General features: G+C 45.9%; 2 protein-coding genes across 3 annotated transcripts; one reads left to right on the forward strand and one right to left on the reverse strand.

Annotated features, from left to right (window-relative positions):
• Positions 1 to 210,498: 210,498 nt before the first annotated feature.
• AMACR (alpha-methylacyl-CoA racemase) lies at positions 210,499 to 719,324 on the reverse strand. 2 transcript variants are annotated; one of them, XM_086960506.1, is made up of 6 exons: positions 719,236 to 719,324; positions 583,832 to 584,090; positions 496,635 to 496,778; positions 446,753 to 446,913; positions 407,433 to 407,619; positions 210,499 to 211,737 (listed from the first exon to the last, which is right to left on the reverse strand). In XM_086960506.1, the coding sequence occupies exons 2-6, from the start codon at positions 584,076 to 584,078 to the stop codon at positions 211,328 to 211,330; spliced, it is 1,149 nt and encodes a 382-aa protein (XP_086816632.1). In that variant the 5' UTR covers positions 584,079 to 584,090; positions 719,236 to 719,324; the 3' UTR covers positions 210,499 to 211,327. The 2 variants fall into 2 exon arrangements, with proteins under 2 accessions (XP_086816632.1, XP_086816633.1); XM_086960507.1 differs by lacking the exons at positions 583,832 to 584,090; positions 719,236 to 719,324 and adding an exon at positions 531,231 to 531,498.
• Positions 414,958 to 417,348, forward strand: LOC147726375 (E3 SUMO-protein ligase KIAA1586-like). Its single transcript, XM_086962727.1, has one exon. The coding sequence runs from the start codon at positions 414,958 to 414,960 to the stop codon at positions 417,346 to 417,348; it is 2,391 nt and encodes a 796-aa protein (XP_086818853.1).
• Positions 719,325 to 1,153,433: the final 434,109 nt, after the last annotated feature.

The following is a 1,153,433-nucleotide window of genomic DNA, read 5'->3' on the forward strand; positions in this document are numbered from 1 at the left end:
GGCGCCTCCAACTCATTCAGAACCAGGCGGCAAGCCTCATCTATAAACTCCCTAAGTACCATCGCGTAACCCCTCTAGTTAAATACCTTCATTGGCTCCCCATCTCCCAGCGCTCCATTTTCAAGCTAGGTTGCCTCACCTTCATGGCCCTTGCAGGCACTGTGTGGTAAATTAAATTACCTATACATTTTTCTATACATTAAATATCAATAGGAATAGCTCATAAAATGAGAGGCAGAGTCCGTGGTAGTCATACGGGCTTTATTCCAATGGCTCGAGCCAGGGGAGCCAGGGGAGAATCGTGTTCCATCACCACTAAGGTTCAGGAAGGGATATCACACATTTATTAACATCATACAATATATATAGTAAAATCACATAATTGCAACGGATACAGTAGGCGTAACACTCCAGGCGGAGCAAGTGAAAAGAGAGAGATAAGAACATATGGGCGTCGAAAGAGGCGTGTAAAAGGCATACACTCGGCGTGTCATAGGAGTGTCACAGGTGGGTGGATGTATGGAGGAAAATCTGCAGGGTGAGCAGAAACCTTTACTCAACATGCGCGCGCAACTAGTCATGACGTGTAATTGACGTGTAACTGGGGAGAGCTGGGGGGTTGCCTTTAGCACTAGTAGAGGAGTCTGGTGTCTGGGATGTCAGAACGACCTGCACCTATAGCCTATCTGATATCTTATGTTTGGAGGATGTGTTGTCTGAAGTAAAAGGTCTCTCGGGCAGAGGCCGTTCATCACTAATGCTAGTGCGTGCCTATATTTCTCTGTGCATTACGTGGGGGCATGGGCCTACTATGGCAACGGGTGCAGTAAATTACTTGCAAGAAGACAGGAAGGCCGGGCCCTTTGCTCTGCAGGCGGGAATATGTTTACCTATTTCACTAGACTGGAATGTGTTTTCACGGAGGCTGAACAGATAACTGTAGGCAAAATACCGTCTTGGAAGGCAGGCCAGGCCGAGCCGGGCACTGCTCGGCTGGGCAGGAAGTAAGGTAGAGGTCAGGGATGCATACCTAAACTGCAGCTTTCTGAGACAGAAGAGGCTCAGAGCCTCAATTCAGGGTCTGGCTCAACTGGGCCACAAAAACGTGTGCTTCGCGTTATTTAAACGTGTACCATGTAAATGCATTGGAAAAGCAGGCCTTGGTGCAGAATTAACGTTTCACTCAGGGAAGGCCTAATAACTGACATGTTAACTTTAGACGAAAATGCAGAGACATCATTGTGGCAGATACAGGAAGGGAATTTCATGGTAACGTGGACATACATGGAGCATAGGTATATGGATAGGGTGTGAGTGGGGGACACATTGACCATACAAAAATTTCTATTTCCTCATTCCCTCCTTGGCCCCTACTTCACCCTTTAGGATATGTCTATTTTCATGAGACCATCTATCTGTTCATATAACATCATTTGCTCGTCTTTTCTTAGTCGAGCACAGGAACGTGAACGTGGACGGGGAACACAAGCAGTGGCGCACAAGCCGCAAATCGCTGGCCCACATTGCAGACAGAGACAGCAACTGAATACTACGAGCAGTACTATCCCTAGGAATGATAACACTTTCCATCCCCAGGCGGATATCACACTCCAGAGCCAACCGGACCATGTCCAGGTGCCTGGATTCTGGTGTATCTGGTGAGCAATCTTATGGAGCCTTGTTATAGCTGCATATACTGACGGTGCGTTATTAGGAATAAACACACAACAACTGGAGCCGATCACTCTACAAGCTCCACCCCTATCGGCCAGGATGACGTCAAGAACGAGACGGTTTTGAAGAACAACAAGTCTCATAGCAGACTGTTCCTCGGTCAAGTTACCTAGAGCAGAAGTAGTCTCATTCACTAATGCTTCCAAAGTTCTGGTTAATCTACGTATTAATTTACTATTTTGAATGGGGCCTATGAAGAAAAAGAATCCTTTATTGAAATCGGTATATTGCTCCAATGTTGTTTCAGTTTGATCGACAATTGGGGACTCGATCTCCCTCTTATGTCTTATATGTACAAGGTGTGAATTTCGATGATAATCGGATGGGGCTAGAAAAACAGGCGGTAATAGGAACGCGATATAACACGTTCCATCCCAATCCAAGGGCAGATGTACATAAGCTGTCTGACCACAAATAAAATAGGAATGGCGAGAAGCTTTGAAAGTAGACTTTCCTTTATCACTGAATTCGACCACAGTATTACAATCACTGTGTCCTAGATGTACTGAACCATTCTTTTTAACGCATAATTCACCTTTTACGGGTAAAACTGTAATAAACGGTAAGGCCGAATTAGTCTCGGACTGGATGTTCAGAATCATAAGGTTGAGGGAAAAATTGCCTAATTCATACACTTCATTCTCTAGATCTGTCCCTTTCCTTTGGGGAAGACCGTCTGCATCTGGAAAACATGCTTTATTCATGACTGTATTCAGGTTTCCCCATATCCAATCACCCTGGGAAACTGTGGACTTAGTGGACTTACTGTCTAGTGACGACATTAAAGCAAACCATGCTCCGCATGAACCATTATGTGTAAACGGATAGGGAAAGAGGGGCAGAGCTCCCTTGTATTTCTGATAAGGTGGGAGTCGGCCGCATACCCCGCAATTTGTGACATTGCTGGTATGGTGAGTATGGTGTAACATACCAATAAAAGTGTTGTTGCGCATTGCTAGTCGATAGGATAGTTCGTGAGGTGGCAGATCACTGAATGTGTGCTCTACAGTGTCATTGAAAGAAGAATGTACATGTGAACCAAGAGGAGGAAAGAAAACATGTAGTATCAAACTTATACATATAATCGATATACTCAGAAAAAACATAATGATTAGGGAAATAATGCATCTACTACGCAGATTCTTGCAATATTTGTTTTTCTTGACTTTCTGTCTATCTCTCTCACTATTTGGGTCTGTCTCATATATGTCAGAAACCTGTCTAACCGCTTCACCCGAGGGGGACTTAAACAATTAAACGCTGTCTGACTTACTAGACCGTAGTTTGCTTCTATACTCCTGCTGCAGAGTTTTTTCTAACAAGGGGAGTTTAGTGTCAGTATCAGGATCCGGGCAGTCCTTGGGAAATGTCTCTGGGCACAGTCCATGGAATCTTTTAACGTGGCTGGAATGGAGCCAGCCTTTCCTTCCCTCGACTTTCACTGCGGTCCTCGTGGTCATCAACACCAGTTTCGGCTCCCGCCACCTGGGCTCCAGAGGGCTTGAGCGGTCAAAGTTCCTTATACAAACGAGGTCACCCGGAACGATTTCATGCGGTTTCACTTGGGTGTTGTCCGGGAAAGCAGCCGCGACCTGTGAACGACAAGAGAGTAGTGCAGACATCAAGGAAGCCAAGTAATCTGTCAGCATATTACTATCAACATCGGTGATCTTACGCGGCATAGGCGTACCCCACATATTCGGTGGTCTACCGAAGACAACCTCATGAGGAGATAGTCTGGTTCTGGAATGAGCTACCATACGCATGTAAAAGAGGGCAACCGGCAAGGCTACCATCCAATCTACACCTTTTTCTGCACAGACCTTCGCTAACCATGTTTTCAGAGTCTGATTATGTCTCTCAACGAGACCAGCTGCTTCGGGGTGTCGTACGCAGTGGAATTTCCACTGGTATCCTAACAGGCGTGATACCTGTTTCATCAGTTCGGACGAGAATGACTGTCCATTATCTGAGTACACGACACGGGGCAAGCCGTATCGCGGGAAAAACTCACGAACCAACTGTTTGGCAGTGGTCACAGCAGTATAATCTGGGACTGGGTACGCTTCTGTCCATCTGGAAAGGGCACATACAACTACGAGGACATACTTGAATCCTCGACATCTGTCCATCTGAATATAATCCATCTGGAGGACTTCGAAAGGGTGGTCAGGAGGATGAAATCCACCTTGTTCCACGGGAATGCCTTTGCCTGGATTGAACTGACAACAGATCATGCAGGTACGCACTTTCTGTTTTGCTGCTGCACGTAAATGCTTGTTGAACCAAATATTCTGTATACTGTCTAACATGGCTTTTTCTCCTAGGTGTGCTGGACTATGTGCTTTATTTATGATAACCTGAACCATAGAGTCAGGGAGAAACCATGTAGCTTTTCCCTTTGTCATCCATCCCTGATCTGTCTGGACCCCTCCTTGTTCAGTCCATTTCTTAATTTCGTCTGGAGTGGCATGTGTCTGTATGTCGAGTACATCTTGTGTGGGATCCTTAACTGTCATACAATGTGTCTGTGATGATACTTCAGTCTTTGTTGTGTCCGTCGGTATGTCTGTTTGAGTCTGAGCTGTGAGTTTAGCTGTACGATCTGCCAGGTCGTTACCCTGGGAAATGGTGTCTGTGACTTTCATATGTGCTTTGCACTTCATGATGGCTATGGCTGTAGGCAAGTGTATCGCCTCTAACAGTGCTTGAATGAGGGGACCATGCTGGATTTTGGCTCCGTGGGAGGTCAGAAAACCTCTCTCTTGCCAGAGGACGCCGAAGTCGTGAACGACTCCGAATGCGTATTGTGAATCTGTGTATATATTTACTTTCCGGTTCTTGGCTCGTATACAGGCTTGGGTCAGAGCAATGAGCTCTGCTGCTTGGGCTGACAAGGTATCAATTCGATGTGTTTCTATGACTTCAGTATCAGTGGTCACTGCATATGCGGCCATTAACTCTCCTTTGCTTGTTCTCATGCATGAACCATCCACATAAAGTGTCAGGTCTGGGTCGGGTAATGCAATATCTGTCAAGTCTTGTCTTGGTTTTGTTACAGTGTTAATTATTTCTACGCAGTCATGTGGTGCAGGGTCTGTTGCACTCGAAGGTAAAAGTGTAGCAGGATTTAACATGTTGCAACGTCTGATCTCGATGTGTGGCTGAAACAGTGTCAATTCATATCCTGTCAGTCTCGCTATGGTCAAGTGCTGTGTCTGGGTTCGGTTCAGGAGAACTTCCACTGAGTGTGGAACTTGTACTGTCAGGGGATGTCCTAATACTATGGATTCGCTTTGTCTGATTGCTAGAGCTGTTGCTGCAACTGATTTTAGGCACGCAGGCAGAGCCTGGGCCACTGGATCCAATGTACTAGAAAAGTAAGCACAAGGCTTGTGTTTGTCTGCCTGATCTTGAGTGAGAACCAATAACGCTGTGCCATCGCGTTCAGTGACAAAAAGTGTAAAAGGCTTACTGTAACATGGTGTCGCTAAAACAGGTGCTTGACATAAAGCTTTCTTCAGTTCATCAAAAGCTTGTGTATGTTCCTGAGTCCAAGGGAGGACAGTCGAAGTCGCTGCCTCCTGTGTTGTCAACTGTATGAGTGGCTTCGCTAGATATGCATACTGGGGAATCCATTGTCTGCAGTAAGAAGTGAGGCCAATGAAGGCCCGTACTTCCTTTTGTGTCTTGGGCTGTGGAAGATGTGCAATTAACTGGATACGGTCAGGTGTCAACTGTCTACCCCTCTTGGACAACAAGTGTCCAAGGTATACCACTTGCTGGGCACAGAATTGTAGCTTAGAAGGGGACACTTTGTGCTCCTTTTCCGTCAGGAAATATAAGACTGTCAGTGATGCATGTTCACAGTCTCGTTCTGTCCGTGCTGTGATCAAGAGATCATCGACATATTGAAGCAGTGCAGTGTCAGTAGGCATGTGAATACTGTCAAGTTGTCGTTTCAATGCTTGGCTGTAAATACTAGGACTTTCTGTGAATCCTTGAGGAGCTCTCGTAAATTTGAAGCTTCGGCCATTTAAACAGAATCCGAAGAGATACTGGCTTTCCTGATGTATTGGTACACTAAAGAAGGCGTTCTTGAGATCGATTACAGTAAAGAACGCTGCTTCTGAGTCAATAGCAGTCAATAGTGAAGAAATGTCTGGGACCACAGGGTACTGTGGTATTATGCATTTGTTTAATTCCCGGAGATCAATCACTAGTCTGTAGACCGGTGGTGCATTCGGGTCAGTTCGTTTAAGAATCGGAATGATAGGGGAATTACATACATTGGAGTCGGTTTCTACAACCACTCCTTGTGCAATGAGCTCGTCAACAATTTTCAGTAAGGCCACTACAGCATCAGGTGGTAATTTGTATTGTCGGATTCGTGGCAGTACAACTCCTTGCTTGAGTGTGACACGGTATGGTGTAATGTGCATGTAACCTACATCAGTCGGACCTTGTGCCCATAAATGCTGTGGAACATTCTGAAGTCTGGGGTCAAAATCTCTCAAAACATAATGTCCTTTAAAATCACGTAAAAACAATCTCACTCCTTCCGGAGAACAACAAATCACTGCTCCCAGTGCTTTCAACGTTTTTATACCATGCAAGTTTTCAGGACATGATTTCGCAAGCAACAAATCTGTAGTGCGGGACAATGGACCAACTCCTAGGGAAACCGGTTTCGATACTTCGTTAACAATAGGCTTTCCTGAAAATCCCAGGGAAACATTCTGTGAGCCTGAGAGGGGTGCCCCTGGAACCTTGTCATGACTGATGGTAGTTCTACTCGCCCCTGTGTCAATCAAAAATTTTCTGTCTTTCCCTAATACCTGACTATGTACATAGGGACCCTCTTGATCTACAGGTACCTCGATAAGGGGCAAGCCAACCTCCCTCTCTAGGCTGTTTCATGAGTACTGCTGATAATCTGGGTAGTCTGACTGGGCATACTGGTACATTTGTTGCGTGACATGTTGTGTGGCAGCTATGGGTTGGGGTTGGGGTACAGCTACTGTCTGTTGCGCGTTCTGTGGAGGTTGCGTGTTCTGCGGGATATTTTGTGGAACATGTTCTTGTCTAGGAGGACGCGGTCTTTCTTTCGTCTTGCCGGTAGCGATATTATGTCTCAGAACGGCACACTCGGTTATATAGTGACCTGGCTGTTTACAGTAATTGCAGTTCCCTTTAACAGGAGCTGCAGAATGACCGGGCGGTGCCGTACCCCTTTTCTGACCATCAGCGGGGACGGACTGAGCAACTAGTACTTTCATTTTCGTGTCTTTTATACGTCTCTGTTCATGTTCGTGTTCTTCTCTAATTCGGTTTTGATGGTACTGTAACATTTGTAACATTTGGGAAGGGCTATTAGCTTGCCAGGTACTCTCAACCTTCAGTACTCTATTTTTAACTTGTGGTAAGGAATTCTCTACTAGTTTGGTCACAAAAAGATGTGGGTAAGATTCACTACTTGTCTTCAGGCCGCTATTAATAATGAAACATTTCTCGAATCTGGAATAAAAATCACTAGTGTCTACGTCTTGTTTCTGTTTGCAAGCTGAGATAGCATCCCAGTCTTCCTTTTTAGTAGCTAGTAATCTTGGCAAAACCTGTATTAATAACTCGGGCAATGCTCTGGCTTTTTCCCCGAGACCAGTACCAGGGTCTCGTGTATTATCTTCGTTTTCTAATTCTGCCCAGTCAATCTTTTTCTCCCCCACCTCCCACTCTTTTTCTTTGAGTTTTTCGTAAATGCCTGCTGGCAACAGTACTTTTAACATTTTAATAATATCGGGATACGTATACTCCCCCATGCGGGGCATATCCTTTAATTCACGGTGGAACTCTCCTGGGTCTTTATCCTGACAGGGCACTAACTTTTTCATTTCCAATAGTTCTATTTTCGTTAAGGGGGTGTAAACAAATACTCGTTCAAGCTCACCACCTGTTGTCCGAACGGGATGAACCTCTCGTAAGGGATTCAGTTTGTCCATCTAAAAAGTCTTTCGTTCTCGATTAGGGACAGGAACGAAGTGGGGAGTTAGGAAAGTCATGTATCTACGTCGTTGTTCCAAAATTTTATGAATTAATTCGGTACCTAAACCTCTCCATCTAGCTAGGAGTAAATCTTCTAATAAGTTATATAAGGGACCTGGATCAGAATGCTGACTCTCATATAGTGTAATGAGGTGCTGGATCATGTACATACCAGCTAGTCGCTGTTCGTCTGGGGAAAGATTCAAAAATGTTTGCGCTCTACGTTATCTTTATATATGGTAGAATTGCTAGCCCATTGAACTGCGGACCGGGCTAGTTCCTGTTCGTGTAAAGTACTAAGCTCACTACTCCCTATTCGTTTTTTCAGTTCTTGGTCGGCGGCTTGGAACATGCGTTCAAGGGAATAGTGTTCTGGTATGGGAGAGAGAGAACGTTTCTTATATTCTAGGCGTATGGGCCTATCAAAAAGCCTTGCTCTACCTACGTAACTTATTTTATTCATTTCCGCTGGAGTTAAATTTTCGTCCTCTGAAACTTCGTCGTCCTCTTTCTCAGTTTCATTCTCGTCGGCCTGTGCCAAGGCCCGTTCTTTCTCACGTATGTCAAGAATTTCCTTACGGATTTTCCTGTACATTGCCTCTACACTACTTTGTTTATCATGTTTTCCGACCGCTATGTTGTCACTCCAATTTAACATACGTTTAGTTACCTCTCTGTGTGGTTGATCTTGTTCACTGATCAAACAATTTATCAAGAACTGTAAAATCATGAGTTTCCATCTTTCTGTGTGCCATGGCCTCCTGTATACTTTCTGGTCCCTCCCCCGTTCTAATGAAGTTGTATATCTTGTCTAATTTCTCCCTCATGCCTGGTAAAGTGATCAAATATTCTGCAACGCGCCTCAATCGTAGTGAGTGTAAGACCAATGAATCCTCACCCGGTACTGGATCATATATACAATCAGTAAGGTTCTTTCTAAGGGTTGCGTATGTTGCTTTTGGCGTTTGTTCCAGTGCTAAGTCTCGTAATGATATTCGTTTTACTTGAGGAGGGGTGGAGAAACCCCCTCCCGCGGCTCCTAAATGTGAGCCGCCGGGGCTTGCAGGCTGCACTGGCACTGGTAATATTGGTGCTGGTAAAGTGGGTGCAGGTAATGTAGGTTGGTCCTGGGTTACAGGTGGATTAAAAGGATTGCCAGGACCAGTGGCAGGAGGAACAGTAGGGGGAGTCGTGTCATTAACGGGGTTGTGAGGATGAATATTTGGAGGAGGATTTGTATTAGCGTACTCTGGGACAGTGTCATCTAAGTAGGAAGAAAGAAAAATTTCATCTGCGGTCTGTTTATGACGAAGTTTAGTCGGGATCAATGGTGGCGGCAAGTTACAGGGTACTTCCGGGGTCACCTTGGGTAGGCCCTCGGCAAGAACGGGATACATGCCTTTAATAAGGGCATTTCTTTGTCTGTCTAATTGTTCTACTTTGACTCCTTCTTCTAGTAGTTCTCTTTCTTTAGCTTTTTCAGATTCTTCTCTACTTCTCTCTGCTTTCTTGATTTCTTTCTCTGTTCTTCTATGCGCTTCTTTACGCCACAATTCTATGGCATCTTTCTGAGATTGTCTGGCTTTCTTTTTCCACAGTGCTTCCTCTACTCTCATGATGCAATCAGCATCCCATGTCCCTGAGACAGGCCATCTATATTTCTCTTCCAGATCTTTAGTGTAGTCAACTCATAAATCTAAGTACAGTATGGCATCTAAGCCGTGTTTGTGGTACGGGACGGGAACTGCCTCTTCGAGTATCCCTTTCCTGGTTCCTATCTGACGTAATTTCGAAAACAGCGGCATGTTTAAACTGACTTGAACAATAACACAATAAGCACAATAATAGACTACACACACTCTTTCATACCACGATATTAAAACATTTTGACACAGATGCTAACTGGTACATAGAATAACACAACTATTTAATAATCCTAAGACACAATACTATACTGGATGCACTGCTAGAACAGCACAGTCATACCGGTCCCATAAAGAGACACGTCATACCGCATCCACCTAAGTGGACACGTCTATACCGGATCTGTGTACCCAGACCCGTCTTGACCGAGCTCAATTTAATGAACCCGTCTATATGCGTTCCCAACAACGGTACTCACCGGGAAGCAAAACTGAAGGCCTCGGAAACTTGATACTGGACTGGACAGCTACGACTTCTTGCTGCGCATGCGCCTCGGAACAGGTGGGCCTCGGGATACCTCGGACCTTGCTCTCTCGTCTCGGGCTCTGGTCGGGATAGTCCGCAATCCTCACCGCCTCGTGTGGATGCCTGGTCGCAGTCTCCGTCTCCTCCGTGGGCCTGAGGGAGTTAGCAGGAAAACCCGCGGATGTGCACAGAAAGGAGTCCGTCACAGCTGTAGAAGGGGTCGGGGGGCTGCGCCTACATCGGCCGGCGCGTGGGGAAGGGGACAGGTACCTGTTCGGGCGCCAGATTATGTGGTAAATTAAATTACCTATACATTTTTCTATACATTAAATATCAATAGGAATAGCTCATAAAATGAGAGGCAGAGTCCGTGGTATCTGAGTCATACGGGCTTTATTCCAATGGCTCGAGCCAGGGGAGAATCGTGTTCCATCACCACTAAGGTTCAGGAAGGGATATCACACATTTATTAACATCATACAATATATATAATAAAATCACATAATTGCAACGGATACAGTAGGCGTAACACTCCAGGCGGAGCAAGTGAAAAGAGAGAGATAAGAACATATGGGCGTAGAAAGAGGCGTGTAAAAGGCGTACACTCGGCGTGTCATAGGAGTGTCACAGGTGGGTGGATGTATGGAGAAAAATCTGCAGGGTCAGCAGAAACCTTTACTCGACATGCGAGTGCAATAGTCATGACGTGTAATTGACGTGTAACTGGGGAGAGCTGGGGGGTTGCCTTTAGCACTAGTAGAGGAGTCTGGTGTCTGGGATGTCAGAACGACCTGCACCTATAGCCTATCTGATATCTTGTGTTTGGAGGATGTGTTGTCTGAAGTAAAAAGTCTCTCGGGCAGAGGCCGTTCATCACTAATGCTAGTGCGTGCCTATATTTCTCTGTGCATTACGTGGGGGTATGGGCCTACTATGGCAACGGGTGCAGTAAATTACTTGCAAGAAGACAGGAAGGCCGGGCCCTTTGCTCTGCAGGCGGGAATATGTTTACCTATTTCACTAGACTGGAATGTGTTTTCACGGAGGCTGAACAGATAACTGTAGGCAAAATACCGTCTTGGCAGGCAGGCCAGGCCGAGCCGGGCACTGCTCGGCTGGGCAGGAAGTAAGGTAGAGGTCAGGGATGCATACCTAAACTGCAGCTTTCTGAGACAGAAGAGGCTCGGAGCCTTAATTCAGGGTCTGGCTCAACTGGGCCACAAAAATGTGTGCTTCGCGTTATTTAAACGTGTACCATGTAAATGCATTGGAAAAGCAGGCCTTGGTGCAGAATTAACGTTTCACTCAGGGAAGGCCTAATAACTGACATGTTAACTTTAGACGAAAATGCAGAGACATCATTGTGGCAGATACAGGAAGGGAATTTCATGGTAACATGGACATACATGGAGCATAGGTATATGGATAGGGTGTGAGTGGGGGACACATTGACCATACAAAAATTTCTATTTCCTCAACTGCCCCTGGGTTTATTAATTGAAAAATCCGGGCCTACCTTCCCAATAGGAGCCTCCACTCCTCCACCCGGATGTACGACGTTACAGCGCGTACTTTTACAACGCGTGCCGTTTCTACGCAACGTTTACAACGCAAGTTGTTACAACGACTTGCGTTGGGGGGTGCTGGATAGTAAATATTGTAATTTACTATTCCAAATCCATTCCCCGTGGATAGTAGGGAAGGAGTTGGATAGTAAATTAAATTATTTACTATCCTGGAGCGCCCCCCAGCGCAAGTCGTTGTAACGACTTGCGTTGTAAAAGTTGCGTGGTAACAGTACCGCGTTGTAAAACCTTCGTTGTAAAGGTTGTTCCCCCCTCCACCCAAGCTCTCCTGGTGGCCCCTCGCTTTAAGAGGAAAAAACAGGGTGGCTTACGCTTCTCCATTCTTGCCCCTACCTTCTGGAACGCCCTTCCTTTTTCCATCCGGTCCTTGCCTAGTTACATGGATTTTCGTAAAGCCCTTAAACTCATCTCTTTTCTTTTGCTTTTCCCTTACAATAACTGTTCTTCTCTTCTTCCCCTATCTCTTACCTCTTTCCCTCCCTAAATCAAGTCATAGCGCCATGAAACCGCTTGGTGTTAGCGCGCTCAACAAATGCTTTTAAATAACTTTTAACTAACTAAATTGCAATTGTAATGCTTTATTTCTCCCTTTTTGTTCTAGTGGAAGGCTTTTGCTCTTCAGACTGTTCCAGGTTGCGGTTTCATTACTGGTGATTCTGCTATTTGAGTAGTTGCATGTGTTTGGTAAGAGACTTTTTTTGTATAATGCAAATGAGTTTCATTTCTCTGCATGAATGTTTTTTTTTGCAAATGGTGTAATAATAGCAGTATGTTTGGCTTCTGTGTTTTGAGTGTCAAAAACCTTTTGCATTTGTGCTTGATGTGTATTTTGTTATCTTGTGAGTAATCGGTTTTGTTTTTTTCTTTTTAGTGGGATATCGTTGGTTTTTGCAGTGTCTCTGCAGAGTAGGTGCTGGTGAGTATAGCTGTCTACACATTTTTTTACTTACTTATTTTGCACAGTGTTGGTTGTTGTTGACTTGTTTGTGCAGTCTCTTTTCTTAGCAAGGATAATGGCTAGCCGCAGGATTACTGCTCAGCAGGCTGTTGGTATGCTTTTTGAGTCTTCCTCTGACCATGGTTCAGAGACTGACTCTGCATCTGAGACAGAGGAGGCAGGGGAAGATTCAGGCAATGAGTTTCCTCTCCACATGGACTCATCGGATGATGAAGATACTCTCAGTGCGGATGAAACTACTCTTAGTGCAGATGAAGTGCCTGTGTTAGAGGAGGACATTGATATGCCAATAGTGTGGCAAGAGGCATCTGGGCTGCAGCCTGGGGCTGGAAAGCTTCCCATTGGTGCAGTGCGGCAAGAGGCATCTGGGGTACAGCTTGGGGCTGCAAGGCTTCCAGTTGGTGTAGTGCAACAAGAGGCATCTGGGGCTGAAAGGCTTCCCATTGGTATAGTATGGCTAGAGGCATCTGGGGTGCAAGGCTTCCCGTTGAAAGTGATGACTTCTGGGTTGCCCCAGGCATGGTGCAGCCGGAATTGCCAGACTTTACTGGTGCTCCAGGGACTAGGGTGAATACTGAAAACTATTTGGCGATACATTTTTTTCTGATGTTTATGGTCACTGTATTTTTGGCAGAGATTGTTGAGCAGACTAATTTGTATGCCAAACAGTTTTTGAGGGACAACTATGCCAGCCTTAAGCCCCACTGTAGAGCTAACCAGTGGACTCCCACAAATCTGGAAGAGATGCAGAGATTCTTGGGTTTAACTTTTTTGATGGGCTTGCTAAGGAAGCCATCAATGTCTTCATATTGGTCTACTAGTCCCTTGATAGCAATTGCTATATTTCCGGCAGTCATGAGTCGTGATAGGTATTTGCTTCTTCTTCGGATGAGGCATTTTGTCGTTAATGGTTTAGCGTTGCCACAAGATCACCCTGATTGTGACCATCTTTTTAAGATTCGGCCTGTCATTGATCACTTTGTCGGTCGATTTTCTGGGATGTACCATGTTACTCCGCATACTATTACAACTACCTACCGTTACAATGCGACCATTACAACGCATACCATTACAACGCATAGCGCTTTGAGGTGCTGGATAGTGGTAAGTATAATTTACTATTCTAACTCCAGTCCCCGTGGACCCTAGGGAAGGTGTTGGATAATAAATTATACTTATTCCCTATCCTAGAGCGCCCCCCAGCGCAATGCGTTGTAATGGTATGCGTTGTAAAAGTCGCGTTGTAACGGTAGTGCGTTGTAACAAATGCGTTGTAACAGGTGTATACCATTTTCTGAGATCTATGCTCCAGGGAAAGAAATAGGAGTGGATGAGTCTTTGGTGTTGTTCAAGGGCCGCTTGGTTTTTAGGCAATACATTCCTAGTAAGAGGGCACGCTATGGAACGAAGCTGTATTTGCTGTGTGACAGTAGGACTGGATATGTCCTTAATTTCAGGGTGTACACTGGTAAGGAATCCAGGATTAACCCCCCTGGTTGTCCATCCACTTTTGGAGTGACTGCGAAAATTGTGTGGGAACTTGGTAGAGGATTTTTCAACAAATGCCACCATTTATATGTAGATAACTTCCACACTGGTGTGCAGTTGTTTAGGGAATTGGCCAAAATGTATACTATTGCTTGTGGCACAATCCTCTCTAACTGTAAAGGTTTACCTAAAGAACTAGTTTGTCAAAACTTGTACGGGAACAGTGTAGTGCGTCGCGTTGCGAGGAACTTCTAGCGGTGAAGTTTTCAGACAGGAGAGATGTCTACATGCTGACTACCATCCATGATGAAAGCACTTTACCTGTGACTGTTTGGGGTCAGGTTGCTGAAGCGTGCAAACCTGTGTGCATTGTAGACTATAATAGGCACATGGGTGGTGTTGATAGAGTAGATCAGAGGTTGGAACCTTACGCTGCACTTTGTAAGGCTTATATTTGGTATCAGAATTTGGCTATCCATCTTTTCCACTTGGCAACCTTTAATGCTTTTGTTGTGTTCCAGGGGCCTCATTTATGAGGCCTTGCGTCAGTTTTACGCTGCAGATGCGTCACTTTTTGTGACGCATCTGCAGCGTAAAACATGCGCCTTGTTGCGCCATATTTAAAAAGTGACGCATCTAGGTAGATGCGTCACTTTTTAAACCCCTGCGCCACATTATACCTGCGTCAGGTATAATGTATGCAGAGGGGGCGTTCCCCCGCAAAAAGCCTCGTAATAGTGACACAGTGAAATCTATGAGATTTCACTGCGTCACTTTTAGGATGCGGTTGCGTCAAAATCTTGCGCCTGCCTCACAGCAGGCGTAAGACTGACGCAAGCCCTTTCACATGGGGCTTTCCCCATGTGAAAGGACGCATTGCTGGAGATGCGTCACTTTTGTGACACACTCCAGCAATGCGTCACTTTTGCGCTTACAGATGCGTCAGAAATACTGACGTATCTGTAACTCCTTGCGACATGATGCGTCATACATTAAATATGACGCATCATTGGTGTCGCAAGGAGTGCGCAGTGAAAAGTGACGCATCGCTGTTTTCACGCAGCGATGCGTCACTTTTCATAAATGAAGCCCCAGGATTCTTGTCCTGAGTCAAAAATGACGTTGCTAAGTTTCAGGAGTCTGTAATAGGCAGCCTTGTTTTAGTGGAACAGGCAAGTGTTCCTAGAGTTGGAGTGGTGGAGGATGTTGCTAGATTGAAAGATTGCTACTTTCCTGATCACATTCCTCCCACACCCTCAAAAGACTTTCCCAGTAGGAGATGTAGAGTCTGTTGGCGAAGAGGTACACGGAAGGAGACTCGTATGTAGGGGGAGGCAGGAGTATGTTGTGCCTGATGGCAGCTATCTTCTCTATGAAGTAGGTGTTGAGGGAGTTGCAGAGAGATTGGGAGGGAACCGGTTTGGGTAAAACTCTATCTGCGGCTGCTAAATTGTGGACAATGGAGAAAATGTCCTTGGGTTTGTTACTGGCTAGGAGGATTTTGGCCGAGAAGTGCTCGGTTTTGGCCAGCAGAATAGCTGTTTTATATTCGCGGAGGAGGGCAGGATATTGAGACTTGAGAATGGGACAGTATCTGCGCCTCCAATGGCGTTCGGCTTGTCTTAAAGAGAGTTTAAGAGTTTTAAGATCATCTGTGAACCATCTATTGGCCTCGTGAGAGCAGCAGGATCTAACTAAGTTGGGGGAGGGCAGCTGAGTCGCAGGATGCTCTAGAGCCAGTTGTCAATGGCGGCTACCTGTGAATCCGGGGAGGAATCCACCAGGTGAGGGGGTGGGGCCGCGAGGGAGGAGCACAAGGCGGGCATGTCCACACGGTTCCAATTGCGAAGCTACAATTTTTTTTGGGGGGAGAACTTGTTGACAGCCCCGAGGTCAAGGGAAAAGGAAATAAGCGAGTGGTCGGACCAAATACAGGGGGAGATGGATGGAGATGAGGTGGAGATGTTGGCAGACCAAATCTGGTACAGGATGTGGCCATCTGAGTGAGTAGGGAGGTGAATCAGGGAGGTGAATTAAGACAAACAAGGGAGTCGGTAAAGTATTTGGACATAAGATCTTCCCGAGGGTCATGGGGCCAGAAGTTGAAATCGCCCAGGATTAACATGGAGGAGTTGTTGACCACAAGAGTGGCCAGGAGTTCCTGAGTAGCTATGATAAAGTGAGGCATTGCCCGAGGGGGACGATATAATAATACGCAGGTCAGAGGGACCGCGAGATTGACTGAGCGAGCCACAAGGAAGTCAACTAAAGAGATAGGAGGGTAGGGCAGGAGTTGAAACTGGAATTTAGAGTGGACAATCATGGCCACTCCACAGCGCGGAGGGCATAATAAGATTCAGGGAGAGTAGCCAGAACATCAGGCAGTGAGACAGGGGAGTACCAGGTTTCGGTTAGGAATAGGATTTCAGGTTTTGCGGAGGTCAGAAGGTTGAACAGCTCAAGTTGGTGCTTAACTGCCGAGCGGGTGTTCAGGAGCATAGCGCTAACCAGGGCAGGGGGAGAGGTCGCAAAGGGCTGCAGGGAGTGCCCTGAAAGCGCAAGTAATTCCGCTGGAGTCAGGATAAGTGAGGAGATTCCAAGATTGCTAAGACGTACCTGGGTGAGGGGGCTAATACACCAGTCATCCCGGCAGGCCTGGAGTTGGGCCGAAGAGTAGGATATGGTTTGGGCATTATGACAGGCCCCAGGCCCCGGCCGGTCGCGGACGGGCGCATACGGGCTTGAATTTGGCGCGCCCGCTGCGCGTCCGAGAGAGAAGAGGCATCTTATGCTGTGGGGAGGTGGGAGGGTCTATCAGCTGCGCCGCCAACCCACGACTCCCTCCCTCCAAGATGACGGCTGTTCTTGCTGAGTCCAATCCCCTGCTGCAGCCCCAAAATCGGCTGTGCGGGGAACGGAGCGAGGTGAGGAGGGGTGGAGGGGAGAGGGTGAGTGAAAGCAAAATTGTTTAAAATCAAGAACTAAAGATTAAAAGAGCTACTCCCGGCTTCCGCCTCAGGAGTTGTGGGGACTAAATCTTGTCACAAAAAATAAAACAATTAACATTATAAAGAGCTATGTTACTACCCAATTGGTCAATCGGCCAGATGGGCCTTAAAATAGAGCTGAGGAAAATGGAGGGTGATCTTGCCCAAGGGATCGGGTGAGGTTGTCTGCCAGGCCAATCTGTCCCCCAGGCGGTCCAGAAAACAGCAGACAGAAATGTGGCCCACTTGCAAAAGTAAAACATCCCTAGTGCCTAGTAGGGTTTTCTGCCTCCCCCCTCCTGCCTAGGGCAGAAAGGCCAAAAAAAGCTGCAGATCTGTTCCCAGGAAGCAACCATGTCGGTTCCATTACTCACGAAACAAAATCCAGGGTGCCTAGTGGGGTTTTCTGCCCCCCCCCCCCCCTCCCGGGCAAAAAGGGCAAAAAAATTAGCTGATAATACACATATAAAAAATCTGCCCCATGGAAGCAACCCTTGGTCAAGGGGTTGCTTCCATTTTATTTCAAAAGAAGTCCCTGGTGTCTAGTGGGGTTATTTGCCCCCCCCTCCCCCCGGGGCAGAAAGGCAAAAAAAAGGCCAATCTGCCCCCCGGGGGGCAGAATATGCCTAGAAGCGACCCTTGCCTGAGGGGTCACTTCCATTTCATTTTTAGGTCTTGCATATAGCACTGCCATCGCTCTGCGAGGCATGCTGTATACACTATACTGGGGAAGCTTCATTTAAGCTCCGCCCACTCTCCGACAATCTTTTTGATTGGGTTACATCATAAATGCAGTGTTCTCATTGGTTTTCCCATTGTTAGTCCCTCCTCTTTACGGCCATGTTGTCATTTTTAGACTTCCGAGGCTATCAGAGCCTTTACTGTAATGCTATTTTTATCTTGTGTTTAACCCCCACTCCCCCTCCCACAGTCCATCGCTTTTCACCACCTTCACCTCTCCCCCCCCCCGTTCGTGCCTTTTTCGACTCCCGCACTTTTGTTTACAATGCAATAGGGCTTGTATAAATACGAGTCCTATTGCATTTATAAATGCATTTTTTTCCTGGGATTGGCTGACTCAAAACGGCACTTTATTTTGCCTGACCTGTCCAGCATACATGCGCAATACAAACGTTACCCGAAAGCAGAAGCGCAGCTGTAACAGGGTCAATACCAGCAGTAGCAGCATGGTGGCTGTAATACTAATGCATGTTCTGCTGTGCGCTTCACAGAGGGCAGACAGGAGCCTTAGCCTGTACACACGGGATGAGGGAAGGTTACTTTCCGCGGTCGCCGCCACTCGTTAGTGCTTGTTATTTTGGTGTTTCCTTTCACACGGTCATCTGTATTCAGATCTGTTTAGCAGATCTGCAGGAGATAGGGAAGTGGGGGGCCAAAGGTGCACAGAGCAGCAGCGCTGAATACCGGCCGGAGCCCCAATGGAGCAGGTCGTCACTTACCGAGTACAGGAAGCAATTGATATGGAAGGGGGAGGGGCACTCAGAGGATTGGAATAACATGCTTGCTAAAGCACCTCTCTGTTGGACTTTTCGAATGCCTTGCCTTTTTACATGTTTCCAAAGAAAGGCTGACTGCGAGGGGTACTGTTCCACTTACGACAGAGTTTCCACGGGTCTAGATACCTAGATACGTCTGCCTGGTTGTACCTGTGAATTTCTGCCTACCGTAGGCATTTATCTCTCTCTAATCTGGCCTCTAATGGAGAGTTTTTGAAGTGAGCATGATTCATCATTCAATGTAGAAAGTGTCAACGAGGGACCCCAGTGCCCACACTGAGAACTCGCCTGATGAAGTGCGAGTAGGTACCAGAGGCGTAGCTAGAGCTTCTGGCACCCTGGGCTATCCCTCAGATTGCTGCCCCTGGGGGGAGGGGTATCGGGGGGGTGCTGGGGAAAAAGGACCCAGAGACACGTAGTATTGCCGCTAATAGTTACCTCAATCATTCAAGTTACAAGCACATACATTACAAGGTCCTAGGCTACACAGTTGCGAATATACCGGTGACTGGCAGTACAAAGGAGAACACACAGGCTGCCACCCTGCAGGATCAGGAAGGGCCTAAAAACATGGTTTTTCGATTAGCATCCCTCATCAGCTGCACGCCCCCACCCCCCAGCGCCTAGATACCCTCACAGGTGATAAGTAGCGCTATGCAAATCCTGTTTGTTTGATTGATTTCCACACACCGTTAGTGCGCTATATTAGTTTTATCTGTAAAACTGTATGTCTTTGCAAGTTAAGTGACCCCTTCAATGGAGATTGTGTGGTCTCTAAATGACAGTGCATGAACACACCATGCTTTAAGGATATATGTGCAACATTGTGAGTTCAGTGATGAAGCATTGATAGCAACGACGCCACTCTGAAAATTGTTTGAGCACCACTCGGTGTTCTCAATCCTGTTTCTCTTAGTTATTACCTTCTCTGACTCAAGGAAATTCTAGTCCTCCCATATGAATGTGTCATAAGCCCTCTGTACATTATTAAGGCAGGTATTGTCCTGATAATGTGGTGACCAGATATTTTACTCATTTTCAGGCCCCCAACAATGAATTCCCTCTATACCAATCACCTGCATAAAGTAAGCACTGCATACAGGATATAGATGAGACACCAGAGTTGGAAGGCCTGTTGCACTTACCCGGCCCAGCCCTGCAGCCACTGCCAGTAGCTGCCCGCTTCTGCTGCACAGAGATGAGCTGCCAAGGACAGCTGGAGACCTTGGCTGGCCGAGGGTGAAGTATAGTTCAAATATAATCTATACACTTCCTCCTTATCGCTCTATTCTCCCCTCTTTCTGCCTTACCTCTCATTCTTCCAACACAGAGCAATGCTACCACTAGATGCGATCTGTCCCTCCTATACCACCTCCTTATTCCTCGACCCACCCAGCTCACCTGCCTGCTGATCCGTCGTCCACTGCTGCAACTGATGGCTTTTCCTTAGCCAATAATGGAGGGCGGGCATCTCGGAATAGTGTAAGCATGTTATGTTGTGTACTTATTGTTATACCGTTCCAGGATGGCCATCATGTTGCATAAAGATATAACATGACGGCCATCTTGGAAGTTATACTAAATAACATTTCAAGATTACCACCTGCTATTGGCTTTGCCACATTTCTTCAATCAGTGGCAAAGTCAATATCAGCAGTGAACAGGCATTGGTAAAGCAATAAAACAAGGTCTATTGCTCAGTTTTGGTACGGCAACATTCCGATATGTAAAAGCTTACAAAGGGACTGTGAAAATATGCATTATGCTGTTCCCTTCTAGAACAAGGCTCCTAATAGCGGGCTGTAGAACAGTACTCCTGAGAAGAAATAAGGAGCATATGTCCTTAAGTAGAGTGCTTTGTTCACTGACAAAAGGTGTTTCAAAATTAAAGTTGGGCATTCGGTCAAAAAAGAATTTACTGAGTCTCTGCTGAACTTGCTAAACTTAAACTAGAAGTTTACCAAAGAGAATGTACATACAGATACACACAGATACACATATGCGCTGGACTCCAAGCTGGTTTACTGCATTAGCAAATTTACTATTCCAAACGTATTCGCAGTGCTCCCAACATTTGGGTCTCATATAAACGTTTTATGGTTGCAAAGCCTGCATGTAATTTGAAAAATCTGAGGGTGAATGTAAAACAGCGGCGGCAGACAGCAGCACGCATCCCCGGGCATTTTCGGCAAAGCAGGCTCAGGCAGTACCCAGAGGGAAGCCTGACGTGCTGCACATTCTGGACCCTGCACCACAAAGGCTGAAACAAACGCGACTCTATTAAAAGAATTTTTTTTCCTACCTTACAACTCGAACCGACTGAAAACTTTGGGAAAAGGAGGCCCCTGCCTGCACTTCCAGGAAAGCCAAGCCGATAGTGTGTCAACTTTGCTATACCATCCTGCTGACGTGGCTGCCCTGAAGGTGTCGAGGTCAGGGAGGGAGGTCAATCAAACTCGCCGGCAGCACTGGCAGCACCTGGGGGCCAGGTCCATTGGCAGGAAATTGAAAACAAAAAAAACACATAACAGTAGTGCCTACCTCACGCTGAGTCCGAATGGTGCAACATTGTCTGAGTCTGTTCACGTGACCTGATAGACTGGCGCCAGCGTTTGGGTCCCACTCTAGCAGAGGGCGCCAATTTGATACTAAATGCTTAAGTGGGATGCTCGGCGCATAGTGTCCCAGGCGGCCTCCAAGAGGTGTCAGTGGCATAAAAGGGAATGGGTAGGGTGGCAGGCCCACTGAGGGAAGGCCCCGCCCAGCAGGTGTCACTCATGTCTCGATCTATTGACGTCAGTCCTGGGCTGTACTCTGATTGACTGTTGGCCCATTGCGGCGGCCTTTATAATTTATATGGGGACTGGGGACACTGACTGACACTAATGTAAAGCTCGCAGTCGGTTTTTGGATTCTGCTGCCCTGTCGCTATTGTGTTGGAGGAGATCTGCCTTTGCCGGGACAGTGATCGTGTGTTGGAACTTTGGCCATCAGCAGGAGACCAGGACTGCGAGGCCCAGCAGGCAGTGCGTACTCCACATCCCGCACACCTGCCGCCTCTTCCTGTGTCTCCTCCCCTCTGCTCTTCCTGCTACCTGGCCCTTTAAAACATGACTCGCAGCCCCCGCTCCGCGGGAGCCGCTCGCAGTCGGTTTTTGGATTCTGCTGCCCTGTCGCTATTGTGTTGGAGGAGACCTGCCTTTGCCGGGACAGTGATCGTGTGTTGTAACTTTGGCCATCGGCAGGAGACCGGGACTGCGAGGCCCACCAGGCAGTGCGTTCTCCACATCCCGCACACCTGCCGCCTCTTCCCGTGTCTCCTCCCCTTCAGCCTGTTTCCTGTATTTTAGGTGGAGTCACCGCGCGTTAGCGGGGCGTGTGTGCGGGACATAGGCCGGGACGAAGCCCGGACAAAGGGCGGACAGTCTGAGACTGACCGTGACTGGACTGGGCCAGGATACTAATCCGTTGTCCTGGAGGTCCTCCTGTGGCATCCTCATCGTAAGACCTATTGCTGTTAAAACCTTTGAGTACTGTTTGTGCTGCGCTTTACCGCTAACTGTTTTCTGTTTTCCCCTGAGCTCCCTGTGTAACTGTGCTACCATCCCATTGAGTGCAATATGTCCAAACAAAAGTCATCCTCTGTTTCCAATACCATGGACAACTACCTAGTGCAGGTAGTGAGTAAAATTAATAGCACAAGAAGGATATCATTGGGCTTGAGCTCCACACCCATAATTCCCACACAGAACTCTTCACCAGAACGTAACCTGGTCGAAGTCCCGATACAGGTACATTGTAGTGATACCCCAGATATTGTATTTTCCCCGGCTGAAAACCTCGATCAACCATCCCTACTGCCGTTAATTTGGTCAATGACTCCTTAGATCAATCTAACATGACAGTAGATAATTCCCCCTCTCCCTCCCCTGTGACTATGCAAGCAACTAGAGCTGTTAGAGCATGTAGAAAGGGCCAGAACAAACGTGGTGGGTTACGCTCTAGCAGGAAAAGGACTGCCTCTCCACCTAAAACTATGGCCACAAATATGCAACAGGGGAGCAAGGTGGGAAGGTGACACTGGAAGATGACCAAATTAAAAAACTTGTGAGCATGATTGATTCAAAGATTAAATGCATTGTTAAACCGTTGATAGCCAAAATTGACCATTTAACAGCAGAGGTAAATAGGCTAGGGGAAATCATAAATAAGACCGTGGAAAAGGTGGGTAATATACCAACCCCAGCCCCTAACAGAGCTGAATCTATAGTAAATATACCAGGGGCTGGAATAGAGGGTAGGGATAAAGTGGTCTCAATTCCCCTAACGTCCCAGCACCAAGTACCCAATAATGTCCAGGTAACATCCAACGAAGTCCCCCCACCTAAATCCACTGGCATAGGCATTGAGAAAGGCCCGGTTCAACTTATTGTAGAGGCCTACCCCCTAGTCTTGGTCCTGGCCAATGTACCTTCTTTAAAGCCGGGCCAAGTGGAATCTACTGCTTCCTTGATTAGCAAAGCTTTTCACTGGCTATCCAACAACATGATGATATCCCCATGGGGTAAACAGCAGTTAGCTGAGGAAATCACTATGGCAAGAAGGGTGGATTGGATAGGGAATGGTGTGAAAAAATTTAAAGGTGACTGTGTAGTTTTGCATTTTCTAAATCCAGAAGTACTTCCTGATGTTTTGAGAAATGAATTTCTCCACAACGTAGGAGCACAGACATCATTCCGTTAACTTTGGATTTTTACTATCATAAAGGTAAAATAGGGAACCCGAGTATCTTAAAGACTAAGTGGAACCCGGTGTCACACAAGTGGGGCAGGGTTCCCCAATCTAGCGAATGGGAAATCAATCTTGAAAACAGATTCGGGGCACTGTCAGACCTGAATGAATGTGATTGACTTGAATCGACTGACAGTGAAGTGTTTAATGAACCAGCTGAGCTAAAAAGTATAGACACTCCCATAGAGAAGGGGCTTGGTCACACAAATGTTATTTCCTTGACTCCAGGGAAAAGGGCAGATGAAGCATCTACTCTAAGTAATAGAAATGAGAATAGACACCTGGAGTCACAGTCAGTCCCCTCTATGGTAGAACCATGTCTCGCTCCTGGCCTAGTTGCATCCGCACTCGAACTTTCATGCCACCATCATACTAATTTAGAATCAGAAACAGGGTTGGAGGATGAATCACAAGGTATTTTTCCACCTCAGGTCCCGCTAGGTCTAGTAGTAGATGAAGTAGTAGAGACAGGGTTGTCCTTTCTTTCCTGGAACATCGCTGGAATTACTAACAAGTTGTTATCACCAGAATGGTGCAAATTTATAGACCAATTTGATATTCTACTGTTCCAGGAAACATGGTCAGTGATCCCAATACACCACCTAGGGTACCTCAATTTCCATATCCCAGCTACAAAAAAACTCAAGTGTCGTCCCGCAGGGGGTTTGATAATCTGGGTCCGACAAAATTTACACTGTAGAATCCAGCAAAGGAGCTCTCCACTAGATGACATATTGTCAGTCAATCTTACCTGGGCCAATGGACAGGGGATGGCCATATTTAACATCTACGCCAGGGAAGTAGGGAAGTAGCGGGTGGTAAAACATCAGAAGTAATAACCGCTCTCGACCATGAGCTTGAAGCTCTCCCAACACGGGAAACATCACTTACAACGCAAGCATTACAACGCACTACCATTACATCGCAACCATTAAAACGCAAACCATTACAACGCATTGCGCTGGGGGGCGCTCTAGGATAGGGAATATATTTAATTTACTATCCAACACCTTCCCTACTATCCACGGGGACTGGAGTTGGAATAGTAAATTAAATAATTCACTATCCAGCGCCTAAAAGCACTATGCGTTGTAATGGTATGCGATGTAAAAACCGCGTTGTAACAGCAGGCGTTGTAATAGCCTGCGTTGTAACGTCATAGATCCCCCAACACAGCTGCCTTTCATTGTTGGGGGCGATGTTAATACCACTTTCGAACCGCTTGGCCATGAAGACCAAACTCTAACAGAAGAAGAGGACAGTAAGTGGGGTATCCCACAGTTAGAACTTCCCGTATTAAAAGATGGTCAGCGGTGGCCATTCAACTGAAGGCCCTATGCCTAGCAAGAGGACTCAGAGCAGTTAATGGACTCACCCCTTCAGATCGTTTGGGGAATAAAACATTTGACAATGGTAGGTTCTCCAGTCGAATAGATTATTTCCTAGTGGATATTAGAGTATGGCATAGGCTGATTGATATGGCAGTCAAAACCCGGACAGAGAGCGACCACAACCCTCTTTGTATGGTTTTTAAAGCAACTACAGGGTCAAGAGAATTAAACCAGGGGATGGTAAAATTACCCTAGATATTGTAACCAGCGCCATATAAAATGGGGTAGACTAATTGAGAACACATGAGAGGTTAGAGGACCTCAAAAAAGTGGTGCTCGAAGAAGTGGTTAAGATAAACTCACACGTTAAAAAGCAAAACTTCCCTGAAATTATGCTTGATGCCCACATGACTTTTTTCATTAAGCTCCAGGAGTTTTTCAAGAAGCAGAAGAAACCAGGAAATGTCCATAACAAATTGCCCAAAATAGGATGGTATGATAAGACCTGTAGAGTAGCCCGCCAGAACCTTAGCACTGAGCTTAGAAATAAGAATATTTTAGGTGTGATAAAAGCGAGGGACATTTACAGGAAGGTACAAAAAGAGGCCTGGAAAAAGTGGGACAAGGCCCACTGGCGTGACCTTAAACCCGCCTGTGACGCAAGGAACCAAAGCCAATTTTGGGCCCTTGTCAAATGGGATAGAGGAGGGGTGGCACAACCCCCACAAAACAATGTAGCTAAAAATCAATGGGTTGATTTCTTTAGACCACAATACGCTCGTGATTTAAGTGAAGGAGAGTGTACCCCACCTCCCACAGTTTTCTATCAATGCCAGTTATTCACCTCAAAAGATGTCAGTATAGCGCTAGATTGCGTGACAGGGGGCTGTGCCCCAGGTATGGATGCCATACCTGCAGATGTGTTCTTAAGTGATCGCCCATCCTGGTGTCAGTATATTGAGTGGCTAGCTAATTCTGTGGCATGGGGTGCACCAATACCGACCTCTTGGAAGGGTGCAGAAATAATCCCAGTTTTTAAAAAGGGAAACAAATCATTACCTAGCAATTATATACCTATCAGTCTCATAGACTCTGCTCAAAAGACAATAGGTTGATTAGTGCAAAACAAATTACAAACCTGGATTGATGAAAAAGATATTTTATCCCCTTATCAAGCTGGGTTTCGTCCTTGCACAAGTTCAGTTGACCAGGTCTTCTTTTTCATAGCCCTCTACTGGAGGAACGTGATGCTAACCAATGGAACTCTTTACGCTGTTTTTGTAGATCTAAAATCAGCTTTTGATCTAGTTCCTCGTTCCAAGCTCTGGGGGGTGCTTGCCGAAGCTGGGATGGCCCCGGAACTATTGACGCTACTCCTCCGCTTACATGAGAACAATTATGCTAGAATCAGGTGGGGGGCTCAGGGTAAGGTGACTGACACATTTCCTGTTGAACGTGGGGTTCGGCAGGGGTGTGTCTTGGCACCGACACTGTTTTCTATTTACATCAATGGCATTGTAGACCATCTAAGCCGCTCTCCCACCGACGCGCCAATTCTAGCAGGGGCACGAGTGCCTGTTCTCATGTTTGCGGACGACACACTCATAGTTTCCCGTACACCGAGTGGACTCCAGAAGGCAGTTAATGTCTTCGGTGAGTTCTGCAAAGCACGTGGACTTGAGATAAATACATCCAAAACCAAGTTCATGTGCTTGAACCAGCGGAATACTTTCAGGGGCTCAATAAATTTTAATGGTATCCCCTTAGAACAGGTTGAGGCCTTCACGTACTTGGGTATAAACCTCCAATGTAACTTGAGCTGGAAAAATCATATTGACATGGCTGTCTTAAAATTCCACCAGCTGGCAGGTGTAGTGGCCCATCACCCCTGCCCTAGAAATTTACAACATGAAGGTGATCAGTGCCTCCCTATACAGTTCGGAACTTTGGGGTTTCTCCAACTTGAAACAACTAACATTGGTGGAAAACAGTTTTTTTCGCCGTCTGATTGGGGTTCCCCAAAGTACTCCTACCATAGCACTGGCATATGATCTAGGCAGGAAAAACATCAAGGACTTGGCATGGCTACGACCCTTATTATACTGGAGACGTATCATGACCACTCCTGAACTTGTGCATTATGCAACTGCCCTTAAGGACATCATCAGGGCAGATCGCTTTCATTCGATCTCGTGGTTAAAAGAAATAAGAGGGTTGCTTAGTAAGCTGGAATTAGACCATCTGTGGAATTCTTCTAATGCCGAAAGCTTTCCACCAAAGGCTACACTAAGGAACATGTATTGGGAAATGGTATGGTCGTCCACTCAAAGCACAGGTTCTAATACAAACCTAACAGGACGTTATCTGGATATTAAACCCGTACCATTCTGTGAGCCTTACTGGGACATTATTGAAAGGCCATTTGATAGAAAACTGTATTTTCAATTTAGAATCGGGTCGCTTCCTACAAAGGCGTTTACCCGAAATGGTCAATAAACCAGGACGATAAATGTCCCCTTTGTAAAGATTCGATAGAGAATACTGCCCCTTTATGTTAATCCACGACGAAAATGGATAAAACCAGTGTGCTTAAAGCTAGGAACGCGCAGGTGTACAGAGGCGCTAAGAATACTGGAAGCGGACTGTACACCTTACTTGGCGATTGCTGTCGCAAAATTCTTAGGTTGGTCATGGACCATACGCACCCGCATTTTACAACAGCTAGACACTGTCTGATGAAATAACTGATACCGTTGATTTGTCTTGATCTTATGTATTTAAATCTGTAAAATGACAGCACCATGTTTAATGAGTTTCTTAAAAGATAATGATTTTAATATTGTTGTAGCATTTATTGTGTAGTGTAGGATGTAAAAATTGCTTTTACGACTTGCTGTTGAATAAAGTTTGAAATTTGAATTTGTAAAGTGTCAGACAGTGAGTGTCCCCAAATAACTTATAAAGGCCGCTGCAACGGGCCACCAGTGCCACGCGGCCGCCTGCAAAATTGTGCCACCTGGGGCGGACCGCCCCGCACCCCCCCTAGCTACGCCAGTGGTAGGTACAGTACAGTACAGACTGCACACGCAGTTCTTATCTAAAGTGTTGTGTTTTAATGACTTTACAGCTTTTGCCTGTTTTTTTCAAGATTTACAATTTTAACTCATGTAAATGTGTATTTGACATCCCTTTCTAACTACAACAGTCTGTTATGTATATTGTGGGCCTTGCCAGCAATAATTCGAAACTTGCATGTGGAAGCTTTAAGTTGTACTGTATTGTTGTTTGTATCATGCTTTCCATACCCCTTGTGAAGCATAAAGCGTTGTAGATGTTCTAACTCAGCTTCTTTTTATCAAAAAGTGAACAAAGTAACTAGCTTGTGTCACAAGCATATTTGATTCCATTTTGTGAATAATGTTTAGAAGTGTTTAGTATCAGTATTATGGCGCTGTAATGCTTTCTCAATCTGGGCTCCGTTCATCCAGAGTCTCAGAAGGCCATCATTCGGTTGTATATGTTTGCTGTTGTGCGCTTAGAAGACAGATGCAGCACGTATAGTTTAGAGGAGATTTGTGACTGCTAATGTGAAAGTAAAATGCCTTTCATGCAGAGCCTCACGGGAATTCACGAGTGTGGCAAAGGAGTTTGTCCTTTTGCTGCTTACCACGCAAGTAACTGTGTAGTTGCAACTGGTGAATGGTATGTCACCATGATCCAAGCATCCAATGTCTGTATTTAATATTGGGCGTTGCATTTATGTATTTGAGTTCATGCTTAGCGCGATTGGGACACTATTCAAGAGTGTGCACCTGACATAGCTGCAAAAAAAGACTAAAATACAGCAGAAGAAATCTTCAGCCAGGTGAAGAGTGGCAGTTTTATTTACAGCTACAGGGGGGGTCTCTTGCGTTTTTATTGCCATGTATTTCGGGTCGATTCAGTCCTCATATATTTTTGAGATCACTGTGTTAAATGGAACGTGCTGAGATTACCAAGCAGAAGTAAGCAGGAGCTGTATCTCAATCAATCAATCAATCAAGGCATTTATAGAGCGCACTACTCACCCGGAGGGTACCAAGGCGCTTGTGGGGGGGGGGGGGGGGGGGGGGGGGAAAGGGGGGGGTACCGCTACTGCTCGAACAGCCAGGTCTTGAGCTTCTTCCTGAAGGAGAGGTGGTCTTGGGTCAGGCGAAGGTCGGTCGGGAGGGTGTTCCAGGTCTTGGCGGCCAGGTAGGAGAAGGACCTTCCTCCTGTTCTCGCTCTTTGGATGCGGGGGACGGCGGCGAGGGCGTGGTTGGTCGATCGGAGGTGGCGTTTGGGAGCGTAGAAGTTGAGGCGGTTGTTGAGGTAGCTCGGGCCTTGGCCGTGTAGGGCTTTGTGTGCGTGGGTGAGGAGACGGAAGGTGATTTTCTTGTTGACGGGGAGCCAGTGCAGGTCTCTCAGATGTCCGGAGATGTGGCTGCGTCGGGGGATGTCGAGGATGAGTCTGGCTGAGGCGCTCTGGATCCGCTGGAGTCTCTTCTGGAGCTTGGCGGTGGTTCTGGCGTAGAGGGCGTTGCCGTAGTCCAGTCGGCTGGTGACGAGGGCCTGGGTGACCGTCTTCCTGGTCTCGGTGGGGATCCACCGGAAGATCGTCCGTAGCATGCGCAGGATGTTGAAACAGGACGCGGAGACGGCGTTGACTTGTCTGGTCATGGAGAGGGAGGAGTCCAGGATGAAGCCCAGGTTGCGTGCGTGGTCTGTCGGTTTGGGTGCGGTGCCCAGGGCGGGGGGCCACCAGGAGTTGTCCCAGGCGGAGGGCGAGGAACCCAGGATGAGGACTTCCGTCTTGTCTGAGTTCAGTTTCAGGCGGCTGGTCGTCATCCACTCGGCTACGTCTTTCATCCCTTCGTGGAGGTTGGTTCTGGCGGCGGCGGGGTCGTTGGTCAGGGAGAGGATCAGCTGGGTGTCGTCGGCGTAGGAGATGATGTTGAGGCTGTGTTGGCGTGCGATGGCCGCAAGGGGGCTCATGTAGACGTTGAAGAGGGTGGGGCTGAGCGAGGAGCCCTGAGGAACGCCGCAGATGACTTCCGTGGCTGCAGATCTGAACGGTGGTAGGCGGACTCTCTGTGTCCTTCCAGCGAGGAAGGAGATGATCCACTCCAGTGCCTTCTCCTGGATTCCGATGTTGCTGAGGCGCTGCACTAGGGTGCGGTGGCAGACAGTGTTGAACGCCGCGGAGAGGTCTAGGAGGATGAGGGCCGCTGTTTCACCGTTGTCCAGCAGGGCTCGGATGTCATTGGTGGCAGCGATGAGGGCGGTCTCGGTGCTGTGGTTGGCTCGGAAGCCAAACTGTGAGGGGTCGAGGGATCCATTCGTCTCGAGGAAGGCGGCCAGCTGCTTGTTGACGGTCTTCTCGATGACTTTGGCTGGGAACGGGAGGAGCGAGATGGGGCGGTAATTCTTGAGTTCGGTGGGGTCCGCTGTTGGTTTCTTTAGTAGAGCGCTGAGTTCGGCGTGCTTCCAGCTCTCAGGGAAGGTGGCGGTGTCGAAGGAGGTGTTGATGATGTCCCGCAGGTGGGGTGCGATGACAGCGTTGGCCTTGTTGAAGACGTGGTGGGGGCAGGGGTCGGTCGGAGATCTGGAGTGGATAGAGTTCATCGTGCAGATGGTGTCTTCTGTGTTGATCTGGGTCCAGGCGCTGACGGTGGTGGTGGGGGGCGTTGGTGCGGTCGTGGGGAGCGTTGTTTGTGGGCTGAAGCTGTTGTGTATGTCAGCGATCTTGTTGTGGAAGTAGGAGGCGAGGGAGTTGCAGAGGTCTTGCGACGGGGTGATGTCGTTGTTTCCGGCGTTGGGGTTGGAGAGCTCTTTCACAATGTTGAAGAGTTCCTTGCAGTTGTGTGCGTTGTTGTCCAGCCGGTCCTTGAATGCTGTTTTCTTGGTGGCGCGGATCAGTTGATGGTGCTTCCGGGTGGCGAGCTTGAGGGTGGTCATGTTGTCCGGTGTTGGCTCCCTTCTCCAGGCTTTCTCGAGGGCTCGGCAGTTCTTCTTGGAGCTCTTGAGTTCGTCGGTGAACCATGGGGCCTTCTTGCTGCCGGGTCTGCTAGGCGGGGTCCTCAGTGGGGCGAGGTCGTCTGCGCAGTTGCTGATCCACTTCGTGAGGTTGTCGGCGGCCTGGCTGGGGTTCGCTGAGCTGGCGGGAGGGTGCTGGCTCAGGGAAGCGGCGAGCTGGTCTGCTGTGATCTTGTTCCAGTTTCTTCGAGCAACCTGTTGCTGGTGGTGGTGGATCGTGGATCTTCTGAAGGTGAAGTGGACGCAGCTGTGGTCCGTCCAGGGGAGTCCGGTGGCGTGGCTGAAGGCGATGTCCTTGCTGGAAGAGAAGACAGCGTCGAGTGTGTGTCCGGCGAGGTGGGTGGGGGTGGTCACCAGCTGCTTGAGTCCGAGGTTGGCGAGGTTGTCAAGCAGGGTGGTGGTGTTGCGGTCGTTGTTGTTCTCCAGGTGGAAGTTGATGTCCCCCAGGAGGATGTAGTCAGCGGAGGGAAGGGCGTGCGGGCTGATGAAGTCGGCGATGTCTTCGCTGAATTGTGTGCGTGGTCCCGGGGGTCAGTAGATGAGGGTGCCTCTGAGGGTGGTCTTGGGGTCTGTGTGGATCTGGAAGTGCAGGTGTTCGGCGGTTGTCAGGGTATCGTCGGTGTTGGTCGTGATGCGGATGGTGTCCCTGTAGATGATGGCGATGCCTCCTCCCGTCTGTTTGACGCGGTCTCTACGGGTGACCTTGTAGCCCTCTGGGATGGCGATGGCGATGTCGGGCGCTGAGGAGTCGTTCATCCAGGTTTCCGTGAGGAAGGCGACGTCGGGAGTTGTGGTGTCGAGGAGGTTCCAGAGTTCGATGGTGTGTCTGTGGATGGAGCGGGTGTTGAGTAGGATGCACTTGAGGTGGTTACTGTTGGTGTTCGGCTTGGCGGGTGCTGGTGCTGGGCAGGTCCGGATGCAGGAGAACTTGCAGGCGTGACAGCTGAAGGGTCCGTGGGTTCGTCTCGGGGTGGCTCGGTAGCATCCCGGGATTCGGCCGGTGTTGAGTGTGTTGAGGGTGGCGGTGTCGTACGTCCGGCGGGTGGGCTGGGGTCTGCGGGGGCCAGGGGTCCTGGCACTGGGCGCGGTCCAGGCGCGGACGGGCGCAGACGAGCTTACCTTTGGCGTACCTTCGGCGCTCAGTCGGTGCTCCCGCTGCGCGCGTCCGCTGCGCGGTCGCTCTGGGGGCGTCATAAGAAGGGAGCCGGGAGGGAGGGTCCGCTGGGAGGCGGGTAGCGCGGGGACCAATCGGCAGGCGGGGGCGGGTTCGGGTCTGATACGGCGGGAAAAAGCTGGGGGCTCGGCTGGCGGCCCTGCGGCGGCTAGGGCGCTGGGGCGGCCCTGCGGCGGTTGGGGCATAGGCTCGGCTTCTGGCAGCAGGTAAGGAGGAGCAGGCAGCGGGAAAAAGCTGGGGGCTCGGCTGGCGGCCCTGCGGCAGCTGGGGCGCTGGGGCGGCCCTGCGGCGGCTGGGGCGTAGGCTCAGCTTCTGGCAGCAGGTAAGGAGGAGCAGGCAGGGGGCGTGGGGGCGACCAGGCCGTGGTGGGCGCAGTTTTCTGTTATAAATATGATCTGTATTTTGTAATTTTAATATTTTCAGTACCTTCCGTTTTTGATGTTTTAGCACACCTCTTATGTATTACAAAATGCTGGCTTTGCATTGCTCGCATACTGATGACAGCTGAAGTTGTGCCTCGCTGATGGGTCTACGGTTGAATTATACATTTTGGAATTAACAGAGACATGGTAATATAGCAAGGCAGAAACAATCTAACCACCAGGAAAGACTAAAATCTGTTCTGTTTTCTACAGCAGCCTTCCTTTGTGGTACATATGTCACTCTAAATACAATATGTTGACGCCTTACAACAACCTCGTATACAAGTGCAGGACAAAGAAAATATAATTGTCACCCATTTGATATGAATGCACACAATAATGGACTCTATAAACGCCAAAAACAATATGCGACCGACAAAGTAAACCCTCAGACATCAGGGGTTCACTTTGTCATAAAGATAAATACGTACAGGGAGAAGGGGCGGAAACATACAAAGTAACGAAGGGAGTTTGGAACCCAGATGCATACAACTGAGAGCAGGAATGCTTAGGGAGCCAGATGAAAGACTGAAAAAGAACAGAGTCAGGATTAAAGAGTACAAGAGCGTTCCAAGTAACGTACTGCTACAGTTTAGATTATTTAAACCTATATAGGGTCCCTGCGCTGTAAGCGCTATAATTGAGATACTATTTCTACTTTCTTTGTGAAGTATGTGTTACTGTGCAACTTTTTTTTTGTTTACCTCTACTTGTGGATTGCAATGATGTTTTCGTGTTTTATTTACCTTGTGTCAGCTTGGTAAAAGAAACATTTGCAGCTGCGTACATCCACTTCACTCCAATATAAAACACATGAGTAAAATACTTTGTCATTAATAATGCCAATGCCTCTAACTCTCACAAATGCGAGACCAATTTGCATTGCAAATGCTTGTTAAAATGAGTCCCTGGTGTCTATTGGGGTTTTCTGCCCCCCCCGCACCCTCCCCCCTGGGGGGCAGAAAGGCCCAATAAAAAAGCTGATCTGCCCCCAGGGGGGGCAGAATACACATAAAAAAATGGCCCCCTGGAAGCGACCCTTGCCCAAGGGGTCGCTTCCATTACAATTTAAAATAATTCCCTGGTGTCTAGTGGGGGTTTCTGCCCCCAGAAAAACTGGGCAATCTGTCCCCAGGGTGGGCAGAATTCCCAAACTAACAAAATTGGCCCCCTGGAAGCAACCCTTGCCCAAGGGGTCACTTCCATTTGAATTTTAAAATAATCCCTGGGTCTAGTGGGCTTTTCTGGCCCCCTGGCCCACCGGCACACAACTCTTACCCTCCTCCTTGGAACGCCTGGAAGCAATTGGCTTCCAGGCGTCCCAGCGCTTCCTGATGACGTTGGGTCGTGCTGTGTGCACTGCCATCACTGGATCGCCAAGGGGGGTTCGGGGCAGAAGCTCTTCCGCTGCCATCCCCCTTGGTGCCAATATGTTGGGCTGCCCATGGGGGAGCGCCAGTGATTCCCCCTTGGGTGGGTGCCATGACAGAGCGGTTCCGTCAGGAGCACAGCCTAACCGATGCTCATAACGGAACCGCTCCATCATGAGCATCAAAGGGGTTAAGACATGTAAATTCAGTTTAGGTCACAGAAACACAGAGGAAGTACCAGAGAACAATCTCACCCAAATAATTGAAACACTAGTCCTCATGTAAGTGAGTTGCTAGTCTAAATTGTGTCCCCACGAGAATTTGGTCTCTAGCTCAAGTAACCATTTGGATTCTTTTTTGCGTAATGCTAGTACCTTGTTGCCAGCTCTGGGGCCCAGGCATATCGGTTCAATGGCAAAGAAACGCAATAGGGAGTTATTAGACTGATGGTGCTCTTGGACATGCCTGGCTATGCGGTAGTGAGTGTCCAGGTTGGTTTTGGCACTAAGATGTTCAAGTATCCTTTTTCTGAACATCAAGGTGGTACTCCTCACATATCTCATCTTGCACGGGCAATCCAGAACATATATGATGAAGCTCGAACTGCACGTCAAAAATTGTCTGATGCTGAAAATTATAGTGATATCTCTGGTTGCGAAGCCTTTGCGAAAAAAGATGAGCACCTGCAGAGAAATGCACAGCTCTGATTGGCTGCCAACACTTCAACCAGGAAGTGTTGGCAGCCATCTTGAGACTCAGCTTAACCGAGTCCTAAAACAAAAGTGAAGATAAAGAAAAGGGGGCCCCCGCCATGGAATAAAGCTGTTTTTTATAAAAAATGAAATATTTGCAAATTCGCATAGAAAAACAAAAAAAAACAAGCACAGGTTCCCGAACTTGCTTTTAAATAACCCCTGGTTACTGAGGGCATATCTTAAATATAGGAGGGGGGCGGCTTATCAATACTCTGGGGACCACCACCTCCCTGGGGCTAATTACAATAATATGGGGGGGCCTCGCAAACTCCCCCTGCCCGAGTACCTCCCAGGGCCTAATTCCAATAATATGGGGGGCCTTGTGAACCCCCAGCGCTGGGGACCACCTCCCCGTGCATTTTATATTTGGCTTTAGGGGGCCTTACAGACCCCGAGGCCCCGTGGATCCCCACCTCACCGGGGCCAAACTCTAGAATGGGAGGTGGTCACATGGCCCCTCGTCCGAGGCCTTTTAGGCACCAGGGACCGCCATCTTCCCGGGGCAGGCTATAAAAGAAGGAGCGGTGGCGTACACCCTCCCTCCTGAAGTCATACATGGGACCCAGTATTGTGGCCAGGATGGGGTCAGGTGCCAGAATTAACCCAGGAGGGGGGCTGCGGTGCCCCCACCCTTTCTTAAAAAAATATTTTTAAAAGGTAGGCTCGGGGGATGGGTCCCCGAGGCTGTAGCCCACTTGCCTCTGCCGATTTCTGCTGAGGGGACCTCATCCGCTGGGGCGCCCATCCCCCGGGGCCTGGACTTTCTTTTTTTGTTATTCTTTTTTTGAATTATTAAAGGGAGGGGGACTACGTAGCGCCCCTCCCTTTAATAATTAAAAAAAAGAATTTAAAAAAAAGGCTGGGCTCCGGATATGGGGCCACTAGAGTGGAAATCGGCTGCAGCCCCCTTACCTAAAAATAATTTAAAAAGTTTGGCAACAAAGATGTCATAATTACACGTGCCTGGCTTCAATTGGAAGAGAATACTGTTCAATTGGATCGTTAAAAGTTGTTCAATTAGAAATGCTAACACACACAAATTGTTGTGAGAATGAGATCATTTACATAGAAGATACATCTAAAGTGTGTACTCTTGACCCTCGCTATAAGATGTTATTTTATAATAAGATTAATGTTTTGTAACATGATTCACATATTTTTTTGAAATGTTGCTGTTTCAGTAGAAGCTTATTGGTAGGACTGATTAAGATATAGAAGCATATTTACTAGTAAAATGTTGAAGCATGTCATTAAGCAAAGAAGGCTAACAACACGCTCCGTCACTTTAGAAACACAGGGCTTTACCATATTTACAAGTATATGGTGTTACAAGAATATGGTGCAGCCCTGCGTTTCTCCCTGCGCTGGTGCTAAATTTAGCTGCCCAGCGCCAACACAGGCACTCTTGCACCATAGAGCAAGGTTGTCTGCGTTGCAGTGGAAGATTGTTATGTGCAGGAAGGTGTACCTGCCTGCACATAACCAATTTTAAAAGGTTGCTCTGTAACTTCTAGGTGCGCTGCTCAATGCAGGACACATAGAAATTTCAAAATTATTGTTTATCTGCAGGAAGAGACACCTTCCGGTACATAAATAGTCATTGGCGTTTTGTTGTTCCTGCACATCGCAGCACACATGGCAATAGCAAAAACAAGGAGAAATTAAACACTTCTCCTCGTTTGCCAGGGTAAGACCAGTTTTTCCCTGGTCATAGTTGAGGCACTGCACCATATTTACGCCACCCTTGTAAATATGGGACAACATCAAAATAAATGGGTGTTGCGGAGAAACGCAACAGCAATACCCTTTGCCCTCCTCTTTCATGCTAAGTATAGCATGAAAGGGTGCCTTATTTACAAGGCAGTGTTAAGCCACGTTAAGTGGATTAACGCTGCCTTGTAAATAAGGTGAAGCCACCATCACCACTACAACGGCTTGTAATTATGCCCCATAGTATTTTCAAATGGAAACTGTGAGACCTCAAATGAAGTAACAGCAAATAACATGAATGCTGACCCCTTTAAACTAACTCATATTTACTTTTTAGGTCATGTCATTGTAAATGTTTATATTCTTCCTAAAAGATGTTTTAACTTCTACATAACTTGCTGTAGTTTGAAGGATAGACAAGCACGAGATACGTCGGAAAGTTCAGACCTAAGCGGAGCAAAACACTGTTTGTTATTAGTTGCAACAAATTTAGTTAACATATACAGGGCCGGCTTTAGCGCTGGTGGCGCCCTGTGCGACAATGTCTGTTGGTGCCCCCCACCAAAGACCACCTCTGCCACAGATTGCCTCACTAGCACCCTTTAACAGTGCCTCTCAAGTCTCCATAAACACTGTGTCTCGGATTCATTTAGTTTAATAGCACCATTCATACCAGTGTAAGGTGTCTGTACACTTTACATCGCACACACATTGCACAGACACAATCAATCATGCATGTGTAAATCAGTGTATAGGAAATGTTACATCAGACAGGACTACAAGGTGTAGTGTCGGAGTGAAATGTCATCGATACTGGTAGGCAATATAGTTTGTGTCCTTATTCTGGAAAAGAACATTCAGAACTTAAAACGTAACATCATTGTTAGGGGTTCTCTTTAATAATAAGAATTGTTTTCTACCCAAATGAACCCTTTTCACAAGATTAGGATGATGAAAGACTAGGCAAAAACCATATAGCTCTAACATATACCTTGCAGTTTGCAGCTGCTCTTTAATGACAGTTAATAGCTCAATGTTCTATATTAGGATTTTGACTTATACACGACAAGTAGCATAAGGAGCTCTCGTCCAGAGGCAATAACCCACTGACCTATTTACATTTTATGCATTTCGTTATTCACATGGTTAATCACAGGAGTTATCTTAACATTTTAATTGATGCCAGATAATTGCTGAAGGCCAGGAACGCGGCAGCAGGTGCTTTTACAATGATAAGATACTTTAAAAAATGATGCCCCCACCCCAAATCAACGCCCGGTGCGGTCGCACTGATCACACTTATCGCACCGCCCTAGAGCCGGCCCTGAACATATATGATAGTTTATTGTCTTCGCAAAGATATCGTGTGGAGTAATCCAGTTTCCAAGAAAACCTGAGATAGTGATTGGATGGAAGAAGCCGGAGAAAGTGACAGTTGCAGATTCCCCCAAAAATCATTGTTTACATAAGTGTGTGGTCCTAGATTAGTTCAGTCTTCTTTTAAGGAATTCTCAAGACTGACTTCTCAAACTTTTGTTTTTATCTCCCTTCCCAAATTCATGCTGGCTTGCATTCCCGTGAATTTGGTGTGCAGAGCTTTGATTGAGAACGTTTTATCATTTGTTACAGACTCTGTGCTATATTGCGCTGAGACTCTACTAAGTTTCTTGAACTTCTCTTTATGGAATGGTCTGCAATGATTTTCCTAATTCTTGGACTCAATTTATTGAAGCTTTATGCTTGCTCTCACTCTCTCGATATAAAGCTTTTAATGAGTTGACTCCTTTCTCCTGATTTTTAGAATAGGGATTCTTTCCTTTGTGGAACATGCTTATTAATAATGTATGTACTGTGTTGAATAACCTGAGTTGAAATATAGATTGATTGTTAAAATGGCCAAATAAAGATAACCTATGAAAGATCTGAATGTAATAAAACCTTTAAAACTTCATAAAACTCTGTTTATTGACTAACACCAAATATTGACTATTGATGATACATTTTTAAAGTGATTAATGATTTGGGGGCAGATGTATCAACCAATTTTTTAGTCGCAAACACCGCGAATCGCAAAAAACAGCGTTTGCGTAAAAAAATAGAGAAATGGTATGTATGAAAGAATTTGCATCGCAATATAAGGAATCTCAAAAATTGCGATTCCTTACATTGTGAGAACATCTTTTCGCGAATATATTTGCGATTTCTAATTTTGCGAGTTTTCATGTTTGCGAAACTCGCAAACCAGAAATCTCAAATTAAGAAATCGCAATGACATGTATGAAAAATGTGCAATTAACACCATGTGCATGCAGGTGGTAACCAGGTTGAAAGTATAAAAAGGAACCCACAATGCAATGGAAAGTTCCAAAATGGCAGGACTATACCTGATAGCCAGGAGGCTGTGTATCATGCCCTTGCACAGAGGAGACAGAGACAGGAGCGAATATTCAGACTGCGCATCACGCAGACTGAAGAGGACATCTATGATAACTACAGACTGCACCCACACACCATATTGGACCTCATAAATGAACTGAAACCTTTTTTGGAGCACCCAACAGGCAGGACACAATCAATTCCTACCCATGTGCAGGTATTGTGCTCACTGCACCTTCTGGCTTCAGGGTCTTTTCAAAGCGTCATTGCAGAGGTTGGTGGGGTGTCCCAGAGTGCTCTTTTGCACTTTTTTTATGCCTTTTTGGATGAAATGCTGAACAGGCTTCAACATCACATCTACTTTCCAAACAACCAACATGCATTGCAAGAAACAAAACTTTATTTTTACCAAATTGCACGTTTTCCCCATGTGATTGGCACCAATATGGCACCCATATTGCCATCACACCAGCAGCAGCTACAGAATATGTCTTCAGGAGTAGGAAAAACTACCATTCCCTGAACATCCAGATTGTGTGCAATGCCAAATACATAATCAATGATATTGTGGCCAAATACCCAGGCACCACACATGACTCCTTCATTTTACGGCATAGTGGGATTCATGGACGTCTGAGTGCTGGACATTTTGGGGAGGGATACCTGCTTGGTAAATATATCTCACACATCCATCCTTCCATACATTAGTAAATTGTCAGTGCAACATACACTTACTCTTACTTTTCTTCCATGCAGGTGACAGTGCCTACGCAGTGCTCGACTTCATCCTAACACCATATTTAAATCCATCAAATGCAAGTGAGAGAAGATACAACAGGGCACACCGGTCAACGCGCAGCATAATTGAACGCACATTTGGCATTTTAAAAAGCTGTTTCCGGTGCATATACAAAAGTGGAGGGGCATTGCAGTACAGTCCTGAAACATGTCATAAGATTGTAACAAGCTGCGCAATGCTACATAACATGGCAATGAGGAAAGGCACAGCCATTGAAGTGAGTGACTCGGACACATCTGATGAATATTGCATACCTCCCCCTGGCAGGGCAACAGCAGGAGTAGGAGCAGCGGCTGGACGGCAGAGACGGTCTGAGATAACACGAAATTACATTTAGGTAAGAAAAGTAGTCTCACAACATATCTGTGTTTTGTAGGTGCTGTGTTTAATCATACTTCACACACCATATTTGTATAATAACCCTTGACATGTTACAGCACAGTCATGGTACTGTTGCATAACGTATAATACCAGAAATATGTCTAATCAACATAGGAAAAAGTAGTGCAATGTAGAAGTTCACTTTCTACGGTGGTGGCTAGGTGCAGGGCGGTGTTCTGATTCTGTGCTCTCAATTACAGATGTATTAGCAGCACCATGTCTGTCACTTCTGCGCTGCGTGACTTGCAATGTTGGAGTCGGATTGTTACTACTCCTGCTAGAGGTGTACTCACTGTCTGCAGAAGCCATTAGGGTGCCGGCACCAGAGTTGGCAGTTTGTACGATTTCTACAGCACTTGTCACTTGATCCAAGCCTCTAGCAATGTTTTGAGTGCATGGACTCATCTCCCTCTGCATGGTGTTGCTGCGCCTAGTAAAGTTTGATGTCACTGTACAGAGGCGGTTAATAGCCTTTGTGGTAACTATGATTTCTTCCATGAGCACGATGAGCAGCCCTGTTTCTAGATGTCTCTGTGCGCTCCAGAGTCATGCATAATTTGCCAATTGCAGCTGCCATCGACATACTGCCCTCAGCCATGTTTTGCTGATTGTTGTTTAGTTTTGTGAGCTGTCTATTGATTGACCGCAGTGCCTTATGTTGCAGGCGCTGCACATCAAGCATGTGCTGCTCCAGACCACCAAATACTGTGGGTGTCTCAAGATGAACACTGCTACTTCAGGATCTCTCAACATTGTATGCTTGTGTTCTTCTTTGGGGTTGCTGTTGGCCTTGGCTTTCATCAGGGATCACTGTGTCTTGGCCACTGTCTCTTGTATCCCCATGAAGGTCAATATCATCTTCCAAAGGAGGCAGAGGGGGCACATGTCTGCGCTTCCTGCGCACAATTGGTGTGGACACATGTTCCTCACTACTTTCACCTTCTGTCCCAGATTCATCTCCCTCTGCGTGGTCCCTTGGTGCCCTTGATTGTGCTGTGGACGTAGAGTGAGACATATGAGTTTGTGTTTTGTTCAGCATCTTGGAACAAATAAAGCTTTCTGTTTTGAACTTCTATCAATCCTGACACTCTCATTTGACTACCAACTACACCACAATGTGGGAATGAGTTACATTGCTACCAAATACAAACTATCCTTGGTAAGACTACAACTCCCATGATGCATTTCTATATGTATGTTATGCAGTGTACCTGGACTTCTAACTTCCATGCACAATGTACATCTATCTAAACTGTGTGCATGCATCACCTACATATTTTTTACTTTCTCACATGCATCTTACCTTGAGCACTAGTAGTAGGGTCAGAGCTGTCAATATGGGACACTCCACTGACACTCTCAGGCAGGAGAGTGGCCTCCACAAGTTCTTCATGGGGTGTTGGTTGCTCTGCTGCAGAAGTACTACCTCCAGTCTTATGTGCCTCCTTTAACCTTTCAGCCACCCTTTCTTTGGATCTCTGGCGCATATCATACCATCTTTTCCTCAATTCTTCGATGGTTCGTGTGGTGACTCCCACAGCATTCACCTTCTGTTGTATATCAAGCCAGAAATTCCTCTTTCTGGATTCAGGAACTTTCAAAGCTTTTTTTCCAAAAAGCAGTTCATGGCTGCTCACCATCTCCTCTATTAAGACTTCCTGCTCCTTTTCTGAAAACGTATGTTTTCTTTTCCTCTTTTTACAATCCATGCCCTCCTGTGTTCTCTGGGACTCCATTGCAGAGCTAGCAGTCCTGTTCAGCCTCCAAACCCTCTCCTAACTGCCACTGGGTGTGGCTCAGGCAAGCAGCTGCAGGTGATCACTCCCTCTTCCTGGTTGTGATATCATCAACCTGCTCCTGCTTTGAAGATTCCTGTTTTTGCGATTTCTTAATTTGCGAATTTCACAATTTAAGAAATTGCAAGGGATTCTGAGAAATGTTTGCGATATTTAAGAAATCGCAAAAAAAATGATTTTTTACATACATCCCGTTTTGCGAATCTGCAACTGCGAATCGTTAAATTTTGTAATTACAGAATCGCAAAACGGATTCTTGATACATCTGCCCCTTGATTTCTCTTCACACTTCAATGGCCAAGGACCGTCAGCTTTTCAAGCAAGGGTTAGCCTGGTGGATTTTGTAAACCATTATACTGAATTTAACCTGACTCTTGCTCCAGCAGTTCACTTCCAAACACTTGTAGAGAAAAATTGTAATCCAAGTATACTTTACATTTTCATCAGAGAACATGTTACAAATCATAAAAGTAGTGCATGGAAACTACAGGCATCTCAAATGTCAGGTATCAAGCTGATGACTTCTAAACTATTTATTAAGCATAGCTGCATATATGGGTGCATTGCACCACTGGGGTAACGAAAGTTGAAGGGGCCCCCCTACAAGGTACACAGAGGGGCCCCGCTCCAGATATAATCCGGAGCTCTCTGGTTGGGGTACACTGCTGAGGGCCCCCCTGCAGACTGGGTCCCCCACACTGCTGGGGATGTGGGGGCCTGTTACACCCCTGCATTGCACTCAAACCAATCTCTGTATCCATTATTGTGCGCTTTTACTTTCCAAGCATCCACTGCCCTTGGTTCCAGGTCTGACAGAAAAGACCCACAACTTGCCAAAACTTGTGGAGTGCCATTTGGACTCTAGCAAGACAATTTGGCTTTGCCGGTTCTTGGTTTGGATTAGCTGCTACTTTATCGCCCTTTGCGAACTATCTAATACCAGAGTCAGACTGGGCTGTAGGGCAATCAGGCTGTGCCTGAAGGCTGGTCTGACATGTCAGTGTGTGGGCTGGCTTTTGGGTTGTTTGTGGGCGTTTTCTGGTCTGATGGAACATTTTTAGGTTGAGCCTGGGCAGCACATGTGCTGCTCTGCGAGGCATGCTGTATCCAAGTATGGATTTGAAGCTCCGCCCACTCTCCACCCATATTTTTCATTGGCTTGTGTCATTATCCTTCGTAAATGATGGCTTCTGATTCGTTAATAGGCTTGTTAGTCCCTCCTTAGAACCGCCTTATCTTCATTTGTAATCTACCCTGTGGACTGGCCCTTTTACTTTCTCCTACTGCAGGCAGGACATGGTTTCCTGCAACATTCAGCGCGCCATGAGCGCTTTTACTTTCCAAGCATCCCGCTCCTTTGAAATGAAATAGGTCTTGCATTTACAAGAGTTTGATTTATTGGCATTGTAAATGCCAATGCCTTTTATATATGTTTTAATCATCAAAACAGATAAAAAAAGTCATTGTCATTTACAATGCCAATGGCTTAAACTCTCGCAAATGCGAGACATATTGCATTCCAAATGCTTGTTACTGTTGAGTTCTCTGGTTTTACCACGAACATTGCCTGCAGCAAGCACACAATAATTCAGTATCCCATACCCAGGGCCACTGATATTATGTGATTGTGTGGCCACAGCGTTTTTCGTATATTTACAGATTTGCCGCATTGCCACATAATCGATCTTCGGCCGCATAATCTGCAGCTTTCAAACGGGCCATACCTTACAAAACACTCATACATCATGACTTTACAAATTCAAAACTGCCCGATTTGCAAACGTGGCCCACTTTCCTAGGGATCCGATTCGCTAATGGTGGCCACTTTTATTTCGTGTCCCAGTCCAACCCTATTTAATACGACTCTATAAAGCGCAGAATGGCACTGCACTGCAATCTTCTGTTAGAAAATATGTATTTATACAAAGTCATTATCTGCTCAGAATGGGGCTGTGTGAGTCAGCGCTGACAAGCGCGTGACTGGAATATTGTGGGAGGCTCGTGGCCAGCAAGGATGCACGCTCTCCAGGGAGCTTGGGTGCAGGCAGACCTGCCACTAAACACGCTGATTGTAGATAACATTTTACGTGGTTGCAGACTATGCACTGTGCGTTCCCATATTTAAAGTTGGATATCAGACATTGTACCTTTCTGCTGCTTTATTTCTCAAACTGTGAGGGCCTTATTTATGAAGGCCTTGCGTTAGTTTTGCGCAGCCGGTGCGTCACTTTTTGTGACGCACCAGCGGTGTAAAAAATGCGCCTCATTGCGCCATATTTAAAAAGTGATGCATCTAGGTAGATGCGTCACTTTTTAAACCCCTGCGCCACATTATACCTGCTTCAGGTATAAGGTATTCCCCCGCAAAAAGCCTCGTAATAGTGACGCAGTGAAATCTATGAGATTTCACTGCGTCACTTTTAGGATGCTGTTGCGTAAAAATCTTGCGCCTGTCTCACAGCAGGCGTAAGACTGACGCAGGCCCTTTCACATGGGGCTTTCCCCATGTGAAAGGACGCATTGCTGGAGTTGCGTCATTTTTGTGACACACTCCAGCAATGCGTCACTTTTGCGCTTACAGATACGTCAGAAATACTGACGTATCTGTAACTCCTTGCGACATGATGCGTCATACATTAAATATGACGCATCAGGAATGTCGTAAGGAGTGCGCAGTGAAAAGTGACGCATCGCTGTTTTCACGCAGCGATGCGTCACTTTTCATAAATGAGGCCCTATGTTTGTAATTGCAGTGGCCGGGTTAGGCGAGCAGACAGAAACATTCACCGTTAGCAGGTCCTCCCGTGGACAGCAGGATAGAGAGCAAAGCCCACACTGCTGCTTCTTGCTGTACTGCCCTGCCTCCAGAACAGTCAGCTTTTTAAATTAAATGCTCACCCTTGCAATACGCGTTAGCGACAATCAACAGGTTCGTAGACTCACACAACACCAACTCACATAGGTGATAAATTGAGCATTGCTTAATGGGTTTATGAGAACCATGGGGCATATTACCAAGCAATAGCGATAATTATCGCTATTGCTTGGTTAGAGACAAAAATTTACAGCTGAGCTGCGGCTATTTTTGCTGCAAATAAACCTTGGTATTACCAAGGTTTATCGCAAATGCGATAAAAATCGCCGCAATGCATGAATATTGCTGAAAAGTCAGCGATATTCATGCATTACCGAGCTAATGCTCTTAGCCATGTTATCCACCTCCCATTGGATAACATGGCTAAGAACTGCTCAGGGCGGGTGTTAGCTTTTGGAGATATTCGCGCTTAGCGCGAATATCTCCAAAAGCTGGTAATAGGAGATAGCGATGTTAGCGACTGTTTTCAGTCTCTAACATCTTGGCACGCCCACTTTGCAAGTCATTAGTGATAAATATCACTGACATGCAAAGTGGGGCCCAAGATGGTCGCTATCTCCTACTAGCTGTCGCTAACTGGTGTTAGCGACAGCTAGGTAATAGGGAGATAATTTTATCTCCACTTTCTTGGCTTTTAAAGCCAAAAAAGCGGAGATAAACCCCTTGATAATATGCCCCCATGTTATTTACAACATGGGATCCCAAAGATATAAAAATGTAAACGGTTAAAGCACATTGGAGAACAGCAGTGTTGTGAGCATGAAAGAAAGACACAAGTAGAACATCAATTATACCATTAAAATAGAAGAAAGACCACATTGTTTATGATAAGCATGGGAACAAAAAAGAAGCTGGTAAACATTCCAGATCTCAAGAGATTGGAAACAGCCTTGATATCAGGGACTCACTGAAAAAGAAAATTAAATTCCGACTTCAACTTAAAAATAAATATTTGTCAGACCCCCTTTCAAAGGGTTAAAGGGCAAGCAGGAGCTACTGGGGCCAACCCTGGATGTTGAGGCTTTTACTCCTGATGTCCTGGGGCTTGGACTACTATGGGCTCTGAGCAACTGGGCCAAGTACTCGTTCAGCACGTGAGTCTCAGAGGGAGAGAGGGTGGCAACGCATCCAAAGTGAACATGACCACAGGACTCAAAACATGCACAGCAACCCTAATAAATGATTGTCCAGTCAGATACTTCCTTCTTATGAAAAAAATAGTAAAAGTAGAACACAAAGTGAAATAAGGAACATTACAAGCAAGATTTATGGTTTTCGTAAAGTCTGCAGTTTAGTGTTGTCCGAGCAAGATCCTGAGTCCCACTTCCCTGTCTAAGGACTGTGTTTATTCCCCATTTATGTGAGGAAACAATCAGTCTAAACCCCGCTGGTGAGTGCAGGTCATAGCAGTTCTGCAATGGCTTTTTAAAAGTCAGCCTATTGCAGCGCTGTAGTGCGTCAATCAGTGCACGTCCCCCCAGATGCCTGGCGGCCAAGTAATCAGTCTTACCCGCTCTCACTGGAGTTGAAGAGGAAAGGCCAGTCATGTGGCAGCTGCCTGGACGCTTCATGCAAGGAGACAGACGTCCACGAAACCTCTCCAGTCGTGTGGTGAGCCTTCCTGAGTCTGGTAGCAGATCTCGGGGGATCTGGGTTTGGGTGGTGGAACCAATGCGCTTCCATGGCTCACAATCCACTATGCTTAACTGTTGCATGCTGCTCCAGACCAACAGCCCTCTCCCTTCCCCGCAACACTCACCTGGCATTCGAGGGTGGCAACAGGGGTATGCAGGGTGATGACCCTTCCTGATCACAACACTGCACAGAGCAATAGCCCTTTTCAGTCATAGGACTGCACCATCAATTAACTGTGGAGCAGGGGTGTGGCGGTCCGGACATGGACTGGAATCTCACACTCTGCTTCCCTCTTGTATGGGCATACACTCACACTCTCAAGAACAAAAGCCTCTACAGAATTTTCTCTCTGACTCGTTCAGTTTGCAGATCTCTGAAGAATACTCCAACCAACTAAGGTTTTTGTAAATTCATCCTGCTGCTAGTTCTGATCTAGCTGAACAAATTGCTGCAAGCAATACCCGTGTGTGTGTTTTTAAGAGCTCTGGCTGGAGAAATACCCATAGAACGTTTTATATTTCTCGTAAATGCTCTGTACGTTTGACACGGTTTGAATTTCCATACTCTGGCTATTGAACTAATGCAAGATTCCTGAAAATGTTTCTGCCATTGAAGCTAGATGATGGATAGCCCTGCCTGCATCAGGGCCGCAATTACAGTAACACATTAAAGAGTCTACACAAGGGGAAATATTACAATCTATTAACGTCGGCACAAAAGTCACTCGACTGTAAAATCCAGGAGTTGTATCAGATTCATGCCATCGGGGTTGTGCATGCTTTTCATTCCTCTCCCAAGTCATTACAACAAGCTATGAAATAAATCAATATAATGATTTCAAATGTCATATCTGTGGCTATGCTTATAAAAGCCTTCAGCCTTTTCGTTTTTTACGCAACAGTTTACATTTATTCCAACAGTGATAAACCGCCTCCACATTCCTAAGGATATGGTCTGTCGTGGGAAATATCACTGCAAGCCAGAAAGCTCAACACCCTGGGTCTGTTTCTTTGTGTAGTTGTGTTTTATTCCTGTCTTATGTTTAAACCATTCCTACATTTCCAGGCTAGATTCACAAATAATTTTAGTTGTAGTTGCGGCTTACTCCAGGCTTAGTTGTGAGTTCCTCGCAAATTTTCTGGATTAATTTATGCTAATCACTTTCCAGGATTGAGTTTGGCCCAACTGCATTCATACATACACTCATAGCAAGAACAACCTTTAGATAGTCAAGCCTGCAGGCAGTGCACGCATGTGCTGTTGCCATGGCGATGATCTGTTGTATCCGGGGGGAAAAACAACTGTCTAAAAAATAGCTTTTAGCCCGCCCATTACTTATCATATTATTAGGCACCTTTATGACTCTTGTTTGCAGCCTTCTAATCCGGCAGCCTGTGCGATGCAGTTATTTCCTTGTCTACATGTGGAGCATGGCCCAAGTACAGAATAATATAGCTTAATTAGTTTCCCTCAGCACCCACGTTGTAATTGAGGTACTAGTCCATTTTTTTCATTTTTATATGACCGGGACACAAACTGACTGGAAGGTATCTGGTGCTTTACATCAGCACCAGTTACTTTACACAAGTTCAGAATCATTTTTAGGTTTCGCCTATGCAACGTGTATGTGTTGCATAGGAGGGGACCTCATGTAATCGACTTGCTTTGTGGGCCAAAAACGTGCACGTGTTGCATTGTCATCAATGGCAACGCGTGCAAGTGAGGCAATCTACTTGCGGGAGCACGAGCCGCCAAATGGCAGCCGCTCCCGCAAGTCCAGGCCCCCCTCCTTCCCCCTGCTGCCGCGCCTCCTCCTGCGCGCGAGCTTGTTTTTGAAAGCACATGATTGCTTTCACGGCCGCGGGGCCAATGCTTGTTTAACCTTATGCTGTCAATATGTACTGCGTTTGACCTGGCGACGTTCAAATGAAGACCTACTTGCTACATTTTTCTTTCTTTTTTTAAATAAACACACTGAGGAAAACTGTTTTTGTCTCTATATTCATACATAAAAATCTGTAAGATCGGAAAATTAGAGCCTCCCTTACAATCTATCCAGTCAGTATATAACATAGCTTCAGAGTTCGATTCCTCCATTTTAGGACTAGTGAAGTAATATCTCCTGTAATATCCACTGGAGTAAAAACTGTTTGCCGTATTTTGTTTTATAAAAGAAGCCAAAATGGCAGAAACGCGTCTGCCCGCTTTTTTGCGCCAGTGCAAAGATGCATTGCTTTTTAAAACAACTGACTGTTGTTACCTGACTCAATGCAGCATGTCACAGTTAGGGGACGCCGAGAAACACTAGCTGGGGATCCCTATGTTGTAAGACTTTTTCTTTAATGTGATCGTGATCTGAGCATTTTAAGTAAACCGCTTTCAAATGTCAGTTCCTCCCCTATTGTTAGGTTAATAGGCAAACCACAGTTTCCCTGTTTTCTTCCAAGTCAATCAAGCATGTTTTTCCTAAACGTGTTTCGACTGCAATTTGGCAAGCGTGGATTTTACTTGGTCCTCCCAAAACAATATGGTGACGCATGGGCAAGAGTGGCACAAAATAAGTGCAGATATTTTTGTTAAAATTTCTAGTAAGGATAGTATATGAATCAATAGGGTTGTTTTTAAGGCTGAACAGTTGTCTTTCGAACAGAATTCATCTGCCACTTACTGACTGCGCACTTGGCTCGGGCTAAGGAGCACTTTAGGCGGGACACTGTTCATTTGCACTTTTTTATATAAATATATATACACATGCATGTAGACACAAACACGTTGTCACCACTTCTCTTCCGGTAATTACGTACATAATTCTATTTCAGGATAGGAGGCTCCGATTATGCTATTCTCATTTCTTTATTAGAAATGCCCAGCAACCAATAAAACAAGTAAAAAACCACAATACCCATGAACACTTGGTTAACAACCATAGAGTCTGTCGTATATAAGGCCATGTAGATAGTCACACTTCCTCTTTCTTTGCTGCTCCGCAGCCAGTTAAGTGCATTTCTCTTACCTTATTGCGATTTTGCTGTGTCTTTCATTGTATTTTGATAAGCGCTTTGCTCGCGCTTTGTGCCGCGTTTCTGTGCCTGTGTGCCGCTTTTTCCGCGTTTCCTCGTGTTGCAGCGTTTCACGGCTGGGAGCGAGTGTCACCTCCCTTTGTGTCCGGGCGCTTTGTGCCGGTGTCCTTTTCCTTGTGGAGTGGGAGTTTGGGGTTGTTGTGGACTCGCGCTTGCAGCGCAAACTCCCCTCGCTTGTTTCGAGGCAGCCGGTGTCCGCGCATGCGCGGTGGCAGTTTCCAGCGCTCCGTGTTTCTTCACGATACCGGAGCTTGAGAGAAGGACGTCACTTGCGACTCAGAACACCCACAGCCTCGGAATTAACCCCTTCTGACGCCGGTGGTTGGAAAAAGCTACCGGCTGTATAATTTTGGCATAGGCTCTGCCTAAAGTGCATTTTTCTACACGGCAAGCCCTCCCTCCACCTTCTAATTATTTTTTGTGGCAGTTTTTCTGCTTTTTCAGTGGCTTGCTGTGGTGTTTTTGACACTCCCCCGGAATTTGCCTTTGGCAAGTCTAGGTTTCTGTCATCTTGTGGGCGTATTTACACTTTTGGTGTACTATGAGTGATTACTATAACGAAGATGACTGTGAGTATGACGAAGAGGCCTATGAGTCTCTTGAGCAGGACTTGGTGGAAGCCCTTGATAGAGGTGTGCAACATTCCATGAATAAGGCGCTGGTTCGCGCTATTACTCCTCTGAAAAGGCATTTAGCTCAGTATGCTCAACTGCAGGGTTGGGTGCCTGCATGGCGTAAGTCAACTTCTTCCCCAAGTAATCCTCATGCCTCTGACTTTCAGAGGTTGGTGAAGTCTATGTCCACTGCCAAGTCCAAGTTTGCAGCGGCTGCGGCTGACAGTGATGATTAGCTTTCCTCGTTGTCCTCTGACCATGTACCGCCTCCTCCTCAGAAGAAGAAGTGCAAAGAGCATTTTGTGGATGCCCCCTCTCATCCTCCCATCCTAACCTTTGAACCCTCGGACATTGTCCACCCCAATTAGACCGCTTGGCTCCCCTCCCCGGCGGTGGCAGAGTATGTACAACAGCACATCCGTCAACCTTTTGAGAAGGAGGTCCGTGCATGTCTCCGTTCAGAGTGCCCTAGACCGGATCTGGCGGACAACCTGGCAGACACACCGGAGGTGGATCCCACCATGGTGACTTACTTTCGTAAGTTTGCTAAGGATCCAAAGAAGGGTCTGGACCGTTCATGGAGTTCGTGCCAAGACAAGGTCCTTGATCTGCTGGGCCCGCTTACAAAGATTTTGGATCTCGGCTTCATTGCCAAGGAGTCATCTGCGATGGTAGATCCAGATGAGCTTATCGAGTGGGCTCAGAGGGCGATTTGCCAACTTGGCAACGCCAACTGCGCTCTTTCCAGCGAGAGAAGTCATTCAATACTCCTTAAGCTCGATCCTAAACTGGCAGAGCTTTCCACTTCGGAATCTGGTCCGGCTGCTCAGGACTTGCTTTTTGGTCAGCCGTTTTTGAAAGTGGTCTGGACAGAGCTCAGGCCTCGCTTCGGCCGGCTTTCCGTCCGGTTTTCAGCAAGGCCGGACGAAATAGGGGATGCTCGTTCGGCCGTGGTTTCCAGCAACCCACCCAGAGAGGGTTTCAGTCCCACAGAGGAGGTAATCAGGATTCCGGCTACTCCCAAAAGTCCAATTTCTATCCCTCTAGGAAAGGCCGAGGACAGTACAAGAAAGGACGTTCCGGTGGAAACTCCGGCGGATATGAGGATTCTGCAACTACAGGTGAGCCTGATTCCTGCTTGCAGTGTGGTTCTGGGGGGCAGGATACGTTCTTTCCTAGACAGTTGGCGGTTGATCTCCAACAATGCTTGGGTGCTGGAGACGGTCCAAGGGTACAAGATAGAGTTTTACCAATGCCAGCATCAGTCCCACCCTCCCTCCCCTCTTTTTTTCTCCCAAAGGGATCAAAAGTTCATTTCCGAGGAACTACAGTCACTTCTCTTGAAGGGGGCGATTGTTCCGACCGTGCGTCATCCGCAAGGGTTGGTCAGCACGGTTTTCCTTGTGGAGAAAAAGGGAGGGGGCTCCAGATTAGTGCTCAATCTCAAGGAGTTCAACGGAGGAGTAGTCGACAGGCACTTCAAGATGGAGGGGATCCATCTGTTGCGGGATCTTTTGCAAGAGAAGGACTGGATGGTTCGTCTCGATCTCAAGGACGCTTACTTGCCCATTCCCATCTACCGTCCGCATCGCCGTTTCCTCCAGTTTCACTGGCAGGGGACTTGGTACGAGTATCAGGTTCTCCCATTCGGCCTCTTGTCGGCACCTTGGTGCTTCACTAAGCTGTTGAGGCCGGTCGTGGAGTCTCTTCGCAGTCGGGTGTTCGTTTGATCATTTACTTGGACGACATCCTCCTTCTGGCGGATTGTCCACTCAGGCTGATGTCTCATCTGGAGTGGTCCATAGACCTCTTACAGTCCCTGGGCTTTCTGGTGAACGTTCAGAAATCTGTGTTGAGCCCGACTCAGGTGATAGACTTCTTGGGTTTCCGGGTCAACTCTCTTAGATGTCAACTTTTATTACCCAATCAGAAGATTCGGTATATAAAGAGAGAATTGACTTCAGTTATTGCGAGACCGACTGTGTCATTGAGATCGTTAGCAGGAGTTGTCGGTCTATTGGCATCTTCCCTTCAGGCGATCTTCCCGGCCCCTCTGCATTACAGGGCTTTGCAGCGCTTAAAAATTTGCCATCTCCAAAACGGCCTCTGATATTCTGATCGAATTCCTCTCTCTGAGGAAGAGAGATCGGAGATGCAATGGTGGCTGGATCATATGGAAGCTTGGAATGGTCGAGCCCTGTTCGGATCCTCGCCGGAGGTAGTGATCGAATCGGATGCCAGCCGTTGGGGCTGGGGGGCCCGGTGTGGTCCAGTCTCGACTGGGGTCGATAGTCTCCCCAAGAACTATCCCCCCACATCAATTGCCTGGAGCTCCTGGCGGGCTCCTTTGCGATTCGTTGCCTATCTCCCCGTCAATCCAACTGCTGTACACTCCTCCGCATGGACAACGTATCAGCAGTCCGTTATATCAACAAACTGGGGGGAAATCGGTTGAGGTTACTGGCGGAGATTGCCAAGGATTTTTGGCATTTTTGTCTGCAACAGAAGATCACTGTTCTTGCAGAGTATCTCCCCGGCCGCAACAATCTCATTGCGGATTGGAACTCGAGACACCTGAGGGACTTCAGCGATTGGAGACTCCATCCCCGAGTGTTCTGTCGCATTCTCCGGACTTGGGGACAATGTCAGATATATCTGTTTGCTTCCCGCCTCAACACCCAGCTCCCGCTGTTCTTCAGTTGGAGGCCGGATCCGGAAGCCCTAGCCACGGATGCCTTTCTCCAGCCGTGGCCAGCGACTCTGTATTATGCCTTTCCCCAGTTCATGATGATCCCCAGGGTTCTGGCTTACACGAAGCGCTACCAAGCGGAGCTGATCTTGATTTCTCCTCTGTGGAGAGCTCAAGAGTGGCTCCCGGTTCTCCTGGAGATGGCTTGTGCGGTGCCGTTCCTTCTTCCCCAGAAGTGGAATCTCCTGCTAGATCCTCTTCAAAATCCGCATCCCCTGATTCTGTCAGGCTCTCTTCTTCTAATGGTGTGGCGGATTTCGGGGAACGCTGGTCGGTCCCGGGCCTTTCTGCAGACGCTTCCAGATTCATCAGTGACGCCTGGTCTCCAGGTACCCACAAACGCTACAGGGGCTCTTGGCAGCGTTGGTGTGACTGGTGTGTTCAACGGAAAGTTGATCCAGCATCGGCAGATGTCTCTGTGATGGTTAACTTTTTGGCCTCGCCGCTTCGACTGGTTTGGCATATCGCACAGTGAACAATTTCCGTTCTGCTATCTCTGCGGGCCACCTCCATGTGGACGGTATACCGGCGGGTGAACATCCTTTAGTTGCTAAATTGCTCAAGGGTATCCGCCTTGCAAATCCTCTGCGTCCTAAGTACGTATCTTTATGGGACGTGTCGGTTGTGTTGCGTTTTCTGGAGGCCTGGCCGGTCAATTCTATTCTATCCCGTAAACAGCTGTCAGCCAAACTGACTATGTTGTTGTGTCTGGTTTCCTGCAAGTGGGTGTCTGATGTCCGTGCTTTAGATCCGGCCGGGCGCAGTTTTACTCCTAAGGGAGTCACGTTTCGCCTCTCTCGGCGTACCAAGACCAATACTGCGTTCATTTCTTATCCGTCTTTCCCCGCTCGTCCCAACCTTTGTGTCGTCCGATGTCTCAAGGATTACGAAGTAAGTACTTCTTCTTTTCGTTCCGATATGCAAGGTCAGTTGTTGATTGCTTTGCAGAAGCCTTTTTGCCCCGTTACCCCGGCTACTTTGGCTCAGTGGGTACGTTGGCTCATGGCGGAAGCTGGAATTGATGTGTCTGTGTTTGGGGCACATTCTGCTCGAGGGGCTATGGCTTTTAAAGCTTTCTCGATGGGTGTCACTTTGTTTGATATTATGAAGGCCGCTGATTGGTCCTCTGATTCTGTTTTTAAAACCTTTTATTTTAAGCCTATTGATAATGTTGCTTCTGTTGTGGTGGATCAGCTTTAAACAAGCATAATCGGAGCCTCCTGTCCTGAAATAGAATTCAAAATTTGCAAACATACGTGACAAGAATTTTCAATTCTATTAAGGACAAGGAGGCGAGGATTATCCCACCCGTTGTTGTATACATTATTGTTACTGTACACATGTTCAAATGTTCCTTGCTGTTGAAATGATGCAATTGCCTTGTCTTTCTACCCACCCTTCTTTTTTATGCTCATGTTACACGGAATGTGTATTACGGCTCTGTGTCTCTTTTCAGGATCTGATCCCAAGTGACGACTCTTCGTTGAGGCCTGGGTTTTCCTGCCTGCTCCTTTGAGGATTGTAGTTCCTGTCTTCTTCTGTCGTTGGCATTATGGACTTTCCTTGGCATTCCTGGATTGGAGATGGTGTTTTCCGTGATTGACTTTCCATGTTGTTTACTTGAACAATTTTTTCTCCCCAAAGAAAGAGGAAGTGTGACTATCTAAATGGCCTTATATACGACAGACTTTATGGTTGTTACCCAAGTGTTCATGGGTATTGTCGTTTTTTACTTGTTTTATTGGCTGCTGGGCATTTCTAATAAAGAAATGAGAATAGCATAATCCTCGCCTCGTTGTCCTTAATAGAATTGAAAATTCTTGTCACGTATGTTTGCAAATTTTGAATTTCCCCTGATGAGCTGTCCAATTATTGGCCTCTCAGCAGAAAGCGGCCATCACATGTAAAGGCGGGAACTCTTCATAAGGACTGAGCGTGGCAATTATCAACCCCAGAAGATAAGAAGATGGCCTATTCCCTGCTGATGAGGGGTAAATACCCCGAAACACGTGTCCAGGGATGGCGAAGAAAGATACATCGCGGAATACAAAACTACACTGACCATAGTCCTTAGGGGCGATCCCGCTGGTGAGTGAGTGGTGTGCGACCCCACCCCCTGTTTGAAATATTTAAGCGGGCTGACGAGCCTGGGACCCCGCACCCGCGCGCCTGTGTGGTACTAGACCTGGCAATATTTGGCAGCCACCGGCAACCCCAGAAGATAAGAAGATGACCTATTCCCTGCTGATGAGGGGTAAATACCCCGAAACACGTGTCCAGGGATGGCGAAGAAAGATACATCGCGGAATACAAAACTACACTGACCATAGTACTTAGGGGCGATCCCGCTGGTGAGTGAGTGGTGTGCGACCCCACCCCCTTTTTGAAATATTTAAGCGGGCTGACGAGCCTGGGACCCCGCACCCACGCGCCTGTGTGGTACTAGACCTGGCAATATTTGGCAGCCACCGGCAACCCCAGAAGATAAGAAGATGGCCTATTCCCTGCTGATGAGGGGTAAATACCCCGAAACACGTGTCCAGGGATGGCGAAGAAAGATACATCGCGGAATACAAAACTACACTGACCATAGTCCTTAGGGGCGATCCCGCTGGTGAGTGAGTGGTGTGCGACCCCACCCCCTTTTTGAAATATTTAAGCGGGCTGACGAGCCTGGGACCCCGCACCCGCGCGCCTGTGTGGTACTAGACCTGGCAATATTTGGCAGCCACCGGCAACCCCAGAAGATAAGAAGATGGCCTATTCCCTGCTGATGAGGGGTAAATACCCCGAAACACGTGTCCAGGGATGGCGAAGAAAGATACATCGCGGAATACAAAACTACACTGACCATAGTCCTTAGGGGCGATCCCGCTGGTGAGTGAGTGGTGTGCGACCCCACCCCCTTTTTGAAATATTTAAGCGGGCTGACGAGCCTGGGACCCCGCACCCGCGCGCCTGTGTGGTACTAGACCTGGCAATATTTGGCAGCCACCGGCAACCCCAGAAGATAAGAAGATGGCCTATTCCCTGCTGATGAGGGGTAAATACCCCGAAACACGTGTCCAGGGATGGCGAAGAAAGATACATCACGGAATACAAAACTACACTGACCATAGTCCTTAGGGGCGATCCCGCTGGTGAGTGAGTGGTGTGCGACCCCACCCCCTTTTTGAAATATTTAAGCGGGCTGACGAGCCTGGGACACCGCACCCGCGCGCCTGTGTGGTACTAGACCTGGCAATATTTGGCAGCCACCGGCAACCCCAGAAGATAAGAAGATGGCCTATTCCCTGCTGATGAGGGGTAAATACCCCGAAACACGTGTCCAGGGATGGCGAAGAAAGATACATCGCGGAATACAAAACTACACTGACCATAGTCCTTAGGGGCGATCCCGCTGGTGAGTGAGTGGTGTGCGACCCCACCCCCTTTTTGAATTATCATGGAGTGCTTGCCGTGAATGTCTGCTATTTATAAGCGAACCAATGAGAAAGTCACCCTGTCACCCACCTGACCCTCCAAATAATTACTGCTGAATCCCGGTTGCGTTAACCCTTAAGAAAGGAACTGGTGTTGTGTTATTGGAGGCCGCCAGGTGAGTAGGAGGCAGGAACCCCCCCCTCTGTGATGGGAGTCCAGTCGCTCAGCTGTCCCTACCTCACACATTTAGAATTATTAGCTTGAGGCTGTTCGCAGTGTGGTGAAAAGTTTGAAGGAAACACTCTAAGCCACCATGACTGATGCCGGCTGCAAGGACGCCGACTGCGCCGTGTCCAGGCTGCTGAATGTGGTGGAGAGCGAGCTGCAGGCCGGGAGGGAGAAGGGTGACCCGACGGAGAAGCAGCTGCCAGCTGCAGGTGACCCTCGAGGACGGCGAGCTGTGGCACAAGTTCAAAGAGGTAGGTGACCACCGAAATGATTGTCACCAAGAACGGCAGGTGAGTGCGCCTATGTGGGCGTGCCGGGACTCCATGAATATTTAGGGCAGGGCCTGCGAGCTCGTGCATGCATGCATTGCTTTTTAAAACAACCTCAGAGCATATCTGCTGGTTGAGTGTTTTACCCCAGTGGCATACACATGTGATAACATGCGCATGTGTTGATCATCAGGTCAAATTGTAACTGGACCTGTGTTCAGTTGGTTCATTGTGGTTCTTTTTCCAGCGGTGGACTCGTCTTCTATCTGTGGCATTATATCTCTGAACGTTTTTAGAATATAATGTGATTTCACACATACTGGCGTTCAGAAGTGAAGAAGAGGGTCTACGGTTTCCAAAAGCAAAGTGCAAATGTCTGGAGGCCTTTACAGAAAAATGCATGCAACTCACGGACTTATATAACCACATGTTGTGTATTTTGAGTCTCTCATTTACGTCTTGGGACACCTTTGTGCTCAATGGCAGATGTTTGTCTTTATCTAACTCAATAGCACTCCTTTTATCGACCTCGAAAGGATGAATAGCTGGGTAGAACTGCCAGGATTTGAATCTGTGAGGCGAAACACATATCCATGGAGTAGATGCTTTAGTCCACTGAGCCAGACAGGGGTCTGGAGACAGTAATGAACAGGTCACTGTTGGACATTTGTCACAACCTGAAGGCCAATGTGCTCCATTGTGATGATCAATATTTTGCGTGTATGTGTTTGAATGTGTTTAGGAAACTTTGAATTTATGGCTCTTTGGCTGAGTAGTTCTTAGATTGCACAATTTTGTTTGGAGAAAGTATTGCATAAAAAATAATTTCACTAAAACTTCTAACAAAGAAACTGAGAATGCATTTATGTCAGGCTATGCATATAGTGCAGGATTAAAGGGTATTTACGAACGACAGATGAGCTGAAGTGAAAATTCTCTGCAAATAACAGAACTAATGTTTCAGTTTGAAACAAAATCAGTAAATCAGACATACAACGCCTGCGGCATCGGATGTGGCCCTATGCACCTGCACAATCTTATGGTCACACACCCCTATGTTATGTACGCATGCTTCTTTTTGTAAGTTAAACATAAGAACACAAACTGAATGGATATGAGCTAGAAACATAGTTTAAATTAACAGAAAGAGAAGCAAAGAATCGGACACCAGACAGCATGCATAAACAGAAAGCAGAATAGATAGATAGATAGATAGATAGATAGATAGATAGATAGATAGATAGATAGATAGATAGATAGATAGATAGATAGATAGATAGATAGATAGATAGATAGATAGATAGATAGATAGATAGATAGGTAGGTAGGTAGGTAGGTAGGTAGGTAGGTAGGTAGGTAGGTAGATAGATAGATAGATAGATAGATAGATAGATAGACAGACAGACAGAAAGACAGACAGACAGACAGACAGACAGACAGACAGACAGACAGACAGACAGACAGACAGACAGACAGACAGACAGATAGATAGATAGATAGATAGATAGATAGATAGATAGATAGATAGATAGATAGATAGATAGATAGATAGATAGATAGATAGATAGATAGATAGATAGATAGATAGATAGATAGATAGATAGATAGATAGATAGATAGATAGATAGATTGGTTTATTTAATGGACGATCACAGTGATTTTTGTTAGCAAGTTGAGAAGTATTGCTTTAGTTTTTTGAGTTTGAAAATTGAGGACACATACGTATATTAATTAGCTTTCTAAAGAGCATATATGAAGAGAGCGTGTTAGTACCTATCTTGCACATTCTGCCAACCCCTGCACACCTTGACTCTTGCTTATAAAAAGTGCCATTGGGTTCTGAGCACAGGTGGTGTAGCTCATTGAAGCTTTACATGATGTACAGCGCTGCACGGACAGGAGAACTTTGCCACCGCTGCCCATACATAATAGATTCGGGGTGGAAAATATGCAACAGTGACAGGCGCACATATTAAAGAAAACATTTACATAGCGGGAAAACACTGACAATTGTATTAAAATATATTGTGGTTGCACTGAGATAATAGCTATGAAGTGATGCTAAAAAGAGGCATGTTCATGATTTTGCCGAAGTGGTTTTCTACATTCCACCGCATGTTGACTCACGGCCTCTCCTTTAGTTGAGGGTAGCCGCATACATTGCTTGTGAAACAGGAAGAGGATGGTGGTGAAGAGAAAAGAGGCACATACAATGCTCACACCCTCCATGCGTCTGATGGAGGTACTGTTGGAAAGATGTCCTATGCCACAGATGTAACATTTCATGCCAACACTCTTACCAAATTGGCATTTTCACTGTTGGAATATTTCTTGGGATTCTCAATGCTGGGACATTTTGTAGGTTCCCGCAGGGATAAATAGGCGAGATTATAGTAAGCGGAAAAGAAAAGTCTACCTAGCTGCGGATCGCGTACAGTTCATGTGAGTTATGCACGTGCATATCATCGCCAGCCACATCACACACCACCATGTGTCTGTGCCTCGGCATCAGACTTTAAAGGCTGTCGCTCCCCGCCCCCGCATCAGACTTGAAAGGAATGCACTCCCCCGCCCCTACCACAGCTTTTTTTTTTTTTTACATGGCTCGTTACATATTTCCCTGTCTTTCTCTGGCTCACATTTTACTCTCTTCTCTGACTCATGCTTTTTTCGTCGGATCGTGCATTTCTTTCCCCACTCTCGGCTAGTGCTTTTTTTCCCCACTCTTGTTGGCTTGAGCTTTTTTTCCCCCACTCTTTCGACGGCTCGAGTATCCCCTCCCCCACTCTTTCGTGGGCTCCTGCTCCCCCACTCTTTCTCAGTGCACATTTTTCCCCCACGCCTCACACTGCTGCACGCCTCACACTGCAGCACGCCACACACTGCTGCATGCCACACACTGCTGCCCGCCTCACACTGCTGCACGCCTCACACTGATGCATGCCACACATTGCTGCATGCCACACACTGCTGCACGCCTCACACTGCTGCATGCTTCACACTGCTGCACGCCACACACTGCTGCATGCCACACTGCTGCACGCCTCACACTGCTGCACGCCTCACACTGCTGCATGCTGCACACTGCTGCATGACACACTGCTGCACAACACACTGCTGCACGCCACACACTGCTGCACGCCACACACTGCTGCATTACTCACACTGCTGCATGCTGCACACTGCTGCACGCCTCACACTGCTGCACGCCTCACACTGCTGCACACCTCACAGTGCTGCATGCCTCACACTGCTGCATGCCTCAAACTGCTGCACGCCTCACACTGCTGCACGCCACACTGCTGCATGCCACACACTGCTGCATGCCACACACTGCTGCACGCCACAAACTGCTGCACACTGCTGCATTACTCACACTGCTGCCTGCTGCACACTGCTGCATGACACAATGCTGCACGCCTCACACTGCTGCACACCTCACACTGCTGCACTCCTCACACTGCTGCACACTGCTGCATTACTCACACTGCTGCCTGCTGCACACTGCTGCATGCCTCACACTGCTGCACGCCCCACACTGCTGCATGCTGCACACTGCTGCACGACATACTGCTGCATGCCACACACTGCTGCACACCACACACTGCTGCACGCTACACACTGCTGCACGCTACACACTGCTGCACGCTACACACTGCTGCACGCTACACACTGCTGCATGCCTCACACTGCTGCATGCTTCACACTGCTGCATGCTGCACACTACTGCATGACACACTGCTGCACACCACACACTGTTGCACGCCACACACTACTGCACACAACACACTGCTGCATGACTCACACTGCTGCACGCCACACACTACTGCACACGACACACTGCTGCATTACTTACACTGATGCATGCTGCACACTGCCGCAAGCCTCACACTGCTGCACGCCTCACACTGCTGCACGCCTCACACTGCTGCATGCCTCACACTGCTGCACGCCTCACACTGCTGCACACTGCTGCATTACTCACAATGCTGCACGCCACAAACTGCGGCACGCCACACACTGCTGCACGCCTCACACTGCTGCACGCCTCACACTGATGCACGTCTCACACTGCTGCATGCCTCACACTGCTGCATGCCTCACACTGCTGAACGCCACACAACACCACCACATTACTCAGGGACACCACCATATCACTCTAGGACACCACCACATCACTCTAGGACACCACCACATCAGTCTAGGACACCACCACGTCACTCAGGGACACCACCACATCACTCAGGGACACCACCACATCACTCAATCAATCAATCAATCACAGCATTTATATAGCGCGCTACTCACCCGGAGGGTCTCAAGGCGCTTGGGGAGGGGGGGTCCGCTACTGCTCGAACAGCCAGGTCTTGAGCTGCCTCCTGAAGGCGAGGTGGTCCTGGGTCAGGCGGAGGTGGGTCGGGAGGGAGTTCCACGTCTTGGCGGTGAGGTAGGAGAAGGATCTTCCTCCTGTGGTGACTCTTCGGATGCGGGGGATGGCGGCGAGGGCGTGGTTGGTTGACCGAAGTTGGCGTGTGGGAGTGTAGAAGTTGAGGCGGCTGTTGAGGTATCTTGGGCCTTGGTTGTGTAGGGCTTTGTGTGCGTGGGTGAGGAGTCGGAAAGTGATTCTCTTGTTGACCGGGAGCCAGTGCAGGTTTCTCAGGTGTCCGGAAATGTGGCTGTGTCGGAGATGTCCAGGATGAGTCTTGCTGAGGTGTTCTGGATTCGCTAGAGTCTCTTCTGGAGTCTGACAGTGGTTCCGGCGCAGAGGGAGTTGCCGTAGTCCAGTCGGCTGGTGACGAGGGCCTGGGTGACCGTCTTCCTGGTCTCGGTGGGGATCCACCGGAAGATCTTACGTAGAATGCGCAGGATGTTGAAGCATGACGAGGAGACGGCGTTGACTTGTCTGGTCATGGAGAGGGAAGAGTCCAGGATGAAGCCCAGTTTGCGTGCGTGGTCTGTTGGTTTGGGTGTGCTGCCCAGGGCGGGGGGCCACCAGGAGTCGTCCCAGGCGGAGGGTAAGGATCCTAGGATGAGGACTTCCGTCTTGTCTGAGTTCAGTTTCAGGCGGCTGTTCTTCATCCACTCGGCTACGTCTTTCATTCCCTCGTGTAGGTTGGCTCTGGCGGTGGCGGGGTCGTTGGTGAGGGAGAGGATCAGCTGGGTGTCGTCGGCGTAGGAGATGATGTTGAGGTTGTGGTGGCGTGCGATGGCCGCAAGGGGGCTCATGTAGATATTGAAGAGGGTGGGGCTGAGCGAGGAGCCTTGAGGAACGCCGCAGATGACTTCGGTGGCTTCTGATCTGAAGGAGGGTAGGGGGACTCTCTGAGTCCTTCCGGCGAGGAAGGAGATGATCCAATCTAGTGCCTTCTCTTGGATTCTGGAGTTGCTGAGGCGCTGCTCTAGGGTGCGGTGGCAGACAGTGTCGAAAGCCGCGGAAAGGTCTAGTAGGATGAGGGCCGCTGTTTCCCCGTTGTCGAGCAGGGCTCGGATGTCATCAGTGGCAGCGATGAGGGCGGTCTCGGTGCTGTGGTTGGCCCGGAAGTCGGACTGCGAGTGGTCGAGGGATCCATTCGACTCGAGGAAGGCGGCCAGCTGCTTGTTGACTGTCTTCTCGATGACTTTGGCCGGAAACCGGAGGAGCGAGATGGGGCGGTAGTTTTTGAGTTCGGTGGGGTCCGCTGATGGTTTCTTCAGTAGAGCGCTGAGTTCGGCATGCTTCCAGCTCTCCGGGAAGGTCGCTGTGTCGAAGGAGGTGTTGATGATGTCCCGCAGGTGGGGTGCGATGACGGAGTCAGCCTTGTTGAAGACGTGGTGAGGGCAGGGGTCGGTTGGAGATCCGGAGTGGATGGAGTTCATCGTGCGTACGGTTTCCTCGGTGTTGATCGGGGTCCAGGCACGGAGGGTGGTGGTGAGGGGTGCAGGTGCTGTAGTGGGGTGCGTCGGCTCTGTGCTGAAGCTGTTGTGTATGTCCGCGATCTTGTTGTGGAAGTAGGAGGCGAGGGAGTTGCAGAGGTCTTGTGATGGGGTGATGTTGTTGTTTCCGGCGCTGGGGTTGGAGAGCTCTTTGATGATGTTGAAGAGTTCCTTGCTGTTGTGGGCGTTATTGTCCAGTCGTTCCTTGAATGCGGTTTTCTTGGTGGTGTGGATCAGTTGGTGGTGTTTTCGAGTGGCGAGCTTGAGGGTGGTCATGTTGTCTGGTGTTGGGTCTCTGCACCAGGCTCTCTCAAGGGCTCTGCAGTTCCTCTTGGAGCTCTTGAGTTCGTCGGTGAACCATGGTGCCTTCTTACTGCCGGGTCTGTTGGGCGGGGTCCTCAGTGGGGCGAGGTCGTCTGCGCAGTTGCTGATCCACTTCGTGAAGTTTTTGGCGGCCTGGCTGGGGTTCGCTGAGCTTGCGGGGGGGGGGTCCTGGCTCAGGGAAGCGGCGAGCTGGTCGGCTGTGATCTTGTTCCAACTTCTGCGTGCAACCTGTTGTTGGTGGTGGTGTATTGTGTTCTTTTTGTAGCTGAAGTGGACGCAGCTGTGGTCCGTCCAGTGGAGTCCGGTGGCGTGGCTGAAGGAGATGTCCTTGCTGGAGGAGAAGACGGGGTCGAGTGTGTGTCCGGCGTAGTGGGTGGGGGTGGTTACCAGGGACACCACCACATTACTCAGGGGCACCACCACATCACTCAGGGGGCACCACTCAGGGGCACCACCACATCACTCAGGGGCACCACCGCATCACTCAGGGGCACCACCACATCACTCAGGGGCACCACCACATCACTCAGGGGCACCACCACATCACTCAGGGACACTACCACATCACTCGGGGACACCACCACATCACTCACAGACACCACCACATCACTCAGGAACACCACCACATCACTCAGGAACACCACCACATCACTCAGGGACACCACCACATCACTCTGGGATACCACCACATCACTCTGGGACACCACCACATAACTCTAATACACCACCACATCACTCAGCCCAACCACATCATCACTCGGCACCACAACAGCATCACTCAGCACCACAACAGCACTGTCCTTGCTTGCTACCAACAAGCATTGCCATAGCCAATAGGACTCGCATTAGGAAAGTGTAAGCTATTGGCTTTGTGAATAACAATGCTATTAATTTATATATTTTCAAAGCCAATACATATTAAAAAAATTGTCATTTACAATACCAATAGCTCACACTTTCCTAATGCGAGACCTATTGCATTGCAAATGCTTGTTTGATTTTGTGAACAGTACTTTCTACCTCTGGAGCATCTTTATGCTTTTCTTCCATCATTTCACACTCCCACATGCTGGTATTTTCCATGCCCTCGACAATAGTCACAACCTCCTTCAAATCAGGATTCTTTGTTAGAAGTTTCTTTTGCACCTTAACGTTGTTGGTACATCTAACTATTTGATCCCTGACCAAAGAATAAACCAGTTGTTTAAATTCACAGGTGCATGCTAAGGTCTTCAAAGATGCTAGGTAACTACCAATTTTTTCCTGCTTCCCTTGCATCCTAATAAAAGAATTATGGCTATTGAGCAAAATATTAGTCTGTGAGCCAAAATGATTTTCAAGCATCCTTACCAACATGTCTTACACATTATCTGGCTTCCCTCCCCATGACCAATGGTAATCTCATCCAAGCTCTCATATACATTTCTACGGCCAACCCCTAAATTGTGTAGTAATATAGCCTGTTTTCTCATAGCAGAGAATTTCTCCCCACCAATTGCCAGCCGATGTGAATCAAATAAGTGCTCCCACCTTTTTCAAGGCAAAATAGGCAGTCAAAAAATTGCGGTGGTTGAGAAATATTTTAAACTGCCATGATTAACTAACCAAATTTGAAATCACAATAAGTGATGCATTTCACTTATGTATCTAAATGGGGAAAAACTGGTAAGTTTAAGCACTGTCTTTTTTTTTTCTTAACTGCTGCTACCTTACATCAATATGCAATATTTGCCGAACACCAAAGCTGTCAATATTGTTGCTGTCACCACAACGCACAGCGACTGCTGCTATTCTACAATAAAGCAAATGTTCCTTGCTTGGAAATCACAGCGCAAATTGTAATTTCATGGCTCTTATAAACATGCCTCTCACAAAGTTTCCAAGTTATTTTTCTACAGTCTATAACTATAATGTTTCTTTCACAGACATTTCTATGTAAATCAACTGCTCAATATATGTCCACGTATGCTGCTGCTCTCCTTACTGCAAATCTTGCAAACTCCTGCATATGCCGCTCTCCGCACCATAATTCAATCGCATGCCGTTACGTGTGTGTCCGCAAATTACGTAATTGGCAGGTTACGCATGTGTCAGCGACTCTACAGCACACACAGCCAAGGAACACTTCAGCACACACCCACCATTAACAAACAACAAGCATTGGCATAGCCAATAAGTCCTGCCTTTGGGACCTTATAAATGTTTAGCCATGCAACAGTTGTTGTTGCACTAAGGATATTGTGCTGCATAACTAAATACTTATAAGGTCCCAAAAGCGAGACCTATTGGCTATGCCAATGCTTGTTCTTTTTAAGGCATTGGAGATTAAGTGATTCAGCCAGAATCGCTGGATGTTGAGGCGATGCAGAGACTCAAACCTGGTTCCTGAGTGTAGAAGTCGGCATCCCATCTACTTTCCCTGCTGCTGCGCCACTGGGGTCTTGGGCTGTAGCCGTCCACGGAAAGATCTGCCCCCCCAGGAGAGACCGGGGAATGCAGCAGTTCAGTGACTGCAGCGGTTTGTGCACTTTTGGGATAGGTTATTGCCCAAGGGTGCAAAACACCTGACCTTTTATGCTACCAGCCACCATTTTATACTTGTGATGAGTTGGCTAGTAGTAGGTCCAAGTAGCATTTTTTGGTGTAGGGGTTTACTTGATTAGGCCACGCATGTCAGCGGAGGAAAAGGTCGCTGAAGCGATGCAGCTCTTGGCGGAGGTGGGCATATCAACCTCCTGTCTCCTGGCGTTGTGAGTGGAGGTTGCCCTGCAATTAGGGCATCGTCAGGGGTCGTGGCTGCGTAATCGCTTACTCGCGGTTGCTCTGGACCCCCACAATGTGGTAAGAGGGCAGGACCACTCCAGAGGCAGGAGAGCTGCCCAATAGCATGACCTGCAGGCCGCGACAGGAGTCTGTGCCTGGGTGGCCTGCTCTGGAAGAGAGAATGGGTATTAGGTGCACTGGGAGATGGTGCATGGGCCGGGGCAGGTGGTCCAAATGAGGCTGCTCATGTGGGAGATGTGGGTGGGGCCACGCCGCACACATGGACGGTGGCCGGATAGGGGAAGGCTAAAGGAGAGAGAACTAATTCAGACTGAATTCCTAACTGTGACCTGTAAGAGGGCCGCAAGACTGCCTTCGTATGCAGGCATGAGCTGGGAGACTAAGAGCAGGGAAGGAAGAGTTACCTTTAGGATGGTAATTGAGGAAGCAAAAGGCACTGAGGGGGCCTGGAGTACAGGCCTAAGCGCAAGAGGAGGGAAGAGCAGGTTGGAGATGAGTAGGAGAGGGGTAGGTGGTGCTAGGCCCCAGTTTCATTGGAGAGAAGGGATTGTTTGGAGCGAGCCCCATTAGGAGCAGGTGGTACTGGAGCACAGACGGAATTTAGCCACAGGCCGACTGGGGGACACCACATAGGGAATAGCAATAGTGGGGGTCTTACAGGCTACCATTCTGGGGGGCCCAAGGGGCCTTGCTTCAGCGTTCGTGGTGGCATGCCTAGAATAGAGAAAAAGGAATGATGAGGGCCAGGAGGTGAGTCCAGAGATGAGTGGATGATGTGGAGTAGAAGTAGATTGCTGGGGGACAATGGGAGGAAGCCTCTGAAGGTATATGCCAGGGCAGAACAGAGCATATGAAAAGTGGCTCAGGAGGCGCGGCAGCATAGCACATCAGGGGAACAACCATGAGTTTAGGCAGTAGTGGTTGGTTGTCGGATGCAAGGGCAAACTCTGGTTTGTGAGATGTCTTTCCCAGCACACCGGGCCTAAACTTTTTTTCACAGGTAAAACAGTACTGGGACGTGGCGGATTCAGGAGAGCTCAGTGCAGCTCCACTACCCCAATGGGAAGAGAAGCCTTGGCCCGGTACAGCCAACTAGAGAGCGGCATTGGACAGCAAGATCACTATCCCAAGAAGGTCCAGAATGAGTTTCTCAGTGCAAACAGCAGGAGGGTACTGGGCTACCCAGGCGGAAGACAGCACAGAACACCATGTCCTGCATCAAAGGGGAGGTTGGGAGGGCATGCAATGGCCCCTAAGCACAGCTTGAGTCAGAGTGCATGTGTAAGACACGAAGGAATGTAACAGTGGCAGGTGGCTACACTTGCCACAGCTGCAGAGGTTATAGATGCACTCTCCTATTCCTCCTATAAGGGTCGGAGGGTCAGAGTGCCTCAGGGTTCAGTCCTGAGTCCGACCAAGTTCAATCTATATATGGCTCCGTTGGCACTCCTGGCTGAGCATCAGGGGGCTAAAAATATATCATACGCGGACGATACACAGCTGTTGTTTATCCATGAGAAAAATTTGACGTTGAGAGGAGAGGATATCAACAACTACCTGTCCAAGGTGTTCTCTTGGTTAAGGCTTAACCAATTATGTAACTCCGATAAGTCTGAGATCATTTGCTTCGGCCACAGTCCTGATGTGGAATGGCATAACTGGTGGCCCCAAGACATGTCACACCCCACCTGCCCAGTTACCACTGTAGAAAATCTTGGGGTAAAAATGGATGTAGATATGCCCATGAAGACACAAGTGCAATCGGTGGCCGCCACATGCTTTGGACTATTTAAAATTATGAGGAACTTTCTTCCTCTCCTCTCAGTATCTCATAGGAAAACAGTGGTCCAAGCTCTGATAACATCTAGGCTGGACTACGCCAATGCTCTGTATCCCGGCCTCCCCGACTACCTACTTGGCTGCTTGCAGGTGGTACAGAATGCGGCAGCTAGAGCCGTCTTGCTGGTTGATCTCAGAACGCACATGACGCCCCTCCTGATATCTCTGCACTGGCTACCAGTACGAAAAAGGGTGGTTTTCAGTCTTTAAAGCCCTTCATAATATTGGAGCCCCCTATATCAGGAGGAGAATATAGCCATACGCTCCTGTTAGAACCTTGAGATCCTCAACGCAGAAGCTGTCAGTCGTGCCAAAATTTGTTCGCTCACGGTTGGGTGGGCGCACGTTCCAGGTAACCGCCACAAAGTTGTGGAACAACCTGCCGCCTCTCTTAAGACAGGAACAAGCTCTCCTGCAGCTCAATCTGTTCTGTTAAAAGGGTTAGGCCAGTGCCGGGACACTCGCCTGAGTAGCCGCCCGCTTTACAAGTACTCCCTATAACATATAACATAACATAACTAAATTGGACAGTTTGGGATTATGAGGAAGAGAGTATCTGGGAGGATGAATTGTTGGAGGATGATGTGACTCAAAAGGAGGAAACAAGAGGGCAGCAACAGGGTGTATGTGGACATGGGGGATGCTCGTCAGTCTGTGACTAGTGTCTTTCAGAGTTCAAGTGATGGTCAGAAGCAGTGAGAAGTCTGTGGAGTGCCAGATAGTAGAGAACAAGTAGTGATGTGGGGGGCTCCGGAGCGGGCACCGACCTTGGCACCAGGTAAGGATTTGCAGGCAGACAAATTGCCGCCAGAATGGTTTCAATTGGTGTGGATGCCATGAAATCACAGGAGAGTGGGATGACCTGCTTATGAAAAAGTTTAGATGTGACAGATACAGGGGTAGGCACAGAGGAACAGGACCCAGCTGGGAAGATAGGCACAATGCCTGTTCATAAGGGACAGTAAGTCTGGGGTCGGAGGGCAGTTGCATATATCAAAGTGAAAGCAGAGGGGCTGCAAAAGACACAGTCTAAGGTTTCAGAGAAGGGTGTAGGGGGGATTCAGGGGAGGAGGAGGCCGAGGAGAAAGCTGAGGACCCAGAGAGCAAAGAGTTGAAGATTAAAAAGCTGCTCTACATGAGGGTCTCTAAGCCCTTGGATGCAAACCTCCTGCCAGCGACTAAAGACAAAATATGATAAGGGGAACATGTAGAAATGCTGAAATTGCTGCATAGTGAGTTGAGGGCTCTAAGGAGGAGAAATATGAGTTAGCCAAGTGCCCTAGGGTCCCTTTGACCACAAAGAATTGGACAGCTGCTTTTCTAATTTATGCCAGCGCCTATTACAAAAAATATTCAGATGGGCTTGGTTCTTTTTAAATATATGGACGTAATAAGTAAGATGCAGATATATTATGGGGGCTATGCTTGGGCCTAATATGAAGTCAAGTTTCGTGCTTGCATGGAGCTGGGTCCAGACACACAATGGGGGAAGGTGGACTCAGACCTCTGCCACCATATAATGGGCCCCTCCAAGTACAGAAAGACGATCCTTACAGTGAGTAGGCTACCTATTGTGTACCATCCCTTTCAAGGGCGCACCAACCGGGGAGGGGTGAGGGTGACAGCAAAGTACAGAGGGGCAGATTTATGATAACTGGTGCATCCCCAGGGATGCGCCAGTTATTGTGCGCCGCAGCTCCGCCACCCATGGTGCGCCGCATTTATAATGCGGCGCACCATGGGGCAAAAACAGCACAGATGCGTGACGCATCTGTGCCGTAAAGGTGGCGCATTGCTGGAGTTGCGTCGCAAGCACGACGCAGCTCCAGCAAGGCTCAGGGGTGCCCGATCTTTACAATGCTGCGTCAAGACCTATGCCTGCTTCAAGCAGGCGCAGGGTTTTGACGCAGCATTGGCCTGAAAGTGACTGAGTGAAATCTTATAGATTTCACTCAGCCACTTTTGCGAGGCGCACCTGCTCCGGAACGCCCACCCTGCGCCGGAACGCCCACAAGTGGCGCAGGGCTTTACAACATGACGCATCTGCCTAGATGCGTCACGTTGTAAATGGTCGTAGGGATGCGCCACGTTTACGCCGCTGTTGCGTGACGCAAACGTGGCGCATTCCCAACATAAATCTGCCCCAGAGTGATCAGACAGGTGCATGCTGGGACTTTAATAAAGGTTTATCGCAAGTTCTGGCACAAGTGTTCAAAATGTGCCAGCAGACATGCACTTATTCAATACTATGGGGCGAGTGGCACATCAATACTTTCTTGGGGCTGTAGAAACTGCAATGGGCTTGCCGGCAATCAGCAGCACGGTCTAACATCAGATTCAAGGGCCGGACATGGTGCACCAGGACCTGAGGGTAAGGGCTTGTACACCAATTAAGCTGGACCCACTTGACTTCTGGCTGGTACATTCCGATCGGAAGGGAGTTGCCAAACTGTTACCAGAGAGTTTCACATAGGGGTTCCAATTGGGAAATGAGGGCATGATGGTGCACAGGTGGGCTTACAATCTTAAATGAATCCGGGCATTTAAGCTTGATGTGAAAGATCAAATGTGGAACAAAATGCAGGAGGGCAGGATAGCTGGCCACTTTGATGAATGGCCCATGGCAGATTTGATTGTGTCCCCTATTAGAATGGTTCACAAAGAAGAAAGAGAGCAATTCAGGGTAATACAGCAGCTCTCGTGGCCAGAAGGTACTTCAGTTAATAATTTCATCCCAGATGACCAGATCTTGGTAAAATATTCATCAGTGGACCTGGCTCCATCATTGGCAGAGAGTGCACAAATTGCTAAGTGTGACATCAATTCTGCTCTCCGCTTGCTGCCAGTACACCCAAATGACTTCCAGCTGTTGGTCATTCAGTTTGAAGGCAAATGGTATGTTGACAAAGCGCTCCCAATGGGATATTCGATATACTGTGCTCTATTCTAATGTTTAAGTACCTTCCTAAATTGGGCATTTTCATGGGGCACTGGATACGAATACGTCACACGTTATCTCAATGACTTTTTTTTGTGGGAAACCCAGGTTCCATGAACTGCCAGTAGTTGTGGCTAAGTTTCCAGGAGCTCTTGGGGGACCTCAGGCACCCTTGGTTCTGGAGAAAACAGAAGGACCCACTACGGTGCTGTCCTTCTTGGGTATTGAAATTGACACAGGGGCAATCAAAGCCCATCTTCCAGAGGATAACAAACTGACAATGAGATTGTTACTGGATGCCATGCTGGCAAAAGCCAAAGTCACAGTGAAAGATGTGCAGGTGCTTTTGGGGCATTTGAACTTTGCTTGTAGGGTGGTGAGAGCAGGGAGAACATTTTGTAGACCGTTGGACATGGCACTTTCTGGCTTACCATTGCCACATCACCACATACAATTGTCTACAGGGGTTAAGGAGTACTTGAGAATGTGGTGTTTCTTGGAATCCTTTAGCGGGGTGCTACTGGGGCACTGACAGAGGTAGAATAGGCGGCACAGATCTACTCTGAAGCTGCAGTTTGAGCGGATCTGGGTTATACTGGCAAGGCAAGAGGTGGGCTGAGGAATGGCCACACAAATGGAAGAACGGCCGGAGAGTATTGCACTTTTCCCCTAGTAGTGGCAGTGACATTGTGGCGGGACTAGCTGGCGCACAGGAAGTTCCTGTTTCACATTGCCAATAAGGCAGTGGTACAAACCGTGAACCGACAGTTGGCAAAGGACGTTCAAGTGTTAAAATTGCTGCCGGTTTTTGTGCAGAGAAATCTGAATTTTAACATTGTGTTTAGAGCATGACATGTGCCAGGAGTGGACAATAACATTGCAAATGCTTTGTCTCATTCACAGGGGGAGAGATTCCATGGGCTGGTCACGGAGGTGGACAGAGTCAGGTCTATGATGCCATCAGAGCTTTGGAGAGTAGGCGACAGAGAATGCTCCAATTGGTGGTAGAGTTGCTAACGGTGTGGACAAGACATACATTTAGTCAAGCGCGGTTGGAGTTCGTAGATAGCAGGGCACAGAGGAGGCAGGAAGCTTAGGCCCGGACAGAAGGCATGGTTCAATTCATGTTTACGCTGATTGAAAAGGGGCAGTCGAGAGTGACTATCTCAGGTAAGCTGGCAGGCATCGCTTTCATGGGAAAATTGCTTTGGGCTACACCGTCTAAGCCGGGGTACTAGGGAGAAGGATGTTGGAAGAGTGGGCCAGGGAGGCGGAGCCCAAAGGGATGAGGAGGAGGCCTCTGACTTGGGTTTTTTCTGTGAGGTGATCAAGATCTTGCCCAGGGTTTGCCTAGGTGAGGATGAACTGGTGTTGTTCACAATATTGGTGACCTGGATGTTCTGTGGTGCGTTTCAGGTGTCTGAGCTCTTGGGTCTTAAGGGGATTCGGGAGGTAATTTGGGAGGAGGTATGAAGGTGCAAGGTGGGTCTACAGGTGTGCCTATACAAGTCAAAGAGGTCAGGACAGGCCCATTTTGCAGCGAATATAAACAGTAGACAGTTTTTTCCTGGTAAAATGGAGCACTTCCCTATGGTCACGGTCCCACATTGGAGCAGAATGGGAGCAGAAAGAGTTTTTCAGCATGTAGATGGCAGGCCAGCGACGTTTTTCAGCTGTTTGCTGTATTGCAAAAAAGGTTGGCACAGTTAAGAGTGGCTGCATGAGGCTATGGGACAGATTTGTTCCACATAGCGATGGCTACAGAAACGGGTTAAAGAGATTGGAGTAGGGAGAACATCATCAGTTTTGATAGATGGTCTTCTGAATGTTTCCAACTTTATGTTTGGGGGAAGTAGGGGATTGCTGAACCATTATCATTTTTCAATTATTGTTGTTTTCCAGGTTCGGTTCCCAGCCCAGAGACAGCTGGTTTATCGTTATGGATGGTAGGTCACTTGTTTGTTAAGTCAGCTGAAAGGCAGGCAAAGAAAAGCACCCACGGCACCAATAAGTGCCTCAACTCTAATATGGTCCAAGTCTGCTGGCATGGCAAAGGGGGCATGACGTGGAGGAAACTGTTACCTTATTTGAGTAGGCTGTTGGTAGGAAGGAAGTGCCCAGATGTTTTGGTATTGCAATTAGGTGAAAATTACCTGGTAGTACTGAAAGGGGTGGCATTGATGAGCGCCATGAAGGAAGATTTGATGGAGGTGCAACCTCAGTGGACAGGATGCCATATTATGTGGAAGTAGTTCATTCCCAGGAGAGTATGGCATGGGACCAACAAGCCGGCAGCAATAGAGAAGGCAAGGAGGAAAATCAATAAGGAGATTAGGGCCTTTTGCAGGGACCATGGAATAAGTAGAGTAAAGCATGCTGGCTTAAAGTATGATGAGTTAGAGGTTTTCCGTGGGAATGAAGTCAACTGGTCGTACTGTGGCATAGAGTTGTATTTATTGCGGGTAAGATAAGTGGTTGCCACAGTGTTGAACATTCGATAATGAGCAGTGGAAGTGGGGGGAGGACAGAAAAAGGTGAGCTAGGGCCTGTTTCTGGGTGGCGGTTGGTCGAGAAGTTGACATGGGTTTCTAACAGTTTATTGTTGTTGACAGTGGCAATCCAGGTGGAAAGGGAACGGGTAGGCAAGCTCATGCCTGGATGAGGCAGGAAATTTAAGGTTCATTAGGATGTCAAGGTAGTTAAAGGTTAATACTTGCAGTAAAACTTTATTGGAGGTTAAAGGTCTCATAATCTGAAGATCATCCCAGGAGGAGGTAGAGACTCAGAGGTATAAGTTTTGTGGAGGGGGAGGGGAACTTATGGATGTGGGGTAGTTTAACATAGGAAATATATTTGTATAGTGAGGTATTAGTTTTGTAAGATGAAAGGCCTAGGGATGTATGTGATGTCACCTGTTTCAATAAAAGCAGCCTTTTTCACAGACGTCTGTTGTAAGTTGTCTGTGCGGCTCCCCCTTTTCCTCAAATCTGTATTGGCGTTGGTGCTTGTCTGGAGCCAGACATAGGGCTTTTAAAGATAGCTTGTCCCCAGCTAACAAGCAGGTTCTGCAGCATTCTGGTGCAAGAGCCTTTTTAATGGTTCCGATCCGCGTAGCCTTTTCATCTAAAAGTACGCATTCCATTTTTTACGTTCCACGTATGTCATCAGGAACTCCAAAACAAATGAGAAATTAGAGAAAAAGCAGACCAAATAAGACATGATACATTATAACTGTATATCAAACGTCGCTATGCGTGTCTATCGATTAGAGTGGCATACATGTAGATGATGTTGTACCATAAAACTGGTGCCAACCATGCATACTTAGCGCCTGAGGATATGACACATTTGTTGTGCTCCTGTGATAAACTGACGGAGGAAAGGAAACTTTTGTTGAAATTCCAATTTAACCAGAGAGGAATATGTTCACGAAGACATGCAGTTCTTGCCTGTTTTGCACCTAACGACCCGCAGTTGAACTGTAGCTTGGTGAAGTTTATGAAGGAGGTAGAAAAAAAGATGCAGAAACTTGACCCTTCATCATGCTTTTAAAGGTTATGAAATCAAGCAGAATTATTCACTTTTGTCTAACAAGTATTACATTTATGAAGGTGGCGGAGAAGAGAATGTTGGAACTCGACCCTTCACTAAATTCTTGGAGGACAGTAAAAACAAACCGATTATTATTTTACAATGTTTATTAAAATGTATTAACCTCATGTTTTTAAATAAGAAACGTGAAATGGAACTTATATTTTATGTAGATGTAATTTTATAGCCGTGGCGAAAAATGTATTGCGTATAGAAATAGTTTTCTTAAAGGAGAAATTGCAATGGTTTTTATTAACTATGGAAACAAAAATTTACTTACTTACTTACATGCATACTTAGCTGGCAAAATCATGGCTAAGCTTGATTTTCTAACTAAATGACTATGACACAGAACCACTTACTGTAGTTTTTTGTGGAATGTCACTGCGTAATTTTGCATGAGCTTGGTGTGCTTTCATTAGTTTAAGCTGTACCATTATGGCACATGCAAAAATAGTAATTTTCTTCTGAGATGAAAAGCAGTGTTTTCTTTTCCAAAATTACAGCTGGGTGCGTGTTTACTGGCGCTTATTACACTTCGCCATGGTGAAAGCAACATTTGCCAGCCAGCTGTTTGGCATAGAAGTGATTGGAGCATTGCTACATAAATTATTATTATTTTTATTTGTTATGCCTCAGCACAGCAATCATTTACGCGCTGCAGAGAACGTTCGTTCCTTTAAGTGCACAATGAAAATCGGATACTTAACAAATCAAACATTGCAAAATAATGAAAGCACAAAGGTAGCAAATTACATCTCTGGGCAGAGGGGATAGTTCCAGTTTTTCTGGTTTTATGAAGCAGAGCGTAATTTCTCTCCTATAAATATCTTTATCAAACCTGCCGCTCCAAGCTCTTCACAGGGCACACTCGGGCACACATGGTGCGGGCAATTGACAGTTGCACTTTATGTACTTCACTGATGACAGGCGCCCACCGAGCCTAGGGGAGGGGCACCCTTATTAGTGCCACGGGACTGGGCCTCCTCCAGGGCCGAAAAGGGGGCTGGATGAGGTGATGTCATTGGGATGCGCTGGAAGAAAATTTAAGCCTGCGCCCTGGGATCTTCCACCTCTTTGTCTCCTTGGACCTCCGGCAAGCTGCAGGGATGCATCGTCGACGTCAAGGAGCGAGGATTCCAGTCGGCGGTTCGCAGAGTGCGGCATGGGAGGTTTGAGGGGGTCTAAGCGTAGCGTTTAGTATCAGGTTTATCTTGATGTTGACTTCTGCGATCAACATAATAATTATTGAGGTTGCTGCAAGTGTGGCGGAATCACAAATTTGCTAGCATTCGCTCCAAGAATTTGCAATTCTATTAAGGACACGGAGGCGAGGATTATGCTTCTCAATCTTTACTGAAGCTCACAGCCAATGAAAATGCTTGCTTTTCATTACAAAAACGTTAAACAACTACACATCCCTTGATGACCAGCACATAGGCACGCCCCCCTAGTCCATAAGAGGCCTCTGCCTGCCGCCATCTTCCTCTTTCTTTACGGCGAACAGCTCCAACAACAACTTGGATAACTTTGTAACTCCTCCAACGTGGAAGAACATAAACTCTTCAGGCTTAATATCCTGGCAGTCGTTGACGTTCAGTCGTTTTTCTTATCTGAACCTGCAATAAAGGATATGAGACCGCAACCACCATAACCACTGGGTGGGCAAGCATTTATACATAACATGCCGGGTGGGATAATCCTCGCCTCCGTGTCCTTAATAGAATTGCAAATTTTTGGCGCAAATGCTAGCAAATTTGTTATTCTATTGCAGGACCGGAGGCTTCAGATTATGCTTGTTTAACGCTTTTTTAAAACAACAGAGGTAATATCCCCCACCGGCTTATAATAATACGTTTTGAAGGTCGATTCTGATGACCAATCCGTACTTCGCATGATATCTTGTATACTGGAACCCAACATGAATGACTTTGACGCCATGGCTCCTCTAACTGAATGAGCACCAAAAATGGTGACGTCAACACCAGCTTCCTTCATGACATAGCGAATCCATCTGGCAATGGTGGCAGCCGCCACCGCTTTAAAAGGCTTTTGTATGGCAATCAATAATTGAGAAAAGCCCTGCGGCCTATTAGCCGCTGTACATTCCTCATAAGTTTTCAAACATTTAACAACACATAACTTGTCATTCTCTTGAAAAGCATTATACGAAATATGACGAGATAATGTCTTGGTGCATCCTGAAATGGTAAAAGAAACTCCTTCCGGAGTAAATACTCTACCTGTAACCTCCAGTGCCCGCACGTCCGATGACCTCCTGCATGCCGAAAGGCAGAGTAACATGGCTAACTTAGCTGACAACTGCTTCCTGGATAAAAGAGAGTTTACCGGCCATTTGTTAAATAACTCCAAAACCAAAGACACATCCCACAACCCGGTGTATTTGGGTTTTGGTGGGTTAGCCACCCTAATTCCTTTAAGCAATTTGCACACCACTGGGTGCATGCCTACTGGTTTTCCATCCAGCTGAGCATGGCCTGCTGATATGGCTGACCTAAAATTATTGACTGATCTGTAAGCCAAACCCTCAGAAGCCTTATATGATAAGAAATTCAGCACGTGGGGTAAGTCTGCCCCCACGGGATCCAGATGTCGTTCCAGGCACCAATCCACCCAATTCTTCCAGGCCGAGGAGTATCTTTTCCGCGTGGATGGTGCCCAGGCCTGCTTGATGAAAGCGTAAGTCCTGCTCAAAACGCCTGGCAACTGCCACTGTTCCCTGAAAGCCTCCAAGCCATCAGCTGAAGTCTGCCTTCCATTATCAAGGGATGCTGTTCCTGATGAGGGCCCAGCAATAGCGTCTCCGACTCCGGGAGGAGTCTGGGGCGATCGCAACTCCACTGCATTCGTTTTGGAAACCAGGATTGTGATGTCCACCATGGGGTCACCATGACTACTTCCGCCCGTTGCCTGATCACTTGAGACATCGCTCTGGGGATCAGCATGAAGGGGGGAAAGGCATACTGCATCCCCTACGACCAATTCTGGAGAAATGCATCCGTTGCTTGCGCCACAGGATCCGGTCTCCAGCTGAAGAACCGGGGTACCTGATACGTTAGTCTGGAGGCAAATAAGTCCATCCTGAACGGACCCCAAATTTTCTGCAGCCATTGGAACACCTTCGGGAGCAACTTCCAGTCGCTGTAGTCCCTGAGGTATCTCGAGTTCCAGTCCGCCACCTGATTGGACTGACCCGGTAGATATTCCGCAATTATCGATATCTGATTCTCTAGACAGTAATGCCAAAAGTCCTTGGCTATTTGCACAAGCATCAACGACCTCGTGCCGCCCAACTGGTTGATGTATCTCACTGCTGACACATTGTCCAAGCGCAGGAGGATACAACAAGATGTCTGCTTCGGGGACAACGTCCGCACAGCGAACGACCCCGCGGGCAGTTCTAGACAATTTATATGAAGCGAAAGCTCCTCCGGAGACCATCTGCCTCCTGTGGAGATGTCTCTGCAGTGAGCTCCCCAGCCCCAACGGCTGGCGTCCGACTCTATTGTTATTTCTTGGAGGGAGCCGAAGATAGCTCGGCCGTTCCAAGCATCTACGTGACCCAGCCACCATTGCAGTTCGGTTCTCACCTCTTGCGTGAGAGGGATACTGTCCGAATACGACAGTCCCTTTTGAAGATGTCTGATCTTTAACTGTTGTAGGGCCCTGTAATGCAGAGGGCCCGGGAATATCGCTTGTACTGATGACGCCAATATTCCTACCACTCTGGCAATCGCCCTGGGTGAAACTGTCTGACTGTTCAGCAGTCTCCTGATCTCCTTCTTTAAGTCCTCCAGCTTGTCCTTCCGGAGGCATAGCTGCGCTGTCATGGAGTCGATCGTGAAACCTAGGAAGTCTATCACTTGAGTGGGTACCATGACTGATTTCCTTGTGTTGATTACGAAGCCCAGATTCTGAAGCAACGTTGTCGTCAGAGTGAGGTGCCGCAGGAGGGTCTGCTGACACTGATCCACTATCAGGATGTCGTCCAGATAGATTATGAGGCGTATACCCCGTTATCGGAAGTATGCCACCACTGGTTTCATCACCTTGGTGAAGCACCAAGGAGCCGAGGAGAGCCCGAAAGGCAGAACCAAATATTCGTACCATTGGCCTTTCCACCAGAATTGGAGATATCTGCGATGCGGGGGAAAAATTGGAACGGAGAGATACGCGTCCTTCAGGTCCAGCCGGACCATCCAGTCTCCTACCTGTAGTAGATCTGTCAAAAGATGGATGCCCTCAATCTTGAAGTGATTGTATGTGAGAAATTGGTTGAAATCCCTGAGGTTCAGAACCAGTCTGTTTCCGCCTCCCTTCTTCAGAATAACAAAGATATTGCTGCAGAAACCGTGAAGACCCTGATGAACCGGTGCTATCGCGTGTTTCTGCAGCAACCCAGCTATCTCTTCGTCTATAAAACTGAGATCTTGTTGGGAAAAATGGAGACCTGTAGGAAGGCCTGATTGAACAGGACGAGAATAAAACTCCAGGTGAAAACCTTGAACTGTTTGTAACACCCAGGCGTCCTGTGTAAGCTCCCGCCACTGCGCCAGGCAGTGTTGTGTCCGTCCCCCCAATGGAAGAAGATAAACATCTGCTACTCTCACCTGAGTTCTGCTGGTGTTTGAAGTTCCCCCTGTTGTTATTCGATTGGTAACGGTTCCTGTTGAACCTCCTACGGGAGGAGTAGAAGGTCCCACCACGGGTGGAATCGTACTCGTTCCTGCCCCTGCCGAAGTCGCCTCTTTGGGAGCCTTGTGGACCTCCACGGCCCAACGAGCGACCCGCCTCGTCCGGCCCTGTTAAAAACTCCTTGGCTGAGAGCTCTCTTAATGCCTGACTGCGCTTTATACATATTTGGAGACGTCCTTCACAAATTTGTCCACAAACAATTGACCCGCTGCTAGGGGTCCTGGCTCAGCGTCAGCTAGCTCGGTCAAATTACTATCCATCTTCATGAGAAGTGATTTTCTCCTTTCCGATGAAATGGCACAATTCGCGTTGCCCAGAAAGCAGTTGGCTCGCTGGGTCCATCCGGCCAGCATGTCCGGGTCCACAGGAGTGGAAGCTTCTTTGGCTGCTAGAGCCATCTCCAGAATCTTGTCCAAAGGTCCGATTGCGTCCAACATTTTGTCTGGGCATCCTGTCCATGCCCTATCCAAACCTCGTTTGGGGTCCTTAGAGAATTTCTTCAGGAAGGTTAAGAGACTTGCATCAATCTCTGGTGTTTCCGCTACCTTGTCCGGGATGTCAGGGCGAGGGCATTCGGACTTAAGACGGTTCCTCACTTCCCTTGGGAAGCTCCGTCTAAGGTTGTCATGGATATATGCTGCCACCGCCGGAGGTGGTACCCAGTCCTGTGACCTGGGGTGCATGATTTCAGAGGGATTGAAGGTAAAGGGAGTATTAATCGGAGTAGCTTCTGCTTGCGCCTTCCTTGCCTTCTTAGGAGGAGGATGCTCCTCCGAAGTATCCGGGTCTGTGCCTGTGGTAGTGTCTGTGTCAGTGTCAGTGGACATTACGCTTTGTTTTGGCCTTTGCAGCAGGAATACGAATGATCCGCCGTGTTTGGTAATGTAGCAAGGGCCTGTGCATGAGGCCAAGTGGCAGTATCAACCAAAGGTTGATCAGAAGTGGATGCTTCCGCTTTTTTCTTTTGTGGTTTGTCATAGCCATGCCTCTTGGCGAAGCCCTCCAGTTGCTTTCTGATAGGGCGCAGGGCTGTAGCTAGGGCTTGCTGCACTGTCTGTGGGACCGTAGTCTCCATAGTCCTATTGACCAAGATTGGACAGAAGCGTCCAAAGCGTTGACCAAATTGTCCTCCAGGACAGCCTCCAGCCGTCCATCATATGCCTCCTCCTCAGCATACTCCTCATTGTATTGCTCCCACTCAGACATTTTAGGGGTGGCTTATCAAAATGCACTTCAGTGAAGTTATCACTCAAAGTTCGTCTGAACACTGTCCAGCCACAAGGAGGGTCATGGGGGGGGGTCAGCCCTGATAGCACACTTAATTTCAAGAAGTTCAAACCCCCTAAACAAAGGTGTAGTCACAGGGGTCAGGGACCCAGGCCAAACAATAGATACACAGAGCGTGTGCACACTCTAAACACTGGCCAAAATATTTTACAACCTTCTCAGGCGTTTCCAAAGGAGAAGAGGGACCACCGGTATGTAAACACGATGAAATTGCTATGAAAATCAGTTTGGGGTTCGCGTACAGCCCAAACGCGACTGAAATCGTACTAAAAAGTAGCCCAATTTCAGCGCGTTTAGGCGCACGCTGCGGCCGAGAGCCACCCGGACCCTACTTGCGTCATCGGCCTACAAGGGATGCCGTATGCGCATGCGCGAGACGCGCTCGAACTGGGCCAAGCCGGGACAATAACAAGGCTCACAATGAATGCGGTGTCCGTCTGCCCCCGGTCAGCGACCGCTGCAACCTCGCGCCGCTAGGCGCTCTGAAAGCCACAGAGGAAAGGATCTTTTAAGTCGCTAGGCACCGCTGCGACGCTAGCGCTCGTGCACAACACCCCCTGATACGTTGATCAACCCCGAAAACAGGTAATTAGCGTGAACAATCCCTTGCCCATAGCCCAACCAGGGACTCGTCAAATCAGCAACATTTAAGTAAGAATCAAGGAATAATCAATGAGCATAAGTATTTATCATTTAACATTTGCTAAGCAGCAGAGGAAGGAAACAACGTGCACTTAACTCTTGCTGTGAGCAGCAAAGAAAGAGGAAGATGGCGGCAGGCAGAGGCCTCTTATGGACTAGGGGGGCGTGCCTATGTGCTGGTCATGATGGGATGTGTAGTTGTTTAACGTTTTTGTAATGAAAAGCAAGCATTTTTATTGGCTGCTGTGAGCTTCAGTAAAGATTGAGAAGCATAATCTGAAGCCTCCGGTCCTGCAATAGAATCGCTTCGCGCCAAGAGCAGGGGGGAGGTAATGTTAGTTGTTAAATGGCCTTACTGGGGTATTAAGCCTTCGCAGCTGAAGGTAGAGGATATTCAGGATGCTGCAGGAGGCGGAGCCGCGCCCATGTGCACTTCGCGCCGAGAGTCGTAATAATGAAATGCGGTAGGCGCGGCGGTAAATGGGGAGTTAGTGAGGTCCAGCGGCGATATGCGGGAGACGCGCCCTCATATCGGAGCAGCGGTGATGATCGACGGTTTACAAGTCATTTACAACTAATTTTGACCACATGACGGAGTTTCTTCACTTATTCTTATCATAGAAGTCGGGTCCTTTTGAATGGAGGGGATTCTCGGCATTTTGAAGTGCTGCGGGGAAATTTGAGCACCGTGGAAATTCTTATGTGTTATTGATCGGCGAGAGAAAGTGCGGTTTTTGGGAACGATTATTCCGTTTTAACTGAAGGTGCAAGAACACTATAAGAATTATCTTGATACGACGCCTTACAAAAAGTTTGGCCGCAAAGAAATTGACGTGTGTAAGTGACTTAAGCTTTTCTAGCCTATTACTTGATTTGCACAGGATTACATTACTTGAACCCCTCATATATATTTGTCCTTTGGACACGATAGTTTGAAATACGACCACAACGTTTACAAAGCCTTGAAAAAGTCGCGAATGGCGACGAAACACGTGTCGGCTGTGGGTGTATCAATGTTATAATCCAAGAACATCCTCTATGAAGACTGTATGCTGAACAGAATCTACTATATGTTTTTTGTATTAAAATATTTTTGCTGGTTGGGGTCAATCAGCTGTCTACTTAATCCAGTGTTCTGCTCCGTCTATGTTCTATAATTGATTAATATATTCAGAGTTTTGGTGTATATTAAGCAATACTGTCGGTGGCACGGTTAAAGACATAGAGCACGCCTTAAAACAGAGAGTTAGATACAGACTTTCATGCAAACAAAGCGGAGGTGCTGGTTGTTCTGTTTATTCCACTGCCATCATTTCTTATGGCCTTACTGGGGTATTAAGCCATCGCAGCTGAAGGTAGAGGATATTCAGGATGCTGCAGGAGGCGGAGCCGCGCCCATGTGCGCTTCGCGCCGAGAGTCATAATAATGAAATGCAGTGGGCTTGGAGGTAAATGGGGAGTTAGTGAGGTCCAGCCGCGATATGCGGGAGACGCGCCCTCATATCGGAGCAGCGGTGATGATCGACGGTTTACAAGTCATTTACAGCGGGAGGCAATGCTAGTGTTAAATAGCCTTACCGGGGTATGAAGAGACTGCAGCTTCAGAGGATAATGAGGACGCTGCAAGGGGCGGGCCGCGCCCATATGTGGGGGGTGGTAACTGTAGTATCAATAAGTTAAGAATCCAGCTGGTTTAAGTAGTAGATTTATTCCGTAGTAAATGGGCACGTCGAAACATCACGAGTCATATGGAATGTGGAACATACAGTTCAAAGGAATACAGCTTGCTTAAAGGGAAACTTACCATAACATTTATACAATACTACAGTAACGGCGGTTCGCAGCGGCTTTCACGGACGCATAGGTACGAGGCAGGCGCGTTTGTGACATTAGGGTGGGTCTTTCTTTATACAGTGTAATAAGTAGTATATTCATTGGTGGTGCATATGCAGGGCCGTTTCTACCATTAGGCAAGACTAGGCGGCAAAAGGGGGAATTCTTTTTTAATTTGAACCTACGAAAGTAAAGCTAGGTGGCCGCCTAGTCTTGCCTAATCGTAGAAACGGCCCTGCATGCACGCTGCTGACTACCACTACCTAATGCGTCAGAAGAGGAAGTGTGCTTTAACATGCTCAATTGATAAACTTGAAAAAAATACTGGTGATACAAGACATCTTTCAAACATGCACATTTTGCATCTAAACAAAATGTATTTCAGTAAACCAAACGTAAAGTGGATACATACTCAAATAGCCAACTTTTGAACAAAAATAACACCTCCTCTTTCTAGATTAAAAAGAAGAGGAACCTGTTACATCACCAGGACGCTCTGTAAGAAGGAACACAAATAAGGGGTTGAGAGACCAGCCACCAGGTGCGGTCAACTGGTGGATAGTTTTTCTGGAAATGTCTTTTCCATGCAAAAAGTGGGTGAGCTGCAGTGAACAGCTCACCCACCTCTTATTTTCACCGTTCATATCCCCAGGGACAGGCTATGGTGCTGTCAATCACCGTTATGCGTTTTTGCCTGGCCTGTAGATTTTTCCGCACAACAGCTTCCTATGTCTTGCCCTGTGAGCTCTGCATGACTTTTTTCTGTCCCGCAGATCAGTGCTGCACGTTGTTGATCTCTACCAGACTGCTCGTCCCTGTCCTGCAACAATTCACTGCGGAGTATAATGAGGAGAGAGGACCCAGAGAGGAGGTGATAAGACTGGGGCGTTCAGAGAGGAGAGGTGCAGAGGAGGACTAAAGGGAGAGAGGGGGGGAGAGGTGCAAAGGAACAACTGCAAACTGAGATGTGAGAAGAGCTGAGGGAAACGTGCAGAAGGAGATGTGAGGGATGAAGAGAAAGACCCACAGGATGAGAGGCACACGGGGTGACATGTGAGGGTCAGAGGCAGGGAGCCATGTACAAGGGACAGTGACAGGTGCAGAGGGAAGCCTCCTGGAAGAGAGGCGTCGAACACAGAGGTTGCAGAGATAAGAAGGGAGCACAGGAGAAGAAGTGAAAGCTAGAAGGAGAAAGCAGGGAGCGCTCCAAGGTTAGCGGGAGGCATAGTGGGAAAAGCGAGAGCAGACGGGTGAAGGTGGGAGTACCGGTATCGGCATGTGCGATGCGAAGGGCACGAGGACAGAGTTCAATGATCCATGCAAGAGGGAAGGGGCACCGGTGACATGAGAGCAAGGACACTACTGAGGACTGTCACTGAGCGAGAGGTGCTGGGGGGTACTTCCCACGGAGAGGCACTGAGGACTGGCACTGGTTGAATGATAGTGAAGGGCACTGAGGACTATCACCGAGGATTGGTACTCACAGACTGTCTTGAGGATTGGTACTCATAGAGGGGCACTGAGGACTGGTACTGAGCGAGGTGTACCGAAGACTGGCGCTGAGGACTGCTGCTAACAGAGGGGCACTGAGGACTGGTACTGAGCGAGGTGTACCGAAGACTGGCCCTGAGGACTGCTACTAACAGAGGGGCACTGAGGACTGTCACTGGAGAGGGATTTTAAGGACTGGCACCGAACAAAGGGCATTAAGGATTGGTGCTCACACAGGGCCACTGAGGGCTGTTACTGAGCGAGCAATACTGAGGACTGGTGATTATTGAGGACTGACACTGAACAAGAAGTACCGAAGACAACTATTAAAGAGGGGAGGGGGTAATGGGTCCGAGGACTAGTATTTGTGATGGTCATTGAGGACTGGCACTGAGGGGCACTGAGACTGACATTGAGCGAGGAGAACTGAGGTCTGGCACAATAGGGATGGGTATTAAGGACCGGCACTGACAATTGGTACTCACCGAGGGTCTCTCAGGACTGATACGGACCAATTGAACATTGAAGACTGTGTTGAGTGAGGGGTGCAGAGAGCAGGTACTGACTGAGTGAGTCCTGAAGGCTGTGTTCACTGATGGGTACTGAAGACAGGTACCTACCGAGGGAGTATTGACAGCTGTATTCACTATGGGGTACTGAGAGCAGGTACTGACCAACTGAGCATTGACAAGTATGTTCACTGAGGGGTATTGAGGTCAGGGGTTGGCCCAGTGAGCATTAAAAACTGTGTTCACTGATGGGTATTGAGGACAGGTACTGGCCGAGTGAGCCCCGATGTCTGTGTTCACTGATGGGTACTGAGGACAGGTACTGGGTGAGTGAGCAATGCAAGTTACTGTTGTGTTTCCTGATAGTAAATGAGAGTAACATAGAAGGGTTCGGCAGTAGAGGGTGTGCCTCTCTAGCCTGGATGACCGAGGGAGAGAGTGATGGTAGTAAAAGGGAGGGGGCGGCATTTTTCAATTCTCGCCTAGGGTGGCAAAACACCTAGAAACGGCCCTGTGCGTATGCCAGTAAACCAGGGGCATTGCAAGGAACTGGATAAGTGCACGCACACATCAGGGACCAAAAATCTTCTGCGCTGTGAATGTGTGACATAGTAAGCAACCCTGAGCGGCGTGTCTCAGGAAGCCACAAGGCCTCTAAAGAGGCTTCGCTAAAGGCTGCAGAAATGCTCCTAGTGCTCCCCGGACCCTGTGCGTGGTGCCGATGTGCTAAAACCTTTTAACCACATGGCTGCTGGCAGTTTTCCCGTCCTGTGCTGAAAAATTCTGGATGCCATATATTCATGACGAGCTCAGCTCGTCATCAGCACACGACACCCGTGGGTGATGACGAGCTGAGCTCGTCATCAGCATCGAAAGGGTTAAGAACTCGTGTGGAAAAGAGAGGCAGTAGTTGGACTGGATGGTGTTGCGTGTGGTTTTCATTATTTAATACATTATTGATTGGTGTTTTCCAGTTAATTAACACGTTATTTGAATCGGTTGTTTTTCATTTTCAGCAGTCGTGTTTATGGTTCAGGGACAAACACGATCCAAAAGGAACATACATGGAGATTAGAGTTGGCATGTGTTGAAATAAATGCAACAAACAGGTAGTTTGTTGTCAAAATGTAAGGTATTGGAAATGTAAAATAAGCAGCAACGGGTGCTCTTATTTATAGTGTGTAGGAATTTATGATCAAGATAAGGGCTAAATAAATCTAGAAGTACTAATCGGCTGATACACACGTTTGAACAAATAGTTTTAATGAATGGCTGGTTCTGTTGTTTAGGTGCAGCAATCTTGGCCCTTTCACTGCCATGGTTTTGATCAGTTCCTTTGAGTTGTATTCAATGCCCAGAGGTCTCTTTAGGGGGGAAGCGCGCCGTGCACATACACATTATGCAATTTGTCGGAGAAGTATGGCAGGGCGGCTGCGGCCTAGTAGTGACCTCATTCCGGTTGGGGTGGTGGTGAACGTTTTCGCAACTTTCGGTTGAAGCTCTGAGGCAAAACATTCCCTTGATGCGATGTTTATGGTGTTCTCGTCCATGTGTTGCCTGGGTGGTGTGATTCCCTTATCGGTGTGATTGACTTGGCGAAAGGTTGAAACAATGAGTTCTGTCCATCACAAGCAGCTATCGTTTTGTTAGGCAATCTGTATGCATTAGTGGGGGCATTCTTTATACTGCTTTGTGAGAAATGATGAAGGTGACCTACATCAATTGTGATAGATACTTATAGCTCAATATGATGTCATTTGCCATGGCCTTTGCTCGCAGAGAGCATGTCAAGCCGGACGAAGGCTGACCAGCCTGGTGTGCGCAAAATAATAGGTAATCGGGTAATATGACGCGCTTATCAAGCCTGACGTTGGCTTACCAGTCCGCAATGCGAGCAGGAATATGTCCGTGGGTAATTTGACGCGCTTATTGGGAAGCGCCCCATCCTCTTCACATCTATGTTCTATGTTATTTATGTCCACGTTATATTTACACCACATGGTATAATTTCCACCGCCTGCGAGATCTAAAAATAATGGAGCAAACTCTCGACTTTCTCAGAGTATAGCGCTTCAAGGCTGTGCCGTAGTTTTGGCTCCGGCGTACGCTGGTTGAGAGGAAGGACGACATGTCAAGGCTTAGGGTTGTCAAGAGGGTTTTCTCCTTCTAGGAATTTGGTGTCCCTCTAGGGAGAGGAGGTGGCAAAACGGCCCGAGCAGCGGACTTAAATCTAGGGGTCATTGTTAGCAGCCTTGAACCTCCAGTCTAGGTTCAATTAGTATTTTCATCTGTCCAACGTTGAATGAACCTCGGCAAAATTAGTCGAGCAATAAATCCAGACGGGTGTACAAAGTCAAACTAGTGTAAAGCACCGTCACAAGAAGGTTGGCAGTTATTATCCAACTGCAGCTCAAATGGAATTGTGACAACCGTTACTCGGCACTAACGGTCACGACAAAGAGGTAGGCCCGTGCAAGCTCTGCAGTCCCCCTCGCAGGCATTTAATGGCTCAAGTCTCATCCAACCAATCAATTACACATTGGCCCTGGGTAGACACCGGCGACTCCACTAGGGGATCGAGGTGGCAGGTACCCTCTTCAATGTAGATCTAAAACCAGGCAATGCTGTTAAGGCAGTGGTTCCCAAACTTTTTTGTCCCGTGGCTCCCTTGTCCAAATTGACAGTTGGCCGTGGCTCCCCACCATTTTTTTACCCGCGCACCGGGGTGCCGCAGCGCACACTTTGGGAACCACTGGTCTACATGAAGAATCAAGCCGAGACGTGATGAAGGATTCAGAGAGTAGCCATCACCATAAAACTTTATTTGCAATCACAAAGATCTTATAAATGTCGTACATGTCAATGCATATAACACCATCAGAGAGTAGTATAAAGCACTCCCACTAAAAGTAAACAGGCTAGAGAAAGACTCAAGGAGGTCTGTGGTGTTACAAGAAGTGTACGTGGGGTGGGCTCTGATCATGGGCGTCCGCAGAAATGTTTCCAGGGGGCGCAAATTTTTAACTTCATCACCACCCCCCTTGCACCCTTCTCCCTTCTTCCTTACACCCTTCTCGCCCTACCCTGGCACCCTTCTCCCCCCTGCCTTGCACCCTTCTGCCTTGAACCCTTCACCCCTCCCCCTTGCACCCTTCCCCCCTCTGCCTTGCACCCTTCTCCCCTCTGCCTTCAACCCTGCTCCCCTCCCCCTTGCACCCTTCTACCCTCTCTGCCTTGCACCATTTTTCACTCTGCCTTGCACCCTTCTCCGCTCTACCTTGCACCCTTCTCCTCTCTGCCTTGCACCCTTCTCCCCTCCGCCTTGCACCCTTCTCCCCCTCTGCCTTGCACCCTTCTCCCCTTCTCCCTTTCACCCTTCTCCGCCTTGCACCCTTCTCCCCCTCCGCCTTGCACCATTCTCCCCTCTGCCTTGCACCCTTCCCGCCTCTGCCTTGCACCCTTCTCCCCCTCCGCCTTGTACCCTTCACTACCTTGCATCCTTCTCCCCTCTGCCTTGCACCCTTCTCCCCCACACAGGACGCCCATGGCTCTGATGAACCCAAGATGGCTCACCAGATCCCATCTACCCAGTGTTTTAAGTGGACTCGGTCCCTATCAAGCTCTCCATTTTTGCCTTCAGCCTCAAGATGAAAAAAACAATCTTAACTCTGTAGCAGTCACTTCACTGCCTTTGAGGTAACACCAAAGAGACTCGTTATAGTTCTTTCAGTCTCATGATAAGGTTTCTAATGAAAAATAATAATAATAGTTTTTAAGTAAATCGTCGTGGAAGAATAAACGATATGTCCATCTCTGAAAGAGTTGTTTGTCTTCAAGGAAAAATGTCACTTGCTGATTCCCGTTTCACCACGAATGAAGGACGTGTCTCTCAGTAAATGTATTTCTGTCAGAGACCTGCAGGTGTCTCATGGCGCTCAAAAAACAATCCTCCACTTGCGAGGGGGGGTGTGGCTGGGGGGATGAGCTATCCCCAAGGAAGGGCTACAATAAAATAAACTAACACACCAGAGACCCCCAGGACCCTGTCCTGCTCAACTCCCATCCTAATACTTTACACTGCCTCTGGGGGTGCTTTCTCCCACCGGAGTCTAAACATCCTGTCATAAGCTCAAGGTGGTATGACATAGCATTGAGGGCCCCGAACAGTGGTGAGGGACACACATTTCACCATCAGACATTCATTTCACGGGTCACCAGGAGAGGATGTGGCTAAACGACTAGAGCGGCCGAATTTAAAGCTGGGGAACTGGGTTCGAGTCTCGGCAGGGATGCGCAACACTGTGTGATTCTGGGCAAATCACTTAATCTCCCCGTGCCTAAAAATGAATGTGTCCGTCTGTAACGCAACTGGTGCTAATGTAAAGTGCTCTGATGCCTTTGGATGGAGTTCACGCTATATATAAAACTGCAAAAAAATACTTGGTAGGGTGACTTGTGCTGCTTTTGGGGAGCATTAAATCAGATGACGTAGTAAAATTACAAAGAGCACGGCGCAAGAGGCATTTCACATCACCATGAATTCATAAACAGCCTCTGAAGATGTTCAACCAGTAGGCATTTTATACAGCGCTATATATGAAGCTGTTTGTGTTCTGCAGTGCGCATTGTGCCTACATGAAACAGTGGAGCTGGCAGAGTGCGGCTGCATCAGGGCATAGGCCTCGTCCTGGGCCGAGCTCTAGAGGACATAAAAAGAAGCACTTCAAGAATCTGTTTGAGGTCACCTACCAAGAGTCAAAGGTCAGCTTCACCTGCGTTAGTTCAGAATCACCTCGTATAAGGAAGGCTAAGGGACCCCTAAGCCTTAGGAGTGACCACTCATCTGAGCCCATTAGCAGTAATTACAGAGTCCCCCACCCCCAGACATTGCCAGCACGATGGACCTCCCTTCCTACAGATTTACGACCCAACCCATCAGCGCCCCACCTTTTAGGACAGAGCTAGGCGCTCTTCTAACAAACAGGCTCATGTCCTCCACAGCGCCTGGGTGTCCACAATTCTATATTTTTTTTACCTTTTATATTTTAAATCAGGATCCAAACTGAGGTTCACGTTCTCATGACCTGCATTGTATGCAAAACTACTTATCTGTACAATGTAATGTATTGTTTATCATTTGCTGTTTAAAAGTTATTTAGATTTTACTTGATTTTCTCTGTCCCAGGAAACAAGTCAGCACAATGCTTAAACATATCTTTAAGTCTTGTCTCACAGCATAACAAACATATTGATACTGATAATCATGTCGTCTTATGTCTTGCTCACTTACCGCCATTGTTTTGATCTCTATGTCTACCTTAATCTGTAAAATTTGTGAAGCGCTCTGATGCCTTCGGGTCAAGTTCGCGCTATATAAAACTCCACAAATTAGTGCTCTATATTCTCTTCGAAGACTTTCTCTCTCACACTCCCTATTTTTGTCCTAATCTCTCTGTTTTTTCTGTGTCGTTGCCTCTCTCTCTCTGTCACACTTACCTATCTCTTGGTGCCTTTGTCTTTTTATTTTCCATCTCTCTCTCTCCTTCTCATGTGCGCTCACTCTCACAGTTACACGTTAAGTGTGTGTCTCACTCCTGTCCAAGCCGAGCCCGCCGAATGACGGACGACGGAGGGCTGTTGGTAGCAATTTCCCACAGTGTGCCCGCGGCGCCCCTGGCACCTCATTACGGCGCACCGGGGAGCCGCGGCGCACAGTTTGGGAACCACAGTGTTAAGGTAAAGGCAGCACATACTTAGTTTTGGTTTAATGTTATTAAGCAATCTAGAAATCAGGCATTGGTCTCGGTCACTTTCAGTGTGTTGGTCCCAATACTCCCGTCAGTGGCAATAATTAGGTTTCCGGGGGGGGGCAACACGCCCCTGTTAAAATGGCAAGCCATAATGGTCCCGCACAGAGCGGGCCCTCTACCCATAATTCCACTCTGAACACAGTTCAAAACTTTAGCCTTCTTCCAGTTATCCATTAAACGTCCCGGTCAGTTCAGCACAAGGGACATAAACACTGTATCACTGACATAATCACATGGCTGGTGTGATAGCACAGGGGGAAACCAGTCTTAACCTGGACGGAAAATTTCTCATTATGTGCTCATGTTGCTGCTAAGAAGTTTAAAAACAGTGGACATTTTGTTTTCTTTCAATAACCCTTGAGCTGTCCTGGTCAGTTCAGCTCAAGTGACATAAACTATTCACCCCCGACATACCGTTGCTTATATCTTACCACATGGCTCAAGTGATAGCACAGGGGAAACCAATTCTGGCATGGATATAGTTTCTCATTATGTTCTTAGGGGGATGCTAATAAGTATAAGGAGATGATGCAAAATCAAGCTTGAGGCATTTGTTGCAGGAGGACCCCCTCCAACCCCAAGTTTGCAATCATCAGTCTGTGTTCATACGGCACAGCATTTATTTCTTTCACATAGGGGGTTTTAGGGGGGACATAATAACCATCAGGGTATCGGTCTGTTTGGCCTGAGCGGTGAGTATTGTTGCGTGGGGTACCGGGTCTGGCTAGTTACCATGGAAATATTAAATCATCCAGCCTCTGCTTGCCTTGACCAAGGGCAACCCCATCTTCACACAATGTTTTTTTTTTGTTAAACATTTTATTGGGTTTTAAGGCAAATAATCACATCAATCGGTTAACCCCACCTCCCCCCAAATGAACATACACAGTAGAGCACTTCAGCGTTCCAATACACGCACCCTTCTGTTGTCGAATACACAGCCGTTCAGCCAACAACCCGTCAAAGGGAAGGCGGCGGTCACAACAAACTTCCAGACCCAACCACCCGAAACGAAAAACTACTATTTCAACCCCCCCTCCCCGCCCCCAGAAGAATGTACAGCCCACCCGAGCCCTAAGTGCGTGATAAAACTCTTTGTGTGCGCACACCTTCCTCAGCAAACCTCTAGTATGGAGTCGCTTCGGTCTCTAAATCCCCCCTGGAATTCTCAGTAGGGAATCTGTGGCCGATATACCTTCCCTATTACAAGCACTTTTTTGGCTCCCCAATGTTGAAATCTAACCACACTCGTCATAACTGAAAGATCATCTCGTGTCCTCGCAGTGCACCGCCTCCACCCCGCCACCGCATGTGTCCTTAGATTCATTCTCCGTGCCCCTGCCACTTAAATGTGTCTGGTACAACCCCTAAAAGTTCTTCGGGCAGCTCGTGGGAGACAGCAGCTCACTGTAGTGTTCGGACTGCGTGCAACAGTATAGCATGTCGTGTGCCCAGCGTTTAGTTGTGGGTGCTGGACCTCTCATCCAGCATAGGCCACCACCCTTTTTTCTATGTGCATCCCCATTTCCACCAGACTGCAAACAGCGCTGGGCAACTTCCTAGAGTGACCCAACAGCACCAGCGCGGGGTCTGGGACCAGCTCAATCTCTACTATCCTGCTCAGCTCTGTAAAGATGTTCTCCCAATATGCCCTGACTCTCGGGCACTGCCACGCCAAGTGCAGGAAATCTGCCTCTGGCTTGTGGCACCTCTCGAATTCAGCCGTCTGGCGGAGACCGTATCTATGCAGTCGCTCAGGGGTGTAATACACTCTATTGATAAATTTGAAATGTACCAGTCTGTGCTTCCCATTTAAAGAAATTTGCCTGGTGTTTACACAACATTAGTGCCACATCTCATCATCTATTGTAATCAGTAAATCCCTTTGCCATGCCAACCTTGCCGCCTTGAACTGGTGTTCCTTATGTGACATCGCTATTTTGTAAAGATTGGTCAACAGCTTGCGAGGGGTCTCAGTCTTCACTATATATGTGAGTTCAGGGACCTCCGGCGGTTCCGCAAGGTTGTCCCCAAGCTGTCCGGCGGTTCCGCAAGGTCGTCCCCAAGCTGTTCCAGAAGGGCTCCGCGTACCCTATGATACTGAAAACGTAAAGCAAGGAGTCCTCCCCCCCACTCCCAGCTACCTGATCCCAGGATTTAACCTGCTCATCCTGGAAGAGGTCTCCCGCAATCTTGATTTTCAGCTTGTGTAGGGCATTTATCACTCCTTTATCTTTGCAGGGGGATAGCCATTGGGCCCATTCCCCCGGCATTTTGGGCGAGTAAAGCAGCGCCCCTCCCTGCTGTTGCAAGAGGCAGTGCCATGCATGGTTTGTGGTTGTGATAGAATCAAGAATCCCAGTCTTACGATCTGAAAATTGTTGCCGGAAGGGATAGTGGGTCTGCGAAAAACTTTTCCATTCGGACATGGAGAATGAACGTGTCACCATGCACCCAGGTGTGCAAGTGCGATGCCTGAGCCACCCTGTAGTAAAGCTCCAGGTCTGGGGCGCTGAGGCTGCCCATGCTGTATGGCAGCGTGAGAGTTCTCCACCGCGCCCTATGCTGCTTACCCGCCCACGCTAGTTTTATCATGAGTTGTGTCAGTCTCTGAAAAAATACCAGAGGCAACACCATCGGGATGTTAGTGAACAGAAACAGCATTCTTGGTAGCACCACCATCTTCATGATCGAAATTCGACCCAGGAGCGAAAGCGGGAGCCTGCACCAGGCCTCAACATCTTCCAATTTGCTGAAAGCCACCCTATAGTTTTCCCTGAACACTGTCTCGGAGTCGGTGTACAGCCGCACACCCAGATATCTGATCGAGTCAGTGGTCCACAGTAGCGGGAACTCCATGTCGAATTCCTGTGTAACCGGTGTGAGGGGGAAGGCCAACGACTTCGTCCAGTTCACCTTCAGACCAGAGAGGGCTCCGTAGTGTACCACCTCTCTAACCATCGACAATAAATTATTTTCTGGGTCACTGACATAAAGCAAGGTGTCGTCCGCATACATGGAGACCACAATCCTGTATGCTGGGAAACCTATGCCTAAAAATCCCTTATTACAGTGCAATGGCACCGATATGGAACTCTCCCGGAACTCCAGACTGTTTAAAAGATGCCATGGCCACCCCTTTAAAACAAAACAATATTAAATATTGGGGTCCACTCCTAAATCGGTCAACATTAATCTCATGGGAAGAAATGCATAAGATCTCCAATGGAACAATATCAAAATTCAAGTTTTATCAACTAAACAGCTGGGCAAAGACAATACCAACACATGATAAAGATAGCAAGACCATAGAAAACGAAATGATAAAAATCCTACCCATAAACAAGGAGGTAGCAAAATGGTATTGAACCCTTATAACAGAAGAAGACGAAAGTTCCCAGATGGTAGACCAAATCTGGGGGAAAGATCTGGCTACAGAAGACCTAGTAAATATATGGGAAGATTCAATAGAGAAATGTTGGTCAACATTAAAATCTGTGGCATTGAAAAGAAATCATCTTTATACTTTGCATAGAGCCTATTGGACACAGAAAAAACTCTCAAAATTCAAAAACGCAGGAATCAAAAAATGCCCTAAATGTGGGGAAGAAAGGGCAGACGATGTCCATATGTTCTGGAGCTGCCCATCCCTGAGAATATTTTGGGAAGAAGTTGGTAAGACGCTAAATTCGATATTTCAAAAACATCTAAAAGTAAGTACAACTCTTATTCTCTTTGGGATTGGTAACACAACAGAATTAGTTAAATTAACAGTAATGGAAGCAAAGTTACTTTTTGTATTAATGGTGATAGCTAGAAGGGAGATCTGCATTAAGTGGATTGGTCCATTACCCCCGACGCATGGAGAGTGGATGTACTCAGCTATCAAGACAAATAAACTAGATAGAAGGGGGAAAACTAGCAAGAGGTTTAAATATTGGGAAATCATGGAAAAACATCTGACCTCTGAGGAAAGGGCAGAACACACTGTCCTATGATTAAAGCGAAATCATAATCTGGTTAATGAGTATGATACTCATAGAGTAGCCAAGGTGGCTAGCTCCCCTCCTCTCGACTACAGATATGTGTATATGTAAATGGCAAAGGTACTCCTCTGACCGAGCAAGATAAGGGAAAACTCCCAAGACAAGAGAGACCATTGGGCAGTGACGGTACAAAAAATCTTCAGAGGCAGAAACCAAATTTTCCATATACATAAAATTTTCGCAATATGAGGATAAAAAAATAAATAAATAAATAAATAAAAATCTAGAATTTCATTGTCAAGATCCCCGCTCTTGGATGAATACAGATCTGTGTAATAGCGTCTAAACTTTGGGCAATGTCCGCCTCGTCTGTGAGGACCACGCCCTCATCCGTCCTTATCTCCGTAACTTGTGGTCTGCCCCTCCTCCCCCTCAGCACCCTCGCAAGGACTGAACTAGGTCTCTCTCCCTCCACGTACGTGCGGGCCGTCGCGTACTTTCCCATGTGTTTGATCTCCCCATCCGCTTTCTCATGATATTCGGTCAGAAGAGACTTGATATCTTCGTCCACTTCTGTGTCATGGGCTCTTTGCTGCCGCTCCTCTAACCGTGTTAATTGCCGCTCCAATTCAGCCAATCTTTGCCTGATGGACTTGAGGACCCCCGAGTGCTTAGACATAGCGATGCCCCTTATGTAGACTTTAAATGCCTCCCATACTGATTGAAAGCTGTTGACTGAGCCTATGTTAGTCTCAAACTCACATCTATGGCCTCCGCTAGCTTCCCCTGAATAGTAGATCAAGGAGCGTGTAGGGCGGAAATCTCCATGTAAACAGCGGGATCGTTTTCTTAGGGGTAGTCAACACTAACAGTATTGGTGAGGGTACGCGGAAGGACCTTACAGTCATGTATCAGACCCAGTATGGAGGAAGACGCCAGCCAATAATCTATTCGGTGTGTATGTCATGAGAGGCCAAGTAGTGTGTATATCCCTTTGCTCTGCGTGCCACATTCTCCAGACATCCTCTAGATCTAAGCTGGTGATCACGCTGTGTAACGTTTGTGCAGCAGCTGCGGGAATCCGGGTTGGGCCTGTGGATCTATCTAGCGTCGGATCTAGTACTAAGTTAAAATCCCCACCCACAGGAACTGTGCCATATTGTAATCGCGGGCTATCGTTGCTAGTGACATATAAAATTCCGGGGAATCATAGTTAGGGCCATACACATTAACTAATACTAAGTCCAACCCATCGTCCCTTACATCTCGATATTACAAAACGGCCTGCCGGGTCTACTCGTCTCGAGGGCAGCCTTTAAGATCGGCTGCCTCACCTTTAAATCTTTATCTGGCTCCTGTCCCGTCTTTCTGAAATCCCTCATCAGGCCCTACTGCCCTTCACGGAACCGGAGATCTTCCCACCTTCACTTCCTGTCCATCCCCCCTATCAAACTCCGCAGATCTGGAGGCCGGAGATTTGCATTCCTGGCCCCTAAACTTTGGAACTCCTTCCCCCTCTCTCTCAAAACCTCTAACTCTCTCATTCTTTTCCGTAAATCCCTAAAAACATGGCTTTTCCCTCAATCCAGCTAAGTCCCTCTGGTCCTTCTGCATCAAACCAGCGCCAGGAAACCCACGGTGTCAGTGCGCTTTACAAGTTCCCCTTACAATACAATACAATACAATACTCTCAAGAGGTCTAGTGTGAGTTTTGATTTGGGGTTTACCCAGATCAGGACTCCCCTGGCATGGGTCGTGAAGCCCGCCGAGGTGATGTTCCCTTCCAAACCTCTACTATGTAACATCCTGCTCGCTTGTGGCGTGAGTCTCCTGTAGGAGTGCCACATCTACTCGCTGTAAGTAACTCAGCACCTTCCTCAGGTTCCTGTAGTCGTTAAGCCCCCTAACGTTCCATGTAAGCGCCCTAATCGAATCAACAGGTCTAGGTTTCTCTGGTTCAGCCGTATCCACCATTGCTATCTAATCTGAGCTTTGTGCGTGTATGCTCACTGAGTGTTTCTGCGCTCTGCTGCATGCTCAAAAACCAAAACAAACCCCCCCAACATCCACCCCGAGCACTCAATCACCCCCACCCCCTCCCACAGCAGACCGCCTCCAACCTGGCCTTGCAGAATCACCCACCACCCACCCCCCCCACATCCAACTCCCCAAACTGTGTGACCCTCTGGGAGTCATTTGGGTGCATAGCACACAGGGGCCAAGGTTGCTTCACAAACCAACCAGTAATGCGTCTACACAATATACTAAACGCCCTCCTCTGACCTCCCGTTGTGCCGTATCTCATGCATCAGTTCAGGATTAACTAAGACAATCCCTTCTGTGAATCAGGAGTCTCTGTAAATTACCGATAATACTTGAAGCCCCCCTCCCATACCTGGTATACCTTCCAGCATGCGCTAGTAGGCTATGCGCCCCTCCAATGTGATTTTTCACACATAACCGGCTGTGCGTGTGCAAATAATATCCTCATTGCATCAAGTCCAACATTTATAAAGTCCCAGGCCTCACCGCACACATTGCCCCTTACCCCCCTGTCATCGTAAAGCTCGAAAGGAAAAAGTCACTCCTGCTCGTCCAACTGGCTGCTCCTCTCCTCGCCATACAGTGGCCTGTTCGTGTCCTTGCGATGTTCCCTCATTTCAGCATGCTGCAGGGCCTTTAGGTCTGTAAATAGGTGGGACTGTCCCTGCCGATTGACACGTAGTTTTGCGGGGTACAGCATTGCGTAGTCCAGGCCTAAATCTCCCAGCTGCCTTTTAAACGGGGCAAAGTGTTTACGGGCCTCCTGCATTCTGGCCGTGAAATCCGGATAAAGTGAAATCTCTGAGCCCTCTAACTGTAGCGGCTACTTGTCTCTAGCAAGTCGCAACGCTGCATCCCTGTCCCTACACCTGAGCAGCTTGGCAATTATGGGACGCGGCAGTGCTCCAAGGCACAGTCGCGGGCACAGCGAGCGATGTGCCCGCTCCACACCGAACATTGGGGAGAATATTCCCTCCCCGAGCAGTGTCACCAGTAGCTTTTCAACAAACAGCTCCATGCTGTCCGTTGGGGTCGTTTCTGGAAGGCCCGTGATGCGCAGATTACAGCGACGCGAGCGGGCCTCCAAATCCTCAGTTTTATCTTGCAAGGCCTGCATGAATCTCCAGAGTTCCTTGTGATCAGTGTCCAGCTCCATGTGCGCATCTTCCACCTCTGTAATCCTTCTTTCGGTCATGTCGAGTCTTTCTGCATGCTTATCGATCCTCTCTGCCATTCTGTCCATTCTATAGGTTAGAGCGTCTATTTTCGATCCTAGGGACGTCATACTGTTTTGGAGGCCTTTTTACATAGCGAGAAGCAAGTTTCTTATGTCTGTACCTGCTGCGACTTCCTCTCCAGCTTGCGTGCTGTCTCTGTCTTCGCCCGTCGCGTCTTGTGACTTTGAGCGCCGTTGTTCAAAGGACAGCTTTCTCTGCGTCTTGGATCCAGGCGTAGTGGTGCCGTGTGCGGCTTATTGTAATCTCCGCCAGTTAATGCAGGCTGGTTGGATCCTGAAGCACACCGGGTATGTTGCCAAGCTCCTCACCAGCACAGCCGGGTGCCTGAACTGTCGAAAGCGGTGATCTCAAGCCGGCCGCTGCGTCGCCTCGAAAAACGTCACCGGCCTCAAAGGCCTGACCTTCGAGGTAGCCGTCCCCACGAACCCCCTAGCGTCGCTCTCATGCCCTGCACTGGGCCTGTACCTTGCCCTGCAATTCAGCGCCTTTTTATATGCGGCTCTCAGGTCCAGATCACCACACAATCAGTGTCCCGGCTACCACCTCAATGGGGGGGGGGAAAGGGGACCACAGATCCCCCTCCGTATTAGAGTGGCACTGCTGCGCACTTCAGGCTGCTTCCACTCAATGGCCTCTGACCGTCGGTCTGCGCCCCAGAGTGTTCTCCACTGCTCTTCCCCTGGCTAGTTCAGTATGTGCTCTGATCCCAGTCCGCTCCTCGCTCTGTCCGTGGCTCTGCCCCTGCTGCACACGGGCTGCCCAGGGCCTTCACACCGCTGGCCCCGCGACAGTCACTCTCTCGGTCGTCCACAACGTTGCATCCATCGTCTCTTCCCCAGCCGGGCCTCTCGGCTCTGTATCCCCAGGTCAAGGGCCGCTGGTACCAAATGCCGCTTCGAGTCACTCCGCCGTCGCCGTGGCTGTAGTACGTCTACTTCTCGTCTTCCCCGCAGTAGTAGGCAGGGGGGTGGTGCCGCAGGGCCTCTCACCTCCCCGGTCTGGTCGAGCAGCAGAAGCGCGCAATCCTCCTGGGTTTCAGGCTCCGCCACCAAGTCAGCTCCCAACCGCCTTCCGCACACAGGCCGCACGTATAGTGATGCACCTCAGCCTTAAGCGGCACTCTAGGCCGCGGCTGCGAGGCCTGCTGCTCCGCCAATCCGCCGCGGCCTATATCTTCGGGCTCGGAGCCCCAAATTTCGATCGCTAGACACCCGCTGGCAGCTCCGATCGTTCGCTATGTCGGGGGGAGCCTCAGCAGTGTCAAATCAGAGATATGGCGAAGGATAATTCGCACAACGAGCTGGAGCTCAAGGCTCAAGCGGCCATCTTTGTCGCTGGCAAGCTCCGCCCCCTCTTTAACACAGTGTTGCCCACTGAGGTGGTGGGAGGAATAATAGGCTTAAGAGACTCATAGCAGAGAGCAGAGTATATGGTAACTGGAGGCTTCCTGGTAGAGGTGGTGATGAAGTACAATTTACAAGCTTCACCTTGGGTACAAGGTAATTACGTGGCATGTGTTATTTTATCATGGTAAAATCAGCCATTTATACCCCTGTGGGGGCTTATAACCACAGGCTTAACAGTAAGGGGCAAAGCAAAAACCAGCCATGTATACCCTTTGGCGCCCCATAACCACATGTCATAACAGTAAGGGGCAAAGCAACATCTCCCACAGAGGGAGTAGCCTCTGTCAGTGAGCGGAGCAATAGCTCAGAGGGCGGTAGTGCAGCAGTCCAGGCCAGTAAAAGTCCTGCACTAGAGGGTCTTTTATGGACACGAAATATGCAGCATAGCTGAGTCGTTTCTAGGCGCAAGGAGGTGCCTGGTTGGTAAGGTGACTATGGCTGGTGTCAGGAGTTAAGGGTATTGGGCTGCAGTTCTTCTCTGGGATTGGAGCTGCTGGGAGATGGGTCACAACACAGATTCCGGACTTCCTGGACATACAGAAGAGGTCCGGGAGAGGATATTTAGGGTTGCGCTAAGGTTTCAGGCACCCTTGTGGGCAGAATTTCAAATTGGAGGTCCCTAGGGTACTAGTTCCCTTGGGGATGGAGGTGGATGTCTTAAGTGCCAGTTCCTGAGGTTAGTTGCCAAGACGTATTTATATAAAGTATTCTTGGCCCTGGTAAATTATCACAAGCCTGTGATAGGGCTCGTTATTTCGCTGCCGCTTAATGACCGATGGTCTGAAGGGAAGTTTCTATATGTGGTCGGTAGTGATAACGCAAGCAGTATTAGTTAAGGGGGCTCCGTTTAAGGCAGTGGACAAGTTGGTGAACAAAGTGATCCAGGCGATCAGTAAGGGAAAGGCAGCTGTTCCAACACTTCCTCCTCATACCCCAGGTTGCCCAGGGCAGTCTATTTGGGTTGCACTAGCTTCCAGGCACCCTTATGGGCGTAAATCTATTGGAGGTCCTGGGGTAGTAGTTCCCTTTGTGATACAGGAAGGTGGAAATACAGCTAGTCATGGGTTCCTGGCAGGGGGACATGGATTCTTTCAGGGAAAAAGGGAGATAGTGTAAACTGGGGCCTTGGCAACTCGATGGCCACTGAGAGGATGCAGGTAATTTATCACGAGGACTGCCCAGATAATAAAAGGGAGTGGTGGCATCTGGATGGAGGGCATATGTTGGTAGAGGGACACTAGCTCTTTATGCAAGCGATACTAGGGGCCATTGTGGAGCACAGTTAGCGCAGGGGGGGGGGTAAGCACGCCAGGGAGCTTCTCACCCTGTGGTGGTTCAGCGACTGGATGGCCCCAGGAGGGGGTAGGATCCACAGGTGCAGAAGGTAGGCAGAAGGGGGGGACTGACCTGCTGGTGGTCCTGGACTTTTCTGCCCTAACCCACAACGTATGGACTGAGTTGAACTGTGGGGAGGCTGCCTGAGTGCAAGTGGCTCGTGGGCGGGCCAGTGTGCCATGCGGGGCCCTGATTTTCAAGTAGTGCAACTGTTCGCTGAAGCGCATTGGGGCCTGCTGGCACAATGTGCGCAGCGGAGTGGGGGCTTGGTGGGCAGAGATGGCCAAGTTCAAGTGTATGGCCAGGTTCAAGAGTTCAAGAGTAATGTGGTGCATAATTTCTTTACTGCCTTTGACAGGGCAAGGTCACAAAAATGTACGGGCAAGCTCAAGTTCAAGTGTAATGTCGTGCCTAATTGCCTTGCAGCCTTTGTCATGTTGATGCCACTAAAAATGATTGCTACGCCATGAACAACACACTCTGGTTCTGAAGAGTTCTTGGGCAATTGGGAGGAGTGAATGTCACGTTGTGCGTGTACTATAACTGGTTAGCAGAGTCAAATTATGAGATTAACTCCCTCTTTCAATGTAATCCACGTATGTTCTGCGGTCTGAGATTTTCTAAGAAGACAGACACGTTCTTACAGCCTGTGTACTTTCCAGCTTTCAGTAGTTCACAGTTCATAACTGGAGCGATCTTGTGAAATGTTTAAAGTCGGAATAGAAGAGGAAGTCCCTATTTTCTCATCCTATCCGCCGCTGTACCAGTTTTTTCTCCATCTACCCTGTACCTCCTTCTTCTAGGCCCCACCAACCTATTCCCTGTTTCATCTAAACTCCTCCCACCCCATCCATTTATTTTCCTCCCCTATCCCAATAGACAAAATAAAGCACTATGACGCACCGAGCGCTGGTCACTTTGTAGTGCTTGTTTTGTTTTGTTTTTACCACCCTACTCTCAACCAATCTACCCGCCTTCCCATTCACCATCCCCACCAGACTAACAAAGCTAATAGCCTGCCCATAGTGCTGATGGGTTGCAAGCACCTACAGCACCTGATGTGTCACCATCCCTGTCTGTTATTAGCTTTGCTTCATAGGTTTCCTCTAGCAGAGCATTCAGCCAGTGTTGGTGTTGTACAGGCTTGTGATTGTCCGTACTGCACTCAAAGGAGCCTGTGGAGTGACACTCACGAGGCATGTGAGAATCATGTGCATGTGAGAAACATGCAAAGTACAATCATAGATGAACATTCTCATAAGATAGTTGAAAAGCAGAGAGCACCAGGTCATGGTCATGTTCTTTCCTAGTAAGTTCAGTCACCTAACCTCTGACATTTGCTGTTTATTGTGCGCGGTTTATCAGGCGCTGGATGGTAAAGGTTGTCAGCTACTTTCCTTTGCTTACTTCTGGTCCCACACCCGTGTTTACTGGTGCTCATGGCCTGATTAACTCCAGTAGTCTTTGTTTCTGTAAAACTAAACTTGTGGTCCAGATAGGACAGTTTCACATCTGTAGAGTGAGGTCAGTGTCATAGTTCAGTCCTGTGTGCCAAAGGGAGAGCCGCATCATTTCAGCTGAATGACTGCAACTCGGTTCTGCATCTCTGAAATATTAGCTGTCTTTTGGCTTCGGGAAAGCAGGACAGTTTGAATAGGAAGACCTCTAGTATTTAATGCCTCGATGCTGAAGCTGAGGTAGGTGTTCTGTTGTATAAGACAAAGTGAGGGTGCCACAAGCTCATGCTTTTCAGCCTTCTGTTCTCGCTAGATTATAGCTGAAAAACAGTGACTGTCTCTTACTGTTTTTTGGAGCTGGGAGTGGCAATCGATAGAGCAGGGCGTTGCTATTCAATTAATGGACTCAGTTGGAGTATGCTAGGTGATTGTAGAGTGAACAATGTGCAACAATGGGTCAACGCAGGAGTGCAGCAAACTATGTGACTGTGTGTGGAAAAGGGGCACAATTCCTGAATCCCAAGTATCCTTGGTGAAAAAGTGTTCCCATCAGATACCCGTCCTGTACCGCCCTACATCACTTGGGATCCTTCACCCGAAGGAAGTGGAAAGAACCACTTAGGATTAGGTAGAGTGTGACCTAATCAGAGTTTGAAGGAATGTGAAGTGTGTGGGTTTGAACTGAGTGTAGGTATCAGGGGGTACAAAGAATTAACAAAAAAGCAGTGCATAAAGTGCTCAATGTGGCAACTAGAAGTGAAAAAGTTAATATTGGGTTGTAGGAGTGGAAATTTAGAATTTAATGGAGTCCTACCCACACCCAAGGTTAAAAACCAGTGCAAGTAGTGGTAACAAATAACTACTCAGATGGTAACTAGGTCGACATGTTTCTGCAGTGAGTTGGTTACAGAGATACCAGTCTGCTTCATCAGGACCTTCGTAATGTTCAAGTGCAACTGCTGTTAACAAAGATTATAAATGTATGAAAAAGAGTCATATCACCTGCAAGCGCCAGTGGATATGGTCCAAACAAATAGGCGATAGACAAACACACATACAGAAAAACACACACAGTTATTAAAAGATTGCTGCAAAACACAGAGATATGCTCGTGAAGTATTAATATGCCACGCAGTTCATGGTCAGTATTTGTCATTTCAATCAAATGTATGGGCCAGGTGCATACATCCTGGGCTTGGATCTAGTTGTTTCACTCACCCAAGTTCTGGGGAATGCGTTCTCCACCTCACCCGGCAACAGCTCAGGTACAAATGGAGCACCGCTCTATTGGATGTGAGACAAAAAAAGGGGAAACATGAAAGAGGAAGAGATCACCAGAACTCCATCCGGCACCCCATCCACTCCATTATTGAGTATTGCTTTACACAAGGTGACGTGATTTATACCACACTAAAGATTTCCACTTAGTTATGTTAGGTAGAAAACAACTCACATTTCGATTATGCACTGTTTGCTCTGTTAAGTCTAAAGCTGCCCGTTTAATGCTGCTCTGCTACATAAAAAGGCGTGACTCAGAACGACATCTAGCTCTACATATGCACAGAACAACCTCGCCTTGACATGGTATACCATGTGTTTTCTGGAATGCCATACTATCGCCAGGGTTCTGTATTGGACTATTTATGTAGTGTTCACAAAGAACAGATTTTATTTGCCCAAGCAAACGGCTTCAGTGTCTTTGTTACCGACACTACAAAAACGGAAAGACAGCATTTCGCTCTATATGCGCTTTTTAGAGTCTGCCCCCAGTGCATTGGCGTTCTCCTCGTTTTTGATTAACGCGCATCAAAACTCGTTCGCCTGACGGCGGTTCCACCCGGGGAAGACTGGACTCAACAAAAGATTCCTCCCTTGCTCCCCATGGCGCTTACCTGTCCGTCGGTACTCCTCGCCTTCCTCTAGGCTGACTTGTGGGAGGTACCGACTGGACAGGAAGCGTACTACTTATCTGTATGCTAGTTGGTCCGGTGCGCTGCACGTGTGCTTCGCGTCATCCGGCGCGTGTACCAACAAGCTGGTGTTGACTATCCGCTGATTGGCTATACGTAGCCACGCGGTAACGCGCATGCTCCGTTCTTAGTCACTGTGTGGTATTTGGCGCGAGGACTACAAAACTAGTGGGAATTGTAGTTCTGGCATCCTTCGTGTATTATGAACAGAGCATAATCAGTGCTAAGACTACAAAGCTGATGGAATTTGTAGTTCAATCGTGGTGTTCGATCACTATGTAATTTAATTAACCCAAAGAATGTCTAGTTTGTTGGGAGTGGTTTTTTAAAAATTATATTAATTGAGAGAGGTCAAAGATTTAGACTGTAACTTTACAGCTCTAAGTCTTTATTAAACCTGTGCCATAGTATGGTTTTTTGTCAGACCAATATTTTATTCTTTATATTCTGACTGGATTCAGGATGATGGCTAATGACAAACTGGCATTTTTAATGATTGAATACAGTTGGCCCTGTGCTCTTGGTCTCAAAATTTATAGGGACATCCACGGGATATCTTCATTTAAACCCGTGATGTCCGTTTGGAGTTTGTACACCCACCTCTGTTCTCTGCGGTGTAGAAATGTGCTGACATCAGTAACATGTTTGGGGATCATCGGCTGTTCAAGCACAGTCCATTGGAGGTCTGTTGGTGTATGATGTGCCTCCAAAAAGTGTTTAGTCATACGGGTTGCTTGTTTGTTACACCGTATTGAGCTCTTGTGCTCAGAGATCCTTATCTTTACCTTTCTCGTGGTCATCCCCACGTACTTTTTACCACAGGGACAGTTTATTAGATAGATGAGGTTCGAACTGTTACAGTTCGTGAACCTCCGCTGTTCCCAGGGATGTTCTGTGCCAATATCAAGTGTTGTGGATTTGCGGGTTTGAGGACACGCTGTACATTGTCCACAAGGATGATGTTCGGTCACAGCTGGCAAGTCCCATAGGGTGCCTATGTTTTTAGGGATTTCAGTTTTAGGTCTTGTATGGACCAATTTGTCCCTAAGGCTGGGTCCCCGTTTAAAGGCAAAAAGGGGGACCGGTATTGAGTCATTCCCCGTGTTCAAGATGCCCCAATGTTTTTTAATGACGCTAGTTATCTGATTGGACATTGTGCCAAATGTTGTTACACACGTCATTCTTTCAGTTTTGCCTTTCGGTGTTGAATTCTCAAGGAGGCTCGCTCGATTGTTATTTTGTGCTCTTTTTTTGGAGCGATTTATTAATTGTTTGGGGTAGTCCTTCTCGAGGAGGTCTTTTCTTAAGTTGTTAGCATGGTTTTCAAAAGAACCTTTGTCTGAGCAATTTCTGTGTATGCGAAGAAACTGCCCATATGGCAGATTGTCTCGAAGGGCCTTTGGGTGACAGCTATGGTAGTTCAAAAGGGAATTGCGAGCCATGGGCTTTTGATACAATTCGGACTTCAAACCCTCCGCAGTGCCCATTAACATCAAATCCAGAAATGCCAGTCTTTCTTTGTCAAATTCCATGGTGAATTTTAAGAACTGGTTTCTGAGGTTCAGCCACTCATGAAACTCTTTTAATTCGATTTCTGTGCCTCGCCACACCACCAAAATGTCATCTATGTAGCGTTTCCACGCACGCAGACACTGAAGATAGGGGTTGGTGTCTACGAGAATGTGCTGTTGTTCAAAATGATGCACATACAGATTAGCGAGACTCGGGGCAAAAACGCTGCCCATGCTGGTCCCGCTAATCTGTAGATACAAGGAGTCTTCGAAAGCGAAGAAGTTCTCCGTCATGGCCACGGTAGCGAGGTTCATGATGAGTCTAACAGGGGTGATGGAATTGAGTTCTCGAGACAATAGCAGATCTTCTATTACTTGTAGTGTCTCAGTCTGCGGTATAGAGGTGTATAGGCTTTCCACATCAAATGACACCAATAAATCTGTTTTGATGTCATACTCCATCTCGGGCAACAGTCTTAATACGTCTTTGGTATCTTTTAAATATGATGGCATCTCACGTACCATTGGCTGCAAAAATACATCAACAAAGGTTGATAACGGTTCTAATATCGAACCTAACCCTGAAATTATGGGTCTGCCAGGAGGTGGACGTTGGGCCTTATGTATTTTAGGCAGCTGATAGAAGTATGGAATAACCGGGTGTGATACCTGCAGATATTGACCCTCTTTGGGGGTTAGCCAGCCTTCGGCTAATGCTTCTTCTACTATGTTAGCTATGATGTTGGTTAATCTGACCGTGGGATCCTCCTTGAGTTTTCTGTAGGAACGCACATCATTAAGTTGGCGAAGGCACTCATTCCGATATGCATCCGCATCCAGAATGACCACTCCACCCCCCTTATCTGCTGGTTTAATTACAATAAGGGGGTTCTCAGTGAGTTCTTTAATTGCAAGTTTCTCCACTTTGGACAAATTAGAGAAAATTTTCTGTTTGTGAGAGAAGAGTTCTTTGACATCATGGTTAACCGCTCCCTCAAACGTTAACACCTTGGGTGGTTGGCCCAGCGTTGTAGGATTGAATGACGAGGGTTTCTTCAAACCGGTATTGCTGATAGTGGGTTCTTGGGTAATTCCACTATTTTTATTCGCAAACAAAAAGTGCAGCCTGATCTTACGATAAAGTTTGCTAAGTTCAATTTGGGCCTGAAAAGGGTCCGTGTGGTTTGTTGCCACAAAACCCAGACCTTTGTTTAGCACTTGCTCTTGGGTTGCAGAAAGTTGTTGGGAGCTAAGATTAATCACTAGACTTGTTCCGCTGCGGTTGTCGTTTGTTCCTGTGGGATCTTTTTCCCACTCCTCAGATCCATGGTCTGGGGTGGTATATTCCAGCAGACCTGTCCTACTCTGGGGGTTCTTTGACGGCCCCGGCTCCTCCGGCCCCCTCCTAAAAAAGGCTGTTGATTTTGATCACCGTAGAATTGAGGTGGGCCGTATGGGTTCATCATGGGTGGGAAAGGGGCTTGTCCCCATGGCGATGGTTGCCACCAAGGTGGAAATTGTGGTTGTGGGAAAGCGGGATTAAATCCTCTCCACCCTCTCCTATTGCCTCCTCTACCCCTTTGTTGTCTAGAGGAAGATTGACTGGTGTCAGAATCACTTGAGGCTCCGTCCGAACTGGAGCTTCCATAGCTGGAACCACTTTTGTTTCCAGATTTCTGATTGGTGGAACAAAAAGTGTCGCTTGTATATGGGTATATTTTTTCAACAGAAAACTTAGCCAGATCCTTTTTGAATTTTTCTAATTTAGTAAACAATATCGTGTCTCTAAATTCTTTGCTGGACTTATTGCCGTCCTCCTGGTGTTTGGTGAATATTTTACTTGAAGAGATTGTTGTTTTTATTTGACCTTCCAAGGTCTGGATCTCTATCAATATTCTGTCGGCGGTTTTTTTAGCCGTTTTTATGATTAGGCACAGCCAATCGCGCGTGCATTTCCACGCTATTAGGTACCAATCATGGAGGAAGGTTTTATCGTCTAGAAACAGACGAGGAACGTTACCTACTATGAGGCCGATGGGTGCAACCCGTATGACTAAACACTTTTTGGAGGCACATCATACACCAACAGACCTCCAATGGACTGTGCTTGAACAGCCGATGATCCCCAAACATGTTACTGATGTCAGCACATTTCTACACCGCAGAGAACAGAGGTGGGTGTACAAACTCCAAACGGACATCACGGGTTTAAATGAAGATATCCCGTGGATGTCCCTATAAATTTTGAGACCAAGAGCACAGGGCCAACTGTATTCAATCATTAAAAATGCCAGTTTGTCATTAGCCATCATCCTGATTCCAGTCAGAATATAAAGAATAAAATATTGGTCTGACAAAAAACCATACTATGGCACAGGTTTAATAAAGACTTAGAGCTGTAAAGTTACAGTCTAAATCTTTGACCTCTCTCAATTAATATAATTTTTAAAAAACCACTCCCAACAAACTAGACATTCTTTGGGTTAATTAAATTACATAGTGATCGAACACCACGATTGAACTACAAATTCCATCAGCTTTGTAGTCTTAGCACTGATTATGCTCTGTTCATAATACACGAAGGATGCCAGAACTACAATTCCCACTAGTTTTGTAGTCCTCGCGCCAAATACCACACAGTGACTAAGAACGGAGCATGCGCGTTACCGCGTGGCTACGTATAGCCAATCAGCGGATAGTCAACACCAGCTTGTTGGTACACGCGCCGGATGACGCGAAGCACACGTGCAGCGCACCGGACCAACTAGCATACAGATAAGTAGTACGCTTCCTGTCCAGTCGGTACCTCCCACAAGTCAGCCTAGAGGAAGGCGAGGAGTACCGACGGACAGGTAAGCGCCATGGGGAGCAAGGGAGGAATCTTTTGTTGAGTCCAGTCTTCCCCGGGTGGAACCGCCGTCAGGCGAACGAGTTTTGATGCGCGTTAATCAAAAACGAGGAGAACGCCAATGCACTGGGGGCAGACTCTAAAAAGCGCATATAGAGCGAAATGCTGTCTTTCCGTTTTTGTAGTGTCGGTAACAAAGACACTGAAGCCGTTTGCTTGGGCAAATAAAATCTGTTCTTTGTGAACACTACATAAATAGTCCAATACAGAACCCTGGCGATAGTATGGCATTCCAGAAAACACATGGTATACCATGTCAAGGCGAGGTTGTTCTGTGCATATGTAGAGCTAGATGTCGTTCTGAGTCACGCCTTTTTATGTAGCAGAGCAGCATTAAACGGGCAGCTTTAGACTTAACAGAGCAAACAGTGCATAATCGAAATGTGAGTTGTTTTCTACCTAACATCACTAAGTGGAAATCTTTAGGGTGGTATAAATCACGTCACCTTGTGTAAAGCAATACTCAATAATGGAGTGGATGGGGTGCCGGATGGAGTTCTGGTGATCTCTTCCTCTTTCATGTTTCCCCTTTTTTTGTCTCACATCCAATAGAGCGGTGCTCCATTTGTACCTGAGCTGTTGCCGGGTGAGGTGGAGAACGCATTCCCCAGAACTTGGGTGAGTGAAACAACTAGATCCAAGCCCAGGATGTATGCACCTGGCCCATACATTTGATTGAAATGACAAATACTGACCATGAACTGCGTGGCATATTAATACTTCACGAGCATATCTCTGTGTTTTGCAGCAATCTTTTAATAACTGTGTGTTTTTTTCTGTATGTGTGTTTGTCTATCGCCTATTTGTTTGGACCATATCCACTGGCGCTTGCAGGTGATATGACTCTTTTTCATACATTTATAATCTTTGTTAACAGCAGTTGCACTTGAACATTACGAAGGTCCTGATGAAGCAGACTGGTATCTCTGTAACCAACTCACTGCAGAAACATGTCGACCTAGTTACCATCTGAGTAGTTATTTGTTACCACTACTTGCACTGGTTTTTAACCTTGGGTGTGGGTAGGACTCCATTAAATTCTAAATTTCCACTCCTACAACCCAATATTAACTTTTTCACTTCTAGTTGCCACATTGAGCACTTTATGCACTGCTTTTTTGTTAATTCTTTGTACCCCCTGATACCTACACTCAGTTCAAACCCACACACTTCACATTCCTTCAAACTCTGATTAGGTCACACTCTACCTAATCCTAAGTGGTTCTTTCCACTTCCTTCGGGTGAAGGATCCCAAGTGATGTAGGGCGGTACAGGACGGGTATCTGATGGGAACACTTTTTCACCAAGGATACTTGGGATTCAGGAATTGTGCCCCTTTTCCACACACAGTCACATAGTTTGCTGCACTCCTGCGTTGACCCATTGTTGCACATTGTTTGGTATGTAGTTATAGGGACTGCAACAATGCAAGGTCATTAAATATTTTCCCACCCTTGCCCCCCTTATTGTATTATAGTTCCAGTGTAGTCAGCTGACTACGGGCAGTCATTAATTGTCCAACTCACGGATGTGACATAGATAGGGTGTGATTGAGTAGAGGAGCTCTCTCAGAGCGAAAATCTGGACATCACCACATTTACTATGGCCACTAATCTAGGATTAGCTTTTGACGAGGATGAAATTCAGACCTTACTTGCAGACAATCCAAGCATGCTGGACATGCTTACTTCAACACCCACTACCTCAACTAGTTCTGAAGATGGCTGGGCAAAGGTCTTGACTTTAAAAAAGAATCACGCTAGAGTGTGTGTACACGGGATTATTATGGCAGATTACCTAAGGAACAACTGTGCACCCATCGGCCTCATAGTAGGTAACGTTCCTCGTCTGTTTCTAGACGATAAAACCTTCCTCCATGATTGGTACCTAATAGCGTGGAAATGCACGCGCGATTGGCTGTGCCTAATCATAAAAACGGCTAAAAAAAACGCCGACAGAATATTGATAGAGATCCAGACCTTGGAAGGTCAAATAAAAACAACAATCTCTTCAAGTAAAATATTCACCAAACACCAGGAGGACGGCAATAAGTCCAGCAAAGAATTTAGAGACACGATATTGTTTACTAAATTAGAAAAATTCAAAAAGGATCTGGCTAAGTTTTCTGTTGAAAAAATATACCCATATACAAGCGACACTTTTTGTTCCACCAATCAGAAATCTGGAAACAAAAGTGGTTCCAGCTATGGAAGCTCCAGTTCGGACGGAGCCTCAAGTGATTCTGACACCAGTCAATCTTCCTCTAGACAACAAAGGGGTAGAGGAGGCAATAGGAGAGGGTGGAGAGGATTTAATCCCGCTTTCCCACAACCACAATTTCCACCTTGGTGGCAACCATCGCCATGGGGACAAGCCCCTTTCCCACCCATGATGAACCCATACGGCCCACCTCAATTCTACGGTGATCAAAATCAACAGCCTTTTTTAGGAGGGGGCCGGAGGAGCCGGGGCCGTCAAAGAACCCCCAGAGTAGGACAGGTCCGCTGGAATATACCACCCCAGACCATGGATCTGAGGAGTGGGAAAAAGATCCCACAGGAACAAACGACAACCGCAGCGGAACAAGTCTAGTGATTAATCTTAGCTCCCAACAACTTTCTGCAACCCAAGAGCAAGTGCTAAACAAAGGTCTGGGTTTTGTGGCAACAAACCACACGGACCCTTTTCAGGCCCAAATTGAACTTAGCAAACTTTATCGTAAGATCAGGCTGCACTTTTTGTTTGCGAATAAAAATAGTGGAATTACCCAAGAACCCACTATCAGCAATACCGGTTTGAAGAAACCCTCGTCATTCAATCCTACAACGCTGGGCCAACCACCCAAGGTGTTAACGTTTGAGGGAGCGGTTAACCATGATGTCAAAGAACTCTTCTCTCACAAACAGAAAATTTTCTCTAATTTGTCCAAAGTGGAGAAACTTGCAATTAAAGAACTCACTGAGAACCCCCTTATTGTAATTAAACCAGCAGATAAGGGGGGTGGAGAGGTCATTCTGGATGCGGATGCATATCGGAATGAGTGCCTTCGCCAACTTAATGATGTGCGTTCCTACAGAAAACTCAAGGAGGATCCCACGGTCAGATTAACCAACATCATAGCTAACATAGTAGAAGAAGCATTAGCCGAAGGATGGCTAACCCCCAAAGAGGGTCAATATCTGCAGGTATCACACCCGGTTATTCCATACTTCTATCAGCTGCCTAAAATACATAAGGCCCAACGTCCACCTCCTGGCAGACCCATAATTTCAGGGTTAGGTTCGATATTAGAACCGTTATCAACCTTTGTTGATGTATTTTTGCAGCCAATGGTACGTGAGATGCCATCATATTTAAAAGATACCAAAGACGTATTAAGACTGTTGCCCGAGATGGAGTATGACATCAAAACAGATTTATTGGTGTCATTTGATGTGGAAAGCCTATACACCTCTATACCGCAGACTGAGACACTACAAGTAATAGAAGATCTGCTATTGTCTCGAGAACTCAATTCCATCACCCCTGTTAGACTCATCATGAACCTCGCTACCGTGGCCATGACGGAGAACTTCTTCGCTTTCGAAGACTCCTTGTATCTACAGATTAGCGGGACCAGCATGGGCAGCGTTTTTGCCCCGAGTCTCGCTAATCTGTATGTGCATCATTTTGAACAACAGCACATTCTCGTAGACACCAACCCCTATCTTCAGTGTCTGCGTGCGTGGAAACGCTACATAGATGACATTTTGGTGGTGTGGCGAGGCACATAAATCGAATTAAAAGAGTTTCATGAGTGGCTGAACCTCAGAAACCAGTTCTTAAAATTCACCATGGAATTTGACAAAGAAAGACTGGCATTTCTGGATTTGATGTTAATGGGCACTGCGGAGGGTTTGAAGTCCGAATTGTATCAAAAGCCCATGGCTCGCAATTCCCTTTTGAACTACCATAGCTGTCACCCAAAGGCCCTTCGAGACAATCTGCCATATGGGCAGTTTCTTCGCATACACAGAAATTGCTCAGACAAAGGTTCTTTTGAAAACCATGCTAACAACTTAAGAAAAGACCTCCTCGAGAAGGACTACCCCAAACAATTAATAAATCGCTCCAAAAAAAGAGCACAAAATAACAATCGCGCGAGCCTCCTTGAGAATTCAACACCGAAAGGCAAAACTGAAAGAATGACGTGTGTAACAACATTTGGCACAATGTCCAATCAGATAACTAGCGTCATTAAAAAACATTGGGGCATCTTGAACACGGGGAATGACTCAATACCGGTCCCCCTTTTTGCCTTTAAACGGGGACCCAGCCTTAGGGACAAATTGGTCCATACAAGACCTAAAACTGAAATCCCTAAAAACATAGGCACCCTATGGGACTTGCCAGCTGTGACCGGACATCATCCTTGTGGACAATGTACAGCGTGTCCTCAAACCCGCAAATCCACAACACTTGATATTGGCACAGAACATCCCTGGGAACAGCGGAGGTTCACAAACTGTAACAGTTCGAACCTCATCTATCTAATAAACTGTCCCTGTGGTAAAAAGTACGTGGGGATGACCACGAGAAAGGTAAAGATAAGGATCTCTGAGCACAAGAGCTCAATACGGTGTAACAAACAAGCAACCCGTATGACTAAACACTTTTTGGAGGCACATCATACACCAACAGACCTCCAATGGACTGTGCTTGAACAGCCGATGATCCCCAAACATGTTACTGATGTCAGCACATTTCTACACCGCAGAGAACAGACGTGGGTGTACAAACTCCAAACGGACATCACGGGTTTAAATGAAGATATCCCGTGGATGTCCCTATAAATTTTGAGACCAAGAGCACAGGGCCAACTGTATTTAATCATTAAAAATGCCAGTTTGTCATTAGCCATCATCCTGATTCCAGTCAGAATATAAAGAATAAAATATTGGTCTGACAAAAAACCATACTATGGCACAGGTTTAATATAGACTTAGAGCTGTAAAGTTACAGTCTAAATCTTTGACCTCTCTCAATTAATATAATTTTTAAAAAACCACTCCCAACAAACTAGACATTCTTTGGGTTAATTAAATTACATAGTGATCGAACACCACGATTGAACTACAAATTCCATCAGCTTTGTAGTCTTAGCACTGATTATGCTCTGTTCATAATACACGAAGGATGCCAGAACTACAATTCCCACTAGTTTTGTAGTCCTCGCGCCAAATACCACACAGTGACTAAGAACGGAGCATGCGCGTTACCGCGTGGCTACGTATAGCCAATCAGCGGATAGTCAACACCAGCTTGTTGGTACACGCGCCGGATGACGCGAAGCACACGTGCAGCGCACCGGACCAACTAGCATACAGATAAGTAGTACGCTTCCTGTCCAGTCGGTACCTCCCACAAGTCAGCCTAGAGGAATGCGAGGAGTACCGACGGACAGGTAAGCGCCATGGGGAGCAAGGGAGGAATCTTTTGTTGAGTCCAGTCTTCCCCAGGTGGAACCGCCGTCAGGCGAACGAGTTTTGATGCGCGTTAATCAAAAACGAGGAGAACGCCAATGCACTGGGGGCAGACTCTAAAAAGCGCATATAGAGCGAAATGCTGTCTTTCCGTTTTTGTAGTGTCGGTAACAAAGACACTGAAGCCGTTTGCTTGGGCAAATAAAATCTGTTCTTTGTGAACACTACATAAATAGTCCAATACAGAACCCTGGCGATAGTATGGCATTCCAGAAAACACATGGTATACCATGTCAAGGCGAGGTTGTTCTGTGCATATGTAGAGCTAGATGTCGTTCTGAGTCACGCCTTTTTATGTAGCAGAGCAGCATTAAACGGGCAGCTTTAGACTTAACAGAGCAAACAGTGCATAATCGAAATGTGAGTTGTTTTCTACCTAACATCACTAAGTGGAAATCTTTAGGGTGGTATAAATCACGTCACCTTGTGTAAAGCAATACTCAATAATGGAGTGGATGGGGTGCCGGATGGAGTTCTGGTGATCTCTTCCTCTTTCATGTTTCCCCTTTTTTTGTCTCACATCCAATAGAGCGGTGCTCCATTTGTACCTGAGCTGTTGCCGGGTGAGGTGGAGAACGCATTCCCCAGAACTTGGGTGAGTGAAACAACTAGATCCAAGCCCAGGATGTATGCACCTGGCCCATACATTTGATTGAAATGACAAATACTGACCATGAACTGCGTGGCATATTAATACTTCACGAGCATATCTCTGTGTTTTGCAGCAATCTTTTAATAACTGTGTGTGTTTTTCTGTATGTGTGTTTGTCTATCGCCTATTTGTTTGGACCATATCCACTGGCGCTTGCAGGTGATATGACTCTTTTTCATACATTTATAATCTTTGTTAACAGCAGTTGCACTTGAACATTACGAAGGTCCTGATGAAGCAGACTGGTATCTCTGTAACCAACTCACTGCAGAAACATGTCGACCTAGTTACCATCTGAGTAGTTATTTGTTACCACTACTTGCACTGGTTTTTAACCTTGGGTGTGGGTAGGACTCCATTAAATTCTAAATTTCCACTCCTACAACCCAATATTAACTTTTTCACTTCTAGTTGCCACATTGAGCACTTTATGCACTGCTTTTTTGTTAATTCTTTGTACCCCCTGATACCTACACTCAGTTCAAACCCACACACTTCACATTCCTTCAAACTCTGATTAGGTCACACTCTACCTAATCCTAAGTGGTTCTTTCCACTTCCTTCGGGTGAAGGATCCCAAGTGATGTAGGGCGGTACAGGACGGGTATCTGATGGGAACACTTTTTCACCAAGGATACTTGGGATTCAGGAATTGTGCCCCTTTTCCACACACAGTCACATAGTTTGCTGCACTCCTGCGTTGACCCATTGTTGCACATTGTTTGGTATGTAGTTATAGGGACTGCAACAATGCAAGGTCATTAAATATTTTCCCACCCTTGCCCCCCTTATTGTATTATGATTGTAGAGTGAAACCTTTCTCTCAAATAGAAATTGAGTATTAGTGAGTGTGTTTCCATTAAGCCCACCTCAACTCAGACAGCTGACTCACAATAAAGGCTCATTGAATACCTGCAGAATGCATCCTAGGTAGTGAAGTGTCAGGTGTCAGGAGTGTGAGCATGAAGGCTGCACCACCCTAGGTCTCTGAGGTTACTGACTCTGAGGCTAGGGCTGAGAGAAGAATAAGGGGTTTGAGCCAGGAGTGACCTGAAGTGGTGCCAGTGACTAAGAAGTTACCTACTCAGACATACCCTAACAGACCTGATCCAGGCCGAAGTCTGCGTGGAATAGACAGATTATGCCACTGTGATGAGCCTGGAATTCTATGTCAGGGCTGGAGGCGAGGATTATGCCTTCTATCTTCACCTTATTACAATAGCAGCTCATTAAGAAGATAACAAAAGCTACGTTTCCCAAACATTCTAGGGAAAAAGTAGTTCAGAAAACACATAGCAACAGCCAATCCTGGCACTGTAACACTGTCCAATCAGAGGGCTCCTAGCCCAAAATAGTCCTCTGTCACTGGCCGTTTGTCCTCTTTCTTCGCTGCTACGCAGCCGAGCTAAGTGCCCTCCAATTTATCTTTACTGTTTGGTGCAGAAGCTGTGGTTTTTCAAATTGTTTCTATTGCGCTATGTATTGAATTGTTTAGAACTTTTTTTCGTGTTGTACTTTACGTATTTGGATGGATTGATTTATGGCTGCAATGCGCGTGCTACGGTGTCTTTCCTCAGGTTGACTGAATCTTTTTTCCAGCAGCACTGTGTGTTTAGCGCTGGTTGCGCTCCATTAATTTAATTCTAGTTGTTCTTGTCAATTTCACATCACAGTGCGGTTTCGCTCTTACGCTGTGTGCTGGTGCTGGTGCTAGTCAAGTCAACCTCCTGTAGTGTGCTTTCTAGTGCATGCACGTTGCGTGACCACGCAACGTGCGGCGGCGGCCATTTTGAGAATGCGCGCGCAGCCCGGCGCGGCATTAGCGCAAGTGCTGGAGCAGAGATCGGGTCTGGCTCGGCGCTCTCTGAGTAATAAGCAAATAAATACATAGATCCGCACAACAGTATCCTGTGGTCATTTGGGGGCAGTACACAACATTACACCTCCCACTGCCAGGGAGTGTGGGAGGAGACGCGGAGTGCAGCGCGAGGTCCAAATTCCTTGATTTTCGATCCTCACACGCATTCCTCCATCGGCCGCTGGTGGTGAAGGCTCTACGCCCGTGTGGGTCTGTACACAATCAGGCTGTTGAGAGAAGGCAGCCCAGAGAGATTGGGAGTAGAGTCTGTATATTTAGGTTTCTCACGCCCGTGTTTCAGAGTCTCTACTGGCCTGAAGGCCTCTCTTTTGGGACACAGCCCCCACCAGCTCCTTTCACAGGGTTGCTACCCTTCCTTTTTAAACCTAAGTACATCAGCCTGTGTCCCAAGGGGCTTCAACCCCAGTGAATTTGTGAGTTGCTCGCTCCTTATTTTAGGCTGACATCCTAGTCCTCAATAGTAGACCCTATTGTAATGCCTAGTGCTCTGTGCTCCGACAAACAGGCACTCCTGTTGGCCCTGAGCTGGCCCGTCATTTTAGCATGGAATACCAGGAATTCCAGGATGATTACCAGGAGGTAGACCCTCTGGCTGTTTTTCCTTGGGGGGATGGATTTTATGATGCTGTTGACACATCCATTTATCAGGCTGTGGCGGAGGCCATGACTTTGTTAGAGGAGATGCTCTCACGCCAGATTGCCCAGGCTTTTAAACGACTAGCCCCCCAACCTTCCACTTCGGGCTTCCCCCTTTAACATCAAAAGGGCCTCCGCAAGGGGATCAGGGGCCCCTTCCATCTACGAAATCCTGTGACTCAGGAGTGGATTTAGACGCTTTTGCTATGCTGAAGCAGGCCTTCCTTGACAGCCAGCCCGCCCTTCCGGCAGGGAAGCCACCTAATCCTCGACCGATAGAGCCTTGAGGTGCGATACGAGACGCAGATGACGATCCAGGTCCTTCCAGATCTTGGCTCCCTTCCCGCCTCTCCCAGCCCTATAAAAAAGCGTCAGATATGCTAGACCCCTACAAGATTGTTCACCCACATTCCTCCAAATGGGCCCCAGCAGACAAGGTCACTACTTACATAGCGGGCGCATTCAAAGGCCTTTAGAGAAAGAGGCCTGTAAGTGTCTCCGGCGGTCCCTCGAGGGTAAAGTGGCCCTTACCCCAGATATTGACCCCGGCATGGCCATTTTCCTGCAAAAGTTTGTTCGGGATCCCCAAAAAAGGATTGACAGGTCATGGCGAGCTTGCCAGGACAAGCTCCTAAATGTCCTAGGGCCCCTTACAAAGATCTTTGATATGGTGGAGGAGGCCAAAGTTTCAGGTTCCTTAATTTCCCCTGAAACGTTGTCAGGGTGGGCGCAGAGAGCCGTAGTCTTCTTGGGCAATGCTAATTGTGCACTGTCCACCAAGCGCCGCCGCTGCCTTCTATTTAAGGTTGATCCAAAATCGGGAGATCTGGCAGACTCGGAGATGGGTGCTGTAGCTCAAGGGGGTCTCTTCTGAGAGGCTTTTATCAAAGAATCTGGCACATTTGTAAATACATTCACATCACTTGACAAGGCCCAGATAACAATTAAAAAGTGTTTCCCCGTGTTTTTCACGGACCCGGCCAAGGTAGGCGCCGCTTGACTGGCCACCAGTTCCACCAGAAGGCTCAAAGAGGATAAGGCTCCAGAAAGTATCAAGATCATTCCCGATTTGGGAGCTTTTATCTTACAAGAGGACAGTGTGGCAATGGGCAGAGGCTTCCAAGGTGCAGTGGCCACCTCAAGTCCTGGTGAGTGTTATCCCTTCTTACCGCCTAAAAATAGGGGGACGGCTGGCGATTTTCTTTCCCGGCGTGGGTTTCTCTTACAAGGGATGCTTGGGTCCTTCAGACGGTGCAGGGGTTCCGTTTAGACAATCTAGGGGAACCTGTCCAGAGGTCCAGACCCCGTTCCATTCAGTTCTCTCTCCAGGAGACCGCCCTCGTGGACGAAGAAGTGACATCCCATCTCGACAAGGGCAGCATCTCTCCCTTCTCCCCACATCCCGCAGGTTTTATAAGCAACATATTCTTTGTCGACAAGACCAATGGCGGCAAGAGGCAGCTCATAAATCTAAGCGGATTCAATGAGTGGCTAGTGTACCGCCACTTCAAGATGGAGGGTATTTACATCCTCAGGGATGCTTTGTGTCCCCAGGATTGGATGGTGCATTTAGACCTCAAAAACACCTACCTGGTAATACCAAATTTTCCTCCACACAGAGGTTTTCTCAAGTTCGTCTGGCACCAGCAAACTTATGAGTCTGCTGCTCTTCCATTCGGACTGTTCTCAGCTCCCTGGTGCTTCACCAAGGTACTCAAACCAGTGGTGAAGTTCCAGCGAGCTCGAGGTGTTCGGATGATTGTGTATGGACTAAGGTCTGGTTGCGGAAGAGAGACTCGTTTTTATTCTAGTTTGTATGTGTACTTTTACTTAATTATTTTAGACTTGCACTTTAATTGACTGCATCTTGCTTCAGAAATTACTAATTTTGGGGCTCTTACCTCTGTTTAAATGCTCATTTGCACTTGGGTAATTTGCACATCTTGTACAGCATTTGAGGCTGCGTTTCCGGTCTGCCACGGCTTCTTGGTGCCGATTCAGCAGAGGAAAGCAGCACTGCCCCTCACAGAGGCCACCCCCACTTCTGGCAGCTCGCTGGGCCAGTGGCGGGGTCCTCGAGGGGTTTTAAGCTGAATGCTGCACCAGACGCGCATCGGACTAAGTTCTGGTTGAGGAAGAGGCACGTTTTTATTCTAGTTTGTATGTGTGCTTTTAATTAGGATTTTAGACATACACTTTCATGGACTACATCTTTCATTAGAAATTACTAATTTTGGGGCTCTTACCTCTGTTTAAATGCTCATTTGCACTTGCGTAATTTTCACACCATGAACAGCATTCAAGGCTGCGTTTCTGGTCTGCCACGGCTTCTTGGTGCCGATTGAGCAGAGAAACACAGCACCCCCAGAGGCCACACCCACTTCCGGCAGCTCGCCAGGCCAGTGGCGGGATCCTCGAGGGGTTTTAAGCTGAATGCTGCAATGCAAGCCCATCTGAGCCCGTCCGCGTCCGGAATGCGGGCAGGGCCAGAAATGCTTCCGGTTCGGACCGATTCACTCATATACCAGGAAAGAGCTATTGGCACTCAACTCACCAGTCAAAAACTGTCAAGCCCCCGTATACGGAAAACATTAAAGGCCCTCTTACCTGCATTACTTGTAAACATACTGTTAATCATGAGTTCAGTACTACTGTTGGACACACCACTACTTCCAAGGGAAAGATGCATCACAAACAGGTGTGTTGTGGCCTCATAAAGGCCAGATCCCTTGCAAAAAATGCTTTACATATTCAGGACTTGTTGACAGACTGGAATTTGGACTGCCTTTTTGTCACCGGAACATACTAACGGAATGTTCTAATCCTGATGTAGTACAAGCCCTTCCTCATGGTTACGCTATCTCGAGACTAGACAAAAAAGGGCAAAAAGGCAGGGGGATAGCTGCAATATACAAGGATAATTTGAAATGTTCTGTTTCTACTATTACAGGACTAGAAGACGCAGAAAGATTCTGTTTTAGTTTTAAATTAGACAGCTGTGCTACACTTGCGGGGGCTCAGATTTATAGGCCCCCGGGATCAGCTCTTAACTTTTTGGATACCTCAGGGAAAATGATAAGCTCGCTAGTGATCAGGTATTCAAATTTTACAATCCTAGACAATTTGAATTTTCATCTTGAAGCAGACGATACTTCCGATACAAAAACCTTTACAGACATCATATACACATTGAGACTAAAACAACAGATAAAGGGATCCACACACTATACAAGACATACCCTTGAAGGGATATGTACCAATCCTGCCAATCTTACTGTCGCTCCTCCAGTCACAATAACTTGGTCAGACCATAAGCTAATTCCTTTCAAATGTGTCTATGATAATGTCCAATTAGGAAAAAATCCCAGGCAATCGGGCTCCACACGGAAGTGGAACAGCATGCTCTCAAATTCCAACCTACGGAGCATGGCAGAAGCCACAAAACCTCCTCTCACAGGAAATCCGGAAACTGACAATAATCTTTTTAATAACTAGATGCTGTCATTGTCCAATACTTTAGCTCCACTAAAGAATTTCACTACCAAGAATAAAAATCAGACCCTTGGTTTACCCCCCATCTAAAAGCTTTGCAAGGACAATGTAGACAAGTGAAAAAACAATGGCCAAAACATTATGAAGCAGAAGACCTGAGGCTTTTCAAACTAGAGCTGAGATCATACCATCAAAAAAATTGAATAGAAAAAAAGGGACACTATTCCAATTTATTAAATAGGGCAGATAATCAGAAAACTATTTTTAATATTGTGAAATTGTTTACAAATCCAACAAGCCTAGACCAAGAAATTCCTCTTTCACATGATCTATGTGATAGAATCGCTGAGTAAGTTGACAATAAAATCAAAGACCTAAAAAAAGATTTCACGAATATATCATCTCAGCCAAACGAAGCTCCAACTTTAGGAACAAAAAGGGAACTCACATGTTGTAAGGAGGTTAATTGAGAACAATCTAGGCAAGCCATCCTCTCTGTAAGTCAGGTTCGCCTTTCGATCCATGCCCCCAAAACTCTTACATACATTGTTGGATATTCTAAATTCCGTTATCAATCAGATTATCAATTCCACCTTCAGGCTAGCAAAAATCCATGATATCTGGAAAATTGCAGCTGTGAAGCCTCTTCAAAAAAAGAAACCGTCCGACCCTACCAACCTCTCCAACCTCAGACCCTTTTCACTACTTCCATGTCTGAGTAAAATTGCGGACAAATTAGTCAATACCCGACTTAATGATTTCCTGCAAGAAGCCAACACCCTCCACCCTAGGCAATCACGTTTTTAGACCGGGCCATTCAACAGAATCGGTGCTGCTCCATACCACTGATACCTTAAAGTTTGCCCTCGATCAGGGTAAGGATGCAGTACTGGTTCTGTTGGATTTATCGGCAGCGTTCAATACTGTCTCTCATGACATCCTGAGAGACTGGCTGGCACAAACAAGGCATAGGCCTGGATTACATCTGTTTAGAAAAGAGGCATCAGATTGTAACATTGGGAAGTTACAAATCGGGAGAAAAATGGTTGCCATCGGGGCTTCCCCAGGGCTCATCCCTGAGCCCAACCCTTTTCAATCTTTAAATGACACCACTTCTCTCTCTGATGGCCATGTTTGATGTTGAATTCATTGCATACACAGACAACACTCAGCTGATTCTCACTCTTGATAAAAACTCCACAGTGGCAGAAGACAAGTTTCACCACTGTCTAACAGCAGTGAAGGATTGGGTGAAACTGAATCATCTTAAATGTAACAGCTCTAAAACTGAAATTATGCTGTTTGGAAAGTCCAACTTATTGAGGCCCAATCAGTGGTGGCCTTTCAAATTTGGATGCGCCTCCCACAACAGTAGACACAGTCAGAAATGTAGGAATAAAATTTGATCCCACATTATCCATCCACAAGCAAGCCCTTGCTATGGCAGGCATGTGTTTCCAAACAATAAAAACTCTCTGAAAATTCCTGGACCTGCTCCCGGTGCCTGCTAGGAAAAGGTTGCAGCAGCCCTAATTTTATCTCGTCTGGACTACTGCAATAGTCTACATGCAGGAACAAAAAATAAGGTAGTAAAAAGATTGCCGGTGGTCCAGAATGCTGCAGCGAGTTTGGTACTTAAACTGCCTAGAGACTCCTCCTCCGCCGCAGCACTAAAGACTCTTCACTGGTTACCGGTCCATAAGAGGATTCTCTTTAAAATCCTGATCATCACCTACAAAGCCATAAGCGAAACCGGACCAGAATATCTAATATCTAGAATCAAGCCATACAACACCCAACATACTCTGCGGTCCTCCTCAGAGAATTTGTTAACAGTCCCCGATTTCAAATTGAAATCCAGAGATAGGAAGACTATTGCAGTCCTAGGGACCAAGGCATGGAGCAGCCTGCCCACTCAGCTGAGACACGCACAAACAGAACCCACCTTTAGGAAGCTTTTAAAAACTTAGATTTTCGCTACCCCAGATAATAAAGTGTTATCTTTTATCTAAGCACCATTACTTAGTTGCCCTCCCCACTTCAATCCTTTCAGATTCCCTTCTTCTGCTAAGGAGCCAAGATGCTCCTTGGAGTGAACGTTGCGCTATAGAAAACATTCCATTCATTCATATCTGGACGACCTCCTCCTTATAGGGGATTGCCCGCACCAGTTATCACCATATCTTCAGATGGCAGTGGATCTTCTTCAAGTCTTGGGGTTCATAATAAACAAGAAAAAGTCACTACTACAACCCTCTCAATCCGTCACCTTTTTGGGCTTCGTTATAGACTCTACCTTCTGTACTCTGAGCATTCCATCCAGGAAGATATCGAAAATCCAGCACGAACTCCGATGTGTCCTTTCCAGGCAACAGGTTTCCCGCCGCCAGTTGACTCGAGTGGTCAACCTCCTTTCGGCATCGGTACAGGCTATTTTCCACGGCCCGCTGCATTATCGTGCCCTACAGCGCCTGAAGGCGTATTTCCTTTGCTAAGTGTTTCCTTACTCGCACAAAGTATTCTTGTCCAGAGTGGTTCGAGAGGAGATTCAGTGATGGTTAGAGCACATGGAGGCATGGAACGGCCACACTATTTTCGGCTCAACACCGGACTTGGTTATAGAGTCCGATGCCAGCAGGCTAGGATGGGGGGCCAGGTGTGGAGACATCTCTACGGGAGGGTTGTGGTCTCCCGATGAACAGAAGTAAAAATTAAAATTGTTTAGAGCTTCTGGCTGGATCTTTCGCGGTCCGCTGCTGGACGAGAGACTCTGTGCGGTTATGCGTCCTTCTCAAGATGGATAACATTTCGGAAGTCCGGTATATAAACCACCTGGGGGGTCACCAGATCCAAAGCCCTTTCGGACCTGGCTGCGAGCTTCTGGTAAGTACTGCCTGGACAGTCAGGTAGCGGTGACTGCAGAGTACTTGCCTGGTCGGGAAAACCAGGCAGTGGATTTTCGGTCTTGCAGTTTTTGGGATTCCAGCCTCTGGATGCTTGAGCCGAGCATATTCGCGGTGTTGAATGACCGCTGGGGTCTCTTCTCGGTGGATCTATTTGCCTCAAGATTGGACTACCGTCTTCCCTGTTTTTTCAGTTGGAGACCGGATCCCTTGGCAGCGGCCACGGACGCCTTCCTGCAGGACTGGATCATGGAGAAAGGGTATGCAGTCCCTTTGTTTGTGATGATCACAAGATCGATGGCCCAGCTTTGGCGTAAGAACACGGAGTTGGACAAAATCACCCCCTATTGGAGGTCGCAAGTCTGGTTTGCAGTTCTTCTGGGACTTTCTTGTGATTCAACAATCCTACTACCCCAGTCTCTGACTCTCCTTCTGAGTCCCGACAAGGATCCTCACAAACTCATTGTGGCTCATGGTGTGGCAGATTTCAGGGGACAATGGGAGGTCCCAGGACTTCCGCAGGAGGCTGAATCATTTATATCCAAGGCGTGGGCGGACTGCACCATCAAGAGATACAGATCACTTTGGGGCAGATGGTCCCGTTGATGTTTGCGACAGGGTTTCGATCCCCTGGTCGCCGATGTAGTGCAAGTCATCAATTTCTTAGCACAATTGGCATCCTAGGGCATGCCGTATAGGTCGATAAACAACCTTTCACTCAGCTTTTGCCTCCGGTCATGTACCAGTTAATGATACATCTGTGGGCAAATACCCTTTGGTTTGCAGACTGCTACAGGGTATTAAACTCTTGTTACCTCCAGAGCCTGGCTATTCCGCCCTCTGGGATGTTAAGCAAGTGCTTAACTTATTTTTGGCTTGGCAACCGAACCGTTTCCTTTTCATAAAGGAGCATTTGGCTAAGTTAGCTATGCTTCTATGCCTCATCTCTTGTAGACGGGTCTCTGATGTCAGAGCATTAGATGTCACAAGTGGAATGTTTACTCCGAATGGGGTGACATTCACTCTCCTTAGAAGGACGAAATGTCATTCCAGGATTATTTCTTACCCTGAGTTTCCAGATTCCCCCAAATTGTGTGTGGTTAGATGCCTTAAAGCATATGAAGAGATGACAGAGGAGGTTCACCCCCCCCCCCTCCCCCCAGGGTGAACGTCAACTTCTCATTGCCCTTCGGAAACCCTTTAGAGCGATCTCTTCTACTACCATCGCTAGATGAGTAAGGTGGGTGATGCAGTAAGCAGGCGTCAGCCTGGCTCACTTTGGTGCCCATTAGGTTCGGGAAGCTATCGCCTCTAAAACATTCGGCTTGGGTGCCCGCCTTGAGGATATCCTCAACGCTACAGATTGGTCTTCGGACTCAACGTTCAAGCGGTTTTATTTCAAGCTAGTGCTGGACATAGCTCACCTCGTTGTGAGCAAGCTTTTAACTAGCATAATCCTCGCCTCCAGTCCTGACATAGAATGAAAATTTTCCTAGCTACTGTAACTGAGTGTTTCAATTTTATTAAGTACTCAGAGGCAAGGATTATCCCACCCTAGGATCCAAAGAAGGACAGCCCTCCCCGTATGCCAGTAAGTATTTTGCGTTTACTGAGAGGGTTTGGTGGGGATCAAGGTTTCTGTACGTGGCTGCTTATCTTTGCAGACTTTGTAGTTTTGGCTCAGTTGTAAATGTTATCTCTGTCTTCGCAGTCTCTGCTGCGAACAAACAGGATGCATGAAGGTGCTCCGACGGCTGGCTTCGCACTACAAAAGAGGACAAATGGCCAGTGACAGTGGACTATGTTGCGCTATGAGACCCCTGATTGGACAGGGTTACAATGCCAGGATTGGCTGTTGCTATGTGTTTTCTAAACTACTTTTTCCCTAGGATGTTGTTATCTTCTTAATAAGCTGCTAGTCTAATAAAGGGAAGAAAGAAGGCATAATCCTCGCCTCCAAGTCCTTAATGGAATTGAAATTTTCTGTTACGATAGCTAGGAAATTTTTCATCCAAGGGTGGACTGTGTGCTGGACACTGAAGCCATGAATAGCCAGATAAGTGCTCAGCCTCCGATCCAGAGCAGAGGTACCAGTCTCACTGTGCGATAAGATACAGAGGTGCAGGCAGAACCAGCTTTCCCACAGTTTTAACCTGTGACATCCGTCCTGAGAGCACTGTGAGGCCTTAACCTTATTGATGATGACAATTTGTCTCGCTTGTTTTGGTACTGCTACTAAATTGGTCTCAAAGAGAACATCTGTAAACAAAGCACTTTATATATGGTTAGTGAGCCTCTCATTTCTCAAAACTGTCTTTTGCAGCAGTGCAAGAGGAAATCAGAGTCTGCTGTGAAACTCTCAAGACAGCACCATTGGTTGAGAGGGTTGCTGGATGAGTGGGTGTTCCTTCTGCATTGGATCTGAGAATAGCTGCTGCAGTCTGAGATGCTCACAGAGTTATGATGTGTCAATATAGGTGCTAGGCGATTGCAGCAGGGGGATGAGGAGACAGGGATAATGGGTGGAAATGAGGGAAGAGGGGTAATTAGAATGGCAGAGGAACGAAATAAAGGGCCATATTTATGAGGCCAGTTTCATCGCACTTGCACAATGCATGCACCACAAAACTTAAAAATGAGGATGATGAAGTCATACAAGGCCGCTTTGCTGTGGCCCTGAGTGGCTTAATAAATGTGGAGTAACTCAACACAGCGTAAATGGCTGCGTTGTTTTACTCTGCCCTTTGAAGGCGTTCCATGGGTATTGCGTGGGTATTCCCTCACATGGCTTTTCAATGCATTTCCAGATTTACCATAAGTGGCAGACCTGGGAATGCGGCAAAAAGATACGCCTTCTCAGGGGAGGCGTAGCAAGGAGAAATATCTTTATTTCTCCTTGTTGCTTCCTCTTTCTATGAGTGCTGCATTCGGCAGCACACCTAGAAAGAGGAATATGTCTCTTAGGATCAATCGTGAGGAGATAGAGAGAAATGACATGCTGATAGGAATGCTGCCTGAAGAGGCACTAGAGTGAAGAGCTTCAAGTCTACAGCAGATATGGGGGAGGTATTACATAGCTCAGAAAGCAGATAGCTGTAAGATAAATAGGAAAGATTGTATTATTAGACTAACAATATTTTAGTGATTAATGATCAGAGTTTATATTTTATTTTATTATTTTATTTATTGTCATTTTATTTGTTGTTGCTGATTTTTTTCTATTATTGTGATAAAAATATTTTATGAGATTAGTGCAGTGGATTAGATTTGTATAATAACACCATCATTGTATAACTACAAAGATACATGTGTTGGGGAGGGTCTGGGTACGCCTGCTCAACTGTACAATACAAGATCATCTCTGGCATGTCTAAAGTAGCCTATATTTCTATTCTATATTCCAAAGGAGTGGGTGTAAAATACCTGTCTATTGTCCTTTTCTTCTGCATAGACCAGGGTTATGTAGACATCTCTGGGGACTTATGATACTTACCCTGGTGATGGAGCAAGGTTTCACATATACCGAAACTTGCTTGTACTCAACCCTCTCTAAATAACCTGTAATAAATTAACCAACATGTTTTGTTTACTAATATTTATATTTCACAACATTTCTAGTATCTAGGGGAAGCTTGACAATGTGCTTTTACTAACAGTAACTCAAATGCATTAAAAGGGCAGCCGCAACGTGGGAATTCAACAGCGCATGTGTCTGCCACACTCACGTGGTGTGACGTCTTTTCTGTTTGATGCGAAATCTTTGCTTCTGCGCACTAGTGCCAGAAGTGGCCGCTTCAAATCTCACATGCTAATGCTTATGCTGTAGCTTGTACTAAGCTTGTTCGTTCTGCTTAACTATTAATGCACAAGTTAAAATAAAGTAATGGGGTTAGAGTAGAGATAAGTGGTATACAGTGCATTCAATTATTTTTGTATTCTAATATGGTTTTTTTTAACTTTGTTACTAGCTCGTATTTGGGCCTGAGGGGTTTCTTGAATCGCCATTTTGAATGCATACTGCGCATGTGCCGGGAGAAACGAGAGACCTCGAACTGTGGCTTTGAAACTATGCCAGGGATTGTCTTACCCGCGATGTGCCTGAGAACCTCACCCCATGACCTGGGAAAAGGAAGAAGACTGACAAAATGTTTCAACATTGTATGCTAAAATGAAATAATATCGGTGGGCGGAATAAAACCATGAGAAAATAAATTATGGGTGGGAATTCAATCAATATGAATCTAATTGAAATCACATCATCTTAGTATGGTGTGATGACCTCTCCTCGTCTTTCCAACCAATCACTGAAGGGAACACATAGATTTGCAACATGTAGGGGTGGTACATTGTCCTTGAAATGGTATAACTATGGTAGGTTTAGATAGAGAAATTGTCCGACTTGTCCGAATAGCTGACCTGTCACTGACCCAACGCACTCAATAGGCGATCGAGAGCAGAGCTGCTGGCCGAGCACTCTGTCAGAAGAATCGATTACCCAGTCGGGGTACCAAATTTGCTAGAGAGGGGTGTGACGCTGGCACTTAGCTGAGGTCACCTGTCCTGATCTGCACCTGTCTTGTCCCGTGAGCACCTAATTATTCAGGAGCTTGGTCTGGTTCCTTTTTGCCCCAGCCCGTGGCCAGGATTAGTCATTGCACCATTCTAGGTAAATATAATTTATGTGGTATGTCCATGTGCTAATTCCCTTTTTCACCCTTCCCAGGTACCAATGTCTAAAGGTGTTGCTGTGATTCCTTACAAACTTTATGTTCTATTGGTTATATTCATGCTTGTAAAATTTATGGTCACAAGATTGTGGCCTTTTCAATTTTGACTCAGAAAATCTCTCATAGAAAAAGGTTTTAAAATGTTCCCAGAGTCTGTGGCTATTATAAGAAAGGTAAATGTGTTTAAATACTACCTGTTTATTCTAACTCTCTGATTCACAGGACTTATAAAAAAGTGACAGTGTTTGGTAAGTCATGGTTTACAGGTATAAGTCCTAAATCGGACCTCTGGGTAAACTGATAGGGTGACTAAATTAGTAATTGGTTAGGCAGGACTACTATTTCAAAGTGTGAATGTTATATGGGCCCAAGGTGAGTATGGTAAAACTGAGCAAGTTGGTCCCTGCGCGCTCTATCAGTATACTTTTCTTGGTAGCAGTAGTATGGTTAGGGATTAGTTAAAAATAGGTAGTTAGTTGTATATTGACTATTCATTGTTTATTGATTTTATGTACTAACCAAACTGTTTTCGTGTTATTAAATGTTGTCTGGAATACTATCCCGGGATAAAGAAAACAGTTGGCTAATAGAAGACATACTGTTGTGAGGTTACTTGCCGTGAGGAATAGGTGCGTAAAGTTAGGTAAAACTTGAAGCACTAGTTAGGGTTTATTTTTCCTAAGTATAATTGTGAGAGTGATTGGTAGAAAAAAATAAGTTCACTGGTGAAACTTTGGTCTTATATCACCGAGAAAGGGTAATTGAAGGAGTAGCAGGTTCTTTTTGCTTAAGTGAAGAGTAAACGGAAGGTTGTTTTACTCGCAGTGTTTGAAGAGTAGGCGGAATTACGTTTACTTGTTGCAAACAAAACTAATCTTTCCTTTGAATATAGTCAATCAGGCGCAGTAGCGAATGTTTCATGTTGTTCATTAATGAAAATGTATAATTGAATTTTGAAAGAAATTGAATTGTCGTATTACATTGTAAAGAAGGTAGTTAGTCGCGGGTGCTGCAATGACGTCACAGAGAGCCGCACTGGGATTGGTAAAAACAGGGGGTGTGTAGCTGTGAGAATATTGAAAAGGGGGGGTGAGTGCAGAGAGTAAGGTTCACATCACAGAAAAGCTGCACAGTTATTGGTTAACGCTGCTTGTAAGTCTAAACCTCATTTGGCATTTAAATTAAGAGACGCGCTGGTATTGGAGAATTATTTCTGCAAAGTAAACAAACTGAGTTAATTGAATTCATTTCGTACAAAATTCAATAGCGGTATATGTGGAATTTAGATCCAGCAGTTATTGGAAACCATCCTGATAGAAAATATTTAGGATTTGCGAGAGAACAACAAATTAGAGGAAGACCTTATATCATGTACTGAGAACAAAGAAAGATGTCACTTTTCAGTAGAATAAAGAATGATTTCAAAAAAGACAAAGTTATTAAAACTAGAGAAGGGATTATTATTCCATCACCAAATACGCCTGCATCCTACATGATGGTAGAAAGGGGCTATCACACATGTGTGTGGTTAAAAAACTGGATAGAATATACTAAGGAAGAAGGTATTTTGGCATTTCCAGAACATGGTACCTTCAATGGTAGAATTTTGTACAACTTAAGAAATCGTATGAATAAATTAGATCCCAGACCAAAGTTAACACAATATGGCGCTCTGAAAGAATGGGAGACAGAGGCGTTTGAGAGAGACAGGTCCCGAAGTGACAGAAATTGGAGTAAGTTTCATCCTAGATTCCTAAAAGAGACAATAGATAAACAAATGAAAAAATGGAAACAGTCCATGCTAGTGGAAGGATTATATCCTGGTTTTACCACAGGAGTACCATCAGGAAACAAAGGTATAGGGAAAAATATAATGACTATTGGTGATTCGGATGATGAGTTATTAGATGAACTTGTTAATGAAAAATCCGCCACCTTATCGGGAAGAAACTCAGAGAGTTACTCCTAGTGCTCTGTTCTTACATCCACCTTTAGTTCCGCAGGTTATACATGAAACCTCATTAGAAAAAGTACTTCAAGGGAGAGAAAAAGAAGTGTTAAATAAACAGCATAGTGAACTAATTCAGAAAATTTCCCAATTAAATACAAGTCCAGTAGCTTTGACCATACCCGAAACAATAGGTCCTGTAGTTCCTTTGTATGGAGATAAGCAAGCTCATTCTAAAACTCCTGTGCTGACTACACCCATAGTTCAGCCAAGAAAAGAAACCTTAATAGTTGATGATCAAGCAAGTGAGTGCAAGTCTGTAATTTCCTTAATGGATTTACCTATACGAGAACCAGTAAGTGACTCGATCATGAAAATGACACCCCCATGTTCAAAAGAGGTACAGATTGAAACATCCTCAGGAACGAGGCAAGCAACTGTAGTAAGTCCAGAAGAATTAGACAGATGGACTTGAAATATAGAAAAGACTAAATCACAGTCAAAAGTATTGGACATATTCAAATTGAGGGTGGAATTAGAAGAAATGGTAGCAGAAAATGTGGGATTGGACAGACTGAACTCATTTGATGAAGATTAATTATTGTTCATATGCAGAAGTATTACTCGCAATACAAAAATGTATCATGAAAAATTAATGAATTTGGCTTTGGAAATGGGAATTGACATTGGCAAATCAAAAGTATATCAGAAACCATATAGAGCTGAATTTTCTGACAAAGATTTGGAAAACATGAATGTGTCAGGTCGAAAGTTGCAGATAAAAGAATTATTGACGTTGTTTCAAAAATGGGGAGATCTAGTCAAATGGAAAGTTAGATGGTCAAAGAAAAAGGAAGAGGCACAGGCTAATAAAACGTCTTCTGAATGCTTACTAAAAGAAGCAGAAAAAGTCAAAAGGTTGTGTCCGATGAGAGAAGTGCTAGGAGGAGGTTATGTACATGTCCCATGGTCCCGGCAGGATATTTTATCATTTACTAATGATTTCCCAAAGCTCAGAGAAAAACCTGTAAAATGGTACCGACAAGTCGAAAGGTTTGTGAAGGTGTCGAAAGTATTGGTAAAAGTCTTAGGGCCAGATGTAGGTGGACAAATACCGGTCGGTAAAGCCAAAAATCAGTAAATTTCGGCTTTACTGACCGGTATTTAGCCCTGTGCGATGTATCTATTACCGAATGCCATCGGTAATAACGAATCGATAAATCCAAGGGAAACAGTTACCCATTCCTTATTTACCGATCGGTGAACACCAAAACAAAAAATACCACATCGGTAAATAACGAATCGATAAAAAATCGGAAATCCGATGTAGCAAAATTCGGTAATACCGATTTTGAGCATAATCGGTATTAACGAATCGTTATTTACCACTGATCCAGAGCAGGTGGTAATCAGGTACAGTGCATAAAAACAGCCCCAAAATGCAATAGTGTGAACACAACAGGGGCCCCCTACGTCATAGCAAGGCGGCTATGTTTGAGAGCAGCAGGAGGAGTGAGGATTTGGAGACAGGTAGAACGTGTGTACAGACTGCGTGCCACACTGTTTCAATTGACTGAGCCAGAAATCCATGACAGGTACAGGCTACACCCACACACCATCCTTGACCTGATACGGGACCTGAAACCATATCCTGAGCATCAGACACCAAGGGCGCACGCAATACCCAACCATGTACAGGTGCTCTGTTGCCTGCACCTCCTGGCATCAGGAAGTTACCAGGGTATGATAGCTGCAGTAGGTGGTGTGTCACAGAGCTGCCTATCCCATTTTTTCAAAACCTTCCTGGACGCCATGACGGACAGAATGCACCATTACATAACCTTCCCCAGCACACAGGCGGAGCTGCAGAAGACCAAGCTGGATTTCTACCAAAAGGCACAGTTCCCACACGTGATAGGCTGCATCGATGGGACCCACATACCAATCTGCCCACCAGCAGCTACAGAATACATTTACTGCAATCGCTAATCCACTCACTCCATAAATGTGCAGGTGATATGTGATGCAAACTTCATCATCACTGACATTGTGGCCAAATTCCCAGGGAGTACCCACGACTCTTACATATTCAGGAACAGTGGGATCTATACACGTCTGGCTGCTGGTGAATTCGGAGAAGGATACCTACTAGGTAAATCAATGTGTCACACCCTGATGTATACCTTGGATTAACCTATTGGTGAAACAAATTAATGGCACTTTCTTTTACATTTAGGTGACAGCGCATATGCCCTCTGGTCCTTCCTACTCACCCCATATCTCAACCCATCCACTCCAAGGGAGAGGAGATACAATGTGGCACATAAGAGCACACGCAACATGGTGGAGCGCACCTTTGGACTGCTAAAAAGCGGGTTCTGTTACCTCCACAAAAGTGGAGGTGCACGTCGGTACAGCCCCATCAAATGCTGCAAAATAATAGCAACATGTGCAATGCTACATAACCTTGCCACAAAAAAAGGAACAGCAGTGGAACTAACTGACTCTGAGGAGGAGGGTGAGGACAATCCCCAGCCAGAACCCTGCGCAGCTGGTGTGGCAGCAGAACCGGATGGGAGACACAGGTGGGCTGAGATAACATGCAACTATTTCTGAGTGAGTAAGGAGACAGAGCCAGTTACTATTTTGTGTGATGGTGTTTAATAAGCACACAACCAAGATCAAAACCAGTGTCCATACAGACATGGGTTACATCACCCATCAAATTAGTCCCAAATCTTAGTTAGCTCTATTTCCTGCGCCCACGCGCTGCATTGCCACGTTCCTTGGCCCCACTGTCTGTACTGACTGTATGTTCCTGGGAAGCGCTGTGGCGTTAACTGCGCCTCCTAGTCTCGGTGGGAGAAGGCGTAATGCTACTATGGCTAGTAGCCTCCTCACTGTCCCCCCCACTTCCGTAGTGGCCACCTTTTTATTCTACAGCAGTACCAGTGCTGAGGTCATTGTCACCATCCCCCTAGCCACATCCCTACTACAATGTACCATCTCCTCCTCCATGGCTATTGACCGTCAGCACATGAGGGAGGTAGCAGTGGACAGCCGGTTCACCGCCTTGTTATAAGCCTCAAGTCTCTGCCTCTCCCTGTTCCTAGAAAGGCGGTCCTCCTCCAACTTGCTGCAGAGCTGCCTCACAGCCGTCGCAACGTCGATCATGCCATCAGACATGGTGTTGTTCATTGCACTTATTCCCTTTTCTATTCTGTGCATGTGCGCGTTCATGTGCGACATCTCCCTATGATGGTGGGGATGGAGAAGTTGTTGGTGGTGGTGCGGTGGTTGTGTGCCTTGCAGGCGATTGCTCCTCCTCCTATTGTCTCCCCTCTGGCCTGGGTGCCTTCCCTCTGCTGCACTGCGAGATGTCTTGCCTGTAATGACAGAATGTAGATATACTCACTTATCTGGCTGCATATGCATTGCATTAAACATTATGCCTGACAATCACACTGACTGTCCTCTGCTTGCTAATTGCTGTCACGTGCTATTGGGTTTGCTAGACTGACTGTTCTGAACATGTGTTTCCTAAGACTACATCTCCCACGATGCATTGCAGGTAATGAGTAAAACATGGACTGGAGTGGGAGTCCCTATGCCTCTCCGGGGATTGGGGTTGGGGAGGGGGAAGCACAGCATGCTGGGCATGCATCTTACCTTGTTTTCTGGCAGCTCTGGCAGAGCTGTCTGCGTCTCCCACGCCACTCACACTCTCCGGCTGGAGGGTGGACTCCACCATGAGTTCCAGTGCTGGTGGTGCAGGTGCTCTGCTCTTCCCTCCACCAGTTTTGCTGGCCTGCCTCTACCTCTCCGCCATCCTTGCCTTCGCCGTCTTCCTCAGGTCATACCACCTTTTTTTTATGTCCTCTATGGAGAGCTGGGTGACCCCAATTGAATTCATTTAGCTCTGGACCCCAAGCCAGATCTGTCTCTTCTGAGACTCTGGCACATGGAGGGACTGCTTTCCAAAGAGCTTTTCATGGTCCTTGCCGACGTCTTCAATGAGGACCTCCAGCTCCTTTTCACTAAACTTCATCTTCCTTTTTCCTTCTGCTCCCTCCTGCTCTCTCTCCTGGTTTGCCATTTTCCAAGTTTTTTTTTTGTTGAAGATGAGAGTCTGTGTTGCTCCTGGCTCCTCTGCTCAGCAACTTGCAGCACAGTCAGCTCCAGGTTCAGTGCAGCTGCCTGGGTGTGGCCACTTCCCGTTTGGGAGGTAATTGGGATGCACAGGATTGGCTGATTCATCAAAAACCGAATTTTTAAATTAGCGATTCGGGATTTACTGAATCGGTATTGGATTCAGTATTTACGAATCGGTATTGGGGTTTCGGATTTTTTTTTACCGATTGCTTCAGAATCGGTAATTTCTACCGATTAAAACCGATTCGGTAAATTTTACCGAATATTTACGTACATCGGAGATACCGATTCCTTAATACCGAATCGGTAAAATTCGGTATTAAGGAATCAGTATTTCACGTTTACCTACATCTGGCCCTTTCGATGGTTTATTTGACATTTGTTGTTCCCGCTGATTTGTGGTCCGAGTGCAATATTACATTAGATTGGCCTAGTGATGAATACCCTAGGGATCAAAAGACAGGAGCCCCTTCAGGGGAGGTAATGAAGAAATACAACCAAGTGATAACTTACTTAAAATTGAAAATCCCCCCCAAATAAACTGATTGAATTAAAATAGACAGAACTACCCAAAATAAAGAAACATCTGTACATGGATATTATGAACGCCTCTTGCAGGTATTTAAACAGTACAGTGGTTTGGAAAACATTGATAATAAAGACATGACGCATTTTATTTATCGTTTTGTGTCTGGACTAAAACTTGAAATCTCCCAAACAATTAAAGAGCATAAATTGTGTTGGCAAGCCAAGCTTGTCGACGAAATTCTCAAGTATGCAAAATACTGTGAAGATGAAATTGATAATAAATGAAAGAAATTTGAAGAAAAGGTAATGTGGGTTCAAGTAAAAATGGCAGAACAACAATAACGCCAGTTAAGTCAGCAAGCAAATAATCAGAAAAGAGGGGAAGGCCAAAGTGAAGGAAGTGGGGACAAACCCAGAGGAAAAATGAGTAAAGAAGAGGCGAAGAAAAAGTTTCCTTGTCATGGGTGCGGAAAATTAGGGCATTGGAGAAACAAGTGTAAATAAATACAGAATAATAATGTCCAAACTCAAAATTTAAATCCACAGACGCAGAATGAGGTGTCAATGAGACAGCCGCAACAGGTAATACAGAATCGATTGCCTCAAGCCCCTATGCCAGATTGTGTGAGTCAACCCAAATACAGTGTGGACACCGGATTTCGGGAGGGAAGTGGTAGGAAAAATATAGTAACACCACAATTTCTTTTACAGGACACATTTTTGAGTCGGAAGATTACTGACGGTGCCTGAGAGGGGGGAAGAGGATTGCGTACTTGGTTTAATCTTACCGGTAGATCAGTCAGGTCCTTACATTGAAGGGAAAGTGGAGGGAAATGATGTTAACTTTTTGTTGGACACTGGTGCTGCCCGTTCTACTGTGAGAACAGCAGACATCCCAAACCTACCCCTCTCGGGAGAAGCGAACCAAGGAGTGGACATTTCTAACAAATTAGGACCCCTGTCATAGAACCTATGGAAGTTTGTATTGGCAACTTCTGAGAAATGCACAAATTCGTAGTGTGCGATTTTAGCCCTGTAAACTTGCTAGGAAGAGATTTACTGTGCAAAATGAACTGCACAATCTTTTGTACACCAAATGGTGTTGAAATTCAGACTCCAGATGAAGACTGAGTGTATAAAATTATGCTGGCCAGACAAGAACCAGAAGTTAAAAAGATGTCTCTGGAAGATTTACCTGGAGAACTAAAGACTTTTGTAAATCCTGATATGTGGGGTTTTACTGGGAAAGATGTAGGCCTAATGGCAGATATCGATCCCATAAAAGTACAGTGAAAGAAGGTGCAGTTTACCCGCACATTCGACAGTACAAAATGAGTCCCGAAATAAAAGCAGGAGTTGCACAAGAAATAGGGTGTTTGGTTGAACAAGGTATTCCAGAAGAAATAATGGAAAGGGGCGACCACTCGGTCCCCCCGAACGTATGGTTGGGTGCCCCGATCCCCCCGGGAAACCATTTTGGGCGGGAGGCGTGGCTCGGCTGGTATGCCCGAAGTGGCGTAGCCGGGGCGCGCCTTTTCCCGCCCAGGAGGGGTTGTCCTAGACACCCGCACGGAAGACCACGCCCAGTAGGCGTACCGGAGGAGGGTCCCCGCCCTCCCGCAGAAGGATAAATAGAGCGGGAATCCGAAGAAGCGTCCTCTTGTTCCTGTGCTCTGAAGGCTGCACCCACTCGTTGCTCGTGAGCCCTCGACGGAACAAGCGGCAATTTTGAGAACTTGTAATCTTGTTGTTTCTCTTTCAGTTATTTGGAGTACGAAGGATCCAGGACCTCGTTGATCAACTAGAGCAGAGTACTCGAAGCCATGGCCGGCAAGAAAGCAGGAAAGGGCTCCGAGATGGAGAAGGTATTGCGCCATTTGTCGAACCGAATGGCGAGCATGGACTGAAAGCTCGGAAAAGTTGACTCAATCGGCCGGGGTTTGGCCGAAGTTAAGAAACAGTTAGCGGCCCAGAACAGCTCAGGCCGCCCTAAAAAGGTAATAGGCCCGGCCTTGCTGGGAGTAGTCCCTGAGGGTAGGGGGAAGCGTGTGGAGAGGAGGGCGGTTTCTGGGGAAGATCTGGTTCCCGAGGTACCCCCAGTCGCCCCCATTACACGGGCGGTCAGCCCGGTACCAAACCCAGATATAGGTTTACCCATCCCGGTTGTAATTACCCCTGTTAATGACGAGGAGATGCCCCCGGAACTGGCCATCCAGTTAGCGGCAGTGCTGCCCTGGCTCAAGAAGAAAGCGGGGGGGGCAGTGGCCGCGGGAGACCCGGCCGAGGAAGCTAGGCTAATAATCGAGCAGTTACGGCAGTCGAGAGAGGCCGCGACGGCGAATGTTCCTCTTGTTCCTCCGCAGGTGGCGCCGGGAGGACCTGCAGTTAGCCGGGAAAAGGCGGCAGACACGACGGTCGAACCTGGTAAGCACACATTGCCAATGGGAGGGGAGGGTTCATTACCTTCAAGGCGGGAAAGGGTGGCCCAGCACATCCCTGCGGCCACGAAGGAACTGATATGGGGGGAGAAATATGTGAATATGTTTTCCTTGTTGACTGACCATCGCGAGATGGAATATGCAAAATCCCAGAAGGATTTATGGCACCCCAGTGTATGGCGGGCCAAGATGGCGGAATTTAGGGTCGATGAGACTGTAGCAAATTGGGTCAAGGCCTTTTCGATATTTACGGCAGTCATGGGGGAACGCAAACCAGAAGTCATGACCGAGCTGACCTGTTATCAGAATAGGATTATGGATTTTTATACCATGTATGAGGGGGATGAGTGGAAAGGATATGATATGAAATTCCGAAAAGCGAAAGAGTTTGATGCGACTTTGACCTGGGATTGCCTCGACTCAGTGTCATGGCACAAGCAGCTCTTGCCTGGGGCAGCAGGTACGTCCTCGCCGGGCGGGAGCGGGTCAGGGTCAGTCCGCAAAAAACCCGCGGTGCCCTTTCGAGCGGGCGCCGGTGGGGAATATCAGCCCAAGACCGGCGGGAATGGCGGCAAGCGGGGGGTTTGTTGGGGCTTCAATAGAGGCAACTGTAACAGGCCCCAGGGTACATGTAGGTTCTGGCATGCGTGTGCGGGCTGTGGGAACTCCTCACACCCAGAGAGTAGCTGTAGATCTAAGAACAGCGGAACGGGAGGAAAAGGGGGGTCTAAGCAAGAGTGAGGTGATGCGTTGTAACCGATTGCCTACACCTGTCGATATCATGGCTCTGACTCCTTGGTTGAACAAATACCCGGATCATGTATCCACCGGGGTGTTGAGGAATGGATTCCTATATGGCTTCAACATCCAGGCGGGGGATTTTCGGGGGGACTCCTTTTGTAAAAATCAGTTATCTGTCCAACACAACCCAAGCGTAGCTACAAGAAAGATTTCCAAAGAAGTCAGCTTGGGGCGGGTGGCGGGGCCTTTTCATCGCCCGCCGGTGGCGGATTTCGTGTGTTCTCCGCTAGGGGTGGTCCCAAAGAAAGACCCGGGGGAGTTTAGACTCATTCACAACTTGTCTGCCCCTAAAGGTTCTTCGGTGAACGAAGCCATCGACCCGGATATTTGTTCAGTGCGGTACGCATCGTTTGACGATGCCGTGGTCATGTTAAATCACCTGGGCCCCGGAGCGCTGATGGCGAAATCAGACATCGAATCGGCATTCCGGTTGCTCCCGGTACACCCGCGAGATCAGCGATTGCTAGGTTTTGCTTTTCAGGGGAGTTATTACATGGATAAATGCATGCCTATGGGTTGCTCTATTTCTTGTGCCTATTTTGAAATGTTCAGCTGTTTTTTGGAGTGGGCATTCACCGAGGCCACAGGGCATAGGCATGTTATGCACTATCTGGATGACTTTCTGTTCTTGGGAGCAGCCGGCGATACGAAATGTGCGCAGGCGCTGCAGGACTTCTGCATCCTCATGCGGGAGTTTGGAGTCCCATTGGCACCAGGTAAGACGGTCGGACCATCTACTTCACTGGAGTTTCTGGGAATTGAGCTCGATTCTGTGGAGGGATGTTTCCTTTTACCGATCGAAAAGGTGGCCAAGTTTAGGGCTTCCTTGACACAATGCCTGGGCAAGGAGAAGGTGACCCTGCACCAGTTACAGCAAACAGTGGGTCAGCTTAACTTTGCCTTGAGGGTGATACCAATGGCCCGCCCCTTCTCACGCTCTATTGCACAAGCTATGGTTGGTCTCAAGGAGGGACACCACCGTACGAGACTGTCGGCAGAGGTTCCCCAGGATATGCCCATTTGGTTGGCATTTCTGGCGGACTTCAACGGTCGAGTTGTGTGGAACAAGCCACCAGCGTCTTCAGAGGAACTAGGTCTGTGGACTGACTCAGCTGGGAGCGTGGGATTTGACGACATCTTTGGTAACCGATGGTCGGCGCAAGTATGGCCGACGTGGTGGCACTCCAGCGGTCTGACAGGTAACATTGGGTTCTTGGAACTGTTCCCCATTTGGGTTGCTCTGATGGCATGGTCAGACCATTTCAGGGACCGCTCAGTGGTGTTTTGGTCTGATAATATGACTGTGGTTGAGTGCATTAACCAGCAGGCAGCCCGCTGCAAGTGGATCTTGAGATTGTTGAAAGAAATTGTACTACTTTGCATGAGATTGAATGTACAGTTCAGGGCAAAACATGTGCCAGGCGTACTGAATCATGCTGCTGACGCACTCTCTCGTTCACATATGCAGGCGTTCAGGGGCTATCTGCCCACAGCGGACCTAGTGGCGGCACCGTTCCCCGAAGCACTATGGCTAATCGGTGCCCCGGATTACAAGACCTTGTGGCAGCCAGTTTAGCCCCCAGGACAAGGAAGGCATACGAAGGAGCGTTTCGTTCCTACTGCACATTTTTGGGTCCAACAGGGAGACAGAGCTGGGGTCAGGAGGAATCCTTCCTGGGGTTCCTGGTAGCGCTGCACAGAGAAGGCCGATCAGCGGCAACGGCCAATAGGCATAGGGCGGCCATTTCATTCATGGCGCAGGTTCATGGCATAAGAGACCCGACGGGTTCCTTTTTGGTTAAGAAGGCGATCCGCGGCTGGCAACGCCTCGAGGGTCGCAAGCAGGATGCGAGGCGCCCGATTGGCTTAGACAGGTTGTCTCTACTTGTAGCAAAGCTGGATGAGACGTGCTCCTCCCCTTTTGAAGCAGTTCTGTTCCAGGCAGCTTTCGCCTTGGCATTCCATGGGGCTATGCGGGTGAGCGAACTCGTCGCAAGGAACAAGAAAGATATGGAGGGAGGCTTGTGCAGGGATCACGTCCAAATAAGGGGTGATTCGATGGTGATCTCTATAGCCAGGTCCAAGACTGACCAGGGAGCTATGGGAAATAGTGTTATCGTGCAGCGCGCGCGAGGGTCCCCCACGTGCCCGATAAAGTGTTTAGAGGAATATTTGGCACTAAGGACGGCTACATGGGGGGGGGGAGTTTGCTTAGGCACAAGGATGGCACCCCACTGACGAGATTTCAGTTTCAGAGGGTGCTAGCACTGTCAATCGCTGCCGCGGGCATGGACCCGTGCGATTTTGGGACCCACTCCTTTAGGATAGGGGCTGCTACTGAGGCTACAGCCAGGGGTCAGAGTGCGGAGGAAGTAAAACAGCTGGGCCGTTGGTCCTCGAATTGCTTCAAAAGGTATGTGCGATTGCACATGTTGTAAAGATCAATTGACATGCACTCACGCTTCTTGTCTTTTGTTTGAATTACAGTTTCGCGAGCCTGTCACGCGGGGCGGAATGTGAAGTCGACCCAACATCAGGAGACCAGCGGTCAAGGAGCACTGACTGGAGAGAGAGTGGTGTGGGTCGTGGGCCACTCATATGTGAGGCGCACCGGGGACGTATTCAAGGCAGGTGACGCGACTCACACATCTGGGGAATACGGGTACAGAGTGACCATCCATGGGAAGGGCAGGCTCTGTTTTGACCAATTCCAATCGTTTTTTGAGGGTCTTTTAGGGCGGCAAAGATCACCGCCATCTGTAGTCATAGTACACCTTGGGGGCAATGACTTGGTGACACTGGGTAGACGAGTGTTATTAGAACACATCCTGTCGGCTGTTAGCTGGTTGGCTAAAAAAGTCCCGGGGTGCACGATTGCCTGGTCCCACATGATCTCCAGGAAGGTATGGCGGGGGGGCCTTTCGGTGTCAGCGCTGAACCACTCAGTAAAAAGGGTTAACAATAAAATTGGTAAATTGTTTCGCTCTTCGCAGTTGCATAGCATTCCTCATGGGTGTATTCGGGGTGATCACATGTATCTGAATGATGGGGTTCACCTGTCCAGGGGGGGCAATGTCTTACTCATAGGAGACTTCATAGCATGGCTAAGGGGTTTGAGGAAGCATGACCTTTAGGAGGAGTAGGGGGGGGCGGATAGTCGGTCAACTATCCGGCCTGTGGCGGTAAGGTCATGATCGGTGAGCAGTAATTTCAAGGTCCCTAGAGGGGGGCGCCACCCAGAATGGTTGGGAGCGCCCGGGGGGAGGCGGCCATTGGCCCCTTCCACGGGGAGGCGGCACCCACTAAGGATGGGTCGCCTAGGGGGAGACGGCCATAGGCCCCTCCCAGGGGGGAGGCGGCTAGATGCCCCTCCTACAAATTTCCCGGGGGCCGGATATCCGCGACGGCGGATAGAGAGTGTGGGGATGGGGGGGGAGTCCACGCTGTCCTTCCTACAGATACCTCACACGGGATCTCGGACGACCTTTAAGATGGCGTCGAGTGGAAAGGGGGCCCCCACGACAAGGGAAGTTACAGTTGGCGATGAGGGTAGAGTCCTCTGCGCATGCGCCACTCACACTGCGAGGGCGAGATTTTGGTAGTAGGGATCTGACACCGGTTAAGACCTTGCCGTTGGCCCTTAATGCTAGGATGTACAATTTTAATTTAGAATGTATGCATTTTCAGGATGCTAGACTCGGCTAGGAAACCTTTGTATTAGAGATCTGTTAAGGTTAGCCAAAGAACATGTCTTCATCGAAATGTAATAAATGTAAAATTGTACATAATTCATGAAACTTTTATTTAATGTTTTAAATTTTGTTTCATATTTTAATAAATACGGCCGGGGGGGTAACTCCCCCCCGCCTTCCAAAAAGTTCAAACCTGTGTCCGACTTCCCATTCATTGGGGATTGGTGTTGGGAGGGGGTGGCGGGCATCCCGGCCATATGGAAAGGGGCGACCACTCGGTCCCCCCGAAAGTATGGTTGGGTGCCCCGATCCCCCCGGGAAATCATTTTGGGCGGGAGGCGTGGCTCGGCTGGTATGCCCGAAGTGGCGTAGCCGGGGCGCGCCTTTTCCCGCCCAGGAGGGGTTGTCCTAGACACCCGCACGGAAGACCACGCCCAGTAGGCGTACCGGAGGAGGGTCCCCGCCCTCCCGCAGAAGGATAAATAGAGCGGGAATCCGAAGAAGCGTCCTCTTGTTCCTGTGCTCTGAAGGCTGCACCCACTCGTTGCTCGTGAGCCCTCGACGGAACAAGCAGCAATTTTGGACCCACCCACCAGCCCCTTATGGCAATGTTTGTTAAAATAAAGTTTTGATTAGAGAGAAATGTATAAGCCTTTTTTCCTTTGTAGAGAAGTAAAGGAATGTTTCAGATAATGATGTGACTTCTGCCTTTAGGATAATGTTTTCCCTTTGTAGGTGAGAGCAGTTGATGACACATCAAGGCTATGTCAGAATTTTTTCTTCCCTTAGTAGGTAAACAACTGTCGTATTTATTTTTTGGTCGGGCGGTAAGGTCATGATCGGTGAGCAGTAATTTCAAGGTCCCTAGAGGGGGGCGCCACCCAGAATGGATGGGAGCGCCCGGGGGGAGGCGGCCATTGGCCCCTTCCACGGGGAGGCGGCACCCACTAAGGATGGGTCGCCTAGGGGGAGATGGCCATAGGCCCCTCCAAGGGGGGAGGCGGCTAGATGCCCCTCCTACGAATTTCCCGGGGGCCGGATATCCGCGACGGCGGATAGAGAGTGTGGGGATGGGGGGAGTCCATGCTGTCCTTCTTACAGATACCTCACACGGGATCTCGGACGACCTTTAAGATGGCGTCGAGTGGAAAGGGGGCCCCCACGACAAGGGAAGTTACAGTTGGCGATGAGGGTAGAGTCCTCTGCGCATGCGCCACTCACACCACGAGGGCGACATTTTGGTAGTAGGGATCTGACACCGGTTAAGACCTTGCCGTTGGCCCTTAATGCTAGGATGTACAATTTTAATTTAGAATGTATGCATTTTCAGGATGCTAGACTCGGCTAGGAAACCTTTGTATTAGAGATCTGTTAAGGTTAGCCACAGAACATGTCTTCATCGAAATGTAATAAATGTAAAATTGTACATAATTCATGAAACTTTTATTTAATGTTTTAAATTTTGTTTCATATTTTAATAAATACGGCCGGGGGGGTAACTCCCCTCCGCCTTCCAAAAAGTTCAAACCTGTGTCCGACTTCCCATCCATTGGGGATTGGTGTTGGGAGGGGGTGGCGGGCATCCCGGCCATATGAGCAGTCCATGTAATTCACCTATAATTGGCATAAAGAAACCAAACAGGAAGTACAGGGTGGTCCAAGACCTCAGTAAAAATTAATAAAATTGTTGTCCCATGTTATCCAGTAGTACCAAATCCCGCTGTGATTCTGTATCAAATACCATGGGGAGCCAGATGGTTCACTGTGATCGATTTATGCCATGCTTTCTTTTCCATCCCGCTGCATCCAGATAGCAAATTTTTATTTTCGTTCAAATTTGACGACCATGTTTACGTTTGGAATCGTGTCCGTCAGGAGTACACGGAAAGTCCATCCATCTTTAATCAGATTTTGAAAAAGTGCCTTGAATCACTGGTACTGTCTGGAAAATCTGTCCTGGTGCAGTATATCGATGACCTATTGTTGGCATCGAGAACAAAAAACAACTGTGTAATTAATTCCATTGCATTGCTGAACCATTTAGCAAAAGGTGGACATAAAGTGTCCCCAGAAAAATTGCAATACTGTATAACCTCAGTAAAGTATCGTGGACACCAGATAAAAAGAGGGGTCAGGAAAGTGACATCTGAACGAATCAAAATAATTCAAAACATGAAATTACCCCAAACTCAGAAATCAGAATGTATCTCGGAGTTGTAGGTTATTGCAGGCAGTGGATTGTGGGATTAGAAGTGCTTGCAAAGCCACTGATTCAAATGACAAAGAAACGAGCAAGAGATCCAGTCGAGTGGGATGATGAAAGTATGAGTGCCTTTTTAAAATTGCGTAGTAGTCTGTGTGAAGCTCCAGCATTAGGAATGCCAGATTATTCAAAAGAATTTGCACTATTTTGTGACACAAGAGACAATTGTGCACTTTCAGTGTGGCACATAGCGCGGCATTGCTCCTGCATAGCACAGTACCCCGCCGCTGCTTGTGCTGTCCCTGCCTCCCACAGTCAATTGGAAAAAACAGCACTGATTTGTCACGCATGCGTACAATGTAAGGCATTGCGTGCATGTGAAACAAAGAGTGCAATTTGGGCCACCAATCAGAAAACAAACAATCACTGAAAATACAACGGGACTCGTATTTCCCCCAGCCCTGTTGCATTTGAAACAGAAGGCATGAATGGGAGGGGGTGAGGGGGTGGTTGTGGTGAAAAAAATTACAGACAGCGTGAGTGAAGTGTTGGAGGCAGGGGAACAAAATAGTTTTTACAGTAAAAGGGGCTGATAGCCTCGGAAGAATAATAGTGACAACATGGCCGTCAGGAGACGGGACTAAGAAGCTAAAAACCAATCAGACTGCTCAATTTATAATGGAAACTTATAGATGGAAAGTGGGCGTGGCTTCCACCAGCTATAGTGTATACTGCATGCCTCACAAAGCGATGGCAGCCCCCAGCTATAGTGTATACTGCATGCCTCGCAAAGCGATGGAAGCTTTCGCGCTGCATCACTAGGCGAGACCTAAAAATGAATTTGAGTGTTTTTCACTGCCAGGGTATTTTAAAATGTATAAGTACATTTCCAGCTTTTAAAATTCACTGCACCCTGGCAATTGGTTGTTCAGGGCCTAGCCTAGGGGTGACATATATGTATTAAAAAGGAAGGTTTGGGCCTGGTAAAAGGTTTATTATGCCATGTCGAAGTTACAACTACACACACAAGCTGCAATGTCAGGCCTGAGCCATTTTTTAATGGGTTACTTAAGTGGGTGGCACCGTTAGTGTACCTGATGCATTTTATTTTTAGGCACTGGGTACCTATATTACACTTTACTAGGGACTTATAAGGTAATTACATGTGCATATTGGCTGTAAGTCAATTTTACCATGCTTATAGGAGAGAGCACAAGCAGTTTAGCAGTGCCAAAGAGCGCAGAGTCCTAAAGCCAACAAATATGGTTTTAGAAAGCACGAAAACAGGAGTGGAGGCAGAATGTTTGAGGGTAACCCTGCAGAAAGGACCAGGTCCAACAGTGTACTACACCTTGTCCACCTACGAAGGGACGGATGCAAGCATATGAGAAGTATTTGACATTTTCATAATTTTCTTTAATGGCTGCAGATTGGATCAAATATTGATTCCTTATTATTGATTTTGCATAATACTTGCTACAGGATGTGAAGTACGTGTGTTCAGGCAGCCACTCGTTTGCTGTAGGGACAACGCACTGCCACCAAAGAGGGAGAATGCAGAGCTTAGTAGATAATAGTAGATCAACAACTACTGTACCTTTGGAAACCCATTTCTGCCGATAAACAGATGTTTTGCATATGGCTGTTCCTGTGTGCAAGTGAGGATAAATCCCCAATTTTGAAGGTGTCAGTTTCCACGTGGTTGGAATGGCATTTATAATGGGAGTTGCTAGAGGGAGGTATAACTGGGGTGATGCATGTATCAAGTCGATGTCTTGTTTGCCACTTAGAGTGGTGTGTCCCAAATGCACTCATGGTGGGGACATATCGACAGGCCAAAGGTGCAGGCATGCCAGTTAAGAGATATTGTGAGCCAGATAAAATGCCACCAGATGTACGGACTGGCATACAATTTATTAGAGTCAGTAAGGGGTGCATACCATCCCATATATAGGATCTGAGACATTTTTTAAATAAGTTCCGACGGATTGGTAGTAACATCCCCAGAGTATGTAGTTAAACCTAGTTTTCACTACCTTGGTTCTACCGCACAGTGACAAGTTTAATTGTTTTCAGCGGGTTGTGCAGTGGTGGGTTTGGTCATCAAGAGGCTTAGATTATTCTCTGTTATTTCCTCAAGGTCTCTACTTAGATATAAGCTGTGGAACGTCCTTTTCCTATGATCCCTCTCACTGTGGGTGTGCCTAGACAGATTTATGTTGTGTATCTGTACATAGTGAGTGCTTCCCACTTGCCCCAGTTGGTTTTATAGTTTGAGAAGGCCAAGAACGATCAGGATATTGACATTAAGGCGGTCAAAGCTGTTGCAGTACAAGTAATGTTATCAAAATATCACCTGCACAGAAAAATAAATTCATCACAGAGCCATAATGGGTTGGTATACAAACTATATGATCCGACTGTCTGATTGCTGCCAAATTGATTCAACTGCCAACTGAAAAAGCAGTGGTGACAAAAGACACCACATGTGCAAACCTCTGTTAATTGGGAATGGATATGACAGAAACCCTTCCCAGTATACTTTCCCATTTGTGTTTCGATATAGCCATTTGAACTTTGCCATGAAATCTTGGTCTAGCCCTCCTCTCCCCACTTCACATAGTCAAAGGATTTCTTCAGATTGAGTAATACTGCTAGTCTTTCGCCTGGATGGTGGCGAGTCTGACATAGGTGGTGGGTGCCATTACTGGCAGAGTATTCAGATACTAAGCCTACTTGTAACTTGTATTAGAGAGGAGATAACTTTACACAACCTGCCGGCTAGAATTCTGGTCATGATTTTGACATCTACATCTACCAACGACCTCCCCCTTCACCTCAGGTCCTTATCCTCTCTCCTGGAATTTAGGAAAGGACTCAAGACCTGGTTATTCAACGAATCCCCTCCCACCCGAAGCAGAAAGGTTCTTAGCGGCTAGATACCCTTACGGGTGATTAGCCACGCTTTATAAAACCTGTTTGATTAATGTAATGGGGTACTAGCTACTGCATTGTTCCTTACCAGTTTTATTTATTTTTTTAAATCATCACCACTGGAGTATTTGTACATGGCTAGGGTTACGCTTCGGAGCAGGATTTTGTCTGGCATGATTTCCCTCCAGGGGAGAGACTGGAATTTTTAAACGTCTAAAGAATTAATTTTCTACAGTGGTTAAATGTGTCAGTTTGGTACTGTATGAGGATTTATAATATTATATAAATGCCTTAGTGATAAGGCAGCAATCGCTCATTGAGAGTCCCTTTGGCATAGCTGGAAAGCTAATAGTCACCAACTTTTTTGCCATTTTGTAGCGGCATGTCGGAGTTTGAAAAGAGCTTGTTCGGCCTGGGCAGTAAAAAGTGAATTAGGGGCAAATTATTTTGTGTTTAATTGACACAATAGTAAGGGCAGCTGGTAAGGGCCTTGACCAGTGCTTGAATTGATCCGATGGGTACCCCCAATGGTCGCTGCTCTTCTTCCGCTCGGGGTACCTACGCACAAAGAGGTGCCTCCCGTCCAGAGCAGTTGCCAGGCTGAGGAGAGGCCTCTCACTTGTAATCAAACGGTAAAACCAGTAAATCGTGGTCACCACAGTAGGATTACTGGTGTTGTATTTGTATCTACTTTTACTTATCTTACACAAAGATTTGTTTACTTCTTTCCACTGGTCATACGCAGTAGCACAACAATTCTATGTCCTGAAGAAGGCCATGACACCTTCTGGGGTCGAGTAGGCCGAAACATGTAGATCTGGTATATATGTCACATGCAGTAAATACCTTTTCATACTGCAGGTGCACTGTTTTTAATCCTGTCACTAGGAGTGAGCAAATAAAGTTTATTTCACTCTTAGTAGTGTTGTGAAGTTTTAGCTTCACACACTCCACTTGTTTATTCATTATTTTCTTGCACTGCACCCATTACCTAAACAGTTGAATGTTTCACATCCTGAGGATCTTATAACATCCTTCATAGAGTAGGAGTAAAACATCCCTGAGCTCCTCCCTCACAGTGAGGGGGTCGTAGCCCTTGGCTGGGCTAGGTGTCTCCGCCAAGAGGAGAATCCCAGATGATGGAGCATGCCACTTCGGTGGGTGATGGGATTTTGTCCTAAATAAAGGACTCTTTTACTAGTGACTGGGCATCTGTGCTTTTGTCTTGTTTGTTGCTTTTCAAGCATGTTAGACCCGAGGGCTCTTTGTATTGTGCACTAACCCTGGAGGAATCTGTCCTTGCTGGTCTTTAAATTTCCCTTGGACCCCCCTTCCTCAGTTTTTGTTTTTCTGCGCTTGGCAGAACAGTCAGGCTTATCACAGAGACACACACACAGCAGCGACACACTAGGCAAACCACAAAAGAAACTCCACACAAGGTTATATAAAAATAGCCTTTGTATTATCCATAAAACACATCAGAGCATAATCACATATAGATATACTGTGCCACCTGGCACTAGGTAGTACTTTACAGGGATAATATAGACTCACAGGGCCACTTTCATAACCACACAATTCACAGGTAGTGAAAAACAACCAGTAACTACTGGTAACCACTGTACTCAGCGTAACATGTGTAGGCATAAACCCTATTAGGCATACATCCTAGATTACCAGTGCACCCTAATCACGTATTAGGTGCACACAGTACTACCACAGCATAAACACATAGGGCATAGACACTCAGAGACCATGCGCATACCGTAACCCGGGGCATCACACATATGCCTCAATGTCGACAGTCCACTCACTCGCCCACCATCCTCTCCAGATTCAGCATCCTCGGGAAGGGTCACCTCCAACATGGCCGACAAGATACAGCCTCAACCCTAGCATGGCCTTCCTCAGCCACAAGAGTACTGCGGTAAGCGCTCAAACAATAAACATTCTTACTTGGAACGTTGCAGGGATGTGCAAGATCCTACAAAGTCCGACGGCGAACACGCTCCTTGAAGGGGCGGACCTCATTTGATTGCAAGAAACTTGGGCAACCACATCTAATCCCCTCACAGGCTATGCAGAATTCTACAAACCTATTCTGAAGAACGTCTGGGGGCATTGCATAATACATAAAGGATTCCTTGAAGCTGAACTTCACGGAAATAAAAAACACCTCTGACATGGTTTTAGCTGGCATCCTGGAAGCACCGAAGTGTGCTGAAGTACCACTACCTATCCTATTGTCATGGTTCTGGGCTGCGGCTCTAGGGGCGCTGTCACATCTCGTGACAGATGCTCGTACCACGCATATTCATCTCCTCACAATGTCTGTGGCAAAATGCACTATGCAATTCCTCTACCTCGATATTGGTGGAAGTGTCATAATGGATGTTCAAAGATGGCTTAAGTATCATGTTGAGACTTTAACACTGTGCCTTGCTTTCAACTAACTCTGCTTCTTTTTATTATTATCTTTTACTTTTGTGCTTGTTTATGTGAACTAAATGCGGCCAGTACTGTTGCGCTTCTTATTGAGCTAACTACTGCTAAGGAAACAACGCCCGACCGCACACGCTCGCTATTCTCCCGTTCCTGTTACCGGATCTGAGCAGGTGTTGCAAAATAGCTTGAGGGTCATCACGGCGGCTTCCGAGAGTAAGGAGGCAGTAAGCTGGCAGCAAGACGAACTCCAGAGAATAATGTAGCATTTGGAGCTCTCTTCTTCTCAGACTCTGGTAAAAGCGCTCCAGTTTTACCTTGTGATTATGTGATGGAATAATTTTTTAACTAAAGACATAACAATCTCATTTCAAGTTTAAAGACAGTGGAATCCAATTGTTTTCATTGACCTTTGATTCGCAAATTCCCAGGATTTGTGAAAAACAATTTTTGGACAATTTAACAAAAAACTTGAATTAACCTTGTACAAAGTTGCATGGCAGGTCCCGCATTTCTTCATAATTCCCCCATCAAAGAACAGCAAAAAATCAGTATAAAGGAGAAGGTGCAGTGGTAGAAAACCTAGGTGGGTATAACTGTTTTCCTTTAGATAAATGTATACTTGGGTTGTTCTCAGCATAAGTCTAATAATCACTGTGTGTTCAATTTGTAGCTTATCCTTCTCTACCCACCCTCAACAAAGGCATGGTTAAAATACAAAGAGACAGGTGATTATCTAACTAGCCTATGCACATTATCTGTTTCCAGATTAGGTTGCATTTGATAACAAGTTTTGCACTTATTTTGCAGAACTCCTTCCCAGATTTTCCCTACCCAACACCCTTTACCCCACCTGGTCACTCCAATCATCTGTGTCATAACGACATTCAGATTTGGAGCTGCCTGGAGGTGGATCCATTCTAGCATCGTGCAAGCCCTGAGGAAATCATACCTTTGACAGAATAGCGAGCCCACGGAATTAGTTTCCTCCTGGCTTGCTCGATCCTACAATGGCTACTCTAGAAGATGTTTTTAAGGCATTAGGGCATGTGCAACAGGAAGTAGCAGATTCTAAGGTGCGTACAGCAGCATTGGCAGATAAGGTAGCTATACTACAGCAAAAAATAGAAGTTAGGGAAAAAGCAGAGAGGAACCCCTTTGATGTACCCTTAGGACAATTTCCAAGTGTAGTACACACCATGGGAGATGGCGCGCCTAGTGGTAGTGTAACCCCTACTTCTATATCAATTACTGTTCCCCCCCCGCCCCCAATACCTTTGGCAGCTCCTGAACGTTTCTCTGGTGATCCCACAAAGATTCAGATTTCTCTCACTCAAATTGAACTGCATTTCAAATGTATACCCACGTCATTTCTAGATGCTCAGTCTAAGGTAGCGTTTCTAATCTCATATTTAATTGGAGATGCAGCATACTGGGCAGCCCCCTAGTCCGAGAAGATAATACAATCTTATATAATTGGAAGGCCTTTGTCTGAGAATTCGAGAAAGTATTTGACAGAAGAGCAGCAACTCTTTCAGCTGATAAGGAGCTGTAAAAATTACGACAAGGCAATCGAGACTTGGTAACATATTTAACGCATTTTAATCGCTTGGTGTCAGAAACTAAATGGCCCGAGGAACAAAGAGCGGCAATATATTATCAAGGGTTATGTGAAGAGTTAAAGGATGTTTTAGCGCAAATAGATCCCCAAACCAAAGGTTGTACAGAACTAATCAATCTAACATTACGCCTCAATCATAGATTGGCAGAACAGAAGCGACGTTGCACGGACCGTGGTGGATATCGCTTTGAACGACCTAAAACAATCAGCAGTGCTCCATCCCAAGAAAATCACAGTGAGCCCATGGATATTGGATCAGTTCGATCAGCCTTAACCAAAGAAGAAAAAGAATCATGTCGCAAAAATGGATTATGTTTATATTGCGGAAAGAAGGGGCATTTTGTTAAAGAATGTCCAACAAAACCACGGAATAGAAGTATTCCAGCAGTAAAAACAGCGAATACCACCACTGCTTCGACGGAAAACTAGTTGCCTCAAAGGATGAGAAGGGGGATCCTTTGAGAGCGTGGCAAATCCCCTCAATAAGTTCTCCTACTAATAAACATGTAGCTCACTTTAACTCTGAATATGATTGATTTTAACATTTCACCAGAAAACAAGTATTCCATTTCAGTACTGCAGGATTCAGGGGCAACAGATAATTTGGTTGATTCTATATGTCCCTTACGCCCTTAAATTATAAACATAAATATTAATATAAATATGTTAAAAAGGCATCAATAATTAAAATAGGAAAACTCATGATGTTTAGGCTTGGATTCCACATCCATTTTAAAAGACTCCAGTATTATTAAAATGTAAATCAATTAATAACTTTATGTTTACTAATACATGGTACGATACAATTGCCTGTGCCTTTTCATTATAGACAACTGTGTTATTTGAATACATTTTGAGAAGATACGGACAATGCATGTAAGCTTTAGACCTGCTTTAGCCCTTAGCAAACTGACTGCTAGAAGAAATCTACTAACACCTAAGACAATGACCTGTGCAGTTTCAGTCTTTATAATTCTTTCTGCCTCTTTGCATGATCTCCTTCCTAGGTTTAAACAGATCGGTTTGATCCATTTTTTCCTAGATTTGGCATATACAGGACAAAAGAAAAAAATATGCAGCTCATTTTCTTTGGCTTTATCTGGACATAAAGTACACAAATCATCAATATTTTCAGTATGATTACTGGCCCAACTTGCTACAGTTGTATTAATGTTCATTACACCATATCTAGAATTCATGTATAGTGTTTTGGCAAGTTGAGGGCGTTTCTTGTCTAAGAAAGGCTCAAAATATGCCATACCTTTGAAAAAAGGAATCTTGTTGGTAACGCCCCCCCTGCTGAATCATGTAGCACACTACTTTGAATGTATGCCCAAAAAGTAGATTTTAATACCTTTTTCGAGGCTTGGGTCAATGAAGACGGGTCATCCCAAAACTGGGATAAACCAATCCTTTTCAACCATAGACAAACATGTCTGAGCCATGTGATACTTTTGTTCTGATCCAATTCCATAATTTCTTCTAAACCGGCTTTATAATCCGACAACTCTAGAGTTGACCAAAGTCTTACCAATAGTGTAAGAGGTCTTAAAATTGCATAGTGATCAGTCCTTTTTTATGTTCAGGTTCAAAACAATTGGTATTAATGGCGTACGTACAGGGAGGCTTAAAAGTGCTCTATAAAATTTGTTTTCTCCCACCTCAAAATTCTTTTTACAGAAGGGTCCTGATATAACAGCCCCAAATAAAGAAGGGTCCTGATATAACAGCCCCAAATAATGCAGCAGATTGAGATTTATGTTTGAACACCTCCAGTGCTGGGGAAACAGCCTTAGTAAAACTATTCCCATGCCTTTTCATAATTGGCAACGTATTTTGTGTCAGGGTTATCTTACTTTTTTCTATTTGGGTCTTCCATGATAGTTTAGTATCCAATGAAACCCCCAAATAGCTAAAATCAACAGTTTTGTTTCTAAGATTGTGCCAGGATTCTTTTTGTTCCCTTTTCAGGGTAGGCACACCGGCTAATATGAAGACATATGGACACGCAGCAGGGGGGGGGGGTAATTTTAAGATATGTGTATTAGGAATTAAATCAGTTATTCTTGGCCTATATACTATCCCCACAATAGTACCCATATTGGAATTGTCAGCACACACCTCAGTTAGAAAACCAACATTTCTGCCTTCATCCCCGGCTTCTATTAGCTCTGCTCTACACCTCGCATTTCGACCCCTACTAAACATGTCAGTACTGGCTTGCTCTGAAATCTTTTAATCATAGATAACATTCTTTCTACCTATAGATACATTTCTAGATTCAGCTAGTAGTTTTGTCCCTTCCTCAAGAGCTTTTTTTTACCATCCTCAATTAGAATGCCTGCCCACCTTCCCTATCTCTCTGGAAGTCGACCTACAAGATTTCGAAAAAGCATTATCCTTAAGTAGGCCTGGAAAAGCTCCCGGTCCTGATGGGGTCCCCGTCGATTTATTCAAATTCCTTCCCGACCTCTGGACCCCAATAATTACGAGAGTTTGCATTGCAACTATGGAACTCGGATTGTTGGACTCATGGTCATCATCAATAATGGTCCCCATTTTCAAGAAGGGGGACAGGCAAGACGTCAAGTGTTATCGTCCAATCTCCCTTCCTGACTCTCTGGGAAAAGTGGTCGGCAGAGTCCTCCTTGGCAAGTTGCAACAGTGGGTAGCGGACGAAAACATTCTCTCTGACCTACAGTTCGGCTTCAGGGAGGGCTTTGGAACCATTGACCAAGTATTGAATCTCTCCTTGCTTACATCTAAGTATACCCTTGCAAAAACAGGGACAATTTTCATGACATACGTGGATTTGTCATCCGCATTCGACTGTGTCTCACATACCAAGCTTTGGTCGCTGTTGAGCAAGATGGGGGTAGACACCCCTCTTTTGGACTATCTAAGGGAACTCTACAGCGGGGCCACAGCGAGAGTGAGGTTTGGGACAAGAGGAGAACTGACGGCACCGTTTGGGGTAGAGCGGGGAGTGAGGCAGGGCTGCGTCCTCGCCCCCTTTCTATTTTCATTATACACCAACGGTCTCGAAGAGTGTATGCTGAAGGGGGGAAGAGACCTTCCAAAAGCAAAAGATCGCCTGATCCCCGCACTGCTCTACGCGGATGACGCTGTCATCTTAGCCCAAACTCCAATTGAACTACAGAAACTACTAACCAAATATGCAGATTTCATGGCTGCCTTGGACCTGCATATAAATGTGAAAAAAACCTTCGTTATGGTGGCAGGTGGCACAAAAAAACATGCAAAGACCATCTTTCTGAAAGAACAAAAAATCGAAAGAACCTCACAATACCCCTATTTGGGCATCATGATAGATGATGCCCTAAGTTGGAAACCGGCGGTAGAGGCCAGGAGACATCTTTTTAAAAGAGCGATCATGGCATTAGCGAAATTTTCAAACAGACTAGGGAAAAAACCCCAAGTCGAGCTGCTTCAAATATACGCTGCAAAGTGCCAATCCATTGCATTATATGGTGCTGGGATCTGGGGGCATATCAACACCAGCCCCATTCAAAAAGAGGAAAACATCTTTACGCGATTCCTCCTATCAATACCACGAGGCACTTCCACCTATGCCTCGCACATAGAATTGGGAATCCCCTTCATTGAAGATCTGATTAAAATCCAACCTCTAATGCTTTGGAGAAGAGTCTGGTTATCCGAAGAAAATAATCTGACAAAAAATATTCTTCGAGATATCATGGAGTTGGACCACGCAAAAAAAATACCCTGGCTCACATATATTAGAAATTTCCTCTATGATCTAGGGATCGAGAAATACTATAACAACCCAGAACTAATGAGGGAAATCTCTAAAAAAGATCTAAAACAAACAGCACTGAGCCACCTGGACTCCCTGAGACTAGTAACGATGGCCACAAAAAAATCCGCCACGCACGCAATTATGATTCAGCAGACCCTGAAAATTCAGCCATATCTCACACTGGAGATTTCCACTTACGAAAAGATGCTCCTAACAAGGTTCAGATTGAACCTATTCTTCAGACTGGTGACCTTCCCTGAAAAGAACAATTGGAGCACCCAAACGGTCCTGTGCCCCTGTGACGATCATTCCCAGCAGTCCACCATCCATACAGTACTTTTCTGTAAGTTCTATCACCCACATCGAAAGACATGGCTTATCCCTTTATTAAAAAAATGGGGCCATAGGCAGTGCCGCCCAGCGATGTTATCACTTCAACTTTTGGATTCTGAATGTACGGTATACCATGTACTAAACTTTTTAAAATGTATCATGAGACATAGAAATAACCTGTAAACCGTAATTCACTACCTTTCACTCTTCGTAACATTTTAAACTTTAAATGTAAATGCTTTTTAAGTGAATGTTCTTATACCATGTTATCTTTTATGGCTTTTTCAAACTGTAAAAACCGAATAAAGATCATTATTATTATTATAGAATGCCTAATTAGTCTACAGCCAAATTTAACTGATCTATTTTTCCAACTAAAGCCCTAAGTTTAGTGTCCATACATTCATTAATCTGGGTCTGCATATAACTTAATGCGGTTTTGAGAATGTCCACAACAGTTTGTTCTATTGTCCCAACACCCTCACTAGATAGAGCTTAACAAGAAATGTAGTCAATCTCAGTTTGTGTACCAACAGTTTCACATAGAATCACCTCTTGTTCATGCTCATCTATGCTTTCCTTGGATGGGCTAACTGTTCCCCCTAGGTTCTTTTTTATTGCGCCATTCTTTGATCTGTTTTTTTTTTTACTCTGTGTTTGCTTAGTTTTTCCTTTTGGGGCTCCTACCTGTTTTGGAACTAGTAACCTCAATGATATTCCAGGAATGACACATGCACATGTCCGGAACTTGCAGCCAGGAGGTGTTGCATTCGTGAGGGGGCAAGATGGCGGCTGCTTAGTGTGGCTGGTGCAGAGCTGCGGTGAGGACGCATAGTAGTAGGAGCCCGACGGCGGTACAGCGGAACCCCCAGGGGCCGCACAGCAATTCACGGAAAGGTGAAGGACCAGTACATCCATCTGGGGGAACAGAAAGAAATGCTGATGGCACTTACGTGTTGGGGATCGGCGAGGCAGCTTCTCCGGGCGCTGGTGCAGGCGTTGGAGGCTCTCTCCCCCAGCCGAGGACGCTGCGCTGGTGTGGGAGGGCGGAGTCAGATGCGGAGGCAGCGGAGTGGAGCGGAACCTGGAGCGGAGTTTTGCGGCGGCTGTAACAAACAAGGAGACCGGTGCACAACTCGACAGAGGAGGAGGTCACTGGGGAAGGTGATGGCTCCGAAACTGAATCAGGGGTTTAAGGCAGGCAACCAGAGTAAAAAAGCCCAGCGGGAAGAAGTGGAAACAGAGGAAACGGAGGACACACGGGGTGAAGAAGTGCCCCCGGTGGAACAACTAAGAAAGAGGCAGCAAGGCGCCCCCAAGACTCGACTCGCCACCGCTTCCATAATAGATTTGTTGTCCAAAGCGGGTAAGGAGAAGGGGTCCAAAGACTGGGGGGGGTCAATTTAATCGTGCTGGCAGCCCAAGAAACGGTATCTTTGGGCGAAGTTCCTATTAATCCAGCCCCTCCCTTAGGACAAGCTATTTTGGCGCCTGAAGTAGAAACCCTGGGTGAAGGTGTATGCCTAGCAGAGGTTGTGACCCCAGCTGAAGAAACACTAGGCAATGGAGGAAATGCTGAAAGTAATGAGAGTCCCCAGGTGGAACAATTGGCGGACGACGCCCAGTTTGTGTCTTAGGGGACTGGGGATGCTAAAGACATTAAAATAGTGCAGACCACAGTGGTGGTTACTTTGGAGCCCCCAGTATCAGAGTCGGGATGAGCAGTCGGCGGAGGTGATCTCGATAAGGAGAATGCCCCGAGTGAAGCCTTCTTTTCAGTTTCAGAGGGAGTAGAGTGGTCAGAGGATGGTGAGGAGCGCAGCTCATTTTTGGACTCAGGCAGTGACCCCAAGCTTGATCAGCCAGCAACTGCGTTAAAATCCTTAGCGGCAGCTAGGGGACAAGTACATACACAACTCGAACTTAGTTGGGACCATTCATCTGTCCTACCTCTACAGGGTAGCCCGCGGGTGGAACATGCACAAATGTCCCTTTTGGAAACAATACACCAAGAAATAATAGCACATAGAGAGGAGACGCGCTAAGATAACTGTAAATCGCAGGCCGCTATGAGGAAAATGCAGGGCGTGGTGCGGAAACTCTCTAAGGCCTGTGCTAACACGGGGGACAGCGTGTCAAATCTGGAAGAGCAGGTCGTATCTACGTAAGCTGAGGTGGCTGAAGCGGTCTTTAAGGTCGATGCCCACTGCTCCCAGGTGTTAGACATACAGTGGAAGCTGGAGGAGATGGAAAATAGGCTTCGACGGAATAACCTGAGGGTCCTGGGAATCCCGGAGGGGGTCGAGGGCTCGGACATTAGGGTGTATATTATTAAGCTCTTCCAGCAAGCTTTTCCTGAACTGTCCAGCTGGGACTGGTCGAACGAGATACAGAGAGTGCACCATACCCCCTTTAAAGTACAAAGGAATGCCAAAGAAGGAGATAAACACAGGGCAGTTCTGATTTTCCTTGGAAACTTTATTCTGCGACAGGCAATTGCAGAAAGGGCTAGACCAGACGCCAGGAGAAGTACTGATGGGGTGTCATTCTTCGTTCGCCCGGACTTCTGCCACGCGACCGTGGAGGTGTTGGTGCCTCAGGGGCATGCTCAAGCCTTTTCAGGACAGAAAACTTCAAGCTTTTTTGATAAATCCGGCGCAGCTAAAAATTATTAATGACGGGAAAACGGTGTATTTTTCCTCAGAAATTGAGGCTAAAGAGTATCTTGATAGCCTGAGCAAATAGCCTTATTCAATGGTATAAGCTGATGTATAAAAGAATTATAGCCGGGTATATGGTTTCTGGGTGCAAAGTTGGGTTTGATGTTTTGATGTTTGGGCTCTTTTCGTTAGTAGCAAGTGGGTTTTTGCATTGTCCTCACCGCAAACACTGTACGTCCATCCCATGCATAGACTAGGTCTGTGCGCCTCACAGAGTGGGGGGGCTCAGGAGGGGATGGGTCGAAGGGGGGTGGGGTGGGGGCTCAGTGGGGGAGAGGGGAGGAGAGGGGGGTGGGTGGGTTTGGCTGGGTAAAACAAGAAAATGGGAGGAAAATGTGCATTGTTGTTTTTGTTGGTCAATTCGGACTAAGGGTGTGTTTAACAAAAGTCAGGGGGAAGAAGGCTCAGGATATTACTGTCGGTCAATTTAATTGCCAGGATGGCAGACGTTAGAATATGTACACTGAATGTGGGAGGATTAAATGATTGGAGGAAACGCCAAAGACTGGCTTTTTTTGTGAAATTTAATAGAATTGATGTTCTGTGTCTTCAAGAGACTCACCTCCCTTGGGCAAAGAGGAAACTCTTGCTCCTTAATGGGTTTGAGTTGGTCGCCTGCTCGTCACAATCCTCGACAATTAGGGGGGCCGCAATTCTAGTCAGGAAGGCTCTGGGGGGGTTAAAAGGGTTAAGGTAGATGGTTGCGGTAGATGGGTAATTGCTGAACTGGAAATGGGCTATACTATATGTGGAGTCTATGGATCTAATGAAGATGACCCAGAGATTTACGATTTTTTGGAAGTTGAACTAGTTAGCTGGCCTACACCTTTAATAGTGTGCGGAGATGTAAATATCTCAGCCAACTGGGTCGATAGGGTAAACTATGCCGAACGGAAACGAGAGTCTTTATGGCAATAAAGGCCCTTATGGGGTCACTTGGATTAATGGATGTATGGGGGTCTAAGGAGCCCCATAATCCTGGATTTACTTACTTTTCAAACCCTTTTCAGAAGCACACTAAATTGGATTATTTTTTGATTTCCTCCTCAGAAATTAATAAAGTAGGCATATCTAAATTGCCGAGGATGATCTCGGACCATAATCCGCTGGTAATTACAAATGAAAGGGTTTTGGTTGAAAGGCGAAGGACATCTTGGTCATTTGAAAGGAGATTATTGAAGGATAAAAGATTTGTAGCTCATATTATGAAGTGGACTGGTGAGCTCTTTGCAGCTAATAGATATAGCTCATCCCGTAATATTGTTTGGGAGACGTTTAAAGCAGCTTTAAGGGGCGAATCAATTAGTTTTTCAGCCAAGTTGAGAAAAGAAGATAGGAAGGAGGTAGTGCAATTATCGGAGAAGTTAACTGCCGCGGAAGAAGAACACACTAAGGTAATTGCCCTTGGAAGGGATGGCAGCGATAGCCAAACGACGCTCCTGGCTATTAAGGCAGAACTGCAGAAAGTGGTCACCCAGAAGGCAATTGGGGAGTTTCAAGCAACTAGAGCTAAATGATATGAAACTGGAGAACATGCAGGTAGAGCATTAGCACTTCGTTTAAGGCAGGAAAAGTCTAAAAATGTAATTACAAAGATAGTAGAGAGCGGTCAGGGGCACACAGAGGCCAAGGAGATCTTTAAAGATTTTTACCAGAGATTGTATGACGAGGGTGAGCGGGATAGAGATCAGGGGGAAGACTGCAGGGATACTGGCCAGCGTTTAGATGACTCAGCAAGAGAAGAATTAGATAAGGATATTACTGAGATGGAGGTAAAATTTACGTTACAGGAGTTAGCCTCGGGGAAGGCAGCCGGACCTGATGGTATACCCTTGGAGGTGTACAAACGTATTGAATCAGAGATTAATGTGCTCCTTGTGGATCTCTTTAACGGGATACTGTGCTCAGGGCTGATCCCGGATTCGTGGAAAGAAACAAATATGATAGTATTCCACAAAAAGGGGAAACCAAGCGAGAATCCGGGATCGTATCGACCAATTTCGCTGATTAATGCAGACACTAAGCTGTATTCTAAGATCTGGGCTATAATGTTGGGCAGGATCATTGGCGGTCTTGTCTCCCCCTGGCAGCATGGGTTTGTTCCTGGGCGTGGTACGACGGACCATACTAGCAGGGCTAAAGCTCTTTTTGACGCCCATGCTGCCACGGAGGGGGGCGATGGCCATGATCCTGCTCGACGCAGAGAAGGCTTTTGACCGTGTGGTCTGGAGCTTCCTCTGGGGTATCCTGGAAGGGAGAGGTTTCGGGGAAAAAATTATCAGAGCGCTCAAGGCAATGTATTCAGATCCTGTTGCGAGAGTGACGGTCATGGGTGAGAAGTCTGAAGTATTTGCTATAAAGAGAGAAACACGCCAAGGGGGCCCTTGTTCTCCGATCCTATTCTCTCTTTATATCGATCCTCTCATCCAGGTAATATTAGGTTGCCCCAGGATTAGGCCAGTGGTCTTTAATGGCTACAAAAGTTAAATCCTGGCCTACGCGGATGACCTCGCGGTATTTATGACTGATCCTCAGCAGGCAATGTTGATTTTATCCGAACTCGCAAAGCGATTTGGTGGTCGATCTGGATATTTATTAAATGAATCAAAGACGCAGATAGTATGCACCAATAATATAGTTAAGTCAGACTCTAGATTTGTGAACGCTGCTATTTATTTAGGTGTTAAAATTAACGCCTCAGTAGATAAAATAGTAGAAGAAAATTATACCCCACTTATCGGATCTATAGAGGTTGACTTGAGAAGAATAGATGTGCTACACCTTTCTTTGATAGGGAGGGTGAACGCGGTTAAGATGACAATGTTTCCAAAGGTGCTGTACCACTTTCGGGCCATACCACTATTTCTTGAGGAGAAAATAATAAAAAATCTGGAATCTATTTTCATTAGATTTATCTGGCAATTTGGTAAGGTCAGGCGTTCTACTAATTTGATGTCTCTTCCGAGGGAAAAGGGTGGACTGGCCTTACCAAATGTAAGACTATATCATTGGACTTGTCTTTTGACACAAATGTCGGTGCTTTTCCAGTCAGAGACGACCCCCGGTGAAGCAAGCATTGAGGCCCAGACTCCCCCATCTATCTTTGAGTTGTTGTTAGGAAGGAAGGCTCTGGGCCTAATGCTGTGCGAAGTTGACCGGAGATTTTATAAGAAGGCCAGATTTAACATTTTGGACGGGGCTTGGCGAGTCTGGAAAGCTAGTGTAAAGGCTTTTAACATACCCAAGGTCAATTGTTATTCACATATATCCAACTCTAGCCTCTTCTCACAGATGGGGGTAGATAGGGCCTTGAAGGTTTGGAGGGGGATGGGTATCAAGACATTCCGGGATATTATGGAGGAGAAGGGGCAGTGAGCTTCGATGTCCTGCAAAGTAGGTTTGGAATTCCAGCTAATCATTGGTTTGTGTACGGCCAAATTATACGGTCCCTGAATGCATTAAGACCTAAACCGCCATCCCCAATAAATATCCCCCTTCTGGATGTATTGACCAGGGGCAGCAAGAAGATCAAGACTATATATAATATTTTTCTTGTGGGAATTCAAGATGATCTGGATAAGACAGAAGTAGCCTGGGCTAGGAAATTGGGAAATCCTGTTGCGGATGTCAACCTGGCTCTACTCTTGAATAAAAAGATCTTCTGGGCCTCAAACCTGCGGGCCCAGCACTATAAAACGGTGTTTAATCTGTATTACACGCCGGCTAAATTATTTGCCTGGGAGGGTCAGGGAAGATGACAGATGTCCCATATGTAGGGCTGGGCAAGCAGATCTATTGCATATGTTTTTTAACTGTAGTCTGCTGATCCCAGTTAGGATGGAGATAGAGAAATTCTGAGGGGGGTTGCTAGGTCACAAGATTGATCTATCCCCTACCCTGATGATACTGGGCACAGATTCAAACCTGAAGCTGGGAAAAGAAGAGGACGCCATGGTTTTTATTTCTGTGGCTGTGCTCAGGATTTTAATTTCAGCGGGGTGGAAAGATACTGTGGCCCCGTCCTTTTCAAATGTGGCTTTCCAGATTTCTCGGAATACATAATATTGAGTCCTGTCTTTATGAACAAAAGGGTGTGAAAACTCGTGATTTCGGAAGAGGGATTTGGGCTCCGATTACAAAATGGAGGGAGGCCAAGTTGTAATCGCCCGATCTGGTATGCTGCTTTTATCTGCTTCTTTATCTAACAACGGGCTTTTTAAAAAAAGTGTCTCTTGATATTATGAATTGATGATTAAGATGATCTGAATCTTCCCTAATTCCTATTTATGTATTTATCATTGATTGTATGTATTTATTGTGCCTGATTCCCCAGATATGTTATAATTTCCGGATTAAATGAATTAAATGTTTCTCTGTATTGCACTGATAAATCCCAATAAAAAAAATAAAAAAAGATATTCAAGGCATCCTGGTTTCATCTGGATTGGGGGACCTCAGGACACTTGGTGTGGGTACTACAACAGGACTATTTTGATCAACAGGGGGAGTTGGTATTCGACCACTTGTGTTTGGTTGTGTTGTGTTAGTTGGTGTTGGCGAACTGGCTTGTCTATATGTTGGCAACCTGGCTGGATCAAGTGACAACATTCTCTCTGCTAATTCAATTTCGTGGGTTAAGAGAGACTCAGCTCTTATGACGAAGGCGTCAAGGGTGCCAGCAGCACCCTTCCGCCTACTAATGATTACGTTTTTTGCTTACTATGCTGATATATAACTCCAAATAGCAGAAACAAGATTACAACTACGACAATGTCTGGAACAATTTAACCAAACTTAGCTTTTACCCCTTTAACCTCCTTCAGACTTTACCAAATGCTTACCCCAAAACCTATATTTAAATAGTTCTTAGGGAGGTGGCCCAGTCCAGTCTCAAACAGTCGTGGACGGATGCAGACAGGCCCGGGCTTTGCCCGGGCACGCCCACGCGCGTCCCATGCTGTGGGAGCCCTGGCCCTGGCCTTAGTGCAGCAGGTAATGGCGGCACAAACCTCCAACAGCGACGTCCCAACAAAGAAGAAACGGCATGCACAGGCTCCTTTGGTTGAGTGAACAGGGGCCCCTACGCTATGGGAGCCCTGGCCCCCTTTTCAGTGCCTCCTGGCGCTCGTTGATGCGGTGTGCGGTGTGCGCACCGCAAAGGATGATGGGAATTGGAGTCCTTAGTGCGGCAGGTAATGGCGGCACAAACCCCCAACAGTGGCGTCCCAACAGAGAAGAAATGGCATGCACAGGCTCCTTCAGGTGAGTGAACACGGGCTCCCACGCTGCGGGAGCCCTGTCCCCCTTTTCAGCGCCTCCTGGCGCTCGCTGATGCGGTGCGCGACATGCGCGCCGCAAAGGATGACTGGAATTTTAGTCCTTAGTGCGGCAGGTAATGGCGGCACAAACCCCCAACAGCGGCATCCCAACAGAAAAGAAACGGCAAGCACAGGCTCCTTCAGGTGAGTGAATATGGGCCCCCGCACTGTGGGAGCCCTGGACCCCTTTTCAGCACCTCCTGGCGCTCGCTGATGTGGTACGCGGTGTGCACGCCCTAAAGGATGATGGGAACTGGAGTCTTTAGTGCGGCAGGTAATGGCGGCACAAACCCCCAACAGCGGCGTCCCAACAGAGAAGAAACGGCATACACAGGCTCCAAGTGAGTGAACAAGGTGCTGTGATCTCAAATTGTTGAATTTATGCTCTGGACGAAAAAGAGAACCAACATCTTAGAGAATATCTAGATAAATTCCTGGACAACAGTTTTATTAGACCCTCCAAATCTCCAGCAGCCTCTCCACTTTTTTTGTGCCAAAGGCCAACGGCAAACTCCATACGTGCATTGAATAAGATCACAGTAAAGAATAAATATCCACTTCCATTCATCCCTGTCCTCCTGTATCAAGTAAAATCAGCAGTAATCTACACTAAATTACATCTAAAGGGAGCCTATCATCTGGCCAGAATGAGAGAAGGGGATGAGTGGAAAACGGCATTTAAAACCAAGTACGGCCTTTTTGAATATACCGTAATGCTGTTTGGTCTGTGCAATGCCCCAGCGTCTTTTCAATTTTTCCTTAATGGTATTTTACAAGAATATCTAGACAAATTTGTTGTTGTCTATATTGATGACATTCTAATTTACTCCACGTCACAGGCACAGCATGAGCACCATGTTTCGACAATCTTAAAACAATTACTCAAAAATGGCCTCTATTGCAAATTAAGTAAGTGCGAGTTTCACGTCACTCAAGTTGAATTCCTAGGTATCATTTTAACTCCAGGAGGTTTCCAAATGGCACAAAGAAAGATTCAAGCAGTTCTGAACTGGCCTAGTCGTAAGACTGTACGTGATGCCCAAAGTTTTCTGGGCTTTGCAAATTTTTATAGGCGATTTATCAATCAGTGCTCACAAACGATAGCGCCTATTACCCAGTTGTTATGTAAAAATGTCTCCTTGGAGTCCAGAGGCTCAGGAAGCGTTCGATCAACTCAAAAAAGCTTTTACATCAGCTCTTGTGTTAGTGCATCTAAATCCTGAAGTACCGTATATTGTAGAAGCTGAGGCATCAGACATTGCTCTTGGTGCTATCTTGTCACAAAGAGACGTACACACTGGACAATTGCACCCTGTAGCCTTTATGTCAAAGAAACTATCAGTCGCAGAAAAGAATGATACTATTGCTGAAAAAGAACTTCTAGCAATAAAAGAAGCTTTCAAGGAAAGGAGACATCATTTATTAGAGCACGTCATTCGATTACAGTATTTACAGATCACTGCAATTTATGAAAACTGCTAGAGTTTTGACTCCACGACAATTGAGGTGGATGCTCTTCCCTGAATACAATTTCCTTGTAACATATCGTCCAGGTACAGAAAACAGAAAAGCGGATGCTTTGACTCGTCAAGATTCAACTTTAATTCCTTTAACAGAAAAAACGCAAGCAATAATCAACCCAGAAAATGTCATTTGTCTTATCTCTACCGAAGATTGTTTGGATACAGTAAGAGATAACTTTCCAATTCAACCCTGGAAGACATGGTTAGCTAAAAGTTTCTAACAGACAAATTTTTCAAGACTTACCCTTCCACGAGACTGCCTTTTTTTAACCTACAGAACAACTACAGAAAACTGTGTTTGTTTGGCATCACAATCACCCATGTGCAGGACATCCTGGCAAGTTAAAAACTATCACAGCATTTCAACGAAATTTCTGGTGGCCCAATTTAACTCAAGATATTGCAAAATGGGTTTCTGATTGTGAAATCTGTGCTCACAGTAAAAGTGAACATAAGAAAACAAAAGGCCTGTTGTTACCCTTACAAACTCCACAAGGACCTTGGGAGCATTGTTCCATGGATTTTTACGCAGAACTGCCTGGTGACCAAGGGTATACTTGTATCCTGGTAATCATAGACAGCTTCTCCAAAATGGGACATTTTGCAGTGTGCAAGAAAGTACCCTCATCCAGTGAATTACCACATTTGTTACTAATTCATGTGTGTTTATATGGTATTCCTCAGAAAATTGTTTCAGACTGTGGAACCCAATTCCCTGCAACATTCTGGTCTCAATGGTGCAAAGCCTTACGGATTTCTCCTGCTCTCTCCACCAGTTACCATCCTCAAACTGATGGCCAGACAGAAAGACTCAATCAAACTTTGAAACAGTATCTGCGTTATGTCAACTCCGCAAAAGATTCATGGGTTGATCTGTTATGGTTAGCAGAAATTGCATACAATGCTGCTCAACATTCATCTACTCAGGCATCGCCATTTTATTCAACGTATGGTTTTCATCCAAGCTACCTACCAGTGACTCTCCCTAAAGATGAAAGTTTGGTTCCTTCCATCATTACGGGAGTTGAACGCATCCACAGAATTCATTTTCAAATACGCCAGCAATTGGAAAAGACAAAGAGTAGATACAAGACAGCAGCAGATAAACATTGTATCTCTGGCCCCATTACGTTTCTGGTGACAAAGTATGGCTTTCAACCAAGAACATAACTTTTAAGCAGAAGAAAGCTTTTCATCCCAGATTCATTGGCCCTTATACTGTTATCAAGCAAATCAATCCAGTTGCTTACAAGCTACAGCTACCTTCTCACTTACAAATTCATCCTGTTTTTCCCACTTCCCTGTTAAAACCTGCACCACAACACTGTGTCTCTCCCCCTGGCCCTCTGGTGGTTGCTGGTCAAGAGGAATTTGAAGTTTGTCGTATCCTGGACTCTCGCAGACGTCAGTCTCCCCTATGGTATTTGATCTCTTGGAAAGGTTATAGACCTGAACATGCTTCATGGGAACCTGCAGAGAATGTACATGCACCTTGCTTGGTGCGTCAATTCCATGACTCCTACCCTCAGAAACCCGCCCCTAGAGTCCGCTTGGGAGTGGGGAGTACTGTCATGGTTCTGGGCTGCGGCTCTAGGGGCGCTGTCACATCTCGTGACAGGCGCTCGTGCCGCGCATATTCATCTCCTCACAATGTCTGTGGCAAAATGCACTATGCCTTTCCTCTACCTTGATATTGGTGGAAGTGTCATAATGGATGTTCAAAGATGGCTTAAGTATCATGATGAGACTTTAACACCGTGCCTTGCTTTCAACTAACTCTGCTTCTTGTTTATTATTATGTTTTACTTTTGTTCTTGTTTGTTTGAACTAAATGCAGCCAGTAGTTTTGCGCTTCTTATTGACTTAACTACTGCAGAGTTTTGTTCCATAACTGCACTTCTTGTACGGAGATTAGCCATGCTCCCACGCACGTCTCTCCTGAACGTAACTCTCCTCAGTAGCAGTTCCTCCCTATAAAAGGAAACCATGCCCGACCGCACATGCTCCCTATTCTCCCATTCCTGTTACCGGTCCTGAGCGGGTGTTGCAGAATAGCTTGACGGTCATCACGGCGGCTTCCGAGAGTACGGAGGCAGTCAGCTGGCAGCAGAACGAACTCCAGAGAATAATGTAGCAGTTGGAGCCCTCTTCTCAGACTCGGGTAAGAGCGCTCCAGTTTTACCTTGTGATTATGTCATGGAATAATTTTTGAACTAAAGACATAACGATCTCATTTCAAGTTTAAAGACAGTGGAATCCAATTGTTTTCATTGCCTTTGATTCGCAAAGCCCCAGGATTTGTGAAAGACAATTTATGGACAATTCAACAAAAGAGTTGAATTAACCTTGTACAACGTTGCGTACCAGGTCCCACATTTCTTCATAATTCCCCCATCAAAGAACATCAACAAATTAGACCTGGGTTGTTCTCAGTATAAGTCTGATAATCAATGTGTGTTCAATTTGTAGCTTATCATTACCCTCAACAAAGGCATGGTTAAAAGACAAAGATACAGGTGATTAACTAGCCAATGCACATTATCTGTTTCCAGATTAGGTTGCATTTGATAACAAGTTTTGCACTTATTTTGCAGATCTCCTTCACAGCTGTTCCCTACCCAACACCCTTTCCCCCACGTGGCCACTCCAATTATCTGTGTCATAACGACATTCAGATTTGGAGCTGCCTGGAGGTGGATCCATTCTAGTATTGTGCAAACCCTGAGGAAATCATACCTTTTACACCTATTGATCAATGTATATTATAACTTCCATGGGCAAGGAGCCACTAATGAGTTTCTTGGGCTGATTAAGTAAATTGAAAATTTGATAACACAACATGCATTGCTGGAAATTATTATCCTTGGGGACCTTAACACGCACCACCTCCGGGGAAGGAACACTGACAGCAATACAACTGGGAGCACTGGGAGATTAAACTTCCTCCTACAGATCCACACAACTCATGCCGGGTATTGTCCACCCACAGACTTATAAGAGCCAGACAACCCTTGATTACATCTTACTGAGCCAGCGATTAGGGAGCCTTATGTCAAGGTACGAAGTGCTCCCTCTGAGCCAAAGTGACCACGCAGCCCCTGCAATGAATTTGAAGACCTCAGGGGACAAACCATATAATCTTAGGCACCCGGGCACTCAAACAGGAAAGAACAGCACAGACTCATTAGGAGAATCAAATGAGTGACCATCACCATCAACAAATTTGACTCAAGGACATCCTCATGGACTAGCTGGGTGACTAGGGCTGCTGTTTCGGACATCTTAAGGGAATGGGAATATCTTGCTCTAGAAGTAAACACTTTGATACATGAAAGCCTCCCTCGAGCAAAAACAAGCGCAGGCACTCACATTCAAGGTTCAGCTCCACAAATCAAACAGAGCACGCAGCAATTAAAAAGAATTTAAAGAACATGCAGTACAATAGGCACCGAAACCTTTAAGAAGGAGCTGCAACTAGCAACAAAGGCCCAGAAGCATTTCGTCTGGAAACTAAAACGGAAGCCACTGAGGGGAAATGGAAAGCAATTTTCTACCTGCTCGCACTAAATAAGGTTCAACAATTTTGGGGATACCTAAACAATCTAATCCACGGATCCTCTGATAGAGGGAACCCTATACCTGCAGGGACTAGGGAAGGACACGTGAAGTCTGTACACACTAGTGAACAGAAATTTCCAAATTTAAAAGATCACTTCACACAGGGGGATACAAATATCGCCAAAACTGATCACCCCAGGCACTCTGATGAACCCAAAATTCCAAGCATGAGTGCTGTCTGCATTGCTCTTAAAAGGATCAGGAAAAATGGGGCACCAGGCCCCAATAGATTGCCCGGCTCCCTCTTTAGGGAGGACATACATTTTTGGTCTTCAAATCTTGCCATGCTGTACGCAGAATGCAGGTTCTCAGAGGAGGTCCCAGACTCTTGGAGAGGCTCATTGCTGCAACCTATATTCAAAAAAGGAGTAAAGACTGACCTGAGGAATTATCGGCTGATCGCTTTGTTGGACAACGAGAGGAAGGCATACACAAGCGCCATACTGCAGGAACTAGCAAACTGGGTGGACTCAGAAGGCCTACTACCATTTTATCAGTCCGGGTTCAGACCAGGGGCCTCCACTGTTGACAACATCACAGTCCTGTCATACCTAGCCCAAGTAGCAGCTGCTCGCCGCTCCGCCCCCCCTCCCCAGTATTTGCATGCTTCATAGATTTCAATGGCACTGATAGAAACATCCTTTGGTGGAAATTGGCAAACTGGAACATCGGCCCGGACTACTACGTGCTATTACATCTTTGTACTCAAGAACATGGGTAAGGATAAAACTCTCCACGGAGTCAGCTACAAAAAATCGCTACAGAGCGGGGGTTAAAGCAGGGCTGCGTCTTGGCACCAATACTATTCAACCTGTATGCCACTGACTTGGGCCCGGCCCTACAGGGAGCCTCCCTTGTCACCCCAAAAATCGGGCACAAAAAAATCCATCTAATGCAAAACGCCATATCATTCAAGAAGAGGCCTCCAAAACACCCTCACAGCCCTAGCTGAACACAACACCAAATTATGCTAACAGCTAACACAGGTAAATCCAAAACCGTGATCTTTGGGAGTTATCCACAGAAAAAGCTCACCAAGTGGCGTTTGGGCACTCTGATCCTGGACTGCGTGCAAAGCTACAGCTACCTAGGCACCTGGCTAAGTGAGACCGGCCGCCCTTCGATGCACTTACACAAACTACAGCTGAAAGGAAAGATGGTCACACACTCCCTCCGTAAGCTGCATGCTACGCTAGAAAGCCCAACAACCATGGTGATCCGAAGAGTAATGCAGGCCAAACTTCTACCATCACTTAACTATGAATGACAGGCATTTCCTGGAATGCTTGTGGAAGATCTGGAAAAAATTCAATGTGCAGCGTACAAGAAATTATATTGCCTACTCGCATCCACAAGAAATACCTTGATCCGCCTAGAGTTTGACCTTATCGAGCAAAACTTAGAAGAATTGGCTATCTTAGCAAAATACCATCACATGGCAATCATGGCCCCAGACAATTTTACGAAGGCTGTCATAAAAACCATTTTTTCAGAACCAAACAATCCTTGGACCATCAAACTCGCAGCATCTAAAAAGCAACTACAGATAGGCATTGAGAACTGAGACCGGAGTATAGTAGACTATGCCACCATCAAATCAACTATACAAAAAGCAGCTGCGTCTTTGCTCCCGTCAACTGGACATAGAATCTATTGTCACCAGGGACTTTCTTGAAACTCTATGCCTCCCACAAATTCTACAAGCAACTAACCATCATCTCACGCAGATAGTTGGGAGCCAGGCACTATACAAGATTTTAGCTACAAGATTGCAACCCCTTCCAATAAAATAACTATATCAAACCTGGAAACCACATGCAGACATTACTGCATGACGACTATGCAACTATAGAAGGGAGTCTCTGGCACATATATTCCTTTGCTGCCCGGCTCTGTGGCAAGCCTGCCGAATCAACCTCAGGCCCAAACTTCTCTCCCCGGGCTCACGCACTGCAAAGGACGCCATCTGCAAGCTCTACACCTTGGATACAGTAAAGAACATGGCCAACTTTGGCAAATGTATCTAACAAGCACGCTCACTCCTGAAAGAAAAAATGGCCCACAGAGAGAACGATTAATTGTCAGACTTGCTCCTCCTTAACAAAAGTCCACTCAGCAAAGATTATCTCCCCCAGGGACTCAAAAGTATGAACTATGGTGAAATATTATATTTAGAACCCAATTATATAGTCAGCATTAGCTGGCTATACACCCTTTTGCTGCTATGAATTCAAAGTACAACCATGTTTTAATTTACGACATGTCTTTTTAGTTTTATATTGTAATGATTTTAAGTAATCACACACTAAATTATTCACCCGCACCCATATGTGCATCAGGCAACTTCCTGGTGCCACTGGACACGTGTCCCACAAGAAATTCATAGGTCCCTGTGCCCTTATAGGCACGTACAACAGACACCACTTAGGGTTTCCCACCTATGCGATGACGTGACTAACTCCTGCAGCCACGCAGGCAGACACAGCTTCCCTCTCCGAGAGTCAGCCTGAAGTAGGCTCCGTGAATGTAGAAACAAGGAACAGTGTCTCCCACCTGGAGATCCATATGGTTGCGCAAGCACCACAACAGCAAGGGGGCGAGGATAAAACTCACCTATCTCTGTCAATGGAGAATACCCCAGGTGCTGAAGAGCATGACACTGCAGCCGCCAATGCCCGTAAGGTGCTGCTGCAGTAAGGCCGAGCAAGTAAACGGGGCTCCACACAGGCCCTACTCAAGGGCCTCTCTGTCCCATCCATCTCCTTCTTTGGCACCCATGAACACGGGGTAGGCTCCCACCTGATTCAGGCTCGGCGGCGTCTCTCCTTCCTGTGCTGGCCACGCCCACAACCAGGCTCAGCCCTTGCCTGGTTTCCGCCCGGTCTTCACCTCGGCTTCTAGCTTCCGCGAGACGCCGGCTCTATCTTCGGCCAGGCCCTACCCACAACCAGGCAACCTCTGCCTGACTTCCTGCTTACGATGGATTTGGGCCCAGATCTTTGGACTGGGGTGAATGTGTGACATTGATCCACATTCTGTCCATCACCTGTTTTGTTTGCAATTTCCGCCATATGTGCGCTGGGTATGCCCAGACTTGGGTCCCAGGCACTCCACACCACTGGAGTCAAGTTAGCCGGGCTGATGAGAGGTGTTACCTCGAAACCGGTCCGGTCCTCGGATGCTTGATTCCGTTCTGGGAAGGACATGGCTTTTGTAGTTCGGACTGGATTGTTCCCATGGGGCACAGGGTCAGAGCTGATTTGCATATCGCCATTGTCTAACCCAGGGTGGTGTGGAGTGCAAAGAAACGATGGATTTGGGCCCAGATCTTTGGACTGGGGTGAATGTGTGACATTGATCCACATTCTGTCCATCACCTGTTTTGTTTGCAATTTCCGCCATAAGTGCGCTAGGGATGCCCAGACGTGGGTCCCAGGCACTCCACACCACTGGAGTCAAGTTAGCCGGGCTGATGAGAGGTGTTACCTCGAAACCGGTCCGGTCCTCGGATGCTTGATTCCGTTCTGGGAAGGACATGGCTTTTGTAGTTCGGACTGGACTGTTCCCATGGGGCACAGGGTCAGAGCTGATTTGCATATCGCCATTGTTTAACCCAGGGTGGTGTGGAGTGCAAAGAAACGATGGATTTGGGCCCAGATCTTTGGACTGGGGTGAATGTGTGATATTGATCCACATTCTGTCCATCACCTGTTTTGTTTGCAATTTCCGCCATAAGTGCGCTGGGGATGCCCAGACGTGGGTCCCAGGCACTCCACACCACTGGAGTCAAGTTAGCCGGGCTGATGAGAGGTGTTACCTCGAAACCGGTCCGGTCCTCGGATGCTTGATTCCGTTCTGGGAAGGACATGGCTTTTGTAGTTCGGACTGGACTGTTCCCATGGGGCACAGGGTCAGAGCTGATTTGCATATCGCCATTGTCTAACCCAGGGTGGTGTGGAGTGCAAAAAAACAATGGATTTGGGCCCAGATCTTTGGACTGGGGTGAATGTGTGACATTGATCCACATTATGTCCATCACCTGTTTTGTTTGCAATTTCCGCCATAAGTGCGCTGGGGATGCCCAGACGTGGGTCCCAGGCACTCCAAACCACTGGAGTCAAGTTAGCCGGGCTGATGAGAGGTGTTACCTCGAAACCGGTCCGGTCCTCGGATGCTTGATTCCGTTCTGGGAAGGACATGGCTTTTGTAGTTCGGACTGGACTGTTCCCATGGGGCACAGGGTCAGAGCTGGATTTGGGCCCAGATCTTTGGACTGGGGTGAATGTGTGACATTGATCCACATTCTGTCCATCACCTGTTTTGTTTGTGACTTCCTGCTTACGGCATGGCTGCTTTTCCTCATGGGGGAAAATAAGGGGTAGGCTCCCGCCCTCCTTCCGAAGTCACCCTGCAATCCAGCTATGGATTCCCCACGACTTTGGAGCCTCCACACAGCCCGGGGCCACGTAGCAGAGCCCCGGCTGCTAATCCCTGGAAGCGCAACAATGGGCGTGGGGGCACAGCCAGGAGCGGAAGAGCGCTTCCTATGGCTAGGTGCTCCCCTACTTTACTTAGACCCTAAGAGAGAGGGAGGCGCTGCAGGGCCAAAAGCGATCTTTTACTCCTCTAGTGCTACAGCTCCTTCGGCGTCGTAGGGCAGGATCCCAAAAGCCCTGGGGGGGATCAGATCAAGCGCTCACCACACGCTAAGCCACAGAGTCCAGAGGTGGCAGAGCTGGGCACAGGCAGGCCAGCAGGTAGGCACCCCCAGGAGACAGCAGCTGGGTCCTATGGCGGATCCTCCTCGCCCAGCAGCCCTTCAGCAACACAGCTCCAGGCAGGTAAGCCTTACATGGGGTCACAGCCCAAATTCTTATACCAGCTATGTTCTTTGTTCTCCCCCTGCACAGGGCTCTGGGCCCGGTCCAAACCACCTACAAATGTGCAAAACACCCTCCTTTGTCAGTGTAGGTCCTGGCCCCTGACACACCACAGGGGGCGGAGCCAGCATTGTGTGAGGTAGGCTCTGTCCTATTCATGCCCAGGTGCTACTATTCCCACTACTGCAAATGCAGATAGGCCTACTCAGCCTAGTGCTGACTCACCCAGCCCCTCTGGAGCCACTGCACCTCCCCAGCCCTGTCACTCCAAAGCCAGACATGCAATGCACAACAGGCAGGCATAAAGGCACATAGCACACAATAATGCCCACTTCTAAAAGTGGCATTTCTAAAATAGTGACAATAAATCTGCACACACCGTTACGCGACATTTATTGCCACTATTCCAAACAAACCAAACTTTATCATGCTACTCCTCTCAGATCAGGAATTACCACTGAAACACTTATCAGGGAATCCCCAATGCATTCCATTGGGAGGGCAGCCTAACAGTAGTGAGAAAACAAAATGGCTGTTTGTCACTACCGGGACATGCCACACAGTTAAGGCACATCTCCTACCTTTTACCTACATTGCACCCTGCCCATAGGGCTAGCTAGGGCGTACCTTAGGGGTGACTGATGTGTGGTAAAAGGGGAGTCACAGACATGGTACCCACCTAATGGGTCAGGTCACAGCGGCAGCAAACTGAGCGCGCAGGGCATGCAATGGCAGATGCCTTCGACAGGTTTGAAAGGCTACTTTGGTGGGTGGCGCAAACAGAGCTGCAAGCCCACCAGTAGCATTTAATTTACTGGCCCTGGGTATCTGAGATACCACTTTACAAGGGACTGAGAGGTAAATTAAATATGCGAAACAGGTGTAGACCAATCTTCCCATGTTATACCATAGAGAGCACATGCACTTTACACTAGACAGCAGTGATAAAGTGCCCAGAGTCCTAAAACCACCAACACAAGTCAGAAAAAATACTAGGAGGCAAAAAGTTCAGGGATGACCCTGCAAAAAGGGACAAGCCCAACAATAAGTTGCAAAAAGAGGTGTATGATTGAGGCCTAGCTGTCCTAGACATTAGCCTAAATTAGTGGGCCTCGCAGTTGCTGGATGTGAATGACTGGGTATACGCAGATAAGGGGGAAACAGCATACAGAGTGGACTAGAACACTATGCCGGGAGGCAGTTGTGAACCGCTAATATAAACACGAAAGGCAAACCATGAATGGCCTGCGCATACTGCGGTGGTGGTGGCATGTTGGAGGGAGGCAAATAGGTTCATGGGGTGGAAGGGTAAACTGATTAGCAGGACGCCCCTTTGGGCGGAAGACTGACCGAGAGAGGTGGCCACACTAGGAGGCTTTGAAGGTTGGCAAACTATAGGAATTGAGCGTCTGGGGAACGTGTGGAGGAGTGGTGACCCCCTCCATTTTGAAGATCTACAACAAGAATTCGGCCTGACCCTGGCGCAGAGATTTCATTATTTGAGACATATCCATGTCTAGCAGACTCATATAAATCGGGGCAAACCCATTCCTGACCATTCCCCCTTGGAGGATAGGTTACTCGTAGATCCCATTCTGGAAAAGGAGACCTCAACTATATATCGCAAACTCATGACCAATACACCTGACCCCCTGACGATCCCTGCGCGCTGCCTGGATTGATGACCTAGGAAACATAGATGACGAATAGTGGGTAGAGGCACTCCAGGGCCCCAGGGAAATCGCAATTCGTGCAAGATCCTGGCTGGTTCAGCTCAGGATACTACACCACTCCTATTACCCCTGCACACTCTTACACAAGTTGGGAAGGGCACCAACACCAAGGGCTGTCAGCGGGAGGGTTCCTATTTTCATATTCTATGGGAATGCCCCAAAGTCGCCCAGTTCTGTCAAAAAGTTACAACAATAATGGCCAGAGTGACTGAAAAGGAAGTCCCAATGGACGCTAAGTGGCTCCTGCTCATGATCATGGGTGAGACAGTTTGGCCATGGTACATTAGCCTCTGGCTTGCGCTGGCAGCAGGGATTGCAAATCGAAATATCACCAGGGGCTGGGGTGCCCCACATCACGCATCTGTGGTAGAGTGGGAAAGAGACCTAGATTGGTGCCAGCGAGCAGAAGAGTCTGTGTACGAAAGCAGGAGATGTGTCAAAAAGTAGGGAAAGGCATGGGCGCTGTGGCGCAAATACAGGGGGTTACAAGAAGGCCAATATTTGCTATTGAGTTACAACTCCTTGCATGTCTTAAACGGCGAAGTTACCCCACCCTTCTGTTAAGAATTATTGACACGATGTGACCCAGTGATGTACATGTGTATTTGTTCATGATGGAACTGGCTAATGAGCCTGTTTTATAAAAATAATTAAAAAAATAAATATTCTGAGGTTTCAGGATAGAAAATACTTTTTGCAGGTATTTATGGTATATATGGAGCCTACAATCAGATGCGTGTTGAGTTTAGCAAGCACTATGTCTATGGGGTATAGATCTACGACACAGTGTCTCACTTCCTAGAGCAATAGCAATGTGTCCCTATTTGCGCATGCAGCTAGTCTAATATTAATGACCATTCGCACCCAGGTGCTGGTTTGAAGTTTCAATTCGTGAGTTCATGCTGGTCTACTGCGGTACTTTACATCTTTCAGCCGCAGCCGCTAAAATGCAGGCAGATCAAGGATCTTCTGCAGTTAATCCAAATCATGTCAGGGCAATGCTGCTCCTCCAATGTAACCCATGGATGGTGGTGGCAAAGCTGTATGTTCCCAATTCTCTTCATCAGGGGTCTGAAAGACAATCCTCATAGGCTATAGCAGGCATTGGGAAGGTGCCTAAGGATCCAATGGAGATGCAACTAGGCAGTCCTAATTTGGTGCCTGCCACATGAAACCACCCTACATCCCCAGAAAGGGTGAATCAACCTTCTGCCTTGGCCACAACAGCCTTCTTTAATAGCTGCCTTATTTATGCGTGGCCACGCTCTTTTTAGTATCTTCCATGTTACGTGGATCGGTTGATACACCATTGACCTTTTCATTCATCTGTTGCCACAGACAGGCATGGGTCCTTGCTGGCATCCGCATCATTATTTAAGGAAGCCCTCAATATGTCCCAAACTTCCCAAGTTTAAAATAAGCACCACCAATAAAGATGTATTCTCAGGCAAGGCCCCCTAAATAACGATCTCATTTCAAACTAAGATTCGTATGTCTGCCTCACTCCAAAGTTCAAGTCCATTCTGAAAATATTAACTACTGTCTAAACGTTAAAATTATTCTTTCACACTAAAATTGCGCCATTGTATCTGCCTGCAGATATCTCCTGCTGTGTTCAATCAGTTTTGGTAACTATCTGAAGTATACCATACAATCGAATAGGGTCAATCTTGGGTATACAATATCGAACATAGAGAAAGAAAAAGCCATTAGCCAATCACATTGGGTCACCATCTCCTGCTTAAGCAGCTCAAACTTTCTAACAATAAATGTATATTTACACTGTCTGCTACCAATGATCGCAAATCAAGACCCGACTTGTCAGGGACAGGTACGATTAGGTTTCAGGAGGGTCTTGCAGTAATGTGGTGTCACCAGAATGGCCACCTCCTAGCCTGTGGCTACTGTTTATGTTTGAAGGTAAGTGGTGGGGTCTAAATGCTAATGCAGTGTCACCAAAATTGCCACCTCCTTGCCTGTGGCTACTATTTATATTTTTAGGTAGGTCGTGGGCTCTACAGATTGTTGCATCCTGGTGCATTTGACCTGTTTTATGGGTTGAATTCGCTCCACTGCAAATGTATTGGCTCCATAATGGCTCTTTTTGGTACAAACCGGTTAACATCACCATTTTCGTATGCCTGGCAAGTAGCAGGCGTGGTCAAAATTGCATAGGGTAAAAATCTCGAAGTAAATTTTGTGTTTTTTTTTTTTTACTAATCTGTTAAGACACATGCACTAAATACAGAATTCAGCTAGTAGAGGTAACATTTCAAAAAGATACAATTCTATACCTATTAAACTGCTATTTAATGAAGCACTGGGGAAAGTATTTACCACCATAAATGAAGGCCCAAGTTTCCTTTACAGGGTGTTTCTTGGGATGTCGATGCATGTACAAGATATATTTTGAAGGCAAACCAATCCACCCGCCTTTTCGTCCTTTCTACTCAACACCCTCATTCACTCCCCTGTGCTAATAAGAACAATTGTTACTTACCTGTAAACAGGTGGTTCTCCAGTATTGGTGTCTTTCATAGATTCACATGCTTGAATACCCCCCGTCGTCGGAGTGGGAGTCCCACTGTAAATAAAATAGCAAAAATATTCTATATATATATATATATATTTGTAACAACATAAAACCTGAAATATGTAATAAAAAAAAGGCATAACAAGCCTACACATATTTCTACATAGGAATGCATGGAAAAGGAAAAAAAAATTTGCAGTCTATCATTGTCATTTTGTTGGTCCAAACCACAGCCAATCAGGCGCCAGCAACCCTCTAGAACCTTCTCCTCAGAGCTCAGCACCTCAGATTTTCGTAGCACAAGAGTGACCACAGAGTCTATGAGGAGAAAAGAGCCTCTGAGGGGAGGTGGGTGGGTCGCATGTGAATCTATGAAAGACACCAATACTGGAGAACCACCTGTTTACAGGTAAGTAACAATTGCTCTTCTCCAGTATTAGGGTGTCATTCATAGATTCACATGCTGGAATATAGAATAGAAAGCAGTAATATCCGAAGGAAACTTCCCAGCATGATACACATGCATAGACTTATAAGACCAAATATGTCTATAATCATGCAAGACGTACAGTAACAAGGTAAACCATAATGGAGGAGGGAAGACAGAGGCTCACCTTATTGAAAAAGATAGCGAAGCCCAGCCTGTCCCACTGCAGTGTCTGCTTTGTTAATGGCACACAGGCAGTAGTATTTCGTAAACGTGTGCCCTCGTGACCACATGGCTGCTCTGCAGATCTGATGCAGCGGCACACCGGCAAACATAATAGTGACCCCCTGTGCCCTCGCAGGCGGTCGCTCCCTCCACGCTGCTCTGCCGCTCGCCTGCCTGCTGCCCTAGCTGCTGCCTGGCCGCTACCTGATCGCTGCAGACCTCCGCTCACCTCCTCCGCTGCCCTCCGCACCTTCCTCAGGTTCCCCTCTGCCCGCAGCCTGCCGCCTCTGCCCCCGCTCCTCACCGGCCCCGCTGCCCCGGTCACCTCCGTGCTTCCCGCCGCCGCTGACCCGTAGCTCCGCCTCCCCTCTTCTCCCATTGGTCCTCCCGCCTCCCCGCTGACCCTCCCTCCCGGCTCCTACTTATGACGCCCCCTCAGCGACCGCGCAGCGGACGCGCGCAGCGGGAGCGCTGATTGAGCGACGAAGCTGAGCCAAAGGTAAGCCCGTCTGCGCCCGTCCGCGCCTGGACCGCGCCCAGTGCCAGGACCCCTGGCCCCCGCCGTCACCAGCCCACCCGCCGGACCTATGACGCCACCGAACTCAACGCCCTCAACGCCGGACGACTCCCGGGCTGTTACCGAGCCAACCCGAGACGCACCCACGGACCCTTCTGCTGCAACGCCTGCAAGTTCACCTGCATCCGGACCTGCACCACTCCAGCAGTGCTCAAGACCTCGACGAGCAACAGCAGCAACCACCTGAAGTGCATCCTGCTCAACACCCGCTCCATCCACAGACACGCCGTCGAGCTCTGGAACCTGCTCGACACAACGTCACCAGATGTCGCCTTCCTCACGGAAACCTGGATGAACGCCTCTTCAGCGCCCGACATAGCCATCGCCATCCCAGACGGCTACAAGATCATCCGGAGGGACCGCATCAACCACACCGGAGGAGGCATCGCCATCGTCCACAGGAACACCATCCGCATCACGACCAACACTGACGACACCCTCGCAACCGCCGAGCACCTGCACTTTCAGGTCCACATCAACCCCAAGACCACCCTCAGAGGCACCCTCATCTACAGACCCCCGGGACAACGCACACAATTCAGCGAAGACATCGCCGACTTCATCAGCCCGCACGCCCTCTGCTCCGCTGACTACATTCTCCTCGGGGACCTCAACTTCCACATGGAGAACAACAACGACCGCAACACCACCACCCTGCTGGACAACCTCGCCAACCTGGGACTCAAGCAACTGGTGAACACCCCCACCCACTACGCCGGACACACACTCGACCCCGTCTTCTCATCCAGCAAGGACATCGCCTTCAGCCACGCCACCGGACTCCACTGGACGGACCACAGCTGCGTCCACTTCAGCTTCGCAAGGACCACGATCCACCACCACCAGCAACAGGCTGCACGCAGGAGCTGGAACAAGATCACAGCCGACCAGCTCGTGTCCTCCCTGAGCAGGAACCCTCCCACCAGCACAACGAACCCTAGCCAGGCGGCCACCAACCTCACGAAGTGGATCAGCGACTGCGCAGACGAGCTCGCCCCCCTGAGGACCCCGCCCAGCAGACCCGGTAGCAAGAAAGCCCCATGGTTCACCGACGAACTCAAGAGCTCCAAGAAGAACTGCCGAGCCCTCGAGAGAACCTGGCGCAGAGACCCAACACCGGACAACATGACTGCCCTCAAGCTCGCCACCCGAAAACACCACCAACTCATCCGTGCCACCAAGAAAACTGCATTCAAGGAATGACTGGACAACAACGCACACAACAGCAAAGAACTCTTCAACATCGTGAAAGAGTTCTCCAACCCCAACGCTGGAAACAACAACATCACCCCTTCGCAAGACCTCTGCAACTCCCTCGCCCCCTACTTCCACAACAAGATCGCGGACATACACAACAGCTTCAGCACTCAACCGATGAACACCACGACCGAACCACCGCCCCCCACCACCACCCTCCGCGCCTGGACTCCGATCAGCACCGAAGACACCGTCCACACGATGAACTCCATCCACTCCGGATCTCCGACCGACCCCTGCCCTCACCACGTCTTCAACAAGGCCGACGCTGTCATCGCACCCCACCTGCGGGACATCATCAACACCTCATTTGACAGCGCTACCTTCCCGGAGAGCTGGAAGCATGCCGAACTCAGCGCTCTACTCAAGAAGCCATCGGCTGACCCCACCGACCTCAAAAACTACCGCCCCATCTCGCTGCTCCCGTTTCCTGCAAAAGTCATCGAGAAGACCGTCAACAAGCAGCTGGCCGCCTTCCTCGAGACGAACGGATCCCTCGACCCCTCGCGGAAACTTTGTGAGAGGCATGTTTATAAGAGCCATGAAATTACAATTTGCGCTGTGATTTCCAAGCAAGGAACATTTGCTTTATTGTAGAATAGCAGCAGTTGCTGTGCGTTGCGGTGACAGCAACAATATTTACAGCTTTGGTGTTCGGCAAATATTGCATGTTGATGTAAGGTAGCAGCAGTTAAGAAAAAAAAGGCAGTGCTTAAACTTACCAGTTTTTCCCCATTTAGATACACAAGTGAAATGCAACACTTATTGTGATTTCAAATTTGGTTAGTCAATCATGGCAGTTTAAAATATTTCTCAACCACCGCAATTTTTTGACTGCCTATTTTGCCTTGAAAAAGGTGGGAGCACTTATTTGATTCACATCGGCTGGCAATTGGTGGGGAGAAATTCTCTGCTATGAGAAAACAGGCTATATTACTACACAATTTAGGGGTTGGCCGTAGAAATGTATATGTGAGCTTGGATGAGATTACCATTGGTCATGGGGAGGGAAGCCAGATAATGTGTATGACATGTTGGTAAGGATGCTTGAAAATCATTTTGGCTCACAGACTAATATTTTGCTCAATAGCCATAATTCTTTTATTAGGATGCAAGGGAAGCAGGAAAAAATTGGTAGTTACCTAGCATCTTTGAAGACCTTAGCAAGTCCCTTGCTCACTGCACCATCAGGATTCAAGCAAACCGGGCCGAAGACGGCTGTAATGCCAGAAACCGGTCCCCGGAAGCTTGTTTCCTTCCCAGTATAAGAATTGGCTTGGTAGTTTGGTCTGCCCTGTTCCCATGATGCACTGGGCCAGGGACAGACTAATTTGCATGTAGCCAGGTTCTGAGCTGGGATGGTGCAGTGAGCTAAAAAATGGTGATGGATCAAGCCCTGATCTTTGGACTGGGTAGGAGTGTTTTGCTTAATTCAGATACTCTGTCCATCACCACCCCCTTTTCTGAATCGTTTTGTCCACCATAAGCGTGGAAGGGTATACTCAGATGTGAGTCCCTTGCTCACTGCACCATCAGGATTCAAGCAAGCCAGGCCGAAGACGGCTGAAATGCCAGAAACCGGTCCCCGGAAGCTTGTTTCCTTCCCAGTATAAGAATTGGCTTGGTAGTTTGGTCTGCCCTGTTCCCATGATGCACTGGGCCAGGGACAGACTAATTTGCATGTAGCCAGGTTCTGAGCTGGGATGGTGCAGTGAGCTAAACAACAGTGATGGATCAAGCCCTGATCTTTGGACTGGGTAGGAGTGTTTTGCTTAATTCAGATACTCTGTCCATCACCACCCCCTTTTCTGAAAAGTCATCGAGAAGACAGTCAACAAGCAGCTGGCCGCCTTCCTCGAGTAGAATGGATCCCTCGACCACTCGCAGTCCGGCTTCCGGGCCAACCACAGCACCGAGACCGCCCTGATCGCAGTCACCGATGACATCCGAGCGCTGCTCGACAACAGAGAAACAGCGGCCCTCATCCTCCTCGACCTCTCCGCGGCCTTCGACACTGTCTGCCATCGTACCCTAGTACAACGCCTCAGCAACGTCGGAGTCCAGGAGAAGGCACTGGAGTGGATCATCTCCTTCCTCGCCGGAAGGACACAGAGAGTCCGCCTCCCTCCGTTCAGATCTGAAGCCACCGAAGTCATCTGCGGCGTCCCTCAAGGCTCCTCGCTCAGTCCAACCCTCTTCAACATCTACATGAGCCCCCTCGCAGACATCGCACGCCAGCACAACCTCAACATCATATCCTACGCCGACGACACCCAGCTGATCCTCTCCCTTACCAACGACCCCGCCACCGCCAGAGCCAACCTTCACAAAGGGATGAAAGAGGTAGCCGAATGGATGAAGAACAGCCGCCTGAAACTGAACTCAGATAAGACGGAAGTCCTCATCCTGGGATCCTCACCCGCCACCTGGGACGACTCCTGGTGGCCCCCCGCCCTAGGCAGCGCACCCAAACCAACAGACCACGCACGCAACCTGGGCTTCATCCTGGACTCCTCCCTCTCCATGACCAGACAAGTCAACGCCGTCTCCTCGTCGTGCTTCAACATCCTGCGCATGCTACGTAAGATCTTCCGGTGGATCCCCACCGAGACCAGGAAGACGGTCACCCAGGCCCTCGTCACCAGCCGTCTGGACTACGACAACACCCTCTACGCCGGAACCACCGCCAAACTCCAGAAGAGACTCCAGCGGATCCAAAACGCCTCAGCACGACTCATCCTGGACATCCCCCGTCGCAGCCACATCTCCGGACACCTGAGAGACCTGCACTGGCTCCCGGTCAACAAGAGAATCACCTTCCGTCTCCTCACCCACGCACACAAAGCCCTACACAGCCAAGGCCCACGATACCTCAACAGCCGCCTCAACTTCTACGCTCCCAAATGCCAGCTTCGATCGACCAGCCACGCCCTCGCCGCCATCCCCCGCATCCGTAGAGCCACCACAGGGGGACGGTCCTTCTCCTACCTCGCCGCCAAGACATGGAACTTCCTCTCCACCCACCTCCGCCTGACCCAGGACCACCTCGCCTTCAGAAAGCAACTCAAGACCTGGTTGTTCGAGCAGTAGCAGATCCCCCTCCCCCAGCGCCTTCAGACCCTCTGGGTAAGTAGTGCACTATATAAATGCGATGATTGATTGATTGATTGAAGACGATATCGCCCTGGTAGGATGGGTCCTCACTGAAGACTGTAGAGGCTTGCCTGCCTGTTGATGGCAGAAAGCAATGGCCGAGGAAACCCCACGAGCAATAGTAGGATTGGGAACTGGACACCCTTAGTGAAAACGTCCATAAGCTATGAAGATGGCAAATGTCAGCAGCTGCATAAATCCATCTATCTATGGTGCCTTTAGACTCTGCTTGTCTTTGCTGTATATATCCATAGGCAATAAACAGTCGATCGGATTTGAGAATGACAGAGGTCCTTTGCAAATAGAATTTTAAAACATCTTCTGATGTCAAGGGTAAGTAATGCCCTCTCCGCAGGGGATTGGGGATTAGGAAAAAACATCTTTAAGATAACTAGTTCATTCAGGTGAAAATCCGAAGGCACCTTAGGCATAAACCTTGGGTTTGTACGTAGCACCACAGAATTGGATGTGAATTGTAAGAAAGGTGAATTGACAGTGAGAGCTTGAACATCACAGACTCTTCAGATGAAGTTAATGCTAGCAAACAGAAAAAACGTTGCATGTTAGGAAACTGAAATCCATCCTGAAAATTGGCTCAAATGGGTGACGCATGAGCTGCGCTAATACTATATTAAAATGCCATGATGGAGGCGGACGACGTACAGGAGGAAACATTCTGTGTAGTTCCTTAAAGAACTGTTGTATTCTTGAAGAATAAAGAGAGATGGACCCATTCAGACGTTACCTTGAAATGGCTGCCAAAAAAACCTTCAACGTTGTATGAGATAAACCTGATCTTGCCAGGTGCAAGAAAAAGGTAATATCTAGTCCGGCGTTGCATGAAATGGGTGAACCCCAGCAGATTAACACCAAATGCAGATTTATTTTTTTTATTTATTTATTTTTTTAAAGACTGTATGTCTTTATTTTAGTAGGTGCTCTTGTGTAAGCCAGTACCTTCTTAAAATCCGCCGAGATAGTCAGATGAGCTAATTCAAGGCGCTTCAGGAGCCAAGCTGCTAATTTTTGAGAAGCCGGATCGGATGGCAAATTTGACCATACTGAATGGAGAGGAGATTTGGTATTGGTCGAAACTGTATTGGATCGTACTCTGAGAGGACAAGAAGTTTGGTGAACCAGTATTGGCGAGCCACCTGTGGGCGATGAGAATCAAACAACACAGCTCTTTCTTCATCTTCCGGAGAACTCTCGGAACCAACGATATCGGAGGAAAAGGCGTAAGCATATAATTGAGACTAGTTTATCGAAAAACGCCTTCCCCTGCGAGTCCTTGTGGGGATGCCAGCTTGCAAAGAAACAGGCATTTGCTGTTCTTTTTTGTCTCAAAGAGGTCTAGATCGGGATGACCCCACAGCTGGAAGATTCGATCCGCCGTTGGCTGATGCAGTTCCTATTCGTGGTTGGACACCTGTTGACCTGCTGAGGGTGTCCGCCAGCACATTTGCAACTCCCGGCACATGAACAGCCAAGAGTTTGATCCTGTGAAATATTGCCCAAGCCCATATCTCTTGGGCGATCTGAGATAGAAGAACCGACCTCGTTCTTTCCTGTTTGTTTAAGTAATGCATACTTCAAGTATTGTCTGTGCGAACCAATACTATGGCCCCTTGAATGATAACACGAAAGGGTATGAGGGCTAAGAAAATGGCACCTAGCTCTAGCAGATTGATGTGCCAAGCCTTTTGTTGAGGGTTCCATTCCCTGCTGACCTTCAGCCCTTGAAGATATGCTCTCCAACCCTCGATGGATAAGTCTGTGGTGATTGTGTAATTTGGAGCTTTTTGAAGGAAAAAACCCACAGCCCTTCTACAAATTTCTTTCTTGGACCCACCAAACAAAAAAGGCCTCTTGCATCCGAGGATTGATTTGAATGAGATCTTCGAATTAACTGGAGACCTGCAACCAACGTAGAAGAACCACCAAGTGGGAGATGCAGGCCAGTCATTCGTGTGAGACAAACACCTTTGCTAGGTTTGTATTGACTGATGCTCCGAGAAACGTTGATATCGGAGCTAGTACTAGTTGGGACTTGTCATGATTAATTCAAAATCAGGTCTTGAAACAGTGAATGATAAGTCTGGGTGTGCTGGACTGCTTGTAAATAAGAGCGAGCCCTTATTATACAGTTGTCTCAGTAATGATAAATTTAAATGCCTCGCAGACGTAGATAGGCTGCCACTGGTGCCAGCATCTACGTAAAGACACGTGAAACGGACCTAAATCCAAGAGGTAGGACTTTAATTGAATAAGTTCTGTACCTATTGTAAAGCGTAGCCACTTCCTGTGCTTAAGAAGGATTGGCACATGAAAATAGACATCCTGGAGGTTGAGAGTAGTTATAAAGTCGTTCTGGCATAAGAACTTTAGGACTGTCTTGAGGGACCACATTTGTAAAGTTTGCGCAAAGATCAAAATCATGCGCTACTTCCCTCATTTGCTTGTTGATCAGGAACTGAAAGTAAACCCTAACGCTGTTGGAGATTCGGAACCACTCCGACGGACCCTGATTGTATCCATATAGACACTTGCGCAAACGACACCCGTAGAAGAGAAGGTGGAGGTCCCTTTGGAGGTGTAGAAAGAGGGAAATTTGACTAATTGGAATAAAATTGAGATATTAGACCTCTGACGTTTTTGGAGGGAATAAAGGTGTGTTACAGGTAATCCATTGTATCTAAGGAGAGTTGCCTCGGCTGTACGATGATTGTCTATGTAGGACCTGCTGGTACTGTGCCTATACGACTGTGTTTGATTTGTGTAACGCAGTTGGTTCTGATTGCAGGAGCCAATACTGGATGGAACTCCCTTGAAACAAAGGTCGTGGAGCTACGTTCTCGGCACCACGAAAAGGCTGCGATTCTATATCCCGAAGGTGCGGGCAATATCTGTGTCCTTTAAGATGGTCTGCTGTGCCTCATCAACATGCTGGCCAGAAGGGATCCTCAATCAATAGAACAAGTGAAGTATTGAAGTCTGAAACTCCCTGCGAAAGACGTAGCATTGAAGCAAAATTGTCTTTGCCAGACTGCCCCTACAGCGAGCTGTGGAAAACCTGCACACGCAATGTCCGCTTCACAGTGTATCATTTCTGATGCACTTCTCTCTCTCCTGCAGGATTTTCAAAGCGTGAGGCTTGAAGGATTCTGGAATAAGTTCTACTGGCGCCAACATGTCAGAGCACATCTGGCGGCATACCTGCCCAACTGGCTTGCAAGATAATCGCTGTGCCGCCTGAGTAATGACTGAGTCAGGGTAGGCTGAATAGTGGGGAGCTTCACATTTCTTGTCGAGGCGTGGAAAACAAACCGCCGGCACAGAGTTTGGCCTCTGTATGAGTCTAACATCTTCTTGCTAAATACAGTCTATGACAGGAACTGAACGAACTTGTTTCTGTAGTTACCCCAGGATGAGGGGAAAACGATTTGTCGCTCTCTTCATAAGGAGGGGAAGCTTCCAGTATTCACCGGAGGTGAATGTAATAGAACTCCAGCTATAAGAGAAGACGTAATCCCGCCATGGTACAGGCCGTGGCAGCCTTGCTGTCAGAAATACATATTTCTGATCTGAAGAAAAAACATGCTCATACGGCTATGTGCTGCCCAAGAAGAATAATGGCAGGAGTAAAAAGCCATCACGCCATCACTTGGATGTAGCAGAAAGCTGCAGCCGACTAGATAAATCGTCTACCGAAAAACATTGTGCATAAAACTCAACAGTGTGTGAAACCAACTGTCAACTGACTCAACCATCGACAAACCCAACAGTTGACAGGGTCATCCGTCAACTAAGCCAACTGGAGTCAAAGCTGAATGTTGACGAAGCTCACCGTCTATGGAGCTCACCGTCTACGGAGCTCACCGTCTACGGAGCTCACAGTCTACGGAGCTCACAGTCTACGGAGCTCACAGTCTACGGAGCTCACCGTCTACGGAGCTCACCGTCTACGGAGCTCACCGTCTACGGAGCTTACCGTCTACGGAGCCCACCGTCTATGGAGCCCACCGTCTACGGAGCCCACCGTCTACGGAGCCCACCGTCTACGGAGCTCATCGTCTACGGAGTTAACAGTCTACGGAGCTCACCGTCTACGGAGCTCACCATCTACGGAGCTCACCGTCTACGGAGCTCATCGTCTACAGAGCTCATCGTCTACAGAGCTCATCGTCTACGGAGCTCATCGTCTACAGAGCTCATCGTCTACGGAGCTCATCGTCTACAGAGCTCACCGTCTACAGAGCTCACCGTCTACAGAGCTCACCGTCTACAGAGCTCACCGTCGACGGAGCTCACCGTCTACGGAGCTCACTGTCGACAAGCTCACCGTCTACGGAGCTCACCGTCGACGAGCCTACCGTCGACGAGCCTACCGTCGACGAGCCCCCGTCGACGAGGCCCCCGTCGACGAGGCCACCGTCGACGAGGCCACCGTCGACGAGGCCAACTGTCGAAGAAATTTACCATCGACAAAAACTCCCAGTGGTCTACGAGCCTGTAGACTACAAGAGGGCATTGTCATCATTGTCGCCGACGCATGCCTGGAGGCGTTGTCGTTGCAGAGCAACAGTGACGGCAGAGATTGTCGTCAGAGGGTACATTGACCGTATCGTCGACAAGCTGGCACATTTTCATGTAGAAAAGTGCGCAGAGTGAGTCTAGACGCCTGAGAGTAAATCTCGTGGGCGTAGATGTGGGAGGCTGACTCAAAGAAGGCCAGAGACCCCTAATTGTGATGTTACTTCAGCTGGTGAAGTAGAGGAGAAGCATCACTTAACATCTTAATGTGCAGGACACACAAAAAAATCCTCCCACATCAGAAGGGGGGTACAGTCTAAGCACAAGAACAACCCCTTCTCCCCTTACCATGTCAGAGACCAGCAAAGTGTTGTCCATATACTTTTCATGAGGATTCACAGGAAAAGGTCTCAGCTTCCCACAAGTGACACAGGGTCTGAAGGAAGACTTCATGTAAGAAGACATTACAAAACTGTGATATTAAGAAGAAAAAATTGAAGAAGATTTGAAGAAAATTGAAGAAAACTGAGCAGAGCTCAGGGAGACTCCCTTCACACGACGTGCGCTAGAAAATCTGAGGTGCTGAGCTCTGAGGAGAAGGTTCTAGAGGGTTGCTGGCGCCTGATTGGCTGTGGTTTGGACCAACATAATGACAATGATAGACTGCAAATGTTTTTTCCTTTTCCATGTATTCCTATGTAGAAATATGTGTAGGCTTGTTATGCCTTTTTTCTATTATATATTTCAGGTTTTATGTTGTTACATATATATATATATATTATATATATATATATATATATATATATATATATATATATATATATATATATATATATATAGTATATTATTGCTATTTTATTTACCGTGGGACTCCCACTCCGACGACGGGGGATATTCAAGCATGTGAATCTATGAAAGACACCCTAATACTGGAGAATAATTGCTATTAATTGACTGAGGATATTAATAAATTGTAACTACGACTATAGCAACATTATGACTTCTAAAACAGGAGGTAACCTGGGGTAGATGTAGAGGGAGTGAATTTCTTTCCTCCTTTTCATGCAAGATTACATTTCGGAATCACTACTAAGTGGAAAGGATTATTTATCAGGTTTCTAGTTGGCACCTGCCTATAAATGTACTGCACCAGGTACGGAAGATCAACCCTGTGCAGATATTTAAAAACTGGTCCCGGTCTTTCTCAGGTAACCACTGTAGGTGCCTTTTTGGGGCAGTATTGTGATCCTTCTGCCTCATCCCAAGAATTAGGTGTACTACTGCTCTTCCTTTTGAAGGGGATGAATCTGACCTGGTGGGAAAACCAGCATGCAATGCATTTCAGTAATCCAGTCGTGCATCTATAAATACTCCTACATCCCTACTAGAGATGGATAACAAAGGCATGCCATAACAAAGTTTTCTCAGTTGGAAGAAGCATTTGTTATACCTGTGCGATCTGATTGTTCAGATATATCTTTGTCAAAAATCACCCCTTTTTACCTTCTCTAATGTTGGGATTTTTTGGTCAACAGCTTTGGTGGTAATTTGTTTCACAGGTTTTTAATTTTCTCCATCAAAATTAACAACTTGCGTATTTTGGGTGAAGGTTTCAACTTTTTGGGCACTAAATAATAGGCTCAAGAATAGTCTGGTGATCACACAATTGTGAATTGACTGACTTTCTCTTTTTCTTTGAACTGAGCCCATTAGAAGTGAAATGATTTATATTCTAGAAACGTTGTCGTTCTCCAAAAAACCTGCCCTCCAAAAGTCCATCCAGCACATTGAGTTGCAGAGGTGTACATTTTGAGCTTGTTGGTTTCCTTTGTTAGATCTCATTCTGGAAATTATTAAAAAGGAGGATCAGATGGATATTAAGAAATGTAGCTAAGAAAGATGAGTCCTGCTGGACACCTGAGGTAGGTAGAACTTCTTTTGATGTTTGATGTTTGATGTGTAGGTCCTTAGATTAACTGTTCGTCTGAAAGGACTAAAATCATGCTCAGTCCTAATTTCGACTTCTGCCACCGTGACCATTTTATCACGAAGGATGACATGATCAGCCATCTCAAAACCCACAGAGGTCCACCATGACTAGCATACAGGTTGTCCCTTCATTTTTTCCAGCAAGCGGTCCCCAAAATTGTAATTGCCTAAGCTACGTCTGTTTTACAGTATTTGGCAGACAGAAGAAGCTTCCTTATTCTGTGGCCTCTGACTTAAATTCCACCTTGACTCAACTCATCTGCGGCCTTGATTCACTGGTCTGGGTTTATTTACCACCCTGTTATGATAGCCCCCTTACCCCCTCCACTGGTCACATCACCCACCAAAACCAAAAAAAAGAGCGAGGAAGTCCGAGAGAGAAATGTATTTTGCTTAGAGCAGGCACAGTCTGCAGCCTGTTAGATACCACAGCAGGGTGAGCTGCTACCAACTGTTAACCCATTCAATGTATAGATACAGTCTTAAAATACATGGGCACATTTCCAACTGGTTAGAACCTATTACGCGAGCCCGTGAGCACAGGTAATAAAAGAATGTTTCGACATCAACATCTCTATGTGAGGAAGGTACAGAAATTGAATGACTTCGTCCTTGAGTGAGGCACCAAAAACATTGTTTCACGTGATTACAAAACAGAAAGTTAGCTTTTTATAGAATTACAACTCCTACGTTTTTGGAAATATAGGACGCTATGCTAAGGCAGCAGCATTGCAACAATGCGAAAACTATCAAACAGAATTTTAAATTCCCACATAAGCTTCAAAGAATATCATAGATAATAATTTAAGATTCCTCCTTGATTATCATAGAATGGTTGAACCGGAGACAAAATAATAGAGGTGTTTTGAAAGCTGAATAGGTCAAGCAGTACATTCATCAGCTCAGAAAGCTACAAGTGGGTCAAGGTGCGCAAACAGCACCCCGACATAAAAAAAAAAAATAGGGTCTTTTGATTAAGGTTCACAGATGTGCAATTTGGAATCATGCTTGAACATATGCTGCAGGCTGAAGTTAATTAAATAATGATATGAACAAACGACTGGATGAGTATGATTGATTTCACATTTCATATTTGTTTTTAAAGTAAGCATCAAGGCAGTGGCCCCATATATGTGTGGGTAGTCCGATATACTAATCACGGGTCAACTCAAAATGCTTTTAAGAGTAATCGATTTTCCTAGATTAAGTGTGCTTTCTATTCTCAGATCGAAGTCGCAGAGAGTCAGACCCCATTTAGGAGGCCATTGGGTAGTCTGGGGCAACAGTTGAGGATGGAGATGTAAGTTTCTGGTGCCCATCCTACTATGGCTCTGCAACCTGGGCCAAGAACACCTATACCACACTTGACTGTCAGGGGAGCTAGGGTAAGCATTCAAGGAGTCTCAGAGGGGTAGTGTGGGGGTAGGACTGAGATCTCAAGCAGTTGAACAATAGATGCAAGAAGTTAAAGTCCAGCCAAATGCTTTTATTTTATAAAGGAGAAGTACTTTAATCACACAACTCAATACTGTATATGGGAATATGGAGCACTACAGAATGGGTATACTACAATTGCTATCTGGGTTACTACACAGACAAGCAGAAAGTTTGGATATAAGCCCAGCTGCAGCTCACTGTGGTGAAAAAGAACTGCTTTCCTAAGTTATATGACCCTTAGGTCAGTGTATATACTTTGACTATGCAGTTATCATAAGTAGGTTTCTTTTTTTTATTTTTATTTTCTAAGTTATGCATACTTTTACTTTATACATTTCAACATGAATATTTCATATATTTTTCAACAATTCATGACCTTTATCCGTATACAGTACATCTTCAAAATATATTAGCTTTCATCATTTTTATACCAAGACACAGCGAAAAACTACAAAAATAATAATAATTGAGAGATAGAAAAATCACAAGAAGGGGAGAAATAGACAGGAAAAGAGCTAGTTTCATTAACAAGCTATGCCCCTTTTTCACAAGCTCAGTGGATACCTAATCCTTCTTTCCATCAATTTACTGGCTCCCAGATTCTTACACCTAAGCTCCTTTTCCTCCTGCCTTTCCGTGCATAAATATCCTTCTCCAAATTATATGCGGATAATAGATTAGCCAGCCAGGTTTGCATTCCCGGAGGATTTTTATCGAGCCAAGCCCTAGCTATGGTTAATCTGTACACTGCCATTGCTACAAACAAGAATTCCCGTGGTACCTCATCCCCATCTGCGCCAACCCCTAGGAGAATCCAGGGAGGAGCGAGCACTATTTGAATACCCAATGACCTAGCCAAAAAGACCTCTATATCCCTCACAAGTGTGTGCAGTTGAGGACAGGTGGCAAAGATGTGCACACTATCTACTTCTAGGGAATTACATCGGGGACACGAAATACCCGTAGTACCTCCCCATTTTGCAATCCTGGCTGGCGTAAAATACAATGAGTATAGGGTTTTATAGTGTTGGGATTGTAGAGGGGATGAACACAAAACTGTTTGACCTAATTCCAAGGATTCCTGAAACCAATCCTGCTCTCCACCCAGTTTCTCCACCCACTTATTACTGTGTTTTTCCAAATCATCCTTTTTCCCTTTTACCAAACTTGCATAAAAAGATCGTATCGTGCAATCCCCAGACAACTTTATTTTCTCAAGAATCTCATTCCTGCCAAACCCAGCAGCCCCTCCCTGCTTGTTGCCTAGGAAACTCCTGATCTGAAGATACTTAAAAAAACCTCTATTATCCAGACCATACATATTCCTCAAATCGCTGAACTGTATCACCCCTTCAGTATTAACAAAATCCCCAATTTGTGTCATCCCCTTGCCGCCCACTCTGCCATTGTTGTGTCTGCAAATACAGCTGGAGGAAATGACCTATTTTTATACATCCTAACATATCTGTTGTATCTCCCTAATCTTGACTTCTTCAGAAAAGCACTCCAAATTTTTACAGTGGCGGCTATTGTCTTAAACCTTGTTCTTTTAAAGTATCCGAAATCAATACTATTTAACAAGCAGTTTCCCGCTTCTGCCCGAGGACTGCTGAATACACCTCCGTAGAGAAGCTGGCAACTCTAAGGTCAAGATTCGCCCCTCCGATTAGCCCCTGCATGTATTGTAAGGAAGCCGCCATATAATACAATCTAAAATCTGGTGCTCCCCACCCACCTCTCTCTCTCGGGAGGGAGATAAACCTACGGCCCTCCGTGTCTTACCCTGCGCCCATATAAAATCTTTTCAAAATCACCTCTAGTGTATTGAACCAGCTTGCTTCAAAAAATAAAGGGATGGATCTAAAAAGGAAAAGAAACTTGGGGAGAATCAGCATCTTAATTACATTAGTGCAGCCCACTAATGACAAGTGTAGGTTATTCAATCTGTCTAAATCTGCTTTTACTCGTGACATTAAGGGAGCCATATTATTTCCTACTACATCCTCTAGATTTGCTGATATCGTGACTCCCAGATATACTGCTGAGCCAACTACCCTGCCATCATTGCAACCAACATAACTATTTTCTACGATCTGTGTTTTCGAACTATTCAAGCTATGTCCCGATACCTGTCCAAATTTTTGGGCTTCCAGTTCCCCCTCCCTAATAGCCCCTGCCGGATTGGGTGTCAAAATGGCCACATCGTCAGCGTACGCCAAAGTTTTTATCAAACAGCCGTTCATCAACATTGCCGGAATCTCTGGATTTAGTTCTGATCGCGGGAGAAACGGATCTAAATAAAGCGCAAACAAAGGAGAAGAGGGACAACCCTGCCTGGTCCCCCTGCTGATCTTAACCACTGCAGAGTGCCCCTATTGACCCTAATCTTAGCTGTCGGGTCTTTATATAAGGTTTGTGTAGCCTTTATGAATCCCTCCCCTATGCCACTCCATCTCATGACAGACCATAGGTAACCCCAGGTGACCCTGTCAAATGCTTTCTCTGCATCTAAAAACAGCGCTGCCATAGGGTCTCCCAGGGTGCCTGCTGCATCGAACATCGTGACTACTTGCCTGACATGCTGCGTTGCACCTTTTCCTGGTATAAACCCATGCTGGGAGGGACTTATCAGGCACTCGATTACCCTTGATAATCTTTTGGCCAGTATTTTAGAGTAAACTTTTACGTCGGCATTCATTAGTGTAATCGGCCGATACGAGTCTGGAGCCATTGGTGGTTTACCCTTTTTTGCTATCACGATGACGTCAGCAGCTCCCCAGGATTCAGGTATCGAATCCCCCTTCTGAGCCAGCAACATCATATTAAACATATCTGCTGCTAACACCGTTTGGAATACCTAAAAAATTCCACCGGAATCTGGTCCGGACCCGCTGCCTTCCCCGAAGGTAGGCTACCAAGAGCCAAAACAAATTCTTCCAATTGAAGTGTGGCTTCTAACTCCTCTTTGTCATCCATCTTGAGCTCCGGAGGGAGAACATCCCTCAGATACCCCTCTACCTCATCCATACCCCCTGCATTATCAGAGGAGTAAAGACCTGTATAAAATTGTCTAAAGACTACCCTCACCTGACCTGCCTCTGTAAAAGAGTTGCCCTGCGCATCAACAATCTCCTTAACATCAGATATTGCTGCTCTCTGCCTACTCCGAACCGCTAAAATATGGCTCACCCTCTCACTCAGTTCGTATGCCTTCTCCCTTTGGGTCAAATATTTCTCCGCTGCTCTTTTGGCCATTCCTTCGAGGGCTTCTGCTCTAGTTGCGGTAATCCTAAGCAAGAGCTGGTCAAGCGGGGAATTCTGACTTATAGCTACTGCTAGATCTGCTTCCAGTTTCAAAAGATTTTGTCGTAATTCGTCTGACCTCACTTTCTCCTTCTTTTGATTAGATAACACAAAACTCAATGTCTCCCCCCCTAAACCCCGCCTTGAATGAATCCCATACAACCCCAGGAGGTGCTGTCCCTCTATTTATATCCCAAAAATCCTTTATCCATACTGCCATGTATGCCCGATATGCCTGATCATGTAATAGTGCTCGTTCAAAAGTCCTTGATACATCTCTCCTTTGAACCTGACCCAGCCTTAGTGTAAACTAGTGGGCTATGATCTGAGATAATTCGGGGGTGTCTTTCAATTTTTGAACCAGTAATCAGACTGTTTGAAATTAAAAAATAATCCAATCTAACCAATACCTTATGAGGAGCTGAAAAAAATGTACTACCGTCTAAGTGCTGATGCCACTTCATCCAGGGAGTTATGAAACACCATATCTGAGAGTACTCTGTACACCTTCTTTTTCCTCCCTAAATACTGTCTCCCAGGTTGGATAAATGAACTACATAAATCATGCAGATTGAGATCTCCGCAACAGACGATTGGTTCGGGCCACTGTGCCAGCTCGACATCCAGGTACTGAAAAACATCTGGGTAATCCTCTGTTGACCCATATATCGTAACCAAAGTGATAGTATCCCCCTTGAAAACCAATTCCAATATTGCCCACCTCCTCCATTGATCTTCCGTCTTCCTTTTCACTATTGTGTCCCCACTCCTCCCTAGTACTGCCACCCCTCTAGTCTTGGTCCCTTGCTTGGAATTCGCTAATACTGAAAAACCCAATTGCTCCAAGAGATATCCTTTAACACCCTGTATGTGGGTCTCCTGCAGGCAAACCAGATCGAGACGCAATGTTTTAAGAAATGCAGCCACCCTGAGTCTCATGTTTACTTCATTGAGTCCACATACATTTATCGAGGCAATTCTATTCGCCATACAGATACATCCCTTGTCCTACCAGTGGAGCTACTGAATCATTAAAAAAGATCTGCGTCTGTTGATTCCATACAATCCTCTTCACGTACTGTATACATTCTAATACATTCCTGTTCACGTACTGTATACATTCTAATACATTCTTTACATAAGTGTGATGTGCCAACATAAAAAAATCAAAACTCCGTGCACCTTTTTCACCCCCCTTCCTCCCTGTACCTTCCCCCGCGCCCCCCCCCACATCCCCCCACCCCCTTACAGGCAAATAGGTCAGGAGACCTATGTGTGCCCACCTTGAATTGCGCCAATCGCATCCCTCTCCCACCTTTCCTCTCGGTCTGCTGTGCTACCCCATCTTCTTATACCTATGCTCAGTAGACTATGTCATGTACAAGCACCCTGGGTCCAGCCCCCTTAGCCACCTTTCTGCTTCCTAATTTCTTCCAAGAATAGCTGGGCTTTAATCTCTGAAAAGAACATCCACACCGTCCCCCTTACAACTACCTTGAGCCTAGCAGGAAAGAGGAGGTACGCTTCCGAACCCAGGGCCTGAAAGGGAGCAATCATCTGTCTGAGCTTCCATCTCCTCTCTACAGTGACGTGACAAAAATCAGGTCTTGGGAAGAAAGTGGTGCCTTCAAATGACCTCCTGTTATCTGGCCTTGCCTTGTCAATTATCTCTTCTCTCAGAAAATAGTTCCCAATTTTAACTAAGATTGCCCTGGGAAGGTTCCCCTGGCCCTCACCCCCTGTACCCCCGTGCCTTGGGCTTTCTTCATCATAAAAGGGAACCTGTGTGCCCTCTGTACCTCCCTTTCCCACTGCCACTGAGATTCCGGAAAGGCCCCCTTTAACAGATTAACCACGAACTGCCTAACGTCCTGCCCTTCTGCCACACCCAAAAGTCGAACATTGTTCCGTCTCTGCCTGTTTTCGAAGTCTTCCATCTTCCAGCGCATGTCCTCTGCCAATTTCTCCTGTTCTGATTTGAATGATTGCCAGTTCCCAACATCGACCTCGAGCCTGCCTGTTCGCTCTTCAATCTCCGTTACTCTGTCCGCGATTTCATCATACAGATTATTGACTTTCCTCAGGGTATTCTGGATTTTCTTTGAGGCCTGTCTTGCTCTACGGCTTTCTGCCCTTGCCTCCCCTTGCATCTGCTTAAGAGTGCTGAATAATATGTCAAAAGAATTGCGGCGGGGGGAAGCCCCAGGTAAGGCACCCCCAGCACTAGCGTCCTCCTGATAAACCTGTGAGGTAGCAAAATAGTCCCAAACTAACCGCTTCTCGGGCTGTAGGGGGACCCGGACGTGCGCCTCCTTGATTTTAAGGATCTTCTCTTCTGCGTAGATTCTTTGCCTGATGTACTAGACCCTGATCCGGTTTCCCCCTCCCCCTCCAAGCTCCGATCAGACGATAGTACCGATTCTGAATCTTCATTCAGGGAGAAGAAGCACTCTCCCTATATAGAAGCACCATCCCCTTTTTCTGGCGCCAGTTTGCTCACACCTTCTGCGGGGTTGTCTTTGTTTGCCAAACTAACCCTGCTGCCCCAGGTGCTATCCAATATTTTGAGGCATTCATTTCCGCCTCCACGAGCATTAAGGCCCCCAACATATCCGCATTCGCATTCCCAGAGTCTGTGGTTGAGTGCCCCCCGTGTCCCCCATTACCTCCATCTCCCATTCCTTGCGCTGGCTCACCTCTGCTGTAAGGTTCTCCTGTTGTTTGAGCCTCCGCATTGAGCCTCTGAACCTGCTCCTGCGTGAGAGCGGACAGTTGCCCGGCAACCAAGCTCTCCGTGCACTCAGCGTCTGTAATGTCCTCGAGGACGTTTTTTCCAGCATCCACCAACACGTCCGTTTCATGGGGCGTATCAGCCTGCTCGGGGGTCCTGGTTGAAAAAACCTCTGCCAGGGTAGGTTGCCGCATCCCTAGCTCTCTGTTCTTGTGCTTGCCATCTTTATTGCCATCTCCTTTCCCAACTTTAATCGTTACGGAATTTCGTGACTCGGCTGGGGTGTCATCAATCCCTCTGTCGGCCGCGCTCAGCTTTCCCCGCATCTCTGCTTTCTTTCCTTTCTCCGGCGGGGGTAATACTTTGTGGATCGCGCCGGGGCCCTTCCTGGCGGCTGTATCTACCTTCGAAGTAGCAGTAGCAGCTGCCCCTGCTTTTATTCCTCGAAGATCTGGCAGTTCTTTAGCCTTCTCGCTCCCTTTTTTCAGTAATGCAGACCGGTGTGGGGGGGGGGGGGGTATCTTGGGCGCCATGCTCTGCCTGCCGACCACTCTAAGCAACCTTGCAGCTTTTCCTTTAACCCAGACCCAAGTCGGTCCAATCCAAAGGGTTCGCTTCCTAAAATTACTATACTCCTGCAATCCTCTAAGCCACCATAATTCGGGAGCCATTAGGGTTATACATCAGGGTTACACAACATCCTACTCGCCAGTCAAACCATTGTCGGGCAGGAGAGGGAGTAGATGCGACCTCTCAGCACAACGCTACAGCGGCCATCTTGCCTTCCCATAGATCTATCATAAGTAGGTTTCAATAAACTTAACAAAGTCCCACCAAAAAATGTTAGTCAATCACTCATTCAATGTTTTATCCAGGTGTTGGCAATACCTGAAGTGACCTCAAGATCCAAGATCTCCAAGCATTGGTATGCACACTTCAACAGCATGATGTTAGAAAACATGCTTGTGCTCTCAAGGGCTAGTTTGGGTGGCTATACCTCCTCCTGTCTGGGAACGGGCAAAGACAATTGCAGCAGTATAGGCGAAGGAATTCCTTCCTCCAGCTGCAGGGTCGCGTTCCTCAGGAAGCAGCGAAGGCAGAGTTAGCACATGTAATCTGGTCTTTCTTTGTGTTGGTAGCTAGAGTGGGTACTTTGGTAAACTGTAGGCTTATGTTGACTTGCCTTCGGAACACAAGGTGGCAGGGAGTAACTTGGACATACTCAGGTTAGATCTGAGGATACTCTAACAGTAGACGGCTTCGCATTGACCACTCCTCTGTCCAGACTTGGCAGCTAATATTCTCCTCATGCAGGCAGCTCATGTGGAACAAATCATTTCTCTCCTCTCAGGAGACAGGCAGGCAAACTATAAAATCTTAGACCCTTTCCAGTACGATACCTAGAGTTGGGGTGAAGTCTTTTTATCTCCTGGAGACTGGCAGCCAATGATAATATCCGTGGTTCACAACAGTTCTCCAAGTACTTTACAGAATACCCCCATCCTTGATCAAAGAAGAAACTTGGAACTGGAAAGAAGTGTGAAACTTTGGGTGCTACATTTATATACAGTTTCCAGATAAGAGATGTGGATCCATTTCCAAAGCCCAGCATAAGCTTACATGTGGTTATCTTTTGGAGGAATCACTATTCGGAGTACTGGATGGGTAGAGATTGAAAAGGACTTTAGTAGTAAAACAGAATCTTCTATGGAAATGTTCACATTACTGTCCGCCAAAGACAGGTTGCAATGATTCAGATGCATTAAGTAATGATCGGCATTACTTACACGGCATACACAGGCGGTACCTACAAAATGGCAGCTAACACCGCGGTGTCCTTAGCTGTTATCTTTTGCTGCACAGCTAGAACTGTTTACCTGGTAATCACACAAATATATTTGATGAAAATGGGTGTTGACAGGAAGACTGAGGCACCTCTGATGCCAGCTCACTAAAAGAAAATGCCTGATTGTGCACCAGTGGTCTGAAGGTGCCCGCCCTACCAAAAATAGTTGATTGTGTTCCGCTGAATCCCAACTATGCCCCTTACTTGCTGGTGTGATGGTGTAGTGGCAACTAACAGTCCAGTAAAGGACCCATTCATCCCGGTATCAGTGGGTGAGGGTGTGAGGCAGGCTCCTGAGAGAAGTCTGATTTAGGGGGAAGGCACCTTAGACACCAGGTGGTGACAAGAGCACACCTTAGCTTGGATCAGCCACCTCGATGTGCCTGCCAGACATATGGAAGTGACTGAGCCCTTAAGTGCTGAGGACCCAGCCATACGCTGTGCCCTGCCGAGTCTGGATTGTGGACCCTACTTCTGTGCACCAATTTGTAGAGGCAGCAAACAGTCCAGTAGAGGGCTCACTTGTCCTGCAGTCACGATCCTTAAAAGGATGCCTCATACTTTGATGTCTCTTTTAATTCAGTCTTACCCTCATGCCTTTCACACTTAGCTTCCTGATTTAGCTATTTCCCTTTCTCACTCTACATCATTTTTCTTATTACTTCTTTCTGAATTGACCTACTTTTAAGAAAAAGCTCTTCTTGGTATCCAAGTCAAAAAATGTTAAACTCCTACAAGTCAACTTGCTTACGCTCTTGTTACATCCACTTTCACACTCCTTCCAAGATGGATGGCTCTCAAGACCTATTGGTTACAAGTGTTACCATAAAGGTATTTGAGACTGTTTGGTACAAGATTTAGCATTTGTGTTACTGCAAGCCCAGTGCTTGCCATTCCATATGTACAGCAGCTTACTCTCAAACTTCACAGGATCCTGACGAGACTCCATACATACTTATTTACCACTACATAAAATATACTGCCATCTAACGTTTTCATAAGCTGACCTGTATCCACATACCCAGAAAGTGTGGCTGTCTTAAACCTTGCTTAATTCTTGAATGAAAACTAACCATGCTCATAATCCCCAGCAAGTAGATGAGGGGTTTGGGACTTCACCATTCACCCGGTTTCTCTAATCCAAAAAATGACTTGTAAATTAACAGATTTAGTTGACGTACAAAGCAATAGTCCACAGCAGTGCACCTCAGTGTTATTTTGAATTGAATTACCAGGCCTTTAACACGTCAGATTTTTCGAACGCCAAGCTGAGAATAAAGCAATTTGTTCCAAAGTGTGGCTGCCACAAGGGAGAAAGCCACTGTCCATCGAGGTCATTTAGAAGATGGAATACACAAAAGCAGGGATACAATGGACTGAGGATTAGAACGAATCAGCAGAACTTGGAGGCTTGTACTGAAGTCTGACACTAATGTGTGATTTTATGGTCTACACTGACTGGTTTTCGTGTATTTCCAATGCCCAAAGACATTTTTTTTTGTAAGTAAGTAATCTTTATTGCATGATTAATTAAAATCTTTGCAAAATCGTACATTAAAAATTAGGTCACATATACCAATACATTTGTTAAAAATAGCTTCAATATATGTGACAGTAAGAACAGTTGGTTATAAATTTTATCAGATTGACTGGGGTAAAAGCAGATAAAAAACAAACTCCTTATTTAACTATTATAGTTATTGTCAATGTCCGTGATGCGGTGCCCTGCCTTGTGCTCCATTTACTATCAGGTTATGGTTTCCAATTAGAACTGCGGTTTCAGAGTTGGAGCATCTGCCATTTGAAATCAGATCTCTGTGCATGCTCTGTTATATTACAGTTAGATTTGACATAGCTTTTGCAATATTAACAAATTTCACCAATCTGCATGTTAGTTTGATGTCACTTCCTTCAAAGCATGCTTTTAGTGCTTGCCTGCGGGTTCGGATCCCTCTCATGTTCCAGGCTGGTTTTAGTAGTAGCGTGTGCTCTTTATCTAAGCCTCTGCAGCTGCACAATAAATGGACGATATCGTTTTTAAATTCACTGCAGATTTTGTAGTTTGTGGCTGTGTCTGACCTTTGCCAATGAGGAAGGTGCTGGTTGACCGGTAAAACCCCCATCTTCAGTTTCAGGTATGATCCTTCGCAATCTTTGAGAATCCTGTTCCCAAAGACATTAGAGCAAATAGAGCAAAGCCAAGGCTTCTTTTATGTATTTGCATTTTTCCAAAACCAGGGGGAATGCATGCAGCTGTATTGTGAATTGCTGGATTTTCTTTCTGCAACGTGGCCAAGCCAAGGTAGGTTGCCTGTATTATTGGTACTTTGAGAGAAAAAGCAAACAGTTAGAATATGACAGACCTAACTCTCCTTACCCCTAAACCAACTCTCCTCTCCTCCCCTCAGCCCAACTCTTCGTTTATACTGACCACCTCTCAGGTTTACTGATAAATCTAATCTACACTGATCTACATCCTCTGTTCGCTTAGTCATATATTTTGGTCTAAATACTTCTTCTCTTCCTTGATCCTCTTAATTTCTTTACTTATTTTATTTTTTATTTGTGTATTTTATAGAGCGCACAGCTACCCCAACGGGGTGTCCCGACGCTATTGGACAGACAGCAGTTGGTCCAGAGCAAAACTTACTAGCAGAAAAGCCAGGTTTTAAGGGACCTGCGGAATTCAAGTTCCGACTGAGTCGTGCGGAGGTGTTTGTTCCAGCGACGGGGGCACACACTTCGAAGGTTTCACCTCCAGATCGGGCTTTTTTAAATGTTATGTTATGTTATCCTGCATTTCTAAAGCGCACAGTTACTCAGAGTATCCCGGCGCTGCTACCCTGAACCCCCGCCCACCAACACAGCAGGCAAAGCCTCTAAAAGAATGGGCTCAGAACAATAGTGTTTTTAGGCTCTTTTTAAAGACAGCCGGGTCAGCAACCTTCCTAAGAGCAAGAGGAAGCTCATTCCAGGCTAGGCCAAATCTAGGGGTGACTAGTAGAAATTTGGCGTTGGAGCGCAGGGCTCTGGAATGACTATAGGCACGAAGTCTCGTGATGAGATAGGCTGGTCTTAAGCCCATTGGTAGTCCGAAAGGCCAGAGTCATGGCTTTGAACTCGATTCTTTTAGAGATGGGGAACCAGTGCAGTTTCCGCAAATAGGGGGAAATGTGTTGTCTAAGTGAGATGCCACTGACCAAACGGGCAGCGGAATTTTGAACCGTCAGGAGTCTGTGGCACAGTCCTGCTGTCAGACCCAGATAGAGTCCATTAGCATAGTCTAGATGCGAAGTTATGAGCGCATTGACTATAGTTTTACGAGTATTGCTGGGCAGGTAATTGATAAACTTTTTCATAATTTTAATTTTACTAAAACAAGCGGCAGAGACTGTTTGTACTTGATTAGCAAAGGACAGGCGGTTGTCCCACCTGACACGCAGCTTTCTAACCGAGTCTTTAGGAAGAGGGGCAATCCTCAAATCTTCTGGCCACCAGAGATTGGAGGCTAGGGGAGAAGGTTGATTGAAAAACAGGACCTCTGTTTTGTCTGCGTTGAGTCTAAGAACATTGTGGTCCATCCATTTCGCAATATTCCTGAGGCATGTTTTTAGGGAATCAAAAGTGGTGGCAGATAATTCATCATAGGAGAATAGAAGCTGGATATCGTCAGCATACGATGTAATTTTAATTCCCGACTGTGATATCAATTCGGCCAAAGGGGTGAAATAAACATTAAAAAGAAGCTGGCTCAACGAGAAGCCTTGAGGGACGCCCCATTTGAGGGGCCTAACTGAAGAGGTGTAGGGGGGAGTGTGGGCCTGTTGTTTATGTTCTGAAAGAGCTGAGGAAATCCAGTTAAGAACCGTACCCTGGATTCCAATGGATTCCAGCCATTTCAGGAGGACCAGGTGAGAGACGGTGTCAAATGCTGCTGACAAGTCCAGCAGCACTAACACCGCCCTAGATCCCCCTTGAAGTGTCCACCGCACAGAATCGTCCATTTCAATCAGGGCCGACTTTGTGCTGTAGCCAGAGCGAAATCCATATTGAGAGTCGTAAAGAAGGCCCTTGGACTCGATAAAGTTGGCCTCTCCCATGACATACAACTCTAACATTCCTCTCCTTTTCTATGTCCCACACCTTGATAACCACTCATAACTCCAATTACATAGCAGTTCTTTTCATTTTTGCGTATAGTCTTTGATGATACAATTCAGGTTTTTCATTACCCTTAGAACTTCTACATAACAGTATAAGTGTATGTTATAGCAAGGCTGGACTGTTATGTAGCCAACTAGGACTCCTTCCCATTTTGTTTGGCTCGGAGAGTGCATGTTTTTGGAAATGCAGTGTCCTGACTGAATCATGTTCTTAGATGGTCCGACTATAACCCCAAGAGCCATACTCAACTAAACTGGCTAATGATGTGTAAAGAGACAGACATAAGATGCCATTGCTGGCAATAAACCATTTCTTATACTCCCTGTAGGATACACAAGTAAACTAATTGCTCTATTATCGGAAAGGATTAGTTACTTACCTGTAATCCTAGTTCTCTTCCAGGGGTATCCTCATCAAAGTCATAAGCATTAGAATATTCCCGCCCATGCGCGGGACCCCGGAAACAATATATTATATGTGCCCCACATATATATAGACATATATATATAAATATATATATATATATAAAATAAGCAATTGCAGCCAAATAAAACAGTAGAGCTGGAATATGCTGTGAAGAATTTCCACCATACATGTGTATTTTGCACCAATGCTTGTTTAGAAACTGTTTTAATGCTTAGAAAACAGTAGAAATTCTTATAACACACTGTAAGCATATACAGCTCCCAGGCTGCATTGCAAATACCCAGTCTAAAAAGACTGAAAAGCTAACTTGTAGCTGAATGTACTAAAACTGACTCCGTGCCTTTAAGGCACCTCTGCCCCTAGCTTCCCATCATGCCTCAGGGGTTACAGTTAGGTCAGTTGTTCTTTTCGGAGACTGAAAACCAAACCATGGTAATAACAGGTTAAAAACATCTCCTACTTAATAAACAAAGTCCTTTGCCCGGGGAGGCGGGAGGGTTGCTTATGACTTTGATGAGGATACCCCTGGAAGAGAACTAGGATTACAGGTAAGTAACTAATCCTTCTCTTCCAGGGGATCCTCATCAATAGTCATAAGCATTAGAATAGAGTAGCGAGCCTCACCTCATCCCTGCGGGCAAAGGAATCAACAGATAACATTCATATTCGTAGGCCCAAAAATAGGCCTTATTCTACCCAAATAGGTTTCTCAAGGAGGCTTGCCCTACTTGAGAATCCGCTCTGGAATCAGACTCTAGGCAATAATGCCTTGTAAAGGTATGGACTGATTTCCATGTCGCAGCCTTGCATATTTCTGACATAGGAATGTCATGTAAAAACGCTATTGTGGCTGCTTTCCCTCTAGTGGAATGAGCTTTGGGTGATTGTAACAAAGGTTTGCCAGCCAGCTGGTATGCTAGCTTGATACATGAGACAATCCATCTGGAGATGGATCTTTTGGCTGCTGCAAACCCGGTCCTCATTGAACCATAATTGACAAAGAGTTGGTCTGTCTTTCTGGTGTCCTTCGTTTTTTCTAGGTAAAACTTTAGCACCCATTTAAGATCCAACGAGTGCAACGACCTCTCAGCTGGGGTCGATGGGTTAGGAAAGAACGAAGGAAGGGTAATCGTTTGATTTATATGAAAATCCGATACCACCTTTGGAAGGAAAGATGGATGAGCCCTCATTACCACTCTGTTGTGGTGAAACACAGTGTAAGGTTCCTTGGTGCAGAGTGCTTGTATCTCGCTAACCCTGCGCGCAGAGGTTATTGCCACCAAGAAGGCCGCCTTCCAAGTGAGATGCTGCAAGGAGGCCTTGTGTATAGGCTCAAACGGTGTAGACATCAGCCTGGAGAGAACCAGGTTCAACTCCCAGGGAGGAGAAGGATTTCTCACAGGGGGATAGACCTTCTTTAATCCCTGAAGGAAATCCTTAACCACTGGGACTTGAAAAAACGATGTTTGTGTAGGTGATTTTCTGTACGCTACTATGGCGGATAGATGAACCCTAATAGAAGCGTTTTTCAACCCTGATGTAGCCAAGTAAAGGAGGTATGGAAGGACTACCTCTTCTTGTCCTTTGGTGGGATCAAAGCCATGGTCCTTACACCAAATGAAAAATCTTTTCCACTTGAACGCATAAGACGCCCTTGTGGAAGGTCTCTTAGCCTCTCTTAAAATATGCATACATTCCGGAGGCAGATTTAAGTGTCCATATTGCAAGACCTCAGGAGCCATGCAGTCAGGTTCAGCGATGGGAGGTTGGGGTGCAGGATCCTCCCGTTCATTTTGCTCAACAGGTCTGGCCTGCACGGCAGGCGTCTGTGTGGACACAGCAACAGATGTAACAGGTCTGGATACCACCATTGTCGCGGCCAATCCGGAGCAATTAGGATCATGTCCATGCTCGATCTGATGAGCTTGGCCACCACCTTTGGAATCAGTGCCAGAGGAGGAAACGCATAGGCGAACATTCCTGTCCACTCCAGCAGGAGAGCGTTCCTTGCGTCCCTGGCCGGTGGAACCTGGACGCGAAGGCGTGGCATTTGGCGTTTTCGTCGTCCGCAAATAAGTCTATGTCTGGACGACCCCAGCAACGGAAGAGTTCTTCGACTACTTCGTCGTTTAGCACCCAGTCTGGCTGATCTTCGAAGTGCCTGCTGAGTGCGTCCGCTTTTGTGTTTAGCTCGCCTGGAAGGTGCACTGCCACCACCGACAGTCCCCGAGCCAGAAGCCAGTGCCAGATTGTCTGGGCCTCCAGAGACAGAGGGCGAGATCGAGTTCCTCCCTGCTTGTTCAGATAAAACATAGTTGTAGTGATGTCCGTCTGAACCAGGATTTTGTCCGTTGTTATTGCTGGAAGGAACGCTTTGAGCGCCAGATGAACTGCTCGAAGCTCCAGCATGTTGATGTGGTATGTCTGGAGGTTGGTCGACCAACGACCTTGAATCTGAAGATGACCCATGTGAGCACCCCAGCCTTCTAGAGATGCGTCCGTTACCACAGACAGCGAAGGAAGAGGTTGCTGAAAAGGGACTCCCTGCAGGACATTCCGAGGGCGAGTCCACCACTGTATGGAGGTCAATGCTGCTTGAGACAGGATGATTCGATCCTCCCAATCTCCTGTCGCTTGGTCCCACTGATCTTCCACAGACTCTTGTAGAGGCCGCATCCTCAACCTGGCGTTCGGTATTAGGAAGATGCAGGATGCCATGGAGCCCAATAGAGATGCTACTTCTCGCACCTTTGGACGAGGAAACTGAAGTAACTTTTTGCATTTCTGCCCCATGGAAGATAGTCTCTCCTGCGAAGGAAACGCTCTTCCTAACGTTGTGTCTAGAACTGCTCCCAGATAGTAGATAGTTTGCGTGGGCTGCAGGACCGACTTTTCTGTGTTCACGTGGAGGCCGAGCCTGTGTAGTTGGTGGAGACACAGGTGACAGTCTTTGGTGGCTTGACGAGGGGACGGACTCTTCAGGAGCCAGTCGTCTAGATATGGGTACACAAAGAGACCTTTGTTGTGTAGACATGCCGCTACCACTGCCATGCACTTGGTGAATACCCTTGGTGCGGATTTTAGTCCGAAGGGAAGCACTTTGTACTGGTAATGCTTGTTCCCTACCAGGAATCTCAAGTACTTCCGATGACCTGGTGTTATAGGAATGTGGAAGTACGCGTCTTGTAAATCCACCGAACACATCCTATCTCCAATTTGTAGATGAGGACATATCTGATGAAGTGCCAGCATGCGAAACTTCTCTTTGACCACCACCTTGTTGAGGGTTCGAAGATCCAAAATCGGTCTGAACTTGTCCTCTTGGTCTCTTTTGGGGACTAGAAAATATCTTGAATACACTCCTCTCCCCCTTTGGGATGGGGGTACCTCTTCGATTGCGTTTTTCTTTAAGAGGACGTTCACCTCCCTTTTGAGGAGGTTTAGATGGTACGAGCGAGTCTTTTTTGGAGGAATCGGTTGTGGTCTCTTCCGGAAACGTAGCGCATATCCATTGCGCAGTATATTCAGCACCCACCGATCTTTTGTGATGCTGACCCACTCTGCCAGGTGCTGCGAAGCACTTCCTCCCACTGGAGTGGGTAACGGCGCCAGAGGAAGCCACTGCTCAGGCCTTGCCTCCTCTAGGCGTGGTAGAGGACTGATGATGTCCGCCTCTGCCTCTGCCCCATTTTCCTCCTCTGTATTGCGCCTTCCCTTGTGGCTTGTTTTGAGACCATTGAGGGGTTTGAACCCTCTGTTGGCCTCCCTGGTTCTTGTTGGTCTTGAAGCGTCGTTTGAACGGCTCTTTCTTTTTCTCCAGACCAACCGCCCGCACTGTGTCCAACTCTGTCTTCATGCGGGTCATTTCCTGATCGGCATGCTCCCCGAAGAGTGAAGATCTGGAAAAAGGTAGATTGAGGATGCGCTGCTGGGCAGCTGGTTTGAGACCAGTTAAACGCAGCCAAGAAGATCTCCTCGCACATACCCCATGTGAGTAGGCATGTCCTGCTAGAAGGGCGTTATCTGCTGATGAACTAATCATTTGGTTCGCCACCAAACAGCCCTCCGTCACTGTCTCCTCAAAGTCCTTCTGGTCTTCCTTGGGCAATTTCTCTTTGAATCGTTCCATGGAGTCCCATAGGGCTCTATCGTACCTTCCCAGAAGGGCTGATGCACTAGAGACTTTCAGGGATGAAGCTGCTGTGCTGCATACCCTGCGTCCCCAAGAATCTTGTGTCTTGCTGTCTTTGTCAGGAGGGACCGAAGAAGAAGGAGCGACTGTGTGATTCTTTTTAGCTGAGGCTACTATGACTGAGTCCGCCGCAGGCTCTCCCTTAACAAAGATAGGATCTGAGTCGGCCGGCCTATATTTCTTCTGGATACGTGCCGGTACCGCCCTGATCGTTGCTGGCGTGAGGAAAACCTCTTTGATTGGGTCCATTATCCCTGGAACCAATGGGAGTAAAGGCCGTGTATATGATTTGTGACGAAGGGTCTCAAAAATCACAGTAGTGGACACCTCTGGAACAGCCATCTCTATATTAAGTTTGTGAGCCCCCCTTTGTAAGACGTCCAGATACGTGTTGACGTTGTCAAGCGGGGAAGCTCTGGAGCGAGGGCTGTCTGCCAGCGTTGGAGAGTAATCCCCTTTAGAAGATCTAGATGAAGATGAAGAAGAGGATGATGGAGTTCTCCTTCTCCTGTGGTGAGATTTCTCCTTCCTCACTGGTGATCTTCTCGGTCGTTCTTCCCTTCGAGGAGAACGTGATTTTCTCTGATGCTCCCTTCGTGGAGATCTCGATCTCTCAGTCCGTACCTCCCTTCTCGGTGTTCGAGATCTGGGTTGCTCCCTCCTTGGTGATCGGGAGACCCTGGGGGTATGCGACCTTTCCGCTCTCCTCTCTCGAGAGCGTGATCGGTGACTGGTAGGACTCTGTCTGCCTCTTCTACCAGCTGCTGAAGAGGGGACCTGTGGTCTGGACTTAAGTATCTTCGTAGTCTCTCCGTCGCTCCAGAATCCTTCCACTTACTCAACGGACCATACCATCTTGGCGAGAGTCTTGCCTGTGTGATATACCGTCGCTGGGGTGTCTTTTGCATCGGACTCCTACTCCTAGAAGAGGACCTCGATGAACCAGAGGTACTTAAGGAGGAATGGTGAGAAGCAGATTGTGTCACTAGAACTGTCGAAGGCACTGAAGGAGATCTCCGTCTCACCGGTGTTGGAGGACGTCTCAAAAGTCTTTCCCTCGACGTTGAACGCCTTTGCGGCGTCGACGGAGTGATAACCTTCGACGTCGAACGTTTCGCGTTGACCTGTGGTCCCTCGACGTCGATCGGCGATAATGAGCCGACGACGGAGTCTTCTCCCTCGACGTCGAACGGCGTCGTCCTGCCTTCGACGGAGGTCTCGACGTCGAACGGCGTTGCCCTGCCGTCGACGGAGGTCTCGACGTCGACCGACGTTGGTCTGTCGGCGACGGAGATGTCAATCGACGTTGTCCTGTCGTCGACGATGCCCTCGACGTCGACCTGACACGTGGCGACGGCGGAGGATCCGACATCCTCGACGTCGAGCGCCGACGCGCCGTCGACGATGATCCCTTCCTCGACGGCGAGCGTCCGAGGGGGCTCTTGCTCCTCGACGCCGAGCGCCTCCGTGGAGACGTCGGCGGAGGTGTCACACTCTTAGAAGCCTGTCGACGTTGAGACGACGGCGAGTGTGATCTGTCTCTCGACGCCGATCGTCGCCTGGTTGACGACGGCGGAGTTGACTTATGTCTTGACGTCGATCTTCTCGTCGACGGTGATCTCGTGGCTTCTCTCGACGCCGATCGTCGCCTAGTTGACGACGGCGGAGCTTTCTTCGTCGTCGGTGAACTTCTTTTCGACAACGATTTCTTCATCGACGCCGGTCCCGACGTCGACGGAGTTTTTTCTCTCGAACTGTCCATCAGATGTTGTTTTTTCAGCGCCGAGCCCGGTGCTGAGGTTGATGGACGCTCTGACTTGCCTTTGGAGGGAGTTCTGGGTCTCTTTGAACTCTTCCTCTCTGTAGATCTTCCCCTCATGGATCTCTGGGCCAGACCATAGAGCCTGTTCCTCTCCCTGTCTTTAAGAGTCCTGTCAGACAGATTTCTACAATGTGAACAGTCTTTAGGATCATGATCCTCTGGCAAGCATAAAATACAGACCTCATGAGAGTCTGATTTTGCCTTCTTGTGGCCACAAGAAGGGCAATTATCAAATAATGTGGGCATCCTGACAGGAAAACCTCACAAAAAATCGACTGCTAAGCAGTTATTTACTTGACACTGATGTTAAAAGTCAAAGTAAATCAAAAAATTGTTCTTTAGAAGATTTTCTGACTGAAAAAGGCAGAAAAGTGTGGAGCTGTGCATCCAGGGTCCTTCCTGAAGGAGCCGGAAAGAACAACTGACCTAACTGTAACCCCTAAGGCATGATGGGAAGCTAGGGGCAGAGGTGCCTTAAAGGCACGGCGTCAGTTTTAGTACATTCAGCTACAAGTTAGCTTTTCAGTCTTTTTAGACTGGGTATTTGCAATACATCCTGGGAGCTGTATATGCTTACAGTGTGTTATAAGAATTTCTACTGTTTTCTAAGCATTAAAACAGTTTCTAAACAAGCATTGGTGTTGTTTCTCATGTTTCTAATGCAAAATACACATGTATGGTGGAAATTCTTCACAGCATATTCCAGCTCTACTGTTTTATTTGGCTGCAATTGCTTATTTTATATATATATATATATATTTATATATATATGTCTATATATATGTGGGGTACATATAATATATTGTTTCCGGGGTCCCGCGCTTGGCGGGAATATTCTAATGCTTATGACTATTGATGAGGATCCCCTGGAAGAGAACATCCTTTACACTGCAGGCAGAACTACGACCTGCCTTCACTCCATAGCCATTACCTCAACTGCGAAATTACCAGGAGTTCCTTTACCACCCAATTCGTTACAACGACTTGCTTTAGGGGACTCGCTGTTGGACTGGGGTGTTGAATTTTAGGTTCAACACCTTCCCTACTTATACAATGACTGGAGTTGGAATAGTAATTTCTACTATTCGACAGTCCAGTGCCCCCTCCCCCCAAAGGCAAGTCGTTTTAACGACATGTGGTAAAATAATGTGTTGGGTAGTGACAACGGAGTAAAGGCATTCATGGGAAATGCATGTGGGGTTCCATCATTCATCCCTCTTTTATGGAATGGTAAATGCCAACATTCAGCCAGTACACTAAATCTGGGAAACTCAGGAGATAGTTCTTCCATGGGAGGAAGTGTCAACAAACTCTTTTGGTTCCCAATGGATTCCTCTCTTGAAATGTTAGGCACAATCTGTACGTTGCCTCTTTGAGAGATCCGACACCATTTAGTTGCCGTTTCTCAAAAGTTGAGTACAAGTGGATGGACGCTTCCAGGCTTCAGCAACTTGATCATAATACCATGTTGTATTATAAATATTTGCAATAAAATGACAAGCATTAAACTTTTAAATGATCTTAACATTTTTACAAACCACGTGACTTGCAAAGTTATAGAACTACGCTTTCTACCATTGCTTTATTACAAAACGTTTCAATCATTAACTCGGGATTCAGAATGATTTCATCCAAAAAAGACCAATCTCAAGAGCCCTCTTGAAAAATGCCATATGTTTCTCACTTCTTTCTGTCTGAAAACTGAGCCTTGCTTGAAACTAGCAGTGCCTATTTTTAAATGGGCTTTTAAGTTATTCATGTTGATACAACAACATAAATGTAAACATTAAGGCACGAGTTTAAACCTTGCAATCGGAGATAAAGTAGGGAGGAAGAAGAGTTATAGTATATATATGGCTATCTTCTAATAGAACTGGCAGGGCTGGCTAAAAAATATTCTGGGCCCTGATGAACAATCCCACGCACCCCCCATCTCTGGTCGGAGGATTTTATTGGTTCACTGGAAAGCACACAAATTAAAAAAAAGATAATCCAACACTGGGATTCTAACAGCTAGTTCAGTTTGTAAAATTGATAATATTACAACGATAGTTTAAACCACTTAATCATATACGTCCGATTAGCAAGGTATTTTGTGTTTACAATGTCAAATGAACAAACGTTCTCTCATAAAAAACAGAGAACACCAAAAATTCTATATACACATATTAAATCAATTATCTGTGGGCCAAACATTTCCAAACAAAACGTAGTTAAGCAAGAAACATCTACAATTTGGTTCAGAAAAAAAGTGTATACAAAAAGAATATAGAAGTGCGTATAGATCACTAGTATCAAATCATACATGAGATTAAGGTGAAAAGATTTCGAACAATTCATTCTTTTTTCAACACATCTCCACATTAGTATCCCAAGGCACTTAGGTTGGGGTTCATAAATTAGATTGTAGCTTATTGCATTCAATGGATCCGGAAGACCGCAGTTCAGAAATCTTTTCCTCACTGAACCCATGTTCTAAAAGTATTTCTTCCGTATGTTCGCCAATCAAGGGGTTCCGTCTTCTACTGGGAATAGCGGGGGTTCTTGACAAGATTGGGGCAGGTCCGGGGCAGGTTTCATTTTCATCGTTCTTGAAATAGGATGCCCGGTCCGCATTGTGTGGGTATTGGGCAGCATCCTTGAGTTCCACCACAGGGGTCACACAGGCTTCTGTGCCGTCGAAAATCTTGCACCACTCTGCCTGTGTCTTCTTCGAAAATATGTCTTGAAATAATGTCTTCATTTCACCCCAGTCCGGAACACTCATCTGACCGGGTAATTTATCTTCATCAAGCCCGAGACCTGAAACAAAACATCAAAAAAATCAATAAAATATAACAAAGTAAAACAATAAGAGCACATATATGGGAGTTCACTGTATTCCAAAATGTCTGTAATATTTCTTTTACTCACTTTTTGTCTTTACTGTCGACTACAATGTGTTTTATTTATGTTTATGTTAAGCTAGTTGTGGGCTTAGTTTGCCTTGAGTACAGTCAGATGTTTCAATCAAAATGTTTCCCGTTATTGCTTGCTTTATTCTCCACTGATAAAACAATTCTGCCATAAGCAATTCACTTTCAAGAAGGAAAATAGATAATCTGTCATCTGCACAATTTAGGATTGAAATGAGCTCTACTTCCACTTGGATGAGCTACCCCTACCATATTAAAAAAACATACTAAAATTAATCGAGGAGTTCCAAAGTAAAATAAACAAACAAAGTCATAGGCAGTCATCCTTTGTGAAACCATGGAACTCTAAGGTCGCCACTGTGTAGTTACAGCTAGGTCAGAATTTCCATAGGAAGAACAATTTTTGTTTTGCTGGTACTCTAGTGCTGGCTAACGAATGTTAATGAACATTTCCCAAAAACAGGTTCATGCACCTCAGCACTTTCCTGGAAAATGTCAGGATTAGGTCATTCAACATGTTACAGGTGATGTAATATGTGAGGTCATTAGTAGTGCATGGCCATGGGCTCAGCCTTTGCCCTGCGCCGAACGCTCGCAAGCAGTCAACCACTCACAGACCCCCCCGCATCCCTCCTGGCCCCACATTTTCCATCTTCTTGTCACTTTTTGTTTATTTGGGGTCCTGTGGTACTCCGGCGGGGCCTCAAGAGTCTGCAGTAGGTGCCCTGCACCAGGGCCAAGGGATCAGGGTACCTCGACCCTACTGCCTTATATCTTAATTGTTTATTTATTGTAGAGTTTTGTATAGCGCTAGCCAGACCCGAGGGTATCGGAGCGCTTCACAACATGAATTAAAGCAGGATCAATAGGAGGATATACATACATTGATTCAAGGCATAAGAGGAGATCTTAAATGGTTAGAAATAAATACAGGTCAAGGAGCCACCAAGTCACAATAATTAGCATATGCTCATTATTGTGACTTAGTGAACGTTTTGGTGAGGTGGTGATTCTGACCAGTCGAGTGCAGGATAGGGCTTTTCAGCAAAATTACCTGTTCGGGAGAGACCGGTTAAGGAAGTAGTCTTTGAATTGTCTTTTGAATTGTAAGAAGGAGGGAGTAGTTCGGATATTGACTGGGATGGAGTTCCAAATTTTGGGGGCATTTCCAGAGAAGGATCGTGATGCTGTTTTTTGTTTGCGGATTTTCAGCGGGATGAGGAGTAGAGTGTTGGAGCTTCTAAGGCATCTGGTCTGGCCTGCCCTCTTGAGTTTGACGGCCAAGTAGGCTGGTTTTCCTGTGTGGAGGGTTTTGTGAGTGAGGCAGGCCGTTCTGAAATTAGCACTCATTTCAATTGGGAGCCATTTTAGCTCTTTGAGTGCTGGCGAGATGTGGTCAAACTTCTTTACTCCAGTGACCATTCTGGCTGCTGCATTGAGCGTGGATCTGAGAGGTGCTAGGTGAGATTTTGCTGCACCTGTGAGGGCTGCATTCCCGTAGTCTAGTCTTGAGAGCACCAGGGATTGAGTGGCTAGTTTGAGGTCGTTAGGCGGGATGAAGGGTTTAATTATGTTGAGAAGCTTCAGGTTAAGGAAGGCGCTCTTGGCGAAGTTCTTAATGTGTTTGGTCATGTCAAGTTTGGGGTCGAGGGGGATTCAGAGAGATTTTACAGAATCCACCAGGGTGAGATTGACGTTTAGGGCGTCGATTGCTTTTAGCCATTCTGTGATTTGGGGGTTCTCCTCTTTGTTGGAGATGAGGAGGATTTCCGTTTTGTCTTTATTGAGTTTCAGGTGGTTTTATGATAGCCAGTGCTGGACTACTCTAAGAGTGTCGTTGAGTCTGTGGATATCATCTATGGATGATGTTTCAAGGTAGATCTGGGTGTCATCAGCATAGAGGTGGAAAGGGATGTTCGACTTTTTGAGTATGGTGGTGAGGGTTTTCATGTAGATGTTGAACAGTTGAGGTGAACCCTGGGGGATACCTCTACTGACGGGGTGGAGGTCTGATGAAAAGTTTCTGATCTTTATTCTTTGGCTACGGTTCGGGAGAAAGGAGGAGAACCACTTGAGGACCACCTCTTCTGCTCCTACCCTTTCATGGAGTGCCTTGATGAGTAGGTTATGGTCAACCGTGTCTAAGGCAGCCGATAGGTCCAGGAGAATGAGTAGGGAGCATTGGCCTGCATCGAGTGATTTGTGCAAGTCATCAATACCATTGAGGATTGCTGTCTCTGTGCTGCAACCCTTTCAGAAACCTGATTGGTGGGTGTCTAGGAGGTTGGTGCTGTCTGTGTGTTGCGTCAATTGGAGGAGGACACATCTTTCCAGGATTTTGGCTAGGAGAGGAAGATTGGAGACAGGTCTGAAGTTATTTAAGTCATTAGTGTCTAGACCCTTTTTTTAGTAGAGGCGTGACTTGGCCGACTTTGAGGCAGTCCGGTATGACTCCAGTAGTAAGGGAGCTGTTAATGATCATGGTCCAGAGTGGGTCTAAAGAGATGTTGAGCTTTTTGGCTAAGTAGGCCGGTATGGGATTGGAGGCATGGGAGGATGGATTGACGACTGAGATCATTTTGGCTATCTCTGCTTCGGAGATGGGCTTGAAGACTTTCCAGTGTATTGGGGTAGCTTGTGAGTGAAAGGTCCTGTCCCAAGGGACGCACTCTGGTGTGGGGGACTACGGATGACATCAAGGGAGAGCTCAAACTTTGAGATTTTGTCGTTGAAGAAGTTAGCAAAGTTCTCACACAAGTCTTTGGAGGACAGAACTGAGGATGCAGGGGGTTTGGATGTTTGTTGGCGAATGATCTTGAAGAGCTCCTTAGGCCTGTTTTTAGCATTGTCTAAAGCGCTGCAAAAGAAAGAGGACTTTGCATTCTTGATGTGATTGTTCTACATCCCGCGTATTGTTTTGAGTTGTTCTCAGAGGATTGGGGACGGGTTGTTCCGCCAGAGTATTTCAACGGGTCTTAATTGCCTTCTTTCAGCGTTTATGTCAGTGTTAAATCAGGATCTCGATGGGGTGTTTCTGACTCTTTTTAGTTTCAAGGGCGCCATTTCGTCTAGAATGTCAGTCATAGTTGCGTTGTAGTGGGTGGTGAGATCTGTTGTGGTAAGATTCTCTGTGGGAATGGGAAGGAGAGAGTTTATTCTGACTTCCAGGTCTGCCAGAGGGAGCTGAGATACATTTCTCACCCATTGAGGGGGGTCCGCTTAGGGGGCTGGCCTAGGAGCAGTTGGTTGATATTGAATAAGATGATGTGGTGGTCGGACCAGTCGAGGGGCATGATGTGGTCGATCGTGACTATGTCAGGCTGGGCAATAATGGCATCAAGGTATGATCCTCCTTTGTGTGTTTCCTCTCTGCAGTGTTGGGTGAGGTTGTTATGTAGAAGCTCATTCAAGGTTTGGATCAGCGGGTTGTTTTCGTTGTTCCAGTGCAGGTTGAGGTCCCCTAAAATTAAGTTGGTGTTGTCGCGAAGTGAGGAGTGGGCTATCAGGTCGGATAGAAGTTCACCGAATGCGGCGGTGTTGCCAGGCAGGTGATAAGAGGAGGTGGCAGAGTAATGGTTTGTTCTCTCTTGTCTTGATGGTGGCGGTAAGACATTCAAAGGTGTTGTAGTTGAAGGTGTCTGTTTTGGTCACAGAGATGCTGGTCTTGTGTATGATAGCTACACCCCCACCATGCTGATCTTTTCTGTCATTATTGATGATCGTAAAGCCTGGGGGTACCAGTAAGTCCATGAATGGAGAGCAGTACTCATTGATCCGAGATTCGGTGATGAAGGTGATGTCGATATCGTGGGTAAGGATGGTTTCTGCGAGCTCAGTTGCATGTTTGGTAGCTGATCAGCACTTTATGAGCATGCATCTGGTAGAAGGCAGCCCATTGATTTCCTTCATTAAGGGGGCCCTGGGGATGATCATGAGGAAGGGTGGGGGTCTTGGGTCTCTGGGAGGGGAGTGGGCTCTTCTGAATCCTGTGATGACTTGGATCTTGGCTTTGGGGGAGAGAGATGAGGCAGTGTCATACGAGGAGGCAAGCTCCATCGCTTCACTAGTGGACATTGCCGAACAAGATCTTTTGGGTCTCCGAGTCTGGTTGGAGAGAGGGGTTGGGATCAGATTGTACCCCTGCACTTTAGCAGAACTTTGATGATTAGAGCTGGAGAGAGTCTGGGACAGGAGCGAGCGCGGGTTGAGCTCTCTAAGAGTATTAAGTAGGATATCTTGGAGGCCCACAATTACAGTTTCTAGTTGGCTTTCTAGCAGAGCGAGACGCTGAGTCGATTTCCTAGGGGAGGAATGGGTGGGGTGATGCCGGTAGGGGGAGAGCTTGTTCGAGTTCGGCTTTTTTATGGTGCCGGTGGTGTCCCTGCTACCACTGTGAGTGGCCGTGGGAGAGGGAGGCGATGAATCGCGCTGTGGAGATGGCGTTCTCATGTGGGTGGATGGAGGGAGGGTGCAGGGAGTCGAGTCTAGTGGGGTAGGGTCGGCGGTTACTGGTTGGGGTTGGGATTGGGAGGGGGGCGGGGTGGGCATCGGATGATCTGGGGTTTAGGGACCTCCGAAGTGAATTTGCTAGTGAGAGGGTGAGGGTGGGAACTGTGTGTGTTGGGATCGAGGTGGAAGGGGTGGGGGTAGGTGTCAAGGAGGGGAAGGGTGGCGCTATAGGTGTTGGGCATGGGATAGGATTCTGGGATCCTATTGTAGTTTGATGTGTCCAATGTTAGGTGGTGAGATGGTCGGGGGAGGCGAGAATGAGAGTGAGCATTGCGTAGCAAGGGGAAGAGGGAGTCGAATGCCTCTAGGTTGTCGTTGTTTGCTTGGATTAGGATTGTGCTGGTAGGGTATATAGTCACCAAGGTGTTGCCGCTGCGCAAAGGGCGATAGGGTGCTGAGAACGTCAATTTGCAGCTGTGGGGGGTGTTGGTGGATTTGAAAATGTGGAGATGTGATCTGAGAATGGAGTTCCAATTTTCCGGTCTGTCCGTATGGAAAATTAGATCCATTTTCAGCTGGTTCCTGCAGGAGCAGTGGTAGATGTCCACAAAGAGTGTTTCTGGGAGTTGTTTGATCAATTTGTGTTTTAAGTTTCTTCTTGCTATGGGGGAGAGGCAAAGGGGAAAGCTTATGGCGAAGGAGTTCGGGCCGTGGGGTTTGAGGAGGTTGAGAGTGGGGGAGCGGAGGGTAGTTGGAGTGATAGAAGGCATTGTGACCGTTAGGGGAGGTAGCTCTTTCGAGTTCAGCTCCGCCTGTTTGGGTGTGGATGGGACTCTGTTGGGAGGCTAGGGCGTGGCTGCTATATGGGAGAAATGGGTGCTCCGCCGTTGATTCCCTGTGGTTGTATGTCAATTTGGGAGGGCTTGGGGGGTTGCTATGAAGGAGGTAGGGGGGGAGACTTCACAGCAGTAGGGGGTTAACATCCTGGGTACAGGAGTCATAGATATGAGGGGGATGACGAGTGCTGTTTTGAATGCTTGTGCTGGGTTGGTGTAGGGATCAGGGAGATACAAAGGAGGGGTAGGAAGAAATGCTTGGTAGAGTTATTAATCGAGTGGGCATAGGTTGCGAGCTGCCATTTTAGGGTCAGGCATCGCAGTCACAGGACATGCAACTCTATATCCATGGACAGCGTTTCCACAGGGACTGATTTAATGGGAGGACCCTTCCTCTGGGGTTAGATCTGGTACTCACCAGAAATTCTGAAATAGCTTGTTGGTTGGTGCAATTAGTGTGCTGCCATTGTGAGACAGGAACTAGATCCACCGTAATTGCAGCCTGTTGACGTCTGTTGCCTGGCGGGCATCAGGGCTTGCCAGGATCTGATAAGGCGATGTGGGCGGAAGGCGGATGAGCACACCGTGGCAAAATAAAGTGAACGTCGGGAGGGGGGGGCTTCAATTAATTCTTCGGCGCTATGGAAGTTACTGGGAGCAGGGCGCTGCCATTCTGGAGACAGGCAGATAAATCTATGTAGTTGGAGTGCTTGGAGCTGCTGTCCAGACCTTCTGGGCTTCTGAGGATTAAGCAGGCGTTGAAAGGACAGTGAGCGTGTGGTGAGGGCTCCAGCGGGCTTGTTGCCGGCGAATGTGGGGTTTAGTGGTTTGGGGAGGCCGCCATTTTTGTTTTAGGCATCGCACTCGCGGGCCCCGTGCCTCCTGTTGTTGGATGCCAGTATCGCGGGTTCCACGGCAGATAGACACTTTAGGCAGGCATCGGATGCAGGAGTTTGCTTTCCGGTGACGGATGCAGGAGTTTGCTTTCCGGTGTCGGGAAGATGCTGTGTGTTAGGGCAGTTAAGCTCCGGGGAAGAGAGGAGGCTTAACTGGGGTGTTGGGCTGCCATTTTGAGTCGGGCAGCGCAGCAGCGGGTCCCTTGACTCTCCCTGTTGTGTTCCTGAGTCGGCGGATCAGCACTTCACGCTTTGGGGACTGTGGATGGGCTTCGGGGCGGTTTGCGTGTCCGGTGTGGCTGGAAATGTAACGGCAGGGCCAAACTAGCTGTTACGGATTCAGGTTTCACTGGAGTAGAAAGCCGCCATTTTGAGTTGGGCAGCGCAGCAGTAGGTCCCTTGTTTCTTTTTGTTGGAATCCCGTGTCGGACAAACACCAGTACACTCTTTGGTGGTTATGGAGGAGTCCTGAGGCGGTTTGCACGGCCGGGGAGGTTGATGTCTTCAGTTGCAGCGGCAGGATCGAACTTACTGCTACGGAGTCAGCCGGAAGAACAATCTCTACTCCTGAGGAGTATGAGTGTTAGAAATGGGATTTCTGGTTGGCTAGGACTGCACCCAAGCCAGGGAGAACCCACTACGCTAGTCAGGGTAAGGGAGTTACACACAAAAGAAAACCCCTGCTTACACCCTTGATAGCTTGGCAGAGCAGTCAGGATTATCCCAGAGGAAATGTGTAAAGCATTTGTGCAACACACACACAGCAGCAGCGACACACTAGGCACATCACAAAAGAAACTCCAAACAAGGTTATATCAAAAATAGCTTTTGTATTACCCATAAAACATATTAGGACATAATCACATATGTACACTGTGCCGCCTGGCACTAGGTATGACTTTTAAAGGGATTATATACAGTACAGGGCCATTTGGGCCACTGTTATAATATCACAGCTCACAGGTAGTGAAAACAACCAGTAACTACTGGTCAGGGTACACTTAGCATAGCACCTCATGTAAACACATTATCCACCAGAGTGAACACTTGTGGCGTACACATATTAGGGAAATCCAAAGTCATGAAATATGCCTACCACCATTACACAAATCACGTGTGCCTCTAGGCACTTGTTCTCAAAATGCCTGTAACCACACCCTAATTACTGGAAACACGGTGCCATTAAGGAGGCCTCAAGGTCACACGTGTAGGGCATTAATATATGGCTAGACATATTGCCCCTGTCTATAGAACAGCACCGCTGTGCATCTCAAGGTGACCAGCGACCCGGACCCTGGCCATCAGTGCGCACATCATTTTGCCCAATTTATGTACCAGTGAGGTATTCATGGTACCCTCTGTGAGTGCGAGCCCGTGTTATCAGGATGGGGGAATGCTGGAGCTCCTGTCATCCAGTTCGGGGCACTGGTAAGGTTTCTCGAAGCTAAGATGCCCCCAATATTCCGTACGGCTGCAGCTGCCCGCGACACTGCGGCGCAGCTGCACAAGGTCAGAACTGTGGAGCCTTTCACCACTGCGGGCCGGGTTTAAAGAAATACCTGGCTGCTCCTCCGCTAACAAGCAGAGGGCCGCTGCAGTAGGATCTGGTGCGAAATTTCCGTTGAGTCCTCTCTCCTCTCCTTGGGGCTCGTGAGGCTCTCTTCTCGCCTACGATAACACCCCCCCTCTGCGTGGCTAAACTTCTTCCTTCTGGGGCACACACATCCACTTCCTATTTCTTCAAGGAAGCCCGCCCACGGTCAGGCATCCTTCATTCATGCCCGATTCCTTCTTGCGGTACGGCCGCTCTTGCCCTGGTCACAACCAGAGCAAAAGATGAAGCGCTCACTACGGGCTTTAAGGCAGGAGCCTCCCTCTTGGGCTCAAAGGTGCAACAAGGATGAAGCACTCACGGTGCGCTTTGAAGCAGGAGCCGCCCTCTTGGGCTCAAAGGTGCAACAAAGATGAAGCGCTCATGACATGCTTTGAGCGGGCAAGACCCCCTCTCTTCAGGGGCATCAGAATGCAGCGCTCCTCACTGATTTGTTCCTGGGTCAGGCCAAAAAGCCCACCTGACCTCAATTTCAGAGGGCACAATCAATGAGTGCTCAGCTTGTCTCCCTCCTGAGACAGCGCTCTTTGCCCCCCAGTCGACAAGGGTAGACCTGGGAACACGAATGCCAGCACGTAGGGCCTCCCAGCAGAGGGCAGCAGCTGGGTCCCATGGTGGTTCCTCCTGGCAGAGTGCTCTTTCCAGTCCAAGTAAGCACAAAGTACACTCAACATTGGGTCATAGCCCCAATATTTATAACACATAATGTCTTTGTTCTCCCCCTGTCACAGGGCTCTGTGCCTGGTCCAAACCAGTTCGGGGGCACTTACACATTTCTTTACATATGCATAAACACCTCTTTTTTTGGTGTAAGATCTAGCCCCAGACACACCACAGGGGGGCAAAGCCAGCATTGTGGAAGGCAGGCACAGTCCTATTCAGGGTCAGGTGCTACTACTCCCACTACTCCAAATGCAGATCGGTCTATTCAGTCTAGTGCCGACTCACCCAGCCCCTCTGGAGCCACTGCACCTCCTCAGCCCCTGTTATCCAGAGTCGGACATGCAATACACAGCAGGCAGGCACAAAGACACATAGCACACAGAAATGCCCACTTCTAAAAGTGGCATTTATAAAATAAATCTGTGAACAGCATTACGCAGCATTTATTGCCACTATTCCAAACTTACCAAACTTGACCACGCTACTCCTCTCATGTCAGGAATTACCACTGAAACACATTATAGGGAATCCCCAATGCATTCCTATTAGAGGGCAGCCTCACAGTAGTGAGAAACCAAAATGGCTGTTTGTCACTACCAGGACATGCCACTCAGTTAAGGCACATGTCCTACCTTTTACCTACAACGCACCCTGCCCACAGGGCTAGCTAGGGCCTACCTTAGTGGTGACTGATATGTAGTAGAAGGGAGGTCACAGAAGTAGCAACCACTTTGTGTGACCGCTTTTTGAATATATTGAGGGATGCCACGTCACATCTGTAGTAAACTGTGTGAGCAGGCCCTGCAGTGGCAGATGCCTGAAACAGGTTTGAAAGGCTACTTTGGTGGGTGGTGCAAGCAGCTCTGCAAGCCCACCAGTAGCATTTAATTTACTGGTGCTGGGTATATGAGATACCACTTTACAAGGGACTGATAGGTAAATTAAATACAACTAACAAGTGTAGACCAATCTTACCACATTTACCCTAGAGAGCACATGCACTTTAAACTGGACAGCAGTGATAAAGTGCCCAGAGTCCTAAAACCACCAACACTAGGTCAGAAAAAATACCAGGAGAAAGACAAAAAGTTTAGGAATTACCCTGTAAAAAGGCCAAGTCCAATAATGAGGAAGGAGGGATCAAGTTGTGCAATGGCAGTCACAAAATCTGTTGATGCTGCGGTAAACTAATAAGATTGCTTGAGAGACTGCGAAGAAAAAAGGCCCTCTTGGTCAATCTATTTTTTTTTATTTGCTATCTGCTGCTGAAGTCTAGCGGCACTCCCTCTGGGACAACTGTCCATACATCACTAACTTGTGAGCCTTAATTCCTCAAAAACCACTGAACAGATTTAGGATAAATCACAGAAAACATGCTTTGAGAAAAGATTTAGATTTCTGCCAAAAATGGTGTTCAGCTGTTTTTAATAAGTAACGGACCACAACTGATTACCCAAGTGTAATAAACATCAATCAGCAACTTCCAATGTATTGCAAATCCATGCGTAGTTTAAAGGTAACTAAAAACTAACTAAAAACTGAGCATCCAAGCTGTTTTAGTGTATTAGAAGAACTAATTACTTACTTCCGGTAATGCTCTTTATGGTATAGACTGTTTAAAGCCACAGATAACTCAACTTACAAATATTTCCCAGGTGTCAGACTGGATCTGGAATCTGTTCCATGGTACCTCATCATACTAGAAGGTGGTGCCATGTAGCTCAGCAATGATGCCATTCTACTCTGGAAGTTATGCCCAAAAGTGTTTGAGATTGTATGACGCACCCCCAGATGTAGAGCCCCAAAAGCAAACTAATAGATTAGTGTGCAGATTTGTACCTTTGGGATCGTATTAATGGGTAGAGTCTAATAACAGAAAGGGGAGGATGAGGACGTCTCTCACCAACCAGAAAGAGCGGTACTAAAGGTAACTTCCTTGGTCTCCGGATAGAGACTTCTGTCTGTAAATTCCTCACTTTTTTAAACGATACAAAAGCAGTACCTTTGGGAGGCGGCCGGTGGATGTGCTCAAACCGGGAAAAAGTATTGCAGGACCAAGAGGTAAAGTCCCTTTTTTGGCTGACCTGGCTGTCCAGACAATAAAGCTTTTTGAATATATGGAGGGATGCCATGTAGCTGCCTGGCAGATGCCAAGGAGCGGGACTGAGTACTAATGCAGTGGTAGAAGCTTTAGCTTCTTCTTTGGAACAGCTTCTTCCCCAGTGCATAGCAGGTCTTAATGCAGAGCACGATAAAGTGTGAGATAGTATGCTTCTGCACAACCTTGCCTTTTTTCATGCGATGAACCCCCCAAAAAGCTGATTGTCCACCAGATGAAGAAACTGAGAGATTGTTTAGGGCCCAATCAATGGAGTCTCTCCTCCGTCTTAGATAGGTGAGGCATAGCATGAAATGTTGGGAGGGTAATCGTCTGATCAACGTGGAACCACCTAGTTGGGAAAGAAGGAGGTGTGTGGTGGATGAACACACAAATACTGCAGCTCACTCACACACCATGTTGAGGTGATGGCAACTAGGAACACTTCTATGATGGTGAGGAACAGTAGGTGACAGCTGGGGAGAGGCTCAAATGGAGTAGACAGCAAAGAGTAGCTCCAATTTCCTTGAAGCATTCAAGGGCAGAGTCAGTCCTGTCCCCAAACAGGCGAGTCTCAACGAATAGCATGCTCATTAGCAACGACCGAACATCGCACAAAAACCCAGTCGATCTCAGCCACACATGGCAGCGAATAGCAACACTGGTGCCAAAAGCTTGCCCAATGGAGTCGGCGGTGTTCAAGCCACAGCCAATTGTGAACTTGGCCGTATCACGATTATCTTGAACCGCTTGCGAAAGGATAGGGCAAAGGTCTTCCGGTACATCAGAGAGGACTTGTGCCACGGGCGTGGCTTGGCCGTGCAGCGGAATGGCTGCATTCTAACGCGGCTCCGCCGGCCGAGATACATAAATGCGCCATATATCCGATATTAACGCCGGGTGGCGGGAACCACATATAGCGCTGTGAGCGGGGATGAAAATAACTACACCGGTGCAAGTTTGGAACTGTACCCAATTGGAAGCCGGAGTTGTGGTAGGAGATGGCCCAGGACCGGAGCGATGCCTGTGTAGCTGGCGGCGCTGGGGGCTTGCGTGGTGGAGAGCCTCGCGGTGCAAGCGGACAAGCTCGGTGCACAGAGGGAGGAATTGTCTGCGCCGCTGGGACCCCCTCCCCTACCCCTCCGGAGGCACTGACGGCTTCAGGGAGGAGGCTAGAAGAACCAGCGCAGCAACAGGGGCGCTGGTGGTGTCCGTGGCCTGTTGCGGGTTGCCCGGAGGCTGGCGGACGCTCTGGTGGGGCCTCGCTGGCGAGGGAGTGCAGGGGTCCTGGCTGTGCGGCCGCGCCTGGAGGAGCTGGGCGCTGCTAGGGAGTCTGGACGACCGGCGCTCCCCGCACCTGGACACACCGGACTGCGTGGGGAAATAAATCGGCCCGGGGGTCCCGGGCACACGCAACGAATATCCTATTGTAACAGCCGCCATTTTGTGGAGGACTGGAGCTGTTTGGTGCGGCCCTTGGTGCGGACCTAATTAAATGCTTTGAGAAGCAAATGATACGGCTGCCGGAGATTTTCATCGGTAACACTGCCTGATGTTATTGGGGGCACTGTAGAGGGCTGCTGAGGGTGCAGCAACCAAAAGGCAAGAGGCAAGGGGCGAGGTGAATACTGGCACAACCCTGGGGTGGGAGTCAGGCGTGGGCCGCCCTTCTGAAGACCACATGAGGTGCTGCATGTGAACCCCAGCATAATAGAAACCTTGCCACATAGGCAGAAGAACCAGCGTGGAAAGCATTCTGTAGGCTGGTGGAGGCACTACCCTAAATGCCGGGCCCTGGCGTGAACAAACTCAGGGGCATTAGAGGACCAGGGAGGTGGTCAACGAGGGGGTGGCTGCGCTTGAAGACCCACGAAGACTTGGGGGTGAGACAGTGATATCCGGGCTACGGCAGCGAGAAGTGATGTACTGCATCGGAATATAGGACCAGGCGGAAGACCGCACTCCCGAGGAAGCGTTGCTGACACCTACAGAACAGCACAGCAATGTGCCGAGGCTGACCTAACGGGCTGGGAGAGTCAAGCTGTGCGATAGACAATGGTCGCCGGGAGGCCCCACGTAGAGGCATTGTGTGGAGTGTTGTGGAACAGAGCTGTGCAGTCATCGAGCCCATAGCTACACCGGCAGAGGGAGGACTCGAGGACGGACGACATCCGACCTACCTTGAGTTGCCGGGGCAGCTGGCATAGGCTGTGATCCGAGAGCGTGCAACGGCACGGGAATACCTGACCTAGTAGGAGAATGGGGAAGCAAGACACAAGGCAACCTCGGCTTAACTTCGATAAAAAGATGAACAAATCGACTGAGACTGACATGGGCGGAGGGCCCCCTGCGGAAGATGCGACTGCAGGTCAACCACAAGAGGAAGATATCCGCTTGATGTTCCGGGATCTGAAAACCAGCCTACAAGGCATTGATCCCAAGATGGACACTGTTGCGGAGCGTATGGATAGAATTAGGCAACGTATGGATAAGCAAGAGGGGCGAGTGAGCGTTCTGGAGACGAGAGTGACGGAGACTGAGGAGGGACAGACTGAACTGGAGAAGAAATTGAGAGGGATGGACAAAGTTTTAGCTGCGACTCAGCAAAAGAACGAGGATTTGGAATCGAGATCGAGGAGGAACAATGTACGCATCACAGGAATTGCTGAAACGACGAACGTTCAGAATATGGAGAAGTATGTAGAAACCATGATGAAAGACCTCTTTGGGCCCGACCTGTCCCCAATGTTTCTGATCGGAAGAGCACACAGATCTCTAGGTCCAAGGCCACGGCCAGGAGCGCCGACGAGGCCAATATAGGCGAAAGTACTCAACTACATAGACCGAGACACGATACTCCGCCTAGCTAGGGAAAAGGGAGCTATTCAATACCAAGGGAATCATATTGCAATGTATCCCGACTTTACACTGAAGTTGCATGCAGCCCGCAGGGAATTTATTCCCGCGAAGAAAATATTTCAGCAGCTCGGGACAAAATATGCACTGACCTATCCAGCCAAGCTGCGTATACAAGGGCCTGGTAAACCGACATTTTTCACGGACGCTAAAGCAGCGCTGACATACGCGAAACAGATGGCGAAGGACCACAGGCAACAGAAGGAATCGGCTAACGGACAGTCGGAGGGCAGACTTAGTGATAATGATTGAACTATCTGAACTAGCACTCGGATCGCCACCATATGTGGGGCACTTGAGGTTTTGTGAACCACGTACTGAAGATAACAGGTAAGATGGGGGCTCTGCTCTCATGTATGAGAGATGCACTGTTTACCACATTTAACACATCCCTGTCACAATGTACAGACTGTTATTGCTAAGGGGTTCCTTGCCATCGGGCTGGGATATTTGAAGCTCGGCCACCCTGCCATGTGCAGGAGAGATTGCGGTAAGGATTAGTTACTTACCTGTAATCCTAGTTCTCTTCCAGGGGTATCCTCATCAAAGTCATAAGCATTAGAATATTCTAATGCTTATGACTATTGATGAGGAAGGCTATTACACAGCGCGTTACAACATCAAGCGAACACCACGTCTGGTGCTCCATGAATAGAAACGCCGCACCACACTAACATGAACTCACTAACATGCCTAACGTGGAACATCATAGGTCTGAATGATCGCAGGAAAACAAGATTGATACACTCCTATCTCACGAGACAAGGGGTAGACATATGTTTTTTACAGGCAACACATTTGACAAGTGCGTCCTTGGGAACACTACGAACAAGAGATGGGAGGTGGTGGTGGAGGCCAGTTATTCCAATTATTCCAGGGGGGTTGCGATACTCATACGCAAGGGATTGCACTGGCGCACTCATAACACGATAGTGGACAAAGAAGGTAGATACATAATACTGCGGGGAGACACCCCAGTAGCACTGATTAATACGTATGGCCCGAACACAGACAGTCCGGATTTCTTTCACAATCTAGGACACACGGCGGTACTGTGGGGGGGACTTTAACGTAGTTCTGTCAACGCTGGCAGACCGGGATCTTCCCGTGCACATCACCCGAAGGCGGCAGCAGTGCTATATGACATTATAGATGACCTTCGGCTGGTGGACTCCTGGAGAGCCATGCACCCATCAGAGAGAGTAGGGACCTGTGTTACACACCATCGGAATGCATGGTCACGCCTAGACTACTGGCTGGTCTCTAAAGACCTTCACACCTGGCTGACTGATGCCACACACCTTTCTCGCACCTTTTCGGACCATACGCCGGCACAGATTAGACTACGCACACCTCCTGCATATGTTCAGCCATTTGCTTGGAGATTTCCATCAGGGGCCCTCTTGGACCTAGTGAGGAGTTACGTAATAAGATCACAGAATACTTAACGCTGAATAAGGGCAGTGGACTCATCGGGTATGCTCTGGGAGGCTTTTAAGGCGGTTATAAGAGGCGACTGCATAGCGCTCAAAACAGGGGTACTGAAGGATATACGTAATACACTCAGCATGCTTGAGAGCGAAATCAGGGAGCTAGAACAGTCGCAACTGCAAAATACGTCACCTCAGATTACGGCACAGATAAGATCTAAACTAACAGAATTCCAGGATGAGGCAGATAGGGAAACAGCATATCTCAACAAACACGCTCAGGCCAGACGATACGGGGAGAGTGTTAGACTGGGTAAAACATTGGCTTGACTGCTCAGTACACCTAGGGGGTCGACTTACATAACTGAATTACACACGAACAGTGGGAAAACAGTTAGAACGCCACCTGAGATATTAAGTGAAATGTCCCTGTATTACAAGCGCTTATACATCCAAAGCAGATCCATCGCAGACGACCATAGCGGAATATTTGGATGACATAGGGCTGGCCTGGTTTAATGATGGAGCCCGGCAATATATGGAGCTACTTATTACGACTGAGGACGTTAAGCAAGTCATAAATAGCATGCCTACAGGCAAAGCCCCAGGAGCGGATGGCTTAACGGCGGCATTTTATAAGGAATATGCGGATGTTCTGGCCCCATGGCTACTACAAGTATATATGGAGGCCATCGAGACTGGAGAGTTGCCACCAACGCTTTGTGAAGCCACTATTATCACCATACTAAAGCCGGAAAATAACCCGACAGAGCCGGATTCGTACCGCCCACTGTCTTTGATAAACCTAGATGTCAAAATTTACGCCAAGCTACTGGCTAACAGGCTACAGCCTATGTTGCCACAGATAGCTCAATCGGACCAGTCTGGTTTTATACCGGCCCGCTCCACTGCTCACAACCTACGAATGATTTTTGGCGTGCTTCACTTCCTGGCCCCCCCATGTACAGGCCTTGACTGCACTCTTGGACTCTAGCAAAGCGTTTGATTCCCTGGAATGGAAGTTCCTCTTCATTCTATTGACACGCATGGGATTTAGTCCCTTATTTATTAAGCAGATCCAGATTTTATATACAAATCCGACAGCAAGAGTTAAGATAAATGGACAGATTTCTGAGTTGTTCATCATTACTAGGGGGACGAGGCAGGGCTGCCCACTCTCGCCATTGTTGTTTGCTATAGCCACGGAACCGCTTGCTGCCAAGCTCCGTCAACATCATGCACAGAAACGCATCGGTTTCACGACTAGGGGCATTTTAATCTCATTGTACGCGGATGACATGACTATATACATGACTAACCCCAGAGACAACTTTGATGTATTGATGAGGGAACTAATACGTTACGGTGGCCTGACAGGCATCCAGATTAACTGGAAGAAATCTGTGATGCTCCCACTCACTGACGCTACAACTCAGTTCGACTCCGAATTCCCAATACAATGGGCAGAAGGAGAGACAAGATATTTGGGTATTCGAGTCAGTAGATCCTTGAAAGAAATTTGGATGGCCAATTACGGCAGGGCAATGGACTGGCTGGAGAGTAAAATATCCAGATGGAAGGGTCTTCCTTTATCTCTGACAGGGCGAATAGCCATTGCAAAAATGGTAATATTGCCCACATTTTTATATCTATTCGTAAATATTCCTATGCCGCTGAATGTCAAATTGTTTAAGAGACTACGATCAAACATACTAGAGCTGGTGTGGGCGGGCAGAAAACCACAGATTTCGTGGAAAGTATTGACGTTGCCATTCACGCAGGGAGGTTTAGGTGGGCCTAACTGTGAGTTGTATCCCTACAGTGCACAGGCGCAGTTCCTGCATTTTTGGCATCATCCTACACCGTACCAACCGCACGTAGCAATTGAAATAGATAGGATTGCACCACTCCCGTGTAAAACGCCCTGTATAAACCATATAAACGTCCACAACAGAAAATTAACACAGTAGAAGTGGTGAGGTGGGCATGGAAGGGAATAGCGAAGAGAGCGCGTCACGAGGAACTCTATGTGCACTCTATGCCCTTAGGTGAAAACCCCCTACTGAGTCCATTATTAGACAAAGCAATTACACTAAGGGCCTAGTCACATAAGCTTGAGCAGGGAAGTGACCTCTTTCCAAATGGCGAGTTTCTGTCACTAACAAAGATGTGCAAGCCGCAGATGCCCACTGCGTCAGATATGCTTTTATATTACCAGATCAGAGCAGCATGCAGATCCAGATATAGAGAATTCCCGGACGAACCACCCACCCTGCCTGCCCTGGAGAATGTCTTAACAAACCCATCATCCCGTAAACTTATCACGCGTATTTATAGCATTACACAGGAAGAATCTCCAATCGCCTATACTACTTCCAGGGTGGAATGGGAGAAAGAGGCCGTCTTCACAATCACTGACAAACAGTGGCAGTTCTGCTGCTCTCAGCTGTAACACCTTTCGCTGAATTACAGATTACCGCTAATACACTTTACCTTTCTACATAGATTGTACCGCACCCAGATGCGGGCTGCTGGAGATGCAGAGATCAAACTGCCACATTCATACACCTAGCTTGGGATTGTGGACCCGTGGCGCAATATTGGGCGGACATCTTCAGACACATAGGACATATAATAAATGCTTCAATACCAGCAACGCCACTGGTAGCACTACTGGGGTATGTGCAGGAAATTTCCAAAGAACACTGAAAACTTGTAGCCATGTTGTTGTTGCTGGCAAAGAGACAGGTGGCTATTTACTGGAAGAGGCAGAACCCACCTACAATAGCTGCATGGGTTGGGGCAGTCACATACTGCAAAGATCAATTATCCATATTTTGGGAATTAATGCCGAGCAGATCTAGGGCGCTGGACATCTTGGAGCCTTTTACTGATTGGTTACGACTGGGAGGAATAGACTTTCGGGGGGACTAGAGATCAATGAGTCGGCTAGCTGGGCCCCGAGGATGACATGAACATAGTGCACCATTGAGCATTGACCGACTGGGACGAGGAGCGCCTAACGTGTGCAGGTAGCCGAAACGTGGACGACATGGCAAACTGAGTGGCATACACTGGGAGAGGCTAGCCTCTTGTTTGAGAAAATGGCAGTTGGGGGTGGGGGAAGGTGGGCCTTTTGGGGGGGGGGGGTTAATGTTTTGATGCAATTGAAAATGTTGAAGATTGCCTTTCAGGATAAGATGCGTACTGGTAGAACTTCGCTGCCTGCCCTTTTGGTTGTAGGCTAAAAAGCTGTGTACTTCCATCCTAGCTTTAAGACCTCGGTCAGCAAATTTGTTTTTGCTTCCATGGTAGGTAGCTAGAGGTCAAGGACTTCAGCTGCCCACCCAACGCATAAGCATAGCGCAGAAAGCAGATTCTTCCATAGTTGGGAGGAGAGCAAAGAGCTGTCTCAGGGGTGTTTTCTAGACCACTAGCCTTCAAGTCCTCATACCATTTGTCCTCGACATAGGGCTGAGGAAACTCATCACCATGGTTATAGCCGCTAACAACGAGGGAATGCAATGAATGATGCGTTGGTCGAAGTTGAACTGACATCAATTTGGTGTCAGAGAAAACAATCGGAACGGTCTCCTAGGGAGACGAGATCAGCCTGGACATATCTGGTCCTGGGGTGAGTTTGGGCGCTAAGGGAGGCATTAGAACTAGAGCTAAAGGCAAAAGCAGCTCAGTGGGCCCAGCTGTTACTATTCCAAGTGAGAGGCTTCTTGGCTTCGTGGGCCCTGAAAGCACACCAGAGAGAGTCAGAGACCTGAAGAGCTAGAGAATAGCAGCAAGAAATTATTCAATCTGGCGCCGCATGACTGAAGGCCTCGGAAACTTGGGCTGTGACAAATCAGATGCAGAATCAGCTCTAATTTTGACTTACTTCAAGAGTGAGACAGTTGGTACCGCACACATGCTTCATAGGGGGAGTTAGCATGGCGCAAAGGAAAATAACTCTGCTTTGAGATTTTGTGTTTTTTGTGCTTGCAAGAGGACTTGGAGCGGGACTAAGACCGGCCTTTAGCATGGCCTTGTCAACTCCTGCAATGAGAGTGGAACCAGGACCGAACCTTGGACTTGAAGTGGCCCTGATGCGGTGTCTTTTTCCGCTTGGTGACATATAATTTCGCCTAACAATTCCTGATGGCCCTTGGGTTCATCGACGCTCAGTCTCTGCAGATCTTGGGTACATGGTCTGACTCCGAACACCATTGGCATAACTGGTGGGGACCCGTCACTGCCATCTGTTGTGACAGTTCCTAAGGCGTTTAAAACCTGTCATTTTAGGAGTTGACATACATTGCACACTGAACAAAATTTGAAGAAGAAGAATTGAGGTAAGGTTCTCTGAGAGACTAGAAGAAGCACAGGATTTGCGGCTGATGATGTGGTAAGAAAGAAACTGACATCAGTGCGCAGGAGTGGTGCCTATATTGGCCAGCATGTGACTTCCGTAGCAGAACAGCATCAGTGCGGACCCACATGGCAGCACATTCTAGCATGCAGAGGAACTATGGGAACGTTTTGGATCCAGTCTGACGACTTGGTAATATTTAAAATATGAAGAATCGCATCTAAAAATTCTCTATTGGAATATCTAAGTTACATTCTTGCTTCTCTGTATTGTTTTCTGGCAATGCAGTAGATAAACACTTTACCACAAACAGCTTAAAAGTGAGCTGTTTGAGGGCAGAAGTTTAGAAGAAAGGGTTTTGAAAACGAGTTTTGCCTTTAATTGTGTAAGCCACAGGTTGTTTGCCGAGTAATGTGATTTTTCCTAATGGCGTTGGCACCTGGCATTAAAATACCTGATAACAGTGGATTGGCTATGATATTTTCTTATTATGGTTAAGTCATTAGATCACAAAAATGTAACAATAACAATAGAGAGGTTTTTATACGAGGATTCCAGTAACAATACTAAATTAAACCATGACACATACTGCATTGTCCATTATATTTTATAATAGGTTATACAAGTGCTCATAGCACTGAGAACAATGAACGACTCCTTTCCGTTATAACAGGTAGAATCAATTCAGCAAATCTCTTGAACAGCAAGAATCTTTGGGAAACGACTATGGTTCTCCAAATTTCTCGAATTTTCTTACATATGAGATTAAGTTAATAAACTTATGTAAATGCCAAAGCTCCTGCAGAGGTTGGAAGGTCTGTGGAGAAGGAGGATAGATGTTGTTCATAGAAACTAGAGAAGAAAAACAGGTAAGACTAAATAGAGTTGAGGGAGCTTTCCCTTACAGGAATATTTATAAACGTAGTTCACGTACTTCCACTTTTAGCAAACTCTTGCCCATTGCTTTGCTGAAACAGTGCTTAGTTCGTGCTCTACATGTCTCAGTAAGGGGTCCAGTTTTTCAGGGAAGCAGGTCAGGCATGTGGGAAAGAGAATATCCACAACATTTTTATAAAAAAATAAATAAAAACCTCAATCTTCTAGGGGAGGCACTCCAGGGTTGTGTGAGAGAAACACAATTGAGGGAGATTTGCAACTCTATGCTTTTTTTGTATTTACCATTCCCAGGACAGTGGCTGAGGGTGTTTGCCGCAACAAAATACAGGCAGGTTAGCAATCCTAATTTAATTTAAGAGTTTGGTAATCAGGCGTGTCTGGTTTGCATGAAGAAACACATCCAGGGGGTTGTATGACAGAGGCATGTGTGGCTAAACCACACATGCCTCTACAATGTTGCACGAACAACAAATGCATCTGATTAACACCTTCCTTTAGCACGCATTCCTTTACCAGACAATTTTGTGGTAAAGGCATGCCTGGTAAAGTTCACAGCTGAGTCCCGGCTCTAAGCCCCTAAAACCACCTGCCCCTCCCTGAGTGCTAAACACTACCCCGTCCCCAGAGTCCCAAACACAACCCTGAGCCCAAAAAACGACCTGACCCCCCATAGCTCTAAAAACTACCCTTTCCCCTAAAAATGACCCAACTTGAGTCCTAAACACAACTCGAGCCCAAAAAACGACCCCTACCCCCTGATCCCTAGAAACTACCCCAACCCCCCTGAGCCCTTGAAACTACCCAGAACCCCCTGAGCCTTAAAAACGACCCTGACCACCCCAGCCCTAAACATTACCTGACCCTACAGAGCCTTAAAAACTACTCTGACCCCTAAAAACTACTCTGACCCCCGTGCCTTAAAAAGTACTATAGTGTAGTTCCTATATTCCCAATAGGCTCTGCGCATTGGAATAATATATCCTATAGATGTGTTCTATGACTTATGTCTACTAGGTCCCTATCGAATATATTAGACTTAATTGTGAGTGCCAGCTAGCTCAGAAGTCACTAGAACCTTTCTTGAGTTCACAAGAAGGGATTTAGTTACTGACAACCACATAAACATGACAACTTTGTTTCCCCAAGATAAAACTGATCTCAGAGTCGTGGAAACAATAGATAGATATTTTACTCAGTCAATCGTGCATGCTTCGTTTCACTAGAGGTGCAGAGAAATAGATAGACGGGCGTTTTCAATAACAGGATTAATTGAACAGTCTTCTTTCTCAAGCATAAGAAATGAACTGCAACAATCGTAAAACTGGTTTCAAAATATAATGCATACAGTAAAAAGAGTAGAATAAAATAATACTGTAAGAGAATTGTATGGTTCCTAGACCATAGATAAATACATACATAAATAACAAAGGCTAAAAAAGTACTCAACTGGTGCTTCTAAAATACGCCTACCCCGATGTACCCAACCTAAGCTTAGTACGAGGGAAGAAGCAAGTGAGGTGTAGCATACATTTAGTATTCTTTGCCAAGAATCTATCCAAGATTTCTTTTAGGGTCTAATCAGCTCCGTACTTTGGTTTAGAATGAAGAAGGTCAATCTCAGGACTTGATTTTCCAACAACCCGCAAGGGTAGCTTGGAAACACTGGACCTGGATTTCTCGGCAGGAGAAAAGACAGCGTCTCTCTCAGTGCGTCTGCTGGAGGGTCGGCTTACTTCGGCACTTGCAGTAGCAGGGCGCTTTCAGCAAGTAGATAGTCGAACTGCTCCAAACCACCGTATGTTTGCTTTGGCAAGTGTGGGCATATTTATCCCTTGAAGGTACAGAGTTTGACGTAAAGGTGGACATAATAACGTCATCAAAGAGTCTCAGTTTATTTGAAAACTTCATGAGTTCTTGGACAAGTCCGTATTCGAGCAAGGGGAAGTCCCTAGCTGCTGAAGCCGAGTTGTCCAAGAAATCGTTGTAGATTTTCGGAACTAGTGGAAGTAACCTCGCCGTATTTGGACTGCATGAGCTATGTCTAAATATGGGTATGATTCTTATGCCTATATAAGGATATGGTGATTTATACCTATATAAGGACATGAATCGGGAAAATTACAATAGGGTCCTAAAACGTTATACAACAGTACTGTGACGCACCCTGAGCCCTAAACACTACCAGAGCCCTCAAAACTACCCCAACACCCTTTGAGCCCTAAACACTACCCTAATCCCCAGCCCAAAAATCTACCCGGAAAACAATCCCGACCACCCCCATAGCCCTAAAAACTACCTCCAACCCTGAGCCCTAAAAACTACCTCTTTACCCCCCAAAAACCCAGCAGCACTTAGCAGACCACATTCTCTCCTGATCCCTCCTCTTCCTGTGCCCGCCCATCCCAGCATCTACGATTCAGAAAAGGGGGTGGTGATGAACAGAGTGTCTGAATTAAGCAGACCACTCTTACCCAGTCCAAAGATCAGGGCTTGATCCATCACCGTTATTTATCTCACTGCACCATCCCAGCTCAGAACATGGCTATATGCAAATCAGTCTGTCCCTGGCCCAGTGCATCATGGGAACAGGGCAGACTAAACTACCAAGCCAATTCTTTACCAGAAAGGAGACAAGCTACCGGGGACCGGTTTCTGGCATTTTAGCCGTCTTCGGCCCAGCTTGCATGAATCCTGATGGTGCAGTGAGAAAGGGACTCATGTCTGAGTATACCCTGCCACACCTATAGTGGCCAAAAACGATTCAGAAAAGGGGGTGGTGATGAACAGAGTGTCTGAATTAAGCAGACCACTCTTACCCAGTCCAAAGATCAGGGCTTGATCCATCATCGTTATTTATCACACTGCACCATCCCAGCTCAGAACCTGGCTATATGCAAATCAGTCTGTCCCTGGCCCAGTGCATCATGGGAACAGGGCAGACTAAACTACCAAGCCAATTCTTCACCAGAAAGGAGACAAGCTATCGGGGACCGGTTTCTGGCATTTCAGCCGTCTTCGGCCCGGCTTGCTTGAATCCTGATGGTGCAGTGAGAAAGGGACTCATGTCTGAGTATACCCTGCCACACCTATAGTGGCCAAAAACGATTCAGAAAAGGGGGTGGTGATGAACAGAGTGTCTGAATTAAGCAGACCACTCTTACCCAGTCCAAAGATCAGGGCTTGATCCATCACTGTTATTTATCTCACTGCACCATCCCAGCTCAGAACCTGGCTATATGCAAATCAGTCTGTCCCTTGCCCAGTGCATCATGGGAACAGGGCAGACTAAACTACCAAGCCAATTCTTCACCAGAAAGGAGACAAGCTACCGGGGACCGGTTTCTGGCATTTCAGCCGTCTTCGGCCCGGCTTGCTTGAATCCTGATGGTGCAGTGAGAAAGGGACTCATGTCTGAGTATACCCTGCCACACCTATAGTGGCCAAAAACGATTCAGAAAAGGAAGGGTATACTCAGATGTGAGTCCCTAGCTCATTGCACCATCAGGATTCAAGCAAGCCGGGCCGAAGACGGCTGAAATGCCAGAAACCGTCCCCGGTAGCTTGTTTCCTTCCCAGTACAAGAATTGGCTTGGTAGTTTGGTCAGCCCTGTTCCCATGATGCACTGGGCCAGGGTCAGACTAATTTGCATATAGCCAAGTTCTGAGCTGGGATGGTGCAGTGAGCTAAAAAACGGTGATGGATCAAGCCCTGATCTTTGGACTGGGTAAGAGTGGTCTGCTTAATTCAGACACTCTGTTCATCACCACCCCCTTTTCTGAATCATTTTTGTCCACCATAAGCGTGGAAGGGTATACTCAGATGTGAGTCCCTAGCTCATTGCACCATCAGGATTCAAGCAAGCCGGGCCGAAGACGGCTGAAATGCCAGAAACTGGTCCCCGGTAGCTTGTTTCCTTCCCAGTACAAGAATTGGCTTGGTAGTTTGGTCTGCCCTGTTCCCATGATGCACTGGGCCAGGGTCAGACTAATTTGCATATAGCCAAGTTCTGAGCTGGGATGGTGCAGCGAGCTAAAAAACGGTGATGGATCAAGCCCTGATCTTTGGACTGGGTAAGAGTGGTCTGCTTAATTCAGACACTCTGTTCATCACCACCCCCTTTTCTGAATCATTTTTGTCCACCATAAGCGTGGAAGGGTATACTCAGATGTGAGTCCCTAGCTCATTGCACCATCAGGATTCAAGCAAGCCGGGCCGAAGACGGCTGAAATGCCAGAAACTGGTCCCCGGTAGCTTGTTTCCTTCCCAGTACAAGAATTGGCTTGGTAGTTTGGTCTGCCCTGTTCCCATGATGCACTGGGCCAGGGTCAGACTAATTTGCATATAGCCAAGTTCTGAGCTGGGATGGTGCAGCGAGCTAAAAAACGGTGATGGATCAAGCCCTGATCTTTGGACTGGGTAAGAGTGGTCTGCTTAATTCAGACACTCTGTTCATCACCACCCCATTTTCTGAATCATTTTTGTCCACCATAAGTGTGGAAGGGTATACTCAGATGTGAGTCCCTAGCTCATTGCACCATCAGGATTCAAGCAAGCCGGGCCGAAGACGGCTGAAATGCCAGAAACCGGTCCCCGGTAGCTTGTTTCCTTCCCAGTACAAGAATTGGCTTGGTAGTTTGGTCTGCCCTGTTCCCATGATGCACTGGGCCAGGGTCAGACTAATTTGCATATAGCCAAGTTCTGAGCTGGGATGGTGCAGTGAGCTAAAAAACTGTGATGGATCAAGCCCTGATCTTTGGACTGGGTAAGAGTGGTCTGCTTAATTCAGACACTCTGTTCATCACCACCCCCTTTTCTGAATCATTTTTGTCCACCATAAGCGTGGAAGGGTATACTCAGATGTGAGTCCCTAGCTCATTGCACCATCAGGATTCAAGCAAGCCGGGCCGAAGACGGCTGAAATGCCAGAAACCGGTCCCCGGTAGCTTGTTTCCTTCCCAGTACAAGAATTGGCTTGGTAGTTTGGTCTGCCCTGTTCCCATGATGCACTGGGCCAGGGTCAGACTAATTTGCATATAGCCAAAATCTGAGCTGGGATGGTGCAGTGAGCTAAAAAACGGTGATGGATCAAGCCCTGATCTTTGGACTGGGTAAGAGTAGTCTGCTTAATTCAGACACTCTGTTCATCACCACCCCCTTTTCTGAATCATTTTTGTCCACCATAAGCGTGGAAGGGTATACTCAGATGTGAGTCCCTAGCTCATTGCACCATCAGGATTCAAGCAAGCCGGGCCGAAGACGGCTGAAATGCCAGAAACCGGTCCCCGGTAGCTTGTTTCCGTGTGTTGGGATCGAGGGGGAAGGGGTGGGGGTAGGTGTCAAGGAGGGGAAGGGCGGCGTTGTAGGTGTTGGGCATGGGATAGGATTCTGGGATCCTATTGTAGTTTGATGTGTCCAATGTTAGGTGGTGAGATGGTCGGGGGAGGCGAGAATGAGAGTGAGCATTGCATAGCAAGGGGAAGAGGGAGTCGAATGCCTCTAGGTTGTCGTTGTTTGCTTGGATTAGGATTGTGCTGCTAGGGTATATAGTCACCAAGGTGTTGCTGCTGCGCAAAGGGCGATAGGGTGCTGAGAACGTCAGTTTGCAGCTGTGGGGGGTGTTGGTGGATGTGAAAATGTGGAGATGTGATCTGAGAACGGAGTTCCAATTTTCCGGTCTGTCCGTATGGAAAACTAGATCCATTTTCAACTGGTCCCTGCAGGAGCAGTGGTAGATGTCCGCAAAGAGTGTTTCTGGGAGTGGTTTGATCAATTCGTGTTTTAAGTTTCTTCTTGCTATGGGGGAGAGGCTAGGGGGAAAGCTTATGGCGAAGAAGTTCGGGCCGTGGGGTTTGAGGAGGTTGAGAGTGGGAGAGCAGAGGGTAGTTGAAGTGATAGAAGGCATTGTGACCGTTAGGGGAGGTAGCTCTTTCGAGTTCAGCCCCGCCTGTTTGGGTGTGGATGGGACTGTCTATTCTGTTGGGAGGCTAGGGCGTGGCTGCTATATGGGAGAAATGGGTGCTCCGCCGTTGATTCCCTGTGATTGTATGTCGTTTTGGGAGGGCTTGGAGGGCTGCTATGAATTCCTGTAGGGGGATAACCCCCTAATAGCAGATTTTCGATGGTTTCCGGGGGTCCCTAGAGTACCCACTTGGAAGCTGCGCCCCGAGATATTGGAGTATCTGGTGTTCAAGACGGACCTGGAGGACAAAATCGCTGAATACTTTGCGATGAATGAGGGCACAGCTGGGATGAGGGCCTCAGAGTGGGATGCTTTTAAAGTGGTTGTTAGAGGTTACTGCATAACCAAGAAGGTGGGAATGAGGCGGGTCATCCTCGACGACCTGACCAACGCGGACCGGAAACTCCGCGAGATCGAGCTTCTCCGCCCCGGCCACCCGGAACTACAGGAACAAACCTCAGCAGCGAGGGAAGCGGTAGCTATCGAAGTCGAACGATTGCGTAGCTACGACTATAAGGCTTATGTAACCAGGTCGCTGACAGAGGGGGATAAATCGGGAGCACTCCTAGCCTGGCTAGCCAACCCCATGAGACGTACTACCCCGACAATGACAATGCGTACCGCGGGCGGCACCGAAGTATGCACCCAGCCGGAGATACTTGATTGTTATCTGCGTTACTATGAAAGGCTGTACCGTAGCAGACTAACACAGGACACTGCCCAGATAGATGAATACCTGCAGGGTTTGCAGATCCCCGCACTGGAGCCTGAGATAGCGAAAGACTTCGGTAAAGACGTAGAGCTCGGGGAAATCCGTAGCGCCATAAAAGGGATGGCGAGAAACAAGACTCCGGGCCTCGACGGGCTCCCGGTGGAATTTTATTCCACCTACGTGGACCTTCTGGCTCCCCGTCTGCTGGTGGTGTATAGGGAAGCGAAGCGCCTGGGACGCCTCCCCGGCTCGATACGCGAGGCCCTGGTGGTCCCCTCAAACCTGGCAGGGAGGCCGGTGATCCGGCGTCTTATCGACCGCTTTCGATGCTAACGGTGGATTATAAAATTCTGAGCAGCATATTAGCGTTGAGACTGTTGGGTCACATGAGCTCCTTAGTACATGAAGATCAGGCGGGATTCATCCCTAAACGCAATAAGACTATGAATATTCGCCGCCTATTCCGCTTACTAGAGGAACCCCACGTGGAGGCCCCGTGCCCGCTAATCCTTTCGATTGACCTGGAAAAGGCCTTTGACAGCCTGGAGTGGGAGTACTTACGTAGAGTGCTGGCACACTTCGGTCTGGGAGAGGGGTTTATCCGATGGACCATGGTACTGTATGCTTCGGCAATGGCCAGAGTGAGAGCGGGCCCGCTGGTCTCCCAACAATATCCAGTGGAACGAGGCACGAGACAGGGATGCTCGTTATCCCCCCTACTCTTCGCGCTCGCGGTGGAACCACTAGCACTGTCGATTCGGACTGGGGCCCACTTCGGAGGATTACGGACCTTGATGGGGCAGCAATACATCTCCCTTTATGCCGATCTGTTACTCTTCCTTGAGGACTCGGACAGTGCCCTGTCCGGGGCTGATGCGGCCCTTACGGCCTTTGGAGAGATCTCGGGCCTCAAAGTAAATTGGGCAAAAACTTGTTTATTCCCGGTTAGAAAGGGGGAGTTCAGGCCTGACACTACCAGAGAGATTAGATGGGAGCCTAGCTGCCTCAAATACCTAGGAGTATATGTGTATCATGACCCCGCCGATATCCTAGACGGCAATATAGCCCGATGTGTTCGCGCACTACGGGGCAGTATGGACTTTTGGGCCACTTTGCCGCTATCGGTGGCTGGACGCATAGCACTGCTGAAAATGGTGGCACTCCCTAGGCTACTGTATTACTTTCGGACGCTCCCGGTCTGGATCCCGCCGGCCACTTTCCGGCTCCTGAACTCCATGTTAGTGGCGTTCCTTTGGGGATCGGGCCGACGAAGAGTGGCACTCAAGACCCTGATGAGGCCGAAACCGGAGGGGGGCCTAGCGGTACCAGACTTCGAAAAGTATTATTTAGCGGCTCACCTTCAGACTTTTACCCAGGAGGTAGCGAGGGAGTTCCGTGGCCCAGAAGAGAGGAGGGGAAGTGGTATATCCAGACATGTTATATCCTACATTGCACTGAGACAGCGATTAGCCTTGAGAGACCTCACGCACGAAGAACGCACCATACGCTTGTGCTGGAACCGTGTCCATGGCCGAGCGGAGCTGAAACACCTGTATGCTCCGGAGATCCCATTGGGGATGCTCACCGCCTTACCACACGGGGGCAACTGGACGCGCCTAAGATACTGGGAAGACGCGGGGCTGCAACTGGTGGGTGACCTCTATGAGGATGGAGTGTTGTTGTCTTTCCAGGAGATTCTGGACCGCTTTGACATAACTCGGGGCGATTTCCTGCTTCACGCAGCAGTCATTCGGGCGATCCAGATGCACTGGCAGAAGGGTATGGAGGAGCCACCAACATCACCGGTGTGTCAATACGGCATGATGTCGTCGGGGACGGTCAAAGCGGTAACGTGTTTAGCAGAGGACGGCCCGGAACCAGGGTTCGATTCCCGGCGCGGCAGGTTTCTGGACCAGGGTCAGCGGACTCGATAATTCTCTCACCTCGGTGCCCACTCTGGTCAGCGTTCACACTCGGCAACTCTGGGCATTAGCTTGCCTCATCTTCACTAACGGCCCCACCAGACCGCCGGGGATGCCTGGTCTCACCCTGGAGATACCCATTAAGGGACCATCTCTCAGGGAAGCCAGGAAGGGTTTCGCAGCGGTCGAAGCGCCTTGGGACCCTCCGGGTAAGTAGTGCGCTATATAAATGCCTATACATTTACATTTACATTACATTTACATATTCCAGGTTGATCAACGAGGGGCTGCCCCCGCTCGACACACTCAGAACTCGGTGGGAGGCTGATACTGGGAAAGGCATACCGGAGACCACGTGGGCATAACTAACGCGTCGAGCCTGGAAGGGTACGCGCCACGCCCGGTTTCAGTTGGTTAATTTTTACATACTCCACCGGGCCTACCTGACTCCGGCGAAAATCAAGAAATATTTTGCCTCTGACACGGCGGCTTGTCCCTGATGCCGAACGCCTGCGGCGGACTTCATGCATATGCTGTGGTCCTGTCCAGCGCTGTCCTCATACTGGCTGCTGATAGGCGAAACCCTTAATGGAGTCACTGGGAGGTCCCTGGTCTTTGACGCGGCGGTAGGGATCCTGCATTGGTTCCCTCATACTCCTAAAAACAAACTCTCCAGTAAGTTCATTGATCTTGGGCTCATCCTGGCAAAGCGGGAGATAACCAGGCACTGGAAGGCACGAGTTGGTCCAACAGGCAATAAGTGGCGCAATGAACTCCTAAAGTGGGCTACGGGGGAGAGCACCCGAAGATATCAAATGGCGAGGCGACAGCAGAACGAAAAGGCGTTAGAGGCAGCACAGGAATGGGAGACGTTAGTACAGGCATTGCGCGATTACAGCTCTTCCAGTGACTCCAAGAGTGATGATGTGGCACAGCCTCGTTCCCAATAGAAATATATCGCACTGATCTTCTATACAGCAGGAAATGATTTCCTTCCACAAGCTCTTACCACACACACAGCACACCGTTGGCGGGGCAAGGGGAGGAGGTTGGTGGATAGAGGTAGAGGGAAATGTGGAACACTCTTACTATCATTATTGTTTTTTTTCATACCGTGTGATTAATCCCTGGTCCTCTGGGGGGGGTTGGGTTGGAATAGAGGGTGTTTTCGGGATTGTTTAGAAAAGCAGACAAAGATCGCTCATTTATTTGGATCGACACCGGAAGACTATCAGACCCTCATGCGTGGACTCAACGCACGCGCCGCCCGACCTTCGGGATGTGGGCTGAATGGCTGTGTACTTAGGACGCTCCCCCATGGGGGTCTTTCTCTAGTGATTAACTTTGAAGATATGTCTCTGATCTATTGTGTACTTGTGACTGATTCCTGCAATAAAAATATATTTAAAAACAAAAAAAAATGAATTCCTGTAGGGGGGGGGGGGGGGGGGGGAGACTTCACACCAGGAGGGGGTTAACATCCTGGTTACAGGAGTCATAGATATGAGGGGGATGACGAGTGCTGTTTTGAATGCTTGTGCGGGGTTTGTGTCGGGATCAGGGAGATACAAAGGAGGGGTAGGAAGAAATGCTTGGTAGTGTTATTAATCAAGTGGGCATAGGTTGCGAGCCACCATTTTAGGGTCAGGCATCGCAGTCACAGGACATGCAACTCAATATCCATGGACAGCGTTTCCACAGGGACTGATTTAATGGGAGGACCCTTCCTCTGGGGTTAGATTTGGTACTCACCAGAAATGCAGAAATAGCTTGTTGGTTGGTGTGATTAGTGTGCAGCCATTGTGAGACAGGAACTAGATTTAGTAATTTCAGCCTGTTGATGTCTGTTGCCTGGTGGGCATCAGGGCTTGCCAGGATCTGATAAGGCGCTGTGGGCGGAAGGCGGATGAGCACACCATGGCAAAAAAAGTGAACGTTGGGAGGGTGGCTTCAATTAATTCTTCAGCACAACGGAGGTTACTGGGAGTAGGGAACCACCATTCTGGAGACAGGCAGAGAAATCTATGTGGTTGGAGTGCTTGGAGCTGCTGTCCGGAGCTTCTGGGCTTCCGAGGATTAAGCAGGCGTTGAAAGGACAGTGAGCGTGTGGCGAGGGCTCCAGCGGGCTTGTTGCCGGCGAATGCGGGGTTAAGTGGTCTGGGGAGGCCGCCATTTTTGGTTTAGGCATCGCACTCGCGGGTTTCGTGCCTCCTGTTGTTGGATGCCAGTATCGCAGCTTCCACGGCAGATAGACACTTTAGGCAGGCATCGGATGCAGGAGTTTGCTTTCCGGTGACGGATGCAGGAGTTTGCTTTCCGGTGTCGGGAAGACGCTGTGTGTTAGGGCAGTTAAGCTCCGGGGAAGAGAGGAGGCTTAACTAGGGTGGTGGGCTGCCATTTTGAGTCTGGATGCGCAGCAGCGGGTCCCTTGACTCTCCCTGCTGTGTTCCTGAGTCGGCAGATCAGCACTTCACGCTTTAGGGACTGTGTATGGGCTTCGGGCGGTTTGCGTGTCTGGTGTGGATGGAGATGTAACGGCAGGGCCAAACTAGCTGTTACGGAGTCAGGCTTCACTGGAGTAGAAAGCCGCTATTTTGAGTTGGGCGGCGCAGCAGTGGGTCCCTTGTTTCTTGTTGTTGGAATCCCGTGTCGGAGAAACACCAGTACACTCTTTCGTGGTTATGGAGGAGTCCTGAGGCGGTTTGCACGGCCGGGGAGGTTGATGTCTTCAGTTGCAGCAGCAGGATCGAACTTACTGCTACGGAGTCAGCCGGAAGAACAATCTCTACTCCTGAGGAGTATGAGTGTTAGAAATGGGATTTCTGGTTGGCTAGGACTGCACCCAAGCCAGGGAGAACCCACCACGCTAGTCAGGGTAAGGGAGTTACACACAAAAGAAAACCGCTGCTTACACCCTTGATAGCTTGGCAGAGCAGTCAGGATTATCCCAGAGGAAATGTGTAAAGCATTTGTGCAACACACACACAGCAGCAGCAGTGACACACTAGGCACATCACAAAAGAAACTCCAAACAAGGTTATATCAGAAATAGCTTTTGTATTACCCATAAAACATATTAGTACATAATCACATATGTACACTGGGCCGCCTGGCACTAGGTATGACTTTTATAGGGATTATATACAGTACAGGGCCATTTGGGCCACTGTTATAATATCACAACTCACAGGTAGTGAAAACAACCAGTAACTACTGTCAGGGTACACTTAGCATAGCACCTCATGCAAACACATTATCCACCAGAGTGAACACTTGTAGCGTACACATATTACGTGGCTCCATTGCTTTGCTAACTCCTGAGGCGAAAAGCCGGGAGGTGTTCTACTGCCTATTTTAACTTGTATACTGTGTATTTGTTTTTAAAAATACTTGCCGATTTTGCACACTCTCCTTGACTCTTTGATTCCCCATAGCAGCTGAATATTAGCTGTTGGGAAACAGAATCCACTCGTTTCTTGGCGCCATTGACCGCCGAGGGAGACGATAGCCACGCCCATCTCTTGCTGGCCACGCCCCCTCCGCAGAGATAAACAGGGCGCGCTGAACTCGAGCGCTGCTCCATTGCTTTGCTAACTCCTGAGGCGAAAAGCCGGGAGGTGTTCTACTGCCTATTTTAACTTGTATACTGTGTATTTGTTTTTAAAAATACTTGCCGATTTTGCACACTCTCCTTGACTCTTTGATTCCCCATAGCAGCTGAATATTAGCTGTTGGGAAACAGAATCCACTCGTTTCTTGGCGCCATTGACCGCCGAGGGAGACGATAGCCACGCCCATCTCTTGCTGGCCACGCCCCCTCCGCAGAGATAAACAGGGCGCGCTGAACTCGAGCGCTGCTCCATTGCTTTGCTAACTCCTGAGGCGAAAAGCCGGGAGGTGTTCTACTGCCTATTTTAACTTGTATACTGTGTATTTGTTTTTAAAAATACTTGCCGATTTTGCACACTCTCCTTGACTCTTTGATTCCCCATAGCAGCTGAATATTAGCTGTTGGGAAACAGAATCCACTCGTTTCTTGGCGCCATTGACCGCCGAGGGAGACGATAGCCACGCCCATCTCTTGCTGGCCACGCCCCCTCCGCAGAGATAAACAGGGCGCGCTGAACTCGAGCGCTGCTCCATTGCTTTGCTAACTCCTGAGGCGAAAAGCCGGGAGGTGTTCTACTGCCTATTTTAACTTGTATACTGTGTATTTGTTTTTAAAAATACTTGCCGATTTTGCACACTCTCCTTGACTCTTTGATTCCCCATAGCAGCTGAATATTAGCTGTTGGGAAACAGAATCCACTCGTTTCTTGGCGCCATTGACCGCCGAGGGAGACGATAGCCACGCCCATCTCTTGCTGGCCACGCCCCCTCCGCAGAGATAAACAGGGCGCGCTGAACTCGAGCGCTGCTCCATTGCTTTGCTAACTCCTGAGGCGAAAAGCCGGGAGGTGTTCTACTGCCTATTTTAACTTGTATACTGTGTATTTGTTTTTAAAAATACTTGCCGATTTTGCACACTCTCCTTGACTCTTTGATTCCCCATAGCAGCTGAATATTAGCTGTTGGGAAACAGAATCCACTCGTTTCTTGGCGCCATTGACCGCCGAGGGAGACGATAGCCACGCCCATCTCTTGCTGGCCACGCCCCCTCCGCAGAGATAAACAGGGCGCGCTGAACTCGAGCGCTGCTCCATTGCTTTGCTAACTCCTGAGGCGAAAAGCCGGGAGGTGTTCTACTGCCTATTTTAACTTGTATACTGTGTATTTGTTTTTAAAAATACTTGCCGATTTTGCACACTCTCCTTGACTCTTTGATTCCCCATAGCAGCTGAATATTAGCTGTTGGGAAACAGAATCCACTCGTTTCTTGGTGCCATTGACCGCCGAGGGAGACGATAGCCACGCCCATCTCTTGCTGGCCACGCCCCCTCCACAGAGATAAACAGGGCGCGCTGAACTCGAGCGCTGCTCCATTGCTTTGCTAACTCCTGAGGCGAAAAGCCGGGAGGTGTTCTACTGCCTATTTTAACTTGTATACTGTGTATTTGTTTTTAAAAATACTTGCCGATTTTGCACACTCTCCTTGACTCTTTGATTCCCCATAGCAGCTGAATATTAGCTGTTGGGAAACAGAATCCACTCGTTTCTTGGCGCCATTGACCGCCGAGGGAGCCGATAGCCACGCCCATCTCTTGCTGGCCACGCCCCCTCCGCAGAGATAAACAGGGCGCGCTGAACTCGGGCGCTGCTCCATTGCTTTGCTAACTCCTGAGGCGAAAAGCCGGGAGGTGTTCTACTGCCTATTTTAACTTGTATACTGTGTATTTGTTTTTAAAAATACTTGCCGATTTTGCAGACTCTCCTTGACTCTTTGATTCCCCATAGCAGCTGAATATTAGCTGTTGGGAAACAGAATCCACTCGTTTCTTGGCGCCATTGACCGCCGAGGGAGACGATAGCCACGCCCATCTCTTGCTGGCCACGACCCCTCCTACGTCACTTGCTACCACTATAACTCATGTGTCAACACCGGAAGCGCAGCGGACGAGCGCAGCGGGCACGCCGATTGCGCGCCGAAGGCGCGCTTATGGTAAGCTCGTCTGCGCTCGTCCGCGACGAGGACGCGCCTAGCGCCACAAATCTTGCCCGATTCAGCTCGCAATCCCCCTGCTACACCCGGGATGCACTGCTCAATCTACGAGGGTACGCGCACGAAGGTAAGCTCACCTTTGAAGAGACTGCTTCTCCCTTAACTGACTTCACCCACAAGGGCCTAATCGTAGGAGGCCTCCTGAACGTCAGATCTCTACCGAAGCATGCCACTGAAATCAATCTCCTTATAGATTCACACCATCTAGATGTACTTTTTCTTACCGAGACTTGGACACATGCCAACTGTGAGACCGATTTAGCCTCTGCTTGCCCCTTAAACTTTAACATTCTTCATCTCCCCAGACCCAAAGGCCGCGGTGGCGGAGTTGGTGTCATCTTCCGAGCCTCGTGGCAAATGAACACCATTGACATAGATCCTGTACCAGGAATCGAGCTCTTTGGTCTGACTATAAACTGCCACCCAGGAGTCACCTTTACGGTGATCATCTGCTACCGACCGCCTGGGGCCTTTTCCCTCTCGCAACAGCAAGCGCTCCTCACGACCATCACAAATATGGCAACCTCCCATAACAAACTTATTATTCTAGGAGATTTCAATCTCTGGCCAAACGGCAGCCTAGACATAGGTTTAGACAACCTTCTGCTGTCTTGTGACAGCGTGGGGCTTTACCAACTGATAAAGGACCCCACTCACTCCGCAGGCAACCGTCTTGACCTTATCTTTTCGAGTCCGGGTCTAACTCAAGTAGGCGACATTCTGCCTATGAGCTGGACAGACCACTCGCTCATTAAACTCTATATCAACAACGCCACAACAAGAAAGCCCAAGAATCATTCACCACCACAATTTTCTTATCGAAACTGGAAAGCTTTAGAAAAACTCAGCATCTCCACCAAAGTTTTCGAGGTGCAGGATAGTTTCTCTCCTACCAGCTCGGTGGAAAACAATTACAGATCCCTCAGCTCGAGAATTACCTTCATCGCGGACTCGGTTGCCCCTCTAAAACACTGTAAACCCAAAGGTAGAGCACCTGCTCCCTGGTACAATGACTCCCTGAAAACCCTCAAATCAACCTGTAAACAGGCTGAGAGAAAGTGGAGACAAGGATACTGCAACAACAACAAAGCCCTCTGGAATAAGTCACTCCGTGATTACAAATCCGCCATTGCAGAGAGTAAGGCGAATTACTACTGCTCCACTATAGCCAACGCGGCCAACAGTCCAAAAAGTATATTTCAGATCCTGGATAATATTATACATCCTGACTGTGTCAAAAACTCCATTCCCCCATCTCAGACCCTTTGTGATAACCTTGCTCAGTTTTTTACCGACAAAATTGAGACTATCATCAACAATCTGGCAACGCCCCCGTTACACATCCACCCCACCCCTCCCGGAGCTGGCTCCACCAATCTTGATTCTCCGAGGTCAGCTTACCCTCCTATGAATAAGCTCCTGGATTTCCCCCTTATCTCTCAAGCAGAATTTGAGGAAGTAGCACTGGGCATCACCTCGGGATCTCCCCTTGACCCTCTGCCTCCGAAAATCTGGAAAGCATGTGGGCACGAATTATTTCACACTCTCCGGATGATTTGCAATCAATCTCTCAGCTGTGGTATCGTCCCCATTCCCTGAAAGCAAGCGCTCATCACCCCGCTACTAAAGAAACCCACCCTGAATCCAGAATGCTTGTCCAATTTCCGCCCCATATCACTTCTGCCATTCCCGGTGAAGGTGCTTGAACGTTGGGTCAGCAACTGCCTCTCAACCCACCTCGAGCAGCACCACGTCTTGGACGAATTCCAATTTGGTTTTCGCCCAGCCCATGGCACTGAAACTGCTGTGCTCACTGCCATGGAGGAGCTTCGAATGCGTGCAGACAGGGGCCAAGCCGTGGCCTTGATTTTATTAGACCTGTCTGCCGCATTCGATACTGTCAATCATGGGACCTTGCTTGAGAGGTTGAGAGAGGCAGGGATCGACGGCACGGCCCTGCTCTGGTTTCATTCATATCTCAGTGACAGAAAACAGGCTGTATCCCTTCCCCCTTTCCAATCGGTTTTCTCCCCTGTCCCTCACGGTGTTCCTCAGGGCTCCTCCATTAGTCCGATTCTTTTTAATGTTTACTTGAAACCACTGGTCACTTTAATCAAATCGCACAATATGACCACAGTAAACTATGCGGACGATACCCAGCTCCTTTTCTCTTGGGAGGGCGAAGACTCCATCCCTTTAGAAGCCTTCCATAACTGTCTAAGGGACACCGCAGGCTGGTTGCACCGGAACTCCCTCAAGTTCAACTCCTCGAAAACCGAGGTTCTGTTCTGTCCTGCGAGCCGCATTCCCCGCCCTCTGCCTGCTGAGTTCTGGCCCCCGGAAAACTCTAACAACCCACCGCCTGTTACCAGTGTTCGCAATTTGGGCGTCATGTTAAATTACCAACTGAGCTTGGAAACGCAGGTCTCAAGAACAGTCGCCACCTGCTCAGCCCTTATGCGCTCACTGCGCAAAGTCCTGCCTCTTCTACCACCTTCTGCCCGAGCATTAATAGTCAGGTGCACTTTTCTTAGTCGCCTTGACTACTGTAATGCCCTCCTGTTTGAATCCCCTGCGACACTGCTGGACAGACTCCAACGAGTTCAGTCGGCAGCAGCCAAACTGGCTCTTGGTTGGACCAGGAGATCCTCTGCCACCGCTGCCTTGGCAGAGCTGCACTGGCTGCCTTTGAAGCAACGTATTGCCTTCAAAGCCCTTTGCTTGGTCTTTAAGGCACTACACGGTGCAGGACCCAGACCTCTTCAACGTCTGTTCTCGTGGTACATCCCCACCAGAACACTTAGGTCTACAACCGCCTGCCTTGTGAAAGTACCCAGATGTAAGAAGGCCAGGACCGGAGGTAGATCATTCAGAGTAGCTGCAGCCAAGCTGTGGAACAGTCTGCCTGCCGATATTCGCCAAATCCCTCATCTCCTACCCTTCAGGAAACGAATCAAAACTTGGCTCTTTCCTCCACCCCTCTAAGCCTGCCAGCCATAGTTTAACCCCCCCCGTCTATAAACCCAGGAGTAGCTACCAGCGCCAGGATACCTGCCAGGTGACAGCCGCGCTTTATAAATATTTTAAATAAAAAAAAATAAAACATATTAGGGAAAGCCAAAGTCATGAAATATGCCTACCACCATTACACAAATCACGTGTGCCACTAGGCACTTGTTCTCAAAATGCCTGTAACCACACCCTAATTACTGGAAACACTGTGCCATTAAGGAGGGTCAAGGTCACACGTGTAGGGCATTAATATATGGCTAGACATATTGCCCCTGTCCATAGAACAGCTCCAAGTGACCAGCGATCCGGACCCTGGCCATCAGTGCGCAAATCATTTTGCCCAATTTATGTACCAGTGAGGTATTCATGGTACCCTCTGAGTGCGAGCCCCAGTTATCAGGACGGGGGAATGCTGGAGCTCCTGTAATCCAGTTCGGGCCACTGGTAAGGTTTCTCGAAGCCAAGATGCCCCCATTATTCCGTACGGCTGCAGCTGCCCGGGACACTGCGGCGCAGCTACACAAGGTCTGAACTGTGGAGCCTTTCACCACTGCGGGCCGGGTTTAAAGAAATACCTGGCTGCTCCTCCACTAACAAGCAGAGGGCCGCTGCAGTAGGATCTGGTGCGAAATTTCCGTTGAGTCCTCTCTCCTCTCCTTGGGGCTCGTGAGGCTCTCCTCTCGCCTACGGGAACCCCCCCTCTGTGTGGCTAAACTTCTTTCTTCTGGGGCACATACATCCACTTCCTATTTCTTCAAGGAAGCCCGCCCACGGTCAGGCATCCTTCATTCTTGCGGTACGGCCGCTCATGCTCTAGTCACAACCAGAGCAAAAGATGAAGCGCTCACTACGGGCTTTAAGGCCTGAAGATAAATGGACAGATTTCTTAGGCGTTCATCATTACTAGAGGGACGAGGCAGGGCTGCCCACTCTCGCCATTGTTGTTTGCTATAGCCACGGAACCGCTTGCTGCCAAGCTCGGTCAACATCATGCGCAGAAAAGCATCGGTTTCACGACTAGGGGCATTTTAATCTCATTGTACGCGGATGACATGACTATATACATGACTAACCCCAGAGACAACTTTGATGTATTGATGAGGGAACTAATAAGTTACAGTGGCCTTACAGGCATCCAGATTAACTGGAAGAAATCTGTGATGCTCCCACTCACTGACGCTACAACTCAGTTCGACTCCGAATTCCCAATACAATGGGCAGATGGAGAGACAAGATATTTGGGTATGAGAGTCAGTAGATCGTTGAAAGAAATTTGGATGGCCAATTACGGACTGGCTGGAGAGTAAAATATCCAGATGGAAGGGTCTTCCTTTATCTCTGACATGGCGAATAGCCATTGCAAAAATGGTAATATTGCCCACATTTTTATATCTATTCGTAAATATTCCTATGCCGCTGAATGTTAAATTTTTTAAGAGACTACGATCAAACATACTGGAGCTGGTGTGAGCGGGAAGAAAACCACGGATTTCATGGAAAGTATTGACGTTGCCATTCACGCAGGGAGGTTTAGGTGTGCCTGACTGTGAGTTGTATGCCTACAGTGCACAGACGCAGTTCCTGCATTTTTGGCATCATCCTACACCGTACCAACCGCACGTAGCAATTGAAATAGATAGGATTGCACCACTCCCGCTTAAAACGCCCTGTATAAACCATATAAACGTCCACAACAGAAAATGAACACAGTAGAAGTGGTGAGGTGGGCATGGCAGGGAATAGCGAAGAGAGCGCGTCAGGAGGTACTCTATGCGCACTCTATGCCCTTAGGTGAAAACCCCCTACTGAGTCCATTATTAGACAAAGCAATTACACTAAGGGCCCAGTCACATAAGCTTGAGAAGGGAAGTGACCTCTTTCCAGATGGCGAGTTTCTGTCACTAACAAAGATGTGCAAGCCGCAGATGCCCACTGCGTCAGATATGCTTTTTTATTACCAGCTCAGAGCAGCATGCAGATCCAGATATAGAGAATTCCCGGACGAACCACCCACCCTGCCTGCCCTGGAGAATGTCTTAACAAACCCATCATCCCGTAAACTTACCACACGTATTTATAGCATTACACAGGAAGAATCTCCAATCGCCTATACTACTTCCAGGGTGGAATGGGAGAAAGAGGCCGTCTACACAATCCCTGACAAACAGTGGCAGTTCTGCTGCTCTCAGCTGTAACACCTTTCGCTGAATTACAGATTACGGCTAATACACTTTACCTTTCTACATAGATTGTACCGCACCCAGATGCGGGCTGCTGGAGATGCGGAGATCAAAGTGCCACATTCATACACCTAGCTTGGGATTGTGGACCCTTGGCGCAATATTGGGCGGACATCTTCAGACACATAGGACATATAATAAATGCTTCAATACCAGCGACGCCACTGGTGGCACTACTGGGGTATGTGCAGGAAATTTCCAAAGAACACCGAAAACTTGTAGCCATGTTGTTGTTGCTGGCAAAGAGACAGGTGGCTATTTACTGGATTTGCATATAGCCAGGTTCTGAGCTGGGATGGTGCAGTGAGATTAATAACGGTGATGGATCAAGCCCTGATCTTTGGACTGGGTAAGAGTGGTCTGCTTAATTCAGACACTCTGTTCATCACCACCCCCTTTTCTGAATCATTTACTGGAAGAGGCAGAACCCACCTACAATAGCTGCATGGGTTGGGGCAGTCACATACTGCAAAGATCAATTATCCATATTTTGGGAATTATTGCCGAGCAGATCTAGGGCGCTGGACATCTGGGAGCCTTTTATTGATTGGTTACGACTGGGAGGAATAGACTTTTGGGGGGACTAGAGATCAATGGGTCGGCTAGCTGGGCCCTGAGGATGACATGAACATAGTGAGTGCACCATTGAGCATTGACTAACTGGGACGAGGAGCGCCTAACGTGTGCAGGTAGAAGAAACGTGGACGACATGGCAAACTGAGTGGCATACACTGGGAAAGGCTAGCCTCTTGTTTGAGAAAATGGCAGTTGGGGGTGGGGGAAGGTGGGCCTTTTGGGGGGGTTTAATGTTTTGATGCAATTGAAAATGTTGAAGATTGCCTTTCAGGATAAGATGCGTACTGGTAGAACTTCGCTGCCTGCCCTTTGGGCTGTAGGCTAAAAAGCTGTGTACTTCCATCCTAGCTTTAAGACTTCGGTCAGCAAATTTGTTTTTGCCTCCATGGTATGTAGCTAGAGGTCAAGGACTTCAGCTGCCCACCCAACGCATAACCATAGCGCAGAAAGCAGATTCTTCCATAGTTGGGAGGAGAGCAAAGAGCTGTCTCAGGGGTGTTTTCTTGCCCACTAGCCTTCAAGTCCTCATACCATTTGTCCTCGACATAGGGCTGAGGAAACTCATCACCATGGTTATAGCTGCTACCAACGAGGGATTGCAATGAATGATGCGTTGGTCGAAGTTGAACTGACATCAATTTGGTGTCAGAGAAAACAATCGGAACGGTCTCCTAGGGAGACGAGATTAGCCTGGACATATCTGGGCCTGGCGTGAGTTTGGGCGCTAGGGGAGGCATTAGAACTAGAGCTAAAGGCAGAAGCAGCTCAGTGGACCCAGCTGTTACTATTCCAAGTGAGAGGCTTCTTGGCTTTCTGGGCCCTGAAAGCACACCAGAGAGAGTCAGAGACCTGAAGAGCTAGAGAATAGCAGCAAGAAATTATTCAATCTGGCGCAGCATGACTGAAGTCCTCGGAAACTTGGGCTGTGCCAAATCAGATGCAGATTCAGCACTAATTTTGACTTAGAAGGAGAAGTGTGGCTCACCGGTTAGAGGAGGCAGACCCAGAAGCAGAGGTCAGCCCGGGACCAGGGTTCAATTCCCGACGCGGCAGGGTTTGGAGCCCAAATGTCCACGGACCTGATAATTCTCGCTTCGATGCCTACTAGAATCAGGGGTTCACGCTCTGTAACTCTGGGCAATAGCTTGCTCAATCTCCACTACGGCCCCCGCGGCGGGATGCCTGGCTTTCACCTTGGGGGTGCCCAGCTGGGCTATCCCACAAGGAAAAACCAGGACGGGTTCCCAAAGCAAGCGCCAAGATACCCTTTGTGGTGATACGTGCGCTATATAAGAAACTACATTACCATTACTACATTTTTACTTCAAGAGTGAGACAGTTGGTACCGCTAACATGCTTCATAGAGGGAGTTAGCATGGCGCAAAGGAAAATAACTCTGCTTTGAGATTTTGTGTTTTTTGTGCTTGCAAAAGGACTTGGAGCGGGACTAAGACCGGCCTTTAGCATGGCCTTGTCAGCTCCTGCAATGGGAGTGGAACCAGGACCGAACCTTGGACTTGAAATGGCCCTGATGCTGTGTCTTTTTCTGCTTGGTGACATATAATTTCGCCTAACAAATAATTTCGCCTAACAATTCCTGATGGCCCTTGGGTTCATCGACGCTCAGTCTCTGCAGATCTTGGGTACATGGTCTGACTCCGAACACCATTGGCATAACTGGTGGGGACCCGTCACTGCCATCTGTTTGTGACAGTTCTTAAGGGGTTTAAAACCTGTCATTTTAGGAGTTGACATACATTGCACACTGAACAAAATTTGAAGAAGAAGAATTGAGGTAAGGTTCTCCGAGAGACTAGAAGAAGCACAGGATTTGCGGCTGATGATGTGGTAAGAAAGAAACTGACATCAGTGCGCAGGAGTGGTGCCTATATTGGCCAGCATGTGACTTCCGTAGCAGAACAGCATCAGTGCGGACCCACATGGCAGCACATTCTAGCATGCAGAGGAACTATGGGAACGTTTTGGATCCAGTCTGACGACTTGGAAATATTTAAAATATGAAGAATCGCATCTAAAAATTCTCTATTGGAATATCTAAGTTACATTCTTGCTTCTCTGTATTGTTTTCTGGCAATGCAGTAGATAAACACTTTACCACAAACAGCTTAAAAGTGAGCTGTTTGAGGGCAGAAGTTTAGAAGAAAGGGTTTTGAAAAGCTAGTTTTGCCTTTAATTGTGTAAGCCACAGGTTGTTTGCCGAGTAATGTGATTTTTCCTAATGGCGTTGGCACCTGGCATTAAAATACCTGATAACAGTGGATTGGCTATGATATTTTCTTATTATGGTTAAGTCATTAGGTCACAAAAATGTAACAATAACAATAGAGAGGTTTTTATACGAGGATTCCAGTAACAATACTAAATTAAACCAGGACACATACTGCATTGTCCATTATATTTTATAATAGGTTATACAAGTGCTCATAGCACTGAGAACAATGAACGACTCCTTTCCGTTATAACAGGTAGAATCAATTCAGCAAATCTCTTGAACAGCAAGAATCTTTGGGAAACGACTATGGTTCTCCAAATTTCTCGAATTTTCTTACATATGAGATTAAGTTAATAAACTTATGTAAATGCCAAAGCTCCTGCAGAGGTTGGAAGGTCTGTGGAGAAGGAGGATAGATGTTGTTCATAGAAACTAGAGAAGAAAAACAGGTAAGACTAAATAGAGTTGAGGGAGCTTTCCCTTACAGGAATATTTATAAACGTAGTTCACGTACTTCCACTTTTAGCAAACTCTTGCCCATTGCTTTGCTGAAACAGTGCTTAGTTCGAGCTCTACATGTCTCAGTAAGGGGTCCAGTTGTTCAGGGAAGCATGTCAGGCATGTGGGAAAGAGAATATCCACAACATTTTTATAAAAAAATAAATAAAAACCTCAATCTTCTAGGGGAGGCACTCCAGGGTTGTGTGAGAGAAACACAATTGAGGGAGATTTGCAACTCTATGCTTTTTTTGTATTTACCATTCCCAGGACAGTGGCTAAGGGTGTTTGCCGCAACAAAATACAGGCAGGTTAGCAATCCTAATTTAATTTAAGAGTTTGGTAATCAGGCGTGTCTGGTTTGCATGAAGAAACACATCCAGGGGGTTGTATGACAGAGGCATGTGTGGCTAAACCACACATGCCTCTACAATGTTGCACGAACAACAAATGCATCTAATTAACACCTTCCTTTAGCACGCATTTCTTTACCAGACAATTTTGTGGTAAAGGCATGCCTGGTAAAGTTCACAGCTGAGTCCCGGCTCTAAGCCCCTAAAACCACCTGCCCCTCCCTGAGTGCTAAACACTACCCCGTCCCAGAGTCCCAAACACAACCCTGAGCCCAAAAAACGACCCGACCCCCCATAGCTCTAAAAACGACCCTTTCCCCTAAAAATGACCCAACTTGAGTCCTAAACACAACCCGAGCCCAAAAAACGACCCCTACCCCCTGATCCCTAGAAACTACCCCAACCCCCCTGAGCCCTTGAAACTACCCAGAACCCCCTGAGCCTTAAAAACGACCCTGACCACCCCAGCCCTAAACATTACCTGACCCTACAGAGCCTTAAAAACTACTCTGATCCCTAAAAACTACTCTGACCCCCGTGCCTTAAAAAGTACTATAGTGTAGTTCCTATATTCCCATTAGGCTCTGCGCATTGGAATAATATATCCTATAGATGTGTTCTAGGACTTCTGTCTACTAGGTCGCTATCGAATATATTAGACTTAATTGTGAGTGCCAGCTAGCTCAAAGGTCACTAGAAACTTTCTTGAGTTCACAAGAAGGGATTTAGTTTCTGACAACCACATAAACATGACAACTTTGTTTCCCCAAGATAAAACTGATCTCAGAGTCGTGGAAACAATAGATAGATATTTTACTCAGTCAATCGTGCATGCTTTGTTTCACCAGAGGTGCAGAGAAATAGATAGACGGGCGTTTTCAATAACAGGATTAATTGAACAGTCTTCTTTCTCAAGCATAAGAAATGAACTGCAACAATCTTAAAACTGGTTTCAAAATATAATGCATACAGTAAAAAGAGTAGAATAAAATAATACTGTAAGAGAATTGTATGGTTCCTAGACCATAGATAAATACATACATAAATAACAAAGGCTAAAAAAGTACTCAACTGGTGCTTCTAAAATACGCCTACCCCGATGTACCCAACCTAAGCTTAGTACGAGGGAAGAAGCAAGTGAGATGTAGCATACATTTAGTATTCTTTGCCAAGAATCTATCCAAGATTTCTTTTAGGGTCTAATCAGCTCCGTACCTTGGTTTAGAATGAAGAGGGTCAATCTCAGGACTTGATTTTCCAACAACCCGCAAGGGTAGCTTGGAAACACTGGACCTGGATTTCTCGGCAGGAGAAAAGACAGCGTCTCTCTCAGTGCGTCTGCTGGAGGGTCGGCTTACTTCGGCACTTGCAGTAGCAGGGCGCTTTCAGCAAGTAGATAGTCGAACTGCTCCAAACCACCGTATGTTTGCTTTGGCAAGTGTGAGCATATTTATCCCTTGAAGGTACAGAGTTTGACGTAAAGGTGGACATAATAACGTCATCAAAGAGTCTCAGTTTATTTGAAAACTTCATGAGTTCTTGGACAAGTCCGTATTTGAGCAAGGGGAAGTCCCTAGCTGCTGAAGCCGAGTTTTCCAAGAAATCGTTGTAGATTTTCGGAACTAGTGGAAGTAACCTTGCCGTATTTGGCCTGCATGAGCTATGTCTAAATATGGGTATGATTCTTATGCCTATATAAGGATATGGTGATTTATACCTATATAAGGACATGAATCGGGAAAATTACAATAGGGTCCTAAAATGTTATACAACAGTACTGTGACGCACCCTGAGCCCTAAACACTACCAGAGCCCTCAAAACTACCCCAACACCCTTTGAGCCCTAAACACTACCCTAATCCCCAGCACAAAAATCTACCCGGAAAACAATCCCGACCACCCCCATAGCCCTAAAAACTACCTCCAACCCTGAGCCCTAAAAACTACCTCTTTACCCCCCAAAAACCCAGCGGCACTTAGCAGACCACATTCTCTCCTGATCCCTCCTCTTCCTGTGCCCGCCCATCCCAGCATCTAGACCGCGCGCTGCCTTAACCATGCATATGCATGGTTAAGGCAACTCTGGTTCCGCTTACGGGGAAACGGCACACATGGCTCAGCCTGCGTTGTAAAGGCTGTTTCCTGTCCAGGGGCGGCTCCTCCATAATGGCGGAGAAGCGTTGCTCGACTGGTCAGTCAGAGTCAGCGGTCTAGCAAAAAAAAAAAATGACAGCTGACAGACGGAGCCGATGCCAGCAGTGTAGGGAGGTGCGGGGCTGGGCATAGTAGGGAAGAGTAGTAGGCGCACTGTAAGTGTGCATATCTGTTTGGCTACCCATCTTCGGCCTGCTCAACAGACATGTGTACTTCGTTTTCCCTTACCCAGCCGTGTTGCACAGGAGGTTTGGAGAAACGTTACAGGCGCCTAGGTACTGTCTGAGCGGCAAACCACGCCAATCAGACCAATCCTGGTGCTGCACTCATAGCATGTGAGCAGAGCGGGATTAGGTGAGGAGCCTGTGCCCCAGTGCATGCTGGGACTCTAGGAGAAGAGATCTGAGGCAGCTGTGTACTCAGGTACGTTTTAAAAAATGTATTATTACTCCCCTGTCCCCCTCCCCCCAACGTCAGTATTGCGGCAGCCGCCACTGAATACCTCATGTAGACATCATAGAGGACATAAAATACCCTAGATTGATCTAAGGTTGTCCCACCATGCATGAAGCTGGTGGGCGGTTTCTAGCTGTGAGGAAGCCAGAATTGTGTTCATGTCAGCTTAAAGCCACTCAATCAATCAATCAGAGTTTTGTAGAGCGCACTACTCACCCACTAAGGTCTCAAGGACTGATGCTCATGGCTAAAAAAGTTACAGGTTTTACAAATGGTTTTGAATATGTACTCATGGATTATCCATAGTATGCCAAATGAGCCTCCCAAAGAGTACTTGAGTTGCAGTGTTCATCCAGAAAATACTTGAACAAATTGTATGGGAAAGTGAATATAAAGTCATAGCTCTTTGCTGCCAATCTAGCTTAAGTAGGCTATTTGACATGGCCAGCTAACCTTTTTCAAAATGTATGCAGCACCTTCCTTCACTTCTAAACTCTAAATCCATTATAATTTTCATTTGGACTTTGACACCCGATTATGTAATACAATGAGAATAAGAGCCTACTACTATGGCGCAAGAAGGAAAAGGGAAAGTTTTCACAGACCTCACAATCTCTGGACTTAAGTGAGCCATTATCATCTGTGGGGCAGATCCTACTGGCTCGGACAGAAGGTTACCGTTCAAGGTGCAAAGAAAATAGAGCCTTATGAAGTTCACTCCGCCTCCGTAACCCTGCATGCTGTCACAACGCGGTCGTATTAAGGCACATGTAATATATATGCGATCAATAAAGCCAGTACTCAGTTGTCACCCAAACACCAACATGGCATTTTTCTGCAGAACCGTCCATGTCGGCCTCAAATGCAAGCTTTTCGTTTTTGACAAATCGCATAATTCTCAGAACAAAAGCTTGATGTTATCAAACAGTATAACCGTTTAGTAAAAAAAAATATAATTATCAAAGTTTTCAATTTTATTACATATTTTTGTCGTCATATATCAGTCTTCTATTTTATAAAGAAAAGCCAAATGTCTACGTTCGTATCAGCTTTCCATGATTATTAGCAAGTAAATTAGTTTTCCCCCCAAAAAATAATTTTGTAATGTACCAAAGCAATACTGGTCTTGTTCCAGATAGCAGACTTTCATTTAATAGATATTTTCCTCCAATCAATTATTAGCTTGCCATAAAAAAAATCAAGTAAATCTGCCACTAAATTACATGGCCATCCAGTGCCAGGAATAGACTGAGATGTTTGTTATACTCAGCACAAAGTACTAATACACACATCCGGTAGATACACAGATGAGCGAGCAAGTCCACTAACTCGAAATGCACAGAAGACAGACACAGAACAATAAAGTGCACAGAGTGGCGCAATGTCGTGCACAATGATCGCCTGCATGACCACTCGTGCTATAGCCAATAACGAAGGAATTATCTTCTCTCCTCCTAGACTTAGCCTCATCACTACACGAACTTGCATCAGTTGAAGCACATGGACAATGTGGCAGGCACAAATTTGGTAATTAAAAATCACATGTGTACCTTTCAATTTACCATACTTATGGCTTTTTTAAAATGCAGACCAAATGTCAAGGCAGAGCGCATTAACAGAGCTTCGGCATACCTACGCGGTCCTGCTGCTTCAAAGTATCGTCTAAATTCAAATACACATGTCCTTCCCACACATATCTGAGACCACAGGTCGAGTCCTGCTGGGACGCTGTCCTTAATACAAGAAATAGCCTGAATAGTACATATTCTGCGTATGATGCAGTTGATAAATTAATCCAGAATAAGTGTGTGTATTTATTTTGGTTTGTTTGTAAAGCTACTTCCGTGGTTACTGAGGAAGAAAAGCACCACATTTGAGCTACTGAAATAAGCAATGGTTGGCACAGAATAGGGTGTAGCCATCAAAGGGACCTGGGAATTTGTCCGGGTATGAATTGCTGCCGGCCAGTAGTATATTGTTTTGTAGGATTTCGTTTTGATAGCATTTCTTATCTGTGACAGGCCTGTGAAATGCTCTGATTCACAGTGCACTGCTGATGCACTTAAGAGTGCGCGTTCAGTAGTGTGTGAACTCGAGTTTCCCTACTTTATTTTTATTTGCAATATTATATAGCGCAAACTCGACAACATGGCATGAGCACAATTTACATTACAGAAGAACACATTCATTTGTGGTAGGCACGGGGAGACAAAGCGATTTGCCTGGAATCACAGGATGTTGAGCTGATGCCGAGATTCGAACATAGCTCCCCAGCTCTAAAGTTCGCAATTCTAGAACTTGTGGCAGGAGGTGTGTCTAAAAGTGTATGACGGTGCTGACCATCAATGAGAGAGACCTGTGCATTTTTTAAATCGGTGGTGAAAAAATAGGATTATGTTGCTGGAGATGTGGGCCGCCGACCCACCAATGTACTTACCGGGGGAGGGTAAACACCCATTATTCCGCAACTTTCTTTCCGCATACCATCACTCCGCATACTTTCATTACGAAAGTACCATGACTCCGCAATGCCATTATAACGCATGGCCTTACATTTGATATGCTTTTACCACGCATACATTACATTTACAACGAAATTCGTTGTAAATGCATGAATGGTAAAAGCATATATTTTTTTTAATGTTTGGATAAAGTAAGTATGGGTATAGCGGTATATGTTTTGGGGTACTGAGGTATATGTTTTGGGGTGTTTGGGTATTTTAAGGGTTCAGACATAGTTTTGGGTTATGGGGTACAGGGGTAGTTTTAGGGATAGGTATGGGTTTTGGGTTACATGGGTATTTTTAGGGTTCAGGGCTAGGTTTGGGTTTTGGGGTACAGGGGTATTTTTAGGGTTCAGGGGTAGGTTTGGGTTTTGGGAAACAGGGTAATTTTTTGGTTCAGGGCTAAGTTTGGGTTTTGGGGTACAGGGGTATTTTAAGGGTTCAGGGCTAGGTTTGGGTTTTGGGGTACAGGGGTATTTTAGGGTTCAGGGGTAGGTTTGGGTTTTGGGGTACAGGGGTATTTTTAGGGTTCAGGACTAGGTTTGGGTTTTGGGGTACAGGGGTATTTTTAGGGTTCAGGGGTAGGTTTGGGTTTTGAGGAACAGGGGTAGTTATAGGGTTCAGGGCTAGGTTTGGGTTTTGGGGTACAGGGGTATTTTTAGGGTTTAGGGATAGGTTTAGGTTTTGGGGTACAGGGTATATTTATAAGGTTAAGATGGGTTAGTGTTTAAGGGTGTTGGGGTATTTTAAGGAGTAAGGGTGGTTTATGATTATGGGGTGCAGGGGTATTTAAAGGGAGCAGGGTGGACACCCGGAGCTGGAATGTACAGAACCTGGGAAGAAAAAACAATGAAATATTGGGCACAACGCTCGCTTTTTTTTCCGTAATCCCTTGCCCGCACGCCCCCACGCCCCCAGCACACGCCCACAGCACACGATATGAGACATGGTATGAAGGGCGGAACGTACCACACGCCCCCCAGCGTTTGTCACGCCCACAGCACAACGCAGACACGCCCACAAGGGACTACTTTGCTGGCACGGTTCTTTTACTTTTTGAATGTATATGGTGGGCGTCTGCATAGCCTATGTCCTTCTGCTGCATCTGCCCTTTCCAACGCTGTATTGGGTGTTGTGATTGGTGCTGTTGTTCCTGAGATTACCCGCCTCAAAGGTTTGGGCTCTCTCTTTATTATATATATATCTATATAGATATATATATAACCTACTGGCGGTCGCCAGTAGGTAGTTATAGTTAGGATTTTTTTCAATGTTAAATCTCAAAATTCTATTTGGAATAACTTTGGCGCCGGTTGATGAATCTGCCTGAAAATTTCCTCAAAATGGCCTCATCGAGCTCCGGTCCTTCCCTGAAAATTTGGGGGGGATTCGTCAAGCGGGGGCCGAGATAAAAGGGGGGTCCCAAAACGTGTTTTCCCCATGTTAATTTCCATAGGGCGGTCAACCTCACTTTTAGCCCGAATGGCTGAATGGATTTCCACCAAATTTGGCAAAATTGTAGGGACTGGTAGCCCGATGTGCCTTTGCTATGTCTCAAGATATGTGCTCCATTGGATTTTGAGTAATTTAGGTTCAAAAAAATATATATATCTATAGGCGCGCCCCGGTACGCGCACCGGGGCGCTGACCAGCGCGCTACGCGAGTTCGCGCGCAGAAAGCTGATTGGCTCACGGGTGTCTGTAAACATTCGAAACAGTCCGGAGCGGCCGCCGTCTTGTGTCTCGGTAGGATTAAGACACAAGAGGTGGCAAAAATCAAAGGGGGAAATGAGCAAAAGGGGGCAGGGTACACCCCCCCTGACCCCCTAGGTTTGATGTGGGGGCAAAAAAAAGGTCCCGCAGGACGATTTTCGCGGGGGGGGGGGGTTTGGGGTGGGAGCGCCCGGTACGCGTACCGGGGTGCGTACCATGGAGAAAAAAGAATGACAATTTAAAAAAAAAAAAAAAGCATTTTTTTTTAAATTGGAGGTAGTTCTGAAAAGTACTTTTTTTTGGGTTGTTTTATATATTTTTTTATACTTTTTAGAACGATTTTATATATTTTTGGGATTTTTTCAGGGGAAAAACAGGAATTCAAAAACTGCTCAACAGGAGCAAAAAAATGTGAAAATTTAGGGACTGGGAGAGCAGCGGTGTTCCTGTCTCTTTATAGCAATGAGTTCAACCCTCTGCTCCCCATAACAGAGCAGTTCGTCACAGTCCACTCATAGAAATTTAATGCCTGCAAAGACCGGCTGCACGTTTGGGACCATTCTTTCACGTGTTGTTCCTGAAGGTGTTGCTCCACCAGTGGAGGTGCTGCCGCCATCTCTTGGTAAATTCCGTGCCAGCTCCCTAACACTCTCCCTGGAATAATTATTTGGGTGTCTTCTTTTGACATGCCTAATTAAATTGGCATTTCCAAAGCTATATTTTTTTTGAGGATTGCCTCTGGATAAAATACTGCCACATATTTTGCAGGTTACTTTACTAGCATTAACTTTTTTTTGTCCTTCAGGGATGTCATAAAATTTCCAGATGAAGTGGTTCTTTTTTTTCTGGAGAGGAGGGTCCTCAGGCAAAAAAACATCTGAATCACTGCTGGATGATTCCCTTGCAGCCATTGCTGTAGATCAGGAAAATTATGAGAAGAAAATACACAGAACACCTCTTGCTCTCTCCAAGTGCAAATCAAACAGGTCTTCCTAAGTCAAAGGACAAAGTCAGAATAAGGAAAAAAGGTGGGGTCTTTCATCCTTTTGAAAAAGAAAATGTATTGAACCAATGAAAAGTGTTATTTTTAGGTCACATGACCAGGGGCTTCATCATTATGAAACCAAAACTGTTATGAACCAATGAAAAGTGTAATTTTCAGGTCACATGACCCGACGCGCTTACGCTACGCGCCCCGGGGCGCGCCCGGGGGCGCGTCGCGTAAGCGCGTCGGACGCCTACGTTGCGCGATCGTATTCGCTCGAGTGCTTCCGGGTGCGCTTACGCCGTGCGTATCACGCGGCTACGCGATACGTCACGATCATGTTTTCGTTCGCGATATGGGCGCTTACGGGACGCTCCCGGGTGCGCGCCCGGGGGCGCTTTAAAAAAGTACGCTTTTCGGGGCGCGCACCGGGAGCGCTCCAAAGCAAAAAACAAAAAATTTAATTTTTTTTTTAAAAATGGTAAAATTGTAGGGACTGGTAGCCCGATGTGCCTTTGCTATGTCTCAAGATATATGCTCAAGTGGTTTTTAAGAAAATTAACTTTGAAGATATATATATTGGGCTACATTGGGCTATATATATATGTTAGAGCCCAAATGTAGCCCAAATGTAGCCCGATGTAGCCCAAAGATGGCCAACAGAGACAAAAAAAACTAATGTAGCTCAAATATCAGCCAGATGTACCCCAACTATAGCCCAATGACAGAATGTACCAGAGTGTTCTAAAGAACTACTAGAGCGCTAACAGTCTTACTTATAAAGTGAGACTAATAGTAAGGAATTATCATTAAAAAAAACTTTGAAATTCACTGAAATGTATTCTTCCATCGACCTTTACATATACATATATAAAACCTGTTTAATTTTCAGAAAGACACACATTCACTGGATGGTGTCATCAGTGATGTCATGAGTGATGTCACTGACCATGGCATGAGTGATGTAATATGTGATGTCATCAGCAGTGCATTACACGCGCAAGTTATAGTGAATCCAACTAACTATAACGTGGGAATTTCAATGGTTTTATGTCAGTAAAATTTCCAGGTAACTATAACTGGTGTGAAACCTATGTTTTTTTCAGTGAATTTGATAGGTTTTTTAAATGCTAATTCCTAACTATAACTGGTATGAAACCTATGTTTTTTTTTTGTGTATATATATATATATATATATATATATATATATATATATATATATATATATATATATATATATATATATATATGTATACACACACACACACACACATTTATTAACTAAAGAATGAGAGTAAACATTTCTGTACAAATCATAAATATTAAACATTAAAAAATATTAAAAAGTAACTGTAATCAACAATCAGGAACAAGTTGGACTTCAGATGGTTTGGATTTACGATTCCCACTCCATTATAAGCCATAATAGAAAAAGCGTTGAACTTTGGAGGAGTTAAATGTACTATTCCCACTCCAGTCTAAGCAACGGAAGAGAAAATGTTCAACTTTAGAGTGCTAGATTTACTACCCTCACTCCAATCTAGACACTGTAGGGAAAATGTTGTACTTCAGGAGGGGTTACATTTACTATTGCCAATGCAGTCAAAGCAAAAGTAGGGAAAGCGCTGGACTTTGGAGGGCTTACGTTTACTATTTCCACTCCAGTTTAGCAATAGTAGAAAAAGCTTTGGACGGGCTAAATTTACAATTTCCAATAAATTGGAAGCAACAGTAGGGAAAGCATTATACCTCATAAATATTACACTTACTATTCCCACTACAGAATAAGCAAAAGTAGAGAAAGCATTGCACTTCTAAAGGACTTGATTTACTATTCTCCCTCTAGTCTAAGCAACAGTAGGGAAAGCTTTGGACTTCAGAGGGGTTAGCTTTACTATCCCTACTGTAGTCTAAGCAAAAGTAGGGTAGTGTTGGAGTTTAAAATAATTACATGCAACACTAACAATTGGGGTGGGCGTAACTCACGTAATTCCGTTCCCTAAGAATTCTGTAAGATTACGGAGGAAGAGTGATTCTGTGTTTAGTGTTATTTCTTAGTGCAAAATTACCCCCTTGCATCGGAACAGAACAGGATTAGTGAGCACATGTACCTGCTCACTAAATGTGTTCTTAGGCTAGGATTTTCGACAAACTTACTCCGAGGTTTAGTGCTATTGTTTTAGTGCAAAATGCATCCTCAAGTCTAAAATGGGTGCAGTTTGTGCTGAGAAATAGAGCTAAATGCAATAAAACCTAAATAACGAGTGCAAGTGGCTGCTCATGCTCGCTACATGTGCTCTTGTGGTAGGATTTTTCTCCCAAATTATGTAAGCAGGAGAAATCCTGTAATTATCAGTAATTCCGTGTCAACGAGGAACGCGGAATTCACTTAACGACTCCAATAATTTTAGGATCATTTAAATTACACCGAGGCCTAAAGGTTTTTTCAAATCATTTATTACAACTATTTTAATACATAATAAAGCATAATAAATTATAATACAAAGAAAATATGAATACTATCTAATTAACAAAAATAAAAAAAGTTGAATATTTAAATATTATAACAAATTATTCAAGATACACAATAACATAGTTTTAAAATAAAATACATAAAAAATATAATGCTAAAATTAAACAAATAATCCATTTAATAATGAAGTTACAGTAAATAACATTTAAACTGAATTAAATGATTTAATTAATGTCCCACCATGTACCCCTGCAATTCTGACAACCCACTAAACTATTATTTATAAAAAGATAATGTACATTATTAATCAATTTAATAATTGTTTAAAATATGTACTTAACATTAGATTTAAATTTATTTAAATAACTTCCTACCCTGTACCTCAACAAAGCTAACAACCTTCTACTAAATTTAAGATTACTAAATACATTTAAAAATAAATTACCAAACCACTTAAAATTACAAACTATTTAAAAAAAAAAACATTTATACTAACAATATCACCTCCTAAAACTGATGTACTACCTCAAAACCAACAAATAAAACAATATTTTTCAAAACTATGTTAATAAAAATATTTGAAATAACCCATTATTTTTTAGAATATTTCTTATCAAATACGATTTTCTCGACAATTATATTCTGTATCAGAATATGTTTTGACAATATTTGTGTTAACAATGCTTTGAACCCGATATTTTGTCTAAATACCATTTTCTTCAAAACTCTTTTAGTATCATAGAGATGCTAGTGAAGCCTTAGAAGTCCCAATATGAATGGCAAGAGCTGAGAATAGTCTTAAACACATGGCTATGTCTAGAGTGAGAAGAGAATCCACCATCATCCACTGTAAACTTGCTCAGGATGGGCCATCGTTCATATCTCCGGGCCAAGAACCATCCCTTTATAGCAATAGAACAGAGGACGGTTTGAGTAACAACCCTATTATTGTAAATTGCAGTTCCCTTATCAGCGAGGAAAATTTGGGCACCAAATTCATAGTACCAATTGGTTCATACTCTATGACTTTAAATGGCAGTCCTCTCATCAGCGAGGAAAATTTAGACACTGAACCAACTGGTTCTAACTCTGTGACTTTACTTGAGGCAAAACAAAACTTGATTGAGGTTCCTGATGAAACTTTTGAAATTATAGGTAACATAGTGGGCTCCCTTAGTTGCACCAATATTTCTTTTTTAGATCCAAATAACCAGTACAAAGCACTTTTTGCCTCTCATGCCCTAATACTAATTGTCTTCTTTCACCCCCCCCCCAATCTTAACCCTACTCGTCACCAAGCCAACCTCATCCATGTTATGTCATTGAATGTGCCAGTCTTCGGAGCAAGCTATTATCTCCTGACTGGCATAGTGTAGCTAAAACAGCCCAAATAATATGCTTACTAGAAATCTGGGCCCTGAATGATATTAATATTGACCGATTATATTCAGTAGTTACTGAAGCTACACCCTCCAGTTTAAGCAGAGCAAAAGGAGGATTCGCTTTTTTTACTGTCAACTCTGCTTCTACACATAGCGAGGTATTGACGAATCAGGAAGATCAGTCTAAATTTGTCCCGCAAGGTGAACCATTACATGCTCAATTGGGCTGGTGATTTCAACATTTCTAGAAGTACTCTACCCTTCAAGGACATGTGTGGCATCTCTTATACTTTTGGGGCACATCCGTCACATTGTCCACACAATACATATGACAAAACATTGAACAGTATGCAGCTTAGGCATAGTTTAATACCTCTGGTCAACAATATGCTTTTAAAGAAAGGGGATCCAAATCCAACAGAGATCATATACTGGTATCATCAAACTGTATCTCTAATTTGGTCAACCTTGTGATAACACCTAACTCGGTTAGTGACCATAAACCCTTGGTACTTACATTACGATTTTCAGATCTTAAGCAAACTGGCCCTACCATCAGAGCTAGTATCCGCATATCAAGATCAAATGGACCACGCCAGAAATGGACGGTCATCGTACCCTGCCAGTTCATAACAGATTCATTGCTAATAATAAACAGGACTGAGGTCTGTCTATCAGAGCCAGGCAATTATGTGGCTGTCCTTGCAACTGTTGGAAATATTACTTCCTCTGTTAATGCCCTACTTTCTTGAAGATTTAGGGCTTGCAAGCAGGCCATGGTGGACTGGTTTGACCAAGCCACTCCATTCATATATAGCGAGAACAGGAAGAGTGCCAAAATGCACCCCTGTCTGTCTCCTCTCTGAATATTTAATAGTGAGAAACATTCACCGTTAGGCCAATAGCACACCCTTGCTAGTAAATTCTTTTATAGCTGAGATAAAGTTTCAGAAGGTGTCCCCATGAAGGGCAATTTCTGTCACAAAGTTGTGTAATTGACAAGATCAAAGGCACTTGACAGATCAACGAAACATAAATGTAGGATGCCAGGCTTGGCCCTTGTGTATTTCCCGAAGAGGAAATCCAGATTGATTGCTTATTTTCACTTTGTTGTATGCATTTTCTTTTTTGGCCTTCTTTGGATAGATAGTTATTTAAATCAAATCGAGTCATTAGGATATCTAGAGGTGGACTGATGCGGAGTTGTATGGAGAGAAGAGATGGCCCAACTCATAGACAGGCAAAAGAGATACACCATCAGTCCCTTGTGCAGGTCATACTAAAGTTTCACAAGTGGTGGCTTTCCAAGATACAGAGCCCGGAATGTGCAATGGACTCCCATCGACTGGTATACCTGTCTCGCCAGCCGGGTTACATAGGTGGTCTTCTATCATCTTGCTGGCATCAACAAAAACTGGAGACAAGGTATCACAGCCTTGTGAATTGGTTCTGTGTCTTCAACTCCTCTATCCCACGATCAAGCAGGGTGAAGGTGGCTATTTCACCTTCTCCCAGAGTAAAAGTTCTTTGTTCCTTGGCACCAGAGTAAATTCATATGCATCAATAAAGCGATTATGCAGGGCTTAATTATTTGATAGCGTTATCCTTTGTTGCATAGTGGGTCAGGATGGGTATCTGCTGGGTCTCAGAGTAATTATCACAAATCTTAATTTCTTCTTGGCCAAAGTGATACTTTTCTGTTTAAATTTGACCCTAAACTATTTTTCATAGGGGCTCTCTCATTGAGATGCCTTTAATTTTAATTTGCAAGTACATATACAGTAGGGGTCATGCCCAAATTACCCTCACATACCTGAGCAAAAAACATCATTGATGTGAAGTCAAAGAAGAACTGTATAACGGGATCAATCACAACATTTATTTACGAACAGAGTACAATTAATTACCCTGAATGCCCCAATTCATCATTATGGCAAATTAATTTCCACTAATTCAACTTGTGTACTTGTCAGATGACGGGGCAAAACAAAATCTAATCACAACAAACTAATACATATATCAATTTCATATATACACCATATACACTTCATTACAAAAACATTCAAACCACGCTCATATATATGCTACACTTCATATATATAACATATACAACATATATCAAAAAACATACACATATCATGAACAAGTAGATCAATCAATAAGTCCCCTACTGAGAACACTCTTAATTCAGCGGAGTACACTATAAGGTAGTCCCTATTGCGCCTGAGGAAAAACACCTCCAAACTGTTAAACTGCCGCTTTCCTTCGTTCACAAAACTCAAACTGATGGGACTCCTTTGCAAATGTTGACGCAGGCGCGGTCGCGTTTCAGTCGCTAATTCCTTTTGGCTTTGTCAGGACAGGGGATCAATATCTCTACAATAATAACAATTAATACATTCTGTATCTAATCGAATCAAACCAACTACCAAGACTCAACTGACCCCTCAGTGACCGTGCAGTGCCAGATAAAGACATGTGCTAGACTTTGAGGGGGAATGGAAAGCAGTCACTCAAACGTGCCCCCAACCCTAAGACCGAAAAGACCTCTGACCAAGTCAGACATGCTCTACAATGTCAGTTATAGAAAGGTCATCACCACAGAAGCAAGGCCATCACCAAAAGAGGCGGGGTAAACGACACACACACAGTTAACTAAAAATACCTGAATAGAAATCGGGCTCTCTTTAGCAAAACGGCTGGCGGGAACCAATCCCACTGCCACCAGGCCCGAATGGCCACTAAAACCTAGTGCAGAGAAACAGTAACATACAATACTAAGTGACATAAAAGGCTACACAGAGGCACTCTCAATACTTCGAAAAACAAGCCTCATGCATAGAGCCTCAGTCCTACCTTAGGGAGCTGTGTTCCACTAGTGCGATCTTAAGTCAATTATCCACTTAGAATGTGATCGAAACAAATATATGCAGGCACTCAATTCCTAATAAACCCAAAAGAAAAAGAAAAAGAAAAAAGAAAAAAGAAAAAAGAAAAAGATTAGGGTAACCCTCTTACCATACTCCAACAAGTAGCGTGGAGCATCGAGCGCTCACTAAAAACGCAACATACTAAGGCCCTCCAAGATAGATTACCTGCCAAAGCGGGGTCCCTGTCACGGACACCAGGTCTAAATATGTTCGAACTGCTAGCTTCCAAACAACGAGTGTACGCAACTCTTCCAACACTGTTTACATGCGTACACGTGCCTACGTCACGTCCGGCCGACCACTGACACAAAGGGGGGAACAAAAAATCAAAAGTCGTCCTCTACTCCACTTCCCGACATGCACTGAATGGCAACTACAGAGAGCAGCCCCTGAGCAATAGCTACATGGTGATAGTCACATCTAGGGGAAACAACGGTCATATTAAATCTATCGTACAGCGATATAACGATTATCAGGGCGCTAAGTTCAAAGAGTAAGTGGACAAAAACCATATTAAAGGCAACCTACGATTTAAAAACACTGCATGGTCACCTACGAGCGTACACTCTAAAAAGAGTGTGCTTAAAGATGTCAAAACATTAACAGAAATGGCCCCACAGTACACGTGTGTGGGGGAGACAGCAAAGAAACCGCACACCCCCTTCAACATTCTTTATATGAACAGTATGGTATATAACATCACAACAGCATATGAAAAATACAAATATCCATGTGGTGTGCATCGGAGAGACATAAACAACACAAGGAGGTGCGAGACGCAGTCACAGTTCTTGTAGTACTCTTTCTCACCTATGTATAGTGCTAGAACCTGAGACTTAATAGTTATTTATATCAATGCCCATATCTTATCTGTCGTTCAAACCCTCTGTTGCAGTATGATATTTTACTATTAACCGCGCTTCTGTCCTGTTCAATTTTGTTTCTAATTCTCTCTTATTGTTGGCTTTAATCACCACTAGTACTGACCAGACAAGCTCATCTTCACTATGTCCACATTCACTATAATGGAAAACCAGGGGTGCACCTGGCGTCCTACATCTGATGCGTGACTTGTGTTGGCCGATACGCATTTTAACAGCTTGCGTGGTTTGACCAATGTAGGCGAGCCCACACTGGCACATCACCACATACACCACATTTTTGGTGTTACAGTTCGAGAATGATCGCATCGTATGAGTCCTGTTATTGATGGAGATGGTTTTGGTGTCCGTCGTGCTATCACAAGCAGTGCAGTTGGTACACCTAAAGTGACCAACCACTGCCGGCAGACCCAACATACTCCTAATGTCCTTTTTCACCACAACAGAGTCCTTACTGGCTCGAACAAGATGTTTAAGGTGCTTCCCTTTTCTAAAAGCGAACAATGGCTTGGGGATTTTAAGATGTTCGATCAGTCTCCAATTTTTTGTAATGATCTGTTTGACTTTATTAGATTAAGGATTAAAAGTCAAGACACACGTAATTTGCGCTACATCCTTTTTAACCTTGGGTGTAAGCAAAGTTTCACGCGGAGTGTACCACGCCCTTTTCAGCGCGGCCCTAACCAATTTTCTCGGGTAACCTCTCACGCACAACCTATTTAGCAGGATCTCAGCATTATCAAAGTAATCGCCCTTATTCGAGCAATTACGTGAATCCGTAAAAATTGCCCATAGGGCATATTATCTTTGAGACTCCTAGGATGTCCACTTGAAACTTTCAGGAGCGTATTCCTGTCTGTCGGCTTGGTGTAGAGACGAACATCCAGCTGCCCATTGTTGTTAAAGATTCACAGATACAAAAAATTTATCTTAGCATTACTGAAGGTCTCAGTAATTTTAATTTGGCCAATAGGTGTGTTCTTCAGATGTGCAGGAATGCAACTGCTGTAACACTATTTTTAGGTCTCGCCTGCAACAAGACATGCGCTGTAAGCGCTCTCACTTGCATGAGCTAACATACAACAAGGGGCTTGCAGCCGGTCCATTGCTTAAAATTAGTTGGTTTCCTACGTTTTGTTAAGTCCAGTTTGATTTTTGTTATTTATTACTTCATATTCACATTTGTGTTTTTGTTTTTTGTGTCTAGTTCGCTTCTTTTACTTGCTTGGTGTTACTGACTGTTACTGACTGTAGAGATCTATTAATGTGATTTTGCCATCATGTTCAGCACTGACCCTCCTAGTGTATTATCTAAATGCTGGCCCTTGGCTTTCAGGGTTCTTAACGAGTAAGGTATGGGTGAAAATAATGCCAGCCCTTAAATTGTTATGATGGCTAAAGCTCAGCATGGTAATGGGCTAAAATGAAAGACCAGGATGAGCACCTAGGCTCCCTATGACTTTCCTGTGCCTGAACCTCAGTTCAGACATATCTTGGATCCAACTACAGTGTGAAGAGGCTTGCGTTTCGCTGCTTCTGCTTCTCCTCTGTTTCTATCTCTCCCTCGCCCGCTGCGTTCTACGCCGGGTTTGCTCATTTCGTCACTGCTTCCTTTTTTTTTATACTGTGTTCGTTTTTGTCTCACTCATTTGCACCTGTATTTCCTCCCTTTCAAGCCCTCACTCCTCTGTGCTTGCTCTCTACCCTTGCCACTATTGTTTTCCATGCTCATTTTTCTCTTTCATTCATAGTTTTCCCTGATTTTTTGTTTATCTCTCTTTCACTCTTCTGAGCTTGTTTTTCTCTACTTCACTCTTGCATTCTTTTTACTCGTTTTCACTCATTGAGCCTCAATTCTCTCTCTCACTCTCGCCAGTTTGGGTCTGGATAATTTTTCTTTCCCTGGTTGCTCCTTCTATCTCCCTTTTCTCATATCTGTTGGGTCCTTTGCAACTTTTGCCATGCTGTTTCTTGCTCCCCTCCTTCTTGCATTTTCCCACTCTTTCCATCCTGCTCCCTCGTGTGCTCCTCACCTCGTTTCCTACCTCTCCTGTAGCACTTCCTGCCTGAGCCCACTGCCTCACCATACCCCTGCTTTCCTTTCCCCCCCAGGAACCTACTTAATGGCTGCCACAAGCAGGGAGCATGCCAAATACAAGACTGTCTGTGTGCAGAGCCCTGGTCCTTCCCAATGCTACACTGCTACCACACCCAGAGATGCTGCTCGTTGCACTGCTGATGTGCCACAACTCAAACTCAAGGGAGCGTTCTCCTGAGGCTCTTGTAAATTTGCTGCAGTCACCAACAACCGCTGTGTACCACTCCTGTGCCGACGACACCCAATACCCTCTCACTTACACTGATCAGCCTATAATCACAGAGCACTCCTTTCATGCTCAACACCAATTTTCACAGAGGTCTGGGACCTGCTGCACAACCACCCACTGGAACTGCTGTCCCTCAAAAAGACCTGGCTTCTGCCCTGGCATTGCTACGAACATCTCTACTGGCTATAAGACCACCAGGCAGGAAAGATAGTAATAAGCCAGAGGCAGAATTGCCATCATCTGCAAGGACGTTATTAGTTGAAGCACCTCCACTGACTCACCCCCCGACAGCAACACAAAACACCTTTTGTTCAATCTCCACATCACAGCCAATGTCACCTTGAAAGGCATACTCATCTACAGACCTCCAGGCCCACATATCAACTTTTCGAGCACCATCGCAGACTTCGTCACTTCACTCATCCTCAAGTCTAGCGCCTTGATCCTCTTCCTGCACCAACTCCAACATGACCAAACTTCGGAAAGACCTAGATACCTCACATTCACCCAACACGTGAAAGGACCTATACACTCAGCCAGACAACTCCTGGACCTATTCACCACTCTCAACCACAGCTTTATGGATAAGCCCACACTAGTGACCTGGAGAGACCACACCCTCATCAACTTCAGAACTCCTGTCCCATACAAACGCAGACCTACCACAGCCAAACCAGCCTGCTCAAACAGGAACACCACCCCAGAGGAAGACTGAACCTCTACCCTGATACTACACCAGCCCAAACATAGCAGTAACATAATATAAATATATCAACACTTTTAACAAATGGATCCCTAACTGTCCCAAGCCACCAGGGGCTCCCTCCACTGCATAACAGCCTCTCACTGGACCTCTGCAACAAGCTCTCACAGTTCTTCAGCAACAAGATAACCTCCATATACAGCAACTTCAACCCCCAACTGTACCAGACATACCTCGCTACATGCCTTTTCATCTCTGCAAAAGAAGCGACCAGGACATATGGGCCATTATCCCCACAGATAAAACGGTCGGCACCATGCAAGTCTTTCATTCTTCAGGCAGTGCATGAATGGTTCACAGCAAAGTGAATCTGTTTCTTTCTCTGCCTGTGCCTGAAATTAATTGCTTAACTGGTGCTCCATTTGTGGCTGCAACATTTGTTGGACGTGTTGTGTTCTATTTTAAATTCCGAATGGATTTCCCGATTCATGCCCTTATATAGGTACAATTCACATTGCCCTTATATAGGCATAGAAAACCAGTCCTTATTTAGGCATAGCCTATGCATGGCTACTTCCATCCGTTCATCTACGTCACAACGATTTCTTGGAAAACCAGACTCTTAAGCAGAAGGGACTTCCCCTAGCCTGGATATTGATTTCTCCAAGAACTCATTATTATGCATGTACATCTATTCTTTAGGGGTTTATTCAGGAAGTTTATATGCCCGACTTTTACGTCAATACTGGCATTCCTAAACACCTTCAAGGTATAAATATACCTTCACTTGCTATTGCAAGGCACAGTGTGGTTCGGTGCAGTTCGACTACCTACTTGCATGACACAGCTCGCTACAGCAAGTGCCAAAGGAAGCCAACTCTCCAGCCGACGCACTAACCAGAAGCGGTCATCCTCCTGCCAAGAATCCAGCTCCAGTGTATCTGACTCCTCTTGCAGGGTGTTGGGAAATCGAGCCCCGTGAAAGAGATACCAACCTCTCTCATTCTAAGGTATGGAGCTGATTAGAACCTAGAGAAACCAATGGCATTCTTGGCAAAACTAAGCCTATGCTAAAGACAACACCTACTTCTTCCCTGGTACTAGACCTAGGTTAGGTACACTGGGGTAGGCGTATTTTAGAAGCACCAGTTGAGTATTTTAGCCTGTGTTATTTAGGTATGTATTTTTATATATGTCATAGCAACAGACAATGCTATTACAGTATTATTTTATATTACTGTTTACGCTGTACGCATTATACTTTGCATTCTGTCTAATGATTGTAGCAGTTCATATCTCTTGCATGAGAAATAAGACTGTTCAATAAAGCCTTTTATTGAAACGCCATTCTCTCTATTTCTATGCAACTCCGTAGAAAAGAAGCATGCATGATTGACTGGGGAGAAATAGTTATCCATTGTTTCCATGACTCTGAAGATATTGGTTCAGTTCTAGGGGAAACAAAGTTGTCATGTTTATGCGGTTGTCAGAGACTAATCCCTTCTTGTTTATTCGAGAAAGTTTCTAGTGACCTCTGAGTTAGCTGGCACACACACAATTAAGTTCAGTATACTCGATAGAGACATACTGACCTCAGTCCTATGTCAAATCTATAGTGTATATTATTCCAATGCACAGAGCCTATTGGGAATATAGGAATACACTACAGACGGAGAACCAAATGATGCTATTTAGAGTACAAGCCTGGCAAATAGAGTGATCAGGGGTTATGGGAATAACAAGCACAACATTATAAATAATGTACTTTAAACTTTAAGAACGATAAACAGCGAACTCGACCATGAGTAAGAGCGGATATCAAAATAACATAACAGGCTTAATTAAAAGCTGTTGTTTTTCTGCTGATAGCCTTTGGAATGTCTTTGTAGCAGGTTACGATTGTGTGAAAGAATAGGATTTGTACATCACTAAAAACTGACAAATTACTGATTATGTCCTTTCATGTCCACTGTAGTACTAAGGAGGAAAGAATACTTTTTGCGTAAGTTGTTCTTCTACGTCTCTTCTACATCAAATTATGTAAGTGTGCTTCTAACTCAGAATTAATTATTAAAGCCAGTTCTTTAGATGTTCCAAGTCATCCTCCACCACTTTCTGATTAAGCGAAATGGAAGTATGTATTATTCTTAAAATGTAATCTTCAGAAAAGTTTCTTCAAACCGTGTGAGGCTTGTAAAAAGATGAGAATTTACACGGATGGTCCTTGCATGTGACGCCGCTACTGCCTACACCCTGATAATAATGCTAAAGAATTCAAAATATGCAGAAAAGTCTCAGCAAAGCCTCATAATGATCTTGAGAGAAGGCTTTTGTAATGGTTACAGAAATCTATGGCCATGGAGATCCCCTCATCTGGGCCTGATTCATTTCGGACCCCCCTCTCTAAAATGGGGAAAAGAAGACAAACACCATCAGGACTCTGACAAATCATCAAGAACTCAACCATCTGTGCAAGATCCTTCCTCCTTCCCTTATGAGCCTCAGGAAAAATCCGACAAAAATCTTGCAAGCCTCTGCCTACCTCCCCTGAATTTGAGGTTAGGGAAAGACTACCTTCTATCACCTCAATTCAACCACCAAGCTCACCTTAAGTGAACAGTAAAGATTATTGATGACAGTAGCATTGACAGATGCAGCGTCAACGAGGACCTCACCACATCCACTGTCACGAAGAAGACACACCTGTCAACAACCAGATTGGCAACAATCACCCCATCTACAACTGTCCTGTCGATGAAGATGTGGCTAGAGCAGTGCTAGCAATGGGCATCATGTCAGTGACTGAAAGGACCTGCCTTTTTGATTTGGTTGAAAAGTTCTTGTTAGGCTAATTTGCTTTATATACATAGATTCATGTTTTTCGGAACCTATACATTAGAAAGACAAGATACATCATATACACACTGCATAAATCTTTGTTTTTATAAAGAATCACATGTATCACGCAATGAGAGCCATCTTTGATCGTTACAGAGTAAAGTGTCTGCAAGCTAATTAAAAACACATAATGCAAAAGTCAATTGTGAAACTTTCCACAACAAAATGCCCTTGGCGGGTGGGGATCTAACCCAGAAAAATATATTTGTGGCAAGTGCATCGACTGAATACTATGCAGCTTCACCTTACGCTGTCCATCACAACATGTTAACAATATGGTTGTACAACACATTTGATGCAGCTTAGAAGCCATTCACTCTTTGAACGACATATAAGCTAATAATGAGAACAATAACAAACATGTAAAATGAATGCGCACCTTGCACACATTTTAGACAATGACACTGTGACAACATATAGTAAATGCACCATAAAATAGTGCTTAAATTGTATAACAGTGGACAAATTATATTTGGTGAGTATAACTTGTCTAACAGTTGATTATTGTATACGTTCTAAATCATGCTACACACTCTCAAGTAGTTATTTATTGTATTTTCTCAAAACTGAACCTTCTGAAATTACGCTATTAAATGAAAGCCATATTTACGATGCATGATTAGGCTTTACTTGCAACTATAACGATTTAAATGCCGAATATAAATGTAACATTGTCCTAAAGTTATCCTTTTTTATTCTCTATTTAATGGACTATTGAATTATGAAAAGTTGGTGCAAAACTGTCATACTAATAGCTAGAAAGTTAAAACTTTCCTTACATGATCTTTATAAGAGTAGAGTCTCAAATTTCCTAAAACGACAATTTTCTCTAAATGTATGCACCCATGGTACACTTATATGTTTTCTAATGTAGTAATAGGCCACCCTTGGTATTGAACAATTTCACGAGACAATCTAGGACACTGACTGCCTTGACAAATGCATGAATGAAATCACACATGCTTATATTAAAATATATACCTATATATTAATCATGCCCTTTTGCCTTTTAATGCGTTAACTTGACTTCATTCTTTTGGGCCAGGGTTTTCTCATGATGCCTGTGAGAAAGTATTTCATTACAGCTCTTGCTCATGTACCATTATTGTACTTTCCTATAAGACGCTAGGAGAGTTGATACATATTATATTACAATATTGACACTTCCTTGAGAAATGGACTTAAGCGTTCAGCACAATGAATGGCCTTTTGTGGATTAACCTGTGTGCCAGTGCCAGTGCCAGTGACAGACAATCGTTCCCATGCTTGGTGTGGGATAATTCCTAGCTGTTGCCACTTTTGCACCTTGTGGGCGGAAGATCACCGCATGGATGTCAGATGCTGATAGTGTGACAGTGGGTGACACCTCCTAATGACCTATAATACCAAGTTTCTCTGAAGAAGAGGATGGCTTTTTGGCTGGCTGGGTTGAGGACTTGCTGGCTCTCTCTTCTTCTCTTGCGTTGGCTGTTCCCCTTTTATGCTGATCTTTCCTAGCAGGAAGCATGGAGAGATGCTTGCGGACTTTGACCAACCCCATGTCTACGCTGAGAGAACTTTGCGTACTTTCCTTGGCCGAACCATAACTCTGCAATGCCCTGCCGGGTTTTCTCCTTTGAGCTCATTCATTTTAAAACCCTATCCATGAGTTATTTCCTATCAACTTTGGGAACCTTCACCCCCTTAGACTCTGTGTAATGTGCAGTTTTACACTACACCGGTAATGGACTATTTGAGACTCATGACCAAACCTTTCTAAATAATGATTGTTGTCTTGTTTTACTACTACTACTTTTCATGAATCCTAATTTGAAAAGCTTTAATGCCAGTCTATTATATTTCATAAATGTTCTTTCCACAGGGACTGTGCTTGGGATACTTAGATTCCGAATGTATAGCAGAGTAGTCATAAATTGTTCATAGAACATCAGGTTCTGATGCTACTGTTCTGTATTGCAGTAGCAGACTTGTTAGTCTGTGTGATTCCATCCCATTTCAATTTCTTTAAGAAGTTTGGCCTTTCTGTTGCCATCATAAACTTTTACAGTATGGTCCTAAGGATTATATATTACCGCAAGATATGTTTTGCCTTGGACCAGCTACCTCACAGTGCCACCGTTAGTCCCCCCTAACCCTAGGCAGGGAGCGAACAGTTCTGGCAACTACTGAAAATGACAACCCTGTTCCATCAGTAACTGTGGTGACTGACCTTGGACTTTTCCCTCAGTCACTCGTGCTCTCTTTCGCTCAGAGACGTATACAAATATTACATGAATGGGCGTTTTCAATATTTATTGAACTGTAGTGATTCTTGTATAGAAAATATGGGCTGCGATGATTAATTAATAGAAGCAGACAGTAGTTATAAATAATGAGTGTCAAAACATTGAATACAACAAAGAGTTCCACCATTTTGTTGAGACAACTTATATATGCACACATATACAACGTTATAATCATCCATCAAACTCCTAGGATGCAGAACCCTAACCTATGTGTCTAGGGTGCAAATGTATGTTTTGCCAAGAAACCCTCTTCTGGATGATCTAACCCAGTTACCTGGTGGGTAAGACTATAGGACCCTGTCTTAGACACGAAGTGGACACCCTCACAGAGATGTCAGTCAGCTGCTAGGCAAAAGCTTTAGCATGCAAGGACTCTTCAAAGTCAGTAGAAGTTTCCCCTCTGATTATGTTAGATAACAAAAGGTTATAGATAGAAAAGGGCATTCTTGCCTTGGGCCGAGATTGTGATCAGGCTGCCATTATTTGTATTCTACATATAGCTGCTTCACCATATGGACGCAATAATAAACACATTTGTATCAGGGACATGAGGGCCTTCCACCTAATGCCAAGGCCGTGTATAAACACATTTGTACCATGGAAATGAGGGCCTTCCATCTAATGCCAAGGCAGTGTGATAGTGTTCTGACAAAGTGTTCCATGTCAGCAAGGTTGATGCTTCCAAGAAACTAGTCCAAGTGTCACAAATGCAAATGTGTGTCAACAGTCGATGTAGCAAAGAGAAGGTAACTTTAGAACCGTGTATATGTAAGAATGGCAATAATTCCTACTAGGCCTCCCTCGGGCACATGACACCCACTCCTCGTACCTATGTCAGATAAGAAGCAATCAAAAGCAAACTAATAATACATCAACATATAAAAAAGAAAATGCTGAAAGTGTATATAATAAAACCACCCTAAAATCGAATTAAAAAGTGGCACTCATGTTATTTGGAGGCCCAAAACATAAAGAAAGCCAAAAGTCTTAAAAGTATAAAAGCATTCAAATGAAAGGCAATTTAAAACAAATATGGAAGTTAAAAACAGGCTAAATAAAAAAGTTCCCACCAAGTAGAGAGCCAGATGGTTTAATGTTCCGGGTGGTAGATGAAACATTGCTGTTTCCAGGGTCCACAGATGATGTTCCCAGAGGCATACTTTGGAGCACAGTGATTGAGCAAATATGTCCCCAGCCAACCCTCACAGCAGCAGGTGAGGGTACGAATACAGCCACCTGATTTTCTGAAGTAACAGAGCCTAGATCCAAAGCACTACGTTTAGAGGCAACCCAGGGAAGCTCATGGAATAAGGCCATGAGCAGAGGTATGAGCAGAGGTATGAGCAGAGGTATGCACAGAGGACCTCTGTACAGATGGGCTGCCATTGGGTCCACCAGCACGTATATGTCCGAAGGTTCAACCAACTGCGACTGCAAGCACAGGTCCAGGGTACACTTTTAAGTGCACAAGAGGCAGCAGAACACAAGTTGTACGCAATGACGCTAAAGTGGCTGGAAAGACTGAAACCAATGCTTAACTACTTCTCAAAGCAAAGGTATGCCAAAGAAGGCACAACAGGACATGAGGCAGTGCCAGCTCCATTTGATCTCAAACTGGGACATCTAATTTGGATCAAAAATAATAAAAGCAGTATACCTGTAACTAGGATCAGGACCAGTGGAAGACCTACAAAGATACTCCCAAGGATGAAGTGGATGAAGGCTGGAATAACTCAAAAGACAGTCTGGAAGCCAATGATCTTTACAAATTGTACAATTACAGTCATACTAGACACGTTATAAATATGATCGATCAGCTCCCCAAAATGTTGTGTATGGAGAAGCACCTGTATCTCCAAAGAGGAACGCGCTACCTGAAGATCAAACGTCTCTTTGGCCGAAGCTAAGTCCATATCTTTTTGAAACAATAAAGCTTTCAGTTTCAACATCATAGTTTCCTTCACCCCTCAATATGATGAGCAAGATCCATTGGAGGACCAATTATGCGAGAGACCGAAATACCATAAAGAAATAAATAGATAGTAAAAAAAATGTTTGGGGCCTAGTAAACGCTGGATCACATTCAATGGGGACCATGTCTGTAACTCCTCTAATGGCTGCCCGCATGTTGTCCATGTCTGAAGAAAGAGCAACGCTCTGAGATTTCATTTGCACAAATCAAGATGTAGAAAGCAAAGTGATAAACTTTGAGAGGGGTGAATGTCTGGTCACTAATTTATTATAGGTATTTATGAAGTGCACCGTCGCCCCCAAAGGGATACCCCAGCGCTAGACCTCATAACCGTCCAGTTCTAACCAAGACCTCCTTGCTCATTGGTTAGACTTACTAGTTTATACTCATGTTAAGTGGTTTCTAATATATCACTGTTGAAAGGCCTTTCATGCCTATCATGTTCTCAGACTGCCTTAGTAATGTGACCAAAGGACTTCCATCTTGACATCAGGGAAAGATTCAAACATATGAATCTATGAACCATTCAAAGCTGGAGGGGGCGGGGCAATGTTAGCATACAACCTCAGGTGACATGCACAATGAGATTCTGATCTAGTGCTACACTACTACAGGATGTCAATATACAGCCACCAATATTATCAGCAAAATGAATAAATGTGTGGCAACAATATAGAAATTATGTTGCATATCGTATCATAAAAGCCACCACCTCGCCTAACAAAGAGAACCCTGAATGTTCCTGAAACTGCTATAGTGTGGGAGTAAAGAATTGATGAGATTAGTAAGGACTTGGACAATGAAGAGGTAAGGAGGTAATGACTTAGTTACTTTCAAGTAATCAGACTGCTTGTTAAGGCAACAATATCCGTAACTGGATACTGCTAACTTGAAAAGTGTATATTGGGTTGGACGCAGGAGTCCATGCATTAAAAAGGAGAGGGAAGAAGGAGGGTATATTTTTTTAGATTAGAAAGCTTTATATTTTTTTATAGGTAGATAGAAGAGTTTATTTTTTTAAAGCTGCGGATGATACAGATTATTATATTAATTCTATGAGCTTATCTCATAACGCGATACATGGTACATAAAACAGAATAGAGTTTTCAAATGAATAATCTCACATAAAGACAATTATAGTCTCTCAGTATGGAACAATAAATCCCACACAATGTCTGCCCTTCGTCTAGGACCTTGCAAATAACACCATCAGATAACCTCAGTAGATATTAATTAAGAATTACAGTAGCTATGGATTGAGGCAGTGACAGTGACTCTGGAGGCAGAAAAATCAATTTCCAGACAAAGATTGAAAAGCATAAATCACAGCAGGAGCTATTTAGACACATTTAATAAGGAAATGTTATTTTCTGGTAGAAAACAGCAGCAATTTACTGAATAAACAAGATACACTTCTTTGCTTATTTGAAAAATACACATTTGCAAAAAAAAGATATATATGTATGTATATATATATATATATATATATGTATATATATATATACACACACACATGAGCAAGGCAGAGTTTGCTGCCAAAATGCGTTACAGCAAATAATGGATAAACGTACAGAATAATAGACTAAGCCTACTGTGTTGGTGTCTGGTCTCCATTCGGAAACAAGTTTATATTATATATATATATATATATATATATATATATATATATATATATATATATATATATATATATATATAAATATACCACTTTACCACGTGGTTAGATTGAAAAAAAATGTTTCTGAAAAAAAGTATGGAACGGTACTATTTAAATGGTGTCTATTTCATTTACTGACGATCTGTGAGCAAGGGCGGATGCCCGAAACGCGTCAGATTTTTGATACTTGACCTTAAATAAAACTCTGTGCCAAAAGATTTGTGTGGTTTCTCTGTCGCTTTGTTGGCGTGGTGAGAGACTGCAGCTGACGGATTCAGTTTCGGAAGGTGATTGCTTCTGAGGCAAATCCACTCCCCAAAAGCCGACTGCTGTGTGCAATCAATCTTTTTTTCGTCCTGCTAAGAGGAATTCTTCAACGGCAGCCCCCGTATCAGGATGGATTTACTGACTCGAGTCGAGGGGTAGGGACAGCAGCGCCGTTCTCAACATCTGACGGCGTTTTGTTCGGCAAGAACCCCCCCCCCCCCCCCCCCCCGGCGGTGAGTGTTCTCGTCATTGTATACGGTGGGGAGGAGTTAACAGCACCAACGGTTAGACTCTGGGAGCACAACCCAGCTCGGGTCGGTTACCGTGTCTTTGATCTATAAAGGCATTTCGAGTTTTCCAGCATGTAAGCTGAGATTCTACGTGGGAGAGAAGCGGCGGCTGCTGCTCTCTACTCTAACTTACCAAAAGTGATTTCTGGCTTGGGAGCGAGCAATAAAAATCAACAAAGTGAAAAAGACAATTCTAATGAAAATCAAATAAAAACTGCCCTGAAACGCTTGGAAAAATGCATGCACCAGGAAATGTCGAAATGGTGGGAACATAAATCGCTCACCATGTACTTGGAGGAAAATCGGGTCCCGCGGGGGCTCCGTATTTTATTAGCACCCAGCTACGATAACCCTAACCCAGGCATGCTGAAGGAATGGGGACACACCAATCTGGAATCCTCGGCGAAATTAATACAAATTCTTGTCAAATATGCCAACATTGACAGAGAATTATTAATGAAAGAAATTGATTAAATTAACGAGTTACTGGCAAAATTTGAACCAAATGATATTATCACCAAGACACAGAAGGAAATCGAAGACAAACTAGCCAAACAGGAAGAAAAAATAAAAGCGCAAAAAGTGTATAAATTCGCTAGAGACAAGGAGGACTATGCTCAAGGACGCATTTACACTTTCTCCCGCAAGTTTGACCAAGATAAAAAAACAAAGTTTGCGCAACAAGCTAAACAAACAAAAGAGGCAAATCAAGGAGGGGCCTCCACCTCCTCCACAATAGCTATGATATCGGATTCAAATGTCGAAGTAAGTGAGAATGAAACACTGACCAGTGGCCCATCATCCGATGAGGAGGGTTGCAGCACATGGGACCCCCAGCTCACGGATTCTGGATTTGGGAGAGGTTGATTTTTTAGTGTCGGATTGACTTCAAACACTAAGGCCTCGGATCCGACAACAACCAAGGGTTCAACAGCAACAAAAAGAGCAAGATGCAACAAAAGGAGGGGGGAGCGCCGAAAAAAGCGTAAAACCACCCAAAAAGCAAAAGAAGCAATACTGGCGTAAAAAGAAATAGATGATAATGCCATTATTAATCTATCATCAGTCACCCTTACCGAGGCGGAAAAACAATTGCTAAGCCTCGGTTTGAACTTTTGCCCGGTTTCGGATTTTAACTACTCTAAAACCAGAGTGGATGTTTACTGTTACATCAGAAAGCTCAAACTTAAAAAATTCTTTAGTATTAAGGAAGGTTTGAATGAAAAGGAACCATCTGGTAATACTATAGTTGCCAATAAACCTCTTATACTACCAGCCAAGAAAACCAAAACTTTCCTAACGATGCACCAACCTGCGACAAACAATACATCAGATATGGACATGGCTACAACCCAAGATGAATTGAGGGCAGCATCAATGGAACAAGTGGGGGCGAACATCAGCCCATTTAAACCCAAATCCACATTTATTCCTACTATGCCCAGGGACTCAGTTGATATTTTCCAGGATGTAGTGGTTGAGGACCTGAAACAACTACACCATAAAATAAAACACAAGAAAAGATTTAAGAGCAAGAAAGAACTAGAATATCTTTAATTGACCAAAAGACTGAGCAAAGACTATAAAATCATTGTCACTACCGCGGATAAGGGGGGCAATGTGGTAATTTTGCCACAGGATGCTTACATTGAGGAGGCCAACAAACAACTCAGTGACTCATCTTGCTATTCTCGAACTAATATGAAACAATACACTGATGCCAGAGAAGTGCTCAAAAAATTACTACATAAGTGGAAAAGAGAAGGCATGATTTCTAAACAAGAATTTGTGTTTCTGCATGTAGAGTGTCCAGTGTTGCCTAAACTATACCTTCTACCAAAGGTCCATAAACAGGTTGTCCCAGTTCCCGGCCGACCTATCATCTCGGCAATTGCAGGGGTGGCGGAACATGTTACAGAATATATAGGCTATTTCCTGCAAGATTTGGTTAAGGACTTGCCCACATATATCGGAGACACCGGAGATTTCATCAGGAAAATTCAAGGTATTCCATGGAGTGACGATATGCTTTTAATGACCTTAGAGATCAAATCGCTCTATACGAGCATTATACATACCTCTGGATTGAATGCTCTGTAATATTTCCTAGGAAAAAGACCCATTAATTGTTATAACCATAACAAAATGTTAGTAGAACTCACAACATGGTGTCTACACAATAATTTCTTCCTGTTTGGCAATGAAATCTTTGCTCAAAAACGCGGCGCTGCGATGGGGGCCTGCTTCTCCCCCAGCTATGCGTGTTTACACGTAGGCTGGTGGGAGGAGCAGGTCCTCAAAGGAACGCTTGGGACTCTTTTTAATAGACATGTTGCACTATGGGTGCGATATATAGACAATGTTTTTGTTTTGTGGAAGGGTGACTCTGACAGCGCCAATAACTTTATTAGGTTTATCAACGACAATCAGATAAACCTTAAATTCACCTCGGTTATCAACAAATGTGAGGTTGAATTCCTTGATGTAAAAGTATTTACACATGAGGGACATTTGGTAACCAAACTTCACAGAAAGGACACTGCTGACAATAACATCTTACATGCCAGCAGTGCACATCCAAAACATGTGATTGATAATATTCTGTTTGGTGAGTTACTCAGATTTAAGAGAATCTGTAGTACTGATATGGACCTCACTAACTGCACTAATGAAGCCCTGGACAGATTCAGACGTAGGGGCTATAGGGAGTCTGTTTTGAAATTAGCTGTACAAAAAATGAAGGTTAGGAGTCGTGAGTCATTACTGGCTCCCACTGCCATCTCTCCTCCTAATGGTGTACCTGTAGACAGTGAACAGGCCCCGAGATTGATAACAGCCTACAGTAAACAGGCCAGGCAAATTAGGTCCATTGTCAAGCAAAGGTGGCCAATCTTTAAGACAGATTTGGTTTTAGCACCGAGGCTACCTGACGGTCCCACTATAACATACCGAAAGGGACCTTCTCATAGGACCCAAATTTGCCATGATTTTCCTGAACTGGGCAAGAAGGAAGACTGGTTGAAATCCCGGCCGGGATTTAAACGCTGCTCCACTTGCAGACCGTGTAAATTTGGAATAACAACCACCCAATACTCAACACCTTTTAGTCCAACCATGACTAACATAGTAGGGTCGTTCAATTGCAAGACGGAATTTGCAGTCTACGTCCTGACATGCACCTGTGGTCTTAGATATGTGGGCAGCACTCGACTACAGGTGCATGTCAGGATTCTCCAGCATCTACGTGCCATCGTTAACAATGATGGCACGTACCCAGTGGCTAGGCATTTTAAGGCCATACACAATAACAATTTACAATGCCTGACCTACTATGTTATTGCCTGAGTTCCCAAGCCTCACAGGGGAGGTGATAGAGATAAGATTCTCAGGAGGCTGGAATCACATTTTCTCTTAGAACTGGGCAGTAAATTCCCTAATGGGCTGAATGCCACTGATGATTTGTATGTGTTCCTTTAAATTTATGACATTCACTTTTCAATTAGGTAGGTTTAGTAGAGTGCTATGCCTTTCGTTTTTGTACAATTTTTTTTTCAGAATCTCTTTGAGAAGTTTGCATCTCTATTACTTTAGTTTAGTTTCATGGTGATAGGCTTTTCCCTTTATGAATCCTATTCTTTATTCGATGGGAATCACTTTTTCTTTATATTTTTGTCATGAGGACATAGACACAAACAGTGTGTACATTTGGTTTTCTTCCATCATTCAATACTTTCCATTTATGTATGCTAACAAACTACTTTCTGAGCAGTAAGCATTTCAATTGACCATTATTGCATTCATGCAGGTATTTCAAACTATACTGATTTATAATCTAATTTTATCAATAGGAATCTATTTCTTTATATATTTATATATTTATTCCTTTGTCCATACAATATTGCGTATTTTGCACAAAAAGATCTGTACTCTTTTTTGGTATTTATACTAAAATACAGACTTTTTCAGATCAAACTGTTTACATATTGCAATGTTTGCACATAATCTCTTGGCATTTTGCACAAATTTTTGTGGCACTATTTGAGCGATTTTTTGCACATTTCAACTCTCTGCACTATTTGCACATTTGATCGTTATGCGTTATTTGCACATGTAACAACTAGTATGGACTAACACAATATTTAAATTACAACTTTTTTGGTCAATGCATTCATGCTTTTATACATTTTTAATATACATTGTTTTAATTGTTTCCAATGTATATAAATTGCTCAGACTAATATGTATATGGATTTAACTAATATTTGTTTTTATTCCATTTTGTGCATTATGCATTTACTTGTGGAATTTAGAAATGTTTGGAAGACATACTCGATATGTTTTGTACTGAGTAGTATGTTCTCACTTTCCATTACCACGTGGTTAGATTGAAAAAAATGCCTCTGAAGAAAACTATGGAACGGGTACTATTTAAATGGTGTCTATTTCATTTACTGACGATCTGTGAGCAAGGGCGGATGCCCGAAACGCATCAGATTTTGGATACTCGACCTTAAATAAAACTCTGTGCCAAAAGAAACGCTGGATTTGCGTGGTTTCTCTGTCGCTTTGTTGGCGTGGTGAGACTGCAGCTGATATATATATATATATATACACACACACACACACACACACACGTACATATGTATACATATTCACTGCAAGAACAAAGGTTAAGGTAACATTATAGGTAGGTGAATTTGTCAGTGACAGCTAACCCTGTGATAACAACCCATGAACACAGAGAAAAGTGAAGCAAGTGTATGACACACATTTCAAATGGGTGCCATCTTGAAAAGGAAAAATTATAAATATAACTGGAGTATTCTCGAGTGATTGACACAATTGTTTACACTGATGTCCAGTATATGACAACACAATTATAAATCCATAGTTGAACCTGTTAATATAATCCTTTAAATACATCAATGAGTTGCTCTGCAGACCTTTACTCAACCAGATATATTATATAACTATTAAGTAATTACATTTGTACATTATAAATGGTCTTTAAAAAACGTATTTTTTTTGCTTCTGTCAACGCAAGGAGGAAAAAAGTGAGAGAGAGGGCAAAAAAGACAAGAGGGCCCAAACAGCAACGCATTAATGGATGATGAGACAATGAGTAATACTTTTATTAATATCTCCACTGGGTATCTAACTGACCATGAAACATCAGCCCTCAGCATTGGTTTGCTCTTTTTTCCTACTACTGGGCTTGTTACTTAGAAACCCACATTGACCTATTCGAACTGATTAGAGGCTTAAACTTTCAAATGGCATTCTTTTATGGGTACTTCCAACAGACTGAATATGAAATTACATGCTCTACAAAATGCTAGTAATTCAGCTATAGAAGAAACAGACATGTTAATTACGCTTCATGAAATGGATACTAATAAATCTGATATGAGTGATCAGACTCATTTGACAAGTTTTCTTGATGTATTGTTTATCACCTTTGACTATCAGGTCAGAGAGGTTTGAATTTGATATCTACGTTTATATGACGAATACCCTATGATGCAATCAATACATTCCACTGCAAAACCATAAAATACTTGAAGAAATTGAGAAGAAACAAAAAACAGATGTTTGATAACGTGACTCATAATCAAACGCAGGCTATAAATACCTTAGCTAAAGAGGACAGTATAATCATTCTCCCTGCCGATAAAAGTTAAAATATTGTTAAATTACCCAAAACAACATCAAGGAGATAGAGCGACAGCTTAAAAACAAGGAATGTTATGAAATTATTGACTGAGTGCCTTACATTAAATTAAAAGCATCACTGAACATTGGTAAACATTGGTGAACTGGAAGGTAAAAGGGATATTAGAACAGGTGGAGTACCGTTACTTGCTTTAAGAATTTCCCCATTTACCTGTACTGTATGCATTAGCAAAGATTCAGAAGAATAGCACTAACCCCCCTGGATGATCAATTGCATCTTCTTGTCGGAGTATCCAGCTTACCTTCATATATTCATGATAGTAACGATTTGCTTGTGAGGACTGATATTTTGAGTTGAGCGTTTGATTTACTGTTTATGACACTTGGGGGTCGATTCTGATTCGGTAAACCAATCGTACGACCGAATCAAATCCGTAGCCCTTTCCGTACGACTCGTACAATTCCGTCCGAATCGCATAGTACGATTCATTTGAAAAATATACGACCGATTTGTTGCGAACCGTACGAAAAGCAAGGGAAAATCCGTACGTCACAGACCCTCACAGTGAACCGTACGAATCGTAAACATGCTGTATGACCCGACAAGTACGATCCGGACTGGAGAATGAGAATGCGAATCGTATGGAAAACGTAGAGTATGAGCGATTCGTACGGAGAGCCACACAATCACATACGCACCGTACCCCTGTATTCATGGGGTGTACGCACCGTACCCCTACGCACCGTACCCCTGCAATCATGGGGTGTACGCACCGTACCCCTACACACTGTACCCCTGCAATCATGGGGTGTACGCACTGTACCCCTACGCACTGTACCCCTGCAATCATGGGGTGTACGCACCATACCCCTGCAATCATGGGGTGTACGCACCGTACCCCTGCAATCATGGGGTGTACGCACCGTACCCGGGGGGTCCGTTTCGTACGCGGTTCGAGTCGAAATCTGCTTTTCCGGATGTTTTGAGCTCCCGTAGAAAAAGTCGTACGGAGTATTGGCGAGACGAATCGTACTTGCTGGGTTGGAAAATGCTACTTCGATCCGTACGAACGTCGCGTACTGCGTGTTTTGAATGCGATTCGTACAGATTTTTACGTCGTATGGCCTTTCGTACGATTCGTACGGAGATCTGCTTTGGGTCCGAATCGTACTTCATCGTACGTACGGGGACGTTTAAGGGTACGATTCGTATGGGAATTATGCTCTGTACGGCTATTTGTAAGGGATTTTACCGAATCGGAATCTGCCTCTTGATGTCTGTTCCTTGTTTACGAGCACTGGTCAAGATGAAGGTATTCTAGCATGTAAACACTTCTTTAGAGCAGAACCGTTGTATCATCTATCACATACAGAGATGATTTTAGAAATGTTGAAGTACTGTCTCATGAATGCCATCTTTATGTTTAAGGGAATCATATACAGACATAAAATGGGCACTGGGATGGGAATCTGCCTTTCTCCTAGCTTTGCTAAAATCTTTATGGGCTGGTGGAAAGACCAGATTCCATCAATGGTGACACTGCCAAAGAAATGGAACAAGCTTATTATGGCTAAGGTACATGGATGACATTTTTATATTATTGTAAAGGACAGAAAATTAGCCAAAGATTTTGCGAGTAAATTGAAGAATAATGTTTTGAATTTAGGTTACCCCTACACTATCAGCAAAGAAAATATTGATGTTTTGGATTTTCGCATCAGGGATGTAGATACTATAGTGACAAGCTTACATAGAAAAACAACAGCAGGCAATACTGTACTTCAAGCGCTTAGTGGTGTCCCTCAGACACTCTAATGCAGTATCCCCCATGGAGCACTTCTTACAGCAAGACACAAGTACAGCTTAGAAGAAACATATTTGCAGAAACAATTACCTGCATGATAACAATTTGTAACACTTAATCAAGGAAGGTGAGAAATATACTAAAGTCAAATTAAAACATTTTGAAATATGACCCACGCTTGACAACATCTTGGATGATAGACCCCAGCATCACATATAGAAATGGATGTTCCTCAAGGAACAGTCTGGTCTATAAGGAAATAACCACCAAGAGAGATACCAATAATCAAGAACTTAGAGGCTTCTTTTCCTTGTGGCAAAGGTAAAGCTTGCCAGTATAGTACTAGTGAAAAGTAATTTGAAGTTCCTTATGGAACTGGCACTAAAAAGTATAACCATTTTTGACCTGTAGCACTCAATTTATAATCCATACATTGGTCTGAGATTGCAATAAAAGATATGTGGGCACCATTCATGGAGTTAAAAGGGAATACTGAAACGTATGCGGTCCATCGATAATAATGATCCAAATTACCCGACGGTAAGGCATTTCAAAGAATCACATTTCAGTGACGGGACCAAATTAACATATTATACCTTGGAACAGGGAGAGGAGGGTCGGGGGAGGGGGTTGCAGAACTACTACTCTGAGGAGATAGGAGTCCAAATATAGTAATATAGTATAGATTAGGAGACAAAATGAACCTTTTAGGTGTGACACAGAAGACCTTAAGGTATATCTGGGTGATGAAAAATATGCAAACAGTTGACCACAAAATGGGTACATTAGAGGAAGAGATTTAGATAGATGGTAAATACATAGCGTCTTTTCTTGTATTCATATACACTTTCCTCAGGTCTAAATTGAGTGATTTGATTCGCGCAATATTTTTTAATTTTAACTCTGTTTTTATTCAAAGGAAGAGAAGGAAGGAAGTTGTGTGAGATGCAGCGAAGCCCTAGTATGGCCGGATGTCCCTACCCTTTTCTTCAAAGTGCACAATATGGTGCAGGACACAATTTAAGATAGATTACATTTGTTTTATAAGCGACTGGCTAAATTTATAGTGCAAATGTGTCCATTCTATTGCAGGAAGCATGAAAGCATGGGTTACAAAACTGGACAATGATAGCCCACTAGGGCTTTATGCCACCATTAGTTTATAAATAGGGTCAGACTGATTTGCATATAGCCATGTCTGAACTGGGGTGGCAGAGTGGGCTAAAGAACGGTGATGGATTAAACCCAGATCTTTTGACTGGGTGTGAGTGTTTGATTGATTCAGATGCTCCGTCCATCACCACCCCCTTTTGTACCGCTTTTGGCCGCCATAAGTGTGGCAGGGTATGCTCAGACGTGAGTCCCTTGCTCACTTTGCCACTGGATTCAAGCAAGCCAGGCTGAAGACGGCTGGAATGCCAGAAACCGGTCCTCGGAAGCTTGTTTCCGGTCCAGGAAAGGCATGGCTTGGCAGTTCGGGCTGGACTGGTACCATGAGGCACAGGGTCAGACTGATTTGCATATAGCCATGTCTGAACTGGGGTGGTGTGGAGTGCAAAAAAACGATAGATTTAGGCCCAGATCTCTGTACTGGGGTGAATGTATGACATTGTTCTGCATTCTGTCCATCAACTGTGGTTTTTGCCTATATCTTTTGCGCCATATGATGAATCCTTTTGAAATTTCATAGTGAGCCCTGTTGTGCATGGAAACTTTTAGGGTGATGCGTCAAGTGAGGGCCAAGTAAAGGGGGGTTGATTGGGGTAAGGGGTGAAAAAAGGTGCTTTCCCATGTTAATTCCCATAGGACTTTTGAATATGAATACAGCTAGAACCGCTAAATGGAATTGCAGCAAATTTGCCAGGACAGTAGATTTTGGTTTGCAGATCATGCTTACAGTTATCCGGTGTAAATCCATTCTGTAGTTGTTGAGACTTTTGCCTCGTTGTTTCTTGCTCCTCCCTTTCTGATTGCATGTTCCCACTCTCTCCATCCTGCTTCATCCCTGTTTGCTCCTCACCTCATTTACGGCCCCTTCCTTGCCCATTTCAACCCCATCCCAACCATCCCCATGCTTTCCTTTCCCCTTTAAGAACCTACTAAATGGAGATCGCAAGTAGGGTGTGTGTCAAATACAAGACTACCTGTGTGCAGATCTCTGGTTCTTCTCACAACAACTGCTACACTGCTGCAACCCTCCGTGTCCTCACACCTGGACGCTGCTCATTGCACTACTGCTGTGCCGCACCACATAACAACAAGGGAGAATTATCCTGTGCCCTTTTGGAAAGTTGCATGCATATTCACACACACACACACTGCGTACCACTCCCGCGCCAACATCACCCAATACCCTCACACTCACACTGACCAGCCTCCGTCCACACAGCACTCCACACTCATTTTCATGTTAAACACCAGCTAACTCACCAAACATTCCACAGAGATATTGGACCTGCTGCAATATCACCCACCGGATCTGCTGTTCCTCAAGGAGACCTGGCTAAATCCCACTGCTGTCCTGGCATCGCCACGAACATTCCTCCTCACTACAAGATTACCAGGCAGGGCAGATAGGACAGCTCAGAGGCAGAATTGTCATCATCTTCAAGGACGGTAATAGTTGAAACACCTACCGGGCCCACCTACCAGCAACATGGTAGACATATTGTTCAATCTCCAAATCACAGCCAACTTCACCTTGAGGGACAGCCTCATCTACTGACCACCAGACCCAAAAATCAACTTTCCCGGCAACATCACAGACTTTAGCACTTCACAGACTCCTTCAAATCCACCTTGAGAGGTTACCATCAACAGATCAGGGCTACAAAATGCACTGCGCTAGCAGACCATATCTGTAGTTGTAAAGAAATCTTCATCTCCCCAGGAGCAGCCTCCACAGCATCACATCCTCTCACAGGATCTCTGCAACAAGCTCTCATGATTCTTCTGAAGCAAGATAACTCCCATAAACAGCAACTTCAACCCCCAACTGTACCCGACATATCTGGCTACATGCCTTTCCATCTCTTAAAAGAAAACGACCATGACCATTTGGGCCACTATCAACACAGATTAAACAGTCGCCACCATGTAGCATATCCATTCTGGGGCTTCATCAAGCCCCTGCACCCACCACGGCTTCACCAGAGACTTCAACCAATTAGCGCAGTGCTCACGCCCATCTTAAACACCTCCATTTCATCAGCCACCTTTCCAAAACCCACAAAAGAAAAGTCACAGCCCACAGTCAAGAAGCCCTCTGGGAACCCATCAAAGCTCACCAACTAAAGACATTTAGTTACTGACTGGTAGGACACAGTGCCCCCTTCTCTTTAGATGCATGCATGTCTGTAGAATGCAACAAGTTTCTTCTCTTAGCTCGACTGCCTTCAATGTATAAATGATACTATTTGCAAGCATCATTCCTCTTACTACACTGACGTCCACTCCTGCGCAGATGACACCAGCTCATACCCTCCCTCTCGGACAGGCTCACCAACACCTGGAACAATCTTGAGGCCAGAGTGACCGAAAACACCAACTGGATGAACAGGGCCGACTCCAGGGCGGTGCGATCGGTGCCACCGGGTGGGGCGCCATGTTCATCGTTTTAAAAGCCCCTGATCCCGCGTACATTGTCCCAGAAATTTTCAGGCATCAATAAAATGACAACCCTTTTGATAAATGTTCTTCCTGGACAGAGACCGGAGCTTTGTCTAGTGAAAGTTTTGACTCATCATAGCGCAGAGGGTTAATATGCCTGCTGCAAAGAACGTGTCCCATTCACTACACAAAGTGCATAACAAATAAATAGGTCAACGGGTTACCGCTTTTGTCAGAGATCCTATTGCTACTTGCTGTTTATGAGTTAAAATCCTGATATAGAGCACTGAGCTATTAATGACCATCAAAGAGCTGCCTGCAAACAGCAAGGAATATATTAGAGCTATATGTTTTTTGCACAGTCATTCGTTGTCCTAATATTGCAAAATGGGTAGAAATCAATTCTTATGATTAAAGAAAACCCTTAACTATGGTGTTACATTTTAAATTCTGAATTTGTGCTTTTCCAATCCAAGGACTCTTGACCCCCTTCGCTGCGGGGATTATTCACCTGCTGTGCTGGGGGGGAGAGGCGCGCACACATCGCCCGCATGCTCATGACGAGCTCAGCTCGTCATGATGCACGGCGCTCCTGTGCTCATGACGAGCTGAGCTCGTCACAGGTGCATTGGCTCCTGTGGAACGTTCAGCACAGGAGGGGAATTCTCCCCGCACTTGAGCGTTCCACTGGCCATGATGAGCTGAGCTCGTCATGAGCACCGGAGCGCCTTGGCTCATGATGAGCTCAGCTCATCATGAGCATGGGAGGGGTTAAACTGTACTGCCTAACAGTATGGATGAAATGTGACATCTACTCCTTGTAGGCCTCTGTCTTATGTAACATTTCCTATGTACTGATTTACACACCGCTGCTTGATTGTGCAATGCATGCGTGATGTAAAGTGTTTTGATAACTAAAGTGGTATGAGTGGCACTATAAAACTAAATGAATCTAAGAGACAGGGGTTAGGGAGACTTGAGGGGCACTGTCAAATGGTGGTAGTGAGATAATCCGTGCCAGAGGTGGCCAGTTGGGGGACGCTAACAAACACTGTCACACAGGGCGCCACCAGTGTTAAAGCCGGCCCTGTGGAGGAAGACTAATCTTAAACTAAATAAACAGAAGTTGTAGTCTTTGTCAAAAATACCTCACCATGGGACTCCACCTGTGGCCAGATAAACTAGGTTACACACCCACCTCCACCACCCATGCCAAGAACCTCAGGATCATCCATCAACAGCAGCAAAATCAAAATGGCCACTAACTCAACGCTGTGACAGCCATCTGCTTCCACACTATGAAGATGCTGACATAAAACCTTCAAACAACTCCCTACCAACACCCACAGATAGTCATACATGCCCTTGTCACAAGCAAGCTTGAATACGGGAACACCCAATATGCCGGAATCAGCAACCAACTCAACAGACGACTGCAAACCATTCAGAACTCAGCTGCCAGAATTCTTCACAATCTCCTACACCATGCACACCTCTTTTTCTTTTTTTTAAAAAGTTTTTATATCCTCATATTGCGAAAATTTTATGTGTATGGAAAATTTGGTTTCTACCTCTGAAGCTTTTTTTGTACCGTCACTGCCGAATGGTCTCTCTTGTCATGGGAGTTTTCTCTTTTCTTGTTTGTTCAGAGGAGAACCCTTGCCATTTACATATAAACATATCTGTAGTCGAGAGGAGGGGAGCTAGCCACCTTGGCTACTCTATGAGTATCATACTCATATTCCAGATTGTGCTTTCGCTTTAATCATAGGACAGTGTGTTCTACCCTTTCCTCAGAGGTTAGGTGTTTTTCCATGATTTCCCAATAATTAAACCTCTTACTATATTTACCCCTTCTGTCTAGTTTATTTATCTTTATAGCTGAGTTCATCCACTCTCCCTGCGTTGGGGGTGATGGCCCAATCCACTTAATGCATATCTCCCTTCTAGCTATCACCATTAACACAAAAAGTAGCTTTGCTTCCATTACTGTTAATTTTACTTGTTCTGTTGAGTTACCAATCCCGAAAAGAATAAGAGTTGTACTTACTTTTAGGTGTTTTCGGAATATCAAACTTAGCGTCTTACCAACTTCTTCCCAAAATATTCTCAGGGATGGGCAGCTCCAGAACATATGAACATCATCTGCCCTTTCTTCCCCACACTTAGGGCATTTTTTAATTCCTGCGTTTTTGAATTTTGAAAGTTTTTTCGGTGTCCAATAGGCTCTATGCAGGGTGTACAGATGGTTTCTTTTCAGTGCTGCGGATTTTAATGTTGACCAACATTTCTCTATTGAGTCTTCCCATAGATTTTCTAGGTCTTCTATGTCCAAATCTTTCCCCCAGATTTGCTCTGCTATCTGGGAGCTTTCATCTTCTTCCATTATTAAAGTCCAATACCATTTTGCTACCTCCTTGTTTATGGGTAAGATTTTTGTCATTTCTTTTTCCAAGGTTTTACTATCTTTATCATGTGTTGATATTGTCTTTGCCCAGCTGTTTAGTTGATAAAACTTTTTGATATTGCTCCATTGGAGATTTTATGCATTTCTTCCCATGAGATCAATGTTGACCCATTTAGGAGTTGACCCCAATAGTTAATATTGTTTTGTTTTAAGGGGGTGGCCATGACATCTTTCAGACAGTCCGGAGTTCCGGGGGAGTTCCATATCGGTGCCATTGCACTATAGTAAGGAATTTTTAAGATCGTTCTAATTTGTATCCAAAGTTTTACTGCTTCCTTTAGAACCTTTAACTTGATTTTTTTTAAAGTATTTTTGGTGGCCAAATTTGTAGAGAAAATGGTCCTCAGCATCTGTCATCACTTGCAAGTATTTAGGGTAGTATTGGTGTATTCCTAGGAGTGCCCGTATATTTTTAAATTGAAAAGCCCTGTAATATTCTGTCAAATCCGGACTTGCAATCCCTCCTTTCTCTTTTTTTCTCCTGAGCTTTCTCCACGATATTCTGGTTCCCTTGTAGGCCCATATAAAACTTGCAAGCTCTCCCTGTAACTTTTTCAATTCGGCTTTTTTAAATTCCAGTGGAATATTGTTGAACAGAAAGGTATATTTTGGAAGTATAGTCATTTTTATAATGTTGGACCTCCCTATAAAGCTTAAAGGTAGGCTAGACCACACTTTAAGTAGTTTTCTTACCTCTCGGGCTACTCTATTTAGATTATTTTGTGGTATTTTATCCAAATTTTGGTGTACCAAAATGCCCAAGTATCTGATCTCTTTTTTTATATTGGGACTATTAAAATGAGTATTCCATGTCATTATTTCAGTTTTTGAGTGGTTTACTGAATATCCTGAAACTTGACCAAATTTACTAATGATTTTTTCTATAGCTGGTTTAGATTTTACATATTTATCCGTGAATAACATCAGATCATCTGCGTAGAGTGCTAGCTTTTTCTCCCATCCCTGGTATTTAAAGGGAGTTATCTCCTTACAGCTTCTGAGTTTGTTTGCTAGGGGTTCTATATATAAGTTAAAAAGCAAGGGAGAGAGAGGGCACCCTTGTCTCGTGCCTCTGCCAATTCTGATATTACTCGTAAGGTTGCCATTAACCTGAATTCTTGATCTAGGATTTTTGTAAATTTCTCTTACTGCGTGTAGGAAGGAATCCCCTAGATTATTTTTAATCATTATACTATTTAAGAAAGCCCAGTTTACTCTATCGAATGCCTTAGCGGCATCAACAGTTAATATTGTGAGAGGAATATTTTTTGTCGTGGCTATGTCTATGGTGCTTATGAGTTCATGTGTCAGTTCGTATAATTGCCTTCCTTTTGTGAAGCCCTTTTGATCTGAATGTATGAGTTGGGGTGTAAGCTTTCCCAGTCTTGTTGACATTATTTTAGTAAAAATGTTATAATCTGCATTGAGCAGAGATATCGGCCGGTATGATTCACATTTTTTAGGGTCCTTTCCTGGCTTTAAGATGCTTTAAGATAATTGTTATTATTGCATCATTTCAGGTGTCCGGCAGCTTTTCCTTTTGTTTAAATATCAAGTTTACTAATTCTGTTATATGTGGGACTAGTGTGTCTATTAAAGACATGTACAGTTCGTTCGGCAGTGCGTCTGGGCCTGCGGCTTTCCCTTTTTTCAATGTCTTTATTATATTTTTAACCTCGGTAGGTGTAATTTCCCTATTTAGCTCGTTTTTCTCCTCCTCAGATAGTTTTAACACTGGCATGTCTCTCAAATATTCATCTATCTGTTCCTCAGATGGGTTTACATCTTCAGTATATAACTCCGAGAAGAAAGACGCAAATTCATTTCTGATTTCCTCTTCTTCTGAGGTCGGACTTATTTGGTCTTGTTTTACTAAGGTTTTTATTTTATTTCTTACTAAGTCAGTCTTTAATTTCCATGCGAGCCATTTTCCACATCCTTCTCCGTATTCGTGATTTGCCAGCTTGCTTGCTTCCCACTTAGTTTTTACTCTTTCTTCAAGAATATCACTTAGGGTGTCCTTCTGCCTTTGCCTATCTTTTTGCAGATTTTCTTTCCTGTCCGGGTCTCTTTCCATTAGTATTTGGGTATCTAGGATGTTTATAACTTTTTCTAAGTCTGTTAATTCTTGTATTCCTTTCTTTGATCTGTATGTTCCAAGGCTAAATACCTCACCATGGGACTCCACCTGTGGCCAGATAAACTAGGTTACACACCCACCTCCACCACCCATGCCAAGAACCTCAGGATCATCCATCAACAGCAGCAAAATCAGAATGGCCACTAACTCAACGCTGTGACAGCCTTCTGCTTCCACACTATGAAGATGCTGACATAAAACCTTCAAACAACTCCCTACCAACACCCACAGATAGTCATACATGCCCTTGTCACAAGCAAGCTTGAATACGGGAACACCCAATATGCCGGAATCAGCAACCAACTCAACAGACGACTGCAAACCATTCAGAACTCAGCTGCCAGAATTCTTCACAATCTCCTACACCATGCACACATCTTACCAAATCAGAAGGTACTGCAATGGCTCCCTATTCACAAATGAGCACATTTCAAAATTGTCCAACACACATTCACTAAAGAACAATGACCCTGCCCATCTCAATAGCCTTATCTCATTTCACAAAACAACCAGACACATTCACTCGGCCAGACCTTTACTTGCACTCCTCCTATGCATACAGACAGAACCAGATTCAGACATCTCCTACACCGTTCATAAAGCGCTGGAATGATCTACTAGTACACTTTAAAGCCTTCTCCTCAATTCTTGAATTTCCCAATAAGGTGAATACATGGCTCTTCGAACAGCACCTCCAGGTTATCCTAGTCCATGCCTGCTCAGCAGCGCTGGTATGTCCTCCCGGGTGATAGTGCATGTTACAAATCATAACAGAAATCATAACGTAACATTTATCCTGAGAAAAATTTAAATTAGAACACTGGTTGGACAGTAATTTTAATGTGCCTCTCTACTTCCTGCGAACTCACTTGAAGCCTCTAGCTTTGCTTGCTATGTTTTACACTTCCTATATTTAGTGTGATACCAAAAAGCACTGTTGCTCCCCCACTATTTAACACCCTGGGAAGCACGAATACCAGCCCCTTGGTCCTTTTACACCAAGGAGGGTGGAAGCCATTGAAATGTTTGCAGAGAAAAGTGAAAGATGATATGGACATAGTGTCTCGAACATGCATATTTAAGCAACTGATGGACCTTGATCAACATGCATAACATATATATTTAAACAAAAAGATGAGAAGTAGCAATCTGGGTTTCCATATATATTAAGGCCAACAAGTGACAAGGTTTGTTCTTGCCCCCTAAGCCCATAAAAATTGCAGAGAGGCAAGAGCATGTGCCTGTAGAAGAGAGGTTTCAAGCAGGAGTCACATTAGATCAGGTTGCTTCACACATTAGTGATTAGAGGCTCTATGACACCTTATCATTGTATTACAGACGGATCTTATGCTGAACCGAATGAGCTCGTCATCTCAGTGAAACCATATGCTGATATGAAGCAGGCTGTTAACGAAATGCCCTTGAGTTCCAAACATTTTACTAAAAACAAGATAACCTTTATAACTCGCCATAAACCATCGTAAAGAATAGTGTGTCTTTTTTTTATTTCACTGAAGCTTTTTGTCTAGAGCTGAATAACCAGTTATGGAATTGAGGAAACCAACATTTGCCTGTTTGTTGCTCGTTCCGCCCAATAATTATAAAAGCATTGATGTATTATAATAATCTGCGTCATGTGTTTTACTAACATTCTATGTATGTGATATCTGTGTAAGGGTGAATTTAGCCAGAAGGCAGGTACGCAATGTTTCCTTGGCTTTACCACTTCTTGCAGGAAGACCACAAATACCTTTCTCTTCCTATGTTGTTCCTATTTTGTTTACATAAAAAGGGTACAGCATCAGTTTTGTATATCTTGGCAAACCAACTGCTTGCCCAATCTGAGCATGTCTTTGTTAAGGCTGCAACACCAGACACAACCAAAGCGAGTTCTTCCCTTTGTTACTGAAAGAGATTCAGCATACTCATTTGTTGCTGTCAAAGCAGAATAAATTAAATATGGCATGCTCCCGGAAGAGACTTCAGACAATACAAAACGCATCAGCAAGACTCATGCTTGACTTGCCCAGAAGGACCCACATCCCATCACATCCCACTTTATGAAACTACATTGGTTCCTGATACAGAGGAGATGCTAGTTCATGATTCTGACACACGCCTACAAATCCCTACACAACGCAGGAACGTCATACCTCAGCAAACAACTGACTTTCCACCATCCAACCAGACACCGTCATTCTGCCTCCTTGCAGACACCCCCTTTATCTGCCAAACCAACAACGTAGGGCGATCCTTCTTTCACCTGGCAGCCAAGACATGGGACTTCCTTCCCCTACACATAAGGACCACCCCATTCCTCCAGCAATATAGGAGAGAACTTAAGACCTGGATGTTTGAATGAGATACCACCATGCAGCAGCTACAGGGGACTAGATACCCTAAGAGGTGACTTGCTGCACTCTATAAATGTTTAATTGGTTGATTACTGAAAGGTACTCGACACAATGTTGAGATATGCACCAGACCTTCAAAACTCCTGCAGTAAATTCAATGTCACAAAAGTCTTGAGGCACGATGGGCTTCTTTTCATTAGGTAGTTGAGCATATCATGAGTGATGTAATATGTAAGGTCACTAGCAGAGTATAGTTAGATCAGTAACCTATAACTGGTGACTTAGTTTTTTTCATTTCCATGTGATTTATATTATATATTATTAAATAGCCTAACTATAGTGTCACTTAAACCCTTGGTTTTTTTCTGTGAATTTCTAGTTTTTTTGTTTGTAATGTAAGCTAAAATCTCACTATATCACCTAACTATGACGTCATTTTAGCCGTCTGCTTTTTCAGGAATTTCTTTTTTTAGGCAAACTAAAACATTAGTACCTTACTTAGCTCTAACATCACTTCAACTTTTGTTTTTTTCAGTGAATTTCTTTTTTGGATATTTACTCAAGATCCTCACTGAGCACACCTTCTGACCATGTGCAGAATGCAAGGCCTGGCACAGTCATCCACAGTGGACAACACTTGCTGTGCAAGGTCTTTGGCAGTGTGCAGCATGACGTTGGCCACGGGGCCTGGCCTAGCCCTCCAGCAGAGGGGGACAACCCTCACTGAGTACAACCATTGTCAAGGCTCTGCACGCAGCCCCCCTCATCCTAATTTCCTGCAGGCAGTCAACCTACCAGCATTTCCACAACATGCGACAATCACTCACCCCACAGTTTTAAAAAAGAATTTCTTCCTCCATTTCTTTAATTTGAGATGGGATGCATGGCCCCAACCCTGTGCCAATTTTAGGCCCCGGGGATCCCACTATCGAAGCCATTTTTTTTAAGGGAGGGTAGGAGGTGGACCTTGTGTTCTACCCTCATAGGGCACCCATTCCCGGGGTCGGGTATTAAAATTTGGGCAGGGTGTACGGAGCCTCCCACCCTGAGCCATAGATCGGGCATGGGAGCTCTATTCCTTGGGGCATTATGAATGCAGTTCCCCAGGGACCCCATTCCCAGGACACTGCTGTGTTCCCTGCCTGGGAGAGTGCAGGCAGGTAATATAAACGTTATTCCCTGCCCGCACTCTTCCCAGCAGAAAACTTTTCTCCTACCTGGGTAGGAGCATAGAAAATAGCTACTCTTGCCCAGGCAGAACCAAAACAACAGAACTGGCAGGGCAGCAGACTCTTTAAGGCTACTCTCGTGGCCCCCAACATAAAAAAAAAATGGTGTGAGTGTCCAGGGTAGGCACTGGTGCACCCTGCACCAGTTCCCGCCAGCACCACAATTGGTCATTTCTGGGGAGCCAGCAATAAAATGAATAATAAATGAGCAGCAGGAACAGTTCATTTATCAATAACTGGTTCTGCAAGGACTACCCCATGATGCCTTGAGAAAGCTTGGTTAAATTATATATTTTTTAAATAATATTTTTTCTTTCTGGTGGTGCTCCTAGACGGGGCAGATGTGCTGTGGAGGTTGCAGGGAGAGCAGCAGCCCCCGCACTATTGAAAAATAACACACATATAGGGCCACCACATATAAAAAAGCTTTGTGTGGTTGCAAATAGGCTGATCAGCATAATCAGGCAGTTTGTGAAAGCAAAAAGGCTTTTTTATGTGTACAAAGCACTATTTGCGATTCGGTAATCTATAACCAAATCACAAATCGAGTTTGCAATTCAGCATTAGGAAGGGGCGTGTTTAGGACGTCCCTTTCTAAAATCGAATTGCGATGGTATTTGTAAATGTTTTGCAACCGAAATACAGTTGCAAAACATTTGCGTTTTACTGACTACTTTAAGTAGCTGATAACCCATTCGCAAATGAAGAGGGGTCCACAACTGAACCCTTCCCCTATGTGAATGTTTGTAAAAACTTTTTTGAGACCACTGCCTACTCTTAAAAAATGAAAAAAAAATTCTTTGTTTTAAACACATTCTGTTTTGCTTTAAGGAAAACGGGCTGCATTTAAAAAAAAATGATTGTGTTATTTAAAAGCATTCGAAGACCTGGTGGCTTGCTGACCACAGCAGGCACCATCCCTGAGATTTTAGTGATTTCCGAAGGGTCGCAAATCAAGACCTACCTCATTAAAATTCATGAGTTAGGTCTATTTACCCAAAATCCACAAAGGAAAAATTCCACCACTGGGGAGACCCATTATCTCGGGGATTGGATCCGTTCTGGAACCACTGTCATAATTAACGGACCTGTCAAGGGGCTGCTCATATACAGCCAGTAACCACAAAGGAGCAGAATGCTGCTAAGTCCCAATGCCATTCTCAGGACCCCCCTGCCAGGTTGGTTGGTTACTCCTTGCAGGTGTGGAAAAAGGGATTTGGGATAGAGAAGAGACCGCTCCAAAACTCTTGCCTGTACTGCCTCTTCCGCTCTTCTTCTTCTTCTGTTTATTAGGCTAAAAATAAGTACTCACATAACCTTTTCTGTTTGCAATAAACCTACTTCTTTATTAAGCATATGAATAACTTATCTTACCAGAGGGTTGTTTTGGGGCTTGCCTCTCTTCTTACTTCTCTTAATGTAATGCCTGTTTCACCAAAAGATGCCTTCACTAGTTTCTTGTTCTTTTCTTTACAGGTCGTTCAGCTTCCTGATCTGCTCTGTCTAATATGGAGAAAACAAGGTAAGTGTGTGTTTTTCCTTCAATTCTAGTCAAGTCAAGTCAAGTCAGATAATTTATATAGCGCGCTACATACCCAGAGGGTCTCAAGGCGCTTGAAGAAGGGTGGGGAATTACTGGTCGAAAATCCATGTTTTAAGTTGCTTTCTGAATGCTAGGTGGTTCTGAGTGAGGCGAAGGTGAGTGGGAAGTGAGTTCCAGGTTTTAGCTGCCAGGTAGGAGAAGGATCTTCCTCCCATGGTGGTTTTGTTGACGCGAGGTACAGCAGCAAGGGCTTGGTTGGAGGAGCGTAGCTGGCGGGAGGGGGTGTAGAAGGAAAGTCGTGTGTTGAGACATTCGGGTCCAAGTTCGTAAAAAGCTTTGTGAGCATGGGTTAGGAGGCGGAATGTTATCCTCTTATTAATGGGGAGCCAGTGGAGGTTTTTCAGGTGACTAGAAATGTGGTCTTTACGCGGGATGTCTAGTATGAGTCTGGCAGATGCGTTCTGGATGCGTTGGAGTTTTTTCTGAAGTTTTGCGGTGGTACCGGCATAAAGGGTGTTTCCGTAGTCCAGGCGACTCGTGACCAGTGCGTGGGTGACTGTTTTTCTAGTTTCGGTGGGAAGCCAGCTAAATGTTTTTTTGAGCATGCGAAGAATGTTGAAGCAAGATGATGATACGGCGTTGATTTGTCTGTTCATAGAGAGTGAGGAGTCCAGGATGATGCCCAGGTTCCGTGCGTGGTCCGTCGGGATGGGTGCTTTTCCAAGGGCCTCTGGCCACCAGGAGTCATCCCAGGCGGAGGGGGAGGTACCTAAGATAAGGACTTCTGTTTTGTCTGAGTTCAGTTTCAGACGGCTGAGCTTCATCCACTCGGCTACTTCTTTCATTCCTTCATGTAGGTTGGTTTTGGCTGTGTTCGGGTCTTTGGTGAGTGAGAGGATTAGTTGAGTGTCATCAGCGTAGGAGATGATGTTGAGGTTGTGTTGGAGTGCGATGGTCGCGAGGGGGCTCATGTATACGTTGAAGAGGGTGGGGCTGAGTGAGGATCCTTGTGGCACGCCGCATATGACTTCAGTGGCCTCTGACTTGAATGGTGGAAGGCGGACTCTTTGAGTTCTTCCGGTAAGGAACGAGGTGATCCATTCCAGTGCTTTTCCTTGGATTCCGATGTTTCTGAGGCGTTGTAACAGGGTGCTATGACAGACTGTGTCGAAGGCTGCGGAGAGGTCATGGAGGATGAGGGCGACTGTGTCTCCATTATCCAGTAGAGTTCGAATGTCGTCGGTAGCTGCGATGAGTGCGGTCTCAGTGCTGTGTTTTGCTCGGAATCCGGATTGTGAAGAGTCGAGTGATTTGTTGCTTTCGAGAAAGGCGGCGAGCTGGTTGTTGACAGCTTTCTCGATGACTTTGGCTGGGAAAGGAAGGAGCGAGATGGGGCGGTAGTTTTTGAGTTCGGTGGGGTCTGCTGTGGGTTTTTTCAGAAGGGCGCTGAGTTCGGCGTGTTTCCAGCTTTCAGGGAAGGTGGCGGAGTTTAGGGAGCAGTTGATGACGTCTCGGAGGTGTGGTGCAATGATGGAGTCTGCTTTGTTGAAGATGTGGTGAGGGCAAGGGTCTGTGGGGGATCCTGAGTGGATGGAGTTCATCAGGCGGATGGTGTCCTCAGTGGAGATTAAGTTCCATTCATTAAGGATGTTCAAGGGGGGTGAAGGTGCGGCAGAAGGTTGGGTGGGTTGGTCTCCGGGTTGGTTGTTGAAGCTGTTGTGGATGTCTGCGATTTTGTTGTGGAAGAACGAAGCTAGGGAGTCGCAAAGCGTTTGAGAGGGAGTGATGTCGTTGGAGTTGGCTGAGGGGTTGGTAAATTCTTTGACAATGTTGAATAGTTCTTTGCTGTTGTGCGCGTTGTTGTCTAGTCGGTTTTTGAATGCGGCTTTCTTGGCAGTCCGGATCAGCTGGTGGTGTATGCGGGTGGCGTTTTTGAAGGCGTTCCTGGTGCTGGTGTTTGGGTCTTTTTTCCAGGCCTTCTCAAGGGAGCGACAGAGTTTCTTGGATTTCTTAAGGTCATCGTTGAACCAGGGAGCGTTTTTGCTGCCTAGTTTGATTTGACGTTTTTTCAGAGGTGCTAAATGTAAATGTATTTGAGCTTATATAGCGCACAGCTACCCGCAGTGGGTTTCCCGGCGCTTGCTTAGGGAACCCGTCCTGGTATTCCCCTGTGAGATAACCCCGGCAGGGTATCCACAAGGTGAAAGCCAGGCATCCCGCCGCGAGGGGCCATTGTGGAGATTAAGCAAGCTATTGCCCAGAGTCGCAGAGTGTGAACCCGTGAGTCGAGAAGGCACCGGAGCGAGAATTATCGAGTCCGTGGAATTTTTAGCCCAAGACCCGCCGAGGCGGGGAATTGAACCCTGGTCCAGGGCCGATCTCAGCTTCCGGGTCTGCCGCCTCTAACCCCTGAGCCACACTTCTCCACAGGAGAACATAGGTTGTCGGCGCTGTTGGTTAGCCATTGAGTGAGGTTAGTGGCTGCTTGGTTGGGGTTCGAAGAGTGGGCAGGGGGGTTTTGAAGAAGCGATGAGGAGATCTGGTCAGTGGTGATTTTGTTCCAGTTTCTTCGCAGAGTAGGTTGAGGATGGTTATGGATTGTGGTCTTTTTGTAGGAAAAGTGAACGCAGCAGTGGTCCGTCCAATGGAGAACTGTGGTGTGACTGAAGGAGATATGTTTGCTGGAGGTGAAGATGGGATCGAGTGTGTGGCCTGCGTAGTGAGTGGGGGTATTAACAAGTTGTTTGAGTCCGAGGTTTGCGAGATTGTCCAGAAGGGTGGTGGTGTTGCTGTCGTTGCTCTTTTCCAGGTGAAAGTTGAGGTCTCCCAAAAGAATGTATTCCTCGGAGGGGAGGGCGTGTGGGGTGATAAAGTCAGTGATGTCGTCACTGAATTGTGCACGGGGTCCTGGAGGCCGGTAGAGGAGGGTGCCTCTGAGTGTGGTCTTGGGGTCGGTGTGGATCTGGAAGTGAAGGTGTTCGGCGCTAGCGAGGTTGACGTCTGAGCTGGTTGAGATGCGGATGGAATTCTTATGGACGATAGCGATGCCTCCTCCTGTTTGTTCGGAGCGGTCCTTACGGATGATCTTGTAGCCGTCCGGGATGGCAATGGTGATGTCTGGGGCTGATGAGGCGTTCATCCATGTTTCTGTTAGGAAGGCGACGTCCGGAGAGATGGTGTCTAGTAGATTCCAAAGGTCGATGGCGTGTCTGTGGACCGAGCGGGTGTTGAGCAGGATGCATTTAAGGTGGTTAGTGTTGGAGCTCTGTTTGGTGCTCGTGGATGAGGAGCTGGTCTTGGTGCAGTCATACTTACAGGATTTGCAAATGAAGGGTCCATGGATGTGTCCAGGAGCGGCTTGGGCGCAGTTGGGGAGTCGCCCGGGGTTTAGGGCTGAGAGGGTAGAGGCGTCGTATGTAATGCGGGTGGGGTGGGGGGTACAGGGGCCAGGGGGTCAGGCGCTGGGCGCGGTCCAGGCGCGGACGGGCGTAGACGGGCTTACCTTTGGCGCACCTTCGGCGCAACTGGGGCGCGATCGCTGCGCGCATAGGCTTCTGTCATATATGGATGGTGGGAGGGGAGGGGCGAGGGAGGATCAGCTGGGAGGCGGGATCAGGTCTTAGGGGAAGGCTCCGATGCACAACAACAACAACAACAAAATGGCGCGATGTTTAAATGGGGTCAGAGTCACAACAGCGCGTATTCTACCTGCCCTGCGCACAACACTGTAAATAGTGAATGCTAAATAAGGTGAGAGTAGGGAAATCGTCAGCAGTGGCTTCAAACACTCTGTAAAGATTTTAGATGGTAAAGCGCTATAACACGCGGCAGCTGGCAGGCAGGCACTATTAGTTCTGAGCACTCGATGGGGCAAAGGAGTGGTGATGCGTGGAGACGAGCGGCAGCTAGAGGACTACAAGCGCGGTAATTAATAATTAAATCCGCTCTAACGTTATTTCAGGCAGCAGTAGCGAGAGGCACAGTGAACAGAGAAGCAGTTACGATACCAAAAGCAGCAGGCAGCTTGGGGAGCCACCTTCTCTGAGCGCGTCAGGCAGGTCACAGCGCGACTGGAGGTGGGGGCCAGGCTGTACGGTCAGTGGGAGGGAGGATCAGCTGGGAGGTGGGATCAGGTTGTAGGGGAAGGCTCCGATGCACAACAACAACAAAATGGCGCGATGTTTAAATGGGGTCAGAGTCACAACAGCGCGTATTCTACCTGCCCTGCGCACAACACTGTAAATAGTGAATGCTAAATAAGGTGAGAGTAGGGAAATCGTCAGCAGTGGCTTCAAACACTCTGTAAAGATTTTAAATGGTAAAGCGCTATAACACGCGGCAGCTGGCAGCCAGGCACTATTACTTCTGAGCACTCGATGGGGCAAAGGAGTGGTGATGCGTGGAGACGAGCGGCAGCTAGAGGACTACAAGCGCGGTAATTAATAATTAAATCCGCTCTAACGTTATTTCAGGCAGCAGTAGCGAGAGGCACAGTGAACAGAGAAGCAGTTACGATACCAAAAGCAGCAGGCAGCTTGGGGAGCGACCTTCTCTGAGCGCGTCAGGCAGGCTAGTGTAATTGCTAGAGTTCATTCCTTATTAATACTTACTAAACAAGTAATAGTAGTGGCTTTTAATGGGGGTCTGGAATACTGTGTCGAATCCTTCACTTCTCTCCAAGAAACCAATTCTCCCTGCCTAGGTTTGTTATTTCTTTTTAAAAGTGAGAATAAATGATTTTCACATTTACAGATGACTTTCAAAGCTGAAAATCACTGCCTTGTGAAGTTAAAGTTCGACTTTCTAATTGAGCTCAGAAGAATATTTAACTGGTAAACTGAAGAGTTCACCCACGTTCCTATTCCTTAATTAAACACAGAGACAACCTGTCAAATAAGACCAATTGCAGGCTTTACTCAACACTGGCAAGATGTTATTGTGCACGATTTAATATTTAATCATTCTTTTAACTAGAAGGTATAATGCAGCACGAAAGGAGGAAGTGCTCACATAATCCTTCAATTGAATTTCTGCTCCTTATAAGCCTCAGAGATTCTTCTCAGACACTGCTGTTGAAAGGTCATGCCAGTGTCAACTCTTAACTGAATATTTTACTAAGCTTTATTCTTTGGAAATTAAAAGGTTCTTTTATTTCACTGCAACAACATTTCTCGGACTTTTAAACAACCTTATTTCTTTCTTCGAAGCCAAGGTTATTTTTGACAAGGGAAAAGATTAATCATTTAGACTCTAAGAATACATAGAATAATACACTAACCTTAAGTTTTTAAACTGTGATAATACCGACAAAACTAAACCCGGATATTTCGAGTCTACCCTGACTAACTTCCACAACGCTCCATTTTCAGATGCTTTTCTAGTAAATTCTTCAGTGAAGTGCGCAGTAGAATGTTGAAGCACACTTCACCAGGCTGTGATTGCTTCAAAGACTAGACTGCTAAACAGCAGTAAGCAGTTTCAGTGTCAGGATGTTGGCAGCCTTGTTGGAGTTTCTGCGATGCCAACAAGCACTCCAACTCAAAGGATGAATTACTCTCCGAGTTTGGAATGGGAGGGTAGAATCCACTGAGGAGGTATGAGGAGGAAACCTCCCGTGATTCCTGACAGGACGACACTCTGAGGTCTATGGTGAGCAAGATGCCCTCCTGCCTAAAAGAGATGAAAGATAACCTGATATTGCTACGGGATCTCACCCATGATACAGAAACAGATACCTTCATCACTCTTGATGCGGAGGCTCTGTATACAAGCATACCCCAAGAGGCGTCTCTAGAGGTACTTGAGGCCTTACTCAATGAAAATAAGTGGGACTCAATAACATCAAAACACTTTGTCCTGGACTGGGACCATATTGCATTAACAAGCAATTATTTCCACTTCAAAGAAGACTTTTCCTTGCAGACCCACGGGACATCTGTGGGTAGCACATTTGCCCCTAGTATAGACTGTCTGTATGTCCATGACTTCGAACAAAAGAATATATACACAAACATAAAACCGTTCACCAAGAATATACGAATATGGATGAGGTTTCTAGAGGATCTATTGGTGATATAGAGAGGGACAGAGGCAGAGGCGAATGACTTCATGAAGTGGCTAAACTTTAGAGATACTTTCTTGAGATTCACAATGACTGCTAACAAGGAATTCATCACCTTCCTAGATTTTAGGATTTGGGCAGAAAACGTAAAATTGAAAACCGAGGTGTTTCACAAACCAACAGATGTGATCAATCTACTCCGCTACGATAGTTTCCACCCAAAAGCACTCAGAAACAACCAACCAATCAGCCAATTTCTTAGACTCTGGAGAACTTGCACAGAGAAGTCAATCTACAACAACCATACAGCTCAGTTGGCAAATAAAACAGAAGACAAACTAAATCCTAAACAACTGAAAAGCCATGAAAGATCCCAAAACAATCAGAGAGAATCCCTTCTGGAATACATGAAAAACCACACAACGATAAACTTGTGTGTGTCACCACATATGGAACACATGCAAACGCACTGAAGAAGATAGACCTACCACACTGGAAAACCTTAACATTGGTAGCTTGAAATCTCGAGAGACCAATGTTTGCCTTCTGGAGAGGGAAAGCGTTGACAGATCTCCTGGTACACACAAGACCTAAAAGGAAGGAAAATCAGGCTTGTACACTGCAAGCAATGTGGAACCTGCCAGAGGTAAGCGGCCACTATCCTTGTGGCCACTGCAAACACCTGCCCACTTACAACAACAACAACCAAAGATACAGATCTGGGACTACGTACCCCCTGGATCCTCAGGAAACATTGCAAATGTAGTGTTAAGTATGTTGGTATGACAATGAGAAAAGTCAAACTACACATCAATGAACATGGGGCACCTTCCAATGCAAAAAAAGATCAGGAAAAGAATGTGCCACTTTCTATCTTCAGAAAAGGGGGGTGGTGATGGACAGAGTTTCTGAATAAAGCAGAATACTCCTACCCAGTCAACAGATCAGGGCTTGATCCATCACCGTTTTTTAGCTCACTGCACCATCCCAGCTCAGAACCTGGCTACATGCAAAGTAGTCTGTCCCTGTCCCAGTGCATCATGGGAACAGGGCAAACCAAACTACCAAGCCAATTCTTATACTGGGAAGGAAACAAGCTTCCGGGGACCGGTTTCTGGCATTACAGCCGTCTTCGGCCCGGCTTCCTAGAATCCTGATGGTGCAATGAGCAAGGGACTCACATCTGAGTATACCCTTCCACGCTTATGGTGGACAAAATGATTCAGAAAAGGGGGGTGGTGATGGACAGAGTTTCCGAATTAAGCAGAATACTCCTACCCAGTCAACAGATCAGGGCTTGATCCATCACCGTTTTTTAGCTCACTGCACCATCCCAGCTCAGAACCTGGCTACATGCAAATTAGTCTGTCCCTGTCCCAGTGCATCATGGGAACAGGGCAAACCAAACTACCAAGCCAATTCTTATACTGGGAAGGAAACAAGCTTCCGGGGACCGGTTTCTGGCATTACAGCCGTCTTCGCCCCTGCTTGCTTGAATCCTGATGGTGCAATGAGCAAGGGACTCACATCTGAGTATACCCTTCCACGCTAATGGTGGACAAAATGATTCAGAAAAGGGGGGTGGTGATGGACAGAGTTTCCGAATTAAGCAGAATACTCCTACCCAGTCAACAGATCAGGGCTTGATCCATCACCGTTAATTAGCTCACTGCACCATCCCAGCTCAGAACCTGGCTACATGCAAATTAGTCTGTCCCTGTCCCAGTGCATCATGGGAACTGGGCAAACCAAACTACCAAGCCAATTCTTATACTGGGAAGGAAACAAGCTTCCAGGGACCGGTTTCTGGCATTACAGCCGTCTTCGGCCCGGCTTGCTTGAATCCTGATGGTGCAATGGGCAAGGGACTCACATCTGAGTATACCCTTCCACGCTTATGGTGGACAAAATGATTCAGAAAAGGGGGGTGGTGATGGACAGAGTTTCTGAATTAAGCAGAATACTCCTACCCAGTCAACAGATCAGGGCTTGATCCATCACCGTTTTGTAGCTCACTGCACCATCCCAGCTCAGAACCTGGCTACATGCAAATTAGTCTATCCCTGTCCCAGTGCATCATGGGAACAGGGCAAACCAAACTACCAAGCCAATTCTTATACTGGGAAGGAAAATAGCTTCCGGGGACCGGTTTCTGGCATTACAGCCGTCTTCGGCCCGGCTTGCTTGAATCCTGATGGTGCAATGAGCAAGGGACTCACATCTGAGTATACCCTTCCACGCTTATGGTGGACAAAATGATTCAGAAAAGGGGGGTGGTGATGGACAGAGTTTCTGAACTAAGCAGAATACTCCTACCCAGTCAACAGATCAGGGCTTGATCCATCACCGTTTTGTAGCTCACTGCACCATCCCAGCTCAGAACCTGGCTACATGCAAATTAGTCTATACCTGTCCAAGTGCATCATGGGAACAGGGCAAACCAAACTACCAAGCCAATTCTTATACTGGGAAGGAAAATAGCTTCCGGGGACCGGTTTCTGGCATTACAGCAGTCTTCGGCCTGGCTTGCTTGAATCCTGATGGTGCAATGAGCAAGGGACTCACATCTGAGTATACCCTTCCACGCTTATGGTGGACAAAATGATTCAGAAAAGGGGGGTGGTGATGGACAGAGTTTCTGAACTAAGCAGAATACTCCTACCCAGTCAACAGATCAGGGCTTGATCCATCACCGTTTTTTAGCTCACTGCACCATCCCAGCTCAGAACCTGGCTACATGCAAATTAGTCTGTCCCTGTCCCAGTGCATCATGGGAACAGGGCAAACCAAATTACCAAGCCAATTCTTATACTGGGAAGGAAACAATCTTCCGGGGACTGGTTTCTGGCATTACAGCCGTCTTCCGCCCGGCTTGCTTGAATCCTGATGGTGCAATGAGCAAAGGACTCACATCTGAGTATACCCTTCCACGCTTATGGTGGACACCATCAGGATTCAAGCAAGCCGGGCCGACGACGGCTGAAATGCCAAAAACCGGTCCCCGGAAGCTTGTCTCCTTTCCGGTGAAGAATTGGCTTGGTAGTTTGGTCTGCCCTGTTCCCATGATGCACTGGGCCAGGGACAGACTAATTTGTATATAGCCAGGTTCTGAGCTGGGATAGTGCAGTGAGCTAAATAACGGTGATGGATCAAGCCCTGATCTTTGGACTGGGTAAGAGTGGTCTGCTTAATTCAGACACTCTGTTCATCACCACCCCCCTTTTCTGAATCGTTTTTGGCCACTATAGGTGTGGCAGGGTATACTCAGACATGAGTCCCTTGCTCACTACACCATCAGGATTCAAGCAAGCCGGGCCGACGACGGCAGAAATGCCAGAAACCGGTCCCCGGAAGCTTGTCTCCTTTCCGGTGAAGAACTGGCTTGGTAGTTTGGTCTGCCCTGTTCCCATGATGCACTGGGCCAGGGACAGACTAATTTACATATAGCCAGGTTCTGAGCTGGGATGGTGCAGTGAGCTAAATAACGGTGATGGATCAAGCCCTGATCTTTGGACTGGGTAAGAGTGGTCTGCTTAATTCAGACACTCTGTTCATCACCACCCCCCTTTTCTGGATCGTTTTTGGCCACTATAGGTGTGGCAGGGTATACTCAGACATGAGTCCCTTGCTCACTGCACCATCAGGATTCAAGCAAGCCGGGCCGACGACGGCTGAAATGCCAGAAACCGGTCCCCGGAAGCTTGTCTCCTTTCCGGTGAAGAATTGGCTTGGTAGTTTGGTCTGCCCTGTTCCCAGGATGCACTGGGCCAGGGACAGACTAATTTGCATATAGCCAGGTTCTGAGCTGGGATGGTGCAGTGAGCTAAATAACGGTGATGGATCAAGCCCTGATCTTTGGACTGGGTAAGAGTGGTCTGCTTAATTCAGACACTCTGTTCATCACCACCCCCCTTTTCTGAAACTTTCTATCTTCAGGCCACACAGAGGATGACTTCTCATTGATTGCGATTGAGAAATTGCCATCAGCTAGGAGTGACAAGTTATTAAAATATGAAAAAGATAGATATATAGACTCTCTAGTACCACACAGGGATTAAACGAGGAATTCCCATGGATAATGCTTTCATTAATGCTTGTCGGTTTGAGTGGACACCATGACAGATATAAAACTATGTGACAACAATGGCAAATTAAGAGAAAAATTACAGAGGATAGACACGCATCCTGCATGAAGTAGGATACGTCATTGTGATTTTTTTGTTTAAATCATTTTTATCAGGGTTTTAAATTTCAAATCCCCATTTGGGGCAACATATTCATCATCGATCAGTTGGTGCACACGAAGTGATTACATAATGTCTACAAACATAATTCATCTTCAGCATTTGGGTTCCGTTCCACCAGAAGGGATTACATATCACTGCTTATGAATTGCTGATAAGTTAGCTTAGTGTGGGATGTCATGGCACACTGTGACTTGTCCCTTGGGCTAAGTGATGGTGGAGGCTGGTGTAGGTTTCTCCCCCGTGTTTGCATAGATGACCCCTTCCGATTCAGACGGTTATTAGCACACGATGGGTGAGTCGGTATCCAAACCGCCGACTGAAACTAAACTAGAAACTATGGGAAGAAACTTCCTCCAGAAACAGGAGGAGGGGGGAAAGCGAAGGGCGGGCGAGTGGCTATAGTTGGCGGAGGGGGTAGCGACCGCTGACTTGAGGGGTGAGGGTCGCGGGGGGATGAGGGGAAAGGGAGAAATCTGTAGTGGCAGTAAATACTATCCCCAGTGGGGTTGGTCGCCCGTCTCGTTATGCCCTCTCGTCAAGGATCTCACTCTCCTAGTGTCTGGCCCAGTGGGTCGGGCGTCGGAAAGGACTGCGGGGTGGCAGCGGGGTAGCTCTGGCGCCTCATCGACTGCTGTCTCTTGTTTAAATTGTATCAGCAGCTGCGCCCATTCTAGGGAGATTGGATGTTTGCGTGTGCCCTTCACTTCTTCCTCCCGCAGAATGTCTTCTTCTGCCGCCCCCCCCATTTGTTAACCGCTCCTACCCAGGCTGCTTCTGGGTGGCCTGAGGGGGCTCTCCAGTGTATGGCTATGGCTCCCTTTGCTAGGAGGAGAGCGAGGGATGTGAATTGCCATTGCAGTTTTTCAAATTTTTTCTTTTTGTAAATTCCCAAGGCATAGACCTCCCACGTGTCAATATGTGGCAGGTGAACCAGTGTGAGGAATGTTTGGTGGATCATGGTCCAGTTTTGCTGTAGGGAGGGGCAGTCCTAGAACATGTGCGGGAAATTCGCTTTTACTGTCAGACATCGGGAACAGTGGAGTTGTGTATCTGGATAGTACCGATGCAGTTTGTCTGGTGTGAGATATGCACGATGTAGTATGTTAAACTCTATGTTCTTGAACCGTGCATTCCGGGACACCTTTTTAGGGTATTCCAGAGCGCGTGTCCACTCCTTGTCATGAAATACCCTACCCTTGTCGTCTTCCCATGATTGCTTCAGGTTGTCTAGGGGGACGTTAGCAAGTTCTTTGATGGCTCTGTAGTGCCATGTTACTAGGTGTCTACCAGCTCCCATTCGGAGTATCGTGTGGAGCACCGGGTGTGTTGGGGGCTCTCCGTCCCGCAAGTCCCAGAACTGGTGAGAGCTATCTAGGAGTTGCCTATGCGTTAAGAATTGGCCCGGCGGGAGGTCATAGCAGTCGACTAGTTGCTCGTAGGTTTTCAGTTGCCCTTCGTGGAACAGCGCTTCCACTTCCGTCACCTCGTGATCGGTCCAGATCCATAGGGTTCTAGTGGTGTAATATTTCCCCCCGAGGAAGACCCACTAAGGGTAGCAGTGGGGAGTAGAGTGGCCATTCTTTCGACATTCTATGGATTTGCATCATACATTTGCGAGCTATGGAGACCTGCATCGGGTGCGTGTGTGTTGGTTTGGTGCCGGATAGGAGCATTCTCCTGATGGCGGGAAGCGGTAGCCTGCCGGCTTCCGTGGTCATTTCTCCTACACATCTCTCCGCCGCCCAGTGGCACAGCCACTGAAGCTGTGCCGCGAGGAAATACGATTCGAAGGACGGGGCTCCCAGGCCTCCGCTGGAGGTGGGTAAGTATAAGGTATGCAGTGCTACTCTACGTCGTCCATTCCCCCAGATCAGCGTTGTGAGCAGGGTATCGAGTTCGTGGAAGAAGGACCGGGGTGGGATTATGGGAAGGTTGTCAAAGTGATAAAGCAGTCTGGGCACCATTATCATTTTTGTTATGGCCACCCAGCCGAAGGGGGCCAAGGGTAGAGCCTTCCAGAAGCCCAGCGCCGATCGTAAGCTCGCTAGCACTTTGCGGTGGTTACCCTCATAGAGATCTGTCAGGGAATGGTAGAGCCACACTCCCTGATATCTGGGGGCCGCTTCGTTCCATTTTAGGGTCTGAGTGCCCATCCTGACATCTTGTGGTGCCAGGTGGGGGCCGAGGGGGTAAATCGTTGACTTTTCCCAGTTGACTCTGAGACCAGAGGTGTCTCTGAATTGCTGTAGGGTTGTCCATATCGAGGTGAGTGTCTTCTGTAACATCCCGGACGTAAATTAGCAGATCATCCGCATATAATGATACACAGTGCATCATTTCCGCGAGCAGAACGCCCCATGCCATCCCCTCATGTCGCAGCCGCATAGCCAGGGGCTCCATCGCCAGCACGAAGAGGAGGGGGGAGAGTAGACACCCCTGCCTGGTCCCCCTCACCACCGGGAACGGAGCAGAGATGAGCTTGCCAACTCTTACCCTAGAGGTGAGTCCCTTGAACAAGAGTTTTGTGTATGCCGTCAAAGTGGGGCCAATATTTAGCCTCTGGAAGACCGCAAAAAAATGGGGCCATGTCAGAGTGTCGAACGCTTTCTCGAGATCGAAAATCAGGCATGCTGCGTGGGGAAATATGTCCTGCACTCTATCTTGAATGTGGAAGAGCCGTCGCAGATTATGCGAGGTGTTCCGCCTGGGTACAAAGCTGCATTGATCAGGGTGCACCAGGATGGGGAGAAGTGGGCTATAGCGGTCGGCCAGGATCTTCCCCAGGATCTTACAATCGGTGTTGAGCAGTGTTATGGGTCTATACGAGGACGGAAGTGTGGAGTCCCTGTTGGGTTTCAGAAAGGTCACCACCACGGATTCGCGAAATGGCGCGGGTAGTATGCCTCTGGACAAGGCTTCCTCATATGTGGACTCTAGGTGGGGTACTATCTGAGCCGCGAATGTACTGTAGTAGTCCAGCGGAAACCCGTCCATTCCCGGCGTCTTCTTCCTTGCCAAAGACCCAATGGCACGCTTTATGTCGGAGGGTGTGATCTTACTGTCTAGGTCTTTCCTATCTGTTGGAGAGATTGTGGGGAGCACCAGAGTGCCTAGAAATTGGGTTAGCTCACAGGGTGCCTTTGGTGTTGGGTTGCGGTACACGGCTGCGTAGTGGGCGCGAAATATGGGCAGGATGTCTAGTTGGGAATGTTGGAGACGCCCTGTCTCTTCTACAAGTTCAGTGATAGGCGGCAATGTCGTGTCCTGTTTGACCACCCATGCCAGTAATGCTCCTGCTCTATTACCTTCTCTGTGTGTCCGCGTTGCATACGCGCGGAAGTTGTATTTGCATAGGTCTCGCAATGCTTCTGGGTTCGCAAGCTTCGCCGCTGAGCGCTGTGCTGCGGTGGTCCTCCCTTGGTCCGTACCCCGGGACAAGTTCGCTAACATGGTCTCTGCTTTGTGTAGTGCCTGTTCCAGTGTTCAGCGCGCCCCTACTACCTGTTGGATGCAGTGTCCACGGGCGCTAACCTTATATGCGTCCAACTCTATTGCCCTGGAGGAAGTTGAGCCTGCGTTGTGTAAAAAGTGTTCCCGGATAAATTCCCCGTATGTCGAAAGGCCTGATCCGTGAGACATTCCTGGGGAAGTTTCCATGTGGGGACCGGGGGGTGGGGTGGCCTCCATCTAAGGGTCACAACGTGTGCATCGTGGTCCGATACTATCCGTCCCAGATAGTCAGCACATTGTTTTTTGGGCAGGAGATCTACGGAACACAGGAATATGTCGATCCTCACCAGTAGGTCATGGGGGATAGAGTGGACGGAATATAATCTGGTGTCTGGGTTTTGTGCCCTCCAGGTATCCGTCAACATCCAGTGGTCTACCCATGTGCGGAAGAGTTCTGTTTGTTTGTGTGCTGGGGAGTGCGTTGGAGGAGGGTGTGACCTATCTAGATGCAGATCTGAAACACAATTGTAGTCTCCGCCCAGGAGCCACGGTATCCCAGTATGACGGGCTAGCACTGCGGTCAATTTATCCCAGTGGTGGTCTTGTTCTATGTTGGGGGCGTACACACAACCCAAGAGTATCGGCTGACCTTCTAGGAGGCTGGTTATGATTACTTATCGTCCGTCTTTGTCAATCAAACGGGTTTGTTCCTTAAATGGTACACCAGGCCTGATCCATATTAGTGTGCCTCTGGCGAAGGCCGAGTATGTTGTGGCGCACACTATGCCCCGCCATTTTCTATGAAGGCGGCCTACCTCTGGTGCTGTCAGGTGGGTCTCTTGTAAGAGGGCCACCTGCGCCTGTTGCCGTTTAATGTAGGCGTACACCGAATACCTCTTAGTGGCCGTGTGCATACCCCTGACATTCAAGATTACAAATTTTACATCTGTGTTCGGCGTTTTAGGGGCCATGCTTCACCTAGGCAGTTTGTGATTCTCCCTGAGTGTCCGTTTTCTCATGTCTGACCCACCCCCTTGACCCTTCCCCGCCCCAACAATAAAGGGGTGTCTGCTGTGATCATGTCCTCTTCCTCCTGCCCGCCTCAGGATAGCTAAGGGATAAAAAACATAAAGGGGGACAAACCGTAACTCTGGGGAACAGCCCCAACTTGGGGGAACTATTGGGGGAACTACTGCTCTGGGCAATACGTCCAAACTGTGTATCATTCGTGTTTCTTAGGTCGTTGTTACGGGGTAGTGGCTGGGCATCTCCCCGGCGGCTGCCGGCTCCGCCACAGAGTCAGATGGACTTCGGAAATGCACCCTCGGGTATCACAGACGTTCCGGTTCTTTGGCACTGAGTGGGAACGATGCAGTCCAGTGTGGTCTCCATGGTGAGTCCTGTCAACTGTCACCACTCTGCAGGCGGGCGTCCGAGTTGTGACGCGTATCCATGGCGGTTCGTCTCAAGTTAAGCCATATTCACTGTGCGGTCCGGGTCTGTATGCAGCTGCTATATTAGCGTGTCTGCTGTTTGGGGCATCACTATCGGGGGCGAAAGGGAGCCCTCACGGGAGGCAGGTGCATCGCTGCCCTCTTCTCCAGAGCTGAATAGGTTGGGGCCTCCTTCCATGTCCGACCCCCCCTTGGGGTCAAGGGCGGCCACCGCCTGTATCGCCTTTCTGCGCTCTGCTATGATTTGCGTGAGGTCCGGGGAGCCAGTTCCAGTCGGATTTGATCTAACTCTGAGCTGCGTTAGGGTGACTTTACGGCCCTGTCGTCTTGACCGTCGTGGTGGTAGTCGTTTTGCGTGTCCGCTGTGTTTGGACGTTGGGGTGCATGCTGTTCCACCCAGGCGGCTGCATCCTTTGGGTCTGTAAAGAAGTGTGTAGTGCCTTCGTGGATGACCTTGAGTTTGCCCGGGAACAGGAGGGCGTATTGAATGTTCTTTTGGCGGAGTGTGCGTTTTACTGCCTGGAAGGTGGTCTTCTGTTGTTGCACCGCTCAGGAATAGTCAGGGAAGAGCATTACCTGCTTGTCCTCCACCTGCAGTTGTCCGTGTTCCCTGGCCGATAGTGTCTCTGTCCTGGAAGTGCAGGAGCTTCATCAGGATTGGTCGCGGGGTAGGCCTGGCTTGGGTTTTCGTGCTGGAACCCGGTGCGCTTGTTCAATGGAGAAGTAGGGAGTCAGATCTTTGGCAGGTGTAAAAGTTGTGATCCAGGCCGTGATGTATTTGATTGGGTCGGCCCCTTCCGGCCCTTCTGGTAGATTCATGACGCGGATGTTGCTCCTCCGGGAGCGTTCCTCCAAATCATCCGTTTTATATTCTAGAGCCTTGATTCGGGACTGCAGTTCTTTGATGGCTGGATGATGTTGCTGTACTTGCGGTTCTAGTGCCTGTACTGTTTTCTCACTCTGAGTGACGATGTCTGTGAGCTTACTGTGATCGTCCCGGAGAATGTTGAGATCGGTGGCTAAAGTATTGAATTTGTTTTCCATCACCACTCTGGAGTGTTCTATGGAAGCAAGGATTTGAACCAATTTTCTGGACATGGATTCCTCTCTGGTGGGTTCCCCCCTCGGTACTGGTGGCTGAGGCGTCATCTTCTGCTAGTCTGCCGTGTGGGTGGTCCCCTTCGCCGACCTATGACGGGTGGCCTTAGATCCTTCGCGCAAATCCTCGCAGCCGATGGCCTATAGGCGGGGTCCAGTGTCGGCGGCTATTCACCAAGGCGCTGCACCCGACACTTACGATTGAGGCAAGACTGGTTCATGTTGGCAAATTGGGCCGTCGCCTCTCTGAAAGGTGGTAGCCTCTGAGCTTGGGAGGGGGCTCGGAGGTATGGCAGAATGGCGGTGTCGCGGCCACAGCCCCGTGTCCTGATGGTGATTAGTCCTGGTGGGCCTTACCCCTAGGCACAGTGGCGCCGACGATAAGGTGCAGCTGACGATGGTCTTACTGGCGCGATCGACTCCTGTTCTGCAGTCGCTCCATAGGGGGGGTCTCCGTATCGCCCTCCTGATCTTCTGTACTGGGGCCACTGGGGCTGCGCGGCCCAGAGAGGCCCACTTTCGGTCGCAGCGCCTGTCTCCACCCCTCCGTGCTCTTTGAATCGCCAGCAGGGGAGAATGAGGAATGGCGTGCAGCTAAGTCCATGCGCCGTGCGTGAAATGGGGCATAGACCAGTAAATTCTTCTTTCTCTGATGAGTAATCGGGGTGCTACCTCTGCAGATCGTGTGGTGTGTTGGTATGATAGCTGTGACTGTTCTCGCTGGTTCTCCCGGTACTGCCAGGCCTAATTAGCGCACCCGGCCGAAGGAGTGGTCCAGACTGCCGCAGGCCGTCTCAGGGCCCACAGTGCGGGCAATGCAGGCCACAACCAGGGATCCGCGGCGACGGCCGCTCTTGCTGACCAGGCGTGCGGGCGCTCCCTCCCGTATTTTGGCCTGGTGTGCGCTTTCGCCAGCGTTTCTCACGTCACAGGGCCATAGCAGTGGAAAGGAGACCCAGCAGTAGTGGGCTCCCAGCCGGGGTTGCGGCCTGCCTGAGCCTCGCGGAGCCCCTCCCCTTCGGCCTGTCAGGTCTCAGCCGGTGCCTGGCCGCCGGGCCGGGGACAGAGCTTCCTCACCTGGGGCTCCGCTGGCGTGCCATCCTCGTTCACCGTCCACAGTCTGCTGGTGTACACCGCCCACGGTCTGCAGCGGGCGCCGCCGCCTTATCAGTGGGCACCCATCTTAGAGGGCCGTGCTCTGGAGCTTCTCAGGGGGCACTCCGGGCGCGTTGTAGGCTGTGCCCTGGGGTTTGGAGGGCATCGGGGTGATCTGGCTGTGCTCCAGTCTGGATTTATGCCCCTGCTGCTGCTGTGGGACTCGAGGGAAACACATGGGCGACGGATAATGCGGGCCGGCAGCCAGAGCCTCAGGGGGAAGCGATCCGCCATCTTCAGTGGCTCGGCCACGCCCCCTAGGATACGTCATTGTGATAACACAACATTCTACCATATCAGAGGAACAACACAGTCCAATATAAGGAATACCTTCCATTGATTCCTAATAGTTAACTTTATTCACTAGTACATATGGGAACGATTGAAAAGACGTGAAAACTCTAATGCCCAGCATTCCAATGCGGTCGCGCAAAAGACATAATTGAGATCGCCAACAGGAAGATGTGGCCCCCGACATCGGCTCCTAACAGCTAACTTTATTGACTCTCAGACATGTGAATGTGTGAGAACTCCAATTGCAAGCATTCCAAGGCAGTCTCACACATGACGTTAATAAGGGCGCCAACAGGAAACTGTGGCATCTACAAATACCGCCCACTAAATGCAAATCACTACTCGGCAGCGGGCTGCAAGATGACAAAAGGTATTCCCATGGTGTCCGTTCTTTGATGAACTAACGGCCAGATGTAGGTAGCCAAATACCGGTCGGTAACGGACGAAAATACCGAATTTCGGCCGTTACCGACCGGTATTTGGATATTGAGATGTAGGGGCCCAAAAAAGACAGATACAGTAAATTAGAGTAAACCATTGGAAACAATCATCCCAACGCCCATTTACAGTCCTGCCAAGTGCCACGCATCCTGAGATAGACTACTGTATTTTAAGGCAAATCCCTGCATTCCTGCATGAAACCTATTGATCACACATTATAGCAGCTCCTGTCCTTTACTGTCAAGGCTGGAGGACTGTAGTATAATAAAGAGCCCTCTGAATGAAGCTCCCAGTGGCCGCGCTGCTTGCCGCTTGGGGGGCTGGCTCAGCTGCAGCTATACATTCACCCACCGAGTTCTCAGTCACAAACGCACGTCAATAGAGTGGTTACAGTGCTTTACCCAATGGCTGCGCAGACGAGACCGGGCCCTGAAAAGCGGGCTGGGTTGGTGCAAGGTATGTGCCTGCAGCTACAACTCCTGAGAATGTGGCGTGAACTCGACCCCACCGGACCGCTGCCACCGCGTGAGCAGTCACGGTGGCTCAGCTCTGTCCCACAATTACGCTCGCTCTGTGTTGCAAACCAGTGCAAATATATTTACCTCCTCCTGCACACCCATCAAGCCTGAATTTCCAGCCTGCCCGGCCCACAAGCCACAAGCCACCCTATGCCCAGTCAAATTACCAGATTAAAAGATATTTTGTTACATTGCATGAAATTGAATGTCCTTTTCAGAGCCAAGCATGTCCCGGGGGTTCTGAACGATGCAGCTGACGCAATGTCTCGTTTTAAAATGCAGGCATTCAGGGCACACATCCCAGAGGCGGCGGTCCACCCTACACCTTTCCCAGAACAGCTTTGGCAACTTGGTGACCAGTGTATCGCACCTCGTGGCAGCGAGTCTAGCGCCAAAAACTAGGAGTGCTTACGAAGGGGCTTTTGGTTCTTTTTGTCTTTTCTTAGGGGAACAGTGGCATGACCATGTGTCCGTGGTGGCATACCTTGCTTTCATGTGGTGCAGGGGCGCACAGTGGCAGGGGTGAGGAGACATATCGCAGCCATATTATGTTTTGCAAGAATTAGTGGAAAAGGAGATCCCACAGAGAATTTCGCGGTACGTCAGGCTCTAAAGGGATGGCAGCGTTTACAGGGAGGGCAACCAGATGTCAGGAGACCCATTGGTTTAGAGACATTAGGGAAGCTGGTGGGGGCACTACCAAGGGTTTGTTCTTCACCCAGCGAGACAGTCCTTTTTCAAGCTGCATTCTGCCTGGCATTTTACGGCGCTTTCAGGGTAAGGAAACTGGTTGGGAAGAATAAGAGGGATTGGCTAGGTGGCCTTCAGGCAGGACACGTGAAAGTAGGGAAAGATTCGGTGCTGTTCTCAATCTTTAAATCAACAATGGATAAGGAAGGTAGGGGGGACAGCGTAGTTTTACACAGGGCAGGGGACACGACATGCTGCCCGGTATACAGGTCGGAGGCTTTCATGGCCCAGAGGGCTCAGGTCTCGGGAGGGCCTCTCTTGAAACATGGAGACGGATTACCACTCACAGTATTACAGTTCAAGAGAGTCATGCTCCTGGCATTGAAGAATGCCGGGTTAGACAGCGCGGATTTCGGACTCATTCATTCAGGATAGGGGCGGCCACCGAAGCAGAGGCAAGTGGGCTGGGTGGTGAACGTGTAAAGCGGATTGGTAGGTGGTCTTCCAACTGTTACAAGAGGTATGTCCGGCTGCACCTGCTCTAGCCCAAGCGCAACTTTCATTTTTCTGAGTGCGATTTGCTGTGCCCTTGTCTTCCTGTGACTCAGAAACAGGGGTAGTCTTGCAGTAAAAGATGGTGATTTTGTGCAGTTGTAGTAGTCCTGTGTTGCATGCCGGCGTGGGAATGCATTTACCTTGGCTCTCTTTTTTCCACGTTACTTGCAGTTCCTTCATCCTGTGACTCAGGGGAGAGGCCTGCATCCACCACGCACAAGCCAAAAGAGCGACTAGTAGAACATGGAGCAGCTGACTCCAGACGAACAACGAATGTGGTGGCGCAAGTTCACTCTTCCCACCGAGAAAACCAAGAGATCTGGGTGGTAGGACATTCATATGTTCGCCGTTTGAAGAATTTCTTTACAGGATTTGTCAGGGATAGGGCAATTCAAATGGGGGCAAAGGTGTAATTTTTTGGACAGGGCAGTTTGTGCGATGGTCAATTCAGGGAACTGGTGAACCACGCTTTGAAAACAAGCACGGGACCACCAGCGATCTGGATCCTGCACCTAGGGGGCAATGACTTGGCACGACTAGGTAGAAGGGTGCTAGTGGAAGACCTGCTCACAGAGGTGGGGTGGTTAGCAAGACAGTGTCCTCATTCAGTAATAGCTTGGTCCCACATGATCCCTAGGTTTCAGTGGAGGGGGGGCGAGTCAGTAGGGCGTTGAATCATGCGGTTAAGTGGCTCAACAATAAATTTGATAGGTTGTTCAGGACCCCGAGATTAGGGGCCATAGGACACAGGTAAATCAGGGGGGAACAGTTTTTCCTACAGGACAGGGTGCACCTCTCGCATAAGGGGAATCATGCATTTATGGAAGACATCTTAGTTTGGGTGGAGAGCTTGAAGCGCAGTACGGGACCTTTCTATTGAGTGAGGGGGAGGCCAGATAGTCGGTCAACTATGCTGGCCTGTGGCGGTAAGGTCAACATTGGTAAGCCTAGTCTGCGGTCCTAGCGGTCAGCACCACCATATAACTCCAGGGGTAGTGACAGCTGATAAGTAGGCTGTTGGGGTGCGGGGGCCGGGGGAGTCATCCTTCCCCGTGGGCCTGGGGCCACCCCCGCACCCACATCAAGAAGTCTGCAGCCCCCCCAAGGGAGTACAAGGCACAGGGCGTAGGGAGTCCCGGGGGAAAGTATCTGTCCGATAAACTGTACCCCCTGCGCAACCTTGCTCCGGGAGTAGTATTGGTAGTACCCTGGGACTGGGGGGGGGGGGAAGCTGCCAGACGTTGACTTTGCCGTAAGCACAAAGGTGACACGCAGTAAGTAAAGTCATGCATTGTTAGATTTACGGTAGGAGTGCCTTCTGTATTAGACTGTGTTAAGGTTAGCCCCTTGGAACAACATGTGTCTACCAATGAACTGTACTTTCTGCGTAATTTTCTGTAATGAAAAGTTTTAAAAATGTGTTTGTTACTTGTTAATAAATACGGCCGGGAGGGGGGGGGGTGATTGAGTTACACCCCCCCCCCAATCCAAACCTTTATACAACAATCTTGGTGTGGTTTCCAATCCTGTGTGAATGGGGGGAGGGAGGAGTCCCACCCCAACATCCCCGCCACAACCACCGAGGGTGCTGCCCTGCTGGCCCCAGGGGCCTCGGGGAGGCCCGCACCTCCGGCCATGTTCTTCTCATCTCATCTCTGGCCATGCTTTCCTCGTCGACTCCATGTGCCCCCCAGGTGCCCAATCCTTCTTCCTAGGCACCGCCGTCCTGGTGCTGGTAAAAGGGGGGGTGCTTCTTCTTCTCTGTAGATAGTGGCACAGGACGCTGGTTCCTTGATGCCACCTACAGCTGCCCTCCGCTCACCGCAGCCAAACATCCCGATGGCTCAACCCTGCAGCCAGCCGGCCCACGACCCCTCCGCTGCTGGCGATGAAGACACTCCAACAATGAGGGGGCGTTAGGACAGTGGTTTGCAAGGTAATTCCTTCTTCTCCTTGCAGGGGGAGGGTTGTATGCTAACTCAGGCCTCACGCCCTTATTTACCCCTCCCCCCCAGGTGCCTGCCAACTCACCCCTTGTTGGAGGGGACGTTGGCTATCTTGAGGGCGACCAATCATGTTTACCCCTCCTTTCATGGGCTTCACGGCAGGGGTGGGGGTCCTTCCGGGAAAGGCGGGGCCGGCATCGGCCCCGCTGCAAGTATGGCGGGCACACCGGCCCCCTCTGCTCATAGTGGTGGGGCACGCCCGTCGCGTCACAATGACGCGGTGGGCGCGCCCTAACACTGATTGAACCCCAGGTCTCCTAGTGACCCGGAAGTGATTGGATCACTTCCGGGTCACGGGGGAGCAAAGGCCAGGCCAGTTAGAACCGGCCTGGCAAGTGAGGGGTTAAAAGGCCAGGGAGCGCTGGAGTCTGCCTCTTTGACGCCGCGCTCCACGGCCTGCTCCTCCAGCCTCTAGGAGGCTGTAATTCTTTTTTGTTTTTTGTTTTGCAGGTCTGTGTTTTTTGGGCGGCAAGTCGAAGGCGGCAGTGGCTGTTTCTCCTTTTTGTTTTTCCCCCTGCAGGTATCGGGCACCGGAGCAGTAGAGGAGGAGCGGCAGCCGGCGATTCCAGTTCCAGATCCTTTTGCACACGGACTCCTCTTTGTCTGCGGGAGCAGGCGGCGTGTGCGGACCAGCTTGGCTTGCAGTTAGGACGCCCGAACCGCCCCGCCCTCCCGCTTTGCAGAAGTTTCGGTTTTGTCGAGGAGCACATGCATCGCTCCTCAAAGGTATCGGGAGAGCTTCTGGTAGGCTTCTGAGGGGGGGCTCCCGGGAGCATTTTGGAAGCGCTTGGGATTTTTGGGGTAAGCACGGGGAAATCCTGTCGCTGATTTGCAGCCCCTGGGTTGCTTCTTTGCAAAGTGTGCTCCTTTACTGTCAAGACCTCCTCGTTTCTGGGCACGGCCATTTGTCTGTTTTATCAATGTTTGAATAACATCTTTCACTTTAAAAAATAATAGTTTGGTAATTTGTTTGTAGTGGCATTTATGTCAGAACATTGTTCAGGCAGGGGGATGTGTTTTGGCAATTGCCATTTTGCAAGGGTGCAAGCATTGGGCAAGTGCAATACTGTGGGGTGCATGTATTTACCAACTCATTTTTAGATCAATGTAGTGGCATATAATAGTGCTTTGTGTTGGGGCACTGGGTGCATATAAAGGTGATAACAGCCCTGATTTAAATCTATTTTGAAAAAGAAAACAAACGTGCAGAGCTGTTATCAGTCACATAACATTCACTTGTTATTATTACAGAATCAAAGCTCGAATAGACTCTCCGCAGTTGCGCATCGGAGGTGACACAGGAGTTTCGCTCATCAGAGGTCGCAGACAGGCCTGCACTTCACTGCTTCTGTGGGCCGCACGGGCTAGAGATTACTCGCCCAACACCCAGGTTAGCTGGTGTGGCGCGGCTCCAGTTGCATGGTGCTTACGGCCAGTTTGTGTACTTCCAACAGTACGCAGGTAAGGACCTGGACAGGTTTACAGGCCAGGAAAATATTGTGGGGAGCCTCTCAGTGAGTGACAGTATTGTCATTGTGTTTGCGGTGTTACTGTTGCAAGTTCTGAGTGATCCACCAATTGGGGCTCAGGTGCTATGGCTAGTAAACGTGGAGCAAAGCGTTCCCGGATGGAACACATGATGGAGTCCATGATGCGCAGAATGGTGACTATTGATAGGAGATGGGGAAAGGTTGAAAAACTGGGGCAGAGCCTGGCGGAACTCAGAGAACAAACTGAATGGCAGAGTGAGGCGGTTGTGAGGCCCAAGCGAACTGTGGTAAATAAGTTCTCGTTACCGGATCGGAATTTCTAGAATAGCAATGGGATCAAGTATGAAGAGCAGAGTTCGTGGTAGTTAGAGTTCAGGAGTCTTTATTCAGTAACTCGAGTTAAGGGAGAGCTCCGTCACCGTAAAAGGCTCGGAAGTAGTCTGGTTTATTTTTACAATGCCAACATTTTTATACATTCCTTCACAAACAAAAAGGGAGGAGCTCACCTCGAGCACATTTCAATTCATTGTGATATAATCATACATGAGTCATAGTAGGTTCGGCTGTTAAGGAATAGCCCAAGGCTCGTTTGTTAGATAGGGGCAAAGAAATTGGTGCCAGGATGTCTGGAGCGGCAAATACGAGGCATTGTTGTGGCAAGATACAGGGTTACTGGTATCTGGAAGTGAAAGAAACGAGGCATTGTGCGGTCCTTGTTTCAACATCAGGGCACATAGAGGGCTGAACGTCCTCCGAAAGTAGGATGGTCATTGACACACGCTTGTTTAGCAACTCCCCCGTCCTAGCTGCACAGAGTGAGAGCTGCTTGTCCCTGGATAGTACTGCTAGCGTTATAAGTGTCAGGAAGAACAAAAATGCGGCACAACCATCCCACCGAGTCGGTTTGCGAGCAATGGGACAGGACAAAACCTGAAAAATGCATGATGGCTGGCCACCATGTTTCGTACGTGCCAGCATTTAAACACAAGAAAACAGAGGGACGTTAAAAATAATAGGAGGGCACTCATATTTGTTTCGCCGTTGACCCGGCCCATAATATGGCGGATAGGGTGCATAATGGGACACCAGAAAAAGGCCTTGAACCAATTTCCACAGAACCATAGTGCCACCAAATCCCTGGGGAGAACTGGATCCACTGCCCAGGCGGGCTAGGCCCAGGAAGGGGAAGAATCAAGGAAAAGCATCCGTGCCAGTCCATCCTCTGGGAGAGGTTCCATCGGGCGGGGGTCCCTCAGGGGTTCCATTCACACCGGTCCCGGTGGTCCCTACACCTATCCCAGTCGTCCCCACACCTATACCGGTGGTGCCCCCACCAAGTCCGGTGGACCCCACACCGACCCCGGTGGTCCCCACATCGATCCCAGTGGTGCCCACATCGATCCCAGTGATCCATATACCGGTCCCAGTGGTCCCTACACCTGTCACAACGGTGCCGGTGGGGGTGGGCCCGCAGGGTGGTGTCCCATCGGGTACCCTAACAGACATCAATCAGGTCCCACAGGAATTAGTGACACAGATAGCGGCAGTTCTCCCTTGGTTAGGGAGGGGAGGGATGTTGCCAACTTCAGTGGGGGCAAAAGAGGTAGGGGAGGATCCTTTGTCGAAGGCAAAAAAGATGGTTGCAAAGATTATTGCAACACCAAGCGGGGCGCCAGGCGAAGGGCCAGGTACTCCATCTCTCCTGCAACCAACAGGGGGGGGTTCCTTTAGCAGGAAACAACAAAGAGGGGCCAGAGAGCAGCCATGGGAAGGACAAGCTGACAGAGCCAGCTGGAGTTGTTGCAATAGTTAAGGAAGTGACATTGCCATTACTGGGCGTGGGTGTGATACGCACAGGAAGGGAACATTTGGCCAGGCATGTAACGCACAAAGTGAAATAATTGGTATGGTCTGGTTCTTACATTAATATGTTATCCCTACTCGTGGACGACAGGGAAATGGAGTATTCGAGGAAACAGAAGGATTGGATGCTTCATAGTGAATGGCGCAGTGAGCTGTTGAAATTCAGGGTAGAGGAGAATTTGAGCAACTGGATTAGGGCATTCTCTGTATTTATGGTAATAATAGCTGAGCGTTCGCCTAACTTACAAGAAGAGATGGTTTGCTACCAGAGCAGGATTGCTATGTCTCTCTGACTAATATGGAGGAGCAGGGTGGAAGGAATATGACATGAATTTCAGGAAGGCTAAGGCAGTTGTCCCATCACTTTCCTGGGACCGAGTCAACACGATCTCATGGTTGGATCAGTTTGGGCCAGGGCAGCCTGGTAACACAGTGCAAAACTTCAACTAGGGTCACACATTCCAAGCTTCTGAGCCCTTTCGGCCACCCCAACCCACAGGCACGGCCCCTAGTCCAGGGAACGGGGGGTGAAAAGGGACATGTTGGGATTTGAATAGGCGGACATGCACCAGGGCCCAAGGCACTTGTAAGTTCAGGCATGCATGCTCTATCTGCAATAACCCATCTCACCCAGAATCAAAATACCTCAAGAAATCAGGATATAGGGGAAAGAAGAAACAGGACTGAGGAGAGGGCACAACTTGTAACACACTCACCCATTGACGTTATGGCTATGACCCCTTGGTTAAACATGTAACCCAGATTATGCCTCGGCTAGGACCTTACAAGAACGTTTTCTGTATGGCTTTAGGATTCCTGCATTTGATTATATAGGGACACCAGATTGCAAAAATCAGCTTTCTGTAAGAACCAATCCCTGGGTGGCAGCAACAAAAATTGCAAAGGAATTATGCTTGGGCAGAATAGCTGGTCCTTTTGATCACAACCCGGTACACAATTTTGTTTGCTCACCCCTTGGAGTGGTCCCCAAGAAAGAGGAGGGGGAGTTCAGGCTGATTCATAATCTGTCAGCCCCTAGAGGCATTTCATGGAATGACGCTATCGATGAGGATGTCTGTAGTGTTAAGTATGCTTCCTTTGACCAGGCAGTGGATATGCTAAGGGCCCTGGGCCCTGGGGCTTTGCTAGCCAAGTCAGATATTGAATCTGCCTGTCCATCCTCTTGATTATCACCTTCTGGGTTTTAAATTTCAGGACAAATTCTACATAGATATGTGCATGCCCCTGGGTTGCTCCGTTTCCTGCGCTTACTTTGAAAAATTCAGTTCATTTTTGGAATGGGTGTTTAGACAGGCGACGGGGCACCAATATGTCATGCATTATCTTGATGACTTTCTCTTTCTGGGGTCGGCGGGCTCCCAGGAGTGTGCTTGGGCATTGCAGGAATTTTGCGTGCGCATGCGTGCTTTCGGGGTTTCGCTGACGCCAGGGAAGACGGTGGGTCCAGCAACCACAATAGAATTCTTAGGCATTGAATAAGACTCAGTACAGGGGTGTTTCCGGTTACCTAAGGAAAAAATTGGAAAATTTGAAACAGCACTACAACAATGCCTGGCAAAGGAAAAAGTAATCTTACATCAGCTACAACAGACAGTGGGTCGTTGAATTTCGCGCTGAGATTCATACCTATGGCTCGACCATTCTCACGCTCTATCTCATAGGCCATGACGGATCTCCGAGAAAAATACCATCTCACAAGGCTGTCGTCTGAGGCTCGCCAGGACATGCGTATTTGGATAGCATTTCTGGAGGGTTTTAACAGCAGGGTGGTGTGGCCCGGTCCTCCCACTACCTCTGCGGAGTTAGGTTTATGGACTGAAGCTGCGGGCAGTGTGGGATTTGGTGCCATACTCGGGAATGAATGGGTGGCGCAGCTTTGGCCGGCATGGTGGGTGGAGAATAGTGCGACAGCCAACATTGGTTTCCAGGAACTCTTTACCATCTGGGTGGCACTCACTTTTTGGTCTCATCATCTGTGTAATCAATCTGTGATTTTCTGGTCAGATAGCATGACGGTGGTAGAGGGCATCAACCAACAGGCTGCGCGGTGTAAAATGATCCTCCGCCTGTTGAAGGAAAAATTGTTGTCATGTATGAAATTGAACATACAGTTTAAGGCTAAACATGTCCCGGGGTGTTGAATAATGCTGCTGACGCACTCTCTCGCTTCAAGATGCAGGATTTCAGGGAACACCTACCCTCTGCGGAGGCAACACCCACACTCTTCCCGGAAGTACTTTGGCAGATTGGTGCCCTTAGCTACAGAACATCGTGGCAGCTAGCCTAGCTCCCAAGACCAGGAAAGCTCATGGAGGGGCGTTTCGGGCTTACTGTGCTTTTTTGGGGCAGGATTGGGTAGACAGCTGGCATGAGACAGGGGCATTACTGCGGTATTTAGATACTTTGAATAAGGAAGGGCACACTGCGGCGGCAGCTAGGCGACATGTAGCAGCAAACTCTTTCTTCGCGCAAATCAAGGGCAGCAGGGATCCTACTAATAGTTTCATTGTTAGAAAGGCACTGAAGGTGTGGCGACGCCTACTGGGTTCAGTATCAGACACAAGACGCCTAATTGGGATAGAACTGCTGACATCTCTACTAGCAGTGCTGGACGGCATTTACAGCTCAGCCGCCTTTTCATTGGCCTTTTATGGAGCCTTTAGGATAGGGGAGTTGGTGGCACAGAATAAACAGGATGTGCAAGGAGGGCTGCAGCTGGAACATGCAAAAGTACAGGCCGACACTTTACTAATATCCATTAGAAAATCCAAAACAGACCAGGAAGCCCGTCGCGAAGGGATAGTACTTCACCGAGCACGTGGTAATCTTTGCTGCCCCATGACACTGCTAGGAACATTCCTACAACAGAGGATTAGTGCAATGGGGGTGCGCTATTAATACATGCAGATGGGACACGGCTCACCAGGTTCCAGTTTAAAAGGGTCATGGACATGGCAATAAACAGGACAGGTTTGGATCAGACATGCTTCGGAACGCATTCATTCAGAATAGCGGCTGCCACAGAAGCAACAGCCAGAGGTTTGCACAGCAACAGTGTAAAAAGGATTGGGAGGTGGTCCTCCAATTGTTATAAGCGCTTTGTGCGGCTACACATGCTGTGAGTATGGCATTTCTCACTTGTACTGATGCATGTTCCATCTCTGCTTACATTTCAGTTTCTCAAACCTATCACACAGGGGGGAAACTGGCATCGGCACACCAGCAGCAAGATACAATACAACGACGGGCAAATCCACATGAAGCAGGAGCACAAGTTGTTTGGCTCATTGGTCACTCATATGTAAAACGTTTGCATGCAGTTTTTCTTTCAGGAAATTACAGACACAGACCCCCTTTTCCAGGCCATGGAAAAGGGGGGTCTTTGCCTTAGTCAGTTCAGGGGTTTCATTACAGATCTTTTGGGTAAACACGGGGCTCCACCCAGTATACTTGGGTGGGAACGATCTGGGAAATCTGGGTAGAAGAGGCTTGATGGAGGACATAATCTCAGAAGTAAGGTGGTTAGCTAAGACATGCCAGGGCTGCATCATAGTGTGGTCTCAGATGGTACCCAGATTTAAATGGAGGAGGGGAGATTCTGTAAAAGCGTTGAGTCACTTGGTAAGGAGGATCAACAATAAAATAGGGAAATTGTTCAGGTCTCCTCAGCTACAGACGATCGCACACGGGTGTATCAGGGGGGAGCTGTGCTACTTAAGAAGACGGGGTCCACCTGACTAGGGTAGGGAATGAAATTCTTTTAGAAAATATAATGGTGTGGCTAGAGTGTTTTAAGGACAGGGCATGACCTTTCAATGTAGGAGGGTAGGAGGGCAGATAGTCGGTTAACTACGCTGGCCTGTGGCGGTAAGGTCATGATTGGTGAGCAGTAAATATAAGGTCCTTAGAGGGCGGTGCCATTCTTGAATGGGGTCGCCCAAGGGGAGGGACAAGTGGTCTCTCCTAGAACTCCAGGGACAGCTACAGCCTGTTGGCTAAATAGCTGCGGGGGAGGAGGAGTCTCTAGGCTGGTTGGCCACCCCGCACGTGCACAATGACGTCAGTAAACGGCGCAGAGATGCATGGGCCCCCTTTAATGGAGTTAATGGAGCATACCGGAGGAGAGGGGTGGGGGGAGTACCCTCACAGTAAACGGGCCATCTGCGCAAGCGCACTCTGGCTGGAGGGCGTGGTTAATTGATAAGGATCTGACACCAGTTAGTGACCTTGCCATAGGCCCAAATAGGATATGAAGAACAGTAATTACTGTATGATTATGGTTCATACGTTAGATTCAGATAGGAAATACCCTGTACTAGAATTATGTTAAAGTTAGCCATCTGATATCTGTATGTATCAATTGTAATCAAATATCATGGAAAGTTTTCTGCGTAATTGTGTAAATATTGTTTATTTCAATTTAGTTTTATTTTTATGTTTTAATAAATACGGCCGGGGGTTGTACGACCCCCGCCTCCAAAGAAATCCCTCTCATGTCATTTTAATAATGTTTGCTAAAGGAAGGGGGGGGGCGTTCCGGCAGTCCCTGGCCATAGAGAAAGGCGGGGCCGGCAGCGGCCCCCCCGCCGGGATGTACCCTCAAGGTAAATGGGCCCTCTGCGCAAGCGCACTCCGGCTGGTTAATTGATAAGGATCTGACATCAGTTAGTGAACTTGCCATAGGCCCAAATAGGATATGCAGAAAAGTAATTACTGTATGATTATGGTTCATATGTTAGATTCGGATAGGAAATACCTTGTACTCGAATTATGTTAAGGTTAGCCATCTGATATCTGTATATATCAATTGTAATCAAATGTCATGGAACGTTTTCTGCGTAATTGTATAAATATTGTTTATTTCAATTTTGTTTTATTTTTATGTTTTAATAAATATGGCTGGGGGTTGTACGACCCCCGCCTCCAAAGAAATTACTCTCATGTAATTTTAATAATGTTTGATAAAGGAAGGGGGGGGCGTTCCGGCAGTCCCTGGCCATACGCCACCGGGCGGCGTTTGCCCGGGCCCCCACTGAGTCCGGCTGCGCCTTCCCCAGCCCGGGTTTCAGTGTGTGGGGGTATTTATTCTCTGCTACTTTTTTCCTGCACAAGGTAATAGGGTTGTGGGAAACGTGGTGACGTCTAAGGTGCTTACTGAATAACCAGCAGGAAAAAAACAGCATCATGTTTGCTTCCTTTGTCTTTAATAAAGTCAGGACTGTCCTCTTCTAACCAGCTAGGAGAATCTGCAATTTGTTTTGTATACTGCTACATATCCAGCGATCTGGAGGATGCGTCTGTAAAAATGAAACTGTCGGGAATAACTGAGGAGGAAGTTCGAAAGGGAGAAAGTTAAATAGAGCGAGAGGAGCAAAAACAGACTAATTTGTAGAACAGACGGCACAAAACATCTGTTGACAGAAGGTAAATGTTTTTTAGCTTTTTCCAGAAAGACAATGGTGGTAGGTTGGGCATGAAAACTGTAGGTCGCGGGTCTGATTCACAAGGAGTGTGCTGTCACTTAATTTTGGAGCAGGCCTAGATTGCAAAGTAGCTATTAGCATGTTAAGAGTGGGGTTGGCATTACGCAAATCAGGAGGTGATCAACATATGTGGAAAATAAAATACAGTGCAATTATCTTAATAGATTACACTGCAACATTTATAGTATGAAAACGAGACTGCTTCAACAGACATCTGATTTTTTTCCCCCCATTAAATACCGGTTTTTGGAGGTAGAAAACATGCCTCAAGGTTGGCGAGCCTGCAAATAAGCCACGAGACCGCATATCAAGATCGTTAAGGCTCACCAAATTGGTGCACGCGCTGAGGCGTTCTGCTCAGTTTGTACAAAACAAGCCGGTGTGTGTCATGTGAACGCACTCGGGAATGCAATGCATGCCTGCAAAACGATTTCAAAGACATGACGATGTGCCCTAAAGACACGAGGTAGTCAGGCTGATGAAAAAGCCTGCTAGTTTATGAAGTAGTCGGTACTTAAGAAACTGCTGCCAGTTATAGAAGCCAGAGCTGCGAATTAGATCAGCGCAAATACTGCCTTGAGGATTCATCCACTTCTCATATTGCAGGAGAAACATGATTTTTAAAGTGCCAATCGTGTACTGAAGCTTAAGACCACTACAGAAATCATTCAATTCAATAAAGTAATGATTTCCTGCATCGTTAGCAGGTCACAGAAGGCAGAATTAACAATGTATGGGAAGCCGCCGGGCGTACAGGTGCTCACGTACAGTTACCACTGACGGGCACGAGAGCCATCAATGACGCACTTCAACAAGTCAGACTCAAGCGTCAACAAACGCGCATCAGTCTAACGAAAAGCTCGAGGCCACAAGTTAATTTTATTTGTAAATGCCCGTAGAGGTAGGAACAAATGCACCTGGGTAAGCTTGTTTATAGTTTTTTACCCGACGAGACGTATGAAGAATTCTTTTTGAAGAAACCATTAAAGGGTCACGCATCCAAACTGACAAATAAGTAATAAAAAAAATACATTCTACAGAGCCGTTTGAAAGCAAAAACATTAGAGCGAACTACAGAAGATGTGTCCAGTTTCCATAACTACAGCGCTCCTTCGAGTTTGCAAAAGTAACACATTAGCACTACAGCTTCATAGAGTGCAAAACATGCCATTAGTCGAGGCTCCTCTGGCGGCGTCTTGAGTCCAGGGACATCACCACTGCTCTGCTGCACTCAATGTCACCTCAAAGTGTTTTAGGGGGGCACGCAGGGCCGACAGGTGCAAACGGTGGGGCCCCTCACAACCGGCAATAAATATATATTTTTACTCACCCAGACAGACCCTTATGATTTAATCATTACTCGTCTTTCTGAGGAAGGGGTAATGGTCTGAGTGTCTCAGTCAATCCCGTTCTCCTCTTCACTTCACTTCCTTCTGCAGTCTCTCGGATAAACTCTTGCGCTATTTTTCTCCTGGTAAGTTGCTCCCACCTTCCATCTGCATTCCTCACACCATATCTCTTTCCTCTCTAGCACCCTCTCCTGCATGCACTTTCTTGCATTTCACCATCCGACTACACTAACACTCACTTGTGAGCACTTCATGTTCTCCTTCTTACACAACTGTCGAAATCTTGACAGAGCGAATCTTCTTCACACACTTGGCACACAGGATCATCGCCCTGCAGAGAGGCCAAAGATTGGATGAACATGCATTCTGAACTCCCCTATCAGCCACTGACAGGCACTGCGAGTATTCCAGGCACTGAGTATTCGCACAGTCTTCGACATGAACTCCACAGCTCACAATCGAACCCCATTAAAATCTAAACTCACACACTATAGATCTAAAATATGTTGCACAAAAACTACAAGAATACAACAGCATGGGAAATTAAATGCAATAGGAATACAAGAGTAAGTTATCTGTGAATTCTAATCGGGAACAAAAACGAGCCTCGGAGGGCAGTGTCTGCTTTTGCCAGCTGTAGCTGTTGACTGGTTGTGAGGCAAAGGGGGTGAGAGGCAGGGCTGGCCTAGACGGGGCTCCTGCTTTCCGTGAGATGCCAATAGCTACACTACCACTGAGTGCAGAGTCTCACAGTCCTTGTTCTCTCTCATTCTCTCAACTAGAGAAATGTTGCCCCAACTCCAACCGAGTTGCTAAAAGGAGGACCTGTGAAGGGAGTGGTAAAGGGGACGGGGACCTGCGACAGTCAGACGGGTGTTTGGCAGCTCCGGCAGATGCTGTTCAGATTCACGGAGGGAATACATCTCGCTCTTAGCATGGGCCGGGGCTCAGGCGAGCCTCCAGGAATCAGCAAATGAGGGACAAGGAGCGCGAGACAGCAGCTGGTGCCTGCCCCTCCCACTGCCTCTTACACGGGTGCCTCGGTGTTTGCTGCATGGCTGATGGTGCTAAGCGTCCTCTCTGCTCAGAAATCTAAAGCCTAAAGCGCTCCGACTCCTGAAACCAGGGCTCAGACCTATAAGTGAGAACTGAGGCTTCACAGCCTCTCACAGACCACCCATACCATTGCTGGATGGAAAATGGATGCGAGTTGCTTTAAGTAGGATTGATAATGTGGCAAAGATACCAGCTACTGCAGATGAAAGGAAGTGTTCGAATCTGAAGTAGTTTCACTCGTACGAGTGCACTTATGTGTTTGAGCCTCAGACACTAGAGGTGCGTGCCCACCTAACATGCACACCTGGAAGGCAACTCTGACTTCTGATGGCAACCCCTTCAATATCGTGGCCTCGCTAAAGCAAGGTGATGATCTCTGCAAATAAATATACGCCCCTTGCAACTGGTGTACAGAGATGCACACTCCTGGCATCAAGTGTTCAGAGGTAGCACTTGGCGGCCAACACTGGCATCCGATGGCCAAGCCTTGCATAAGGTGTGGATCTCTTACATGTGGTGGTGGGCAAGCAGTGGTCGAAGTGGGGAAAAAAAAGTAGGGGAACTGTGGGTGGAGAATCAGGGGGCGGGAACAACCGAAGATTGAATCAGTGGGCGGAGTCAGGGGTGTGGCTAGAAATAGCAAAACATACCAATTTTTAGTACGTTTAGCTTTTTACTGACCAGTTACAGCTTATAACGTTATTTAATTAAAAGAATGGATATGTTTATTTGAGGTTTAATTCAGGAAAAAGCAAACACTCATAGGGAATACAGGTTTATGTAAACCATGTGAAATATAAGCAGGAACAACATGTTACCTTAATGCTTTTACTCTCATTGTTCAGAAATCCATGATTATTTTTTGTCTCAAACATTGAGGTCATGAATGCAGGGCTCCTCCTATACACATGTGTTAAGCAGGGCTCAGAAGAGGAAGGGACTCTTCAGGAGAATCTAGACTCACAGAAACCCACAAAGGCTCCTTCATATTCATGTCAGCCAAGTAGCAGCTCAATCATAATATAGTAAAAAGAACAACTGGTGGACAGAATGCAGAGCAATATCATACATTCACCCCAGTGCAGAGAGATGGGCCTAAATCCATTGTTTATTTGCTCACATGTGATTTCAGTTTGGACCCAGCCATATGCAAATCAGTCTTGATCCTGTGCCCAATGAGAACAGTGTAGCCCGAACTGCCAGGCCAGGTCCTCCCTGGACTGGAAACAAGCATCCTAGGACCGGTTTCGGGCTTTCAGCCCTCATCAGCCAGGATAGCTTGATTCCATTGGCATGGAGAGCACAGGACTCATGTCTGAGCATACCTGTCCCACTCGGGGTGACAAATGCAAAAAGAACAATTGATGGACAGAATGCAGAACAAGGTCATACATTCACCCCAGTTCAGAGATCGGGGCTTAAATCCATCGTTTTTTGCTCACCATGCCATTCCAGTTTGGACCCAGCCATATGCAAATCAGTATTGATCCTGCGCCCAATGTGAACAGTCCAGCCCGAACTGCCAGGTCATATGTATTCAAGTGTCCTTTCCTTCGGAAAGTGAACACAAAGCAGTACCCACTGAACTATACACATAACATATTGCTCTTTGATATGCATGGTACATGTTCTTTGCAGCAGGCATATTACCCCTCTGCACTACCTTAGATGAGTAAAATAGCCACTAGACAAAACATGCTCCCATCTCCCTCCAGCAGGTACATTGATCACCAAAGTTATCTTGGCACTTGTATTGTTGACCGAAACCTGCTAAATATACAAATAACTTTGCAGTGTTTTTAAAACTCCTGCACTTGTACAAAACCGGTCCCCCCAAACTAAACTGGCCCCCTACCCTTCCAGTCGCCCTGGGAAATGCCTACTCCTGCCCTTTCACTGCTCCTGTCCAGTCAGTACTCCTGCTCATGCTCGATCAACACTCCTGCTTCGTCAATTCCCCCGACCCCTCCCTTCTCCTGGCCCGTCACTTCTACTGGCCTGTCACTTCTCCTGCCCGTCACTGCTTCTGCCCGGTTCACCGCTCCTGCCCGGTTCACCGCTCCTGCCCTGTACACCGCTCCTGCCCTGTTAACCGCTCCTGCCCCACTCACCGCTCATGCCCTGTTCACCACTCCTGCCCCGCTCACCGCTCCTGCCCCGTTCACCGCTCCTGCCCCGTTCACCGCTCCTGCCCCGTTCACCGCTCCTGCCCCGTTCACTGCTCCTGCCCCGTTCACTGCTCCTGCCCCGTTCACTGCTCCTGCCCCGTTCACTGCTCCTGCCCCGTTCATTGCTCCTGCCCCGTTCATTGCTCCTGCCCCGTTCACTGCTCCTGTCCTGTTCAATGCTCCTGTCCTGTTCACCTCTCCTGCCCCGTCACCTCTCCTGCCCCGTCACCTCTCCTGCCCCATCACCTCTCCTGCCCCGTCACCTCTCCTGCCCCGTCACCTCTCCTGCCCCGTCTCCTCTCCTGCCCCGTCACCTCACCTGCCCGTCACATCCCCTGCCCGTCACATCCCCTGCCTGTCATGTCACCTGCCTGTCACTTCTTGTGCCCGGTCACCTCTCCTGCCCTGTTGCCTCTCCTTCCACCTCCTGCCCTGTCGCCTCTCCTGCCCCATCACTGCTCCTGCCCTGTTCACTGCTCCTGCCCCGCTCACTGCTCCTGCCCCGCTCACTGCTCCTGCCCCGCTCACTGCTCCTGCCCCGCTCACTGCTCCTGCCCCGTTCACTGCTCCTGCCCCGTTCACTGCTCCTGCCCCGTTCACCGCTCCTGTCCTTTCAACGCTCCTGTCCTTTCAACGCTCCTGTCCTTTCACCGCTCACATCCGGTTACTGCTCTAGCTCATGCCCCGTCACCTCTCCTGCCTCGTCACCTCTCCTGCCTCGTCACCTCTCCTGCCCCGTCACCTCTCCTGCCCCGTCACCTCTCCTGCCCCGTCACCTCTCCTGCCCCGTCACCTCACCTGCCCATCACCTCTCCTGCCCGTCATGTCACCTGCCTGTCATGTCACCTGCCTGTCATGTCACCTGCCCAGTCACCTCTCCTGCCCTGTTGCCTCTCCTTCCACGTCTCCTCTCCTGCCCTGTCGCCTCTCCTGCCCCATCACTGCTCCTGCTCCGACACTGCTCCTGCTCCGGCCCCGTTCGCACCTCCTGCCTCGATCACTGCTCCTGCCTCGTTCACTGCTCCTGTCCTTTCATTGCTCCTGTCCTTTCTCTGTTCCTGTCCTTTCTCTGCTCCTGTCTTTTCACCGCTCACACCCGGTTACTGCTCTAGCTCATGCCCAGTCACCTCTTCTGCCCCGTCACCTCTTCTGCCCCGTCACCTCTCCTGCCCCGTCACCTCTCCTGCCCCGTCACCTCTCCTGCCCCGCCACCTCTCCTGCCCCGCCACACGTCTCCTCTCCTGCCCTGTCGCCTCTCCCGCCCCATCACTGCTCCTGCTCCGACACTGCTCCTGCTCCGGCCCCGTTCGCACCTCCTGCCTCGTTCACTGCTCCTGCCTCGTTCACTGCTCCTGTCCTTTCATTGCTCCTGTCCTTTCTCTGCTCCTGTCTTTTCACCGCTCACACCCGGTTACTGCTCTAGCTCATGCCCAGTCACCTCTTCTGCCCCGTCACCTCTTCTGCCCCGTCACCTCTCCTGCCCCGTCACCTCTCCTGCCCCGTCACCTCTCCTGCCCCGTCACCTCTCCTGCCCCGCCACCTCTCCTGCCCCGCCACCTCTCCTGCCCCGTCACCTCTTCTGCCCCGTCACCTCTTCTGCCCCGTCACCTCTCCTGCCCCGTCACCTCTCCTGCCCCATCACCTCTCCTGCCCATCACCGCATCTGCCCATCCCATCACTTGCCTGTCATGTCACCTGCCCGTCACTTCTTGTGCCCGGTCACCTCTCCTGCCCTGTTGCCTCTCCTTCCACGTCCACTCTCCTGCCCTGTCACTTCTCCTGCCCTGTCGCTGCTCCTGCCCTATCACTACTCCTGCCCCGTTCACTGCTCCTGCCCTGTTTACTGCTCCTGCCCCGTTCACTGCTCCTGCCCCGTTCATTTCTGCTGCCCCGTTCATTTCTGCTGCCCCGTTCATTTCTGCTGCCCCGTTCATTTCTGCTGCCCCGTTCACTGCTCCTGCCCCGTTCACTGCTCCTGCCCCGTTCACTTCTCCTGTCCTTTCACCGCTGCTGTCCTTTCACCGCTCAGACCCGGTTACTGCTCTAGCTCAAGCCCCGTCACCTCTCCTGCCCCGTCACCTCTCCTGCCCACCACCTCACCTGCCCATCACATCACCTGCCTGTTTTGTCACCTGCCCGTCACTTCTTGTGCCCGGTCACCTCTCCTGCCCTATTGCCTCTCCTTCCACGTCTCCTCTCCTGCCCTGTCGCCTCTCCTGCCCCATCACTGCTCCTGCCCCATCACTGCTCCTGCCCTTCATCATCCCCATAAGGTCACCAATCATAGACTTCAGAACATTGGAATATTTTCTTAAATCACTAACAGACTCCTAAATACTGGGGTCAAACGCCGGGGCTGTCATTGCTTGAGTTGGAAAAGATTTGTCTGCACAGATGGCGTCATTATCAATGGGGCTTTGCAGGGAGGCGAATCTGTTAGTACATGCAATTATTAAATCTGCCAAATCATGTGCACATGGGTCAGGAGGTGGTGTAAATACTGCTTCCGAATATGAGCTTACTCGTTTGGTTATGGGTGCAAAACCACTCTTGCCCTTGGGTTTCTCAAACATCTTTGGAATGGTGTGTGTTACACCGGGGCCTGTATGGGGAGGACAACTGTCAACAGAACTAGAAGTGGCGTGAAAACGGCCCCGGTGCACCTCCGGGCCGAGATTGCCGGGAAACAGTCTGGTAGGCATTGATGAACGTTGCTTCAGCAGGTAAACACTGTGAATATCACTGCCACAAAACCCAACTAATAGCAGCTTTAAATTGGCATGTAAATTTGCTGGCAGCGTCCTCTCAAATGAGGTGTAATCACGGGCTCACAGCAGCCGCAGGGCCATCAGAGTAGCAGTTTTCGCACTATGCTACACTGATGGCCCTTTCAGTCTCACTTTGCAGGCCCATTAGACCCAGCGGGGAAGGAGAGGAGGTCGGGCGCAGTGCAGAGGCCTTCTGAATATTCACGTTGCACCACTCATGCGTGAAAAAGAAAAAAAGGTGTACTTTAAAGTATGGCAATTTTACAGTCCCCGGTACGCTCTTTCAAAACTAAGAAGTAGGGGAACGGACTAACATAATTTTAAGAAGTAAGGGCACGCCGTGCCCTTCCGTCCCCGCCCACTTCTAACGCTGTGGGCAAGGAGCTGCCAGACCTGGTCAAAGATGGGCATCCCGGACTTCTGATTTCGACCCTGAATTTATGTTGGCAGCCCACTTATTACAGAGGGCATTTGGTGGCCAACACTGGCACCTGGTGAGCATCTCTGGCAGTCGGTGTTCCCCTCAGGAATAAGTGATATTCCAGGTCATAGGTTCATATTCTTGACATCTGATAAACACAGGTGTCTTGTGGTCTTTGGTGGATGGCATTAGGATGTCAACAAAAACATCTAGTAGCCACCCCGTTAGCATCCTTAGTTAAACAAAGCCATCTGTTGCATCTAGCTGCTATTCATAGTAATTTAGGTCTACCTGGTAGAGATGACTGGCATTCGATGTTCATTCTTGCCATACTGTGGGCACCCTTTGCATGAGACCCTGTTACATGGCAAATTATATAGTATTTGTTGATAGGGGGGTTGCAGAAAATGTGATTATCTGATGAAAATAAGAAGCCGATATTCGGGGACAAACTAATAACTACTGAAAAAGGAAACCTGGTATCTGCGGCTAAAAAAGAGCACATTTTCAGCAAGTAACAAGCAGAAAAGCACGGAACAGAATGGTAAAATGTGACTATCAGCACTTAGTCCCCTCAAACAATAATCCGGACCCTGGTCCGCAATGTTTGGTCAATGCAGTTTATTTCAAAGCTGGGACTTCGTCGGATTGCCTTATCCCTGGTCTCAAGTCCCTGCGAAGCACACATCTAAACCAGCACTATTCCTGGTACATTCTGGCGAACCCGGGCCTCCAAATGGCACACAGTCTATTCCTCTACATGCGGTTGCAACTTACAGCCCATCAGAGGTCATCTGCCCCACACCTTACTGTAGGAGTTGCCTCACCAAACAGGCAATTAAAAGAAGTTTCAGGAGGGCCCACCTCCAAGTCGTCATCAAGACCAATAAAATCGGTAGGTCTCAGGCTAGCCACACACAGACGTGAGACATGCTTGTGTACATGAATGCATGTTGTCTTAACTCGCTAACACCGATCAGTGGTATGGCTCTATGGTTTCCAGCAGATAGATCAAAGTTGTTCGACATGTCCTTGGAGTCAATCGCATATCCATCACCATGTCATTATCGACCAGTGATACGAGTCAAGGATAGGACGCTTGGGGGCATTTTCAGTGCTAGATTGGTTAAGTCATGCGAATCATTGGCTTGCGTCGCAGACGCCTGCATGCGCAGTCCAGGTGCTAGGGAGCTGCTGTTCCATTGTTTTGACGTTAACGGTGGCCTGTGGAGGGTGAGCTGTACCGGTCATTCCACAGTGATGTTTCTGGATGTATTGACAAGGTGACAACCCGGTTCAGACCTCTTGTAGGGGAGAGTAGATGCATTGTTAAGTGGAGCGGATTTTGCAATTACCATGACATCTTTACACATCAGCCCCAGTTGTGCTTAATTACCTTATGCAACTACTGGCCTCAGCTCATAGGTGACAGGAGGAGTAACCACATGTGTAGATGGGCAGGAGACTTGTATGGTACTCATTGGGGGGTGCCTAGGGGACTTTTCCAGATTTCTCTGAAGATCAGTACTTGTGACACTATAGGGTTTGCACTCAGCAGGGTAAAAGGACCTGTCCAGGTAGTCACGGCCAACGCTATTGTCCATTGTGTACCTTGTTTAATCCCTCATGGTGAGAAAGTCAAGCCTGGACTTCCGTAAGCGCGGCTAGGGCCCTCCACTGATCTTTCAGCAGCGAGTTCTCCTGTGCTATATTTGAATAGGTGGTTTAATAATGTTGTTTCACTCAGTAAGTCAAGATCATGGTTGACAATTGGCTTCGGCCCAGGTCATCCTTTTAGCATTAAGGGGGCCTGGTTCGCTTAATTTGACTCACTTCAAGTGGGATACAGTTGGCTCCGTTGGGAAGAGCTCCTTAGGTTAAGGCGTGTGCAGCAGGGACCTGGGGTAACCAGCTCAGGCTTGCTCCTGGGTTTGTAAAGCTGATGTGATGGGCCAAAAGGCGCTGCACCATGCGTAAGCCAGATGTCACAGTGACTTCTAGCACAGGTCGTGCTTTATCAAGATTTACAGTTTTAGAGATTAACACATGCCCTAGGCACAGTTGCTATTAGCTTCTGATTCCACTACTCTGGCAAACACCACAAATATTGTACATTCAAGTGCACATGTTATACGTTCCACCGACCCCGATGAGGGGTAACCACACATCTTCAGCGGTGCAAGCATTGTGGGTCAGGTGGGGCGAGTAGGGGTCGCAACTAGACTCCTGCAGCAGGGAGTGCCGCAAGGCAGCAAGGAGTTGGTGTAAATTAGGACGGACAGGTGCCGCTGGGTGCCTGCTGCCTGGTCACTGCAGGAGTTTATGGTGATATAAAGGTCTGTGTAGGGGGCATGGCAAAATAACCCTGGGCTGTATCACATGTGGGGTGCGGTGGTCCTGACCTCATTTCTTAGGATAACTCCGTATTAGGTCTAGCTAACGATCTTCTCAGTTGTCTTTTAATTTTCTGCCCCTCATTTTACCATTTGTGACTAGGTTGACCACTGAAATTAATAAAGCGAAGTCAGGCATGTCCAAGTACGGGTTAGAGGCCAGTAGGCGGCACTGGGTTCGGTGACTAGGTGGCCATGGAACTTAATAAAGCGATGCCAGGCATGTCCAAGTAACGGTTAGAGGCCTGAATGCGGCTCTGGGTTTCAAGTTCACAGGCCTGTTGAGTGGCAGAACTGTTAGGACTTGTGTTCGACATCCTGGTCATAGGCTCAGATCCTGGTAGGTCCACTACGCATTTCATTTGTCTGAGGTCAATAACTCAAGTATCATGGAGTCAAGTATCACTAAACATATGGGAATTCTCCCGCCCTATAGCCTCAGTGGAGGGCCCTGGGGTAACGGTGGCCACACCCAGTGCTGTGGCAGAGTTACAGGGCGAGCCAAAGGCTGTAAGGTATAGAAGGGTACCCTCTACAGGAGCACAGTAAGGGTGCTAAAGGCAATTATCCCCAGGGAGGTCATCGCGTGGGATCCTGGAGGAGCGACGGCGCCCCGTTAGTCCTATGGGCGATTGTGGACCTGAGCAACCAGGGGTTGCCTGCAACTCTCTGCCCCCTATAGCGGGGGAGGGGGTGAGTAAGGGGTGGACTGGTGGGTGGCCGGAGGAAGGGGCTATCTCCTCCCCTAAAATTACATTACCGGTTGGTTAGGGCCACCGGGTTTTATGCCTCATCAGGTGTGCAGATGGCGAGGGTCAGCCTGCCCTAGGATCGCCCGTAAGTTAACCCACCATGTTGGCATATTGTTATGCAAATAAACCTGCAGCATTTTTCTCAACTAAATTTGTGTTGTGTCTATTTATTACATTTATTACTGTAGGAGGGCTGGGGAGTGTGCCGATATTGGCACTATGATAGGCTGCCCCGGGCTCACACAGGGGGCCCTCCTAAGAGGGCGGCCACCCTTAGTGCCACAAGATGGCACATTTGCCAGCGTTGCAGTGTTTGGGGTACCTGAGTGGGTCCCCCCTGTGACGTCCCTTCCGGGAGGAGGGGGGAGGGGGAGAGGTACTTATACCTCTCCCGCCCTCCGAGCGCCCTCTTTTCCTGTTTAGGGGTGGCTGTGCCCCAACTGCCTTGGCTGCCCGGACTCTGTTTTCCCTCCCAACCGCATACCCGGCACACGGGCAGGGAGGGGGGAGCGGGGGGGGGGTGTTTCAACTAATCCTTTTTACTTTGTGTTGCAGGCGGAGTTACAGGGCGATCCATAGGCTGTAAGGTACAGAAGGGTACCCTCTACAGGAGCACAGTAAGGGTGCTAAAGCCAATTATCCCCAGGGAGGTCCTCGCGTGGGATCCTGGAGGAGCGACGGCACCCCGTTAGTCCTACGGGCGGTTGTGGACCTGAATATCTTTGCATAGCTTACTTTCTCAACGTTGTTAAATTATTGTGGATCCAAACCAGGGGCAGGTTAGATGGGATCTAGGCACCGAATTTTGTTGCGGAACCAATGTGGATAAGACTTGCAGGGGCGCAGGTGGCCACATGTCCAAGGGTGCACGGGGATTCGTAGCCCCTCCCCTTCCGATTTAGGGGGGACGGGATGATAGAAAGAATCACACGAGCGAGCTAGATGGTTAACCAGAGAAGTAAGACAATATACCAGACAGTATTAAATTTCAATAAGAACGTGGAGGAAGCAAGGTAGGAAGAAAGGCTCTTGTCATGACTCATGACCCAGCAGCATATGGCAGTGCTGTGCAGCGGGTGTGTTGACCATTGGAGCAATCATTTGAAAATCCAAGCATGATGCAGCAGACTACAACACAGGCCTCTGCTGTATTACAGGGCCACTCCCACACTGTACATAATGTGCACTGCCCGGCGGCCTACACAGGAGTGTGGACGCTAAGGCACTAGGGCAATGATACTCAAGCTTGGTCCGGGGTCTGCATGACCACACTGGGCTTTTAACAGAACTAACAGTTATAGCAATGCTAAGTAAACAGACAAGCGTTATTTACACTTACTGAAATAAAGAAGCCACTAAGGGGCCCCACACCATATAACGGTATGAACACATTCATTTTAAGACATTTCTCAACAAACTTAGGAATATCAGTCTCTTATTTAAATAGCGTATTTCAATAACATGCGCTCCTCCCTGGTGAGTCAATTAACACAAGGACACCCCTCCCCCCTCCGGATTGTTATGATAGATTAACATTATAGTTAAATAATTCAAACATAAGAGAAAGCTTATACAGTGGATACCTTGACCTCAAGTATTTCAAGGTGCCCTCATGTCAAATGAAGGTACAAGAAAAAATGCAGACTATTGCCCAGGAGCACACAATTTGGTCAAGCAGGAAAGCCATGGTTAACCCCTGGTTCATGGTTGCACATTGCACAAGATGTCCCTTTTCTATCAAGAAGAAACTGCAGGAAGTCTATAATAAGGCTCCAGGCCATCAAACCGCTGTGAGGCGGATGCAACTGTTGGAACCCTTCACTAAGCGGCAGCAGGTCCAGTTGTTGCTAGTCTGTCTTGAGTCACAGGCAAGTGCGTCAAGTGAGCTGGACTAAGTACCTAGTTCTCGCACAGTGGGGCAGGGGAGTTCCAGTATGATCCACATAAATGTGGGCTGAGGCAAAACATGTACGGCAATTAACAATTAAACAGCCTTTGAAGATTGTTAGCTCAACAGCAACTGCATGGGGGAAATTCCTTTTGGGAATTATTGGACATATTGCGATTAAACAGACATACATTGCTCTAGGCCACACTCTCTAAGCACCAGAAGATAGACAGTCATGTAGCTCAGTGAGGATGGTCACCAGCGTATAATAGTTTTTGTATCTACTCTAGCAAGACAATTTCACTCTTTCTACTAACGGGAGCCACCATGTGGGATGAAAAGCGGGTGGTGAGATGTGGCCAGCAGGTTGCCCACTTACCATGGCTGCTGCAACAGTGAGTGCTGCTTGCTGACAGCGCAGAGGAAATGACGTTAAAAGGGCATTCCAGGTCCCCCAGGCCGTTGGCCAAATGACCTACTTGCACAAGGTAGATAGAGGGGGATTACAAAGGGCATAGGGCGGGCGAAGGCAATGGCAAAGCAAGACTGTCAGTTAAAATGTTTCGTACCACCAATTATAATGTTAGTAGGAGGTATTCCAGTAAACAAGCCAGGTCTTTGATTCTGGTGGAGGGCAACCAATTCTGGGGATAAACCAAGTGAACTTGGTCTATTAGCTGGATTAAACAACAAGAGTCACAGCTTGTTAGCACGTAGTGTGTATCTGTGCAGGGCCGGACTGGGAACTGAAAGCAGCCCTGGCAAATTTAGCCAGACCAGCCCCTGTCCGGCACGTAGCGAGCGAGCGGGCCCGACCACTACTAGGAGGGTTTGGGGGGGTTCTCCCCCCAAGAAATTTTTAGAAAACGACAGACCAAAACGGTGAATTTTACAGCACATTTTTCATTAGATATTCATATTGTATCCGACAGATCTGTTCCATCTCCCACCCATACAAAGCCAAATAAAAGCGTAGTAGCCATCTCCACTTCTTGTTAGGGTGGACAGAAAACCTGTGTGCACCAAATAAAAAAAGAATTATGATGATGATTGTCACATTGCCATGGTATTTAAAATGATCATTTGCCCTTAGAAGGGTAGACACTTCCTCTACGTCTATATTGTCACCTGCTATCAGCATATACATAATTTTCTACCATTTAACTAAGAAATCTGATGTGTCCCCAAGAGTTTACAAGAGGCAGTAGGTGGGGGAAACAAGAGTCACTTGACAGCAGTTGCAATGGGCATTGGACAGGGTATCTCAGGAGGGGAAAGGATCCCCAGCCAGGAGATGACCGGAAAGAATGGCTCCTTCACACACATGCATATCGCGGCCAAGGTAACTGGCCATGGTCGCAGTAAGATGCGTTTCAGCATATGCTGGTAATGGAAACCAGTTTCAAGAAAACTTAAAGCACCCTTTCTGAGGAGCTGTTAATAAATAATGATGGACGTTTTCTGGAACTTTGTTCGTAAATAGCATCTTCACAATAAATGAAAAGAAGAACTATAAGGAAACACCTTTCAGCGTCCAACAAGTGTGCCTAAAATCATCATTAATGCAGGTACTGTTGAAGGAAAGAGGGTTTTCGGTCGGGTGGCCAAAATCTGTAAAACGTAGAAAGGTCCTAAAGAGTTTGGAGTTTGTGGGAGTGAGGGAAGACCACTGAAATGTGACAGATCTTAGTGGTAAGTCCCTTTTCATAATAAGCGAGATGTTTATATTGAAGATTGCAAGTGGCAGTTAGCAGATCTAAGCTTTAATTCAGCAATGTGCACACCAGTAAAATGAGGGAGAGGTCACCAGATGAGATGCCTGGCTGTCACTCTGTTAGTTTCACTTCTGTTTATTTTTTATTTGGAGAAATACAACCAACTGAGTTCCAATGCTCACATTACACAAAAAGGCTTATAATGTGACACATTGCTCCTTTTAGAGTATTGCTCAGGTGAAGAGATAGAGAAAAGGGGAGCTTTTGCCAGTTCCTAATACATAGACTCTTGTGATCTGTGGCTAGATCTTTTATATTCTGTTTGTGAATCTACCCCACACGTTAAATACTGCCTTGTGCATAGAAGGTTTATCTGACTCCAAGGTAGGCTAGCTTAATGTTTTTCACAAAATGACAATTAGAACAGACATAAAAAATACACTGCTTCAAACAATGCAAACCTCTTGCAAGTCACCAAAGAAACCGACACCACTCTCACAAATTATCACCCAACTCTCACAAAAGCTATTTGACTTCCTGCTCAACAACACCCAGAGTGGTCAAAATACTTCTTTTACAGTCATTAACTCCATTAAACAACATCTTATTCTACAGGCGCAGCAAGACGCATGTTTAACCTCACAGAGATGGTGCCCAGGCACCTAGCAAACAAAATGAGAGATGTTAGCTTATCACCAACTATATGTTTCCCTGACATGCTGATCTTAAATAACAGAGGAAGAACAGTTATTTAAAAAGTGAAATACTTTTGCTTGATAATTTAACGCATAGGAACTAATATAATTTGAGTTCATTAAGGAAAGGCATGCTTCCCTTCACATGTTCTATACTCAAACCCTTGGAGTGCATATCAGAAATATTTCAAAGAGACTGCATGTGTTTGTAAATAAGTGAATTAGTAACAAACGTTATTAAGAGGCTTGTATTTGGAAGAACATTGTTGTAGAACTGATGTGAAATTCCTATTACTGATAATGTGTAAACATGAAGCTAATATATGACCTAGCTGCCAATCAAGATAGAGGCATTCCACCTCACATTCATGAAATACTGAGGATGCAAACTGGGTCAGACAAAATTTTAATAATACTAGTAGGCTTAAAGAACAGAAGTACAAAGATCACTTGCCCATATAGATGGCCCTCAGGCCTCAGCCTAAGGTTGAACCATATAATTTATTGCAGAAATGAACATGGAAAAGCAGTTAAACCATGTTTTTAAATATACACTTAAAAATAAAATTCTTAAAGAAACAGTCAAAACTCCTAAAAATAAGGAAAAAGGCACCTCACTAGGAATGAGTCTTTGGAACAAAAAGACCACAGAAATACCAAATACTTCACAAGCAGAGAATAATTAATTTAAGTTAACAATTTGTGCTGCTAGTATAGCCAACCTGTCCTCATACATTCATAACACATAAATACACAATATAGTTAATTGCTTAACTATAATATGAATAGTTAATTTTAAGTTATAGTGCAGCGAGCACAGGCTTGATGAATGGGCTTGATTGCTAATGTTCATTCAGAATTAAACAAGAGCTTGTCCCACACACATCTAAGCCTACTGGTTCTCGCAGGGCCACTCCTGGGGCCCAGACCATAACAGGTTACCCTACAGCCACTGCAGGGGGTTGTATGCCAAGCAGTCAGTTCTCATCCAGACCTTGCTGGCCGCAAACCATTTGCCTCATTGGCTTGGATGCAATCGTAGACCCGAAGCACAATCTTAGAACTGGATTTACCAAGATTCACTCTACACAACACTGCACACAAATCTGTTGTGTGTGTAAACAACCAAAATCTACATTGCATTATACCCACAACGTCACGCTCTGGTGTTATTGGACATACCAGTGCAATAACTGCAGCACATGTGTGACGCTGAGCACAATTTAGGATTGATCCATACCTCAAAGGCAAAGCGAGCAGAGCCTTGTGTACTGGAGGCAGCCCCTGGAGTACAGTTCTCTTCATGCAAATGACCGCCCGTGGGTAGATCGCATCATAGTAATTTTTGTGAAATGTACACTCAATACATAGTGTATCACAGGATGTGTTTTTGCCATGGCTTGTGTCTGGGTTTCTTTGGCGCTATCATTGCATGGAAAGTGAGCAGGTACCACTTTATCTGACTTTACTTGCTATAGCTTTGCATGAAATCCTAGGAGTGCCGGCACTTTTCCCACCAAGATGTGCCCACTTTGCACAATTTAAAGGTGTTCCCTGCATGCAGTGCACATTTGGTGCTGTACTTGTGTCCTCTTTTGTTGCAAAAAATGTTTTGCTCGCAGATGTTGGTCAACTCAAGGCTGTCTTTTGTGCCACTTAACGACGGGCTAGGATAATGATAAATCCAGGTGCCAGTGCTCTGTTCATTTGGGAGAGTCCGCCCATGCCGGCGTGGCTAACTGAGTCAGTCTCAATGGCTCTTGGACTCGTGTCTCAATTTTCTCCCCTTTCACTGACCTATTGGCTGTCGAGCCCCACACCCTGGACTGGAGTCCCATAGCTTCGGAGGAGAGCTTTGCCCACAGGCTTCACTCGTACTTCTCAGTGAGCAGAGAGGGTGCTTGTGGAGGTGGAGCTGTTTGGTCTACTGACACTGGCAGTGTGTATGTACCTGCATTGCCTTGATATCCTGACCCCAGCCAGCCATTAACAACATGTGGCCATAGGTGCCACGGTTTCGGATTGCTTATGTGTGACATGTTCTGAATTTCAGTGCAATTACAAGTGGCATTTCAATGACAATGTGTGACACTTTCTCGTGAGCAAAAATCAAGCAATGAAGATGAGGGAAACATAGAAATTACAGCCATTTAAGCAATGAGAATCTCTAAGATCATCTTAAAAGTTCTGCAAAGTACCAGAAATGGAAGAGCTTGACAACAGGGTTTTAAGTGGGATGAAAAAAGTGTGAGTTTATGAAAGGGGCATGCATTGGCAATGTAATTAACTGTATGGCTTACACACAAACTACATTTCTCCAGTGGCAGCAACTTGCAGGAAGTATTACTTCTAAAACCATTTTATTTCCAGCTTATATCACACTCCACAACTGGGGCAGAAATCACAAGAGAATGCCCTGTCTTCAAGAAATGCTTACAAATTCGTGCAGAGTTTCAGTGGTAAAAAGGTTCCCCCTTAACTACCATGGCCTGAAACTCTTCCTATCAAAATGAGAGAATGAACGAAAATGTCCAGTTTACTGGGGCTTTAAGGATACTCCTATCTATCATTTGACTCACCTGGGGAACATACGGATACCATTGATTGGAATTAAAAAAACGTAAAGCACCATCCAGGGTAAAGCGTCGAAAAGCAACACATTGTTGTTTATGTCTCAGTGTATGCACTCAAAAGAGTCATTTAAATAAAGAATTGTCCAACTTTGGACCAAGAGTGCAGCAGCCAGCTCGTACAAAAAAGGGGAGATGGAATGGGGTTTTTCACTCAGTCTAGGAACTGTTAAATGGCTGGTATGCAGGGAAGTAACAATATCACCTCAAGAAAACCATGAGGGCTACACAGAAGCGAGAGCGTGTCTGTTATTTTGGTGAAACACAAGATGAGTGTTAAAAAGTCCGTTGCAGTCCAGTCAGTGATTGTGAAAGTTACAAGTCTGAGCCAGCCAGTGACATTTTGGGAGGCTCTACATAAGGTTGCCTATGATACAGCACTACTACATGAGATCACGGTACACAATTAAGAATGCATTATTCTTGGAATAAGTTAAAATGCCATTGTTTTTAAATAAAGCCCAGAGTCAAACATTGTCTTTCAATTGTGCGAAGTACAGTTCTGGCTAAACTGCATTCATTTGTAAATCCGTTTTTTAAGTAGCAAATTGCAAGCTTTTTATTTTCTAAACGGCAGAGTATTTTTCTAAAATAAAAACACCACAGGAGGGTTCCGATATACTGCAAAGCTAATGCAGCTTTTCTAACGTAATGGCAAAAAATTGAACCACGGGAAGTGTTTCTTACAGGTGGATCGAGCAATAAACATTTGGGTGAATGTAACTCTGGACATCCAATTGCCATCTCTCCGAAAGGACCGGACCCTCGGCAATGTTCACTGCGTCGTAGAGTGAGAAATCTTACACGCACTCACTTCAAATGCACCGGTCACAGGCAGATGTCACCCCAGTGTTCATGAGAGGCAGTCTGCTATTAATGACAGAGACAATTAAGTAGAATGAGATCTCATCTTACACGCACACTTTATATGTACAGCGCTTGCTGCAGCAGCAGTATTAGAGTAATAAATTACACGCTCTGCTAACATTACATTATGTGATTAATTGTGTTAATGTGACTAGTGGCTGGTTAACTTCTGTTAGCTCTGGCCTGGTTCTGGCCTTCTTCTGCCCCCAAGCTGAGGAAGCATGACTCTGTAACTCTGCACCGGTGACAATCTGCCCACAGCCTGTCGCCGTCGGCCCTCCTGGGCTGCAGAAAACAATTCGCTGGCGTGCGGCGTGACCATTTAGCTCCTGGCCTTGGCCCACATCGCGATGGACCTGAGAGAGCGCAATTTGAATAAAAAGTATATCCGGACCATAATCATGAGCATATCGCATAAACGTAGAAACTATACCATGAAATAGCACTTATAGTGTAAAGTTAGCCGATGTAACCAATGTAATAGGAAATGTATTTGTATTCACTTTAGAAAATGCTTTAGATTAGAAGGCCCGTATACGTAGTGGGCTAATATAGAAAGATATAGAAATGCTTACGAACAGCAGAACGTGTAAACAGAATTCATGTACGTGTATAATTCTAAATGGAGAAGCGGCGAGAAATGTAAAACGAAGAAATGTGCAGGGAGCATATATAAACGATGTAACAGGAGAATATAACTTTACGTTCTATGTATATGGTTCATATTCTATGTAAAATGTATTCACTTATACGCAAAGGATTTGCTAAATGCGATTATATATAAATGTGTGTTAAAGGTTATACTGTATAGTAGGGTTTGTAGGGATGTTAGAAGAGTTGGGTCATGTGTGATTTTAACCTGACTGACCAAGGGTTCGCAGGAGTGTAGTCCGCTGTATGTAATTTAGTGGGCTCACAGGAGTCGTGAATAGCCTTCATTTGAATGTGCGAGCCAAGGAGTCTAAGTTCTTGCTAGATTTAAGGTGACAATGTCGGACGAAGTTTATGGCCTTAACGTGAGAGGAGACATTTGGAATTTGGGTCTTGTTTTGAAATGACCATTCACAGGACCAAATGAGGTTACGTATACAGCCATAAAGAATGAAGTTCTGATGAGGTGATAGACTTTGCTCCGAAAGTGTCAAATGTAATGTCAATGAAGTCACCAGCAAGAAGACGAAGATGGCGTCTAAGGAGAAGGGTCAACTTAACGGACGACGCGAAGAGACGAAGCTATGGAAAGACCTAGAAAATTACATCATATGTATGAGTATGTGGTGGGCGTCAAGGGGCGTTCCATCCATACGGTGATTGTGTATTTAGGGACAGCACCCAGGGGAGAAAAGGAGCACAAGCTCAGAGCAGATGGCAAGCAAGTTAGGAGCAAGCGCTGAGAGAGATCAGAGCGCAAGAGAGCAGTAGGCCGAGGACCCTTAGAGAGCGGATGGGTAGGCAGAGAGGGTACTGTTCTCGACATAAGTTACCTTTAGAGGCTAAGAGAGTTTGAACTTCTTTGGAAGTCAAACTGCTGACACCTTTTTAGGGTACTAGGAACTTGCGAAGTAGGAATGTCACCTAGCATGGAGTAGGGACAGATTTAACTTGTATTCTTTTCTTTTTGTAGATGACGCAACGGAACTACTTAGTATCTATGTTTTTAATTTGTTGATTCTGGAACTGACTTTAATTGTATTCGTTTGTAGACTGAGGTTCTTTAGGGAATTTATGTTCCTTCTAGTTCCTGTATACTTATTGAATCTTATCCTGAGAGGATTGTATTTGCAACTTTTCTTGATTTTATATTAAATCTTTTAAACTTTATCAGTTGTAAGTGGTTCTTCAGAGTTGCGTCAGTTTATGGGGTTGATCTAACCTATGTGGGGTTTGTCTTTTACTCAATGACAGAAAATAACCGATCCAAATTGATGAATGAGATTAATATCTAAGTGATTAAAAAGGGTATCAAAATCTCATTCCCCGCAGTTGGTAGCAGAGGATGGTTTTCTTCTTGAGGAAGACAACCTAGGTCAGTTCTAGATTACCCCAAGGTCCCTAGTCATCGACGACCAGAAGAAGAATCCCTGCCGAAGACGGTGCTGACGGTGCGTCGAGAGAAAAGCAGCAGAGTCGGTCGAGAGTGAGTATAAGGGTCATGCGTTGCCAGATTGCGGTGTTTTATGTTGTACCTGTGTTGTAATGTCAAGCGGAGTTGAATGCCTGTAGTGTGATTGAGGGAAGGTTGTGAGCGCGCGCAACCGGATACAATCTTATGTCCAGAGAGGGCTTAAGTGGTTCGGGTGTATCGAACACCCAGAGTAATTTGTCTACCATTTAAAGGGGGTCATGAGGTACCATTGATCGCCCGCAGACCGATGATAGGGGGAGCGTTTGAGTGAGTGTATGAGTAACGGACGCTGGTCGTACGTTTACTGTGTGTAAGTAACCTATCAGTTAAGGCGAACGTCCGAAGTGAGAGGAAGACGTCTCGTCAGTTGAGGTGACAATTACAGTTAGACTGTGGCCGTACAGTCAGAGAAAAGTGATCGCTTGGATGGAAGTAGTCATTTTTTTCGGCGTATGAATGAGACGTATGTAAGACCGCGAGGCAAGCTGAGAAAGGAGGGGAACTGCTGCAGAGGGGACGAGTGACGTCAGCGTAGAGCCGGTTAGCATAGAACCGCGCTGGGATAGGCTGATTAGCGAGAGTCGCACAGGGATTGGTGGTCTTGTCATCGGGACGTAAATAAGGAAGAGAATTAAGGAAAATCGTAGATTACTGAAAATGAAGTGTTTTAAGAGTTTAAGGGCGATCTTTAGGAGAGACAGAAGAAACTTATATGCAGGAGAAGAAGCTCCACCAGAAGGTACACCAGCTTACCATATGGCAGTGAATGTAGGCTTACACTCGATACTATGGATCTCTGAGTGGAATAAGCTAACAGAAGGGAATAAAGAACTGACGTTCCCGAGATACGGGACGTTTAAGCTAGAAGTATTGAACCAACTGAAAGCAGTAATGCTTGCAACAAGACCTCTACCGAGGCCAACACAGTTCGAAGCACTTAGTGCATGGTTTAGAGCAGCACACGAAAAAAGCTTAAAGAGACGCCAAGAAAGAGTGAGACGATCGGTAAAAGCAGTGCAGGATGCTAAATGGGATGACGAAGCTAAAAAGTGGAGAGTGCAAAAGATAGAAGCAGACAAACTGTTCACAATGCTAGAAGCTACGGGAGAAAAGAAACCGCTAGAAGAAGATGAGGATAGCGAGCCAGATGAGGATCTGATAGAGAGACTATTAACAGATAGACCACCTCCGTACAACAGCGAAGCCGAAAGTCCCGTACTACAGCAAGAGGACGGAGCCAGGTGGGGGGAATATAAATCGCTCCCCACATCAGAGTGGGATCCCAAGAAAGGTGAGGAAGTAACTCAATCTAGTCCCGAACAGAGAGTAGTGGGAAGATTCGTGGTCCAGAAGGTGCCAGAAACGGAGCATGCAAGGTCGTATCAAATGCCAGATGCTTTACAAGTACCTGTTACCATAGGCCCCATAGTGTCAATCTACAACCCAGAGGGGGTCCAGCAGGAGGAACAGGCACGATGGGACAGGGAAAGGGCAGAGATGGAGAGTAGGAATAATACGATCAATTCCCAAAGGCAGTTGCTAGCACCAAAAAGTCGGAGTACCCCATTAGATACCGCAACGGGTCCCTGGATAGAACAGGGGGGCCAAAGAGGACAGATGGATTTGAGGGGACCGAAACCGAAATCCTATAAGGAATTAAGGGAATATTTGAGAATGGGATGCTGCCGAAGAGACTCAGAATAAAAGATTAGAAACGGGAGCAGAATGGAGTGAGCAGGATAACAGGATCCTCTCTCATTGTGGAGCTGGCGAAAGCAGCCCAGAGTGGGAGAGAGGGAGTCAAGGAAGCAGAAGAGATACTTGCCATACTACCAATGGCAATAGGCAAATGTGCGACGACAGGAATGCAGGGTGTGGGGGAGTGCCTCGCGTCATCCTTAGTGAGGGAGAACGAAAGACGCAGGAGTATCGAGATAGTTTCAGGTGCACTCACTATGCCCCGGACGAAAATGTGCGACATTGGAGTCACGGGAACATGGAGAGTCGCGAAGGGTCTCGCCATGCATCCGGTGATCATGGACGAAGTCATGAGAATATAGGGAGTCGCGAAACGTCTCGCCATGCATCCGGCGATCACGAAAGAGATCGCGGGAACATGGAGGATCGTGAAGGACCTTACCGTTTATTGAGCGACACCAGACAGCAAGGGAGGTGCAGTGATACAGAACAGGACGGAGGATCCTACATTGTATCTAGAGAGACCGAGCCGAAAAGACAGAATGTAGTGATGAGGAATGGAGCATTGTTCCACCATACCCCAAGGGAGGATGGAAAAGCTTGGGATCTAGAGAGGTGGGAACAAAGAGATACAAGAAGAACTCCTCACAAGTCACCTATACTTAGACGTAGGGCGCGTAGTGGAGGAGAGAGAGATGTAAGAGAACAACCTAGGACTGACGTATTGAAGGCTGAAATAAAAGCAAAGCGGATTGATGTAATGAGCTTGAAATCAGACTTGGATGAAATCATAGATGGCACAGTGGCAATAGAAAGGTTAGAGCTGTATGAACCAGATGAAATACTGTTTTTATCTAAGGATGTTACTCGGAAAGCAAGGTCAGCTCATGAAAAATTATCTGAATTGGCAGATAGGTATATGATAGACATGTCACGAACTAAAGCTTTACAACCCAACCATAGACTAAATTGCACGGATCGGGATCTAGATGAGCGTAGGACGATTGGCCTAAGAGTACACATAAGGGAACTAATCATGTGTATCAGAATATGGAGGGATCTGGATAGATGGGAGGAAAGATGGTCTAAGAGGGGATCCGTCAGAAGGAGTACACTTGCGAAGTCCCAGGATGGAGAGCTAATGCGAATGGAAGCTTTCCCTTTGCGAGAGATCGCGAACGGAAACTACGTCCATGTGCCCTGGAGTAGGGGGGATTTAGCGGCATTTACTAATTCTTTCCCCAAGTTGAGAGAGAACCCCGTGGAGTGGTATAAGCAGGTAGAGAGGTTTGTGAAGATCTCAAAGGTACTGTGGATCGATTTAAACACTCTGTTTGATATCGTAGTACCCGGAGATTTGTGGACGGCATGTAAACTTAGTATCGAATGGCCCACTTGTGAGCCTCCGAGGGATGCACAGACGAATGGTCCATCAGATAGAGTCATGGAAAAATACGAGAGAGTAATAGCATGGCTAAAAGAGAAAGTGCCGGTGCAAGATATAGACTGGGTTAAGATAGATCGAACAACTCAGGAACCCAAAGAGACCGTTCACGAGTTCTATGAGAGGTTACTGAAAACATTCAAACAGTACAGTGGGTTAGACGTAATGGATCCTAAAGACATAGGACAGTTTTTGTCTAAGTTCGTTTTAGGATTAAGACCAGACATAAGCCTGATGATTCAACAGCATTTGATCTGTTGGCAAAACAAACCTTTAGACGAGATTCTAGGGTATGCGAGGTACTGTAGCGATGAAATAGATTCGAAGGCAAAGAAACTTAAGGAAAAGCTAATGCTAGTACAGATGCAATCAGCTGGAAAGGGTGGACAGCGACAACAGGGAAAAGGAACGCCAGGAAAGAAACAGAATAATCAAGGCAGAGATGAGGAAGAAAGACCGAGACCGAGAATAGATATCGCGACACTGAAAAAGACAACGAGGTGTCATCAGTGTAACGAGGTGGGACATTGGAGACGCGAGTGTCCTTATAATGTCGAGACGGGCGAATTAGAACAGGAGGAGGATGAGGTTCAGAACAACGTGGTTAAGGGAGCTGCAGTCCCGAAGGGAAAGTTTGTCAAAGGGGGGACTCAGACTCCTCGAGCCCCGTTTCCTCAACCGCCTCGTATCACAAACGGAGGGAAAACCTATAGACAAATGCCATTGTTCGTAGGAGGAGAAGAATGCTACTACGTTGATCCTCTTACAGGGCAACGAGTGAATAGGGAAGAAGACTGTACTCTAGGAGCAGCCCTGGAGGTAGATCAGAGAGGACCATACGTAGAAGCCGAAGTAGCTGGATGTCCTACGACATTTTTGGTGGATACAGGGGCCACTCGATCCACTTTGAGATCAGCGGTAGTCCCAGGTCTGCCAATGTCGGGAGAGACGATTCAGGTGGTAGGAGTCGCAAACAGGAGGATGACGAATCCTCTGACAGAACCAGTGTCAGTGAAGATAGGGAATTACAGTGACGAACATCAGTTTGTGATCTGTGATTCTAGCCCGGTGTGTTTGTTAGGAAGAGATCTGTTGTGTAAACTGAATTGCACAATACATTGCACACCTGAAGGAGTAGAAGTGCAGACTAACGATGAGGATGCCGATTTCAAGGTTGTAAACTCGCAGGAATGCGTGGAACTATATCCTACCTTAACAGTGGAGGAGCTTCCACAGGACTTGAGGGAGAAAGTGTCAGCTGAGGTGTGGGATTTTACTGGAGAAGAAATAGGACTGATCAAAGGGGTAGAACCAGTAAAGATCATGGTAAGACCCAATGCCGAGTATCCAAGAACACCACAATATAAGTTGACACCGGAGACGATTGCAGGAATAAAGCCTGTGATCGAATCCATGATTAAACAGGGAATACTGAAGGAGATCGTGGGTAGTCCATGTAACTCCCCGATTATGGGTTTGCAGAAGCCTAGTGGAAAATACAGAATAGTGCAGGACCTTCGAAAGATTAATAATATCGTTGTTTCATGTTGTCCAGTGGTACCGAATCCATCAGTGATATTGTTTCAGATACCGTTCCAAGCTGAATGGTTCACCGTGATAGACTTGTGCCAGGCTTTCTTCTCGATTCCTTTAGATGAAGATAGCCAGTATCTTTTCGCTTTTAAGCTGGAAAATCGCGTTTTAACATGGTGTCGTATCCCTCAGGGGTATACCGAAAGCCCATCGATATTTAACCAGCTGCTGAAGAAAAATCTTGAAAGTCAATGCTGCCCAAGAACTCAGTTCTGGTCCAGTACATAGACGACCTCCTAGTTGCGTCAGAAACTGAGGAAGCTTGCAAGGTAGACACCATCACCTTGTAAAATCACTTGGCCGAGAACGGACACAAGGTGTCTCCAAGTAAATTGCAGTATTGTCTGACTGAAGTGCAATACTTGGGCCATAGGATTGAAAAAGGAAAACGGAAGGTGTCTCCAGACAGGATAGAGGCGATCATGAAAATGAACGCGCCTAAAACACAAAGAGAAGTCAGGATGTTTCTAGGCATGGTCGGTTATTGTCGGCAGTGGATAGCCAACTTTTCACTGAAGGCAAAACCGTTATTACAACTGACGCACAAAGGAGTGAGTGATCCGGTACCATGGGACAAAGATTGTTTGATGGCATTTTTGCAGCTGAGGGAGGACTTGTGTCGTGCCCCGGCTTTAGGAATGCCTGATTACACAAAATCATTCTTGCTTTACTGCTGCGAGAGAGAGGGTTGTGCTTTAGCAGTTTTGGCCCAGATACATGGAGATGCCCGTAGGCCAGTTGCGTATTTTTCGGCTACATTAGATCCAGTAGCCGCAGCGTTGCCCGGATGTCTCAAATCCGTAGCTGCAACGGGTGTCAGCATTGAACGATGTGAGAGTGTGGTGATGGGACATCAGTTAGTGGTGTACGTACCGCATTCTGTGGAATTGTTAATGACCAGGACTAAGACTCAGCATCTGACGAATAGCAGGCTCACACGCTACGAGCAAATCATATTGGCTGCTGAGAATGTGACCCTAAAGAGATGCTCCGTCTTAAATCCTGCTACGTTGATGCCACTTCCAAATGAGGTGGATGATGACATTTGTACAGATCATGACTGCCTTGATGTGACTGAACTATGCACCAAACCGAGGCCAGATATCGTAGATGAGCCATTAACTGACCCCGATGAAATTTTCTTTGTTGATGGTTCATGCGTAAGAGACGATATTGGTCAGCTGAGAGCAGCTTATGCAGTTTGTACAATCACCAGAGTTGTAGAAGCCGCCTGCCTGGAAGGAGTACATTCCGCTCAGGTAGCTGAAATTATTGCTTTGACGCGTGCCTGTTTAGCAGGTAACAAAATTCGAGTCACCATATACACCGATAGCCAGTATGGTTTCGGGGTAGTTCACGATTACGGGCAGTTATGGTCTCAAAGAGGTTACATGACCTCCTCGGGTTCTCCCATTAGGAATGGAGAATTCGTGAGACTACTGTTAGAAGCATTGCAAGGACCATCAGCTATCGCAGTTGTTAAATGTGCCGCGCACACGAAAAACGTAGATTTTGTGTCGCAAGGCAATCGTTATGCTGATGAAGTAGCGCGTTACTGCGCAGAACAGGGATATTGTCACACTAATGTAGAAGTGGGGGGAATACAGGAAAGAACTGATTTAACAATGTTGTTAGACACTGTAGATACGTGGGATGAACTGAAATGTGTTCAGGAAAATGCACCAGATGATGAGAAAAAGGGCTGGGAAACAGCTGGGTGTACGAAAAGCGAAATGAACTTTTGGATTTCTGCAGATGGGAGAGCAGTTTTACCGAATGAACTTGTTAGTCCAATGGCAAGGAAATTGCATGGATCAGCACACATAGGTAGAGATTAAGCATGGGCGGAAAATCCGTTCCGCTCGCGGATTTTGCGGATTTTCGGGAAATCCGCAATCCGCGAGATTTGCGAATCTCCCGCAAAATCCGCAAATCCGCGAGCAGCGGATTTTGCTCGCACTGCTCGCACTGTTCGCGTGAGTTCGCGCCCCGCGAATAAGTGCAAAATTGCAGAAATACAATCTTAGCAAAACTGAAAGTAACTACTTACCAGGTTCAAAAGTTCAGGCTCATCATTAGTAGCCATTTCCTGTAGTGCTTCCTGAGGGGCCCCTCCAGAGTTCAGTTGCCAGTTGAAACTATTATGTGACCCTGCTCTGAACCTCAGAATAGTTACACATATGCCACAAAGGTCCTGAATTACAGCTAAGGGAGACAAGCAGGAGCCAGGCTGGAAGTTAAAATCCATTAATCAGCCCCTAATTCATTATTGTCAGTTGGGGCAGGGCAGGTGTTGTAACTAATTTTGCAACAATGAAAGCACTTAGCAAGTGCAAAAGATCACTAATCAGGGCGCACTAAGGAAGCAGGTGCCAGCTAAAAAAATATTCTGTGACACATTAATCAGCCCCAAATTAATTCAGGTCACTTGAGGCAGGGAAGGTGTGCTTTGCTTTGCCGAAAATAATGTACACTGGACAACCAGAGGGTGTGGTGATGAAACAGAGGGTGGCATGGGTGGGCCAGAGGGTGGCATGAGTAGTCAGAGAGTGGCAGTAGTGACAGAGAGTGGCAGTGATGAAGAAGAGTGTCCCAAACAGGCTGGACACGTAGAAACAACAAGTTCGCGAAACTTGCGACCCGACAGGTAAGTTCGCAATTTGCGAAAGTGTACAAAACCCTCGCGAACTGGCAGAAACACGGGCGAACACAAAAAAAAAAAAATCCGCAAATTCGCGGGAATTCGCGGATTTTGCGGATTGCGAATCCGCAAATCCGCAAAATTCGCGAACGCGAGATCCGCAAAATTCGCTCATGCTTAGTAGAGATGCTATGGTGAGAGTATTCAGACAAACGTGGTTTAATCCGAAATTTAGAGTAGCGGCAGAAGCAGTATGTCAGCGATGTGCGATCTGTCAGCAACTAAACGTAGGAAAGAGAACACCAGTCACGTTGAGTCACATTGGGAGGTCTGGGGGGCCTTTCAACAGAATGCAGCTTGATTTTATTGAAATGCCCAAGTGCAATCGACTCAGATGCGTTTTAGTGATTGTCTGTATATTTTCTAGATGGGTCGAAGCTTATCCTACACGTAGATGCGATACACTTACAGTAGCAAAGCTGTTGCTTAGAGAGTTAATACCGAGGTTTGGGGTGCCATCCTCTTTGGAATCGGACAGAGGAACTCATTTCAACAGCGAAATAGTGAAGATGCTATGTTCAGCTTTGAGTATCGATCAGAAGCTCCATTGCAGTTATCGACCAGAAGCTTCAGGGATTGTAGAACAAATCAACAGTACAATCAAGTCCAGACTTGCCAAAGTTTGTTCATCGACGTCCCTGAGTTGGCCAGACGCACTTCCTTTGGTTCTTATGAGCATACGTAGCACACCAGATAGAAAAACAGGTCTCTCTCCACACGAGGTGCTAATGGGGAGAGCTATGAGATTGCCATCGGTTCCGACTGCAGCGTTGTTGAACATCACAGACGATTTGATCTTGGACTACTGCAAGGGACTATCTGATGCCATTAATTCTGTGTCCCTTCAGGTCCAGGCTGCAGAGGTTCCATCAGCACAGGACTTGTGCCATGACCTGTGTCCAGGAGACTGGGTCCTGGTGAAGAAGCACGTAAGGAAAAACTGTCTAGACGTGCGCTGGCGAGGACCATTTCAAGTCATACTTGTTACGAACACTGCAGTAAAGTGTGGAGGCCTGCCCAACTGGATACATGCCTCACACACCCGAAGAGTGCCAACACCTCTAGAAGAAACAGCTCCTCTCTCGGATGAGAATCCAGCGGAAAATGGAGAAGCCACAGAGGGGGAAAGCCAAGCTGTAGAGGTGATTGAAGAGGCTGAGCCTGTGTCGGAACAGGTTGATGATGGTCAAGACACCAGTGAAACCGAAGCTGTCTCAGAAGAAGGAAGTAGCCGGGAATTCGAGTCAGAGACCGAACAAGATGTAAGTGACCAAGAGACGGGTCCAAGAACAAGGAGCAGGAGGACAAGGAGTGACGAAGCCGGTTGGCCAGAACGAAGGAGAAGGCCAAGCTTAAAAGCACCACAAGAAAGTACCCTTGTCCCGATCGCTGAAGAATCGGATCAAGAAGAAGAAACTACAGACTCAGGCACAGAAAGTCCAAGGAGAGCAAGAAGGGTACGTGTGCCCTGCAGAAGGTACGCCACCCCAGAGTGGACTTATCTAGCAGATGTCTTGGGGACAGAAATCTGGGAGAGTGAGAGAAGTGAAAGTAATCGATCTCGATCCATTTGTGGCAGTGGAGATATGGATGTTGACGCCTGGACTCGAGACTGAGGGGTTACTGACTTTCACACTTCCCATACCCCCTTACCTAAGTCGGATCAAAGATCTAGTGCTAAATCGATTACAGTTTCCGACTTTTGGTCATCAAATTCCAGAACAAGAAGAAAAAGTCATTCGTTTTGAATTATTGGAACTTGTTATTAAAGCTGCAGGTACAAGGATAATTATAGATGCATAAAGACTTTTGTGTTTAAGTTATAGAGAAGAAGATAACCTAGCGCCGAGTGGAAAGAAGAATAAAATTAGGGATTACATTTAGAGGACGGAGAAGGGTTAGGGTTGTCTGTTGCTAAAGATAAAGAGACATTGTTGTGAAAAAGAGACTTTGTTGATAAAGAGCACTTTACAGACTGAGAAAGAAAATAAGCAAATAAAGACTTGTAAGGAAAACTTTTCTTCGAAAAGGAAAGAGCTACGCTGTTTGATAACATGGAGAACGGCAACCCAAACCGAAAAGCTAAATGCATAATAGGTACACTAATAGCAGTAGTAATCTTTCTTATTATTACAGTAGTGACCATATCATACATAGTAGGACATGAAACTGATAAAGAAATAACAGATGTAAAACCTGTAACGACTTTGAAACCTGCTCTTGTTGGGAAGAAGGAGGAGAGCAATGAAATTCGTGAAAAGGCGTTACTGGCAAATGAAGCTCGTAGGTTGCACGTAGACGAGTCACAGGGAAACTTTAGGTCAAATGCATATGCCAAATTATTGTACGAGTATATCGATGCCATGGAGGCCAAAGATTGCTATGTTTGTATGCAATTGCCGGCTTCTGTAGATGAAGGCATCAGATATCATCATCTCCCACTGACTTATGGGATAACATGTAGTTTACTGCTTAGTATATTTTATGGTAGAGAAGGGTTTGAGTACTACTTTTCAAATTATGATTCGGTGCTGCCTGAAGTTCCGAATTATAAACAAATGAATAAGTGGGACTATTATAAAAAGGAGGATAGACTAGCAAAGTTCTTTCTTCCTTGGGATACGCTAGATACATCATACGCACGTAGAAATAATCTGACATGCAAAGTGTCAGAGATAGAGAAGAAATTCATAGGACAAGTAGATGACAGATACAGAAAGCAGAAGATTCTAAAAATGTCAGGACAGTGGAAAACAGATTGGACCGAAGAAGAAAAGGCACACAAGAAGAAAGGGAGTAATGGTCCAATAGCTTTGGATAGAACGCAGAAAGGAAAGTTATGTTTAACTCGAAGCAAGACATATTATGAGAATGTATTTGTAGGTGAAGTAAATTGCGAACATGCTTTTAGGTTGGAATACTATACGAAAGATTTTATGAAAGAGATGCAAGCTATTCCTAATGTATATTTTGTATGTGGAAGAAGTGCTTATGTAAGACTGCCTGACAATTGGTATGGTTCGTGTTACTTGGCAATTGTCTTCCCCAAAATATATCATGCAAAGGATTTAGCGATCATAGAAGGAAAGGCTTCGATAAGAACGAAAAGAGAAGTAGGAGATGCAGAAGTAGTTGGAGACATATTTGGAGCAATGTTTCCTATGTTAGGTTTAATACTTAATGATGTTAAGATCAGGAGACTAGCTACAGTTGTAGATAGATTATCTGCAAGTACTGCAAGGTCATTGATGCTAGTAGAAGGAGAGATGCAGTCGATTAGAGCAATGGTTCTTCAGAACCGACTTGCTTTAGATGTTCTGCTAGCAAAAGAGGGCAGAGTCTGCAAGGCTCTGAAGGTTCAGGAATGTTGTACTTATATTCCTGATAATTCAAAACCACTTGAGAAAGTCATACATAATATTACAGAGATACATCAAGAAATCGAAGATTTAACAAGAGTAAATGTTTGGGAAAAAGTAGGTCGTGGAGTAGGAAAGGTTGGAAGTTGGTTTGCCAATTTTGGTAAAAGCATTATATGGTATATATTGAAACCTGTTTTAATAGTATTAATTTGCATAATTACATTGTTAGGGTTAGTGAAATTGTATAAATGGTATAGGACAAACCGGTTACAAAGATCCATGAGAGAGCAAGAAAGGAGATTAGCTGCTTTACAAGATCAACAGTATAAAAGTTTAAGAGCTCTCGAAACGATAAAAAGAGGGAATCTTGTAACTAGTTCTGTGTAAGGTGTTATTCAAATTGCATTTTAGTGATGACCACTAGAGGTCATCAAAGGGGGGAACTGAGAGAGCGCAATTTGAATAAAAAGTATATCCGGACCATAATCATGAGCATATCGCATAAACGTAGAAACTATACCATGAAATAGCACTTATAGTGTAAAGTTAGCCGATGTAACCAATGTAATAGGAAATGTATTTGTATTCACTTTAGAAAATGCTTTAGATTAGAAGGCCCGTATACGTAGTGGGCTAATATAGAAAGGTATAGAAATGCTTACGAACAGCAGAACGTGTAAACAGAATTCATGTACGTGTATAATTCTAAATGGAGAAGCGGCGAGAAATGTAAAACGAAGAAATGTGCAGGGAGCATATATAAACGATGTAACAGGAGAATATAACTTTACGTTCTATGTATATGGTTCATATTCTATGTAAAATGTATTCACTTATACGCAAAGGATTTGCTAAATGCGATTATATATAAATGTGTGTTAAAGGTTATACTGTATAGAAGGGTTTGTAGGGATGTTAGAAGAGTTGGGTCATGTGTGATTTTAACCTGACTGACCAAGGGTTCGCAGGAGTGTAGTCCGCTGTATGTAATTTAGTGGGCTCACAGGAGTCGTGAATAGCCTTCATTTGAATGTGCGAGCCAAGGAGTCTAAGTTCTTGCTAGATTTAAGGTGACAATGTCGGACGACGTTTATGGCCTTAACGTGAGAGGAGACATTTGGAATTTGGGTCTTGTTTTGAAATGACCATTCACAGGACCAAATGAGGTTACGTATACCGCCATAAAGAATGAAGTTCTGATGAGGTGATAGACTTTGCTCCGAAAGTGTCAAATGTAATGTCAATGAAGTCACCAGCAAGAAGACGAAGATGGCGTCTAAGGAGAAGGGTCAACTTAACGGACGACGCGAAGAGACGAAGCTATGGAAAGACCTAGAAAATGACATCATATGTATGAGTATGTGGTGGGCGTCAAGGGGCGTTCCATCCATACGGTGATTGTGTATTTAGGGACAGCACCCAGGGGAGAAAAGGAGCACAAGCTCAGAGCAGATGGCAAGCAAGTTAGGAGCAAGCGCTGAGAGAGATCAGAGCGCAAGAGAGCAGTAGGCCGAGGACCCTTAGAGAGCGGATGGGTAGGCAGAGAGGGTACTGTTCTCGACATAAGTTACCTTTAGAGGCTAAGAGAGTTTGAACTTCTTTGGAAGTCAAACTGCTGACACCTTTTTAGGGTACTAGGAACTTGCGAAGTAGGAATGTCACCTAGCATAGAGTAGGGACAGATTTAACTTGTATTCTTTTCTTTTTGTAGATGACGCAACGGAACTACTTAGTATCTATGTTTTTAATTTGTTGATTCTGGAACTGACTTTAATTGTATTCGTTTGTAGACTGAGGTTCTTTAGGGAATTTATGTTCCTTCTAGTTCCTGTATACTTATTGAATCTTATCCTGAGAGGATTGTATTTGCAACTTTTCTTGATTTTATATTAAATCTTTTAAACTTTATCAGTTGTAAGTGGTTCTTCAGAGTTGCGTCAGTTTATGGGGTTGATCTAACCTATGTGGGGTTTGTCTTTTACTCAATGACAGAAAATAACCGATCCAAATTGATGAATGAGATTAATATCTAAGTGATTAAAAAGGGTATCAAAATCTCATTCCCCGCAGACCCAAGTGGGCTGGGCAGGTCTTAGTGTGGTGCGAATAGCAGTGTGCGGTGGGGCGAGCACCATTATTTCCCGACCGCCTGTAAACCAGTGAGCACTGAGCAGCCATGCCAGTCGAATCTGTACCAGAGTAAGTCCTGCTCGCACCAACATTTAATTACTCCCTGCGCTCTCTAGAAGCAGGACATAACGCCAGGCGCCCTCCTGTGGTGCTAGGGCCTGGCCAGCAGTACCTGCGCATGTTGTTAATGTTAATAAATAATAAGCAGCCCTCCCCCTGCCCTGCCCGTCCCGATCACGGCCTAACCACAACGCTTTTTGCTTTTAATTTCTATTTCGAATCCGGCCCACGCACCCAAGACTAGCTGCTCCATGATGAATCGGATATCGGATTACGATTACACACAGAATGCAGTCAGCAATTTAAACGACTGGGACCAGAAGGTCCTGACTAGAGACTAAACTGCAGACATTCTCTTACTCTTTTTCTCTGTTGTTGACTTACTCGTCTCTCTCTGCCTCTGAGATCACGAGATCAATGCCTGCCTCCTTGACCTCGCACGCACTATGCGTGAGCCCGGCCCCAAGGCGCATGATCTCACAATCCAGACCCCGCCCTAAGGGGTGAACTACGCTTGCAGGCCGCGCGCAGACGCGGGGGCCGGGCGGAGGAGACATCTGCGCACTGAGGGCGCCGTGGAGCAGCAGATGCATTTATTTAATAATTTTAACATGGAATACTGCTAGCATTCGTACATAGCAATAATTATGCAGCATATTTAGCTGCTACTGGACTGACTCGGGTCACGGACCGTTACCAGGGCCAGGGTCCAATTCCCAACCGGCCCCCTGGCACAAAACCGGCCCCCTGGCACAAAACCGGCCCCCACCCCATCCAGCCTACCGGGGTATTGCCCGGGTCCGACTTCTGCATTAGGGTCTGCCGCTCTAACCATTGAGCCACACTGTGAGGACAATTGGCGGGCAATACAGCATCCAAAGATTGCTGTCAGACAGGGAGGGGCTAACAGGCAATAAGGCCAAGTAATGTAGCAGAATCCAAGGTTACAGATCCCTCTCCCCTGGCCGCACTAAAATGTGAGGGCGGTGGGATTTGCAATGCTACAGGAGTTAAATTGCCCATACAGGGGCAGAAGGGTACATTGCAGTAATCTATGTAAATGGAGTAGGGGCCAGTCCTATAGAAGATGTGCAATGGGTAACCATGAGAGTATGGATAACGGATCCTGTATTTTGAAGGAAAGGGAAAAAAACCTTTCTCAGTGGCCATTCAGCCAGGGAGTTGGGTTAGTTAGTCACACCAGACAGTGTGCTGTGGCTGCAATAGCGTCAAGAAATTTGCGTTTGGAGCACAAATGCTGACAATTACAGAGCTTATTGCATTCCTATCTAAGTAGCTGCAGGTAAATATGCTTATATAATTTATTTATTTATTTTCTATTTATTTTACCGAGTTTTACACAGTGCAAACTTGACCCGAATCGGGTATCTGAGCGCTTTACATAGCACCAGTTGCATTACATTAGGACACATTCATTTTTGTTAGGCACAGATAGATTAAGTGATTTACCCAGAATCACAGTGTAGTGTAGTTCCTATATTCCTAATAGGCTCTACGCGTTGGAATAATATACCCTATAGGTTTGACGTAGGACTTATGTTAATAGGTCTCTATCGAATATACTAAACTTAATTGTGTGTGTGCCAGCAAACTCAGAGGTCACTAGAAACGTTCTCGAATACACAAGAAGTTTACCAAGAATAAGAATCTCTCAGAGTCGCGGAAACAATAGATAACTAGTTCACTCAGTCAATCGTGCATGCTTCGTTTCTACAGAGTTACAGAGAAATAGTGAGACAGGCGTTTTCAATATAAAGGGTTTATTGAACAGTCTTCTTCCTGATGCGAGAGAAGTGAACTGCTACAATCGTTAGGTAGACTGCAAAGTATAATGTGTACAGCGTAAACCGTAATATGAAATAACACTGTAAGAGCATTGTATGGTTTCTAAGCCATATAAAAATACATACATAAATAACAGACTAAAGTACTCAACTCGTGCTTCTAAAATACGCCTACCCCAATGTACCGAACCTAGGTCTAGTATGAGGGAAGAAGTAAGTATTGTTTAGCATAGGTTTAGTTTTTGCCAAGAATCTACCAAAGGTTTCTCTGGGTTCTAATCAGCTCCATACCTTAGAATGAAGGAGGTCTGGAATCTCTGTCTCGGGAACTCGATTTCCCAACACCCCGCAAGGGGAGCAGGAAGCACTGGAGCTGGATTCTCGTCAGGAGAAAAGTAGCTTCCTGATCAATGTGTCAGCTGGAGAGTCGGCTTCCTTCGGCACTTACTGTAGCGAGCTGCGTCGGGCAAGTAGGTCTTCGAACTGCTCCAAACCACTGTATCTTGCTATAGCAAGTGAAGGTATATTTATACCTTGAAGGTGTTTAGGAATGCCATAGTTTGACGTAAAGTTGGGCATATGAACGTCATGAATGAACCCCTGGGGAATAGTTGTTCATTGTAAAGTAACTGAGTTTTTAGAGAAATCAATATTCAAGCAAGAGGAAGTTCCCTAATGGCTTAAGATGGTTTTCCAAGAAATTGTTGTGACGTTTGTTGAACGGATGGAAGTAGCCACAGATACAGGGTGGACCACCCTAGCAGTTAGGCCAGCTCCTCTCCTAGTCCATGTCCTTACTCCAACAGCATATGTATATTTTTGCCGGCTATGAGCCATATAGGCTTGGGTGGGGACACCAGCATGGTGACTCAGCATCTGAAGATCACAATCGGACTGATGGGTGGTGCAGGCAAGAAGGACATGTGATGTAGCAGAATAATTGGAGTACCCTTAGGGGACTTCAGGACTCACCCCCGCAGTTAGATTCACCTTTGTCTTCGTTTAGGTGGGGAGGTCGTCCTGGTGTCCTCGGAGGGCATGTCAAAGCTTAAATTAGTTATTTATTTATAAAGTTTTATATAGCGCTAGCTAGACACCTGGATATCAGAGCGCTTTACATACACAAAGGAAAAGAAAAACAAATAATAATTGCATAACATTGTTGTTATGTTAATAATTTCTTGTAGAGCGCACGTTCACCGGGAGGTTTCATTGCGCTAACTCTAGCATATGCCGGGACCAAGCAGGAACTACATGTGAGCCTGTGTGAATAACCACGTTTTGAGCACATTCCTAAAGCTCGAAAGGTTGTTGCTGGATCGAATTTCTTACGGAAGGGATTCCATAGTCTGGGAGCCAGAGTCGCAAACCTGCTGTCGCCCTGGCGTTGTAGGATGGAGTGGCCAGAAGTTGAAGATTGGCGGAGCGGAGGGTGCGGGAAGGGGTGTACCTAGGTAGAAGGCATTTGATGAATTTGGGACTGCGACCGTGAAGGGGAGGCGCCGCTCATTACTGGCACAGGCCGAGCCGGCTGCTCCGCGGTGCCCTGCGGCTTCCTCCTGCCCGACCGGCGGCCTGCGCCCCCTGCCCTCTCCGCATATACACTGCACCCGTGTCTCCTGCGCCACATACACCCCCTGCGGACCGCTCCTCCGTGGCTACCTTGCACCTCAGCTCGGTGAAAGGCATAAAGAAGTCCCATGTTATGTGTGGAAACTAACCATTCCTGGCTGGCAGCCAACAAGGGAATTCGCCTGCAGCTTTACTTTACTGACCGCAGCGCGTTGTTATACTTGCTGTACTGTCGTTTTTAAATTACTTTTAAATTATCTGTACCATAGCGCTATCGCGCTGCTGACCTCTGGCTTCAGGCGCTATTTTCCTATTCTGCTTTCTTGGGGGTAATATTTAGATAAGATCCTTACCTCGCACCATAATTGTGCCTCACCCCACATTTTGCGGGATTTAGGGCGCTTCATGGCGTTCTAGGGCTCGTGGCTACATCGCGTCGCGGCGATTTAGGCCGCCATCTTAGGTGAGGGAAACCAGGTGAGTGCCGAGTAGCAGGCGCCATCTTGGTTGGGGGGCTAGTGCTTCCATCGTAGGACTCCCGCGTCTGGAGAAGCCCTTAAAACAGGATCCTCCTCGCTGGCAGGTTAGACTTTACTGACCGCAGCGCGTGTTTATACTTGCTGTACTGCTCGTTTTTAAATTACTTTTAAATTATCTGTACCATCGCGCTATCGCGCTGCTGACCTCTGGCTTCATGCGCTATTTTCCTATTCTGCTTTCTTGGGGGTAATATTTAGATAAGATCCTTACCTCGCACCATAATTGTGTCTCACCCCGCATTTTGCGGGATTTAGGGCGCTTCAGGGCGTTCTAGGGCTCGTGGCTACATCGCGTCGCAGCGATTTAGGCCGCCATCTTAGGTGAGGAAAACCAGGTGAGTGCCGAGTAGCGGGCGCCATCTTGGTTGGGGGGCTAGTGCTTCCATCGTCGGACTCCTGCGTGTACGGCTATATAAGATGCCCATCCGTCAAGCGCGCAGCGCCAGCGCGCAGCGGACGCGCCGTTGGCGCTCCGGAGGTGCGCCAGAGGTAAGCCCGTTTGCGCCCGTTCGCGCACAGGACGCGACTAGCGCCGGCCTCGCTGCCCCTCCTGACCGTTTCCGCTTAGTATACTCCAGGGAGGAGCTCATGCGATTAGATCAGCGGCCCATTTTGAATGGTAGGTTAGCTACCAGCTGCATGGAGACGCTGTCTTGCGGCTTGCTCAATGTCAGGTCTCTTAGCAAGCACCATGTGGAAATATCCCTCCTCATAGAGACACATGAGCTAGATGTTCTCTTTATGACGGAGACTTGGACCAGGGCCGATAGTGAGGTGGAATTGGGATTGGCCTTTCCATCAGGCTATAAAATTAGACATAACCCCGAGTAGGGAGCTGAGGGGAGAGGGGTGAAGGGGGGCGGCGGGGGAGTTGGCTTTATTTTTAGGGACACCTTGGACCTTTCGCTGTTGGAGACTAAGGCAGTGTTGGGTGTTGAACTCATGGGCTTTTCTCTGAAAGGGCAAGGGGGTGTCCTGCATTCCGGGTTGCTGTGTTATAGGCCCCATGGAAAGGCCCAGTCAGCTCTACCTGAGCTGATAGATCTTATTTATGATCTGTCCAATACTCACGCTAGATTACTTATTCTGGGGGACTTCAACCTCTGGCCCAATGGGCCTCTGGATTTAGCGTTCAGAGACCTGTGCCAGGCCTGTGATAACATACACTTACAACAGTTGGTGCTCTCCCAGACACATCTTAAGGGTCATGTTCTTGACTTAGTCTTTGCGGATGAGAATCAGGTCGCTATTGGGAACATTGTTCCCCAATGTTGGACTGATCATGCCTTGGTTCATTTTTCTCTATCTCTTCCCGCCATCACACGGAGGCGTGACAAGATGGGAGTGACCAATCTTACCAGGCAATGGTCCAGTCTAGTCTCCCCACCCTGCTATCCGGTGGCTTTATCTTGGGAGAAAACGTGGATGAGAGCTATCTGCGTCTCACCCAGCAAATAACTGATTCAATGGATAAAGTGGCACCCTTACAGAAAGCAAAGGACAGGCCCAAACTTGCCATGCCTTGGTACTCTAAAGACCTTCTCCAGCAGAAGCTACGGTGTAAGCAGGCGGAGAGAGCCTGGCGGAAGCACTATGTAGAGCCGGACAAAGCCTGTTAAAAACAGGCCCTCCTATGCTATAAAACGCAAATCAAATATGCCAAAGCTAAGTTTCTCGAGGAGACGCTGACGCAGGCAGTAAACAAGTCCCAAACTCTGTTTAAAATTGTCAAGGACTTATCCCATCCGGCCAGTGTGGCCAATTGCATTCCGGCCTCCCAGTCCCTATGCGACTCCTTGGCAGCGGCCTTTGAGGACAAGAATGCCACCATCTTAAGTGGGTCTTCTGATTCAGCACCCCCCTGCCTCCAGTCCCAGATGAGTACGGCCCCTTTGTCCATCTCTGGGACCCCCGAGGCTGTGATGGAACAGGCACGGCTTGACAGTTTTCCCCTCCCCCTCTATGAGGAGTTTTGCCAATTGGCAAACGGTGTGTCCTCTGGATCTCCTATGGACCCGATGCCCCATAGATTGTGGAAGGTGTTTCAAGAGGAACTCTTTCTGCCTCTCTTTTCCATATGCTGCCAATCCCTCAGCACTGCTACGGTTCCGGATAGCTGGAAACTTGTCGTGGTCACTCCCCTCCTGAAGAAGGCAACATTGGACCCCTCTTGTTTGGGAAACTACCGGCCAATCTCGCTGCTTCCATTTCCTATTAAGATTCTGGAAAGGTGGGTCACTAAACATCTGTCCAGTTTTTTGGAAACCAACACTTGGCTGGACATGGCCCAGTTCGGCTTCAGGCCTGCCCACGGCACCGAATCTGCGCTAGTGGTTGTCCTGCATGATCTTCGTTCGCGTGTCGACTCAGGTCATGCAGCCTTTTTAGTGCTGCTTGATATGTCGGCCGCGTTCAACACGGTCAGCCACGCTATTCTCATCAGCAGATTGGAGGAAGCCGGTGTGGCTGGTCTGGCGAGAGATTGGCTGGTTTCCTATCTTCAGGATCGACATCAAGTAGTGGCTCTACCGCCTTTTAGATCTGCCACAAAAAGAGTGGGGCAAGGGGTACCTCCTGGGTCGGCCATCAGTCCCAGTTTATTCAATCTCTACCTCCGCCCTTTAGTTAAGCTGATCAAATCATTCGGTATCTCGGTCATCAACTATGCCGATGATACGCAGCTTATCTTTTCCTTGGAGGGCAGAGAGGCTGTGTCCCAGGAGACCTTTCATCGCTGCATGACAGCCACTGCGAACTGGCTGCGTACTAACTCTCTTCAGTTTAATGGTTCAAAAACTGAGGTGTTGCACTGTTCTTTGGATCGCATTCCTCGGCCTCTGCCGGTGGATTTTTGGCCCACAGCTTTCCAGGGTACAGCTGCGGCAGCAGATTCCGCTAGTAACCTGGGCGTTACGTTTGGACCAAATTTGCAGCTGAATGTTTTTGTAAATAAAACTGTGGCTACATGTATGATGCTGCTCCGCATCCTACATAAGATTCTCCCTATGCTCCCGGCTCAAGCTAGACCAGAGGTAGTGCGTAGTATCATTCGCAGTAGGCTCGACTACTGCAAAGCACTGCTTCTGGGTGCCCCTGGCATTCTGATTGGAAAATTGCAGCGCATTCAGAATATGGCTGCTAAACTGGCCCTTTCTCGATTGCGTTTGGCTTCTTCATCCCTTGCGCTTAAGGACCTACATTGGTTACCGGTCCACCAGCGCATTTGTTTTAAAGCGTTGTGTATAGTGTTTAGGGCCCTCCATGATCAGGGGCCTGTCCCGCTACAAGAGCTTTTCTCCTGGTACCTGACCTCCAGACCCCTGCGATCTTCATCAGCATATCTGGTCCCAGTCCCTAAGATCCAGAGGATACCGATGGGAGGCTTTGGATTGGATACACTGCGGCCAAACTCTGGAACTCTCTGCCAGTGACTCTAAGGAGCACGGAGGAACTCTTCTCATTTAAGAAAGGCTTGAAGTCCCATCTATTCCCCAGGGCAGTGTAGTACTGCGTCTTGTGTTGGTCTGGATAAGTCAAAGCGCCAGGATACCCTCAGGGTGACAGTTTGCGCTATACAAATACGCAATACAATGATACAGGTCGTCTTCAATGCAGTGCTTTGGGGGATGGGGAGCCAGTGAAGTTTTTGTAGCAGAAGTCTTGCAGATTGCCATCGTGGTTGCTAATGGATTAATCTGACTGCCTGGTTCTGAACCAGTTGGAGGCGTTTGCTGAGGCAGAGTGGAAGGCCCAGGTATATGGCGCTGGCGTAATCCAGGTGCGACAGTACCAGAGCTATCACAACCTGGATCAGGGTCCGAGTGGGAGAACATGCGACTGATCTTGCGAAGCTGGAAGAAACACGAGGACACAACTCTGCCTACTTGGGTCTTTAAGGATAGGTCATTATTGATGATCACCCCTAGGCTTTTTACTGAAGAGGATGGAATGGGGGAGGGCCAAGGTCTGTGGGCCAATAGTGTGGGCCCCAGAGGGTTTGGCTATTCCCGTTCATCACCAGCTCGGTCTTGCCGGGGTTCAGCTTCAAATGGTTATGGTCCATCCAGTGGCGAATGTGAAGCATGGTGCCCTGGAAATCCCGATTTGATTCAGGGGAATTGTCTATTGTGAAAATCAACTGGAGATCATCTGCATAGTTGAAGTTGATGGTTTTTCGTTCCTTTAAGGACTGAATCAAGGGTAACAGATATAAACTGAACAAAAAGGGAGAAAGTGAAGATCCCTGAGGGACCCCACATGTTGTGGGTAACTTAGGAGCAGGAAAAGGAGATAGGCGTACCGCTTGAATATGGTCGCTGAGGAAGGACCTGATCCAGCTGTGGGCAGAGCCACGGATGCCGGCCTGATTGACACGGTCCATTAAGATGGTATGATCAACTGTGTCAAACGCGGCAGAGAGGTCCAGAAGGACAAAGGCCTGAGGGATTCCTTTGTCAGCATTTCCTCGTAGAGCATTCAATACTGCGAGAATTACTGTCTCGGTGGAGTGAGCAGGGCGGAACCCTGCTTGATGAGGGTCTAAGTAGTCATACTGCTCGATAAAGTTAGACAAGCATGTTGCTACATGAGCTTCAAGGACCTTGGCCAGATAGGGGAGCAGAGAAATAGGCCTGTAATTGGAAAGATCCTAGGGGTCCGCTCCTGGTTTTTTTAAGAGGGGGACGACGACTGAGTCCTTGAAAGCTTTGGGGACCCTGCCCTGAAATAGAGATTTGTTCAGGAAGGCCAGGATAAGGGGGGAGAGGACAGAGAAGTCGTCCTTTAGGATATGCTGGGGACAGCAGTCCCTTGGCGAACCAGATTTCACCCTGGCCAGTAGAGCTTGCAGAGACTGAGCATCAATGAGTGGAAAGTGGTCGACGGTGTGGGAGTTGGATATCGTGGCCGAGGGATCCTCCTTGAGATAGGAGCTATGAATACTAGCTTTGATATTAACAATTTTTCCAAATCACACAGGACTTGGGTGGCAACGGGCTTGGGGAGGATTCTCTCAGCGTTGGATAGCTCGTTCACTATGGAGAAGATGTCCTTTGATTTATTATTCGACTTTGTGATTTTTTCCGAGAAGTAGGTGACTTTGGCTGAGATACTAGCTTTTTATAATCTTTGCGGGCCATCAAATAGTGATGTTTACCTTCCAGGGTATAAGTAAGTCTCCATTTCCTCGCTCCATTTTCTGATTAAAACCCCCATGATCAAGGGGGCCTCGATGCAAGTGGGAATTGAGAGGATATTGCAGGACATGAGGATGCATAAAGATATAAGCAAAGTATTTACATGTGTTAAGCTTCAGACGTGTGAGAGGGCCAAGCCGAGGAGCTAGTTCAGGTGGTGGGGGGGAGAGGGTACCTTCGGTCACAAGACTCTACCCTGTCCCAGCCCAATGACCCTCTCCAAGGGGTCCATATTCACCTGTTGGTGCAGCAGATGGTTATCAGTTTGAACCTGTACATTTGGGACTCGCCAAGTAGGTGGGGGTGAACAAGGGCTTAGTCAACCCCCAAAGGTAAATGCATAATCTTGCATATGGTGCACAACGAATTATACCACATAACTGTGGTTACAAAGAGAGCAGTAGTTTTAATTGCTTTTGGGATCCTACTTCCTGTGGGCACTGCGCTCCCATACAATTGGAGGTCAGTGGGTAGAGATAAGTCCATTGGTTGGCCCCAAGCAACAACTTGAAGAGTATAAAAAGCTGTGGTTAAAGAAGAGAACATTAGTTCCCAACTTCCAGGGAGGCCATCGCAGAGCCATACAGAAGGATAAAAAAAAAGCCATGTATAAGCCCACCAAGCAGAAGGGATTGGTTCAACTCTAATTCAAAATCAAATAGAATAAGAAGGGCTTGGTAAATTAGTCATGCCTCTTTAGTGCAAACACCTCATGGTACTCCAGATAGGGACGGGCACACAAGTCAGAGGTAGACAGGAGTTGTGCAGCGAGAAGGACTGGTAACCGCAGGTTGCAGGAGGTTATGGAGCCTGACATATGACGGCAGTCACATTCAGGGCATTCCTGGAGTTACAGGGCTATCCAGAGGCCGATTGGTACATAGGGGTACCCTTTCAGGAGCACAACAGGAGTGCCTTATGCAGAATCCCAAGAGTCTTTATGGTAGGACCCTGTTGGAAAACGTCGGCTCCCGGCTATACCTTCGCACGGTTGTATACCTGACCAACCAGGGGCTTGCCATGCCACGCTCCACCCCTAACAAAGCCTGAGTAAAGTTATGGACTTGTGGTCCATGGTATTTAAGGGGGACAATCCCCACATAAATGGTAGCTCTGATTGGGTTGGCCACAGTGCAGTGTGGCTCATCAGGTGGGCAGGGCAGCTTAGGCTAGTCACCGCTGCCTGCCCTTGGATCGCCCTTAAGTTAACCCCCCACTTTGGCAAACTCCTTGTATGAAATAAACCTGCAGCAAACTATTTTCCAACAAGATTTGTGTGGACGGATTATATTGTGCAGCGCAACTAATTACTACTAAGCGGGGGTTGCCGATAACGGCACTATGTGGCTGCTAGTTGCGCATGCAGTTGACCCTGTAAGAGGGCGGCACCCTTGGTGCTGCATTAGGCACATACCCACACCCTGTCACTGGGACCCCCTCCTTTGGGTTCCCGCCTATGTCCGGCGCCTATGCGTCGTAATTTCCAGTGCGCAGTGGGCTGGGGACAAGTATTTATACCTGCCCCACCCACTGGCCATCCTCTTTGTTGCCAACTGGAAACGCTGTCACCCTCCCATCCGCATACACTGCATGCCGGCAGGATGGATGGCAAAGAAAGTGAACGTATTATTGTATACATTTGAGTTGTAGGTGGAGTTACAGGGTGATCCGTAGGCTGATTGGTACATAGGGGTACCCTTTCAGGGGCACAAAAGGGGAGCCTTATGCCAAAATCCCAGGAGTCTTTTACGGCAGGACCCTAGTTGAAAACGTCGGCACCCTGCTAGTCCTTCAGGCGGTTGTAAGCCTGAGCAACCGGGGGATTGACACGTCACGCTCCGCACCTAAAAAGGTGTGAATAAAGTTATGGACTGGTAGTCTATGGTATTTAAGGTGGGATAATCCCCACATAAAATGTAGCACTGATTGGATTGGCCACGGTGCAGTTTGGCTCATCAGGCGGGCAGGGCAGCTTAGTTAGTCACCGCCGCCTGCCCTTGAATCACCCCTAAGTTAACCCACCACGTTGGCATACTGCTTGTATGAAATAAACCTGCAGTAAACTGTTTTCCAACAAAATTTGTGAGGACTTTGTGGTGTTTTCCTGCCGATCTGCTGACTGTTTTTTGTAGCGAGTCCCGGTCCATACTGAACTGAACTTCACACTGTGGAGGCCCCCACAAAAGCTCCATCCTGCCGCGGTGGTGCGACCCCCCCCACAGTGCGCCACAGAGCACCACAGAGAACTGAGCACGGATTCACAGGATTTACTTCACCAAGGCTGCCGAGACACTGATATAGCCCCATGATCCACCGCTCAAGTGCTTCAACTCAAGGTTCCCAAAGACCCCACGGCTGTATGAGAGTCTACTGCCACGGGTGAGTCTCTACAGCAGCAGGCAGGATAAGCTGTAACACAGCAAAGTGGCAAGCGCAGCCGCCATTAGCCGGCAGCCGCAGCGAGTGTGAGCCCTCTACAGTCTGACGGAGGCGGTCTGATCATATCAGATCAGATCCGGTGCAGCCTGGGACCTGCCCCATGTGCCCCGCTTGCCATTCCTCCACCAGCTCCTTGTTGCCCAGCTGGAAACAATCCCACGCTTCAGGAAAGCACATATAACTGTGTTCATTCCATAAGGCCACACTTAGGCAAAAATAACAGTTCAGTTTACCTCATTTGTACAATCACCTCATTGGAATTCCAAATCGATACACATATGCACAGACGTTCAACGGTCAATGCTCCAGTCCAGTGCCAACGATCACGAGTGTCTCACGGTCCCTGGCAAGTGCAAGTGCAAGCGCAAAAGTCTGGTCCAAGTGTAGGCCACACCAACGTGGCAAAAGCCAGAAATGGGGTCAGGAAAAATAAGAGGAGGGGACAAAAAAGACAAACACCCACAAGCTACATCTAAAGCCAAAAAGAATAAAGACAAAGAGGGAACTTTGATCGATTCTATGGCCCAAACACACACCCCCCTGGTATCTCCCCTGTCGACTCGGGCCCACCAATCACAGACACAGAAGACGCAGAGGCTACAGAAGCATGGCATGAGTTCGGAGCCACAACAAACGTACCCGCAGCCACGCCCAGCACCCTGCTAATAACAGTAAAAAACTTCACAGAGTCCGCCCCACAAGTCAAGTGTGTTGGAAGTAAGTAAGTCGCACGGCTCTAAATAGGCACAAATCCTGCCCATACAGCAGTAAACGGGTGCCTATTATGGATTTTCTAAAGGTTGCAATTAAAACTACAGAGGAAAACTGGAGTCGCCACGTTCTCAAAAATTCTGAAGTCACTTACCCAACCAATAATAAAAAAGACCCCCAAAATAATGCCGACACAAACCCCCCAGGCGACAGAAGCTTCAACCGTAGTGAGGGTGTAAGAAAAGAAAAGAAAAAACTCCTGCACATGTACCAGACACCTTGGGCAACAAAAATAAAGAAATCCACAGCCTCCATTTATTAACATCTAAATTTCTTCGCCCTCCAGAAACCCCACAAAGCAACAATTTGCAGGTTGAGGCAGTAATCCATCACCCTCCACTTTACTCAGATATCCTTCGTCCGTCTCAACAACATCAACAACTACAATCCCCATCTGTGTATAGCAGACCCAGCGGATATAGTGGACAAGATGGGATTAACATAAGCGTTCTAACTTACGATCAAATTCATCAGTCTAACACAATCACCTTGAGTAAGCCACATTTGTCATCAGGAGCCAACTCCCCCCGTCCGTCTGGGGATCGTCAACCCAAATACTTATAATTATGATAAATTCGATCCTTTTTCCCCCAGACATCAGAAGCAGCAGAGCACTTTTGCCAGGATCGCTGCCAGGTCAAACTAAATGATGGTACGCCATGCCAATCAAACCTTACGGGACCGACCACCCCGACATCACTAACCCAAAATAAGGTATCAGCCAGCCGCCCTCCAAGCTGTCCGAGCCAGTCACTCCCAGGGAGTCTGCCTCACCGGGAACATCATGCACGCTTTTCACCAGTAGAACAAAGAGGTCCATCAATGTCTCCAGTCTGGCCTCTCCTGCTAAATGCCATGGCTACAATTGGCAAAGTGACGATCCTTCACACAGACAAACTGGACACCCAAGTTGACCTTTTAAACATTCTACCAAACCATGTTCAGGCGGTCGAACAAAAGCTGCAAAGCTTCAATGAGATGATCCTGAAGGTGCAGCGAGACCAGGAAACAAATTTACAAATGTGTCACTGTCACTGCACCCAAATAATTGACAAACTAGCGTCTGTCCCAACCCTATTGACAGAGTTACTAGGTACAACAAGGGAAGTTTTAACCATGCTCGAAATACTAACAGTGGACATAATAGAAGGCTTAAAAGAAACGGACCTGGAAGGCTCCAACTCGTTTGTGGGGAAAAAAAGCAGCGAAACAGGCTTAAGCCCCTCTCCAATCAAGGCTAATACACCTATATCCAACTGATTATGTGTACCTGACAATCCAGACATCTTGGCAATCAAAAGTTACTAAGCCACTTTCCAAACAGGAGAGAAAACGACTCAGAAAGTCCAGAAAAAGAGCAAACAAATAAGCCAGGCCTCAGATCTAATCGTGAAGATCTTTTACTGTTCAGTAAATTCAACAGAAAAAATATCTTACATTCACAAAGAGGGAGACACAAGCCTGTGCCCTCACGCTTACAAATTGGCAAAGTAGAAGGATAGGGAAAGGCAAAGAAAGGATTTTTGTGATCACTGTCCGGCTGGACAGATCACACTAACTAACTAATATAGTTCCATTGTGTCTATATTTATCTAGATTGATTCCTACCTATGCATAGGACCACTGTTGTTAGATATAAACGATGTTCCCCGAGTTCCTGTGCTGACTCGTTGGGTGCCCTTGTTGTTCTTCTGCTATCAGATCTAATCGTGGCAATGTCCGCCCAAAACGGAGCCCATCAAGAAGACAAAGTATCCCAAAATAACACGGAAGCTGCAAGCCTCAGGACGCAATCGATTCCATCTCCTATCTTGCTTGCTATTCCTAGTATCTCAAATCATTACACTAGGAAGACACAATTGCCAGAAAAAGAAAAAATATATGGTCTATGCAAACCTGCTGAAAGAAAGGAGAAACACATTCCAATAAATCAGGCCAAACAATGAAAAGAAGGGAGTACCATTAGGGTAATAAAGAAAAGCTGCCAGGGCGTAGACACTTTAGAAGAGGAAAATGGCACAGATGCGAGCCGTAATTTGGAAACAAACCACAACCAAACTGAACCAACTTACTATTAACCATAAAAAAAACAAAAGTTATGTGTTTCGACAAGCACAACAAAACATTTAAAAATCATTCATTTTCTTGGAAATTGGATAAGCAATCAACCTCCTAGAAATACCTAGGTTTCCTGCTAGATAGCAAACGTAACTTTAAGCTACAATGGCCCAAGGATGCACGAAAGCCACACAACAGTTATTTGCATTTAAGACACTAAAAAAAAGCTTATAGGCTGCTCTACCGGCCACCTGCTAAAAGTGATTGCTGCAAAATTTCTACCTTCCATCTCGTACGGCTCAGAAATTCTGAACATTAAAGATTCCACAGTATTAAACACTGCACAATCCACATTTTTTTAAAGATTATTTTTCATACTGCAGTACATCTCACAGGCTCAAATCTGCCTAGAATAAGGTTTAAAAAAACAGATCCCAGCCAGACAAGGGGCATTAGTAAAGTATTACTGGAGGATGAGGGAAGCAGAAGACAACACCCTAGCCCACTACTGCTGGGTAGAGATTGAAAATCAAGAAAGGTTAGCCAATTCAACCACAACAGTCCTGAAGAAATCCCTGGCGGCATTACAGCTGGAGGAGGCTTGGCTGACCCCTGCAACGTACTCTGGATTTAAATGTGTGGTGAAGAATGCCATCAAGTGGATCTCTTTGTCAACAGACAAAAATATATTTGCAAGAAAACATCATGCTTGGGCTATGATACAGACTTATCAGAGGCTGAAGCCACAACCGTACCCGTCTGAACAGTTCTCCCATCAGAAAAGGCACTACCTGACGTTGCTACGAATAGGTTCATTTCCCTCAAAGGATCTGACACCGAAATGGAAACATACATGGCCATACAAGGAAGGTCGTGTCTGCGGTCAAGGGGAAAAGTCTTTATTACACCCACTATGTACTGGAAACTCGAAAAAACATTCTTCGAGAGGCTCTAAGGAAGGAAAAAATAAAAACATGTAGTGCAGCAGTAATTAGGTGCCTTGGAGGGTTGTCGATTCCCCTGTCTTGCAAAGCCAAACAATTCTGGAAAATCGCGGCAAAAGAACTGGAAAAAAGGGACCCATCCCAAGTAGCCAAATAAGAACTTGTTGGCATATACTTCTTATATGTACTGTTACACCAGTCAATATTTTAACCTAATTAACCACCCACTGTCGGCGGTCATGACCTCAAAGCTTTTTAATAATATGTATTTTTAAATGTGCATCTAAAGTACTGTGTTTTATGATGGTTTTCCATCCTTTCCTAATGAATCAAATAAAAGTATTTTTGAATTGAATTGTGTGGACTGATTACTTTGTGCAGCGCAACTAATTACTGCTAAGCAGGGGGGTTCCCGATATCGGCACTATGTTTGTAACACAAGATGTAAATGGCGGCTCGTGGATGACTGGAGGGGTTAGCGTGTGTGCAACGTGGCATGCTGGAAGACAAACCAATGCATCGCTGTCCACGTCACATTTGCCGACTTGAACGGATGGACTTATGCATCAATGGCACAAAGGATTCAAATGGCACCTTGTGGATGTCGGGGATGGTATTATTTTAAATACCACTTCTGCAAACTTCCTTCACAATGCCCACTGGATTCACCAATTCTGAGTTGTCTTCTGCGATAGGCAACCTCTCGCTCTGTTGCCGTCAGCTTCAAACAGCGTTTTCAAGGCACTCGAAACTGCAATTCACCGCCTCACGTCTGCCGCAGACTCATTCACTGTTTCCAGGGGTGCAACAACCCATTTCCAAATTCTGTAGTAACTGCACCGGTTTGGTTAAGGTAGGTTCTTTATCCAAGCATCCCCAGAGATGTCTTTCAGCCAAAGTACAACCTTAAAACCCACTTGTTCCCAAAATACTAAACTGTATTAGTCTCGTGATGGTATTGGGGGTTACCTAGGCCACTGAATAGCGCGGGGACACACTGGCTAGTGTAACCAGGAGCTCTACAAACTCAGTATAAAAAAATAAACTGTTCCTCAACTGCCAAACTTGAAATCCACAGTTATACTTGTTCTAAGATAGAACTAATCCTGACCAATTGACAAGAAATATGGTACAACATCATAATACTCAACTGTGCTAACTTGGAATTTCGCTAACTTGCGTTAGAACAAATTTTCTGAGGGCTCATCTTTGAATTCCTTGGAAATCTAGTGCACGTCTCATCTTCAAAACACCACCGCTGGCAGCAGGCCTTCCAGGTCTGCATCTGCAGACATCAAGGATACTCATAGTCTGACTTTACTGTTATGATAGAGTGCTTTTAAATTTATTATATATAAAATCTTTTTGACTGAGATGTAAACTATGTTTATGCTTGTTAGCTGGGACCACAACATGTCTCCCAACTAAGTCCTAATGGCCATACTGGGTGCCGGTGAGAGACGCAGAAACAAGTCGGAGCACGAAAGTGCGTATTTTCTCTTAATCTGAAGTCGGAACTGACTCGGACGATCTGTTTGTGGCTCTGACGAGACTTCAATTAGACGTGAACTGAGAACCAATTTTGCCTGCCCTCTTGGCCGGGACGGAAGTATAACCGGTCCAAAGGTTAACCGCTCACCTTCAATGTCAATAAGCCCTGAGGAAGTAATGGGTTATTCCCGGGCGACGAAACACGTGTTGGCTGGACCAACGGAAGAAAGAAAATTAAAAGACAAACAATTGGATACTGTTGTTGTGCATTATATTGCTTTGCCTAAACTTTGAATGATATTGTGTATGTGCTCGGGCCTGTAGAAATGTCTCCCAACTAAATAGCATTAGTTGGGGGAACTTTGATTGTGTGTAGCAAATATCTAGGCTGAGGCTGGTGTTTTAAAAATGCATTCATGTGGATCTTGGAATTAAAAAAAATGGTGCTTCACGGACCAATAACATGGAGGTTTGTGGGCCAAAAATGGTAGGCGCTGACATGACTTCATGGAACGAGACAGCAACATTTGGCACTAGTCCTTGAACTTATTTACAAGTTTGACGGCAAACCAATACTTTTATTGCTTCATTAGTTGGAAAGTTATGTATTCGTCTACTTGAAAAAGTTCCTATTTGACTACAAAAAAAAGCCCCAGCTGTTGAGGACTGTAATCAGCTTGTGCACAACAAGAGACACAGCACGAATATTAGTACAGGAGAAACACAATGTGGCCCCTGGCGATCAAAAGTGTTACACCATAAAAGAATACTGCATCTGAGGAGGAAGATATGTTAGATTTTTAAAACTTAAAAAGAGATAAGCTGCGCAAGACAGTTTTTGCTTGAGATTGTATCACCAATTCACCATGACAAAAAAAGGTAATATAAGGAAGATAAATTACAAACTTTTTAACACTCATGTATTCCGCAGGAACTTCTTCGACGACACTTGGGAGTGAAAAAAAGTTTGCAAAATGTGAACTGGAAGAGCCAAAACAACAGAATTCTGGAAAAACTGCTCATGCGAAGGCAAAAAAGTACCATAATCTATTTACATCCCCAAAGTAGAAAAGTACTGCATATTGAGAATAAACGGCTACGGTTGGGTGAATGAGAGGTAGAAGCATTAAATTAAAGATACCCCTAAAATTCAATGAGAAAATAATGACTTATAGTTTTTAGTTTCCTCTGTTCATGGGACTTTAATTTATATTTAAAAATATGTTTAGAACAGCCTTAGAAATTCTTTGCAAAAAAAACCTCAAGCACTGTTATGTTATGAAATAAAATAAAACCTAAGAAACACTGAAATGGACACATGACGACTATGCAAGTCACAACGGACGTCATTGCTATGCACTGAACCCGAGCTTGCACATGACCTCCTCAATGGCATCTCTAATGACAGCATCATTGATGGAATAGGAACGACATCAGTACTATCACTGAAACCTGATTGCAGCTAGTGTAGACCCCATAGATGTTAAGATGATAATGATAATGAGATCACATATGACACTACCGATCACATCAATTATGATACTGCTGTATGGACATACAAAATGCATGCTGCACGTCAAACAAGCACAAAACCCAATGTCAGACAGGAGGGAACATAAAATAGGAGCATTATTTTGGTTATTTGGGAGGGATAAACGGGTCGAAATGCTCACACTATGGGAAGGCTTTGGCAAGTATAGGGATATGCTTGGGTGGGCTGGAAGAAAGGAGGGCAAAATAAGGCGTTGTGTTGTGGAAGGATAAAAGGGGGATATAGAAGATAAATAACATTCATTTTGGCAGACAAATCTGTGGCAAAGGTGGATTGATGATGTTCTAAGAGATGTGGGTGTGGAGGGAAGATCAAGTTTGTGTTATATGTGGTTGACAAATTCTTTGTTTTCTGATTCAGCGGGGAATGACTTATGATCGATCATGTCCCCTGAGGCCCACAGCTAACATGGACATAAGCTTCTTCGCACATTACAGTCATGATGGCAATGAAAAATACAGTGTACCTGTAACCTACAAAGTGAAGAGACTGCTTCCTTCAGTTCAGAAAAGTTCACTTACCTGGTCCTTGGAGGTGACCTTACTGTCTAGGGTTAGGATTAGTGATGCTGGGCTGCTAAAACAACATTATGTGGAGTGGAGATGTGTGGCTTACTGGTTAGAGCGGCAGACCCGGAAGCAGAGAACGGCCCGGGACAAGGGTTCAATTCCCGACGCGGCAGGGTCGTGGACCAGGGTCAGCGGACTCGATAATTCTCGCCTCGGTGTCCACTCTAACCAGGGATCACACTCGGCAACTCTGGGCATTAGCTTGCCACATCTCTACAAGGGCCCCCCCCCCCCACAGACGCCGGGGATGCCTGGTTTCACCTTGGAGATACCCAGTAGGGACCATCTCACAGGGATAGCCAGGACGGGTTCCCCAGCGGTCTACAGCGCCACGACGCCTCAGGGCAGCAGTGCGATTTACAAGACACATACATTTACATTCTTTTTCTGGGCTCAGGGTAAGCAGCTTCTCACTCAGGTGCAAACCATTGATGATAAATTGGGTCCAGACCAGGGTCCTTTGGACTGCAATGAATGGAAGACCAGAGCCATAAAAGGATTTCTGTAGATCGCACGTCCCTTATGAGCTGGCAAGCCAAACAACTACTGGATATGGGAGCAACAACAGAAGTAGGATCCATACCGTTGTGTGTTAAACAAGTGCGCAATACACTGAAAGGAATTTCTAGTTTTACGTCCAAGTTCAGGCCATTGGGCCATGACCCAATATTATTTACTAAGTTAAGTGGGTTATTTTTCGAGATACAAGGAAGAATTTGTAAATAAACTGCATTTTAATGATTTCCAACAAAAAAAAGTTTGTCTTAGAGAAGTCAGGGGATAAAGGGTCGGTTTATTGAGAAGAGTTGTGATTTGACCAGTTATGAGTGTATTCCTTCATCAAGGGAAGAATTGATGAATCAAAGAATGAGAGGGTTTAGGTCTTGAACGTGTGTTTTTGTGACGTTTACTCCGACAGAGTCATCAAAGAAGGTAGACGGATTAGCGGAAGTAATATTTTGAAGAAGGGTCTGGTGACTATGGACCAGATGCATAAAGAGAGATGGCATAAATAGTGGTCGCAGACTGTGCACGAGCATTTGAAACCCATCTGTTTTTTAAACGAGATCCATATACTAAATAGGTGCTTTGCAAAACCTCCAGTTGCAGGGTAAATGCATATTAATTCGGCCGTATGCCTTGTGCAACCATGTGATTGGGTAAAAACTGAGACATAATGCAGGGAATGCTCCCGCCTCCTCACCTACATGGAAAGGGGCAGAAGCACACTGTTGAGCTTTCAGTGTTTAAAAGGAATAGGGAGACACTGGAGCCACGGGCTCTATCACTCCCGGGAACAGAGCTTTGCAGGGCAGCATGCAAAAAAGCCCAATGTCAGAAGGTCCATACAAAAGATAAGGTACAGCATATCACATCTCTCCTGTCCCTCGGTGTTGTAGTAATTGTTGTACCCAGGTGGTAGTGTGGACGTTCAAGGTGTGATGGCGGGCACATCTAGAAAGTGTCTTATTAGTGTTGGTGTCATTCATTTAGTTTAAGAGCGAACATTTAGTTTGGAACCAACAGATAATGGGTGAGAGGTGCTGTGCTTTTCTATAAGAAGGAGGAGGTGGGGCTATTCGTTTGCATATCACCTTCTTACTTAGTCGAACTTCACCCTTGTATTGGTGCAAGGTGGGCCAATGTGTTCACATCATACAGGGTCAGTACACCCAAGCCGTCTTAACGCATGGGCACGCTGAGCAGTTGCCAAGGGTCCCCATAAGCATAGGGGCCCCATGCAGACCAGAATTTAAAACTACTTTTCTGTTCAACATTTTTATTCCTGTGAGTGGTTATGTAGACAGGGCCCAGTGCACTGCTTTTCCGGGGGGCCTACAATGCTGTTAAGACGGCATTAAGTACACTATTACTTCACAAAAAGCCTGACTATGGTTGAGTCCCACCCACCCTAACTCAATAATTTTCCACTTGAATGAATGAATGAATATTTTATTGTATGATTATCTAAATCATTTACAAAAGCAATACATGTTACTATCATAGTTAAAACAGTAAATTAATAAAAAGCATTTAAAAAATGCGGGGGGATTTAAAAGAGAAAAAAAATAATCTAAAGACGTATTGACTTAGAATATCTATTATGCAATATGCAGACGACCTTGTCATCATGGACCAAACCAGAATAGGCATGAAAAGGCCTCTGGAGACTCTTCATTTATACAATACAGAAAATAAACTTCAAACCAATGCGAATAAAACCAAAGTATTGGTTTTTGGACATAAACCAAAAAATCCTTGCTGGGCTGGAACATCGGACCACTAAGAATTGCAACTGCAAACAAGTGTACAATTCTCAGACACTGGTAGAACAACACCCCAGGCCAAATCATTGGAGACAAAATCTGCAAAAGTCATATATGCCCCATGCAAAAACACCAGAATTTTGTGAGCCATTCAACGGAGGGTATCTGAAGAGTAATACAAGCCAAGCTATTATCAACAAATAGCTATGGCCATCTGGCCTTCCCGGGGCTATTGTTTGATAAATTGGAGCAGCTATATATCAGGGCTTTCAGGAAGGTCTTTAGGCTGCCATTCTCGACAAGGCGTACACTGAATCGACTTAAGTTTAACCTAACATCAATGGACATAAAATGCAAAAAACATAGTGAAGCTGTACCACTGTGTGAATAAGGCTAGCCCTGGGAACCATGATGGAAGCATTTCAAATACTCTTCACGGACCAAACCAGTCGATGGGCTAGGTACCTTGCATCAGCTAACAAAACACTATGCCTGACAGCTGATCACACAACAATATTTTATCTGCCAACAGTTAGCCTGGAAAAACTGTTACAAAAACAGGGAAAGATCATCTCAAGGAACCAGACATGATCAGAGTTATCCGTGGCGCTGAGGGACTGGCCAAATCACATGAAGCCACTATGTCAACCATACCTGAAAGCCGGTCTGAGCAGACAAGCTCTTCAAAAAGTTCTGAAGACCAGGCTGCTAACTACCAATAAAGGACTACAGGGCACATTGGAAATCCATACCAGCTGGAAATAGAGGATGTTGCCTGTGTCAATACCACACAGAACCAGCAGAGCATGTCATCTGTTGTTATCCAGCGTTGGTAAGCCCGAGGCACAAATACTTAAGGGCAATGTTCAACCTAAATAAAGTAAGAACATGCAAGGAGGCCTTAACGCACATATATACCATGACAGTACCAACGGAGCTGGCATGTGCCGGGAAGTTGTTTTTTGCTGCTGCTGGAAAGATCTTGTGTCAAACTCAAAGTACGAAAAAATAACAGCATAATAACAATCTACATGCCAACTGTCGATGAGCATCTACATCATCATTAGTGACATGGGCCAAATCCAATGGTCAAGAACAGTGGCATTCTCGTTGAGCAAACAAACAAAGCATTTTATGGCCATCAGTGATCTTGTACCAAGCCCGACAAGTTAAGATGAACCGACACTAGGGCACCTACTGACCAACCGATGTATACGTCTCTAGATGATTTTTTTTCTCTTTTAAATCCCACCGCATTTTCGATGCTTTTTAAATGCTTTTTTTATTAATTTACTGTTTTAACTACAATAGTAACATGCATTGCTTTTGTAATAATTTTCCACTTGCTTGGTGTATTTCTTTTATTATTTTTTATAAAGAGCAACCCGCTTCAGCTGGTGAATGGATTTCACCCAACTCAAAGTACTAATTATATCGACCTCGGGAGGATGAAGGGCTGAACAGACCCACCAGAAGTCCCTAACCTTTGCTTCAAACACAGACACTGTATGATTTAGTCATCTAAGTAACAACGAATAGCTCGTCATAATGCAAAACATTTTTCCTAAAACTTTTCAACTTAATGCTGCTCAGATATAAGTCTTTAGAGCTGCATTCGCTTCCGCACCACAACTGGTTATAAGCATGAAGGCACTGAGGCACACACCTTTTTAGTGTGTGCTCTTTCATCAGAGTTATGGTCTGGGCTCCTGCATACGAACGCTTAAATCTTCAAAGCCTGAACAATTTGCCTACGTGGTTGTATTTCCACATACTCTAGAAGCAGTGTTTTTAGTTATTCCCCATGCCACTGATTCTCTGGTGAACGCATTGAAGATTTTAAAATAACACTACACTCATGCTATTCTTTGCCTTTTTAAAACCCAACACATTTAGTCAGGATGTACATTACAGACTATACAAAACACAAGTAATGATACAACGTTACAAGATGTCCCATGTGGTGAGTCAAATCAAATCAAATCAGAGAAATTTATAGAGCGCGCTACTCACCCGTAAGGGTCTCAAGGCGCTGGGGTCGGGTCGCTACTGCTCGAACAGCCAGGTCTTGAGTTGTTTCCTGAAGGACAGGTGGTCCCGGGTCAGGCGTAGGTTGTTGGGGAGGGAGTTCCATGTCTTCGCTGCCAGGTAGGAGAAGGATCTTCCTCCTATGGCGGATTTCCGAAAAACGTGGGACGGCAGCGAGGGCGAGGCTGGCGGATCGGAGCTGGCGGGTGATTGTGTAGAATGTGAGGCAGCTGTTGAGGTACTTCGGGTCCATGTCGTGGAGAGCCTTGTGTGCGTGGGTGAGGAGTCTGAACGTGATCCTCTTGTTGACGGGGAGCCAGTGAAGGTCTTTCAGGTGGGCAGTGATGTGGCTGCGGCGAGGGATGTCCAGGATGAGTCGTGCTTAGGCGTTCTGGATGCAATGGAGTCCTCTGTGGAGTTTGGCTGTAGTTCCAGCGTAGAGGGTGTTCCCGTAGTCCAGGCGGCTGGTGACGAGGGCCTGGGTGACCGTCTTCCTGGTTTCAGTGGGGATCCATCGGAAGATCTTTCGGAGTGTAGCAGAACAAAGCCAGAATGGTGAAAAGGTTGTGCATGAAGACCTTTTTGTACCCCAGATTTCCTGGTCTGGCTTGATAGCTTGTTGCCTACCAGAGCCCATGTCACTACAAAACAAAGAGACGACTTAGGTTTATATATTCGGCTGTGCAGATTTTGCAACAAAACTTGTACCAACATTAGGACCGTAAATGTGACATGCTGTAAACCGTAGTGAGAATACATTCTTCTTTCGAAAGGCATAGAGGTTTCACTTGAAGGTAAATTCCATTCGATTGTGAGGGAAATCCACTCCTCTAAAGTAGCTGCCATGTGAAAGTCATGATGCGGCGACCATCTTAGATTGAGGTGATTCCCATTAGAGCGGTTTACCCAGCCATCCCCGGCTCTGCAAAGCGCTAGGCAGCAGTATACACAGCCACCAAAATCACCATCCTATACCGATGCCTGCGGCTCAGTGCCCAGCCTACTAGAATCACCGGAGCCCCCAGTGACGGGGGATGATGTCCAGCATGGCTAAAAAACACTGGCAAAGCCAATAGGTCCCAAGGCGAAAAATGATGGCGCTGTTTGTTTTTTGTTGTAAGCCCACATGTCACACACACATTTAAGATTGTGAACTCTGCATTTAAGTTATTATGCCTTCAAAAAGTGTATGTTGACAGTATACATTATACACTATACCAGTGTTTCCCAAGGTGTGACTTGGGCCTCAGCTGATTTTTAGTGGGTTATTAAAGTCCAAGCAATAAATAAAAACGCTTTTAAATTCTGCACCTTTCCTTGCCACATTTACTGGTGCTTCAAAGACAAATTTCAAATTTCAGGCTATGTCTTCTGACAAATTGCTGCTTATTTCTTTAACATTGGAGTTAGTGTTTACAAACTCCTCTCGCTCAGTCGTTTAAAATAAAGTGAATATTGTGACAATCTTGCTTAGGTACAGGGCGTGTGAAGGGAAAAGCTGCTGGTTGTCATTTTTGTAACACGCAACACAATGCGAAAATGAATAATACAAACAGAGCAGTTAGGAAACCAACAAGAAAGCATTTTAAAAAATAATTCTGAAGTGTGATGAAAGCAAAGATTTTAATAGGCTCAGAACAAATCAATACACTTTACTTGGTGAGGCACAAATGATAAATATTACAGACACCCGATGCCCACGCATTACCATTTGTGTGCAATCTAGCTTCATCATTAAAACTCTGTCTGTACAAATGTAGTAGTCATTTTAACAGACAAAATCTGCTGTCTGTAAATGGGAGTGCGCTGCCACACGATGCATTAGTTACATTGAAAAAAATCGCCCACCTCATGTCCATTCAAAGATAGGTTGGTTTAGAAAGTTTGTCGTTCTAAAAAGTAGGTTGTGGGTCTAAAAAGTTTGAGAAGCACAGCTCTATACGATCAGCAGCTGTACGTGCTCATGCCGAACTGGATGAAAGGAGTCATTTGCATTTACGATTGTGATAATCACTGTGTGGAAGACTCTATAACTCGCACAAGGAAATGATATGCTTGATCCTCTTGCAACAATCTCAATTGTCTGGAGGTTTCTCCTTTATGTGCACAATCTGGGTGAGTGCAGTGTCCCAGCAGAACACAAGGAGGTGCAATCCTGTACATTACAATATCTGGTATGTTCCAGGTCTGGGCGTCTAGAACTTTCTACACTTTTATCAGGCAGCTATAGAAAACTGATTTAACCTCAAAGTCGATAGCAGTCATAACCAGGGCCACTGAAATAATGTGGTTCTGCATCCGTGGTGTTTTTCGTTTAAATGGGAATTTACCACATTTAGCACATAATCCATCATCTGCTGCATAATCTGCTGATTTCAACAAAAAAATGCTGTTTTTAGCATAAACGAATCAAAAGTTACAAAAAATATGCAACACATGTTTCTTTGCAAAAGGGTGACCGGTCAGCTTTCATTTGCTTATTATTGTATATGGGTGTTAAATTGAGACTAAGAAGGTGAAATCTTTTCGTAGACATTGTTACCATGATGGAAAAATGACAAAATAATGAAGTAATACTATCACAAAATTTGCCACATTATGTTGCAATATTTGCCTTCTCTTGCTGCATAATTTAATCACCCTTGCTGCATAATTTGGTCCTCTTATGTCACATATCAGTGGCAAAACAACAACAAATTGACAATGCCAGCAAACAAGAATTTCATATAAATTTAATATTTGTAAAGCAAATAAAATTACCCGAAGGCGTCAAGGCGCTGAGGCCGTTGGGGAGATTAAGCAAGCTATTGCACAGTCAACTGGTGCTGGTCTGACCTGCCACTGCGGATTGCTATGATTACTTTCGGTAATCCCCATTACTCTTAGTCCTACTCCTCCTCGACCCAGTCATCACTCATGAGGTATCCCACAAGACAGGAAACAAAACAGGAAACGCTTTTAAGCTCCACCACCCTCCTGCCAGGTGCTATAATACTCCCAACCACTAGAAGCACATCCTAACACACCAACCAACAAAGGCCTGGACAGGGAGGGAGGGTGGAAAGTATGACTGGGTCGAGGACCAGTAGGACTAAGAGTAATGGGGATTACCGAAAGTAATCATAGCATTACCTCTACGTCCCTCATCCTCGACCCGGTCATCACTCATGAGGCATACCAAAGCAACGCCCAAAAAGGCCTTTGGCACACCCAACACAGCAAACACAGACCAGACAAAACAGAGTGCAGCAAGTGAAAGTTTTTAACATACAGAATCAAAGCGAGGGGGCAACCCCCACAGCTTGCAACACCCCACGACCAAAATTGGTCAGGTCAGAAAGGGCACAATTCAACCGGTAGTGTCTCACAAAAGTGGATTTGGAAGCCCAAGTCCCAGCCCGACAGATTTTATCAAGAGAAACACCATGAAAAGCAGCCCAAGAGGCAGACACGCCCCGAGTGGAACGCGCCTGAATCCCAGAAGGACAAGGTAAACCAGCACTGAGATAAGCCAGAGAGATGACCGCTTTAATTCAGGGACTCAAAGTAAGCTTGGAGGCAGCCTTACCCCGACCAGCCAAACCAAAGGTCACAAAGAGGGAGTCCGAGGAACAAAACCCCGCAGACCAAGCAACATAAACTGACAAGGCACGTTTCAGATTTAAAGAATGAAGCAAGAGCTCAGAAGGAGAAGAAGGAGAAGGACAGTAAGAAGGAATAACAAGTTCCTGAGAGGAATGAAAACGAGAGCGGATTTTGGGGAGAAACCCGGGATCCAAAGAGAGAACCACAGCGTCATCCAGAAACCGCAAAAACGGGGGAGAACAACGCAAGGCCGTAAGTTCCCACAGCCATCTGGCAGAAGTAATAGCAACCAGAAACGCCACTTTGTAAGACAGGAACTTAAGGTCCACAGACTCCAAAGGCTCAAATGGAGAGGACTGCAAAACACCCAACACCAAGGAGAGATCCCAAGGGGGTACCAGCGACCGGACAGGAGGAGAAGAGAGGGAGAAACTCCCAAAGAGGTGAGAAACCAATAAGCCATCAGAAGGTTGAAAATAATCCGGATCCCGGAAGGCACGGATAGCAGACCACTGACCCCGCAAGGTAGATAAATGAAAGCGCTTCTGAAAGCCATCCAGAAAAAACTGAAGAACAGAAGACACAGGGCAAGAGGTAGGAGACAGAGCAAGGGAGGAACACCACCCAGAAAAAGAATTCCAGTGTTTGAAATAAGAAGCCAAAGTAGACTTCCTACGAGAGGCCTGCATCAGAGAAATAATGTGGTCGGGCAGACCACGGACCCAAAGAGACAACCGTTCAACCTCCAAACTGCCAAGGTGAGAGGAACCAGAAGGGAAGGAGACGGGGACCTCAGAGGAGAGGGGTAACGGGGCAGAATCCAAGGAGGACCCACAGCCAGACCCAGCAACAGAGGAAACCAAGATCTCCACAGCCAGTGAGGGAGAACGGCCAGCACCTGAGCCCCCTCCCGCTGAATCTTCAGCAAGAAGGCAGGAATCAGAGGAAAGGGAGGAAAGGCATAAGGAAGCCAAGTAGGCCACTGGAGAGACAAGGCATCCACCCCCCAAGCGCCCGCTCCGGAGACCTGAAGCAGAACAGGGGAACCAGGGCACTGGACCGGGAGGCAAATAGATCCAAATCCGGAGTCCCGAACCTCTGGCAAATCAACCGAAAAGTCTGGGGAGCCAGACACAGGGACAGAGACGAAGGGAACCTCCGACTGAACGAGTCCGCCACCACGTTGTCCACACCCCGAATGTACTGAGCAGAGAGGGCCAGAAGATGTTGCTCCGCCCAATCCGAAATGGAGCAGGCCACCAGATTCAGGGAAGAACTGCGGGTCCCGCCCTGGTGATTGATGTAGGCCACCGTCACCATGTTGTCCGATCTCACCAGGACCAGGTGCTGAGTGGAGTAGCAATGTCTGGTATGGAATAAAGTGGCATGTGGGAAAGTGGCATTGTGTGGCACTGTGAGGCTGGAGTAGTGAGGAGTGGTATAGTGTGGCGTGCCACTGTGTGGAGTGGCATGGAGTGGTGTGGCATTGTAAGGAATGGAGCTGAGTGATACTGTGTGGCATGGAGTCGAATGGCATTTGTGTGGCATGGAGTGGCACTGTGAGGTGTGGAGTAGTATTATGAGGCATGGAGTGGACTGACCTTGCATGGAGTGGAATGGATGACTGACATTGTGTGAAGTAGAGTGGCAGTGAGTGGAGTGACACTGTGTAGCGTGGAGTGATAGTGTGGTGTGGAGAGGCACTATTTGGAGAGGAGTCGAGTGGCATAGAGTAGCATTGGACAGCATGAAGTGTCACTGTGTGTTGTGGAGGGGTATTGTGTTGAGAGGCATTGTCTTGTGTGGAGTGGCACTGTGATGCATAGAATGCAGTGGTGTTACATGGAGTGGAGTGGCCATGTGTGGGATGGAAAGTTGCCTATGTTGTCACTGAATTGCCCTGCAGTGCTTCAAAGGTTTGTTCTATGTATTATAATACAACATGTACCAATTATCTCGACCTGCGATTTATGTAAACATGGGATGCCTTTGATCTGTTGCCGGAGCTTGTTAGTATGTACTAAGGTTCTGCACAAACTGTTTTTAGACTTGTAGGGGCTAGTAGGGTGGGGGAGGCATTGCATATAGTGGAGAGGAGTGGCATGCCACAAAGCACTTCAACACCTTATTAGGAAAAGTAAGCACTATATAAATGCAATCGAATCAGAATGGAGTGGAATGTCATCATTTAGAGTGTAGATGAATTACCCTGTGTGGCAAGGAGTGGAATTGTGTGGAGTGGGGTGGCACTGTGTGGAGCCGAATGCCATTGCATGATGTCTACTAGAGTATCATTGAATGACGTATAGCGGAGTGACATTGTGTGCAGTTGGGTGCCATTGTGTGGTATGGAGTGGTGTGGCAACCACAGGCTCAAACTAAGCACTGGTATGGAGTGGTTTAGTACTGTTTAGTGTGCAGTTTAATGTTATTGTGTATCACAGAATGGAGCGTCATTGAGTGGACTGGCATGGAGTGACACTGTGTGGTGTGAAGTGGCACTGAGTGGAGTGGCACTGAGTGAAGTGGCATGAGTGGAGTAGCATGACTGGAGTTACATTGAGTGGAGCAAATGGAGAGGCACTGTATGGTATGGAGAGGCACTGTATGGTATGTAGTGGCACTGTGTGGAGTGCAGTGGCTCTGTGTGGAGTGGCACTGGCACTGTGTGGATTGAGTGACACTGAATGGAGCGGCATTGAGTGGAGGTGTATGGAGTAGAGTAGCACCATGTGGAGTGACATTGTGTGACATTGAGTGGTATGGCACTGTGTGGAATGGACGGTAGTGGCACTCAGTATAGTGGCATTGTGAGCCATGGAGTGAGATTTAGTTGTACCGAATAGCATTGAGTCGATTGGAATTGAGTGGTGTACAGTGGCACTAGGTGGAGTGGAGTGGCATTGTGTGGAGAGGAATCAGCAATATTTGGCATGGACTTGAGTGGCATTTTGTGGAGTGGAGCCGTTTGGCATGGAGTTGAGCAGTATTGTGAGGCGTGAAGTGGAGTGGCAGTGTGTGGTTGAGACAAATTGGCATTGAGTTAGGTGGCACTGTGTGCAGTTGGCTAATATTGTGAAGCGTGCAGTAGCACTGTGTGGCATGGAGAGGCATTGTGTGGAGTGGAGAGGCATTGTGTGGATTGGAGGCATTGTGTGGAGTGGAGAGGCACTGTGTGGAGTGGCATTGGGTTGCGTGGTTTGGAGTAGTGTGGCAATGTGTGAAGTTTGGTCACTTTGAATGGAGTCAAGTAAAGTGGAAGAGTGAAGTTGCATTATGTAGAATGGAGTTGAGTGAAGTGGCATTGTGTGGAGAGCAGTGATGTGAGGCTTGGAGTGGAGAGGCACTATGCTGAGTGGATGGCACCAAGTGGAGTGGCATTGTGTGGAGTGGAGTGGCACAGTGTAGCGTTGAGTGAAGTGGCATTGAATGACATGGAGTGTAGTGGTATGGATGGGTATTGTGAAGTGTGGGATGGAGCCACAGTATGTAGTGGAGTGGCAGTGAGTGAAGTTTCACTTTGTGGCGTGGAGTGGCATTGTGTGGCATGGGGTGGATTTGGTTTGTGTAATGTGGAGTGGAATTGTGTGGAAAGGCGCATCATTTTGTGGTATGGAAAATTGCCTGAATTTCCATTGAATTTCCTTATACAGTTCCAAAGCCTGGTGCTATATAAATTAAATTATAATGCAATATGTTACCAATTATCTCGACCTACTATCGATCTAAACATATAATGCCTTTGATTTGATGCAAAGATGAGTGACGTGAAGTAGAATAGCAAAGTGTGGTGTAGAGTTGAAGTGACTTTGAGTCGAGTGGAGTGGCAATGAGTGGAAATGCATTGTCTGAAGTGGTGTGGCATTGTGTGGATGGAGTAAGTAGGAGTGCCATGGTTTGGAGTGGAGTGGTAGTACATGTTGGGGAGAAGCACTGTGTGGAGTGGATTGGCACAGTCTGGCATTGAGTGTAATGAAGTAGAGTGGCATAGTGTGGCATGGAATGGAGTAGCATTGCGTGGAGTGGCGTGGCATTTTGTGGTGTGGACTGGACAGGCATTTTGTGGCATTGAGTGTAATGGAGTGGAGTGACACTGCATGGCACAGAGTGCAGGGGCATTGTGTAGAGAGGAATAGCATTGTATGGCATGGCATGAAGTGTAGTAGTGTTGAGGGACATTGTGCTTAGTGGAAAAGAGAGGAATTGTGGGGATTGGCACGGAGTGGCATTCTGAGTCATGGAGTGGGATTCTGTGGAGATAAGTGGCATTGTGTGACATGGGGTTGACTGGAGTGGGATTTTGTGGAGTTGAATGGTATTTAGGGGTGTGGCATTGTGTGAAATGGAGAGGCATTGTGTGGCGTGGAGTTGCTTTGATTGGCACTGAATATAGTGGAATGGCACAGTGTAGCATGGAGTGGCATTGTGCGTCGGATTGGAATGGCACTGTGTGGCGTGGTTGTGTGTGAAGTGGTATGGAGAGGAATTGTGTGGAATGGAGTGACACCAAGTGGAGTGTAATTGAGTGGGGTGGCATGGAGTGGCATTGTGTGGAGTGGGACTGTGTGGCATAGAGTGGAGCGGTACAATGTGGAATGGAGTGGCACTGTGTGGAGTGGCATTGTGTGGCGTGGAGTTGCATTGTGAAGTGGAATTGTGTGATGAGAAGTGCCATTATATGGCATTGAGTGGACTGGAGTGAGATTGTGTGGTATGGAGTTGAGTGGTATTGAGTGGAGTGCCACCGTGTAATGTGGAGTGGCATTGTTTGGAGTGGCACTGAGTGAAACAGAGTGGATTGAAGTTGCATTGAGTGGAGTGGCATTGTCTATCATGGAGTGGCACTGAGTAAAGCGGCACAGAGTGGATTGAAGTTTCATGAGTAGAGAGTAGTGGCATTGTCTAGCATGAGTGGCATTGTGTTGTGGAGTGGCACTGTGTGACATGGATTAGTGTGGCACTGTGTAGAGTGGTATAGTGTGGCATGGAGTGGCATTATGTGGCATAGCATGCAGTGCCATTGTGTGTCGTGGAATGGAGTAGGATTGTGTGGAGTAGCATTGTGTGGTGTAGTGGGTAATGCAATTGGGTGGGATGGGTTGGAGATGAGCGGCAATGTGTGGAGAGGAGTGGCATTGTATGAAGTGAAATTGTATTGCAAGGAGTGGAGTGGTGTGCCTTTGTGCTGAGTGTAGAGGCACTGTGTGTGGTGGAGTGGCATTGTGCAGAGAGGAGTAGCACTGTGTGGGGTGGAGTGGCATTGTATGGTGTGGAGTATAACCGTGTGGCGTGGAGTGGCATTGCGTTGCATGGAGCGGAATGGTATTACATGGTGTGGAGGGGTATTGTGTGGAGTCTTACAGTATTGCGAGGTGTGGAGTGCCACTGTGTGGTGTGGAGTGGGATTGTGTGGCATTAAAAGTTGCCAGAGTTGCCAATGATTTATTTTCCCTATGTAGCTTTAATGCTTTGTGCTAATTAAATGCAGTTATAATACAATAGGTTATCAATTATCTCGACCTACTATCTATGCGAAATTGGGTGGCAATGTGTGGTGTGAAGTGGAGAGGAGTGGGAGCGAGTGGAGTATCATGCCGCAAAGCACTTCAACGCCTCATCAAGGATTGTAATGGCTATAGAAACACAATTAGAACTGAGTGGAGCGGAATTGTGTGGCACAGTGTGGGATGGAACTGAACGGAGTGGCATTGCGTGGAGTTCAACGCATTGTGAGGTGTGGAGAGGGACTGTGGAGTGACACAATATGGAGCAGTGATGAGTGGAGTAGCACTGTGTGGTGTGGATCGGCACTGTGATAAGGAGTGGCATTGCTTGGAGTTAAGTGGCATTGTGAGACCCGGCTGGAGTATGTAGGAAGCTGACTCTCTCTATAGTGTAGACCATGCAGAGAGTCCAGAAAATACCCAAATGGTACAAGCGGTAAAAGCAGATCATTCTAATGCTTTTTTTAAGTAGTGTGGGCAAGCAGTTAGGCTTATCAGAGGGTAGTGCTAAGCGTTTCTGGTATTCCAGAGAGGCAATAAATGAGACACACACTCAAGAATAAATCCAAGACCAATTTATAAACATTCATCAATTTCAGGAACGTCCCGGATTGGCCGGGAGTCGAGTGCTGAGGGTCTTGAAAACTGGTGCGCAAAGACAAAGGGGACCACTTGAAAACGGCCTGCAAAGGTGGACTTGCAGGTAAGTCAGAGGGGGATTCTTCAGAGGAGGATGTTGCAAGCACATGGGGACCATGGACCACAGTGGGTTAGTCGATGCCAGGGCAAGTGGAGCCGGGTGCAGAGCTAACAGGTCAGTTGGGCATCGTGCATCTTTAGGTCCTTGCAGTCAGGACAGGCAACTTTGAGAGGCGATCTCGGAACAGCTTGACCACTCAGGAAGAAGTTTCCTGGTATCTAGACGTCCCTTGATGGGTGCTTACTTCTGGTGCTTTGGGAGTCCGGTGTGGACTCTTCTCGGTGTTTGCCACAGGGGGTCCGACACCAGGGGTATTGGTACGCCACAGCTTTGGTAGGTCCTGGTGTCTCCAAAATTGGTGAGGAGAAAGATCTGACCCTCCAAAGCTGTTGTACCTTTTCACGCTTCAGTGCTTCATTCATGGTCATCGACGAGCAGTAAGTCGACAAACGGGAATTCATGGTATCGGTGACTGTGGTGTGCAGCAGAGAGATCCCTTCACTCCAAGGAAGTTTCTTGGCAATTTCTTGAAGGCTTGAGGTGCTCTGGGGTACTTGGAGTCCTCTTAGGTTTCAGGACCACACAGCAAAGGCAATTGCCGTGTCCTGGGAGCAGTTGGCAGGGTTTGGTACCTTTTTCATCTGTACCGGGGCTACAGTTCTTGAGCAGCAGTTCTTCTTTGTTTTGGTCAACTCTTTTCTGTCAAATCGGATTTTCAGGTCTCAGGATGCCACCTACATACAGAATTTAGGGGGTGACACCAGGGGAGACAGGTAGTAGCCACGGAGCTACCTACCTTTAGGGTGTCTACACCATCTAGTGGCCACTTCATGTGGAAAGAGGCACTATACTAGCCCTGAGAGATTGTTTTTCCACCATCCCAATATGGGGTTTCTCAGTAGAGGGGTTCACATCGCCTGCCCCGCCAAAGGGGTGGTGCAGGCTAAGTGGGGATCCTCCACCTAATCTAACACATTTTCCTCCATTTCCTCCCGCCAAAATTGGAGCAGAAAAAGGGGTTCGATTTCTCCCACTATCTGGAGGGTCCTGTGTTAGATTTCAAAGGCATCATTGCCTTTGAAGCTTCCCACCCGGGAATGCCATCCTGTCTTGGAGGAGGTGTGAAGCATCTCTGCCCAGAGCAGGTTCTGTCTCAGTCCTCTGAGAGCACCAGCTCTCACCCCATGAGGTTAGAAACATGTCTGCTAGTGGCAGGCTGGCGAAAACAAGTCAGGAACAACACTAGCGCTTGGTAGGTTTTCAGGGGACCCTCTAAAATGGTCACCTGTGTGAATTTAATAATATATCCATCCCTGTCATCAGTGAGGATTTATAAAGACAAGATGTTTGGAACCAAAAATCTTAGAAATCAGTGGAGCCATCATGGAGCTAGCAAACTCGTGTTGACAAATATCCATCCCATGCCCCCTTCATGGCTTCCCTGTCCATATACAACATCCAGAATAGGCTGACCATTGTAGGGGCTGATATGTCCTCACATAGGAAATAGTGCACTCTGCCTCAGAGCTAAAGACCTGCAGTACCTTATACAGTGTATGGAAGGCATGGCACACAGTTGTGTGCCATGTTGACTCTTCGGATCTCTCTGCAGCACAACACACAGCCTGCAATAGCAGAGCACATAGTCTTGGTGAGGAGTCTCTGGAGAAGTACAACCAGTGCTGCAGCCGTAGAGGACCCTCTTCAGTACCCATGCCCTAGGTAACTGGGGTACAATTTACTAGGAACGTCAAAGGGTAGCAGAAGTGGTGCAAACAGTGGTACATTTTTAGAGGAAGAACACTGGTAGTAGTAATCTGGTTAGCAGTGACCCAGTACACTGCAGTCAAAGTTGCATCAAAAACCAACAAAACGTGTGTGGGGTGCCGCAACAGACATGCAGTTTCTCACAGAGTGGCACTGTAAGGTATGGATTTGAGTGGCACTGTCTGGCACGGAATGTGATGGAGTGGAGTAGCACTGTTAGGCACCGAGTGGAACAAGCATTGTGTGGAGTGGAGATGTACTGCGTGGCATGACGTAAAGTGGTGTGGAGGGGCATTTTGTGAAATGGAATGGTGAGACATTGAGTGGAGTGGCATTGAGTGAAGTGGCGTCTGCAGTGAAGTAGCATTCTGTGGAGTGGTACTCTGTGGAGTGGCATTGAGTAGAGAGGCACTGAGTGGAGTAGAGTGGCATTGAGTGCAGTGAAGTGGCGAGGCAATGAGTTGAGTCATCGGGGTTGTAACAGCTATATATGTATATAATTGCAACTGAGTGAATTAACTTTGCGTGAGGTGCAGTAGCATTGTGTGAAGTGGAGTGGTGTGGAGAGGCATTGGGTGGTGTGGAGTGGAGTGGCAATGTGTGGAGCAGAGTGGCAAGGTGTGCAGTAGGGTAGAGAGCCATTGGGTGAAGTGGAGAGGATTTGAGTCGAGTGTTATGCTGCAAAATGCTTCAATGCCTCATCAGAGGCTGTAATGGCTATATAAATATAAATACAATTGAGTGTAATGGCATTGAGTGGCATGGAGAGGGGATGCACTGAATGGAGTGGAGTGGCATGTTGTGGAGCGGCATAGAGTGGACGGGCATTGTGTACAGTGGAGGGTAGTGGAGGTGAGCCACGCAGAATGGATATGCATTGAGTGGAGTGGAGTTGAGTGGAGTGGCATTGTGTGGAGTGGAGGGGCACTGTGTGGGGTGGCGCTGAATGGTGTGACGGTGTGTGGCGTGGAGTGGCACTGAGTGCAGCAGAATGACAGTGGATTGGAACCCTGTAGTGTGGAGTAGCATTGTGTAATGGGGATTGAAGTAGAGTGGGTTTGTGTGGAGTGGAGTATCACTGTGCAGCGCTGAGTGTAGTACAGTGGCACGGAAAGGAGTTGACGGACACTGTGTGGCATTGTGTTGTGTGAAGTGGAGCTGCATTGAGTGGAGTGGCATTGTGTGGGGAGGAGTGGCACTGTGTAGAGGGAAGTGGTGTTGAGTGGAGTGCAGTGGCATTATTCGGAGTAGACGGGTATTGAGTGGAGGAGACTTGAGTGGCACTGAGTGGAGTTGCAATGAGGTGAGTGGAGTATCATGCAGCATAACACTTCAGTGTCTCATCAGGGGTTATAATGGCTATATAAATACAATTACAATTGAGTGGAGTGGCACTGTGTGAAGTGGAGTGTGTGGTGGCACTGAATGGAGTGTAGTGGATTGGCATTGTGTGAAGTGGAGTGGCTTTGTGTGGAGTGGCATTGTGTAGAGTGGAGTGGCATTGTGTAGAGTGAAGTGGTGTTGAGTGGAGTGAAGCATAATGTGGAGTAGAAGGGTACCAAGTGGAGTTGACTTGAGTGGCATTGCGTGCAGACACAATAAGTTGAGTGGAGTATCAGGCTGCATAACACTTCAGTGCCTTATCAGGGGTTATAATGGCAATATAAATACAATTACAATTGAGAGGAGTGGCACTGTGTGGTGCTGAGTAGACTGGTACTGTGTGTAGTGGAGTTGAATTGAGTGGCATGTAGTATGGTGGCACTGAAAGGAATGGACTGGATTGGCACTGTGTGGTGTGAAGTGGAGTGAGAAGCAACACGGAGAAGGGGTGGGGGGGAAGGGGGAAGAAACAACACGGAGAAGGGGTGGGTGGGAGGGGTAAGAAGCAACACGGAGAAGGGGTGGGTGGGAGGGAGGAAGAAGCAACACGGAGAAGGGGTGGGTGGGAGGGGGAAAAGAAGCAACACAGAGAAGGGGTGGGTGGGAGGGGGGAAGAAGCAACACAGAGAAGGGGTGGGTGGGAGGGGGGAAAGAAGCAACACAGAGAAGGGGTGGGTGGGAGGGGGGAAAGAAGCAACACAGAGAAGGGGTGGGTGGGAGGGGGGAAAGAAGCAACACGGAGAAAGGGTGGGTGGGAGGGGGAAAGAAGCAACACGGAGAAAGGGTGGGTGGGAGGGGGAAAGAAGCAACACGGAGAAAGGGTGGGCGGGAGGGGGGAAGAAGCAACACGGAGAAGGGGTGAGCGGTAGGGGGAAAGAAGCAACACTGAGAAGGGGTGAGCGGGAGGGGGAAGAAGCAACACTGAGAAGGAGTGGGTGGGAGGGGGAAGAAGGAACACTGAGAAGGGGTGGGTGGGAGGGGGAAGAAGCAACACAGAGAAGGGGTGGGTGGGAGGGGGGAAAGAAGCAACATGGAGAAGGGGTGGGTGGGAGGGAGAAAGATGCAACACGGAGAAGGGGTGGGTGGGAGGGGGAAAGATGCAACACGGAGAAGGGGTGGGTGGGAGGGGGAAAGAAGCATCCCGGAGAAGGGGGAAAGAAGCAACACGGAGAAGGGGTGGCTGGGAGGGCGAAGAAGCAACACCGAGAAGGGATGGGCAGAAGGGGGGAGGAAGCAACACCAAGAAGGGGCAGGTGGAAGGTGGAAAAGGCAACATTGAGAAGGGGTTGGAGGACGAAGAAGCAACACTGAGAAGGGGTAGGCGGGAGGGGGAAGAAGTGAAACCAAGAAGGGGTGGGCAGGAGGGGAAAGAAGCAACACTGAGAAGGGGTGGGTGGGAGGGGGAAAAAGCAACACTGAGAAGGGGTGGGTGGGAGGGGAAAGAAGCAACACTGAGAAGGGGTGGGTGGGAGGGGAAAGAAGCAACACTGAGAAGGGGTGGGTGGGAGGGGAAAGAAGCAACACTGAGAAGGGGTGGGTGGGAGGGGAAAGAAGCAGCACTCAGAAGGGGGAAGTGGGAGGGGGAAGAAGCAGCACTGAGAAGGGGTGGGTGGGGAAAGAAGCAACACTGAGAAGGGGCGGGTGGGAGGTGGAAGAAGCAACACTGAGAAGGGGTGGGCAGGATTCGGAAGAAGCATCACTGAGAAGGGGTGGGGGGAATGGGAAGAAGTAACACCAAGAAGGGGTGGGAAGGAGGGGAAGAAGTCACACCGGGAAGGGGCGGGAGGGGGAAGAAGTCACATTGGAAAGGGGTGGCGGGGAGGAGGAAGAAGCCACACGGGAAAAGGGCAGGCAGGCGGGGGAAGAAACATTACCTCAATCACAGTGGGGCAGTGGACGGACACTAATTAAGATGAAATAATCTGTGTCCGGCCCATGCTCCACAGAAAGAAAATGAAGTGGTGCCCGACATGTGCTAGCTAATTAAGAGGCTTTTGAGGCGACCGAATAAACACATTCATTAAATCCAGTCTAGTATATTTATTTATACTTTCTACTTATTTGTTTTTTAGAAGAAAAAAAATTAAATTGACAGAGAAGGATACACATATCGAAAAGTGTTTACATTCTTATTTAGCAAAATATATTTGAATCTAAGAAAACACAACAATTCATCATTTTATAGTTTATGCAATTCACTAAATCAGTTATTTGATTCCAATTCCTAAACAGAAAAAAAATTCATAACAAGATGAATTGTTATGTTTTGTTGGATGTCTAAGTTTTTGAGTTGTTTGTGAATATAATTTTTTTGTACATTTTTTTCTTAGATTGAAATGTATTTTGCTAAATAAGAATGTAAACACTTTTCAATATGTGTATCCTTCTCTGTCAATTGAATTTTTTTTTTCTAAAAAACAAATAAGTAGAAAGTATAAATAAATATACTAGACTGGATTTAATGAATGTGTTTATTCGGTCGCCTCAAAAGTCAGATTGTAAGTAAGGTGAGAAGGGGGCCCTTTTTGGTTTACATATTGTATAACGGTCCAGCCCTCTCTCAGCCCCACCACGGACCTAACTCACTTTTTTAGCTAATTAAGAGGCAGCAAAGAAGAGTGACAATGATGGCAACGAAAGATTGGCAACGAAAGATAAGCAACAGGTGGGCTCCAAGCCCTTGATAGTAAACAATACCCCTTGTAGTGACAGTGTTGTTGGAAGGCGAGGCCTAATAAGTGTATCTAGCTCACCTTTTAACAGCATACTGTAGAAATGTGTTTCAATTGAACCCACTGCCATGAACTTCCCATCTGAGGTCTTGTATGTATCATAGAATGGTGCTCCACCATCTAACAAATTCCCTCCACGAGAAGTATACCAAACGGGTACATTTTGGGATGTCCATAAGAAAGATCCAACATACGCTGCACCCTCTACCTGAAAAACAAGCATAAGAAAATATTTTTATAACAATTTGAAACAATGCAGCTTGGATGTCACAATGCAGGTACCTGCTAGGCACACAAGAGACATGAGGGATGCACGTCAACAAGTAGATTTATGGGGGAAGACCGAAGAACAACATTCGCCTGCCTCATTTTATACCCAATATGTATTTTTTTATTTGTTTGCAGACACTGCTATGCCAATTCATAGGAAATATCATGTATAAAATGAGTGAAAACACAAAGTGAACATCAGTAATGGCTGTGGGATAAGATCTTCCAGATAACTGTTTAGGTAAAACCAAGTTATTTTGTTTTTATGTAGTGGTAAAGGATCTAATGAAAGCTGGAAAGTGGAAAGGAGGAGATAGTAAAACCGTGTCCTTATTTAGTGTTCTGACAGGGAAACATGCAATTAATATAATGAGCAATACTTGTTCCCATGGGTATCCATACAGCACATCCATGCAATTTAGGTTTTACACCAAGCCTGTTACTCAACATAAAAGCATTCTGCACATATCTCTGCATATTATGCAAGGTGTAATGATAACTGCAGGTTATAATTTCATTACAAGACCGGAGGCTAACATTATGCATAACATCTTTTATTGCCACTCCAGCAACACCTTTAAAGAATCCACATTAGAATAAAAGACTAGAACTGGAACACACAAGTCTTTAAGTACTCCAACATCCTTCCTCTTTTATTTGCTGCTCCTGAAACGGATAAGTCTAAACCTTTCATGTTCTATTATATTATGGTAGACATATTTATATATATATTGAAATTTAAGGAAAGTAAATAAGGTTATTAAGTTGTTTTAGTGAACTAACTTCTAATTTTTAAAAGTAAGTTCGGCTAAGAGGATACTTATAGTTAGGGATTTATTGTAAGTTTTATGGTAGATATTTCAAATGTATGTCCGTTTCTTCTGTATATTTATTTAATACAAGAATTGAAAAAGCGTAGTTTAGATGAAGAGAAAAGTATTACCGTTATGTAGAATTAGGGGTTTTTGTAGAAAACGGGCTGTTGATTTTTGAAGATCAGCACGCGAAGGTAGCGTGTTTAGTTGCAGGATCGCGAGATAAGCATTGTTTGAAGACTGTGAAGTGAGCACGGCTTCCGCGCAAGTCAAGAAGGAGGTTTAAAGGAAAATACCTAGAGCGGAAGTTGATCCTGAGAGAGTTGTTTTTTACGTGTTGACGGCCAAATTGGATTGGGCTATAGGTAAAGGAAAGCAGGGCTTAATTTGAGCCGGGGCTTGCCGGTGCTCAGCACCGGCACTTAATTATGGGGGCCGGGTCTATCACTCGGCATTAAAGTGCACCTGTTCTCTGCCTCATTTTCATTTTTTAGACTCGTGCGTGCGTGTCTCTGTTTGCGTGCGCAGTGCACTGACTGGTGCGTGGTGATGACTCTCTGGCAGGCACAGAGAGTGTGGCGCTGCTGTGTATTATTACTGTCAGGCAGGCAGTGGCACTGACTGGAGTTACTTAGTTAAAGTTAAAGAAGACAGAAGAAGTCAACTCAAATGAATTCCACTTCCCCAGGCGTGGCGCGGATCAGGGCCCCAGTCGGCGCCGCCTGGGCGGGAGAGTCCGGGACTTGCCGTTGGAAATTGTAACTTTGTTTCTTTTTGCAGCCTAGTTGCAGGGGCCAGGGGCAGGCACTGGGCAGGGCTTTGCTGCGGGGGTTGGGGCTGTGCGCGCCAGAGGAAGTGACGCGTGCGCAGATGATTGCATGCCATATGCATTGCACGCGCATTTTCTCTCTGCCCGCCCCTGCATAACCGCACGTTCGCACTCCGCACCTCTTCCCGACCCTCGCCCGCCCAAACTCCAAAGTTGCTGGTGGGGGAGTCGCCGAGTCGGTCGGGGGACTGAGACTCGACTCGGAGTTGGGAGCGGCCGGCAACTGCGAGTGCTCACCGTCACTGCTCAGCAGGTGAGGGCGACCGGACCTGGGTGCGAGGCGAGCGAGGCAGGGCAGGGCGGGGGCCAGAGGCCTGCTGGCAGTGGGGTGAGAAATAAATTTTGATTGAACAATGAACCGTGGCGTGAAGTGAGTGAGCGTGATTAATTTACTGGTGGTGGCCAGACCAGTGAGTCGGGTTTTTTAACACTGTGATTGGTGATTGGTCGACCCGACCCGACCGACTCTACCTACCACTGCTACAGCAGCGCTGCCCTGGAGGCAGGGTCCGCAGGGAAAAGATGGCCTGGGGCGGTGGGCCTGGGCCTGGCCCTGGGGGTAGGCCGGCGCCGGCCGAATTTGAAATAAGGCAGGCAGGGCAGCAGCTGAGGCGGCACTGCAGGTGAGTGAGGTGGTGAGGTGAGGCGAGGCGAGGCAGGGCCTGGGGGCGGCGGGGGCCGCAGGCGCGCGCAGGATTACGTTTTTTTTTTAAAATTATCATTAATTTACTGGTGGTGGCCAGACCAGTGAGTCAGCCAGGGTTTTAATACTTATTGGTCGACCCAACCGTCTACCTAGTGTACCACTGCTACAGCAGCGCCTCAGGCAGGGACAAGATGGCCTGGCTGGGGGTAGGCCGTAGGCGCCGGCCGAATTTCCGAAATAAGGCAGCAGGCAGCTCAGGCAGGTGAGGTGAGGCGAGGCGAGGCAGGGCTGAGCCTGGGCAGGGCCTGGGCTGGGGCGGCGGGGCCGGGGGCCGCAGGCGCGCAGGAAGGATTACGTTTTTTTAAAATTATTATCATTGTGGTTGGGAGGGTAGGGTTATGTAACATGATTGATTACACAACATTATCACATGAAGAAGTAGATGATTGGCTGCCCTGCCTGGAGTCTGACCGGGCGGCGGGCACTGGTTACCAAACGGGGTTGGGCGGGGGGAGTGCCTGGAGCGGTGTTTCAGCCCCATCTTTTGTACTCGTTGGCACAATACGTTGGCTCCTGGCAACACTTTGTGCCTGCTGTGCCTTCCGGGGGTGTGGAGGGCGCGGGCACTGCCCGGTGGCGGGAAGAGTTGGTCGCAGATTCCAACACCCCACCCTTCCATTCTGAGGTGGTATCACCAGGCTCTGATTACCGAACCCACAGGGGTGGGGTGAGGATAGATAGACAGATACTGCCTGAAGTGGCAGAGAAGGAGGAAGGTGGGCAGCGGTGAACCGGGTGTGCAGGCATGGGCTGGCACAACGCCTCAGACCCTGGCTCCACGGCCCTCCCCATGCCTTCCTGTCTGAGTCATAGACCCCCCCTGCACGTCCCTCCTTCTGCACATCCCCACACACACCTTCTAATTAATTCCCAACGCACGCACACAAAGATGTTCCGTCCGTGTGCCACTCCCAATGAGTGAATGTCCGCGAATGCCCCCGAAGGAGGTCAGCCAACCAACCCAACCCTAAGGCAGCGCCCCCTCCATCACGAGGCGCGTTACCAGCACACATTGTACATCAGTGCCCCGAACAGCCCCACCCCCCCATCCTCCCACCACCACCCCCAGCAAACCCGCGTCAGAGCAGGGCACTCAAGCCATCACACCGGCACCAAACGGGAGTCCACCCTGGCAGCACAGCGCAGCTACACACCCCCGAATCTTGAAGACCGCCCCCCCTCTCACAGACACCCTTTGCACCTAAGGCTGACCGAATGCATGTCTCACACAGAGGCCATGCACACCCTATCAGATCGCCCCGCAGTTCAGAGCTTCATAGCTCACCTTCCCCAATCCCCACAGACCATTCCAAACTACACACAGCATGCGGCCGGGCCGGCAGTAGCTGCTAGCCGGAGCAGCTGTGTTGCTGGGTCCTGCGCGCGCAGCTGCGCTGCTTATTTACTTTGCACCTTCCTCTCTCTGCATCACAAGGAGAAAAGGCCCCAAACAGCTCTTTTTATTAGATTGCTTTCTGCTTTTTGTGTGCCCGTTCTTGGCTCCTCCTTTCAACCATGGGCCACAAGGCGGCTTTTGTGACAGTACTGTTGCACTTTATCGTCTCGGGGCGCCTTGCAAGTGGCACTAGCACGCGCTATCACCACCCGTGGAAGAACTCTTTTACCCATGTTACGTGGGTCACACTGGATACGGCGTGGGCCACGCAGAAAGGAGGCCAGGTATGTGACGGGCTGCCACCGCGCGCGCTCTTTCACCCTCACGTCACCTGCATGTGTTTGTGGTGCTCTTCGAAACATGGCATTTAACGAACATGTTATTCATGTACAAGTTTAAACGCCACCGATTTGTCGTTTGATAGTGCTTCCGCAGCCACCCTGGCCTGCCCACAGATCAACTTCTCAAAGGTGCGGTCCCACGCCTCCAGTCAGTGTGCACGTTTTCTGAACCCACCCCGTCTACAGACCACCATCTTAGGGACTGTGCCCTCAGCACCACAGCCCACCCCACTACATAGACCATCATCTACGCCACCTTGACCACAGACCAGCACCTCAGAGGCGCACAGACCCCCCCCAGCTCTTTAGCCAATCTCACAGTCCAGCATCTCGAAGGCGGCATTCCCACACACCCAGCAGAGCCACTCCGACCCCACCACACCCACCCTACTCACAGTCCAGCATGTCAAAGGCTGTCTCAACATTCACCATCTACACCCCACCCTGTCCACTGACCATCACCTCAAAGGCTCTGCCTTCAAACGCCGTCCTCCAGGTGAAACCTCACCCACCCTGCCCAAGTCTGCGCATCCTCCTATCTCACCCGACATAGATACCACGTCCCCACCCTAACTCCAGCGCATCACCTCTGTAGCCCACGGACCACTTACCACCACGATCATGTTTAGTGTGCAACTGTGCACTCAGTCAAGTCTGCCTGGCTATTTGTTACGCAGTTGTGCCGTGGGCTGCCTGTAAGCAGTAGAGGATGAGATGCAGGCCCAGGGCAGGATTCGGTTTCGTTTTCAGGCCGGGCACGCTCATAAAATTGTGGGGGTTTGGGTTGGGGCTTGGCTGTCACTGTGCCAGGCAAGCTGCAGCGTGTGGTGCGCAAATCTTCTACCTCTTACTTGTTAGTTGTTACAGTCAGTTACACTACATTAAAGGGCTGGTTTTAAGCAATCTGGATAATAAATCTGCGCAGGTGAGGCCTGCAGATTAAGTTTTTTATGTTCGGACGTCACGTCACACACTGCTTAAATGTTGTTGTTTCTAATGCCCTGCCTGGCATAGGGTAGTTGTTTAATCATCACGAATCGATGCACGATCAGGTTTGTTGTGTGTGCACTCACTGGCTATTTGTTGCGCAGTTGCGGGCTGCCTGGGTGAAATCAGTACAGGTTACAGGCCCAGGGCAGGATTCGGCTTCCTTTTCAAATATCATAAAATCTGTGGGGGTTCGGCCTGGGGCTGTGCCAGGCAAGCTGCAACATGCGCAAATGTTCTGACTGACTTAAGTTACACTACTACATTAAGGGCTGTTTTTTTTTTTTTTGAAGCAAATAGCAATGGATAATAAATGCGCAGGTGAGGCCTACAGATTAACTTTTTTTATGTTCGGAAGTCACACTGCTTAAATGTTGTTACTGATGCCCTGGCTTTAGGCTAGTTTGATCATCACGAATCGATGCACAATCATGTTTGTTGTTGCCAGCAGTATGCACTCACTGGCTATTTGTTGCGCAGTTGCAGGCTGCCTGGAAGTGGAATCAGTACAGGATGATTTTGGTGCTAATAACCCCCCATGACCACCTCCAGTCCTGTCAATACAGGTGCCTTTTTACAAGAGAGTTAGTGGACTCAGAGCCAGAATTGCCTGCTAAGGGCAGATGTATCATGTATGAGATTACCTGGAAGAGCTGCAAGTCGCATAAGAGCCGCCCTCATCATCAAACATAAGAGAGGAGTTGGTATTAAGGAGGGGAAGTAATAGAGTTTGGGCCCGGGGTTAAATAAGGGGAAGTAATATGTGGTGGTCTTGCTTGCAAAGAAACCAATGGCAATCGGTCACCTGAGCAGGCTCTGCACCAAGAAGTGATGTTGGTATATGAGTTGAGAATGTGCATGATGAGGGTAAGGGAGCCTTTGTCTGACGTTTCCATGATTTCTAGCCAGGGTGCCTTTGTGTGACATTTCCATGATTTCTAGCCTGGGTGCCTTTGTGTGACATTTCCATGATTTCTAGCCTGGGTGCCTTTGTGTGACATTTCCATGATTTCTACCCTGGGTGCCTTTGTCTGACGTTTCCATGATTTCTAGCCTGGGTGCCTTTGTGTGACATTTCCATGATTTCTGCCCTGGGTGCCTTTGTCTGACGTTTCCATGATTTCTAGCCTGGGTGCCTTTGTGTGACATTTCCATGATTTCTAGCCTGGGTGCCTTTGTGTAACATTTCCATGATTTCTGGCCTGGGTGCCTTTGTGTGACATTTCCATGATTTCTAGCCTGGGTGCCTTTGTGTGACATTTCCATGATTTCTAGCCTGGGTGCCTTTGTGTGACATTTCCATGATTTCTGGCCTGGGTGCCTTTGTGTGACATTTCCATGATTTCTGGCCTGGGTGCCTTTGTCTGACGTTTCCATGATTTCTAGCCAGGGTGCCTTTGTGTGAAATTTCCATGATTTCTAGCCAGGGTGCCTTTGTGTGACATTTCCATGATTTCTAGCCTGGGTGCCTTTGTGTGACATTTCCATGATTTCTAGCCTGGGTGCCTTTGTGTGACATTTCCATGATTTCTAGCCTGGGTGCCTTTGTCTGACATTTCCAAGTTGTGAGATTACCATGCTTTCTGGCCTTGGTGGCTATGCACGTCCTCATTTAGGTGTACAATTTACTATGCTTTGAAAGTTGATACAGCTAAATATGTTGTGCACCATTTTAGTTTTTTTCTCTTCAAAAAAATGTTCTTGAGGGGAGAATGACCCCCATGCAAACATCTCTAGCAGTCATTAAGCTTGCTTGCTATGCACTGTATGGGGGCTGGTCAAACAAAACTTGCCAGGGCTGCTTTGGGTTCCCATTCTGGCCTTGAGTGTCAATTAATGAATACTTTTTGTGAATCACAGTGTGTAACTAACTTTGCACACTTCCACCTTACCCTGCTTTAGTTGTCATGCTACTGCTACAGGAAGCCAAAGCTTAAAAGTGAGGCAAACTTTAAAGACTTTGTGCCTCTTTTCAGTGAGTGCTCATCTGCAAAAGGTCTGAATTTGGGTGGGCAAACCCGGCAAAGTAAGATTATACTTGTAGTCAGTTGTAGACAGTAGATGGTAATATATGTGCAGATGCATAAATTTCTTTGGAGCAAACTGCAAAAAAAAATAATTGTGCATGTATTATTACTTAATTGAATTGACATCACACTTCGCACATGTCTAGCATGTTTTATTTCACTTTGCTTCCCTAGAATGTCGCACAGTGGGCAGAAGAAGATTTCAAGCTACTTCACAAAATTTAAGCCCAAAGACGATGGGGAGCCTACTAATAAAGTAGCTAAAAAAGACCATGTACTTCCGGTGGATGAAGGGAACAACACAGAAGATGAAGTGCAAGAGAAGGCACAAGATGAGAGGGACACCACTACTAGCAGCAGCGTTATCACACCTACAGAAGAAAAGACACAAGATAGTCCTCTCCGAGATGACCAGTATCATGCTGTGGAGATTGCTGAGAGTGAGACAGAGGAAACTCCAAGCACTAGCAAACAATTTGACACATTATCGCTGAAACCACATTCAGGCACAGTTTTTAGGAAAGGCATTCTTCCTAAAGGTTGGAAACACGATCAAAAGATATATTTCCAACGCAAGCATCCGTGGTTAATTGTTAAAGGCCCTAACCTTGGCTGTTCTGTGTGTCGCCAAGTCCGTGATCTTGGTGCTGAGAAATCCAGGGGAATGAAATTGTCCAAAGAATGGACTGACTCTACTGTGAAGGCATATGGCACAAATCCACGACAACAGCAAAAATCATTGAGAAAAAAGATTGGAGAACATGCACAAAGCAAGGCTCATGTTGCAACTTTAAAAATCTTAGAAAATGCAAAAAAAGATTCTTTATTGCAAGTAACTGCAAAAGCTCAATCTTTACAAATGTCATCAACATCCAGAATATTCCGTGTAGCTTATAAGGAAGCAAAGCGGAACAGGCCAGCGTATGGTTTTGAAACAGAGATAGACTGCCACCAGTTAAATGGACTGGATATGGGTCGAATTTTGCACTCCAATGTAGCTTGCTCAAACATACAACGCCACATATCCTCAGAAATGAAGAGGAAGATATCTGCTCAAATTATTGAACTTTCCCCAAAAATAAGTATTTTACTAGATGAAGGCACTGCGTTAAATAGGAAAAGTTCTTTAATTGTGTACATGCGAATGCAGCTACCTGGCATGGACTCACCAGCTAATATTTTTGTTGACCTCATTGAGCTGAGTGATTTGTCAGCTGACGGCATAGTAAGTAGTTTACTGTCTGCTCTAAAAAAAGATCCTATTAATATAAGTGAGGACTTTCTCTCCAAATGCCTGGTTTCAGTTGCCTGTGATGGCGCTTCAGTGATGTTTGGCCGTCACAGTGGTGTTATAAAGAGGTTGCAAGAAAAAATCTCTCCCAATATTGTAGCCTGGCACTGCTCAGCACATCGCCTGGAACTTGCCGTTCATGATGTCATGAAAGATATTGGCGCTACAAATCACTTCAAAAACTTACTCGACAAGCTATATTCTTTGTTTGCCACATCTGTTAAAAACCGTTTGGAGCTAAAGGAGTGTGCAGAAGTTCTTGACATTCAGCTCTGCAGAATAGGTAGAGTGTTAGATACTCGTTGGGTTGCATCAAGCTTTAGAACAGTAGAAGCTGTTTGGAATGCTTATCCTGCTCTCTACAAGCATTTTACTAGTGCTGCTGTTGATGCTTCCCGTGACAGTTCTAATCGAAATATGTACACCGGCCTAGGAAGGCAAGTATCATCTATCCAGTTTGTTGCTAATCTTGGCCTCATGTATGATGCTCTTCAGGAGTTATCAGAGTTATCACTCGAGTTACAGAAACGTGATTCTACAATCATTGATGCCCATCGAGCTATTTGTCGGCAAATAGCAGTGTTTGAGGCAATGGTAGACCGGCAAGGAAAGCATTTCTCACAGTGTAAAAAGGCAATGGAAGAAAATATATTCCAGGGTGTGATGCTGCACAAAGGAAAGACCACTGACAAAATCATTGAACAGGGACAGTTTTTTCGTAGCCTTGCAGAAAATCTGAGAAATCGTTTGTTGTCTACAGGCGGTACTAATTCTGCTGACAAAAAGGCTGACTATGAGACGCTGATTAACGAAGTGAAAGTTTTATACAAACAGTACTGGCCTGATGAGCTACCTGTTCTTTATGGTGAAAGTGACATTGAGTCTCTGTGTAAAAGATTCAACATTGCCAGCCGAGAAACCATACGTGCGTACAGAGAGTATAAAGAATCTGGAGGAAAAGAAATTAAAAGGCAGTTCAAGGAGCTTTTGATGGCTTTGCACACTATTGCTATCAGTACTGCAGAATGTGAGCGGGGCTTTTCTCAAATGAATCTCATTTGCACATCTACAAGAGCATCATTGCTGACTGAAACAATATCTTCTTTAATGTTTTTAAATCTTGTTGGTCCACCATTTAAGAGATTCAATCCAATCCCCTATGTTCAGTCATGGCTTGCAAAAGGGCGGAGAGCAGCTGATGACACTAGGAGTAAAGCAAGGAAAGAGGAGGATTTGGAATGCACAAGTGATTTAGACTGTGTGTGGGCTTTCTAGAAAAATAGATGCTAGCCCAGTGTAACTGAAAAATGGGTCATTGCAATATTTTAAAAAAGTTAGGCTTTACTGGACTTTTGGGGAAATTTAATTGTTGTGTACTTTATATAGGTTATTTATTTGCATTGATTGACAGTGTCAATTTATTTAATATTTTCTTATAGCTGTCTCTTGGTTTGGATGTTATATTTATTATAATTTATATAATTTATTTTGTTTTTATAAGATTTACCTTGCTTTTTCATTTTAGAACATATTTATTTGTATTTATATGCTTTATGTTACATTATTTTGTCTTTATAGGTTTAGATTTTGTATGGCACTGACTATGGCCATTTTGCACTAATAGCTAGGAGTCTGACTTGCAATACTGTGAAATTCAAACTGCCTCGTCATTATCTATTCCTTTGGCCTAGGTAGCTCTAGGTCCTTTTGGTGGAGATTACATTTTGCTGAGCTTTCTGGTAAGATACAATTCTTGAATTAAAAAGTCATATTTGGAATATATGCCTCTTTTCTAATCTGTTGTGTCTGTGTGATACAGAACTGCATAGTTCCATATTTTATTTAACTAATCTGTGTCTAATAAATGCACATCTATCCCCCAGGGTCTAAGCTATAGTAACAAGCCCACTTGGTAATCCTCTTTTTTCAATTGTTTCTCTAACAAAATACTCTAGTGTACTGAATAATCACATACCCCTTCGGCCACTGGAAGTGCCATGATGACTGACTAATTCAAGTACATTGCATGATGTTGTTCACTTTCTCCGTTTAGAGTGTTTTAACAACATTTTGGTTCATTTTGGCACATAAGCTATGTAAAAGTTGTACCTTAGAATTCATAGACTGTTAAAAATGGCATACCCTACCCCAGTATTGTACTCCTTTCTCACCAAATCAGCACATACAGCACTGAAATGGTCCCTTTTCAATGCATTAGTGATTTTAGCTAATTTATTACAACATTGTGCTTTAAATGCACTTTTGAGTTAATCTTTTTCAAAATGTTCACAAGGCAAGGGACCCTCCTATCAAAACCTTACTATGAGGAAGGCTCCCTTGCTGAAATTTCGGATCAGCCAGATATATATATTACCTCTAACTTTTAGCAGAGCCAGTTGAAAATGTGGGTGGAGCCAATATAGTAAGTGGGCGGAGCCAGTGGATGAAGTGGGCGGAGCCAGATAAAAGTAGGTGTGGCCTCTGACAAACATTTGAGCACCTGCACTTCATTTTTTACAAATTAAGCACTGAAGGAAAGTAATGAAAAAACTTTAGCGAGAAAAACGGTTATGTTCGTTTTTCATTGCTCAGTTTGTTTATTGATGCAAACAGGTGTTTATTGTTGCAAAGAGGTGTTTGAAGAGATCGGTAGGAGTAGGGCGGGTTTTTTTTTATAGATTCAAAGTATATTTTTGTTAACAAGGAAGGTTAATTAATTTTTTTGAGTATAAGAGGAGATTTATTAAATCTAGTTGGAAGTTTAAAATGGAAAGAGAAATTAATAATGGTTTAGAGATAACTAATAATAGAATAAACGAGGAAGTAGTGAAAAAGTTAATTGAATATGAAATGAAAAAACAGGTTAAAGAATCTATGGATGAATATATTAAAAATAGGAAGAGAAAAGAGATTGATTCAGGGGAGGAATTTTATTCATTATCAGAAGGAGAAGGAATGAGTACTGATGTAGGGAAGAAGAGAAATAGGAAAACCAGACATATAGAAGAGTTGGATATAACTCAGAAGGGAAAGGTTGGTGAAAAAACAACTGAAAGGATAGGTGTCCCTGGCGGCACTAAAAGATTAGGTGTCCTTAGCGGCACACAAAGAGAGGATGCCCTTGGCGGCACACAAGAGGATGAGGATTTTGATTGCCTTATTACAATGTCTGGAAAATAAGATGAAAACATGGATGAATATGTTTTAGATTTACAGGGCGATGATAATTATGAAGATTTTGAAGAAATGGAAGTTGAAGCATCTAGTGAGAGCATAAAAGATCCATTTGGGGGTGAAATGTTCAGTCCCCTTAATATCAAACACCCACGAAGCAGAGAGTGGTGGCCAATGGATCATGTGGTAAAGTTTATTAAAACATGGATTAAGAAACCTCTAGATAGAGAGATGCGTAGGATGATGAGAGCAGAATGTTCTAGACCTAGGATAGAAGAGAAGGTTTGTGCGACACCTAATTTGGACCCTGATCTCATCAATTATTTATTTAAACTTGGAAGAGGTCCAAGAAAAGGATTGGGGAGATCGTTAAAAATCTGGCAAGATAAATTGCTAGATGTGTAGGGACCTTTAGGTAGAATTTTAGATGTGGCAGAGGATGCTTACATAAATGAAGAACAAGCTGATGTGGATCTGCCAAGAGGATGGAGCCAAAGGGCTTTAGTTTTTCTTGGAAATGCAAATGCAGGGTTATTACAAGAGAGGCGAAAGGCGATATTAATAAAAATAAATCCTAAGTTAGGAGATATGGCACAAAAAGAGGAAAAAGAAAATACAAAGGGATTGTTGTTTGGAGATGGTCTGGTGAAGGGTATAGGAAAGTATGTTGCAACTTTCACTGCGTTTGATAGAGCGCAGGGAAATATGAGAAGAGTGTTTGGTGTTTTTGGAAGGGCCAGTAGGCGAGGACACTTAACTGGCCGGGGTATGCAGAGTTCCCAGTATGGTTCACAATTTAGTTCTCAAATTGGATGGCAAAATAGGGGAAGAGGATACTAGTATGGTACAGGATTATATCTGAGAAGATCAAGGACAGGAAGGAACAGAAGATATTCTAGAGGACGGAGATTTATATTGGTTCTTCCCAATTAGAAGTAGGAGAAAGGTTGAAGTTATTCAAGAAAGAATTGGAAAAGATAACAAGAGATCCATGAGTTTTGGAATCGGTGAATGATTTTATAATAGAATTTATGTATCTTCCATTTTAGAAAAAAGAAGAAAGAGAAATCAAAATGTCTTCAGAACAAAAAAAATTGGAGTTAGAGATAAAATCATTGATTACAAAGAATGCAATAAAAGTAATAGGGGAAAAAGTAAGATGTTTTGTAAGCAATTTGTTTCTGGTGAGAAAAAAGGCTAAGGGTGATAAATCTCAGAAATCTAAACAGGTTTTTAGTGTATCGACATTTCAAACTGGAGGGGATTCATTGTTTAAGAGACTTATTGAAAGAAAAGGATTATATGATAAAATTAGATCTAAAGGACGCATATTTTACAATTCCTATGGAGAAAGAGTCAGAAATATTTACAATTCAGATAGAAAGGGAAATTGTATCCATTCCTAGGTTTACCTTTTGGACTATCTTCAGCACCATGGTGTTTCACAAAGGTGATGAGAGTAGTGGTTTCTTTCTTTCGGTAGAGAAGGACAAGGATGATTATTTATTTCGACGATATCTTAATTTTATCGCAAAGCAAGGAAGATTTGGAGAAGACAATGAAAGAAGTGGTAAAGAAAATAGAACATTTAGGCTTTATTCTGAACAGGGAGAAGTCTTGTATGGAACATACACAGGAGATAGAATGTTTGGGTTTTCAAGTGAATACAAAAACTTGCCAGGGAAGAAATTGAGTACGATAAGTAAAGAAATGCAAAAGAGTTTAAAGAGGATTCAGTTTCTTCAAGAGAGTTGGCGAGGATAATAGGTTTATTCTCATCTTTAGTACGGGCAATTTTTCCAGGACCGTTGCATTTTCGTGCACTTCAGAGATTAAAAGGAAATGCATTGAGGAATGGTTTATGGTATGGAGACAGAGTAGCATGGGATTTGGAAGCAACGAAGGAGCTTTTATGGTGGTTGGACAATTTGGAGGCTTGGAATGGGAGAGCAATTTTATGAATTACACCAGATTTTGTGATGGAGTCAGATGCGAGTTCGACAGGTTGGGGAGCACGAATGATAGAATTGGAGACGGGTGGTGTATGGTCAAAGGAAGAGAAGTACAATCATATAAATTACTTAGAGTTGACAGCAGGTTTATATGCTTTACAGAGTTTCAAGGAGAGAATAAAGGGACATACGGTTCTGATGAGGATGGACGACATGTGTCTTATACAAACAAATTGGGGGGGACGAAGTCCGAAAAATTTAGCAGAGTTAGCAAAGGATTTTTGGAATTTTTGCCTAGAACACAAGATAGGTATAAAAGCTGAATATTTACCAGGAGACAAGAATGTGTGTTCAGATTGGAATTCAAGGATTACGAGGGCTTTCAGCGACTGGAAACTGGACACGAGTTGTTTTTACAGGATAAACAATGTGTGGGGTCCTTTGAAAGTCGATCTTTTGCAAGTCGATTGACGTATCAGTTATAAGAGTATTTTGGAAAGCGGATCCAAAAGCAGTTGCTATGGATGCATTTCAACAAGTTTGGAAAGGAAGGAGGGGTTATGCTTTTACACCTTTTGCAATGATTCAGAGAGTTTTGTTGAAGTTGAGACAGGAGAAGTGTCAGATAGTCTTAGGGACTCCTTTCTGGGTATCTCAGGTTTGGTTCCCATCAGTAATGGAGTCAGCGTGTGTGGAACCGTTCTTGATGCCTGCCAGAGAGGGACTTTTCAAGAATGCAGAAGATGATGATCATCCTTTGGTTTTGAACAGGGTTTTGAACCTTCTTGTTTGGAAAGTGTCAGGAGATCTAGCGGAATCAAGGGTCTTTCGGAAGAGGCTGCAGAATTGTTGGAAGAGTCATGGGCCCCTGGGAAAAGGAGTAGATAGAAAGCAGTTTGGAGAATTTGGAGTAGTTGGTGCTTGGAAAGGAGTCTGGATCCCGTGGAGGCTCCTATAGTGGAAATTGTAAATCTTTTAACAAAAAAGTGTCATGAAGGGTTGGAGTATAGAACCATTAATTGTTATAGATCTGCAATCTTGGCAGGGCATTCTTTTATAGATGGGAAATCTGTAGGTAGAAATGTGATGGTTTGTAGGATCATGAAGAGTATGAGATTAAGGAGACCAGCAAAAATACGTTAGTGTTTTGTGGGATGTTGATGTTATGTTGTCTTTATTTTTGAAATGGCCATCAAAAATTTTTGGGGAAATTAAGAGACTTACTGAGAAGTTAGCAGGTTTGCTTTCATGTAAGAGGGTTTCCGACGTTAAAACTTTGGAGGTAAATAAGAAATTGGTAGGACCAGATGGTGTATTTTTTGAGATTAGTAAAAGAACTAAGACGTCAACTTCTGTTTTTTATCCAGTGTTTAGGGAGGAAAAGAAGTTAAGTGTTGTGAATTGTCTACAAGAGTATGAGAGTAGGGCCTTAGAAAATAGGAGGGATGGAGATAATCAAGTCCTGGTTTCTTATGTGAAACCTTTTCGTCCTGTTAGTACTGCTACTATTTCAAGATGGGTGAAAAATGTTATGAAAGAGTGTGGATTAGATGTGGGATTATTCAAATCAGATTCTTTACGTGGTGCCATGGCGAGATAAATGTATTTGTCAGGTGGCAGGTTGGAGGAGATCCTGAAGGCATGAGATTGGTCAAATGCAGGAACTTATGCAAAACACTACCTCAGACCAATGGAGCATGTATCAAATTTTGTTATGAGAGGCTTTGAACATGCATAATGTTAGCCTCCGGTCTTATAATTAAATGGCAATTCTCCAAGCAAAGTGAAATGAGAATCAAAATTTCATTGAAGACGAGAAGGCTAAAATGATCCCTCCCTCCACGACCCGTTGGGTAATTATGGAGGAAGTAGTTGTTTGGGATTTAAATGCTATTTTTTTGTTGAGTTAAGTACAATGTTTTTAAAAAAAAAAAAAGAAAGGGGTTAATCTGATAAATTAGGTTTAGTTGTATTTTATGTTATGCAGAATAAAGGAAGATCTATTAAGAAGAAGATGGGCGAGTTCAAGAAGAAGAGTTTATTTGAAGAAGTTTCAGTTTCACAGCATTAAAAGAGGAAGATTGTTGGTATGTTGGAGTACCTAAAGACTTGTGTGTTTCAGTTCTAGTGTTTTATTCTAATGTGGATTCTTTAAAGGTGTTTAAGGAGTGGCAATAAAAGATGTTATGCATAATGTTAGCCTCCGCGTCTTTATTGAAATTTTGATTCTCATTTCACTCTGCTTGGAGTATCGCCATTCTCGTGCACCTGAGGCCAGACATGCATGTGCAAATGGCTCACAAAGACAGCATGGCTGAAGGTGAAAATAATGGGCGTGTACCGCATGACTAGACTTGTATGCACTTTCACCGCACTTCCACTAAAATCGTCCATGAGCACTCCAAGTACAGGAGATGACTTTGGAGTATAAAAGTTGACTGGAGATGTTTTGTGTCGTACTAGGAACCTGGGTGTACTGAACATTGCTCCCCCTTACCAATGAAAAAAAGAAGTCCAACTTACAGAGCAGGATGAGGCAAGGCATAGAAAAGTACAATACACATAGCTAGAACTTGAACACTTTTTTTTTTATTGGACAGAAAATTAAGTTCCAGATCAACACATTCGCCAAAGAGATACACACACTGGGCTTACGCAGAATACACTTTTACTATGCACTTTCTTTGGCAACGACTGTGTAAAAAGTACAATTGTGAAGGATTTTATATGTACTACTTTAATAATAGATCAATATAAAAAGAAAATTTGTATTCATTTTGTTGTTTCCATGAATTTTAAATATCTGTTTTCCGTGTCTCTCTCATGCTGTAAATATACTACGGCCATAGATATCGTAGATTTCTCTTTTCAAAATAGTATGCCAGTAGGACCATACTGTTGCCTGTACCGTACACTACCCAGGTCATAGGGTTTCTTGGGTTACCCCATTAGTTTATATTGAGACAAAATAGGGGGGCATGTCCAAGATGGCCCAGGACAGTAGCCTGTATCCGAGCTCCGACCTGTCGCCACATTTATCCGCCTATATCCGTTCTGCTTCAGCACAAGTACATTGCCTGAACATTCTGCCCCTGGTGTGTGGGAGGCAAATCTGCTCCTTCTAGACATTCGGCGAGTGATTTTGGAGTACAGCAGTGACAGCTGGAGCCGCACTTCTGAGGCCAGTATTTCACACCAATGGAGGTGCTGTGCCTAAATATGGCGTTGAAGCCCAGGTGTCCCAGCTAATACATCTTGCAGTCGGACACCTCCCCAGAAGGGCCTGTAGGTGACGCCTGCTGCTGGTGTTCCCTCTGCACGACACAGGGAGTAGGGCCTGATAAGATGCACTGGCCCTCTCCAGTCCCGCCTGGCACCTTAGAATGCAGATTCTCCACCGACGCCGGCAGCCTTTCCAGGGATACACAGCACCACTACATATTATCAAGCAACTGCTACAGCCCAGGCACAGACAGTGCTTCCTTTCAGCTGCATCCCTCTACCTTACCCCCCCAGTGTTGAACAGCTGACAACACTGCTTCCCTACGGGCACTCATGCTGATATGGACATTTGTTCAGCATGTGGAGACTACTGTGGTGTGCTGAAACACTGCTGACTGCTGTCATTGCTGGACTGTTGCTCAATATTTCCAGTTTGAGTGATGAGGCGACTTTCCACTGGCCCACCAACACAGTACTACTTTTTCCCGTACCCAGGCTGTTCAGACTAAATCCCAGTAAAAGAAAATATGTGCTGGTTCTGTGAGAAAATACAATGTGCACAAAGGCAAGTGTGACACTGTTAGAAAGGCGACCTTAGGGGGAGGGCAGGGGCTCCCTGCCAGACCACCCCAAGTCTCACCCCTCCTCGGAGAACTAGCCGAGCGCAGTCGAGAGGCCTCCGAGTGAGGTTCCTCTCTTAGGATCGTACAGGTCGAACACTACACCACCACAGATGGACACCACACAAGGATAGGTTCTCAAAGTCTTTATCAGTAAACTATGCAGGTTATCTTAGCAATACAATACAAGGGGATCGAGGGATCCTCAAAGTCTTTTGTAGCTGGGGGGATAAGGTAGCGGGACAGTCTTGGTACAAGTCGCTCAGCTCTCAATCCTCGTGTCACTTAGAGTCGGGCCGCGGCAGTACCAGCAGGGCTTCAAAGAAGGTTTCTGCAAGGATGGGCCGCAGCAGCGCCAGCAGGGCTCCAAAGGTGGTTTCAGCGAAGATGGGCCGCGGCAGCGCCAGCAGGTCTCAAATGAGTTCTTCTCGGTGTCTCTCGACTCCAGGATACAACTGCTGACCCATTCCAGGGCTGCCCCAGATATAGGTCTGAAGTCCTTTGATGTCCGGACCCTCGCACCTGGGGCCAGAGGGGCCGGGATGAGAGCGACCAGACACTCAGCAGGGGGGTGGAGCCAGCGCCCAGGGAGGCAGGAGGGCGATCGAAACCCGGCGTCCGGGGGCCGCTGAAGGCCCATCGAAACTCTCTGCCTCCGTGAGGTGCCAAGTGGCCGATTTACCACCTGGGTGGATCTTGGTGCCTCGATGTTGGGGCTACGTTGGGGCCGCGGCCTAGGTCGGGCCGAGGCCATGAGGCCTGGATGAGGGAGGCCCAAGATGGAGTCGAGACCTGTGAGGGTGGCCCAGGATAGGTATCGGGCCCGTAATGTGGGCGAGTCGGCGTCGCCACGTCCTGATGGGGGAGAGCGGGGGTCGCCCATGGTGGCAGCCCTCAGGTAGGGGTGGAGAGGGTCTCTTCAGCCCGGAGGACAGGGGCGATGTTGGCTAGGGTCCGCCAGGCGGGGGGAGCGGGACCAGGCCACGAGGCCGGGTCCAACAGACACTAAGCAGTGTGTGCAAAATAAAAGCGGCTTACAACGTGCAACAATGATGGATTCAACCCAGATCTGTGACTAGGGGTGAGTGTCTGAAAAGTTTCAGCGCTCTGCCCATCATCTCCTTGTGTTTGCTTTGTTCCCCTAAGTTGGCAGGGTATGCCCAGACATGGGTCCCTTGCTCACTTTGCCACCGAATTCAAACTAGCCTGGCTGTTGAGGGGTGTGGTCCCGGGATGCTTGTTTCGAGTCCAGGGAAGACCTGGCTTGGCTGTTCAGGCTGGACTGTTCCCATGAGGCACAGGGTCATGACTGATTTGCATATAGCTGGGTCTGCACTGGGGTGGCAAAATAGCCAAAGAACAATGATGGATTCAACCCAGATCTGTGAATGTTTCAGTGCTCAGTCCATCATCTCCTTGTGTTTGCCACGTATAAGAAAAGACACTTGATCCGCACTTACTATCCAATTTGCTTGCTTGTAGGAGACCCATTTAACTGCTGGGGAGCTCCCGAAATTGCACAAGCGCTGGTGTGGCCTTGTGCTGGGTACCATCTATTCTGCTTATGCCTGGGGGGTCCTCCTGTGGGTCACCCTGGGAGTTCCATTTGTGCCGGAGCATACTACAATCAACCCCAAAGGCAGATTTGTGATTGCAGAAGGTACACTGGATGGGGATCTCCTTTCTATGGTGGTGCTTTAAGCCCTAATGTAGGTCAGCCTGTTTTCTTAACCTCCATGTCCCCAGCCCTTCTCTGTTAAGCACACTCACCCATGTTCGGTGTTGGGGCATTGTGTCCCAGATCTGGAACTTGATAAGTCCACTCCTCCTCTCCCGGGGGCACAGTCCCATAAAACCTCCAAGTACTTGCAGCAGTGGTCCCAGAATATAAAGCTTTAGATGCCTGGTGCACATTAAACTTGCTTAAACAATAATATATTCCCATGACTCTACATTACATGCTCTCCAAACTCGAATAGACCTGATTTATGGTACTGAGACGCTCGTGATTAAATGCAAGCAAGCAAAATATTTGGGACAGACTGATCACTGTCCCTTGTTGGTGTCATTTCAGAAGGGGAGACCAAGTCAGTCCATTACCACCTGGCACCTGCAAGCACAGGTGCTAGCTGACAACGCATTTCGGACTGCCATTGGGAAACAGATTGATAGGTATTTTACGGAAAGTATATGAGATGGTAGAGTGGGCCTGTTTCAAGGTGGTGATCAGGGGCGCATGCATGAAGACACAATTTGATGATAGTGCAGGCACTCTGGGATGGCGCTGAGGAGGAGGAAGGAGAAGACACAGACTCGGATATGGTTGACCCCACTAACGCACCAGGGGCGCACCTTTAGCGAAAGTTTAATTCCTTCTTGCACACACCAGACCTTACCTTTTCTGAGATTCTATAACAGCGCTGCCACGGGGGGGGGGGTTGGGGAGTTGGGGGGTAATTGTTAGGGGGAGGGGTGAAAACTTAAAAGCGGTCCACGTCCTCCTGTACTTTCGAGGAACGGACATTGGGAGAAGAAGCAGGAGATGGACATATTATCGAAGCGGCTCGGCTTCCTGGCTGGGGGCACGGGCAGCATGATGGTGGTAGTGGTCTAAATGTGTGCCATCACGCTGTATTGATTTATTATTCATTGCTGTAATGTATATGCAAATTTTTGGTACTGCAATAAAAACGATGTTACAAAAAAAAAATGAAGACACAATTTGATATAAGACGTTCCCTTCAGGGAGAAATCCTGTATCTAAAGGGTAGATTGAGATCAGCAGAGATGGAGTGGTGACTGAACCGGCCACATATCTGGCGCTAGCTGGTATAAGGACAGATTATAGGGCCCTGTATGGAAGACTAGCCATCTTTAATTTCCAAGAACACACCTAGCAACAGCATGAATTGGATGACAAAGCATGTAATTTATTCGCATGGCTTTTTAAATCAGAACGCCCAGGTACAACTGTTGCAGGTACTAGATCCCATTCAGGCCCCATAGTGAACTCCCAGTTGGACATCAAAAAGAATAAAAATGTAATACAGGAGGCTATATTGGGCCCCTCCAGATGTGAATCCCGAGGCGGTTCTTGCCTATTTTCAACCCCTAGAGCCCCCCCCCCCTTCTCAATCCACTGCTAGCACAGGAGTTGAATGCTCCGTTGACCCTCGAGGAGATCTCTTCATTCATTAAGCATATTGCCATGGGCAAGACGTCTGGCACTGATGGGCTACCTACTGAATTGTATGCCTCATATCAGGCCCTTTTGGCACCACTGTTATTAGCGCTATATAAACGTGCCAGTGAACAGAGGATCCTACCAGAGCACATGCGGGTAGGCTGATCACAGTACTCCTGAAGCCCAGAAGGGACCCTCTTAAGGTGGCATCCTATTATCCATTACCTGTCCTAAACCATAACTATAAAGTCCTAGCGAATAGACTGACTCTAATGGTGCAAACGGCGATTCATCCTGACCAAAACTGATTTATTCTGGGTCGAAAAGCATTAGGTAATATCCGTTGGTTATTTAGTGTTATGGATTGGGCGCCTAAGTCAGCCATTCAGGGCTGGTTGGCCTTTTAGATATAGGATGGACCTATCCAGAGGGTGTCCTGCAGAAACTAGGTTTCAGCTCGGATTTCGGTGCACGGATACAGGTCCTCTATGCTGCCCCCATGGCTAGCCTGCAATATTATGAATAAAATCAACTCACTTGTCTAGCTGCACCATCCAGTCCACAGCGGTTCTCCGTTGGAGCAGAGAGGGTGGTTGTACTCTATTTGCTAGGTGCTTCAGGCTGGGACGGTCGCCATCTTGGTGGTGGTTGGCGGTCCAGCTCTAAAAAATTGCGTACTTCCGGGTGGGGGAAGCTTAAAGGGCGCATGGAAGAGCGAGCGCGCAGATCCATGGTGAAACACCAACTAGAGATTTTTACCTCAGACAAACCAGATATCCTCCTCCTATCTGAAACATGGCTGACGGCTGAGTCTAGTCTGGACATTCTAGCGGCAATCCCAGATAATTATTATATCCTCCAGTCTAATAGGGCAGAGAACAGAGCTGGAGGTGGGGTGCAGCTGTAATATAACAAATATAAATTCACCTCCCTTGCCTCAATACGCATTCCACTAGTTGATCCTGATCTCCTTCACTTTTTTTCCAGTACTAAAAATCTTTTTTCAGGAACTGTGACGACTACTTGCCTATCTAATCAGCGGCCCCAGGAGAAATAGGGTTAAGATAGAGTCGATTGCCCTGGCATTTGAGATGGAGGTACTGGTGCTCCCAATTATGAGTTTTATTATGCTACTGCTCAGCCACAATGGCTGATAGGGTGGCTCCATGCTGTTTTTGGCCATGAAAAAGAAACACTGGGTCTTGATAATGGGGGAACTCTCTATACTTGGGTGGTTCCTGGCGTGTCCCTCACACTGCATGGTACAATTATCTTTGGTAAAGAAAGCTGCATGGTGCTGGAGAAAGTACATTTATTATGGCCGGAGAGGAGTACCATATGCACCTATTTTCCCCCTATGGGAACCACCACTCTTCAGGTCTCTACGGGCTCTCTACTCAGTGGACAACTGGCTGGAATCAAGAGATACAAAATGAGATATGATAGTGGAGGGTAAACTACACACATTCCAGGTTCTGATGGAGGGTGGCAGCCTAGACCCGCATAGTTTTTATTATATTCGGCTCTACGTGATGTGGCTTCTAAAATGTGGGGCAAAGATAGAGATTTCACACGGGTTGCTGGCCCAATGGATCAGAGGCTGACCACCAAAAGCTCGCAACAAGCAATCTCACGTGTATATATACCACACTGAGTTGAGATCCTTGAGTCCATGTTCTCAAGCTTTCAGAGACTGGTGGGCAGACAAATCGGCCATAGAGTTAACTGAATATGGCAGAGATGTCTTAAAATGATGTTGCAGAATGCTCAATTCTGCTTCATGCAATTCAACCATCTGCATCCTACATACCTTTCCCTGGATAGAATCGGCAAAATGCATCCTGGTGCCAGTACACAATGTCACAGATGCCGCCATGATACTGTGGGCTTCCTTTACATGGTCAGGACATGCACAGTGATCTCGGAGTACTGGCAGTCGGTGACCTCTTGTATCTCCACTATTACGAATTCCATCCTACCTTGTGAACCCATTTCTCATCTCCTTAATGCAGGGGTAATAAATAAGAAAATGAAACCATTGATGTGCTTTTAAGGTTTGACACTTGTCCTAGAAAAATGGTGCATAGCCATGTCCTGGACGGCGACATCTGCCCCTTTCATTTCGGCATGGCAGACGGATGTGGTTTTCTCTGCTTCAGTAAAGCTCTCCATTAGGACTGCTGCACGTGCTACGCATGGGAGATGTAACCTCATGGAGCAGTGGGTGGATTACTTTGATGAGCTGAATGTAGAAAATGTCACATGGCATGCCTGTTAGTGCGAGACGGCGGGAGGGAGCAGCAGGAGGGATGGCAATATTGGGCTTAGTTTTTTTGTGTAATTTGATGTTCGATTTCCCTTTTGGTTCCTCATTGCCCTCTTAGGCACAGGTGACATTGTCCTTTATATGCCATTGTATATTAATATATTCTTTTGTATGTTAGGATGTTTGCGAGTACCTATTAGGACACTGTGTCGTATATTTAATTGGATAGCATTTAATAACTGATGTCGGGGTCTGCAAGTTTTTGGTTTGAATAGACCCAATAAAAAGATTTACAAAAAAAAGTCTGCACGCTAAAATATGACTTAATTTTTATAATCAGTGCATACTTGAAATATAGTTTTATAAGATTCTACACAAGTGGGGTGCCTATCCTTGTTTCAGAAAATCATTATGCATTCTTCATGTCACGAGTTTAGTAGAGGGCCTTCCCTCATGATATCGCTAGTCATCTAAAAAATGTGGTGATATGTCTGAAAGTACACATATATAGTTTGTTTAAAACTGCACTCAGACCTGTAGCTTTCCTTCATGGTGTCCCCATAATGGAGTCAATGAGTTCTTGCAATGTAGCTGAATTTGCAGTTTACTCCTGCTGATGATAGAAAGGCTAAGGTAACTTGATCAGTGCAAAGAGTTGCCAATAGACCTGCCGCCATCTTTTTTCACAAAAGGAGTATAAAGCCGATTTCAATACTTACAGAATTCCTATTCTATTCTATGTATGGATTTTTTACACTCGTTGATTGGCTAACCATGCTGTAGTTTGTGCCATCAGTAGGTGGCCAATTTTATCACTGTTTCAATCTTTAACACTTAGTGCCTATTATTGATGAGCACTTTAATATTTGCAGGTCTCCTTTTTACCTCACATGAAATACTCTGCTGCCTATTATCCCTGTCTGCTATTAGGAAAATATGCTCATGCTCCAAAGCAATCGCTTTAGATTTCAGGCACATATCTTGCTCATTTAGTTTTCTCCTACTAGTAAGTACATAGTCTTGCGCAATCCCTCTAATATCAGCTTTCACAGTGCCCCTCATCATACTAACATTGCCTGTACCATCATTCCTGTTCATGAAATCTTTTATCAACTCCTTGATTCTTGAAATATATGATTTATGTGCAATACGAACTTGGAACGGGTCCTTCTAGGATTATGTTGCGTGAAATCAACATTTGCTAATGTAAGGTGAGGGGTGCATGATCAAAGACCCAAATAGTGTGGAAATTTACTTCTGAACCCTGAGGTATTACCTTCCTTACTAAAAAAGTTGTCATTTCGGGAATAATGACTATATGCCCTTAGTTATACATTCCGCCATCTCTAGGGGACATCTTGGACTAAGCTGTCTTTTAGTGATTTTATAGCTTTCCTGACTTTGGTCTTCGATCACACCCAGAGGTATTTGTTGTATCTTTTTTTTAAATCTTTTTTATTGTAGTTATCATCATTACGGTTACAGAACAAGCAAATGAAACACAGATAGTACAATACAGAACAACTCCGGCGACAATTGCTGCTGCTGCATAGTGGAGGAGATTGGGTGGCAGACCCGACTTCTCAGTTATTGCGCACTGCAAGTGGCGTCGCAGATCTGCGATCAGTGGGGAGAGATCCATAACTTGCTGCTGGTCACCGAAGGAGGGGTCCGCCTGTTAATGGAGTGTGTGTGTACTATTATACTACTAGAATGTTGTTGGGTGGGTTTTTGGGTGGTAAAGAATTTGGAGGTAACGGTGTGCAACTGGGCTAGGGCTTTGGCTTGAGATGCATCTCCAATCAGCCAAAGTGTAGGTCGTTATGTTACAATGGTTTTCGGGGGCTGGCTTGCGCTCTTTGCGGGGCATGCGATTACTGCACATTACTCTGTTTAGTTCTTATCCACATAGGTGCAGTGCATGGGTGTCGCATGTGCGATAGGTCATTTCAGGTTCGCATGGGGGGCTCCGCTACTGCTCGTGTGCTATTGGTTCTACTTCGGGGTCTCACCACTGTTCAGCAGCTTCTGCAATATTGAGTCCCAACTTTCTGCGATTGAGGTTTTACGAAGGCCTAATGTGTCCTCCCTGCATAGTGTTAGGCTCTCCACCTTGGCCCACACCACCAGTGAGCGTTCCCAGGCATGTCCCCCTGGGGACTCGGTCTAGCGCCATCTTTTCTTGATCAAACTCTTTGCAACAATCAGCTCTAGCGCTATAAACTGGGAGGTGACTCGCTGATGTTTGGTGTTTGTGTACTGGTGTAGGATGCAGGTCTCCCAAGTTAGGAGTATTGCTCGGTCCGTACAGTGACTTAGTATGGACGCTACCGACTCCCAATATTCCCCCAGTCATGGGCAGCTCCACAACATGTGTAACAGGTCTGCATCGGCGGTCTGGCAGTGCGGACAGGTGGCGCCTGCGCCAGCATAGGATTTATTGATCTTCGCTGGGGTGAAGTATGCCTTCTGTGTAATAAAATATTGTATGTGGAAGAACCTGCTTGTTGGGTGGGACGCAAGTTGGCCCTTCCAACACCCTGCGCCATTCGACATATCTGAAAGGGCGTTGCAGGCCCTCCTCCCAGCGTGCGTGTAGAGAAAGCAACGGTGTCACTTTGTGAGACCTGAGGGAAGCTGTGAACCATTTTATAAGGTGTCTACCCTGACCCATCACGTATAAGTATTGGATGGTTAAGTGCATGGGAGGCTCTCTTGTCATGTCTCCCCGGTGTTTGTATAGCCCAGTTATAACTGCTAGGTGCGTGAGGAATTACCCAGGATCCACCCCAGAATGGTCTATAAGTGAGGCCGAGAACAACAAATTTCCTTCATGATACAGGCCTCCCAGATCTTGTATTCCGCTATCAACTAGGTAGCATATCGGTTGTGTCGTGATAGGTCCATGGCTTCTATGTGTACCTATTACTGGGAGCACAGTGACACATGGCTTAACGTTACGTGTCAGGAGCATGCTCCAGCTGTAGCATCTGTACGCCATGATTAGTAGTAGTTGTGGCAGTGATTTCTCTTTGCTGCATGGGTGAAATAGGGAGAGAAGGGCTTTGTGGGTCAGGGCCGGGAGGTCCGTCGAAGTATCTGCCAAACGTTGCTCCGAGAGCCACACAGCTACCCATTGCAGCTGAGATGCTTGGTAGCAATACTGGGTAGGGCAAGGCCATCTTGGTCTATAGGTAGATAGGGCTTCTGAAGAGCGACTCTGCTGCGGGAGGTTCCCCAAATATGCCCTCACCATCCCCTCCAGCGTTTTGAAAAGGGCTGGGGGTAAGTTAGCAAAGTGATATAGTAGTCATGGCAAGACTATCATTTTTGTTAACGCCACTTGACTCCTAATGGTTAGGGGGAACGTTCTCCAGAATGTAATTTGTGATTGGATGGAAGCTATTACTATGCCCAGGCTGCCCTCAAGCATGTCCTCTGGGTGATGGTACACCTGGATCCCAAAGTATCTGAAGGTTTGCATCCTCCATTCAATGCTCGTGCCGATAAGGACATACTGCGGGTTGGGAGAAGCTGCATCAAATGGGTAAAGACAGGATTTGGATACATTGACCACAAGCCCAGACACAGCGATGAATTCCCTTAAAATGTGTTCTACCTCACCTGGGATTGAGTATGTATCTCTTAGATATAGGAGGAGATCATTTGCATATAATGAGATGATGTGATGTATTGTCTCCCTGATTAATCCCCCAGCCTACGCCTCTGGGCCTGAATATTGCTGCCAGCGCCTCCACGGCGAGTGAGTTCAGTAATGGGGATAACGAGGATCCTGTCTGGTGCCCCTCCGCACTTTGATCGGGGTAGACATCTATGGGCCTGTTCTCACCCTCACCAGTGGATTGCAGTATAGTAGCCAAACTATCTTAATAAATGCCTCCCTGAGCCCGTATAGTGACAGCACCGTGAACAGAAAGTCCCATTCTAGGGTGTCAAATGCCTTCTCTAAGTCTAAGATCAGGCAGCCCTCACAGGGCCATTGTTCCGGCGCATATTTGGCAACCTTGAAGAACCGGTAAAGGTTCAAATAGGTGCTTCGTGTTGGTACAAATCCGTTTTGGTCTTCGTGCACAAGAGATTAAACCAATGGCGCGAGTCGATCTACTAACAGTTTCGCCAAAATATTATAATCAGTGTTAAATAAAGCCAGCGGTGTATAGGAGCCTAGCTCCATAGAGTCTCTTTCCGGTTTGAGTAGTGAGACCAGCCTGGCCTCGTTTAATGTTTGTGGGAGGGAGGAGTAATCTATTGCCATAGCACAGACCGCTTGGTAGCACGGAGCCAGTACGGTTACCTACGCCTTGTAAAAATCAAGCGGAAGCCCATCTGGGCCGGGGGTTTTCCCTGTTGCTAATGCCTCTGTGGACTCTCTAATCTCCTCTTGTTCAATCGGGCACCTAGTGTCTCAAGTTGCTCTGGCGTGCTAGTGGGTAATTGTACTGCAGATAGAATCACCCCTAGTCTAACTCGGTCTAATTGGGGTGCTGCTTTATAGAGAGTTGTACAGTGTTTGGTCATCTCTGCATGTATCTCGGGTTGGGTATTTACTGTGGGGCAGCTCACAGGTGTATGGTATGTATGGGGTGTCTGGGCTGTTCCTGGCGTAGCAACCAAGCCAATAATCAACCAGGTCTGTCAGATAGTGAATGCGCGCGCTGAGTGGGCTTTGTAATTCAGGCATCGCAGCTGTTCTAACAGGCTGAGGTGTTCACTCTGTTTCTTGCGCAATTGTTGTGGATCTCCTGTGCCTGATGGTATTTGGGTTTCACAGGGTAAGAGATCGTGTTCTAATTTCCCTATCTCTCTGGTGAGTTGCTTGCGCATATTCCATCCCAGCCCCATGCTGTGCCCTCTGATGACTGACTTAATAGCTTCCCAATCTAAGGTTGTGTTGTGGGTGGAGCCAGTGTGGTCTTCGAAATATTGTGTTGTGGCGGCTTCTAGCGAGGTGCGAAACGCGGGATCCTCTAGTGCCACTGGTTGGAGGCGCCAGGTAGGGACTGATGGTGGGCCGACCTCCCAGTTTAGTTGTAATATCTGAGGGTTATGGTCGGAGTTTGTGCGACCTAGATAATCGCTGGTTTTAATCAGCGTTAGTAGCGAGGGGGAGCAGAGAATCGCCGTGTATGTGGGAATGGAAGAGTATTGCGAGCGTCTTTATTTCGGGCGCGCAATATGTCAGTCAGAGACTAAAGCGTGTGCCAGTCGCGCAAGGCCAGGGCGTTAGAGGAGGCAGGGGTAAGCATCAGTGGGGGGAAGGAGCGGTATAAGAAACTGTCGGGCACTGAGTTAAAGTCCCCTCCAGTAACCACGGGATATCTGCCCAGGGTGCATGCAAATGGGTGAAGTGGCGTAGGAAAGACGGCTGCTCTACGTTTGGGGCATATATAGAGCCTATAAGAATAGACTAACCGGTTTGCCGGCCTCGTACAAGAACATATCGTCCTTCTAGGTCTGTCGTTGTCTCTTCTGCTATGAAAGGGGTACCGGCTCTTACCCATATTAGCGACCCTCTTGCTTGAGTGGAAAAATTGGTGCTGAACACCTGCCCTCGCCATCGCCTGCGGAATAGTGGCTTAGAGTTGCATAATAGGTGTCTCTTGCAATAGCGCTATGTGAATGGCCATGCGTTGTAGCTACAAATATATGGAATAGCATTTAGCTGGTCTGGATGCCTCTCATGTTCCATGTGATTACATTAGTTTGGACCATATGTAGGTGTTATGCTTTGCTCGCAGTTGATGTGCCGACCTATTGGTGTTAGAGTTGTGTAGACGCTCCAGGCAAGATGGAGTACACTGCTGTGTGGGGTGTAAGAGAAGGTGTGGAGGGGACAAACAGTAAAACTAGAAGAATATTAGCAGAGTGGAACCCAAAACGAGGGTCCTCCCAAACCATTTTGCAGTTACATTCTGCTTCAAACAATGTTAGTTCAAGGTGGGGTTAAAATGTGTGATGATGGTATTGTCGCTGTGTCCTTGTAGTTTGTCTCTTGTATATTCCCTGTCAGAGGACAGCAGGTTCCAGCAAAGTCTACATATATCCGGGGTGCTGCGGCGTGGGGGTGCAATTTGGTGATTATTGGCCGATGTAAAGTTCTGCCTGTTCTTTACGTGGCCTGCTAAACAGGAGTTTTGAGAGTGGCCTGTTCTCTACTTTATTATAACCGGGGAGATAGGGCACTGACAAAATACATTCTGGAGCTGTATGTTTTAGATGATATTGTCGGAGGTCTGTGGTGTCACCTCCGGGAGGGGGCGAGTCCGGTCCCCCCGGCCATGAATGGATCTGTTCTTCTTTGGTCATGGAATGAATAGATTCAGTGTCTGGATCCGAACTGTGGGGTTGGTGACCCAGTGTGGCTGTGATCTGTAAGGCCTTCTGGCATTCTGTGATGCTTTGCTCCAAGTTGGGGAGTGTGATCTGTGTGGTTGATGGTGTTGTAGCCTGATGTTTGCTACATTTCAGGCATCTTCTGTCCTGCTGTGTCTTTGCATTGGCTCTGGGTTTAGGTGTCCAGAGGATAGTCCCAGTTCTTCTAGTCACTTACAGGTTTCTGCAGGAGAATTAAAAAAAATATGTGGATCCTTCTGCCACTAAGGGAAGTCGGGCTGGGAATAGGAGAGAGTAATGCATGTTCAGTTCCTGGAGGCATTTCTTCACCGACTGGAAACAGCTTCTGCGTCTTTGAGAACTTCCGAGTCTTCTTCCATATAGCGTCCCTGTCTCTGAACTTGAGCAGCCGGATCAGGAAGGGTCATGGCCATGCTCCGGGGGACGGTTCCGGGTCGGCACTCAGTGTGCTCGCTCCACGACGAACTGGGGGGACAGTGCGCCCTCCAGCAGGAGGTTCTGTATCCATTGTTCCGCAGAGGACAGGGTCTTGGCCCTCCGTGCCCTCCCGCAGGCACACCACCTGCACATTGAGTGCCGTGACTGGCCTTCCACGTTGTGCAGTCTCTCCTCCAGGGCTTGGACCCTAGTTGTGAGGTTGAGCACATTAGTTGTGTTTGAGCAGGTGGCAGGGCGAAGTTCTGTGATTACTGTCTACTGGGCCTGCACCTTGTTGGCTAGTTTCTTATTGTCTGCATACAGCAGCGTGAAGTCTATGGCCACTTTATCCATCTTTGCTTCTAAGGAGGAGCAGATTTTTTCCAGTGTTGCGCCCAACTTCTCCACTGCATTCTGGACCATATCCATTTTCGCCGGCAGCGATTGATGTTGGGTCTCCGTGCCTATGTTGCTCGTGCCTGCTGCGGCCCCTCTGGGTCCAGGTGAGTGGACGTCTGGGGGGTGGTGGATCGCAATAGATCCATGGCTAGTTGCTGGGCTGACAGCATGCGCCTGCAAAGCCTGAGCTCACTGTTTTTTTTGGGGGGGGTGGGGGATCGTACCACGGGTGTGCAATCAATGCAGAGTTCCAACTTGTGTCTTCACCTCACCAGCCTCGGGAGGGTCAAGAAGTTGCATGTGTAGGCTCCAATAGGAAGAGGGGGTCCTAGGTAAGGCATGGACCCAAGTGTTACATTCTCACAATATTTTGTATGCTATCTCTTTAAATGCTTTTCCTTTTTCCCTCATTCTGTTCAGAACACTCTGCCTGTCTTGGGTTGTTTTGTTATGTTGGACGTTCTGCATTCCAGAACATATCTCTGGAGCGTGATACCTGACAGGTTGTGCTGTGATGGACTTCTTCAAATAAACTACAGTTTATTTTATATAACTTCTACTGACTTGTTGATTTCAACACCAAGGTCCTGGTGCCGGTTTCTGTGCAAGGGTGTTTGGGTAGCAGAACAGACGGGGTGGCCGCTACACCACACGGGCCACGACTCAGGACTGTTATGGCTCTGCAGCTTGCAGTGGATACATAGCTTATTAAGGGCTTAGCTCTTGGCTGTATATATCCCTCTGTATTCCCCAATCTTCCGCCATTACCCCCATAAACTCTTCCCTGTACTCCTCATCCGAACTCCCATTTCTTCCACACACCCATCCCCCTTAATACCCAAGGGTCTGTCCGGCTGATAAAAAAAACAATATTCATCCCATCGTTAATGGGTGCTACTGTCTGCATCCTAGAAACATGGCTCTGACCCACTCTCTCCCTACAGTCCTGGATCCTTTGGATTTTAAACCTAAAGTCTTCCAAGCTTCTAATTTATTGCATTAATGCTTTGGAGATTTCTTTAACCCTTTTGTTCGGCTGTGAAAGAAATGGCTTTGCTTTGGATACTTCTGTAAATTCCAACAAAGTTGTCCCCTTCGTTCCTTTTTAACCTTGTCCGTGGCTGCTAGGAATAAAGTATAATTCAGTAAGGATTCCCAGAGACAATTTTTAACCTTGCGCCACTCCATTAGCACTTTCCCATCACAAAAATCCAGCTCTGCTGTAATCAGGCATCGCAGCACAACTGGGTGGCACTCGGTTACCTAGTTGAAACCCCGATGATGAAGCATGCCACTAACCAGCTTGGTGGGTGAGGGGTCTTTTAGCAAACCTAATTGGTTTTGGCTTTCAAAAAAGTACTAGTGAGTCCAATATACTAGTGGGTTCATCCACATTGTTTTTCTCTTGCTCCTAATAATCCTCAAAGCAAGTGAGCTTTGATGAATCTAGTTTCTGATATAACATGAGTGGTCACAATAATGCTTGTGCAATAACAGCTCCTGGACCACTCAATGAAATCTTGCACTTACCTTGGTCTAGTCTCCGCAAAAAAAAGATTTCAGATTGTGCAATATTTGGGAGACTCAGTATGGCCCCTACAGAACCCATTGTGCCGAGGCGCCTTACAAGACAGGCCAAAGGCGCTACAGGTATTATAGTTGGAAAAAAAAACAATTTATTCCTAACGTGATTTGAGCATAGCCAGGAACATAAACTTGTAGCAAGTCAGCAAGAACAAGAACTGCTTTGAAATCTACAAAAGCCAAAAGGTAAAACAGCGGATTCACAAAAATGAAACATTCCTGCATACCAATGAACTACCCAGAGGTTGCATAGACGTGGCCTATGTAAAAAGGAACGAAGTCTAGAGAGACAAGATGCCTTTGAAAACACCCTTTTGAGCATCGCCTACGGTGCAAGGCCTCCGGTCTGTGGTGTTCTGAAAAGAATGGTATGCTAGCAGCAAAAAGAAATCATGTTCAACGTGACCCTGAACAACTGAACGAAGGCATGCACACTGATGATTAAAAACACAGAGGTCTTTGTGCAACATAGGTCTTTCACAGAAAAAGCAGGTCCTAGTATTATTGGAACAATCTTTGTTTTTTTCAATGGAAACCCCACTGATACCTAGATGTGTCAGTGGGGTTTCTGCATCTCAGAGGGAGACTAGAAAGACATTTCTGCGCACGGTATTTTGGTTCTTCCCTTTTCATTACTGTTCAGTTCAAATCACTTTATTTCGGTGCCCAGGGCCATCAAAGTACAAACAGATTCAAATACATGTAATGAGTAAAACATACTTTTTTTTGTTTTTTGTTTAAGAAATTTTTATTGAGTGTTAGCAAAAACATAAACAAAGCCATACAATAATATAAGTGAATACAATAAATTAAGACAGAAGGCATTCAAGGTAATGAAAGGAGTAAAGCATACTTAAAACATTCTCCGACAGGACAAATTAAGAGATAAAATGTAGATACAATATAACAGATATTATATATGAAACAAAAGATAGTTAATTCGTAGTTGAATTCATTAACTGTCTAGAAAGACAATATCCTAGGATAAACGAGGGTACTATCATATCAGACGATTATCAAAACAATGGAACACGAGTAGACTGATGATGAGCTTAAACAGAGTCAGGTAATAGGGCGACAAAGAGCTTTGCTACGGCTCACCCACATGGCACCCAGGAATTTAAAGATGACAATGGTTATTACTGGGCGGGAATCCGATATAAGAATGCAAAGGACACCCTGATAGGTACGCACTCCTTTAGCCTGCATACAGGTCCAAGTCAAGTATGACGGGGGGAAATATAACCTGGGCACACAAACAAGACAAGGGAATACTCTCTTCTGGGAAGTTACAACTCACTGCAGAATCTCTCCTCTCAGAATGAGCACAATTTCTGTCATGCGTGTAGAGTTGGGGGCTCTAGGTCAACATACTGCAACAATAAGTGACACAGACACTGGGTGATAGATAACTGGCCACAAGCACGTGCTCCCAGGCCCTTTTATTTCCATGGTCACATCACTCATGACACCTGTGGTGAATGGGTGTGGGGTGCAAAAGTGTCCAGCCCTCGAGGGAGGTGCTGGCAAACTAAGTGCCTACTGAGACACTAAAACGTGTCCAGCACAATACTACATTTCTACCAAACTTTATTCAAAACAAAGTACAACCTATGGAAATAAACTATGCACATAAGACACCACTCAGTCTCTTGGTCTTGAGAGGCAGTCCGCGGGACAGAGGTGGACAGGTGCAGATGGGAGCACCCGGGCATCTCGACACAGGTCCATAATTTAACCAGATATTACTGGGCACGAACGATATGTTGATGGAGTCCGGATTCTTTGGCAGCCTGTCAGTCGGATCAATGTCCTCTTACACACTAGTGGATGGGCCTTAGTGCTCTGGCTGTGATGCTGTTGGCATCAAACAATTGGAACATGGTGCATCTGGAGCGTCGGTGGAGTCCTGCTACAGAGGTGTCTCTTGAGGGCACCTGGGCACTATGATGAGCAACCTACCAGGACTGGAATGGCGTTGATGATGCTTAGGACGTTATTCTCCAAAGCCTTGGTGCCACCCGGTACCTTGTCTGTGGAGCTGCTTCCAGACCATCTCTCCTGCCAGGATTCCTGGGTGCAGAAATGTCCTTGAGGCCCTTGTGCTTATGCGGGGCTGCCAAGATACTGTGTGCACTGTGCAGTCATGTGGGCTGTCTGGGGCCCGCTGTAAAATCAGGGGCAGGATCCAATGACGTTGTGTGTGCAACCACCAGGGTAGGTGAAACAAGAGCTCCGAGTTCAATGAAAACTAGAGTCCAAAATAATTTATCCGACAGTCGTCAATTCCTCAGTCTTTGCTTTAATCATTCAGTACTTCTTGCCCCAGCCACCAGCCAACACGTGTTTCGTCTTTGGGTAAAGTCACCCTATGACTTCTTCAGGGCTTATAATTGGTAGGATTCTTCATTCTTTCTAATTTGCTTGTCACTGCTGCGCAAAGGCCAAGTAATGTGCTTGTGTGTGCTGTCAATTCAATATCGTGCTACTCGAGTGCGAGCCGGCGTGGGCATATCCTCAATCCAACGTGTAGTGAGTGGTAGCTCGTGCAAGAAGTGCTGAGTGATTAAAGAAAAGATTGAGAAATTTACAAGTGTCAGATTAATTATTTTGGACTTAAGCTTGCATGTGCTCGGAGCTCTTGTTCCATTGCTGTTTAAATTAGTTATGAGGGTAGACATCCTTCCTCTTGAGCACTGCATGGATTACTTGCAATAGAACAAAGTGGGTACTGTGTTTTTTGTGCGCCCTACTTCCCTTATTCACACACATTAGTTTCACCAGAGTAGGTGACTTAATGGTCTGTGTGCTTGCCAAAGGACACAGTGGAAGATGGGCTGTCAGATGGCCCATGGACATTTGGTCTCTCACTTCAATAGGGATGCCTCGGTTTCTTGGTACTTTGCAAGTGCAAGGCTCCACCCTGGTGACAAGTTGCTCCTGCACTTGGCAATTATGTTGGGGTTGCCATTAGACCTGGACGACAGGTGGTGATGATTCCCCAGGAGTGAGGATGACTGGAGGGACTTCGCAACCACGTAACTCAGTGTCTTTGCTAAGGGGGTTCTTTATCTCTTACTTCATGCAGAAGTGAATCTTTTGACAATCTTTTTGGTTTAGATAATTGGAGGGAACCTGTTTAAGCACAACAGTTTTTTTCTCAGTCTTTTAATATGTGAAGTGTTTTTAATTATTGTTATCGGCTGTGAACTACATTTTGAAAGGTAGACAAATCTATGTATTTGGGGATTTTTAATATTCATTTTGTGGACAAAATTGAAACCACTTGCTCAAGCATTTTATGAAATTTGTTCCCTGTATGGAACGCAATTGTGATGTATATCCATTTGTTTTTTCTACCTATTTTTAATTGTGGTAAAGAAAAAAAGATTCAGACATATTCATATACAAAAAACAAAAAAAGCATTTGGAAGAGACGCAGTTCGCGCTAGCTGCGGCTTACGTTTGGTTCTCTCATTGAGCTGTCTCCAGGGACATCGCTCCTCCGGGGTGGCTGTCTTGTGTCTGCGGGTGCACTCTTGTCTTGCAGTGGTAAGAGTCCTCGTTCTTCTCCTCTTGTTGATCTCTCCAATGCACCTGTGTTCGCCCGGTTCCTCAAAGTGACACGATTGTCACTCTTCTATTCCTTCTTGATGTGGCGTTGTGCCACATTCTCTTCATATTGTGGTGGTGGCAGATTGCCACTTGGGATGAGCGTCTCTCCTCCTGCCGGTAATTAGTTGATGTACAGCGTAGTCTTACTGCAGTGTTGGGGCACTCCCTCGATTTAATTTACTCTCTTAATTTCTATGCAGGTAAGTACTTAATCAATAATAACTCAGATCGGAAGAAAAAAGACAGAGTCCGTGGTGTTAGAGTTTCTTAGGGGTTTTATTCCTTAAAAAGGAATGGTCGTGACCAGGATATCGGGTTCTGACCACCACAGGGGTGTCAGAAGGGATAGAGCGCTACATTTTATTAACAGTACATAGCTTATATACTTAATTTATGCCATAAGCAACAGTGCAGGAGGCGTAACAGCTGAGAGAAGACAAGATAACAGTGTACACGTGGTACTAGTACGTAATCAAGAGGCGTGAACTAGAGGTGTGTGCTAGAAACGTCACTGATAGGTGTCACGGGTGGGTGGCACTAAGCAGAAATGTGGCAATGTCAGCAGAAATCGGAAGCTTGGATGCGCGCGCAGCTGCATGACGTGTGATTGGAGGGGTGCAGGGGACTTGACATTTACACTGACGGAAAGAGACAGAAGTCTGGCATGTCAGATCAACTTGTACGTCTATCATATCTGATATCTGATGTTTAGGAACCATATTATCTGAGCGGAAAGGTCTCTAGGGCAGAAGCTATTCTTATGCTAGCTGTGGATGCGTGTATAAGCGCCTAAGTGTCTGCATGAGAAGCGTGGGGGCATGGGCCTTCCATGGGAGCATGGCAACAGGAGCTATGAATTACTTGCACTGAGACAGGTCGGCCCTCTGGCTCTGCAGCTGGGAGGATGTTTACTGAAGCTAGTAGGAAGGAATGTATTTTCGAGGAGCGGAACAGATAACTCGAAGGTTATAGTCAATCTTGGCAGGCAGCAGGCTGAGCTGAGCGCGAGGGGCCGCGCTGAAAGTAAGTCAGAGTTCACGGGTACAGAGGCAGCCTGGGCAGAGGCCCCTTGGAGTCAGAAGCCAGGAAAGAGTCTCGGTGGCAGAAATTCAGGGCCTACTCAGCTAGAGCTGAAAAACGTAGAAGTACACTACAAAAAGACGTTGGCATAGCATACTTAGGAACAGACCATTCAACCCATTCAGGGTGGATCTGAAAGAGGACATGTTAACGTTAGACGCAAATGTATTTGCGTCTTCATAGCTGGTACAGGAGGGAAGTTACATGCACTTTAACTCGTACATGGAGACGGTGGGGTACGCGCTAGGGAACACATCTTGACCATAAAATTTATATTTCCTCATCCGGCCCACTGCGGGGTGGTGCTGGTGCAGTGGAGATATAGAGGCTCTCCCTCCTGAATTAAGCCCACTCTAGGCCTTTACATTGCTCTTTTCTATGGGGAGCGCTGGGGATGTGCAGCATCTCTTTTGCTGGAACTTGGTGGGCAACAAGGTACTTCATGTACCTTGCATTGTGACTATGAGGGTGCCCCTCCTCTTCTCATTTCTCCCCTTATCGGGTAATTGAGGTCTTCTCCCTATTTGTCCTCTGCCCCATGGCCCATAAGAAGGCAGCTTTCTGTTGGCTGTGATTAAAATTTTCTTATGGTGCTTAAGGCAGCTGTGGGCTTCTTATGGCACTTCCTCTGCAGGGTTTACAGTCTCTCCCCTCCAAACACTAGGCAGCCATCAGGGTCGCACGGTGTACTTTTGGCTAATCTCTACTTTCTACGCCAATGAAAAGCGAGTCCTTTTCATTTGTAGGCAGCAGCTCGGAGGTAGGGAGCATGCCCTACTGTTGCTTCATTTGGTCCACCTTCAGCCTTGCCGTTCCTGTTCTGACGCTAGTGCCACGCTCTCTGTGCTGCCCGAATATCCTCTCTGCCATACTGAGGCACAGGGCACAGTCAATGTGGTACAATTGATGCTGAAGGCAAACTGGGGTTCTCTGCTTGCTGTAGAGCTCCTGGCTGTCCGTACAACCTTTCCTTGCACGCAGACTCTACTGCGGAGCACCTCTCTCACTGCTTTCCTTCTCACCACAGACTGTTGAGTGACAATGAGCCTGGAGGAAAATACTTTCTGCTTCTTTCCTGCCTGTCACAGTCTGCGCAGGGTACTTTCCCCATGTGCATCAGGGTGATCTCGCTGCTAGACTTGCAGGCATGCTGCACCCGGTTCCACTGAGCGCTGCCTCCGTTCCTCTTTCAGGGATGTGGACTCAGGGGGCGGGGAAGTCTTCGGCAGCTCTTGCTTAGCTGGGCTTCTCCTTAATGTTCGCCATAAGTTGGCAGGGTATGCTCCAACGTGAGTCCCTTGCTCACTTTGCCACTGGATTCAAGCAAGCCTGGCTGAAGACGGCTGAAATGCCAGAAACCGGTCCTAGGAAGCTTGTTTCCGGTCCAGGGAAGGCACGGCTTGGCAGTTTGGGCTGCACTGTTCCCATGAGGCACAGGGTCAGACTGATTTGCATATGGCCATGTCTGAACTGGGGTGGCGGAGTGGGCTAAAGAACGGTGATGGATTAAACCCAGATCTGTTGACTGTGTGTGTGTGTGTTTGATTGGTTCAGATGTTCCTTCCATCACCACCCCATTTTGTATCTCCTTAATGTGTGGCAGCCCACCTCCTCACCTTGCTGGCCTGCACCCCCTATTAACAGCTTACTACTTCACCAGGTGGCAGGGCCGAAGTGCTGCACAGAGTCTAGTGTTCGCCTCGGTGCTTAATTTGAGCAGGAGCTTTCCGGTGCTGAGCACCAGTACTTAATTGGTTTCCAGTGCTAGGCACCGGCACCTAATTGTCAATACCACACAAAGGGCAGTCTGCCACAAGGTGGTGGCACTGGCGTAACGAAAATTGAGGGGGCCTCCCTGCAAGGTATGTAAAGGGGCCCCCTCCGGGCTCAATTAGGAGCTCTCCGAACAGAGTGCAGTGCCGAGGGGGCACCCTGGAGCTTCGGGTCCCCCGCACTGCGTGGGCTGCGGGGGCCTGTGTTACGCCCCTGGGTGGTGGTGGTGCTGCTCATGAACTTTAGAGATGAGCAGTATAAGAGATGTTCATGAAAACTATTTACATTTAAAAAAAAATACTAATACCTGCCTCCCCAGCCATTCCTTTAGCTTTGGGGACCAGGAATAATCTGAACTGTTGCATTTACATGCAATAGAGATGGTTAGTAGTTGTTTTGGCAGCGATGACAGGGGCGATGGGTGGTGCAAGCTGCAACAGCCTCCTGGTCAGAGCCCTGGCACTTAATATTTTACAAATTAAGCACTGATTCGCCTACTACTACTACTACTTCTCAGCTGGAGACTGTTCTCTGTGGTACGTGCAGTGCTTTCTCACCCCTGGGTTTGCTGGCAGGCCCACATACTGCTAAAATAAGTGACACAGGCACTGGGTGGAAGTTAGTTAACTGGCAACGAGCACGTGCTGCCGGGCCTTATTATTTGCAGGATCAAGCCACTCGTGACACCTGTGGAGGATGAGTGTGCCCAGCCCTCGCAGGAGTGGCTGGCAAACTAAGTGCTTGCTGAGACACTAGAATGTGTCCAGCATGACACTACAATGCTGTCTCCATAGTATGAAGGTCGATGTTTCTATTTGCTTGAACCACAAGATAAGATAAAATGGCATGAATTAGCACTTCTGGGTGCATACATACGATTGAGCAGAGACTCATTTCTAGAAACAGAAGGCTGAACTCTGCAACTTCACTGCCGAGACGCTCTTTTAATAACTTAAATGACAAAATCTTGCTCAGCCATACACAGCTGAAAGTAGCGAGACTGTATTTCTTTGCTTACCATGCTTGAGTCAATCACTTGACCTTGGCCAGACCTTGCACGCTCAAACAAAGACATCACTATGCCCATCGCACACATAAGGCCGCCGCCTGCAAAATCAGCCAGAAGATTGATTGGCATGTATGGTTTTTCATGTTTTCTTCCAAGTCTTGAGAGCACTCCTACAACACAAAAATAGGGGTAAATCGTCTTCAAGAATATTTTTAACACATTAGTTTGACAAACATCGATCAATATGTTTCTTATGGAATATATGTGCTTGATAAAAATATTCGCCACCTTGCAGTCTATTTTAAGCATGAACGTGGAATTTATTATTTTAATAATAGCATTCAATTTATAAATACAGGTGTGTAAAGTACTCCTTTCTGTATATAAATGACAGGACACTGCTTGGCATTTGTAGGAGTTTATTCGCAATTACACTTACACCAGAGAGCGCCGAGCCGGTCTCCTCCTTGCTCCAGGACTCGCGCTACTCTCACTGAGATGCGCGCGCATCTCCTAAAATGGCAGGGGCACGTTGCGTCGTCACGCAACGTGCGTCAGCTGGAGCGCTGACATTACATTTCTCCCCTTTTTTCCACCACTGAAACAAAACCTTTTACTCATAGTCCATCGCTCCTATCATAGTCCTGGAACCTGGATGGTCTCACCACCACTCTCCCCCCTCGGGTACGTCTTACCGGGGTGGCTGTAACTTCTCTCTCCTGAGTCTCTCCAATACCTTCTCTCTGGCTCGGTTCAGCTCGGCTCCCCATCGATCTCCTTGCACTCCTCTCCATCTCTATTCTGGGGGTACCCCTGCTGCCCTGCTCCTCGCTCGAATCTCCATCTTCTGTGTCCATCTCCAAGTTGGAGAGTTCATTTCCTTCATTGGGCTCCGCTGCCCCTTCCTGCTCCTGCTCACCAGAGTTCCACTGTAATATTTTATTGCACCTTGCCATGCGGTCTTGCGACCATACGTTGCCATCGCTCAATAGGGCAGCTCTATCATACACCTACTTGACTTGAAGAGGTCTACTATATTTGCTGTCTCCCTTCCTTTGCATTACCGCCAACTTGACTGTCACCCATTCTCCTTTCTCCAATCTAGTGTCTCTCACATTTCTTCGTAAATTATAGTACTTGGCGTAGACCGCTTGTGCTCTTTCCAAGTTTGCCTGAACCACTGCTGGGGACCATTTGCTGGTCACTGTTTTTTCCTTCCACACTCGGTTGTCCCTCGTGAAAGGATCTCGGCCCCTCAGTATTTGGAAGGGGCTGTACCCTGTTCCGGTGGGGGTGATTCGGTAAGCCCAGATCATTTGCCATATTTCTTTTTGCCAATCCATATCACTCATTATAGCCTCCTGTACCGATCCCATCACTACTCGGTTAAAGTGCTCGACCAGACGATTCCCAGCCGGGTGGTATATGGAGGTGTGTCTGGATAGAATGCCATTTCTCTCCATGAATTTTGTCCATTTTTCTGAGGTGAACTGAGGCCCATTGTTGCTCAGTATTGATTTGGGAATGCCTTCTATCACAAACGTATCATTTAGGAACCTTAGAATTGTCTCTGTGTCCATTACTTCTTCCACCATCACTTCTGGCCACTTTGAGTATCTGTCTATGAGGACGCACACGTATTTCTGGGTACCTTGTCCATCTAAAATCGGGCCCAAGATATCAATAGATAGCTCTTCCCACGGGTTCTTTGGAGAGTCAAACTTCCCCAACGCAGGTCTTAAAGGCTTGAGCGTTTTGTCCGCACCTTGGCACTGGATGCAGTCCCTGACGTACCGTTCAGCTTGCAAGTCCATGCCTAGCCACCAGTATCCTTGTTTGGTCCGTAGTTTCGTCTTTCCGAACTCCAGATGTCCTTCATGGAGTATCGCCAGCAATCTCGGAACTATTCCTGTTGGGGGGATGACCTTATCTTCCCTGTATACGAACACTCCCTTATCATCCACTGACAGTTCGGCCCTGACCTCGTAATACTTCCTTAGATTCTCACTGAGGTGTTTCTTTTCTGGCCAACCATTCACTATGCACTCTTTCACCTCCTGTATGTCCTGATCTTCCTTATAAGCTTCGTCCCACTCTTGGTTGCTGATGACCCTCTCCTGGTCATCCATCAAGGCTACCATTTCCTCTCCGGCTTCCTCGTCTTCTTCTGTCTCCATGGCTGCCGCCCTGCTCAAGTAATCTGCTACTTTGTTCCGACTGCCTGGGATATACTCCACGTCGTATCTGTACTCCAAAAGCATCAGAGTCCTCTTTGCAATTCTGGGTGTGGCACTGGCATGCCCGCTTGAGGTGAGTACTTTCACCAACGGTTTGTGATCCGTCTTCAACTGGAAACGTGTGCCCCATAGAAATTGTCGGAACCTTGTCATTGCCCACACCACAGCCAACGCTGAACTTTTTCTCTGTGTCACTCATTGTGCAGGATGCAGAGCTCAATATCTCAACTACTCCTTGTCCTCTGTCCTGCATTAACATGGCGCCTAGCCCCTTGTCACTGGCATCTGTAGTGAGCACTGTTCTCCCTTGGGGGTCATAACCTTGCAGGGGTACGGCGCTCACCACGTCCATCGTTATGCTTTCAAACTCCCTTTGTGCCTCTTCCGTCCAATTGAAGATTGATTTGTCTCTCGTTAATTGTCTCATGTGGTGAGTTTTCGTCGCGAAATGTTGTACAAATTTACTATAGTATTCTGCCATGCCCAAGAAGGACCTGACGTCTTCCTTGCTGGTGGGGGGTGGCGCCTTGCAAACGCTTCCACGTTCTCAGTCTTGGGCGTGATATGTTGCACCCCAATTTCGTGTCCCAAGTAGGTTACTGACTCCATACCTAGGCGGCATGTCTCCCACTCTGCAGTTAGACCTTTTTCCTCCAGCACCCTCAGTACTTTGGCAAGTTTCGCATCGTGGTCTATCTTGTCTCGTCCCATCACTAGGATATCATCCTGAAAGTATTGGATGCCGTCCACGTTCTTAAACAATTGGTGCATTAGCTTTTGAAACGCCGCTGACGCCAGCCCAAACGGCATGCGGCGGAACTGGTAGCATCCGAATGGAGTGATGAATGATGTTAGCCTTCTGCTCTCTGGGTGCAATGCGATCTGGTGGTATGCTGAGGTTAAGTCAATGGTGGAGTACCACTTGATTCCTCTTGTTTTTGCCACCATTTCTTCAATCCGTGGCAAGGGGAACTTCTCCACTACGATGCTCTTGTTCAATTCGCGCAGGTCTACGCATAGACTGACCTTCCCATTGGGTTTCATCACCACGACCAGTGGTGCCAACCACTCGGCACATGTTATTGGTTCGATTATGCCCCTTTTCTCCAATTCCTGCAGTTCTACCTGCACCGCGTCTCTCACGGCAAGGGGATCATTCCTCACCCTGTTGGGACACTGGTTCCGCTCCTGCTTGGAGTATAATCTTGTGTGCAAACTTCTCTAGTTTTCCCACCTTGCCTCCGAACACCTTAGGGTATTCCCTTTTCCATCTGTCCAGGTCCGGCCATCGTTCTGGTTCGGTGGGCAAAACCTGAACTTCTCCTCCCGGGTCCAGTTTGATGCCCAGGTCACCCTGGTCCATCCACCCCAGCACTGATGGTCCTTTTTCCGAGACGTACAGCTTGCAGTTCGCGCTGCGTCCTTTAAATTCAAATTTTAATAGTCTGTACCCCACCATGGGTATGCGGTCTCCATTGTATGAGACGGGCCTTATGTCCAACTTCTCTAGCTCTGGGCCCAACTGTGGTCTGAATGTCTCGTTCCATACCGCCCTCTGGACTGTCGTGTAGGGTGAGCCCGTGTCTGCCACTATGTTTATCGGCACTCCACCGATAGTCATGTCCAGCACCGGTTTGCTTGATCTCTTGTTATCCACGCTTAACACCTGCTCATAAATGCAGAGTACTGTGTCCTCTTCCTCGTGGTTGCTTTCCTCTGGTTCTTCTTGTCCTTGGTCGACATATTTCACCACACTCCAGGCTGTCTTCCTACGGCACACCTTCTCGTAATGCCCTACAATCCCGCAGAACATACATTTGGTGCGAAACGCCGGACATTTCCTGTCATAGGCCTCGTGTGTCATGCTTCCACATCTGTAACAGGCATTCTTGCCGCCTCCCGTTTGTTTCCCCGGTGGGCCTGGATTTCCACGCCACCTGTTCGGGCCTTTCTGTGGGGCTCCCTTGTTCCTGTTGTCCCTTCGGGGCTCCTCCTCTTCTGTTCACCATCGGTCCGGCCAACGTTTCTCTCTTCGCCGCCTTCGCGCATCGTCGTGCCAACTCCGCTTTCTTAACTATAGCCATGACTTCCTTCAGCGTGGCATTCCCGCTTGCCCATAATTTGTCCTGCATGGCCTTACTAGTGGTGTGCATCACTATTTGGTCTTTTATGAACTCTTCTTGGAATGCGGCGTATCTGCACGTGGATGCTAGTTTTCTTAATGCCGCTATGTACTCCTCGACCGATTCTCCGGCTTCCTGCTTTCTCTGTTGAAAATTGTATCGGTCAATTGAGTCACATACTGCTGGCCTATAGTGCTTAGCCTGTTGTTGTGTTACGTGCTACCTTGTCTTTGCGCCAGGACGCTCCTTGGCTGGAGTATCTGTGCGCACAATAAATAGTCGTAACATAACATAACATAACATTTAATTCCTCAATAGCGTGGGCGTAGACATCGTCGTCTGTATCGTCACGTTGTACTAGGTTTTTGAATACTCTGAGTCCCTCCGGACCCAGATTGTGTAGCAGTATCCGTTTCTTTCTTTTACTTGTAAATTTCTCTTCGTTCTCGTCTTCTAGTACTTCGAAAAAGTTGTCTATGTATTCTCTCCAGTCTTCCCACTTCATGAGGGGTTCCCCTGGCTTGGGCTAGAACGGTACAGGTGCCGTCGCAGAATACGCCTGCGCACACATGGTTTCGCGCCTTTCCGGCGGTGCGCTCCCACTATTGCCCTTGGGACTGCCTGGTGCGCTATTTTCCTCCTGCTTCTTTGGTTGAAGTTGGGGACGCTCGGTCTCTTCTCCTTCGCCCTTCCCTGAAGTGCTCCTGCCCCTCGGGTGTGTATTTGCTGAGGGTTTGCCCTTTGCGTTCCTTCACTGCTGCGTGCCCTCACTGTTCTTCTGTGTGCCCTGTATGGCTCCCTCTGTGGGTAATTGCATAGGGGCTCTCTGTACCTTATTTCTTGTGGCACCTTCGTGGAGTGAGGTGTAGTGGGCTCTGCCGCGCTCTCTGATGTCCCTGGTGCCTTTTAGTATGGCTGTGCTGTCTGTCCTGCTTCTGGTCCTCGTCTGTGAGCTGGCTGTGGCTTTCCCTTCACTTTTCTTTGATGGTCTGAAGGCTGCACCTGCTCTGGGTCCACTGCTCGATTTTCCGTTTTTTTTTCTCAATCCGACCTCGTCATCATTTTAAAGTACTCCTTTCTGTATATAAATGACAGGACACTGCTTGGCATTTGTAGGGGTTTATTCGCAATTACATATACACCAGAGAGCGCCGAGCCGGCCTCCTCCTTGCTCCGGCACTCGCGCCACTCTCACTGAGATGCGCGCGCATCTCCTAAAATGGCGGGGGCACGTTGCGTCGTCAGGCAACGTGCGTCAGCTGGAGCGCTGATATTACAAAGTGGTCATCAGTTATTAGCAATAAGAAGTCTCTTGAGGTGGTTATTGACTTTACAAACGCCACGTTCATTCATTCATCCATACATTTTGAAATCAAAAAGGAGGAAGGGAGACGAGATGCGATGTGTTCACTCCACTTACCAAATATCTACATATGCTAGATCAACAGAGAGGAACAAACTACCAACTTATTCTAGTCTCTCTTGTCAGAACCTAAAGAGGCACACTTAGGGATTTTTAAAGGACTCACATCCATAGTATTCGTAATGGCATTCTTCATCATTACATCCTTCTCCAGGCACCCAATGCATCTAGATAGGCTTAACCTTGATCACCCAGAGAGCTCTTCCTACTTTAAGGATGGATCCAAATCTAAAATTACCTACTGGTACCGTATAGAAACTTACAGTTTATTTTAAGGGTCACCTGGTAAATTAAAAACAGATAAATATGCTGTTTGAGATATATATTATCTCTAGCATCAGTGGGTCAACATGTTTCAGCCAGTTTGTTGCCTGAATAGGTCAGTTGGCTTTCTTCAGGAACAACTGTATGATCCCTGTTTTTACCACAACAGGTGAGTAGTTAACAGTGGCAGATCTCATTTTTAGAGATTACACACACACTCTGCATTCACAATGCAAGCCACACCCTGAGAACTCTCCTCAGTTAAATATCTTCAAAAACTTTATTTTGGCCATCTTACCATAAAAGCGCAAGGTGCAAAACAGCTCATATAAATACAATAAAAACTTGAAAATGGACCTGAAACAAAAAATGGGTGGTCGGGTGACTCAATCATTGAGGTACAACTGGGGCAGTACTGGGAAGTGGCAGCAAGGTGGTGCTAAGTGCCTATAAGAGACTTCAAAAGGAGAGTACCAAACCTGAACTGCATATAAAGTTTCCTGTCTCTGGGTGAGTGAATGATATCTAAATAAGGTTCAAGGGAACTAATCAATTTAAAATCCATGAACTCAATTGGCAGGCATCCCCACGACAAATTAGTAAGTGTAGCCTGCACTACCCAGTCCCAGTAGTGCATTTATACATGATCTTTACTAGGTAGCAGTGTCGGGTCCCTAGCTACCCAATGTCCTTCCAGCCCAATTGCAGCCAGTAGGCATTTCACACTTCGTATCCAACCTATCTTGTTATATGTATCTAGTGCACTAACTTCCCTGACAGAGTACTCAAACGAAAGCAACTCGGGGTGGACCTAATGCGCTGCCAAAACAATAACGGGCGTAGCTTAACCTTTTCTGAAATTGGGACCTTGCCCAGATCCAGCCTTAACGGGTAAAGAGGATACTCAGGTGAAGCGAGACCGAGCACCTCAAAAATGTATTTTCAGACGTAGAGAGGTCATCCATCCTTTCGAAGCCCCATAGTTCGGCTCGATAGAGAGCGTGGCTTACTGCTTGCAACTAACAGATCTGGAGAGCGGCTGCCACAGGTCTGCTGAATGAGGTACTATGTTCTTTTGTCAAGACCCCTGCTATTTTCCTATGCTTCAGGGTCGCTTTAGTCACATGGGGCTTCCAAGACATATCTTCCGATAATGTGATGCCCAGATAATCAAAATGTACTAACACTTTGCAGTGGAACGCCTCCCAGGGATAGTTTTCCTCTATAAGATTTGTGGAGATTAATCATCAGAAGCTCCGTCTTGATGTGTTGACCTCCAAACCTTGCATGTCGCAGAAGTCCTCAAAACGGTTTAGGAGCAACCAAAACCCTCCTGATGTTGTGGATACTAACAGCAAATCATCTGCAAACAAAAGCGTCACAATTCACCCCACCCCTCAGCATAGGGGCATCAGCTGAAGTCTGTAAAACACTATTCATAAAAAGGGAAAAAAAGTGGATGCCTATACTCAACCCTGTCGAACACCACTACTAACCTTGATTGGGTGGTTAAGCTGGCCTTGACCACCCCAGCGCACCCTGGTGTAGTTTGCCTCATGGAGGCGAGGTACAAGAGATAACATCTCTGAAGGTAACCCCATCTCTTTTTATCAGTTAAATATTGCCTAGGTGATTTTGACTAGCATCATAGGAAAGTAGAGGTGGGATGACTTTATTGTTACAAATTCGTCAAAAACCGAAGTCCGGCATTCTGCCTAACGAAGAATTAGAGGACCTGATTAGGCTGAATGTCTTTTTAGGCATATACATCTTTCCCATTCTGAAATGGCATGGGATAGGGTAGGTGAAATTTGCTCAAAACTGGGGCCATCATTTTTAAAGTGTCCAGGGATGCAATATGGACGCGGTCCGCTTTTTGATCTCCTGGGTCACTGTAGAACTACAGAAGGAGCCATAAACATTGTGCCAACCCTTCTAATTTTGCCCGTACACCTGTACCACCAGCGCAATCCCAAGGGAACATTTCCTCATTTGCAAGGGGGCCTTACCCTATGCAAATGAGCAAACACTTCACCTCTGCGCTCATACTGTATTATGGATGTGGGTGCAGCTGCAAACGAACTCTCATTGGGTGTATTATGAAACACATTCAAGTCAAGTCAAGTCATAAGCTTTTATTCGATTTGTGAATACAAATCACACAAGCATAGACATAAAAACAGTTAATTACATTCATGATTAATCTAAAAAACACAGAGACTCAAACAATCTCAGAGATAATTCATAAAGGAAGGAAGCATATACTAGTCATACACTGGGCAACGATACATGATTAAAAATATAAAAAGCTAAAAATTAGAAAGAGTCATGCATGTACAGACAGGAATAGTGATGATTATCATGCCAAATACTATTCCTGGCAGCTGTACATTTTAGTATTGTTTCGATAAGGGTAAAACAAAGTACAATACAAAAGGAAAGGTAGTTGGACCATACATTTACAGGCAATGGGCAATGGGCATAATACAAAATTAAATACAATATGCTTTTAAAAAAGGAAAATGTGTACAGACAGGAGTGTATATAATTATGGCAGCACTATACACTTCCTGGCAGCTGTACACTTCAGGATAAAAGTGACAACAAAGAAACAAATATCCACATTCTCTAGGGTGGATATTAACTCTAGAGCACTCTTAAAAGATCGAATATTGTATTTTATAAAAATAGGTTTTAGATACCTTATTCTTAGAAAGTGATAAAATTTACAGAAAAGTAAAAAATGACTGCAGCTTTGGCGAGAGAAGTTGTCACATGGGCAAAGAGTCTCAGACCTTATTTCTGTACTGGGAAGGCGACAAGATGATGTGCAATACCCAGCCTAACACGGGTTAGTACAAACTGATGGGATGGTCGAGAGACATTCGAAAGGTAGGCTTGAAACCCCGGAGTCAAATTTAGCTCTTTATAAAACTTCACGGTGGCTAATTTGCCGTACACCTTATCTCGCCCTTCCTTTTTAAAGTTTAGGAATGTTTGTTTGATTTCTTTTTTGGGGATTGCAACCGCCAGTTCGGGGTCCAGAAGAACATCAATTTCGAAAAGGGTTTTATACCAAAAGTGAATGTATTTCAGGCACTCAATGCGAAGTGAATAATCCAAGCCTATACAATCAAGAATAATTTCTTGATTGAATCGAGTTTCTGTCTTAGCCCAAATAGAACGCCACAGTAAGAGTGGCCGAACAGCTGCTAAGTCAGAAATAAACTCGATCCCTACCTCATCATGGGTTAGTTGGACAGAGGCGGAGGGGGGGAGGTATAACAATCTTTTTAAAAACGTATTTTCATCCTTTTGGAGCGATGGGCCCTCAATATGACCCCACACACCCGCCCCGTACAATGCAGAGGAAACACAACGTATGTTGTATATGTTAATCATATCTAAAATACTTCTAGATCCGAGCTTCGATGCAAAGCGAAAGATACTGCTAGTGGTTCGCAGCATTTTCATCCTGATATTATCAAACTCGGGTATCCATGACCAGTCATTGGCGTAGGTAATTCCCAGATAACAAAATGTTTTTACCTGTGTCATCTTGTCGCTATCTAAGAAAAAACTGGACTTCAGTTTGTTAATGGACTGCCCACACTGCATTACATACGTCTTAGATTTATTCACGCGGAGCCTTCTGTTTTGGATAAACAGCATAAATGTATCAATTAATCGCTGTAAACCAATCGGGGTACGAGATAAAAGGACAGCGTCGTCCGCATATAATAATATTGGGACGGGTTTTCCTCCGATCAGGGGGGCATCTGCTGGGGTATTAGCCAAGGTGCAATCAATATAATTAATAAAGAGAGAAAATAAAAGGGGGGCCAACACGCATCCCTGGCGAATGCCTCGTGAGACTTTAAGAAATGGCGTACATTCGCCTAGGGTGCCATAACAAACTTTACAGGAAAGCCTCTCGTAGAGCCTGGCCAAAAAATGAACTATTTCCTTTGGTGCCCCTGACTCAAGTAAAACCTTCCAAAGAATGGCATGATCAACTAAATCAAACGCGCTGCTCAAGTCAGCGAAACATAAAAAAAGGTTGCCCTCTTTTGCTACAGTGTATTTCTTTAAAATCAATCAATCAATCAATCAATCAAAGACATTTATAGAGCGCACTACTTACCCATAGGGTCTCAAGGCGCTTGGGGGGGGGAGGGGGGGGGGGGTGCCGTTACAGCTCGAACAGCCAGGTCTTGAGCTTCTTCCTGAAGGAGAGGTGGTCTTGGGTCAGGCGCAGGTCGGCCGGGAGGGAGTTCCAGGTCTTGGCGGCCAGGTAGGAGAAGGACCTTCCTCCTGTTGTCGCTCTATGGATGCGTGGGCTGGCTGATCGGAGGTGGCGTTTGGGAGCGTAGAAGTTGATTCGGTTGTTGAGGTAGCTCTGGCCTTGATCGTGTAGGGCTTTGTGTGCGTGGGTGAGGAGACGGAAGGTGATTCTTTTGTTGACGGGGAGCCAATGCAGGTCTCTCAGGTGTCCGGAGATGTGGCTGTTTCGTGGGATGTCGAGGATGAGTCTGGCTGAGGCGTTCTGGATCCGCTGGAGTCTCTTCTGGAGCTTGGCGGTGGTTCCGGCGTAGAGGGCGTTGCCGTCGTCCAGCCGGCTGGTGATGAGGGCCTGGGTGACGGTCTTCCTGGTCTCCGTGGGGATCCACCAGAAGATCTTCCGTAGCATGCGCAGGATGTTGAAGCACGCCAACGAGCCGGCGTTGACTTGTCTGGTCATGGAGAGGGAGGAGTCCAGGATGAAGCCCAGGTTGCGTGCGTGGTTCGTCGGTTTGGGTGCGGTGCCCAGGGCGGGGGGCCACCAGGAGTCGTCCCAGGCGGTGGGCGTGGAGCCCAGGATGAGGACCTCCGTCTTGTCTGAGTTCAGTTTCAGGCGGCTGGTCGTCATCCACACGGCTACCTCCTTCATCCCTTCGTGCAGGTTGGCTCTGGCGGCGGCGGGGTAGTTGGTCAGGGAGAGGATCAGCTGGGTGTCGTCGGCGTAGGAGATTATGTTGAGGTTGTGTTGGCGTGCGATGGCCGCGAGGGGGCTCATGTAGACGTTGAAGAGGGTAGGGCTCAGCGAGGATCCTTGGGGGACGCCGCAGATGACTTTGGTGGCCTCTGACTTGTACGGTGATAGGCGGACTCTCTGTGTTCTTCCGTCGAGGAAGGAGACGATCCATTCCAGTGCCTTCTCCTGGATTCCGACGTTGCTGAGGCGTTGCACTAGGGTGCGGTGGCAGACAGTGTCGAAGGCCGCGGAGAGGTCTAGGAGGATGAGGTCCAAATTTACACATTGCTCCAGGGTGCCCATACCTTTCCTGAAACCATATTGCACTTTTGTTAAAATATTCATATCTGTAGCCCAAGTTTCTAATCTTTTGAGCATAATTCTGCTCATGACCTTTACTGAGGCGTCCAACAAAGAAATCGGACGGTAATTTGAAGCCTCAGATTTACTCCCTTTTTTAAATAGGGGAATAATAACTGATTGTCCCCAGGAGGGAGGGATATTACCTTCTACTGCTCAGTTGAAAGTCCTCACCAGGATAGGAACCCACAGGTTAGGTTCAGCTTTTAGTAGATCAATGGGGGCCCCATCGGGGCCCGGGGCCTTCCCCCCTTACTATTGGAGAGCCCTTCGTATCCCTCTTCCAGGGTTATTTCCAAAGGTAGGGGTATCCAGGAGGAGGGCTCATTAGCTGGTGAAGTTAGGGGTATCCCTCCAGGGTTAAAAATATTAGTAAAGTGGGTTATCCACTCCTCACAGGCAACATGAGAAGTTATCTCCGGTATTCCTTCAGTATTCAGAAAGGGACTATTAATTGTTTCCCAGTAAAGTTTGCAGTTTTTAGTCTCTGCTGCTTCCCTCAGCTTGTCCCATGCTTCACTTTGTAAACCCTTTTTTCTATTAGAGATTGCCAACTTATAATTAGCCCTTAGTTGTTTTATTATATTGTTATCTCAGGGTTTAATGCCTAGGGCTTTCTTCAGTCCCCGTAAAGCTACTGTACAGGATTTGTCGAACCAGCCTAATTTTTCAACTCTTTTGGATGCAGGTTTCCTGGTAAAAATAGCATTAATAATAGTATTAAGCCTAATAAATTGTGTTAACAAGAAATCAGGATCAATATCATTTTTTAGGCAATAACTGATTTTGGTTTTGCAATTATCTATAACCTCCCTTTGTTTAGCCATGGAGTTGCTTCCTGTCCATTTAATCCTTGGACCATTTGGTCTAATCGGAGCTATATTAGTGGAACAGGTTTCTCCAGTCACTATATTTGCACCCCGTCCCGGTAGGGTAACGTAGATGCTATTATGATCACTAAGACTTTCCTCTCTAACACATAGATTTAGGAAGTCCCCGTTGCTGGAATACAAGATATGATCAATAAAAGTCCCAGCATCCCTCCCTGTGAAGGTGGGGCAAATAACATTCAAACTGTTTTTATTACAATTTAACAAAGTTAAATCTAATTTAATTAACAGTTTATTTAGAATAGAGCCGTAATGACATGTGGGAAATGAGGAGAATCCTCACTTTCATCCACCCCCCCCCTGGGATTAACCATCTCTATACCAAAACCACATGGATTCCCTTTTGATAGATGGCAAGGCTGTAAGTTAAAATCCCCTGCCCATAGGATATCAGCCCTTCTATTTGAGGTGCCCAAAACCTTTACAATTTCCTTTTCCAAAGGGAATAAAATATTCCCTCTGGTTACATCAAAGATATTATTATAAAAGTTAACAAGGACCAAATCGTTTCCCTTACTACATTCGACCCTTACTACCTGGCTGTGAGTTCCCACATTAGTGCTGCTTTTGACTTTAAAATTACACAACTTGTTGGACAATAGGAGCAAAAGGCCGCCCTTAGCCCTCCCTGAATTGGATTTGGTGGCATTAAGGCAGTAAGATGAATACCCCTCTACCTTTATTTGATCTTGGCACCAGGTTTCTTGGAGGAGGATTATATCAAATCCTTCCCCTATAAAACTAGGCCAGAAGGGGGTGTCCAATTTCCCTGCAATTCCGGCAATATTCCAAGAGATAAGGGTAAGGCCAGCGTGCTCGGTTGAGCCATTAGCCACAAACTCTGATTGGGAGGCCTGGGCTATAAGCGGGGTATCTGCCTTGGCACTCTCACATGGGACAACCTTCAGGACACGGGGATCTACACACACTTCTTTGATGATGCATGAAACATCACTTTGAAGGTGCCCAACTATAAGACTACAAGTAGGAGTCTGGATGTTATTGGCATAGGGTTTGAGAGGGGTGGTTTGAGAGGGCCTAACGTCATGTACAGGGATCTTCCGTAAGATAGCATGTCCTCTGGGGGGTATGCAATCAGAAGTAGGGACTGCTCGTTCGCTGACCTGGACATGTTGCATACGTGGATCCATCCCTATCCCTAACTGCCTATTGTCAGACTGATTTAAAGATGGCAATGCATAATGTCAGTCAACCATCTCGAGGCAATCAAATCTGTTATTGGTATGAATGCCTTGCCACCCATCGCCCAAAGGTTGTCCCCTATTAGAGTACCAGGTGCGAGGTACTCACTCCCTACTCCTGTTCTTCTGGGTCAGCCATGGGCCCCCAAAGTTCCAAGGGTGTTCCGGAGGTATAACCCAATTAGGTGGAGGTATTGGGTGATGATAATTGAATGTGGGGGGATAGAAAAAGGAGAGTCGATGGGTATCAATTCCCCCTCTCTTCTCCAAGTCCGGCCATGAACAGATATGATTCACGGTGGACGCATCCTCACATGTAATGATGACGCAATCCCCCTGAATACTCTTAGGGCTCGTCCCTACCCATGGTACTCTACGTACAGATGAAATCCTACTGGTGTTTGGAGGCTGTAAAGGCCTATTAATACTGAGCCATTGGAGGATTTTATTCAAGAGAGACCAGGGTGGTTCATCTGTTCCTGCTGTGAGTTCAGGTACTCCTGTTAAAATCACTGTAAATGGGGATACCTCAGGCGCTAGATGAACTGGGCGTTTGGGTCTAGATCTCTTTTTGCCTTCTGGGGGTTGGGTTTGGGTTTTTGGGGGCATAGGGGGTTTTGTTTTAGGTGGCTCTATAGACACATTAGCAGTGGTATGATTAACAGCTGTTGCTGGGGCCGGTGGAGGTGGAACAAAGGAAATCTGCTGGCTAGTTGCAGATGACTGGGCTGGAGATTTTACTTTAGGCCTAGATTTAGCACAATTTTTTGAAACTGGCGGAATAGGTGTTGAAGGTTCTATTGTTTTAGTCTGGGCCTTGTTCATAACAGGCGGTCTGTCCGAGTTAGAAGGTAGACCCCCAGAATTGGCCGCTGTCGATACCCCACCAGGCTTATTAGTTGCCTCCCTGGTCTGATTGGATAATTTAACCAGGATTGTGGCAAGTTGCTTTTCTATTGACATAATACTCCGTTCCAACGGTTGCAGATGGTGTTTTAATAAATCCCTAAATCTTGCAAAGAGCTGCGAGGAATCACAAGCATTCAAACCAGCGCCACCCTCTTGATCATTGTTCAATAATGGACATTGTAAGTTTGGTGAAGGGGGTGGTGCAGAATTTTTACCGGGGAGCGAGTTATTAATAGGTGCCACAATGGGCCCTTTCTTTTTGATGTTTTTGGGACATTGTTTGGTGTTATTACCCTTATTACCCTTATTCCTGAGTTGTAGCTGCTTTGGGACAGCACCTTCTCTGACCCCCTTGAGCCGAGTTGTTTGTACAGAGTCTTCAGTCAAAATCAGCTCAAGGTTAGGAGTAGTCTCGAGGCTCCCTATCGAATCCAATACCAGCGACAGGTTGGTAGCTGACAAATCCACAGCATTTGGAATGGAGTGGACTTGAGCTGTTGCATCAGATTGTATTAGGATAGGAATGGGAGAAGCTGATGGAAGCGGGGTTAGTGCCGCTGCTATGAGACCCATTGACGATCTCCTTGCGATCGCAAGGTCCTGGGATACCCTGCGCTCTAGCAAGGAAATATTTTCATTGATAGCCTCAGTAGTTGTTAAAATAAACTTATCGATTGGACCTGTAAACAAGGCAGTTTTATGTGCAGTCTTGCTTCTAGAGCCCCTTGTCGAGGTCATTGTTATTAAGTTCAAATATCAATAGTCAATACCTTTAGCAGATATGGACAGCGACAGGAAAGTAGGAACCAAGGGGGGTGGCCCAGCCCAGCCTGGGTCAGTCTGGAACGGCCTGAAACGGGCCCGCCCTTGGCCCGGGCTTCGCCCGGCGTCCCGCGAGACGGGTCTGCTGACAAATTTAAGCGCCGCCTGGCGCTTCTCCACGAGGCGGAACACCGCAAGGGCCTCTGGACCTTGGAGTCCGCCCCTCGCCCGTCTCCTCTCGGCGGCCCCTGCTCCGGTGACAGGTGAGCAGTCGGGCGGCGGGAGACAGGCGGGCGGGTCCGCTGATGATTTTCAAAAGAGCTCCGTGCTCAGAGGGCAAAGCTTGGTGAAGCTGGACAGGCTGGATGCTGCAGGCACGCAGCGGTCAGAGTCAATAATGGTTTCAATGTGCTCACCCGTAGATGGGTAGCAGGGGGGGGGTCAAAGGATCCCCCTTGCAGGCAATTGCAATCACCTACTGCACCTGTTTACAGGGGGATCTCTGTCCACATTTGAAATGCAGGCCAGTTGCTACCTTCACAGTGACAGGCGGAAGATGGACTGAAACAGTCAATCAGCCTTTCACTAATGCTGCCAGGATAGGTGCAAATTATCGGCTATGTTGGAAGATGACCCGGTCTGCATTCAGCATCCCCAAGGAAAGTGAAGCCCATGGCCTCGCATAGAAACACCTGGTACAGGGTTCTTGCTGACTTACTACTTTGATTCATATAAATCTGTAGCAAAATTACTTTTTTTCTGCTTTGCCTAATTATTATCTGTTAATAAAAACACCATATGTCCTGTGGGCTAAAGCAACTGTTTATGGATCCTTGAGGACACAAAAGTTGTTGCATCATGACCTCTGTTGGTTTTACTTACTTCCCTTTTCGCAAAGATCGGCTAATTCCAAGATTCCCATACTGAAGATCTCGTAAACCTAGGGTTGGGTCTAACACATAGGTCTTCTTATCAGAACACGGAGTATGGCATTGATTCTTGGTCTTATGTTGTTCCTTCAAGTTGAAGGTGGGGTCATCCTCAAAGTGGAAGTGTGATAACGAGCCTACTAATTACTAAAAGGTCTAATTTGAATTGCACCATATTCAAACAACATATCAATTTGTTAAAAGTCAAAACTTTCTCCCTGGCTCATGGCAGTACAAGAACCAGAGTGACATGAAAGGCAGAACTGTTACAGAATACATTCACCCTGTGAAGCACATTAGCACTACTGATAGCTAGGCAATAATTTTAATTACCCAACTCAAGGATACTTTTTACTGATGATATTGTACACTGTACACCCAGTTCTCTACAAAACAGGCTTCCAGAGGCTGAGATTTTCATGCAAACTTTTCTTTGGTCATTGATTTACATAGAAACCCTGTTGTTTCATACTGGTCAACAGTCACTGCGGATGCTGCTCACAAGTCTTTACATTCTGGTTTTACATAGTGCTAGGCCCAATCAAAACAACATCTGAATGATGCTACACTTGCTCATTTCCTGTGGATTTGGACTTTTTACAGAATATCCCAAGAACATGGTAGAAGAAAGAGTGTGTTCATACTAAAGCGACCCAGAGTGCAATTCTCTATTGCCGGGCAACTAGCATCTACCTTGCATGTTGTCAGTAGATGCTGTCATGTATTAGGCTGTGCAACGAGATTCCGCCTTGCAACCACATCCGCTGCCTAAGATATGTGAATTTATCAGGAGTGTTGACTTTTATGTCGTTCGTTAGACCCACAGCACCTCTGACTGACTGGTAGCTCATTCTGGGTCAGGGTTCATGATGGGTTCACAAAGATGGTCAGTTGATAGCCCAAGACTTCCCCACTACACACATTTATCCCTAGAGATCATACTCGATACATCAGGGTTGATGCCAGTTCACCTTCTCATGCTGGCCGACAGCAGAAGCCAGGCATCCAAAAGTTGGGCTAGCATGGATATTTAGAGAAACCGATGGGGGCATTTAGAAGCATGGGTGGGTCATTGTAGTCTTTCTCCAGGGGCGGGCGAGATGGTGAGCTTGGTGTTGTTGCACCAACAGTTATTTTAAAAAGTAGTTCACTTCGGACTTGCTACGCAGAGTCAAGAGACTATCATCGCCCCTGGCAGTTTGTATAGAAAAGTAGTGAGTGGCCTTGTACAGATACGTAGGCCAGGTGCTATTGACTATGCTCTGGACCTTTGCTCTTTGTAGGCTCTGCACCCCCGGGGAAATATGGATGTATATTCTATAGGTCTGCTCTTGACCTTAGAGCTACTAATAGTTTATCGGGGTTCCTAATTTTTGTTTTCTGTAAAAAGAGTTCTCCTTCTAGGGAGTTTCCCCATTTGTCAACAGTTCATCTCAAGGTCCTATGTCAATCCAGTGGCTCTCTAGCTTCTTATGTACAGTCAAGGGTTCAGTTTTGGTCCCAATAATTTAGATCTTTGCTGTGTCTTGGGGTTTGCTAAATAGGTTTCTGTAGTGCATGGTCTGTGTTAAACGGACAGTAATCAGAGCACTTAAAAAAGACACATTTACAAATTCACAAAGGATAGTGAGTTAACTCTAAAGACTGCAAAAAGACCCCCAGTTAAATTTATGTTTTGAGATTAGGAAGTAGAATTCTTACATCAGGATAATAATGCTTTTATTTAATAAATCACAAATATAAGCTATGAGCAGAGGGAATAATGTCACCATAACTGATTTGAAACCTTAACTTTCTAACTCTTTAATGGAGGCAGCTGGAGACTTCCTATCTAGATACTGTCCTCCGCTTTACCCAAAGAATACATGTTGTGAAATGCATCAATTACTTACCAGTAATTGCATTACCCTGTGTCCTACTCCATCACTTCTATTCATTACACATGCAAGGCATCCCTGCCTCAACAGACACTCATACCACGTGGCCTTAAACTTTGAGTATTTATCACCCCCACCCCCTCCAACCTCCTGTAATACCACATAATCCAAAACCATATCAAAAGGTTGGCATGGACTACTAGGGAGGGATGTAATGAATAGAAACGAGGCAGTAGTACTCAGAGTAATGCAATTACCGGTAAGCAATTGATGCATTACCTCCTCGTCCCTCACTCGCTTCCCTTCATTACACATATGGGATGCACAAAGCCAAACAGGACAACCAAAATGGATATGCACGAAAACAGGTTTATTAGACAAACACAGCCAACAAGGAAGCACCAGTATTCAGGAACCTACCAGAAAGGACTTTGGAACCAAAAAGCTCAGAATGGGTAACCTCCTGGCCAATCCGGTAATGAGAGGCAAAAGTCAACAGGGAAGCCCAGGTGACAGCCGAGCAAATCTCGGAAATGGAAGCCCCCTGGAGCTCAGCACAAAAGGCCAGTATGGACCAAGTGTAATGACCCTGTACCCCCAAGGGAGAAAGAAGCCCAGCAGTCTTGTAAACCAAAGAAATCAGAGACCGAACCCACCGACTCAAGGAAGAAGTGGAAGGACGCAATCCACCACTCAAAGACCCAAAATTTACAAAAAGGGAATCAGAAAGACGAAAAGAAGAGACACGGTCCAAATAGATCAGGAGAGCTCACCTAACATCCAATGAGTGCAGCTGCACCTGACGTACCGAGGAAGTGGAATCAAAAAGGAAGGCAGGATCAATTCCTGGTTCCGATGGAACTGGGAATCCACCTTAGGACGAAAAGAAAGGACTGGCCGCAAAATGATCATGTCAACAAAAACCCTACAAAAAGAATGCTTGAAAGACAAAGCACCTGGTTCACTCAAACATCAAGCCGAAGAAATAGCCACAAAAAAGAAGGTCTCAAAAGACAAGAAACGTAATTCCACAGAAACCAGAGACTCAAAAAGAGGCAACATCAAAGACTCCAACAACAGAGACAGATCCCAAGACGGAAAGTGCCACAGAGGGGCAGGGAGAACATTACGTATTCCTTTGAAAAGACGCTCAATCAAACCATCAGGATCCGAGAGATTAACCCAAGAACTCCGGAAACCCTTAATCGCAGTACACTCAAGACGAAGGGAAGAAACCCTCAACCCCATCGCAGCCCCATCCTGGGGAAACAACATCATCTCAAGCAAGGTAGAAGAAGCTGGTCCAAACCCTTATCACAACACCATCTGCTGAAATAACGCCTGTGCCTCAAGTAAGATTTGTTGGTAGAAGAGGTCAACCCAGCTGGAAGCTCCTCATGCAGCAGACCTAAGCGTTCAACCTCCAGACCGCCAAATGCATCCAGGACTGAACATTCTGCTGCAACACCAGGAACAACAGAGGCAACAGAGTCAGGGGCAGCAACCCCTCTAATTCTGACCTCATTTCCATCAGGAGAGGAAAGCAAGAGGTTTGAGGCCAAGCCGGGGCACTCAGAACCACAGACGCCCCCAAAGAAGGGACCCACAGAAGGAACCGGAGAATCAGAGGAAAATGAGGGAAGGCATATAGAAAATCACGAGGCCAAGGGCAGGAGAGAGCGTCCACCACCCAATCCGAACTCTTCCGACTATGTAACAAAATCTGGCCACCTTGGCATTGCTCACACTAGCAAAATGGTCCACTACTGGAACACCCCAGAGCACTGTCAGCTCCACAAACAACTCCTGACAGAGGTAAAAATCCACTGAGGACAGGATGGCCCTGTTGAGAGCATCCTCCAGAGAATTGGACACCCCCTGAATATAAATCGCCGAGATCACCAACAGACGGGATTCTGCCCACCTAAACAACTTCTACACCGCCAGAGAAGAGGACCTGGTCGCCCTGCTTGTTCACATAAGCCATGGTCGGGACGTTGTCCGTCCTTATTAGAACAACCAAACCCCTCAGAAACCGCAAGAAGGCCCACAGCGCCAAGCAAACAGCCTCCAACTCCCTCCAATTTGAAGACTTCCTGCTCTTCAAGTGGAACAAGAGGCCCCTGGTCTGGTGATCCCCCCCATCCAGGCCCCCAACCCCAAGAGGTTGGCATCTGTGGTGACCACCAAAGGCACCAGAGGAGAAAAAGACATGCTCCATAGCAGGTAACCCTGAACTTACCATCAACTCAGATCCTCCCTGATCTGAGGGGACAACGGAATCGGAGAAGAGAGGGGGGGACAATGGGGAGACCAATGCGCTAGAATGTGAGCCATCTGTTTGTGCAAATGAAAATGTCCCACGCAACCAGAAAAACTGTGGCCACCAGATCCCCTTGGACCTGGAGCCAACAAGCCGCCACCTGGACACGGTCGGACAAAAGAGTCCGAATGTGAAAGTGGATTTTGGATACTCGAACCTTCAGCAGTGTGACCACTCACAAATTTGTAAGAAATCTTGCACCAATAAAGAGACGATCTTGGGACGGAACAAGACAGGACTTTCCCACATTGATAAGAAAACTGTGTACCCACAAAATGTCCAGAACCACCCCATGTGTCTGAGAGCCAACTGGAACAAGGGAGCATGAACTAACCAATAGAACAAGTAGGGATGGAGAAAAATCCCTTGACTGTGAACCAAAGCTACCAATGGAGCCAATAGCTTGGTGAAGACCCTTGGAGCAGGCTTCAGCCCGAATGGCAACACTGCAAACTGGAAGTGGCAGTCTCCTATTGCAAAAAGCAGAAACCTCTGAAGCTCCCATGCCATGGGAACATGCAGATAAGCGTCCTGAAGGTCTATTGAAGTCATGAAGTCCTGGACCCCCACCAACAGAATTATGGACTGTAAAGTCACCATCTTGAAGTGAATGGTCCTGACCCACCCATTCACTCTTTTGAGGCCCAGAACTGGCCTGAACCCGGATACATTTTGAACAAGAAAAAGAATGGAATAGCAACTCAGTCCCTGTTCCTCCAGGGGGACAGGTATGATTGCCTTCTTTTCTAGAAGAGCTTGAGCCCCTTCCAACAGCGCCCTCTTCTTCACTGGATCCCTGGGGACAGGAGTGGAGATGGTGCTCCAGTCGGGAGGCAGAGCGCCAAAGTCTGTATAATAACCGCTTCTGATAATGCTCAAAGCCCATTGATCCCTTAACTCCAAACTTCAAGCATCCAGAAAATACAACAGCCTCCCGCTCAAAGGCCTTGTAGCTGTCTCGCAATCATTGTCAGGACTTCTGCTTGAAGGAATACGGCTGACCCTTGGCACCTGCCAAGAAAGAGGCCTTCTTGGGCTGGAACTGACACCGACGGTCCGAAAAGGGCTTGGAGGACTGACAGGAGGAATGAAAGGAAGATGAGGAAGAAGGACGATTCCAGTAACAACGGGAATAGAAAGATTAATTCTTCCCCTTGTAGGGCAGTGCATGCTTCTGAACTTTGAAAGCCTTTGTAATCATGCTGTCCAGCTGCTCACCAAACTGAATTTTAAGACTTTTTGAAGAAATCTGCCTTAATACTCTCTTATCCACAGATTCCTTCAAGCCAGAATCATTGAACCAGAGGCCATGGCAGAAGATTTAAGAACATAAGAAGAGATCTCAGCCAATAATTTGGCATGTTGCTTCATGTGGACCAGTAAGTCAGAGCAGTCAGTCTCCTCCTGAATAGCCGTGGCCAGTTTTCCAGAGTCTGATACCAAGGATTGAGCAGCATAAGTAGATGCCTGCCTTCAAAGTCAAATTCTCAGCAGAGAAAGCCTTCTTCAGAGCCCCTTCCACTTTCTTGTCCGCACGACCATTCAAAGTGGCCAATATGGCATCCACCTTAACAGAGTGAGGAGGCGAGTCCTCCCCTCCTCCAGAGATTATAGCTCCTGCAAAAAGCATGGAACCGAAGTGCGTTCCAGACCGTGCCATTCACCAGCTATTAAATCTTTGATGCGACCATGAAATGGCATTGCAAAAGCAGGGGGTTTAACATACTGGGGGAAAATGCCCTCTGACCCCTCAGAAGAAGAGTAAGAAGAAAATCCCAAGTTCTCCAGGATATGTTGAAAAATAACCAGGACCTCCTCTTAATGAACAAATTTCCCGCAAGAGGTAGAAGAACGGTGTAGTAATGCTTTGTAGTAATGTATACAATCAATGCATCAATGCCTGTCCTTAAGAGAACCTTGCTGGTTGTACGATCTAGAATATCATGACATGTTGCCTAGCTTTGAGTCAGTTGTAGCCGAGTTCTCTGTGGGTAGGACGCTGTATCTATCTATCCTAATAAAGAAGACTTCCACACCTACAAACCTGGAAAGTGACTTTTTCACATTGGCGACAAGTCTACTTTCCGAAGCGGAGGCGTCAGAGGGTGAATTCACCTGACCCACCGCAGAAGAAGAGACCCTGCGTTTGGATGGAACCCTGGACTCCAGAGCACGAGCCACAGCAGCCTCAATCATACCCTGCACCTCAGAAGCCGATAGTAGGGCAGAAGAATCTACTGGAATGGGCTCATCATCGCCAGAAGAAGAGGACAGCACATGCTGGCGCTTGGTTGCACGTTTCCCCACTATAATGACATACAGTCAGAATCCCAGCAAGGAGACACCTAGATATAGGCGACACTCCCAACACAAAGGACCAACCAGAATAGGTGACATACTCTGGGAGGTACCCTCACACAACAATAAAAAATGTGCCAGAATGTAAAAGTCAACATCCAGTCATAAAATTACACACATTTAAGAGAAATGATTAAAAAAACTGCATTTTTCAAGGCCCTTACTCTGCACAGGATCACAAACCAGCCAGCCAAGGAGCCCTGCAGTGTCGACTGCTGCCATTTTCCTTTCCGGCCTTCAACCCGAAAGGACAGCCCCAGCAACACAGAGCCTCCGTCAACCCGGCCCCGTCGGCTGTGCCGTCAAGAGCGCACCGCGACTCCAGACGGGTCTAGGGAGGGCACACCGCTGCTCAGACTGGCCACGGAATGCCCAAACAACAGACGATCGGAGGCAACACACGTCCACAAGTTGCCAGAAGAAAGGAAAATCAAAAAAGAAAATCAGGAAAGACCGCAGCACCGCAAACTGCTTGCGAGCGGTACGCCGGTCTCATCAGGTGAGAAAGAAAAAACAGGAGGTTGGAGGAGCATGGGGGCGATATATACTCAGCGTTTAAGGTCACGTGGTACGAGTGTCTGGTGAGGCAGGGATGCCTCGCATGTGTAATGAAGGAAAGCGAGTAAGGGACAAGGAGGTAATGAATTTATTTGACACCATTTTGATTTCTCCAACTGAGCCCAGTCAGTCATGTATTCCATAGAGTACTTCCTGGCCTGGACAGAGGAGGAGGCCTACTAACATATGCTAAAAGGTGGCAGATCAAAGTATTCCTAAGAGCAAAAGGTAGGAATAGGGAAAGAGTCATTAATGGACTAGTATTTTGGTACAGATATGTTAATCACTGCAGTAAACCTATTCTTTAGAGAAAGCCAAGACAGACTTGATAGTGGAGAGAACCCCGTTTGACTGCCTGGTGGGCTGACACACATAAGGAATGTATGTTATTTTTGGAGGGATATAACAATTACAGAGAGGACTTTTTGCTTGGGAAGAGGGTTTATGGTCCCAATTAAGAGTTGCACAGCCTTGGTGGAGTGGAAACTAGCCCCCATAAACAGACATACCATACTGAATCCCCTTGTCAGGTACTACCCAGGTACTTCCTATTTCTGTGGGCCTCAGAATATGTTGTAAATGTGTTTGGGGAGCAAGTACAAGGCAAAGTATGAAGAGAGCCCATTAGGGAGAGCAGGAGAGGGGAGCTTTGGCTTAAGGTCGGGCTGAGAACGGGTCTGCGCTTCAATGCAACTCTTCAAAATAAATTTTACTGGCCACATTTTCTGGCCAGTAAAATGACACCTAGTGTAAGGGTGAACGGAATTTGCGTACTCGTGCAATGCAAAGCTCCACGAAACAGTAAAAAATCTCTGCGAGCATGCAAAAGTTCCGCGAACACGTGGAATTGCTTGTTCCGCCCGTTTGCGGTGCTTTTTTCCACTGTTTGCGTGCTCTGGGAGAAATATCTTGCAAAAACGCATTTTGAAGCGCGAACAAGCAAAAAATTCCGTGCAGTCACAGATCGCGGAATTTTTGACAATTACGCCTTCCCGGCGGAACGTGAAATTCCACAAATTCTACGAGCGGAACGGAATTTACCGCCCAGGCCTAATCTAGAGTTACCACAAAATGTGGGTGTGAGGATAACAACTTACTGATAACTGTGAAGCAGAATTAAAGATGGGAATTCCACATTGCACAAATTATTTTCCCTTTGAAATTTTTTCAGAAATATTTGCATCTTTGTTAGTGATGACAGTGAATGCCACAGGTTTGTAGACATTACAGTGTAGCAAAAGAGAGGTGCTGAGTATGAGGATAGTGTTTGCATTTGTTAGTATTACTGATCCAATGTTTTATGGTTCGAAGTTTCTGCACCGCCCGGCTCATGATTTAATAATTCCCAGCGAACTCACTATGTTCGCACAAGAAACTACTCTGCTCCGGATGTATTTATTCTGTTGTTTTAGAGAGCCCTAAATATTGCCACAAGGCTTCTTCAGTTCAGTTCAGTTTAAAAAATAATGCCTGCTTCATAATTTCCGATGGATTCAATATGTTTTCTGAATAGTAAACTCATGTTTTGAGTGCCATGTCAGGTACGAGACTTTCGATTTTGCTTCTCGCCAGACCACTTGACACTGATGGAGATGAGGGTTCACTTAAAGATATCCTACTGTGAATATGTGCAACAACCGTCCCAATGTTCAGGTCACATAAATGCGGGTGGTGGTTAGTGGTAGATGATTCTCATGGGGTACAGGTGTATGAACATGTCTTACCAAATTGGGGATACTGCCTAAATCAACACAGTCTACCATGACTAGAATCGCTTAGAAGCATCCAGAATGTTAGTCAATATGCATCTTTTCAAGAGTATCTGAGTGACCTTTTTGCAGATACATGAGAATTATTTGGTACCTATGGTAGGGAGAACCCATAGGCATGTTTAGCTCCAAGATGAGGGGCGCCATTCCGACAAATGTGAAAATGGCTGGTATCTGTTTCTCTTTTGTCCCTCAGCTCAATCCATGGTCTATCCTTTTAAAACAATAATGTTTAGGTTACCGTATGTGTGGTTCAGATCAACAAACTCTTCCAATAACAGAGAGGATCCATTAGTGTTCATCCCGATGGTTTAGGCAAGTTAAGAAAAAGCCTGCAAAAAGTCACACACAGAAAAGAATTAACAAAGAGCCTGAACACCTGTTTTTGCACAAAGAAATATGCCAATCCCCCAGAATACTGTGTCCATCTCTGAAAGGAGAGCCGAAGCCCCTGAAACAGTCCTTGATTGGCTAATGGACTGTATGGAAGAGATATATAAACTACCTGGTAGCATTATGGGATATCAACATCATATTAGGCACAGAGCAAGCGTGATCAAATGTTTCTTACAATGAGAACCTGGTAAGGCGCCCTTTGAGTTGTCTCACTCGGTTTTTAGGTGCAGCACACTGGCTGATTGGCAGGGCTCAAACTAGTAAGAATAGTTACTATACGCTGACACTGTGGGACAGAGATAAGTTTGCCTTTAGCCTTGAGGATGCAATATGTACCTGTACTGAGACAAGGATTGAGACCAGGAGCTTAAGTCTGAGAGAGTCTTTGTGATGACATCGACTACGTCCTCATATAAGAATCAGGACCAGAGTCTGGGCCAGAGAAAGAAAGGCCTGCTTCTTCTTGGACTTGGGGGTAGACAGCAGGCTGCTCTGTCCATTAGGAACCTTCTGAGCCCTTTATCAAAGAACGAGACACAGCTGCATTGAGTGATGCCATAAAGGCCTACTGCCTGAGCCTTCCCACAACAGAAGTGCAACAAACCCCCAAAATACAAGAAGCACTGCACCAAGAGTGAGATCACTGGGAGTTTCCCTATCTCAATATTTCCACTTTGAGAGGGACTGAGCCCTTCCAGCATCCATGTTGTGAAAGACAAGAGCTCAAGAACCCGCTTAAGTAAATTGACAGCTGATACGATCCTTTTACTCAATGTGCTCATCCTTCTCTGCTGTTTTGTCTGCAGGCCCTCCTGAGCCTTTGCTGCCCACATTCTCAATGGCAACCGGGGCTGCCAACATCACAGCTCACCCCCTTGGTCCATCCTGGAAAACTGTAATTCTCCTTTGAGTGACAATTAAGTGAACTCATAGTAGTACCAAGTTCCTGGGACACCAAGAGCTAATACTTACTAGAAGAACTTCCACACTACTGCACACCACTTGATCACTTGTCAAGATCTGGCATAAAAGAACTGGGACACGGTTTGCTGCTTCACATAAATTAATTGAGGAGTAATCACACCCTGCATCTAAATTCTTCTGGTGAAGAAGCCATTACACAAGACTTGGGTTGCAGTTATGCTACAGTGGGTTATGTGGCAGCTAGAATGCCTTTGCAGCATGTGCAAAGCCTAGAAAGCAAATGAAGAATGGAGTAGGCTGGAACGTATGCACTGAAGAAAATGTAGCTAAGTGTGCGCGTATGTAGCTGCCATTTATCAGGGCCAGAAGTGTACTAAGATGGTGCAGGGAGCAAGACATGATAAAGTGTGTGGAAGAGATGTGAAATGCAACTATTGGGATGAAGATGAGAGTGCTACATATTTGTCAGTTATAATTCTGTATATTTAAGGCAGGAAGTGATGGTTATGCTGAGGAAGTGGCTCGTAATCAGGTCATGGAAGCTGGGATGGATTCTGGAGTTTAGTGCTGGATCCTAAAATAAAGTATGAGTGGAAAACAGTGTTGTGTCATGTCTGGGTAGGAGATCAAGTTACTGTTACTGGAGCTCCATGACCAAAAACCCTCAGACAGGCATAGTCTTCATAGCAATCAAAAGGCAGGTCTTCTCCCCATTGAGAAAAGTGGGTATGGCAGAAGATGAAAATATATGTAAGAGAGAAAGAGAACAGCATCAAGTCAGAGATATGACAAATAGTGTATGAATCACACACACTACAATGCAGCATTGGGTATATGTAATAAGGTCCAGACACTGGATTTTAGTTTAATTCAGGTGAGGTTTTAATAATCAACCCCATCCATCAAGGACTTGAGACAAATGACTCAAACAGAACCCCACACGCTCCAAGCTCCATGCTAGAACATGGAACCAAGCGACATCACACTTCTTCCTCTTTACAATTAAAAATAAAATAAAGTAGAAATGACACATACATTTCTAAGTACACAAGAAGTACAAATCTGTAAGATTCCCAAGCCTTTCCTCTCAACTAATACAAAAATTAATGAAAAAATTCAATAATTAAAACACTTTTTACTTCTTACAAAATCTTTGAGATAAACTGGAATTTTGCAAGATCTGACGCTTTTGTGTGTGGGTTCCAAACACTTCTTTTTGTTTAGAAGATCCAATTGAACTTTCTCCTCCACTTACATCACCACATCTTGAGTTAACATGAACTACACGGCTATGATTCCAGATGTGACCCTCATTTGTTTTCACAGCATTCTTGAACAACTTCACCACAGAACGTAGACCAGCTTGGACAGCCCACAGGCGCTTTAATTTTAACCTGGTCTCCCAACATAAATCTTCCTTTTTCTTTGCAAAGCCAATTCTTTATTTCTCCACTGACCAATGTCATTATCCTAAAGCCCTTTATCCGACAGAGGATGGTATTTGCAGATCTACCTTTGAATAACTCAAAAGGGGTTTTCCCTGTTGATGAGTGAGGCGTTAACATGTAAGCTATAATCCTTTTTTGCAGTTCCTCTCTCCAGTTCACACTGTTGACCCTTTCCAGTTGAATACTTTCCTTCAAGGTTTTGTTTAACCTTTCTAAGGAACCCCTGGTCTCTGGATGATAAAGAGGTCTTTTTATGTTTAATCCCACACTTTGCTAAATATTCCCCCATTTCAAAAAAACACAATTGTGGACCATTGTTACAGAACAAAGAACTTGGAAAGCTTTCTCACATGCAAATTGCATCTAGAAACTTAATTACAGATGAGTAGTGATGTCACGCACTGAACTCACTTCAATCCAACGCGAGTACAAATCAAGTAAAACTATTAAATACGGAGTCTGATATTCACCATGAAGAGGTCCAACACTATCAATGGCTATTTCATTCCAAGGACACACGAGTAACCTCCTGCAACCCATTGGAGTTTGTTTGGGCTTGAGAATCTTGTCGCTCAAGGAACACAATAACGCACAAGTCGTTCTACCATGAGATCCAGACCAGGCCACCAAAGGTCTTCCCTAATACTTTCTTTTATTTTAGAAATACCCATATGTCCTTTATGAGACATTTTTACAATGTTGTCTCTCAGACTCACTGGAGGACCCAACGTCGTCCCTCTAGTTAGAATGTCATTACTAATGGCTAACTCATCACACACACCAACGACCAAGGTTTCTCAAGCTTGTTCCCTTTATCTTGTGAAATCATATCCATCTCTCTCAACATTTCATTGTCCTTCTTTACCTCTTCTTTCCATTCATCTTCTTTAATGACTCCTGAAGTGATTTCACAAACTTTCACATCAAACTCGTCCACCAGATCATCATCTCCTTTTACATCTTGACATTCCACACGGTCTACCAAATGTGACAGACAATATGCCAAAACATTAGTTGCTCCCGGAATATACTCCGTAACAAAATCAAATTCTTGAAGTGAAATCCCCCATGTCATGATCCTAGAAGAGATAGAGTCCAAATCCTTTTTTTTTTAAATCCTGTTAGGGGTTTGTGATCAAACCTGACAAATTGAGTACCCCAAACAAATTTCTTACATTTATTCAATGCCCAGAAGATGGCAAGCGCCTCGTTCTCAATGACGGAGTAGTTTACCTCAGCACCTCTTAAACATCTTGATGCACATGCAACCAGACACTCTTGAGTATCCCTCTTCTGGATCAGCAAGACGCCTAGCCCTTTCTTACTTGCATCTGTTACAATGTATGTCAAATCACCAGGTTTGAAAGCCTGTAAATCAGTAGCACCTTTAAGACCTAGCTTGACCTTCGCAAATTCTTCTTTGCGCACCTCACCCCACACACACTCAGTCTTTTTGCACAGCAAACTTCTTCGATGGCAAGTTGTATCCGCAAAATTCCTTATAACCTTGCTGCAAGACTCAGGTATTCCCTAGAATTATGCCAGCTCTTCCTTCCAACACGGTTAAGATTAGCAATTGTATCTATAAACTCTTTCTTCGGTTTTACACCACTCGCAGATATGTGTTGACCATGATAATCTACCTCAGTCACTCCAAACCTACATTTGTCAAAACGTAGTCAGGCACGCTTTTATTAGTCTCTAACACTTTCTCTGCTCTTCCATCATGTTCTTCAATACTCTTACCATAAATCAAAAGATCATCATGATAACACCTGACACCTGAAATTCCTTCGACCATATCACCGATAATTCTCTGAAAAACGGAGGCCGCTGAAACTAATACGAAAGGCATCCTTAAAAACTTAAATGCTCCCATAGGAGTAATGAAAGCAGTACGCTCCTGTGAACTCTTATCTAGAGGCACCTTGTGATAAGCTAAGTCCAGCGTACTGAAATAGCAATCACCATCCAATGTCGACACCATCTCATCTATATTAGGTAGCGGAAATTTGTCCAGAACAACTTCTTTATAGATCCACACATAGACTAATCTCAGATTTACTCTTTCTAGCCGCGACTATGGGAGCCAACCACTCTGTCGTTTCCACAGGCTCAATCATACCAGAATCAAGTGATCTTTTTGTTCAGACTCTTGCACGCTCAAAGGAATTCTCCTCACTTTTGCTGCAATAGGCTTTGCACTTAGCTTCAATTTAATCCTGGGACTATAGCCCTTCAAACGTCCCAACGTATTCTTGAATAATTCTCCAAACTTCTTCACATACCTGTTCCCAACATTCTCTATAGACTGCACCTGTACAGGAGGATTACCATTGGGATCGAAAATAATGCGAAGACGTGCTTGGTGTATCCAACTCAGTAGGTTATCTCCTTTCTCTGCCACGAAGATCTTAGCATCAGTAAATCTCTTGTTGCACCCCACAGAAGTCTGAAAGTAACCCAACATTCTTATAGGAGTTATCCCATAACCTGTTAGTCTTACATCAGTTTTCAGTAATTTAGCTTCGTTTTTTAAATTTCTCTCATAAACATCTTTAGAAATAAATGTACGATGAGAGCAAGAGTCAAACTTCATTTTTATCTTTACATCTCCTATCTTGACCCACTCTGAATGATGTTCTAAACCACATACCTCATTCACCTGAAAACTGACTTCTTTCACTTCCTTTCTACCATCTCTTTTGTTGCGGAAACAGTCCTTTGAGAAGTGACCCCTTTTTCCACAATAGTTACAAACCACACTGAGAGCAGGACAAATACTAGCATTAGCTTTGTGACCAACTTTTTCACAGCGATAACAAGTTCCTTGAAAGAACATAACATTTATTTTTTGCTTTTTCCCCACTCTTTGTTTCTTTTCTCTTCCTCCCCACTCTTCTTATTGTCTGTGTCAGACGTATGTACTGCATGACACGCAACCTCTTTTACTTTTTCTGGGGTAACAGTAGATTTCCCCTCCTTGCTCAATTCACTCACACATTTTAACATATGCTCAACTCTTTTTGCAATTACCATCACTTCATTTAAAGGAGGTTCGTCTTTTAACCAGAGCTCCTCTCTTATTTTGTCACTACTGCATTTCAACACAAACTGGTCACGTAATCTTTCTTCCACCAGTTTTGCAAATTTGCAACTTGACGCTAATTTTTACAAGAGCAGTCACAAACTCCTCCACTGTTTCTTCTTTTCCTTTCTATCTTAAACCAAAGGAATATCGCTCCATAATGGTACTCGCTTTTTGGCAGAAAATGTAGGTCTAATTGCCTAATCCATACCCCATATTCATTAACCCTCTTTGACCCGCAGGACTTAATGGATGCAAATTCTCGAACACTTCCTGCCCCTCGCCACCTAAACAGTGAAGTAAAAGTGCCTGTTTCCTCTCCACACTCAAATTTCTTCCACAAACTCTTGCATAATTTTCAAATATTTTCTTTCACTTCTGCCACTTCCCCGGTGGCTCCCCTGTATTTGTCATTAAAAATTGTTGTGCAGTTACATTTGGCATTAACTTATAATTTTTTTTTTAATTACCTACTTTTTTAGAATATAATATAACTCACATCCCACTTAATTTCTATATTTTGCCTTAAAATATACTTTTCTTCAACACCCTCCGCAAGCTCCGCAGGATCTTCAAGTGGATCCCACCCGACACGAGGAAGACCGTCACCCAGGCCCTCATCACCAGCAGACTAGACTACGGGAACGCCCTCTACTCCGGAACAACAACCAAGCTCCTGAAAAGACTACAACGAATCCAGAACTGAACGCCTCGGCACGACTGATCCTCAACGTCCCAAGACGCAGCCACATCACACCCCACTTGAGAGGCCTGCACTGGCTCCCTGTCAACAAGAGGATCACCTTCAAACTCCTCATCCACGCACACAAAGCCCTCCACAACACCGGACCTACATACCTCAACAACCGACTCAGCTTCCACATCCCCACCCAAAGACTCCGCTCAGCCAACCTCAGCCAACCTCGCCACAGTTCCTCGTATCCGGAGAACCACCGGCGGCGGCAGATCCTTCACCTACCTCGCCGCCAAAACCTGGAACGCTCTCCCCACCAGCCTACGACAGACTCAAGACCTGCTGGCTTTCAGAAAACTTCTCAAGACCTGGCTCTTCGATCAGTAGTGGTCCCCCCTGCCCCCCAGCGCCTTGTGACCCTTACGGGTATGTAGCGCGCTTTACCAATGGATTGATTGATTGATTGAATTGTATATTAAACCTTTCTCATTAAACTGCAAAAGTCTAAAATTACTGAAAACTTACTTTAAGGTGTGCTTGTCACCGTGGTGGCAAGCTTACTACTGGTAATCTTCTTTACTTTTTTCATTCCACAGAAGATCCTGTCAATCTCCACCTTTTTCATGAAACTCCACGAAGAATTTTTTTTTTTTTAAATGTTTGCCTCTAAGATGTCCGCCGCCGTCACCATACCAACATTTCAGCTTACATCCTTTGGAGATAGGGCTTGTTTTCTATCTTCCCAATGTTTGCCTCTACGATGATCGCCGCCGTCAACACGCAAACATTTCACCTTGTTTCTCTTGGATATTGCGCTTGTTTTCTTTGCGCTGCCTCAACATAACACTCAGCCTTTTTTCTTTAGCCGGTTGAGCAGGGCCGGCTCTAGGCATGTGCAAACTGTGCACCTGCACAGGGCCACCAAACCTCAGGGGCCACCACACCAATATATATCCTTAATATATTAATCCTCTGAGGATGGATACATATTTGCGTGGTGGCCCCTGGCAGGGATTTGGCGGCCTCTGGCTCTGTTCCACTTCTAAACTCCCTGACCCCCTCCCCTCTTTACTGGCCTGCGCGCTCTGCCCCGCCCGGACCCCCTCTTCCGGGCCCCCTACCTACGCTCCCTGCCCAGGGCAACCATGAGCCTAGAGCCGGCCCTGGGTTGAGCTCTCTACTCGCAACTTTTTCAACATGTCAGCTGACGTGAACCGCAGACAAGTTCTGCTTTCAGCAGCCAAAGACCTCCACCACTTGCCTCTTTGTCGCTCCTCTTTCAGTGGGTCTTCCTTTTCCCTGCACCACACAGCATCCGCAGTGATCCTCTACGGACGTAAGTTATTTTCGCTACTCTGTGACTCCGCTTCACTTCGTTTTCCTTCTTACTTTTACTCCTGCTCGCTCCGTGCTTCCTTCCTCCCTCCCAATGTTGGGGCCAATTAATCCTTTCACTGCACACGATCGTCGCCAGTGTAATAATGTCCAGACACTGGATTTAAGGTTAATGAAGGTGAGGCTTTATTAATCAACCCCTTACATCGTGGACATGAGCCAACTGACTCAAACAGAACCCCACACACTCCACGCTAGAACATGGAACCAAGCGACATCACAGAATACTTGCTACTGTGGCAACTATATGGGTTTTATAGAGATAGCAGGTGTTGGGCACAAGTGAGCAGCATTGCAGAACGTACAGTTATCATGAATATTCTTAATGACAGGAAGTAGCTTTTTCCAGTGTTTGCATGTCTGATAAGAAAAGATTGAGACTCCTAGAGGAAATCAGGTCAAAGTTAGAAATTCAATCCTGAGCGTGATCTTAAATCCAAAGCTCAGCCCGAGCGGGCAGGTTCAAAGTCTTTTTGGTGAGAATTTAGGTCTGGAATGAAATAGGTCTTATGGACGCATATTATTTTGAGGGACACTCGTCTGGCTTCATGGAGCTAATGAGGAGTGCACACAGATGGGAAAATGCCATCTCAAGGTCAAAGTATTGTGGATTTCTGGATCTCTTTGAATCTGGCAGCAGGAGTCCGGGGTGGTACAGTCCAGGTATAAGAGCAGCAGAGCAATGGGGATTTGAATCTAGGCAAGAAATGTTAAAAGAGAAACATTCACTTGAACAATAACAGAAAGAAGAATAGACATCTTAGTTGACTTTCGGTCCGACCATAAGGTCAGCATACACAGTGATTCAAATATTTTTACTGAGATGGAGTACGTTAGTGCCCTCAACCCATTCCATCTCTGTAAAAAGCAAAGAGGCATGCAATACCATAGGAGATTATTTACATATGACAATTACATTATTTTGGGCGTTAGGCTTCAGGTGGTTTCTGCAGATCGTGATATAACAGGGTTCCAGCAGGAAACAATGATATATTATTATTCTAATTCCAAAACAACCTCAGTGTTATCCAAATAGTTTTAACAAGTCAGAAAGAAACATTCAACCTGATAAAGTAGACACTGTCCAACATAGAAACAATATTAAAGCCATGTCAAACACCTAGTATCACAGGGTGCTTTGAAACAATGAAATGTGGGTGGAATATTATCTTGATCTCATAATAAAGAATGACCTCATTTCGGCTCTTGTCTTAAACCCAGTATGACAAAGGTAGTGGAAGAAGGCAAAGTGACAAACTATGTCAAATGCTACTTTGAGAAGGATAGTAGGCCCAATATCATCTAATTAGATCTTGATGTTGTCTCTGATGAAAGTGAGTTGACAGCAAGTGTGAAAATTGATTTGGGCATCAGCACACTGGTTAAGGGTTTAAGTGCAGGGGTGAATTACTAAAGTGCGGACTTTTCATTTCCTTTGCCTAAACAAAGCTTGCTGTTCAAGCGCAGGCTTTGATGAGTTTATGAGAAGAGCCATGAAGTAAGAGGCTTCAACAACACCACAGTAGTTTGCATGACAATATCAGACGTTCAGCAGGTTCACACAATGATGCAGGTGAAAAGATTCGTGATGCAGGTGAAAAGTACAGAATTTCCCATAAAATCACAAGGGAGTAATAGCCACAAATTGATTTTCTTCCTGGAAACAAAGTAGTTGGGTTCAGATCTCTTGTTAACAGGGAGTTCATTCAAGAGTTTAGTAGAAAAAATATCTTCCTCCAATTCAAGTGTTTTTATTTCTAGGTACAGAAAAAAAAGAATAAGAGAAGGAACTATGGAGAGAAGAAGGGAAAATATGTGCTGCAATATTTGCTGGACCTTTTCCTCTGCAGGTTTTGGGACAGATACACAGGGCTTCAAAGATTAACCTCCTCTGCCCCGGAAGCCAATGTAAACTGTGTACATGTGTGGAAATAGGTTAGTATGAGCCAAACCTATCTGTTGAGTCTTGGGGTGATGGTGAGGAAAACCTGGATAGAATGTTTGGGAATAGAATGGACATGAGTAGTTTTGAAACGAGGCAGTAGCAGTTGTGCCTGCACCCTGCCGACTGTACGCTGCATCTTGGAAAATAAACCAACCTTGAACCTACCTTGCCTGGAGTCCAGCGATTGCCTCCAAAAGGAGAACCCAGCACTATCACAACAAGAACAAAGTGGTGGATGAAATGTTTGAATTAATCTCAGTCACTAGCAATTGTGTAGGCTGCATCCCAGTCAATATTTTTTTCAGTCACTGGTCTATTCTAGACAGAGACCCACCAGATGCAAATCAGCCTTGAACTATTCCCTACTAGGAGCAGTCCAGACCGAACTGCAAGTCCAGCCCCCTTCTAGAAGGGAACAAAAGCAACTCCAGGTCAGTTTCCACCTACTTAATTCTCATTAGTGAGGTATAGCTTGTATTCTGTGGCACAGTGAGCTTGTGCCCCACCCCAACATCAGACATACCTGTTGCACTTACAACAACATAAAAGTGATAGCTGAACTCTCGCAAATCTTTTGATCTTTATCTTAGTCCATAATTTTTTACCAGAATACACCACTCGAGACAGAGACTTGTTATATGCAAATCAGTTTTTAGTAGTACTCACTGTTCCATAGGACTTAAGCGGTACAGATGGCTTTGGGAATGACTTTGCTGGAGGCGCTTCTACCACTAACTCTCTGGCATCTGGTGATGTGTAAGGAAGTCCGGGTGCAGGTTGATGGCAACAAGCTACCGGCTTGTTAAATTGGACCAAGTGCCCGAATCATTTTTGCAAGGGCCTCATAAAATGACAATAGTATCTCTGTGGTAGCCTGACCAGGTTGCAAGACAGTCAGTGCATTTACTTTTACTTCCTTGGTTGGAAATTCAAAACCTCAGTCGCTCATTTTGTAACCACTGTGAAAGAGGCCTTTTCTTGTGTGGCAGGGCTCAGTGGGCCACAAGACCAGTATCAGCTGAAGTGTTTAGCCAGCTGGTATCCTGAAGCTCTTCATATCAGTTTTCCTCATCATATAGGGAAACACTGTCATCCATTATCATAGTTATTGTTGAATGAATCAGTGCCAAAAAGATTGTGTAAAGTCTGGGCCCTAACCAGTGATAAAGGAAAAGTATCTGAGTCTATAGGGTTGCTGTGGTGGAATCAATTTGGAATCTGATAGCACTGTGGGCTGTGCATACTCATCAGGTGTCGACATGAGAAAAACCCATGCAGAAGAAGGCTGTGGGACCGAAGTCTGCACCTGAGCGGAAGCTGAGCCCAATGCAAGTCCAAAGGTGAACCCGCCTTTGGATCCTTGAGTCTCAAATGCGCTCCAAGGACTAGCAGCAAGGACTACCTGAAGCCATCTACTTGCTGTGATTATGCCAACAGACCTAAAAATTTAGGGTGCATCAGAACCAAACTCCGTATCAGCTCCTATGGAGCTCGGGAGCGGGACTGATAGGCACCGTGTCACTCTCGCGTCCTCCCTGGACCTCAAGAGTGGCCAATCACTGCTTACTTTTCTTGTGAATTTTGTTGACCGTGAATTCAACCTTCCATAGGGAACAACTTCAGGACAGAGATGTTGCTTTTGACTTCGGTCTATCATGGATGTAAAGTTTAGCTTCAGGGTCCCATATGGTCTTTGGGTTCATCTTGGTAAAGTCAACCCCTGGAGTCGTGACTCAACATCAGGCACTGCAGTATTAGAGGCACTCCCATGTATGGAAACCACGTGATGACTTTTGACTACCATTATTTTAACTGACTTTCTGTGTTTTACTTTAGCCTAGCTTGAATGTATGACATCATGTTTCCTGCATGTGTCTTTTTCCTTGAAGACTTGTTTCGTGTTTTTGTGTAGCTGCAGGGGGAGAGCTTTCACAGAGTGGAACAGCCTTTCCAAGAACAGAACGTGTGGGATGTACATTTGAAAGCATATATATGAGAGAGAGAGAGAGAGAGAGAGAGAGTGTGAGATAGAGAGTGAGAGTGTGAGATAGAGAGTGAGAGTGAGATGGAATGGTCTCTTAGTGCAGTGGTGGCACATTGGGAGATGAGGTGTGGAGTGCTATAGGCAGTGGTGCACAAATGTGCATTGTTTTGTACATTGGGAAGCATTATGAAGTTCTTACTATTGGCTTTGACATGCCCTCATGCCATCTTGATTTCTGACTCTGTCTAGCTTGAGGTTTGCACGCAGGCTGATCCCCAGATTACTCAAGTTGTTTAGGCTATTCACGTTCAAGGTTGTTTGGAGCTGTACTTTTGGAGATTGTGGACTGTACTGCTGAAGACTTTCATAAGCTTCATTAAGTTAAAGGCTGGAACATGAGAGAGGATAGAACGAACGCAGGAACTATTTTGCCTTTGGAATGCTTGCATGAAGAATGGCCAACTCCAATAAGTTTACTTGGCACAGAGGAGGGCCTCTTGGAACCTTTTAGTGTGCTTGAGAATATAAAGCTGGGGTTTGTTTTGGAGTCTGAATGGGGACAGACGTGTTGACTTCAACAGCAGCTCTCACTTTTGCTGAGTCTCTTAACCACGGCTGTGAATCCCCCAGTCTGGAGTGGGCAAAGATGAAGTTTGCAGCCGGTGATGTGTTTTATTTTTGATTATTGACATTGTGATGTGTGAGCGTATTAGAGTGCACATTCAAGTCTCCTGTGGTTATAATCATGAGGTGTTTGAGGTGTTTTCCTTTTGATGTGTGAGTGAGTCTGTGTGCACATCCAAGTCTTCAGTGGTTGTAATCTGATGTATTTAGTGTATATATATATCTTTCTGATTTCTTGCAGCGGACGTCCATATTATTATCTGCTTGCATTTCGTTCCATGTTATAATAGTTGCATTTGGCTGCTTATAAGTGTGTTATTATTGTTTGCAAATATATAATTTGAATGTTGTTCCTTTGACATCTCGAAAAGCCTTTCTAAAGAGCGTTGCACAAATAAAACCCCATGCCTTATTTTGAGAGCAGTCTTTTAATGTGTTTCATTTTATGAGAGTAAAATCCCTTTCCTAGTGATGTTTTGTTTTTATTTCTTCGTCGTGTTTGAGCCTCCGTGTGGGAGGGAGTATTTTCTATTTGGGCGGGTAAATCAATACAGACACTGCAAATAGACTTTGAGAGAGAAAGTCACAGACTTAAGTTTACAACTGTCGCTGTGGGGTTTAAACCCTATGATTTTAAGGGGTGTTATTCCCATTGCACACTGGTAAATTCTTTTTTGAAAAAGTCTTCTGAAAAACTAAGAACTGCGCCTGCAGGTGCAGAAAGAGAGGATACAGTGTCAGCGCATGTGAGCAGCGCTTAGATGCAGCTCTGCTCATCACTTTCGGAACAGAACAAAGACGGCATGGAGGTGCAGTAGAACTGCTTTAACGTTTTTGGATCCAGTCTGAAGCTTGGAGATTATTTACAAGGTGAGGAATCTGCGGTTGGAAACAGCTATCAAAAAGCTTCAGATGTCTGCTCTCCTGGTTTCAGACCGGAAACAAATAATGAAATTATCAATTAGATTAAGGTTGCGCCTCATACAATATAAGATTCTACTCAGGATCTATTTTAATAGGGCATGCTTACACGCCATGGGAAGGGCTGACAGCCCAAATTGCCTTGGATGTCACATAGAACGCAGCACATATATCCACTGCACAGAATGTGGAAATAAGCTTTTTAGAGAATTGCAATCCTAGTGCAAACCGGTATGTGATAAGGTGAGACCGGTGCACGGAGCGACGTGGATAAGTGCTGGAAGCGGGAGCGGGAGCTCAAGCGACCGAAGCCTAGCGTCTAGGTACACCAGGAGACAGCGAGCCGGCAAAGAGCTAGGTCTGGTGACCTCGGGGCACGATCCAACAGAGCTTGCACCCGAGCAACACCTGCCTGTCCCTGGCAAGTGCTACGTTTCACAGAGACTCCTGGATTGGCCTTAAGGGACAGGGGCACTGGACAGCTCAGACTACAGAATATAGGGGGTCTACACCGGAGAACGGAATTGTACAACTTAGTTTACCCACTCGGCACGGCTGCGGCTGGAGGGGGAGGGGCACTTGATCCCGACCTGCGGTGCCCTGAGATCACAACAGATGCGCTTCAGAAGCGATGAGTGCAGAAGCAGAAAATAGCCTCCAGCGATCCCAATGGTAGCTTTGAGGACCTGATGGTGCCGAAATTAATCCCCTATAAAAACTTGGCTTCTACTTGTAAGCGGGATTCGCCGAGCCTGACCCCAAAATTTCTAGAGGGCTCTAGAGCATTGTTCTTGTACAATAGCCCCTGGTAGCTTGAATGATCACCATGTACACCACCATACAGCCTACCTGACAACCTGCCTAAGATGGCGATTAACAGCAATTCTGAATCACTTCAGACGATCCTCAGCTTCCCAGGTGTTGCCTACCCCCCGTCATGCCTGACCCTATAATGGCGCCTGAATGGCCTTCCATGAAACTATGCCGATGCCCCACGGGCTGAAACTATAACTGTACTGACAGCGAAGTCCGAGTACCATTGGACGCTGTCCGGTGAAGCTGCCTTATGCAGCTATAGCGGATCCTGGCTCTGGGTCACCTCCTCAGCTGTCACCTACCCAGTCGGACACCGTACATTGTATTTCATGGTTCTTCGCTGTTTTATCCGTCTCTAGCCTTGACTGCTTTGTTCCCCTTGGAGCACTTTCCCCCTTCAGATCTACCTGACTCTGTTTTCCTCTCCCCGGTTTACCTTTCCCTCACTACCTTCCATTCCACATCTGATGTTTGTCCTGGATATGCTACGCGCTAATATCTTATAATATTGTGTAAGTTCACGTAACTGTAACTGATGTAACAATGTTCTGAAACAATGTCCTGTCTCATGTAAAGCGCTCTGATACCTCCGGGTCTAGCCAGCGCTATATAAAACTTTTCAAATAAAAAGATAACATTTGCAGGCACATTCAAACCTACTGGCATAGGATAGTGACAGACCTGAACAATGTCCTTGAGGCTCAACTTGGCTTGGATGTGAAGTTTCTCTTACTGGGTTTCTCCACGTATATTGATCTGCCAAGGCATAAGCTCCTGTTGGCTAACCTAGGGTTAGTAGTGGCCAAGAGAGATATAGCTAAAGGTTGGGGGGGCTCAGCGACCTCCCACATTCGTAGATTGGAGGTCCGTAATGGATCTACATATGGTTGCAGAAAAAGCGGTTTACAAGGCAAGAGGGTGCCCTCGTAAATTCCGGAAAATGTGGACGCCCTGGATAGTCTACAATGGCCTGGACTTAGACACTGACGAAGGAGTAACAGGCCTCACACAAAGCAGGTCAGAGACCAGACATTAACAACTGTGACAAATTGCCCACTCTTGGCAAATATACTTTTGTTGGGTAAAACCCTTGTATCTCTATGTATATGTCACTGGTTTCATCATGTGTCCCTCATTGGAGATTTATCTGCAACGCCTTCGGTTCATAAATACACCTTGCTGCTCACTGTTGTACCTATATTATGCAATCTTCTGCCTACTGTAAAGTGCTCTGATATCCTTCGGGATCTTGTTCGCGCTATATAAAACTTTTATAAATAAATATTGATATCACTTTTCACCTGGATGTTTCATTTATTAAAAAAACAATAAAAATATAATACAAATTAAAAAAATGAAATTATCTAGATGTGCCAGCACTTAATACTACCTTGCACAAAACAAAACCTATCTGAGTACAATGCATGGAAATAGATCATGCGGTGATAAATAACTGGCTGAAGAAGGCTCTCTTCCTTTGAAGGCAAAAACCAACAATAGAATTCATCCTCCTGCCCCTTGCTTTAATGACACACTTTATCCAGAGAAGAAAAAATGTAACAGCTTGGAAAGACGCGGGACCAAAAACTATGAAGTAGAAGCTAAAATTAACTATGAATTGCCGCTTAAGGAATATCATGCCCTTTGTAGAAAGGCAAAAGCTGCCTATTAGTCTGAGAAAATCTCAAGGGCCTAGAATTGTTTGAAAACCTTATTTGAAGTAATCAAGGAATTGGCAGATGCTAATAAGCGGTCCCCTGCAGCTAGCCAGTCTCAGTGCTCAGAACTAGCACAATTCATTATTATGAAAGTCACTACTATCCAAATACAGTTAGAGGAGAACCAGCAGTCCAGGGTCAGTGAGAAGAAATTAGACACTACTCCTCATCTCGCCTCTATATACGAATTTCAGCCCCACCCTCTGACATACCGTAGCTTGTCCAAGAGATGGAGGCTTGGCCTCTGATGGAATATGAGGGTTTCCTGTCCATTCTACCGGCTATTAAATCGGGATTTCCATTGGACCCTCTCCCTCCGGCCAGGCTGGAGCTTTTGGACAGAGACTTGCTACAAGTGGTGCTCGACCTGCTGCATGGTTCCATCAAAGAGGGTCATATGCCACAAACATGGAAACATGCCATGCTAGTCCATTATTAAAAAAGCCTAATCCCGACCCACTTATTTGGGCTTACTATAGGCACATTTCTCTGTTGCCAATCTTTGTTAAGATTTTAAAAAAACATGCAAATTTAAATCTGACCATCTAGACGGAACTCATCACTTGCTACATCCATCTCAATCAGGGTTCAGAAAGGGTCATAGCATGGAGTCGGACTTACTAGGGGTCACGGAACACATAAAACGTCGTCTGGATGAGGGAAACACTGTAGCTTTGGTATTGCTGAAATTGAGTGCAGCGTTCGAAACATTGCCCTATTCCATTCTGCTGAATAGACTGGCATTCATTGGTCTGAAGGCCCCTGCTCGTGAATGGATAGTTTCTTTCTTTAAAACAAGGTCTTTCCAAGTATTTGCAGCAGATTCTCAGTCAGAGACGCAGACCCTCATTTCAGGAGTTCCCCAAGGTTCTGCATTAAGACCCTTGTTATTTAACCTATATGCCCGTCCATTGCCAGATGTGGTGGAGAGGTGTGGTCTCACGTTGTATTCATATGCCGATGAAACCCAAATTGTTTTTTCATTGACTTCCCATCAGAAACACTACACTGAGTCAATCAATTACAGACTCAAGCAGATTTTCTAATGGATGGACGCAATCTGCTCAAACTGAGTGAGGATGAAACGGAGGTTGTGATCATGGGAAAAAATACTCAACTTTGGGGTCCAAAATTTTGGCTGGCTTCCTTAGGCACTGCTCCCACTCCCTCTCAAAAAGTAAAAAGCTTTTGTGTTTGGCTAGATGGGGATCTGCCTATCCTTCCCAAGCAGCCATAGTGGCATAAACCTGCTTCGCAGTAATGAAGTGGGTAAAAACAAATTGTTGGCCTCTTCCCTATCTAGCTATGAGGGCGCTTTTTCAGGATCTCATTCTTTCTAGGTTGGATTATGGAAATGTCCTGTACCTTCGGGCGGACAAGGCAGCCCTCTGCCAACTTCAGGTGGTACACAATGCTGCTGCTAGGCTTCTCACTTGTTCTTCAGGAAGGACTGCGGCCTCCCCTATCCAGAGAAAATTACATTGGTTACGGATCGAAAAAAGAATACATTTTAAAACCCTTTGCTATATGTTTAAAGCCAAGGCTAGGCTAGGCCTGAATACATTTAAGAGTTAGTCTTCATAGATATTTCCACGTAATATGAGATCTGCAGACCAGGAACAATATTGTGTACTTAGAATACATCAGGCATGTTCAGGTGGGCGCTCTTTCTCCTACTTGGGTCCAAAAATGTGGAATGCCTAACCTCAGTATATGAGGAACTGCACCTCCTTACTAAAGTTCTGTAAAACTCTTAAAAACAGGGCTCTTTTAATGGTAGTGTCTTGAGTCATGCCACAGTAGAGCTTAGTACTGAGAAACCCATGGGTAGCTGTGCACTTTACAAATGGCATAAGAAAAGCTAAAGATAGCACACGAGAATGGAGAAGCTGAAAAGTAAGCCAATTAAATGAGATTGATGAAGAGAGGGAGAAGTGTGGGAGGGATATAGGGATATATTAAAAATTCCTAGGAAAACATATGTATTAGACTTGGGGGAAATGTGACAGAATGAGGAGAGGTAGACTCAGCAACTGGGGAGAGTGAATGAGTATGGCGTAGGCTTTCCTGTTTTCAGTTTCTATTTGTTGTACATTCTGGTGGGTTTTTTTCAGTTTTTTTAATACTCAAAAAAACAATGGTTATCAGGGGTTGCACAGTTTTGTGCCATTGAAAACAACAGAAGTAGTATTTTCCGGTGTTTATGGAATTTTAATTTAATTTTAATCATTGCTTGCTTTCTGCACTGATAGTGCATGTGTATAGATAGCATGCGCACAGGGTATATGAGGTCCAAGTACATTTTTACTGCACCAGAATGGACTACAAAGTCAATAGCTTTCTTCTTTAACTCTGAAGATTGTAAAGATGCTTTCAGCATGCCATCTACCATCCAGCAAGTGACAAGGATCTATTACTGTGAAGCACTTCAGCTCAGGTAACTGTTTTGACAGACCATCATACAACCTTTTCACATACGTAGCTGAATTACTGCTAATACAAACAATATCACTCCATTCTGTTATTGAACTTGGTAGGAACTTTTTGCAGCAGCATCCCAAGTGACACTGCGTTCCATGTACCAAACGTCTGGTGTCATGTTTTCACCACTATCTCATGCTTGGTGACAATATTCTTTTCACATATACCTGTCACTACTTCTTGCATTGAATGTTTAAAGCTTGGGGTGTTTGATAATTCACTTACAATCAATACTAACTCACTAGAAAAGGATTTGACCCATTTTCTGTCTGTGGGTAAATGTGATGTTACATATTAGGAAAGAATCTAGCCAATTTCTATATCAGTGAAATCAAATGTAGCCAAAATATCAAATATGATTTAGATATTTTCCGATTCTCTACAGTTGATAAAATAACTAAATAAGCCCTAAACATGTTTCTAAACCCTGCATCTTTAGACCAAAGACCACAAAACTGAAAAAAGCAGAAGGAAGAAGAGACAATGTTTTTGTGACACACTTAAAAAACAAAACTCAAGCAGAAATGTTAGTAATGCTACCTGGTATAACAAAGTTACATTGTATTGGACCCTTCAGGAAGAAATGAAAGAAATGTCTTTCACTCATCTTTTTCTTTCTTTGAATGGCACTTAGTTTGTGGTTGCAATGGTGTTTTTTCAGTGTTTATATGTTTACACCGGTGATGGCTATTTTCCTTTCGGTGGGGTTTTATCAGTTATTATAGGTTTAAACCTAAAACCAGAATGTGGTTATTGGTTGAAGGGATTATGAGCTCTTCTCAACCAATAGCCACAATCCTTGCCATGGTGAACCACACAAGTCACTAAATTAACCTGTGCTTAACCCTCTGGTAGCTTGGCACAGAAGTAGTCAGGGTTTACTTGGAGTAAAGTATTTATGCAGCACAAAAGTGAAAACACAATACAAGAAAAACCCCATATGAAGTTAGAAACAGAGTATAATTGTAATAAGTTATTTGACACCACAATGACAAAACTCTTTAAGTAGAACCAGAGTGTAGGAAAGTAGGATCTGCTTCTTATGGTTACCCCCACTTTTTGCTTCATGTTTCACTGTTTTTGACTAGTCTGACTGAGATACTGCTAACCAGGACCCCGGTCTATCTGCTTTCTCCCAAAAATGTTATGTCATTTACTTAGGTACACTCCAGTTTGGATACTGCGGTACCCAGGTCAGTCCCTAGTATATGATTCACATATACCCAGGGCATGGGTACCACAGAGGCCTCCCTTGGGCTGAAGCATGTAGTATGCCACCCATGAAAGGCCATGCAAAATGGAACAGGCCTGCCATTGCAGCCTGTGTAATATGGTCCATACACCAAATGTTTACTATATCTATAGGTCACTGCACTTAAACCTATAAGTCACCCCTATAGCATGTCTTGACAATCCTGAAGGCAAGGTGCCGGGTTTTATGACCCGGACAGCACAAAATGGTTGCTGCCGATCACATATGCATTTCTGCCCTCCTGCTTAAGAGCCAAGCTTGAGCAGAGGAAGGAAGCAAAAAAAGGCATCCTGTCACAGGGAGGTGTGACCATTTCCCTGAAAGGATTTAGTGTACTGGAGCTGGGTGGGTGCACTTTCAAAGTGCCTGAAAGTCTGCTCGAGGGGCACATTTGGTGTCCCTGTGCATAGTCCAGTTCAGACCAGCCCTGGGAGCCGTTGGCTCCTGCTCTGGCGCAAAACTGGACAAAGAACATGGGAGTAACCTCCCCACTGTCCTGACCCTCCCCTGGCAGGGTCCCCTGAATCTGTCCAACCCTCTCCCTTGGAGTGAAGGAGTCACTACCTTGCATTCGCAGGCACCGTAATACAACTGACCGATCTGCTGATCCTGAGCTCCTGCGGACCCCAAAGGCTCCAGCAACACAGGAGGTGTGTTCCAACATTCCTTGAGGTCGAGCTGCCCTCTCACCAAATTTGAGGCCAGCATCCCTCATGAGGACTGCATAACCCGAACCCCTGTGCACCGCGTACATATGCTTGTTGGCGTTCCCCAACCAAGTGCATTGGGCTATCGAGAAGCCCAACCTCTGAGCATATTTTGTACAAAGGACTTTGGCCTCCATGCACTCTGTGGCCTGCAAGCTGGTGTTTTGTGAAACTACTAGCGGTCCCCTTGTGACTCCTGAGCCTCCGGCCTGTGGGTCTATTTGAGGGACAACACTGATTTTCTTGGGCTTCCCTGCTGCAGGCCTGCCCTGACTCCCCTTGCTGTAGTGAGTCTCCTAGTCCTTGCTGGGCCAGACCGAGACATTCTTCGACCGTCTTCGTGTGTTGCAGCTGCCAAGGCTTGTTGGTGCTTCCGCCAGACACCGACCCCTCAGCACTTGAAATCCTTTGTGGGACAGCTTGTATCCGGTTCCTGGCTGTCCTCGACGTCTCCTGGTCCCTGCAGCTGTAGAGTCAAGGTCTCCAGCTTCACACCTGAAGCACCCGACATCTGTTAGCATTCATATACCGAGGCCCTGATCACTCCTGAGTGACCCTGACTCGGTCCCCTCTGATTTCAGATTCCTTCCTTCAAGAATCCACCTGTGGGTTCCACCAGACACTTTTCTTTTTTCCAGCAGTGGCCATTCTTTGAAGACTCCCATTGAGAACAATGGCAGTTTCCGACACCACTTCGACCCTATGCACTCGGCTTCGCTGGGATAGGTAACACTGGTACTTCGGTATCCACGGGTGGGGTGGCTCTCCATCCAACCTTCTATGCGCTAAAGGGTTTCTTCGTAATCCACTTAGAATAGTCTTTAACACTAAAACTGCAACAGCAACTCTCCCATTGAACTGTAGGTAGCACGTGTTTGTGTTCTCACACTGCACTCGTCCTCCGCGGGGTCCCTACTTACTCACCTTAGGTGGTTCCTTGGGGTCCCAGAGATTCTACACCCACTAGACACGGTCTTGACTCGAGTCGTAGTTCTTATACTACTATTTTAGTATATGGTTTGGTTTCCCCCTGGAGCCCACTGTGTAGTAGTGCTACTTACGATTGTTTCTGTGCTACAGTATTGTGTGCTTTGTGTTTATCTGCGTGTCACTGTGAGGTATTTAGGGTGTGTTATAACAATAAATACATATTTTCCTAACTACTGTGTGGTTCTCCTTTCATTTAACCAATACTATAAGGTTGCATTCTGGTAAAACAAGCTGCTTAACATTCCTTCCAGGGTATGCCTGAAGGCTGCTCTCCACAGCTACCACTTGGATAGTTTTCAAAGGTTATCTTTGACCTCTTAAATCACCATAAGGTTTGTTTGGACTAGTGCAAAGTTTAAACTGAAAAACAGCCCCTAAATGTTCAAAATGCCAATTGCATGAATCTGGTCGAGTGAGACCAGGGAAACATTGAAAGTCTTATCACGATGGAGAGTGGTTGGGCTACAAAGAGTGGATTGGGCAAGGATAGGCAAGCAGGTATGTCCCGGTCTCCTCTCGGTTCTGAAAGCACTTTGAGACAGAAAGGTTTTTATGTCCCAAGCTTTGGATATTGGCTATCTGGACACCTTTAGCATCACGTCTAAGGGTAGAGGATGGGGCAGCCACTAGGAGGACCAGGACTCACTCAGGCTGAGTCCAGGTGTGGGTCCAAGAGGATTGGAGCCTTTGCTGCCCCAGAGGCTTTGATCAGGATGCCAGCCACCTACCCCTTAGAGTTACTCTGGTAGTACTGGGTTCAAGCATAATTGCAGGTCTCAGCCAAGAGGGCAGACGTCTGGCACACAGAGTAGACTTCAGGCAGCAGGGTAGTCTTTCCTGGTGCAGCAAGGCAGTTCTCTGAAGTACACAGCAGGCCACAGCAGCTGCCAATCTTCTGAGAGTCCTTCCACAGGTCTAGGTGTGAACTGAAGAGTGGGTTTGAGGGTCCTATTTTAATACTTGCTACCCCCTTTGGAGTGGGAGATACTTTTGAAAGCCCCGCTCCCACTCACAGAAGTGTCTGGAATCCCCCGTTTCCCTGCCCTGTTCCAGTTTGTCTGCACGCACAATAGGCTAGTGTGAAGGTGTGTGTGTATGAAGGTTTTTGTAGGGGGTGTGCGTGAAGGTGTGTGTCTAGGGGGTGTGTGTGGGGGCACGTGTGTGTGTCTTTGTGTGTCCTTGTGTGTCTGTGTGTGTGTGTGTGTCTTTTGAAGTGGAAGTGGGACTGCTCACAGCTTCACGTCCCCATCCTGCCTGAGATGGCCCATTCAGGTACACTAGTCCCTCTTTTTGGTGGCTCTCTGGGAGGAATCCACAAAGGCTAACTACATCGTTGTGACTTGCTTTGGTTGCTATGCATCCTTCCAAGAGTTTCATGCTCCTGCTTCTCAGCCAGAGTGTGAGGTGATCTGGAATGTAGAGTGTTGGTGGGATAGATTATCAGTTGGTTATTGGTCTAGTGGCAGAATGCCGTCCTGATGGGGCTTTATCATCATCTTACTTTCTTGAAATGATGCTCCTAAAAACCTATTTATAATATGCTCCACAGCTTCCAGACTTTGATTACAACACCAGCGGCAAGAATGGGATTCCAATCCACGCGTCAGCCTGCAGTCCAGTAGCCGATATGGAGTGTACCCAAGTATTCACCATGTCTAATTTAGGGAAGAAGCACAGAGGCTGGGGTCCTTATTAGCAAGATCTCAATCAGACTAGTCACAAAAACATTATGACACCAGCAAAAATTGGGGGTGACCATGAAAGCAGACCCTACTTTCCTACACCACGTACTGATTAATGTGTACAGACCACACACAGCGACATCACACCCTATTATAAATCGAGGAGTTACAATTGAACTCTTATGGAATTGTGCCATGTCTTCCGAGATTTACAGGACATCGATCATATAAATATGTATATTTTTTAATATATGGTAACATTGAGGAGTAGTATCAGCACACATTGTAGATACAGAAAATAATGTTTGAACGTATAAGCATGGGTTTCCACACGTGCACACTATTCGAATCCTTATTATGCAGCACCAAGACACAGGTGCTTTGTTGCTGTTTGTGGTCTGCACACAGCAATCAGTATGGCTGTGTTTATTGTATTTTGTAGCCCTGAAAAAGTCGTGGGGGAATCCGTATAGGACGAATCATCTGTTAGCTGGGAATGAGAAGAAAGAAAAAAAAGATAAAACAAGAAGAAGAATCAATGTTTACTAACTGTCCCTTCAATTTGTGATATATAGCGTGTGCTCAAGGGTTGTGTTTTTAAAATTGCAGTGTCCTTAGGATCTCATTTAATGGGGTAGGGTGAGTCCTCCTTCCTTTAGAGAACCGCAACATATACAAAGGCTCATCCTACTATCACAAAAATGTTATTTATTTTCACCCCAACGGATAAGCTTACTGGGAGCCATTTGAAAATCTTCCTCAGCACCTTCAAAGGTATGGAAGTATGAGGCAGTGAGGCTGTCGACTTGGGCGGTTATGTACAGTCGACAACGATCCAGAGAGTCTTGGTGTGGGTGTTGGGGTGCATGTCAGTCCTAGCTTGGTTGGCCACCATGTTGAGTCCCGCTGTGAAATGCTCTCCCTGGAGATCATGATTTTGATCTTGTCGGTGATCAGTTTCAGACAGCTGGTTTTCATCAGTGGGTGACTTCAGTCGTGCAGGCACTGAACTTGGTCAGGGTACAGGGTGTGTTGTCTATGATCATTTGAGATGGCCTCAGATGCTCGAATCATGCACCAAACCATGCCAATAAGAAATTTAAAAAAAAATCCTAACAGGTATGCATAAAGATAATGAAATGATGGCATTGTACCAATGAATGTGCAATTAGTTATCTTGAATTATTGGCAGCAATAATGCATACAATTATTTCGCTCCTAAAACCCAATTTATTTTCCAGGGCCTAACTATTACAGAAATCTGTGTTTGCTTTTGTCTTAGGTATTCAGGAGTAGTTCAAAGCATCCGTCCAATTTTTCTCTTTCCGACTATCAACAGCATACTTTTTCAGCTTCTTCAAACCTGTATAGTTCTATAATTTACAGCAAGACATCAACTTTTCTTAAGTTATTTTTAAAACATGCAGCTTCTTGCTCGGTAGTGATTTTGTAGGGTTAAGAAGAGGCTGAACCGATGTATCCGGTCAAGAATTCATCAGTGAGGTTATTTTTGTTCTGGTTTTAGGTTCTGCTGCATTTTAGATAGGTTATTAAATTATGCCCCGGACTACGAATCCAGTTTTTTTTGTTGCAGTTTACTACTAACAAAATGTATACCATGAAAAGCCGATGGAAAAGGTGGGATTCAAGTTCCAATTTGCTAAAAAAAGTTATGTTGCAATGTGCATATTGGTATAATAAACATTTACATCATATGCTCTGGTTTGCACATTTACAGAAAGAAATGTTTGGCTCTGACCTTCAAACTTTGTCCACAGGGCAATGGTTAGGCAAATAATAAGTAAATCAGTCTAATCATTAACTTTACCTGAAAGGGCCAAGTAGTTGATATCATGTCCTGCGACAGTGGCATATCTTCCTGACTGGCCGTATCCAGTTAATCGGGCATAAATTAGTTTTGGATTGTCTCGCAGCAATATTTCTGGTCCGAGTCCCAGCTTTTCCATAACACCTTCAAAGAAACGCAACATAAATTTTAGTTTGGCCTATACACAACAGTACATTTATGGAACTTGCACATAAATACCAAACCGCGCCTGTTCTACAAGGCGTCACTGCGACTGAGCAGCAGGAAAGTTCCTTTCAATCGATTCACTAGATTAATATGGATTCTGCCACATATTTGGGTATATCACAATTATCAACTCACAGATAGGTACCATGACGTTGGCATGAAGAGGCCCATGAATGACACCTTCAGACACGTCTGGGTCCATTATTGGCAAGCAGCACTTGCCATGAACGGAATTTTAGGCACATTCATAAAACGATAACTGATGACTTGGGCCCCTTTGTAGTCAAGCAAACAGATGATTCGACAAATAAAATAAAGTCTTTTCTTATGATGTTGGAAATTTGGGATTTAAATTCAAGGTGTTCTCTTCTTTGTCAATGTCCCGTACTCTTACCAAAAAAAGTTTTGTGTAAAATTGTGCCTTTTTTTATTTGCCCACTACAGTGTACAAAAAATCTATGGGTGTAATGCATGAATTAATCCCTGCCACTGGTAACCTCTCAGGCCGCATCCCAGTTCATTTTTATTTTGCACACAAGGCCCCCTCAGTTTGGACCCAGCCGTATGCAAATAAGTCTTGACCCTGCTCCAACGGTAATAGTCCAGCTCGAACTGCCAGGGCAGGTCCTCCCTGAAACAGAACACAAGCAACCCATAATCAGTTTTGCCCTAGCTAGGGCTCATCAGCCAGGTATGTTTAGGGGCCAGTGACAGAGAGTGCACAGGACCCACACATGGCATACTCATCCCATTTAGGGTGACACACTGAGGTATACAAAATAGTAATTTGCAATGCAATAGGTCTCGCATTTTCCCTAAGTTTGAGCTATTGGCATTGTAAATGACAATGACTTATTTATGTTTTTGTTTTTAAAACCTAAATAAAATACATTCTCATTTACAATGCCAATAGCTTAAAGTATTGCAAATGGGAGACCTATTGCATTGAAAATGCTTGTTTAATTATGCGAATAGTGAATAATATTGTTCACTGTTAGCGTTATATAAAATGGAGTATATTAGCTAAAATATGAACCTATCTGGAAGCGAAGGTAAGCAAACCTGTAACACCAGCCAAACTGTGTGAACCATGTATGTCGGCAGGGATGGAGAGAGTGGGTCTAAGCAAGAAGAAGGCCTGCAGGTGGGGACGACTGTTATTGGTACTCCAAGTTAGATCCTGAGCGCGAGACATTTGAGAGGCAATGATATGTAGCTTGAATCAACATTGAAATGTGAGTATAATACTGTATGACCAGGGAAACACATATGCAAAGGGGGGGATTTTGATGTGGCAGAGGTGAAAAACATAGTGAACTCCATGGGCGTACAAAGTGTGGGGGATGCAAGGCAGTGCTTAATTTGTGCCGGTGCTTTCCGGGGCTTAGCACCGGCACTTAATTCTTAGGGCCGGGTCTACACTCCGTATTGACTTCTTCAAGTTCACCCGTGTTTCCCAGGGAACGTTGTATGCGGCATAGGCGCAAGCCTTATTACGAGGCTCATTCCGCCACTCAGTGAAGGACTGCCCGAGAGCACACAGCTGAGCGAGAAATGCATGCAAATGCTCCTCCCTAAGGCTACCGGAATATACATAGTTCTGTTCTTCCCGGCTGTAATTACGTCCCTGGTCCCTCCTGCTTAAAAAGCTGGGCAGCCCCCGTAGCAGGTCAGCCTTCTCAAAAAGGCACCTCCCCCGCACTCTAACTTCCGCCCGCCTCTCTGCTACTGCTTCCTGCCCGGCCTGCAGTGATCTCTGGATATCACTCTCTCTTGATAGTGGAAATAGGCGGGCATTTTCATTTCGAGAGGGAACATATGAAAATAAATGATACAGTGGCTCCATGCCTGCTAATTAAGTCTTGACCCCTGTCTGCCACGGGTGCCACCGAACTGTCCTTACAAGCCCCGGGAACGGAAGCAACTGTTACCACTGTAAGAAGAGTGGGCAAGTGTGAGGTGCAGCACCTTCTATATCACGTTTCCTTTCAGGGCACGAAACGGGGTACCATGCGTGTGTATGGCATCCCCCCACTTATTTTCCAGGGTGGCTTGATAAGAGCCCGCCAAACCACGCATTTCCGGGGCAAACTAAAAAGCTTGGCGGCAGGAGAGAGATTTAAAAATCCTGAGGGGATCGCAGGATTGCTCTTGCAGATGAAGGAGGAAGAGAAGTGTGTTTAACAGTAAAGACAGAAGTTGTGTGTGCTTAAAAAAAGACAATTTGCCAGGAGCAGAAGAACTTGTAACTTCCGTCAGGAGGAGAGATCCGAAAAAAAGGAATTTGTTTTTCATGCACTTTTTTTGCTTCAAAGAAGTGGATGCAGACGAGCTCTGGAAACGATCACATTCTCGAAGCTGGAATGGTGCAAACGTTGAGCATTTAAAAGTTCATACCTATGCGGTGACCTTTGGATTTGTATAGTTGCTGTCTTCGCTGGCCCAGCAAGCCTCTGCTTGGGAGTTTGCTCTTCGGTTTTGTTTTTTTACAGTTGAGAAAGTGCGAGAAAATCACCTTAGAAAGGTACGTCCCGACTGTTCATGTGTTCACCTGTGTTATGCTGTTGCAATTTCTCTCCCGTCTATGAAAAATGCTGCCCGTTTGGGAAGTTTATATTTTGTACAAAAAAAAGCTAAATGGGTATCTTTACTGAAACATGACATTAATTTGCATTTCACGCACTGGTCTGTTTATGCGGTTGGCTTGTGTTAAACCATTATGCAGCACGGGGGAAAGCCGTTGCGGTGTCCGAGGCCGCTCAGCCCTCAGGAGCAGAGTACAGTGAAGTACAATTGCTTTTAGATGACAGTCCAGGGACAGGATGTGTGCTGAGGATGGGGGTGGAGGCACCGGCCACATTGTACATGGAGAGCAGCAATTTGCCGATCATTAGCGCATTAGCAATGAGCTACTCATTTGTCTGGGTGAGGGAGGGACGGGTCTGCTGTGAAACTTGGGAAAGGGTAGTAATGGTTACTGTACTCTCGTGACAGTCTGCTTAATGTTCTGGTACGTTTCAGTGGTGCTGGTGGTCCACAGTTTTTATGGTCCTTATTTCCTGTTTGTTGCACTTCACCCGATGTCTCTAAGCGTAATATTATATATTACTACAGCAGCCCCTCCCTGCTAGTTAATGCATGTATATGCCTCGGCATCACTACTTCCATTAGTGCACACAAGTTTATTTTTTTACCTTCTCGTGAGTGCAATAGTCATTTACTGTTTCCACCCTTTTCCTGAATTGTTACTAACAGGTATTTGTACCTCGTATTACATCTGACTTTTGAGGATGTGAGGGAGCTAATAAAGTGGGTGGAGCCAGTGGGGAAAATGGGCGGAGCCGGAGAAAAGTAGGTGTGGCCACCAGCAAACATTTGAGCACCTGCACTTCATATTTTACAAATTAAGCACTGATGCAAGGGATATGTCCCCACCTCCAGATTTTGGAGATGGGGGACACGGGTGGGGGGACGAGGAACCAAAATAATTTCCCCTCTCCCTTCCGAGATTAGCGGTGCCATTAGCGCACAAAAGAGCTTCCTCAAATGGCCCTGCATTGGCCCTGTGACCTTTCTCCAGTCATTGAGGCCACCTGCCCTTTGATATGCTTCACCCTCCACAGAAAGAGACAATGCCTATGGATAAGGTTTGGCCGCTCTGAGACAGCAGAGAAGGAAACAAGGATGTTATTAGCACAGATATTAAATCATAAAATTCTCATACATTTTGTGAAAAAACATGATTGATTTTACAGGGGCAAGCGCTGCCGTCTCTGCAGTGGTATCACTGATGTGTACAGGATGCAGACAGCGGTGTGAATCCGGCCCTGGTGGAGACTCGAGTCTTCCTTGTACGCAAAGCACAGTAGGTAAGGCTTCCTTAAAAAAACAAAGTGCGGTCAATTGAAAATTGATTGCATCCCTTAGGGCACTCTTGTGTCGGAGGATTTCATACCTCCCATTTTTGAAAAAACAGTCTTCATGGACTTATTCAAGTTTGTGGATAACGTTTTAATCCAATAGAAGCATTAAAGTTTGTTTTTTCACATACTCATTGTGAATCTTGAAATCAATAATTATTTCCTCCAGCTCCAATGCATTTCGGGCTGAAGCTCTTCATCTGGGAGCATCTAAAAAAAACGACATATGAAAACACCTATGTATAATCTTCCTAGTGTTTAAACAAAATATCAATGTAAATGAATACCAATACAAATGCAGTTAGAGTGCACACTCTACAGATAACATAAGGATACAAATGTAACAAAAACATGATATTATCTACAAGTGGTTTCAGTTAGCGGGTGAACGAGAACAACATAAACATGCTGTGAAGTGAAAGTGAGGGAAACGGCTTTGTAACGAGTGAAACATGGGGTATAGTATTACGCTGTTATACGATGCCACGTGTACTAGGGTCGAATAAAACGGAAAATTCTTAAGCTAAACCAAACTGAGCGAGAAATGGAGCTCATGGTAAACGGGCGCTTAATGCTGCAAATGTTAAACGTGGAGACGAAGGAGACTGTCCAGAACTGATGTCCCCACAGGGGGGTTTACTAAGGTGGTTATAGGTAACAGGAAAATTCGATCCGTTCATTTAATCCATGTGGTTTCATGGATTGAAGTCTATAGATCCAGTAGTTTTCTCTTTTGAGTAAGTATTTGTTATTATCACGTCCCTCAACTTAAATGATGACTTCCAAAATCATGTACTTCAGTTGTGAAACAGAATGTTTTTTGTCGTTGAAATGACTGGCTACAGTCGATTTTTGATTGTTGGTGCGAATGTTGGATTTGTGTTCATTAAGACTTAGTTTGATTTTTCACTCAGTTTTCCCAACATAAGTCTTTCCACATGGACATTTTAAAAGATAAACAACATTGCTGGAGTCACAAGTGGCTGTGACATGTAAAGTAATTTCGTGACCTTTCATCGGTTGTGTTATCTTGTTGCCCGTAATTGTATTGTTACAATTGTTGCAATTGTTACATGGTCTTGTACCTCTAGACTGTGGATGGATGGTTTTAGTTTGTTTTGAGGATTTCTCCCAGATTTTTTCCTCTCGTGTAAGCAAACAACGGTTGGGATTTGAACATGTCTTTGAAATCCGTTTCTAGTTGTAATAACGGCCAATGTTTCAGTACATAGTTCCTGAATGTCGTACTCACATTTGAAAATTTAGAACAAATCAAGGAGAGGAAAGAAGAGCTGGTTGAAGTAATGGCTTAGAGTCAAAAAGGGAATAAAAGAGGGGGAGGAGGCAGCGTCAGTGCAGGAGAAGTGAACTCTTGTTTAAAGAAAGGTGATAAAACGAAAGTAGCGCTTCACTAGCAAACTCTGTAAAGTGGCGCAAAAATTTGTTTGGTTGTAAATAAAACCAATCAGGCCATTATTTGTATTTTTAACTTTTTTTCTTTTTTTGGACTCCGTTCCAAAGCTGCCCTTAGGAATAGAACAAGTTATTAGCAAAACAAACAAGAGCAGTTAATGTTTCACCGCCGCCGGCCGAAAACCGGAAGTTCGCGAACGTCACGCCTCGTGGGGCAGGACTTCCGCTTCTGCGGGAAGCCTGCGCCCACGGAGTGGCTGGCCCAGGGGAGCAGTGGTGACGCGGGGCTCCCATGCCTGAGGGAGAGCCCCGCGTGTGCCAGGTGATGCAGCGGAGTGACGGAGCCTGTAACAGCGCAGGGAGGAAAGAGCCCGGTGAGTGGGGTGGTTGGGGGGGGGGGGGAGGAGGGGTGTGTGTGCGTGTCTGTGTGTGTGTGCGTGTGTGATTGATTGCAGGAGGCTGACTTGCCTCGGAAGCGGGACAGGAGATGTGTACGTGCTCGCACACATGCTGAAATCGCAGAGAGATCTGCGCGCCTGCCCATCCCCTGTCCCACTTCCAGAGCAAGTCGCTAACAATAGAGGCTTCGCGCTGCTTACACCAGCTCGACCTAAAAAGTAATGGATGGAATGCTTGGATTAGTCTCAGCCACTGGTAATCACTCGCTACATAGGGTGGGTATGCCCAGATGTAGGTTTAGTAGTACATAACATTAATAGCTCAAATGACTTCAAAGTCGAAAATGTCTTCTTTTTAAACTTACCAGAAGATTTGCAATAAAGCTTGTGCCAGCTGTCCCTGATATTTCTCCTTGAAGAGGACTTCAGCCCTATTTGATATTAATGGAGGCATCGCCCTTCTCAGCAGCATCCCAGAGATACATATGACACCCATGAAAAGCATTTGCCTTACAGCAGCACGACTCATTAAAGGTCTTCAGAAATATTACAAAATTACTCTAGTGCTGCATCCCCTTCAAGGCCTGCTGCATCATGAAAGAGGCCGTCAACAACCGTACCTCAAACTACCTGCCATTGAAGATGAAACATTCAGAGGGATTCACAAAGCACACAACAGCAGCAGTCCTGGACTAGAGATCAGATGGTAGGGGAAAGATAATCAGAGGTTAGCCTTTTTCCTGTTATGCCTCGGGTATGTGGGATTCCTAACCAACCGCAATCTACAAGATAACTTTCCTTAAACACTTCAGAAAGGAACTAAATAGCCACAAGAATAGGCACCAGTAGACGCACCAGAGAGGTTAAAGAAACCCACTTTCCCATCACCCTGGCACTCACCCAGCCTCCTGTCCCTCTTATTTTTCCGCTATGTTGTGCCAATTCTGCACCACAGCTTTCTTTTACACAATCCACAATAATTCCTCTGCACACCTGTTATTTCTCTGATCTGTTGCTTTGTTACCAGATTTCCGCTATACAAATCCCTATACATAGATGGAGAAATAGGCAAGGAATGTATTTACGATCATTGATTGCAAAGGCGGGCCCCCGAAGGGGGCTAAGGAGCCGGCGCCATAACCCAGCGTCGAGCCCCCAGACAGTGGGCAGGGGACCCAGTTTGGCGCAAAAACAGGGATCGCCGAACAAAGGGCAGGGAAAGCCCCCAAGGTCCCCACCCCCTCGGCCAATGGGGGTGCAGGCGAGATTCAAACCTCCCAATGGCGGTGGGGGGCACAAAGCATGATGGAAGTCGGGGGGGCATGAAAGCGCTGCTCCCCCCGGTATGCTCCTATCTTCAAGGAGCAGGGGAGCAGCACGGCGTGAAGCAGAGGATCTTGTGGGCGAAGCAACGGGCAGCGATGACGCCGTGCAGCCCAACGAGCGTGAGCCACGACCGGCGAGAGCGCCAACGACACCACCGGAGCCCACCCGGTGCATACAGGACCGCGTGGCGGCCTAGAAAGCGACCGGCGGGAGCCTACCCTGCGGCACCTCAAGACCGCCAACGACACCACCGGAGCCCACCCGGCGTGTGAAGGCCACGTGGCAGCAGCGTACGACAACACAACCGGCGGGAGCCTACCCCGTGGTGCCTCGAGGCCACCAGCGACACCACCTAAGCCCACCCGGTGCGTGCTGGACCACGCGGCGGCAGTGGGCGATAAAGCGACCGGCGGGAGCCTACCCCGCGGCGCCTCGAGACCACCAATGACACCACTGGAGCCCACCCAGGGTGTGCAGGACCACGCAGCAGTGGAAGGCGACCGACATCGCAGGATCAACCAACAGCACCGGAGCCCACCAGGGGAGTGCGGAAGGACACCAGACACCACCAGAGCCCACCCGGTGAGTGCGGGATGGCAAGAAAAAGGCACCTGACACAACCGGAGCCTACCCGGTGAGTGCGGGACTGCGGCGGGAGCAGTGGTGCGGCGCCTCTGAGGCGGCAAGCGCGACCGGTGCACAAGCGCGGCGGCCCCCACTCACCTTGTTGCGGCCGGCCTAAGCTAGGAGAACAGCCGAAGAGCCCAGGAGGCCGGCGGGTGAGGCGCGAGGGCTGCCAGGGTACAGGGACGCTTGGGACTGAGCAGAGAAGTGTCCCGCGACCCACGAAGGCCCTCTTGGCCGTGGACGTGCAAGGAATAGCACCCATCTGCCTGGGGATTACAGGAGAAGCAACGCCAGGCGCCCTCTAGTGGAGAGGAGGGTGAATAACCTCAGGAACGAACAAAAAAAAAAAAAAAAAAAAAAAAAAAAAAAAAGACGACGACACAACAAGCATAGGCAGCACCAAAGGGGAGCAAAGAGGCTATTTTGGTGCAGAACACAGAGGCAGCACCCCGCCAGCAAGAACTGAAGGCAGGCAAGTTTGGTGCAAGGACTTTGGCGGCAGCACCCCTCCGGACCACGCAGTTTGGTGCATAGCAGCAGCAGCAGCACCCCGCTCAGGAGGAATGTCCAAAAAGGGGAGCACGCGGCAAGACCAGGATGACCTGAATGTCCTGCTGAGGAGAATATGGGCAGCATCGGAGGTGCATGGGAACGACTGGCTGCAGCAACATATCGAATACGACCTAGGGGAGGGGACAAGCGAACAGCAGCGCAACACAAGCATGCCACCGGCAGCCAAGAGAAGTAGGAGGGCGCCAGCAAAATTTGCGGATGCGGCAAAGACCACTAAGGCGCCGCAAAAGCAGACCCAGCCAGCTGCAGCCAGCATGCCGGCGAAGGGAATGTACCGGGGGAACAATGACACATCAACAAACGATGAGCATATTAGCGAGATCATTCAGGAATGTTGCAGGACTATGGCACCACTTTTGTTGAAAGGGTTGGGGGTGCAGAGCACAGGGACATCAGGGGCGCAAGCAAGCACAGGGCAGGGGTCCTTGCAGATAGAGGAAGCCACATACCCACAGGGAAGGGAACCACAGGGTTACCTTGGCACCTGCTCAACCTGGGCATGGCGTGGCAGTGCCGGATAGGGGAGCAGGCCGCAGCAAGCGCAGAAGGGGAGGTAGGGTCACCCACAGTGGCATGGGGAAACCCCCACCCCGTGAGCATACACCCTGTGGCATTAGAATTACCCGAGGCTTACGCAAGGCCCTCGCCGGGTCCGGCATCCATAACCACCATGGCCACGGGTCTAGCCAGCCTCATACCCTTAGCAGTAAAGGAGAGAATCTGGAGGAAAGAGTTCATAGATCCCTTTTCTGTACTGGAAATACAGTTAGAGGGGCTAGATTTGACGACATGCGACAAGAAAGAGGAAGATAGGAGGGAAAGGAGGAGAGAGCACAAGGAACAGCTACTCGACAATTGGTTAGACGCATTCAGGATCATGGCATGCATCATAGTTGAAAAATTCCCGCGCAGCCGACCTATGGCTTTACAAGGCAAACATACACAAGGCACAGCGGCAGTTCCAAGGCGACACATGGCTAGAATACGATAAGGGTTTCAGGCTAAAAATGCAGACACACCCGGAAATGGAGTGGAATGAGGAGGACGTCTCCAGGTTCATCCATAAGATGATGGTGGCGAAAGAGGTCAGGACATGGGGGAGGAAGAGCGAGCATCCCTTTCGAGGCCCCTTTCAGAAAGGGAGGCATTTTCAAAAGCACAAACACTTCGGCGCCGGGAAGGGAGCACACTCCAGCGGGCCAACAGCAATATGCTGGAAATTTGAGGCCAACGAATGTACATACGGGGCTGCATGTAAATTCCAACACATATGTTCAGCATGCAGGGGGGGCACCCCTGCAGCAGGTTGTAGGCGCAAAGACGACCCGAAGTGTGATAAAAGGGAGAAAAAGAAGCAATGAGGCAGGCAGAGGGGTCAGTGAGGGGATGGCGAGACAGGGAAGCGCCCTGCTAGCATGGTCCCCCATTAACACTCAAAGACTACGCACGCTAGCCAACAGATACCATAATAAAACAGACGCAGAGATACTGGTGCACAGATTTGAGAAAGGTTTTTCCATCCCTTTCAGAGGCCCCCTCCCCCAAGCTGCGAGAGAAATCTGAAATCGGCAATGCAGCACCCAGGGGTTGTAACTAAAAAGATATAGAGAAGGAGCGGCAATTAGGCAGGATCGAGGGCCCCCTCCCAGCCACGAAAGGCAGGGAGATGGTCATTTCACCACTAGGGGTTGTACCAAAAAAGGAACATGGGCAATTTCGATTGATCCACCACTTATCATTCCCAGATGGCATGTCAGTAAACGATGGGATCGAGTCGGAGGTGTGCTCGGTGAGCTACTCCACGATTGATGATGCAATAGACCTGATAAGGGCAACAGGCAGCAGGACTCTCATGGCAAACGCAGACATCGAGTCGGCGTTCCGCCTTCTCCCGGTTCATCCCGATAGCTTCCACCTGTTAGGCTTCCAGTGGGAGGGACCATACTATCATGACAAAGCAATGCCAATGGAATGTTCAGTGTCATGCGCATACTTTGAGTTACTCAGCACATTCATTGAATGGGCGCTGCACGATAGCCACTCTGCGGGCGGGAAACTGCATTCTAGACGATTTCCTGTTCACCGGCCCAGCTGCGTCCCCTGAGTGCAAGGACACCCTGAGGGCATTCACTAAGCTAGCAGGCGAGCTAGGGGTCCCCCTGTCCAAAGACAAGACGGAGGCACCAACCACAAAAATCACATTCCTGGGGATCGAGCTGGACTTAGTCACCGGGATATCTAGGCTACCCCCCGAGAAAGTAGAGGACTTTAGACAGGACATCAGGAGCCTATGCGGGCGTGAGAAAGCCGCACTGAGGGACATACAGCAGCTCATAGGAAAATTTAATTTTGTAACCAGGGTCATCCCAGCAGGCAAAGTGTTCGCTAGTCGGTTGACATAGCTGACGCGCAGCCTCACCCAGAAACACCACCACGTCCGGCTCGGGGCGGAAGTAAAAAGGGACCTGTTGATGTGGGGATACCTTCCTGACAGACTTTAATGGGGTACTGATATGGAGGGAAGGCTGGCTGACCAGTAAACAAATCGAGTTATACACCGACGCGTCAGGGAGCACAGGGTTTGGTGCAATCTTGAAGCACAAGTGGAGCGCAGGAGAGTGGCCCAGCAGCTGGCATAGGCAAGGCATAACGGGCAACATAACATTTTTGGATTGGAACTCTTCCGGATCATAGTGGCACTGGTAATTTGGGAAAAGGAATTCCGAGACATGAAGTTGTCCATATGGTCTGACAACAAGGGCGTAGTACAGGCTATTAACAGAGGGTTGGCCAGGTGCGACGTCTGGTTACCTTACAGCTGGAGGGCAACATAGAACTGTGAGCAAGGCACATGCCAGGGGTGGAGAACGAAATAGCGGACGCCCTATCCAGAGCCAAGATTAGCAAATTCAGGGAACTGGCGCCCAGGGCATAGACAAACATGACCCCCTTTCCAACGCAGCTGTGGGATTTGGCAGGGTAGACCTTTCAGAATTGATCGTACACGCGCTCGCCCCGGCCGCAGCAAAGCGGTACAATAAATACGTAGCGACTGTGATGAGTGGGGGGCATCCAATCCCTGGCTAACGAGGGAGACAGACGCAGGGCGGCAGAGCAGTTGATTGGCTGGGCCTACGAGGGCAAGAGATCTAGGTCTTGGGCGCAGGCCCACCTGGCTGCCATGGCGCACCATGCAAAGCTAGAAACAGGACATAACCCAATTGCATCTCACTACATCGGGACAAAAATGAAGGGCTGGAAAAGGAAGGAATGTAAAAAGGTGGACACAAGGCGCCCAATATATTTTGAAAAGCTGGGGGCCCCGCTGGGGGCATTGGAGGGCATAGCAGCAGACTGATACGAGCTTCTGCTCTTCAGGGCTGCGTTTACCACGGCCTTCTTCGGGGCATTCCGCATCAGCAAACTAGCGGCCCCTGTCTGGGAGGGCCAGGCCGAGCACTGCATACAGGCCAGCCACATAACGCCCAAGGCAAAGGGAGTGGAAATGGTGCTATGGCGGTCGAAAACAGACCAAGCTGGCAAGGGGACCATGGTCAGGTTACAATGCATCCAAGACCAGAGGTACTGCGCGGTATGCTGTCTGTTCGCCTTCATGGCCGTAAGACCAGCAGGGGAGGGCCCCCTGTACAAACACAAAGACGAAACCCAGCTGAGCAAGTTTCAGTTCACAGCAGTGATGCGCCTCACACTCAGCAGGGCGGGCCTGCCCGGAGGGGCTTTGGGTCCCATTCATTGCGGATAGGGGCTGCCACAACTGCAGCACAGCACCGGATGACCGAGGCAGGAATACAGGCGGTAGGGAGGTGGCGCTTGCGCGCATACAAAACATACGTGAGGCTCCAGCTGCTATGACCGGAGGGCACGCGGGGGAAACAAGGGAGTGACCAGCCGTTTTTGCTATTGCTTCGACAGGGAAAAGACCACACCTGCTGTGGGTGGTGGGCCACTCATTCATCAGACGGATGGATGCCAGGTGGAAAAGCACGGGCCGCACGCTCGGGGACAAACCAGGGCATACATGCATCCGATGGTTCGGCCGGTCTGGCATGCGATGCGAGCAGCTGGCGGCGACCCTCAAGGTCCTACGGGAAGAAGCGGGGCGGCACGCGGACGTTCTGATCATACACCTTGGGGGAACGACCTGGCCAGTATCGGGCGAAGAGCTCTCCTCCTAGGGATACAAAAAGACCTCATAGAGATGTCCATGGCATTTGGGCGCACAACAATAATCTGGTCCAAGCTGATCAGCAGAAAGAAACGGCGCATGTAGGAGTGGGCCAGAGTGCGGGGGTTATTGCAGAGGCGGGCCACCGAAGGGGGCTCAGGAGCTGGCGCCATAACCCGGCGTCGAGCACCTAGGCAGGAGGGGGCGGGGGACCCAGTTTGGCGCGAAAATAGGGGTCGCCGAACAAAGGGCAGGGGAAGCCCCAAAGGTCCCCCCCCTCGGCCAATGGGGTGCAGGCAAGATTCAAACCCCCCAATGGTGGTGGGGGGCGCGAAGCACGATGGCAAGCCGGGGGGCATATAAGCTCTGCTCCCCCAGGTATGCTCCTATCTTCAAGGAGCGGGGGAGCAGCACGGCGTTAAGAAGAGGATCTTGTCCCACCCACCAACACCAAAGAACAGCAATGCCGCAGGGCTGAGAAAGAGAGGAGGCGTGGCGAAGGACTACGCTGAGAACGGTTGGCATGGAGGCACACCGGAGGGCGGTGCACCAGAATAGGTCCACTCACCTTCAGATGCCGCACGGCTGGGTGAGGTGGCCTAAGGACAGCGACTCTGGGATGCCTAGCGGCTGGGTTACATGGCTACCAAAGGAAGGGGTAGCAAACAGAGACGGCGCTCGCAGCCCAGCCCCCGCCGGATGGCAGGGCAAAACAAAGTCGGACAAGGTAGCGAGGCGGCCTAACTCTGGGACAAAGGCTACCCCCTTCCCGCGCAAATGAGGCGCAGGAATATTCCAACCTACAAAAGAACCAGCCCAGAAGGGCCAAGAGACAATATCAAGGAAATGTATAGTGACATAACATGCGAAATGCGAAAGATATACATGTTTCCTTGTAACCCTAATAAACTGCGGCCAAGAAATGACCACCACGAGACGAAAATGTGTAGTGGCTTTCTTGGCGGGAGGGGAAGTACTGAAAGGAAATGTGATAGCAAATACATGAAGGAGTGGGGCAGAGTGCGGGGGTTATTTCTTAGGCGCTAAATGCCACACACACCCACCTTCAGAGCAAGAGTGGTCATTCTGTTTTATATATTGACAATAATGTTCCTCAATAATCATGACGTCATGTTTTAATCAAAAAATGTGCATTTTTGGATGAGTGGTTCCCGGACCCTCAAGTATTTTTAATGAGGGGTCTGCAAAATGCACCTAATTTTCTTTTACGTATGACGTGAACTTTTGGCAAAATTCAGCAAAATCCCACAGAATTATCCTAAATGCCCGTCTGTAATTTTCCACTACATTTTAGCATGAAAATGCATTTCATGCTAAAAAACAACAGCATTATAAACAACAGCTACTCGCATTCTATGGTTCACCTGCATTTAGGGTGAATTTTTACTAAAAATGCCGCCTTTGCTGTATCAGAATCCTGTTCAGAGGGTTAAGGGACAATCGGGAATTTCCATGGTGGTTCATGCCTTTTAATCCTGATGCTCCAGGGCCGACCTACCATGGGCTCCAACCAACTGGGCCAACTACCCCTTCAACACTTGACTCTTAGTGGGTGCGTGATTAGAACAGTCCAATGCTTATCGGGGAGAAGTTGGCTGCAAGGTAAGCACAGAGACACCTCAAAATACACCAGGAACCACAATAAATGATTATCCACTAGCGTTACAAGGGTCAGCTTCCCAGACCCACTTTCTTGTTTATTGGCGATGGTTACTCCTAAATTCATGGCATTCAATATCCAAGCCAGGCTGATGCGTTCATGTCTCAGAAGTCTTTTAGGGGCTCTTTGGCAGAGTCCCCGCGCTGACCGCGTTAATTCAGAGCATGTTCCCCCTCAAGCCCCAGCAGCCCACTTGTCAGTCTTTTGCTGAGTGGCAGTTCAGAGCAGTGCTTAATCTGTAAGGGAATAGGTGCTAGAACCCAAAACTTTGCTCAGAAGCCCTCAACCTGTGCCAGCGAAAGGCAGTGTGCTGAATACCAAGTTCCATCTTCTTGATTCCAGTCACCACCAGACACTGCCTCTTCATCTCACTCTTGCAGGTTAATTTTCATCTCTGCTTTCTTTTTTTGTCTGTTTTCCTTCTTTTTCTCCTTCTACAACCTTCGCATGCTCCACAAGATCTTCAGATGGCTCCCGACAATTACCAGAATGCCTGTCAAGCAGGCCCGCATCACCAGCATACTGGGCTCCAAAAACATGCTCTACAAAGGAATCACTGCAAGCCTCCTGAAGAGACTTCAGACAATACATAACTCAGTGGCAAGACTCATACTGGACCTCCCCCGAAGGACCTACATCACACCCCATCTTAAGAAACTACACTGGCTTCTGATTCAGAAGAGATGCCAGTTCAATATACTGACCCACACCTACAAGACCCTGCACAACGAAGTACCAGCATGCATCAACAAATTCCTGATCTATCCACCAACCAACCAGACACCTTTGATCCAGCTTTCCTCTCTCTCGCAGACACCCCACGGACCTGTCAAGCCAACAGGGAAAGACGCTCCTTTTCGCACCTGGCAACCAAGGCATGGAACAACCTCCTCCAGCACCTCAGGACCGTACTGTTGCTCCAGCAATTCAAAAGAGAACTAAAGACCTGGATATTTGAATGATCAAACCTCCATGCTGCAGCAAACAGCTCCAGTGCCGGAAGACCCTAAAGGATGATTTTCAATGCTCTATAAATGTTTGTTTGTTTGATTGATTGATTCCTCTTTTTCCCCTTTTTTGTTTTTGCTATGGGTCAAAGTTTGTTGAGGAAAAATAAGTTCCATTGTCCTGAAATGAGTGGTAGCACCTGCAACCACCGGCTAAGCACTACTGTTAATTTTTTATCAATGACTGAGGACTTTTTTCTGTGAATCTGCACATTACTGCAGAAATATGCGTTGTTTCCTGCTTATATTTCAGCAGTGCCTAACTTTTATATTAAAAAAAAAAGTGCAAGGGCCCTTGTCAGCGGGCCACTGCAGCTTGCAACACTCACTGACCCTGCCTGCTCTGCCAATGACAGTGCCCGCACAACTACTAATCATCGCACTCTTCAAAGAGTGACACTTCAGACTATTCATGGCCCCCAAAGCCATAAGAATGGCTTGGACAGCAAGTATTACTAATTTTCAATTAATAAACAACTGTTATGTTCACCTTTAAATGATATAGACAGTGTCACCATTTGGCATACTGTCAAAACTACCGATGTTGGCAATTAGGTGCAAGTGCTGAGCACTGGAAACCACCAGCTGAATTTAAGCACTGGGTCAGAGTATGCCAAAGCTCCTTAGCTACCTGGTGGTGTCCATACGGCAGAAAGCTACACTTGCGGCAGCCAAAGTCCTTGTGCTGCTCTGATGCATTAAGTTTCTACTGGGATCGGGTGGTAGGTTTTTAATGCTCCCATATGAGGGGGTTGATGTCTGTCCTCTTGTTCTACATGGCAGCAAAATACACACAACATGCATCCTAGGACCGGTTTCGTGGTTTCACCCCTCTTCAGCCAGGACAACTTGATTCCAGTGGCACAGTGAGCCCAGGACCCACGTCTGGGCATACCTGGCGAACTTAGGGCGAGAAAGCAAAAAGACACATAATTGATGGACGGAATCAAAACATTCACCCCCAGTCAAGAGATCTAGGTTAAATCCATCATTCTTTTGGACTGTTCCCATTTGGCGCAGGGTCAAGACTGATTTGCATATGGCTGGGTCCAAACTGGAATGGTAGGGTGAGAAAAACAATTATGGATTTAGGCCCAGATCTCTGTACTGGGGTGAAAGTATGACATTGTTCTGCATTCTGTACATCAACTGTTCTTTGTGCATTTGTCACCAGAGAGGGACGGGTATGCCCAGACGTGAGTCCCGTGCTCTCCATGCCACTGGAATCACGCTATCCTGGCTGATGAGGGCTGAAAGCCAGAAACCAGCCCTAGGATGCTTGTTTTCAGTCCAGGATGGACCTTGCCTGGCAGTTCGGGCTGGCCTGTTTCCATTTGGTGCAGGGTCAAGACTGATTTGATTATGGCTGGGTCCAAACTGGAATGGCATGGTGAGCAAAACAATGATGGATTTAGGCCCAGATCTCAGTACTGGGGTGAATGTATGAAATTGTTCTGCATTCTGTTCATCAATTGTTCTTTTTGCATTTGTCACCCGAGTAGGACGAGTATGCCCAGACGTGAGACCCGTGCTCTCCATGCCACTGGAGTCAAGCTATCTTGGCAGACGAGGGCTGAAAGTCCAAAACCGGTCCTCAGATGATTTTTTCCAGTCCAGGGAGGACCTTGCCTGGCAATTAGGGCTGGGCGGTTACCATTTGGCGCAGGGTTAAGACTGATTTGCATATGGCTGGGTCCAAACTTGAATGGCGAGCAAAAAAAATGATGGATTTAGGCCCAGATCTCTGTACTGGGGTGAATGTATGATGTTGTTCTGCATTCTGCCCATCAATTGTTCTTTTTGCACTTGTTCTACATGGGTCACAGCCCGTGGGGTCTTCTGACTGAATATGGGGTGAAGGCGAAGGCCCGCTTCCTTCTTCACTGCCCCTTCTTCCTGACATGCATTGTAGGTAGAGTTGCTGCAGCACATACAGGGCAATAGCCCTTTCTCGTTACAGTGCACCCCCCCCCTGGCATATGGGGGTCACAGGCAGCAAGAACAAGATCACTGCCTCCTTGGGGTCATGGCGCTGTATTTGGCAATGGCTCTCCTTTCTCTCACAGAGCAGCATCTAGGGCAGTAACTGTTATTGACTGGGGGTGAGTGTTGTATTGTCAACGCTCCGTTTATCATCCCCTTTGGTTATTCTTCATTGTGACCCCCCACCTGGCCAGGTGGCTTCTGGACCTTGGCACACAGGCCAGCAGACCGATTGGTGCAGCAGTACCGATGGACGAGCATCTCTCACTCTACTCCCAGGACCAATACAACAAGATTTTCACTGGACCTCGCTCCCCCCCAGTGACCACCTTTACTTCAATGGGGCAGCTGGTCTTGGATCAGGCAGAAGCTGGTGCTACAGGCTACAGGTGAGTGTTCTTGATTCTCCTGAGTAATGTCCCCTCAACCAGCATGGGAGACTGGCAAACGCTTAGTCCCCATTCCTGGTCACAACCGGCACAACTCAGGCTGAGCTTCTCCACACTGATGAAAAACTTCAGTTTCACAATTTGAGTCTCAAGCTCCCCTTCTTAGGTTTCACGTGTGACATTTCTTGTAAACAATATACAACTTAAAAGGGGCTTACAGACCATCTTTACTTTTCATTAGTTCTTGTACTTACCACTTTGTTTTCATCGGTTACTGTTGTTTGTAGCATGCTACTTACTGTTGTTCTTCGTGTATTTTTCTTATTGACGGAGTTTAGTCCAAGTACTCCTTTTCATCTGACGTACGTTTTTATTTGTGAGCTAGAATGTTTGGAGGCTGTATATATGTTTTGTGCTGCTTTCTTTGAACTTTTCCTCTATCTTTAATGGCACTATGGTGGCAGAAACATATTACACAGACAGAATGTTTTTTTTTTCATACACTTGATGCAGGAAATGAACTGTTCAGTATAAATGAAAACCGACAGAGATGTGGCTTCGCTTTACACTTCGCGCTCATCTCCTTGACAAACAATTTACCCAAGAGGAATGGCATTCTTCCTTGAGTGGAGACTGTGTGGCGTAATGGGCAGAGCCGATGACTTTAGAACTGGGGGACCCAGTTCGAGTCTCTGCGTCTTTCAACATCCTAGGATTCTGGGCAAATCACTTAATTTCCCCATGGCTATAAACGAAAAATGAATGCATCTTTGTGCAATTCAATTTTTGCTCATGTCAAGCGCTCCAATGCCTTTGCTGTGTGTTCGTGCTATATAAACGGCAACAAAAAACATTTATATTCCTTGACTGTTTTCGGAATTTGATATCTGTGCCTGTAACTGTAAGGCATCCCTGTGCAAGACACGCACATGGCATTTAGGAGTTAAAAAAATAGTTTTTGGACCTAACCCTATTTTTAGTGAAGATAACTGGTCTTTCTTTTACGTAGCACCACGATTCATTCAATTAGGGGCTATTCTAGAGAAATCCAGAACAAGGGAAATCAGTAAGGGGAAGTGAGACTGAAAACTAATCTTTAATGTGGTTTGTTGGGCCTCAGATTGAGAATTTTGAGAAGAGGCAATTTAAAACTGATAAATACAAAGTAATTCAATGATGCTGATTATCAGACCTCAGCTGCCTAATGGATGGATCTTCATAGGGCACTTCAGATTGTGTAGGCAATACTTACAATTTAGTTGCCAAAATATGTACAGCCTCCTTCTTTCTTCCCTTCTATTATTGTGATTGATGAGGCCTAAATTCTTGACTGGCATACACCGATTGCAGTCTGACGAATATGACTTAGTGCCCCAACGCTCAATATTTCAATAAAATTACTAATTTGCCTTTATTTGTTGCTCCTATAGCACCAGAATGCAGCAACAGGCTGTTTCACAGTGCTCCAGAGGCGGCTTTGGAAGTGGGAAGCAATGAGGAAGAAAAAAAAATCCCAGAACAGTGATGCCCTTGGTGATCTGTTATCTCTGCGTGTTCGTTTTCATTTTCCCTTCCTTTTTTGTTCCTTCTCTTCTTCTGGTCGTTTCTTGTTTAATTTGTATCAATGTTTCTCTAGACATGTTGCACAACAGCGCAGGCTGCTGTGCACCATGCCTTAAAGTAAACAAAAAGCGCTATGACGCGGTCAACGCTGGCCGCGCTATAGCCCTTTTAAAAAAAGTACTTTAATCCATGTTGCACAGCAGTCCACGCTGCTCTGCAACATCTCGAAAAAAAACATTGACAATGCCAATAGATCTGACTCCTATGGGTGAAACCTATTGGCTTTGCCAATGCTTGTTATTATACATTTCCAGACACACTTGTGATTTAGTGTCTATGTTTTCGAAGTTTGCGTTCCAAGTGTTGCTCCCTTTGAAGTGCCTACTTCTTTTTTATGCAAGCAGTCTATCACAGCAGGACTTTCTCCATCCATGACATTGCAAAACACAAGCCAAGTGAGTGCCTAGAATTTCAAACCTGGATGTGGCCCTAGGAGTTTTGTGCTTCAAAAGTTTATTAAAGATTCTCTTATCAGACCCATCTCGTTCCTCATATGTGCCCAGGCCCCTTTAACCAGTGACCTCCTTTCAGAATTAAAGAGCTCCTAGTGAAGTGCGCTAGAGAGCCTGGCTCTTCCTTCCATGTATACCTCACCCAGCTCTTAGAAAAGCAGCAAATACGCAAATCTCTCTGAGGGGAAACCTCCACCTCTCCCTGCCTCTCCGGTAAGGCCTGCATCTCGCAAAACGGAACCCAGTGTCTTCCATGTATTGTGCCATTTCCAAACGCACACATACTCCCGTGCACGCAAGCATTCAGACATGCGAAGTCTCAAATGTAATGTACCACTCCCTGGTTGCACAAACAATCCTAGCGCCTATGCAACATCACGCTCTATCGCCTGTCATGCAACTTCCCACAGACACATGCACAACATAGTGCACACGTAACTGCCCACGCTATTCCTCCTGCAATGTACAATCGCACAGGTACAGCCTTGCGCTGAACACAGCCCAATGCAGGCCAAGGACCGGGCTAAGCACACAATAGCAGAACTTTACCAAGGTGGGCTAGGATGCACCACTCTAGTGATACAGGTAAAACAGACCTCTTCACTCACTCCACTGCTCACTAAAATATGGTATGCGGTCACCATCTCACGGCCCATTCAAATGTGGCACATCAGTAAAGGCACAGCCTCTCAGCCCATTCCAATGCTGCATAACGGTGCAGGCACGGGCCTACTCAAAGACACATTTAAAGGCACTAACAACAGGTGGCTTACCAGCAGTGCCGATTTTCCTCAACTTCTGCCAAAATAACACTGCCGGTCCTTTCACTGTAAGACAGCAGCCAAATCTCGTCTTACGCTGCTGCCCTCTTTTATCTCCCTGAAATTAAAAACTGCCAGTTTCCCTCAGTAAAGACAAATATTTTGTGAATCCTGTAAGGTCTCATAAACAAATCAATCATTGACACTTATAAAGCGCGCTACATACCCGTAGGGTCTCAAGGCGCTGGGGGGGGGGGGGGGGGGGGGGGGGGGGGGCGCTGCTACTGCTCGAACAGCCAGGTCTTCAGCTTCTTCCTGAAGGAGAGGTGGTCTTGGGTCAGGCGCAGGTCGGTCGGGAGGGAGTTCCAGGTCTTGGCGGCCAGGTAGGAGAAGGACCTTCCTCCTGTAGTCGCTCTTCGGATGCGGGGGACGGCGGCGAGGGCGTGGTTGGCTGATCGGAGGTGGCGTTTGGGAGCGTGGAAGTTGACTCGGCTGTTGAGGTAGCTCGGGCCTTGGTCGTGTAGGGCTTTGTGTGCGTGGGTGAGGAGGCGGATGTAGGGCTTTGTGTGCGTGGGTGAGGAGGCAACAAACAAGCATTGGCATAACCAATTGGTCTCGCCTTTGGGACCTTATAAGTGTTTAGCCATGCAACAGTTGATGTTGTAGCACCAAGGATATTGTGCTGCATAACTAAATACTTATAAGGTCCCAAAAGCGGAACCTATTGGCTATGCCAATGCTTGTTTAAATTAGAATGTACCCTATTTTTTGTAATTTGGTATGGGATGTTTGTTTTGTATTTTGACTGTTTTGGTCTGCATAAATACTTTACAAATTGTCCTAAGTAAAGCCTGTTTGATTACAGCACTTTGTATAGTGTGATTTTTTTAGGACAAATTTACAAGGTTAAAAGCGAAACTACAGGTCTTAAACATGCAACATGCTGCTGGTTAAAAATCTATTCAAACAGAACCTGTGGCCACTTCGCAGCTTCACAGTAAAAAGATGCACTATTTGATATATATGTCAGAGCACAGCTGATACGGACAGGAGACTCCTGATTTTCTAAGTGAAACTAGCTATATTTTAGTAGTGCCTCTACTTCAATGGAAATCAACGGGTAAATAAATTACCAATTTTTCCTAAAATCTTCCTCTTACCTGTTCCCAAATCTGCATGTATACTGACGTGACTGGCCATTTCATAACTCTGCTGCCAGTAAAATAACCAGACGAGTTCATAACACCTCAGGTTAAGGCACCATATTACCAGTACTAACAGTCAATTAACAAATCAATGTAGTCTGTGTTATAGGGAGAGGATGTGGTCTCACGGCTAGACTGCCGACTTTGGAGCAAGGAAACCAAGGTTTGAGCCTGGGAGTTCATTTCACATCCTGTGATTCTGGGCAAATCCCTTAATCACCCTGTGCCTACCAAACAAATGAATGTCTTCTTGTGCAACGTGACTGGTGCTCATGTAAATAGCTCCAATACCTTCGGGTCGAGTTTGCGCTATATAAATCTGCAAAAAAATCCCAAAAGAAATCTGGGAAATGCCTCGCTAAAACTAACACACAACACGAATGCAGATCATGTCCAAACTCAACAATTTCAACCTCAATGTAACGTAAGGGAGTTTACGTTTTAGTGAAGTTGTTAAAATGAAATTAGGCCTCCCTAAAATGTATTATTCTGATAATATGCATTATGGGCTGAATACAATTTCTAAAAATAAGTAACGTTTCCTCTATGGTGTCTTTGCCATGCATGCCCTAACTTATCCTGCATAGTAAGATTCATTACTGTGTATTTAATTTCCTTTAGGAAAAAAAAAACAGCGGCAAAAGTAAATTGCAGCTTGAATTTTATTAACCTAATTCTAATCGCAACAGTAGATATCTGCAAGTCAGTACTGTCCGCCGTAAGAAAGTTTTTTCTATTTCCGCATGCGCACTATGCAATCTAAAGGCATGGGTAGTCAGCGGTGATCGTTGCCCCCAACCACGAGGCATGCACCTACCGAATGACTTACCTTTCCCAAAGCCCCCACGTGCTGCACAAATAGAGGACGACAGAGCTGGTAAAATTTGAAGGGCGGATCTGCGTCGTCTCCCGTATTCTGTGTGTGCGGACCAGCCAATAAGGGTCAGTAGATGTAGAAGATGGAATTTTCAGTAGAAATGGAAAAGAGAAAAAAAACGTAAAATGCCAGTCACATCGTGACTAATTTGAGGAAAGGTAGAAGTACTTGCGGTCTTCGAAGAGCAGTAAGTCTTCAGGGCAGGGCGCGTCACAGTTGTGATGCAAAAATGTCAAGTTAATTCTCAACAAAACCCCTATGAAACTTGGGGTGGCAGCACAGTTTATTTCCTAATGATTCTTCACACAAGTGCCTTCTGGTAAATACGACCGGTTTCTTTTTAGTTTTTATATAGCATGTTAAGTTTCTAATGTGTGTTAATGTTAGCCCATTAACTGACATGTTCGCGTTTGCATTTGCACAGGCTATCCATTAACCCAAGACCATCTCTCCTTCAGGAAGCAGCTCAAGACCTGGCTGTTTGAGCAGTAACTTAACCCTCCCCCAGCGCCTTGAGACCCTCCCGGGTGAGTAGCGCGCGTTACAAATGCCGTGATTGATTGATTGACTCTCTCTCACTGGGCAGTTTAACCTATGACTTCCTAAAAAAAAAACAATCATTGGGTGCGCACGCTTGAGTGGCCGTGAGAGGCGATCTGTGGTGGGGTGGGGGGATAAGCAGGAGTTGTGTGCGCGCAAAAGTGAAACTGATCGCGATCAGGCGCTGTAAGCTGGCGGCTGCGTGCGCGCTTGCACGCGTAACCGCAAGCTGGTGGCCAGCAAAAACCTCTGGTGGCACTTTTAAAAGCCACTCACTAAATGTCTCGCCAGACTAGCGAGACCTAAAAAGCACATTGCTAGCCTTACTCCATTCATAGCAAATTGACTCCATTTGCATCAATAATAACGTACATAAATCAAACCAGCCCTGGTTAGGGAAGACCGAGGTAGAGGTTACGGTGAGGCTGCAGGGCGGTCTGAATACTCTAGTCTTTGTACTTCAAGTTCACAACTTCTGTACTTTTAGTTTCCTATTTTAGTTTCTTACTTATAGCCTTCCAATAGCCACAGCAGTTTCTCTTGAAGCTTTATTTCTTCTAATCTTGGTTACTCAGTCTCTGTAAGATATCTTCTTTCATTCAGCTTACAAACATAGGTTCTTCTTTATATCGTCGCCAAAATGTAATACAAAAGAGGTCTGAAAGCCGAGGAGTAAGTTCTGTAAAATGTTTTATTATCTTGGTGGCAGTTAATAGGTTCCAATAGTAAGCTTCAAAGACAAGATCTATTGCAAGCCCCACCAGGAACAACCTCCCTGATGCTCAGCCCATACGCCAACTGACACTCACAGGCACCCTAACATTCCAATGCATCACCATGTAAGACCATTCCACACAGCACACTCATTCAGGCTGAGCAGCAGGTATATCGGAAAGCTGGTGAAAGGTTGAGCACTCTGGCTGTTCTTTGGATTCAATTACTGGTCGTGAAGGACGGCATATGCGTCCAAAGCTCTGGAACCTCCAAGAACAGATGATTAACCTACTTTTTTCACTTCAGATTTGCAAAGATCACCAAACTCTAGTGATCACAGATAACTCAATATCATTAGACAGACTACATTCCGGTCCAGCCTTTGTCTTTGCATACAAACGAGACAATTTATAACCTGTCACAAGTGTGTAAAAAAATGAAAAATGGGCGCCAACTATATTTACAGTCTTTTTTGCACTAGAACTAAGGACCGGAGTGCAACAGTTCACCCTTCTAAAGTTATACGCTCATTTCTACAGGCAACTTTTCACTGGTGATAACAGTAAAAACAAAGCAATGTCTGCAATCTGGACCTGAAAAGTGGTATGAAGCGGCCAGTGATGGCCACTTTATAGCATCTTTTTAAAATTAGTGTTATGTTCTATTTTATTCTTACCTTCATCCTTCCAAAAATCTCATCACAAAGGCAGGTGAAAACACTGCGCGTTCTCATATGTTAGTATGTATAAGGGTACCATAATGACTCCATGTCATCAAAAGCCAGCTGCTCCAGTCCTGGGCTTTCCTTTCATAAACAAATGTACTATTCTACTTTTACCCACATTCTCATTTTAATGGGAATAAAGACAGCAACTCCCGGAATCCATTATGATATACACTGAACTGGAGCTTTGAGTCCATGCCAGCATTGGTTAATCAGCCAACCTAACAAGCTGTGGTATAAATTAAAGACGTACAGACAAAGAACTACAAGGTTAATAGCAATCAAGAAGAATGTCATGTGATTACAAATGTAGTTGGATTTCAACCAACCTCATTATTCATGCTGTTTTGAGTCCTTTTTAGATTCTTCTATGCAAAATAGCAACCCGCAGAATGCAACACCTTATGCCAGGGTTGGCTGAAGGTGTCAGGGATGACTTGGGGGTCAGTTGCAGGTCAGAGTAAAAAGAACCTTAATAGGAATTCGCTTATGGCAACATCAACCTTAAAATGGTGAAATCCTGAATGCTTTAATGCAAGAGCTCAAAACAAGGGTGCCACATTTACAACATAAACAAGGAATAAAATCTGGCCTAACTCCTGCATATGAAATGTAAAATATAAACAGTAATATAACTTCAAATATTTGCTTCTCACACTCTACGAAAGCTGCATCTACATACGTTTGGGGACCTCTTCCCTGATGGATACATTGTTACACTTACTGATCTTGCAGCACACGCCGATATGTCCTATATAGACAGATTCATCATGACACAGGTATTGAGCACCCTGGGAGCTACACTCCTGTCCTTTACCCTCCCCCAGAAGAATTCACACACCTCACGCTCTTGATAACAGATCATATTGGCTCACACCTGGTCACTAAACTGCATAGTGCTTGTTTCTAGCTCAGGCAGGCACACGACAGAGGGGCACTGCACCATTGGGAGGAGGACCTGGGACAACCCCTCACCACCAAAAAATGGGCATGTAGTCATGAGCAGATGAAGAGGGTCTCTCCCAATCATCACCATTAACTATTGCATTTTAAATTCCTTCACAGGTGCCCATTAAAATAGCAATGATATGACCGCATCAAAACATCTCAATGCCCTAAATACCAGATGGCCGGAGTTCACCCATATGACCTGGACATGCCCAATCATATCCGCGTTCTGGAGCTTGGTGTTCCAGGAGCTGTCGTTCTTGACTTCAACATCTCTCAAGCCTTTTCCAAAGCTGGCCTTCCTGGGCGCCATCTCAGGTATCACCCTCTGTTTCGTGGCGATCACATTGCAATAAGCCAAAAGGGTAATTGCAATACATTGGGGGGATCCGCATCGTCCCATAAGGGAGGCATGGTTTTGCAGCATGGCGTACTGTGATATGCAAACAGATATATTCTGTGCTTCAGCCCCCCACTTCCCACCGCAAGGTTATTTGGCATACTTGCAACACTCACCTGCTTACCTTACAGTAGGACTTCACAACATCCTCCCTACCAGCTGCAACACTGCACGACAAGGTCCCTCATCCCCCTTTCAGGCTATACCTTAGAGAAATCATAGGAGTAAACCCACAAGCATGGCCCTTGTGACAATCCTCTGTATTAACTGCCGGAATTTGCTCTGCTAGGCATGGCTTATCTGTCTTTGTCGTGTAGTTCCTATATAACCTATACAGGATCTGTGTGTTTGGATAACAAACTGTGGGATTGGTGGCAGACTGATTCTGTGCACCCCACAGGGTATGTTGCCCTGTCTATATCAGTTATCTCACAGTGCCACTAGAATCGCTACTTATGGAGGAGAGAATAGTTTCTGGCAACCTCAGAACAAGGCAACCCTGATCCCTCAGGATTGTGTAAACAATATACTACCTTTCACTCAGTCACTCGTGCTCACTTAGTTTGTCTCAGAGATACACAGAATAAACATAATGGGCGTTTGTCAATAAGAGTTTATTGAACAGTTGTTATTCTAGTGTAAAATAGATGAGCTTTAACAACCATTAGACAGTAGCAGAGATACAGATTAGAAGTACTATGAAAGTAAAGGGATGGTACAGTTCTACCATTTTGCAGTAATCATGAATATATACAAGTACATAAAACACACGATGAAAAGTGCATACTCCTGCAATGCCTCCCTAACTAAATGTACTTACATGTGCTAAGCATCTGTGTAGGTGTTATGCCAAGAATCCCTCTAGGATCTAGTCAACCCCATTACCTGAGAATGAGAGAATATGGGACCCCTGTGCTGGTGTCGAGTAGGACACCCCGCGAGGGATGTTAGACCACTGCGAGCTGAAGTGTCTGCATGCAGGAACCTCAACATCTCTGGTCAGTGTGTCAGCCGGGAAGTCTCGGTCTCCTGTCCTTTGCTAAGCAAGATGTGATGTATATATACCCATAGGTCTCCCCAGGGGTCCTACCTTGCTCTATTACTATGTCGGCCTGAAGTATGAAGTCAGGCCTGAACTTTATACAGAGAGATTTTATACAGGAGATGGTAGTCCTGCTGTACTTCCAAGAAACCTCATGCATAATGTATGAGATTCGAACTAGGGAAAACCCCCGTTCTGAATGCAGTGTTGTATCTAGGTAAAAGGTCAGTGCCTAAGAACCGTTAGGTATGTAATGTAGTAAAGAATATAGGTGAAAGGTTGCAATGTGTGAGGACATGGACTCTGTGGATGCCCAGTCTGGGCTCTTTTCTCCTCACTGTTCTCCTGTTCTATGTTTTCAGAATGAGTATGGCCCCTTTAGCTCTTCTGCCGGGGCTGGTCAGCTGATCGGACCACATGGTACAGGGTTTCTGCAAAAGGAAGACGCCGAGAAAGACCGTCGTTCGTCAGGACCTGCCTGGGAGGAACAGACGTTGGTAACGACCTTTGAGGTGCCGCCGTGGAACAACGCGCCAGAAGAGAGGACAGAGGGAGCCGTTACCGGAGAGCCTTCGGAGCAGGACGTGAGCACGGACGAACGAGGAGAAGGGCAGCCAGACCCTAGCTGGCACTACGCTGAAGCCAGCCGCGGCCCAGGAGAAGGGTCGTGGCTTCACAAGGTACCGGGGCGCCTCGGGTTACTGCCGGGAGGGGCCTGGGTGCCGGGGAAGGCTGGGCGAGGTACGAGTGAGGAATCATAGAAAACTCGCTAGAACCGCAAAGAGCTCTACACAGTGGTGACGGTGGTGATCTCCCTTCACTTCCCCCTGCATCCCGCGTCATAATACGGAAGGAGAATACCTTCCTGATGGTTCTTTTCTTTCTTTCTTTCTTTTTGTCTATCTCGGTTTGGAGCACAATGAGACCCGGACCAGCAGACGATACCCCTGTGCACTTTCCCGACCTCTGAAAGAAACAGTGAACTACGTATCCCACAAACCCCTGGATAAAGACTGTGTATAGACTATTGTCATACCGGGTTCCCAGAGAATTCCTTGTTTTCGTTTGGTGTCAGGAGTACGAATAAATAGAACTTGATAAACAAGCCACAACTTCGTCATAGTCTCCTTCTAGCCCACGTTACAGGTGGTGTCAGAAGTGGGATCTTGATTCGCCTCACAATGGAAAACCTGATTCAGCAACTAATCCGTGGGCAGGAAAAACTAGAATGGGCAGTAGAAAAACAAATGAATTCTGCTCAAGCAGATAGAGAAATTATGAGAGACAGTCTGGCTAATCATGCAGATCAAATGCAGAAAGTAGCAGATGACAGACGGGAGTTAACAACACAACTCCAGATACGGGCAGGAACAGGGCCAAATGTATCTCTCCAAAAGTATGTAACAGGAGAAGACCCCGATGCTTTCCTACTTAACTTTGAAAGGGCGGCAAGGGCCTCTGGGTGGCCTGAAGCAAAGTGGCCTTTTTTATTAGCACCGCTTCTTACGGGGGAAGCGCAAGCTGCTTACCAAGTGGCAAACCCTAACGGCAATACTTCTTATACGGAAATAAAAAACGTGATTTTGGACCACATGGGTATGGATGCAGAAGCATATAGGGTACGCTTCAGGAGAGAACGGGGCACCGCATCCGATAATCCCAAGACTTTGTACTTTAAGTTAAAAGCAGCAGCAGACAAGCAGCAATCAAAGGATGAAATCATGGACATGATTTATTTAGAGCAGTTCTTAGAAGCCCTACCATACCCCATTCAAGGATGGTTGAAACAACAAACACTTGAGTCCTGAACAGGCTGTAGAAATGGCTACTACATTTTACAGGGCACAACCTAGTGCCCTACCGTGGGACTCTGATAAATCCACAAAAACTATGAGTGGCCCAGTAAGACCAGAAAAGAAGCCACTAAAAACCCCATGAGAGATAGCCAAACCAAGAACACCTCGTTTAGAACCACCTCCCCTACGCAATCCACAATGCTTTGACTGCGGAGAGTGGGGTCATATTGCACGCAATTGTCCCAGGAAGAAACCCCCTGAAGAACCGATGTACATCGGATGCATACCCCGCTCCATCCTATATTCTGCGGAACTTGGCCCCAGTTTCCACGTAAGTGTCCAAGTAAAAGGAATGCAAGTAAGGGCATTATTAGACTCGGGGTGTAAACAGTCAGTAGTTCTGCAGTCAATTGTAAGTCCGCTTCCTGAAACAATAGAAGACTCTGTACCTATTAGGTGTGTTCACGGGGATGTGAAGGTGTATCCCGTCATCCAAATCCCTGTCACTCTTCCCCAAGGTCAAACTGCAGACATTAGGCTCGGGGTTGTTCCTAGTCTGCCGGAAAACAAATGATAATAGGGCAAGACAATCCCTCATTTCTTAAAATGTTGAGAAGTAAGCTGCAAAACAACCTTTCCCCGTCCAGAGCACAGCCTACTCTTCTAAGCCAAGCTCCCTGGGTCACTGACCGAAGTTTCAGCTACGCTCAGAAAAATGACCCAACCCTGCAACCAGCATGGACTCAAGGACAACAAACACCCAATAGCTACCGTGCTTTTCAAGTAAAAAACGACTTGTTATATCGCATAGGGAAACAAGGGGATAGTCCCCAGTTATTAGTACCCCAAGCCTTCAGAGAACAATTCCTTTTTTTTGCTCATTCACATCTACTCGCAGGGCATAGGGGGGCCCAAAAGACTAAACAGATATTGTTGCAACATTTTTACTGGCCTGGCATATTCGCACAAGTCACTCGATTCTGCCATGAATGCGAAGTGTGCCAGAAAAAGAATCCGTACAGGCCACCGGCCGTCCCATTACAACCTTTACCGATTGTGGGTAATCCATTTGAGAGAATCGGTATGGATCTCATTGGTCCCTTACCAGGAACCAAGAAGGGCCACACCTATGCTTTGGTTGTCGTTGACTATGCCACGAGGTATCCCAAAGCCTTTCCTCTGCGCACTCCCACAACCCGAAACATTTCTGAGAAATTTTTGGAACTCTTTTCCCGAGTCAGTTTCCCTCGGGAAATACTGACCGATCAGGGAACTCCTTTTGTCTCCAAATTGATGGGACAGATATGTAAATCTCTGGACATCTCCCACATCAAAACATCCGTATATCATCCTAAAACGGATGGACTCTGTGAACGTTATAACGCCACTTTGAAACTGACATTGAAGAAACTCCTTACTGTTGAGGGCAAGGAATGGGATCAATTGCTTTCCTTAGCTTTGTATGTAATCCGTAGCCAGGTACAAGCCAGTCTAGGATGTTCCCCATTCCAACTCATCTACAGGAGAGAGCCCAGGAGTCTATTGGAGATTACCAAAGAAGTGTGGGAACAAGAGAAAGAAGAAGATACTAAACACTTTCTAGAGTATACCCAAAGCCTTCACAGCCGACTTGGAAAACTGAGGGAGTTCGCTGATGCCAATTTAGAAAAGGCACAGAGACAACAACAAACCCTATATGACAAGGGGAAAAAGTGGCGCCACCTTAATGTAGGAGATTGGGTACTAGTCCTCTTGCCCTCCAACCTAGGGAAACCGAGGTCAGGCTGGCAAGGCCCGTATAAGATCACAGAAAAAGTGGGGTTAACTTCATACAAGGTACAGATCAAACCTAATAAGACCCAGTTGTATCATATAAATCCCCCCCAAAATATACAACATGTAGGTATCTCACCCCAGAGTGAAACCACCCTGAAGGAGTTAAATGCCAATCCTGACTTGACTGAAGAACAAGGTAAAACCCTTAAGGATGCCCTGAATCCTTTTTCCCATCTTTTTTCCAATCTACCAGGAAAAACACAGTTAGCTGAGCATGCCATAGACACACAGGTTGGAAAAGTAGTAAAACAGAAACCATACCGCATTCCAGCTGCAAGGAGACAAGCCATTGAGGAGGAGGTAAAGAGTATGTTAGATCTGGGGGTCATAAAACCCTCCAAAAGCGACTGGTCCTCTCCTATAGTACTTGTGCCAAAACCGGATGGTTCAGTCCGCTTTTGCATTGACTTTCGTGCAGTTAATTCTATTTCAAAGTGTGACTCATATCCCATCCCTAGAGTTGACGAGTTAATAGAGAAATTGGGGGATGCTCAATACATTACAACCCTTGACCTCACAAAAGGCTATTGGCAGGTACCTCTCAAACAAGAAGATCAGGAGAACACTGCCTTTGTCACACCAACCGGCTTGTATGAGTTTACGGTCCTACGCTTTGGCCTGCATGGAGCGCCTGCCACGTTCCAACGCCTTATGAACAAGGTCTTGCAACAGCATCAGGAGTATTCCTCTGCATACCTTGATGACATTGTCATATTTAGCCCTGATTGGGATACTAATTTACAGCATTGTACACAGATTCTTATGTCCCTGCAAGCGGCAGGATTACATATCAATGCAAAAAAATCCAGGGCAGGCTACCAAAAGGTGAAGTATCTCGGGTTCCTTCTGGGAAACGGTTTCATCGAACCTCAGTCTGAAAAGGTCAAAGCAATAGCAGAGGCTCCTTTTCCTTCAACAACAAAAATAGGTTAGGGCTTTCCTGGGCCTTCTGGGATATTACAGGAGGTTCATTCCACAATATTCTGAACTAGCTGCTTCCTTGACCGACCTGCTACAGAAGAACGTTAAAACCAAAGACTTCCAACACCCCAGCTTGAGCGCCACAATGGCATTTGTGAATCTAAAAAAGGCCATAGTTTCTGCCTCCATTTTGAGGTCTTCTGATTTCTCAAAACCCTTCCCGTTACATACAGACGCTTCCGAACATGGATTAGGAGCAGTATTGTCCCAATTATCATCTGATGGTACCGAACATCCCATCCTTTTCATTAGTAGAAAACTCTTTCCTCTGGAGTAGAAATATCCTATCATTGAAAAGGAATGCTTGGCCATCAAGTGGGCAATTGAAAAATTACGGTATTATCTAGAGGGGACCCATTTCCTTCTTTACACGGACCACGCTCCCTTGCAGTGGATGAGCCGCAACAAGGGCAACAATCCACGCATTTTGAGATGGTTCCTGTCCCTTCAACCCTATTCCTTTGAGGTGGTCCATCGGAAGGGAATTGACAATGGCAATGCTGACTTTCTTTTCCGTCTGCCTTTGTTCCCTGACCGTGAACAAACTGGGGTAGGGGTGTGTGTGGACATGGACTCTGTGGATGCCCAGCCGGGGCGCTTTTCCCCTCCCTGTTCTCCTGTTCTATGTTTTCAGAATGAGTACGGCCCCTTTAACTCTTCTGCTGGGGCTGGTCAGCTGATCTGACCACGTGGTACAGGGTTTCTGCAAAAGGAAGACGCCGAGAAAGACCGTCGTTCGTCAGGACCTGCCTGGGAGGAACAGACGTTGGTAACTACCTTTGAGGTGCCACCGTGGAACAATGCGCCGGAAGAGAGGACGGAGCCAGCCGTTACCAGAGAGCCTTCAGAGCAGGACGTGAGCACGGACGAACGAGGAGAAGGGCAGTCAGACCCTAGCTGGCACTACGCTGAAGCCCGCCGCGGCCCAGGAGAAGGGTCGTGGCTTCACAAGGTACGGGGGCGCCTCGGGTTACTGGCAGGAGGGGCCTGGGTACCGGGGAAGGCTGGGCGAGGTACGAGTGAGGAAGCGTAGAAAACTCGCTAGAACCGCAAAGAGCGCTACACAGTGGTGACGGTGGTGATCTCCCTTCACTTCTCCCTGCATCCCGCGTCATAATACGGAAGGAGAATACCTTCCTGATGGTTCTTTTCTTTCTTTCTTTCTTTTGGTCTATCTAGGTTTGGAGCACAACGAGACCCGGACCAGCAGACGATACCCCTGTGCACTTTCCCGACCTCTGAAAGAAACAGTGAACTACGTATCCTACAAACCCCTTGGATAAAGACTGTGTATAGACTATTGTCATACCGGGTTCCCTGAGAATTCCTTGTTTTCGTTTGGTGTCAGGAGTACGAATAAATAGAATTTGATAAACAAGCCACAACTTCGTCATAGTCTCCTTCTAGCCCACCTTACACAATGTTACCTGCACCTATATATGGTACCTATATGGAATATAAAATCTTGTCCAAAGACACTAATGCCTGGAGTAGCTCCACGAACCCTTTCTCTCTCCTACTGTTTTCCTCCCTACCCGATTCCCTTGTAGATGTGTTGTATATTTTGATTTCAATCTGCTCTCATTGATGATCCATCGATATGGTTAACAGGATTGAGTCTAACTGAGGCCCTTTTTATGCTGTTGTGTTAAAACATGCCTGAGTATTCAAATGCTTCAAATGCTGCAAATGTATTAGGGCTCACAGCTCGACTTGTATCCTTTGTTTTGTAAGCACTTCAATATATCTTAAGTTATGCATGTCTGGTCTTCTTCTTCTTTCCTACTGTAAACAATAAAATCAATAAAAAAAGTAAAAAAATATTTGCTTCTCAAATAAGTGGCTACTGTGTTTGTTAAATCTCAATATGAACTGATTTTCATGACGGAAAAAATAGACAGCCAGACCTGCCAACTATGGAGCTAGAGAACCAGGTTCTAGTCTCGGAATCGGCTCAACATCCTGTGAACCTGGGCAAATCACTTAATACTCCTATGCCTACATAAACAAGCATTTGCAATGCAATTGGCTTCGTCTTTGGGACCTTATAAGTATTTATCCAAGCAGCACATTACCACTGGCTCAAACTATGCAGAAGGAGAGTGGAGCAATGAAGGAGGAAAGGAGAAGCATGGAGGGAGATGGAAGAGAGGAGAGGCCTGGAGGGAGAGGAGAGCAGCAGAGGAAGGACAAGAGGCCTGGAGGGAGAAGAGACCAGCAAGGAAGGAGGAGACGCCTGGAGGGAGAGGGGAGCAATGAGGGAGGGACGAGAAGCCTGGAGGGATATGAGAGCAATGAGGGAGGGACGAGAGGCCTGGAGGGAGAGGGGAGGGACAAGAGGCCTGGAGGGAGAGGGGAGGAGAGCAGAAGAGATATGCTTTAGACAGGGCGCTTCTGCTAAAAATTCAATGATGCAAGGATTACTAACTGTGGAGCACCCAGGAGACAACAGGCCACAAAGCAAACAACTGAAATATGCTGTCAAACCCCACCTTGGACAATAAAACCCAACCACATTTGAGGTGCAACTGCCCCTTTAACACAGTAACTATGACCCTGGTTACTAAGGTTAAAAAGAACCGCAAAATGAAACAAAAATAATACACGTGATGCCTCTTCTCTAAGGTGATAATGTTTGCCACATAATATTTGTTCCAACTATTGTATATCGGCCCTGGACGCACTTTTTCTGTTATACAAAATGTATAAAAAATACATCTGTTTTGCAAACTCCCTCCGACTATTGTAAATGTTAGTTTATGAAATTCTGCGCACTTACTTTGTCTACTAAGCACACATGGAAACAAGACCCCCTGTGTATTGCCACAGCACAGAGAAGAGCAGCTTTTGCTGGTTGTACTTTGTAACGAGGGGATATAAAACAAGTTACTCTGCCAAAACTGACACTGGTTCTGTATTTTTGAAGCAGTGCATCATATAAGATGTCCCCCGGCCCGGAAAGGCAGCAAGCGCACGTCGTACCATACCATTGCAGAAGTTGTTCAGCACGTTGGAGTAGCAAACCAGGGGGAGGTTGGGCAAGCTGTGTTCCATGGTCCCCTGCGCCATGACTGGCCCCGCCAGCGATTCCTGCTGCTCCCTGGCTCTCTCACACCAGGGCCCGGCAAGCCTAATCAAACAGTATACTTTCAATTGTGAGGAGACGCTTCCCGTCCAGATGGCCCAGCCACAGAGTACTTCTGTGCTGGCAGAATTAGAAGCCCTGCGAGATACGGGGGCCCCGGCCAGCCTGCCTCTGCAATCTGAGCACAGAAACGGCGGGAGGGCCTGCCGGTGAAGCAAGGGGGTGGAAGGCAGGCACCACCGCCAGACTTCCAGGGAGGAGCCTGAGGGCTCGTGCAGCAACAGCACCATGTCTGCAAGCATATCCATTTCGGGTAATTTATTTGTCACGCATGCGTAAGATAGCTGTGAGCAGCGCGCAGGCCAAAAAACGAGTGCAAATTCACCCAGCAAATCAGACAACAAACATAGTAGTTGCATCGGTACACCTCACCCCACAACCCTCACCACCCAAATGATACACAGACAAGAAGTTTGGGAGTAAGAAGTTGCAGGTTTATTTGTGATCCAAATAACAGAGTGGGTTAACTGACAGGCGACCCCCCCCCTAGGCCCCGCAACCCCTTGTTGCAGGGCGCCTGAAGATGAGCCAATAACGCAGACACCATGGCCCTGGCCAGGTGTCGATTCCGGGAGGCACCAGCCTCCCATCGGTGGACCTACCGTCCACCTGCCCCACCCTCCAGACAAGGGAGAGTCAACTCACACCTTGCCCATCCCGGCGGGGCGTTTATTAGCAAACCCCCGGTTGTTCAGGCTTACAACCGCCCTAAGGACTAACGGGGTGCCGTTGAACCAAGTCCCCGAGAAGGGCCCCTCGGCTTACATATGACTCAGTTGTGCCTTGCACTGGGGCTTCAGGTCCTGTTCCTGCGCCTGTTCCGCATGTGTGGGGGGATCCCTTGTAACACCTCCTGCAACCTAGAAAACATAAATACAACATTAATATTTTCCCCTCACCACTTCCCCCCTTCCAGCGGGTGAGCGGTAGGGAGGGGAGCTGGAAACCGCGGGCCTCGCGTCTGACGTCGTGGGGGGGGGAGAGGGAGAGGGCCTAGGGGGCTAACGGGCCTGAGGCTGGCGAGGGGCAGCCTGGCGACCGTGGTGGTTGCAGGGGAAACAGCAAAGAGGACGCCGGGAGGGAGGAGCTCCCTTATAACCTCCCAGGAAAGGGGGGGGGCCTGACCTAGCATGACCCGCCTCCCCCGCCCCTTCCCACCCACGGGCTGTCCTCGGTTCCCTGCGCCCTACTACGGGGTTTGCCCTCCCATGGGGGGTCCCTTGCAGGGACCTCGGGCCTCCCTCATAGTAGTTGCATCGGTACACCTCACCCCACAACCCTCACCACCCAAATGATACACAGACAAGAAGTTTAGGAGTAAGAAGTTGCAGGTTTATTTGTGATCCAAATAACAGAGTGGGTTAACTGAAAGGCGACCCCCCCCCTAGGCCCCGCAACCCCTTGTTGCAGGGCGCCTGAAGATGAGCCAATAACGCAGACACCATGGCCCTGGCCAGGTGTCGATTCCGGGAGGCACCAGCCTCCCACCGGTGGACCTACCGTCCACCTGCCCCGCCCTCCAGACAAGGGAGAGTCAACTCACACCTTGCCCATCCAGGCGGGGCGTTTATTAGCAAACCCCCGGTTGTTCAGGCTTACAACCGCCCTAAGGACTAACGGGGTGCCGTTGAACCAAGTCCCCGAGAAGGGCCCCTCGGCTTACATATGACTCAGTTGTGCCTTGCACTGGGGCTTCAGGTCCTGTTCCTGCGCCTGTTCCGCATGTGTGGGGGAGTCGCCTTGCACTTTATCCACAGCCTTGGGCGTGGCAACCGCTGCGCCCAGGGCCCCCACTACTTAGCCTTAGTCTTCGTCTATCTACACCCGGCTAACTCTAGCGCCTCACCCAGGTCCAATAGGAAGATCGCCATACCCACTTTGGACAGATGGACCCCATCAGATTCCCAGCACCCAATGGACTTGGCGTGCAGCAAGCCATGCCTAATGAAACCTACCCCTCTTTAACCGCCCTAAGGACTAACGGGGCGCCGTCGTACCCCAAGTTCCCAAGAAGGACCCCTTGGAGCATGTATGACTTATGCACGGTGCGCTTGCACTGGAGGCTTCAGGTCCTGTTCCTGCGCCATTTCCTGTTTTTGGGATCGCCCTACATATAGGTCTAGGTGACAATTCTGACCACCTGAGGCCCAAGAACCCAGCTCACTGCTCAATGTGCTTGGGTCCCCCTTCATTGCTTCCCGCAGTTGCCGAATGGTTCTAACCTTTGTAACTGTTTTCTCCTCTACCTGCTCCAGGTGGTGAGAAGGCTATCCCTATCCTGGCGAAGCCAAGGTGGGCCATTCCTGAGTGCAGGTGTTGCCAAACACTCCTACATCCACCATATTAGGCCAAGGTATGCTCTGACCCCACGTTCTTCTCAGAGTCTAGCACCCTGCCCCACTAAATGCCTGGCAGCCAGCTACTGCCCGTGTCTTGGATGTGGACTGGAGGTTTTCCTGTCCTCGATGGACCCGATACTGGTGTATGCCTGCCACCTGTCCTGAACACGAGCCTATATCACGATGTGCAGCTATAGGACACTACTGTCTTTCCCTTACGTCCTTCCCTACCTAAAATTGTTGTCTAAGCTCTCCTTCTCGGGATAGACTAACACCTACTTAAAAAGTGCCTCAGGTCAGGATTGTGGACCAGGATTTAATAAATGATTCTATTTATTCTGAAAACTATACATCTCCTGCACCGCTTCCAGCTGCTGTTACAATTTTTTGATGAGGTGGTGCGGGATGGTGAACTGGACTAGAATGTTAATACCTAGATACGCCCGGTGGGGACCTGCTTTGAAATACTCTGAGTTGTCAGTGAACTTGAAATATTTAATTGTTTTATACTACTTTATTTTGTTTTGCCGCAAGATGTTCCCCCTGTGCATGAATGTCATGTTAAGTAACTAGGAGGAGGGACATGCCGTGACAGATATATTACTGTATTTATTAACCCTGTGTTGCTTGCCGAGGGTTAGGAACATGCTGGAGTTGAAAAATTTGCCCTATACTAGTCATCTTTGCTGTTACCCTCCATGAGGGCTGTGTTCTCTGCAATTAAGAAAGCCCATGTACTGACCTCTTATTATGGTTTGAGCTGTACTCCCTTTTAGTACATAAGTTAGTTTATTAAATTCTATACTTGCAGCAAGACCTGTGGTTCAGCAGTGACACTTTATTGATCAAGATTAAAGGACCTGGCGTCCAAAGGCATGACTGTGAGGGATTTTTTGCACCACAAGATATTACTTTAGTAGATACCTGCTCACTGACCTGCTCACTGCATGAGGTCCCAAATTATCTCACTCTGTTGCCCATGACGGACGAGAATTACAAGCACTATTCACCAAGGCAGACATGGGCCGAGAACTAAAGACAAACACTTTGAATTGTAGTTGCCCTCCCTCTAATAATTGTGAGGTCCCCCTGGAGCGAATGAAGGTTTCCTAGTCTTTGTAACCAAGATGTCATTAACGAAAGGTTGGAAGTTTCTTACTCTTCGTAGTAGGATGGCCCTATCCCAGAACAACCTACAGTCCCAGACCGCAAGTAAACAGTGATACACTTTGTGTCACCTGGATACAATCCGAGGACCTATAAATCCAATGTATTGTTCTTGTGGGGCAATCTTTGAATACATTCTACAATAAATGTTTCATGTCGCCAGTCGCACATCGATGCGGCGATAGCAGGGTTCCTAGTCCCCGTAAATAAGATGTCCCTATCCAGGACACCTATCAATCCCAAACCGCCCAGTAAATAATTTTACAAATCGCGTCACCTGGAAGCACTCTGAGGACCCCTTAAATCAATGTATTGGTCTTCTGGGATAATCCTTAAATATATTTTACAGTAAAATGCTTCTTGTCGTCTGTTGATTATTGCTGCATCGCCTGCGAACTATATACTTGTGTAGTAATGCGTGAGATATTGTCTGAGGTCCTATAACGGGTGATTTCTTCCCACCAACACGAAACCCTCTTACTCACTCTGGCAGGCAGGACTATGTTGGGTTTACTATTGAACTCTGCTGGGTTCTATTTACGATGATCAGGCTGCATTGAGGCTAATTTCCATCGTGCTATATTCCATGTTTTGCCGTAATAGTTCTTAATAAGCCCTTAAAACTGAAGCAAGTGTCTATCCTTCTTACCGGTATTGATACAATGTAATATCTTTAGAGGCAAACCTAAGGGTCGCGGCCACCTCCTGTCATTCTGGGCGAGTCCCGCAATCACCCCGTGTCCACCAAAATTTTAATGTGTCCCTGTGTATCGCAGCCAGAGCTCGTGTATGTGCTCGAATACTCTGGGCCATGTTTGCACTACATAGATCTGGCTAATATAATAATAATAAAGTGACACCTAAATGTATATAGATGCAAGATGTGGTTGCCTACTGACGCCAAGGCATAGTGTTCAGTCCTGAACTTTCCTTTGGAAACCTATTTTTAGGATTGGTGCCGGACCGTAGTAAGGAACCCACACCCAACCTGCCATTCCCCCACCGCTTTTTGGGAACCTGAACTTCTGCAGGACTGCTAGTTTTGTCATTGCCTTGCCCTATTTCCCATGTGTCACCAGTGCCTGTTTAGAACTCCCACTTCCAATAACTCTTAACTGCAGGGCCTAATCTGATGTACTAGGTGAAAACGCGTAAGCATGTTACCGCAGTATAATTTGACTTATGAAGACACCTTATTACATTATCGCCTGATTTTATATGCTCTGCACGTGATTGATTCAGCCACTCTCTCTTTGTTCGCCTGAATCTTTGTCTTAACGCCCAGAGGGGAGCAACATGTGCCTGTTAGGTCTTAAAATTGGGATTGTTAACTGGGTGGTCTCAAAATTGTTGTGGCCGCTGTGAGTAAGGGTGGCCTGAAACACCAGCTGAACTTCTGAGCTTAGCAAAGTGTGCCGCCCAACTGATCTTTTGCTGCCCATGTCCCTGCCTCTCGCTATATAACACAACACGTAGCATTACACCTACCACCGGTCAGGGCTGTTGGCCTTATCGTGGTTGTTGGCTGCAAAATACAAATGGCAATAACTATGGCGTCGTTGGTATAAAACGTTGAATGCTTTAAGTCTTAAATGGCAAGACTGTGAGCGAACTCTAACTGCTCTTGTTGACTTAAATCAGGGGCAGAGAAGGGAGGTACTGCTGCAGAGCATCCTCTGTCTTCCCCTGACTTCCCTGGACGGCGCGTCTTCCGGCAGAATGCGGCCGCACATACCAGCCGCAAACCTACTGCTACCCCACAGGCATCCTTGTCTGCTGCGCGATCTCTCACGCGGGCAGGTGTGGGGAGTTACACTGCTTTCTTTCCGAGCTCTTCATTCACCAATCCCTAAAAACACCATAAAAGGCAGCCGGCCCTGCCGGCAGATAAGTGTAGCTTAAGAGCAGGAATGGGTGCGGCGCGAACGTCATAAGACGGAATGAAAGTTAAACGGCAGAAAAGAGATGTGACTTAAAACAAGGATCAGTGTCTACCTTGAATCCTTTGAATTGGAAAGGAAAGTGGCGATACCTATCTACACGTTTCCCATACTGGCGCAATATTGGACCAATCGAGTTCTCTGTGTGCGAGTTTTGACACCTGAGGCTGCACTCCCCGTTATTAATCAGGACTGCGAGTACCAGAATGCAAATGGCTGAGCGACTCCGCCTGGATAACAGCCCGATATCTCCACGATACAGAGCACGTTTCTCACACACAGCTCCTATATCAGTAGCACGCCATGCTAATCGTAGATAAAGCTGTACAACTTCGAAATTTTTGCGACCCATACTATACATGTGCTTGAGAATTTACTTTACACGTCTGATGGATGATCATTTCTCCAGCCTAACCTGTGTTCACTAGTTGCAGGGTATTCCGTGTACCCACCTAAATGTCATCACATGTAGAATCGATGGCCATTGTGCCAGGCAGTTAACTGAGAACGAGTGAAAGACATGCTCATGTTTGACTGAGTGACAATTTTCAAGCAGAGAGAAATGTCATCAGTATTTCACCCCAAAGGGGCAGATTTATGTCGGACTTATGCCACGCTTACGCCGCCGTTGCGTCACGCAACGCGCCGCAAGCGTGGCGCATCCCTGTGACCTATTTACAACGTGACTCATCTAGGCAGATGCGTGAAGTTGTAAAAAATGCGCCACATGTGGGCGCTCATTAACTCGAGGGCTCGTTAATAATAGGATAAAACGAATACTCTAAAACTGGAGGGTAAACAAAATATACAGGGTACAGGATAGGTCATTGAGACTTGCAAGGATCGAAGAAAAGGATAGTTTTCAATGTATATGTCTATAATGAACCACTTGCACCCTCCAACGCAGACAGGTAACTGTTCTGCTAAATAATCTGCTGGTGCTGGAAAATATTCGATATTTATCCTGGATATTTGATCGTAAGCATGTCATTTGCTACCCAACTGGTTGTAGAAATGAACGTGGTCTGGAGGGAATACATTAGGCCTAGTTTCTCCCAGTGCCTCTGCTCCCATTAAAAACGCGAGAGGCCTGCCACAGTGACAGCTTCTACTTTGCATTACATACATTTACATATATTTCACAGCGAATTCTAACAAAGGGTGCATGAGACGTGTGACGAGTCATCAACATGCCTATAATACATTGCGACACGCTCTTTTGGAAAGCCAGCGCTTTTGGCAAAATGCTTGATTTGGGACCATGATGGAGTTTTGCCAACTTGGTTCTTAATTCCTACCTTAACTGACTGTAATAACATCCGCTCCTGCCTAAAGAATGCTATGTTTCCAATGAACATTCAGCGCTTTGAAGATGACGTTCAGCAGATGCGCACGCATCTGTGCCGTTTTGCCCCATGGTGCGCCGCACTGTAAATGCGGCGTACAATGGGTGGCGGAGCTGCAGCGCACAATAACTGACGCATCCCTGGGGATGCGCCAGTTATTGTAAATCTGCCCCAAAGTATTTAATTAAGAATTTCCACACACATACACATGCACTAACGTTGAATAGATCAAGAACCAATCTCGACTGGTAGATCCTAATTCACGCAAAATTGATTATGTAAATACTTTAGATACAAGTGCTACAGCTTCACATTAACATGAATAGAAGAGTAACACACATGCAAGAATGTATTATTGATTAAATGAGCCAAATTTCAGACGCAGTGCAAACATTTTTTTTTTTTTTTTAAGTGACCATTAAGTGTAGAGGAAAAAGGCATTTCTCTCCCCACACCTGTATTTCTAACAATCGCCCACAACAGGCTTTCTAGAATGCTTGTCTATTGATGCCACCTTGTGTTGTGAGATGCATCGCGACATCACTCACTGGATATCGCTAGCAACTCGGTGTAAGGAAATCGTTCATTTAAAATAATTTTTTGCAGTTTGACAGTGGCCCTTATCTCCTTTATTTCAGAAAACGCACTTAACAGCTACTGGGCGGGGAGATGCGTGCAGCAAGTCACTCCAGAGCAGCGCTGAGGTGCACGGGGGCAGACGGGGGCGTGCAGGACTGCTTCCCTCCACCCCCGCCATAATTACCATAGAGCAGCGCAAACATGCTGCACGACGTGCGAACTCACTTACGTGGGGGGTACCGGGAGAAGCTTCAGCACGCGGACAGAAAGTGGGCGCTAATAATCTGAAACAAAAGTCTGTTGAAATCAGATATTTTAAAATAACTATCTAGCAGACCCGAGGCTAGAACCGTAGTCTGCAGGGCTGGAGAGGCTGAGCACTGCCCAGGTGAGCCACGGAGTTCCTCCCAAATCAGAGATTTTAAAAGCACTTTATTTGAATGCGCTCCCGATCTGTAGTGCCTATCTCCCCGCTTGGTTTTAGCCTGGCGTAATTGACATTATCTGGAAGGAGCATAGGATCGTATTAGAAGAGCGTTGGCGCGCGTAGGATTCGCCCTCTCCAGCTTGTCCACCGTGTCCTTTTGCTGTCCTAGTTGACTCCGCAAACAAATTAGCCATCGCCGCTAATTTCCAGTGACACTTCTCGTGGACGCATCAACCCTTGGTCCTAAGCCCTGTCGTGTAAAAGCAACCCCGACGGCTAAAGTGACTCATTCATAGATTTGGAACAGCCGTAGCACATTGCTACCAGGGGAGCAATACAATGTGTGCACAGTGACTGTACTGTGGACTGGCCTCACAACTGTGCCTAGTTCAAGTGCGGCCTGCTACTGTTTACAGCATCATCACTTATGGGTCAATGTGCACAATTGCCAATGAGACCCGAATAGTGAGGCGAAGAAAGGCGGCTTAAAATAGCAGCTCTGCATTACAAACACTGCTGCAATTGCCATGCGCCTTACAAAATACCACTAATGGTGTACAAATAAATTAAAATTGTGTAACTGATGGGACTGGAATGTCCCCCGCATGACGTACAATTGAGTCCACTGTCTGTACCACAAACATGTGAACCAGTTGTTTTTCCTGTGTACGTGCGTGCATTAACCTAAGCCCAGTCTATCCTTTTTAGATTCTACCCTGGAATTGTAGGGAATGATGGCATCTGCTGCGCGCGCGAGATCAGCCGGATGTGGAGTGGGGGGTTGGGTAATTGTCTGCTGGCGCGAAACCGACCTCCGCCACGCAACCAGGCCGGGGGGGGGGGAGGGGGGGTGGTGTGGTCGATCACTATGCCCCGTATGTGCCGCCGCGGTGACCATTCAAATCCGCTGGGCCACATCCCGAACCTACCTCCTGCTCCTGCTGCCCCCACCCTCACCTGATAACCCAGCCCCGACGAGCGCGATCATCAGCCAGGGAGGGGAAGGGGCCTTAGCGAAACCGACACAATCCCTAAAGCCTTAACGATCGCTATGCGCAAGTATGCGCCGTTCGTGTCGACGAATCTTATCTGCTGTGCCCCACACTTCTCGAACCTCCCGCTCTTGTTCCCACTCCCGCGCACGATAACCCAGCACCCGACCCCTAACGGACCTCATGCCTCCCCGTGGCCATGGGATCTCTAGGCCCCCCCCCCCGTGGTAGAACCACGGAGCCCTGTCGACTCGGTATTTCCGAGGACGGGGCCCGGGGGGAGGCCTGAAATCCCTTACCTTATTGTGAGCTGGAAACCGCGGGCCTCGCGTCTGACGTCGTGGGGGGGGAGAGGGAGAGGGCCTAGGGGGCTAACGGGCCTGAGGCTGGCGAGGGGCAGCCTGGCGACCGTGGTGGTTGCAGGGGGAAGCAGCAAAGAGGACGCCGGGAGGGAGGAGCTCCCTTATAACCTCCCAGGAAAGGGGGGGGGCCTGACCTAGCATGACCCGCCTCCCCCGCCCCTTCCCACCCACGGGCTGTCCTCTGTTCCCTGCGCCCTACTACGGGGTTTGCCCTCCCATGGGGGGTCCCTTGCAGGGACCTCAGGCCTCCCTCAATCATTCAATATGCAATAGGGCTCGTATTTAATCGAGACAAATTTCATTCGAAAAGGAAGTGTGGGCATCCAAGAAGGCACAGACTGGAGGGTGGTGTTGGTGGGCCGAGAAGTCACGGACTGCGGGAGGTAACGGGAGAGGCAGGGGAACAAAATAGTTTTTAAAGTAAAGGGGCTGATAGCCATGGAAGGACACAAATGACGACATGGTGTCAGGAGGAGGGACTAACATGCCAAAAAACAATCCGAATGCAGCATTTTGGATATAAGCCAATCAAAATGATGGGCGTAAAGTGGGCTGAGCTTTTACAAAGCTTCCACACTATAGCACACACAGCATGCCTCGTAAAGCGAGCAGCGCATGTGCTGCAAAGCTGGGGGCCCAGTCCAGGCCTCCAAAGATCGGTGCAACAACTTCGCCAACTTTTTCAACAACAAAATCACCAAAATTAAACTATCTCTTGACACAAACCTCTACCCTGCCTGCAAAAACCCAACCCCGAAACCTACACGAAAAGGCCCCCCTCGAAAGCCTGGAAATCCTTCGACCTTGTACCCGAAGTAGAGATTCTTAAACTAATCTCCTGCTCTAATCCTGCATCCCACATCCTCGACCCTCTACCCGCCCAATTATCCAAAAAGTTGAAACTCTCACTCGCCCCACTCTGGAGCGAAATCATAAACAGCTCCTTGAAAACAGGCAACATTTCAAAATGCCTTAAAGTAGGCCAAGTCACGCCTCTATTGAAAAAGCCAGGCCAACATCGCACCGACCTGAACAACTTCAGACCTATTTATAACCTCCCTTTCCTATCCAAAATCCTGGAAACGTGTGTTCTCAAACAACTGACGCAGCACATAGACAACATCAACCTACTAGATTGCCACCAATCAGGCTTCAGAAAAAGCTGTAGCACTGAAACCGCGATCCTTAACATCGTGGACGACATCCACAAATCCCTTGATGCTAACAAATGCTGCCTACTCATTCTCCTAGACCTATCGGCAGCCTTTGACACAGTGGATCACAATCTACTCATCAAGGCTCTTCAAGACAGAGTAGTAGCGAATGGGGTGGTCCTAGAATGGTTCTCCTCCTTCTTACACAACCACGCCCAAAGAATAAAAATCAAATCCTTCACGTCCGACCGATACCCAGTCAAAAGAGGTGTCCCCCAAGGCTCGGTGCTCTCCCCTCAATTGTTCAACATTTACATGGAACCGCTCACCACCCTCCTCAAAGAAGCCAACATCCCTTTTCACCTAAACGCAGACGACACCCAGATCTATTTGGAAACCTACTCCTTCAATGACATTCAAAAACTCAACAACACTCTCAAAGAAATTCAACAGTGGCTAGCAATAAACCACCTTTAACTCAATCAAGACAAAACCAAAATCCTCCTTATCTCCAACAAAGAAGAGAACCCCCAAATCGTTGAATGGCTGAAATCAATTGAGGCTCTCAACTGCAATCTCACCCTAGCCAACTCGGTAAAATCTCTAGGAATAACCCTTGATGCAAAACTGAACATGACCGACCACATCAAGATCTCCGCAAAGAGTGCCTTCCTCAATCTAAAGCTTCTCAACAAAATTAAGCCCTTCATACCTCCCAAGGACCTCAAACAAGCCACGCAATCACTAGTGCTATCTAGTGTCCACTACGGGAACGCAGCCCTCACCGGCACAGCTCAATCCCACCTTGCGCCACTCAAAACAACCCTCAATGCAGCTGTCAGAATGGTCTCCGGGGTTAAGAAATACGACCACTTATCTCCCGCCCTCAGAGAACTAAAATGGCTCCCAGTTGAAATGCGTGCCAACTTCAGAACTGCCTGCCTCATGCACAAAGCCCTGCACACAGGGAAACCGGAATACCTGGCCTCCAAACTCAAGAAAGCTGGCCAGACAAGAAACCTCAGGAGTTCCGACACCCTCCTACTCATCCCAATGAAAACACGCAAACAAAAATCCACTGCACGATCCTTCTCTGGAAACGCACCCAAAATCTGGAGCTCCATCCCAGTCAATAGAAGGACTATCCCTTCCTTTATAAAATTCAAAAGTCTTCTAAAAGACTTCTACCTCAACCGTGCCTTCCCGAAACAAGAATCGCTGAAGAAACGCACAAACCTGAAGTCCGCTGGCACCTGACAAGGTTCCACCACAATCCTACCTCTTACTGCACTTTAAAACCCCTTGACAATGTTCCCCCTCGATCTACCTCATCCCCTCTTCCCTACCCCTACACACTCCTCATTCCCTCCCCATGGAAAGAGATTGACCCCAGGACATTGTGCACTCATCAACGCTATCTCAGGACCTCCCTGCCTCAAGGACGCAAAACTCAAGGAGTCCATCGAACTTTTACGTATACCTTTGCCTTTTTTTTTTGTCTCTCTATATGTGTCTTCTGCTCTAAAATCTGTTGTGAAGCACTCGGATACCCTCGGGTCTGGTCAGCGCTATACAAAACCCCTAAAATAAAATAAATTAATAAAGATGCAGAATGTAGGATACAGTCACTAAATAACAGTCTGAAAGTCACTAACCACCTTTTTCTACGGACACACACAATTTTTTAATTAAGTGTAGGCAATTTTCCTCCGCAAATGAAAGTCAAGCTTATTCTATATGGTCTGGACAAAAAGTAATTCTTAAGAGAGCATGGTATATACTGAAAGAAACATACTGGGACCACATAAAGGTATTTCATTCAACTATTACATTTGTTTTATGTTTCCAGGTCTTCAGATATTTTTATCAATTACAATTTAGCCCACATATTTCCTCAAAATTAGTCCTGACTTGTGTGTGTGTTTTAGATAATCATGTTTCTGCTCATCTGACTACCTGTATTATTTACTCTAAACTTCATCTCACTCAATTATAGAGCAAATAATTAAGATGTATAGAGTCAGGTTAACATGTAATGTACAGCTAGAAACACCATGTATCTATTCTAGGATGGAGCCTGCTCTTATGATGACTTCTGCTATCTATGTTGCACTGCTATATTTGTGTCCTAGTTTGTAAGCAGTTTATCCCATAATTGTTTCTAGATGTCATTTTAAATATGAAGGAATTAAGTATTAATGTAAATATTGAGCTTAGTTGAATATGAAGGCTGGACATTAAACCACAATTTGGGGTTTAATTAATTTATGGCCATTCTACCCTTTGGGATTTTCCACAGTAATAGTCTTTAAAAGAAGAAGCCAAGCAAGAGGACTTCATTTTCCATCACCACAGGAAGTGACATCACTGGATCTACCATCATCCATCCTCACAGAAGAGACATTAATGGACCTACCATAATACATCAGCACAGGAAGTGACATTACTGGCTTCTGGCCTATGGCACACTGTGCTCCTCCCCCTCTAAGGATCTATTTATTGGCGGCTGCAACACGTACGCGAAGAGGGTGCTTCAAAGGCAAACCAGCCTGCATCCATCCACACCTGGACCACGCCCCCAGAGCCAGGGACTCTGATTGTCCCCTACCCACCACTACCCTGTTGTGCTCCTCCCTGCTCTCAACCCCCTCTCCATCTGCTGCTACCACACAACAAAGGAGTGTTCACATGCATATCCTACACCTTTTCATGCACACTTCCACAACCCAGACTCACCACTCAGAGTCTAACATTACCCACCACCCCAGGGACTCACACAAAGCAGCCACTCACAGAAACCAAGCACCACCTGCACAACAACCCACACTTTCACGCATACTCCTAATACCCGCTCTAACTCGCCAAACATGCCACAGAGATATGGGACCTACTGCCTACCTACTTTTCTTCACAGAAACATGGCTACTCCAAACCTCTGCACTGGGCATGGCTACAGCCATTCCCACCAACTACAAGACTGCCAAGAAAGATTTTCAGCACATGCCCAGAGGTGGAGTTGTCACCATATTCAAGATACCATCAACTGCACCACCTACATGGACACAGTTACATGGAACATCTCACTTTCAAGATATGCCTCACAACCAATTTCTCCTTCATATATAGACCACCTGGACCCCTCACTAATTTTGCCTGCAACATTACGGACTTCATCGCACTCCCCAACATCAACACCAGCACCTTCGACCTCTTAGAGACCTTAACTTTAACCTAGGAGACTTAATCGACCCAAACTCTACACCTTTTCTAGAATACCTCTCAAACCTTGGCCTCACTCACTCACTACATAACCGAACCCACCCACACCGTAAGACACCTATTGGAGTGAATTTTCTCTTCTATCAAGCAACGTTACAGCTGACAAGCCAGCAACAATGACCTGAACAGACCACGCCCATGTCAGTTTCAGCATTGCCATCACACACCACCACATCCCTACCACCACCGGAACCACCCACAGCAGCAGAATAGCATCACAGAAGAGGAATGGGGTTCCACCTCTCTGGGCACTCCAGCAACTTGCTTAAAACCATAAAGAACCTGAACACTTTGATCACTGCTAGCACAAACATCCTGGCTCCCCTCAAGCGCAACGGCAAGAGCCTGACCACTGGCCAGTTCATACACAGAGGAACTCAGGTTGACCAAACGTCATTGCAAAAAACTATAGAGCAAATGGAGAACAAGTTAAGACACCACAGATAAAGACCTCTTCAAATCAGCACACACTACCACCAGCAGATACGGAACACCAAGCACACAGCTCTTCCAGTTTGCATCCACACCAGCACTTACAGCACCAAGGAAATCTTCGCCATCAAGATTTCTCAGCGCTGTCTGCCACCTCCAGCATCATTACCCCATCACAAGACCTTTGCTACAAGCTCTCGGAATCCTTCTGTGACAAAACCACCACCATATACAGCATCTTCGGTCCTCAGCTGAACTCAATCACCATCGCAACTCAACTTCCAATCACAGATGAACAAACCCCGACATTGTGGGCCATCGTCACCACAGTTAAAATCGCTGCTATCATGAGGACCATTCACTCGGCTGACCAATCTGACCTTTCCTCCTACCACGCATTCATCAAAGGACTCATACAGGTCAGCAAAGCACTAACACCCATCCTCAATGCATACATCAAATCAGAATCATTCCAAGACACCTGGGAACATGCCACCCTCATGCCCCTATTCAAGATACCATTTGCTGGCCCATCCATGCTTTCCAACTACAGACCCATCTTCCTCCTACCATACCTTGCAAAATCTGTGGAGAAACTAATCAACTAAGAACTCACCGACTACCTCAGCAATCAGAAGTTCCTCAACGTCACGCAATCCGGATTTAGGACCAACCACAGTACAGAAATAGCACTCATCACCGCCACAGACTCCATCCGCATGATCCTCGAAAGAGGAGGCACATCAGCCCTCATTCTCCAGGACCTCTCTGCAGCATCTGATATCCCCTAACACCCCATCCTCATCAGGCACTTGCACGAGATTGCCATCCAAGGCCTCGTTGTCTGCTGGATCTGCTCCTTCTTAACAGGTAGAACATAAGCTGTTCGCCTAGCACTTTACTCCTTGGAAGCCCACAACTCATCTGTGGACTGCCTCAAAGTTCATGGCTCAGCCCCACCCTCTTTAACACATACATTATACCTCGGGCTGTCATTCTTGCAAATTACATCAAAATCTTCCATTATGCCGAAGACAAACAATTCATACTCTCCCTCCCGGATAAAATTCCAACACAAGAAACACATTCACCACCTGCATGACCAACGTCTTTAAATGGATGAAAGCCAACTGTGTTAAGCTCAAAACAGACAACAGAATAGTAGTGATCTTCGGCAAGAAGACCTCATCATGGGACTCTAACTAGTGGTCAGCCGAACTCGATCCCACAGCCAACAACCACGCCAGGAATCTCAAAAAAAGATCAAATTTGACTCTAAAAAAACGTGTCTGACTCCTCACAAAACACTAGTGAGGTACTCAGCTGTTGGGGAGATGGTGGATTTGCCTAAGAGTTGATGATTTTTAAAAACTCCTAAGGGGAGTCATCCACTGAGCTAATTTGCTCTCCAACATAGCACGTTTATATTCTTATAGTAGAGCTCAGTATTTGCTTTTTTCTTCCAAATACGTAGTTATGCGCCATTTACATTCCTGCCTGCGGCAAATCTGCCTTAGCTTTTTAAGCTGCTCTGGGAACCAGGGGGCAGTAGGGTTACTTCTAATAGATTGAGTTTCAGAGAAGTAATCGCCTCTAGAGCGGAGTCAATCCAGCAAAAAAAATCCCAGGCAGGCCGATCAGGGTCCAAGTCAAATCAAAAAGGGGTTGTCTACAGTGCTTCCTCCAGGTTTGCACATGTTTTTCCAGTTTTGCCTTAAATTAGGCCAATTCAAAGATCTAGACCGGCCTGCGGTGGGGGAGGGGGAGGATGGGCAGGCATGGGAGTAACGAAAAGGGCTACTGCCCAATGGTCCAGCCCTCTAAGTGGGATAATATCCTTGCGCCCAATACCTTTGGGGTTGGTAAAAATTCCATCCAACGTTCGTCCTGCCAGGTGTGAATTATCTTTGAAAAAGTCATACTGGACATTGAATCAATAAAGGCGAAGGAGTCTCGAGAGTGAAAATTAAAGGTCCCGTGAATGGTAACATTAGCCTTTAGAAGAAAAGGTTCAGTAACTTAAACCCAGGATCATAGAAAACTAGTATGTAAACCAGGGGGACGAAAGACCAGGATAAAAGCCCTCACAGATCTATTTAAATAGGGGCGCCTCACATTCACTGTAAGGTTGACACAAGAAGGCATCAAGCGTGCAATAGAGAGTCCCTGAAGAGGTCAGCCAGCCCACCATCCATTCTAGAGGGGCCATTCAGTTTAACAATAGCATACCCTGTCGGCAATGCCTCAAACAAATCTGGGTGAGAGTGCTCCCGTGCCTAAGTTACAGTAATAAAAAGGCAGTGAAGACTAAATTTGCACAGAGCGAAGCAAAGTATGAATACTTTTAGCCTTGCATTTGTTTCAAGCAATTCATGAGTAAATGTAAAACACATATCTTAAAACGACGTAGGAGGTGTGCAGTTCCTAAGTTATATGAATGTTGCTGAGGGAGCTGCGGAGGGGTAGGTCGTCGGAGAGAGCATGGCCACGTAACCTCGTGCGAAATTGGCATGCAACACAGTTACCTTTAAAGGAAGCCTACCGTTACCAAAATTTGGTTGGTTTTAGAAATTTTAGGCAACAATCCTGAAATAGGCTTGTGACGAGTGTTTAGAAATAGAAACCAATCAAAATACTTATTCCAACCACTAGTGTAGACTAGGGATCCTGCTTTTTGGTCCTGAATAATTTCCACAAGATCCCCAAGGTGCTTACTTAGGCAAGAAACATGTCAACCCACTAACTGCCTGAGGACTATTTACACCTCCCAGGCAGACCTGGCGTAGGTCGTGGAGTTTCGCTACGCATACCTCCGTGAAGTGACAAAAATAACTCTGCGGAGTTCCGCAAGTGGCGGAGTTATGTTATGTTATGTTATAGGGGGTGCTTCTATAGCGCACGGCTACTCCGAGGAGTGTCCCGGCGCCTTCGGAACCTCAACAGGTCCAGAGTGGAGGAAGAGGACGAGTGAAAGGAGCATAGCTTAGGGGGGCGGTATTATTGCTTGAAAAGCAGTGTCTTCAGATCTTTCCTGAAAGCCAACAGATTGGGGCTAGATCTGAGAGCGAGAGGAAGGTCGTTCCACAGCCGGGGGGCAAGATGTTTGAAAGAGCGCCCCCCACAACGAGCACGACGGATCATAGGAGTGACTTCCCTGGCCTGGGTAGAAGAGCGCAGGGATCTAGAAGGAAGATAGAAACTGATCCATTTCTGAAGATAGCGGGCACCTGTGCCATGAAGGGCCTTGAAAGCGATGGTCAGGGCCTTGAAAGTGATCCGCTTCTTTATGGGCAGCCAGTGAAGGGTTCTAAGGAGCTCACTGGCCCTGGCTCTCCTAGTGAGGCCAAAGATGGCACGAGCCGCAGAGTTCTGCACAACATGAAGACGCGATAAGAGGTATTCCCGCAGTCCTAGGTACAGAACGTTGGAGTAGTCCAGGCGCGAGCCAATCAGGGCTTGTACTGTGGTCTTTCTGTGCTCCAAGGATAGGAGCGGCAAGAACTTCCTCAACATCTTCAAGATCGCAAAGCATCTACCGGCAAGGCCCGACACCTGGGCCCTGAAGGAGAGGCAGTTGTCGACCTGAAAACCCAGTTTTTTTGCAGCCTCTGAGTCGCTGTCAGGAGGGAACATGGCTGAAGGCCACCATTCTTTCCATCTTGGGTCTGCGGGGCAGCCGAAGAAGAGCACTTCGGATTTGTTGGAATTACACTTGAGGCTGAGACAACTGAACCAGTCGAACACAGCCCCAAGGCAGCCCCGAATAGACGCCCCATCAAAGTCGTGGCCCCTGTCGCAGGTGAACAGGAGTTGAGTGTAGTCAGCGTATGACACGATCTGGGCCCCAAAATCCTCCGCGAGTGCCGCCGGAGGGGTCATATAAATGTTGAAGAGCGAAGGGCTCAGAATAGAGCCCTGCGGAACTTCGACCTCCAGAGGCGGCATCGCGGCAGAAAAAGGTGGGGCCCAGATAGTTTGCTGGCGGTTGGAGAGAAAAGATCTAAACTATCTAAACACCGTCCCCTTTAGACCCACCTCCTAGAGTCTAGATAGGAGGCGGTCGTGGGGGACGGTGTCAAGCATCACCTGCATTGCTTTTCCTCCCCTGTCCAAGGTTTCTTTGATCGCTTCGGTGACCTCAAGCAAAGCTGTTTCAGTGCTCAGATTAGAGCGGAAACCAGACTGGGATTCGTGTAATATGTCGTTTGTCTCAAGAAAGTGGGACAGAGTAGTGTGGACGTGTTTCTCGACCACTTTCGCAAGAGCTGGCAAAAGGGAGATGGGTCTGTAGTTGGCATGGGACTCGGGGTTCAGGTTGGCTTTTAGTCGCCTGGACTACGGAAACACCCTTTACGCCGGTTCCACCGCAAAACTCCAGAAAAAACTCCAACGCATCCAGAACGCCTCAGCCAGGCTCATTCTTGATATCCCGCGTAAAGAACACATCTCTGGTCATCTGAAAAACCTCCACTGGCTCCCCGTAAATAAGAGGATTACCTTCCGCCTCTTAACCCACGCACACAAAGCACTCTACGAACTTGGACCCGAATGCCTCAACACACGACTGTCCTTCTACACCCCCTCCCGTTAGCTACGATCCTCCAACCAAGCCCTGGCCACTGTTCCTCGCATCAACAAAGCCACCATGGGAGGTAGATCCTTCTCCTACTTGGCAGCCAAAACCTGGAACTCTCTTCCCACTCACCTTCGGCTTACTCAGAACCACCTAGCATTCAGAAAACAACTTAAAACTTGGATATTCGACAAGTAATTCTCCCCCCTTCCTCAAGCGCCTTGAGACCCTATGGGTATGTAGCGCGCTATATAAATTTCTGACTTAACTTGACTTGACTTTCTTAAGCAGAGGCAAAATGAGAGCCTGTTTCCAAGACTGAGGGACTTCACCTGTGTTGAGCGAAAGGTTGAGAATTGGGTTAATGAGGTGGTTAAGGGTGGGGGCCATTTGCGCTAGAAATTTAGCAGGACAGGGGTCGAGAGGTGAGCCAGATTTTAATTTGGAGAGGAGGTCTAAGCAGGACTGGGGGGAAAATTCCAGAGGGAGGGGGCTGTCGAGGTCTGGGAGGGATCGAGAGACCATGAAATGGGAGGATTACTCGTGTTAGAGGTCCCGAAGGAGGACTTGATAGTACTAATTTTGCTGGCAAAAAAGTTAGCTAGTTCGGAGATCCAGGACTCTGAATGCGAAATTTTGAGAGTGGACCAAGGAGGGGAGATAAAATCCTTGACTATCCTGAAGATTTCTTTGCAAGAGTTAGAAGCGTCATCTATTCTGCTAGCCAGATAGGCCTTTTTGCTAGCGGTGATATCGTGATGATAGTCTCTAGTCATTGCCCTGTAGGTTTCCTTAGAGCTGGCGTCATAGTGTTTACGCCAAATCCTTTCGGCTTTTTTACATTGCCGTCGTTGGACGGCAAGTGCCGGGGAAAACCAAGGGGCCGAGGATTTCACCGAAAGTGTCCTCGAAGGTAGGGGAGGGGCCAGGTCGGCGAGTCGTTGGGTCAGCCAGCCCTGCAATAGATCAAGGTCCGTTTCCAGAGAGCCTGATAACAGACATGGGTGGGTCTTTAAGGCCTTCGACAGCATGGCTGGGGAGACTTGATGGAAAGCTCTGGAGGGAAGCGCTTCGCGCCACTGTCTGCTATCTACGCTCTTTTTTAGAAGAGTAATCTCAAATTCCGCTAAGAAATGGTCTGACCACAGGACAGGAGCAAGGGAGTTCAGGACAACAGGAACAGTAGAAAAAATGTGGTCTAGTATATGGCCTTTACAGTGTGTAGGGGACCGAAGGTGCGGAAGAAACCCTAAGGATGAAATGATGTCGTTGAGCTTAATACTGTCCGAGTCATCCACCTTGTCCATATAAATATTAAAATCGCCGAGGAGCAAACAGTGGTTGGACCGGAGGCAAAGTGTGGAGATCAAGGAGTGGAGTTCTTCAAAAAAAGTGCCCGTAGGGCCAGGGGGCCTGTAGACCAACAACCCTATACATGATTGCTGAGGTGATAGGGAGAGGGAAAAGGCCATAACTTCACATCCCGTGATGTTATCCGAGGGAAGAATAGAGCATGCGATGCGCCTGTTAATGACCAGGGCAACACCACCCCCCTTCCCACTGGCTCTGTCTTTTCTATGGATAACGTGGCTAGGGGGGATGGCAGTGGCAATATCAGGTCCTGCTCCCTCGTCCAGCCAAGTCTCTGTCAGAAACAGACAGTCGGCTCTAGAGTCTATCAATAGATTGTAGACGTCAAGCGCGTGCTTGCATAAGGATCTTGTATTGAGCAGTAGGCAGCTGGTGCTATTGGAGGGGGGATTAAGGGAGGCGATACGACCCTGGCTTGGTTGCCAGCCACAGGCCGAACACCTATTATTTGACTGAGACGGTTTGGGAAAGACCTTAGATCAAATACTGTTAGCGTGTCTAAGGGAGAGAAGATCATCCCTTGTAAATTTTATCATCCTGGTAGCTCGCCTGACCAGCCGGGCCCGCGCCCGACCGCTTCCGGGACGCTTCCGGGACGCTGACGGGCGCAGACGGGCTTTCCTTCGGCGCTCCTTAGGCGCCTCCGCAGCGCGCGTCCGCTGCACGGAGGGGAGTGCACTTAAGTTTTAAGGCATCGCTGGCCGTCCGGCGCGAGTCGGCACCACTAGACTGCCGCCCGTGAAACTGCTTACCCACAAGATGGCCGCCACAGAAATGGGCGCCTGCAGGTCCCAGAGAATCCCCTAGCACCACGATGTGCCGTCTGGAAGGCTGGGGAGACTGCAGGCAGGGCAGCGCGGCGCGAACAGGAGTGCAGTGTGAACTGCCGTTCGTGCTGGTCTTCCTGCCCCTCAGGTAGAAAATCTAATCGAGCAGGCAGCTCGCGCTCATGAACTTACCGCTCACCCTTGTGATCTTACCGCTCACGCTCGCAAACTTACCACTCGCCAATTTACCACTCGCGCTCACGAACTTCCCACTTGCAAGTGCGAGCGGAGAAAAAAACTCCACTGCACAACGCAGAGTGGGCTTTTCTGCACTCTGCGAGCCCTGCGGAGCGCGGAGTGCAGAAAACTCTGCAAACTCGTCGAATGGAGTGGAATTCAGCCCCCAGGCCACAGTATACATTACTTTTATTATAGGTTGAGAGACTCACCGAATAAAATACTCCAGAGGACTTTCATACCTATTGATATTTCACTATATAGCTAGTTACTCTTATTCTATCACTTCATACCAGTGTACAACTTATGAACCCCACACCCAAGCTTCATACATTTTGCTTTACGGCATACAGAGAAGATCTCTGGTAAATAGCCCCCTTGAGGGTGCCCGTCAGGCATTGCAGTGCCGGCCCGACGAGGAGCAGCCCAATGATGAAGAATGATACCATTTAGGTGTGCGAGGGCACTTGCTCCTAAAGAGCCATGCTCCCCATGACCCTTTGGGTGTTGACCTACCTGTAATCATCTAACATTCATATAACTTAGGAACTGCATACTTCGTTTCAAGTTATGTCAAATTATTTAAGGCGTTTGTAATTATAAGTAAAACAGTCTGTCTAAGGTGTGTTCTAAAAAGAGGTGAGTGTTAGCGACTAAACATACCCAGTGATGATAAAAACTTGAGGCATGAAAAGAAAAAGAAAAAAATTCAAAAGCGTCTATCTGAAAAACATTGAATTAAATACATTCGGGAGGACATATCAATGTCATCAGGTGCACACGTAAAATATGTGAGGTCCCTAGAAAAATCAAATAATGTATGAGTGTGGTCGTCAGTTCCCACATTCCAAGGACTGGCAATTGGTTACTAATCTGACACACTGAATAATGTTGGAAGTTCTTCCTCTGGAGGTTCAAACATGAACAATGAATCAAGCTACTCCATGATTGTTGCATCAAAAAGTGCCACTGGTGAGACTGATCTATTATAGTTAGCATCCTCTAAAAGGGACAGATGCATTGCTCTGCATTGTTTCAGGTGCTCTTGTAGTGGCTGCAGCATAGCGCTCATGTCTAGAAAAGACACTGGGGGCTGTTCCAGATGTAGGTCCTAAGTTAGTTCAGTGTATGCACCAGAACACAGGATTCACTTACGTAACGTCCTTTATGCGAAAGGATAGCATCCAGTTTTTGCTGAGTTCAGGTGGCCAAGCATGTCCCAAATAATGTGCTAGAGTCTCTCTGCATATTTGTTTATCTGGATACTTATACTCCATGTTGTCGATTTTCATGTTGGAACAAAGGAAATGACAATACCACAGCCATTTAACAGAATGCCACTTGGAAAACCTCCAAACAGGCTGAAGAGCTAAGAGCGAAAAAAGTATGCTACTGGTCCAAATACTGCTTTAAATCCAGTCACCACAAAAGATCCAATGTTCTTAAAAAGATGCAAAGCACCAATTGTCATAGACAAATGAAATAACGTTCTCACAAAATCAGCAAAATGTGTTGGATATGCTTGCATAACAGCCTCTGAATCTCGGAAGCAGCTCTGGCTGTCTGCAGACTATATAGTTCAGCATCAGACAGTAAAGGGACATCTTTTTGAAGTGAAACTGACAATTTATTTAAGTCATCAAAACACATGTCCTTCATATCATGAATAGGTCAAGGGATATTTGTAATTATGTTTTGAGGTGGCAGGTACAAGGTCCTTCCACATCACTATCTGTTTTTGACACTGTCACAATCACATATGGCTACAGCTCACCGAACAACTGGAGAGAAACAACCTGCTAGACGCCTCCCAATCCAGTTTCCGAACCGAACACAGCACCAAGACTGCTCTGATCGCCACCGCAGATGACATCTGTATCCTACTTGACAGAGGAGAAATTGGCAGCCCTTACCATTCTCGACCTATCCGCAGACTTCAAAACGGTTTCCCACAGCACACTCATCAAAAGACGGCATCACATCAGAATCAAGGGAGACACACTCCGATGGATTGCCTCTTTCCTCATGGGATGCACATAGAGAATCTATCTCCCCCTTCACTTTGGAACCCATGAGTAATGTCTGCGGCGTCCATCAAGGTTCATTCCTCAGCCCCACGCTGTTCAACGCTCACATGACGCCTCTGGCCAACATTGTCGGAACCCAAGATATCAACATCATATCCTAAGCTGATGACACCCAGCTCATCCTCTCGCTCTCAGCAGACACCACGACCACCAAAACCAACTTCCACAACTGCATGAAGAGCGTCGCGGCCTGGATGAAAGACAACTGTCTGAAGCTCAACACGGACAAGACCTAAGTGCTGATCTTCGGCAACCATGCCTCTCTCTGAAATGAAACCTGGTGCCCCGACGAACTTGGACCCTCCCTCACACCCAAAACCACACCGCAACGTCGGCATCATCTTGGACAGAAAACTCACCATGTAACAATTGAACAACTGAGTTGCCTCTGCCTGCTTCCACACTCTGTGCATGTTTCAAGGAATCTTCAAGTGGCTTCACACAAGCATGAGGAAAACAGTCACTTAAGCCCTACTCACCAGCCGACTGGGCTACGGCAACGCACTCAGAACCAAAATCATGAGAAAGCTTCAGACGATACACAATTCAGTGTCCAGGCTGATCCTCAAGCTGCCAAAACGTATCCACATCAACAACACCTTTGGAATCTCCACTTGCTCCCTGTCCCGAAAAGATGCCAATTCAAACTACTGACTCACGTCTACCAAGCCCTCCACGACCAAAGACCAGCATACATAGACCACCACCTGAACTTCTAAAAACCAACCAGAAACCTGCGCTTCGCCTCCCTCGCCCTTACACGGACACCGCCCAACCGCCACAGCCACAGCAGAGACTCCTCCTTCTCCCACCTCACGCCAAGTCCTGGAATGCCCTCCCTTATCCACCTCTGGGCATTACCCTCACTGACGGACTTCAGGAAGAGACTCAAAACTTATTTTCGACTAGCCCTGCAACCCAGTGCCTGGATACCCTTACAGTGACAAGCCGCGCTTTACAAGTACTGCTTGCTTGATTGATTGATTGATATGGCTGGCCGGGTGCCAGCCCTCAGCAAGTAACATTTGTTAAAAATAAATTCTTTAAAACCATTATTTAACAGTTCATGGTGTGTGGAGATTTAAGTGGGAGTTACAGATAAAACACAAACGGAACCCTTGCATCAAAGCACTACACATTCCATGCAACAATATAGTGTGACACAGAAGGGAGCAACCCTGGGGGTCTCTACAATTTGCTGCGCTGATATATACTGGGTCATCTTCCTTTTCATTTGAACACATGTAACAAAAAGGAAACTTCCATGAATGGAACAATTGTGAATTGTGCATGCTTCATACCAGTCTACAGACTTATATTTTCGTCAGTCGTGAAAAAGAAAAATTGTAATTGGTAAAAAAATGATAACATGTTTCAGTCATGTAACAGGTGGTGTGTCACTAACTGCGAATGGTACTTACCCGATTTGTTCTATTCTCAATAGTATACATGTGAATCCTTTTTTTGCCATTAGACATGGAGGTGTCTGAATCACATGGCTATAAGTCTAAATTTTCAAGAGGGAACTGAATAGAATTCTAAGACTATACATAGAATTATAAGTTCTATTTTGGATCACTTCATTTATATCTGAATATGACGTATTTATTTGCAAGGGCCAATAATTGAACAAAGTCAAATTTACTTTGGTGTATATAAGGCTTCTTTAGGTCTTTCATAGCACCAAATCCCAGACAGGTAGTCTGCTGGACAGTTTTGTTCAGAAAGATAATTTCTTTAGGTATTATACACGCTCAAAATACGTCCTTTTTGCCTTGATTGCCTAAATATGGTTCCACAAATACCTTTCTCATCTATATTTGCTTTCCACTACTCATGTCCCTGGATAGTCAAATTATCACAAAACTCAGATGAATAAATCAATTTGTTTGTAGTGATTAGGTTTTTTAGAAGAAGTCATGGCTTTTGTGAGAAATAGAAAGACGAAGGACTTAATTTGTCATCACTCTGAAAATAAGGTAATCATTTAAATAACTTAAGGTGACTATTAGGATGTCGGGCCTCAGAGTGTTCCCATTGTGTGTAATTATAAATCTCCATTGGGTAGCTAGCTCTATGTATGTACCGTGTATAATGATGACAGGAATACATTTCTTTATAATTTACTTAATTCAAATAAAGATCTTTATTCAAAGTAGAATATGCCTGTAACTCAGGCATCACTTTTAACAGTCTCTGTGTCCCAGTCATCTGAAATAGAACCTGGAATAATAATGTAATTTATTGAAACCTTTATCACAAAAAGTAATTGCAATGTGTCAGTAGGTCCTATTATGTGGTATGGAACCTTTTCCCATGCTATGTTTTCGCAACAGGATAAGCTGCAACGCTGGTAGTGCAAAGGGTTTCTTGGAACTCTGTGGGATGAAGAGGATGCCTGTGGTTAACAACCATAGGTGATGCAGTTAGTTTTGCAGGGATGAAGTGTCCATTCAGTAGCAGTGGAATGACAAACACTGTGAGAGCCATATGATGAAAAGAACAATTCCCAAAGCGATCCAGGCATAGGGCCAAGGGGGAATCAAGTATCTGTCAGAAAAACAATGGGAGAGGTGAAGCAATTTCTGGCGTGAAGTGGCTGTAGAATGTGCTGAAAAGTACTATGTACAATATCCAGAGTATTTTCTTAGTTAATTGGCTCTCGAAAAGGCATCATCTCGAATGAGGATGAGTCAGGTGGTAGTTCTTAGTGAATCATGGAGTCGAGTTGAACAGTAGCAACTGTGGTGATGGTAGTATCAGATTAATCCATGGAACCTAATGGTCTGCGTAGGATTCGGAACGTAGTGTGCTCTAATATCACAGGCTGGGAACTCAAGCTTGTAATGTTACTGTTTTGTTCAAAGGGTACTTCATTCAGAGTAGGGAGGGGCTCAGCGACTCTTTTCTGAAAATGTCTTGGTGTCTGCAATGGTCTGCTGTAGAGGATTGACCACATAGTGCATTTTCACATTGTTGATGGGCACCTGTCTGTTTTTCCTTGAACCAGACATAAGAGGCAGGATGACAGCCCTGTTGTCTTTTACCCCCAGACCTGGAATGGATGGTCTTATGATGGTTCAAAAGCTTGCTTGTTGTGGATTTTCTCACAAATTAGGTTCCCAACTTTGGGAACTCACCCATCAGCAGCAGTTATAACCTTCTCTTCACAGGTGGTGGCATCACAATGTTCCCATTTTGTGAAATCATATATCTCCTTTGGGTAGCTTGTTCTATGTATGTAATAGTGTACATACTGATGGCAGCAAACAATTCTTTATAATTTTCGGAATTCAAATAAGTATCTTCATTATTCAATCTAACTTATGCATCTTTCTTTTAACAGTGTGTATGTCCTAGTCATCTGAAATAGCACCTGAAATAATAATGGCATTCATTGGAACCTTTTCCCATGCTATGCCTTTGGGCACAGGATAAGCTGTCATGTGGCAGCGTCAGAGTGACTGCTGTTAGACAGCTTATCTCGGACTTCTTGGATACTCTGCAAAACATTCAAACTTTTCTCTAAATCAAATTTATCTTCATCCACCTCCGTCCCAGAATGATCTAAGTCAGGCACATACATAGGAACTCCCAAGAGAACCCCGCATGGAGTGCAGCCTCCCTGTACTCAACTAGGCAAGTTATATAATACTATCTAGACTGCATACACATTATGGCTGCAACTAAGACCTGGACCTAGCACCCTAGCAGTCAAAGCCTGTTTAATCATGCCATTAGCATGTTCAACTAAAGACATTTGCAGTGTCTGGTAGCGATAGAGACAGTAAATTCATTTTATTCAGCTAAAGGTCCCAATTTCGCCTCTAATGATTACAGGGATCCAATATCTGCTAAAGGAGTGTGTCTGCAAATCAGCAAACCGTTAGGTGCGGAGTCTAACTTTTACAACTTCTGAAGTACTTGCATTCCTCTGTGGCCACAAACACAGAAATTCAGACTATGAATCGATTGCCATCAATATATACTTATATCGGTTAACAGATATAAGTTTATCTGAACAGTTTATCTGAACCACCAATGTGGTCCAGAAAATTCATGCATATCATGTTGGAGACTCCGAGAGGAGTTAGCAAGGATCTCTTAATAGTAGAAGGCTTGATTTTTACCAATGTCACACACAGTCCAACAAATTCTTGTCTGTATAAACCAGGTCACCAGTAGCATTGCTATGGTTACACTGACTCCTGCATAGGCAGATATCAATCCCTCAGGAGCTTCTTTGATTAAATGTAATCTGAGGGGCTTATTAGGTATTATTCTGTCTCCCACTTCTGGAAGTGTGACCACAGTAGCATAATCTAAATTAACAGTGTAAGAGTTGGGAGGAGGAGCTACGCGGGCATCCAAGATGGTCGCGTGAGCAGAGAGCTCCCGAGACCCGCGCCGCCCTTCTTTGTCTATCCTGCATCTATCCTGATCAATTCGACGGGCTTTTGAAGTGCTACTCTTACTGATGCGGACGATCCTTTTTTGGTCGAAATCGGACCTCGGGGACCATTTTTCTGTCGTCTCCAACTTTTTGGCCTGCCCACGGACGTGACCGGGGACTCGGCTGCCTATTATGGCCGAGCTGTAACGCAACAACAACGGCTGCCTGGCATCTGGCCCACCGGTGGTGTACCACTTTCACTTTCGGTTTCCGGCCTCATCGTCCCTGTCTCCTCCTACTTTGTCTTCGCCTGCTGCCCTCACAGTGAGCGCTTTCCATTATTGGACTGGCAAGGAGGCCTGCCATATTCCCTCCTCGACCTGCGCTGCGGAATTTCTGGACTTTTTCCCGTTCCACTGCCAATCTTGGGTTCTTGACCGCCATCGACTGCAACATGGCGACAAAACGCAGAAACACTGTAACCCGGGGGGGGTTCGGTCCAGTCTAATATGATCGAACGCTACACCCAGCCGAGAGGATCCCCCGGTGTCACAAGCGTGGGCGCTGAAGGACCCCAGACAGACATGTCGTCTTCATCTGAAGTATCGCTCCAAGACCTGTTGGCGGCCATCTCTGGACGTAAGGCCGACATGAGTCAGCAGTACGAAGCCATCGTGTCCAAGATAGACACGGTTGCTGTGGACGTTACATTTATTCGGGCCGATCTTGCCAAAACTAACGAAAGGGTGAAGGCACTAGACCTGAAGGCGTCGAGCCTGGTAACGGACATGGCGGAGGCGCAGTCTGAGATTGGGAATCTGCGTGCCTCGCAAGATCTGCTGCTTAAACGTATGGAGGAATACGACAACAGGGCCAGGCGGAACAACATACGCCTGGTTGGAGTACCGGAAAGTGATGGTGCTGCCTCGATCGATTTACTGGTCGAGGAACTAATCGTTGCTAAACTTGCTCCGGTTGGACTAAGTAAGTTCTTTGCCGTAGAGCGCGCCTATCGTTTTCCAGGAGGACGGGTGAAACCAGGAGGCCCGCCGAGGCCTATCATCGCAAGGCTATTTCACTATCGAGATAGGGATGCTATCCTCCAGGCCGCCCGTAAACACGGCCCGTTGAAATATGGCAATAACTCGATCTCCATCTATCCTGACTTCACTCCCCAAGTGCAGCGACAACGATCTGGGTTCCTCGGTGTGAAGCGTCGCCTGAGAGACCGGGGACTGAAGTACGCCATGTTGTTTCCAGCCCGACTGCGGATAGAGTTTAGAGAACGTGCCTATTTTTTTGATCAGCCGGAGCGTGTTGCCGACTGGTTGGACTCGTTGCCGACGGAGGACTCTGAGAGCGGAGGCCCTGGTGGTGCGGAAGGTGGTGCAACGGCCCAGGAGTAACATGGGCCCCCGGAGGTCCAGATTGAGACTACGTACTGTACAGAGTAAATTAACTGTGTGCTCTATGGTTATGCCCGTGGCGGTGCGGGAACGGGTGATTTCTCCCTTCCTCCTCGGGGGGTTCTTTGTGTAGATAAGATGGGGCGACAGGCACACTGCAGTTGGGGGTGGCTTTTTAGTCAGCAGGGGTGCAGGGAGGGGGGTGTTGAACCGGGTTTCTGTTGGGGGGTTGGTTTCTGGGGATTTGGTGGTGTTTCGTTTTGTTTGTTATGTCTCTTTTTTCATGGTATTTTATTGATTGCAAATATTCCGAACTTTGGGTTGTGGAGGGGGGTTGGGGTGGGTTGCCTATGCCGCAATGGGGGGGGGGTGAAATGCGGGTTCTTTCTTGGAACGTCAACGGGTTGGGTGACAGGATCAAGCGGGGTATTGTGTTGCAATTTTTGAGACGACATGCCCCAGATGTTGTGTTCCTTCAGGAGACCCACTTAATTGGAAATGCTTGCAAGGCCCTCGACCGCCGGGGTTATCGCCTGATCGCCCATGCTGGTTTCACCTCTGGGTCCCGGGGAGTGGGTATCATGGTGAAGTCCTCCCTCGCCTTGGCTATTGACGAGGTTATCCTTGACGACCGTGGGCGGTATGCTGCTGTCTCTGGGAGGTGGGAGGGTAAACAGATTGTGCTGGTTGTTGTCTATGTTCCCCCGGGACTGCAGGCTACCACCTACGCTGATCTTGGCAGGACTCTTCTTGGCCTTCCTGATGGACTGTTAATTTTGGGCGGGGACTTTAATTCTGTTATGTCTGGTGAATGTGATCGACTTCCCCCTAGAGTCCTGCTGCCGTCCCAAATGTGGCTCAATGAGATGGCTGATACTTTTGGCCTGGTGGATGTTTGGCACTCACTGCACCCCGCACTCCAGCAATACACTTTCCACTCTGGTGCGCATGGCAGCCTCTCGCGTATCGATTATTTCTTTATGTTAGCTTCCACTCTGTCCACTGTCCGGGAGGTACGACATCTTCCCCGGGGTATCTCGGACCATTCCCCCTTGATGATTAAGATTTCTGTGGGTGGTTTACTTGGTAACAAAATTCCCCCTGTCCCTCCCTGGCATTTTCGTAGCCCCCGGCTCCGCTCAGATTTGGTGAAGGCAATTGATTGTTATTTTGACGAGAATGTGGGCTCAGTCACCTCCCCTACTGTTCTTTGGGAAGCCTTCAAGACGGTTATCAGAGGTGCTGCTCTATCACTCATTGCTGCTGAACGTAGGGTGAAGAGTGAGGCTGTTCTTGCTCTTGAAACTGAGATCACTGCGCTTGATAGTGAGTTGGGTGGAGATGACACGCCTGCACTGTTGCACACTTTGGAACTAAAGCAAGCCGACTATAGAGCCTGTGTCACTGATGCTGCTAAATTGATGCGAGCGAACCAACTAGGCCGACTGTATGATGTGGGTGACAAAGCTAGCAAGCTCTTGGCATGGCTGGATAAGGCTGAACGAGCGAGTCGTGTTGTGCCTGTCATTGTTCGTGAGTCCGATGAGAGTGTCTCCGATCCTGGTGAAATTGTTGATTGCTTTGTTGACCACTTCCGGAAGGTCTACACGCCTGTTAGTGATCGGGATGAGGCTGATTCCAGGCTGCTATTGCGAGATATTGCCTTGCCTACTGTTTCAGACGAAGATGGTCTAGCCTTGGAAGCCCCTTTCACTGTTGATGAGATCGCTCTTGTTATCCGATCTCTGCGCTCGGGGAAGGCGATGGGCCCGAATGGACTGCCCATTGAACTTTACAAACTTTGTCCGGACAAAATGGCCGCCCACCTGCGCAACATGTTTCTCGAGGCGGTTGAGGCTGGAAGCCTCCCCCTCGAGCAGCGCCTTGCTACCATAGTGGTCATTTATAAAGACGGTAAGCCCCGTGACCGCTGCACTTCCTACCGCCCCATCTCTCTCCTTAACGCGGAACCCAAAATCCTGGCCAAGATTCTGGCCAATCGGTTGCTTAAGGTGATTTGCGACTTGATCCATCCGGATCAATCCGGTTTCATCCCGCATAGGAACACGGCCCTTAACCTGCGTAGGCTGCACGGTGTTCTCGCGAGGGCTCCAATTCTCGCCGAGCCGGCAGTGGTGGCCTCCTTAGACGCCACTATGGCTTTCGACACAATCGAATGGCCCTATCTCTGGGCAGCTCTCGCTAAGTTTGGCTTCGGTCCTAATTTCATCGCATGGGTCAGGCTCCTTTATGAACGACCATTGGCTCAGGTCGTGGTGAATGGTAGATGCTCTGACCCTTTCCCCTTAGGCCGCGGCACCCGTCAGGGCTGTCCGCTCTCCCCGCTTCTATTCGCATTGGCGCTTGAGCCCCTTGCTGCGTGGCTACGGTGGGAGCCCTCCATTAAGGGGATCAGATGGTCCCCGGATCTCGAGGATCGTGTCTCCTTGTACGCGGATGATATCCTCCTTTATCTTACTTCCCCTCAAAAGTCGCTTAACGTCCTCTTCGACGTTCTCACATCCTTTGGTAAGAATTCGGGATTAGTCATCAATTGGACCAAGTCCTGTGTTTACGCTATAGCCGGGGCGCTCCCGCCTCTGCCTCGCAGGTTTCCCATATTGGTAGCGACTGATGGCTTCAAGTATCTGGGGATCTATGTCTCTATGGTCTCTTCGGTCCGCTATGAGCGGAACTTGTATGCTCCGCTCCGCAGACTCAAGCAGGACGTGCGACGGTGGCGTGAGTTGCCTCTATCCCCATTGGGCCGAGCGGCACTCTTTAAAATGATGTCGCTCCCCCGGTTTCTTTACGCTCTGCAGAATTTTTTCGATCCTGTTCCTGCTCGCTACTTCCGAGAGGTTGAGAGTTTACAGCGACAGCTGATTTGGGATGGTAGTGCCCGTATCGCGTTGTCCAAACTCACCCTCTCATGGTATGATGGTGGTATTGCGTTGCCGGATATTAGACGCTATTACTGGGCCTCACACCTGAGCGCTATCAACCATGCGACGTACGCCTCGGAACCCGCTCCCGCCTTTGCTTTGGACAAATTACTTCTGCCCAGTGGCAACTTCAATAGGGCCCTGTACTCAAAGGCACCCTTTCGACTCCTTACAGGCCCGACGAAATGTGCTGTGCGGGCATGGAGAGATGCTACTGTGGCCACGGGTTGGGGTGGTAAACTGACACGTATGACGCCCTTGTACGACTCGGATCGGTTGGGCAATCTGTGGAAGACGAAGGGATTCGAGAAGTGGGACATGATTGGGATCAGTAAGGTGGAGGATCTATGGGCTCGAGGCGCTGTTAAATCCTTCGAGGTATTGAAACTGAAATATCGGCTCGACGATAGGGAGCACTTCCGGTACATGCAGGTTCGACATGCCTTGACCTCCGTCTTTCCATCTGGTGCCGATATCCCGCAGTCCTCCCCCTTGGAGGATCGTGTTTTAGATGGCCATGTCCCCGATAGCACGATTTCCTTAATATATAAGAAGCTTGTCAACAACAGAGCCGACCAACTTGAGAAACTTCGTGCTACCTGGACGGCTGACGGGCTCGAGCTCGACGACGAGGACTGGCAGTCAGCTGTATCCTCCCCTAAGGAGGTGGCTATCCCGGCTCGGCTTCGCTTTGTCCAGTTGAAGATCCTCCACCGAGTATATCTGACTGGTATGCGTCTGGTGCGGATGGGTTTGGTTTCGGATGGACGGTGCAGGCGTGGGTGTGGTATGGATGGTACTTTCCTTCATGTTCTATGGGAATGCCCGATGATTGCAGCCTTTTGGTCTAGAGTGCATGATGTTATGGGTCGTGTCACCGGGATCCCTCTCCTTCCCGAAGCACGACGTTGCTTCCTGAATGTATGGGAACCGTCCGATTATAATGCTGCCCAGACACTATGGGTCACTCTGGGCAACATGGTTGCAAAGAGAGATATAGCGCAGCTCTGGGGCTCTCCTAGACTACCATCGCTCAGTGCCTGGAAAGAGAACATGGACTGGTGCATGTTCCGAGAAAAAACTGTTTATGAGGCACGGGGGCGTTCCAAGAAATGGTCCAGGGTCTGGGCGCAGTGGAATTCGTACTGAGGAGACATTTGCGCCCCTCCACTTGACTATGAGGTTCCTCTCCCCTCCTCCCCATGATTGACGCTCCGTTCCTAATTCCCAGTATAGTCTCTGCTTTCTCCCCCGTGCTCGCCCCCCCTCGTCATATAGGTTTCCTTATTTATTAGCGCCCTCCCCCCCCTCTCCCCCCCCTCTAGCGACCCTTGCCATTATGATACCATGTGTTTGTGTGTTGTTGTTCTTATCGACAAAATTATAAAATTAAACCTTTCTTATCCTATTGGATATGGCGCTATGTTCCGTCCGACAATGTAGTCTCGATAGATTGCTTTAACAACGTACTGTCTTCAAATTTACCTTTTAATCATCCGTATATGTCATAGCGGCCGGCCCTGCGGGGTTGTAGGCAGACTCTGTGTATTGTGCATTCATAAATAAAGGTTTTAAAAAAAAAAACAAACAGTGTAAGAGTTCTTGGACGAGAAGTCTCCGGGAGGCTTTCAATGTTTCTTAGTTGTGAACAGTCTGAATTGTAGCCTTTGCCACTAAGTTGGCTGCACAGTGTGCCTCACAGGTACCATAGGAAACATATCTTTTAAGATAGCTACCTTTCCCCAATACTGTTTATTCGTTATAGATTATCTCTTTGATTCCTTGGACCCTTACAAACGCCAATGTTGAATGTCAACATTGCAACCATGCACATGAATGATGATTCGAACACAATGAGTGTAGGAACTGATGAGTAAGTCCAAGGGATTTTCAACTCTTGGTAAGCCCTATAGTGTGAAGGTTTTTATGCTAATTTGTAAGCTTGAAAGCTCTGAGGCAGCATCAAGAGGCTCGAACTCCACTCATGAGTAAAAAGTCTCAAAGGCATACGCCTCATGTGCAGCTATTACAAACATATTTTGCCACCGCATCCAAGACAACTTGTGACTTGAGATGCTGAATTGGCTCCTATGGCAATATATGTCGCCATGAAGAATGTATTAAATTGAAAATGGAATAAAACTCACAGAATGGGAAATAACCTTTTATGGTTCAAGCTTGACGAACCTACGGAAATAGGTGCTCCCTCACAATGCAAGTGTTAGTAATGACATAATAACGGTTCTTTTGTATGTGAATATTGAAAAAACTACTCAAGGCATAACGTTAAGATACAGGCCCCAGGTTAGGTGCCAATGGGTTCAAAATTATGACTCTGGCATAGTTCTACATGGTTTGCTTTCTCACCCATAGGTGACAAATATGAACTTAGGTTCAAGGCACCAACGCTGAATGCAAAAGACAGGTTATTGTAGCCCCACAAAATCCCCACCCAATACATTGTTGAAGTGGAATTATTCCTTTTGGGTTACTAACAATCCCTAAGCCAGGACCTAGAGCACTCTGGTATCGGAAACCAACCTATTTCTGTCTTTACAATATCACACTCACAAATGGTACTAAGGATTTTTTGCAACAGGGCAAACCGGTTCCTCAGCACCTCTAAAAAAAACACACAGAATATCATAAAAACAGTTGGTTGTGAATAACAAGAATAAAATAAACCTTTCTAAAAATGGTTAAAAGGTCATTCAAAACCTAACACCCTAAAAACCTACTTCTATGCGTTACACTAGGAGAGCATGGGAAGTAGAACTTGTAATTTAGTTTTTTCTGGGAGAATCAATGCACTGCATACCATGTTGATAGCAAAAGCTGTAGTTAACAGTGAGGCACATAAACAGTGAAAAGAAAACACATAACATGGCAGTGACATTTCTCCTGGACTCAGCTCGCTCGTTATCTCTATCTAGCGCGATGTAGCATCTTCTTGGCACGCTGGCTACACTAAAGACTTGATCTGGAAGAATTTCATGTCATAATCCAGGCGAATAGAGTTGCAAATTTTCCTCAATTTATGCTAACTCACTGTTATCTCTGCTATTGATGCAGATGTTGTTTGACTTTCTCATTCCAATAACTGTGAAAGTGTCAAATCATTCAGTCAATGACCTAGATATCGCACCTGATGTGACATCAAGTCTGGGACAAGTGTCTAGTTATCACAATAGTAAATGTTGTTGCACCAAGGATACTGTGCTGCATAACTAAATACTTATAAGGTCTCAAAGGCGAGACCTATTGGCTATGCCAATGCTTGTTTCCTACTGCTTCTGTGTCGAACAAAAACATAATTGTGGCTAGTTCAACAAGTCTACAATATTTGATATACAACCCACAGGGGAGGCCAATGTGGGCTAAGGACAAGGCTGATATTTTAAACAAGCATTGGTAATGCATCAGTTGTGCCTATGTAGTGAATAAAGAGCTGTTTTGATCAATCATCGTCCGGTAGCAATAAAGAGCTTTCTGACAGAAAACACAGGAGTGGAGAGGATGTGGTGCAGCGGCCAGAGCTCCTGACTCGAAAACTGGGGATCCTGGTTCAAGTCTCAGGAGCACCTTGAAACATCCTGTAATTCTATGCAAACCACTTAATCTCTCTGGGCTATACATTGTGATATAAATATGCCCCAAGAGTAAAAAGCAATACTTTATGAAAATAAAGTTCCATCAAAGCCAATGTTAACAGTGTTTCCACGCTGGTAAATGATAAGGGAAGCAGATAAGAGAAGCATTGGTAAATGCAGGAAAATATGCTACAGCCAATAGAAATGGAGGAAAGGTAAGTGGCACTCACAGGAACCAATAAGTAGCCAGGAAAGAGAGGCAGTGGGATGTAAGCCCCTTTTAAGTTTATATTAAAAACAATAGATTTCTCAAGCACAGTGCAAGGGCTGGGCAGGCAAAACCTAAAAAGGCGAGATTACTTTGCTCAAAGAATTTGTTCACAGTAAAGAATAGAAATTTGCTCATGTTCCATCAAATTCTCCCTGCTTTAGGATTGATTATAGGAGGGGAAAATGTACAAGAAAAACCCGAAATATGATAACATCCTCTCCCACAGCACAACAGGCCTTCCCTCTACTAACAAGATTTACTGATGAGCACTACGTTGTGGTTTGGAAGGTCATTGGTCAATTGCTCGGTTTGAAATCACCTACTTTTCCAAGCCTTGTGCCGTATGTCATTTCTGCCATGAATGGAAGGAAGATATATATTGCGAAGGAACTGGTCATGTTACCAGTGCCTGAAAGCAGCGTAACCCACTTATTCCAAATTTGAAGAGGGAGCCCTCGGAGGGCTTTCACCAAGCACCACCGCACTCGCGCACGTAGTGTGATGAAGGGGGCAGGGAGCTAGGGGTGTGGGAGGCAGGGAGAGAGTCTCCGCGCAGCACCTTTAATTTTGTTTTTATTATGGTGTTCTTGGTAGCTCGGTTTCACTGAATGATGCATAAAACACTGCCAGACTCCCAGCACTCGAATATATAATTGCAAGGTTCTTTCTCAGGGACTGATCAGGTGGGAATGCGCATAAATAAATGAATTTCTACGGTTTAATATTGCAGAGATAGAACCTCAAAGATGATCACTTAACTTAGTCAGGTTAATTTGTAGTTACATTTTAGAATTATATTGACACATGTGTGGCGTATGTCAATCAAAACAAAGATTGTTTTAATCGCCCGCTGTGCTCGCAAACCGTTGGGGTATTAAAGCAAAAGAAAAAATTGTAAGACATTAAAGCGATTTGTATTTAATATTCAAGACTGTAAAAAAAATAAGTCAATTAAGGAAATAGCCTTAAATAAGAACAAATGTCAAACAGACAATGCTTACTTTAAGCCAAGCCATTATTATCCATGACGGAGAGGCAGAGCGAGGCGCACGCGCTTAGGAGAGCAGCTCTTTTTCGAAGCACACATTTGTGTATGTGGAGCGCCCCTGAGAGCTCCCACAAGGTGTATGCAGCCACAAGCACGAGTATGTGCTTTGAAAAAAGAGTTGAACGACGGCTAAAGGTCTCCTTTGAAGCGCATGCGCGCTGAGTAGGTGAGACCTACAAAATGTCTGTTGGTATTGCATTCTTCCAGGAAACGTATATCAAGAGAACTGAGGTAGAGAAATTGCAACAGAGGTGGAGGGGAACGATTTGTCACCACACATTCCTCCTATTGCAGTGGTACACTTGTCTGTATGGAGCCATTAATTCCTTCTGAACTGATCAAACATGTGAGAGGCAGGGAGGGCAGACACAAAATCCTAAATGGCAGACTGGATGGTAGAACACTTAGACTGGTGAACATGTATGCACCAAAGACTGTTTAGGCTACTTTTGTTGAATCTGTAGCTAGTTTATTACTCCACGACCCAGAGTGTATAATGATTTGGGGAGGTGACTTTAATTGTGTACCGAACACTGATGTGGACAGATTAATACTGGCATTGCTGGGTACTTAAGCATTCCTGTTGGCAGATACGTTTTTTGGATGGCTAATTAGCTGGGAGTTGACTGATCTATGGATCTCGATGCATCTTGATGTGAGTAATAAGAGAATTTACTCCCATGTCCATATGCTACACCCTAAAATTATTCAAATTTTTTGCAGATCATGAGCCAGAAGAGAATTCTTCAAATCTGAATATTTAAGTAAAACGATCTCGGATTATGATCCCCTTAAATTGGTACTAGCATGGGGTTCATATTAAAAAAATATGATAAGAATGTTACCAGACCTGCATGTCTACTCAATCTAACTGTAATGCACGTGAGCCATAAACTGGTCTCAAATTGTGAGATCCTAGGAAAATATTTTATTTCACAGAGTTGCCTTTTCTTCATTATCACATATGAGAGCACTTTCAGATACACAAGTTCAACATGTCTGCTACGTAAAAAAACTCGTTTGATTTAGAAGATGTTTGCTTCATGTATAATGAGGATCTAGCCCATACATAGGGTACAAATGACACCGGATTTGCGCCTCAGTTCACTAATAGCATAGTCATGGGCATGAATGTTTCTCACTTCATTTATAAAAACTTTCACTTTTAATAAATAGATTACTAAAGCAGGATGTGGTAATGCAATGCCATTTACAGACTGCACATTTTCCATTGAAAGGGCCACAGACTTTCTCATTGGCATGCAGTGCTACAGATTAAGCTATATAGCTTGGAAACAATTGCGTGGAAATCAGATTTCTGCAAATATTTATCATTTGCACATCACCAAGTAAAGTGTTTTGGTTTGGTTTGATCATAATAAAATATTTGTGTCCATCACACTTCAGAATTACAAAAAAAATTGCTTTCCTAAATACTGACCCATTTTGATATATTTGTACAGATCATTTACAATCTATTCAAGTGCTGTGTGTTAGAAAAAATTTCCATCCTATAGCCTTTCAGTTTACACTCTATGTACCTGAGCACGATTGCCAGACAGTTCACATCACAAAATCCTCCCTCTAAGTTTGAGGTCAAAGAAAGAAAAGTAAACACCAATCTTCAGGGTGAAATAAGCAGAAACTAGTGAGAAAACATAAGCAGATATGTTACCACTGTCTTTGAACACACAGAAAATGGCATAAGATAAAAACAAGTTTTAAGAACATCTTTATTTCACATTCACTTTTTGAATGATCAGAACACCTGTTCATTGCAAGCTCCGGGCTCTCTTGTCAGAAGGGCCAGTAAGCCCTAAACATAGCTTGCCCTGATAAAATCTGACCCCCATAGCAGGTAGACTAGTACTTTTTTTGAGGCTGGAAAAGAAGTCCAGAACCTCATCAGACAGCTTCTTGAAGTGAAAGATAGGAACTGCCAACCACTCTTCAATATAATGGGAAGCATTCAAGGTGACAATAAGGGGCAGTTAAATGGGAATGACAAACAGAGTGAAAAGAGCATTTGTGAGAGGATTTTAGACATTGCAAAACACATTACAGTAGAAATTAAAGCTGTTACTAATGCATCAACACACCCCAACAGACACAAATGAGATAATACTATAGAGAATCTTTAGACAGACTAGGCCTTTATAACAAGGATTCATATATCATTAGGAAACATAGCGAAAGTGGTAAAGCGTCCAGGATGCTTGCCTGGCTGATTGAGTAAGACACAGATTCCCACACTGCCTTGCATACAGTAGATAATGTGGTAATTAATATTAAAGCTGAGTTTAACAAAGCCCTGCTCATATTTTATAGCAGACTTTATAAACCGACTGAAGCAGTCAATAAGATGGAAGATCAATAAGCATAGGTTTGTAACACCGCGCCCAGAAATTACAACTGGAGTCACTTATAACAGTCATAGAGATAAAACAGAGGATTAGCCCCATTAAGATCCTGGGCAATGATCCTATGCCCCACAATTTTTTTTCTGCCTACGGCAAAATACTCACTGCGCGACTGTTAAAAGTTGTTTTGGACATCTTACCAGTCAAATTCACACCCACCCACAATGACAATCAATCAATCAATCAATCACAGCATTTGTAAAGCGCGCTACTCACCCGGGAGGGTCTCAACGCGCTGGGGGAGAGGGGTAAGTTACTGCTCGAATAGCCAGGTCTTGAGCTGATTCCTGAAGGAGAGATGGTCTTGGGTTCGTCGAAGGTGGGTGGGGAGGGAGTTCCAAGTCTTGGCTGCCAGGTAGGAGAAGGATCTTCCTCCGGCGGTGGCTTTGCGGATGCGTGGTACGGTGGCGAGGGCGTGGCTGGTCGATCTTAGCTGGCGGGTGGGCGTGTAGAAGGTCATGCGGTCGTTAAGGTACTTGGGGCCCAGGTCGTGGAGAGCCTTGTGTGCGTGGGTGAGGAGTCTGAAAGTGATTCTCTTGCTGACGGGGAGCCAGTGCAGGTCTCTCAGGTGTCCGGTGATGTGGCTGTGTTGGGGGATGTCCAGGATGAGTCGTGCGGAGGCGTTCTGGATGCGTTGGAGTCTTTTCTGAAGTTTGGCTGTGGTTCCGGCGTAGAGGGTGTTCCCGTAGTCCAGTCGGCTGGTGACGAGTGCCTGGGTGACGGTCTTCCTGGTTTCAGTGGGGATCCATCTGAAGATCTTGCGGAGCATGCGCAGGGTGTTGAAGCATGAAGATGAGACGGCGTTGGCTTGTCTGGTCATCGATAGGGAGGAGTCCAGGATGAAGCTCAGGTTGCGTGCGTGGTCCGTAGGTTTGGGAGCGGTGCCCAGGGCCGGGGGCCACCAGGAGTCGTCCCAGGCGGAGGGTGATGATCCCAGGATGAGGACTTCTGTCTTGTCTGAGTTCAGTTTAAGGCGGCTGTTCCTCATCCAGTCGGCGACGTCTTTCATCCCTTCGCGTAGGTTGGCTCTGGCGGTGGTGGGGTCGTTGGTGAGGATCAGCTGGGTGTCGTCGGCGTAAGAGATGATGTTGAGGTTATGTTGGCGTGCGATGGCTGCAAGGCAGCTCATGTAGACGTTGAAGAGGGTTGGACTGAGTGAAGATCCTTGTGGTACGCCGCAGATGACTTCGGTGGCCTCGGATCTGAACGGAGGGAGGCGGACTCTCTGGGTTCTTCCGGCGAGGAACGAGATGATCCACTCCAGTGCTTTCTCTCGGATTCCGATGTTGCTGAGGCGCTTCGCTGGGGTGCAGTGGCAGACAGTGTCGAACGCCGCAGAGAGGTCCAGGAGGATGAGGGCCGCCGTTTCCCCGTTGTCGATCAAGGTTCTGATGTCGTCGGTGGCTGCGATTAGGGAGGACTCATTGCTGTGGTTGGCCCGTAACCCGGACTGCGAGGGGTCGAGGGCTCCGTTCGTCTCGAGGTAGGCGGCAAGCTGTCTGTTGACGGTCTTCTCGATGACTTTAGACGGAAAAGGAAGGAGCGAGATGGGGCGGTAGTTCTTGAGGTCGGTGGGGTCCGCCGTTGGTTTCTTCAGGAGGGCGGTCAGCTCGGCGTGCTTCCAGCTCTCCGGGAAGGTGGCGGTGTGGAAGGAGGAGTTGATGATGTCTTGGAGATGGGGTGCGATGATGGCGTCGGCTTTGTTGAAGACGTGGTGTGGACATGGGTCGGTTGGTGATCCGGAGTGGATGGAGTTCATCGTGCGGGTGGTGTCTTCGGTGCTGATCGGGGTCTAGCTGCAGAGGGTGGTGGTGGCGGGCGTTGGTTCGGTGGTAGGTTGCGTGGTCTGTGCGTCGAAGCTGTTGTGAATGACAGAATCCACAATAATCACCACGCTGAAACTGCAAAGGGATCCCCCTCGATGTGGAATTATATAATCTATTATCCAAGTTGATCTAAGATTATATGGTTTTAGCTAAATTGCCGCCAAAAAGGCTTTCTTCACGTATGCCAGTACTAATTCATCTAGATGAGTCCAGTTGCCTTACAAGTAGAAATACATCTAAGAATATCCCTAGCCTCTACCATTTGGTTAACAACTCCCTGGTGGACAATGGTGAGCTAGCCGTGGCTGGCATAGATAAGGAAAAAGCATCAGACACCTTTGGCCTGAGCTTCTTAAGTCTTAAGTGCTGATGTAGGAAATTATATTTGGAACGAAGTTTAGTGTGTGGCGAAGATTACTGAACATGAAGCCAACATCTAGATTCCAGGGTGGCAGGCTTGGTTCAGAGGCATGGGAGTTACAGAGAGGCCCATGTTAGAGTTGTCCCTTTGTAACCTCTATTTTTAGCTCTGGCTACAGAGCCATAGCAGCTACACCAAAGAGGAGGTGGTGTCTTAGGGCATCACACTATATAACATCACAGACATATCCTCTCGCTCTATGAGAATTATATCTTGCTATAGTCTGGCTACCCAGCTGAAGACCACACTGTGTATCTTGGTTCAGTTGTCAGTCTGGCCTCATCATCCATAAAAGCAAACGATGCATACTGTCTCTTAAACCCACCACATTAAATAATGATAATTATCATCCAGCCCTTCTATTGCAATGGAGCCCAAAGTCCTTTAGAAATCTAGAGGTGCTAATAGCCACAAGAGATTCTGCTCCCTTCTGGATCTAACTGCCCCGGTCTGAGAAGAGTAGACTGTCTCTCTCTCTAAGATGGCCATCCTCCCTCATTTCTCATATATCTTTGTGAATGTTCCAGTCGTGTTACCTGCCAGGATATTTAGTGGGCTAAATAAAATGCTCTGCAACTAATTAGGGACGACCAAAGAAATAAGGTATTTATTTAAGTTGTCGCTAAATATTCAGCAACTGTCATTGACAGATGGGGAGGGGGGGGGGGCTCACTGCTCCAGATTATTAAAACCATTCCCTATAATAGGGTGGATAGGGAACCCACAGACGGAAGAGCTGAAGTACATGGGAGCCCTCAGGAGTGGGGTGTAGGAGGAAATAAATCCTAGAACCAGGACACAACAGTCCAGACTCCGGGTATGACCAAATGTTGCTAGAAAAGATGCCTCACACAAACCAAAAAAAGGTGGCATAGCATCCTGAGCTGCCTCTGGGGATGCATCCTAGATTAAGAATAGTGGAGTCCACATCGACAAGGGAGTCATACACTGCCACTACTTTAGTGACAACGGAGGCAGTATAAGAGAATCACAAAGTCCTAACGAAAGAGGACACACAAATCCCAGATGTCAATTTCTGGCATTTGGGACACTGACCAGATAAATAAAGTCCATTTGGATGCAAACAGAGGTTGAACCATCTTCATATATCACACTCCAAATTATGATGATGCACAGCGTGGCCAGTAAAGCGGTCAACTTTCAGTATTGCAGTCTTCTTTAACGGACCATAATGAATATTTTGTCATTGAGGGAGCTGTGGGAGAGTGACCTCAACAGACCATTATTACCAAAGAATGTTCGCAAATAACTGAATACTCCTTGAGAGCCTCACATACTGCAACATTTAAAGAATATTCAATTTACAATACTCCACAGAGTATATCTGACCTATTACAAACTAAATAGAACATAGACAACTACCTCTAGCGAGGGCACTAGATTCCACCATATAGACGGAAATTATGATTTTTTTGACCTGTACGGAGCGGACTCACTTTTGGGAGTTGGTTCCGCAGCTGGTGCAGGAAGTGTTGAGTAGATATTATACTCCTTCACTTGAGGTCAACATATTGAGCTTCGTTAAAGGAGTGAAGACTGAAAAACTGGAGCACAGGTTTGCAATCTAGTATAACTGTTTGCTTAAAAACAAATAGCTTCAGCTTGGAAATCAACTTGGGCTCCAACATCGTGGATGAAAGATTTGGTGAAGTGGCCTGGAGAGGACAACCTCAATACACTGCAGCAACAAGTGAGGGATAGAGTAATCATTATGATATGCGACAAAATCATCATAAAACGGAAGTCTCCTGATGGGTGCCCCAGCGCAACAATGTAACGGGTAACTGGATTCTGCATTGCCAGATCTCCCAGACTGGCACATGAGGACCCAAGATTCTAAAACCAGCTAAAGGACAGATATCTAGCTTCTTAGCTGTTTCCCCATCTCTCAAATTGTTCCATTTACAGCACATAGAAACCTTCCAGGTTGAGCTATGATTTATAAAAGTATGAAATAGCTCAATAGATATATACCTAAGGGGAATCACATATGCTTGCCCTTTGGAACTTGATAACTTTACCTACAGAGTATAAAACCTGGAGCTAGAAAATAAGACAGCACCTACAACTTGAATGACCAGTAAGTGACCCAGACTTAGTCTTAGTTTCCTGTTTTCCCTTCGGAAAATTCATAATATTGACCAGCTTAACACACAGTAACAAATTTCTTGGGAACAATTCAGCAGGTCGGAGTAAAATTTATATTATTGTTGTGAAATAGTAATGTCTTCAATTAGATCTCGCAAAGAAGGTATGTGGATTGATGGAGACTTCTTTGTCCACAGCCTGCAACCTTGCCTCGCTGGCAGATTTTGGAGTTTCATTTCAGAGACTAAGTCTGATGTTAAAACCTATGACTGGGTAGAACCTGGTTTCCATACCCGACCACGCTCCATCACAGTCTGCCTCAAACTGCTCCTAGGTCATGGTTTACTATGAACAGTTGACCTGGTTGGGTCTGAACGCTTTAAGCACTATTTTCTTTTTTAAATTTAAACATTCATATCTGTGCTTTCCTTATAAGATTTTTGTCGATTTGGTGTCATTTTATTTCTTAAAATGTACTCTTTTTTTCAAAATCAGTTTGGGATTTTTCTAGTGTTGTGATTTGACCTTATTGTTGTTTTGGTACTGCATACATACTTCACACATTGCCTCTAAGTTAAGCTTGTCAGCTCTGTGCTGCAGCTATCAAGAGGTTGAGCTCGGGTTTATATCGCGACTTTGGTGATTCACCCTGACAAAGATTATGTTTGTTACTTAAGGTGGGTAGTCACTCCCCTTAACTAACAACCCCATTTCTTATACATAACATCAGGACACAGTCATACCAAGGACTATCATACACATACCACTAGGAATAATTCATATTATATACCAATACTTTTTGTACAGAAACAACTGAGATAGACTACACATGTAAGATAGCAAGCAGGTGGCTAACTGGACCAGGACAAGGCTGGGGACATCGTAAGTAGGTAATAGTGTGAGTGGATGCATATTTGAGTAGCTAGATAATCAGATAAAGCACAGCGGATTGCAAACAAAGACCCGAAACTAGGTGTGGGTGAGCGTGACAGAGTGAGGACCTAATTGGAGCCATGAAATGCTCCAGAAGTCCTAGGAATATTAAATGTGCCTATTTGGTTCAAAGATAGACACATATGCTGCATAAAGTTATAGAACAGCTTAATAATCCTATGATTCGCCCCTTATTGGAAACATAGTAGACCATGGCTGTCAACTAATTATCAAGGGATGAAGCTTCTTTTCTCCTACAAAATAAATTTGCCAGTGCCTGGTGAAAAAAGCTCTGCCATTTGTTCTTGGGTGAATGGTGGAGTAGATCAAAGGACTAAATACAGCGAAGGTAGAAAGGAGCTTTCAAGATCCCAGCGCACCCCGGACTCCCAGATCTTCTAAAGGCTCATTTGGATCAACCATGACAGGCAAAAACATACAGAAACACCCCCACCGAGTCTGCCAAAATGTATCTTAATGTACCTTCATAGTAGGCACACACACTCATAGTACTATGTACTCCTGGGAGGTTGAGGCCTCAAGCAAGACACTGCTGGAAGGTTGAGGATGGAAGTGGTAATAAGCTCGGATTAAAGGTTAAATACGTGATTAAGTGAATGAATTAACGAATACAGTGGTAAACTGCAGCAGCATCAATTATTTGAAACAATAGATTCAGGGAGCACCTAATCATATATTTGGATACTGTCAATTATAATATTTAATTTCATTGTGGGTACAGAACAGTCTACGTGCGACTTTGATTACATTTATCCCCAGGTTTAAAAAAATACATGATAGTCCTCACAATATCAAAATGTTGTTAATGCATCCAAATAAATATATATCAGATATTGAAAGTAGTAACAAAATTATACAAATTCAGTTGTCAACATGTATGTTGCCTTTTTGTTTAAGTGATATTCAATTTATCTACATGTGGAAAGCTTCCAAGCGCTCCATGTTTATTACCCTGTCCTTTCAGCACTTAAAACAAATAAAGTATCTCTTTCAAATTAGTCTTACGCTAAGAAAATATTAATGTATGATTCATATGTTCAGTCTGAGTAATAAGTAAAGCACAATCTATCACATTATACTTAACATGATGAACATGGCTGAAGTGTTACTTAATAAGCAGAATGGGACTAGGCTCTATCACATGGCCAAAAAAGTACAAATAGAAGGGAAAACCTATCTGCGTAGGAAGTCAGTAGCCCTCGACTCCTGGTCACTGCGCCGCTCTCCCTATTGCTGCTGTCAGCTCCTCCACTCTGGAACAGTGCTCCCGGCATGACAGTCTCCTGTTAAACCATGCTGCCTGCTGCCCGCTGCCACTGGCCCACCTGCTCATGGTGGTCAAACTGTATTTATAATTGCATTTCAATTTGATGTGATGTTTCATATGTTATGTGATGTTTTAAATGTTATGTGATATGTGATATATGTGAAACATGTGATACATGTGATACATGTGATATATGTGATATATGTGAGTTGTTTTGTTATGTTTTATGCTTTGTTATGTGTTATGTCTTGTTATGTCTTGTTATGTCTTGTTATGTCTTGTTATGTCTTGTTATGTCTTGTTATGTCTTGTTATGTTTTGTTATGTTATGTTATGTTATGTTATGTTATGTTATGTTATGTTACAGGGTATTTGTAGAGCGTGATGCTACTCCTGGGAGTGCCCCGGCACTAGCGTAACTCCTTGACAGAGCAGTGAAACACAACAGCAGGCACCTCCTCTATTTTTGTGAGAGCCAAGTTTTTAAGATTCTCCTGAAACTAAGGAGGTCTTGTACCTGTCTCACGGAAGGTGGCAGGTTATTCCATACCTTCAAGGCTGCCACATGAAAGAAGCGTCCCCCTTATTAGACCAAAAGAACTTTGGCACGATCGTCAGGAGCTGGGTCGAAGACCACAAGGTTTTGAATGGTGTATACGGCTAAATTCTATTCTTAATATAAGGGGCCCAAATGTTGTAAAAGGCTTTAAAGGCGAGCACCAGGGCTTTAAAATGCACCCTGTTTTGCACTGAGAGCCAGTACGGCCTTTGCCGCTGCGTTTTGTACCACCTGCCAGCGGCCTAGTAAGTAATCAGGGAGGCCCCAAGTACAGCACGTTGACATAGTCCAACCTTGATGTAATCAAGGTTTGGACAACAGTTTTCCTATGTGAGATTGGAAGCAAGGGGAGGAAGTTCCTCATCGTTTTTAATAGCCCAAAACAAGTGCCGGCCACTGATGGATCTGGGACTTCATGAACATATGAGCATCCAGTTTCACCCCGAGGTTTTTTACGGTGGTTACTGGGCTTGCTGGAGGGGACAAATTCTGGGGCCACCATTCATCGCCTGGAGTATGTTGAAAGAAAATAATTTCAGACTTTTCTGAGTTGCATAGCAGTTGATTTTGCCTAAACCAGGCGAACACCTTTGCCAAGCACGTGTTGATTTAATTTCCTCTTAGCGTCTAATCCTTCTCGCAGGTAAACAACAACTGAGTGTCGTCGGCATAGGATATTACCGATATTACTTTTGCCCCATGGTCATCTGCCAGAGGTGTCCAACGGGGCCATATATATGTTGAACAAGGTTGGGCTTAGAACAGAGCCCTGTGGCACTGTTTGCTAGCAGCTTTCCAAGAAGGAGGAGAACCACCTAAGGACAGTGCCCCCAATGCTGCAGCCCTGAAGTCTGCGCAGACGTGAGTCATGGGGCACGGTATCGAAAGCCGCCGAAAGGTCCAATAATATCAATACAGCTTTTCCTCCTCTATCAAGAGTAGTTTTAAACATCTCGGAGACTTCCAGTAAGGCTGTTTCCGTACTAGAGTTGGCTCTCAATCCTGACTGGCTCGGATGTAGTACATGGGTTGCCTCTACAAAGTCAGTGATGACAACATTCACATACTTCTCCAAAGCTTTGGAGAAGGCAGCAACGATATTGAGCTATAATTGCTGACTACCGAAGGATCAGCTGAGGTTTTTTTCTTAGGAGCGGGAGGATTTTTCCATGTTTCCAACTATCAGGTATCAGTCCCTCAGACAAGGACAGTTACAAAATCCGCGTGACGGCTGAATTCAATATCTCGGCGATGGATGCCAAAGTTTTGGCAGGGCAGGGGTCAGAGGGAGAGCCGTAATTCAGAGCATTCATTATTTTAAGTGACATGGTCAGTGGCATTGGGGGGGGAACTCCAGAAGGGTCTCATCCAGAATTGAGGAGGCAGGGGAGGGCAGACCAGTATTGCCCTTGCCAGCTGGAGGCAAATCCCCAAACGAATCCTGGATAATTAATGATTCATCCATTCATAAGTAGAGGTGAAGGGGCTCTTTATTGCATTGGGGAAAGAAAAATCCTTTACAATCTTGAACAATTCCCTGCTGCTGTTCCCAGCTTGTTACATTTTTGGGCCAAAAATATTTTTTTCCCTCACGGACTTTGGCATAGTGGGCTTTCAGCGACAATTTATAGGCGATTTTATTCAGCGGACCAAAGTTTTTCATCCATACTCATTCTAGACATTTACACGCGCTTTTGCTTTTCCTTAGCGCCTCTGTGAACCATGGAGCTGAGGCTCTACAGTGTTCGGCTACTCGATTTTGGTTATGCCAGTTACTGCAGTTTTTCCCACTGCTGTTCCAGCTCTCTTGCCTCACTGTCAGCCCCTCCCACCTCCCAGGACTACAGATGGAGGCCGATGCGCAGCTCCAGTAAGGAGCCTTTGACCCCTGGTCACTGCGTGGCTCTCACATGTACTGCTGTCACTCCTTTTACTACAGGACTGTGCTCCCAGAGGTCCGTTTTGTCAGGGTGGGACAACTATATTTATAACTGTATTTACATTTGGGTATTTCATTTTATCTGTCTCTAGTTAATTTGGTGTAATTCCTCTTGCTTTTGTGTCATTTAGGTTAATTTCTGGTTTTATTTCTAATTACTGATTCTGCCCGTTGCCCTCCATGGCTGCCATTTTTCCCGCTCTGCCGTCCTCATGCCTCCCAGTCAGCCTCTGTAACCTCCCAGGACTACTCATAGAGGTCACTGCGGGCTGTGCCCGTCTGCCCCTGGATTACACCAAGACCCCTGGTCCTCCCACCATCTCCTGCGACACCACCAAGGACCTCCTGGCCCTGGAAGCCAGATGCTGCAACAACAACTGTTTCACGTCCTCCTCGCGATCAACCAAAGGCCCCTTCACCTGCCACCACTGCTGCTTCTCATAATACACAGGCCCACCCGCCCGCGCTGGATCCCACGCCGTTTCCACTCACGAGACAAAGCACAACCTAGAACCGCTCCAATGGATACTGCTATACGTATGTTCCCTCTGCAAGCATGCAATGGAAATCTGGGACATCATCCCCATTTCTCCCTTGATGTGGCCTTCATCACTGAAACTTGGCTCAACCTCACAGCGAACCCCGACAATCACCACTGCCACACACGATGTATACAAGATGATACACTGAGACAGTGCAAACAAACACGGTGGAGGCATCGCCATAGTTTTCAAGGAAACCATCCGATGCACCATCATCACCCCTCCTGAAACACCTCAACTTCCACCTACAAATCAACGTCAAGATCCCAATAAGAGGCCCCCTAGCTTACAGACCACCTGGACCCCAAGCAGCCTTCTGCAATGCCATCTCCAACCTCATCACACCCCTCACCATTGTCTACCACCACTATGTCCCGCTCAGTGACCTCAATTTCCACATTGATGACACCAACAACACCTCCCTCCTAGTGAACCTCAACAACATCGGCCTCACCCAATTGGTCACTGAACCCACGCACAAATCCGGCCACAAACTCAACGTCATTTTCACCACCAAGCAGCAGACTCAAATTTACCCACATCAGAGAACTCAGCTGGACCAGCCACACCATCGTACACTTTTCCATCTCCAGCAGAGCTCAGCACACCACCACCAAGCAGCACTACGGCACCCACCGAAGCTGGGATAAAGTCACTGAGACTCAATGGACTCAGGGCCTCCGCACCTCACAACCCAGAACTTCAGCATACCTCGACCAGGCCGTCCAAAACTTTGCCGTCTAGATCAACAAATGCACAGATGGAGTCGTCCCACTGAAACCAGCAAAAAACAGCCTCTAAACAGGCCAGCTGGTACATACCAGAGCTCAGAACCATCAAGCGCAACTGCTTCTGCCTCGAGACGCGATGGCTCCCTTAAAGGACCCTTCAGACAGAGCCACACACAAAGCAGCCCTCTGCAACTACCGCATGCGACTGAAGGAAGTCAAGAGAGCAGCCATCACCAACCGCATCGACATTGCATCCAAATGAATGAAGGAACTATTCAGAATCGTCAAGGAATTCGCAAACCTGTCAGCCACAGAGAACACCATCCACCCCTTACAAGAACTCTGTGACTCCCTCTCAGACTACTGCCACAGCAAGACTGCCACTATCTACAACAATTTTGACCCCCAACATAAACACCCTCAAGCAACCTGCCAGCGGGACGATAACCACCTGGTCTCCAATCCACGCGCAGACCTCCTCTATCATCTGGTTGTTCATCCACTCTAGGGCACCCACCAACCCCTACCCCCACCAGCTCTTCAAACTCAGAGCCTTCGAATCAGCACAGAGCTTACCAGCATTCTCAACACCTCCATCTCCACAGCAACCTTTTCAGATGGCTGGAAACTTACAGAGGTCAGACCCTCCTGAAGAAACTCTTAGTGAATCCCAGCGACCTAAAACATTACCAACCGATTTCCCTGCTTGTCTACCTGCCCAGAGTACTTCAGAAAGTCATCAACCAACAGCTTACCAAATACCCGAAACTCAACCACCTACTCAACGCGATGAGACCACGCTGCTTGCCGTCAGAGACAACATCCGATCTCTCCTCGACTCCTGAAAAACTGTTGCCCTGATCCTCCTTAACCTGTCCGCTGCGTTTGACACTGTCTCCCACCGCACCTCATCAACAGACTGAATCTCCAGCATAAAGCAAAACGCCCTCAAGTGGATCACTTTTTTCCTCTCAGGTCACACACAGAGCATCGAACTGCCTCCCTTCACCTCCGCACCCAAAGCTAACACATGTGACGTTCCTCAAGAATCATCCCTCAGCCCCACCCTGCTCAAAATCTACATGAACCCCCTCTCAGCTGTCATCAGATCCCACGGCCTCAACATAAACTGCTACACGGAGGACATTCAACTCATCCTCTCAAACAACGAGGACCCCGCCAAAGCCAGCTTTCTCGGCCCCATGACCGACGTTACCAAATGATTGAAAGACAACTGCTTCAAACTCATATCAACAAAATTGAGGTACTGACCTTCAGGAAAAAAATCCTCCACATAGGGCAACAGCTGGTGGCCAGCAGAACTCGGACCAACCCCCACACCAATGGACCACGCAAGCAACCTTGGTATCATCCTTGAAAGTCAACTAACCATGAAACAACAAGCCAACATAGTCGCATTCTCTTGTTTCTACACTCTCTACATGCCCCACAGAATCTTCAGATGAACCCAAATCAACACCAGGAAGTCTGTCATGGAGGCACTAGTCTACGGCAACCCTTTCTACGCAGGAATCTCCACCCAACTCCTCAAAAGACCACAGACAGACTCATTCTGGAACTCCCCATAGACCCGCATAACCCCACACCACAGATACCTACCCTGACTCCCCATCCAGAAGGGATGCGAGTTCAATATCTTTACACATGCATACAAAGCTCTACACAACTAAGGATCATCCAACATCAACCATCAACTGAACTTCCACCAAGACGCCTAATCTCTGCCTCACTCGCCCTCACGCACACCCCCGTATTCACCACAGCCACAGCGGGGGCCGCTACTTCTCTTACATTGCCAGCAAGACCTGGAACAATCTACCCCTCCACCTCTGAATGAGCACCCTCCCTGGCGAACTTGAAAAAGAAGCTCAATACCTGGCTCTTCGACTGAGACACAGCACCCTCAGGGCCCAGATATCCCTAGGGGTGACAGGTTGGAGCATTAAAAATGCTGATTGAGTGACTGATTCCGAGCAGACTTGTCTCTGTTCTAGTATAGTCTCAACCCACTCAGCTTAATAAGCGTAATTGTGATGTCCACAATCCCACGTACACAGCTCCAACTGTACAGTGACGCCATTTTTACTAAACGCACTACTGCACTCATGTTAACGCTCATCCAAATAACTTTGGTCTTATGCAGATCTCTGTCTAACTTTGATTTCCTGACCTCGATCCTACAAAATGTGTCACTGGTTGCTGAGCTACCTTCATTAATGTGTCAAGGGTTGCTATTCCCACAATGTTGTATACTCCGTCCTGATGATGTCCTGTGTCACTAACCTCTTTCGGGTTGAAACGTCGACTTCTTTATAACTCTGGATTAATAGAGGAAGCCAACAATTGTAGCTCCTCTCCATTTAACTCTCGAATCCCATTGCTTTTTTACATCCTTTACTATTGTTTCTATTCATTATTTTCACATTTGAATCATACAAGCACAGTTCTGCGTACCCTTGCACTATTTTAGCACCTTTTATTTTTACTGCTAATCCCTAGTATTTATTTTGTTATACTAGCTTAATGCATCTTTGTGTATCCAACATGGCATGCTATTTGATGTACTTTTTGCATAACTTAAATCCACTGTCTGGCTGTGTGAAGTAGGATTTATTTTAAACTTGCATAGTCATACAAAATACATAAATTAACATGAAAGAAACATTTGATGTGTTCACAAGTACAACAGAGGTTCTGTGTGGTAGAGAACTCAAAGTAAACATCCACAGATTGTCACGACAGACTGGTTTAACTTGTTGTCACTCAGGTTTCATGGGATACTGGGCAGGCAACTTATCTAGTAAATACACTGTTCCATCACACCTTAGTTAGGTTTTCCTATGTAAATTCCATAACCAACGTACATAAGGCTTCAAAGGTTAATAATATTTGCATATAAAAATGGCTCGATTCATTTGGTTTACATGAAAGCGGAAAGTAGTATCTTACCTTGTCGAAATGGTTCAATAAGTACATCTGACTTCTCACACAATTTCTTTAGCACTGTTACTCCAGCTGGGCTCTTCAAATTTATGGCTATTGATCTTTTGCCGCGGGCCATTGAGTCAGCGGGCCCTATGCTCTTCATTTTATCAACTCTGATTACTTGGGCCCCAAAATCTGCAAGAATCATTCCACAGTAAGGAGCGGGAGCAAGGCCAGCTAGTTCTAGGACACGAATTCCTTTCAAGGCCATTTTTCTTCTTACCTAAAAAAATAAAAATCACAACATTTCACTAAGGAATTAACCTGAAATGCCAGCAGGAACATGCTGCTGCTTATGGGGATCTGTTCTTGGTTTACCTCTAATGTTGATCTGTGCACAAATATTATGGTTGAAGTTTAGGTGATAAATAGTCTACAATATTTTCAAATGTAATTCAGATAGCACAAATCACTTTCAAGTTTATATGAACAATGTTTTTTAGATATAGAACCGGCAGTGCAAAGATATGGTATTGTTGAGATAATAATCACCATTCCCTTCTGGATTTGGGTGCACTGAAAGGCAGAATATACAGAACAGTGCTTTAAAATATTTTTAATAATAATCTCAAAACCCCACTGGGATGCTTCTAAGCTGCGTAGTGCAGTGTAATGGATGAGTGTCAAAATCCAACTTTTGTACACCATGCAGTAGACAATTCTAATGGATCAATCACTAACCAGGGGCTAAGACCTCTCTGAGCCATGCAGGTGTACATATGGAGAATTACTGATATGGCACCACAGCACCCAATTCTGTGACGTAGCACTGTGTTGCATTTTCTATTAGGTACTCAGAAACGTGGCTGATTGGTAACAAACAGTTTAAGATAAAGTTGTTTAATTACAAACAGAAAACAAATCAGTGAAAAATGCAAGAGTTTTGTAAAAAAAAAAAAAAAAGTAAATAATACAATAAGATGCACTCCAGAAAGGGGAAGAAGTACATTGGCAAGTAAAGCTGGGGAAAAAATTGATGGAATAAAACTAACAGAGGAAGCACAAACAACAATAAGAATGGGAATCGAATGGATGATGAAGTGACCTAGAGTTTGAGGCACCATAATGTGATAGTATGCAAGAGGCCTTTATCCCAATTAAAATGTTTTACATGGACTACTAAAGGGAGGAAAAGATTATAACCAAATGAATGTTGGAAACAAATGATTTCAACACATTTTGTATCAAATACAGATTGTATAGTTTCAAACCAATCGCATTCAAAACAATGGATTCACAGAAGTTGTATTTTTAACCCCTTCCATGCTGATGACGAACCCCAGCCGTCATGCACTACGGTGCTCGTGTGCTGATGACGGCTGGGGTTCGTCACGGCCCGCCCCTGTTCGTGCTGTTTACAGCACACCAGGGGAATCGCGGCCGCATCGAAGGCGTTAAACAAATTAATAAGAAATGCAAGAAAAACAAATCTCAATAAGAAATTAGCTAGACTGGATTCGATCTGTATGACCACAATATGCTGTATTCTCAAAGGACTTCTGACATTCACAACTTCATCTCCCATCAACCTCAAGCATCAGGAAAAACAGTCTGAACACCTGGAACACAACAACATGAAGAATACTTGAAGGATTTTACGATTGCCATGCTCACTAAAATCTGACAAATGGGACTAAAAAAATACAGACTTTGGTCTAACCCTTTCGCTGCGGCGGCTATTCCGCCGCAGCGCTAACAGGGCGGGGCGGCCGCGCGGCGGCCGCATGCTGGTGACAGAACCGCTCCGTCACCAGCCGCGGTTGAGCTGTGTTCGTGACGGAGCGGTTCCGTCATGGCCCGCCCCGCTCAATAGAACGCGCCGCACGGCGCAAAATCAGCGCCGCGCAGGCGCGGCGGCCGGGCCATGACGGAACAGCTCCGTCATCAGCACAGCGCCACCGCAGCTGATGACGGAGCGGTTCCGTCAGCAGGGGAGGGGTTAAAGATTCTTGTTCACTGTTTTTAGAACATACTGGTTTGTTGGTCTTGCTACTTTTACCAGATTTTAAGCTACCAATTCTGTGAACATAAGGAGGCAAAAACAAGTGTTAAAAATGTGTGAAACAAAACTTTACAGGCATTTTAAAGTTGAGCCAGGATGTTTGTTAAAGTGAGAAGTGTGCCATTTTTTGAACGGTATAAGAACTGGTTTTGCCTATTCCAAATCGCATGTAACATAATAAGAACACGTTGTCTGTAACCTGAAAACATACATTATGAATATAATTTAAAGTCAAGAAAAAATGCAATCTTTTCCTGTAGATTGAAACACATCTATTCACCAACTTGATCAATTTCACTCTCCTCTGTCATAATACCAAAAACCTTGTAGAAGTTCATACAAGTAAAACAATTCTATTTTTGACGAACGTATTTTTATTTTGCAACAAAAAAAGCACACTAGAATGCTCCATGATGCACTTCACATCGGAGTTCTTGTTCACGAGTATCTTGTATTAGCACTTCTGAAATAATAAATAGCATAGTAAAAAAAAATGCCTTTACGCTGCACCTCTACCTATGGAATCGGGTGGCGGTCTACCCAGGCACTTCGCTTCAAGCTCATTTAAATGCTTTTCTGAGGAGCTCCATCTTGTTCGCACCTGGTTCATCAACTTGTCACCAATATGCAAAAGTACATGAACCAGCACATGCTCAACAAGGCTGTATGGCATTAAAACGTATGCCTTTACCACTCATATCGCTTTACCACGCATGTCTTTGCAATGAAAATGTAAGTATATACAAGGTAAGTGAAACCATATTATATAAAATGCTGAAGGAATGGGCCTCTAACAACTTAGAAGCATCAATGAATATGGTCTGTATCCTGATTAAATATGCGGAAATTGACAGGATAGAAATTGTCCGTCAGATAGATGCATTAAATCAGGAACTGGATGCTATGGAGCAGCAGGAAACAATATGCGAAGTGAGAGAGGATATAAAAAAGCGCCTGGATAAGCATGAAGAAGTTATTAAAATGTGCAAAGTGTTCAAGTTTGCGCGTGACAAAGCTGTCTACAAAAATGGACGTATTTTTACTTTTTCTAAGAAATTTGATAATGTAAAAACGCCAGGCGCTAACATCTAAAGTACCCAAATCACCTACTGCTCAAGCTCCGGCAACAATAAATACAGATTCATCCGATACTGACCTCAGTTCAATATTGAGTAGTGTTGAATCGGAAGATGAGAATCAGAGAACTGTGCTTGAACAACCCCCCAGTTGATTTACCCCATCTGAGAAATTGGGGTTTTTGATAGAGGACAGACGGCACACACTAAGGCCGAGACCACCCCAAACGAAAAACAGAGCCAACGCAACAAATGTCGCAAACAGAGGAGGCTACATGAAGAAGACAAGAGGGAGGGGGAACCTTCAATCCAAATAAATAACACCACTAAAGATGTATCCAATACTGTAATCAATCTAACAGAATTGGATATGAATGCTGCCGAGACTCAGCTTTTAGCTTTGGGCCTATCCTTTTGCCCTAAAGTTGGTTTTAAATATGTGCAGTCCCGCATCAACATCTTCAAATGTATACGCAAATTAAAGTTAATCAAATTCTTTAAGCTAAATAAAGCCAACAATGCAGCTAGTAACATCACAGGTAACTCTCAACCTAGTAGGAACATTCAAGTTTCGGATTTTCCCACTCTTAGAGCTATGTTTTCCTTATCTGATGAAAGTAATGAATCTACTTATGAAACACAGGAAAAACTGCAGCAAATGGGTATCTACAGTGAGAGTGTAGCTAAGAGTCCATTTGGCCCCAGATCTACCTTTGTACCTATGATGCAAAGGACGCCATTGATGTTTTCAGTGATTGCATGATAGAGGATTTGAAGGAGCTGAATCGGTCCATTACTTCTAATCTAAAGCAGAGAAGGTGTACAGAGAAGCAATATTCTAATCTGATCCGCAAAATTAATGATCATGGTAATATCATTGTTAACAAAGCAGATAAAGGGGGAAATGTAGTCCTTTGGCCTAGGGATATGTACAATAAAGAAGCAGAGAGTATCTGAATGACCCAACTTGCTATAGAAGAACTTCATACAATGAACTATCCAAGGTAAAGGAACTGGTCCATAAACAGTTGGCACAATGGAAAAGGGAGGGTTTGATTAGCAAAAAGGAGTTTTTATTCTTGAAAAGAGATCACCCATCACCCCCACCCTTTATTTCCTTCCGAAAGTTCATAAATGCGTATCTCCTGTTCCTGGACAGCCGATCGTTTCTGCACAAAATGGGCTTTTGGAACCTATGTCTAAATATGTTGACTTTTTTATTCCTGAATATGTGGAAGCTCTTCCTTCTTACATTAGAGATACTGCCATTTCCTGACGAAACTAAAGGAGGTTTCTTGGAATTCTGAGTGTTATTTTATTGTAATGGACATCTGCTCACTCTATACCTCTATCAATCATCAAGATGGATTATATGCTATCCAACAGTTTTTATCAGATAGAGACATTAAATTTCATCAACATAACAAAATGTTAGTTAAAATGATTGAGATGTGCCTGAGCAATAATTTTTTCCTATTCAATAATGAGGTTTTTCAACAACTGCGGGGTGTGGCTATGGGGGCATGCGTGGTTACATGTAGGCTGGTGGGAGAAGCATGTTCTCGATCACACACCCCCTTGTGATGTTGAAACAGGGATCATCCATATGTGGTGTTTCATAGATGATGTTTTTATAATTTGGCCTGGGTCTAGGTCAACTGCTATGAAATTTGTTGACGACATAAATATCAATACGCTTAATATGAAATTTACTGCCACGATTAATAAAGAGAGAGTCGAGTTTTTGGACATAGAAGTCTGTTATCAATAATGAGATTCACACTAAAATGCACAGGAAAACAACAGCTGGTAACTCGGTTTTACATGCCTCTAGTGCCCATCCTCGTCACCTTATTAAAAGCATCCCCTATGGGGAGTATTTAAGAATCCAAGAATATGCAGCAATGAAACTGATTTAAATGAATGTTTGGATGAATTAGTCAAGAGATTTATGGCTCGGGGTTACAAACTATCTGATCTAAAGGCAGCTATGAATAAAATGTACAAAATAAGTGAAAAACCTCCTCAGGCTACTATCACTGATGCAAGCTCTTGTAATACAGGTGTATCCCCTGTCAGTGATGATATGACAGTTAGATTGATTACCACTTACAGCTGTCATGAAAAGAAGGTTAGAAATATCCTCAAGTCTAATTGGCCTATATAGAAAACGGATTCTGTTGTAGTATTTAATTCTTATATTGCACTGAAGTGGGCACTTGCCCTTGATGTTTTAGGAATTGATTTATCATTAATTATAATTGTGTATATTTATAAAATTTTGCAATAGATTTATTATGTGGTATTATAGTAACCCTATTTTGTGTTTTTATTTTCCAACTATATTTTTGCTGGCCACATGGTACAATAATCTTTGAATCTGTGGTTCCCAATAGTATTTTGTCACTTTTCATTGAAGTAGTGGGAGGAGTATTTGTATAACCTGAACAGTATTTAAACACATATGGTCTTGGGCATGTCATGTGATCAAGTCCGGTGTTTCCCGGTCGAAATGAGTCATGCTGCTGTCTTGGATAAATAAAGCACTGCATTTGTAAAAAGAACCTACAAAGTGGTCCGTACCTGTTTTTTGCGACACCATCATCGTTTTCAGGATCGCGGAGCATATATATATATATATATATATATATATATATATATATATATATATATATATATATATATATACATACATACATACATACATACATACATATATATACACATGCATTTATATTCACTGAAAAAGAACTAAAGGTTACAGGCACGTCATAGTTGGGCTCCGTTTTCACTCGTACAAAACCATAGAAATTCAGCAGTTCTAGTTATCTGTGCTAACTATAACTTACGCACCCACCATAATGCACTGCTTATGACCTCACATATTACATCTCTCATGACATGGTCGACCTATGATTGATGATACCTCAAATGATATCACTGATTACATCACTGGTGACATCATTGCACGAGAGTGTTTCGTAAACATTTCCGAGACTTACAGATATAGACTAAGCTACAGCATAAGTTAAATCACTATTCTTTCTATACTAGTAATCAGTCATACTACTTCTAACATATATCATCTGAGTGCCTGTGTGACTGTCTGTATCAGTGTGTGAGTGAATGTCAGAGTGGTATGTGAGTAGCTGTATGGGTGGGTGAGTGAGTGGCTGTGAGAGTTGCTGTATTGGTGAGGGTGTTGGTGTGTGAGTGGCTGTAAGGGTGGGCGAGTGGTTGTATGGATGTGTGAATGGGTATGTAAGTGGTTCTGTGGTTGTGTGAGAGGTTGTATGGGTGGGTGAGTGTTGTGTCTATGGCTGTATGGGTGAGTGGCTGTGTGAGTAACTGTATTGGTGAGTGAGTGGCAGTGTGAGTGGCTGCATGGGTGAGCATGTGGGTGTATGAGTACCTGCATAGGTGAGTGAGTGGCTGAGTGAGTTTCTGTTTGGATGATTGAGTGGGTGTGTGAGTGGATGTAAGGGTGTATGAGTGTGTGTGTAATATTTTGCATGGCTGTATGACTGGATGTGCGAGTAGCTGTATTGGTGACTGAGTAAGTGCATGAGTGGCTGTATGGGTCCGTTAGTGGATGTGTGAGTGACAGTAAGGGTAAGTGAATGTGTAGGTGGCTCTATGGATGAGTGGTTGGTTGTGTGAACACCGGTATGGATCTGTGAATGGGTGGGTGAGGAGTTGTGTGGGAATGGGTGTATGAGAGGTTCTATTGGGTGTGAGTGGGTGTTTGAATGGATCTAAGGATGATATCAGTGATGTCATTTGAGAGGTCGTCAGTGTTGCCACTAACCATATCATGAGTGATGTAATACGCGAGGTCCTAAGCAGTGTATTGCGGGGGCTTAAGGTGTAATTTGCTCCTTTAACTATAACAGCGGAATTTATATGGTTTTGTATGAGTAAAATCTGAATCTAACTATTACGTCCAGGTAGCCTCTGGTTTTTACAGTGAATTTTTTAGGTGTTTTAGAATTTTATTTCCTAACTATAACGTCCCTATAACCTTTGTTTTTAAAGTGAATTTCTAAAGTTTTGTAATTTTATTTCCTAACTGTAACCTGTAACTTTTGACAGTGAGTGTGTGTGTGTGTGAGTGCATGAGTGTCCCAGTGGGTCTGTGAGTGCATGAGTGTTTCAGTGGGTGAGTGAGTGGGTGTGTCAGTGTCTGTGTGGTAAATAAAGCTATATTCCCTTTAGGTAAATTGATCTATCTTTAACCAACAATCAATCTTGCTGCCACACGCAAATCGAGTATTACCCCACCAAACTCAATTGCCCACCATACAAACGATTGGACCATATAAAACGAGGTATAACACAGGTCAAATAAAAATAAATGCATTTTTTTATTTGTTATTTTTAAAAAGATTATGGGTTTTAATGGAAGACATCATCCTTATACAATTCATCATACTAATACTAAAACAAGACAAGTTAAAAATTAATCAATAACACATCATAAAAGGAAGAGTCTGAGTGGATCGGTGAGTGAGTGCGTGAGTGTCTGATTGGGTCTGTGAGTGCGTGAGTGTCTGATTGGGTCTGTGAGTGCATGAGTCTCCAAGTGTGTCTGTGAGTGGATGCCTGAATGTGAGTGGGTCTGAGTGGCTGCATGAGTCTGATTGGGTTTGTCAGTGGGTGTATAAGTGTCTCATTGGGTCTGAGAGTGGATGTGTGAGTGTTTGAGTGCTCTCTGTTTTGCCCTCTTCTTCTCTGTGTTGCCATTCCTGCTAGTTTTGCTCCCGTTTTGCCCTTCCTGCTTGTTTTTCTACACTCTGTTTTTCAGCTCTGTTTTGCCTTTTCTTCCCTGTTTTGCCTTTTATGCTCATTTTTCTGCCGTCTGTTTTGCCCTCATCTTCTCTGATTTGCCTTTTCTGCTGGTTTTTCAGCTCACTGTTTTAGCCCTTTCTGCTTGTTCTTTTGCCGTCTGTTTTGCAGTCTTCGTCTCGGTTTTTCTGCTCTCCATTTTGCCTCCTATGATCCTGGGGACCCCCACTTTCCTGGGGGTTTACTGATATTAAGGAGGGGCGCAGTGACCTCCCTCCACTGAGCTCCAAGAGCCCCAGGGACCACCCCCAGGTTTTTTTAAACCAAAGGAAGGGTGGGCGCACAGATCCCTCCCTTCCTGTGGCTTTCATGTGCTATGGGTACTACCACCTACCTACCCAAATACATTTATTAAAGTGGAAGGGGGCCTGGCAACAAACGGCACAGAGCCCCATCTGCTGGGGCCCGGCCAACTATCCATGATTCCCTGGTCCCAGCCCAGTGAGCAGGATTGGGACTGTGTGGTCTAAGCTGGATCCCTGCGTACTGTGCAAGCCAGCATTGCTATTGAATACAGGGAGCTGCTGGAAATGCAGCTCCCTGAGCACAAGAGCAATAGTTTCATTTCTTTCCCTTCCAGGATGTCTAAGGGCAGGGAAATCCCTGCCAGGATGTCTAAGGGCAGGGAAAGAGATGAAACAGCTGCTTCCGGCGGACGGAAGCACTTTGACAGCTCCCACCAACTGGAACCAGAGTGTTTAATTTTGCTTGGCAGGAGCTGTCCCGAAAAGCAAAAGTAAACAGCTATGTCCCGGGGTTGGGAGGCAAGGGACATAGCAGAGCCAGCCTTGAGAGGGTGACAGTCCCAAGAGCAATTAATGGTCGGCCCTTAGGATATGGTGGTCCCCAGGGTCATCTCTGAACCGGGATGTGGTACCGGGGGGGGGGGTTCAGAAGGCCCCCCCCATTACTTTCAATTTAGCCCTGGGGAAGTGGTGGTTCACAAGGGGTCCAGTGAAAGCCCCCCATTACTTTCAATTCAGCCCTAGAAAGGTGGTGGTCACCGGGGCCCAAAAGGCCCCCCATTACTTCAAATTTGTCCCAAGGAGGTGGTGGTCCCCAGGGGGGTCCATGAGGTCCCCCGTTACAATGTTCATAAGCCCAGGAGAGGTTGTGGTCCCTAGGCAAAGGAAGCCCTTGGGAGGGGCCCATGTTGCCCTCTCAATAATTATTTTGTTTAAATCATTTTATGCCCCCGTGACCTGGCCCACTCAGGGGCCCTTTTTAAAATAAGCGAAGGAGCCTGTGCTTGTTTTTTTTTTTATTTTTGCTGTGCTTTCGTGAATTTCACAAATTTGCAGCAAAACGTAAAAAATTAATCTTTTCTCCCAAGCTGGAGGACCACTGGGACCCCACTGCTTGGGAGTCAGGGTATTCAGTTTAAAAACACTCATTGTCACTGGATGATGTCCTCAGTGATGTCATTTGGGATGTCATCAGTGATGTCACTGACAAAGTCTTGAGTGATGTAATTTGTGAAATCATGAGGAGTGCATTGCTGGGCGTGAATTATAGCTAGCTCAGCTAACTTTAACTACTAAATTTCTCTGGTTATGTGGGTATGAAATTTGAGCCTAACTATAACGTTCCCTATAACCTTTTTGTTTTTCAGTGAATTTTTCTATTTCCTAACTATAACAGCCCTGTAACCTTTCGTTTTTTTCAGTGAATTTCTAATGCTTTTTAAATGCTAATTTTTAACTATAACTATCCTTTGTTTTTTTCAGTGAATTTCTATGTTTTTTTAAAGTAACAATGATGTTTGCAGAAATGTGCAGAAAGGGGGCAGGGCCTCTGACCAGCTCTAAGGAATCCCACAGTGTAGGACTTACAGAAAGCACAAGGATGGCTTCTGGGTCCCCAAGGTCCTTTAGTATCCAAGAGAATTTCATTCCTCAACCAGTAGTGTGCCAGGATACGCATTTGAAGAATGGTGAAGAAAGGAGGAGTAGCAAACCAAAGCCTCTTTGCAAACTGACTGTGTGAGACTTGCTAGGGGTTACAGGAGGGGTAGTTTGTCCACAACAACCGGCAATAGCCAAGGGGACTTCATTCCCTAACTAGTACTATGCCAGGAGGTGCACAAGAAGAGTGGTGGAGAGAGGACGCCCTTGATAATTGCACTGGTAGTGCCTGTATGATTCTATTAGTGCCATGCCAAGGACGCACTGCGAATACCAGGTGTTTTTGACAAAGTATATAACTCAAATATATAGTCATCAGTCAGTCAAAACACTTTATTTGATTAATTAAAATAATAAAAGACAATATAAAAGCATTCTTGTTGATATATAAAATCATTCAATCAATAATAACAAGCATTGTACAAAAAGGGGTTTAAAACAGTTAAAAAGCCCAAATAAAACATCAAATAAAAATCAGCCAGGGTTGTTCTATACAAAAATTATCTTTTGCTATTGATTCGTACAGCAGCCACCAGAAAGCTAGTAACAGAGAATATAACTCTGGTACTGCTTAGCATCTGGAGAAAAGTAAGAGCGGGCCTGACTTGCATAAAGCCTGCCTCTCTAAGAGTTGGCAATAAAAACTTTTTACGAATCTCCGCATAGAAGTCACAGAACATGATAAAGTGCGTTGTGTCTGGTCTAGGAAAGTTGTCACAACTACAGGGATCGATGATTTCAGGTTTACACCATTTGGGGAGAACGCCAAGGGACAAATGGATTAAGTTGAACCGAAATCTAATTAAAAGCTGGCGATGGAAAGGTCTAGTGACAATTTTTAAGTATGGTTCGAGGGAAGGTGAGGTTAGCAATACGTAATTGGCTTAAACACATGGTTTCAGTAACTCTGACTCCACCCGTTCCATTGTCAACATAGTAAGAACATTTTTCTTAATCCAGCATATGTCCTCCCTGGTAATAGAGTTCGGTGAGGTGTAAAGCTCAGGGCGCCCACATTTAGTAAACGTAGCTTTAATATACATTAACCATGGCACCCTGATGACCCTATCCAGGGAAAGAGAATTGTGTAAAATTTGATGAGTCAATGTGATTTCTTGGTTCAACCAGGTCAGCGGCGCAGCTTTCAGCTGATCAGTAACGTAGCCCAGTCCCAATTCCGTGTGGAGCGAATAAGAAGGGGTAGATTGAGGTACAGCCAAAAGCGATCAAGAATTTATTTTCTGCCACTTGGATCTTTTCGTGTGATGTGTAACCCCAGACCGAAGCGCCATAAGTAGCTATGGCCAGGCACTTAGCTTTAAAGACATTCAAGAGCGCCTCCTTCGGTCTTGCCCCCAGCCGCTTTGCAAAGCCCATCAATGCTGCAGTGGACCTTGCTACAGCATTACTTTTTGTGTTCTGTTGGGGTCCCCAGGTGCCCTTTTCATCAAAAAGTATCCCCAAATAAGTAAACACAGGGACCTTGGTAACCTCAGCTCCATTACAAAAAAGGGATGTAGCTCAATACTCCTATGGCGTTTACTAGCCACCATAACGTGTGATTTTTTACTATTAACCTTCAAATCCAGCGATCCCATAAAGTCCACGAAGGAATCCACCAACCTCTGGAGGTCAAGGACAGTACGGGACTAGAAAACGGCGTCGTCCGCGTACAGAAGACCTGGGATTACCGAGTCTCCTACACACGGTAAGTCCAGAGAGGCCCCTGCCAGAGATTTCTCCAAAGCATTAATATATAAGGTAAGAAGGAGGTGGGCCGGAATACAGCCCTGCTCAACTCCTCTCACTGAGCTAAAATGGGTAGTGCATCTACCATCCTGTGTGACCCTGACTGAAGCTAAAAGCCCCTGACGGAGGACAGCTACAAAATTTACCAACGGTGGATCGATACCTAGATCCAACAAAATTGACCAGTGTTTTTCCCGGTTGACCAGGTCAAAGGCTGAGGAGAGGTCCATAAAACCCATATAAAGGGACCCCTCTTTGGCCAATGTGTATTTATTTATCAGAAGATGCAAGTTAAGACATTGATCTGGGGTGCTTCTCTTCTCCCTGAAGCCATATTGAAGGTTGGAGAGGACCCCTCTGGTATCCAGCCAATCTCTCAATTTACGAAAAAGGACTCTGCCCAAGATTTTAACAGCAGAGTCTATAAGAGAGATTGGTCTATAACAGGAGGGGTCCCCCCTGTCCCCCTTTTTGAACACCGGTATTTTGATTGAGGTGGCCCAGGATACCGGAAACCCCTTTTCACTAGAAGCATTATAGACGTTGGTGAGGATCTCTGCCCAGAAGTTAGGGTAGGTACTATACAAATCCGCTGGGACCCCATCCAGTCCCGGGGCTTTGTTTTTATACATTTCTTTTATTGCCCCTTGTACCTCCTCCACTTCAAATGTTAAAAGGAGTGATAACTGATTAAACACCTTAGGATTTTCCCCATGTCCCTGGCCCCCGTAGCCATAGATCTCACTAAAGTGTGAGAGCCAGTGTTCATCTGGGATGACACAATCCAGAATAGGGTTCTCCGGGCCCGAGAATAAAGAGTGGTTGATAGTTGCCCAAAACTTACTACTATCCCTCAGAACATCCATTGATAAAAGGTTGCTCCACGCCTCGTCTTTGATCTCTTGCTTCCGCGTAATATTAGCCATTTTATATAGTTTCCTAACCCTACGGACAGTGTCCCTGTCTCTAGGTCTCTTCTTCAAGGCTAGAAGTAAGTCATCATGGGCTTTGGTGCAACTAGTATCAAAAATGTATGTGTGTAAGCACAGGAACAGAGAATGAATCAACCTAAATAGGTCGCATTGGACATCATTAGGGATTTTTTAGGAAGCCCTCACTCACCACCATCTCTTTGCGGATCCAGCAATATCACAGGCTATCTCACACACCTCTGAATGGGAAAAACTAACGGAACAAAAGCGAGAAAGAATTCGTACAATATTACACAGGACTATTCTGAAGCAATATCTTACAACCAATACCGCTCCAAGAGGCCTTCTTGTAACCAATGCACCACGCATTTTTCTGAATTATGCCACATTCCGAAAGGAATTGGCTATGATAGCATGGCACTGTACTCGTGATTGGTTGGTTGGTTTTAATTCTAAAAACCGCATCACGCCTGTCTGAGGCACTAATGGTTGAAATCCAACAAACCGAGGCCCATTTTAAAACAACGATAACTGGCTACAAAAAGAAGTTGGACGAAATTAATAAAGAACTGGATGAATACAAAGACTCATTGATGCAATCAAAGGTCACAAAATTTCAGAAAGACCTTAAGAAATTTCAGTTCGATAATGTGTATCCTTACTCAGACCCAGACTACACTGTCCCACATAGAGACCCCAAAAAATAAGATGATTCTGACAGTAATTCTTCCAACAGTAACACATCTAGCAATCATAGCCAGAAAGGACGACGAGGTGGTAGAGGCAGGTTTAACTATCACAACCAACAACCACGTTGGCCACCATATGGTACACCAGGGAAAGCCCACCACCCCTGGTCTTCCAACAACCACCATCTTTTCCCATGATGGGCTGGAATCCATACATGCAGTACCACTTTCCCCAAAACCAACATCAGATGCCTTTTTTAGAAAGAGGCGGGAGGGGAAGAGGAAGGAGAAGAGGCAACAACCAAGTGACCTGGGAAGCGGAGAACCCAGTGGGGAACCACACCCGCAGCAAAACATCGACACCAAGCACGAGCGCCCTGGGAGTCTAATAACTAACCTTTCAAGCAAGACACTAAGTCCAACTGAAATCAAGGTTCTAGAAAAAGGTCTCGGGTTTGTCCCCACTGCTAGATCAGACAAATTTAAACTCCACTGCGAGTTATCCGAGTTCTTTAGAAAATTAAAACTGAAAGTTTTTTTTAATCTAAAGACGAGCCAACGATGGACCTCGCTCCTTTTGATACCACTTGAGACTAAAATCTACCTTTGTCCCACCCCCACATTCCATTCCAGCTGAAATCACAGCATTCGAGCAGGCGGTTTCCAATGATTTGGAATCCCTTCAAACGCCTACACCTTTCAAAGATTTCTCAGCTGCAGAATACCAAGCACTCGAGGATCTGAAGAACGATAAAGAAATCACCATTAAGCAAGCTGATAAGGGTGGTGGCATAGTGATCCAAAATACATCGGATTACGATAAGGTGTGTCTGAACCTACTGAACAATAGGACTAATTACAGTCCCCTCACAACAGAATGAACAGATTTCTAGACAAGAGGCGGCATACCTTATGGCAGGCGGTAACATTATACTGTACTTCTACACCCTGCCCAAGACCGACAAAAATGTTCAGCCACCTCCGGGCAGACCAATTGTCTCGGGGATCGGGTCACTCCTCGAACCCCTCTCTACGTTCTGTGACCACTACCTTAAACCTCTCATACAGAACACCCCAGCCTATCTCAAAGATACAAAAAAATCTACTGCAACTGCTGGGACAGGTAACCTTTGAGGAAGGCTCGATCATCTTAGTCACACTAGATACTGAGAGCGTATATAATTAATTAATTAATCGTGTGCTTATATAGCGCTGGAATCACTCCCGAAGGGGTACCTCCGCGCTTCGACCGCTGCAAAACCCTTCCTGGCTTCCCTGAGAGATGGTCCCTTAATGGGTATCTCCAGGGTGAGACCAGGCATCCCCGGCGGTCTGGTGGGGCCGTTAGTGAAGATGAGGCAAGCTAGTGCCCAGAGTTGCCGAGTGTGATCGCTGATCAGAGTGGACACTGAGGTGAGAGAATTATCGAGTCTGCTGACCCTGGTCCAGAAACCTGCCGCGCCGGGAATCGAACCCTGGTCCCGGGCCGTCCTCTGCTCTCGGGTCTGCCGCCTCTAACCGGTGAGCCACACTACTTCACTGGTTTATCAAACAAAGTGTGCCAAAGCACCTTTCATCATTTCTAGATGTTAGCTGTACACCACTCAACAATGCAAACTTTAGTTAGGAGGCTGTACTATGTGACAACGCCTGCTTTATGTTTAGGAGAAATGAATAGAACACTTTTGCATGGTACTGTGGCAGACATAGAAAAGGTTTGTGGTGAGGTCAGTTTCTTTTCTTGGTCCTGAGCAGGATTCTAGGGAATCGAACCCTGGTCCCGGGCCGTCCTCTGCTCTCGGGTCTGCCGCCTCTAACCAGTGAGGCCTTAAAAGAAAACTACTTCGAATACAAAGGAAAGCTATATCTGCAAGGCACTGGTACGTCAATGGGCAGCACTTTTGCTCCAAGCAAAGACTTTGAGTCCAAGTACATTTTGCCCACCAGCAACCCCTTTTCCTCCTCCATAGGATTATGGAGGAGGTACATTGACGACATTTTCCTCCTCTGGGAGGGTGACGAAACAACTCTGGAACAATTCTTGACCTGGGTCAACACTTTGGACCCATATTTAAAATTCACCCACTGCTTCAGCAAGGAGTCAGTGATAATCCTGGACGTGGTCGTCACTATTAGTGGCACAGTTATAACCACAAGGACACATTACAAGCCGACAGCAAAGAACAACTTGCTTGCATTCTCAAGTTTCCACCCTAGACCCCTCAGGGAGAACCGACCCTATGGCCAGTATCTCAGGAAACGGAGAAACTGTAGCGCCATTAGGAAATACAAAACTCAAGCCAACGACCTCACCCAAAGATTGAAGACAAGAAGATATCCGGACAGAATTCAAGAGAAAGGAAACAAACGAGCAAGGAATCAACCGCGAGAAGTACTCCTGGAGGACACCACTAAAGAACCTACAGAGATGCCACTCACGTGTGTTACCACTTATAGTTGCCTGTCGGACGCCATGAAAAAGTCTGTCAACAGACACTGGAAGATTATTATGAGCAATAAAAGAACCTGGGATAAACCACTTTTCTCGTTCAAAAAAAGTAGGAGTCTGAAGGACTCCCTGGTACATACACGGCCGAAAACCGATACAACCAACTCTCTCAATGAGAGATCGATTAGAAATGCTCGGGGTTTACCCCCAATCCTTGGCCATTACCCGTGCTCGAATTGTAGTGTATGCCATCTGACGACACACACAAAACAACTCTCCCTGGAACCAGGCAAGACATGGACACAGAGGACACATACCAATTGTAATTCCACCAATGTGGTGTATCTAATAACGTGTCCGTGTCAGAAACGGTATAGGGGAATGACCACCCGTAAAGTAAAACTACGCATCTGCGAACATCGCAGCAACATCAGATGTAGGAAAATGACTACGAAAATGAGTGAACATTTCCTCCAGCACAATCTCACCCCTAATGACCTCAACTGGACCATCATTGAGCAAATCACTACTGAGAGAAATACTGCCAGTGTCCTCTTTGAAAAAGAACAACGCTGAGTACATAGACTGGGGACACACCTGAATGGCCTGAATGATCAAATTCCCTGGTCATCAGAACTCAAACGTTAGGGACCCTGGCTTATCATTATTCCCTCCTTCAATTCACGTCCATTTTTCCCTGCTTTCCTCTAAAACCCTTAATAGGGTTCACATCCGTGGTCAGTAGACTCAATCATGACCATTATGCCCCAAGTACACACTCTTGTCCTGCGCTATAGATTTTCTTTGGACATTTCCCATATGCTTGAAATGCCATCCATTGTGGTCTTAAGCTGCATTTAACATTTCCCACTGAACTGTCTCTTCAGTTTTTGGGACCCGTCAGACCTACCCGTTTTTGTTCTGCCTCACCAGCTGCCGATGCAGAGGCTAATAAAGTTTTTCCTTCTATGCCTATTTTTCATTGTGAATAATGCTGGGCTTGCATCCCAAGCCTCGTTTTCACCTCCCATTGTGATTGGAGCCCTCGACGCTGACATCACGGCATGACAGCGCTTGCTGTCCATGCCTCACTCTCATGCCAGTTACCGGATTGGTCACGGCGCTTCAGCATTGATCCCCTCCCTCGCCGGCACTCTACTTTAGCGTTTTCGGATCTTCGGTTACCATCCACGAGGTCCGGTTGCAGGAGACAATAGGTGCTGAGCAGGTGCTGGGCGTTGCGGGAGTAAGATGCTTTCTTCTTACCATCACAGAGCTAAGTAAACTTGCGATTGCGCAGATCTGATTATCCTTTTACTGTAACTTTACTTTTTATGTAATGTCCCCCTGCAGGGTGTGCCATTGTCGCCCCCACCCCCCTCCCGAGACCTATGGGGCGTGGATATTTTAATTAACAAGTAAGGATCTATTACGATTTGTCCTTCACCAACCAGTCTGTAACTATAGCTTTATTTGTTTCTACATCACCACTGGCCATGCCGTCCGGCCCATTGATCGCTAATCACGAGTGATGTGACAACGGCCGCCCTCTCAATCGGCACCCTCTTTGTTGCCATAGTGCTTGACTACACGCAGGTTTGACTTCGAGAACAGCGTTTCCTTGCATAAACGTACTGTCTATGGCACTACGGCCACGTCTATTGACTAGCCTCAAACACTCTCATGCAGAGATCTGTCTTGCAAAAAACACTACAGTCAGATTCCACTAACTAAGTGTGTGTCTTCTAAGTATGTTTGTCTCTTATTTCCAGACCATACAAGTTCCTCTCAAACTGAGGTAAATCCCACAACTTGATGGTTTGTTTTTTGCACCTTTTCATTTTTACACTCTATTTTAACTTTCACATCCTCTGGTATGGGTGGGCCTTAGCGCGCCCACACCGCCGAGGGACACAACTAACGGTCCTGAAGAAAGCCCAGTAAAACTACACATTAAAGGGCAGAAACATGTCAACCCCACTCTAAGTGGGAACATCCAAAACATTATTTGGTAGATTTCCCACACATATTTTTAACCATGTCAGGCTGACCAATCAATACAACTTTTGTATGGTAAAGTCCTTTGACATTTTTAATATCACTGATTTTTCACACTATTGTCACAAAAAACCAGCTCCGCAGTATCCTGGCGTTGTAGCACACCAGGGAGGCATTCGGCTTCTCCTGGTGGGCCCGATGATGAATCATGTCACCACCCAGGGTGGTGAGTGAGGGCTTCCTAAAAAATCCCTAACTATGTCCAATGCGCCTATTTAGGTTCATTCATTCTCTGTTCCTGTGCTTACACACATACATTTTTGTTGCGTTTGACGCTCTTCTGTTGTTTGAGTACGATTTACCTGGGGGACTGAGAGTGTCCCGGTGTTTCCCTCTCTCTCAAATTGTTGTTACTACTTACGCAACTAGTATCAAACCATCTGTGAATATGCAGAGGCCTTACATTGTGTTTATCCTGTAGATCATCAGCAATCTGGGCACATATGGAGACATAAGCATCAATAATTTCCCCACTGGGGGCGGTGCTGTCTAGACATGAGGCCAAATTTTCCTCAGCCTTAATAAAGAGATCCTCACAAAATGCTTCAGGGACTACCCTGTCCCATTTTATCCTTCTACCCCGATCCTTTGTAGTGATATCACTCAACTCTACATGTTCCCTAGCTCTTGGGTCAATGACTTCACCCATAGGGCAGTTCCAAAGTAACCGGGTTATGGTCACTGAACACAGAGGGTACTACTTTATAGGATAGGGCCCTAGTTATCAGACCAGGGGACAAAAAAATATAACAACACACAAAGGATGCTAAGGGTCTAAAGAACTTTATCGGCTCACTTAATAAGTGGTGTACGAATATTAGTCCTAATCTAGAAATACATATATTTGTGTACTTGTTACTATATATGTGTGTGTGTTCTTTATAATAAGGAGAGAGACATACGAATGTATAGATATATAAACCCATCAGCCCACTCATTGGTGGAAATTCGTCATCCGGGTTGTTTTGTACAGATTGGTACCGTCCACACTTAACCCACTTAGTGATTGTGGGATAGTAGTGTGAATGTAACCAGAGCGAGAAAAAGACGTTTCGGCTGAGGGGTTAGAAGTTGCAGTGCATGAAAAAAGTGTGATTATAAAGAATAATAAAGGTGATTAAAATTGCCTATTGTGGTGCTGAGGAACAAGTTTTAATAGAATGGTCATCATAATGGCAAGATTAAAAACAGTGAGTGGAGATAGTATGGCAACAAATATTACTATCAATGGTGTCTACGTGGTCAACATGTTTCAGCCTTTAAAGGCTTTCGTCAGGACCTAAGAATATTTACCACTACTGCAACAGTGAAAAAAATAAAGAATGATTTCACCTCACACATATGACCTACTCCAAACGATCAACTGTTCGTGGGTATGGAGTCACTGTGATGAGAACTTTCTCTCCTGTAACACAAAGGAAAATTATGCATATAGACATCAATATCCATATCAGACACAGTGTACAACAACAATTGTCTGTTGCACTATTGTCTAAATATACAGTCACCCATAACTTGTATAGAGGAAGCCTCACCTCACCTGGAGCTCGCTCAGGTTGAAAGAGGCCACACCCTATGAGGGGAAAAGAAAAGGAACAATGGCCATACGTTGTTACTAAGATTTAAGTAACAACATCAAATTGAGTGTTTATTAATTACTCTGTCAGATAAAAGGGGAGATGGCAAGAAGAAACCAGCCCCAATGGTGATGTACACGTATATAGTTGAAGTCCCCAGTTTTATTTAAGAAAACAAAACCTACTCAAATTGATCACTGTAATACTGGCATGTTAATTCAACCCAGCATGTCAAAGTATGGTACCCAAGAGGAATTAGAACATGGTCCCAAAAACAAGAAATAGTCATGGAATTAGCACTGGTAGAGCCATGCAGAGAACCCACCTGTCCGTCGTTGCCTCGTACTTCCCACTGAGTCGAGGGGGAGGTAACGAGGCATACAGACATTGTTTATTATATGCGGTACTCGCGGACGTGAAAGGGGCCCATAATCCTTTGAAATGTCATTGGTCTAGCTCAAATGAGCTTACGTATTGGTTACAGGCCACCGAAGAAATTAAGCCGGAAAGGCATGAAAAAAGCGGAAAGGAACGGCTGTCCAATCAGCACACTTTGCCGCTGTGTTTGCACAATGCCGACTTGGTGGAAAAAGTAGCGTAATGCCAAAGAAGTTCAGTCCGGGCGTGGCGCCGCGTCGGAAGCGTTTGTCCAATCAGCGCACTTCGCCGCTGTGTTTACACACCGCGGACTAGAAAGGAAACCGCACGATAGCAATCACAGCCTAATACCAAAAACGTACGGAACAGGCGAGGCGTCTATTCCGGAAACATTTGGCATGAACGGAAGCCAACTGATACGATCTGCAAGTATTTGTGTAAAAGATGGTAAAAATTGGTAAACGATTAAGAAATAACCGTAAGGAAGTACTGTCTCGTATTATAGAGCCGACCGGTATACTTCACCCGGAGTCGACTAATAACTCCGTGAACCTGACAACAATAGTCAGAAGTTGTGAACAGGTACATTTACTCCATCTGGTGTAGGAAAACATTCGGGTCTCCCGGTGACAATTCATAAGGGAAAATGGTGCGAGTTAGCGTTATGAAACCAGAAAATTAATGTCATGAAGCACCTTAGGCTGAACAAGCCACAAAGGCTGGTTGGTCCCTTCGAGATGAAAAGAGGAGATTATGTGTTTCATAATGTCTTAATGATAGATCATGAGTGTTTATATAAGAAGAAAAATTATACAAGAAAAACCTTAGGTGCAGGTCAGTGCTAGGGATCCAGGGGTGTTGTCATATAGCACTCTAGGTATTACAAGCCACGAAGGTTAATTGGTTGGATAATAGGTCTGATTATCAAATATGTTCAGTTGGACCCAGCAATTCTTCCATGGATTCAAAATTGAAGTTCTCAAAAATGAACATTATTCTCAGTGCAGTATATCCCCTACAAAATACAGGAAAAAACCAGGGGTCAGTTGTTTTGTGTTTCTTAAATCTGGATCCACGGAATTTCGTCATTTAGTCCTGTTGTGTCACTTTTTAATTTAAAAATCCATTTTTGTTCCTTTGTGAACAAATATCGATATTGATATGATTGGGAATGAATGGTTGCTCAAGGACTAGCCATTTTACATCATCTTCTGTATGTCTCATAGTGAGAAAATGATTTGTCATTCGGGTAGCCGGTCTGTTTCGCCTTATTGTGCTTTTATGCTCTTTGATCCTAAGTTTCACTTTCCTTGTCGTCATACCAATGTAGCGAAGTGAACAGGGGCATGTTATTAGATATATCACTTTTTCGCTGTTACAATTGGTATGACGTTTAAGGACCCAAGGGCGTGTTGTACCTATATCCACTGTGAGTGTTTTTTCTGTTTATGGACATACAGAACAGGTTCCGCACGGAAAATGTCCTTGTACAGGTGCCATGTTCCAAAGAGTGGTTATAATTTCTGAGTGGGAGGATTTGGGTCTGGTGTGGACGAGATTATCTCGAAGGTTTGAACTCTTTTTAAAAGAGAAAAGAGAGGGTAGAATTCTTTCTCCTCCGGTGTTGAGGATCCGCCAGTTTTTCCGGATGATTTTCTGTGCCTGGGTTGAAACTGTGCTAAAGGTCGTTACACATGTAAGTTGTCCCAAAGGTGGTTTCTCAAACGGAGGAGCTAATAAGGCATCACAATGGTTGTTGGATGCCCTCTTCAGTGCCTTCTTAACCATTTGGCCTGGATATAAACGTTGTTCCAGTTTAGTAGCCAGCTCCATGGATTGAGACTCAAAGTCCGTTGTCTCTGAACAGTTTCTTCGCACTCTGAGAAACTGCCCGAATGGCAAGTTGGCCCGGAGGGAACGCGGATGGTGGCCATCAAACCGAAGAAGAGAATTCCTACACATGGGTTTTCGATATAGTTTGCTTACCAAGTGACCATCTTTGGGGGTGATCAAGAGATCCAAAAACAGGAAGTTCTTTATCACTATATTCCACAGTGAATTTAAGATGTTGATTCTGAGTGTTGAGCCAGTTTTGAAACGCCAACAGAGAGATGGAATCCCCTCGCCAATCTACCAAGACATCATCGATGTATCTCTTCCACAACACCAAATAATGGCAAAATGGATTGCTGTGGTCGAGTACACGATGCTTCTCAAATAGATGGACATATAAATTGGCCAAACTGGGGGCAAAAATACTCCCCATTGAGGTTCCGGAGATCTGGAGGTACAGCGACTCTTCAAACTGAAAAAAATTCTCAGTCATCGCAAATCGGGCAAGTGCCATGATAAAATGTACCGGTGTTATGCTTTCGTGGGGTTGTGATTCCAAAAGACCTCGGATAGCCTCTAGCGTCTCCTCCTGTGAGATGCATGTATATAAAGATTCGACATCAAAACTTGCCAAAATGTCAGTAGTGATGTCGAACGACACCTCAGGTAATAGACGTAACACGTCCTTGGTGTCCTCTAGGTACGTGGGCATGGTCCGTACTAACGGCCGCAGAAAGAAATTCACAAAGGTTGAAAGAGGTTCCAACAAGGACCCAATCCCAGAGATGATGGGTCTACCTGGGGGGGCCTTGTTGGTTTGTGGATCTTCGGTAAGGCATAAAAATATGGGGTCATCGGATGTAAAGTGACCAAAAATAGTGCCTCTTGGGGTGTGATCCACCCTTCTGTGCTTGCCTCCTCCACCAGACTCTTGATTTCATTTGTTAATCTACTGGTAGGATCAGTTGACAGCAATCTGTAGGAATGTGCATTGCCTAATTGTCTAAGACATTCAGCGCGATATGTGGTGGTATCAAGAATGACTATTACTCCGCCTTTGTCGGCCGGTTTTATACCAGATGGAGTAAATGTACCTATTCACAACTTCTGACTATTGTTGTCAGGTTCACGGAGTTATTAGTCGACTCTGGGTGAAGTATACTGGTCGGCTCTATAATACGAGACAGTACTTCCTTACTGTTATTTCTTAATCGTTTACCAATTTTTACCATCTTTTACACAAATACTTGCAGATCGTATCAGTTGGCTTCCGCTTATGCCAAACGTTTCCGGAATAGACGCCTCGCCTGTTCCGTACGTTTTTGGTATTAGGCTGTGATCGCTATCGTGCGGTTTCCTTTCTGGTCCGCGGTGTGTAAACACAGCGGCGAAGTGCGCTGATTGGACAAACGCTTCCGACGCGGCGCCACGCCCGGATTGAACTTCTTTGGCATTACGCTACTTTTTCAACCAAGTTGGCTTTGTGCAAACACAGCGGCAAAGTGTGCTGATTGGACAGCCGTTCCTTTCCGCTTTTTTCATGCATTTCCGGCTTAATTTCTTCAGCGGCCTGTAACCAATACATAAGCTCATTTGAGCTAGACCAATGACATTTCAAAGGATTACGGGCCCCTTTCAGGTCCGCGAGTACCGCATATAATAAACAATGTCCGTATGCCTCGTTAACTCCCCCTCGACTCAGTGGGAAGTACGAGGCAACGGCAGACAGGTGGGTTCTCTGCATTGCTCTACCAGTACTAATTCCATGACTATTTCTTGTTTTTGGGACCATGTTCTAATTCCTCTTGGGTACCATACTTTGACATGCTGGGTTGAATTAACATGCCAGTATTACAGTGATCAATTTGAGTATGTTTTGTTTTCTTAAATAAAACTGGGGACTTCAACTATATACGTGTACATCACTGGTTTCTTCTTGCCATCTCCCCTTTTATCTGACAGAGTATTTAATAAACACTCAATTTGATGTTGTTACTTAAATCTTAGTAACAACGTATGGCCATTGTTCCTTTTCTTTTCCCCTCATAGGGTGTGGCCTCTTTCAACCTGAGCGAGCGCCAGGTGAGGTGAGGCGTCCTCCATTCAAGTTATGGGTGAGTGTATATTTAGACACTAGTGCAACAGACAATTGTTGTTATACACTGTGTCTGATATGGATATTGATGTCTATATGCATAATTTTCCTTTGTGTTACAGGAGAGAAAGTTCTCATCACAGTGACTCCATACCCACGAACAGTTGATCGTTTGGAGTAGGTCACATGTGTGAGGTGAAATCATTCTTTATTTTTTTCACTATTGCAGTAGTGGTAAATATTCTTAGGTCCTGACGAAAGCCTTTAAAGACTGAAACATGTGGACCACGTAGACACCATTGATAGTAATATTTGTTGCCATACTATCTCCACTCACTGTTTTTAATCTTGCCATTATGATGACCATTCTATTAAAACTTGTTCCTCAGCACCACAATAGGCAATTTTAATCACCTTTATTATTCTTTATAATCACACTTTTTTCATGCACTGCAACTTCTAACCCCTCAGCCGAAACATCTTTCTCTCGCTCTGGTTACATTCACACTACTATCCCACAATCACTAAGTGGGTTAAGTGTGGACGGTACCAATCTGTACAAAACAACCCAGATGACGAGTTTCCACCAATGAGTGGGCTGATGGGTTTATATATCTATACATTCATATGTCTCTCTCCTTATTATAAAAAACACACACATATATAGTAACAAGTACACATATATATGTATTTCTAGATTAGGACTAATATTCGTACACCACTTATTAAGTGAGCCGATAAAGTTCTTTAGACCCTTAGCATCCTTTGTGTGTTGTGATTTGAGATTCGGGGGATAGGATGCAAGCAGGTCTTTAAAAGGTTCCCCTCAGACCCTTGTTCTACAATTTGTTTTTTGTGACAAAAAAATATAATCAATGACTGTTCCAGGGTCTTTACTTTTAAATGTGAGGACCCTCTCCTCACCCTCGCCTCTACCTACTTCAAAAAGATTACTGGAAGCTAGGAGGTCCTCTAGGGCCTCGCCTTGCCTACCGTGTTCAAAGTGTGGGACCTCGGTAGCTGAGAGCCCTTGGTGATTGTCTAAAACACAATCCCATTTACATGGGTGAACATTAAAATCACCCATAATAATGATATTAAATAAAGTGCTATGTTTTGACTTATAATCTGCTAATAAAGCATCCAGGGAGCCTAAGTGTTGATTGATTATCTCGCTCTCACTGGCATTATAAAAGTTAATTAATAAAATATTAGACAGATTTGGGATAACCCACTCAACAATTAAAATATTACTTGAACCTGACTCCAACACTCCTGACTTCATAAAGCCTTTCAATTTTAACGAAATAAGGAGGATTAAACCTCCTTTTGATCTAGCCCCTAGTCCAGGGGTTGCTGGGACGACAAAGCTCATAAAACCATCCAGAGAGAAGGTCCTTGATGTGTCCCACGTTTCCTGGAAGCCAATGATATGGTATTGAGTAATAAAATCTACCCAGATGTCATCACTTATCTTTTGTCTAGTACCTGCCACATTCCAGCTTATGAATTTGCATGTGGTTACATTTGTTGGGACCATAGGATCAACATTTGACTTTGATGCTGGGGCATATAGTCAATAATTTTCCTCCAAATTGGCTAACGGTGAAAAACTGGTTCATTAAAGCTATGTCAATTTCTCGGGGGTTCGAGGAATTACCAGTGGGTTGTAAGAGAACAGATGCAGTTCCCTCCTCCTCTCTCGGTGAGAACCATCTGATCGGATTACCCTGAGGAATGTTTAGAACCACGTAGTGTATTCGTCTGTGGGGGCAATAATGGTTGTATGGGATGCAAATTTACATGTGCGCTCCGTGGGGGATAGAAATAACCCAGCGGTAGTGGTCTGAGGTCGGGTTTTCCTATAGCTGAAGCATCCCAGAACAGTCTGTCAGCCACATTACACCTGTTAAAATTTACTACCACGCAAACCCCCCGAATGCTTTTCGTGCAACGCCCTACCCAGCCCACCCGTCTGACCATGATAATATTAGGGCCTATATCTTGGCCACCACTGCTAAGTTGGTTACACCAATATCTGGACTTCCTAAGGAGGTCATGGGTAGTTTCAACCGCACCCGCATTTAAGGGAGGAAATCCTGTGAGTACAGCCATCAAAGGGGCAGCCTCTGGGGGGAGCTCCAGGGTCATACCACGTAAATATGTAGAACTTTTATTACCAGAAGAGTTCACAGCGGGGATATCACTGCTTGTATCAGTGATTTCCACCTGTTGAGATTCCCTTTGCGGTAGAAAATCATTTACCAAATGTTGTGTATTGCTGGTTAACCCCTTAAGCTGAGTACTAATAGGCCTTAGGATCATGGATAAGAACCTTCTCGGACTCTCGCTCCAAAGATTTCTGCCCTCTGTACTTTCTAATAAATTGGTCAATGTGTTCACATTTTTTCAATAGACTAGCTACACAGGTATTGAGAGAGTCCACAATGTCCTTGGCTATGCCAACCAGCACTGGCTCCAGTCGTTTGTTAAACTAGTTCAGCCAGTTGAACAGGAATACTTAGAGCAACACCTTTAGTCAATGGTACAGGTTTTGATTGTTTGATAACCTTCTTTGATCGTCTACCTTTCCCTGAATTGTTTTGTGGCAAGGGGGATACTATATTTCCTTCATTGGTACAGTCTATAACATCAGTTACTGAAGGGCCACTTATAGTCTCAGCTACAGACGCAGGTTGAAGCGTAGGCTGTGAAATCACAACTACCGGTTCCAGGGGAACATTGGACACAGGCAATGTCGGTGAAATATCAGAGTCATCACAAACTAAGGTGGGGAGATCCAGGCCCAGTTCCTTCTCGGCGTTTGCGAGCTCCTTACTTAAAACCCCCACTGCCGATGTTAATTAGGAGATGATAGATTCTGACTTTCTTGGCACCTTTGCCTTTTTTCCCTCCTGCGACTCGTTGCTCAACTGCTTTCGCTTACCCATTGTGTAGGTTAGAGGGGTGGCCCAGCCCAGCCTCCTTCGGCCACTGACGGCCACAGACGGCCCACCCTTTACTCGGGCTTAGCCCGGCGCCGCCCGCGTGCGTCCCGCGTGGCGGAAGGAGCGTGATGGATATATACCCCCCAGCAGGAAGGGGAGGGGCTGGAAGTCCGTCTTGATCCCCACTGGCTCCTGGTCACTGTAGGGGCTGTAGACGTTGCCTCACTCGCAGCGTATCCCACCGGCGATGCGTCTCCCGCGAAGCGTGAGGCACAAGCAGTTTACAAAGCCCCCGGCAGGAAGGGGAGGGGCTGGAAGTCCATCTTGGCCCCCACTGGCTCCTGGTCACTGTAGGTGCTGTAGACGCTGCCTCACTCGCAGCGTGTCCCACCGGCGATGCAACATATCTAACAAAGTTTCACTGTGGCTATTTAGTAAGATACTAATTTAACTTTCCCCTTTCTATACATTTGTCGAAATAACTACATCAAAAATGCATTTTCCTTCTTCACAAAAACACCAAAGGTCGCAATGATATCAGTAGTCACAAATACAAAACATATATTTACAAATTTTACACAAAGTTTGAGTCTAGCTGTTTAGTAACATAATTGATTAACTTTAGTTTAACAACAGTTTAAAAAAATTACTTTCAACATCTGAACTCACGAATTGAACATAACTACAAAACACCCATAAAACTACTCATTCTTACCCAAACTCAACAGGAATCAAAAACTGCTCAAAAGCTAGTACAATGCAAAATATCCACTCTAGAAAGACAGCCACAACAACCCTGGGGCAGAGAGTCCATTGATAGGTCCAATCTGGCCCCACCAGACCGCCGGGGATGCCTGGTCTCACCCTGGAGATGCCCATAAAGGGACCATCTCTCAGGGAAGCCAGGAAGGGTTTCGCAGCGGTCGAAGCGCCTTGGGACCCTACGGGTAAGTAGTGCGCTATATAAATGCCTATACATACATACATAGCTAGTAAGTGTCCCTGCAAATTTGTATGCTTTATAATCTTGCAAGGATCCAATCCTCGTAAATTACCCAATTTCTGGTTTAAACGTCACCTTGGGAAGATATGAAGACATTTCCTTAATGTATCAATGAACTGCTGTTGAATACTACAAGCACTACTACAATTCCATTTCTATACAGGCCCTTAAGTCTGCCTTCCTTGGACCAGTTCTCTAATAACTTGTTCTACATTGGTAGGCACCATCACGTCTTTCGCTATAGGAGTGCCATCCTTCATTTCATAAAATCGTCCTCTGTAATCAATAGCATGAACTTTTTTATTAACCTCGACATCGCTTACTTCCTTAACCCGTTGCGTGCACGACCTCGGTAGCGCTGCGCACTTCGTTGGCCGACACGGCCCGCTCACTCAATGGAACTTCCGCATTTGCAAAGGAATTTGATTGCGGGTAAGGAGTTAAAGAAAGACTCAGTACTAGAAGTATGTATGCATTTTCCGCAAATTTTTTTATAAAAGTTACTTCTATTCACTAATCATTTTTCTGGTTACAGAGTCAGACTGATTTGCATATGGCCATGTGCAAATCAGTCCATGTGGCCATGTGGCCATGTCTGAACTGGGGTGGTGGAGTGAGCTAAAGAATGGTCAAACACTACAAACACTCACCCCCAGTCAACTGATCTGGGTTTAATCCATCACCATTCTTTCCGCTCCTCTGTTTGTTCTTTCTGCACATCTTGCTTCTTCCTGCACTTGCCTTCATCTTTGAGGACTTTTGTTGCTTCTTTCTGCATTTCATTTTTTTCTTTCTGTGCGTTTTTTCTTCTTTCTTCACATGTCCTACCTCTGTAGGCATAGTTAGAAACTATCATTTAAAAAAACCTTTGAAATTCACTGAAAAAAACATAGGTTTCAGGGGCGTTATAGTTAGCTGGAAATTTCACTCGTACAAAACCATTGAAAGTCCCCCGTTATAGTTAGTTTAGCAAACTATAACTCGCGCGCCCGCAATGCACTGCTGATGACGTTAAATATTACATCACTCATGACATGGTCAGTGACATCACTGATGACATCTCAAATGATATCACTGATGACATCACTGATGACATCATCCTTGCGATAGAGTGGCAGATCTCCTCTCACCCGAATATAACCTTTGATACACACATTCAAAAATAGAAACTAAAATTTTCAAAAAAATGGACATACCAATACCAGTTACAATAACCTATTCAGTAATTCGAAGATCTACAAACACATCCACTCATTCACCAACAGTCCTATATAGTCACTCATACATGTACTCACTCATCATATGCACTCATACACCTATACATCCTGTTACACACCGCCACTCATTCATAGTTACTCACACCCAGTCACTAATGCTAATAAAGAATCAAACCTCCATTTACTTGCATATACAGTTATACACACACCACTAAACTTACTTCTACAGAAACGTACACATACTTACTCTCTTAAACAATCACTTATAGAAACACATACTTATTTATACAGGAACTCTTCCAATCTCTCATTCTCACATATACTCACTTATATACACCAATACTCCCATATACTAGTTTAAAACATATGTAGTTACTCATAAAGACACTATTGAGATAATCATTCACTCACTAACACACCCATACAGTCCTGCACACATGCTGTCTTCAACACATACAAACAGTGAGTCACTCATTCATGCATCTATGCACTAAGTAATACCCCCACCGAACCATAGAGACACTGAGATACTCATACTGATACTAAAAAAAAAACTAATAACCCATATAGACAATCATGTAGCTACTTACCAACCCATGCAGCCACTTATACACAAAATGAGAGACTGATACAGGTATTTACATATTTAAACATTACTCGCTAACCCATGTATTCACTAAGATACACTTAATCAGTCAGTTATACAATCAATTTTACAAAAAGAAACTTCCATTTAGACACTTATTTACCCATGTATTCTTCCATCGACCTGGAGATATACATATATAAAAAATATTTATTTTTCAGAAAGACACACATTCACTGGATGATGTCATCAGTGATGTCATGAGTGATGTCACTGACCATGTCATGAGTAATGTAATATGTGACGTCATCAGCAGTGCATTGCGGGCGCACGAGTTGTAGTTAGCTGAACTAACTAGAACGGGAGAATTTCAATGGTTTTGTATTAGTGAAACATCCAGCTAACTATAACATGTGTGAAACCTATGGTTTTTTCAGCGAATTTCTAAGGTTTTTTAAATGCTAATTCCTAATTATAATGTGGGTAAAACCTATGTTTTTTTCTGAATATATATATATATATATATATATATATATATATATATATATATATATATATATATATTCAGAAAAAAACATAGGTTTTAGCCACGTTATAGTTAGGAATTTTTTATATATATATATATATATATATATATATATATATATATATATATATATATATATATATTCACTGAAAAAACCATAGGTTTCAGGCCTGATATAGTTAGGAATTAGAATTTAAAAAACCTTAGAAATTCACTGAAAAAACTGTAGGTTTTAGGGGTGTTATAGTTAGCTGGACATTTCACTCGTACAAAACTATTGAAATTCCTCCGATATAGTTAGTTGTACTAACTATATCTCGCGCGCCCGCAATCCACAGCGGATGATGTCACATATTTCATCATTCATGACATAGTCCATGATATCACTGATTACATCTCAAATTACATCACAGATGACATCACTGATGACATCATCCACTTGACGATACACCTCATCATACACTAGTAAAACCTTTCATCACTCATAGTAAAATACAGAGTACCATATTTGAATCCATTGACACACCAATACAAGTTTCAAAAAACCCACTCAGTGATTCCCAGATCTAAACACACATCTAATCACTTACCTACGGATTCACTCATAAATGCAGTCAATGATCAATAGAACACTAAATCGGAAATAGTAGTCCGGCTGATTTTAGAGGAATATTTGTACGTTTCAAAAATAGACACTTAGAAACTTTTCTGGTGAAAACCACACAATAGATTCCTATTTAAGGAAATACAAGTTACTGGTAAGTATGCTTAGATTTACTTTTCAGGGTCCGTACTGGGCTCAAAGATGCAGCATTAACGTCTCTCGTGATAACAGGTGAGTAAATCGAAATTCGTAATTCCGCTGATTTTAGAGGAATATTGTGCTCAGTACTGAAGGAAGGGGGCGGGAAGGTGACATGTGTCCAATCACGCCGTGTGGCGTGTTTTAGATTGGGGAATTCATTCCTCTTCAATCCTGGGGTCCCCTGTGAGCCAACTAACCCACCAGGTACCTCCAGTATGCGCCAGGGAGCTGTGTTGCAGAGAGGTGTTCAGAGGGCACGCCCCCTTTTTACAACACTCTGCAGCGCTGCTCCATGGCGCTTAATTATGGTATCTGTTGGACTAGTTGGCTCCTAGGGGACCTCTGGATTGAAGATGAATCAATTCCCCAACTTAAAACGCTTCACAGGGCATGTTTGCACACATATCACCTCAAGCCCCGCCCCCTACCGTCCCCACTGTGCAAATGAGCCCCGTAGCGCATTCTAAGTTGGGGGATTAACTCCCCGTGAATACTGGGGGTCCCTGGAGGCCAACTAGCCCACCAGGAACCTCCAGTATGCACCAGGGGACTGCGTTGCAGAGAGGTGTAAAAAGGGGCATGGCCTCATTACAACTCTCTGCAAGGCAGCCTCCTGGCGTGTTTGCAGAGGGGGAACTAATTCCCCTTGAATACTGGGGATCCCTGGGGGCCAACTAGCCCACCAGGAACCTCCAGTATGCGCCAGGGGGCTGCGCTGCAGAGAGGTGTAAAAAGGGGCGTGTCCTCTTTACACATCTCTGCAAGGCAGCCCCCTGGCGCATACTGGAGGTTGTTGGTGAGCTACTTTGCCCGCAGGGACCCCCAGTATTCAAGGGGAATTATTTCCCCCTCTGCAAATGCGCCAGGTGGCGCATTTGCAGAGTGGTGCCTTAATTTTTTGGGGGGATCGGCAGTGTACGCGTACCATACGCGTATCTTTCGATTTAAAAAATAAAAATAAAAACATTTTTGGCCTTGGGGGTCCTTGTGGGACCCCCTGAGCAGGCCTAGGTGGTCGTTTTCACCTTTGTTTCCCTGTTTTCTTGTGACTCGGTTCTACTGAGGCACAATGTCATTTGAGATGTCATCAGTGATGTCACTGATCATGTCATGTATGATGTAATATGTGACATCATCAGCAGTGGATTGCGGGTGTGCGAAATATAGTTAGTACAACTAACTATATAGGAGCAAATTCAATGGTTTTGTATGAGTGAAATGTCCGGCTAACTATAACACCCCTAAAACTTATAGTTTTTTCAGTGAATTTGCAAGGTTTTTTAAATGCTAATTCCTAACTATATAAGGCCTGAAACCTATGGTTTTTTTATTGAATTTGCAAGGTTTTTTAAATGCTAATTCCTAACTATAAAAGGCCTGAAACCTATGGTTTTTTCATTGAATTTCGACGATTTTTTAAATGACAATTTTTAAATGTATTAATTTTTTTTATACTGATTTACTAGATTTTTGCAGGCAGGTGTTCAGAGGGCACACCCCCTTTCTACAACACTCTGCAGTGCAACCCCTAGCGTGTTTGCTGAGGAGGAACTAATTCCCCTTGCATACTGGGGGTCCCTCAGGGGTAACTAGCCCACCAGGAGCCTCCAGTATAAGCCAGGGCGCTGCATTGCAGAGAGGTGTAATGAGGTGTAATGAGGCCACACCCTTTTTTACACCTCTCTGCAACGCAGCCCCCAGGCGTGTTTGCAGGGGGGGAACTAATTCCCATTGCATACTGGGGGTCCCTGGGGGCCAACTAGCCCACCTGGAACCTGCAGTTTGCGCCAGGGGGCTGCATTGCAGAGAGGTGTAATGAGGCCACACCCTTTTTAACACCTCTCTGCAGCGCAACCCCTGGCGTGTTTGCAGAGTAGGAACTAATTCCCCTTGCATACTAGGGGTCCCTGGGGGCCAACTAGCCCACCAGGAGCCTCCAGTATGCGCCAAGGGGCTGCGATGCTTTGCCCCGGGGGCACAGTCCCCGGGAAAGTGTCAGGGTCTATCTACCCTGCCCCCTTTTTGTGTTCTTCACGTTTGTTTTTTTGCTTTCTTTTGCCTTTGTCTATCGAGCAAATATGAATGCCAACACTTCCTGGTTAGAAGTGTTGACAGCCAATGAGCATGCAGCTTTCCCGGGAAGGCATGCTGATTGGCTGCTACTGTCTGTCAACACTAGCACAAGATGGATGCCAACACTTCCTGGTTAGAAGTGTTGACAGCCAATGAGCATGCAGCTTTCTCGGGAAGGCATGCTGATTGCCTGCCACTGTCTGTCAACACTCCAAACCAGGAAGTGTTGGCAGCCATCTTGTGCCTCGGTAGAACCAAAGCACAAGAAAGCAGTGAAACAAAGGTGCAAAACACGCAAAGGGTAGAAGCACCCTGACCCCCTAGGCCTGCTCAGGGGGTCCCACAAGGACCCCCCAGTCCCTAAAATGTTTTGTACATTTCTCAGATGAGGGGAACAGAGTCTTTCTCTTGAATTTTAGACTATGCATCGGTACCTACTTGTAGGTACTTAAATCACTCACATAACACAACAGCTCTTTTTAGAGCTACCCTACCTCTAAGCACTCCAAATTCTTATTTTACACTATTTTCTTTCACTGTTTTTCCCCGTGATACGCTCAGGGTACGCGTACCTGGAAGCGTACATGGGAACGCACCCAGCGCTTACCCCGCAAAAATTTCAATTTTTTTTTTCGTTTATTTTCCCTTCAGGGTCCTTCTAGGCCCCCCTCAGAAAACCTAGGGGGTCAGGGGTGTCTACCCTGCCCCCTTTTAATCATTTCTCCCTTTTTTTTTCACCTCTTGTGTCTCGATTCTACCGAGACACAAGATGGCGGACTCTCCGGACTGTTTGGAATGTTGACAGACACCCGAGAGCCAATCAGCTTTCCGCTCGCGCACTTCCGTGGCGCGCCAGGTGCGCTTACCGGTACGCATACCCAGCGCGCTCGAAGCGCGCATATAGATATATATATTTTTTTGAAGTTAATTTTCCTAAAGACCACTGGAGCAATTTTAACCAAATATAGAAAATGCACTTCTGCGTACCAGCCCTACAATTTTGCAAAGTTTGGTGTAATTCCATTCAGCGGTTCGGGCTGTAGCCGTGTCTGAACGTCCTATGAAAATTAACATGGGGAAAACACGTTTTTGGACCCCCCTTTTTTCTCTGCCCCCGCTGAACGAATGCCTCCGACACTTTCAGGGAAGGAGCGGAGCGGAGCTGGCCTAAATTTTGGAAAATTACACGCAAATTCCTCAACCGGCACCAAAGTTATTCCCAATAGAATGTGCAGATTTCCTATGGAAACTAGGTCCTAACTATATATACCTACTGGCGACCGCCAGTAGGTAATATATATGCACACACACACATACCGCTCATTTTGTTTCCTCAATAACTTTGGCACCGTTTCACGAATCCTGGTGAAATTTTCAAAACTAGTTTGGCACTCACTTCAGCTGGAGGCCCAAAACTTAATTTTCCCAATGCAGTTTCTGCTAGAGATTTTGAACAGGACTACAGCCCAAACCACTGGACAGAATTACACCAAATTTTGCAGAACAATTTATTGATTCGGTATAATGATGTTCAGTAGTTTCAGACATATTAATGGGAAAACAAATTTCTAGATTTAGAGGGGCGAAAAGTTTGCAAAGCTTCCCAAATTTCTGCCTCGAAAGCAAAGCTGATATTGACCAGCCGCAACCTATGTAGAAAGTTGCAGCAGTGATTTTCTGTAGCCGGACACGGTTCCGGGGGTCAAAATACGTAGTGGAAATTACAGAAGGTGTCAGAGTAGAGGTACCCTGACCTCATGGGTGGAATATAAGGCTCTTTGGGGGACCTCTTAAGTGTACAAGATGTCAAAAGACATTTGTTTTTTCACGTGAGATATTCATGAATCTGTTGCGATGCTCAGCGAGGACCCCCTTGTATTATTTGCAAACAACGCTGATTCATTTTTAACAAAATACATTCAAACACTCACTTAGACACTCTTGCACCCACTCACAATCCCACTCATATACATGCATTCCCTCACAAACCCACTCAGACATTCACTCAAAGACTCACTCAAATACTCATGCACCCACTCATAGCCCTACTCAAGACACTCATGCACCCACTCACATACCCACTCAGAGACTCACCGACTCACAGACCTAATCAGACACTCATGTACTCACTCACTGACCCACTCAGAAAGACATCACCCACTCATAGAGTCACTCAGACTTAGACCCAATCACATTCATGTGTGTCATGCCCACATACACTGCATGAGGTATATAGTCACCCCTACTGCAGACCTTACCGCCCTATGGCAGGGTGCAATATATCACGCGTGAACATATATGCATGAGCAGATATGACCTTTGAATATCTCCATTCTTTGAAACTGTAAGTTCACAGGAAAGCCATAGAGAGTACATGGGCTGGATATTTGTCATTACGAGTTTCCTAGCTCCATTATGGCTTCGTTGTACCCTAAGATGTTTGGTACAAAACATCTTGTCTTAATAAACCCTCACAAATTACAGTGCTGTAATTATTAATAAATGCACAAGGGAGACCCTTTAGAGGGTCCCCATAAAACCTACCAAGCACTGGTGTGGTCTCTGACTAGCCTTAGCCAGCCTGCCAACACAAGACAGGTTTCTGACCTCAGGGGGTGATAGCCAGCACTATAAAAGGCCAGGAACAGAGCATGCTCGGGGCAGAGGTGCTTCATACCTCCTCAAGGCCAGGGCAGGAAGCTTCAAATGTGATACTGCCTTTGATATGCAACCAAGGCCTCTTCATATAGTGGAGGATGCCAACCCAATTTTCCTGCTTACCTTTTGGCAGGAGGGCAGGCAGGAAAATTCGATTAAGAGTTGTGCCCACATTCAGCCTGCATCCACCCCTAAAGCGAGGCAGGTGATGGGGACACTACGTTTCCAATTCCTCCATCTTGGAATGGTAGGCAATTAACCTATCAGGGCTAGGGCAGTGCCCATTCCCACAGGAAATGGTCACTTAGAGCGTGTAGACACCCTACAGTTAGATAGCCCAATGTCCACTACCAATCACTCCCTCTTAAGCCCCTAAATATAGTATTTAGGTGGTGTCCCTGGACCCTGAATTTAGATCTGACGGACCTAGGAAGAGCAATAAAAAAAAAGAGGACCGGCTGCAGAAAACTGGCACCAAACCCTGTTGAATGCTTCCAGGGCCCAACAATGACTGTGTGCTGTCTCGTCCTGCAACTGTGAGGCCTCCAAGAATCCCAGAGCACCTCCAGCCTTCGACCAGTAGAGAAGCAACTCCCCTGCAGGCACTGAAGCATGAAATACAGCATTCCAACTTGCTGTTTTCCCCACAGAGCACCCAAGCCAGAAGAGATATATCAGCCTCAAAGTCAGATCTGAACCCCACCAAGTGAGAGGATACCAGGGACCTAATGGATCTGTGCAAATACCCGGTCTACTGGATCCCCAACACCGAAGCCAGAGAAGAAAGTTCAATCTGGACTCCAACTACCCAGGACTCAGTCAACTGGTAATCTTTGGCAAGTGCTATGAACACCCTCGCTGATGTGTACGGCTTTTACATCAACAAGTGAAAGAAACTTGGTACATATGCTCATTTTATACTGCAACTTCAGAGTACGGTTGCCATGTTCTATGTTGCATTTATTTAGAATGCAATTTGTCATTTGCATTCTAGCTAGAATATGCTGTTTTTTTGGTGAGTGGGTGTGAAGAAAATGTTATCATGTTTCTTACTGCCATAAATAATGCCTTGCTACCATATTTCTAGGTGCTATTCTTGATTTGTGACTCATTTATGTATGCCATGCTGTATTTGTGCATGCACATGTTGAAATCCCATGCTTAATTTTCTATCCCAGCAGCTCAGGTATGCCAAGCTTTATTTACTGTGTTCTAAAATTACTTAGTATGTCTCTGATAATTTTGTTTATGCATTTTATTCTTAAGTAACTGAATTTGTGATGTATGTGATGTGATGCATATGTGTTAAATCAAAAAAAGACTAGCTAGAAAGGGAGGGGGTTTTGTTACCAGAAATTATTAATTTTGGTCAAAGGACTCAAGTATGTTTTGTCAGAAGTTAGTGGCACCTTGTGGGTGTGCTCATGAAGCTCTCACCCACCAACCTAGTTGGTGGCATGCTTCATCATCGGGCCCACCCAGTGACACCTAACGTGTCCCGGGTGTGCTTCGACGCCGGATTACAGCGGAGCAGGTATGTAGCTGAGTGTGCGGTGAAGACTGTTATGATAAATGAGATTAAAACGGCTTGGCCGTGGTCCCAGTACCCGAAGGTGAATTAGACTTTAATACCTGGGCCACCGTCAGCGGTTAAAAATAAGGCTGTGGGATGTTAGAGGCGTGTTACGACCTCCTACATCCTTTCTTGGTCAACATGTTTCAGCCAGTGCCTTATGAGTATTCTGGCTTTCTTCAGGACGAATTAAAAGGGGATGTGTGTGTGATTAAAACTAGTGGATGTGTATCTACAGACTATGCTGAAACATATTGACCAAGAAAGGATGTAGGAGGTCGTAACACGCCTCTAACATCCCACAGCCTTATCTTATCTAGAAAAGACTAGCTCAATAATTTGTACCCAAACACTACTTGCGGTTTTTGCTTATTCCAGTGATGGGGCAGGTGCATGGCATCCAAACCACACCTATTTTTACTGGGGCATGTTAATTGCACTCGGACAGTACTTGCTGGTGAAGAGGCATGTCGGTGGCACCCATACTGCACTGGTTACCTGTGTCGGGCATAGTAATTAATTACACCCAGACGTTGCATTGTGATGGATTTGTGAGTAGCTACCCAAATAATATTTACTTTACTACTACTTACAATTGCTGGTGATGAGTCAAATTCAAATTCAAATTCAAAATTAACTTTATTCGGATTTCAATATGAAAACCACAAAAGTACAAATTTATACTGTAAAAAACACTGATAAAAATAGATACATTTAAAAAGTACATGATATGAATTAAAAATTTGTTCACTGTATTCAGTGCAAATGCATTTACTAGAGGCCTGTTTTTAAATGGGTTCACGGAGTGCTCATAAGTTCATACGGTGTTTAAGGCACACTCTAAGATAATGCGCCACGGATCTTGAGACTAGTGGATTGTCCAAATGCTGCAGTGCCAAAAATGCTGGGCGACATCTTCTGATCTTCATTACTTTTAGGATAGGTAGAATCCATCTCTTCCGGAATGGTGTGTAGAAGGTACAGAAGAAGAGGACATGGATTGTGGACTGTGGAGAGGTGGAGTCACAGGGGCATGGTGTTCTAGTGTATGTCCAGTTGTTTTGGGTGGGGAATGAAACCATGATGTGGAAAAGATTGAACCTGAAACGGGTTAACAGTAGCTTTTCAAAGTGTGTCAGGTCTTCCTGTAGATATGGTTGTATGGATGGAACAGATTGTATCATGAGGCTATGTTGAACTGCTGGTTTACCTATTTCTGACATCAGTCTTAGTTGGTTTAAGTGGGACAGACATATCTTTTTTAGTTCCTTTTTTGCTATGTCTGTGACTGACTGTGGGTCGTTGAAGAACCTCGGTAGGCCAATATCTGTGAGGAAGGTTTTTACATAATGAAGCCACCTGATCTTTTCCATGTGTTCTAAGTTCATGCAGTCCTCAATGATTGCTCTTGTGAGTGTACATTCTTCCGTTGCCCATATTCTTCGCCATAGCATTATGGGTTGGATCTTGATCAGATCTGAGATATATTCTAGTCCAAGTTCTAAATGGCATCCAAGGGTGGTCGTGCTCTTAGGGACTGCTAGTAAGAATTTGAGGAAGGTGTTTTCAACCTTTTGGATTTGCTCAGCGTTTGCCATTCCCCAAACTCCTGCACCGAAGATAGCCGTGGAGATGCATTTTGCGTTATATATCTTTAACATCTCCGCCAGGGGTTTTTTCCCTAGACGGAGTGAAAAGGCTTTTAGAGCGCCGACTGTTCGTATGAGCGATAACTTGCGGGAGTTAATTGCATCTTTCCATTTGAACTCCTCATCGATGGTAATTCCGAGATATGGGTAGGTTTTTGTTGTTTCGAGTGGTGTGTTATCTACTAAAATTGTTTTCATCCTTTTCCTTTTACTGCCGACATGCATCACAAAAGTTTTCTTTATATTTACTTTCAGATTGAGGTTGGTCATGAAGGTACAGTAGTAATTTACGGCTTTTTGCAGCTGTATTGGAGTTCGGGCAAGGATCACCGCATCGTCGGCGTATAGCACTCAACCCTTTTCTTTGGGGCATATGTGTTGCACCTGCAAGGGATTATGTTTTGTACTTTTTTACTAAGCTGGGATATGGCACCCGTTGGGGCACACATGCTGCAACCTGTCTAATGGGGCATATGTTTTGCACTTTGTAACTAAGCACACAAAAGTACACTCTTGTACTATGCTGCTGAGTCGGTGACTCTTTCTGGAGGTGGCACTTTTGTTGCTCCTCTATATTTTATTGTCTGATGGGGGGAAAGTGTGGGTGTTTCCCCGGTGTCAATCAATCAATCAAGCATTTATATAGCGCACTACTCACCCGGAGGGTCTCAAGGCGCTTGGGGAGGGGGGTCCGCTACTGCTCGAACAGCCAGGTCTTGAGCTGCTTCCTGAAGGCGAGGTGGTCTTGGGTCAGGCGGAGGAGGGTCGGGAGGGAGTTCCAGGTCTTGGCGGCCAGGTAGGAGAAGGACTTTCCTCCTGTGGTGGCTCTTCGGATGCGGGGGACGGCGGCGAGGGCGTGGCTGGTCGATCGAAGTTGGCGTGTGGAAGTGTAGAAGTTGAGGCGGCTGTTGAGGTATCTTGGGCCTCGGTTGTGTAGGGCTTTGTGTGCGTGGGTGAGGAGACGGAAGGTGGTTCTCTTGTTGATCGTGAGCCAGTGCAGGTCTCTCAGGTGTCCGGAGATGTGGCTGAGTTGGGGGATGTCGAGGATGAGTCTTGCTGAGGCGTTCTGGATCCGCTGGAGTCTCTTCTGGAGTTTGGCGGTGGTTCCGGCATAGAGGGAGTTGCCGTAGTCCAGTCGGCTGGTGACGAGGGCCTGGGTGACTGTCTTCCTGGTCTCGGTGGGGATCCACCGGAAGATCTTACGTAGCATGTGCAGGATGTTGAAGCACGACGAGGAGACGGCGTTGACTTGTCTGGTCATGGAGAGGGAGGAGTCCAGGATGAAGCCCAGGTTGCGTGCGTGGTCTGTGGGTTTGGGTGCGCTGCCCAGGGCCGGGGGCCACCAGGAGTCGTTCCCAGGCGGAGGGTGACGATCCCAGGATGAGGACTTTCGTCTTATCGGATTTCAGTTTCAGGCGGCTGTTCATCATCCACTCGGCTACGTCTTTCATCCCTTCATGTAGGTTGGTTCTGGCGGTGGCGGGGTCGTTGGTGAGGGAGAGGATCAGCTGGATGTCGTCGGCGTAAGAGATGATGTTGAGGTTGTGTTGGCGTGCGATGGCCGCGAGGGGGCTCATGTAGACGTTGAAGAGGGTGGGGCTGAGTGATGATCCTTGTGGTACTCCGCAGATGACTTCGGTGGCCTCGGATCTGAACAGGGGGAGGCGGACTCTGTGTCCTACCGGCGAGGAAGGAGATGATCCATTCTAGTGCCTTCTCTTGGATTCCGATGTTGCTGAGGCGCTGCACTAGGGTGCGGTGGCAGACAGTGTCGAATGCGGCGGAGGTGTCCAGGAGGATGAGGGCCGCAGTTTCCCCGTTGTCCAGCAGGGCTTGGATGTCATCGGTGGCTGCGATGAGGGCGGTCTCTGTGCTGTGGTTGGCCCGGAAGCCAGACTGCGAGAAGTCGAGGGATCCATTCGTCTCGAGGAAGGCGGCCAGCTCCTTGTTGACGGTCTTCTCGGTGACTTTGGCCGGAAACGGGAGGAGCGAGATGGGGCTGTAGTTTTTGAGTTCGGTGGGGTCTGCTGACGGTTTCTTCAGGAGAGCGCGGTGTTCGGCGTGCTTCCAGCTCTCCGGGAAGGTAGCAGTGTCGAAGGAGGTGTTGATGACAGTGTCGAAGGTGGGGTGCGATGACAGTGTCGGCTTTATTATTATTATTATTATGTTTCTTATATAGCGCCAGAATCGACCCCCGAAGGGGTATCTCCGCGCTTGCCTTGGGAACCCGTCCTGGTTTTTCCCTGTGAGATAGCCCCTACAGGGCATCCCCAAGGTGAAAGCCAGGCATCCCGCCGCGGGGGCCGTTGTGGAGATTAAGCAAGCTTAATGCCCAGAGTTGCAGAGTGTGAACCCATGATTTGGTCAGCGTGAATTATTGAGTCCATGGACATTTGAGCTCAAGACCCTGCCGCGTCGTGAATTGAACCCTGGTCCCAGGACTGACCTCTGCTTCAGGGTCTGCCTGCTCTAACCAGTGAGCCAAACTTCTCCCTCCATCTTTGTTGAAGACGTGGTGAGGGCAGGGGTCGGTTGGGGATCAGCAGTGTATGGAGTTCATCGGGCGGATGGTGTCTTCGGTGGTGGTTGGGGTCCAGGCGCGGAGGGTGGCGGTGGGGGGCGTTGGTGCGGTCGTAGGGTGCGTCGGTTGCGAGCTGAAGCTGTTGTGTATGTCTGCGATCTTGTTGTGGAAGTAGGAGGCGAGGGAGTTGCAGAGGTCTTGTGATGGGGTGATGTCGTTGTTTCCGGCGTTGGGGTTGGAGAGCTCTTTGACTATGTTGAAGAGTTCCTTGCTGTTGTGTGCGTTGTTGTCCAGTCGCTCCTTGAATACGGTTTTCTTGGTGGTCTGGATCAGTTGGTGGTGTTTTCGGGTTGCAAGCTTGAGGATGGTCATGTTGTCTGGTGTAGGGTCTCTGCGCCATGCTCGCTCGAGGGCACTGCAGTTCTTCTTGGAGCTCTTGAGTTCGTCGGTGAACCATGGTGCTTTCTTACTGCCGGGTCTGCTGGGTGGGGTTCTCAGTGGGGCGAGGTCGTCTGCGCAGTTGCTGATCCACTTCGTGAGGTTGTTGGCGGCCTGGCTGGGGTTTGATGAGCTGGCGGGGGGGGGGGGGGGTCTTGGCTCAGGGCTGCGGCGAGCTGGTCGGCTGTGATCTTGTTCCAGCTTCTGCGTGCGCCCTGTTGCTGGTGGTGGTGGATAGTGTTCTTTCTGAAGCTGAAGTGGACGCAGCTGTTGTCCGTCCAGTGGAGTCGAGTGGAGTGATGTATGCATGTCATTCTTGACCTTGTACCATTATTTCCTTCCCTGGTCCATTATTTTTAAGTATTGTGTGATTGAATTTGTACTCCCTCTCGTGATGTAATTTTTATGGATGTTGTGTATTACTGCCTTATTTGGAATTATATTTTCAATTTTCCCATAAAAAAGGGAGGTGTTTGGTGTCTTCATTTCTATGCCATGCCATCCCTTAAAGTTATGTCCCATGCTGCTTAGCCAGAGTGACTGTAATTTAATTATAATGCTGATGTGTGCCTCGATGAGTGCATGTCAGTTGGAGTGCGTGGGCTGAGCAGCAAGGACGTTGCTCCCGGTGGGGCCTTCCTGCTTCCTTTCTACCATTTTTACCTGTAACTTGAGACACTTAACTTGAGAATAAACTCTCCTGTTTTACCTGTACTACTGGCTACCATGCATCCTCATTTACCACACTTACTTACCCCATAACCCTAAAAACATCCTAACCCAACCCTTATCTACCCCACAACCTTAAAAAACACTTGTAACACCTATAACCCTACCCACCCCAAAACACTAATAATACCCTTCCCACCCCTTACCACTACCCACCCCATAATCCTAAAAACCCCTTTACCACTCAATACCCTACCTAACTCCTAACTCCTAAACCCTAAAACACCCTTACCAACCAATACCATTACCGGCCCTTAAATCCAAAAAACCCCTTTAACACCCAATTCCCTTACTCTACCCTAAACCTAAAAATACCCTTACTCACCCTATATATTCCTAACTACCAGTAAACCCTAAAAACACTCACCACCCTTACCGACCCCCTAAAGCTTAAAAATACCCTTACAACCCAATACCCTTGCCTGCCCTTAAACCCTTAAAACTTCCTTACGCTCGCTTGCCATAGGGATTTTAGACACAGCTAGAGCCCGGACTGCTGAACATAATTAAGCCAAATTTGGAAGAAAGGTAGATATTGGTCCAGGGAATTGCCTTTTTTAAAATTGGTGTAAATCTGTTCAGGAGTTTTTCGCGATATTAACCGAAATGCAAATTTGTATATATAAAGACACAGATCCTCTAAGGAGTGACAGTTCCCATGCTGTAATGGGATTTGTTGCTAGCACTTCAACCAGGAAGTTTTGGCAGCCATCTCGGGGCTCGTGCCGAAGGTAACTATAACTTGCACCCTCGCCATGCACACTATTTACCCCACATATTACATCATTGATCTTCTACAACATCATTGATATTATCACTGCAGTATTTACTATAAATTTATTGATGCAAAAACTGTGCTTTGCGGGGGCGCAACCCCTTACCCCTACCTTAGGGCAAAAGTTACAGTCCCTTGAAATAACTAACTATAACAGCAGAATTTCTATGGTTTTGTGGGTGTAAATTCAGAACCCAAAGATATCATCCCTGCAACCTTTGTTTTGTTTAGTGACTAGGTATGTGTGTGTACATATATAAATATGTATCCTACTGGCGGTCGCCAGTCAGTAGTTATAGTTAGGACCTTGTTTCTATTCAAAAATAGACCCCAATAATAAAACTAACCCCTAAAACCTAGCCTTATTCTAACCCTAAATCACTAGCCAAACCCTATTCTTAAGACGAACCACAATCTTACCACTTGCCTCATTTTGTTTATTAAGGCCTATCCAAGAGTTGTGCACAGATAGAACTGAGTGCAGCTGGTTCCCAAACACTAAATTATCACTGAATGGGTTGACAGGGCGCCCGAGTGAAAAAAATACCTAACATACCACTACGCAGAGTCTCAGAGAATGGTACCATCATAACTACAATTACTTTTGTTGTGCTGTATTTCATTCCCTTACTGAGTGCTCTGAAATGACCATACATGGTCTATGCTTTGTTATATTCATGTTTTGTCGTACTTATGTCACACAGATCCATGAAGCACAATGGATTCGGAATGTACGATACCTAAAGGCTACTGTTCTCAGACGTTCGACTACGTCTAATTGTTACTGTTCTCAGTTGTTCAACTGCTGACTTAGTTTCCAATTCTTAATGTGATTTGTGTGTAAGTCCATGGGAGAGACAACATTGTTATTTTCCCTAGTCACCATGCCTATCACCTACATTTAAGGAGGGTTGGGTGGGCTGGGAAGGAGGGGTGGGGAGGGAGGGTGGACGGGCGGGGGGGGACGGCACGGGGTAAGTGCTTGGATTTTCTTTTGTTTTTTGCCTATGTATTTTTTAGTTGTTGCACATCAATGTCAGGGTGCTCACACTGTCCATATTCTGGAGCTCCCTTCGGCCGCTCTTTAGTAGGTGCTGTCCTCATCCCGATTGTTATTCAGGTCTGGCTGGTCCAACTGCTGCTTTACACACTTCCACTATATACACACTGATGCACTTCAGTCTGGAGGGTCTACAGATTCTACGGGCATTCGCCTTATCTGATGAAATTTGATCTCTCACTATATCCACATGTCGTCATCCACAATTGACACACCCCTTGGGGTAACAAGGTTAGGAAACCTGAAAATACACTCCCTTAATGTTAAAGGGCTTAATCAGCCTGTCAAGCGTCAGAAAATCCTAGATTACTTACGTAGGCAGAAGGGAGATATTGTCCTACTGCAGGAGTCTAAACTAGACGCTAAAAAATTTCATACACTTAGGAACAAATTCTACACTGAAGTGACTGGTTCGGAAGCAGTGGCAAAGAAAAATGGCATTTTAACACTGATAGCCAAAAAGTCCAATATTGACTTACTTTCCTCTACGGCTGACACTAAGGGGAGGTGGGTCACAACCAAGTTACTTAAAGATGACACCGAATTCTATGTCACCAACGTTTATGCTCCAAACACGTGTGATTTAAAATTTTGGTCAGACCTCACGAAACAAATAGACACTATCCCTGATTCAGCTGTACATATCCTCGCAGGGGACTTTGACCCGACTCTTGACAGAGACTCCAAATGCACCTTACGTAGTAATAGGTCACACAAAGCCTTCACTAATCTCTGCAATCGGTTTCACCTAGTAGATTCATGGTGGCTGCAAAATCCTGATAGGAGGGAATACACATTTTACTCTTCTCCACACGATTCGTTCTCCCGAATTGATTACTTATTTATCACAAAAAATGCCATCCCTAGAATAGAGGAGACGACTATAGAACCAAGGGTCTTATCAGACCACGCCTGTATCTCACTCTCCGTCTCCAATGTGAAACCATCTCTCCGCCAATCTCTTTGGCGCCTCAATGAGGAAGTACTTGAAAAGGAACAACATCGGTCCACCATTGAAGCTGCTATTAAAGAATATTTGGAATACAAAAATAGGGGGGACATCACCGACTTGACTCGCTGGGAAGCATTGAAGAGTACTGTCAGGGGGGTTATTATTAAACTTAAATCTGCCATGAATAAGGCCCATAACACGGCCTAAGAAAACCTAGAAAAGGAAATCTCTACTCTGGAGACTAGGCACCTGCGAGACAGGAAAGAAGAGACACTAAATAGGCTTGCTAATAAAAAGTATGAGTACAATAAAATAGTAAGTGAGAGAGCAGGGGTGTGGCTGAACAGGAGGAACGATTTAAACTGTTCGAGTCAAATAAGGCTGGGAAAAGCCTATCTTAAATTCAAAGTACAGAAAAATACGATAAACTCCGAGGCCACGCCCCCTGCAAGCCCTACAAATAGCGCGCTGATCACTAGCGCGGCAGATTAATTACGGAACCTCCTGAGGCACAGCCGGGAGCAGTTAGAATTTTGCGCAGCTCTTCATTTTTAAAACTGCATTTCTGTGTTTTTAACCTGCACCCACCTTCACTTCCTGACACACGAGTACAGTGTGCAGGTACCCTTCTGCATCAAAAACGAGCGCTAGAAACGGGCGAAATTCGCCGATCCACTTCTCCCGCCATTGTCCTCGTTGCGACAGGGACACGCCCACTCCGAGGCCACGCCACCTGCAAGCCCTACAAATAGCGCGCTGATCACTAGCGCGGCAGATTAATTACGGAACCTCCTGAGGCACAGCCGGGAGCAGTTAGAATTTTGCGCAGCTCTTCATTTTTAAAACTGCATTTCTGTGTTTTTAACCTGCACCCACCTTCACTTCCTGACACACGAGTACAGTGTGCAGGTACCCTTCTGCATCAAAAACGAGCGCTAGAAACGGGCGAAATTCGCCGATCCACTTCTCCCGCCATTGTCCTCGTTGCGACAGGGACACGCCCACTCCGAGGCCACGCCCCCTCACTTTATACATGTGTAACTACCGGAAGCGCAGCGGACGAGCGCAGCGGGCGCGCCGATTGCGCGCCGAAGGCGCGCTTAAGGCAAGCTCGTCTGCGCTCGTCCGCGATCATGACGCGACCGGGGCCGGTTCCCCTGCCCGATTCACCAGCACTACCCCCACAATCCATTCTCGGACCATGTTGCTTTCTGTGAGACCCCCTCCCTGCCCTACCTGCCTCTGGTCTATCCCGGACGCCCAGAGCCACGTTTACGTATGTGAAACATGCCAGTTCTCACTACCCTCTCTGGACTCAACTCTTGGCCCGGCCCTCGCTCGGTGCTCTGCTTCCTCCCATGGAGCCGACCCTTCTCTCTCCCTCAGAGCGGCACTGATTAACTGCAGGTCTCTGAATAAACATGCTATTGACATCTGGCAGTCCCTCCAGGACAACAACTGGGATCTGCTTTTCTTAACTGAAACCTGGTTGAATGAGACCACTAACCCCACCATTACTCTTGCCTTGCCGGACGGCTACAGCATCGCCTGCGCCAATAGACCAAACGGTAAACAGGGGGGTGGTGTTGCCTTAATCCACAAATCCAAATGGACGGCTTCCTTCCCTACATATGACCCTATTGACTGCATAGAGGGTCTACCTTTTACTATCCATTTTTCCTCGTCCACCTCCTGCTCTGGAATACTTATCTACCGCCCTCCCCATTCCAACCTCTCCTACCTGCCGGCCTTGACGGATTACATCATCCAGCTTAGCACTCGCTACACCAACTTCACTGCTTTAGGAGATTTTAACCTTCACGTAAACGATGAATCATGCTCACACAGCAATAATTTTATTTCTACACTGGCGACCTGCAATCTAGAGCAAAAAATAGATTCCCCCACTCACAAAGCGGGACATACCCTTGACCTGATTTGTTCCAACCTACCTAGCATTCTGGTAGCCTCTCCCATCCCGGTCACCTGGTCAGACCACTTTCTCATCCCTTTTGAGATCGTCATCTCCCGCTCCATCAGACCTACCATCGCCCCCAAAGTATCAGGCAGAAACTGGAGTCGTATCACCCTTGAAACGCTCCAGTAACACCAGAATAATTTTCTACCCTCCCCATCATCTGATCCGGGTGGTGGTATTGACCATTTCGACGCCTGGATCGGCCAAGCCCTAGAGGCTATGGCCCCTCTCAAACCCATCAAAACCTACAGGGCCACACCATCCGCACCCTGGTACTCTGACATGCTCTTGTTCAATGTTTACTTCTCCCCCTTGGCTAAACTGATTGCGCAAACTGGGATTAAATCCACCTCCTACGCGGACGACATTCAGTTACTCTTCACCTTTGATACCCCCACTGCCTCTGCCTTCGACCCATTGAAAAACTGTCTAAGAGCAGTGCTTAATTTGTAAATTATGAAGTGCAGGTGCTCAAATGTTTGTCGGAGGCCACACCCTGTTTCCCCAGCTCCACCCACTTCCTTCACTAGCTCCACCCACTTCCTCTATTGGCTCCACCCACACCCTCAACTGGCACGCAAGCCATAAACCGAGAAAAAGTCACACATGTCCTCAGACCAGAACGCATGGAAATGTTACACATAAGCACCCATTCCATAAACCATGGAAATGTCACACATAAGCTAGCACCCAAACCATAAACTGTGGAAATGTCACACATAAGCGTTCAGACCAGAAAGCATGCCATATTCCGTCACACATTAGCACCCACGAGAGGGCTAGGCCAAAAAGTGAGGAAATGTCACACATAAACATCCATGATCCAGGCCATAAACCATTGAAATATCACATATAGGCATCCAGCCGGGATGTGATGTTAACTTCTAGCCACAGTACCTTTACACTTTCTTCCAGTGCCTTACTCCACCTTGCAGTCGGCATTTAGACTTTCTCCCTACCTGTATGTTAAACTACAATTGTTACCTACTTTATATGTCTGTCTACCATCTCCACACACATGCTGTGTCTTACTCCTCCCCATTAGGGAACTTCAGCCCCATTGACAGGCATGTTGGTAGCCACCTGCACACAGACCTGTCTGTGAACTGGAAGATGGGCAAGGACCATAAGGGCTCCTTCCTATGATTTAACTCTATGGACAGATGGTCTGTGGTTCAGAAAAACTGAGGATCTGTTTCACAATGCACTTCAATGCAGATGTATGAACTGCCTTCCAGTGACAAAAAGCTGTTTCCTCCAGAATGATCTTCTAAAAGCAACAATTCAACCATATTTTTACTCAACCCTACCGATGCAGGTTCCTTAGTGGGTTAATGAGCAAGGTATATTCCAAGAAAGGGGCTTTGTGAGTTGCACTTGTAGTATAAAGACATGAGGATCGTATTGTGATGGCGACAGCTATAAAAATATGGTAGGGCGCGACTGCGCCAAACTCACCATATTTACTGCTCCCCTGGGTGAGGCACTTATCTCTCCATATCAATGTCCTTGAGCAGGATAAGGAAGGACTTCCTTCCAGCTCAGCAGAACATCAACAATCCAATCCTGGAGCTCCTTTCAGGATGAGGGCAGCTCCAGGACTGGTGGGGGCAGGATAACTAAGCAGCACAGCTGGGGCGTGTGCCAGCAATCCCCCAGCTGTTTCACAGCTATGGGATTGCTGGGTGCGGACTGTGCATGTTGGGCTGGCCATAACAAACCAGCCGGCTAACCCAACATGCATACTACACGGGCAGCTGTAATCCTGCAATCGCACCCCATGCACTCACTGCGCTTGCAAGTAAAATGGTATTGATGTGCCATTTTACTTATTTTTGTGTGCCCGTTTACACTCAGCAGGTGGGGCGATTCTCCTCCACTCTCGAGGAGGAGCCACCCCTGGGAGCGCAACTCAGTAGCTGAACTTGATGTGATCTGCCTCCTCTTTTTGTCCACCCCGAGACGAGAACCCTCACATCACCACACTGAAAAAATTGAAAGGAGAAAAGTGCACAGCAAAAGGTTGTGTTAATATAAAGGAGCAGCTTATTTTCTTGGTGCAGCGTCTTGGATTTAGATCATACCATGGCGAGTAGGGCAGAGCGAATGGGAAGGCAAGCAGGGTGTACATAAACTACATTCATCCTAACAACCCTGCTAGCTGTCTTCGCTGCACAGATGAGTGAACATGCTGAAAAATATTACAGCTATTACACGAAGAGAAGGGCACAAGCCGCAAGCAAGTGTCTAGCAGAAAACGGACAAAACAGAATCCACACAGTGATTGAAGGGGGGAGAACGACATAGGCCTATACAATATGCGAGCAGTTTTAAAATTGCAGTGCTCTCTTTTGTCCCCAAAAACTTGGATTGAAGCAAACAAAAAATGCCAAAGACCAATAGGCCCTGCAAGAAACTGTTCGGGCCGGGGGGACAGGGACACGCACACACACACTGACTGCAGTAGCGCCGCTACAGCCTTACTTAGGCTAACTGATTAGGCCTGCTGCTGACGCAAACACTTTATACAGGCCCTGCCTCACCTGGTGGCTGCTGCCGTGCGGTTACTGGCAGGCGGCAATGGCCAATACTAGTAGTAGAGTACTCACTGCTGGCGGCTACGCTAGCCTACGCCGGGGTACTCCTCAGGCTCAACGCCAACAACAAGTCGCCAATGCAGCACGTGACAGGGCGACTTGCACCACAACAACGTCGTCCTGCCTGGCAGCTTCTTGCTGCTGGCTGGCTTACTTTCGGTTTCACACTTACATTGACTTACTTTCACTTAGCGACGCTGGTGAACCGTTCTTTGAATCATGAACCGAATTGCCATGTTCTGTTCAGAAGTTCCTGACTCGGTGGTGAGAGGTGCGAGGCGGCCGTGAGGCCGGGTATGCGGTGTGCACTGTGCTGGGTGCCAAAGCAGCGAATGCGTGCGCAATCCGCGCATTGGAATAATTTTGAAAAAATCTTTGCACGCTGCTTGGCGCGCACAGCCCAAGTCCCTGCCCAACAATCAGTGTCCCGCCCACTGGGACGACAACACTGAGCCGCTGCAGTACTTCAACAAGTAAGTTACAACAGCCATGCCAGTACGTCTAAAAGCAGCATTTACGTGGTAGAGCAGCAGTGTGAAGCAGTGGCACTGACTGAGCCACTAAATACTATAAAATCAATTACGCGCACTTAAGGCACGTAGACCCGGCCCTGATAATTAAGTGCCGGTGCTAAGCACCGGCAAGCACCGGCACAAATTAAGCACTGTCTAAGAGACATCTCTAGCTGGATGGACTCCAATTCCCTCCGACTCAACGCTGAAAAGACAGAGATTCTGTTTTTTAACTCATCATCCCCTCTTGATTCTAATTTATGGTGGCCGGATGATCTCAGCCATGCCCCCACGCCTAAAGACTCGGTGAGAAACCTGGGAGTGCGCTGGGATAATCATCTCAGGTTTAACGCCCAGGTTCAAACAGTAGCAGCATCCTGTTTTGCTAAGATCAAGACAATTAGACGGCTCATCAACTACCTGCCGATGGACTGCCGTAAGACTGTGGTACAAGCCCTGATAATATCTCACCTGGACTACGCCAACGCACTATACCTTGGCATCACAGCTGGCCTATGCCACAAGTTACAGACTGTCCAGAATGCTGCTGCTCGGCTGGTCGAGAGAATTCCTGCTAGACATCACATCTCTCCACACCTCCGTAAACTCCACTGACTCCCCATTTCCAAGAGATGTATTTTTAAGGCCATGACCCTGGCTTTCCAGGCCTCCAAGGGCAAAGGCTCGGCCCATCTGAAAAGCACTCTGAGACCGTATGTCAACACCAGGACATTACGCTCAAATTCCCTACTTCTGCTGGAAACCCCTAGATTTAAACGTACTCGCGCCGGAGGGAAAACATTCGAGGTCTGTGCCACTCGGTGTTGGAATAACCTCCCGGTTGCATTACGAGCCTGTCAAACCGAATCAGCATTCCGAAAGTCCCTGAAAACACATCTCTTCCCCATATAATGCCCCATTGGTGCCTAGCCTCTAAGTTCCATGATTTATCAGCGCCGGGACGCCCCGTTGGGGCAGCTGTTGCGCTTTACAAAATACACAAATAAATAAATAAATAAATAAATAAACTCCAATACAGATCAATCTGGGGTGGCATGTTCAGACCCTCTCAAAATCGCATAGATATTTAAAGACTTTTACGAGCATCTTTATGCTAAAAGCGTGGAAGTTGAAGGGAGCAAGATTAAGGAGTACTTAGGGGAATGCGTGCTACCGTCCCTCTCCCTTGAAGCCCAATCGAAGCCCAATCACGATCCTTGAGGTTGAGAAGGCCATAAAGTCGCTAAAGTGTGGGAAAGCCCATGGTCCCGACGGGTTTACTGCTAAGTTCTATAAATGCTTCTCCTCTCTGTTATCTTCTCCACTCCTACACCTATTTCAGGAAATCAACGAAACGGGTGAGGTGAAGGGCACACTATCGGAGGCCATCATCGCTGTCCTACCCAAAGATGGGAAAGACCCAACACTCCCCAAAAACTATAGACCTATCTCGCTTATTAATCTAGATTGTAAGCTCTTGGCCTCGATCTTAGCCATTAGTACAATAGGAGTTTCAGGGGGAATACCAGGACAGCCAGCCCCCCACTCAGTGAATTATTGTCAACAATCAGCTGTCCCTACAAGGATACAAAACCTTCTAGTTGCGTGACTGATGCATACCGGCAACCTCACGGAACTCGACGCATCATATGATCGCGTCCTTCTGCTGAATGCCCACGGGTCTGTAACACCGTGACCTCGGGCTCGGTGCGCAGTCAATCATCCGGTCGGATGATTGACTGCGCACCGAGCCCGAGGGCCGTGGGCATTCAGCAGAAGGACGCGATCATATGATGCGTCGAGTTCCGTGAGGTTGCCGGTATGCATCAGTCACGCAACTAGAAGGTTTTGAGAACAATCCCTATTGAAAACAAGAATTTGGATCCCTACCCCTGACGAAGTTGCTCCAAATTGAGTATAGCAACGAAACATGTTGGCTAGTTTTGAGTAAGGCTTGACTTGATAGGAGTCAATTTTAACTTGGAAAGGCTTACAGCCAAAAGAATAAAGATTATGGATGGCAAGTAAGCTTTACCAATTTTTATTGGTGAGAACTACGTCTTTTGTTCTCACGGTGTCCTTTGAACACATGCACAAAAAATTGTTTGCACGCATAGGAAGTACATTCACATATAGGTTGTTTACTTCTTATCTTTCACTTTTGTTTTCATTGAGTTGTGGATTTGTTGCACTACATATACACACTTTCCTATGGTAAAGAAGGTAACCGATGATGATAAGTGGGTCACTGGCGAGTACCAGTCAGTATTGTCCCCCTTGGTGTTGCTACCTTGAGGTGCCTTCTTTACTTCGCACACCTTTTTTTTTGGTGGGGCTAAAAGATCTATAGTGGTGGTGGTCTATTTCTGTTTACAAGTAGGATACACTACGGTTTGATAACCAATTAAATTCATTGGTCTACATGAAATGATGTCCTAAATTGATTTGACACGTTTCAGACTGTTAAGTAAAAAACGTTGTGTTGTGTATCCTTGTAGGGACAGCTGATTCTCGATCTTAGCCAACTGTCTCCAGAAAGTTTTACCCAAACTTATCCACCCCTCCCAGGCAGGCTTTTTGAAATACAGGCTGTCCAGTGACAACACTAGGACCTTAGCACATGTGCTTGAGAAAGCGAAACTTCTTACCACCCCTACTGCGGCAATCACACACAGCGTTCGATAAAATGGATTGGACATATTTAGAGGCTGTATTAAATAAATTCAAACTAGGACAGTCTTTCATGAAGTTGGTTATGTCCCTTTACTTTTGCCCCTCAGCCAGAGTCAGAGCGGGAGGGTCGTTCCCATCATCATTCAGATTACAGCAGGGAACCAGGCAAGGGTGCCCCCTCTCCCCTTCATTGTTCTTATTAGCTATTGAACTGTTTCTTCACCACATACGCAATAATAAGGGCATCTCTGGAATCTCCTTTCAGGATTGCACGATAAAACTAACAGCTTATGCAGCCGACGTGTTAGTCGTCTCGGAAAACGCGGAGGAAGCTATGCCAGCCCTCATGACTACTATTGCGGAGTTCTCGAAGGTGTCCGGTTATAAATTAAATAAGGACAAAACGGAAGTTAAATTATTGAATAATCAGGGAAATAAGGAAGTGCTGGGAGACTCCGGCGTAACTTGGCAGCCGGGTTGCTTCAAGTATTTGGGGCTGTACTTTGACAAGGACCTAATCGCTACATTACGAATTAACGAAGACTCGCTCCTAAAGAAAATGTCCAAGTTACTTGATGGCTGGTCTCCTAAATACCTATCGTTGTGGGGTAGGGCTGAGACCCAGAAAATGATGGTGACTCCACTAGTAAACTATTTAGCAAGTATGCTTCCGATGACCTTCTTACACAAGGTAGATAAGCTCTTTGGCACATTTTTGTGGCAAGGGAAGAAGCACAGGATATCAATGAAGAAGCTATATCTAGCTAGACCCAGGCCACCATCTAGAAAAAGGCGGCCTGGATCTACCCAACTTCAGAAATTACCAAACTGCGTTCCTATGTAAGCAAGGTGCACAATGGCTGGTTGAAGATTCAGCATACACCCCGCTGTGGTTAGATGTTGAGAGATCCCTCATTGGTAATGTTCCCCTCCCTGCTCTACTCACCATGGATCTTACACACCTTCCCCATTCGAAAAACATCTTATTAAATACAAGACGTGCCCTTTTAAGACTCGATCAATCCCACAAAACCGGTTTAAAACTTAAAAGCACCACCTTAGTAGCCTTGTGGCATAACCCTGCCCTTAAAATTAACGGGGAACGCCTTCATTGGGAGCATTGGTCTACCAAAGGTATTAATTTGGTGAGTGACCTCTATAATGGGTTGTGCCCCCTACCGTTCTCCTCGATCCAGGCCATACACCATCTCGCACTGATATTCTTTTATGACTTCCTGAAGCTAAAAGCACTTCTGTCCACTCGCTCTTTGAAACCCTCCGAGCAATGGCTCAAGACCCATATAATATGTACCAGTACAGCGGGACATTTTGTCTCAAGAGTATATAAACTTCTCCTCCCTCTACCGGGGAAAGCTCAAAGGCGTAATGAGACAAGATACTATCACAAACTAAATATATGTTACTCAACAGGACATACTGGACGCCAGATAAGCTTTTTAGACTTCAACTAAGAGATAGCCCTAAATGTTGGCATTGTGATTCAGAAGTGGGGGATCTGGCCCACATGCTTTTTAACTGCCCATCACTGGGGAAATACTGGGGAAGAATTTTTGATTGCATAGAATATATTTTCAACATTAAGACTCCAAGGGAATTTGTTTATGTCCTGCTGGGAGTACTAGATCCGAATCTAGCAAATGATAATTACCACCAATTACTGCTGCTCACCCTAGCATGTAAGGTAGTCTTATGTAAGTGGAAGAACGCTTCCGAGGTATCCTTCAAGATGTGGCAAGAATGGCTTTCCTTTTTAAGAGGAGCGGACAATCCTGCTCTGCATTCCTCCCCTTGGCGCGCTTCCAATAAGAAGCTGTGTAAATCCCTGATGCGTCATTATTTTAATTTGATCCTCCGTGAAGATATTGTAAGTAATTGTAACACTTGCAGGTGAGGTGTAGTCCACTCGTCATTGTATACTTAGTGTTAACCTCCCATAGTCTCTGTTGCGATTCGAAGGCAATAATCACCTTTAATGGTATTATTCTCAATTAACACCCGAATTGTTGGACTCATGTGAAGAATGTAATCCAGGACTCTGGACGGGCTCATTGTATATGCAACAGTACATGTTTGTGTAAGATTTGTCGATTTGGTTGTCACCTTTGGATTTTGATATGCATCCCTATGTATTTCACTCATTTTATGATTCAATGTACCTGTAGGTTTTACTTTTTGTTTCTTTTAGTTCTCTTTCCTCCTTTATTCTTTATTTTTATTTTTCTCAATAAAAATGATTTGAATTCAAAAAGGAATTTTACAAAAAACCTAAATAAAACCAACATTCTTTAAAGTCACTAAAAGTAAAATGTTCTAGCTCAGAGTGCCGTGTTTTTTTTGGCTTCAGTTAAAATCATGTGTAAACGTAGGGCTTAATTGATAGCATGTCGCGGGCAATTACCTCCATATTTCACTGGATCCCCGCATTCCAACACTTCCAAAGTAAGCAGAAGATGCCCGATTCATTTTGTTAGACTCGTTAATAGTTTCGTTTTTTTCCAAATGCATTTCACACCACTGCAAGTTATCAGGTAAGTACAGTTGCCAGGTTTATTAAACGCACATCGTATTATCAAGTTTTGAAATTTGTACTTGAAACATAGGTACTTCCAGTACACATTTCTTTCAGTACACACACATTTCCAGACAGGTCTGCTCTTTCCTTGAGCACGGGACAGTAAAACACAATATACAACATAATGCCAACATATGGAAGGAAGAAAGAGGGACGCTTAAAAAAAAATCTGAGGACTTCATTTTACTTGAATTGATTTGGAGGCAATTTTAGGGAGGATTCAGCAAAAATAAAGCTGTATGTGGTTTAAAAAAAATCATGAGTCACCCTGCTGAGACAGGTGTGTTCGCACGTATGACATGGGTAGAAATGGAAGTGCATGCAAATATTCTTCAAGCACAGAAACACCTTCGCAATGGGGCCTACATGCATAGGGGTGCTATCAAAAAAGTTTGAGAGGGCACTCTAAAAAAGGCATGAGCAAAGAAGTGTAACTAGGATATTTTATTAGAGGCGCCGCCTTAGTAATACGAAACACCCTGCGTATATGATTATAATACCTTCATCAGCTTCATCCCAACTATTTTCAGGGGGAAAAATGCAAGTACTCCCTAGGCTGGGTTACATCCCCCCCACACCCTCCAAAATAAAGTAACAGTGGGGAGCCAAGGGCAATAGGTCAAGGAAACCACGGGTCGAAAAAGTTTGAGTTCTAGCTTATTATACTCGGAATCCATAACCCTCCTGTGTTTCGCTGGTTACCACCTTCCATTGCATGTTACCAAAGGGCTGCTCTCAAAATTTGGCTAGGATACATGGCTCCTCCACGTGACAGAACAGAATCTGCTCTAAATAGGGGGCAAAAAACATGTAGGATTTAGGGGGCGTGACCTAGCAGTCCAACATGGCGGATCCGCTTTAGGCGAGCTCACGTAGCCCTATACAAAATCCACTTAAACCTGCCAAGTAGGCACAAAATATCCTTCTGTCCCTACTCGCCAACATCCAAGGCAGACCATTACCAGCCTGAAAGGAGTGGCGCTTCATTCATCCACCGAGTCCTGAACGCCCTCTGTGGGGACGGCCAAAGGCCTCGTGGGAGTGAGGCCTGGGCGTGCCTGAGGGCCCTGTGGTGGAGCCTGTTGGGGATTCCACTCCATCTTCAGCGGTGCCCTGAAATCCAAGGACACCCCTTGAAGTGGCCAGTGACGGGGTGCTGCGGTGATCGAGGAGCCCCCTCAGCGCAGAGGAACAAGAGTTAGAGGTAGGTCTCTACATTTATTTACCATTTTCCAATTTGTGGGGTGTCTTTATAGTCCTAGGAGGCAGTTTTTAGAGTCTAGTAGCCCTGTACTTAAAGGTGACCCACTTCATCCTCGCTACTATTGCTTTCCAGTAATCTACCACCCATAGTAATGTCCACATCATATGAAAGATGTTAGCTTCCTCAGCTCAACAACTTGGGGAGAAGTAGCTTGCTGATTGTAACGTAATCTTTATTCTCTTAGCGGTAAGGTATGCCCTATGTAAGATATAAACCTGCTGTATTTAAATCTACCGTGTCCCACTCAATGTCTGTGGGATCAGACCCCAAATCATGTGACCACTTTATTTCTCAACGCGGGAAGATTTTCATCCACATCTGTGTGGGTAGACCTGCTGATGGCTTTCTGGCCACTACCCAAAGTTAGTACAGTGTGCAGTGTTAGGGCCTGTGTTGGATTTCTATAACAGTTAGACCTCAGAGTTGATGCAGCTCTCCCACCATGCTGCCATATGCTAGAAGGAGAATTCAAGAGGTGCCATACATCTCTCCTATTTCTGCGGATGCAGCGTAACTGACTTGTATAGGTCCCCCGCTGTTGTCAAACCCAGACAGTGCCACTCTAACACCCTGCTACTTTGTTTCGTCATTATCATTTTCAGAGGCGTACTCTGCGTGCAAAGTGTGTGGCTTGTATATATTTTGCAGTCGCTTCATTCTGTGCGCTGAGATAGATAAAACTTGAAATTATGCACCTCCAGACCTCCTTTTCAACAGGCAGCTTTAGTGTTTTAAGGCGACTAGGCACCAGCCGTCCCTCCATACCAGCAATAACACTGGGGAACCTATTTCTCTATAGTGAGTCCGGGGTTTCTTATAGGGTATATTGGCATAGTAATAGAGCATTCTGGGTGAGACTACCATTTTTGTTATTGTGATCCTCCTCATTACATTTATCGCGAGTTTCCCCTAGAATTATAACATAAAGCGTAAAGATCAGATTGCCCTCCCTGTAATATCTTGTGCTTCAAGTAACTTTCAGTTGCCAGAATACTCAAAACCCGTGAGGCTCCCAGTGTACATCTCCCCTTGGGTGCGGTGTCGCAGGATTCTCTGCATTAGGCTGGATGGGGAACATATACGTCTTGTGCCTGTTCATCACCAGCCCTACGATGTGTCTAAACGTTGTCCGTTTCATTGCACACTGCATGCCACTATCTAGGTCTCCCACGTATCAGCACATATCATGCATATAGCGAGATTTCAAGTGCCACCCCCATGTCTCGGATTCTTAGTTGTATGAATCTCAGCCAGATGGAAGGTTTCCAGCGGACCCATCCCCTGCGCAAATAGCAGCAGAGGAAGGAAAGCCATGTCACATCCCTCTTCTTATCTGTACTACTGCCCATATTATCTTACCAGCTTTAACTCTTGCCACTGGGTTCACGTACAACAATTTGATACACTGAATCAATATTTGCTATAATCCCTTTTGGTTAGCACCACTAAACGCTTTGCGTAGGTCTATTGATACGACCGTGGCATATATTTGTGCATCCAGTTTTGTGTCCATGATTTGGGGACGATACCTTATATTGGGAGAGGTGCTGCGGCTTGCCAAAAAGACACCCTGATCCGGATACATGAGATCACCTAGTAAAGTCAACAGGCGAATGGCAAAAATGTTGCTTAGTATTTTATAATCCATGTTCAACATCAATCGTGGCCTAGAGGCAGGCCCCTGCATTTTGAGCCTCTGTACCCGGTTTGGGAAAGGGGACCAGAAGCGGTTTGCGTCTGGTGCCTAGTAACCTACCCCTGATAAAATTCTAAACAGTAAATTCCAATAACCAGAGGCTAAATATAAAGAATTTGCCTTATAAAATTCGACTGGTAGGCTGTCAGATCCAGGGGGTTGTCCTGAGGCTAGTGTGGCAATGTGACCTCCCCTTTAAAGTCCTCTCTGAACAACATTGCTAATGCTTTCTTGGGTGTATTGTATTTGCCCATTATTGTCAGCCACCTACATTATGGTAGAGCTTATTTGGTCCTATCTAATGAGCCAGGCCAGAAGCCTACCTGCCCTATTCACGGCATGCAGCAACGCTAAATATGAGACATAATCATGGTGACTAAGTTGCTGCATCAAGTTCAGTATGCTGTCCAAGTAGTAGCTGTGTGTCCTGTTGTCCTCATCAGTTTTTGTGGTCTTCTAATTTAAGGGGCACAATTAGCTTTCTACTGAGGTCAGTTATGCAATGAGAGTTGTCAAAAATCTGTTGCTATACCTGCCCCTAGCACAACAACCTTAAAAGCCTCCCATCTGCATGCTGAGTTTGCTGCTGCTCCTAAGGTGTTTTCAAAGTATTTATCGATTTCTGCTCTAAATGCTGCCCCTGTAAATCGGGTCATCTAGTAGTCTGGACTGCAGGCGCAAAGTCAGGATCATTGGGCCGGTGTACCATTTCTGTAAACAGACCACTACTGGTTATTGTCAGAGAATGTGCTTCCTAAATGTTCTGTGTGGATCAAATATGGGAGCAAATCAGCACTGCTATAGATGTTATCTAGTCCTACAAATAAATCATGCACTGGCAAGCAAGATGAATAGATTCATAGGTTGGGGTGTGCTCCATGCAAATAATCAGTTAGGCCCAATGTTACCACCAGGTTGCCAGTGATCTTGCTGCACTCGTTTGCGGAGTCAGTGCCAATGGGTGGCAAGATGTGACTAATCTTTCTGCACATCTTCCAGTTTGTTAAAATCACCACCTAATATCATTGGGGCACCTATGAGTTGCAACTGTATTGTCGGTAAGCGGCCATAAAAGTTACTCTGGCTAGCACTGGGCGCATACAAACTGGCCAGGAGTATTTCCTCACTGTCCAATTGGTGTCAGCGGAAGATGTATCTGCCCTCGTTGTCCACCAGCTGTCTCAGTACTGCAAAAGGTGTCCTAAGCCTAATCCCGCTCAGTGTTCCTTGTGCGAATGCTGAATACTCATCGCTGAATACCTTGTACTGAACAGCTGTCCCCACCACTGTCTAATTATGTTAACTGCTTCAGCAGCAGTTAAGTGCATCTCCTGGATAAAGAGATGTCCACACCTCTGCACCGCAGAGAGGTATAAACATTGTATGGTTTATGGTTTGGGTAAACTGTTTATACCACTAATGTTTCAGGACATTATTGTATATGCTGTGTGGTTTCATTTCTTCATCATGTTCTCTCCAGCCATGTACAGTGCCTTGCATTTTAAACATATATGTCGGCACCCGTTTGTGTCTACTTCGCTAATCTTTACATTTCACATTGCATGCACTTCTCCCGTGATTGAGCAATAAGCATTTATTACAAATCCCAACTAAACTCCCTTTTCTTAGGGAAGTACAAAAAGGAAACCATGTCCTGTCCAAAACACATGTAACTAAACAAATCAACTTTTGATGGAGTACTGCTTAGGTCAGGCTATTGGAGGGGTGGCACCACTGTTTCATTCCAAAATCTATAGTTGCTAAGTCACACCTGTCCCTGCTCTTAAACCCGTTAGCTGCTGACCATTGGTTACCCACCTTCAGTGCACAGGGTATGCCCAATCTCAGTAATACTTCTCTGGGGTCTTCCCCTATCTAGTCTAATAGGTAAAGGATATAGTGCTGCAACTGTAGATCATCTGCCGTTCTTGGGGCGACTGCCGGGCAGTTTTTGTCCCAATGGACAGTTATGTCCGTAAACGATTCAGTGCCACATTGAACATCTTCTGTTTCTTGTAGTCAATTTCTCCAGGTTGTTGAGCACTGCACAGGCACCATTATGCATTCCTCTCTTACATTCTGTGCTTCCTGAGACAAGGGAGCAAGGATTCTTTGGTCCGCGCCTGTCTTAGCTTTGGTTTCCGCAGCTGAAACGGTGGACCATCCATTCCCTTTCTAGTCTGCTTTATTAGCCAGTCCCATGCTTCCTCAGGGTCTTTGAAGAATCATGTTGTATTATCGAGGGTAATTTTGAGGTGTGCTGAGGATATGAGGGCATACTTGATGTTGTCTGCCCATCTGTCTTCGCTTTACTTCTAGAAAGTTTAACAGTCTATTTGTACTGCCAGAGTGTAGTCCAGAAATAACATGACCCTGGCTTCTCATACCTGAAGGTGATCTGTTTTCCATGCTGTGGCTAGGATAAGATGTGGTCTCAGGTGTGAGGGCGTCGGTATAGTCCTTGCATAATGGATTCATATTGATCACAAAGGTATTGATTTTGTTCTTCAGTATTTCACAGGTGAGTGTGATGGTTGCATAGAGGTTATTCAGTTTGACTTGTGTTTGAGATTCACCCTCACTACTCAGATCGGCATCCTCCTGCCCATGGCTTGATAACTGCTCCCCTTCCTTTGTTCAGTTTCTGTTTTCTGTTCTTTCTGGAGCCCTGGTTGCCACTAGGGGTACACCTCCGTACTAGGTCGTTTCCACTGATTGTAAGCCTCACAAAGCACAGTATCAGAGGTTTTACACACCCAGGGGTGAGGTGGATAGGGGGTGGGGGTCAGCCCTGCAGATGAATGTCATCGCACAAAAAACAAGCATTTACAATGCAATAGGTCTCCCAGCTTTAAAGTTTGAGCTATTGGCATTGTATATTACAATGTGTTACATTAATTTGTTATCAAACTCTGAATTGTTGTATAAAGATGGTAAATGCTGCAAGAAAAAGCAGCACTGAAATTGATAGCTTTCGCAATCGCTATTGAAATGAAGCTGAACAGGCAGGGACAAAAGCATAGTCATAACAATCGATTTAAAAAATAAATGAAAAAAAACACTCACTGAAAGTCTGCTTTCGATTCTGCGACTGTCCGCAAACCCAAAACAACGGCCTCCTCCTCCCCCGAGGGCACCTCACCACGCACGAGTACAAAAACAAGCATTTGCAGTGCAATAGATCTCGGAGCATTAAAGTTTGAGTTATTGACATTGTGTATGACAATGCCAATATTTTTTAACTTTTGCAAATGTGACACCTATAGCATTTCTATTGTAATTTGTGTTGTATTTACGGGACTTAGATGTATTGTCACATCCTGTTGGTCATGTAGACATTCCTGCCCTGAACCCTTTGTTCTAAGATTTGAAAGGCATCTGCCTGCCCCGACTTACATGAGAGTGGTAGGAAGCGTGGTTAGGTAACTATACTGTACATTTATATAGCTCTCTCACAGCTCCGGGAGACACATGTTTCCAATCTTGAGCCATGTTTACAGCAATGACAGCCAGGCCTGGCTCTCACACTCTGTCACAGTGCCTACAACTAACTGTAAGGAAATTGATGTTGCTGTGCCGTGATATCTGCAGCAACACCGAGCAAGTGACTTTATCATACCATATTTCACCCATATGATACATTAAATTGTCATTTTGGGAAACTATGGCAAAGTCAAAGATAACATGGTGAGTGTCACCACAAACGTAAAAGAGTGACTAGAAACAAGCATTGTGAGGGCGGGAAGTGTTCAGCTGCACAGTTACACAATTGTTTTACAGTACGGTCAGTTTGCAAGGTTACTAGGTGAGTGCCCTTTGATTTCAGCTGCTTCAACATCTTACAGTTTTTCATTGCATTTATATATATATATACACAAATATCATAGAAATAAAAGTCAACGCCTGTAGGCTCATAACTGCCAAGGTGATTGTTGTGTGTGACATTTTCATAATTTCAGGATAATAATGAGTGACATTTCAACAACTATGAGTGACACATTCTCATGAGCAAAATCAAGCAATGAAGATGAGGGAAACCTATAATTATTAGAAATTACGCCCATCTGAGCAACGAGAAACTCTAATCAGATCTTACAACTGCTGCAAAGTGCCAGAAATGGAAGGGCACTAAGATGTGAGAGAGGCCCCAGCGTGGAGCCTGAGCCTGCCTCACTGAAGCTGAACTCAACTTTGCACAGACAGTGACTGCAATGCAGAGCTCAGCTGTACATTTGCTTACAGTAGCAGGGCTGAATGATGAAATCACAATTAATAGGTAAAAGATGTGCGACAACATGACACTGCAGCATTGTTATTATTTAGAAGCTAAGGAGGGCGGGGGGGGGGGGTGCTAACAGACAAACATGGCATACACAAATTAGGGAAGCTCTCCCTCTGCGCCCTTAATATTTGACCACATCTGCCCTGCAGAGACACACAAGGAACAGAAAAGACACAGCATATAACTGCGAAAGATGAAGCAAACACAAACTAGCAAGTTTTGAACCATAGTGCATCGGAGGGATTTGGAGGATCGGAAACCACAGGCCCGCCTGATTGGAGCTGATGAGCCTGGAGCTCTGCAGATCCTGTGAGGGAAACGTGAAGAATGGGACATGAGGGGGGACTGGCGGCCCTTCAAGAAGAGACCACGTGGCCTGCTTCGATCGGGACCTGCTCTCAGCACTACGGGAGGTAACATATGGTAGGTAAGCTGCAGCCAAGTGGGGGACATGCAAATTAGAGCTGTGCTCTCTGCAGGAGTCAATTAAGTACTGGGGGAAGCGGGCTGGCACAGGTAACTTTCAATTGGGTGACCCTGTGGGTCATGGCCTGAACTGCATAGTGCAATAGTCTAGCGGTGTGATGCAGTGAGAAGTGCTGGAGAGTGACCTCATATGCATATTGGAATAAATCTGCTTTGGACATGAACAGCGGAACAGAGGAATTGGGATGACAATGGGAGTGACTGGTGGCCTACATCTTGGGTTAGGCTGGGAAATCGCGACCTGCTCATCAGCCTAAATGGTGCTGCTTGACATTATCTAATCACGGGCCTCTACCTGACCCCATTACAATAGTAGTGCACTAGCCCACATAAAATATATAAAAATAAATAATACACCTCTACAGCTGCTACAACACTGGGCCAGGTCAAGTTGACATGCGAGGAGAGGACCGGAGGCAGCCGATCTCTTAAAAGTTTTATAGCACAGAACGTTTATTATGCGAATGTGCAGACTGTAGGCAGTGTAAAGTTCAACGGCTGTAACTCACTTTGCAGGTTAAATGATGATGCGCTCAATTTATTAGAAGAACCTAGTTGAGTGAGACTTACTGTAGGTCAGCGAACGAGCTCCCGGCCGGATAGATTGTAGGAGACAGCTGCGACGTCATACGAGCAGGCAGCACGGCTGCGGTCCAGAAGCCTCAACATGAGCCTGACTCGACCAGTAGTAGCGTTCAATTTACCCCCAGGTTGCACTGGACTGTATTAGGGCGAGACAGCGGCTGCCATGGTCCAAATCATTAGGCCGCACTGGGCCCCGGCGGGGCCTCATAGCAGAACGCATTGCGAGCTGAGGGGGGGGGGGGGGGGGGGGCGGGGGGGGGGCCTCCTGGCTGAGCTGGCTGCCAAATTTAAACTGTGCCGTGGCAGGGCCTGCCTAGAGGTGTGTGTCCAGCTGACCTCACCAGTAACTACTGGGCGAACAACGAGCATGCCACTGGCGCCGCCCGCCTTCAGTTCCCTCATTACTCACTCTGGGTCATGTCACTCGTTTCCCCACTACATGTCTGTGCTCTGTGGGATTGGCAATGCACCCCTGTGGCAATGTGAACGCGCCGCGTTCAGAACGCGGCCCGCGGGGGTTATTGCCGCGCTGCGCACAACAGAAGACAGTCAGCACCCGGCGACTCCCTGCGCGCCTCCGTTCGACTTCGAGGCCTGCGCACGCAATGCTGCGCTCATGTACGCCTACGAAGGGGAGGTGCCGGCCGGGGCTCGATCGTTGGAGTCTTTCCCCTCTGACCTCGGGGGTGACCTGGTCGCGCACGCACCACAGCACCACCACTATGCCGCCTGGGGAGGTCCGCCCCCCTCGCCCCCCCCTAGCTACGCGGGTGCTGACGCATGCATCCGTCAGGGAGGACACCCAAGTGTGAGGAGGAGCGGCCGGGGATCGAACCGCGGGCGCACGTGCCCACGGAGAGAAGCCGCGCCCACGGAGAGAAGCCCATGCCCTAGAGAGAGCCTCGCGGTGCCAGCTGAAGACCGGAGTAGCGGTAAGTGGCGGGCGGGGGGGGGGGGGGGAGGCGGGGGCGCTTGGTGCACGTGTGTGTGTGTATGCGACAGCAGGGGGTGAGTTCTCTTTATGTGGGGGTGCATGCGTGCATGGGCGCTCGTGTGTGTGTGTGTGTGTGTGTGTGTGTGTGTGTGTGTGTGTGTGTGTGTGTGTGTCTGCGTATGCGCATGCGCATGCATGTAGGGTGTTGGAGCTTCCCAGGAGACGGCAGCTGAGCGTGTTCGCGCGCGCGTGGCCTACGCCGATCGCCTTTGCGCGCGACCTGAGCTGTCTCCTGGGAAGCATAGTCAGCAACAAAAGATCTCCTGGCGGACACAGCGCTGACGCGCTGTTAAACGCCAGGAGACCTAAAAACAGGGGTGGATGCTTGCCTACTGCTCACTTTCACTCAGCCCTATGTTGCCAGCATCTAGGCTAGGGCGACATTACCTTGTTCCTCCAGGCACCCTCCTCTTCCCAGGGTCTGCGCTTTGTTAGTCAATGGGCTCCTGGCACTACCGCCACCGGTAGTTTGGGTGGGAGGGGGGAAGGCAAACCCTGACCAATTTTGTGCGTGGAAAAGGCAGCTGTAGTAAAACAGGCATACATCACAACATATCCTGGCCAACTACCTTACAAAACTAAGACCTCTCTATACATCCAGTCAACTAGCCCCTATACCACCCCACCCGAATGATACCCCCGAACATACCCACCATGCAGCTAACTCATTAACTGTATTGCATTTCCAACTTTCTATTCCCCTTACATCCTATGAGTATCTATATGAACCTGTAAATAACCAGATGTCCTAAACTGAACCTTTAACTACCTGCCTACCCTCCCCTAGTACATGGTTCCCCAACTGGCAAACTACTGTCAAACATTTCATGCCTCCCGCCACCCAGAAAAGGGGGATGGGGGGGGTCGATAAACTACCCCCCTTTTCTGACCCCACATAAAAGTTCCCTGATTTCCAACAACTACAATTCCATGCCTATGTGGCAGAAATGTACCCCATCATCTCTGAAAAACTCTAAGGCCTCAAATGTAATATCGGTGTGACAAATCCTGCCAAAGCCGGTCTCCCTGCAAAACCACACCATTTCCCTGTTGATTTTCCGTCTCGCCCGGTCTATTGCCGCCGGCTTTGTTGCACCTCTCCAAGATCGCTGCAGCTCAAATTCGGTCCACAGCACAAACACTCCAGCCCACCGCTCCTTAATTTTTAACAGGTCTCTCTTCATAGTTCCCAACAACACTCCCCTTTTTTCTCCGACTAAAGTATTCTCCCGTAGGTGCAAAAGCAACACATCCTGACACTCCAATCCAACCATCATACCATTTAATGTGTGCAAAAGATCCTTCCATAGCATTCGCTATTTACCTGACTCAAAAGAGAAGTTCATTTAAACCCCAATCAGCCCCCACCCCTTCTGTCCTGCTTGAATCGCTGCCCATTTGATAAAGGAGTGGCTCACTATCCAAATAATCACTTCTTAGATGCAGGGCCCTCTACTGTACCTGGAATGAAACAAACAAGCAGTACGCGGTACACCGCACTGAATTCACCATGCTGCCCCCGTCCCCCATTCACAGCACATAGCGCTGATAACAACCAAACGACCAGCGACGCAAGCGCATAATGTCCTCTCCAGCCCAGCCCCGGTTCGCTTCTTCAGGCGTGCCCCTATATGAAAGAAATGTGTGCCACATTCAGCCGCTTGCAACCCTAGACAGGACAATGCCGCCCGTAGTAGTAAGCGGTCACCCTGCCTCCTTGCAAATGGAAGAAAACCATCCCACTATTGATGCAGCAACACTCCGCCCAACGCCTGCCCCATGCCCCAAGGCACACACCAGAAGTAGCCATTGCATTTAGGATAACACTCTTCCCCTGGGCCCTCTGATCAGTTTTAGATTGGCAAATCCTCAACTCCCATCTCCCTGAAGCCTATATCACGTCCTCCCAAAAAAGGCCTCTCCTGATCCCTCCCCCCCAGTAATTCCAATACTTGGAAAGCACCAAAAAACATCCAGACCATTTCTTCAGAAAATAGGAAGGTTTCCCCAGCATCTAGGCAAACATCAGGTAATTGTTGCAATACTTGGCGCAACAGAATCACAGATGGAGGTTTCCTGACATGCCTCATCTAAATCTGCGCCCATGCCCAACCCTCCAAAATCCTATGACCTAGCTCCACATCAGATTGGAGGTATCCCCACAACAATTTACCCATGAAAGCTAAACTCCCAGCAATCGTCACCCGTGACAGACCTTTCTCAATCCGTCCCAAGATACTGTCTCACGTCTCCGCTCCTCGTCTGCCCTGCCGCCCTGCGCTGCCGATGCCAAGAATTCACTCCAAGGACCACAGATTCTCTGGCATGGGCGTTGGATCTTGGTCTGCTTCCTTGGCTAACCCATGGAATTCCCCCCTCTGTGAACAAGCCAAAGCATCAGCAATGTCATTGTGCACACCCAGAAACTGACTTGCTCTGAATGTTATGTCATAGAGCAAGCATCCCAGAACAAAAACCTGTAGCAACTTCAGCACCTGGGTGTCCCTGGCAGACTGTCTATTCACCACCTCCACTACAGACATGTTGTCGACCTGAACCAACACCCGCCTGTGTGCTAACTGAGCGCCCCAGAGAGTCACTTCTACTACTAAAGGACAGGGCACCACGAATGCAAAGCTCCTGCCTCCATCAGCCCATGCAACGGACCACTTCTCTCTGCAGCAACTGCCCTGCCAACACAACTTGAAATCCTGGCCACCCGCTGCATCAGAAAAGTTCTACACATCCGAGTCGACATTAGCCTGTCTCGCCAATAGAATACCGTTAAAGTCCTGGAGTCCTGCAAGAAAACGCACCATATCCCTAACTCCTCTTAGAACCCTGTGGCAATCTGCACATGATGATGAGGGAGAGCAGACCCCGACAATGACATTCCCAACCTTTTGCAGAATTACCTCCCTTCCCGTACCACCCTGCACGCAAAATTGAGATGACCAAGCAAAACCTGCACTTCCTTCAGTTTCAACTTTATTTTCACAGCATGCACATTATTAGAGCCAACATTTTTCCTTTTTGTCTTTTGCCAGTCTGGCTTCCATCCGCATAGAATCAATCTCAATGCCTAAAAATGACAGCGTTATATTGGGGCCCACTATTTACTCCGGTGCCAGTGACACTCCTACGTCATCCATGAGCTCTTGAAACCTTGCTAACAGCCTCTGGCAGTCCACAGAACAGGGTGCCCCCACCACGAAAAATCATCCGGCTAGTGTGTCACAAACTGATGACCTGCCTGCCATGTGAACACCTATTGCAAGAATGCACTGAAGCACCCGAATAAAGCAAAGGAGATTGAACAGTCCGTTGGCAGTGCTTTGTCAACATACCAGTTGCCTTCAAAATGCAAACTCAGTAGCTGGAAGTCCTCTCGGTGTATCGGAAGTAGCCAAAAAGCTGATTCCCGCTGAATTTTGCCATCAACACTCCCGAGCCCACCGCCACCAGGAGTGAAATTGCCACCGCAATTGAATCATTCACCAACTGACCTTACGGCCAGGAAAGATGCTGTATCAAATAAAATGGACCTTCCTCGTTTTTGGGAATCACCATAATGGGTGACAGAATAAGATCTTCCATAGGCCAATCTAAGAATGGTCCTGCCATCCTGCCCTCAATAACCTCCTTCTCCAACCTGTACCTCCCTACTTGTCTACGCTCTGCGGCTGAATGCAAATTGTCAGCCCACCGAAGCATCCCTGGCCCGTCGTACCCCAACCAAAAAGCAAAACCAAATCCTTTCTGCAACAGTTCCGCCTCTTCCGGCTGCCCGTAGGACTCAAGACAATATTTCAAACTCTTGAGGTTAACCAGAGTACGAGCCTTTCGCAATAGGTCTCTGGCCCCCTCTATCACCTTTCTGTCCTGGAAATGGCTGCTGATGACTACCCTGTCCTCCCCCATACTGTTGCCACTGTCCCGATACCTGACCTTGGGACGCATCCCCGTCCCGTAGCAGTTGACAAAGGGGTGTCTGCCTGCGCATTTTGAACATTTGTGTTGGAATTTACAATATTGCTGCATTCACATACCTTTGTTAATATCCCAGCACGTCACTCCTGACCCCGGCAGTGGTTTTGAAGGCCCTCCCATTCTTCCCCGGGTGAGACGCCCCTGAAAGGGGGGATAAAAAATTGGCAGACCTTTCGCCGTGAAGATAGCCCTCCACAACTTCACAGCCCCCATAGTGTGTTGCTGCAAATCAGAATCAAGGTCCCCCATTTTGCTTCCGGGTCCCAAGCCAGACGGGGCCTGAATTCCCCAGCGTACTGTGCCCACGTGTATCCCCCCCCCTCGTGAGCTGAGCTTTCCGAATCACATCCATGTACTTAAACGAGACCATGCACCAGGCCGGATATTTTTTGCAGTAAACGCTAGCATAAATTAAAAGGGCCACTGTCCAATTTTCTATTGTGAGGAGAATTTTCTGTGGCTTGGCCAGGTCATATTCCTTCTCTGTAGGAGTCTTCCTTCGACCGCACTTCTCTATGTAGGAGATTTAACCCCTTCGCCGTGGCGCGAATTCCTCCGCGGCGCGGGGGGCTAGGGAGCGGGCGCGGTGCTTTGGTGCTCATGACGGCACCACTCCGTCATGAGTCAGGGGGGCGTGTGCTCATGACGGCGTGATGCCGTTATGACTCCGCCCGCTCATTAATTCGCCCGCACAGGCGGGGAATTAGTGCCGCCTGGGCGGTGCGGCTGAGGCATGACGGCACCACGCATGCCTCACCCTCCCCCGCGTTCTCTGCTTTGCCTGAGCTCCCACCCAGGATGCCAGCAGTCACTTTCTCCTGTATACCCACTCCAACATCTGTTAAGTATCGTCCCTTGCACAACCTCTTCCCCCACTTAAGACCATGCACTAGCATGCATGCCTGAGGAAACCATTTTAAGAGCGAGATCCTTCCCCATGTCCTTACCTGGATCCAAGGTTAGTGCCTGTGCTGTTGCAGTCCGCGTTACCAGTATTTTCTCCTCCTTTCCACCTTTGCGGGTCCGTTCTGTGCACACCAGCAACATACAGGACAACTCATTAGCATGCCATGCCCCTCTGCTGCCTATCGGCTCCTCCTCTCGGAGCTCTCCCTCCTCCATGCTATCCTCCAAGGGGTCAACCAAGCCGTCCCAGTTGCATTACCTGCGCTTTGTCACTGCCCCTTACACACTTATCGGTCCTCTAGTACTAGAGGCCATATGAGACCTACCAGCTGCTGGGGCCAACTAAGTCATTCTGGACCTCCGTGCATTGGCCAAGTCGGAGTCATTCAGTCGCATCCATTATCTTTGGCGATCTTACCACACCCCAAGATATATAGTATGTGTTGGCTGCCAAAAACACTCAATACATAAAGCAATCAATCAATCAAGACGATATTGGTTTGTTTTAATTGTGTTTCAACCACTTATCAATTAAGGTAAAATCTAATGAATGAAAAATGGGTATGAAGGAAGGCCATGCATTCTTTAAATGTACCCTAGAATCATGAGGTACAAAAGGGGGTGGTGATGGACGGAGCATCTAAATCAATCAAACACTCACACCCAGTCAAAAGATCTGAGTTTAATCCATCACCGTTCTTTAGCCCACTCTGCCACCCCAGTTCAGACATGGCTATATGCAAATCAGTCTGACCCTGTGCCTCATGGGAACAGTCCAGCTCGAACTGCCAAGCCATGTCTTCCCTGGCCCGGAAACAAGCTTCCGAGGACCGGTTTCTGGCATTCCAGCTGTCTTGAGCCTGGCTTGCTTGAATCCAGTGGCAAAGTGAGCAAGGGACTCACGTCTGAGCATACCCTGCCACACTTATGACGCCCAAAAGCGGTACAAAAGGGGGTGGTGATGGACGGAGCATCTGAATCAATCAAACACTCACACCCGGTCAAAAAAGATCTGGGTTTAATCCATCACCGTTCTTTAGCCCACTCTGCCACCCCAGTTCAGACATGGCTATATGCAAATCAGTCTGACCCTGTGCCTCATGAGAACGGTCCAGCCCAAACTGCCAAGCCATGTCTTCCCTGGACCGGAAACAAGCTTCCGAGGACCGGTTTCTGGCATTCCAGCTGTCTTCAGCCCGGCTTGCTTGAATCCAGTGGCAAAGTAAGCAAGGGACTCACGTCTGAGCATACCCTGCCACACTTATGGTGGCCAAAAGCGGTATATAAGGGGGTGGTGATGGAAGGAGCATCTGAATCAATCAAACACTCACACCCAGTCAAAAGATCTGGGTTTAATCCATCACCCTTCTTTAGCCCACTCTGCCAACCCAGTTCAGACATGACTATATGCAAATCAGTCTGACCCTGTGCCTCATGGGAACAGTCCAGCCCGAACTGCCAAGCCATGTCTTCCCTTGACCGGAAACTAGCTTCCGAGGACCGGTTTCTGGCATTCCAGCCGTCTTCAGCCCGGCTTGCTTGAATCCAGTGGCAAAGTGAGCAAGGGACTCACGTCGGAGCATACCCTGCCACACTTATGGCGGCCAAAAGCGGTACAAAAGGGGGTGATGATGGACGGAGCATCTGAATCAATCAAACACTCACACCCAGTCAAAAGATCTGGGTTTAATCCATCACCGTTCTTCAGCCCACTCTGCCACCCCAGTTCAGACATGGCTATATGCAAATCAGTCTGACCCTGTGCCTCATGGGAACAGTCCAGCCCGAACTGCCAAGCCATGTCTTCCCTGGACCGGAAACAAGCTTCCGAGGACCGGTTTCTGGCATTCCAGCCGTCTTCAGCCCGGCTTGCTTGAATCCAGTGGCAAAGTGAGCAAGGGGCCAGCGTGGAACTGTTCCTAGAGGACCTCATCTTAAACACTCTAAAACCCAAGAGGCTGTCTAAATTCTTCGTCATAGAACGGGCGCACAGGGCACCGGTCCCACCTCCGCGCCCGGGGCTCCTGCCACAGACCATCATTGCGCGGGTGCTCAACTACCACGACCGAGACGCAATCTTGCAGGCGGCACGGTGGCACGGGGACTTGCGGGTGGAGGACGCTACGATACGTTTCTTCCCGGATTTTACGCTCAAGGTCCAGCAGGAGCGCAGATCGTTTGACGCAGTCAAGAGGAAACTGCAGGAGTGCGACCTCCGTTACATGATGTTCTTCCCGGTGCGGCTCAAAGGGCAAATTCTTCTTCTTCACCACCCCGGAGGAGACGCACACCTGGCTGGAGGGGCACGGGCAGCGACGACGAGGCCCGGATGGTGAGGGTGAGGGTAGTTGGAGAAACTCGGCCCCCTGGTCTCCGGCCTCCTCCGTGGAAATGCCGGGAGATGGTTGGACTGTTCTCAGCAGGGGTCCTGTATATATTGGTCTTGCATGGACTAATGTGCTGGAGATGGCTGCTCGCTCTCGCGAATGGGCACTGTCTGCATTAGAGGAGGGTTCCTTATCCGTCATGGGCCTTTAGTTCTGCCGGGGATGTTTGTTGGATTACTTATGGTAATTCATGGGGGGTCTGAGGGGGAGAGCCCCGGAGGGTGGGATTGGCTGCACCACCCCTAAGGTTATCGTTTTTAAGGGCTACAGGCGCTCTGCTAATTGGGGATGTCCGGCACTGTTGGCCGGAGTGGCAGGGTAGCAGGGTGGGGGGCTGTTATGGGGGGAAACGGGGGGCTTGGTTCAGTTATTTACTTGTGGTTTCTGCTTTCTATCATGGTTCTGATTCCATCGACACACGTGCGGGGCAGGGAGGAGCGGGTGGAAGGGATGGTTCTTCCACATTCAGTACTGGCTGAAGACATGGCAGGCACGCACTCACATAGGACGCAACATATAAACATTTTATCCTGGAATGTGAACGGCCTGCAGAATAAAATCAAGCGAACGGTCGTTCTGCAGTACCTCCGTAGACATGCTCTTGATGTCGTCCTCCTACAGGAGACACATCTGCTGGGGAATCACTGTAGGGCCCTGGACAGATTCGGGTACACCCTCCGGGCACACTCTGGTTTCACGACAGGCTCCAGGGGTGTGGGTATACTTGTTAAAAATTCTCTGCCATTGGTTCTGGGACGAAGCTGGTATGATCCCCTAGGTCGCTATGTGGCACTGTCTGCGCAATGGGAGGGCCGCCCTCTGACCTTCTGCTCGCTATACATACCCCGAGGTTACACACGTCCACTCTTTCGGATGTAGGGAGGTTGCTGCTGGAATTGCCCCCAGGGGCGTTAGTACTGGGTGGAGATATGAATGATGTAATGGCTAGAGGTGTAGATAGGTTGTCGCCCACGCTGTGTGGGGGGGTGGACTCACCACCTCAGGGACTTTACGCAAGCAATGGGTCTCCTTGATTTATGGAGGACACACAACCCGCACCTCAGACAGTACACACACCTGTCGGCGGCCCATGGGTCCTCCTCTAGGATTGACTATATTTTCACGCGCACAGACAGCATGAACCTGTTTCGGGATGGGCACCTTCATGCTCGAGGTATTTCAGACCATGCACCGGTGGGGGTCCAGTTGCTGGGTCCCACCCGAGACAGGGGCGTCCCCCCTCGGCTTGACTCTTTTCTCTTTAAAGATAAGGACTTTCAAGAACGCTTCGGGGAGAGAGTGGATCAATATTTTGCTGACAACGTAGGCTCCGTGGACTCCCCCGGGATAGTGTAGGAGGCATATAAAACTGTGGCAAGAGATTTTGTGCAAGCTGAAGAAGGGCGGAGGCGTAAAGATGAATATGCCCAGGTGGAGCGTTTAGAGGCGGAGATTATAGCTCTGAACAATGAGACGGGGCTCACCCCGGAACGGGACAGAGCTAGACTGCATAGGGCGCGCTTACTCAGCAAAGAAGTGAAGGATTTCCAGACGGACCAAGCACGGGCGCACGCACTAGCCACCCAGCGTAGAGTGTATGATATGGGTGATAAGGCAAACAGAATGATCGCCTGGCTGGAAAGGTGAGACCGAGACCGTAGTTGGGTACCGAATGTAGAGCACCCGGATGGGTCGGTGAGTACCACGAGCAGGGCCATAGCGGAGGACTTTGCACGCTATTATGAAGAGGTCTACCGCTCCCATACGTCTCGTAATGGCCAGGAATGTCGTGACTTCCTTGCCCCATTGCAACTTCGGTCCTGGAAGCGGCGGATAGGGATGTGCTGGAGGCCGACATCACTGTCAGGGAAGTAGAAGAGGCCATGGGGGATTTACAGACGGGGAAGGCCCCGGGACCCAACGGGTTTCCGGCGGAGGCGTTCGGCTGTGTGGCCAGCCACGTTGCGTCACATCTATGCAGTATGCTCCGTGAGGCGCGAGATGTGGGTCACCTCCCGAGGGATCTTCGTTTAGCCACGATCGTGGTGATCCACAAAGCGGGGAAACCACAAGGCGCCTGTGGCTCCTACAGGCCTATCTCCCTCCTCAACTACGAGACAAAGGTCCTTGGAAAGATCCTCGCTACGCGCCTGGGAGCGGTGATCCAGTCGCTGGTCCACCCGGACCAGTCGGGCTTCATGCCACACCGAAACACGAGACTTGACCTGCGCCGGCTGTTTGGGGTTCTACAGACAGTCACCGAGCCCGCGGGAGCTCCGGAATCCTTGCTCTCCCTCGACGCCCATATGGCCTTCGACAGTGTCGAATGGTGCTATATCTACGCCGTCTTGGAGAAACTGGGTTTCGGAGCAAACTTCTGCTCATGGGTGAAACTGCTGTACGCGGAACCATTGGCGCGAGTTCGAGTTAACGGGGCCACGTCTCGTGAGTTCCGATTGGGACGTGGCACGAGACAGGGATGCCCCGTGTCCCGACCCTCTTTGCCCTGGCATTGGAGCAGCTGGCGAACTGGGTGAGGACGGACCCTGGGGTGTTGGGGGATAGAAATAGATGGCGGTTGGGAAGAGCGTATTTCGCTCTACGCCAATGACATTCTGTTATACACCCGGAGACCGGCGGAATCGATCCGGCGCCTAATGACTATATTACGTACTTTCGGCGAATATTCTGGGTACCGGATCAACTGGAGTAAATCCCTTGGCTATGTATTGTCGGGACCCCAAGCGCCCGTGGTTGTAGGATGTGAGGGCCTGGTGTGGCAACAGGCGTTTTGCTATTTAGGGATCTGGATTACCCCAACGGCCTTGGAGTTCTTCCGGCTTAATGTACAGCTGCAACACTGGCACACCCTCCCGGTCTCCCTCATGGGGAGAGCGGTACTTTTCAAAATGATGGCCCTACCACGACTGTTGTACGTGCTGCAGAGCTCCCCCTTTCCACTCCCAGACCAGGTTTTTAAAACAGTGGAGGCGGAGCAACGTTCCCTTCTGTGGAGCGGTGGATGTCCGCGGATTGCCCTTAGTAAGCTGCAGCGCGGTCCCTATGAGGGGGGACTGGCGGTCTCTGACATTCGCCTCTACTACTTGGCGGCTCAGCTGGCTAATGTTACCGGTTGGGATTTTGCCCCGCAAGAGGAACCGGCGTATCGGGTGGACCGCGCAGCCCTGGGCGCGGATACCTATTTGGCGGCCCTTTACTCCGGGATGCGGCGTGGTCTGCCCTTGCCCCCCCAGACCGCGGTGGTGGTCCAGATATGGAAGCGGGCAACGAAGTTGCTCGGCTGGGAGAAGAAGCTAACGGCTCAGACGCCCCTATGGAAGGGCGACTTCCTGAGAGAAGTAGTTAAACTCCGCGATCTGCATAAATGGAGCCTTATCGGCATAGATCTATTGGGTGATGTCTGGAAGAGGGGGAGAGTGGTGGAATTCACGGCTTTACAGTTTGAATTCCAGATGGGGAATGGCGAATGTCTCCACTACCAACAATTTACACATGCCATACATTCGCATTTATCACAGGGGGACCAACTGCCTGAATACGCCCCATTCGAAGACAGGCTCAGACCACTGCGGGAAAAATGGGAATCGGATTTGGGCTTACTAGAAGACGATGACTGGAACGAGGCCCTGCAGTGCCCCAGGGCAGTGGCGATTCGGGCACAATTTCATTTGGTACAGCTCCGTATACTCCACAGGTCCTACACCCCACGCACAGTGCAATTGAAAATGGGGTACGCGACGTCACACTTCTGCCTGAGGGGGTGCGGATACGAGGGTACATTCTCCCACATCCTCTGGGACTGCCCCAAAATTCGTTCCTACTGGGTCAGGTTGAAGGACATAATGGAGCAGGTGGTTGGGGCGGAGGTGCCGCTGGAGGCCAGGTGGCAAATCTTAGGAGTCACGGGAGAGGTAACATGGCCTAAGGGAGATAAGGTGTGGTTGGCCTTTGCGAGCATGGTGGCGAAAAGAAATATCGAACGTCTCTGGGGGAGTGACCTGCCGCCAACGATAGAGGAATGGGAAAGGGACTTGAATTGGTGCCAGAGGGCGGAAAAGGTCATATATAACAGTAGGGGTTGCCCCAGAATATGAGAGATGACTGTGACATGCCTGTGTTCCCTCCTTCCAGGGAGGCTATGGTTTTTAGGCTTAGCTACGGTCTGCAGTTCTGCGGGAGGGGTAGGGGAGGAGGGAAGATCCAGTGGGAGGGTTGTTAGACGGGCAGGTGTTGGACTGAAGGCTGCGGTCGGGCTAGAGGGTACACTGGATTAGAGGTGGATCATCCCAATAACCGTTTAAGATTGGATTGGTGTGATTTTCACACTGTAAGCTAATACTGCTCTTTCACTGCTCCAAAATGTTTATGATGGAAATGTTTTTCTTTCAATAAAAAGATTTTCACAAAAAAAAATGTGCCCAAGAATCTTGAAATTAAATGAGGGCAGAACCAATTTAAAGCTGAAGCGGGATCATTTGGGGAAGAGCCAAGTTTTAAGCAGCTTACGGAAAGCCATGTGGTTGGGTTCCTTTCGTAACTGCAGTGGGAGTGAATTCCACAGCTTAGCGGCGTTGTAAGAGAAAAGTCAGCCGCCGCTTCTAGCCCTCTTAATTCTGGGGACATAGGGCAGATGAAGGTCATTTGAACGAAGAGCCCTATTAGCTAGGTAGAGCTGGACCAAGGTTTCAGTGTTTGGGCTAGAGGCCTTGATACCCAAGTGATGTGCCTTTGATTCCAGTCACATAGATGTAGACAAAATTGAATTTTTGACCTATACTTTGACAAGTGCTGGGTCTTTTGTGTAAGAAAACATACTGGAACATGCAGGCAACATCACACTCTAGTTTCCAGATCTCACATCTTTCAGAAATACACTGGGTAGGGCGTCTGGGCGTCGGCCGGTATAGGTGACACTCAACAGTAAAACTAGGTTAGGCAACATGCCGGGATGCATGCAAGTCTTACCAGCCTTGCTTGCCCTGAATCTCAAGGTTTCATAAATTTGCAAGGTTGGATAGCTTCCCTGTGCAGCAGCACAGCTAGTGCACGATACTGTAGCATGCACCCATGGCAAGTATGAGGACATTGGTATTTCTTTGGGCTTGGTTTTGACATTTAGGCTGGCAGAGGGGGTCTCAACCCCTTTAGGGACTGAAAGTTAGTCTTGGCTTGGGGGCAGCCCAATGCCATACCTTTATACTCTGGCGGTGTAATGGGTGGTGAGAGAGCTATACGCCCCCTTGGAGCAGATTAGAAGTAAATCTCCAATGTGCCAAAGACTGTTTTCGCACCAGGGTTGTGGGGAGCTACCTTATTCCAGGACCTGTCGGCCCTCATCGCATACCGTTTAATATAAATTTAAAAAAGCATATGCTATTAGTCTACTGAGCTTTATGCCATCCTGGGGCACAGTGTCGGGAAACCTACTGGCCAAAGGAAAACTGACCAGTCCCACACCCCCACACGATAAAAAATAATTAATTCTTGTTGTCTAGGCTTGCTCCCCGATACCTCCTACTCCCAGGGCTTATTTCTCTAATCTGCCTCCTTTGAGTGCAGAAAGACTGTGTGGGTCTCTAAAGAAGAAGGGTGCAGTCTTCAGCCAATTCGGGACACATACATCGAAAAGTTATCACTGCTGTCGAGTGTTGCTTTCTACACACCTAGGTGGGCAGATTGAGTATATTTTCCACAAAATACCTGCATTGGGGGCAGAAAGACTGTCCGGTCATCTGGGGGTGGAAGACTGCAGCTAAATGGCTATATGGCCCACACCTATCCCAATTCATAATAATCATTTCTGCTTTCTGTTACTCTCTCCCCCGATTGGGAAGATTGAAGATAAACTCTACACAATATGATATCCTCGGGGTGCAATTATGCTCAGCTCAAGAGGGCAGGAAGACTGTTTTAGCCCTGGGTGCTTGTAGGCAGCCAACATTCCAAGCAGGCTGGCCTACCACCACATTTCTTTTCTTTAAAAAATGCTTTCCCTGGAATTAGTGGGTTTTCTACCCTATAGGACATGAAAATTGTGGGTAAACACGTGGGGGTGTCAAAAAGATTATGTATCTCCTACATTCATATCAGCATGTGGGGATGAGTTGTTCCTGTGGGCACCGATCAAACCTAAAGAAGCTGGAGTCGGAAGCTCCACCTGCTTTCAGCTTCACCATTGAGGGAGTCTGTACACTAATCGTCATCAGTAACCAAAAAAAACACAAAAAACCCAGGCAGCAGACAAAGCTTTTTCCTTGCAGTGCAAGATGAGGGTATCACAAGACAATCCTTCTAGGGCTACATCCAGAGGGATTCCAACCTTAGGTGGAATTGATGGGTGGCGTTATTGATAGGGAGGTTGCATCAATAGCACACAAGAGGCTGATTCTTTTTTAAATGTGTTATAAGACAATGGTGTTCTGATAGTTGACAGGATCAAATTCCAAACTCCGGAGCCACTTTGGGAATACTATCTCTATACCGACTTTGCATTTCTGAATAACTGAATTTCTGGAAGCAAAGGAGCCAGAGTTCCAAAGATTATATTGGCCCACTGAGATGGTTAGGTTGTAGGTTAGGTAGATTGGGAAGCTAGAGTAAAATGTCTTGCGGGTAATGCAGGCAGGGGTAAAAATACTTCTTGCCTCACTGGGCCATCTTTGTGTGGATAAAACTAAAGAGATATCAAAGTTACAGGTGTCAGTGGCCAGCCCCGCTGCTTTGAGAGAGAGGACTAGGTGTAGTTTAGCTTTCCTAAAAGCAGTCAATATCCACAGTCCAGCCTTGACAATACAAGGGCTTGAATCACTTAAAGTAATTTTCTGGGATCGGGAGTTTGATCTTTTGCAGGAGCACCTGCTGGGCTCCTGGAACCAAATTGTTGAAATGCATTTGCAGATTCAGATTCTTGGCAATAACAAAGCCTAGAACGCACTTCACATTGGTGGGATGCCAGTTCAGAACAGAGAATGGGAGCAGCCAGATTTGGCCTGGGATATTACTATTTGGGGAGATTAGATTGAATTCTGCTCCAATGGTGGTGTGTTGTCCTCCAGGACAGAAAGTCAACTGTAGCTAGGTAAGGGTTTTCAATGTCTGTGGGGAGGAAATTCTCATATAATACTGAATGCCATAAGCATACAAATGGTAAGTGTTGCTGGAGTGCTTGCGGTAGGAGGCAAATGGTTCCACTTATATATTGAAGACATACGTTTACATCTAAAGCTATCTCCTATTTGATAATGTTACATAGTGATAAATTACGTTGTGGTGGCATTGACGTTCGTATACCTGAAGTGGAATTAACATTAAGTGGTCCGAATCAGCAGTCTAACGCTTATCCCGAAATTGCCACAAGGGGTCTCCCTCATTTGGAGAGAAAGAGTATATTGCAGGTCTCCCTAGGTTAAGAAGGTAGGAGGGTCTCGCTACTCACAGAGAAAAAGACTCAGTATGATTTTTCCACAGATGAGGAAGATAAGAATAGAAGCTGGGTAGCAGGCCCTCTTAATAAAAATAGATCCCTAGGCTTAAAATTTGGGAACTCTTCCTAGCAGGGATATCTCTGTGTTATCATGGAACGCAGTCGGCCTAAGGACCAACAAAAATAAACTCTTATTTTTGAAAGAGTGGAGTCCAGATATAATTTATCTACAAGAGACTTGGATTACAATGGATTGGTCTACTGATGATTATATAGTGCTGAGCCGGCCTGCGTTTCATGTAAATAGAGCACATGCTAAAGGAGGTATTGCTATTATGCCAAGTACAAATCTTAGCTGGTCATATAAAGAATTATTTCATGCTTCCAACTTAGTTCAGGCGATTAAGCTAAATTTCAAGGATGCCCAGGATCACAAACTCCCTGTTGATCGTAGATGTATATTTACCTCCTGATGCATCTTATTCTTATCTAATAAAATACCTATTTTTTTTTATCTCCTCTACTTTGGAAAGGGAAGATTGCTGGTTTTTAATGTTAGTTGGTGATTTGAATTCTAAAGTCTCTTCGAATAGCATAAGGGTATTCTCTAACACTGGAAAAAATGAGCCCTAAAAATCCCAACTGCCCAATTCCCCAATAAAAATAGGACAGATAAAAGAGGAGTTCTACTTCTCGAAGGTCTGAGAAGCTTAGATTTTATAATTGCTAATGGGAGGGTAGAAAATGATATTCCAGCAAAATATACTCATAAGGCTCCAACTGGGGGATCTATAACAGATTATCTAGTTGTTTCAGCAGATTTCTTTTGTAATCTCATTGTATGGAAATGTTGGGAACTGATTTTAGCGACCATATTTTGATTTGCTCCAAATTTAAGTCTACTTCTGCTAAGGTAGGTCTCTGGAACTTTAAATGCAGCACAGTAGGGTTTAATGCAACAAATGGTAGAATTCACTGAAATATTCAAGCGACAGCTAAAGCAAAAGCGTATTTAACATCTTTGATAAAAATCAGCAGCATTTAGTAATGGCCGAGCAGGACTATCCTCAATTTGATTTACTGGAAGCCTTTTCCCGTAACGTTACATTATGTAAATCATCGCATGCTCCAATTAAACGGAGAGCATGTTATAATCCAATGCTTAACTTAAATACGGAAATGAATAAATTAGTAAGGGCCCAGTTCCTGAATTTCTCTATCGAACGAAGCAATTTAATAAACCTATTAAAGAGAAAAAGGCACAGGAAAAAACTTTCCTTAACACAAATGAAGGAGGATGGCGCATGGGTGCAGTTAAAAGAGGCGGCCTCAAAAAATCATTCCAAAAAGTTTTGGGAAATAATCGCTGACTGTTGTGGTGCAATCTTTCCTCGTTCCTATTAAAGAAGAGGATTGGAAACTTCATCTGGTAGAACTCTACTCTGCGAATTTTAATTCTACCAGCTTTGTCCCCACTGCACCTGACCCCTTTGAAACTTGTTTTACAACTATGTACATTAATTGAATGACGTGGTTGGATTTATTAAAAAAAAATAGATCTTAAGGAGTAATGGGCCCGGATGAAATAAAAAATGCTGGTAATAAAAACGGCTGGGTTCAAACTGGAATGGCATGGTGAGCAAAGAATGATGGATTTAGGCCCAGATCTCTGTACTGGCGTGAATGTATGACATTGTTCTGCATTCTGTCTATCAACTGTTGTTTTTGCATTTGTCCGAGTGGGATGGGTATGCTCAGACGTGGGTCCTGTGCTCTCCATGCCACTGGAATCAGGCTATTCTGGCTGAAGAGGAGTGAAATCCCCAAAACGGTCCTAGGATGCTTGTTTCCAGTCCAGGGAGGACCTGGCTTGGCAGTTCGGGTTGCACTGTTCCCATGAGGCACAGGGTCAAGACTGATTTGCATATGGCTGGGTTTAAACTGGAATGGCATAGTGAGCAAAAAAAAAAGTGCTCTTGATGCCACTGGAATCAAGCTATCCTGGATGAAGAGGGGTGAAACCCTGAAACGTCTCCTAGGATGCTGGTTTCCAGTCCAGGGAGGACCTGGCTTGGCAGTTCGGGCTGGACTGCTCCCATGAGGCACAGGGTCGAGACTGAATTGCATATGGCTGGGTTCAAACTGGAATGGCATGGTGAGCAAAAAAAACAATGGATTTAGGCCCAGATCTCTGTACTGGGGTGAATGTATGACATTGTTCCGCATTCTGTCCATCAACTGTTGTTTTTGAATCTATACTACTATTATAAAGAGAGAACTTGCACCTTTAGGCAAGGTAAACTCGGGAACCACAGCGCCAATCTACACACCCGATACACCGTTGAAATCGGCAGGGTGTGTAGATGGTCATAGGCTTTAAATTGTTTTAAAATAAACGTTATATAAAAAGTTACATTTTTACAAAAAGTAGTTCCCCCAAAGTAGCGCCGGCAGCGACTGTGCGTCGTCACGTCAGGAGCAGGGGAGGAGTAGCATCCCAGGAGCGGCGGACATGGCGCGCAGGGGAGGAGCGGTGAAGTGAGGCCAGCGGCGGAGCGGAGAGGCGGATATGGCACGGGGAGGAGCGGCGGCGGACAGGTGGTGAGTGGCAGAGTGGCGGAGCGGAGAAATATGGACTGGCGGTGTGAGCAGCAGAGGCAAGGTAAGAATCCGGGGCAGCCAGGGTCGGGGCGGGCGGGCGGGGCACGGGCTGCTGGGGAATGTCAGGGCAGGCGGGGGTAGGGGAAGCCAGCATTTCAGGTTTGCGTGCTCTCCCGCCCCGGACCCCGCCCGCCACAACATTGTCCGGGACACAGACAATGTCGTGGCGGGCGGGGGCCTGGGTGGGAGAGCACGCAAACCTGAAATGCAGCCCCCAGCCCCCTTCTACCACAGGCAACGCTGGGGCGGGCTGCTAGTCAGTAATAAAAAAGGAGCAACGTTTGTGGGCCATGTATCTAGTCCCATTGTTCAATTTTTGTTACTCTCAGGGGAATACACCACCAACTTGGTCCGGAAGCATCTTAATCCCTCTGCATAAAAAGGGCCCTAATACCAATCCGAGTAACTACAGACAAATAGCCTTATTAGATGTAGCGGGAAAATATTTGCACGCAGTATTCTCGATCACCTCACGGAATGGGTGATGGAGAAGAAGGTCCTCCCTATAGAACAAACAGGTTTTAGGAAAAATCATTCCACCCTGGATAACATCTCCATTTTGAAACTAATTGAGGAGAAATACACTGTCTCTTGTAGGTCAAACGTTTATATGGCCTTCATAGATTTTTCAACAGCCTTTGATAAGGTAGACCGACCGTTACTATGTAGGAAATTACATAATATGGGATTGCCTGCTTCCCTGCAATCCTTAATTATCACATTACATTCTCAAACTTGGTGCCAGGTATTAATGGGAGGAAACTAAGGTTTATCATCTGTAATTCCCATAGAAAATGGTCTGAAAGAAGGTTGCCTATTAGCACTGCTACTCTTTTCTTCATATATAGCAGCTATACCTGATTGTTTTCCCCAGTAAGAGGGAGATGCACCAAAGATAGGCAGCACCCCTTTCACATGTCTCCTTTATGCAGACAATCTAGTTGTGATGGATCTAACCCCTATTGGGCTGAATAGAAAGTGGATATCATTACAGAATTACACAATAGCTTATTTCTTGAAGATCAATGTATCAAAATGTAGAATTTTAATCATGAAATGTAACAGAAGTAGAAAATCAAGTAATTTCAAATGGCAAATTGGTCCTGAAAAGTTGGAGGTGGTTGATTCATACCTATATTTAGAGAAAATATTAGCAAGCAATACGAAGAATAAACTTCATATCGAATATAGTTCTTGTAAAGCTTTGTCCCACGCTAATTAATGGTTTGCAAATTTTTTGGCAGAAGGCACTTTTTCCATCTGCTGGCGGCTTTTAAAGCAAAAATCCCACCAACTCTGCTCTATGCTATATGCTATTAAGTCAATCCCTGTAAAGGACTGAAGTGTTTTTAGAAAGGATTGAAGGCCAGATTTGACGTAAATTGTAAAATTTTAACACGTTAGTTCCATCAGCTGCTGTTAGATTAGAATTTGGCCTGATAAGCACCTATATCCAAGGTGTTTCCGGAGTTTTACGTTGGGGATACCAGTTAAAAAAATAGCAAACCACATTCATTAAGAGGTTTCATGTGTCAAGAAATCTTTGGTGGTATCTGGGGGAAATATTCCTTATATCGCGATTTCCCTCAGGCACTAAAACTCTTTAGTGTACAGGAAGCATCAGTGATTACCCTCCCGCAATTAGAATTTAAATCCTTTTTTAAAAACTTAAGTGGTAAGATCAGCTTTAATAGAGATATTAAGTACTGTAACACTAAAGAGAGATTAAAAGATAATAACCAGGACAAGCGCCCCGAGAACTTCCCAGAAATATTTATCTTGGAAACTAGAACATGCAATTAGAGGCTGGCTCTCTTCATGTCGCATGAATCTTTTACCTCTAAATGATTTAACAGTAAACTGGTACCAGAATATGAAAAGTGGAAAAAGATTAATTTTTGTGCACTGTGCATTCAGAACCTGGATCATGTCTTGTTGGTGTTAAGGATGTAGCTTCAGCCCGCGACTTTCTCTTTTGCCCAAAAATGATTCAATTTTTTTTAAGGAGTTTATGTACATATTTTAATCTTATAGATATTTTCTAAATGGGTTGCTACCCTTGAGCCGGTCGCCCTATTATGTAGTTTTAATATTCTCTCCTTTTCCAGAATGTATTTTGCACATGTTTTGACTACTACTTAATTGCTCTTTGCACAACTGGGATATGTTTTGTTTTTCATCCACTGTTTAGTTGCAAATTTTAAAACTTGATTCTCTAACGAAGCTGGATTTCGGATTGTTTTCTGCACACGATTCTGCCGTAACACATCTGTTTGTTTTTTCTCTGAGTTAACTCTCTGTTGAAGTTGGAATTTTTTAAATTGTATTTTGCACATGAACTGGCTGCTATCTAAATTCTCTTTGCGCAATTCAGGATATGCTCTGCTATATCAATCCTCTTGCTGCTAATCCCATATTTTATTTCCCAAAACTGCTATGCGTTTAAAAATGTATACCTGGAGTTGATGTCATTAATGTATTTCTGCATGTTTTATTATATTTTATGTAATAATTTGTATGCATCCTTTTAAGAGGACCTCCTTCGATTTCCAAATCTTTAATAAATATTGAAAAGAGATATAATGGAACTTTCCAGAACAGTTGGCCAAAAAGATGTAGGATTAAAAGGAAGTTTGGCATTTTTACGAGTTGGCAATAGTTCCAGAGGTAACAGGAAATCCATCCAAGGACAGCTCCTCATATCACCATTCTATTCTTGAAGAAATCAAAAAGGGTGGATTTATCTATTGTGTCAAATGCTGCCAACTAAATGAAGAGAACGAGAAGTGAATCAACCACTCTTTTTAGAGTTGCTGTTTCTGTGCTGAAATCTAGTATGAAACCACATTGAACACTGTCAGGAGTATGGAGTTCGCTACTTGTTTTTTGAAGTCAGAGTTGCACTTCAGCAAATTTTAAAGGACTTTTGCAGGAAGTGAAAGTAGTAATTTTTTTTAACCATTCAGGTAGAGGTCTGTTTTTTTAGTGTTCTGTAACGCTCTTTAATAACAGTTTGAACCTTTTGAATTCTGTGGACTGCCACTGAATCAGGACTAGAAGCCAGGGATCTCCACCTAAGCAATTTCTAAGTTTTTAACCTAAAAAAAAAATATGGAACCAACCATAAATCAAATGCACTCATAATGAAATAGTTTATTTAATTCACAAACAAAAACAGCAATAATCTGAATTAATTGTAATAGGAAGGTTCCAACTTTTCAAAATATAGTTTTATTTCTAAAACATGAAGAGATATGCTGGGCTCTCACTTTGTCTTTTTTGCTCCTAATGCATGCTCTCTTTTTGTTGGTGCCTACCAGTCCTTTAATTAAGGTCACCAATCACCCATGCATCAAGATAAAGATACCAACTTAGGGGTCCATTAGGACAAAGTCCGCCCGCCACCCTATCGGGAAACAGGACCACAAGTTTGAGTGCCCCATAAAGAGCAAATACAGGAAGGATGATTTGCAGAGAATCTTGAAGGCCTGGTGGGAGGCCCAAGAAGGAAATGATGCAAGTGGAAGGGAGGTGTTTCAACCCCATGAATTGCCAGTGGGCAATCCAGGCTCAAGAGCTGGCAGTCACCACTCCAGTCGGGGTCCTACCCCAGAAGGAATGGTGTGCCTGAACAGCATTAAGGGGCGGGCCTGTGGAAACATTTTGAAGCTTCTGGGAGGAGTGCTCTAGAGCCCTTAGAGTTAGCAGGTACCGGACTAATGGACCTGTGGATACTACAGAAGAAGTATGCATTGCTGCTTTAGGCCTGCCCTGCTTGCTGAGAAGAAAGATTGAACCTGCACTTTTCATTCCAGTCACTCCATGGGCCGCCTATTCTTAGCTACAGGAGACACAACAAGCTCCAGAGGACTCCCTGCTTCTGCCCAGTTGACCTACTGCCTGGACCTGCAACTGGAACTGCTGGCCTCTGCTATATTGAGGTCCTGATCACTAAGTGGTGCCCCTCACATCCTGGGCCCTTTTGTTGCGTGTTTATCTAGGTTCCTGATCAATACTATGACCTTATGCCCCTATTCGGCTATAAATCCATTTATTCCCTATACTGGCATAACCGTTTAAGTGCGATTTTCTGAAAAGTCATCTCTGGCCTCACACGAACAGAGCCACATTCCAGCATAGTTCTCTCTGCCACTTCCTTTGCGACCAATTAGTGCAATGACAGAGCAGTAGTCACTATCTGATATTCCTAGATAACACTCCGAGTTCTTCAACAAGATAAAAACTCAGCAAACCTGGAAATCCCCGCTTGCTATGTTTTGATTAGTAATGGAACTCTAATGAGCAACTGATAACTATCACTTCCTAGTGACATCTTTAATTGACGTCTTATGTCCAGCAAACTTGCGTCAAACCCGGCACCTGTCAGGTATAAATATACCAACGTTGCCTTAAGCAATGAAGCTGTTGCCTGCTGTTGTACGAGCTACTGATGCAAGCTGTCTGCACGACCCCGTGTTGGTGAAGCTAGCACTCTGTCGCTGCAGCCTGCTGTCCCTGTGGTGGTGAAGCTGCTGATACCATTATCGCTGCTAAAGCGCGAACGATGGTACAGTACGCTTAGGAGCTGAACAGCCGTCCCTCTGCGAAGACATCCAGCAGATTCCAGCTGCCCGCGGACGCTGTCCCCCCTCCTTCCTCGACGCGCTGAAGAGACCCGCTGCCTTTCTCGTGCAGAGAAATCCAGCTCCGGCGTTTCTGGTCTGCCCTCGCGGGTGACTGGGATATCGAGAGTGACCCCTGAAGGAGATACCAATCCTCCATCATTCTATTCAGAGGTATGGTGTTGACTAAACCCTTAGACGAGAATTCTTGAAACAAACCTTGGCAAAACCAACTTAACTTAAAGCTACTTACTTACTCCCCTTTTCACGTGTTAGGCTTAGGTCAGGCACACTGGGGTAGGCTTAGTTAGAAGCACCAGTTGAGTATGTTAGCCTAATGTATATATGACTGTATATATGTTTTATTACTTTTAAACCATTGTATGGCTAAGAAACCATATCAATGCTTTTACAGTTCTATTTTGCAATCCTTATCTTACTGTACGTACTTTATATAATAACAATTCTTGCAATTGTGGCAATACATTTCTCTTGTACGAGAAGAAAGACTGTTCAATAAATGTTAACCCTTTATTGACAAACGCCCGTCTCTCTATTCTCTACATCTCGTGAAAGTAAACTGCACTAGACTGACTGAGTGAAATACATGTCTATTGTTTCACACGACCCTGGAGATTGACTCTTGATCTGAGGAGCAAAGTTGTCATGTTGCACGGTTGTTGGAAAGCTGAATCGCTTCTTGTCTGTGCCAGGGAAGCTGATCACTTCCCATGCAGAGAAGAAAGTTTCCAGTGACCTCTGAGCTAGTTGGTAACACACCCAATTAAGTTTAGCATAATCAGTGGAGGCCTGGAATATCCGCAGTTCCACGTCGATACTACTGTTTATGTTATTCCAATGCGCAGGGCCTAGTGGGAAACTAGGAACTACACTACATGGCGCCCAAACGTTTGGTAAGGCGATAAACTAACGCAAGACAGTAGAGTAACTCAGTCGTGCATATTTCACACAGACCCCTTTCTCCCGTAAATACTCCAATAGACGTCTGGAGTGGGTGAAAGGTTAAAATCCGCCCGAACTCAGTAGGAAGAGATTCCTATGTAAAGCTCTGGTTTATTCAACGTTGAAGGATACAGTGTTCCAAAATATTGTGCACCTAATCTTTGTCTCCTTGGAAACCTACTCTGCAAACCTTGCATTTTAACAAATGTCGGTAGAAAATAACAGAACCACTGGGGCCGCAGTAAATGCAACTCAGCAGGATTCCGATGATATAGTACCGGGTGCAATAATCATCCGGGCACATTTAAGAAGATCTATAACATTAAAACTTATAGAGAACGGACTGACACCACAAGGTGGTACAGTAATCTTCGTGATAGAGGCTCACGAGTATCGGCAGACAGAGGTATTCTATTCATGGATAAACTTTACAGCGGTAAACGCTAGAACAAAAGAGTTTCACTATTACAAAATAGAGAAACCTCCGGAAGAGTACGCTCCTTTCGAGGAGATTGAAATTCCACTTAAATTTCAAGAGCACCTGCTCTGGTTTAATGGCGCCCTAAAACATAATGATCACATTACCAGGCTCGGTCCACTAGGTAGACCAGGAGCAACGTGGCCGGTTCTAGCCAGCTACACACCACATCCTGACATTGTAAAAATGTCTAGAGAAGAGCTGTTAGTACAGCTAAACACATTAATAAAAATACATAGGCAATTAGTCCAATATGTAATGCGGACTGCAACAGTCCAGCCAGCTGTTAATACACCACAGCTGACCCCTCATCAGGGGAATACAAATAAAATTACACCACAGAACATACAGTCATGTCTTGGTAAAACACCCTTAAAACGGGAACAAATTCCTTTCTGGTTAGCACAGAAAATCACTCAAATAGAGGCAGTATTTCCTGATACTACCCCTATTGAGAAACACAGAATCTTGACCATCTGCCTTCCTATGGGAATCGCACCACATGTGGAGGACTGTGACACTTGGGGTACAGTCTTTGCTTCCATTTACACAAAAACACACGGTGTTCCGTCTATGGCGGTAATACCAGAAGTGCTAAAACAGATTCAAAATGAATTCGGTCCAGAGCCCGCTTTAAATCTAGGTATGAAATTACTGAAAGACTTCAAGCAGGTCACAGCTATATTATTAGCCAACATAAAGGGAGAAGCAGCATCTGTGGCGATTCGCCAGAAGTTGAAGGAAACAGATATAAAAGATCCTGTTGAGCTTGCAAAAATCATAGAAAAATGCTATGAAGAATTAGGTAGAGACAGCTTGGGTGGGAAACCAGTAAAGCCCCAGCTGCTCGAAAATCCTGAAAAATTATTTATTAAAAATAATTTAAACACTCCTAAAAAGAGCTGGGATGGAAATAAACAATCCACTCCCAAGGAAAAAGTTTTCCAGTCCAGAGGAAGGTCTCCTCGACGGAGGGAAAGAACTCCGATTCGAGAACGCCAGTCTCCCCAGAGGGAGCCCTCTGAGAAAAGATATAACCTAAGAAATAGGGATAATCTGAAAAAACCTGATAGATATCAAAGTATTGATACACGTCCCTCTCGATCTCTTCCACAGAATTCGGAAAGAAGAGGACGGTCAGACCCAGGAGAGCACACCAAGTCCAAAGACAAGGAACCTGCTCAGAGTAAAAAATCTCAATTTCAGAAAAAGAAGGTAGCCAGTATTAGAGTAATCAACCATGTCGAGAATACTGAGGACACAGTTGAAAAACGGGGAGTGGGCATTGACAATGTTGGACAGTGCAGCAGAAATCAGTATAGCGCGCAAGATCTTGATGAGTCATCTGGAGACAGTGGACACGAATGAATACATTCAGGTTGAAACTGCCGACGCCAGACTTAGCGAGCCCCATAAAATATACGAAATAACATTGCGTATAGAGGGTGATAAGACTAGGAAAATTAGAGGTCTGTTTTGGGATAAGCTCTCAAAAGGCTATGATATTCTGTTAGCTGAAAAAGATTGGCCCCCGGAGTTTGTCAGGGAGTGCCCTCGTGGCGAAGAAGTGATTATGCCTGCCTTCTCGAATCACATTCCGATTCACAAAAAATATACATATGCAAGGAAATGGGCAGTAGCCCAGGCACCTGCATTGTATAAAAATCATGTAGGATGGGATGAGGACTCTCCTCCTCACAAAATCCAGTTAAAAAGTGAACCAACTGCCCAACGGCAGTATCCCATAAAGCAAGAAGCTAAAAAACAAGTCAGGGAGATCTTAGATCAACTTGAGTACCAGGGGGTGATTGAAACATGCACCTCTCAAATGAACAATCCTTTGTTTCCTGTCTCCAAGCCAGAAAATTCATATCGTCTAGTTTTGGACTACAGACACCTTAATGCATGTTGCAAAACTTTTGCAGTACAAAACTCGCATAGTGCAGCCCTAATGAACAACATAGTTAGGAAAAAATACAAAACGACATTAGACATATCTAATGGTTTCTTTTGTCAAAACATTGCACCGGAAAGCAGATATTTGACCGCTTTCTCCGCATTCGGGTCGCAGAAAAAATTCTGTCGACTCCCACAGGGGTTCAAGAACAGCCCAGGACTATTCTCAGCTAGGGTAACAGAGTTACTACAAATCTATGATGATGAGGCATTATCTTACGTAGATGATATTTATCTCACAGACGACGACTTGGATACTCACTTGAAAAGAGTGAACACCATTATACTTGGGTTCGCAGCAGAGTGTTACAAATTCAACTTTAAAAAGTCTCGAATTGCCCATCTGACAGTACTGTTTTTAGGGTACGAATTATCAAGTGAAGGGAAAAGCCTAGCGGACGTCTTCTTTGTACTCCAAGCTCCAAAAACGCTGAAGAATGTACAATCCATACTAGGTTTTCTGAATTTCGGAAGAACTTACATCCTAAATTACGCAGAGAGGGTTAAACCTCTCTACGAACTAATTAAACCTGATTTTAAACAAATCAATTGGACTCAAAAACACACAGAAATTTTGAGATCACTGCAAACAGACATGTTAGCAAAAACAAAATTAGATACACGTGACAACACACGTGATCTTGTAATCCGAGTCATCCCAGGAAGATGCGGATTCACATACCTAACCTCTAATGAGGGAGAAAAGGTACCGATTTCAATTAAATCACACTTGTACACACAAGCAGAAAAAGCATTCAGTCACACAGAAAGAACTGTGAAAGCAGTGCAAATCGCATTAGCAAATGAAAGAGAACTAGCACACGGCAAACGGATTAATATCCTTACAGCGGAATCTGCCTTCGAGGCGCTATTCAGCCCAGTAAACCTGCCTACAGTGTCACTGGATCCGAAATGGATACAGTGTATAGATTCTCTAGGAGCGGAAGATGTGAAATACTATTTCGCCCCGCAATTCGAAGAACTGAATGATTTAGAATATGAAGAAGAATATCCTCTGCCAATCGAAATTCTGCCTCTCCCACAATACGCCTGTATAATCTATACAGATAGCTCTGTACAGCATTTCAACGTAGAGAGAAAATCCTACGATGCAGCATGTGCGATTATTAAAGGTCGTTGGCTGTGCGGTAAATTCAGACCGAAAGTAACAAAAACAGAATCTGTAAGAAACTGTTCGGTTCAGAGAACTGAAATCAGATCTTTAAAGATGGCGCTCGAAAATGCAGAACGTGAATTCCCGACACTTATAGTGTGCGATTCTCATTTTTGCGTCAACTCTTACAACAATAAACTGCAGAATTGGATCGAAAACAACTACAAAGATGACACAGGTGCCACAATAAAGCATAAATTGCTTTGGAAACAAGTAGCTCTTTTACACAAAGAACTACGAAAGACTCACGTGATTCACGCACAGAGTCTTCAACGTGATGGCGTTCACGTTGCAGGGAATTCATTGGCTAATACAGCCACAGCGGAAGCAACTAAACCGGCTTCCGTAGCCACAAGAAAGCGTACAGATAAATACATAGACGGGGAAACCATGCTGGCAGTAAAAACGACTGTGCAGCACTACCCGTAAACTATCCACTCAATTATGCATACATAATCGATGCAAACTCCGTTCCTTTTGCTCGAATCCCTGGAGTGGGGGACAGAGTAATTCCAAACATGAACAGGAGAATATTTTTAATAGCAGACGCACACATGGGTTTGGGTCCTAGGCACAGAGAGATAAAGGAATCACTGACTGAATTACAATCAGTATACTGGTGGCCGGGAATGAGTGTAGAACACCAAATATATGCAAACAACTGTGAAAACTGCAATAGGGATCGCAGTAGCGAACCTTGCTACCGGCTACCAATCAGAAAGAGCGTAACGCTGCCTAGAACCCAACCTGCGTCCTATTAATAGTTAAGACGAAAAGCACTTAAAAAAATGAGGCCCCAGCGCTCGGCTGACGCTAGAACGGTTATAAAAGATTTGCGAGTCTTTATCGGCACATAAGCAATTACCACGTTCCATTCTGACCAGGGTCCTGCTTTCAGCTCTCGAGCCTATAAGGAGGCCATGGCTAGCATGGGAATTGGGTTGCGGTATTCTTGTCCGTCGCACAAGTGTGGTAGAAAGAAAAAACCGGGACATAAAGCAATCTATAACAGCGAAGGTATTAGGTTCAGGCGCTGGGTGGGTCAAACATTTAACAAGTGTCCAGACTAGTCTTAATAACATGCCAAGAAATTCTCTAAAAGGTTTCAGCCCATACGAACTATTGTTCGGAATTAGAATGCGAGTTCAGGACCTCGATAGTCAGATGTCAGTGGTACAAGAAGAAACAACGCACTTTGACGTAAAGGATCGTTTGGCTGTTTTACAGGAACTGAATGAAACAAGAAAATCATTAAGCAACATAAAGTTAAAGCAACAGCCAAGTACCACTGACGAGGCACCACCAGCAACAGCCCCAGCAAGGCCTGTCTGGATTCCAAAGATTGGGGATCTAGTCAGAGAAAAGATCGCGGTTAAGAAGGAATTTGGGCCTTCTTACAGAAAAGCAGTACCTGTCTTGGCAGTCACTGGAACAAGATCAGTTGTGCTACCGCCCCTTGCTGGTAAAAAGGAGAACAGAGTCGTGTCTATCGATCTGGTAAAACCACAAGCATGTGGCCTATAATCAACAGTAGGCCCAGTGGACTCCCAAGAAACAACAGAATACCCAAACTTGCAACAATCCAAGAGGTTCAAACTGAAAGACTAATCACATTCGATCAGCCTGCAGTGCACAATGAAGGACTATGCAATAATGCCATGGAACTCGTGCCTCTTGAGACACAGATTGAAACAGTTCGTCAAGAAACAACACCAGTCTACAATGATGTGGCATCAGAAAGTGCTACCGAGAGACAGATTGAAAGAACAATCCCATCAATTGACAGAACTGCCTCTGGTTATTTCATCAACTTCGACAACTTCCCTGAAGATGAAAACGACCCCGAAGTGATGCCAGAAACTAAAAAGACTTTTAAAGAAAAAGCAACGGAACTCTTTCATCAATTGAAGAAAATCTACCTTGTTTCCTCTTGGCTAGAGTTCTGGTTCGGTCTAGGTGTATTTTTCCTCCTGCTTTGGCTCATCATGATACTGTGTTTGGGAAGATTCATTGAGGGAAAATATATTACAATGGACACAGCAAGTCAGAACATCAACCTAGTCCTGAAACCACACAGATCATCCCACGTGAAGAAAAGAGAACTGTCAACAGTAAATGTCACACAGCAATTCCAATACCTGGTGGGGTAGTATGGGAGAAAACAGACTATGAGATATATGGTCCGGTCGAAATCCTGAAGTATCCTCATCAACTGAAGGTTTCCTTAAGTGACTTTGTAACACCTATTACATTCTCTGATGATTGGGACTTTAACAGTATTAATGACATGATGTCTGATTTAGTAATGTCAGCTAGATTCACAGATCATGATTATTTACAAGGTTCATCTAGTTATGAGCAGTTATTCTGTTACACACACTATGGTGATCACTACTTGCATAAATCTGTACAGCCTAGAAATGTTTTTATGTATAATCAATGGGAACATTGTTCTACACCACCTAAAATCAGTTCTAAAGCATTTTTTGAGAAATTCAAATACATCTCAGGGTTTAACACCAGTGATGCAGAAACGTTTTATTACAAACTGTTAGATAAAACAGGAATGAAAACAATGCTGACAAATTCTAAATTGATATATTCAGAAGCATTTTATGACAAAATGATGACATTTGGTTTTGATTATTGGAAAAATAATATTGAAACGAAAACAATTTGGGGTACAAAAGATTGGCAGGTGCAAGGCATTGAAGCACTATTTAGAACCTGCATGATACCAGAACAAATGTTGTTTTTAAATGACACAATACACCAAACATCTTGTCTTGGCCTAGCTAAGAACAAAGACCTTAAAACACCGTTTATACCAAAGCCAATACCTGAGAATGCAACCACAGATATTGAGTTAGACGTGTCACAAATTTTACATTTCAACAGAACACATCCTGATTGGAAAAAATGGTTAATCTGGCCTACAGACACAAACAGCTGTCAAGATAGATTCCTGAATAAAACACAGGGGTTAAAAATGACCAGATTAGACTCAAGATACTCCCAGAGACAACATCCAGGGATTATAACAACATACAGTGTAGGGAAGCTCTGCCTTGAATGGCTAACATCATCCACACTGGCTGAAATTAAGCAACACTCGTCTTTACTAAAAGATGGTGCTGATTTGCGCGATTTCATCCTTGGACCACGCAAACAGCGTCAAAAGCGTTTCATAGCGACCAGTATCTATGCTGCTTACAACGAGGCTTGGAAAGTCAAACAAATTGAAACTGCTGAAAAAATACGAGAAATTGATCGTATTAATTTGGATAAATCACTTTCTGTAGTAGACAATGGGTTAATGACTCTGTCTTCCAGAATATATTCGTTGGACAATATTGTATCCTCTGCCTTTGATGTGATAGACAGAGACTTGCTAATGTTACAACATGGCCAGTCGCAATTGCGTTCTATTATAGAATTAGGCTGGACGCTGCAAAATCTTCATTCAGGCTATGTGCCTTGGCGTTTAATCAACACAACGTCATTATTTTCCAGTTTTAACCTTACTGATAAACAGATCAGTTTGGCACAGAAAGGAGCAGACTATACAATCCTGAGCATCGAAAAACTCGAGAGATTACCATTGACAATGTCAGAGAGTCCTGTCATTGAATGGATAATACACGGAATTATCACAATTACGATAACAACTTTCCGATTTAAAAAGTGCCTTGAATACATACCTGCTGGCCAATATGAACAATTGGGTAAAGGATATGTAAAATCTGAATGGAAATTACCATACACTCATTCTTGCTATAGTGACAGCGACAAAAATGTATTTCTTAGTGGTAACAACTGTAAACATTCACTAAGCGGTATACTTTTGTGTCAGGGTATTAATTTACACGGAGCATGTGATGGAAATTCAAACAACCTTTCATGCCACCAGCTAGTCACACCTGCAACTCAGATAGAGCCCTTCTTTATGCAACTTGCAAACGGGAGTTACATTCTTAGAACGGATCACAGATGTTGTGGCCTCGTGCCAGGGAAAAGTTATCTAGTGAAAGTAACATCCATGGTCAAATGCTGTATGCAAGCATTGTTTCCGAGTGGGCCTCCAGAAACAGTGACTCCCATCTGGCCTCGTCTGAATCTCTATTCTATACGAATTGATACATTAAGCAAAATGAAATCTGTACTTTTACAGACAACAGTGCCTATAACGTCATCTAAAGAGACGTATGATCTTCTAGTTGCAAGGACAGCTACTGAAGTTCATGACCTTTTATCAACAAATTGCCCGGTGCATTTCGTAGAAATGTTAAGCCAACTCCTTAACATGTCTAGTGCAACAAGCATCCCAGGCATATTTAAGACAGTCTTTACGGGACTGCTAAAAGTCCCTTCAAGGCAATTTTGGGAATCGTTCCTAATTTTGTGCACTCTGTTTTTGGAGGGATACCATTATTTTTGGGACTTGTAGCAGGGATTCTATTTTTGACCCTCCTACTTCGTTATGGCAAGCCTCGGCTCAGACATAGCTCCCATGGGAATGGAAGAGACAATCCTAGCAATGCGCTACCGGGACAGGATAACTAACGTCCTTGGATTGGCCAGGCTGAGAGATCTAAACATGACCTGGTTCCTTTCATTCAGACCGATATGGCAAAATTGCATTTTACCTGTGCTACGGTGTATGCTTTGCGGCGATGAATGCGTGTTGGACATCTGTCTTTCACTTCCATCAGCAGTACCAATGGACGTCGATACTTTGCTCAGTCCAATAACGGCTCACGCATTGTGTTGTCCCCAGCGGCTACCAATCCTGATGACGGCATTCGTGGAGACTCCTGTACTACAGCCAAGTGGTAACAGTGGAGCGAGTGACAAAAGCAACATCATCCAGGTACAACGTTCTGTGAGCATTGCTGGTCCTGCCTTCGATGACAGCAATCATTCTCACACCTGCCAAGTTACAGCGCTATCTAATTTGGTTGAACTATCACCTGAATTTGTAGACCAATTCTTTGAGAGCCTGTCTGATACGATGTTCTCACCCGTACAGAAACAATAACTTTTGAGAAGCTTTCCGACTCACAGCGTTCTCATGAACTCTGAATTCGGCCTTCAGTTTTGATCAACAAAAACTGCAGAAAGTGTTGGAACTCTATTTTTCCCCGTTCAAGCAATAATTCTTTTAAATTGGACACTTTTAATATTCAATTTTTTTTTTTTGGCACGAACAATTCTTTGCTTAACGTAAAAACTATTCTTAGAGAACAGAAGCTTCACACTTCTTTTTCTAAACACATCTAGAGACATAACAAAGTTACACAAGCCTCTAGCACACGTTATTACAATGCATTTATATGTGATGATTTATCTCGCTTTTCTTCTGTCAGAGATACTTCATGTGTAATTCTTTATGCATAATCGTTCATTGATTTCATATGCAATAATTTTTTGAATGATTTCAATGCTTCAAAAACGTACAGTACCTAAATTTCACGTATTACAATATACGCCTATTTCGAATGCATTTCTGTATTTTGGGGTGGGCAATGTTACACATGCATCTAATTGCTTTAGTTTTAGTAATTTTTTTTTTTTGTTCAAATCTGTTTTTATTGTGAACACAGCGATAAGCCTACAACCCCATGTCGGGGCCGGCCGCGCAAAAAGGAGTGTGTAGACTTATGTAACCAGGGGAGGATGAAGCATTAACACAGCGCCCTGCCTACAACCCCTGAGAGGGGCCGGCCGCGTGGCTTAAGGGCAATGATGGCAAGAGGCGGCCATGTGCTGGCGATGCATCGTTGTGCGGGGGCGGCGCGTATAGGAGGGAGAGCGGTGGTGTCACTTTTTCAAAAGTGACAACGGGGCCCAAACTGCCCCAGAGAGGGGCGGAAGCCAGAGAGGCAAGTAGGAAAGAAGAAAAAGTCGGAAGAGGATTGAGCAGTAGCGAGGCGGAGAGGGGTCTGGGGGGAGAAACTGCAGTAGCTGGTCGGGGGTAGGAGGCGCAAGCCTACACCAGGGGAAGCGACTAAGAGTCTAGTCTGCTCGGATCGGCAGGGATGAGGGCGTCCTCAAATAGCTGCAGGGCGCGAAGTCTGGGAGGCATATGGCGGGCATAGCTGATGGAGCACAGATGGCGCACAAGAGGTTCCCACACTGCCTTGAAGCGCACCCCCCTCGATTGTATCCGCGCTGTGAGCAGCTCCATAGTCAGGACCTGCCAGAGGCGCACAAACCAGGAGGCCATCGGCGGTGCCTCAGCCCGCTTCCAGTACAGAGCAATGAGTTGCTTGGCAGCGCCTAACATGTGAAGGTTGAGGATCCAGTCGCTGCGCGTGAGGGCCCTAAGTGTGGGGGGTCGAATCGCCAGCAGGAGTGTGCAAACCTCTTCAGGGAGGGGGAAACCCAATACCTTCTTGATGTGACTAAGAACCTCCTTCCAGAAAACAGCTAGGGTAGGGCACGACCACCAGATGTGTACGAAGTCGCCAGTCGCAGTGCCACACCTCCAGCACAGCGGTGAAGAAGTGGGGAACATTTTGCTGAGTCGCATGGGGGTGTAGTACCATTGCGTAAGCATCTTGTATGCGTTTTCCCTCTGCGGGATGCTGCGATAGGTTTTGGGGATGTCAGTCCACAGCCAAGCCCACTGAGAAGGCGTGATATCGGCGCCAGTTGCCGACTGCCACTGCCTTTGGTAGGGGTGTGCGGGCGGGGTGGTGGGGTGTTGCAGGATGTTGTAGATTTGGGAGATGAGCCGCTTCAGTCCCCCTAGGGAGCGTGCCAACTTCTCGAATGGGGTGTATGCCCTGGTAGCAGCCCGATACATGTCGTCTCACGAAGTCCAGTGGCGCAATTGCGCATATTGTAAGCTGGATGTTAGAGGGAGGTTGAATTCTTCCCTGCAGTCCGGCCATGATTTAGGCGACCCTCCAAGAAAGAGGTCCCCTATAACCCTGCAGTCCCCTTGTGTCCAGCTCTCAAAAGCCCGGGTCCGGGCAGCAGGTGGGAAGTGCGGATTACCTGCGATGGGGGTGTGTGGAGAGGGGAACGTAGTTAGACCCTTGGACACTGCCACTCTGTCCCACACGTCAAGAACCGTCTTCGTGGGGACCGCCATGTATGCACTTCTGGAGCGCGCCACGCGCGGCAGCCAAGGCAGATCCCATATGGTGCGCCCCGTGACTACTCGGTCTATGTGGAACCAGTGCTTGTCGCTTTCGCGTGCACCCCATTCTATCACGAACCGAAGATGCGCCGCCCAGTAGTAGTGGAGGAGATTTGGGCAGGCGAGACCGCCCCTGTCTCTTGGTTCCATGAGAACCTTCTGCGAAAACCGGGGTCGCTTGCCACCCCATATGAAGGACGTAAGGTCACGTTGGAGATTCCTGATGCAGTGGAGCGGGATCGGGGTGGGTAGGCACTGGAAAACATACAGAATACGGGGGAGGACCGACATCTTGACCGCATTGAGCCGCCCCAGCCAAGAAATCATCAAGGGCTTCCATTTCCGCAGGTCCGCCAGAACTTCCTTGCGGCAAGAGGCCCAGTTCCTCGAGGACCACGAGTCAAGGTGGGGCGTGAGGTCCAGACCCAGGTATTTAATGTGATCTTCCGCCCAACGGTAGGGCGTGACCCCCTTCAGGGTAGAGACCTCCTCCTCGGGGATGGTAAGGTTAAGTGCCCAAGATTTGGTGTGGTTAACCTTGAGGCCGGACGCTTGCTCGAACAGTGTGAGGGCTGTATGCACCGCTGGGAGAGAGTCCCGAGGGCGCGTAAGAGTAAGGATCAGGTCGTCCGCGAACAGTGCTACCTTGTTGGAGCCCCCCCCGTGGGGGATCCCGTGAATGTCAGGAGTGCGCCTAATCAGCTCCGGCAGCGGTTCCACCGCTAGGGCGAACAGGAGCGGTGAGAGCGGGCAACCTTGCCTCGTGCCCCTGTGGATCGAGATCGGCGATGTCAGTTGGCCGTTGACCCGGATCCTGGCCTGCGGCCCGAGATACAGGGCCATGCACCTAGAGATCATGTTAGGGCCTAGACCTAGTTTCCGGAGGACCGCCCGCAGGAAGGACCAATCGACCCGGTCGAAGGCCTTTTCCGCGTCCAGTGAGAGGAGGCAGGCCGGGATATCCCAATGCTGCACCTTCCCCACTAAGTGTGCCAGCCTGCGAACATTGTCGGCCCCCTGACGATCCCGTATAAAACCCACCTGGTCCGGGTTTACCAAACCCGGCATGTACGGGTCCAGCCGTTTGGCCAGGATCTTGGTGTAGATCTTAAGATCAGTGTTCAGGAGGGCGATGGGGCGGTAGGAGGCACATAGAGTGGGGTCCTTCCCAGGCTTGGGGATCAGGGCAATTTCCGCCATGCCCATGTCAGGGGATGGGCCGGTGGTGTCAGAGAAGGAACCGTATAGCCGCAGCAGATGCGGGCGGAGCTGGGTCAGGAACAGGCGATAGAAGGCCAACGGCAGGCCGTCCGGTCCCGGGGTTTTCCCAGTGGGGAGGTCTTTAACAGCCTCCGTCACTTCCTCCTCCTGCAGGGGGCCCTCTAGTGTAGCTGCACACGCCGGGGACAGTGGAGACCCCCCAAAATCCACAAGGACGGCCTCCCGTGCCTCAGTAGAGGTAGGCTCCTCAGCATATAGAGAAGTGTAGTAAGCGACAAATGCGGCCTGCTTGGCTTTCTCGGAGGTGGCGCAGGTGCCGTCTTGCCGCTTGACATTGGCGATGTGGGCCCTAGCGGCACGTGCCCGCAGCTTGCCGGCCAGAAGGCGGCCAACTTTGTCCCCACCCTCATAGTAGCGTTGTTTGAGCGCCAGCAGGGAGTGTTCCACCTTGTTGGTGCGCAGAGCGCGGAGTTGCCCCCTGAGGTTGGCGAGAGTTCTCTTTGACGCCCGTGAAGGGGAGTCCCGGTCCCGGGCCTCCGCTGGTTTAATCTCGCTAGCCAGGTCGGTTTCCATCTTGAACGCCTCCTTCCTCCGAGCCACCGCCAGGGAGGTGATATGACCCCGAATGGTGGCCTTGAAGGCATAATCGTATGAAAGGGCAAGTCAGGGGTGTCATTAATAGCGAAATACGAGTCTATGGCGTCACGGATGCTGGCGACGTCCTCCGGGTCCCGAAGGACTCTCGGCGGGAGCACCCATCGGCGTTCACGGGTGGCATGGGCCAGGGGGTCCTGCAGCAAAAGTTCCACGTGATCGTGGTCTGATAGGGAAATGTCGGATATAGCGGCGGCTAGGGAGTCTCGGGCCAATTCAAGGGATGTGAAGAGATAGTCGATTCGGGAGTATGTCCGATGGGAGTGTGAATAAAAGGAGTAGTCCCGGGTCCCCGGTTTGTGGTAGCGCCACACATCCACGAGTCCCAGGTCCGTGAACTGCGTTCTAAGGGTAGAGGACATTGCTCCCGCGCCATTGAAGGAGGCCCCCGCACGATCCAGCTCAGGGTCCCAGACAAGGTTGAAGTCCCCGCCCAGGATCAAGTTAGGGTCACCCGATGGGAGCTGATCCCGCAGGAGTGTCTGGAGGTATTTGTCCCGCGACTGGTTGGGCGCATACACACATCCGAGGGTGAGCAGCATACGACCCACCTGCACCGTGGCTCGGAGGAAACGCCCGTCAGCGCTCTTGAAGGGTTTCGCGGGTCCCCGCCTAATGCCAGCCCTGCAGAGGATTGCCACCCCGCTGTCTTGGTGTCAGGGGATGCCCAGAACTGTGTGGGGTATCTAGGGTGTGCCATGCGTTTGGTGTCGCCCTTGAGAAGGTGCGTCTCCTGGAGGAGGATAATGTCAGGGGAATGGTGGAGGAGGTAGCGCCATATCTGATTTCGCTTGTTGGGGGAATTAAGCCCTTTGACATTGAGGAAGAGGACCTTCAAGGGTGTAGGGGCGTTCGTTGTCATAGTACTGAGGGGGAGTGGAGCCGCGCAAGACCCAGTGTAGCAAATCCCCCCGCAGCCAGGGCAGCGGCAGCCTCACTTCGCCTCCAGCGTGTCAACCCCTGTAGGACCCACCATGCCACCCCTCCGCAGGCGCGGGGAGAGAACAGTAAGAGAAGGCAGAGCATAAGAAAAGTAGGAAAAGATGAGAGAGAAAGGATAGAAAGGGCGCAGAGAAGAGATATAACCAAAACAGGCCAACAGGGCCAGTGTACATTGTCCCAGGTACCGGGCATCCTCTACCCGAGGGTTCGGATGAACTCAGGAATGTCACTTCCTACGGGACAAAGGGAGGGAGCAGAGATCTGGGTAGATGAAATGAAATCCAGTCGTCTCGCAGCTCGTCCACCCCGCTGCCGCTAGGTAGTCCGGGGGTGAGTCGAGCCATGGGGTCCGCATGTACAGACCTGTGGCCGGGGGGGCCCCGAAGCTCAGTGGTGTGGTGCAGGGCTCAAGAGAGGTGTTGTCCAGTGTCCGATGCTCCCGACTCCCACAGGGGGGGGGAACGCCAAAGGGGCGGCCCGCTAGAGAGAAGGGAGGGTCCCCCTCCAGGGGCAGCAGGAACAGGCCGCCTCGTCGCGGTAGGGTAAGTCCGTGTGCCCAAGGGGCAAGTGTAGGCTCAAGGCAGCTCGGGCCTCAGTGATCTTGATCAATGGCCGTCTGGTGTCGTAGGATGGTCCCCGCCCTCAGCGCCAGAAGCGAGAGGCTGTGAGTCCCGCTCCTCGCGGTCGCCCTCAAGGGAGCGAATGTGAGCTATGATGTCTTGCTTGGTCTGCGAGGTAGAGAGGGCGTCCACAGGGGGGGACCGGCGACGTTTACGCACAGTGGACCAGTCGGGACACGGAGGAGCCTTCTCTTGGTGGCGAGAGTGGGCCGGGCTGTGATCCGGGGACTCCGGCATTTCAAGCAATTGCGCCGCTTCCTGGTAGGACCGGAGGGCCCTTAGTTTGCCCTCCCACTTGAAGATGAGAGCGAAGGGATGGCCCCACTGATAGGAAATGTTGAGGGCCCGGAGCCTCTCCGTGATCGGAAGGAAGACCTTCCTTCTGTGGAGCGTGGTGGGGGCCAGGTCCTGGAAGATCTGGATCTTGTGGCCTTCGTACCGCAGGTCCGGGGTGTCCCTAGCCGCCTTGAGTATGGCCTCCTTCTCTGTGAAGTAATGAAGTCTGGCGACAATGTCCGGGAGGAGGCCGGCTTTGCCCCCCGCTCCAAAGACTCGGTGTGCGCGGTCAAGACGCGGTGGGGGAGCGTCCTCCTCGCCCCACACCGCTTGCCGGAGTAGCGCCACATAGGCCATGGTATTAGTCCCCTCTTCTCCGAGTGGCACACCCCGTATGCGGAGGTTGTTGCGGAGCCCCCTGTTTTCCAAATCTTCCTGCTTGATCTGGAGCTGGATGTGTTGCTCTTCGAGGGTCGCCACTCTCTGCCAGATCTGCTCTAGGTCTTCGGTGCGGGAATCAACCATCTTTTCCAGGCCATCAACCCGGTCGCCGAGGTCGGTGACCTCCTTGCGCAGTTCCTTGACGCATGTGTGGACCTCAGTCCTGAGGGACCCAATTTCGGACTTAAGATCCGCCATGAAGGAGGACATTGTAATATCCTATCATTCTCTATGTGATGCATTTATACCATCTTTAGAATGTTCATAAATGCTGCAGTCAGAATGTTAGTACTCGGACTGCAGAGTGACAGTTTGGATGGGCTGAGCACCTGGATAGGAGCTCCTGGTGGGGTCTCCCACCTTCATGCATTTTTTTTTAGCTAAATATGTTCTGTTTTACTGTATTTTAATTAATTTTTCTCGCACTATTTCCATTGCACTACTGATATGTTTTTGTTTATGGTTAATAGTGTTTTGATGAGGTTCTCCTAATTTGTTCCTCATTATCTTTTCTGTTTTATTCTTCTTTCTCTGATTTTCTGTGTTCCATAATTTCCATTTCTCTTCGTTCTCCATTCATTCCTGTTGTGGCCAGTAGGTATGCGTTGGAGTTGTGTTTCGTATTTTCTTCTTTTCTTTTCTTTTCTGCCGTTGTGTGAGAAGGGAGGATGGTCTGTATGTTTGGTTCTATTCTCCTATTCCTATTTCTGGATTGCTTCTTTTCCTTTTCTGGATTTCTATTTCTGGTTTGTTCCTATTCCTACTTCTGGATTGTTTCTTTTCCTATTTCGTTAATTCTTTCTTTCTTGTGCTCTCTTTTCTTGATTTCATTCTCTGCTTCTAATATGATGTTTCTTACTTTTAAATTTTTATATAAGAAAGGGGGATATGTAATATCCTATCATTCTCTATGTGATGCATTTATACCATCTTTAGAATGTTCATAAATGCTGCAGTCAGAATGTTAGTACTCTGACTGCAGAGTGACAGTTTGGATGGGCTGAGCACCTGGATAGGAGCTCCTGGTGGGGTCTCCCAATGGTCTCCCTTAGGTCCCTTAAGTCTCCTATTGAGCTTGTACCTGACTTAACTAATCTGCTCAATAAAACTACATGAAAACTACCTTCAAGCATGGACCTATTTACTACAGACATGAAGGCCTGAGTCACCGGAGGGGAGTCGGCCGGCGGTAGGGGCTTCCCCCCTGATGACGGGAGACCCCCGGAAGATGGCGACGAGCCCGCCTTGCCCCACATGGAAGCCACAGATGCACCTCTGGTCGTCGCTGGGGGGGGGGTCCGGCTTGGTCCCTTTGCCCCGAGTCATGATCCACTCGGAGTGACCAGGGATATTGAGAGGTAGGGCAGGCTGTTGCGTGAAGCCTCCGGACCGTGATGAAGGAAAGTTCAAGGGGGGTCGCACCAGCACCCCGGTGGTCAAGCAGCCCAGGTCCTACGATCAGGGGTCCAAGGCCGGAGATCAGGAGACGGCGAGGGACAACTCCCACAAGCCCGAGGCAGGGCAGGGCCGGTTCGTTGGTGGTAGGATAGGCTCGCCCGAGCAGCAGGGGTCCAGGACGCTGGGGGGTCTCTAGTGCAGGCGAGGAGGCCCAGCCGGGGAGGCGGTGAAGTGTGCTGGGCGGGGGGGCGACGGAAGGCCGTCGCCGGCAGATGTCCCACAGTGAGTTGAGTCCGGGGCCCACAGGCAGAGTGCCTCTGAAGGTTTGTGGCGGGGCTCAGCCTCCCGGTTCCGCCTGAGGCAGGGCCGCACCCAGTGCGGGGGCCGCTTGGTCCTTCGGCCGTGGCTGGAGAGTGCGACCAAGTGGGCCCCCCAAACGCGCCACCAACCCAGCTATAGGCGGTCTACGATCGGGGGCGTCAGGCTGCTGAGCAGAAGGTGGCCGAGGCCCCCAGTCAATGTTCCGGCAGGGTTGCGTGGGAGGAACGGCCAGGAGCAGAGTCTCACAGCGCTGGGGCCCTCCAAGGCCCGGGCTTCACCCTCACTCGATCCCCAATCGGCCCCCCAGGCCGCCGCCAATGCGTCCAGGGCAACAAGAAGCGCAAGCAGGGATCGCGTGCACAGGGGAGCTAGGACACTTTCCCCAGACGCGTTGTAGCCGAGTGCACACCAAGGGGCGAAGATGGCGGGCGGGCCCCCCTACCGCCGGGCCCCCTCAGGGATGGACAGGGGGGGGGCGGCGCGCTGCAGCTCACCGGGTAGATCCCTCGACGGGTGTGGAGGTCGCTGTCTGCGCTCGCGGGAGGGGGGCCTCCGGCGATCACTCTGGGTCAGGCCTGGTGTTCCCGCCAAAGCCGGGACCTCCCGTAGCAGTGGTGTCCGGGCAGTTGCAGCGTCCCTCGCTGGAGGTAGTCCGGCCCCAGCAGCCTCAGGGTAACTGTGCAGGCAGCCGGTGGGGTCCGCTGAAGGGACACAGCCGCTGGGAGGGTTTGGAGGCCTCCGGTGTCTCTCACAGACCATCACCCCGGCCCACTCCGCGGGGATCAGGACAGGCGTCCAGCCGGCAAATCCCACGGCAAGATGGCGGCCAGAGGCCGATCTCGGAGGTCCCCGGGCCGCGATCGCCGACGGCGTGGATCTCAACAGCTGCAGTCTGCCACTGGAGGGGATCGCTGGCAGGGTGGCAGTGGTCAGGGGATCCCCAGGGGCAGACACCCCCCGGAACTTCGCTTAAACAGGCTCAGTATAGCAGCGGGGCGACGGAGCTCACACGAGACGCGTCCGCTCACATCGCTGTCTCGGCCACGCCCCCTAGTTTTAGTAATTTTGATGGACATTAACCCGTGGAGTGGGTGTTGCGTGTTTATCTAGGTTCCTGATCGATACTGTGACCTTATGCCCCTATTCGGCTATAAATCCATTTATTCCCTATACTGGCATAACCGTTTAAGTGCGATTTTCTGAAAAGTCATCTCTGGCCTCACACGAACAGAGCCACATTCCAGCATAGTTCTCTCTGCCACTTCCTTTGCGACCAATTAGTGCAATGACAGAGCAGTAGTCACTATCTGATATTCCTAGATAACACTCCGAGTTCTTCAACAAGATAAAAACTCAGCAAACCTGGAAATCCCCGCTTGCTATGTTTTGATTAGTAATGGAACTCTAATGAGCAACTGATAATTATCACTTCCTAGTGACATCTTTAATTGACGTCTTATGTCCAGCAAACTTGCGTCAAACCCGGCACCTGTCAGGTATAAATATACCAACGTTGCCTTAAGCAATGAAGCTGTTGCCTGCTGTTGTACGAGCTACTGATGCAAGCTGTCTGCACGACCCCGTGTTGGTGAAGCTAGCACTCTGTCGCTGCAGCCTGCTGTCCCTGTGGTGGTGAAGCTGCTGATACCATTATCGCTGCTAAAGCGCGAACGATGGTACAGTACGCTTAGGAGCTGAACAGCCGTCCCTCTGCGAAGACATCCAGCAGATTCCAGCTGCCCGCGGACGCTGTCCCCCCTCCTTCCTCGACGCGCTGAAGAGACCCGCTGCCTTTATCGTGCAGAGAAATCCAGCTCCGGCGTTTCTGGTCTGCCCTCGCTGGTGACTGGGATATCGAGAGTGACCCCTGAAGGAGATACCAATCCTCCATCATTCTATTCAGAGGTATGGTGTTGACTAAACCCTTAGACGAGAATTCTTGAAACAAACCTTGGCAAAACCAACTTAACTTAAAGCTACTTACTTACTCCCCTTTTCACGTGTTAGGCTTAGGTCAGGCACACTGGGGTAGGCTTAGTTAGAAGCACCAGTTGAGTATGTTAGCCTAATGTATATATGACTGTATATATGTTTTATTACTTTTAAACCATTGTATGGCTGAGAAACCATATCAATGCTTTTACAGTTCTATTTCGCAATCCTTATCTTACTGTACGTACTTTATATAATAACAATTCTTGCAATTGTGGCAATACATTTCTCTTGTACGAGAAGAAAGACTGTTCAATAAATGTTAACCCTTTATTGACAAACGCCCGTCTCTCTATTCTCTACATCTCGTGAAAGTAAACTGCACTAGACTGACTGAGTGAAATACATGTCTATTGTTTCACACGACCCTGGAGATTGACTCTTGATCTGAGGAGCAAAGTTGTCATGTTGCACGGTTGTTGGAAAGCTGAATCCCTTCTTGTCTGTGCCAGGGAAGCTGATCACTTCCCATGCAGAGAAGAAAGTTTCCAGTGACCTCTGAGCTAGTTGGTAACACACCCAATTAAGTTTAGCATAGTCAGTGGAGGCCTGGAATATCCGCAGTTCCACGTCGATACTACTGTTTATGTTATTCCAATGCGCAGGGCCTAGTGGGAAACTAGGAACTACACTACACTTTGTGAGGCATCAGTTGAACTACTTCTCAAAGAAAAGGAGAAATCCTGAAGTTTTGGCTCTTCAAGACCACAAACAGGCATGTTTGAACAAGATCTTGTAAACCGGCAGTATGGAGCCCAAGTGAATCTGACTCTTCTGGCTATAGCGACCACCAGCTACGTAAGAACTGCACTTCACGCTACAGCATCGGCAACATGAAGTGCCCGCCAAAGCGAATCTCCAGAAACAACTGTCTGCAACGCTCAACAGGATCTTTGTGCTAAAGCAATGACCATCCGCAACGCACAGCCTGCTATTCAAGCTACAGTGGCAACCATCTATGATGCACTCCTTGCCCTTCATGGCCCCCTCCACCATGAACTAGACTCTTCGCGCTGGACTTTTAAAGGCAACTCCTTCAACAGGCCTACCCTGGTTCCTGATTATTTAATTATTTGATAGACCAACACATCATATACACATCATAAAAGTCTCAAATACATAGTATTGCATAGAAACAATTAAGAACAATTCTTAAAACTTATAAAACAATGGATTGAAACATAGTTTAGCTCGAATGTCAAGTGCACTGAGGACCGATTACAATTTTAGAAATCTAAAAAAGACAAGGATATCAGTTTAAGGACACTTATATTAAAGCTAGTTTAACCCCAACACTTATTATAATGCAACTTTCGATCTCTGCCACCAAGCATATAACAGGTATCTGGTTATTGTAAAAACAAGCCACTTTGTTGTATCTGACCTGAATATGCGTAAAGCTTCAGAGAGGCGTGAGATGGACAGCAGTCGGCAGGCTGGAATAATCCATGATTTCCTTGAGCTTGCAGACGCAGGACAGAAAAAAATAAAGTGCTCTATGATCTCTGCAGTAGAATGACAGGACGGGCACAAGGGAGATACATTAACATTTGCCCAACTGTTTTTCCATGCATTTAATGGAAGAGTCCCTGTCCTAAACTGTATGTAAAGTGTGCGTGCCTGGGTGGGTTCAATGTTATCCTTAATCGAAACATGGCTAAATGAGTTTTCCACGCCGATCCTAGATATTCTGGTTCGCCCCGATCATGACATCACCAGACTAGATAGACCTGATAGACTAGGAGGCGGTATTGCTTGCTTTCACCGGAACAGTCTTTCAGTGAACAGCTCACCTTCACCAGATCTATCCTCTTGTGAATACCTCTGCTTAGATATCACAAGTAATAACAAACCAATCTGCTCATTGCACATATTCTACCACCCGCCAGGCAATAACATCACCTTCATCGAGCAATTAATGGATATCGTGACCACTCACAATGGTCAACATAATACCCAAATATTCCTTGGCGATTTCAATCTGCACAGGAACGACCCCAACGACCCGGCAGTAAATAGCCTCAAAACATTCCTTTCCGACCTTGACCTCACCCAAATCTGCAATAGCCCCACACATGTCAAAGGTTCAACCCTTGACCTGGTTATTGCCAACCCAGAAGCTATCCAGCTTAGTACAATCCTCCCATGTGATTGGTCCGATCATCATGGCATCCTCTTCTTCATCAAGGAATCAGTTAAAGTTCACTCAGTACAACCCGCGATACCTAAAATATGGAAGAGGATTCTAAAACAAAAACCCAAACAGACCTAGCCACATCCGCCAGTGTCAATGTACTGCTCCCCCGGAAGACCTAACTGATGTTCAAGCTTTGACACAACACTACTTTAACTCCATATCCTCGATCTTAGATACAACCGCACGTCTAAAATTGAAGATCTCCACAATAGATTCTAAACCCTGGCATGACGGCAGACCCAACGAGGACAAACAATCCCTTAGATTAGCTGAAAGGCACTGTAGGTCATCGCCTTCCACGGAACATCTCAATCTGCTCCGGATCCATCAGAAACTCGTACTATAGAAAGATCAGACATTCTAAAGTAAACTTTTTCAAAAATCAACTAGGTCAAGCCAATAGCCGACCCAAAAAGTATTTGAACTAGTCAAATCTCAATCTAGGGGCACAGCTCGCCCTCCCCAGGTTGGTCAAGGTACACCACCCAGCTGTGAAGAATGTTCCATTTTTTGTGAAAAAAAGAGGAACTCCTGAAAACTGACCTACTCAATGCCTCATTGGACCAGTTTACTACTCCGAAAAACTTGTCATCCCACCTGCTAGCAAACCCAATTACCGGCTCATCTAAACTCGCCCTCAAAAATAACGCCTCCTGGGCCACCTTCACAACCTATAGCGAGGATTCTATTCTACAGCACTCACATCCTTGAATCCCTCCAACCAATTCTCTGACCCCCTTCCTGCAAACTTCCTCAAAGATCTCATACCAGTGAGACTACCACTTTGGACAAAGATTATCAATGCCTCCTTAGTCCAAGGAACTATTCCTGAAATTCTCCAATCAGGACAAGTCTCCCCCATCCTAAAGAAAACAACCTACTGACCCCAGAGACCTAAGTAACTACCGACCAATTTCCAACATCTCAACTCTGGCTACTACTAGAAAAATGTATTCTCAGTCAGTTAGACAACCACATCACCAACTTCCACCAACTTCCACCTGCTCAATAAATTCCAATCTGGTTTCTGGGCAGGACATAGTACCGAATCGGCTATGACCCACATAGTAGATGACGCTCTAGGAATACTAGACCAGAACGAAACCTGCCTACTTATCCTGCTTGACTTATCTTCTGACTTTGACACCGTCAAACATGATAATCTTTGAGATCTCCTGCAATACAGAAGAAGCCTATCGGGGTCAGTTCTTAATTGGTTTACCTCTTTGCTTCCAAATAGATCCCAAAGATTCAAGGTCAACCAATTTCTGTTCACAACCGTCCCTGTCACATTAGGAGTTTCGTAGGGATGCTCCCTTTCACCTACACTGTTCAATCTATTCATGGAGCTGCTCACTGAGATTCTCTACCATACCTAAAGATAAATTCTCCAGATGACATCAAATCTCTCAATCCAACTTTACAAAATACTCAGGCATGATTGACCGAAACCCACCTCAAATTAAACGCTCTCAAAACTGAATTCTTACTAATCACCCCACGCAATCAGCCATCCAACATACACGAATGGCTTAAACAACTTATAGCGTTCAACTGCCAACCTCTTATAATTGCAAAATCTCTGGGAGCAACCCTGGACAGTAACCTAAACATGCAAAAACACATCAGTGCCACAGTAAAAGGAGCAAACTTTCAGATGAGCACTCTGAGAAAATTAAAACCCTTCCTCCCAGTATACGACTTCCAGCTGGCAGTCCAAGCAGATTATGGTAGAGCAACTCTCTGTGGACTCCCTAGATTTACAACTGCCCTCCTAAGAGCATCGCTCAACTCAGCGACCAGGCTCATCACAGGCTCCAAAAGAAATAGCCACATCTCCCCGGACTTCAAAGCGCTCAATTGGTTACCCTTCAAAGCAAGAATTCAATTAAAAATTGCTTGCATGACGCATAAAGCCATCCATAAAAACATATCCAGTTATCTGGCCCAGAAACTGGAGCTTGCATGTGGAAACAGATCCTCCAGGAGTGCTAGCAACCTTCTTCTAAAGCCTCAAAGATTTGCCAAGAAGAAAACATATAACCGCGCTTTCTCTGGTATGGCTCCAAGGATTTGGAAGGCCCTACTCCCAGAAACCAGACTTAATCCCTCAACTGCCTACTTCAAAAAAGAAGTCAAATCTCTTCTCATGTCGAAATTTACTTAAATATTGATTATGACTCTTACACCAACCAGCTGGAACTTAAGACTTAATTTCTAAATTACCATTTGTCTTTTGTACATTGTCTCCTTTGTTTTTTCTACCTCTCTTGTAAAGCGCTCTGATACCCGCAAGGATCAGGTTTGCGCTATATAAAACGTTCAAAATAGAATAAATAGAATGATACATCTTGTTAAACCTGGCACCATTGGCTTGGGTCTCCCTTCCATATTTCGCTGTTGTCTCCTCTGTTTTTGCTGGTATTAGATGCTCTGGGCGCTGTGCAACTGCCATTCAGTACCACAGCACGAATGCTCCCTGTGTAAATATGACTGAATTGGTATATCCCTGATTGGCTTATTTGGTTTACCTGTTAGTCCCTAGTAGTTTGGCCGGTGTGTGCCCAGGGCTGATAACCTAAATGCTGCTGGTGGGCCTGCAGTGCTGGTTTGCGCCACCCACAGAAGCAGCTTGTAAATGGTACCTCAGACTGGCACTGCAGTGTCTGTGTGCAGTCCAGAATGGCCATCTTCGCTTGGAAGTACCCACACTTCCCAGCCCCTGAACCTTCCCTTAGCATCATTTCAGTCACCCCTATGGTAGGTGCATGGTGTGTGTAAGGCAGGACATGGCTTGATACGCGTAGTATGTCCTGGTAGTGAATCACTCTCCATTTTGTTTTTCACTGCTGCAAGGCTACCTGCTCTCCATAGGTTAGAATGGGCAGTCTGGCTATTACATCTTATAGTCCTAACTGTCCCAAAGAACACAGTAGAAATTCGAATTTAGTATGCCTGAGCTCAGGATAATAAAATACATCTTTTAGCAAAGTTGGTTTGAATATTCTGTGTTTGAAAATACCACTTTTAGAAAGTAGGTATTTTCTTGCCTAAGCCTTCCAGTGTGCTCTGCTGTTTTGTGTATTGACTGTCTGGGTTTAGAGGGGCAAGGCAGGCGGAGTCAGACCTGGGTTGAATAGAGAGATCTGCATTGAGTACTGGGGAGTGGTAGCTCCCTGACCTGAATAGGGCTGTGCCTGGCAAGGTGAATGCTGGCTCCACCTCCTACTGTGCGTCTGATGGCAGAACCCCTCTTTCTGAAAGGAAAGATGCAGCCTGGTAAACAAAGTGCTCCAGGCCTGAGCAGAACTTGTTCTGGCTGGGTTCAGTCACTAGAGACTTTTGAGAACAAAGACTTTTGGGGTATAAATATCCATGCCCAAACCCCTGATTTTTGTATTGCTCCTGGATGTCAAGAAGAACCTCTGTCCGTTTCACTGAAGGGCTCTGCAGGAGAGGACTGTCCTTGTGTGCTATTTCTTGGATTGGCCTGCAGTAGTTTCCCCTAGACTTGGAAGAAGAGGGAAATGGACTTTTGAGAGAACTTTTTTTTGCTACAGCAATCACCCAAGAGCTAGAAGAGAGCTAGCCTCCTGCTGGAGTCACAGGCACATCTGACTCCCACACCAGCCTCCTGATTCCTCCCTGTGAGGATTTCTAGCTGAAGGTGAGGCCCCTGTGAGCTTCAGGGCTTCTAGTTCTACTCCAGAGAAGAGAGTGCTGAAATCGTCGCTAACGCCCTTTTGCGAGCCGCCGCAGCTGAAGAGCGTAAGAAAAATCCTTGCGCCGCTGCCGCCGAGCGCTCGCAAACCCAAGATCCTCGCGTCGCGTACTTGTGGCCCACAAAGGGCTCGCTACCCCCAGAGATCGTCGCAGCACACGTTTGCGGGCTGTCGAGTGCTCGCTAATCCTGAATCATCACCTCAAGATCAATGCATCACGCAGTGCGGGTGCCGTGCGTCCGCCATTTTCATCGCACCCGGATCGTCGCTCCTTCGGGGGGGCGCCATTTTATTTCATCGCAACAAGGTCGCACACTCAACCGGACCAGCGCATCATACTCCCTTGCGGCAAGGATTCAACGCATCGCTGGCCTAGCGTGAAGAAGTCTGTCGCTTTGTGCTGCACGCACCCACAGATCGGCGCATCATCCTCCCTTCCGGCAAGGATTCAACGCATCGCCGGCCTCGCATGAGGAAAATCATCCGGTTTGCCAAATTTTTCTTGTTTTGCTATGAAATCCAGCCCTCTGATTCCTTTCAGGCCTTGTACTTCTGCATTTCTTCCTCCCCTTCGACATCCTTTACGGGTCTTCTTATTTATAGACCCCCGGGTCCTAGATCCAATTTTTGTCATGATTTATTCAGAATTATGGAACCTTTCTTCGGTAAACCTCACTTTACTATTCTTGGGGATTTAAATTTCCATCTTGACGACCTGAGTTCTAAAGACACTCTCTCTTTAACGGGCCCTCTCTCAGCATGTGGTCTTCTTCAGCTGGTGACCAGCCCTACCCATCTGGCAGGGCACATCCTGGACGGGGTGTTTTCCAACGACCCCAGGCTTTCCTCGGGTCCCCCCGTACCACTGGTCTGGTCTGATCATTTGGCAGTGCCCTTAGAGCTGACTCTCTCCCTAGGACCCCTGACTTCCCAGGTTTCTGCCAACAGAATCCCCAAGAGATGCCTTAGGAATATTACTAATGAGGCACTTGCCCCCCTAATAGGATCCATGACCGATCTGGCTTCCAAAGACGCTGGTGCTGCTGCACAGGAGCTCGACACTTCCATCGCGAGAGCTGTTGATATTCTAGCCCCAGCCTCCCTTCGCTACTCAGCAAGGGTTAAACCCTCTGCCCCCTGGTTCACAGAGTCCTTGAGACTCCTGAGGCAGAAGTGTAGGAGGCAGAAGAGGAAATGGCGGAAATCCTGGGAGTCGACTGATAAAGATTGCCACAAGCGGTTACTGGGAGAGTATAAGGCCACGATCATCAAGGAAAAACAGGAGTTTTTCTCAAAACGCACTATGTCCCTTTCTTCACCTAGGGAGCTCTTTAAGATTGTCCATTCCCTGTGCTCCTTACAGGAACCTGACCCAGTCGTAGGTTCGCAAGATCTCTGCGACAGGATCTCTGACATCTTCCACTCTAAAATTGTGGATATTCACATTATGTTAGAAGCACAGAGAAAGACTCTTGATGATAATTCTAGTCTTATCCAAGATAGTATAGAGCCCTGGTCTAGAGAATCGGATAAGACCCTTACGGTCTTTCCCCTCCTTACTTTGGAAGACCTTGACTCCTTGCTGAACAAAACGAAGTCGGGCTCTCCTCTGGACCCCTGCCCTTTAAAGATTCTGAGGGACTGTAAGGATACCCTGTTACCACCATTACTGGAGGTGATGAATGGCGCTATCCTTCAGGGTACCTTCCCGGCAGCTTGGAAAAAGGCGATTGTTAAGCCCCTTCTTAAAAAGCCTACCCTGGACCCGGAAAACCTTAAAAACTTTAGGCCTATCTCCCTGCTCGCTGCCCCTGCTAAGATGCTGGAATCTCACCTTAATTCTCATCTCACCACTTTTCTTGATTCCTGTGGCTACCTGGACCAGTCCCAACATGGGTTCAGGAAATCACACAGTACGGAATCAGCAGTAACTGTGGTGATGAATAATATCGGAACTAAGGTTGATCAAAGACAGTCCACCTTGCTAGTCCTTTTAGATCTGGCGGCAGCATTTGATACCCTGTCTCCCTCGACTTTAACAACTCGTCTGAGGGAGGTAGGGTTGCAGGGCCCAGCGCTGAGTTTGCTATCTTCCTTTTTAGAACTCAGGGAGCAGAGGGTGAAGCTTGGAGAGTTCCTCTCCCCTGCTAAACCGTTGCAATGTGGGGTTCCTCAAGGGTCGGCGTTAAGTCCGACTCTGTTTAATATCTATGTGGCCCCACTTGCTAGGTTAGTTAAATCGCAGGGGATGGAGGTTGTATCATACGCAGATGATACACAGATTATGGTGTCCCTGTCCCATTCGGTCAGCACCACTGCGTCCAGCTTCAGGAACTGCATGCAAGTAGTTGCAAAATGGATGATTCGAAATTCCTTGAAGCTGAATGGCGACAAAACTGAGGTGCTGATCTTTGGTAAGGACCAGGATGTCTGGTCAAATGAGTGGTGGCCTCCCTCTTTGGGAGCTTGTCCTACACCATCGACTTCTGCCAGGAATCTTGATGTCATCTTTGACACCTCGCTGACTATGAACCTTCAGGTAAATCGAACTGTGGCTACCTGTTGGGGAGTCATCAGGATTCTGAGGAGAATTGTCCACTATCTCTCCTCTCAGGCATGTAAACAGACTGTAGTCGCGTTGGTGTCTTCCCGACTAGATTACTGCAACGCTCTGTATGCAGACATCAATAAGGGCGATATTGAACGCCTTCAGAGCGTGCAGAACGCTGCGGCGAGATTTGCGTTGGACGCCCCCAAGTCTTTCTCTGCCACTCTAGCCAGGAAGAAGCTCCATTGGCTTCCGATCCAGCAAAATATTGTGTTTAAAATCCTATGTCTGGTTTTTGGAGCGCTGCTGGCAGGACCCTCAGATGCCTTAGGCTCTCTGCTAATTTCCTACTCCCCTAGCAGGAGCCTTCGTTCCTCCAACATGAATCTTCTGTGCATCCGGCGTAGTAAGAAAGTCAGATGGGAAGGCAGGGCCTTTACCACCGTGGCCCCCGTCTGTGGAATGACCTCCCCTCCAACATAAAGACACAACCTTCCCTGTCTCTCTTCAGAAAAGCATTAAAAACGTGGTGCTTCATTGAGGCTTAACAGTAAGCTGGCTATGTGGACATTTTTTGGGTTAGGCGCCTTGACGCCCTTTGGGCTAAGTAGCGCAATACAAGACGGATTTCATTCATTCAGGTACTTTGCAAGTAAAAGCGTCGCAGAGACCACTGCTTTGAACTGAACCTCTATTTAACTTTATTTAACTTTTAAGGCGCACAGCTACCCACACAGGGTTTCCCGGCGCCAAGGGATAGCTTAAAAGAATGAAAAGAGAACAAAAAGCAGCTTATTGCAGAAAAACCCATGTCTTGAGGCCTTTGCGAAAGTTAGGATAGTTGGTTTCGGTTGTCAATGAAGTAGGCAGGGAATTCCAGATCTTAGGGCCTAAGTGGGAGAATGAGCGACCACCCATTCTCACCAACTTAAATCTGGGAATCACTAAGTCACCCTTACAGGAAGACCTGAGAGAACGTGTGGGGTGATATACCTGAATGAGTTCCTGTAAATATGAAGGAGCAGTACCCTGTTTGATCTTAAATATATAGCAAAGAGCCTTAACCTTAACTCTGCTTGCAATCCTGAGCCAATGAAGGTTCAGGAGCGACTGAGAGATGGAGACTCTGCACGGGACATGGCATAGAAGTGAGGCAGCCGCATTCTGCACAACCTGAAGCTTTCTAAGAGCTTCATGGCCCCCCCAGGTAAAGAATGTTGCCATAATCCAGGCGCGAGATGACTAAGGCCTGGACAACCGTCCTTTGTGTGGAGTCAGGGAGCATCCAAAGAATTTTATGAAGCCATCTCAAGATGGTAAAACATGTGGCGGCCACCCTCACCACCAGCTGCCGCATAGAGAGGTTCTCATCAATAAGAAAACCAAGGTTACGAACTTGGGCAACGGGTTCAGGGGGGAGGACCCATTTCTTGGGGCCAGTGTTGTGGGCCCCATAGGTCCTTGCATTTGCCCAAGATGACGACCTTAGTCTTGTCCCGGTTCAGCTTCAAAAAGTTACTACGCATCCATTCTGAGACTTTATGCAGTCCCTGTTTAAGGACTGAGATGTCATTGTCTTCCATAGCAGAAAGAGAAAAGATGATTTGTGTGTCGTCGGTGTACAAAAATAGAGAGACCAGCCTCCTCCACGGTGGTAGCCAGGGGTCTGACATAGATATTAAAGAGTAACAGACTCAAGATAGGCCCCTGGAGTACTCCATACGCTGAAGAACAGATTTTAGAAGAAGCTTTCGAGGAAAGGACCTGAAAGGTGCGGCCACTAAGGAAGGAGGCAAGCCAGGCCAAAGCGGGACCCTCCACTCCCAAGGACCGGAGAGAGGCAAGAAGAATGGAATGCAACAGTATCGAAAGCCGCACTCAAATCGAGTAATATGAGTGCTGGTGTCTCTCCGCGATCCACGCAATGACGCAGTCTCTCAGTGACTCCGAGAAGGGTCGTTTCTGCAGAGTGGTTGGCCCTAAAGCCCAATTGGGACGGATGCAGGAAACCCAAGCTCTCTACATAGTGAGTTAGCTGATTGTTGACATGTCTTTCCAAGATCTTAGAGAGCACAGGAAGCAAAGAGATAGGCCTATATTTCGACAGTGTCGAAGGGTCATCTCCAACCTTTTTTAAGAGTGGAATAACCATTGCGTGTTTCCACTCAGGCGGGACAAAGGCATCTCTCAGTGAAGAATTAAGAAGCTCTTTTAAGACATTAAGAGAATCAGGGCGGAGTCGACACAATATTTTAGTTGGCAAAGGGTCACGTGGGGAACCCGATTTAATACTTGCCAAACGGTCATGAAAAGATTTTTCATCGAATAGTAGCCAGCCACATAATTTGCTTGCAAAGTCAGGTTCACTTACGTGAGCCAAGTCAGAAGTCGGCATGGATCTGACGGGGAGGAGAGAGGAGCCCAAAGTACCATAGATAAGCTCAACCTTCTCGATGAAGAAATCAGCAATTTTATCATACTGGGCCTCATCGAGGATCGGAGGAGATGGAGTAGTGTCAGAGCCGGTCAACCTCTTTACCACCGAAAAAAGAGTGTGTGAGCAATTTTGGGCCTGCGTGACAGTGTTAGCAATGAAAGTGGCTCTGGCCAATTTGCACAATTTATGATAGTCTTTAAGGGTTCTTTTATAATCAGCTTTACGGGTAGGAGAGTAGGATTGCCTCCATTTCCTCTCAAGGGCTTTACACTTAGATTTAATAGCTTTAAGGTTATCCGTGTACCACGGAGCTGGAGGATGGTGGGGCATGGTGTATTTGGACACAAGAGGAAGACAAGAAATTACAGCTGTGGTGAGCCAATTCGATATGGCAGGATCATGTAAGGACAGTGGCGAATTAATGTACGGCAGGTTCTTAGATAATAGGATGTTGAAGGCCTCAACATTCAATTTGGCCCAGCGTCTAAAACTCTCATAAAAATCTGGGGAGACCCTGCTCTCAACCCCAGAGATCACCAGATTGAATTGAACTGCAAAAAGGTCCGTCCATTCCAAAGGAAGAGCAGGAAAACTACAAGATACAAGAGATTAGAAAGAACGGGGTCAAGAAAATAACCTGCAACATGTGTGGGTCCCGAATTATGTAAGGAGATGTTGAGGGCCTCCAAGGAGACAGAAAAGTACTGCTGATATTACATTGAAAATTTTCTAAATGTAAATTAAGATCCCCAAGAATGGTAAAATTAGCAGCTTTCAACAAAAGGAGAAAAATTACATCAGAAAAGGAGGCTACCCATGTACCTGGGTTCCCCGGGGGCGATATATCAAGAGACCAGATAGGGTCAGCTGCAGATTAACTGCAAGTTTGAACTGGCAGCTTCACAACACTGAAGAGGCAGGGCTTCAAGTTTGCAGCAGTAAATAGCTTTAAAAATGACTGCGATACCTCCTCCTTTTCCGATGTCTCTGTCCTTCCTGACAATAGCATAGTCAGGAGCAAGGGCAATAGCAACATCGGGTCCTTAACTGACATGCAGCCAAGTTTCAGTAAGAAACAGGGCGTCCGGTTTATCCACGTTGAGGAAGTCAAAGATATTGTCTTTATGTTTGGGGAGGGACCTACAATTAATGCTCCAAAATTGGAAGCAATGTGGAACAGGAGTCAGTAATATTTTACGACTCATTCCATCCTGGGGACCTATTCCAAGGATTGTCTTGCTTTTAAGCATTGCACATAGTGAAAATCTGCAATACGGTAATTTAAAACCGTGCATGGGGAGGACACAGATCTTACACAACGAAGGTCTGGATCTCAGTAACTTTAAATCAGTGGCAGTATAGCTTATCAATTCGCTGTTACTTACAGGGTTTTAAGCAGAGTCTCTGGCGGCAGGGCGCGGATGGGCGCAGGCGGGCTTGCATCTGGCGCGCCACCGACACGCCTGCTGCGCGCGCTAGCATCTGCCCTCTTAAATAGCAGGACAGAACAACTAGCACGTCAACAAAGATGGCGCTCACCCGGAGCCTTCAAAAGTAAAGAAGGACTAACGGTGAGACGCATTTGCACTCTAGTATTTTCGTGTGGCCCGCAAGGTAAGAAAATAGCAGCAAGAAGATTAAAAACACTGTTAAGACTCTAATAAAAAATATTAAAAACGAAAATATCTTGGTAATGTGTAAAAGGAGCTAATGTACTCCTGTACCAGTACCTATTTGAACACTTTGAACTATTTTTACAGCCTTTCAAGAGTAATCCTATATTACAGTATTGTGGCTTTTTAATGTTATTTGTCTTGTGTTAAGTCTATATATAAAGATACTTTTTTTTTATAACTGCTTGTGTGGTGTTCCTTCGTAGTGTTCCTCACTGTGTATGATCATAAATGCTTTACACACTGCCTCTGAGATAAGCCTAGCTGCTCGTGCTACGTTACCACAGGGTTAAGCAGGGGTTATCAAAGGGTGTAGCCCCCTTACTCTGACTTAGGAAGAAGGGTCCCTACTTGGACAGTGGCCACCCATTAACTAGAGACCCCCATTTCTAACACTGGGGATCAGCGGTGAGGATCTGGACTTGCGTTGTGATCGCATACAGTAATTATAGTGTACACTAGTAGTGAATGTAGACCATAATTCAACCACATAAATTTTTGAGGTTTTTGATTCTATTTTTGATTGATATCGCTAGTTAATCCTACAATGGGCAAGCCCAGATTCAATGCCTCGGAGGAGCTCTCCTTGGAACAAGAGAAATTAGATACCTACAATTGCAAGCAGGGCAAGCATTTTTGCAAAAGATTCACAGTCCCTATCACAGGCCTCACTAAGAGGGAAGAGTTTTACAAAGCACTGAAGGCCTGGCTAGAAGCCAGGGATGCCCATAAGAATGTGGGAGAGCCTGGGGAGGAGAGAGAGAATATAGGAGAGCAGCAGGTGGAAGTAGTAGATTTGGTAGGGGGTAAAGCGCTTTCCAGCCCAGGCACTAGTGTGTCCTCAAGGGGCCTGTCTCCAGAAGAGATGGAGGACTAGGAAAGAGATAGGCAGCATAGTATGGAGATGGCTAAGCTCAAGATGGATGGTCAGAGGGACCTAGAGAACAAGAAGTTAGAAGTTGAGATAATGAAGATGAAATTTGAACAAGAGAGAGTATTGAGGGAGTTGGAGATTGAGGTAAAGAGTGTAGAGATCTCCCCCTCTGGTGGCAGCATAACTGTAGGCCATACTGAGAGTAGAGTGTATATACCTAAAGAGGTTATTAAGGATTTCCACAAAAGTGAAGACATTGGGCAGTGGTTTGCAGCCTATGAATTAGCCATGGTGTCCCACCGGGTCCCTGAAAAGGATTGGCGAGCTGGGTTGTGGGGGCTCTTTGTTAGTGAGGGGAGGGATACCTTGTTGGACCTGCACCAGGAAAGTAGAATGGTTTATGCCCACATGAAAGAAGCTTTGATGACCCGCTATGGTTTGGCCTCTGAGATGTATAGGCAGAGGGTTAGGACCTCCAAGAAGTTAGAGGGTACCACATGGGTTGAATATGTGTCTTTTTTTTTCAGAGCAATGGAGCGCTGGGTAAAAGGTAGCAAAGTAGAAACTTTTGAGCAACTGTATGATTTGATTGCATGGGAGCATTTATCTAGTAACTGTTTTCCTGAGCAACGCCAGCACCTGATTGATTGCAAGCTAACTAACCCTAGGAAGCTTGCTGAGGAGGCGGACCGCTGGGTGAGCACCTGGGTTTGCAAGGGTCCGATGGGAGACTTCGCCAAAGGTGGGCAGGGTCCCCAGCAGAGAAGTGGGGGGTAAACCAAGGGAGTTTCCAAGAGGGCCCCAAAGTAATTTCCAAGGGAACCAAGCAGTGGTGTCCCTGCCTCCCGAAGAACAGAGATCAATGCCCCCGACAGGTAGACCTGTTCAGTGGGGGCCCCTAATTTGCTATAAGTTTGTACAAATGGGCCACCGGTATTTTGTTCCCCAGTGTCCCGTGAAGGACCACCCTGCACCAGACCGTGCACCACCCCTGCAGCTTACTAGTGTACCCCTGGGGGAGGAGGAGATGGGTGCCCCAGATGGGTGGGACCCTGTGGAATTGACCCTTGTTTCATTAGGAGACTTTGAAATGGTCTCTAAACCTGCTCTGCCAGAAAACACTAAAAAGTACAGGGAGTGGGTAACCATCAATGGCCATAGAGTGGAGGCTCTAAGAGACACAGGAGCCAGTGTAACTGCAGTCAGCTCCCGGTAGGTGTCTAAAGAGCAGGTTGTCCCTCATACATTCTACCCTGTAGTGTCAGCCGCAACTCAAAGGGAACCGGAGTCACCTCACATTAATTAATTAATTAATTGTGGGTTTGTAATGCGCTAGAATCGACTCCCGAAGGAGTATCTCTGCGCAGTAGACCGCTGGGGAACGCGTCCTGGCTTTCCCTGTGAGATGGTCCCTACTGGGTATCTCCAAGGTGAAACCAGGCATCCTCGGCGTATGTGGGGGGCCGTTGTGGAGATGAGGCAAGCTAATGCCCAGAGTTGCCGAGTGTGATCCCTGGTTAGAGTAGGCACCGAGGTGAGAATTATCGAGTCCACTGACCCTGGTCCACGACCCTGCCGCGTCGGGAATTGAACCCTGGTCTCGGGCCGTCCTCTGCTCTCGGGTCTGCCGCCTCTAACCAGTGAGCCACACCACTCCATTGGCTCTCTAAGTGGGGAGGGGGTCTCAGGAACTCTTCAGGTGGCTTTGAGGCCCACCATGCCTGTAGACTGTCTGTTGGGCAATGATTTAGAGAACTCCCCGTGGGCTACAGTGGAGAGGAGAGCTCACTTGCAAAAGTTGGGTCTGCCTGAATGGGCATGTGCTACCACTAGGTCCATGGCCGCCAAGGAGTGTGTTGAGAAGGATCTGGAGCCTGCGAGTATGGCCCAGATTCCTGCCTTAGAGAGAAGGGGTAGGGGGCACGGGAAGCCAGCCCCCTTGGCTCCCACGTCCCAGGAGGGAGCAGCCCCTGAGGAGGATGCCCTGGAGCCTACCGAGGAGCAGAGTGCCAACCTGGGGACCTGCCTGAGCTGACCCATTGGCAGCAGGAAGGAGGGCCCACCAGGGAGGGGTTTTGTGAGCAGTGAAGAGTTAGCCTTCCTCTCGAGGGTATGCGGCAACAGGCTGCAGCCCAGGCAGCAGGTGACCAGTCTGGTTCACATCTGATTTATTGGGAGAACGGTCTCCTGTATAGCGAGACTAAGGCTGCTAAGCTGGGGTCAGGCTGTGTGCTGGTGGTGCCCGCATGCTTCAGAGCCTTCTTACTGGGGTTGGCTCATGACATTCCATTGGAAGGGCATCTGTGGCAGACCAAGACCTTTCAAAGCCTGACACTCACTTTTATTGGCCCTAGATGCGCAAGAGCTCAAACGCTCATTGCAGGACATGTGAGACTTGTCAAGCAAGTGGGAAGAGTGGGGGAAGAGCAAGTCCCCACTCTAGCCCTTTCCAGTTGTAAGTACCCCATTCGAGCGAGTGGGCATTGACATCGTGGGGCCTCTGGATCCCAGGGCAGCCATGGGCAACAGGTTCATCCTGGTCCTGGTGGACCATGCCACCCTGAAGCCATCCCGCCCAGGACGGTGACGGCCCCTCTGGTGGGCCATGCACTGATGGGGATCTTCTCCCGCGTGGGGTTCCCCAGAGGGGTGGTGTCTGACAGGGGAACCAACTTCATCTCCCAGTACATGAAGTCTCTGTGTAGGGAGTGTGGGGTAACTTATAAGTTCACCACTCCCTACCACCTCCAAGGAAATGGTCTGGTTGAAAGGTTCAACCTGATCTTGAAGGGCATTATTATGGGCCTAGAGGAGCCCCTGAGGCATAAGTGGGACGTCATCTTGCCATGCTTGTTGTTTGCCTACCGTGAGGTGCCACAGAAATCCTTAGTGTTCAGTCCCTTTGAACTGCTCTATGGCCATCCAGTAAGAGGGCCTCTGAGTATGGTCAAGGAAGGCTGGGAGCCAGCTCCCACAAAACCTCCCCAAGATGTATTTAACTACATATTGGCCTCAGGAATCAGGCTCGGCGTTTCAGAAAAATTGCTGAGACAAATCTGGAAGCCAGCCAGGAGGAAATGAAACGCTGGCACGACCAGACCACCACTCTGGTCGAGTTTCAACCTGGTCAGAAGGTTTGGGTACTGGCCGCAGTGGAAAGGGGTGCGCTCCAAGATAAGTGGACTGGTCCATTTGAGGTGGTGGAGCGCAAAAGTCCAGTTACCTACTTGGTGGGCTTTCAGTCTCCCAGGAACCCCTTGCGGGTCCTGCATGTGAGCCGCCTGAAGCCCCACTTTGCGAGGTCTGAAGTGGGCATGCTTCTTGCCACAGATGCTGGGATGGAGGAGGAGAGTGAGCCTCTTCCTGACCTCCTGTGTGTAGGAGAGAAGGATGGGTCAGTGGAGGGTGTGGTCCTCTCCATCACACTGACCCCTGAGCAGCAGAGAGATTGTCACCAGCTGTTGGGGCAATTTTCTGATTTGTTTTTCCTGGTGCTTGGTGTCACTGAGTGGTGTGACCATGACGTAGACACAGGGGGCATACACAGTCTGTATGGACTACCGAGGCCTCAATTCGGTCACGTAGACAGACGCGCACCCCATCCCCAGAGCTGATGAGCTCATCGATCGGTTGGGGGCTGCTCGGTACCTCAGCACATTTGATCTGGGTACTAGCAGATCGCCTTAACTGATGGGGCCAAAAAGAGGTCCGCATTCTCCACCCCAGATGGGCTGGACTGGAGGCTTTCAGTGCCGCCTACCTGGATGACATTGCAGTGTTTAGTTTCGCCTGGGAGGACCACTTTCGCCACCTCGGGGAAATGTTGATGGCCCTGCTCAGAGCAGGCCTCACAATCAAGGCCAGTAAGTGCCAGATTGGGCAAGGTTCTCTGTGGTTTACTTAATACACCAGGTTGGAGTGGCCAGGTGGCACCCCTACAGCCCAAGATTGAAACCATCCTGGCATAGGAGCCCCCCAGGACCAAGACTCAGGTGGGGGCCTTCCTAGGTCTCACAGGTTATTACAGGTTTGTCAAGGGGTATGGCAACATTGTTGCACCCTTGACTGAGCTGACTTCCAAGAAGCAGCCAAAGATTGTGAACTGGACTGACACCCGTCAGAAAGCTTTTGATACCCTCAAGACGGCCATGTGTACAGCACCCGTCCTCCAGGTGCCCAATTTTGCTAACGAATTCATTGTCCAGACAGACGCTTCAGAGCATGGTGTGGGGGCTTTTCTGTCACAGGTAAATGAGGAGGGGCTAGACCAACTTGTAGCCTTCATCAGTAGGAGGTTACTTCCCCGGGAACAAAGGTGGAGTGTAATTGAGCGTGAGGCATTTGCTGTGGTCTGGGCACTGAAGAAGCTGAGACCATACATGTTTGGGACTCACTTCCCGGTTCAGACAGACCACAGGCCCCTCAGATGGTTGATGCAGATGAGGGATGAGAATCCAAAGCTGTTAAGGTGGTCCATTTCCCTACAGGATATGGATTTCACGGTGGAACACCACCCTGGTACAGAACACGCCAATGCTGATGGTCTGTCCAGATTTTTCTGCCTTAGTGGAGAGAACTTGGAAGGGGATGAGTAGTTTTCCCCACATTTTAGCTGGAAAGGACATGTGTTAGACCTGTCACCATTGGCTGGTGGGTCTCCCTTCCATATTTCGCTGTTGTCTCCTCTGTTTTTGCTAGTATTTGTTGCTCTGGGCGCTGCGCCACTGCCATTCAGTGCCACAGCGGGAATGCTCCCTGTGTAAATATGACTGTGAATTGGTATTATCCTGATTCGCTTATTTTATTTACTTGTTAATCCCTAGTAGTGTGGCCTGTGTGCGCCCAGGGCTGGTAACCCAAATGCTGCTGGCGGGCATGCAGCACGGGTTTGCGCCACCCACAGAAGCAGTTTGTAAATGGTACCTCAGACCTGCCACTGCAGTGTCTGTGTGCAGTCCAGAATGGCCATCTTGGCTGGGAAGTGCCCTCACTTCCCAGCCCCTGAACCTTCCTTTAGCATCATGTCAGTCACCCCTATGGTAGATGCATTGTGTGTGTAAGGTAGAACATGGCTTGACATGTGTAGCATGTCCTGGTATTGAATCACCCTCCATTTTGTTTTTCACTGCTGAAAGGCTACCTGCTCTCCATAGGTAAGAATGGGAAGTCTGGCTATTACATCTTATAGTCCTAACTGTCCCAGGGAACATGGTAGAAATTCGAGTTTAGTATGCCTGAGCTCAGGATAATAAAATACATCTTTTAGCAAAGTTGGTTTTAATATTCTGTGTTTGAAAATACCACTTTTAGAAAGAAGGTATGTTCTTGCCTATGCCTTCCAGTGTGCTCTGCTTTTATGTGAATTGAATGTCTGGGTTTAGAGGGGTAAGGCAGGCTGAGTCAGACCTAGGTTGAATAGAGAGATCTGCATTGAGTACTGGGGAGGGGTAGCTCCTTGACCTGAATAGGGCTGTGCCTGGCAAGGTGAATGCTGGCCCCACCTCCTAATGTGCATCTGATGGCAGACCCCCCTCTTTCTGAAAGGAAGGATGCAGCCTGGTGAACAAAGAGCTCCAGGCCTGAGCAGAACTGGTTCTGGCTGGGTTCAGTCACTAGAGACTTTTGAGAACAAAGACTTTTGGGGTATAAATACCTGTGCCCAAACCCCTGATTTTTGTATTGCTCCTGGATGTCAAGAAGAACCTCTGTCCGTTTCACTGAAGGGCTCTGCAGGAGAGGACAGTCCTTGTGCTTGTGTGCAATTTCTTGGATTGGCCTGCAGTAGTTTCCCCTGGACTTCGAAGAAGAGGGAACAGGACTTTTGAGAGAACGTGTATTTTGCTAGAGCAATCACCAATGGGCTAGAATAGAGCTAGGCCCCTGCTGGAGTCACAGGAAATTCTGACTCCCCCACCAGCCTCCTGATTCCTCCCTGCAAGGATTTCTATCCTTGCAGGCCCCTGTGAGCTCCAGGGCTTCTAGTTCTACTCCAGAGAAGAGTGCTGAAATCGTCGCTAAAGCCCATTTGCGAGCCGCCGCAGCTGAAGAGTGTAAGAAAAATCCTCGCGCCGCTGCCGCTGAGCGCCCGCAAACCCAAGATCCTTGCGTCGCATGCATGTGGGCCACGAAGTGCTCGCTACCCCAGAGATCGTCGCATCACACGTTTGCAGGCTGTTGAGTGCTCGCTAACCCCGGATCATCGCCTCGAGATCAACGCATCACGCAGTGCGGGCGCCGTGCGTCCGCCATTTTCATTGCATCGCACCCAGATCGTCGCTCCCGCGTGGGGCGCCATTTTCTTTCATCGCAACAAGGTTGCACACGCAACCGGACCAGCGCATCATCCTCCCTTGCGGCAAGGATTCAACGCATCGCTGGCCTAGCGTGAAGAAGTCTGTCACTTTGTCCCGCAAGCACCCGCAGATCGGCGCATCATCCTCTCTTGCGGCAAGGACTCAACGCATCGCCGGCCTCACGTGAGGAAAATCATCGCTACAGCCCATTTGCAACACTTTTCTTGTTTTGCTACGAAATCCAGGTACTTTGTAAGTAAAAGGGTCGCAGGGACCACTGCTTTGAACTGAACCCCTATTTAAACACTTCAAATTATTTTTACAGGCTTTCAAGAGTAATCCTATTTTACTTATTGTGGCTTTTTAATGTTTTTTTTTTAACTCATTATTCTCGACCACACAGTATTCATTACAGCAAGACAAAAGTACATTCTATACAACATGGTCATTTTCTCTCAACTAAAACCTTGACAATTTGCATAAATATCATCGCAAGTCACATAGCAAACGTTGGCAGAACATTCAAGGCAAGTGTCTGGCGCGTTTAATATCGGACTACCACCAACTGGAGCATCAGTATTTAGTGCAAAACGTCATTGAAGAACCAACGAAACAGAAAAATAATCATAACCCCTAACTTCCCTCCTCCCCGCAGCTCCTATCCCCACCCACCGGTCTCCTGGTCACAATAAGGACAATGTGTCGCTCCTTGATATGGACGTCGAACAATCATAGCACAGTGTAATAGGTCCACATATTCAGCGCGTCTTTGGGCTCGTGCAGTTCAGTGTCATTTTCAGCACACAATGTGTTCATCCTGGCCTCTCCACCTGCAGTGGTGCCATGTCCATCCCTTCCAGTTCTAATGGCTTTTTAATGTTAGTGTCTTGTGTTAAGTCTATATATAAAGATACTTATTTATTTATAACTACTTGTGTGGTGTCCCTTTGTAGTGTTCCTCACTGTGTTACTGTGTATGATCATAAATGCTTTACATACTGCCTCGGAGAAAAGCCTAGCTGCTCGTGCTACGTTACCACAGGGTTGAGCAGGGGTTATCAAAGGGTGTAGCTCCCTTACTCTGACTTAGGAAGAAGGGTCCCTACTTGGACAGTGGTCAGCCATTGCCAACTAGAGACCCCCATTTTTAACACATCCCAAACTTCGCCGGAGGCACTGCCGATATTGCTGCGCTACCTGGATCGGTTCGGCGAGGCGGCAAGTCTTTGATCTCCCCGCTTACGGGGTTTGACTCAGTGCCACTGGAGGGCTTGCCAGACCTCGGGCTGCGCTGTGAACAGGAGGGATTCAGTTATCTCGGAATTCAGGTGGCCCCCGACGGACTCGCAGCTGCTGGTCCGAAATATTGATCGGATACTTAAGTCCCTACAGCAATCGGTGTCCTTTTGGAATTCCATGCCGCTTTCTTTAATGGGACGGCTGGCCATCGCCAAGATGGTAATGCTTCCGAGGATGCTATACGTCCTCCAGAATTTGTTGTGTCCTCTTCCCCCACGAGTCTTTCACACTCTCAACATGCTGCTCACGTCCCTGCTTTGGGCGGGCTGGCACAACAGGTTAGCACTCCACACTATCGTTCACCGGGCTCATTGAAGCGCATCTCTGGGGACAGGGGGGACAGCTGCCCCAGATGTAGTGCAGGGGGCTTCTTACACTTAGCCTGGTACTGCCCTTTGATCAGGAGTTTCTGGGCGGGGTGGGAGATCGTATAGTCACCACTACAGGCCTTCAGATAGCAATGAATCCCTTGCATTGTCTACTGGCATTAGTCCCCAAGCCCAAGAAAAGGAAACTCTCCTATGAACTCTTACAATTGATGTTGGTGCTTGCCAGGCACAGGGTGGCGATCACTTGGATGGGACAGAAGGCTCCGAGGTGCCCACCTGGCTTAAAGATGTGAGAGAGTGGTCCCTAGCCGAGGAAACTATTATGCAACTTATTCGGAGGGACGAGAAACTGCAGGACGATCTACTTGCCTGGCGAATCATGAGTGCCTCTGGACTGGCGGAGAGGGGGGCGGTCTTCCCAGAGCGAGTCTGTCGGGGCAAGTGACGAAGCGGTCTCGCCAGTGGGGTCGGGATCTGATGGGGAGGGAGGGGGGACCACTAGGGTTTATCTGTCACCGGGAGTTGTGCTGTGCTTGGCTGCTACCTCACGATGTTATTTATTTGCCTGCTAATCTGTTATTCCTCATGTGTCCGTACCTCTCTATATGATGCCTACATCCCCAAGTGCCATAATGAGGTTGTTGAACTGTGTACATATGTTGTACCGATGCCAATTGTTTTTTTTATATATGTTACATAAACTGAAAAAAGAAAGTTTAAAAAAAAAAACACATCTCAAACTTAAAACAACGTTGAACATTTAAAAATTGGGAGAGTTAGAGTGCCTCATGCTACAGTATTGATACCATAAGAATCAACAAAGTCCCAATATCTCTTTTTTTAACAGGGGGGCCATTATTTTTAGGAATAGACTGTGGGGCCTCCCACATCACTTCCAGGCCCAGTCTAGAGAGCTACCCCCATGACCCCATTAAACCAGGCCAGTTGGCCCGTATGTCTTTGGAGGGTTAATAATTCCACCACTGCTTCCTTTACCGGAATCTGGGTATTATTAGTCCAAAGTCTGACCCAAAACGTTAAAGCTTTGAGAACAGCAAAATGTGTAATGGACTTAAGCCCTAAGTCAAGGCATAGTGGCAGTATAGGTGTATTGATCGGGAGATTGAGGATTACCCTTAAGAATTTGTTTTCCGCTACCTCTAACTGTTTCACGTTCTCCAGCCCCCACAGTTCAGCCACATAAAGGGCTGCACCTAGGCCTTTGGCCCTATGTATTTCAAGTATGGGAGAGATTGGTGAAAAAAATGTAGTGTTTTGCCCTCTTTGCTATTGCGCAGTCCGCATGTTGAAGTGCCAGCTCACTCTTCTGGATTTGGGGTGACCATGATAGATTATCACTGATTCTGACTCCCAGGTAGTCGAAAACCTTGACCTGCTCTAAGAGTTGGGTACCCCAACATCAGTTTCCCCTTGGTGGATTTATAAGGGTTAAAAACCATGTATTTTGTTTTAGAGCATTTAATCTCAAGGCTCCGATCCTTGCATGCTTCAGCAAACTTATTTAGGACATTCTGAATGCCTATTGGGGTCTTAGAGATGAGCAATGTATTGTTTGCGAATAGCAATGAGGGTATAAGGCTACCTGCTAGGCTTGGTGGGTCGCCTCCACAATCATATAGCTCTCTATTAGCCCATTTATGTACAAAGTGAAAAGGGTTGGGGCAAGCACACAACCCTGGCGCACCCCTTTGGAAATTATTATGCTGTTAGAGAGGTTACCATCAGACTTCCACCTAACCTTGTTGAAGTTGTCATGATGTAAACAGACCAATAGGTGGAGTAAATAGCCTAGGAGTCCTAGATTTCTAAGTGTGGCCCAAAGCTCGTTGCGGTCAATATAATCAAATGCTGTTTTGAGGTCAACAAATACGACGTATAAGTGACCCTTCCGGATCTTCACTTCCTTCCAAATAAGCAACAAGAATCTAAACACTTGATGTAAGGTACTCGCGGATGACCTAAAACCTGCCTACAGGTGTGAAATAGTGTTGTTCTCCTATATCCAATTTTGGAGACGTAGCAGAATTACTTTGCAAAAAACTTTTTGGGAAACATCTATAAGACTTATTGGTCTATAATTTCAAGGGTCCCCTTTGTCTCCTTTTTTTAAAATGGGAATTATTTTGACTCCTTTCCAAGTTGGGGGATGTCCCCACTTCGCTGGATGGCATTAAAGACCTTTTGGAGCAATTGGCCCCAAATGCTAGGCTCTGCTTTGTACAGGTCTCCTGGGAGTCAGTCTAGGCCAGGAGCTTTCCCTAATTGTAGTAGGTTAATTCCTGTTATAATTCCCTTAAGGGAGAACCCTTCGGCGTATTCCTGTGTTGACATTCGGATACCTTCCTCTGCTAATGCTACTATTCCCTTCACTGGCTCAGGAGCCACACCAATATAGAGCTTATTAAAATATTCTTCCCAGACATGTAGTTGTATGTAATAAATCATCTTTACTAACCTGCTTAGTTGAACCCTTACAAAGAAGGTGCCAGAAAAGCTGGCTATCCTTCTGTTTGGAAGCCTCAGCTAGTGTACACCAATTGTCAGCCTCCCAACTACTTTTAGCCCTGTCCTGGGCCCTCTTGTACACCGTCCTTCTGTTTTTAATGTTTCTCGTGTCCCCTGCTTTAATGCCACTGTTAGGTTGTCCTAAGCTAATCTGCACTCTTCATTGTACCACGAGGCGATGTTCCGTTTGGACGTGTTAAAATTAAACAGTTTGCTAAAATAAGGTTTAATACTGCTAGTTACTGTATCTGGCCAGTGCTCCATCCCAGTCGGCCTGAACTTGTGACTTTCACCCGGACTTGCATGACCGGATAGCTGTGAGTTGCAATTTGTGCTTTTAGGTGCTATACTTGAGCTTTGCTTGTGTTTCACCCAGGCAAGAATTGTGACTGCTGCTTGAGTACGGTTTTGCCCCCCCTTCAACAGTAACCTAATTTTCTAAATAAGATCAACTTTACTGTAACATAATTTAAACATTTTGCCATAAATTACTGGGAAGCGTTTTTTTATATCCTTAGAATGACATAATTAAAACAATTTTCAGTTAATCACAAAGTTAACTAACTAAATAATATCAAAACAAGTTAACTATATGACACATTTCAGGCAGATTCTACAGTGTGGAGTGGTTTTACGATACAAAATACTACTAGACATTTGACGAAAAGTTTGGGCAGGATTGCAATTACCTTGTCTGAGACCCATAGAAAAGAGTTAGCATTAACTCGACATTTGTGACAGTTAAAGCCTTGAGCTCTTTTTTTTTGTAAACACCTAACTCCATATTAGTTAAATGAAAAAGAGGCTCCTGTCCTTTCTGTATGTACTACGCAAAATAAATACACTAATTTAGATGTTTGAGCGACCTTCTGACCCTGTCGCCAGGCAGGTCGCTCCCCTAACCGCCACGCAGCCCCCCGTGTGACCTGTCATCCGCTGCCACTGCCGCCCGTGTTAGCCCGCCTGCATCACTGCTGAGTACTATTCTGTTATTGTTTTGCATCTGTGTCCATTTTGCCTTCTGTACACCTGTGTCCGTTTTTTACCCTTGTGCCACCTTTCTTTTATTTGTTCCCTCGCCTTTCGTGTCCCCCGCCGTTTTCCCGTTGCTGCGTCCCTGCGGCCCGGCCACCTTGTCTCCCATTGCCCGCCCGGCTTCCACCTCCCAGCTGCTCCTCCCTCCCTCTGCCCCTCATATGGAGGTCGCGCAGCGGCAGCGCCCCGCCAAAGGCAAGCCCATCTGCGCCCGACCGCGCCTAGCCCCAGAACCTCTGGTCCCAGCCGATGCTTGGAACCCCGACTGAGATACAACACCGCCGCCCTCAACGCACTCAACACCGGACGACCACCCGCCTGCTATCAAGCCACGCCGAAGCGCACCCATGAACCCTTCACCTGCCTAGCCTGAAAAGTCACCTGCCTCCGAACATGCCCGCCCGACCTAACATCAACGGCAACCACCTCAAGTGCATCCTCCTCAACACCCGCTCCGTCCACTAGCACGCCGTCGAACTCTGGAACCTCCTCAACACAACAGCACCGGACGTCGCCTCACTCGCGGAAACCTGGATGACATCGCCAAAGCCATCCCAGAGGGCTACAAGATCACCCGAAAGGACTGAGTCAACCAAACCGGAGGAGGAATCGCCATCATCTACAGGAACACCATCAGCGTCATGACCAACGTCGAAGACACACTCTCCGCCGCCGAACACCAACACTTCCAGATCCACACCGACCCCAAAACCACACTCAGAGGAACCCTCATCTACAGAGCCCGGGGCCCGCGCACACAATTCAGCGAAACCATCGCCGACTTCGTCAGCCCGCAAGCACTAACCTCACCAGAATACATCCTCCTAGGGGACCTGAACTTCCACTTGGAGAACGACAACAACAACACCACCACCCTGCTCGACAACCTCGGACTCAAGCAACTGGTGAACACCCCCACCCACTACGCCAGCCACACGCTGGACCCCATCTTCTCCGCCAGCAACCACGTCTCCTTCAGCCACTCCACAGGACTACACTGGACCGACCACAGCTGCATCCACTTCACCTTCACGAAGACTACATCCCGCCACCGCACGCCACAGATCCCCGCAGATGCTGGAGCAAAGTCACCACAGACCAGCTAACCACATCACTGAGCCAGAACCCACCAGCCGACACCTCTGACACCAACGACGCAGCCCACAATCTCGCACAGTGGATCACCAACTGCGCCGACAACCTTGCTCCACTGAAGAACCCCCCCAGGCAAGACCAGCAACAGGAAAACCACATGGTTCACCGACACCCTCAAAGACTCAAAGAAATCCTTCCGTACTCTCGAAAAAACCTGGCGCCACGAACGGACGACAGAAAACATGACAGCCCTCAAGAACGCCACTCGCGAACACCACCAGCTGATCCGCACCACCAAAAGGTCATTGTTCAAAGAACGGCTGGACAACAACGCCCACAACAGCAAGACACTCTTCAACATTTTAAAAGAGCTCTCCAACCCCAGCGCCAGCAACAACGACATCACACTGTTGCAAGACCTCTGCAACTCCCTCGCCACGTTCTTCTACCGCAAGATCGCAGATATACACGACAGCTTTGACGCCCAGACTCCTCCTCCAGTCACCAAACCAACGACCCCGACCACCACCCTCAGCGCCTGGACCACCATCAGCACAGAAGACACCACTCACGTCATGAACACCATCCACTCTGGCTCTCCCTCTGACCCATGCCCCCATCACATCTACAACAAAGCTGACACCATCATCGCACCCCACCTCCGGGACATCTTAAACAACTCCTTCGTGGCAGCCACCTTCCCAGAGAGCTGGAAGCAGGCAGAGATTAACGCCCTTCTGAAAAAACCCACAGCAGACTCTAAAGACCTCAAGAACTTCCTCCCCATCTCTCTTCTACCCTTCCTGGCAAAAGTCATCGAGAAGATCGTCAATAAACAGCTGACGGCATTCCTCGAGGCAAACAACTCGCTCGACCCATCCCAGTCCGGATTTCAAGCCAACCACAGCACGAGACCGCCCTCATCGCAGCCACCGATGACATCAGGAACCTGATGGACAACGGGGAGACAACCGCCCTCATCCTCCTAGACCTCTCAGCCGCCTTTGATACTGTCTGCCACCGCACCCAAATAACCCGCCTCTACAACACTGGGATCCAAGGAAAAGCCCTGGACTGGATCACCTCGTTCCTCTCCAAAAGAACCCAGAGAGTCCGCCTCCCGCCGTTCCACTCCGCGGCCACCAAGATCATCTGCGGCGTACCCCAAGGCTCCTTGCTCAGCCCAACCCTCTTCAATATCTACATGAGCCCCCTCGCCGTCATCGCACGCAAACAAAACTTCAACATCATCTCCTACGCCGACGACACCGAGCTGATACTCTCCCTCACCAAAGACCCAGCCACCGCCAAAACCAACCTCCAGGAAGGAATGAAAGACGTCGCAGAATGGATGAAGCTCAGTCGGCTGAAACAGAACTCAGACAAGACGGAGGTCCTCATCCTCGGACAAACCCCATACGCCTGGGATGACTCCTGGTGGCCCACAGCGCTGGGCACCGCACCGACACCCACGGACCATGCACGCAACCTGGGATTCATCTTGGACTCCTCCCTCACGATGACCAAACAAGTCAATGACATCTCTTCCTCATGCTTCAACACCCTGGGCCTGCTCCGAAAGATCTTCTGGTAGATCCCCACCGAAACCAGAAAGAGAGTCACCCAGGGCCTGGTCACCAGCCGACTGGACTACGGGAACGCCCTTTACGCAGGAACAACAGCCAAACTTCAGAAACATCTTCAGGGCATACAGAACGCCTCCTCACGACTCATCCTCAACATCCCTCGCCACAGCCACATATCTGCCGACCTGAGAAACCTGCACTGGCTCCCCTTCAGCAAGAGGATCACTTTCAGGCTCCTCACCCACGCACACAAAGCACTCCACGACATGGGCCCCGAATACCTCAACAACCGCCTCTCGTTCTACACTCCTACCCGCCAGCTCCGCTCCGCCAACCTCGCCCTCACCACCGTCCCACGGATTTGCAGAACCACCACGGGAGGAAGATCATTCTCCTACCTGGCCGCCAAGACATGGAACTCCCTCCCCGCACACCTACGACTGACCCAGGACCATCTCACCTTCAGGAAACACCTCAAGACCTGGCTATTCGAGCAGTAGCAACCGCTCCCTCCCTTCTGCGCCTTGAGACCCTCGCGGGTGAGTAGCGCGCTTTATATATGTATTGATTGATTGAATTCACAAAGGTAGGGCGCGTAAGACTACTAAAGAACGTCTACTTTATGTACTTAAAAACGCCTTGTAAATTAGCCCCCAGTCACCTTGTCATGTAGCATGAAGGCGAGAGGTGCAGACTTTGAACTAGGAAACCAAGTTCGAGAGATAGCGTCGGCTCAACTCAATATGCTGGCACATAACTTCAAAAATGTGACCTCGTGTAATAAAACTGGTACTCATATAAAGCGCTTCAATAACCTCGGGTCAACTTCGCGATGTATAAAGCTAAAAAAACAAAATAGGGGTTTGTACATAGCCTAAACTGCTCCCATAATGCGCTAGTTCATTCACAAACTGATAGATTTTTTTTTCCAAATGTCAAATTAAAATACAGGGACAACCCAGCTTGAAGATTGCATTCATGGGATATTTATTTCCATTGATTTGTTTATTGAAGTGTAGTGTTTCAATTCAAGACCAATGATCATTGCTTGGTACGGTGTCTTTTTCTGCAGTTACATGCTTAGAGACCGTTTCGTATGTTGAAACCGTCTATTTGTTAAAGGTGGCGAGATTTTTTTTTCAGACAGGAATACATGAGCGCTGCGTAAATTAAACAAGTCATTCCACACGCGCACAATATTTACAGTGAAGCTCAAACACCTGGTTTGCAAACTCTTCAAAAAGCAGTTACGCAAAATATAAACAAACTAATACGGAACTCCCGCACAAAACAGAAAGCGAAACCAGAATGTAATATGTCAGGTAACCAATCCGTAAATCAGTGAGGAACGCACGAACAATGAGCTTCTTTTTAATTCGCCGTCACATAGAAACAACGTACCTTGAAGGCTACGAAACCAACGTGCAGCTCCTTCTTCCAGGGAGATCTGTCGAAACGAAACACTTCCTGTAACCCAAGGCAAAGGCTGCCCACAGAGGGCGTGTGAGCTATTTTAAAGCGACAGGCACTCTGAAAAAGCCAGCGTTGGCACGTGGAGACTACCTTGACCTTTTGCATAGTTCTTTTAAAAATGATTTTACTCATGCCAAGTCTAACTACCAACTAGTTTCATTTAATATTGGGATCTTTTAGTGAGTCCGGGTTTTAATCATATGCACATTGCATTCTGCGGCTTGTATTGTTGAGTGTATTACTACTATTTCAGACTATAAATACCAGTATGCAAACGGATATTGGTTCAAAAGCCTGGACTAGCTGAAGGAGTTGCACATATGTGAGTATTTATCAGCTTTGATGTATTGCCAATTGACAGAGACATACAATGGGGCTCTCAGGAAAAAAAAGTAATAATAATTATTTATTATTTACTGCATGGTTAATAAAAACCTTTGCAATTCGACATATATATATTAAAAGGATACTACCAAAGCCAGCAAGCGGGCACGAATAATAGCATAACAATACAGTGATATTGTGTTGTATTTACTGATAAAATCATATACCATAAACAGTTAATTTTTTTGTAAACAGTTGCACTGCATCTTCGCTCTTAAGTGGCCTGTGTCAAAGGAATGAATATTGACAGAAATTTGTCAAGAAGCTTGATGTTCAAGATTGTACGTTGTGGGTTCATTGCTGCTATAACTGCTTGTCTACTACACGTCCAAACATTCAGGAGATTAAACTTGTCGAAGTAACCGACTCCGTTGATCAAATAGTACAGGCAGCCGCGGTCGGTAGTGGGAATACCTGCAGGGCAGTGACGTGGGAAGGGGGAGGGGCTGGGTGGGGGGTAGTAATGTATGGATTACGGAGCTTTACACGTAAGTAAACATATAAATAAATCAAACTAATTTCGTTGCGCGCACTGCATCGTATTTTGGGATGAAGTGCACGCAACAAAATTTGTTTTATTTATTTATATGTTTATTTACCTGGAAGGCTCCGTAATCCATACATTACTACGTCCCACCCTGCCCCTCCCCCTTCCCACGTCAACGCCCTGCAGGTACTCCCACCACCGACTGCGGCTGAGTACAGGACATAAACATATAATATAGAGCAGAGTCTCTTGCTCTTAACCACAAAGTCTGCATCTTGTCTCTGGAGTTATAACTTGACATTTTTTAAGGTGATTTTAATGTTATGTTAAACGGACTTGTTAAGTGCTCGAATACCCTTGGGTGTCTTGGTGCAGGCTACTATGTAATGTGAAGGTCTGGAAACCTATAAAGTATTGAATAACCAGGTCTTGAGAGCTTTTCTGAAAGCCAGAAGATTCAGTGTTGGGACAACTCTGAAGCAAAATGCTTGAAATTCGTTTTTTATGTATCTTTGGTAATTTGCCTACAGATGGGGCTATTTCCCCAGAATACTGTCAGATGATAAAATCATCCATGCGTTGTATCACTGGGACAAGGTGTCCTTATCGATGGTTGTGTCCAGAGCCCAGGCATTCTTGTTTGCCACTTTCTTGAATTCCTGCTGGCTTACTCCCAAGTTCCATATCTCACGGAGTCAATGATCATCCTGACATACGTTATTGTATTGAGAATGGGCAGATTTATCTTGGGCAGTCTTAAATTCACTCCATACTACACTATTAAGTGTATCTGGAGATGACAACTTGATCTTATGGCACAGCGTGAGGAATGTGCTTTTCCTGAAAGCTAATTGCTGCGGAAATCAAAATTGTAAGCAGTCATTCACAATCAAAAGAGGGAGGAGGAATATAGTGTCCAGTTAATTCCCCTTGGCAGATATCAAAAAATCAAAAAAACAGGACACTTGTAACTACGTTACACAAGGATTGTATCAGACTACCCTCATAAACGCTATGTTGTTATTTGTTGCGGTTTATGTTGTTTATCCGCCCCACATAGTCGTTGTGGCATTTATCATCGGGTAGTGTTGGATCTTTCCTCAACCCAGCTCACACCACGGAAGGGAGGATGGCCCCACTCCTCTGCCCTCACTCGAATCGCCACACGCACTATTATACAGCGTGACCGCGAACCGAGCAAAGGGAGAAGGTAGGAAAAAAGTAAAACAAAGAAAGAGTAACGTCCAAGCTCTCTCTATGATTCAGCTAGGCAGCCCTGCTAGCAGTGGGTAATGGTCTTTTAACCTGCAGTCAGAAGAGAAAAGAAAACACAGAAAAGAAACAGATCAATACTTCAATGCCCAGTGTTCTCTCATCTGCATCCCTATTCTCAACCCTGAAAAATGCCCAACACACCCCAATTCCCTCCTTACTTGTGTGTCTTAGCTGATAAATCCAAAAGAGAGCGAGAGTCCAGCAATTCCAGATATAATTGACTCCAAATAGTCAGACGTTACTCAAGTGAAGGGGAAAAAGTCATACATCTGACACAAAAAACCCCTGACAAAAAACATGTATCTCAGAAAACTACACTATTTCCAAAAAGGCATTCTATCTGTGGCCACAGACTAAAAGCGCCTACACAGGGAAACGTTTAGAAGCTACAAAAGCTCCTTTGAAAACACGTCCCAGCGCTTACACAACAACGTACCTCGGGTACTCAATAAACCCGGAAATCCGATTCTCAGTGGCTCCCTCTTAAAAGAGGTAAACCGTCGAGCCCAAAAGTGCAAGAAAACACATAAATGTCACCAGTTCGTGATCGCGCATTATTGCACGAAAGCTCCGCTTACGCGTCCCGTGAAGCAGACTCGAACGGGAAGGCGTCCGATGTTGAACCCAGCCGGGCCGCCGATACGAAGCCTCGTCCAGCGAAACGCCGCCTCCAGGAAGGTCGCGTTGAGCAGCAGAGCTCCTCCAAATGCGTACACGAGAAAAAACAAATATCCCAATCCGGGCTCAGGACGTAGGAAAAACGCCAACCGGGTTAGAAACCAAGCACCGAGACAAGGCGTTGGGGTTTCTTTATAGACTTGAAAGGAAAGGGGGCGAGGCTACCAAAAACAGGGAAACAGAGGGAGGACACCGGGGAATACCAGAGAAACGAAAACAGAGGACAGGAAAGGAAAGGCTGACTAAACCCTAACAGGTAGTCTGAGTGTGATGTATGCCAGCCTCAAACCTGAGGCAACCTCTGGTGCTGCGTAGTAGTGTCCAGAGATATGCACAAATAACCCCGTTGATGAAGGTTTAAGATAAAACACCTATCTACATCCTAAAAAACTCGTTAATTGACACAGGATGTGATTTGTGATTAAAAGGAAAAATGGGTATGCACTGCGAAAAGGTTACTGGTTCTATGCATATCACTTTATCGTCAACATGTTTCTGCTCCTTTGTGCCCAGCCGGGTCTGTGGAGCATTCGTCAGGACAAGACAAAACAAAAGATACAGTTTAAAAGTACTCACACAACTTGTGTTGTATTCACTGAGTAATGTTAATTTCCCTCAGTTTTGATAAGGTAAATTGACCTGGAACATAGAAAACATTATTCATGCTACTACTCCACAATGTTTAACAATGGGGGAAAAATACTAGCATATTGCTGCTATTTGTAAACTGGGACTAACTATTATGTTAGGTTACAGTTATTAATGCACTTTCTGAGGCAAGAGAGATGATGAATCTTACAAGGAGAATAAAACCAGGGAGATCATGGTGTCCTTAATTGTGTTATACTATTTCTAATCAACATGTTGTTTCATAGTCCAATATTGTGTACCTACGGAGGAATAGTGTACTGAACCTTATTCTATTGAAAACAACCATAGGTGACCCGTATTGCTCTTAGGGCTTCATTTGTAACTTAATACATTATGGAGTCTGTACATGGATTTAAGACAATCATCTCATGTCCCTCGAGTCAGTAACGTAACGCAATCTTCAAAAATACTGTCTCTTCGGTTTCTATACAACACATGCTTAGGCAGTTTTAAACACATTAATACACACCCTTCTTACATAATACATTGTTTTTACCAGTCATTTGTAAGCTTCTTTTTTCGTCAGGGGAAATTGGACCCTCGGTCCCAGGCTGTATAAGAAGGGAAGTGGAGGCTAAATATTATCGTTCTAGGAGCAAAACGCCATGCTTACCAGTAACGGTCTCCAATCTTACCCGCATCGGAAGCGACTTCCGCGTTCAGTGCTGGCTCTGCTCCTGGACGCAGAGTCGTCATTACCGGGCGACTTTTACTGTTGATAGAAGGCAACGAAGATAGAAAGAGGACTATCTTAACAAACAACTGACTATCTCGGGTCGGTTGTATTATACTTGGTACACACTCATTGAAGATATCTTATTATTATAACAGATAAGAGGTTCATCAGTGTAAATGTGACATTTCAAAAATAAAAATATTTTTACATTTCGAAAAATTCTCTCAACTGTAAATGATGTGGTAATTCATAACTAGAGGAACCCAATCATTGTCTTGAAATTCAATAGAAAACAGACTGTCTGGTACTCGAATCTAACACTATCGTGTTAGTCATTTTATTCTGGTGGCGGCCATTTGCTAGTGGTCTCAGCACTATGCAAGGACTGTATTCATAATTATGAAAAGTGGTGCCACTGGATGTTATCATTAAGCCCCACTTGATTTGTCCTGAGCCTGTCAACCCACCTTTGTTCCTTCTCATAAAAGATTTTTTCAACGTTGGTGGTTTTATTTTTTAGCATCTCTAATACTGTCCATTTTAGTTCATCAGCATTATGACCCTCATCCACAAAATGTGTGCATAGTTTCGTGGTAGTCTTTTTTAGTCTTATGTTGCTCTTGTGTTCTCCCACTCTTATTTTAACTCTTCTACAGGTTATGCCAATGTATCGTTTTTGACAAGGGCACGTTATCATGTAAATCACATGTGTAGAATTGCAGTTCGTATGTGCTCTTTGAGTCCAATTTAGAGTTTCTGTAAGTTGGATGTTCTTTGTCGCAGTTGTTAATTTGCACACATGACAAGTTCCACATAGGTAGTGTCCTGATACTGGGCCCATACCAATGTCTCTTGGGGGTCCTGGTAGCAGAAGTTTTTTCGGGCAGGTGTGTACAAGCATGTCTTTTAAGTTCCTTGTTCGTCGATTAGCGAACCTTGGTTTTGGCCAGTCTAGATTGCCCGTTGACAAAATGCGCCAGTTCTTGTTTATCAGTTTTTTACTTGATAAGTGGCAGGACTGAACGCTGTGCCGCAGGTCACTAGATCTGTGGTCGGTTCCTTTATGATTGTGTCCAGAAGGCACTGCCTTGGTTGATTTCTCGCCCTCTTGCGGCATTTGGATATTACCGACTTTTTATAGTCTCTTTCTTCAAGTTTGATAGATAGTTCTTGTGCTTGTTTTTTGTAGTCGCATTCCAGGCTACAATTTCGTTTGAGCCTCAAAAACTGGCTGTAGGGCAAGTTATCCCTAAGTGGTTTAGGATGGAAACTCTTGTAGGATAGTAGACTGTTCTTAGACGTGGGTTTGTGAAATGTTCTTGTTTCCACTTGTCCATTTTTAATAAAAATTGTCAAGTCCAAGAAGTCTATTCTCGTATTGTCCTTTATAAAGGTGAATTTCAGCCACTGGTCTCGTGTATTAAGCCAGTCAATGAACAGTTGTACATCATTCTCATTCTTCCATACCATGAGGATATCATCTATATAACGTTTCCAGTATACTATACTGGAAGCGTAGGGGTTGACATCAGTAAGTACATGGTTGGTTTCAAAATTGCTTACGTAGAGACCCGCTACTGATGGAGCAAATGCACTGCCCATGGAAGTTCCATGGTTCTGTAAGAAGAGGTTGCCTTCAAATTCGAAAAAAATCTCGGTTAGAGCTAACCGGCAGCATTCCAGAATGAAATGTCGTGGTGTTCGATAGTTCCATTCCTCCATGAAGAGGACGTCCTCCAGCATTTGTAGTCTCTCTTTTTGCGGTAGGCTCGTGTAGAGAGACTCCACATCTAGACCTACGAGTAACATAGTATCTTGGTCGAATGGCATTTCCGATATTTGGTTGAGGAGGTCACGTGTATCCTTTAAATAAGTTGGTGTCTTTTGTTTTCAATAGAATAAGGTTCAGTACACTATTCCTCCGTAGGTACACCATATTGGACTATGAACCAACATGTTGATTAGAAATAGTATAACACAATTAAAGACACCATGATCTCCCTGGTTTTATTCTCCTTGTAAGATTCGTCATCTCTCTAGCCTCAGAAAGTGCATTAATAACTGTAACCTAACATAATAGTTAGTCCCAGTTTACAAATAGCAGCAATATGCTAGTATTTTTCCCCCATTGTTGAACATTGTGGAGTAGTAGCATGAATAATGTTTTCTATGTTCCAGGTCAATTTACCTTATCAAAACTGAGGGAAATTAACATTACTCAGTGAATACTACACAAGTTCTGTGAGTACTTTTAAACTGTATCTTTTGTTTTGTCTTGTCCTGACGAATGCTCCACAGACCCGGCTGGGCACAAAGGAGCAGAAACATGTTGACGATAAAGTGATATGCATAGAACCAGTAACCTGTTCGCAGTGCATACCCATTTTTCATTTTAATCACAAATCACATCCTGTGTCAATTAAAGAGTTTTTTAGGATGTAGATAGGTGTTTTATCTTAAACCTTCATCAACGGGGGTATTTGTGCATATCTCTGGACACTACTACGCAGCACCAGAGGTTGCCTCAGGTTTGAGGCTGGCATACAGCACACTCAGACTACCCGATGATAAATGCCACAACGACTATGTGGGGCGGATAAACAACATAAACCGCAACAAATAAAAACATAGCGTTTATGAGGGTAGTCTGATACAATCCTTGTGTAACGTAGTTACAAGTGTCCTGTTTTTTTGATTTTTTGAAAATTGTAAGCAGACCTGAACTGGTGATGCTGACTTTGGAAGGCAGAAGACTCTGTTGCAAACTTTTGTTATCAATACATCTAGCTGTCTGGCCTCTTTGCCCAGCATGATTTCACTTCCGTAAGACTGCCCTAGTAAAACCTTTGTCTGCATAAACTGCAGTATCAGTCCCATGCTGGGACCCTGCAACTTTTTCGGTAGGGGTGATAGAGTAGCCAGGATTGCAAATGCCTTGTTTTGCATTGCTGTCTTCTATTTCTCAAAGGACCCTTTTGCACCTAGCCAGTCCCAAAGACATTTTTATTCTGAGACATTCTCTATATCGCTCCGCCCATGTGCCATACGCCCGGTTTGTTTTACCTTTTCCCAAAGATAATGATTTTGTTTTTTCCAATATTTGCCTCCAGTTTATTTCTCTCTGCGTAGTCGGAGATAGTGTTTAGCAACCTATGTAGGCCTACCTGAGTGCAGTTCAAGAGGACTAGATCATATGCATAAAGTAATCTGGACAGCTGCTAGGTCCTGGAAATCGGGGGGGGGGGGAGATACAAGTTGATCTTGCTTAGCTCTATGGTGAGATTTGAGATGAAAAGGTTGAAGAGCAAAAGGGCCAAGACGCACCTGTATTTTAAGCCCTCTGTTGTGGGGATTTTCCGAGACAGGGAACCGCTGTCCCCCAGTTACATCAGCAGTCACATTCCTGATCTAATAACTGACTTATCCTAAAGAGCTGCATAGGCACACCCCAGGCTTTGAAATTCTCGCATAGTCTAACTCTGAATACTCAACCAAAAGCTTCAATAAAGTCCATAAACCATGCATAAAGGACTTGTAGTGTATGAGATGCAAGATCCATTAGCATTGAAATGGGCATCGATTTCGAAAGGCAACCCTGGTTTTGATGAAATTTCCACTTGATTCAAGGGGATAAGTCTGTTGTTTTTGGCGTAACATTACAAATAATTTACCAATAATGCTGAAAAGTATTTAGCTTCAATGTCAATCAGAGCAATCAAACAGTCATTTTTCAGTTGTGTTGGATATCCATTTTTAGGTCGAGCATTCGAGACCTGTTTTAATTTCTCATGTTGGCTTAAAGCCACCCCCCTGCTTTTGATTTGCTTGTTACAGTGTACTTTAGAAATTCTTGCTTGCTAGTGGTCAGCCCTTCCTCTTTGTTCCTCCGTTTTCCCTCCTGTTCCTCCCATGCAGCAGGAGCCAAGTACTGTCTGATTCCGCTAAGGCTCTTTATGTGTTCTTGGGGGACTATTTTTTTTCTTTGTTTCCTGGTCTGTTACTGTTTGTCTGTGTTCAGCTTCGGAGGCAAAGCTGCTTACATATAAATATATATTTCCTCCCTTCTATCTTCTCTTAATGTCACAATTGTGTCAGTACTGCCTTCCTATCTGTTCCTCCCGCTCTGTTGATTGTATTTATTCAGCCTTTTTCCGCTTTTCGATGTGTATGGTAGTTGGGCTCGTTTTTGGTTGGATATTTGGTTTGTTCTGGGCTTCCTTTATGGGGGATTGGGCTTGTTCAGCTTGGCCCCTCACTTAATCTTTTAATCTCTGTGCATTCCCTACACCACCTCACCCCTCCCACAACAGTGCATGCCCGCCCACACCACCGCTCACAGGTCGCTGCTTTTTCCGAATAATGGCAGTGCTTTTTCAGCTAAGGCACCCGCTGTGCATTCTGGTCTGTCACATATGCATACGTAAAACATTTACATTAATAACGTGCAACACCAATTGCACTTCTCGAATATCATTGCGATCCAATGACCGCAGCCCACTACTCCATTGTCTACCGCCTATAGAACTACTAATGGCCAGTGTTCCCATCTAGCAAATGTGAGACCGATTGCATTGCAAGCTCAATGTGGTGGCATGGAACCCCGTGCCAACCAGCGGCTGACTCAAGTGTCAATGAGTTAGAAGTAAGTTTATCCTTTGGTTACTACACACTTACTTTCCTATATATAGTTAGCTCACACCTCATGCCAATCAACCCCAAGACTCAAAACGAAAAACAATGTAGCCCAAGCAGTAAACACAAAAACTGTGAAAAGTAGAAATTTCATCGAAAAGTATTTATTAAAAATTCTTTATACACATATATATTATAACAACCCATAAAAAATACTTAGAAGTATTTCATTTGTGCAAGAGTGACTAATTGAAAAAAGCCAAAAACATACACAGTAAATGTTCAAATTATCTACTCGTATTAATTGGGTAAAAGAAATACCCCATACATCAACATTAGTAAACCTAATCTTTCAAGAGAAAGAAATAGACAGTATACTTTGTCATCAAATTAGACACATTCGTGAGAAAAGAGGGTATATTGACAAGAGCCTGATACATTAAATTAACACGGTATCTGTGGTTCCAGCCAAATGGACGAATTGTGTAAAGCAAGGGCGTCGACAAGTTTCGATGGCGTTTGTGCATTATACCATCTTTTTCAAGACAAAATTATGTACTCTCGATGTGCACCACAGGGTTGAACATAAAACAAATGCCTTGTTACGATATCCACATCAATTTATTTTCACTGTTAACCCGTTAACCGCGGCGGTAATTCCGCCGCGGTGCGGGCGATTCCGTGCGCGGGTGGGGCCGCGTCGGCCATTGGCCGACGGCAGCACTGGGGAGGTAGTGCTGCCGTCGGCCAATGGCCGACGGCAGCAAGGAAAGGGTTAAACAAATATAAGAGGTATGTTTAAGGCTTCCCTCGTTGATGAGTGCCCAAAATATGACTCTATTAGCATGCCAACAGTAATTTTATTAGGAGGATATATATTACAGCGTGACCATAACTATTAGAAATCTTCCAGATACGATCTGAAAGATCTAAGGCTGGAAGTCTTTGTAGTTTCTTGGAGACCTCATAGTTTTCGAGGAAGGCAGCTGGTTGCAGTTGTCGAGGTCCTTAGCGTCAGCAGGGTTTGGTACCAATGTTTTCTGCAGAGGGATGCAATTTGGAACTGCAGCAGTCTTATTCCATCATTATCTTGTTGTCCGTCAAATCTGAAGTCAGGTTCTTAGGGAGGCTAAATAATTGACTATTGGTGGGTGAACAATAAAAATATAAATAATGACACTAATAAAGTAAGCACTTATATTTTAAATGTTTATTACTTGAAAATACATTATATTAATCACACTGGAAGGAAAGGTGTTACAAAGAAAAGACACTGGTACCGTTTAGAAGATACTTTATTTGCTTCTATATACCACCACAGGTTCCAGTCAGCTGTGGAACCTTCAGGTCAACAGATTCTTGCACATTCCAACTGGGTCAGGACAGGAGGGGAGGAGGAATGCACCAAACAGGTTAATTATAACACATCTACCATACAAGGGGTAAACATTTGAGACAACAAGACAAAGTTCAAAGACTGGAATTCTACATGAGAATGAGGCGGTACAAAAATTAACATCTCTCACCCAATGAGCATACAATGTATAATAATTAAGGCTCCCTGTTTTCCATTATTACTCATTTTTACAGATAAATACAGATAGAAAACCATTTCTTTTCTTGTCTGTATTTATTTTAAATTGTAGATAAAAACGGAAATTCTGTGCTTTTTGAGTGATTCTAAATACACTTTGCCATGACTGCCAAGCAAATTATTGTGTGGATTGATAGGAAAGGAGGTTAAAAAAGAAAGAGATTTTTAGTAAAGAGGCTTAAACAGCATTAGATATTCACAAGGCTGATGCTGAAATGTGCATATGTTCATATAAGTTCATTGACTTATCTTCTGCAGGTGTTCATATCACTGAAACCTGGCAGGCATTCAAGAATGACTGCATATTTATTGGTTAAATAAATGCAGAAATATTCCAGTTTCAGCTTTATTTTTTCCACAAAACCCATAATAAATATGGATAAATACAGATAAAGTAGACAAAAAATAAATATGCATAAATACAGACGGAAATGTCAAAAAAATAAATACCATAAAACCGGGAACACTAATTATAATGCAAAACAGGGATATATGCTAACAGTGGAAGAGGATAGGAAGGAAGGAAAATGAAGACACATGTTTATTTAATGCTATCATCTCTATGCCAGACAGGAGATAATGTATTTTTCTGAGAACTCTGGGAATGCAAAGATGGGTGTCTATTTGTACACTTTTAGAGTAGGAAAACTTCTTTCAGGAAAGGGTCAAAGGATCAAGTTAAAGTCTTCTAGGGAAGTGTCCATGAACATAGGGAAAGAACAAAAATCAAGAAATTTCTGAACAGCAATTACAGCAGCAGCTGCAAAAGCATCCCAAGTCGCCAAAAGTAAGAAAGAGGTCTTCAATCTGGGTCTCACTGTGTGTGTGTCTGTGTATCCACACCTCCTTTGGGGAGTTTTTCTTTATAGCATAGATAATGCAGTTGTGACATCAGCGGTCAAGCTACAGTGGTCTGTCCATTGTGCGGTATCATTTGCTACTCCAGCATTGTTTCACAAGCTAGTCATGAGAAACCATAGTCTTTGCCATCCTCACAGGTTAGTTACAAAAAGAAAGATGTATTCGTAGCTCCTTAATGGGTAAAGTCAAATGATTGGTTCCCACCAATTCACAAACACAAGGAATAAGGCTCAATTCATAGTCGAATAATTATATTAGGCAGGAATAGTTAAAGCAACATTTGAAAGAAACATGTCAAACTAATGCAGCCTAAGCAAGAGAATGTTAATGCTTTAAAATCATCTTCTTTTAGTGAATCAACTTATTAATAACTATTCAAACCATAAGAAGGTAAATAAAACGTTTCAAATTAAGAAATAATAATAGTTTTGTCAGTAATCATTAGGCACAAATTTGAAAGCCTCTAACTATGGCCCACTTATACGAATTTGAAAAGTAGCAACACGTAAACTAATTCTAAAATTCATTGAAAAACATAATTTCCATTAATATATGTTCTTTATGATGTTAGGTATTTATACTGAAAGTTTCAAGCATGTAACCATTGTCAATATTGATTTGAACTAATGTTGATGTTTTGGAAACACTGATGGTGCGGGATTACCCGCTCAGTTTACCATACTCACCTGGGCCCATAAACATTCACACTTTGAACCGGTAATCCAGCTTAACTTCCTGCCTATCAGAATTATATTCTCTTTAGGGCTTGTACCTGTACACCATGACTTACCAAATCTTTGTCACCTGTGCTCTAAGTCCTAGGGATCAAGGGAGTTAGAATAATAGGTAGAAAAATAACATTTACTTTCATAAAATAACCACAAACTCTGGAAAGTTTAAAACACTTTATCTATGCAATAGTTTGTGAATCAAGTTCCAAACAAGCGGTCAAAGTCTTTTCAAGTAAGAAAATAATGATCAAAGCAAAGGTCTTTAGTGATTTTACGAGATTACTTTTAGACATTGGTACCTGGGAAGGGTGAGACAGGGAAACAGGACAAGGACATACCACACAGATTATATTTACCTAGAATGGTGCGAGGACCAACCCTGGCCACAGGCTGGGACAAGAAAGGGCTCCTGACTAATAAGGTGCCAACAGGACAGGACAGGTGCAAGACAGGACAGGTATCCTCAGCTAAGTGCAACGCCAGCGTCACAACCCTCTCTGCGGCTAACACTCGGACCCCGACTAGGTCATTAGATTCTTCTCCCTCAGTAAAATCCAGATTCTTCTGTCAGAGTGCTCCACCAGCCCTCTGCTCTCGATTCTCCTTCAGCATACTTTGGGTCAGCGACAGGTCTGTGACAAGTCGGACAATCTAACTAACTGATCCTACCTTAGTAATACCATTTCCAGGGCAAATGTACCACCCCCCCAGTGTTGCACATTTGTGCATTCCCTTTATTTGATTGGTAAGAAAGGCGAGGAGAGGTCATCACACCATACGAGTATGAAGTCATTTCCATTCAATAAATTTGATCAATGATCCCTCTCATAATTTACTTTCCCATGCTTTTTATTCCACCCAGTAATATTAGTTTTAATTTATATTCAATGTAGTTTGAACAGTCAATATTTCTTCCTCTTGCTGGGGTCAATCGGTCAGTTTCCTAGGAATATCACAGGTAAGACGGTCTTGGCAAGGTTTCAATGCCAATGCTACAGGGATTTCTCAGTGCTCCTAGCACATGCGCAGAGGAATTTCAATATGGCGATTCAAGTCACCCTCCAGGCCCAAATACGAACTATTAATAAAGTCAAAGACAGACACATTAGAATGCGAAAAAAAATTATTGCACTGTATACCACTTTTTTCTACTCTAACCCTGTTACTTTATTTTAACGATACCATTAATAGTTAAGCAGGACATATAAAGTTTAGTTCACGCAGGAGCATGTGCATTAGTATGTGAAACATGAAGCAGCCATCTTTATTACTAGTGCGTAGGTGCAAGAATTCCCACCAAGGGAAAGATACGTCACACCACGTAGATGTGGCAGACGCATGCGCAGAAGAGTTCCCGCGTTTTCGGCAGCCATTTTTAGACATTTGGATTACTGTTAGTGAAAACATATAGGCAAGCTTCCCCTAGATACTAAAATGTCGTGAAATGCAGGTTTTAATATACACAAAAACATGTTGATTAATAAATGACATGTTATTTCGAGAGGATTGAATCCAAGCAAGTTTCTTTACCTATGAAACCTTGCTCCATCAACACTCAGCAATTGAAATCAATAGGAATGCTAAATATCTCATTGGTGTTCATCCAGATGCAGATGCAGATAGTTGGAAGTGTTTTGTATCCCCGAGCCTTCAATAAGGAGGCAAACCAGCAAGCCCATGGGTGTGTTAAGTGATACAGGTACAGTCCTTTGCACCCAGGCAGGAGAACAGCAAGCAGCAGGGAAGATCAGCAAGGCAAAAGCACGGCAAGGCATGGTTCCAGCAAAGCAGCAGTCCAGCAGAATGGCAGTCCTTCCAGCAGCACACCAGTTATTCTTCCTGGCTGAGTGGTCACAGGTCCAGAAACGTACTAAGGTTGTGGTGTCAGAGGTCCAATACTTATACCCAATTGTGCCTTGAAGTGAGGTAGACTTTAAACAAAGCTTTAAAGTGCACAGAGTTTATCCTGCCCTGGTTCCAGACTCACTACAGCGGGGTATGCAGCCCTTTGCATGTGGACAGGACACAGCCTATTCAGGTGTAAGTGTGAGGCTTTGCCAAGTTCCTTCTTCCAATCTCCCAGGAGGGCCCATCAAGACACACCTAAGCTCCCTTTGTGTGTGGCTGTCTAGAGGGGATACACAAAGCCCAGCTGTCACCCAACCAAGACTGAAATAAGACAGGTACAGGCACCAAATGGCTAGAGTAAGTAAATGCTAACTTTCTGTGAGTCCATACATACCAAACGTGAAAAGTTTGTTAATATTTTAATTAATCCAACTGTTTCCAGCTAATCAAAAATGCTTTTACCGTGCTGATAATTCAACGTTTTCTCTGTTTTTGTGATGTTTTTTGTTCACTCGTGTAAAGTACATGTTATTATTTCAGTATCCAATCTAGTGGATATGTTCTGTAAAGAATATTCAATATCTACGCTGTTACAGATGAAATGCTTGAATTAACTCAGCTATTGGTAATCATTTGGGGCATCATCGCAATCCATCATTGTTTTGCACACCCTGCCACTTCAGTTTGGACCCAGCTTTATTCACATCAGTCTTGACCCTGCTCCAAATGGACAAGTCCAGCCCTAACTGCGTAACCAGGTTCTCCCAGAACAGAAACACAATGCACCCAGGCCCTGTTTCGCCCTAATCATGGGCTCATCAGCCAGTACATCTTGGTTCCAGTGACACAGTGTGCATGAGACCCACATCTGGGCATCCCAGTCTCACTTAGCAAAACACAATTAGTATACAAAACAGTAATGGATGGAATGCTTGAATAAATCTCATCCACTTTGCTCAACATAGCAGGCTTAGGGTGATCCTTCACTGCATGGAAGCAGTTGCGGGCTGGATGATTAAGAACTTCCTGAAATTAAATGGGGAAAAAACCAAAGTTCTTATCTTTGGTGGCAAACAGGAGATCTGGTCAATGGACTGGTGGCCATCTGCTCTTGGTGCCTGCCCCTTGCCCTCCCAATCTGCCCTCCACTTGGGTGTTATTCTGGATACCACGTTATCTTTTGACAAACAAGTTAGCAGGACTGTTTCAACCTGCTGTGGTGTTCTAAGAATCTTGAAAAAGATTACACACTACTTTACCCCTGAAGCACGAAAACAGGTTACGGTTGCTCTCATTTCCTCTAGGCTGGATTACTGCAACGCACTGTATCTCGGCATAAATAAAAGACTGGTTCAACGCCTACAAATAGTGCAGAATGCGGCAGCCAGGTTTGTTGTCGATGCCCCTAGACACGCACCAGGCTTCCTTTGATTTGATTTTTGATTTGATTTATCCATTTCTAAAGCGCGCGAATGCCCGGAGGCGTCTTGGCGCTAAGATTTGTCCATTATCCTGAGCAGGTCTGTGGTTAGCGTAATTTATACACAGAATAGCCATGTTTTAATTTTCTTTCTGAATATTTCTAATGTTGGGCTGTTTTTTATATCCAGTGGTAATAGGTTCCTTATTAGGAAAGATCTGCACTGGTTACCTATTCATGCTAGGATAAATTTCAAGGTCCTATGCATCACCTATAGTGCTCTGCATGGGTCTGGAGCTGAAGATATCAGGTCCCTTGTGTCCTTTTATGCTCCGGGTAGGGCCCTACGCTCCGCCAATAAGAACCTTCTGTCCGTTCCTTGAGTTCATAAGGCCAGATGGGGAGGGAGGTCCTTTTTCGCCCTCGCTCCCAGATTGTGGAACACTCTTCCTGCCGAGCTCAAAGGGCAAACCTCGCTTGCAAAGCATTAAAGACCTGGCTCTTCTTAGCAGCCTACCTGTAGTTGGAGCATCTTTACACCCCAAACAGCTGTACCATCTTGTATGCGCCTTGTTGCCCTTGGGCTAAATTGCGCTTTACAAATCCCTCCTCACTCACTCACTCACTCACTCATCCTCCCCAACTTTTTGCCTGCCTCCCTCCATTGTTCTGTCCTTTTTTGCTGGCTTTATGACTTTGTGCAATTTACCACTGCTAGCCAGTGCTAAAGTGATTGTGCTCTCTCCCCTAAACATGGTGACATTGGCTCATACCCAATGGCCATAAATCATTTACTTAGAAGTCCCTAGTAAAGTGCACAGTATGTACCCAGGGTCTGGAAATTAAGTGCTGTTAGTGGGCCTTCAGCACTCATTGTGCCACCCAATTTAGTAACCCACTAACCATGGCACAGATCTGCCATTGCATAGCCTGTGTGTGCAATTTACACTGCCACTGCGACCTGAAAAGATACATCTCCTGCCAGGCCTAAACCTTCTATTTTTATACATGTATGTCACCCCTAAGATAGGCCCTGTGTGACCCACAGCGCGGGGAGCAATGTATTTCAAATGCAGGATATGCACAGGACATGTACTTTTGATTCTTACATGTCTTGGTAGTGAAACAGTCCCATGTTCATTTTTCACTACTCCAAGGCCTGGGTTAAGATTGGGATTACCTTAGTACACCTTTTCAAGAGTAATTCCAAATTGCAAAGAGATAAACTTTTCACGTTTGGTATGTATGGACTCACAGAAAGTTAGCATTTACTTACGTTAGCCATTTGGTGCCTGTACCTGTCTTATTTCAGTCTTGGTTGGGTGACAGCTGGGCTTTGTGTATCCCCTCTAGACAGCCACACACAAAGGGAGCTTAGGTGTGTCTTGATGGGCCCTCCTGGGAGATTGGAAGAAGGAGCTTGGCAAAGCCTCACACTTACACCTGAATAGGCTGTGTCCTGTCCACATGCAAAGGGCTGCATACCCCGCTGTAGTGAGTCTGGAACCAGGGCAGGATAAACTCTGTGCACTTCAAAGCTTTGTTTAAAGTCTACCTCACTTCAAGGCACAACTGGGTATAAGTATTGGACCTCTGACACCACAACCTTAGTACGTTTCTGGACCTGTGACCACTCAGCCAGGAAGAATAACTGGTGTGCTGCTGGAAGGACTGCCATTCTGCTGGACTGCTGCTTTGCTGGAACCATGCCTTGACGTGCTTTTGCCTTGCTGATCTTCCCTGCTGCTTGCTGTTCTCCTGCCTGGGTGCAAAGGACTGTACCTGTATCACTTAACACACCCATGGGCTTGCTGGTTTGCCTCCTTATTGAAGGCTCAGGGATACAAAACACTTCCAACTATCTGCATCTGCATCTGGATTCCACAAGCTGTGAGTCTGCCCTGCCAAGTGGTGCCCCCAGTCCTGGACCCTTTGATATGAGTATAATATAAAGGTGCTTTATCAAGCCAACCCACACATCTTCATTGGTACCATCGCATCCTTGCCGTTGCTTGGGTCGGAAAAGGCGTATCCTCATCAAAGCATGGAACGTAGCCAGTGTAGTGCAATCGGAACAACCACTTTGCCTTTGGAATCGACACATCGCCTGCTGAAGGAGAAGTAACCATGTATTGCTTTCAGAACCAGTGCATCACTCTCGGAACCGATGCATCGATTGCATGGAGAATCTTGACGCATCTTGCTCACTACCTGGCTTGACACCGACGCATCACTTTGACCGCACCTCGCATTTTCCACTAAGGCAAAGCATGCCCGGATCAAGGTACCCTTATTTATTCAGTGAGCCTAAGTGGGTCCCAGTATCCAGCCTCACCCCATCGCATTCGGAGTGAACTTTTGACTTTGCCCTATTCCGGCGTGACCAGATAACCTATTTAAACGTTGAGTGCTTTTAAGCGCTATTTTACAGTTTATTCTTTGAGAATTCATACCTCGACTTCTACGTGTAAGATTTTTGTTGTATTGGTCTTCTTTTATTTATAAACAATTCTATATTCTTTTAACCAAGTGTGGAGTCTTTTTGTGGTATTTTCACGGTGTTACTGTTTTGAAATGTTGCACAAATACTTTATATATTGCCTCTTAACTCAAGCCTGACTGTTCTGTGTCAAGCTACCAGAAGGCGAATAGAAGATAATTTAGGGTGTGTTGTGAATTACTCTGAGTAGCATTGTGGCTCATGCTTGGACAGGAACCAGAAACCCAACTTCTAATGCACTGGTAATCACTCAGGCAGCATCCCAAATCAATCGTTATTTTGCACACTATGCTACATTAATTTGTACCCAACTATATTCAAATCAGTCTTGACCCTGCTCCAATTAGATACGTCCAGCACAAACTGCCAAGCCAGGTTCTCCCAGTTCCAGAACACAAGCAACCCAGGACCGGTTTCACCCTGGTTTTAGGCTCATCAGCCAGTGTATTGCTTGGTTCCAGTGACACTATATGCAAGGCCCCACATCTGGGCATCTCTGTCTCACTTAGGGCAACACAATTAGTATACAAAACCGTAATGGATGGAATACTTGAATTAGTCAGTCACTGGTAATCATTCGGGTAGCCTCTGAATCCATGGTTCTTTTGCATAACATGCCACCTCCGTTTGGACCCAGTTATATGCAAATCAGTCTTGACCCTGCTGCTCCGATATGAACAGTCCAGCCCAAACTGCAAAGCCAGGCTCACCCTGAATCAGAACAATAGGAACCAGAACTGGTTTCGCCCTAGTTATCGTTTCATCAGCTGGGTACAGTTTAGTTCCAGTGACACAGTGTGACACAGTGTGCATGGGACCTAAGTCTGGCTGGGTCCAAACTGAGGTGGCACGAAGAGCAAAAGAACGATGGGTTAGAGTGCTATCCCAGCGATCGCCAGTGGTTAGACTTATTGCAAGTAGCCTACCATCAACTTTTGTGTGTTACATGTACCACTCTAAGTGGCAGTGGTATGCCCAGATGTGGGTCCCATGCTCACTGTGCCACTGAAACCAAGCTCTATTAGGTTGATGAGCCCATAACTAGGGCAAAACCTGGCCCTGGGTTGCTTGTGTTCTGGCTTGTCAGTTTGGGCTACACTGTTCTCATAAGGAACAGAGTCAAGACTGATTTGCATATGAGTGGGTCCAAACTGGGATGGAATGGTGAGCAAAAAACAATGGATTTGGGTCCAGATCTTTGACTGGGGGCGAGTGTATGACATTGTTCAGCATTCCGTCCATTAATTGTTCTTTTTGCATTTGTCACTCCAAATGGGACAGGGATGCCCAGGCGTGAGTCCTGTGCTCACCATGCCATTAGTTTCAAGCTACCCTGTCTGATATGGGGTGATACCCCGAAACCTGTCCCAGGATGCTTGTTTCCGGTCCAGGACCTGGCCTGGCAGTTCGGGCTAGACTGTTCCCACAGGGAGCAAAGGCACCCCAAGTGGGACAGAGATGCCCAGGCATGGATCCCATGCTCACTATGCCACTAGATTAAAGCTAGCCTGGCTGATGAGAGTTGATATCACAAAACTGGTCCTATAATGCTTGTTAACGGTCCAGAGAGGACCTGGCCTGGCAGTTTGGGCTGGACTGATCCCATGGGGAGCAACGTCAAAATCGATTTGCATATGGCTCTGTCCAAACTGAGGTGGCATGGTGAACTAAAGAACGATGAGTTGTATTGCTACCCAGAATGATTGCCAGTGATTAAACCTATTGCAAGCAGCCTTTCATTGCCTTTTGTGTGTTTCATGACTTCTATTAAAAGCATCACCTAAGTCACTGTAAAACACCAGAAGTACCATAATACAATTAGGCTAAAAGAGTTTAATGTTGTGCTGTGAGCCATGGCTACTACACTGCTATCAATGTACTCTGAATCCTTTAAATTGTTCTGATACAAATTATTAGTATACACCTACATGGCCTGAGAATGGATTTCCTTTTGATATATCTCCTGTCACACTCATGTGATGATTTCTCCCAAGTTTGCTGAACACCTGAAAAACATATATTCCAATGCAATTAAATAATGTCGCAAGCCTGGCTTACTAAAACGTGCATTTCCTTTGGCCTCACAGTACTGGACTATGGCTGAAAGGCCCAGGAGAGACAAGGCCTCTGTGGGTCACTATTTTACGGACATGGCCAGTATTTTTATGTCTAAACCAGCCCAAAAGAAAAAATCCCAACAGAACTTCTTGGGATATAACAATATAGAACTAAAAATAATTGTGTTATCAACACAGTAAAACCTATCAAACTGAAATACAAATGGTGTATAGCAGAGTTCTTCCAATTGATCTCAGGGGGTCACCAGCTTATGCCCATCAGCATGTCTTATGCTGCAAGGTAACAGAGACCAAAATCATACTTATTAAAACAGTGCTGAATTTTTTGTTAAAGAAAAAAGTGGTACTGAGCCACTCTCTAATAGACCGTCAGTAATGTCTTTTTTCACTTGTGTCCTGTCTGGGAAAAGGTGTCAAAGTAGGAGGAGGGTAGAGGGTTCCAACATCCCAACTGTGATTACTTTAAACTCTTTCACACCAATTAATGAAGCTTACAGTCTGTCATCCAACAGACGTATTCCCATCTAAAAGCATGACATTTGTTTTCATTTTCTTGAAACTCAACTTCTCAACTAGTATAACTCTTCTTCAGGATAATATAATGTACCCATCACATGGAAAAATGCCACCTTGAAATCTATTTTTTTTTTTAACTACCTTCAGCGCACAAAATATCAACAACCTTCTGCCAATATTCATTCTAACATTCATTAGCAAACTTTAGGAAAAGTTTTTTTTTTAAACAACTCCAGCAATTCGTCAAATACATCAATCTTTTAGATAGCTTGATAGTTGAATTCTGTATGGGCTACAGTACAGAACTGGTAATCCTATTGGTTTTGGATGTGCTTCGATGCCTGGTGGACAATGTGGGTTTTAAGACATGGGTACTTTTAGACATGTAAACAGCTTTTAATAGTATACATCCTTCTACCCTGAAAAACCCGTATATGAAATAGGGCTGGGCTTCCAAGTCAAACAGATTACAACATTTATTTCAGAAAATCAACAGACATCTAAGTTACTACCATTTCATTCCACACCTTAGCAACTGAACTGAGGTGCCCCCTTGGGTCAATTTTGTCCCCGCTGCTTTTTAATCCATCCTTTTACCTAGGAGTCAATTTCTATATCTATGTGGAAGGCACTCATATTTGATTTAGGGCCTGCTTTAAGGGTTGGCAGTTGAAGGAAGGGCAGGCAGGTTGGTGGAGTACTTCTCCAAACATTGTCAGAAACCATTCTGATTCCTGTCAATGTAGTAATAGCTTTTGTATTTTTCAAAAACGAAACTCCCAAAGCAGAAATCTGTTCTTGAAAAATAAAAACAACTACTGACTCCCTTACCATTGCAGTTTTCTCCTATGGTGTTAGGGCATCATTTTATTTTATTACTGCCTCTCAACGCTAGGAAATACCTGGAGTGAAATAAATGTTACTCGGTCGGTGTAAACTTGATGGTCTACCCACTTCTAAATTGGGTGGGTAGACCGAGAGTTTGGAGAAGAGGATACAATGATGCAATGGAGTACCTTCTATTCCAAACTGTAAATCAACCAAGTAGTTTCTCTAATCCAAGTGCAAATATGAATCTTGCTCAAGAAGGAAAGACATTGACCAACTGCTAGAGGATGTCTTCATGCACTTCATGTGGTATAAGTCCTGCCTCCCAGTTGCTATGTTAGCAAATGCTGGGCCTCCTCACACCTCTGCACAGTGGTTGTTTCCAGAGTCAGTATTGCAATTTTCCACTCGGCTGCTCCCAACTTCACAGCTAAACTGTTTGCTTTACAACCCGTATTGATTAGCCTGCTTACCTGTATCAACCCTCTAGCAATAAAATGTGAACTTTTAACATCCTGCAGGAGCTTGCTGGAGGACGCAGGACAGCCATCTACAATGAAGAACAATCCTACACCATGCCCCCTACTTTGGTAGGCCCTCAATGCGCAGGACTATGGTTGTGAAGTCGAGAGGAGAGGAGCTTTGCAGCACTGAATGATGGCTGTGAGGCACAGGAGAGAGGTGCCAGTGCTATAGCAATGGTGCAATGGGTCCTGGGGAATCAGGATAATTGGACCACTCTCTCCTCACCCCACTTACCTGGTTGGACGTAAAATACATCCATAATTTGGATAAATTAGTCACATAACATGCCTAGACTCCAGTGCCATGGTACCAGCTACAGCACCTAAAAAACCAAGGGCTCCATTTCCACTGCATCTGCTGTACTATTTATAGGTACACCTTTGCCAGGGACCTCATCCGCTAGGCCTCAAAGCCACTGTCTTTTGATGCCTCTCCCCCAGGACCATGCCTGTAAGGCCTCAGCGAGATTTTCCTGGGCTTTGTAGCTCTGGATCATGACTGTGCAGTGCATGGGGGAAGGGAGGAGACCCATGCCTTCCTTCTCCTGGGCTGTCAGTAATGGTGCAGCGCTGAAGCAATTAGGGAAGGGAGCCATTTACCCATGGGCCTTGCCATGTACTTTGGTGCAAGGCCCAGGGGAGAGTGGCCTTCCCCAAGGTCTTGCAATACAGGAGCTGGATATGAGTCACATATTACCAGTTGGCCATTCTTGAGGTGCTATCTTAAGCATGACACCAACTTACTTACTTATGCCTACTACCACTCCTGAGGTATAAGCCATTAACCAGGACTCTCCAGCCATCTCTGTCCTGGGTTATTCTTTCAATCTGACTCCAGGTGTACCCCATCGCTTTACAATCAGTTTTGAGGCCTCAACACCAGGTGTCTCTTTGCCTCCCTCTTTTAATTTTTTCTTGAGGCTTCCCGGTGAGGGCTTTGGTGGTTTTTGATGCAAGCTTGCGCAGGGTGTGACCTAGTCTCAGCGTCTTTCCATGTCATTTCAGCATCATTTCTTCTTTCTTCTTGAGCAGGGAGTTTTAAGTCTGTTGTAGCTGATGGTGTTTGGCCAGCGGATTTGGAGAATTTTCCTCAGGCAGGTGTTGTGGAAGGTCTAGACGTTGTTGGTAGTGGTCACTGTTGTCCTCCAAGTTTCTGCTCCATACTGAAGTGCCAATTTTACGTTGGTGTTAAAAAGACTGATCTTGGTTTGCAAAGTTAGGTCCTTGGAGCTCCAAATCGTCTTTAGATAAATTAAGGCAGCTCATGTTTTGCAAATTCTTACCTTGATGTTGGCATCTGTGCTGCCCCCTGCTTGTTTATGACACTGCCAAGGTAGGTTAAGGTCTCAACATCTTCCAGTGCCTACCTACAAGAGGGACTGCAGTTGTGCTGCCCATGTTACCCTTCAGCATATTGATTGTTCCTTTTGTGGATGTTGAGGCTAAGTTGTGCTGATGTGGCTGCCACTTTTTCAGTCTTCTCGGACATCTGCAGATGGGTATCGGAGAATAGGGCCAGTTCATCTGAAAAATACAGGTCATTGAGCTGCGTCCAAGGTGTCCTCTGGATCCAATTTATTTTCCTTGCTGTGGATGTCTTCATGATCCAGTGTATGGCCAGCAGGAAGAGAAAAGGCAAAAGCCAACAAACCTGGCAGAATCCAGTCCTCACTTTGAAGGCTTCTGTGAGTTGTCTTTCATGGGCTATTTTGCAGGTCATACAATCGTTAGAGTTCCTGCTGATTCTTACAAGTTTATCTGGCTTACCTCAGTGAGTTGTTCTCAATGGACTACATGCAGGCCATTCCCTCAAAAGAGTTCTTGATGATCCTTACAAGTTTATCTTGCAATAATCAATGCAATAGGAGCGTGTAATTTATCAATCCTTCAGTGATATTATTGATCAAAGTTGTACGCTCATGAGGGGGCGTGACCAACAGCATGGCCGACTAAGTCGTGTTTCCTCGCAGCTCCGGCGAGCTGACCTTGATCCGGCATGCAAAGATGTCCATAGGTCCCGTTTCGGACATTAAAAGACTGCCTGTGGTCCCGGAGCACCCGGGGCGACAAATAGCGCGTGCAGCCGCGCTGCAACGGCAAGAACTGGAGAGGGACCATGAGCTGCCCTGGACCGCCGCAGAGACGGCACAAGATGGCGGCGCCCTGGTGACGGAGCCGGGCCGTCTAGAGCAGAAGTCACAGACGCCGAGACCGGCTGGCGGAGGTGCGGGCGGTGAAGCTCTGGCCATTGCTGGTGGCCGAACATACCCCCGAGCTGGGGTGGAGGGTGCCCGGGGCAGCGCTGCCGACCCGTGAGACAGCTGGCTCCGAGGGTACCTGGAAACGGCGCGCTCCTGCCTGGGAGATCCGGAGAGACGGGTGCGAGTGGTGATGCAAGGAAGCGCCTGCATCTACGCTGCGGCCTGATTCACGGCCTGAGTCAGCCAAGGCCAACTCGGGAACAGGGCCTGGAGAGGGGACATTATCGGCGGAGCAAGTTGGCAGCAGGGGCCCATGGCGGTAGGGAGAAGCCGTACCGCCACGGCCTGGGCGTCCAAGTGCCACGAGTGAATTCCAAGAGTCTCTTCCGCCGCGGGGGGGCTGGGGACTGGACGCCCCCACAGTGATTGGTGACGGAGAGAGGGGTATCCTCACCTGCCGCCGACCGGCCTGCGAGCTGTGTGAGAATACCAGGCACGGGATGGCCATTCCTGGCCTAGACCCCCCAACCATTGTACACTACATCGGAGCCAGGTGCGGGAGAGAGCAGTGGGCAAGATCAGTGGAGGGGGGCGACGTTGCCGTCCGGCCTACCTGTGAGTGCGGCATAGGGAAAAAAGAGGCGGCCGCCAGGGCCCCGAAGCAGGAGCCACGCTCGGACACGGCACTACTAATGGGGGCCATCCAAGCATCACAGGAGGATATCCAGGCATCTCGGACCACTTTGGAAGCCAAGATTGGAGAGGTGGGCTCGGAGGTCACTCTGCTGCGCCAGGACTTCCGCAACTTGACCGAGAGAGTGACCACTGCAGAGACCAGGCTGGGGGAGGCAGAAGATACCATCCACACTCTTAGAAAAGATGTGGCGGAGCTCCAAGCCTCCCTCAAGCACCTTCAGTGGAAGGTGGACGATGCGGAAAATAGGGCGCGCCGCAATAACCTACGCTTTGTGGGATTTCGTGAAGGAATTGAGGAGACCAACATGGCGGCGTTCCTACACGCATGGATGCGAAAGACCTTACCGGCAGCGAAGTTCTCGAACTGCTTTGTCATACAGAGAGCTCACAGGGCGCTGCTGGCGAAACCTCCGGTGGGGGCGAGACCAAGACCGGTCATAGCTTGCTTCCTGAATTTTGCGGATCGGGATGTGATACTGAAGGAAGCCAGAAAGCTCAGGGAGATTCGGCTGGAAAATGCGCAAATTATGATTTTTCCGGACAATAGTCAAGAAGTACAGAAACAGAAGCCCTCCTTCGGTCTGGTGAAGGCCAAGCTGAGAGATTTAAATATCCAGTACATGCTGCTCTTCCCCGCAAAATTGAAAATGATGTACAAGGAAAAGGCACACTTTTTTACCCACCCAGAGGATGCATGGCAGTGGTTGGAGGAACGCCCCCCACGGCGGCGCCTGATGGATGGGGGACACGAGATGGCGACTGGGACGCCTGCAGCGGTAGCGCAGTGGTGCCAACCAAAGACACAGAGAGCGAGGGGATCGCGGGGTAGTAGGAGACTGAAGACGACCCCATATCCCACGCACAATTCAATTCACTGGCTGCGGCGGGGTTCGGCATCCCCTGGGACAGGAGATCCAGCAGGCTCCAGATTTCGTTGCCTGGCAGAGAATGCCCACACAGAAGGGGAAGAGGAAACTGAAGGCAATTCCACCGGGGACACTGGCTCGCCTTCCATGCACCTTTTGGTTACGGTCGGCCAAGGAGGCAGGAGGCTCACAGGACGAGGTCCAGGACTCACACTCTTGAAAGAGGGACTGTAAGGACGGTGATGATATTGGCTCAGCCAGACTGCACGCAAGTTGACACACCCCCTACACCTATTGTTTTCTGTTCCTTGGGGTATTGATCTCCCGGTTCGCTGCTGTAGCTGATGGGAGTGTTGTTAGCTCTCAGGATTCCTGTCCGGGAGCTGGGTTGTTAGGGGGTCAGAGGGGTGGGCGACAGACCTTCTCTGCCCGAAAGTCCTATACTTAGCCAATTGTGGTGATGGGGCTGGCGGGGGGAGGGGGGTGATGGGGATGGGTTCTGTTGTTTCATGTTTGGGGTTTCTGGGGGGGGGGAACAACATATGTCCTTCAGTTGCTTGGTAGATGGAGGGAGTTGGGGGGATTGTTATGGCATGTCACGTTGATCTTTCATACGCACGACCTGATGACTCAGCGCGCAGACCCCATGAGATACAAGCATCTACATGCAGGACACACTGATACGTCGCCCTGTAGGGAAAAGCCTGGCCCAAGACGGAATTAAATTGTTTACGTGGAACCAAAACGGCATTGGTAGCAAGATTAAGCGGGGGTTAGTCCATAACTATATGAAGAGGTTGGGACCTGACATCATACTGCTACAAGAAACACACCTGCAGGGCACCAAATGCGCCTTTCTGGCTAGAGGACAGTACAAAGTTCTAGCACACGCAGGCTTCACTTCGGGCTCTCGAGGGGTAGCAATACTGATTAAAAAACACCCACCCTTTCAAATAGCACAGACATGGCTTGATCCTCAGGGGACGTTCGCAGCAGTGAGGGGACACTGGAGAAGGCGGGAATACACGTTCATCTCCGTTTATGCACCACCCAAACTGCAGACAGGTACGCTCAGAGGCATCACGGATATTCTACTGAATACGTCAGACACGGTGCAGGTGCTAGGGGGCGACTTCAACAATGTCATAGACCCGGCAGAAGATAGGACGGGAGGTAGGGATAGGGTTCTGGCCCCCACTCTGCTAGCCAGAACGATGACTGCACTGGGTCTCATAGATGTGTGGAGGCAGCTCCACCCAGAGACTCGGGCGTACTCGTTTTTCTCCGGAGCTCACAAAGTATATTCCCGATTGGATTATATCTTTATGGCCAGGCAGACGTTACATATCAATGACAAGGCGGAATACCTGGCGAGAGGCATATCGGACCATTCACCCCTATTGGCGGTGGTGGGGGGGGGCCGTGAGGGGAGACGTGGGACATAGCGCCTCTCGGCATGGGACCTTCCGAACGTGGACATCTTGAGAGGATTGCGGGCAGATGTGAAGGTGTACGTCGCCGAAAATGAGGGCTCGGTCGCCTCCCGGGTGGTGTTTTGGGAGGCACTCAAAACGGTCCTGAGGGACAGGAGACAAAATAGGCTGGATGGGGAAAAGAGGAAAGTGCAGGAGGAGGACCGATCTCTAGAAGTCCAGAATCTGGCCTTGGAACAGGAACACCAGCTTACTGGCGACGCCTAGACGACTCGCGGACATACAGCGCCAATATAGACACCTGGTGACAGGGGAGGCTAAGGTTAAGGCTAAGGTTCAAGCTAAGGTTCAAGCCCTGGCGACCCTATATCGCCTGTATGACGTAGGAGATAAGTCTGGAAGGTTGCTGGCATGGATCAGTAGGAAAGAGAGAGATGCGAGATGGGTGGAGAAGGTGCGCGATGGTCAGGGGGATTGGGTGCAAGCGGACGGGCAGATAGCAGGGACATTTGCTGAGTATTACAGGGCCTTTTATGACGCTAGAGACTTGGGGACACGGGAGGACGTGCTGCACTACATGGCCCATATCGAGCTCCCGGTCCTGGCAGAGGACGACCAATGAGACCTGGAGGCTGACATTACAATCGACGAAATTAAGGAGGCCCTAGCGAGGCTTCGGGCTGGGAAGTCCCCCGGCCCTAATGGCTTCCCGGCGGAGTTCTTTAAAAAGACGGCGGACCTACTGGCCTGCACTTACTGGGGCTCTTTGTGGACGCAGAGGCAGGGAGAGTGTTACAGCTGGACTTCCGTCAAGCTATAATCATCCCGATTTATAAGGAGGGTAATTTCCCTTTTAAATGTGGAGGTGAAGCTTCTCGCAACGATATTGGCTCTCTGTCTGAGGAGGGTGATATCGGGGCTGGTGCATTTTGATCAAACAGGATTCCTACCGGAAAGGGCGACTAGGTACAACCTTAGGAGGACCCATAATTGGTTAAAGGAGGTGAGCGCTAGAAGTGACCCACATTGGTTCCTATACCTCAATACCTAGATGCCCCTTATCCCCCTTGCTGTTCGCACTCTCCATAGAGGTGATGGCTTGCGCAGTCCGATAGAGTGAGGATATTAGGGGGTTCCGAATAGGGCAGGCAGATACAGTGGAAGAGAAAATATCCCTCTATGCGGACGATGTCCTTTTGTACATCACACACCCGGACACTACAATCCCAGCACTGTTTTCGGAATTGGCCCGCTACGGGGCCCGAGCAGGCTACCAGATAAACTGGCATAAATCGATTCTTTACGATCCCCAGGGAGGGAAGGAATGGCCCATTTTGCCGGAAAGGTTACAGACGACAAGGGAAGGTTTTGTGTACCTCGGAATATTTGCGACAAACGACAGTGCCATTTCCTATGACAAGAATATTAGGAGAATACTGACTAACTTTACGGAGGACGCGACACGCTGGAAATGACTCCCCCTCACTATGCTGGGTCAGGCAGCGATGTTCAAGACAATATCGCTCCCTAGATTCCTGAACGCCTTCCAAAATGAATACTTCCCCCTACAGCGCCAGATTTTTATAGATATACACGTGGAACTGCGGGCCTTTTTGTTGCTGGGGAAACAACGACAATGGCGCTGACGACTTTACAAAGACACCAATATAATGGAGGAATTTCGCTGCCCAACATAGAAGCGTACTACTGGGCGGAACATCTGGTGTCCATAAACTAGTGGATACATGCCCTGGCCACCCATCCCACATATGTGTTAGAGAGACACACCATGGAGAAGCACACATGCATGTATTACCCGTATGGGGGCAAGGGGAGGGACAGACTGCTTCCAGCCACGAGAGTCACATTGGGGGCTCCCGTGGCTTCAAAGACTATGGGGTGGGAGAGAAAGCCGACGAAACAAACACCATTATGGCACTGCACATGGTTGAGGGAGATCAATAAATTGAAAGGTTTTCAGAGTTGGGATGCCATCGGAATATCCACACTGGGAGATGTGATAAAGAAGGGGGAGCTGCAGTCTTTCCCGGCACTAAGAAAAGAATTTGGGCTACACCGTACACAATATTTTAGATACACACAGCTAAGACATGCCTGGAGGGCGGAGAGGGCTTTGGCAGAGGCACTCCCGGAGTATGCTCCTTTGGAGGGCCGCCTGCTGCAGGATCAGATCCCTGGTAGGGCGGTGTCTCTAACATACAGAACCCTGATGAATAATATGCCGGTGGGGATAGGAAACCTCAGGGCCACCTGGGAGCAGAAGGTGGGGGCAATGGATGAGGTAGATTGGGGCACGGTCTTAATGCACCCGAGGGAGGTGGCAATTAAGTCCTGTTTAAGGCTTATCCAGTATAATGTCCTTCATAGGACCTACTTCGATAGAGTGCGACTGCATAGGATCGGGAGGGCTACTGATCCATGCTGCTTGCGCTGTGGCCACGAAAGGGGAGACTTCTATCACACCATCTGGTCCTGCCCGGAAATTCAGAGTTTTTGGAGGGAGGTGTTGAAAGAGCTGAGTGAGGTGCTAGGGATTACCCTGCAGTTAGACCCCAAATTGGTCCTCCTAGGCATGACGAATGACGTGGATCTGGCCCGCCCACTGCTGATTTTCCTGGTGCTGGCATTAGTAGTGGCCAAGAGGGATGTGGCCAGGAAATGGGGGCACCTGAGCTGCCGCAATTAGAGGATTGGCGGAGGGGCTTGGACCTATATATGGCTGCCGAAAGAGTCACGTATAAGGCGAAGGGATGGCCCAAGAAGTTTGGTAAGGTTTGGGGCAAATGGTGCCATTATCATGGTCTTGATGGAGGGATCTGATCTGGGCGGAATGCACGGGTACATGGACCTAATGGATCGGGAGAGGGATAGGGAACTTAGAACTGTATTAGTAAGTCCTGGGGAGAGAGTTCTGCTTGTATTCGAGGGCAAAGAAGACTATGTCTTGGTTTTAGAAGTAGTGGGGGGTGGGCGGGGGCTGAGGGAAAGGGTATGCTGATCGATAATGACATGCTTGTTATGTGGTTCTATATTGAAAATGTCAATAAAAATATATTTTTATAAAAAGATGTATGCTCATATATCGTCCATTCTTTATATGTCGCACCAAGAAAATCCCACGGGAGTCTTATTTGGAATACCAAATCCGGATTTATTGTTCAATCCAATTTCTCAACACAAAGGTACATAATCCAATCAATCCAGCCAACAAGTTTCTTCCTATGCGGACATCTTCAGGCCTTCCAATCTCAAGGCAACCAAATGGCTTGCAATTTCCTGAAGTGTGCCCATTCTTCTTCCAATATCAATCTTTGTTATTCAAAACGTCTATTACGTCCCGTGCTTCATTCTAGCGTGTCTCCAACACTGTCATTCCATTTGTTTTCCATTGACAACAGTCCGGTCCTAGGATGCTTGTTTCCGGTCCAGTGAAGACATGGCTTGGCAGTTCAGGCTAGACTGTTCCCATTAGGCACAGGGTCAAGACTGGGGTGGCATGGTGAGCAAAATAACGATGGATTAAAACCAGATCTGTGACCGGGGGTGAATGTTTTGCCAATGTGCAACATTCCGTCCATCACCTTGTGTGTTTTGCTGTTCGTCCTATTTGAGAAGGGTATGCCCAGACGTGGGTCCCGTGCTCACTACGCCACTGGAGCCAAGCTATCCTGGCTGATGACGGCTGATAGCCAGAATCCGGTCCTAAGATGCTTGATTCCGGTCCAGGGAAGACATGGCTTGGCAGTTCGGGCTAGACTGTTCCCATGAGGCACAGACTGATTTGGATATGGCCATTGTCTTAACTGGGGTGGCGTTTTGCCAATGTGCAACCCTGAAACCTAAAAATACCCCTGTACCCCAAAACCCAAACCCAACCCTGAAGCCTAAAAATACCCCTGTACTCCGTAACCCATACCCAGCCCTGAAACCTAAAAATACCCCTGTACCCCATAACCCAAACCCAGCCCTGAAACCTAAAAATACCCCTGTACCCCATAACCCAAACCCAACCCTGAAACTTAAAAATACCGCTGTACCCCAAAACCCAAACTATATATATAAAATTACTTTAATTAATTAATTTTAATTATTTTTATTATTTTTAAAATTAAAAAAAGATTAAATAAAATTATATACTTACCTATACTTACGTTGTAATGGCATGCGTTGTAATAGCATCTGCTATGTAATATCATGCGTTGTAAAGGCATGCGTTGTAAATGATCCTGCGTTGTAATGGTGTGCGTTGTAACGGTGTGCGTTGTAAAAGTTGCGTTGTAACGGTGGTTTCCCATTTTTTTTACATGGTGGGGTAGCTAGTCCCTTGCATAACACTCCTCCATTCACAGTTGAGCTTGGAACCGGCCATAGCTGAGTTAAGCATGACATCTAGTTATTTGATGATTTGATTATTCATGGATGACAACTAACTAGTGAATTATTAGATCACTCAATGCAACTAAGAAAGGGGCCAACCACTTTACCATCCTTAATTTCTTTATGCAGTTTATTCCTAAATACCTGAGGCTTTTCACCCTTGCGGATTCAAATTTCTAATTGTCCACCTATCTCCTTTACTTGGTCACATTATGACCCACACTAAAGCCTTGTGAAAATTATTTCCTTTGTGTAAGACACTCTAATGCACTAACCATAATCCTAGCTGCTCCCCATTAACGGATACAAATGTCTTTTCATACAGTCCCTGGTACTCCAGTCCATATCCCTGTCTCTCCCTGCCTGCTTGATCAAAGTTGCCCAAAATATAGGTTATTGAAGTGTTAGGCCCCAAACTTACAGAACTCATGTTTTAAATTACAGAAGGTCCTGCTATCAAGGTTCTTATTAGCTGACCAACAGCCCCCTCCCCCAAAATAGGACACTGTACTAGGACATATCCTCCCACATCTCTGGAATGGGACACCAAAGAAAGGGCTAGTATTGCACTAGCTAGCCACTCAGTATAGCACAGGTGCTGACATGGTTGGTACCATGCACTGAAACCGCAATTCATTATCCAATGTGCCCCGCTGTTTGTCTGGGTGCTCTACTAGCCTTACCTGAAACTCTTTAATTTTATCTCACCAAAGCCTTTCTCTCAAAATAAATTTCAACCTTCTGTATTACATCAGAGTAATTAAAACCTTAAAATGCATCACACAGGATGTCATTCACAATAGATGGTGGCAAATATCGAAAATGCAGACATTTAATTTTTCATTAGTCATTGATGCCTATGATCTCTTGGCCAAGTCCAGTTCCTCTTCATTGTTCCCCTTCTTTGCACATACTTGTTTGTTCAATAATTTAAATACATCCACAAACTTCCTTTTCCACATTTTCTCCTTGGTTGTGACTATTAAGTGTGTTCCCAATTGTTTCATAATGCCTAGGTAAGGCAATCTTTTGCTTGCTACTCTCACCAACCCATCATCTTCATCCTTCTTCTTTTGACCTTTTTGCCTGCATAATCACTTTCCTTTGTCTTCTATCCTTCCTCCCTCCCTTCTCCAACTTGAATCCCTTATTATCTGCAATTTCAACATTCTCACCTTACAAGCTTACAACCTTGCCAATCCCTTTTATACCTTGCTGCTCCTTCAGGCCTTCCACTCTTACCCCTTTGCCCTCTTTACCAATGGGCTGCTTGCCCCTCTCTTTTCTCCTCTTCCTTCCTCTGTCAATCTTGTATGGCAGTGCGGACAACTATTTCTCTTCCCACTATTTGATTGGCTGCCACAATATTTAATGCTTCATCTTTATTGCCCATTTTGGTATGTTCCCCACAGACTTCCTCCAATATTCACCCTGCATAACACCAACTAGCCTATAGAATATTGATGGGTGTGGATATAGTTATCTGTTAGTAGAGCCTATGGATCTCCATTTAGAATGAGGCTGAACAAGTGAAAGGGATGATTTGAGATCCTGAGTTGCCCATGTGAATGAACTTGTGTAGGATGGAAAGGTAGGAGGAGAACCAGTGAAGGGCATTACCACTGAATCCTATTTGAGCCCCCTGAATATGGATGAGTGTGGAATGGCAGACTGTGATATCCACCAATATCAGGAGGCAGAGATCATCTTAATCTGTGATCAGGAGAATATCATCTATGATGTTAAAGGTCTCCATGCTACAGCATGGTCTGAAGTACAATTGGTAGTTGTGCAAAAGATGGTTAACATTCATGTTTTCTGGGAGTTGAGTGTAGACTGCTTTTTCAATGATCTCCCTTATTAAGGATAGGTGAGTTATGGGTTGATAGTTGGGTGCCTTTAGTTGGTGAGGTTATCGGGGACTAGTGTAATTTACATTTTCCCTATCAGCATTATTCAGATTAAGGACTTCCCTACTCTTACCCAGCTGTCGCTCCATAATATCTTCACTACAGAGTATACCCAATACAACACTTCCTTGTCAATGAACGTAACCAATACACCCCACTCGGTGCCCTATCTTTAACCCACTTCATCCCACTCCCTTTCCATGCTCTCACTGGTTCCGAAGTCACAACTTGCTTGAAAAGCCCAAAGGAAGACCTCTTTAGTTGCTACTGCCTACCCGGTGTACCCATTCTCTTCACTTCCCCTTCCTTGTTTTTAAACTGATCTCTGCTGGTCATTGACCCTTTTCTCTGCCAGCTAGGCTGCTATTTTGCTTTTATGTCTGTCACTCTTTTTTACCCACTCTTCCCATTCTCCTTCCTCCAGCCTAGCTCCCTCACTTGTTTTCCTCTCGCTTGAACTCACTTATAGTCTTTCTCTCCCTCTCACTCATGATAACACTGTCACTTAAAATCTCTCTTGTTTATTTCTTTTTTCCGGTTCATTTCTCCCTCTTCCCTATTACTAGCCTTCCATTTAGGTCTCGCCTAGACAGTGCATGCGCTGTCTCTTCATGACGTGTTGTGTACACTTTGTTGGTTTACAGCCTGCCCATTGCTTTTCATTTGTTAGTGCAAGTGTCCTTTCAAAATGCTTGCTTGCATGTTGTCAATTGTTCGTAAATATACCTCCTTTTGGTGTGTAGCTGAGCATGGTCCAGTTACTTATAGCCTTACACTTTTTTGCTTTTAGGTTTGTTTATGCAACCTATCCTTTTAGGTTTGTTTAGTTGGTTCCTGTAAGTATTTCAGGAAGGTATTCTTTTCTTCCTATGTTGTGTTATTGGTAAGGCTTTTTTTATTTGTATGTTTTTTTGTCAGTGAGGCTATCACACGTTTTTAGTTTGTTTGGCTGTTGTCAGGGAAGCTTTCAAAGCTTTTTAGGAATAAATTGATGTATTTGCTTGTAAGGCTTTCCTGTGTTGCTGGTGGATTTTAAAAACATCCTCTTATTTATATGCTTCCTTAGTTTGTTTCTTTAGTGCTTTTTTTTCGTTTGATCTTCTCCTTAGTCGTGTGGTTGGTAAAAAATGTTTCCCTTTGTTCATCCACGGACAATGATGCTTTCAAAGACTATTTTCAATTATTACAATTGTATCTGCAAGGGGGCATGGTTGCATGTGATGCATTTTTAGAAAGCTTTTTTATTTTTATTTTATAGGCAATGAGGCATTCCTTGCTGTACCTTAGTTTTCTTTTGGCAAGGCATCGTCTGTAGCCTTTGGAAAGCTATTTCTTTGCTTTTTGACCAAAAAGCGCTCACCCAATGTGAGCGTTCCACAATACTTTTTAGTTTTTGCTAACTGAGGTATATCACTTTTTCTATGTCTTACGTGGGCGAACCCCAAACTACCCATCCAATGCGGAGCCAAGGTTGTAATCGAAGGCTTTCGGTACCTAAGGATCTATGTCACGACAGACCCTGCAATATTTTATGATAACAATCTGGCCCCCCACTTCGTCGTTTACAAACAGACGTGCAACATTGGAAGACCATGCTCCTAATGCTACTAGGACGCTCCTCTTTATATAATATGATGGCACTGCCTCGGTTCGTCTATGCACTGCAAAATACACCATACCTGGTCCCCGATAAGTACTTTAAGGATATAGAATCAGAAGTCCGGACACTTCTCTGGAACAACAGCATTCCACGCATAGCACTGACTAAATGTATGAAGAGTTGGTATGACGGTGGGATTGCCCTTCCAGCAGTCAAAAGTTATTACTGGGCCTCTCAATTGGTGGTCACAATCAAAGGACGGTAAACAGACATAATATCGATTCTAAAATATCGTTTGGACAAAATATCGAGTAAAAAATATAGACTAGCCAAAATATCGACCAGACATAATATAGACTACAAAAATATCGAGTAATATCGATATTAATAGCCAAAATATCGAATCAAAAATATAGACTAGATATAATATCGACTAGATAGAATATAGACAAAAAAAATCGAAAATAAGGTAGTTAGTAATAATTTTTAATAATTGTGTAATATAAATCTGTAGCGGGTTGTGGGTTTATAGGGAAATAGGGTGGGAAGTAATTTAATTATAATTAATGTATTATGTAAATTATTAATAAATGTTAATTAATTATTAATTGGTAAATAATTAAAATATAATTGGTAAAAAATAATAAATAATTAATAATTAATTTTTAGTAAAATATTTTCTGTAGCGGGTTGTGGGTTTATAGGGGAATAGGGTGGGAAGTAAATTTATTATAAATAATTAATTATGTAAATTAATAATAATTGTTAAATCATTATTAATAGGTAATTAATTAAAATATAATTGGTAATTAATTATAAATATTTAATTGATAAATAATTAATATTTAGTAAAATATTTTCTGTAGCGGGTTGCGGGTTTATAGGGGGATAGGGTGGGAAGTAATTTAATAATAATTAATTAATTATGTTAATTAATAATAATTGTTAAATAATTATTAATTGGTAATTAATTAAAATATAATTGGAAAATATTTATAAATATTTAGTTGATAAATAATTAATATTTAGTAAATTATTTTCTGTAGTGGCTTGTGAGTTTATAGGGGGATAGGGTGGGAAGTTATTCAATAATAATTAATTAATTATGTAAATTAATTAAAATTGTTAATTAATTATTAGTCATTTTAACCCCTACACTATCCAGCGCTTTCCCTACTGTTGCACCCACTGGAGTGGGAATAGTAATTTTAACCCCTACGCTATTCAACGCTTTCCCTACTGTTGCACCCACTGGAATGGGAATAGTAATTTTAACCCCTACGCTATCCAATGCTTTCCCTACTGTTGCACCCACTGGAGTGGGAATAGTAATTTTTACCCCTACGCTATCCAACGCTTTCCCTACTGTTGCACCCACTGGAGTGGGAATAGTAATTTTAACCCTTACGCTATCCAATGTTTTCCCTACTGTTGCACCCACTGGAGTGGGAATAGTAATTTTTACCTCTACGCTATCCAGCGCTTTCCCTACTGTTACACTCACTGGAGTGGGAATAGTAATTTTAACCCCTCCGCTATCCAATGTTTTCCCTACTGTTGCACTCTTTGGAGTGGGAATAGTAATTTTTACCTCTACGCTATCCAGCGCTTTCCCTACTGTTACACTCACTGGAGTGGGAATAGTAATTTTTACCTCTAAGCTATCCAACGCTTTCCCTACTGTTGCACCCACTGGAGTGGGAATAGTAATTTTTACCCCTAAGCTATCCAACGCTTTCCCTACTGTTGCACCCACTGAAGTGGGAATAGTAATTTTTACCCCTACGCTATCCAACGATTTCACTACTGTGGCACCCACTGGAGTGGGAATAGTAATTTTTACCCCTACGCTATCCAACGTTTTCCCTACTGTTGCACCCACTGGATTGGGAATAGTAATTTTTACCCCTACGCTATCCAGCGTTTTTCTACTGTTGAATTCACTATAGTTGTTACAATAAATTTTAACCAATTTGCTATGCTACGGTAAAAATATTATATATGTTTAGTTAATAATATGTATTTATATATATATATATATATATATTTATTATTATTTTTTATTTTTGTAATTTACATTAATTATTTATTAATATTACATTTATTTAATCATTTTAACTAAGTTTATATTAAATATATTTATTTTTATATTAGTTTTAACTTAATTTAAAGACATATAAAAAAAAACGATATTTTGACAGTCTATATTATTTACAGTCGATATTTTAGAGTCGATATTTTTGTACTTACCTGTATAAAGATAGAAACTCGATATTTTGTCCCTCGATATTTTCTCATCGATATTTTTTCAAGTTGATATTAATGGGCTCGATATTATTTCAGTGATCCCACAATGGACACACTGGCCAGGTACAGAGCCTTCCTACAGAATGGATAGATATAATATGACCCCAGGGTACTATTTAAGAGCTATTTATGGTGGGAGCAATAATAGACAAAAATATACTCCAACCTCGACTACCGTGGCGCTATGGTACTCCGCAACAACGGATTTGGGATAGAAAGATAAAATCACACTGGCCACCCCACTATTAGAGTCAGATCGACTAGGACTTTTGGCTAAATATTCAGGGTTTGATAAATGGGATCTAATTGAACTGTCAAAGGTTGGGGACGTATGGGTGGGGGGGAAGGTGGCCCCCTTTAATGATCTCCAAAGAGATTACGTATTAAACACGAAGGGAATCTTATGATATCTTCAGGTCCAAAAACCATTATATAACGTAATCCCCAGAGACACGGTCCTCTCGGTTCATCGCCCCTGGAGAATAGACTCCTCGACGACTACCTTAAGGAAAAAGCGATCTCTCTGACTTATAGAAAGATACTTAATAATACACTGGCCAAAGGGGTGAAAACGTGAGATAAATGGGCAGAGGTCATAGGTGAAATAAGCGACGAAGAATGACTAGAAGCACTCGCCTCCCCTCGAGAGGTCGCGATCCGTTCCAGATTCAAACTAATCCAACTGAAGATTATACTCAGAGCATACTACACCAGTGTATTGCTGGCCTAGCCTTGGGTAACTCACTATGGCCTAGGGGGTGCGGTCAGGAAGGAACATACATACACCAGAGGTGGGAATGCCCTATCCTTCAGGTATACTTGGAGAAAATAGCATAAAAAGTGCTAGGAATCTGTGGGAAGACCATGGAGATCTCTTCTGAAGGTGTCTTCTAAATATATGAGACACAACCGATTTGACGTCCAGTGAGAAAACTTGGGGCTCCCTGGGATGCATTGTGGCAAAACGCGATATAGCAAAAACCTAGAAGGGTGAAACTAGGCTCAAAGTGCTAGAATGGGAAACAGATAGAGACTGGTGCATGCTAGCGGAGAGGGTGATATATGAAGGAAGAGGATGCCCTAAAAAAAGGACTAAGATGTGGGGGTCGTGGAATAAAATTAGAGGTTTGATTTGTGTGCTTTTTACTGACTCTTCTTTGCATGATCTCGGAGACTCGATGGCTTGACGTTAGCATAAAGATGGATACTGTAAAGATTGTTTTGACGATGTTGGTCTATTGTAAAGATATAATTATACTTGTACAAATGCACTGTGCTCATCTGCTGCTAAATGTTATTTGTTGGTATGTGACATTTAATTAAAAGATTTATAACAAAAAATAAAAATATGTTTTGTTTTTGCTGTGAGGGAGTCTGCTTTTACCTTTTCACTTTTAGTATATTTTGTTTACCACAAATATTAATAAAATCAACTTTGAAGTAAAACAAATCAAAAACAGACAATGTACGTGTTTTGCCTTTTTCTTAATGCTACACCTTATAGAAGTTTGCATTCTGGTTGCTTTATCACGGCACCTTCATTTTGTAACTTTATTTATATGTGGACTTCACCTCCTTCATATTTTAAGAATTGCAAGCAAAAAAAGCAATTGTAGACTAATATCTATTGTGGCAGTCTTTAAAGTTGGGGAGTCAGGTTCAAGTCTCTTGAACTGGAGGGCAACAAATGGCATAATGGGCTTTATATTAGAGAGGCTCCATCTTTGTGCATTTAAGAATGAAGCTATAATATATGTCCAGCTTTCTAGAGATAACATCAATGGAGAGATTGTTATGATGCCACATTATTGTTGTCACATCATTCTAGAGGCTTCATCAGATTGCTGTAATCTAGTGCATTACATGACGAGAAAGAACTCGATATGAGCATTCAGAAAGGGACTGAAACACCGTCATGAGGGGGTACTAAGATGGCGCCCACGTCAGTATGCCGGGATCGGCATATAGACACCTGAAATTGCATATGTAGCATTTCCAGTAAAATGAAGGGGCGGAACTTGAGAGGCAGCGCCAACGCTGCCTCTTTAAATGACACCAGCCCGCAATATGAGTGAGCGGATGATGAAATACGCTGCATCCAAACACACCCGGTAAGGAGAAGCGGGAGGGGACTCCATAGCAGGATGCTTTTAAAAGGGCTTAAAAGGCGGTACTTGAGAGGCAGCGCCAACGCTGCCTTTTTACATGCTAGCAGTCCGCAATACGAGTGTGCGGACAATTAAGAATGCTGGCTCCACAGTTTACAAACGGCACAAACCGCCTTTGATAATGTGGGCAGGACAGTAGGGAGGGGCAGGTCATGGAACCGCAGTGTGCTGTAATCCCCGCATTTATAATAAGGCTGCGAAAGGGGCCACACCGATGATTGTTGATGTAAGGATTTAGTAACATCAAGTAGGATCACAGGCAGATACCAGTAACACTTGTATTGTCCCTACAGGCTAACAAAAGGTAGAACGGGACACAGACCGCTACAGTGATCACAGAAAGGGGGTCGTCGGTATGCCCAAGTAGGGCACCCAAGCGGGAACTATATAGTGGCTACTCGTGTGGACCATGGTATGTCGATGGGATTCATCATCCCGGGGTGCTGTACTGATGATGTGTTGTTTGTGTTTTAAAAAAAATATATGTTCCCCAGTGTTAGACCTGGCACCATTGGCGTGGGTCTCCCTTCCATTTTTGCTGTTGCCTCATGTGTTTTTGCTGGTGTTAGATGCCTTGGGCACTGTGCCACTGCTGTCCCGTGCCACAGTGCAAGTGCTCCCTTTTGTAAAGTAATGTATTAATTTGTGATTACATGATTGACTATTTGGTTTACCTGTCAGACCCTAGTACAGTGCACTGAGTGTGCCCAGGGTGTGTAAATCCAAATGCTGCTAGTGAGGCTTGCAGCACTGGTTGTGCCACCCACAGAAGCGGCCTTGTAAAATGTGTCTATGGTCTGCTATTGCAGAGCCTGCGTGCAGTCTGGTACTGTCATGCTGACTGGGCAAGTACACCCACTTGCCAGTCCATGGACCTTCCCTTTTCTTCATATCAGACACTCCTATGGTAGGCCAAAGGGCAGGGTGCATTGTAAGTATAAGGTAGGACAAGCCCTGGTGTGTGTGGCATGTCCTAATAGTGAATTACAGCCATTTACGTTTTTCACTATTGCAAGTCTACCTGTTCGCCATAGGCCAGAATGGGCTGTTAGAATGATTACATTTTATAATCGTAACTGACTCAGAGAACATGGTAGAAATTCAAGTTTAGTATGCCTGGACTCAGAATGATAAAATACATCTTTTAGTAAAGTGGGTTTTAACGTTCTGTGTTTACAAATACCGCTTTTAGAAAGTAGGTATTTGCTTGCCTAACCTTTCAAGCCTGCCTCTGCGAGGTTGTGTATTCCATTGTCTGGGATTTGTAAGTGACAAGGCTGGGGGATTCCAGGAGACAGGCTGGGGTAGCCCAGTGGTGAATAGAGAGATATGCATCCAAATTGGAAGGTAGGAGTTGCATCTAGGACCTGAATAGGGCTGGGCCTTCCCTCTACAATGCCGGTTCCACCCCCTGTGGTGTGTCTGATGTCTTTGCCCTGCACACTAAAAGAAGAGAAGGAAGACTGTCATCAAAGTGCTCCCGGGCTGTACTTGCCTTCCACAATGCTATCTCCACCTCCTGTGGGGCATCTGATGTACCTGCCCTGCGCTGTGAAAGGAAAGGAAAGTGCTTCAGCACTGGTTTGGACTGGGCACAGTCCCCGCTCCCCTCAGAGAACAAAGGATTTTGGGGTATAAATATTGGGACCCTGATCCCATGAAATTAGATCACTTTTGGACCACAAGACGAAACCTCTGCTGAGGAGAGGAACCTAAAGAAACTGAGGAGAGACTATTCCCTAGCTGAAGTGATGCTTGGGGTATTGGCCTGCAGTGGTTGCCTCACTGCTAAAGAGAGGAGAAAGAACTTTGTTTACTTTACTTTCAACTTGTGAAAAGATCTCCAAGGGCTTGGATGAGAGCTTGCCCCCTGACCGAAGTCTCAGGACAAGTAGAATTCACCAGCCTTTGTGAATTGCTGCTGGAAATGCTGTGTCAGTGGCTACAGAGGCAGGGAGCAGTGACCAACTTTCACGACCGGCCTGGTGTCCTGTAGGCACTGCATCAAGCAACGTTTGCCTCGAACAACGCAAGCTCTGAGCTCACCGACTCCGACCTGATGCCGTCACCGAGCCGTTGCCTGCTGCACCGCGACTGGTGGACACCACGACGTGCAACGCCTAGCTACACCGACTCATAGTGGTCAGACCGACGCGGTCACTGCTGCTGACTTCGAGTCCTGTGAACGCACCGGAGTTGGGCACCGCCTCGCACGCTTTGCGACGCACCGCCCGACTCACACCGCTGTCCGGACTGATCGACGCCAGCTCCTGAACTCCAGCTCTGTCACCGCACTGCAAGCTGCAAGCACTGCATCGAAGCACCGTCTCGCCCTGCAACAGACGCCTTGAATCCACCAACTCTGTCAAGGGGCAGCTGCCTGCACCGGATCGAGGGACAACGCGTCCTGCAGCGCTTTCTTTTCTGCACCGCGACAAACACCAGATCCGGCTCGCACATCCGTGCCGGCCGCCTCAAGTAAAAGGTACTGTGACTGAGTCTGTCGACGTACTGACACGGTCCGCTGGATTTGTTAGACTCTGTGTTATTTAAAAAACGCTGTAGCCCGTCCGGGACACCGACTTGCATAGAACCTTGATTTCAGCCTTTTCAACCAGAACTCTTGAATTCTAATAATATGGTGGAGTATGTGTGTCGATATTGGTCTTGTGGTAACTCTACATAAAATATACTTATTTTTGATATAAAACCTTGTGTGGTGTCCATTTGTAGTGTTGTCACTGGGTTACTGTGTGTGGTCACAAATGCTTAACTTACAACGCCTCTGAGATAAAGCCTTGCTGCTCGTACCAAGCTACCAAGGGGTTGAGCAGGGGTTATTTTAGAAGTGTAATCCCCTTCTCCTGACTAGAGGAGAGGGTCCCTATTTGTCACATGTACCTACCTGTGCCAACTAGAGACCCCCAATTCTAACATTGTTGGTCAGCAGAGGGATTGTGGACTTGCATTTGTGACTCATCTACAGTGCTTGGTGAACACTACTTAGTGAGTGCAGACCATAACACAACCATGTACTTCTGATACTTGTTTTTTCCAAGGATCTCCATTTTTGCAAAGTCATGGCTGATTCAATCACCATGGAAAAGGCAGCATCCGTTGCATCTGTTGACTGTGATTGGGAGTTAGAGAAAATAGAATGCTACACCAGCAAACAGATCAAGAGCTTCTGCAAAAAGTTAAACATTTTCGTGACCGGGCTCACCAGAAAGGAGCAGTTCCAAAAGTGCTGAGGGCCTGGGGCGAGGCAAGGAATGCCCCTGGAGATTTGGTGGAGTATGAGGATGCAAAGCGGCAGCTTGGTGGACCACTGGGTCTTGAGAAGAGGGGTGCATACTCCTCAGTGGGTAGCAGTGTTTATGCCCGAGGTCTGTCCCCAGAAGAGTTGGCAGACAGGAAAGAAAACAGGATGCATGAAATGGAATTGGCCAAGCTCAAATTGAATGGGCAACTGGAGTTATAAAGCAAGAAAATGGCTCTAGAGGAAATGAGATTGCAGTTGGAACATGACAAAGTTTGAGGGAGTTGGATTTAAAAGCCAGGAGCCTAGAGATTACTCCCTCTGGTGGCAGCACACCGTCAGTGCCTGTGGAAGGTAGTGTGTATATCCCCAAAGATGTGGTAAAATAGTTTTTTTTAAATGATGATATTGGGCAGTGGTTCAGAACCTATGAGGTAGCCATGTCATCCCAACGGGTCCCTGAGAGCGATTGGGGAGCTGGGTTGTGGGAAAGGTTCCTTAGTGAGGGGCTGGACACACTGTTGGACTTGCTTTCTGAAGTCCCTAATTCCTATAGCCACATGAAAGATGCACTCATGACTCGGTATGGTTTGACTCCTGAACTCTATAGGCAGAGTAACAGGAAGTGCAAGAAGATAGAAAACAGTACCTGGGTAGAATATGTCACTTTCTTTTGCAGAGCATTGAATGGTTGGGTGAAGGGCAGCAAAGTTAATGATTTTCACGGTCTCTTGGATTTGATTGCATGGGAGCACTTGTCTGATAATTGTTTTCCAGAGCTGCGCCAGCACCTGATTGATAGCAAGCTGACTAACCTTAGGAAGCTTGCTGAGGAGGCGGACCACTGGGTCAGTACCAGGGTCCACTAGGGTCACGTGGGAGACTCAGCCAAAGGTGGCAAGGGTGCTCAGCAGGAGAGTGGGGGGGGGGCAAGGGTAGACAGAGGAGTTCCGTAGAGGGCCCCAAAGAAATTCCAAAGGGAACCAAGGGAAAGGTTCCCAGCCTCCCCCTAGAGAAAGCAAGGGGTCCCGACAGGTAATCCTGTGCCACAGGGACCCCTGAGATGTTACAAATGTGGGGACCTGGGTCACAATGCGAGTGATCCCAGGTGCCGCCTATTTTGAAAAGTTACGATTCAGAAAAGGGGGTGGTGATGGACAGACATGAGTCCCTTGCTCACTCTACCATCAGGATTCAAGCAAGCCGGGCCGAAGACGGCTGTAATGCCAGAAACCGGTCCCCGGAAGCTTGTTTCCTTTCCAGTAAAAGAATTGGCTTGGTAGTTTGGTCTGCCCTGTTCCCATGATGCACTGGGCCAGGGACAGACTAATTTGCATGTAGCCAAGTTCTGAGCTGGGATGGTGCAGTGAGCTAAAAAACGGTGATGGATCAAACCCTGATCTGTTGACTGGGTACGAGTGTTCTGCTTAATTCAGATACTCTGTCCATCACCACCCCCTTTTCTGAATTATTTTGAAAAGTAGCACCCACTAGTGCTCCGGCACATGGCAAGTGTAGCCTTTGGTGAGGAGATTGATGTCTAAGATGGGTAGGGTCCCACAGAAATGTCCCTTGTCTCTTTAGGAGACTGTGAGGTGGTCCAAGAGAACCAACTGCCCAGGAACACTAAGAAATATAGGCAGTGGGTGACCATCAATGGCCACAAGGTGGAGGCTCTTAGAGACACCGGAGCCAGTGCGACAGCTGCCAAGTGTCACCTGGTTTCTCAAGAGCAGGTTGTCCCTCATGAATTTTTCCAAGTTGTTAACGCCGACAACACAAAGAGCCAGTGTCCCATGGCTCAGGTTCCCTTTGAGTGGGGGGGGGGTCTCTGGTACTCTTCAGGTAGCTGTGAGGCCCGCCATGCCTGTTGACTGTTTGTTGGGGAACGATTTGGAGAGCTCACCTTGGGAGAAGGTGGAGAAGAGTACTCACCTGAGGATGGTGGGTCTGCCTGACTGGGCGTGCGTTCCTACCCGGTCAATGGCAGCCAGTAGGGGTGCTCAAGAGGACCTGGAGCCTGAGAGGGAGGCCCAGGAACCTGCCTTAGAGAGAAGAGGTAAGGGGTGCGGGAAACCAGCCCCTGAAGTTCCCATGGCCTAGGAGGAGGTTTCCCCTGAGGGGGATGCCCTGGAGCCTACCAGGGAACAGGTAGCTGAACTAGGGAACCTGTCTGAGCTGACCCATTGGCAGCAAGAAGGAGGCCCCTCCAGGGAAGAATTCTGCCGGGAGCAGAGAGAATGCCCTTCTCTTGAGGGCTTGGGGCAACAGGCTGCAAGCCAGGCAGCAGGTGATCAGTCTGGGTCTCATTGGATCTACTGGGAGAATGGTCTCCTGTATAGTGAGCCTAAGGTTGCTGATCCTGGGTCAGCCTGTGTGCTGGTGGTACCCCAGAGCTTCAGAGCCTTCCTACTGGGGATGGCTCATGATGTGCCATTAGCAGGACATTTGGGGCAGGACAAGACCTTTGAGAGGCTTTTCACCCACTTTCATTGGCCCCAAATGTGCAAGAGTTCAGACACTCATTGCAGGACCTGCCAGACTTGCCAGGCAAGTGGAAAGAGTGGGAGAAAGCAGAAGGCTCCTCTCCAGCCATTCCCTGTGGTCAGTTCCCCCTTTGAGCTGGTGGAGATTGACATTGTGGGGCCACTGGACCCCAAGACAGCCATGGGCAACAGATTCATCCTGGTCTTGGTAGACCATGTCACCCAATACCAGGAAGCCATACCTCTGAGGACAGTGACAGCCCCCATGGTGGGACATGCACTAATGGGAATTTTCTTACCAGTAGGATTCCCTCGAGAGGTAGTGTCTGACTGAGGCACCAACTTAATTTCCAAGTATATGAAGTCCCTGTGGCAGGAGTGTGGAGTAACTTACAAGTTCACCACTCTACCACCCCCAAGGAAATGGGTTGATTGAAAGGTTCAACCGGATCCTAAAGGGCATGATTATGGGTCTTGAGGAACCCATGAGGCGTAAGTGGGACGTCCTCTTACCATGCCTGTTGTTTGCATACCAGGAGGTGCCACAGAAATCTCTAGGGTTCAGTCCCATTGAGCTTCTCTATAGGCACCCGGTCAGAGGACCTCTGAGTCTGGTCAAGGAAGGCTGGGAGCAATCTTCCAGGAAACATCCCCAGGATGTATATAGCTACATGCTGGCCTTCAGGAACCAGACTAGGCAACTCGCTGAGGCGAATCTGAAAGCCAGATGAAGCGGTGGTACGACCAGAATGCCACTCTGATAGAGCTTCAACCTGGTCAGAAAGTGTGGGTCATGGCCCCAGTGGAGCCCTGTGCGCTCCAGGATAAGTGGACCGCACTGTTTGAGGTTGTGGAGCGCAAGAGTCCAGTTACCTACTTGGTGGACTTGCGGTCTCCCAGGAACCCCTTGAGGGTCCTGCAGGTCAACCGCCTTAAGCCCCACTTAGAGAGGTCTGAAGTGGGCATGCTCTTGGCGACAGATGCTGGAATGGGAGAGGAGGCTGAGCCTCTTCCTGACCTCCTGTCGGCCACAGAGCAAGATGGGTCAGTGGATGGTGTTAACCTCTCTTCCACCCTGACCAATGAGCAACAGAATGACTGCCGCCAGTTGCTGGGACAGTTTTCTGATCTGTTCTCCATGGTTCCTAGTATCACAGATTGGTGCGTCCATGATGTGGATACAGGAGACAGCTTACCTGTGAAGCACAAGTCTTACAGGGTAATTGAGAGGGTAAGGGCTTGCATCAAGAGGAGGTCTCAAAGATGCTTGCTCTAGGGGTGATTGAGTCCTCCAGCAGTCCTTGGGCCAGCCCAGTGGTCTTGGTTCTGAAGGCAGCGGCGCCGGGTGCCACACCCAAACTCCGGTTTTGTGTGGATTGCCGAGGGCTCAATTAGGTCACAAAGACCGATGCGCACCCCATCCCCAGAGCTGATGAGCTCATTGATTGGTTAGGGTTTGCACAGTACCTCAACATGTTTGACTTGACGTCTGGGTACTGGCAGATCGCCTTGACTGAGGGGGCAAAGGAGAGGTCAGCATTCTCTACACCAGATGGTCATTTCCAGTTCAGTGTTATGCCTTTTGGGATGAAGAATGCCCCTGCCACCTTTTAGAGGTTGGTCAACCAGGGTGTTGGTTGGACTGGACGAGTTCAGTGCCACCTACCTGGATGACATCGCAGTGTTCTGTGTCAGTTTGGAGGAATATCTGCGCCACCTCTGGGAAGTGTTGTTGGTGCTGCAGAAGGCAGGCCTCAAGATCAAGGTGAGTAAGTGCCAGATCGGACAGGGTTCTGTGGTGTGCTTGGGACACCAAGTTGGGAGCGGCCAGGTGGCGCCCTACAACCCAAGATTAAAACAGTCCTGGCTTGGGAACCCCCGAAACCCATACAGAGGTGAGGGCCTTTTTAGGACTCACAGGGTACTACAGGAGGCTTGTCAAGAGGTATGGCAACATTGTTGCACCCTTGACAGAGCTGACTTCCAGGAAGCAGTTCAAGAAAGTGATTTGGACTGACACCTGTCAGAAAGCTTTTGAGGCCCTGGAAGCTGCCATTTGTACGGCGCCCGTGATCCTGGAACCCAACTTCTCCAAAGAGTTCATCGTTCAAACAGACGCTTCAGAGCATGGTGTGGGGGCTGTTTTGTCACAGATGAATGAAGTGGGGCTAAATCAACCTGTAGCCTTCATCAGTAGGAGGTTACTTCCACGGGAACAGAGGTGGAGTGCTATTGAGCGTGAGGCATTTGCTGTGGTCTGGGCACTGAAGAAGCTGAGGCCATACCTGTTTGGGACTCACTTCCGGGTTCAGACAGACCACAGGCCCCTCAAATGGTTGATGCAGATGAGGGCTGAGAATCCAAAGCTGTTGTGGTGGTCAATTCCCTTCAGGGTATGGACTTTACGGTGGAACACCGCCCTGGTACAGAACACGCCAACGCTGATGGTCAGTCCAGATTTTTCCACCTTACTGATGAGAACTCCCAGTAGGTAGGGTAGTTCCCCCCACATTTCAGCTGGAGAGGACACGTGTTAGACCTGGTACCAATGGCTGGGTCTCCCTTCCATTTTTGCTGTTGCCTCATGTGTTTTTGCTGGTGTTAGATACTTTGGGCACTGTGCCACTGCTGTCCAGTGCCACAGTGCAAGTGCTCCCTATAGTAAATTAACATATTAATTCATGATTCCATGAGTGTGCCCAGGGCGTATAAATCTGAATGCTGCTAGTGAGGCTTGCAGCACTGGTTACGCCACCCACAGAAGCGGCCTTGTAAAACGTGTCTAAGGTCTGCCATTGCAGAGCCTGCGCGCAGTCAGGTACTGTCATGCTGACCGGGCAAGGACACACACTTGCCAGTCCCTGAACCTACCCTTTTCTTCATATCAGACACCCCTATGGTAGGCCCAAGGGCAGGGTGCATTGTAAGTATAAGGTAGGACAAGCCCTGGTGTGTGTGTGGCATGTCCTAATAGTGAATTACAGCCATTTTCGGTTTCACTATTGCAATTCTACCTGTTTGCCATAGCCAGAATGGGCTGTTAGAATTATTACATTTTATAATCCTAACTGACTCAGAGAACATGGTAGAAATTCGAGTTTAGTATGCCTGGACTCAGAATGATAAAAATCATCTTTTAGTAAAGTGGGTTTTAACATTCTTTGTTTGCAAATAAAACTTTTAGAAAGTAGGTATTTGCTTGCTTAACCTTTAAAGCCTGCCTCTGTAAGGTTGTGTATTCCTTTGTCTGGGATTTGTGAGTGACAGGGCTGGGGAATTACAGGAGACAGGTTGGGGCAGCCCAGTGGTGAATAGAGAAATCTGCATCTAGATGGGAGGGAGTTGCACCTGGGATATGAATAGGGCTGGGCCTTCCCTCTACAATGCCGGCTCCACCCCCTTTGGTGCGTCTGATGTCTCTGCCCTGCACACTGAAAGAAGAGAAGGAAGACTGTCAACAAAGTGCTCCCGGGCTGTACTTGCCTTCCACAATGCTGGCTCCACCTCCTGTGGGGCGTCTGATATTCCTGCACTGCGGTGTGAAAGGAAAGGAGAAGTCTGGTAAACAGAGTGCGTCAGCACTGGTTTGGACTGGGCACAGGCCCCTCTACCCTCAGAGAACAAAGGATTTTGGGTTATAAATATTGTGACCCTGATCCCATGAAATTATATCACTTTTGGACCACATGACGAAACCTCTGCTGAGGAGAGGAACCTAAAGAAACTGAGGAGAGACTATTCCCAAGCTGAAGTGATGCTTGGGGGATTGTCCTGCAGTGGTTGCCTCACTGCTAAAGAGAGGAGAAAGAAATGTGTGTACTTTACTTTAAACTTGTGAAAAGATCTCCAAGGGCTGGGAAGAGAGCTTGCCCCCTGACTAAAGTCTCAGGACCAGTAGACTTCACCAGCCTTTGTGAATTGCTGCTGGAAACGGTGTTTCAGTGGCTACATAGGCAGGGAGCTGTGTCAGACTCTCAAAACTGGCCCGGTGTCCTGTAGGCACCGCAACAAGCAATGACCCCCTCTAACAACGCAAGCTCTGAGCTCACCGACTCCGTCCTGGCACTGTCGCCGAGCCGTTGCCTGCACCGCGACTGGTGGATACCGCGACGTGCAATGCCTCGCTACACCGACTCGTACTGGTCTGACCGACGCGGTCACTGCTGCTGACTTTGAGTCCTGTGAACACACCAGAGTTGGGCACCGCTTCGCAACGCACCGCCCGACTCGCACCGCTGTCCGGACTGATCGACGCCAGCTCCCGAACTCGAGCTCTGTCGCTGCACCGCAAGCTGCAAGCACTGCATCAAAGCACCGTCTCGCCCTGCAACACACGCCTTTGATCCACCGACTCTGTCAACGGGCCGCTGCCTGCAGCGCATCGAGGGACAACGCGTCCTGCAACGCTTTCTTTTCTGCACCGCGACGAAGAACGGATCCGACTCGCACATCCGTACCGGCCGCCTCAAGTAAAAGGTACTGTGACTGAGTCTGTCGACATTTGAGTGGGCCCATACCGATGCGGTCTGCTGGATTTGTTAGACTCTGTGTTATTTCAACAACGCTGTAGCCCTTCCGAGCAACCAACTCGCACAGAACCTTGATTTCAGCCTTTTCAACCAGAACTCTTGAATTCTAATAGTACGGTGGATTATTTGGGTTGTTTTTGGTCTTGTGGTACCTCTATATAAAATATACTTATTTTTGCTATAAAACCTTGTGTGATGTCCATTTGTAGTGTTGTCACTGGGTTACTATGTGTGGTCACAAATGCTTAACTTACAACGCCTCTGAGATAAAGCCTTGCTGCTCGTGCCAAGCTACCAAGGGGGTGAGCAGGGGTTATTTTAGGAGTGTAATCCCCTTATCCTGACTAGAGGAGAGGGTCCCTATTTGTCACAAGTACCTACCTGTGCCAACTAGAGACCCCCAATTCTAACACCCAGGTATTCATCAGCAGATGAAATTAAAGCAGAGTGGTGAGAACCGACCCTTGCCCTGAAGAAATTGCCGGAAACTATTCAAGGCAATGAAACATGTTGGCCCTCCATGCAGATAGAAGGAAACTGAGTGTCTTTTAATCTGAGCAAATCCACGGCACAGAATAAAGGACAATAATCAGTGTAGGTTTAGCTCGTTTGTATTACAAATAATGTGGTCCTAAAGTTTCAGGTCTCACTTTTATTTGGATCAGGAGTTAAGCAATAGGGAGACACGTCCTAGCGCTTATATTACCAGTAAATAACAATTCTCTGACTGGTTCACTGTTTGTGTGGAGTGGTGTGGCTCACTGGTTAGAGGCGGCAGACCCGGAAGCAGAGAACGGCCGGGACCAGGGTTCAATTCCCGATGCGGCAGGGTCGTGTACCAGGGTCAGCGGACTCCATAATTCTCACCTCGGTGCCTACTCTAACCAGGGATCACACTCGGCAACTCTGGGCATTAGCTTTCCTCATCTCTACAACGGCCCCCCACATTCGCCGGGGATGCCTGGTTTCACCTTGGAGATACCCAGTAGGGACCATCTCACAGGGATAGCCAGGACGGGTTCCCCAGCGGTCTACAGCGCCACGACGCCTCAGACACATTACATTACATTTGTTCACTACACCTGCACACTCTGTTTATACACTTTTTTGTTTGGTATGGTAGTTCTAACGATGAGAACTGGAACCCACTGGTGAGAACCTGCCAGTGGACTCCCATGGGGTAGCTTCTGTGAGGCACTCCATACATGTGCACACTTTTTTCATGTTTGTTTATCTTTCCTCACATTATTTTAGGAGGACTTGTGTTGCACTGCACATCAGGATGAGTACATGTGGGGTACATAAAATAAGGGGAAAAGGATGCATGGTGAAACAGTAGGATACAAACATTTGTCTGTGTAGTACGCAAAGTTGTGGTGACTACAGACATACATGAGGTTCAAGTCTATCTGTTCTAATAGCAGGGTCAGGTCACTTGTGTTGTGTAGTGGGGGGCTTGACTTGATCCGTACAGAACCCCTCAAGCTCCATGTTGATAGGGTCCATCCTGTAGTACGCAACAAAAAGGTGTGAGCGCTTTAAATTTAGCTAAGGGGCTGAAGGTAGCCTAAAAACCAATCCATGCAATGGTACTCTTTGACCACCTGCTCCACCCCCTCTCACTACTGCCAACTCCAAATGGACTGCATTTAGAAAATCTAATCTGATTAAACGCCTTTAGTGCTTCCTTTCAGTATGCCTTTTTTTTAAAGCTTTACTAAAACTGCTGGCAAATACCCAGCCCTCCTGCTTTCTTTCAATATGTCCTTTTTTAAAGCTTTACTAAACCTGCTTGCCTTCTTAGTCTGGCTGTTGCAGTCCCTGAGTTCATATTAACAAAAAAACAAGGCCCCACATTATTTTAGTTGCTTGCTGCTGCAATTTGCTTTCAGGTTGTTTATTTTTTGCGCAAATTTAACTTTCTTCTTGGAACTGTACAGAATAAAAATAAAACAAGGTGGCTGATTGTCATCATGACGCTGACCTAGAAAGGCTGATAACCGACTGACCTGTAAACAGTGCCTCCACCATTCTCAGTGCCCTCTCTGCAGATAGCCAGCCAGCAGATGTTTGGTCAGGTCATCTCAGCTATGGGACCTTGAAAGGGCCTTAGTCTGTAATAAACACATGCATGTGGCCTACAACAGTTCTCCCTTTGTATCACTTTGTGTTTAACCGCCCTTGTCTATTAGTTTTACAGCAGCCTATCTTTATCTTCCATGCAGCCTGTTCCAAAGTGCGAAGTCCAGACACAGGACAACACCCTTCTCAGCGCCCTCTTTGCAGACAGAAACAAGCATTTGCAATGCGATAGGTCTCGCATTTACACAAGTTTGAGCTATTTGCATTGTAAATGACAATGCCTTTTATTTTTTGTTTTGGTTTTTAAAACATAAATAAAAGACATTGTCATTTACAATGCCAATAGCTTCAACTTGCGTAAATGAGACCTATTGCATTGCAAATGCTTGTTTCATCCCCGCTACTTGGCGCTGCCCTGCATGGGAATTCCTACCTGGAGAATGACAATGCTGTCCAGAACACCCCACTCCTTCTTGACTTCAGTGACCTTGCATGGCCTCCACTTTTACCCTTACTTGATCAGTACCACAGAATCATTACTTTGAGGTTATTTTTTGCCCAAATATTCTTCTGGGTGACAGTTCCATGAATTTACAACACAGTCGGTAAATCAAGGCCATTACACTACTAGTCTTTGCTCATAGGCAGGACCGCTGGAATAACGTAATATTGTGGCTGCCGCGTTCTCGGAGCATATATATATTTTCCACACTTGCCGCATGATTTAGATCTTCTGTATCAGTTGCAACTATTGATTATAGCTCTGATGGATCAAAAGAGGCTTTAACCCCTTCGCTGCTAGGCCTTTCCCCCTCCCCTGTTCTAAACCTTTTTTCGGCTATTTGGGGTAGTGCTCGCTTATGCCCCTGTAACTTTTTGACCACATAAGATATACACGCCAATTTTGTGTCCTTTTCTCCCAACATCATGGGGATTCTAAAGGTACCAAGGGTTTGTGGATTCCCTTGGAGGGGTCCCAGAAATTAGCCAAAATACAGCAACATTTTTTTTTTTTTAAATGGGCTACAAATGAAAGCGTCCGGGTTTTTCCCTGCAGATGTTATTAAAAAAAGTGTTTGTGGGGCAAAATTCACCATTTTCGCAGCTTTTAGGGAATGACAGACTTTTGTCAGAAAACCAAAATTGTTCACACTGTTTTGGCATTTTTCTGGGACATAGCCTATTTTTACTATTTTTTGTGCTTTCAACCTCCTTCCTTTTAATGGTATAAATGAGTGTGAAAGCAATAATGGATCCTGGAAAGCTATACATTTTAGAAACGTAGACAATATTCTGAATTCAGCAAGGGGTCATTTGTGTAGATCCATCAAGGTTTCGTTTCGTTATAGAAACTAAGTCAAGTCAAGGACATTTGTATCGCGCACAAATCACATCCGAGGAGTCTCATGGCGCTTGCAGACGGCTCTGGCAAGAGAAACAGATGGTCTAATATGCAAATAGTCAAGTCTTTAGCTTTTTGTGAAAACAGCTGTGTTCAGGAATAATGCGGAGATTAAGAAGCATTTTATTCCATGAGGCAGGGGCAAGGAAAGAGAACGCACGCCCTCTGTTTTTGGAGGTCGATATTCTCCGAGGCGTCAGTCGTGACTCATTACTAGATCTCAATTCTCTGTGAGACAAATACCATCTTAACTTTTGAGACCAGTATTTTGGCCCATTTCCATACATATGTTTGTGGACCAAGCATGAGGTTTTAAAGAGAATTCGCTTTTTCACCGGAAGCCAGTAAAGGCTTTTTAAACAAGGGGCCGATGGGTTCTTCGCGGGAGATTGAGAGTCAGCCGGGCTGCGGATTCTGAAGGACCTGGAGTCTGTTCAAAAGATGTTAATTTATTGATAAATGAAGTGCATTCCCATAATCCATTCTTTTTATGATTAGACCCTGGACTAGGACTAGAAACTAACAGTTAAATATTGGAAAAATTGAAAATTAGTTGAAAAAAACAGCTTTTTGTGTCAACGTTTTCACCTGGAACTTCTTGTAATTATGATAGCTCTTTGAAAGCAATATACTGATACATCTGCTGGACCTTCCTGGTTGTGGGGATATATAGGACTTGTAGGTTAACCAAGAGCCAGACGAACCAAGAGTCAAAAGCTGAGTAGCAATTTGCAATGGCTTTTTATTATGTACCGGATATATAGCAATTATTGTGTGAAAATGTATACATGGAAAAATCAGTATGAAAGACACCTATATATTTCTGAAATGGGAACAAATTATAGAGTTTAGAAACAGTACATATTTGCATATTTTCAAAATTGGGAATACTCATACTAGCATGAGAATTATTGATCATTTTTCAAAATTACTTCTTTTTTACACAATGTCTTTCAATTGGAAGGCAGAAATCAGTAGGTAATAACAGGAAACAACTGAGAACTGTGCTGGGAGGTCAGCTGTGTGCTCCCACTCCTTCCTGTTTCAAAAGGTAATAACAGTTGCTTTACAAATCTGAATTACCGTAAGTCTCCCGATATAAATGGTACCTCACTTGTGTGGGTAGGTATAGTGTCCACGACCGGAAAAGGCTCAAAACCCAACGAGAAACCACCACATTTTCACAATGAAAATGTACCCTTTTTGCGAAGTGTGTAGCTGTCGTTTTTTTAACCCTAGCTCTGCTGGCACCTAGCAAAACGTAGCAAACCTATACATTTTTTAAAACTAGACATCCAGGGGAAGCTAGGATGGGGTGACTTGACTGCCTCCCACTAGGTTCTGTTAGCCAGACTCCCTTGCAAACCTAAACAAGCATTTACAATGCATAGCCTAGCAAAACACAACAGTGTAAAAAGCATTGGTAGAGCAAATAGGTCAGGTCGTTGGAACGTATTAGCTTTGCCAATTGCCTTTGGTGGGGCTGCAAAGCATTGAGATGCTGCCCACAATCATCAAAATAAAAATGTATAACAAAATGCCAACACAATATCTGTGCAGTTATTCCACTGTCAAACGCATGCATCAGAATGTATGCGCACTTCGCTGAGATTATATAGGTGCGTTTTGCTCTAGTTTTCTTTTTTTTTTTTCCAATTCAGTTTGGAAGACTGCAAATAGAAAAATAAATATTTTTTAGCACAAAAGCTCCAATTCAAATACATAAATAAAAAAGCTGGTGTGAGGTAGAGCGGTCGTAATGTAGGAGCGGGGTGGGAAACAGAAAAAACAGCACACGGCGGGCAGAGGAGGTTGGGGAGGAGAGCACAAGGCAGAGTTAACATCACAGAAGCACACAAGTGGGAGAAATATAGAGCGCAAGTGGGGGAGAGATGTACACAGATAAGGACGTAACGTTGGTAATGCCTTGTGCAGCGCCGCAGCGGTTCACTGTAAACTTGTTAGGATAAGAAACTTCTTTAATAACCAGTGAATGTGAACTGTTACAAGCTAAGCAAACACACTGAGCCGATAGCAGTGCAAGTATCCACTTCCGATGTCTTTGAAGTCTGATGCCGAGGCACAGACAAATGATGGTGCACGATGTGCACGCTGGTTTGACTGCTCATCTTGAAAGAGTGGGAATTTGGGGTAGGAGAGATGATAGTGTAGTGGGATATACAGGAATAAAATGTAACCGCTTGTTGTGGGGGTATCCATTTGAAAACCCTTTTTTTTTTACTTCCCACCAAATGATTAGTAACGGAGGCATTCAAAACCAAAAGGCGCACAAACTACTCATCATTTGCACTTTTAATGAGGTCAGTGCGAATACTGAGAATGAAACAGAAGTGAATTTAACACCACCCAAAAAAACAAAGAATCCCTCGCTTTAACAAGAATCGGAAAGTTCTGTAAACTATATACACCAACACATCACAATAAACTCCTCTGTCAAACTTGAAAGTATATACACGCACGCCATTTCTTACTCTGTCTTGCCCATCCATAATCCCCTGTCAAAGAAGTTGGACGAGGACACTGAAGTCTTGAACCAGACGCCAGGCCTTGGCTCAGGTCTTCTCGGGCGAACAGATTCCTGCCTCCCCTTTCTCTCCTGCACAACAACCTCATACTATTTTACATTGTCCCTGGGTGCGGGAGATAAGGACTGGCCGGTGCTGCAGGCTTTTTAAATATTTTTTATTTAATTGATTCCTTATGAAAATATAAAAAAACAAGATATTGGCCAGTCCCTCTTCTCCACTCCCAGGGCTGAGGACTTATTATAGCGCCGGGAAGGCTCTGACAAACAAGCACAGGATCACAGAGAAATAAAGGAGGAAACTACAGCAGAGGAAAGGAGTAGACAGGGGGCAAAGCAAACGAGAGAAACTAGCAGCAGATTAAAGAGACAAAGGGGTGTGAAATAACACGGAAGACAGAGGTTCACAGAGGAAGAGTCAAACGGCAAGATTGCCCCGTTGTTTAAGAGCTTACTGTAATTAGTCTTTGATTGCTGCTGGAGCACCTACAGCCCTCCATTTACCTATTATCAGCAGTACCCAAATGGTGGTGCGTGCCAAAGGGAAGAAGAAAAGTTACCCTTACTTTGACAGCTCCTGTTCGGTCATGAAAATTATCAAGAGTTAGAATGGAATCATGGCTTATATCTATAGCAAACTCTAATTTTCTCGTACCTGCTTTTAAACGATATTCCACAAACTACAAAACAGTCTTTTAATAGTCTCTTCCTCACAACAATACTGCTATTGTCATCACCTAGTGCTCTATTCATGGAAGTACTGCGCGCAACAGATACTGGGCATCATTATCCGCATACCTGGGGCACTACTCGCTACCAAAATATGGCCACCTTCCACACCAAAGATGTCCATGCCTTTGCAGCTAAAACTTCAACTGAATGTATTAGATTTGATAACTATACACATCAAGCTTACGCACTGAGCATGCGTGCTGCCACCTTGCCTGGGACATAGGCGGGGATGGAGTGCGCGGCAGTCCGGGTCAGTCTGGGTCTCCCGTGAGCTGAGGGAGCCCCGCGTGGAGCGCAACCTGCAGAGGAGGCTGAAGAAGTCCGGAGTGGCAGTGAGGGGGGCTTAGTTGTAGAGGTGAGGGGGGCTGCGGGGGGGGGGGGTCTCGGTGCGCTTGTGTGTGTGTGTGTGAGCATGTGTGTATGTGTGCGGCGGCGGGGGGTGTCTCTGTATGTGTGCGTGCGTGTATGTGCGCTCGTGTGTGTGTCTCTGTGTGTGCGCATGCGTAAGCAGGGGGAGGGTGGCTGTGTGTGTTAGAGCTTCCAAGGAGACAGGAGATGACCACACGCGCGCGCAGCCCGCTCCGATCCGATTATGCACGTGGCCATCTCTTGCCTCCTGGGAAGCTGAGCCAGTGACAATAGGTCTCTGGCGAGACCGCGCTTTCGCACGGTAATCGCCACGAGACCTAAAAATGGTCACAAAAGCGACATTTTCCCCACATTTCTGTGGTGGAAAGTTCTGGAATCTGTGTAGATCCACACATTTCTACCCACCCCGTGTTCCCCAAAGTCTTACGAGAAAAACGGGACCTAACTTGTGTGGGTCGGCCAAGTGCCCTCAACAGCAAACGGCGCAAAACGCAACGAGGTCACACCTCAATTTCGCTGTGAAAAGGGACCCTTTTTTTGCACAGTGCCTAGCTGTAGTTTTTTAACCCTAGCTCTGCCGGCTCCTAAGGAAACCTAGCAAACCTATACATTTTTGAAAACTAGACACTCAGGGAATTCCAGGATGGGGTGACTTAACTGCCTCCCACCAGGTTCTGTTATCCAGAATCCCTTGCAAGCCTAATAAATTGTCCAAAAAAAGCAAATTTTCCCCACATTTCTGTGGTGGAAAGTTCTGGAATCTGCGTGGATCTAGAAATATCCACCCACCCCGCGTTCCCCAAAGTCTTCCGAGAAAAATGGTACCTCACTTCTGTGGGTCAGCCTTGTGCCAGCGACAGGAAATGGCGCAAAACGCAACGTGGTCACACCTCAATTTCTTCGTGAAAAATGACCCTTTTTTGGCAAAGTGCCTAGCTGTCGTTTTTGAACCCTAGCTCTGCCGGCACCTGGGGAAACCGAGCAAACCTATACATTTTTGAAAACTAGACACCCAGGGAAATGAAGGATGGGGTGACTTGACTGCCTCACTCCAGGTTCTTTTACCCAGAATCCCTGGCAGACCTAAAAATGAGTAAAAAAAAAAACACATTTCTGTGGTGGAAAGTTCTGGAATCTGTGTGGATCCACACATTTCTACCCACCCCGTGTTCCCAAAAGTCTTACGAGAAAAACGGTACCTCACTTGTGTGGGTCGGCCAAGTGCCCTCAACAGCAAACGGCGCAAAACGCAACAAGGTCACACCTCAATTTCGCAGTGAAAAGGGACCCTTTTTTTGCAAAGTGTCTAGCTGTAGTTTTTTAACCCTAGCTCTGCCGGCACCTAAGGAAACCTAGCAAACCTATACATTTTTGAAAACTAGACACCCAGGGAATTCCAGGATGGGGTGACTTAACTGCCTCCCACCAGGTTCTGTTATCCAGAATCCCTTGCAAACCAAATAAATTGTCCCCAAAAAAAATGTTCCCCACATTTCTGTGGTGGAAAGTTCTGGAATCGCCATGGATCTAGAAATATCCACCCACCCCGTGTTCCCCAAAGTCTTCTGAGAAAAATGGTACCTCACTTCTGTGGGTCAGCCTTGTGCCAGCGACAGGAAATGGCGCAAAACGCAACGTGGTGACACCTCAATTTCTTCATGAAAAATGACCCTTTTTTGGCAAAGTGCCTAGCTGTAGTTTTTGAACCCTAGCTCTGCCGGCACCTAGGGAAACCGAGCAAACCTATACATTTTTGAAAACTAGACACCCAGGGAAATCAAGGATGGGGTGACTTGACTGCCTCACTCCAGGTTCTTTTACCCAGAATCCCTTGCAAACCTAAAAATGAGTTAAAAAAAACACATTTCTGTGGTGGAAAGTTCTGGACTCTGTGCGGATCCACAACTTTCGACCCATCCCGAGTTCCCCAAAGTCTTACGAGAAAAATGGTATCCCACTTGTGTGGGTCAGCCTAGTGCCTGCAACAGGGAACGGCGCAAAACGCAACATGGTCACACCTCAATTTCGCAGTGAAAAATGACCCTTTTTTTTGCGAAGTGCCTAGCTGTAGTTTTTGAATCATAACTCTCCCAGCACCTAGGGAAACCTAGCAAACCTATACATTTTTGAAAACTAGACAGACAGGGGAATCAAGGATGGGGTGACTTCACTGCCTCCCGCCAGGTTCTGTTACCCAGAATGCCTTGCAAACCTAAAAAATTGTCAAAAAAACATATTTTCCCCACATTTCTGTGGTGGAAAGTTCTGGAATCTGCGTGGATCGAGAAATTTTCACCTACTCGCGTTCCCCAAAGTCTTCTGAGAAAAATGGTTGCTCATTTGTGTGGGTCGGCCTAGTGCTCGCGACAGGAAACGGCGCAAAACCCAACGTGGTCACACCTCAATTTCGCAGTGAAAAATGACCCTTTTTTTGCAAAGTGCCTAGCTGTAGTTTTTGAATCATAGCTCTGCCAGCACCTAGGGAAACCTAGCAAACCTATACATTTTTGAAAACTAGACACCCAGAGGAATTCAGGATGGGGTGACTTGACTGCCTCCCAACAGGTTCTGTTATCCACAATCCCTTGCAAACCTAATAAATTGTCCAAAAAAAACAAATTTTCCCCACATTTCTGTGGTGGAAAGTTCTGGAATCTGCGTGGATCTAAAAATATCCACCCACCCTGCGTTCCCCAAAGTCTTCAGAGAAAAATGGTACCTCAATTGTGTGGGAGGCACAGGTACAGGCGACAGGAAACTGCTCAAAACGCAACATGGTCATACCTCAATTTCGCAGTAAAAAATGACCCTTTTTTTGCAAAGTGCCTAGCTGTAGTTTTTGAACCCTACCTCCATCGGCACCTAGGAAAACCTAGCAAACCTATACATTTTTGATAACTAGACACCCAGGGAAATCCAGGATAGAGTGACTTGACTGCCTCCCACCAGGTTCTGTTACCCAGAATCCCTTGCAAACCTAAATTTTTTTTTTTTTAAACACATTTTCCCACATTTCTGTGATGGAAAGTTCTGGAATCTGCGTGGATCCAGGAATTTCCACCCACCCCGTAATTCCCAAAGTCTTCTGAGAAGAATGGTACCTCACTTGTGTGGGTCGGCCTAGTGCCTGCGACAGGAAACGGCACAAAAAGCAACATGGTCACACCTCAATTTCGCAGTAAAAAATGACCCTTTTTTTGCAAAGTGCCTAGCTGTAGTTTTTTGACCCTACCTCTGCCGGCACCTAGGGACACCTAGCAAACCTATACATTTTTGAAAACTAGACACCCAGAGAAATTCAGGATGGGGTGACTTGACTGCCTCCCACCAGGTTCTGTTATCCACAATCCCTTGCAAACCTAATAAATTGTCAAAAAAAACAAATTTTCCCCACATTTCTGTGGTGGAAAGTTCTGGAATCTGCGTGGATCTAAAAATATCCACCCACCCCGCGTGCCCCAAAGTCTTCAGAGAAAAATAGTACCTCACTTGTGTGGGAGGCACAGGTACACGCGACAGGAAACTGCTCAAAACGCAACATCGTCATACCTCAATTTCGCAGTAAAAAATGACCCTTTTTTGGCAAAGTGCCGAGCTGTAGTTTGTGAACCCTAGCTCTGCCGGCTCCTAGGGAAACCTACCAAACCTACACATTTCTGGAAAGTAGACACCCGGGGGCTTCCAAGGAGGTATGGCTTGCGTGGATCCCCCCACGTTTCCTCACCCTGTGACATCACCGGGCTCACACACATTTGCTACCACCCAGCGTTCCCGGAGGTCACCCGATAAAAATGGTGCCTCACTTGTGTGGGAGGCGCAAGTACCCGCGACAGGCAAGGGCCCAAAACGTAGTTTGGCGACATCAAATTTGCCTATCTCAAAACCACCTGCTTTTGCAAGGGGGGTCACCTAGGTTTTTGGCCCAGTGCTCGGCATCCATCTAGGGAAACCCAGCAAACCTATACATTTTTGGGGCTCGAAACGTTTTGTACCACACTTTCCCACACAAAAATGTGTGAAAAAAACGGATTTTTCAGCTAGAATTGAGGTTTGCAAGGGATTCTGGGTAAGGAAACTTTTGGGGATCCACGCAAGCCATACCTCCTTGGAAGCCCCCATGTGTCTAGTTTTCAGAAATGTGTGGGCTTAGTAGGTTTCCCTAGATGGCCGCCGAGCACGGGGCCAAAAACCCAGGTGGTTTTGAGATAGGCAATTTTGATGTCGCCTCACTGCATTTTGGGCCCTTGCCTGTCACAGGTACCTAGGCCTCCCTGACAAGTGAGGCACCATTTTTTTTGGGAGACCAGGGGGAATGCTGGGTGGTAGGAAATTTGTGTGAGCCCGGTGATACCACACTTTCCCGCACAAAAAAACGATTTTTCAGCTAAAATGGAGGTTTGCAATGGATTCTGGGTAAGGAAACGTTGGGGGATCTATGCAAGCCATACCTCCTTGGAAGCCCCCTGGTGTCTAGTCTTCAGATGTGTGTGGGATTGGTAGGTTTCCCTATATGGCCGCCGAGCACGGGACCAAAAACCCAGGTAACCTCCCTTGCAAAACCAAATCGTTTTGACATAATTATGTGTTTATTTCTGCAGTGTGAGATTATTGGCACAATATTGCAAGGAAAATGTGACAGATATTTTTAAGTTTTCAGGATATTATGAATAAAATAACTTGTTGGAGTTCACAAGAGAGACATTGCCATGTACTCCTATGGGTTAACAATTATATCTACATTTGGTCGGTTATTCTTAGATGGAATGTACACCTTGACACAGAGATTCAAAAGACAAAGACTTCAGCACTGTCTTCTATTCCTCAAACACACACACATACTGGTTGGATGTGGCACGAGGGCGAGTGAGTGTTCAGTACATAACATTTTATTAACAAGAGATTTCACAAAAATGAAATGCACTGTCAATAATTAAATGCACAAAAACCAGTGACTCGCAGCTCGTGAGCTGTAAAGCCATGACAAGGCACCAACCGCTTTACAGGCCATTCACGCACCTTTCATATGTGATACACACAAGACCATTCACACCACTAGGTACAAAACTAACACATTACAACATTTACAAAAAGGGACAAGGTACACCCTGCTTCAGAAAGACAAAAAAGATAAATATTACTGCACACCCATCTAATCCTCAAGCACACACACATACTGGTTGGATTTGGCACGAGAGTGAGTGATGACTCAGTATATACAATTGTATTAGTAAGTGATTTCACAAAAATGAAATGCACTGTTAATAATTGAAAGGATGAGAAACTGAACCATTGACTCACAGCTCGTGAGCTGTAAAGCCACGACAAGGCACCAACCACCAACAGGGCCTTCATACACCATTCATACGTGTGACACATACAAACATTCACACCGCCAGCCGCGGGCCCATCACATTACAACACTCACACCAGCAGACAGCGCCATTCAAGGGCCCATCACTTATACACGCCCACATTCCTGACATAGCAACTACACAAACTGATGTATTGCGTGGAGTGGCGCTCAGCTAGCAGTGTGTGTAGTGACCAGCAGCAAGTCACTACTCACACACCACCAGCCGATAGCAGTCCACGCACAGCGCCAGCCAAGCGCCAATCGACGCACACCGCCAGCCAAGTGCTAGTCCACTCACACCGCCACCCAAGCGCCAGTCAACGCACACCACCAGCCAAGCACCAGTCAATGCACACCGCCAGCCAAGCGCCAGTCCACGCACACCACCAGCCAAGCGCCAGTCCACATACACCACCATCCAAGCACCAGTCCACACACACAGCAGCCAAGCACCAATCCATGCACACCACCAGCCAAGCGCCAATCCACGCACACCGCCAGCCAAGCGCCAATCCACGCACACCGCCAGCCAAGTGCCAGTCCACGTACACCGCCATCCAAGCACCAGTCCACACACACCACCAGCCAATCGGCAGTCAACGCACACCACCAGCAAAGCGCCAATCCACGCACACCACCAGCCCAGCGCCAGCCTACACACACCACCATCACATTTAGGATTTTTATTACAAAAAAACCGCAAACAAATTGCAAATTGATACAAATCTACTAACAAAAAATCTGAAACTAAATACATTGCACTAATGGCAACCTTGAAACAGAATACACATTTTTAAACAATACAGACCAGGCAGTTCACTTTACCACTCGTGGATACTCCCAAAAATTATTTTGCTTGTGGTACGCTCTATAACAAGCAGGCACACACAGCCCAGAGTTAGAAAGACACCCGGGGCAGAAAAGACGAGTCTCCTTCCGCAAAACTCTTCGCCAACAGACTCTACATCTCCTAGTGGAAAAGTCTTTTGAAGATGTGGGAGGAATGTAATCAGGAAAGTGGTGATCTTTCAATCGAGCCTCATCCTCCACCACTCCAAATCTAGGAACACTTACCTGTTACACAACAACAAGGCTAGCTATCACAGAGTGCTGAAACTGAAGAAATGTCAACTTTGACGTAGGAGAACACTCCTTGAACACAATAAGAGCATTGAAAGTTGCTAAGTTTCAAAGATGAATGGCCAACTTCTTATGAATGAATGAATGAATGAATAAAGATTTATAGAGCGCAACTTAGCCCAGGGGCGTCAAGGCGCTTAAAAGATAGTACAGCTGACTGTTAGTGATGTGAAAGGTGCACCGACTACAGGTAGGCTTCTGAGAAAAGCCAGGTTTTTAATGCTCTAGGAAAAAGCGCAAGCGATGTTTGCCCTTTTGGCTCAGCGGGAAGCGAGTTCCACAGTCTTGGAGCCAGGGAGGAAAAGGCCCTCCCTCCCCATCTGGCTTTGAAAACTCGAGGGACAGACAGAAGTTTCCTATCGGTAGAACGTAGGGCCCTGCTGGGAGCATAGAAGGACACAAGGGACCTAATATCTTCTGCTCCAAACCCATGCAGGGCGCTGTGGGTGAGGCATAGGATCATAAAGTTTATACTGGACTGGATTGGAAGCCAGTGAAGATCTTTCCTAATTAGGGAGCCTGATGAATCAGCTTTTTATTTATGCCTAAGAAAAGTGCGTTGCAGTAGTCCAGCCATGAGGAGACGAGGGCCGCCGTAACCTTCTTTCGAGCTTTCGGGTGTGAGATAGTGTGTAATCTTTCTCAAGATTCCTATAACATCACAACAGGTTGAAACCGTCCTACTGACTTGCTTGTCGAAGGAGAGCGGGGTGTCCAACATTACACCCAAGTTGCGAGCAGAGGGGGGGGGCAAAGGACAGGTTCCAAGAGCAGAAGGCCACCAGTCGCTCGACCATATCTCCTGTTTGCCCCCGAAGATAAGGACTTCGGTTTTCTCCCCATTTAATTTCAGGAAATTCTGAATCATCCAGCGCGAGACTGCTTCCATACAATTCCTGAATTTAAGGGCGGTGGTACTTACCGGTTGGGAGAGGGAGACCATAATCTGGGTGTCGTCAGCGTATGACAACACTTCCAACCCGAAAGATCTTACTAACCTGGCGAGTGGGGCCACATAGATGTTAAAAAGTGTGGGGCTCAAGGACGTGCCTTGAGGAACCCCACACTGCACTGGCTTAACAGGAGAAAGGAAATCACCCAGCTTAACCCTTTGTTTTCATTGGTTGAGAAAAGATGTTAGGAGGCTCAGTGCTAATCCATTCACTCCCACCTCCCTAAGGCGAGTAGCCAGAATGGAGGGGGACAGGGTATCAAACGCAGCTGCCAGGTCCAGCAGTACCAGAAGGGTAGTCTGGCCACTGTCGACCTTAGTGCGGATGTTATTGATAGCCACTGTGAGAGTGGACTCAGTACTGTGTGCCCTCCTGAAGCCATGCTGAGAGGGGTCCAGCAGGCTGGAGTTAACCAGGAAGGCACTCAGATGGTGGTTGAGATGGGCCTCGAGCATCTTAGCGGGGGCAGGAAGCAGGGATATGGGGTGAAAGTTCTTCAGGATCCCGGGATCTAAGGAAGCCTTTTTTAGGAGGGGCTTGACAATCGCCATTTTCCAAGAGGCAGGAAAGGTACCTTCGGAGATTACTAAATTCATCACCTCCAGAAGCGGGGGCAGCACTAGCTCCCTGCACTCCTTAAGAATCTTCAAAGGACAGGGTTCGAAAGGGGATCCAGATTTGAGCTTATCGAGAAGCAGGTTCAGTTGTTCAAAGGGGGGGGAAATTAAAAAAGTTACTACAGGGTTCGTTAACTTGGCCTTCAGCTGAAAGATCCATCGGGGAAGCTGAGGCCTCTAGATCTGAATTTAGAGCTTCCAGAGCGGTATAAATATCCACTATCTTAGTATGAAAGAAAGTGGAGATCTGGTTGCACAGGGTCTGGTGACTGGAGGATGGACAGAGAATCTATGGTCTTAAACAGTTCACTAGGAGAGCTAAGAGAAGTCGTCAACTTAACAAAGTGGGCCTTCTTTTCCGCAATCACCGCTGCTTTATACCCCTTAAGGAGGCTTTTATGTTTTTCCTTCTCCCTCGGATCAAGATGCGACTGCCAAAGTCTCTCTTGTTTCCTACAGACCTGACATAGCAGTCTGAGGGTGTCTGAGAACCAGGGAGCGGAAGGTCGTTTTCTGGCGGAGTAGTGCTGTTTAACAGGGGCCAGAGTATCCACGGCGCTCACAATGGTATTAAAAAGATCAAGGGCAGCCGTGTTGGTATCCCTCATCACGGAAGGCCTGTGACTGGACATGAAAGGTGCAAGTGTGTCATTATTAATTCCCCTATAGTTCCTTTTCGATTCCCACTTTCTACGGTCCGATAAGGACACAGAAGGGTGGTGGAATGTGAGTTCAAGTGGGACGGCCATATGATCTGACCATGAGATGGGAAGGGGGGAACCTATTGCTAGCCTAGAGTCGTTTGTGAACACCCCATCCAGAGTATGTCCAGCTGAGTGGGTGGGGCTTCGCACTCCTTGTGGCAATCCACAGGAGGCCAAGGGGTCTACCAAAAGAGAGGTATCACCAGAGTTTATATTTTCCAAATGGAAATTAAAGTCTCCTAAGATGGTCATATTAGGTCTGTCAATATACAGTTCAAAGATTTTCAGTAAGTCATGACTAAAGGCAGGGGCCCGTAAATCAGGAGAACAGAAAAGGAAACAGTAGGAGAGGATTTACATAAGCCTTCCGAATAGCAGTGTAAGGTTCCAACCTATGATCTACTCTGTCAACACAACCCATGTGCTTATTGTAGTCTACAATGCACACAGGTTTGTGCACTTCAGCTCCCACACAATTTTCTCTGAAACCCCAAAAGTGGACAGACAACCAGGGGGGTCAATAGTGAAATCTCTACCAGTGTACACACGAAAATTAAAAACATATCCTGTCCTACTCTCAGACAACATATACAGCTTAATTCCATAGCGTGCCCTCTTGCTAGGGATCTACTGCCTAAAAACCAAACGACCCTTGAACAAAATCAAAGACTCATCAATAGATATTTCTTTCCCTGGAGTATAGATCTCTGAAAATCGATCTACAAAGTGATCAAGAACAGGCCGAATCTTAAAAAGACAGTCACAGTCAGGGAGACTACTTGGCAACACCAAAGAATTATCAACAAAATGCAGCATGCGTAGCAAAAATAAATATCGATCGCGAGTCATACCCGCTGGAAATATGGCTGTTGCCATCAAGGGGCTGGAAGACCAATATGAAGCCAGTTGCGGCTTCCTTAGCAAACCCATCAATAAAGTCAAACCCAAAAATTTCTTAATCTCTTCCAGATTTGTGGGAGTCCACCGGGTAGCTCTAGAGTGAGGCCTAAGTTTGTCACTGTTGTCCCTCAAAAACTATTTAGCATACAAATTAGTCTGCTCAACAATCTCACCCAAAAATACATCATTCATAAATAACTGAAAATACTGTATAAGCAAAAAATTTTCCCAATCCACTCTACACCCTGCATCACCGCTAATCAATCAATCAATCAATCATGGCATTTGTATAGCGCGCTACTCACCCGGAAGGGTCTCAAGGCGCTGGGGGGAGGGGTACGTTTACTGCTCGAACAGCCAGGTCTTGAGTTGCTTCCTGAAGGAGAGAAGGTCCTGGGTCCGTCGACGGTGGGAGGGGAGGGAGTTCCATGTCTTGGCTGCCAGGTAGGAGAAGGATCTTCCTCCGGCGGTGGCTCTGCGGGTGAGTGGTACGGCGGTGAGGTTGGTTGATCGTAGCTGGCGGGTGGGCATGTAGAAGGTCAGGTGGTTGTTGAGGTACTTGGGGCCCAGGTCTTGGAGAGCCTTGTGTGCGTCGGTGAGGAAACTGAACGTGATCCTCTTGCTGTCGTGGAGCCAGTGCAGGTCTCTCTGGTGTCCGGAGATGTGGCTGTGTCGGGGGATGTCCAGGACAAGTCGTGCGGAGGCGTTCTGGATGCGTTGGAGTCTTTTCTGAAGTTTGGCTGTGGTTCAGGCAGAGAGGGTGTTCCCGTAGTCCGGATGGCTGGTGACGAGTGCCTGGGTGACCGTCTTCCTGGTTTCGGTGGGGATCCATCTGAAGATTTTTTGGAGCATGCGCATGGTGTTGAAGCATGATGAGGAGACGGCGTTGACTTGTCTGGTCATCGAGAGGGAGGAGTCCAGGATGAAGCCCAGGTTGCATGCGTGGTCCGTTGGTTTGGAGGTGTGCCCAGGGCAGGGGGCCACCAGGAGTCGTCCCAGGCGGGGGGCGATGATCCCAGGATGAGGACTTCCGTCTTGTCTAAGTTCAGTTTCAGGCGGCTGTTCTTCATGCACTCTGCGACGTCTTTCATTCCTTCCTGGAGGCTGGCTCTGGCGGTGGTTGTTGAGGGAGAGGATCAGCTGGGTGTCGTCGGCGTATGGGATGATGTTGAGGTTGTGTTGGCGTGTGATGGCTGCGAGGGGGCTCATGTAGACGTTGAAGAGGGTTGGGCTGAGTGATGATCCTTGTGGTACGCCGCAGATGACTTCGGTGGCCTCGGATCTGAACGCGGGAAGGCGGACTCTCTGGGTTCTTCCTGGGAGGAACAAGATGATCCACTCCAGTGCCTTCCCTTGGATTCCGGTGTTGCTGAGGCGCTGTGCAAGGGTGCGGTGGCAGACGGTGTCGAATGCTGCGGAGAGGTCCAGGAGGATGAGGGCCGCTGTTTCCCCGTTGTTGAGCAGGCATCTGATGTCATTGGTGGCTGCGATCAGGGCGGTCTCGGTGCTGTGGTTGGCTCAGAAACCGGACTGCGATGGGTCGAGGGATCCGTTCGTCTCGAGGAAGGCGGCGAGCTGTCTGTTGACGGTCTTCTCGATGACTTTGGCAGGAAAAGGGAGGAGCGAGATGGGGCGGAAGTTCTTGAGGTCGGTGGGGTCCGCTGTTGGTTTCTTTAGGAGTGCGTTGAGCTTGGCGTGCTTCCAGCTCTCCGGGAAGGTGGCGATAATGAAGGAGGTGTTGATGTTGTCCCGGAGTTGGGGTGCGATGATGGAGTCGGCCTTGTTGAAGACGTGGTGGGGCAGGGGTCGGTTGGTGAACCGTAGTGGATGGTGTTCATCGTGCGGGTGGTGTCTCCGGTGCTGACCGGGGTCCAGGCACAGAGGGTGGTTTTGGGGGGCGTTGGTTCGACGGTTGGGTGTGTGGTTGGTGTGCCAAAGCTGTTGTGTATGCCGACGGTCTTGCGGTGGAAGAATGAGGCGAGTGAGTCGCAGAGGTCTTGCGAGGGGGTGATGTCGTTGTTTCCGGGACTGGGGTTGGAGAGCTCTTTGACGATGCTGAAGAGTTCCTTGCTGTTGTGGGCGTTTGAATGCAGTCTTCTTGGTGGTGCGGATCAGCTGGTGGTGCTTGCGGGGGGCGTGCTTGAGGGTGGTCATGTTGTCTGTGGTCTGGTCGTGGCGCCAGGCTTTCTCGAGGGTGCGGCAGTTCTTCTTGGAGTCCTTGAGTTCGTCTGTGAACCAGGGGGCTTTCTTGCTGCCGGGTCTGCTGGGAGGGGTCTTCAGTGGTGCGAGGTCGTCGGCGCAGACGGTTAGCCACTGTGTGAGGTTGCTGGCTGCTTCGTTGGGGTCCATTGAGATTGCGGGAGGGTTCTAGTTGAGGGAGGTGGTGAGCTGTTCGGCGGTGATCTTGCTCCAGCTCCGGCGAGGAACCTTTTGCGGTTGGTGGTGGGTCATGGTTCTTCTGAAGCTGAAGTGGACGCAGCTGTGGTCACTCCAATGGAGTCCGGTGGAGTGGCTGAAGGAGATGTACTTGCTGGAGGAGAAGATGGGGTCAAGCCTGTGGCCGGCGTAGTGGGTGGGGGTGTTCACCAGTTGCTTGAGTCTAAAGGCAGGCAACACCGGCTGCACCATGTTTGGATCAACCCAGCGTCCAGCACTTCCAGTAGGAAGCCTAGCAGCCTCAGGCTGCAATCCAGATGCCTTTTGCACCATCGGCATAGCAGTATCCTCCTCTAAAACAGGCACTTCATCTGCATTGAGAGAACTTTCATCATCCAATGATTCCATGTGGAGAGAAAACTCACTGCCAGAATCTTCTCCTCCCTCCTCTCCCTCAGACGCACTGTCAGTCTCATAATCTGGCTCAGAGGAAGATTCAAGAAGCATACCAACCACCTGCTGAGCAGTCATTCTACGGCTAGCCATAATGATTACTAATAAAGGTAACTTGTCAAACAAGTCAACAACAACAAACACTATGTAAAATAAGTAATAAACAAAATTTACCTTTATCAAAAATACCTATACACTCCAAAACGATACCACTCACTTGCCAGAAGCAGCTAAACTCACCACCATGTACTCTGCACAGACACAGTATGGATCAACAATATCCCACTAAAAAAAAAGAGAAAAGAAAATTACACATAAGACAATGCAAAACACATCACTAAGATTTTCATGCTCCAAACACTAACTAAATATGCTGCCACTATGAGACCACTTACAAAAAAATTCATTCCTACATTACAGTATTACTCATTTGGAGTAAATACAACAAAAATGTTTTTCTTACCAAAAAACTGCAAGTATGCAAAACTGCAGAACAACCACTGTCGAAACCGCAAACAGGAAGCAAAAGCTTTACACTAGATTAAAAAGGAGAAAAAACATTACAATCACATGCAAATAATGCACCAGTCCACCTGCCAAACTAAGGGGTAGGTGGGCCTAAGAGTATAAATTAAATATTCACCCCTGTAAAAGAGGAGCAACGCTTGACCTTGAGGCCACCTCCGAAAACAAAAATTAAAAAAACTCTGGTGTCTAGTGGATTCTGCTCCCCTTGGGTGCAGATGGGCCTAAAAACATACTGCTACTCTGCCTCCCAAAGAGGGCAGAAATGGCCACAATCATCTTCTCATAAATGGGAGCAACCCATGTCCAAGGGGTGTCTCCACAACATTAAAAAAATCCCTGGTGACCTACTGGCCCTACAAAAAAAATATCGGCCGAACTGCCCCTCAGGGTGATACCAAAGGGGATGATGGACGGAGCGCTTCAGCGAATCTAACCCTCACCTCCCGTCAACTGATCTGGGTTTAATCCATCATCATTCTGTAGCTCACTCCACAACCCCAGTTCAGAGATGGCTATATGCAAATCAGCTGACGTGGGATCTTTGCTCACTTTGCCACTGGACTCAAGCTAGCCTGGCTGATGACTGCTGATTAGCCAGAAAGCGGTTCCAGGATGGTTGTTTTCGGGCCAGGGAATGCATGGCTTTGCAGGGCTGTTCCCATGAGGCACGGGGTCAGAATAATTTGCATCTGGCTGTTTCGGAACTGGGGTGGTGGAGTGAGCTAAAGCATGATGATGGATGAAAAATTAAGTCTGCCCCCCCCCCGGGGGGCAGACAAAGCCAAAATGTATGTCCCCAAAAGGGGAGTGACCCTTGCCCAAGGGGCCACTCCCCACTACATTTATTCTATTGGCCCAGTGGGCCGAATATATTTTTTAAAATCTTAATCTGGCACTCCAAGGGGGGGCAGACAAAGCAAAAGTGTAGGCCCCCAAAAGGTGAGCGACCCTTGCCTAAGGGGCCGCTCCCCCAACCAAAACCTAACATCATGGGCATACTAAAATGGCTCCCAAAGGGGAGTGACCCTTGCCCAAGGGGCCACTCCCCACTACATTTCTTCAATTGGCCCAGTGGGCCGAATACATTTATTAAAATTTAAATCTGCCCCCCTCAGGGGGGCAAAGAAAGAAAAAATATAGGCCCCCAAAAGGGAAGTGACCCTTGCCTAAGGGGTCGCTCCCCAAGACTGAATCAAACATTGTGGGCTCCCTAAAATGGCCCCTATGGGAGTGACCCTTGCCCAAGGGGCCACTCCCCAGCACATTGGCCCAGTGGGCCCATTTCTTAAAAATTATTAAAATTCTGCCCCCCCCCAGGGGGGCAGACAAAGCGATTTAAAATGCCCCCAAAATGGGGAGGTACCCTTGCCCAAGGGGCCGCTCCCTCAACCAACAAACACTGGCCACATCATCAAAACAAAAAAAATCCCTGGCGTCTGGTGGGCATTCCTGCTGCACGATCGCACGATTGTGCAGCAGGAAAGCACAAAAGATGCATCGAGGGAAAGGAAAACCCTTTCTTTTCCCCCGATGCCTCTTTCGTTCAAGTCCCCTCTCCCCAGCCCCAAAACTTACCTCCGTAATCACCGACGCGCAGGAAGCAAATGGCTCACTGCGCGTTGGTAAACAAAAGGGAATCCTCCAATGACTTCAGCACGCCTCGTTCGCTGAGGTCATTGATGACGCGGAGAGGGGCGGGGGAGGCAGGGGAAGGTCTTCCCCTGCCTTCCCCGTAACAAACTTTAGGATCGCAGTCCCAGGGGGGGAGCGCCAGCGTTTCCCCTGTGGGTGGGTCTCATAACGAGCTGAGCTCGTCATGAGCACACGGCGACTGTGTGCCATGACGAGCTCAGCTCGTCATGAGCATACAAGGGGTTAAAAAGCATCAGCTGTGATACCCCGGGGGGACAGACCCTTTGCAAAGGTTAACTGTCACAATTTTGTTACTGACGGCTGTATTTGGGTGTTAGAGTGCTGCTAATGAGGAGAAACGTTTGCCCAGACAGCACTACCGTGTTGTAAAATGACAAAAAAGCAAAATATTGCGACAAAATGTACCATATTACCCTGCATCATTGCACCTCTTCTGTGTCTGATTACGTTTGTATCCCTCCAGTCCTTACAGCACTTGTTCTGACCTGGGTCTCTGGCTCTACAGGAGCTTTGCTGACCTGGGTCTCTGGCTCTACAGCAGCTCTGCTGACCTGGTTCGCAGGTTCTAGAGCAGCTCTGCTGACATGGTTCTCAGTCTCTAGAGCGGCTCTGGTGACCTTGTGTTCTTGCTCTACAGTAGCTCTGCTGACCTGGTTCTCTGGCTCTACAGCAGCTCTGTTGACCTGGTTCCCTGGCTCTACAACGGCTCTGCTGACGTGGTTCTCAGGCTGTACAGCAGCTTGCTGACATTGTTCTCTGGCTCTAGATCGGCTCTGCTGGCCTGGTTCTCTGGCTCTACAGTGGCTCTCCTGACCTGGTTCTCTGGCTCTAGAGCGGTTCTGCTGACCTGGATCTCTGGCTGTAGAGCGGCTCTGCTGACTTGGTTCTCTGGCTCTACAGCAGCTCTGCTGACCTGGTTCTCTGGCTCTACAGCAGCTCTGCTGACAAGGTTATTTGGCTCTACAATGGCTCTGCTGACCTGGTTCTCTGCCTCTAGCACCATCAGTGCTGCAGCAATTCCCCTCCTGCGCTGAGGAATCTTAAACTTCATGGATCTCGTCATGAGCACACAACCAGTGTACTGCATGACGAGCTGAGCTCGTCATGAGCATCGAAGGGGTTAAAGCAGCTCTGCTGACCTGGTTCTATGACTCTAGAGCAGCTCTGCTGACTTGGTTCTCTGGCTATGCAACTGCTCTGCTGACCTGCTTCTCTGGCTCTAGAGCAGGTCTGCTGACCTGGTTCGCAGGCTCTAGAGCAGCTCTGCTGACATGGTTTTCAGGCTCTAGAGAGGTTCTGCTGACCTGATTTTCTGGCTCTGCAGTAGCTCTGCTGACCTGGTTCTCTGGCTCTACAGCAACTCTGCTAACCTGGTTCTCTGGCTCTACAACAGCTCTAGTGACCTGGTTCTCAGGCTCTACAGCAGCTTGCTCACATGGTTTTCAGGCTCTAGAGCGGCTCTGCTGACCTGGTTTTCTGGCTGTACAGTAGCTCTGCTGACCTGGTTCTCAGGCTCTAGACTGGCTCTGCTGGCCTGGTTCTCTGGCTCCAGAGTTGCTCTGCTGTCCTGGTTCTATAGCTCTAGAGTGGCTCTGCTGACCTGGTTCTCTGGCTCTAGGGCGGCTCTGCTTACCTGGTTCTCTGGCTCTAGAGCATCTCTACTGACCTGGTTGTGTGGCTCTAGAGCAGCTCTGCTGACCTGGTTTTCAGGCTCTACAGCAGCTCTGCTGACCCAGTTCTCTGGCTCTACAGCAGCTCTGCTGACCTGGTTCTCTGGCTCTACAGCAGCTGGTGCCTGGTTCTTTGGCTCTAGAGTGGCTCTGCTGACCTGGTTCTCTGGCTCCACAGCAGCTCTGCTGACCTGGTTCTCTGGCTCTACAACTGCTACAACTGCTCTGCTGACCTGGTTCTCTGTCTCCACAGCGGCTCTGCTGACCTTGTTCTCTGGCTCTACAGCAGCTCTGCTGACCTGGTTCTCTGGCTCTAAAGCAGCTCTGCTGAACTTGTTCTCTGGCTCTAGAGTGGCTCTGCTGACCTGATTTTCTGGCTCTAAGGCAGCTTTGCTGACCTGGTTCTCTGGCTCTACAACGACTCTGCTGACCTGGTTCTCAGGCTCTACAGCAGCTTGCTGACCTGGTTCTCTTGCTCTAGAGTTGCTCTGCTGGACTGGTTATCTGGCTCTAGAGCTGCTCTCCTGACCTGGTTCTCTGGCTGTAGAGCGGCTCTGCTGACCTGGTTCTCTGGCTCTAGAGCTACTTTGCTGACCTGGTTCTCTGGCTCTATAGAACCTCTTCTGACGTGGGTCTGAGGCTCTACAATGGCTCTGCTGACCTGGTTCTTGGGCTCTACAGCAGCTCTGCTGACCTGGTTCTTTGTCTCTACAGCGACACTGCTGACCTGGTTCTCTGGCTCTACAGCGGCTGTGCTGATGTGGTTCCTAGGCTCTACAGCAGCTTGCTGACCGGGTTCTCTGGCTCCAGAGCGGCTCTGCTGACCTGGTTCTCTGGCTCTAGAGCAGCTCTGCTGACCTGGTTCTCTGGCTGTACAACGGCTCTGCTGACCTGGTTCTCTGACTCTACAGCAGCTCTGCTGACCTGGCTCTAGAGCAGCTCTGCTGACCTGGTTCTCTGTTTCTAGAGCAGCTCTGCAGACCATTGTTTTCTGGCTTTACAACTGCTCTGCTGACCTGGTTCCTTGGCTCTACAGCGGCTCTGCTGACCTGGTTCTCTGACTCTAGGGCAGCTCTGCTGACCTGGTTCTCTGGCTCTAGAGCAGCTCTGCTGACCTGGTTCTCTGGCTCTACAGCAGCTCTGCTGACCTGGTTCTCCGGCTCTACAGCAGGTCTGCTGACCTGGTTCTCTGGCTCTACAACAGCTCTGCTGACATGGTTCCCTGGCTCTGCAGCAGCTTTGCTGAGCTGGTTCTCTCGCTCTAAAGCAGCTCTGCTGACCTGGTTCTCTGGCTCTAAAGCAGCTCTGCTGACCTGGTTCTCTGGCTCTACAGCAGCTCTGCTGACCTGATTCTCTGGCTCTACAACGGCTCAGCTGACCTGGTTCTCTGGCTCAATAGCAGCTCTGCTGACCTGGTTCTCTGGCTCTAGAGCGGCTCTGCTGACCTGGTTCTCTTGCTCCAGAGCAGCTCTGCTGACCTTTGTTTGTCGCCCTGTCATGCCTGGTTTAAAAGCTATTACTGAATGTGTTGTCAAGCCAAGTCTAGTTTGAAGGATATTCCTCAGCGTGTGGTTATGTAACGTGTCTGGTTTGAGGGACATTGTCTACTTGTTACCCTGTCATGTCTGGTTTGAAGGATATCGCTTAGTGTGCACTTCTCTCTCTAGTGATCTCTCAAGCCTCTCAGGCATCCGTCTGTCATTCTTCTCATTAGCTGGCTTGGTAGTCTTGGGTTTTCTCCTCCGGGGAAGTTTGACCTAGATGTTAGCCTTCTGCTGATGATTGGGAGGGGTAGGTGGAGGTGGCGGGCACAGTCCAACACCTGGGTCCCAGCTCTTTAATGCTGCCATAGACCCCAATCACAAGCTTTTCTGCACAGTCTGTGTCTGGTTAGACTAGTGGTTAAAGATTCCCAACTGTAATGTTTTCACAGGTGTAGGGCAGGGGGGTGGCGGGGTGATTAGACCTTATTTTTGGGGCATCACACTCTCGCTCATGACTCTTTGGGGGCAACCCTATGTGGGTATGGGATGGTTGTCTTAGATGGTTTCCCAAGATGGCCACTGCCATAACGGGTAGGTAGGGCGTTGGTAGGTAGAGCACAAATGTTATGATACAGTTGTTACAAGATGGTTGTCAGTTAACATCTTTGAATTGTATGCATTTCTCAGAGAACTATGAATGCCGACCTTCAGTTAAATTGTTGACTTCTGTATATAATTATTTACTGTGTAATAAATATGACTCTATGTATATCCACATACGAGAGTCGTCTGTATACTCTTCAGGCAGGGATGGTAGACAAGTCTCGCTAGGTCCACTGCTTGCTGGAATTATGGACGGCCTAAACTTGCACTTTTCTATTTGAGTAATTTTTAAGCAATCAATATTGCTGTCGTGTTTTGTTTGCTCTCGTGATAATATGTGATTTTATACTGCACAAACTCAAAATAAAAATCATAAACAAACCGGTAAATACAAGAAAATAATTGAGAGAAAGAAAATCCTCGCTACCCTAGTGCATCTTTTTTTAATAACATGTATAATATGCGAACATACCATTGTACAAATGACATAACCTGATACTAGCAAAAGCCAATTCTTTTTTCTGAAATACCGAAAACAAAGTGCCCAACAGCGGAAGTTACATCAAGAGTTGCCGTCTCAGACGGTTCAGAAAGAGCAGCTTTTTCAAATGAAGCCCGCTCTGCCCAGGAGAGGCCGGCAGTGCAGTCCGGCGAATGATTGGTTAATCGATCGGGTACGTTTTAAGTCCCTCCATTCGCAGGCGCCTCAGCGCCGAGGATATACACAGAGCCACCAGCGCACCACATTGCAGCTCCAAGTAATGAGATTACACTGTGCCTGCTGCACTTTTCATGTGCACGCTCCTGGACCGACACGGCCTGGACCTGTCTCTGCACTGCGTGGCACTTGCAGTGTTGAAAAAGACCCCAGCACATCCTGATATGCGTAGGTCATGTCATCATAGCATGGCATGTGCTGTCCTCTGCTGCCCAGTCTTCCGCACCCCTGACCCTACCTGTTCAAAGGAAGGGCACACCAGTCTGTGGCTCGTATCTCCATGCACTCTGGGTTGCATTTAGTACATGCTAAACTGCACAGAAACTGATAAAAATGATGTTGAAGCAGTGACATTTGACCTAGCTTTCATTGCAAGCAACCCATCTGCCTGGTAACACCATCTTGAGTTCACTTACTATTACAGAAAAATGCGAAGAAGCAGCCGCTTAATAAAACAAAAAAGTGCTTACAGACTAATGAAGAAGACAGTGTAACGCCGCACGTAAAAGATCCAGTCCTGATGGGCGGTCACAAAAGGAGACAGGGTGGTAACAAGCAGGGACTAAGAAGCCTCATTATTAATCGGAAATCAGCATTTACCAAAGACAATGACACCAGCCAATAAAAAAAGATGGGCGGGGCTTCCACTCCACTTCTAAAACATACCCTATTACAATATGCCTTGCAGACCGAGCAGCGCATGCGCGCTGCAACACTAGGCTCAACCTAAAAAACTAATTATGAGCACAGATCTCAGCTTACTGTAGCCAGAACGTAGCATTTTGTGGGTTTAATGCGCACGGAATTCGGTTTAAACTGATGATAATATAAGATGCATTTTGACACTTTCAACAGCATTCCATTGGCAAGTTGTGCATTAAAAAGAAGCTTCAAGCGATACAGTGTTTGCCTGTTCGTGTATTAGAAAAGCTTGCAATTTGCAACTCTCAGTGCTAACATGCTTTGTTCTAGGTGTATGAGGGATACTTGTCTTCCTACTGCAACCTGTGCTTCTGTTGTAATGTTGGGAGAGGGAATCTTTTATTGCACCTGTCTGTGCAAGTACTGTGCAAGGGGACCAATCTACATTTCATCTGTTTTTTGTGTAAGGGAAACCTGCACTGGTGCTTGTACTGTATGTGAGTACAGCTTGCACTATTGCAACATGTGTTGCACCCATTTTGAGTGTAAAAGAATCATGCATTACTGCTGCTTATTCTTATGCTGGATCTGTACTATATCAAATACAACCCAATTGGCTTTTTAGATATTGTTTTAGATGACAACTGTGACATTTTCTAATCCGGATTCTGTTAAAATAAATTATTCTGTGGCAATACCATATAGCTTTCTATTCTCATTCTTACCTCCCACTCTTCTTCATGCCTTCTATTCAATTCTACTCTATTCACAGATTTTATATAGCGCACGTATAACCAATGGGATTCCCCACCCTGTCAGTGCTAGTTATAGTACAGAGCGTAGATAACTTAAGGAAAGAGATAGGTTTTCCCTTTTTTTCTAAAACTCAGGTATTTAGCTCCCCTTCTCAGACTAATAGACAAAGCATTCCAGAGTTTGGGGCCAGGGTATGTGAAGGAACGACCACTACTTCTGGTTCTCTTGACTCTGGGATCAACTAGAAGTTCAAGATTGGATCTAAGGTCCCTATAGGTCCAATAAGGAGTGATCAGCTGGAAACAAATGTGTGGGCCTGCATTGCTTTTTGCGTGATGTATAATACATAGAACCTTAAATTGTATTCTGCTATTAATGGGTAACCAATGCAGAGTTTTGAGCACTGGACATACTGATTGCGATTTTGGAATACCCAGCAGTACTCATGCAGCAGCGTTCTGAATGATTTGTAGTCTAGTCATAACTGACAGAAGACTGCCCAAGTACAGGGAGTTGGCATAATCGAGGCGGGAAAGAATAAGGCCTTGAATCAATGTTCTTTGAGCTTCCATTGGCAGCCATTTCAGAGTCTTTCTTAAGGCTCTCAAGAGGTCCAAACAGCAGCCAGCCATCTTCTTTACTTGGGATAATATGGAGAGATGCTTGTCCAGCATAATCCCTAGACTCTTAACTTCCAATTAGGGAGACAGAAGTTCTCCCAGGGAAGGGGCCAGCTAATTTGGTTCCACAGTGATGGATTGTTGCCAACTATCATAAACTCTCTTTTTTTCACCATTCAGTTTTAAGCAGCAGCCTGCCATTCAGCTGGCGAACTTCTCTAGACAGCTGTTATGTCGTATAGAGGTGGCACCTATATCAGAGGATAGAGAGACAATCAGCTCTGTGTCATCTGAGTACGATACCATCTTAAATCCGAAATAACATATAATATTGCCAAGGGGCGGGCATGCAGATTAAAGATTGTAGGGCTCAGGGACGAACCCTGAGGTACCCCGCATATTAGCTGATGTTTGGCAGGGTAAAAGGTCCCTCACTAACTTGGAAGCTGCGTTTCTCCAAGAATGATGTGAGCCATCTTGCTTCCAGTAATACCCACTTTTTCCAGACGATGGAGAAGGATGGGATAGGAGATCGTTCCAAATGCAGCACTTAGGTCTACAAGGATCAGCGCTGCCGAGCTGCCCTGGTCCAAGACCAGTTTAAAATATTCCATGGCTCTTAGCAGAGCTGTGTCTGTGATGCAACCTGAATGGAATCCGGTTTGGGTGGGATGAGAGATATTATTGGCTTCCAAGCCATCTATCTATTGTCTTCTCTAGGATCTTACTTAACCAATTAATTCAAATGCATTTGCTTCAAATTAGATATTATTTGATACCTTCTAATTAAACAGCATATTTCACTAAACATGATGCTTATTTCCTTCCCATCATCCCCCCAATTGTCCAGGTTGCTCATTCCCTCCCACTATCCCACACTTTGTCTATGTTGCCCACATACCACCTGTTCAAAAAACGTTACTTCTTCCCTCCCATTTTTTTTTTACTTCTTACTTCACACACCCCTCCTACCTTAATACATTTAGCAACAATACAGGCCGAATCATAGCACTTTTTACTAAAATATTTGACATGCAGCACAACTACTCTGCTGAACAACAACGCTAAAATAGGTGAGACCTATTGTCTTTGCCAGTGCTTGTTCCTTATTATGACTTATGTTTTCGAGGTCCTGTGTCATTAAGATGGAATGCTGAACAATGGCACCAATGAAATATTTCTCAGGCTATAAAAATTAATCTGACTCAAGAGTGGAATATTTGCATGCGTTCAGGGGGCGAACTCCAAAAGGCCTAGTCAAGTGAATTTGCTTGGGAACGTAAGAGCTTTTAATGGGAACTGGGAGGCTGGTATTACTCCTGGAATGTCTGAACGGATTTACTGTTATTTACTGCTATCTATCTCCATGGTGTTGACAAGGAAAGCAATGGTGCGATCACTTTAAATGAATGGTTCTAGATAATTGATGCTGCCCATGACCCTACTTTAATTATTTTTATATGTTTTAAACACAAATGATGGCAGAATTCAAAGCAAACTGTAAAAGACCATGATGAAAATATAACGTGTGCCTGTCCATATTTTTACATTGTGCAGTCTAAGATGTTTTTCAAAAAGAGAAAACTAATATTAGGTTCACATGGTTTTACATCTAAAATAACTTTCATTTACTTGCCAAAGTGCCTTCCTGTGACTAAGCGTTGTAAATATGATAGCCTAAACTAAAAGAAATGGTGCCACTTCCTGCACTCAAGAAAAGAATAGTCAGATATGGAGCAATACAAGTTTGCCTTTGTTAGCATTGAACTCCAAAAATAACCCCAAAAATGCCACTCCAAAAGGGCTAAAGTAGGCCCTGACAAATCAACAAGATAAAAGACAATTATTCAGAACATTATTTGAAAAAAAATTGTTACATGTGTAGCGAAGTGTACAGGCAAATGTTGAAATTGCATCGTTTTGTTTCAGCTAGATGCTTAGCCAGAAACTTGTAAATGTACAGAAGCCAGAGTGCTGCTTGTTTACCTTTTTCAAGTCCGACAACAGAAGGCAGCCCACCTCGGGGTCATTCAGGCATTGCTTTGAACCAAGTTAAAAAAACTGCAGACAGTATGGTTAGTGGCATGGATAAATGATTAGCTGTCTTAGTGTATGGGGAAGTGTGCCTGTGGTTGTTTCAGTGATTGAGTGGCTCTGACGGTGGCTCTATGGGTGGGTGAGTAGGTGTGTTAGTGCTTGTATGGGTATGTTAGTGACTGAGTCGGTGTATGGGTAAGTGAGTGTGTGAGAGTGTCTGTTTTGCACAGTAGGTGTCTTGGTGAGTGGCTGTATAGGTGAGAGAGTGGGTGACTGCTTGTATGGATGTGTAAATGGGTATGTAAGTGGTTAACTTGATTTGTGAATGGATGTGTGAGTAGTTAAATAGCTTGGTGAGTAGCTTTGTTAGTAGCTATATGGGTGACTGAGTGGTTGTGTGAGTAGCTTTATGGGTGATTGAGTGCTAGTGTGAGTGACTATGTGGGCGTATGAGTGGTTGTGTGGCTGTATTAGTGAGTGAGCTTCTCTTTGAGAAGCTCTATGGGTGAGTGAGTCCTAGTGTGAATGGCTGTATGGGTGAGTGCGTGGGTGTGTGAGTGAGTGCCTGTATGGGTGAGTGAGTAGGTATGTTAGTGGCGGATGGGTAGACGATTGGCTGTGTTTGTGGCTGTGTGAGTGAGTGATTGTGAGTGAGTCATTGAATGCGTTTTTGATTGGGTATGTGAGTGGTTGTGTGGGTGTTCGAGGGGACATATAAGAGGTTGTATGGGGTGTTAGTGGGTGTGGGACTGGTTCTGTGGATCATCTCATCAGTGATGTCATTTGAGATGTTATTAGTGACGTCATCAGTGTTGTCACTGACCATGCCACAAGTGATATAATATGTACGGTCATTAGCAGTACATTGTGGGGGTGTAATATATAGTTAGCTCAGGTAACTATAACTGCTGAATTTCAATGGTTTTGTGTGTGCAAAATATGAACCTACCTATAATGTCTCTGTAACCTTTGTTTTTTTCAGTGAATTTCTAAGGTTTTTTTAGTTCTATACCCTAACTTTAACAACCTTGTAACCTAATTTTTTCAGTGAATTTAAAAGGTTTTTCATGTTATTTCCTAACTAAAACGTCCCTTTTACCATTGTTTTTTTGTGAATTTTTACATTTTATTTCCTAACTGTACCCTGTAACCTTTGAGAGTGGGTGTATGAGTAGCTGTATGGGTCTGTGAGTGGGTGTGTGAGTTGTTTTGTAGGTGTGTGAGTGATTGTGTAAGTACCTGCATGGGTGGGAGAGTGTGTAATTTTCTGTACAGTTCTTTGAGTGGGTTTGTTATTAGCTGTATCAATCAATCAATCAGTCATTTGTTAAGCGCACTACATACCCATGAGGGTCTCCAGGCGCTGGGGGGTGTGGGGACCACTACTGATTGAACAACCAGGTCTTTAGTATCCTCCCGAAAGTCAGCAGGTCTTGGGTCTGTCATAGGCTCAGTGGGAGGGTGTTCCATGTCTTGGCGGCGAGGTGGGAGAAGGATCTCCCGCGGGTGGTTGCTCTTTGTTGGCGGGACGGTGATGAGTGAGAGGTTGGCGGAGCGTAGCTGGTGGTTGGGGGTGTAGAAGGAGAGCCGTCTGTTGAGGTAGGCTGGGCCGGTCTTGTGGAGTGCCTTATGTGCGTGGATGAGGAGCTTGAAGGATATCCTCTTGTTGACGGGGAGCCAGTGCAGGTTTCGCAGGAGGGGGGTGATGTGGCCGTGTCTTGGTACATCGAGGATCAGTCGTGCCGAGGCGTTTTGGATGCGTTGTAGTCGATTGATGAGCTTGGTCGGGGTTCCCGCGTAGAGGGCGTTTCTGTAGTCGAGTCTGCTGCTGACGAGGGCCTGGGTGACTGTCTTTCTTGTATCTCTCGGGATCCATCTGTAGATCTTGCGGAGCATGCGGAGGGTGTTGAAGCAGGAGGAGGAGACGGCGTTGACTTGCTTGGTCATTGAGTGCGTTGAGTCGAGGATGATTCCCAGGTTGCGTGCGTGGTCGGTGGGGGTCGGGGCTGCCCCAGTGCCGTTGGCCACCAGGAGTCGTCCCAGGCTGATGGGCTAGATCTGAGTATGAGGACCTCAGTCTTGTCCGAGTTCAGCTTCAAACGGCTGATCTTCATCCAGTCGTAAACGGCCTTCATTCCTTCATGGAGGTTGGCTTTGGCGCGGATGGGGTCCTTGGTGAGGGAGAGGATCAGTTGAGTGTCGTCGGCGTAGGAGATTATGTTGGGGTCGTGCTGTCGGGCGACATGTGCAAGGGGGCCATGTTGCTGTTGAACAGTGTCGGGCTGAGGGAGGATCCTTGGGGTACGCCGCAGATGATCTCGGAGCCTTTGGAATGGAACGGAGGAGGCGGATGCTCTGGGTTCTGCCGGAGAGGAAGAAGGTGGTCCATTCCAGAGCCTTGTCTCGGATCCCTGCGGCGTGGAGGCGTGCGCGTTGTGTGCGGTGGCAGGCGGTTTTGAAGGTGGCGATGAGGTCTAGGTGGATGAGTGCTGCAGTCTCCCTTTTGTCTAGCAGGGTCCTGATGTTGTTGGTGGCGGCGATGAGGGCGATCTCGGTGCTGTGGTTGCTGCGGAACGCTGACTGGGAAGGGTCCAGGATTCTATTCCCTTTGAGGTATCAGGTTAGCTGTCTGTTAACGATTTTCTCGATGACCTTAGCTGGGAAAAGGAGCAGAGAGATGGGTCGGAAGTTCTTGAGATCTCTTGGGTCTGCCTTGGGTTTTTTGAGTAGGGCCTTGATCTTGGCGTGTTTCCAGCTTTCTGGGAAGGTCGCAGTCTCAAGGGAGAGATTGAGACGAGATGACGTTGCGTAGGTGGGGTGCGATGGAGCTGCTTGCTTTGTTGAAGACGTGGTGCGGGAATGGGTCTGACGGAGAGCTGAAGTGGATTGTGCTCATGGTCCTGATGGTGTCATCGACGCTCACGCTGGTCCAGGCTAGCAAGGGGACGTGGCTGATGGTGTGCGGAGTCTGTTGTGTTGCTGTCTGTTGGGGCTGTCTGGGTGTTGAAGCTGTCTTGTGGTGGAAGAAGGGGGGATGTCGTTGGTGTTGGAGCTGGGGTTGGAGAGTTCCTTCACGATGATGAAGAGCTCCTTGCTGTCATGTGTGTTGATGTCAAGGCAGTCTTTGAAGGAGGTTTTCTTTGGCAGCCCTGATGAGGTGGTGGTGGTTGCGGACGGCTTCCTTGTGTGCTGCGTGGCTGTCCAGAGTTTGTTCACTGTTCCATTTCTTCTCTAGTTTCCGGCAGGCTTGCTTGGAATCTAGGAGTTCTGGGGTGAACCAGCTGGCCCTCTTGCTGGTGTTTCTGTGGGGGGGGTTTCAGCGGCGCGAGGGTGTTGGCGCAGTCCTCGATCCAGCGTCTGAGGTTGTGGGCAGCGACGTTGGTATTGGAGGGTTCGGTGGGTGGGCTGAGAGTAAGTTTTGCATGTAGTTGGTCTTTGATGATTTTGCTCCAGCGGCGGTGGGGATCAGTTGGGTGCAGTGGTGTGTGGTGGGTTTCTGGAAGGTGAAGTGGATGCAGCGGTGGTCGGTCCGGAAGAGTTCGGTGGTGTGGCTGACGGAGACGTGCGGGCTTGAGGAGAAGACGGGGTCGAGCATGTGGCCGGCGGAGTGGGTGGGTGTTGTGACAAGTTGCCTCAGTCCGAGGTTGTGAGGTTGTCAATCAGGGTGGTGGAGTTGCTGTCGTTGTTGTTCTCAAGGTGAAAGTTCAGGTCTCCGAGGAGGATGTAGTCGTGGGGGTCAGGGCATGTGTGCTGATGAAGTCGGCGATGGAGTCGCTGAACTGGGGGCGGAGTCCGGGTAGACGAGGGTGCCTCTGAGGGTGGATATGGGGTCAGTGTGGATCTGGAAATGCATGTGTTTGGCGGTGCTGAGCGCATTGTCGGTGCTAGTCGAGGACCCTGATGCTGTTCTTGTGGACTATGGCGATTCCTCCTCCGACACCGTTGGTGCGGTCTCTGGGGGTGATCTTGTGGCCTTCTGGGATGGCTATGGCGATGTCGGGTGAAGAGGAGTTGTTCAACCAGGTCTCTGTCAGGAAGGCGACGTCCGGGGAGGTTGTGTTGAGCAGGTCCCAGAGCTCGACGGCGTGTTTGCGTGCGGAGCGGGTGTTCAGTAGTATGCATCGGAGGTGGTTGAGGTCTTTCTTGGCGGGTTGGGTGTGTGGGTCTGTTATTCTGTTATTGCGTTAATTTGTCTTACAATGCGTGTTTTCTTTAACTTAAGTGACTTTACAGAAAACACACCTTTACTGGTGCATGCGTGTACTTTATGTGCACCTTTTAATTGTTTAATAAGAAACCCTTGTAAAGTTTGGTCGCAATGAAAAGCTTTGCGCTCTAGTGGGGTTTTCAGGCTTCATTATTGGATCTAATAACAGCTACTGCACTTAAGTATATTGTGAATCAGAGCATATCAATTTATCTCCCTATGCCTCATTTCACTTTTTTGTCAAGTTAAAAGCATGTACAATAGGTAAAGGCTTTTTAACCAATATACGGAGCAATATATTATATGGAATTCCTAAAAACACCCAAAGCAGGTGAGATATGAATGGGCGGCAGATAGGGTGAGGAAACTAGCTCCTTGAACAACCCATCGCTCACCAGAGTAACCAGTAGAGACTCAGAGCCTCATCCAGAACTTGGCCTCCTCAGAGTAAGTACCACTAAAGATGAGAAGACACCGGAAGGCAAGACTGCAACTGTTGTAGCACATCACACCCAACAAAATGGGAACACTGTGATGGCGGTGAGCTATCTACAGTAAGTACTGAAAGCTGTTGCTTATATTAATATTATAATTGTTTTAGGGGGTGGAACCGTGAATCCATTGCAACCTGTGTTGTTGCATATTTCCGGGGCCGTGGGAGAGTCGGGACTCTTGTGTGTTTTAGATAGCACTTAAACACATATATAGACAGTTTAAATGTATTGTTTAAGGTAAGAGGTTTAGCAAAAAAGTATTAAAAGTAGTATAATTATAGAGAAAACCATTTTAAAGCACATTTAAATACATTTTCAGAATTCGCAATGACGTCGCAATATGATCGTGACATAATTTCAAATCCAATGTGACACAGAAACAAATACACTACACCTTCCAGATTTGTACTCAACTCTATGCCTGTACACTCTATTGCACAACACTCTGTGACAGTTTCCAACACTGTACAACACAGCACTCCACTCTACTGTTTGCAACACAAGTCCAATTTATAACAGTTTCTTCGACTATGTGCTATACCACTTAAATGTCTTCCACTTTACTTTATACTAATCCACTATACCCAACTTCACTCTTTGCCACACCACTCTTCTAAGCTTCACTGTACAGTATTCCAATGTACACTATTTGAGTGTATGCTACTCCACTTTATGGTAATTCACTCGACACCACTACAGTTTATGGCACTCTACTCTACACAGCTCCACTGTATGACACCCTCCTCCACTCTATATAACTCCACTCTATAAAAGCCTACTGCAATTTATGGCACTCTGTGACATTCTACTCATCTCTCTCCCCGTACACTCCACTGTCCAACCCTATAAACCACTCTATGCCCATACACTCCACTCTAAAACACCGTATTCCAATGTTCAACACTTTTTTATCCAGCACAGCACTCCATTCTACTGTTTGAGACCCTACTCCAATTTATAACATTTACTACTTACTCTACACCACTGCACTCATCTTCATGCCACTGTACTCTAAGAAATACCAATACAATCTATAGTACTTTACTCCACACTATGTTGCACCACTCCAGTTGGCTCTACTCCCTCTGTGAGACTTTGCCTTACTCTTTGCTACTATTCAACAATCCACTCTAGGCAACTCCACTGTTTGACACACTACTGTACTCTATGCAACTCCACTCTACAATAGTCTACTATACTGTATGCCTCTCCCCAACACTTTACTCCTGTCTATACCCCTACACAGCACTGTACAACTCTGACACTACAGTCTATGCAACTGTATTACACTCTACTCCAGCTTATGTTGCTTTATAATACTCTAGTCCCTTATACAACACTGTATTCAACCCTCTGTATGCTGCTGCACCCCACTTTACTCCACTCTGCTCTATGAAACAGTATTCCACTTTACCCCACTACTCCATTGTATGCCACTCCACTCTATGGTATTGTATTTTATAACACTCTACTTGACAATACTATACTCTACTTCACCCTACTCTACTCTAAAACACTCTACTCTATGTTAGTCTACAACACCTGACTCAACTGTTCGACATGATGGTCAATTGTACAACTTGCTGCTCCATTCTACGATACTTGACTCCACTATATGGGACACCATGCCACTGCACCACATAAAATACCACTATACTCCACTCTATTTCAATCTATAATACTCCACTCTATGGTAATAGACTTTCCAACACTCTTCTCCACTGTATTGAACGACATTCCACATAACAACTCTGCACTTGCAACACCGGACTCTACGATTTGAAACACATTTTTAATAAAAAAACAAGTTAAAAACGTATAAACTCAAAGAGAAAAGCAAAGGGTAAAGCTCAGTTATAGTTAGGAAAACATTTTCCTTTATACAAACCAAGCTTAAACTACACAAACTTTAAGAATTTTAAAGTTATAGTTATAACTTTAATTTTCAATGTATCCACTGCCTACACATTATTATAAGTAGCGCACCTTGTTACACTCTCTTTTCAGCTTGCTAACTAGAAAACACAAGCTATAACTCACCTCTCTACCATGCACTGTGTTGTGGAAAATTATATGATTTGAGTAGTTATAAGTGTTGTTGTGAATGCTATGATTTCCTATGCTATAAGTGATATAGTGGTAATAGGTATGGAAAAGTAAATATATGTTTCTTTATATTTTAAAAGAAATGTCCATCTACCGTGGTACTTTCTCTGTAGTACTAAGGCACCTAAATTAATTGCAAACTACATTGCACTACCCTATATTTTACAGTTGTATTTTCTATTTTTAACGTATTTAAATCTTCACAAAAATCGTTCTTTTGCTCACTATGCCACCCCAGTTTGGGCCCAGCCAGCATCGTGAGCAAAAGAACAATGGCTTAGGCCCAGATTTGTGACTGGGGTGTGAGTGGTTGAAAAGTTTCAACACTCCGTACATCATCTTGTTGTGTTTGTTATGTGCACACAAGGTGGCCATGTGTATGTCCAGACGTGGGTCCCTTGCTCGTTGTGCCACTGGATTCAAGCTAGCCTTGCTGACGAGGGATGAAACTCCAAAACCGGTACCAGGATGCTTGTTTCCAGTTCAGGGAGGACCTGGCCTGCCAGTTCGGTCTGGGCTGTTCCCATGAGGAGCAGGGACAAGACTGATTTGCCTATGGCTGGGTCAGAACAGGGGTGGCATAGTGAGCAAAAGAACGATGGATTAAACCCAGATCTTTGACTGGGGATGAGTGATTGAAAAGATTCAGCACTCCGTCCATGATCTTGATGTGTTTGCTATCACAGAATACCACAAACGTACTGTAGTATACTGTGGCACAAGATATGAATAAAGTATTTTAAGCCCTATAACTTTTTGACACTACTTACACTATTCACACACACTACCTAAAATTACAATTTCCACCTAATAATGTATTTTCCTGCTACATTACTTCTAATTCATTCAAACACGTGCACACCATGTCTATTTCAATTACCACTCTCCACTCTATGCCACTGCATTCTATGCCACTGCACTCTATGCCACTCTACTCTATACTATCAATCTACGCAATGCCACTCTACGTCACTACACCATATGCCAGCTCACTCTACTCTAATCCACTGTATGCAACTCTACCGCACTCCACTAGGCTACTCAACCGTATGCTATTCCACTGGATGCAACTCCAGTCTACAACACTATACTTTTCGCTATTCCACTATTTGCTACTTTACTGTACAACAATCCATTCTACGTAATTACATTGTACATCACTTCATACTACGCTACTCCACTCTACACCACTCTGCTTCATGCCAATCCACTCTACCCTACTACACTCTACGCTATTTCACTGCACGACGTTCCACTCTATGCTATTCCACTATATGTCACTCAACTCTACATCACTAACATGTGCGCCAGTACAACTCAACATTATTCCATTCTATACCACTCCATTCTATGCTGCTCCACCGTATGCAATCACTCTATGCCACTCTACTCTACATCACTACACTCTAATCGATTCCACTGAACACCACTCCACTCTACACTCCTTGGGCTCTTTGAGCTGTTCTTTCCGAGGCCAGCCATCACACATGCACTTTATAATCACCTGTAAGATGACATTGTTACCATGCTCCCTCATCCAGTCTTCTTTCTTATCAAAGGCATGTCACTATCATGTACTAAAGCTACCTTAAATATTCCCAAGTGTCATCCTCATGCTCCTCCAACGGGCATGGCATTATAGACAAGCAATCCGCTGCAACATTATCCGTGCTCAGCACATAGGGTAAATGTAGTACTTCAGCCGATGGACAAACTTGCAATTCTTGCCAATGAAGTCATGCTCCCTTCAGTAGTTAGCAACTTCACTAAAGGCTTATGATCATGCTGGATTGTTATATGTTTGCCCCCCACAAATTAATGAAGATGATATAAAACCCATGTACTTGCTACTGCCTCCCTCCCGATAATTGGATACTTTTACTCAGCAGGTGAGAGTGATCCACTGACCCAAGCAATTGAGTCTCCACAGAATGCTCAAAGCATTGGAATACCAATGGGGTTCACATCCAATGGAACAGAAGAAAATACATATCTTAATAATATGCTTCTAGAATCTGCCTGACCCTCGAGGGACGAAGTGTGAAAACATGCCTGGCACCAAGGCACTCATTGTTTTGTTAGGCATCAGCAATTACTATCTAAATGCCTTGCAAAATTGGCGGGGTGGAGACCCATCGCTCAGGCACAGGAACCTGCAACCTGCATTGCATCCTGCCCTCTGGGCTGTCCACAGCCTAATCTAGGGGTGACTTGTACATATTAAAAAGGAAGGTTCGGGCCTGGCAAAGGGCTTTCTTTGTCAGGTCAAAGTGGCAGTTTAAAACTGCACACACAGGCTCTGCAATGGCAGACCTGAGACATGTTTAGAGTGCTAGTGAAGAAGTGTGGCTCAATGGTTAGAGCGGCAGACCCTGATGCAGAGGTCTAGCCCTGGACCAGGGTTCAATTCCCTGCCTCAGCGGGTCTTGGGCTCAAAATTCCACTGACCTTATAATTCTCGCCTCAGTGCCTATTCCAATCATGGAGTCCCACTCTGCAACTCTGGGCAATAGCTTGCTTAATCTCCACAACGGCCCCCACAACGCTAAGGATGCCTGGCCTCCACCTTGGGGGTGCCCAGGAGTGGACGCCTCACAGGGAAATCCAGGATGGGTTCCACAGCGGTATTCGTACAAGCGCCTTGAGACCCTTGCGGGTGAGTAGTGCGCTATACAAGTATCAATTTACAATAGATGTACTTTACTTAAGTGGTGGCACAATTAGTGCTGCAGGCCTACTAGATTACAGCAGAAACAAATGATGGATGAAATGCTGAACAAATCAAACATTCACCCCCAATCACAGATCTGGGTTAAAGCGATCATATTTTGTGCCCACTACGCCATTCCAGCTTGGACCCAGGTATATGCAAATCAGTTTTGACCCTGCTCCCCATGGGAACAGTCGAGCCCAAACTGCCAGGCCCTCCCTGGACATAGAAAATGCACACTGGGACTGGTTTCGGGGTTTCACCCCTCATCAAACAGGCTATCTTGATTTTGGTGGCATAGCAAACATAGGACCCACGTCCGGGCATACCCATCCCACTTAGGGCAAACATTACAGCACAATCAAATGATGGACAGAATGCTGCACAAATCTAACATTCACCCCAGTCACAGATCTGGGTTAAATCCATTGTTTTTTTTCCTGCCTCGCAATTACAGCTTAGGCCCAGCCATATGCAAATCAGTCTTGACCCTGCTTCCCATAGGAACAGTCCAGCCTAAACTGCCAAACCAGGTTTTCTCTGGACCAGAAGCAAGCATCCTAGTACCAGTTTCTGGGTATCACCACTCATCAGCCAGGCTGGCTTGAATCCGGAGGAGTAGTTAGCATGGGGCCCATGTCTGGGCATACCCATTCCACTTAGGGCAGAAATCCCAACACAAATGATGGACTCAATGCTGAACAAATCGAACATGCACCCACAGTCACAGATGTGGGTTAAATCCATTGTTTTTTGCCCACCACGCCAGTCCAGATTGGATCCAGCCATATACAAATCAGTCTTGACCCTGCTCCCCATGGCCAGGATCTTCCTGGACCACAAATCAGCATCCTGGGACTGGTTTCAGGGTTTCACCCCTGATCAGCCAGGCTAGCTTGAATCCGGTGGTGTAGCGAGCATGGGACCCATGTCTGGCATACCGATCCCACTTATGGTGAAAATTACAGCACAAATAAATAAATGGACAGAATGCTGAACAGATCAAACATTCACCCCAGTCACAACTCTGTGTTAAAGTCATACCTTTTTTGCCCGCCACTCCATTCCAGCATGGACCCAGCCACGTGCAAATCAGTCTTGACCCTGCTCCCCAATTGAACAGTCCAGCCTGAACTGCTAGGCCAGGTTATGTCTGGACCAGAAACAAGGACCCTGGGACCGGTTTTTGGGTATCACCCCTCATCCACCAGTCTAGCTTGAATCCGGTGGTGCAGCGAGCATGGGACCTACGTCTGGGAATATCCATCCTACCTGGGGCCAAAATTATAGCATTTATTTACAGGCACTGGGCACAGGTAGTGCTACTTTAATAGGGGCTTACAAGTAATTTAAAGATGCCGATTGGTTATAAGCCAATGTTACCATGTTTCAGGAAAGGAGCACAAGCACTTTAGCACTGGTTAGCAGTGCAATACGTGCGCAGAGTCTTAATAACAGAGAAAATAAAGTCAACAAAAACAGGAGGTCTGAAGCCAAAAGGTTAGGGGAAAACAACACCAGTGATGCCATGTCCCCCTAGCTGAAAGTGGGGAGAACTACCCAACCCCTTGGGAGTTCTCTTCACTAAGGCATAATAACCTGGAGAAATCATCAGCATTGGCGTGGGTTGTTCCAAGACAGTGTTCTACCTTAAAGTCCATTTCTTGTAGAACCTCATCAACTGTATGGGATTCTCATGCCTCAACTGAATTAGCCACTTGAGGGGTCTGTGATCTGTCTAAGCCCGGATGTGAGCCCCAATCAGGTCTCATCGCAACTTCTTCAGCACTTAGACCATTGCAAGGACTTCCCTCTCGTGCACTCCACCTGTTTTCCCAGGGAAGTAATCTCCTACTAATAAAAGGCACGGGTTGATCCAGGCTTTTAATTTATCTGTCAGAGCACAGTCCTTATGCCATGCCCTGAGGCATCCACCTGGACAATTAATTTCTTGGAGAAGCCAGAGGCCTTGAGCACAGGTGCTGTACACATGGCCTCCTTCTGGGTGTCAATATTGTTTTGGCACCCCTCTGTCCAGATTACTTGATATGGCTGCTTCTTTGAAGTCAGCTCTGTCAAGGGTGCAACAATGGTGCCATATGCTGTAGTGTAGTTCCTAGTTTCCCACTAGGCCCTGCGCATTGGAATAACATAAACAGTAGTATCGACGTGGAACTGCTTATATTCCAGGCCTCCACTGACTATGCTAAACTTAATTGGGTTGTGTTACCAACTAGCTCAGAGGTCACTGGAAACTTTCTTCTCTGCATAGGAAGTGATCAGCTTCCTTGGCACAGACAAGAAGGGATTCAGTTTTCCAACAACCGTGCAACATGACAACTTTGCTCCTCAGATCAAGAGTCGATCTCTAGGGTCGTGTGAAACAATAGACATAGATTTCACTCAGTCAGTCTGGTGCAGTTTACTTTCACAGTATGTAGAGAATAGAGAGACGGGCGTTTATCAATAAAGGGTTAACATTTATTGAACAGTCTTTCTTCTCGTACAAGAGAAATGAATTGCCACAATTGCAATAACTGTTATTATAAAAAGTACGTACAGTAAGATAAGTATTGCGAAATAGAACTGTAAAAGCATTGATATGGTTTCTTAGCCATACAATGGTTTAAAAGTAATAAAACATATATACAGTCATATATACATTAGGCTAACATACTCAACTGGTGCTTCTAACTAAGCCTACCCCAGTGTGCCTGACCTAAGCCTAACACGTGAAAAGGGGAGTAAGTAAGTAGCTTAAGTTAAGTTGGTTTTGCCAAGGTTTGTTTCAAGAATTCTCGTCTAAGGGTTTAGTCAACACCATACCTCTGAATAGAATGATGGAGGATTGGTATCTCCTTCAGGGGTCTCTCTCGATATCCCGGTCACCCGCGAGGGTAAACCGGAAGCGCCGGGACTGGATTTCTCTGCACGAGAAATGCAGCGGCTTCTCTCAGCGCGTCGGGAGGAAGGAGGGGTGACAGCGTCCGCGGGCAGCTGGGCTGGATGTCTTCGCAGAGGACGGCTGCACGGCTCCTCAAGCGTACTGCACCATAGGTCGCGCTGTAGCGGCGATAATGGTAATCAGCAGCTTCACCACCACGGGATAGCAGGCTGCAGCGACAGAGTGCTAGATTTACCAACACAGGGTCTTGCAGGCAGCTGGCATCAGCAACAGGTTCTCGCTCATTGCTTAAGGCAACGTTGGTAATATTTATACCTGACAGGTGCCGGGTTTGACGCAAGTTTGCTGGACATAAGACGTCAATTAAAGATGTCACTAGGAAGTGATAGTTATCAGTTGCTCATTAGAGTTCCATTACTAATCAAAACATAGCAAGCGGGGATTTCCAGGTTTGCTAAGTTTTTATCTTGTTAAAGAACTCGGAGTGTTATCTAGGAATATCAGATAGTGACTGCTGCTCTGTCATTGCACTAATTGGTCGCAAAGGAAGTAGCAGAGAGTCATGCTGGAATGTGGCTCTGTTCGTGTGAGGCCAGAGATGACTTTACAGAAAATCGCACTTGAACGGTTATGCCAATATAGGGAATAAAGGGATTTATAGCCGAATAGGGGCATAAGGTCACAGTATCGATCAGGAACCTAGATAAGCACGCAACACCCACTCCACGGGTAATGTCCATCAAAATTACTAAAACTAAGCAATTAGATGCATGTGTAACATTGTGTAACATAGCCCACCCCAAAATACATAAATGCATTCGAAATAGGCGTACTTGTAATACATGGAATTTAGGTACTGTACGTTTTTTAAAGCATAGTAATCATTCAAAAAATTATTGCATATGAAATCAATGAACGATTATGCAAAAAGAATTACACATGAAGTATCTCTGACAGAAGAAATGCGAGATAAATCATCACATAAAAATGCATTGTAATAACATGTGTGCTAGAGGCTGGTGTTATGTTGTTATGTCTCTAGATGTGTTTAGAAATAGAAGTGTGAAGCTTCTGTTCTCTAAGAATAGTTTCTACGTTAAGCAAAGAATTGTTCGTGCCAAAAAGAGAGGGTCAATATTTTTAAAAAATTGTCCAATTCAAAGAAAATATATTTCCAAAGCTCCTGGCAGTTTTTGTTGATCAAAACTGAAGGCCGAATTCAGAGTTCATGGGAACGCTGTGTGTCGGAAAGTTTCTCAAAAAGTTATTGTTTCTCTGTGGGTGAGAACATCGTATCAGACAGGCTCGCAAAGAATTGGTCTACAAAATCAGGTGATAGTTCAACCAAATTAGATAGTGCTGTAACTTGGCAGGTGTGAGAATGATTGCTGTCATCGAAGGCAGGACCAGCAATGCTCACAGCACGTTGTACCTGGGTGATGTTGCTTTTGTCACTCGCTCCACTGTTACCACTTGGCTGTAGTACAGGAGTCTCCACGAATGCCGTCATCAGGATTGGTAGCCGCTGGGGACAACACAATGCATGAGCCGTTATTGGACTTAGCAAAGTATCGACGTCCATTGGTACTGCTGATGGAAGTGAAAGACAGATGTCCAACACGCATTCCTCGCCGCAAAGCATACACCGTAGCACAGGTAAAATGCAATTTTGCCATATTGGTCTGAATGAAAGGAACCAGGTCATGTTTAGATCTCTCAGCCTGGCCAATCCGAGGACATTAGTTATCCTGTCCCTGTAGCGCATTGCTAGGATTGTCTCTTCCATTCCCATGGGAGCTATGTCTGAGCCGAGGTTTGCCATAACGTAGCAGGAGGGTCAAAAATAGAATCCCTGCGATGAGTCCCAAAAATAGTGGAATACCACCAAAGATGGAGTGCACAAAATTAGGAAAGATTCCCAAAATTGCCTGGAAGGGTGTTAGCAGTCCCGTAAAGACTGTCTTAAATATGCCTGGGATGCTTGTTGCACTAGACATGTTAAGGAGTTGGCTCAACATTTCTACGAAATGCATGGGGCAATTTGTTGATAACAGGTCATGGACCTCAGTAGCCGTCCTTGCGACTAGAAGATCATACGTCTCTTTAGATGACGTTATAGGCACTGTTGTCTGTAAAAGCACAGATTTCACTTTGCTTAATGTATCAATTCGTATAGAATAGAGATTCAGACGAGGCCAGAGGGGAGTCACTATGTCTGGAGGCCCGCTCGGGAACAATGCTTGCATACAGCATTTGACCATGGACGTAACTTGTACTAGATAACTTGTCCCTGGCGCGAGGCCACAGCACCTGTGATCCGTTCTAAGAATGTAACTCCCGTTCGAAAGTTGCATAAAGAAGGGCTCTATCTGAGTTGCAGGTGTGACTAGCTGGTGGCATGAAAGGTTGTTTGAATTTCCATCACATGCTCCGTGTAAATTAATACCCTGACACAAAAGTATACCGCTTAGTGAGTGTTTACAGTTGTCACCACTAAGAAATACATTTTTGTCGCTGTCACTATAGCAAGAATGAGTGTATGGTAATTTCCATTCGGATTTTACATATCCTTTACCCAATTGTTCATACTGGCCAGCAGGTATGTACTCAAGGCACTTTTTAAATCGGAAAGTTGTTATCGGAATTGTGATAATTCCGTGTATTATCCATTCAATGACAGGACTCTCTGACATTGTCAATGGTAATCTCTCGAGTCTTTCGATGCTCAGGATTGTATAGTCTGCTCCTTTCTGTGCCAAACTGATCTGTTTATCAGTAAGGTTAAAACTGGAAAATAATGACGTTGTGTTTATCAAACGCCAAGGCACATAGCCTGAACGAAGATTTTGCAGCGTCCAGCCTAATTCTATAATAGAGCGTAATTGAGACTGGCCATGTTGTAACATAAGCAAATCTCTGTCTATCACATCAAAGGCAGAGGATACAATATTGTCCAAAGAATATATTCTGGAAGACAGAGTCATTAACCCATTGTCTACCACAGAAAGTGATTTTTCCAAATTAATACGATCAATTTCTCGTATCTTTTCAGCAGTTTCAATTTGCTTTACTTTCCAAGCCTCGTTGTAAGCAGCATAGATGCTGGTCGCTATGAAACGCTTTTGACGCTGTTTGCGTGGTCCAAGAATGAAATCGCGCAAATCAGCACCATCTTTTAATAAAGATAAGTGTTGCTTAATTTCAGCCAGTGTGGATGTAGTTAGCCATTCAAGGCAGAGTTTCCCTACACTGTATGTTGTTATAATCCCTGGATGTTGTCTCTGGGAGTATCTTGGGTCTAATCTGGTCATTTTTAAACCCTGTGTTTTATTCAGGAACCTATCTTGACAGCTATTTGTGTCTGTAGGCCAGATTAACCATTTTTTCCAATCAGGATGTGTTCTGTTGAAATGTAAAATTTGTGACACGTCTAATTCAATATCTGTGGTTGTATTCTCAGGTATTGGCTTTGGTATAGACGGTGTTTTAAGTTCCTTGTTCTTAGCTAGGCCAAGACAAGATGTTTGGTGTATTGTGTCATTTAAAAATAACATTTGTTCTGGTATCATGCAGGTTCTAAATAGTGCTTCTATGCCTTGCACCTGCCAATCTTTTGTACCCCAAATTGTTTTCGTTTCAATATTATTTTTCGAATAATCAAAACCAAATGTCATCATTTTGTCATAAAATGCTTCTGAATATATCAATTTAGAATTTGTCAGCATTGTTTTCATTCCTGTTTTATCTAACAGTTTATAATAAAACGTTTCTGCATCACTGGTGTTAAACCCTGAGAAGTATTTGAATCTCTCAAAGAATGCTTTAGAACTGCTTTTAGGTGGTGTAGAACAATGTTCCCATTGATTATACATAAAAACATTTCTAGGCTGTGCAGATTTATGCAAGTAATGATCCCCATAGTGGGTGTAACAGAATAACTGCTCATAACTAGATGAACCTTGTAAATAATCATGATCTGTGAATCTAGCTGACATTACTAAATCAGACATCATGTCATTAATACTGTTAAAATCCCAATCATCAGAGAATGTACTTGGTGTCACAAAGTCACTTAAGGAAACCTTTAGTTGATGAGGATACTTCAGGATTTCGACCGGACCATAGATCTCATAGTCTGTTTTCTCCCATACTACCCCACCAGGTATTGGAATTGCTGTGACATTTACTGTTGACAGTTCTCTTTTCTTCACATGGGATGATCTGTGTGGTTTCAGGACTAGGTTGATGTTCTGACTTGCTGTGTCCATTGTAGTATATTTTCCTTCAATGAATTTTCCCAAACATAGTACCATGATGAGCCAAAGCAGGAGGAAAAATACACCTAGACCGAACCAGAACTCTAGCCAAGGGGAAACAAGGTAGATTTTCTTCAGTTGATGAAAGAGTTCCGTTGCTTTTTCTTTAAAAGACTTTTTTGTTTCTGGCATCACTTCGGGGTCGTTTAAATCTTCAGAGAAGTTGTCGAAGTTGATGAAATAACCAGAGGCAGTTCTGTCAATTGATGGGATTGTTCTTTCAATCTGTCTCTCGGTAGCACTTTCTGATGCCACATTAGTGTAGACTGGTGTTGTTTCTTGACGAACTGTTTCAATCTGTGTTTCAAGAGGCACGAGTTCCATGGCATTATTGCATAGTCCTTCATTGTGCACTGCAGGCTGATCGAATGTGATGAGTCTTTCAGTTTGAACCTCTTGGATTGTTGCAAGTTTGGGTATTCTGTTGTTTCTTGGGAGTCCACTGGGCCTACTGTTGATTATAGGCCACATGCTTGTGGTTTTACCAGATCGATAGACACGACTCTGTTCTCCTTTTTACCAGCAAGGGGCGGTAGCACAACTGATCTTGTTCCGGTGACTGCCAAGACAGGTACTGCTTTTCTGTAAGAAGGCCCAAATTCCTTCTTAACCGCGATCTTTTCTCTGACTAGATCCCCAATCTTTGGAATCCAGACAGGCCTTGCTGGGGCTGTTGCGGGTGGTGCCTCGTCAGTGGTACTTGGCTGTTGCTTTAACTTTATGTTGCTTAATGATTTTCTTGTTTCATTCAGTTCCTGTAAAACAGCCAAACGGTCTTTTACTTCAAACTGCGTTGTTTCTTCTTGTACCACTGACATCTGACTATCGAGGTCCTGAACGTTCATTCTAATTCCGAACAATAGTTCGTATGGGCTGAAACCTTTTAGAGAATTTCTTGGCATGTTGTTAAGACTAGTCTGGACACTTATTAAATGTTTGACCCACCCAGCGCCTGAACCTAATACCTTCGCTGTTATAGATTGCTTTATGTCACGGTTTTTTCTTTCTACCACACTATTCCCTTCGGGATGCGACGGACAAGAATACCGCAACCCAATTCCCATGCTGGCCATGGCCTCCTTATAAGCTCGAGAGCTGAAAGCAGGACCGTGGTCAGAATGGAACGTGGTAATTGCGTATGTGCCGATAAAGACTCGCAAATCTTTTATAACAGTTCTAGGCGTCAGCCGAGTGCTGGAGGACTCATTTTTAAAAAGTGCTTTTCGTCTTAACTAATTAATAGGACGCAGGTTGGGGTCCAGGCAGCGTTGCGCTCTTTCTGACTGGTAGCCGGTAGCAAGGTTCGCTACTGCGATCCCTATTGCAGTTTTCACAGTTGTTTGCATATATTTGGTGTTCTACACTCATTCCTGGCCACCAGTATACTGATTGTAATTCAGTCAGAGAAACCTTAATTGTTTGGTGTCTCAGACCCAAACCCATATGTGCATCTGCTATTAAAAATATTCTCCTGTTCGTGTTTGGAATTACTCTATCCCCCACTCCAGGGATTCGAGCAAACGGAACGGAGTTTGCATCGATTATGTATGCATAATTGAGTGGATAGTTTACGGGTAGTGCTGCACAGTCGCCTTTTACGGTCGTTTTTACTGCCAGCATGGTTTCCCCGTCTATGTACTTATCTGTACGTTTTTTTGTGGCTACGGAAGCCGGTTTAGTTGCTTCCGCTTTGGCTGTATTAGCCAATGAATTCCCTGCAACGTGAACGCCATCACGTTGAAGACTCTGTGCGTGAATCACGTGAGTCTTTTGTAGTTCCTTTTGTAAAAGAGCTACCTCGTTCCAGAGCTTTTTATGCTTTATTGTGGCACCTGTGTCATCTTTGTAGTCGTTTTCGATCCAACTCTGCAGTTTGTTATTGTAAGAATTGACGCAAAAATGAGAATCGCACACGATAAGTGTGGGGAATTCGCGTTCTACATTTTCGAGCGCCATCTTTAAAGATCTGATTTCAGTTCTTTGAACCGAACAGTACTTTACTGATTCGGTTTTTGTTATTTTCGGTCTGAATTTACCGCACAGCCAACGACCTTTAATGATCGCACATGCTGCATTGTAGGATTTACTCTCTACATTAAAATGCTGTACAAAGCTATCTGTATAGATTATACAGGCGTATTGTGGGAGAGGCAGGATTTCGATTGGCAGAGGATATTCTTCTTCATATTCTAAATCATTCAGTTCTTCGTATTGCGGGGCGAAATAGTATTTCACGTCTTCTGCTCCTAGAGAATCTATACACTGTATCCATTTCGGATCCAGTGACACTGTAGGCAGGTTTACTGGGCTGAATAGCGCCTCGAAGGCGGATTCCGCTGTGAGGATGTTAATCCTTTTGCCGTGTGCTAGTTCTCTTTCATTTGCTAATGCTATTTGCACTGCGTTCACAGTTCGTTCTGTGTGACTGAATGTTTTTTCTGCTTGTGTGTACAAGTGAGATTTAATTGAAATTGGTACCTTTTCTCCCTCATTAGAGGTTAGGTACGTGAATCCGCATCTTCCTGGGATGACTCGGATTACCAGATCACGTGTGTTGTCACGTGTATCTAATTTTGTTTTTGCTAACATGTCTGTTTGCAGTGATCTCAAAATTTCTGTGTGTTTTTGAGTCCAATTGATTTGTTTTAAATCAGGTTTTATTAGTTCGTAGAGAGGTTTAACCCTCTCTGCGTAATTTAGGATGTAAGTTCTTCCGAAATTCAGAAAACCTAGTATTGATTGTAAATTCTTCAGCGTTTTTGGAGCTTGGAGTACAGCGCACTTCTCTAAGAAGTTGTCCGCTAGGCTTTTCCCTTCACTTGATAATTCGTACCCTAAAAACAGTACTGTCAGATGGGCAATTCGGGACTTTTTAAAGTTGAATTTGTAACCCTCTGCTGCGAACCCAAGTATGATGGTGTTCACTCTTTTCAAGTGAGTATCCAAGTCGTCGTCTGTGAGATAAATATCATCTACGTAAGACAATGCTTCATCATCATAGATTTGTAGTAACTCTGTTACCCTAGCTGAGAATAGTCCTGGGCTGTTCTTGAACCCCTGTGGGAGTCGACAGAATTTTTTCTGCGACCCAAATGCGGAGAAAGCGGTCAAATATCTGCTTTCTGGCGCAATGTTTTGACAAAAGAAACCATTAGAAATGTCTAATGTCGTTTTATATTTTTTCCTAACTATGTTATTCATTAGGGCTGCACTATGCGAGTTTTGTACTGCAAAAGTTTTGCAACATGTATTAAGATGTCTGTAGTCCAAAACTAGACGATATGAATTGTCTGGCTTGGAGACAGGAAACAAAGGATTGTTCATCTGAGAGGTGCATGTTTCAATCACCCCCTGGTACTCAAGTTGATCTAAGATCTCCCTGACCTGTTTTTTAGCTTCTTGCTTTATGGGATACTGCCGTTGGGCAGTTGGTTCACTTTTTAGTTGGATTTTGTGAGGAGGAGAGTCCTCATCCCATCCTACATGATTTTTATACAATGCAGGTGCCTGGGCCACTGCCCATTTCCTTGCATATGTGTATTTTTTGTGAATCGGTATGTGATTCGAGAAGGCAGGCATAATCACTTCTTCGCCACGAGGGCACTCCCTGACAAACTCCGGGGGCCAATCTTTTTCAGCTAACAGAATATCATAGCCTTTTGAGAGCTTATCCCAAAATAGACCCTTAATTTTCCTAGTCTTATCACCCTCCATACGCAATGTTATTTCGTATATTTTATGGGGCTCGCTAAGTCTGGTGTCGGCAGTTTCAACCTGAATGTATTCATTCGTGTCCACTGTCTCCAGATGACTCATCAAGTTCTTGCGCGCTATACTGATCTCTGCTGCACTGTCCAACATTGTCAATGCCCACTCCCCGTTTTTCAACTGTGTCCTCAGTATTCTCGGCATGGTTGATTACTCTAATACTGGCTACCTTCTTTTTCTGAAATTGAGATTTCTTATTTTGAGCAGGTTCCTTGTCTTTGGACTTGGTGTGCTCTCCTGGGTCTGACCGTCCTCTTCTTTCCGAATTCTGTGGAAGAGATCGAGAGGGACGTGTATCAATACTTTGATATCTATCAGGTCTTTTTAGATTATCCCTATTTCTAAGGTTATATCTTTTCTCAGAGGGCTCCCGTTGGGGAGACTGGCGTTCTCGAGTCGGAGTTCTTTCCCTCCGTCGAGGAGACCTTCCTCTGGACTGGAAAACTTTTTCCTTGGGAGTGGATTGTTTATTTCCATCCCAGCTCTTTTTAGGAGTATTTAAATTATTTTTAATAAATAATTTTTCAGGATTTTCGAGCAGTTGGGGCTTAACTGGTTTCCCACCCAAGCTGTCTCTACCTAATTCTTCATAGCATTTCTCTATGATTTTTGCAAGCTCAACAGGATCTTTTATATCTGTTTCCCTCAACTTCTGGCGAATCGCCACAGATGCTGCTTCTCCCTTTACGTTGGCTAATAATATAGCCGTGACCTGCTTGAAATCTTTCAGTAATTTCATACCTAGATTTAAAGCGGGCTCTGGACCGAATTCATTTTGAATCTGTTTTAGCACTTCTGGTATTACCGCCATAGACGGAATACCGTGTGTTTTTGTGTAAATGGAAGCAAAGACTGTACCCCAAGTGTCACAGTCCTCCACGTGTGGTGCGATTCTCATAGGAAGGCAGATGGTCAAGATTCTGTGTTTCTCAATAGGGGTAGTATCAGGAAATACTGCCTCTATTTGAGTGATTTTCTGGGCTAACCAGAAAGGAATTTGTTCCCGTTTTACGGGTGTTTTACCAAGACATGACTGTATGTTCTGTGGTGTAATTTTATTTGTGTTCCCCTGATGAGGGGTCAGCTGTGGTGTATTAACAGCTGGCTGGACTGTTGCAGTCCGTATTACATATTGGACTAATTTCCTATGTATTTTTATTAATGTGTTTAGCTGTGCTAACAGCTCTTCCTTAGACATTTTTGTAATGTCAGGATGTGGTGTGTAGCTGGCTAGAACCGGCCACGTTGCTCCTGGTCTACCTAGTGGACCGAGCCTGGTTATGTGATCATTGTGTTTTAGGGCGCCATTAAACCAGAGCAGGTGCTCTTGAAATTTAAGTGGAATTTCAACCTCCTCGAAAGGGGCGTACTCATCCGGAGGTTCCTCTATTTTGTAATAGTGAAACTCTTGTGTTATAGCGTTTACCGCTGGAAAGTTTATCCATGAATAGAATACCTCTGTCTGCCGATACTCGTGAGCCTCTATCACGAAAACTACTGTACCACCTTGAGGTGTCAGTCCGTTTTCTATAAGTTTTAAAGTTATAGATCTTCTTAACTGGACCGGGATGATAATAGCATCCGGGTCTGCTTGTTCGGGACCTTGCTGAGTCGCATCTACTGCGGCCCCAGAGGTTCCGTTTTCTGGCATTTTAAAAAATGCAGGTTTGCAGAGTAGGTATCCAAGGAGACAAAGATTAGGTGCACAATATTTTGGAACACTGTATCCTTCAACGTTGAATAAACCAGAGCTTTACATAGGAATCTCTTCCTACTAAGGTCGGGCGGATTTTAACCTTTCACCCACTCCAGACGTCTATTGGAGTTTTTACGGGAGAAAGGGTGTGAAATATGCACGACTGAGTTACTCTACAAGTCTTGCGTTAGTTTATCGCCTTACCAAACGTTAGGGCGCCATGTAGTGTAGTTCCTAGTTTCCCACTAGGCCCTGCGCATTGGAATAACATAAACAGTAGTATTGACGTGGAACTGCTTATATTCCAGGCCTCCACTGACTATGCTAAACTTAATTGGGTTGTGTTACCAACTAGCTCAGAGGTCACTGGAAACTTTCTTCTCTGCATAGGAAGTGATCAGCTTCCTTGGCACAGACAAGAAGGGATTCAGTTTTCCAACAACCGTGCAACATGACAACTTTGCTCCTCAGATCAAGAGTCGATCTCTAGGGTCGTGTGAAACAATAGACATAGATTTCACTCAGTCAGTCTGGTGCAGTTTACTTTCACAGTATGTAGAGAATAGAGAGACGGGCGTTTATCAATAAAGGGTTAACATTTATTGAACAGTCTTTCTTCTCGTACAAGAGAAATGAATTGCCACAATTGCAATAACTGTTATTATAAAAAGTACGTACAGTAAGATAAGTATTGCGAAATAGAACTGTAAAAGCATTGATATGGTTTCTTAGCCATACAATGGTTTAAAAGTAATAAAACATATATACAGTCATATATACATTAGGCTAACATACTCAACTGGTGCTTCTAACTAAGCCTACCCCAGTGTGCCTGACCTAAGCCTAACACGTGAAAAGGGGAGTAAGTAAGTAGCTTAAGTTAAGTTGGTTTTGCCAAGGTTTGTTTCAAGAATTCTCGTCTAAGGGTTTAGTCAACACCATACCTCTGAATAGAATGATGGAGGATTGGTATCTCCTTCAGGGGTCTCTCTCGATATCCCAGTCACCCGCGAGGGTAAACCGGAAGCGCCGGGACTGGATTTCTCTGCACGAGAAATGCAGCGGCTTCTCTCAGCGCGTCGGGAGGAAGGAGGGGTGACAGCGTCCGCGGGCAGCTGGGCTGGATGTCTTCGCAGAGGACGGCTGCACGGCTCCTCAAGCGTACTGCACCATAGGTCGCGCTGTAGCGGCGATAATGGTAATCAGCAGCTTCACCACCACGGGATAGCAGGCTGCAGCGACAGAGTGCTAGATTTACCAACACAGGGTCTTGCAGGCAGCTGGCATCAGCAACAGGTTCTCGCTCATTGCTTAAGGCAACGTTGGTAATATTTATACCTGACAGGTGCCGGGTTTGACGCAAGTTTGCTGGACATAAGACGTCAATTAAAGATGTCACTAGGAAGTGATAGTTATCAGTTGCTCATTAGAGTTCCATTACTAATCAAAACATAGCAAGCGGGGATTTCCAGGTTTGCTAAGTTTTTATCTTGTTGAAGAACTCGGAGTGTTATCTAGGAATATCAGATAGTGACTGCTGCTCTGTCATTGCACTAATTGGTCGCAAAGGAAGTAGCAGAGAGTCATGCTGGAATGTGGCTCTGTTCGTGTGAGGCCAGAGATGACTTTACAGAAAATCGCACTTGAACGGTTATGCCAATATAGGGAATAAAGGGATTTATAGCCGAATAGGGGCATAAGGTCACAGTATCGATCAGGAACCTAGATAAGCACGCAACAATGCCTCGAAGAATCTGTTGTAGCCAGTGAGGCCTAAGAAGACTCTCACCTCTTTCTGGATCTTGGGGGCTTCCCAAGCCAGGATGGTTTCAATCTTGGCCTGGAGGGGCTGCACCCTTCCGCCTCCCACTTGGTGACCCAAGTAGACCACATATCCCATCCCTATCTGGCACTTAATGGCCTGGATAGTCAGGCCTGCCTTCTACAGAGGCTGAAGCACTTCTCTGAGGTGGCACAAGTGGTCCTTCCAACTAGAAATGAAGACAGGAATGTCATCTAAATAGGCTGCACTGAAGTTGTCCAACCCAGTCAAAGACTGATTGACCAACCTCTGGAAGCTGGAAGGTCCGTTCTTCAATCTAAAGGGCATTACCCAGAACTTGAAGTACCCTCTTGGGGTTGGCAATGCAGACCTCTATTTAAACCCCTCAGTCAAGGTAATCTGCCAGTACCCAGGCATTAAATCAAACATGCTGAGGGACTTGGCAGATCCTAGACGATGTATGAGCTCATCAGTGTGGGGGATAGGGTGCGCATTAGTCTTGGGGACCGTATTAAACCCCTGAAGGTCACACAGAAACTAAGTTGTGGCATGGTTCCTGGAGAGGCAGCTTTGGGGACCAACACCACTGGGCTGGACCAAGAACTATTTGAAGGCTCAATACTCCTTAATCCCAGCATCTTGGAGACCAACTCCTTGATACTGGCTCTCATCTTGCCAGACAACCTGTAGATTTTACTCTACACCGGTGTGCTGTGCCCAGTGTTAATATCATGGGTACATCATATAGTGAGTCCTGTGGTAAGGAAGAATAAAGAGTCAAACTGCAGCAACAACTGGCGACGGTCTCTCTGTTTTTCTAGTAGGGGACTGGCTGACACCCTCCAATGACCCATCCTGCTCCTTTTAAGAAAGGAGGTTGGAGAGAGTTTCACTCTCATCTTTCACCCTATCATCCGTGACCAGGAGCATGCAGTAGCGGCTGGTGTCTGCGCAGAGTGGCGGGGGGGACTAACGACTACAACAAAAAACAAATAAAAGAATTAAAAAAATAACTTACCTGCCCATCCTGCCGCAATGCCACTCTTCTACTCTTCACCAGCACAGACTCCCAGAATCCCTTGCAGCCAATCCTAACCCTGCTCTCATTCATGAGAGCAGCGTCAGGATTGACCTGGGAACCCTCGATTTGCGCTCCCAGGGGGATTGGTAGCCTGTGACTTATGTCTCCAGCCCAGAATTTAAGCTGGGGTTGAAGAGAGCTTCAGTGGGCATGGTTCTTATGCCGGCCTGAGCGGGCAGGCTAAACTGTCAGGCGCACTGATCACAGTGCCCACCACTCTTCTTCCATGACTGCCCCCTCCCCCTGTTATGGCCCCACCCTCAAGACTCACCCACAAGAGAAAAATTAAATGATAATAAACCTGGTTTATTATCATTTTATTTCTCAATTTTTGAAGCTACTTGTGGGGGGAGGAGGCAAAGCTCATCCGCCATAGTGAAGGTGCTGCTGCTGGGAGCATGTTTAAATCAGACCTGTTGAAGTGGAATTTGAAGCGACTGACATGCAAAACTTAAGCGGGTCCTGGGAGTCTTGAGGTCTACCAAGTACGTGATCTCACTCTTGCGCTCCTTCACCTCATAGGGCCCAGAGCAAGCTCCATTACCAACACTTTTCGGACAGGCTAAAACCCCTCTTTAAAGTGCAGCCAGGTTGCCATGTGCGTCTAGAAACACAAAGAGGCATCGAAGCTGGTGCTCTGTATTTCACTGAATGCTTTTGCACCTGGCACCCCTGTTTAAAATCCTTCAAGTTGCGCCGTGACACACACAAGGACAGTGCTCACAATATGTAATATGGGCCCAGATGTACCAAAGGTAATAGGGATCAATATTCTGTCTTTTATCTGTGAAATGTAGTGCAAACTCTTCATAAACATTCACATTAATTACAAAAATCAGTCAAAGGTTCCCCATTTGTCAGATGGCACTGCTTTTAATTAAGCCTGGGAGGTGAACTCCGCTCCGCTTGCGGAGTTTGCAGAGCTTTCCGCACTCCGCGTTATGCAGAGCTTGCGGAGTTCCAAAAAACTCTGCTTTGCAGATCAGAGCTGAGTTTTTTTCCTCGCTCGCGTTTGTTAACGTCAAGTTGGTGACCGCCAGCGAGGAAACTCCACCTACCAGCAAGATTTTTTCTCCTTCACGATCGTCAACATCAAGTTGGCGAGCTCGAGCGTGGAAAATAAACCTCCTGAAGAGATTTCTCAACGCAGGTAGGTCAGGGTTCTCATTGCAAGTGGTTGCGTATGCTTGCGACTGCTCGTGTTGAGAAACTGCCCATTCCCGTTGAGAAAGCTGCCACTTTAGTAAACATCTGCTCGAGCTGCAGAAAGCAAAGCAGCTCCTGCTGCTCTGTGCATGGTGCCGTTCGCAATGATTGCAAGTAGCCGACACTAAAAATCACAGCAAACTGCATTTTTCTATCGCACTCTGCCGCTTGCAGAGCTCAGCATAGCGCAACAGAGTTTTTTTTCCACATTGAGGAGTTCCGCAAAGCGCAAATCTGTGAACTCCGCCCAGGGTTACTTTTAATTTAGAGGGTGAAGTGACTAGGCAATATCTCAAAAACACTTTGACATATTGGTATTGTAAATGAGAATGCCTTTTATAATTGCAGGTTTTTTAAACACATAAATAAAAGGCATTGTCATTTAAATTGCCAACAGCTCAAAATCTTGCAATTGCGAGACCTATTTCATTGCAAATGCTTATTTGTGAAAGGTGATGAATTACCATGTTTTAGCCAAACACTAATTTCAGACCAAATAAATTTAGAGACCTTAATCAGTGTTGCAACGTCCCTGTGACTGACACCCAATACACGTGGATATCAATGACATTCCTGTGAGAACGTCTATAGAAATCGCCTCCAGCTCAGAGCCTGTGCAGTGCATTTTTTAGTCTCTTCCCAAACTGTTGGGCTGCCCTTGAGAGCCTTCGCATCAGCCTTTGCTCTTAAAAAGTATCTGAGAGAGAAACAGGAGGACGTTCACTTCCAGCTCAACCACTGCCACCGGTGTGATCTTTAACGCGTCTTTAAATCTGGGGCACAAGGGACCCTTCAGATTCAGTTTTATGGAAATTAGACTAGCGCTTGGCAGGAATGAAATCCAGTGTGACAAACGCGACTCTAAGCAACCAAAATGTTGGAATCTGAATCATTGGAGTCAGAGCCCAGTCAGTTGGGGGAAAGCAATATCTTTTCATGTCAGCAGGAAACGTACAACGCTGATTGCTACTGCAACACAGCCCAAGATGACCTTAGCTTTGGGTAACCTGGCATTTCGTAGCTGATTAAAACCGCCACATTCTCTGTGTCTTATGCTAGGACGCGACACTCAGTGGAAACTGAGTGAAATGAAAGGGCTACAGAGCTTGCCAGCTCCTGCTGTGAACCAGTCCCCTGTGCCTCTGGATGACATATGTGAGGGGGGCCCCTGGGACACGGCCGGAGATGGGGTAGCCTGTAAGCAGGACCAGTCTTCGCGCAATGTTCGGCTCCACGAGAAATTGACTGAAAAAACAATCTCTCTGGTGCGACTGAGTGAGCTTGTGGGCTGGGGAGGGAGTGCTCCTCTCCTCAGTCTGAGGAATAGGGGTGTGTGTATGATCCTTTCCTTTCTTCCTCCACTTGGTTAAAGTTGTTTCGTGAATCGGCCAGATCTTGGGTCTGCCCCTGTTTCCTTATGCTGCATTTTCTTAGTCTGTCCCTCTGCACTGCTTTATGTAGTCTTCCAATAAAATGTCAGAGGAAGGTTTGCAATGCCGTTGACATAGCATGAGCGAAGCATTTCTGCCAAAGCATCCTGCATAGACTCGCCGTTATATCTAGAAATCAATGTTGAGTTCAGGGAATGATGGGGGATCAAAAATTTGGATGACCCCGCTCTCGAAACCAAAAGCCAAGACGGGTCAAAGAGGCAGGAATTTGAACAGGCGGGCAACGCCCATTGGGCTCAAAGGGCTTCACCCCCCTCGTCGTGTGTGTCAGCCCAGGCTGATACAGCTTCCCAGGGACACACACAGCCGCACCCAAGTACTTCACAGGTCTTTAAAAGACTATTTGCTTGTAAATTAGGCTTTGTTGTTTTTTCACCCCTTCTGAGAGCCCCTGAATCTCCACTCTGCCTTTTGCTGGCAGAATTAGCCTACCAGATCACTGCTTGTTGCTGTTTGGGAGGTGGGAGGGGTGTTCTCTGTAGGCAGGCATACAAGGACAAAAAAAGAGTTTGTACCGACTAATTGAAGTAGACAGCATAACGCCACATGTAAAAGATATAGTCAGGATGGGCAGTCCCAAAAGGAGACAGGGCGTTAACAAGGATGGACTAAGAAGCCTCATTTTCAATCGGAAGCCAGCATTTACCATGGAAGATGACGCCAGCCAATAAAAAATATGGGCTGGGCTTCCACTCCACTTCTAAAACATACCCTACTACAATATGCCTTGCAGATCGAGCAGCGCATGAGCGCTGCATCGCTAGGCGAGACCTAACTATAATCTGCTGCCTCCATAACCAACCTGAAAAATTGGGTTGCAGATGGCTATTCTCTAGAGCCTACGGGATTCTAATGAATATTAAAGAAATCTCCAGGAAGCTTGTGATGTGCTATTGGTGTCCTGCTGGGATCAAGGTCACCTCACACTGCCATAAAAATGGGAATAAATAAGAATAAATAGTGGTGATGGACAGGGTGAAAGATGTTTGAAACATTTGTTGTAACTCTGGGAGATTCCTAAAACTTAATGGAAGCAAATATTTAAAGAAAACAACAATTCCTAAATGTGTAAGGCACCTCCAGTTTGTATCCACATTCCTTCTTTCATCATGGGTCAGTCAACCAACAGAAAGATCAAATGCGTACCACCACCTAAGGATTGACCCTTATGCAATTATGCGTGGTCATCAATTCTGGCCCCTACATCAGGGTGCTAAGATGCATCCAGAGCAGTGTTAACAAAATTGTTCCAAAAGCTCAATGGGAGTTTGCACACTCTTCTGTCCTCCTGTGGCATTTTGTATTACAGGAGTAGCAGATGTCTGGCATATGACTTCTTGTGCCCACAGTGGAGTAGTGGGCAAACAAATGAAGGACTGGAATGCGACCTGTGTAGTTTCCAGCAACTGCGATGAATTCAAGCATTCCAGCACTGCCTTCCATCCTACTCTTTTTTTTATTTATTTTTTAATTGCAGATACATACAGTGCATAATTATTCTTATCCACATTCCTGCTTTGACATTGACAAGGTATAGGTCGTTAAATAAAACATTACACAGCCATCAAACCCGTATCCCGGAGGATGGGCGGCGTTATTCCTAAAGGCGATATAAGCATAGTAAGAGAGAACAAGTGTAACTATTCAGCAGGAAGTCCTTGCATCTGCTTTTCTATTTTTACCCCCCCCCCTCTACCCAATCCCGAACTCATAAACTGTTATAGCTCCAGGAGGCAACAGCACAATATCAATACAGTTTTTCTAGAATGGTTGTATCCCTTTCCCCACAAGGCAGTATCCTAACCATGCTTGCCATCATCAGTTAGTGACCCTACGTTCCAGACCCCCTATCCCGCCCTCTTCCTTCTAAGTGTACATCATCGTTTTTTCAGTCTATGTGTTCATCTATTACAGGTCTGTCTGCGCTTCCCATCCACCATCTCGGGTCTCTCCACTTCCCTCACGCCTGCTGGCCCGCTCATAAGTGCCTTGGTCCTTTCAGAGACCCCCGTCCAGGCCATGATAGCGTCTCCATTTACCCCATATTTTGCGGAATTTCCTCGGACAGCCTCTTGCTTTATATGTAACTCTTTCTGCCGCCATGTAGGTATCTAATCCATTCCTCCATTCCCCCATCTGAGGCGTGTCAGCCGCTCCCCACTTCCTGGCTACATCTCTTTTGGCCACCACCAAGGCCAGCACCAGAAATATTAGCTGTGGGCGGGGCAGATCTATGTCATTGGTCATTCCCAGTATGATCAGCTTCGGTTCCAGTGGAATGTCTATCTCCAGTATTTTACTCAATTCAGTAGTGATCTCGCTCCAGTAGGCCTGTATATGCGTGCATGACCATAGTATGTGTAGGAAAGTCCCGTTCTCATGTCTGCATCGTACGCAGCTAGGGTCTGACACCCTCCCCATTTTACACATCCTACTCTTTTTTAAATAGTTGTCTTTCTATTGACAAAAAGATTATAGTGCTATGCAGCAATTAACATGGCAAAGCTGAAAGCCGTTTCAGAGCTAATATTGTGTCACACATACGCTACACATATGTGCACTCAAAGCACTAAAAATTTGCAAGCAGGCAAGGAACGAGTGTGTCACATTTTAGTTATATTAGTTAAGCAGGACATAGAAAAATACATATATGGTACCTTCGAATGTGACACGTTTAACACATTTTTGGTATAGGTTTAAAGCAATGCATTTGATGTCATAGGCTGTAAGGGATTCACAATGCCAGCTGTATATTTCTTGCAGTTATGCATTATATGTCATTGACTAAGAAATGGCCAGAAAAGACAAGCCTTGAAGTCACATATACAGCAGTTTGCACACCGCACATTTTGTTGCTAAATGAGAAAACATTCATCTGACCCAATAACCCTTACTGTTCTAACATTCCCATTCTTCTCCACACTCCTGTCAGATTTGCTAGTTAAGTTACACTCCTTACTAACTCCACCCTCACTTCCAATCTACTCTCTGATCTCTTTGCTACAACTCTTCCCTTCCTTATCCCTACCCTCCACTGAACTTTGCTCCGCCTACGTGTCTTCTTCGCTCCTATATCCTTTACTTCTTTCTCTCCCACTGCTCACCCAACCCATCAACCTGTTCATCCTGATGTAAATTGGTTTATTTTTAGAGTATGTCTCACTGTTAATCATGGGACCCTGTGTCGCATTATCGTTTAATTGTAGCGCTCATTTATACAGTAAGTGAACATGCGCTATAAACTTTTGTTAAATAAATAAATACATAAAGCGTGTGACGTGGTCAGCCACCGGTGCACAAACAATGACAAAAACACCCTTTAAAGAATCCGAATTCAGCTGGTGCAAGCAGCAGTCAGGAGCTTGGCTTCTGAATTAAAAGGCACAGTCTTGGTCCCCGAGTGCCTTGCACTACACCTATAATGCACTGTTGGTCCTGGTGCAAGTTGACATTAGTTAGGTAGGAGGATTCTCCAGAGGTCTGTTCTGCCTAGAAACCTTGGGCCCAGTTTTGTGTAAGTTTGCTACTTTTCAGTATTCAGAAAGGTAAACATAGACCAAAAGTCTAACTTTACTACATATCGGTATTCACAAAGGTAAACTTAGATCAAAGGTCTAACTTTATTAATGGTAACTTACCTTTGTGGATATCGAAAATTAGTAAAGTGAGGCTTCTGGTCTAAGTTTCCCCTTGTGAATACCGAAAAGTAGTAAACTCACACAAAAAAGTAAGTTTACCTTTGTGATCGGCCCCTTGTGTTTGAGTTAGACAGGACAAGGTTTCAGAGTTAGACGGTACAAGGTTTCAGAGGGAGCACCTAGCAAAAGGGAATGAGAGCTGAGGTTTTCTGTATTGTTTTTTGGTGGCAGGCTGAGACTGGGGCAGAAAAAAGGTGGGAACCCCCAAATAAAAGTGGCTCCAATAATGAATTACAAAGCAAAAAAAGTGACTAATGTTTACAAATTGGGGCGATTTAGAAATTGTAAAGAAAGGGGGCATGGTCTCGGCGCCAATCCAAAATGGCGTGACTGCGCAGAGCTCCGATGGCCCAGGGAGCCTTTCTTGAACCAGAGGCTGCTTCAGAGCTCGCCGAGGGAGGAGACTACTCAGCGTCTCCCCCTCGTGTCGCGGTGAGTCGCTGGAGCCCTCAATAACTTCCATTTTTTGTTTCTAAGGACCAAAATGGCCCGGGGATTTCTCCTCAGGATAGGGTTTCGCCCACCATTTTGGAAGGCAAGCACGCTTCCCTTCTTACTTCAAGCATTTCTATGCCGTTTTCTTCAGTATTCACACCCCCAAATGGTCTTTTGCAGTGACTCTGGCATCTCTCCCCTAAAGAGGATATTTCCATTTCAGTGATGATAGATGCCATTGGTTGTTACAATATGGGTACCTCGCCATGTATATTGAGCCTTCATTGTTATTGCTGATAAAGGTGGTCGACCCTACGGTGTCTACTGTGTTTCTGGATGCTTTTTGACTGTGGCTCTCTCTTCCTTATTCTATTACTGAAATTGTCTTTCATTTTTGTGATTTTCTACCTATGATCTACAGCCTGTGTAGATCTTTTACTGTGTATAGGGGGATTACGGAATCTTAAACTCTCAGCTGCAACCAAGCATATCGTAAACTCAGATTCAGACTCCACTTTTAACGATATGGAAGATACTACTATTCATAAATCTGAACCTACCCTAGGTGCTATTCCAAAATCCAACTTTCAAGCAAGATTATTTATTTATTTTATTTATTTTATTTATGCAATTTTATATAGCGCGGACTTTACCCGAAGGTGTCAGAGCGCTTCACAGAAGGACCAATAATGATATACAGTAACAAAATACAAATGCAAACAATAAGTTACATGGATCAAAAGTGACACTAGTGAGCAACCAAAGTACATGAGGTAGCAATCGGTGCATTTCAGGAGAAAAAAGTGAAATGGGTGCAGGTTACAAAAATGTACAAAATACAAGTAGAAGTATAATACTGCAATAAAAGGCAGACACTCTATCACAAGAACAAACGTTACGTAGGCAAAGATGCCTCTGGGAACTTCTAAGAGACCAAAGAAAGACCCCCATCTCCAGTGCATACCTCATCAACCTCCATAGATATGATTCTTGAGGAAATTTGTGCGCTAAAACCTTTCATGGAAGAAACTACAAAAACACTACAACTTTTGAATATCAAATGGTGTTCCTTGGCATCACATGTGTTGGTTGTTAGGAAAAGATTGAATCTCTTAAATCTACTTGCTCTCCTACCTCTATTTTGGAGTCTGCTATATCTCTGCTTAAGAAACACACTGAGAATTTGGAAATTTGGAATTGCAGAAATAACCTCCACATTCATGAACTTCCTAAAAATATGGAAAGCTCCAATCCGACAGTTTTCTTTCAGACTTTCTTGCCTAAGCTTCTGAATATGTCTACTTCTGACCCTCTCAACATACAACAGGTTCATAAACTCGGTCTCAACAAAACCATGTGGTTTTATTATGTTCTTTCTACAATATACGGATCTACTACAAATCCTGTCTGCAGTCAAATCCAAAAAACTATTTTTTTGGGAAGGGCATAAACTGTTTTCTCTCAAGATGTTGAAAAGCTACCGTTGACCATCATAAAGACATTTCTGGATCTTCGTCCTCAGCTTACATCTATAAATGCCAGATATGGGCTAATACAGCACTGCCTCTTTAAAGTCACCTACAAGGAGAAGACTACTACTTTTGACGAACCGGATGCTTTACAAGAATTTCTTTAAAAACATTGTGCGGATGTCATGGACACTTGAAAGTATACTTAATTGCCATTTTGTTAATCTAAATGGGTGTTTCCCTTTTCATAAATTTTTTTGAATGTTGTCTCTTTCCTGATTCACTTTTACAATGCTTTTCCTTAATCTTTCTCTTTCTCCGTTTTTCTCTTTTTCTTCTCCTTCTTATAAAAGCTTCAATTCATAATATTTTCCTCTTTCTTAACACTGACAAATGTGAGGTCCTCCAGTTAAATGTTTTATGTCAAAACATCTTTCTGACCACTCGGGCTTCTCTTGGCAACCTCTAAAATAAAATTGTAAAAGTTTGGGTAGGAGAAGTTCTGCAAAATTACTCCTATTTATGTGGACAAGGGTTCCTCGGAGTGTAGCTTTGGGGCTGGTCTGGATCTGGAAGTGCAGGTGTTCGGCGGAGGGGAAGGTTTTACTGGAGGTGGTGAGGCGGAGGGTGCTCTCGTGGCGATGTGAGGCCACCTCCTGGGTAGTTGGGGCGGTCTTTCCTCTGGATCTTGAATCCATCTGGGATGGCTGTGCTGATGTCGGGGCGGAGGATGCGTTAATCCAGGTCGTTGTGAAGAAGGCCATGTCTGGCGAGAGAGAGTCGAGTAGGTTCCAGATTTCCTTTGGCGTGTTTGTGTATGGAGCGTACGTTGAAGAGTATGCATTTTAGGGTGTCGCTGGTGCTGGCGTCGATGATGTTGGAGGCCGGGGTGGCGGTAAGTGTCTGGTGGCAGTGGAGGCAAGAGAACTGGCCTGTTGGCATTCTTTAAGTCTTCCAGGGTTGAGTGCGAGGAGGGTGGTGGTGTTGTAGCAATGGGTAGTGGGCGGTCCAGGCTTCCTGGCGCTTGCCGCAGTCGGGTCAGGGACGGGCTCAGACAGGCTTGCCTTTGGCGAGCCTTCGGCACCCTGGCGGTGAGTCGGCTGTGCGCGCCACCATTAAGTAGGGGAGGTGGCCGGGAGTAGAAGCTGGGAGACGGGAGCTTTGTAATTCCGGGGGGAAATTCCCAGGGGGAACTTTGGGGGGAAGGGGCAACAGGGGCAGCAGCGGTGAAAGGAACAGGCAGGCACGAGAAAATAAAAACAGTGGTGGAATTAGAGCAAGACACAGATGAGCACAATAACAGTGGCACAACTGGGAAAAATTAAGAAAAAAAATGGCTGGGAAATGTTACAGTGGTTGCAGGCAGTCTGGTCCCAGTTGGAGCGGGTAGCAGGCGCAGGAGCAGGCAGCAGCCTCGAACCTCCCAAGGAGGAGGTCGGCATCTGGAGGCAAGAGACAGCACAGCAGAGCTGCGGGGGAGAGTGGACCTAGACCAAGGGTCCCTATAGCTGCCATCGCTTTGGACGTGGAAAAGGATTTTGATAGAATTGGTTGGGACTTTATGGTCCATGCATTAAGATGGGTCGGCTTTCCACCTAAACTGATTTCTTTAACATCCCTATTGTACTCTAACCCCTCAGCTCCAATTTTTGTCAATGGTAAAACCTCAATTTATTTTCCTTCACTAAGATGGGTTTGTTAGGGTTTCCGTTATCACCTCAGCTATTTATCATCGCATTAGAACCTTTTCTAACTAAAATAAGACAGGAAACTCGTATCTCAGGATTTCAACTTGGTCTCAAACAGGTCAAAATGTCTGTTTACGCTGATAACATTCAATTATATTGTTCTACTCCTTGAACTTCCCTCTCCCCCTTTTTTTCCATAAGTTAATACTTTGCCCTTATTATCAGGTTATCGACTTAACACTGATAAATGTGAGGTCCTCCAGTTAAATGTTTTATGTCAAAAACATATTTTTGACCACCCGGGCTTCTCTTGGCAACTCTCTAAAATAAAATATCTGGGCTTTGGTTCTCTTCAACAATTCCTGAAACCTTAAAATTGAATTTTGATCACATCATCAAATCATTAAAGGATACTATTACACGCTGGCATCCACTTTTTCTCTCATGGTGGGGCTGAATGGATTCGATTAAAATGATGCTCACTCCTTTGATTTTATATATTATTTCTATTATTCTGGTTTGCATTCCTGAATATTATTTTAAGAAAATGGACTCTCTCTTGACATAATTTCCATGGAAAAACAAACCCCCTCATATTGCCTTAATTTCCTTGAAAAAGGATAAATTCAACTGAGGTCTTAGATGCTCTGATTTCAAAACATATCATTCTGCTTTCTCTCTAAAACAAGCTACCCGATGGCTCTTGTCGGATCGCTTAACTTTTTCTACTTTGTGGGTACAAATAGAGAAATCTATTATTTCCCCCTTTGAGCTTCAGGAGATTCTTGCTTTTACTACTATGGGGGTCATTAGGATGACGGGCGGACTTAGTCCGCCCGCCATCCTATCGGTGAATGGGACCGCCCACCATAAGGGCGGGGGTCCCATGGGGGGGTTTAAGATGTGGCCGCAACAGTGGCGGACACATCCTGCATTTTCAGCATTGTGGCGGGCGGTGCTCTCAGCACCGCCCACCACAATGCTAAAAATGCATTAATGCATTTGCATAAACAAAGCAGCAGGCACCACGCGGTGCCTGCTGCTTTGTTTATGCAAATGCCCGCGTGCACCCCACACCTCTCCTTCACTCTTGGGGTCCGCAGGGGGCCCCCAGAGTGGAGACCGCATGCCTTCCGCCACGGAGAGGCATCTAAATTAGCTCATACCAATATGGCTGGCGGTGTCTAATAGACACCGCCACCATATTAATCCTTTTCCGCGCCGGCCGCAAGACGACCGGGCGGAAAAGCGGCGGACGGTCTTTCCGTCCACCGCGGTCCCCCCTGCCATACTAATATGGCGGGGGGAATTTAGCTGTGGATGGCGGGCGGATTGCCCCCGTCAGGTCGGCGGTGGCTACCGCCAACCTGACGGGGGCAATCCGCCAGCCATCCTAATGGGCCCCTAAGTCTTCATTATTTCGTTCTCCAACTATATCTCACTCTCGTAATCTTTTGGGACCTCTCCTACCATCATTTTATCCCTTTCTTAATTCTTATCAACGACAACCCTTATGGCACAATAAGTCATTTCGAATCAACAATCCCACCATTTATATGAAAAAAATGACATTCTAAAGGTTTGCGATGAGTATCTCAACTTTTACTTGACACTCAACCCCTTTGGTTTGCTGATCTTCAAAAAATCTTTTCTTTACCAATTAATTTTAAATAACAATATAATCTTTTATATCTGTCCCTCAAACAATACCTGCTTACTTTACCAAATACCTATAATCTCCCTGCAAAAGGTGCTTCTCTTTTTCCACTATTAAATACCTCCCCATCTGCCTCCACTATTTACAAAACATTACAATCACCTTCAGGCAGACTTAAATCAAAGACCAAATTAGCATGGGAAAAGGATTTTTCACAATGTTGGCCAACTGAAACATGGGATAGGTTATGGTATAAACTTTCTAAAACCTACTAACACCACACAAACCCTTTAATTTATTTGTCAGCAAGTGTTATTTTCTCCAGTGGCTTTAGCGTCTTTCTAATCAAACACCCCTTCCACTTGTTGGTCCTATTCCTGTCCCACTGCTGATTTAAAACACATGTTATTTAAATGTCCACCTATTTATTAGGTTTGGCAATTGGTTAGATCACAGATTAAGACAATTTTCAAAATCAATATTACCTTTTCTTTAACCAATGTATTCTTAGGCTCTTTGTCACTCCAATGGCCGCAGTCACCATCAAACTTTAAGCTCCTATATCTACTTTTAGATTTTGCTTTTCATTTAATAACATCAAATTGGAAACAAGCTGATAAAGTTACCTTTAGATCTTGATGTAATGCTGTATGTTTTTATCATAGATTAGATACTAATTACGTTTCTCCCATATCGCTAGTGATTAAGAGAGATCTCTTATGGCTTCCTGTAACCACGTACTTATCTTTATCTGCCTCTTCTGTTACTAAAAGTATTGCTACATCAGATGATGTAAGAAAACCACCTTAAACCTCACCCTTTTTCTTTTTTCAAAATAATTAGTAGATGTTTGTACACTTATATTTCTATTAAGTAATTTAGTTTTTTCCTGGTTGTTTTGCTTACAGTGTAAAACAATTATTGTTTATGCTTTCACATTAATATCATAGAGTAATTATATATTGTTCTCCACCGTATATATTCCATTCCCTTCCTTTCCTTTTTGTGTATATAGGACATATATTTTTTATTTATATACAGCTTGATAGTTATAATCTTTACATATTCTTTTTCCCTTACAATTACTATGTTCAATAGGGCTTATTGTATTTAATACATTGCTGTTCTTTTTCTTGCTCTTCCCAATAAAATCAAGCTAAAAAAAGTAAAGACACACTGCATAATTGTTTTGCAAGATATGGAAGAGTGCATAGATTACAGCTTGCTGCAGGCAATGTTTGTTTTAATATCAGGCCCAACAAACCATAAAGCAGCCCCCCAAACAGTCAAAAAAACGGCTCACACATTGATCTGTCAGACCAGCCCATTGGGCACTGACTGATTACCCTATAGGCCAGTCTGGCCCTGTCTGTTGGCAAGGGCTTTCACAGTTTAATACTAAATAAATGTTTCTAATAAGCCAAGAATAATCTAAGCACCAGGGACTGTATTACATATAGTGCCCCAGAGGCCCTATGGCAGTATGGCATTACTGATGGGGCCACGAATACATTGTGTGGCCCCTTCTGTAATACTAATAGCAATAGCACACATGTTGAGCCAGCACTATCTTCCTAGGGCAGTTTCTCTGGATACCCCCTGAGCCACCAAGACAACCATCCCACTTCAACCGGAGCAGGAGCCCTCTGGCAAAGACTGACCCTGCTGACTTCTGCCCTAAGTGGCCCACCACTATGTCCTTGAGACAACCATGGAAACACAATGTGATCACACCCTTCAGAAATCACCTCATCTCCCACTCATACCTGTGGAGGCTGCTTCCATACGTCTTCCCTCTCATCCCCTCCAGAATATCCTGAGCCCATACCTTTTCGTCGGTGACCTGCCGTACTAATTCCATCCCAGCAAACCCCTCTGGAGCTCCATGGCATCTCACCTGTACCCTTTAAGTCCGCACTTGGCATCTGAAAATCATCAACTACTTCACCCTTGTTGGTTAAATGGTAGACAATTGTTAATATTGCCAATCAAATCAACAGGAGTTTTGCTGGACACACAGTAACCACAAGACAACTACGTAAGGTTAGTTAATTTATTACAAAGCCAAAAATAATTGAACATAAAGACACCTCAAAATGACTGTGTAAAATACATTGGAATCAGCATAAAGCCAAGTTTGCGAATAAAGCTGAGTTGATGCAACATGCACAAAACAAAACAATTAACTCAAGAAATAAGATGCAGATGATCAGAAAGGATGATTCCAAATTTCCCTGTATCGAGGTTTGGTGAAAATAAAGCATTAATCTATCCCTACACTAGCGCGAAAATGGCAACCCTACTTAAGCATTTCCAGAAAAGGAATAAAAGTTGTCAGCATGTGGAGTTCTCCGAAGAACTCTCCCCACCATTGATGGGTCCAATAGCATAAAGCTATCGAGATGGAACTCATTCTATGATGGTCTCTCTCCGAAGGCAGAGAAGAAGTAGGCACTTTCCCTACTCTAACATCAGATTATTACCGGTATTTTTTCCAAGAGTCCTTGCAGGTCACGCCATCCGCTCTGAACACGATCTCATAGGTAATTTTCCACAGGATAGCGATGTTCCTGAACTTCAACATGTTGACCTTGATTCCCAGTCCTTCTCTGGTGTAAAAACACAACAATTTTCCGGTGCACAGACAGAATATTGAGTTTTTAATGTCGACACACACAAATATCGACTTGGAAATATCGTGATACAGAAATATTGACAGCAAGAATATCTAATTGCAGGTCAGAAATATAGTTTTTGGAAATATCAAAGTTATTATCGTTTGCAAAAATATAGTTGTTTAAAATGTTGATGTTTTAATTATGTTATGTATTTTAAAAGTATGTGATCTATTTTTGTATAAGAATTGCTTTTGTTTTTTTAATATACGTGTTACATTTTTAGTAGTTATTAATTTTATTTTAATTAAATTTTGTGTTTTTTAGTTTTGTAGCAGGTTGTGGGTTTATAGGGGATTAGGGGATTAGGGTGGGAAGTAATTTAATTATAATAAATTAATTCTTATTTTTTTATGTATTAGTATTTATTTAATTTAGATTTTATAGTGTTAATTGAGGGAATTAATTTATTATTAATTTATTATTAATTAGTTGTTAATTATTATTAATTATTTGACAATTAATTATGCAAATTGTGTCATTTTTTTAGGAGCCGGTGTTGGGGTTTATAGGGAAATAGGGTGGGAAGTAATTTAATTAATGAATAATTGTTTGTTAATTAATGCTAATTAATTAATTAAAATTTAAATATGGCAATTGTGTAATTAATTTTAGATGTAGATTGTTGGGTTTATAGTGGTAAAGGGTGGGAAGTAAATGTTGTAAATGAATTAATAGGTTGTTGTTAATTGATATTAATTTATTATTGTAAAATTAGTTATGGAAATTGTGTAATTATTTTTAGGTGAAGGTTGTGATGTTTATTGGGGTAGAGGGTGGAAAGTAATTTATGTTTAATTAATTGATTATTAATATTAATTCATCAATTGATTAATATTCACGGTAAATATTTATTTTTATTTTGTGTGTGGGGGTTGGTTTTATAGGGGTAACGTTTGGGAAGTAAATTCATTTGTATCCGTTTTTATTGTTTTTTTAATTAATAATATTTCTTTAATTGATAATTAATTATGGTAATTAAGGAGGTACATTAAAAAAATGTAGATGTGTGTTGTGGATTGTGTGGTGTTATAGGGTAGGAAATAAAAAAGATTACATGTATTTAATTAATGTTTTTGTTTATAAATAATTTCTATTAAAAATCGTTTTTTGTTTGTAATTTGTTTTTTTAAATGTAAATAATCTTTCTAGGCATTTGTTAGATCTTATTAACATTATAATCTGTTTCTATCTTTTGTAATATTTAATATTTTTATATATGTTTTATTTTTTATTTTCTAAAATCTTTTGTGTTGTAGTTGATATTTTGTTTGTTTTTAATTTTGAACTAACTCCAGTGGAAATATTAATTTTTACCCGCCCCTATCCAACACTTTCCCTATTGTTGCTGGTATGGGAATAGAAAAGTTTTACCCCTCCGCTATCCAACACTTTCCTTGCTGGTACACTCACTGGAGGGGGAATAGTTATTTTTACCCCTCTGCTATCCAACACTTTCACTACTGTTGCACTTACTGGAGTTGGAATATTACGTTTTACCCCTCTAATCCAACACTTTCCCTACTGTTGTACTCACTGGAGTGGGACTAGTAAGTTTAACCTCTCCGCTACCCAACACTTTCCCTACTGATGCACTCACTGGAGTGGGAATAGTAATTTTTACCCCTCCACTATCCCATACTTTCCTTACTGTTGCACTCACTGGAGTGGGAATAGAAGGTTTTACCCCTCCGCTATCCAACATTTTCCCTACTGTTGCAGACACTGGAGTGGGACTAGTCATTTTTACTAGTCCGCTATCCAACATTTTCCCTCCTGTTGCACTAACCGGAGTGGCAATAGTAATTTTTACTCCTACGCTATCCAACACTTTCCCTACTGTTGCACTCAATGGAGTGCCAAATTTAACTTAAAAGACTATTACATATTTTAATGTTTTAATTGATAAAATAATTTTTTTATTTGATTTTATGTTATGTGTATGGAAATATATATATATTTATTTGTAAATGTTTATATATTTATATATTTATAAAATTATAAAATAAATTACATTTTATATATGTTTAAATATTTTGTTCTTACATTTATTTCTTATATTTGTTAAAATGTATATTAAATCAAAATAATTTTAAGTTAATGTTAATATTTTATATATTTAAAAATAAATTTGTATATAAATCAAAACATCGATATGTTGTACATCTATATTTTTTACATCAATATTATTATACTTACTGTTATAAAAATAGTATGTCAATATTTTTACATCGATATTTATGACTCGACATTTGTGTATGGGGATATTTTGGGAGTCGATATTCTATCATTGAACCCAGTTTTCCTTATTGGCTTAAGCTTATGATGTATCTCCTTTTCCCCTTGCCTGAATAATAAAATAAAGACATTATTCTAGCTAACAAGGGTGTTTCTTCCATCTGCAACACAAAATGTGAGAAGGAACTAAATCCACAGCACACATGAAATTGAGACTGTTAATTCTGAAGCCAGAGATTCCGGGGAAATTGCATTTCAGACCTACAAACTTCAGCTATCATAGGAAAAATGGCATATGAGCTTTACGGATGCATTCAAAATTAAGACACGTTCAGTTAATCTTCCTAACTATATGAACATTTACACATTAATAAACACAATTAATAAATTAATGATTGTCAGTTGCACAACTTGAGTTCTTCACGTTAATGTTTTCTGCTAGTTACATTTAATTTCTACATTAGCTTTTCATGTTACAATTCAATGGCCTTAATGCATCACGTTTCACATTATTACATTTCGAATTCTAACACTTCATATTAACATGACAAAGTATTATATGTGGATGCACTCTACATGTGTGATTATAATACACATCTACAAATAAGATGAAATTTCCGCTACATCACCACCCACTCCTGGACGCTCTCCATCACCAACACCTCCATCACTACTTAGGCAAGCCACAGCAGAGTGAGGTAAAAAACTGATTGTTTCTCCCTTGATGGTGGGAAAGCCATAACAGACTGCCCCACAACTTCGGACCGACGGTCAGGAGCCGCTACCTGCTCTGTTGGCAGCTACATCCTACTGACAGCCCGTGCTGCTGAATAGCCCGTCACTGCACCCATGACTTGCACAAATGTCACTGGGAAAGTGCCACCATGTAGCAAAGAGGCCGCACCAGCCCTTAACAACATTCTACAAATATCCACACCAGGGGCTCACCCCCACTTACCTCCCTCACTAGCAGCCTGTAGCATAGCAGCATCACCAAGGCCATTGCCAAAAGTACCCTCACTAATAGCCCACACCCACTATCCCTAACCTCTGGTCCACAAACACAACCCCTCTGCCTCTGAAAGGAACCACATCCCCCATGATACCTGGCTGCGTGATGTGATCTGCGCCTGTAAAAGCCGCAGGCCCACCCAGCAGCACCACCTGTTGTGCAGGAGGCATCATCACACCCATTGGTGGAACGGCTTGAAAATGTTGCTGGCCCTGGCAAGAGACTCCTGCCCAAGATGAGACAGTAACGCCTGCCTGCAAATGACAGCACAGCTGAGCTGCGCACCACAAGCACCAGTGTCCGACCCCAGAGGTCGGCACCCCCAGAGCCACGTCCTGCTACATGGGCAGCCCCCGCAGATCCCTCACTAGATATAGATGCCTTCAGTGCCCCCTGCGGGTAGCAAGTAGCAACCTCCACTTCAACCCTATCCGGGATCACCCACTTAACACCTGCCAGCCCCACAAATGCCTGTTCAAGGACCCTGGACATAAGTAAGTCCTCCCTCCCCACCTCATACAATGTACGAAGGGCCTCACAGACCATATCATTGTCGGTATACACCATGCTACAAGAAGGAGAAAAGAACTAACCACCCTTTGCATGACGATCCCTCACAAAACAAATCCATGGCCAGCTCTTAGGAGGTGCGATAGGTGCCACTGCACTGGTCGCTAACTTTGCTGGGGGGCGGGGGGGGAGGCGCTGTGTTTTCAAGTACTGTATGGTTTTAAAAGGACCTACTTCTGTATCCCTTGCCTCCAGAAATTTTCAGGGAACCATAAAATTGTCAAGATAACTCTGGTGATGGAGCACCTGCAGCAGAGAGAGGGGAGTTTTGTCTTTTGGAAGTTTTTACTCATTATAAGGTAATGCAGAAGGTTAATGTACCTGCTGCAATTCACGTGTACCATTTTGATCACAAAGTGCATACAATGTAAAATAGGTCAGTGTGTTACTGCTTCTGTCAGAGAGGCCCTTTTGTAACTTGCAGTTTATATGCTAAAATCCTGATATAGAACAGTGAGCTATTAATTATCACCATAGAGCTACTCGCAAACTGCAAGGTATAGGTTACAGCGTTATGATTTTTTCCATGGACTTTCATTATCCTAATGTTGCAAAAAGGGTTCTCTTCTGTAGAAATTAATTCTTATTAGTAAAGCCAACCCCGACCGTGTTGTTACTTTTTTTTAATTCTGAGTGTGTGCTTCACCAGACCAAGCACTCTTAAACTATGGATGACGAGAATCCTACACCTTGTAGTCCTCTGTCTAATGTAACATTTCCTATACACTGATTTACACACTTATGATTCATTGTCTCTGTGTAAAGTATATGTGATGCAAAGTGCTCTGACACTCTACACTGGTATGAGTGGTGCTATAAAGCAAAATAAATGTATGAGATAGAGTGGGTGTGGAGACTTGAGGGGCACTGTTAAAGGGAAGTAGTGAGGGAATCAGTAGAGAGGGAGGTCATTGGGGTAACAACAAACATTGCCGCACCAGGCGCGACCAACTGCAAACATTGCGGCACAGTGGGCCACTAACTTTAAAGCTGGCCCCGACAAACCCTCAGATATGACCTACTCAGCCGCTGTACCATGGCCGCTGCTATAAGGGATAAAACTTCCCTCATGCACGCCTAAAGTACCAATTGCTCCTAGACCCCGCCCCCTTGTCACTTTTAGTCTATTTCTACCCTAGTGCGGGATGAAGCCACCCAGTGTAAGACCGGCTAACGCAATGCTCCCTCCGGTCACCTTCACGCTTACACATTGCGAACGGTGGTGCAGCGAGTAGTGGGTGCTTCTAATGCTCTAGGTGAGTTTATTTTGTATCTTTAATTCTTTTCATCGAACAGCTCTATGGGAGATGGCTCACATGGCACTTTTTTTCTTGTCATCCTTAGCATGCAATAAGATTAACAACCACATGTAATAGCTGATGGATTCACTAATTCATGGACAATATCCGATTCACTGATGATAGTGAGCTCTCGGGCACTGTGTATTTTAGCCATTAGCAGTATATGTAAGAATTGAGAAAGTAAGACAGCCTACATTTCAGCACTTGTGCATGGGCGCATGTACGTTTCGCCCAGCACACACCAGACGGGGGTGGTCGCTTAGTGATTTTATCAACAAATGAGGTGCTTGATATTGTGTTATTGGATGTGTGGAGGGATACCACTATTTGTGGTTTTTTTATCTTACAATTATTTGGTTGGTACTCACCTCGAGAAGGGTGTTAGTGCAAGGTTGTGGAAGTCAACAAACACTCAACAAGTTAAGTATTGAGTACATTGAGGACTGCATGCGCTGACATATAGTGGGATTATTCTGCGAAGCACATTTGAGATCAGTGATGGGGTTGTACTGACTTTAGGAAATAGGGAACTGGTAAATTTGATTTAACCTTAGAAGAATTGGAGGTCCAGTGATGGATTCCTGTTGTACATGTGCATTTCCAGTTAAGATGGCGAGTAATGCATCGAATTATACAATTGGAAACGTTCTCATGTTTCTGTCTCCTGTATATGCTAGTGTGGTAGTCAGATGATTACAGCCTGAAGGGACCCCAATATTCAGACAGGGTTGAAATGTCAACAAACCCTCCTTTTTGGTTGACTTGAACAATTAACACAAAGGGATTGTGTACCAGTTCACACTACCCTGACGTGAACCGTTTCAAATAATGTAAACATGTAGACAACCATTGGGAACTGTATTGTGTTAAATGTGTTTTTAATCGATTCTAAATCTGAGCACTGCGTCGTCTGCACTAAGATCATTCATTTCACACTTTGTTGCATATGAATTGGTTTGATGAGTTCTGGATGGAGACAAAGTTTGTCCTGTGTTTCTTTTCTAAATTAAATTTGTCTTACAATGGATCAGAAGTTTAATTAGATTTCGGATTCCTCTAAGCTACCGAAGGAGTTTTCTACATTAAAAGGCATCCCACAGGACAACTGTTCTGATAATACGTGCTTACTCTGTTCCACGTGAGCATGCAGATTTGTCCTTGCTACTTATACGTGCGTGCACGAGCGGTCAGCACCCATACAAAGTCAAGATGATGAGACGTGATTTGCATGTGGCTTTACACCCATGCAAATGAGGGAGTCCTTCATTTTGTGTGCAGGCTCCATACTATTTAAGCGTATACATAAATATGCCTTTGGAACTGGCAGGGTGAAATGTGCCCAAACGCAAAAGGGTAGATCGATTAGATTACCCATTGTGACGTAGTAATGAAGGTACCAGATATCATCTTTGGATTTCATTGGTCATTGGTCGTATATACAGTACCATCATCTAGCCGGAACTTATATCTTGAGAGTTGTTGTATATGTTTATGTTTTATATTCTCTCACTCACAGCTCATGTGCACTGTGGGATGTATGACGTTACAACGCATACTTTTACCACGCATACCATTACAACGTGGTATTTACAACGCATACCGTTACAACGCATAGCGCTTAGAGGTTCTGGATAGTGGTAAGTGTAATTTTATATTCCAACTCCAGTCCCCGTGGACACTAGGGAAGGTGTTGGATATAAAATTATACTTATTCCCTATCCTAGAGCGCCCCCCAGCGCAATGCGTTGTAATGGTATGCGTGGTAATGCCTGCGTTGTAATGGTAGTGCGTGGTAAAAACTTTGTTGTAACAGTTGTATACCGCACTGTGCCATTTGTCTGACCTAGAACACCTTGTACATCTTATATTTACTATCTCGCTCCTTTCTATATAAATATTGTACAACGAAATGTGATTGTTTATTCTCATTGACTGTCAGTTTGTTTTGTTTATACAATGCTAATTATTTTTAGCGAATACATTTACGAATTGTTTAAGAGTTAATATATTAAGGGCCTGATTTAGGTTTTTAAGGACGGGTTACTCTGTCACAACGGTGACGGATTTCCTGTCCTCCTAAATATAAATCCCATAATATCCTACAGGATTTATTTTCCATCGGACTGGATATCCGTCACCTTTGTGACAGAGTAGTCCGTCTGCTGGAATATAAATCAGTCCACATCTCTCCTCTCTTCCCCCCCACCCAATGCAAACACGTGGGAACCCATCCCCCCATAGTATGCTAGTCCAGGGACCTCAGGAACCATCCAGATACTGGCAAGCATCCTTTCATACCCTATCACCTCTCCTGCCCAAGAGCCACTCTGGTTCCTGCCAAATGACTCCGCCTGGTTCCTGGTCTCATTGTGACTCTGCCATTAGTACTGGAATACACCCCCCTAACATTCGACCAGATTACGGACACCAACAGAGACACTCTTGTCTACATGCCCCCCTGATGCGGGCACTCCCCTCATTACCCCCCACACCCCATTCCTCTTACCACCCCCCATCCTTTATCTTATCTGACTCCCCTATTCCATTCTTCCTGACACTCATGTTTGTAAGGAGCATACGCCACACGAGTTGTTATTGAACCGTTTTCATGGCCATTGTATTTGCGTTGCCTATGTTATTGTTGTTTAATTGTTACTGTCATAATGCAGCTTCTTTAAACTGTTAATAAAGACAAAAAAAATATATAAATCAGGCCCTAAGTCATGATCAGGGGCTGCTCCTCCGTAATGGCGAAGGAGCATCTCCACACTGCTCAGAGTCAGTCAGAGAAAAATACAATGATAATAAAATAATATTATCAGTTTGTTATCCACTGACTGACTGATCCTTGGAATCTGGGGCAGAGCCAGGCCAAGTCAGGAAGGAGTGATGGGCACTGCAAGTTCACATTGCGGTTTGACCACCCGTTTTAGGATGGCAAAACCAACACCCGCACTTACGTTCCTCCAACCCAACCGTGTTACACAGCCGGGTGGAGAAATGGCACCGGCTCCCTGTGCCTGAGCGAGCGTCAGACCAGCCCGCTCAGGCCACTCCAGGTGTTTTTCTCATGTTTGGTGGTACAGCTTGAAAGCAGTGTCTGGATTGGGCGGGGAGCCTTTTATTTGGGCCCCAGTGAGTGCCTGGAGGAGAGGAGCACTGAAGCGGCCAGCATCGCTAGCAGTGACAGGTAAGTTCTTTTTTTATACTATTATTCCCCTAACACCCCCGCCACATCACTTTAGATTTGCAGCAGCCGCCACTGATCATGAGTGTCTTCTTCATTAGCCAGATCCTAGGTCTAGGTCTGTGCCAGGTGTGCCAAGCTGGAATGAGCTTCCAATCAATAATACAACTCTGGTTACCTGCTCCCAAGTGGTCAACAACATCCCTGCACTTCTTGTGGCCAGGAGCCTTGGGATTCAATGACTAAGAAATGATTATACTCGATCCTCACTATGAAGCAACAACATAGAGCACAACAAATCTGGTGCTAATACACAATACCCTTAAACTACCAGCTGGTCCAATAAGGCAGCCACTCTGGAACCAAAGCACTTCTGTTCAAGAACACTCTTCCATTTATCCACACTGGCTACAGAAAAAAACACAACCTTCCCCTTTTCTGGATGCTCTGCATGTTCACTCTTAATAATAGTACTCACCAACAGGCAAGTTTATGCATTAATTCATTCATCCAGCTGCTGAATAGTTGGCTTCTTAACTACTGCTCAGAAATCTAGGTGATGCACATACATTGGCTGAGGGGGGCAAGTAAAAGTACGCAAACATAATGTATGAGTATGCTTTTAGAAGACAAATTAGAGTTATTTTTTGTTTTTTCCAATTCTACTTCCCAGCTACCCCTTTATGAAGGTTCTGTGCTTGTTTTTATGGTAAGGAACTTTACATTGTTAGGGAAGCTTGCAATAATCATTATAAAAGCTGTTCTACAGTAGCCCTCGATAAAAATGACGTGTTTACAGTTAGACGTTATAGTAATGTGCTAAAAGCATTATTTCTAGTTTCTAGAAGTCATTTGCTAATCCTATATGCTGAATGTTGCCTCACAACAACACAGCAGGCCAAAACACATAGATGATTTGGAACAGTTTCCATGTAATTATCTCTGAAAATCACACAGAATGACTACTATTAGTGCCAGGGCAGCCAAAGGGCGAATTCGTTTTCAGTTAGTGCCAGCGAGGAAGGCAGAACCCGCATCCAGTTGCCATGTTTGAACATCCCTACACACTGAAGAGTTTCATGTGTATTCGGTTTGCTATGCAGGCTCGATGTTTAAACCTCATAGGGCCAGATGTAGGAAGCCAAATACCGGTCGGTAACGGACGAAAATACCGAATTTCGGCCGTTACCGACTGGTATTAGGCATTTGAGATGTAGGGGACTGAAAATCGTCCGATTCGGTAAATTTACCGATTCGGTAAAGTTACCGAATCGGTAAACATACCGAATCGGTAAATTAACCGAATCGGTAATTTTACCGAATCGCAACAGTTTGCGAATCGGTAAATTTACCGAATCGGTAAATATACCGAATCGGAAAATATACAGAATCGGTAAATATACCGAATCGGTAAATAAGAAGCGGTAAAATTGAAAATTGAGATGTAGGTAGGCTCTGAAATGCCGAATTTGCTTGAAATTCGGTATTTAAGAGTCTTTATTTACCATGATTGGAATCAGGTGGTAACCAAGTTCAGCCTATAAAAAAGGACCCAAAATGCAATATTATTTTCAAAATGGTAGCATTCTATGTCATTGTGAGGCGGCTATGGCTACAGGAGAAAGGAGAGAGGGAATGGCTGAGACAGGAGCAGGTCTACATTCAGAGGGTCACCTTGTTCATGCTCACAGAGCCAGAGATACTCCAGACACCATCTTGGAGCTCATCAGGGACCTCCACCCACTGTTGGAGCACACTACCCCAAGGGCGCACGCCATTCCACCCCACGTGCAGGTGCTGTGCAGCCTACACCTGCTTGCGTCAGGGAGTTTCCAGAGTGTTGTTGCTGCAGTAGGTGGGGTGACCCAGAGCAGCCTGTCACGCTTTTTCCACAAATTTCTTGACGCCATGGTACAGAGGATGGACCACTATATAACTTTCCCTGAAACCCATGCTGAACTGCTACAAACAAAAACTGACTTTTATCTGATGGCGCATTTCCCCAAGGTCATTGGGTGCATTGATGGCACCCACATTCCCATATGTCCCCGTGCTGCCACCGAATACATATTTAGGAATCGAAAGTCCACCCACACCATCAATGTGCAGGTGATCTGCAATGCCAAGTGCGCCATCACTGACCTTGTGGCAACATTTTCTGGGAGTACCCACGACTCCTACATATTCCAAAACAGCAGTATCTATGCACGGCTGACAGCAGGGGAATTTGGTGAAGGACACCTGCTAGGTTAGACACAGTGTGCGACCAAATTAACACCTATTGCATAAAAAAGTACATGTATGCATGTGAGTAATGTACTCCCATTTCCTTTCAGGGGACAGTGCATATGCCCTCCGCTCCTTCATCCTCACCCCCTACCTCAACCCCTCAACACCCAGCCAAAGGCGATATAACAGGGCCCACAAGAGCACAAGAAATATTGTGGAGCGTACCTTTGGTATATGGAAGAGCAGGTGCAGGTGCCTGCATAAGACTGAAGGTGCCCGGCAGTGTACCCCATCACCTGCTGCAAAATCATTGCTGCCTGTGCCATGTTGCAAAAACTTGCAGTTAAGAAGGGCACAGAAGTGGAATTATCAGATTTCGAGGATCATGATGATCACCAAGCTCTGCCTGAAACACACACAGCTGGGCATGCCACACCAACAGATGGCAGACACAGACGGGAAAAGGTTACACGCAACTTTTTCTAAGAAAGTAAAGAGACACAGACAGGTGGAGTATGCACCCAACATAGTTTAATGTAGTCACTATGCAGGTATCTAAGGCACAAATGTGCAACACAAACTCTGAACTATCAAAATTGTATGTCCTGGATCACTTGCCCATTATATAAACTGTTCATTTGCGTCCACACTTAGTAGTGCCAGATGTATGTGGCTCACTGTGTTCGCCGGGCGTTTGCTCTGTGGCCTCACCTTGTCGCCTGCTGCTCCTCCTTGTCTCTACACCATGAGAGCTTCCCATGCTGCTCCTACTTGTGCTCCCTTCACTCTCTGGCACATCGATAGCAGCAGTTTGTGCTGTTTGTGTATTTATTAGTGCCTCAAGAGCACTGGTCATCCTGGCTATGCCCCTTGTCACCTCATTGCTGTTTTGTGTCAGACACTCCTGACTGTTAATGCTGCGCCTGCATAGCAGGGATGTGGCTGTGGCCAGGCGGTGAATAGCTTTGTTGTTTTGCTGCTTCTCCCTGCACCTTGATGCAATTTCTGTGTCCAGTTTGGAGCACAGTAGCTGCACCGATTGTGTCATTTCATGTATCCCTGTAGCCATGTTCTTGTTCACTTCCACCAGATCCCTGATGCCCTTCCCTATTTCCTACATATTGCAATTCAGGTTGCGCATTTGTCGTTGACAGGACATGATGGCCTTCCCTTTCATCCTCTGGATCCTCACCATGCTCCCCTCCAGGCCTTGGAACACACTGGACCCCTCCCCACGTGCACCTACACTCCTTTGTTGGACTCTGCGGCGTCTAGTGGTACTTCGTTCAACCTCTGCACTGGACTGCAGTGTGGCAGAGATTTCATCTCCTGGCAAGGTGTGTGTGTCTTCCACATCCATTTCACCGGAAGATGTGTCCATTTCTGTCAGTGGCGCAACAACATTCCTCCTGCTTGGTTGTGCTGCAGGTGTTTCTACATCCAGTGATTCTGGCATGTCTGGTGAAGACATTAACAGAGGGGACTGCAAACGTCGTGGGGAGGTCTGCAAGTCTTGAGTTGGTTCAGGGTCTTGGGAAGGTGGCTGGCTACTCGGTACACCTGTGTCCTGTGATGCACTGGGACCTGGCTCCCGACTTTCATCCCTCTCCGGTGCCGTGCCTTCAGTCTCCTGTGACTGCCTTCTGGATGTGTGACCTGTGGACATATGAGCGTATATCAGCTGAGCGCAAATGTCTCACAGCCACTACAATTAAATCTTCTTAATTTGCACAATGTACATGTTGCCTGCCCATCATTACATCTGCTATAATTTGCCTGACTTGGTGGTTGCTGTGCTGCATGACATGATCTTTCATTAACTGACTACATGTCCCATGATGCATTGCTACTGTATAGTGCAGGCACACCTGGACTGGGGTCACTTAGCTTCAAGGGGTGAGGGAAGGATGAGGGTGTGAGGGGGATTGCTGTGCATGCATCTTACCTTTTCTGCTTGCCGCTTTGGCTGAGCTGTCCACTTCTCCCAGTCCGCAGACGCTTTCTGGCTCCAAGGTTGAGGCCACCATCTCCTCCAGGTCAGTGAGGGGGGCTGCTGTGCTGTGTTCTTTCCTCCACCAGTTTTCAAAGCCTGTTTGTGGTGGTCTGCCAATTTCTTTTTTGTGAGTCTCCTCAGGTCATAGAACCTTTTTTTCAAGTCCTCCACAGCATTTACTTTGTGCAATATTTCCTGCCATATCTTCCTTTTGGCTGATTCAGCCACAGTGAGGGACTGCCTGCCAAAGAGTTTGTGGTGCACATTCACCACCTCCTCCACAAGGACCTGTAGCTCCATGCTGCTGAATTTAACCTTTCTCTTCCTCTCTGGCTGCTCTGTGTCTTTGCTGGTTGCCATTTCACAGGTTTAAAACTGCACAAACTCTTTCTGCTGCTGCTCCCAGTCTCTCTGCTCCAACTGCCTCTCCAGAAGCTTCTAATTAGTTGCAGCTGCCTGTGTAGCCACTTCCTGGTAGGGAGGGGGAGGGTGGTAGCACCTGATTGGCTGTTTTCTTAAGTTTCACTTTTGCTTGCTTTCCGATTCGGTATTTACCGAATCGGAATTTACTGATTCGGTATTTACCGATTTGGTATTTCCCATTGATTCCTATGCGCCTTTTGGCCCATTGGAATGAATGGGAAATACCGATTCGGTAAATACCGATTCGGTAAATTCCGATTCGGTAAATACCGAAAGTCTGATACCGATTTTTACCGAATCGGTAAAAAATACAGATTTTTACCTATATCTGATTTACCGATTCGGTAAAATTCGGTATTTATGAATCGGTAAATCTGATTTACCTACATCTAGCCCTAAGTGTGTTAAATCTGAAAAGATCAGAAAAAAGAGAGAGTTACCCAGGTTAGACCAAAAGGGACCGAGTCGTATCACACTGGTGAAAATAATAATTCCCTTCTGTGTCGTATAATACTTCAGTAAAAATATCTTTGTTAGTTTACTCTGAAACAAAAGATTACAATTAGTTACTAATCATCATCACACAACATAATTCTAATAACCAATTATTTTACTTCATTATTCACATTACAGGCCAAAATTCAGCCTTAGATCACAAATAAATTAAAAATACGTTTATAAGCACATTTATAAAAACTCTTTATACACACTGGTCTGCAATCACAATTTATCAGAACATTTGCCAATTTCCTAAGACAGGATAAATATTAATTTGACAATTTAAAAAAAATCTTTCTACTAAACTTCATGCATAGAAAACTCTATGTCATAGAATATTTTGTTACTCTCATGCTATAGTTTCAAAAAAATGTTAGCGCAACCACTCTACTTTATATACACTTCTTCATATGGTATAAGATACTCCAATGTGAGTAATACATACAAATCTTGTTAGACTTGGGCGTCTCTGGTTGGCAGAGGTATACACTTCTGACAAATAGGGACTCACCTCCTCTAGTCAGGGCAAGGGGATCACACACTTAGATAACCCCTGCTCACCCCCTCGGTAGCTTGGCAAAGCAGATAGGCTTATCTCAGAGGCAGTGCGTTAAGCATTTACGACCATATACAGTAATAAAGTCAAGACACTACAAATGGACACGACACAGTAGTATTATAAAAATACGAATGTTTATATAAGGCTTAGCACAAGACCAGATAACAACAAAAATATACCACAATCTTAATCAATACTCTTGGAAGGAAAAATATTAGTTCAAGCGTAGATTCTTCTCATCACAAAGTCTTTAGTAACAAAAGGCAAGTCTTCTTCTTTAGATCACAGCTCTTGGCAACAATGTAACCCACACGGGAGTCACACGACGTCGAGGCAAAGTTAATCCAAAGGTTCGGCGTCGACCGCGAAGAGCGCTACGTCGAGCCCGGAGTCACACGGACCCCTGACAACACAGTACCTTGGAAAAGTGAAGCACACGATGATCAGCGGCGTTGAGCAATCCGGCGTCGTGTCTTCGGTGTCGATCAGGCCTCAGTAGTCGTCGATGTCGATGATGATGTTGCAAGAGTGAGCAGCGCTCACGGCGTCGAGAGGGCTCGGGGTCGAGGCGTCGGCAGCGGCTTCGCGGCTAGCGTCGATCGGGCCCGGCGGCCGGCGTCGAGGAAGTGGGACACTGGAGCTGTTACTCATGATGTCGAGCTGGATTCGGCGTCGTCCGTCGGCGTCGAGATTGCTGGATTCTTTCAGAGGTGCTGGATTCACAGGTTCCAGCAACAAGCACTTTCAGCAAATGGTAAAGTCCTTTAGCCCCGTGACTTCAACAGGAGGCTGGCACTCTTCCAGCCCTTGGAGATTTCCTTGGCAAAGTTCGAGAGTACACACTCAGTTCCTCTCTCCTGGTTCCTTGGCAAAAATAAAGAAGCAACTGCAGGATTCCCCCCAGCAAACAGCACTCTGGCAGAAGGGGTAGGCAAGTCCTTGGATCAGCAGGCTTCTTGTCCTTGGTTCAGGGTTCCTTGTCAGAATTGATCTCAAGTCTTGGTTCAGGGGTCCTTCTCTTATACCCCTTTTTGGCTTTGATCCCTTTGTCCATGCAGGGGAACTCCCCCTCATTCCGGGTCTGTGGTGGGTGTAGCCAGGTGGTGACACCTGGCCGATTCACGGTGCAGGGCTGGGTCCTCAGACGACCAGCAGGAGGTGGAGCCAGTATTGTCACTGGCAGGAGCAGAGCTATCCGTCGCTCGGCAGGAGGTGGAGCCAGCATTGTATCGGGCAGGGCCGGCTATCAAGAGCTACTCTTCCCCTACTCTCAATGCAAATGCACCACTCACCCCACACTGACTCATTCAGAACTCTGGAGCCACCCAGCCCCAGTCACACACACACCAAACCAGCAGAAACCAGAAATAGTTAGACAAGAAAATAGTCACTTTTTAAAAGTGCTATTTTCAAACCCAGAGTGCAAAAACCATCCACCCAAATGGATGCGTTATCAAACTCTGAGTTCAGGGATACCAAACTCGACATTGCACCATGCTCCCCGAGCCCACTAGGATCATACCATTATTAATCCCGGCAGCCCATTCTAACTAATGGAGAGCAGGCGACCTTACGATAGTGAAGTATGAATATGGCGGTAGTTCACTATTAGGACATGCCAACTTCGTCAGGCTTGTCCTACCTTATACTTACAATGCACCCTGCCCTTGGGCCTACCATAGGGGTGACTAATATGAAGCTAAGGGAAGGTTTGGAGGACTTGCAAGTAGGCGTACTTGCGCAGTCCGCGTGACAGTACAAGACTGCACGTAGGTCTCGCAATGACAGAAATGTAGACATACTTTTACTATTCCGCTCGTGTGGGTGGCACAACAGGTGCTGCAAGCCCACTAGCGGCATTTGTATTTACAAGCCCCGGCACTCCGCGTGCACTAGACTAGGGACTGACAGTAAACCAAATAAGCCAAACATGGAATTCAATCAATACAGTAATTTAACATAGGGAGCACTTGCACCGCAGCACTGATCAGCAGTGGCACAGTGCCCAGAGCGATATACCAGCAAAACATCGTAAACAGAGGAGGCAAACAGAAAAAAATGGAGGAGAGACTCAAGCCAATGATGTCAGGTCTAACAATAATACATTATTTTGTCCACATGTAGACGTGTTTCTGTGTGTCTTGTAATTCTTAAACACCTTCCTCAGGACTCAGATTAAAAACATGACTTTTCCCATAAAACCAGACCAAATATCCTCAAGTATCTTCACAAGGGAATCACGATAGAGTTTATGGATTTGTATCTATTATTCCATCTTGGCTCCTCAGTTATTTCTGATTTACTGGAGATACTCCACCGATTCAGCACTCTATTGTTTGTATGCCTTATTTCTTGAATCAGCATTTCACCTTGCCGGTGTTCTGGTAGCGCAACCTCTTGGCCCATAGGATTTGAATGGGAAGGTATTCCTTGATTGCGAATCACAATTTGCAATTAAGGAATATTAAGGAATCACAAAAAATATTGCGATACCTACCTACATGACATTTTGCGAGTCCTTAATAGTGATTTCCTAAAAATCGATATTAAGGACTCACTACACTGCTTTTACCTAGATCTTGCCCATGGTATCTTGATAGTTCATTACATAAGTTTGTCCATTGTTTGTCATCGGTTGCATGTTTGTGAGGTTTATATTGAATTAGGAAGAGTTTCAAGGTTGTGTGTTGGTTTCTGTCTGCCTTTCTATGGAGTTTTGAACAGCTAAGCAGGAGATTGAGGAAACTTTCTTTATAGCGAATGTACAGAAGACATTTGTTTCTCTTGTGGGCCTAGGTGTCTTCCAAGCAGCAGTTAATCAATGGCTCTCTCATGCCCATGACTGATTTGATTGTATCTTCGGTGACAGTGAGTTTAAGATTCTGGGTGCATTTCCTGTGAATGATGTGTATATCCTTTCTTTCCTAAATCTGGGTTTCACCAGTCGTAATATGTCAGAGCTCCAGAGTGTGCGATTTCTACCTGATCTGGTCAGGTTTCTCAATAACTACACAGCTTTGTTGTGTAATACAGACAGTTTTGAAAGTGATTCTGGCTCCATCAGTAGCCAGTAAAGCCTAGAGAGTGTGAGAGTAATGTGGTCTGGGCTACATTCACCTGACATGAGTCTTACTATTACATTAAAGGTGGCTTTCATTGGGGCCTAGGTATGTTTTTGCAAGGTCCCCGAGAGTCACATTTCCTTAGGCCAGCCTAGATATCACTAATTTTGCACCACATGTTAGAGGTCTTCTTTGGGATGAAGGGGAGTTCAAGGTTGTGTGGTGCATTCTTTGCCATTGAGTTTACTTGCACAGTCATGCTCAGACTTTTGTCTAGCATAATTCCAAATGATTTGGTAGGATCGATGATTGTGCTCAGCCCATACTCCCAACTGACACTCCACAACCAGGCATCCCCAACATTCCATTACCTCACTATGCACTCTAACATTCCACAGCACATCCACTATGGCTGAGCAGCAAGGAAGAGAAGCAGGAAAGATGCATAGCACTGAAGACCAGATACCACAGATAGCCATTCTTGTACCTCATCTAGGGCCAGATGTAGGTAGCCCAATACCGGTCGGAAACGGCAGAAAATACCGATTTTCGGCCGTTTCTGACCGGCATTGGCCTATGGAGATGTAGGGCCCTTGAAAACATACAGAATCGGTAATTTTACCGATTCGGTAAAATTACAGATTCTGTATGTTTCCAATGTAGGTAGCACTTTTAAGACTGCTACAGGGCTTTCAGGATTCGGTATTTACCATGCAATACAATTGCATGGTAAATAACAAATTCTTGTGTACATGCACATCTGTGCATGTACACCTGTGCATACAAGCCAGAAACAGGGGTGCAACAGGGTGTCAAAGTGACACCCTGTCCCCCTTGGCAATTCGGTATTTTTACCGATTCGGTAAATACCGAATCGGTATTTGCTATTGAATCCTATGGGCTTCAAGGCCCATAGGATTCAATAGCAAATACCGATTCGGTATTTACCGAATTGGTGAATACCGAATCTTACCGAATCGGTATTTTTTACCGATTTTTTACAACATAGATTTTACCGATTCTTAAATACCGAATCGGTAAAATTCGGTATTTAAGAATCGGTAAAACCTATTTACCTACATCTAGCCCCTAAAGTATTGTTCAGGCAGAGGACATAACTTAATGACATGATGCAGAGTTGGGCATCAACTGCATATTGATGGAATGCAAGGTTGGAATGTTTCAGGATCATTGTTAGTGGCTCAATGTATCGGTTGAACAGAGTTGGTGAGCCTTGTGGAACTCCTTGGTTTACAGAGGTTGGAGTATAAACTGATGCTTTCAGATTGACTAGCGGCAACCTTTTGTTTAATTACGCAGTGAAAATTCAGGACTGTGCCGGCAATACCCATGCTTGCTTTTAAAGTGTTTATGAGTATTTTTTTAGTTGACTGTGTCAAATGCTGGGAATAAGTCAAGGAGTATAAGAAGGCAGGAGTCTCCTTCATCCAGTATCTTGAGGATGTCATCAGTGACTTTGAGGAAGGCTGTTTCTGTACTGAATCCTTGTTTAGGTCTTCTGGGTCTTCATCTGGCTTTTCGAAGAGTGGAGTAACCTTCCCTAGTTTTAAGCAGTCAATAACAGGTCCTTGTGCTAGTGAGGCATTGTTGGCCCTGACAGCCTTTAGGTAGGCTTCCCACCAACATTTTACCTTCCTCCTTCACTTTTCTGACATTGTTTTTGCTCTACGCACTTTACCACAACTAAGAAGTGCTGAAGTGTTTGTGCTCTGTCCCCTAAACATGGTAATATTGGTTCATCCCTAACTGGCATATTTAATTTACTTATAAGTCCCTAGTAAAGTAGTAATACATGCACCAAGAGCCTGTGAATTAAATGCTACAAGTGGGCGGCAGCACTGATGGTGCCACCCACTTAAGTAGGTACCATTAATGAGGTCTCAGGCCTTTCACTGCAGTGCCTGTATGTGCACAGTTTACACTGGCATGGCGACCTGGCAAAATAAAACATTTGCCAGGCCCAAACCGCCCTTTTTATACATATGTCACTCCAAGGTAGACCCTGGAAAACCCTGAGGGTAGGATGAAATGTATTTACATGGCAGGACATGTTCTTTTAAGTTCTAGATGGCCTGGTAGGGAAAAACTCTCAAAGTCGTTTTTGACTCCATCAAGGCCCAGCTCTTGCATAGGATAACATTGGGATTACCTTATTAGATCTTTAAGTGTAATTTCTAATAGAGGAAAGATAAACCCTTCAAGTCTGGTGTCTCTGAAATCACAATTCATAAACCCAAACTTATGGTGAAGTTGGATGCTAAGTTGCAATTCTGAAAATGCAATTACTAGAAAGTTGAGAACAAAGAAGGCTCGGGTCCTAAAACATCCTGGACTGGACCACTGTAAATACAAGAGAAAAGAGTGTGCCCAGAAGGACTTCTAGGGTTCTTATTGCTTTATTTAGCTTGTTTTAAATTATTTAGTTTAGCGAAGCAAATACAATTTTTTTATTTTTTAGAAAAGAAAGCTTCCATTTACAGGACACCACATTCACAAAAACACATTTATACACAATGTTATATTCCACTTAAAAACGAAAAAATTCAAAGACTAAAATGACAAGTGAAACAAACTTAGACAATCGCGTGAAATACGATTAACATTGAAAGTACAACACCAGTCCTAGTTTTTCCATAAGGCACCAAGCGGGCAGTTAGATTCTTAACTAGACGTTGGTAATTGTCCTGCCTAGGACAAGAGACCGGGGGTTATGTCTTCAAACCGATGTTGCCTACACAAGAGGAAAACATTATTACTACATTCCTTAAGGCACAATATATACACAATCCCCCAAGCTCACAAGAGACAATGCGTTTCGAATCCACACAATTCACGGATTCTCCTCAGGACTTGGACAAGGTTGATATCTTAAAAGTGGCGCGATGTGCATCCGCCATGTGTGTAGAGGAATAGTTGAAACCTCTTCTAAGTGCCTGATGGTTCAATTCGCCATGAGATGTGACGAAAAATCTTTAATTAGAAATCCCAGTTGCCACAGAGACTTTACAAAGTTGTACTGACGGCTTGACTGTAGTCAGTAATTGGCGCCTCACTGCCAGGGGAATCAATTTCACTCCATGAGGCTGCTCAGGCGACGCCCATCCCGATTCCACACTTCTTTAAACTTAGTCTGGATTAAACTGTTTTATGACATTCTCCACACACGAGATGTCTGCTACAATTCAGCAAATTCAGCAAATCCATTTTGATAGGTCACTTTGCACTAAAATTCTATAACAAATGTGATATTTTTCATAAAAAATACCTTGTTTCTCTACACACTCTGTGTTATATGTAATTTTCTTCTTTGACATGTATGTACCTCCACTTGATTGCGATTGTGCTGATATATATATTAATATTAATCATTAAGTGTCCACAGGAACCTCTGCTTCTTTGTATAACTGTAAGTACCCTGGTTCTATATGAGTAGGGTGTCCCTTGCGTCTTTATACACTAACTCTCAGGTCCTGGGCCCTTGGTGTGGTTCTCGAGCTCTTAAAATAAAGCTAAGGGGCTCCTCATGAACGGGCTCGTTTGCGTCGGAATCAAACAGCTCACACAGAGAAACAGCGCAAGCCTCCACAAGTTTGTCTCTTTGCCTTGCAAGTATCGCCCACCCATGTGGATTGTTACCGCAGGGCCCCATCCCATACATCTGCAATGCCCAGCCTGCTCCTTAAGCCCCACCAACCATCACCAGTTACGTTCTCCTTGCTCCCTGTGAGCTTCTTCTCCGTGAACAGGACTCTTGGTGCAAAACTTGAGAAGGTAAAACTTCAGCGGGCTAACCTTGGACTGTATCTAAACCATGCTCCGGGGCAGTCGGCCTGTATATTTGACTTCGACCCAGTCTAGCGTGACCAGATGTGTGTTATTTTACAGTTGATTCTTTTAAAATTCATAATTCGGCCATACGGATTGCATTCATGTCATTTTTGATCTTGTTTTATTTATAAAATTAAGCTCTTTTTTTCTAACCTGGCGTGAAATTCTTTTGTGTGGTGTTTTTACTGTTTTACAGTTTGAAGTGTTGCACCTATACTTTAGATGCTGCCTCTAAGTTACATGTAACTGCTCTTACCAGAGGGTGAACATAAGTTAATAAGGGATTGCTTGTAGTTGTAGTTATTGCATGAACAGGGACTACACCTGGTCAACCAGTAACTCATATTCTAACAGCCATTAATTAGGTTGGTCCATAGTGATGTGATTAGGTGACTAAAATCGTTTACTAAGAGTGTGGAGAATGGGTCGACTATGTGTGTTGTTGGATTCAGGTCCAACATGACTCTATTGAGATCTGTTTAATTGAGTGACCTGAGTTCCTTCCAGGTTGCATCATTCTTCACTGATAGTGAGGTGTTTTTTTCTGTTCTCTGTCTCGTGGTTTTGTTGTGATTGTGGTGGTATTGAGGAGCTGACGGTAGTGTGGCAATTGATCAGGGAGAGTTTAATCTTCTCTGACTTGTTTGTAAATAATTTAAAAAGTCCTTGCATTGTTCAGATGTGGCACTTGTTTGTTGGACAGTGGGGGGTGAGGTTGTATAGTTTATTGAGCATTCATTTTAGCTTTGTCTAGCTTTTATCTGAAGATGGTGTGTTTCTTGTACCTGTTTCTTTCTTGACTTAGGATGGTGAGGTGTGTGATTGAGGGGTCCTGTCTCCATCTTCTCTCTGCTGGTCTAAGATGTCGCCATTCTCCACTTAGTTCTTTCTTGTACCATGGGCCTGATGATAGGTTGTTCCTAAGTCTCTTACATTTTAGATGGGCTACATGGTTCAGGATGTCAGACATAGTTTTGCTGCAGTGTGACGTCAGGTTGTCTGCAGAGCATTTTCCGTTAGAGTGTTGTGTAAGATTTTTTTCGGCTAATGCTGTGGTGTGTTTGATTGCAAATCTATTATGGAGTGTGTATTTTAGGTTTGTTTTGGTGATTGATTTGGCTTGATCTGGACTGCTTATATGCTAATACTGCGGTTTGGATGTCTATCATATTGCCGGTTTCTTTAGACCTGTTAGGGCCCAAGATTGTGCTTTTTGTAGGAATGGACTTGAACAGTGAGTCCATTTCTTCTCTTGAGATCCAGTTGTTGGTCTGTATTGGCCTTATCATGTAATTTCTTAGTAGGATGGTGGGCCAGGGTTGTTTCAGTTTGCTCCATTCTAGGATTGATGTTTAGTGCTTCATTTAATTATTAGTTTTTTGTCAGCTCATGCGTCTCAGGTGAGGTTGTTTGAAATGGTTTTGGTTAGGCTTTCAGGTCTATTGTCTATTTTATGTAGAACTGTGGGTAGTACAGATGGATGTGGGGGCATTAGTGAGTGGCTGGAGTGCCAGTTATCAGAGTAGTTTGAGTGGAAGGGTTGAGAAGTTAGTATGTTAGGAGTAAGTTGAGTTGCCTATGTGGTGTTCTGAAGGGCTCCAATAGTTTGTATTTATTATTGTGTAAACATGTGTGTTAAGAGTGGATGGTTTGCTAGGTACCATATATTGTGCAATTTAGAGGTTTAAGTTTAGGTGTCGGGCGTGAAGCTATTGGAGGTTTGTTTGGTTATAGGCAGGAAAGACCAATAATATGGGACAGTTTAGGAATTGAAAAGCTTCAGTGTGTAAATGTCATAGTAGTTGGTATCTTGGTTGAAGGTGTTATTCTGTGGTTATTCTGTGTCTCTCTGTGCATTTCATTAAGGTTCTGTGAAGATTGTGTGAAGCTGAGGGAGGGATGAGCAGAGAAGAGAGTTCGGTCAAGGCGGCAGGATGGTTCTAGAGGTGGAATGGTTTTGCCTGGTGCACTCTGACTGTGAGTTACTGGCTGGGGAGGTAGGTGAAGTGGAATATCGTTTGAGATTAAGGAAGCTTTTATGGTGTTTAGGTGAATATAAAAGGTCTGAAGGCTGTGGTCTGCTGCTTCTATGAGAATGTTGCCTTTCTTGTAGATGGTTATGCAGACTTCCCCTTTGAAGTTTGCAATGGGTGAAATGATGATCTGTAGTATATGAGGGTTCTATATTTAGCTGAAAACACTTAACTAGTACGCAAAGAAGTATTTTCATTTGGTGGGCCTGCATGTGTAGAAGAAAAGGTCCATCTTTTGCCTACCTATTTGTGAGCTGTTATAGGAATCCCAAAAAAGTGTTTCCGGTAGTTGTTTGAGTAGTCTGTTTTAGGTTTCTTGAAGCATTTTTGGAGAGTTTAGGAAAGTAAATGATTGTGAAGGAGTTGGGGTCCATCTGTTACAGTCTCCTATTTGATGTGAAATCCATTGGTTCTCGTGAGTGTAGCATGTCATTTCAGTTTTTGTTATTGTGTCCAACACTGCTGGTTTCCTTTAGTGTGTGGACATGACTATAGTATTGAGCAATCCAGTTTGAGAGTGTGACATATCCATTCACTGATTGAAACCTTAAGTTCTCTCTTCTGTATTTTCTAATTCCTTTGTAGAGTTTAATTCCTCCCTCTAATTCCTTATTTGCACCTGTCGTATCCTCCCCAGCCCAGGAGCATGCAGAAAACAACCCCATACAAAGATCTTTTAACCAACACTTTTATTCATCAGCTCACAGCATTCAAACTGAAACTTCCCATTATCTCATAATCGTTAATAACCACACCTTAATCCCTCCCACATGATTAAGTAATTCTTTCATTGAGTCACTCAGGGCTGATGGATCCTAGTTCATACAGTCCTAAGACACTACACCTCCCCCTTGTTAAATAAAAAAGATATAAACAACAGCAGGATCACATTTCTTTAGTAAGCCGTCGAGGTGCTCGCTCACTTTGGCCAGACTGCATGGTATGTGGTAGTTGAACTGCACCCGGAGTGGACACAGAGGATGTAGGATCGAATATCGGATCTGGGCCTTCAGGTGGGACAGCCTCATCTAGAATTACAGGGACTGATGGTTGTCAAGACAGATATCTGAAATGTGACAACATGAATTTATCAGGACGTTGCACTGTTATCATGTGTTTCTTGAGCGTCACAAATGTCGGAACTTCAACAGCAAACAGGCGATCTGTTTTCTGCTTCCGTTTTTTTTTGACAAGAGATCAGTCACCTTCCTCGAAGACGATCTCCTCAGTTTGCTGACGTTGATCTGCATATTCCTTCATTTGACAGTTTCGAGCAGCATCGGTGGCACGAACCACTTCATCATTCCAAGTTTGTTCAGTTTTCACTGTGGTTGTTTGGTTCTTATAGCTCTCCCAAACATCAGGGTAGCAGGACTCTCACTGGTGAGGAGTCGAATGATAAGCACGGAGAGGTTGACGTAAGGCCTAACCCAGATCGATTCTCCGCATGGATGCACGTTGGATCACTCGTTTGAGGGTTCCCATAAAAAGTTTCATTACACGGTTAGCCTGAGGTCACAAGGGTATACTTTTTTGATGCATGACATTGAGTCTGAATGGAAACTCGTTAAACTCCTTTCTATCAAGTGGTTGACCACCATTAGACTTGAAACTGCCTGGTATGCCCCCCCACTGCAAATATGTCGAAGTTGCAAAATGACTTTGTTGTGGGTTGTGAAATGACATTTTCTCCACCAGAGGTAAAAGGGAATACTCGTCAATGATCACCATCAGGTGATGGCGATTCACTAGGAGCCCAAAGAAGTCTATGGCCACTCTTTCCCATGCACATGCAGGAAGATCAGACATGGTTAGTGGATGCTCGGTCACTTTAGTAGAAAGGTAATTTCATAAGTGACACTCCTTTAATTCCCTCTCAACTCTCTTGTTCCAGCGAAGGAACCACACTCGATCTCTAAGGGCTCTTTTGGTGGCAACCATGCCACAATGTCCTTCATGAGCGATTTTAATGACTTGCTGTCTCAGACTCTCGGGTAAGACAATCCTGGAGCCTCTTAGCACAATGCTTCTTTAGTGACAGACGGTTCATCTTGCACATTTTGATATTTTTGAAATTCAACATCGTCATTCAGAGGTTGGACACTCTGTCTCCATGACTGTGCCTCAAAAAAATGCTTTTAAGGCCAATCATATCTTTATCTGCATTTGTAAAGGTAAAAATCTGTTCAAAGGGTAAAGACACTGGTGTGCTAATGAAGTTTGTTTATTCCTCAACAAGCTTCGATATTGAGATGTGCCGCTGTAGTGGTACTCATCAGAAATAATCTGGAGGGTTTTAGTTCTTGCCTGGCCTATCCACAATTGTATCGCCACACTCTTGTAAACGCAACCACCACCTCTCAAAAGGATAATCTTGACTTTTGGATTTCCAAAATAGTGAACAGTGCTTGGTGGTCTGTGAAAATTGAGAAGTTCTTTCTGTAAAGAAGCACATGAAAATGTTTGCAGGCCCACACCACAGCCAGACTCTTTTTGCAGCTCCGAATAGGCACACTCAGTATTAGACAGACTTCGGCTAGCATATGCCACAATGTGTTTCTGTGCATTTGAATGTCCATTATGCTTAGCAAGGATTGCTCCCAGCCCCGCCGGGCTTGCATCAACAGTAATCACAGTGTGTAGTTTAGGATCAAAGTAGGCCATCTCAGTTGCATTTTCATTTGCATTCTTTATTCTTTTGAAACTTTGGTCACATTCAGAGGACCATTGGAAATTAACATCTCATTTGGTTGGGTCTCACAATGGGGATTGAACTGTAGCAAAATCACGAATGTACATTGAACATTAACTGTTCATGCCCAACAAAGAATGTAACATGGTGACATCTTGTGGGGGACTGGTGACTGATAACACTTATACTTTCTTGAGATCAGAAAATATGTGCCCAAAGAACTTGAATTTAGTTTTGTGAAATTCACACTTTTCTGCATTTAATGCGAGACCTGTATGTATAAGTAACTGACACGCTTGTTTGAGAAACTTATCATGCTCCTTCTGTGTTGTCCAAAATATCAGTATATCATCACTATTATTGAAAGCATGTGTAAGAGGTTGAATTATTCTACGTATAACATCTTGAAATATTTCCGCAACAGATGACACTCCAAAATGTAACCTTTGGTATGTGAACAAACTGGTATGAGTCGAAAAAGTAGCAACCTACAGTTTTCTTCCAATTCAAGTTGATGGTATCCCTTGCTCAGTCAAGACTCTAGCTCTGTTCAGCTAGCTGCATGATAATACCTACAGTGTAAGGACCAGGATGTTTTTCCCTCCCAATTGCTTTGTTGGCCTGAAGCATGTCATACAAATGTGCACTACACTTTCGCTGTCCTTTTTTGGCACTGCCACTATTGGCGACATCCATGGTGTGGAAACAGTAGAGGGCTCAATGATGTTGTGTTTCAACAGCAATTCTAGTAATTTTTCACCCACTTCCTGTAGGTGAAATGCTATTCTGCAGAGCCGCTGTGCAACATGCCGGGCGTCTTTGTAAATGTGAAGTTGCACCTTCATTGTTTTGTCCAGTATGTCCAGTATTTGTAAAGCGCGAACAATTACCCGAAGGTGTCAAGGCGCTGGGGGCCGTCTGGAAGTTTAAGCGAGCTATTGCCCAGAGTCAGATGGTGCTGGGCAGACCCCTGCTGCCAGAGCCGGAGATTGAACCGTGATCCCCAGCGTCCAGCGTCAGTTGCCCTGGCCGCTGCGTCACACCTCTTCCTCACATTTTGAGCCTTCTTAGGCCATGAAATAGCAATGGGAACTGCCTCCCAATTTCAGATTGCATGTTTAGGTTGTAATTGAAAGAGATCACATCCATGTCAGCAGCAGTTGCAAAACTTAGCAGCCATTCACTGGATGAAGTACCTTGAAGAACATGGATTGGGGCTTGCACAGAAAAGTTTTTATGCCACAAGGTCACTGTGAACGATCCTTGACTCCACAACAGTTTGGAAGAAGCCCATGTGTACACCTTCATGTTTGAGTTTTTGAGTCTCGGTATAGGTGACAAGCACTGTTAAATTGTTCGACAGGCATGTTGTTGACTGATGCATTGATGTCGGTTATAAAGTTTATGGGACAACCATTGACTTTTAGTGTGATCTTGGGGCAAAGTCCATATGAATTCTTTTGTTTAGTTGACTCATTTGTTTTTGTCATTCGTCCTGGCTGGCTCAGAAGCGGTCGCTCCCCTGGCATTGGTATCGTAGCGCTTCTCTGCTTGTGATTTTAAATCAGTGTTTGCACTCTGCTAACATCGTAGCTCTCGCTCCCCTGGCATTGGTATCGTAGCGCTTCTCTGCTTGTGATTTTAAATCAGTGTTTGCACTCTGCTAACATCGTAGCGCTCGCTCCCCTGGCATTGGTATTGTAGCGCTTCTCTGCTTGTGATTTTAAATTAGTGATTGCACTCTGGTAACATCATAGCGCTTCACTGCTCCTGGCTGCCCACTTTGCATATTGTGATCGGTGATTGTATTGCTCATAGCGCTGACTGCAAAGCTAGCATTGTGTACATTAGCAAAGCCCTGCTTGTGTTGTTTTCGTCTTCGCTTTCTGCTGCCACCATTTTGTTGTTCTGCCTCCCAGCCCCTCTCTCCACCCCGCTCCCGCCTCCCAGCTGACCCCACCTCCCACGGATAGTACAGGAAGGACCCGCCTAACCCTGCGCTGTGACCGTCCTGGCTGGCTCAGAAGCGGTCGCTCCCCTGGCATTGGTATCGTAGCGCTTCTCTGCTTGTGATTTTAAATCAGTGTTTGCACTCTGCTAACATCATAGCGCTCGCTCTCCTGGCATTGGTATCGTAGCGCTTCTCTGCTTGTGATTTTAAATCAGTGTTTGCACTCTGCTAACATCGTAGCGCTCGCTCCCCTGGCATTGGTATTGTAGCGCTTCTCTGCTTGTGATTTTAAATTAGTGATTGCACTCTGGTAACATCATAGCGCTTCACTGCTCCTGGCTGCCCACTTTGCATATTGTGATCGGTGATTGTATTGCTCGTAGCGCTGAGTGCAAAGCTAGCATTGTGTACATTAGCAAAGCCCTGCTTGTATTGTTTTCGTCTTCGCTTTCTGCTGCCACCATTTTGTTGTTCTGCCTCCCAGCCCCTCTCTCCACCCCGCTCCCGCCTCCCAGCTGACCCCACCTCCCACGGATAGTACAGGAAGGACCCGCCTAACCCTGCGCTGTGACCGTCCTGGCTGGCTCAGAAGCGGTCGCTCCCCTGGCATTGGTATCGTAGCGCTTCTCTGCTTGTGATTTTAAATCAGTGTTTGCACTCTGCTAACATCATAGCGCTCGCTCTCCTGGCATTGGTATCGTAGCGCTTCTCTGCTTGTGATTTTAAATCAGTGTTTGCACTCTGCTAACATCGTAGCGCTCGCTCCCCTGGCATTGGTATTGTAGCGCTTCTCTGCTTGTGATTTTAAATTAGTGATTGCACTCTGGTAACATCATAGCGCTTCACTGCTCCTGGCTGCCCACTTTGCATATTGTGATCGGTGATTGTATTGCTCGTAGCGCTGAGTGCAAAGCTAGCATTGTGTACATTAGCAAAGCCCTGCTTGTATTGTTTTCGTCTTCGCTTTCTGCTGCCACCATTTTGTTGTTCTGCCTCCCAGCCCCTCTCTCCACCCCGCTCCCGCCTCCCAGCTGACCCCACCTCCCACGGAAATTACAGGAAGGACCCGCCTAACCCTGCGCTGTGACCGTCCTGGCTGGCTCAGAAGTGGTCGCTCCCCTGGCATTGGTATCGTAGCGCTTCTCTGCTTGTGATTTTAAATCAGTGTTTGCACTCTGCTAACATCGTAGCGCTGGCTCCCCTGGCATTGGTATCGTAGCGCTTCTCTGCTTGTGATTTTAAATTAGTGATTGCACTCTGGTAACATCATAGCGCTTCACTGCTCCTGACTGCCCACTTTGCATATTGTGATCGGTGATTGTATTGCTCGTAGCGCTGACTGCAAAGCTAGCATTGTGTACATTAGCAAAGCCCTGCTTGTGTTGTTTTCGTCTTCGCTTTCTGCTGCCACCATTTTGTTGTTCTGCCTCCCAGCCCCTCTCTCCACCCCGCTCCCGCCTCCCAGCTGACCCCACCTCGCCCCTCCCCCTCCACTATCCATATATGAGAGATGACTTTGCGTGCAGCGTTCACGCGCAGCGGTCGCGCACCATGCGCGCCGAAGGTGCGCCAAAGGTAAGCCTGTCTTCGCCCGTCCACGCCTGGACCGCGCCCAGCGCCAGACCCCCTGGTCCACGCAAACCCCACTCCACCCGCATAACGGATGACGCCGCCACCCTTCTAGCCCTTAACCCCGGACGCACACCGCAATGCTACGAAGCTGCCCCGGGACGTACCCACGGTCCCTTCACCTGCCACTCCTGCATATTTACCAGCATCAAGACCCATACCACATCAACTAACCCCAAAAACAGCTCCGACTCTAACCACCTGAAGTGCATCCTGCTAAACACCCGCTCGGTACACAGACACGCCTCTGAACTCTGGGATCTACTGGACACTACATCACCGGACGTCGCCTTCCTTACTGAAACATGGATGAACGCATCATCAACACCCGACATCGCCATAGCCATCCCGGACAACTACAAGATCATCCGAAAAGACTGCACCATCCAAACAGGAGGAGGCATCGCCATCGTCCATAAGAACACCATCAAAATCACGACCAGCTCCGACGATATCCTTACAACCGCCGAACACCTCCACTTCCAGATCCACACCGACCCTAGGACCACACTCAGAGGCACCCTCATCTACAGGCCTCCAGGAACCCGTAAAGAATTCAGCGAATCCATCACCGACTTCATCACTCCACATGCCCTCGCCTCCGAGAACTACATTCTACTGGGAGACCTCAACTTCCACCTGGAAAAGAAAAACGACAGCAACACCACCACCCTTCTTGACAACTTGGCCAATCTCGGCCTCAAACAACTTGTTGACACCCCCACCCATGTAGCCGGACATACGCTCGACCCAATCTTCACCTCCAGCAAACACATCTCCTTTGATCACACCACAGCTCTCCATTGGACGGACCACAGTTGTGTTCACTTCAGCTACAAAACCAGCTCGACCCACAACCCCCCACAACCTATTCCCCGAAGAAAATGGAACAAAGTCACCACCGACCAACTCCTCACATCGCTCAACCTAAACCCACCCACCCTCTCTTCGGACCCAAACCAAGCGCCCATCAAATTCAAACAATGGATCACTCACAGCGCTGGCGAATTAGCACCCTTGAAAAACCATCACACCAAACAAGACAGCAAAAAGGCCCCCTGGTTCAACGATGACCTTAAGAAATCCAAGAAGCTATGCCGTACTCTCGAGAAAACATGGAGAAAAAACCCAACCACCGACAACATGACCACCTTCAAGGCAGCCACCTGCAAACACCACCAGCTGATTCGATCCACCAAGAAATCAGCATTCATGAACCGACTCAACAACAACGCCCATAACAGCAAGGAACTATTCAACATCGTCAAAGAATTCACCAACCCCACCACAGCCTCAAACGACATCACTCCCTCCCAAGACCTCTGCGATTCGCTATCCTCCTTCTTCTACAACAAAATTGCAGACATACATAACAGTTTCGAAAACAGCTCCAACGAACAATCCTCTCCACCCCCCTCAGAACCCAAACCACCCTCTAACAACCTCAGCGCCTGGAACCCAATCACCACTGAAGACACCATCCGCCTAATGAACTCCATCCATTCTGGCTCGCCAACAGACCCATGCCCCCACCACATCTTCAACAAAGCTGACTCCATCGCACCCCATCTCCGTGATTTCATCAACTGCTCCTTCAACTCTGCTACCTTCCCAGAAAGCTGGAAACATGCCTAAGTCAGCGCCCTCCTGAAGAAACCTACTGCACACCCCTCTGAACTTAAAAACTACCGCCCCATATCCCTCCTCCCATTCCCGGCCAAAGTCATTGAGAAAGCCGTCAATAGCCAGCTCGCCGCCTTCCTTGAATCCAACAACTCCCTCGATCCCTCACAATCCGGCTTTCGAGCCAAACACAGCACCGAAACTGCCCTCATCGCAGCAACAGATGACATCCGAACACTACTGGACATTGGAGAAACAGTGGCCCTCATTCTACTCGACCTCTCCGCCGCCTTCGACACTGTCTGTCACAGCACCCTCATACAACGCCTCAGCAACATCGGCATAAAAGAAAAAACCTTGGACTGGATCATCTTGTTCCTAGCTGGGAGAACTCAGAGAGTCCGACTTCCCACGTTCAAATCAGAAGCCACCGAAGTCATCTGCGGTGTACCACAAGGATCATCACTCAGCCCCACCCTCTTCAACGTTTACATGAGTCCACTCGCTTCCATCGCACGTCAACACAACCTTAAAATCATCTCCTACGCTGACGACACCCAGCTGATCCTTTCCCTTACCAAAGACCCCTACCCCGCCAAAAGGAATCTTCACGAAGGCATGAAAGAAGTAGCTGTATGGATGAAAAACAGCCGCCTAAAACTTAACTCAGACAAAACGGAAGTGCTCATCCTAGGTTCATCCCCCTCTGCCTGGGACGACTCATGGTGGCCTTCGGATCTGGGCTCAGCACCCATACCCACAGACCACGCACGTAACCTTGGCTTTATCCTAGACTCCTCACTCTCAATGACCAAACAAGTCAACGCCGTCTCATCCTCCTGCTTCAACGTACTTCGTATGCTCAAAAAAATCTTCCATTGGATCCCGCCGAAACAAGAAAGACTGTTACCCACACACTGGTTACGAGTCGACTAGACTACGGAAACACCCTCTACGCCGGAATTACAGCCAAATTACAGAAAAAACTTCAACGCATTCAAAACGCATCAGCGAGACTCATTTTGGACATCCCTCACCAAGATCACATTACCGGCCACCTGAAAGACCTCCACTGGCTTCCCGTCAACAAGAGAATAACATTCCGTCTCCTCACCCACGCACACAAGGCCCTCTACAAACTAGGGCCCGAATCTCTCAACACTCGACTATCCTTCTACACACCCACCCGCCAACTAAGATCCTCCAATCAAGGCCTCGCCGCAGTTCCGCGTATCCAAAGATCCACGATGGGAGGTAGATTCTTCTACTTGGCGGCCAAGACCTGGAACTCACTTTCCACTCACCTCCCCCTTACACAGAACCACATCTCCTTCAGAAAAGAACTTAAAACCTGGCTATTCGATAAATAATAATCCCCCCCCCAAGCGTCTTGAGACCCTCTGGGTGAGTAGTGCGCTATATAAATTCTGGAACTTGAACTTGAACAAAACCACTTGCACTACACACCTCTCCAGTAGCCACTCACCTCTGTCACTTTACTGCTCAGTCGCTACCCCACTCCTCAGAAGAACTATTATAATCACTTGCTACCTCATTTAGTACAGCTGTTAACACTTTTTAATCAAACCACTTACCTTCATGCATCATTCATTCAGAGCTAGTCACTAGTCAGAAACCCTAGTCATCCACACCACCCACCAGCAACACTAGCCACAATCAAATGCTCACTCACACCAGCAATGGTCTGCATCTACCACCCACTCACTTACTCATCAATAATCAATGTAATTATTCACATGAGCCATTCAGTCATGCCTCACCAACAGCTCTGCGTAGCTCTATTCTGCCACACACAGCAGTACCAAGCCACTTGCAACTTTTTTTTCACATCACAAACTGCAATCACTCAGCAAATTATAACACTCATTTACTGCTTCACATCAATTGCAGCCCATATTAATCATTGACTACCAAAGTCCTTCACAACACAACTAATAATTCATCCCCAACAATTTGTCGCGCTATCCCACGGTAATTCAGCAACTCTGGCCTGCCAAATATCTACTCGCACCATCCCAGTAATGTTATTCAGTCATATGCAATATCCTGAAATTAAGATTGGAGTGACAAAGTTCAACATGAAATATTAGAAGTGAGACAGGATTACAGTGAGTGCAATCATAGTGAGGCAGGAATAAAGGGAGTAGAATAACATTATTAGTGGTTCTCTGATTTGTGTTGTAGCTGAAGAAACGTGTTTTATTAAGTTGGAATAGCAGAACTGATTATCATAGAACACTCATAAAGTAGTATTTGTGAAATTACTTGGAGTAGTCTAAACATATCCTGAAATCCTAACAGGTGACGGTGGCTATATTTTCTGTGATAAACTAAATTAAATTCCAAGCCAAGTTACATTTTCCTGTTTCTTCTTCTGTTTTCTGTGCACATATAACATAGAGAACAGCTAAAAATGTCCCATGGTGATCCATTAACTGCTGAGAGAATAATGCCCATCCCACTAATTACAGTCTGCGACTGATGAGCAAGGCCAGTGCTTCTTCTGTTTTCTGTGCACATATAACATAGAGAACAGCTAAAAATGTCCCATGGTGATCCATTAACTGCTGAGAGAATAATGCCCATCCCACTAATTACAGTCTGCGACTGATGAGCAAGGCCAGTGCAAGGGCGAATGACTTTCTTCAATCAGAAGGGCCTAACCACAGCCTTTTCTTGCATTAATTCTGAATTGCTTCTTTCAGGCGATCAGAATAGTTCTCTACGGTTAGATCTTTCTGATTGGATGCTAGGTACCCATTTAGGGTAAGAATGGGAAGCACATGTCTACATTTAACAGTTTGTGAGTGGTTTGCTTCTGTTCAGACTATGAATCCCCTCTTATATTTTATTTGGGGACAGCCCATGAAGCAGCTATTTGTGTTTTTTTGTTGTTGCCATGATCCACTCTGTGGACAAAAAAAATGGAATTCTTAGCTTCTACAATATGTCAAACAAGGTTTAGCCATTATTACTCAAGATCATCATAGAATAATACATTCCCATCTTGAAACCATCATTGAGTAATACAGTCAGATCCTATCTTGGGGTAATACATCCCAATCATTAAGTCATCATCGATAAATACAAACCCATTCTAAAGTTATCCTGGGATCATCCTTGAGTAATGCAGCCTCATTTTGATGTCATCACAAGATCATTCTATACATCCTGCATTTTGAAATACTCCTAGTGTTATCCTGTGGTAATCCAACTTAATTCTAAAATCATCTTGTGATCATCCTGCAGCAATAAATGATCATCACATATTTTCCACTGAAGTATTCAGGAACCCATCCAGCAATAATTCAGCCTAATCCTGAAATCATCCTGGGATCCGCCTGGAGTAGTACATGATGATCACATGTTTTCCACTGAAGTAATCAGGAACCTATTGTGGAGTGATGTCTGTGATGACTCTTGAGTCATCTCATTTAAATATTTCGACCTGTAAACATATTTTTTTTCATTTTCAGTTTTCGAGGGGATTTATAAAGTGTATGGTGACCCGAAACCATCCCAGCACTGGGGGAAAAAGAGAACACTGCACCAAGACCAGAAGTGTCACCTAAAAGATACATTCTTAAAAGGCCAGGTTTTGAAGGATTTACGAAAAGTTAATTGTTAATCGAATGGCCAGGGGAAGGAAATTCCAGAGCCTGGTCGCATTAAAGCCAAAAGACCATCCTCTACCTCTAGCTCTTCTGATAGTGGGGATGGTGGCTAAATGTTTGCTGGTAGATCTAAGAAGACTTCTGGGTGACCAGATGGTGGAAATTGGGGGACCGCTCGCATGAAAGGCTCTGTGCACCGTGCAGAAGGATTTAAATTGAATCCTTTGGGCAACAGGCAGCCAGTGCCTGGCTGATTCATACCTGGGTGTACCTGACAGTAATCGCGCAGCTGTATTTTGCACGACTTGAGGTTTACGAATAACTACTTTGGGAGCACCTAGGTGAATGGAGCTACCATAGTTCAGGCCTGAAAGAATCAAAGCCTGAACAACCAGCCTCCTCGAAGGCTATGGGAGTAGAGGCAGAATTTTGTACAACATACGCATGATCCCTAAACAGGAAGCAGACAATTTGGCAGCCTGGGGTTCAATGGTCAGAGTTTTTTCCGGCCAAACCCACATCATTTTCATAGCTGGTTTAGGAGAAGGAGGGCTAACAACCTGCTCCAGACAGGGTCCCAAGTTGGACACTGAGGAAACCACGTCTGGGGCAAGTGAAAAAAACTGACCAGTAAGAGACAGGAAATCCCAAAGGGAGTTCTGCTATAAGGCAAGGGTTGCAGGCACATGCTAAACAACGTAGAAATGAAAGAAGACCCTTGCAGAACTTCACAGGTAATTGGAAGAACTGCAGAGGAGCAAGCCTCATCAAAAACCTGAAAGGATCTATTCTTCAGGAAGAGCCAATCCAGTTCAGGCTTTTCCCTGTGACACTGGCCTTACAAATCCTATCTAGGAGTGTAGTGTGATATACGATGTTAAAGGCTGCGCTAAGGTCACGAAGTATAATAACAACGGTATCCCTTGATCAAATTTATTTTTTGCATCCTCCACTATTGCTAAAAGAGTGATTTTGATGCTATGCTTAGGCCAAAAAACTGTTTGCTTGTGGTGCGGAATAAGTTGACCTCGAGGAATTCCTAAAGATGCCCATTAACATATTTTTCTGCCACTTTACTTATGCTTGGAAGCAAAGAGATAGGACGAAAACTCCCTGGGCAAGTTGGGTCAAGGTAAGTTTTTTTTAGAATGGCTTTAACCATGATATGCTTCCCTGGTTAAGGCAGGAAAAGGTTGACTATCTCAATCAGGGTGGGGAAAATAGTCGCTGCTCCGAGAGCAAAAATTCTCAGTGGTGCGGGGTTGAACGGGGTATCTGGATTTGATTTTGCTAATGAGGGCAGGTGAATTACAGCAGGTAGGATGCATTAGACTCCTTGATGATACTAGGAAGAGTCAACTAAGAACTTCTCTCCCTCCTTTGAAAGGAGAGGTAGATATCTGATATTTTAGTATTGAAATAGGTGGCCAGAGTGTTACATTTGTCATTGTTAGGTTCAGAGAGTGGTTCATTGGGTTAGATTCCAATAGAGGTTTGGTGATTTTAAACATCTTCCTGGGGGAGTTGGCTATTCATGAATTCTAGTTTCATAATACGAGGCTTATACTAATCTAATGTCTGTGTGATAGATCCCAACTGTATCCTGATATTTTATTTGTTATTTGTTTTTTGTTTTCCATAATACTTCCACAAATCCCTTTCTGCTTTTTCACAATGTTTTTTAAGGACTAATGGGGGTTCCCCCAATAAAAAAAATTTACATTTAAAAATATTTTTTTAGGGCTCGCCTGCTGATGCGCTTGCGCATAGCTGGCAAAGCTCTATAGTGTATTATCCAGAGTTCACCCACTGGCGATTCCACTGGCGATTCCATTCAGTGCATGTGCTTTTTAGGTGATTGCACAAGTGCAAGCCCTAAAAAGCGCGTGCACAATGCCAGCAGCCGCCTGCCTGCCTGCCTCGCAATACCACATCAAAGGCAGCCCAGCCTCCCTCCCACAGCTTCTCAGCGTGCGCTCTGCATTTCTCCTCCCATCGCATTTCTCATCCCCTAATTATTCACGGCCGGCCGGCCGTACTTTCAGTTTCACGGCCGCGAGGCCGTGTCTCCTTTTATGCTCTCTGATGCTTGTTTCATGTGTACTTGTTTTTTAACACATGTATACAACCAAAACCATGGTGAAACACTGTTTCCATATCTAAAGTAAATGTGACAAGCAAAATGTGAAAGGCAGTGATAGGTGGTTTCTTTGTCACTTTTGCTGTACTAGAGTAATAAGCCTGAATTTGACATGTGCAGCATAATAATAATGCTTTAATGCTTGTTTATGAGTACAATCGCTACAACTAATGTGATATGAGGTTAACAGGGGTGATTGGAATCATTTTCAATTGTTGTGATCTGAAGAAAAATGCATTCCGACATTTTTGCGGAAAACATTTAATGATACGATAGACCATGACCTTTCAATAATTTTTTTACATACAATGGAAACTAAAATAAAAGAGTTGATGTCAGATATGTAAACGCAAATATTTTACAGGCACAATACTATAATTCATGTTCACATTTAAATTGACAAAGTTACAACTAAGTACTCTTCTCCAGTAATAGAACAAATACCATGACTATCAAAGAAAACAAGCTTTGTTTGAAGCTGTTTTTATTTTCTTGCATTTACGTCAATGAGTCATATTTTGTCTGGTGGGGCCGACCAAGACAAGAAAACTTGTATGCTTAATGCATACTTATATATTTATAGAAATACTTTTCTCTGCTTGATGCCACTCAGATGTATTAACATCAGTTTCCTAAAAGAGATCAAGGTTGTGTTTAATGGACAAATGCATGTACTCTTCAAGAACAGTCGAATTAGCACATCTAATATCAAAAACATCATTAGCGGCCGCATGTGAAAATGGCTCGAGGTATCTTGCGAACTGGGAAAGTACTGTAATTGCAGGTTTCATGGACGTACCGCTTACATAAAATGGAGCCAGCTTTTGCTCCTTTTGCAGGCATTACTTTCAACCTTCAGACCTCGTTTTTAAAAAACATACCTAGCTTCGTATGGACCTTAGACTTCTTCTATTGGTCTCAGGTGTTTTGCGTTCAGTGAAATTCATCAATACCCAGAATGCACCGTTGCACCCACCACAGAGCTCCACAAATGCCCCCACCACACAGCTCCACAGATGCACCCACCACACAGCTCCACCAAGGCACCCACCCCACAGCTCCACCGAGGCACCTACCACACAGCTCCACCGATGCACCCACCACACAGCTCCACCTATGCACCCACCACACAGCTCCACCGAGGCACCCACCACACAGCTCAACAGATGCACCCACCACACAGCTCCACCTCCACAGCTCCACCGATGCACCCACCACACAGCTCCACCGATGCACCCACCACCCAGCTCCACCGATGCACCCAGCACAAAGCTCCACCGACACAGCTCCACTGATGCACCCATCACACAGCTCCACTGATGCACCCACCACACAGCTTCACCGATGCACCCACCACACAGCTTCACCGATGCACCCACCACAGAGCTCCACCGATGCACCCACCACACAGCTCCACCGATGCACCCACCACACAGCTCCACCAACGCACCCACCACACAGCAACACCGATGCACCCACCACACAGCTCCACCTACACAGCTCCACCGATGCGCCCACCACACAGCCCCACCGATGCACCCACCACACAGCTCCACCGAGGCACCCACCACACAGCTCCACCTATGCACCCACCACACAGCTCCAACGAGGCACCCACCACACAGCTCAACAGATACACCCACCACACAGCTCCACCTACACAGCTCCACCGATGCACCCACCACACAGCTCCACCGATGCACCCACCACCCAGCTCCACCGATGCACCCAGCACACAGCTCCACCGACACAGCTCCACTGATGCACCCATCACACAGCTCCACTGATGCACCCACTAAGCTCCACCGATGCACCCACCACACAGCTTCCCCGATGCACCCACCACAGAGCTCCACTGATGCACCCACCACACAGCTCCACCGATGCACCCACCACACAGCTCCACCTACACAGCTCCACCGATGCACCCACCACCCAGCTCCACCGATGCACCCAGCACACAGCTCCACCGACACAGCTCCACTGATGCACCCATCACACAGCTCCACTGATGCACCCACTAAGCTCCACCGATGCACCCACCACACAGCTTCCCCGATGCACCCACCACAGAGCTCCACCGATGCACCCACCACACAGCACCACTGATGCACCCACCACACAGCTCCACCTACACAGCTCCACCGATGCACCCACCACACAGCCCCACCGATGCACCCACCACACAGCTCCACCGAGGCACCCACCACACAGCTCCAACGATGCACCCACCACACAGCTCTACCAATGCAGCCACCACACAGCTCCACCGACACAGCTCCACCAATGCACCCACCACCCAGCTCCACCAATGCACCCACCACACAGCTCCACCGATGCACCCACCACACAGCTCCACCACACAGCTCCACCAATGCACCCACCACACAGCTCCACCGAGGCACCCACCACACAGCTCCACCGAACGACCCACCACACAGCTCCACCGATGCAGCCACCACACAGCTCCACCGACACAGCTCCACGGATGCACCCACCACCCAGCTCCACCAATGCACCCACCACACAGCACCACCGATGCACCCACCACACAGCTCCACCTACACAGCTCCACTGATGCACCCACCACACAGCTCCACCGATGCACCCACCACACAGCTCCACCGAGGCACCCACCACACAGCTCCACCGAACGACCCACTACACAGCTCCACCGATGCACCCACCACACAGCTCCACCAATGCAGCCACCACACAGCTCCACCGACAAAGCTCCACCAATGCACCCACCACCCAGCTCCACCAATGCACCCACCACACAGCTCCACCGATGCACCCACCACACAGCTCCACCTACACAGCTCCACCGATGCACCTACCACACAGCTCCACCGAGGCACCCACCACACAGCTCCACCGAACGACCCACCACACAGCTCCACTGATGCACCCACCACACAGCTCCACCAATGCACCCACCACACAGCTCCACCTACACAGCTCCACTGATGCACCCACCACACAGCTCCACCGATGCACCCACCACACAGCTCCACCGAGGCACCCACCACACAGCTCCACCGAACGACCCACCACACAGCTCCACCGATGCATCCACCACACAGCTCCAACGATGCAGCCACCACACAGCTCCACCGACACAGCTCCACCGATGCACCCACCACCCAGCTCCACCGATGCACCCACCACACAGCTCCACCGACACAGCTCCACCAATGCACCCACCACACAGCTCCACCGATGCACCCACCACACAGCTCCACTGAGGCACCCACCATACAGCTCAATCAAGGCACCCACCACACAGCTCCACTGATGCAGCCCCCACACAGCTCCACCGAGGCACCCACCACACAGCTCCACAGGTGCACCCACCGCACAGCTCTACAGATGCACCCACCACACAGCTCCACCGAAGCACCCACCACACAGCTCCACGATGCACCCACCACACAGCTGCACAGATGCACCCACCAACCAGCTCCACCGATGCACCCACCACACAGCTCCAGCGAGTCACCCACCACACAGCTCCACCAATGCACCCACCACACAGCTCCACCAATGCACCCACTAAGCTCCACCGATGCACCCACCACACAGCTTCACCGATGCACCCACCACAGAGCTCCACCGATGCACCCACCACACAGCTCCACCGATGCACCCACCACCCAGCTCCACCAATGCACCCACCACACAGCTCCACTGATGCACCCACCACACAGCTCCACCTACACAGCTCCACCGATGCACCCACCACACAGCTCCACCGATGCACCCACCACACAGCTCCATCGAACGGCCCACCACACAGCTCCACGGATGCACCCACCACACAACTCCACCGATGCAGCCACCACACATCTCCACCACACAGCTCCACCTACACAGCTCCACCGATGCACCCACCACACAGCTCCACCGAGGCACCCACCACACAGCTCCACCGAACGACCCACCACACAGCTCCACTGATGCACCCACCACACAGCTCCACCGATGCAGCCACCACACAGCTCCACCGACACAGCTCCACCGATGCACCCACCACCCAGCTCCACCAATGCACCCACCACACAGCTCCACCGATGCACCTACCACATAGCTCCACCTACACAGCTCCACCGATGCACCCACCACACAGCTCCATCGAGGCACCCACCACACAGCTCCACCGAACGACCCACCACGCAGCTCTACTGATGCACCCACCAAACAGCTCCACCGATGCACCCACCACACAGCTCCACAGATGCACCCAGCTCCACCGATGCACCCACCACACAGCTCCGCCGAGGCACCCACCACACAGCTCCACCAAGGCACCCACCACACAGCTCCACCGATGCTCCAACTAAGCTCCACCAATGCACACACCACAGCATCACTCAGCGCAACCACAGCATCACTCAGCACCACCACAGCATCACTCAGCGCAACAACAGCATCACTCAGCGCAATAGCATCACTCAGCGCAACTACAGCATCACTCAGCGCAACCACAGCATCACTGGTTCAAATATGTTCTTTCAATGTTTCAAGCTGTTTTCAAGCTTTCATGCTTTATTACAAATCACAAAAAGATGTTAATATTTCACTTCTGTTCTTGGATTTTCGTCACAATAAAAAACACTGAACATAATCTTCACAAAAGTTATTTACAAAAGTTTAAGCTATTGCCATTACAAATAAATAAATTATTTATGTATTAATTATTTAAAAAAATTAAAAGCCATTGTTATTTATAATATCAATACATCTAAGTCACGTAAATACAAAACATGTTGCATTACAAATGCTATAGGTGTTTGCGAAAGTTATAACTATTGGCATTGTAAATGACAAAGCTATTAATTTAGCTAGTTTAAAAAATAACACATAAATAAAAAAAAAATCATTTATAAATTATAAGACTAATAGCTCAAACTTTCCTAATGCGAGCCCTATTGCATTTCCAATGCTTGTTTGAAGTGGTGGCATTTCAGGGCTTCCCCCCAAAAATGAATTCAATTGATTTATTTTGTGTGCGTTTTTAAACATATATTTAAATAAAGTAGGGTGTTTACCTAATAATATTTCTATTTATCCACCTATCTATCTATCTCCGAATTTGAATGCTGGGTCGAGAAAGAACATATCAGGCGCAACCAGGACTATATAAAATTAATTTATTGGAGATTACCACCATAAAGCGATTTGGTGGCTGAAATAACCTTGGCCTTATAAAGAACACGATCTTGGTAGCATTGTTTATATTTACATGCATACTTACATGACATAGAAAAAATGCTTTCATTTTTTGCATGCTGTCACAGTGTACTCAACACTAAGGACCTCATTAGGATGTCAGGCGGACCACCACAGAAAGGTCGACAGTGGCAGTCCGCCCGACTTCCAGGGTATCAGGCCGACTGCCAGATTACAATACCGGCAGTCGGAGCGCATTGGGCGGGGAGAAAGACTGTTGCCTCCGAAAAACTCAAGGAGCCCATCGGTGCAAAGGTCGGAGACAAATCCATAGAAGCAGAGGCACCGCCGTTGCGATTTAGAGGTCTCTTTCCCTCTGCCTTTACATGGCGGTCCCATAGCCATATAAAGGCAGTAGGAAAGGGACCTTGGGGTCCCCATGCCCTGTGGACTTCAACTATGGGGCTAGGGGGCACTTGTGGTGCCCACCCAGAGAACCTTTTTTCAATTGCAGTAATTGTGCTGCGTCCCATTTACGGGTCACAGCATAATCTGCAATTGAAAAAGAGATGTTTCCGGCCAACTACACAGGTATCACATAAATATCTGGCGGGTGGGACGGTCAACTACTTGTCGGGTGGTCCCAGTCCCGATACGATGGCGGTCAGACGCTCGCCAGCCACCATCATAATGATCCCCTAAATCTCTGTTTACCCTGAATTTAACATTATACCATACACGATTCATTGTACAGAACACCATCTTCTCTATGTCGTGTTGGAAATGCATTATGGTGGTGATCTCTAATAAATTAATTTCACACGCTGCTAGCTAAGTCGAACTTTCTCGATTGGGCACTCAAATTCATTGTAACGGAGCTACAGGCACCACATTTTACAGTGTGCCCCCTTGGTCTGGAGCACCGTGGTAACCAGTAAGAGTCTGCATGTGCATGTCTATCTATCTATCTATCTATCTATCTATCTATCTATCTATCTATCTATCTATCTATCTATCTATCTATCTATGGTAAAGGAATGTATGGTAATGGTATTTTGGTAAAACCAAGCATGATAAGGCCATACAACTTCATCAAAGTGATGATCAGAGCAGAGGAACTGATCAATATAACATTCCCAAAATTAATACACAAATCCAAGGTGGGCATTATTGTTCAAAGACTAGCTTCGTAGCGTAGCTTTTCTGTGCATTAAAATACTTATCTGCTACGTAAACTGTGGCATTCTTGAAGAGAATAGCTTTTGACACAGAGGAAACAGATTCACTAATTACAGTGAATCTTTTGTGTTATTACATAGTATTCCAATTGAATGACATGTTAGAGCTATTTATCCCCTCTGCATATGCTGAAACTTGAGCTTGTGCAAATCAGTCATGATATACACATTGGAGTCATGTTTTTATGGATATCTGTTTTGAATGTACTCAAGAAGGTGCAAAGGAAATATGTACCACTGAAACCCTGAGTTGACAATTTGTAATAGATTACGTTTAATACAATGCAACTAACTCTTTGATGAATGAAATGTTACTATTGTGCATTGATGTTTCAGAACAAAATCTAAAAAAAATTACAACTTGTTTTATTAGATAGATATTTGTAGGGATAAAAACTGTGTGATGTTATTTATAATTTATATTAAAAAGTACGAGAGATTTTGATCTGAGTTTAAGAGTAAGAACAATGTGATAAAATATATTTGTTTTAAACCTTGATTCTTTGCAAGTAAGTTGACATTACAAGCACAATTCAGTTATTCTCAATTTATTATTATTATTTTGGAGCTTGTAGAGCGCACAGCTACCCCCGACGGGGGTGTCCCGGCGCTAAAGACAGCAGCTAGTGAGGTATGATAAAATCCCGGGAGATTAAATGGACTGGATCAGGGAGAAGAGCCAAGTCTTAAGTTTCTTTCGAAACAGTTGCTCAGATGTAAGGAATCTAAGTTGCAGTGGCATGAGATTCCAGAGTTTGGCGGTGGCCACTGAGAAGGCCCTCTCCTCCCGTACGCGCAAGACGAAATCGGGGACAGAACATCAGGCGCAGATGGTTGGATCTAAGAGTGCGAGTTGCTTGTGAGAACTTGAGTCTATGTTTCAGGTAGGCAGGGCCGCGTCCATTGAGAGCTCTAAAAGCCAAGGTCAAGGATTTGAATTGGATACGTAACCTTACTGGTAGCCAGTGCAGTTTGATAAGATGGGGAGAGATGGAGTGGCGGTAAGGGACATTGCAGATCAGCCTGGCCGCTGAGTTCTGCATCATCTGGAGTCGATTTATGAGATACTTCGGAGCTCCCACATACAGGCTATTGGCGTAGTCCAAGTGGGATGTTATGAGGGCATGGACTACTATTTTACGGGAATCAAGTGGTAGGAAAGGGATAATTTTTTTAAGCATACGAAGTTTTCCAAAACAAGCAGCCGAGACTTTATTAATTTGGGTCTTACAGGAGAGGGCTGAGTCAAATTGAAAGCCAAGATTACGAGCAGATTGGACGGGAGTAGGGGAAGAATCCAGTTCAGCAGGCCACCAGAGGCCAGTAGGATAGGGGATTTCTGAGGTATACAACCGTTACAACGAAACTTTTACAACGACCTACCATTACAACGCAACTTTTACCACGCAAACTATTACAACGCATTGATCTGGGGGGCGCTCTAGGATAGGGAATAGGTTAATTTACTATCCAATAACCTTCCCTACTATCCACGGGGACTGGAGTTGGAATAGTAAATTAAACTATTCACTATCCAGCGCCTAAAAGCATTATGCGTTGTAGTGGTATGCGTGGTAAAAACCGCGTTGTAAAGGTAGGCGTTGTAAAAGTATGCGTTGTAACGTCATACATCCGATTTCTGATTAAAAAATAAGACTTCCGTCTTATCCGTGTTGAGTTTTAAGTTGTTTGATGACATCCAGGAAGCAATGTTCACCAAGCAGTGGCGAAAGTTTGACAAAGAGCTTTCAGAGTGATCTTTAAAGGAAAACACAAGCTGAGTGTCGTCAGCATAAAAGGTCACTCTGACACCCCATGACTCCACCACTTTTGCCAAGGGCCTCAGGTATACGTTGAACAGGAGAGGGCTGAGGGCAGATCCCTACGGAACCCCCCATGTCAACGGTTTCTTGGTGGAGAAAAAGGAACCCAACATTACTTGTTGAACTCGATCCGTAAGAAAAGACTTAACCCAAGCCAGCGGGGTCCCACCAACTCACACCTCCTGAAGCCGCGTTATCAGAGTTTTATGGGAGATGGTGTCAAATGCTGCGGATAGGTCGAGGAGGACCAGCATGGCCTCCTCTCCCCTATCCGTGCACTCCCGAATAGACTCGGACACTTCTAGTAAGGCTGATTCTGTACTGAAGTCCGGCCTAAAACCTGACTGAGAGTCATGGAGGAGCAGATTTGATTCAAGATAGTCGGACAGTTGTTCTTGTACCGCTTTCTCAAGTACTTTGGCTGGCTTAGGGAGGAGAGAAATTGGTCGGAAGTTACTAAAGCAAGTTGAATCCATACCAGCTTTTTTTTGGATAGGAATCAGCAGAGCCTGTTTCCATACAGAAGGGACGACTCCCGATTGTAGGGAGGTATTCCAAATTTCGAGCAGGGGATTAACGATTAGCTGGGCAACATCATTTAGGATCAGTTCCGGGGCCGGATCAAGAGGAGAACCTGATTTACATTTTAGAAACAGAGTCAGGGCCTGTTCTTTAGTAAGGGGTTTTCGCGTCACTAATTTTTTCTGCGAAGAACAGACTCATAGTATTGCGTTTGAGTTTATGAAACTCTTTAAGAGCCCGTCTATAGAGGGATTTGTCCGCTGGATCATAGGTACGGCGCCAAAGGCGCTCCAATTTTTTGCACCTGCTTCGATTTTCCCTTAGTTCCTGAGTAAACCAGGGAGCTATTGAGTCTACTGAGGGGTGAAAGATTGTGAAATCAGTGATCTCAATAAAAATTCACACAGAGGCATCTTCAACATCCAGAGTAACTTTATTCCCCTGAGACAGCTCAACAACTGCAACCCAGAACCTCTGTTTCAGTTCACGCCCAAAAGTACTAATGTAGAATCCCAGGCCTTGAGGGTTCTGGGATACCATGGGGCAGATGTATCAACAGGATTTTTAGTCGCAAACGCTGCGATTCGCAAAAAAACAGCGTTTGCGACAAAAAATCAGGAAAACGGGATGTATGAAGGAAATGGCATCGCAAAATTTGGGAATCGCAAAATTTGCGACTCCTTTACTTTGCGCAAACATTTAAGGAATCGCAAAAAGCGATTTCTTAAATGCTATGTAAGAAACATTTAAGTTTTGCGAATTCACCTTAAGAAATCGGAAATTACCACCAATTTCAAGTTGGTGTTAATTTGCGATTTCTTTCAGAAATGCACTTTTTGGCATTTGTGAAGGTGCCATGTGGTGCTCATACATCAGGGTGTCCTCAAGACACCCTTGCATCCTTGAAATTATTCTCAATTTGCGATTCTCAAATTGCGAATCGCAAATTGAGAATAACTTCCCAATCATTCCTATGGGCCTCCAGGCCCATAAAAATGAATATGAAATGATTCCTTAATTGCGATTTCGCAATTTGCAAATCGCAATTTAGGAATATTAAGAAATCTCTAAAAAATTGTGATTTTCTACATACATTCCAAAATGCAATTCTCAAATAGCGATTTCTAAAAAATCGCTATTTGAGAATCGCAAATGATGGTGATGATACATCTGCCCCCATATGTATAAAATGACCATCTTCTGTGTGACGTCCCCTCAAATATTTTGCATGTCTAGTTTGCTGCTTTTAGAACTCTGTGCACTTTATCCATGCTAATCAGTAGTAAAGTAACCATGCTCAGACTTTAAACATGGTTAACCTAGATTGACACATTCTTGTTAGGACATAGGATATGGTGCAGACATACACCCATGCAGTAGCGGCTGCTACTTAATTGCAGTGAAGTTGCGGGTCGTGTGGAGGGAATGAAAAGAAAACAATAATCACTTACCTGCGTGCTGCCGCCTCTCGGTCCTCTTCGCCCACTTCCAGGACTCCAGGGAAGGAAGCAGGAACAGGAAGCACTCAGGCTTCCAGACTTCCATAGCCAGTCACCACGCTGCTGATGGTAGCACTCGGAGAGGGACTGGCCGGGGTGGAGAACATGCAAAGTGTGTATGACTGTTTTGTCACCACTCCTCCCCTGTTACTCTGATACAGCCAGCCCCGCCTCTAACCAGCTGAGCAAGGATGGAAAAATTAAATGATAATAACAATGTGTTATTATAATTTTCTTTTTTCTTTCTCACCTGTTCACATAGCATTGGGATGACACTCCTTTGCCTTAGCCTATGCACCGCACAGATGGCCTCAAAAGCTAAATGCCTATTGTTGACTACAGCACCTTTTATGTCATCCACTACAGTGGCAGTGGAAGCATGGCTTCAGGCTTACCCTGAATGAACTGGCAGCAGTGTCTTGATTCCATTGCTGCCCACAAGGCAGTATGCATAATATTTCATAGTGGGACATGCCTGGCATAGCAGGACCAACGTGCAGCAGATAACTTACTAGCAGCTCCAGAGAGGCAAATGCAATTTCACATTTGCCCTAAAGCAAGGCAGCTTTTTCCTTAAAAGAAATTACAAACTTCCTTTATGAATACCGACTTTGAAACTTTTTAAAACATTTTGACTAACTGACTTTTATTGGGACCCATCCACTTAAGGGAATATGACCAGGAATCCATAACAGTCAGCGGCAAAGAGCCCCTAGGTCCCAGTCTACAATGACCATTGACTACCATTGCTACTTTTTGCTTTTTGGCACTATTTTCACTTAAATCTTTAAAAATTCATATCCTACTTTCTCTTATTGACTTTTTGGTGTTCTGGTGTCATTTATTTCATGACATTTTTCTCAATTTTATTTGTAAAATTTCTTTTTATTGCAAGTGAGTTAAACAATGAAGCAATAATAATAACCATTACACAGTATGGCATCAAAATACATGTGAACAGTAATAAGCTCTCGTATGTCACCAAGGACCCAGAATCGCCCTTTGCACCCATCATCAATTCACTGGGCTGCAACAATCAGCAATATCTGCGCGCCCCAGGCACAAAAAAACATGATTGGTATCTACAGGTGGAGAGCATATTTCACCCCCGATAGGCACTCAATTTTCACTATATTTAAATCAATTTATTTGGAGAGCCCCTATTTTCTTAGACAACTCTTTCTGCCAGCATGCACCAATCCATGTTTCACTTTCAATCACTCAGGCATGGTGGTAGCTCTGCCTTCTACAATTTACGATGTTACGTTCAACCCCAATATCATCTAGATCTGATCCATGTGGACAAGATCCATTGCATCCCTGACATGGAGGAGCCACCACTTTGTGGACAACTCCATTGCACACCCATAGATATTATTTAGACAGGTGCACCGGGCAGCTCCATATCATGTGAAAGAATGTCCCCAACTGGTCACAGCTCCTTGGGCACAGCGCTGACTCAGCCCTACCCACCTTCACCATAGTAGTGTATGCACAGTAACATCTATGTAGGATTTTTAGTTAAGACTAGGCGGAACCTTGATCTTATTGCCCCCTCCCTAGGGGGCACCAGGGCCTAAGGCCATTCATCACCCTACAAAGCCTTCAAGGTCACTCCCCCAATGTTCTCGTACATGAGCCAGGGTATCATGGGAGTGATTTATCAGTTTACTGTAGGAAAGGGAGATCGACTTACTGGGCACATGATCGCCTAATAACCTGTCTTCGTGACGGGATGAATCAGGGGGATCCACGCCATTATATTTTTCAATTTTTTTTATTTGGTTTAGAATTTGTATTACTTGGTGTTTTACCTTTATTATTGTTTTTTTTCTACTGCATAAGCACCTCATGCACTCCCCTACTTTAAGCCAGTCCGCTTTGACCCATAATGGCCAGGGGGTTGAGCTCAGATAACTTTAGGCACTTTAAGGGTTCACTCTGACAAGGTTTGTGATTATTCTTTGTGGTGGGTCCACCACAACTAGTAATCCAATCTCTTATGGATACATCTTCTTTCCTAAACAAAGCAAAATAAAAGAAGTCTTACACATTATAAAACTAAAACGGAGTACAAGTACACAAGCAGAAATGATACTCGTACATAGTTGTTGAGATGTCTAATTTTTTTAAGCAGACTACTAGAGAAACAACAGTTAATCTTAGTAACTTTTCCTGACACAGGTACCTTAATGTCTTTATCCAGTACACACAATTCTTTCTTCAAACCATAAAGACAGCTCAATTCCATATTCCTCCATCAGATATTTTGATGGCATGGAACAATTTGAGCATGAGCCTCACATAACCCCAGTGGATGCTTTTACTTTTAACATATATTCTACACTTACAGAACTCTTCTTCACACTATCCCTTTCATCATACAACTATTCAACCATTTCCTTCTCCATCCCATCCCTCATCGTTCACATCACACATCCCTTTGTCCAACTCATCCTTGCTGAAAACAATATGCTGTTGGGTATCTTTCTCCTGAACAACTCAAAATGTGGTTTGGCCAAAGTCTGTTGGGAAGTGAGCTGGTATGCCACAACTATTTCATTTTTTTCATTCAAAAAACTTTATTTCGGTTTGTTTATGAACCATAAAAGTACAGAACATATTTTAGACATTGAATAAATACACATGTTACATCCCAGTTAATATACATAGTCTACAAATTTCCATTTGGTGGCGGAGTCCCATTAAAATTCTTAAGACAATAAGTTATGTATTAACAAATTTAAAAAGTTACAATACAGCAGAAGCCCAAAGTCTTCCTGGATGTGTTATCCAACAACAGCCCAGGAACTTTGTTACTTCCAAAGCATTCTCCGTCTTATTAGCCACATAGAGAACAGAAACTTGGCGACGGCTGTAACTATTAGTGCATTAGTATCGGATTTTAAAATTCCAAAAAACTCTAGATAATTCCTAACTCCCAGGTTCAGACATAGCTGTATAATCCATTTCTTTCTGCTGTTGCTATAGGCAGGACAGAACAAGATTACATGCATTATGGTCTCATTAGACTTTTCACATCCTGGGCAGGGGCGAGCTGGGCCCTCTTTCCATTTGTCTGTATATGAATGCAGGGGCAGTGTGCCATATCTAAACTGTAGATACAACTTCTTTGCTAGAACCGGTTCAATCATATCTAGTTCCTTCTCAAAGCTGTAAACATTCTTGTGATCTAAAAAGCTATTGGTGAGACTGGAGGGCCTGGCTGATTAAAGAGCTTCCTGTAGATTATGATGTTTTATGGTCTCAGCCAGGGTTTGTCTCGAGATAACTTGGCATGCAGCCTCAGGATTGGACCACAGGTTCTCCAGTCCAATCTTGGTCGCTAACCCCCTTATAAATAATAGCCACTGTATCCTACCTGCACCCTGACAGGCCATTACGGTCTTCAATTCTTCTCTATAGCTCTCAAGCTCCGGACACTCCACAATCTTCGCCAATAAAGGAGCGGGCGAGAGGCAATTACTTCTGCAATTGGCCTCAAATTTAGATCCAGCCTTAATGGTATTAGCGGTGTGCTTTTTGGTAGAGTGAGCAGCTGCCTAATAAAGTTATTCTCGGTAACACCGATCTCATTTACTGGTCGGTTCCCCCAAAGTTCCGCCCCGTAGAGGGTGGAAGATCTGGCTTGAACTTTGTATATTTCTAGCGGAGCACTCACTAGTTTATGCACACAAGTTTTCTGCACTTTTAAGATTCCCCCCGCGGCCTGTGACAGCCCTAGATTAGCCTTAGACATTTGAGTGTCCCACCCCATTTTGTCGTTCAGTGTCAAACCTAGGTAGACAAAGTTATTTACCCTTTCCAGGGGTCGTCCATCCATTTTCGGGTGGGGTCAATTAATTGTGCTGGCGTTAAACACCATGTACTTTGTTTTATCTATGTTGATCACCAGGTTCCTTTTCTTACAGAATTCGGTAAATTGGTCTAACACCCGCTGCATCCCCATTGGTGTTTTTGAAAGCAGCAGGGTGTCGTCCGCAAACATTAGTGCAGGGAATTTAGCGCCAGCTAAATTAGGGGCATCAATATATTTTGCGCTGGTCAGATCTTCTATAAGGCCATTTAGAAAGAGGGAAAATATTGTGGGGGCAAGTACACACCCCTGCCTAACCCCTTTCTTGATTGGAAATGCCCTAGACAGCTGGCCAGATTTACCAAAGCGTACCTTCGCGAAGGTTCCTTCATGGAGTCTTTTAAGTTGATGGCACAGGTAATGAGGGATCCCCATGTTGATTAGTATACTCCACAATTAGTTCCTATCCACCATATCAAAGGCGGATTTGAGGTCCACAAATGTTAGATACAGGCTACCCCCATCCAAGACCACATGCTTCCAATAAAGTACCTGGAGCCGTAGTAATTGGTCGATGGTCGATGTTTTGGCTCTGAACCCTGCTTGCAGGTGGGAGAGAATATTATTCTCTGTAATCCAATCCTGCAGGCATTGTAAAAGGAGTCTGGCATAATTTTTTTGTGTGACATCAATAAGGCTAATTGGCCTGTAGTTTGATGGTACCAGCGGGGAGCCCTTTTTATAAACCGGGATGATTTCGGCCCCCAGCCAGGTGCTAGGGAGTTCTTGTCCGTCCAAAATGGCATTAAATAGGACAGTCAAGTAGGGGACCCATATCTTCAACTCATCTCTATAAAGATCACCAGGAATCCTGTCCAGCCTCGGGGCCTTATTAGGTTTCAGTGCTAATACCGCTAGTGTCACTTCCGACAAAGTAAATAGAGGAGGGCACCAGCTAGGATCCAACCACAGAGGAGAACTTGGTAGCTCAAGAGTTAGGGAAGCAGGACTAGAGTAAAGATCTTTGAAGTAAGCACACCAAACTTCCTCAGCGATGTTAGGGTCGATCTTAGACTTGCCCTCTGCCTTCCCGGTGTGAACCAGATCAGTGCCTGTTTGATTGCCTGCCCTCTCTCTGTTTCCCATTCAGATTTTGCATGGAACAGGAGATCCTTATAAGCCTTCCTTGCAGTCATAATGGAAGTCATACTGCCTGTTTTAAGAACAGATACTAAAACAGTTTTTGCCCTCCTACATGACTGGTTATACCAGGGATTAAAGTCCCGTGGCTGCCGTTGGCTCTGGTTGGAGGATTTGTAAAAACTGCCTGCCAGGGCCTTCATTAATTCTTTATGGATTTCTACAGCCTTTGCACCTGCTGCAAAATTTGAGGCACTCTCATTCAATGCTAGCACCTGCTCTAGCTGGGGAATTACACTATTGTACAGGAAAGCCAGATTTTCTGGTGAGGACTTAATAGTGGCCCAACGGATTCTTTTCCCACCCTGTATAATTCGAATATTACTTGATACAGCGTCAGCCTCTTGTGGCATCGCCTCAGGCTGTGGCAGATTCAACTCTACTACCAAAGGGTTGTGATCACTTTCCGAGCGATCATGTACCTGGAAGTTACAAATCATTGGCCATAAAGACAAGCTAGCCATAAAATAGTCAATTATTGACGAATGGCCCATTCCATTATAAGTACACTTTCCTGGGTTATCCCCTGGAAAGCGACCGTTGCATGCTCTAAGTGAATGTGTATACATTAAGGATGTGAGCTGCATGACCATAGGTGACCAGGATTTAGTTTGGTAGACATTAGGGAATGGAATCTGGCAGACGTCATCCTCGTCTAATGATATCTAAATGGCCCCCCCAAGTGGTTCATAGTGGCAGTTAAAGTCTCCCCCTATTAACACCTTAGTCTCGCTAGGGAGACTATTCAATAAATTAGTTAAGGCCTCTAGAGTCTGTGAGGTCCCTCCCACACTGACAGGACGTGAGTAAATGTTAATAATTGCCAATTTAGGTGTTTTTGGGCGAGCTAAGAGAATGCATAATAAGTCACGGCTATTAGTGCTAATCCTTTTAACAGAAAACCCAAGATGGACACCCACCCATATAGTCAGGCCACCAGATGGCCTGCCTCTAGCACCCTTTATGGCGAGTTCAGTGTAGGTAACATACCCCTTTCTATGGAGGGCGGTCGTAGCCCATGTTTCCTGAAATATACAGATTCCATGAGTATCCACAAAATCATATCAATCAGTGCTGTCTAATTTTGTAGCCAAACCCGCCACATTCCATGATAGGGCCGCTAAATGTCTGCTGTGTCGGCTAGGTGGCTCAATTGACTGGTTGGAAGATGTAGCAGTTCCTACGATTGGGTCGCCTAAATCAGGGCACATTTGTCCCTTAAATGAGTCATGGCTCAATGAGGGGGATTTGCCCATTTGGGATATAGAAAGAGCAGTGGTAGATTGGGGGAATATAGACATCAACCTAGTCCCACTCTGGGCGTCCACCCAAGCTAGCTCCCCTTTACCCACCTTTGAACTAGTTAAGGGAGGGGTGGTGGAAACGGGAAGTCAATCACAGCCATCGAAACAGGAAAGAACACCATATCTGTTAGAAATTTCCAACGGGGTAAAAGGGATCAAGTGCTCCATACTCCTGTTCCCATACAAATGGTCCGACCCCCCTGGAAGCATGCTGTGGCCACCAACAGGGACTGTATTCCAACCCGATGTGTTCCCAGTAGGCAAGGGCCTAGGCGGATGACCCGTGTATCTGTTATGGGGTGGCATGTATGCATTCTTATTGCGGTGAGGATCAACAAGCCCTACGGGGAAAAAAGGAGGAGTCACAAGCGATCTTGGATAAAAATATGTTAGATCGTGTGGGACTATGGCAGTGTTCTAGTTCCCCGAGGACCCTGTTAGTATACATCTGACTGCCTCTGGGTCCCTAAAGTTTATTACTACAATATCACCCTTGAGGTTTTTTTCCCTGCTGCCCAACCAAGGGAGGCGCCTGACATGGACTATCTCTCCGTTAAAGTAGTATGGGAGTGGTCTATTTTGTCCTAGCCGGTGGAGAATTTTGTTTTTTAGCTGGGGATGCCCCTCCCTTTTACCTGCCTCTAAAGTAGGGACTCCTGTGAGTACGACTACGAAAGGCACAGCCTCGGGGGGTAATTCAACATTATGGCCCTGTAGTTTATCATTAGTAGGCAAGCTCAACCTTCCCCTTCCCAATTGCTGGTTCGTGACGCTGGGGTTATCCCCTCCCTTCTGTGGTTTTCTAGCAGCCTGGGCTATAGATTTTGCCGCTGTTGCCACAGGCACCTGGGCATGCTGGGATGCCGAAGTTTTCCGTTGGATATTGCTGGGGGGATTGTTAGCTGTATTATTATCCTTACTGGAGCTCTTGAGAACAACTGCTGCTCTCTGTTTGTTATTGCCAGATGGTTTGTTGGCTCCAATATTGCCATTGTTAGGACCCTTAGAGGCAACCAGAGTAGAGGCAAGGGCAGTTGGAGTCTGAGGTGGAATCGTCGATGAAGTGGTGGGCCTTAGGATGTTCGGAGAAGGCCCTACCCCAACTTTATCAACATACAATGCCTCTAAATTACCAAGTCGATGTTCCACCCTCTTTAGAATATCCAATATAGGAAGCATAAAGGACCTAAATAGCTGATCTATGGAATCCCACAGGGTACCAGAGAGTGGTAAGGCTTCTTGACAAAGGGGGGAAACTACCCCAGCTTCACTTAATAGGTTGGTATCAGGCAATATAACATTTGTGTCTAGATGTGCTATTGCCGCTGGCCCTATATCAGATGGTGCTGGGGCCTTAGTCATAGTACCAACAGTGGTCTTACTTTTCAGGGATTTACCGAACTCGGAATGGCTAAGCTTACCCCTCTGAGGTGCACCCCCCCCCCCCCTTCTCCTTTTAGATGGTGGTGGGCCAGGAGCTATGGTCATGTGTAGCAACTTGCCCTTCCTTTTAGGCAACTCCCCAGCTGGAGCACAAGGCACATTTTCAACGTCTGGTCCTATGCAAGGAGCGCATGAAGACAACACATTAGGTGAAGGACCGATGATTTCTGTACCAGGGAGCGGTGGAGTGTCTCTGGGGAGTAGGGGAAATTTGTCCAAGGGCAGTGGATCTTCACTGTAGGTATCGGTGTCAGTATCCGGCAGGACAGATATAGGTGCCAAATCAGTAAATGGTCTATTTTTCAGGAACTTGATAGAGCGGCGACGTTCAATCCTACGCTCAGTCAACAGATTATCCTTATCCTAATCCACAGGGGCCCTGGTGAAGTAGTTCTCCAATGTACCTTTGCTGCCCCCGCGGTTATAGGTTTGTCACAATTTGTAGGCATAATGATGTAATCCTACCATCCCCTTGAGAATGAAGGCGTAAGAGGGGTGGCCCGTCCCGTCCTCGGTCGTCCCCGGACGGCCACAGACGGCCCGCCCTTTGCCCGGGCTTCTCCCGGCGCGTCCCGCGAAGCGTGGAGAATGACTGACAGAAATAGAGGAAATACCGGTCCGGGGGCGGGGCTCACAGGTGCGCAGGCCAGGTGGTCAAGGCCGAGCAGGGACTCCTGGGAGAGTGTGTCCCTGCAGCGCTAGAATGCCCGTCCTGTGAGCAGCCCACACGCCCCGTGACAGAACACCACAGAGATCAACGCTGCCTCCAGGCAGCGCGAGGAGTGGGGGCTACAACAATGCCCAGGCGAAGAACAGGAGCTGAAGCCGATCCCAACAGGTACAGGCGGCAAGCACACACACGAACAGGAAAGCGTCCCCAACAGGAAAGCGTCAACAACTATTTCACACATCTCCTTTGTTCAGTCTTACCCTGCAGCTTTGGCCACCTGAACGCACTCTTTAATGAAACGTTCCACCACACCATTTGTCACCATGTAGACATTGGCACAGTTTGAATGCACAATACCACAACTATGAAGAGTCTTCTATTTCAACTGAGCACCACTGCATCTCATTATCTGTCAACAAAGGCTTAAGAAAATCTTCACTTTCCAAAACATAATTCAAGGATTTGATCACACTCTTTCTACTAATATCTCCCACACATTGGACAACAGACCCCTTGAATAAAAATCAGTTAACACTAACATAGATAGGGAGATGTGCTCTCTTTTATTAGGCCTCATAATGTCCAAAGCCTCCTCTTGCCAAGGAAGCTCTACTTGGTTTATTATATACATAGAGGGAACACACGGTTTCAATTCTCTTGTAGGTCAAAGCCAGGCCACTAAAAATCCATTCATTTTTGTTTTTGGTTTTTATAATCCCTAACTGTCCTATGTGTATGAGTTCAGTGAACCTCCTGCATAGCCATGTTGGGACTATCAATCCATAACTGCAGGGCAACATATCATGTCCCACAAAGACTTCATGCTGGACCAATGCATAGGGCTTCCAGTCATTGTCAGACCATTTACCGCGGGCTCCACCATCTCCAATGCACGCATTCAATCCACACAAAACTAAACGTGATCACCCTGTACCTCCTTCCTCCATTCCACTTCCCCTATATCCCCATTCATCACAGCACACACCAACCTATTGGACATCATCTTCCTGCTCTTGAACTTCAAAGGTTCCTATCGTCCCCTAAATGTGAATGACAGCCAGCTGTACTTTTACAAACCCCAGGAATATAAGAAATACTAAAGGAATATAGCTGAAGGGAAATTATCCACTTTCTGATTCTCACTGAACTTTGTTTAAACCTTTGGAACTAAAAATCTCACAAAGCGACTTGCCATTTACTCTGACCTTAAATTTCACATCCCAAAAGAAAAATTGGAACTTCTAAATCACTCATTTTGCAGCTAATTACTACTTCTCAATTACTGAGTAATTCAAGTCAGCATCTCTCAAACCACATGAAGAAACAGCCATGGTTCTCTCTTTCCTCCTCACAACCTGCAATAGGACAGCACACAGTGGCATAACAATATACCCCATGGACTCCGCGGTAGGGAAGGTGGGTCCCGTCTATCACTGTGCACAGGTGGCTGGCCCCTGGCCTTAGAGCTCCAAGTGTGGGGGAAATGGCGACGTTATTATGGCCTGGATGGGGGGCTCTGAGGGGGTAGAGAAGGTTATTCTGGCATGGCAGCCCTATTGCATAGAGGGAGGACTTGGATGCTGTTAATTTCCTACATGGATGATGGGTACTCCTATATCAATGCATTGTTATGTTTCGTGCTATGCTGCAGGAGGTGGGTGGCGGGTGGTGGTAGGGTAGAATGTGGTGGACGATTCAATGTGACATGCTTATTATGTTTTGTGTTGGAAATGCAAATAAAAATACATAAAAAAAAAAAACAACTTTACCAATACCTATTCATGTTTTCCATTCCAACTCTTCTCATAAATAGGATGATGCAATATTTGAAACAATTTTAACCAACACAGGGGTGCTACAAAATATCAACAGAACACATTATTAATCAAATCATATGGTTGTTAAGTCAACACCAGTCAGTCCATCAAGATGTGAGACCCTTTATTCAATCAAATGATACACAAAATCCAAACGTTGAATTATTAATAACCTTTTTTTCTTCACAGTTACTGAATTTCAGCCCAGCCAACCCATTGCATCCCTTCAAGATGACTTCATCAGTGATAAACATATTCATGAAATTATCTCAAACTTCCTCCTACACCATAAAATGGCAACCGTTTGAGAAATAATCTACAGTAAGTGTCCATCGAATATATCCCCTCAGTATACGTAGTATTACTTCTCTGGAAATGGTCAATCGTTTTCATAGAAGAAAGTCGGAGATAATTTAATGAATACGTTTTGATGAAGTCATCTGGAATGGACAAAACGTGTTGGTTTGGCTGAAATTCTGTAAATGAAGAATTTTGTTTTTTGAGGATTCAATATGGTGGCTCTTGTGTATCAATGGATTGCATGAAGGATCTCCCATCTTGACGGACTGACTGGCGTTAATTTGAGAACCATATGATTTAATTATGAATGTGTTTTGTATATATATATATTTTGGCACTTGGGGCCACCATTCTGTCCTCATAAGGTGTTTGATGTTGTATGGTGAGAACATCTCCTCAGGAACTACATCATAGCCCTTAACCTCGCTGTTGTTTTGGCTAGGCCCTGATGACCCTGATGAGAGAGCTCGACAGTCGTCCTCCATAGACTCTCCGGTATCACAATATGTTGACCTCATAGTACTAGCCCTTCCATGCTTTCGCTGAGCTCATCCCTACACCTTTATAAGCTAGGTCTGGCCTCTCTTTCCTCATCTGTCATGCGATCTACTCCGTCCAGAAAGGTCTTTCAGCGGCGTTCCTTCAGAGCTTCTTTTACTTTACAGAGACACTCATCCTCTTTAGTGACTTTGACTAGCTCTTCCAGCGACAGCGCTCGTGGACATTAGAGTTCAGTGATTGACCTCACGAAACCTTCCAACCCTCTGTCAAGTTCTTGCTGTGTTTAGGGTTCTGCAGCCAGAGGGTGATGCAACAGATAATCTGCCAGGTTGTTGATACCTGGAAGGTATATGACTTTGAAGTTATACCGCTGTCGCTGCACCGCCCACTGTTCAATCTGGGGCGGACTGTTCCTTGCTACTCGTTACTTGTTCCCACACAGGTATATGTTGAAATGTTGGTAGGCCCACCTGATGGCAAGTGCCTCTCGTTTGATTTGCGCATATCTTGTCTCTGCTGCTGATGGTGCTGGGATAAGCAATCGATACCCGTTCACTTTTAAGGTCTTTCTGCAGTAGCACAGCCCCAGCCCAACATTGGCTAGCATCAAATATGAGTTCTGTGGGGATCCCCGGACTGAAGTAGACTACTGTGGATCCTTTCAACAGCGTCCCTCTCACCTCCTGAAATGCCTGAGACGCTGCCCTTGACCAGTTATATGGGTTGTCTTTTTTTATGAGGGTCCACAGAGGTTTAGATATGGTTGGCAGATGCGAAATGTGTAATGTAATGTAATGTAATGTAATGTAATGTATGTATACTTGTAAAGCGCACTGTTACCTCGTTACGTGGCGTCCTGGCGCTGTATACCGCTGGGGAACCCGTCCTGGCTTTCCCTGTGAGAGGGCACCCCCAAGGTGAAGCCAGGCATCCCTGGCGCTGCTAGGGCAGTTGTGGAGATTAAGCAAGCTATTGCCCAGAGTTGCAGAGTGGGACCCATAGTTAGCGTAGGCACCTAGGCGAGAATTATCGAGTCCGCAGTCAGGAATTGAACCCTGGTCCCGGGCCCACCTCTACTTCAGGGTCTGCTGCTTCTAACCAGTGAGCCACACTTCTCCAATGAACCTCCCACAATAGTTCACCAATCCCAAAAAATTGCACATCTCCGGGGGGTTTTGGGGAATAGCGACTGGCCTGATGGCCTCAACTTTCGCCTGATTATCTAGTAGTCCCTCCTGAGAGAATTTGTACCAGAAGAACTCCACTTCATTGGTGTAGAAGGAGCACTTGTTTTTATGTACGGCCAGTCCTTGTTCAAAAAGTCTCTGCAGGGTCACTCTTAAAAGTACATGGTATTCCTCCAAATTTTGTGAGAATATTCATACGTCATCACTGACCTTTATGACTCCTACCAGTCCCGACAGGGTTTCTCTTATGGCATCCTGGAATACCTCCGCCGCCGAGGATGCTCCAAAACTAAGCCGCTTGAAACGTCTTAGCTCCACAAGTGTCGATAAAGTTGTTATGTATCGACTTGATTCATCCAACTTGAGCTGGTGGTAGCCAGAGTCAAGATCCACTTTTGAAAACCATTTTGCCCCATGGATGTCAGTGACAATGTCGTTAATCGTGGGAGTAATGTGCCTTTCTCTGCATATTGGTTTATTCGGTAGCTGCATATCCACACACAATCTGATTGCTCCAGGCTGCTTTCACCCTATTGGGATACTCACGGGGTAGGCCCAGACACTTTTTAAATTACCTACGTCTTTTACACCTTCTCCAACTCAGCCTCTACCAGCGGTCACAGATAAAAAGGTACCTGTCTGTGTGGTAGGGCCACAGATTTGACCTATCTGTCAATGTGACGTTATACCTTAACATTCTTCAAACATCCGAGCCCTCAGGGAATACCGTCACGATTTCTTCAGCATGTGACTGGTGGACCTGCCAAGCAAACAGCACCAGTCCCAAGTCCTCAACCGTGTGACACCCCAGCAGCATGCCTGAGCTGTCCTGGTTGACATGGAATCTGGTCTGAGAAGTTATCTTACCATGGGTGACCTCTACTTCGATGACCCCTTGCAGAGGAATGAGTGTATTGCCCCCACACGTGAATATTTTTTCTTTGGCGGCCATCTGTTTTGGGCGAGGCTCTAATTGGCTATACTGTTCTGCCTCAAGTAGGTTTACAGATGCTCCTGTGTCTATAAGAGCTGTTACCTGATTTCCAACAATGTCTATTCTGCACATCGGCGGGGTCCTTTTCTTTTGGTCTGTTCGTTCTGTGAAAGTGACTGTGAATATTTCTTCTTCCTCATCCTCTTCCAACAGGCACATTTGTTGGCACACTATTGTTGGTGATCTATTGTTTCCTCTTGCATCACGAAATTGCTTGACCCTCGTTGTGGAAATAGCAGTGCATTGCAACTTTCACAGTCTGCCCTGCAGCTCAACCCAAACTTTCCCACTCTTGCAGTGTTCCCAGGGTGATTCCCACTCTTTATTCCGGTCCCAGGGCAGTGGATACGTTTATGGCAATCTATGCACTGTGTGCTTTATGTTCCTGCACTTTGTTTCTCTGTGCCTTTTGTTCTCATGTTTCTTTTGCATGTATATTTGTTTTGTTTGTTCACTTTATTTGTCCGTGAGAGCCGTTGGTTTCACCTGCCTTATTATAACCGGCCGCCAGGAGGCAGCATCCCTTTCATTCTCATTGTGAGATCTGCCATTGCCTGTGCAGCATGCTGGCTCCTCTCGCCCCTTCTGCGGTTGACGCTTCGTGCTGCTATCACAGCAGACTGTAAGTGGCCATGCCTACTGGCAGCAACCTCAGCACAGTACTCACACGTCAGCTCTGCACCTGAAGCACGCTCAGTTGGCCGGCTCACCGCAGCGCATGGGTCCCACTGAGCGCGATCTGCCTGGATGGAAGGGGGTTTTGGGGGGGGGGGGCAGCCGACCGGAGGGAGGTCCCCCCCGGGCTGTTTGGGAGGGGCAAGTGGGGGGGGGGGGGTTTAGAGCAGGCTCTCTTTGGGCTTCTTTTGGGCTGGTTTTGGGCTCGTTTTGGGCTCTTCTAATTTCTACTGAGGGAGCCCAACTATAAATTCTGTTGGCTCCTCCTCCCGGCCACCATTTTAGGCTAGGTGACCTGGTGGCCGGGAGCTCAATTAGCTTAATAAAATTTTTCCTTGTGAGTGTAGTTTAGTGTTCTTTTGCGAGATGTCGGGTGAAGACTATCGTGTGCTGGAGGCAATCCGCCTTTTGAGCGAGGCGGGATGTCTGGACCTGGTCTTGGTGGATGTGGCTGGGCCGCCGCGTCCTCAGCGGCAGTCCTCAGCTCGTGTGGCCGCGGTAGTCGCGGCTTGTCTGACCCCGAAGAGGTCTCGCCGTGAGGCGGTAAGTGAGAGGGGTCGCCCGCGCTCTAGGAGACCGGCACCTGATACTGTAGTACCGTTGCAAACAGGGCCATTTTTGTCTGGACAAGCGGGGTTGGGGGAGGGAGGGGCATCTGCTTCTCTTGTCCCCGTGGGGCCTCCGGTGCGTTCACTTACGGTTCCCGCTGCGAGGGGTAAGCGGGCCGGTAAGCGAGGAGGTAGGAAACGCTCGGCCTCTGCTTCATTTCCCCCAACCGTTGAGCAGGCGGGAAGCGCGCCGGTGGTTGGCGCGCATGCGCAGGTTGACTTTCTGGCGCCCCACGCGCATGGGGCCTTGATGTTAACGGCTGAAGGGGCGGATGGGCAATTTTCTGACCAGTCGGCATTGGGGACACATGGTGTTAGTCGAGAGGTCGAATTCTTGCCTTCACGTCAAGAAGTTGAGGGAGTCCGTTTTTCTACGCCAGCTCGTGGTTCTAGTGCGCCCCTGTTTGAGGGCGTTGGCATGCATGATACGGTAGCAGTTTCTGAGGGTGACTTGGCGCCCGTTAGTCCCTTGTTGTTTTCTCCTCCTGTTTCGACTCGTGGTGAGGTTTTTTCTGTTCTTAGTGGTTCTGTGGGGGAGGGGGAGTGGGCGCAGGTCGAAAGAAGGGCGAGGGATGTTTCGCGTGGATTGGAGGCTGATATTGGCGGGTCGGGTGCTGCTCCGTGTTCTTCTGGGTCAGGTGAGACGGGTTTTGGACCTGTTCTTGGGGCTGATGTTTTTGGGCCTTTGCAGGGTAGTGGCGGTAAACAGGTAGGTGCCAGGTCTTGGGAGGGTCTGGATGTTTTTCCTTCCTGGGCAGAGGGAATTCTGGATGCGGGCGGTGTTCCTCCTACTCAAGGTACTGACATTTTGAGTGGTTTTGGAGGTACTTTGAAGTTTCCGGGCTTGCCTGTGGGGGGTAGACCTTCTGGGAGGGTTGAAAGGTCCATGCAGGATTCGCAGCAGGGGGAGCGTGGCGGGCAAGTTTCGGGTCCTGCGTCGAGGTTCATTCAAGACCTGTTGGATTGGAGTAGCGATGGTGAAGTCGTGGAGTCATCTCCTCCTCGGCAAGTCTTGTCCGGTCGGCCTACGGGGTCTGTTTCTGGGCAGGCTGGTCGCGGGCAATTTCAGGAGTCTGGGTCTTGTGTGGCTAGTGGTATTGATATGTTTGGAAGTTTTCGTAAGAAGGGCCCCGGCACATCAGTCCAGCCTTTTTCTTCACAGGTCGCGGAGAATCGTGGACCGGCAGACTTGGTAGGGTGGAGTGCGGCCCAGTTGCACCGAGGAGGAGGGAGGGTGGAGCCTGGCGTGACATACCCCGTACCGGCGAGGGATCCCGGCGCGGTCAACATAAGCAGGTCCGGAGCGACTTCGTTGGCCCCAACGTCTTTGGCCCAGGATTTCGCCACGGTCAGCAGGAGCAGGTCAGGTGCGACCTCGCTGGCCGCAACTTCCTTTTCTCAGGATTTTAGCGGGGTCGGCAGAATCAGACCAAGCGCGTCCTTGCTGGCCCGACGTCTTTTTCTCCGGTTCTCAGCGTGGTTGGCAGAAGCAGGACAGGCGCGTCCTCGCTGGCCCCAACGTCTTCATGTCATTCAAGGTGTCCAAAAGTGGTCAACGTTTGGGGGAGTACAGACGGGTTCAGTCGGCTCCCCCGCCTCATGTTTCAGTTCGGGCGGGTAAGGCCCATTTTGGTTTTCGAAATACGTCAGTGGTGGTTGCCCCTCCTGGAGTGGAGGAATCGGATTATGGTGAAGACAGCCCTGAGGAGGGCGAATTACGTGCTGAGGGCACGGAGGGGGGGGCTTTTCACGTTTCTGATACTGTTTTACAGGCGCCTGTGGTGGTGCGTCCCAAACCTGCTGTTACCAGACCTACTCGAGAGAGCGGCCCCTCGGTGAGGGTTCCTCGGACGCTCGACGACGTGGAGCATCTGGCCTGGAGAGTGCGGCCGGCTCAAGTTCCTTTACTTAAACCAGGTGAGCGTTCTGTACCACGGGCCAAACCTACTATGGTGTCTGTGGGGACAGGTGGTGAAACGGTTTCTGAAGGTCTGGACCTTAAGTTGCACAAGGGTCATTATGTGAAAGATCAAGGGGTGGGTACAAGTGATGGGGGTCTGGTTTCAAAGGTGGATTCTAGCACTGGTACTGAGCCCATGGAGGTAAGTAAAGATCCCCCGCATAGTAAGGAGCTTAAGATAAAGAAATTACCTTACATGGGCGTTACGAAACCTTTGGGCGCTCATTTGATGTTGGCAACTAAGGAAAGGATTTGGAAGGGGGAGTACGTAGAACTACTAAACCTCTTACATAGGGAGGTTCGCTCCAAGGAGGGGTCTAAAGAGGAGGAATACGAGCTGGCTAAGCGCCCAAGGTTCCTTTGACGATTGAAAACTGGACAGCGGCATTTCTGATATATGCAAGCGTGTACTGTGAAAAGTTCCCTGAGCGCTGTGTGGCCATTTTTAAGTATATGGACGTGATCAGGAAGGCGCAGATTACTGGTAGTGGTTATGCCTGGTCACAGTATGATGAGGAATTCCGAGCGCGGATGGCTTGGGATCCTGAGGCGAAATGGGAGGAGTTGGACAATGATTCGTGGCAACACACTATGGGTGCATCGGCTGGTGGTAAGACGATTTTTACAGCTAGTGGCTATCCCTTACTTTACCGGCCCTTTCAGGGGAAGCCCACCCGGGGAGGGGTGGGTGCAGCAGCGACAGTGCAACCTGCCAATGGGACCTGCTGGGATTTTAACAGGGGTCACTGCCCAAGGGAATATTGTAAGTTTCGACACAAATGTTCCCAAATGTGGAAGAACGCATCCATTGGCCAGGTGTTGGGGGCCTCGAGTTACAGGGGGTCGACAGTGGTCACAGCAGCCTACCAATTCCCCTGGTCCGACACAGCAGCCTCAGCCTAACAGAGGAGGGAAAAGCGCTCCAGGAGCTGGGCCCAAAGGTTCGTACTCCGGTTAAACTTTTTCAGCTGGCAGTGGCTCTGAGGGGTTATGGGAATGCTGAGGCTGGTAAGTTACTGCTGGATGGTTTTCAGGAAGGTTTTCGGCTTGGTTATACAGGGCCGCGGTTGCGGCGGTGGTCTAAAAATCTTTTGTCAGCCGATGAACATCCTGCTGTAGTGCAAGACAAATTGGATAAAGAAGTGCGTGAGGGAAGGATGGCAGGTCCTTTTGATGATTGGCCCTTGGAAAATCTCATTGTGTCCCCCATTGGTGTGGTCCCTAAGAAGGAGTCTGGGCAATTTCGTCTTATTCAACACTTGTCATGGCCGGAGGGCTCCTCGGTTAATGATTTCATTGATGATGAAGCTGCTTCAGTATCGTATTCATCTGTAGATGTGGCCATGGCCCTGGTTGTGTCTGCTGGCGCTGATGCGGAAATGGCTAAATGCGATATAAAATCTGCTTTTCGTTTGCTACCAGTACATCCCGGGGATTGGGACCTTTTGGGGATTCAATTTCATGGAAAATGGTATGTGGATAAAGCGTTGCCAATGGGCTGCTCCATCTCCTGTGCACTATTTGAGACTTTCAGCACTTTTCTCCAATGGTTTTTCACTAATTGGTCAGGTCACCAGTTAGTAACACATTACTTGGATGATTTCTTTTTGTGGGGGCTCCCAATTCCCCGGCATGTCATAATGCTTTGCGGACATTTCAGACTTTAATGGAATTTTTAGGTGTGCCTTTGGCACCGGAAAAGACAATGGGCCCCTGCGCGACCATGTCTTTTTTGGGTATTGAGATAGATTCTCATGTTATGGAAGCATGTTTACCTGTGGAGAAAAAGGCTAAAATGTTGGAACTCTTACATTCCATGCTGGTCAAGTCAAAAGTGACAGTCAAAGAGATTCAGGTGCTGTTGGGCCACCTTAACTTTGCCTGCAGAGTAGTAAGGGCAGGTAGAACTTTCTGTAGGCGTCTGGGTAGGACTCTGTCCGGGCACTATTTACATCACCATCATGTTCGCTTATCAGCAGGGGTTAAGGAGGATTTGCGGATGTGGGTAGCATTTTTACATTCCTTCAATGGCATTCCTCTGTACAGGGAAGAAGATTGGGTTTGGGATGTCCACATTTTTTCTGACGCTGCAGGAAGCGATGGTTTCGGTCTTTACTGGCAGGGCAGGTGGTGTGCGGAGCAGTGGCCGGTTTAGTGGAGGGATGGAGGCAGGAGCATTGCATTTCTAGAGCTGTTCCCGGTGGTTGTTGCTTTGACTCTGTGGGGTCATGAGCTGGCTCACAAAAAAGTCCTGTTTCGTATTGACAATAAGGCTGTGGTGGACATTATCAATAGGCAGTCAGCTAGGGATGCCCAGATTTTGAAGCTCTTAAGCGTTTTTGTGTTGGGGTGCTTGAAGTACGACATCAGTTTTAAGGCCTTGCACATTCCTGGTGTGGACAATGACATTGCAGATGTTTTTTCTCGTTCACAGTTGGAGAGATTCCATGGGCTAGCCTCGGAGGCGGACAGGACGCCTACCCCAATGCCAGATCATCTGTGGACGGTGGGCGAGACAGGGTCTTACAGTTGGTGGTAGGTTCCCTGGCAGTTTCCACTAGGACGGCATATGAGTTAGCCTGGAAGGAGTTTTTGGAGTCTGGAGCTAGCTGGCGCTCGCCCGGTTGGAGACGTTCTGAGGATGTGGTGCAGTTTATTCTTCACTTGATGGACAAAGGCCTGACCCGTGTTACAATTGCAGGAAAACTGGCTGGTATTGCGTTCATGGGCAAATTATTTTGGGGCTATTCTCCTTCGGCAGGGGAGGTTGGTAAGCGCATGTTGGAGGGTTGGTCCAGGGAGCAGGGGAGGGAGCGGTTGGTTCGGCAACCTTTGTCATGGCAGACTTTGGCCAGAGTTTTGCAAGTATTGCCCTCTGTTTGTTTGGATGAGTTTGAGGTTTGTCGCTTTTCGACTCTCATGGTATGGATGTTTTTCGGTGCCTTTAGAGTGTCGGAATTGTTGGGATCCAAAGTTACTCATGGGGTGGGGTGGGGGGATGTTCATTTTTCCGAGACAGGTTTGCACATTTGGCTGGCTCGCGCGAAAACTGATCAGAGAAGCAAGGGGAAGGGTATTTGGTTGGAGGCGTCTTCCCCTCCGGAGACGTGCCCTTTGTGATGGGCTAGGCGTTTGAGAGCTTGTTCGGGGGCGGCTGCTGCTTTTTCTGCTTTTTCTGTTTTTCAATATTTGGATGGTTCCAGGGTGACTGAATACCAGCTGCGCATGGTGCTGCGTAAAGCTCTGTGTTTTCTTGGTTTGGATGAAAATCGTTATGGTACTCATTCTTTCAGGATTGGGGCTGCAACGGAGGATTATAATAGGGGTTGGTCGCAGCAGGATATTATGTCTTTAGGGCGCTGGTCTTCCGATTGCTTTCGGCGCTATGTGCGGAATGATCCTGGTGCTGCGCTTGCGACTGATGTCTCTCCTTAAAATTTGCTGCTGCTTTTCTTTTTTCAGGTTCAGTGGCTGGCCCCCGTTCGGCTGTTATGACGATCTGGATTGTGGGGCATTCCTTCATAAGGCGCGCGGAAGATCAAGCACGGAAGAGTTATTTTGGTCCTAAGCTTGGTTTTAATGACCGTTTATTTAATGTTGTGTGGAAGAGTAAAGGGGGTATGATTTGGAGGGAACTTATTCCTGCTTTGAATTCATGGTTGTTAGGAGGTATCTGTCCGGATGTTTTGCTTTTACACCTTGGTGAAAATGATCTTTGTGGGGTCAAAGGAGTGGTCCTTCTACGGACTATGAAGAAGGATCTCTCTCTCATAAAACAACAGTGGTCAGGATGCCATGTTTTGTGGACCGAATTGGTCCCCCGTAGAATCTGGAGGGGTGCGATTAAACCCAGGGCAGTGGATAAAGCGCGCAGGAAGTTAAATTTGGAGGTTTCTCGTTTTTGCAGGGACTTAGGTTTTGGACGGGTGTCCCATAAGGACATTCGCTATGATGCTTTGGAGTTTTCGTAGTGATGGAGTTCACTTGTCTCAAATTGGGATGGACTTGTATCTTCTGGAATTGAGGGAGATCCTTTCCAGGTGCTTGAAAATTCAAAATTTTCTTGGTTAGCCCTCCGATGGTCGCTTGTTTGTTTTGGGGGGCAGAAAGAGAGGGGGGGTGTGTAATTCCCCCCCCCCCTCATTTCTGGGTGGCGGATTTTGGGGTTTTTTTGCCAGCAGGAACATGAAGGTTGTTGGGTTTTTGTTAAAATGGGGCTATGGTTGGATAAGTTGAAATAAATGTTTCGTGGGGTGGTTACACTGTTTTGGTTAACGTAAGTTCTTGGTGGGCAATTGGGGAATGTGATGTTATGCTTTTGGGTTGGGATGATGTTTAAATGATTATGCAGGTTTTGTATTGGTTTGTATTGTAATTATGTTGTACAGGGTGGGGGCGGGGACTGTGACGTATTAGGGGAGGGCCTGACGTTTGGGGTTTGCAGTTAATTAATTAATTAGTGTGGTTTAGTTTTGTAAGGCGTTGGCCGGGGTTGTATTGTTGTAAATATGCACCTGTTTCAATAAAGCGGCCTTTTTCACACTCTCAATTTGTCTGGTGGTCTGCTCACCCCCCCTACCCCTCCCTCCCAATACCGCTATCCCCTCGCCTGATAGCTGGTAGGTGCCACATCAGCCTCACCTCACGCTTGTCGGTTTCCGGAACGGGTAGGCAACAACCCACACCGACCGCCTTTCCACTACCAGGAGTGTCAGTCCACAACCTGCAGAGTCACCCTCCCTTTTCACCAATTTAACGGAGCCCTGGGAGGTAAGTGTAGATTACCTTGGCTTGGCCTGTGCACATATAATGATATGACACAGTAGACAAAGGGCTAGCTTTGTGCTCTTCACCACAAGCGGTGGTTGCACCTTTATTTATATTCTCAGTGCCGAGCACGGCCCGAGGATGTAATGTGTAACAATATATCGTAGTGGCTGGATGGCTCAACACATCCCTCATAACCATAATAAGAATGATAAAAGTAATAGTGAATAATCACAGAAACTGATGTGTGCCAAATACGATTCCGGTAAGATCTGGGTTCCTCAGCACAGGAAGTCTTTCAGCCTCTAGCTCGACCTGGGATTTTCTCTTAACTGATATGCATGTCCTGACTGGTTTACAGGTAGTCCCCCAGTTGTGGTCGCACTCGCTGAGAGACCGGGAAAGCTTACCTCAGCTTCATCTGGAGACTCCTTGTCTTACATCATTGGAGAAAAATGTATATTACTTTCAGACATTCATGTTGCCCAAAAATGGTCAGACAGGTGACAATTGCTGTAAACCAACTCCTTAGTGTAGGGATCTGGGGTAGCCAGTTCCACTGTAAAAGGAATGTGTAACTTCGTGAGTATAAGGGGGTAGGAGGAGAACCATGGTTTGTTTATTGGACCATACTGTAAATGGGAAAAAATGCAGAATAAAATAAATTAGTTAGAAGAAAGCCCCCATATTGTCCAAAACTCATTGGGCACCTAAATGTATACTGGAAGAAAGGCAGGGAGCCCCAAGTGAAGGGAGAAGCTGAAGAGGGGTGCGGTCCGCAATCAATGTGCTTAAGTGGAAACCACACTATTCCATTAATCTAATAACTTGAGTCCATTGTCTACTGAATTGCAATGAGAAATTCAATGGCATTCTCAGCGTAACAGAATCAGTGAAAGTTCACCACCATGTAAGGGCAAAGTAGGCTGGTCATTCGCTTGCCACATGAGATAATTTTCAGTGTGGTGCTGTGCTTTAAAGTCTGCAACCAATGGGGCATTTTCGACTTGCCACTTAAATCTGGTTTTCTGGTGTATGATCCGTGGTTTTACCATCTGTGTGATTTGTGCGATGTAAATTACATGGCACAAAACATTTTAAAGCATAACTCACGTTTGTGGAGTGACAGTTACTCAACTGTCCCTAAACATATGTGGTTGTGTCAGTGTCAAATGTTTAGTATCAATGGTCTGTGCATACACCGAGCAGTTTTTTCATTTAAAATGACCCAATAAAGGAGGGAACCCCCATGAAGCTGTAATAGATTAGTTACTCTTAAGTTTGGGTGCCCAGGTGATGGCATGGAAAAGGTGGTCACCAAGATTCATATCTTTTTTGACAGAAAATAAATGTGGGTGAGAGAAAATTAATTCTCCACATAGAGGCTGCTATTTTTCTTGATCATTTTTCTGATTTTATTGCTTGCAGGACAAAATGTTGAAACAAATTGTAGACGTTTTTTCTCTTTTTTGGCTTTTGGTGTCAAGAGCGTGTCTCTAGGACAATACTAAGCCCGCTTCGGTGACCACATATACAAACGGCAAGGGTAGCCTCAGAAAATAAATTTTTCTTTTAACGCCTCTGCTTCCCTGAAAAAAATCTTTCTTTCACTTACAATTTCTCCAGATATGCAGAAACTGACCATATGGCAAACGATCCCTATGGCCTCTCAGGTGGTAGGTGGAATATAGCAGCAAAGTGTTCCGTTTAGTTGGTTTGCAAACAAGTGATGTACCAATTTGCCCTCTTGGTCTAGGAAAGGGAGATTATTAGTCCTGGCCTCAAAAGTGAATTTTAGATGTGGCTGATAGGTGTTAAGCCAATTAACAAAACTAGCATGAGGCGCTTCATTGCCCTTCCAAATGAGCAAGAGTAATCTATAAGATGTCACCACAGTAAGATTTGGTTCTGCAATGGATCTATCTGTGAGAGGATACTGTTCCGTTCCAAATTGTCTACATACATTATAGAAAAGTTCGGGTGAAACAAGCCCCCACAGAGACCCCCTCTTCTGGAGATAAAATCCAGCTTTGCATTAAATGTAGTTATACTATAAAGCTATTTGTAACAGTTTCATAACAAAGTCATAAGGTATACATGTGGGTTTCGGTCTGGTATCCAGTAGATTCTGGATGACTTGCATCCCCTCCATTTGAGGGACGTTGGTGTATAGGGACTCAATGTCAAGTCTCAACAAGAGGTCTGTAGAAGGGTCAAAATCCCTATCTTTCATCAAATCCTTACTGTTCAAGGATGGAACCGCAACCCAACACAATGGGTCTACCTTGGGGTCTTTCAGAGTCCTTTTGTATTTTAGGAAGTCCATACATTACAAGGTATCCATGTGTGGAAAATTGTGAGGATTTGGCTTTCTTTCTTTGAAATAATGTCTTGCTCCAGGGCCTGTTTCATAACATAGGCAATACGGGTCTGAATTTCCGGTAGTGGATCCGAGGGTAACTGGCAATAGTGATCGGAATTTGAAAGTTGTCTTGTTATTTCTTGACTGTAATCATCTGTCATAATGATCATCATGTCTGCAAGAAAAGGAGGGACTCTGGGCTAATTTCACTAGGTCCAGCATACAGGCCCAAACGCAATACCAATCAGAATGGCATGCTGTTCCTGTTAAGTGGTACAGTTAGATGTATATGTAGAGAGCAATTCGGTGCTCGCTTAGGGCAGAAGAAAAATTTCCTCCTTTCTGAAAAAGACGCTCACACACCCAATTAGCTAGATGTCTTGCTTTATCATTGGGTCTGCTCCTCTTTGGGTCAGTGCTGCAATACCAGATCGGCACCCATGATGGGGTCTTTTGGCGGATGTCTTTTTTCCTAGCCTTGGGTGCAGTGTGTGTGAGGGCCCTAGTGAGTGTAGATGTGAAAAATGTTAGGCTAAAACAGGAATTAGAGGTCCACTCAAAACAACTTTAATGAACATGGCCACTATCCTGATTAAAAAACAATAGTGCACGCACCCCTGTTTTGAGGTTACAGGGTATTGCGCTTTGGAACCAGGCCAACTTGTTTCTTGCCTTAGGTCAAGTAGACGGCAATTCTTCAGGACCGATGTAAGAGCTATCTACACTTTTTGGTGGTGGTCTAAATAATTGAAAAATTAGTGGCCACCCATACAGCATCCTAAAAAGTGATACCTGTAGATCTACAAATCACCTGTAAAAAGAAAGACTCATCAGGATTACTGTGTCATTATTCAACAGTCTACAGTTCTACAATATTAGTGCAACACTGCAAATTACGCACGTATATAAACTCACCCGATGAGAGTCAGCAATGTGTGGCAGATGTAGACACTGAAAAGTGCAGTGTCCTAGTAAATGAAGAGATTTAAAAGAAGTATAAAATGAGTATACAGGAACCAAGGCCTGTAGGCAGTTACTCACCTCTGGTTGAAAAAACAGATTGGGACCCAGTTGGTGTAGTCCTCCTAACGACAACCGTCAATCTAGAGTATAGATACGTGTACTCCCTGCACATTGTTGTCTAGGGAGCCCAGGTTGGTACTTCCCCAGCACGCCCCTATGACCCCCCCCTGTACCCAGAACTGGGTATCAGGTAGGTTCAAGGCGCTCACCGCAGGCCCCCCTGGGATTCCCACCGGGCAATGATGGCGGGTAAGTCACAACGCATACGAGCGTCACTCTATGACGCTCAAGTACTCAATGGCAAGGTCGAGTCTCATTCTCTCTCTGCCCGACTACTGCAGGCTGCTCAAAATGGCTAATACCCATAGGTTGCGTTCTTTAGGGCCGGGGCAGGACCAGAGTCGTTACACGCCTGCCGTAATGTCTCATGAAGCGCCTAGTCTAAAATGCTCGCATAACATATATTTCTCTGTTGGGATGTTGCGAGTTAGGCTACTCCTCCGCATTTACACCACCAAGCATCAGATACTCACGTTCTGGACACCATATTACGGCGGTCGACCTACCCCTCACTCTGCCGGTCCCGGGAGGTATCAGCTCGCATTGGTACTGCATAGTTATACCTCCGGTTGACTGCAGGAGGGGGCGGGCCTTCCGGTTTCAGTGTAAGGGACACTGGCACGCTACCTGATACACCGTGGGCGCCATGTTAGAGATCCTGCTATGTGTATCACACTATAGTATGCACAGGGAGGTGTTGCAAATGAAACAAGCATTTGCAATGCAATAGGTCTCGCAGCATTCAAGTTTGAGTTTTGGCATTGTATATGACAATGTGTTGCATGAATTTTTTTGCAAACTCTGTATTGCCTGGTGGTGTTTGTGCCCGGTGAAAGCGTGCACTAACAATTTATGGTGTTTGTGCCTGGTGAAAGTGTGCACTGACGGCTGGTGGTGTGTGCCTGGTGAAAGGGTGCACTGGCGGCTGGTGGTATTTGTGCCCGGTGAAAGCATGCACTGACGGCTGGTGGTGTTTGTGCCCGGTGAAAGTGTGCACTGATGACTTATGGTGTCTGTGCCTGTTGAAAGTGTGCATTGACGGCCGGTGGTGTGTATGCCTAATGAAAGTGTGTACTGATGGCTAGTGGTGTGTGTGTGCCTGTTGAAAGTGTGCACTGATGGCTGGTGGTGTGTGTGCATGGTGGAAAAACGTGCACTGACAAGTTTAAAAGTAAAGTGCGCCATACTGCGATTGCTACAATAGTTAATTGTGGATGTGTTAACAATTGATGCGTGCACTGATGGCTGGTGGTGTGTGTGCCTGTAGAAAATGTGCACTGGTGGTGTGTGTGCCTGGTGGAAGTGTGCACTGCCAGCTGGTGGCGTGTGTGCCTGGCGGAAGCGTGTACTGACGACTGGTGGTGTGTGTGCCTGGTGAAAGCATGCACTGACGGCTGATGGGGTGTGCCTGGTGAAAGCGTGCACTGACGTCTGGTGCTGTGTGTGTGTGGTGGAAGCGTGCATTGATCGCTGGTGGTGTTTAAATAGCAACATACTTGGGTCCAACATAAAGAGCACTCTTTTTAAACAGGCATTAAGAGTGAGACAGCACACAATGATCCAATGGTAATTACTAGTTTAAGGCAAATCGCATATAGAACATTAGGAACTATACACTGCAATTGTTTACATTGATTCAGACGGTCCTTGCTGCATTCAGGATATTATCACAAATCAGTCTCTTTCGTGAGAAGTAATACCTTACATCCTAAACAGCTGTTTTAACAGAATGTTCCCGACTTTAAAAAGAGAGATGCCTAAAACGCTGGCAGGGAGGCAGCATCCTGAATTTAGGCCATATGAATGTCACTTCATTGTTTAACTGAAAGAAAAAAGCTCAACTAAAATAAACTCCTAACCAACGCTGCAACACCATTCTGCCAGCTAAGCAAGCCGAGTAAGAAGGGATGTGACCACAGCACATTTATAACAAGTTAGAGCTTTTGGCATTGTTTATGGCAAGGTATTTTTTGTAATTAGTTAGCATTATTTTGGAGTAGCAAAGATGAGTAGCAAATATCTTTGATTTTTTGCCCAAAAAATATTATTTTGTAATAGTTATATTTTGCATGTTGTTACTGATAAGCATATATAGCAAGTTACTGTTTCGCTAATAAGTAGCAGCAAGGCTTGAAAACATTATTACTACTTATTAATATATTGAGCATTCAAAGATAAGAATACATTTTTGTGTCAAGTAAAGATGTAAACATTGGTATTTGTAGTTGAAGTCGTATTTTTTTTTGTAAAAACATTTCTATTTAATGGTAAACAGAGACATCATAGCACTTAGAAAAGGTGTCGCAGAAAAGGGTATTTTAAAAAGCTGAGACACATAGTCCCAAGTTAGGTAACCTAACTGAGGATAGAAAAGAAACAAGGGGCCTCATTTATGAGGCCTTGCGTCAGTTTTGCGCTGCGGATGCGTCACTTTTTGTGACGCATCTGTGGCGTAAAACATGCGCCTTGTTGCGCCATATTTAAAAAGTGACGCATCTAGGTAGATGCGTCACTTTTTAAACCCCTGCGCCACATTATACCTGCGTCAGGTATAATGTATGCAGAGGGGGCGTTCCCCCGCAAAAAGCCTCGTAATAGTGACGCAGTGAAATCTATGAGATTTCACTGCGTCACTTTTAGGGTGCGGTTGCGTCAAAATCTTGCGCCTGCCTCACAGCAGGCGTAAGACTGACGCAAGCCCTTTCACATGGGGCTCTCCCCATGTGAAAGGACGCATTGCTGGAGATGCGTCACTTTTGTGACACACTCCAGCAATGCGTCACTTTTGCGCTTACAGATGCGTCAGAAATACTGACGTATCTGTAAGTCCTTGCGACATGATGCGTCATACATTAAATATGACGCATCATTGGTGTCGCAAGGAGTGCGCAGTGAAAAGTGACGCATCGCTGTTTTCACGCAGCGATGCGTCACTTTTCATAAATGAGGCCCAAGGTATAGACACACGGCGCCATGGCGTGGTTACTTGTAATTGTGCTTGTACCTGTCGTACTTGGCAACCCTCCCACATTTAGTTGGCTATGCTTCTGCTCCCTGTTATTACATTGCTGTCATGCCTGCCCTTAGTTGTTTGTGTCTGGTGTTCTACTCCCCCACCGTTAATTGTGTTGGAGCGCGTGTTTATATGTGCGCAAAACTTACAGAGCCATCTGGACAGCAGTAAGAACAGAAGTGAAACCTAAACAAACCAGCATGCTAGGAAGCCACTCCTATGATGGTAAACAAAGACATTAAAGCACTTACAAAAGACGTCGAGAAAAAAGTTCATTTTAAACAGCGAAGACACATAGTGTCACGTTAGCACGCCTCACTGAAAACAGCAATGGTGAAAAAAAAAGCTAGAGACCGACAGCGTCATGCTGTTCAGCCTTTAACGCAATAAATTCTGGAAGAGCGGAAAACCCATTTTAAAAAGGCAAGACACATGGTCCCATGTTTACTAATGCATAAAAATGCATCCACTAAAATCTGCAAATTACAATTTACTACAATTGTGCACACGTCGTGGCAGGTATCAAAATGCGTCACTGATGGAGTACAGAACACTCACGTTGTGGCAGGTATGGAAATGGATCAATGACGGAGTACAGAACCCTAAAAAGCCGTAAATGTTCAGCATTTAACACAGTAGATGTTTAAAGCGCATAAAAGCACATTTCAACAGCAGCAGAGTTCCAGTGAGCTGGGCAATTAAATTACCTGTAACAGTGCCACAAAGTCTCTGGACTATACAATAAAGCGCTATAGAGGTGAATGTTATAGGATTGACCGTTAACGGACGGAGCCAGGTGAGGGTGGGAGATGCGCCCCTGTCCTCGGACAACCTCAAACCAAAATATGAGGCGCCAAAAATCAACTCTTCTGTCCTAGAAGAGCCACGCAAATCAGAAGCAATGCCGCTTAAATTCGCCATCTAATCGGCATAAAATGATTTTCAGCTACGTTGTGTCCGTCTCCCCTAAAATTTATCTACATAATGCCGGGGGTCCACCCCACACAGCCGGACGCACCCGTGCTGTGCGCCTCTTCCAAGCCGAGTGAACAGCCTTCTGCTGTGTGATCTGCGGCAAGAGTTCCACACCTTTCATGAAACCCACAATTCGTTCCAGCACGCAGGGATTTCTTTTCCCGAAGCTTCACGCTCTCTTGTGAGCTGTTAGACAGTAGGAATGGGTCTGCTTGTTTATTGTGCAGTGGGGGTTTGAATCTCTCACCTACTATGCTCCCTGTCCCTTACAATAAACATTAGTTGCAACACTACTCTCGATTGTCAAGCAGCAATCCAACAGTGCGCAATGGGTAACGATACATGAAGAAAAAATTACAAGTAAACATATAACATAAGCAAACGTTAAGTTACAAGAGGCAAAAGGGACAATTGTGAGCAAACAAAATACAAGAGGTAGCAAACGGTACAATACAGGAGGAAAAAGGACGTGTGTATGTTACAAAAGCGTACAAAGTAGAGGAATAATACTGCACTAAATGGCAGACACTCAAACACAAGAACAAACGTTACGTAGGACACGTTTGTAACCTTCAGTACTCCGCGTATTGTAGGCTGCAAATGAAAGCACACGCTCTCCCCCCATAGGCCCTGTCACCCCGTCCTCCTCTCGAGCCCGGCATGCCGACAACCCGCAACTCTTCTCCCACCCCTGTGCCAAACCCAGAATCAACACCTCCAGAGCATCATATTTGCCCCCCAGCGTCCTGTGCAGGTGAAGTCACTCTGAGCCCTCCCTCTCCTTCCCTCGCCCACTGTACCCGAACCACTTACCAAGGACTCCAGCAATTCCCTTAATCTTCTCCCTCTGCGGGCCGGATCCTACTCTACTCCCCCACCCCCCATATTCCTGACCACAGGATACAACTCCTCCTTCTGGATGCCACACCCACAAGTGCAAAACACTGCAACCCAGAGTCTCCCCTGAAAACTGTAAATCAACACTGTCCCGTTGCCGAACTCGACTGTATTGGAGCGCTATACCTGAGCACCCGTTGCATCACACCAGGACAAATTCTTTTTGCGGAACTCACGGCTGATATCGCCCTGGCCAACAAGCATGTCCATGTATGCCATCCTAGGAAATTACTCCTGCGCAACTCAAACTGAGCTACAGGCCGCCCGAGAAAACCGCCCCCTTCACGAGCGGTGTCCTTGCACCAAACCCTTCTGCGTACCCCCCCTGCGTATGCATTATTCTACCATTCTTCACACCCTACCCCAAAAATGGTACTCGTGCCTCCCAAACCCCCCACTTGCTCTCCCTGCGAATTGTGCGCACGCACTCAAAAACGAAACCTAGCGTGGGGGCGGGACTTCCGTCTTGTGCGCAAAGCCCGCGCCCACGGAGTTCCTGGTCCGAGGAGCAGTGGTGACGCGGGGCTCCCATGCCTGAGGGAGAGCCCCGCGGAGGCGACAGAACACCGGATTGGTGGTAAGTGGGCCTTGGGGGGCGCTCGTGTGTGTGTGTGTGTGCGCGCGTGTGTGTGTGTGCATGTCTCTGTTTGCGACGCGGGGGGGGAATGTCTCTGTGTGCGAGGGGGGTGTCTCTGTGTGTGTGCGTGTATGTGCGCTCGTGTGTGTGAGCGCATGCGTGCAGGGGGAGGTGTGCCTGTGTATGTTTGCGCTTCCCAGGAGACAGCCACGGCAAGCGCGGCGCATGCCAGTTTCAAATCGCCTCCAAAGCGATGCGCGCGGCCAGGATTGTCTCCTGGGAAGCAGACACGGCCACAATAGGTTCTCGGTGAGAACGCGCTTCCGCGCGCTTAGCCGAGACCTAAAAAGTATTCAAAATAGGGAAATTTCATACCTCAAACAACGAGGCAGTTTTATACTCGAAATCGCAAGTGATAAGAGCTTTCACAAATTATTTAAAGTTACAGTGATATATCATGTGTGAAGATTGCCATTTAGGAAATAGCACACCGGCGTAATGTTCTGATGCATAAAACTGAGCACCGCCTCAAATGTTCGGCTGTAAATATCCATACATGAGCACCATTTTAGGGAGGTTGCGGACGTCAGCGCAGCTCATAAAATGGGCCACGTCATAGTATTTGCAAAAAATATATAGTAGGTTGCCCTGCCATGGACTTTATGTCCCAATGTAAATATTTATGAAAGGTTAAGTATGTGAACAGCACATCACAGAGGAATCTGGTGAGCAATGTTACCTACTCATGTTTGCATTTGTCCCAAATTGGGTATCTGAGGGGATTGATCACAAAGGCATCGGGATTTACGGGTCCTCAAGTCAACAGGCTCCAGGGGATGTCCTCATTCAATCCCTCCTTGTCTGAGGATAACAGTGTGTTTTTATTCATACCAGGATGCGCTTCAAGAACAAACCAGCTCAATGAGTCAGGTGAATGTTTTTGGTCCTCAAAATATGTCGTCATCTTGATGTTGGTTTTGTGACACCTGAAATTACTCCTGTGTTCTGTGATCTGGGTTTTCACTGGTCTCGTGGTCATCCCCATGTATAGGAGTTTGCATGGACAGGTCAGTACATAGATACAGTTTGTGGTGTTACCATTAGTACGTTTCTTAAAATTCCACTTCACCCCGCAGGTAAACCGTTATCTTTTTCGTGACTTTAGTAAAGGGGCAGACCGAACATGACCTACATGGGTAGTGTGCCTCTATTGGTGGTAGGTCCCATAGTGACCTTTGCACACTGGTCTGCTGTTTTTTTGGTCTAGTATGTATGAGCATATCTTTCAGATTGCTTGTGCGTTTAAATGCAAACCTTGGTACAGGGAGGTCAAGTTTGCCTATATTCAGAATTCCCCAGTGTTTTTTGATGATACTTCCCACTCGATTCGGGGCCGGTATGAAGGTAGTCACACAGGTAAGTGAGTCACCGGGTTCTTTCTGTCTGATTTCCAGCAGGGTTTCTCGATTGTTATTCCTAGCCCTCTTTAGAGAGTGAGATGGTACAATTAGGATACTCTCTTTTGCGTAAGTCTCTTGCTAGGGTATCAGATTCCCTTTGGTAATCTACCACCGAGCTGCAGTTCCTTCTAATCCTAAGAAGGATCACCATCCCACCCCCTTTATCCACTGGATTTATAACTAAGTCTCTGTTGGGTTTTAAGGTGTCAATGGCTTTCTTTTCCCCAACTGATGAATTGTAAGGGGCATATTAAAACTCTATTCTATTTTCATAACTTCCTGCAAAACCAGTTTTTCTCAGGGGACAGGGTAGTGCTCGGGCAGTGGCAAATGGAGGGTGGATTGAAAGGTGACCTTTGACCCTGCTGGCAGGCAGGTCGCTCCCCACGCCACCACACAGACGCCAGCTGCCTCATTGCTCTTGCTGCCTGCCGCCGTCTCCCTGCTGCCTGCCACTGTCTCCCGCTTCTCCCTGCCCGCCATGCGTCCCTGTGGCCCCGCCCTTCTGATAACCATTGGCCACCCCGCTCCCACCTCCCAGCTGCTCCTCCCTCCCTTTTCACCTCTTAAGGGGGCTGCACAGTGGCATTGGAGCGACCTTTGACCCTGCTCGCAGGCAGGTCGCTCCCTACGCCAACACACAGCCGCCAGCTGCCTCGTTGCTCCTGCTGCCTGCCGCCTTCTCTCTGCTGCCTGCCACTGTCTCCCGCTCCTCCCTGCCCTCCGCTGTGCCTCTGCGGCCCAGCCCCCTGATACCTATTGGCCACCTCGCTCCCGCCTCCCAGCTGCTCCTCCCTTTTCACCTCTTAAGGGGGCTTCGCAGTGGCGTGGAAGTGACCTTTGACACTGCTCGCAGTCAGGTCGCTCCCCACGCCACCACACAGCCGCTAGCTGACTCGTTGCTCCTGCTGCCTGACGCCGTCTCCCTGCTGCCTGCCACCGTCTCCCGCTCCTCTCTGCCCATCGCTGCATCCCTGCGGCCCACCCCCCTGATACCCATTGGCCACCCCACTCCCGCCTCCCAGCTGCTCCTCCCTCTCCCTCCCCCTCTTATGGGGGCCGCGCATCGGCCGTGCTGCTGGCGCGCCAAAGGCAAGTCCGTCCGCGCCTGGACCGTGCCCAGCACCAGAACCCCTGGACCCCGCGAACACCACAACACCAGACACCGCTACGACGCCAGCACCCTCTACGCACTCAACGCCGGCCGAAATCACACCTGCTTCCAAGCCGCCCCGAAACGGACTCACAGACCTTTCACCTGCCACACCTGCAGCTTCACCTGCGACAGAACAACCAAACCTTCAAGGACCGGACCCAACCACCTCCGGTGCATACTCCTCAACACACGCTCCGCATGAAAACACGCCATCGAGCTCTGGGATCTGCTTGACACCTCCACACCAGACGTGGCCTTACTGACGGAGACCTGGTGGAACAACTCCTCGGCACCCGACATCGCCATCGGCTTCCCGGACGGCTACAAGATCACCCGCAGGAATCGTGCCAACGGAATCGGAGGAGCAATAGCCATCGTCCACAAGTCCACCCTCAAGGTCGCCACCCACGCAGACAACACCATAAACACCGCCGAACACCTGCACTTCCAGATCCACACCGACCCCACCACCACCCTCAGAGGAACATTCATCTACAGACCACCCGGACCCCAGGCTCAATTCGCTGACCTCGCCAGCACCAAGGCACTCACCTCCATGGACTACATCCTCCTCGGGGACCTGAATTTCCACCTTCAGAACAACAACGATGCCAACTCCGCCACCCTGATCGCCAACCTCGTCCTCAGACAACTCATCACCCTGATCGCCAACCCCGGCCTCAGACAACTCGTCACCGCACCCACCCACGCTGCTGGCCACACACTGGACCCCATCTTCTCCACAGGCACCCACATCACCTTCGACCACACCACCAAACTCCACTGGACCGACCACAGCTGCATCCATTTCACCTTCAACAAAACAACCACGCACCACTGCACCCACCCAACAGCTGCCTCGCCGCTGCTGGAGCAAAGTCATATGAAGACCAGCTGATCACCACCATCGCCCAGAACCCACCCACCGACCCCACCAACCCAGACGCCGCAGCCCGCAACCTCAGACAGTGGATCGACGACTGCGCCAACACCCTCGCCCCGCTCAAGAAACCCTCCAACAGCCACGCCAGCAAGAGAGCCACCTGGTTCACCGACGAGCTGCAGACCTCCAAAAGCGCCTGCCGTAAACTGGAGACGATATGGCTCCACGAACGCACTCGGGACAACCATGCAGCCCACAAGGACGCCACTCGCAGACATCACCTCCTCATCAGAATAGCCAAGAGATCCACCTTCAAAGACCAACTGGACAACAACACACACAACAGCAAAGAGCTCTTCAGCATCGTAAAGGAACTCTCCAACCCCAGCGCCAATGCCAACGACATACCGCCCTCACAAGAACTGTGCGACCGCCTAGCCATCTTCTTCCACCGCAAGATCCCTGACATCCATGACAGCTTCCACACCATGACCGCTCCAACTACTCCACACCCCATCTCCCCTGTGAACACCACCAACGCCAACCGCCTGACCTCCTGGTCTAACAACGACGAGACACGCAAGGTCATGAACTCCATCCACTCTGGATCTCTGTCAGACCAGTGCCCACACCGCGTATTCAACAAAGCAGACGCTGCCATCGCACCCCAACTACGGAAGTTCATCAACATCTCCTTCCAATCAGCGACATTCCCGGAAAGCTGGAAACACGCCGAAATCAACGTCCTCCTCAAGAAGCCCAAGGCGGACCCCAAGGACCTCAAGAACCTCCGGCCTATTTCCCTGCTCCCATTCCCGGCGAAGGTCATCGAGAAAATTGTCAACATGCAACTGGCCCGCCACCTGGAAGACAACAACATCTTGGACCCGTCCCAGTCCGGGTTCAGACGAAACCACAGCACCGAGACAGCCCTCATCGCCGCCACAGACGACATCAGGCGCCAACTAGACAACGGCGAAACATCAGCCCTCATCCTCTTGGACCTGTCAGCCGTCTTTGACACCATCTACCATTGCACTCTAAAGACATGCCTCCTAGAAGCCAGAATCCAAGAGAAGACCCTAGACTGGACCACGTCCTTGCTCTCCTGACAGAACCCAGAGTATCCGCCTCCCGCCCTTCCGTTCCGAGGCCACCAACATCCTCTGCGGCGTCCCCCAGGGTTCATCCCTCAGCCTGATGCTGTTCAGCATCTACATGGCCCCCCTCGCACAAGTGGCCCACCAACATGACCTCAACATCATCTCCTACGCCGATGACACCCAGATCATCCTCTCCTTCACCAAGGACCGCACACCGCCAAAACCAACCTCCACGAGGGAATGAAGGCCGTTGCCGACTGGATGCAGAACGGCATTCTGAAGCTGAACTCAGATAAGACGGAGGTACTCATCCTCGGACCCACCCCCTCAGCCTGGGACGACTCCTGGTTGCCGACCACACTGGGAACAGCACCAACACCAACCGACCATGCACGCTACCTAGGATTCATCCCAGACTCCTACCTCTCCATGTCTAAACAGGTCAACGCAGTCTCCTCCTCCTGCTACAATACCCTCCGCATGCTTCGCAGGATCTACAAGTGGATCCTGACCGAAACAAAAAGAACGGTGACACATGACCTCGTCAGTAGCAGACTGGAATACGGCAACGCACTCTATGCAGGAATCCCAGCCAAACACCTACGACGACTACAACGCATCCAAAACGCCTTCGCCCGACTGATCGTCAACGTCCCCCGCCGCAGCCACATCACCCCCCACCTGAGAGACCTACACTGGCTCCCCGTCGACAAGAGGATCACCTTCAAGCTCCTCACCCACGCACACAAAGCACTCCACAATGCCGAACCAGCCTACCTGAACAGCAGACTCAACTTCTACACCCCGACCCGCCAGCTCCGCTCCGCCAGCTTTGCCCTCACCGCTGTCCCCCGCATCCAACGAACAACCTCCGGCGGCAGATCCTTCTCCTACCTCGCCGCCAAGACCTGGAACACCCTCCCTACCCACCTACGGCAGACCAAAGACCTACTCGCCTTCAGAAGACTCCTCAAGACCTGGCTCTTCGAGCAGTAGCGCCCCCCCCCTCAGTGCCTTGAGACCCTCACAGGTAAGTAGCGCGCTTTACAAGTACTCTGATTGATTGACCTATGTATGTCTGAAGATTCGGTTCTGTTAGCAAAAAACTGATGTAACTTAATGCATCTAAAGAACTTAAGGAGATCCTCATGTAGATCAAGAAAGTTACTCCAAACTGTGGGGACGAAGGATAACCTTTTACTTAAAACATCAATTTCCTGAGAGAATAAATTATGTTTTGAGAGATTGAAAATGGGAATCGTTTGACATTCAGGCATGGTAGCAGCAGGCCCTACTGGGGGTACGGCATCGGTAAAACTTGAGTCTGGTCTGCCATTTTCCTGGGTATTCGTATTGGTAGTTTGTTCTTGCCCTTCATCTGCCATGGAAGCGGTCTCTCCCTAAAAAGGGGGGAGGAGTTGAGGAGGAGGCCTATGAAGTGTTGTAGGTGCACCCTTCTTTGAGTTGAGACAGAGAGCATTGCTACTTTCACATGGAACTTGCCTCTCCGATTGATTCTGTTCAGGCAATTCCCTATCCAGGTATATAACTTGTTTTCTCTCCTCCTACAGTTGTGCCTCTGGATAGAATGTCCTTCACCCCACAATCATTAATTGAATGAAGCCCTGTGCTGTGATATCGCCCCTCCTGCTGCACTGAGAGCTCCACGATACTTTACTGGGTTACTAACTCCCTGGTGTTCTCCTCCTCATGACATATGTATGGGGTATAGCGCTGGTGCATTAACTGTCTTGTCCTTTTTATGGTTTTAGATTCCTTCCCTTACTCCAGGGTACATCATTAGGACCCTATCTTGAAGTCTTTCTCTGAACCACCTCTCCCCACTGAGGTTACCCCAATTTTGGTGAGCTGCCTCTTCATTAGGTACTTGTGTACACCTGTTTTCGTGACACTCATTCCAATAATCAGGGTAATTTTTCCCTTCATTTAAAACCCAACTCATGATTCATGTTTGGATGTGTGTACCCCTGTGGACATTCACCATTAACTTATGCCTAGACGGTTGGATTCACCACTTTTGTGAATCCCTTTATGTGAGTGTTTTTCCCCCCTAGCTCCCCTGCCCACTTCCTTTCCCTTGCTGTTCTCTTTCAACAGGGCCTTTGAAGTAACACCTTCTAATACCTCCCCCTTTGTGTCTTCTCTTTACTCATAGGTGGCCACGACAATTGCTGGAACCAATTTATAGTCCCTACTATTCGTTCTGTGCCTGCTTTATTTGGCATTACTGTTTCTTTTACTATCATTCATAATATATTTTTTTCATCCATTAGGCAGCGATCACTTATTGTTGTGTGATCTATGTCCTCATAATGACCTCAATTCATGAAGGTCGAAACGATGTCAGCCTGCACAAGTGATAATTTGGGCTTTGAATTACACATGATTTTATATCTTTCTCCAACTGTATTGGTTCATGCATACCTTCAGTTTTAATTCTGGTCTGATACACTGTAGCAATTTTTCTTTATATTTTCACTTGTTTCACTTGCGCTGTTTCTATCTTTTCGCAAGCACAATGTGTTCACTATTTCACTTCTAAAACCACAACTGGAGTTCTGGACTTTTTGGTTCCGTCCAGAGGTGTCAGGGATAACACCCGAAGACCCCGGAGTTCTACCTGTCTCGGTGCACAAACAAACAGAAACACGGGCTTCTCGATGGTGGCGTCAAAGACCAAAGGTTTATTACTGCAGGGACACAGAAGTCACAGAAACTACACACGGGCAGTATCTAGGAGCCTGTTCGATTTGTACAAAGAGGGTTGCTCCTTTTATACTAAAAATTGAGCTTCAGGCAAATTCTTTACATGTTAGTACATTCCCAAACCTTTGTGTCCTAAACAATAAATATTTGGCGTTGCACAGGAATCGTCGGCAATATCTGATGTCAAAACATTACGAACGAGGGGTTCCCACTGTTCCATCATAATCCCATGTCAACTTTTCATTCAAGACCCGGACCGCCTCATCGTAAATTTCGTTACCTCCCCCTAATAAAGGCCCAGAAGGAAAAGAGCAGAGCCAGGTGCAGAAGATAGAAAAGCAGGATAAGAGATGTTTGTGGGTCGTAAATGGGCAAGGCTACCAGCTTCGGCCGCCTAATCATGATCAGGCCAACGAACACGAGAACCAGTATAGCAGGACTGGCCTCGGGCAGAGGAGGCAGTTTCTGTCGAGTCATGCAGCCATGGCGTGTTCTGTTCCAAGGTGCACGTGTCACTTAGAGAGGTGAATCGCCGGCCAAGCCTACGTGTCTTTAATCGAAATGAAGTAATCAGAGGTCACTGCGTGTCCATTGTCTATGTGAGGGCAAGAAACACAAAATGGCTGCCATAATCTAAAATGGATGCCATGGGTAAATGTAAATGTAAATGTAAGCTGTTTTATAGCGCGCTCAATTACTACCGGAGTATCCTGGCGCGAATGACCGCTGGGGAACCCGTCCTGGCTTTCCCTGTGAGATGGTCCCTTGCTGGGTATCTCCAAGGTGAAGCCAGGCATCCCCGGCGTCTGTGGGGGGCCGTTGTAGAGATGAGGCAAGCTTAATGCCCAGAGTTACCGAGTGTGATCACTGACCAAAGTGGGCACCGAGGCGAGAATTATCAGTCCGCTGACCCTGGTCCACGACCCTGCCGCGTCGGGAATCGAACCCTGGTCCCGGGCCGTTCTCAGCCTCCGGGTCTGCCGCCTCTAACCAGTGAGCCACACCTCTCTAGATCAGAAATGTGTTTGTAACAGGAGTACTCTTGCTCGTAGCATAGCGAAAACACCAGGATATACTAAATGGACCATTTGCGGTTCGCTGATACCAAAATTATGTATTTACGACAATGTTGAAAACACGGGTTCAAATCGTCACGGAACCTCAGACCCTCCTTTTGCCCTTACATAGGCAATTACTCAGTCTATGTCAGAGTCTAATTCTATGCTCATCAGGTCAGTGACATGTTGCTGTATCATCATCCTTTCTCGCGCCTTTTCTCCAAACGCAGGTGGTTTTCTGAGACAGGTTGCAGCACAGAGACTACACAAAGCTGGACCACACTGGATAATCAGGCAACATGAGAATAGGAATACTAAGATGACACCAATGACCATCAGAACCTTCCATCCCCACGCTGATATCAGAGTCCAAAACCACTCCATGAAGGACCAGTTTCCCTTGTCTACATGTATAGAGTCGGAAATCTTGTGTAGCTTAGAGATCGCCTCATAAACAGTTGGAGCATTATTGGGAATAAAGACACAGCAGCTCGATTGAATCATTCTGCATACCCCACCTCGATCTGCAAGTATCATGTCTAGAACCATACGGTTCTGCAACGTCATGAGACGATCCGCCTGAAGCTCAGCTGTCAAGTTGCTAAGGGCACCAGCAGTTTCGGTAATAGTAGATTCAACTACCCGTGTTAGTTGACGTATGTTTCTACTATTGGCCATAGGCCCCCAGAATGGAAGGAAGCCTTTGAAGAAGTCTCCAGCTTCCTGACCAGCGGTATCTTCCTTGCTGAAGACACCTCTTGCTACTCTGGGTTTGTGATAATCGGAAGAAGCAGTGTATGTTGGAGGCAACAATCGAGCAATATAACATGATCCTGAAAAGTCAGCAGGCAACCATGTATACGCTCTGTCCTGACAGATGAAGTAGGTACCCCTAGCAGTAAGAAAGGCAGGGGAAGAGTTAGACGGAAACACGTAGGTCTCAACGCACTCACTCCTCCCTAGCTGAGCTCTCGGATTCCTCCCATTTCCTTGCAAACAGACTTGACCCCGGTGAGGTACGACCCAGACTGGAGTTGAGCTTTTACGCTTGCTTTCTCCCAAGCTAAGGCGATACTCTGTAGAGTTCCAACTCAAATACACCCGTAATTCATCTCTAGGGTAAGATGGAGTATTATTGACGTCTCTAATCATGTCAATAATTCCTTGGACTAAAGCTTTGTTGACAGAGTTGTATTTAGTGGAACGTGGTGGACGCGGAGGATAGGTCTCAAGGGCATAGGCAAAAATGGTCTGGAAGGCCTGAAATGATCCATTATAGCTAAAAGGCAAAACTAGATAGGGAATGCCTTTATCCATGGTGTGGGGTATCAAGCCACACACCCACCAGTCTGTTGTGTTAACTACCAGTTGGTGTTGATGCAAGAGCTGTACAAATGTGTTATTAATGAATTCTGAGCGTCGAGCTTGTTCATGTTCAGGAAACGAGTGAAAAGAATGCATAGAAGAAACAGTAGTAGTAGCAGGATCAAGGGGAGGTACTGTTGTTACTGGCATAAAAATTAAATTCACACCAAAGATGATTCCCCCCACCAACGTTATCAAAACAATCAAAAATGTAATGGCACATTGCATTAGAAAACATTTGCTGTGAAGAATTCTGTAAAGTCTATTTCTGCGAACATAAATTACATTTTCTCGTTGCAGCTCAGGAAGCTCCATCTTCTACAATCCGCTCGCGACCACTGATGATGTGTACGTAGATGAAAATGCCTCTATCAGCTCTGGGAGTTCCCAGAACTAACAGAAAGATCGACCTTGTGTCTGACCTCTGCAGATTCAACTAGGCACACAGCCACGACCCTACGGCTGCCCAGACGGCAAGGCAATTTTTAAAACAACAAAACAATAGCAAACTTCCTGGCTGGAGGCAAAAGTGTCAAAATTCAAATGTGTAAAATAGGCAGTTTCCTGCTTTATTTGTCCATATTGCGAGATCGTAAATTGTATCTCAGTTTTGCAGGAGCTGTTTGATCTGGAAACAGTGTACTATCAGCAGGTGTTGCAATGTTCAGGTTCGCAGTTGGCAAATGTTCTTCTGGTGTGGAAGACAAATGTTCAGAGTTCAAAGGAGCAGTTTCAGGAGAAGAGCCAGAGTTCGATGTATCAGTGATTAGTTCAGCATCGCTGAAAGGGATAAACCTGGGTGTTCGTTCAAACTCAGAGGCACCAATTCCCTTCTTCACCCAGTTATCGTAAGGAAGTGGCAGGGGCACACGTTTGACGTGTGTCGTGTGGATCCAGTTCTTGCGGCCGGCCACACGAATAGCAGTTCTCGTTGCTAGCAGTACTTGATAGGGGCCGACAAATCTGGGTTGAAGGTTCTTCGTCCTTGCAAAATTGCGCACAACGACGTGGTCGCCAGGTTTCAGCTGATGACCTGGACTCTCCGGTGGCTTTGGCAATGCGTCGAAAACCTGTTGGTGAATAAGACTCAATTTAGCAGTCAAGTCGTAAAGGTAATCAATCAACATTGGATATTCCAGCTGTCTGAACTCTTTTGGCCTAGGCACCCCCCAAATATTGGCAGGACGACCGAATACAATCTCATAAGGGCTAAGCCCTACTCGAGAATGTACAGTCGCTCTTGTGGATAACAGAGCCAAAGGCAGTGCATCTGGCCAGGGCAAACCCGTGGATGCCTGTATTTTAGCAAGTTTTAGCTTGAGGGTGCCATTGTAACCCTCAACTAAACCAGCAGACTGGGGATGGTTTGCACTGTGAAATTTCTGCTTGATCCCTAATCCGACACACACACTCTGCATAACTTTCCCTACAAACTCACTTCCGTTATCTGACCATACAATCCGTGGCATTCCATACCTAGGGAAATATTCTTTGAGAAGGATTTTGGCAGTTGACAGGGCAGTGTTGTCCTTCAGTGGATATGCTTCGATCCATCTGGAGAAAGCACAAACTACCACTAGGACGTACTTTAGGTTGTTGCAACGATCCATGTGAATGAAATCTAACTGAATCACTTCAAAGGGGCAAGAAGGAGGAGCGAAGTGCCCAGCAGGTGTGGGGACTCCCTTGCCAGGATTATGCATCAGGCATACCATACAATTTCTCACCACTCTCTCTGCACACTTACTAATCCCATCATTCTTCCAGACTGGAGCCAACATCTTACAAATCCCTTTAGAACTGATATGCGCTGCTCCATGCGCCATCGTCACCACTGCAAGCACGTACGCATCAGGCAACATCCAACGCTGTTGTTCCGACAAATCAATCCAACATCCACTCGAGTCCAATTTACCCGTACTCTCTTTCCATACAAGCTTTTCCTCCTCAGTCGCCTCTTTCTGAATTTCTTTCACACTTTCCACTGTGTCCTCACACATTCCAGACTCGGAAATCCATCTTGCAGACGTTGCAACATACATCCTACTCATCATATTTCTAGCTGTCTGTTTAGAGGTTTCATCAGCAAAAGCATTTCCACGACCAACATCATCCGTGATTGCTTTATGAGCACTGCATTTCACAATCGCAACTTCAGTCGGCAAGGTTAGAGATTCCAACAAGTCGTTAACTAGCTGACCATGTTGAATCTTAGTCCCATGGGACGTAATGAAACCTCTCTCTTTCCACAAACGGCCAAAACTATGGGCCACGCCGAACGCGTACTGACTATCTGTGAAAACATTCACTCTCTTTCCCTTTGCTAAAACACACGCTCTCGTTAGAGCGATCAATTCTGCAGCTTGGGCAGAATTCTGACTCACTCTTGCAGTCTCCACAATCGTACTCAAAGTCGTTACTGCGTAGGCAGCAGTCACATCACCATTCTCCAATTTAAAGCATGACCCGTCAACATACAACGTGCCATCTGGATCTGACAACGGAGTGTCTTTTAAATCAATTCGTCCTTTTGTCTCTTCCTCGGTTCTAAAACAACAATCATGGGGTTCAGAATCACTCGACTCCGGATTAGTCGGCAACAATCTTGCTGGATTCAATACATTGCATCTTTTGATCTGAATATGACTCGCTAACAGTGTCAACTCATAGCCTGATAATCTAGCACTGGTAAGATGTTGCGTCTTGGTTCGGTTCATGAGTGTGTCCACAGCATGAGGAACCATGACCACTAGCATGTTGTTCATCACCAAACCAGCAGATTGTCGAATGGAAGCTGCAGCTGCCGCTGTAGCTCTCAAACAACTAGGCAATGCTCTAGCTACCGGATCTAATGTTGATGAAAAATACGCGCAAGGGCATTGTTTATCACCAAATCTCTGTGTCAGAACACTCAACGCGCAACCTTCTCTTTCGTGAACATAGAGCGTGAATGGTTTACTGTAATCTGGTGTACCCAACACAGGAGCTGAACATAGTGCATTACGTAACTCAGAAAAACTCTCCTGACATTCAGCAGACCATGGCACCGGACTCGGAACACCTTTCCCAGTCAAAGCTACCAATGGTTTTGCTAAAAGAGAAAAATTTGGGATCCACTGCCTACAGTATGAGGTAATACCTAAAAAGGCACGTACTTCTCTCTGTGTGCGGGGAACACTCATCTGCGTAATTGTTTTTATTCTCTCTGGGGTCAACTTCCTTCCCTCCTTTGACAAGAGATGACCTAGGTAGGTCACTTCTTGACAGCAGTATTGCATTTTCGAAGGTGACACCTTATGGTTCAAACTAGACAAATGATGCAATAAGGAAATTGTAGCTGCTTTGCAAGTTTCTTTGTCATTGGCAGCCACTAGAAGATCATCTACATACTGTACTACGGCAGAACCAGGAGGAAGTACAAAGGAATCTAACTGACTTTTTAATGCCTGACTGTAAATGGATGGACTCTCACAATAGCCTTGTGGAGCACGTTTAAACCTGAATCTTCGACCTCCTAGAGAGAAGCCGAAAATATCTCTGCTTTCCTCGGCTATCGGAATGCTGAAAAAGGCATTCTTCAAGTCGATGACTGAAAACCATGTAGCTGTAGCAGGAATCAACGTTAACAATGCAGTAATGTCTGGAACCACAGGAAACTGGGGAACCACAATTTTATTAACCTCTCTGAGATCGATAACAAACCTATACACTGGAGGCTTTGAAGGATCAGTACGTTTCAAAATTGGCAATACAGGACTGTTACAGACATTTCCTCTAGTTTCCTCAACCACACCTTTTTTAATCAAATCTTGCACAATCAATAAAAGTGCACGTTCACCTTCACTAGAGATCTTGTATTGAGGGATTTGTGGAAATTTAACATTTGCTTTCAAAGTGACTACATATGGTGGAATTTCTAAAAGGCCTACATCGTTAGGACCAGTCGACCAAAGAGTATCAGGGAGAGAACGCAGCTCTGGTGGGAGCGCATCCATTGACAAGTACATCGGAGAGGTGATTCTTTTACCCAATGTAAGCTGTACTCCTGATGGAGAACAGTACAATGTCGCATATAGGCGTTTTAACAAGTCTAAACCAAGCAGATTTTCATTACAACCTGTCGTCAAAATCAAGGGTGCTTTCAATTGACACGGTCCAACAGAGATAGGCAAAGGACCAGATACAGGATTGTAAACAGGGGCGCCTGAAAAACCTACAGAAACATTTGTTAAGCCGGACAAAGGTGCGCCAGGGAGTTTCGCATGAATGATAGAACTTTTTGCGGCACCAGTATCCAACAGAAACGGTTCGACTACACCTGATGTTGCTACTGCGACATAAGGCCCACTCTGATCCACTGGAACTGATACTACTCCCTCTCTCTGTCCATGGCTGTCCTAGTACTCAGTTTGTTGAAATCCCTCATCAACCTCACAATAATCTTCAACATGATACTGTTGAGATCTATTTTGTTGGGCAGACTGTCCATTCCGCTGATCAAAATGATTAGAAGGGCGATCATTCGTTTGTGGGGGCATAGCACCTCGTCCTCGGCCTCTAGAATTTTGCATAGAACCACTACGACCTCTCTGAGCTGCTGCAGCATTATTTTGCCCTAAGACTGGACACTCATTCTTATAATGACCCTCTTTCTTACAGTACGCACACTGGTTCCACTGATATTGCGGCCTCGGCGAACTATAATCTGCCCTTTGATATGACCCTTGCTGTGTATTAGTCTGATTCATGCGAGGCGGATATGCCTGCTGTAAAAGAACTTTAGTTTTTAAATCTTTCGTCTTTTTATCTGATTTCTCTTTCTCCTCTTTATCCCTATTTTCATAATACTGTGCAGTTGCAAGTATTTGCGCAGTTGTAGAGACAGCCCACGCACTCTCGGAATCTTTCAATTTATTACTGAGCTCTGGTAATAGATTGTGTACGAATTTATCGACAAACAGTCTCTGTCCTCCTTCTGTACTCATATCTTGACCACTGTGATCTACAAAAGTCTCTTCGAACCTTGTGAAAAAGTCGGAGACACTCTCGTCTTTCTTCTGTCTGCATGCGGACAACTTGTCCCAGTTAACGCGCAATGCTGGCATCAGAGTCTTCATTAATTCAATTATTCTACCTGGAAGATTAGCAATTAGAGGTTCGGGTTTGGAACCACCTATTTGCTGACCATCTGCCGCAATAATAGCTGTCCAATCACCACCTAGGGCAACGGGATGATTCTCCTTACGGATTTTAGCCCATATTGGTTGCGGAACTACATTCCCAAATAACATGTCAATGTCCGCTAGATTCATCACACAAGCCTCAACTGTCTGTGCTAACTCTTTATAGTATCCGGCGGGATTCTTACGCGGATCTGGTAAGGCCTGTTTCACTGCTAACACTTCGACTCGCTTCCACGGATTGTGTATCCACACTCTCTGGAATTGCGCCGGAGCGGCAACAATGCCATTGACAGCATCAGCTTGCACGGCTTCGCGCCAAATTGGAGGAACCTCCCTCATTGGATATTGGCGATTCTGCTTCGTACTACGTTTCTCTAACTCTCTCGGTGAGCGAAGGGATGGATCATTCCTATAGCTTAAAATTAGTTCCATCGCTTCCTTTATATCCTCACCAACTATCATACCCGCAGCAAATTCTTTCTGAACATTAATTAATTCTTCTAGATTTGATTCAGAATCATCTTCTTCTAATTCGTCACGCAAAAGGGAGCACATCTCGTCGAACACATATCGTTGTGTCGGTTCTTTCCATTGCATAAATGTATCTAATACATCTCTAGTACTGTATCTTCTACTTTTCGAAATCCATCTAAGAGCGGTGGAATCTAATATTCCCCGTTCTTCAGTACTGGGAAGCTGACTACGTCTCTGTACAGAATCAGAGGCAGGAGTCTTAATTAAAGTTTTATAGAAGGGAGACAGAATATTGGAGACGGAATCGGTGATTCTTCGACGAACAGAAAGTGGAGTCATAATACTAGCAGAAGTAGAAAATACAGTAGCAGTTGGGACAGATAGAACAGGAACAGTAGGAGTATCAGGCAAAGTAGCTTGTGAGACAACAGGTGTAAGTGATGCAGGTATAGGGAAAGAAGTCGGCAACCCTGGAAGAGGGGGTGCCGAAGGAACATTAACATTGACCACAGGAGGTACAGGAGCTTGATTCAGGGGGGCAGGAGCAGGAATACCAGGTTGTCCAGCAACCGGCAATTGAACATTCGGTACAGGCGGAGCCGTAGCACCCTGTGCATACGGTGGGGGTGACCTTAACAGATAAGACAGCAGAGGATCATTCTCGGAGTCCTCTACCGCCTTAGTTGTACTCGATGGCAAGGCAGGGTAGCACTTGTCCATCGCTAAATTATGCTCTCTAGTAGCCACCTCTATTGCTCATTGAGTTGCAGCTGCTTAGCAGCCTGTTCTAAAGTCAACTCTTGCTCTTTCTGTTCTTTCTTCAATCTTTTAATTTCTCTCTGTTTAGATTCTTTTCGCCAGTAACGGAAAGAATCAAACATTGCCGGCCGGACTTTCTTCTTAAATAATTTCACTTCCAAGTTATCAAGGACTTTGGGTTCAAAACTACCATGCAGTGGCCAACTAAGGACACCGTCTTTTTCAGTATAACGGATCCATACTTCATTATAAGATATCCTACCCACACCAAACTTACAATATAAATCATATAGAGGAGTTCCGATCGGGGGAACCAGACATGAGTCCTCCAACCGGGAATCACTGTTGTAACCAAAACACGACAACATACAATTTTTCCGACTTACCATTTTATAATCCGGAACACAGAACAGACAAAAACACAAACAAAAATGTGCACTCGAACCAAGAACTTAGGCCTACCAAAAGGAACCAATGTATCGATACCCAAACTAAACCAATAGATTATCGTAACTAGAACAACCAGTGATAATCTTACGAAACCAAACCAAACCAAGAACTAAAAGGATTATCCAAACAGGAGCAACCCTTACAGAGTAACCAACTAGCAACCACTTAATACTTAACTGAGGCACTGAAGACGTCACCAAGGAGAAACCTGTCTTGTCTCGCCGTACTAAGGACTGCACCTCGGGTCCAAGACAGGGCGACGGTCAAGGCAACGGACCACTGCAGCCGTCCGAACGGGAACCCTCGTGGAAGAGAACGTCGGGCCACTTTTGCGATATGCCGGGATCGATGAAGTGGGGCGCCTCCCTCTGGAATCTTCACACGAAGCTTCTCGAACTCTTCAGGCTTTTGGACCGGTACCGAATGACGTCGCCCCACATTGGGCGCCAATTGGAGTTCTGGACTTTTTGGTTCCGTCCAGAGGTGTCAGGGATAACACCCGAAGACCCCGGAGTTCTACCTGTCTCGGTGCACAAACAGAAACACGGGCTTCTCGATGGTGGCGTCAAAGACCAAAGGTTTATTACTGCAGGGACACAGAAGTCACAGAAACTACACACGGGCAGTATCTAGGAGCCTGTTCGATTTGTACAAAGAGGGTTGCTCCTTATATACTAAAAATTGAGCTTCAGGCAAATTCTTTACATGTTAGTACATTCCCAAACCTTTGTGTCCTAAACAATAAATATTTGGCGTTGCACAGGAATCGTCGGCAATATCTGATGTCAAAACATTACGAACGAGGGGTTCCCACTGTTCCATCATAATCCCATGTCAACTTTTCATTCAAGACCCGGACCGCCTCATCGTAAATTTCGTTACCTCCCCCTAATAAAGGCCCAGAAGGAAAAGAGCAGAGCCAGGTGCAGAAGATAGAAAAGCAGGATAAGAGATGTTTGTGGGTCGCAAATGGGCAAGGCTACCAGCTTCGGCCGCCTAATCATGATCAGGCCAACGAACACGAGAACCAGTATAGCAGGACTGGCCTCGGGCAGAGGAGGCAGTTTCTGTCGAGTCATGCAGCCATGGCGTGTTCTGTTCCAAGGTGCACGTGTCACTTAGAGAGGTGAATCGCCGGCCAAGCCTACGTGTCTTTAATCGAAATGAAGTAATCAGAGGTCACTGCATGTCCATTGTCTATGTGAGGGCAAGAAACACAAAATGGCTGCCATAATCTAAAATGGATGCCATGGGTAGATCAGAAATGTGTTTGTAACAGGAGTACTCTTGCTCGTAGCATAGCGAAAACACCAGGATATACTAAATGGACCATTTGCGGTTCGCTGATACCAAAATTATGTATTTACGACAATGTTGAAAACACGGGTTCAAATCGTCACGGAACCTCACAACCATAAAAGAATATTTAAGGCTGCTACTTGATTCTTGCAAATCTGATCCGATTGTCATTTCTGGCAATATTACTGCATTAAATTATATCCTTGGGACTATTTTTGTTTTCATTTAGTGTATATGATAATTACGTTACCTTTCAAGTTTAGGCCCTTATTGATTCCCGTTGAGACTTTGTTATTTGTTACCACATTTATCCAGGTCTCCTCTGAAACTCCACGTGTCTCCTGTAGCTGTGAATTCAAATCGATGCAAATGTAGTCTGCCACTGCTACATGTGGAGTCAAAGCCCTGCTCCAGCCCATACATGGCCAAAGAGGAAAGTGATGGCCTCGAGAGGAGCACCTTCAAAACCCCTGCCAAAACTGCTGGTAAAGCATTTGACAGAAATGCTGCGCTACGCACCACATACGGAACTATAACTCAAACAAAGCAGAACGATAACAGCAGCGACAACCAGGTACGAGAAACAGAAAATGTACTCACCATCAAAGATAAATGGTAACAAGGGTTGTGGTTGCAGAAATTGCACACGATGTCACGGACAGCAAAAGCTATATGAACAGCATGGGCTCTCACTGGCAGAAATAGAGAGCACAAAATACAATGCAGCCGTGTTACTGAAGCCACCATCGCCTTTCGACACTTCTCAGAAGCAGAACATTGGTGCCAGATGGGTTGCGTGGATCGAAACATGCAATGATTTCAATATGCTCTAGAAGAAGAAGATGAAAAGAAGATCATCAAATACTTTAAAAAACCGTTTCACAGACTGATGCAAAATCATACCAGAAGGTAAAAGAGGCCCTGGAGGCCAAGTTAAACCCAATACCGAATGTCAACTCTGAATGGTACATCTTCAATCAAGCACAACAACAGGTTGGCAAAACAAAGGACGGATTTGTTGGAAAACTTGATACCCTCATTAAACATGGCAAATTCTGTAATTTCACTAAACAAGAAGCCATGCACCTCAGAGCCTTTGATGACTGCCTTTTTATATTTGTTTAGAAGGCGCATGTTTAGAGAAACACACAGCTTAGAGAAAAGGCTGATGGATGCAGGAGCAGAAGAATGAGCAGACTCACAAGCTGCTGAGGTCAAAGCAGGAACAGCAGACAATGAATCGGCCTTGCCTGTAAAAAGCAAGCACAAGTAAAAGCAAGATACACGTAAGTCAATGTCTTCGAGGAAATCCAAGTTATGCTTCTGATGTGGATTTCAATTTCCACATGAAAGTGAATGTCCAGCCTTTGAGCATGTTTGCAGAGGTTGTGAAAACATTTTTTTTCAGAACTGTCTGCCGAGCTAAAGAAAATCAGGTGAGTCACGATGGAAAGAAAAGATGGAGGCGAGAATGCTGCAGAAGCAACCTTGCCATGCCCACAAAACCAAAAAGCAACATCAGCAATGACAGGTAGAATCCAAACAAGAACAGTTATCGTCTAGCTCATCGTACAAAGCCTGTACAACGTCACTTTTGAGTATCAGCAAAGAAGATGGGTGTGCACTAATGATATCTACCAAAGAACAGTGTGCACATGTGGGGTTAGCTGCCTGTGTGGAGAGTCATCACTCAAAGACAGTTTATCAAGTAAAGTGACAAACTTCATTTGTACATTTTCCCAAAATCACACTGAAAGTGAACGATCACCCCATAGATGTAATCATAGATGGCAGTGCATTGATAAATATCATGCCAGTGGAAAAAAGTAACAGCCTATCCCCTGTGCCTTGCCTCCCTCTATCAGGCATGAAGGTATATACTTGGGCCGCTTCTGAGCCACTACACAGCCAAGGATTGTTCACAGCGACATTGAAACACAAAAAAGACATTGGTGCAAGACACCATCAGGGTTCAAAAAGGGACTTCATTGAGTGCCTGTTTGCTCAGTTTTGCCACCGCAGTTGAAATGGGTTTAATATCCCTCAACTACAACCCCTGTGCTCAGTTTGAGGTCATGAGTCAGTTTCCAACGTTGTTTCACAGCCTGGCAAAATTGAAGAAAATGAAAATAGAGTTTCACATCAATGAAGGCATTCGCCCTGTAGCTCAGCGACCCTGTAGAGTAGCCTTCCATTTACTAGAAGCTGTAAAGAAAGAGTTGGAATCGCTTTTAGAGTATGATAACATTAAACGTTCCAGGTCCCACACCATGGGTCTCACCCATAGTAGTATTAACAAAAAGGACAGAAGTGGAGCAGTTCACATTTGTTTTGATATGCGCTAGGCAAACAAAGCCATTGAGAGCGAGAGACACCCTGGTCCAGACATCGTGGACATGATCATGCAATTGGAAAGAAACAAAGGATATCATCAACTCGAGCTGGTGGAGAACTGCAGATACATTATTACCTTATTGCAGTGGTTCCCAAACTGTGCGCCATGGCTCCCTGGGGAGCCGTCAAACCTAGCGAGGGGAGCCGCGCACCAAGCACTTTAATGTATTTAATGTTGAAGGGTCCGTTGGCTACAGTTAAACTAATTAGACTTACACGCATGATGTAGATGATTTGTAAGTGACATGCCTAAAGCTGTAAACGTAGTGCTTAATTGATGTCATGTCAAGGGAGATGACCTCCATATTTCACTGGATCGCCACGTTCCAACACTCCCAAAGTAGGTGGAAGATGCCTGATTTATTTTGTTAGACTTGTTAATAGTATTGTTTAATTCCAAATGCATTTTACACCAATGCAAATTATCAGGAAAGTACAGTTGTCCTGTCTATTAAACACACTAGAAAATGAGCACTCTTCACTGAAAGTCACCTGTTACTTGACAGTCACCTCAAGCATTGAATGTTATCTAAGAATGATTGCAATTCAGATACCAAATGTTTGGAATTTCGTAATACAATTTATTGATTACATGACTTGAAGCTTTTGAGCATTTATTTCTCAAATTGTTGGACTTGTATCAGAGAGTTTGCGTTCTCATTAATGAGTGTTTTCAAAAGTAATTGGTCCGACCCAACAGAACCATTTTCATTTAAACTACAAATGCCCAGGTTCTGAGGGACACAGGGTTACCCCTTTTTCCTAACTATATTAAACACACTAAGCATTCAGTATTGACATTTGTACTTGAACCGTATATACTTCTACTACACATTTCTTTCAGTGCACACACATTTCCAGACAAGCCAGCTCTCTCCTTGAGCACAGGGAAGTAAAACCACATATACAGCATAATGCCAACATTTGGAAGCAAGAATGAGTGAAGTTTAATAAAAAAGAAAATCTGAGGAATTTATTTTACTTGCAGTTATTTGGAGCCTATTTTAGGTAGGAGACATCAAAAATAAAGCTGTATGTGGTTTAAAAATGTCTGAGTCATCCTGCTTCGTCAGGTTGGCACGTATGTCATGGGTAGAAATGGAAGTGCATGCAAATATTCTTCAAGAGCAGAAACACTTTGGCATTGGGGCCTACATGCATAGGGGTGCTATCTAGCACTGTAAGTGGGATAACAAATTTTGAGAGGGTACTCTAAAAAAGGCATGGGCAAAGAAGTGCCCATGCCTTTTTTACTAGGAATACCTTATTAGAGGCACCGCCTTAGTAATACGAAATACCCTGCGTATATGATTATAATACCTTCATCTGCATCATCCCAATTATTATAAGAAAAATACAAGTACTCCGGCGGCCAAACGCACATCCCCAATCCGCCCTCCAAAAAAAGTAACAGTGGGGAGCCATGGGAAAACGCAAATGGGTCAAGGGAGCTGCGGGTCGAAAAAGTTTGGGAACAACATCCTTATCGACTCATGTTGGTTTGTTCAGATATAAAAGATTGAGGGGCAGATTTATGATGCCCTTGTGCCGCAATTGCGTCACTTTATTTGACGCAACTGCGGTGCAAACAATGCGCCCTATTTACAACGTGACGCATCTAGGAGATGCGTCACGTTGTAAAGCCCTGCGCCATAAGGAGGCGTTCCTGCGCAGGATGTGCCGTTCCTGCGCAGGAACGCCTCCTGAAAGTGGCTGAGTGAAATCTATGAGATTTCTCTCAGTCACTTTCAGGCCAATGCTGCGTCAAAACCCTGCCCCTGCTTGAAGCAGGCGTAGGTCTTGATGCAGCATTGTGTAGATGCGGCACCCCCGAGCCTTGCTGGAGCTGCGTCGCGCTTGCGACGCAACTCCAGCAATGCGCCACATTTCCGGCACAGATGCGTCACGCATCTGTGCCGTTTTTTCACCATGGTGCACCGCATTATAAATGCGGCGCACCATGGGTGGCGGAGCTGTGGCGCACTGTGGCGCACGTTAACTGGCGCATCCCTGGGGATGCGCCAGTTAACATAAATCTGCCCCTGAGTTTTAGAGTATTGTTGGCTGTGGAGATATTTCAGGATGTTATTCTCCAAGTAATCCAACCTGTTGCTCATGGTTTCAATTACAGTGATGACATTGGATTTTGGGAGAACACAAGAAGAACAAATCCATCAAACCAAGTCTGTCAACTGCTTGCTGATGCAGGTCTCACTCTGAACGCTGCAAAGTGTGAGTTTCACAAAACCAAACTCATGTTTTTTTGGTACTTATTCTCCGAAGCACTCTCAACCACTTGCTCCCCCAAGAGGTTACTATGCTGTGATCCTTTCTCAGCATGGCTAGTGATTTCTCAAGATACATGTGTAACCTTGCTACAGAGTGTGCCCGATAGAGAGACTTGACAAACCGTTTCAATTGACTCAAGAATGCAACCAGAGTTTCAAAGCTATCAAACATGCAATTGAGAATTCAACTGAATTGGCCTTCTTTTGCCCCAAGTTACACACCGAAATAACAGTTGATGTGAACCCGGTAGGGCTAGAGGCAATCCTTGCTCAACACAATGGCCATCTGAATGTCAGAGACACATTGTGGCCTCTATCAGTCAAAGCCTGTTTAAAACAGAAGGTGTCTACTCTCATCCGGAGAAGTAGTCTGGCTGTGGTGTCGGTCTGCAAACATTTTCACATATTCCTCTGCGGAAAACTATTCACTGCCGTCACATATCACCAGGCATTGCTTACAACTTTTGGAAACATGAAGGCTAAGATGCCCCCTTGCATCGAGAGGTGTGGGTTTGAGACTTCAAAAGTATGACAATGAAATTGTGCATAAACTATGGAAGGAGGGAAGTATCAAAACCTAGCAGATTACTTTTTACGAGGGCTTCTACATTGTTGTAGTTAGACATCAAAGACAGCTGAAGCCTATCTCAACTTTACTGTGAGATCCAGCACACCATCAGCACTGTCTATGGAACAAATTATTGTTGCCACCAATGCAGATAAAGACATGACCATCATTAAATAACTTATTACCACACAATCATGGTGGAGAAGTACCCTGCCCCTCATCGATGAGGTTTAATTCCAAAAGTTTAAAAATGTACTAGAATAGGTAGCATTCACTGAAGAAGGTGTAATACTGTGAGGCTCAGGAATCACCATACCTGAAAGCCTAAAACAGTGGGCCATCGACCTGGCCTAAGAAGTACACTGTGATATTGTTGCCACCAAAAGAGCCTTAATCGAGTGTGGTTCCCTCGACCAGATGAGCGATTTGAGAAGAAACTGAAGGCGTGCCACATTTGAAATTGTTTGTCTCTCAAGGTGACGCAGCACCCAGTGACAATGTCTGACCCTCCTGCCCATGCTTGGGAGAGGTGGCGGTTGACTTTTTTGGGCCCTTAGGAAATGGACATCATCTCATGGTAATCATAGACAAGTAATCATATTTTACTTTGATGGAAGACCTATCCTCGACAACCCATGACAAAGTCATAGAACGGCTTGATGGTATATTTGCAACATGGGGCATGCCTAAAATCCTCAAATCTGATAACGGCACTTTAACAGCAACAAGTTTAAAGAATTTCTTGTCCGACACAATGTCAAACACCAAAAGAGTACACCTCTCTGACCCCCCATTTGTGAATGATTCTTGGGCACCCTCAAGAGTGTCATTCAAGGAGAGTCCATTGAGAGAATCCACCTAAACCAAGCCATGTGCCAGGTCCTCTGAGCCTATTGATCAACCCCTCACTCCACCACTGGTGAGAGCCCAGCCACCTTGCTGTTTTGAGAGCCATCAGATCAGAAGTACCCCAATGGACCTCGTATCAATCATTGAATGATGACAAAGTTCGAAACACTGACATGACTTGGAAAAGAAAAATGAAGACGTATGCAGATCTGCGTTGCCATGCCCGAGAGACACCCTTTCACAAATGAGACTGGGCACTGGTTAGGCAGAGACGAAACATGGAAAACAGACACTTCTTTTGCTGTTGATCCTTTTCAGGTCGAAGCGTGCAAGGGACATATGTTGAAAGCACATTCAGCCTGATTCATCATTGGGAGGTTTTGCAAGTCTGAAATAGCGAATCATAAGGAATCGCTATTCCAGACTCGCAAAACGGGATTCATGTAGGAATAGCAAATATTTTTGCGATTCCTACAGATTCCTTATTTGCGATTAGCAAATTGCTAATCGCAAATAAGGAATAACTCCCCATTCATTCCTATGGGCCAAAAGGCCCATAGGAATGAATGGGGAGTATTCCTTATTTGCGAGTAGCAATTAGCTAATCGCAAATAAGATAGCGATTTAAAGGGTGCCAGGGGTGTCCAGAGGACACCCTGTAGCACCCCTTAAATGCTAATTTAAACAGGTGTTGCGCACAGACATGTCCAAAGGACATGTGTGTGTGCAACATGCAACTTAGAAAAATGCTTTTAAAAGCATTTTTCTAAGTTTTCGCTATTTACCACGAGGTTTGACCTCGCGGTAAATAGCGGGCCAAAATTGCGAAATCACAATTTTTAAATGGATGATGAATTGCATTTAAGGAATCTCAAATAGAGATTCCTTAAATGTAATTCCTCGCTAAATAGCGAAATTGCTATTACCGATTTTTGCATTTGGGATGATGAATCCCAAATGCAAAAATAGCGCTCGCAAAGGGCCAGATTCTCAGAATCTGGCCCTTTGCGAGCCGATTTCGGCTTGATGAATCAGGCTGATTGTCCTGGACAATCCATCACTCGGGACACAGAACATTTTAAACAACTACCGCAACACTTATCGACTCCTGAAACATGAGTGAAGCGACCCCGCCAGAAAGTTTTGCTCCGGCAGACAAGTGTGAGCACCATGTTAACGTATTGAGGAAATGTTATTTTATTGATGTCTGCCACCTTTTTAAAAAAAGGGGGAGATGTAGATTATTGAGGATATGCGCTGTCGGACCCTAGTGGTTCTGGGTGGACTCTGTAGAGGAATTACATGATATGTGGGGAGGTGTTGGGGTGTGGTTAATGTTGAGCATGAGATAATGTGCAGTGTGTGATTCTATGCTGAGGAATAAATAAGTACTTGACTTCGCTCCCATGTGGTGTATTTTCATTTGCATGCTTCAGGGCTGCGGAAGACACTACTTCGGTCTGAAAAAGTAAACATGAGTAAAGGTAAATCGACTATAGCACATATATTTACATAGAAATGTGGGGCGATAGCCGCATACAATGTGTTTATGCTTATGGGGACCGCAGCCAAAGGAAAACAGCCTTGATTCAGTTAGAATTCAATGACTCTCTAATCACCTTCTTTGGAAAACTTAAAAAGAAAGCCAGCGACCTACTGAACTTCACCACTTTATTAAATGCCTGCTCCATCCACTCCATTGTGATGCAATAATTGCAGGCTTTGTGACCTCCCGCAGAGAGCCATCTACTGAATCCTATTCACTCTAGTAATAGTGGCTAATTATTGCCAAATATGAATCCTCACTGAAGAGTTTCTGTAGATCATCTCACGTGACAATAGCATTTAATTGTATTTTAGAGCTCGGCTTGACTATATCATTTGCAGTTTCCTGGTCCTTCAATAACTGTAGGCTTTGTATAATGTGCTTTGGAAATAATACCCATAATCTGTGTCATGCCCTGTGCTCGATGTGTGGGCGTCGCAATCAATGTTTAATTGTAAGGCAACTATATTTAGAGCCATGAAGAAGCCGGAAGTGTTTCAGAGATGCAAGTCAACTGAGTTCATGGAACGTTGAAGCTGGTCTAGTTCAATCACTAATACCGTGGTTTTTCATTTTGAGCTCTGTGAACCCCCCCTGAATCACTACTGGGAGCGGGGGCATGGGAGTGGGGGGCGTCGTACGCAATTTCTACGCCTTGAACCACAACAAAATACAAACATAGACATTTTGAAATGTTATGTCCTTGACAAACAAAAAATACGCAAAACTCAAATTTTTAATTGGAAGGTTGAAGATTTTCAAAACTGCTTTGCCTTTTTTGTTCCTTATGCATGCTCTCTATTAGTTTGCCTATGCCAGTGTGTCTATATTATATTTTGTTTGCTGTCCTTGCGCTGTTCCCACACTCACGATGAAGAAACCAAGTTACATTTTTTATAGAGCGTTTTGAAATTGTCATTTTTCAATTCTATTTATTATGTATACACATTTTACTAACCTGCTAAAATTGTTTCATTTTGTAATCAGCCCCAGACTCCGTGAGTAGGAGGCACTGACCCCTACTGGGGCAGCAGGTCCCAGCTGAACAATAGCTGTACTGACCTACACTGGAAATGGAAAGAAAATACTCCATTATCCCAAAAATGAGGCTCGGGAGGGGCAGCAGAAGGTTGGCATTGATAAATAGGTGAGTCAATAGAAGTGGAGCATTTTCATAGTTTTTTTTTTTTATTCTGCCCCAAGCAAACTGGCAGCAAGGACAACTGTGTTAGTAAATCACTTCAGACATCTTTATTTGGTCACAGGCTGCATTGTAAAATATCTAATGGGCAAAGCACCTGCTGCAGAGATCTTCGTGCACACAGCAACTTCCATGGCGTAAAAGCATATGTAAATTGACTGGTAATTCCTTTGCTGGAGAAATCTGTCTGCAGTTTAGTCAGATGTATGACTTATTATAACATAGCATAGAGGGCTAATGTGCCTGCTGCAAAGCACATCATGTAACACACAGGTAACATGTTATTATTTTATGTAGATAGTTCAGTGGGTTAATGCTTTTGTTGAATAGATCCTTGTGTTACTTTTGGTGTGTAAATAGTTATTACTCATAGAGTTGGATACATCTAACATTCTTACAAAGAGTGCATATATCTAACAAACAGAGCTTGGACACGTGAAACACCTATCTCCAAATCATAGTTTATCTTTAAAGCACATGTGACGTGGCAAGCGGAGTATCTTTCTTGCCTCCATAGCACTGGCATCACTGGGTTAGCCTCAAGCTAGCCCCCATCCAGGAAAAGGGGCTGGAGTAAAAGGAGTGCTGATGTCTGCCAAAGTGGAGTTATGTTCTAGGACTGGAACTGAAAGTAAGAGGCTTCCATGACCCTCTGCAGATTGCTTATCTCAACTCAAAGCACACACAGCTGTTACTGTAAGTATGAATATCTTCGACCTAGAGTGGCCTATACTGACATTACCACTTCTATAATTGAGAACATGGCATAGATGTTTTGTTACATGGGCCCTCGTTAAGATGTCTCCGACCAACACTGTTTTGGTGAGGGAACCGCCCTACTATAGGACGGCAGTCCCCCACACCTGATTACAATGTGACTGCACATGGTGCAGTTGCAAACTCCTATTTCTCTATGGGAGCTTGTGCAGTGGGCGGAAACTGCCCGCAGCAAAAGCTCCCATTGAGAAATGGGAGTTTGTGAAAATCGTTGCACCGTGGGGCAGGCACCGTCACGGTGCATGGATTTTCAGAGAGGAACCATCGGTGCCCCCAGGCCCCTAGGTGGAGGGCCAGAGGGGAAGGGGGCTCTGCTAGGCGCCCCCAATGTCGCTTTCCGACCGCCTTTCCATGTCGGAAAGGCAGTTATGGACTACACATGCTGCTTTTCCCTATCCTATTTTTAATTCTTCCCGATTGTCTTGAAATATCAATTTATAGATGCATTGAATCTGTAATAATGATGAATACATTTCAATTCTTTCTAAATTAATAACTGATTTTGAATTAGACTGGTAATAAAACTCTTTAAACTCACAATAAATCTCCATGTTGATTCTTGTGAAACCTCTAAAGGACTTCATTGTTCATAGTAATGGATGTAGATAATAGCTCTTTGTCATCCCTCCTTGTCGACTAACAAAGATCCACAGGCCCAATGGTAGGGGTTATTTGATGATTATACTCAATGATTAAGACATTAGAACCCCCGCTCCAGCAGTATGAATATAAAAAGTTACACTCTTGCTGCTAGTATTGACCTATGTTGGGATAGAGTAAGTTTCACTTTGAGTATATCATTTGCGTCCTGAAATAGACTGGTTTAGTAAGATGGACTTCAAGATATGGGGTGCAGAAGTGTACCCCTTAGATTTATGCTTCTTCTCCCTCTTTTCTCCTTCTTGAAATGATACCACTACAATTGAGTTCATCTTCATTATCCTAGACTGACTTGACTAAAATTCATTAGATGAGCAAGTATAAATAAAATAAAGTTTACACAAAGGTTTGGCACAGAATGCACATGGATTGTCATTTTGCTTGTACAGGAGCTATCCTCCAAGCCCCTCCAAGCCCACCACGTGTTGCCATAGGCTCTCCTTACTGTCCTGTAGGGGCCTAAAACAGCGAAGCTGACATGCACTCTCAGCTAGATGCTCATGGGCTGCAGCAAGATGGTGAGTCTTAAACATGTGCCTGGGCTTTGAAGGTTTTGTAGTGTCTTGTCTCTAGTTTATTCTGATTGCTTATGTCCATGTTGTGAAATACAATGTGACTTTGAATTTTTGCTACTAATGTATATGTTTGTCAGGTTTGTACTAACCTTGAGTCCTAGACCAATGGAAGTATTACTCTTTTCCGTCTCTTGTGGTCCTTAAAAATGGCCGCATATACTATAACATGAGAGAGGCCACGCCCACCTGACAGGCCACGCCCACCATCCCGCCTATAAGAACGCGCTGAAACACGAGTGCGCTCTCTGTAACCATACCTCTGAGGCGGAAGCCGGAGGAATTACGCGCTAATCTTTTAAAATTGTTATCTTTTGTTTACCATATTTTAAAACTTTGATTCCTGCCCTGAGCTCTCTGCTGGGCTGCATGCCATAAAAGTATTCCACATTCAGCGGACTCTAGCGCTGCTTCGTGGAGTTTGTTGTGATCAGCCGCCATCGCCAGTCGCGAGGCCACGCCCACCTGACAGGCCACGCCCACCCCTCCTCTCCCTAAATGTGCTTCCCACGCAAGCGCAGCGGACGAGCGCAGCGGGAGCGCCTAAGGCAAGCCCGTCTGCGCCCATCATCGCCAGACCATCGCCCCTCGCCAGTCCCCCTGCTCAACTCGGACCACATATACTGCAGTACGATAGAAAGTCCCTTCTCGCACTCAAACCAGACTCAAGATGCGACAAACTTGAAGGCTGCCTTGGACATACAGGTCTGTACTGCAAGCCGTGTTGTTTTGTGACACCTTCACCCGGGCTAGCCAGCCACAATACCACTGCTTATAAGCAATACACCCTTACCATCCTCCAACTTAATGTTAGATCCCTTGTGAAACACCACACCGAGGTGTTCACCCTTATAACAGAGGAACATCCTGACATCATGTTTATCTGTGAAACCTGGCTCCTCGATGATCAAAACAGCATCCTAAATCTCTCGCTGCCCGAGGGCTTCTCCATAAAAACCATCAATAGAGACTCCAGGGGTGGGGGGATAGCTGTTATCTACAAATCGTCATACAACTGCACTTTTGAAAAGGAAGCCATTTGGGGCTGTATGAGCGCAAGATTTAAAATCTCCACTAGTCCCCAGTTCACCCTCTCCGGACTCTATATCTACCGGCCCCCTGGCCCCTCTGCCAGGTTCATTGAGGAACTCCTAGATGTCGCTCACACTCTAGTGATATCCTCTCCCAATTTTACCATCCTGGGAGACCTTAACTTACATTTCGACTCCTTGACCGACCCTACTATTAAGAACCTTCAGGCAGACCTCACAGCCCTTCAGCTAAACCCACTCATTCAAACTCCCACTCACTCTGCCGGGCACTTACTGGACCCTGTTTTCTCCAACCTCTAAGCTGCCTCGGCTGCCCCCCTAAACCCATGGGGTGGACTGACCACTCTCTTATCAAACTCTCCTTGAAGATCAGAGACTCGATTGTGAAAAACACCTCCAGTTCCCGATACAAGAGACCATGGCACAAACTGGCACCTAGTGACCTCACTAGCAAACTAGGCAACCTCCACCTCAACCTCTCAGACGGAGACATTAACTCCGCCTACGCGGCCTTTCAAAATTGGATCAACTTAGGACTAGACTCCCTAATACCAGCAAAATGGACTAAAACCCGTAACACTCCATCTAACCCATGGTACAATGAAAATCTTCTAACCATGCGGAAAGACTGCAAAAGAGCTGAACGCCAATGGAGGAAAGAATATAAGGACACCGACAAAGCTGCTTACCTGCTAAAATTGAGGTCGTACCACAAGGCGGTTCGCACCACCCTTGCTTCCTTCTATGCGGAAGCAATCAGTTCCAGTGAGAATCCCTCTAAAACTATTTTTGAACTTGTTCAAAAACTTAAAGATAGTTCTAATCCTGCACCTGGTATTACCTCCGCAAAACAATGCGATGAACTTGCCACCTTCTTTACGGAAAAGGTAAAGAAAATTTACACCTCCTTTCCTCAGAACCTCCCGGATACCTCCAAACCACGTGAGCCTTTGCCAGACAGTCCCAGTTTGTCTCTCATCCCCAGCTTAACATATGACGAACTTGCCAAACTGTGCACCAAAGTTAAATCTGGCTCGCCCACGGACGCCATGAGACCCGCCAAATTCCTAGAATCTCTTGAGTTCTTCCTTCCTCCTCTGACTACCCTACTTAACCTATCATTCTCCTCAGCGGTGGTCCCCACATGTTGGAAGCAGGCCTGGGTCTCTCCAATTATAAAAAAACCCACCTTAGACCCATCAAAACCAGAAAATTTCAGACCAATTTCATTGCTTCCATGGGCCTCAAAATTGGCAGAAGCCCATGTGAACAAGGTTCTAGCCAACTACATGACGCAACACCAAATTCTAGACCCATCACAGAACGGCTTCAGGCCAGGATTCAGCACCGAATCCGCCCTGCTGACCACCATCGAACACTTACGGAACATCCTGGACGCCGGTCAAAGTGCTGCGCTGATTTTACTCGACCTTAGCGCAGCCTTTGATACGGTCTCCCACTCTATCCTACTAAAACGTCTCGAAGCCATAGGTATCAAAGATCTTGCTCTAGAATGGTTCCGATCATTCCTGACAGACAGATCTTTCCGGGTCTCTGCCCCCCCGTTCATATCCCAGCCTCACCCAGAGCAAGGCGTCTCAGGGATCGGCGCTCAGCCCGTCCCTATTCAATCTTTATGTCCAGCCTCTTGCTAAAATAGCAAAAGAATGGGACCTGACGCTAGTGTCGTACGCCGACGACACCCAGCTCGTCATCTCCCTGACTGAGGGCCCCTTGATCTCAGCGGCGAGATTCAAGAACGGGTTAGAGGCAGTTGCACGCTGGATGTCACACAACTGTCTCCAGCTGAACGCTGGCAAAACAGAGGTGTTGCTTCTGGGTAAAAACCCTGACTACTGGACTGATCACTGGTGGCCGTCCGCACTGGGCCCTATCCCCCCCCCCAAAACCGTGGTAAAAAACCTAGGTGTCTGGGTGGACGCATCTCTTAACTTCCAGACCCACACTAAGAAACTGGCTGCCACCTGTGTGGGCCTGTTGAGGAGCCTTCATCCGATCCTTGGCTTTTTTGATCACCATACGCGCCAACTGATAGTCCAATCCACCATCCTGGCTCGATTGGACTACGCCAATGTCCTTTTTCTTGGCCTTAATAAAGCTGAGATGGCGCGGCTACAACGTATACAAAACTCTGCTGCCAGGGCAGTTGTAGGACTCCCTCGGAGGTGCTCTGCAAGAAACACCATCCAGAAACTACACTGGCTGCGCATTGAAGCCCGAGTTCAGTTTAAAGCCCTCACTACGGTTTTTAAAATTCTCAAGACTGACTGCCCTGGCCTCTTGCGTCCACTCCTAGAGCCCTACACCCCTCAGCGGGCCCTACGCTCCTCGGGTCAAAACTTGGTTGTTACCCCACGTATAAGGCTAAGCAGAATGGGCGGTCGCTCTTTCAGAGTCTTGGGGGCAAGGCTCTGGAACTCCCTGCCACTTCACATTCGCTCCATGACTAACCTGCTGGCCTTCCGCAAAGTGATCAAAACACTTCTATTCTCCCCATCCTAATCTCTTACTGCCCTTCCTTACTTCTCCCCCCTCAGGTTATCGTTATAGTTCAGCGCCGGGATGACTCGTTGCTGGGGCAGCTGTTCGCGCTCAATAAAACGTTATAACATAACATAACATATAACATAACAAGTTGTAGAAGTGTGGAAAGAGGAATAGGATTAGAGAGACAACAGAGAACAGAACCGCCCCACTCTGCCTTGAATGGGGTCATGGATGGATGTATCATGTAGTAGATCTCTACAAAACTAAGGACTACATTAAGTAGCTTGTAAATGCTTTAGTGATATACCTCAGTAAACTTTCGGTATAACAAAATATCTATTGTTAGCAAAAGCACCATACGCACTTTTGTGGAAGATGATGTGCCGCGGGATGCATTGCCAGTCAACATCCACACTCTGTATTGAGCACAAGTCTTTCCTTGGCTGGAAGTCCTCTCAGCGTAGATTGCTTCGCACAAAAACCCAACGTGACAGTAAGCAGCACTTTGAGCCCCTCATCATGATAGTATTTGTCCTCAGAATATATCACGTTTTAAATTTTGGTATTTACTAGAATATAATATGTTGGCACAAAGGATATTTTGATTTTTATTTATTTACACAGTTTTAAGAAAAATAGTTCAGTGTTCACACATGCTCTTATTTCATACAGTGACAGTACACCTACAATTTAAGTAATATTTGTTTAAGTCAGATACAGATCTTAGGCCCTGATTATAAGTTGGTCGGTATACCTTTTACGCACGGGTTGGAATTATGAGTTGTCAGGTATTTTATGCATCTGATAATCATCGGATGAGTTAAATACCCCAGCCTTCCACTAATACCGGCAGTCAAACCTGATTAATTTTAATGTGGGAAAAGCATTTGGTATTTACCTTATCATAGCGATTTTGGTGCCTTAAACACCAAAATCTGCATGTTATTGGTAATAGGTGGCATTTATCCCACCCGATAAATAATGCAAACCGTGGTACTGGTATTTATCAGGTGCAATAAATAACACCTAAACTAGAAATAAGGGCCAAAGACTGTGTTAGACATGTTTTTAATTTACTTTAAATGTACACACCTAAAATAGTCACTGTCATTGTCAGTCAATTGTTGTAAGAAATTAAAAGCCAGGGTAAAGTGCCTAAAATCCAGAGGCTTTAGAAAAAGGACTATAAATTGTTTAGTGTACTTTCTGTAAAACTCACATAAAAGAATAAAGTGCAACAGTGTTTGCGCAGATCTATCATCACAGCTCCAAGAATTGGTGCTGAGATTCTTCTAATAGCCTAATGGGAAATACAGTAAGTACGTAGCTGTGTCTGCCCTAAAGCGAAATAGCAAACAATCAGCCTGATTCATGAAAGGTAATTGCGCTCGCAAAGGGCCAGATTCTGAGAATCTGGCCCTTTGCGAGTGCAATTTTTGCATTTGGGATTCATCATCCCAAATGCAAAATTCGCTATTTCAGAACTCGCATATTTGCGAGGAATAGCATTTAAGGAATCTCTATTAGAGATTCCTTAAATGCTATTCTTGAAACATTTAAAAATAGCGATTTCGCAATTTTGGGCCGCTATTTACAGCGAGGTCAAATTTCGTGGTAAATAGCGAAAACTTAGAAAAATGCTTTTAAAAGCATTTTTCTAAGTTGCATGTTACACACACACATGTCTTTTGGACATGTGTGTGTGTGTACCATCTGTGTAATTTGACATTTCAGGGGTGTTAAAGGGTATCCTTTGGACACCCCTGCACCCTTGAAATCGTAATCTCATTTGCTCATTAGGCCCATAGGAATGAATGGGGAGTTATTCCTTATTTGCGATTAGCAATTAGCTAATCGCAAATAAGGAATCTGTAGGAATCGCAAAAAATATTGCTATTCCTACATGAATCCCGTTTTGCGAGTCTGGAATAGCGATTCCTTATGAATCGCTATTTCAGACTCGCAAAACTTCCCAATGATGAATCAGGCTGAATGTTCTTAGAGCTCACGTGCAGTTAGCAAATAGTTAGTCCGGGGTCTATCTATGCTAAGGCTCAAATAGGCTCCAACATTGGGCTTAAGTTTTTCCATGCTAAGATTTTCCGGTCCGGCCTACTGCTACACTGCTGAGACACGAGCTGCGAGTTGCGAGCGGAGAACGCCGAGACCGAACGCCGAGACCAGCGGCCAGACCCGAGTCGGAGCAGCTGTCGCAGGTTGTGGGTCCCCCAGAGCTGTGACGCAAGCAGCGAGTGAGCCGCGAGCAAGAACCAGCGGCCAACCAGCGGCCAACGGCCAACCCAGGGCTGTGACGCGAGCAGCGAGTGAGCTGGGAACACCGAGAACCAGCGGCCAACGGCCAACGCCGGCACCGAGACAGAGCGGCTGTCGCAGGTCATGGGTGCTCCAGAGCTGTGGAAAGCCGCCGCGAGCAGTCGTGAGTGGTGTGAGCAGTGAGTGAGTGAGCCGCTTCCGCTTTAGCTGCTCCAGGAGCCCCCACCGAGAGTCACCGTGAGTCACCGTGAGGTGCTGGAGCAGAGAGAGGTGAAACCAATGTTTATTTTGACCAAAACAGTGTCGTTTATTTATTTTATTTTGATTAGACTCATTTAGTCTTTTTCACTTTAAAGGAAGATTTTAACCAAGTTCATTTTTTAAGACCTTATGTACAACATGAACAACAAATAGCATATACTCAAATATATATTTTTTACAAAAAGGGAAAAATTTGAAAAAGTTAGACAAAAACAGATCACACACCTTCAATCATACAACTTTCATACCACACTATCTATACATTATATACAGACACATCTACAAGAAACAATGTGAATTATTTCAATAATGTAATCAATTGGATTTCAATGAAGCCCAAGAACATTTGTATTTTCAAGAACTGTTTGATGTTTTTTTACAGTTTTAGATAATCTTTTTAGGCTTATAGAGTCTACGCGTTTCGAACTCAAATTAGTAACAGAGTTCTCATCAGGACGAGGTCTGTGAAAGAGAAGAAAGGAAACAGACACTTAATGGTTTGCTCTGAAACTCTACAGCTAAACTGCCTTTTTCTACTGCTAGCCACTGCTTCTTACCTCTCAGTTTAAGTAGAAACCAAAAGACGTAAAGGTATGTCCGGGTTGTCAAACATCTATCACAAAAAAGAAGAAACACACAAGATTCCTTCAATTACTACAACGTATCTCATTGAGTCATCATGCCAGCATACATCTCTCAGTCAAACTTACATGGTGTGGAGGACTGAATCCTGCAATGGTATGCGATGATTGCCTGTCGAGGGAAATGAATCTGTGAAGCCAGGGGGTGCGGCAAGTGCTCCCGGCGGCGGAGCGTGGGTCGGACTGTATGGTCGGCGGGTCTGGGTTCCACCTTACACCAAAGGATCAATCAATGCATCCGAGATTGTGGCCCGCGCGAAAAGGAATAATGATCCGAATTGGTCTGTGGGGCCTGGATTAACGGTCTGTCCGTTAGCCGGTATGTGTATGAGGTTTTGCGGATCTTACCTCCATTCGATCTTGGCAATGCGAAGCGGTTCCAACTTCCTGGTCCGCGTAGGATCCTGGGAAACGTAGTCAATGTGCTGCTTTCTTTGTTTTTATATTGCAATGAATGGGCTTGGCTCACAAAATGAAGATATAAGTGCTATTGAGATGTGGACATCAATCCTCTTATATGTGGGAAGGCTCTCATGCTATGATGCTTTATTTGTATCGCGCAATCGTTACAAGCTCGATTGCATGCGCTCCGACTGGAATGTTTATATTATGAAATATGACACGTGCGCTTGCTTAAAACATCATGGGATTGTGGACCTTGTTCTAAAATCCTTATATGTGTGTGGTAACTTGATAAATTTCAACCCATTGGTGTAGGGGGATTGTGGGAGTTGTAGTCCATGTTTGCCCGATGTCACGTGAGGTCGTGACACCTTGACTCGATGTCCTCATTCTCTGGCCCAAGTCGATATGTCCATGGTTACAGATACTGTGTAGTATTGGTTGATTTGCTCGCATTTACTGTAGATGTAGGCGTCAGTGTGATTGTTGTTGATGAACATGATGAAATTGGAGACTTTTGTCGTGTATTTTGTTGTGAGTTCAAAGTTTGAACATTTCTGACATCTCATTCAGTCCAGAAAAAGCTGTATTAAATTTGACAATTAACAGCGCTTCCATTTTTGTTAATTTGGCGTCCAAGTCACCACCTCTGGCATCATTTTCAACCTTTGCAATGACTGTCCAATTTAAATCTGTATCTTTGTGTTGTTTTTCCTGCCAATGATTCACTAAAGGTGCCGTTGCCACATTATTACGAATCCTTCATTTATGTTGCTGTATTCGGAGGCGAACTTCTTGGTTCGTTTTCCCAATATATGCCAGATTGCAGGGGCATATAATTCCGTACACCACGTAGCGTGATTTGCAGTTGGAAAATTTGTCATGTTTCCAACTAATTTGGTTGTATGTGAAGACTGTTCCTTCTATCGTGGTGTCGCAGCATGTGCATGTCCCACATTTGTGGTGACCCCGGATTGGTGGTAAGTTTAGCATAGTCCGTAAATCTGGATTTGTCTTTTTGGGTCAAGCAGCTCTGATCAATTGGTTGGCAACATTGTGATTCTTTTTAAAGGCGAAAAGTGGTTCCTTTTTGAAAGTTTGATCTAAATTCCGTAACAGATGCCAGTTTTGTTTTACTACTTTTTTCAAAACATTAGAGTTGGGACAAAACGTGGAGACAAAGACTAACCTGTCTGTTTCTTTTTTGGCTCTTCTTTCTAAGAGGGTGTCACGTGGAGTCCACCATGCTCTTTTTGCAGACTTCTTTAAAAGTTTTTTTGGGTAACCACGTTGAAGTAAATTAGCTGTAAGGTTATCTGCGTGTTTCCAGTATATGGCCGGGATGCCCGTCACCCCCTCCCAACACAATCCCCAAGGATGGGAAGTCGGACGCAGGCTTGAACTTTTGGAAGGCGGGAGGGAGTCACCCTCCCGGCCGTATTTATTAAAATATGAAACAAAATTTAAAACATTAAATAAAAGTTTCATAATCATGTACAATTTTACATTTATTACATTTCGATGAAGACATGTTCTTTGGCTAACCTTAGCAGATCTCTAATACAAAGGTTTCCTAGCCGAGTCTAACATCCTGCAAATGCATACATTCTAAATTAAAATTGTACATCCTAGCATTAAGGGCCAACAGCAAGGTCTTAACCGGTGTCAGATCCCTACTACCAAAACTCTCGCCCTCACGGTGTGAGTGGCGCATGCGCAGAGGACTCTACCCTCATTGCCAACTGTAATTTCCCTTGTCGTGGTGGGGGCCCCCTTTCCACTCGACGCCATCTTGAAGGTCGTCCGAGTTCCCGTGTGAGGTATCTGTAGGAAGGACAGCGTGGACTCCCCCCCATCCCCACACTCTCTATCCGCCGTCGCGGATATCCGGCCCCCGGGAAATTAGTAGGAGGGGTATATAGCCGCCTCTTCCCCTGGGAGGGGCCTATGGCTGTCTCCCCTTAGGCGACCCATCCTTAGTGGGTGCCGCCTCCCCGTGGGAGGGGCCAATTGCCGCCTCCCCCCAGGCGCTCCCATCGATTCTGGGTGGCGCCCCCCTCTAGGGACCTTGAAATTACTGCTCACCGATCATGACCTTACCGCCACAGGCCGGATAGTTGACCGACTATCCGGCCCCCCCAACTCCTCCTAAAGGTCATGCTTCCTCAAACCCCTTAGCCATGCTATGAAGTCTCCTATGAGTAAATCATTCCCCTCCCGGGACAGGTGAACCCCATCATTCAGATACATGTGATCACCCCGAATACACCCATGAGGAATGCTATGCAACTGCGCAGAGCGAAACAATCTACCAATTTTATTTTATTGTTTACCCTCTTCACCCAATGGTTCAGTGCTGACACCGAAAGGCCCCCCTGCCATACCTCCCTGGGAATCATGTGGGACCCGGCAATCGTGCACCCCGGGATTCTTTTCGCCAACCAGCTAACAGCAGACAAAACTTGTTCAAACAACACTCGTCTACCCAGTGTCACCAAGTCATTGCCCCCCAGGTGTACTATGACTACAGATGGCGGTGACCTTTGCCGCCCTAAGAGACCCTCAACAAATGACTCGAATTGGTCAAAACAGAGCCCGCCCTTCCCATGGAAGGCCACTCTGTAGGCGTATTCCCCAGCTGCGCGAGTCGCGTCACCTGCTTTGAATACGTCCCCGGCGCGCCTCACGTATGAGTGGCCCACGACCCATACCACTCTCTCTCTAGACGGTGATCCATGACCGCTGGTCTCCTGGTACTGGGTCGACTGCAAATTCCGCCCCGCGTGACAGGCTCGCGAAACTGTAATGAAAACAAGAGACAAGAAGCGTGAGTGCATGTCAATTGATCTTTACAACATGTGCAATCGCACATACCTTTTGAAGCAATTCGAGGACCATCGCCCCAACTGTTTCACTTCGTCCGCACTCTGACCCCTGGCTGTAGCCTCAGTGGCAGCCCCTATCCTAAAGGAGTGGGTCCCAAAATCGCACGGGTCCATGCCCGCCGCAGCAATTGTCAGTGCTAGTACCCTCTGGAACTGAAACCTCGTCAGTGGGGTGCCATCCTTGTGCCTCAGCAAACTCCCCCCCCTATGTAGCCGCCCTCAGTGCCAAGTATTCCTCTATACACATTATCGGGCACGTGGGGGACCCTCGCGCGTGCTGCACAACAACACTATTTCCCATAGCCCCTTGGTCGGTCTTGGACCTGGCTATCGTGACCACCATCGAATCACCCCTAATTTGGACGTGATCCCTGCACAAGCCTCCCTCAATGTCTTTCTTATTCCTTGCGACCAGTTCGCTCACCCGCATAGCCCCGTGGAACGCTAATGCGAAAGCTGCCCGGAACAGAACTGCTTCGAATTGGGAGGAGCATGTCTCGTCTAGTTTCGCTATGAGTAGGGACAACCTATGTAAGCCAATCGGGCGCCTTTCATCTTGCTTGCGACCCTCGAGGCGCTGCCAGCCGCTAAGGGCTTTTTTCACCAAAAAGGAACCCGTTGGGTCTTTTATGCCATGCACCTGCGCCATGAATGAAATGGCCGCCCTATGCCTATTGGCCGTTGCCGCTGATCGGCCTTCCCTGTGCAGTGCTACCAGGAACCCCAGGAAGGATTCCTCCTGACCCCAGCTCTGATTCCCTGTCGGACCCAAAAATGTGCAATAGGAACGAAACGCTCCTTCCTTGTCCTGGGGGCTAAGCTTGCTGCCACGAGGTCTTGTAATCCGGGGCACCGATTGTAGGAGAGTAGGGTCTGCAATCCTATGATCACCCAGACTTTTTGCTTTTGTTTCACTGGTTTACGACTTTCTCGGGCTGTGGGCCTGCCAATCAGACCCACAGCCTAGCTGTTCTCTCGCTAAATTGATATGTGTACCTTAGGTGCATTACACAATTGGAACTGGGCCACCTTGTCAGACCCTGTAACTCAGGGCATCGGTGTACCCAGGGCCTACCAGGGGCTGCAGCATGTATTATGCCACCCCTGGATGGCCATCTAAATCTGACACAACTGGCTGCACGACAGCTGGGGCAACGTGGCGTACTCGCCCTTTGCTTTAGGTATAGTATACCTATATCTAACCCTAAAATGGACACCCGCATTCCTATCAGTCACTCCTATGGCAGGCCTTGACAATCCTGAAGGCAGAGTGCGTGGAATCGTGTGAATTGGGCTCTGGCATGAGCCGAGCCCGGTTGCAGCTTGCGGAACCAAGACCCAATGGCTGTTCCATGATAACGCGTGCCATATCGCTAACTTCGGTATCGCGTTATCAAGACATATCGAGTAAGGTGTCATACGAATCGGGATACTGACCCCTCACCAATGCTGGCGACGGGGTTAGCATTCCGCCCTTCTAGAGGGACACGACATGTACGTAACTGTGAACCCCGGTTAAAGTTAACTGAAGCCTCAGCTCCACAAAATGGATGCTGTCACCAAAGACCCGAGTCTGATCTCCTGCTGCTGGGAGTCCTTCCAGCGAGGAGAGCTTGGACAAAGGGTTTCCTGTCCGGGGCGGTGCTCGCACCATCCCAGACAGGGTTTTGTGTATCCTGGGTAGGCAGGGCTTTACAGGAAGGTGACTGCGGAGTGGCACCCCGGTGCTCACTACGCATCTGCCGGCTAGAACCAGTTCCAGGGGCACCCAGCCCCTGACCTGGGGAAAGTCCGGCATGGGAGAGGGGTGTAACCACCCCCCTTCCTGGTCCCACCCCTAGGGCAGGACCTAGTCGCGTACCCACCCCTTTCTTTAGGATAAAGGCAGGAGCGGGGACCCTTCCAAATCAGATCATCTTTGAATCAAGAATACTTTCTACGAAAGGCACTCTCGACTCTTCTCAAGATTTCTCCCTTGTGGCTAAGGAGTAGTCACCCTGCATCCGCAGGCACCATCTAAGAACTCTGCGGTTTGCTGCAAGTCCTTCCTCAGGAATCCGACTGCCCAGCTCGACGAGAACCGGCTTCCCTGGCACCTCTGACCTCTACCCACATCGTCATCTCAGCTGAGATCTGTGGGTGCGACGAGACCTCGAGGGACCGGCCATCTTCAAAACCTGCACGATTTCTTAACCAGCACGCCCACCGAGGGATCCTCTGGTGAGTGCTCTGGGGTCTGAGAAGCCCCGACCCTGAGCAGCTCCAGCACCGAAGTTCAGCCTCCCAGCATCTCCACGATCTGCGTGGGGCCCTTCTGCTTCTCACTGCTCATCACGTTGTCTGGTTACTAGCCGCTGGCTTGTGGCCTTCTCGACGACGCCCGACAACCAACGCTGCTGGTCTGGTTGCTCCAGACTGGCCTTTTTGCTCCCTTTTGAGAGAGGAGCACCCCGGACCCTCCTGGTCCACTCACGATGCCATTTTAGGCCCACCACGTGGCCCTGAAATCTGCCAAGGCTTGTTGCCCCAATCCTGGGCCCAGCGACGCCGACAGCATCAACCTTCGTGGGACAGCTCGCACCTCCATCCTGGTCGCCGACAACGCCTCCTGGTCCGTGAGACTGCAGAGCCTAGCGTCGCCCACTCACCTAGTCGAGGTGACGATCATCCGGTGCCCTCCTGGTACCCTCTGACTACTGGCTAGTAGTTACGAACTTGGTCCCCTCTGCTTTCAGGTGTCATCCATCTCTGATCCAGGCTTGGATCTCTACGAACTATCGCCACTGGTCGCCGGCCAACAACTCCTTGCTTCCGGCTCCTGGTTCGTCAGCGAAGACTCCCGACGTCTGTAAAGACTTGTGCAGCCGCAGCCCCTGGGCTAGGTAACTTCGGCATTTCGGTGCCCGCATAGCCTCCTTATTGAAGGTTCCCGAGTCCCTATCGCTTCCGACTTACCTGATCGGGTTCGCCCGAGAACACTAAACTTCCCGTGCCCTCGGGCACTTGTATTGATTGTGCGCTTGAAGTATTTTCCTAAGAGTTTCGTTGTGTGCTTAGTACCCTGTCCTCATAAAGAGTACAGGGCTGTTGTGATTCTAATAAATACACTGTTTATTTTCATAACACTTGTGTGGTGTCCTTTCACTTGGTGTTCAAGGGGTATGTGATGTTATAACAGCTGGCTTAACACGCCCTCTAGAGTTTAGCCCAAAGACTGCTCGTATCCACGCTACTAGGATAGCTGGTCTAAGGTTGACTTACAACCAATCACCATAAGGGTCGTTTGGACCGATGCATAGTGATCACTAGAATAGTGAGCACTGCATATCGGGCCAACTTCTCACATTGGTGAGCAGCGGTTGGGATTTGAGCTTGCTGTTGTTTTACCATGCGTATCCTAAGAATATCTTCTGAAAGATCGCATAAGTACTCCAGGTACATATAACTTAGCTTAGAATACTCTGAGTTCTACTGAACCAGCTGTTGTAGCTCCTCAAGGCTTAGCACACCTTGGCTACAACTCTTAGCAAGGGATCAGTAGGTAAACATATAGTGTAGGTAGGTGCCTCACTTACACCACACTAGAAGCAGCATGTCAGACAAAGGAGGAAACGCTGAGTCTCCCCTTGTGTCAGTCGACCTTCCACAGGTCACTTCCAGATATGCTGCACTTAGCTTCCAAGAGATGCGACAAATCTGTACGTCTTGGAAGCTAAAACAGGGTGCAAACCCTACCATTCCGTTTCTGATTGGTCTCTTGGAGACTTATGATGCTAGGAGGGCTGGTAACACAGACCCTTCTCATCCAGAAGGGAATATGCCCCCCCTCGAGGGAACCCAGGGTGATCCTGACCTTATCCATCTCTCCGCAGAAGGTGAAGAGGAGGACGAGGATCCAGAGACATCTGGGGACGAGGCAGACAAAGGTCCAGTAGTGGTTAGCCAGCTAACTAGGGACAACTTAAGCAGGCACGAGAGTGGTACTAGGAGACCCATGGGGCCCCTCTCAGGCCAGCTTAACATTGGGAATGGACGAGTTAGGTCTCTGTCGAGAGGCTCTAATAGATCCATTCGAACCAATGGCTCTCGAGGCTCTTCTCTAAGAGGGATGACATCCCCTCAGAGGAGAGTGTACGAAGCTAAAGAGCGGGAAGTCAATCTGAGGATCGAAAGGGAAGAACTTGCCCTGGCCAAAGAAAGACTCGCCTTTGCTAGAGAGCAAGAATTGAGTGGGAAAAACCCCACTGGTGGCAGCATTCCCCTAAGGGAAAACAGGAGTTTAGACACTAGGCACCTGAGTAAGATAGTGCCCCCCTTTAAGCAAGGGGACGATATCCACAAATGGATTACTGCTTTGGAGAGGGCCTGAACTGTACAGTGCGTCCCCCAGAGTCAGTGGGCAGCTATCTTGTGGCTCTCCTTTGAAGGTAAAGGTAGAGATAAGCTCCTCACTACTAGGGCTGAGGATGCTAACGATTACCAGGTCCTGAAGAACACACTGATTGATGGGTTCGGCCTAACCACTGAGCAGTACAGGTTGCTGTTCAGGGATACCCAGAAAACTCAGTCTCAGGACTGGTCTGATTTTGTCGATTGTGCCACTAAGGCTTTGGAGGGCTGGTTGCTGGGCAGTAAGGTTACTGATTACACAGGATTGTATAATTTGATCATGCGAGAACAGATTTTAAACAATTGTCAGAACCAATTGTTGCATCAGCACCTTGTCGACTCGGATCTGACCTCTCCCCAAGAATTGGGAACGAAGGCAGACAGATGGGTCAGAACAAGGGTTAAGCAAAACCAGGGCCAGAACCAGGGTGGTCAGAAGAAAGCAGACCAGAAGGGTAAAGATTCGAAAGGGGAACAAAATGACCAGAAGTCTTCGACAGGTCCCCAACAACCCAAAGAGGGGGGGGGGGGTCAGGCTTCCCAGAAAAAGAAGAATCAAGAAGGCCAATCGAAAAGGTGGTGCCAATACTGTAAAAGTAAAACTCACTGGTTTAGTGAGTGCAGCAAGAAAGGAGGGCAGACTCCTGCTACTGCAGCCCCTAAGGCACCTGTGCCCCCTAGTACAGCCAGTAGTAGTGTTGGAGGAAGAATTTTTAGCTGCACAGCCATCCAAGGACACACCTGTCACCTGCACAACATGACCCCTGTGTAGGCCCTGCTGTTTAGAAGTTACAGGCCTCAGTTACGTTGCCCTGAGCACTGCCATTTTCTCTTAGCTTAAGCAGAAGCAGAAAGCAGGTCTGACCCAAGCTTCACCCAGCTGCTCTTGTCTGCAAGGACCCACACCCCTACCAGGCCCCACCTCATTGTATATTTTGCACCCACTGTAGAAGTCAAGTTCCTCTATAAATCTTGCAACATGCCCCACGTCCCCCACCTAAGCCATGAATAGAATAAGGGAAGTTCCCACCACAGCTACGTCAAGCAAGATATCCGAAAACTGAGGATAACTGTGGCGAAATATTATCGCAGACTGCCTGATTGACACATGAATAGAACCCTTCAAAGCAATAATAACACATTTCTGATTAATGACAAACTTCCAGTCAGAATGGCAGGAACTCAGTCTAGGCTGGCGTACGTGCCACACAATTACGAGAAGGTAGTCACATCTACACTAATGATGGGAAAGTCACCAGGCAGGGGCGTGAGAGGCGATAGAAGGATATGTGGTTCGAGGTGACGTGATATAGCGTGACCATAGGCCCCTCACCCCTGAACAAGTATAAAAGGGTGGTCCGCCCGATTATCGTTGAACTACTCCCCGTCAGCACATGGGTGGCGGACAAGAGTTTTTCCCAGGGGTTACTCGAGATAGCCCTTGTTTCATGTACTTAGGTTTCATGTACTTAGATTCTGCTCCATTGTATATTCTGCTGTAATGAAATGCTTTTTCCTTGTTGCATTTAAAGTTATATTTCACTATTTGAAATGTTATGTTTTCTCTGACTTTGTTTTATCCCCACTGCATTTAAAGTCTTTGAACTTATACTTTCAGGACATCTTACATGTAGTGGTGAGTGTGCCCAATAATATGTGCTTAACCTTTTCTATGCTATCTGCCTCAGCTCAAAAGTGTACTTAAAGCAAAAGCCTCTCTCCTCTCATAGCTGCTGTAAACTGTACTTTGTAATCTCAAACTGGTCCATGTGACTTTCAAGAGAATGCTGGGTACAGGACCAAGTACTATGTGGCTTTTATGCCATCATTGAATATTTCTAGAAGCTGTGTCTTCAAATAAATAAATAAACTCTCAAGCTTCAGTCTCCAAAGCTCATATGTATGTTTTTTCCCGTTTTAGAGCAAGAGGTCCAGGACTGCCCCGGTGCAAATTAAGCTGTCCTATTTCCCTTAGTTCTCTCTCACGGTCTCCCCAGCGCGGCTTCTTCTGAGCTGCTGCACCGAGACCCCTGGCCCCTCCCGTTCCTAATTAATCATCCCCTCCATCATGTGGTGACCTCTCGACGTGATAATAAGGAGTTAAACTGACAGGATGCAGCTGGTTCCTAAGGAGGAAGTACTAAACTGCTAAACGACTCTGCGCAACCGTCCTGCTGGACCATTGTGAGGGGAACACAGCGCTGAGGGGTAAGCATACATAATATTGTGTCTGCCCGCCGCTGCGCTATCTCTCTCTTGGGTGCGGCCGAATGGTGTGCTTTGTTGTGATGCAGCAGTACTTCTGCCAATGGTCCAGGCTTCCTGTCTGTTAACCTTGTTATTTGATTCCGCGCAGAGGAAGGGATTGTGTGCTATGTGGAGACTGAACCTGACAGTTGGGTAATTACTGAGATACATGTGTTTTTTGTTGCTAAAAGTAGCTTCATGTTTTTGCTGTTTCTTCTGTGATTGCATTGCAAAGAAGGATTGTAGCAGTCGAATTGTCAAGGCTTATTCTATATTTACTCTTAAGCGCGGTGCCTCTCTAGAGGGAGGGGACCTTTAATACATCCTTTAGGCTTTTTTAAGTGACCCTCTGAAGTTTCAGGGAAGGAGGACCGCACGTGGCAGGTCTCTCAGCTTATTGTGGAGCCTCTCCACAGGGGGAGGGCCTTTGATACATCTGCAACAGGGTGTCAAGGAAGGAAAGGGTTGCGTCTAGCATCTTTTTCAGTATATTCGTGCAAGTGATCCTCTGTTTGATAGGAGTGACAGAGACGAGGTAATCTCTCATGTCAGTAGTCCATGAGAAAGAAGGAGTTTCAGCAGGTCCGATTAGCTACCGTGACCGTTGATCTTTCCTTAATTTAGCGGCGATATCCCCTGCTGTATGTCTAGGGAAGAGTTCTGTGCGGGACTAAGAAGTTTATTTGCTCATATTGTAGGCATTATATTTTTGCCAAGCTAAACGTGGTTTATTAATTATTGTTGGTTCGCCTCACATGTATAAGGAGCACTCTAGAACACTCTAGTGGCCATAGAGCGTGATTTATGTAAAAAAAAAAATTGTTGAAGTGTTTACATTTTACTTTCCTCTTTTTAGATACCTGTTTAGGCACAGACCGGCATGTTAGCGCCTAGTGTTTATTGGTGAATGTATTTTTAGGTTCATAGAACAAACTCTTGTGTGATCCTTACTGTTTTCATGGTCTCTTTTGTTAGGAGTCACTGGCTGGCGCAGAGGCTGACCATAGCGAGACTATACTATTGATATCTAAGTGCATTGTGGTCGTTCATCTTTCTTTGACTGATTATGAACTGTGAATATTGAATTACTGTGTAAAACTGTGATGTCTGGCCCCATACCGGTACTATCACTTAGGGAGGGGGCCCGCTAAGTAGGGACTGCTGTGCACAACTGTGATGACTGGCCCCTTACCAATATTATCACTTAGGGAGGGGGCCCGCTAAGTAGAAGCTGCTGCTAATATATAATATATTTTGTAACCATCATTTGAAGACTGTTTTTTTTAGCGAGATTCAATAACTAGGGAGATTGTAAATGCATTTCTGTGTTTCCCATGTATGTTGATCTGCCACTGGCTAACTGAAGATAGTCTATAAGCTACAGCATTTCGAGCCCCACGGTTGTCACACATATATATTATTTTCCTTTTTTCTTGCTGTTGCTCCCCTGCGTGCACATCTGGCATCCAGGATTTCCCCTTCCCTCTACAGGCAACTGCAGGCTTCACGAGGGAAGTCTCAGGGAAGTGCTCTGCGTTATTTTTAAACTACAGATCGTTTAGAATAAATAAGAAATGTTTCTTTTTTTAACTGCATTCCACACAAATGAATAGGATACATGATTATAGGACATACAAAACGACACACGCCATACACGTGCAGGTTTTTATGACAATACCGGGATTAGAGATACCAGTTATTGTGACATCATTGTGGCCTCGTCAGCCTTTGCATAGCAAGGTCCTTGAGGCTTGTTTTGGTAACCACCCTACTGCCCTGCACTTTCCAGACAATTGCCCAGAAGGTATTTACAACGGTCCAGAAAAGGAAGAAATTAGAGAAGCATTTTATTCCGTCCTTATAGAAGCATTGGGTGATGAGCTTGTGGTAAACAGCCCCACCCCAGGAAACAACTGACAGGAGGTCAGACAGATGTCCGGTACATATATGTACATATAACAAAGAAAGTACAGATGAGCTATAGGGGACAACAAGTTGAGGTAGTCCTACACATATTGAACAATAAAATTGTATCAGTGCAGAACGTGAGCGCACAAACTCATAGAGAATTTAACAGAAAGGAAATTTCCTTAATATCTAAAGCGTGGGACTTGTTGGGAATCCCACTCACACAGGGTACTGAGATAAGGGCATCCACATTGCATCTAGTGAAACTGTGCCTCCCAGTGCCAACGTATACATCCCCCACTGATGACACACAACTCACACTCCAGTCAGTAGGTAGTGTAGTAAGTAACGAAAGCCCTGATACTGCTCACCAGTGTTCACTCACACCGCCTCCTCCAAGCACCAGCTGCCCGGAGGGGCAGGGAGATTCACAGGATACCCTCACTCCACTAGGCTGTGAGCATCACGCCCACGAGTTGCATGACCAGCTGCAGCAGCAGCCATCACCAAGACTCACAGAACTATTACAAAGACACCCTTCTACAACACATTATCCAGAAATGTGGGCATATTTCCAGCCTACACACCACACAGAAGGATAATGTCTAAACCCACAGCACATCCACCAGCCTATGACGCAGATGACATTAATTTAGGACAGGGTATAAAGACTGACATAGAACTCTTATCAGATGTCCAGGTAGCCAGAGGCCATGACGATGCCTTAGCCCCAGACATCTCAGATAATTCACAAGATAGTACACCAGAGAGTACATCAGGTCAGCTATCCCTAAGTTCGCAAAGTCCAGTACTGCAGGATGCAGCTTCAGTAATGCCAGGTCAAATTGACACGTTATTGATAATAAAAATGAGACGTGTCCAACTCTGCAGCCCCCAGCAGGAAGAAAACAAAGAGAGCCATGAGGGCTCTGGTGGTTCACAGCACAGCTCCTACATGACACTCCCCAGACTTGACCGCCCAGTACCCACTTCCCTCACTGAGGATCACGATACCCCAAGAACAAGAACAAGACATTATGGCCCATTCCGATTCCCGAGCCACCAGCATTGCAATACACAGAGTCAGTATAATGAGTGGCAGCCCCTTAGCACAGGTCCTAATAGAGAGGAAGAACACCTGCTACAATTCAATGAAGTAAAGAAAGACAGTGAACAGTATCCCTCTGAGGTAGTAACTGAGGGAGACATTAGCAGGAATAGGACAGAAAGTGACCTATGCCAAAGAACAGGTAAAGAAGAAGGGAACATGTCACACAAACAGTACTCAGGAAAATCTACAGAAAATACAGCAACACTCCAGCAACTGTCATTATACCTAGCCAGTATAGGGGATAGAATGACTGAGCAGATGGGAGCAAAGAAAAAACAGGCACCAAATGAAGTAGCTAGTAGTGTGAAGGAGGTAGAGCCACACAGTGGTGGAGTCCCAACTATCATGCCACAGCAAGGGCCATGGATAGACTTACATCAGGAAGCACAAAGTGTAGCCCCACCACAGATCAACATAGCAGCTTCTCTCACAGCCAACTTAAGTGTGCCCCAAGCTCCGTCTACAGTCGTTAACTATAACACTCGACCACCTACGCCTGTGCCTCAGGCATAACCTCCAGTAGTTACACCACGTAGGCTAGAGAGACCACAGCTAGAGCGAGACAATTTGGATCTGCCAAATATGTTCGAACAGGCAGAAGAGAGGAGAAGGCAGAGAAGAAGAGAGATAGAAAGAATTGCAGTACTAGGTGACTATGGGCGACTGGATAACATCCAACAGGGATATGATGCCTCAGGTACAGCAGGTCTGCACACCGCCAGATTTGGTGTACTGCACCATAGGACCCTTGACAGGCCAAGACCGCCACTGATCAATGGTCTGACGCCAAATGAGATAGTAATACTTGGAGAAGGGAGTGACCTTTATGTCAATCCATTCTCAGATAAATTGGCATACTGGACAGAAGCTAATGCATCTCGAATGAAGGTTTGGCCCCGAGAGGGTTCCTTTGAGCCAGATGAAATGGCCACTGCTGAAGAATGTATATTGCAGGGAAATGGAAATGACGATTGGAACTATACCTACATGCGCGAAGGCCTAAGGGTCTGGAAGAAATACGCACGCAGGTATTGTCACACAAGACCCACAGGGGTAACACACCAGCTGCCCCTGCTGTCCAAGGAGGTCAATGACCCCCCTACCTCAGTAACTTGGTCCCTAACGGACAAAGAAAATTTGAAGAGAGAACTCCCACCCCTCACGGAGGGTGCGGGAAAGTGGATAGAAGCCTTTGAAAATGACACTTCAAGTGTGTCATTGGCTATTTGGGATATGAAAAGCCTACTCACATCCCTAATTGGAAAGGATGCAGAGGATATGTTTTCACGCATCAACACAAGGCTTTGCACCACTAATCCAGAATTAGATAGTGATCCTTTCAATAAAATAAGATCAGCGCTATGGAACGAACTGCGCCAGAAGTTTCCAGATGTCTCAGACATCGGATCTCTAATGTCACAAATAAGGCAATTAGCTATTGAGAACACAACTGCTGAATTAGAACAGCAGAAATTAAAGAAAAGAAAGACTCTTGATGCAGTTAGGCTAGATACACCAGTGAGTCAAGTGACTACTGTCACCAATGTTTCACAAAGTGCCTTAAATGTGCCAGGAGGTAACACACAGGTAACAACACATCAGATACAACAGGTACCTCAGCAACACATGCCTGTGTACAAAGTGGTGCCCCAGACACAAGCCCCGATACCACAGGGAGCTTCAGTTCTGCCCCCCATTGATTCGGTTTCACAGGGCACCATCCAGCAGCACAAGGCTGGAGGCAATTTAAGTCAGGATAAGCCCACAGACAACTCTAGTGTGTCCCTTGTTGTCATGTCTCACAAAGATTAGAGAGGACCCAGTTGTGAATGTCATGATTAACAACAACACATATAGTTTTTTGATTGACACAGGTGCCATATTCTCCTGTATCAAGGGGAGGGCACTGCCCACTTCCAACTAGAGCGCAAATACACTAGATTTCTCTGAAAAGATATTAAGGGTCCCTTCCACAGAACAAGTACGAATAGAGACAGGAGGAAAAGGTATAGAGGAGCGTCTACTTTATACACCACAGTCCACGTGATCTGATGGCCAAGTTAAATATGAAAGATAAGAATATATTTCGATGAAAAAAAGGCACAATGCCCTTTTCGGTTCCCAAGTGCACGCAGACTGTCAGTTCTATGTTTGCATTTTTGTTCAGAAATAGATAGTTATGTTATGTGAATGGTCAAATATAATTCACACTGTATATTTCGCCAAATATTGCAAAATTGAGCAACTAAATAAAATTATTTATTCTTACGTCCCAAAATTCAGCAGCAGCTGACACAGGCACAAGAAAGATATAAAATGATGGAATGGAATGCGCACTAGTTGCATCACATTTCTTTTCAGATATAGACATGAGATCATGTGCTGCTAGGCCTATTGAGCATTTCATCCTTCTAAGGTGGATTCAAGAAATAACTTGAGTTGGGGACAATAGAGATCTGCTGTTTATCATCAATATACCATACTGAGTAAACATGTGCTTTACAAATAAGCCATCTTTATTTCTATAATACAATACGTATATTTTGCATATTGCAATTAGAGACAACACATGTTTTCAAATATTAAAAAGTGCCGAAAAGCTAATTGAGAGTTTTTTTTATTTTCGGACCGCGTTCACAAGTAGCTTTCCTGGCCAAGTGCATATTCTGGGCGTAGAGCCAAACAGGAAAAAGGCTTCCTGTAGTCGACAGTTAACAATAAGATTGATGAGAAAGGGAAAAGTTTTGTGTAATAATACGTTGGTCTATGGAAATGGGCAAGAGAAATGAGTGGCCCAAGATCACACAGTTAGGTGAAATAAATAGTAAGGAATATGTATGTTAAGATGAATGAGAGGAGATAAGGAATACGTTTTCAGATATGCACAGCTGTACAGTAGTTACTTCACACAGGCCCAGTGCTGGGAAAGCAAAAATGAATACAGATATAAAGTAGATTTCAATGTTAAGAGGACGTATGCAGGGAGAAAGCAATGCTCAGTATTAAAATGTTGTCAGACTGAAATGTGCGGTTTTTAGAGGTGGTCGTATATCTGAATTATTAATATGAAAGCAGTAGCCAGAAGGCCCGGACATGCACCATCTCTATCCCCAGCACAAACTGACTGTGCCCCCCATTCTGCTTGCCCAAAATACACCCTCAACAGTGCAAGAAGATACATCATGCCCATACACTATTGGTAATACACAGCACTATGATTTCATTGCGCAGCTGCACCTTAAAGAGACACAGAAAAGTGCCCCACCTGAAGAAAAAAGTTGAGGAAAGAGAGGGGAGTACAACAGGATATTTCATATTTTATTTTGCAGACAGACAAATGACAGGAAAGCCTGTCATGCCACAGGCCCTTCTACAAATAGCACTCAGTCAGTTGCACCTTCCTACACAGGCCTCACATGATATCATGTCCACAACTTTGCAGACAGAGTGGTTCATCCCCAGTGCACATGAACAGATACAACCCTTTGTATCCTTTTTTTAGGGTCCTTTTTAGAGCTCCACATTAACTATGTAGACATGATTGACAGATGCCTAATAAAAGACACATCATGGTGGTGGTGTGCCCCTTTTTCACGGTGGATTTAAGTTGGACCATGTGTCCATTATGATGCAAAGGCCGCAGCTAACTTCCTACTTCATGAGGTCATATGTCACTGAGGATTACTGGATGCCGTTGCAGTGACCCGCAGTGACAGTGACAGTCATTTTTCAGACATCATTCTTTTGAACAACTGCGACAATGTTAGGCCTGTTCAAAGCCAAGATCAGAAAGATAAGTGCCACAATTGGGAAGGAGTGGCTATATTGCCTTCTCGTTGCTCTGTCTACACTTAGAAACACTCCCAGCTCTGATCATCACATCACATCTCACCGGCTTGTCACTGACAGATCAATGAATATGGTTGTTCTCTCCACCAGACTTAAATTAAGATACTGGGCCCTCTTCTGATATTGTAAGCGATTAATTGTTGTTCATTTATGTGCACTAATGCATGCTTCAAAGTTCCTTTCCATCCAGATATCGAATAAATGAACATGGGTCCCATCTCTGATGAACTTCCGCCTATCTGCTTTGGGACACACATCTTTGTAAAAGAAGTAGTCCGGAAGAGGAGAGACCTCAAATTCAGCGAACACTTGCAAATTGACTTTTCACCCACAGCTTTCCGAATAACCAGAAAGGAATGGTTTCACCCGGCACCATCACAGATTTGAACATTGACTGAGAGAGGGACATCATGTACAAACCAACTATCCAAGATAAGGAATGTGAAGATTGTATGATGGCCTACGGACTGAGACGCAGCAACAGAACCACCCTCCATGTCAAGCTTTCTATTAATAAGATATGTACAAGTATAATTATTTTCTTTGTTATGTTTGTAGTTTTAGTAACAGCATTCCACTGGTTAGCAGTGCGATCAGAGAGAGAGAGGAGTTACTGGCAATATTAAATTTGTAGCGACTACAGAGCTCCCCATGCACAAGACACTTCCTGCTAACAAGCAAACTGGGATAAGCACCAGTAGTAGCTATGACACCTCTGTGCCTGTCTTGACACCTTCTGTACCCCATGCTGACCCTACAGGAAGGGACTTGACACTCGATATCATCTTGATCCCTACTGTGCCAGGTACCCCAAGACGATCCCGCCAAAATAAAAGAAGTCTTACATATAGAATGAGTCGCGAGATAGTGCCAGTTAGATATTTGGCAGACTGGGTTAGTAATCTCGAGGAGACAGTTGTTTACACCTTCGACCAGCACTCTATGCCTGATTTTTCCTCCCAGCGCCCTGGTGTGTCAGTACAGAATGATGGTACCCATAACGCATTGTTAGATAACATGTGGTACAGAGACATGAGGGAGGTGGGAAGAAAAGCCACAAATGAGTCATGCTTTGTATGTTCTCACATTCCACACGCTGTAGCCACAGATGAATTGATCTTTCCTAAAGAAGTCCCACCACCCACAGCCAAATGTCTTTTACACTTGTTTCTTTGCCGCATACATGGTCAGATACAGCTCCACTCAGCCAAAGTGGATGATGCATTTGTAAATACAACAGAGTGGGATGACAAGTATGAGAACATTTAGGGACATCACCAATACATTGGAAATAGAAAGGAGAATGGAGGTTTACCGTGATATGAAAGTACCTGCCGACATAATGCAGGATTGGGAACATCACTATAAAAAAAAATTAGGGTACTTCACCTTCCCAACACCCCCATCGATATGCCACTCACCTGAACATCACCGATGTAACTATACACATGACACATGCCCTTGTCAGTGGAGACCTATTTTACACCTGAAGGCCAACATTCATTTTAACAATAAGTGGAATGGTCCACATGACATAATATGTAAGGCAGCCTCCTTAGGTAGCACAGCTATAAGTCAAGAGCACAAACATAATTTAAATGTGGAGATAGAAAGAGAGTGTGATGAGATATGGGGTAGGGAAACTAGAAGATACACGTCCAATGAGGGTACACCATGCAAACAGAAAAGAGCATACAAGCTAAAGTCTCCTCTCCTTTGCTTCCTAGGTAATGGAACGGTACCTGTGGGCAGGAATGCCAATTACAAGAGCACTAGTCTTAATTCGAACCTGAAGTACAGCACATCCATCCTCAATGGTATCTATTGGATATGTGGAGAAAATTTGTATCTGCAGTTGCCTCCCCAATGACAAGGACTTTTGTTCTATCGTGACGATGCATGAATGGCATCTCGTCGTCCCAGCTGCGAACATTTCCCACATCCATGCACACCCCATGGCAGGTGATGTCACCCTGCCCCACCACCGAAAAAGAGAAGTCAATAAGTACTCCTCAGATGACACATTCCATGAGATTCCGGAAGATTTCAACGATGCTGAACTTTTCTTTGGGGGAGTTATCCCCATGTTCCAGACCAAAGCCAATGCTCAATGGCTCCAAGTAACGAGATATGAACTGATGCAGTTTGTTAACAACACCTGTGATGGGTTCAACGTAAGCATGGGCGAATTTTGCGAATCTCGCGTTCGCGAATTTTGCGGATTTGCGAACTCGCAATCCGCAAAATCCACGAATTCTCGCGAATTTGCAGATTTTTTTTTTTGTGTTTGCGCGGGTTTCTGCCAGTTCGCGAGGGTTTTGTACAATGTCGCAAATTGCGAACTTACCTGTCGGGTCGCAAGTTTCGCGAACTTGTTGTTTCTACGTGTCCAGCCTGTTTGGGACACTCTTCTTCATCACTGCCACTCTCTGTCACCACTGCCACTCTCTGACTACTCATGCCACCCTCTGGCCCACCAATGCCACCCTCTGTTCCATCACAGCACCCTCTGGTTGTCCAGTCAGTGTACATTATTATGGCAACGCAAGCACACCTTCCCTGCCTCAAGTGACCTGAATTAATTTGGGGCTGATTAATGTGTCACAGAATATTTTTTTAGCTGGCACCTGCTTCCTTAGTGCTTCCTGATTAGTGATCTTTTGCACTTGCTAAGTGCTTTCATTGTTGCAAAATTAGTTACAACACCTGCCCTCCCCCAACTGACAATAATGAATTAGGGGCTGATTAATGGATTTGAACTTCCAGCCTGGCTCCTGCTTGTCTCCCTTAGCTGTAATTCAGGACCTTTGTGGCATATGTGTAACTATTCTGAGGTTCAGAGCAGGGTCACATAATAGTTGCAACTGGCAACTGAACTCTGGAGGGGCCCCTCAGGAAGCACTACAGGAAATGGCTACTAATGATGAGCCTGAACTTTTGAACCTGGTAAGTAGTTTCAGTTTTGCTGAGATCGTATTTCTGCAATTTTGCACTTATTCGCGGGGCGCGAACTCACGCGAACAGTGCGAACAGTGCGAGCAAAATCCGCTGCTCGCGGATTTGCGGATTTTGCGGGAGATTCGCAAATCTCGCGGATTGCGAATTTACCGAAAATCCGCAAAATCCGCGAGCGAAACGGATTTTCCGCCCATGCTTAGTTCAACGCCGTGGAAGAAGAACTACGACCTTTGAGAGTAATGGTTCTGGAACAACGCTATGTTCTAGACCAGTTAATTGCGATGAATAGTGGTGGATGCGACAGAATGGGAAAATCGTCCTGCTGTGTCTTCATTTTGGCCGATGATGCTGATAACGGAACACTTACAAAGGCCATTGAGGACTTGGACAATTTGGGGAGACAGATGCCTGAGGATGGAAGTGCAAAAGCAGATGTTTTAAGTAATCGGTCCAATTTGGACTGGATGCCTTCATGGCTATCTGCAGTACTAAATTTTATAAATGCCTATATTATGTGTGCTTGTGGTTGTGTAATTTTGAACACAGATTATGTTGCATTATGTTAGAAGATTAAGGTCTAAGATAGTTGAGATGAACTACACAGGTACACGCAGGGGACAAGGGGAAGATGTTGAGATAGCAGTGCTGAACATAGAGCGTACCATCCCTGACCCTCACTTAGCGCAGGTCCCCTCTGAAAGTCAGTACCTCCCTATGAGACCATGTGTAAGAGATTGGACCAGAAGAGGATTTAGGAACAAATTCTTCATAAACTCGCCCTGGCCACACCCATCTCCAGCTAAGTATGCAGTTCGAATAGTGTTTAAAGATGTTTGATAAGGTTCGGATTTCGAACCTGAGGGGGGAATGTTGGAGGAAGAATTTTTAGCTGCACAGCTATCCAAGGACACACCTGTCACCTGCACAACATGACCCCTGTGTAGGCCCTGCTGTTTAGAAGTTACAGGCCTCAGTTACGTTGCCCTGAGCACTGCCATTTTCTCTTAGCTTAAGCAGAAGCAGAAAGCAGGTCTGACCCAAGCTTCACCCAGCTGCTCTTGTCTGCAAGGACCCACACCCCTACCAGGCCCCACCTCATTGTATATTTTGCACACACTGTAGAAGTCAAGTTCCTCTATAAATCTTACAACATGCCCCACGTCCCCCACCTAAGCCATGAATAGAATAAGGGAAGTTCCCACCACAGCTACGTCAAGCAAGATATCCGAAAACTGAGGATAACTGTGGCGAAATATTATCGCAGACTGCCTGATTGACACATGAATAGAACCCTTCAAAGCAATAATAACACATTTCTGATTAATGACAAACTTCCAGTCAGAATGGCAGGAACTCAGTCTAGGCTGGCGTACGTGCCACACAATTACGAGAAGGTAGTCACATCTACACTAATGATGGGAAAGTCACCAGGCAGGGGCGTGAGAGGCGATAGAAGGATATGTGGTTCGAGGTGACGTGATATAGCGTGACCATAGGCCCCTCACCCCTGAACAAGTATAAAAGGGTGGTCCGCCCGATTATCGTTGAACTACTCCCCGTCAGCACATGGGTGGCGGACAAGAGTTTTTCCCAGGGGTTACTCGAGATAGCCCTTGTTTCATGTACTTAGGTTTCATGTACTTAGATTCTGCTCCATTGTATATTCTGCTGTAATGAAATGCTTTTTCCTTGTTGCATTTAAAGTTATATTTCACTATTTGAAATGTTATGTTTTCTCTGACTTTGTTTTATCCCCACTGCATTTAAAGTCTTTGAACTTATACTTTCAGGACATCTTACATGTAGTGGTGAGTGTGCCCAATAATATGTGCTTAACCTTTTCTATGCTATCTGCCTCAACTCAAAAGTGTACTTAAAGCAAAAGCCTCTCTCCTCTCATAGCTGCTGTAAACTGTACTTTGTAATCTCAAACTGGTCCATGTGACTTTCAAGAGAATGCTGGGTACAGGACCAAGTACTATGTGGCTTTTATGCCATCATTGAATATTTCTAGAAGCTGTGTCTTCAAATAAATAAATAAACTCTCAAGCTTCAGTCTCCAAAGCTCATATGTATGTTTTTTCCCGTTTTAGAGCAAGAGGTCCAGGACTGCCCCGGTGCAAATTAAGCTGTCCTATTTCCCTTAGTTCTCTCTCACGGTCTCCCCAGCGCGGCTTCTTCTGAGCTGCTGCACCGAGACCCCTGGCCCCTCCCGTTCCTAATTAATCATCCCCTCCATCAGTAGTAGTGCACCTCCCAAGGGACTAGTTGGGTTAACCTTGGGTTCTGAGGGGTGTGACAACCTAGTTGGCACCCTCACTCAGGCTGTCCTTGTCTGTACAGGGGATGTGGATATATCCCCTGATGTCAGTCCCAATACCTTGGGCATATACCGACAGACACCTTTAATCAATGGAAGAATGGCTCAGGCCTATAGGGACACTTGTGCCAGTGTCACGATGGTGACGCCTAACTTTGTGGACCCTGGACAGATCATGCCAGGTACAGATTTCCTGGTGACCAATGCCAGCAATGTCACTACCAGTCATAGTATGGCGATTGTTGCTTTCTCCTGGGGAGGGGTAAAGGGCCAGAAAAAGGTTGTTGTTAGTTCAGACCTCCCAGTGGATTGTTTGTTGGGCAATGATTTGGAGTCATCACAATGGTCAGAAGTGGAGCACCGGACTCACATGGAGATGTTAGGCTTGCCAGCACATGTGCTTGCTGTGACTAGGTCACAGGTCAGAAGATGCCCCACTGAACCGGTGCTGGATCCTGGAACAATGGACCAGACACCTCCCAAGAAGAAGAGCAGTCGGGTTAAGGCATCACCTTCCCCCTTGCCCCAGGTCGAGGATCAAGTCTCAGAGGAGGCTGACCTCCAGGAATTGCGGGAAAATGAACCTAAAGAACTCGAACTTGATCAAGTTGAGTTTCTGGGCTCAGGGGGACCCTCACGAGCAGACCTGGGGAAGGATCAGTTAGACTGCCCTTCCCTTGAACCCCTCAGACAGCAGGCTGCTGCTGAGGCTGCTGGGAACGCCACAGGTACCCACAAGGTGTACTGGGAGGATGGACTCCTGTACACTGAGGCAAGAGACCCCAAGCCTGGCATGACCAGGAGGCTGGTTATCCCCTTGTCTCAGCGTGGTTTCCTTCTTACCTTGGCCCACGAGATTCCCATAGCAGGACACTTAGGCCAGACGAAGACGTGGGACAGGCTTGTCTCACACTTTCACTGGCCTCACATGAACGAAGATACCAAGGAGTTTTGTCGCTCCTGTGTCACTTGCCAAGCCAGTGGTAAGTCAGGTGGCACGACAAAGGCCCCCCTTATACCAATGCCTGTGGTGGGGGTGCCCTTTGAAAGAGTGGGCATTGACATTGTCGGTCCAATGGAACCCCAAACAGCATCAGGGCACAAGTTTATACTGGTGGTAGTGGATCATGCCACCAGGTATCCTGAAGCTATTCCCCTTAGGACCACTACAGCACCTGTTGTGGCAAGAGCCCTAGTTGGAGTGTTCTCCAGAGTGGGCTTCCCTAAGGAGGTTGTCTCTGACAGAGGTGCAAACTTCATGTCGAGCTATTTGACTGCTATGTGGAAGGAATGTGGTGTCAACTACAAGTTCACCACACCCTATCATCCACAATGCAATGGGCTTGTTGAACGGTTCAACAGGACCCTGAAAGGGATGATTCATGGACTACCTGAAAAGCTCCGGCGTAGATGGGACGTCCTGATTCCCTGCCTTTTATTCGCTTATAGAGAAGTCCCACAGAAGGGGGTTGGCTACAGCCCTTTTGAACTTCTGTACGGGCATCCTGTAAGAGGACCCCTGTGTTTGGTGAAGGAAGGATGGGAGAGACCTCTCAAAAAGCCTGTAACCAGCATAGTGGACTATGTGCTTGGCCTCTGCTCCCGGATGGCTGAGTACATGGAGAAGGCATCCGAAAACCTTAAGGCCAGCCAAGAACTCCAAAAAGCTTGGCATGACCAAAAGGCTGTCCTGACTGTTTATCAGCCTGGACAGAAGGTGTGGGTGTTGGAGCCGGTGGCCCCAGCAGCACTCAAAGACAAATGGTCTGGGCCCTACACCATCCTGGAGAAAAAGGGAGAGGTCACCTATCTGGTGGACCTTGGAACTCCCAGGAGCCCCCACAGGGTGCTCCATGTCAACAGGCTCAAGGCATATGTCGACAGGAAGGACATGAGCTTGCTCATGGCCATAGACGAGGGACAGAAGGAAGAGAGCGACCCTCTCCCAGACCTGCTCACTCAGAATCCTGACGATGGATCAGTAGATGGTGTTGTCTTTTGCGGCAGCCTCTCTGAACATCAACAGGAGGATTGTAAACAAGTTCTTCAATCCTTCCGGCATATGTTCTCTCTAACACCCAGTCAGACCAATTGGTGTACCCATGAGGTTGACACTGGTGACAGCTTGCCCGTCAAGAGTAAAATCTACAGGCAGCCCGATCACATTAGAGACTGCATCAAAACTGAAGTGCAGAAAATGTTGGAGTTGGGAGTCATTGAACCCTTGGATAGCCCTTGGGCTAGTCCCGTAGTTCTAGTGCCGAAGCCTCACACCCCGGGTGGTAGGAAAGAGATGAGGTTCTGCGTAGACTACAGGGGTCTCAATGCAGTCACTAAGACTGATGCCCACCCAATACCAAGGGCAGACGAGCTTATAGATAGATTGGCTTCTGCCAACTACTTAAGTACGTTTGACCTGACAGCTGGGTATTGGCAAATCAGGTTAGCTGAGGACGCCAAGCCTAAGACAGCATTTTCTACCCCTGGTGGGCATTATCAATTTGTGGTAATGACCTTTGGTTTGAAAAATGCACCTGCCACCTTCCAAATGTTGGTGAATCACGTTCTCACTGGGCTGGATGACTTCTGTGCAGCGTATCTTGACGATATTGCTGTCTTTAGCTCCACCTGGGAGGATCACCTGGTCCACCTGAGGAAAGTGTTAGAGGCTCTGCAAGCAGCAGGTCTCACTATCAAGGCCGCCAAGTGCCAGATAGGGCAGACACAGGTTGTATACTTGGGCCACCTTGTAGGTGGAGGCCAAGTTCAACCACTGGAGAGCAAAATACAGTCAATCAGGGACTGGGCTCCTCCAACCACCCAGACTCAGGTTCGAGCTTTCTTGGGCCTGACTGGTTACTACCGAAAGTTTGTCAGAAATTATGGATCGATTGTGACTCCACTTAATGAACTGACAAGTAAGAAAATGCCAAAAAAGGTTCAGTGGACAGCAGGCTGTCAAAAAGCATTCGATGACCTAAAACAGGCCATGTGCACAGCACCTATCGTCAAGAGTCCAGACTACTCCAAACCATTCATTGTCCAAACAGATGCTTCTGAGTTGGGTGTGGGAGCTGTTCTATCTCAACTGAATTTTGATGGTAATGACCAGCCCATTGCTTTTATAAGCAGACGGCTGACCCCCAGAGAGAAAAATTGGTCAGCTATTGAGAGGGAGGACTTTGCTGTGGTTTGGGCCCTGAAGAAACTGAGGCCATACTTGTTTGGCACTCATTTCAAGATTCAGACCGACCATAAGCCCCTCTTATGGCTAAATCAGATGAAGGGTGAAAACCCCAAACTGCTTAGGTGGTCCTTTTCCCTACAGGGGATGGACTTCACAGTGGAGCATAGACCTGGCACTGATCATGGCAATGCAGATGGGCTCTCCAGGTATTTCCACTTAGAACAAGAAGACTCACCTGGTCAAGGTTAGTTTATTGTCCCAACATTTGGGGGGGGTCATGTAGGAGAGTAGGGTCTGCAATCCTATGATCACCCAGACTTTTTGCTTTTGTTTCACTGGTTTACGACTTTCTCGGGCTGTGGGCCTGCCAATCAGACCCACAGCCTAGCTGTTCTCTCGCTAAATTGATATGTGTACCTTAGGTGCATTACACAATTGGAACTGGGCCACCTTGTCAGACCCTGTAACTCAGGGCATCGGTGTACCCAGGGCCTACCAGGGGCTGCAGCATGTATTATGCCACCCCTGGATGGCCATCTAAATCTGACACAACTGGCTGCACGACAGCTGGGGCAACGTGGCGTACTCGCCCTTTGCTTTAGATATAGTATACCTATATCTAACCCTAAAATGGACACCCGCATTCCTATCAGTCACTCCTATGGCAGGCCTTGACAATCCTGAAGGCAGAGTGCGTGGAATCGTGTGAATTGGGCTCTGGCATGAGCCGAGCCCGGTTGCAGCTTGCGGAACCAAGACCCAATGGCTGTTCCATGATAACGCGTGCCATATCGCTAACTTCGGTATCGCGTTATCAAGACATGTCGAGTAAGGTGTCATACGAATCGGGATACTGACCCCTCACCAATGCTGGCGACGGGGTTAGCATTCCGCCCTTCTAGAGGGACACGACATGTACGTAACTGTGAACCCCGGTTAAAGTTAACTGAAGCCTCAGCTCCACAAAATGGATGCTGCCACCACAGACACGAGTCTGACCTCCTGCTGCTGGGAGTCCTTCCAGCGAGGAGAGCTTGGACAAAGGGTTTCCTGTCCGGGGCGGTGCTCGCACCATCCCAGACAGGGTTTTGTGTATCCTGGGTAGGCAGGGCTTTACAGGAAGGTGACTGCGGAGTGGCACCCCGGTGCTCACTACGCATCTGCCGGCTAGAACCAGTTCCAGGGGCACCCAGCCCCTGACCTGGGGAAAGTCCGGCATGGGAGAGGGGTGTAACCACCCCCCTTCCTGGTCCCACCCCTAGGGCAGGACCTAGTCGCGTACCCACCCCTTTCTTTAGGATAAAGGCAGGAGCGGGGACCCTTCCAAATCAGATCATCTTTGAATCAAGAATACTTTCTACGAAAGGAACTCTCGACTCTTCTCAAGATTTCTCCCTTGTGGCTAAGCAGTAGTCACCCTGCATCCGCAGGCACCATCTAAGAACTCTGCGGTTTGCTGCAAGTCCTTCCTCAGGAATCCGACTGCCCAGCTCGACGAGAACCGGCTTCCCTGGCACCTCTGACCTCTACCCACATCGTCAGCTCAGCTGAGATCTGTGGGTGCGACGAGACCTCGAGGGACCGGCCATTTTCAAAACCTGCACTATTTCTTAACCAGCACGCCCACCGAGGGATCCTATGGTGAGTGCTCTGAGGTCCGAGAAGCCCCGACCCTGAGCAGCTCCAGCACCGAAGTTCAGCCTCCCAGCATCTCCACGATCTGCGTGGGGCCCTTCTGCTTCTCACTGCTCATCACGTTGTCTGGTTACTAGCCGCTGGCTTGTGGCCTTCTCGACGACGCCCGACAACCAGCGCTGCTGGTCTGGTTGCTCCAGACTGGCCTTTTTGCTCCCTTTTGAGAGAGGAGCACCCCGGAGCCTCCTGGTCCACTCACGACGCCATTTTAGGCCACCACGTGGCCCTGAAATCTGCCAAGGCTTGTTGCCCCAATCCTGGGCCCAGCGACGCCGACAGCATCAACCTTCGTGGGACAGCTCGCACCTCCATCCTGGTCGCCGACAACGCCTCCTGATCCGTGAGACTGCAGAGCCTAGCGTCGCCCACTCACCTAGTCGAGGTGACGATCATCCGGTGCCCTCCTGGTACCCTCTGACTACTGGCTAGTAGTTACGAACTTGGTCCCCCCTGCTTTCAGGTGTCATCCATCTCTGATCCAGGCTTGGATCTCTACGAACTATCGCCACTGGTCGCCGGCCAACAACTCCTTCCTTCCGGCTCCTGGTTCGTCAGCGAAGACTCCCGACGTCTGTAAAGACTTGTGCAGCTGCAGCCCCTGGGCTAGGTAACTTCGGCATTTCGGTGCCCGCATAGCCTCCTTATTGAAGGGTCCCGAGTCCCTATCGCTTCCGACTTACCTGATCGGGTTTGCCCGAGAACACTAATCTTCCCGTGCCCTCGGGCACTTGTATTGATTGTGCACTTGAAGTATTTTCCTAAGAGTTTCGTTGTGTGCTTAGTACCCTGTCCTCATAAAGAGTACAGGGCTGTTGTGATTCTAATAAATACACTGTTTATTTTCATAACACTTGTGTGGTGTCCTTTCACTTGGTGTTCAAGGGGTATGTGATGGTATAACAGCTGGCTTAACACGCCCTCTAGAGTTTAGCCCGAAGACTGCTCGTATCCACGCTACTAGGATAGCTGGTCTAAGGTTGACTTACAACCAATCACCATAAAGGTCGTTTGGACCGATGCATAGTGATCACTAGAATAGTGAGCACTGCATATCGGGCCAACTTCTCACACCGATTAGCCAAAGTGCTTCGGGGAATGGTGCCGCCACTAGGTCCGCTGTAGGTAGATAACCCCTGAACGCCTGCATATGTGAACGAGAGAGTGCATCAGCCGCATGATTCAGTACACCCGGCACATGTTTCGCCCTGAACTGTACATTCAGTCTCATGCAAAGCAGCACAACTTCTTTCAACAATCTCAAGATCCATTTGCAGCGTGCTGCCTGTTGGTTAATGCATTCGACAACAGTCATATTATCAGACCAAAACACCACTGAGCGGTCTCTGAAATCGTCTGGCCATGCCATCAGAGCAACCAAAATGGGGAATAGCTCCAGGAACCCAATGTTACTTGTGAGACCGCTGGAGTGCCACCACGCCGGCCATGTTTGCGCCGACCATCGACTACCAAAAATGGCGCCAAATCCCACGCTCCCCGCCGAGTCAGTCCACAGACCTAGCTCATCTGAAGACGCTGGCGGCTTGTTCCACACTACTCGACCGTTGAAGTCCGCCAGAAATGCCAACCAAATGCGCATATCCTGGCGAACCTCTGCAGACAGTCTCGTACGGTGGTGTCCTTCTTTGAGACCAACCATAGCTTGTGCAATAGAGCGTGAGAAGGGGCGGGCCATTGGTATCACTCTCAAGGCAAAGTTAAGCTGACCCACTGTTTGCTGCAACTGGTGCAGGGTCACTTTCTCCTTACAAAGGCATAGCTTCAAGGAAGCCCTAAACTTGGCCACCTTTCTCATCGGCAAACGGAAACATCCCTCCACAGAATCGAGCTCAATTCCCAGAAACTCCAGTGAAGTAGATGGTCCAACCGTCTTACCTGGTGCCAATGGGACTCCAAACTCCCTCATGAGAATGCAGAAGTCGTGCAGCGCCTGCGCACATTTCGTATCGCCGGCTGCTCCCAAAAACAGGAAGTCATTGAGATAATGCATAACATGCCTATGCCCTGTGGCCTCGGTGAATGCCCACTCTAAAAAACAACTGAACATTTCAAAATAGGCACAAGAAATGGAGCAACCCATAGGCATGCATTTATCCATGTAATAACTCCCTTGGAATGCAAAACCTAGCAAACGCTGATCCTGCGGGTGTACCGGGAGCAACCGGAATGCCGACTCGATATCAGATTTCGCCATCAGCGCCCCGGGGCCCAGGTGATTCAGCATGGCCACGGCCTCATCGAACGATGCGTACCGCACCGAACAGACTTCTGGGTCAATGGCCTCGTTCACCGAGGAACCCCTTGGAGCAGACAGGTCATGAATAAGCCTAAACTCCCCTGGGTCTTTCTTCGGGACAACCCCTAACGGGGAACAGATGAAATCCGCCACCGGTGGGCGATGAAAAGGCCCTGCCACTCGCCCTAAGCTGACTTCCTTTGTAATTTTTCTCTCTACCACACTTGGATTATGTTGCGCCGATAACTGGTTTTTACAAAAGGAGTTCCCTAGAAAATCCCCCGCCGGGATGTGGAAGCCGTGCAAGAATCCCTTCCTCAACACCCCAGCGGAGACATGATCAGGGTATTTGTTTAACCAAGGAGTCATAGCCATGAGATCAACGGGTGTAGGCAATTGGTCACAACGTTCTACCTTACTCCTGCTTGGACCCTCCCTTTCCTCCCGCCCCGTTATTTTTTGATCTACATGAACTCTCCGGGTGTGAGGAATTCCCACAGCCCGCACACACATGCTTGAACCTACATGTTCCTTGCGATCTGTTACAGTTGCCTCGATTGAAGCCCCAACAGACCCCCCGCTTGCCGCCATTCCTGCCGGTTTTCGGCTGGTGATCGACACCAGCGCCTGCTCAAAAGGGCACCGCGGGCTTTTGGCGGAAGACCCCCGACCCACACCCGCCCGGCGAGGATGTACCTGCCGCCCCCGGCAGGAGCTGCTTATGCCATGAGACCGAGTCGAGGCAGTCCCATGTCAGAGAGGCATCATATTCTTTCGCTTTTCGGAATTTCATGTCATAACTTTTCCATTCCTCTCCCTCATACATTGCATAAAAATCCATAATACGAGTTTGATAGCAAGACAGTTCAGTTAACACCTCGGGTTTACGTTCCCCCATAACTGCAGTAAATATTGCAAAGGCCTTCGCCCAATTCGTTATCGTCTCATCCACCCTGAATTCGGCCACCTTGGCGCGCCACACGCTCGGGTGCCACAAATCTTTCTGGGTTTTAGCATATTCCATCTCGCGATGGTCAGTTAATAATGAAAACATATTGACATATTTGTCTCCCCATATTAACTCTTTTGTGGCCATAGGGATGTGCTGTGCCACCCTCTCCCGCCTTGAGGGTAATGAGCCCTCCCCCGCCATTGGCAAAGCGAGCTTACCCGGTTCGGTCGTTGTTCCCGCCGTTTTCTCGAGACCAACTGCAGGTCCTACCAGTGTCACCTGTGGGGAAACAAGAGGAAGATTCGCCTTTGCGGCATCTCTCGACTGCCGCAATTGCTGGATTAGTAGCTTGGCCTCTTCGGCCGTATCTCCGGGCACCTTGGCACCCCCTGCCTTTTTATTGAGCCATGCGGCCAACTGGGTGGCCAATTCAGGAGGCATATCTTCATCGTTAGCGGGGGTAATCACTACCGGGATCGGTAGACCCGCATCTGGGATTGGTACCGGGTTGTCTGCCGGTGTGACAGGGGTGGCCGGGGGTACCTCTGGGACCGGAACCTCCAGTGAAACCGCCCTCCTCTTGACCCGCTTCCCTCTACCCTCGGGGACGATTCCCGGCAAGGCCGGGCCTATTACCTTCTTAGGGTTACCAGGATTGCTCAGTGCAGCCAATTGTTTTTTGACCTCCGCCAAACCTCGACCGATCGATGGGACTTGTCCGAGTTTCCGCTCCATGCAAGCCATCCAGTTCGCCAACAGGCGTAGCACCTTATCCGTCTCGGAACCCTTTTCTGCTTTCTTGCCAGCCATGGTTTCGATTATCGGCTCCTAGACGATCAACAAGGTCCTGGACTCCTCGCCTTTGAATAACTGAAAGAGAAACACAAGAATTATAAGTTCTCAGAATTGCTGCTTGTTCCGTCGAGGGCTCACGAGCAACGAGTGGGTGCAGCCTTCAGAGCACAGGAACAAGAGGACGCTTCTTCGGATTCCCGCTCTATTTATTCTTCTGCGGGAGGGAGTGTACCCTCCTCCGGTACGCCTACTGGGCGTGGTCATCGGTGTAGGTGTCTAGGACAACCCCTCCTGGGCGGGAAAAGGCGCGCCCCAGCTACGCCGCTTCGGGCATACCAGCCGAGACACGCCCCCCGCCCAAAATGGTTTCCCGGGAGGATCGGGGCACCCAACCATACTTTCGGGGGGACCGAGTGGTCGCCCCTTTCCATTCTTCCTTACATTGGCAATTTCGCCTTATCCGCAGATATTGCCCATATGGGAGGTTGTCTTTTAAACTCCAAGGGTGATTACTCTGGAAGTGAAGAGCCTTATTTTGGTCAGTTGATTTTTTATGGAGTGTTGTTATTAGCTCACCTTCACTCGGGTACACTTCCACATCGAGAAACGGCATTTTATCGGCCGAATATTCCACGCTGAATTTAATTGTTGGTACCCTGTTGTTGATCCAATCATGGAATCTTAGGAGTTCATCTTTTGGCCCAGACCAGATGAAAAAAATATCGTCTATATAACGATACCAATGGGATATCCATTGTGCATAGGGGTTATTCTTTTAGACAAATGCCTCCTCATATTTTGCCATAAACAGTACAGCTAATTCAGGGGCAAATGGGCATCCCATCGCCACACCACCAACTTGGAAATAAAATTCCCCATCAAAGTTGAAATAATTCTTTTTCAACGTGAATTCTGCTAGTTTTAAAATGAATTCGGTTGGTATTGGGTGTGGTCTTGGTCTTTCTTCCAGAAATGCTTCAAGGACATAAATACCTTCCTCTTGTGGGATCTGGGTGTAAAGTGAGGTTATGTCCATTGTAACCATTAACTGGTAATTTTTTTCAAATTTGATTGTCATGAGCTTGTTAATAAAGTCCGTGGTGTCTTGTATACAGGATTTTACTTCTGATAGAAATGGTTTGAGAAAGAAATCTACAAACTTGGAGATTGGTTCCATTAGGGATTCACAACCGGACACTATTGGGCGTCCTGGGGGTGTTTTTTCATTTTTATGTATTTTAGGCAATACATAAAATAAGGGTGTCCTGGGATGTTTTATTTTTAAGTACTCGTACGCTTTTTTGCCTAGAAAACCTTGTTCAAAGCTGTCATCAATAATTTTGTGTAATTCATTTTTCAATTCCAGAGTTGGATCTTTATTGATTTTCCGATAACATGTTTCTTCTTTTAGTTGTCGCCGAAGCTGGAACCGCTTCGCATTGCCAAGATCGAATGGAGGTAAGATCCGCAAAACCTTATACACATACCGGCTAACGGACAGACCGTTAATCCAGGCCCCACAGACTAATTCGGATCATTATTCCTTTTAGCGCGGGCCACAATCTCGGATGCATTGATTGATCCTTTGGTGTAAGGTGGAACCCAGACCCGCCGACCATACAGTCCGACCCACGCTCCGCCGCCGGGAGCACTTGCCGAACCCCCTGGCTTCACAGATTCATTTCCCTCGACAGGCAATCATCGCATACCAATGCAGGATTCAGTCCTCCACACCATGTAAGTTTGACTGAGAGATGTATGCTGGCATGATGACTCAATGAGATACGTTGTAGTAATTGAAGGAATCTTGTGTGTTTCTTCTTTTTTGTGATAGATGTTTGACAACCCGGAGATACCTTTACGTCTTTTGGTTTCTACTTAAACTGAGAGGTAAGAAGCAGTGGCTAGCAGTAGAAAAAGGCAGTTTAGCTGTAGAGTTTCAGAGCAAACCATTAAGTGTCTGTTTCCTTTCTTCTCTTTCACAGACCTCGTCCTGATGAGAACTCTGTTACTAATTTGAGTTCGAAACGCGTAGACTCTATAAGCCTAAAAAGATTATCTAAAACTGTGAAAAAACATCAAACAGTTCTTGAAAATACAAATGTTCTTGGGCTTCATTGTAATCCAATTGATTACATTATTGAAATAATTCACATTGTTTCTTGTAGATGTGTCTGTATATAATGTGTATATAGTGTGGTATGAAAGTTGTATGATTGAAGGTGTGTGGTCTGTTTTTGTCTAACTTTTTCCAATTTTTCCCTTTTTGTAAAAAATGTATATTTGAGTATATGCTATTTGTTGTTCATGTTGTACATAAGGTCTTAAAAAATGAACTTGGTTAAAATCTTCCATTAAAGTGAAAAAGACTAAATGAGTCTAATCAAAATAAAATAAATAAACAACACTGTTTTGGTCAAAATAAACATTGGTTTCATCTCTAATGTTTAGCCAAGAGAAGGCAGGTAATTTATTGGCAGCACGTGCATTTTCTGTTGTTCATTATTAACTTGTGGCAAGCTGTGCTGTTGGGAGCCCAAACCCAGTGGTTTTTGTTTAAGGCTGTAGTAGCAGACAGTTGTCTGTGTGGTCCCTCACCTCCCGAAATAGGAGACGAAGAAGTGGGATTTCTTTGTTGAATTTTTGTCGTTGCTTCACTACCAAGCAGATAATCCTGTCTGGTATTCGTGGTAGCCTATGTGGTAGAGTGACCTTGTGTGTAGTTATTGATTGTGAGTATGAGTGAAAATGAAACTTTTGCGTACACTGAAGAACACATAAAGAATCTGCTTGCTGCCCCACCTCTATTCGCTTCTGCTTCTTTGAGCGTCTCAGATCAAAACCAGAATGAAATAGACAAATTAACACGCCTAAAGAAAAAACAAATTCGCACTGATCTGCATGGCCATTTTTTGCTCCAACACCTGAGAGGGGGAACGATTCCTGGAGCACTACAGATTAAAAACGTCGCTGTAATTTTTACAGAAGACCCTATATACAAAAAGGGATATAGTTACATCGAAACGAAATGTAGTCGCGATCTAATGGTGTTAACAATCGAAACAGCCCAAAGACTTTCTAAAACACAACTGGAAGAAATTGAGGCATTAGAAACAGCGATTTCTACAAACCAACTAATTACAGATTCAAAATCACTGTTAGAGAAAGTCCAAAAAGATAATGGTGACTTTAAGGACTATACAATAAATCAAAAGACAGTACAATTTGAGAAAGACAAAAAAAACTTTAACTTGGAAAAAGTATATCCGTATCTCCAATCAGACTTTTATACCAAACCTGATTCTCGGAAACACCTACAAGAATACCAGGGTAGGTCTTTCAATAAATTTATAACTTTTTCCGATACATCGTCATCCGGAAGTGGGAGCGAAGGTGACGATCCTACACCAAGGAGAAACAATAACAGAAGAGGAGGATTCCAACAAAATCAAGGATTCCAACAGCAGCAACAGGGAACTTTTTTAGGCAGGGGCCAAACCAAACCACGTGGAAAAACTCGCTTTGCCCCCCAACCATGGGAGATGTTAACAAGACGGCACAATTACAAAAATTAGCCTTGTCACCAATATTCAACCTGTCAAATAAAACCTTAACAACTGAAGAAGAGAGGATCTTAACAAAAGGATTAACATTCGTTCCAACAAAACATACAGACTTTGTGAAACTCAAGACAGAGGTCATTGAGTTCTGTAGAAAGATGAGACTTAAAACATTCTTCAGAGAGCAGACTTACCAACCAATGCTCGAAATAACAGGACTACGTAACTAATCATCCTTTTGCCCACCAACAAACAAAATACCGAAGGAAGTGCTAACTTTTGAACGGACTATATTATCAGCAGTCATGGAAATGGAAAAAAAGAAAAAACACATCAAATTTAACTTATCAAAAGAAGAGGCACAGGCTTTAAACAACTTAAAAACGGATACCTCGGTCATCATAAAGCAGGCCGATAAAGGTGGATCTATTGTGATTTGGGACAAAGAAATGTATGTAAAAGAAGTTAAAAGACAACTAAACGAAGAAACATGTTATCGGAAAATCAATAAAGATCCAACTCTGAAATTGAAAAATGAATTACACAAAATCATTGATGACAGTTTTGAACAAGGTTATCTAGGCAAAAAAGAGTACGAGTACTTAAAAATAAAACATCCCAGGACACCCTTATTTTACGTATTGCCTAAAATACATAAAAATGAAAAAACACCCCCAGGACGCCCAATAGTGTCCGGTTGTGAATCCCTATTGGAACCAATCTCCAAGTTTGTAGATTTCTTTCTAAAACCATTTCTATCAGAAGTAAAATCCTATATACAAGACACTACGGACTTTATTAACAAGCTCATGACAATCAAATTTGAAAAAAATTCCCAGTTAATGGTTACAATGGACATAACCTCACTTTACACTCAGATCCCACAAGAGGAAGGTATTTATGTCCTTGAAGCATTTCTGGAAGAAAGACCAAGACCACACCCAATACCAACCGCATTCATTTTAAAACTAGCAGAATTCGCGTTGAAAAAGAATTATTTCAACTTTGATGGGGAATTTTATTTCCAAGTTGGTGGTGTGGCGATGGGATGCCCATTTGCCCCTGAATTAGATGTACTGTTTATGGCAAAATATGAGGAGGCATTTGTCTACAAGAATAACCCCTATGCACAATGGATATCCCATTGGTATCGTTATATAGACGATATTTTTTTCATCTGGTCTGGGCCAAAAGATGAACTCCTAAGATTCCATGATTGGATCAACAACAGGGTACCAACAATTAAATTCAGCGTGGAATATTTGGCCGATAAAATGCAGTTTCTCGATGTGGAAGTGTACCCGAGTGAAGGTGAGCTAATAACAACACTCCATAAAAAATCAACTGACCGAAATAAGGCTCTTCACTTCCAGAGTAATCACCCTCAGAGTTTAAAAGACAACCTCCCGTATGGGCAATATCTGCGGATAAGGCGAAATTGCCAATGTAAGGAAGAATACTGGAAACACGCAGATAACCTTACAGCTAATTTACTTCAACGTGGTTACCCAAAAAAACTTTTAAAGAAGTCTGCAAAAAGAGCATGGTGGACTCCACGTGACACCCTCTTAGAAAGAAGAGCCAAAAAAGAAACAGACAGGTTAGTCTTTGTCTCCACGTTTTGTCCCAACTCTAATGCTTTGAAAAAAGTAGTAAAACAAAACTGGCATCTGTTACGGAATTTAGATCAAACTTTCAAAAAGGAACCACGTTTCGCCTTTAAAAAGAATCACAATGTTGCCAACCAATTGATCAGAGCTGCTTTACCCAAAAAGACAAATCCAGATTTACGGACTATGCTAAATTTACCACCAATCCGGGGTCACCACAAATGTGGGACATGCACATGCTGAGACACCACGATAGACGGAACAGTCTTCACATACAACCAAATTAGTTGGAAACATGACAAATTTTCCAACTGCAAATCACGCTACGTGGTGTACGGAATTATATGCCCCTGCAATCTGGCATATATTGGGAAAACGAACCAAGAAGTTTGCCTCCGAATACAGCAACATAAATCAAGGATTCGTAATAATGTGGCAACGGCACCTTTAGTGAATCATTGGCAGGAAAAACAACACAAAGATACAGATTTAAATTGGACATTCATTGCAAAGGTTGAAAATGATGCCAGAGGTGGTGACTTGGACGCAAAATTAACAAAAATGGAAGCGCTGTTAATTGTCAAATTTAATACAGCTTTTTCTGGATTGAATGAGATGTCAGAAATGTTCAAACTTTGAACTCACAACAAAATACACGACAAAAGTCTCCAATTTCATATTGTTCATCAACAACAATCACACATCTACATCTACAGTACATCAGTACATCTACAGTAAATGCGAGCAAATCAACCAATACTACACAGTATCTGTAACCATGGACATATCGACTTGGGCCAGAGAATGAGGACATCGAGTCAAGGTGTCACGACCTCACGTGACATCGGGCAAACATGGACTACAACTCCCACAATCCCCATACACCAATGGGTTGAAATTTATCAAGTTACCACACACATATAAGGATTTTAGAACAAGGTCCACAATCCCATGATGTTTTAAGCAAGCGCACGTGTCATATTTCATAATATAAACATTCTAGTCGGAGCGCATGCAATCAAGCTTGTAACGATTGCGCGATACAAATAAAGCATCATAGCATGAGAGCCTTCCCACATATAAGAGGATTGATGTCCACATCTCAATTGCACTTATATCTTCATTTTGTGAGCCAAGCCCATTCATTGCAATATAAAAACAAAGAAAGCAGCACATTGACTACGTTTCCCAGGATCCTACGTGGACCAGGAAGTAGCGCACAGCGAGGACGCCGAAGCTGGAACCGCTTCGCATTGCCAAGATCGAATGGAGGTAAGATCCGCCAAACCTCATACACATACCGGCTAACGGACAGACCGTTAATCCAGGCCCCACAGACTAATTCGGATCATTATTCCTTTTAGCGCGGGCCACAATCTCGGATGCATTGATTGATCCTTTGGTGTAAGGTGGAACCCAGAACCGCCGACCATACAGTCCGACCCACGCTCCGCCGCCGGGAGCACTTGCCGCACCCCCTGGCTTCACAGATTCATTTCCCTCGACAGGCAATCATCGCATACCATTGCAGGATTCAGTCCTCCACATCATGTAAGTTTGACTGAGAGATGTATGCTGGCATGATGACTCAATGAGATACTTTGTAGTAATTGAAGGAATCTTGTGTGTTTCTTCTTTTTTGTGATAGACGTTTGACAACCCGGACATACCTTTACGTCTTTTGGTTTCTACTTAAACTGAGAGGTAAGAAGCAGTGGCTAGCAGTAGAAAAAGGCAGTTTAGCTGTAGAGTTTCAGAGCAAACCATTAAGTGTCTGTTTCCTTTCTTCTCTTTCGCAGACCTCGTCCTGATGAGAACTCTGTTACTAATTTGAGTTCGAAACGCGCAGACTCTATAAGCCTAAAAAGATTATCTAAAACTGTGAAAAAACATCAAACAGTTCTTGAAAATACAAATGTTCTTGGGCTTCATTGTAATCCAATTGATTACATTATTGAAATAATTCACATTGTTTCTTGTAGATGTGTCTGTATATAATGTATATATAGTGTGGTATGAAAGTTGTATGATTGAAGGTGTGTGATCTGTTTTTGTCTAACTTTTTCCAATTTTTCCCTTTTTGTAAAAAATATATATATGAGTATATGCTATTTGTTGTTCATGTTGTACATAAGGTCTTAAAAAATGAACTTGGTTAAAATCTTCCTTTAAAGTGAAAAAGACTAAATGAGTCTAATCAAAATAAAATAAATAAACAACACTGTTTTGGTCAAAATAAACATTGGTTTCATCTCTAATGTTTAGCCAAGAGAAGGCAGGTAATTTATTGGCAGCACGTGCATTTTCTGTTGTTCATTATTAGCTTGTGGCAAGCTGTGCTGTTGGGAGCCCAAACCCAGTGGTTTTTGTTTAAGGCTGTAGTAGCAGACAGTTGTCTGTGTGGTCCCTCACCTCCCGAAATAGGAGACGAAGAAGTGGGATTTCTTTGTTGAATTTTTGTCGTTGCTTCACTACCAAGCAGATAATCCTGTCTGGTATTCGTGGTAGCCTATGTGGTAGAGTGACCTTGTGTGTAGTTATTGATTGTGAGTATGAGTGAAAATGAAACTTTTGCGTACACTGAAGAACACATAAAGAATCTGCTTGCTGCCCCACCTCTATTCGCTTCTGCTTCTTTGAGCGTCTCAGCCCAAAACCAGAATGAAATAGACAAATTAACACGCCTAAAGAAAAAACAAATTCGCACTGACCTGCATGGCCATTTTTTGCTCCAACACTGAGAGGGGGGACGATTCCTGGAGGACTACAGATTAAATACGTCCCTGTAATTTTTACAGAAGACCCTATATACAAAAAGGGATATAGTTACATCGAAACAAAATGTAGTCGCGATCTAATGATGTTAACAATTGAAACAGCCCAAAGACTTTCTAAAACACAACTGGAAGAAATTGAGGCATTAGAAACAGCGATTTCTACAAACCAACTAATTACAGATTCAAAATCACTGTTAGAGAAAGTCCAAAAAGATATTGGTGAGTTTAAGGACTATACAATAAATCAAAAGACAGTACAATTTGAGAAAGACAAAAAAACCTTTAACTTGGAAAAAGTATATCCGTATCTCCAATCAGACTTTTATACCAAACATGATTCTCGGAAACACCTACAAGAATACCAGGGTAGGTCTTTCAATAAATTTGTAACTTTTTCCGATACATCGTCATCCGGCAGTGGGAGCGAAGGTGACGATCCTACACCAAGGAGAAACAATACCTGAAGAGGAGGATTCCAACAAAATCAAGGATTCCAACAGCAGCAACAGGGAACTTTTTTAGGCAGAGGCCAAACCAAACCACGTGGAAAAAGTCGCCTTGCCCCCCAACCATGGGAGATGTCAACAAGACGACACAATTACAAAAATTAGCCTTGTCACCAATATTCAACCTGTCAAATAAAACCTTGACAACTGAAGAAGAGAGGATCTTAACAAAAGGATTAACATTCGTTCCAACAAAACATACTGACTTCGTGAAACTCAAGACAGAGGTCATTGAGTTCTGTAGAAAGATAAGACTTAAAACATTCTTCAGAGAGCGGACTTACCAACCAATGCTCGAAATAACAGGACTACGTAACAAATCATCCTTTTGCCCACCAACAGACAAAATACCGAAGGAAGTGCTAACTTTTGAACAGACTATATTATCAGCAGTCATGGAAATGGAAAAAAAGAAAAAACACAACAAATTTAACTTATCAAAAGAAGAGGCACAGGCTTTAAACAACTTAAAAACGGATACCTCGGTCATCATAAAGCAGGCCGATAAAGGTGGATCTATTGTGATTTGGGACAAAGAAATGTATGTAAAAGAAGTTAAAAGACAACTAATCGAAGAAACAAGTTATCGGAAAATCAATAAAGATCCAACTCTGGAATTGAAAAATGAATTACACAAAATCATTGATGACGGCTTTGAACAAGGTTTTCTAGGCAAAAAAGAGTATGAGTACTTAAAAATAAAACATCCCAGGACACCCTTATTTTACGTATTGCCTAAAATACATAAAAATGAAAAAACACCCCCAGGACGCCCAATAGTGTCCGGTTGTGAATCCCTATTGGAACCAATCTCCAAGTTTGTAGATTTCTTTCTCAAACCATTTCTATCAGAAGTAAAATCCTATATACAAGACACCACTGACTTTATTAACAAGCTCATGACAATCAAATTTGAAAAAAAAATTCCCAGTTAATGGTTACAATGGACATAACCTCACTTTACACTCAGATCCCACAAGAGGAAGGTATTTATGTCCTTGAAGCATTTCTGGAAGAAAGACCAAGACCACACCCAATACCAACTAAATTCATTTTAAAACTAGCAGAATTCGCGTTGAAAAAGAATTATTTCAACTTTGATGGGGAATTTTATTTCCAAGTTGGTGGTGTGGCGATGGGATGCCCATTTGCCCCTGAATTAGCTGTACTGTTTATGGCAAAATATGAGGAGGCATTTGTCTACAAGAATAACCCCTATGCACAAGGGATATCCCATTGGTATTGTTATATAGACAATATTTTTTTCATCTGGTCTGGGCCAAAAGATGAACTCCTAAGATTCCATGATTGGATCAACAACAGGGTACCAACAATTAAATTCAGCATGGAATATTCGGCCGATAAAATGCCGTTTCTCGATGTGGAAGTGTACCCGAGTGAAGGTGAGCTAATAAGAACACTCCATAAAAAATCAACTGACCGAAAAAAGTCTCTTCACTTCCAGAGTAATCACCCTCGGAGTTTAAAAGACAACCTCCCGTATGGGCAATATCTCCGGATAAGGCGAAATTGCCAATGTAAGGAAGAATACTGGAAACACGCAGATAACCTTACAGCTAATTTACTTCAACGTGGGTACCCAAAAAAACTTTTAAAGAAGTCTGCAAAAAGAGCATGGTGGACTCCACGTGACACCCTCTTAGAAAGAAGAGCCAAAAAAGAAACAGACAGGTTAGTCTTTGTCTCCACATTTTGTCCCAACTCTAATGCTTTGAAAAATGTAGTAAAACAAACTGGCATCTGTTACGGAATTTAGATCAAACTTTCAAAAAGGAACCACTTTTCGCCTTTAAAAAGAATCACAATGTTGCCAACCAATTGATCAGAGCTGCTTTACCCAAAAAGACAAATCCAGATTTACGGACTATGCTAAACTTACCACCATTCCGGGGTCACCACAAATGTGGGACATGCACATGCTGCGACACCACGATAGAAGGAACAGTCTTCACATACAACCAAATTAGTTGGAAACATGACAAATTTTCCAACTGCAAATCACGCTACGTGGTGTACGGAATTATATGCCCCTGCAATCTGGCATATATTGGGAAAACGAACCAAGAAGTTCGCCTCCGAATACAGCAACATAAATCAAGGATTCGTAATAATGTGGCAACGGCACCTTTAGTGAATCATTGGCAGGAAAAACAACACAAAGATACGGATTTAAATTGGACAGTCATTGCAAAGGTTGAAAATGATGCCAGAGTTGGTGACTTGGATGCAAAATTAACCAAAAATGGAAGCGCTGTTAATTGTCAAATTTAATACAGCTTTTTCTGGACTGAATGAGATGTCAGAAATGTTCAAACTTTGAACTCACAACAAAATACACGATAAAAGTCTCCAATTTCATCATGTTCATCAACAACAATCACACTGACGCCTACATCTACAGTAAATGCGAGCAAATCAACCAATACTACACAGTATCTGTAACCATGGACATATCGACTTGGGCCAGAGAATGAGGACATCGAGTCAAGGTGTCACGACCTCAAGTGACATCGGGCAAACATGGACTACAACTCCCACAATTCCCATACACCAATGGGTTGAAATTTATCAAGTTACCACACACATATAAGGATTTTAGAACAAGGTCCACAATCCCATGATGTTTTAAGCAAGCGCACGTGTCATATTTCATAATATAAACATTCCAGTCGGAGCGCATGCAATCGAGCTTGTAACAATTGCGCGATACAAATAAAGCATCATAGCATGAGAGCCTTCCCACATATAAGAGGATTGATGTCCACATCTCAATTGCACTTATATCTTCATTTTGTGAGCCAAGCCCATTCATTGCAATATAAAAACAAAGAAAGCAGCACATTGACTACGTTTCCCAGGATCCTACGCGGACCAGGAAGTAGCGCACAGCGATGCCGCCGAAGCTGGAACCGCTTCGCATTTCCAAGATCGAATGGAGGTAAGATCCGCAAAACCTCATACACATACCGGCTAACGGACAGACCGTTAATCCAGGCCCCACAGACTAATTCGGATCATTATTCCTTTTAGCGCGGGCCACAATCTCGGATGCATTGATTGATCCTTTGGTGTAAGGTGGAACCCAGACCCGCCGACCATACAGTCCGACCCACGCTCCGCCGCCGGGAGCACTTGCCGCACCCCCTGGCTTCACAGATTCATTTCCCTCGACAGGCAATCATCGCATACCATTGCAGGATTCAGTCCTCCACACCATGTAAGTTTGACTGAGCGATGTATGCTGGCATGATGACTTAATGAGATACGTTGTAGTAATTGAAGGAATCTTGTGTGTTTCTTCTTTTTTGTGATAGATGTTTGACAACCCGGACATACCTTTAAGGCTTTTGGTTTCTACTTAAACTGAGAGGTAAGAAGCAGTGGCTAGCAGTAGAAAAAGGCAGTTTAGCTGTAGAGTTTCAGAGCAAACCATTAAGTGTCTGTTTCCTTTCTTCTCTTTCACAGACCGCGTCCTGATGAGAACTCTGTTACTAATTTGAGTTCGAAACGCGTAGACTCTATAAGCCTAAAAAGATTATCTAAAACTGTGAAAAAACATCAAACAGTTCTTGAAAATACAAATGTTCTTGGGCTTCATTGTAATCCAATTGATTACATTATTGAAATAATTCACATTGTTTCTTGTAGATGTGTCTGTATATAATGTGTATATAGTGTGGTATGAAAGTTGTATGATTGAAGGTGTGTAATCTGTTTTTGTCTAACTTTTTCCAATTTTTCCCTTTTTGTAAGTTGTTCATGTTGTACATAAGGTCTTAAAAAATGAACTTGGTTAAAATCTTCCTTTAAAGTGAAAAAGACTAAATGAGTCTAATCAAAATAAAATAAATAAACGACACTGTTTTGGTCAAAATAAACATTGGTTTCATCTCTAATGTTTAGCCAAGAGAAGGCAGGTAATTGATTGGCAGCACGTGCATTTTCTGTTGTTCATTATTAGCTTGTGGCAAGCTGTGCTGTTGGGAGCCCAAACCCAGTGGTTTTTGTTTAAGGGAGCAGAGAGAGGGGCAGAGTAAGGGGCAAAAAGAAAGCGGGCAAACAAAAGCGACAAAGAAACGGCTGTTGAATCGAGGCAGCTGGACTATCGGTAGTGGTGCACCGACACTACCACCATTATTGCGAACAGCACGACACTGCTGAGGGCTGAGACCTGTGAGTAGCCGGCAGTGTGAGTTAATATCATTTCTGTTGTTGCTGGCGTGAGGCAGTCTTGTGGTTGGATCTTGCGGCCGGGCGCTATTAAATTACAAAGGTAGCGCTAGAACCATTGACTATTGACTATTGAGCCACGTATTGTGAGTGGCCAGTGGCTTGAGTGTGGTTCCTGAAACACCTAACATCTGCTGAGCAATTGCCGAAGGAGAAACGGTTGCGGGACGAGTGCCAATGGCAGTGAGCAGTGAGCCACAGGAGCCTCATTGATATAAGGCTCGTGGAGACAAGGCAGCTGGAGGGGAGCCCTCGGTTTAATACCATCGAGCTGAGTACCCACTGCATGTGCTTTTTACCAATGTGATTGGAAAAAAAGCTCCCGACAGTGGTCTGTCTAAGTCCGAAGAGTACTCGCAAACCCGCGTTTAGTTGCTCACTGACCACTGAACATTGCCCAATGAACATTGAATATTGATCATTGAACTGTGAGACTTGAAGTCAGCCTTACATAGTCTGTTTTGATTTTATTTGGTGTTGGTATTTGCTGTTATTGTTACTGTTATTATTTGTAGCCCTAGCCAGGAGACGGTTGATGATGAGATCTGGTCGTCAGCGCGGGGCTTTGCCTAAACTAAAACAACGCCAGAAGCCTGATACATCAATTAATGTGGGGTCCCAGTTAAAGCAGGATAATAATGAGGGGGTCAGTGGACCAAGCCACGCAAGTAGAGGCTGCACTTTATCAACGGAGCTCCAGAATGAGTCAGTTGAGTTGAGCTCCTCACCTTTATCCCCCATATCTCCCATAAACCCCGGGAAGATTCAAAAGATCGAAAAACAACTATTAAAGGAGGGTCAAGGGGAATATATTTATAGACCATCCGAGTTCAAAAACCCCTATTAGAACTATAAAGAACAAAAAGAACTAGAAGGTCTGAAAGAAGAAGAAGCTAAGTCCTCACGGTCCTCAATGAAAGCTACGCACTGATATTGCACTGAACCAGACCCAAATGGTCGATGGACACTAAGTGTACAGTAGAAATCCTATCAGCCCACCCTCTTGGCGGAGCCTCGTCATGTAGGACATCTAGAACCAAGTTGGTGCATCCATGCCCAGATGAATTGGCTAGATATCACGTTGTTAGGGTTCACAAGATGGAAGTGTCCACGCCACTGGCGGTACTGGTACAGTGCAGTGCAGCGAAAAAAAGTGAGTGAGTGATATTAAAATGACGGTCAAGGCAAAAGAAAAATCCCTTTATTGTTATTCACCTGGACGTCATATTAAAAAAGGGTGCAAAACAGTGTGACAAAATCACTGTCTACTTTGCTGTGTGGTTGATAATCAACCACACAGCAAAGTTGATAATCAACCACACAGCAAAGTAGACAGTGATTTTGTCACACTGTTTTGCACCCTTTTTTAATATGACGTCCAGGTGAATAACAATAAAGGGATTTTTCTTTTGCCTTGACCGTCATTTTAATATCACTCACTCACTTTTTTTCGCTGCACTGCACTGTACCAGTACCGCCAGTGGCGTGGACACTTCCATCTTGTGAACCATAACAACGTGATATCTAGCCAATTCATCTGGGCATGGATGCTCCAACTTGGTTCTAGATGTCCTACATGACGAGGCTCCGCCAAGAGGGTGGGCTGATAGGATTTCTACTGTACACTTAGTGTCCATCGACCATTTGGGTCTGGTTCAGTGCAATATCAGTGCGTAGCTTTCATTGAGGACCGTGAGGACTTAGCTTCTTCTTCTTTCAGACCTTCTAGTTCTTTTTGTTCTTTAAGATTCAAAAGATCCCCAAGACCGACGCCCAACCTTCGATAAAGAGTTTCTTTTTTAAGAACCACCACAGTCTTACTCATAAACAAAAAAGAAACACAACTAAGAATATCGATTCTATTACTGAATGTAGAACATCTGACTCATCATCTCCGGTATTATGTCTAAAAGTGCTCAGTCTTGTGAATCAATTGTGTCTAAAACTGGCTCGAAAGTAGCAAAGTCATGCAAAGGGGGTGATTCTCCAGAAAGGAGTGTAAAATCTGAGTGTAAGAGAGTTTAAATCCGCCCCGGGTTCATTCAAGTCGCATGAAGTGGCTGGCCTTAACCTCATGCGTGCTAGCGGAATTCCGCTCGCACGCTGAGATTTTTCAAAACGCATGTTACGTGACGAGCTGGGCTCATCATCAGCGTGCGAGGAGGCTACGCCATGACGAGCCCAGCTCGTCATCAGCGTTGAAGGGGTTAAGGAGAGGAGTCTAAAGTCTGACTTAGTGGTACTGGATTCAGCGCTCTTATTGCCCGAATGTTTATTCGGGCAGTCTAGCAGGCCGCAGATGCAAGCTCAAATTCATTGCCAAAATACGGTGGATCACCCTACAGGGTCAATCCTGGTGAAGGACCACTGAGAGCGTAAATGCTGTTGGCCCAGTAATCGATATCTCCTCTGGTTCGATCCATAATGTGAGTGATGTGGCCGCAGTGTTGGATCATAATGCTGTCAATTTAAATAATAAAGGTGGTGTGGATGATTTAGTATCAAGCCCTAATAATCAACCTTTACCAACTGGTGATGCTCGTCTTTTTAATTTGGACCAGTCCAGTATAATTTTGGAGAATAGTTTTTCTATCAATAAGTCCATTTTGATTCCAGGTGTGGCTAGTAGGCGCAATAACCCTAAGACCAATACAAATGAGCAATGTCAATCTTTTAACGCAGCTGACTTATCTTTGTTAACAAAATTTGATGAAAACTTTCAGGCAAGACCCGGTGCCTTCGAAAATAATTCCAAAAAGCCAGAGCGTGGTGTATGGGATTGAATGCTAAACACTATGGATTCTATAACGAACACCCTTAATTTTCACTCAGATAAACTAGACATGCAGGTGGACATTTTAAATACTTTAGCAACACTTGTTGTAGGAATTGATGCAAAGCTCTTTCAATTAACTAAACTGATCTCTAAGGTACAAGCAGATAAAGAGAATTAGCTAATATCTTGCACATGTGCTCAATTGATTGTTAAAATAATTATCGAGTAACGAGTATACTTTTTTAAAACTAAACATTTACTTGAAGCCGATCCGCTCGCGCTTCACGCGCACCCTCTTAACACTGATCTTTCGCTTCTCTTGCGCTGCGTCCTCGCCGCAGCGTCCCCACCGCACACTCTGATGCTGCGAAAAACTTAGCGCGGGGAGCCGCGTTAGAAGAAAGACATCGGCAGGCGGCCACGCACGCTATTACGTGCGTGGCGGCCATTTTAGAGAACTGGGATAAGTTAAGCATTTAGCATATAGCGGACATCTTAAAGCATTGGGATATCACGAGCAAGTAATACTTGACAGTTTTATTCACAAACAGCCGATCTATCGAGCAAGCGACATCAGTTTCACGATCAGGTGACAACTCTTTTCCTCATTTAGTACATTGCAAGGTTTTATTTATATAAACAATATTAACTAATATTTACTAAATCATAATTATTATTATTATTAAGGCATAACAAAATGTCTGAACCTCAAGGTAATCCGGTCCAAATGGGACCAGAGAGAAAAAGGTTAACAAAGACCGGGGGGGTGATTAATCTAAGAATTCGCCCGGTTACGCTAAAATGCGTGAATAGGGCGTGCACAGACACACATAAACCAAAATACACACAAGCTGAAAAAACAAGTAAGCATTAAGGATACTCCCTTAACCAGATCAAGGGGTAAGCATTTCAAAAGCATGAAATTGTTCTAAAAGTAGGCATACATGGCCTAAAGAGTATAATCTGCTAAAACAGATAAAGCCTAAACAGATAAAACCTTCAAATAAGGCTATAATAGTTAAAAAGGTTATATAAATTAAGTAAGGTTATGAATATTCATAAGGTACTAATAAATAATCTTTATTTAGATATAAAACATATCTTTAAAAGAATTTACAAGTTCACAGCCTGACCAAATATTAGGTTAAAAACTTCTAGAAAATAGCAACACAGATATTGATATAAAAACACAATCCATTTCCACTCATTATAAAAACAGGGATTGTGTCTCATAATATGTTTTTAGAGTCACAGAAGTTAAAACAAGGCACCAGCTTACATTGGGTATGGCCAGATTATGTTTGACCTTACTGAGGATAATGCCAGTTTTTACTGATCACGGTGAGAGAAAAAGATTAAGCACTTTAACATGGCCTCCCTAAGTTAAAGATGTAATATGCTTGCTGAACAAATTTTGTAAATTTTATATTTAGCACTGTATTTTCCGGATTTACAGCTGCCATGATGGCTTGCCTGCAGGTCCGAACACCCAGCCTGTTCCATTCTAATTTTAGTCCGGACCTACGTTCTGTGTTAAGGGCTGGGCAGAGGCAACTTACATGCAACATGGTTTCCGCTGTTTTCCCACACCCTCTTCAGGAAAGATCTTCCGATGTACGTCGCCATGGTGGTAGGTCCTGCAAGAAACGCCAGTCGCCCATTCGGATGGCAATAAAGCCGCGTTTCAAGTATAATGGGTATGTGCTAGCCAGATAGCAAACTGGGTCTGGGTGTCTGTAGGAATTTATCATGGCCCAGGCATGACTACGTTTTAGAAAAAGTGCTTTATCAGTAAGACAGGAGGTCATTCTCACACATTTTTTATAGCTTTTTTAAAAGCTATCTGGCCTGGGTTTAGAGCCCACAGATCGCTTGCTGACATTTGCTTAATGGCGTCTGTGAAAAGGCGTCCATACAAACCCCCCGGGTTAATCTGGCTGATTTTTTGCCAGACAAGGGATTCTAAAGTGCCTGGCTCAGCTTGCCTTAACTTGTGACACAGGTTAAGGTATGCCCCATTGGCAGAGGCCTCGTAGTTTAACAGCCCCATCTCCAACCTTATCTGTGCTGCCGAGGCGTTGTTTGGCAGCCGGAGCACCCTTTTATAAATTTTGGTTGTCTGTTGGTTCAGGGTTGTGTTCATTTTGCCACAAAAAATCTCAATGCCGTAGGATAAAGTAGGGCCAACCTTTGCTCTCAATACCTCCAAGAGGGGAGCTAAGGTTGGACTGGAAAGATCTTTCGCAAGTTTACCTACTGAGACCATTAGGGTCACTGCTTTGGCTCCGATCTCTCCACGCTGTTTTTTGTAACCACATTTTGAGTCCAGGTGGACGCCTAGGTATTTATAGGACTGGCCAGTTTCTAGACTGACATTATTGAATGACCAACCGCCCCCTGTATGTCGTTTCTTGCCGAATGTAACTACTTGCGTTTTCTTTAGGTTAACCTCGAGTTGGTTGTTGATCGTATAATCAAACAGTGTGTCAAGGAGTCCTGTAGCCCTACCCTGGTTAAACTAAAGAGAGCCAAGTCATCGGCATATAAAAGATTGCTTAGGGTCATGCCACCCACCTTCGGGGAGTGACTGTTAGTGTTGTCTAGGGCCGCTGACAGGTCTGCTACAAATAGATTAAAAAGAAGAGGGGCCAGCACACAACCCTGCTTCACTCCTCTGGTTGTCATTATTTTACGTGAGAGGTGTGTGCCGGTCCCCAACTTCACCCGCACCCACGTCCTGGTGTGGAGCTGAATAATTCCCACTAGTAGTTTCTCTGGGATCCCCCACATCTTTAGTTTGGTCCATAGGGCCTCCCTGGGGACTCTGTCAAATGCTGCTTTGAAGTCAACAAAGCAGCGATGAACTAATCTTGAGGTTACAGCTGCCCTGTCGACTACGGTGGATATTGCTAGCAAATTGGTACGGGTTCCTGAATTTGCCACAAACCCTGTCTGGTTCATTGGCAATAGCTTATTGACCTTTACCCATAACCTTAGGTCCTCTAATAGGAGACCTGCATAATGCTTTGCTTCAATGTCCAGGAGGGCAATGAGTCTGTAATTGCTCGGTTGTGCATGGGATCCGGATTTATAAATCGGGTGTATTATGGCTCCCCGCCATGACTCTGGGATTGTGGATGTTCTTAATGCGTAGTTGAATAGATTGGCCAATGTTCCTGACCAGAGGGCAATATCCGAGTTAAACAAAGTCTGTGGCAGGCCGTTTGAGCCTGGCGCCTCATCCGATCTTGCTTTTGACAATAGTTTTGAGACCCTTTCCTGTGTTATACTCCATGTGGGGCCATGCCCTTGGCTGGTCTCAGTTACGATGGTGTTTCCGATGGAGCTTGGATAATCAGGGGACTTGAAGTGGTCAGATAGGAAATTGGCCCAGACTGATTCCGGGATATTAGCCGATCCCGTACACACTGTTCCTAAGCTGGTGTGGTTAATAAGCGCCCAGAATTTCCTTGAATTTTTTTGCTTACTTTCTCACACCAGTTTACTCCAGAATTGATTTTCATGTGCCCATTTGTCCTTTTTAATCGCTCGCTTGAGTGATTTTTGCGAGATTTGATAATTGGATATGGACTCACTGTTTCCCGGGGATTTGGCCAAAGCCCGCAGGGCCTTATTTCTTGCTTTCTTTAGTTACTTCTTCGTCTGAGATAATGTGAATTGATGCGTCGGAGTTACCCTTTGAGCTTGGTGCCTTGCAGGAAACAAATGAATCAGGTGGGAACATAACGTGGACCATAGGTCAATTGGACTAGCCTCTTGCTCCTGGCCCAGTCTTATTATGTCCGAGCTTGCCCGAAGAATATTCAAGCTAATTTCTTCTGTCTACTTTAGACGCTTTAGGTTTTCTGTGTAGGTTCCCTGAGTTGTCGATGGAGCAGTTTTGTAATACTCTGGGTTTGTATTAAAGGATGTGACCTGGGGCCTATGATCACTTTCAGTTCTTGGATGTATTCTGAAGTCAATAATGCAGTTTAGCAGGGGTGCGGTACAAATCGTGTAATCCAGATGAGATTGCTTTGAGCCATTTGACCAAGTCCACTTCGGTGGAGTGTCCCCAGCTGTTCTACCATTGATAACGAGGTAACCTGCACTATAAAATTGGCTCACACATAAGTCGCCTAGGTTACTTTGAGTTTGTATTAGCGGTTTGGTTTGCATTGTGACCTCGGTAATTTTGATTAAGGGGGGGCCGTTGTTGTCTGCTGCATTCCCATGATACAGATAGGTGTTAAAATCCCCAGTAACTATACAGTCTGAATTGGGTTGGTCCGTGACTATGTCGTTCATGATCTCAGTTAGACGGGTCAGGTGGTCCTTTTTGGTACGTGTACTGGGGTTGATGTACACATTTAGGAGAAAGAGGGGACGATGTTTCCGCCAGGGTTCGATCTTGACCCCTAAGGCCCAGTCTTCCTTGAGGGGCCATCGTGTGATTTGAGCTTTTAAAGAGTTTGATACATAAGTTGCCAGTCTGCCTTTCGAGTGGCCAAAGCGGCTGTCCCTGGTTGCCGGATTCCATATCTCAGTGAACCCAAGCACTGGGCACCCCTGTAAAGCCCAGGTTTCCTGTAGTGCTATTACTGAATGATTCCGCAGGAAAGTTTGTATATCTGGGTCCCCAATTTTTTGATGTAAACCGCTTATGTTCCAGGAGCATAATAGAGTAATTTGTTCCGATGGTAAATTAAATGCTGCTCCTGGCAGGGAAGACTGCACTGGAATTTTTGTGCCGGTAAACATGATCATGGGATTATGTGGTCATTCGTACCTTTTGGATGATAAAATTGCTGGGAGCCAGTCCCATCTTTGACCAATGACTTTGGGGGCTACATCTCTGGGTTGAATGTTGCCATCTTTTTCTGGCCCTGGGGCATTTTTTAGAATTGAGTAGGTTTTTTCTGGTCCCTTCTGCCTTATTATCCTGTTTTTTTGAGGTGGTGTTAGCTGGTTAAGGAGTGTAATTGGGTAGCCCGGCATGGAGTATGGGTAGACTCGAATACCCCATTCCCTTAGGATTGCTTTGTTGTTCAAAAACGTGGATGCCCACTTTGCCTCCTTAAATGTCACCAGAGTTACTTCCGATAGTTGTGTTCCTCTTGGCGGAAGGAACTCAATAGCCTCAATTTCGTCCGATACTAAGCCCATGAGTCCGGGAATCCCCTCTGTCAATTTGAGTATGTTTGCTCTATTGAGGATGTCATGACGGCACTTGGATTTGTATTCAGGGGCTAGTATGATGTAAGAGTGTGATGTAGCATTGGCAGTCTCAGTTTGGTGGTGGCATATTATGTTTTTGTTGGTTGTCGGTCCTTCATTATGCTTGTTCTCCTGAGTTGTCAGGTTGATCCTGATCTTTGGCGACTGGCGGTGATTTATGGGATGGTCTGGTCTCTGATTGTGGATCGTTTTAGTCAAATTCTGACTCGTCATCCTGGGCTGGAGATGTAACGTGCCCTGTTTTTGGTGACACTTGGGTATCTTTGAGTCTATGTATCCCTTTTTCATCTTTTGACGTGTCCTTATTTACTAATACCAGACCAGGCTCTTTTTTGGCTGCTCGCATTGATGGGTCGCTTGTTTCCTGGGAGCTCCCCATCATAGATTGATTGTAAATTGCTAATGGGTCCTCTTTTGGCTTGGGCACGGCAGGGTTTCCTGACAAAAGTGGTACGTCTGTCGCACTCGGAGCCCGTTTGCTTGGTGCTATTGAGAAAAGCGGGTAGTATCCCGGTTTAGAAGCAGTTGTTAGTGCCTTGGCCTTATTTCTTTGTTTGCGTTGGCGCTTACGTTCTCTTTTGCTTAACTGGGGTTCAAACTCTGGCTGTTTGTCCTCGGTAGTGAGAGCCAAGCATTGGGAGTTAACCAGTGGGCCCTTCGCGAGATTGGCCAAACTGGTGGTACCTCTATATGGCGACCCCATCTTTCCCTGCTCGGCTTCTGCCTGGTCAGGTTGGTCCCTTGCCCGGTTTGGGCTAAGGTCGGTGCCCTCGGTTGACTTAGTGCCTTCTTTGGCATCTGGCTGGGAAATGACATAGTCCTGGGTCAGATATGGTGACTTTTGAGTTGAAACTCCCGTTGTGGTGCCTGGGTTGCTGCCCCTCAGCGTCCTTACCTCCTTGAGAACACTGGCCAGGTAGTCAGGGAGCGATGATAGGGAATCAATTATTGGGGAGCAGCAGCATACCGAATGAATTAGTTTTGTCGGCGCTTGGGCACCCATAATTAGATTATTCAGTTGGTCTAATTTATTGTCTATCCCTGCCGTAAATACGGCTAGCGTATTTAGGAGATCAACCTGTACATCCAGTTTGTCCGAATGGTAGTGTAGGGCGTTGACTGTTTGTTGAAATGTCTGCAAAAGTTGGGGCCAAACGCTGGTGGCTGTGTAAGTATTATGATTGGGGTTTAAAATAGTTGGAGGGTCATTTGTGGGGTTTTGGGTATCTTTAAAAAAGTAGGACAGGTCTGCTAGAAGCAGGTCACTTGGGTCGGTTTTATTGGGAGTCTTTTAGGACGGGGGCATTGTTAATTCATATGGGACAAATGAATGCAGAACCGTGGGCAATGGACTTGGCTCCATCGGTTGAGCAGTAGGTGTACTAATTGGATGAGGAGTATAAGCAGCACTGTTGCTCAATGCGGTGCTTTGGGCGTGGACTTGGGCACAGATTAACTTCCGATGTGGGTCCGGCAGGTCTTCTGTTACGGTGACAGGTTCTTCTCCTTGGAAGGTTACCAAAGGGCATTGTTTCTGGGTTTTTGCTGTGGGACCTGTCAATGTTCCGAGTGGGCTCGTTGATGGAGTTTGCGGCAGGAAGCCGCCCTGGGTGTTTGCCACCAGATGGACCGGTTGCTGGTCCGAGGCCTCACCCAAGGGTATGTCCTCTTGACGATTGACATTCCTTGATTCTGGATTGGCACCACCCTGACTTCCGAGACCTTCAAGACTGGACAGTGGTTTAATTGGAGTGGCGCCAAAGCTGAATACCTCTGTGGCTTGAGTTGACTTATTATATTCGCCTTCCCTTGTCTGAGCATTCGACTGTTGTTGAAAAGGGGAAGTTGATTTCCACTCCCAAAGCGAATTCTCGCTCCTGGTTAGCTCCTGGGGCTGAGGATGTTGAGAGATTTTAGATGTAGTTAAAAAATAGTTTGACAGATCCAACTGCTTTCCTTCGTATGGTTTGGTCTTGGACGTAACCTTTTGGGGAGGACCGCGGCACTGTTCAGGTGGGATTCCGTCCGCTGATAGGATTTCACTGGCTGGATAGAAGGCCGTGGCCGATGTCAGTTGCCTGGTCCTTTTTCGCTTTGGGACCGATGCCGCCTTCCTTACTTTCCCAGACCTCATCTTTATTGTGACTTTTTGTTGCAACTCTGCTCTTTTGCTCTTCTGCTCTTCACGCCGAGGTTTAGGTTTAGGTGGTCCTCAGCAAAGTTCAATGACCTATAAACAAGGCTGCGTTCACTAGTAGCAGAGTTGTATAGGTCTGGTCGTCTTGCACTCGGCTTGTGTGGTTGATTTGGTTGATTTGGTTTTCCCCCCTTCTGTCTTCTGTTTTCGCCTACTGTGGGAGTGGTGTGGTGAGGCTGGACGGGTGTGAGCCAAGAAAGGGAGTATAAAATGAAGAAAGAGCTTGTACGAAAGGGGACAGTGTGGAGAAGGAAGTCCCAAAAGGTAGATAACTGGGGAAATGCTTCTGGTCTTGTCTGGTCTGGTTTTTAACTTTAACTCAGAGCCTTAGAGTGAGGTCCAGGGGGTAGGGTTGAGTTTTGAGATTAGTGAGTGGCAATAAACTGCACACAACTCGCCGTTCCTTATGACGACGAAAGAATTATTACCCCCAGAGGGTGAAGAAATTACTCACCCCAGAGGGTGAAGAAATTACTCACTGAGTCTTGGCGCTCCCACTTATGTCGCCCAGTGCTGCTGCTAAAGCCCCACACAAGGTACTACTTATCTCTCTGAGCAGCAGCAACAAAGAAGGAAGATGGCTGGTCGCGAAGGGACTATGTAGTTGTCTAGAATGTTCATGGATGTTCTATATTCTCATTCTCATTGTTGCTACTGGGCTGTAGTAATAAAGGAGATTTGCATAATATTAGCCTCCGTGTTTTTAATAAAATCCAGATTTTCTGCCCACCAGGCTGTGAAAAATCTAAATTTGCCTTCAATTTTTAGCTCTATGGCCCACAAAGTAAAATTAATGTCTGGTAGAAAAGTTGAGGTGTGTGATGAATCAGCAAACGCAGGAAATGGAGTCAATAATCCCCAAGTTTTAAAACTTACCTACCCGTTGACCAATAGTGGCAAAATTAATGCCCCCCGACGGTAGCTGGTAACATCTGTGTACTTCCTGAGCCTGATCAATCCAAAAAATTGGAATCGAATAAGATCTGTATCACAGCAAGTAGGGCTACAGAAGTTAGCGTAGAGCCTGAGGTTTTATCAAAAAGGGCGAGAAAAAGGCTAAGAAAAACACATAATAAAGTATTCCAGGACAAAAAAGTCCATAGTGGGGTAGTAAATAATAGTCCCTTTTTAACCACTAATTCTAAATCTGTGGCTCTCTTCCCTATTTTCAGACCAACGAAAGACTCTCAAGTCGATAAAAAGGGAAAACAATCTAGTAAAGACGGGAGTAATGGGAAAAGGGAGGAGTCCAAACTTAATGTGGGGATCAAACCCCAGGCCCAAGTAACTTCGGGGCCTGTAGGAGGGCTAGTCCACTCACTTTATGAATCAGATTCCCAGTATGGCAAGCAAAATTTTACTAAGCAGAATCTGAATGCTACCATTCAAGTAATTAGGCCCAAAGATAATACGCAAAGAAATCCATCAGAATCAGTGCAAGTTCGATCTAGAGACGATGGAACTATCCCACAGGGAGTCCAACTTATGGCTTAACGAAGAAAGTGTAAATTCCATCTGTTTACAACGTAACCAGATCAGTCAAAACGAACAGCCCTGCAGCCAAGATCAAAATCCTCCTAATGGGAAATTTGTAAATCCCGATTACCTACAATGTAATACGAATACGAATGAACAGGAAGATCGGTTTCGCATTCTGGTCCATTCTGGTCCAATCACCCTCAGAGCAGAGTGAAAGAACAAACCTGCAGGTTTTGGCTCTGCCAATGAATGCTGGGTCGATGGTATTAGCTGATTCAAGGATAAGGGGTGATATAGAACCCCCCAAAGTATTGGTTGAAAAGAGAAAAGTGTTTTTTTGTCCCCAATATTCTACTCGAAGTATTCATGATGGGGTAAAAGCAATCCCAGATCTAAAGAATATAGTATCGGGTGATCTGGATTCTGTTGAGTTTAAGACCGATGGTGGTAATAGGGAGACAACCATCACGACTTGGCTAAATTATGACATTGTTAGAAAAATATTAGCCAATGCTAACAACTTTGAAAGTTGGACGATTAAGGTAGGGAGACTCCAAGGTCTGCAATACCCAACCCCATTAATCCTGAGTAAATTGCTGTGTGGTCCAAGTGAAGAAGGATGCTCTAAAATTAATTGAGGTTGATCAATTTAGAGTGTTGAAAGGCGCCTCAGACCCATCATCAGATTTAAACAAGTTATGCGGCATTAAAATCAAATTTATCAGCCAGGATCACGTGTTTGTGAGGAATTAAAGAGGGTCCCCGAGGCGGTTAATGATTGAAGTTGGCTCCCATCTACACTATCAAAGAAAAAATACAGTAAAGACAGATTGATGTTGGGGTACCCTAGTTAATGTACCTTCCTTTAAACTTTGCTCTTGGAATACGAATGGTTTTAATTCACTTACAGAGGATGTTAATGTTGTAGGCTTTTTAAAATCTTTTGATATGATAATTTTGCAAGAAACATGGAATATGAGTAGCTCACCACTGATCGGCTACTATGAATACTTGAATGCGGCATTTAGGGATGCCGGTTCTGGTCGACCGAGTGGTGGTCTCTCTATATAAGTCTTGATGTTAAACACTACGAGATTGACCTTCAAGTCAAATGGATGCAGTGCGTTAAATTGATTGCTAGACATTCGTTAATTTTTTTTAATGTTTATTTAAGTTCGAAAAAAAAGGTTAGATCGTTACAACTTATCCAGTTATGGGAAATGGTGAAAGTGCTATATTATGATCATATGGACTCACAATTGATCATTTCTGGGGATTCTAATACTCATCTTGTAAGTTATAAAAAGCGAAATATTCAATCAGATCTTTTGGCCCAATGGTCTAATTGTGAGTTTAATAAATATAACCTAAAGACTTTGTATGATAGAGAACATACTCCAACATTTATTAAAACTGATAGTTCATCTATAATTGACTACACTATATTGTCAGATAAACTCTCTGATCTAGTTCAAAGCTATGAGGTTGTTCCAAGGATTGAGAATGACCACAATCCCCAAGTTATCGCCTTTAGTTTCCCCTTTGAGTATCTACCAGAAGCCAGAATATTAAGATCTGCCCCTGTTGCTTTTAATCTCAAAAGGCTAATATGGAGTGACAAAACTGAGAAGGATATTATTGAATTTCTTTCTCATTTAATTCCTGAAGCCCTGGCTTCCAACTCCAATGGGAATTTGATGGTTGCTCTCTGGCCCTACCTGTGTGATTCCCTTTTGGATAAATGTTCTAAGACGGAGCCTTCTGGGGGTGTTACTTTGATCCCGAAGAACCCTGGTTGTTTTTCTAATTGCTTATTGTACTTGAAAAGAACCCTTAATAGAAAAGCAAAAGGGACTTCCTACTTTTTAATGTCACTTAAAATTAGAAACTTAAAGAGGGGTTATAAGAATGAAATCTGGAGGGCTAAACAATCATATTATGAAGAAACTTGGGCCAAACTCCATTTCACATGCAAATCTAAGGACTTGCGACTGTTCTGGGGCATTATTAATAATTTAGAAAATGGTAACTTTAGAAATAATAGTGCAGATATAGATGAATTAAGTTGGAATTTCTTTTTTAATAAAATGAAAACAGCTCATCAAAGTTCATTAATCGACGATGTTGATCGATTCGAACATGACCGTATTTTGGAACCAGTAGGAGGGTGCGTTCCCCTAAGTATCATTGATTCACTATGCTCCCACGACATTGAGCCATGGTTGGTTGAGACAGTTAAAAAAGTTTTACTTAAGATCAGATCTAATGGAGCACCTGGCCCTAATGGACTGCCAAATAGTATTTTGAAAGCTAAACTTACGAATTGGCCAGTGTTATTAACGCTCCTTTTTAATGATGTTCTCAAATCTGGTCATATCCCGGAATCATGGCTGGGTAGCATTATACAGCTGATTTATAAAAGTGGCCCCCAGGACAACCCTGCAAATTATCGCCTAATAACCCTCACAGACGTAGAGGCGAAAATATTTGCAAGTTGTCTGTTAGAGGAGTTGGAATCTTGTGCGTTAAGAGAAGAATTGATTCCAATTTTCCAAACAGGTTTTAGGAAGGGTGAGTCAACTCTCACTAACTTGATTTTATTGACATTACTAGGCGAAAGGGCAAAATGTAAGAAACAAAAATTGTACATCTGTTTTATTGACTTAAAAGCCGCTTTTGATTCTGTCCCCATGAATATTCTCTGGATTAAGTTATTTAATTGGGGCATATCACATACACTTCTTAACATGATTAAATTATTGTACTCCAATACTTGGGTTCAGATCAAAATTGGCGACGGTAGTCACACCACCCGTCGCCTTGATACAAATGTCGGCTTAAAACAGGGTTGTGTACTCGCTCCTTGCCTTTTTCATTTATTTATGTCCGATCTCCTAGCCCATTTTAATGATGTAATTCGCACTCCCCGGCTATGATGGGTAAAGAAATTAAATACTTACTGTACGCAGATGATACCATTTTACTCAGCCAAACTATCATAAGCTTAAAGAGACTAATAAATTCATTTAATATATACGCTACTCAAAATGGTTTGACAATTAATACAAAGAAAACAAAAATAATGTAAATAGGGAAAGGCAAATTAGGGGTAAAGGATTGAATATTAATGGTTGGACTATTGACTGTGTAAAATCCTATAAGTACTTGGGAATCACATTTGATGATGGATTGACATTTAGACAGCATTTTAATAACTTAGAGGCTAAAGGGACCTCTCTTGCCTTTGCAAGTCATGAGAGCAAAGCTTATTCCCTCACTGGACTATGGATCAATAATTTTCAGGGGAAGGGGATGCAAAACTGCTAGAGGGCATAGTTGTAAGGACTTATAAATCAGTTTTTAAGGATTCCTAGACAGATGCCTCGTGCTAATTTAAGACTGGAATATGGTTTAAGTAACCAGCTCTTGGTCCGCCAAGCTACATTTTTAAAAACATTATTGGCACTATCTCAAGCAGATGAGGTCATGTTAGCAAATTTGTGCTGGCGAGAGATCCCGATAGGCAAATATTCGAGAAGCTGGCAGGATTACCTTTCTGAGTGTCTTTTAAATTTCGAATGCCCTAATCTGGTTGATGAAGTGAAGAGCAACGCGGTTTATAAAAAATTAATGAATTCAACCGTTGCTCTGTTGTCAGAACTAATGGATAAAGATGATCTGAGGAGAAAAAAACGCTTTTGGTCTACAGCAAACTCATTTGAGAAACTATCTGTCCAACCTTATTTACTTTTTCATCTAAAACCTTTGTTTAAAAAGAAATGTATGCTTTGAAGGTTTGGCATTTATACAACCAAAGATGGAACTCCTAGGTGGGAGTATAAATGGTCATCAAAAATGTGTAGGCTTTGTAGGCTGTATGAGGTAACTTTGCTGCACATTGTAACACTATGTCCAAAAATGTGCCAGGGAAAGATGACAATTTAAAAACCTATCTTTAAAGAAATGGGAGTCAGAACTTGTAGATCGGCATTACTATTCTGTTTAAGTAGTGTACACTGTTTATAGAATACAGCAATTTTTTTCTATTCATTTTTAAAGCGGAAAAAACATTATGTAAGGTTGACATCCAAAGTAAATGTAAATGATAAACTCGTTACGGCTGCGAAATAATGATTTTACCGTTTTTAGGGAGTAGATGGGCAATTTTAAGACATTTTTAATCCTTTTTAAAAACTGTGTAATATTTGTATGTTGTTAGGCATCAAGTCCATTTATTTTATGATTTTAAAGACTTGAGTATGTGCACTTCATCTCTGCATTGTGACCACATCACACTTTATAGACATCCATGCCAACTTTCTCAACACGCAGGTTTGGCCATCTAACTATGCCAATAGGTTGTCATTTAGAAAGAGGATTGAATTCTGGTTGGCAGTGGGAGGAAGATTGTTCGCCTGGCTTTGTTTTTTTTTTCCCTCCAAACATTAACAGAAGACTGGAGTTGAGCATGCATTGGAGGGTAGCGAATGGGAGTCAACTGGGTAATCTGTAGGTCGAAATGTGCGATCAGGTGAGTCCTATATAGTCAGTGTAAGAATTCTTGGCTTTGTACCTTTTGCCAGAGGACTGGCAATCCATAGGAACTCCCTATGAGAAAGACTGATGGCAAGCATTAGGTCTCTTTAGAGAGATCTTGAGTGGGATCAACAGTCTACTACTCTTTCTCAGGCATGGCAGCTTGGAGGAAGACAGGGATTTCTCCCTTGGTTGCATGTCTTTCTTCGCTTATGGTTAGTGAAGCATCAGTCTCTTGGTCTCAAGGGGCTAAAAGAAAAGGTTATATAATTAGTTTTTTTGATATTACAAATTATGTATCTGCTGTAAACAAAGATTACATTTTGGTTTATAAAATAACGAAGGTCTGGATGTAATTACTAGAGGCTGAAATGAATTCAAGCATTCTGTTCATCACACTTTTGTATACTTCAGTGTGATGAAAGGTGGGACAGGTATGCCCATATGTGGGTGCCATGCACACTTTGCCTCTGGAACCAAGCTACACCTGACTGATGAGCCCTAAAAAGGGCCTATTATGATTTCGGAGACTTGACGACCTACATCATAGGTTTCACTTTCAACAGCTGATTACAATGACGGCGGTTGGAAGTGAAACCGGCCTGTCATTTTGGCTGGTTTCCGACAGGCTCAGGGAGCCCGTCGGCCTGTCGGAACAGGCACATAATCCCTTAAAGATGGTGTATCTGCCATCAGGATTCCGAAATTGGTTTCCCACAGGCTTTCTGGAAAGTGACTTCTATCTGCGGCCTCTGGTTCGAGGCCCCATGTTAATCCCTGCACCATGTGGCAGACACCATGAGGTGCCTGCCACATGGTGCGGGTATTAACAGAAACTCCCATTTCTATGGGAGCTTGTGCTGAGGCCAGTTTACATGTGCAGCACAAGCTGCCATAAATAAATGGGGGCATGCAACCACACTATGTGCGGTCGCATTGTAATAGCGGTGTCGGCACCGCTGACCAGAGGTCAGTCCCGAAACCGCAACAGTACATCTGCCCAACATCGTAATCAGGTCCTAATTGTGAAACCAGTCTTGGGTTGCTTGTGTTCCGGTTCAGAGAGGACCTTACTTGGCAGTTTAGGGTGGACTGTTCCTGTCAAGGTTAATTTGAATATGGCTAGGTCTAATTTGAGGTGGCATTGTGGACAAAAGAAGATGACTGGAATGTAGACCGGAGATTAATTCACAAATCCCACCCATCACTTTTTTTTGTACTTCAGTGCAATTCCCTAAGTGTTATAGGTATCAATCATTAATAATTGTAGAAACTCTAATGAAGAGAAAACAAGCATAGAGCAAACAAGCCTTGGTAAAGCCAGTTAGTCAAAGCACAAAGCTTGGGGATGTTAATATAATCAGAAGGGAACTACCTACATTTAATCTTCCTACGTCTGCCTACGTTCTGCTCACCTTCAAAGTCTGCCCTCTCCTTCCCTGCATCTGTGGATCACTTCTTCTCTCCTCCCATCATTTCTGCGTTGGAGTCTGTACCTCCGCTGCAGGCTTGTGTCTCTAAATCTGTCTGTCTGTCTCTCTCAAAGGACTTCGAAAGAGTTCCAGCAAGTGTTCTGAAACTCCTAACTAGGAACGCGTTCATCAAAGAATATTGTTACAAAGCATATAGCATGTCTTTGTCTTTCTCCAACTGGAATCCAGCATTCTACAAAAGGATGCCTCCACCCATCGGCAGATTTCAAACGTCATCTCTCAGACAGGCGAAGATCCTTCCCACGGCATATTTTGCATCTTATTTGATACAACTTCATCTCCTAACCTTCCTTTTAAAAAAGACATTTTATGTCTAACTAAACACACAAAATGAGCTGCAAAAGAACGTTTTTAATTAAGCAAGAAACATTAAACATGACAGTGCACTTTTAAAAATACGTGTGTTGTCAATTATAACTAAAGCAAAGAATTAAATGAGGCTTTGTTCAATATTTTCAACAACTACAGAGATAAAGCCCTGACCAACAGATGTCACAGCTGTAAATGATGCCACTGTTCTCTTCACACAATGAGAAAAAACATTCCTTTGCTTATCTTGAAGGCCAACAGAAAAGAAAAGAGAGCAAGAGCCGAATCACAAGCTGGTTCTGTTTTCTACATTATAAAATGTTGTGCTAGTTCTAATATAAGTTATATCCTACTAATGCACATTTGAACACTTTCCGAAGTTAGAATCACATTTTCATAGTGAGAACAAAATATAACTAAACACATTTAAATCAAGCTATGAATTTCGTGTGCAATGCTTTACATAAATTGCTAAATGGAAAGCATCTGACTAAACCTTTGAATTTCAAAGCCCATGTTTTCACTTTGTAGCACAAAATGCCTGAATGCCACGTTTTAAAATGCAGTTTCATTTCTGAGCCGAAGGCAGGTTTTCCTTTTGTGGTGGTACATTTTAAAGCACATGTTTTGGCTCTTCCATTCTCCTTATAACTTGTGTAACGTGGAAATAAATCCCTGAATTTGGGTGTCAGAGTAGACTTTTTAATAATTGAAATCCTTGTCAATTTCAAGTTAACTATAATTTTCCCACGTCTTTTATGTTTAGGTTTGTCTTGAATGACTCTTAAAAACTCATTTTAGGAGTTTTTGCCACAAGTTTGCCTGTCAGATAGTAATCTGTATGCTAATGGCATCTTAGCATTGTTACTTTTGGCATGCATGGTGTATACTTGGGTGAACAGATGGGTGTTTGTTTCAAATATCCTATCCATCATCTACATTTCACTATTTCCATAAATTACAAGATTATACAGTGCAGCAAAAATAAGTATGTTTTTTTGTGGACTATTATTTATCATAGAGTAGAAATGATTCATTTGAAAAGGTTGCAGTTGGCTGTTAAGGAATTGTTATAACAGCAAAGGTTTCAGGCTTATGTTTACTCATGTGCCTTTTAATACTAATAATTCTCTTTCAATTTGGAATGGCAGGCATTTGTCTGGTAACATGGATAGGGACATTTTGTGCAACCTCTCTTAACAGGGAACCAGTGGTCATTAGAAGTGCTGGCTAGTGCCATGATTTGTTTAACTGTTTCTATGACTGAAATGTTAATAGCAGAGGCTATTAACATTGTTGGATAGTAAATTAAACTTATTCCCTATCCTAGAGCGCCCCCCAGCGCAATGCGTTGTAATGGTATGCGTTGTAAAAGTTGCGTTGTAATGGTAGGTAGTTGTAAAAGTTGCGTTGTAACAGGTGTATACCCTTTCGACATCTCTGTTGAGCCCCATTTCGCCCAGTTTAGGTGTAGGGCACGGGTATTAGCAATGCTTCATTTAGTAGTTGCTTCTAATATAGGTATAGTAAAACCAGCAGATAATCTTTTTACCCTGCCCCAGTAGTCTCTTCTTTATTGAAGGCAGTCATGAGAACTTTATCAGTTGGAGTGAATTGCTCCTAGGCAGGTTAGTATAGCTGTGATTAATAGGATATGGTGGTGTTTGCGCCTTATTGTTTGACTTGTATGGGTATCCTGAAGTATCCTGACAGCAGATATTTCATTTTTAACATGTCTGCCTGCAGCCCGCACAAAATGGTAGTGTGGACTTCAGTCCAACTCTTGTCAGAAAAGGTGGATAATACCATCTCATACAATGGTTTTACCCAATTTGCATTGTGTGACAGGTACACCATTCAAAAATTAAAAAATGCCATAAAAGCGTTATGGGCATATGTACAACAAAGTGGCAAAGCATAGCCTAAGCCTCCTTGGCTTCACGCAACACTTCGCCACTTCTGAAACGCAGGGCTGCACCATATTTACAACAATATGGTGCAGCCCTGCATTTACCCTTGCACTGGTGCTAAATTTAGCTGCCTAGCCCCAAAGCAGGCACACTTGCACCATAGAGCAAGGGTGCCTGCATTGAGGGGAAGATTGTTTATGTGCAGGAAGGTCTCCCGTCCTGCACGTAAACAATCTTCAAATGGCGTTTTGTCACTTCTATATGTGCTGCTTAATGCAGCACATAGAAGTTACAAAATGTCATTTTTTTAAAAAGATTGTTTATGTGCAGGAAGGGTCACCTTCCTGTACATAAACAATCAATGGCCTGGTGCTATTTCTATGTGTGTTGCACAATTCAGCACACATGGAAACAACAAAAACAAGGAGAAATAAAGCATTTCTCCTTATTTCGCCTGTTTAAGACCAGGTTTCTCCTGGTCTTAATTTTGGCGCTGCCTCCTATTTACGCTGCTCTTGTAAATAAGGGTCAGCTCATAATCAATGGGTGTTGTTGTAGAACGCTCACCACAACACCCATTGCCCTCCCCTTTCACGCTGTTTCAGTTTATTTTTTTTTGCGTAGTTACTAAAAACCATTGCCGTGCATTAAAACAATCCATAAAACCATTCATACACATTGTTTAGAACCAACAATAAGCACCATGAAATGCCTTGCTGTGCATACATGTCTGGTGATACCCTCTGGCAGGTATCGAGTGAGTAAAATTTGGTATGTCTTAAAGCGTTCTTTTCTTATTGCTGAGATATCAATGAGAAAGAGGCAGTGTTGTCAGATTATGAGAGAGTTTCTTTGCGCTCAACTTGATACCTGCAATAATGAGCAGTACAATGAATACATATTTAAAGGTAAAACCTGACAGGCATGGGGCAGCCAGGATATAGCTCATTGTGATACATTTTGTTGTTGTAGCGAAAAAGTATTGAAAGGAGCAACATTTTTGTTCGAAAAGCCGGGATCTGCCCATTAAGCCTGATGCCAGGTCATTAGCCTGGTGCCTACAGTTCAAGAAAATAAAGAGGGGGAGCGGAGAGAAGAGAGGAGGGGGAAAAGAGAAAGATTGAAGGCCTCCCAGGTTTGCATCCCTGTCACGCTGTACTGTGGGGACAATCAGGCTTCCGCTGTAGTTTTGATTATTCGTCGAAGCACCATGTGTGAATATGATGTTGTTATATGTGACGATTTACCTATGAAAATTTCCTGGAATCCAGTTCTTGCTTCGATGAAGTTGCAGATGTTTTTGTTTAAAAGTAGGAGTCTCGGCAAAAGGGCCTGGTGCCGAGCTCTTTGCCTATGCACACTACACAGTGAGCTTGCGGTGTGTCTTCAACTGATGACCTGGCCGTCTCTGTGGTCTGAGGCTTTTGGCATTATTTTTTGTTCGGCCAGCATGAGATATTTTACCACTCTGCAGTTCAGTTGTGGCTCAAAGCATGCCAGCACTGCTTGCCTCCTAGAGCGGATTCCTCTCTGTATGAAAGGCGCCTTTAACAGCTGTTTCCTTTCTTGCAGTAGCTCCTTGCATATGCAGTTTAAATGAAGAATGTCGCCTGATCCTGTGTCACACAAACCGCAAGAAGTTTGGGTTGACACCTTCTGCCAGGGTGGGAGGTTCTGGGTGCATGTGAGGAGGCCCAGTCGGTGCCTAAGAAATTTCATTTTTATTGATTTGGGGTAACCCTGATTAAAGTATTTTTGTGGTTCAAGCTTTTTGTAAGTGTTAAGGGTTATCCAGGCATGAGATCTGGCTAAAATCGTTGTCCTCTATCAGTGAGTGTTGTTTTACAAACCTCCACACCAGTTTCTTAAAAGTTGGATGAGGGAGCTGTGTATTCCAAAGGTAGGAGAGCCCAGCAGCTTGCAGAGATTCCTGCATGTAGCTTCTTGCGGGGGAGGTATCCCTCTGCTGGAGTTCATGCCTTAAGAGTTGGTTTAAGGTATTTGGAGTGAAGGATCTGATCTTGTTCCAGCAGATGATGTCTGTGCCATGCCTGGACACAGATTATTTTTATAGAACCAAACTCTAGCCTTCCTTAATCTAGTGAGGTGTAGTTTGGGAGACTGAACATGATTCTGTATACATTAATTAGAGTGGTGTCCAGTAGTTTGGCATCTCTGCTCCTCATTGCTTTGCTGCCATAGATTATCATGGGCAATAGTTTGGCCTGTGCTACCTTAAGGAGGGAACTTAGTGTTGGCCCCATCAGTTTTGATGTGAGGTTTTTCATTGTTATTGCTATGACCACTCCTTTTCTTCTGATTTCATTTTTCTGATGGGCAAAGAACCCTTCCTTATCGATAATGCCACCTAGGTACTTGTAGTAGGTTGTTGGTTCTATTTGTATTCCACCCAGATGCCATCTCCTCTGCTGACTACTTTTGTTGTTAATAGTCATTGTCCTTGTTTTCCTGAAGTTGATTTTTAGCTTGTTCTCTTATGCATAGTTATGCAGTTCATTGAGAAGATGTTGCAGGCCTACCTGGGTATGACTCAGCAGGACTACATCATCGGCATACATGAGATCAGTCAGTCATTTGCCTCCTAGCCTGGGTGCATGAGAGTTGCAGATGTTGAATGCTTGCGGGAGGTCGGCCATGAATAGATTGTATAGGGTAGGTACGAGTACGCAGCCCTGCTTCAGGCCTTTGGCTGTGGGCACGCTGAGTTCAGAGTGAAAGGTTGCCTTATTTACAAGGCAGCGTTAAGCCACTTTAAGTGGCTTAGCGCTGTCTTGTAAATAAGGCAAAGCACATATCGCCACAGGAACATCACGAAAAGTGATGTTCCTGTTGCGATAGGGGCGTGTAAATATGCCCCTTAGTTTTCATAATGAATTTGGAGATTCTGAGGTGGCAAATTTCTGTACAAATTCTGTTACCAGTCCTCTTTACACTGACTGGAAAATTCACATTGCAGAAAGTTTACACTTGTTGGAAAGATGGCAAAAAATAAAATTCTGGCTTGCATTATAAAATGAAATGGCAAGCTCACTCATGGCAGCTTTTAAAAATGACATGTAGATATTTGGTGCAGAAAATGAAAACACGTTTAATCAGACGCATTCTCCTGTAATAAATCATGCTTTTTAAAAATTTTAAAACATGTGCAACTAACATTCATAGTTAATGTAACTAGTTTAGATTTTGTTTTAATTATAGAGTGTGTTTTCTTAATTTACAATAATTGCGAAACGTGTGCAGTGGGAGTGTATAGTTTGTATTACCTTAACTCAACATTTTGTAAAAATGCACAAGAGCAGTGACAGCTAAAGAGAATTATTGGCTTTAAGCTTGCTCAGAAGACGTTTTCTTTGGCCTTGTAGAAATGCACTGTGAAATAGAGAAGCTCAAAATTACCTCAGAGCCTTACTGATATCCCGTTAGTTACGGGTTGAACGTTATTTTAAACAAGAGCTCAATTCATGAACTGACTTAAAGCTGCATTTATTTACTGCGGACATATTACGCACTTTAGGAGAGATCTGAACCAGAACTAGAGGGGAGACGACTGCCTTCAGACAAGAACAGGGGAGAAGAAAGATTCCTTTAGACAGAGAACTGATTTAGCTGGAGAGTAGAAGGCAGAGTTGCAGAGGAGATCGACAGGCTTTGTATCCCTGTGACATTTACTAAAACCCCAAGCTTTATGCTTTGACTAATTGGCATTACCAAGGCTTATTTGTTCTATGCTTTATTTTCTGTTTATGAAAAACTCAGCAATTATTAATTATTGACTAATTAGCTTCTTGCTAATCACACTCTTGCCTTTATTTTTGAACTATTCATGGGTTCTGACTAACATAATCTGTGCCCAAACCCTAAGAATGGAGATTCTTTCATTACTGGTGTTATGTTTCGATTTAGATGTCCGTATATAGGTTTTCCTGAAACATGTCCTCATATAGGCACAATTTGCGTTGCGCTTATATAGGTATAAGATCCCAGTCCTTATTTAGGCATTAGCCATGCTATCCAAATACAGGCATTGTCACCTACATCCGTCCACCCCAACTTCACAACGAGTTCTTAGAAACCAGACCCTTAAGCCATTGGGAGTTTCCCTAGCCCAGGATAATTGATTTCTCCAAGAACTCATTTATTATGCATGAACTGCTATACCCTATGGGTTCATTCCTGAAGTCTTCCACTGCCCGACTTTACATCAATGCAAACATTCCTAAACACCTTCCAGGTATAAATATACCTTCCCTTACCATGGCAAACCACTGCTCGGCTGCACAGCTCGATACGGCTCGCCACGGCAAGTTCGGAAGAGACCACAACTTAGAGGAATTTGTGTCCCGGCCTCACACACTGACAAGACGCTGACATCCCTGCTCGCAGAGAATCCAGCTTCCAGTGTTCTGACTCCCTTCGCAGAGTGTTAGAGTTCGAGACCCGGAAAGAGATTCCAACCTCTCTCATTCTCAAGGTATGGTGCTGACTAGAACCTAGAGGGACTCTTGGCATACAAACCAAAGCTTACCATACTACTAAATACAGCACCTAGGGGCATATTACCAAGCAATAGCGATAATTATCGCTATGCATGGTTAGCGGCTAAAATTATATCGCCGCGCTCCGACGATTTTTACCGCTGAAATACCTTGATATTATCAAGGTTTATCTCAAAAGTGGTAAAAATCCTGCGAAATGCATGAATATCGCTGAAAAATCAGCGATATTCATGCATTATCGTGACAATGCTCTTAGCCATGTTATCCACCTTCCATTGGATAACATGGCTAAGAACTGCTCTGGGCAGGCGTTAGCTTTTGGAGATAATCGCGCTTAGCGTGATTATTTCCAAAAGTAGGTAATAGGAGATAGCGATGTTAGCAACTGTTTCCAGTCGCTAACATCTTGGCATGCCCACTTTGCATGTCATTAGCGATAAATATCGCTGACATGCAAAGTGGGCCCCAAGATAATTGCTATCTCCGACTAGCTGTCGCTAACTGGTGTTAGCGACAGCTAACTCATAGGGCGATAAAATTATCGCCGCTTTAGCGGGAAAGATTCCCGCTAAAGCGGCGATAAGGCCCTTGGTAATATGCCCCCTACTTCTTACCTTCTACTACCCTTAGGTTAGGTACACTGGGGTCGAACTAGTTAGAGAATGCATCGTATGAGTACTCGCATTTTAGCCTGTGTTACTTATGTATATGTATATGAATATGTGTCATAGCTAAAAGACAATGCTATAGTAGTATGATTTCTTTGTACTGCTTATGCTGTACATAATATATCTTGCATAATGTCTTATGATTGTGACAGCACATATCTCCTACACGAGAAATAAGACTGTTCAATAAATCCTTTTCATTGAAATGCCCGTCTACTCTTTCTGTGTAACTCTGCAGAAACTAAGCCTGCACAATTTGCTGAGTGAAACTGTTATCTATTGTTTCCACGATCTGAGAGTGTTCCGATTCTAAAGGGAAACAAAGATGTCATGTTTATGTGGTTGCTAGAAACTACTCCCTTCTTGTTTATAAGGAGTTTCTAGTGGCTCTGAGTTAGCTGGCACACAAAGTAATTAAGTTTAATATACTCGATAGGGGCATACTAACCTCTGTCCTATGCCAAAACTATAGTGTATATTATTCCAATGCGCAGAGCCTATTAGGGAAATAGGAACTACACGACATGGCGCCCAACGGGTTTGTAAGACAGTAATTTAACGCTAGATACTGAAGTAACTCAGTTGTGCTTTTCTCAGAGACCTCTACTCACATACTCCAGAAAACATCTGGAGTGGGTGGGGATAAGTATCCGCCAAAACCGAATAGGACAAAGATCCCATATTAGCTTTTTGGTTTGTTCAACATTGAAGGATATAGTGTTCCAAAATATTGTGCACCTTATCTTTGCTTCCTTGATACTTGTTCTACAGTTTTTCAAAAACAATGTCCCTTAACGGGGATAATAACGCCGACAAGGGTATAGCTGCAGCTGACGCAGTCGTAACAGCTTTGCGTTAACAATACCGGTTTTAATGAAAGCGATGAGGATGCAATTCCTATCCATCCACATATAAGGAGAGCCCTCACTCTAAAACTTATAAAACACTGCCTAACACTTAGAGGTGGTAGGGCAGTTTTAGTGATAGAGGTACACAAATCATTTCAGACAGAGGTATTCTATTCATGGATTGTATTCCCAGAATCAAATCCAATAACAAAAGTGTTTCACTTCTTCACAGAAGATTATCCACCTGAGGAATATATTCATTTCGAGGAGATTGAATTTCCACTCAAATACCAGGAGCATAATCTCTGGTTTAAAGGTGCCCTAAAACCTCACAAAAACATTACCAGGCTCAGTCCACTAGCTAGACCAGGAGCAACATGGCCGATTTTAGCCGGCTGCACACCTCATCCTGACATCGAATATATGTCAGACAATGAATTACTTACTCAACTAAAAGAGTTAATAAAAATGTATAGACAATTTATACAATATGCCATGCAGACTTTCACAGTCCAACCACCAATAACCATTCCAAATCAAACCCCTCAACAGGGCAATACTCTAAAAATTACTCCACAGACCATACACACAATCATGGGTAAAATGCCCACAAAAGGTGAACAAATTCCATTCTGGATAGCTCGAAACATTACTCAAATCGAAGCAATATTTCCTAATACTAGCCCTTATGAGAAACACAGAATTCTAACAATCTGTTTACCAACGGGTATCTCACCACAACTGGAAGACTGCACCACTTGGGGCCCAGTCTTTGTTGCTATCTATACTAAAACACATGGTGTTCCGTCAATTGCGTTTTAACTAGATGTCCTGAAACAAATTCAAAACGAATACGGGGCAGAGCCTGCTCTGAATTTACGTATGAAATTACTGAAAAATTTCGACCAGGTCTCAACAGTAATATTATCTAACATTACAGGGGAGTCAGCATCAGTGGTGATCCGCCAACGTTTAAGGGAATTTGATGTAACAGAACATCAACATGAACTACCCAGAATAATAGGAAAATCATATGCAGAATTAGGCAGAGACAGTTTGGGTGGAAAATCTTTGATGCCACAACTGTCTGAAGGTCCTGAAAAGGACTCTATTAAACAAAATCCTACATCTTCTAAAAAGAAGTGGGAAACTGAGAAACAAAATACAAAACAGAAACATTCTGAATCCTTAGGTAGGTCTCCTCAAAAGGAGCCCTCTGAAAGGAGGTATAACATCAGGAGTAGGCTTAATATGAGAGAACCTGACAGGTATCAGGATACTGGACGGTCAGATCACAAAGAAGAAGGCGTGAAGTCCAAAGACGATTAACACATAAAGATAAACAAATCAAAACCTCAATTCACCAAGAAGAAGGTAGCAGGTCTGAAGATCAGGCATGCCAAAAATACTGAGAACGCAACTCAAGAACGGAGAATTAGCTCAGACAATGCTAGACAGTGAAGCAGAAGTAACAATAGCTCCCCAGAACCTGAAAGAACTTCTGGAGATAGTGGACATGAATGAGTACATAACAGTAGAGACTATAAACACTAGGGTTAGTACTCCACAAACGTTATATGAAATAATACTCAGGATGGAGGGAGACATACCAAGAAAAGTGAAAGAACTCTTTTGGTAGAAACTTTCAAGAGGTTATGATATACTTCTATCAGAAAGGGACGGGTCACCAGAATTTGTCAGGGAGTGCCCACATGGTGAGGACATCATTATGCTAGCCTTCTCCAACCATAGTCCAATTCACCTGAAATATACTTATGCCAGGAAATGGGCAATTGTCCAGGCCCCAGCATTATACAACAATCATGTAGGATGGGAACAGGACTCACCTCACCACAAAGTACAGTTAAAAAATCAACCTACTTCACAAAGGTAGTACCCAATAAAGTAAGAAGCTAAAAAACAGGTCAGGGAGATCTTAGATCAACTTGAATACCAAGGGTTGATTGAAACATGCACCTCCTCAATGAACAATCCTTTGTTTCCTGTATCCAAACCAGACAATACATATTGGGGCACATGCATCATTTGTTTTTGCATTCGCAAACGGTGCGAATCGCAAAAATCGGCGTTTGCGAATGCAAAAAACATTTTTGGGATGCATCATTTTTTTTTCATTTTTCACAATTTTAGAAATCGCAATTATTTGCGATTTCTTAAATTGCTATATCATTTAAGAAATCGCACATTTTGCGATTTCTTAAATGCTATGCATGATTTTGGGGAAATTACCATGAAGTCAACCTTCATGGTAATTTGCGAAAAGTTTTAAAAATGCACAAAAGTGCATTTTTGAAACTTCTATTTTACACACACACATGCCCTTGGGACATGTGTGTGAGTAAAATGTACTTACATGACATTTCAGGGGTGCAGGGGGTGTCCTTTGGACCCCCCCTGCACCCTTGATATTGCATTCTCATTTTGCGATTCCTTAACTGCGAATTCGCAAAATGAGAATGCCTTGCCATTGATTCCTATGGGCCTCTAGGCCCATAGGAATCAATGTAATGCGATTCCTTAATTGCGATTCGCAATTAAGGAATCGCAAATAAAGAAAATTAAGGAATCGCTAAAACTTTTGAAAATTCTTGATGCATAGGATTTTGCAATTCCTAAATTGCAATTCCTTAATTTTCGCAATTTAGGAATCGCAAATTCCTACAATGATGCATGTGGCCCATTGTCTAGTTTTGGATTACAGACATTTGAACACTTTTTCCAAAACATTTGCAGTGCAAAATACACATAGTACAGCATTAATGAATACCATTGTGCGTAAAAAATATATAACCACATTAGACATTTCAAATGTTTTCTTTTGTCAAAGCATAGCACCTGAAAGCAGGTACTGAACAGCTTTCTCACTAATGGGAACCCAGCGTCACTTCTGTCAACTCTCACAAGGGTTCAGGAACAGCCCTGGGTTATTCACAGCAAGTGTAACAGAGTTACTACAAATTTATGATGATGAGGCATTGTCATATGTCGATGACATCTATCTGACAGACGATGACCCAGATAGGCACTTGAACAGGGTGAGTACCATTATACTGGGCTTCGCCTGTGAGGGCTATAAATTCAACTTTAAAAAAATCCAGAATTGCCCACCTCAATGTCCTTTTTAGGTTTCGCCTGTCGAAAGCTGCGCAGCAGCCTTTCGTGCAGAGGGAAATCTTATGTCTTACACTGTGTGGTTTTGTTCCGCCTCTCTGTTCCATTGGCTAGCTCCATAAATGGAGGCTAGCCATTGGAAGAGAGAACTGTCCGTCAGTTCCTGAGGCGATTGGTGGGCGTTTCGCCGATTTTTTCCCTTTCCGCCCCTTTGAAAACGTCATGCGGCGGTGGGCGGTTGTTTAGCAAAAAAACACGTCCCCGAATCGAGAAAATGGCGGCCCTTTTGTTATGCCATTTTGCTCTGATCTCCGCCGGAAGAAGTTGTGCTCGTTCCAAAAAGCGATCTCTTTCAGTTTCGTGATTGCCCTCCTGCTCCCTCCCTCCCCACTCCTGTCTGTCCATCTGCTTAGAAGCTCTCTCTTCTGCTGCCTTTTGCTAGAATGTCTGACAAAATATCAAAATCAAAAATATCGAAATACAAAAATATCGGAACAAAAATATCGAAGTCAAAAATATAGGAATCCTATCCCTAACAAGGTAAGTACAAAAATATCGAAAAATTAATATCGTAGTACAAAAATATCGAAATTAAAAATATCGTTTTTTTAAATGTATTAATAATAATGTAAAAATAATTATAAAATACATATAATGTTACAAATATTAAATAAAAATATTAAAACATAATTAAAAAATTAAAACTAATACATATACATTTAAAATAAATTAAAAACTTAATAATTTAATGTAATTTTATATTTTTTAATTTCATTTAATTGATTTAATTTAAATTCATTTTATTTTTACCCTGTACGACTGTACCCCAAAACCCAAAACTGACCCTGAACCCTAAAAATACCCCTTTACCCAAAACCCAAAACTGACCCTGAACCCTAAAAATACCCCTTTTCCCAAAAACTGAAAACTGACCCTGAACCCTAAAAATACCCCTTTACCCAAAAACTGAAAACTGACCCTGAACCCTAAAAATACCCCTTTACCCAAAAACTGAAAACTGACCCTGAACCCAAAAAATACCCCTTTACCCAAAAACTGAAAACTGACCCTGAACCCTAAAAATACCCCTTTACCCAAGAACTGAAAACTGACCCTGAACCCTAAAAATACCCCTTTACCCAAGAACTGAAAACTGACCCTGAACCCTAAAAATACCCCATTACCCAAAAACTGAAAACTGAACCTGAACCCTAAAAAAACTCCTTTACCCAAAATTAATTATTATTATTTAATTACCAATTAAATATTAATTAACAATAACAATAAAGTAAATATATTAGCACATTAGCTGTAATTAATTAAATTTAATAACTAATATGATTTTTTCCCAATTAATTAATTAAGAATAACAAAAATGTATATATAAAAAATTACTCTAATTAATGTAATTAACTAATTAATAGTAATTAATTACCAACTAATTAATAATTAAAAATATGTACAAAATGATATTAATTAATTAACTAATTAATATTAATTAATTACCAATTAATTATTAATTAAAAATATTTACAAACATATATTAATGAATTAATTATTATTAAATTACTTCCCACCCTATTCCCCTATAAACCCATAACCCGCTACAGAACATATTTATCAATTAATCAATTAATTAAAATTAATTAAAAATTAATTCTCAATTAATTAATTAATAATTCCTACTAATTAATAATTAATTTAACATAAATAAATTACTTCCCACCCTATTCCCCTATAAACCCACAACCCGCTACAGTACTAAAAGACAATATTTAATTAAATTACATTAAAAATAAATAATAAAACATAATAAATACAATATAATATACACAAAATTTATTTAAAAATGGATATTAGTAACATCGAAATTATTTATTTCGATATTATTGACATCGATATTTAAAACTTCGATATTACTAATATCATACTAATATCGATATTAAGACTGTCGATATTACTTACCTTCTATATTATGTCCCATCGATATTTAAACTTCGATATAATTGTATATCGAAATTTAAAACTCGATATTTTGTCTGTGTACCCTTTTGCTATCCCCGCCTTGACCCCTCCGCTGTGTGCCCACACCCTCAAAACCTTCATATTCGATGTGCAGCTCCCCCAGTCGAGGCACATATTTACACCCTGGCCACAAGAACGGCGGACTGGTGATTTCTAAACAGCGCCGTGAGCGGCAAGCCATGTTTTCATGCCCCCCCCCAGCCCCCACTTTTCTGCCCCTGTATCTGCTCTCGTCCGCCATCACCACATCTATCCTAATAGAAAAGGGAATAATCAGACCAGTAATAATATTACCTGCTCCGCACATCCCGTGTGACAACTTGACGAGGCTCTTGGGGGGGAGGAGGGGCGTGCGCACCGCCAGCCTATGCACAAGTGCTGATGTGCGTGCATGCTTTGTGCACATGCATGCAGACGCCCCTTGGGGGAGGGGGTGTTTGTGCATGTGTGCATGTCTTTGTTTGCGTGGATGTGTGTGTGCGCGTGTGTGTGTGCGTGAGTGTGCGTGTGAGCTTGTGTGAGCATGTAGCGCGTGGAGCCTGCATCCTACTGATGTCAAGGTCTGAGTTAAACACCTCTTGTGAGAGGACCCAGCGCCCTGCACGGCCCGCGCCCTGATGCATACAGTGCCTTGAAGTGTATAATATAAGATTGAGATTTATATATTTATCCAGTTTACCTACTTGGTGCAAATATTAGTTTTTCATCCCCCCACAGTCTTCATCCTCCCCTCCCCTCCCGCCCCCCACCACCCAACGCACATACTGCGCCCTCCTCGGGAGGGGGGCAGCAGGTGGCTCCCCGAGTCGAGGCACATATTTACACCCTGGCCACAAGAACGACGGACTGGTGATTTCTAAACAGCGCAGTGAGCGGCAAGCCATGTTTTCATAACCCCCCCACTTTTCTGCCCCCCCAGTCCGCCGTATCTGCTCTCGTCCAGCCATCACCACGTCTATCCTAATAGAAAAGGGAATAAACACACCAGTAATAATATTACCGGCTCCACACATCGCGTGTGACAACTTGACGAGGCTCTTAGGGGGGGAGGAGGGGCGTGCGCACCACCTGCCTGCGCACAAGTGCTGATGTGCGTGCATGCCGCATGCACGTGCATGCACGCGTCACTTGGGGGAGGGGGTGTTAGTGCGTGTGTTCATGTCTTTGCGTGGATGTGTGTGTGCACGTGTGTGTGTGCATGTGTGAGTGTGCGAGTGAGTTTGTGTGAGCATGTAGCGTGTGGAGCCTGCATCCTACTGACGTCAAGGTCTGAGTCTAACACCTCTTGTGAGAGGACCCACCGCCCTGATGCATACAGTGCCTTAAAGTGTATAATATAAGATTGTGAGTTATATAGTTATCCAGTTTACCTACTTGGTGCAAATATTATCCAGAAAGGTCACGCTACAGGTGGCCTGGCAAAGGCCACCTTTACAGGCAAGTGGAACTGTAAAATAGGACCTAGCCCTCTTTGTTGTCAAAATATATCAATTGACCAGTCCACATACTGTAGTGTAGATTTGTTATTTGCTAACAAGGGAGTGGCTAGCAACCCCCTCCCCATACACACACTTAAACTAAACGTGTAATGACTCAGAGAGATAGAAGCAAGTAAGCCCGACCCTTCCTAGAATTGTTCCGTTCACACTTACAGCCTCTCATCTATTCATTCATTCTCCCACCTTTGCATCCGTCCTCCGTTCTTGCTACTCTTTCACCTTTCTGTCCATTCATGCTTATACCCATACAGCCAACATTTCATCAATTACCTGACCATTTCATTCATCCATTCTTTTACCCAACCATCCATACTTCCACTGTTACATCTATCCAAGGGACATTGCGTTCATCCATCCTTTCGTCCGTCTGTCCGTCCATCCATCCATCCATCCATTCATCCATCCATCCATCCAAGCATCCATCATTGTTTTACCCAATAATCCATACCTTCACCGTTACATCTATCCAAGGGACATTGCGTTCATCCATCCATCCTCTATTGTTTTACCCAGCCATCCATACTTCCACTATTATATCTATCCAAGGGACATTGCGTTCATCATTCCATCCTTCCGTCCATCCATCCATTCATGCATCCAAGCATCCATCATTGCTTTACCCAGTAATTCATACCTTCACTGTTACATCTATCCAAGGGACATTGCGTTCATCCATCCATGCTTCTGTCCATATGTCCATCTGTCCGTCAATCTATCCATTCATCCATCCATCCATCATTGATTTACCCAGTAATCCATACCTTCACCGGGTGTGTTTTTGTGTGGCATTTGCCAGAGATTAAACTATTGGCATTGTAAATGACAATACCATTTATTTATCTGTTTTCAAAACCAACACATAAATACAAATTTTGTCATTTACAATGCCAATAGCTCAAACTTTTCAAAAGGCGAAACCATTGCATTGTAAATGCTTGTTCTAGGATATGAGCTTTCAAGTGAAGGCAAAAGCCTGGCAGCTAACTTTTTAGAAAAGTGTGCGCTGCTCCAACCTCCAAAAACACTAAAAAATGTACAGTTGATTCCAGGTTTCCTAAATTTTGGAAGAACTCACATTCTAAATTACGCAGAAAGGATTAAACTTCTCTACGAATTAATCAAACCTGATTTTTCATTCAGAAATTGGACATAAGAACAAACAGAAATATTACGTTCACTCCAAGCTAACATGTTAGCAAAAAATCACTTACAAACACGCGTAAATACATGTCATTTAGTAATCTGAATTATTTTGGGTCTAGGCGGATTCACCTATTTAACATTTAATGAGGGTGAAAAAGTACCAATTGCATACAAATCACATTTGTATACACAAGCAGAAATGTGCTTCACTTCAACAGAACACATTCTGACAGCAGTTCAAACCGCTGTAGCAAAAGAAAGAGCTCTAGCTCAGGGGAAATTCATTATTGTCGTGACTCCATTACCAGCCTTAGAGGCAGTTACAAAAGCGAGCATTCCAAATGCAAAAGCTTTATATCCAAGATGGATACCATGGGTTATTTCTCTTGCTGCAACAGATGTTGAATATGTTTTTAATCCTGTTTCAAAAAAACACGCATTTCTGCAATATGAACATGAATGTCCTCTGCCTGCAAAAATTCTGCCTCTTGATCAGTATCAATTTATAATTTATACTGACGGATCAGCACAACCCGCTACAGGGAGTAAGCAAGCTTACAGTGCAGCGTGCGCAATCGTTAAAGGTTGCATGCGCCATGGTATCTTCCAACCTATGGTCACTACAACTCAGTCTCTAGGAGATTGTACAGCTCAGCAAGCTGAACTACAAGCATTCAAATTGGCACTTGAAAATACAGATCGCAAATTCCCCGATTCCTTTTACTGCGTTCAATCATACAATGAATAGTTACTGAATTGTCTTCAAAACTGATTCGAAGATACAAAAGGTGGCACAATAATGCATAAAATGCCTTGGGAACAAGTAGTTCAGTTGCGAAACGGACTACAAAATACTCATGTGATACACGCTGAGTCATCAAATTGATGGCATTCACGTTGCAGTGAATTCTTTGGCTGATGAAGCCGCAAAGGAGGTTGTACAAACGGCTTCCGTAGCAGCGATCACCTGTTCAAAAATGAGAATAGACCGTGAGATATTGTTGGCTGTCAATGCTGGAAGCAAAGGCAGTGGTGCAGCGTTACCGAAAAAGTTTCCACTCAAGTACTTTTATGTAATTGATGCAAACGTTCCCTTTGCAGGAATCCCTAGAGTGGGGGATAGGGTAATTCCAAACACGGAACGTAGTGCAGCTTTGGTTCTTGAAGCACATCTTGGGGAGGGTCTGTCACATCAGGGGATCTCTAAAACAATATTAACATTAAAAGAGATGTACTGGTGGCCTTGTATGAAAACACTGATTCACATCTTCATAAATACCTGAAGGGACTGCAATAGACAGCGTAGTGCAGAACACCATCAGACACCAGACTACGAAGTAGCCTGCCCAGTACAGACACCATTGTTAGACAGCATTAAACTCTCCACGCGCATTTGGACAATTGTGATCCCATATACACTAAGTCAAGGTTCCTATGGATGTGGCCTCAGCGCTCAGCTGACGCTCAAACTGTTATAAAAGATTTGCGAGTCTTTATCTGCACATACGCAATTGGCACACTGCATTCTGACCAGATTCCTGCGTTTAGCTCTAGGGCTTACAAAGAGGCTATGGCCATTTTGGGCGTAGCATTGCGGTACTCCTCTCTATTCCGTCCTGAGGGAAATTCCGTTGTAGAAAGGTAAAACCAGGACATAAACAGTCTATAACTGCTAGAGTATTAGGTTTAGGTGATGGGTGGGTCAAACATCTTTATGGGGTCCAACACTCATTAAATAATTTGCCAAGAAGTTCTCTAGGGGGGGGGTGACTCCATATGAGGTCCTATTTGGGACAAGAATGTGAGTTCCTGATCACGAATGTAAAGGCACAGTGGTGGAAAATGAACCTTTTGATATCAAAGATCATTTGACTGTTTTACAGGATCTAAATGAACTAAGATTGAAACAAATCAAAGTGTTCCTGAAGCTAACCACCACTGGGGAATAACCAGCCCACCCAGCAAGGCCTGTCTGGTTCACAAAAGTTGGGGATCTAATTAGAGAGAAAATTGCGGATAAGAAGTAATTTGGGGCTTCGTACAGACAACCAGTACCCGTCCTAGCCATCCACAGAACAAGAACAGTACTTCTGCTGCCCCTTAATGAGAAAGGAGAAAAAATGTGTGTCAATTGACACTATGTGGCCATTACTAAATAGTAGGCCTAGTGGACCCCAACCTAGTAGCAAACACACTCCTCTGGCTACTATCCAAGAAGTTCAGACTGAAAGATTCTTCACCATCGAGAATTCAGTAGTAACAGATAAAGGACTAAGCAACCATGCTATGGAACTCATCCCTCTTGAAACCCAAATAACAGTTCATCAGGACACACCTGTCTACACCAATGTAACACGTGATCAACTGGTTTCAGTGATTTCAACTAATCCTGATGCAATTCTAACAATTGACCAAACTGTTTCTGGCTATTTCATTAGCTTTGATACATTTTCTGAGGATCCAAGGGAGCCTGAAACAACGCCAGCCCAAAAAACTTTCAAAGAACAAGTACAATACTTTTTTCATTTTCAGAAAGAGATTTGTCTGGTTTCACCATGGATTGAACTGTGGATCATTTCTGGAATATTTTTCTTTCTGCTTTGGCTAGCATTAGTAATGACTCTTACAGGGCTTGTGAATGGCAGATAAATTCATTTGGACACTGAAAGTAAAACTGTGAACTTACTTTTAAAACCACACAAATCATCCTATTGTGAAGCAAAATACTTGTCAGCAGTGAAAATCACAGCCGTTCCTATACAAGATGGCATAGTTTGGGACAAAACCGATTAATGATATATTTGGCCTATCTGAACTTTTGAACCCACACTTATTTAAAATTTCATTAAGTGACTTTATTACCTCTATTACCTATTCTGATGATCGGGACATTGAGACTGTTAATAACATGATGTCTGATCTACAAAGATCTACTGCGTTCACTAACAATGAAAACTTAGAGGGTTCATCAGACTACGAACAGCTTTATTGTTATAACCACTGTGGTCATCATTTCTTGCATAAATTTGCAACGCCTAGAAATTTATTTATGTTTAACCAATGGGAACATTGTCCTACACCACCAATGCGTAGTTCAAAAACATTTGCAAATAAGTTTCCATATTTTTCAGGATACAATACATCTGATCCAGAAAACGTTTACTATTAGACAGGACAGAAAAGTATGTTAACTAATACAAAACAGATTTATTCTGCAGCCATTATCGCCCAACTGTCTAGACAAGGGTTTGACTTTAGGAAAGACACAATCGACACAAAAACTGTCTGGTGTTCCAAAGTTTGGCAAGTACAGGGGATATAAACTTTGTTTAGAGCCTTTATCATCCCAAATCAAATAATGTTTTTGAATGAAACTGTCCAACAAACGTCTTTCCTTGGATTAACTAAGATCAAAGACATGAACACACCTTCTGTACCAACACCTGCAAGTAATAGCACTACACAGGGAGCGGTAACAGTAGACACAATACTACAAAACAACAGATCAGATCCTGATTGGGAACAATGGTTGCTCTGGCCTATAGACACAAAGATTCCTGAATAGAACACAGGGCTTTACTATCAATAGTCTTTTAAAAATTTTTGAGAGAGACCCCTTAAAACCAGGGGAGTAGGGTACTGTAACACAGTGTAGACACGTTTTCCCTTGGCTAAGTTCAATAGATATTGAAGCCCAAATACTCGTCTTGGACACAAGCAAGTGGAAGTTCAATCATAAACATGGCAACATGAAACATGTATAATCAACATTAATCAAACAATTAATCAAAAGGAAGACCTGTTCTAGTTCAATAAAGACATGAAGAAAAGATATTTGGGGGAGAGAAACAAAACAAACACAGACATTCACAATTTGTCATTTAATATTGCACATTAAATGCCCGCATTTGACTCAAACCCAGACCCGGCTTGTTCTCGCCCCAAGAACATCGAGAACAAGCAGGGTCTGGGTTTGAGCCACATTCGATTAATGTTGATTATATATGTTTCATTCATGTTTTTAATACAATTATGTGGTGATGTTTTTATAATGTATGCATAGAGTCCTCTTCAACTCTATTTTTATGAAGTGTTTGTCCATGTGGCACGGAATTGATAATTGTTTTAATAAAAATTCTATATACTTTTATACAAAGAATGTTGCCATGTTTATGATTTTACTATCAATAGGCCAGACCCACGTTATGTTCAACGACAGCATCCAGGGTTAGTAACAACATATAGTGTAGGAAAATTATGCCTTGAATGGCTACAGACATCTACACTCAAGGATGTGAAACAACATTTGTCTTTACTTAAAGAAGGTGCAGATCTTAGGGATTTCTTGCGAGGACCAAGAAAACCGCATCAAAAACATTTCATATATGCCGGCATCTATGCTGCTTATAATGAAATATGGAAGGTAACACAAGCAGACGCCGCAGAAAGAATATTAGAAATTGATCGTATTATTTTAGAGAAATCTCTCGCTGTGGTCGACAATGGGTTAACAACTCTGTCATCCAGGATACATTCACTGGGCAACATTGTATCCTCTGCTATCAACATACTGGAACAAGATTTAGCTATGTTACAACAAGGCCAGTCTCAAATACGTTCTATTATGTTATTAGGCTGGATGCTGCAATCATTGCATTCAGGCTATGTGCCTTGGTGTATCATCAACACGTCGTCTCTGTTTACAGAATACAATCTCACTGATAAACAGATTTAACTGGCACAAAGGGGAGCAAAGTATACAGTGCGGAGCTTTGAAAAACTGGAAAAATTGCCATTTACGGTATCATTCATGGCAAAATAACTCTGCCTGTTACAACTTTCCATTTTCAGTATTGCCTCAAGCAAATGCAAGCAGGCAAATATGAAAGGTTGGGTAAAGAATACATTAAGACATCCTGGGATTTACTTACACACCCAGATGTTGGAGTGGGGGTCGTGAAGTGTTTCTTAGCGGTACACACTGTGAAAATGCACTGAGCGGTTCACTCATATGTCAGGATATTAGTTTACACAGGGCTAGTAGTGGTTCTGTAGCAAACATTCCTGCCACCTCCAAGGTTCACAAGCTGCTGTGATTAATCCAACTTTTGGCCAACTTTCAAACGGAAGTTACCTCCTGTTGAATGATCAGGGTTGCTGTGACATGTTGCCAGGAATCACATATCTGGTAACAGTTACTCCCAGGATCACTTGCTGTATGCAAGTATTGTTACCCAAATAGACACAGTCAGGAATCGCCTTTATGGCCTTCGTTGAATGTCTTCTCTATACGATTTGATACTTTAAACAGAATGAAAGCCATACTTTTGCAACAAACGGTGCCTTTGGCCTCGGCTAAAGAAACCTATGATCTACAAATTGCAAGGACTCCGGCTGAGATAAAGGCTTAAATAAGTACAAACTGCTGTATACATTTCGCAGAAATGGTGGGACGTATCTTACACATGTCTGATATGAGCGGAATTGTACATGTATTTAAGACCATATGTTCAGGTCTGTTAACACCTTTTCAGGCAGTCCTCAAAATCATTCCAAATCTTTGTGCACTCGATGTTTGGTGGTCTGCAACTAATTCAAGCACTTGTTGCAGGAATCCTATTTTCATTCCTACTCCTACGCTATGGCAAGCCAATCCCTCCGCGTCACTCCCAGCAACTTGGAGAAAGCTCTCCTAGAACGGAAGTGTTTTGAGTGCATAGTACACCTATTTGGTTTATCTCGTCTACGAGAATTAAATACGACATGGTTTCTGTCATTCAGACAATCTAGCAAGATTGCATCTTACCTGTTCTACGCTGCCTGCTTTGCGGTGAAGAATGCGTGCTAGACATCTGTCTAACACTCCCATCAGTCATGCCAACGGCTATCGATACTCTGCTGGACCTGATAAAGGCCCATGCTCTGTGTTGTCCCCAGAGGCTACCAATCCTGATGACGGCATTCGTTGAGATCTCACAGACACAACATGCTACTGCTGAGGTATGAGATGGATCAACAGGCACACAGGTAACATTGGATCCGAACATTGCTACTGGCGATGCTTCACATCCATGTGCAGTTAATCATCTAAACAAGGTATTCCAACTGTCACCGACATCGATAGACAAACTTTTGTCTACAGGAATAGAGGATTTCATGTTTTCAGCAGACCCATAGACTGACTTTGATTCAGCTTACAGTGTACCGGGACAGCTATGAATTTGGCCTTCATTATTTCAAAACAAAGACAAACCTTGCAAGTTTTCCGAAAAATTATTATTTTTTTCTCCAAATTTGAATTTGTCTTTTTATGGCAAAGTAATCTGCTTACAGTACAACTATTCATAGAGAACAGACTTCTTTGAACACTTCCAGCGACACATTGTCACCCTATTTACAACAATTTCATTTTAGTACCATGTTATGAAATGGCTTTGGGTTTTGAAAACTTGACAACCATTTAGTCATATGTACATGTTTCTATTCATTCGTATTGCATTTATTTCCGATATATGCTTAGAATGAAAAAACTGCTTTAAAATGTACAGTAGCTTTACATTACATGTTTAGAAAACGTTTTTTAAACTTATTTTAGTATGCTTTTACGATTGTTCTTAGCAACATATGGTACTCAATGTTATATGTTTAGCATTTTAATATTAGCATTTAGTACTATTGTTCATTTGTTAGTGGAGTGGGTGTTGTGTTTCGAGTTAGATGTCCGTATATAGGTTTTCCTGAATCATTTCCTTATATAGGCACAATTCTCATTGCCTTTATATAGGCATAAGATCCCAGTCCTTATTTAGGCATTAGCCATGCTATCCAAATACAGGCATGGACACCTCTATCCGTCCACCCCAACGTCACAACAAGTTCTTAGAAACCAGACCCTTAAGCCATTGGACTTTCCCTAGCCCAGGATTATTGATTTTTCCAAGAACTCATTTATTATGCATGAACCCCTATACCCTAGAGGCTCATTCCTGATGTCTTCCTCTGCCCGACTTCAGGTCAATACAAACATTCCCAAACCCCTTCCAGGTATAACTATACCTTCCGTTACCATGGCAAACCACGGCTCGACTGCACAGCCCGATACAGCTGGCCACGGGAAGTTCGGAAGAGACCACGACTTAGAGGGATTCGTGACCCGGCCTGAAGCACTGACAAGATACTGTCATCCCTGCTCGCAGAGAATCCAGCTTCCAGTGTTCTGACTCCCTTCGCTGGGTGTTAGAGTTTCAGACCCGGAAAGAGATTCCAACCTCTCTCATTCTCAAGGTATGGAGCTGACTAGAACCTAGAGGGACTCTTGGCATACAAACTTAGCATACAAACTATAGCTTATCAAACTATAGAATACAGCTCCTACTTCTTACCTTGTATTACACTAAGGTTATTTACACTGGGGTAGAACTAGTTAGAGAATGCATTGCATTAGTACTCGCATTTTAGCCTGTGTTATTTATTTATATGTATATGAATATGTGTCATAGCTAAAAGACAAAGCTATTGCAGTATTATTTCTTTCTACTGCTTACGCTGTACATAATATTCTTGCATACTGCCTTATGATTGTAACAGCACATATCTCTTACATGAGAAATAAGACTGTTCAATAAATCATTCTTAATGAAACGCCCGTCTACTCTTTCTGTGTAACTCTGCAGAAACTAAGCATGCACGATTAGCTGAGTGAAACTGTTATCTATTGTTTCCACGATTCTGAGAGTGTTCCATTTCTAAAGGGAAACACAGATGTAATGTTTATGCGGCGCCGGAAACTACTCGCTTCTTGTTTACAAGGAGTTTCTAGTGGCCTCTGAGTTAGCTGGCACACAAAGTAATTAAGTTTAATATAGTCGATAGGGGCATACTGAACTCAGTCCTATGCCAAAACTATAGTGTATATTAATCTAGTGCGCAGAACCTATTAGGGAAACAGGAACTACACTACAATGGAATGAGCTGTATTTTTCCTATTATCTGAACTAATTATATTTTTCTTTTATCAATTCTGTAACCTGATTGATATTTGACTAATTAATTAGGACTCAAAGACACCTCTATCTCTAATTAAAGAAAATAAAACCCTTTAATGTACTCACAACATCTCATCAATTGACTCAATATAAAGTACTTTACAGTTGATGATGCATAAACTGTGTGTTCTATTTTAGTTATCACTCTGTTCAGAACGCGGTGGCAAATGTCAACTGCCCTGAAGGGAAGCTATTAGGATTTTCAAAGCACAAAATATGTAAGCTGGGATATTTAGTCTTGAAAGCTCATTTTGTAATATCCTCATATACCTTTCCAGCACACTAATAAAAGCAATCTGCAATTTTCTATTCTGTATTTGAAGTTGTCTAGAGTTGAAGTTCTATCCACTCATTCTGAATGTTCATTTGTCATTGTCACTGAATTATATATCACCAGTGTATAAAAGTTTGTCACGATCTTCTTGAAGGATTTTCATTTATTCTTGCATGAACAGTGAAGGCATATTCGTACACACTTGGATAATTGCATACATGCAAATTCAATAACACTGTATGTGAAGTCTACCAAATATTATGATTCAGGTACTATATTTTAAATAAAGTATATGAGTGCTACATCTAAGATAGTTCTGCATTGTTTACTTATCAAATTTCAACCGCCTGTGTATGTGATTGAGAAGTTTAATTTCTGTAGTTGAGTACTAGACAGCATGAATTATCTGATGTAACCTGATATTTATCGTTGAGTGACAAGGTACTGTGACTCTTTGATGTTGTAATATTGATAAGATATCTCATATATGGCTCTTCAATTCAAAGATCAATCCCATGAAGAGTGGAGTCCTTATCTCACCTTTTTGGTTCTTACATAACACAAGTCTCGTTTTAGAGTCCATTCTCATACACAGTTTTCCCTAAGTTCCTTAGTGCGATAGGAGAGAATGCTTTAAATATTTCTTCTTCTCCCCAAGACGGTTTCATAACTGTGGGTGGAGGCCAATCGTCCTCATCTAGGATAATGTCATAGGCCTTCGATAATTATACCAGAAATATCACTTTTATAGTGCTCAATGTATCACCCTCTATTTGAATGTTTATTTTGTATACTTGGTCGAGAGCTTGTAAGTTTCCCACAGGTGTCTCTATCTGCATGTCTTCATCAGTTGGAGAAATGAACAGATTGCTCCTTGAGGGTCTGGTGTACTGCTGTGATTTTGGCTACATTATCTAAACTTGCCATTGCACATTTCCTGTTCCACAGAAGGACTCTCTTATTCTAGGGCTTGAAGTTTCTTTTCAGTGCTCACTCCTGCCTCTTTCTATTTTATTGAAGTGAGCCTTTAAATCTGAACTTTGACCCTCTATTTTACCACTTTTCTTGATGTCCCTTTGCCAGCGTTACCCTTTCTCAGCTTTCTAACCACCATGTTTGTCCCCTATATGACCACTTGTTTCTTTTTCATAATGGTTCTTTGAGTCTCTGGCAGGGCCAGACTGGGAAACCAAAGTAGCCCTAGCAATTTTCTCGGACCAGCACCTGGGGAAACACCACCTGACCCTGGGAGATTGGAAATGCTTTCTTGCTGTTTTTGTTACAGGGAAGGACCGGTGCAAAACTGGCCCCCAGTAACAAAACCGGCCACCGCTGCTGCAAATCCGCCCCCACCCTTCCAGCCTCACGGGGAAGACACCTGATGCCCGATGTGGCCAGTCCCGCCCTGGTCTCTGGCATCACAATATTCCTGCAATAATGTGAAGGTCAGCCATAAGTATTCTGATACTGATCAAGATGCTTCAATGTTTTGTAGTGTTTCGAATAATTACCCCTTCCAGATGGTTCACCGAAATGAGTGTCCAATCTGGAGTTTCTGCTTGCTCTTTTGTTTCTTAACATCCAGAACTTTATCCCCTAGTGTTCCCTTAACCTCAACCTAGGCTTGAGTTCTGATTTGTGAGTGTGACTATGTATAGAGGTATAGATTTCTGAAATAATCTTCTGCAATTCATTCTCGCCCTGGTTGAGTTGCATTGTTGCGAGGCGGTGGCCTAAGGCCAAGAGCACCAATCTGCTCCTGTGTTAGGAACAGTCGAAGAGATCACAAACACATTTCCCATTAGTTTAATATCTAAATCAAACTCCACTGCCACTGTTATAATTTTTATCTGTTTTAATATGTTTTTTATCTGTTTTTGGTGTGAAACTTTCATACCCATTTCTGCCACCAACTGGAAGAAGGTTGAACGCACAGAAAATAGGAAAAATAGGCTATGTCCCAGTAAAATGACAAAACTGTATAGAACATTTTGGTTTTCTGACAAAAGTTGCCTTTTCCTGAAAGGTGTGAAGATCGTGACTTTAACACCACAAACCCTTTGTTGATACCATTTGCAGGGGGAAAAAACAGACGCTTTCTTCTGCAGTTTTCCCCAAAAAGCGAAACTTTTGCTGTATTTTGGCTAATTTCTCAGTCCCCTATAGGGGAATCAAAAACCCTTGGGTACCTTTACAATCCTTAGGACATTGGAAAACAGGACCCACATTTGGCGTGGATTCCTTATGTGGACAAAAAGTTATGAGGGCGTAAGTGTGAACTATCCTAAATAGCCTAAAAAAGGCATGGGGGAGGAGGCCTGGCAGCGAAGGGTTTAAATGTGTTGGATAGCAAAATGTTTAGTTTTGATAGTAAAATATGGTTACCATAGGTGGTAAAATGGACACCATCTGGTCAATATAGTGTTGCTGTTAAATATATCATATTCAAATGTAAAATAGAAGAAATTCCATGATCACGAAGGAATGCTGAGATTGTCTTGTTAACATGTCTATGAGTGTTTTCTAACTCAGCAGCATATAAAATAAACCACTTCCAGCTTTGTCTGTGGCAAGTGTTGGAGAAGACAACATGTGTGTTGGGAAACAGAAAGAATAGGTTTCAAAATGTCTCCTTCATCTCTATTTCTAGTCTCACTCTTGTAATGTGGCCTATATCATTTCCAGTGGATAATCATAAATTGTGGATGGTCACATGCACTAAAAGAGGAAGGTAGTGAAACCTCTTTCCCCAATTCAGTCTACTCCTTTACAACCAAAATTAGTTTAAAAATCTCCTTTCATGGCATGCCTTCTGGCCCATAAAATGACATGTCAAATGCCAACGATATTGCTCCTGTACTGAAATACAGCAATAAGGAATAATCAGCCAGAGTCACCTGTGTGCAACATGATGTACTTTGCAGAAGACACATTAACCCTCTATGCTACTTTGATTCAAAATTGGGACTAGACAAAACACCTGTCTCTCCAGCAAGTGCATTAACCTCCAGAGCTACCTTACCCTTATTATTACTTCTAGATATTTACTGGGTACATAAAGATCTATGCAGCAGGTGCCTTTACCCCACATGATATGTTAAAACGCAAACAATATACTGAAATGTTTCTTCTTGTTTCCAATTTCTTTCTGGCAGAGTTTCATTAAATACATTTGCCCAAGGAATAATCAGCCAGAGAAACAAATATATGGAGTGTTACCTCACTGGTCACTAGGAAAGTACTTAACATTCATGCAACAGCAGCTGTCTGAAGCTCAACTCGTAGAAGACAAAAGTCCTCATCCTTGGACCCACCCATTCACCTTGGGACAACACCTTGTGGCCCACCGCCCTCGGCAACTCCCCTTGCCCGGAACCTCTGCATCATACTCGGCACCTCCCTCACCATGACCGGACAGATCAACACTGTTGCCTCCACCTGCATCAACACTCTCTGCCGCCTTCCCAAGACTTTCGAGTGGATTCCCCTGAACCTAGAAAGACCGTCACCCACACACTCATAACCAGCAGAATGGACTATGGAAACGCCCTCTACGCTAGAATAAACAAATTCCTGCTACACAGACCATCCAGAACACCACGGCCAGACTCGTCCTTTGCATCCCACAGCATGAGCACTTCCCCCAACACATGCGAAACCTCCACTGGCTCCCCATTGAGAAGAGAGTAACCCACACCTACAAATCTCTCCACAAAACCGGACCCAAATACCTCAAAGAAAAAGTCTCCTTCCACATAACCAAAAGAACCCTCCGCTCCACCGACCTCGCCCTAGCAGAAACTTTGCGCATTTTCAGAACCAGAGCAGGTAGAAGAGCCTACTCATACGTCATGGCCACTGCCTGGAACGAGCTCCCTATCAACATCAGATGCGTCCCTACTCTGAACACATTCAGGAAGAGCATCCAGACCTGGCTTTCGGTTGACTCGGAGCTGCAAAGCAGCGCCTTGAGACCCTCATGGGTGAGTAGCGCGCTTCACAATCCCCTGATTGATTGATTGCTTGATTCACAATTGTTTAAATGAGGACAATGATTGGCTTACTATTATTTTGGGCTAAACATATAGCACAATACTACCAAAATTCAGCCACACAATAAACTGCCCTGCAGATATGATGTTGCAGAAGTACGACAAAGGCATGTGAAACACCCAATTTTGGTCTCACTAAAATGAAAACCAATAAACAAATACCTAGGAAATATAATGAAGAAATAAAACATTATATGATTGGCTGTTAACACAAAGTGGGTTACAAACACAGCCAATTACTACTAATTACATATTTCTCATCACATGACAATGACAACAAATAGTCATGTAGATAACACATAAAATGAAGAAGGTAAGATAAATAGTATTGGTTTATAATCGTAACTGGGCCATTTTCACAATCCAATACTACATAATACCAGCTACAACCATTGCCACTCTGGTGACTGTTGGAAAGCAATACAACTCTATCTCTTCTCCACAGATTATAGACACAAATTGGAGGTAATATCTCATCACTTCCATCACCATATCTAAAGATAAAACAGGGATATTGCTTCATTGATTATTTGTTGTGCCTATTGCATTACAACCATAAGTACTAAAATATATATTTCTTTCTTTATTTCATCTAACAGATCTCCTCACATTGAAGACAATGCCTACAAAAAAATACCAGAAGAAGAAAAATAGACATTGTACAACAATGAGAGAAAATAAAATGTGAAAACCTAAGGAGAATGGCTACTGAAAAACAATACTACTGGTAAGACTAAGCAATTGCCAAACAAACCACACTAACGCATTCCAAACAAGGATTGGATGGCCATCGCGAACAAACGACCCTTTTCAAGAACAGACAACATTGGGAATATGACTGCCGAGCACTTTAAATCTTTTGTCCCAAAAAAATGGCTTTAAACACTTCCTATCAAATGGAAAAGGATTAAAAAACTGCAACAGAAACTATATATTCAACATATAATATTGAATATATAAAGAATTGGTTGTTGAAAAGAAAACTCTTTATTTATACAATGAATCACATCAAAAGCCTAGACCATTTGTTTTTAACCTACCAAAAATATAAAGTACATAACAAACAACTTACTAAACTAACCTTCTGCACATTTTCCAAGGCACTTGGAAACATAGCTCAAGCACTGCCATATTTTCATGAGAGTTACATCAATGCATTAATTGTGTCATTTCAACAACATGAAGACCAGTATTATGAAATCTTACATGGGAATGTAGTAGCCTCAGCAGAAAACACAAAAATGAAAAGAAAAAATATTATCTACTGACGATTTGTAGGAGGAAAAACACAAAACCCCATATATAAATGGAATTGCGCTTCGATTTGGAATATTAGAGATACATTTATTCTGAAGCAAGGAACTTTTCTGTTGACATTTAAAAATTAATCAGCACCTAAAAAAATTATATTGCTATAAACCTTGGACAGCTGCCCATTTCGGATAATTACTGATCTACAAGGACATTACTTAGCTTCTCTCAGAAATCATGTGACACAACATTCCATCACATCAAAATGCTATACACACATCATTCAACAATAAGAAAACTTGTGCCTGCATTATACTTTGTGAGATGAGCAACTTGTAGTATTGTCTGAGTGGGATAGAAGGTATGATTTAGAGTTATAACTATAACTTTGGAATTTCAAATGTTTGTGTAGTTAATTTTATTTCATTGTTAGAAGAAATAATACATTTCTAATTATAATAAAGCTTTAACCTTTGTCTATTTTATTGATTGAGCTTTATATATGTATATGAGTTTAGACCAAAAGTCTAACTTAAAACAAAAGTCTAACTTTAGTAGTAGTAAAGTTAGACTGTTGGTCTAAGCTAGACCAAAATTATAACTTTAGTGGTAGTAAAGTTAGACTTTAGGTCTAAACTCAGACCTTTGGTCTCAGCTTACTTTTGTGAATCAGGCCCGCTATGTCAAAGAAAAAACAAACATGTACCATTGTCTGGTTCTGTTGGAAAGTGCTACATTGCCCCTAGGCCAGGTTTGAGCCATTAAAAAGTGTAGGGGGAAAATTGAGGAAATTGGAACTATGAGCAGATCCTACATTATGCAATGCATATTTACTGGATCCCTTGAAAGATATTCTACCTTAAAGAACTAAAACATTAATCAATGTTGCACTTGCTTTTTCATTTCTAATGGTAAATGGTGCAACTGGGCCGCACTTACAAAAAAGGTAACAAATGCTCTCTTTTCATCATTTAGTTAAATCAATACATTGTGGTAAATAAAATTACCGGGACTATTTTTCTATACATTAAATGACAATAGGAATAGCTCAATAAAATGAGAGGCAGAGTCCGTGGTACCTGAGTCATACGGGCTTTATTTAAGTGGCTCGAGACACTGGACATCGGGTTCCATCACCACTCAGGTTCAGGAAGGGATATTCAACATTTTATTAACATCACACATTATATATAGTAAAACTGTATAACGGAAATGAATACAGTAGGCGTAACGAGTGAAAAAGAGAGAAGATAAGAACACATGTGCGTAAAAGAAGGCGTGTACAGGGGCGTACACGGAGGTGTGTGCTGGAAACGTCACAGAAGTGTCATAGGTGGGTGGATGCATAGAGAAATTCTGCAGGGTCAGCAGAAACCTTTATCCTGGATGCGTGCGCAACTGAGCATGACGTGTAACTGGGGAGAGCTGGGGGGCTTGACTTTAGCACTAGTAGAGGAGTCTGGTGTCTGGGGTGTCAGAACGACCTGCACATATAGCATATCTGGTATCTTATGTTTGGAGGACGTGTTGTCTGAAGTAAAAGGTCTCTCGGGCAGAGGCCGCTCAATACTGAATGCTAGTGCGTGCCTATAGTTCTTCATGCAATGCGCGGGGCCATGGGCCTACCATGGTAACGGGTGCAGAAAATTACGTGTAAGAAGACAGGAAGGCCGGGCCCTTTGCTCTGCAGGCTGGAATATGTTTACCTATTCACTGAACTGGAATGTGTTTTTGCGGAGGCTGAGCAGATAACTTGTAGGCAAAATACCATCTTGGCAGGCAGGCCAGGCCGAGCCAGGCACCGCTCGTCTGAGCAGGAAGTAAGGTAGAGGTCAGGGATGCATACCTAAACAGCAGCTTTCAAAGACAGAAGAGACTCGGAGCCTCAATTAAGGGCCTGGCTCGACTGAGCCAGAAAAACGTGTGTTTCGCGTTATTTTAAACGTGTAACATGGAAATGCATTGGAAACATAGGCCTAAAAGCCAAATTAACGTTGCTATCATGGAGGACTGAATAACTGACATGTTAACGTTAGACGGAAATGTAAATGCGTCTTTATGGCAGACACGGAAAAGAAATTACATGGCATACATGGGGCACGAGTGCATGATTAGGGTGCGAGTGGGGGTCACACTGACTACCTAAAAATTTCTATTTCCTCATTCCCTCCTTGGCCCCTACTGCGCCCTTCAGGATATATCGATTTTCATGAGACCATCTATCTGTTCATATAACATCATCTGCTCATCTTTCTTCATTCGGGAACGGGAACGTGAACTTGGACGGGGAATACAAGACGTGGCGCACAAGCCGCAAATCGCTGGCCCACATTGCAGACAGAGACAACAACTGAATACTATGAGCAGTATTATTCCTAGGAATGACAGTACTTTCCATCCCCAGGCCGATATCACACTCCAGAGCCAACCGGACCATGTCCAGGAGCCAGGATTCTGGTGTATCTGGTGAGCAATCTTATGGAGTCTTGTTATTGCTTTGTATACTGACGGTGCGTTATTAGGAATAAACACACAACAACTGGATCCGATCACTCTACAAGCCCCGCCCCTATCGGCCAGGATGACGTCAAGGACAAGGCGGTTTTGAAGAACAACAAGTCTCATAGCAGACTGTACTTCCGTTAAGTTACCTAAGGCAGAAGTAGTCTCATTCACTACTGCTTCAAGAGTTCTGGTTAATCTACGTATTAATTTACTATTTTGAATGGGGCCTATGAAGAAAAAGAATCCTTTATTGAAATCGGTATATTGCTCCAATGTTGTTTCAGTCTGATCGACAATAGGGGACTCGATCTCCCTCTTATGTCTTATATGTACAAGGTGTGAATTTCGATGATAATCGGATGGGGCTAGGAAAACAGGTGGTAATAGGAATGCGATGTAACATGTTCCATCCCAATCCAAGGGCAGACGTACATAAGCTGTCTGACCACAAATAAAATAAGAATGGCGGGAAGCTTTGAAAGTAGACTTTCCTTTATCACTGAATTCGACCACACCACAGTATTACAATCACTGTGGCCAAGATGTACTGAACCATTCTTTCTAACGCATAATTCGCCTGTTACCGGTAATACTGATATAAACGGTAAGTCCGAATTAGTCTCGGACTGGACGTTCAGAATCATGAGGTTAAGGGTAAAATTTCCTAATCTATACACTTCATTTTCTAGATCGGTCCCTGTCCTTTGGGGAAGGCCGTCCTTGTCTGGGAAACATGCTTTATTCATAACTGTATTCAGATTTCCCCATATCCAATTGCCTTGGGAAACTTTGGACTCACTGTCTAAGGAGGACATTAAAGTAAACCATGCACAGCACGAACCATTATGTGTAAACGGGTAGGGAAAGAGGGGCAGAGCTCCCTTGTATTTCTGATAAGGAGGGAGTCGGCCACATACCCAGCAATTCGTGGCATTGCTGGTCTGATGAGAATGGTGTAACATACGGATAAAAGTGTTGTTGCGCAGTGCTAAACGATAGGACAATTCGTGTGGTGGCAGGTCACTGAAAGTGTGCTCTATGGTGTCATTGGAAGAAGAATGTACATGTGAACCAAGAGGAGGAAAGAAAATATGTAATGTCCAGCTTATACATATGATCGTAACACTCAGAAAAAACATAAAAAGCAATGTCATGATGCATCTGCTTCGTAGATTTTTACAGTATTTCATTTTCTTGACTTTCTGTCTATCTCTCTCACTATTTGGGTCTATCTCATACATGTCAGAAACCTGTCTAACCGCTTCACCCAAGGGGGACTTAAACAATTAAACGCTGTCTGACTTACTAGACCTCAACTTTGATTTATACTCCTGCTGCGGAGTTTTCTCTAACAGAGGGAGTTTAGAGTCTGTATCGGAAACGGGGCAGTTCTTGGGAAAAGTCTCTGGACTCAGTCCATGAAAACGTTTGATGTGGCTGGAATGGATCCAGCCTTTCCTTCCCTCTACTTTAATTACGGTCCTCGTGGTCATCAACACCAGTTTCGGTTCCTCCCACCTGGGTTCCAGAGGGCTTGAACGGTCGAAATTTCTTATATGTACTAGATCTCCCGGAACGATTTCATGCGGTTTCACTTGGGTGTTGTCCGGGAAGGCAGCCGCGACCTGTGAACGACAAGATAGTAGTGCAGACATCAAGGAAGCCAGGTAATCTGTCAGCATATTACTGTCAACATCTGTGATCTTACGCGGCATAGGCGTCCCCCACATATTCGGTGGTCTGCCAAAGACCACTTCGTACGGGGATAGCCCTGTTCTGGAATGAGCTACCATACGCATGTAAAAGAGGGCAACCGGCAAGGCTACCATCCAATCTACACCTTTTTCTGCACAGACTTTCGCTAACCGTGTTTTCAGAGTTTGATTATGTCTCTCAACGAGACCTGCTGCTTCGGGGTGTCATACACAATGAAATTTCCACTGATATCCTAACAGGAGTGATACCTGTTTCATGAGTTCGGACGAGAATGGCTGTCCATTATCTGAGTACACGACACGGGGCAAGCCGTATCGCGGGAAAAATTCACGAACCAGCTGCTTGGCAGTGGTCACAGCAGTGTAATCTGGGACTGGGTAAGCTTCTGTCCATCTGGAAAGGGCACATACAACTACGAGGACATACTTGAATCCTCGGCATCTGTCCATCTGGATATAATCCATCTGGAGGACTTCAAAAGGATGGTCAGGAGGATGAAATCCACCTTGTTCCACGGGAATGCAATATAACACAATGTCCAGCACTCTACAAATGTATGGAAATGATCTATTTCTTTATCGTATAGTAGCCAAGGAAACAATAGTTATGGATAAACACCATATAATTACAACATTTCATTCATTCCATCCAAGTAAGTTAGGAGTCTTCAATAGTTGAGTAGTCAGGTCTTTTATTCTGTTCAAAAATGCTATCTTCATAAAAGCAATGTTGTAGCCAGTGCCTACGCGTTTCGTCCAAACGGACTTCTTCAGGGCAGGTTAGTCACTGTTTTTTGTCTAGTCTGATGCTTCATTTAAGGAGTTTGTCTGTAAACTCCTTTCTCAGCGCTGTTGTGCAAGCATTAAGGCAAATATCTTATAATCAGTAAGTATGTTCTCTTAGTTGGGGGTCCCGTAACTCAAAGAGATATTTTTGTGCTTTCTTTGATGAAGTAATTTGCTGAGCCGGAACGTTGTAGGTCCAACTTATTGTTGTGAAATGTAGAGTCGAAGCATCATGGCATCATAACAGCATTCGCGTTCCACTGGATTGAACTGACAACAGATCATGCAGGTACGCACTTTCTGTTTTGCTGCTGCACGTAAATGCTTGTTGAACCAAATATTCTGGATACTGTCTAACATGGCTTTTTCTCCTAAATGTGCTGGACTATGTGCTGTATTAATGATAACTTGAACCATAGAGTCGGGGAGAAATCATGTGGCTTTTCCCTTCGTCAACCATCCCTGATCTGTCTGGACCCCTCCTTGTTCAGTCCATTTCTTGATTTCGTCCGGAGTGGCATGTGTCTGTATGTCGAGTACATCTTGTGTGGGATCCCTGACTGTCATGCAATGCGTCAGTGGAGTTACTTCAGTCTTTGTCATGTCAGTCGATATGTCTGTTTGAGTCTGAGCTGTAAGCTTGGCTGTTCGATCTGCCAGGTCGTTACCCTGGGAAATAGTGTCTGTAACCTTAGTATGTGCTTTGCACTTCATGATGGCTATGGTTGAGGCAAATGTATTACTTCTAACAGAGCTTGAATGAGGGGACCATGCTGGATCTTGGCTCCATGGGAGGTCAAAAAACCTCTCTCTTGCCAGAGGACGCCGAAGTCGTGTACGACTCCGAATGCATACTGTGAATCTGTGTATATGTTTACTTTCAGGTTCTTGGCTCGTATACAGGCTTGGGTCAGAGCAATGAGCTCTGCTGCTTGAGCAGACAGTGTGTCAATACGATGTGTTTCTATGACTTCAGTTTCAGTGGTCACTGCATATGCGGCCACTAACTCTCCTGTGCTTGTTCTCATACATGAACCGTCCACATAAAGTGTCAGGTCCGGGTCGGGTAATGCAATGTCTGTCAAGTCTTGTCTTGGTTTCGTAATTGTGTTAATGACTTCCACACAGTCATGTGGTGTAGGGTCTGTTGTGCTCGAGGGTAACAGTGTAGCAGGGTTTAGTGTGTTGCAACGTCTGATCTCTATGTGTGGCTGAAACAGTGTCAGTTCATAACCTGTCAATCGTGCTATGGTCAAGTGCTGAGTCTGTGTCCTGTTTAGGAGAACTTCCACGGAGTGTGGAGCCTGTACAGTCAAGGGATGTCCTAATACTATGGAATCACTTTGTCTGATTGCTAGAGCTGTTGCTGCAACTGATTTCAAGCACGCAGGCAGAGCCTGGGCTACTGGATCCAATGTACTAGAAAAATAAGCACAAGGCTTGTGTTTTCCTGCTTGATCTTGTGTCAGAACAGATAATGCTGTGCCATCGCGTTCAGTAACAAAAAGTGTAAAAGGTTTGCTGTAACATGGTGTCGCTAAAACAGGTGCTTGACATAAAGCTTTCTTCAGTTCATCAAAATCAAGTGTATGTTCCTGAGTCCAAGGGAGGACAGTCGAAGTCGCTGCCTCCTGTGTTGTCAACTGTATGAGTGGCTTTGCTAGATATGCATACTGAGGAATCCATTGCCTGCAGTAAGAAGTGAGGCCAATGAAGGCCCGTACATCCTTTTGTGTCTTGGGCTGCGGAAGATGTGCAATTAACTGAATACGGTCAGGTGTCAACTGTCTACCCCTCTTGGACAGCAAGTGTCCAAGGTAAACCACTTGCTGGGCACAGAATTGTAACTTTGAAGGGGACACCTTGTGCCCCTTTTCCGCCAGAAAATATAGGACTGTCAGTGATGCACATTCACAATCTCATTCAGTTCGTGCTGTGATCAGCAGATCATCAACATACTGGAGTAGGGCAGTGTCAGTAAGCATGTGAATACTGTCTAGTTGTCGTTTCAAAGCTTGGCTGTAGATACTAGGGCTTTCTGTGAATCCTTGAGGAGCATGTGCAAATTTGAAGCTTCGGCCATTTAAACAGAATCCGAAAAGATATTGGCTTTCCGGGTGAATGGGGACACTAAAGAAGGCGTTCTTGAGATCGATTACAGTAAAGAACACAACTTCTGAGTCATTAGCAGTCAATAGTGACGAAATGTCTGGGACCACAGGGTACTGCGGTATTATGCATTTGTTTAATTCTCGGAGATCAATCACCAATCTGTAGACCGGTGGTGCATTTGGGTCAGTTCGTTTAAGAATCGGAATGATAGGGGAATTACATACATTGGAGTCGGTTTCCACAACCACTCCTTGTGCAATGAGCTCGTCAACAATTTTCAGTAAAGCCTCTACAGCATCAGGTGGTAACTTGTATTGTCGGATTCGGGGTAGTACAACTCCTTGTTTGAGAGTAACACGGTATGGTGTAATGTGCATACAACCTACATCAGTTGGGCCTTGCGCCCAAAAATGCTGTGGAACATTCTGAAGTCTGGGATCAAAATCTCTCAACACATAATGACCTTTAAAATCACGTAAAAACAATCTCACTCCTTCCGGAGAACAACAAATCACTGCTCCTAGTGCTTTCAACGTTTTTATACCAAGCAAGTTTTCAGGGCATGATTTCGTAAGCAACAAGTCTGTAGTTCGAGATAACGGACCAATTTCTAGGGAAACTGGTTTTGACACTTCATTAACAATATGCTTTCCTGAAAATCCCAGGGAAACATTCTGTGAGCCTGAGAGGGGTGCCCCTGGAACCTCGTCATGACTGATGGTAGTTCTGCTCGCCCCTGTGTCAATCAAAAATGTTCTGTCTTTCCCTAATACCTGACTATGTACATAGGGACCCTCTTGATCTACAGGAACCTCGATAAGGGGCAAGCCAACCTCCCTCTCTAGGCTGTTTCTTGAGTACTGCTGATAGTCGGGGTAGTCTGACTGTGCATACTGGTACATTTGTTGCGTGACATGTTGTGTGGCAGCTATGGGTTGGGGCTGGGGTACAGCTACTGTCTGTTGTGGATTCTGTGGAGGTTGCGTGTTCTGCGGAATATTTTGTGGAACATGTTCTTGTCTAGGTGGACGCGGTCTTTCTTTAGTTTTGCCAGTAGCTATATTGTATTTCAGGACAGAACATTCGTTTATATAGTGACCAGGCTGTTTACAGTAGTTGCAGTTCCCTTTAACAGGAGCTGCAGAATGACTGGTCGGTGTCGTACCCCTCTTCTGACCATCAGCTGGGACAGACTGAGCAACTAGTACTTTCATTTTCGTGTCTTTCATACGTCTCTGTTCGTGTTCGTGTTCTTCTCGAATTCGGTTTTGATGGTACTGTAACATTTGTAACATTTGGGAAGGGGTATTAGCTTGCCAGGTACTCTCTACTTTTAGTACTCTATTTTTAACTTGTGGTAAGGAATTTTCTACTAATTTGGTCACAAAAAGATGTGGGTATGATTCACTACTTGTCTTTAGGCCGCTATTAATAATAAAACATTTCTCGGATCTGGAATAAAAATCGCTAGTGTCTTCGTCTTGTTTCTGTTTGCAGGCTGAGATTGCATCCCAGTCTTCCTTTTTAGTTGTCAATAACCTCGGCAAGACCTGTACTAATAATTCTGGTAATGCTTTAGCTTTTTCCCCAAGACCAGTACCAGCGACTCGCGTATTTTCTTCGTGTTCTAATTCTGCCCAATCAATCTTTTTCTCACCCACCTCCCATTCTTTTTCTTTAGGTTTTTCGTAAATCCCTGCAGGCAACAGAACTTTCAACATTTTAATGATATCGGGATACGTATACTCCCTCATGCGGAGCATGTCTTTTAATTCACGGTGAAACCCTGCTGGATCTTTATCGTGACAGGGTACTAATTTTTTCATTTCCAATAATTCCATTTTCGTTAAGGGTGTGTATACGAATACTCGTTCAAGCTCACCATCCGTCCTCCGGACTGGATGAACTTCTCGTAAAGGGTTCTGTCTGTCTATGTAAAATGTTTTCCGTACTGGAGGTGGAACGGGAACAAAATGTGGAGTCAGGAAAGTCCTGTATTTGTGTCGCTGTTCTAGAATGATATTAATTAAATCGGTACCTAGGCCTCTCCATCTACCTAGGAGTAACTCTTCCAATATATTATATAGGGGACCTGGATCAGAATGCTGACTTTCATACAATGTAATGAGATGTTGAATCATGTACATACCAGCTAATCGCTGTTCGTCTGGGGAAAGGTTCAAAAATGTTTGCGCTACTGAATCATCTTTATATACACTAGTATTGCCAGCCCATTGTACTGCTGACCGGGCTAGTTCCTGTTCATGCATGGTGCTAAGTTCACTGTAACCTATTCGTTGTTTCAATACTTTATCAGTGGCTTGGAATAGATGCTCAAGAGAACATTGTTCTGGTATGGGAGAAAGAAAACGTTTCTTGCATTCTAGGCGTATGGGTTTGTCAAAGGGTCTCGCCCTACCTACGTACGCTATTTTATCTGGGTTTTCAATTGGTATTTCATCGTCTTCTGAAACTACATCATCATCCTCTTTATCGGCTCCTCTCTCTGCTCTTTCCCTTTCGTGTATGTCTATAATTACTTTACGAATCTTTCTGTACATGGCTTCTATACAAGCCTGTCTACTATGTTTGCCATCGGCTATGTTGTCACTCCATTTTGTCAGGACATTCATCTCTTCTTTATTATAACCGGGCTGGTCTTGTTCCCTTATCAAGCAATTTATCAGAAACTGTAAGATCATATTTTGAGTCTCCACCTTCCGGTGTGCCATGGCCTCGTGAATACTATCTGGTCTCTCCCCCGTTCTAATAAAATGGTATATATTGTCTAAATGTTCTCGCATATCTGGTAAAATAGCCAAATAGTTTGTAACACGTCGTAGACGTATTGAATATAGAATCATATGGTCTGGTACTAGATCATATCTGCAATCAGTGAGGTACTGTTTAAGGGCTGCGTATGTAGCTACTTTTGGTGTGCGTTGTAATGCTGCTTCTCTTAATGTTGTTCGTTTTACTTGAGGCGGGGTGATAGGGGGACCTCCTGCTGCTCCTCCTGAAGTGTGATCGTCAACCATTACTGGTTGTGCTGTCGTTGGTGGTAGTGTGGCTGGTAAAGTAGGTGTAGTAGTAGTAGGTGTAGGCAATGTAGGTTGGCCCTGGGTTGTTGGCGCATTAAAGGGATTACCAGGACCAGTGGCAGGAGGGACAGTGGGGGGAGTCGTGTCATGAACAGGGTTGGGAGGATTAACATTTCGAGGAGGATTTGTATTGGCATATTCTGGGACAGTGTCATCTAAATAAGAAGAAAGGAAAATTTCCGCTGCGGTCTGTTTATGACGGAGTTTAGTTGGAACCAGTGGTGGCGGTAAATTACTGGGTACTTCCGAGGTGGCCTTAGGTAGGCCCTCGGCGAGAATGGGGTACATGCCTTTCATAAGGGCATTTCTTTGTCGGTCTAATTGTTCTGCTCTAACTCGTTCACCTTCTTCTAGTAATTCTTTTTCTTGGGCTTTTTCTGATGATTCTCTGCTTTTCTCTGCTTTCCTAAGTTCTTTCTCTGTTCTTCTATGCGCTTCTTTACGCCATAATTCTATGGCATCTTTCTGGGATTGTCTGGCTTTCTTTTTCCACAATGCTTCTTCTACTCTCATGATGCAATCAGCATCCCATGTCCCTGAGACAGGCCATCTATATTTCTCTTCCAGATCTTTGGTATAATCAACCCATAAGTCTAAGTACAGTATGGCATCTAAGCCATGCTTATGGTACATAAAATGTCCGGGAGTGTCCGAGGGCGGGACGGGAACTGCTTCTTCGAGTATCCCTTTCCTGGTTCCTATCTGACGTAATTTCGAAAACAGCGGCATAGTTGAACTTTACTTAAACGTGAACACAATAAACACAGTAATGAATAGCAAACAATCATTCATACCACAACATTAAACACATAAAAACATTTCAGACTGATACTACCTGGTACATAGAAAAACATAAATTCTGAAAATCTCGAGAAACAATACTAGAATACTGGATTACTAGAATACTGGAGTACTAGATGCACTGCTAAAACAGTACAGACATACCGGTCCCATAAAGAGACACGTCATACCGTATCCACCTAAGTGAACACGTCTTGACCGAGTCTGTGTACCCAGACCCGTCTTGACCGGGCACAAATTAATGAACCCGTCTAGATGCGCCCCAGCAACGGTACTCACCGGGAAACAGAACTGAAGGCCTCGGAAACTCGACACTGCACTGGACTGGGCTGCTACGGCGTCTGGCTGCTACTACGCATGCGCTTTGGAACAGGTGGGCTTCCAGATACCTCGGACCTTGCTCTCTCGGCTTGGGCTCTGGTCGGGACTCTCCGCATTCCTCACCGCCTCGTCTGGATGCCGGACCGCAGTCTCCGTCTCCTCCGTGGGCCTGAGGGAGATAGCAGGAAAACCCGCAGGTGTGCACAGGAGTCCGTCACGGCTGTAGAAGGGGTCAGGGGCCTGCGTTACATCGCCGGCGCGTGGGGAAGGGGAGGGGTCCCTATTTGGGCGCCAGATTATGTGGTAAATAAAATTACCGGGACTATTTTTCTATACATTAAATGACAATAGGAATAGCTCAATAAAATGAGAGGCAGAGTCTGTGGTATCTGAGTCATACGGGCTTTATTTAAGTGGCTCGAGACACTGGACATCGGGTTCCATCACCACTCAGGTTCAGGAAGGGATATTCAACATTTTATTAACATCACACATTATATATAGTAAAACTGTATAACGGAAATGAATACAGTAGGCGTAACGAGTGAAAAAGAGAGAAGATAAGAACACATGTGCGTAAAAGAAGGCGTGTACAGGGGCGTACACGGAGGTGTGTGCTGGAAACGTCACAGAAGTGTCATAGGTGGGTGGATGCATAGAGAAATTCTGCAGGGTCAGCAGAAACCTTTATCCTGGATGCGTGCGCAACTGAGCATGACGTGTAACTGGGGAGAGCTGGGGGGCTTGACTTTAGCACTAGTAGAGGAGTCTGGTGTCTGGGGTGTCAGAACGACCTGCACATATAGCATATCTGGTATCTTATGTTTGGAGGATGTGTTGTCTGAAGTAAAAGGTCTCTCGGGCAGAGGCCGCTCAATACTGAATGCTAGTGCGTGCCTATAGTTCTTCATGCAATGCGCGGGGCCATGGGCCTACCATGGTAACGGGTGCAGTAAATTACGTGTAAGAAGACAGGAAGGCCGGGCCCTTTGCTCTGCAGGCTGGAATATGTTTACCTATTTCACTGAACTGGAATGTGTTTTTACGGAGGCTGAGCAGATAACATGTAGGCAAAATACCATCTTGGCAGGCAGGCCAGGCCGAGCCGGGCACCACTCGTCTGAGCAGGGAGTAAGGTAGAGGTCAGGGATGCATACCTAAACAGCAGCTTTCAGAGACAGAAGAGACTCGGAGCCTCAATTAAGGGCCTGGCTCGACTGAGCCAGAAAAACGTGTGCTTCACGTTATTTTAAACGTGTAACATGGAAATGCATTGGAAACATAGGCCTAAAAGCCAAATTAACGTTGCTATCATGGAGGACTGAATAACTGACATGTTAACGTTAGACGGAAATGTAAATGCGTCTTTATGGCAGACACGGAAAAGAAATTACATGACATACATGGGGCACGTGTGGAAAATTGATACGGTTTGGTAAACATTATCTGCGCCATCTTGCCTTTTCCCTCGATGCCACACTTTTTCGTGCACACCCGCCATTTTAGGTGCCTTGACCAGAACCACACTCTGCGCGCCACTGACCCCTAGCACGGCTCTTCGCCCTCACAAACACATCCCCCGCACGCTGACAGCCCCCGCTCTCACATGCCTTGGGTCATAAACCTCTCTTCCACGCAGCTCTGCCTCGGAACCCCATCCTGTTCCCAGCGCGACACTTCCCTCCATCCCTTTCATGGCCCCGGATCCCTTGATAACACCCCTCTTTCCTTTGTGCCCGTTTGTCTCACTCGTTCCCAAGCCGCCACCTGGCCCTGCGGATACTGTCATTGCCCCCTTCCTCCTGTACAGTAGGAAACCCCCCCCATCAAAGGATCCTTGAGCTGATCAAAGCCCCTACCCCATGAGATCCGATCAACCTCACACATTCCGTGAATCGGCGGAATGTCCAGCTGTGCGATAATCATCATCTGTTGTGACCGGGGTGGGGATTTTAACTGTAAATGTGTGTAGGAACGGGCCTGAAGCGGGGATTCCGAGGATGTCTTTCCGTACATCAAAAGGTTGACAGAGATGTGTTTTATGCAATAAAGTAATAAATCCGTGTATAAAAGGCCAGGCCTCAGAGATGCAGTTAGAGCACCTCGTGACGATACTTGCTGTCTGAACTGATGTGTTCTCCTCCGGAGAGAATAAACCCGTGTTTCCAGCCTTCCAGTCTCCAGCGCCTGCCTCTTCATTGATTAATATTTTTGTGGGTTAAAGAGGCGACACCGCCGGGCAACACTTAAGGATCTTTGTTTACTGGTTGCTTCCTACCTTTCAACAATTGGCGCCCAACGTCGGGCCCATCAGCGACACGTGGATTCAGTGGGAGAGGTCCTGATGACAGAGTGAACGACTGCAACGATCGGGAGAGCTCATGCCCAATAGACCCTCGTCTGGCAGCCGATCATCCGAACTTCACTGGTTCCGAATCGACCTCTCTCGAGTGATCTACGGTCCTGACTGGGAACCCTCAGGAGTGCCGGGCAATATCGGAGATTGGAGGACGATCGGGCGCTGGACGCGGAAGACGAGAAACAGCCCATGTGGTCCGGGTAAGGTCGTGTAAACACGACGAATTGCGAAATGATTGTTTGATTGATCGGAAAATACTAGTATTACTCTTTGTTGATTCGTTTGGAGATTCGCTGTCTGCAAACGGAGGAACAATAGGCTCTCCCTTTGCAAGCAGTGAAGGATAGGTAACGCAGACTTTCGTCTCCATTGTAATCCATCGTGCCTATCTTTCTCCCCCACTGATTGATTGTTTGAAGATTGTTCTCTGGAGATTTCCTTCTCCCCCACTGATTAAATGATTGAACCCGAACTAACGTTCGCGGACTGTTTTATGGAGATTCTCTATCTACAAACAGGAAAGAACAGATTTCCTCTTTGCAGATGGTGAAAGGGTAAGTAACGCAAACCTTTGCGGGCCTACTTATTCTCCCCACTGATCGATTGACTCTTTGACTGATTGATTGATTGTAAGGGTAGCTCCCTGTTTTATTGTCAGAATAGATTTTGCTTTTGAGATATTCACTATTTGCAAACAACGTAGAATAGCAATATTCTGTCTAGTCTTTGCAGGTAGTGAAGGATAGGTAACACGGACCTTTGTCCCCATAGTGACCTGTCATGCCTATCTTCTCCTCACTGATTGGTAGCTGGTTCAACCCGGACCGTTTATTAGAGGTGGACCATCTAGCTCCGCTGGAAGGAACCCCTAATAAAGACATGTTCACAAAATATGGATTAGTTACCATAGCCTATAGTAAGCTGTGGCATAAGTATACCAAAGAAAACCAAGAGAAACAGTGGCCACTGATAGGATCCTTCGACCTTGATAAAATAGAAACGTTAGAAACAGCCCTTTGTAACAGTAAGATGACGCCTATCATGCTCGACAGCCTCGGTATGTGGCGCAAAGAAGCAATGCAACGAAAGAAAAGAGACGAAGTCAGAGTAGATAGAGAAACGCGACAGACAAATACCCCCGCATCTGGTAGGCCAAAGGAAGGGATAGCGGCGACACGGTTCCGCGGAGTAAACACAGGAAGGGAACAGTGTAAAGGGGTATACCGACAGGACAACCCCAAGACACAACGACTCGAAAGTAATCCCCCGACACTACGCACAGGACGAACAGACTTAGGACAAAACCAATGTGCTTTTTGTAAATATTCCGGACACTGGAAAGCCCAATGCCCGACTCTACTGAACACGGGTAAGAGCAGAGGACCGACAGAAATAACAGGCCGCCCGAAAGGGAAAAGGCGTGAGACAAAGACGAATCACACTGACACGGACAGGCCGGATAGAACCACCCCGTTTGATTACGCCCGATGGCACAGATTTCACCAGACAGATTTCAGCGGCATGTTTGAGTTCTCATAGGACGAACAACGCTAAGACGGGAAACCCAGTCAAACTCTAGGTTACCCGGTGACGAACCCCGTACTACCGCTACTGTTCCTGAACACAAAAGCCACCCTTTCGGATAACATACAGAAACAACACACAGAGTAGTTTCGGACAGATTAGTACACATTCCATTAATGAACTCAAACTTCGAGCGCAGTGGGACTGATTACTCTCTGCTGCCCCCACTCTGGGGACAAAAGGAATTACAGGCTTGCCTAGACAACCCCCCGTTCAAGAAAACTGTTCTTGTGGACACCCTACCCCCCCATTACCCAGGCATAAATACCTACCCCCGCTGCAGTAAGGTTCTCGTAGTAAAAAGATTCAAGGAAGTCAAGTCTCTGTCATATAATTTAAGATTTATTTTCAGTAAAGTAACACCATAATAATAGGAGCAATGCAATACATATTTCCGGAAGTTCCCAAAATGCAACAGGTCGCCGGTCACGCCCATCCGGAAGGTGGAACACTCAGCACGTGTGGGGCGGAGTCCTGCCGGCAACCAGCGATCACAGAGGTCGCCGGTGGGATGTCCAGGAGGCACCATGGGCCCGGCTTGTCCCATCCTCTTCTCCCATATGGTCCCGCGGTTAGGATTCCTGGTTCTTCACCGCCGCGGCCCAGGCCACGAGTAGGGAGGGGGCGGAACCAGATGACCCCCTCCCTCGTATCTTTTGGTCCGGCCATCACGAATACCTCCGCTGAAATTGGTGCAGGGTGGGCTGGGAGAGGGAGGCGGCGCGAACGAGCCCCCCTCGCCTTCCCAGGTGGAGGTTTCCCAGCCCCGGCCCGGCGCAGAAGTCCTCCAGCCGGGCGACGACCCTACCTGCGCAGCACAGAACATGCAATGGCTGGCCACCCTACTTGCGCAGCACAGAACATGGAATGGCCGGCCACCCTACTTGCGCAGCACCGGACACAGAATGGCCAGCACCCCTACTTGCGCAGCACAAGACATACGATGGCCCTCAAGTGTACTGGTGGAGGCACCACAGCTGCACCCTAGCGCCCCGAGCCGAATGTCCTGCTCCCACGGCACAGTTCCGTCTTCTTTTTTCGCCCCAAGAAGTCTATGTAGCTAGGACGCTTGCCCACCTGGGCACGAGTCCCCACCTCCGACAGCATCTCCACGACCTTGAAGATTCTACAAGAGTCACAGGAGCCCTCGGCCCCTACAGGCTTTCGGTGGGGAACGACTGCTTTGATCACTAACGACGTAGCCACAAAATGGTGGTGCTCTCGTGTCGGCGCCAGCTTCAGTCTGAACCATCCAGAAAGACTGTGGGCTAACGGATTCGAGCAAGCTCCGGCTGAACCTCAACGTGACCCGGTAGGGAAAATTTTGCTTCCCTCCCCCCCTTTTTGACTGATGGTCCACATTGCCTGCCCCTTCTGTTAGCACAAGTCTTTTTGAACTGCCGCAAGGGACTCTGGTCCAACCGCCGGTTGTTGGAGACATTTTGTACCTGATGCTGTCTTCGGACTAACCCGGCCTCGCCCAAAATGGCGCCGGTGTCAACAGGAACTCACGAACGCCTCGTGGTGTTTTTTAGCTAATAAGACTTGATGTTCTGGAATATGTATATGATCCTTTGTACACTTGACAAAAAAGAGGGAGGGTTCACTTGGCGAACATGTAAAGGGATCCCGTTAAAATGTTGTTTTCAATGTACAATTTATTATGATATTATTGTAGCTGATACATAACGTCGCTTATGACACCCGCCCACGGTATGTATATAGGAAATTTGATTACAACTAATCTGACTATGCTTCCAATAATGAAATGAATGCCCCCCTGATCCCTCAACTATTGATAGATGTTTTTAGTTTCCTGCAAATAACTAATAACAGCTTTTAAATGTTTTTAAAACGGCAAATATAGCTCCCCCGCCCCTACTGTACACGCTCCAGCCAACGCCATGTCCGGCCGAATACGATTACACTCTCATATATACAGGCTGAATAATTGTGCAAATAAAGGTTTTTCAAACTATGAACAGGTATCGTATACTTTTGTAAATGTGGGATCAGCGGGAGGGTTTTCTGTGCGATCTGTTTTGTTCTCTTTTTAAGGTTACTAGAAAATGGTTGCTCAGCTCCGGATTGATGATCGAATCTAAAGCACGATACGCTGCCACCAAGTGTGCGACTGGCCCAGGAACAAACGCATGGGGAAGGACCTCGACTTTTGAGAACGGGTAAAGTAAAGCGGTATGAACGATAACATGTTATAAGGGTATGGCACTCGAAGGTGCTTGGGAACAGTGTTGGCCGAAGAGCCGGTATGCCTTAGGACATCACAGCATTGGAAATGATTTAAGGATCCCGATAGCTAGATACCTCTACAAGCCAGGTACCTCGCACTAAACGCCTCTGATCTCTAACGTTTCCTTACACACGACCTATAATGCCACACTCGGACCGTCTCCCTCATGATCAACTTGTCGCTCGCCATCCTTACCACACTGCCCGCCCCCACCCTAGCTTCAGAAACCAAGGCCCCAGGGATTACATCCCGAGGAGATAAGACGAGTATGTGGTAAGTAAAGGACTTTCGTGCCCGTACATTTGATATGCGTGAATGCTGTCCCCCTCTCCCTTCCCCTCTTTTCCTCCCCCTACAGGTTACATTGGAATCACGACGGGGGTATAATGAAGATCTGAAGCCGCGCCCTGTCGGATACACGAAGCGGACTAACGCTGCAAGGTGGCACCTAAGGACACCCACGAACTACCCTTGTAATGAACAAGCCAATTGTTGTATGATATGATGGGACGCGATCACCCCTAACCCGTGTTGCGTGAATGAGCACATGTCACGGTACCACTGTCGGAGGAGAGAAAGACCGGATGTGGGAGCACGCGGCCTGACTGCAGATCGTGGAACACCTGCGACATTGACCAAGGCGGGACCGCAACAGTAAGGAGTCGCAGGACGAGGCACTGTTTCCGACAAAATGAAAGGAAAGGGCTGACCTGATGCCCCTACTCGATGATCAACATGTGCCGAAAAGTCCCCGCCCTTTGAGCCCGGTCTTGGGCCCACCTACCTGAAATTTTCCGTCCCCTTGGTCTGTTCCCGATCTGGCCCTGCTCCATCCCCTCTTCCCTCGACCTACCACAAGGACTACCCACACACCCCCCTTCTTCCACCTGAACTCTTTGACAATCGACTCGAAAAAGAGCAACGACTGCAGTCCGATTGAATAGGGTTTTGTTGCAAACTACAAATGAAACTTGGGTGCCCTGTCTAAAGTACCCATGAAAAGAACACTTAGGACACAGGGCGAAAAAGGACCTTTTTGACCAGAAAAAAAAAAAAAGAGGAAAAGGTCATGCCCTGCAACACAGGACCCGGAATAGAGCTGAACGCATAGCTCCACCGCCGGTGCTCAACAGTGCCAACGGAAGACGACAAAGAACGCTGAGAACTCACTAATAATGGTCTAGAACAATAAGACACTGGAAAAAGCAACACCCCTCCTCTTCGAACAATGACACCTTTGATTATCGTTTTTACTACGTCTCATTTCTCTCCCAGCCACTATTGTATTGATTATGCTCCAACCAGATACGAAATGAACTTCCATACGTAATAACCTATCAGTTCATATTCCGAATGACTATAAGCATCTGTGAAATGTACCCAATGCTATCACTACAGAATCATTTTTTATCCGATATTGTATTACTATGACTTTCCTGCAACGAGCTTAACGAGGGGCTCGCCTCCTAAGATGAAAGATTCAAAATGTAATGTTTATGCATAGTTCCTTCGCCTAGGTTCCTACTTCTTTACTTATGACTGCCACAGTAGACGTGAATAGGAAATAAGCCAGCAAGATGTCTTGTGAATGTTAAAGGGAGGACTGTGGAAAATTGATACGGTTTGGTAAACATTATCTGCGCCATCTTGCCTTTTCCCTCGATGCCACACTTTTTCGTGCACACCCGCCATTTTAGGTGCCTTGACCAGAACCACACTCTGCGCGCCACTGACCCCTAGCACGGCTCTTCGCCCTCACAAACACATCCCCCGCACGCTGACAGCCCCCGCTCTCACATGCCTTGGGTCATAAACCTCTCTTCCACGCAGCTCTGCCTCGGAACCCCATCCTGTTCCCAGCGCGACACTTCCCTCCATCCCTTTCATGGCCCCGGATCCCTTGATAACACCCCTCTTTCCTTTGTGCCCGTTTGTCTCACTCGTTCCCAAGCCGCCACCTGGCCCTGCGGATACTGTCATTGCCCCCTTCCTCCTGTACAGTAGGAAACCCCCCCCCATCAAAGGATCCTTGAGCTGATCAAAGCCCCTACCCCATGAGATCCGATCAACCTCACACATTCCGTGAATCGGCGGAATGTCCAGCTGTGCGATAATCATCATCTGTTGTGACCGGGGTGGGGATTTTAACTGTAAATGTGTGTGGGAACGGGCCTGAAGTGGGGATTCCGAGGATGTCTTTCCGTACATCAAAAGGTTGACAGAGATGTGTTTTATGCAATAAAGTAATAAATCCGTGTATAAAAGGCCAGGCCTCAGAGATGCAGTTAGAGCACCTCGTGACGATACTTGCTGTCTGAACTGATGTGTTCTCCTCCAGAGAGAATAAACCCGTGTTTCCAGCCTTCCAGTCTCCAGCGCCTGCCTCTTCATTGATTAATATTTTTGTGGGTTAAAGAGGCGACACCGCCGGGCAACACTTAAGGATCTTTGTTTACTGGTTGCTTCCTACCTTTTAACACACGAGTGCATGGTTAGGGTGCGAGTGGGGGTCACACTGACTACCTAAGAATTTCTATTTCCTCATCATGTTATACTAAAACAGATCCAATACAGACTCAGCGCCTTCAGGCTTAATATAAACAGAAGGAGCAAACTACAGCAGGCTAACTCTAGCTAATCTATTTTAAAAATTATTTTGAAAATAAACGGCAATGAAATTAAGGGGTTTCACTTTTATAGTTGTGACTATATGTTTGTAAGCTTTATGGCCTATTGAACCTCAAGTTCAAGTAATTTAAGAACTTTGGGGGATAGTGCAGCTCATATTCCTACAGGCAAGGAAATCTAATACCTTTCTTTGCAAAGGGATTTTTTTAATTAGTCCAAACCAATCTCTCACTTCATTTTGGGCAAGCAAATAAGTTATCCTCCAGGGTTTTAAATATGACACTGAGATCTTACGTAGGATTCAGACAATGTATGGGTTAGTTGGAGACACATTCATTTTCACACAGTTTATTTAGACCTAAATACTAAACTGTCGTTCCTTCCACCTTTTCTGACGAATGATTATGTTTTCATAGGCTTTTCTCAATAAGTCAAGATAGGTTCTGTAGTAATCAATATGGAATCAATCATTATTCTCTGTTGGTGAACTGACTGGAATCCCATCTACCATTCTCACCTGCAAACTAGCTCTAGAGGAAATATTGGGCACCCTTTGGGGACCACAAAGTCCACTGGTTGGTCACAACCTCTAAGGAGCAGGGTGCTGGGTCTAAAACAGCTAGGAATATTAGGATCAGACAACTGGTACTCGCACAATAGGTTCTGTTTGGAAGTTATGCCAATTTTTAGATCCAGTGGTGTGTCTCAAATCCCCCAAAAATCTGGGTTTGATGTTGGTTCTCCCAGTCAAAACCATTGTTCTCTACACAATCTTTCATAGATGATGCGTTGCAATATGGATGTTCAGGATATTTTTACTCCCCAAAAAATACAATTTAGGCAAGATCCATGCTTCCACCAAAAAGGAATTGACACTTTTGGATATTTCACCCTAAAAGGCATCATTGGAGAGCATGCAAACTGAACCATAAAGACAACTTTATCTTGGTGAACACAGTCCAAAGTTGATGGGTATATTCTGCAAGGGTTTGGATAGAATGTGTGGGTGGACTACAAAAGAATTTCATGGGAGGCTTTTACTCACTTCTACTGTGTGTATGGCTCCTAGGGTTGTAGAACATCCATTGGTTGAACGGGTGGAGGCCCTGGTCCTTTGGAAGCAACTGCACCATGTGTGGGCTCTGTTTCTTGTGAATAAACATTGTTTTCTACTTCCAGCTGCATATGAGGCCGGTGCTTAGGGCCGGTGGGAGAATTCCATGCGGGAGTTCTGTTGGTATTAGATACAGTACTGTTGAAATTCAACAAATTATGAGGCATTGAACAATACTGATGCCTAAATGTCTAGAATGCTGGTAATCAATAATCCAAGATCTTGTTTGGGAATCCCAAGTAATGAACAATATGAAAACAATAACAACAGTATAAAAACATATTAGGAGTTGGAGAAAAGCAAGGCAGTGGAATAATGATAATAGGTTAATAAAATGCCATTACGGATGCCCCAAACATATGAGTAGCAGACCCACCAGAATGGCTCCATTAATGTTGCACATATAGTCAAGTAATTGTGCAGCATATCTACACATTACTCATTAGAGGCAGCTAATTTATTTATTAACACCTACAATGTTTATTCAGTTTCACCCTATGAAATCCTCTAAAATAAAATCACTTTTTGATCATGTTGATGGTCTGATTTCATTTGTTGCTGTCAGTGCTATTCCATTATGTGATGCATGTGCGGGAAAAACAATTCACTATTCACATCAAAGATCACAATGGCCCCTGATGATGAGCAATGTTCTGCTACTGTGCCAATATAGACAGTATAAACAAGTGTTTGTGTGCAGTAGCATCACAGTTCATGTTTTTTTCTATCATGATCATATAGCTACTCCTGCTGCTGGAGCCTACCCACAATCCCAGTGGGAGATAGCCACCTGGCTGCAACACCAAAGGTTGAAGTCTGTTGTAAAGCAACTTTGTCTGCTGGTGGCCTTAAAGGAAAGGGGGAGGCAAGGGCCTCTATTTCGTTGGGCCTCCAACCAGGCCTGCCTCCAGCTCCAACTGGCAACACCACTGCCTGCAGCCGGTGTCTACTGCCACCCGGGGCTGGAACATCAGGAGCCGCCCGCATCCTTGTCATCAACTATCCGTTTCCGCCACCGCATCCTGTGAGAGCTGGCGTTCATTAGGCATGGTTAGCAGAATTAGGCCCGGGAGTTCGAATGGACCTGAATGCCCTAAGGGATCCCTTTTATTGACCAATTTTTAGTGCAACAGCATGTTGTGGTTGGAGAGGGTGGTTAGAGGACTTCGGAAAGGGACATTTTGGAGGTTTTGCTTGGGAGAGGGATGGACCAGATATGTGTGTAGGGGGTAGGAAATGGATTTTGGGAATGGAGAATTTTTGTGGCTGTTCTTGGGGAGGGATGTGGGCCTGTTGTGTGCGGGAGGGTGGGTTTCTCATGTCAAGAAATAAAGGGACCTTTATCTTCTTTAGTGTCTGTCTTTGTGTTGCTAGTTAGTGTAGCATCGTGATTTGCAAGACGACACACTATCCTCTGAAATTGTCACACATCATACTGTACATCCACTATTCCTCCTAGACCTTTCTTACCTGACATCTCTTGCCATGTATTTATTCTTCATAACGTTACACTTACACCTTCCTGTAGTCCAGTACACCCCGCTACCAGAGTGGGAACAGAATACTCACTATGGTATATATGTTCGACTTTATTGCTTGATGAGCTTTTAAATCACCCAGCCACCTATCAGTGATACTTGTTAAGTAGTTAGTAATTGCCCGCATCCTACCATCCGTAACTATTGACCACCAATGGGGTCTGCCAAGTGGCAAGAAAATACACTAAAAAAATCCCGATCTCTCCTTCCCGAGAACAACTTCAGTACCAAGGGGGTGATTACGATTGTAGTAAATCTGCCACCGGCAGCCTGCTGGTGGCGTATTCACAGCAATTGTACAGCCAAATCCCGCCTGCCAGATTGCGATGGTGGATGGTGTGCGTAGCGGACGGCATGGGTCCAACAGCACAAATTGTAACCATTGTCTGTCAGACCGCGTTGTGGGCCCCCCTTGTGCTGGGGGAGTTTGGCTTTCCACTGGTGGGACTCTATGGTACCCCCTACGTTTCCCTGCACCAGGTGGCAGGCACCACAAACAACTCCTGGACTTAGCTAAATATGAGAAACCTGTAATATGTCCTGAAGTCACCTTGATAGTGTTATCGTCATGCCCCTGTGGTAACTAGTGTCCCTGACTGCAAATAACAAAGTATCGAGCGATAGTGCTACATCTCATTGAGAACCTCTTTCAAAAGATCTTATATACATTTTCCTTCCCTGAAAAGCTTGATAAACTTTCAAAATAAGCACTTAACCCCACACTCAGCTATCCTTGGTGTAATGTGGTGTTTCACAGCTAATGTATAAATGTAATTGTTAAACTAAGCGTTGGCGATTAAATCATCTGTCCTTCTATTCTAGGCCAAGTCATAGGTACATTATATTTTGTTTGTAATTTCAGGTACCCTGCACACACATGTGGAAGAGAGAATAAAACTCTTTCTCATCTGGTCCTGAGGAAGGTGATCTTAACCCACCGAAACGCGCGTAGACCTGGCGTGGACAAGACACAAATTACATCTGTATCACCTCAACCTTAGAATCAGTTTTTTGTTGGGATTGGAATAAAAGTTAAGAATGTATGAATGTGTAAGTGTGTTTGTTGGTTGATGTGTGATAGGCAGGGGTGTATTGTTTTGTATTATATAAATGATTGAAACTTTAGTAACACTGTTAAGATCATGGTATTTTGCACTAAAATTTTAAATGAACTGAATTGTAATTGATATTTATGAACTTGATGTATACACAAGAAATGATTGAAAAAAGAAAAAATATATATCTTTTGATACACTATAGAAAAAGAAAATAAATAAAATATATAAAATGAAAGTATTGATGTTGCCTTACCTATGTCATTAAGAAGGTTAACAGATTAATTCTATGAACTTTGTCATGTAAGTAAGAATTGACCACGGGGGAATCTCTGTACGTTTATATTGATGTTAATCCAGAGTATACTCCAAACCAGACAACTTCTTGCAATAGAGGAGGCAAGTTCGTAGTGGGCTTACTAACAAACAACATAACATCGTCTGCATAAAATGAGGCAGCGAGAGGGCCTAAATTGAACTGAAATCTCCAATGGAGATGTCGCTCTTGTATATGATGCACCAATTGATCCATAGCCGCAATAAATGATATCGGTGATAGGGGACACCCCTGCCTGGTACCACGAGTTAGTGGAAATTTGGCTGTTATTATCCTGTTTAATTTTAGACAAGCAACTGGACCGGAATATAAAAGGTGTATCAAATTTTAAAAGCCAATTGGAATACCAAGCTTCTGTAATACTGCATGTAAAAAAAGGCCACTCAAGTTAATCAAAGGCCTTTCCGGCATTGAGAAGAGCTGCTGCAGCTAGTAATGTAGGTTCTATTTAATTCATCACTGAAAAAATAGCTTGCAAATTAAGTGCAGGAATAAAACCCGCTTGAAAACGGCATATTATGGTAGTTACAAGCAATGATAAACAGGTAGCCAATACTTTGGCCAGGATATTATAATCATGGTTAAGTAATGATAACGGCCTGTAAGCTGTACAGTGGCGAGGTAATTTGCCAGGTTTAAGCAGAAGCATGACTATAGCATCTTGCATAGTGGGAGAGAGAGATCTGGTTCCCAGGTCCTCATCATAGACCTCCAAAAGACGGGGAGCTAGCTCGTTCTGTTAGGCTGTGTAAAACTCCCCCGATAGGCCATCGGATACTGGATTGCGGCTACTGGCCAGGTCTTTAATTGCCTGTTTGATTTCATCTGCATCTATCAGTAAGGCCAGAAGATCACGTTGTCCTTCTTCTAAACAGCCATGGTTATTTCTTGTAAATAATCAGTCAGAGCTTGCCCTGAAGATGGAGTACGCGTTGTGTATAGATGAGTATAATAAGCCAGAAAAGTGGCAGTGATATCAGACCCCCTTGTCAATGTAGTGCCCAAGACAGGGTTCAGATATGCGATGTATGCCGCTGGGTATTGAGGCCGAAGCAGTCGGGCGAGTGTCCTACCTGGCCTCTCACCCTCCCCAAATACTCGAGCCATGGTATATTTACTGAGATATTTTACCTCCCTGCAGCTAAATTGGTAAGGCAGCAGTGCTGCATGTTCGTGTAGTGATACAGGCAAAGAACTGGCCTTTACTACAGTGTCTATATCCTTGAGGTTCCCCTCTACTCCCTCCAAGTCTCTTCGAATAGATCGAAGAACCCCAGCATGCTTCGAGAGACAGACCCCCCATATATATATAGCTTGAATGCATCCCACAATACAGCTTGTGAGGATACAGAACCTTCGTTAAGTAGGGAGTATTCCCTATTGCGTTGCCAACCTCTATAAGGAAAACTGAATTGAGTAAAGCTGAAGCGGGAAACCTCCATAACAGCCGGTGTTTGGAGATCATAGGGATATCGAGCACAAAAAGCGCAGGGGCATAGCCAGACAATGTGCGGAACATGTAGTCGATTGTCTGGACCTCTAATAGAAACCTTGATGTAAGGTACCAATGATCGATCCGGGATCAAGAGCTGCGAGGGGCAGAAGAGAATGAATAGTTCTGGGCTGTTGGGTGTTTGGAGCGCCAAGGGTCTGCTAGCAATGTAAATATGAAGAGCGTAGTTAGGCCCCGTGTTGTATATAGCTTCGTGATTCGGCCTGGGCCGGTGGTATCTATGGTGGGGTCTAATGTGGGATTGAAGTCGACCACCAGGATAATGTTTGCAGCGTCAAAGCGATCAATCTGTGCTGCAAGTCTGGGAAAAAACTTCTGTAGTGTCTACGTTCGGTGCATATACATTGATTAGTAGAAGGGGGGATTCCCTACTAGTGTACCCAATACCAAGATGTACCTACTCTCATTGTCAGTCACAACCTCTGAGACCTGAAAGGGGAGAGATTGGTGGATCAGTATGCATCCACACATGAGTATGAACTATAGCTGGGGAAGAACCAGTGGCTGCCCCAAGACGTCGCAAACCCATGTGCCGGGAGTGGAGCATAATGTGTCTCCTGAAGAAGGCTATTTGAATAGTATGTCTGGCCATATAAGCTAAGACCTGCCGGCTTTTCTTGGGATTTGACTGTCCTCTAACATTCCAAGACAGGCAGCAAAGATGCAGACCAAAGCTGCGATCCCCCTGAGAGGTCATCTAGTCAGTGTGTAACATTGCATTACATCATGAAAATAGGTACGAGTTACATCAATAATAATGTGGAAGAGTTTCGTACCAACAACGAAAAGAACAACCACCAAAAATAAACAACCCCACCCTCATCCCCCACCCACATCGGATATGCAAAAGAAAGCACCCCGTGAATCCGGAAAGGAGAGAAACAGAAAGGGTGGAAGTAAAAGAGAAAAGAAGAACAAGGACAGGGAAAGAACAGGAAGACATCCGGGGTGGGGGGTAGGCGAAACTCCATTGGAGCCATTACATGCATAATAACCATAGACTATTATTTCGTTGCCGCACTTTTCGTGGTTGTATCTCAGTCAACGGTGATTTATTTGCAAAAGTACTGCAAAGATGTACCCATGGTCAACAGCCCTGAGTCATGTTTCTCATCGGCCACAAACTAGGATTGATAGTCAATTGTGCATGGGTACAGGAGGTGAAAAGTAACTAACATGTCCCAGTTGACAAGATCTCCTCCAGTCGCTCACGAATCAGGATCTCAGTTACCATCATGTCCATGAAGTCTGTCCACATTCTGGCGCTGCATCCAGAACTATGCTGCGTCCTCAGGAGTATCAAAGACATGTACCTTTCCACCAATCTGGATACGAAGTCGGGCCGGGTATAACATGGCATATTTAACATTTAACATTCGCTTTTTGAACAGCGCACTTGAAATTAATCTATATTTGCTGGTGTGAAATCCGGGAACAGTGCAATGCTGGATCCCTGGTAAGTAAGGGAACCGCGCTCCCGGGACAGTCAGAGCGCAACATCACAGTCATGATAGTTAAGAATTCTGGCAATAATCAGTCTCTAAGTTGCACTTGGTACTGGATGAGGTCCCAATGTCCGATGTGCCCGCTCAACTACGAATGTGTTGGGAAAGGCATCATATCCAAAAATCTGGCTCTGTAATGTCAGCGGTTCTCCGTAGTCAATAGTTGCTCTTGATCCATTGCGCATTCACCAGGCCCGGCGCTCCAGCCCGCCCGAGACCCCTGTCATCTTGGGCTTTTGAGGGCTGCGCCAGGCCAGGAATGCAATCGAGGAGGTGCCGATGTTACGGGCATCACCAGGGTCCACAAACAGTGCATTCGGGTGCCCGACTCCTACATCTTACAAAATAGGCACCGCATGTCGATCTCAGACAGCTTCCTGCGGGATGGCAGAGCAAACGTTTGAAGACAACTCCAGAGCTGCAAAACCAAGTGGCCATCTTGGTCGCAGGCTTGGCCACAGCCCCACACTTTTGGTTGTTAACAAATGTTTATAGGAGTGCTACAACGCGCCCAATTCCTGACTAGTGGAGGTCAGTGATTAGTGTCCAAATTTATGAAAAAAAGGGGAATATTTATTTCCCTTCTTAGGACGAGTCCTTCAGTCACAATTGGAAACCTGGGCTGAAGAAAATAAGATTCTGTCCAATGTTAATTTGCTTCAGACCCAAGATAGGGACTGCAGATCAGTGTCTTAGGGCCACATGTATCAATATTGGAAATAGCGATGACCTAATTGTGATTGTCAGTGAATCGCAATTAGGTAATCGCTATTCATAATGTATGAAACTCCATGACTTTCATTTAGCGATTCATAGTGGGTTACAAATCGATGTACCTCATGAATATTAATGAGGTAGGTCGCAATTTGTGACCCTTTAGCAATCCCTAAAATAACAGCAGACCACTATGTCCGTGAATGCCTTTAAATAAAGCAACCATTTTTTTTAAATGCAACTAGCGTTTAACAACAAAATATGACAAGTTTTCATTTTGTATTTTTAACAACAGGCAGTGGTCCGTGGGACTACTGCCTGTTCTGGAAAAATGTTTATACTATCATTCACAAAGGTGAAGGGGCCCTTGGGAATCCCTTACCATTTGCAAAGGGTTACCACCAACTTCAAATGTGAATGTTTTGCGACCGCATTTTAGTTGTTAAACATTCTACATACCTCTGTGACTCAGTATTAGGAAGGGAGACCCTAAACATGCCACTTCCTAACACCAGATCACAAGCGCTATTTGCAATTTGGTAAAATGCTTTTTCTGGTTACAAACAGCGTAATTCTGTGAATCGGGTCATTTGCAAGTAGAGAAAAGCTTCTTACATCTGGCCTACAATCTTTACACGATAACATGGAAATATGCTATGACCAAGAAGGGTGCCCTACACTTTGCATTCATTGATTTAACTAACGATTTGATCTGGTAAATAATTCAGAGCTGTGAGCCTTGATGGGAAATATGGGAGTTATAATGGATTTACTCATTCTTATTGAATGCTTACATCAGGATCTAACAGTTAGAGTTTGTTGTGGCCCTTATGGGGAACCCACTTCCCAAATTAGAATTACACGTGTTGTGAGACAGGAGTATATCCTAGCTCCTTTTCTTTTCCTGCTGTATATTAAGGGGATTTCTAAACATTTTACTGCATTAGGAAAGGACACACCCGGAATGGGGAGGCAACTGATTCTAATCCTGCTGTAAGCTGATGATGACATGTTGATTAGCCGTACAGCAAATGGTCTACCATCCTATTGGCTTCCTTCTCCTCCTATATGGAAGAGTTGGATTTACAAGTAAACCACTCCAAATCATTTATTATGATCAACGTGAGGTCAAGATGTTTTGTTATAAGGGAAACACACATTGATATAAAGTGAAAGATATTCCCCCAGATTCATCAATGTCCCGATTTGCGAGTCCTTAATAGCGATTATTAAGGAATCGCTATTAAAGACTCGCAAAATGGGATTCATGTAGAAATCGCAATATTAAATGCAATTTCTACTGCTTCCTTATTTGCGATTCGCTAATTGCTAATCGCAAATAAGGAATGACTCCCCATTCATTCCAAAGGACACCCTGTAGCACCCCTGAAATGGTAATTTACACTGGTGTTGCGTCCAAAGGACACATGTGTGTGTAACATACAAATTAGAAAAAAGCACTAAAGTGCATTTTTCTCAGTTTTCACTATTTACCACGAAGTCAGACTTCGCGGTAAATAGCGGCCCCAGATTGTGAATTCGCAATTCTAAAATGGTTCATGAATTGCATTTAAGGAATCTCAAATTGAGATTCCTTAAATGCAATTCCTCGCAATTTAGCGATTTCAAAATTTACGATTTTTGCATTTGGGATGATGAATCCCAAATGCAAAAAAAGTGCTCGCAAAGTGCCAGATTCTCAGAATCTGTCCCTTTGCGAGCCGATTTTGGCTTCATGAATCTGGCTGTTAACTATTGGGGGACCCTTTTTAATTCTTATTTTTACTGGAACTATCTTTTAATAGCAAGATTGCAGCATTTCAGAAGAACATTGCACAATATAGATTTGCTAGGTGTTTCTACATTTTATAAGAAGGGCTCTTGTAGTTAGGAAAAGATACCAGGAGCTCTCTGTTTGATTGCACTTTCAGTACTGTTAATAAGATGTAAAATTTATTGATGTATCATGATTTTGCGATTGTGGGGCCTAATTCACAGAATTAACTTACAACAAAATCCTAAGCTTACTACTCATGGTATTCACAGAATGCACTTACTACTGTCCTAAGTTTATGTCCGCACTCGGGCCGGAATTTCCGCACCCGGAGTGGAAGCTCCACACCCAGAGTGGAATTTCCACCATCAGGCCGGAATCTCCGCTTCCGGGCCGGAATGCCCACAATCTGGTGTCAATTGACTATATTTTATACAGTCGTAAGTGCATTCTGTGAATACCATGAGTAGTAAGTATAGGATGTTGTCATAAGTTAGTTCTGTGAATCAGGCCAACAATGTTTTTATATTTTATTGTGTCTTTTATAGCTTATTACGAATAAAGAAAGTTACTTTACTCTTGCAGTGTACGTTTGCGAAACTAGTAACTAGTAACTCTTCCATCAATGACTTTATGAGTTGTTGTAAATTTGGGAATAGTGATTAACTCCTATTATTTTTAAAGGAGTTACTACTGGTTAGTTACTACTCATAAAGTTAGTTATTTACTACTAGTAAAGTTACTAGTAGTACAGTTACATTGCAAGAGTAAACTTACACTAAAAGTATAACCCTGCCGTTGTGAATCAGGCCATAGTGCTCACTAGTAGTACCTATCCTTGGTCAGACATTGTTATAATACTCTGATGATGTCCCTTTCATGCCTCGAGGGTGGTAGGACTAGCATAGGCTATTGTTTAGTTAAGAAGATCCTGTAGAAGTTGGTATCCAAAACTGCCCGCCATGTTTGTGATCCATTTATGTTTTAAATGATAAAGTCACAACTCAATATATCACACAAACTTAGTGAAGGTTTTATGTATGGATGAATAAGGGGGAGTTAGGCAAATGTGGCACTAAAACAAACTCAACATTCATCATGTCGATGAGCAGCACATCATCATCACATCTGTTGTGGACGGAAGCAGACAGTTTAGTTACCAAATGTGAACAGTCCTTCAGCCCCTGACTACCAATGTATCTACTTGCTTTTGAACCTATGGTTGAAAAATACAAAATAAGGAGGACTCACACAGTTTTAAGAATTGTATTGTTAAGAAAAGAAAAATTATACTGTATATCAAAATCCTAAAATAGATGGTGCATTTGCATTCTGCTTCTCAGAATGTCCGTCCTGGGTGCAGGCTGAACTGGTCCAAGCAAGACTATTATGGTGCTTTCGTGCAGAAGGAGAGATGGCCCGTGGCATGCAAAAATAAATATGGTAATATTATGGCGTCAAGAACAGGAGAGCTTCATGGTGGATCAGGATGAAGAGGACAGAGCAATGGCTGGTGCAGCCGTGTTAACTGAGAAGTGAGAACAATCTCTTACCACCAATCGCAGACAAGTGCAGCATGTACCCGGCTGATCAATCTCACAAATGTCAATATCATTTAGCTGTGTGTGTCCATCATGTGGCATGTGTCTAGTGACAGTGCCCGCTATACCACAACCACTTATCAGAGTTTGACATTGGAGCCCCTCTGCATTTTCCTAATTAGCGTACCCCGCTCCATACCATGGGAGTAGGCCTCTTAGTCTTTGAGTCATGTTGTTTCCCATTGAAGTAGATATGCATTGTTCCTAACTTCCTTCTTCTGGCTGATGTGGTGGTCCCGTCCCAACTCTGTTTCAGAGTCCGACCTGAATGAGATAGACTTGTAGTGTTGATAAATTAGAAAAGCAAAAGAATTTGAGCATTTTGAGTACCAAAAAAAAAGAAATACACGAAAGGACCATGTAAGTAATCATAGTGAAATGGGAAAGCAAGGCAATCCTTAATGCAAAATCATTCATGCCCAAACCATTAGAAATCAGGTTTAAAATGTGTTACAACACCATCTCAGTCACGGCATGAATCATCTATCAGAGACTCCATCGCCGACCTTGCCAGCACCCACGCACTTGCCTCCACGGACTACATCCTCCTCGGGGACCTGAATTTCTACCTTGAGAACAACAGCGATGCCAACTCCACCACCCTGATCGACAACCTCGCCAACCTCGGCCTCAGACCACTCGTCACCGCACCCACCCACGCCTGCGGCCACACGCTGGACCCCATCTTCTCTACAGGCACCCATGTCACCTTCAACCACAACAACAAACTCCACTGGACCGACCACCAATGCATCCATTTCACCTTCAGCAAACCAACCATGCACCAAAGCACCCAACAGATACCTCGCCGCTGCTGGAGCAAAGTCACCGAAGACCAACAAACTCCACTGGACCGACCACCACTACATCCATTTCACCTTCAACAAACCAACCACGCACCACAGCATCCAACAGCTACCTCGCCGCTGCTGGAGCAAAGTTGAAGACCAGCTGATCATCATCCTCGCCCAAAACCCACCCACCGACCCTACCAACCCAGACATCGCGGCCCACAACCTCAGACAGTGGATCGATGACTGCGCCAACACCCTCGCCCCACTCAAGAAACCCTCTAACAACCACACCAGCAAGAGAGCCACCTGATTCACAGACGAGCTGCAGGCCTCCAAACGCTCATGCAGGAAACTGGAGAAGATATGACTCCACGAACGCACTCTGGACAACCAAGCAGCCCAAAAGGATGCCACCCGCAGACATCACCACCTCATCAGATTAGCCAAGAGATCCTCCTTCATAGACCGCCTGGACAACAACGCACACAACAGCAAAGAGCTCTTCAGCATCGTAAAGGAACTCTCCAACCCCAGTGCCAATGTCAATGACATACGGCCCTCACAAGAACTGTCCGACTCACTAGCCATCTTCTTCCACTGCAAGATCGCTGACCAATTTCTCTACCTTGGCTCCTACATTCTGGAACTCCCTCCCCGACCACCTTCGTTCTGCCACTCATTATGGTTCTTTCCACAAAGACCTAAAAACGTTCCTTTTCAAACAGGCCTTCTCCGTGTAACTGGCCCATTCTTGCCCTACGACAGGTTTATTTTGCCTCAGTTGCCGGACCCTTCACTAGCGCCAAGAAACCGTACGGTGAACGTTGCGCTTTATAAATGTTTTAAATTGGAAATTGGACATCCATGACAGCTTCAACACCATGACTGTCCCGACTACGCCAGACCCCACCTCCCTTGTGAACACCACCAGCACCAACCGCCTGACCTCCTGGTTCAACGGCAACGACGATGAGACACGCAAGGTCATGAACTCCATCCACTCAGGATCTCCGCCAGACCCGTGCCCACACCACGTATTCAACAAAGCAGACACTGCCAACGCACCCCAACTACGGAAGGTCATCAACATCTCCTTCGAAACAGCGACATTCCCGGAAAGCTGGAAACACGCCGAAATCAATGCCCTCCTCAAGAAGCCCAAGGCGGACCCCAAGGACCTCAAGAACTTCTGGCCCATCTCCCTGCTCTTGTTCCCGGCGAAGGTCATCGAGAAAATCGTCAACATGCAACTGGCCCGCCACCTGGAAGACAACAACATCTTAGACCCGTCCCAGTCCGGATTCATCTGCAACCACAGCACTGAGACAGCCCTCATCGCCGCCACAGAAGACATCAGGCGCCAACTAGAGTACGGCAACACATCAGCCCTCATCCTCCTTGACCTGTCAGCCGCCTTCGACACAGTCTGCCATCGCACTCTAAAGACACGCCTCCTAGAAGCCAGAATCCAAGAGAAGGCCCTTGACTGGACCACGTCCTTCCTCTCCGGCAGAACCCAGAGCGTCCGCCTCCCGCCCTTCCGATCCGAGGCTACCGACATCATCTGCGGCGCCCCCCAGGGCTCATCCCTCAGCCCGACGCTGTTCAACATCTACATGGCCCCCCTCACACAAGGGCGAACAGCCTTTACAACAAAACTTTTACAACGCACTACCATTACGACGCAACCATTACAACGCAAACCATTACAACGCATTGCGCTGGGGGGCGCTCTAGGATAGGGAATAGATTTCATTTACTATCCAACACCTTCCCTACTATCCACAGGTACTAGAGTTGGAATAGTAGATTAAACTATTCACTATCCAGCACCCCTAAGCGCTATGTGTTGTAACAGCATGCGTTGTAAAAACTGCGTTGTAACGGCATGCGTTGTAACGCCATACATCCTCACACAAGTGGCCCGCCAGCATGACCTCAACATTATCTCCTACGCCAACGACACCCAGCTCAACCTCTCCCTCACCAAGGACCCGCACACCACCAAAACCAACCTCCACGAGGAAATGAAGGCCGTCGCCGACTGGATGAGGAACAGCCATCTGAAGCTGAACTCGGACAAGACGGAGGTACTCATCCTCGGACCCACCCCCTTAGCCTGGGTCGACACCTGGTGGCCGACCACACTGGGAACAGCACTGACACCCACCGACCATGCACCCAACCTGGGATTCATCCTCGACTCCTCCCTCTCCATGTCTAAACAGGTCGGCGCCGTCTCCTCCTCCTGCTACAACACCCTCTGCATGCTGCGCAGGATCTACAAGTGGATCCCAACCAAAACAAGAAGAACGGTGACACAGGCCCTCGTCAGCAGCAGACTGGACTATGACAACGCACTCTACGAAGGAATCCCAGCCAAACACCTACGACGACTACAACGCATCCAAAACGCCTCCGCCCGACTGATCGTCAACGTCCCCCGCCGCAGCCACATCACCCCCCACCTGAGAGACCTACACTGGCTCCCCGTCGACAAGAGGATCACCTTCAAGCTCCTCAGCCACGCACACAAAGCACTCCACAACGCCGGACCAGCCTACCTTAACAGCAGACTCAGCTTCTACACCCCCACCCGCCAGCTCCGCTCCGCCAGCCTCGCCCTCGCCGCTGGCCCTCTGCATCCAACAAACAACCTCCGGGCTGCAGATCCTTCTCCTACCTCGCCGCCAAGACCTGAAACGCCCTCCCTACCCACCTACGGCAGACCCAGGACCTGCTCGCCTTCAGAAGACTCCTCAAGACCTGGCTCTTCGAGCAGTAGCGGCACCCCCTCCCCTCAGCGCCTTGAGACCCTCATGGGTAAGTAGCGCGCTTTACAAGTACTTTGATTGATTGATTAATTGATCATTCAATATATCACTCGATGATGCAAAAGTTTCAAGCATGGTGCACATTTGTCTATTGTATCTCTTTTCCAATGGGAACAACACTCAAGAGCAGTCTCGTATATTAAATGATGATCTTCAGTGACACCCCAGCTAGGGAATAGAGAAATGAAGGATAGGGATCTGAGGCATTGCTGTCTTCATGTTCTTTAAGTGAATAGAGGCTTCTTGTGTGCACAGTGGTTCACCCCATACATGTGATGTCACAGAATGGGGCAGCTTAAGCCAGACACCAAAAGCGTAAACGTTCTTCTCTCTATTTTTTTCAAAGCAGTATGAGGATATATATGCAAGGTTTGTTGTGGGCTTCTTAGTCAGGGAGGTAGAATTTGTCCTCAAACTCAGAAAGATCACCCAGAAGTTCATAAGCTAACACACTTGAGTCTGACCAATTGCCCTGATCCTCCTCCTGTGCTGTTTGAGGAGCAGGGTAATCTTGTGGTACGAAGTATTAGTTAATTTTAATCATGGTTAATATCCCCAAGTTCTGAGGTGAGAGACTGGACCTTTTGACTGTGACAACTGCGCCAGATGCACTAAACACACATTCAGAAGAAACCTTGTTTACAGACAAGCTAGATACTTCATTGCCACCCTGCTGAACTCTGGCCATTGTCACATCTTCCCATGCCAATAGACCAATTGGTTCCAGGCAGACCTTTTTTGGGTCATCCAGATAGTCTTGGACCATCCTGTAAATGTTCATTGGTGCTGCTGCTTGCTTGACCTTTGTTGCCTTTGCCTCTGCACTTGACTCAATCTCTGCCACTTCAAACTAAGCCATTGCAAATGTTGGGTCAGATTCTCTTGTTTCATGTGTTCCTGGTCTTGCTTGTGTTGCTGGTGATGTTAGTGTTCACTGTGAGACAACAGCACTGCTCTCTCTGGAGGTTGAAGGCTGAACGCTAGAACTTCAGCCTGTGCCTCTAACTTCCAGCCGTTCTTCTTTCAGGTCTAGGACTTGATTGGCAATCCAATTCTCATAAAGTGAAACATCCCCTTCTGAAAAAGGAATGAAAGTGGACACCATTTATTTATAGTGGATTAGGTATTGTGGAACATATGTACTCTCTGGAGAACATGATCTCTCTTTTCAGCATTGGATTAACAACCAAGTGAAGGATTAAGCATTGAACAAACTCTTACTATTTCATTCACAGCAGTGTACCTTTGCACCACCTTTTTCAACTGATCCTGTAGTAGATGTAACAAATGGGTTGCTTAGATCATTGTAATGTCCTCCTTGCTGACTACCTGTGGGAAAACCTCAAAAGGAAGTATATTTTTTGTCAGGCACTTGATTAGCCCCATTTGTCCACCTCCATTGTCATTCTTTTTCCAGTTGCATACCCTCAACCTGGCAAAATTGGTCTGACTAGAAAACTTCCATTTTGAGCTGATGGCTACCACAAATTCAAAAAATCCTACTCCTTCCACAAAACAAAAGGAGAGAAGCTCCAGTGCTAACATGTCAGCCAGCTTCCCATTGTACAAACATGCTCTTTGAGTAGTTGCATTTTTAGGGTCACTCCTGCCTAAACATGCCCATAATAATAGCTTGGATTTTTTTCCTTCGTGGTGCAAGGCAACTTCCGGAGAGAACTATGAGGTGGAGGTCTCAATGTGGAGAATCACTGTATTTGAGAGTGTCTACATCTGAGTCTTTTGCTATTTGGAGGTTGCTGATGCAGGTGATGCTGACCCACTACAGGGGACGCGGCTGCTGGTGTAATGCTTCCTCATGACCACCTTCTTTTTCTATCACTTTGAACTGATCTGCTTTCCCTCTCATAAATCCCACCACCTCTAGCAGATAACTGTTAAAGGTGCTCATCTCACCAGATTGAGTGATGTTTTTTCAGAAGGAAAGGTTGGCCTACAGTACTGTAGTGCGAACCTGGCTTACCTTGACAGACACGTTGTTTGGCAAATCGAGAAAATTGCAATGTTGTTCTCCTGCTTGCTAATCCTAAAGATGTCCCAAACTGGGGAGGATAACTTTTTTAGTATTCCACTGCCAATGTTTGAAGAATGGGAGGTAGGTGGGTGTGTCATTTCCCTCTATGTAGGGGGTAATTTGACTGTGGCAGTGGTGGATATAGGTCTCGGGCGAGGTCTTACAAATATAGAAGCCTGCAGTGATGGTTATGGTGGAACCACATTCCTCTGAGCCGGTTGAATAGGAGGGGGGAATCACTTTGTCCTCTGAGCCACCCTTCAAACCAAAATTCACTGGCTTGTTATCACTGTCACTTTTCATAGGTCTGAGCCTTTTAGGGACTTTCCTTTTTCCTTGTCTTTTGTGGTGGGTTTCGGATTTGGCCGGGGTCCAACCCATGTCTAGATCATCAGAAGAGAGGCTTGGAGATGCTATTTAAGTACCCTTTCTTTATCATGCTGGATATCATAAAGCAACATCTTGCCCAGCAGGAAGCTCAATCTCCTGTTCGGCTCCTACTTCAGGAAGAATTGTTGCTGGCTGTGGCTCTTGTTGTCCACTTTCCTCAGTTTCATTGAACAATTGGGTACTTTCCAGTGGAGACAAATCCAGTTCAGACTCCTTGCTTGTCTCCATGACTACATCAGCTGCATCACTGAGAGACATGGGCTTGAGCTTAGATTAGGGTAGTGCAGCTTCCAGCTCTTTTGCTGCAAGAGAAGGGTGCAGCAGGTGCACTAGATTTCTTGAAAAAGGTGGAGGGCTGCATGCCAGTCGTGGGTATCTCCTTCTTCTTCTCCTCCTCATCGGCCACTTTCTTGGCAGGAACATCCTTCTTTGGGGGCATCTTCAAGTTCTTATCTCTACCAGTAGCCACTTAGCTGCACAAGCGGAAGCATAGGACTTAGGAGGCCCCCTCAGCGCCGATCTACTACTTGGCAGTAATGTATGTGTGAAGTCTCTTCTTGTGCACCTAAAAGCAAAACACTTTTATTCAGTGAATCGTGTTATTTGAAGTTTGAATCTACAGACAACATAATTTAGTGAGGTCATCACAAATAATTAACGACAGTGTATCCATTCCAAACCATGCATAAACATAATATTTCAATAACATACAGATTGACAGAAACAACCTTTGGCAGGCAGGGGGTGAAGAATAAAATCAAATAATTCTTAAAACATTATTGCTGGTGTGTGCCTATGAGACATCTTTGGCCGGCAGGGATGCATGGGAAAATCAATTAATAATCCTTAAAAAAAGATTGCTGATGTGTGCATATGGCCTATGCGACACCTATGGCAGGCAGAGGGTGCAGGAGAAAAACTGAATAATCCTTAAAAAAGTATTGCTAGTATGCACCTATAAAGTCCCTATGGCAGGCAGTGGGCGCAGGGGAAAATAAAATAATCCTTAAAACAACATTGATTGTGTGCGCCTGTGGCCTATGAAACACATATGGCAGGCATGGAGTAAAGGTCAAAATAAAATATTGATCCTTAAAAGAAAATCTGGTGTTTCTGGTGTGCACCCAAGGCTTATGAGACACCCATAGCAGGCAGGGGGTGTAGGATTTTTTTTTAAATAAAAATCCTTAAAACATTATGCTGGTGTGCTATCTATAAAACTCCTATGGAAGGGAGGAGGTGCAGGGGAAAATTGAATAATTCTTACAAATATTATTTCTGGTGTGCACCTGTGCTCTATGAGACACATTATATGGCAGGCAGGGGCTGCAAGGGAACAATGGAATAATCCTTAAACCATTATTGCTGGTGTGGGCCTATGAAACACCTATATATCTGACAAAAGGTGATGATGGACGGAGTGCTGACATTTTTCAGACACTCACCCCCAGACACTATTAGATCTGGGTTGAATCCATCATCGTTCTTTAGCTCACTTCAGACCCAGCCATATGCAAATCAGTCTTGCCCCCGTTCCTTGTGAGAACAGTCCAGCCCGAACTGCAACACCTGGTCTTCCCTGGACCAGAAACAAGTATATTAGGACTGGTTTCAGGGTAACACCCCATATCAGGCAGAGTAGCTTGAATCCAGTGGCAAATTGAGCAAGGGACCCACGTCTGGGCATACCCTGCCAATTTAGGGTGAACATAGCAATCACAAGGTGATGATGGACTGAGCGTTGAAACATTTCAGACACTCACCCCCAGTCACTATTAGATCTGAGTTGAATCCATCATTGTTCTTTAGCTCACTTTGCCACCCCAGTTCAGACCCAGCCATAACACACCCACAGTAACACAATGAATACACCACAAAAAGTCTCCACACAAGTTTAGAAAACTAGAGCATACTTATCTGAGTCAAACAAGACTAAAACAGCAAGTATCCAATCAGTAGAAATCTAGATGTGAATTTTTAAATGAATAAATGCAAAAATAGTTCTTAGTAGTCACTGGTAGTCAAAAGAATATGTGAGGTCGTGAGGGACCTGAAAAAATGCAAAGTTTAGGTCGACCGTGATGGAGGGCAGGTTGGCTACAGGACCCAAACATGTCCCGCTGAAGAAATACTTTGGCTAGAGCAAGTGTGGACATTAAGAGCCTACTGTGCTGTCACCGAGCCACGCAAAGAGGGTTCCGTGCTGTCATTGAGCTCCGTTGAAGTGAAAGCAATGTATCGACGATGAGCTGTGCAGGCTGTGGGGTCGGTGCTGTTGAGCAGCCTCTGCATCAATATCGGAGGGGAATTTTTAACTCACTGGTTTTTGCAGAAATCAGCTGCTGAATCCACCTCTAAGGCCCCACATGGAAAGGGGCACCTCAGGCAAGGATAGGACTCTAGATGTCAGAGTCCAGCAGCACCAGCAGGATTGCAGGAAGTCTTTTGTGTCCCTGAGACTTCAGAAAACAGAAGGCAAGACATCAAACCCTTGGAGTCACTCCGGGTTCAATTAGGCTAGGTCCAGTCCTTGTCCTCAGCATGGCAGAGATCAGCTGGCATCAGGGCAGCTTAGCAAAGCAGAGCATCAGTTCCTCAGACCAGTCAGTCAAGGCAAAGTGGCAATCCTAACAGCACAGCAGTCTTTTCTCCAGTAGAGTTCTACCTAGGTCCAGTAGTGTACTGATTTGGTACCGTCAGAGCCTCAGGACCCATAACCAAAACTGCCTTTGATGGAGGGAGTGACCATGAAGCAACTCTCTAAAATGTACAAGGTTCCCTTTAAACCCAGCCCTCTCTGTCAGGCTATCTATGATAAATTACTGCTTTGTGTGTGCATGGGACACCATCCACACACAGCCCCTCCCATTCCTCCATACCCAGAATGCAGACGAGCCTCTTCTTCCTGTAGTTGTGGTTGTGGCTGTCTAGAGGGAATGCACCAAGTGTAGCTATCACCCAGCCCAGACGTTTATTTGAGACAGGCTGCAGGCACACCGAGCAAAGTTTAGAGCAGATAAATTTCCACTTTCTAAAAGTGGCATTTCTAAAATGTTAATGTCAAATCGAGCTTTGCGACTAAAGAGGATTTATCATTACAAATCCAAAGATATGAAACATGATTTAGCTACTCCTTTCTAATCAGGAATTGCAGCTTAAAAGTGATTTAAGGAATTCCCAATGCTAGCCTATGAGAGGAGTAGGCCTCACAGCAGTGAACAATGAATTTTGCTGTTTGTCACTATCAGGACATATAAAACTTAAAAGTACATGTCCTTACTTTTAGCTACACAGCACCCTGCCCTTGGGGCTACATAGGCCTGCCGTGGGGGTGACCTATGTATAATAAAAGGGGAGTTTAAGGCTTTGCAAGTGGTTTTAAATGGAAAGTTGAAGTGGCCGTAAACTACACACACAGGCATTTCAATGGCAGGCCTGAGTCAGGTTTAAATGGCTACTTGTGTGGGTGGCACAACCAGTGCTGCATGCCCCCTAGTAGCATTTAGATTGCAGGTCCTGGGTATATGGTTTACAATCTTTGCAAGGGACTTATAAGTAAACTAAGTATGTCAATCAGGTATATGCCAATGTCCATGTTTAGAGGAGAAGCACATGCACTTTAGCACTGGTCAACAGTGGCAAAGTGCTCAGAGTCCTAAGGCCAACAACAGATACAGTATCAACAAATGTGGTCATTGGCAGTGGAACAACTAATCTAAACGAAAATCATAGTAGCACAAAGAAAGATAGACAACATAGGTTGAGGTGTGGTTAATATCCACTTTTCAAATTTTATATTATACAGGCATTATCTGGAACAGAACAATTCATAGTATTCTACAGATATGCACCTCGTATCTGCACAGCTGGACAAAAGTGTAATAATATTCACAGTGCTCTTGGTGATCAGGAAAGGAAGGAAATGGAGATAGAGTGTTCAAGTGTGGGAAGAGGGGACATCGAAAGGCAAGGGTGACATAGGTACATCAATACAATTTCTATGTACATTTCCATGTAAAAGCGCCAGGATGCCCTTTGTGGTGACAGGTTGCGCTATACAAGTATGCCACAATACAATACAATAAGATAAAAAAGTTCCCAATATGATACACAACTCAAACGGAACCAAAAATTAATTATATGCTGTGTCCCTAGAGTTTGTATTTGGAGTGTAGTCGACGTTCCGACCCCTAGATTCAGGATGTTTGTGGTCCTTGAGGTGGGGTCTTCTTCAGGACTCTGTGAGCACCTGTGGATGACAAACGGTGTGTGAGGGGAATATTTGCAAATATGTGTGTGCTACTAGAGAGGAAGAGAGGTAGGAATACCTACACATATAGGGGCGATAGAGGACCAATCCGCCATATTCACTGGGAAAGTAGGGCTTCAATTCAGCTCTTATGGAGAGGGAAAGAGATCCATGATGAGGGTGTATGACTAGGAGAGTCATAGTCATAAATAGCACCAATGAATGAGCAACTTACTGCAAGGGCGACAGAGTGGTCGATCAATATCCACACTGGGACTCGAAACATTCAGAGTCACATTCGAGGAGCAAAAAACTGCAGCGTGTTCTGCTCACAGTGGGGGAAACAGTGGGGGAAACAAATCCACAAACCTTAGGGGAGAGAGAGAGGTAGCTGATGGCATGTAAGATGTGGCTGTTACATAACAGAAAATAAATAATTAAATGGCAAGGTCACCCTGTTGGAGTACATTGGCAGAGGGTAGGTTAATTAGTGTACCTCTAACGTTAAAGGACTAATGCGTCGTGCCTGTAGCTGCAATGGGCACTGACGTACTATCCCTGCGTATGGTCGAGTGTAAATTAACCACCAATGGGCGTGGTGCCTGATCTATAAAAGCCCTTGGTATAAAATAAACTGATTTCTGAAACTGAGATTACACAAGCCTTCGGATGGCAGGATACTCCCATAATGGTACATTGGTCAAACCGGCACACAAACAACATTTGAGCAACAACACATAGCATTGTTAAAGAGCATGATGTTGGAATGCTATAGAAGGGAGTATCAATCAGGTGTTAAAATCCCAAAGGGCTAGCCAGAGAGTCGCTTAAGGCAGTGAGTGACAGGGTAATCACACAATAGTGCAAGGGTCACAACTAATAAAAAACGGCAAACAGACCCACGCTGAAGCCAAAGGAAAGCAGCATCACACGGCATAGTTAAAAAGCGTGATGCCGGAAATGTCAGGATAATACGATAGGCCTCGAATCTAAGTATGCAGCTTATTCGGGATTTATAACAACAGTGATGTCGCCAGACGGGCGCTTACCTCGGATGGTGGTTTCACCTCTGAGCGGGGAACCGGATCCGGGTAGATTGCTCCGTTAAAAGGAGTGGAAAGTGTCCGCGAGGACGTTGGTGTGCGTAGTCACGTCGTTGACTGGGTTGCAGGGACAGCACAAGAGAACAACAAGGGGCACGGGGCTCCAGATGGAACGATAGTATGTGAAAAGAGAATGCAATCTTCTCGTGTCAAAAGTAATAACAGTTTTAGCTACCAATATTTCATATCACATAGATTGATGACAACATTATGCATATAAAGTTGGCATATTCTTTTAAAACAGTTTTAAATCACGGCCACACAACGTGTAAACATATTCATACGTGGGCAGCTGTTAATACAGATATCTCAGACACCCATCTCTCTGTACTGATATTAGTACCCTATTCCCATTATCGTGGGTAAACATTGACATGCATAGCAGAATTATTATATGTTCATGTATACATTACATGTAGAGTGTTCAAATGCGAACAACCAGTAATGTAGAGTCTAGTGTATGCGAAGGTAATGGTCATATTGGCTCATTCTATTAGTAAACTAGCCATTTGTGTATTGGTACCTTCCAACTCATTAAGACCATTGTTGACAGTGTCTAGTAGGTACATAATTTTGCATTTCCTAATGTTCAGAAGTGAGCCTATATCACCCCCCCATGGTCCCAATGAGACTTTCTCTAAGACTACCCATTTCATAGATTCAGGGGTATGAGAGTGTTCTGTAAAATGATCCACCAGTGGGGCTCCTGGGGTGTTACATCGGACACGACTGCAATGTTGCAGGATTCTTGTTTTGACCATCTGCTGAGTCTGGCCCACATAGAGTAGATCGCAAGGGCATATGATGGCATAGATGACGTTCTTGGTGTTGCAGTTGCTGTGGGTTTTCATTTCAATATCATGGTCTCTGTATGAAAATTTCTTAGTCTCAATCGTCATTCTGCATGCCTTGCAGTGTGAGCACTTAAAATGTCCTGTTACATCTGGAAGGTTCCACATTAATTGTATCATGGGATTGGGTGGGCATTCAAGGAGGGAACGTACCACATGGTCCCGTACCTTCATTGATTTCTTGAAAGCATGCATGAGTGGTTCAAGGATTCCTAGTTCGTTGGATACAAGCTTCCAGTGGCCATTAATGATCTTTTTGAAGATGTTGCTGTGTGTACAAAAAGTGGTGTCACAAATCATTCTCTTGGTGTTCTGTCGTGATGTCTTGGGTGACAGTAGTGTCTCACGGTTCTGGTGCCATGCTCTTTTCCTGGCACAGGTGACGAGCCTTTTGGGGTACCCTCTTTCGAGGAGACGGGTAATTAAGTCATCAGATTCCCTGAAGTAATCATCTTTCCACAAGCAGTTTCTTCGGATGCGAAGAAACTGCCCGAATGGCAGGTTGTCTCTCAAGCTTCTATTATGATGACTCGTATAACTCAGTAGGGAATTTCTTTCGGCCGAGGTATTCCTACCTCTCTTCCTCTCTAGTAGCACACACATATTTGTAAATATTCCCCTCACACTCGGTTTGTCATCCACAGGTGCTCACACAGTCCTGAAGAAGACCCCACCTCAAGGACCACAAACATCCTGAATCTAGGGGTCGAAACATTGACTACACTCCAAATACAAACTCTAGGGACACAGCAAATAATACATTTTTGTTTCCGTTTGAGTTATGTATCATATTGGGAACTTTTTTATCTTTCATGGAAATGAACATAGAAATTTGTATTGATGTACCTATGTCACCCTTGCCTTTCCATGTCCCCTCTTCCCACACTTGAACACTCTATCTCCATTTCCTTCCTTTCCTGATCACCAAGAGCACTGTGAACATTATTACACTTTTGTCCAGCTGTGCAGATACGAGGTGCATATCTGTGGAATACTATGAATTGTTCTGTTCCAGATAGTGCCTGTATAATACAAAATTTGAATAGTGGATATTTACCACACCTCAACCTATGTTGTCTATCTTTCTTTGTGCTACTATGATTTTTGTTTAGATTAGTTGTTCCACTGCCAATGACCACATTTTTTGATACTGTATTTCACTGACCCTGGCCAGGTAGTATATATGGGTCGAACCCCTTTATATACAACAACAACAGATACAGTAAGAAGTGGAGGTAAGCTGGCAAAAAATTGGGGGAAGGCCACCCTAAGGATGACAGGTCTAACAATGGATATACCAGAAAATGCCATGGCTCAGCCTTTTGCTTATGATACCCCCATCTTAGGCCATATAGACATCAATTGGCCTCTGTGTAGTATGTCTCCTTTGAACCAAGCAGTTACTGTATCAATGGCCCCAGGCCGTAAATGTGCATTGTTTGCCACTACCAATGGGCCCATTTAGTAACACGTTTTAATGAGCGCACAGACTAACAAGCATTAAGGGCTTCACATAGTACCAGGAATTAATAGCCCCACACAGCAAGTATCAATGAGTGGTTCCTACCATTGGTGCTGGACTGCAGAGCCAGTTGTCATCATGGCACCTCTGGAGGTCTGATAGGGCTGAGTTGCTTTATGCCTGACAGCTGTTTAACAACCATTTTCCCTATGACTGGGTGAGGTTCACATGCACCGTGGGCAGTGCTTACGGAACGGAGGAGACAGCCACCAGTAGGACATGACCGATGCCAGCAACTGGAAATATTGTACTCCAAAATTATTAAGCTTACAATTCTGCTGCATGCCATTATGGTCAGAACTAAACAACATATTTTGTCATTAAGGGCACTGTCAAAGTTGAACCGAGCCATTGCTGAAAGCATGATGCAGTAATTTGGTACCATTGAGGTCCTGCGGGTGGACCATGGCTATTAGAGCTGTGCTGGCACATTGAAAGATAATAACAATGACGTCGACAGAGCTGGAGAACCATTTAGAAGTAATGCATGTTGTTGAGAATATGGTGCCATCGAAGCCAGTGGTGGTAAAAATGTGTTGAGGTTATATTACTTTTATGTTGTTGAAGTCAATTGAGGTGGGCCATTATCAAGAGTGGGATGCACCACTGTGGTGTCAGTGAAGTCAATGGAAGTGAACCAATACAGGAAGGTTTTGCTGTAATTTGGGTATAATCCTATTGAAGTCAGTGAGGGTGACCCATTATTGGTAGAGTGATACCAATTAGGTAAATAGAGATAAAACATTTTTCGTATGAGTGATGAAGGCTTGTGAGAAGGCGAGGCTAGTTGAACAAAATAGAAAAGTCAATGGAGGTGAGCTGATGTTGAAAATGAGATGCTCAATAAGATGCCAATGTATTTAGTGAGGTGAATTACTGTTGGGTGAGTTATGTGCCTGTCTGATGTCTCACAATGTGACTTCTAATGTCATTACTTAGAAAGTGATGGAAGACTGGGTTGCATGATGCCCCGGATGTCGAGCAAGGCAAAAGATTTCTGGAGAATTATGTGGGAGCTTCATTTCGTTGAAGCTAATAGAAGTGCACTATTGGTAGGTGGTTGTTGCAAAGTTTATAGGAGAAAAATACCTTTGAAGACAAGTAATTTAAACAATTGTTGAACGAGAGATACAAACAATTGATCCTATTAAGGGTGTTTGGGCTTCTGTCCAAGACTGAAACCAACATTAAATGCTGCATTGTACACTGAAGGGCAACACCATCAAAGAAGTCAGAAAGACCCTGCACATTAAGCTAAAATTCTTTTACAGTCAAAGAAAATCTTTAACATTTTCAAATGATTAGCAAACCCCCAACATCAGTACGAACACGCCATAGCAATCTGGCATAATTTTTAGTTTTAGCTACTGTTCTTTGACCTCAACATTGTAAAACCAGTCATTCCATCTCAATAACCTAGACCCATCTGTGCCCCACTAGTCTTCATTCCCCAAAACGTTTCAAGCATACCACTATTAAATCCATTGAAGAGGAAGCAGAAATTTAGGCTGATTCCCAAAACTAAAGTTTCACATCTGGAAAACGTGCCAGGATTTGCATCTCTCCTAAAGTGATTCCTTCACTCTCTAGTAGCCAACATCATAAAATAGATCAACTTATCCCTTGAAAGGGGGTCTGTTCCCATTTCATTGACAGAGCATTCACTACACAACTTTTCAAGACTCACTAATATAGATGAAGTGCTTACCTATATCTCCCCTTCATTGACTCACAGTAAAGTGAAAAGGGACAAGGCATCTGCAACAACACTTGAAACAAAACCTCCTTCTCAGCCAACAGTTGGGCTTAGAGCTAAGGGATGAATTGAAGCCATGTTTAGGAACATCAGAGATAAATGCCTCACCATGCTGGATGAGGGCAAACATGTCAATCATCTAATTATTGACCTCTACTCAGCATATAATACGGTCATCCATGTTGTTTTCCTCGCAAAGTGAAAATCATGTGTAGGGTTGACTGAAACTGCCTTATAAGTCAAGTCAAGTCAAAAAATTTATATAACGCACTACATACCCAGAGGGTCTCAAGGCGCTTAGGGAGGGGAGGAGGATTACTTGTCAAATATCCACGTTTTAAGTTGCTTTCTGAATGCTAGGTGGTTCTGGGTAAGGCGAAGGTAGGTGGGGAGTGAGTTCCATGTTTTAGCTGCCAGGTATGAGAAGGATTTGCCTCCCATGGTGGTCTTGTTGATGCGGGGTACAGTGGCGAGGGCTTGGCTGGAAGAACGTAGTTAGCGGGAGGGGGTGTAGAAGGACAGTCGTGAGTTGAGGCATTCTGGTCCGATGTCGTAGAGTGATTTGTGTGCATGGGTTAGCAGTCGGAAAGTGATCCTCTTATTGACGGGTAGCCAGTGGAGGTCTTTCGGGTGACCAGAGATGTGTTTGTTACGCGGGATGTCTAATATGATCCTGGCTGAGGCGTTTTGGATTCGTTGGAGTTTCTTCTGGAGTTTAGCGGTAGTACCTGCGTAGAGGGTGTTTCCGTAGTCCAGTCGGCTCGTGACCAGAGCATGGGTGACTGTTTTTCTGGTTTCGGTGGGGATCCAGCGAAATGTTTTTTTGAGCATGCGAAGAATGTTGAAGCAGGATGAGGATAAGGCGCTGACTTGTCTGTTCATTGAAAGTGAAGAATCCAGGATAACGCCTAGGTTCCGTGCGTGGTCTGTCGGGATGGGTGCTTTTCCAAGGGCTTCCGGCCACCAAGAGTCGTCCCATGCAGAGGGGGATGTACCTAGGATGAGGACTTCTGTTTTATCTGAGTTCAGTTTCAGACGGCTGTGTTTCATCCATTCGGCAACTTCTTTCATTCCTTCGTGTAGGTTGGTTTTGGCGGTGCTGGGGTCATTGGTGAGAGAAAGGATCAGTTGAGTGTCATCCGCGTAGGAGATGATGTTGAGATTGTGTTGGCGAGCGATGGCCGCAAGGGGGCTCATGTATACGTTGAAGAGGGTGGGACTGAGTGAGGATCCTTGTGGTACGCCACAGATGACTTCAGTGGCTTCGGACTTGAATGGTGGAAGGCGGACTCTCTGGGTTCTTCCGGTGAGGAACGAGGTGATCCATTCAAGTGCTTTTCCTTGTATTCCGATGTTTCTGAGGCGTTGTAAAAGGGTGCTGTGGCAGACTGTGTCGAAGGCTGCAGAGAGATCGAGGAGGATGAGGGCGACTGTGTCTCCATTGTCCAGTAGAGATCGAATGTCGTCTGTTGCTGCGATGAGGGCGGTCTCAGTGCTGTGTTTTGCTCGGAAGCCAGATTGTGAGGAGTCGAGGGATTTGTTGGCTTCGAGGAAAGCGGCGAGCTGGTTGTTGACAGCTTTCTCGATGACTTTGGCCGGGAAAGGAAGGAGCGATATGGGGTGGTAATTTTTGAGTTCGGTGGGGTCCGCTGTGGGTTTTTTCAGAAGGGCGGTGAGTTCAGCGTGTTTCCAGCTTTCCGGGAAGGTGGCGGAGTTGAAGGAGCAGTTGATGACGTCTCGGAGTTGCGGTGCTATGACGGAGTCTGCTTTGTTGAAGATGTGGTGAGGACATGGGTCTGTGGGGGATCCTGAGTGGATGGAGTTCATCAGGCGGATGGTGTCCTCAGTGGAGATTGGGTTCCAGTCGTTAAGGGTGTTCAAGGGGGGAGAATGTTCAGCATATGGTTAAAAGATACAGACTGGTGTTATCGATTCATAATGGAACACTGGTGAGATATAGAGATCTAACCCTTACTTTCATTTTCACTGTTAATCATTCACTTTTATCCACTGTGCTGCAGGGGTTTAGACAATTCTAGACCGATACCCAGAGACACATCCAACTGAAAGAAGTACTCTGGAAGTCTGGCAAACATCTCTAAATAACTTGACTATCAACATCAAGGGTCAGTGGAGACTGTTCTCATTTTAGAAAGTATCAAATCCTAGATCCAGTGTGCAGATCTATTAGCAGTTGCACGCTCTCGGATTCGCAAACGTTGAGAGGTTGTAACTGCTAAAAAGTTATTCTGAATGCACTATAACTATTTTAGAAGTCTGTAAAGTTTTACCAACTCCTTTAGGTTTACAAACGAGGATCACTTCTAGCTCTCACAGCACTATTTCCAAATCGAACACTTTTTTTTTAAAGCAGTGATGTTTCTCTGAGAAATGTGGGCTTCTTTTCTTCACAATAAAGTTTATATCCTCAGGGATATGTCTGCCGGTGGTAATGAGTAAATGTGACATGCCCTGTGGGTGGGATTGACACATCGAATTCCCATTCTGCACTGATGGGGGCTGTGAACCTTTCTGCGCCCCTTTCCCCCTCTTGCCCTATTCCTTTTACCCCTCCTCGGTTAGTAGAGATTACACCTGTTTGAGCATCTTTGCAGCATTGCTACTCTTCTCTCTGTACCCTCATTGCTCCGTACTTAAACACTTCAAATAATATACTATGTGTAAATGTCATTGTATGCAGAACCCGAGAGCCACTGTATGACACTGCAATATGTTCTTCTGTTTAATGTCTGAAAATGTTAGTAAAGATATATTTTTACAAAAGGTTTTATTTTTGTAAAGCCATCATAGAGATGATGGTGTGCTGACCTTTGTGGGACATTGTCCAGATGATTGTAACCGATCAGAATGGGCTGCATATTATAACCTGCCTAATACATATTTATTAAGCAGGTCGGTGTCGATCCCACTAGGATTCACTATCTTGCAAACCTCCCTATCAGGACACAAGATGGTTTGAAAAAAAAGATAGTGGTTGAAAAAGTAGAGTCACAATTTTCGACTCATTTTGCGATCAGTATCTGGCTACATCTGGCCCTAGTTGTTTGATGAGCTAGGCCAGAGGTAGGTAATTTGAATGGTCTTTACTACTGTGATTGCTCATGGTCACAACAAATAAAGTTAATAATCTGTGTTTTGTCTTCAACATAAATCTCACATTTTCTTCCCAGATCAGTGCATTGGTAATGTCATGCCTCAAGTTACTGAAACAAAGCTCCTCTGGGCTACAAAGGATTGGTATTGAGAGAATAATGTGGCAGCCAGAATGTGTCTAGGCCTCAGACAACAAAGTTGGCGGAGAATATAGAATACTATGCACCACGTACATTGTGTACTAGTACAAAATCAAGGGGTACTTATAGAATACAGAGCCCCACTAAAGGATCAGCCACCTAGAATCTGATCCATCAAATATGGTACAAACAAGAAAAGGATGGAGGCAGGTTTCCATTAAAACAGAGGGCACGATTCTGATGTGCTCTAAACCCTAACCTAAAAGCAGATTGTAGGCACAAAGCACTATCAATCAATCAGCTTTTGTAAAACGCAGCACTGTCACCCCTGGGGGTATCTGGGCTCTGGGGTGTGAGTTCTCTGTCGAAAAGCAAGGTCTTGAGAAAATGGTTGGAAGAGGGAAGAAATGACCGAGCATCATAGGCAAACAGAGGGCAAATAAACGAGCAGAAAAGGAAAAACACAGGGCAGAGAAAACCAAACAGAAAAGGCAAAACAGAGCAAAGGTGTGCAAAACAGAGGGCAGAAAAATGAGAAGCAAAATGGCAAATCAGAGGGCAGAAAACGAGCAGAAAAAGGCAAAACAGAGAAGATGAGGGCAAAACAGAGGACAGGAAAATAAGCAGAATAAGCAAAATGGAAGGTATAAAAGCGAGCATATGGGCAAAACAGAGGGCAGAAAAGCAAGCACAAAAAGGCAAAACAGAGGGCAAAAAACGAGCACATAAAGGCAAAACAGAGGGCAGAGTAACTAGTTGAAAAGACAAAACACAGGGCAGAAAAACGAGCAGAATAAAGACAAATCAGAGGACAAAAAACAATCAGAAAAGGTAACACAGAAGTGAGCAAAAGACAAAAGAGAGGGCAGAAAAAGAAGCAGACAAACACAAAACTGAGGGCTGAAAAATTAGCAGAAAAGGCAAAACAGTGGGTAAAAATACAAGCAGGAAAAAGGCAAAACTGAGAGAAAATAATGAGCAGCAAAAGACAAGCCATAGGGCAGAAAAGGCAAAAGAGAAGGCAGAAAAACTTCCAGAAGAGGGCAAAAGAGGAGGCAGAAAAGGTGAAACAGAGGGCAAAAAAGGCAAAACAGAGGCCAAAAATTTAGCTGAATAGGCAAAACAGAGGGCACAAATACAAGCCGTTAAAGGCAAAACAGAAGGCAAAAAAGTGGGCAGAAAAAGGTAAAACAGAGGGCATAAAAACGAGCACAAAAGGCAAAACAGATGGCTGAAAAATGAGCAGAAAAGGCAAAACAGAGGGCAGAAAAAACGGGCTGGGAAATGCAAAACAAAGGGCAAATAAATGAGCAGACAACGGCAAATCAGAGAGCAGAAAAGCCATCAGAAAAGGGCAAAAAGGGAGAACAGAAAAAACAAGAGGGCAAAAGAGAGGGCACAGAAGGCAAAATGTAAGGTAAAAAATGAGCAGCAAGGCAAAACAGAGGGCAAAAAAACAAGCAGAAACAGGCAAAACAGGGGAGAAAAAGGAGCTGAAGAGGCAAAACAGAGGTCAGGTAAACAAGCTTGAAAGGCAAAACAGAGTGCAAACAAACAAGCACAAAAAGGCAAAACAGAGGGCACAAAAGGCAAAACAGAGGGCAAAAAAACAATCTGAAAAAAGGCAAAAGCGGGGGCAAATAAAATGAGCAGAAAAAGCAAACAAGAGGGCAGAAATTGGAGCAGTAAAGGCAAAACAGTAGGCAAAAAAATGACCAGAAGAGGACAAAAGAAAGGGCAGAAAAACAAGCAGAAAAGCAAAACAGAGGGCAGAAAAACAAGCAGGAAAGGCAAACAGAGGGCAGAAAAAAGAGCAGAAAAGTCAAAACATAAGGCGGAAAAGCGAGCCGAAAAAGCTACGCTGAGCAAGAAATGAGCAGAGGAGGCACAAACAGAGGCCAGTAGGTAGACGGGCAGCAGAGGGTAGAGGATTGCTGGCAAGCTAGAAGGAGAACTGTCGCTGGGGAGCTGGCACGAGGACCATGGGCCATTTCAGGAAGGAGTAGTGTTCAGGCTGACTTTCATCTGAGCGCTTGCCATAGAGAAGATAGGTAATGAAAAATACCAACTAAACTGTTTGGACTTTAAGCACACTGGCCAAAATTCAGAAAAGTTGTAAACACCCGAAGAGAAGCTCAACTAAAATTTGTGATGTATAAAAATATAAACAAATTACTTCAACTGCCGCTCATAGACTTGTTTGTGCTGATCCTCATAACCCACCAGAAAGTATTCTGTTTGCAGGGCAAAACTTTCATTTTTCAACTTGGATAACTAGAAGTTTTAACAAAGAAGTATAGCCTTTCATCTTCATTCTTCTTCAAACAAATGTGGCAGTGCAACATGGACAATTAATGTATCTATAAATTATTGCAACCCACATCAATCATATCATAGCTGCTGCAGTAAAGTCGCCACCATTCCCAATTCACCAGTTTATTTATTTGTAAGATAAAGTGATGCTCTGCTTCATAAACCAAAACCATGTAAATTACAGAAGTGTTCTTCATTTTCTTTTTTAATTCCTTCTGGAAATGCTAAATTGCTTTTTCTACTAGTTCCTTAAAACCATCACGTTCCTATGTGGGCCCCTGAGCAGAAGTTCAATGCTTTAGCTTTAATCAAATTATTTCTAGGGTTTTCATGTTATATTTTTTCGAAGCAGCTAATTATGTTAACTGAACATTCGGCTAAAGCCTGCCACATTCATTGAAATGCAAATTTGTTTACTCCCTTCTTTGATGTTCAAATGTAATTGGCATAACTATGTAAAATAGGGACATCATCTATTTGGTAAAAGAAATATGGGGTGGCCATCTGTTTCTGTAACGTTTTACACTCTGATTTGAAATGTGGGGAGTAGAAAATACAATCAATAAATCACTGTTTTAACGTATGTGCGAGTATGGGACTGAGCAATAACTGTAGGTTATTATATAAAATAGACCCCTATTTTATCTCCAGGCCACCCACAATCAAATTTAAAACTGTAAGAAAAAGTCAATAAAATAATGGTGCATGCCCTCCATCGAACAACAAACTTAACTAAAGTTCTTAAACTTACATGCTTTCTTCTCCAAAAAATCCTTAAAATCTAATGGTCTATGCAGCAGGTATTATAGTCAAAGAGAGTGAGCCTTTCCCCTCAAAATTCAAATGAAAAGTAAAAAAGAGATTAACAAAGAACTGGAAGGAGCCTTTTGGACCGGCAGAGGAAGTTGGCGTTTCTGTGGCACTCCCTTCTTGTTGAAAAAAAAGCAAAATAAAAAAATACTTTTTGAGCTAAAAAGACTACCTGAATAGATAGAAAATCTGCTCAAAAACCTATTGTCGAGTTGAATTTGCTGCTCCACAAGAAAGTATTCATACAGCAGTCCAGCTGGCCAGATTGCCTGCGAATGCCCTCATTAGAAAACAAAGTCGGGAGGCTTCCCAGCATTAGGAAATCGGGCTAGGGAACGCCAAATCTTGCTTGTCAGCTCACGTTGTTCTCATTGTTATCGCATTACTCGAATGGGAAAAAAATCTGTCCGGGACCGTTAAAGATTAACATGAAATCACCGCTTTCCTCCAATTGCGTGAGAGGAATAAAAAATTCCGCTTGGACCTAGTCTAAAGGTAGGTGAATTTTCTCTGACCTCTGCTACTGTAGTGCTTTTGAACTGCAGTCAGCCACAACACAATGTTGTTCTACTCGGCATTTGTTTTGGTCATACATGTGGATGGTGTAAATATACACTGCAGGCTATATATGACATTTCAATTCCATGCTGCTGTTGTAATTTCAGTTCCCACTTGCCATGGACTTATTAGATAGTTAAATAAGTCAAATTGATCTAACCAACTTTATATGTTTAGAGTAGGTGTTGTATGGATTGTGACCTTGAATGGCACTGTAAAAGTGCACAGAGTCCTCATACTAGGAGACAGACTCCGAAAAAAGTTTGATGACACTATAAAAAGACACTCAAATCAAAAAGTGATCAGGAGGAACAAATATCCTAAAGATCCCTAATAGGATACATTTAATTACTCCTATCCACTGGTTCAATATTCCATCAAATTCACAGATGATTATTGGTCCTAACCAGATATGAAATGAAAAGAAATAATTTGTGGTTATGACGGGGAATTAGCAATGGATGTGACTTCATTGAAATATATGTGAATTCGGTGGGATATTGAACCAGTAAATAGGAGTAATTAAATGTACCCTATTAGGAATCTTTAGGATATTTGTTCCTCCACATCACTTTTTGTTTTGTGTGAATATTTACAGCACAGAGAGTGGAGGAATATTTGGGCAAACCCCTTGTATATTTGATGTGACACTATAAAAAGAGACCATTTGTACAGGAATCAATAGTAGAATTTGATATTTTCGTACTGATTGAACATGAAGCATGCCCATGATCTTATGCAAACAAATGTATCAGAACAATAAATAGTTTGTCTTCCACTTGAAGGTGGTGTGTAGTCCTTAAATGGGATTCAATTCAATTCAATTCAATTTCAAGGCTTTATTCGATTATTAAAAACAATCACAAAAGCATACAATGTATAAAACAAAGGCTACAGACATTTCAGTATAGAAAACAACTTATCAAAACTGGGATTAAGAGGATTAAAACACCAGGCTTTTCCTAAGTGAAACAGCTTTAAGTAAAAAGGTCAAAAGAAACAGGGGTGGCTGAGCCCAATGGGAAGGAGGGTAGGCAGGGCCACACTATTATGAATTAGAAAGAATTGCCTATGCCTCACAGCTTAGTTAAAGTACACACAAGTTTAGGTACAAGTAAACCATAATTTATTAGTTTACTCTAAACAATTGATGTTTTCAATTTGCATTAACTTTAGGAACACAAAGGAGAAATTCAAAATATGCAGAACTAAGATCGCTATCAACTTTACGTCTTAGCCATATGCTGTTTCACAAACATTTAGAGAAACCAGACAGTAAACCAAACATATATTTAACATTTGACATTAGACAGAAATTAACTTCTTAATCAACACAACAAATTAAACAGATGGACATAAATAACCTTATGCATTTATGAATGAAGGAATACTTTTTGCAACCGATTATTCAAACACGGGGAGATCACAGAAGAACAAATTGTTTTCAAAAATTGGTTCAACTCCCACAGCCTGAACAAGATATACTCAATAGAATATCAGGAATATAGCCTATTTCTGCGTCACTAGCAATGGTCAACTGGCCAAGAGAAGAGGGGGTGCCGACGCGTTTCGAATCCTGATTGAGGGTTTACAGGATTCTCTTCAGGGCAGTGTCAGTCTAGTCCATGGGAACTGTTTAAAAAATGAAGGACAAAGCAAAAAATATTTATTAAAAAGGGTCCTCTAACCACTACTCTTAGCCCGACTCGAGTGCCAGAAAAAAACATACCTTATGTTTATCCTGCCCACGGTCAGTCTTGTTTAGGAAGAAATGTCGTGTAGGCTCTGTGGTCTGCAATGTAACAGAGTGATAGGTATATTGAAACCTTATGTGTGAACGCGGGGCAAGCTACCCAAGACAGCAGATTAGACTACTATTTGTTTACCTTAGTTGGCTTTAAGGTTCTGTGCGGTGTCTTTGTCCATAGTGAAGGGTTTATTTTAAAATCATCTGCAACAAATAGACAGAGCGCGTCTAAGTCAGTTGCACACAATGGGCGCGTGTAAAGCAGTTGCACACACTGATGCGTTAACGATTGAGAACCGCGTGAATCCGTTCACTTACTTGGACATCGGTCCGCGAAGACCGCAGTTGGGGTTCTAATTCTGCACACGTTTTGTCCACAATAGAGACCCGTTTAGTGGATCTGGGGGTTAAAACAGAGGAGCGTGTAAGTGCATTAGGACGCTATCTTCCGATGCTTTCGAGCAGCAGAATTCGTAATCTAAAGGCTTTCTTGCTTACCGCAATTATTCCGGCGCTTCGCTGAGCGTACTCGCTACAGAACATTAGACAGAGGGATGTGAATGTCCCTGGAACAAGCCGATTTGGAAACCCAGACCATGTGGTTCTTGGCAGACCAATCAAACAGACCGACCACAATCTGGTGCTTTGTGGGACATGTAGTTTGAGGCAGACCGCTCCAGTCTTTTCTGAAAAAATTGCAAGTGCATTAAAGAAGCGTATTTAATCCTCAAGTTTGACAGTGTTACCAAAGGCCTAAATAGTCTCAGCGAAATCAATAGGGCATAAAACCCCTTTTTCTGCACAGAGACTACATGCCCCAGAATGCACTTGCAATTTTTTCAGAAAAGACTGGAGCGGTCTGCCTCAAACTACATGTCCCACAAAGCACCAGATTGTGGTCGGTCTGTTTGATTGGTCTGCCAAGAACCACATGGTCTGGGTTTCCAAATCGGCTTGTTCCAGGGACATTCACATCCCTCTGTCTAATGTTCTGTAGCGAGTACGCTCAGCGAAGCGCCGGAATAATTGCGGTAAGCAAGAAAGCCTTTAGATTACGAATTCTGCTGCTCGAAAGCATCGGAAGATAGCGTCCTAATGCACTTACACGCTCCTCTGTTTTAACCCCCAGATCCACTAAACGGGTCTCTATTGTGGACAAAACGTGTGCAGAATTAGAACCCCAACTGCGGTCTTCGCGGACCGATGTCCAAGTAAGTGAACGGATTCACGCGGTTCTCAATCGTTAACGCATCAGTGTGTGCAACTGCTTTACACGCGCCCATTGTGTGCAACTGACTTAGACGCGCTCTGTCTATTTGTTGCAGATGATTTTAAAATAAACCCTTCACTATGGACAAAGACACCGCACAGAACCTTAAAGCCAACTAAGGTAAACAAATAGTAGTCTAATCTGCTGTCTTGGGTAGCTTGCCCCGCGTTCACACATAAGGTTTCAATATACCTATCACTCTGTTACATTGCAGACCACAGAGCCTACACGACATTTCTTCCTAAACAAGACTGACCGTGGGCAGGATAAACATAAGGTATGTTTTTTTCTGGCACTCGAGTCGGCCTAAGAGTAGTGGTTAGAGGACCCTTTTTAATAAATATTTTTTGCTTTGTCCTTCATTTTTTAAACAGTTCCCATGGACTAGACTGACACTGCCCTGAAGAGAATCCTGTAAACCCTCAATCAGGATTCGAAACGCGTCGGCACCCCCTCTTCTCTTGGCCAGTTGACCATTGCTAGTGACGCAGAAATAGGCTATATTCCTGATATTCTATTGAGTATATCTTGTTCAGGCTGTGGGAGTTGAACCAATTTTTGAAAACAATTTGTTCTTCTGTGATCTCCCCGTGTTTGAATAGTCGGTTGCAAAAAGTATTCCTTCATTCATAAATGCATAAGGTTATTTATGTCCATCTGTTTAATTTGTTGTGTTGATTAAGAAGTTAATTTCTGTCTAATGTCAAATGTTAAATATATGTTTGGTTTACTGTCTGGTTTCTCTAAATGTTAGTGAAACAGCATATGGCTAAGACGTAAAGTTGATAGCGATCTTAGTTCTGCATATTTTGAATTTCTCCTTTGTGTTCCTAAAGTTAATGCAAATTGAAAACATCAATTGTTTAGAGTAAACTAATAAATTATGGTTTACTTGTACCTAAACTTGTGTGTACTTTAACTAAGCTGTGAGGCATAGGCAATTCTTTCTAATTCATTAAGTAAAAAGGTAGCAGTAAAAAAACAGATATCTAAGGTATCAAGTGCAAATAACAGTTTCAATGCTTGGGCTGTAGTAAACACAGAATATTTCTTAAAAACAGGTCTGAGATAGTAACGACGAAGGTGCATATAAAGAGGGCAAATAAGCATAAAGTGCAGAGTGCTTTGCCTAGATAGGCCATCACAGGGGCAAGGGGATTGGCTATGAGTTTTCATCACTGGAAAAGCCACTAAGTTATGTACAGTGCCAAGTGGAGGAGTGTGGCTCACTGGTTAGAGCAGGCAGACCCTGAAGCAGAGGTCAGACCCGGGACCAGGGTTCAATTCCCGACGCCGCAGGGTCTTGAGCTCAAATGTCCATGGACTCGATAATGCTCGCTTCGGTGCCTGACCTAATCATGGGTTCACACTCTGCAACTCTGGGCATTAAGCTTGCTTAATCTCCACAATGGCCCCCCTGCGGCAGGATGCCTGGCTTTTACCTTGGGGATGCCCTGTAGGGGCTATCTCACAGGGAAAAGCCAGGACGGGTTCCCAAGGCAAGCGCGGAGATACCCTTTCGGGGGTCGATTCAGGCGCTATATAAGAAACACAATAATAATAATAAGTCTCAACCTCGTGAGAATAAACTGGTGCGATTGCTTGGTAATAGTTTTAAGGCACATAGGCATGCCCCTGTCTTCCAACATATTAGAATAATAAAATACATGAGTTGACATGAGGCTGCATTTAGCCCTGCGTAAATTAGATTTGGTCCTTATAGAGACATTTTCGAGTTCCTTTTTTGGTACAATAACAGCACTATGGGGGTCATTAACAATGTCCATGTTAAAGATTTCACTATAGGAAGATGAAACATAATTTAACCAGGGAATCTTGCGGGCGTTGTCCAAATTGAGACAATCTAAAATAATCCGCCTGGTAAAATCAGTCTCATCTTTAACCCAGATTGAACTCCAGAACATTAAAGGTCTCATTCCCATTAGGTCTGTAAGATGGTTCATGCCGACCTCGCTATGGCACAGTTCATTAGATGCCGAGGAGGGTAAACAAAGGAGTCTTTTAAGGAACCGATTCTCTGTAACTTGTAGTTCCCTGTGCTTACAATAGCCCCATATACCAGAACCATATAGAGCAATAGATACACATCTATGCCTATAGATATTTAACATGTCTGGTATGCGGCGACTACCTAGCTTAGACGCAAAGCGGAAAACTCCAGAGGAGCTTTTGCCCATCCTAGCATTCACGTTTAAAATCTCAGGTGCCCAAGTCCCTCTGTTATTAAATGTTACTCCAAGGTAACAAAATCTGTCCACCACCTCAATTGTTTGATTATTAAAATGAAACGGCTTGGAAAGTTTCATCCGTTTGCCACAGGCCATAATGTAAGTCTTGGAGTTGTTAATTTTCATTTTCTCCCCTTAATGAAGTCATAAAAATAGTTCATTGAATTTTGGAGCCCGTTTGGAGTACGCGAGAGTAAAACCGTGTCATCGGCATATAGCAGGACTGGCACAGGGTAGCCACCAACCTGCGGAGAGTCAGCCTGTACCCTCTTCAATTCGGACTCCATAGAATTTATAAAAAGGGAAAAAAGCAAAGGGGCCAGCACACAGCCTTGTCTTATGCCAGAGTTAACCCTAATTTTCCCGGTGCATTCACCTGCCTGGCCATAACGGATCTGAGCCGATAACTTATTGTAGAGTCTGGCCAGGAAGTAGATAATTGCTGGGGGGGCTCCCATGTCCAATAAAGTGGACCATAACAAAGTATGGTCCACTAAATCAAAGGCACTCGAGAGATCAGCGAAACAGAGAAATAGAGAGCCCTGCTTCGCTTTCGTGTATTTTCCGATAAGGAGGTCGAGATTGATACACTGCTCTGTTGTCCCAAGGCCTTTGCGGAAGCCGTATTGGGACTCAGCCAGAATTTTATTTTCCTCCGCCCATTCCTCCAGACGCATCAGGAGAAACCTACTCATAATCTTAAGGGAGGAATCCAGAAGGGAGATAGGGCGGTAGTTCTTGGCCTCTCCTCTGTCTCCCTTCTTGTAGATGGGTAGGATTATGGATTCGCTCCAGGTAGGTGGTGTACTCTCCATGACTGAGGCATTAAACACCTGTGTTAGGAGTGGACTCCAAATTGTCGGGTTGGATTTATACAGGTCAACCGGGACCCCATCAGGTCCCGGTGCCTTTCCCCCTTTACTCTGGCTAATAGCAGTATCCACTTCTTGTAGTGTAATATCCAAGGATAACTTCATTTCGAACATAGGAGGGAAAAAACTGGCGCAATCCTCCCTAGTTGGATTAAAAATTCCAGAAAAGTGTGCAACCCAGTTCGCTTCACTAACCTGGGCAGACAATATAGGGAAGTCTTCTTTGACAAGAAAGGGGCTATTAACCATGGTCCAGAAGAGCCTACTATCATGCAATATGGCTACTTTATTAAGAGCATCCCAAGCTTGTTCCCTGAGCTCTTGTTTCCTGCGTATAAGATGAGTTTTGTATGCCAGTCTAAGGGATCTAATAGCCTCCCTGTCTCTGGGTTGTTTAGTGAGTGCCTGCTTTAGGTCCCGGAGAGATTTAGTGCACATACTATCAAACCAACCCACATTTTCCTTCTTAATTTGACCTTTGGTAATAGTAAGACATCTTTTTATAACTGTGCCTAACTCCGCAAAATCAACTATAATGCTCTCAAGGGGTGCCTCTGGATCCAAACATTTATATATTGCACCAAACCTGCTTCTATGATTTTAAGCTGCAGCTTCTCGGAGTTACCCATACACCACTTAATACGGATACCATTCTGTCTACAGGGGGTTACATCTTCAATTATCAAGCGATGAGTGTTAACTGGTAGCCCCCAGACAGAGATCGACATGGTAATAGCATTATGGTCGCTACTTCCATGGTCGATAACAATGGGAACTGTGCAAAAAGGGACAAAATGTGTAGAAACCAATAAATGATCGATAACAGAGGCCGAATTCAATCCTACGAAGGTTGGGACAGAGTTACCATCAGCATCTGCAGCCGGAGGGTGAATCATAAGGTCCATGTATAACATAAAAGAATTAAGAGAATCACCATAAGGTGAGTGAATAAAATGTGCCCGATTTTCCCCATTATCCCCATCATATCCACAAATTCTGGTGAATGAATGAGGACAGGTACGAATATTAAAATCCCCTCCCCAGATGATATCAAAAGATTTATGAATGCCCTTGCGAATGTTACTCACGGCTAAACCCAACTCCTCCACCACAGTATTATTAGAAGCATCAAACAAATTGTTGTAGTGGTTAATCAACATAGTTACATGGGCCCACATGCATCATTGTTACATTTTGCACTTCCTAATTTGCGAAAAATAAAGAATCGCAAATTAAGAAGTGCAAAATGCTATGCATCATTGTTTTCGGTATTCATTTGGGATTCGGTAAAAATCGCAATTTTTACCGAATCCCAAATGAATACCGAATTCTTAAGTGCATTTTCGCAATTCCTATTGATTCCTATGGGCCAAAAGGCCCATAGGAGTCAATGGGAAGGCATCAGCAAATTGCGAGTGGCACTTTGAAAATTTCATGGGTGCAGGGGGGAGTCCAAAGAACCCCCCCATGCACCCCTGAAATGTATTTTTCGCATCATGTTTCACACACACATGTCCTAAGGACATGTGTGTGTGAAACATGAATGTAGAAAAAAACCCATTTGCAGCATTTTAAACACTTTTTCCAAATTTACCGAGTGGTTCAACCACTCGGTAAATTTAGCACCCTAATTGCGACTTTGCACTTGTGAAAGTAATGATGCATTGCTTTTAAGAAATCGCACATCTGCGACTTCTTAAAAGCACCCGCAATTTTAGAACTCGCAACAATGTTACGAATTCTAAAATTGCTTCATGCATCCCAAAAAGCACTTTTGCATTCGCAAACGGCCGATTTTAAGTAATCGCACCGTTTGCGACTACAAAAATGCTTGATGCATGTGGGCCATGGCCCCTTACATGTTCTAAGATTAAAATGTGTGAATGGTGACCCACAGACTGATGAAATTTCATACAGACAGGGAGGTTCACAGAAAGTAAAATTACTAGCCCCCCTTTAGCCCTGCCCATATTGGACCTTTGTGCCGGGTTGTTGTATGACACAAATCCATCAAGGTTAATATCAGTGGTTACCCAAGTCTCTTGTAGACATAAAACATCAAAATCAGAAAGGATTTCACTCCAGCCCAGGGACGACGTTTGCCGACTCCAACCTGCAACATTCCAACTGGCGAATTTAAAACCAGGGAAACATGGGAAAGGTTCAATAGTCACGGGTGTATTGGAAATTGGGGGCTTGTTGGTAACTGGGGGAACCATCATAGCAGGAGAATCGGCAGGGACAGGTGAATTAGCTCCCTGCGGGTGTATGTGCACCAGTGTAGAGATGGAAGCTGTTACGGCTACTATGCATTGGCCCATGTCTGCAACTAAATTATTGTCGATGGTTCCTATTCCCTGAGAGGGGGTGTACACCGGGACAAAAGTAGGAGGCATTACAGGTGGGAGAATGAAAGAAGAGCTGGTACCTGATGTTATAGCTAGACCATTACCAGTAATGAGGGGGGTGGGAACTAGGGCTGGGGGCAGTCAGTCAACACCATCCAGCCCGTTAAGGCAGTTGAATCGGTTATAATCATAGAAGGGGGTCTCCGGGCGCAGAAAAGCCGGTCTTGCTTCATACCCACGATATTTACCACTCCGATCAACCCTCGTCCAATTACCTCGGACTTGGTCATGGTGCATATGGATAGGGGGGAAGAAGAAAGACACTGACAATGTCTGAATGGTGGAGTCGGGAGATCTATTAAACCCGGCACATATGTGTAGAACAGTCCTAGGGTCTCGAAAACTCACCTTAATACAATCCCCAGTTATAGATTTTCTGGTTTTACCCAGCCAGGGTACCCTTCTCACCGTGATAATTTTCATTATTAAAATGGGCCGGGAGGGGTCTATTCCAGTTGAGCCATTTAATGACTTTACTTTTAAGTGAGTGAAAGTTCTCACCTTCACCCACCTCAAGAGGAGGGACTCCTGCCATGACTACCATGAAGCGATTATCCTCAGGGGACAGATCGGGTCTACGTGGTCTAGGGGCATGCTTCTCAGGGGGTGGGTGAGCAATATAGTCATTAGATATAGCCTCATTGGAAGTAGTCGTAGGGTGGACTGGGCCTACTGGTAGCAAGGGTGGAGTAATAGGTTTACGAAATTGTGTCGGGCTAGGTTGGCCATAAGAGGTTGCGGAGGGGGGGCAGCAGTAATCACCAAGGAAGGTCCTAGGTTAGCTGGAAGGGTTTGAGAGTTAGGAGGAGGATTAGGGGGAGATTTAGACTCAGAGAGTCTACCTTGGGTAATAGCCGAGGTTTTCATACTACTTATGGCTGCCTCCAAGACGGTAAGTCTAATCTCCACTTTCTTTATGCTCTCACTGATGGGCAGGAGCAATGACCTAAGTAAAAATTCCAGGTTCCCTAAGGAAGTAACGGGGGGTAATGCATTCAATGGTATATCCCCAGGAGCATTGTCATGGTCTGTGATGTTGGTACCCCTGAGAGAAGGAGCTTCATACACCTCCACTATTGCCCCATCAGGGATGGGAGGGGGCTTAGAAGCTTTCCCAAAATCAGAGTGGGGGATTTTGGTTTTACCCTGCCCTCCCCTCAACTTCCTTCTTCTCTTATTTGGAGGAGGGCCATGCATCTCTGCCACTACTACTTGCTTCAGCTTCGTTTTCCTTGGCTTTACTGCAGTGGGGATCTGTGTGGTTAGATCAACAGCTGTACAACTGAGACTGGGGAGGGGAGAGGCACTTGAATCCTGGTCGGGAGGCAAACAGGGGTTGGGAATACAATCCCGCAATAAAAACGGGACGCCATCCTGAGATAATAAGTCCTCACTAGTGTTAGATGAGCCTCCCTCTTGGGTGACAGGATGAGGGGTGGTGTCGGTAAAGGGCCTATTTTTCATATTCTCAATAGAGCGACGACGCTCAGCCCTACGCTCAGCCAGAGAGGTTTCCTTGTGGCCATCACCCAGAGCCCTAGAAAAATAATTGTCCAGAGTCCCATTCCTGGCTCCCACCACCTTCACAGTAATTCCTTCCATAGCCGGTGATGCCATGTCCGTCACCTGTATCAAGGTCCAAAATCCAGTACAAAGCACGCGAAAGAGAGTAGGCCCAGCCCAGCCTACACTGGCCTACAAGGGCCTCAGAGGGCCCGCCCTTTGCCCGGGCTTAGTCCGCGCGCGATCCCGCGTCGCGGGAAGATGATGATGATGGAATTATAAGGAGGCAGGCGGGGGCGTGTCAAATGTGGGAAGAGGCAGCAGGTGTGTAGCAAGTTGCCTGCTGGGCCTCGCAGTCCCACAGATTCAGCAAAGTCAAAGGAATCAGCCCCTATGTCCGGTGAATGGCGCCCGCGAAGCGGGGGTCGTGAAAGGTCTCTCCAACACCCTCTTCGCAATCAAGAAGGTCAGCCAGGTGAACAAAACAGGAAGAATGGGATTCTTATAATCAGATGTATCATGGTAGACCTAGTCCATATATTTATTTAAGCTTTTAGATCTTTTTCCTTCCTGAGCAAGTGGTTTATTGACTAAACTACTCAGTGCCATCCCTGGGCAAGAATGATGGTTTTAGTAAATGGGGATCATTTGTCCTCTGAAGAGCTAAGAATAAATATTTTTAAAACACAAGCTCTGTTGTCCTTGTGCATCGTGTCAGCTGCCATAGGGCATGATCTGACAACTAGACATGTATTTTTGTGAAGGCATGTACTCGCCAGAAGGTGCATATCCATCGTGTCTGGTTTAGTGGGAGTGCATGGTTTCAATATGCCAATGGTTTGCATCATAAGCAAGCATAAGGTGTACACACTAAAGATGCTGCCCTTGCTTTCAACAGGACTTTTGTCAAAGACACAAGCATGACAGTTACACATAAACTCTTTTACCTACTACTACATAAATAATGAATGTTGGCAGGGCGAGCTGTGTGCCTTTTCATATTGCTGTACAAAAGGGGGTGGTGATGGACGGAGCATCTGAATCAATCAAACACTCACACCCAGTCAAAAGATCTGGGTTTAATCCATCACCGTTCTTTAGCCCACTCTGCCACCCCAGTTCAGACATGGCTATATGCAAATCAGTCTGACCCTGTGCCTCATAGGAACACTCCAGCCCGAACTGCCAAGCCATGTCTTCCCTGGACCGGAAACAAGCTTCCGAGGACCGGTTTCTGGCATTCCAGCCTTCTTCAGCCCGGCTTGCTCGAATCCAGTGGAGCAAGGGACTCACATCTGAGCATACCCTGCCACACTTATGGTGGCCAAAAGCGGTACAAAAGGGGGTGGTGATGGACGGAGCATCTGAATCAATCAAACACTCACACCCAGTCAAAAGATCTGGGTTTAATCCATCACCGTTCTTTAGCCCACTCTGCCACCCCAGTTCAGACATGGCTATACGCAAATCAGTCTGACCCTGTGCCTCATGGGAACAGTCCAGCCCGAACTGCCAAGCCATGTCTTCCTTGGACTGGAAACAAGCTTACGAGGACTGGTTTCTGGCATTCCAGCCGTCTTCAGCCCGGCTTGCTTGAATCCAGTGGCAAAGTGAGCAAGCGACTCATGTCTGAGCATACCCTGCCACACTTATGGCGGCCAAAAGCGGTACAAAAGGGGGTGGTGATGGACGGAGCATCTGAATCAATCAAACACTCACACCCAGTCAAAAGATCTGAGTTTAATCCATCACCGTTCTTTAGCCCACTCTGCCACCTCAGTTCAGACATGGCTATATGCAAATCAGTCTGACCCTGTGCCTCATGGGAACAGTCCAGCCCGAACTGCCAAGCCATGTCTTCCCTGGACCGGAAACAAACTTCCGAGGACCGGTTTCTGGCATTCCAGCCGTCTTCAGCCCGGCTTGCTTGAATCCAGTAGCAAAGTGAGCAAGGGACTCACGTCTGAGCATACCCTGCCACACATATTCATATTGCTAGCACACCGAAGAGCAACTTGTTTGAAAAACGGGCATTAACTAATACGTCTATTACTGTTTGCAGCTTCATGAAGAAGGAGAAAAACAATAGGTGCAAAAATTTCATCTGAGCCTAATAGTTTACCATGATGGTTTTAAAATCAGGAGACAACAAGCTTTTTCAGTTGCAATACGTTTGACCTTGCTAGACCCTCTCTTCAAAACTGAGGCATCGGGAAAGACTTATCCATTCTGGATTTTGGAGGGAGGTTTGACTTAATATCTACACTAGTTCCTCACTTCATTCCAGTCCTAAAAGTGGCTCATGAATATGCAGTAAGTGTCTGTGCCTATAAACAGTAATAAGCATCAATGTTTCCAGTCACAAGTCTCTTGAAGCAAACTCTTCACAGCAATGTGCATTAATGGTTCAGTTAATGAAATCCATTAGTAGTCCCAGAAATATATGCATCATTGGTCTCTCACCTGGAATGTCAAATGTAGGTCTGGAGCTGTCAGATCAGAGTCAGATTTTCAGGATATGACTTGACTAACTACATTAAATTCAGTGAGTATACTTGTATGTTAATTTGTCTTACATGGATATTATAAATTGGGTTTCTAGTTGGCAGAGGTTTGCACCCTGTCTAAGTAGGGACCACAATCTTAGTCAGGGCAAGCTGTATACATACTTTAAATTAGTCTGTGACCCCCCTCTGGTAGATTGGCACAGAACAGGCAGGCTTAACTTAACTTAAGAGGCAATGTGTAAAGTATTTGTGCAACACACACACACACAGTAACACAATAAATACACCACAAAACATCGCCACAGAGGTTTATTTATCTGAGTCAAACAAGACCAAAACAACAAACATCCAATCAGTAGAAGTCAGTCGAAGTCTAGACATGAATGTCTAATGATTAAATTAAAAATAGTGCTTAGAATTTACTAGTAGTCAAAAGATTTATTTAGATCGTGAAGGACTTGTACAAATGCAAAGTTCAGGTCGACTGCGATGGAGGGCAGGTCAGCTACAGGATCCAAACACATCCCACTGAATAAATACCTTGGCTGGAGCAAGTGTTGACATCGAGAATCTACTGCACTGTTGTCGAGCCACGCAAAGAGGGTGCTGTGCTTTCGCTGAGCTCCGTTGAATTAAATGCAATGTATCGTTTTTGAGTTGTGCAGGCAGTGGAGTCACTGTCATTCAGCAGCCTCTGCGCTGACATCAAAGGAAGATGAGACTGAATTTCTAACGCACTGGTTTTTGTAGAAATCAATTGCAGAACCCACTTCTGAGGCCCTACACTGGAGGGGGCACCTCTGGTAAGGGTAGGACTCACAGATGGCAGAGTCCAGAAGACCCAGCAGGATTGCAGGAAGTCTTTTGTGTCCCTTGGAGTCACTCCGGGTTTAAGTGAGATAGGTCCAGTTCTTGTACTCAGCAGGGCAGAGATCAGCAGGTAGCAGGGCAGTTCAGCAAAGCAGAGAAACAGTTCCTCAGACCAGTCAGTCAAGGCAAAGTGGCAATCCTTACCGCATATCAGTCTTTACTCCAGCAGAGCTCTTCCCAGGTCTAGTAGTGTACTGATTTGGTAGGGTCAGAGCCCCAGGATCTATACCAAAAAGTGCAGTTGATGTAGAGGGTGAATTCAAAGCAATTCTCTGAAATGCACAAGGATCCCTTTCAACCCAGTCCTGTCTGCCAGGCTATCTGTGGGGGATGAATCAGTGATTTGTGTGTGGAGGGACACCACCTATTGAAGTATAACTGTCAGCCTCTCCCATTCCTCCCTACCAAGGAACACCCATCTGAATGCAGACAAATGCAGATGAGTGGTCAGAAGGCGAATTAGCCTCTACTTCCTGTTGTTGTGGCTGTCTAGAGGGTATGCACAGCGTGTAGCTGTCACCCATCCCAGATGTGTATTGGAGACAAGTTCAAGTTCAAGTTCAGGAATTTATATAGCGCACTACTCACCCAGAGTGTCTCAAGGCGCTTGGGGAGGGGGAACCTTATTTATCGAATAACCAGGTTTTAAGTTCTTTTCTGAAGGAGATGTCAGTCAAGTCAAGTCAAAGAATTTATATAGCGCACTACATACCCAGAGGGTCTCAAGGCGCTAAGGGAGGGGAGGAGGGTTACTTGTCAAATATCCACGTTTTAAGTTGCTTTCTGAATGCTAGGTGGTTTTGGGTAAGGCGAAGGTAAGTGGGGAGTGAGTTCCATGTTTTAGCAGCCAGGTATGAGAAGGATCTGCCTCCCATGGTGGTCTTGTTGATGCGAGGTACAGTGGCGAGTGCTTGGCTGGAAGAACGTAGTTGGCGGGAGGGGGTGTAGAAGGACAGTCGTGAGTTGAGGCATTCTGGTCCGATGTCGTAGAGTGATTTGTGTGCGTGGGTTAGCAGTCGGAAAGTGATCCTCTTATTGATGGGTAGCCAGTGGAGGTCTTTCAGGTGACCAGAGATGTGTTCATTGCGCGGGATGTTTAATATGATCCTGGCTGAGGCGTTTTGGATTCGTTGGAGTTTTTTCTGGAGTTTAGCGGTAGTGCCTGCGTAGAGGGTGTTTCCGTAGTCCAGTCGGCTCGTGACCAGAGCATGGGTGACTGTTTTTCTGGTTTCGGTGGGGATCCAGCGAAATGTTTTTCTGAGCATGCGAAGAATGTTGAAGCAGGATGAGGATACGGCGCTGACTTGTCTGTTAATTGAGAGTGAAGAATCCAGGATAACGCCTAGGTTCCGTGCGTGGTCTGTCGTGTTGGGTGCTTTTCCAAGGGCTTCCGGCCACCAAGAGTCGTCCCATGCAGAGGGGGATGTGCCTAAGATGAGGACTTCTGTTTTATCTGAGTTCAGTTTCAGACGGCTGTGTTTCATCCATTCGGCAACTTCTTTCATTCCTTCGTGTAGGTTAGTTTTGGCGGTGCTGGGGTCATTGGTGAGAGAAAGGATCAGTTGAGTGTCATCCGCGTAAGAGATGATGTTGAGGTTATGTTGGCGGGCGATGGCCGCGAGGGGGCTCATGTATACGTTGAAGAGGGTGGGACTGAGTGAAGATCCTTGTGGTACGCCACAGATGACTTCAGTGGCCTCGGACTTGAATGGTGGAAGGCGGACTCTCTGGGTTCTTCCGGTGAGGAACGAGGTGATCCATTCAAGTGCTTTTCCTTGTATTCCGATGTTTCTGAGACGATGTAAAAGGGTGCTGTGGCAGACTGTGTCGAAGGCTGCAGAGAGGTCGAGGACGATGAGGGCGACTGTGTCTCCATTGTCCAGTAGAGTTCGAATGTCGTCTGTTGCTGCGATGAGGGCGGTCTCAGTGCTGTGTTTTGCTCGGAAGCCAGATTGTGAGGAGTCGAGGGATTTGTTGGCTTCGAGGAAAGCGGCGAGTTGGTTGTTGACAGCTTTCTCGATTACTTTGGCCGGGAATGGAAGGAGCGAAATGGGGCGGTAATTTTTTAGTTCGGTGGGGTCCGCTGTGGGTTTTTTCAGAAGGGCGGTGAGTTCAGCGTGTTTCCAGCTTTCTGGGAAGGTGGCGGAGTTGAAGGAGCAGTTGATGACGTCTCGGAGGTGCGGTGCTATGACGGAGTCTGCTTTGTTGAAGATGTGGTGAGGACATGGGTCTGTGGGGGATCCTGAGTGGATGGAGTTCATCAGGCGGATGGTGTCCTCAGTGGAGATTGGGTTCCAGTCGTTAAGGGTGTTTGAAGGCGGAGGTGACTGGGGAGTTCCATGTCTTGGCCGCCAAGTAGGAGAAGGATCTACCTCCCATGGTGGATCTTTGGATGCGCGGAACTGCGGCGAGGCCTTGATTGGATGATCTTAGTTGGCGGGTGGGTGTGTAGAAGGATAGTCGAGTGTTGAGGCATTCGGGTCCTAGTTTGTCGAGGGCCTTGTGTGCGTGGGTGAGGAGACGGAACATAATTCTCTTGTTGACGGGGAGCCAGTGGAGGTTTTTCAGGTGGCCGGTGATGTGATCTTGGCGAGGGATGTCCAAGATGAGTCTCGCTGATGCGTTTTGGATGCGTTGGAGTTTTTTCTGTAATGTGGCTGGAATTCCGGCGTAGAGGGTGTTTCCGTAGTCTAGTCGACTCGTAACCAGTGCGTGGGTGACAGTCTTTCTTGTCTCGGTGGGGATCCAGTGGAAGATGTTTTTTGAGTATACAAAGTACGTTGAAGCAGGAGGATGAGACGGCGTTGACTTGATTGGTCATCGTGAGTGATGAGTCTAGTATGAAGCCAAGGTTACGTGCGTGGTCCGTGGGTATGGGTGCTGGGCCCAGATCCGAAGGCCACCATGAGTCGTCCCAGGCAGAGGGGGTTGTTCCTAGGATGAGCACTTCCGAGTTGAGTTTAAGGCGGCTGTCTTTCATCCATACGGCTACTTCTTTCATGCCTTCATGAAGATTGGTTTTGGCGGTGTTGGGGTCTTTTGTGAGGGAAAGGATCAGCTGGGTGTCTTCTGCGTAGGAGATGATGTTTAGGTTGTGTTGACGTGCGATGGAAGCGAGTGGACTCATGTAAACGTTGAAGAGGGTGGGACTGAGTGATGATCCTTGTGGTACTCCGCAGATGACTTTGGTGGCCTCTGATTTGAAGGGGGGAAGTCGGACTCTTTGAGTTCTCCCAGCTAGGAACGAGATGATCCAGTCCAAGGCTTTTCCTTGTATGCCGATGTTGCTGAGGCGTTGTATGAGTGTGCTGTGACAAACAGTGTCGAAGGCGACGGAGAGGTCCAGGAGGATGAGTGCCACTGTTTCTCCGTTGTCCAGTAGTGTTCGGATGTCGTTTGTTGCTGCGATGAGGGCGGTTTCAGTGCTGTGTTTGGCTCTGAAGCCGTACTGTGAGGGATCGAGGGAGTTATTGGATTCGAGGAAGGCGGCGAGTTGGCTATTGACGGCTTTCTCAATGACTTTGGCCGGGAATGGGAGGAGGGATATGGGGCGGTAGTTTTTAAGTTCAGAGGGGTCTGCTGTGGGTTTCTTCAGGAGGGCGCTGACTTCGGCATGTTTCCAGCTTTCTGGGAAGGTGGCAGAGATGAAGGAGCAGTTGATGACATCGCGGAGATGGGGTGCGATGATGGAGTCTGCTTTGTTGAAGATGTGGTGGGGACATGGGTCGGTTGGTGAGCCAGAGTGGATGGAATTCATGAGGCGGATGGTGTCTTCAGTGGTGATTGGGTTCCAGGCGCTAGGCTGCAGGCACACAGAGCAAAGTTTGGAGAAGAGAAATTTCCACTTTCTAAAAGTGCCATTTATAAAATAGTATCATCAAATCCAGCTTTACCACTAAAGAGGATTTCTCATTACAATTCCAAAGGCATGAAACATGATTTCCTTTCTATCCAGGAATTGCGGCTCAAAAGGAATTCCCAATGCTAGCCAATGAGAGGACCGGGTCTCACTGCAGTAAACAATGAATGTAGCTGTTTGTCAGTACCAGGACATGTGAAACTTTAAAGCACATGTCCTAATTGTGCTTTAAAGTTTCACATGTCCTGGTACAATCCACCCTGTCCGTAGGGATACATAAGGCCTAATTTAGGGGTGAATTATGTGTATTAAAAGGGGAGTTTAAGGCTTTGCAATTGATTTTAAATGGCAAGTTGAAGTGGTAGTAAACTACACACACAGAGGGCTTGCAATGGCAGGCCTGAGACAGGTTTAAAAGGCTACTTATTTGTGGGTGACACAACTAGTGCTGCATTGCCACTAGTATCATTTAGATTCCAGGCCCTGGGTATATGTTATACCACTTTACAAGGGACTTATAAGTAAAGTAATATGCCAATCAGGTATACACCAATGTCCATGTTTAGGGGAGAAGCGCATGAACTTTAGTACTTGTAAGCAGTGGTAAAGTGCTCAGAGTCCTAACGCCAAAAAAAGATACAGCAAGAAGTGGGGATTAGCAGGTGAAAATGGGGGGAAGGCCACCCCAAGGATGACAGGTCCAAAAATTGATATCCCAGAAAATGCCATGGATCGGCCTTTTGCTTAAAACACCCCTGTCATAGGCCATATAGACCTCAATTGGCCTCTGTGTAGTATGTCTCTTTTGAACCAGGCAGTTTCTGTATCAAGGACCCCAGGCCGTAAATATACATTGCTTGCCACTACCAATGGCCCCATTTAGTAACAAATTTTAATGGCCGCACATACTATCAAGCATTAGTGGCTTCACATAATAACAGGAATTAATAGCCACACGCAGCAACCATCAATGTCTGGTTCTTACCATTTGTGCTGGCCTGCAGAACCAATTGCCATCATGCCACCTGTGGAAGTCTGATAGGGTTGAGTTGCTGTATTCTTGCCGGAAGTTCAACAACAATTGTTCCTGAATATGGGGTTCACATGCACAGTGGGCAGTGCTGAGGGAAATGGGGAAGCACAGCCACCAGTGGGACATGGCCAAAGCCAGCAAGTGGAAATATTGCACACCAAAATTAATAAGCCTACAATGATGCTGCATGCCATTAAGATTAATACAAAACAAAATATGTTGTCACTAAGGGCCCACCCAAAGTTGAGCTGAGCCATTGCTGTAAGCATGATGCAGTAATTTGATCCCACTGAGGACCTGAAGGTGGACTATGACTATTACAGGTGTGCTGGTCCTTTGAAAGGTAATACCAATGAAGTCAGCGGTGATGAAGCACCATTTAAAAGTGATGAACATTTTTGAGAATGTGGTGCCATTGAAGACAGTGGTGGTGAAATGTGTTGAGGTATTATTATTATTCCTATGTTGTTGAAGTCAATTGATGTGGGGCATTATAGGGAGTGGGATGCATCACTGTGGTGCCAGTGAAGTCAATGGAAGTGAACTAATACGGGAAGGCTTTGCTGAAATTTGAGTTTAATCCTACTGAAGTCAGTTAGGGTGAACCATTGTTGGTAGAGTGATACCAACGAGTTCAATAGAGATAAATCATTTTTGGTTGAGTGATGAAGGCTTGTGAGAAGGAAGTCAGAAAACCTTGCCCATTAATTTCAAATTTTCGAACAGGGAAATCTTTAACATTTATAATGACTATCCAAACCCAACATCAGTACAAACACTCCATTTCTGCTACTGTTCTTGACCTCAAGATTCCATTCCATCAGTATAAGGCATTATCATAAAATAGATCAATTTACTGAGTTCTGCTCCCATTTCAGTGAAAAAGCATTCACTGCACACCCTTTGGAGACTCACCTAATCTAGGTGAACTGCTTACCTATATCTACCTTTCATTGACTCACAGTAAAGTGAAAATATACAAAGCAGCTGGAACACTTGAAACAAAACCTCCTCCTCAGTCAACAGTTTGGCTTTAGAGCTAAGAGATTAATTGAAGCTATCTTTAGGAACATCAGAGATAAATGCTTCACCATGCTGGATGAAGGCAAACATGTCAACCATTTAATTATTTACCTCTACTCAGCATATAGTACAGTTGTTCATGCTGTTTTCCTCACACAGTGAAAACCATGTGAAGAGTCGACTGAAACCGCCTTATAAAGGTCCCACTTCTTTTTCACTGACTAGAGCATAAAGATACAGACTGGATATGTGGTGTCATCGATTCATAATGAGACACTGGAGAGCTCTAACTCTCACTTTAGCTCTCACTGTTAATCATTCACTTTTACCCTCTGTCCTACAAGGGCTTAGACAATTCTAACTAGACAGCCAGATACACATATGTAGGAATTGGCTTTTTTGGCTAAAGTTCCCTAATTGGTTTGTTTTCGCCTAGACAGTTTTCCTGACACAGAGTTGCCAATTTAGATGCTTCAGGTACTTTGCCACGGCTGATCTGTATCAAAGTAGAAGGGTTCCCTATGTCAAGCGTAATGGTAATTAGTTGGCCATGATTGGTATGTTTGCTTTACTAGTAAAGTCCCTAGTGATGTGCACTGTGTGTGCCAGGGCTAGTAATGCAAAGGCACGCGGAGAAGGGAACTCAGGCATGCAGTGTAGGGTCTGTGCGCAGTTTGCTAAGTTAGCATGTTGTCCTGACAAGTGCAACCACTTGTCAGGCCTGACTTTCCCTTTTGCATACACATTTGGCACACCTGTGGTAGGTCCCAGGTAACCCCTGGGCAGGGTGCAGTGTAAGTAAAAGACAGGACATATACTAAGGTGTGTTATGTACTGACAGTGAAAAACACTGCATTTTGTTTTTCACTGCTGAAAGGCCATCCTGCCCACAGGACAGAATGGGGGAGGCTGGGTGTTGTGTTTGTTAGCCTAGTTTCCTGTAAGTTTATAATGGACAGGTGAAGTTTAGTATGTATGAACTCACAGTGTCATAACACATCTTTCTGTGAAGGTGGTTTTGAAACTGTGTGTTCAGAAATCACTCTTTGAGAAAGTGGCAGAGTTTTGTGCTTTAGGCATTTCTGTGTATCACTGAAATGTGCATTGACTGTCTGGATCTGAGAGGTGAGAGGAGCTGGGAGAGGTCTTGACCCAGGGAGGGGTTGAGATTGCACCAGGCTGCTCTGCATCTGGAGAGTAGGGGGAGGAGAAACCCGGGAGGTGAAAAGGCCTAGGCTGGTGCTATGAACCAAGTGCCCCATCTCCTGCTGAGTGTTTAAGGATCCAGACCCCTAGTATCAAAGGGAGAAAGGTGACACCGGGAGGGGGACATCCAGAACTGATTTTGGGAGGGGTCAGGGACCCCTGAGCACAAACGAACTTCAAAGACATTAAGGAGTATAACTATGAGAGCTGAAACCCCTGAACATTGGAATGAAACAGAAATGGATTGAGACTTAAAAGGCTTGGACCCACTCTGTGGTCAAGGAGAACCACTGCTAAAGAAGGAGCAACTGAAGAGACTACTGTGGAAAGACCAATCCTTGCTTCGTGATCTGGGGCTGGTCTGCAGTTTGCTGTTCTAACCAAGGGAGAGGCTGTTGGGAGTGTGCTTGGAGGCGCTGGGTCGCCCTCCTTGAAGAAGACTGTGCTTTGTGCTGTGTCTCGTTACTCCAAGGGCCCGAGGTGAGCTGGTTCCCTGTTTGGAAACACAGGAACATAAAAGTTTCTAGAGAAGTCTCAAGCAACGCGATGTGCACATGCTTTTGCAGCTTGAGACCCTCAGAAGTTGTGCTTTGTGATAGTAGACACGCAGGAGTAAGCTGAGTCTCGGACACGCAGGGTGCGTGTCGTGATGCAGGCTAAAGCGTTGGTGAGGAGTGCCTGGTCGTTGTGTGCACGAGGAGACGAGATGAGACTCGGACGCACAAAGTGCATGTCGGGGTGCATCCAGGGCATTGGTCAGGAGCGCCTGGTCATTGTGTGCACGAGTGAAGAAGGGAGTCCCGGACGCGGAAGGTGCCTGTCGTGGTGCAGCCAGGGCGTTGGTGAGGAGCACCTGGTCATCGTGTGCACCAGGAGAAGAGGTGAGACTCGGATGTGCAGGGTGCATGTTGAGGTGCAAGCTGAGGCGTTGGTGAAGAGCGCCGGGTCATCGTGAGCATCAGAGCAGAGGCGAGTCTTGGATGCGCAGAGTGCATGTCGAGGCGCTGGTGAGGAGTGCCTGGGTAGGGTGTGCACCGAATTCGAAGTAAGACTCCACAGTGCTGAGGGCGGGTTTCAGTATTCACTGAGTCTACGGGAATGAGGGCCAGGTCATTGGCCCTCTGACTAAAACAGCAGTGGCCCGGACTGGCAGCCCCGGAGGAGCTGAGCCACCAGCCCGAGCTCGCCATACCCATTGACGGAGTTCTGGATCAAGGCTGAGTCGATGACGGAGGAGAGGAGAGTGGGGTTGCGCCCCCGGCGAACATGGATCACCACCTGGGGTGGGGTGCGGGCCGCGAGGGACACTCTCTCGGCCTCTTGCTTCTGTTAGCTGCCAAGCCTGTTGCTTCGGCTCGGATGTAGGCCTTTGCTGTCCAATATTCACCAGTTTATTTATTTTTAAGATAAAGTGATGTTCTGCTTCATAAACCAAAACCATATCAAATACAGAAATGTTGTTCTTTTTCTTTTTGAATTAATTCTGGAAATGTTAAATTGCTTTTTCTACTGGTTAATTAAGACTATCAAGTTCCATCGTGGGCCCCAGAGCAGAAGTTCCATGCTGCAGCTTTAATCAAATAATTGCTCGGGTTTTCATGTTGAATTTTTTTGAAGCAGCTAATTATGATAACTGAACATTCGGCTAAAGTCTGCCCCATTCAATGAAATGCAAATTTGTTTACTGCGATCTTTGATGTTCAAACGTAATTGGCATATCTATGTAAAATAGGTACATCTTCTATTTGGTAAAAGAAGTATGGGATGGACATCTGTTCCTGTAACATTTTACACTCTGCTTTGAAATGTGGAGAATAGAAAATGTCATCATTAAATCACTATTTTAATGTATGTGGGAGAATGGAGCTGAGCAATAAGTGTACATTGTTATATGTGTTCACTAAAAAAAAACCAAAGGCTGAAGTAACATTATAGTTAGGTGAGAATTCCAGTGACAACGGAGTGTTTTAGATGCTCAAGACCACTGAAATTCACCAATTATAGCTCTGGTAACTATAACTCTTGCACTAGGATAACTATAACTCTTCCCCAGCCATGAACAATTTTCTCATCAATAATTGCATTGCAAATACTGGTGTGATATATAAGTGATATCATAGAAGACGTCATGAGTGATGGCGAGTGCGCAAATATACATATATATATATATATATATATATATATATATATGTCCTCCGCTTGGCTCGCTTTTGCCTCGTAAGGCGCTGCTTTTCCTGATCGCGTTTCTCCTGCGGCAGAGCCAGCCGCTGTCAATTTCAACAAGGTTTCCCGGGTTTACCGGGAGCGTGGAGTCGCAGAAAGGAACGGACTGTCAGTCGCTTAGTTCTTTTCAAAGATGTTTATTTTTGCTTATAGATCCATGGGGGGGTTCAAACAAAAAACAACCGACGCGTTTCGGCAGCGTCCGCTGCCTTGGTCACGGTCAGTTTAGTGCTGGACACTCACAGTTTTAAAAGGGAACAACGTATTTACCGAAACACACCTTCTTTTTGGTTAAGCCCACCCCCTTGTGCTAAGCATTTTGGGACTTGTAGTTTAGAAACCACCCTTCATCGTAAAAATACTGCAACAAATGCAACTTTGGAGGCAACAAGCTTTCATCAAAAATCACTCATATCCAGTATCCCATATGGGGAATTCTTACGCCTGAGAAGAATATGCAGCGAGGAACAAGAGTGGCAAAAGCAGAGCAAAAATGCCATGCAACGCTTCCATAAAAGACAGTACAACTCACAAATCACATGGAAGTGCTGGGAAAGGGCGAACCAAACAAAAAGAGATGATTGCCTAACACCAAAAGAACCCCAAACAACAACTGAGGAAGAACCAATTAGATTCATTACAGATTACAGCAGTGAAGCAAAGCAGGTAAATCAAATACTCAAAAGAAATTGGAAACTCCTACAATTGGACCCAGTGGTAGGCCAAAGAATGGGAAACCATCCCATCCTAACATACAGACGCGCCAGAAATCTTCAGGACCAGCTGATTCATAGTCACTTTCAACCGAACAGGAAAGGGAAACCGTGGCTACAAACCAAAGGTTTTATAAAATGTTATAATTGCAAGGTCTGCGAAATTGCAAAACCAACCACAACAATAACAATGCCAAACAACAAAAGCTGGAAAATCCAAGAATGCATCACTTGCAATAGTAAATACACTGTGTATATGATTGAGTGTCCTTGCAAATTAAGGTACATAGGAAGTACAATCTGTGAGCTCAAGAAACGGATATTGGAACTCGTTCGGGCTACTGTCCACAAGGACAGAGCCAACGCAATTGCAAAGCACATGGAACTGAGTCACAATGGCGATTGGAAACAGCTTCGCTTTTGGGGCATTGAAACCATGAATTTGTCAGTAAGGGGCGGCCACCATGAGAAATCCCTTCGACAGAAAGAATCCAAACACATTTTGAGCTTCAGGACAATGACACCTTTTGGGCTAAACCAGTCAGAGGAACTGTACATACATTTGTAAATACCTACGAAAGAAATCTAATAACTATGAACCTTGAACCTTTCACACAATGACATCCCGCTACCATGATTCACTTAAACACATTTTTTGTCCCCACACTTACCACTACCTCACATTTTTTCACCCTTGTAAATAACTCACAGTCCTAATAGATTAATTTGTCTTGATTCCCAAAAGTTTGCCCACTGGAGGGCTGTATTTAGACATAGAGACACAATGGGCAATTCATGAACAGCCCACTGGAGGGCAGTATCCCGATTTTGAACACTAATTACATTTTATTGCATTGCACTATATGTTATCAGGAATGATGAATGTGAATAGATTGCCATGTTTCGCAACTTAATTCTTGACAAATGAACTGTATCATATATGGGCACAACGTCAAACTCCCCTTAATTCTGTTTTTTTTAAAAAGAAACCTTGGCTCTAAAGTAAGAAGCCATTGGAATGGCCCTAAACTACAAGTCCCAAAATGCTTAGCACAAGGGGGTGGGCTTAACCAAAAAGAAGGTGTGTTTCGGTAAATACGTTGTTCCCTTTTAAAACTGTGAGTGTCCAGCACTAAACTGACCGTGACCAAGGCAGCGGACGCTGCCGAAACGCGTCGGTTGTTTTTTGTTTGAACCCCCCCATGGATCTATAAGCAAAAATAAACATCTTTGAAAAGAACTAAGCGACTGACAGTCCGTTCCTTTCTGCGACTCCACGCTCCCGGTAAACCCGGGAAACCTTGTTGAAATATATATATATATATATATATATATACCACAACAATCTTCCACTCTAATGAAAGTAGCAGCACTCAGGGGCGGGAAAGAATCTGCATCTGTTTATTACATCATGCCTTACCGGACAGGACGCGTTTTGGCTGTGCAGCCTTTGTTACCTGACGAGCGCCATCTTGTGCGTAATATATATATATATCCTTTTAATAACAAACATAGACAAAATACTGCTTTGTTTGTATATAAGCAGCACAATATCACCAAACAATTGTTGAGTGCTCTGGGTAATTCGATAATGCATGTAACATTATAGAAATGTTCTTAGTATTTAGGACATTACAATATTTCATGGTGAATACCTAATTAATTTAGCAGGTTACGAAACAATGTAAGCAATGTGCGCTGATAGACATTAACAAATACCTTCATTCATTATTTAATGTGCATTGATATTTTGCCCTACATTAGCAAATTGAACTAAGATGGTATTCTGGTCTACATAAGCAACATTCATATAATGCATACAATTATAGCATACCGACGAGCACTACATTTCAATGTGGCTGGCAATTGAAACAATAATACAAATGCTTGTGGTCATCAGCTATCAACGTCATGCGAGCAGTCTTTAACAATTGAGGCATATTTTTGTTTTCAAGTTGAAATAGTATACTCCCGTTTTGGACCATAATAAGCCATATTGATCCCTCTCGGTTCTGTAAGTTCAGTAAGTTCACACCGCTGTTCATTTAAAAGTGCATTGTTGTATGTCTGAATAAAATGTCAAAACCCCCTGTTCATGTCAAATAAACCATTTAATATCTATTGGACTAAATCCATCCCAGAGAAACAACTTAATCAAAATCAATAGTTGCTCAAATAAAACCACGAAGCAGCTGATGACAGCGGTCTATGCAGTCTACTAAACCACACGCACACACACACACACACACACACACACATATATATATATTACCTACTGGCAATAGTAGGTAGTTATATTTAGGACCAAAGGGCCTTATTTATGAAGGACTTGCGCCGCCGATGCGTCACTTTTTCCCATGTTAAAAGTGACGCACCGGCGGCGCAAGTCCTTCATAAATAAGGCCCAAAGTTTCCATAGGAAAACATTTTTTTGTTTTGCATATAACTTTGGTGCTGCTTGACGAATCTCCATGAAATGTTCCCTAAACTTCCCCTTTTTCATTCAGCTGCTGTGTTGAAAGTTTCGAGGTGATCCGTCAAGTGGGGGTCGAGAACAAAAGGAGGGTCTAAAAATGTGTTTTCCCTATGTAAAGTCTACATGGGGATTTTTCATTTCTTGAACATGACAACACGCCAAACTGCTCAACGAAATTACGCCAAATTTGGCAGGAAGCTAGATGATGGTCCAAAAAGCGTGCTGTTTGTTATTTGGTGTCAATCCGTTCAGTAGTTTTTCAATATCTAATTTTAAAAAAGTATAAACATTTGGGGACAAGAGTCCTTGCAGTGCACTCGAAGATCCTACCACAATTTGATTGGCTACCAACATTTCAACCAGCAACTGATGGAACCCATCTTGGGATTCGGCTTGAAGCAGAGTTCCAGAAGAAAAGTTACAAATAAAGAGAAGGGGTCAGGGTAGGAAAACCCTGATCACTCAGATATGGTTGGGGGGGGGGGAGGGCATCCCTCAGGGACCTAGCACGGGGTAAAAAGCATTTTTAATTTTACCATGGACTCGCTGGTGGATCAATGAATTTCTTGCAACATTTTTTTTAAAGCGAATGCAGGCTCTTGCCCATGCTTTAGAGTATTATCCTCGTGGACCCCCTTGTCTCGGGGACTGCCACCTGCCTGGGGCTAATATAAAATTTTGTGGGGCACCTTGTGGATGCCTCCTGCCCTGGGGACTGCCACCTCCCCGGGGCACACATTTTTTTATTTTAAGTAATGCTGGGGTGGCCATAGGGCCTCCCCCACTGCCCCGGGGACCGCCACTTCCCTGAGGATTACATAAAATATAATGTGTTGGGGGATCTGCCCCAAGTTTGTGAGGCGGGACCAGTGTTGAGACTGCTTGTAGCACACACGTTGCTGGTCGACAGTTAGAGTGGCTTACCCTACCTCTACCGCGCCCACAGGCACTGGACTCCTGGGGATCACCTGTACTCAGGCATATCCCCCTACATTTTTACATTTTATCACGCTTTTCATTGCGTTTGCTTCAGACCAGCCGGGTCAGAATTATCACCAGCAGAGCGACATTACAGACCACATCTTCCATTGCAGCCCTGAAGAAGTCACGGGAAACGTTCCCTTTGTGACAAAACATGTCTTGGCTGGTTGTGTGTTTTCAATAAGGAATACAAGAAACCTAAGAAATATACCTGTATCGACCTCACAGGTTATTCTCTCAGATTGCAAGACTTTACAAACCAATTACATTACCCCATGAATATGTGCCCAGGACTTTGCTTCAATCCCAAACACCATAGCTGTGACAATTGAGGTGTGCCAATAGGCATTTCCGATGCTGAGAAGTTAATTCATGAGCCTTCTGCCTACCTGATTCCAGTTTGTAAAAATATAAATAATATCTCCAATATTGTAACTAAGGTACTTGACACTTGATTAATAAGTAATTTATTGCCATTAGGTGAACAGGAAAGAATTTCACTATTCACTGTTGAAGACCCTAACCTCTGTCTTTCACCTACAAATATTGTAAAGCAGTAAACATTCAGCCACCTCTAAGGACCCCAAACATGGCGCGCCCCATTGTTTGTAAGGTGCTCCAAGTTCGATTACACTGCTTGACTTCCTCTTTGCCGAATTCAAATCAAGTCATATTTAACTAAACTCCAAAACAGTATGCCCGTCCAGAGCACAGAAAAGGAGTGCCTGTCAATTGTGGACCAGTGGCCTAAAAAATGATGGGTCGAATGTTACCCAGAGCAATTGTTAATATTTTAGACAGTGATACGCAAGGTACGGCCGGGGAGGGAGGGGGGGTGGCGCATACGGCCCTCCTGACCTTTAGATGCTTTAGATGCAGTCCCAGAAAATATTGCAACGTTTATCCACACTCTTACTAAGAAAGGACTGGATAAAGGTTTCCTAACTTAACCCGGAATTTAATTTCCTAAAAAAAAAACAACCTTGCATACCAACCATATATACCCTTCTTGAAGTTCACAAGGACCTTGAACATCCACGAGATAGACCAATTGTCTCTGGTTGTGGTTCTATTTTGAAGCCACTAAATAAATATATTGACACATTCTTGGAAAGACTGAGAGGATCATTTTGATGGAGGGCAGGCAAAGTCCGCCCGCCACCGTAACGGTAAACGGAACCGCCCGCCAGGGTTGCAGCGGTCCCGCCTTGCAAATTAGGATGCGACCGCCAGGGTGAAGGTCGAATCCTGCATATAATGCATTTTGGTGGGTGGTGCTGTCAGCAGCACCCGCCGCAATGCACAATATGCATGTTGTGCATTTGCATGCACAACGTGGCAGGCACTGTGCGCTACCTGCAACCTTGTGCATGCAAATGGAGGGGGGGTACCATGGGTACCCCTGAGTGCACCCCCTAGCTCCCCAACCCCTGGGGTCGTGCAACAGACCCCCAAAAGTAAACTCCGCCTGACGTTCCATGGTGGAGTCTCCACCATAGAAAGCCCTGCACCGCTGGGCATCCTATTATGGGTGGCAGTGTCTTGCAGACACCGCCACCATATTGTATCCTTTTTCCGCCCAGCCGCATATCCGACCACCAGAAAATGGGCGGAAGGTCTTTCTGTCCGCCGGGGTCCCCTCCGCCATCATAATATGGCAGGGGAAATGGTAGGCGGGCGGTGGAAAATGGCAGCCGGATTGCCACCGCCATACGGGCAGTGGCGATCCGCCCGCCATATTAATGACCCCCAAATTCATATCTCAGAGATACCATGCAAGTCATACAACTAGTGGAGAACCAACTGTTCAACTGTAGTATACAGTTTTTAGTCACGCTTGATGTGGCTTACTTATATACGAGCATTCCCCAGTACAAAGCTTTAGAGGTGGTCCTTTATGTTCTTAACAAAAGGGATAACCCATGTTGGCTCCCCACTGGCTATAGTACAACTTTCCAATATAGCCATGAGCAGGAACTTCTTCATGGTGCAAAATTATATATTTTTTTCAGTGTAAAGGAGTAGCCATGAGGCCCGGCTTTGCGCAGAATCTGGCAAATTTATTTATGGATAAATATAAAGACAAACACTTTTGCAATATGGAGAATCCTTTCCAAGACAACATCTCGATGTGGGAATGTTACATTGATGAGGTTTTAATGATTTGGACCGGAGATGAGCTGCGTCTTATTGACTTCACGTCTTGGCTGAACGATAGATCTTCTGACATCATGCTCACCATAGGGTTTGACCGATAGACCATTAGTTTTTTGGATCAATCACTCACCATAGAAGATTCTAAGATATATACCACTTTTACCAGAAAGCTTACAGAAGGAAACACACTTTTGAGATGCAATTCCCACCACCCTAGGAATCTTCGCGACTCTCCCATATGGCCAACTTTTAAGGTTTAGACGTAATTGCACATATAGAGCAGATTTTTTTTCAGGAAACTGATGTATTCATTGCTTGACTGAGGGAAAGAGGATACCGTAAGAGTCTTCCCAAAAGGGCCAGAAAAAGAGTATGGTATTGCCCACGTGATACCCTGCTCGAGGTCAACCCCAAGGACAACACTGCCAATAGATTAGTCTGTGTTACCACATTCAATACCATGAGTAACGACATTAAGAAAGTGATTACGAAATATTGGAACCTCATTGACACCGAGATTGATATGCCTGACAACCATTGTTTGCCTTCAAAATATGCAAAAATGTAAGGGACTTCGTAGTGAGTTCTCTTCTGAAAAGTAACAATAGTAAAGACATCAGATCCCAATTAAATCTTCCCACTCTGGTGGGTCACTTAAATTGCGTTCGCTGTAAAGCTTGTAGCTTTGGAGTGGAGAGAAAGGAATTCAGGCATAACAACCTACTATATACACTAAGACACCACACCAATTGCAATACAACTGGGTGATATAACAATTGAATGCCCATGTGGCAAAATTTATTTAGGCCAAACCACACAGAAGGCCAAAATGAGGATCCTACAACACTGCAGCAGGATTAGAAGTAAGACACCAGGGGCCCCACTGATAGAACACTTCGAAACTTCCGACCCATTATCGGAAGTCTGAAGTGGTGGATATTAGAAAACATGATTCACAATGCTAGAGGAGGTGACATCCAATCCAGGCTAAACATCTACGAGTGCGGATGGATACACACACTTGATTCAGTAGCCATGGCCTCAAAGAATCTGAGGAAATCAATAGATATTTTTCACTTGCTGTATCTGATCAACTGTGTTATATCATAGAGGCCAATGTATATGCACTAATAGTGAAACTACAGAGATAGTGCTTTAAAAATGTATCAACTATGGCCTGTGAACAAATGCTAAATATGTAATAATTAGGTTTGGTGCATTGTTATTAGTGTAATCCTATTAGAGATGATTATACTGGAAAATATTTCCTGAAACAGCGCCTTTACATGTTGAATCTGGTGAACAATGCTATGTCATATGAACTTATGTTTGTTAAACCTTTACAGATTAACTATGTATCATGTTGCTATTGTTGATGCATCGATACCTACACCAACCTGAGAGAGCGCAAAACCGAGTTAAAAATTGTAGGGGTGCATCATATTCACAAGTAGTCAGCGCCCACATATATAGAGGACTTACTAATTGTGTTCAAATATAATGTAGGGTTAAGAACTAATGTAGTTGGTATTAGAGTTACACTAAGGGCTAATGTAATGTGCTTTAAAAATCAATAATGCTGTTTTAAAATAGAGATGCCGTTTGCTGTAGAGAATTTCACTAATAAGAGTGTGTTTAATAATTCACCATTTTGCCTTTAATCATGCTTATTAAACTCACAGTTGTAACGATAAATGTGATTAAATGGCTTAGGTAGAGATTTGTATTTTGCATTAAAGATTGGTGTTAAAGAGCGTAAATGTATTGTTTATGTTAGCCTGTTGGTGCACATAAAAGTGCAGAGGCCCATTTCATGGAAATTGTGTAGGCCTGATTCAAAATGCCTTTCAGCATTAAATGAGTAGAAATGTTTTTGGAGAGAGCTGCCTCAGCTAAAGTCCTTTGCAACATTCAGAATTTGTGAGCCGATTCACATGCGTTCCTTTGCAGGTGCAGAACCAAGTAGATAAGGTAGTAGAAGGGCCCATTGTGTATGAGAGTCAGGATGCTAGGCTCAGACGTGGAGGAGTAACAGAGGAATTCAAGAAAGCAACGTGAAGCGAAGAAGAGCCTGGGACCCAAGGACGTTTTAACGGACAAGGATGGAGAGGTGCCATAGTGGAAAATTCTGGAAACCAACACCTTCTAGAGGGGCGTACCTGAAGGCGTGTCGTTCGTATTGTGGGGTTTTGTATTAGGGACAGCACTCCGAGGGTGGAGGTAGAGCAGATGGGCTGAGGAGTCAGAGAGAGAGGTTGGTCAGGCAGAGAGTAAGCTATGACTGAGTAGCCTGAAGATTGAGCTTGGAGGAAAGTGAGTGAACTCTTTAAGAGTCACCACTGCTGACACCTTTTTCTGAATGGGACATTGTTAAGTAGGGATGTCATCTAGAGTAGTGTAGGGACAGACTAACCTGGATTTTATTCCTTTTATAAATGCTTACTAAAACTCAGGTTATAGCAATTCTTGTTAGCCTGATGATTCTTGAACTTATTCTTGTATTATTTCTGAGTCGTCCGAGATTTTTCCGTAGAATTATGTTTGTATTAGTTCATGTTTATCTTTTGAACCTTTTGCTGAGATGTTTATACATTCAGTTGTTTTTGGCTTTATAATAAATCTTTGAACTTAGTTCCTAATCAGTGGTTCTTTGGGGATTCAAGGGGATTGATTGAAATTGATTAACCATTGTTCAAATAGATTTCCCAATTCGCTCTATGACAGGTAATAAGGTCTAGTTGACCTGTGTTTGGGATTCTGGAGTATGGTAAGCTGACTCTAGAAGTAAAATCCCGCCCTTCCAGTGGCTAGCAGAGTAGGATGGTTTCCTTCTAGAGTGAGGGTAATCTAGACAAGATTAGGATTTCCCCAAGGCCCATAGAGATCTAGGATGAGTGTCCAGAGAACCGCGGACGGAGGATGGCGTTCCATGGAAACTGACGGATAGTGACGGTGCGGCGGAAAGCAGAAGGTCGTAAGAGAGTGAGTATGAAAAGGGTGATGCGTTGCTAGATTGCGGTTACGTTGAATTGTTGTGTTGTGTTGTATTGTCTTGCGGAGTTGAATGCCTGTAGTGTGAAAGGAGATCAGGTTGTGAGCACGCGCAACCGGTGAAAATCTTAGGCTCAAGGAGAGTTTAAGTGGTTCGGGTGTATCGAACACTCATAGTAATTGTCGACCATTGTAAGGGGGTCATGAGGTACCATGGATCGCCCGCAGGACCGAGATAGGGGGAACGTATGTGTGTGTGTGTGGGTAACGGACGCTGGTCGGAAGTTGCCGTGTGTTTGTAACCTATCAGTTGAGGCGATGGTCCGGTCGTTTCGTGGACAGACATTTGCCAGTTCGGTGACAATTACAGTCAGACTGTGGACGTACAGTCAAGGAAGTGGTTGCTTGGTCGGAAGTGATCATTTCAAGTGTATAATTGGGACGCATGCGTGACCGGGATACGAGCTGAGAGAGGAGGGGAACTGCTGCGAAGCGGAGGCGAGAGACGTCAGAAAGAGCCGCGCTGGGATAGGGCGGTTAGTGTGAAGCCGCGCTGGGATAGGACGGTTAGCGTGAAGCCGCGCTGGGATTGGTGGATTGTCATCGAGAAGTAAAAGAGCGCTGTAAACAAAGAAACGTTGTGGTTTTCATCATGAAATGTTTAAAAGTGTTGTGGAATTGTTTCAAAGGTGAAAAGAAGTTAGAACCTTGGGGTGGGGAAGAGGCTCCACCCGAGGATGCTCCAGCCCATTACATGGCTACGAATGTTGGGTTGCATACCATATTGTGGCTTGAGAACTGGTGTAAGATGACTGACGGAAGCGAGGAATTGACCTTTCCTAGATACGGAACGTTTAAATTGGAAGTGCTGTATCAGTTAAAAGCGACTATGGCTTCTTTGCGGCCTTTGCCCAGACCAACACAGTTTGAAGCATTGAATGCGTGGATCAGGGCAGCCCATGAAAAGAACAGAGATAGGAGACAAGAAAGAGTGAAAAGATCAGAACGGCGGTCCAGGATGCACAGTGGGATGCACTGGCAAAGAGGTGGAGAGTACAGACCATCGAAGGAGACAGGTTGTACCCGTTGTTGGTCTATGCAGGGGATGCACAGAGAAAGAGTACCGAGGATGAGGACAGTGAGACAGATGATAGCCTGATAGAGAGACTGTTGTCGGAGAGACCACCTCCATATAATCTTGAGATAGAGGGAAGACCAGCACTAGAAATGGACAGGGACGCTTCTGGCGTGGACGGTGGCGTCCCACAGGCGAGCGGTTTGGGCCCCTTAGGGGACAGGTCCGGCTCGGGGGAGGGAGAAAGGACACCTCAAATTTCCCCAGAGGCAAGAGTAGTGGGAAGATTTACAGTACAAAATGTACAAAACGAAGAGGGTGTAGATTCTCAGAGATTGCCAGACCAGAACCGGGTACTATAGGTCCCATAGTATCAGTGTACAATCCAGAACAGAGACAAGGCGAGGGTCTGCCACAGACAGTTAGGGAGAGAAGTGTCAGCGAAGGGAGGAGTAATGTGGCAGACAAATGGAGCCAATTGCCAAGGCCTGTAGAAAGGAGCACCCCTTTGGCAGCATCGGCAGACTCATCTAGAGAGCAGGGGGGTTTGAGAGGACCGATGGATCTGAGAGGACCACGGCCAAGGTCGCTTAGGGAATTAAGGCCAGATTTGCGAACTTGGGAGACGGTTGTCGATACCCAATAGCGGCATGTCGATGGATGATTTTGATCATAGAAGTCAGGAAAACAGGGGGGTGTCTCACTGCACGCCTAGCGGAAGCAGGCAGGGATGGGATCGCGGGAGTGTGGAAAGTAGGGGAGTGTCCAACCACGCACCTAGCGACAACAGGTCGGAGTGGGACCGCGAAGGTTGGGAAAACCGAAGGGTTCCCCATAACACACCTGAAGAAGAGAGACGAGCGAGTCAGGACTGTGGCAGAGGGGACTCTAATGGAACATCGAGTCAGGGTACATTGAGGGCGGCAATAAAGGCAAGGAGGATTGATGTGCTTAGACTCAAATTGGAAGTGGAGGAAATAGTGGAAGGCACATTACCACTAGAAAGGATCGAACTTTACGAACCAGATGAACTGTTATTTGTGGCGAAAGATGTTACTCGAAGGGCTAGGACAGCTCATGAGAAATTGTTTGAATTGGCGAACAAGTATGCTGTGGATTTGACGAGGACGAAAGCATTACAGGGTGGCCATAGATTGCAGTACTCGGACCAAGATCTAGAGGAAAAGAGGGTGATCGGATTAAAAACCCACATCAGGGAACTGATTGTGGGACTCAGAACATGGGTCCAATTGGACAAGTGGGAGGACAGGTGGTCAAAGAAAAAGAGTGTTAGGCGAAGCGCTGTTGAGGCATCCCTGGGAGGAGGGTAGATGCATGTGGAGGCGTACCCCTTGCGGGAGGTAGCTCACGGGGGATATGTGCACGTACCCTGGAGTAGGGGAGATTTGGCTGCCTTTACAAACTCATTTCCGAAGTTGCGTGAGAGCCCGGTGGAATGGTACAAACAGGTAGAGAGGTTCGTTAAGATCTCGAAGGTATTGTGGATTGATCTGAATACTCTGTTTGACATTGTGGTTCCAGGAGACCTGTGGATAGCATGTAAGGTCAGTGTTGAGTGGCCCACAATGGAGCCTGATCGAGACCCCGCCACAAATGGACCCTCACCCAGGGTGATGGTAAAGTATGAGCAAGTGATCACGTGGTTGAAAACTAAGGTACCACCACAGGACATCGACTGGGTGAAGATAGATCGAACTAGGCAGGAACCAAAGGAGACAGTTCATGAGTACTATGAGCGATTATTGCAGATATTTAAGCAGTACAGCGGTTTGGATGTGATGGATCCAAAGGACATGGGACAGTTTGTGTCTAAGTTTGTTCTAGGACTAAGGCCCGATATTTGTCTCATGATACAACAACACTTGATTTGTTGGCGGAACAAGCCCCTAGGTGAGATCTTAAGGTACGCCAGGTACTGCAGTGACGAGATAGACTCTAAGTCCAAGAAACTTAAAGATAAGCTGATGCTAGTTCAAATGCAATCGGGAGGACAGGGTCAGTCAGGGGGTGGAATATTAGCGAGAAAATCAGGTGGTCAGAAAAAGGACAATGAGGACGGTACGAGACCAAGGATAGATCTGGCGACTCTAAAGAAGACGACTAAGTGTCATCAATGTCACGAGATCGGACATTTGAGACGCGAGTGTCCCCATAACCCAGAAAATCAAGGACAAGAAGAGGAAGAGGAGGAGGTTCAGGCCCCTACAGTGCAGAAGGTAGCAATAGCGAAAGTTAAGACGGCTAAAGGGGGGACTTCAGCTCCTAAAGTCCCGGTTCCCCAGCCACTGAAGATTTCGGCAGGGAACAAGGTTTACAAGCAGATGCCTTTCATGGTCGAAGGGGACAAGTGTTATTACTTTGACCCAGTGACAGGAAGACGCCTGAGTGGGGGGGAGGATTGTACCCTCGGGCAGTTCTGGAGGTAGATCAGAGAGGACCATTCGTAGAGGCCGATGTGGATGGCCATCCCACCACCTTTCTGGTTGATACAGGTGCTACCCGTTCTACTGTACGATCTGCAGTAGTCCACAACCTACCCCTTTCAGGACAGACTATCCAAGTTGTAGGCATTGCAAACGGGAGAATGACGAATCCACTGACTGAGCCAGTCCCCGTGAAGATAGGAAGTTTCAGAGACAAACACCAATTTGTAGTGTGTGATTCCAGTCCTGTGTGTCTGTTAGGGAGAGATCTCCTGTGCAAACTCAATTGTACTATCTACTGTACCCCTAAGGGAGTGGAGTTGCAGACAAACGATGCTGATGCTGCCTTTAAGGTTGCAAATGCGCATGTGTGCATAGAACTGTATCCAGCTTTGACTGTGGAGGAACTCCCTTGGGATTTGAGGGACACAATCTCACAGGAAGTGTGGGACTTTACAGGAGAAGAGATCGGTCTGATCAAAGGAGTAGAGCCAGTTAAGATTCAAGTGAAACCGAATGCTGAGTTCCCAAGAACACCCCAATACAATCTGACTCCGGAAACGATTGCAGGGATAAAACCTGTAATCGAATCCATGATAAAACAGGGAATTCTGAAGGAAGTCATGATCAGTCCGTGCAACTCCCCGATCATGGGTTTGCAGAAACATAGCGGGAAGTTCAGGATTGTGCAGGATCTACGAAAAGTGAACAACATAGTTGTTCCATGCTGTCCAGTGGTACCAAATCCATCAGTGATACTGTTTCAGATACCGTTCCAAGCTGAGTGGTTTACTGTGATTGACCTTTGTCAGGCTTTCTTCTCGTTTCCATTGCACAAGGAGAGCCAATATCTTTTTGCGTTTAAGCTGGAAAATTGTGTATTAACGTGGTGTTGTATCCCTCAGGGGTATACAGAGAGCCCATCAATCTTCAATCAGCTGCTTAAAAAGAATCTTGAGAATCTAGTACTGCCGCAGAACTCCGTTCTTGTGCAGTACATAGACGATCTCCTTGTTGCGTCAGAGACAGAAGATGCTTGTAGGATTGACACCATTGCCTTGTTGAACCATTTAGCAGAAAATGGACACAAGGTGTCCCCCAGAAAGTTACAGTACTGTTTGCCTGAAGTACAGTATCTGGGTCACAGGATAGAGAAGGGAAAGAGGAAAGTGTCGCCTGACAGGATTGAAGCGATCATGAAAATGATGGTGCCTTCGACCCAGAGAGAGGTTAGGATGTTCTTGGGGATGGTTGGCTACTGACGCCAGTGGATTGCCAACTTTTCCCTGAAGGCGAAGCCATTGCAGAAACTGACGCACAAGGATGTAAGTGATCCGGTACCATGGGACAAAGACTGTATGATGGCTTTTCTTGAGCTGCGAGAGGACTTGTGTCGCGCTCCGGCTCTGGGAATGCCTGATTACACCAAATCATTTTCATTGTTCTGTTGTGAGCGAGAGGGATGTGCTTTGGCAGTTTAGCACAAGATCATGGAGGTGTCCGTAGACCAGTTGCTTATTTCTCGGCTACCTTAGACCCAGTAGCCTCAGCGTTGCCCGGATGTCTCAAATCCGCTGCCGCAACAGGTGTCAGCATTGAAAGGTGTGAAAGCATTGTGATGGGTCATCCACTGATGGTACATGTTCCTCACTCAGTAGAATTGTTGATGACCAGGACCAAGACACAGCACTTGACAAATAATAGGCTCACACGCTACGAGCAGGTTATACTTGCTGCGGAGAATGTGACCCTTAAGAGGTGCTCGGTCTTGAATCCTGCTACCTTGATGCCATTACCAAATGCTTTGGACGATGATTGTGAAGACCATGATTGCCTTGATGTGACTGAATTATGTACCAAACCCAGACCGGATATTGTCGATGAACCATTGGTAGACCCCGATGAAATTTTCTTTGTTGATGGTTCATGTGTAAGAGACAATACTGGTCAGTTGAGAGCAGCTTTTGCTGTTGGTACGATTTCTGGAAATGTGGAAGTGGCTTGCCTGGAAGGAGTACACTCCGCTCAGGTGGCTGAGATAATTGCGTTGACACGTGCCTGCTTGGCAGCCAACAAGATTCGGATTACCATATACACTGACAGTCAATATGGGTTCGGTGTGGTTCATGACTTTGGGCAGTTATGGTCTCAAAGGGGTTACATGACATCATCAGGTTCCGCTATCCGGAATGGAGAATTTGTCAGATTACTGCTGGAAGCTTTGCAGGGTCCAGCATAGATAGCCGTTGTGAAATGCACTGCACAAGGACTTTGTGTCCCTGGGAAATCGTTATGCTGATGAAGCTGCACGTTACTGTGCCGAGCAAGAATACTCGTTTACTGAACAAACTGTTGAAGAGACGCAGGGAAGGACCGAGTTAAACATGATACTGGAAGTGGCTGATACTTGGGATGAGATGAGGTGCATGCAAGAGCAGGCGTCGGACTATGAGAAAAAGGTGTGGGAGACAGCTGGTTGTGTCAAAGGAGAGTTGGATTTGTGGGTTTCGGCTGATGGGAGAGCTGTGTTGCCGAATGAGCTGGTGAGTCCGATGGCACAACAGATACATGGTCCTGCACATCTGGGAAGAGATGCGATGATGCGAGTGTTCAGACAAACGTGGTATAACCCAAAATTTAGAGCGGAAGCGGAATGTCAGAGGTGTGTTACATGTCAACAAATGAACGTTGGGAAAAGAACACCAGTCATCCTGAGTCATATTGGGAGGTCCGGCGGACCCTTTAATAGGATGCAACTGGACTTCATTGAGATGCCGAGGTGTAATCGCCTTAGGTATGTCTTGGTGATCGTGTGTGTGTTTTCCAGGAGGGTTGAGGCATACCCTACACGCAGGTGCGATACACTCACAGTAGCAAAGTTATTGTTGAGGGAGCTAGTGCCACGTTTCGGGGTTCCGACCTCTTTGGAATCAGACAGAGGGATGCATTTTAATAGCGAGATCATGAATATGCTCTGCTCTGCACTGAACATTGACCAGAGACTGCATTGTAGCTATCGACTAGAGGCTTCTGGCATAGTGGAGCAGGTAAATGGAACACTCAAGACCCGAATGGCGACAGTGTGCTCATCTACGTCCCTGAAATGGCCAGATGCTTTGCCGTTGGTGCTAATGAGCATGCGCAGTACACCAGACAGGAGAACAGGTCTCTCACCTCACAAGATATTGATGGGGAGGGCTATGTTCCTTCGACAGCCTTGCTGAATATCATAGATGATTTGATTCTTGACTACTGCAAGGGAGTTTCTGATGTCATCCATTCTGTGTCTCTTCAGGTGCAGACTGCTGAAATCCCGGCTTCTAGAGACCTTTGTCACGACCTGTGTCCAGGTGACTGGGTCCTGGTGCGGAAGCACGTGAGGAAAAGCTGCCTGGATGTGCGCTGGCGAGGTCCATTTCAGGTTATCCTGGTGACGAACACTGCTGTGAACTGTGGAGGATTCCCGAACTGGATCCATGCTTCTCACACCCGATGAGTTCCAGCGCCCCTAGAAGAAACAGCTCCTCTCGTAGATGAAAATCCAGCTGTGGAGGAAGATCCACTAGAGGGGACAAGTCAAGCAGTGGGGGTGTCTGAAGAAGCTGGTAGCTCATCCGATCGAGCTGAAGGAAATCAAGACGACAGCGACTCTGAGTCTACCACTGAATGGGGAAGTTGCTGGGAAGGTGATTCGAACACAGAACAAACTGAAAGTAGTGATGAGCAGGGTGTGCGAACGAGAAGCAGGAGATTGAAAAGCGCAGAGACACGTTGGCCTGAGAGGCGGAAGCGGTTGAATCTAAGACTGGATTCTGAAAGAGATCTTGCCCCTGTTTCTGAAGATTCTGACCAAGAGGAAGGTGAATAGGAAATAGAGCAAGGAGGCCCAAGAAGATCAAGGAGGGTGAGAGTACCTTGTCGAAGATACGCCACTCCTGAGTGGACCTACCCTATGACAGATGCCCGGTGTACTGAGATCAGGGAGGGTGAGGGCTGTGACAGTGACTAGTACAAACCCAAATGTTAAGTTGGATGTGGTGTTGTTGGTACCAGGACTTGAGATCGAAGGAATACTGACACTCACCGTTCCTAATCCACCTTATCTAAGCAAGATACGTGATTTAATCCAGAATAGACTGATTTTTCCTACATTTGGCCCAGAAATACCATCTCACGAATCGATTGTGCTTCGCATGGAACTTTTGGAATACGTGCTAAGTGCAGTTGGAGCAAGTGTGATCATCGATTATTAAAGACTTTTGTAAATAGCTGCTGCACTAACCTAGAGCCGAGTGGAAGAAGAAGAAATTTAGGGCCTTTCCACAGAGGACGGAGAAGGGTTAGGGTTGTCTGATGTTGATGTAAATAAAAACTAAAGACTACAAGTGGATTTCTGCTTCCAGGTGTGGTTCGAGAACTTTCAAAAGCCAAGAAAGAGACTTTGTGTTGTTGCTGAGTTGGAACTACACTGTTCTGAGACCATGGAGGCTGGAAACCCAACTCGTAGAGCTAAGTGCATTGTAGGCACACTTGTAGGAGGAGTGATACTTTTTATTTTCTTAGTACTTATAGTTTCATATTTAGTGCCACACGAGCAGGCAGTGGAGGTTGAGGGAACACCGACACCTACCACTCCTAGCAAGAAAGAGGTTAACGTAGGAGCTGAGAAAGCTTTGCTATTAGAAGAGAGCCGTAGGTTACATGTAGATCTGTCTAAAGGCAATTTTAAGCAGAATGCGTATGCAAAATTGTTGTATGAGTACATTGATGCGATGGATGCGAAAAACTGTTATGTGTGTATGCAGTTGCCGGCTTCAGTAGAGGAGGGTATTAAATACCATCACCTTCCATTGACATATGGAATTTCATGTAGTTTGCTGCTTAGCATATTTTATGGGCGAAATCATTTTGAGTATTTCTTTTCGAATTATGACGCTGTGCTTCCAGAAGTCCCTGCTTATAAGCACCTGAATAAGTTTGATTATTATAAGTCAGAGGACAGACTTGGATATTTTTTCATTCCAACACAAGAGTTAGACACCACATATGCTCACCGACACAATTTGACATGTTTGTTATCAGAGACAGAGAAAAGGTTCATAGAACAAGTAGAGGACAGGTACGAAAAGCAGAAACAGTTGCGAGATTCAGGACAAGGTAAAGTCGATTGGACGGATGTGGAGAAGCTGCACAAGATAAAAGGGAGTTATGGTCCGATAGCTCTAGATGCGGTACAGAAAGGGAAGTTGTGCCTTCACAGACCACAGACGTATCATGAGAATGTGTATGTGGGTCATACTACATGTGAGCACACTTTCACATTGGAGTATTACACAAAGGATTTCTTTCAGAGAGTGGTGCAGGTGATTCCTACTGTGTATTTTGTCTGCGGAAAGAATGCGTATGTGCGATTGCCGTAGAAATGGTATGGGACATGTTATCTAGCAATTATTTTTCCCAAGATATACCATACTGAGGATTTTGCTCTCTTGGATGGAGGACACCAGAAGAGAGTAAAGCGAGGGGAAAGTGCTGGTGCGATAATTGGAGATGTGTTTGGAGCAGCGATACCCATGTTGGGAGTGATTCTGAATGACGTGAAGATACGGCGGTTGGCAACTGTGGTGGATGAACTGTCAATGAATACAGCTAAGTCATTAGTGCTGGTTGAGGGTGAGATGTTGTCGATAAGGACGATGGTTTTACAAAACCGTCTTGCCTTAGATGTCCTTCTAGCAAAAGAGGGAGGAGTCTGTAAACTTTTGAAGGTCCAGGAATGTTGCACGTATATTCCAGACCATTCTAAGGATCTGGAGAAATACATAAGTAACATTACTGCCATTCATTATGAAATTGAGGATTTGACGCAAGAGAATGTGTGGGAGAAGGTTGGCAAAGGATTTGGAAAAGTTGGAAACTGGTTTGCAAACCTGGGAAAGAGTTTCCTTGGATTTGTACTGAAACACCTCATCATAGTTGTGGCATGTGTGATTGGGTTGTGGGGTTTGGTAAGAGTGTGCAAGTGGTATAGATCAACTAGGTTGGAGAGATCGATGAGAGCGCAAGAGCAAAGAATGGAGAGACTGCAGGAAAGTCAATATCAGAGCTTGAGAGCGAGGGAGAGTGGCGACAGGCTCTGTTTAACACGGTTCTTACCTTGGGAATGGTGTGGTGATGGTGATGACACAGGTCATCAAAGGGGGGAACTGAGAGAGCGCAAAACCGAGTTAAAAATTGTAGGGGTGCATCATATTCACAAGTAGTCAGCGCCCACATATATAGAGGATTTACTAATTGTGTTCAAATATAATGTAGGGTTAAGAACTAATGTAGTTGGTATTAGAGTTACACTAAGGGCTAATGTAATGTGCTTTAAAAATCAATAATGCTGTTTTAACATAGAGATGCCGTTTGCTGTGGAGAATTTCACTAATAAGAGTGTGTTTAATAATTCACCATTTTGCCTTTAATCTTGCTTATTAAACTCACAGTTGTAACGATAAATGTGATTAAATGGCTTAGGTAGAGATTTGTATTTTGCATTAAAGATTGGTGTTAAAGAGCGTAAATGTATTGTTTATGTAAGCCTGTTGGTGCACATAAATGTGCAGAGGCCCATTTCAAGGAAATTGTGTAGGCCTGATTCAAAATGCCTTTCAGCATTAAATGAGTAGAAATGTTTTTGGAGAAAGCTGCCTCAGCTAAAGTCATTTGCAACATTCAGAATTTGTGAGCCGATTCACATGCGTTCCTTTGCAGGTGCAGAGCCAAGTAGATAAGGTAGTAGAAGGGCCCATTGTGTATGAGAGTCAGGATGCTAGGCTCAGACGTGGAGGAGTAACAGAGGAATTCAAGAAAGCAACGTGAAGCGAAGAAGAGCCTGGGACCCAAGGACGTTTTAACGGACAAGGATGGAGAGGTGCCATAGTGGAAAATTCAGGAAACCAACACCTTCTAGAGGGGCGTACCTGAAGGCGTGTCGTTCGTATTGTGGGGTTTTGTATCAGGGACAGCACCCCGAGGGTGGAGGTAGAGCAGATGGGCTGAGGAGTCAGAGAGAGAGGTTGGTCAGGCAGAGAGTTTAGCTATGACTGAGTAGCCTGAAGATTGAGCTTGGAGGAAAGTGAGTGAACTCTTTAAGAGTCACCACTGCTGACACTTTTTTCTGAATGGGACATTGTTAAGTAGGGATGTCATCTAGAGTAGTGTAGGGACAGACTAACCTGGATTTTATTCCTTTAATAAATGCTTACTAAAACTCAGGTTATAGCAATTCTTGTTAGCCTGATGATTCTTGAACTTATTCTTGTATTATTTCTGAGTTGTCTGAGATTCTTCTGTAGAATTATGTTTGTATTAGTTCCTGTTTATATTTTGAACCTTTTGCTGAGATGTTTATACATTCAGTTGTTTTTGGCTTTATAATAAATCTTTGAACTTAGTTCCTAGTCAGTGGTTCTTTGGGGATTCAAGGGGATTGATTGAAATTGATTAACCATTGTTCAAATAGATTTCCCAATCCGCTCTATGACAGGTAAAAAGGTCTAGTCGACCTGTGTCCGGGATTCTGGAGTATGGCAAGCTGACTCTAGAAGTAAAATCCCGCCCTTCCAGTTGGTAGCAGAGTAGGATGGTGTACCGACCAGATTTTTGGACCAGATGGAATCCGCTCCTAGGAGCCCCTCTACTCCAGCCGGCACGTAAACAACTCCCTCCCTAGAACGTATTTACAATGAATATAGACATATGTAGGACATCTCGTACCTAAGGATGGGAAAAATAGCAATAAACAAGCATTGGTTTTATAACATCCTATTCACACCTATTAGTCTCGCGGCCACATAAGCCCAGACTAATCTACCCTGGGGCAGATCTGACAATATACCATTTATCCACTTGACACGCAATCCGGCGCGTCTACACACGTGGGCCTGCAGTCCCAGTGCTCTCCTTTATACCCGATCTGCAATCCAGCAGATCTACACACTCCTCAATCTTGGGTGCTCTCATTTACACACGACCTACAATCTGGCAGGTCTCGGCACCGTATCCCCCCGGTGCTCTCATTTATACACAGTCTACAATCCGGCAGACTTACACACCTACTCGTAGGTGCTCTCATTAACGCCGCATACCAACGACGATCACTTTCCTATGAATCCTCAGGGATGAAATCTGCAATTATCTATTCAGGGTAAAACTACAGCAATGGAAATCAGTGTAGTGTTCAAATTAAGTGTGCCTTCTGCTCTTGACATCAACTGTTTTCTGCCTCCCTACTTGTTCAGTCATTCCTTACCTGAACGGGATCATCCGTTCACGCAAACAACATCCGACTAGAAGTATCAGACCACAACGATTAAACAAGAATACAAGGCACATGTCGGGTCACCAATAAATGGGGGCATTTATTACAATATAAAGAATAAACACAATACTACATGATATATATATATATTTATGTATCCATACATATATAGGCTGCAAAGAAAAAATAGAGGTTAAGGTGCGCGCTTCGCAAGGGAAGGGGCAGAGATCACCTGGTTAATATGAAGTTTGGACTCGGCAGTCATCTAGGTTCTCGTCTCGTCTCTCTCTCTCTCTGTGTCTTGGCTCGTCTTGGGGGTCCACCTCAGCCGTCACAAGTACACGTCTGCACCGCTAGGCTCAACCTCCTCTGCTTCCCTCCAAGGCACTGGAACCTGGTTCTTTATTAACTACCGTCTCTCTCTCTCTCTCTCTAGCTCTCAGAGAGTTTCGGTTTTTCTCAGACTTCAAAATGGCGATTGTCTGCCGCAGAAATAATTAATGATAGAGATGCTAACGGCTAGCTGCCGCCTACGGACTGACTGACTCAGTGCCTAACACTTTCACTAATATCAAAGCTGTCCCTTCATGGAAAGTTACGGCCAGTAACCTGCCGCCCACCAAATTCTTGTACCTCCCCGTACCAAGGACACGTTCCCAGCCGGCCGGCCTGAAGTTGTGTCTTCGGAGTGGAGAAAAATACAGTCTTTCGATAAGGGCCAGCCTGAACCGGTTCTCTCCAAGCGAACAACACCTTGAAACTAAAACATTACATTTAACCTAGAAAGCCTTTCCAGCTACTGGGCAGAGGGCAAGATGGAGTCTGTACCGTTTAAGGCCTGCAAGGCCCAAAATATGTGTGACTCCATAGAAAATGCACTAATACTCTTACAAAAGGACGGATCATCCCTAATACTTATATATCTATCCCCTAGCTTTAGCTTATAAGCCCTGATCTAAGGAAAAGGGTACGAAAATGCACTACTGTGCCTTATGGATAGGTCCTACTTATAGTCCTAATCCCCATACCATAGGGGATAATAGGCTGGAGTCACCATCCATCATCCTCCTTCTAAACAGGGTCGAAAAAGTCGGTTATTACATTTCACCCTCGACTCCAGTCTATTAGCCAAAATCTAAATCGAACTAACATCCGTAGAGGAATAATAAGAAACAAAATTAACTGATCTATTTCTCCTACCAAATTTAAAAAATTGCAATAAAGAGGGAATGCACTGGATAAAGCAGCAAATAGCTAATAAAACACAAATAAAGATTATAATACCCCCTAAAATCTGTCGTAAAGAATGTAAGTCTGGTAACCAATTAAAGAGCCAGTCGAACCAGCCCTGATCAAGATGTTGTCTAACTTCTGCAGTCAAATCGCGGAGTTTGTCAATATGGGCTTGGATTGATTTAGAATGGTCAGACAAATTAAAACAGCAAAGGCCCTCAAAGTCAGAACAATCATGTCCATGTTTCAGCAACAAATAGTCAATTGCAGCGCGATTCTGTAAAATGGCTCGTCTTTCACCCTGGGCGTCTAATAATAAGTCAGATAATACAGTCGAGGTGTGGTTAATTGATTTAACCATCCAGCAGGCCATCTTGCCAATGGTTTTAGCATTGTAAACAGCCAATGCCGGGACACCAATAATAGAGAAAGCTAAACTAAGATACTCCGATTTAGAGTAAAGATGAACAGAGGAATCACAGTCTTCTTGTAATGTCATAGAGTCTCGTACCATACGGGAATGGGAACCAGGGTGTGAGGAAAACATTAGTAAGCTCGGTCTAGTAATAGCACACGGACCTCCTGTAACATTAGCAGGAATATAGGGCCAAGAAGTATTGCCACAGGAAAACAACCAGCCATTAGGCAACAACATAGGACGAAAATAGCTAGGAACAACTAATAAACGTTTACATGTCATATTATTTTTAACAGAAATACATGAACTCTGAAGTCTTCGTAAACAAAGCAATCGTTGGTGAGCAGAAAAAGTCGTGGCAGCCTGTAATTTTAAACGTAGGCATTCCGAAATCGCTTTAGGATCACAAGTAAAAATAAAGCACAAGTCACCCTGTGTAATATTATAGGTGGTAATTCGGGAAGGAATCGGAAGGGCAGAATCAGAAAGGGTAGAACATAAAGGGCAAAATTCATGGGCGGGAAAATCGCCCAAAATAATATTAGGACGGGCACTCGAAATATTGAAAATATGCTGTAGAGTCTCAGTGGAAGCAGGGACAGCAACCAAGCAGGTCGCTAAAATATCAGTCACAGATCTCATAGGGGTAAGACAGAAATGCGGAGAGTTCGTAACCCTTTTTGCAAGGGCAATCCAGAAGTTGGCAGACGCCTCCCACGCAGTGAAGGAACGCGGAACTCGGGTTCTCCAATCAACCGAAGTCGGCGGGTCCTCTCCTCTCCCGGCGTAGCAGACCAAAAGGAGTCCAACGCCGGCACATCCTGCAGCAGCAGTCCAGAGAATGATCTGAAAGAATACAAACACAGGCCTTAATCACTCTCGCAAATAACATTTGTCAGCTGGGACAGCTTCCCAGCTATCTTTCCCTGGCTTCATCACCAAAATGGTATTATCATGACCAGTCGCAATAATTTCAGCCTGTTCAGGAGGATTTTTAGGCGATTGCACCCAAATTTTAGCACCAGGGTTGTCCGAAGAACCAAACCCTTTTTGACCTCGTATCGTTAGCAAAGTCGGGGCAGAGCCTTTCTTAATCTCACCACTGAACACAGGCATAATCAGCAACTGAGCAACACAGTCAGATTTTTTAATGGATAAATCAAGCTCACTGCTATTAAGCAGGAGAACCTTAATCTCTCCCTGATAATCGCTGTCAATTACACCGCCAAGAACCTGAACACCTTTTAAGGCGAGGCCCGATCTAGGGGCAATCAGTCCAAAGCTACCGGCAGGTATACAGACACCAATGCCAGTTTCAACAATGATTCGATCTCTGCTTTTCAAAGCTGCATCATTCATAGCATGCAGGTCCAAGCCTGCGGAACCAGGGGTCGCTCTACATGGAGCCAAAGCTCCGGGGGTAATTTCCCAATAAATTACAGTATGGGACATCGTATTAGGTTTTGCATCAAGAGCAGGAGGAAACAAACGCATTAAAGGAGATTCAGCATGCAACAAAGGACAATTATTTAATATTAACAATGCCTGAAGTAAAACATCCTTCCAGTTCCAGTAATTATCATTGGTCAATTTACGCAACTGTTCTTTCAACAAGCCATTCATGCGTTCAATGAGGCCCGAGGCCTGCGGATAATATGGAATATGAAAAATCCATTCAATATTATTTTCCACACAGAATTCCTGCACCAATCTTCCACGGAAGTGGGATGCATTATCAGATTGAATTTGGAATGGGACACCATAGTGCAATATGAGTAATTCAAGAGTTTTAATGGTATTAACTTGGGTAGCATGTTTACAAGGGAAAGCGACCAACAGGCCGCTAAAAGTATCAACAGCGGTGCAAATATACTGGCAACTTCTGCTCATAGGGAGCGGGCCAATATAATCAATCTGCCAAATCTGAGCGGGCATTTTTCCTCGATGCAAATGGCCTTTAACAATATGGGGCACTGATCGTTTTTGAGCATGCTGACAGATAGGACAATGCAGAATGACATCTTTAATCAAATTTAAGGGAATATGAATTCCTCGATCGGAAGCCCACCTGCTAGTGGCTCTCTCTCCAAAATGTCCTGCTTTTTGGTGGGCCCATTTCGCCAATCCTGCCAAATCAGAGTCCTGCATGTCCACCACTGCCTCAGAAATTTTAGACTTTTCATCTGCAATGTTATGAAAGAATTTGTCAAGGGAATCGATCGGGGTATGAGCATCCACATGAAAGATTGTCACAGTACTCTGCGGGAGCAGTTCCCAAATTTCTTGCCATAATTCCTTTCCCCACAATTCTTTTGAATGCAATTCCCAATTATGAGAATGCCAAGTTGGTAACCATATCGCCAGTCCATTAGCAGTGGACCAGGAATCAGTGAAAATATGACATGTGCCAGGTAATTCTTGCTTCAAAACCTGATAAACTGCGTATAACTCAGCATATTGACTGCTCTTCCCTTCACCAGTTGTACTCAATAACTTTTGTGTGATCGGGTTATAAGAAACTGATTTCCAGTGCCATTTTTCACCAATGAATTTCGCTGAACCATCTGTAAACCACACATGTTTTCTGTCCTCCGCGGACAAATCATCAAATGGCTTACCCCATCTGACAGAAGATTCCTGAACCACAGGTACAAAACATTCATCTGCAGTGTCATTCGAGGGCGCCTGCGCCACTCGTTCATGCAATACAGCTACACCTTTCGGTCCCACACGCGCCCTGTCCTGGATGTACCATTTCCACTTAATCACACTCGCCTCTTGAGCATGTCCAATTCGATGGGACTTCGGCGAGCTCAAAACCCACTGCATGATAGGGATTTCAGGTCTCAGAATCACAGTATGACCCAGAGTCAATTGCTCGGTATCCACCAGAGCCCAGTAACATGCAAGCAACTGCTTCTCAAAGGGTGTATAACGCTCACCAGCCTCAGGCAACTTTTTAGTCCAAAAACCTAACAGCACTTTTCGTCTGCCCTGCATTTGCCATAAGCTCCAATTGGCATACAGACCATCCACAGAAAAATTCAAATCAACATCACCCTCGCACACAGGCCACAAATCCAAGGCATACTGAATAGCTTCTTTCGCCAGATTAAAAGCATTCTGTTGCGGTTCACCCCATTCAAATGCATTCTTCTTACGGGTGACTCGATACAATGGGGCCAAAATCTGACTCAAATGGGGAATGTGCTGACGCCAAAAACCAAATAGGCCAATGAAACATTGAGCCTCTTTTCTGTTCCTCGGAACAGCAAAATCCAAAATTTTACGCTTCACTTGCGGGATCACCTCTCTGTGACCTTCATGCCAATTAATTCCTAAAAATTTTACATTCTGGGAAGGGCCCTGTAATTTGTCAGCATTCATTTCCCAACCTTTAGCGCGTAAACAGTCGAGAATCTGGTCCAGATGGGATTGAACCTGATCTTGTGTCTCACCTTGAATCAAAATGTCATCAATATAGTGACACACCTGAATTTGGGGTGAACAGGTACTTCAGATAAATGCTCCGCCACCAGCCGGTGACAGATCGTAGGACTATGTACATAACCTTGAGGAAGACTCCGGAACGTCATTTGACATCCATTCCAGGTAAAACTGAATTGTTCTTGACACTCGGGGGCAATCGGGATGGAAAAGAAAGCATTAGCAATATCAATGGACGCATACCATGTACCTGGATGCTTCTGAATTCTCTGAATCAAAGTAACCATGTCTGGCACTGCAACAGCCAAATGAGGAGAGTGTTTGTTCAATTCTTGATAATCAACAGTCATGCGCCAAGAATTATCACTTTTGCGCACGGGCCAAACGGGATTATTCCAAGCAGAAGTAATTGGAGTTATAACCCCAGCATCAACCAAATCTTGAATAGTGGCAGTAATTTCCTCATGACCACCAGGAATACGGTATTGCTTTTGAGAAACCACTTTCGTAGCCTGGGGAATAGTAATAGGGGGCATTCGCAAACGACCAACCCGTACGGGTCTGGACGAAATGTAATGTTTCGTTCCAAATTGATAGCAACCATCATCTAAATGCAAAGTCATTCCTTTTAAAATATCAATTCCAATGATGTATTCCAGGAGTGGCACCACTAATACAGAATATTCTTTGCGGGGAAGTCTGCCAATTCTCATGTCAAGTGTAGTTTGCACTGCGGGGGTCTCTTTTCCACCTAAACCAGTAATCGTGAAAAATTGTCCTTTAAATTTCTTAGATTTACCATGAATTAAAGTGGCCTCCGCCCCAGTATCCACTAACGCTCGGGCCCTTTGGATATTACGATGTTTCCCAAAAATTTCGATATCTACATAGGGTCTATTGTCACTGTGAGCCCACCTTCGTACTGGAGCTTGACCTATTTCCTAGTCATTTTTACCGTGGTCAGCCAACCAAGACAAATCAGGATAAATGCTTTCAACTTTTTTCGGGATCAGAACGTCTTGTTCATATCCATCTCTATTACGAAACGGATTATTGTCATGTTCAAAGAATTGTGAATTGCGGTCAGAAAGCCTATGGCGATCATCCCGTCGTCTGAAATCAGGGGAATAACTCCTGTCATCTCTGCGTCTACTAGAGACACGTTCATCTCTCCCTCTGTCTCTCTCCCCCTCTCTCACCCTTGTATTATCACGGCGGGGAGAAGCATCACGTTCATTTCGCCGGTCATCACGGCGATCAGCATCCACACGACGTCTCTCATCGCCACTGTCATCAGAACCACGATCACAATCATTCTTTCGTACTCGACGGGCACCCTCTTTCCGATCCAAACCACGCTTACGAAACATTTCCCACAAGCGATTATTAGGTTCACCATCGATGTCCTCCCTTTTCACACCATCAGCCAAAAGTGCAAGAAACATGTCACGCCTAGAGAATTTATAATCCCCAGCGGTACGACCCTCGGGTCGAGATTGCCTTTCAGGTTTAAACCATTCACCCAACTCACCAAGCTGACGAACAGATTCAAGCACCATAGACAAAGGATTTACCAGTCTGATTGATCAACAAAGTCATCATAACCTGCTTATAAGCAACAGGCGAAGATCTGATAATGCGATTGCGCACAGAAGATGTCAAAAGACCATCCAACAATCTGTCAGAAGTACTGAGAAAAATTGCAGTTTTCATCACTTCCTCCTTCAAACGTTGCGACGCATCGCGCAAAGTATACCATGGCTTGTCATTGACAGGCCAATCAGACTCAGTAGGGTATTTATGGTTACAGCCATCATTCGCAAGCTGGAGCAAAGAAATCTGGCCAGCACCATTATAATTCCGAAAATGATCTTGTACAGTAGAATCGGAGCTCAGAGAGCAAAAACGTAAACAATCACCACCATCAAGCATAATACCGGCAGCACCTAGTTCATAAAGGCGCACCATCCACGTAAGTAAAGATTCACCGGGCCGCTGTCGAAAGCGTTGTAAAATGTCACTAACCTCCTGTTGAGTAAAATCCTCAATACTATCCATTTGAATACCATTCGGCATACCAGGAGTCTGTTGTAATTTGCGTAGAAACACAGGGTGAGCAGAAACCTCCGGAAGAGCTTCCGAAGAAGCCCGGTCCTTAGATTTAGAAGAACAATCAGGGCGTGATACGTCATCAGAGCGGGTAGAGCGACAACCATCGCCAGAAATATCATCTTTGTCACAAGAAGCAGATTTACAATCACGTCCGGAGCGAGAAGATTCACACTTGTTACCCTCCTCAGCCGAGGAGCTAGAATCATTCGAATCCCAGATATTACCATCCCACTCGTCGGGGTTCCAATCCAGTCCGGCTTTCGCCACGACCAGACGCACTTTCCGCGTAGACACACGACCACGACGGTGTCGGTATTTATATTTCGCAATGCGTACTGCAGCCCTTTCGGCTATAGTTTGATAAGTTGCAAGTTTATCGGCAAGCAATTTATTTTGACATCGCAAAAGAGTATGCACATTTTGCACCTCAACAAACTTTTCTTCCATATCAACAAACCGCTTCTGCAATTTAGTAAACTTCTCATGCAGCACTCTGTACGCGGTCAACACAATCCAACCTCTGCGTCCTAAAATAGGAAGCTCCTCACCCTTCACTACTGGCGCTTTTTGCAAGCAAGAAACCACATCCGTGGGCTCCGCCTGCTCCAAACAAGAAACCCAATTCTCACTCAAACCAGTAGAATCGGCCCACTCACGGGCTAAAGCCTCATACGGCGTGGACTCCCAGCAGGCAACTTAAAAGTAGATTTCGATTTCTTTTTCGAAAACATGGTAACACACAAAAAATATCTATATACAAATATCAACAAAGAAAACACGTACGAGCCGAGCGCAAACCAACAAGATAAAAACAATACAGCGCACACAGGCTTCGTAAACAGTTCGTGACGCCAGATGTACCGACCAGATTTTTGGACCAGATGGAATCCGCTCCTAGGAGCCCCTCTACTCCAGCCGGCACGTAAACAACTCCCTCCCTAGAACGTATTTACAATGAATATAGACATATGTAGGACATCTCGTACCTAAGGATGGGAAAAATAGCAATAAACAAGCATTGGTTTTATAACATCCTATTCACACCTATTAGTCTCGCGGCCACATAAGCCCAGACTAATCTACCCTGGGGCAGATCTGTCAATATACCATTTATCCACTTGACACGCAATCCGGCGCGTCTACACACGTGGGCCTGCAGTCCCAGTGCTCTCCTTTATACCCGATCTGCAATCCAGCAGATCTACACACTCCTCAATCTTGGGTGCTCTCATTTACACACGACCTACAATCTGGCAGGTCTCGGCACCGTATCCCCCCGGTGCTCTCATTTATACACAGTCTACAATCCGGCAGACTTACACACCTACTCGTAGGTGCTCTCATTAACGCCGCATACCAACGACGATCACTTTCCTATGAATCCTCGGGGATGAAATCTGCAATTATCTATTCAGGGTAAAACTACAGCAATGGAAATCAGTGTAGTGTTCAAAGTAAGTGTGCCTTCTGCTCTTGACATCAACAGTTTTCTGCCTCCCTACTTGTTCAGTCATTCCTTACCTGACCGGGATCATCCGTTCACGCAAACAACATCCGACTAGAAGTATCAGACCACAACGATTAAACAAGAATACAAGGCACATGTCGGGTCACCAATAAATGGGGGCATTTATTACAATATAAAGAATAAACACATTACTACATGATATATATATATATTTATGTATCCATACATATATAGGCTGCAAAGAAAAGATAGAGGTTAAGGTGCGCGCTTCGCAAGGGAAGGGGCAGAGATCACCTGGTTAATATGAAGTTTGGACTCAGCAGTCATCTAGGTTCTCGTCTCGTCTCTCTCTCTCTCTGTGTCTTGGCTCGTCTTGGGGGTCCACCTCAGCCGTCACAAGTACACGTCTGCACCGCTAGGCTCAACCTCCTCTGCTTCCCTCCAAGGCACTGGAACCTGGTTCTTTATTAACTACCGTCTCTCTCTCTCTCTCTCTAGCTCTCAGAGAGTTTCGGTTTTTCTCAGACTTCAAAATGGCGATTGTCTGCCGCAGAAATAATTAATGATAGAGATGCTAACGGCTAGCTGCCGCCTACGGACTGACTGACTCAGTGCCTAACACTTTCACTAATATCAAAGCTGTCCCTTCATGGAAAGTTACGGCCAGTAACCTGCCGCCCACCAAATTCTTGTACCTCCCCGTACCAAGGACACGTTCCCAGCCGGCCGGCCTGAAGTTGTGTCTTCGGAGTGGAGAAAAATACAGTCTTTCGATAAGGGCCAGCCTGAACCGGTTCTCTCCAAGCGAACAACACCTTGAAACTAAAACATTACATTTAACCTAGAAAGCCTTTCCAGCTACTGGGCAGAGGGCAAGATGGAGTCTGTACCGTTTAAGGCCTGCAAGGCCCAAAATATGTGTGACTCCATAGAAAATGCACTAATACTCTTACAAAAGGACGGATCATCCCTAATACTTATATATCTATCCCCTAGCTTTAGCTTATAAGCCCTGATCTAAGGAAAAGGGTACGAAAATGCACTACTGTGCCTTATGGATAGGTCCTACTTATAGTCCTAATCCCCATACCATAGGGGATAATAGGCTGGAGTCACCATCCATCATCCTCCTTCTAAACAGGGTCGAAAAAGTCGGTTATTACAGATGGTTTCCTTCTAGAGTGAGGGTAATCTAGATTAGGTTAAGATTTCCCCTGAGCTGTGCCTTTATACCAGCATGCCTTTGATAAGTTTGAAGGCAGACAAATCATCTGCCAATAGATTAGGCCACGTCCACCTGTGCATTAGAATTATAAATATGCTAATGTTCTGCAAGGGATGCACATTGCCATTTTGACTCGTACTTCATCAATGTTGTCTGTCAAGCATATCAGGGATTCCACTAAGATATGCTTACGTGGATGCCATCTCTCCTCCCTGTTTTTAAGAAAGGCACATAAGCAGTTCAGGTTCCGCCGGTTCATCTACTTCATTCATTGTCTGACCATGAGTAGGTGAGTTAGATCCTCAAAGGGTTACTGCTAATCTCAGTCCAGGACTGACAGCTGTTTTCATGCGCGCACTCTATCGGGTTACTTGCATGATCAATATACCTTGTACGTGTTCGTAACCTGTAGGCTTTCCTAATAGATGACAGCTTCCACAAAAGTACACCCCATTGTTGTCAACAGTTGGATTCACTACATGGGGCACTTTGGATTTGAATTTTTAAATATGAAAGGATATGATCTCGACGCGCCAATGCTTACGTTTTGCAGGGATCGCACAATGGTACTTTGATACTTACTTGAACAGATGGCACGTCATTGCCAGCGTCTGTCAATCATAGCAGGGATTCCACTGAGACTTGCATGATTACGTGGCTGCCGTCGGACTCTCCCTTAAGTTAAGACTGGCGTACCAGCAGCTGAGGTTCCACCGGCTTCTCCACTTCATTCAGTGCTTGACCGTGTGAGGGTGAGTTAACCCTGATGTGCTGCTAGTGCTACTTGCGTGCACTCAATCAGGTACCTTGCATAATGACGGCACCCAGGGGAAGTGAAGGTCGCTGACCAGTCTTCCCCTGGGGCACTTCGCCCGATGGCCTGAAGGACACAGTGGGAGGGATTAAAATGGAATTGGGGAAGAGGCAGAATTGGGAGGGTATAAAAGTGTCAGGGGAGGAGGATCCGCCCTCTTCCTGACACCTGGCACCGCCGAAGGGCAGAAGAAAAGTTAGTGAGAAACGTTAGCAAAGCTTAGTGGGATAACATAGGATGAAGTCGCGGGGTTTAGCATTAAGCATAGGTTTCGCCTGATAGCAAGCTAATGTGGAGCCCAGGAGCACGGGGTTTAGCATTGGTTCCCCTGGTAGCAAGCCAATGTTTAGCCCAGGAGTCACAGGGTTTAGCATTGGGTTCCCCCGGTAGCAAGTCAATGTGGGGCCTACTTCTACGAATGGGGTGGTTACTGCAAGTGCGGCTTGGCGGCGCTGCTTGAATCCTGCAGGGCGGGCCAGGTGAATCTCCCGAGGCCTGGTATTAGGCCAGGTGTAGTGTCGGCGGGATCTGTCCCACGCGGTGCACCCGGGGGCCGTGGCGGCATGTTATAGGGAGCCGCATTGCGCTATATTGGTGTCCAGGGGCGTGGCCAGCAGTGATGCATCTTGTGTAGGGTGCGGATGTAGGGGGAGAACCTGCCTGCGAGGTGCCTTATCTATCTGGCGGCCGCAATGTTGAGCGGGGAGGGGGATGCGATGAAAAGAGCTGGCACCACGAAAGGGGGCCGGAGTGTCCGAACATTGTATGAGTTTTCTGAGGAAGGCGGACCTACGGCCCCTCCTCAAATGAAGTTCCCCAGGGAACAGGTAGGGGCAGATATCAGGTAGATTGGCTCCCTCACGTAAGACGCCCAGAGGGGCTAGGGGCCCAGGTATGGGGAGGTAGGGCAAGGGAGTGCGAGGCACAAGCCATGAGGGACATTAGGTGTGTAGCGGCATTAGGGGTGGGGATTGGGTGGGGAACGGCAGGCAGCAGCTATCCTGGGGGGGAGATGACCCCTCAGCCGGTGCAGCAGTAAGGAAGGCAAGGGGTCAGCAGGGGGTCAGCAAGGGGCCTGGGTTTATAGATAGTCGGCCCCCGGAGAAGCAGAGGGGCTACCAGCATGGCATTGAGGCCCAGTGGTGCTCAGGCCACACCAGGTTGGAGCAGACTGGTAATCAGGACCGGCGAATGAGGCTGGTAGTAAAGGGACTCAGCCAGCGGGGTGCGCGATGGCCCCGGAATGATGGCCAGAACCAGAAGGGTCCGTGGTGGCCTACCCTCCCACGAGGGATCGTGCAGCGAATCCTACTACATTTGAATGCGATTGGGTAGAATGGCGTGGATACTAATTGCATTAAGAGGTGTATGCGAAGATGTGTGGGCACAATGGCAGGTGAGGAGGAGATGGTGATGGGACTAGAGTGTGAATGGAAGTGAAGTGCGTGGTTTGCACGATGAACAAACATTTACAATGCAATGGTCTCGGTATTATTAAAGGTAGAGCTTTTGGTATTGCTTATGACATTTTTTTTAAGACATAAATAAATGGTATTGTCATTTACAATGGCAATAGGTGAACATTAGAGAGTAGTAGAGAGTATTCGCAGACACAGAGGAACACACCACACATTGGATGCTTACATCAATAAGCCCACACTGTCCAACTCCATACTGCCCAGAGGCTCTTAACCGCCCATGCGAGAGGGTCCAACCCATTTCCACATGCGAGGAGATTATGAAGACATAGTACTATAAAAATAAGTCAAAGATGACTCACTGTGCTTCTTATGGCTTTCTTCAACTGATGGACTCACACTTCCTGAGTTTTTTGATACTGTTATTAAGTTCCTATGTTACTGTCACCAGTAGTAGAACTGCCTAATAATATTTGATCTCTTCTGCTGCAAGACTTTGTTCATAAAAACCTTTCATGATGTGTCCCGATCTGGTGCGAGGCTTTATTCACACAACTTACAACAGTCAGTGTCCTGCCTGGCTGTAGAGACCTCTCCTTTTCTCCTGTGATATAGAGTTTTGCAATTACACGTGGCACTGGTAAGAGCTGCACCTGGAATGGGAACTTTGGGGAAAATTATTTGCTAGAATACTTGTTTTTTTCTAACTATTATTTCAGAAACGTCATGTAGTGACAGCGCATTCCAAAGCATTGATCCCACATTCTACTGAGACTAATGATAAAATGCTGTTTCTGTGCTTCCATCGAAAGCAAAGTGTGTGTGTGTGTGTATATATATATATATATATATATATATATATATATATATATATATATATATATATATATATATATATATATATATATATATATATATATATATATATATATATATATATATATGAGGTACGTAGAGCTCCCAAGGTTAACAAGTGCAGCGAATTAAGCCACTCGAGAAAACAGGAACCAGGGAGACCCAAGGATGGTGCTATTTTTCTTTATTGATTTTTACACACATATATATATTATCCAGAGAGAGTAAAAGGGGGGCAGAGAACACAATAAATAGAGAGACAGATTAAATAGAGAGGCAGAGAGAAAGGCAGAGTGGGATAAGCAAGCGAATGGAGGGTGAAAGAGAGAAACAGACAGAGAGAGAAAGAAGAGACGCAGAGAAAAGGAAGGAAATGCAGACTGACAGAAGCATGCAGAGAGGATGTGAGAGAAGCAGACAGAGGCAGAGAAATAGAGAGGTAGCCTTAGAAAAGAGACGATAATAGAGGCAGAGATAGAAATGGAGGGAGAGCGAGAGAGAGAGAAGAGAGAGACACAAACTAAAGACAGAGAGAAGTAGAGAGAGTGGGCACAGAAGAGGGAGAGGGAAATAGAGAGAGGGCAGCGAGCCAGGGAGAGACAGAAATAGATGACGAGAGGGAGACATCCGGACCTGGGG

The sequence above is a fragment of the Lissotriton vulgaris genome, chromosome 3_1 (assembly GCF_964263255.1).
Source record: "Lissotriton vulgaris chromosome 3_1, aLisVul1.2, whole genome shotgun sequence".
NCBI lineage: Eukaryota > Metazoa > Chordata > Amphibia > Caudata > Salamandridae > Lissotriton > Lissotriton vulgaris.

Coding starts and splice junctions, on each gene's coding strand:
- LOC147726375 (XM_086962727.1), top strand. CDS start 414,958: ATGTCGCACAGTGGGCAGAAGAAGATTTCAAGCTACTTCACAAAATTT.
- AMACR (XM_086960506.1), bottom strand. CDS start 584,078: ATGGCCTTGAAAGGAATTCGTGTCCTAGAACTAGCTGGCCTTGCTCCC. Junction 446,914..496,634: donor CAACTACTTGGCCCTTTCAG/GTAAAGTTAATG, acceptor TTTGTGTTGTAG/GAGTGCTCTCAAGACTTGGA. Junction 407,620..446,752: donor AAGTGATTGACTCAAGCATG/GTAAGCAAAGAA, acceptor CTTGTTTTTCAG/GTAGAGGGTGCAGCGTATGT.